The sequence below is a fragment of the Parasteatoda tepidariorum genome, chromosome 2 (assembly GCF_982258835.1).
Source record: "Parasteatoda tepidariorum strain Cologne lab strain chromosome 2, Ptep-v5.0, whole genome shotgun sequence".
Classification (NCBI taxonomy): Eukaryota; Metazoa; Arthropoda; class Arachnida; order Araneae; family Theridiidae; genus Parasteatoda; species Parasteatoda tepidariorum.
Genome location: NC_141756.1, coordinates 38,664,133 through 39,773,487, shown reverse-complemented (window position 1 = coordinate 39,773,487; position 1,109,355 = coordinate 38,664,133). Strand labels below are relative to the sequence as shown.

At 29.9% G+C, this 1,109,355-nt stretch overlaps 8 protein-coding genes and 6 long non-coding RNA genes across 19 annotated transcripts; 9 read left to right on the top strand and 5 right to left on the bottom strand.

The window, feature by feature from the left end:
- The first annotated feature begins 117,433 nt into the window (after nt 1-117,433).
- LOC107443650 (uncharacterized) lies at nt 117,434-136,056 on the top strand. Its single transcript, XM_016057593.4, has 3 exons — nt 117,434-119,567; nt 131,224-131,414; nt 132,895-136,056. Exons 1-3 carry the CDS (start codon nt 119,495-119,497, stop codon nt 133,705-133,707), a joined length of 1,077 nt encoding a protein of 358 aa, XP_015913079.2. The 5' UTR covers nt 117,434-119,494; the 3' UTR covers nt 133,708-136,056.
- Nucleotides 136,057-148,702: 12,646 nt separating this feature from the next.
- On the top strand, nt 148,703-167,064 carry LOC107443649 (syntaxin). Its single transcript, XM_043049935.3, has 10 exons — nt 148,703-148,949; nt 151,825-151,911; nt 152,885-152,984; nt 155,072-155,146; nt 155,329-155,402; nt 157,580-157,688; nt 159,536-159,609; nt 160,732-160,869; nt 162,518-162,628; nt 165,320-167,064. Exons 1-10 carry the CDS (start codon nt 148,917-148,919, stop codon nt 165,392-165,394), a joined length of 876 nt encoding a protein of 291 aa, XP_042905869.1. The 5' UTR covers nt 148,703-148,916; the 3' UTR covers nt 165,395-167,064.
- Nucleotides 167,065-183,964: 16,900 nt separating this feature from the next.
- Nucleotides 183,965-233,684, top strand: LOC107443648 (uncharacterized). Its single transcript, XR_001584012.5, has 4 exons — nt 183,965-184,328; nt 220,321-220,474; nt 224,073-224,202; nt 233,448-233,684. It is a non-coding gene; the product is annotated as an uncharacterized LOC107443648 (long non-coding RNA).
- LOC107443647 (plexin-B) lies at nt 213,876-814,515 on the bottom strand. Of its 5 annotated transcripts, XM_087157229.1 has the most exons (43): nt 814,086-814,512; nt 756,283-756,328; nt 691,591-691,614; nt 619,547-619,593; nt 566,187-566,227; nt 486,596-486,621; nt 396,293-396,334; nt 360,483-360,525; nt 319,927-319,976; nt 253,237-254,587; nt 238,769-238,945; nt 237,542-237,670; nt 237,350-237,450; nt 236,114-236,258; nt 235,271-235,430; nt 235,018-235,114; nt 234,385-234,493; nt 233,878-234,006; nt 232,687-232,779; nt 232,517-232,601; nt 231,599-231,771; nt 230,726-230,871; nt 230,465-230,570; nt 229,787-229,923; nt 229,486-229,662; nt 228,302-228,398; nt 226,831-227,100; nt 225,853-226,029; nt 223,998-224,241; nt 222,415-222,557; nt 221,688-221,818; nt 221,468-221,527; nt 221,071-221,145; nt 220,884-220,950; nt 220,316-220,462; nt 219,089-219,242; nt 218,228-218,392; nt 217,911-218,092; nt 217,187-217,347; nt 216,728-216,875; nt 216,266-216,406; nt 215,470-215,544; nt 213,876-214,616 (listed from the first exon to the last, which is right to left on the bottom strand). In XM_087157229.1, exons 10-43 carry the CDS (start codon nt 254,485-254,487, stop codon nt 214,509-214,511), a joined length of 5,760 nt encoding a protein of 1,919 aa, XP_087013355.1. In that variant the 5' UTR covers nt 254,488-254,587; nt 319,927-319,976; nt 360,483-360,525; nt 396,293-396,334; nt 486,596-486,621; nt 566,187-566,227; nt 619,547-619,593; nt 691,591-691,614; nt 756,283-756,328; nt 814,086-814,512; the 3' UTR covers nt 213,876-214,508. The 5 variants fall into 5 exon arrangements, with proteins under 5 accessions (XP_087013355.1, XP_087013354.1, XP_087013357.1 ...); XM_087157228.1 differs by lacking the exon at nt 756,283-756,328 and having other exon boundaries at nt 814,086-814,515; XM_087157231.1 differs by lacking the exons at nt 319,927-319,976; nt 360,483-360,525; nt 396,293-396,334; ... (4 more) ...; nt 756,283-756,328; nt 814,086-814,512 and adding an exon at nt 283,014-283,325.
- On the bottom strand, nt 384,463-387,735 carry LOC147815239 (uncharacterized). Its single transcript, XR_015430810.1, has 2 exons — nt 385,709-387,735; nt 384,463-385,645 (listed from the first exon to the last, which is right to left on the bottom strand). It is a non-coding gene; the product is annotated as an uncharacterized LOC147815239 (long non-coding RNA).
- On the top strand, nt 430,783-438,114 carry LOC122272962 (uncharacterized). The gene is made up of 4 exons (XM_087157232.1): nt 430,783-431,201; nt 433,067-433,283; nt 436,524-436,738; nt 437,658-438,114. Exons 1-4 carry the CDS (start codon nt 430,912-430,914, stop codon nt 437,983-437,985), a joined length of 1,050 nt encoding a protein of 349 aa, XP_087013358.1. The 5' UTR covers nt 430,783-430,911; the 3' UTR covers nt 437,986-438,114.
- LOC147815238 (uncharacterized) lies at nt 442,701-447,180 on the top strand. The gene is made up of 2 exons (XR_015431352.1): nt 442,701-442,832; nt 446,825-447,180. It is a non-coding gene; the product is annotated as an uncharacterized LOC147815238 (long non-coding RNA).
- On the top strand, nt 458,344-463,659 carry LOC147815237 (uncharacterized). The gene has a single exon (XM_087156546.1). The coding sequence runs from the start codon at nt 458,344-458,346 to the stop codon at nt 463,657-463,659; it is 5,316 nt and encodes a 1,771-aa protein (XP_087012672.1).
- Nucleotides 535,287-538,411, top strand: LOC147815236 (uncharacterized). Its single transcript, XR_015431351.1, has 2 exons — nt 535,287-535,620; nt 537,978-538,411. It is a non-coding gene; the product is annotated as an uncharacterized LOC147815236 (long non-coding RNA).
- On the top strand, nt 597,687-608,614 carry LOC139424978 (uncharacterized). The gene is made up of 2 exons (XR_011636125.2): nt 597,687-599,730; nt 607,051-608,614. It is a non-coding gene; the product is annotated as an uncharacterized LOC139424978 (long non-coding RNA).
- Nucleotides 814,516-852,930: 38,415 nt separating the features above from the next.
- On the bottom strand, nt 852,931-988,217 carry LOC147815233 (uncharacterized). 2 transcript variants are annotated; one of them, XR_015430807.1, is made up of 2 exons: nt 987,952-988,217; nt 852,931-853,545 (listed from the first exon to the last, which is right to left on the bottom strand). It is a non-coding gene; the product is annotated as an uncharacterized LOC147815233 (long non-coding RNA). The 2 variants fall into 2 exon arrangements; XR_015430809.1 differs by lacking the exon at nt 852,931-853,545 and adding an exon at nt 898,300-898,752.
- Nucleotides 913,353-916,912, top strand: LOC147815235 (uncharacterized). The gene is made up of 2 exons (XM_087157226.1): nt 913,353-913,708; nt 916,257-916,912. The coding sequence occupies exons 1-2, from the start codon at nt 913,670-913,672 to the stop codon at nt 916,746-916,748; spliced, it is 531 nt and encodes a 176-aa protein (XP_087013352.1). The 5' UTR covers nt 913,353-913,669; the 3' UTR covers nt 916,749-916,912.
- On the bottom strand, nt 919,426-922,971 carry LOC147815234 (uncharacterized). The gene is made up of 2 exons (XM_087157225.1): nt 922,630-922,971; nt 919,426-920,081 (listed from the first exon to the last, which is right to left on the bottom strand). The coding sequence occupies exons 1-2, from the start codon at nt 922,666-922,668 to the stop codon at nt 919,590-919,592; spliced, it is 531 nt and encodes a 176-aa protein (XP_087013351.1). The 5' UTR covers nt 922,669-922,971; the 3' UTR covers nt 919,426-919,589.
- Nucleotides 988,218-997,555: 9,338 nt separating the features above from the next.
- LOC122271516 (uncharacterized) lies at nt 997,556-1,001,690 on the bottom strand. The gene is made up of 2 exons (XM_087157224.1): nt 1,001,390-1,001,690; nt 997,556-1,000,451 (listed from the first exon to the last, which is right to left on the bottom strand). The coding sequence occupies exons 1-2, from the start codon at nt 1,001,540-1,001,542 to the stop codon at nt 997,728-997,730; spliced, it is 2,877 nt and encodes a 958-aa protein (XP_087013350.1). The 5' UTR covers nt 1,001,543-1,001,690; the 3' UTR covers nt 997,556-997,727.
- Nucleotides 1,001,691-1,109,355: the final 107,665 nt, after the last annotated feature.

The following is a 1,109,355-nucleotide window of genomic DNA, read 5'->3' as shown; positions in this document are numbered from 1 at the left end:
GTTGTTCTCTATTGTGTGAATGTGGCTCACCCTATAAACGGGTATTTGTGGCAGTGTGGCGTGGGTAATATTGCTCGCCTCCGTGACTTAGGTTCACAGGTGCCCACTGGGTAACGATGAATGAGTAATACTTCCGTCATCTTCCTGGGCAAAGGACGTAAAAGTTCAGTGCCTGCCTTGAAGGAAAAAAAAATAATTTAGGAGAATCGCTATTTTGTTTTCCAAATGTTTTATTGATTATTTAAAAAATTATTTACACAGTTCCTAATTTAATAAATAATAATTTCAGCCAATATTAATAAAGGAAATTAGAATAAAATTATTAACAAATGTTCATCATGAAGAAAAATTATAAAGCGAATAAAGTTATTTGTTTTTCCGGAAATAAAAGACTCAGTTTATAGCAATTGTAATTACTGATCGTTTTCATTTACATCCGCAAGTGATTATTTTAAGAGTTACTTGTCCTTAAACTTCAAATTATAAACCGATGACATGAATTACTTCGATTCAGAATCACAATTCACTTGTCATATGAAACAATTATTTCTTTATTCTTATAGAATACAATAAGAACATTGTTCGAAAGGCAGTTTATAGAATTCAGTTAAGATAAATTTCGTTTTCAGGATCAATTTTAATGTGACTCAAATGAGCGAATTGTTCTTTTTTTTAAATTAGAAACTTTGGCGATTACATAATTGTCAAATATAATCGATTATTAAATTGCTCCTGAAAAGCTTTCCACTTTTATACTTTTTAAGACGATTGTTGGTAATGTAAATTTAAAAAGCATAAGTTTTTTCTATAGGAAAATCACTGCATTTTACGTCATTACTTTTGCATAAATGTAAATATTGCTGTGAACTAAAGTCTAATTCAAAAATTCCTTTTCAATATTATGCTTTAATTTATGAGAAAAAGTAAGAGTCTAAAGCTTTGGTTGAGCAAACGAATACAATTTTCGTGAAAAATTTTTCTTTAAATATCGCATTTTAGAAATCGCTTTTTAATTTTTTTCGCTTGCTTTTTTACAAAAATTGCAAGGAAAATTATAATTTTATTTATTGTTCTTTTATTTTTTGTTGTTGTTGCTGGCCCACACGGTTAGCGGAGCTAAACCGAATCCGTGACTCCAGAGACTCTGAGTAAGTCTGTAACAAAAAGTGGATCTGAAAAGAGGTCCACTTTAGAGATATTTAGGCATTGAAGTATATGTTCAGGAGTAGCTTGTTGGTCGTTACACTTAGTGCAAACAGGGAAAACTCTTGACTGAACAACATAGTTCTTAGGTGACCACTTCGAAATCTTGATATAATCTTGATATATCTGATCCCGCCTACTGCACTGAAGGGTCAGGCTGCCACCTGGGCGGTTGCACTGATACCAATGATGAACAGTTCTTTTATTTATCATGCAGTACTTAAATTTGACTTTTTAAATTTATTAAAAATATTTAAAAAATCACAATGATTAATAACAACTACTTACTTTTTCAAAACGATTGATATAAAATTGTGGATTAAAACTGAAAGGTTATAAATCCTATAAACTTATTTCTTATAAATTATAAATCTTATTTTAAAAAATACATAAAACTATGTCATTGATTCTTAAACGGAAAAAAAAATCAAGAGATTCTAATAATCCTTTAATGGTCTCCTAATTTTAAAGAAAACAGTCATAAAAGTGCCTATTTTTTGTTCGAGAAAATTATATAAAACTAAGTGCACGAACAATATATGTATTCATTTTATTTTTTTAGTTATTTTTTAGCTTGAAATAATGTTGAGAACCGACATCTAATTTAAAATAAATTATCCCTCAGCACATTACAAGTAGTTTCGTACTGCCATCTGTTGAATAGATTGAGAAGTAAACAATACACTGGGCATGAAAAATAGACAGTATTAATTTCTTGATTCATTAATGCTGAACACTCCGACCCAAAAATATAGCGGCCATAGGAAATAGATGGAGAAACTACACTCCATCGTTTTGACGCGAGCGAAAAGGAAAGGGTTAAATTCTGACGAAACATTATCGAGATCAATCGCTGAGAAGACTGGATTAAAAGCCTCAACAGCAGTCTGATTATTAGACTAAACTGAAAAATATGTTTGATAAACCTAATTGGTGTGGGGGGATGTGGAGCACCTTATCTATTGTAAAATATTGAATAATAAAAAAAAGTGATTACCATTTACGCCAAATAGTAAGATTTAACTAATGCTACAAACTATTTAAGGATTGCTTACATTTATACTATAACATATGTTATTCAATGTAACGTGCAAAATGATTTAAGCAGAAAATAATAGATTGCTCTTTATTGTTTCGTGACAATAGATATTGTTAAAGTTATTAAACAAAGTGTAAAACGTTACTGTGTTCTGAACATGTTCAATAACGTAAAAACAATTATAAGTTTCATATTTTACTACGTTTTCAAAAAGTGATCTTTAATAAAACATATTTTTACGATAATCACATCGTTGGTTTTTCCCTTTTAACCCTTTGACGCAGAATTTTTATTAAACACATTTTTTCACACATTTTTCATACCTTTTTCATTATTTCGTATTAATTTAGGTCAAAATAAGTAAAAAATATATTATATTTAGCATTTTAATAATTTTTGTGTACGAAATACAGCAATTGGACAACGGTGTCCTTTTTTTGCGTTAAAGATAAAGTTATCCAAACATGGTTCATTTCTAAACAATAATTATTCAAATTTGCAACTATTTAGATCTGAAGAAACACTAATTCATCAATGAAATTTTTTTTCAAACTACTTTTTTATATTTTATATTTTAGAAGAAATATAGTTCCAAGAATTTAAAAGATTCTTTTAGTAACTGTTAGACTGTTTTCCATAATTGAGAGAGACAAAAATATATATTTTACTTGCAATTAGAGCGTTATATATAAAAGGGTCACCGGTCCCATTTGTGCCAAATGATAAACGAAAAAGTATCCATAAACCAGACAGTTTCAACTCTGCGCTATATTAAGAAGTGTATTAAGACTGCTATTAAAATACAGTAAAACATGGAAATAATATGAACCTCAGCCCAGCTGTCAAATTAAGCATTTAGTTTATCAACAAAGCATCTGGCCTCTATTTGAATTGGTTTCGGTATTGTTTTCAAGTAGATTCAATTAGAGAAACAACCTCTTCAACGAAACTCTTTTTATGAATGAGACGTATTGAGATTTCAAGGCAAAAAGAACTCGACTTACATTGATACTAGAATTAAAAAGTATTATAATGTCACTAATTGTTCAAGTTTCATTGTAAACGAGAGTGTAATGTCATTAAGATGCTTTTAAAAACAACGGACTCAGTGATCCAGGCATGATTATGTTTTAATTTAAGCACATGAAGGAAAAAAAAATTATTTTAAATGTATATGTTATCGTGAGTGGCCGAAATCTGGAGAAAGTTGACTCTCACCGGTGAATGTCTCACCGGCGACAATCACATAGTTCGAAATTTTTCCGAAATATATGTTATTTCTCATTTGATATTAATTTATTCGTTAATATTTTAATATTTATTCATATCCAATTAGGATAGATTAGGAAAAACATCAGTGTTCGGAGTACCGGGTAGTGGCAGTTAACCTAAAAAAAAAACATCATTGTAGGGAATACCGGGGAAGTGTTACATCCCCGGCATTCCCTACAATTATATGTATATATATATATATATATATATATATATATATATATATCCAACCTTAAAAAAACCAAAAAACCTTATGTTGTAAAAAATCATGAAATAAAAGAAAAAAGTTAAAAGAAATCGAACTTACCGGCAGGAATTAAAGCGCTGTTTAGGTTTAAAAGTACAATAATAAAACAGTTAACAAAAATCGCGAAGATGTAAAATATTGGAAGTTGTGCTTATAGCTTGAATCGAATAAAATAAAATTAAAAAATATATATATATTTGATCGAAGAAGAAGGAAAAAATTTTTTTGTAAATATTAGTGCTGCCATCTATGAGATTAGCGTTTATATATATATATATATATATATATATATATATATATATATATATATATATATATATATATATATATATATATATATATATATATATATATATATATATATATATATATATATATATATGTCACGGCGAAAATCGGTGGTTGTTGACTTTCAACGGTGAATGTCGACAAACACCAAATACGTCGGTGAAAGATCGAGTATTTCATTACATTCTTGTACATTCGGACCCTCACAGGTGTATGTCGACAATATTTATTACATTCGATTTGATATGAATTTATTCGTGGATATAATTACATTTATTCGATATTTTAACCCTACACTGATGTTTTTTTAAGGTTAAGTGCCACTGCCCGGTATTACCCTACACTGAGGTTTTTTTAAGGTTAAGTGCCACTGCCCTGTATACATTTGCCCGGTATACCCTACACTGATGTCTTTTTAAGGTCAAGTGCCCGGTATATATTTGTCCGATACTCCAAACACTGATGTTTCTTCTAATCTATCGTCAGTAAGTATTAAAATATAGAATAAATATAAATATATCAAATAAATATAATAATATTAACGAATAAATTAATATAAAATTGGATATAACAAATATTTTGGACATACACCAAGTGACTACGTGAATGTTGACATTATATATATATATATATATATATATATATATATATATATATATATATAAACATACACGCAGAGTGAGAGAGATGTGATTGACCGATACAAGAAAGTTTAAAATAAATGCTGTTTGCTAAAAATAAAATAAAAAATACAGCAATAATAAGTCTTTTCCTTTCCAATTAGCATTAATGATTAAAGCTTAAATGTTATACTTTATTTAAACTTTATTTTTTTTTTAAAAATAAGTATTTACTGAGGAAATATAAAATTTACTTGAAAACTAATTTCCAAATATCCTCTTATATGCTGCAAAATAAAATGTAAAATTATAACACGCAATATATTTTTTTTGAACACAATAATTCATTGAAAAAATAATTTTTGCGTGTTTGGCTATTTCAATTGAAATATTTGCACTGGTGTCAATTAATTTTGCCCACAGATCCCATTGTTTCCGCAAATGATGTCGATTTTGAAGACATTAAAATAAAGAAGGCAAATATAGTACTGTAGTAAAATGTTTACAATATATTTTAAGCATACAAAGAACTACTCTTTCAACGTATCCATAAGTTTTTTTTTTCTTTTTTAATTATTTCAAATATTTATTTTTCTCTTGAATATTTTTTTAAATGCAGTTCTTTTATAAAAATGTAACTAAACATTTTGAAAACGTTTTCATTTTTGCACGCTTAGATCGATTTATTTCCATATAATCGCTTTAGTTTTTTTATGGTGTTCGCAAAAGTTTTAAAAACGTTCTGTTGAAATAAGGCATTTTTTCGTAAAAGATAACATTTTCCAGGCAAATAAATTTTCTTCTGACTGCTTCCAAACAGCTGCTGTTCTTAGAAGTAGCTAAACAACAACTTTATTTTAACCGTGCATTTTTCCAGCTAAGTCTGGAAATAAGCATGTCTTAGAGATTTGTGACCCATGAATCAATTGTAGTTAAAACAACATGCAGGAACATAAATTCTTCAGTAAAATTACAAATTATTTTTGAAAGATAAAATATTCTAAACTAAACTATGTCTCAGCAAAATGCTTCACATCAGACATCCTGTACTTTTACTCTTATAAAACTCTGTTCAACTTTGAACCATAATACGATGAAATCATCAAAAACCATAATATGGTGCAAAGTCATTGCAACTTTGAAGAATATAATAATAGGGCATGAAACTTCAGTTCTAAAGCTCTAGCCAGACTAAAATATTTGATAGATACTATTTTCACGAAAAAATATTAGCAATTTTCAAAATGTTATCAGATGAAGGACTTTTAATGATCAAAACCACTAAAAGAATGTAGAAAATTAAAACTGAAATTCGCTTATTGCTAAAAACCGTTGATATTAGGTTTCAATGGTTCTTATGTTATCCACATATCATTCAAATTTATTAAAATATAACAGAAATGTCATAAAATTTAGACATCAGAAATGTTCCCATTCATTTAACATTTCATATTTGTATATGGCAGACTTTCACCACATAAGTACCATAGGTCAAATTCACCGTATAAAATTTTGAAGCTAAATTTGACTCCGAAAATCTCAGAGAACTTTATTTAATATCATGCTTCAGATTAATTGAGAAACATTTCTTTTATTTTCAAAAGTAGGTAATTGAATCGCATTAATGCCGATTTTGGTACGAAGCGGAAGCCATCCATTGTTAGTACCATTTTCTGAGCACTTAATATTTTCGTATTCTAATTCAGAGATATAACTTGAAATATTTAAAATAGAAACAATGTTGTTATGCCGAATTTCAAATTCTTTTTTCTAAATACACACTGCGTATGAGCATTAGTCAAAACTAAAAGGAATTTTAATAAATCCTTTATTACCGCAATATGGTTTTTCTGCTTATTATATAAGTTATGGTTCAAGTTAATTCCATAATAAGACTAGATTTTTTAATCGTGATCATGGATAAACCTAGCACAATAACAAATTTTCTTTTTTGCTGTATCGAGATTATGGTTAAATCTAACACTGTAATTAGAATATGGGTTTCATGAATACGAGATTATGGTTTACAGAGAACCATTTTAAGGTTTTTCTACATTTTTTCATATCATGGTTCTTCCTATCAACATGTCAAGGTTTTCAAATAGAATAGAATAGAATCGATAGAATTCAATAGAATCGAAATTATGGTTTAACTTAACGCTGTAAAAAGAATATAATTTTCATGAATACGAGATTATGGATTACAGAGAACCATTTTAAGGTTTTTCTACATTTTTTCATATCATGGTTCTTCCTATCAACATATCAAGGTTTTCAAATAGAATCGATAGAATTCAATAGAATCGAAATTATGGTTTAACCTAACGCTGTAAAAAGAATATAGTTTTCATGAATACGAGATTATGGATTACGGAGAACCATTTTAAGGTTTTTCTACATTTTTTCATATCATGGTTCTTCCTATCAACATATCAAAGTTTTCAAATGGAATAGAATAGAATCGATAGAATTCAATAGAATCGAAATTATGGTTCAACCTAGCGCTGTAAAAAGAATATAATTTTCATGAATACGAGATTATGGTTTACAGAGAGCCATTTTAAGGATTTTCTACATTTTTTTATATCATGGTTCTTCCTATCAACACATCAAAGTTTCTCTGATAAATCGAGAGCATATAGTTTTACTTAGTACCAAAGTGAAAGTTTATCCGAAATCATAGTTAACTATGATTTCCGAAATCATGATTAACTATGACCTCACACCATAATAAGATTTTCTTGCTTATTCGAAATTATTGTTTGATTTTGTACCAAATTAAGAGCTTCCTGTGGAATTAAGGTTATGTTTCAGCTTGAAGCTTAAGCAAAGTTGCAGTAAATATGCACAATATAAGTACGATTTCATAAAGCATGAAGAATTCGAAGACATTTCTTTTCTTTCAAAAAGGAATGATATTTCATGTTTGATTTCAAGAATCATTTGTAAGACTTACCACAGTTTTTTTCAATTGCGTATTCGGTGCTCAATCAAAAGCTTCTTTGCATCATAAAAATAACCACCATAATTAAGATTTAGTGTTCAGAATGCGAATGGTAATTATATTGCTATAAGTTAAACAATGTTAACCGATGTTATACTTCCGCAAAGCACAAAGCTGGTGTTTATATCTGTGATTGAGGAAATATATTAAAACATATTGCGTTGTTGAAACTACGATTAATCCACGTTGCATTCTAGTAAAATGGTCGGAAATTAAATAAACTCAGAATTCTTTGAAATATACAAAAATTTTAATTCAAGATAGGGAAAAGCGAAATTTTTGACTCTAATTGAGCGAACAAAAACGAGAGATACAGTTTTTTTCTGTCTGTTATTTAAAAATATCAGTCACGTATAAAACAACTTTTACTTTTACATTCTTTTCTCTCCAAAAAAATACTTATATTTTCAAAACAAAATAATAAAGAAACATTTGTTTCTTCCATAGCAGTTGAAAATTTACAACAATTGAACAAGGACACAATTAACAGAATGAGCGAGTTTGCATGTAACAAATATTTGATCAGACGTTGAGAAGAAATTTGATTGTGCAGATAATTAATTAAATTATTATTAACAATTCATAACAAACATAAAGCACAGCAATACACAGTGAAAACTCTTTGAACCTCTTTGATGCAATCGCTAACATGCAAGTAAAGTCAAGATGGCTATGTACGATGCCAAATTCAATATTGAATTATTATCACAAAATGAAATTTATCATTCTGAAACTTGTCATAACAGTAACCAATATTTAAAAGAGTGTTAAAAATGAAATGAATTTATAATTTTGCAAACAGTAAAAGTATGCATTACAAACATAAGAGCAATACAAACGGCAATTTAACAATTACATAAACTTCCTGTAAATGTTGATAATGTTTAGACATTTAATGCAAACTTCAATTCCATTGCTGGAAACTCTAGTATGACTTCGTAAGATAAGACTGAACGTTTCATTATTATGAAAAATATTGTAACTGGGCACATTTTTGCGATTAGTGTTGTGGTTTTTATAACGAATTCAAGGGTCGGGATAGCCTGGTCGGTAGGGCGCTGAGCCCATGTCCGAGAGTTCGTGGGTTCGAGCTCCGCTGGCCGAATACTCCCCGTGTAGTTGGTGACTGATGCACATTAGAATTCTGTCGAGTCGCAAAGTACTCCATGTTCCCATAACAAATCAATGCCTCTGGGGGTAATGGATTGGAGATCGATCACTCTCTGAGTCAGGTCAAAATTACGATCTGTGGATGTATAAATGGGTCCGCCTTATAAGCAGGTGTGACGTATGATGTGGCAGAAGTCGAATTCTTGACCATAGATGGCGCCACTGAAAAACAAGAATCGCACACTCTGCCTTAAATTTGCTCAGTTTCGCAAGCCCGTGTGGAAAGTGCAATTGGAACCAACAAACCAACCATAACTAATTCAAAGTTTTTATCCTTACTTATCTTCATCATAACTTATCTTTAGTTAGAAAAAAATAAGGTAAAAAAATCAATCAAAAATCAGAAAATCATTGAATATAAAAAAAAAATTCAAGCAACTGCCTGGTTAAAGTCAGCAAAATTGTAAATCAGCAAACTATATGTCAGTATTGAACCAAAGAGAGATAGAACTGTTTCTTTCCTTAAATGAATCATGTCGCATCCAGACAAGACTATTGCTTTTCTTTCCACGATCATTTTGATATCTGCGACTGTAGAATGATTCAAAAACAGTTTTCTCTTCCGAATCAGACGAAGAACATGCAGCGATGCTGTGCGACTTCTTTCCATTTCAGTTGTTATCCGAGAACCCGAAACAATGAGAAAGCACAAAAAAATAGTAGCCGACGAAAATATTTTCGCATGCAGTAAACAAGTAATTAAATCAGGGGAGGGAATCAGTATTAAAATCCAAAGTCTCTGAAAGATTGTCATTGATAAAGCAAAAATCGAACACAGCAAAGCTTCGGAAAAAGTTCTTTGAATCCTTACGATGCAGTCGATGACACACAAATAATGTTCAAAGAGTTGAATATAATTGAAGGAATTCTTTTCAAACCTTATAAATTGATGAATTTTCATTCTGAAACTGAGCGTTATAGCGCACAACATGTTACAGAGAGTAGAAAATAAAATTACAAACATGCCAGAAGTTAAGATGTTCACTATCATCCATGTGAGATGTTTTAAATTCGAATATGTTTTAAAGTGTGTGGACGGTCTTCTCGATTTAAATTCATTAAATAACAATTTCGATTCTCCTAAAACATCAATGATATTTAAGCGTAAGAGTACAATGCTAATTTCGATTCCAATGCCGAAAAGGCAAATGGAAACGATCGCAATCCTTTCGTAAAAAACGACCTTCTGATTTATGAAATTAAAATATAGTCTAAGTCTTTGCAACTTTCCCACGACAACTGCAACTTTTTCCTGCTTGTAAAAAAGTATAGACCACATAAAGAAGCATAGAGTGCTACCTAGCATGTTTCCAACATAAACTATGAAATATTCCGGGACTTCGTAAATTTGCGGGATTGCAGTCAACACGCTGTTTAGATTTACAACAGTTATAAATAAAAATATGAAATACTTATAAACCGTGTATTTTCTACTTCTTAAATATTTATTACCTATGTCGATTCCTAATAACAAAAAAATTCTTATAAACAGTTTTCCGAGAATTTCTCCTTTCATTTTAAATTTAGGATTGCAAGATACCTATTTATATGTAATATTTTTTGCTTAAACTATTTTAGATTATATTCTAAAGAGTACATAAAATATTTCGAAGGAGACATTATTAGAAATCTAACTCAAATATCAATAAATTTAAAAACTCAAACATGACAACCTCAATAAGAAAGCCTCAAACAGTGCTAAACATGAAAATATTTTAAAATATTTAAATTTTTAACCGAAGCAGTTTATGAAAATTAAGATATTTATAAAATTACATGAAAGTTTGGTAAATCATTAAACAAAAGAATTTGAGCGCCATCAGAATTATGATTGAAAAAAAATTTAATAAATTTAGAACTTCGTCTAAAATGTTCGATTGAATATAATGTCATGACTCATTCTAAAGTATAATAAAAATGTCAAACCTCCACCTATAATTTGTGGTTCTAAACACAAGCATGGATTTATCCAAAAGTATAGCAGAAAAACAGAAAGGTCTTCATTTAAATTGTACAAAACTTTAACACAAAACCAATCCCGTAACTTCGTTAAAAAGTGTAACGCAAAAAAAGACAGAGCGCCATCTAGAATTTGTGATTGAATACAGTGCAACAGCTTCATTAAAATTGTAATAAAAAAGTGAAAGCGTCGTCTACAAAGAGTGGATGTATTCAATATTTTTAAATTAAAAATTTCAACAATAAATGATTTTATACTTTAGAGATTAATTGTTTGAAATATTATAAAATATATAATGTTTCACAACAATATTGCTTTTAAGATTTCTAAACAATATTATATATCGATTATCTCCATACATTTAATCATTTCTAAGTCATGATCAATAGATGCCATTACTTTTAATAACATAATGTATTATTTGATAAATTAAAGATGCTTTGATAGCTTCTATCGTTTCTGACACAAAAAAATATGTGTCTTGTCCGAAAATTGAACAATGCAGCTTATTCGCCGCTAAATTGATTGAGAAACTACATATGAAACATTACTGCTACCAATGTTTATTTTGTCGATGTTACGGCTACCAACTTATTTATTTTAATGCATTTTAGTGTCAATACAAACATACGAGCCATAACAGTATACAATACAACATAAGAGCCATTCCAAAGTAATAGGACAATTACATTAACGTCCTGTAATTGATGATAATGCTTGAATTCTTAATGTTACCTTCAATTCTTTTGCTGGAAATGAAAATGTCATAAGACTGTACGTTTCATTAATATTAAAATTAATATTAAAATTAATGCAACTATTCAATTTTGGATTTGTTGTATTAAGGTTTTTTACAGTTTATATTCTAGAAAATCTTGGTTGCCTGGGGAAACAGAGACCTATTGATATTTTTAACTTATCGTGGAAGATTGGACATCTGTCACAAGAATGGAAAAGAGCCATAATTATACCTATTAATTAACCAAATAAGAACAATTGTGTCCCAGAAGATTTTAGCCCTATAGCTCTCACTTGTGCGGCTAGTAAGATAATAGAGAAAATGACCCTAAATCGTCTACAATTCTTTCTTGACAAAAACAATCTTTGTCCCGGCGGTCCCGTAGAGGTCACAACAATGTCGGCCAAGTTCTCTTTTTTGCGCAGGCAATAAGGGATGCTCAGAACCTTAAATCAACGCATCATACCGTAGCCGCCCTTCTGGACCTCACAAAAGCTTTTGATAGAGTATGGAAACACAAACTAATTATCAAGCTGCATAGCACCTTCAACATCCGGGGCAATATGGATCTCGTATTACCTTCAGTAGAGATTTATCAAGGTCAAGTTCAATAAAATGCTTTCAGACACCTTTTATGTTAGTCAATGTGTCCCTCAAGGACCTGTACGTAGCCCAACTCTGTTCTCTCTGTACTGGGCTGGGGCGGAGAAAGTTGTCTCTTCTGGTACATGCATTGGTATGTTTGCAGACGACATTGCTCTTTGCTGCCAAGGAGCTGACATAGATATCCTTGAGTCTAAACTCAATGACTCATTAAAGGCATTGTCAAAATTTGCTGAAGATCTTAAACTCAACTTCAATGCCGCTAAATCAATCACTACCTTTTTTTACGACAAATATACACCTATCAACCTAAACTTATGTTTGAAAACCAAAATCTTGCCTATGAAAAGCACCCAAAGTACTTGGGATATATACTTGATCCTGAATGTACAAGTAACAAACACATTGATTACATAATATTGAAGGCAAAAAAAAGTCTAAACATTCTTAACTATATTGCAGGTAGAGATTAGGGAGCTGACCCCTCTACCAACATGCTGATATTTTCATAGCAAAACATGCTGATACTTTTCATAGCAAAATAGTTTAAAAAAAACATTCATTTCTTCCGAAGTAGCTCGATTGAAAACTTGCAAAAATGAAAACACGCTCGCAATTGACAGAATGAGCGAGTTTGCATTTAACAAACATATGATCAGACGTTGAGAAGAAATTAATTTTTGTAGCTAATTAATTTATAAATAAATACTGATTAAGCAAACATGGAACACATCAATACACAGTGAAAACTGCTTGAACTTCTTTCTAGCAATCACTAACATGCAAGTAAAGTCAAGATAGCTGTGTACGATGCCAAATTCAATCTTGAATTATTATTACAAAATGAAATTTATCATTCTGAAAGTTGTCATAACAGTAACCAATATTTAAAAGAGTGTTAAAAATAAAATGAATTTATAATTTTGCAAACAGTAAGAGCATGCATTACAAACATAACAACAATCCAAACGGCACTTTAGCAATTACATAAACTTCCTGTAAATGTTGATGATGTTTAGACTTTTAATGCTAACTTCAATTCCATTGCTGGAAATTCAAATGTGATTTCGTAAGATAAAACTGTGCATTTCATTGTTATGAAAAATATTGTAACTAGTCACATTTTTTGTGATTAGTGTTACGGTTTTTATAACTGATTCAAAGTTTTTATCTTTACTTATCTTCACCATAATTTATCTTTAGTTAGAAAAAAATAAGATAAAAAAATCAATCAAAAATCAGAAAATCAGTGAATATTAAAAAAATTAAGCAACTGCCTGGTTGAAATCAGTAAAATTGTAAATCAGCAAACTATATGTCAGTATTGAACCAAAGAGAGATAGAACTGTTTCTTTCTTTAAATGAATCATGCCGCATCCAGACAAGACTATTGTTTTTCTTTCCACAATCATTTTGATATCCGCGACTGTAGAATGATTCAAAAACAGTTTTTTCTGTCGAATCAGACGAAGAACATGCAGCGATGCTGTGCGACATCTTTCCATTTCGGTTGTTATCCGAGAACCAGAAACAATGAGAACACACCAAAAAATAGTAGCCGAAGGAAATATTTTTGCATGTAGCAAACAAGTAATTAAATTGGGAGAAGGAATCAGTATTAAAAGCCAAAGTCTTTGAAAGATATTCATTGATAAAGCGAAAACTAAACACAGCAAAGTTTCGGAAAAAGTTTTTTGGATCATCTCGATGCAGTCGATGACACACAAGTACTGTTCAAAGAGTTGAATATAATTTAAGGAATTCTTTCCTGACTTTAAAAAATAATGAATTTTCATTCTGAAACTGAGCGTTATAGCGCACAACATATTACAGAGAGTTGAAAATAAAACTACAAACATGCCAGAAATTAGGATGTCCAATATCACCCATGTGAGATGTGTTAAATTCGAAGATGTGTAAGACTTCGTGGACGGTCTGCTCGATTTAAATTCATTTGCTAACAATTTCGATTCGCCTAAGACATTTATGATATTTAAGCGTAAGAGCATAATGCTAATTTCAATTCCAATGCTGAAAAGGCATATGGAAACGATCGCAATTCGTTCGTAAAAGGCGGCCTTCTGATTTATGAAATTAAAATATGGTCTAAGTCTTTGCAACTTTGCCACGACAATTGCAACTTTTTTCTGCTTGTAAAAAAGTATTGACCACGTGAAAAAGCATAGAGTGCTACTTAGCATCATTCCGACATAAACTATGAAATATTTCGGACGTTCGTAAATTTTCGGGATTACAGTCAACACGCTGTTTAGATTTATAACTGTTATAAATAAAAATATAAAATACTTATAAACCGTGTATTTCCTACTTCTTAAATTTTTATTACCTATGTCGATTCCTAATAACAAAAAAATTGTTATAAACAGTTTTCCGAGAATTTCTCCTTTCATTTTAAATTTAGGATTGCAAGATGCCTAGTTATATGTAATATTTTTTGCTTAACCTATTTTAGATGATATTCTAAAGAGTCCATAAAATATTTCATACGAGACATTGTTAGAAATCTAATCCCAATATCAATAAATTTAAAGCTTCGAACATCACAACCTCGACATGAAGGCTTCAAATAGATTTTAAATATGAAAATATTTTAAAATATTCAAATTTTTAACAGAAGCAGTTAACGAAACTGAAGATATTTATTAAATTATGTAAAACATTGGTAAATCATTAAACGAAAGAATTTGAGCTTCATCAGAATTATGATTGAAAAAAAGCTCAATAAATTTAGAACTTCATCTAATATAATCGGTTGAAAATAATGTCATGGCCTCATTCAAAATTGTAGTAAAAAAGTCAAAGATTCATCGATAATTTGTGGTTCTAAACGCAATCATGGATTTATCCAAAAGTATAACAGAAAAACAGTAATGTCTTCATTTAAATTGTACGAAACTTTACCACAAAATCATTCGCGTAACTTCATTAAAAAGTATAGCGCAAAAAAAGACAGGGTGTCATCTGAAATGTATGATTGAATACAGTGCAACAGCTTCTTTAAGAATGTAATGGAGAAAAATGAGAACATCGTTTAAAATGAATGATTGAATGGAATATTTTTAAATTAGAAATTTCGACGGCAATTATTTTTATCGGACAACTTTCGTGACCAATTGTTAAATCATGAAAAAATATAAAATGTTTCACAGCGATATTGTTTTTAATATTTCTAAACAATATTATATATCGATTATTTCCACATATTTAATCATTTTTAAGTTATGATCAATAAATGCCATTAATTTCAGAAACATAAAGTATTATTTGATGAATTAGGGATGCTTTAATAGCTTCTATTGTTTCTGACACAAAAAAAATATGTATGTTGTCCGAAAATTGAGCAATACAACTTATTAGCAGTTTAAATTGATTGAGAAACTACATATAAAGCAATAACTTATATATTTCAATACGTTTTAGTGTCAATCAGTAAATGTGTATTTTTTTCTTTAAATATCATTAAGCTCAAAAATATAAAAGAATGAAAACCTTCATCCATTCCCTCATTTTATTGAATTGAAAATAATCCATAATCTTACTAAATTGATTTTCTTAAAGAAAAAAAGAAGCATGTGCGCAAAATAAAAACAAAAACAGAACATTGAAAAATAAATTACGACTCGTAATTTTGATTGTATAAGAAATTCATGTTGAATAATCAGCTCAGAGCCGTGGTCGCTCAGGAAATAGAGCATTTGCCTTCCAATGAGGTGAACCGTGTACAAATTCCAGCGATGGCTTATATTTTATTTTCTAAAACCACGAAAACGGTTAGGTTTTATTTTCTAAAACCACGAAAACGGCTTCCACGGTTAGCCTGACAGCAATGGGATTCTTACCCATGATCCATCTGCCACAGAGAACATTTTATGTCAACGCTGTGGTCAGCACGAACCGGGAGCAGAATTCGTATCAATCAGCCACCGCTGGGTTTCGAACCTGGTTTATTTCATTAGGAGGCGAACTCCCTATCCCTTGATCCATCAAGGCTCTCTAATCAGTATATTGTTCATATTACATACTTTAAGTTAGAACGAACAGTAAAATAAAAAATCAGTAAAAAGTATCAAATGTACAGTGCGGGAAAAAATCTGCACTGAATAATTTGTGATCTCATGATCGGATCTTCACATTGTAGGACTTAATCTTACTGGCTCGAGGAGATGACCTTAAATATGCTAATTAATAAATGCTGACAATATTTTAAGTTACGAAATCAGGCACAAAAATGAGCATTCTCTGAATAAATGTACCTTTTTTTCGACGAATTCGGATTTCTTTCCCCCAAAATATGGGGGGTATTCGAAATCTGGGAAATATGGTCCCCATATTTTTGTCAGGAGAGATCTCCAAAGTTTAGAACCCTTAATGTTAATTTTACTTTTAGTGTATTTCACTGTATCTCGAGAACTTTTCAAACGAATTGAAAACTTTTTGCCCACAATTATAAAAATTGTTTATCCAGGAAAGATAATTCCAGGTAAAAAATAACTTTCAGTAAATATTTTTATAATTTTATATAGTAGTCAAAATGACATTTTTTATGTTTTATTATTTTATATAGTAGTCAAAATGCTACCAACATCAGGCTTCAGCTGAACATATTTTAAGCTGCTTGGGACTTCTACCCCTTAGGAAAATTTGCCATACGTTTGCCATAAAAAAAATGCCATAGGACATTCCTAAGGGGTTTTGCCTAAGGTAAAATTTTGCCATACACGTATGGCAAAATTTTGCCATAGGCGAAACCCCATAGGAATATCCTAAGGCATTTTTTATATGGCAAATTTTTGCCATAAAACTAAGATGTACTACAGTTTATGAAGAAATATTTTCCCATAGGCTATGGTACATCTTTGCCATACAGCATATGGCAACATTTCTCGTTGATATTTTACCATACATCAAAAAATAATTACTTACAACAATCTTTCGCAATGGATATTAAACATGCAAAACTTAATACTTGTGGAATAAATATATATCCAGAAAGCTTTTTTTTTAAACTTCTTTAATAAACTTCCCCTGTTTTACTTGCAGAATTCTTTCTGAATGCTGTTCTTATTCAAATAAGTTTTAAACGGTTAGTACTAACCGTTAGAAAATGGGTCCGGCGGTCGGAGCGAGTGGGTAAAATATTGTTTATGTTGATTAGGAACAAAATATATTGATTACAAGCAGCCAATATTTGTTAAAGCTGTAAAAAACAGGAAAATAGAAAGTGGGTTCGGAGGTCGGAGCGAGTATAAAATTTTTTAATTTGATTGATTGGTATCATAATTAGTTAGATAAGCGTCAGATATTAGAGGAACCCAAAAGAAAGCGAAGTAAAATAATGGTCTGATGGTCGGAGCGAGTATGAAATTTTTTTAAATGTTGATATGTGATACTAAGCAGAAAATTAAACAGACTACTAAAACAATAAAATACTATGAAAACTCAAAAGATAAAGAGTGGGGTCGGTGGTCGAAGCGAAATTAGTTTAAAATAGACCAAACAAGACAAAAGCCGAATATGTAACGGTGCAACCAGTGGTGGCATGAGAACAAAATTTTATGACTATGAAGAATAGAAAACAGGCTAAATTAGTTGATCCCCTACTAGTGAGGGATATAAAACTCAGAAAATTTATGTTGAGTTGTGTTAAGCGCAGTTAGAAAAGAGAACGCAATATAGAAACATTGGTAAATACAAAACATGTTTAAGGCATGATTAAAATTGGACAAATTAATAATTGCTATTGACAAATTGACACTTGGTCAGGGATAGTAAATAAAAATTTATTGGGTATAGGAAATCGCTATGACTAAAAAGTTGTAAACTTAAGGAAAGATTAAATTCTTAAAAGCATTTTTGGTAACAGCAGCAGATGATATGGCCAGGGACTGTCCCGTTGATGATATTGAAGCAAAACAATTGTCAATCAGTAATCCAGCAAATCTAGTTAAGTGATGACCCTAAGCTATGCATAAATCTGTAACAGAAAATTGTACAAATATATGTGGATATTTAGGAAATATTAGCTGTAAGATAGTAAAACGCAGAGACATGATAAAAAAAAAAACAATTTAATAGCAAGCAAAAATTAAACACAAAATAAAAATATAAAGCCCTAGCATATGTAAGATAATGTAAAAATCCATTGCAAGAGCCTAAGTGGAATGAAAATCAAAAACTAGTGAGAATGTAAACACTGACTTTGATATTGATATATGGCAGCAATAAAATGAAATTGTCACCGAACAAGTTAAAAGAATTAAATTTTTTTAATTATTAAAGAAATGATGGATCTGGCTTGATGATGAGCACTTAACTGCGTTTTTCATCACGAAGATTGTTTACAAATTGCTATGGGGAATAGAACACCATTAATAATGGAAAAATGATGTGACTTTGAAAATTTATATAAAATCAGAGGAAGGGGATAAAATAAAAAGAAAGATGTCGTTTAATTAGAAACAGTTGGGAGAAAGAAATATAAAAATTTTAGATAAAAATATTAACAGCAAGATATTAATTAAAGTGTACAAAGTCAGTGTTAACAAATGGTAAAATTTAACATAGCGAAAACCTATACCCAATCGCGACATATTTTGAAAAGGTACCGATAATAAAAGTACCAGACAGCCGGAAATTAAAAACTTAATAAATTCAGATAGATAATCGCATAGGCGTTTGCAATAAAATGTTTTTTAACCAAGAATGAGATCGAAAAAATGTTAAAATAAGTAGCTAAAGTTAGCGAAAGATTCCACTTGTAGTGGAAGACACGTTAATATGGCGGTCTGATACTCTAAGCCTAAATCAATGGAACATCGGATTTCAAACACTCAAAAATGGAAAAATTGGCCACCCGGAGGTTGGAAAAGACTCACCAGGAATGCCTTGTGGGATTACATGGTGAATTTAATTAACTTCGGGGAGAAAAAATGGATATTTATTTCTGTTAGAAGATGTTTCTGAGGACTCCATAGGAGATGTTGTTTCATTGGTGGGGATCTAGATCAATTTTTCCCCATGGTATACTGCTACAAAAATCTTTATGGTTACCATTGGCCTATGGTATACTGCCATACAAATTTCTATGGTAACCATAGGCTTATGGGGTTGTGTCATACAAATCTCTATGGTAACCATAGGCGTAAGGCATCTTGCCATACAAATTTCTATGGTAGCCATAGGTTGCCATAGATTACCATAGGCTTCTCTATGGCAAATTTTCCTAAGGGGCTGCCTTTCTTTATAAAAACATGCTGATATTTTTATAACAAAACTGTAAAGAAACATTCATTTCTTCTGAAGCCGCTCGATTGAAAACGCCAGAATGAAAATATGCACATAATTGACAGAATAAGCTAGTTCCCTTAGGAAAATTTGCCATAGAGAAGCCTATGGTAATCCATGGCAACCTATGGCTACCATAGAAATTTGTATGGCAAGATACCATACGCCTATGGTTGCCATAGAGATTTGTATGGCACAACCCCATAAGCCTATGGCTACCATAGAAATTTATATGGCAAGATACCATACGCCTATGGTTACCATAGAGATTTGTATGGCACAACCCCAAAAGCCTATGGCTACCATAGGAATTTGTATGGCAAGATACCATAGGCCAATGGCAACCATAAAGATTTGTATGGCAGTATACCATAGACCAATGGTAACCATAAGGATTTGTATGCACATCACCATTGGCCTATGGCAAACATAGAAATTCGTATGGCAGCATACCATAGGCCAATGGTAACCATTAAGATTTGTATGGCAGTATACCATAGAGAAAAGCTGATCTAGAACGCCACCAACGAAACAACAACTTCTATGGAGTCCTCAAAAACATCTTCTAAAAGAAAGAAATATCCATTTTTTCGCCCCGAAGTTAATTAAATTCAACATGTAATCTCACAAAGCATTCCTGGTGAGTCTTTTCCGGCGTCCGGGTGGCCAATTTTTCCATTTTTGAGTGTTTGAAATCCGATGTTCCATTCTTTTAGGCTTAGAGCATCAGACCGCCATATTAACGTGTCATCCACTACAAGTGGAATCTTTCGCTAACTTTGGCGACTTATTTTAATATTTTTTCGATCTCATTCTTAGTCAAAAACACTTTATTGTAAACGCCTATGCGATTATCTATCTGAATTTATTAAGTTTTTTATTTTCGGAGGTCTGGTACTTTTATTATCTGTATCTTTTTAAAATGTGTCGTGATTGGGTATAGGTTTTTGCTATGTTAAATTTTGCTACTTGTTAACGCTGACATTGTACACTTTAATTAATATCTTGCTGTTTAAATTTTTTTATCTAAAATTTTTACATTTCTTTCTCCCAACTGTTTCTGATTAAACGACATCTTTCTTTTTATTTATTCCCTCCCTCTGATTTTATATAAATTTTTAAAGTCACAAAGTCACAACACTTTTCCATTATTAATGGCGTTCCATTCCCCATAGCAATTTGTAAACAATCTTCATGATGAAAAATGCAGTTAAGTGCTTATGATCAAGCCAGGTCATGATTGCTTTAATAATTAAAATGCTTTAATTCTTTTAACTTGTTCGGTGATAATTTCATTTTACTGCTGTCATATATCAATATCAAAGTCAGTGTTTACATTCTCATTAGTTTTTGATTGCAATTCCACTTAGGTTCTTGCAATGCTTTTTTACATTATCTTACATACGTTAGGGCTTTATATTTTTATTTTGTGTTTAATTTTTGCTTGCCATTAAATTGTTTTTTATCATGTCTCTGTGTTTTACTATCTTACAACTAATATTTCTTAAGTATCCACATATATTTGTACAATGTTCTGTTACATATTTATACATAGCTTAGGGTCATCACTTAACTAGATTTGCTGAATTACTGGTTGAAAATTATTTTGCTTCAATATCATCAACGGGACAGTCCCTTGCCAAATCATCTGCTGCTGTTACCAAAAGTGCTTTTAACAATTTAATCTTACCTTAAGTTTACAACCTTTTAGTCATAGCGATTCCCTATACCCAAATAATTTTTATTTACTATCCCAAACCAATTGTGAATAGCAATAATTAATTTTACCAATTTTAATCATGTCTTAAACATGTTTTGTATTTACCAATGTTTCTATATTGCGTTCTCTTTTCTAACTGTGCTTAACACAACTATACATAATTTTTCTGAGTTTTATATCCCTCACTAGTAGGGGATCAACTAATTTAGCCTGTTTTCTATTCTTAGCTTTTCATAGTCAAATACCATCTCTTTTTTATAGATAAAATTTTGTTCACATGCCACCACTGGTTGCATCGTTACATATTCGGCTTTTGTCCCGTTTGGTCTATTTTAAACTAATTTCACTTCGACCAGCAGCCCCACTCTTTATCTTTTGAGTTTTCATAGTATTTTATTGTTTTAGTAGTCTGTTTAATTTTAAGTTTAGTATCACATATCAAAATTTAAAATATTTTCATACTCGCTCCGACCATTATTTAAATTCGCTTTCTTTAAGGTTCCTCTAATATCTGACGCTTATCTAACTAATTATGATGCCAATCAATCAAATTTACGTTTTTTATACTCGCTCCGACCTCCAGACCCACTTTCTATTTTCTTGTTTTTTGCAGTTTTAACAAATATTGGTTGCCTGTACTCAATATATTTTGTTCCTAATCAACATAACCAATATTTTCCCCACTCACTCCGACCACCAGACCCATTTTCAAACGGTTAGTACTAACCGTTTAAAATTTATTTGAATAAGAACAGCATTCAGAAAGGATTCTGCAAGTGAAACAGGGGAAGTTTATCAACGAAATTTTTTAAAAAAAAGCTTTCTGGATATATATTTATTCTACAATTATTAAGTTTTGCATTTTTAATATCCATTTTTAATATCCATTATTTTTTGATGTATGGTAAAATATCAAAGAGAAATTTTGCCATATGCTGTATGGCAAAGGTGTACCATAGCCTATGGAAAAATATTTCGTCACAAACTGTAGCACATCTTAGTTTTATGGCACAAATTTGCCATATAAAAAAATGCGATAGGATATTCCTATGGGGTTTTGCCTATGGTAAAATTTTGCCATATACGTATGGCAACAATTTGCCATAGAAAATGCCATTAAATATTCCTATGGGGTTTTGCCTATGGCAAAATTTTGCCATACATGTATGGCAAAAATTTGCCATAGGATATTCCTACGGGGTTTTGCCTATGGTAAAGTTTTGCCATACACTTTTGCCATATACGTATGGCAAAATTTTGCCATACATGTATGGCAAAAATGTATGGCAAAATTTTACCATAGGCAAAACCCCATAGGAATATCCTATGGCATTTTTTATGGCAAACCTATGGCAAATTTTCCTACGGGTTTGCATTTGACAAACATGTAATCAGACGTTGAGAAGAAATTAGATTGTGATACTAGTTGATTGGTAAATTTATATTGATTGAGCAAACTTAAAACACAGCAATACACAGTATAAACACTTTGAACCTCTTTAAAAATAAATAATAAAAATAAATTCACAATTTTCCCAACAATTAAAGTATACATTACAAATATGCCAACCGGCCTGCGCAGGGGTCAGGGAACTGGCATTGCAACAGAAAGGTTCTAGGTTCGAACCCGGGCAAGGAAGCATGGATGTTCTTTCATCCTCTGTACTATCTGCTCTTGCTATGAGCGCAACGTTTGCCCTCTTAATAGGGTGCCCTGAAAGAGTGGCCAACAAATCTACCTATTAGATGTTTGTATGACGAAAGACCACTCTCCAATGGGCATTGGGGACAAAATAAACATTACAAATGTAAGAGCGATCCCAAAGCAATTAACAATTACATAAACTTCCTGTTAATGTTGTTAATGTTCAGATACGTAATGCTAACTTCAGTTCCATTGCTGAAATTACAATGTGATTTCGAAAGATAAGACTGTACATACGTTTCATTATTATGAAAAATAATGTAACTAGTCACATTTTCTCCTGTTTAGTGTTGCGGTTCTTTTACAGTTTTTTTTTATAACTGATTCAAAGTTTTTATCTTTACTTATCTTTACAATAGTGTATCTTTAGTTAGAAAAAAAAAATAAGATTAAAAAAACCAATAAAAAATCACAAAATGTTTGAATATAAAAAAAAATTAAGCAACTGCATGGTTATAATTAGTAAAATTATAAATCAGTAAACTATATGTCAGTATTGAACCAAAGAGAGATAGAACTGTTTCTTTCCTGAAATGAATCATGTCGCATCCAGACAAGACTATTGTTTTGCTTTCCACAATCATTTTGATATCTGCGACTGCAGAATGATTCAAAAAAAGCTTTCTCTTCCGAATCAGCCGAAGAACATGCAGCGATGCTGTTCGACATCTTTCCATTTCGGTTGTTATCCGTGAGCCTGAAACAATGAGAACGTACAAAAAAATAGTTGCTGACGAAAATATTTTCGCATGCAGTAAACAAGTAATTAAATCAGGGGAAGGAATCAGTATTAAAAGCCAAAGTCTCTGAAAGATTTTCATTGATAAAGCAAAAACTGAACACAGCAAAGCTTCGGAAAAAGTTCTTTGAATCCTTATGATGCAGTCGATGACACACAAATAATGTTCAAAGACGTGAATATAGTTTAGGCAATTCTTTTTAACCCTTATAAATTGATGAATTTTCATTCTGAAACTAAGCGTTATGGCGCACAACAGGTTACAGAGGGTTGAAAATAAAATTACAAACATGCCGGAAGTTAGGATGTTCTCTATCACCGATGTGAGATGTTTTAAATTCGAATATGTTTCAAACTGTGTGGACTGTCCTCTTGATTTAAACTCATTTGCTAACAATTTCCATTCACCTATGACAGCAATGATATTTAAGCGTAAGAGCATAATGCTAATTTCAATTCCAATGCCGAAAAGGCAAATGGAAACGATCGCAATCCTTTCATAAAAGACGGCCTTCTGATTTATGAAATTAAAATATAGTCTAAGTCTTTGCAACTTTCTTACGACAATTGCAACTTTTTCCTGCTTGTAAAAAAGTATAGCCCACACAAAATAGCATAGAGTGTTGCTTAGCATGTTTCCAACATAAACTATGATATATTTCGGGAGTTCGTAAATTTTCGGGATTGCAGTCAAGACTCTATTTATATTTATAACTGTTATAAATAAAAATATGATATACTTATAAACCGTGTATTTTCTACTTCCTAAATTTTTATTACCTATGTCGATTCCTAGTAACAAAAAAATTCTTGTAAGCAGTTTTCCGAGAATTTCTTCTTTCATTTTAAATTTAGGATTGCAAGAAGCTTATTTATTTGTTATATTTTCTGCTGAACCTATTTCAGATTATATTCTAAAGAGTGCATAAAATATTTAAAAGGAGAGATTATTAGAAATCTAACTCAAATATTAAAATCAAAATTTAAAACCTCAAGCATGGCAAGCTCAACATGATAGCTTCAAATAGAGGTAAACAGGAAAATATTTTAAAATATTCAAATTTCTAACCGAAGCAGTTTATGAAAATGAAGATATTTATAAAATTGCATGAAAGTATGGTAAATCATTTAACGAAAGAATTTGAGCTTTATCCGAATTATGATCGAAAAAAAAGTTTAATAAATTTAGAACTTCCTCTGAAATGTTTGATTGAAAATAATGTCATGACTCATTTTAAAGTATAATAAAAATGTCAGAACTCCACCTAACATTTGTGGTTCGAAACACAAGCAAGGGTTCATCCAAAAGTATAACAAAAAAACAGAAAGATCTTCAATTAAATTATACAAAACCTTAACACAAAACCAATCCCGTAACTTCATTAAAAAGCGTAACGCATAAAAAGACAGAGCGTCATCTAGAATTTGTGACTGAATACAGTGCAACAGCTTCGTTAAAATTGCAATAAAAAAAGTGAAAGCGTCGTCTACAATGAGTGGTTGTATTCAATATTTTCAAATTAAAAACTTCAACAATAAATGATTTTATCCCGGACAACTTCAGAGATTAATTGTTTGAAATATTGTAAAATATATAAAGTTTTACAACAATATTGTTTTTAAGATTTCTGAATAATATTTTATATCGATTATCTCCATACATTTAATCATTTTTAAGTTATGATCAATAGATGCCATTACTTTTAATATCATAATGTATTATTTGATAAATTAAAGATGCTTTGATAGCTTCTATCGTTTCTAACACAAAAAATACGTGTCTTGTCCGAAAATTGAACAATGCAGCTTATTCGCCGCTAAATTGATTGAAAAACTACATATAAAACATTACGGCTACCAATGTTTATTTTTTGATGTTAGGGCTACCAACTTATCTATTTTAATATGTTTTAGTGTCAATACAAACAAAAGAGCCATAAAAGCATACAATACAAACATAAGAGCCATTCCAAAGCAATAGGATAATTACATTAACGTCCTGTAGTTGTTTATAATGTTTGAATGCTTAATATTACCTTCAATTCTTTTGCTGGAAATGAAAATGTGATAAGACTGTACGTTTCATTAATATTAAAATTAATGCAACTATTCAGTTTTGGATTTGTTGTATTATGATTTTTACAGTTTGTATTCTAGAAAATCTTTGTTGCCTGGGAAAACAGAGACCTATTGATATTTTTAACCTATCGTGGAAGATTGGACATCTCCTACAAGAATGGAAAAGAGCCATAAGTATACCTATTAGGAAGCCAAATAAGAACAATTGCGTCCCAGAAGATTTTAGACCTATAGCTCTCACTTGTACGGCTAGTAAGATAAGCGAGAAAATGACCCTAATTCGTCTACAATTCTTTCTTGACAAAAATAATCTTTTGCTCAGCGAGAAATATGGGTCCCGTAGAGACCAAGTCAACACTGTCGACCAAGTTCTATTCTTTGCCCAGGCAATAAGGGATGCTCAGAACCTTAAACCAACGCATAATACCGTAGCCGCCCTTCTGGACCTCACAAAGGCTCTTGATAGAGTATGGAAACACAAACTAATTATCAAGTTGCATAAAACCTTCAACATCCGAGGCAATACTTTAGAATGGATCTCGTATTATCTTCAGCAGAGATTTATCAAGATCATGCTCAATAAAATGCTTTCAGGCGCCTTTTATGCTAGTCAAGGTGTCCCTCAAGGAACTGTACGTAGCCCAACTCTGTTCTCTATGTACTTGGCTGGAGCGGAGAAAGTTGTCTCTTCTGGTGCACGCATTGGTATGTTTGCAGACGACATTGCTCCTAGGTGCCTAGGAGCTGACGTAGATATCCTTAAGTCTTAACTCAATGACTCATTAAAGGCATTGTCAAAATTTGCTGAAGATCTTAAACTCAACTTCAAAGCCGCTAAATCAATCACTACCTTTTTTACAACAAATAAAAACCTATCAACCTAGACTGATGTTTGAAAACCAAGATCTTGCCTATGAAAAGCACCCAAAGTACTTGGGATATATACTTGATCCTGAATTTACAAGTAACAAACACATTGATTACATAGCTTTGAAGGCAAGAAAACGTATAAACATTCTTAAATATATTGCAGTTAGAGATTGGGGAGCTGACGCCTCTACCTTTAGAACTACCTATCTTGCACTCATCAGACCTATTCTTGAATATGGTTTTCCAGTCTATTGCTGTGCCTCAATTTCCAACTTGAAAAAATTAGATCAAGTTCAGCTGAGTGCAGCTCGGATAATTACTGGATTGAAGAGGAACTGCCCTTCAGAGATAGTTCTTTTCGAAGCTGATTTAGAGCCTCTTCACGTTCGAAGACAGGCTAGGCTTACAAAATATTTTAGCAAACTTTACAACCATGGCTCTCAAAACAATACCTCAAAGTATCTTTGTAATTGGAAAAACCACCAGAGACTCTAGAAAAATAGCCCTTTTAGTCAGGCTTTGTCGCAAAATGCTATAGCTAAAAATGTTGAACCACATTCTCTTCATTTCTGCATAACTCCAACAGAAGATTTTTCCAGGGTTCATTTTCATTACAACCTTTCTTCCTCCATCAATAAAAAGAATACTTTACCGGAACATCTTAGACAACTAGCCTTGGTAATCATAAATAATATCCCTAGAAGTGAAATTAAATTGTATACTGATGGCAGTAAAACTAACAATCTTTCAGGTAGTGGCATTTTTATTGAAACACCTCACAAAACTTTTATTCTTAGTCAACGCAGCCCAGACTTCTGCTCCATTTTTAGAAGTGAATTACTAGCAGTGGATGTGGAAATTGAAGTCATTTTGAGGGAAAATGATTATGGAAATCTCTGGATTCTGAATGATAGTCGAAGTTCAATGGAAAATCCTAATAATTAATAATTGGATCCATTTTGGTGATAAGACAAGTATATCTATCCTTCACAAGCTGAAGTATACCTCATTTTAACGTGATATTCATTTTGTCCGGTGCCTCCCTCTCATGATTGGTATAGGGCTAGTAAGCCGGGACAATCGCTGATGCTTCCATGCGACAGAAAAACCAATACTTGCCTTTTACGCCATGCCAGTGGACATCTAAAATGTCTTACTTTTTCTCAGCGTATAAAATCCTACCCTCTTCACCCAAAATGCCACCGACATCAGGCTTCAGCTGAACATATTTTAAGCTGCTTGGGACTTCTACAGGAAGAAATTTACACTTCTCCCCTCCTTGTTTCCGAATTTTTACTCGTCAACGGAATTATGAATCTGGTCTGAAGCCGTCAGATCTTAGGTGATAAGTGACAACAACAGTTTGTATTACTCATTAAAAGAATTTCTATTTACTTATATTTATCGTTACTAATCTTTAGTTACAGAAAAAAATTAGGCAAAAAAAAAATCAATAAAAAATCACAAAATTATTGGAAGGAAAAAATTTAAGCAACTGCCTAGTTAGAATCAGTAAAATTGCAAATCAGCAAGCTGTACGTCAGTATTGAACCAAGGAGACATAGAACTGTTTCCTTCTTTAAATGAATCATGTCGCATCCAGACAAGACTATTGTTTTTTTTCCACAATCATTTTGATATCCGCGACTTCAGAATGATTCAAAAACAGTTTTTTCTTCTGAATCAGCCGAAGAACATGCAGCGATGCTGTTCGACATCTTTCCATTTCGGTTGTTATCTTAGAACCTGATACATTGAGTGCGCACAAAAAAATTGTTGCTGCAGGAATTAATTTTGCATGCAGTAAACAAGCAATTAAATTAGGAAAGGAATCAGTATTAAAACCCAAAGTCTCTGAAAGATTGCCATTAATAAAGCGAAAACCGAACACAGCAAAGCTTCGGAAAAAGTTCTTTGAATCCTTACGATGCAGTCGATGACACACAAGTAATGTTCAGAGAGTTGAATATAGTTTAAGGAATTGTGTTTCGACCTTATAAATTGATGAATTTCCATTCTGAAACTGACTGTCATAATGCACAGTATGTTACAGAGAGTTGAAAATAAAACTACAAACATGCCAGAAGTTAGGATGTTCAATATCACTGATGTGAGGTGCTTTAAAATCGAATATGCGTAAAACTCGCCGAGAGGTATGCTATATTTAAATACACTTGATAAAAATTCTGATTACCTCAAAGCATGAATGATATTTAAGCGCAAGAGCATAATGCTTATTTCAATTCCAATGCTGAGAAAGCAAATGAAGACAGTCGCAATGTTTTCGTAAAAGATGGTCTTTCGATTTATGGAATTAAAATATAGTCTAAGTCTTTGCAACTTTGCCACGACAATTGCAACTTTTTTCTGCTTGTAAAACAGTATAGCCCACACAAAAAAGCATAGACTGCTGCTTAGCATGTTTCCAACATAAACTATGATATATTTCGGAAATTCGTAAATTTGCTGGATTGCAGTCAATAAGCTGTTTAGATATATAACTGTTATAAATAAGAATATGAAATATTTATACACAGTGTATTTTCTATTTCTTAAATTTTTATCAATTATGTCGATTCCCAATATCAAGAAAATTCTTACAAGAAATTTTCCGAGAATTTCCTTGTTCATTTTAAATTTAGGATTAAAAGATGTGTATTATCTTTGTTGTTACTTTATTTTAGATTCGGTTCTAAATAGCACATAAAATTTAAAGCCTGATACGAAGGCAAACATGAAAGTATTTTAAGATTTTCAAACTTTTTACATAAAACTAAAGAAGTTTATATTATTAAATTAAACCATGATAAATCCTATAACGAACATATTTGATCTTCTTTCGAATTTAGGATTGAAAAAATTGCACACAAAAAATTTTTTAGATTGAATGATTAAAAAAAAGGTTAATTCAAAAGTATAATAAAAAAAGTCAAAGTTCCAACTAAAATTTGTGGCTCAGAGCTCAGTCGCGGATTTATCCAAAAGTATAGCAGAAAAACAATAAGGTCTTCATTTAAATTGAACAAAACTTTACCACAAAACCATTCCCGCAATTTTATTAAAAAGTATAACTCAAAAAAGAAAGAGCGTCATCTGAAATGTATGATTGAATACAGTGCAACAGCTTCATTAAAAATGTATTAAGGGGGAAATGAGACCATCGTTTAAAATAAATGGTCGAATACAATATTTTTTAAATTAAAAAGTTCGACAACAAATTATTTTCATTGGACAACTTTCGTGACCAATTGTTAAATTATGAAGAAATATGAAATGTTTTCCAATGATATTGCTTTTAATATTTCTAAACAATATTATATATCGATTATCTCCACATATTTAATTTTTTAAGGTATAGGCAATAGATGACACTACTGTAGTAATATAATATATTTTTCGACGGATTAAGGATGCTTTAATAACTTTTATTTAACAAACAATTTAATAATTTAATAGCTTCTATTTTTTCTAACACAAAAATAGCATGTATCTACTTTTGAAAAATGAACAATTGCGCTTATTCAAAGTTAAAGTTAATTGTGAAACTTCATATAAAACTTTAATTTATGCTATTCTAATACATTTCAGTATCAATCATTAAATGTATATTTTCTTTTTTAAATGTCATTAAATTCAAAAATATAAGAGAATGATAATCTTCACCCCCTGCCATGTGCTATTGGAATAAAGGTAATCCATAATCTCGGTAAATTAATTTTTTTTAAAAGAGTAAACCTAATGTACTGTTGAACAACTAAAAGAAATAATTCATTCTTTTGTAATATAATTATCAATTTCTCTAACTAATCCTTTAACACCATAATGTGGTTTTTCTGCTTATTATATAAATTATGGTTCAAGCAAATAACATAATCGGGCTTACTTTTTGTTTTCGATCATGGATAAACCTAGCCCAATGGAAAAAGAATAAGGTTTATTTGCTGAATTGAAATTATGGTAAAACCTCACACTTTAATAAAAATATGATTATCATGAATCAGAGATTATGGTTTAACTTAAAACCATTTAAAAGCTTTCTTACTCTTTTTTGGATCGTGGTTCATTTTTAGAGCCATATCAAGGTTCCCTGCTGAATCGAAATTATGGTTAAAAATAACGTTGTATAAGAATATGATTTTTAAGAATAAGTGATTATGGTTTAATTTGAACCACTTTAAAGTTTTTCTGCTAAATCGGAACATAGTTTTACTTGGTACCTATAAGTAAAATTTTCCTGCTTATCCGAAATTATAGTTCAGCCTCGCACCACAAAAAAAATAATCTGCTTACTCGATATCATTGTTTAATTTAGCACCAAAACAAGAATTACCTTCTGAGTCCATGCTATGGTTCAGCTTGAAGCTTAAACAAAGTTGCAGCAAATAGGCACAATATTTTTAAACACAAAGAAGTTTCCTTCAAATAAGGAATTACATTTTATATTTGATTTTATAAATTATTCACAAAACATTTGAGTGCATATTTTTTTAAGTACACATTCAATGTCCTATTCAAACCTCAATTGCATCACCAAAAACGACGTGATCCACATCTTCGGCCCTTCAAATTCGAGATGGTTATTCTATTTTTATATATCCCCAAAGTTCAAAGTTGGTGTTTATATCTGTGATTGAATAAATGTGTTAAAATGAATTGCTTTGCTGAAATTTCGGTTGTTCCACTGGGATCTTAGAAGTAGAACTGTAAACCATTTTTTAAAAAAACTCGGTATATGTGGGAAATATAAGTATAGAGAGTTTAATGGCATGTAGGGAAATACTTCATTTCCTATTTCTAAAACTCTAATTGCAGAAACGAGAGGCGTGTTTTAATTCTGTCAGTCATGATAAACTATATCAGGCGAATTCAAAACCGCTGCTTTACTTTACTAAATTGATCTTTACTGATATTTTATAAATGCAGATGTTTTATAAAATTTTCTTTATAAAAACATGCTGATTTCTGTCAAAATAAGCTATTCCGTTAAATTGACAGAATAAACTAGTTTGCATTTAGCAAACATGTAATCAGACGTTGAGATGAAATTAGATGGTTCAGAGAATTAGTTGGTAAATTTATATTGATTGAGCAAACATAAAACACAGCAACAAACAGTGTAAGCTCTTTGAACCTCTTTCATGCAATCATTAATGTGCAAGTACTGTTAAGATGGCTGTGTACGATTTCAAATTCAATCTTGAATTATTATCACAAAATGAAATTTATCATTCTGAAACTTGTCATTACAGTAACTGATACCTTAAAGAGTGTTGAAAATAAAATGAATTCATAATTTTCCCTACAATAAAAGTATTCATTAGAAATATGCCGACCGACCTGTGTAAGGATCAGGGAACTGGCCTTGCATCAGAAAGATTCTAGGATCGAATCCCTGCGGGCATGGCATGGATGTGTTTAGAAACAGGCGGCAAGGCATCATCTGTACTATCTGTCCTTGCTATGAGCCCAATGTTTGCCCACCTAATAGGGTGCCCTGAGAGAGTGGCCAACAAATCTACCCTTCAGATGTCTGCATGACGAAAGACCCTTCTCCCATGGGCATTGGGGAAAAAATAAACATTACAAATATAAAAGCGATCCCAAAGCAATTTAACAATTGCATAAACTTCCTGTAAATGTTGTTAATGTTTAGATACATAATGTTAAATTCAATTCCATTGCTGGAAATTCCAATGTGACTTCGTAAGATAAGACTGTACGTTTCATTATTATGAAAAACAATGTAACTAGTCACATTTTCTCTTGATTAATGTTGCGGTTTCTCGCAATTTTTTTATAACTGATTCACAATTTTTATCTTTACTCATCTTCATAATAGCGTAGCTTTAGTTAGAAAAAAAATTCGATAAATAAATCAATAAAAAATCAGAAAATCATTGAATATGAAAAAATTAAGCAACTGCCTGGTTAAAATCAGTAAAATTGTAAATCAGCAAACTATATGTCAGTATTGAACCAAAGAGAGATAGAACTGTTTCTTTCCTTAAATGAATCATGTCGCATCCGGACAAGACTATTGTTTTTCTTTCCACAATCATTTCGATATCTGCGACTGTAGATTGATTCAAAAACAGTTTTCTCTTCCGAATCAACCGAAGAACATGCAGTGATGCTGTGCGACATCTTTCCATTTCGGTTGTTATCCGAGAACCAGAAACAATGAGAACGCATAAAAAAATAGTAGTTGACGAAAATATTTTTGCATGCAGTAAACAAGTAATTAAATCAGGGGAAGGAATCAGTATTAAAAGCCAAAGTCTCTGAAATATTGTCATTGATAAAGCAATAACCGAACACAGCAAAGCTTCGGAAAAAGTTCTTTGAATCCTTACGATGCAGTCGATGACACACAAATAATGTTCAAAGAGTTGAATATAATTGAAGGAATTCTTTTCAAACCTTATAAATTGATGAATTTTCATTCTGAAACTGAGCGTTATAGCGCACAACATGTTACAGAGAGTAGAAAATAAAATTACAAACATGCCAGAAGTTAAGATGTTCACTATCATCCATGTGAGATGTTTTAAATTCGAATATGCTATAAACTGTGTGGGCTGTCTTCTCGATTTAAATTCAGTTGCGAACAATTTCAAATCTCCTGAAACATCAATGATATTTAAGCGTAAGAGCATAATGCTAATTTCAATTCCAATGCTGAAAAGGCAAATGGAAATTATCGCAATCCTTTCGTAAAAGACGGCCTTCTGATTTATGAAATCAAAATATTGTCTAAGTCTTTGCAACTTTGCCACAACAATTGCAACTTTTTCCTGCTTGTAAAAAAGTGTAAACCACATAAAAAAGCACAGAGTGCTACTTAGCATGTTTCCAACGTAAACTATGATATATTTCGGGAATTTGTAAATTTTCGGGATTGCAGTCAACACGCTGTTTGTATTTACAACAGCTATAAATAAAAATATGAGATACTTATAAACCTTGTATTTTCTACTTCTTAAATTTTTATTACCTAAGTCGATTCCTAATAACAAAAAAATTCGTATTAGCAGTTTTCCGAGTATTTCTCCTTTCATTTTAAATTTAGGGTTGCAAGATGCCTATTTATATGTAATATTTTCTGCTTAACCTATTTTAGATTATATTCTAAAGAGTGCATAAAATATTTTAAAGGAGACATTGTTAGAAATCTAACTCAAATATCAATAAATTTAAAGCCTCTTACACGACAACCTCAACATGATAGCTTCAGATACAGGTGAACATGAAAATATTTTAAAATATTCAAATTTCGAACAGAAGCAGTTAACGAAAATGAAGATAGTTATAAAATTGATTGAAAACAGTGCAACAGCTTCATTAAAAATGTATTGAGGGGAAAATAAGAACATCGTTTAAAATGAATGATTGAAAGCAATATTTTTAAATTAAAAATTTCGACGGCAAATTATTTTTATCGGGCAACTTTCGTGACCAATTGTTAAATCATGAAAAAGTATCAAATGTTTTAAAACGATATTGTTTTTAAGATTTATAAACAATATTATATATCGATTATTTCCGCATATTTAATCATTTTTCAGTTATGATGAATAAATGCCATTAATTTTAATAATGTATTATTTGAAAAATTAGGGATGCTTTAATAACTTCTATTACTTCTAACACAAAAAAAATATGTATGTTGTCCGAAAATTGAGCAATACAGCTTATTCGCAGTTTAAATTGACTGAGAAACTACATATTAAGCAATAACTTATATATTTCACTACGTTTTAGTGTCAATCAGTAAATGTGCATTTTTTCTTTAAAAATCATTAAGTTCAAAAATATAAAAGAATGAAAACCTTCATCCATTCCCTTATTTTATTGGATTGAAGATAATCCATAATCTCACTAAATTGATTTTTTTTAACGAAAAAAAGAAGCATGTGCGTAAAATTAAAACAAAAACAGAACATTGAAAAATCAATTACGACTTGCAATTTTGATGGTATAAGAAGTACATATTGAATAATCAGCTCAGAGCCGTGGTCGCTCAGGAAATAGAGCATTCGCCTTCCAACGAGGTGAGCCGTGTACGAATCCCAGCCATGGCTTATATTTTATTTTATAATCGTCGTTACGGAAGAGAAAAACCACGAAAACCTTCCGCGGTTAGCCTGACAGCAATGGGATTCTTACCCATGATCCGTCTGACACTCAGAGCATTTTATGTCAACGTTATGGTCAGCACGAACCGGGAGCAGAATTCGTATCAACCAGCCACCGCTGGAATTCGAACCTGGTTCATTTCATTAGAAGGCAAACGCTTTATCCTTTGAGCCACCGCGGCTCTCTAATCAGTATATTGTTCATATTACTTAATTTAAGTTAGAGCGAACAGTAATGTAAAAAATCAATAAAAATATCAAATGTTCAGTGCGAAAAAAACTCACACTAAGTAACTTTTGATCTAATGTAATCTTCTCATTCTAGGACTTAATCTTACTGGCTCGAGGAGGTGGTCTTAAATATGCTAATTAATAAGTGCTGACGATATTTTAAGTTACGAAATCAGACACAAAAATGAACATTCTTTGAATAAATATACCTTTTTTGACGAATTCGGATTTCTTACCCCCAAAATATAGGGGGTAACCGCAATCTGGGAAATACTGTCCCAATATTTTTGTCACGAGAGAGCTCTAAAGTTTAGAACCCTTAATGTTAATTTAACTTTTAGTGTATTTCACTATATCTCGAGAACTTTTTAAGCAAACTGAAAAATTTTGCCACGACAATTGCCACTTTTTTCTACTTGTAAAATAGTATAGCCCACACAAAATAGCATAGAGTGCTGCTTAGCATGTTTCCAATAAAAGCCATAAAATATTTCGGGCGTTCGTAAATTTGCTGGATTACAGTCAATAAGCTGTTTAGATATATAACTGTTATAAATAAGAATATGATATATTTATACACAGTGTATTTTCAACTTCTTATATTTTCCTTAATTATGTCGATTCCTAATATCAAAAAAATTCTTACAAGAAGTTTTTCGAGAATTTCTTTGATCATTTTAAAATTAGAAATAAATGATATCTATTATCGTTGCCACTTACTTTATTTTAGATTCGGTTCGAAATAGTACATAAAATTTAAAACCTGATACGGAGGCAAACATAAAAGTATTTTAACACATTCAAACTTTTACATACAAATAAAGAAGTTTTTAATATTACAATAAACTATGATAAATCCTGTAACGAACATATTTGATTTTCGTTCGAATTTAGGATTGAAAAAGTCGCTTCTTCTAAAATGTGCTGTTAAATGTGCTGTTAATTAATGCCATAACTTTATTCAAAAGTTTAATATAAAAAATCAGCTCCATCTAAAATTTTTAGTTCTATAGACAATCATAGATTTATCCAAAGGTGTAACATAAAAATATTAAAATATCCGTTCTTATCGTGCGATTTTACACTTTACTCAAAAATTGTGACGAAAAAAAAGACAGAAGGAGTTTTCTAAATTTTTTCCCTATTTTTAACAGAAACAGTTAAGATAAATGAAGACATTCATGAAATAACATAAAACTATGTTAAATCATAAAACGAAAGTATTTGAGCTTCATCCGAATTATGATTGAAAAAAAGCTCATTCAAAAGTATAATAAAAAAGTCAAAGTTCCATCGAAAATTTGTGGCTCAGAGTTCAGTCATGGATTTATCCAAAAGTATAGCAGAAAAACAAAAAGGTCTTCATATAAACTGAACAAAACTTTACCACAAAACCATTCTCGTAACTCCATTTAAAAAGTATAACGCAAAAAAGACAGAACGTCATCTAAAATGTATGATTGAATACAGTGCAACAGCTTCATTAAAAATGTATTAAGGGGAAAATGAGACCATCATTTAAAATAAATGGTCGAATACAATATTTTTTAAATTAAAAATTTCGACGACAAATTATTTTTATCGGACTACTTTCATGACCAATTGTTAAATTATGAAAAAAGTATGAAAAGTTTTACAACGATATTGCTTTTTCTAAACAATAAACAATATTATATTTCTAAACAATTAACAATATTATAATCTAAACAATAAACAATATTATTTCTAAACAATATTATATATCGATTATCTCCAAATATTTAACTTTTTAAGGCATAAGCAATAGATGACACTACTTTTAATAATATAATGTATTTTTCAACAAATTAAGGATTCTTTAATAACTTTTATTTAACAAACAATTTAATAATTTAATAGCGTCTATTTTTCCTAACACAAAAATAACATGTGTCTACTTTTGAAAATTGAACAATACCACTGATTCAAACTTTAAGTTGATTGTGAAACTTCATATAAAACATTAATTTATGCTTTCATATGTATTCTAATACGCTTTTCTATAGCACCATATTCTCTACCACCATATTAAGGTTTCTCTGCAATATCGGAACATAGCTTTACTTGGTACCTAAGTAAAATTTTCTTGCTTATCCGAAATCATAGTTCTATCTCGTACCATAAAAAAAATAATAATCTGCTTACTCAAGATTATTGTTTAATTTAGCATAAAAAAAAAGAGTTACCTACTGAATCCATGTCATGCTTCAGCTTCAAACTTAAAAAAAAGTTGCAGCAAATATGCACAATATTATTAAACACAAAGAAGTTTCTTTCAAATAAGAAATTACATTTTATATTTGATTTTATAAATTATTTACAAAACATTTGAGTGCATATTTTTTTTAAGTACATATTTGATGTTCTATTTAAACCACAATTGCATCACATAAAGCAACGTGATCCAGATTTTCGGCTCCACATGCGAGATGGTTATGCTTTTTTTATATATCTCCGAAGTTCAATGTTGGTGTTTATATCTGTGATTGAATAAATGTGTTAAAATGAATTGCCTCGTTGAAATTTCGGTTGATCGACGGGGATCTTAGAAGTAAAACTGTAAACCATTTTTAAAAAAAACTCGATATATGTGGGAAATGTACGTACAAAGAGTTTAATGCCATGTAGGGAAATACTTCATTTTCGATTTTTGAAACTCTAATTGAAGAAACGAGAGGCATGTTTTGATTCAGTGTGTCGTGAATAACTATATCAGGCTTATACAAAACCGCTGCTTTTCTTAATTAAAACATGCTGATATTTTATAAATGCTGATATTTTAAAAAAATTTCTTAATAAAAACATGCTGATTTCTGTCAAAATAAGCTATTCCGTTAAATTAACAGAATAAGGTAGTTTCCATTTAATAAACATATAATTTGACGTTGAGAAGAAATTAAATTGTGCAGATAATTAGTTGATAAATTAATGTTGATTGAGCAAACATAAAACACAGCAAAAGACACAGTGAAAACTCTTCGAACCTCTTTCATGCAATCATTAATGTGCAAGTACAGTTAAGATGGCTGTGTACGATGTCAATTTCAATCTTGAACTATTATCACAAAACGAAATTTATCATTCTGAAACTTGTCATTACAGTAACTGATATTTTAAAGAGCGTTGAAAATAAAATAAATTCATGATTTTCCAAACAATAAAAGTATGCATTAGAAACATGCCGACCAGCCAGTGTAGGGGTCAGGGAACTGGCCTTGCATCAGAAAGGTTCTAGGTTCTAATCCCGGGCAAGGCATAGACGTTGTTTGATTCTCTGTTCTTACTGTAGGAGCAACGTTGGCCCACCTAATAAGGAGCCCCTAGAAGAGTGACCAACAAATCTGCCCTTTAGATGTCTATATGACGAAAGGTCATTCTCCATGTGGGCACTGGAAAAACAAGCATTACAAATGTAAGAGAGATCCCAGAGCAATTTAATAATTACATAAGCTTCCTGTAAATGTTGAAAATATCTAGATACGTAATGCTAATTTCAACTCGATTGCTCTAAATTCCAATGTGATTTTGTAAGATAAGACTGCACGTTTCATTATCATGAAAAATAATGTAACAGTCAAATTTTTTTTTTGTGATTAATTTTGCGGTTTTTTAGAGTTTTGAAAACTGATTCAAAGTTTTTATCTTTACTTATCTTTATCATGACTTATCTTTAGTTAGAAAAAAAATATTAAAAAAAATCAGAAAATCCTTGAATGTAAGAAAAAAATTAAGCATCTCCCTGGTTAAAATCAGTAAAATTGTAAATCAGCAAACTATATGTCAGTATTGAACCAAAGAGAGATACAACTGTTTCTTTCTTTAAATGAATCATGTCGCATCCAGACAAGACTATTATTTTTCTTTCCACAATCATTTTGATATCTGCGACTGTAGAATGATTCAAAATCAGTTTTCTCTTCCGAATCAGCCGAAGAACATGCAGCGATGAAGTGCGACATCTTTCCATTTCAGTTGTTATCCGAGAACCAGAAACAATGAGAACGCACAAAAAAATAGTAGCCGAAGGAAATATTTTTGCATGCCGTAAACAAGTAATTACATTAGGAGAAGAATTTAGTATTAAAGACCAAAGTCTTTGAAAGGTTGTCATGGATAAAGCGAAAACAAAACACAGCAAAGCTTCGGAAAAAGCTCTTTGAATCCTTACGATGCAGTCGATGACACGCAAGTAATATTCAAAGAGTTGAATATTATTTAAGGAATTCTTTCCAGGACTTATAAACTGAGGAATTTCCATTCTGAAACTGAGCGTCATAGTGCAGATTATGTTACAGAGAGTTGAAAATAAAACTACAAACATGCCAGAGGTTAGTATGTTCAATATCACCCATATGAGATGTTTTAAACTCGAAGATGTGTAAAACTTTGTGAATGGTGTGCTCGATTTAAATTCAGTTGATAACAATTTCGATTCTTCTAAAACATCAATGATATTTAAGCGTAAGAGCATAATGCTAATTTCAATTCCAATGCTGAAAAAGCAAATGGAAACGACCGCAATCCTTTCGTAAAAAACGACCTTCTGATTTATGAAATTAAAATGTAGTCTAAGTTTTTGCAACTTTGCTACGACAATTGCCACTTTTTTCTGCTTGTAGAAAAGTATAGACCACATAAAAAAGCATAGAGTGCTACTTAGCATGTTTCCAACATAAACTATGAAATATTTCGGTCGTTTGTAAATTTGTGGAATTACAGTCAACACGTTGTTTAGGTTTACAACAGTTATAAATAAGAAAATGAAATACTTGTAAAACGTGTATTTTTTACTTCTTAAATTTTTATTCCCTATGTCGATTCCTAATAACAAAAAAATTCGTATTAGCAGTTTTCCGAGAATTTCTCCTTTCATTTTAAATCTAGGATTGCGAGATGCCTATTTATATGTTATATTTTCTGCTGAACCTATTTTATATTATATTCTAAAGACTGCATAAAATATTTTAAAGGAGACATTGTTAGAAATCTAACTAAAAAATCAATAAATTTAAAGCCTCAAACATGACAACCTCACCATGAAAGCTTCAAATAGAGATAAACATGAAAATATTTTAAAATATTCAAAATTTTAACGGAATCAGTATACGAAAATGACGACATAAAACTATGGTAAATCATTAAACGAAAGAATTTGAGCTTCATCAGAATTATGATTGAAAAAAAGTTTAATAAATTTAGAACTTCATCTAAAATGTTCGATTGAAAATAATGTCATGGCCTCATTCAAAATTATTATAAAAAAGTAAATAATTCATCGATAATTTGTGGCTCTAAACACAATCATGGATTTATCCAAAAGTATAGCAGAAAAACAGTTAGGTCTTCATTTAAATTGAACAAAACTTTAACACAAAACCATTTCCGTAACTTCATTAAAAAGTATAGCGCAAAAAAAAGCCAGAACGTCATCTAAAATGTATGATTGAATACAGTGCAACAGCTTCAATAAAAATGTAGTGGGGGGGGGGGAAATGAGAACATCGCTTAAAATGAATGATTGAATGCAATATTTTTAAATTAAAAATTTCGACAACAACTTATTTTTATCGGACAACTTTCGTGACCAATTCCTAAATTATGAAAAACTATAAAATGTTTCACAACGATATTGTTTTTAAGATTTCTAAACAATATTATATATCGATTATTTCCACATATTTAATCATTTTTAAGTTATGATCAATAGATGCCATTACTTTTATTAACATAATGTATTATTTGATAAATTAGGAATGCTTTAATAGCTTCTATTGTTTCTAACACAAAAAATATGTATCTTGTCCGAAAATTGAACAATACAGCTTATTCGCCGTTTAAATTGATTGAGAAACTTTTTCTAAAACACTAACTTATATATTTTAATCCGTTTTAGTGTCAATCATTAAATGTGTACTTTTTTCTCTAAATATCATTAAGTTCAAAAATATAAAAGAATGAAAACCTTCATCCATTCCCTTATTTTATTGGATTGAAGATAATCCATAATCTCACTAAATTGATTTTTTTTAAAGAAAAAAAGAAGCATGTGCGTAAAATAAAAACAAAAACAGAACATTGAAAAATTAATTACGACTTGTAATTTTGATGGTATAAGAAATACATGTTGAATAATCAGCTCAGAGCTGTGGTCGCTCAGGAAATAGAGCATTTGCCTTCCAATGAGGTGAGACGTGTACGAATCCCAGCGATGGCTTATATTTTATTTTATAATCGTCGTTACGGAAGAGAAAAACCATGAAAACCTTCCACGGTTAGCCTGACAGCAATGGGATTCTTACCCATGATCCGTCTGCCACTGAGAACATTTTATGTCAACGCTGTGGTCAGCACGAACCGGGAGCAGAATTCGTAACAACCAGCCACCGCTGGGATTCGAACCTGGTTCATTTCATTAGGAGGCGAACGCTTCATCCTTCGAGCAACCACGGCTCTCTATATTGTTCATATTACATAATTTAAGTTAGAACGAACAGTAATATAAAAATTCAATAAAAAATATCAAATGTACAGTGCGGGAAAAAATCTGCACTGAATAATTTATGATCTCATGATCGGATCTTCACATTGTAGGACTTAATATTACTGGCTCTAGGAGATGACCTTAAATAGGCTAATTAATAAGTGCTGACAATATTTTAAGTTACGAAATCAGGCACAAAAATGAGCATTCTCTGAATAAATATACCTTTTTTTCGACGAATTCGGATTTCTTACCCCCAAAATATAGGGGGTATCCGCAATCTGGGAAATATGGTCCCAATATTTTTGTCATGAGAGATCTCCGAAGTTTAGAACCCTTAATATTAATTTTACTTTTAGTGTATTTCACTACATCTCGAGAACTGCTTAAGCGAATTGAAAAATTTTTGCACACAATTATAAAAATTGTTTATCCAGGAAAGATAATTCCAGGTAAAAAATAACTTTCAGTAAATATTTTTATAATTTTATATAGTAGTCAAAATGCCATTTATTATGTTTTATTATTTTGTATAGTAGTCAAAATGCCACCAACATCAGGCTTCAGCTGAACATATTTTAAGCTGCTTGGGACTTCTACGGGAAGAAATTTACACTTCTCCCCTCCTTGTTTCCCACTTTTTACTCTTCAACGGATTTATGAATCTGGTCTGAAGCCGTCAGATCTTAGGTGATAAATAACAACAACAACAACAGTTTGTATTACTCATTAAAAGACTTCCTATTTACTTATATTTATCATTACTAATCTTTAGTTACAGAAAAAAATTAGACAAAAAAATAATCTAAAAAAAATCACAAAGTTATATAAAAAAAATTTACGCAACTGCCAGGCTAGAATCAGTGAAATTGTAAATCAGCAAACTGTATGTCAGTATTGAACCAAGGAGAGATAGAACTGCTTCTCTCTTTAAATGAATCATGTCGCATCCAGACAAGACTATTGTTTTTCTTTCCACAATCATTTTGATATCTGCCACTGTAGAATGATTGAAAAACAGTTTTTTCTTCTGAATCAGCCGAAGAACATGCAGGGATGCTGTTCGACATCTTTCCATTTCGGTTGTTATTTTAGAACCTGATACATTGAGAACACACAAAAAAATTGTAGTGGCAGGAATTATTTTTGCACGCAGTAAACAAGTAATTAAATTAGGAGGAGGGATCAGTATTAAAACCCAAAGTCTCTGGAAGATTGTCATTGATAAAGCGAAAACCGAATACAGCAAAACTTCGAAAAAAGTTCTTTGAATCCTTACAATGCAGTCGATGACACACAAATAATGTTCAAAGAGTTGAATATAGTTTAGGGAATTCCTTTCGAACCTTATAAATTGAGGAATTTTCATTCTGAAACTGAGCGTCATAGTGCAGAGTATGTTACAGAGAGTTGAAAATAAAACTACAAACGTGCCAGAGGTTAGGATGTTCAATATCACCGATGTGAGGTGCCTTAAAATCGAATATGCGTGAAACTCGGTTAGCGGTATGCTATAATTAGATTCACTTAAGAAAAATTCTGATTCCCTTAAAACATCAATGATATTTAAGCGTAGGAGCATAATGCTAATTTCAATTCCAATGCTGAAAAGGCAAATGAAATAAGTCGCAATGCTTTCGTAAAAGACGGCCTTTTGATTTATGGAATCAAAATATAGTCTAAGTCTTTGCAACTTTGCCCCGACAATTGCAATTTTTTTCTGCTTATAAAACATTATAACCCACACAAAATAGCATAGAGTGCTGCTTAGCATGTTTCCTATAAAAGCCATATAATATTTCGGGCGTTCGTAAATTTGCTGGATTACAGTCAACAAGCTGTTTAGATATATAACTGCTATAAATAAGAATATGAAATATTTATACACAGTGTACTTTCTACTTCTCAAATTTTTATTGCCTATGTCGATTCCTAATATCCAAAAAATTCTTACAAAAAGTTTTCCGAGAATTTCTTTGTTCATTTTAAATTCGGGATTAAAAGATGTCTATTACCATTGCCACTTATTTTATTTTAGATTCGGTTCTAAATAGTACATAAAATTCAAAGGCTGATACGGAGGCAAATATGAAAGTATTTTAAGATATTCAAAATTTTTAAATAAAAATAAAGAAGTTTGTAACATTACATTAAACTATAATAAATCCTATAACGAACATATTTGACCTTCGTTCTAATGAAAATGAAGATATTCATAAAATTACATAAAACTATTGTAAATCATAAAACGAAAGAGTTTGAGCTTGATCAGAATTATGATTGAAAAAAAAGTTTCATAAATTTAAAACTTCATCTAAAATGATCGTTTGAAAATAATGTCATGGCCTCATTCAAAAGTATAATAAAAAAGTCAAAGATTTATCTGAAATTTGCGGCTCAGAACACAGTCATGGTTTTATCCAAAAGTATATCAGAAAAACAGTAAGGTCTTCATTTAAATTGTACAAGACTTTAACACAAAATCATTCGCGTAACTTCATTAAAAAGTATAACGCAAAAAGCCAGAACGTCATCTAAAATGTATGATTGAATACAGTGCAACAGCTTCATTAAAATCTAATGGGGAAATAATGAGAGCATCGTTTAAAATGAATGATTGAGTACAATATTTTTAACTTAAAAATTTCGACGACAAATTATTTTTATCGGATAACTTTCGTGACCAATTGTTAAATCATGAAAAAATATGAAATTTTTACAACGATATTACTTTTAAGATTTCTAAACAATTTTATATACCGATTATCTCCACATATTTAATTTTGTAAGGCATAAGCAATAGATGACACTGCTACAAGCAATTTAATAATTTAATAGCTTCTATTTTTTTTGACACAAAAATAACATATGTTTACTTTTGAAAATTGAACGATAACGCTGATTCAAAGCTTAAGTTGATTGTAAAACTTCATATAAAACATTAATTCATGCTTTCATACGTATTCTATTACGTTTTAGTGTCAATCATTGAATGTATATTTTCTTCTTTAAATATCGTATTAAGTTCAAAAACATAAAAGATTGAGAATCTTTACCCCCTGCCATGTGTTATTGGAATAAAAGTAATCTTTAATCACGCTAAATTGATTTTTTTAAAAAGAATAAACATAATGTACAGCTGAACAACTAAAAGAAATAATTCATTCATTCCAAATATAATTATTAATTTCTCTAACAAATCCTTTATCACCATATTGTGGTTTTTCTGCTTATTATATAAATTATGGTCCAAGTAAATAACATAATAAGGCTTACTTTTTATTCTGCATTATGGACAAACCTAGCCCAGTAACAAAAGAATAAGGTTTATTTGCTGAATTGAAATTGTGGTTAAACCTCACACTTTAATAAAAATATGATTATCATGAATCAGAGATTATGGTTTAACTTAAAACCATTTAAAAGCTTTCTTACTCTTTTTTGGATCGTGGTTCATTTTTAGAGCCATATCAAGGTTCCCTGCTGAATCGAAATTATGGTTAAAAATAACGTTGTATAAGAATGTGATTTTTATGAATAAGTGATTACGGTTTAATTTGAACCATTTTAAGGTTTTTATACTTTATGCAGATCATGGTTTTCTCTAAAACCATATTAAGGTTTCTCTGCTAAATAGGAACATCGGAACATAGTTTTACTTGGTACCTAAATAAAATTTACCTGCCTTTCCGAAATCATAGTTCAACCTCGTACCATAAAAAATAATAATCTGCTTTCTCGAGATTATTGCTTAATTTAGCACCAAAACAAGAGTTACCTACTGAATCCATGTTATGGTTCAGCTTGAAGCTTAAACAAAGTTGCAGCAAATATGCACAATTTCATTAAACACAAAAAAGTTCCTTCAAATAAGAAATTACATTTTATATTTGATTTTATAAATTATTTACAAAACATTTGAGTGCATATTTTTTAAGTACATATTCAATGTTCTATTCAAATCTCAATTTCCTCACAGAAAGCGACGTGATCCAGATCTTCGGCACTCCAAATGCGAGATGGTTATGCTATTTTTATATATCCCCAAAGTTCAAAGTTGGTGTTTATATCTGTGATTGAATGTTAAAATGAATTGTTTTGCTGAAATTTCGGTTGATCCACGGGGATCTTAGAAGTAAAACTGCAAACCATTTTTTTTAAAAAATCGGTATATGTGGGAAATATACGTATAAAGAGTTTAATGCCATGTAGGGAAATACTTCATTTCCGATTTTTAAATCTCTAATTGAAGAAACGAGAGGATTGTTTTGATTCTGTCTGTTGGGATAAGCAATATCAGGCTCATACAAAACTGCTGCTTTTCTTTATAAAAACAAGCTAAAATTTTATAAATGTTGATATTTTATGAAAATTTTTTTATAAAAACATGCTGATTCCCGTCAAAATAAGCTATTCCGTTAAATCGACAGAATAAGCTAGTTTGCATTTATCAAACATGTAATCAGACGTTGAGAAGAAATTAGATTGTGCAGATAATTAGTTGGTAAATTAATGTTGATTGAGCAAACATAAAACACAGCAACAAACAGTGTAAACTCTTTGAACCTCTTTCATGCAATCATTAATATGTAGGTACAGTTAGGATGGCTGTGTACGATTTCAAATTTAATCTTGAATTATTATCACAAAATGAAATTTATCATTCTGAAACTTGTCATTACAGTAACTGATACTTTAAAGAGTGTTGAAAATAAAATGAATTCATAATTTTACTGACAATAAAAGTATACATTAGAAATATGTCGACCGGACTGTGTAGGGGTGAGGGAACTAGCCTTGCATCAGAAAAGTTCTAGGTTCAAATCCCGGGTAAGGCATGGATGTTCTTTCATTCTCTGTAGTATCTGTCCCACCTAATAAGGAGCCCCTAAGAGAATGGCCAACAAATCTGCCCTTCAGATGTCTATATAACGAAAGGTCATTCTCCAGGTGGGCATTGGAAAAACAAGCATTACAAATATAAGAGAGATCCCAAAGCAATTTAATAATTACATAAGCTTCCTGTAATTGCTGAAAATGTTAAGATACGTAATGCTAATTTCAATTCTATTGTTGGAAATTCCAAAGTGATTTTGTAAGATATGACTGTACGTTTCATTATCATGAAAAATAATGTAACAGTCACATTTTTTTTTCGTGATTAATGTTGCAGTTTTTTAGAGTTTTGAAAACTGATACAAAGTTTTTATCTTCACTTATATTTGTCATGACTTATCTTTAGTTAGAAAAAAATATTAAAAAAAATCAGTAAAAAAAAATTCAGAAAATCATTGAATATATTCAATTTTTTTCTTATATATAAGAAAAAATTTAAGCATCTCCCTGGTTAAAATCAGTAAAATTGTAAATCAGCAAACTATATGTCAGTATTGAACCAAAGAGAGATAGAACTGTTTCTTTCCTTAAATGAATCATGTCGCATCCAGACAAGACTATTGTTTTTCTTTCCACAATCATTTTGATATCTGCGACTGTTGATTGATTCAAAAACAGTTTTCTCTTCCGAATCAGCCGAAGAACATGCAGTGATGCTGTGCGACATCTTTCCATTTCAGTTGTTATCCGAGAACCAGAAACAATGAGAACGCACAAAAAAATAGTAGCCGAAGGAATTATTTTTGCATGCAGTAAACAAGTAATTACGTTAGGAGATGAATTTAGTATTAAAGTCCAAAGTCTTTGAAAGATTGTCATGGATAAAGAGAAAACAAAACACAGCAAAGCTTCGGAAAAAGTTCTTTGAATCCTTACGATGCTGTCGATGACACGCAAGTAATGTTCAAAGAGTTGAATATTATTTAAGGAATTCTTTCCAGGACTTATAAACTGAGGAATTTCCATTCTGAAACTGAGCGTCATGGTGCAGATTATGTTACAGAGAGTTGAAAATAAAACTACAAACATGCCAGAGGTTAGTATGTTCAATATCACCCATATGAGATGTTTTAAACTCGAAGATGTGTAAAACTTTGCGGATGGTGCGTTCGATTTAAATTCAGTTGATAACAATTTCGATTCTCCTAAAACATCAATGATATTTAAGCGTAAGAGTATAATGCTAATTTCAATTCCAATGCTGAAAAGGCAAATGGAAACGATCGCAATCCTTTCGTAAAAAGCGACCTTCTGATTTATGAAATTAAAATATAGTCTAAGTTTTTGCAACTTTCTCACGACAATTGCCACTTTTTTCTGTTTGTAAAACAGTATAGACTACATAAAAAAGCATAGAGTGCTACTTAGCATGTTTCCAACATAAATTATGAAATATTTCGGGCGTTTGTAAATTTGCTCGATTGCAGTCAACACGTTGTCTAGATTTACAACAGTTATAAATAAAAATATGAAATACTTATAAACCGTGTATTTTCTTCTTCGTGAATTTTTATTACCTATGTCGATTCCTAATAACAAAAAAATTCTTTTAAACAGTTTTCCGAGAATTTCTCCTTTTATTTCAAATTTAGGATTACAAGATGCCTATTTATATGACATACTTTCTGTTCTCTTAACCTATTTTAGATTGTATTCTGAAGAGTGCTATAAAATATTTCAGAGGAGACATTATTAGAAATCTAACTCAAATATCAATAAATTTAAAGCCTCAGACATCGCATCCTCAACATGAAAGTTTCAAATAAAGGTAAACAAGAAAATATTTTAAAATATTCACATCTTTGACAGAAGCAGGTAACGAAAATGAAGATATTTTTAAAGTTACATAAAACTATGATAAATCATTAAACGAAAGAATTTGAGTTTCATCCGAATTATGATTGAAAAAAAGTTTAATAAATTTAGAACTTCATCTAAAATGTTCGATTGAAAATAATGTCATGGCCTCATTCAAAAGTATAATAGAAAAATTAAAGATCCACCTAAAATTTGTCGTTTGAAACACTGGCATGGATTTATCGAAAAGTATAGCAGAAAAGCAATAAAGTCTTCATTTAAATTGAACAAAACTTTAACACAGAACCATTCCCGTAATTTCATTAAAAAGTATAACGCAAAAAATGTAGAGCGGCATCAAGAATTTGTGATTGAATACAGTGGAACAACTGCATTAAAAATGCAATAAAAAAAGTGAAAGTGATATTTTTAAACAAAAAATTTCAACAATAAATGATTTTATACCGAACAACTTTAGAGATTAACTGTTTGAACATTATAAAATATCGAATGTTTTACAACAATATTGCTTTTAATATTTCTAAACAATATTATATATCGATTATCTTCAGACATTTAATCATTTTTGAGTTATGATCAATAGATGCCATTACTTTTAATAACATAATGTATTTGATAAATTAGGGATGCTTCAATAACTTCTATTGTTTCTAACGCAAAAAATAAGTATCTTTTCCGAAAATTTAACAATACAGACGATTCGCCGTTTAAATTGATTGAAATACTGCATATAATACATTACTTGTGTATTTTAAGATGTTTTAGTGTCAATTATTGAATGTATATTTTCTTTGTTAAATATCATTAAGTTAAAAAAATTTAAAAGAATGAAAACCTTCATCCACTCTCGCTTCTTATTGGAATGAAAAAAATCCATAATCACACTAAATTGATTTTTTTTTTTAAAAAGAAGAAGAAAAAACGAAAAATAATGTACAATGCGTGAAATAAAAACAAGAACACAACATTCGAATATCAATAGCAACATGCAATTTTAATGGTACAAGAAGTAGTAAACCGGGTTCGAATCCCGGCAATGGCTGGCTGATACGAATTCCGCATCCGGCTTGCACCGACCATAATGCTAGCGTGAAATATTCTCAGTTTTAGACGGATCATGGGTTAGAGTCCCCTTGCCGTTAGGCTTACAGTGGGAGGTTCTCGGGGTCCTCCTCTCCATGTAATGCAAATATGAGTTAGTTTCATCAAAAAGTCCTCTACGAAGGCAAATTTCTCCTAATACTTGATCCAGGAGTTCCCTTGTCTTCTGGATTGAGCTCAAAGTTACAAGGCTACGTAGTTGAACATTAGTAGTAGTAAATCCAAAAAATTGGCTCGGCTGCTCAGCGACTGTTATAAAATTATAAAATAATCTGGTCATTTAGGAAATCAGGCTTAAAAACATACCTTCCCTAAATAAGCAAAAATTATTTCAACGAATTCAAAATGTCTCTGTCATTCCACGATGCAGCCGCGATCTGGTAAGTATGATCTTCCACCCTAAATCAGGAGAGGGATCAGATATTGGAGCTTCTTAATTTTAAATTATCACATTTCACGATATGTTTGGAAAAATGTGATTCCAAAAAAGATGCACACAATTTTGAAACTCGCTTATCAAAATATTCACATTTTTGTTACCAATGTGGTCACTTTTTTTTAATCGATATACTTTATTTAATAACCGACGTTGAACAGCTGATCCAATTCTGAGCTTACATCTATCAGTGTTCAATTCTTTAACCGTATAATTTGATCCCAACCCAGAAGACAAGGAAACTCTCTGATCAACTATTGAGGCAAACTAATTTTCATGGAAGAATTTTTATTTGATAGAATAACCCACATTTGCGTTACATGGAGAGGAAAACCACGAAAACCATCCACAGTGACCCCGGCAGCAGCAGAATTCTAACGCATGATCCGTATACCAGTGAGAAAATTTTATGTCAGCACTGTGGTCGGTACATACCAGGAGCAGAATTCGTATCAACTAGCCACAGTTGGGATCCAAACCTGGTTCACCTCATTGGGATGCGAACGCTCTATCCTCTAAGCCACCGCGATTTTCTAATCAGTGTATTGTTAATATTACTTAACTTCAGGTAGAGCCGAACAGTAAAGTAAAAAATCAATAAAAATGTACAGTGTGCAAAAAAAAAAAAGAAAGAAAGAAAGAAAAACGGACCCCCCCTGAATAACTTTTGATCTAATGATCGGATCTTCACATTCTAGGGCATAATCTTAATGGCTCCAGGAGATGACTCAAAATTTACTACTTAATAAGTGTAGATGTAATTTATTAGTAGTAGTGTTGTAATTTATTAATGTATCTTAAATATTAATATTTTTAAAATATTTTTTAACATTTATAAATTAGCAAATTAAAAAAAAAAATCTTGGATTGAGTTATTAAGTTTCTCTTTAAGTAATTTCGTAACTGAATTTTAACATCATCTCAGACTAAAAAACTCATTTTTAACAAAAATATGCTGCTGAAATAACTCTGAAGAATTAAATAAAATTAAATCACTCTTTAAGATCTAGTAAAACAAATTAGTTCTATGGAATTTTTATAATTTCTGATTTTTTTTTCTTTGCAAACTGTAGTTATATAATGTTCTATAACTGTATAATGTTCAAATGGGGAAAAATTAGACGAAAAGTTTTGTTGAAGTGAAATTTTTAGGGTTTAGTTTTTACTTCTTAAATATACAATAGATGTCGCCACTATGAAAATGCTTTACTCCCCCGTTTTTAGAAAATAAATTCGAAATTCTTTACTTAAACTTAGCAGTTCAAAATAAAAAAATTTTATGTATGAAATTTAAAAGAAATTCAAAATTTTCCATATTAATTTCTGAATGCTTATCTTTTGCTAATTTTTTAATGAATGAGATAATATATTTTATTTTCGACGAAGGGGTACATAAAGTTTCTCCTAGATGGAAGCACGATTTTCCCCAAGTCAAGCACTATTTCTGATGGTCGAACCTTGGCACACAAAGATTACAAGAATTATATCGTTGATAGTCAAGGATCGATCTCAACCGTCGAAGGGGTAAAGACGAGGAGGGAACATTCTAAATATTCTTTGAATCCTCCTTAATTAATTTGTACAAATAAACTGATGGTGGACATAAATTTATACGGCAGTATTAATCTATAAATGTAAAATACAAAGCCGTCACCTAACCAGAACTTGAAATATAAGGCTTGCGGTAATTCCGATTCTGTTCTAATTTTTTCTGACAAAAGATTACAAGATTAAAGATTACAAGAATTATATCGTTGATAGCCAAGGATCGATCTCAACCGTCGAAGGGGTAGAGACGAGGAGGGAATATTCTAAATATTCTTTGAATCCTCCTTAATTAATTTGTACAAATAAACTGATAGTGGACATAAATTTATACGGCAGTATTAATCTATAAATGTAAAATACAAAGCCGTCACCTAACCAGAACTTAAAATATAAACCTTGCGGCAATTCCGATTCTGTTTTAATTTTTTCTGGCAAAAAATATATATCTTCCAATACAATTTTGCCTACAATAGTTTGTGAAAGGTAGTTAACTAGAATATATTTGCCTGTTTTTAAATCTTTGTTTTTGTGAAATTTACGTTATAAGAATCATCCAAATCAGTTTTTACAGTTTAAACTGTAATAAAAATTTATTTAAAAAAAAAAGAATAACCGAAAATGTGAAAACTAAAATAAAAAATTTAACCTAAAATACAAGATGGTGTTTGAGGCCTCTTAAGCAAATAGCAGGTTGCAAATGCAATATGCCAAATAACCATCAACACTATTTTTGATCAAAATCAGAGTCATACAAAACGCTTTGACCCATGAGGTGCCCAAATTTCAAAGAAACTTATTTTAATAAAAATAAGTTAATACGTTATAATTAAGAAATATGAAGAACTCCCCCTACTTTGATTATCAGGAACCTAATTCACTAAAAAATAAAATCATGTTTATGCGGATTTTAGTGCTTGACTCCATTAATTTTCACTGACTTTAGCACTACTTAATTATCATGTTTGATGTTACCTCGTAAAGCAGTTAATATTAGTTTCGGTAGGCGAAAATTTTGTCTTAAGAACAAAAGTTTTTGATGGTGGTATCTTTTTATTTATTTGTTTACAATTTTTTTTTCGGTTCACTGTATTTCTGCTCATTTTACTCTGTCTACGCAAAAGCTCTAATCAGCTTTTAAAAATCCCCCTCCCCCTTTGAAATGTCGTCTTTTAGACAAATTTAACAAATTATTACACACTTCATCTCCAAAAGAGATATTTAATGACAGTAGCGCCAGAATGGTTCTCAATATAGAAGAAAAAGAAAAGCTCAAAATAATTAAGCTTGAAAATAATTAAATTTATTTATTAGTAAAGGTCTACTCTTATTAATATATGTTGGTTTATTAATTTTTAACAAAGTTTCCATTTTTTTTTTTTCATTTTCTTTTATAACCGACATTGAACAGCTAACCCAAATCTTAGTTTATGACTATCAATACTCAACTCTGTAGCCCTCTAATTTGGAACCCAACGCAGAAGACAAGGAAACTCCGAGATCAAGTATTGGGACACACTAGCCTTCGCGGATGACCAATCCGCTTTTGCGTTACAAGGAAAGGAAAACCACGAAAATTCACACTGTTTACGAAAACTTGTCTGGATTTTTCACACTACCCTGAATAGAATTTTTACTTTATAACCGTCGTTGAACAGCCGATCCAATTTTGGGTTTACGACTACTAATGTTCATCTCCGTATTTTCGTAATCTTGGACCCAATCCAAAAGACATGGGAACTCCTGGATCAAGTATTAGGCGAAATTTGCCTTCGTGGTGGACTTTTTGACTGACCCTCATTTGTTTTACATGGAGTGGAAAACCACGAAAGCCTCGAACGGTTAGCCCGATGGATTCTAATGGACCACTGAAGTTATTTTACGTCAGCACTGCGGTCGATGTGAACCGGGAGCAGAACTTCTATTAACCTGGGTCACCTTATTTGGAGGCGAAAGCTGTATCCCCTGAACCATCACTGCTTATATAAATTAATTAACTTTATTCTCGACCATGTTTCATGTTCTCAAAGATAGGAGCCAGTAATTCCAGAGATCGCTTCAACTTCCAGTAGAAAATTCGCTTGTTTTGATTTCTATTTCTTTTCTTTCTTTCTTTTTTATTTTTTTAAACATTTTTTTTAAATATAATTATTCGTTTTCGATGGCGGCACATTCGTTTGCAAGTGGCGGCAGGTACACAATGCGTCGAAGCACTAGTCAGTTATCTGAAATTAAGATGTTAAAATTCCTTAAGGACCCATCACGCCGAATTCAATGGAGCAATGCATTAAAGATAAAAAGAGATAGTCTGGAAAATAAAAAGAAATAGTCTCGTTCTGCTATGACGTCAGAGGACTGCTATGCTATGATGTTACGTCCCCATTTCAAACGCGCTGTTCTACATTGAAAACGATGATGATGATTTGATGTTTAAGTTATAATAAAGATTTATGTCTTAGACCATCTACACCTTAACTGTACTCCTTTGCAAGTTAAACCCAAGTTTTAAAACTTGAAGCAATACGATGTTTTTAAACTATATAAATAATCTTGCCGCACAGTCAAATAGCTTAAATATTTTAAACGATATTAAAATTTTTAAAAATCGCCAATTTGGCGACATTTTTCTACTGAGATGAAAATTATCAAAATCACTGCCTTATTCTCAGTTTTTGCAAATTTTATAAACCCAGGTAATGCATTTCTTTCCGACGAGTTAAACTTTTATAACTATTAGTAAATATGTAGGAAAAAAATCATGTTAAATATAGAATTGATTAAAAATCTTACGTCTTCAAAATATCCTTTATTATTATTATTTTTTCAAATTGAATTTTTTTCACTTGTTTTCCAGTATCAGCAAGTTATCTCAGAAAAAAAAATTTAATGCATAAAAGTGTGTAGTTTCATTTTTATATTAACACAAAAACCATGTTTTTTCTCTAACTTTCAATTTATATATTGTTAAACTTTCATAATTACTGGATTATTTTTTTAAATCATGATTATTGAAAGTATTTTATAAAAATAAGTATTTTTTTTTATTCATTTGGACAAGAAATATAGTTAGATTAAAAATATCGCCACACATCTTAAAATATCGATTTCTTCTAGTGATCTATCACGATATTAAAATTTCTGATATTGCCTTAGCGCCATTCTTCTAGAACGAGTTCCGACATAAAGCACCATTATTTGCTTAAGGAGAATTGTTTTTTTTTCTTTTTTGAAATTTTTAAAATGTGCATAACATTTTATTACATACATAACATTTTGTACACAACATTTTATTAAAAATTGAAAGATTTTTGTCATGATCGCACAGAGGCAAGCACAGCCATAGTGACTATGGTGTCTTCGATCATAGGTTTAGGAACTCTACCCTACCATATAAAATTTCTAATGAAAAAATCTATCCGAAATATTTTTTTTGCCATATGAAAATCTGGAACAAAAGGGAAAATCTCATAAAAGTGAGTCTAAAAAAATTTCAGATCTAAGAGATGTTCTTAATTAAAACCGAATGCCAAGATTAAATTTTAAACTTCCAGCAGATTGCGACCAGTAATAATTGAGTGTTGTGTTTCCACACCATTTTCCCGAAAACATTTGTCACGGCGATCATCCAGAGTATATGAAACGAAACCACCATCTCTTTTTTTTTTTTTCATTCTGAAACCTGAAGCTTCCAACAACATCGATTCATTTGTCGCTCGTCGCCATTTTGAGCCCTGAATCATCTTACAAGTGCGGTTTCTGAAGAAACGCACGCGATTCAAAAACAACAAAATTCAAAAGAAAAATAGCGAAATCAACTTAGGAAATGATTAAAGAATAAAAAAAAGAACATCTCAATTCATTCGTACGCTTGAATTAATTCTCTGTAAAACTTCAGCTTATCGCTTTCTGACATTTATAGCTGGGATCACGTCACCGAAGACACGCTAAATAGTAATAGGTTGTGATCCCTAGTACTCGTTCCTCCGCGCTTTAACCTCACTAATTGCTTGTATTTCTGTTGAAAACGATATTTAGGGATTCTCCTGGGAAATGACATTAAATACATTTTATCCTAACTCGGAAACTATTCCCAAAAGAATGGGTGTATTATGAAGGATAACGGGCTGCCCGCCACATCGGAAAAGCTCAAAGCTAAGGAAGAGTTAAATCTGTAGACACGCGCATAAAATTCCTCTCAGAATATGATGTGCGAAAGACAGTCTTATTTCCTATCAAGACCATAAAGTTATGAAAACATGAAAAAGTTTAGTTCTGCTTATCGGTCACTGGTTGTTTCAGCTTTTTTAGTCTTTTATTTTTGTATGTTTTCATGCATTTTTTTTCTTCTTTTTCTTTGTCATAGGCTATAAAATATTGCTAATCATAGAGGGTGTATGGAAATTATAAGATAAACTTTGGCATGCAAAGAAAGAGAAGTAAAAAAAATGTGTTATGCTGCTTCTATGAATCATACAGTAAACAAAAAAATTAATAAATAAACATTTTAGTTTCAGTGCATAAAGCTCCCAGAGTCAGTAACAAGTATAAAGAGAGTAAAATTTTTAATATCTTCAAATCGCGCAAATTCCCTTAATTAATGAAAACTTTAAAAAAATCGCACCTTTTTTTAGTTTTTTTCATTTTAAAATTGGTTAAACTTTTCAAATAAGTACGCTTTAGTTTTCGATGGTTGTTTGATGGTTAGAGTAGCCAGAATTCTGATCAAAAATTTAGTTTTTTAAACTCGCGTAATTTTTTAGAAAAACCAGAAAGTTTTTTTTTATTTTTTTGTAATTCTTACTTTGCAACGCTTCGATTGTTTTTTTACAACAAAAATATGAGGAAGTGATTGCAAGCCTAGTTCCACGCGCATCTTACCTAACCAACCATTGCATTTTTTCGTGTGGTATTTATAATATTTACAATAATTTTCAATAGAGTAGGATTCTTTGGCTTACTGTATTGTTAAGGCTCAATATTTGTATTTACTACACATTTAAAGTTCGACATATTAAAGAAATGAGGCATTACTGATATAGATTTTAGTGCTCCTTAGCTATAAGCATCTCTAACTTCTTGTTCATAGATTTTATTTGAAACTTTTATCACAAGTTTGACACGCCTTTGCACAGCCTGGCAGTGTCAGGGAAACTTGTAAGTATTTTTCTTAAGAGCATCGCACCAGACTTGCTGAGTGATCTAATCTGTTCCAATCTTTTGAACACAAGAACTGTTATACTGCATAAGTATATTTTAGTTTAATGTATTACAGTACGTCATCCCTTAAATAAAGACACCTTACACCTTGATTTTTTGCCATAATGGGATGCAAAGAAATCCAATATGAACCAAACATGTATATTAAGTAAATTTATATCCAAACATATACTTACCCCAAGGATTAGCTCACTTCCAGCTTCACGTGGACAACAAAAAAATTGAATAAGTAAGAAATGAGGGGGGAAAGTGCATGATCGAAATAAAGCATTTTCTGATTATAGCCGAAATACCCGCCATATTTATACATAACTTAAAATATGCGATGTTGCTTTTCATTTTCAGATACCTATCAGTATATGGTCAGTAGCATCAATATTATGGCAGGTTACAATAGATCAAAAGCATCAATATTATGGTAGGTTGCACAGATTATAGCCTTCAATTCTGCCACAGACTGAAACAGTCTCTTTTTGGTATATACGTATAATGAAGACAGCCCTCCACATTTTCTTGAGGAAAAGGACACGCCGTTTCATCACAAGCACCTTGTTATAGAAAAACTACAATTATGAATGCTTTTTCGACTTAAATTGAAGCAGTATCTTTCTGAAAAATCTGGTTTGAACCAACACAATTCTCTCTACAAATGGTAATAAATGGGTTTCGGGCATTTTTTTTTCGGTTATCTGTAGCCTTTATGTGGATGTATGCCAGATTTTATTACAGGATAATACCTCAATTCACGTCGAAAATTTTCATTATAGTGATTTTTAAATAACAGAGACCAAATTAAATTTTTTTCGATGACAGATTTGGACTTCATGAAATGGAATGTTCTCTCCCTTATCTTCAGTCTAAAAGAAAACGTTTGATGCTATCCTCAGTAAGACTGTATAAACCAAAAAGAGGCAGTGGCACTGGCAGAATAGGCTATCATCTTTGAAACCTGACAATATTTTGATGCTTCTGTCCTCTAGGTAATGATAAATGATAAGCAACATCGCATTTTGAAAGTCTTGTATTTTGCCTATAATCAGAACTGGCCTTATTTTGATGGAACTCTCCCCCCCCCCCCTTTTTTTTTTTTTTTTTACTTATTCGTCTCTTTTTCCTGTCTAGTAGGCTGAGAGACGAGTGAAACACTCCTTAAAAATATGTATTTGACTATCGACTTTCTCAACATACATGTTTCATTCATGTTGCTTTTTCTTGCATCCAATTACATCACAAGATCAAGGTGACTTTATTTAAGTGGGACTCACTATAAAGGAATATTTTTGTTATTTATTTTAATTTACGTATCATGAATTTGAAAACAACGAATTTGTGTCTATGACCTTGCAACTCTAAACTTCGTATTTTTGTTTTGTTTGCTTATTTAATAAGCAATTTCTCCTATTCTTTTTCCAGAATATTTGTCCTTAATCAAATGAAACGCCTCGGTTTAAAGAACTTCTAAAATATTTCTAAATTTTAAAATCTTTATAATCTTTTCCATCGAACCTAAAAATAATATTTACGATATCAGATAAGAAACATTGATTGTCTTTATACCTCAGGTATAAAGGTTGTCTCTTAGGTATCTATTAGAAATCTGTAAATCTTTATACCTTCGGTTTTAGGTCATCTTTTAGGTGTCTGTAAACTGAAAACTTTTATTTTTTGTACTATTCATCTGTAGCGTGTATTTCCTTTATGTAATGTGTGTTGTCATAAAGTTGATTTAAATATATGACAGCTGTTTTAAGCATGAAGTATGCTCTGAGGAACAATAAGGTGAGGTACTTTGGGACAATTTAAAATTTCTAACACAGTTTTAACGGTTCAAAAAGCATACCTTAAATATGCGTATTAATCATTACACATATTTAAGCAGGGCCGGATTTAAGCTTGGCGGGGCCCTAAGCTACTGAAAATGATGGGGCCCTTTTTAAGTTCAATTCTATTTCTATACACCTAAAGTAAACTGTCATATTTTTTATTGCTGAATATTAACATTATATTATTAAAAATTTGATAATATTGCTTGATTGTTAAATATATTGATTGTGATGGGACTATAATGTAGAGCCTTTCTATTATCACGCATATTTTTTGAACGAGGAAAAAAACAGAAACTCATTTTAAGAACATCATAAGCACAGAGTAAAGATTTGGTATGTTAGAAGAACCATTATATGTTTAACAGAGTTTTTTTTTCTTGAAATTCTGAATCTATGTTATTTGGAATTTTAAATGAATTATTTTTTTTTATTATTTTTTTTTTTGCGATTTTTTTTTTCTAAATTGTTTCTTTTTTAAACGTTACATTTCGCTTTGCTGCTCTATGACTTAGAAACATGAAATTATGAAGGTGTGTCAAAAATAAGCAAGGAGTTAGAAAGAACATAAGAAAATACAATTTGATTATTAGTTCTATTTTTTTTCATAACCGCCGTTGAACAACCGACTTAATTTGAGTTTACGACTACAAATGTTTAATTCCGTATAATATTGAATAATCACCTTATAATTTTGAACTCAATCCAGAAGACAAGAGAATTGAATCAGTACCTAGAGGTATTGATTTGTTGTGAGAACTTGGAGGACTTTGTGACCACGGCAGATTTAACATGCACCAGTTACCATTTTATACATGGGTATTCTTCGGCCGGCTGGATTCGAAATCCCATTCTCACAAACACGAGTTCAAGGCCCTGCCAACCAGGCTATCCCGGCCAAATTATTAGTTTATTTTATAATAGTCATTGAACAGCCAACCCAATTTCGAGTTTACGACTACTAATGTTCAACTTATTAGACTTCTAATTTTAAACTCAATTCAGAACACAAGGGAACTCCAGGATCAAGTATTGGAAGAAATTTTCGTCTTGGAGGGGGACGTTTTGACGGAACTGACCAGCATTTAAGTTACATGATGAGGAAAACCACAAAAGCTTTCCGCTGTCAGTCTGACAACAAGGGGACCTATGATCCGTCTACCACTGAGGATATTGTACTTTGGCACAGTGGCTGGTGTAAGCCGGGTGTAGAATTCGTATCGACCAGTCAACACTGGGATTCGAACTCAGTGCCCTTGAGTCCATCTTCACTGGGTAATAACTCTGCAGGAGGTGCCAATTTTATTGATTTGCCAAATTTTAGTCATTTTCAAAATGTAAATAGAAATTCAATCGTAATTTTTGAAGAATAAAAAGATGGAATAAACCGTTTTTCCTCTTAATCTGCAATGATTAATCAGAAGCAACCATGAGGGTTAGTGTGCAAAATGAACAGGGGGTGTAGCTTTCTAGTTTTTTAAATACTTGTTAAATTATTAGTTTTTAACATGCATACAGTGTATTCATTGCAGAAAAAAAATGGGAGATAATTTCTCACCCTTTCTCAAAAACAGGGTGAGATTTCAAAAAGTTAAGTGAGATTTCTAAAAATTAAAAAAACACGAATAGACTTGGAAAAAAAATTATTTCTTTAATTATAATGCATTTTTCACATCTTCTAATTGAGTATTTTTGCTGCATCATCATATGGAAAATGTTCTATATCTACTTTTTCATCGGCTTTTATACTTATTTGGCAGAAAAATATCCGTATTTGTTTCGTTCTGACCGCTTCTACCGACATTTGTTTCATTTTCAATTGTCCGTTACGGAGTAGAAGATGTCGCCTTAACAAGGTATTTGTCCATCTTACATTCATGCACAAAAAATGCAAACGTCTTACATGAAGAAACCTTACCTACGGTGAACACGTGGTTGCAGAGAAATGTGTTCTGAAAGGGATTCCGTGGTTCGGAGGGTGGTGTTCTGCTGTTCGCACTGGTTCTGAACAATACTTATAAATGGGGAAGCTAGATAACAAGGACCGATGTTCAAAATAATGAAAGATCAAGGAAGAAAAGTGAAACGGATTTTATTGAAAATGGCAAAAGACGAAATTTTTTCCAAAATTCGTGCATTTTGAAATTGATTATTAGAGTGCGCGAACTTCTCGCGTTAATCATTTTTTATTGCGAGAAAGGAAAAAAATATGCGAGATTCTCGCGCTGTAGTGAAAACATTGTGCATACTTTAAAAAAAATAAGAAATACATTTTTCAGTATTAAGAAATAATAATTAAAAACTGTCATCAGCTGGAATAGAACCCGCGATCTCTCAGTTTTGTGTTAGATTTCATAATCATCAGCCCCAAATATACACACCTGCCTTGCGGATATTTATTTATTATTATTATTTTATTTTTTTTAAATTTAATAAATGAAGTTAATTGGATGCTTGACATTCTTGAACTGAATGCTTTAAATGCTTGACATTCGTTATTACAGAATGAAAAGCTTGGAAAGACAATAGTTAATATTTAATTAAAGAAAAACCCGTATTGAAATCTAACGAATTGTCCCTGATAAATTTTGTGGCAGTAAAAAAAATATTGAAGCCTGATACATGTCCGGATTTTTGAAACACTTTCTAGTTTTACTATTTAATCAAATTGGTTTCGATGTCTTTCATCCCGCCTGCCTCATTAGTGATTCAGCATATTTCGATATCATTTTTGATTCGTTCTTACTTAATATTAATTTGTTTGCGACAATTAATTTGTATAACTTTTTTACTACATTTTTGCGAGGAGTTTAAAAATATAATATCGAGGCCATTAACTGAAGTTAAATTGGCTTTTTTGGTATGCCTCTTTTACTTACATCATCCACACACCCACACGCGACCTACTGCTTCTTAGAAACAAATATTAAATAGTCTCTTGATCAAATGATGGGACAAAATTTGCCTTTTAAACAAATCAAAAAACTTTTCTACCTTTTCAAATTGTTTATTTTTAAATAGTAATTTATTAATACCCAAATTGTTTAAAAGATATGTTCCTTTTCATTGACAACACAGTTTTATATTTTATCTAGCCATTTATTTATATTTTTTAAACTTATTTTTTATTTGTTTTTATTTTATTTAATTAAATGCACAGATTTAAAATAAAAACAAATCTGCCAAAATTTTATAAATAGTTTCAATTTGCAATTTTAAGAAGTTATTTCGACTTTGTTTTAAAAAATTGAAGATGCCCTATTAACTTTAAACACATAATAACAACAAAAATCTAAGAACTGAAACAAGTATGATCAATAAACAATAAAAGCATAAGCTAACTAAATAAATGAATTCTGTGTACGAAATATCATATTTTACAAATTAAACATAATTCATATTTCGGGGATACATGGAAAATTTGGTCAGACAGGAGGTTTTTACATATATATTTAAACATTTGTTTAGCTGATGATCACTTGATTTCAATGCTCTATCAAGCAATATCACAAGTTGCTTCTGTCTATTAGCAGTAAGTAAAATTACCACATCTGTTATCTCAATTTCATCCAAAATAAACCAAATCAAGAATTTTGGCAGATGGGCCTGTCAAAGAGGGAATTGAATGGTGGCCCACCATTTAAATAAATTAAGAAAGGAGTTCACAGATTCATGCATGATTAATTTGGAAAATAACAAATTAAAATCAATTACAATAATTAAGTAAATTAAACAATTAAGCTAGTTAAAACATTTAGGATAATTAAAAGGAAAAAAAGCTTTTGTAATAAATTGGAAAACATATATTTTGCAAAAAAGAAAAGTTAAAATTAAACGAGAAGCTCCTTAACGACAATGAGACACAACGGAAATCTTGAAGCAGAGTGACCCTAAACAAGATTCTCCAACAGCCCTAGAAATTTTTTGCCCTGAAATCAGACAAAAGGGTGTTTCTGTGGACTAAAGAGCCCACAGCAATTTAAAGAAGCTGAAAACTTAGAAGCTTTCGCACAGTGTAAATTGAGGCGGCTATTTGACTGCTCCATGGAGTACCGCTTTTAAGGATCCATGGACTACTCCCATCACTGGTAGCTACGAAAGCTACAGGATATTTTCATGAGTCAAAAGGCCTTTTTATTGTCCTTTTGGTTAAAAAAGTAACAATTATTTTATACTTGTAAACACTTCTATTAGATTTTAAAAAGCGTTCGCCAATGTAATAAAGAAAAAAAATGTATTTTAGACTTCAGAGGGCTCCAGCTTCGAATAAAACTTTAAAAAAAGAAGGAAAAAGTTGGATCTGGGGGCCCTTGCCATCTCGGGGCCTCAAGCTACAGCTTATTTAGCTTATACGTAAATCCGGCCCTGTATTTAAGGTACCGTCATTCGGGACTACTTTGTGCAGCGGGGGCTACTTTGTGCAAATTCGAATTTGGCATTTTTCAACTGCTGCTATTCAGTATTATATTTATTTCACGTTAAAAATGTGTGGAATTTGAAGATAGAAGTCTCTTCCATTACAACAAACATTTATTCGAATTTTAAAATAATCTCAGAGTGTGTTTCGTTCATCCAATGCCAACAAATTTCCGAGGACGTCGGATGTCGAAAAGTGTGCGTGGAAACTTTAGCTGTGAAATGCAAAGACGTTGATAAAACAATTGTCGTAAGTGCAAAATTTTTTATTTATATATTAATTAACAATTATATCATGTTAGCGTTAAAAAAATTTGAAAATTAATAACAAATAAATGGAAAATGAAAAAAAATGCATTTTGGGGCTACTTTGTGCAAAGTTTCATTCGTTTTTTTTTTCGACAGAAAAATGGTTAGACGTTATAAAAAAATACCTGGAACGAGAGACTACGTGATTACACTTTAGAAAAGCTGCAACAATGTTTGCAAGCAGTTGTTGGTGGTATGTCGATTGCAGAAGCTTCTCGAAAGTACAAAATCCACAGAAATACTATCTCTAATAAAATTCACAAGAAGCACGTGAAACTTCCTGGTAAACTATTATTTTTCTTCTACAAAGATTTTTCTAATGACTTAATCAAACGATTTAACACATAAAAATATATTTTATAGGACATCGGGTAATTTTGACAGAAACTGAAGAGCAAGTTCTGTCATGTTCATTCAAGGATGTTATGTTCAAATTTAACAATATTATAAATGTTAATGAATATGTAATAATTATTATTTTTAAAATTTCATCCATTTCAATGTTTAAAAATGTATATGGTTTTCTTTTGTTTAAACTCAAATGTTTTGAAATAAACATTCTTTTTAAGAAAAAATTCTTCAAAAAAAAATTTTTTTAACGCTGAAAATTATTTTCAAACTAATATCTTTACATATCTTGATGTTTTTGTCTTTAAAAATGTCAACAATTAACTTTTTTAACAATTTTATATCAATATTTTACTAAAAACATGATTATTAAACTGAATTCCTATCGCTGCACAAAGTAGCCCCATTTGGGGGCTACTTTGTGCAAGGTATGTTTTGACTTATTATTCGTAAATATTACATACAAATAATGCCAATATTTATCGAATTCACTCGTCTGAGTCCAGTTATTAATATAATATAGATCAATTTTACTAAAGTTTGAATTAACATAGTTTTCTTACATGTCAAAGTTCAAAAACTGCGAAATCTTGCACAAAGTAGCCCCGAATGACGGTATGCTAACAGTACATTAAATTCCAAATCATTTTCGAAAAGTTATTTTCCCTGAATAAAAAAACTTTTTTTCGACGAATATGCCTACAAATTAAGATTAATCATAAAGGAAAACAGTCGGGCGTTTTTTCCTTAATGTCAATTTTATTTTTGAGGGTTTCACAATCTTTATGAAACAATTAAAGCAGATCAAAAAGTTTTAAAGGTTTTTTTAGTTACAAGACTCGTTTTTTTTAAACTATAATTTCATGCGAAGAAACATTCTGTTATAAGACTATTTATTAATATCTAATTTGATAACGTTTAAAAAAGATTTTTTTGTAAGATATCAAGTTTTCAAATTATTTTAACCAATGTATTTTTGAAGGAAAAAATTTGAACTAAATTGTTTGAATACTTCCCGAGCTTTGAAAATTTAAAAGTGAAACCTTTTTGAAATTTTATTATTAAATTTTTTTAATCCTTTTGTAACTTTTATATATAAAATAACTTAATTCAAAATATGTTCAAAAAAATAAGCAAATTCAGTCGAATATTTTCTTGAAAAATGTATTGAGTATTTCATTTGCAATTATCAGATTTTGTTTTTACATAAGATTACTAACATAAGTCAAGAATTACATAATTACGTAATTACGTAATTACAAAATTACATAAGTCAAGATGGTGTAAAAATATGCATACCCCAGAAATGTAAAATATTTTCGACTATTTTCAAACTCAGAGATTAAGTGAAATATACAAAAAGTTAAAATAATGATAATAATATGGATGCTTTTCAGAACATTCATATCCTATTCATTTAAATTTCATTGATAAAATAATTTTAAAATTTTGGCTTCAAATTCTTCCCGTAAGAGAGTGATATAAAAGTTTCAAAAAATATATAAATGTTTAATAAAATAAAACCTAAGCATTAATTTCAAACTAGAGGCGGGTGTTCTTTCATTTCGTACCTTGTTAAACGCATGAAAAACGTTTCAAAAATACTCAAAAAACAACATATCAAATAACGCTTCTTAATCTAGGCGTCATCCTAATGAGGACTCAAGTTCATTTATTATCAAAATTTACACCAACACTTCGAGCACGCGAGTGAATATGATACGACGCTCATTCACTAAACAAACACACAAAATCACATCGCGTGGGCATTAACGAGCTCTCGGACGCTCTTGAAAAAAAGAAAAGAAAAAAAGAAGACGCTATAATCTCTCAACTAACCCTTTGGGCACATGAAAGGCCACGCGTAACGTGACACTAAAGGATTGACCATGCAACGGCACGTGTCACGCACGCGTCACCCCATTCGGGGAGATCCCTTCTTTCCGGTGATACACCCCACCCCCTTTTTTAAAGGGGAAAAAATGGAAGAGGAAGAGGGATGTGCGGAGCAGCTGGATGAAGATGCTCCAAACGCGTGGGCGGATGGGGATCGAAGGATGCGCATCATCAGAGGGATGTGGTTTGAAGAGAATTAAAAAAAAATTGTGGTGGAACATCTGATTCATATTCGGTTAATATCCGTAATCCAGTCTTCGTTGGAGTTATGGAGACAGGTTAGATGTTCGGTTAACCGTGCAGCTGAAATTGAATCTTGTACCCCAAAAGAAGTTTGTCGCCATAAATTAGTTTTTATTTGTCGTTGAGTGATAATGGAATTTTAATAATGGTAGTAACGTTGATTAAGTATCGCTTAAGGTGATTTATTTCGCTGTGATAGTTTCAGAATTTGCTTTTTTATTAAAAGATATAGGTAATGCGATACAGTAACATGGAAATCTAACTAAACAACGATCCATGCATTTCAATTTTCAAGAAATAAATTCTCAGTTTCGATAAAACTAATATATTTATGCATATGACTTGTTGCTGTGTCAAAGGGTTAAGGTGATGTTAATGGTATAATTTCCAAACATCGAGATATTGTTCAGTCAAAACTAAATGAAATCAAAGAGTTATATAATTTTAACAATGTTATAATGCTGGGCTATTTATTACAGCAGTGCTGTTACTTCGTTCTACCTCCATCTGCCTTTATTGAAAAATAATCAATTATTCAGTACTTCACTTTCTTAACTAAAGATTACAAATCTTAAAAAAGCTATTATTATTGTAATTAAGTAAGTTTAAAAACTAATTTAATTTTAACAATACAAGTGAGCATGTAGTTATCTTAAAAAAATATACACAAGTATATGTCTTTCAATAGAGTTCATTCATCTACCTTTCAATTACTATATCTATCTTCTATAAATATAAGTAGTCTGCTAGTACAGGCTTCTATATTCTTAGACGTCAAATAGAATAGGGTATTTCAATGCTGTGATTTTACCACTCTCCACACTTTTCCCTTGTCCATTACAATGGCTCGGCAAATCTTGCGTTTTCCCTCTCGCCATTTTGTTCCAGCTTCTTACTGAAACGTACTTCCATGAGTGAAAAGAAAGATTTTCCGAAAGAATGAAAGCGGAGAGAGGAAGAGTGTAGAGAGTGGGAAAATTGCCTAACTCTGAGACGCCTATTCTTTTTACAAAGTGTATAGCACATAGTGGACTGAAATATGCACTTCGACACTGAAATGCAATTAATACTGAGACTGGATCGATGGTTCTAAAATGTGCAGTATGAACTAACTACAGAATCGCAATATATCTTATTATTTTAATGCATATATATGGGGCTCCAAGATGACCAGCCTTTATGCAACGTAGTTTTGGAATTCTTTTAAAAATTAAAGTAAAAAAATATGTACGTTAAATGTCACAAACTAATATTTAAGTGATAAAAAACAAAAATGTTCGCAAACTTTGTCCAATCGCATTTGAGATCAAAAGGAGCAAGGGAGGAATTGAAATGTTCTAAAACAAATTTAATTAAAAATGAAACTTAAACTTGTTCCCAGTAAAAAAAAAAAACTTCTACCAATCCCACAAGAGAAATAAACTGATTTTTGACAACTTGAATCTTTTTTCTTACTCTTTGATGATTTGACAATAGTTTTGTCTTTCTCTTGTGAATATTAATTTGCGACACCTAATGTAAAAGTTCCGATTGTGAATATATCGAATTACTGAGAATCGAATTATTAATTGCTAAGTGTTATGTACTTAAAATGTAATTCAAACTAAATTACACCAAAAGTAACCGCGTAAATGTGAGAGTTTATAATATTCAATTTAAGTTTATATTGCACCTATAATAAAAAATAAAAAGATTCTCACAACAGCCCGCTGTGGATAGCCATATCTATTAAGGCTCTACAATGCCATGCCCGACGGCATGTGCTTAACATTGCGTACTAGCCACCTTTACTTCCCATTCAAGCTGGTTCACATTCATTTGAAGCTGGGTAGGCTTCAAGCCGGTCACGGGACATTGGACCCCAGTTCTTCTCATTGACGACTTAATGCCTTAACTAATGTGCCACCACGGTTTACCTTTCTTCAGTAGATTCAAACACAATGAAATGGTGATTACAATAATCAAAATTTTCAAGAAAAAATCTTACGTGATAGATTTTTTTCGTTATTTTTCAGAAAGACATTTTTTTCAAAATGAGGTTTTAGTTCATAAACACTTTTTTCGGATACAGGACTGCGTTTGTTTTTGGAAATTGAAAATATGCTTTGATTTCCATTTCAATCACTAGGCTGATGTAATAGTCTTATCATGGATCATATAGGAAACAGTCTTTAGTTTTCTATTAATAGAAGAAAGTAATGGAACAAATTGTAACGCATCAAATTTATATTGTAATGTTTTCAAAGTAGCATTGACTTTGCACCATTGTTACGCATCAAACATATGCTAAGGATTTGAATTGAAACTCTAAAGTAAGGTATTGAAACTATTATTGTAAGCTATTGACTAATTGTAAGGTATCAAATTTGTAATGCAAATGTATTTGAATTTTTGGTTTACTTTGTATCAGTTGTATCAAACTAAATATATAATTGCAAAGCATACAAATTACAGTTCCAGGTGGCAAGTATGTACTATTTTAAACTAAAATACAATTACATAATTTCCTTAAATAGTAGAAATGCAACACTTTCCTCTAGCGTTAACATAATACTAGTTTTAGGGTAATAAATACTTAAGTTCTATTACAGTTTAAGAAAATATATGCATTTTATTTTGCTTTTAAATTCGTCTAAACGATTAATTTTTTTATGCTTGTGCTCTTAATATCCGTCACATGTCATGTCTAAAATCTAACTTTCCACCTCGACAGTGCGCTTTCATTTTTTTTAAGCTATAAAACATTTACAGTTTTAAGACATTTACCCTTTCTGACATTTTTTAATGTTAATGAATGTTCTTTCAGCACATTTTTCGAGGGCCGCATCGAGGGCAAACTGGGGGAAAAAAAGAACGTCCCCATCTACGATTTCAACCATCCTGGAATGGCGGAGAAAAGGTGCATACATCTGGGCTTGAAAACATCCACTTTCTTTTAACGATTTTTTATGCATATAACACGGTGATTAGAATCATTGAAACACCGCCCTCTACGAATGAAATATTCACTGTCGGGCCTAAAATAAGACATCCACCTGGGGGCCCCTTGAAATGGGGCCCTTTTTTTGCGATGGGCGCATCCTGAGGCTGTTTCCGTTCCTCCGGTGCACAGTTTCCTGCGATATTTTGGTACCCAGACACCTGGTAACTATGGTCGTCAGTCACCATTCGGATTGAGTAGATCTTCTGATGTTCTTTTAACAGAAGAAAAAAAAGTGCGACTTCTTAAAGTTTCAGATCTTGATGTATTTGAAAAGATCTGTTAGAAAAAAAGTTTTTTACATGACACACATAGGTGTTTCTGTAAACACAGAAGGTTTTTATTTTTTTACTTTTTGAAATCATAGAAGAATTCTAAACAAGAAAAGCATTAATAAAACGAGTTAATTATTGAGATAAAAAGCACAGCATGTTCTTCGAATGTTCTGTCGTCTGATAAAATAACAGCTTATAGTGAATATATGGTATTTTTTATAACTGTTGCAAGTGTTTAACAGTTATCATCTTAGACTAACATAATGTCTCTTTAGTCGTTCAACTATAGAATGTTTTAGTTTTAATAATATTTTTAAATTTTTGCAGTTTGAAATGAATTTAATAATATTAATCTTAAATATCAATTGGGTTACTCGTTACTTCCTTATTTTTTGATCAACTGTTCTAAAATGGTATTTCGCGGAACCCTAGGGTTCCGTGGAAGAGTAAAAATGGTTCCACGAGTTAGTACTTTTTATAACCAGTAATGAGTTTTGAAAACTTTGATTATATTCCGATACAACCTATAATTCATAATTAAAATTAATAATATTAATTTTAATTATAAACTGGTTTACTCATTATTTCCTGTTTTTTAGATCAGTCTGGTATTTCCAAATGGTATTCCCAAATATCTGGTGCTCCCAAATGGTATTTTTCGGAACTCTAGAGTTCCGTGGAAGAGTAAAAAGGGTTCCTTTTTTATATTTAGATACAACCTATAATTCATAATTTATTTAATCTTTCGGTTGCCTTTTTGAAATTATTTTAAGTAAAATGCCAATATAATGGAAATGGCATTTTTAAAAAGAAAATGTGATATTTCAAATAACAATATTAAACAAATTATGATAAGCATTTATAAAATATTGCATTAGTATTTCCTATTGCACTTTTCAAAGCAAAATAAAATTCTTTAATAAAGAAATACGTTTCCATCATAACCATTTTCAACAGCAGGTTTCAACTCGAAGTAAATCATAATTCGACTTATTTTATTCATTCATGTATGTACACCAAAAAAAAAATTTTTTTTCATAGCTTGAATAGATATTAAACAAAGACAACAAATTTAACAGTCGAAAATAAAACCCAATTTAAGATTATTAATGATAAAACGATGAAAAATCTTCATTCCTCCAAATAAATATTTTAAAATAGTTTTTTTTCATAGGTTGTAATGTTTACAATTACATTAATAAACTTTCTTTATAAAATTCGCCGAAAGAAGGTTGATTATTTTGGGTTTCGCAGCCGAAAAAAATTGGGAACCGCTGATCCAGATCTTTCTGGTGATAATTAGAAAACTGAGCGTTAATAATGAGCACACCTGATAATGTTTAATTATTGACGCAATTTGTAATTTTCGGACTGGCTTCTCAGCAACTTAGTTAAATAATGCTGATTTGATCTTTTTAAATCATAAACAAAACTTTAGATCTTTATATTTGTGTGTGCCAGAAAACTTTAGATCTGTGTCTTTAGGACACAAATATATGGCGGTTCACCAAGGATTGTCTTATAGGTAAATATTAGGTTTTCGTGAAAGATGGATGATGCATAGACAACCTGGAATATATCAGACTTATTGATGGCAAATGAGCCGTGGTGGCTCAGGGGATAGAGCGTCCGCCTTCCAACGAGGTGAACCGGGTTCGAATCCCGGCGATGACTGCTCGATACGAATTCCACATCTGGCTTGTACTGACCACAGTACTGACGTAAAATATCCTCAGTGGCTAGACGGATCATAGATTTGAGTCCCTTTGCTATCAGGCTAACCGTGGGAGGTTCTCTTGGTCTTCCTCTTCATGCAATGCAAATGCTGGTTCCCTCAAAAGTCCATCACGAAGGCAAATTTCTCCCAATACTTGATCCAGGAGTTCCCTTATCTTCTGGATTAAGTTCAAAATTACAAGGCTACAGAGTTGAACATTAGCAGTCATAAACCCAAAAATTGGACCGGCTCTTCAACGACGGTTATAAAAAATAAAATAAAATATTGATGGCCAATGGTATGTGTATGTGCATAATTACTAAAACGCAGAATTAGGTAATATTGCTCATAATTAGACAAATTAAAGACAAGAATTTAATAAAATCATTCAGAAATATTAGATAGGAAGGGTCTTTACCAATTCAACTAACTTGTTAATTCTTAATCAGGATGATCTACCCCATCCTATGATTTACAGGGTCTTGTGTCCTCAAATTTTGAGCTTTCTCAATCTTTAAAGAATTCGTTACGAAATCGATCTACTTCTCTTTTGGACGAGGTAGAAATTCAAAAAGAAATGGTTTTCTTAAAAAATTTCCGAGATTCTTTTACGTGGAGGAAGTTTTACATTAATAGATTTTATATAAAAATCTTAACAGTAAAATCTATTAACGGTTAATAGAATAAATAAAATCTATTAACGTTAAATAGATGTCGAAAAGTGATGCAAAAACACGAATTTTATTTCATTTCATACCAAGAAAGAACTGCTCTTTAATTTTCATGTAAAATCGGCACGAGCGAATTGGACATTGCAATATAAGACCCGTGCTTCAAAGTTTAATTATCTCATGATTGTACTATCAATTTGAAATAAAATTATGTGCATTTTAAGTTGTTTTTAATGACTGTTTCTCTCTCTTTTTTTAAAGTTATACAATCTTGGAATACCGAAGACGAAAAAGAAACATGGCGATGGATGTTTCATCTTTAGCAACTCTTCATTCTCAGATAACAGCAAATCTTGTACTTAACAGTCTGTCAAACAAACCGAATAGCCGAGAACAAGTTGGACAAGAATCGAAATTCAAGACAGACCCGATGGAGACAACCATTATCTAGGGGTCCTGCCCTCCTTCTCTTCGTGTCACTTTTGTCCTGCCCCTGTGTCTTTAGGACGCATCTCAACGCCTTCTTCGTCGACTTTGTCAACACCTTTATTACTTTTCGCCAAAATAGAAAGTGATGCTATCTGTCTTCGTACTTTTCCGATCGATAAGAAAATTCTTTGAATCAACCAGAACTCCATATGTATAAGATACAAGAAAGAAAATCATTCTGCTTTATTTGTGCTCTAAAATCGAATTAAAAAATAAAGGTTTAATTGCTAAATTTTACCCTAAGAATTAATCACTTGAAATATAATCAATAAACATATTTAAGTATTGTAAATCACTGCATTTTTATGTGACTATTTCGAGGTTAGTTTTAAAAACTATTTTTTTTATTGTTAAAAAATTTTTTGTTCCTTGAATCTCTATATAAATAATGGGTCACTTTTGTTATTTCTAAGAAGATGAAGAAAACTGTTGCTGGTATTGATTTTAATATTTTCAAAGTGAAAAGTATTCATTTATTCGTAGAGAATATCCGTTTCATAGTGGAAAGTATGCATTTTCTAATGGACAATATTCTATTTTTCGGGAAATGTGTTCGTTTCATATAACAAAAAATCCATTGCATAGTGAAATCCTTTTCATATTATTCGTAAAAGTATTTATTTCATAGAGGAAAGTATTGAAAATGTGCCTGTCGTAGCAAAAAGTATTCATTTTTTAGTAGAAGGAATTTCTTTCATAGTTGAAAATATCTATTTTTAAGCTGAAATTATCCGTTTTTAGTTTCATACAGAAAAATATTAATTTTATAAGTTGAAATATATTTTATAGGGGAAAACATCCTTGTAACTCGGAAAGTATTACTTTTATAGAGATGGATATCTGTCTTATCTTAAAAAGTATTCATTTTATAAAGAAAATTTTCCAATGAATAGTGAAAAGTATTCAATTTATAGTGAAGTTTATTATAATATAGTAGAAATATCATTTTAAAGTAAAAAATTTCAATTTCGACGTGAAGAATAGTGGAATTTTTAAATTCTGAAAGATATTTGAAACCATGTGTTTATTTTGTTTAATAATGAGTTTTTTTTCTTCAATAGCCACCCGTACTTGACATTTCATAGGCACCATACTAGGCAGGCCAACGTTGTTCCCATATTAAGATGGACAGATTGTATAGAGCAAGAAAATGGAAAAACACCCATACCTTTGACCGGGTCTCAAACATGGGAACTTTCTGGCATGAAATCAACTCCCTGACTACCATACAGCTGGTCGGCTGTATGATCTATTTAAACCTGTTCTTATACAATCGAAATCAAGTCAAGTCAGAAGTAATTTATTTAAACTTAAATTATGTTATTATTAAATCCACAATAAAAAATAAGAGAAAATTGTTTCTTTGTAGTAAATTAGACTATTATGGATTTTTCGTAATAAATGGACAGATTCGTAATAAATGGATAATGGATTCGTAATAAATTAATAATGGATATGGATTTTTCGTAATAAATGGATAATTTCGATGCCGAATAATGCTTAATATAATTAAGATGACCAGCAAGAATCTCTGTAAATAATCTCTGAAAATAAAAAATAAGAGAATCTCTGAAAGGGATTTCTGTTCACGGAATATTAAATTCTAAAGTTAAAGAAGTGAGCTTTCTTACAACCGTTTAAAATTTCTTTACTAGATTTTTTTTTTCTTCAATTTTCCGAATACCCTGGTCATCTTCACCCTTCGACGCAGATGGGACTCCGATGTCCCTTTTATGTATTTTCTTTTGGCGCTCTAATTACAGGCAAAAGTTCGTTTTTTGGTATTCTTTAATTATAAAATATAGTAAGCAATAAATCTAAATAAGTGAAAATTTGAAAAAGTATTGTCTGAAAGTGAGCCAAGTTTGGAAAGATTTTACCTTTAACGCAGAATAAGACACAGTTGTTTCCTGCTATATTTCTTTACCATAAATTATTACAATGTTATATGTAATTCTTCATTTATTTTAACCTAAATTAATACAAAATTGAAAAAAAATATGAAAATTATGTTTAACAAAAGTTCTGGGTCAAAGAGTTAAGTATGATTAATGTTTCTTTAGGTAAATCGAACTTCTAAAACTAACTTTAGCTTGATCTAATATCATAAACTCTCCGATAACAGAACAGATTGTTATAATAATACATTATTATTTTTTTAAAGTTATCGTATTAGCCTTGAACATGATTCTATGATGATTTGTTGCGTGATCAGTGATTATCAACTACTTTTTACCACTTAGGAAAACTAGTAAACTATAATTTGTTAGATATGCTTCTGTAAAAAAAAAAAAAAAAAAAAAAAAAAAAAACCTGTTTACTTTCATACGAAATTTACATCCTGTTAAGATATCCGGTCATTAAAGTATACTTGAACACGCGTTTTTTCATTCGCTTCTTTTTTCAATGTTAACTAAACATTCCTATGACTGGTCATTCCAGATGTTCTAAATTTATTAACAATAAAAAGCTTCCTTCCGAAATTAGAGCAAAAAAAAACAGCAACGGATACCCAAACTAATCGACCACAACCCTATCTTCACCAAAAACCAACTGTCTCCAAGAAAAAGCCGTGACGTACTATCTTACTGGAGATGAAAATTTGCCAAGGTTACAGTTAATGATTTCTCTTAGAGAGGAGGGTGACAAGAGTCGTCAGATTTATTGCGATTTTAAAGAAAAATAATCAAGTTTTCATGGCAATGAAAAGAGCGTGTTTTTTTAAAAAATAAGTAAATCTGATTTAGTAAGCGTTTTAAATGTATTTTCAGCATGTTGGCGAAGAAATTTTAAAACTTTTAAATAAAATTCATTTTGTAAAATTGTGTGGTAACAAAAAAATTTCATACAAAATTTTAAAAACTATGTTTTTTAAATAAGTAATGGATGAGATAAAATTTTCTTGTTAGATCCATAACGAAAAATATATGGTAAAAAACATGGGGAAAATTTTAGGGGGTGATATACGCTTAGCAACTATTCTTCGCTTTAGGCCTGACAAAGATAATAACATTGAAAAAAATTATTCTTTAGTCTGCTTAAATACAATAACTAAAAAGGATCTTCTTCGAAAATTTTATTTTAAACCATTGTAATTCATAGCAATTGGGACAAAGCTGCAGTTGAAGCACTCCAGCGAGTGGTCTAAATTTCACAGGGGAAAAATTAATTCTACTTCGCTATAAAATGAGATATAAATTTTGTTCTTTGCAAGCAGGAAACTTGTATTGTCATTCCCCGTAAACATTCATACTAGCAGAAAGTAATAACAATTTGAATTGATTCTTTTTGGCTATATTACGGTGATAAATTCTGCTTGTAGAGACCAGACGGTTGACTTCAATTAATCTATATATATATTTCTCTTACACGGCGATAAAAAAAAGCCTCATTACAACTCTCCGAATGGCAACGCTAGAAAATCAACCAATAATTGCCGCTAAAAATGTCACATGCCAAATCTAGATTGGGTGGCTCAACATATAGCGCTTCTAAAAACGGAAACGGAAATAACCAGAGTGTAAAATATTATGTGCTTATGCGCATCGTATTTTTTGTTAAATAATTTATTTATTATATATCAGTTTATAGATGGTAACGAGAAGAGTTTTGTGGTTGCTATGGTGACTAATTAGAAGGTAAATTGTTTTTTTGAGTGAGTGTGAGATTTGTTTTTTGGAACTGCTATGCTGTAATTTTATTGTTTAGTTAATAAATCTTCCTTTTATATTAAACGTGATAGTAGTTTCCTTAATTATTTGATTCGAAGTCCTTGGAGTTTTATTTGAGGTCAGTTTATTTTGTATTTTTTGACAAGAGAGAGCATTCTCACCAAACGAGATTTCTTCCGAAATTCAATGTTTTGTTTATGCAGGGTTTTTCCATTGCAATTTCTCTTATTTAAATTTTTAATAGACTTAATTATAGCCAAAATTTTAACCTTTTTAAAGAGATATCAGTTTTAGAAATTTTATCTTAAGATTTTATACTATAGCACATTTCTAATAGGTTTAACGAATTACGTGTCATTTTTTTGAATTCAAATTTATTTTAATGACTTAGTATTTACTAAAAAGATGTAATTTTTTTTTTAAAAAAAAGTTGTTATATGGATTTGAATGATTGTTTTGAATTCTTAGAATTTTGTGCATTTGCAATGTACCTAAGTTAGTAGCGAGCGAAGCGAGCTTGGTTTGCGAAGCAAACCATATAAGATTGCGTCGCAATTTTCGGGGGTTGGCGAGCGTTAGTGAGCAGGGGGCACAGCCCACTAGTTTAATATAATTGATCATTCAATAGCCTAAATTCATGTCATTGTATATACCATAAAATTTTTTGCCATCACCACAAAATTTTTATTGCTTTTTCTATTTATGATATTCCTAAGTTGGTTTTTTATTGTAGTATTGAAATTGTTGCAGGTAACTACAATGTAAAACTTCTGTTATAATAAAAATGTAAAAACAAAAGTTCATTATTTTTTCAAAATGGAAATGATTCGGGGTGCAAACTTATAAAAATGATCCAAAAGGGGAAGAAATAGACTTCCTAAACTTATAAAATTTCAAGAATAAAATTGTCAAAAAACTTCTGCGTTATAGAATAAAAAATTCTATTATCTTTAAACTCACAGAAAAAAAAATGTGAAAATTGGAGGAATAGTTTCTGAGACATCGTTACGACGAGATTTGGTTGCTGTAATTTCTCCAAACGTTCACACAACGAACAAAATTTAAACACTTTTATTTTACACATACACACACACAATTTTCAAGCAAAATATAGTTGATTTTTTAGATACTGTTCATTAAGTTTTCGCATTTGTCATCTAAATCTATAGTTTTTTTTTTCTTTTCCCAATTTCATTTAATGATATTTTTTAAAAAGGCTTCAAAAACAAACACTTCAACTAGATATATAAGCAAACTGATACATTTTTAAAGTTCTTAAAGTGCAAATAATTTTTGCTTGTATAGTACGCAGTAGCAATGTTACTCTACAGACACTAAATAAAGAAAAAGAACAGGTATTTCTACGGTGGTAGACTTATGCAAACAAGTTCAACCTCAAAAATTTTGAGAGCGCAGCCCCCTTCTTGGTTTGTATTCAAAATAGATCTGGAGACATGCTTTTGCAATAGGTAGGACATCTCTCACTCGAAGAAAGATAGCAAACGCCAATACTTGTGAAATGCTCTTGCACTCATCTGGGTCAACGTTCCGTTAGAACAGGTGCAATCGGCAAAATGGCGGAGATTTATTTTGGAACATACTCGTTCCATTAACTCCATGAAGCGACTGCTTTGTCTTTATTTTAAAAATCAAAAGGTGGATCACGCGACAGAAAAAAAGACAAGACACTTTGTTTCTTGGATTTGTTTTGCACACTCTCTTTGGATATCAGATAGAGAATGTGGTTGTCTCAGCGTTCGCAAAATGGTTTTCTGGTAGCAGGTCAAGAGAAATGTTTGAATAGAAGGGACTTTGCCAAAAGTTCTCGAAAATCTGTCGTTTTGGACAAAGATCTAAAGAAAATAAAAGAACAAAAGTGGAATAATGGGAACATTCACTCGAAAAAGAAAACAACTGTACTTTTAATCAGGAAAATAGGAGGGGAAAAAAAGAAATTTTTAGAGAAGATGCTAAAAAGACACAAACCTCATTAATGAAACTGCAATAGCTTGGTTGCCAAATTTGGCTAAAGAAGAATGTTATACACTTATTATGAGCTTATACCTCAAATTTGGCTAGTTATACACTTAAGTATTTAACCATTCTCCAGTTATCACTTATTCTATATTTAAAATTAATTTTTAAAAACTAATTCCTTACTGAAGAATTAAAAGAATGTGAGACAAGTTGAAGAATACACAGATTATTACTCCTATTTTTATCACTTTAAACGTTTTTTTACAAGAATTGTTTTTCTTATTAAAAATATGAAAATTAATCGGAAGCTGATTTTATTTTTAAACTTATTGAGAATAAACTCAATAAATCCATCCAGCTTTTTTTTTACAATCTTATGAACGTTTACCCAAAGTTTTTTTTTTTTTAACCTAACTAAGCAAATGACACCATACATACAAAGCGTAACGAACACACACGAATAATTCAAACTTGTTTACCTCAATTCATCTGATAACTATATTTTTAAATTACTTTTTTTGAGACAGCGATTTTGAACAAAGGTTGTCCTCGCTCTCAAAGGTAAGGAAGGTCAAATATAGTTGTCTTATGAGTATAATTGTAACACTTAAAATAGATTACAGCTGGAAGAAAATAGTTAATTGAATATGATTGATATAACTAGGTAGCAATTTATACCAGCGTACTTCAGTGAAGGTATTGAGGACACTGGATTAAATCCAAGAAAGGGAGAAAAAATCATTTATGATTTTTTTTTCCTCAAGCGAATTATAAATCAATACGTCATTTGAATAATTTTACATTTTTAATTAGCATGAAACAAGGCATCATACATGATTTCACAGTGAGCAGCAATTAATTTAATTTAGGATGCAAACTGAACTGGTTAATAAATTGTAAAAAATGGCGAAAACTGATGCTAATTTTAAAGCATGTTACGCTTTTAAAAACGTGAAGCAAATAAGAATTTCTGCAACTGCAAGAAAGTATTTCGAAAGAGTAACTATAATTCCCACAGCCATATTAAGACAAATGCATTTACTTCGTTTGCTGTGATATCTACAGAAAAAAACCCAAGGAAAAGTTGTTGCAGTGATGGTAGCCTATTGCACTGAGGATCGCATGATTGCAAAAGATGTGAACATGAAGCATATTTGGGAAACCACAACGCAGACATTTACTGTCCTCAACAGTAAAAGTGAAGTAAGTGACTGACATTAAATTTAAGTTGGGTCATGCTTATTAAATACTATGCATTTTATTCTTCAACTTACATTCTAAAACATGTTTTAATCCTATGTTAAACTTCTCTTTTATTTCAATTTTGTAACATTTCATTTCATACCGTGGGCTACAACACTTGACTTCCTTCTTTTTTGTTTCAATTTATGAAAGAATGTCAATATTATTTGTCTTAAGAGATGAACATAAAAGATTATAACATCAAAGTACTTTAGTGAGGATATAGAAAATGTACTTATCCTCCTATACAATTAAAAATATACACAATAGCGTAACCAAGAAGAAATATTTAAATTATATCAAAATAAAATATTTTCGTATTAAAAAATAGTCGAAATATAGTCGAAGAATAGTTGTCTTTCTTAATGAAATATTTTAATTTTGTTCATCAAGATATGCTCTAACCGTTTTCGACGACGCTCGAAATCCCATATTTGTGACTCCTCACAGAAAAATTTCAAGCGTGAATTAAATATGTTAGCATATATTTGATATTACAAATTTGATTTGGAGAAAACTTTAGAAAAGCTACAAAAATGTCCTGTAATAAAAAACTTTAACAGGACATCAGAAGATGTACATTAATAATTAAGTCAAAAATAACGATTAAATGCAAAATCAACCAATTACAATAAACCGTAATTCAAATGATAATAACTTATTAGTACCCCACCGAAAGATTGTCTTAGCAGCAACCAAAACTCAATTTGTTGGAATTTAAATAAACCTGGCACGAGTGTAAAAAACCCTAAATATCTAGAAAAGTGTGCGAGGGATAACTGATCACTTCTGTAGCACCCTCACAAACCGCAAAATTTCTTGCAAATACTATACAAAATTATCAGAATATAGATTCAAATTTACAACATAGTTGAGACATGCACTATCTCAACTTAATAACAACTCTCTACACATGTGCCAATAATCTCATATATGATATACAACAGTTCATATTATAAAATAAGTTTTAAAAAAATTGAAATTAACTTCTCAAAATTCGAACTAAATTTATTGGAAAATCAACTCAACATTGAGCCATAATACCGTTAAAACTCGTCATCACTTTTAGAAGGTATTTTATTGAATTTTGTTTTGGTATAAGTTTATTTGTAATATTACACAATCAATTTTAGGAATCATTCAATTACATTATAATATGGTTCAAATTAATTGATCCGTATTGAACCATAATTAGTTGATATAACTTGGTTGAACCCCATAATGAAATTTAATATTAATATTGCTGAATTTACTATAATTTATAATCAATTAATTTATAATTAATTAATTCATAATCAGTACGGTTGTATTGTACTTTGTTAAAATATGCAGCAAATTTAAACAATATCACAGTTTAACATGAAAATGATTGATAAAAAATTTTTAAGATTGCATTCGAGCTGTATGTAAGAATTTGGGTCGACAAATTTGATAGCTGTAAGTGAATGTGAGCTGTTAGTCTAAACATCAATAGAGAGATACACGCCTATATCTTTTTCTTTAATTGTATAAAAAAATTAATGAAAAATAAAATATGTGCAGTTGGCAAAATTTGCTGCACCATTAATTAGGTTTTGAGTGGAACCATTTCTCGATTTAAGTAGAACCATAATGTCATGTAATCAGTTTTAAAATGGCTGCGACAATTTGATTCAACTGAACACCAAACTAAGTTTTCAGCAATTTCGTAAGATATTGTAATGCAACGTGCACTAAAATGTTTGAACTGTAATCTTTGAATTTTGAAACTAATGATGGAGGGCATCCTGATACAAATCAAGAATAAAAAATTACTGAAGTTTAAAAGTCAATGCGATTTCAAAAAGTTTTGTCCTTCTATGTCATTATACGAATCATGAAATAATAACTCTTAAGATTTGGCAAAGTACGTGACATGGCAAAGATCCATCACTTTCTGAATCTGATAACATGCATTAATTAAAATTTCTCACATCTGATCTTTTATTCAATTTAAAACATAACGCTCTCTTTGAATGTCTCCCTTTCTATCTCATTATGCGATTTTTTGAAATTCAAATAAGTTGTAACGAACACATAATAAATCGTATGAATGTTCTTTGTTGTTAATAGTGAAACTGAAGCCAAAAGTATTTAGAATTACTCTACTCGTGGTAGTAACTTTCAAATCACCGAAATAATTTCCTTGAAGAACAATTCTTACAGGTCTTGAGTCAGCATTTTCAAGACACTAGGCAAAACAAGAAAGAATTCAGGAGAGGGGCATTGGACTTAATTTCTGTCCAAGAAAAGGAATGGCATTAACAGGGAAGAAAATGTGTCTGACTCTGTCCTTGGATCCTCGTTTTTCTAGAGATTCATAATGACAGAAAACATCTCAAAGAATATTTTTAGAGTTTGTCCTCACTCGGGGAGGTGAGCTGGCACCGTGCCGACGATCTCCTACCCTCCCATTTTCTTCCTCCCTCCTTTCAAAGTTAAATCTTTTTTGCTAGAACTGTCTCAAAATCGGACGACTTTCGCGGAATTTAGGAAATGACAACTAAGAATGTTGCTTTTAGTGTTTAGTGTAGCTTGACGTAGGCAGACAAAGAATAGGAACAAACATTCTTAACCGTCTAGTAGACCCAACATTCGAAATGGTTGGATGAGATATTTACTGCACCCCAGGTTGTAAACCTTCGTAGATTTCGGCTCATTTAGTAAAATCATCTCTACATAACCAAAATAACTAGATATCGTGTAACTTAAAAGAAAATGTAATTTTGAATCTTTCCATTTTACAGTTTTAAATGTGCTTAAAAGGGTTTCTAAAACAAAGAGAAGACGAGTTTAAACTATGATTTAATGTCTTTTATGAAATTCATTTCTAAATCTTTCGTTATTTTAAAATTATGTAAGATGCTGTAAGTCCTGAATCTCGAAACCAGTGAATCTCAATTTGTTTTCAGCTTTCAGAACGCTAAAAGGTAATCTTTTTTCGGTGGAACTTTGGCTTTTTGAAAGAAAAAAAAATTGTGTACTTGATAGAAAAAATTAATTTAGAAATTTTTATAGGGAAGAATGAAATTTATTACTTGTTTCAAATGATCTGTGGTGGCTCAGGGGATAGATAGAGTTTTCGCCTTTGAATGAGATGAACCGGGTTTGAATCCCAGCGATGGCTGGTTGATACGAATTCCACACCCAGCTCGCACCGATCACGGTGCTGACGTAAAATATCCTCAGAGGTATACGGATCACGGGTTAGAATCCCATTGTCGTCAGACTAACCGTAGAAGGTTTTTGTGGTTTTTCTTTTCGGCTACGACCGCTGTAAAATAAAATATAAAATTGCTTCATCAATAACAGTCTTAAAACTAGGTTTTGTATTCTTCTTCGGCTCTACTTCCGATTACTGGCCAAGGCCATCTCAGTTAGCTTACCCCATCTTGTCAGTTGAATTCAAAGGTCTGCTGTGGCTTTCAGTCAAGTAGTTTTTGGCGTATGCGTAAATCAAATTGAATAATATAAGCTAAATTATGATTTTGTTTTTAAAAAAAAAAAGATTTCTTTTAAACCGTTAAAATGGTTATCGGTGAAAAATAATTATTTATTCTTGAATTTGCTAATGATTTTGTGTATTTTAGAATTAAATTCGAAATACTTACGCATGAAAAAGATGAGATATAATTATCGAAATTATTTTTTTAAACTACATCATTTCTTTTTTCATTGAAAAAATTCATAAAAATAACTGAAACATTTTAGAAAAAATTAGGATATGGGATTATTAAAGATTTTTAAAATAGCTAATTGATTAAAATAAAAAACCGTAACTGATGGAACACCTTCGTGGGAACCGCTACTCCAAACTACGGACTGCGAATTGAAACCAACCTGCTAGTATCACAAAGTTGGAACGCGATAACCGACTCGACATGACAGGTATTTTGTCCTCCGGAATTTATTTTGATTACACTTCTAAATTTACAACCTGATTAATTTTTCCAAAATAGCAATAAGAGGAAACACAATAATGAATGAACATAATAAAATTATATATTTCAGTACAAATAATCAAGTTAAATTTGTTCTAAATACCCAGAATAAGTGGGATAGTAAAGCATCTGAAATATCTCTCACCCTGGCTAATACCAAAGAAAAAATTTGCGAGCATTTTAAAATTGTAGTATGAACTGACTAGATGCAATTGAGTCAAAATACTCAATTTCAAAATGATTTTTAAATTTATTAATAAGTTTCAATTTTTATGGCCCGCTGTGCGTAACTATTCAGTAATCAGCGGAAATAACAAACAGAGGATTCAGATTCAAAACTCTTAAAGTATAAGGTAGATCTAATTTGACAAAAACCAGTGAGCATAGTTTATTTATTTGACAAAAATGAAACGCAAGCTCATTATATAGATGCATGGTAGAAAGGACCGATTTCAGCAACAAAGAGAAAAACATATTGCTTTGAGCAAGAAAATCTTAGAATTTTTTTTTAAATATTCTAGAATGGCATTAACGTATTTTAGTTAAAAGGGCAGAAAAATATTTAGCTCCCAATAATGTATAATTATCACTTTCACTCAATGATAATAAAAATATTGAATGAGAATGATAATTAATCAGCATGACGTCGCAAATGAAGTTCAAATAAACAGACTACCCGTATTTAAAAAAAATCAAATAGAAATATCTTTCTAATTAACAATTGTTAATTCAGATTATCATTTGAATTTTAACTTAATCAAATACTCTCTGTGTTTTTCTAAGAACTTACTATAAAAAATGTCTTACGGGGAAAGAAAAATTCTGGTAAACTTACTGTACTATATGGTAATGACATTTGTGGTAAAAAAAAACCGTAATTCTGGCATTAAAACCAAAATATATGGTATTTATTAACCATTTTTTTTTAGTTTTTCTATTCATATGGAAACGGTATCTCGGAAATTTTTATTTTCAAAATTACAGATTCTTATTACTGCACATTTAGTAAAAAATACTAAACAGAAAAGTGAATTTGTTAATGCCTTTTATGATTTTTAATGATTAAATGCCTTTTGTGCCATGCTCTAAGAAATCATGATAAAATTGCCAAAATTTGCCACATTTACTAAATTTTATCACACATTATAATAGCGTATTTTAAAGGGAATTTAACCAAAATCATTACTAAAGCACTTCGGTAAAAATTACTGTGCTTTTTCGTGTTTCCATAGACCCAGAAACGCGATAAATTTAACCATATTTCATTAGTTCTTACCATACTTTTTTTCTCAGTACACGAAATAAAGTTGCTAAAAGACAACTATGATCTTAAAATATGTTAGAATACCGCCGATTCAGGAAGTTAAAAATATGTTTATACCATTAAAAAAAAATATTTTATTTATGTTAAAATACTACAAATAACCCCAATCTGTTGTTTGCCTGAAGATCTAGAAAGATTTTATTAAGTCATCGTCCTCTCTATCTTTTTAGAGATATGTGCCAAGAATTTTTGTTTCTTGGTGGTTGTTTGGGTTAAAAAGACCACCAAGCGAAATTTGTTTTTCCTTGGCGTCCCTATTCCCGGATAATTTTATCGTCGTCCTTACTAGTTGGCTTGAAGCAATTGGCACAGGTACCTATATCTCATTAAAATCTACGAAGCAACAGGTATATAGGTAGAAGCTGTTTCTTTTTTAGCCAAAGATTCGTCAGCTTTTTTTTAATGAAGGAATTTTATATACCGCTTGCTATAATAAAAAAGAGAATGACTTAATTCTTAGAATTAATTTCTGGAGGAAAAGACTTTTTTACGGGGAAAAAAGGAACATATGTACTAGGTAAAGTTAAATGAATGTAAAATAAAGCAAGCATTTTATTTTATTAATCAATTGGTTCTAAGTAAAATTTACTACTTTACTACATTTTAAAAGCTTCTTTTTTATATATACAGTGGAACCTGTCTGAGCTGACCACCCTCGGGACCAAGTCAAATAGTCACTATATAGAGGTGGTCACTTTATAAAGACTCTTTAAAAAGGATTCTTTAAATAAAACTTACAGAAAATGGTCACCGTACTCAGGTGCTCACATTACCCAGGTGGTCACTTTTACAGGTTCTATTACAAATTTTTGAAACTAATTGCAAAAATTTACTTTTACATTTTATTCGAAATACAATTCCAGATACCAATACATTTTTTTAAAAAAAATTATAGACAAATAACTAAAAAGTTAAGTATAAAATAAATATTGAAAATTTAAATAGTTATAATTAAATTAACCGATATAGGATACAATCTTTACAACTTTAATCACTGTTAAAAATAATTAAAGCAGTAAGTGGTGCCTAAATTACTAAAAAAAAATCACTTGAATATTTTCTAAATGATAAAATTTTGAAGTTTGGGAGACAGAAAAAAATTGCAATTTTGAATATTTATGGTGTTATGTCCCATGCCATTATAGAATCTATATCCCTCTCTATTAGCACTTCTCTCTCTCTCTCTCTCTATCTCTCGATTTCTCTCTCTATTTCTCTATCTATTTCTCTCTCTATTTCTCTACCTTTGGATTACACTATAGTTATTATTCATTTTGTTAAGTCTTAAAAATGATAGATGCTTCCTTTTTTTCAAAAATAAAAAATTAAAATTAAAAACAGAATTAGATGAAAAAAATAAGGTAACTTAATATTTTTCGAAAATTAGTTACTTTTTGAATAGACAGTGTCATCTGACAAAATAAGGAACAAGGATACTGATTGTTTAAAAACGTATAAGCTGCTGGAGAAAAAAAACACAAAGCATACAACAAAAGAGTATGTCAAGTTTTTAATTTTATTATTCTTTTGAACTTAAAAACATTCAGTAACCTTTTCTTTTTTAAAAATAATAAAAAAATGAAAAAAGAAAAACAAATTCACGGAAAAACGAGGTAACTAACAAGCTTTTCGAAAATTAGTTATCTCAATTATGGTATTTTTACAATACATATTTTCATTTACAAACTAGCGAGCACGGATACGAATTAGTTAATAAAAATAATAAAAGCTACCGAAAAAGATCATACTGAGAGAAAATCATAGATAAGAGAGTCTCATATATAAGACTCTCTTATGTATGATTATGTGTGAGAGAAAAAAAGTCATACATAAGAGAATCTCACACACTCTCAGAAACACACTCAGAAGAGTTTCACTCTCAGAAATAAAATTTTCATTTTTCATGATTAAGCAATCCATGAGCTATATTTTATTAATTTCGAGAATTATTTAGTCCCGAAGGCGCGTGATTTGTGACTAAACGGGAACTCTCAAATATATGACGAAAATGTTTCTTCAACTCGAAACCTGATCGTAGTGCATTGTGGCAGATTATTAACTAGAATGACGAAACTAGGATGAAGAACAGACGATCGAAAGTAAAGTGCCGAAGTAAACCGACAGTTCTGTATGGTGTCAACGAGTTGGCCTTGTACTAGTAAGTTCCCAAGTTCGAGTCAAGCTTCGGGCATGGGTGTCATTTATCCATCTGCTCTATTTGTCTCTCTTTTGTCATTAAGGTGACATTGGCCCAGATATATGGTACCCACGATAAAGTGATTATTAGAAATACATTAGGCATTTTTCGGAAAAAATAGAATGGCGAACTATTTATTTATTTACTATTGCCGAAATTCGTTTTCTCGAATATGGAACGATAGTTGTTTCGTCACTTTGACGAAAAGTTCGCTCAGAGCATATTCCAGGAAACGGTTTAGTCAAAAAGTTTCGTGAAATTTGAGTATCCATTTTTAGCAGTGTAGGGTAAAAAAATGATTTATAGAAAAACAAAGTAAATATTAATCTTTTCGAAAATTAATTACCTTCAATTTCGGTACATTAACAACACACATTTTTATCTGACAAACCAATGAACATGGATACTAATTAATTAAGAAATTAGAATATACTGCGAATAAATCCCAATGCATACAAGAGAACAGTACTTAAAACTCACTAACTTAATTCGCTTCAGAACTTAAAAAGTATCCATTATTTCTTTTTTAAATCCTTATTAGATAAAGAGAAAGATGCATGCGAGAAATTTTAAATATTAAACATTAAATTTCTTCAGGCTTCCTATATCAAAAAAAACAGATAAATAAATAAAAAAAATCTGACATCACTAGAAGAAGGTCAAAAACTAAAAGATAGAAAGGCTGGGTCAAAAACCTGGGTTCCGTCAAGCAAGCTGAGATTATAGAATGATGACAGAAGAACTCAGGGTAGTCGCGTGGCATTAACCAAGTAAAAAGTGAGGTGTGATCCTGATATACCCACCGATTGATTCCATGCAGCGGTTTTTGTTATCGATATCGAAAAACAAAAATCCATTTTGTAAGACATCGTTTCCAAAAGATAATTTTCGAAGAATCAGTTTATATACTAAGATATAGTGCTCTGCAAAGATTATTAACTAAGTTATTCCTGTTATCTATCCTTAACTGCTCTACCATAATTGTCGGAATATTTGGAAATAATGATACAATAATTTAAATTCATAGTGATAATCGGATGTAACACATTTTGTTTTTGATAGAGCTTAACTTTTTACAAGTGAAATTTTCATTTAGCCGTAACAATCATAGTGGTTTGCAGGTAGTTTTATTTATTTATTTGTAACTTTTACAAAGGCAGAGTTGTGCTAAGTATGGTAAAAGAAGAACTTTTACTAAAAATACGGAGACTCAATAAATTGAAGTAACTTCGCGCAATATTGTAAGCTACGGAAACAATGAAGTTAAGAAAGGATAACTTTAGTTATCTTGATCTTAACAAATGTACTTAACATTTTGAAAAACAAGTAATATGAAAAAAAAATTTAAAGTCAATTCCTACTGAGGTGAACAAAGAAAATTTTTATTTTAGTTAGTTTTTATTAAATAATTTAAAAAATTTCTCCCATATAAAACTAAAATTAATTAATTTAATTTAATTAATGAATTAATATTTGACAAAACTGTATTAACATCAAGTATCATTCACTGTAAATTTGAAAATGTATTTGAAAAATGTAAATGAATAAAAAGTATTTTATTAGCTGTTGAAACTTAGAACAAGATTTATAAATATATATAAGGAGAGTGTAAACTAATAGTAGGAATTGATAAAAATAAAAATAAAAAAAAGGCGAGTGGTATCAGACTAAGGCTCCTATACTCTAATTCAGGGGCTCTATATCAGACAACTATAAAAGTATAAATTTGGCGACATTTTTAAGATATGTGACAAACTGAATCGTTTATAGTAAAATTTAAAGACATGACTAACGCTTAACCAATCAGAAAGTTCCATTTCATTTTTCGCGCTTCCTTATTTAATTAATAAATTAATATTTAAAAAAACTGTATAAACATCAAGCATCATCCACTACAAAGTTTAAAAAATGTATTTGAATTTGAATGGATGAATAAAAAGTATTTTATTTGAACAAGATATAGGAAATTTGAACAAGATATAGGGAGAGCGTGAATTAATAGTATGAATTGAATTATATAAAGACATGCATTTTCAAACAAAGGTTGCACTATAGTAATTTTTATTTCTGTCTCATTATTTTGCCTTTGTTTAGAGTCTGTATGGAGTAAATATATCAAAAGTATTTTTTTTTTTTTTTTTGAGGTGGGAGAGATAAAATGGTTTAATGTTTAAAATCACTTGACTTTGATTTTGTCATGATTTTTATTGTATTGTTAGCAAGTTGTTTCTACCAAAGCAATTATTTTTTTTTACGCTTTCTTAGAATTCCAAAGAATGTAGATACCTTTTTAATGAGACTTTATGCATACAATTGAAGCTTTTCCACTCAAACAAATTTTTTATGACGTATACATTCATTATAATTGCCAATTTTCATGATAAAAATTAAAAGTACGTACTAAAGGTGAGAGTGATGCATACAGCTCTTTTCAATAAAAAGTATCTCTTTTGGTTTGTCATCGTAAAGTCCATTGATTCTTATGGCAATATTAGCGTTGATGGTAAAAAAAAGACTTTTTATATTTCTTTAATTATACAGTGAAACATCACTGAATAAAATATGACTAAATTTCAAATATTGTTCATAGCTAGTTCAATTAACAATAAATTGTGGTTTTTTACCATAATTATTTATATTAAGTCAAACTACAAAAAATACCTTAGCATATGTTGAGTATATCTTATTTCAGTAGAATGATTGAAGCTTAAACGAATGATGTGATCACAATTTCATTTATCAAATTTTTTTTCTCCGCAGTCACAGTAAAAATCCCAATAAACTCTTACTAAGAAAAGCTTACTTGATGTTGTACATTTAAAGTGTAAACATTCAAAACAAACAAAGCGTAAACACATTGAAAAGTAAACATTTCTGTCATACTATTATTAATTTCTAAATGGTTGTTTCTCATTTAATTCTGTTAAAGGATAAATTTTATAATAAACAGAGGGAAAAATTTTGTCTGATAATTTATCGAAATGCTTTTATATAGTAATTGGGTATCTGCAAACTCGAGAAGAAGAAGACTGCTGAAATCAGCTGGTTGTGTAGAAAGCGTGATAACGTTGAAACCTGATCAATCAGGTGTTGAACATATGTCAGTTGCGAATATATCAGGTATCGGACCTGATTGCAATCAGTTTCGACGATTCAGAAAGTTAAAAAAATGTTTACACCATTAGAAAAATATTTTATATATGTTAAAATACTACAAATAGCCCGTTTTGTATCTTTATATTAGTTTTAAAAAATTTCAATGCATAAAAAGGAAAATACCGTCGATTAATATATTTTTCTATGTTTCCATCATATATCTTACTTTCATGTAATTCTTCTTTAAAGTGATGTTTAATACAAATTATTTGGAAATGATTAATTTTTATACATGGGTTAATTTCAAATTATATTTATACATGCTACTTTAAAAGAAAAAAGAAATTTGCATTTTGCAAATTTGGAGTTTTGCATAATGTATCTAAAAAATTGTATTGATTGCCATAATGCGACTATTACCAAAATTAGGCATCATTGGTGTTAACAGTATGGTGACTTTACATAGTTCCTCATAACGAATAAGTACATTTTCTCCATTAATTTTGCTTCTTAGTGCATATAGTTTCTTTTTTTTTTTTTAAATTTTTACCTATAGAGCCGTGGTGTGGCTCAAGGGATAGAGCGTTCATCTTCATAAAGTGACCCGGACTCGATCCCAGACATAGCTAGTCGATACGAATTCACCAACCACAGTGCTGATGTAAAATATTCTCAGTGGTAGACGGATTTTGGGCTAGAGACCCCTTGCTATCAAGTTAACCGTAGGAGGTTTACGTGATTATCCTCTCCATGTAATGCAAAAGTGGGTTAGTTACACACACACCAACATTTAACGCCCGGTTAATGGTTAAGGTTAGAAGACAAGACAGATAGAAAAAAAGAGAAAAAAAATATCAAACAGAAACAAAAAAGAGAAGAAAATAAAAAGAAATATAAAATTTTTAAAAAAATACAAAAATTGAAAAAAGGAAACGATTTTTCTATTATTGTAAGGGCATTTGATTAAAAAGTATCCAGAGTTAATTGGTCAAGTTTAGTAGTGGTTGATGCTCAACATGGTATAATTTTGTCATTTTTTCATGAAATTATTTCAGGATTTCCTCGTATTCTTCTAGAAAATTAATCAGGTTGGTTGCCTTCTGTTTCAACTTTGGATTCTTATAAATATGCTATGAGGAATTCTAGCTTTGATTGTAGTGGGTTAGTTACAACATAAAGTCCTCCACGAAGGCAAATTTCTCCTAATACCAGATCCAGGAGTTCCCTTATTTTCTGAATTGCGTTCAAAATTACATGTCTATGTATTTGAACATAGTGAGTCATAAAATCAGAATTGGGTTGGCTATTCAACGACGGTTATAATATGCAATAAAATTAGTACAAAATTAGTTAAGCATCAATTATGTCAATGATAGTTGCCGATATCTTATGCCCTTTAAAATGCATTAATAGCCTTTATTATGCATTGATAAAAGAATATTTCGATCGATATTATAAGAACTTGATATTCTATTATTGATTAACATAAATTTACTCTGTTTTGCATAATCCGAACTCGGAATATTAGCTAAAGAAATGATTTTTTGCTATACTTTTCATAAAATACCATGTTAAAATCAAATAAGATTTGATTTAACAGAATAAACCTGATAATAGTTAAGCAGCGTACAAGTAATGTGCAAGCAGAGTTGTTAAAAATATTATTACGCGTGTTTTTTAATCTTTTGAAACTTTTGATTAGTATTTCTTACTGAAAATTGTTTTGTTGCATGAAATTATCTTTGGTAATATGGGTTTTTAAAACGGCACAAGGATTTTTTTTCTTCCGATTTCATTGAATAGTTCTAGATTCTAACAAAATACACAAAAAGGTGAAAATAACATTAAGAAGACAAATTTTCACCGATTGCGGCGGCCAGCATCCATCTTGTGGTTTATAATTCCTAATCCGTTCTGAAAGCATTTTAATTAGAGAAAATAACTTTTTTTTCTTAATTTCCTAGCTAACTTATCGTCTGTATTTATCAATTAACATATATTACCACTTAAACACTTAATATATATTCTATCATAGTAAATAAAAATTCCGTCGTAAATAAAAATTTCGACCTTAGAACGAAAAAAGATATCCAAATTAGCTTAAAAACTCACACCAGAGGATAAGTAAAAATGAAATGAATGGAACATTTTGACTTAAAAAACTAGTTTTTAATTTTAATAATTCATAATAAAAAATATTAATTTCAAACTTTAAATTTATGTAAGGAAAAATATATTAAATTTGATAATAGTTAGAAGCACAATTTTTAAAAGTTGCGAAAATTATTATTTAGCACAAGATTGTCTGATCGATATTCGTTTATCCATCACGGGTCGATAAGCACTTTTATTATGAACCGCAAGCAAACGTTGATACAATTGGGTGCTTTCACTTCAAGAAGAAGATAACGGATACTCACACATGTGACCTATGACATAAGCTATAAGTTAGAATTTTAGTTAACATGAAGCTAATTAAATACAGTGCCATTTTGCACATCGAACTCGCTGAAATATAATTCTTTCTCATCTACAATTCTTACTTCACTTAGATTTTTATTTGTTTATGTATTTTATTGCCACCGTGATATATTTTTGTTTTGTATAGCTGGCAACTTTGGTGCATAATTAATTTGTTTATGTACTACATGGCTTCGTGCCTGTCTTTGTGTTAAGTAAGAAATAAATAGTGAAGTGAAATAATTGAATTCTTTGTGAAGAATGTGTCACTTAAGACAATAGAATGGAAAGAAGAGTTGCTAACGTAAACAAATGCCACATTTCAGCAACCAATCAGGATGGAGATACCCACACTACGTCACTTGCAGGTATCCCATTACAGTTCCCTGAAAACGCGTGTAATTGTGCACTGAAATAAATTGTATGACACCAGAGGTACGTAGAAAAGTCACATGTGCTAGCATTTTTTTTTTCTCGTTTTTTCGGTTTAAAAAAATACTTAAAATCAAATTTTATCAACGGAGAAACCAAAGCAATAATCTACAAAAGTTTAATTATATATTTCCTCACCCATGCTTCGGAGACATGGACTATGAGTGAAAATTAAAAGGAAACCATTGTGATATTTCAGAGAAAAATCTGAAGAAGCATTTTTGGAGCAAACTCAATGGAGAAAAAGGACAATCATAGAACTTAATAGATTATTTAAAAATCCCGACATGATAAAGTATATTGCTATTCAAAGGATGAAATGGACAAGGCATTTGACAAGAATAAATGATACTACCAACCAAAAAAATATCTTTTTGGCTAAGCGGATAACTACTAGTAAAAGACCAAGATTTAGATGGTCCGACCGCTTATAGAATGATTTTAAAACTGTAAAAGTAATAAATTCGGAATTCTTGCCAGGATGGATTTGGATAAAATTCTGCGATAGGTCAGGGTCTATCTACTCAGTTTTACATATTATCAGCGAGATGCGCTCGAACTTAATCACGTATGCCGTGTTCTGCAACCCCTAGTATTTTCTTGTTTCATTTTTTGGGGAAATCTGAAATAGATCATAATAATAAATTAAATAGAGTATAAATCTGTAGACGTAGTGCAAGTCATGTGTGTGCTCATTTAGGTAAAATCAAGAGGAAATTCGGGTAATCAAGGTATTTTGCACAATGCGAGAAATAACGATAATCACCTTCATCATCCCACCCACATCGGAACGAAACTAATGGGAGCCCTTTTCTTACCCCCACAACCGTTTTTATTAAAAACATTCTATTTTTAAGTCTTCCACCCTGACCTCGGGACATAAACAAGGTTTGCAACGCGCGCACTCGACGGCACGCTACACTTTTTTTTTTTTGTTCTTTTTTTGCAGTTTTTCTCTAAAGCTGTATCTTTTTGCTGACGATGGCTTCAAAGTGAAGTTGGTAAAAAAAAATCTTTTGAAACAAATTCTTAAAAAAAAGAAGAAAGAGGAGAGAGAAAAATAAAGAAGTGTCTTTCCCCGTTAACGCCACTGAGTATGAATTTGTTGCACCTGTTCTTATTATGGAAGGAGGTTTTTAAAGATTCTTCCTGGCTATTTTTTTTATTCCATTTCTGTGTTCAAAGGAAGTGGATGGCGCCGGAGTTGAGCCACGACAATCCATAGTTGTTGAAGTGTCTGGTTGGTAAATGAAATGAAGTGAAGAAGGCTGATATCAGAAGATCACCTGGTCTCCATTAATTAACCTGAATCGCCAGCTGGTTCATCAAAATGCAATAAAATGCTTGTTAGAAAGACCGACTTTTGTAAAAATAGAACAGTTTTAATAAAAATAGTTTTGAAGCGAAAATATCGACTAACTGAAAAAACAGGCTCTTTGCAATTATCGCCGACATTCTGCAATGTATTAAGGTAATTGGAAAAGTCTACAGTATTATCTATTTAACCTGATATATTTTAGGCAGTGTTGCAGTGAATCCATTTTACATCCAGTGAAAATTCTTTTCCTTCCAAATTTTAATTCGAGCTTTTTTCTAGTAATCATTTATTTTGTAAGTAGCGAAGGATTTGGAATCATAACATCAAAGATTTTAATACAATTTTAAGAGCTAAACATTGATAAATATTTAAAAGCTTTAATTTGTTTTCTGTTTAATTTAAAATTCTTATTCGTGCCGTATGCTTCATGATTTTTAAATTATTATCGATCCCAAGTATTCAATTGCTTGAAAAAAAATAATATGATTACAGGTTATTATAATAACATGTAATCGTGATTACATGTAACAGTTTTATAGAAATTATTATTAAAGAAGAAAAAAAACCCTCCGAGGATATAATTTTGGGATTTACTCTTACAACATTTGTGATGTTGTTTATCACACATTATCTCCATCTACTTCTTCTGTCTTACCCATTGCTGTAGTTGTAATTATAAAAAATATTTTTGGGAACTCATCTTTTTATCGAATATATGCCATAGTATGGTATGACCGAAAAGTGAGCAGTTTAAATTACTTGACCAGCTTTAAAAGGAGGCATTTATTTTTATTAAAAAAAAGGGGTTTGCTGCCAGTTTGCATTATTTTCATCTTAGGTGTATTCATCGTAAAAGTGATTTATAAAATAGTTTGTATAATGTAATAAACTATATAAATTTTTATTAAATACTTGTGTTACAAATGTAGACCTACAATAACCTACAATTTACTAACCTACCTACAATTTTACTAAAAGCATAAATGAGTTAAATAAACTGAGTAATGGTTTTCAACAAAGAACTGTTATAATCATTGAGAATAATTATGAAACAAACATAATTTTTCATTTTTGAATTTAGTTATTTTATTTTGAACAGAAAGTGACGATGTCGAAGAAAAATAATCATTGAATTTTTTATGCATATCCTTTTCATTTTAATGAACTTTAAAAAAAACTGCTTCAATACTTGATCATCACACTTCATTTCAGTAGAAAAGAATTTTTTCATCATGAAAATAAGAAGAAGAAGTAAAAAAAACGTATATATATAAATGAAAAAAAATGATCTAAAAAAAGTATTAGATAAAATTGAGTGCTGGTTTCAACAGTTTCTGGGAAACAGTTTTCATCGTGGCACGCTCTCATGTTTAGAAAGTCAAATTCCAGGCAACGCGTGTTTCAGTGACGACAGGTTTCGTTAATTTTTCTTTTTAATTTAATAGTTTTTCGATGATTGATTAAGATATCCTGTTAAAAGATTTGGACCTGCAGGAAGTAGGTGTACCAAGGACCAGTTGGGGTAAAGTGGTCATATATTGGGATTAATGTCAATTTTTTTTCTAGTCAAAATTTTTTATTTGAGAAAAATTATGAGTACTACTTCTAAAATTTTTCTGGATTCATGGATTTAATAATGTGTAATTATTTATTTTATAAATTAATTATATTCATCAAGTATTGTTTGTGCTATTTCAACCCTAAGTAGGAACATAATAATATCACAGGATAATATCACAGTAAATCATGCTTTATCCTGTTTTCAAATAAGCTAAGAATTTTTTGTTAAAAAGACGCAAGGGGCACAAAGCTCTCACCCTTTAATGAAGTAACCTAGATTCGAATCCTTTAACAGGCTAGAATAACTTTAAAAGATAGAACCTTAAAAATAGGGCTAGGTGCTTGACCGTGGTTGGGTGATGTGTACTCTTTATGTAACTTACATATATTAATATCTTACTTCAATGCGTTAAGAAACTTATTAAAGAGTCATAAAAATGCTAGTTAAATTAAATCAATAGATTAATTATAAGTATTAGTTTATATTAATAATAACCAAATAGACAATAATAACTAAATTACAATAATAACCAAATAATAATAATAGCCTGCAGTTAAGAACCAAAAATTAATTTACGTCTTAAAACTATGACTCGTGCCCTTTGTTTAGTGGGCATAACGAAAATTATGCCCACTAAATAAAGTGTTTGGTTGTAGTGAGTATATATTGTAATAGGTAATAATTTTCGTTTCTGCACCAACAGATTTCTCAACTTACAAATAGAGCAAAACTACTGTTACCTTAATGTCGTGAAATATTATTAGACACATGTCCTTTTATATGATATAAAAATTCTAAATATAAAATTTTTAGTATAAGAATTGCAACGTCTTCTTCGATGCTTTCATATCGTAACACTTAATTTAACTTCTAATCTACATTTAGTTAAACAATAAACATTTTCAACGTACTGATAATATGGGATTGTAAAGTGAAAGTATTTCATGTAATTATTCATTTTTCCCTGCGACTTATTCACCACTTAGAGGCATAGCATTGTTGCCTTTCACTTCAATGCTGTAAGGGCCTCGTTCTCTTCCGACTTTAAGCTTTGTCCACCCCTTTAATCTGTCCCAAACGTGCAACAAGATAAAAACGGAATTATGTATTGAATTCAAAATGAGAGCAACAAACAAACAAAGAAACCAAAAAATAAACATTGTGCACATCGGAGGGATTCATCGTTTCTGTCTGGCTGTCTGCGCACCATTAATACGATTATTTGATACTTCATCACGAACTCGTAGCTTCGTTATCCATTGATTAAACCTTAAAATATGAAATAGACCTAAAATATGAAATGTAACTAATCTTATTTCCAAGTCCCGATTTGAACTATGACCTAATTTAAATTCTCATTGTTTTCAAAGAGAATTGGCAACTATGAAAGGTAACATTAGATATCATTCAAAATTATGAATACACAGTTATTGACAATTTTTACAACCTAGATCAGCGGTTCTCAAAAAGTGTTCCACGGAACCCTAGGATTCCGAAAGTTAGAACGGCTACTCCCTATATTTTGGGGGTTAGAAACCTGATTCAGTCGGAAAAAAAGCATGTCTATATTAAAAAAAAAGTATATTCAGTGAAAGTATGTTTTTGTTCCTGATTTCGTAACTTAAAATATGGTCTGCATCAATTAATTATATCTGAGATCACCCCCTCGAACCATTAAGAATGAGTTCTAGAACGTGAAGACCCGATCATTCGATCAAAAATTATTGAAGTTGGTTCGTTTTTTTTTTTTTTTTTTTTTTTTTTTTTTTGCGCACGTTACAATCTTGTACAATACAAGCAAATCTTGTTCAATGCAAGCAAATCTTGTACAATATAAGCGATGTAACAACGATCTTGTTCAGATATTCCTTGATTTTTCAAAAAATCAATTCTTGCAGGATTTTTTTTTTACTCTTATTTCTGTATTTAATAACGCCAACATTCTGACAAAATGAAACACGGCAGGATAATTAATCCCTGTTTTTATGACATACGACCACAGAGCCACACATGTGGTTTAACAAAACCACTCATAAAGAGTTTACAAAACTCATATCCGGTCCCTTCAATTTCAAAACAACGAAATTCCTCTTGAACTAGAAAAGATAAAGCTAAAAAAATCTATGTATATAACAAAGTGTTTATATGACAAACGCCTGCCAGCCAGAAGCCTCTGTTCGCGCCTTTACGTCAGATCCGGCCTCGTGGAACCAGGCGGATGTTTACATATTTTTAAAACAGTGTGCAACAGATAGCCCCATCATCGGAATAAGGCTGTCACTGGCACGAGACCGATCGAAAAGAACATGATAAGCGAGGAGCATAAAAAGGATCAATAAAAACTACAAGCATAGTTTGAGAGAAACATATGCCATTCTAGATTATCTCATCTGATAGCGGAAATGGTGGTGATTTTCAATTCACGTATGCGATCAATTGTTGATAAATATTACCGGAGTTATTAGCCTCCGGGCAGTCGTAAAAAAAGGCATCACCTACGCCACCCACTTCGAACAAAATTGTTAATAAAGTCTGAAATGGTGTGTTTATAGTCAAAAAGTGTTTCGGAAAAAAAGAATTTTACCTTCCAAGAAAATTACTGTTTGAATCCCTTAATTCATTTGACTAACACCACATCTAGATAATTTTATTCCGAGATAATAAGTTTTGATCCATCCAACTATCGGATTGTCAAATACAATTTGATGCAATCGACAATCTTTACAATCGTGCAATCTTACACGGGGAAAAAAAATTCTGTTGAAATTTTAGTAGTGACATTACTAGTAATAAAAAGCAAAATACACGGTATTTGAACAGTTCATTAAGTAGTTTTTCCGTTCCGTTTACCAGCAGTTCTTGTTTTCAAAATTATAATTCTTATTACCACACATTTTGTAAAAAATACAAAACTGAAAAGTAAATTTAACCGAATAAATGCTTTTTATGCCATATTTTAATGTGTTACGATAAAATTACCAGATTTTACCATATTCACCAAATTTTATCACATATTATAAAACAATTTTTATTGTTAATTTTACCAAAGTCATTAGCAAAGAGCTTCTGTAAAAATTACCAAGCTTTTTAGTGTTCCCATATAGCCAGAAACACGATAATTTTTACCATATTCTGGTAGTTTTAACCACAACTTTTTTCTCGGTTTATTTAAATATAATCTTAATTATTCGAGTAACCACATTTCAATACACTAATTGATTTTCCAGGCGATGTTTTAAGTTACAAAATGAGATATATGACCCAAAAACGTACATTCGCTGAATAAATATATCAACTTCTTTTTCAAATAAATAGGGATTCTTTTAGAAAATATGGCCTCCATAGTTTAAACGAAAGAGTGTTCGATAGTTAGAATAGCATAAAAAAAAGTCTTATTTTAAAATTTTAATTTCACAAGAACTGTTTAAAAGACAACTTTCAAATTTTGGACTTAAGGTCTGGTTTCTTAGGACAAGCGCCTTATCTCAGCGTCAGCGGGACGTCAACGTCCCGCTGACGCCAACAAAATACTGGTTTGTTAGCTCAAGGCCTGGTTTCTTAGAACTAGCGCCTTATCTGGGCGTCAGCGGAAAGTTGACGTAGAGCTGACGGCAAAAAAATACTTTTTTGTTAGCTCAGCGTGAGCAGTCTGTCCTACGCAGACATTATCTCTCATTGCGCATGCGTTAATAACGTAAACAAAGATTTATTTTGAATTTGTATTGATTTTGTTATTGTCGACCAGTGTTTTAGAGAACAAATAATGACTTTGTCCAAGAAAAAACACATTATAGCTGAGTTAAATGAAGAGTGCTATGTTTAATGAAGAAGCTATGTTTAATGTCGAAATCAAAATCTTGGCTGATTTCAATGTGCTGTTGGATGTTGTCCGCCATTGCTTCAGTGGTTAACGTCACGTTGTAATCCAACTGCAGTTGAGTTGGACGGCAATTGTAGTTCAAGATGAGCGTTCGATGACGCATACTATCAAACTCACAAATGGACCAATCAGAGGTTAGCGCTGATTTCCAGCTGACGGCGTCCTGTTCTAAGAAACCAAGCCTTTAGTCATTACTCTTAAAAATGATATCAAAATTTGACTACCTTACGATCGAAAAAATTTTTCAACCATTATCAAACAAAATAAGAAATAATATTAAAAATTATTTTTACAAAGAGTTATTTTTGAATGAATTAGTTTCAGATGAATGAATAGTGTGCACATTTTTTTGATTTTCTTAAAAACTTTCCGAGATAGAGCAAAACACACAAAAAGTAAAATGTGTATACTTTAGCGGGCCCTAAAATGTCGACCTATTTCCTATTTAAACAATTGGAACAATATTTTGCAGGCAGTAGCAGCCCTTCGCCATTTCGACGATTGGAAATCCCAATACGTTCGAAAAAAGGCCTTGCACGTGTATATGTGCAAGGCCTTATATGTTTTTAAACTGATTTCGAAACTTAATTATTAGAACATATCCCCTATAAGATATTTGTACCAAATATCGTTTGTACAAATATTTTAGCACATTTAAGGTTAAGCCCCTCGGATCAAATATATGCCTTAGTACTCAAAAATCCAATCACAAGATAAAAAGCAATAATTTTTTTTCCTTTTTTTTAGTTCTGTACGTTATACTTTTGAAGAGTTTAGTGAAAGAATGTACCTAGGGACATTTTGAAAATTCATGAAATGGTAGGTTTTAAATAAATGCTGGATTTACTCAACCCATTCCCTTTCTATACAAGTGCAGTTTCGATAAATAAACTAAAAACTAAGCTCAGTGGCCCGACAGCCCATAAAGGGCCAAGGCCTACTGTGCCCATCTCAGTTTTCTTGACCTTGGGCTCTGGGGTGCAGAAGCAGATGTTCCAGTTAGGTGGTCAGCCGAACCCGAAACCCCCAGTGTTCAGTTCCCAAGCATGCTTGGTACTCATTTATCGACCCACTGAAGGGATGAAAGGCTGAGTCAACCCTGCCCAGCTTGAGGATCGAACCCAGGACCTGTGGCACGGGAGCGCGAAGAGCTGCCACTCAGCCAACGGGTGTCAGTTTCGATAAATAAGCTTACTTTTTCTCGAAGAATTCAAATTCTTAACCCCGACATATCAACTATCTGCAATCTTTAAAATATTACCCCAATAGTTTAGACAGGAGAGTAGTTGGAAGTTTGGGCCCTTAATGTTGTTTCATATTTTTTTCCGCTGAATAGCATCAAAAAGTCGTATTTTTAAATTTTTCTTTCACAAGAACTGTTTGATAAATTTGGCTTAAGTTTTGAATTTTGGGAATTTAAATTACGAAGTTAAAAATGGCGTAAAAATGATTACAAAATTGATCAAAAATGAATCAAAAATATTTCCATCATTAACAAAATAAATAATTATTAAAAATGACTTTTTACATGATTTATTGTATTATTTTTATTTATTTATTTTTCGGATTAACAAATTCTACAATTGTGTGCTTCGCTTAAAAGCCTTTGAAGATATAGTGAAATCAACATGAACAGGCCAAAAATGTTGGCCTCTCTTCTACCCAAACTGTTAGGATCATATTTTCCCCATTGCGCATAAGCTCTCTTGTTTCGAAAGTTAAAAATCCTAGTCTGACAAAAAAAGGCATGCTTATTCTGAAAAATTATGTTTTTGTGACTGATTTAGAAACTTAAAATATCGTCTTTACAAATGTAGCATTTTTAAGGTTGGTCCTTCGAACCATTAAGAATGCATCTTAGTATTTGAGAGTAAATGAAAATCCAATCATTAGAAAAGAAGTAATCATAGTATTTTTATTATAATTTTGAGCACTCTACATTATACTTTTCGAGAGATTAGTGGAAGAACGAACCAAAAGACAAAATCATATACTTAAGTACATGTTGCAGTTAAGGAGCTTATTAACTTTTCGTGGCATTCTTAAATAAGACAGTTTTTAATTGTAAAATTTGTTTCGTATTCAGATTCTTGCTGTTGGCATGTTTTTTTAAAAAAAATGCTCCGCGCTTATTCTCAAAATTTTCCCTTGGAACCTTTTTCTCTTGAGGGTATTTATCGAAGCTCTTTTGCCAAGAAAAATAAAAAAAAGTCACTGTTTAAGTGCCTTTAAGTCAAAGCAAGGGTATTATTTTTTATTGCATACTTTGTCTCGCTATTAAGAATTTTCTGGGCTTTAGAATGTTAGGGTAATCTGGCTTTACGGTTTATTTGAGCGTTAGAGTAACTTTTCAGAAATTAAAATATTAGATCGCAAACATCTTTCCGCTTGCACAAAACGGAGTCTTTCGTCGTATTGACATCATACAGCTTTTTCATAAATAGCATAGAGGGCTTTGGCTAAAGATAGGCCAAATTTAACACGCATGAATAAATGTTACAAAATCACAACTGTCAAAAAACTAGCATATTATTCGCAAAAAAAGCATTATTTCAATTGATCACAGAGCCTACGCAAAACAACCTTAAGTTCAATATTTTATGTTTAAAAAAAGTTTACAAGCTAGACAATTACGTGCTTCCAACTCGGGAAGAAGTGAAGTGATTTAACCATGTGATTTAAATCAGATTTAATTGGATACCTGTAAGCGACTTCACGCGTAAGTACCCAACGTGATTGGCTTCTGAATCGATAAATGCCAGAATTTTTAAGATACGATGACGTAATCTGCAGTTATCCAATTTGGCTTACATAGCAAAGTTTTTAACCCTAGAAATATTTATTCGCTTTGAATTGGGAGACAGAGTTAAATTAAGCCTGGTTGCTTTTCCGTATAAGAGAATAAACTTTTTCAATGTTACTTGAATAGAGAAACAAAATTCGACTAAGACATTTTTGTACAATTTTGTCTACTGGATAAAATATTTAAAATACAACTTATGAAGTAAAATTTAAAAAAAAACACTAAGATACTTTTATCAAATAATGTTTTTGAATTTTCGCTCGAATTTGAGCCTAAAATATCATATACAATAACAATAATATTAAGCTATAACAGTAAGAATTTTTATCTTTATTATTCATAAAAATTTTCATTCATAACATCCAAAAAATTCTTGCAAAGAATTAACAAAAAACCCACTATTTCATAAAATCTAATTAAGCAAGAAAAACACATTAATTCAAGAATATGAAGCAAAACAAAAGAAGAAAAAATTAGATTTATACTGCCAATGGGTATCCTTATAAAGGTAGTTATAAAACATTTATACTTAAACATTAAGCGCAGAGAAAAAATTTAATTATGAAGATATTATATAGTAAGTAACGTAGCAGTGATACGATGATGAGCTTCTCAATAAAATTATAATGAGTTAAAAAGTAGAACCAATAATATTTTCTAATTCATCTATTCAAAAATAATAAATGCTTTTAATAATTTCTTGTAATTAAGAAAGGATTAAGAGGATATATAAGTAGAGATAATTTATTGTATAATTTAGGTCTTAATTATAAAAAAAGTTTGTTTGCAGAACTTCTTCATGAGGAAAAGGTTCAGATACTCTGATAGATGTTTTAATACTGTTTTATGATACTCTTGTTTCATGATTAATTCATGAATCAATATACCTAAATCATTTCAGGCTACTAAAATAACACTCTTCAAAGGCAATTTACCTTATCGACGAATAAAGTCATCCGAATTATAAAATATCGAGACACAATATTAAAAAAATAATATATTTAGATTCATTAAATCGAAAAAGCTTTTAAAAGTCGTCGAAACATTTTGTGTTTTTCATTACAATTGCTTTAACAGCTTGTTATTCAATATACAGCAGCAAACTGTAACTGTGGCCACATAAATGCACCTTGCAGAGCTTCAATTTTTTCTTGCACGAGTTCTGCTAACTGCATGAGTAAAAAGTCACTGATCCAGATGGTTTTCTTAAGATTTTGTACAGATTTTTGTATTTGATGTAAGATAAAGTTCGTTTTATATGAATTTATGCTTATTCATACTACCTGATGATTATTTAACTCTGAAATATTTTATTAGTTCCAACGTAGTTGTGCATGGTATTTTCCCTTTCAACATAACTTTATTCATTATCTGAATGCGATAGGTCCGCATTTGCCGCCAAAGACAACTTCAAAAGAGTTATCTCGCCAAAACACTTACATTTGAACCCACACTGAATGATAGAGAATGGTTGTGTTTAAAGGAAGAGCTAGGAATATCAAATGTCAAAGAGCATCCTTCTTGAGAAATCACCTCAACGACAGCTTGATCGGATAAAAAGTGGTGAGATAATACTTTGATGAATCAGAGGAAGTAAAGTTTGGTCGACCACAACTCTAAATTATAAGCCACAACCTATAATCTTACTTCATTAAAAAATATTATGAAACAAATTACAAGTATTAATTATGGACGAATGTAAGGTTAGAGCTAAGTGACTGCCGAAAGATGTATAATTCTACAAATGAATTGTTACGGTTATTTGTCGGCAATCTCTAATTTATTAGCCACCACCTGTAATATCTCTATATTAAAAAATGTTATGGAGCAATTTGCAAACATCATCTATAGGTATTATTCATGGATGAATGTAAGGTTAGGGCTAAGTGACTGCCGAAAGATGTATAATTCTATCAATGAATTGTTACGGTTATTTGTTGGCAATCTCTAATTTATAAGCCACAACTTACCTTTAATATCTCTATATTAGAAAATGTTACGGAACAAATTTGCAAACATCATCTATAAGTATTAATTATGGATGAATATAAGGTTAGGGCTAAGTGACTGCCGAAAGATGTATAATTCTATAAATGAATTGTTATGGTTATTTATTGGTAATCTCTTATTCACTAGCCACAACCTGTAATATCTCTATATTAAAAAATGTTATGGAATAATTTGAAAATACATCTATAAGTATTAATTATAGGCGAATGTAAGGTTAGAGCTAAGTGACAGCTGAAGGATGTATAATTCCATAAATGGATTGTCACGGTTATTTGTTGCCAATCTCTAATTTATTAGCCACAACCTACAATATCTCTATATTAAGAAAATGTTATGGAACAAATTGCAAACATCATCTATTAGTTTTAGTTATGGGCGGTTGTATGGCTATTGCTAAGTTACTGTCGGAATACAGACAACTTCAGTAAGTAACTTCAACTTCAACAATACAGTAAGACAACTTCAGTAATACAGTCAACTTCAGTATGACTTTTTGTGAACAATCCTTAATTTATAAGGCATAATCTAAAATCTCTCTACAATATTATGAAACAAATTGCAAACATCGCTTATGAGATTTAATAATAGACGGTTGTATGACTAGAACTAGATGACAGCCGAAAGAGGGAAAATTTTATTATAATATAAAATTTTATTATATAATATATAATATTAATATAATATTGTGATAATTATATATATATAATATATAAATAATATATATATATAAAATTATAATATATTTATTATAATTTTATTATAATATATATATATATATATATATATTTATTATTATTATAATATATAAAATATATTATAATAAATTTTATTATAATATATAAATTTTATTATAATATATTTATTATTATAATAATATCACGATTCACGGTTAAATTTTTAACAGTGGGTGATTGTAGGTTTATGGGTAGCTAACTAAAGAAATATGGGTAATTTTGTTAATGAATATTTTGTATATTCATCTGCAATCTCAAGCTAATCAATCACAAAACATAATCGTTCTTAACTTGAAAATAGTATTTAACAAGTCACAAACAAATGAATTTCGAATGTTGACTTTTGCATGATTAAGACAAGAAAAATTAGAAAGAGTTATAATTTTGTGAATAAATTTTGTTTATATTTATTTGCTATCTTCATGCAGACGTAATGAAATAAAAGCAGAAAAAAATAAATGTAAACTCACTCATCTTAAGAGACACATTCTACATACAGAAAACAAAAGTGTAGATTGCACATGCAAAATATCTCTCAAAAGACTATGACATTTAACTGAACGAAAAACCATGTAAACACAATAAAAAAAATGGTACGTTTATATAAACGGCATTAGTAATTTATTAACATTATATTTTAAATAAAGCCAAGTCAAAAATTGGAGAAATAATCAAGTCTGCGGGTATGCAAGAACTCTGCTTTAAGAGGTCCTTATTTAAAGTTCGTAAAAGCCTATTTCCTCCTAGCGAATGCAAAGCATTGGTTAAAAAAATTTCTTTCTTTCTCATTTTTATAAATTATATTTTTAGAAAAACGTTCTAATGTGAATATGCACACAGTAAGATTATAAGGAAAGGAGAAGCTAAAAAAGATTTAAAATCTTAATGATAGCAGTTGCTACATTTATTATCTCTTAGCAACACATGCAAACTTGGAAAAGAATAATAAATCAAAGATTGTGAGAATTTTATTGTTACATGTGATAAGTAACCAGACATCATTATTTCTCTTCAAATTTGTAAAATAAACTAAAGTTTTTAGGGGAATATGAATATAAACAAGTCTATTTTTCCATTAATATTTTTTATTTTATTTTATAACCGTCGTTGAACAGATGACCCAATTTTTGGGTTTACGACTACTAATGTTCAACTCCGTAGCCTTGTAATTTTGAACCCAATCCAGAAGGCAAGGAAACTCCTGGATCAAGTATTGGGAGAAATTTGCCTTCGTGGAGGACTTTTTGATGGAACTAACCCGCATTTGCGTTACATGGAGAGGAAAACCACGAGAACCTCCCACGGTTAGTTTGACGGCAAAGGGAGTCTAACCCATGATCCGTCTACCACTGAAAATATTTCACTTCAGCACTGTGGTCGGTGCAAGCCATATGCGGATTCGTATCAACCAGCCATCGGTGGGATTCGAACCCGGTTCACCTCATTGGAAGGCGAACGCTCTATCTCCCGAGCCATCTTCACAAAGATGTGTATATTTATGCTTCGAATTGAAATCGTCAGACAAATTTCCATCATTTAATACTTTCCTACTTTAGAAAACTCACGCAAAACTATGTGAAGGTTTGTGGCTCTTTGAAAAGCTAAAAAAAAGAATGAGAAAGATTGTGCATTTTAATTAATAGTAATAGTCAATAATCTTATCCTTTCGACTTTTATTTAGTAATAATACTTATGAGTCAGGGCTCGAAAAACCTCAGAAATTTTACCCGTCCCCGAGGACGGCTTGTCCAACAATGTACCCGTCCGCCTTTGAAACTAACCCATATCTTCTAAGTAAATAAGAATATAATTTTCTCTTATTTATTACAAACATTTATATAAATTGCACAATGAAATAGTAGTTACTAGGATTACAAATAATAGGATTACATTATGCAGTAATAAAAGAAATACTTGGTTACTGATAGTAACCTAGTCCTTCTTTTATGAAATAATTTATTTCTTTTAGGAAATAATTTAAATGACAAAGGTCAAGAAATCTGGAATGTCAATTTATCCGAGGGTACTGCGTTTTTTAAGTGAATCAAATATGACGTTCGCCAGTTCCACAATCAGGCCAATGATTTGAATGATTTGAAATCTGAAAGGGGTTTTCCATTTAGGTAGATGTTCATAATTGCGTTTAACGCTTCTTGTTTAAGACCAATAAGTAATTTGTTTTTTTGTGAGTTCATTGCTGAAAAGCCCCTTTCAACCACTGCAGTACTCCCAGACAGAGAAATCATCAATTCCAATAACGAAAATTGAAAATGTATCACGAACATTAACGGGAAAATGGCCGTCCGCGCGGACGTCGGATTCGAGAAATTCGTCGTCCGCGGGGAATTTTTGACCGCCGAGGACGGGCGGACGGGCGGTTTTACGGGCCCTGTTATGAATATCTGAGGTTTTGTTAAAAAATAGAAATAAGTTAATAGTAAGAGCTACTTTTGTTGTCTTTGTTGTCGTCGACCATTAAGGCAGAGGGGGTGCAATTGTTCTTATTTTCCAGTAGCGTCATCAATGGCCAAGAATTCGACTTCTGCCTCACCCATTTATAGTGCGGATCCATTCATGCATTCATTCGTTCATCCACAAATCATAATTTTGACCTGAACCCAAGAACGATCAATCTCCAACTCAGTACCCCCAGAGGTATCGATTGGTTAAGGAGGACTTCGTGACCAGACAGATTTAAAGTGCACCAGTCACTATTTACTACACGGGGAGTCTTCAGCTGGCTGGATTCGAACTTCCATTCTCACAAACGGGAGTCCAGCACCCAGCCAACCTGACTATCCCGGTCAGTAAGAGTTACTAGAAAACATATATCATATAGATATTTGTATTTTTGGAGAATTATAGAAGATATTGAAAGCAATTATTCTTTCAAAAAAAAATACTTTTCATTGTCAAATTTTGTTTAGATTTTATGCGCATTCAAAAAATATTTCACCAGTTAAAGAACATTTCTTTTAGCCCATTTTCTTTTTTTGTCTATTGTTTTAGCTGCACTTTATGCACATGAATATTCATAAATTATTGATAATCTGATTTATATATGCATTATTTATATCAATTTTATTTTTGTACGAAGAAAAAAACTAATTTGTTAAGAAAAATGAATTTTTAAACAGAGTTACCCAAGAAAGGAATAGACATAGGACCTAAAATGTTTTCGAAAAATAGCAGATAAAGCTGCTGTTTTGAAACCAAAAAGATTTTTGGAATAAATTTTATAGTTATTACGTTTATTATTGAGTTTCTTTTCACGAAAGGTGTGATGCATATGAAATAAATCTTTTTTAGTGAATAATGTTATATTCTTCTTTTAACTTTTATTAAATTATAGTAATTGTTTATGACTACTGTTTTTTTTCCATCTTTTTTTAACCATCCTCCTCTGCGCTAAACAAAATTGGTTCAAAATGTCAAAACAGAGAAAAGCCTTTCTAAAAATAAAAAGTGCAGGCAATTCAATGCTTTTATAACTTAAAAAATTACTTAAAAGTTGTATTGTTCAAGCTCATAAAAATGTGCAAAAAAAATGACAATTATTCAATAAGCTTAATCATTTTCCTCATGGCCTAAAAATCTCGCTAATTTGGAGATTTTTTTTCCTTAAAAAAAGTTTACATTTGAAAGCATTTTTTTAGCTTTCCCTGGTAATATAGTTTCAAAAAACATCAAATATTGCTTTAATAAATACATTGGCTATTTATTTTATTGGTTTACAGAAATAGGTTTAATCTGCAAAGTTAGACTCTTGCAGCGCTTTCTCTCCATATTTTTGCCTTTCTCTTATCAGTTGTTACTAAACACAAACTAGTTCAAAGATAAGAATTAGTGTTTTGGCGCAGACATAACACAAGTGGGATAAATGAAGATTTTTTCTCCCCCTTTTCTCTTTCATCTTTACTTTTTTTTTTCTGCTTCAGACCCTGAGACACAAGTTTTAAGTCCTCCTATTCGTCGAAAAAAATTGTTTGCCAGTGACACCAGCCACCTGTTGATGGATGCAAGTTCAGTTATCAGTAAGAAGTAAACAACAGAATAACCTCAGAAAGATTTTTCTAAACAAATTATCTTACTAATAATCATTTAATTAATAAAAAAATTCGAACAGTTTTCATAAGAAAAATTTTTACTGTATTTTTTTTTACTGGGACACGCTTTTAAATCATCTGTATTTCTGCTGCAAATTTTAATGATTCATTGTAATAAAACCCTAAATTCCTTACCACATTACCATAACATTCCTACCTATAAAAATTGCTTAGTAATTTTCAGCTAAACAATAATTTACTATTTTGCTTATTGTCTTTATAATTGTATGAAGTAAGGGAATTTTAAATACAATTTAGTAGTAAAGAAAACATATTTTGTTCTGTAAGTAAAGGAAAAATTCAAAATTTTCGAATATTGTCAAACTTGTTTTCTCTTATTCTTCAACAAATAAACAGGTTTAAAATACTTTATAATTTATTTTTATTTTATAATCGTAGTTAAACAATTTACCCAATTCTGAGTTTACGACTATCAATGTTCAACTCCACACCATGTAATTTTCAACCCAACATAGAAGACAAGGGAACTCATAGATCAAGCATTATGACAAACTAGAGTTTGTGGAGGATTTTAAAATTATTGCATGGAGAGGAAAACCACGGAAATCTCCCATGGTTAGCCCAACGGCAAGAGGGTTCGAATCCATGATCCGTCTACCACTGAGGAAAGCAGCATTGTGATCGATGCGAGCCGGACGCAGAATTCGCATCAACCAGCTACTGCTGGAATTCGAATCTTGCTCACTTCATTGGGAAGCGAAATCCACTGAGATACCGCTGCTCAAACTTTTTAATTTACAACTTTTAAAAGATCTGGAGTGGTATATTATCTCTTCAATGTTGTTAGTTACACACTACCCCCAAAAGTTAAGATATAGCCTTTCGACTGTACGTTATAAAATGGATGCAAATGGAAATAAGAAATTTGGTGGAAATGCATATACCAAGAAGCTATTTATTTCTTGCCACGTAGAAATTTAGATGAATTTACCACAATCATAATTTATTTGGGAAAAAAAGAAGATATCAGGTCATTTGTCTAAAACAGTACAGTATCTACAAAATTTTCATTGTGATGAAGTTTTTTGTAATAAATGGTCATCCCTCTGCAAATTCAACATACTAAAAATTATATTTTGTTTTCAAATGTTATTAATTTTTTTTAATTGAATGAATCATAAATCTATCTTGTTATCTGTCATATTAAATCCTCCCCAATTTATAAACTGATCGCGAATGTTAAATTTTTAAATGTAATGATTTCATTAACTAATATTTTTCACTAATTATAAGATATTGTCAAAAAAAAATGAAAATAGAAAATTTTAAAAAAATATATAAGAGATAAGAGGTTTTCTATTGTGTTTAAACATTATTTAATTAAAGAATTAAATAAAGACGATTTTTGAATGTATTTTTAAGTATTAAAATTTAAATTTTGTTTGAAATGATCAAAAATTTTTGGTTTAGTGACATAAATTTAATTATTCAATGTAGCTTGTAAAAGCATTTTAATACAACGATATTTCTAAGAATAGCTAAATTTTGCTTGAAATACTAACTTTATATCAAAAATTGTGGGTTAGTAACTTAAATTTAATTACTGATTGTAGCTTATGAAAACATGTTGAGGAAAAACATTTTGATGAAAAACATTTTTGAAAGTATTTTTTAGAATAACTAAACGGAAGAAAAAACTATTTATACAAGATTTTAAAATATGTTATAGTGAATATTGTTCCTGGTTGCACCCTTCGGAAGAAAACGTTTGCGCTTGCCCTTGCCGAATATTGCAATGCATAGGTTGTATCCTCTTTTTGGGCACAAAATGCAGATTGTGCTTTAACTTTCGGAGAACAATGTAGTTGTAACTTAATACTAAGAAATAAATTTAAATCTGCGACCGCATTTTTTTTTAAATAACCAACAGAATCAAATCAAGAATTTAAGCTCTGCTTTATTTTTTGTTTAATAATTATTAAGCCCAATTTTATTTTATTCTGGCGATATTACTCAGCTATGTGCTTAAAAGCTATGGAGTTATTGTTGTTCCTGTTTTGATAAAGTATTGATAACATAAACTGAGGAGGACATGCTAAGGATCATTTAAGTTCGTTTAACCCGTAAGTCAGATTTTGTTACTGTTATTTTCAAAATAAATGCTTTTGAAAGATGCTTCAAAATTTATGACGAACATTATTTCCCTATTAGAATTCGTGAATTATGATTTAATTCAAAGTTTATGATTTTGATGTTAATAATAAAGGACAACGTATTGAATAATCCCTGATATGAAATTAGACTCCACGACTATAAATTCAGAAGATAAAAGAGATAAAAGAGATAAAAAAAAAATCAACCCAAAATATTTACGGTATGAAAAAATTCAGCCTGATCTGCAATTAATATTTCCAACATATTCTTTATTAGAGTATCAAATTGAAATTCATTATTTTCTATTTTGCTTTTTTCTTTCTTTATCTACCTGCTTTGGCATAATACGATTAGTGCAATTGAATCTTGAGTTTAGAATAGCCAAACAAACTCTGTACAACTTTCTTCATGAGCAACAGAAGGATAAATCTATTTCAATTGCTTTCAGAGTTGTGAAACCATGTTACAACCTTCATCCCTTTAAATATTTTTAAACAGTTCAGAAGTGTATTTATTCTTTGCAGAAACTTAATTTAAAACAACTGTCGCTTCATCTCGTAGTCCATACTATCACATAAACTAGTTAAATAAGCACAAAGTGGCACCTCAAGAGCCCTAAAGATCGTTAGAGATTTCGCATTCTTATGTAAGATGTAATGACGTTTCCCTGGCACGTCGCCCGTGCAAATGGCGCACTTTTATTTTCTGGAATTCTGTTTCTAAATCTGTCTTCTTACAGGTGGTACGACGCCACTGAGGATATCCAAAGGATCATTAAAGATGGTTTATCTTGCAAATAGAAGTGCGTTGTAGCTTTCCGAAGGTAGCCAATTCAGTTCATTGGAATGCTCGTATGCCAACTTCCGCAAATAGTTGAAACTTGTTTAAATGGTTCTAAACTTTCTGTATTTAAACTGTCCTAAAAAAAGTAAAAGCTAATTTCAATGTTTAAGAAATTATGCATCAATAACAATTAAAGTTAATCCGTTAATAAATTAAAATCGATTAACATTATTAAGTTTTAATTAATTTAAATTAAAATCGATTAACATTATTAAGGATCGTAACGCTGCCAATCTCAGTAGAGTTTTTACCTTGCCAATGTAGTCTCCAACGAAATGTACTTTAACTGACGGATTAAGAAAGATATTAAGCATAAAATAAAAACATTAAACTCTATTTTATTTCTCAACATTGTTGGAGCTCTAGTCACTGCTTTGGATATTTTTTTAGCTAAAATCATTCAGCAATGTTCCTGTTGAATTGAATTAGTCGAAATCATTTCATTTTCTGAAGAATGCCCAAACATCCTGCAATTAAAACTAAAACAGTTTTGAAAAAAGTAAAATTTTTGCTTCTTTCAATATTTAAGATATTATGGATCAATAACAATGAAAGTTAATCTGTTAATAAACTAAAATTTATTAACATTAACAATCGTAACGCTGACAATCTGACAGAAGTTTTTACGTTGCTAATGTAAGCTCTACGCTAATGTACTTTGACTAATAGAATATGAAAAACATTATGTATAAAGTTAAAATAGTAAACTCTATTGCATATCCAAACTCTTAAAACCTCTTTGAAAAAAGCTCTTAAAACCTCTTTGAAATTTCTTAGCATGCCATTCTATATCGAGAAGAGTAATATAGCTTCCAGACATTTAGAAACCTTGTTTTTTAATAATTTTCACTCAATCTTTAATTTATTTCATTTAGGTTTCGTGTTCTAGCAACCATTTTCTATCATCTACGAGATCTTACCTGAACTTATTCAGTTTCATCTCCTTCTTTCAGTTCACCGCATAAGCTTCCCATCACGCCTAGATCATTTTCTTTTATTTGAATTTAAAATATTTTTATACGAAATTGTAGATTTACAGCAACTGATCTGGGTTTACTTCACTTTGTTGTAACTCTTTACTGGTTATGCCACTTCCTCAAAGTACCAAAAGTTTTAAATTTAAAAATCCATTTCTACTTTAGCATAATCCAACGCAAATATAACAGAGGTTTCTTTGGGTGCATGTTTGTTCTCTATGTTAGTCGATGACTAGTGATTCTCACCTTTTCATTAGCTTTTATTTTTTATTTTGCCCTTTTTAAATATAAACTTTCAACTCTTAATTTGGATACTTATATGCATATTAAAAACAGTGATTCATGCATAAGCTTCTGAAAGATATTTTTTTTCAAAAGAATTATAAAATGATAAATAAAGTATCAATTAGTGATATACAAGCTCTGGAATTCTAATTTACAAAACTTCATTCACGATATTTCAGGAACAAAAAAAGGCAATATTTGTGTATGTAACCATGATATTCCATCTTCTGCCCAGGAAACTTAACGTCACCATACCTGATGATGAAAAGTATCGCAATTCATTTCCTTCCACCTCCTCCTTTCTTGGTTTTTGTTTTATTCTCTGTGCCACGCGTGTCGTCTGTCCCCCCACGGATGTGAACCCTATCCCCCTAGATCACTCTCACCCATCTCTTAACGAAGTGCGAAAGGGGGGTTGGATCCTGCACCAGAAAACTACAAATATTACTTCCGATGGAAAATGAAAAAAAGGAAAATTTCACCCATGTGTGCAAGTCCTGACAGTTAAGAGTGGTTAAAAGGACCATTTCACCCTTCTTCCTACGGCAGTTTGTGCTTTGTAGAATGCCGCAATTTTGCTTTAAAAATATCATTTTGCGTTCTTCAGTTAAGTTTTTGAAGCATTTTGAACGGGTTATTAATTTTAAAAATAGTTAATAGAAGACCTTTTAATTAAAAAAAATTTAGGAAGCGGAAAACTAGCTACTTACAATGATATTTTTATCTTCAATTCAAATAAAAAAAAATTCAAGAAATCTTCGCCATGCTTTCTCAAGTACTTTTTTTTCTTCTTTTTTGCATTCATCCAGACAATATCAGTTTACAGATTTGAAGTTTTTATCGTGTTTTTTGATAAATCTTTTTGCACTAATTGTTGAACAGAATAACGTGCACAATGGAATGAATATCAAGTTCCTATGTTATCGTGGCTTCCCTCAGTGATTGTTGAATAGAATAATTCATGAACTTCTAACTTAAATTCCTATATTATCGTGTTTACCCTCAAACCTTTCTACACTAATTGTTGAACAGAATAATTCAAGCACAATGGAACGCATACATTAAGCTACTATTTTGTCGGTTTTATTGTTTCTCGTAAATCTTTTTACAGTGATTGTTGAGGAGAATAATTCACGTACCATAGAACTCCTACATTGAGTCCCTATGTTATCGTGTTTTCCCTCAAACCTTTTTATTCAGTGATTTTATTTTTATTTCATAACTGTCGTTGAACAGCCGACCCAATTTTATGGGTTTACTACTACTAATGTTCAGCTCCGTAACCTTGTAATTTTGAACCCAATCCAGAGGATAAGGGAACTCCTGTAAAGTATCAGGATAAATTTGCTTTCGTGGAGGACTTTTTGATGGAACTAACCCGCATTTGCGTTACATGGAGGGGAAGACCACGAGAACCTCCCACGGTTATTCTGACGGCAAAGGGATTCTAACTCATGATCCGCCTACCATTGAGGATATTTCATGTCAGCACTGTGGTCGGTGCAAGCCGGATGTGGAATTCGTATCGACCAGCCATCGCCTGGATCGAACCCCGGTTCACCTCATTGGAAGGCGAACGCTCTTTCCCCTGAGCTATCACGACTTTTTTTATTTTATTCTTTTATTCAGTGATTATTGAACAGATTGATTCAAACGCCATAGAACCTCAGATTAAATACAATAATATAAAATATATCGACAATTAATGTGAACTTGCCTAAGCAGAATTTTTTTTTAAATTATATTCATCCACGTTTGTGTCTGAAAAACGAAATGACCAAAATCTCTCAAGATTAACCCAGCAGCATATTCGATGAAAGTCGGCACCTGCAGATTGATTGACCAGGATCACCTCAAAATTCAAAAAGAAAAACCCAAGCCCAGCACTGCTCTTACGTAAAAAGTAATTAACTAATGGTAAAAAGTTTTTAAATAAATTTATTTCTAAAATGTACATGGATAAAAAACCACATCCTTCTAATTTCTAAACTTCAAAACCCTATATTTAAAAATCTAGAATCAACGTTTGTTTCAAGGATGTGCTCAATATAAAAAATAATAATCTATAGAATGTAAAAGCCATTTCAAATATTAGACTTTCAAGTAACTGTTTATTCTTTTTTTAAAAACTTTTATGCAATTCATACATTTTTATGCAGTTCATCGCCTTTGATTACTTATTGATAAAATAAGTTATGCTTACTGTAAAACCTTTTTAACCCTTATCTGATTTCAGTTACTTCTATGCCATTTTAAACTAAATCAGATTTGTTGTAATTTTTTAATTGCTTTATAAGCCAAGGCTAAAAATATCATCCAATTTATACCAGATTATGACTACACTAAGTTTGAAATAACTCTTAGGGACCAAATTAAATGTACTATAGATACTACTATTTTTTTAATTAATAAACGAATGATATTTTAGACGTAATTTCAATTTTCAAAAAACATCATTAAAAAAAAAGAAGAAAGTTCTGCGCAATCTCTTTTTTTCCGAGTTAAACATTTCACGAACCACTAGAAACCACAGGAAAAAACCGCTAGATCTATTTTTGACGAAAATCTTTGACTACAGTCTGTCAATCACGTTTTTTGACACACATTTTGATAAGATTAATAAGTGTATGTTTTAACAAAATTTAATTATTTATTTCATTATTTGTTTTTAAATATATATATAGATTTTCATCGCCTTAATTTTTATATGATGAAACTAATGAAATAAAAGTCTATATATCAAACATCTATTACGTTAAAAACCCAAGGTCTGGTAAATTGGAGAGTTTACCGGTAAAACCTAGCTTTTACCAAAGTGGCTTTATAAAAGTCCAATGTATACTTTATCATTTCATTTCGGTCTTTTACCAAGCCTGCGGTAAACCATAGAAGTTGCCAAGCCATATTCTTAAATCCTAGGTTTTACCATTAAAACCTAGGATTTACCAGACTTCAGACTTCTACAGTAACACATGAGACTTTTACAGTGAGTGCCTTTTAAGAGGACGTCATACGACGTGAGAAATTTTTCGTTTCAAATTCTCTTTCACTTCCATTATTAATTTAAGAGAAAGAAAAAGTTAGTTCAAACTAACCTAGAGTAACCCATAAAGTTTCAACTATTGAGAAAAAAAATTCAAAACATTGAAATACAAATAAATTGTGTCAAATGAACTTCTTCATTGCGTAATCCTAAGCTATATTCTCAAGATTTATTTTCGTTTTGATTTTCTAAGAGTTCCTTTTTAGTATTTGAGACTTTATTGCTTACTCCAGGTTTTTCTGAACTCACTGTTTCTATACTTTAAACTAGTTATAGGAGTGAAAGAGAATTTCACTCGTGGTATATCGCGCTCCTAATTTTATTCTGATTTCACCAAAGTTCAATTTGGTAACGGAAGACGCAGTTACACTTTCTCTTCTTCGTGTTGGAATTTCCTTAACGTAGCATGGAATAATAAGCGATAAAGCACATTAAAAAAAGCACTCACTGTATTTTATGAATGTACTATTTTCCTTCGTAATAGAAACATGTTCGTTCCCAGAAATATAAATTTTAATGAATTTCTTTATTTAAATCAATCAATTTTTTTGAACTTTGTCCTAAAATATTCCAATAGTCGCTTTTAACTGTACAAGGCCTGAAAGTTATTTGCCTATTTTATTTGTAAAAGAAATCTGAACTATCTCACTAATGAAGTCGAAATAATCAGAATAAAATTTCATGAGATTATTTTATGTGAAAAAGTTAATGTAATTTGCTGAACATTTTGAATGGTATTTCGAATGCCTACCTTGCAAAAAATCTGCTGTGCTTAAAATGTAACTTTGTTCATTTCCCGGTATTATTCAAACATACTATTTTTTATTCGACAGTATTAAACTACTCAATATTAAATTACAGTATTAAATTCAGTAATAAATAATATATCTTATAATTATAGCAAATTTATAAATTATTTCAATTACGAAAACATTTCCTGACTAGAAAATTGCTCGCATTTTTTATTATTTCTATTATGTATATTTATTTATTTATCGAGTTTAACGGTATGCAGCTAATTTTTACCTGACTATTTTTAGTTACCCCTTAATAGTTACATTAGTACACGGAAAATAATAGGTCAATTTTTATCGCGTTTAAGAACATTTAAAATGTATTCATTCATCATGCTAACAATATTTTGAATATTTTATAATGCAACACACATAATAATAACATTTTAAATATTTATATACTTATATCATTGTATCACTACTTAAAACATTAGTGTATAATATTTTTGAAATAGTGGCATACTACATTATTAATATTTATTATAATATATTCCAAATAACAGCGCATAAATATTTCAGTGATCTCAGCAAGCGAAGAAGAACTGCACGTGTGTTTTGACTAATGGGCACCCATTACAACCCCAACTTATGGTCCATTACCGAGCATGGTCAAAAATACCTTTTCACCTTCTTTCCTTCCCTAAATTTAGGAAAGGAGCCTCTTCCTTCTGTTCTAAAGGAAGATGTAGTTACAAAAACTTTCCTTTTTAACAGAAGAATAAAAGAAAAATGAGTATGGGGAGAAAGAGAGAGAGAGAGAGGAATGACTATTCAGATGATGAAAGATCATGCAGCGAGAATGCCACGCGCTTCCGAGCATCGGACCAGATGTCTAAACCTACCACCACGAGTTTATTTTTGTACTTTTTGGGTTGAACATCTTCAACGCTATTGGTCTTAACTGGCACGTTGCCCCCGCCTATTTAAAAAAGTAAAGAATTAAAAAAATGCACGTGGACGTACGTTGGCTCGCGTCCCAAGGAAAGCTAAGGATCCTCTCAGTGGAGATCAGCATCCCTCCTCCTCGGCATCCTCTCTCTCTAACACTCCACGTCACTATACAGCTTTTTCTCTTCCTTCAAAGCATCCTTTTTTCCCCCACTTCGCCTCATGCTTATTCAAAGAGATACTTACCTGGTTGAAAAGCGGATTTGAGCCATTGCTCACGGAATCGAATCGTTCGAGATTTTTTTTTTCTGTTTGTTTACGCGTCTATAATGAAACTAAGTCATTTGATTATGTAATTTCTGCAATATTCCACTACCGAAAATTTAATTACTGTTTTTCGTAGAAATGCTTCTTTCGTGTTTGTTTTATTGAAAATCTATTGTAAGTTAATTTAAAATCATAAATAATTTGGTTAAAATTGTATGTGAGATACTTTCGTAGTGTGTAGATAGTTTCCTTTAACATAATACGAGGAAATTATAAAATTATTGCTAAGTTCTGCTTAACTAAAATTTAAGAAGAACGTTATTTGAAAATATTAATATTTTATTTACTTAAGTCCTTCATTTTTACTGCATTTAAATGAATGAGCTTTTTGATACTTATGTTTAATTTTTACTTATCATAAACTCGCAGCTGTATTAGTTCCAAATTTGATATTGTTTTGCTATTGTTTCATAAATAATATTACTGCCCTTATTATATTTACTTTTTTCAATCTCCAAATATTTCGATAGTTCAACTTAAAAGTTTTAATTAGGACAATTTATTTAATAATATTTCTATGGTGCCAGTTTTCGATAACTTTAAATTTAACGGATAGAGAAAAAAATCATTTATTTAATCACGTGTCATTTGCTCAGTCAGGAATCAACAGTTTGGCAAACACACGAAAATAATTATATTTAACGTTTGTATAAAGTATTGGCAACATCAATATCCTGCTCGAGAGTACAAAAAATATATTATTTTTTTAAAGCAACAGGTACTTAAACTCATTTTACTGAACAGCAAAAATACCAAAAGCTCTTTCTGCATTGAAAAAAAAATCTCTAAGGACATTGCTAGGCAAAATCTTGGTGAAGTTAAACAGAAAAACTATGGAAAGCTTTCCTTGTTGAACCGATAAAGAAATTCTCCATAGACATTGATGGTCAAAATCTTAGTGAAGTCAAACAGCAAAACTACAAAAAACTTTCTTTGCAAAGTCGATAAAGAAATTCTCCATAGATATTGATTGTCAAAATCTTAGTGAAGTCAAACAGCAAAACTACAAGAAACTTTCTTTGCTAAGTCGATAAAGAAATTCTCCATAGACATTAATGGTCAAAATCTTAGTGAATTCAAACAGCAAAACTACGGAAAGTTTTCTTTTTAGAGCCGATAAAGAAATTCGCCATAGACATTAATGATCAAAATCTAAGTGATGGTAAAAGAAGAAGGCAATCGAGTCTAACAGCAAGAGTACCAAACTTTTTGTTCTTGGTACCAGCAAAAAAAAATTCACCAAACACACTACTAGTAAACCTCTAAATAATGGTAAAAGTCTATCATTTCTATTTCTGATTATAAATATAGATAATCATCGCTGAATATAAGTCTAAATAAAATAGCTGACTTTGAACATCTCTTTCGCAAAACACTTGTTGGATTTCACCTTCCATCTCATAAAAAATGATGCGCAGATTTCCCTGGCACAGGTTCTAAGAGTAATTAAAGTTCTCAAGGAAGATAAAGAATAAAAGAAGTAAAAAAGCAATATCTCACCAAGGGATGAAATTATAAGAAAAAAAAAAGGATAAGGCAGGAAGAAGCTCAGGAGAAAAAAGACAGTGGGGGGAAGAATTTACCGGAAACAGACCCCCACAGACCTAACCCACGTGGCGCAACTAACCTCACACACACACACACTCCCCCACAAGAGCATCATCTTCAAGAGTTTTTATAAAGTCACTGTCTTTACAATCGTCAACCGAAGTGGCATCGCACGGACTTCTCCGGGATGTGGTGCACCTCTTGAATCTGTTGTGATCATCCGTGGTTGAGAAGTGACTTTATTTTTATATGATTCTTATATCCAAGAGGACTTATTTTTGTGATACACTTTGAAGATGCCTCGAGCTTTTCTAATTAAAAGATACAAATCAGCTGTGGACTATGAAGATAATCAAATACTGTCGAGAGGTAAGTTGCAAAATTACTTATTTATTTGTTGTGAGAATTAATGATTGGAAAAGAGACTGGGCCAATTTTAAGCATGTTCTTAAATTTCAGATATTGTTTTTAAATTAAGAACTTATTTGGATATTTAAGCAATTAAAAATATTTTCGAAATAATAAGAACGACGTAACGAAGGAGCAATAATTTTGTATTAAGTTTTAGCTCGTTTAAATTATATACTGAGAAAATGAAATTGATCAAAACTACTAGAATGTGGTAACATTTCGTTTTTTGGCAAATTTTGCAGTAAAATATAATTATTTTAATGTGTGAAAAGATTTCGTAAACATGATAAAATTTCGTGTAAACTTATGATGATACCTTAGAGCATGGCATAAAAACCATTTATTCAATTAAATTTACTTTTCATCAATGTATTTTTTGCAAAATGTGTGGTAACAAGAGCTATAATTTTGAAAACCAGAATTTCCGGTAAACCGTTACCTTATAAACGGAAAAATTACCAAATGAATAGTTTAAATAACGTATATTTTAATTCAATTAACCAGAATTTAAGGTTTTATATTTTTATCAAAAATATCATAGCCATACATTACGGTAATTTTACCAGATTTTTTTTCAGATTTTTCTTTAATTTTACCAGATTTTTTTGGAACAATACTTCTTAAGTGTTGAATTTTGGCTTGTTTGATTTATTTTCAAGTAAAATAGCTATTAGCGCAAATTATAAGGGTTAGCGAAAATATCTCAGTATCTCTATTCTAATTTAATAAAGCCAAACTAATACTGTTTGTCCCTATGAAAACGAAGGAAACGAGCCAAACTCGCTGAATTTTATCCAACAAAAAACTTAATTTGAATAATCGATGTACTAATTTTTAAAAATAAATTGTAAATACTTAATAAAAAATGATAATTCAAAATACAAATAAAATTAAATTTGTATAAATTTTGCCAAAATTTTGTTTAAAGTAATTTCACTTTATCGCCAATTTTTACGAAAGAACTTCCAATAATTCTTTCCTTAGAACTTTCGGATCCATAACTAATTCTTATTAAATCTTAACAAATTATGCTGCAAATTCAGTTTCAGGAATATTTTCGCCAAATACGTCTTACCATTTAGACAAGCAGAGATTATTTTTTTTTCTAATATTCGGTACCAAAAAGTGCTAACTAAATATACCCACTTTGTTAAAATCTTAACAACATATTCAGTTTTTAGCATAAAAGGCATAACAATTGGTTTTTATTCTCATTTCAATAGAAAGAATATGCACAGAAAGAAAAAAATCTATTCCTTCTGTCACAGAGGCTCTCATGGTTATCGCCAAATAAGAAACTACTTAAAAACTGCACTTAACTTCAATGAAAAAACTATTTTAAAAATTTTACTTAGTTAAATATTTAAGTTGAGTACCTTAATACCATTGTATTAATTTCTGTAAATCTTGTAATCTATAAAAATAAGTATTAAAGTAATATTTCTTTTCAACAAATATAGTTCTGCAAAACGTTTATATTGACTTAATAAAAATATGGAGAGAAAAAATATATGAAAATTTTAAGAAGTTTTTATAATGAATTAGCAAAGTTTTTTGCAACAAATTTGTCTAAATGTTTTTACATTAAAAATTAGTACAAATTCATAAAATTTGTATGTTTTTTTTAGTATGTATTCCTTCAAAAAATAATTTTCTAAATGTACTTAATAATCTTTTGATGATGACGACCGTTTTATGTTTTCTCCTTCAACAAAAAAAAATCATGTGATATGATCTTTAATAAGCAATGAAGACCGATTTATGTTTGACTGCTATCAGCATAAAATTAATAAAGGTTATAATGGTAATTACCTTTAAATTATTCACTTATCTCTCTTTTAAATGAATTAACTATCAATATTGATTTATCGTTCCTTCATAACTTTATTCCTTATTATTATTATTATATTTTTTAATTTGATTATTATTCAAACTGAAAAGTTTAAAAATAGATGTATTATTTATTTACACAAAATTAAAAAGCGCTTACATAATATTATACAACATTTTATGATACCGATATTTTACTACTGCTTTAAAATTATTAAATAATTGCGTGCATATTTTCTTTTTAAAAATGTTTATTAACTTTAAAAATGATTTTATGTGAAACTGTGTTGAGTCAACACATGTATTAACAACAATGAATGCAAAACAAATATTTAAACTCTGAAGCAGTATTAAGAAATGATTTTTCATATAATTGCTGTATAATTTTTATAACAAAGGAGTTTTTATATCAACTGAAAATTATATAAGAATTTCTAAAACAAGTTTATGTATGTTGTTGCTATAGTATATATATATATATATTAACTGCGCGCAATTATAGGTTTAAATTTAATCCCAATGGAAGCGGAAACTTTATTTGTGGGACCAATACTGTATTAATACAATAAGAAATGTTTATTTTTTAATTAAATGGTTTTTATTTTGATGTAATGATCTGTTTACTGAAACAGAGATGCTTACGAAGCATTCCTGGGGTATGATGCAACCAGCAAGACAGCTAGTAAAACCAATTTAAAAATATATTAAGAAAAGCTGTGCAAATTGCTTTCGTAAAAATTTAATGAATGAGTTTGAAATTTTATGTATTCAAAACTTGAAATAAAAATATAAAAACAAGTTCCAAGATTAATAATTTTGAAAATTTATTGTTTTTCTTTTCGATAGTTTACAAAAACTTGCGCTTCTTACATATTTTCATTATAAAATATCACCCACCAAAAGTTAATCAGTATAAGTTCTTAATATTAAGTAAATGCATGTTAGAAGAATAACTATGAACAAGAATAAATTTTTAATAAAAAAATTTTTTTATTTCGAAATACCTTTTACTTATCCTAAACTTTAAAAAAGTAATTAATTTGTTCACTAAGTTTTATTATTATTAACAAAATATCTCTGTTTATTTCAACAAGAAAAAGTATCCCCATTATTTAATGCATTCTTTTATACCTTTGAAACTTAATAAAAATTATTTTGAAAGACAATTTGTATGATAACAGGTCAATATTAGTTTCAAAGATTAGTAATATCCTATACCTTTTATATACCTATTAGCGTACTTGTCGACTAAATTGATCGCACTTTTAATAAATTACTTTTCTAAAATTACACTTTTTAACATGCTGCTACAAAACATAGATATTCCTTCCAAAAGTATTACAGTAAGTACAGAATGCTTTGAAATAAAATCAAGAAAATAAATTTTACAATACAATTAGTAAATAAAAGTCATTAGCAACATAAGAAATTATTAGGGTTGAAATTTTCAACAACTTTTAATTTCAGTTCTTTGATGTCTGATATATAATTATGAGGAAACTTAGTATTCTATTTTTCTTAAAAAATAGTATTTTGTAGTAGACTTTAATATTGATTTTATTTCTTCATGAAAAGTATAAATATAATTAAATGAAATAATGTAAACTAAGTCCACTATGTAGTCTTTAAACAAGAAAATATAAATAATAATTTTCAATATTATTGTAGAAATGCACTGTAGTCTAAAACCTCGCACCTTAAGTTCAGCCTTATTAGCAATTAAAATATTAATTTTTACTTTCAAACCCTTAAACAAAATTGTTTTCTCTACATTCCAAATGATAGAAAAGGACTAATATCGTAATTTCTGCTAGTAATAAGTAAGAAAACATGTGACAGTTTCAAAAACACATAAATTGCAGATAATAAATTTTCTGTTTATTTATTTACAAAATACAGGAGGTTTATGCGATCTAAACATTTTATCTCAGTTGACGCGTAGACATTTAAAAACGTAATAAAAAATTTAAAACGTTTTTTTCTTGCTATATCTATCAAGTTAAGCACTTTTAAGTTGTCTAGAATCTGAAAAATAACATAGTCAGTAGCTTGAAGTGATAGGACAAATTTTTAATGCTGACCAATCTCAATAATTTTGAAAAAAAAAGTATTAGAATTACATTTTTTAACAGTTACACCATGAAATTAATAACTTTTCCCTGATTTAAATCAAATATCTTGACAGCCAAGAATGATGACTTATTGGATTCCCTAACATAATTGTGCATTGAATGAATACAAATTGGTCTGACTTTGCTGTCTATCTTAAACCTATTGATTTCTTTATATTAGTATAATGGAATCATATATGGCAGTACTTTTACTTACGTTACTTCTACCGCCGGTACAAGTAAAAATTACGTACTTTTACTTGTACTTCGTTACTTTTTTAATTTAGTACTTTTACTTGTACTTTCGTTACTTTTTTAGGGAATAAGTACAAGTATTTGTAACGGAAATGTCGAATGAAATCGTTACTTTTTTCTAAAACTCGGTAAGTTTTCTAAAAAAAAAAAAAATGCTTTCGAAATGCAATTATTTTGCAAAATGAATAAAAATATTAATTAGCAAGTTATTTTCATTCATTTTCGAGTTTTATGCATTTGTTTAATACATTTTAAATAAAAAAATGTTGGATTTTGTTATTACGTTTTTCAATTTTCTTTTTGAACTCACTAATAATAAATTTTTGTCTTAATACATTTTTTACTAAATACATTTTTACCTAGTATATTTTTTACTAAAATTATGTTTATGCCCGACCTTGTCAAACAACGCCCAGTCAAATCTCTAAGAACTTCAGAACTATTTGTGCTATTGAAAACTATTATAATTACTATTTTAACTCTTGAAAACTCGAAGGTATTAATTTAGCCGTTGATACTAAAATTCGTTTACAAATTTTAATTATTCCCTTAGGCAGAAATGTTTCTGAAAATGATTTTCTTGCATGACTTCAGCATTAGCCATTGTTACAAATAAAACTGTAGACTGTTCTGTTTCAACTTATACTGCATATTCAATTATTTTTTACTAGCTCAAAGATCACAAAGCTATCTGAAACCCCGTGTTTGCTTTGTTTATGTTTGTGCTTTTAAAACACGTTTCTATAGAGTAAAACAATTTTAAATCAATGGCAATTTAAATAAATAAAAATAATAAGCTAAAAATTAAAATCAATAGATAAAATTTCTTTTTCGTGCAAAGCCATAAAAAGTTTGATATTAAAATTATATTTGATTTTAAAATTATATTATACGATTATATTATAATATTCTTCCGAATTTAAAAATAAATTAATGTCCATAACTTTCAAAATTAAAAATAATTAAATAAATAACAACAATTTTGCAAAAACATTTAAGAACATAAGAATATTATTCAATAGAATTTTAGGTTATTTTGAATTTTCGATTTCCTAGAAATGTACTTTTAAATCGTTACTTTTTTTGTTTAGTACTTGTACTTTTACTTGTACTTTTTACTCGTTACTTTTTAAAATAAGAACTTTTTACTTTTTACTCGTTACTTTTTTTAAAAATACTTGTACTTTTACTCGTTACTTTTTAAAAGTAACGTTGCCATATATGAATGGAATATATAAATAGTATTACTGAATGAAACATATATATATTTAATAACCGTAATTTTGAACCCAATCCAAAAGACAAGGGAACTCCTGGATCAAGTATTGGGACAAACTATCCTTCGAGGAGGACATTTTGATAGAACTAACCAGTATTTCCGCTACATAGGGTGGAAAACCGCGAATTCCTCCCACGGTTAGTCTGATGGCAAGGGAACTCTAACGCATAATCCGTCTACCACTGAGGTTTGACCATTGACACAATTTAATAAGGGTCATTTTGCAAGAAATGTACATTCAAAAAACGCGATGCAAATTATACATTGCGAAAAGAAGTATGATCAAAACTACCAGAATATTTTAAAATTTATAGTATTTCTGGCTCTATGGGAACACCGAAAAGCTCAGTAATTTTTACCGAAGCGCTTTAGTTATGAATATGAGTAACATTAACAATGAAATATTGTTTTATAATTTGTGATAAAATTTGGTAACCTTAGAGAGCATGGCATCAAAGCAATTTATTAGGCAAAATTTGCTTTTCAGTTTTGTATTTTTACCCTAAATGTGTACTCTAACTCTAATAATAAAAACTCTAACTATGAAAACCGAAATTTATACTAAACTACTACCACGAAATTCTTCAAGTTTCTGTTGCTAAAAGCAAGTTGCGACAAATTGAGAACAATATCTTTTTCTGCAAGGCCGGTATTTTTGACGAAAGAGTTATAGATTTATATTGGAAATGTATGCACTATAAAATTGAATTGATTTATAATAGATTTGAATAATATTAAATAAATAATATAAAATAAATTTGTAGTAGTATGTTCAAAACTTCATCAAAGTGAAATTCGTATTAAGACTAAAATTTCCGTAATTCAAATATATCAACAATGTTATTATTTTTCCATTTTCCATTAATGGAAATTAAAGAGAAGTTCATTAATTTTGTTTGAATCTTAGAAATAAATTAGAATATTGAATTGAAAAATTGAAGTTGGAATTAAAAGATAAAAGATTGAATTAAAATCTTCCTTAAAAAGAAAAAAATACTTTGATTTTTAAATTTTATATGTTACAGGCCCTTAATTAAAGCTTGATAATTTTCTTTATCTGTATTCTTGACATGGACTTGAAAACCTCACTTCGCGGTACTGCTGAAAAGTTGCTGACTACCGTTATTATAAAACATGCAAAATCTGAATTGCTCTCATCTACAGCCTCAAAGCCCTGAGTCATGTGGGTCACAAGCTGTAGAAAAATAACTAGTATTCGACAAAAATAATTAAGATTCAAAAATTTATAAAAACAAATCATAGATTTTTTGGAATTCTCTTGTGGTAGTAAGTAAAAGTTACTGTTTCTTAACAATAATATTTTTACCAAATTTTACAATTATGAGTTTAAAATCTCATGCCACTTCAACTGTTCCGAATTAAGGATCTTAAACACAAATTTTTAATTCAATAAACAACACATTTCCTTTTTATGCAAACCAAATAAAACAGTTTAACATTCGAAACTCGGTCCTGTTGAGGTGACTTCTATATATTTGATGCCCCTTGGACTTGATATTTATTTTATAAATTCGGAATGAAATATTAAAAATGATCATTTCAAGAAAACTAGTCATGCAAATTAAATTCAGTTTAGAGCAAATAATATTGCTTAGTATTAAATATTTATCTGCCTTTATTTTGACTCAAGAATTATAAATAAGATTCCACCTTTAGAGATGGGATGATTTTCACGAATAAGATTATTGAGCTGTAAATTTATGCATACTATTAAACTGGTAAATATTGCAATATTTGAAATTATTAACAGAATACTTTACACACTATATTACTAGGCATGTTATATGCAGAGCTATTTAGCAACTGTTAATAGCTTTATACCTGTAGGTATGACATTAGCTATATTCCACGTAAAATAAAAATTATCATTTAAGAATTAATTATAAATTGTCTTTAAAGAACATTAAATTAAAAGGGTCATATTTTAACAGGAAAAAATTTAAATCAGTTCAAACTAATGTTCTAGATTAATGATCCAACAAAATAAAATATTGATAATTAACTTATAAAAGCTGGGTCATCAGTGAAAGTTCATTCACTAGCTTTCTACATTCTTCATTCTACAGTTATACATTTAGCATAGTTGGCCAGAATCTGTTCATAGGCTGAAAACTATACATGCTAAAACAACTTAAACTTGTTAAATCAATTCTTGAAAAGCATTTCAAAAATTCATTTAAGATTTAAAAATCGAATAACTTTTCCAATTTTTAGCTAGATTCCAAAGGAATTCATTTAAATAAATTCGGGGTTTTACTTTTAATTTTGAATCCAGTAAATAATAATATCGCATCTCTTCAGTTTTTATTGCTTCCTTTAATTAAATCATTTCGTGCATTTCAAACTTATATAAAGAGAAAATGAGCCAAGTAATTAAAATTTTGAAGAAACCTAAGCAATTTCGTGCAGCCGTGTCTACCTTCCATACAAAAATCAAGTATATTTTTTTCGAATCTACCACCTTAAGAAGATTTATTACCAACAAGGCGGTTGCCATAAAGAAGACATATAAGTAGAAAAGTCAGACAGACGTCTAAAGACTCTGAAATATGCCAAATTTTTCTAAAAATGCACCCTTCACCTTCGCTAAGCTTAGCAGATAGCAGTCAAAAGGTCCGCGATAGGACAACAGAATCGGCAACAAGTACTCCTTTGGCGTGTGAACATGGATTGCGTGTCTGGACATGCCCTATCAAAATGCCTGTGTGCTATTCCATTAGTGAGAGTATTATATCCCTTAAGAATTGAAGAGCCTAGACACCACAAGTGGATCTTGACGTCCCCTTCATGGCCCGCCAACAAGAGGGTCGGTTATACAGTAGCTATGAGGTGGGGCGATATTTGATAACATCGATGGGATTTTTATCGCAATCTTTAATAGATCGCTGAGTGGATGGGATAAGCTGGTATGAGACACTTGTAAAATGCGGGATCATGAGGGTGCCGTAGTGTCGGAAATATTTCATTTCATGGAATTTCTCAATATTCAATACTTTTTGTGTTCTTTAGATTTTCCAATACTTTTCTGGAAGAAATTATCTTTTTGTACATTATTAAATTCGTGATAAATAAGGAAAAGAACAGGAATAGAAATAAAATATCTTATACAGAAAGAACAGAACAGGTTTCATTAAATTCAGAAATAGAAATAAAATATTAGCCGAGATTAGAGATTAATACTTTTCATATGGTGAAAAAGTTTCAGTTAAACGAAACTTCGATTTCTAAGATTAACCATCTAAACTTTAAAAGATTGAAACGTTTGTTACACCAAAGAATCTAATAAATCTTATTCTGTCCATGAATAAAATTTTAATTAGTTTAGCGTTAGCTCAAAATTGTTTTAATAATATAAATGTTTCTCATCGTAAAGAATATCAAAATTCGAAGTACTTGGAGATTTAAATGATAATAACAATAATAATAGGGAATAGAATCTACAATCAGTTTATCGGATCAGTGTTAGTAAGAATATTTGCTGTGATCATTTCAATAGTCATTTTATTTATTTATTTACTTATTTTAAAATATACAAAAAAAAATTAAGATTAGTTTTAGCTTATCATAATTTAAATTAATTTTGGAAGTAATACCTCAAATTTCTAGATTCCTTCAAACATATTTTATGAAAAATTGGGAATTGGGCTCTATAACATTACAATTTATTTTTTCCGAACAACGGAATCTGTTGCATCTACTGCCAATCATTCTTTATAAAATTTATAAAACATGTTTTACACGCTCAAATACTTTCAATTTCTTCTTATTCCCCATCAACCTGGTTCTCCATAACCTTCTTCTGTTGAAAAATGAAAAAGGCTTTTAAAAATTAAGAAAATCTGATGAGTTTTATATGTTACAGTAATCAATCTTGTAGTTGAAGCGATCATCTTTAAGGAACGAAATATCAATCAAACCATAAACCATAAAGGACCATTAAAAGAGTTAAAACAACATTTTACTTCCCAGAACAATTTTAGGTTAGATTTTTTTTCTCAATGGCGCAATGTATTAAAAAAAACAAATAAGTAAATAATGGTTTTTTGAAGAAAACTTAGCTTACCTCGCGAAAACAGTGTCATAAAATTGTATCCTCTCTTATAATTTTTTTAATCAAACAAGGGTTCGTTCAGTTGCTGTAAAAAAAGCAGAAAAATTACCCTTTCCAACCTGACAACTCGCTGATATATCGTCAGTATGTTTGACCTTTTGAATGCTGACCCCCAAAGTTGGCACTCTAACCGTGTGTGGTAAAGCTAGCAAGTTGAAAGATTGATATAGAATTTGACGATTCGCTATGGCAATATAGAAAGTGGTAAAATCCTTTTTTTTCCCTCTCTTGTATTAAAAATTGTTTCAATTTCTTTATCCGCACACTGCCCGTGACTTTTATAATGAATTTGGATGAGTTTATGATAGGGACACGGGGTGGTCTGGACGAGAACTGATAAGAAGATAAAAATGGTACCCACTTTATGTCTCCCTGTACAGACGAGGCATTTTATCTACTAGTTTTTTTTTTTTTTTTAAGGAATCAGATACAGTTATGTTTTGAGAAAAAGATACTTTGGTTCAAAGTTTTTTCACTATAAAATCGTTTGAAAAAACAAACGATAATAATAATTTATTTTTAAATGAAGTTAAGAAACTTACTGGTTGGGTGGTTAAGAAATTAGAAAAGGTTAAAAATTTATTGGCAACAAATGTTTTGCTTTCACCTCTAATGGCAAAATTTATAATTCCATGTGTCTTTTTCAATATCTCTCTATAAGCTTACTAAACTGTGATTGGTACAAGGATTTAAGTATTGTTATTTGTAAACTGTTTGATATTTTATTTGTTTTCGGTTCATTTTATTTTGTGGATAACTACTAATGTCATAAAATAGATAATTCTTGAAAAAATTATAGAAATTTTTAAAAATTTCTTCATGGTTTAATGTGTTTAGCGTCTTTACGAATTCCAGAAAGCGTTGAAAATCTATTAGGACAAATTTTAATGAGAATTGAAAGTTTAATAAAATACTTTATGCTTCATGAGGCTGTTGATTGATATATGATATGTTTTCTCTATCTTCTATATATATTTTCTTTACATTACAAATATATTTTGGTATATGGCAATTAGTAAAATTATTTTTTTCTTCAATCTTTCACAACCATTTTTCAATTTTTTTCCGAATGTGCAGCCTGATTTAGAATATTCTAGCGAAAATTAAAAGCCTTCGAATAAAAGATTGACGTATTAGAAATATAATTTTAAAAAAAGTAGAAAAATGCCCAAAAATTCTTCTTAGTCGTGGCGATTGAGCATTTACCTCCCAATAAGGTGACCCATGTTCGAATACCAGCTTTGGCTAGTTGACGTGAGTTCTGTTTTCGGCCCGCTACTACCACAGTGATTACGTAAAATATCATAAGTGGCGGATGAATTATGGATTAAAATTCCTTTGCCGTCGGGCTAACTGTGGGTTGTTTTCGTGGTTTTCTTGCCCGTGTCACTCAAATGCGAATTAATTCCATCAAAAAGTTAGTTTGACCCAGTGCTTGATCTAGGAGATCCCTTATCTTTTGGGTTATGTTCAAATTTAGAAGGCTACGGAGTTGAACATTGATTGTCATAAACTCAGTATGGTGTCGGTTATTCAACGCCAGCTATAAAATATGAAATATTCTTATTAATTTTTAGCAATGTTTTCAACTTATTTACTCTTTTCTGTCAATATCTATACGTGATTTTCTTCGTAATGAATATACTAAAAATTTTAGTGGAAAAAACACCTGTTTCATTTTCAATATATCTTTAAGTGCTAGTAGTTATTTGTTAAGATAATGTATCCATATTTATTTTTATCGTTTACCACGAAATATAAGTAGTAGGAAATTTTTTTTCCTTCTTTTTCAACTGTTTATCTTTCTTCAATAGTTTTAAAACACGGCCACCAGCCAAGAGTAAAATTCCAACCACCTCCTAACGGTAAATCTTTCCCTGGGAAAATCCACCTCAAAAAAAAATATTTATGTACTATGGATAGCTTCTTCCTCTTAAATTTCACAAAGAACTGTTTATGTCGAACTAGAAACACCGTTGACAGTTTTATTTCGTTTTCTCTTTGCAGAGACGAGCCCGGAACGGGGAGTGTCGACGGCTGAAGGTCCCTCTTTCTGCTCACCCCCTTACTGCGACAGTGAAACGGACTCCATCGGATATGAGAACTTGAAACCAACGAGTCCCCGATCTCCGGCTCATGAGTCCAGGTCACAGCAGCAAAGTCCTACATCTGATGATGGACAGCCCTTGAGTCTCATGGTAGGTAACTTTAAGTGTTTTTAAAATTTACCCACATAAGAAGCTGCTATGTATCAATAGCCACAGTGATAGAAGTTTTGGAGTGTATTGAACCATAAAATCAATCCATGCTTTCTGCAATCTTATGGTTCTAAATTTGACCATATTTTTAAAACTTGAATATTTGATATTATGGTCAAGCTAGAGCGAAAATATAGTTCATTTTAGTCTGCAGCAAATTTGCACCAAATTTTTCAAGTTCAAACCATATTATCAATAATAGGGTTGGCCAATATTTCTAAGAGTGTAAAAGCACTCTTCTTCCTTAAAGCTGTTCTTTAAAGTTCTTTCTCGTTGCCAAATTAATAATAATAATAAGCGCGAAACTCGAAGCAAAACTTGAATTTTAAGTTATAATTATAGTCAAAAGGGGAGTCAGAAAGGTGCAACCAGTTTAATTTATTCATTCTTAAAGTTGTTTTTTGGAAGGATTCGTCGTCGTATGAAATTATACTTTTTCGCGAATAAAATGCTATTTTCATAGCTGCTGCGAGTTTGCAACAGTGACTGTTAGGACAAGTTTAGCTTAAATAAAGTTAGTGCTGCCTATGATTATTCTAATAATGGCACAAAACGTCAATACGGAGAATAGCCACAGTTTCGTAGAAATGAAAAGCGTTTGTGGTCTCGTTTCTCAATATTTAAAAACTTACTCCAATGCTGCATTATATGCTCATAAAAATTTGCAAAAACTGAGATCAAGGCAGTGATTTTAATAATTTTAATCGAGGTGGGAAAATGTCGCTACATTTGCGATTTTTAAATAAGTTTAATAACTTATAAAATATTTAAGTTATTTGTCCGTTCTAAGCTCCAGATAATTCATCACGGCATGATGATATATGCAGTTTAAATTCCTCGTTTTGCTTCAAGTGTAAGGCACTTAAATACTCGCTTTTTTTAATTTTCCTTGGCAACAGAACTTCGAAAAACCATGTTAATGCAGTATAAATTGGATACGAATAGTCTACATATTAATGAAAAAAGAATTTTCTGAGAAATTGAATTTCAAAGAAGTCAGATATTTAAAATTTGATTTCTCAGGCACTATTCAACCGATTTTGAGAAAATTTTGTATTTTGCAGTGTAAAGTTATGTTCTTTAAAATGAGCAAAAAATTCCTTATCTTACAATTCAAAAATTTCTATCTCTATCTATAAATATAATTTCTATTTCTATCTATAAATATAAATTTGTCCTTTTTTTAAATATGGAAATTTTTTAAACATTTTATTACAGAGCAATAACTAATTATATGAAATTTTGAAAATTTTATTTTCTATTAAGTTTTATTAAATGAAGAACAGAACAGTGCGTTTTTAACAAAATTGCTGCAATATTAAAGTATTAACAACATAAATATATTTATGTTCTATCACTTCAATTTTTTAATAATTTATTTATTATTATTTTTTAATAATAGCATTTTCATTACTTACAGACATTTCATCCATCTCCTCAAAGTACTCCACCTTTAGTAGCCTACAGAAGTGTTTCTATGAGCCCACCCATAACAAACAGTACTTACCGTCCTTACCAGAGTACAACTTCTGCTCTTGTCACTGTCATCCGACAGTTAATGCAACAACAACAACATCAGCCAAATATACGTCAACAATCTCCTGACAGTAGTCCCTGCTCTACCAGCCGTAGTTCTCCAATTTTGTCTTCCAGTAACCAGCAGCAAGACAGCCACGTTTGCAATGAATGCGGAAAACGATACAGCACTTCTAGCAATTTAGCTAGACACCGACAAACCCATCGCAGTGTCACGGATAAGAAAGCACGCAAATGTCCACACTGTGACAAAGTGTATGTGTCCATGCCAGCTTATAGCATGCATGTCAGAACCCATAGTCAAGGCTGTCAGTGCCCCTACTGTGGCAAATGTTTCAGCAGACCTTGGTTGCTGCAAGGTCACATTCGGACCCACACAGGTGAAAAACCATTCAAGTGTCCAGTATGTCGAAAAGCCTTCGCCGACAAATCCAACCTCAGAGCTCACATTCAAACACACTCCAGCAGCAAGCCATATGTTTGCCAGCGTTGTGGTAAAGCTTTTGCTTTGAAAAGCTATCTCTACAAGCATGAGGAATCTTCCTGTATGAGAGTTCACCGGCAACAGCAACAACAACAGCAACTGGATCAAAATAAAAATGTCATCCTGGATTTGGTGACTAATAAAGAGTCTTGCGATAGAAAAATATCGCCCTCTGCCTTGCTGGGAAGAGGATCGCCTGTTCTCGTGAGTTAGAATATTATGATCTCCGTGAAAAGATTCTATGTAAACATTAAACAATTGTCATTAAAACACGGAATGAATTTATCCATTGTACGTGTACCAAAGATGCATTGAGCAATCTTACTAGTGGAACATGGAGTGAATTATCCATTGTGCCTGTACCAAAGATGACTGTGATGCTTTCCTGATCATATTTTTATTGACTGTAAGCTTAATTGATAATGCAGTTAGCTGTATTACAGGGTCCAGATATATTTTTATAGCGTTGGCATATGATTTTAAGAGCCTTTTTATCCGCTGTAAAAAATTGCCTTGAAGTTTATAACAAAAGATGAAAAGTTGCCACGTATTTTATATTTTCTTACTTAGAACATGACAAATAGCTACCAGAAGTTGTAGAGCGTTGCGAATTTCAATTTTCGACTGATTCGTAAAAGCTTTAGGAAAGATTTTACATGTTTAGAAAAGCATACTTGATAATTTTTTAACATACTTTTTTTATTGAAACTGATACTTAAAAATTTGAAATTGATATTTATATTTTAATTTCGCTATTTTTTTTAATAAACAAACTAAATTGTTCATTTATGCAGAAAAGTCATTCCATATTTCTAATTTAGTTGAAAAAAGAGCAAAATAATAAACTAAGTTAAAAAAAAAAAGATAAGAAATGCCTCATAAAACTTAGTACTAAAACTTATTCTACATAGAATTTTTCACACCAAATTAAAGATCTTGCTTCCTGATGGTAAAGTATAAGTAAACTCTATGAATTATGTTTTAAATTTTGGCAAATTTAGAAATTATTCCTACACAATAATCTACTACCCAAAAACGTGTTTTCATATAATTTATTTTTTACTTTTCTAGAAAAGTTTGTTTCTGAAAATGCAGAATCGTTTCTCTAAACGATTCCTTGCTGTTGAATCGATCCTATCATTCAAGAATCCTTAATTTACATCATTTTTTGCTTCTTTTTTTTTTACTAAATATCATTACTTAATTTCTAATTAAGTATTAAGTCTTATTATTCAATTAGCTACTGCATATCAGAGCATTCTCTGGGTTACTATTTGTTTCACAGAAATCAGTTAGTTGTGTTAAATCAGACGCTATTTTTAATATATTTCTAAAGGAAAATGTGAACGCAGATTTGCCATGCATTCTAAACTTGTCATCATTAATTGACATTATTAACGCCTCGAACAGCGTAATTAACGTCATGTTTAAACTAATATGATTGCGCATACAACTATATTCTCTAAAGTTGATAAATAGAAATTTCGTTGTTAAATGTTATTGTGGAGAAACTCCTAAGCTCTTTTGTAAGCTTTATAAAGCTTTGCAACATGAGAATAAAAATAACAAATCTGTAATATTTCTTTGTTTTTTTAATATCCTTGCTTATTAACTTTCCTAATGTTTTTAGGGCAATAAAATTCGTGAAATAAAATTTTTAAAAAAAGAAAAAAAAACGTAAAACGATTTTAAAAATTTCACGTTATTCAAAACTTTATTCAAAAATAATAATCAGAAAGTTATTCTTAGATATGCAGATTTCGAATCGAATGAACGATATTTTGTATTTGAGATTACGATCTCGAAAGTTGATGTGGACCAAAGAGTTAGAGTTAGAGCAAAATATATTTTTTGTTTTTAAATCTATGTTAGTAAGTTTTTATTCGAATATTCTAGCGTATTTTTAAAGTAGTTCACAGAATTCCGGTGTACCAGAATGAATGATACTGAAAGTAAAAAGAAAAATTTTCACAATTTTACTATTTGTTCGTTTTTTATTATAGTGACTAATATAAAAATTCAAAAAAAAATTTGCTTTCGTGGTATTTTAACGGTTCTTAAAGGGACTAACAGGGTTTCTGTTAAAGATGATTATATGATTATGAAAGGTTTTAAGAAATATATAATGCCAAATATAGTAAATGAAATATTTTATTTGCTTTTCTTTTAGTTCATATTTATTACTTATTTATTTATTAGAATTGTTTATAATTATTGTATATCTAGTCAGTGAATTTATTTCTTTTTCTTTTCTATACTTTTTTCAAAATTCTTCTATTTCTGTTTCTCTAAAGCTGATAAATGTTACTGAATTTTGATTTAGAAAAAACTTGTAAAAACAAATTTAATATATTCTTTTTGTTTATGTGTGTATTGTCGTTTAATATCAAAGTGTAGGACTCACTGCAATATTGTATGCAATAGTGTGCGTGCTGCATTTTATAAGCTTTAAAAGTGTGCAATTTTTTAAGATATTTTCTACTGAGCGTTGAATTTTGTCTTGCTTGTTTTTATACCATTTTAAACCATTTTTATTGATTGAATAAATATATTGATTTCCAATTTCGTTCCAATTTTTTTTTCTCTGAATTTAATTATAATGATGATTTTTCTTTTACGATAGCTTATTTTTTTATTTATTGTCACGCAATTTTATAATATAAGTTTTTTTTTTTTTTTGAGAAAGCACATAATTGAAAATATTTGATAGTACTAAGCTTCAATCATTAATTTTAATAACTTTCGAAAATAAATATAAGAACATTAATAATAGAAACTATTACAATTCATATCGAAAAATAATAAACAAAAACACAGGATATCCTTATCGAAAATAAAGCTATTTAATAATTTAAAAAAAAAGAAAACATCTTATCAAAGTAAATTAATCGACACGAGTTTAATTCCGCAATTTAAATCTATTATAGTTTGTTTAAAATCAATTTTCGAGACTGAAGTTATAATTCCAGTTAAAGGTTTTTTATTTCTTCTATAATTTTTATTTTTATTTTAATAACTAGGAGGCTCCGCCCCCTGCTCGCCAACCCCCGAGAATTGCTACGCAATCCTATGTGGTTCACGCCGTGAACCATGGCTCGCTGCGCTCGCTCGCCAATGAACACAATGTTCTAGCACAAAGTCATAATATATTATCATCAAAGACATAGTATTTTATCATCAAAGACATAGTATTGTACTTATGTAGATGAATTCTACCAATGTTCTTATTGGCTTTTAAAAAAGTATATTAGCTATTTAGATTGTACATGGTGAAAAAAACAAAACATTAGCTAAATAAGAAACATATTAGCAAAATAAATTATCAAATATTGCTTCACTAATATTCTTCATTTTAAAGCGTGAAAATTCAATGCATAAATAAACGCGAAATATAAAAAAAAATTCAATGCATTCAATACAAACACTTAAACGTTTTTTAGACGTTAAGGTAGCTCCCAGTAGAAAAATATCAATTCAACAGCAGCCTTTTAAAGCATTCTCACTTCAATTAATTAATTAATTCCTAATTGAGTTTAAATTAAATATTGTCATGTTTTTAGTACATGAATCTGAATTGAACAACCTGATAATGCTCACTCTGGTTATTGTTATCTGGTTGCTCACTACGTGCTCTTGCGCGCCGAAGTAATGTTAGGTCTTTTCTTTTTAGGCATTACTTGTAAATAAACAAATCGAATTAAGATTTAAAACCAGATTAAACTTACGAATTAACGTTTTAGAAAACAAATAATCAGATTAATCAATATATCAATACGAAATAAGTTGAGATGTTGTAAAACTGAAGAATGAAATTCTAACTATTTTGTGATTGGTTGCATCTCTGAAAAAGAAAATTCAGACTTGTAAATCGCTTTTTTAAGCTTGCCGTTTTCAGACATGTGATTGGCTGTTGTGAACGGCGGTTATTCTTCATTATTAACTGCAAAATCGTGCTTTAAAACTAAAATAAATAAAAATTTAAAATTATGTAAAAGATTTGAATGCCCTAAATGTCTTCCCTGAAAGATTCTGAATGAATTGATTCCTTAATCTTAGATTTTCATCACGTAGTTAAAAAGTTTTTCAGGGGACAAAATTAACGGCAAAAACTTTTTTTTAGAATAGAGAGATGTTAGTGTAAACATAACAGTTTAATCATTTTTCACAAATTGCATAATATAAATTGAGAAATCCATAAAAATAAAATTTAATCAAGTGAAATCATAAAATCTCTTTTTTGAGAAAACTAAAATAGAGTGAAAATATTCCTTTTTTTCTGAATAATGAAAAAGAAAGGAACATGAAAATGATTTGAAACATAAAAACAAAATTTCATAAATTAATGCCATAAAACTTTTTTTTTAAATTAAATTTAAAAAAAAATGTTTTTTTTAAATAATTAAGAAAACAGAGTAATTTTTAACTCGTAAAAAGTTTTAAAAAAAATTGAATTTTATTCTACTTAATTTTTGTGGAAAGTTCGAGGGGCTCATAAAATTAGTGAAACCACTGGCTACCTATGCTTTACAGAATCATCAATTTTTGATTTTGAAATCTTAGACCAACAGCATTAGAAACTGCAATCATAAATCGTTATATTTGAACTCTATGTTGTTTTAAGAATAGTAATTGCTAAAGAACAGGGTAATGTTTAGAAGAAAATTGTTTTACGTATTTAGTGGTTTGCAATATTTTTGGAATAACTATAGCCAGACTGGAAAGGGAAACTGGAAAGGGGTAAAAATTGTCCAAACATCATAATTTATTAATTTAATTATAATTTAGTTATAATGAATAATGAATAAAACTATTTTTCACTTTTAAAAATAAAATTGTCAAAATTTTATTAAAAAAATTTACATACACGATGAAAAAAAAGAATCTATGCCTTGGATAATGCAGCGATTGAATAAAATTAGAACAATAACAAAACCAACAATACCTAGAAATCTTAAGATGATTACCGTTTCTCATTGGACGGAAAAATCACATGACATAACTTTTAATACGCAACAAAGATACACGTATTTTTGATACAGAAGATACAGGTAATCATAAGCATAAAATAAATAAAAATTACAACGGCATTTATCTGTAAATTATTAATTTATCCCTTATTTAAAGGAATTTGCAAGTAATATTTATTGATCATCCATTCTTTATATTACTTCCCTTTTTTACATTTCCGAATTTGACTTTAATTGGGTATAACATTAAAAAGGCGCAACTACTTCCACTCCGAAAATTTTACTAGGAATAATATTTACCTTTTAGTTTAATTAATAAGCTGAGTTTTAAATATGTTTACTAAATTCATAAACTTAGATAAAAGAACAAAATAAATTATTTCAGAAGGAACTGGACTAATACATTTCCAACCTGACGAGTAGCGATTTATAACACCACACTTCGTTTAATGTTTACTTGTTGCTAGAAATCAGGTTCGCAGAAAATGCTGTTTACTAATTAAATTTAGTAGGGATAACACGACCTGTGACGTAGGCTATAGTATACCCAATTCCAAATTAAAAGCATAAAAGTGAAAACGTTGCTCATTTATTTTATTATAAAGTTGTCACAGTATATTATTTTATTTAGCAATATTTTATGATAAATTTGAATCACTATTTTACAACTTTTCAACGGCAAATAATAAATTTTTAAATAAGTTTTATGCATAACTGTGTCTGGTAAACGTATGCATTTGTAATAATTTAATTCAAAATAACTATTCGAAAAAGATTCAATTTTTGTAGTTGTTAAATAGTCTAGAAAGAAATTAATTAATATTAATGAATATTAATATTGGAAAATAAAAATAATTAGTATTAGGAGAAAAATAATTGAAAGTTTTTATAATAACCACAAATTAAATGAGATTTTGAAATATACGTTTATCGATGATAACTGTTGACAACCGATCGAAATTTTTAGGTTTAAATTTTATCCAAATAGAAATTTTTAGGTTTAAATTTTATCCAAATAGAGCCTGAAACTAAATCTGTGGAACCAATTGGGTATACTATAGCCTACGTCACAGATCGTGTTATTCCTACTAAATTTAATTAGTAAACAGCATTTTCTGCGAACTTGATTTCTAGCAACAAGTAAACATTAAACGAAGTGTGTTGTTATAAATCGCTACTCGTCAGGTTGGAAATGTATTAGTCCAGTTCCTTCTGAAATAATTTATTTTGTTCTTTTATCTAAGTTTATGAATTTAGTAAACATATTTAAAACTCAGCTTATTAATTAAACTAAAAAGTAAATATTATTCCTAGTAAAATTTTCGGAGTGGAAGTATTTGTATTTTTTTCATATTATACCCAATTGAGTACTTGCAACTCAAGACGAAGAAAACCGCTGGAATGAGCAAGTTGTCTATAAAGAAAACGGCGTATTAACGTTATAGCTATTAGGCTCGGTTTATTATCAGGCTGAATCAATTTCCAGATCAGATTCAATTAGACACCTGTAAGTAACGTCACGCGTAGGTATCGAACCTGATTGGTTGCGGAATCGTGGCATAAACAAATACCCCGATTCTGCTGGTGATCAGGTTCGATACCCACGTGTGACGTCATTTACAGGTACCCAATTCTACTAAAAGAGTTTTCTTTTTGATCATTTAATTTAATAATTTGCAATTTTGATGTAAAAATATATTTAGGAAACGAAAATGATTACAAAGCAATCATGAGCTCATGGGTGACAGAAATGAGCTAAATGCAACGGTCTTTGAAAAAATTATTTTAATAAAGCGAAGAAATAATTCTAGTTTCTTCAACTTAAGACTTATAAAATAGGCTCGTGGTATTGAAAAATGGTAAGAATAATTGAAAGTGAATTTTTTCTGTTTAAAAAAAAGGAAATTTTTTTTTAATTTATTTATTTAATAATTAACTCTTTTTTTTTCTTTTTTTTTTACCAAAAAATGTTTTTATTGTATGAAAAACATATCCATCTCTGATAAGTTTCTTACTTTTATGTCACAATTAAAATTACTATATAAAAATTCCGAAAAATGCTTTCATATTTTAAGTCAGAAATGTATAAATTAAAGAATAACATCTTGTGCTCAAAAAATGACAGTAGTAAACCACATTATATAAAAAAAAAAAAAAAATGTGGTGTCACCCACGACACAGTCGAACCGGAAACAGGGTTCGCTTCCGGAATATGCAAGTGGGTGATGGACCTCTTCCTGTCAATTTCACCGGAACACCTGTTTCATATTAATATCATCTTTCGTTTACCGTCCTCTCCTGAGTACAACATAGGGTAAATGACGCAACCGGGTATCTTTGAAAGGGTAAATGATCATTTATACATTTCCCTCCAAAGCAACAAGGAAAATATAAACACAGAATAATATGGGTTTTTTAATAGGTTGTTTTTAGCTGATGTTGGGGAAATAAGATTTTCAGCTTTAGCTATTGGCATTTAATAAATTTTTAGAAACATTTAACCGTTTTTATAAATTTGTGTTCAGACAGAGAGTGAGAACGATGCCGTGAATCAGTGGATCGACGAATCATAAAATAAGTTAATCAGTGTCTAGGGAAGAATCAGTTTGCAAGTAAGTAAATAAAAACTTATTAACAATCAAATTGTGATTTGACTGTTGCGATTTTTTCCCTTCCAATGCAGGCCATAAATTTAATTATTTTTAACAAAATTTATTTATTTTATGTTTTTATTTATTTATTTACTTATTTTATTTCGTTGTTTTTTATTTTATTTATTTATTTTGAAATGCAAAACTATGACTACCATGTGCAAAATCATAGTCGAAACAAATCTTCTACATCTGTAAACATCTCAAACATGAATGCCGACATCGTTCACTTTTACAATTGAAACACCTATATGGACAATAATTGACTACATACCTCTTATATTTTATTTTTATTTTATACTGTCATTGAAGAGCAGGCCCAATTTTGCAATTGTAATTTTGAACCCAATCTGGAAGACAAAGAAACACCTGGACAAAATTTGCCTTCGTGGAGGACTTTTTGATGGAAGTAACCCTCATTTGCGTTACATGGAGAGGAAGAGCACGAGAACCTCCCACGATTAGTCTGATAGCAAGGGACTCTAACCCATGATCCGTCTATCACTGAGGTTATTTCACGTCAGCACTGGGGTTGATGTAAGCCGGATGCGGAATTCTTATCTACCAGCCATTGCTGGGATTTGAACCCGGGTCACCTCATTGGAAGGCGAACATTCTATCCCCTGAGCCATCGCGGCTCTATATTATAATTTTCTAAGCTACATTATATTAACACGCATGGTTTAACGCATGATCTTCTTCGAATTTTTCACGTTATAACAACAAAGATACAGCTGTCTTCTTGATTGATTGATCGTGGTGAAACAAACTTTAGTCGTACACACTGTAGATATTACAAAAAGGTGGGAAAATTTTGTATGCCACGGAGGATTAAATGTGCTGATGAACAGTTTGGATCTTTAATATTTAATCAAAACAATGACCGAACTCACAACTTTACTGAATGATGGATTCAGGACATAATTATCACATTTTATTAAACCTCTCTCTAAGGGAAATATTAGACATCATTATACAAACCAAACCACGTTCTTTGTAGAAAAACTCGCTTTTAGAGTACTGAATTTTTTCTGTTGAGAGAAACTTAGCATTTTCGTATAAAAATGAGAGAAAAATTTTTGAATTAAAAAAAAATCACATAGTTTTTGAATTTATGTAATTAATTCTATTTCTGAGACATGAATCATCAGTATTTTAAGTATGAATCTGAAGTCACGACGGCGCAAAGTTTAAAGCCACGGGTTATCGTTGTTAGGGACTGGGTTGTATTGTCGGTCCCTCGGTGGTGGTCTGAAGACCATTTTGCTTTATATCAATGGACACCTGCTGGTCTGGTTGATGCACATGGCTGACCGCATGACCACTATCATAGCATTAATCATAAAATGGACAACTAGTCAAATTTTTATTTTGTGGCGTAACTAAGTTAACTGTTAACCGATCTTAAAAACAAAACGTAAATATTTTCCTCATAAAAGTCACTTTTTTCTCTAATAGTAAAGTTAAAGAAAAAAATGGCTAACAGTAAAAACCAGTTCAGAAGCGTGTGAAGCGTCCTTTATTCTGAAGCGTCCTTTTTTTTCTTTATTACACAAAAAGCTCATTTCATCATTGAAACGGTAGCCTTTTTCCCAGGTTACTTGTGAGGCAAACATAAACATCAAACCAAAACAGTTAAAAGACAGTTTAGTATATTGTTGAGTCTTGTAGCCTCCTTGACTCACTTGCCTAGTTCAAAACGGTCTGCTGTCTGAATGCTACTTTTTACTTTCAAAGCTGCAATTGCATTAAAAAATTAATACAAATTAAATACATTAAAAAAAAACATGCTTCATTCTTTTAAAGGAACATTCCATTAAAGGAACAAGATGGAACATTCCTAATACTTAGGGACGCACTTCAAAATCGAAAACTATCAAAATCATAAGTATGAATGTCCAAAATAAAAAAGTTTGCAATTCTTGAAGTACTTATTGAATGCAAGTAAATTAATTAATAAATAATTAAAAATGAATATTTTTATTCTTCCTATTTTTCTTTTTCGCAGGCAAAAAAAAAAAAATACATTTAAGGCTGAATCTAATATAAAATATTTAAAATATAACATAAAAAGTTTATTAGCAAACAAATACTTAATAGATATATTGATAATATTTTTAAAAAATGAAAACGGGAAAATAATTAATCTAAAATTTATTTGTAAAACTCAATTGAAAAAAAGAATTTCTATCGCCATAAAAATCCTTTTAGGAACCGTCGGCAATACAAAGGAACTTGTGACTAGTGTAGAATGTTTGCCATAGTGATCTTTCTCGTTTGAGGAAAGAAAAACTCACGGAAATTCCTTTATAAATCATAATATTTCTCATTCATAAAGGTTAATATTTCCTATTCCTGGATCATAATTTTTTCATTTATTGATCATAATATTTTCAAAAAATATTTGATAAGGGTATCAAAAATCAAAAATCACAATCTACCAGTTTTTAACCTACAAACAACACATGTGTGCCGTGTGAAAAAAATCAGATCTAAAGATCAGATTTTTCCGTACTGAGACTCAATATAAATGTTTTATGAGGATAAGCGGCGGTCTTATCATAAGAGCTACTGCCCATTTGGCGGTGCCGAAGATGATTTAATGCAGAAAAATATCATACATTTGCAATTAGTCTTCTCAGGACCTACTCGACCAATTTCGTTCAAATTTTGCATTTTAGATTTTAAAATCACATTCTTTAAAATTATATAATAATATGTATACCTTACAACTATTATGAAATGAAATAATAAAAAGTAATAAATAATTATTAAAAATTGTTTTTTGAATAGAATTACTTTGGATAAAAGAATTTTATTACTGTGTGAAAAAAAAATTCGATTCGTTTTAAAAATTCTCGAGATATTGCGAAATAAGCAAAAAGTAAAATTAACATTAAGGAGTTCAAACTTTAGACCACTGACCGAACTATTGGAACCGTATTTCCCTAATTGCAGCTATTTAGAATTAAGGAATCAAAACCCGTCGAAAGAAAGACATGTTTCTTCAGAGAAGGTATGAATTTGTGTCTAATTCTGTAACTTGAAATATCGTCCGCATTATTTAACACTAGATTGCCTAAGGAAGTCATTTTGACTGCTTTTAATTTCAATTAGAAAAACAATGATGTATACAATGACACAATTTCTTAGAATTTTGTGACTTTTTGTACAACATATAATTTTTTTTGTTGTTAATATTTACTAATAACTTGTTACAAAACTGTAAATAATACGAAAAATTTTGAAAATTAATTTTATACAAATTTATTGACGCATTCACAATCTAGTCATTTTGACTGCTTTTCGGCAATATAGGTATATACTAATTTTCCGTCTTTCTAGTGTTAATTAGCCTATTTGAGGTCACCCCCTCAAACCATTAAGAATGAGTCCTAGAACGTAAAGATCCGATCATTAGATCAAAAGTTATTCAAAACGTTCCCTTTTTTTTTTCTTCTTTTTTTTGTATTTTTTCTGAGCATTGCATATTGAAAGCTTTAACAATAAAACGAAAATATGGGGTGGGGCAGATGGGGAAGAGCAAGAAGGGTAAGAAAAAGTTGAAAAAAGTATGCCAAGTTTAATGACGCCCATAATCTAACAGCGGAAGTTGCTTGAAGTGGTATAAAAGGTCCGCTTATTGTTGCCACTTGTTGGAACCAAATAAACAGAAGCATATCGTTAACTCGTCTTCGAGTGCTGCTCTTTGTAAATCCATTTTTGGTAGAGATCCTTTCTGGATGGCGCCAGACACATCTTTACCTGCTAACCACAAGTGGCTTATAATACTCGATGATATCACAGACACTACCAAAAGAGCCACCAAAAGTTTAGTCAGCAGTTCCACGCTAGCTATACGAAAAAGGAAAACAAATATAGACCGATATTATTCCTCTATTTAATCTTACTCATGCTCTCAGAATTTCGAATTATATAAAACTGTAAAAATAAAAGAATTTTTAAACGCTTTATTTTTCGGTATGAGTCACATAAGTCTGTGTTACAAAGGCTCTGCTCTCACGTGAAATAATGTTTTTTATTTTGAGAATAATATGGCATTTTCATTGCTGTTGCAACAGTTATTCATGACTGTGAGTCAAGCTGAGCGCATCTTCAGCCAGGTTCTGCATGCTAATTCTAAAAATGGCACAAAATGTAGCGTTGATGAAAAGCTATAATTTTGAGAAAATGAAAAGTGTTTATCATGGAATTATTTAGTGATTCAAAATTTTTTTTCCAACGTTGTAATATGTAGGCTCATAAAAGATTGAAATATTTGAGAATCATTTATTGATTTAGTAATTTTTATCTATGTGGAAAAAGCGTTTCAAATTGTCGAATTTTAAAGATGTTTAATCAATATTAAAATATCTTAAATATTTGTCTGAAGTCCAAGCAATTGGTAGTAATTTGTATGTAATTAAAGTAATTTGTATGCAGTTAAAGTAATTTGTATGTAATTAAAGTAATTTGTATGTAATTAAAGTAATTTGTATGTAATTAAAAATTATAACTTTGCCTCAAATGTATGGCAAAACTAGAGCTTTTTTTTATTTTCTTGGGGAAAAAAAACTTCGAAGAACACTGTTCAAAATCTGAAAGAAAGAGAAAGAGGCGCCACTATATAAAATTGCTTTAATTTCTAAAAAGTCCTAATAAAGAGTTTGAGAATACAAAGAGCAAATGCGTAGTAAAAAGAAATTAAAAAGTTCCATTCAGTAACTTTTTAGTAAGTTTGGAAAGAATCACCATTAACATACATTTAACATCACGAAGCTACTAGAAAGATTTTGCACAGCGTTACGATTTAACGATAACTTTAACGCTAACACTATTTAGGTTTCAACAGCTTCATAGCATATACGCGAAAATTTCTCAACAAATCACAGAATCACTGAGAGATTTTTAAAAAAAATAATAATAAGTTTAGCGTTATAGTGAGACAAACGTGATACAAAATCTCTGTATTTTCAAAAGAATTTTTCCAATTAACTCCTTATTCTAAAACTTGACGCAAGGAAAATAATGCTCTTAAGCATAAGAAAAGAATATTTTTACAAAGCAATTTGAATTTTATTTCACTTTGATTTCAAACTAATATCTAAATTTTATGAAATTTTAAATAAATATTTTAAATTTTCGTTTATAGACATATTGAATCCTTAAAAACTCATATTAACAACACCATATGCCTATTTTTCCCCTCTATTACACGATCTAGCAAGTTTTCAAATATTTTATGCTAAGTTTAGAATTTAGACTAATGGAAGTTTTCTACTTGTTTTAATTAAAACACACATTAGAAGAAATTATCGTTTTCTTAAGACCAATCTAAGGAGTTAAATATAAGCATTAAGAAAAACTTTGTTTTATACTATGTTTTTCACGCTAAAAAATAATTAAAGATAATACAAATCCCACAGTTGCTGATTGATACGAATTCTGCTCAAGACGCGCACCGACCACAGTGCTGACGTAAAATATCCTCAGTGGTATTGGTAGAATCTCCTTGCCATTGAGCGAACCCTGTGAGGTTTTCGTGGTTTTCCTTTCCATGTAACGCAAATGCGGGTTAGTTTCAGTCCTCCTCGAAGGCTAGTTTGTCACAATGCTTGATCTAAAAGTTCCTTTATCCTCTAGGTTGGGTTTAAAATTACAAGATTGGGGAGTTGAACATTAATAGCCGTATACTCAAAATTTGGTCAGCTGTTGAACGCCGCTTTTTTTTTTTTTTTTTTCATTAAATTAAAAAATTTAAGGAGCAAGAAATGAAATGCACTATACTATGCCAAACACAGACGTTGCCAAACAGCATTATTTTAATATTATATACTTAATGAAACAATGAAACACCCTTTAAAAATTAGACTTCCTTAAAAAAAATTTGGCTCGGATCCCCAAATTCCTCTGACTTTTCACCTGAGTATGAAATCTTAAAGTTCGACCACAGCATTTGAACTTCGTTCTTTTGAACCCAATCTTCAATTCCAACGGTACACGAAACTCAGCGACTATTTTCACAGTAGAAATTTTTTTTCCCTCGTGAAATGAGAATCTCATTAACGGAAAATATTTACTTACGAAAAACTCAGAATCGTATTCACATGCGAAAAATCGCATCCAGTGTAAATGCCCCTCAAGGCTGACGAAAAAATAGAGTGATCAATCGAAATAAATGGAATACATCATTTTGAATGATTTTAATCGCTTACACTAATTAATTTTTTTGTTACTAAATTGATGATCCTCCTTAAATATTTCTTTGGTCTCGTCTTCTGCACGAGATGAAACTACAAACTTTTCGATGTCACGCTCTGAGGTACTCCTCTGATATTTGCATTTTGTTTCCAAATTACTTGATCTTTTTCGTCAGACTTAAATTAGCTTATATTAGAAATACCAAAAGCAATATATTTTTTCATGAAAGTTATCGTTCATTAATATTCGTATTTAATTTAAGAAAAATGTTCTTTATATTTTTGAAGTGAATTCGAATTCCTGAGGTTAATGTATCCCAAAGGATACAGCAGTACAGGGTTATATATAATTTTAAAACTTTCATCACAAATTACAGCTTTGTACAAATTTTGTATTAAAATCAAAAAATACGATTTATTAAAACTTTGACTACGTCTTTTTAAAATATATCTGAAGATGTAGCTTAAAATTTTTGAAATAATAAATTTTTGTTAAATTGTATTTGAGAGAGGGTAAACAATTGCGAATTAATTAAAAAAGTTAACGAAAAATATTTTTTTATTCATTTCAAAGGAAAAATATTTCCACTTGAATTTACTTAAAAGGACATTTATTCTTTTATACATAATATAAAATATTCCTGTGTAAATACATCGTTAGTGTATAGTAGTACTAAGAAAAAATAATTTTTCCACATCACGTAAAGAAAATTTTTTCCCCGTTTCCAAAAAAGAGAGAGGAGAATACTTCCTTTAATTTCTTTAAATGAAAAATATCATTAATTAAAAAGATATGTTACTCCAATATGTATGATATGTTACGCCAATATAAAATTACGCCAAACATATAAATTTCGATTGCAAATTTTAGAAAAGTATCGAGTGTGATTTATGACTAAGATGTATTTAATTCATCCAAATCTGATGCCTCGCATTGATGAACAGTCTTGTTATGTTTATTAGAAATCGAAATAAACAACGCTGACAATTTGAATTCACCTCCAAAATCGGCAAAATTACCGTTTGGTTCACATCATCGAAATTTTCCTGCTGTTTTAGGACAACACGAATTGGCAAATTATAAAAAAAAAAAAAAGAATTAAAAAAAAAAAAAAAAAAAAAAAAAAAAAAAACGCCTTTTTCGGTTAGCGTCAAATAGTGGGAATCGGGCATCTGATTGGTTGGTGCAATGCATTCGAGTCAACCAATCTCTTGTGTAGTGAAAATAAGCCTTAACTTTTGACATAATGCAAAATTTCAAAGTCTCAGCCATAGAAAATTTAAATATTAATGCTTTCAAAAATTCTATATTATATGTTACATAATGCAGCCAAAAATAGGATTACTACATTTATTCACATATTTAACTTTTTTACGAAAAAGACTTGTTGCAGCTAACTTTAACTTCTTTTTCTGTTTTGTTTTTTGTTGGTAGTGGGAGTGAAATTCGATGACAACCTGTTGAAACATTTGTGTTGTTCATTCTTTTTAAGTCACTTTATTTTTCTGCTTTAAACTATCGTATTATTTCAGCTAAAAATCTTTTTATTGATTTCATATTTCTTTGTCTTTACGTTCCTTTACTATTACTTCATCTCATAAATATGGTTAATGATAGATTGGGCGCCCTGAAAGCTGTTAGTATTTATTCCACATATTTGTGGTATTTTTTTTATACACTGAATTAAATGTGGGTTATTACTTGGATTGATTTATAGCTTATTTGGTTTTTATTTGAGACTGATTACATTTCGAAACAATGAAGTTTATGATCTTACACATCGTTTATATTTGATATTTTCAAATTGTTTTGTCAATTAATATTAAACTGTATATAGCCTGAACACTTAATCACTATGTATATAAAATCCTTGAAATTGCTCTTCAATATTGAATATTTTTTATATTGATCGAATTCTTAGTGTGAAACTTTTGGCATTTGTTAAAAACAAGGTTTGATCTTGTAGTCTTTCTTTGTCTTTCTATTTAAGGATAGAGTAGTTACTAGGGGATATTAAATTTTTTTGTTAATGATAAATTGCTAATTTTTATATTAAATTAACTTATCATTTTCTTTTTTCAGTTTTTTTTTAAATAATTTAATTTAAATTTTTTTTTTTTACTTTTTATTAAAAGTTTTTTAGCAATTGGTTTTTCATTTTTTAAGCAAATGTGGTATTTCGAATTAAAGCAATTTTATTCAAAAAAGCTAAATTTCTTTACGCTTTTTTGAATAATCTAATTGATTTTAGTAAGCTTCAAAGAGGTTTATAAATAATAGTGCTCTTTGATAAATATGTTAGTTTAATGCATATATGATGTTTCTTTTAAAGAAAAACAACTATTTTTAGTAAAAATATACTTGAATCTTGATGTAGTAACATAATTTGACTTAATACTGTAGGAATAGTTCAGGCTGGAAATAAATTCTTTTAAATCTTTGACAATATTAGGTTATTTTAAATATACCCCTAAAAAATGAATCTTTAATCAACTTTAGTTGATACAGAATTAAGTATTTTTTAATGCTGTGAATAATTATTCCCAATGGCTAATAATCTGTTTTTAAATACCTTGTAATTAAAATATAGTCCCTACCTGAAATACACTTAAAAGGGATAATAATTACTGCGTAGTTATTAATTACTTTCCTATTTGAGGAACATTTAATGTGTTTGATTCATTTGGTTATGTTATTTCATATTTAGTTTTTTTTACTATTATATATATATATATTTGTAAGATTTCAAACAATTGCGAAAGAACATTTTTGTTTGATAATACGAAAATTGTTGATCAACGTAAGGATACAAAATTTTATAACTTGAGAGGAGAGGAAATTTATGACTGATAATGTTAATGAAATAAAGTTAAAATAATCTTACAAGTGTTAAGATGGCTATTGAATGTATTCTGTTTCTTGTGTTCAACTATAGTTTGATTTAGAAAATCAAAATAATAATTTTTTTTAATTAAGACTAGATGAAAAAAAATTTTTTTTAGTTTTAATTCTATTTTTATGTATTTTTCCAATTTTTTTCGAGGAAGTTTACCTAACATTTTTGTGTTCTTTTTTTTAATTCTTATTACTAATTGAATAATTTAGAATATCTGTACAGTTATAATTTTAACAACATCAATATTTGAATTTTGTTATTTTAATTTTTTTGTGAGTATACATAAGAATTTTATTACTTAAAAAAATAAAAAAAATTTAAGTAGTAATGAAATTTAGAATTTCAGTTTTAATTACTCACTGACATTTCTTAATTTTATATAAGTTGTATAAATATAGGTGATGAACAGAAGAGGAAGAATAAAAGTTCGAGTAAAAGTTTTTTTGGTTAGAGGCACAAGATATACAAAAAATGAAATCATTGTCATTTAAAAAATACCACTATGGCCAATTTCTACCCACTCCTAAACCATAAGCAATTTAGAAGAATTATACAAATTTATTAAATTTTAAAACAAATAATATAACATTATTAAACTATTATAGAACAACTAGTGCGGTTAAGAAATAAATCTTAAAATTTAAAAAAAAAATTGTGTTTATCCAGTTTATTGTCATTACTGTCTCTATCTGTAAAGTATTGACCCCCTGATCAAAGAGGCATTTTAAAAATATAAACAAAAGTTTTTGTTTTAAATTATTGTGATTGCTTACAAAATTTGGTCTTATTTAAGGTACTATAAAAATATAAGTGATTCCAAGATATTTTTGCAATGAAAAAGTAAAAATTTTATGAAAATTCTTAAAACTTCTAGATATTATCTATTTTTAAAAAAAAAAAAAATACTAAACTTTCAATTAAGTACTATATAAAATGTTTTCCTGGTCTTATTAATTCTTGATTTATAGAAAAAAATTAAATGTTTTCTTGCGTTTTAAAAGCGTTGAAGTCCTTTTTAAACTATGAAATGAGGGGACATTAATTACAACTTTTTATGCAATTGCAATTTGAAACTGTCACTAAATTTTTTGATTGCTGGTCATTGATTTCTATACTTATTGTATGATCTTAACGTAAAATTTATCAACACTAAGGTAAGAGATAAATTTTTCCTAACTGTGTTAGGCAAAAATTAACATTTTTAGAATTAGACTAGAGTTAACGTTTTAAAAGTGACCTTGTGTAATTTTTAATGCCCGACAATTATTGAAATTTGGTGGAGATATATCTATATTGATACCTGTTAGCGTTAACTTAAATTGCCTGGTAAAACTCCCAGATTCTTGTGCCTAAAATATTAAAAAGTATATAGTGATTCTTACGAAAGTTTTATCCTTTAGCGTTGTCCTATTTCAGTGATTTTCTTTCTCTTTTATGGGTTGGTATTTGCTACTGCACTGTGCTAATACATGTATATGACACATTCATATATCTTCCTGTTTTCACTTTAAGATGTTTGCTGGATGATTGTGAATTAAATTAGTTTTTTGTTAAATGTGAAACAGAATTGTTCATATATTTATGTATGCAATACAAAATTTGTTTAAAATTTCAGGCTTTGAATGAAAACTATGAAGCTAACAATGAAATCACCATTAATATGGATGGAAATGAATCATTTATGTCAGACTTTTTCAATGAGGTGAATATTTTTTAACTGTTACTGTATAATGATTCTGATTAATTGATAAATGTTACTGAATAATTGATAATCGCATTCATCTATACTTTATTTAAAAATAGGTTTTTTGAATTTTAATATTTGTGAAATTATGGAATACCTTTATAGTAATATTTAAATGTTCACTAGCATCTGTTTAATAAGTTGGTAGTAAGTCAGCATTTGAAATTGAAATTATTAAAAAAAGTTACTGGTCCTTCTATCCAGTGAGCATCATTGTGTATTGATCTGCAGACAATGTCACTTGTTCACTCAAACTTAAATGTTAACTATATTTGTACATCACATAAAATCATTTTCTTGATTTTTAATGGCATCACATTTATTAATTTATATGTAATCATGCACTAAATATGTATTTTATATCAGAAATAAATGCTCAGAATTGTAACTGTCATCCAAATAAAGTCAGAATATTAAACATCTGTTTTAAATAATGCATACTGTGTAATATATTTTGTTATTCTTCGCAGGAAATTCTTAAAAATTCATAATTTATCAGCCTTTGATTCTGAAATACACCAGTTCGCATGTTCTCGTACGTGAAATACATTTCTTTATTCAATCTATGTTTCAGATCACATTTGTTTCTATTTTTTTAAAGTTTATAATTTCTTAAAATTACATTTTTGTACTTTAAATTAATAATTTTATAAATCTCAAACATTACGCAAATGAACTAAAATTTTTCCATCATTCTTTTCACCATTACCATACCATTTCTAATGAATCAGCTTACCATCAGAATAGTTGCTTTCTTCTTTTGAATTTTCGTTTTTAAACGATCAAGTAATTATTTTCATAAACAGACATATATATGACACATTCATTAATTTCAAATAGGTAGAACATTAAAGTTATGCTTGTTATTGATTATGTTGATATGTATTTTATAATATCTTCTCATTATTATCTACATATTGTATTATTTTAGGTGGAAGAAGTGTCAAATTGTCTTGATAAGATTATTTCTACTGTCGAAGAAGTGAGGAAAAAGCACAGTTTTATACTCTCAGCTCCTTCAACTGATGAAAGTAAAAATAAAAAAAATTATAAATAATAATTTTTTATATTTCTTAAGAAAAATTCCTGTTGTAAATGTGGCAAAAAAACCTGGACAACAATTTTTATTATTACTTAATTAAAATAAATTAACAAAATCTAACAAATAATAAGAATAGACTTTTACTAATAAATAAATTTTATTGATATCAAAGTTGCTGCCGCTTTGAACAATGCAGGGGAGCAAATGCTAATTGAAATTTTATAGGCAAGTCTTCTACCTTTAATATATCTCATTCCTGCTGAAACTATTGGTTTTGAGAATCCAGCCTTTTGCTTTGTTAAGTGCAGGTCCTAGACTCCAAAAGCGAATGAACCATACATTGTTATCCATTGGTTTGAGATCTGGCAAGTTGGGTGGACATTCTTCAGTGATATTATTTCCAGAAAATGTGCTTTGCATCACTCTTTTTCTTTTTGGCCTTGTGAGCTAGTATGGGGATTTTTTGAAACGTCCAGTTCACATTGCTAAAATGCTTTTAGGCTCACAAAAGTACAACAGCTTCTAGAATCTCCCATTAGTACAATTTTGATTTATTTTAATGCCTTCATCAACAAAAACCAGCGGTGTTTTGCCACTTGCACGAATTCCGGCTCACACCATAACCGATTCTGGATTTTGCTGAGGTGATTGAAGCGTTTACAGACCGGATCATGTCGTTCTGATAGTTACGAGCTTTATGGACGATAATGAGATTTTCATAAATGAAAGTTTTTGGCATCTTTGGAGCTGCATGAGTTTATTTTTTTCAGAGAGAAGATTGATTTATTGGAACTTGTAAGGCTTCAGTCGAAGCTCTATTTTTGTCCTTAGTCGTACTAATCGATTACTTATTCCCATTTTATAAGTGATCTTTCTCGTACAAACCCTGGGATTATTTTGAACTCTCTTTTTGATGCTCTTATGATTATTGAAAATGTTCTCTGTGCATTTTTTTTTTATTTTCTGGGTGTCAACAATCATTGCCAAGCTATTTGAAGTAGCAGATTGCATCAGACACCGTTTGTCGAGGCACATTAAGCAAACAAATGATTTCACACAATCATTTTCCTTTCTTAAACAACTCTAAAATAGTAGATCTTTTGTTGAGCATTGTAAAAAAGAAGACAAAAACAATATGTAAACTAAGAGATAGATTATAAAATATTTTACAGTTAAAGTGGTTGGCAGAAAGAAATGGACATACAAATTAAAAAGAATTTAGTTAACCTTCTATTCTGTTATACAGCAACTTTGTTTGAAGTTTTTACCCACTCTGTGTTTTTTAAACTTATGGATTGTACTTAATTTTAATATCTATATTTAATTTATCAATATATTTTATTTATCAATACATTAAATTTTTAGGGAATGTTTAACTTGCTTTTAATTATAAATCAGAAATAATTATAATTTTGTTTAAAAAATAAACTTGAATGTTTTTTTCTTTCTTATGAAAATTTGTTGAGTATCTCAAAAACTGTATGGTAGTTGTTTCAATATAGCTTTAGAACACTTGTATCCTTTCTAAAGTATTTAATATTTGTTATAGTTTAAAAGTATATATATACATCAATTAACTAAAGGTATATGTATACATCAATTAACTACATCAAATATGCTGACATGTAAACTAATGTTCATGGTGAAAGGTTTTTGAAAGTTTGTGTACTGTATTATAATTGACTTTACATCTGTAGAAAAGTAACTATTAAATAATCAGGTTTACACACTAATTTTGATAATAAATCTGTTATTATTATGACATTATTTCTTTATGTTTCTCCAGAGGTTTCATAAATAAAGTGCCTTATGTTTTACGTAAAATTTTCATTTTGCAAATTTTTAATAAAGATTTTCTTTATCTTCTGTTGAGAACCAATATAATACAGATGTGATTTAAAATATGCAAAATCTTTTCCTCGAAATAAGAGATGTTTAAATGACTAATGTTTGCCTTTAGTGTAATTTAAATTAGAGCTATGCTGCATTTCTTTTTTACATTAAAAAAATCTGTGCCAAAATAAAAAAAATTTCAGAACAAAGAAATTTAATTACATTTTATTTATATATTTTTAGAAGTAAAGATGGATTTGGAAGACCTGATGGCTGAAATCAAAAGATTATCGGGGAAAGTGCGGCAAAAATTAAAATGTAAATGTTTTTATTATCTCATTATTGTCTGATTTTTAGTTTTCAATACACAATCATGAGGGTTGGATATTTGATTGCTAAAGATATTTCAGTGTATGACATTATAATAAAATTAATTTTTTCTCAGAGGAATTAGTAAAAATTTTAGGTTTTAAAGTTATAAAAAAAATTTTTTTTTACAGTTATGGGACAAAATATTGAGCAGCAAGAACATGTTAATAGTACCTCTGCTGATTTAAGAATTAAAAAAACTCAGGTAATACTTTACTTCTACATTGTAATATTTATATGTTAAAATAATGCTGTATATTATTATATATTTGTGACAAAATAAATTTCTTAACTATCATGAATTTATTATCAAAAGTAAAAAGCTGATAGAATTCGCTAACTACTCTGCATGGAAACGTTCAAACCTACTGACAAAGAATGGACTGTATGGAAAATAGTTACATAAGCATAGGCTAACTAGTTACATAAGCTAACATTTTGCTGAAAAGAGGGAAGGTGGTCTAAAAATATGCTTACATAATATTTGAATAGCTCCTAAGTTGCAATATATTCAAATTTTCTGTAAGTGTTATCTCTTGATGATAAAGCTAGTACAAATTTTTGCATTACCTAATGTTCCGAAATTTATGTTTTTGTTTAAAAAAAATTATAATAAAAGCTTATACAGTAGAGTCTCAATTGCTTGAGTTTCCCATAAATCCGAGGCAAATCCGTTTTGCTCCGAAACAATGACCAATTCACACACAACTTGGAACAATGGTTACGATTGGTTTCGAGACAATTTCTACGGCTAAATGTTAAAAAACAAATTTGTGTATTAAACACGGAAATATGTGAGCAATGTGTTTAAACAAAAACATTAGTCAAAATACAAGGCAATAATATAATGAATATTGTAACTTGAATGCGTAACGCAGTAAATGTACCCTGATCACGTAATGTAAGTAAATTTCTTTAAATATAAAATATTTTTCAATTAAATACTGAAATTTAAAAAATGCTTTGTTTCTATTTATTTAAATATTTTTTAAGTTTACAAGAGTTTGAGGTAGGCTCTATCCTGTCTACCTCCAATTATCGAGACTCTACTGTATTGTTTTAGCTTCATATTATCAATAGAACATGTTGAAAGTACAATTGCTCCAAATTGTTGCTTCTAAACTTCTTAAGTAACCTAAAATATTCATTAGCAGTGTCCGTTTAAAAAAAAAAGAGTAGCGTGAGAGCTAACTGCTATATGCATACTGTTTGACAGAGTGCATACTGCAAACTAAAGCCAATTTTGCAGTACAATGTTTTCTTATCGTCCATTGAAAATTTGCTATTTTCATTAAGATATTTTAATTATTTTAAAAATTGTATTCGTGTTTTTAAAAATTGTGAACAAATTCAGTGAGTTAAAAAAATGCTATTCTCTATTAATGTTGGCATTGTATTTTTTATTTTACAAAGTAGGAATTTTTTATATATCTCTATTTAAGAATTAATATTATTTAATTACATAGTTTTATAATCATTTGCTCATCAAAAAATACATCTGATTAATGTGTTAAGTGTGGGATTAAAATTTTTCAAGCAGTTCATAAACCATTAAACATGATAGAAATGAAAACTGTTTCCATAGTGTTTTACTTAACTATGATGGAAACAGTTTACTTATGTTTTATTTGAAAATGAATTAGTACTGATTCAATTAAACATTTTTATATTTTTCTTTTATATTAAAAAAAAAATCATAACTCGTGTAAAACATGAATTATTTTATGTAAGCCTTAGTTTGTATTTATTGAAATCTTTGTTTGTATAAAAAGGAACATAGTTTGGTGCTAAATTAATTTGTTCAATTATATGAATATTGTTATGCATCTTTTACGTGAGTGAGGAACGGTTTAACTTTGTACTAATGAATAAAGGTAAACAACATGGAAAGAGCATAGAACAATGTCACATTGACAGATATATTATAGTTTTGGTTCTATAATGCAAGAATTTCATTAATATTAAAACATTGGCAGAAACTTTCATTCAGTATTTCTACATTAAAAATACTTCTTAGAGAAAAAGAAAGATAAGGCTTATAGAATTACAGTATATCTGTTTTGCAGAATTATTTGTGCTCTTTTCATATTGTTTAGTTTTATTCATTGTATAAACTGACATTGTGGACTTTTTGGCTTATTGCATAAAATTCACAAAGTATGTAATATTTTTAAACCAAAATTTAAGTTTTAGATATTATTAAATAATTATCCAACTGTTACTATATTCATAGTTGTAATTAATTCTAAATTACAAAAAAGATAAAATTAACACTTTGTATAGACATAAAATTTTGTCGTAAGGTAATTATATTTAAACTAGAAGCAAAATATGGTGTTTAGAGCAATTAATTCTATATTGATTATTTGAAACATTTTCTAGCACACAGCTCTTTCAAGAAGATTTGTGGATGTCATGTCTGCTTACAACAATACGCAGACAGATTACAGGCAGCGTTGTAAAGATCGAATCCAACGTCAGCTTGAAATTAGTTAGTATTCCTTTTTTTTCTCACAAAGTTAATGATTGAAATCTATGTTTAACCTGCTTATGGAAATAACTATCATTGTTGTTTTGAGTGGTGTATTTTTGTCTAAATATTGAATGTATATTTACAAGCTTGTTCTGATTTTAGTTTTAATCTTTGCTGCTCATAATTCTTGTTAGTTCATCTTAAAATATATTACCTAGTTTCTATAAAGTGTGTATGATTTGTTGGTTTTATGTTTTTAAAATAATTGTTGTCGGGTAACTGCTACAGCTTATTTTGTCTAATCAAATTGATAATAAATGTGTTAGGCGTTTACTCACTCCTCAATTTTTGAAAACTGTGTTTCAGTAACATTTAAAGTAAGATTAATTAATTAAAGTTGTAGTTTCCATTTATTTTACATATAAGCGCATTTAACTTAACTCCATTTTCAAATAAAATTTTCCAACTTTCTCTTTATCAGTAAGCAATGCCGGTGGTTCTAAAAATATTTTTTTTATTTTATAACTGTCATTGAACAGCCAACCCAATTTTGAGTTTACAACTACTAATGTTCAACTCCATAGCCTTATAATTTTTAACCCAATCCAGAAGACAAGAGAACTACTGGATCAAATATTAGGAGAAATTTGCTTTCATGGAGATCTTTTTGATGGAACTAACCTGCATTTGGAAAGGACATGCATTACATGGAAAGGAAAACCTCCCACGGTTAGCCTGATGGAGAGGGGACTCTAACCCATGATGTGCCTCCCACGGAGGATATTTTTACATCAGCAGTGTGGTCTGTGCGGGATTCTTATCGACCAGCTGTTACTGGGATTCGAACCCGGTTCACCTCATTAGAAGGCGAACGCTGTATCCCCTGGGTCACTACAGCTCTCTAAAAATGTATAGTTTTAAACATTATAATATAGTCTATGTACTTTCAAAAGAAGATAGACCATTGAAGAGTTCACTTTGACACAGGGGTGTCATGGTGCTGAAAGATCTTAAATTTGCTCCCAGATGTTTCCTCACCTACTATAAACTTCTTTAAACATATTTCTATGATACCCTTATTTTTACTAATGAACTTGTAGTATGATTTGGCTTTCAATCCTATGTGAATAATAAGAAAAATAAGTTTTTTGTTCCTATTGCTAGTTACTTAATGGATTAATTGTTCTTTTGGTTTTAAATTTATATGTTAGATTTACAAAATTTTGCAAAAATTGTTTTGAGTAGTTTAGCATTTTTTCAAGTTTTATCAAATGTATATTAAGTTTAAACAAAACATTATGTCAGCAAATAATAAATTTTAAGTAAGTATTGGGCAAGTAACAGTTGTGATCAAAGTAATTAATCTTGGCAAAATTGCCTCATTTTTATTTTGAAACCACGTCAAAAAGTATAATTCATTAATAAACATTGTAAATTTTAAACTTTTAAAAGATTAATTATTAATTAATTTTAGACTTTGAAATGTAATATTAACTCTACGTTTATTCCAATTTAAACTGTTTGTTGAATTTTGTTTATTCCAAATAAGAAAGGGGAGCTTTCAGTTATGGATTTCAAAGCAATAAACTTTTGCTGATGTAAAAATTGTTGTTTCTATTGACTTCAAAATTTATGTTTCAGACTGCTCCAAATATTTCTCAAAATATGTAAGATCCAATCACTTCACTGGAATACAAAACAGCTGTTTCTTTCAATCTTCTAAGCATTGTATTCCCTTTTCTTTCTTTTTAAAATTATTATTATTTGTGTTGTTAATTTCATGTGAACAGTAACTGTAGAAAATAGTGATTGGAAATTATTTTATATAAATGTGGATGCTAAATTATGTTCTCATAATTTTGTAGCTGGGAACTCTAAAACTGACAGAGAAATAGAAGAAATGCTTGAAAGTGGCAACCCAGCAGTGTTCACTCAAGGAGTGAGTCTAATATTTTTCCAAATTATCTGTTCATAATTTAAAACAGAATATTTTAATTAAATTAGGACTTATTCATCTTTTTTTAACCTTTGTTTGTATTTTATTGAACCAATGAATGCAAAAGTATAATTATAAAGTTATAAGTGTGAGTAAATGATAACTAACTCACGCATTTTTTGCTCAATTATGACATTTTATTATTTCATTTTAAAATTAAATGGAATAGCTACTATAATCCTACTCACCCATTTATTTTTGCATTTCAAATTGTTTTTATGCTTGCAGTACTTTCTTTTATCTCCCTTTCAACATTTCAACCTTTAATTCTTTACACTTGAAAGGTCATCATGGCCATTTATAAAATAGCCACAACTGTAAGTGTTAAAATTATTACTTAAAATATTTAGTCACTTTATGTTGATAGTGTACAGACAGCGTGTTATGTCTTGTAAATTTTAAGTAATAATAACAATTTAATACTTTTTTGAAGGAGTAAATTTCATACTTCAGTCATTTAGGATAAAGCAGAATTTGGTTCTGTAATACACTTGGTAATCCGACTTCTCTCTGGACTTGTTTCCGAAAATGAATTGAATTCAAAAAGTGAATTCCTCGCTATTCTTAAATAAAATAATTATAAATACATATTAAAAATTATTTTTGGCATGGAATTATCTTTAGATAAATGTTATAACTGTGTGCAAAATATTTTTGATTCGCCTAAAATGTTCTTGAGATACAACGAAATACGCAAAAAGTAAAATTAACATTAAGGAGCTCTAACTTTAGACCATTCTCCTGGTGAAACTATTGGTACCATATTTGTCAGATTGAAGTACCTTTATATTTAGATGTTTAGAAATCAAAATATGTCCAAAAAAGGTGTGTTTCTTATTCAGAGAAAGTCTGCAATCATAACCTAAATATCTGCATTGATTAATTAGCATATTTGAAGTCAACCCCTTGAACCATTAAGATTGAAACCTAAAGTTATTCAACTCAGGTTGATTCTTTTTTTTTTCTTTTGTCTACGCTGTACATTTTATATTAATGCTTATGTATCACAATATTTTTTTAAGTTACGTAAAAGGGGAAAAATACCAATTTAATTTCTTTCTGTAGATTGTTATAGAAACTCAGAAAGCTAAACAAACAATGGCTGATATAGAAGATCGACATGCAGATATAATTAAGTTAGAAAAAAGCATTAGAGAGCTGCATGACATGTTTGTTGACATGGCACTTCTAGTTGAAAATCAAGTAAGTTTTTTTCAATATGTAATATTTTCACAATACATTAATACACCCATCAAAATCTTTTGCTTTCTGAAAACATCTAGTTTTATAAGGTGCCTGATTTTATTAACCCATATATCAACTCTGAGGGGGGGAAATTTCAAAGTTACACTAAAAACTAAATTGATATTTATTTTTACTGAATCTACATTTGACATTTCCATTAAACATGTTTTACATATTTACAGATTGGTTTCTAAATATTAGCACATTTTTTTGATTAACAAAATTTGGAATTAAAAGATGCATCATAGTTTAAAAGCTTGAGTGAGTGATGATCATCGACATTGGATTTGTTTCTCACTCTTCAATTTCCCTAAGAAGTGTAATCTACACTTGTAACTTTGTTCTTATTTGTCTTGCAAAACCTAAAGAAATAGAAAGCTCTAAGTACTCAGATAAGGATACTCTCAGTTTTTCATGTTGTAAATATATGCCGGCCCTACAAAAATTTGATTTTACGTAAGAGAAATAATTATTTTATTAAAAGACAATTTTAACATGTTTTAATATTGTAATGATTCTCTCTTGCATATTTGATTTTAAAATGCGGCTCAGTTTATAATCCAGTAATTTTATTACGATCACTATAAGTCTTATGATAATCAAAATTTTTAAGGCATCATAAAGCTAATTTCTATTCTATTTTAAAACTAGCCATCTAAGGCGGCCAGCTGTCCGCCACGCTAAAGATTTTCACAAATAAAGTTTTTTAAAACATAGCAGGAAATCTGAAGATTAGTGGACAATTAAAGTGTTCCTGTCCTGCAATTTTGTCTTCATATCCAGTTCTGCTGCAGATGTGTTATAGCTCTTGAGGATGTTTGAAGATGTAACTTTGCTATGGTAACCTAACCTATAATATAACTATCAGGTGGAGACTTTTTTTTTTTATTAAAAAAAAAGGCCTCAGAAAGCAACGCTTAAGAAAAAAAATTTAAATGCTTAATACATGAAAAGAACACGAAAATGAATTAATTTTTTATGGTACATATCAATTTCTATTTCTATATCGCTACAAAAATTATCGTCTTCGCTTAAGAAAAAAAAATAGAGCGTGGAAAGAAGAAGAAAAACTTATTATAACAATTATGAACAGCGACAAATATATCAAAGCGAAGCGTTCTATTTACGTATCGAATATGTTGCCACATTTTTAATACAAAAGTTAAACTTTTCTCCACTTTATTAAATGTAAACTAATGCGAACCTTACAATTAAATTATTAATTCCTTCGTATATTATTGGTTTAAGCTGTCGAAGATTAATATTTCAATTGTAAGGTTCGCATTAGCATACATTTATAAGAGTGGAGAAAAGAATATGCATTTTTTTAATAGTTTTTTGAATATGGCTCTTTGAAGACGAAAAAGCATACATTTTCTTACAAAATGACTCATAACTAAAAAACTAATCGAAATTTTTGAAAAAGAAAAAAAGTACTTCTTCATTATGTCAAAACACAATTATGTACCGAGTTTCGTGCCTGGGCGAGGCTTCTGGGGCGATATATTGTGATTACAGACAGACAAACAGACACACACACACAGCTGCGTTTATTATTATGTATAGATTTTCCTAAAATATTTATAAATAAACATTTTACTTTTAGGGAGAATTGATTGATCGTATTGAATACAATGTTCAAAATGCTGTAGACTTTGTTGATAATGCTAAAACCGATATTAATCGAGCTGTAAGATATAAGAGCAGAGCCCGCAAAGTAAGTTTTTTATTTACTAAACAACTGTTATTATGTATTCTAATCTTGCACATCAGCTATTATTAGTGTACTTAGTTAAGTTTAGGTTTTTTATAATTTGTATGTTCAGTTAAAACTGATGTGAAATGTTATATTTTTATCCTTATTTATAATTATTTAATAATTGATTTTGCTTACCTTATTAAATAATATCGCTTTTCTTTAATTTCTTGTGTCCATCTGGAAACAGATGAGTTGTTAAATATTTGTACCAGTAAAGGCTTTAAAAAGATCAATAGTATGTGATACTACTTTTTAAGTTGATAACTGAAGGTTGTACGCTTCTTATTGCTAATGGAATATTAAAATTTATCTTATACATTAAAAATTGAAGATAGTGTGCTTCAATATACAAACAGAACTTAAGATCAATATTCTGAGATACCACTTTTAAAATTTAAAAAAATTATTATGGTGTACTTCACTATATGAATCATTAGTATAAAGCAAACTTAAAAAAGTCAATATTTTTAAAGAATATTGTTAAATAAATTCATACTGTAAGGGTAGTATAGAAATAATTTGTACAGTGAAAAGTAGCCAATATATGAAATTTTGTTTGATAAATAGTTTAGGTGATTTATTAAAACAAAGTGCTGCATCTAGTGCAAAAATTATAATAGTAACTTTCTGAACTTGAATATTTCTAGATCTGTAACTAGTTTAATTATTGAGTACCTCAAATATTGCTGTACTTATATTTGTTATAATCAATTTAATTGTGAAGTTGTACCAAATCATCAATGTCTAATAATTGATGTTAACAACATGCAAGGCAGTTCTTTTTATTTTTGTGTAAGTAAAGAGTGTACAGTCTAAAAATTACGTTTTATTTTTGTAAATTAATTCATATTTACCTTGAGCTTGTAATAGTTAATGATGATTGCTTCTTATTTATTTTTTGTTGAGAAAGCGTTTCTAAAAAGTGAAACTTTTAAAATATGGAATAGGGATATAATTGGCATGAAACTTTTAAAACCTGAATTATTGATAAATTTTTACGAAAAACTTTTTCTGTAAATTGTTAATTTTTTTCTATAAATATATAAAAATATTTCTAAATTGCACTAATTCAATTTAAAAAAATCTGGTAAAAGAAAATTTTTTTTAATTTTACTCTGGAAATCTCAAAGAAGAGAATCCTTATTAGCCCCTTAACGCACAGATTTTTTTGAAAAAAACCGGCCAAAAAAATCCTTTTTTATATATATAAAAAAGCTAGAACAAGGTTTCCAGTTGTTGCCGCTCTTGGTTCAACTTTTTTTTTTGGTTGACAATTTTGATATATTGCGCTTTTGTTCCATGGAATGCAATAGCTTACAATCCTATGTAAAAAGATTTTTTTTTCTTTCACATTGTTATTTTCAATTAACGATTATATTCGAGTGTGAAAGATTATAGCAGCATAAAATACAACGCCGCTTGAATTATCTCGAGTGTGCATAGTTTGGCCTGTTTAGCACGCTCAAATTAACTTGAGCGCACAAGCTAAGGGGTTAACATTTTTTTTTTTAAATTTTCACAGATGAGTTATTTCAATTAGGAACATGCAGTTTATAGCCTATAAAGCCTTTTTAGTTAGCAGAGCTTGTATTTTTCCTGATTTTATCCCAATTTTTAGCTTTTTTTTACAATATTCCTGATTTTTGTGTGTTCAAAACATTCAATTTTATACTAAGGCAAATGCAACACTTTCATTGCGGCAATGATGCACCTTTGTCCCACCATCTGGGTTATGACTACTAAAGCTCAACGCTGTAACCTTGTAATTTTGAACCCAATCCAGAAGACAAGGGATCTCCTGGATCGAGTATTGGGAAAAATTTTGCCTTCGTGGAGGACTTTTTTTGATGGAGTTAACCTGCATTTGCGTTACATGGAGAGGAAGATCACGAGAGCCTTTCACAGTTAGCCTGATGGCAAGGAGACTCTAACCCATGATCTGTCTACCATTGAAGATAATTCACTTCAGCACTGTGGTCCGCCCAAGCCGGATGTGGAATTTGCATCGACTGGGCTTCGTACCCAGTTTGCTTCATTGGAAGGCGAACGCTGTATACCCTGAGCCATCGCTGCTGAAAATCCCTGTATTGTCAAACCTTTTGAATCAGGGGCCGGGGCAGCCTAATTGGTAGGGCACTGAGCCCATGTCCGAGAGTTCGTGGGTTTGAACCCAGGCTGGCCGAAGACTCCCCGTGAAGTAAATGGTAACTGATGCACATTAAATCTGTCTAGTCAGAAAGTCCTCCATGTTCCCATAACAAAACAATACCTCTCGTGGTATTAATTTGTTATGGGAACATAGTCCTTGTCTCCAGAACCAATCCAGAAGACAAGGAAACTCCTTGATCTAAGAGTTTCCTTGTGTTCTGGATTGGTTCAAAATTACATGGCTATGGAGTTAAACATTAGTAGTCTTAAACCCAAAATTGGGTTGACTGTTCAACGACGGATGTATAAATCTTTTGAATCAATCTTTTTATTAAATATTTATTAATTAAAATATATTTTATTAAATATTTTGATTAATAATCTAAATATTTGATATTTTTGAACAATTTCACCCAAGTTGCATGATAGTTATTCTTATGTTTATTTATTTATTATATTATTTTCTTTTTTACCCATTGATTATTTTTATTTTCTTTATAGAAACTCATCTTTATCATTATTTGTGTTCTCATTGTGCTTCTTATAATTGGTTTGGCTATAGGCTTCAGTGTTTGAACTTTTTTCTGGATGTGGGTAATCATCAATATTAGTCTGGAGGAGGAAAATAATCACTTCTTAAAACATCAATTATGAAAGGAAAGTCGCAATCTTTATTTTAAAGCTTTAATTCTTTTCCGTTTCTGTTAATATAAAAACCTGCACTCCAGATCTTTTACATTCTTAGTATGTAGCTTTTTTTTAAAAAAATAAATTGTATTTTTATATAAATAATTCATTCATCAGTAAAAATAGTTTTAAAATTTTTTAAGTATAAGATCATAATTCATTACAATAATAGCTTTTTAAAATGATTCATATACAAATGTTATTGCCAAAAAGTTGCCTTTGTATACAGGATAGTTGTTAAAAAAGTATTATTGTTATAACAATTAAATAATCCTCAGTACAACTAGCATGTAATAAAAATTGTTCATTGGGAGGGATCTTAAGCATAACATAACTGTTTTTATCTTTCTCATTTTGTTTTCAAATAGTATATTATTACAAAGATGCCACATATTGAAAAATTTTAAATGCTGCATGAAAGTCCATTTTTTTAAAATTTTCTGGTTTGATTTTGTTTATCTGTGTAGGACCCTTTGTTTTAATAACTATTATGAAATTTAGTGGCTTATCTTTTCGTATATGGACAAATTTATTTATCCGAATATCAAATTTGTAGAGCATTTCCAAATTTTGTTTAATAATCTACTAAGTGTTTTCATTTATTTATTTATTTATTTTGTGTGTGTGTGTGAGGAAAATGTAATTTTTTTAACTAATAAATAATAACTCGTCAATATTCATATTTATACGTGTTTCTAAAACTACGCATCGCAATTCAGACTCACGCGAGCTAAAAATTGTACATCATCATACCTGTCAAGTCTCCTGTTTTTTAGTGAAGACTCCTATATTTTACGACTATCTCCTGTTTACCTGATTCTCAAATTTCTCTGTATTTGTTGAATAAATTTTTAAAAAAAAATTTTTGGGTCATAAAATATTTGCTGATGGCAAAAATACTTCTCTTATTCGTCAATAGATAATTCGATAATTCACTACAGTATGTTGAGTGTTAATAGTTTGAAAAATTATAAATAAAGGTTCAAAAAAATCTTCTTTAGATTAAGATTTATATACATATTTTTTACTCACTAAATGTAAGTGCTTATATTATTTCTAATTGTGAATTTCTCCTTTTGACTAACTTGATTATATATGATGTATCTAAACTTTACTCATCAACAACCTGAAAAATATCGCTAGTAAAATTTCCGTTGTTTTATTTCATTAATGTTTGGAGGTAGGCATCATGATTCGTGTTTACGCAATTTTAAGAAATTAATATTGTCGTTTGTACTTTCGCTTTTTTAAAATCTAATATAGCGATTTTTGTAAGAAGTAAATTTTTTTAAAATTAGTTACTATAAAGGTGTGACAGTTCTTTATTAGTATGTAATTTAATTATAAATATTTGTTCAAAAAACTACGTTAAATATGAATTATGAATGTGGTATATAAATTGATATCTTGATTTAGATTTCTTACACATAAAATTTTTGCAGTTTTCCACTTAGTATCATAATCACCCCGGAGATTGTATTTGAGTATTAGTTATATTTATACCTCTCAGTATTTAATATTGTATGAAGATAAGTCCCAAGAATAGCTATTTCAAAGAGAGGGGAAAAAATGAGATTTAAGGAAACTGGATCTATGATGCTAGAATAGCATATATATTTTTCACCAATATTAGTAAAACTTTTACAAGGAAAATTTTTTTGGCCAACATTGTTTTAACTATTATAAATTACCTACACAGGTGATTTCTCACAATATATTGACTTTTATAGATCATGAATTTTGCACCATGTTTTTAAAATGGGGCTAGACAAAAAGCTTATTTTCTGTCCTTGCACAAGGACTTAACACTTGATTTTTTTTTTTATGAATAAATTAAGTTGTTATTTAAGAATTTACAAGGTGAATTTGAGAAGTGCAATAAGAAGTTATGTTAAATGAAGGAAACAAAGACATACAAACAAAATAGATTTAAAGGGCATGCAAAATAACCGCTACATTAGCTACAACAAACTTTACTTATGGTTTACTCACTATTTCCACAACGTTCACTAAAATTACATGTCTCTTTGTGTTTGTGTGATAAAGTTAAACTTGATGTTTGCACATTACTAAATTTCACAGTGACAGGTTTTAGTGATTTAATTATTTGGACATAAGACCGGATTATTGGCCATGTCTCTCTTTGCTTCTGTGCAAATTAGAATGGTTTGTCAATTATTGGACATTTTACCAAACTTTTTATGCATACCTTGTATATTACAGTGATCACCTGGTGACTGACATTGATTTAAAAAAATACCTTTACTAATGGAATTTTTTTTTTAATGTAACTGTAAGCTAAGCTCTATATGAGTCATTGCATTTATCAAAACTCTATGCTTTTTTTTCTCACTTGATAGCTAATTTTTTCAAGCTTATGGAATTGTGTCTATATTTTTAACATGCTAGTTGTTTCTGGGATTTATGTATAGTATTTAATATAAGCTATGCCGTCCATTAAACTACATGATATAAATAAAATTGTTGTTATTTAATACAATTTTGAATTTATCTCTTTTGTAATATTAAATATTTACATTGTAAAGATTTATAAAATGTTTATATTGTTAATTTTTAGAAACTTTTATATGAAGCTTATAGGGCATTATATGTCGAAACAAAGTAGTATGTAGACAAGAACGATTTGTTCAATTTTGGATTTAGTTGCATTTTTAATCCTTGTACTTAACATTTTGTATAATTTTTTTTTTTGTTATTCATTTTGTTAATTTGTACTTAAAATATTTTTCTTCAACAGGGCTCCCACGAGTAAGGGAGAACAGAAAAAAACTGAAATTGCCAGGGAATTTAATTTTAACTCTAAAAAGCAGGAAATTGTCAGGGAAAGTTCCTATATCATACCTAGAAAATAGCCAATCTTAGAATTGTCAGTAACAGTAATTAATTTTTGAGGTTACAGTTAAATAATTCTAACATCCACTGCAATTATTTTATAAAAATTCCACTTTTTAGTGAACATTTTACATGTGTCCGTTCTCATTCTATTATATTTTTTGCTCAAAATCTAATATTTGGCATTACAAATAAAAACATTACATTTTCATTGAAATTTACCTGATATACCTAGAAAAGTCAGGAAATTTATTTTTTAAAATTGAGTGGGAACCCTGTTAAATTTTTTCAAATAGGTATATGGTATTGATTTATAGTGAAGTGCAAATAATTCTAATATTTGAAGTTACTAAACTTTAAGTTAAATATAACTTAAAGGTCAACATATGATAATATGTTAAACTTTGGTAAATATATATATATATATATATATTGGTAAATAAATAAAGTATATCTTCGTTAGTGAATATTTTTTCCTTATCAGGTATTTTCTTCTGAAATCTAACTAGTTATTATTTCAAATCAGAAAGTTAAAATTTTTATGGCAAATAGAGTATTTAACTGCTTCCCTTATCCCAAATTATCTTGGGTTCATAAAAAATCAATCAGTTAATTGTTATTAAAGTAATTAATTACTTATCCTAGCAGAAATTTTTTCTATATTTGTTTTTATCTCATTTTTACTTAGAAAAAAAAATATTTTGCTTTGATCGGACGTTTGTTTGAGGCTTTTATGTTGGATAGTGAAACTGAAGACTATTTTGGTCAATTGTATATACAACGTTATGGCTAATGGATAACTAAGAATAGTTATGTTGAGGAGTTATGAAAATAATGAGGGCATGCAAAAGAGATGCATGTGATTTTTCAGACGATTTTGAATCAACTTGAAATTATTCTTCTGTGAGTAGCTTAGAAGACTATTCAATGATCAAACCCCTCTCCCTAAGTTTGCCAAAAATAACTTTTGATGATAAAACTAAAAGTATTTTCTCCTGTAAAAAAATATAAAAATTGAACTTAAAACTAAATATTATATTTAGTTTCAGCTTCTTATATTTAATAAGGAATAAAAAAATTTAAGATTTCTTTGCTTTTTTTTGCAAAAAAAAAAAAAAATATTAGAAGAAGCAGTTAGACTTATCTCTATTTTCTTTGCTAATTTGTCTTTAAAGGGAAAAAAAACTACTTAAACTTTCTGTTAACATGTTTTTGCTCAAACTATTCAAATAGTTATACCGCTTCTTCGAGTTAGGAGGAAAATGTTTGAACAATTTTATTTATTTATTCTTTTTTAATAAATGTACACAGTTCTTATTTTTACTAAGCCTTTCTTTCTAAACAGTTTTTATTTAATTTTAATTCCCAACCCTTTCATTTTTTATTTTGTGAATTTATGTAGGATAAAATACTTTTATAATGTTTATCATTTATGAAATATTTTCCTTGAAAATAAATGTTTAATTTTCTGAAAAGGAAATTTCTTGAAAAATTATATCTATATTTTTTTTCTTCAATTTTATCAGTATTTTAATTAAGAAGATTCCAGTACATTTATTACATTACAAATATATCTACTTCTCTATAATGAAATAGAAATTTTATCTAAAAGATATTTTCCTTCTTTTTAAAGTCACTTTGACATACATCACTAGTCATTTTATGTTTGTGTTTGTTAAATTTTTATTTATCCTCAACTATTTTCTTAGACTAGCTTAGCTTAAGATTTTGTCAGTCTGATTTACATTTCATTTAATCGCTTCTTTTTTATGGCATGCCTGTTTAATATATTCATCGTTATTGTTTCTAGTAATATTTTATTTTGATATGCAGATTCGGGTTCCTAAGATTTCATGGTGCTCCTGAATAAAATTCAATGTATATCCTGTTAAATTTATTAGTAGTTATAATTTACTTACATTTTTACAATATTTAAAGAATATATGTTTTTTATTAGTTTTTACTTGAACTTCTGAAAATTAGGTAATAACAGCATGGCTTCTTTTCTGTATTTTATACTGCTGAGAATACTACTTTTCGGTGCAACTACAATCTGCTATTATTTTTTAGTGTTTTGTTAAGTTCTTATAAAAATAAATCTACCAGTCCATTGGAATAATGTTTTTTTTTTTTTTTTCACCTTTTAGGACAGCTCTGTGTTTTGCGGCCAAATGCAGGCTGACTATCTTTTACTTTAAAACTACATCTGAAAAAAATAAATATTAAGTCAAATTGAAAAACTTAGTGGAAAACAATATTAAGTTAAATTTTTGGGTATTTTAAAAAATAATAATAATCGGCTTTTAAACAAAGAAACTTGAATCTATTTCCAAAATATTTTTTCTATTAATAATTATGAGTTATGGCAAAGTAAATTAGTATTCTGTAGTTATAGTTGACTATAAATCTGTCAAATGGAATATTTTCGAAATCGCATGTAGTATATTCTTTGTGAAATAAAATGTTAAGTGTCATTTTGATGAATGTGAGAAATCAATTTTAAATGTAAAGAAACTAGAGAAAACTGTTTACAAAATGTATTTTCTATTGAAAACTGTCAGTTATGCTAAAGTAAATTAGTGTTTTATATTTACTGGTTTAAAATAACTTGTAAATATAAAACACTAATTAGTTATTTAGGTTATTATTAGCTTTAAAATAACCCGTAAATATAAATCCAAATCTTTAATTAATATGTTCCTTATAAAAGAAAATGTTGACTGATACTTTAGTAAAAGTGAGAAAAAATAATTTTAAATGCAAAGAAACTAGAAAAAGTTGTTTAAAAAATATTTTTTTCTATTCAAAATTGTTAGTAATTGTTAGTACTGTGAGTAAATTAGTGTTTTATATTTACCGGTTTAAAAGGGCCTAAAAATATAAAACACTTTTTAGTGTATACATATATACCTAAAAGTTTGCAAAATCTCACTTAACACATTCTTCCACTAAGCTTTTTTCATAATTTGTTAAGTGAAAATTGATCTTAATTGTTTGTTAGTACATTCTCTTAGCACAATACTTCAAAAAAATATATTTTTTTGCATTTATTGTATTTGAGTTATTTTTGCTTTATGTTTTTTTTTTCGAAGAATATAATTTAGGTACATATCCTAGTAATTTTTTATTGCCTTATTGAAATCGATTTGAAAGAAAAGAAAAATGAGTGGTTGACTTTTTGATTGTGTGTGAAGTGTGAATTTTTTATATGAGCTGTGATATGATACATTTTAAGTTATGTTTTAAAATAAGCTGTTGCACTGATCTCTATTTACCAACTTGTATGCATGTGTAAATAACATCTAAATCTTTTTACTGTACATTTTGTGGCTAAAAATACTATTTTCTGTGCGATAATTTTTAACCATTTCTAAAATAAAACTTTGATTTATATCTTATTTGTGTCTTGTTTTGATTTTGTTTTATATTTGACTTCTTGTGTCTTGTTTTGATTTTATTTTTATTTATTAAAATTTTGTTTATATATATATATATTTTTTTTTTGTTTCCTTTATTAAAATTTTCTTTATTTTTTATTGACTGCAAATTGATCTATTTATTTAGATTGTATTCATTTATAAGATAGTGGTCTAAAGCTAATGTTATTCAAAATTAAAAGTTACTCAAGCAAAGAAATTGTGTTAATTAAGATTCAAATATTTGAAGAACTAAGAAAAACATGCTTTTAGTAAAAACTTTCAGTAATTCATTTTTTTAGCTTATTTACCTGTAGTTTTTCTTTTTAACTTAAAACTGTTATTGGCAAATTTGACCTTTTGAAAGGGTATAATTATTCCATTGGAGATTAATTATATGTTTATATGATGGATTAACGTTACAAGTTCTGGAAATACAGTAAAACAATGCAATAAAAAAACAGGTGTTCAACTAAATGATTTGGCCAATGGTGCATATACGCACCGTTTTATTTCTTTACTAAAAGTTTATTTTTCCTTCATAAAAATTTTTTTTGTATTGATGAATATGGTTTAAATATATTTCAATGAAAATAATACCACATTTAATAAAATTTCTATACTTGGCCTAAAATGAGTTAACACATAGAATGCAGCCATCTTTTCTCTCCCATTATTTATTAGGGTGACCTGGGATAATTCCTGATCAAAAAATGCAAACATCTATTTTGTGAAAAAACTATTCAAGATAGAATTTAAATATTTTCTGGAAGTTTGAGGCTATATGAGAGGAGTCCTATGCTGCCTTCTTTTGTTTGAAAATCTAATTAGAATTTAAAAGATTTTAAATTTTTAGTGATCAGGAATTACCCCTTCTCTTGATCAATTCTGGGGTAATTACTGATCACCAGTTTTTATAGTAAATGGGCAGTTTAAAAGTAATTATACAATGGTAATTAACAAGTAAGACATTAAGATCAAACAAATAAGTCAAAAAGATATGTTTAAGCAGCTAATAAAACTGTTTATTTAAAATCAGGAATAAAGATTAACACTTCAGCTCTGGCAGCAGCTCTCGCACTTAAATTTTCATTTTCAATCATTAAAAGAAATTCACTATTTTTGCTTTCTAGAAGCTTAGTATCCTTTTTAAGCTTATAATTTCTCATCATATTTATATTAGGTTAATTTATCAACTTAAAAATTATTCTAACAATGTACACACATAAATTTAAGATAGAAGCAAGGTAAGACAAGCTAGAAATGGTGCATATCAGAACACATTTTTCTTGTATACAGTTAAAAACAAATTTTGTGATTGTAGTTAAAATATATTTCATAGTTGTTCCACTTAATAAATATGAACTGTTATTTAAGAAAAGACAATTGACTATTTATTAGCTATTTTTTATACTATTTATAAGAAGAAATGACAATGATCAGGAATTACCCCAGCGATCAATAATTACCTCATCTGTAGGGGGCAACATTTGATATAGTTTCTTATAATCAATTATAATGTTTACAGTAGATGTGAAATAATTAAGCAAAAGCCTACACTATTTTTATATCAAAGAAAAAGAAAGTAACTCAAAATATTTATTATTAAGAGAAGGAGGGGGATCTTTGCAGAAATGTGCACATTTTGAAACCCATCTTTGAAATGGAAAATACAGAAAGCATTTTAAAAGATACTTATTTTGTTAGATTAAACAAGAAACTGTTATTAAGTAAATGTAGTTATACTTTAGTAAAGTAAACAAGCATTCTTGTCCATGTCTCAAATTTAAAAAAAAAAATTATTTTTTTAAATAAAACTTAGGTGATCATTATTTACCCCAGAAACAGAGTGATCGTGAATTACCCCTGGTCACCCTATACCTTTTTTTTCCCATAAGAAATTGAACTATGTGCTATGAACTACTCATTCGCTTCAGAAATATACAAATTGGAAATAACAGTCAAAATGTTTTAAATGCTCAAAAATAGGCCTTATTTTTGAGCGCTTGAAACATTTCAACTGATATTTCCAATATTTTTGTATATTGTTCAGAATTTGTATATTTTTGAAGAGAATGAAGTTTTTAATCAAGTAATCACCTACTGTACTTATTTGTGTTGATAACCTTTAAAACTATTTCTAAACTGAATGCTTTATTTGGATATTAGGCCAACTCCTTTGTTGATTTTGGGTTATAAAGGCCTTAAGTTTTTTTTGGGTGTACTGTTTTTCTTGTCTGATTTGTGGTACCTTCTATTTGGCTGCAAATATAAACTGGGTGTGTATTAGTTATGACATGAACTATGGCTTTCATAAACATGAAAAGGTAGCTCGTTTTTTTTTTTTAATTAATGGAATTGGAAATCATCGAGATAAAGACTTTAATTGCTATGCTTATAATTGTAAGCAAGTGTTTACTATGAGCAGACATGATAAGTAATCGAAAAATTTAATTTTTAAGATTTAATTAAAATATTTAAAAACAGTACAAATGGCTCAGACTAGAGTGGTTAAAAGAAATTTTCGAGCTTCACTTTTGTCGTCCAAAATAGTTTTTACTTTCTTTGATAGGGGTGACAATATTTTTTATTTAGTCACCGAAGATGGAATGATCATTATGGATCTTTATCTTTTGCAATTTACTTGTATTTAGCTGTAACAAAAATCTGGGGCTCTGGTGATCTCAGTCCTCTATATAGGTGCCAGAACTCCTCTCTAATACATAACTCGGTAATTATCCTATTAGAATACGGGAGGGACATAAAAAATTCCAAAACTGTTATTGATGTCAGTGGTGTTTAATTAATCGAGATAATAGCTAATGATATTGTTGTAATAGTTAACTAATATAGGTTCTGTGGTAATAGGTTCCTTACATTTCCCTCTTAGAAACAGTACTTGGAAACAAAACTCTTGGCGTTTACTTTATATTGTAAAATAAGCAAAACTTTTGTGTTTAACTCAGCAGAAACATATGTTTATAAAATAAACCATAGGAAGGATGACCTTTTATAGTGCGGCTTTGAGGAGAACTCCTGACTGAAAGTCTGGGGTTGTCTGCTGCTATGATAACAAGCGAGAGCACATTTGTAATGGGGGTGAAATGGAGGATAGAAGGTGTCGATTGGTTTACTCATGACGACCTACCATAAGATTAAGACAAAACAATTCACCCCACACCCCTATTCGAAGTGACCTTTCCTCGTAATCATAGTACCCGTCACGACGCAAGACTGGTGTCTGGAGGAGTTCTCCTGAAAGCCACACTAAAATGTTGTTTTAAGCCTTGAGCAAATGCAGGATGTTTATTTTGATGCCCCAGGAAAATGTTTGGGTACAGACATTTTATTTTCACAAAATTTCATATGGATGGTGTTTTCAATATAAATGTAAACAACAATCTCGAGCTCTTGACCTGCGCTACTTTCGGTTCGAAAGTATGCAACTGCTTACTACAGCTTATTCTGCGAGGCGAGATTTTCAATCCGATAATTTTGTTTGGAATAAAAGAAATAAATTATATAGTTTCTGAGCGCAAGTGTGCTGTTTTTCATATTATATTAAGTAATTCAGATGAGTTTGAAACGAAAATTTGTTTCAGTTATTTAGAGATGTATTGTTAAGACTCGGTTCCTAGCAGATCACCGAAGTCAAGCATCGCTGGCAGAGGTCAGTGTGCGGGTGGGTGACCACTTGGATCAGTCTTCGTAGGGACCGAGGGTGTGCGGTATTGGTCCTCGTTAAACTGTTCTACCGTAAAGTGCTCGAATTCGCGTGCAGGTCGTCGGGCTACTGAAGCAGGGGTGCCATCCCCTCTGCAGAGGATCAAAATTGTGATGGCATGTCTTCGGATCATCTTCGGGGATGTTTCCCTGACCGTCACCAATAGCCCATTGTGCAGCTCTAGTGCGACGTAAATGAACAACAACAACAGATGTGATGAAGAAAAGGTGAGATAGTTGCTAGATTTAGAAAGAACTCGCATTTATGGCAGTTCTCATTTGCCCTCTTTTTACTTGTTTATTACTGTTTGTTCTTGTTGCAAGCCGTACGTGGGCATATTGTTCGAGCAGCGAGATTAAGTTTATTTTACAATTTATCATTTAGGTTTTAATTTCGAAGTTGGTACATTGGTTACAAAGTAAGAAGTGTTTTTATAACGATTCTTTCTTCAAATGACAATTTTTATGTCTTGAAATACCAGGTCTTTAAATGACGATTCTTCTTTATAAACACAAATAATAAATCAGGTAACAAACTTATGCAAGAAATACTACTCAAGATCTCAAAACACATTGTGAGCCAAATGTCTTCAAAACACTCCAAAAACAGTAACCCGGAAGTGAAGGCAGTCAAGAGCTTGCAGCGCTCCCTAGTGTAGAAAACACCATCCACTCAACGAATACTTCACAGTTTAAAATGTTAAACACAAGCGGTAATATTGAGGACGATCCCGTGACCTTATTAGACTACTTTTCTTAAATTTTTTCTTCGATAGTATGGTTCGCAGAGACCTCTAGCAACACTACAAAGAAAACATCTTAAGTTGAAAACGAAACACATTTATTTCTATATATGGAGCTATTTCTTAATAATCAACTGCTAATTTTTTGAGTTTTTTTATTTTCAGAAAAAGTTTGCTATCATATTCTGTGTATCTGCAATCGTCACATTCGTCATTATTCTTTCGTTATTGTCCTTCTTCTCTTATTTGCAATATCAAAACTGAGAAGATGTCCTAAAGGTAAGATCACATTGAATGCCTTGAAATTACCTATGTCAATAGTGTAAGAAAAAATACAACTTTTAACTTTTGATTTATTGATCGGACTTTGACGCATTAATAGATAGTTGACCGCGCAAAGCTAAACGCAAATGGCGGTGTGTGTCAAAATTCGCCATATGACTTCCGGATTACTGCTTCCAACTGATCTTTACACTTAATCTTGAAAAAACACTCCATTCCATATCATTCTACATGTAGTGTTCTCAATATAATGCTTTCTTTCAATTTAATTTCCAGTGAAACAGCAAATGAATTTAGAAAATTCCGCAAGCTTGCTATGATGCTACCCAAAATATAGGCGATCGCAAATCTCAAATACGCCATCTAGGGAGAAGACCGATTCCATGCGTTTGGTCCTCCCCCTTCCTTTTCTTAATATTTTTCGTATTTAATTGTAAATAATATTTTTTTTAAATTTCCATTACTCTTTCTTTTAGAACTGTGTTTAATGTCGTTTTGAGTTCCATATAGTTTGCTACCTGAAAAGATTTTTATTTATTTGAAAATCAAGGCAAAAACTAAAGTACTTCCTTCTTCTATGACTCTCCACACGCTAATGGTGAAAGCATGCGAAATGTTGCCATTGTTAGAGGGTTCTGCTCTACGCTATCTGTAGTCCATTTCGATCGCCAATAGCATTCGGCGATATTTTACTCAAGCAAGGAATAAAACTCAAAATATGGCAACTCAAAATTTTTTTTGGCTCAACCAATTAGAATTTATGAATTACCGGAAGCTCTTATGAATGGTAAAATAAAGTATAAATATAAACATAAATCACGTTAATAAAACTTCTTTGATTATTAAGCCTGTTCACACATCATCTCGTAGGCAAAACATAAGCAGATGGACTCACCGGAAGTTTTCTAAATTTCTTCCGGTTTTACGAAGCTTGTTGTTTACATTCAGTCAACCATCCATGAACAGAACAAAATATATTTATATGCATTTCTTTTGCTCATTTCTTTCAGATATCAATCAGAGCCAGTATGATGTTGAAAGTTACAATCAAATAAGTGATAACGTATTGATGAAATCAAAGCCAAAGAATCTTTCAAGCTATTTCAATACAAACGTCAATGTTTAGCAATCACCGTAATCTAACTAGATAATCATGAATGTATGTATGTTTCGATGTGTAAGTGTGTATGTTGTCTTAAAATCCGTATCACTTTCACCAAAGTGGGCATCTCGTATACGTACGGAAAGAAACGTGCATGAAGCTTTCATTTTGCATGCAATTGGGTATACTATAGCCTACGTCACAGATCGTGTTATTCCTACTAAATTTAACTAGTAAACAGCATTTTCTGTGAACCTGATTTCTAGCTTCAAGTAAAAGCATCAAACGAAGTGTCTTGTTTATAAGTCGCTACTCGCCAGGTTGGAATTGTATTAGTCTAGTTCCTTCGGAAATAATTTATATTGTTGTTTTACCGAAGTTTATGAATTTAGTAAACATATTTAAAACTCAGTTTATTAATTAAACTAAGAGGTAAATGTTATTCCTAGTAAGTGGAAGTAGTTTTGCTTTTTTCATATTATACCCAATTATCTAACGCGCGTGCGAATTTTTAAAAATTACATATTAGACAAACTGCTCGCGGATGCGTAAAGCGCATTGACATACGATCGTTTATGCGAATCGCGTGCAGTGAGAATGCTCCATTGGACAAGGTAGTAGCTAAGTGTTCGTGCTCAAAATTTAAATAATTTGCTCCTGATTTCGTTCCCTGAATTGAAAACCTTTCTAGAATCACTAGGTTTGATTTTTCAAAAATAAAAAAAAAATCTTATTCTTTAAGGAAATAAATACTACATGGCAGAGCCTTCATTTTGGGAATTTCGTTTTGAATGTTTGCCTCATAACAGACCTCATAAGTAAGATGTTAACCGGTTTTATTACGTAACGAGTGTTTATTACGTTACTTAATGTTTATCCAGTTTTATAACGCTTTGTGCATTTACATGAAAGAGAAAACCTCTTCACACGTTTTAGATCAGATTTTTGTTTATATTCAAAGTAAAAGACTGACTTTTATGCATAAAAAAAAAAATATTTACATTTTGGTTTGAAGCTCTGTTAATAGTTAATTTAGCGAAGTCACAAAATGAAATTTGAAATAGTTTTACATTTTCACATGTTTTAAATTGTTATTTTAGACAGATCTATAGTTTGTCTAAAGTAAAAACTCTCCTAGCCATTTGTCTGGACCCATGGCGGTAACTATGGTAACGAGGTATTTCAAGCAGGGGTGTGGGGTCACTAGTTAGGACAGGTTTTGGCTGGGGCTATTCTGTTATACCTCGAATAAAGAGAAGCTACCCTCCCTGAAATGCGCTGTTCTTGTTTCCATAGCAGCAGACGACCTTAGACTTTGTGGTAGGGGAGTTCATACCGTAGACAAACTGTAAGTGAGATCACGTGTTATGGTCCTTTATGAATTAATTCAATTGACGTGGCAAGTACGAAATCCTCACTGCGGTGAAAGTTGATGTGTGTTTTGAATTTTTAACATTTTAAGAATACTCAATTTTTATATTACGTTTTATAAATGACTGTATGATTAATTATTTTTAACTCAACCACCAGAAAAGTATGTTTATATTGTATCGTGGTCATTTACGATTTATCGTAAACTTATTAATGCATTTTTTAAAAAAAACATTGACTTTCAAAATTTAAAAAAACAAAATATAACATCAAATTTAGAAGAAAAAAAAAACAATTTTATTGAAAGGTGCTAGCCGTGTTTTAAATCCTCATAATTTTACTGATTTTTCGATTTCATAAAATCAAATCATGGTTGTCTTGTAATATATAAAACATTAGTATGGAGGTGATGTTAAGTTTTTCAATTTATATTTATTTATTAATTTATAGTTTTGAGTTTTTTTATAATGATTAGGATGTTTGTTAAAGATTACAGTATAATAACTTTATAACATCCTTTACAAAGTATATTATAACAATTGTTTTTAATTTTTTAAAAGTAAATATGAATTTTATATTCAATAAAGTGTAAAATCAACTGAGTGGAAAAATCCAAATAAGACAACTTAAATAACAAAACAATGTTTTTGCTCAGTGTATCATTTTACAAAGCAGTACTCATTATCAATATTGTCTGTGATAAAATAAAATCGTAAGATTTAATTAATATTTTTATTAATTTAATATTAATTAATATTCAGCAGTAACAAAGATGTAACGGGTTTACGGAATTGAAAATCTGAAGTTAAGCCTAAAAAAAAACTCATTTAATATTTTCATAAATGTTTTTTTTTTTAATTGTTTTTTAGTAAATAGAGATGGAATATAACTGTTTCGATTAGTGTAAAAAATGGGCACCAGTATAACAGCAGTCGATAGTGTGGGATGAACTACATAAACCTATTGTCTTTTTATATTCCATTTGTTTTCCTCCAACAATTTATAAATCTGGCCTTGCCTTTCACGATGCTCCTAAATGTGGTAAAAGGTGAGTTCAGAGAGCAAAATAACTTTTATGAATTCTGTATTTTTAATTAATATAAACGGTAAAACTTTGCCAGAATAGGAATTTTGGCGTTATGATTTTGCCATTACAAGACAATTGTCTCCGCAATCGGAAGACACAATTGTCTCGTAGAACCTAAAGACTGTTCTTTGAAAGCTGTGCCGTCTTATGAAATAATGCCTTTTAGTAAAGAATATACTTTTATAACTTTTGATGGTTTGTAACAGTTATTAGTGACTTTTAGGTTTGTCCATTTTTAGTCGGTGTCTCCTATGCTAATTATGAAAATGGCACAATTAATTTTAGTAATTTTTTGTCAGCGAAAAAATTTCGTCAAATTGGTGATTTTTTAAAAAAAGATTTAAGTTTTTATGATCTAAGTTCATACATTTTATCAACTTTATAATTATAATATATACAAATATAAAATTGAACTATAGCTGAAAGTTTAAGACACTTAAATTGTGGCTTTTGTACTTGCACCATATTCGATTTATACTGGCACCTTATCAAGATTTATATTAAGCATCATATGAGGTAGTAATGGAAAATTGTTTCAGTTCAGGCAGTAAGGTTTAAAAGAGTTGTTGCTTTTTCCCATATTCTCATATTTTTTTTATTTAAAAAAATGGTAAAACATTATTCTCTTTATTTAAAGAAAATTAAATAAGTACTTTATTAAATAAATCAGTGCTTTATGCATTTTCACTTTAACGGGCTTATTTTGTCCTCATTATAACAATAACCTATTACGGTACATTGGAAAAATGTTAGTGTTTAGAATACGGGGCAATTGTACACCGAGCAATGATTTTTAACCTTGAGAATACATCATAGTGTAAGGAATACCAAGCAATGGTACTTAAAAGTTTGGGGAATACCGTATAAATAGATATAAATCGAGCAATGGCACATACTCTTGTTATTATCCCTATGAATTTAATTATTATTAATAGTAAATGGCTATAATTAATGATGAGCTAAATTACTTTTAATCCGTTTTCCATGCATTGATGTTTTCTATATTATGACCTTAATCCTTAAGAAAAAAAGGACAAAATTAATGAATATATAAGGCTTATCCTAACTACTAATATTATAAAAGAATGACTTAGCATAAATTGTTATGTTGTATTATATTTCGCGTATAAATTAAATTATGAGATTTGTTTCGAAGCCTAACTAGTTTGAATCGCCATATACCATTAAGTGAGTCTTTCACCGTTTCAAAGGGAACAATTTTCTTCTACCTCTTTAATTTGTAACGCCTGAATCGGGACTCCATTCTTGCCATGAGGGCCTCCAGGCACACCCTTAATATTTCGTTCATGAATTTGTCACAGCGCCAAAAATCATTTTTTTAAAATCTGGCAAAGTTGTCCCAGTTTACTGTACCTTTACTTTTTTAATTTGTCTTGTTTTAGATTTGGCGAAACTTGTACATATATCGATACACTATTGATGTGTGTTACGTATATTTGAGGTATGATTTCTTAAGCCGCCAAACAATAAGCGCTAATCGTTGTTTCTACGTAGTTTTTCAGGTTGAACGCTTTATGAAAAAAAAAACAAATAATAATAAGGAAAATTCGTTTGCTGAATTTTAAATAGTATCGCTGCATCCTAATTAAATTTATTTATAAACTATCTCTTAGCAGATTTCAATCCATTATTTTACTGTAATAATCCATCTCATTATAACTATCTGACGTTTTTGCTTTCGAGAGCTTTTCAAAAATCAGCTTAAAAACACTTTTCGTTTCTTGAACCTCAGGAAATTCCTTCAACTTTGATCGCTCACTTTGACAAGTAACAGGTAATTCAATGTCAACTAAATCACACCAACAACTACCATCAGATTCAGATTGTTGCCAAAGATTCCGCGTATCATTCTTTTGCTCGGCTTCATCAAAATTTGTTTCTTTTTCATTAATTGACGAATGTATTGTCGGTAAGACGGAACCCAGACGCTCTCTGAAAGCTGGACAATTTTCCTCACCATATCTCTCCAATGGTTTTTTCATTAAGGAATCTCGGTGACTTTCTGTCTTTTCAGATGGGGTTCTGTACCTGTACTCTTCCTCAAAGGCATCATCAAGATATTCACCTGGATCTTTAAAAGTGCTCTCATATTTCCTGTAGACATTTGACAAATTTTTCTCACTATCCTTTGCTTGATTATGTAAAGAATCATTCAAGTCCATGTTGGTTTGGGAGATACTGACCTCAGAAGAGTTATCATCTGGAAGTGGTACAACTAGAAATTTGCGAATGTTAGGAGAATAAATACCTTTTATGAAAGCTGCGCTGAATTTCAAAACTTCCTCGTCTGTTTTCTTGCTGGAAGTTACGATGTAAAACTTTTTAATGCGTTTCAAAAGCTCAGGGTTCGACAATTCGGCAGGATTAGTTGTTGAAAATGTTACGTTTTCTGTTTTTATTTCCTCTTCCTTGGTATTTGTTTTTTCTTGTTTATCAATGGAAATACCGGGATCAATTGGATTTGTACTGAGATTTACTGGAGGCATGAAATAACGGTATCTGTGCTCTTTTTTCTCAGAGACTATCTCTTTATTTGGCTTTGCCTCATTTAATGGTTTGTCTATCACTGGACAGCAAAATTGGCCGTTTTCGCATTCAAGAAATCGATCAATAAATTTTCGATGAAACCAATCAAAAATCATATTCGGATACTACAGTTTGATTCAGAAAGGAAAATTAAAATTTAAATTTAGCAATCTCAAAGATAAAGACAATTTGAATAGTTGATTGCTAATCGAAGAATTTCATTCACGAGCAAAAAAATACATAAGTTTAGAAATAGTTTTTGTGTGACTTTATACTTACGCCTATCCCAAAATTTGACTGGGATCTGGGAGAGAAATCAGTTATTCATACATATTTTTAATAAATAATGAATATATATTTTTTAAGCAGCTTTTCTTTTTTAGTTCAGTTTTTTGCATAAACGAATTACATTGTAAATAAATGAGTTTCATGTTTTTAACTTGTTTTGATATTTTGTCCCGGATCTTATTGTATTTACAGCTTTCCGTGATTATAATTTATTATTTTGATCGAGTTTTTACCATTCCGAAAAGCTAATTTTTTTTCTATTATTGAGTTATTTAAATATCCAAAGTCTATTCTTAAGTTTATGTATTACAATTGTATGTAACTTCACACCTCAATCCAATCAATAATCCAATGTGTAAGTAAAAAGTACACTTGGAGTCTATCATATTGGAATGAGAGGTAGGTCGAATGTTTATATAAGTTTAGTCATCTACCTTGTCGTCTAATCCCCGTACCATATTCGTCATTAGCTTTGTAATTTTACTTTACTTTATCACCAAGCTAATATGACGCAATGAATTTTTCTCCTCCTCCCCGCATGCTTGGAATTCTAAAATAAACTAAGATTACAATGGAAACTCACCAGTTAGCTATAGAAATAAACTTATTCTCCTACGAGTATACAACAATAAACGGTCATGTCCATGACAATTAGGTGAAACAGCAGGGGAACTCATAAACATCGCCAGTGATTTTAATTATTTTCTTTAAAAAAATTTTGTTCTTTTAAGCGTAAAAGGTAATAAAATATCAGTTTCATTTCCAGACAGCATCTTTCTACCAAAAGCCATGAAGCTTAGAGATAGCGGGTTCGATTCCTTTCATAAATCTAAATGTAACTTACATTTTTCTTTGTTACGTCCTTTTGTAATCTATATTATTTACTAATCTCTATAGAGAAAGAATGCTGGATTGTTGATAAGAAGCAATCTGAACGGCGTAACTTACCAAACTGTCTTCTTCATCCTGCGATTAAGATAAGGTATTACATTTGCATGAATCCTTTGCACTTATGCTTATAAAACCTCGTCAAATTAAAGGACAAATAGCGCCAAATAGAGAAGCGACAGCACAAGGACAGAGCTATATGATTATGTCGGAATACGTACCCGCTACCTATTAGCTTTAGAATATTTTGCGGAAGAACAATACCCCTCGGACATGTAGGTTTCTACATGCTTTGTAGCAGTAGGCAGCCAGGAGCTTTTTGAATAAACAAACTACATTCATTAGTTTTATGTGTTTAAAATTTTCATAGATTTATTGTAGTTTTCTAGCCCACTGAACAGTTTTTTTGCTGGTAATAGGTTAAAATATTAATAAAATGTGTTAGCAATGGTTTATGTTTGGCGACTTAAGCGAAAATTTATTTTAAAACTGGACTTATAACACTATCTTCAAAAGAATTATGGTATGTCATTAAACATTTCTTATACGTTTATTTAATCATCGATATTATTATTTATTTAAAATTTGATATTGACTTGTGATATTAGATGTTTTATTTTGATTCAGATTAGTTTGATTTAATTGTCGTTAATAATAATATCTAATTTTGAAATTATCAGAAAAAGTTTCGTCGTAAAATGTTAGAATAAAAAATTGCTGTAAAGCAAGAGATAAAATTATTCGTATAAGTAATTTTAATTGTTAAAAAAATAAAACAAATATATCATGTTCCTGGCGTATAAAAAATATTTCACGCATAATTCTAGAACATAACTAATACGTCGTATACAACTCGATAGTTAATACATTCTTGGTCGTTTAAGAATTTCATGCTATTGAAAATTAAATCGAAAGTTGGTGTTATGGTTTTATAGTTATATGTGATATTAAATGTATTTATATGCATGTTTAAGATGTCTTTCTAGATAACTGAAAAATATATCATAGAGACATTAGTCTTCCATGTTATTGTGAGTGTGTGTCGATTTAATAAGTGTTTACACTAAAAACATTTTGTAGATCTCATAATAGCTTTTGATGTTGTATGTAGAACAGAGTGTAGAGTATGATTATTTTAAAACTTGAACTATTCACTTATTTTAGTTTAGTATTCAATTATTTATATTTGATGGTGATATATGAAAATTGTTTTTCATAATTACTTAGAAATTATAATGAAATATGTTATAGATTAGTATAAATTTTGCGAAATTGCACGTTTGGAAAATTCCACAGCTTTAATACATGTTCTTGAAATCTTATTTGCATTACCGTGTTTTGTAAAATGTTCTCCGAAATTTAAATTTCTTTTTAAAACTTTGGCAGTTTTGCAGTTCTCAATTACGATATTGTTTGTTAAAATTCAAAAATCTCAACTACTTTAACTAACTGAATGATTGGCTGATTTGTAATGGTAATCATAGTTTCAGTACTGCCTAAAGAAAACTCGATTTGTTTTCAATATATTTCCGTGCAAATGCGCTAGCTTTCGTGTGTGCTTTTCTTTACATTTTAAACCTTTTAAATTTTGGCAAAGTTGAATATTCATTTTCAACATCCACTTTAATGCAAAATCTATTTTATATAAGATATTATAAAATAATATTTTGATATATTCAGATATGTTCGTATGTCACCCACCAAACATTGGCAGAAATTTCCAAAAATCCCAATATAAAATATCTGGTATAGAAAATAGAATAAATCTTCCAAATGGTAACCTTAAATTACTTCCACTAATAGCATTATTGTACCTACAAAAAATATTGAGAAATACAGGGGTTGTGTTTATTTTTTAATTAAGTTTATATTAGAGAGGAGACGGTACCCGTCTACTGATGAAAAATTTCGGGTGAGCTCGGATTTTTGATAAAAATTTCATAAACTTTCTTACAACTTTTAAACAAACATTTATTAAGCATAAAAAATTTTAAATTTATAAGGTATAAACATTTACAGCGATCTGCTTTTTCTGCTCACGGCTTTTCCTTTGTGAGGTTAACACTAGTTGTCAAATCTATTTATTTTGCTTTATATTTTCATCAGTTTTTGTCATCTCGGAATTTTAGTTGGTTCCATTTTTCTCTTCGCTTTTCTTTCTCAGGTTGATAATACAAACGTTTTTAATTTACTAATTTCCTTGTCTAGACATCGAAGGCCGAGTAACCAGATCGCAAAATTTGGTCTTTATCCAACGTATTTCTTGGGCTCGGATTAAAATTCTTCAGGCTCGGACCTCCTAAAACGAGCTCGAGTTCATCTTTAGTATCCAGCCGGTATAATTATTGAAACACATTTTTCATGTCAGTTTAAATTTATTGGTTATTATTAAATTCATTACTATGAATGCATGCTGTGTGTGCATGCTTTAACTGTGTTTTAATGAATCTTATTATCCTTTGATAATATAAACTAATTCTTATTTAAACAATGTTGAACTTCAACAGAATCTGTGTCTTAATATAAATATTTATATAAATTTTTACGCTTTAGTACTTTTTGCAAGCTTGAGCTTTTTATACTATTATTAACCTTAACTATTTGAAGCTTAGCAATGAAATAAATTGGATTCTTTGTAAATTTTCGATTCACTATATTACATTACATTAATTCCATACCCTTTACTGCGAGGATAAATTTTTCAAAACCATGATATAAGTTTTAAATTTAGTGAAATAACGTGCATTAAATTAAACCGTCCAAGAGAATTACAGCATTTAACCTTCAAAGGGTGGTATAAAATTTGATATAAGCATTTTCCATGGTTTTCGCCTAATCCTCAAAGGAAATTTAATAGCAGAAATGTTTACAATTGATATTAAATGGGGAAGTATATTTGAGGAATTATTTCAATAAATTCATTTTTATGGTTTTCCTTAATTTAAAATGAGTTGGTGAAAAAGTTTCTTTCGTTTTGAAAATATATTATAAGAAATGCACTAGAAAATACGTTGAAATATAAACCTGTAATTTCTGATTAATTTCTATCTAAAAATGTTAGAGGAAATGATTTGAGATGCTTAAAGGAAAATTTTATTTGAAAGTTTTTTTAGGTAGAGACCTTTATGTATTTTTGGACACTTCAGCGGTTGCAAATCGATCGAAAAGTGAGGAAAAAGCAAAAACGCTATTGAAATCTACAAATTAATGGTGAAGTAGGGATGAAAAATAGCAAAACCAGTTTGATTGCCCGATGAAACTTCGGAGGGAAACCGATGAAATCACCTTTCAACGCTTCTGTGACTCTTCCGGCAATCAAACAGGTTTTTGTTTTCAGCCATGATTCCTCAATAGTGATTTGTTTGATTTCGATACCGTTTGTGTGCTTTTCTCGCAGAAATATGATTTTTCGACTTTTTTTTCCTCTTTTTTTTAACCATTTAGTTTTTTTTAATGTTTAAAGATTTTTTTTAATGTGAAAATGATCAAATGGATTATAATTATATTCAGAAATGAACAAAATCAAAATTTTTACACCATATTTTAAAATTAATTTAACGATTTCTCGTTGTTGCTAAGTGCTGTTGCTCTGTCAATTCCTTAGCTAGACACATGCATTGCAATTTTTATTGTTTATTAACCCTAGATAACTAAACATTCGTCTGATAGACTACCGAGCCCTGCCGGTTTTGACTGTTCGAGTTGTACCAATTATTTTCACACTAGATCATTCACAATACCTAACCAGTAAAATGAGTTAATTGAAGGTGGTTATTACTGCTGTGCTCTTGATACTTTTTGAGATTTGTTGCAATCGTTGTCTAACAGTCAAATATTTTGTTGCAACATGCAGAAGTTTGCGCCAATTCCATAATTGGCCACTGTGTGCATTTTTGCGTTTTCCTGCCTTTTATCGCAAACGCAGAATTTGTACTTTCTTTCCATCTAATCAGTCGCCTATCATACAAATGCTACTGTTGTAGCAGGGCTGTTTGGGGAAAGCACATTTTCAATATTTGCCACGAGTGCAAACGATAATTCTTACCATATTTCTATTTTTTTAATGGAAGTCTTAAAGTTGAGTTAATTTACTTGAAATAAATTGAGGAAATATATAAATATACTTGTTTCTAATTCCTAGTCTTTCAATCGAATGATTAGTTACAAACTAACACTGATTTAAATTTAGTTATCTAGAGTTAAGCATATATTTCCGAATTATTTGCCACTTTTAAAATTGTTTAAAATGCTCCGCGTTGTTTGTAACATAATAATATGATCAATTAATGTAAATACAGAGTGATTTTAAAAATATAAAATTTTGTCCATTTATCATTAGATTCCATTTTTCACATGAAATATTATGAAGAAGTGCTGTTTATATGAAGTATTTATGAATCTCAAATTATAAAGTTACAATTTTTTGGTTTAAAAAAAACTGTTTAAAATTTTTTTAAATTTTTTCATGCAAGCAATATATCAAATATTGCATTATCACTTTCAATCACGATCAAAGATTCAAATTTGTGATATTTTTAGACAGTGGGGAAAAAAGTAAGCAAGTACAATCAAATGTCGGAATTCAATCGCTAATTATTGTGATGTGCCGCGCCAATACTTGTGCTATTTTTCTTTTTGTATTAGTGCCAAATTTTATACACATATATATCAATATCTCAATGTGATAGTTTTAAGAACAATCTTTACTGTTCGATATCTATGTTGTCGTGTGATATATTATAAAGCTTAAATGTTACAAAATGACTGTCCGTATGCAAATTATTTTGTATTGTATTTGTAAGCTTAAATGTTAAAATCGTTGTACTTGTTCTATTTTTGTTAGAAATAAACTGCTTCAGCATATTCATCAATTGTTATTGTTTTTATAAGATTTTTTTTTAATTTTTTACTGTGCTCATTGAAACACACTATTGTTGGTATGGAAAAATATTTTGCTTTGGATAAACTGATGGCATGGCGAATTTATAACTTATAAAACCCAGATTTTAAAATGAGGGACCAGATTCCACAATGATCCGGGGAACAATAAAGGTAGGTCGGGATAGTAGGCTGGGCCCATGTCCGAGAGTTCGTGGGTTCGAACCCCGCCGCCCAAAGACTCCCCGTGTAGTAAAGTGACTGATGCACGTTAAATCTGTTGAGTTGCAAAACTGCGCCACTGGAAAACAAGAACTATCGCACCCCCTCTGCCTAAACAGACATAAGTCAACAACATCAACAATAAAGGTGAACAATTCATACAGGTGTTCCCAAATGGTGTTCCGTGGAGCACTCGGGTTCCGTGAAAGGCTCACAGAGTACCCGCGAGTTTAAATATTTGAAACTAGTAATGATTTTTGTAACGTGTCATAATTATAATATCCTAACCATAAATCATCATTTATTTGATATTTTGATTATTTTTATGAAATTATTTAAGTAAAATATCAATAAAAAAAGAAATAAAATCTTTTTAAAAAATATTGATTTCAATAACAGTATATTGAATAAATAATGAAAAGAATATGCATTTATAAATGATTACGCCATTTTTTTCGCTCGAACTTTGAAACTCAAAGTAGACCATATCCTATTATGTTGTTCCGATAACCATTCTCAATGTTAATAGATTCTTTTTTGAAAACTATAATTTGGCTTATTTTATTCAATTTCAGCTTATGAATACAACAAAAACAAAATCAGAGCCTCGATGCCACTTTAGATCATCAAATCCAACTGTTTGTCATAAAATTTATAATTTTATAACCAAAAATGATTAATGAAAAAAATTATTCATACGAAATATCAAAATAATAAATCTCCTTTCGTTGATTGGTATATTTACAACTACAACCGGACCTCTATTGAACGAAGTCGCTGAATCCCAATAATAAGTTCGTTATATGGAAAATTCATTACATAGAACATCAACTTTTGAAATATTTAAATACAAAAAAGGTTTTTAATTCTTAAGCTCTAGTCATAATTGAAATAGCAATTGATACACCTTTATCTTGTAAGCTAGTATCTACTATTTATTTTGTAAATCTTTACCATAAAATAAATCTGCATGGAAAGCAAGAATAGAGCCTAACATTATCCAGTGTTACACTATCATGCCACATACATTTTCAACTAAAAGAAAAGCTAGATTTATTGTAAAAGTAATTTTAAACATAGATAACCACATACGTTCTTAAGTTTAATTGCTACTGATAAAATCCTTTAATGTTGTCTGAGTTTTTCGTTTGAAATGCAAACAAAAAGGGAAAGTGATTTTACTGCTTTCTCTAAAAGTAAGTGACTTCAAAAATCAATTTCCTTCATTAAATGGTTTAACAAGTTTGAAATGTTCTAAAATATTTTGAGAAATAGGGAAAGTGGATCTCAAAGAAAGGTTCGTTAAATAGAAAATTCACTTCGCTATTTGGAAGTTATTTTACAAAGAAATTTCTAAAATGTTCTTGGCTCCTCGAAAAAAATCGCAATACAGAGAAATTCGCAAAATGGAAGTTCGTTAAATAGAAGTCCGAGGTACTAATTTTATCCATAAATTTGGGGCTCTGCCAAAGGATGAGATTCCTTAGCCGGAAAAAATGGGAAACGCTGGAAAAATAGATTTTATTTTATCTTCTTTGAAGCAAGTAATAATAATAAGAAGAACCTGCACCTTCCAGTGGATTTTTTCTTTTCTTTATGGGTATTTACGGGAATGAGTTCGCAATGCTTGTTAAAGCTGGCAGAGATTTGGATCAGTTCCTCATCGTTACCTCTGAAGACGCAAATGCAATTACCAAGCGCAAACTATTATTTTTCAATTCCAGATCTCAAATGCCCTAGAAGCCTCTAATTCGCAATTGCCAGACTAAGGTACAGGACACTTCAAGCCCACTGATATCTCCATGCAAGACCATTCTACCCTATACTCCAGATTCTACACTATATGCAGACATTGCCCCCAAACCCAATTTCAACTGTCAGGCCATTCTAGCTGCATTTTTTAAATTCGGATCATCACCAGAGGACATCCTATGCTGTCCAGAACTCGCAAAACTCATCCTCCAGACTTTTGGAAATATTTACTACTGAAATAGATAAGACAACTCTTTCTTTGCCGACGTCACTTTAGAGTTTGGTTCTTCAACATCATTAATGTCTCTCCGATGATATTTTAGAGTCTTAAGCTTATCCAGTTAAAAACAATGGCTCGGTAAGAAAGTGACCATAGATTGCCATAGAATGAGCTTAACACAACTCGAAACACCATTTTCAAGATTACTACTCGTGAAATTACTTATACTCTTTTTTTTTCTTCCTTATTTTGTATTAATTTAAGTCAAAATAAGTGAAAATTATTGTATTTAGCATTTTAAAAATTTATAGTTATGAAATGCAGCATTAAATACCAGTGTCTGTTTCTGCGGTAAAGGTAAAATCCTCTAAATCCGGCTCACTTCCAAACAATAATTTCTCATATTTCCAGTTATTTAGCTCTAAGAGAAACATTATTTGAGCTGGTTGCACAGCTGGGCTTTCGAATCCAGCCGGCCGAAGACTATCCGTGTAGTAAATGGTGACTGGTGTGCGTTAAATCTGTCCGGTCACAAAGTCCTCCATGTTCCCATAAAAAATTATATCTCCGAGGGTTGAGATTCCTTAATTGGAGGTTGATCGTTCTCTGGTTCAGGTTAAAATTACCATCTGTGGATGAATGAATGAGTCCGTCCTATAAACGGGTGTGGCAGATGTCATATTCTTGGTCATAGATGGCGCCACTGGAAAAAATAAAACAATCGCACCCATTGCCTTAATGGCCTATGACAACAACAACGGAAACATTATTCATTATGGAAATTCCTTAACCCCTTAACAATCGTTTGATTTTCAAGAAAACGATCATAAAAGGGCCTATTTTGCCAAATACACGTATTTGATTTGTGCTGACATCTAGTTTAAAATAAACTAACTATCTATACAATTACCTTGAAAATATCCTGGTACTGCCATCTGGTGTGTAAAATGAGAAATAATATTTTTTCCTTGCAAAAGAAATGAATTAGTTTTATTCTTATTCGCGCGGTACTACTGAAGGCCGGAAATTTCACGGGAGCGAGAAGTAATTAAATTACGAAATCAATTATTGATAAATTTTTGAATATGAATGAAACAATTTCTTTTTCAAACTACTTTTTTTTTTTTGGAATTTATATTTTGGTACAAATATAATTCAAATAATCTAGCAGATGTTTTTAGTAACTCTACAAGACTGTTTTTTATAATTAAAAAAACTACAGCCAAAATATATTTTTGCTTGTAGTTGGAGCGTCAGAAAAATATATAAAGGGACACCGGTGTCCCATCTGCGCCAAAGGGTTAAAAATGACAAAATTGATAATAAATAAAATTTCAGTAAATATACTATTATTACTGAAAAAAATGCAGTAATAGTATTATTACTGAACGAGTAATAAATATTTATTTCAAGAAAGTGAAAGTTCCGTTTAGCAAATTTTTTGAACGTTTATTATGTTATTACATATTAGACCACTTTTTAACTGAAGTAAAAAAAAATTTTAAAATATATTATTAAGAATATTTAAAACTCAGAAACAAAGAAAGTCTAAGGTATTATTTGAAAGATGGGAAACTATTCCAAATTATTAATTAAAAAAATACAAAATTTTCACACACCTGTGCGCATTTTTTTAAAAATTGTTTTAACTTTCAATTGCAACACTACTTATAATGGACCACTTTTTCGCTAGAGAAAATAAATTTTATTTACTGCTTATTTTTAGAAAAATTTGCAACTGAGAAAAAAAGTACGAGGTAAAAGTTGAGACAAAAATATCTACCTCAAAATGTTCATTAGGCCATTTGTCAAAAAAAGAAAAAAAATTAAAAATTTTTTGCTTTTAAATTATCTTTTAGAAATCTAAAAACAAAATCTACTAAAGAACTTACCCATTCAAAAATCTTCATTGTTTGTCCTCACCAGTAAACAAAAATAATTTTAAAGTTGTATTCTTATTGTTTTAATTAATATCGTTTCGGTGCATTGTTGCCAGTAACAAACAATGTGATAGTTAAAGGATCTTAACAATTCAGTTTTTCTTACTATTACTAATCGATTGTTAGATGCTTTCTAACAATGGGTTACCAGCAAGTGACGAAGTGTAGGTTTCTCGATTCTCATTGGTTGTTGAAACGTGGCATTTGTTTACGTTATCAACTGTTCTTTCCCTTCTATTTCGAGTGAGCCAAGTCCGTAAAGTATCAATTCTCTTAAGTGGCACATTCTATGTTCTTACACAAAGATTATTTCACAAAGATTTCAATTCTATCACTATATATTTGTTAACACGTGGCTGGGTGGCGCAGCTGGTTTGTCGTCGGCCTTCTGAGTTCAAGTCTGTGGGTTCGATCCTCGGCCCAGACACCGGATTTTCGGGATGCAGAAAATCCTCAGCGGCTATGTCGTATGATTATGCGGCATGTAAAAGATCCCTGGAGTGCCTTATTGGCTCTTGGCATTTCCGGCAAAATTAAATTCCTAGTGCACTTTAGCATCCAAATAGAGTCTCGGTGCTGCCATCCAGTGTGGCAGAAACTAGACGTCCAAATTAACATGACCAACGGTATCTCACCCATTGTGGTGGTCCTGAAAGAGTGGATACCACCTCTGGAGAACGCACTAGGTCTGCTTATCGGCAAGACCGATTGTGCAGCTCATTTGAAATAAAAAAAATAAAAATAATAATAAATAAAAATATTTGTTAACACAAAACACAGGCATGAAACCATGCAGAACTTAAACAAACTAGCTATGCATTGAAGTTGCCAGGTACACAAAAAAAAATATTTTACGGTTACAAAAAATACATAAACAAATTATAAATCTCAGTTAAGTAAAACACGTAGACGAGAAAGAATTATATTTCAATAAATTCGATGTGATATGGCGCTGTATTTAACATGCCATTTTGCTTATAAACGATCAGCTGGTGTTAACGTCATAGGTCACATAGGTATACATGATCTTCTTGAAGTGCAAGTATCCAATTCTCTTAATTTAAACAATTTTTAATTATTAATTTCTCTTTCGGTTGAGATTGGAATGTAGAGATTGATAATATTTATTTTTTAATTCCTACTGTATCATTTCATATCAGACTGCTTTGTGACCAAAGTTAACTCTCATTTTCTCCTGCTGCCTTCGGAAACATTTAAACCTAAGAAACAAAGTCGAAGAAAACATTTGAAAAATTTACGCCAGTACAATATATCTCTCTCAAGGTAATTAAATGTCCCACGGTGTTAACTTTTTTTAATTAATATTTTTCCGCTGTATCAAATAAAGTAAATTTTTAGCCAAAATGAATACTTCTTTTTTGGCTGATATTTTTTTAAAATAAATGAACAATTCAGAAGCAACGCTTAAAAAATCATTTTTAAAAATTAACTAGAGTGTGAAATATTTTCGCTAAAAAGTTAAGTCTCTTGAAATAATTTTATTTTATATCCGTGGTTCAACAGCAGACCCAGTTCTGGGGTTACGACAACTCAACTCAGAAACTGTGTGGCCTTGTAATTTTGAATCCAAGCCAAAAGACAAGGGAACTTCTGAATCAAGTATTGGGGAGAAATTTGCCTTCGTGGAGGAGTTTTTGATGAAACAAACTCACATTTGCGTTACACGGAGAGGAAAACTACTAAAACTTCTCGTGGTTAGCCTGACGGCAAGGGGACTATAACCCCTGATCCGTCTACCACTGAGGATATTTTACGTCAGCACTGTAGTAGGTGCGAGACGGTTGTGGAATTCGTATCGACTGAGATTCGAACCCGGTTCAATTCATTGGAAGGCGAACGCTCTATCCCCTGTGTCACCACGGTTCTCGCGAAGTAATTGAGTTTGATAAAAATTTTAACAGTGCATTTTATCATTATATTAGGCTACTTTTTTATGAAAATAAAAACATTATCTTTCTTTCCTACCTTTTTAGAAAAATAACAACAGAAGCAACTTGTAAGATACAATTTTAATAACTGTCACGAATACTAAATATTTATTTCAAAAAATTAAACGCTTTGGGGTATAGTCTTTTTTAAAAAAAAATTTCTAATTCTCTATTGCGTCATTATATATTCTTTTACTTGCTTCCTTTTCATAACTCTTCTTTTCGACAATTATTAAAATAAAAAAAATTAAAATTGTCTTTCGGGAATTTTTACAAAAATTACTTAAAAAAAAAAAAAACTTTCACTTTAAAATTCATTGTTTCTTGTTTGAACAGGTCATGAAACAATAATAATCTTAAAATAACGCCTAGCATTGTTTAAATGGATTCTTGCTACGAACATTGTAATAGTAAAAAGACATTGTTACATTGTTTGTATGTTTCGAACTTATGCTAAGTGATTGTTAAATGAACGCTTTGTTGCAATTGTCTCTTATTGTTTTTGTCATGAAATTTATGGGTAAAACTATTTTTCTTAATAGATCGTTTAATATTAAACTGTTTTTGACACCGAAATAAACTCTCATTTTTGTCTGCCATTTTCAAAAAAATTTACACAATAAATTTAAATAATTAGATTGTAATGTAATTGAATTATATTAGTTTTAAATGGATATGCATTTATATTATTTTTATAATAATCTATTAAATTATTAATTATCAGATAATGTAAACATTTTTAGCAATAGTAAATATTTTTAGCGTTTGTAAACACTTTTAGTACTAGTAAGCACATAGTAGACATTCAAACCACATGAATATTGGAAACATAAAATAATTTTAAAAATGGAATTCTAAATATATTTCCCAATATCGTTTAAATGCATTGTAACTATGAATAATGTGTTTTTGGCAGGACATGTCTTCATGAATTCATTTTGAATCTATAAATTATTCGTTCAAAATGCCATGCTCTTGAAAAGTTAATGCTAAATGCTCTTTTCACAATTTATGTCTAATAAAAATCAACCTAATCTTGGAAACACTTTTTCATCACCCAAAATGAAGTAAAGGTATTATTAATTTTCTGTTCACAAGATATTAAATCTGAGAAACTTGCTTTCCAATTGATTACATTGGTAATGCTTAGAAACAACTCGTCTTTTCAGATACGACTCGTGAACTTTTTATTCTGGACACAGTTCAAAATATATGTTTAAGAAAATGGACACTTCACATTGCTCGAAATGCGTGTTTAATGCGGACTTAGCATATGGCTCCTATCTACTAATATAGCTATTTGTATAAAGACTAACTAATCCAAATAAATTCTTAACGTGATGTCAGAATTTATCCTACTTAATTCATTTCCTTCATTCGTGATTTTAGGAAATAAATTCATTTTCCTAAAATCACTTAGTACAGTTTTCAAAATTAAGTCTTTTTTTTTAAAAAAAATTTTTGTCTTCAGTTGTTTTTGCAAGGTGGTTACGGATAACAATATTAAATTAGGTGTGCGAATTTAGATTTTTAAAAACCATTCATCGTTTAGAGTTCTAAACGGGTCGCATTCATTTCATCGACAATCACTTCCTCGACAGGCCATTTCATCGACACCACTTCCTCGACAGGCCGTTTCATCGACTAGGTCATTTCGCCGACAGGCCGTTTCCTCGACAGGGTTGTTTCGTCGACAGGGTCATTTCGTCGACAAGTCATTTCGTCGACAGGGTCATTTCGTCGACAGGGTCATTTCGTCGACAGGGTCATTTCGTCGACAAGTCATTTCGTCGACAAGTCATTTCGTCGACAGGGTCATTTCGTCGACAAGTCATTTCGTCGACAAGTCATTTCGTCGACAAGTCATTTCTTCGACAGGGTCATTTCGTCGACAGGGTCATTTCGTCGACAAGTGATTTCGTCGACAGGGTCATTTCTTCGGCAATTGATTTCGTCGACAAGTGATTTCGTCGACAGGGTCTTTTCATTGACAGGATCATTTCGTCGACAGGGTCATTTCGTCGACAAATCATTTAGTCGACAGGGTCATTTCGTCGACAAGTCATTTCGTCGACAGGGTCATTTCGTCGACAAGTCATTTCGTCGACAGGGTCATTTCGTCGACAAGTGATTTCGTCGACAGGGTCTTTTCATTGACAGGATCATTTCGTCGACAGGGTCATTTCGTCGACAGGGTCATTTCGTTGACAAGTCATTTCGTCGACAGGGTCATTTCGTCGACAAGTCATTTCGTCGACAGGGTCATTTCATCGACAAATCATTTCGTCGACAGGGTCATTTCGTCGACAGGGTCATTTCGTCGACAGGTCATTTAGTCGACAGGGTCATTTCGTCGACAAGTCATTTCGTCGACAGGGTCTTTTCATTGACAGGATCATTTCGTCGACAGGGTCATTTCGTCGACAGGGTCATTTCGTTGACAAGTCATTTCGTCGACAGGGTCATTTCGTCGACAGGGTCATTTCGTCGACAAGTCATTTCATCGACAAATCATTTCGTCGACAGGGTCATTTCGTCGACAGGGTCATTTCGTCGACAGGGTCATTTCGTCGACAGGGTCATTTCGTCGACAAGTCATTTCGTCGACAAGTCATTTAGTCGACAGGGTCATTTAGTCGACAGGGTCATTTCGTCGACAGGGTCATTTCGTCGACAGGGTCATTTCGTTGACAGGGTCATTTCGTCGATAGGGTCATTTCGTCGACAGAGTCATTTCGTCGACAGGGTCATTTCGTCGACAGGGTCATTTTGTCGACAAGTGATTTCGTCGACAGGGTCATTTCTTCAGCAATTGATTTCGTCGACAAGTGATTTCGTTGACAAGGTCTTTTCATTGACATGGTCATTTCCTGGACAGGGTCATTTCGTCGACAGGGTCATTTCGTCGACAAGTCATTTCGTCGACAGGATCTTTTCATTGACAGGATCATTTCGTCGACAGGGTCATTTCGTCGACAAGTCATTTCGTCGACATGATCGTTTCTTCGACAGGGTCATTTCATCGACAAATCATTTCGTCCCCAAGTAGCACAGGGATATTGTAACAGCTTTGATCTACATCGACCGACATTGTCAATATTGGCGAAAACCGAAATTGTGTGTACGATATTGTACGATTCCCGTCGATTTCACATTAAAAATCTGTTTGTAAAATTTTCATTTAAAACTTTATTGTGTTCTTAAATCAAAATTAATCATTTAAAAGACAAAAAATGACGTCAAATTGTTATAATTCCAAAAAATAAATTTTAAATATAAATTTAGAGATATCCGAATAACAACAGGACAATATTTGATATCAATATTGTAATCGTGTTTTTGTCACGGCATCGATCGTTTTCACTAAATACTGAAATCTATGATATTCTCCACTCGGAACCGTAACCCGTTAAGATGCTGTTTAACCTTTTTTTGCTACACCTGCCGTCTATTTATCTTTTGTCTTCTTATATTTAAATTAATTTCGTCTCATAAGATTTATATCTTAGCGCATAATGTAAGTGGAATTAAAATGATTTCGATTTAGCGAGCCCGAAAACTCAAACCAGCTGAAGATGAAGGAGAATTAATGCACCTTGTTGAAGTGAGCGAATTCTCTGATCTTGGCAGGTATGTTCTGTTTTTAATATATCTAATTATATATTGCAAGAATTACATTGATTTCCTCCTTTTTCATGTCCAGGCTGCTTAACTATTTAATTATATCACATTATTCAATTCTCATATTCACAAACAGTGGCAAAATTTTATAGTGTGTTTGGAGGTGTTAAGCCTTCTGACATGCTTAAGTTAATATTTTTTCACACCTGCAACTTGTACGTTCGATGAAAAATATTTTTTAATACTTAAACTAATTAAAAATTTAAGAGCTAAGCAAGCTAACAAATAGATCATATTTGCATATTTTTTAATTATTAATTTGTCATGGTAGATTGAAATGTTTTTTTTTTCGAAATTTTAAATTGAAGATTTAGTATGTCTACTAGATTGATTTAATATGTCTACTGAAGATTTAATAAGATATCTAATGTTGCTGCTAGTAAGAAGTTTTCTTTTCAACCATATAAGTTTGCAGTAAATATATATTTATAAATATATATATATATATATAAATATATATATATATACATATATGTGTGTGTGTTTAATTATTATTAAATATTATGCTTAATGTATCTAATTAATATATAATGTTTAAATTACAAAAAAAAATAATTGAATCATGAAAATTTTATGTGTCTGCATCTTACTTCCCGAAAAGAGTAGCTCATTAATCAAGTAATTCATAATTTCAGAAGGGGTTTTAACTTTCATAAACTGAAGTTTGTTAACTATTATATTATATCACATTAATCAATTCTGATATTCCCAAAGATCTTGTTTACTTTTATTGGTTCTGTGCACTATAACAATTTGTCTGCTCTTCTCGGACTAAAAAAATGTCTGAAAGATGACGAACTTGTTCTATGTTTCTCCCATATACTCATGCCAAAGAATAGGGTATCTCTCCTGATACTGTTCTTTGGGTACATATATGTATTTATTAGGCTACATATAGGGTATCTGCATACCTAGAAAGTCATGGATTTCATTATTGAACAAAATTTGTCATGATCTTAACTATTTTTTTTTTAAAAATTGCGGATTTAGGTAACTGAAAAATCTTAATTTTAAAAATGAAATCCCCCTAATTTCACAGCGTTCTGAATATCTGAATTTTTAACAAAATATCCAATCTCAGTCGTATTTTATTAAAATATAAAATTTTTTGATTGTGTTCTTTAAAATAATTAAGGAAAGGACATCCTTTCTAGAGCAAATTATCTTTTAAACTTCATTGATTTCAGAATCTTATTAATTATTTTATTTGTTTAATTTTATTTTAATCAATTTAAAATTCTTGTTTAGGCTTTTTATGTTACACTTTTAAGAAGAAAAAAGCAACTATAAATAACTATATAAAAGTTATTTGCTTTTGTATTTTTTTTCAGCTATTTAAATGCTTCAACTCTTTCAACTCAATTTTTAAGTTTAATATCAATAAATGAGAAGAATCAGAGCACCGTGGCAGATTTGCAGAGACACAGCTACATTTTCGCTGAACGTTACAGAGTCAGTTCTTGCAGAAAGATTTTTCTTTTGAAAAGTTTAAAAAAAAAATTTACCTTTATTTAGTTTTTGACAGGAATTTACCAGTTATATTTGAATCATGCATTTGAATAATAACTTTTTGACGAGCTCACTATACGTCGATAGTAGCGTAAATTGATGTATCTTTTCTGCTGTATTTTCGTCAGTTATTGATGTTGATTTTCAAGTGGATTTTAAATATCCCGATAATCGACCTGAAAAATTCGAATCTTGTATTTGGGTATTTACTTTTTAGGTCAGTAATTCTGTCGAATTTTATTAGTTATTGCTATTGATTTCTCTATAGTTTTTAAATCTGATAATTTTTATACAATATTTTTATACAACAGCCTAATCAAGAAACGAAACACTCATTTGAGGTGACCAATTCGTGTGAATTTGTTGTCAATCTTTTTTTTTTTTTTCGCCAAGTACTACTGCAGATTTAATAATTTGCAATTTTTTTTTTATTGTGATGATTAGTTACAAAAGGCGAAGAAAATAATTTGTGTCCCCCTGCCTCCCAACAAAATGCAAAAATGTTACATATAATGTTATAATAAAAATTGCACGTTCAATTTAAAAAAAAGTTATGTATATATATATATATATATATATTTTGTAAACACAGCGCTTTTGTTATTTTAAATTAGTAACATACATGTTTATTATTGTGAAAAGTATCTTGCAGAAAGATATTTGTGCTAGAGAGTTTTGTCGCAGATAGCTCGAAAAAATTCTGCCTCAAGGATTCAGAGTAGTATAACAGCTTTGGTTATATCTATCATTTCAATTAATGTTATTATAATGCTTTTTTGAATTTATTGTAGTGTGATTGTCGGATAAAATAATAACTTCGGTAAGTCATGACAACTTCTTGGAATTATTGATGGAAAGTCAGTGATTCGAAAATCTAAAATGTCGCAGATATCATGTACATATCAAAATGAAAAGCAATCCATAGCTGAATATGTCCCAACTTTGCAACATATTTTAACTTATGTGATTCTTTAGTCAAATATGACTGGGATAAGTGTTTTGATGGTATGGGTATTTCTCCGCACACAATTTATACATAGAATTCTTGATAATTGGATTTGTTAGCATACAATCTGATATTGCAATGTTTAATATATTTAAGCAAAGGCCATTGCTTTGGAAGCTTCTCATATACAAAGTAAAGAACTAATGCAAGAACTCTTTTAGAGAATAAAGTGACTGAAATAAGAAATAATATATTATAAAAATTTAGATAATTCCTTCCTTCAGCAATCCTGTGCCCGTTTTACTTGTATGGTCTTAATTGACGATAAAATATGAGGTACATTTTGTAATGGTTATTAAAACATTATATATATACACATCTTTTTTTTTTCTTTCAGATATGTTATTTTGAAACCATCTGTAAAGGCTATCTATGCTCTTTTACTTCAGCACCATCTTGGAATTGGCGATGATCTATTGTAAATTAAAATGAAAAAGGAAACAGTGTTTTGAAAGCCTCTCAGCGGTTACAAACGCCATCTTGGGTAATTTTATAAACTTAGAATTTTAAAATTTGTAATAAAACTTTACTTTTTCATGAGTCATTATCTTGCACTAAAGTGGATCAGTTATTCCTTAAATTAATTACCCTGGTCCTTCCTGTTTTATTTTGCTTAGTTTGTATTCTAAACTCTAATACTTTACAGCATTGTATGTTTCAAAGTTAAAAAATTAGCCACTCTTAAAGTTTTGTAATGTTTTTCATGGCGTCTTTTGTCAACTTCTAGCTATCAAGGTTTGTTGATTTAAATCATGATTTAAATCAAATGATTTTTTTTTTAAAAATCATTGATTTTGAAAGTTAAAAAACAGTGTTTTAAATTATTGATACTTTTATTGTTTTCTTTTCTTAGTTTTAAAATTTATTTTAAATAAATTGCTGCATTAATTAATTTTAGTTATTAAAATTACTTTCTTTCTTGGTGTGTGTTAAATTCCAACACATTTGAAATTACATTTTTGAAAATCTTTTTGATTCTTGAGATTGATTGGATAGCATTAAATGTGTACAGATTAATGCTATCCACATTAAATGGACACATTAAATGCTGTCTTAATATAGACTGGCATAGCTGTAGAAAGCAATTAATAAACATGAATTTAAAAGGAAAAAAAATGCATTTTATTAGTGGAAAATGTATATTTCTAAAGCTTGAGGCTATATTAGAAGGAAATTACCCTAATATGACAAAAATAGAAGGGAAAAAAAAGGGGGGTTGATGAATTCAGATGCTTTTTTCCTTATTTAGTGCCATTCTTCCCTTTCAAAGTCTATTTGAAGCAGTAGAGCTATTAACTGGTAACTGGTATTTTTTTGTCATAATATGTTTATAGTATCTTTGACATTATCAGATTTTCTGTAAAGAAATTTTGTGAAAAAAAATTCCAATGAGTGCATAAATTTTTTTTAGCTTAACTTATCTATTTTGATATAAGATTAAAAATGAATATTTTAATATAAAAATATATAGATTAAATATTTATTTATTGATTGATGAATGACTACATTTATAAACACATTCTGTTGCATTTATTTTGTCATGTTAAAAATCAAGAGAAAAAATATCTCACTTTTTAATTAAAATTATGGTTTGCCAATTGAAACTTTGTTTTAATAGTTAAAGAACAGGGATCTGTGTCCAAGCCAAATTTATTACCACTTAGCATTACCTTTACAAAATACTTCATAGCCGATACTGGGATTGGAACCCGGATCACCTCATTGAAAGGTGACCAAATAATTTTTAAAAATTATTCAAAGAAAAACTTTTTTCCATCTATTATATTATAAAATATAATATTTTCCATATGTTATAAACTTACTCGTAAATGATCGTAAGGCTCTTACTATAAACTTACTCGTTTTCCATATGTTATAAACTTACTGAAAATATAAAAACTGCTCTGATTCTATACAAAAGAATTGTCAACCTAGGGATTAGCATGAACGCTGCTAGCTAGTAGTACTTGCGTTATGCTTATGTCTACTTTAGTTCATGTAATGTTTTCAATATAGCTATTTGTCTTTTAATTTAAAAATATTAAAATTAACCACAGTTCATGTCTTATTTTTTTTCAGCTGCTACCTTCAGACTGTTTAAAGAAACTAGCTGACTAGAAGAAGCTGAAAAATTTGAAGCTCTTGCCAACGACCGGGAAGGCAGGAAGACTAAGTTCGCCTCAACTGACACAGTTTTGTTTTAGAAACAATTGATTGTTTTACAGAATACAATAAATTATAGAAATTTGTATATTATTCTTTACTGTTTAATAAAAATTATGTTTCATTTACACATTTGACAACCGTTCAAGCCCTAATAGATATTTTGGCAACACTTTCATGGGCGAAGGCTATAGGTAAATTTAATTGCAGCTTATTCTACCATGCTTACCCTTTTTTAAATCAGAAATCTGAGGATGTGACTCCTGTTATTTTATTATGACAATATCAGTGTAAATATTGCTTTTTTTTTTTTTTTTAATCAGTGTTCTTGAAATTGAACCTGATACTGTGAAGATAAGGAATTTTGTTTTCCATACACACTATTTTAGTAAAATACAGATTGTATAATACTAAAACGTCACAGCAACAGAAGTTTATCCTTTTAAATTAAACATGTTGTAATTTTAATCTACATAGTAAAATATAGATGCTGTAAAAATTATCGCACAAATCGCATAAAATATTAAAATTATTTCACAGTATAAATGGCTGCTTGTACCCTGAAAAAGAGAAGAAATATCTTAACAAAACTGTTTATTATTTTCTAGAATAATAGTAAAATATACCTGCCTATCCAAACTTATTAAATATTAATAACTAAGCTGCAGACTTTAAAATTTTATAAGTTTTGGTAATAACAAATAATTTAATTTTAAACAAGCTAGAACGGTTTTGTTATCAGCTTTTTCCAAGTTACAAGCAGGCATGAATATTTTCAAAAACTAATTTTTATTTTCTCAAATAACGTAATTTTGGCGATAGTCTGCATTCCGCAGCATTCGTTTTTTGAATATCGTGTTGACGATGTCGGGCTGCATAGTACAACGTTTGTAAATGCAGAGAGATGTCGATCGACGTTCCCCAACGTTTTTACAATATCGAACAATATTGTTTTGCAATATTGAATATACGTCATAAAAGGGGTCCATTTTTATATAGTACAATATTTCGTTACGATATTGTACAATGTTCAAAGCTAAGTTTTTACGATATCGTTTTTGTGAATTGTGCTACTTGGGTCGACAGGGTAGTTTTGTCGACAGGGTCATTTCGTCGACAAGTCATTTCGTCGACAGGGTCTTTTCATTGACAGGATCATTTCGTCGACATGGTCATTTTGTCCAAAAATCATTTCATCGACAAATCATTTCGTCGACAGGGTCATTTCGTTGACAAGTTATTTCGTCGACAGGGTCATTTCGTCGACAAATCATTTCTTCGGCAGGGTAGCTTTGTCGACAGGGTCATTTCGTTGACAATATTAAGAAAAGATTATTTTGTTGGCAAAGTCCAGCGTAATTTTGAAACTAGTCTTATGATTTTTTGGGTCGCATTCATTTCATCGACAATCACTTCATCGACTAGGTCATTTCGTCCACATGCCGTTTCCTCGACAGGGTTGTTTCGTTGACATATTTTCTCTTTAAAAAAAATCGATATAGTAAAAAAACAAACTAAGTTGTATGAGTGGCTATTACGAAGGTTGGCGAGCGAAGTGAGCAAGGGGCTAAACTTCCTAGTATTATAAAAATCTAGGAAAAAAATGCATGTGGGGAAAAATAAAATGAAAATCCAACTTGGAAAACATATTGGGAAATAATGTTGATGAAATTTTTTGTTCTAATCCTCTTCCTCATGTCTTTGTCAACTATGCTGCTGAAGAGGGAAGTTTCTGACAATTCTTATAAAATTTAAATGAAATATTATTTGAAACAAAAATCTTGTTCTCGCATTTCCAGTTTATTTTATTTCTTATTTAATTAATTATTTATAACGGTTTGGCGTTTAGTAGTTTAATGTGTATTTTATCCTATATGTTCCCTAAACATTTATAAGTCCTTTTACCTTATAAAATAAACTTCGTTAATGTAAAAAAAAAAAAAAAAAAACTTACAATGACTCCACATTCTCGGTATGCGATGCAATCGAAATGATATAAAAAATGGTTCTAAATCAGAGGAGGGGAGGAAACCTGTCTAATTGGTTTTTATGATCTAAAACATTTGGGGAAAAACGCAATTTATTACGATGTAACAAATAAATTGACTTTTGAGTTTATAATTGAGGAGAGTTATCCATATGCATCTGATTTTATTCTCATTTAATGTTTTATTAAAATAAGTTCAGCAAACTTGTTTTTTTACTCAAATATTAAAATGTTTTTCTTTTCGACTTGCCAGAGAATAAAAACTTATTTAAATTAATAAAATTTGCGGTGAGGGTATATATTTTAAAGACGAGCAATAAGTCCTTTAGAAAGTGTAATCGGAAATGGAAATGTTTTTAAATATCATGTTTGATATGTGTTCTGAAAAAGAAATGTGAATTTTTGTTACCAAAACGAAAAAAGTGGAATTTTGAATGTTGATAGAACATTTTGTGAAATTTTGCCCTTGTGGTTTTCGCTATGTGTGAAAATTTTCATAATTATTTTTTCTCATTTGTAGTCTACTGAACAAATTTGATATTTTAAATATATATGCATTTTTTATTTTCATTTTTTCTGCATTTTAGTTTTGAGCCTCCTGGCTTGTTCAGTTGTTGTTGTTGCTGTTAATTTACGTCGCACTACAGCTGCACAATGGGCTATAGGCGACCGTCTGGGAAACATCCCGGAGGATGATCCGAAGACATGCCATCACAATTTTGATCCTCTGCGTAGGGGATGGCACCCCCGCTTCGGTAGCCCGACGACCTACGCGCGAAGTCGAGCACTTTACGGTAGCACAGTTTAACGAGGACCCGTACCTCACACCCTCGGTCCCTACGCAGACTGATCCAAGTGGTCACCCACCCGCACACTGACCGCAGTCAGTGATGCTTGACTTCGGTGATCTGCTGGGAACCGTGTCTTAACGATCAGTCCACTGCGGGATTGGCTTGTTCAGGCAGAAAATAATCAAAATTTTGATTGGCGATAAGTCGTGCTAATAGTTGTCACTAAGCGTTTGAAAATTGTGTTTTCATCCTGTGCAGAAAATCAGTTAAAAATTTATACTATTAAAAATTGGTCAAATTTTAATTGCAAGATTTTTTTTTTTTTCGTAAAGTAAGAGTTATTTATTCTTACGTTTAAATTCCAGGCTTGACTTTTTGTTAATTTTCTTTTAAACAAAATGTGTCTAATTTAAATCCTACAAATAAAAAATGAATTAATTCATCATTTACTTACTACTATTATTATTCCTATTAAATTATACTATTTTTATTTAATTATAATAATAGTATAATTCAAAAATAGTATAATTTGATAATATTAGATTAGAATTGAATAATTAATACTATTATTAAATCCACTATTAATAGAAAAAACACATTTTGTGAAGAGCAAACACTAACACGCTTGCAACATTACGCCCGTGCTTCTAAACAATTTTGGTAAGGTGAGTAGCACTTTAAATATTGTGGGAATCTACAACCGCCTCGGTAAATACCTAAACATCAAGTTCGTGTTCCTATTGTTCTTCGAAATCTTTAATAGTAGTAACGAAACTAAGACTCAGTTCGATTGTTCGAATAAGCATATTCCTGTCCTAATGTTAACGATGCTGAACAAAAAGTTTAAAATTGCAATTAAAGTGAACATTAAGAAATTACTTTTCCATCATAAAAAACCTATATAACCTTCCATCATAAAAAATATTTAGATTAAATCTCTAAAATAGTTTCAGAATTACGCATGACACTATCAACGAAATGACCCTGTCGACGAAGTAACTTGTCGAAGAAATGACCCTGTCGAAGAAATGACTTGTCGACGAAATGACCCTGTCGACGAAATGACCCTGTCGAGGAAACGACCCTGTCAATGAAAAGACCCTGTCAACGAAATCACTTGTCGACGAAATGACCCTGTCGATGAAATGACCCTGTCGATGAAATGACTTGTCGACGAAATGACCCTGTCGACGAAATGACTCTGTCGACGAAATGACCCTGTCAATGAAAAGACCCTGTCGACGAAATCACTTGTCGACGAAATGACCCTGTCGACGAAATCACTTGTCGACGAAATGACCCTGTCGACGAAATGACCCTGTCGTTGAAATGACCCTGTCGTTGAAATGATCCTGTCGACGAAATCACCCTGTCGATGAAATGACCTTGTCGATAAATTGACTTGTCGACGAAATGACTCTGTAGACGAAATGACCCTGTAGACGAAATGACCCTGCCGACGAATGATCCTGTCGACGAAATGACTTGTCGACGAAATGACCCTGTCGATGAAATGACCCTGTCGACGAAATGACTTGTCGACGAAATGACCCTGTCGACGAAAATGACTTGTCGACGAAATGACCCTGTCGACGAAATGGCCTGTCGACGAAACAACCCTGTCGAGGAAATGACCTAGTCGATGAAATGGCCTGTCGATGAAGTGGTGTCGATGAAATGGCCTGTCGATAAAGTGATTGTCGATGAAATGAACCAGACCCTTACTAAACACAACTTACATTAAGAAAACACGGTGGACATAAGACGTTGTAAAGGTGGAATATTTGTCCGAGTTCTCACGTTTCTATAGCGCCCCATATCGTTGTTGTTGTTGTTAATTTACGTCGCACTAGAGCTGCACAATGGGCTATTGGCGACGGTCTGGGAAACATCCCGGAGGATGATCCGAAGACATGGCATCACAATTTTGATCCTCTGCGGAAGGGATGGCACCCCCGCTTCGGTAGCCCGACGACCTGCGCGCGAAGTCGAGCACTTCACGGTAGCACAGTTTAACGAGGACCAATACCGCACACCCTCGGTCCCTACGCAGACTGATCCAAGTAGTCACCCACTCGCACACTGACCGCAGCCAGTGATGCTTGACTTCGGTGATCTGCTGGGAACCGTGTCTTAACGATCAGTCCACTGCGGGACTAGCGCCCCATATCAGTGATATCCAAAAATGATTATCATTTGCTACTTCAATTTATTGTTAGTACTGAAAATTCGAAAACTTTTTCCGTTTCCGCCATATAGATAGATGCAATAATCTAAGCGTGGCTTCTGGTAGGCAGTGGTCACCATATTTCAAGTTAAAGAAATCAAAATAATGAGTTTAAAAAAATCTTAAGGTCTTACATCTGATATACCATTCATAAAAACTCAAGTTTTCCTGTCTTACGAAAAGAATAAATCACGAAATCGATTTTAATAAGTTATTCGAAAATCTAATGCGGTTTTAAGTGATCCAATTACCTGGAATCAGGCATGAGATGAGATCCAATAAGATCAAAAAATACTTCAACACAGTCATGCAAATTTGTCAGTATATTTAAAGATGTTTACAAGTCCTGACATAAATTTCCACCGACATTTATTAGGGTTGAAAAATAACTAGAAACTGTATCTTTTCACTTCAAAAATTACGTTTGAGCCCCGCATACGCGAATATTTAGTAAAACCCGCTAAATATTTAGGTAAGGCTACTACAGAGAAAATACCGAAAAAAGTTTTAACGGCATAAAATCTTAAATTTTTTGTCAAATTTTAATTTCTTCCATTTTGTATCAGTTGGATATGCTAATTTCTTTTCCACAAAATATTGAGAATAAGTGATAAACTGTATATTAGATATGTATAGGCTTATACAATACATCGTAAATTTATTATATGAAGATATATCTTTTTAAATCATCACTATCTATACTAATACTTGAATAATTCTAACCAGATAACTGACTACACTAAAGTCAGTGGCACGGCAGCCAATAGAGGGCCAAAGCCTACTGTGCCCATCTCAGTTTTTTTAATCTTGGGCTCTGGGGTGCAGGAGCCGAACCCCCAGTTTTTAGTTCCCAAGCATGCTTGGTACTCATTTATCGACCCACTGAAGGAATGATAGGCTGAGTCAACCTTGCCCGGCCTGAGGATCGAACCTAGGACCTGTTGCACGGGAGCGCGAAGCGCTGCCACTTAGCCACTGGGCGTCGATAACGTACCAAAACAAGACAAATTATTATCAAATTCGAGTTAACTTTAATTTTTTTAAAGTAAAATTTATGGAAGAAAATTTATTTTTATTTTATAACTGCCGTTGAACAGCCGAACCAGTTTTGAGTTTACGACCACTAATGTTCAACACTGAAGCCTTGTAATTTTGAACACAATCCAGAAGACAAGGGAGCTCCTGGATCAAGTAGTGGGAGAAATTTGGATGGAATTAACCCGTGTTTGCGTTACATGGAGAGGAAAGTACAAAAACCTCCCACGGTTAGCCTGGCGGCAAGGGAACTCTAACCCATGAACCGTCTACTACTGAGGATATTTCACGTCAGCACTGGGGTCGATACAAGCTGGATGCGGACTTCCTATCTACCAGCCATTGCTGGGATTCAAACCTGGGTCACCTCATTGGACGGCGAACACTCTATCCCCTGAGCCATCGTGGCTCTATATTGTAATTTTCTAAGCTACATTACATTAACACGCATGATCTCCTTCGAATTTTTCACATTACAACAGCAAAGATACAGGCAGTCTTGTAATCTCCCACAGTCTTTAAAATCTCCCACAGTTAGCCTGAGATCAAGGGAACTCCAACTCATGATTCGTCTACCATTCAGGATATTTTACGTCAGCACTGTGGAATTTGAATCGACTAGACATCGGTGGGATTCGAACCCGATTCACCTCATTAAAAGGTGAACACTTTACCCCCTGATCCACCAAGGGCAAAAGAAAATCTATTAACATTGTTAGTTTGTCAATAATTAAAAGAAACACACACACATAAAAGAGAAGCACCAACGATTACATATTATGTTAAAACTTTATTGGCATCATCCCACAATTTCAAGGACAAAACAGTGGGTAGAGTAAAAAAATACTTTCCAGCTCACAAGCCGGTTAACCAGATGTTCACACATCACTTAATTGCTTCCTTTCACTAAATCGAGACATAGCTTTAAAAGAACATAAAAATACAAAAAAAGCAGGTAGTAGACAGGCAGTAACTAATTCTCCAGTTTCTAAAGCTTATATTGCACGAGTTAATTTCTTCCTCTCATTTACTTCCAACTAGTTTAAAGAAATGAAATGTACAGAAAAAATTTGATTGTCCAGCATTACTTATGTCCCCATTTGATTTCTTTATGTAGACTAAAATAAATTATTTTAGGTACCATAACAGCTCGGAGTTACACAATGAAGTTAGTTAACAATTGGGGCAAGATCAAAATTAATTTAAAATAGGCAATGCGATTAATTAGTTTATCAATTCAATTGAGAACTAATGTATTTGGCTCCGTTTTTTCACAGTTGCTTGTTTGGGAAGTTATATTGTTCTGAATCAAAGATGTATTATTTATTTTTTTACAAAATTTGGATTTACTTAAGCCTTTTCCCGAGAACTTCAATTCAAAAGTCTTTACATAATTTTCAATAATATAGAACCTATTAGTGTTTTTACTAGAAATCAAAATTCAAACTTATAAATACGCACATTGATGTTAAGTGTCACATTTTATTCTACAATAAAAACATTTTGTAGCATTTATTTTTAATTCACTCAAAAACTTTTCCAGGGTAGCCTGAATTTTCCGTAAACCTCGTTTGTGCTATCAGATATTTTCTGTACCATGTTTTCAACTGCATCCTTAACAGATAGAAATAATTTCACAGCTTTTACAAAAACTATTCATAAAAATTTTAAAGACATATTTTTTTTTAAAAAAAGTTAATGTCAGATCAAATTTCAATTAAATATTTTCCAGAAACAAGTCATTAGAAAGCTACAGACTGAAATAATGTGGACATTTTTTAAATTTACTGCTTACCCGAATTTTAAAAAATAAATTTATCTGATAATATAAATAAAATACCAATTACTTTTTCAACGATAATGATAAATTTAAAAAATTTCTCATTCATTGCCGGTTAATTAAATTTTTAGTGTACATTTCATAATAAACTGGACCAATAAAATTAATGCAAGTTTTAAACACTATAAGTTTAAATTAAAGACATGATGTACAAAATACAATAAGTGATACCGAAAAATAACAATGGATTTTACACAAATAACACTGAATATCACTGCCTGGCTACCACAAAAACAATGTAAACAAAAACAATACAGCTTATGCACTAACGCAAAATGAAACCCTGTGTTAACAATGAACATGATCTCACTTAAAGAATACAGTTCTAAGCAATGAAATCCCAATACCTTTTAACATAAAAGGCAGCTGAAAGTTTTTTACAGATATTATTTGGAAGACAACAAAAAAAGTAGTCTAAATTAGATTGAATATTTCCCAGTAGATTTGCAATGAAATTTGAATTAATAATAATTTTTTTATTGTTTAAAGCATTCTTAATTTTTAGTTCAAATTTGTCGTAACAATTTAGATTCCAATTATGTCGATATTGTAATTTCTACTGACTTTTTTCAATCGACTAGAATTCACATTAAATAAAGTAGTGCAGGTTTAATTGTTGCTGAAATGCTGTTGCCTGATTTCGTTTTCAATTTTCAAAAAGTGCTTTTTTATGTTCATTACTTTAAAAATAATTTATTTTTACTGAATTGTAAATTTAGTGTGATTTTTAAATTATGAAAGAAATCTAATTTTTAAAGATAGAAAAAGAATTTTGAATGTAATTTCTCTTTTCAAAATAAACAATAGAAACAGCAGATTTATTACCTTGCATTAAAAGCTCTATTTTTAAGAAAAAAAATTGCCAAGAAAATAAAGCCTAAATTTAATTGCTGAAAAAAAGAAAAAAGTTTTTTTAATATGTTGGTTACAAGAATTGAATAATTTTAAAAACAAAAATTTGAAATATTTTTAAAAAATTATTCCATTTTTTTACACCTAGATTAAGAAAATATATAAATAAACTAAAGCCTATGAATAATTCTTAAATGTTACGAGTTCAAAACAATGATAATTCCGTTTTAAATATTAAAAAACTAGGTCAAAAATTAAGAATTTTCTTCATATTGGAACTATCATTTTTATTATTAGTATAGAAAAGGTAAGGATGGCAAAAGTATGTATGCATAATGGACATGAATATTTAATAACATGTTTAATTAATAACATGTAACATAATAAATAATGACATAATTGAAGAGCTTGGGATGATAAACTAATAAGCCACCCTTCTGATGAAGATGACATTGTTACATCAATCTGTTTGTTTCCAGATAGGTAGAAAAAGTTTCGATAGCACAGAAATATTTTATTACCTGTGTGCATATCGCTGTACTTTTTACCCAAAAATGCCTTAAAAATGTGGCTTGACATATTGCCACTAACTCTTGAATTGTTATTAACTCAAAAGAATTAAGATTAACTCAAAAGAATTAAGTCCTTAAGAGATGTAATTTTATACGGTAAAAGTACTTTTTTAAAAAAAAACGCTTTAATTTTAAAAATTTATCACTCATATCAGCATTTATGAAACTGCAAATAAAATTTAAACTGCAAATGAAATGTAAAGAAATTGAAATACTAGTTAGATACATTATTTAAAAAATATTAAATTTTGTTCAACTTGTTTTAAATAACTATTTGAAGCACCATTCTATTTCCAGTTTCAAATTTGGAACTAATTGAAAAGCTTAGGAACAAAAATTTCAATTTGTTACATCAACAAACTCAATCTTCTTAATGCCAATAAATAATTTCAATCATTTTTTTTATTTCTTCCTAGATTCATATACACACTTTTATAATTTATACATTTTCAGTTTATATACATAATTTACATTATATAAAAATTAAACTCATATTGAAGAAAGAAGCCTAAAATTTTTCAGCTCTCTGATTTTAGTTTTCCTGATGATTTGTTAGTTAATTTAAAACAAACATAACTTAAGTAAAAACTTTTTTATTCACACCAATTTTCCAAAGAAATAAAATATTTTTTCTTCTTATAATTATAGGAAAATAATAACTTAAATTTACACAAAAACGAAGCAAAAATTAATAATGGAGTATTTTGCAAAAAATCAAATTTATAGAGAATCGGTTAATTTAAAGTGAGTAAAATTTCGACACATAAAACTTTTTTTCCCTTTAAAATAAAAAGAGCCCCAAAATGAGTTATTTAAAATTAAATGTATATTAATAAAAAGAATAAGATTGAAAAAGCAAAAAAATAATGGCATCATCATATTAAAATCATATATAAAAAATACATTGACATAATTATTATACAAACATTAACTTTTTTGAAACAAATATCAGAAATAAATTTTTTTTATCAAACTTCAATTCAGTTTTAGTTTTCAAATTATGCTATGAGTCACAAAGATGTAGTTTCTTATCTCTGTTCAGAGAAAGATTTAATAGTTTAATCTTATAAGTTAATATATCATAGCCTTTAAAAAAAAATTAAAATGAGAAAAATCTCATCATCTTTATTGTTAAAACATGAATAATAAATCTATGTTGTTATAAAAAAACAAAAAAAAAACTTTCCTTAGCAATCTCCTTCCTACAAAGTGGTTTATTAAAAACTGCAAAGTGCTTTAAAAATTTTTTTAGGTCAAATTATAACAGATAACAAAGTCTGAAATATAAAATAGTACAGCACTTTCATATGTCAAGTATATTTTCCATGTTATCATTTACTGAAAAATTGAGGCCTTTCCATAAAGTTCTTAAGTACATACGTATTTTAAAGACTCTTCTTTTTAGAGAAGTCTTTTCATCGAAAGACTTGTATAGTTCTTTCTTCCTTTTTGACTAAAAGAATACTTGTCTCCGCATTCCATAATGAAGAGAAGGCATTCAAACATTTGTTTAAAGAAATAAATATAGTATCAAATAATTATTTATCTGTTTCGAAAGACTTCTTTTACACACAAAGATTTCTTTTTTAAAATGTGCACAGCATTGGCAGAGGAAAAAGTGGCACGGAGTAATAGAATTTTTCTTTCTTCGACCAACGAGTTCGTAGTCAGGGGGAGACCGGCTCAGGCGGTGACTAAGATACATACCATGCACAAAAAAGTGAATGCAATGGTTTTTACCAAACATGTTCACATATTTAAATAACAAAAGATGTTTTCAAATAACAAAATGCTGAGATGCTGTGTTTTTTTAGGAGCCAAAAAACTATAGATAATATTTGTATATATATAATATATACACTTCATCACATACGAGTTCAACAATAGTATACAAAATGGCTTGATCACAAGTACGAGACGGGGAGAGAGTTTGCTCGTTTTAATATTTTTTTATCCTTTTTCGAACTACAGCAGTTAATAAACATGATTGTAGTTGTCACATGCAGTGCACTTCATTTATGGAGGGGCAAAAGAGTTTGTAAACATTTGGCCATCCATAAAACGAAAACAAAAGGCTTTTTAACACAGTGAAGCTTCACCTCCAGATATTGTGTAGGCTACTGTTTCTAACTTTCCAGCCAGATGTTGTGACTGACATACTGGATCTGAGTCAAGAGTCTCTAAAATCTGCAATGAAACATACAACATTACATGATGCATTTTAAACAAAAAATAAAATAGTTGCTTAAAATTTTTTATACAGTTAAGCTATTTTGAATGCAAACTCAGAAAATTCAGAATATTTAATACAGTCGGACATCCATTTAACGAACTTCCATTTTGCGAATTTCTATATTTTGAGATTTTTTCCGAGGAATCAAGAACATTTCAGAAATTTCTACGTAAAATAACTTCCAAATAGCAAAGTTATTTTTCTATTTAACGAACAGTTCTTTGGGTATTTCCCAAAATATTTCAGAACATTTCAAACTTTAACACATTTTATGGGAGAAATGAACTTTAATTAATTTTCGCAGCCACTTAACTTTTAGAGAAAGAAGTAAAATCCTTATTCTTTTACATTTGTATTAAAAACGAAAAACTTAGACCAAACGGATTTTATTATTACCATTAAACTTAAGATCGCATGTTGTAATTTATGTTCAAATCAACTCCGTAGTCTTGCAATTTTGAATCTAATGCAGAAGACAAGGGATCTGCTGGATCAAGTATTGGGAGAAATTTGCCTTTGTGGAGGACTTTTTGATGGAACCAACCAGCATTTGTGTTACATGGAGAGGAGAACCTCCCATGGTTGATCTAAGGGAACTTTAAACCATCACCCGTCTACAACTGATGATATTTAACTTTAGCACAGAGGTCAAAGCGAGCCGGGTGTGGAATTTGTACCAACCAGTCGATGGGATTTGAATCCGGTTTGCCTCATTAGAAGGCGACTGCTCTATCCCCTGAGCCACCACGGCTCTAATAGAGATATAAACAATTTTGTTTACATTAATGGTAAATACTCAAAACTTACTTGATTTCCATATCTGGAGACATAAATATACAATTCTTTTAAGGCATTTACACTATCAACTTCTCCAGCATGAGCCTACAAAAAATAACATTTTAATATTAGAACATAGCTCAATTCATAACAATTCAAAAAAATTTTTAATTTAATATACTTGGATTCAGAAGAGGGACTAGCCATTTACACATTATTAATACACTTAATTTGTCTCAGCATAGAGTAATAAAAATTTGTTTGAAATTGTAAGTAAAAATAGCACAAGATTAGCAAAACTAAGCAGTCATAGATTCAGATATTAAAAATTGTTGGTATTAGAGGTATTTTTATTTTATTTTTTTCACAGTATAAATTGAAATTAATCCTTTATCAAATTTATGATTGTTTTCAGTAGACAACTAAAATTAAAATTCTGTGATCACTATGTTTAGTTTAACTCTGATTTCTTCTTCTACTAAAAATTCAAATTTTAAATCTAAGAGATCAAAAAATTATCATAGTTTTTGTATACAAAATACAAGTGGTAAGTAAAATGTAATGCTTAGTAAAATGACTAATTATTTTATATTGCTGATTTAGTTCAAATATTTCACTCGAACGAATTCTATCTGATCTATTATTGACTGCTCGTAAAATGTTAAGCTAATTATCTGTTAACCTTCCAAACACTAACAAACAAAAAATTTATAACACAATCATTAAACTGGATCACTTTCTGACTTTCTGTAACAGCATTATTAAAGAAAACAATGCAATATATTATTGTTTAAAAACAAAGTAATGGCTTCTGAAGGGAAATTACCATTGAAAGCATTTGTAAGGACACACACATCTCTTGCTCTGTGACAGGAGGAAGATTGGCAACGTCTTGGTAAAACCTGTTTACCATTTTCCTGTAGGTGGGGATGTCTCTAGCAAATAGGAGCTTATTGGATGGGGAATCCTGAAAAATTCAATAATGATTACCATTTCAATTAATACTATTTCAACATTTTATACCAAATAAACTATAAGTACTAAGCAAATAATTTATGAAAGAATTAAGACAATATAATGAAAACACTAGAGGAGCTTTTTAGAAGTAAAAAATCTTACTTCAATACTATAAGTGTCAATATCGATATTTAATACATAACAATTTTCACATAACAAAAAAAGCCTTGCACTTGGCTTTATAAAATTCACACCTCTCAATATTTTATCAACTCTTACTATTCTGTTCAAAAAATATGGTCTTAGCTATGTATGAATAAAATATATATACCTTTCCTAATCTGTGCTCAGATGTTGAACAAGAATCCATAAATGTTTGAGCAATAACAGACAAGCATGAATCCACAATCGGTGTTTTCTCTATGTCGAACACAAAATCTGGATTTTTGACCAAATTTACCCAAAACCTCAGAGGCAAACTAAAAATACAATTAAATAAAAGCATTTAAGTACAATAATTAATATAGACAGTTAAGATAAGTGTTGAAAATAAAAACATGAACTACTTTATCAAAAATAATATTTTATGTCTCTATCTTTATTTAATTTGAGAATAATAAATTGGTAGAAAAAAATATAATTTTTTAATGCCCATTTATTTAAACTGTAAGTATAAATATGTAAGTACATTTGTATATTTATTCTCGATAAAAAAAATTTAAAATGTTTAGAAGCATTAATTATATGTTAAGAATTTATACATTATAAAGTTATTGAGAAAAAAATTTACCTGTTACTTTTCCAAGCATGAACAACTTCAGGGTCTGATATACCATATCTTGCAGCTGCTTCATCAAACAGATCAAACAGCCATTTTACAGCAGGTGGCAGAGATTCTTTAGCAGACAAAATAGTGGTTAAAAAGTCATCAACAAATTTTTGGATAGTACCCTATAAAATGCAAGACAAATATAATAGATTGTTATATCTATAATTATAAATAATGAAATAAAAATACAACACTAAAAAATGACAATGCATTTATTTAAATATGTTGTTTGATATCACTAGTTTCAATACTTTTTCTTACTGTTACTACATAAAAATTTTTTGAAGCATTATAACAAAGTAAATTTAAGTATCTAGAATTAAAAGTATCGAGTTTTGATAGTTTTTTAATTATTTGCAACATAAATTACCTAAATGCTGACTTTTGAATTACATTTGTTGCATTAATGCAAGAAACAGAATTTAACCTTTTATTCAATAATAACAGATTTTAATGTTAGATAAAAATTGTTTTATAATTCTATATACATTTTTGACATCACTTAGATTTCAGTACAAGCTAGAACTTATAAGTATTTACAAAATAACCTAAGAAAAGAAAACAATCAAACTTGACAAATAGCGGTGTTAAATACAGAAAGTTGAAGGAAAAGCCTGATTAAATATTTAAGAAGGATTTTAAATAAATAGAATCATTAAATAATGAAAAAGAAAAGAAATCCTACTTTTGTAGATAGCAGCCTGGTTAGGAATATTTCTGGGATAGCTTTATGGCAGTGATCTTTGTGATAGTCATGGTGGTCATCCAAATTTCTGACTAGATGCCAGTATCGAACTCTAGGGCCATCTTCGATGCAATTCCCCATGTGAGGTGAACCAGATATCAAAGGACCGTTATACGCTGATCCTAAAGAAATATTTTAAAACATGTCTAAATACATCGGTATTTTCTACGGAAAATGAAAAGCATTTTTTGTCAAACTGCTTTGAAGAACTGAGTTTGTGTTTGTCAGAATTAGAAAAAGTGTGAACAATAACTTACGAAGACAGTTGAGCATATCTTTCCGTCTTGCAACCAAGCACATGACGGCCGATTCTCTTATTCCATAGTGTGCGAGAGTATTAATACGCTTCCAGCCATTGGCTGCTTTGGCTGTGAGATCTTCATCAGCAAGGATCAGGTGACCTCCCCTACCATGTCTCCATTCTGCAATGTTAAAAAGCCCCATTAAACATAAAACAAAAAAGCTCTCTATAAGTGACAATGAGTAAAAATAAACCTTTACAAATAATTACTTTTTTTAAAATTGACTCTAAATAAGATATTATGATTAACTGATTATGACTCTTATAATTGTTGTTCTTTAACCCTTATGACTCTGAAATGTTTTGTGAATTAAATAAGAAGGATTTATTTAAAAATTTAAGTATTAGTTTGTACTTAAATACGAATAAAGTTAGGTAGAAATAATAAAAACTCAAAAACTTTTTTAAGGAAAAAAAAACAAGCAATTATTTTTATAAATTATTCTTAGCATATTTTTACTCCATATAGTAAAAATTAATAAGAAAACAAAAATAAATTAAATACTTGCTCTGAGCTATGTATTCTAAGAAATATTTTAATTTAAGCCACTTTAATTGAATCTCCAAAGAAGTTCAAATACAAATTTTTTCATAATACCAAAATTGACTTCTACTTTTCATAAATAGTAATAAATATTCTTGATCTTTGCACTTACTGTAACCATTCTCAGTTGCAATTTACAGTTTATAGTAAGTTACAGCTGATAATGCAAATTTTTGCTGTGACATATATTTAGTGCAAATGCATCATTTCAGAAATAAAAAAAAAGTTTATTTCCGAAGCTATTGATTTATTTTAAATGCATTAATAACATACCTAAATCCACATCATATATTGAAGGTCTCTGGGAGAAAGGAGTATTTTTATAGAGAGAATCCAAAATCTTTGCCTTAACTTGACTAATCGTATCACAGTCATTTACTTTACATTGCATTTTCTCATCTTGATCTTCATGTATAACTTGTATTGTCTGAAAAGTTTTAAAGGTCATTAAGTTTGCAAGAACACAATGCTTTAAAATAGATGTGCAAATGATAATTAACCAATATGCAATCTTGGAAATTATTGAAATGAACCAACACTTGCTAAAAATATTTTTTAAAGGAATAAATTTTTTTTACATATTAGTTATTTTAAAGAAAATCAATATATATGTTCAGAAATCCAACCATGTTTAAATGATCACTAAAGATTACTTCTACATGTTTGATAAATTAATAATTATAATAAAAAAACTGAATTATAGTGACAATCATAATTTAGTAAATATAGATTAAATTGTATAATATGAAAAAAATTATTTAAGATTTTACAAAATAACTGATAACTACTATAGTCCTATAACTAATGAGTAATAAACTAAATATTTCAGACACAGGGAACTTTGGGAATTTTTTTAGTTTTAAAATCATCACGCTTTGCCAAAAATTTAATCTGGCTGCAATATTTTTCATTAATGATAGACATTAAACAAATTTAAGAACAAAATGTTTTTATGATGTTTATTATACTTTTGAAATTAGTAAGAGAAACAGACATTTAACTTAATGTAGACAGATATAGGATTTTAAAAATTAGGTTACGAATAAAAAACAGAAAATTAAAAAAAAAAATTAAAAATTATAACTATGAATTATAACTATAACACCCAGTAGCTGAGTGTTAGCACTTTGCTCTCATGTACCACAGATCCTGGGTTCAGTCTTTGGTCAGGGCAAGGTTAACTCATTCCTTTAGTGGGTCGATAAAATGAGTACCAAGTATACTCAGGGACTAAACATTAGGGGTTTTGTGCTTAGGTCACCACCCAACCACAGCATCTGCTCATGCGCCCTAGAGCCCAAAGTCTTTCACAAGTTTAAGAAATTTTTCTAAAATATACAATAGCTAGAAGAATTTTGAACTGAACCAGTATAAACTGGGAAAATCTAGAGAATTATCTTATTCTTAAAGAAACTTTTTTAAAATTATGACAATAAGTTTATGCAAATCACTTGAATCACAGAAATATTAATTATAATTGAAAAAAAATTCAATTCTTACCACAGGAGAGTACTCTGTTTGCTCGCGCAGTAATCTTTCTTCAGATAAAGAGTATCTAGCATCATGCGTAATAGCATCTACAGGACCTTTCTCAACCTGATGTTTGATTGCACTGAACAAAAGAAAAAGGGAACCACCAGCCTGATCCTGAAATTTAAGGTAAAAAATGTAATAAGTTTAGGAATTAATATAAATACAAAAATTTTATTTAATATGTTATTGTTATATAACTATTTATTTAATTAACAGGGAAATTTCATAGCAATATTTCATCAAAATGTTTTGTTCGCTGTAAGAACATTTTATAACATGTTTATCCCATTCATCTCTTATCATGATGAAAATCTAGAACAGTTTATTTAATTTAGTTTACAATTGTGCATTGAAAATGCAGAATTTTTACCATTAGCTACGTACAAAAACTATTTATGATAGTTTCAACTAAAATTTTAACGATTTCTATTAATTTTTAACTATTTTCTGTCTCCATTTATTTATTTATTAGAGATACCAAATCAAAATAGAAGTTAAATGAAACTAAACATTCAAAGATAGAACTATGTATTACCTTTATATAGTTATACATGCACAGAGCCATCCAATTAGTTAACATCTTTTCAACAACTGATTCAGTTCTAAAAGATTATGGAAATCATTAGGTGTTATTACAAAACACAATAAATACCTAGCAATATTATTAAATGAAATAAAATATTTAAGATAAGGTTTAAGAAAGTCACATAAAAACTAAATACCTTCGAAGCATGAGTTGAGGGTGCTTGGTGCCAACATACTTATCAATCAGACGCAGTAACAATTCTTTCAAAATGCTAAAAATGTAACAACACAATCAAATAAAATTCTATTTAAAAATAAAGCTATACTCTGAAACAAAAGATTTATATAAAAATTTATTTTCAACAACATATTCCTTAACAACTGAAACATAAGATTTTAAAGATATTTTATATCGAAAAAATTAAAACTTTCATGCTTAGCTTAACATTTATTTATAGAGAAGAATGAAAACATTTAAATTAAAATTTACATTGCCTAATTTACATGGAAAATGATGCTTTGATGTTGGGTATAAAATGTACACATTATACTTTCTTTAAAAAGTTGAAAGAAAATAATGATGATTATACGTACCTAGTAGCATATTCCATTTTTTCCAAGAAAATAATCATTAGTAATGAGGCAACATTCACCCTGCAACACAGATTTTGTATAATATTTCAACAAAAATACATGCAAATATAAAACAATAAAGTATATTTTAAATGAAAATTGCTGGAAGTTTTCAAAAGTGAAATAAGAACTAAGTCTGATCTTTTTAAAATTTTTAATAATGATAGTTAATTGTACTTACTTGTCTCTGATGCTGAAAGACTTCTGTTCTTCTAAAGTCTCGATAAATGCAAGCAAAAAGTTTCGATTGCACAGAAGTTGTTCAAATTGAGCCATAGCAATTTCATACATGTTCTGTGGACCATTCATTTGCTATAATAGTAAAGATAAAAAATTTTATTAAAAAATCAGATATTTGTAAACATAATTTTTATTAAAGCTAAACAATATTTTCAACTTCAAATTGTTTCCAAATTTTATAAAGTTCTTAATATAAACGTTTATAGAAAAACGTAACTAAAGTTTAAATAGCATATTTTTTCATAGATGTAAATATATTATTTAAATAAATTTAAAAATTTTTTTACATCAATTAAGTACCATAATTATATATGTAATAACACACTTTATTTTTGATTCATCCTACATTGTTGTTCATGAAATGCCAACACTTATAAGGTGTATGATATCTTTACAGTTAGAAATTTATGTAGTTAAAAAAAAAAAAAAAGTTACAGTAAGATTGAAAACTAAATAATAAAAAAATAGAAATTAAAAATACATCAAAACTAATTTAAAAAAGTAAGAAAATAAATAAAGCAAATAAAATTAAGAAAATTCTTTCTGATTAGTGTATTTACTGATGACATACATCCTTATCATTGTCTAATCCTCTCAAAAATAATCTTAATGAGTAACAAAGCAATTATTAAACAATAATACAAATGAATATTTTTCATCATAATTACTTTGCATTCTTCGATGACAGGATTATCAGCTACACCAGGGAAAAATACTTTCATTACAAATGTTCTGTGATCTAAAGTTGGAACACCAGTTGCCTGTATATCATTGTTTAAGTCCGACATATCAGTTTGAAGTTCGGCAAAAGCTGCAATGAGAAAAATTCATTAAATAACAAATACTTTGTATTATGCAACTCTGTGACTTTTCAAGAATCATTATTAAAACAGCTGCAGTGTGTTCTGTTATCTGCCTTTTTAGTACATATATTTATTTATTTCTATTACTAAATAATGATTGCGTACATAATAATATTTAACTATTAAAAGACAAGCAAATTACAGCAACAAGACGAGCAAGCAGCTATGGCCTGTTCTGTACTCGTTATCTTTAGTGTATATATTTCTGTTATTAAATAATGGTTGAATAATAATATTTAACCATCAAAGAAAAGATGAAAACATCAAAATTTTACAAACCATAATTAAGAATGACAAGAAAAAATAACATCAAAGAAAAGACAAGCAAATTACAATGATAAACAGCTACAGTGTGTTCTGTACTTGCTGCCGTTAGTATAAATATTTCTAAATAATTGTTGCATGATAATGTTTTACCATCAAAGAAAAGATAATAAAAAAATTAGAGCATAATTGCTATATGAGTTTTGAAAGTAATTAAATATTCAATCAAATGGGATTAGATGATTTTAATCTTCCTTTTCTTGTTAATGATTCAATAGTCTTTTCAAAAAAAAATTGTCATTGCTTAAATATTACATTCTGACCCCTACTATGTATATCTTATTTCATTTTCAAATACATTCTAAAATTACATATTCTAAAAATTACGAATTCTAAAAATACGACTATAAAACATTCACCATCAATTAATAACATATTCTTAAAAAATAATAAACCAAAGGAGGTAAACAATCTTACATATCTTGGAAGTATTAATTAACCATAAAGGTGGAACTGATGAAGATATAATAAATAGATTATATATAGCCGGAAGCAGTTACGCTATTCTCAACAAATTCTGGAAAAACAGCAAATTCTACTAAAATAAGAGTTTTCAATAGTAATGTTAAATCTGTCCTAATCTAAGGATCTGAGACATGGCACTGCAATAAAAATAACATGAAAAAACCTCAAATATTTAGTAACAACAGTTTAAGAAGAATCAAGTGGTTTCATAAAAATTTTAATGCCGACATCCTTAGAAAAGCAAAACAGAAACTGATTGAACTGGATTAAAAAATTTAAATGGATTGGTCATGTTCTACGTAAATCTGAAAGATTTTAAGTAAAACAAGTTTTTGATTGGAACCCTAAGGGTAATCAAAAAACAGGAAGATTTAAAAATACTTAGTGAAGAATAACTGTAGGCGAATTGAAAACAGTAGAAAAGACATTGAGAAAGGCAAAACATATGGCCACAACTAAGATGATTTATAAGTTTATTTAAATTGCAATAGATGTTTATGATAAACTAATGAAGCTAGGAATAACTAAAATTCACCAACAAAAAAAAATTGCTAATGATTTATAGAATTGTGATAAATTTCATTATTTTAATTCCTTACCTTGTTTACATTCTGAACGGACGCTATTTTCCAAAGTATCCATCTGCAACTGAATACGCTTATACTCTCTTTCAGCTTGTGAGCTTTTATGCCTCAGAGCAGCAAGTATACCAAGAATAAGAAGCATAAGTATGGCACCCCCAGCTGCGATCCCTCCTATAGCTTCTGGTGGGAACTCTGACGTTTTAGCAACTTCGTATCGCAGGTAACCAATTTGGTATCTTAGATTTGTTCCAGCTCTTACCTAAAAGTTAAAAGTCATTAAAATTACTAAATAATAATTTCATATAAATAGCTTTAATTAGATTCATGCGCAAACAATGATAAGTCAAAGCAGTAGTAAGATTATTTCAAAGAGCAAGGGCAAAAACTGCAAACTTTAGTTTTTATATTAAAAAATTTTTAAACTTTTACATGAAGCTTTTTTAACAGAAATATACAGTTATCACGAAATTTCTCTTATCACCACTATTGTCAAGGTCTGGTTTCTTAGGACAAGCGCCTTATCTGAGCGTCAGCGGGACGTCAACGTCACGCTGACGCCAACAAAATACTGGTTTGTTAGCTCAAGGCCTGGTTTCTTAGAACTAGCGCCTTATCTGGGCGTCAGCCGAAAGTTGACGTAGAGCTGACGCCAAAAAAATACTTTTTTGTTAGCTCAGCGTAAGCAGTCGGTCCATCGCAGACATTATCTCTCATTGCGCATGCGTTAATAACGCAAACAAATATTTATTTTGAATTTGTATTGATTTTGTTATTGTCGACCAGTGTTTTAGAGAACAAATAATGACTTTGTCCAAGAAAAAACACATTATAGCTGAGTTAAATGAAGAGTGCTATGTTTAATGAAGAAGCTATGTTTAATGTCAAAATCAAAATCTTGGCTGATTTCAATGTGTTGTTAGATGCTGTCCGCCATTGCTTCTGTCGTTAACGTCACGCTGTAATCCAACTGCAGTTGAGTTGGACGGCAATTGTAGTTCAAGATGAGCGTTCGATGACGTAAACTATCAAGCTCACAAATGGACCAATCAGAGGTTAGCGCTGATTTCCAGCTGACGGCGTCCTGTCCTAAGAAACCAGGCCTTCAGGGAACAAGAAAATGTGATAGATCCAGTTTACATTTAATGAAGGCCTTTGTAAAACAAAAAAGACAAAGTGAAGCAGGGATGGAAATGAGCCCTGTTCCATTGGTCAGGGGTTACTAAAATCAAATTCAGACTACCATAAAATAATTAGCGGGGGTTGTTCTGAACCAGCAGCCGATGTTAAGGGATGGCGTGCTGTTTTAGTCTGTGTTTCTGTCTAAAAAAAAACCATACTTAATGCAAATTCTCCACAATGTTATTTTTTAATTTAAATTCAATTGATTAAATTTTTTTAACAAATATATATGTATAATAGAGACATTGGAGCTTTGGAATGTAGTACTGAAAATGTGTACAGATCTTTTGGTTGCTGGTCCAATTTCTACTCTTATACAATATATTAGGGCAATTAAGTTAATAAAAAAAGTTACACTTTAATTGTTATACACAAAAACTGGCATTATTGTTCAGTAATCAAGACACAATTAAATTCACATTTTTACATCTAAAAAATGTTAATAAATAGGTGTAAAGGCTTAGAGGGAATTTTCCTTATTTACTATTTCCACATTTAAACACGTGTCTTGCTAGGAAAAAAGGTTAAAATACATTTCTAAAGTCAATAGAAAATGTGTGGATTTTCATTGCTAGAAATGTTCTTTATTTATAGATTTAAAAAAACAATAATTCATTATAATAAACGCTTAAAGCTCACCGAACTTCAATAAGAAAGTGATTGTTAGATAAAAAGTTAAAATTTAACTTACAACAACCAAGGGCAGACTATTTTCAGTTCTTCTTCCCATTTCATCTGTACCAGGAGGTTGAACTTCAGGTGGCAAGCACACAAGTTGTGTCATACTTAATGAAGTGAGATTACAGGAACGGGTACCAATAGTAACATTGATTTCACCTTCAGTACTAGCGAGCCTCATGTTTTCTCCCTGAAAAAACATTGCCGTTAAACTTTCACAATTTGGTGGTATGGCGTGGTTGGTTGTCAATAGAAATAGTGTGTTTTCAGTGAACTTGATTTATATACAAGATATTTTATCAATTAATAATTGCAAACTAAACACATGACATATTAAAAGAGTTTCTGAAAAATAGTTAGTATATCATTAATATTATTATTAATATATCATTAATATTTGTAATAGTTTCTTTTTATCTTTATGTGAAATTCATGGTTAAAAATACTCCTTCGAAATAAAAAGAAATTTTTAAAAATGGAATCGTTATTACATAATAGCGTGACAAAAATAATATACTTTATTCATGTCATTTTTATTGCTATTTATAACTTTCATACTATTTTATTTGATCATGTTATTGATTATATCCGAATAAAAAAATCAAACACTGAAATGATATTTTTTGCGCATAGTTCGTATAAAAGTAAAAACATTAATTGAGTAATAAATTTCAAAACTTTACTTTTTCACAAAATTTCATTATTAAATTTAAAACACTAAACATATTTCTTATATGCGATAAAATTATTCAATTTGTTTTCATTGAACAAACACATTTGTGAAGTTTACAAAATTTAAATTATAGTTAACACATTTCATTGTATTTTGCTATAAAAAAATAATTATAAGTAAGTCTATAAGGGAATAGTCTACATCATAAAAAAAAATTATTCTGACTTGCCAACAATCATGATTACCCTAGCAAATTAGAGAATATTTTCACAACACAATGTCGATGCATTTTTTAAATATAGATTTCAGCAAACTTACCTCAATGACTAAAGATTCTCCTTTGTACAGTTTAACTCCATCTTTGCTGAGGACATAAAATTTAGGATCAGGAACATAGATTATTTCATTGGGAAGGGTGGGGAAATAATTCTGCATTTCCCGCACTGGCTGTACATCATCCATGACAAAACCTATCTTCAAACGCATCTCGTCATAGCTGCGCCAGTGCTGACTACGCAATTTCAGTGAATCAGGGCGTACAGCTGGTGAAGGGCACAACATGGTTGATGCATTAGTAACTTGGCATACCTATATAGAGATGAAGTATTTACTATTAAAATCAAAAGCATATAAGCAGATATGTACAGTACACAAAATAAAAAATGGCAAAATAGAAACTTTGAATGAAATTGTTCAAATAGCTCTCAAGGAATCAAATTAACTCATTTAAAATTTGATAACTCAAAAACCATTCAACCAATTGCGCTCAAATTTTGTCTTTTAAAATCAATTTCTCTAAAATGACATAAAAATTTTCAATTGAAATTGTTTCCACTATTATTAAATAAAAAAATTATTAAAAAATATTTCATGTATGGGATTGACATTGGATTATTGAATTACATAATTGTGTGCAAAAACGCTTTTAGTTCACTTAAAGAGTTCTCAATAAATGGGGAAATACACAAAAACTAAAATTAACATTAAGGAGTCTCCCTAAGTTTTGACTACTCCCCATACCAAACAATTGGGACCATATTTTCCATATTGTGGCTAAAGTAACCCTTCTGTGTCTGATTTTGTAAATTAAATTATTCTGCTCCATTTAATTTACATATTTAAGGTTAAAACCTCCAACAAATAAGATTGAGTTATAGTAGGTAAAAATACAATCACTAGATCCGAAGTTATTCAGGGTATTAACTCTTTTCGCGCACACTGTATAACATTTAGTTATACCGTGTGCGCAAAAAGATTAATAACATTTAGTAATAAGTTCAATTTCCTTCAAAAAAAAACCAATAAGACATTGTGTAAAAAATTATTTTAAATAAGAACATAATTTCAATTTTTATTATCTACGTAAAAGAAGCACTACAAGATTGATATTTTTTTAAGTAAAAATACGTAAAAAGTAAAATTATTTAAATTAAAACTATTTCTCCTTAATTTTATGTCAGTTAATTTGAATTGCATAGTAAATCATTGCCAACTAAAATTGATTTTGAGAGATAAAAAAAATTATACATTAGATTGAGTTATTATGGAATTAAGAGTGTGTGTCATAATTGTATCAAGTTGGGTTGAAAGCCTTCACCTTTTTCTAAAATTAATAATTAAATAATGTATGAATAAATTAAACAACTATCCGAAAAAACTTAGAGCAGTAAGATTTCGCAAATTGAGTAAAAATCCTTACTCCTTTAACGTTAGGTAATTAAAAATGCTTTGTACAATAAAAACTAAAAAACTTTTGTCAACTCCAAACTGTTTAACTAATAATGCATACCGTTTCATTAACCACGTTATGTTCATTAAAAACCATCATTCTTGGCTGCTGAACAGATGTGAGGTTTGTGCCCATCACTTTGACATAACGTCCTCCACTGAAAGTACAAAAAAATACATCAATTTTCACACAATTTAGTGTTGGTTTATTCTATACTAATTAAATTTAAGGTCTAATTCAAATAGTAGGCTAGCTTTCCTTATTTTAAAAAAAAATTGAGTTAGCTTCACTTTTAAGTTCACTTAACTTTGTTTTTCTTTCTTTCATGTTATTTCAAAATTATGAAATTCAGGCTTATTTCTGATGCTAAACATAAAGCACCAAATATCAGTCATGATAGGAAAAACAAAACACTCATTAGACTAAGGTTCTGTATTTAAAGAAAAGAAAAATTGCCAACTTATTTAAATAGAGCTTTCTTGATAATACAGTACACAACAAAATCCATTTCAATAAAATGAAGATATCTAGATAAAAAATAGATAATAATTAAAGATAGAAAGACTGAAATACCTATATTGCCCAAAAGCAGTCAAAATGACTGCATTGTGAAAGAATAAGTAATGTATAAAGAAATTTGTTTAATATTAATTTTTAATATTTTCAGTTATATAACAAGTTATTAGTAAATATCAACAACAAATATAAAAGTCACAAAATTCTAAGAAATTGTGTCATTACATACATCATTGTTTTTCGAATTGAAATTAAAAAGCAGTCAAAATGACTTCCTTGGGCAATCTAGTGTTAACGATGTAATTAACAATTAAATTTTCATGCAATTTCTATTCACAGTTTACATTATGAAATGTGCGTTAAAAATAAGCAAAGAATATTTAACACCTCAATATACATGAGAAATGACTAACCATAATACATTGAGTGCATTGTATTGAACATAAAAATAATTTGTTAAGAAAAATGCATGAAAAACTCTTGATAAATCAGAACGATTCACTTTACATAAGTAAATTATTACATTAACTTTTCGATCAGAAAAAAAATGTAAACCAAAAGAAATTTATGACAAAACAGAGAATATTTTTAATACTAATATTTTTTAAAATAGATATTTAAACATCAAAATTTATTCATTTGTGAGAAATAGTATAGTTATGAAGACAAATAAGTCTTTTCGGTTTAAAGATTTAATATTTTTAACATCCATTAAACAATCTAATTACCTCATAAAACTTTTCAATGGGTGAATGTACCGCAATGTGGGATCAGATGTGTAAGTGAAAGGATTAGGGTATGTTATATTAGCACCATCTATTCGAAGTACGAGTTGAGAAACTACATAAGAAGGCACAGAAGAACGAGAAGTTCTGCAGCTTATTTGGCTACTACTTGCTAAAGATCTGAAACAAATGTAGCAAAACATTACACATCTATTGCATGTTTAACAAGTCTTACACATATTTAGGAGAATTAAATGTTTTAAAAAATAGTCATTACACCGACTATTCGTAACTGCAAATTTACCTCTCAACTCGACAAGGCAAATCATCTAGCATAACTTCAATTTGGCTTCCAATGTTTAGGTTAGTTCCCTTTAGATAAAGTCTAGTTCCACCTGACTGAGGTCCAACATTTGGATAAACCCCAGTTAGTTCGATAGCCTAAAGATTAAATATTTTTTTAAAAAAATAAAAACTTATTTAAACATACAGTGTTAAAAGAATACATAAATTAATGCATATATGCAACATATTTTGAATTACTAGATTTCAGAATAAAGCTTTATTAATGAATATATTTTTTATTAGTTAAATATTAAACTAATAAATATTGCATAGAATAATCTAACAAATATTATGTAGATATTGAGCTACAAGAGCTACTAATAATTTTTATAGCAGATAAATAAGCAATTTAATCTAACCTAATATTAAAAAAAAAGTCATAAATGTAAATTAAAAATAAAGATTTCATCCAGAAACCAGAATAACATCATATCATAAAAAAAAAAATTAAAGATTGCAATTCAGTTTAAATTTTCTTAAAACAAAATATATTATTTGATTTTAAAACACATTATTTAGCAAAATTTTCGCCCATTAATATTAATTTAATTTCCAAAAATGACTTTTTATAGATACATAAAAAAAAAACATTATTACATGATATTTTCAGTTATTGCTATCAAGCATTGAAACAAACCTTGTAATGAAATTTTTCCTGAGCTCTAGTCACACCAGCTCTGTTCCCTACAACAACTGCAGCTGCCATTGGTCCATTCATGTTCACTCCAGTTCGACAAACAATTCTGAAAACAAGAATATAGAACATTAAAATGTTATTTAAGAATAGATTTCCTTCTAACCGAAAACACACCTGAAAGTCTGTACAGTAAAAATTACTAGCAATGTCATTTTAAAAAGACATTAAATATCTTAACGTAGGAATAGAAATTATACAAACCGAACAGATATGCTGTATTCTACGGGTATGCAAGGGATTCCTCCTATAGTAACTTTATCCTGTATTTCTTCCTCGCTTGACCCCAAGTTACTTCCTTCGATTGTTACTAAAGTACCTCCCTCTAAAGGACCACTCAGTGGATGAATCTAAGCATGGAAAACATTAAAAATTATAATATACAAACAAAAAACCGTACCTAGATATATTATTTTGCAAAACAACTTAAAATTAAAGTTAAACAAACTAATAAATTTAGCCAAGATAAATCTTTAAGCAATTAGATTTTAAAAATAAATAAATAATATTCCAGAAGTCAAATGATAAATACATTATTAACTCCAATTGACATATATGCTTCTTACAAATACTGTCTTAAAAACGTATGAAAAGAAAATAAGCAAAATATTACATATTCGAGATATTATTAATCAAAAAATTCATTTATTTTTTCTTCCATAAAGTAAAAAGTACTAATATTGAATCAATATATATTTCATGAAATTCTATGAAAAATCTATTATTATAATTTTCAAAGTAATAAGGCAAAGTTATTGATCGCAACATTCATAGAATATACTTATTCCCAGAAAATTAATTATAACTTAACAAATTGTAACAAAATATCATTCGGCCTAAACATTGCTCTGTAAAATAAATATTGAGACTAACCTGTTGCATTTCAAAGTTTCACTACATTTTGTTACATTTAAAAGTATATATATAATTTAATTCTATTTAATGCTTGTTAAAAAATACTGTAATAATAACGAAAAGTGTTTTAAATAATTTACAAATCTCTTATGAATGAGTTATTGCATTTGGAAGAAAAGTTGATCAAGTAAGAAATGTGAAAAATTAAAAATTGTTAAGTACCCAGTCTATGTGAGGTGGAGGACAAGATGTGGCAACAGGATCAATGCAGCTTTCACTGTAACTGCAAGATGAACCACACCAAGCACACTGATACTTGCGTTCTCTGGTCATACATAAGGAACAATCAGCGCGGCCACCATGGCTTCCCAGAAGGTGACATTTATAAAGAGTAACTATAAGAAAAAAAACAATTATGACTAATCAGAAACAATATAAATATAAGTCTATTATAACAAATGAACTCTATTTTTAAGATTTGAGCAGTTAAAAACTCTTATTAACTAAATTTTAGTGAAACAGACTCCAGATTTTGATCACTTTTGAGAAGTAATAGTATTGTAACTCTTTAACATTTTCAAAAATGGCAAAGGTAACATTTTATCACTTTTATGCACTTAAATTTGAATAAAAATTTGAGTATTTCCCTTCATTTGTTTGAAATAAATATATAAATAAGCATATTTTTTTATTTAGCCTATGATATAAATGATGAGCTATACAGGGGTGGCAAGTTTCTTCTACGGTGGAAAAAAACCATCCTGGAAGAAATAAGATTTCTTTCAACCCAATTTTTGTGTTACGTTACTTTTAAAGAATTTTAAACAACAGCTTGAAAAAAAATTCTTTTATGCATAACATTAAATAAATACTATTTGTTACATCACAAAATTATAATTAGTGGTATTTAAAATGTTAATTAATTACTAAACAAGTTATAAGAACAATTATAAGATAAAATATAAGGACAATAATAATCTTAAAATTAATAGATAAGATAAATTAAAAGAACAATTATACGGTACATAATATACAATTATAAGAATGATTAACATTATTGCAAAACTATAATGTGATATAAAAGATAGCATTACTGATTTGCATTCAGCATATTATACAAAATTTTTTGATTAAGTTTACCATTTGTTTTATCGATGAATGTATCTCCATTCCATAACACAGTCAATGATGCTTGTACTTGTCCAATTTCAGCTTCATATGAATACTAAACATAAAGACAAAGTTAAGAAATTGTAAAATTTGTTGAGTGATTACTGTATAATTATAAAAGAAAATATTAAATATCTAACCATGTTCTCAGCACATATAACTGTGTTATCCCTGACACGAGCAAATACCCTTTCTTTAGCGCCTTCAATTTCAACTACGCATTGAAAACCTTCCTGTAAAAATAATATTTTCTAGTTATAGTATGAGTATGATTTTATATCCAACATTACATGGACATAAAACCATGGTGAATAAGTTAAATGGCACAAGAGGTAGAAATGATTTTATATCCAACATTACATGGATACAAAACCATGGTTTCATAGACAAAAATATTACATACTCAATTAAACAAATTCAAATGGTGATGCAAACTTAGTCTGGCATAAATTAAAAAAGATAATCAAACAAAATAAAATCAGAAAATATCAATAAGATGCCTTGGGGCCATTAGAATAATATTTACTTGCAAAAAATTTCACTGTTAATAAATCAAAAGGATAATTAAAACAAGGAATTAATTCAGAGATGAGACGGGCTCGTTTATTAAAAAAAGGTAACGGTCATGGGCAAGCTTCGGATTTATTATAAAATTTTTATAAACATTTTTTCTGTTTTTAAACAAAGGTTTGGTTCAATTATTGAGTATAAAAAATTACAGCGATCTGCTACTTCTGTTCGGTGCTTTTGCTTTGTGAGGCTATAGCTAATTGTCAAATGATTTTATTTAGGTTAAGATATTTATTATATTTTTTAATTTTTGTCTAGTCTTAGAGATCAGTTTTTTTCTTTTACAGGTTAGTGATAGAAAAAGTTTTAATTTACTAATTCCCTTTATTAGCAATTAAAGGTTATGTGAGGAGACTGCAAAACTTGACCTTCATCTGATATATATTTAGGACTCTAAGTAATGATATGTATCTCGGGCTTGAATTAAAATTCTTCTATATCAGACCTCCAAAAGCAAGCCGGAGCTGATCTCTAGAAGACAATGAACAATTAGTTAACTTTTTTACTAAACTTAATAACGAAATGTAAATATTTTGCACACCTTTGTTCTGAACATAAACTGGTTATGAAACATGTTAAGAGATTTTTCCTCTAACAAACACAAAGCAGAGTTTGTGTATTAAACCAGATGTTTCTTTTTCCTGGTTTCAGGGATGCTCTCAGTATGAGGCGAATGTTTACTTGAAAACAAAACAGTTAAAAGGCTCCGTCTCATTCTAGTTGTGTGTTATGTTAATCTAAATACAAGAAATATAACTCACCAAGGGTGTTAATAAATTCTTGATACCTATGGAGATTTCTTTGCGAACACCATTCGGTAGTAAAATTTCATCATCTATGTTGAAACTTGGACAATGCTGACGACCTTTTATAAGAGAATTCTGAGGATTCTGAAAATTTGAATATTTCTCATTAATGTTGAATTCTAATACACATACAACTAAATTAGAACATCATTTGAATGTAATGATGAGGGTAGTTAATGTCTATAACTTAAACACTCCCACAAACCACATGAGCCAGGTCACCTAGGTGACTAGAAAAACTCCTTACCTGACTAAATTTTTAAACATATTTTTATACTACTCATTATCTATTTCATAGGAATTACAATTTAAAAGATTTATTTCCTCAAAACATTTTGTTGAATTTGATTTTTTAATTAAATATTTTACTCCTTTACAAAGAAAAGGAGACATATAATTACGAAAAAAACACATTCTTGGTCTCTTAAAAAAGTTCAAGATGTAAAAAAAAAAGAAACTTACACTTTCTCCGACAATAACTCTCCGGGAACATGTAGTAGCATTGCTAGTACATGTATTTTCATGAACGCACCAACTACAAGCCCATGAACTAGTTACACACGCTTTACATCTGTAATAAAAAATATATATATATTAAATAAGATAGTTCATATATAACATTTTCAGGATAAATGAAGAAAAACGGTAGTAAACAGTTGATATGAGTTTAGCATTGATTGAAGTATTAATTATAATTAAATCAAAGATGTATAAATGTTTTCTCTATAAATTACCTGAGGATAGAAAAACTAAAATGTTGAAAAACTGTTGAGAACAATAAAAGTATCAACACAAATGCAAGTTTAAAATTAGTTATTCTTCTGGTTAAAACCCTAATCATAATATGGTCTCATGACTAATTTTTATTACAAATTTTTATTACAATTTTTGTACAATAAATGCATTACATGTATTTATTTTTCTAAAACAAAACTAATATTTTTAATTAACCAAATACACATATATTGCGTATCTGTATTATAAAGACTATCACTATAAGGTTCACTATAACGATACAAAGTTGATGGTACAATGTGGAAAACAGATGAGTATAAAGAATAAGTAACAAACAGTACAATAAAAAGAAATACTTACGTTCGATGTACTTCACAATCGTAAAACACAAAAGGTCGATGGATAAAATCAGTTTCTGTTTCACTCGACCGAACAGCAAGATTAACAGTTACGTGATCTACAAAAAGCATCAAACATTGAAAACATGCCCATATTTAATAATAAAATGATTTTAAATGTTTTTACAAAACAAAAACTATTATTAAGGAATAAAAATTATTTTAAATTAAATATATATTAAGATTATTGTTACAATCACACAAAAGATGCAAACCTTCTGTAGGTAAAATCGGGGGCCTTGCTGGCATTACTGGTGTCATACATGCCAATCCGGTGTGTGTTTCTCTAGCCTGAATAGGTGGACCATCACCAAATACGCATAAGTAATGGGCAGCATATGGTAGTTGTGGCAACTGGTGAATCACTAATTCTACCTAAAATTGTAATGAAAATTTTAGGAATTTCTCTAAGAATTATTGAAAAGTTAGCAATAAAATCTGATAATGAAATGATGATATAAAAAAGAACTTTGATTGCAGAGTTATAGGCAATAAGTTATTTTATGTCTGTATAATTTCAGTAACTTTTTAAATTCATAAAAAATGATAATTAAGGTTTAGAAATTTCTTTTTTAATGACTAAAAAATTTTAAGCAAACTAGTAAAAAAAAAATCTAATTAATAAAACCAGAAAAATATTATTTAAAAAAATTTTTATCATTTAAGTCTTTTTAAATACAAGAAACAAGATTTTTTTATCAGAGTTTTACAAGAAACAAGATTTTTTTATCATGGTTTTGCAAGAAACAAATTTTTTTTATCAGGGTTTTACAAAAGTTTTGAACATTGGAGATGAGATTTTAAGAAAGATCTGTTTATAAGAAATCAAAACCTTTAAAAAAAATTAAAGCTTTAAATTTAGTGAAAGATTTGTGTAGTACCTAAATTTGAAAACAGTTATAAATTAGAAATATTTCTTTAATTTGATCTTTATAATGTAAAAACATTATGTAGTGTCTGGTTTGAAATGGTATTTATTCACTAAAAGTAGGATTTTTTCAAGAAACTGCTTGCTATCTAATAAATTTAATGAAAAAAAGAATATGAATCCAACTTACTATAGACATGCTTTTATAAGGCAGCTGATCAGGTCTTACAGCCTGAAAATCTATACATTGTTTTGTTTCTAAGGATAACCACCTGGGGGAGCTACGATCATTAAATGACCATGTGGCATTCTGGCAAGCAACCTTGATTGTACACCTACAATGAAAGTAAATTTCTTTTAACTAATATACATAAAATACTAAATTGACAAATAATATCTAAACCTATATAGTGACAGAATTTGTTCAAATCTGACCATATCAAATAAATGATTGGACCCATAAATTAATTTATAAAAAAAAAAAAAATCCATTTAAATTCAAACTATCTTAGGATAACTTGATAAGTTATCATGCCAAATCATTTTTAAAATATTTTAATTTCTAGTTCTGATTCTGTAGCAATAGTCAAAAATACTTTTTCTTGCTTATACTTTCAATAAAAAGATAAAAAAAATAGCGAAGGTTAGATATTTAGAAGTTATTAGATTGAATTATGATTAAATAAAGTAAGATTATCCCTTTTATTTATATTTATAAAATTATATTTAAAAAAATGAAGAAATCCCATAGAATTTTTTATCATGATTAATTTAAGTGTTAGGTTGAATAATAACTGCAAACAGTAATAAATGAATTGCGTGAAGCATCATTAAATTACCTTGCTAATCATGTTCAAGATAGATTATATATTGCTTCAAATTGCTTTTTTAAATATGAGGTAACAATTTTGAAATGAACAATAGCATTTACTAAAAATGTTACATAAATTATGAAATTCAATCTGGAATTCAATTGACTGGAAATCTTAAGTAACCACAATATTTAAAAAATCTTCAAAAAAATTCTTTAAATTCTTATTTATTAGAGAATACAATATTTTAGTTTACTTTAAAGTTATCTTCAATATTTCTAAATAAGGAGAGAATTTGATAATGACAGATGGTACGATTTTTTTTTCACACAGCTGTTTTGCGCTACAATTTGGAAATTATTTTTTTAAAAAATATTTTTATGGGTAATAATTTTCGAAAATTTTTTGTTTCCAGAAAATAAAGATATATTTAAAAATTCAGCACCCAAACATCTGAAATTTGGCTAATATGGATATTTATACTGTACTGTTGCGAATTTTCGTTTCTCTATTTCTGCTTTAATGGATTAGTTAACTAAATGTTTAAAGCTTGATATGGGGACAATAATTTTAAATCCTTAAACACTTGTTACAAGTAAAATGAATAAATGTACCTCCTTTCAAGCGAGCACCAACCACAGTACGGATTTCTGGCTTGCAGGCATTTATCACAGGTACTATATTGTTGACAAGTTTCAATACGTATTTTGCTTAGCTGTAATAAAACAGAGTGAAATGTTAAAACTAAACATATGTACATTATATTAGGTCATGCGTTAGTATGACAACTGGATTACTTTAATTACCTTATAAGGTGAAGCTGCATAAACATATTGTTGAGTAGGATCTAAAACAACATCGCCTATTATTGGATTACCAGAATCTACAACTACTTCCTCAAATTCTTCAGCTTCCATACTACTTGTTACAAGCAACTAAAAAAGATTATTATTTTAGTAAAAAAGTTGTAAAATTAAAAGTAGAAAACAAATAAAAAATAATTGTCTATTTTAAGCACCATTACATTAAATCAATGAAATTAAAAATTATGATTCAGTTGCATTTTGGACATTAGCCTATAGCACTGATATAGCTGTATGTTTATTACTTACTAAGGTAACCTTTCTTTTTATTATTAACTAAGTCTTAATTCTATATATAATCAGATATTTAGACAAAATCATTAACCATCATCATGCCATCTTAATAGAAAATTTTAGTTTAACATAACGAGAAAAAAAACACTAGTATGTTGAATGTTGATTTAAAAACTATTAAACTTATAAAAAAAAGCAATAAAACTTTGAAAAAAAGCTATAGACTAACTGTAATCAAGAAAACCATAAAAAATATTAAGTGTAAAAGACACGAATTGATTTTTATATTTTGGCGAATGTCTACATTTAGTATTTTGGTGAATGCTAATTTTTTTTAAAAGTTTCTTTTTACAACAGCAAATGCCAATATTCAGTCTCTTAGCAAGGTTATAAGTGAGAAAAAACGTTACATTTTTCTTTAGTGCATGTTGAATGTTGTCATTTACTGATATACATGCATAATATAGATTTTTAACCAATATTCCAAACACTCAGAAAAACAATTATGTGGATGAAAGAATTCAATAGAAATTTGTTTAAACATTTTATTTTGATTATAGCTTAAAATGATTCTAAACTTAAAAAATTAAAAGGAAAAATAATAACGTAATGATTAAATAAGTTGTATATTACTTCACTTGTTGAAAGCTAGATAATGGATTTAAATCAGAGATTTGGAAAATTTATGCAGCATGTTCTAGTATGGCCTTTAAAAATAGAGCATTTAAAAATGGAGTAATTGTTTGGTAAGGTATGTGCATTGAAAAACGTCAAGCGAAACAAGAATTAAAGCACACAAATTATTAATAAAATTATAAGAGCGGCTAAAAAGAAAGAATTTATAAAAATATTTATAAAACAGTATGAAATGCAATTACATTAAAAAAAATACAATTATGTAAAAGAAGATACACTATTCTCGTAATTAGTACATACTTTTTTCAGCACTCCATCCCCTGTACCAACAAATGCAACAGTATGCTGACCAGTGGTAGTCATGGCTACGCTAGTAAGGGTGGTATTGGAATAAACTATAGCTGCTAAGGATGATATTGGCACGGATCCATTCAGTTTGACTGTTTCATTGCAAAAATTCAGTATGTTTCCAGCTTTCTGCAATGAACAAAATAAATTAATTAAGAGTTCAGTAAATATGAAGATAAACATAGAAGATCTTGTCCCCTCTCCCCTAAGAAAGATGGTTAAAAGGATGTTTACATAATGTAACAGAAAATATAAAATTTCGAAGCTAGTTTAGAACAAATTAATATATAAATTTCACTAACACTTCTGAGCACTTCTTTTTTATGTTTTAAATTTTTCTCAAAAAAAATATATATATATATTTGTTCGTGCAAGTAAGTACAAGTCATAATCATTAGGATTACATTAGAAAACTTAAAAGATTTATACATGAAAGCTTTTACGTCATGACGCTAAATTCTTAAATAAATATAGGATAATTGATTAATTGGTTGTCAATTAATAAAAAAAATTACTATCGAATAAAAATTACTAAAAATTAAAGCAACCTCTGAAAGGAGTACACAACCTGCGGCCCGCCAATTGTCGAAATGCAGTCTTTGATAGCAACTGAACATAATGAAAAAATTAATATATTATAATATAATAAATATTATTATGTGTATATATTAATTAATATAATATATATTTTCCCCTTTTTAAAAAATGAAAAAAAAAGTCGGAAAATTTGAATCGCGCACCACTTTTAAACACGCTCAAATCTGTGGTTTTTCGATAGCTCTTCTGGCGAGTATAGCAACGCGTTTCCAATTCGTTTTAAAAATCTTATTATTTTTAATATATTATTTTTTCTGTAATGCAAAATTTGTTAATCCAGTTATTATTTTTTGACGCTTTTTATTTGTAACCCTTTCTTCGTTAATCCAAGCGACATTTCGAACTTTTTTGTCTGCAGTTATTGTGGGATTTCCAAGCAGTTTTTAAAATCCCGACATTTCTAATACGATATTAGTTCGAGCGAGTTTCCGCGCTCTGTTTCATCGTCAGTCTAAGCTCGTTTTTTCGGCAGTCATTGCTGTCTGAGGTTTTGAAAATCCTGATGTTTTTAATATGTATTATTACGACACTTGAATCACCCATTAAAATGTGTGCTCTATTTGAGATTTCATTGCAAAATATTTTTTTTTTGTGTCTTTTATTATTTTCGACGTAATTTTTGAAAGTCCCAATATTTTTAATACTATACTTTTACGACCTGAGAATTGCAAATCTCGTAATTTAATTACCACTTTGACGTGCTTTATTTCTGACGATCTCAACGTCAATTCAAGCCATTATGCACTTTTTTTTTCTTTCTTTTTTTGAAAATTCTGATATTTTTAATACAACTAGGAATGTAACGAATATTCGGCCCGTTTGCCGAATACTCGGTTGGCCGAATGTTAGGCCAACCGAATATTCATTGAATTTACCGAACACTCTTGGAAAAGTATTTTCTGATGATAAAGTTTCTTTTCTTTTTTAATTTGAATAAATTAAATTAAGAGTAATCTAAAATAGTATTTTATATTACACATTATTAGAAATAGTTTTTACACATATTTGTTAAGTTCTAAAAATCATGTGCTAGCAAATTTATGTTCTGGAAAACAATTGGAAAAGCGAAATTTGAAAAATTGAAATTAGAATATTTTATACTTAACCATAAATTTTTTGCACTGCTGATTTTTTGAAAAATTACTTTTAGGCAGTCAATTTGGTCTTCTTTTTTTCCAACACTTTTCTTTTTAAGAATTGAGAACGATTTTTTTCCCCTCGCTTTCGCTGTTTTTATTATAGTGCGGCATTTTAAAAGAGCGTTTCTGATAGACTTCTTTTATTGTCTCTTCGTTTTCTTTTTTTTCTTTCTTTTCTGTACGGTAAGACAGGTAACCGGTAAAAGAAAGTTGTGATTTTGAACGTTAAAGTTATATTTTAAGAAATAAGAACAATTTTTTGTTTCAGTTTCTCTTTTGCTATTATTAATTTTCTTTTTATCAGCATTTTTAATATGACACGGCATTTTTTTTAAAGAGCGTTTCTAATAAACGTTTTTTTAATTTTTTTATCGTCACTTTTTTCTAAAAATACGGCAATGTGAAAAAGCTAGATTTTTAGCATTAAAAAGTTAAGAACAAGTTTTGTTTTCGTTTATCTCTAGCTTTTACTTTTTTAAAAAACCTCAATGTTTTTATTATGTCGCAATTAAAAGGGAATTATTAGACTTCATTATTTTTTTCTTCACTTTTTCTTGAAAATACAGTAATTGGAAAACTGAGATGTTTAGCTTTAAAATTTAAAAAATTAAGAAAACTTTTTATTATTTATGCTTTGCTTTTGAATGTAATCTTTGTTTTTATGGGCCTTTTTCAAAGCGTTTCTGATAAAATATATTTCCTTTAACGTTTTATGGATACTTTACCAGATAATATTATTTTTAGCATTAAAGTTTTGTTTTAAGAATTAAAAGTGATTTTCAGATCAAAAAACACAATAAAAAATTGCATCAAGAAAATTGCATTAAAAAAAAACTAGATTATTTATAATTTATGAAATACTGGCATCATGAAATATAATTAACGTATGTTAATGAGAATTATAAATAGTTCCATGCATATAAACAGTATTATTAATATTAAATCTACTTCTGAAGATTAATATTAATATTACAGCATTTTCTTCTATCAATTATATATGTATAAAGCAATTTTGATAAAATAGCACTAGCGAAGCCTATTAGATTAAATTTTTGTTTCCCCGGTTTCTTTGTTCATAACACATTTTTGATAATACATTATTATTTAATAGTGCAATACATTTTTCAGAGAGGGTGTAAAATAAAGTCGTCGCTCGATTAATTGAAGAAGTAACGTTTGATAAAACTTCCACGGAGTTCTTAAAAAAAAAAAAAAAATGTTTAAAGTAATAAAATTACAATAATTCTGAATAGGTAATTTAATATTGCACTTTTAACTGGTTTTATAATTTTCAACATTCATTTTTAAAATCGTTGAAACGGGAGCCGCGATGGATCAGGGGATAGAGCGTTCGCCTTCCAATGAGGTGAACCGGGGCTCGATCCCGGCGATGGCTGGTCGATACGAATTCCGCATCCGGCTTGCACCGACCACAGTGCTGACGTGAAATATCCTCAGTGGTAGAAGACAGATCATGGGTTAGAGTCCCGTTGCCGTTAGGCTAACCGTGGGAGGTTCTCTTAGTCTTTCTCTCCATGTAATGCAAATGTAATGGGTTAGTTCCATCAAAAAGTCCTCTACGAAGGCAAATTTCTCCCAATACTTGATCCAGGAGTTCCCTTGCCTTCTGGATTGGGTTCAAAATTACAAGGCTACGGAGTTGAACATTAGTAGTCGTAAACCCAAAAATTGGGTCGGCTGTTTAACGAGGGTTATAAAATAAAAAACGTTTAAACGAATAAAAACTGACTTGGCTGATCCAAAAAAATTCCATTAAAGTAAATTATGCATATACGAAGATATTCATCAAAATACTAAAAACAACAGGGCAAACATAGTATTCTAAATTACCTTTCCAAAAAAAAAAAAAAAAAATGGCTAAGTGCAAACAAATTTGCAGGTATAATTTCAACTGGAACCCCCTCCCCCCAATTAAATTCAATTCTAGAGTATTCCGCAGTATTGCTGTGCAATTAAGAGAGAGATAGAGAAAAAAAAACCAAGAACAAATTCTGATTACGTTACAACACATTGCATTTTATATTTTCCAAAAGACATCAAGGAATTCTGAGTACAGTAAAGATCTATTATCAATTAATTTAGAAAATGAAATGAATATGGGGTAAAAGTATATTTACATCCTTCATCCCTTGGACGATTGAGTTCAGTAGTTAAAGAAAAAGCTTCTTAAAATCATCCTAATAGCTTCGTAGTAACATAAATAAGTATAATTTTATTCTATTATTCATAAAAGAGATGATAGGCGAAAGTATGCAAATATTTTCAAGTAATGAATGGTTTCTTAACACATGATCTTTTCCGGATTTCAAGGACATGTCTTCTTTGAAAAGAAAGATCGAAAAGTATCATGAAATATGTATGCGGACGACAAAAATGGTGACTTTCTAAGATTTCCGTTCTTTTCGATGCAACTCTTTGAATTATTAATAAATCCCTTTTTCATTGGCAGGAATGTCTGCTTGTCTAACAAAGCAGACGTCATTCGAAAAAGATTTCCCATGATCAAAAAGATATTTATGAATAGAACGAGGTTAAATAATCCACATATTTAGGAGTGCAGAGGTTCGGATTGATGGCGGAATTGTGTTAAGATAAATTCTGACAGAAATGAGTTGTAATTAATGTGGGGATAAATTATATCAATTATGTTTTGCTATAGAATTTATGAGAAGTGTTAAAAGATAATAGGATTTTATATTTAAAAAAATTTTGTCATAAAATCTTTAAAAATTAATATTACTTATAGTTTGTCTAGAGTAAGAACTCCCCTTTCCACTCTAAGGCCGTCTGCTGTTATGATAACAAGAAATGACAAATTTCAAAGAGGGCGTTTCTCTTCCTTGAATCTGTTTTACTCGGTAACTTAAACTTGACTTAACATTGAACCAAAATTTGACTTAAACGAAAAAATGACTTAAACATTGACCCAACTTGTAAGTTGTTAAAAGCTGCAGTGCAGCAGAAGAAGACAACTACATCCAAAGCTGAACAAAGGTCTTTTGGGTCCCGAGACAAAATTTATTACGGGCCACTTCTTCAAAGCCCAAAAGTGTTATTTTCATATTTTGTAGAATTTTTGAAGAACCTTTATATAAAATCGTATTATCGTTTACATAAAGAAATACTCTGTTAAATTTCTCTTACAAAATCTACTAATATTAAAAGAATTTTGGGGGAAAAATAAATATCAAAAGTCATTTTCGAAAAAAAAAGTCGATGTTATAACCCTTCACAAAATTTTATCGTAAAACAAACTCTTCACAAGACATTTTATCGCAAAATAAAACGGGCCCTTGACTTCAAAAACAGGACCTCGGCTGAAAAAGGGGCAAATGACCCCTACAAATATAATTATTCAAGGAATCGGAGGAAAGAATCTCATTAATCCAGTCAGAAAGAAAATATGTTTCAAAACGTGAGATAAGATTAACACTAATTCCCGCCAAATAATATTGGCATTGCGAAAATAATGATAGCTCCAATTAAATTACTGAACAGAGCTTTTTAAATTTATCATTTCGCATATATCTATCTTATATTGCGATTCAATAAGTGAATATTTCTAACGTTATTTCGTGGAAAAAGTTCACGTTAGATTTAAAATGAGGAAACATTACGTTGATTATGTTTACATTAGATTTCGTCCACTGATGGTAATAGGCTACTCCCATCAAATTACGTGAAAAAAGGGTTAAAAAACTTTTCAGCAGTTTACCCGAACAATTAGTTATAATAAGTCACAGTAAGCTGAACATATAACCTATAACATATAACTGAATGTACGTATAACCCATACTTAGAAAAAATATTTTTATCAGACATTCCGAGTTAAGTAGCATCATCAGAATATAATTGTGTAAATAATAGAGAGCACTATGTGTTTGATAAATATCATTTAAAGTATTTATTAATGTTATAAAAACAATTTAAATAGCTTTAGAAGATTTATTTCATTTTTTAGAAGAAAATAAATAGTATTATGTACTTTTTTAGAAAGTTAAATATCTATTTCAGAACTTATGTTTAAGTCACTGAGTTCAATAACTTAGGACGTATTAGTTTGCAGTGATAGTAATGTCGAAGCATCGAACAGTCTTGGTCTATGTACTAGCACAGTACGTTAATAAGATCAGACTACCAATCCGAATGCTAAAGCTTTTCCAGGGGTTGGTGAGGGAAATCAAGCAGGAGGTGTAGAAACCTAGTAATAATATAAAACCGATTCGCGTGATTGTTAAACTCAAGATACCATACATAATTTTAATCAATTACAATTAAATTTTTTTTTGTTAACTTTAATGCAGTTTAAACTTCCTGTAGTTCACTAACAGAACATAATTTACATTTATTCAGTAAATATTTCACGTATATTATTCAAAATGCAATAACAACAATAAGAAAAAACTTGTTGGTCGAGTGTAGTTTAATCCCACAAGCGCAATACCACGACAAACACAATTAGGTAACAAAAAAAAGCTACATTGTAAACGAAGTCAGGTGTTAGGAACCTATAAGCTGAATAAAATATTTAAACAATTTAATATGTAATATCGAAGCATTTTTATTTTAAGTATTATAACCAAGTATCATATAGTCAATCACGTTTTTTAAAAAAATCAGATTAAAATATAACGCGCATAATATTGAAATATAGCTGATAGCTAAAGTGCATATATTTATCATTTAAAGAAGAAAAAAAAATTACGTTTATAAATTTTAAATAATGCGGCTAAGAAATACTGACAAATATAGGGTGATATTTATACAATAACGTTACTTATGTTCATCTCGATTGTAACCATAACCGTATATTAGATTCTACCTAAAAGGAACATCATCAAGAATTCAAAACCAGAATGACGCATAAGTTTCAAACTTGGCAGGAAATTATCCGACAATGACGCAAGATTGCTACTGATTAATATAACAACACTAAAAAAAAAGCAATGCGACAGTAGACGCCTTTCTCACTATTAAAAGAAAATTATCGAATAATTTACACTCGATAGTTTTTTTTCTTTGTAAATCTCATGCGACCGAGTTTATAAATAATGACAGAAAATGTGATTTTTGATTAAAATTTGTAGCTGGGAAGAAAGTAAACGCATAAATGCAATAACATAACTTTCTAAAAAGATTTGAAATTTTTTTTCATAAAAAATTTAATTTTTTAAAATTTTAATTTTATTTTAAAAAATTGCTTACGATTCATTTTTAAAAAAAAAAATCTTTTCAAAACAGTGTCTGGTATACCATTACATTTTAAACTATTTCATTTATCATGCTGCTATCCTGTATCCCTGATTGTTGTAATTTACCTACGCGTAGGTATCATACTCTTTGCCCCTTTGTAATTTTTTACATTTTATTTTTGCTTACAATTCTGTATAAAGAAAGTCCAATTCATCGGGTCAAAAAAATTCTACGAGAAATTTTTTTTTCTTTTAAATTAGTAAATGGCATAAGTTTTAAAAGAGAATGCCTTTTTATTTTACACATAATTTCGCAGTGTTAATAAATACCCATTTAGTAATTATTTACTATTTTTTTAGCTGGTAAGAAGAACCAGTTTTCAACTAGGATAAATTAAATAGAATAAAAAAAAATTAGAGAAAAGAGGCCTCTTTGGATAATACAGACTTAAATTATCTACAGCAATATTAATTAATGTTACGTTTTAGATCAATTAGATATTTATAAAGGCAATTATTTATCAGACAGGACTTAATCAATATTAACTCGAGAACTTTTTTTACATCAAACCTTTATAAGTGCCAAATATCTATGAAATATTATAACATTCAGTAAAATCCATTTAAACTACAATTGAAACACAAAAAAGAAAAAATAATAATTATTGCGACGTTAATTATAAAATATACTCAGAAAACACTTTTCTTGTGCTTTATTTGCAGAACTATTATACAAATAAATTTTTAATAAAAAAAAATATTTTTTAGTATTAACTTAAATACTTACACTAAATGATAAAACTTTTTTATGTGAAAAAAATTTTTAGCGATTAAAAAAAAGTTTGAAACAATGAATTTAATAATAAAATATACAATGCTTCATAGAATAAAAATACTTGATACATATGTAAATAAAATAAAAAGCATGTTTTAAATGAAGGCTGAGTAAAATTTTAGTCCCCACAACAAATACGGTCTTGACCCGATTTTGAAAATTGTTGCAAATATAAAAACCGGCACGCTAGTACTTGAAAATTAAAATATTTTTGTACATTAACTTTACAGGAAAAATAAAGTTAAATTAAAGAAATTAGTTTTATGAAATAAAATATACAATGTAATGTATACTCGCACATAAAAATATTAGATTATGCGAAACCAAAAAATTTAAAATATGGTACAATCGCCCTTCTAAGTCCGCCGGCCAAATCGTAAATCCTGAGTGTATCATATACTAATCATTTGCTCAAGTTTCTATTTATTTAAAAAAAAATTAAATTTCTTATTGTATGTGTAACAATGACTAAAAAAAAAGAAACACAAGGCTAAAAAAACATCGTTAAACAAGGCTTCGTAAGACTGAAATATCATTTAATTGGTAGTAAAATATTGTTGAAAGCGCAATAGGGCTTTAAAATATCGTAAAAAGCCATTAAAGCTCTAAAATTTTGAAAAGAGGTCGGCAAAAAAATTATTAACGACGAAATGTACTTCAACCAAATTGTGCTATACACATAAAAAAAGTGGAAGAGTTGGTATTTTTAGGTAAGTAATAATTAAACTCAAAATTGTGCTAGGAATATTTTAATAGGGATATAAAGAGATCGCCATTAAAAACAAGTGTCAGAATTTCAATAAATAAATAAGTTAAAAAATAAGTTTCGAAAATTTCTTTATTTCCATCTTTTTTCACATAAAAAATAAACAATAAAATTTTCATGACATTTTCAATAATTATTTTACAATTTTTAGTCTAAATGTTTAGCGCAGTTATTAAAAAAGTTTTATTTTATTATTATTTCTTCTTTTCAATTTTGCGTCTGTTAGTTTTTTTTAAGATTGTAATGCCATCCAGCACACGAAAAACCAGTTTTTAAACATTCTTTATTAGTCGAAAAATGGTAGAAATTTAGATTGACAATTAATAACCTCTTAAAAGAATATTAATGCTGCTAACGTTTTGGAAACGATTGAAACTCTCATGCACGGTGCTCTGGAAAAGGTTCAAGCACTCTAGCAAGTCGAAAATAGTCAAAATATTGATTCCAAGAAGTCAAAGAGAAAAAGTCAAAATTTTAATTCCAATATTAAACCTCTCACAAACATGAGAGATGATTTTTTATATCTAAGTTAAATAAATTAAAACAGAGCTAAAAACAGCGAATTTTCAGCTACTAATTTTAATAATCAACATGATGTAAAATGAAACCACGCATTTAATTAACATAAAATCATTTTATAAGTACAGCGTAGCATGGTTCGAGAACAAAGAAAAAGTTAAACATCTGTCCTCCTTGGCCCATAAAAATTAAGTAAATATACAAGCAGGTGTTTAATTACAGTTGTGTTTCGCTAATTAAATATAATACAGCAAGCTAACGTATTTGGGAGCAAAACTACCTAATATTTAGAAATCATACGAAAGAAGGACACGAACATTAATTTGAAGATAGTTTTATTTTTAATTTTCGATTAATCCTCGATATTCGTGAAAAACTATTTAAAAAATGCAGGAAATTTAGTAAAGCAAGTTGTGATAAACATTAAAAAAGCTTATCACACACGAAAAGTAATAAAACCTACGTATTCATGGCCACTTTTTATGATTATAAAAAAGAAAACATATAGTAAAATAAAAATAAAAAAGCTTTTTTTTTTTACAAGTTTCATGTCAAAGTACAATTAATGTAGTAATAAAATTAAGCCATAAAACTAACAGCAGTGAAGTTAGTGACACAAGGATTTCTTTTTTACGTTTTGAAGTCACGATAGTTAATGAATTAATGATTATTTTTAAGTAGTTTGATATTAGGTTCAATTAAAATAAAAGGAGCAGTTAATTGATTGAGATAAATTTATATTAACATATGTCATGACAAATTCTTTTTTTTTTTCTAAAGTCGTATTTTTTTGAGAGATTCCTTACATATTTAGTGCTTTTAACGTACTTGAAAAAAATATGATTTGATAGATTAAGATTTTCAAGTTCATGAAAAGTAAAGATTATGCAGTATTTATTATTATCTGGATAATAATATTCACTAGAATTGGAACAAAAATTAAAATAATTCTTAACAAAAAATAAAATAATAAATAAATAAAATGATAAATAAATAAAAAATAAATAAATAAAATGATAAATAAATAAAAATAATAAATAAAATAATGATAAATAAATAAAAATAATAAATAAAATAATGATAAATAAATAATAATAAATAAATAAAATGATAAATAAAAATAATAAGTAAAATAAAAAATTTTAATCGATAGAGGGTACGGGCAACGGATACTTTGGGGCTCAGCTCAAATCCGAAGCTCAGATTCAGGATAAAATTTTGATTAACTCTTTTTAGAACTTTTAAAGCAAACTTTTGTCTTTGTTATTAAGTATACAAAATGTTCACTTTATAAGGTATAAAAATTTCAGCGTTCGGCTTTCTTTCGTTCGGTGCTTTTATTTTGTGAGGTTAGCACTAATTGGGAAAGTACTTTTATTTACTTTAATATTTAAAATTTTCGTTTTCAATTTTAATTTTAGTCATCTTGGAGTTTCAGTTAGTTAAGTTTTTCTCTTCGCTTTTTCTTTCACACGTTGGTGATAGAAAAGTTTTAAATTTACTAATTTCCTTGCCCAAAGCCTTAAGATCACAAAATTTGACCTTTATCGAACTCGGATTCGGATTAAAATTTTACTGGTTCAGGCGGGTTTGGAATTCCAAAAGCGAATTCGAGCTCATTTCTAATAGGACGGATAGAGCTGCTTGAGACAGCAAATGCTGACAACCGGCCGTTGGATAAAAGAAGTTAAATGTAAATATTCTCAGCATCAAATAAAAATTGAGACAATTTGATTCAATTTAACAAAAAGATATTTGAAGCGAAACAAAGATTTTAATTCATTTTAAAGTCTATGCAATGGCACTGCTCAGTAAAATTATGATGCGTACATTTTGTTTTTAAAATATTAATTCATTTTGGAATAATGCAATTAACAAACTCATTATTTTATGGTGTGAAAAATAAATAAAAGTGATAAGTTGCGTCGCTAAAATTTAGGTTTTTTTTTTTTCTTTGAGTGGATAACAACCTTAACTGAACTCAACGTATAAAAAAATTAAGAAATAGAAATATTAATTTAGTGGTTGCATTGCTGACTAACCTGGTTAATGGGCATATCAACCCAAATCTTGTGATACGAAAAAATGTAAAAAATAATTTGCTACTAATTTTAATTGGGAATATTTTATCGCATGGTCAGAAAATGGGATTACAAGTGGTAATAACACGAATAAGTAAATAGGAAGAAAGATAATTATAGATCTTAGAAGATTTTTATCGAAATGTTATCAAATTATTATCTTAGCCGTAGATAATTATTTCATTGTGTCAATTATTGTTTATTTTATAATTTACACCACTGAACTTCTGCATTTTTGCATTAAATAAAAGAACTTTTTAAAAAAAAAAATTTTGCAAAAATAACGTTTATTTATAAATGTAAAAAAGAAAATGACTGATAATTGAAGGAAAAGAAATAACTGACATTCATAAAAATAATCATAGATCAACAAATTTGAAAAATTATAAATATCAGTTAGCCGATGAAGTTAAATAGATATAGAATACTCATTAAACTCGTTACAATTCCATATCAACAACGAAACTAAAAAAAAGTGCCAATTGATTTTCTTAAGTTATAAGTCAATAAATTGAAAAAAATAACGGAAATTTGTGGAAAAAATTTTTAGCGTTCGAAATTTCATAACGCATTTCACTATCTATAAAATTAACATTTAGTGTTCAGCGAAAACCCAGTAATTCTCACAAGAAATATAAAATATGAAACAACACGCTTTCAAACACAATGTCAGCGTTCGTATACCTCTCTAACTTGTTGCACAAGAAAGCAATAACAATCCATATAAGCAACGAGAACAAGATGAAATGGCAAATAATGATGCAACGGAGCTCAAGATATAACCCAATGAGATTAGTTTATTTATTTATTTCCTATTTATTATATTTATTTTGTAAGGTTTTTTTTTTCCTCAGCACCAACAAAACAAAGTTATTTTGTTGGTATGGAATAGGAGAGATTCCAGACTTATTATCAAGACTTCTAGCGCAGAACAAAAGACATCGAAACAGGGAATCCCAGAAAACAATGGAATGATTTAATAAATGGCGAACTCAGCCGTTTCGAATAAATATAAATGCCTGTTGACAAAGATACGGTTGTTCTTTGATACAATTTCGTCTTTTGTCACGGTGCGTTCGGAAAAATAAGGAAACGAAAAAATATGGAACCTCCGTTTTGAATAACAGAATTAATGAATAGACTAGATGGAAGTCGCCATTCCATTCATGGAAGAAAAAATGTTTTCGATGTCTTTGACATCCTTGAACTTAGGTCACCCAAACGGTGAATGACTAACATAAGACGAAACACATTTTAAGCTTTTTAACACATTGATGACAGACCCCTTCTCCGATCTCCATACTACTGCAGCAATGCTTAAAGAACTACCACATTTTTTTATTTTTTATAAGCTAAGTTAATTGAATATGGGAAATTCATTTCAGCTATGATTTGACACAAGCAAATCATTAAAAAAAACTTATTTCATTTAGCAGGGGTCTGTCCAGATATTTTGTAAAACATCCTGTTTTTGTAAAATTGTGAAAAAATTATTCATAAATTGTGAATATAAAATAAGCGTTAAGTCACATTCTTTCAACCAGGGTCCTGCTTTTGTGAATTTGTGCAAAAAATTATAAGATTACGTTGTTGAACTTAAGACAGTAGTTACAATGCGCAAGTATGGGTTGCTTCGCAAGCGTCCAATTTTTGAGGGGGGGAACTGAAATACACAGTTATACCAGCAGTATACAATTATACAGCATTTATAATAATAAAAAAAAAACAATTATTATAAAATATACTGTTATAAATACTCATTTATGCTAGTAGTCTAAATTTCACTCATATCGAAAGAAAAAAATTAAATCTGCTCAATATCTGTAAAAAGAATAATATTTTTTCTATTTTTACCTTTAATGAATTTAAATCGATAATGATTTTATTTAATGACAGCCGATCGAATTCTAAGTTTACTACTACCACTGTACAACTCCGTGGCCTTGTAATTTTGAACTCAATCCAGAAGACAAGGGAAATCTTGGATCCAGCAATGAGAGAAATTTGCCTTACGTGGAGAGGAAAATCGCGAAAATCTCCCACTGTTAGTATGGCAAAGGAACTGTGACCTATGATTCGTCTGTTACTGAGGATATTTTACGTCAGCACAGTTGTCGGTGCGAGCTGGGTGCAGAATTCGTTTCGACTAACCATCGCTTGGATTCGAACCTGAGTCACGTCATTGACAGGAGAACGCTATATACCTTGAGCCTCCGTGGTTTTAATTCATAACAAGTGATGAACATTTCTGAATATTTTTTGAGAGATATTTTCTCAAATATTATGGGGAATTTAAAGAGATTTCTAGTTATTGAGAAGAAAATCTCCCCCTACATCTGCCTAAAATGTCCGATTCTAGAAATAAAATTGCACTAATATCCTTTGTCAAGCAAACAACAGATTTTTTTTTATTTTTTAACTATAGGTATACACAATATTTTCTGATTAAATTACAAAATATAAAATACGATACTAATATACAATTTTAAGCAATATAAAGATACTACATTTTTTTTTTTTTAATGTCATAAGTTAATTTAGTCAGAAGATCCCTATCTATGTTTTATTCATAGTGGAGGTAAATTCAAAGGGTTTTTTCACAGGGGGAAGGGTTTTCCTCATTTTTTCTAGGATTTTTTTTTTAAATTCTTTTATTTGGTGAAATAAAAAAAAATTGTCATTGACCTTCGTTATCGATACAACACTCACGTTGTCGTCCATTAATTATATGTAATTTTGTAAAGGTTCTGCTTTTACGATATAGAATATTGTAAATGAACCGCTTTTCTGATATGAATTTTTATGAAGAGGCGCAAATTGCCATTATGAACCAAATGATCGGTGAACTAAATGATAACGCCAATACAGGCAAAGCTACACTACCACAGTTTAGATTAGAATAGCGATCATCTGATTTCTGATCTGCACACCAAACCCCTAATTGTCTAATTATGTGTGGATTTTTTACAGCTATGAACGCAACAAGTGGATTCTGAATAACTACAACACGATAAGACAATCATACTTCACCACTGGGAACCAAATACAAGATTATAAAAAACAACCGTATGTGTTTCGAGATGAAGAGTTTCGAGGTCTTAAAAAAATCCTGACACAAGCTTTATCTTCGTTCAATCTTCAAGTATATATAGTTAAAATTAGGTTTAAAAAAATTTGTAATAAGTTTTGAACATAAAATTTTTCCATATAAAAAAGTAGTTTACTAATTAATAATCTAGATTGAAAGTAAAAAAGTAAAGCTTAACTTACCCCTGGTTCAGGGCACTGGTTAATACTGCCAGCAATATAATCCATATCTCTGGTTAGCACACTTCCATTATAACACATGTGAATATTTTCAGTAAATCTCTGCTCTATTTCTGATAAGGAATAAACACACACAGCAGAGTGGGCACCGGGTCGAGTCGTGTGGTCTTTACTCGCAGCAAACACTCCAACCAACACGTCTGATCCCGGGTCCACTCTCAAATCTGCGGCCAAATCACCCACCGCTTTGATAACACTAGCATCCTGCAGAAGATTAAAATCCGTACCATCTTCACCAACACACTGCAACGTCACTTCCGTGTAAGTGTCGTAACCTACATCGGACACACAAACGCGAGACAGTCTAGTTATGTAGCCCCATTCCTCCAGGGCTCTTAGATGGGACTTGCGCTGCACGGTAGCGTAGTACACGTAGTCACCGGAATCAAAACCGAAAACGTAGTTCACAAGGTAATAATCGCGAAGGTGAAAACTTACATCAACGCGCGCGATGGACGAAAAGGAGCGCTCGATGATGGTGAACAGTTTGCTGCTCTCCAAACTTCGACTGCAAATGGCTGGTACGACGTCCCTGTAAGGCCCCAGGCGGCTATTCGTGGTAGCCACATATAAGACCCTGGTTTGTAATAAACCCGAGTATCGCGCAGGTCCGATGAAGGCATAAGTAGAAGAGTTTTCGTCATTGGCCGCCACTGGCATAGGCACCAGCTTCTCGTGGTTGCCAATGTCTTGCAAAGAGTGTCTCTGACATGCACCTTGGTGAACACTACCACAAGATATCAACATATTCGCATCACGATCTATGACTAGCACTTTATTCACATTGTTAATAGTGGACAGCTGCTGATCAGCACATCCTGTAGGAAAACAGAATATACTGTCTTCTACAGGCCCAGTCCTAACATTGGCTTCTACATCTAGGCTGGAATTGAATTGGTAGAGCCAATTGGTGGCACCAACGTAAACACGTCCAGTCTGATAGTCCACTACGACGTGGGTAAAGTTGATGGAATCGTTATATGTTCGATAGGATGCCACCACAGATCCTTCATGCTGAGCATGGCATATACTAGTGGCCCATGCTGCCAGCAGCACGGTGTGAAAGACGTTGACTAAGACAGACTGATTTCCAGTCTTGGCCATCGTTCTCTTCCTTCGTCGAAGTTGTTTGATCGGAGGACAAGATGATTGCTCATCGTCCTCTTCAAGTGGTGAATAAATAACAATAGACATTTTCTCCTAGACCCCTTTAGGATCTCAGCTTTCTCCAGCATTCAGATACGAGAATCATGTCTCGAAGAATATGAGTTAGTCCACATTTTTTGGTTCACATCTGCAAAAAGAAAAGAAAAAATTTTTTAATTTAACAGTTTAAAAAAAATAATAATGAAAATGAATCAGAAATTTCATAAAGAAATATAGTTTATGTTCAGAAGGATTAAAATATTTAGACTGAATTAACTAAATAACTTTCGGTGCCATACACACGATTCATATTTTCAATGATATTGGACTGAATAAAATCAAGATATTTTCCTTCAGTCCCCATGCCTATGTGATTATTCTATCCACAAAAAAACTTTTTTTTCTCCTGGAATGAAGAATTTCTTTGTGTGTTATATATAATCATCCCGCTTAGACACTCACTTAATATTCGTCTGAAAATTAACTCGCTATCACTATTTTACATTGGAATAAGATCATGCATCAAAACGTTGCCTACATTTAAAACACCAACACAACATCGAAAATGATTCAAAAATCATTAAGGCATTAAATATACACTAAGATTGTGCTCTTCTAAGACGATATTCAACTTTTACAAATGGCTGCCAAAACAATTTTTGCATTTTTAATTAAAACGAATGTAAACACAAAAATTAATTGTAAAGCGCCCAGTTAAAAGCTCCATTATGCAGATAATGAGTGCAGTGACGGATGGAATGAAATGTGTGTAGATGATTGGGGAAGAGGAACCAACCAAAATATCTGGAATGTTTCCTGGATCAATTAATCACTTAGGATGTAATTAAACACACGCCAGGGTTTTGTCGCCTCAATGATTCCAACGCCCAGCTTTTGTCAAAACATCAACATTCCATTTGGCGCAGTTCACGCGAATTGGAGAAACAAACGCGACTAATTTTTCTCTTGCTCAGTGTAAATCTAAATTGAAGTTTTCTTCGTAATATCACAAACTACCAAATTAAGGGTGAAAAGATCACAATGACTAGCTTGGTTTATATTTTTAGAATTTTTATTAAAAATGAGGGAAATGAAATATACACATTGGAGGTCGATTATATTAGAAACATATTTACGTTTCCAACCATCAATCTCAGGTTTTTATATTTTTTTACATTCACCTTCCTCAATAATAATTCTCCTAGATTTTGAAAGCGTTTTATTTTAATTATTATTTTGATTTTTGAGCTAAAGTAATTTTTTTATGACCTAGTAGTGTGTATAAAGCTTTTTTTTTTTTACTTATAACAAGAATTCTAAAAATATGTATTAAAAACAGACTTTACGTCATACAACATTACTTATATATACTATTATACATTATACTCGTAAGCAATATAATTTAACCAAGAGTGTTCGTAATACTAAAAATTCACTTCATTCCATATAATAGAGCAGGGTGCGTAACCAAATTATTCAACAAAAAATAAGCACCTTTTAAGCACTTTAAAAAATATCATAATTAGGCAGAGTTGGAAAGTTTTTGACTATTGACGGTTTTATCTTGTTTTAATCGTCATGTCAAAAAAAAAGAAGAAAAAGATAAACTTTTGGCATTGTTTTTGACAATTGTCTTCATACGCTACGGACTGACAATACGCCGAAATAGATTGGGGTTGAATTAATTGTGAAAACGTTGAATAGGACAATGTGAACTGTGTCTTTTTGCATAATTCATAGCGAAAATCAACATGGTAAAGGAAAAATCTCATTTTAAAAAAGGGAAAATAAAGCACCTTTTAAAAACACCCAATGAAAAAAGCACCTTTAAGCACTTTTAAAAAACGCTACGCACCCTGTAGAGATGAAAACTATAACAACAGTTTAATGCATTAATTCAATTTGAAACATGCCGATGACGATTACACCTCAAGCTGAATTTTGAAATAATATTTCAACCGAAACCCGTAAAAGAAACACATTGTTGTCGATATTTAACCTCATTCATAAATATTGAAATAACATGAGCTAAATAAATGACCCAAAGGAAATAATCTGCGGAATGCCTATCTTTTAGATACATTTTGAACGCAATTCAAACTTATGTTGTAGTTTCATTTTAAAAGGGTTCAAGCAAAACAAATCACCTTTTTATAAATAACAGGCTGACGGCGCGAAGAATCGGTTTTTGTGCCTACATAGGACAATAAGTCAGTCAAAGGACTAGACAATGCTCTTTACTATCTTCCCGTGGATAACGATATCAAAGCAATGGGGGGAGGAAGTATTATATATAACACGACCATCCAAAAAGCCAACCTTTGACAGATGGGCACCCAGTTCACGGTCATAGTCATAATAATAATAATAATAATAAATAAAGGGAGGGCAGTACAACCACTAAATGAAGAGGGAAAAGAAAAACAGCGAAAAGAAAGCATACAGCTGTTGGAAGTGATGACCCTATGCAGGCTGGATCTCCCATAGACGATTTAAGTTGAACACAAATAGTAGAGCGAAACGAAACCACGATTCAGTATAATAATCGCTTTGTAGTGCCGAAGCTTTTTTGTTTTTTGTTTTCATCAAAAACAGAATGAAAAAGCTCACGGTTTCCTTTTCTTTCCCTTCTAATATATATTCAAGAGATTTTCCAAAGAGAACTTACATAATGAAATGCCCACTATTTATTCCATTCTTAAGATTGGAATGAATTGCTGTTGCAGCTGGGCTAAAAAAAAAAGTGGATGAACTGGCGGTATCTACCACCACACAAATGCTCTAGAAATTCCACTTTCTCTGTTTTGTCTACTTTTTTTTTTACTCCAAAAGGCAGAATGATGTTACCAAACCAAACCCACTAGCAATTCCATTTGGGAGAGGAATGGAAAAAAAGAGGGCGCGAGTTACAGAATCGGTGTCTTTCTAATGGCTACCCGGGAACAAAAGCAGGACAAGAGATTCTACAAAAGAACCAGTGATCATCATGACAGCTGTGGAAAATTGCTATTAAAATTGCCTTCTTGGAACAGGATGTTGTGGCCTGTACACTGAACAGAGGCGAGAGTGGAAAACATCTAAAAACACAAAAGGGATAATCATAACAGCTAATAGCTATCGTGGTATTTCTCATATGGGCTGGTTTTTATTAACTATGAGTGAAAATGGACTATGGGTTTAATTAATTCTTTTCCCCTGTAAGTTCTTACTTTTAACCAACCACAGATTCAAAGTTATTCTAAACAAGCAAAACATGTCAGGCTTGAAACAAATATAAAATGTAATATAACTGAATACGTACAGAGATTACGAGTTCGAACATTTTATTAAATTATTGTATACAATTTTTTTTCATTTAAACTCAAAGTTCCTCAGATTGCAGAGTTGTAACCAAAAAGTCAAACAGCAGCTAAGCTAGTAAGCTAAATTTTTAAAAAATTAACTTAGACCTAACCAGAGAAATTAAAAGAAATCTAGTCACTAGCACGAAAGACCAGAAACTAAAAGATATTACCAGTACGTATATATTTTTCTAGTCAGTTTTCACGTTCTTATTTTTCTTTTCACTAAAAAAAAGTTAATAAAGTGAGTTCAAATGATAAATTGTACTGCAGCGAATGAATATTATTCCGATTGGGGTGAAATATACTATTTTGGACAAAAACACGAAATCAAAAATAGAAAAAAGCATATCATCCCCCATTATATTGGTTGCTGGTCCGTGGACCACTGATAATTATTTCATGGTACTCGGGTTTAAATTTCACTGGTCTCGAACCAACGATAATTTGAGCCCTGGTGTATTATAACATAAAAAAGTGAAAAAATTAATAAGATTTGAGTTATATTATTCAGATACCTTCAAATTTTAACTGTTATGCTTTATGGTTCAACTTAGTGAAAATTAAGTTCAACAGTAATCAATACCTTTCAAAAGTACCATGAATTCTTGCCTAATGTATGGCAAAATTTAATAGATCCTGAAACATGTCGCACTAATTTAAACCTACAGCATTTTATTATAAAACTCATTTTCCCAAAAATAACTTTTTCGCAGATGCAGCCATTACAGAACATAAACATGTACATCCATTTAAATAATACATGCATATGGAATAGGATTAATTTTATCTACAGCTCTGACAATAACAATACAATTGGCGTATATCGGATTATCATATCATATATCGTATTGGCCTATATTGGAATTGGACAATAATATAAATCGAACACAAAGGATTCTAGAGCATCCCCCGTTCGTCGAAATATCAAATAAGGAGAATAAATTAATCAACGAAGCATTCGAATCAAATTCCAATCGGTAAAATTTAAAATCAAATCGGGTGAAATGGATTTGTCTTGTCTGGTATATTCGCATGGCAGTGATTGGACACGGAAATGCAATATTGTTGAATAGTTAGGATAAATAGCAGTCAGTGACGTTGACGACATTGCTGATTACTTAATAGTTTCCAGAATGCTGCTGTCAGCAGAAATTAATTGAAAACTACTGACTTTCCCTAAAATATACGACGTTGGTATTGAAAACAAATGAATTAATTGCGAGGTTCAGTTTTACGATCCAAGTTTCCACTAGATGGAATTACCGTAATTTATATGGAGAATTTTAGATATGAACTTATAACATCACGATTTTTACCCACGCAAACTAATACAATTGCACTTAATTGACATATTTGTATAACTTACCATCTTATAAAGAAATTAAAAGTCATTTCTCAGTTATAGTGCTTAATATGAATTGTATGAATATAAAGCTCAGGGTGATTGATTATTTAAAAAGGATTAGTCTGAAATTGGTGATAAGAATTTGAATAATTTCGACAAAAAAGCTATCATTTGAAGTGAACTAAAGTACATGATATAGATGTCGACCGGTCTTTATGGTGGTCAGGGATTTGACCTCAAGTCAAAAAGGAAAATTGTTATGAATCTGGAAATATTCTGGATTCAGTATAATAAAAATATAATTATATTTGAAAAAAACTCAAAACTTATCTTCAAAAAACTATAAAATTAAATAAATAACACAAGATTTAAACTCAGTTAAAAGCTTTGTTATTGCTATGACGAACTCTGTAATTTCTAATTATTAAGTTTCTATGCAGTAATTTAGAGACTCATCGCTATCATTAAAAGAAAAAAAAATGATTCACAGTTCTAAGTCAGTGTTCTAAAATTAAATGCAAACACCAATCACGAAAAAATTAAATAACTAATTCATTCAAGTGATTCCACTTTCACGCTATAGCGAGCGTTAAATACACCAGAAATCATAAACAGAACGCAGAAAGAAAAAAAACTCCGGGACAGCGCTATTTTCCATTCGAGAAAAAAAAAAAAAAAAAAAAAAAAAAAGAATTGTGGCATTTTAATTTTGGGCTGTAAACTATATTAAACTAAACTATTTATATTTTAAAAAATAAATAAATAATTTTCCCTGTATTAACAGCAGAAGAATTTGTTTAAGATAAAATAGTTAAATTCATAAAAGAGTTGTTTTTCATTTAAGAAAAAGCAGGCAAAAGTAGTAGGGAGGAAAAAATCCTCCACTGTTCAAACTTTTATCAATTAAAATTAAAAACCAAAAGAAATTATATCTAATTTCGAGAACTAGTTTTCTTCCCTTTGGACAAATAAATATTCCAAGCATATTCTAAGAAAAAGAACAGCCTTTTGTGCGTAATTGTTATTTCAAAGCCAAATGGAACAAAAGAGAACACAGAATGCCAGACCAATCATTTTATCTTTTCAAAAGCTACGGCCATTTTCAACGAATGAAGAGGACACAGATTGAGGAACATCTTAAATGAAATTTCATTCAGTTATTTTTCCTCAGACGCTTGAAAAGAATTTAATAGCAATTCACAACTTTCAGGGTCACAAAAAAAATTGCGTTCGTTGCTATGAAATTTGATCCAAAAAAAATTTTTTTTTTTAATCTATAGCTTCTAAGACAACGAACTTCAAATACATGGAGATAATTAAAATTGCTTTACACCGTTTTGCAAGTTAAGAAAATACTATTGCGGTATAGGATTTAAGTAATCATTCGCCAACTGCATTTAGTTCCGTGTTATTTCGTTTCGTTCGTTATTAGGTAGCTAGTCTAATAACACTATGTCATCGAAAGTTTATTAAGTACAAAAAAAATATCAACACAACGCAAATTCAACCTAAAATCCAAGATGGCGTGGGGCAGAGGTTAAATTAACGTTACATTCATTCATAAGGTTACAGTAGTCAGATGAACAATATTAAGAAGGTAACATAATTTGCATGTTCCTTAAGATGCCGTTCAAAAATTATGCAAGAACAAGAACATAAGTGGATGAGGAGATTTAGAATTTGCGGATAAGGACAATGGAGATTTTTTTCAAAAGAAAAAAAAAAATTTTAATGTTTAAAAAATTGAAAAAGTTGAATTTTTAAATTTTTTAAATTTAGTTAAATGAGTTTTTTTGCAAGAATGAATTTTAAAATTCAGCGACTTTTTTTACCTAAATTTAAACGGCCTCTAAGATCGCAAACGAAACAATATTAATAAAAAAAGACAAAAATTCTGAGTGCTTTATACTGTCTATTCATTGAACACCGATCGCTAGGTTAAAATACTATCCTGGATTTAGATTACATTTAACACTGCCGCGATTTGCTCAAATTTGATATCGCATACCCAAACAAATTTTGAAGGCGATCGATGCAACGATCAACCTAACCAAGAATTCGAGCATTTCAGATCATCTTACTTAAAAAAAAAATTTAAAAAAAAAAATTATTAATTAACGATGACGAAATAAAAAATTAAAATTCACAATGACAAAGACGTAACAAATATTTAAACTTTCAAAAATGATTCGCAGACGATTTATTTATTTATTTATTTATTTATTTTTTTTTTTTTTTTTTTTGAAAACTGCACAAATTTTTGTTTAGAGCGAGAAAAACTAAATAAAATAACAATCGCCCAAACCATGAACATCCTATTCTTTGATGCAACCTTGGAAAAGTAAATTAGGCTCCATGAAAGGGATGCGCCCAGTTGTACTGCAAGTACGATGGAATGGAGACACAAGTACACACCATAAAGAGAATCTTAATGGCCGCCTTGGAACAAAAGAAAACTAAGATGGCTTTTGCCCGTAATAATACGCTAGAACAGTAAAAAAATGGTCATTAGATCGATGTGGGGTGTGAGATGAAATCTTGAGGTTTCCGGCAGGATTTGGAAAAAGAAAATGTTCCAGAATCTAAAACCTACATTTATTTAAAATGACTAAATAACATAGGAGTAGGAGGCTAAGCCATATTGTCATAAAGATCCTTTTGAACTAGACACGATTACCTTGATGGTTTTATAGATGTAAGTTCTAAGGTCACTTGAAGATTCATATTTTGAGCAAGCAACAGAATTTTAAGCTAAAATCTCAATGAATTTTTAAATTTTTTTCTTATTCTGGTTCAATTACATAAATAAATTTGTAGCTTCCTTTCTTAATGTATTTATTAGGAAAGGAATTCGAAAAGCTTTCAAAACTCATCATGCTTTTTTTAGGTAATACACGGACGCCACCAGGTGAAGTTGTCAGTCATAGTTTAAGATGTTCCATTTATATTATTATTATTATTCCATTTTATTATTATTTTTTCACTATTATGATTTTTATTATTTACAAAACTAACCTTTTGATAGTCTTCAGGTTCTCAAGACAACGATAAAAAAGATTATTCAGAAAATTTAAATATGTTTCTCAAGTACCAGAATTGAACATTATTTCAAGCTACAGCACAGACAAACGTGCGTTCTCAAAACATTACTTACTAACCCTAAATTTCTATTCTCTGGATTTTGTTAGCTAGTTTAGGAAATAAAAAGTTTTTAACAAATATAAGAAGAGAATTTTATTAATTTTTTTTCTTAGTAAGATATCCGCTAATTAAGTTTGTTTTAAGTACTGCCAGACAGAAACTGTGAAAAATATTACTAAAGGTGTTAAAAAAAATTCACAGATTTTACAAAATTAATTATTTTAATTTTATATTCTGTCAAAATAACTCTTTATAAAATATTCAAATATCATAACCAACAAAAATTATAATAATAAAATAAATTGACGCCTGATTTAATTTTAGATTTGCATAAGACAGCCAATATTGGTTGTTTTTCCCTTGCGCTTTAAATAAAACAATAAGGCCAATTGTGTACTTACAACACGAGAAGTGAAGAGATAATGCCTAACCATGTAATTTAAATCAGATTGAATTACATACTTATAAGCGTCATCACGCGTATGTATCGAAACTTATTGGCTTCTGAATCGACAAATGCCACGATTTCCCAACAATGACGTCACTCGCAGGCATTTAATTTAATACAATAACCTAAAACAACACAGAAATATAATAATAATTGATATATTTTGTGACTTATTATTTTTTAATTGTGGTTATATGTAAAATTTTTATATTAGTGGTACAATCATTTATATATTCGTGAAAATACATGACATAAGGTTCATCATCAATTATCTTTGATTTCATTCCTCATAACCATAGAAGATCATTCATTGTCTACGAGAAGTTCACCAATGAATGAGACAAAAGAAATAAGCAAGAGTAGACGAGAAACAGGAGTCATCATTCATCAGAATTATTGATCCGCACCAGAGATTTAAAGTTGTGCCTGGCGTGAAATATTGGCGTGTTTTAAAAGCGCAGATGAGATTCGAGTCGGATACTTCCTGTCCTGATACACCGACAAAGAGTAAAATAAATTGGTGACTACGTTGGAATGTGAATGAGTCAACTTATCTGTGAAGATGAAACTTCATTTTGGGCAAATTGCTAGGGGCATATTTAAAATACTTAAGGGGCGTTCATATGCTGCTGGTCGTAATTAATTTAAGTCTAAACACAGTTCAAACTTTTTAATTATACTATCATCAGTCTTATTATATTAATTCATGTAAGAGATATTATTTTTGTTTATATCTCCTAATGTAATGAGGAACATCTTAAAGTTGTCATAAATAATAAACAATAATAAATAAAGTATAATAATTTAATAAAAATTCCCCATCTTTAAAAACTCAATTGCTTTATTCATATTAATATGAGACGAATCAAAAACTAAAAATATTCAGATAATTTAATTTGTATAATGTACATTTCAAAACAGTGTTTTAAAAAAAATTATGGTGTATTTTAGGAAGTCTGTTTATTAACAGTTATGATTTGCTTAATTGATTTATTATAATTTTATACATTTTTCTTATTGACAGAAAAGTTTTTTTCCCCTTGTTAGGCAATTAAATCGATTAATAACAGATACCAAAAATTTACAAATTCATTTAAAGAACACTTTCCAAAAGTGTTTTTCCATCTACTATTTTAGCACATTTAATAACATTTGTAAAATTTATTAACTATAAGCTTCAAATCATAATGTCTTTTTTATCTTTAAAAATTATTAGAGAAGATTTGGCAGCAGTTGAGCACGCGCCTTTTCATTCTTTAAACCTAAAGAATATTTATAAAGACTTCTAGCTTTTGTTAATCATTATCGGAAAAACATAATTAAACAGAATGAATAATATCAAAACAATAAAATAGACCATTAGGTAAGTTTCTAATAACACTCCACCTAGTTTTAAACATTTGGAGCTGTTTAAGCAAACAATAATGTAATCCTAGAAATCGTTTGCTTAAGAATTCTTTATTTATCGAATCTATTCATTCATTTAATTTTTTGGCAACAGTTTTTTATACTTCCAGGAAGAGATACTTGCGCACAATCGGAAGCGTTTATAACAGCTCTTCAAACGCAGGTGAAATATAACAAAATGAATTTTTTTAGTTCGTTTACATAAAAGAAGGGTAAAAAAAAAAAAAACATTTTGCCCCTAACTGAGTCTCGGGCAATGCACCTCGCCTATTTCTCGCGAAGGACAGGCGTTATTATTATAGGCTCCGGCGTGCAAATAGCACAATGCAACTTAGAGGATCACAAAAGATATATTTTTCTTTGATCTCTTTTAAACGCTTATAAAAGGTAAAGTTTAAGAAGCTTTTAGTGTGTATAAAAGGAAAGAGAAAAAAAGAATATTTATCAAAGTTTGAAGGATGGAAATGAGGTCTTTTAGAGTCTTATATTTATCAACAATAAGTCCATATTTACAACGTTTCTTCTCACGTCGAGTAGCTATTTATTTCCACGAAGATTGATACTTCAGCTAGCATTAGGAAAATATTTTGATACGTAAACAAATACTTTCGGTATTAATGGTTAGAGGGAATGAGAATGGCACAAAACACGAAAAGGGAAAGATTTCTTAGAAAATTCAGCTCATAAAAATTATACTTTTGTGAAAGGTCCTGATTTTTTGTGAAAATTTCATGATTTTATAAATTTGCGAAAATAGAGTTCTATTTTTGTGAGGAAAAATAATGGCAGGCGTGTCTCGTAGATCAGCAGTGGCGTGTCCAGATCATTTTGTAAAAGGTTCTGTCGTTTTTTTTTTTTTTTTTTTTTTTTTTTTTTTTTTTTTTTTTTTTTTGTTAATTTCTGAAATATCATTACCATAGAATTTTTGTAACGGAGGATCATGCCTTTAAAGGAGCTGCAGTTTATCACAAAAATCTAAAGAACTTCCTACATTTTAAACTACTTTGTGAGAAGTCCGTTTTCACAAAACAAATTCTTAGCGAAAGATCCGTTTAAACGATAAAATATTACAACTAAGTCTAAAAAAAGCAAAGCACATTCTATATAATCAGCAACTGGGTCGCAGAGATTATAAAATAATTAATAAAAAAAAATTACTCGAAAGCTATTTTTTCTTAAGATATTTGTCATGTAATTCAATATCTCAATATAATACAGTAAAAAAATTATATATATAAAAAAATGGGAAATAAATACTTATGGAATTAAGAGGAAAAAAATAGATACGGCTTTCATGACTCCAATTCGTCTTCGCTTCAAGAACGCACAATATAACTACTGAAATTCGACAGCTTAATTAAAAGGCCGACCTTCCAAAATTTCTCTTTCCAGCTGGATTCACTTTCTTAGCTAGCCCCGAATCCATAACAATGGATTCTCTTATGGCGGGCGGTGGAATCCTTTTCTTCGTCGAACCAGTTTTTCTCAGAGTAATTTCTAAATGGCTCAAATTGATCTCGAAAGGAGATCTCTTCATTTCACTTGTGCAACTAAACGCTCCAAGCCAACTACCATCTGATTCATAAATTGTTTCGGAATGAAAAGGTAAATAAATGGAGAAGGGAAAAAAAAAAACTAAACCAATTTACAACACAAAATGGAGATCGCCAATTCTGAAGACTTTTCTTCTTTTTCTTAAACTCTTAGTTTGTATGTTTTGTAGTTAAGATGACTTTAATCAAATAAGAATAAATGTAATTATGTAAAAAAAAAATTACATCCAGTTTAAAGTGGGAAAAGAAAGATGTAGAATGAAAAAATACGGAAATCCCGTTTTGTGGAATTTAAACCATTTTCTCTTGATTTATTTTTCCCAAACGGGTCGTTTTCTAATTCACCAAAAATATTTGTATGAATGTAAACTTAAAAAAAAATCTCACGGGTCGAATAGTTAGAGAGACGAAAGATGACAAAATCAACAAAATTTGTATACATTACAGTTCAAGAAATTTACGACTATTGTTAACACGAGGCTGCCTAAAGGAAGTCATTTTGATTGCTTTCTAACTGCTTTTTCATTTTCAAAAAATGTACAAATAATAATGCACAAATTAATATTTTCTTTCCAAGTGAAGTAAATTTTTTTATTGTTAATATTTACAAATAACTTCTTATATAACTGAAAATAATGTAAAAAAAAAAATATAGGCCCGTTCTTCAGACAAAACTATTGGAATGTTTCTTCAGAGAATAAACGTTTCTTGTTTGATTTCATAGCCTAAAATATCGTCTGAAAAAAAAATCAATTTCGCATTTGAGGTCACCCTCTCAAACCAATAAGACTGATTCCTTAGTATGAGAATTTCTGATCATTAGAGCAGGTTAAATCAAGACAATTCCGTTTTTCCCCCCGCATTGCAGAGTTAAAGTTACGTTAAGGTTAACCTTAATTTTAAAAAAAAAATAAAAATAAGATGAATAAGAACTTCTTATAGTCATCATTGAATAGAAAATCGATTTTAAAGTGTAATACTATCATCATCAGAGTTGCCAACTGTGGGAAATTGGTTTATAGGACGGATTTTGTTTTTATATTTAAAGTTGTATCAAAATTTATGCTTCGATATTTCGTGCTGATTTTAAAAAAAAATCACTCAAAATTTGAGCAAGTTGTAAACATGAGCAAACAAACTGAGCAAGTTGTAAACATTTGACGAGGTTTTTCGATGCTATTGAAAATTAAATACGTCTCTGCTTACAATTATGAACGCGATTAAAATTTAAATATTGCTAGGAACTATTGCGCAAAAAGTGCAAAAAGTTTTCAGCTATGCTATTTTTCATGTGCTTTACATAATATCTATTATTTAGTTATAAAAATGATGAAATATACATAGAAAAATGCATAGTTTTTAGATAAATATAAAACATATAAATGATAAAAAAAAAATATTATGTTAATTTTTTTAAGTTATAGGTAATTACCTTTTAAATTAATTATCTAGTCAAAGACATGAACTCAATCCAGTAATTTAAATGCATAAAATAAATTTTAAAAAATAAGTCAAACAAACGATATTTTGATTTTGCACTCTCTGGCTGTATTTTGCCCTGATTACAAGAATTGGGAAATCTCTTGAATTGAAAAATTAATAGGTTTATTACCTTTTTAAGTAATTTATTATGTTTATTTTTAAGTTATAGCTATTACCTATTAAATTAATCAGCATCTGGTCAAAGACACGAACTCATTCCAGTCAGTTAAATGTATTAATAAATTTCAAAAAAATAAGTCAAACAAACTTTATTTTGATTTTGAGCTCTCTAGCTTTATTTTCCCCTGATCACAAGAATTGCGAAACCTATCGAATTGAAAAATCAAATAAGTATGCAGTATCCTCGTTTGATAGAAGAGAGTTACGCAGACTAACTTCGAATGGAAAAAAAAAAGAAAGAATATATTTACCTTCCTGGTCACAAATTGTAGGGATAGGGTCACTGAGCGCGACATTCCCTTTCCGATCGGATTTCCTTCTATCCTCTCCCGAATATTTACTCCTTTCGGGAAATAAAACAATATCATAGCACCCCCTCAGTTATTTTACACGCCCCATTCCATTTTGGCGCGGCAATAAGATTCCGTTTCACTTTAAATTTTTCGATTGCCTATAATTTAAACTTTAAAAGAAAAGGAGGGGGAAGAATAAATCGAAATGAAAAAAAAGAATAAAATAAACAAATAAAATCCCGAATTCGATGCCGGAATATCCCTCTTTCGATTTTATCCCAAGGGAGAAACGGAGAATTCAGGGCAGGTTGCATGTGTGTATGTATGGACATACGAATCCATCACTTGGCGAACTTTTAATGTAGAGAAGGAAAAAAAATCGCCGAATTTTTTTTATTTATTTATTTTTTTAAAACTTTAAAAAGAAGATAACGGAATTACCATCTGCTTGAAAATGCATAGCGAGGGATAAAAAAAAAAGTTTCCGAATCTGTGGGCGGAAAAATACAGACTCTGAAAGTAAAGTTTCCGTTTTTTTTTTTTTTTTTTTTTTTTTTGAAGTTTTTTTCGTTTAAGATTAAAATATAAAGCTCGACGGTTGTGGCGTAGAACTGGACTGATTGATTGATTATGCTGGACTCAGATTTTTTTCCCCTCTATTTTGTTTATTTTGTTTACTTTTAACAGACTGGGTATCTTGATAAAGCCAGATTTGGTTAAGTGAATATGTAAAGCGTGCCTTTTTTTTATTTTTAGTAAAAATAACTTCGCGTTGAATAAAGGAATACATTATTAACGCAGAAAATGAGGTCCGGAAAAAAAGAAAATACAATAAAAACTCATTAAAGTTTTATACCGAAAATGAGATTCATAGATTTTATTAGAATATTTAAAGATTCCTTAATTCACGAAGAGCTACATCAAATAGAATGACGAGGGGGAAAAAAAACTTTTAAAAGGAGTAAATAGAGGGGCTTTCAATCAAAGATGCGACGTTACATATGAATATTAATCAATCAATCTTTTATTTTTCTTCTAGATAATAGATTGCGTAGAGAATTTAAACAATCAATTTATCATTCTTCCCATTTTACGCAAAGAAAAAAAATATATATATAAAATATTTTTATCGGTTAATGATGGGGGCAGTAGTTTCTTTCAAAGAAACATAAAAAGGTAATTATTGTTGCATTTTTAAGAACTAAAATTTTAACAATTCTACTATTAGGACGAAAATTGCCTAATGTAAACTTCAACCAGGCTAACAAAAAAATTAAAAGCAGTAAGATTTAAAAAAAAAAAAAAACATTTATCGGATAGTTTTATTAACACAAACAATGTTATAGCGTGGAAAAGGGGCAATTTTTTTTTAAAAATATATCAGAACGATTGCAGTACCTCTATCACCCTCTCTATCTTTTCACACATCGAATACATTGTATTAACAAGTGTACATTGTATTAACATTGAGAACATTGTATTAACAAGAGTACATTGTATTAACATTGAGAACATTGTATTAACAAGAGTACATTGTATTAACATTGAGAACATTGTATTAACAATACTATTTTGAGATAGAAATTAAATTGCAAAAGAGCCAGATGCGTTTATGCTAAGTACTAAGTTATGCTAAGTAAGTTATGCTTATACTAAGTACTTTCAAACAAAAAGACACGTAAAGAACATCAAGTTGATTGCATTCGGTTCACGGAACCAGATTATTTAACGATGAGCCCACTCAATACAGAGGGAGAGAGTTCCGTTTTTAACACACCGATATATTAAATAATAATTACACCGATAAATTACACCGATATATTAAGTCCATAGAATCAAGGAAAACATAAACTCCAATATTGAAGTAGGTATATTAAAAGGCATAAAAAGATTGTAAAAAAAATAATAATAATACGAACGTCAATATTAATAATAAAATAATATCTCGCGATTTCGTATGACTACATTCCCCAATAACGCGTCAGCTGCGAGGAAATTGTAACATATAATAAAAACTTAATACATAAATGAAAAGAGGAAGAAATATACACATACAAATTCCCAATAACATAAAGTAATAACACTTTATATGAATGAAAATGATAAAGTAAGTTACTTAAAAGCTAACAAAAGATAAATTTTACCTGAACATGTATATTACTTTCACCACTATATACTAGTACTACTGTACGACATATGAATTCGAACGTGATGATACATTATTCACTAGTTGATGCCGGAGACAGAAGCCTCCTTTTAAAGGAGGGAAGAGGGGATTCCATCTCAATTCAAAGAATATTTCTAAGCGTTTTAAAGGGGGAGGGGAAGATTCTTAACATCAATTCAAGAGACACTTCCATCTAAATTATCCCATTTCTGCCTGATGTAAAATCGCCTTGGTCCAAATTAGGGCATTATTCCGGGACAAACACCTATTCCTGACGGAGTTGTCCTGCCAATTTCGAGAGAGTAAACCGAGTAGTGTGTCTGCACCTTTCATCATTTATTCAAGACTTCCATTTTATTCTTGCAAACTCCCTTTACTTCGTCCCCCCACCCCCCATACTAGGACTACTCCTTTAAATGGATTCTGCAGCTTCCCACTATACTGTTTCTATTCACTGCTACATAGCTCCCACATTACGGATTGGAGGGTATAGGGGGTCCCTTAAATCTGGATGACAACCCCCACCTTTCATTGTGTGTGTTAAACGCTTTCAACTCTATTGTATGGAGAATGACAGGGGCCCCAGGAAAAGTGTTGGAAGCAAGGGATGAATAGGGATCGGAAGCCCCTCAGATTTATGCGGGGTCCGGCATTGATTAGCCTTCCCGGATAACAGCTGGGTCTCCAAATGCATTTTCTTTCCTTTTTACTCTTCCCATTGTTTTCAGGATGGGCAAAATATACATTTTGGTATCTAAGTCTGAAATATGGGACGGGTTTTTATGAAGTGGATTGGTATACCACAAAGAGGTTTTATCATATTGGCTAATGGAAATTGATACTCAAAGCCAGACATGCTGGCGATGAAAAAGTTAAGATAATTGGTCAGAAATTTCGTTTATTTGTTATCTACTTAAAAAAAAAACCTAATATTTTGGGTTCTTAAAAAAATTCAGATGAAAATTTATTTGATAAATAAAGAATCGAATAAAAAAACTGTCAAAATAAAAATATTTGGACAAGAACAAGGCGCGAATAATAAGCAAGAAACTTTTTTTTTCACATAAAGGCAAAATTACTAGTATTTTTTTTTTAATTCAAAAAAATAGAATTTTACAAACAATCGTAATCTAAAAAAAAAAAAGTCTGGTAATTGAAAATTGATCGAAAAATAAGCTAGAAAGAAGAATTTAAGAAAATAAGAACGTTTAAACATTACAGTAAACAAATAACGGAACAGTGAACCAATAATCTTCTCCTAGTTATTTTCGAATAAATAAAAAAAATTAGTTCAACACATATATTCTTTTGAAGTAGTATGATGGAAAAATAGTTGAAAAAAATTGTACCCAAAAGTTCAAAACAGAACTACATCGTTCGCTTAGTAATTTGTACGTATTTAGCACTTGCCAATTTGAAAATAACAAGACTTACAGTAAAAGAGTTAAAAATAGCTTGTTTCTGTAAGGATTATACCATTTTAACAAAAGATGACTTCATGAAAGCAATTTTTTTTTAATTAAATGTCACAAATAAAAAAAAATAAGAGCAATATTGAATTAAGCTTAACTTTTATGAATAAAATACATTAAACTAACATTATTTCTGAAAATATTTTGAAGCTTTCATGGTCTTCCGACTTAATAAAATATTCGGTTCATGATACATATTTATAAGGGAAGGGCGTGAGAAAGAAACGTAATATTAAGTGTAACTAAAAAGGTTACGAAGTAAAGCCACGCTCAAGTGGAAATTGATTAATCTCAAGCCCAAAATTACAAATGACACTCTATTGGTGAATCATGGGAGAAATTCGATGAGTCATTGAAAAAACTACTGTCACTCTTCCCAACATTAATATACAAAACTACTACATCAGTGACCATTTTCTTTCCCGTCCGATACCGACGAGTCATCTACAGAGAGATCCATTTTCCTTATTAGAGTCATACCACAATCACATCCATGATCAGTTTTTATTTTCTAAAAAGATTCCATTTACCACAAATTGTCATCGTTTTCAGTGACCCCATTGTCATTGCTCAGTTTCTTTTTTAGCTAATTAAGAACGGTGGGGTCATGGTGTTTAGCACGCTCTGCTGGTACCCGAAAATGCCCAGTGTTCACCCCGCACCTCCAGCATTTTCGTCTGGGGATAGGAAGAGGATGGGGCCCACCCATTGAGAAAAACCAATCCATAATCGAGGTGTCACGGATTTTTGGCGCTAGGTAGCTTCCCGTTATCTCATGACAGAATGGAGCTTATACAACTGATTTAAATGGAACAACAGGAAGCCATTTTGGGAAAGAATACTCCTAATGTGATAAGCTGATTTTGAGATTCTTTTCAGATTCTTTTCCATATGTCCAGCAGTGATAATGAGGTCAATTATTTGATTCGTCACTGTCCTTGGACACCTGGACAATACAGATACCAGCTACTTTTATCGACTTAAATCACTTGATTATATTCGATTAGGCGACTCACCAGTGTAGCCAATAAGCTTACATCCGCTCAATGAAAACGTTCTTTAACTTTAATTTCTTGATTACTTTATGTGTCATTGCAACCATGAACCAATTTAATAATACGTTTTATATATAATCCTAGTCCTAGCCTCAGGATAAATCAAGCCAAGCTGATAAAACAGGCTTTTTTTTAAAAATTCTTTTCCACTGACAGATTGAATTTTAAGTCATAATGAGATCATACCTTCGATGTATCAATGACACCTGCATTACGATATAGATAACAGCTGGTATGAAGGCACATACTTCATCTTCTTAAGGCAAGGACTGGGTTATAATCGATTATTCAACTCATTAATGCATATAGTCAATAGGCATACATCCGCAAAGGACACAAATGTGTTTTAGATTATGTGTTCACACTATTGACATTAATTTCTGACGCTCCATACCTCATTGCAACCATGACTCAATTTAATAATACGTTTTGGAACTTCAGTTACAGTCCTATGGACATTTGCACCCATTCAATGCCTCCTAAATTACAGAGGGCCTCGCGAGTCATTAAATATTAATACATTCAAGACGCGTGGAACTCAGTAGAATTTTATAATAACCTGAAGCAAATTCTATGATTATCAAGTTTTATTCCGTATGTTAAGTGAATCGTTTTGGCCCGCACCTACAGTAACACTTTCGTCTGAAAACTTGACAGAAAAAAACGCAAAAGGTACAAAAAAGAATTACTGAAACATTCCACGCGTAAGCTTTATAAATAAAAGCAAAAGAAGATCGAGGAAGACATTGGAGTGGAAATGTGTATAAATTAAAATTATAGTACATTCATCTACCTGTACAAAGTTTTTACTCTCTATTTTTGAATAGAACAAAAACATTCGATAAATGATCTCCTACGATTCTCACAGCGCTAGAATGTTAATTAAACCTACAGCATTACTTAATTGGACAATATTGCAACGATACGTTCCTTATATTTCCATGCTTTTATCATACCTCTATGCATTCGCGCAGAAGCTTTTGCAACAGATCGCGAACGTTTCAAATCCATCAGCATCGAACCTAACAACGTTAAGCCTAAAAAAATTATAATAGCTGAATAGTTTTCAACAGCTGAATAAAAGAAAATTTAACAACTAGAGAGAGAATGAATGAAATTACATTCCATTAGTGAGGAAAAAAAAGGGGTCGCAAAAGTTAGTGCAATAGGTAAAATGATTTTAAATTGCAATAGTGATTTGATAGAAATTTTATTCATAACATTAAATACCGAAGTACTTTAACATAACTTAATAGAATAAAGCATTTTTTTAATAGAAAAATTGATTTAAGCGAAAGAGTTATTAAAAGATTAGGTTTACTGAAATATTCATACATCAGCTAAAAACTGCCCCATGATTTTACTGACTGAGAAATAGATGCTTAACCTGGCGTGGATATCCGTTGTTTATGCATAATGAGCATCACTTTCACGGTAAAGCGAGTACATCCGGAGTAATTTATTGGATGAAGGTACGTTAAAACGCAGGCGTGTTCATGTACAGTAAGCGCAAACTTCTAAAGAAGTTTTGAAACTTCTTTCTCGTATTTTTAATTTACAAAACGCCATTGAAGTTAAAATCTTACATACTAAAGATATTTAAACAATTTCAGTGAGAAATATGAAAATGTCTCTTTCAACGACAGACAACACTATATACGGCACGTAATTTAAGAAGAAAACAAAAATTGTCACAAATTTTTAAAGTCTGGCATAAAACATTAATAGAAATAAATAAAAAAAAACTTAATATTCTTAATTAATTCCCTTAAAAAACTAAATTTAAATCAGGGGTCTGTTTAGAAGAAATTTGGGCCCGTTAACGGACCCTTCACAAAATATCTTTACTTAAAAACGGACCCTTCACAAAATGATTTTCTTTTAATCGGACCCTTCACAAATTTTTTTATCTTCATTATTATTTTGTTAATCGAATAAACCCTTTCCAGGGCAGAAAACAAGAAAGATGGATGTAAACGAATTAAGTTTTGTCTTCGGCAGACGATTCTTCCATTATTCGTCCGAAATTAATATTCTGCGTTCAGCAGTATAGGCTAAATACTAAATATTTGTATGTTGCATCTCTAATTTAGAAGGAGCAATTGTTGTTTATTTTTTAAAATTTAATTTTTTTAATTACAATTTTACAGTGTTGAGCATAATCTTGTATGTCTATACAATTTAAAAACTCCTTGAAAAAAAATTTTTTTTTTTTTTTTTTTTTTTTTTTTTTTTTTTTTGCAATAACGGACCCTATTTGCACAAATTCATAAAAGCGGACCCTGGTTGAAAGAATGTGAGCAATTTTTTCACAATTTCACGAAAAACGGACCTTTCACAAAATGTCTGGACAGACCCCTGTAAATGTACAATAAGAAAAAAAGGGAGAAATAATCATTATTACCTCTCTTACTATAATCGCAAATATAGCTAAATCAGTATTTCGTAACTATTTTTATTGCAATATGTTAGTTCATACCATTCCATTATAGAATAGATATTTAATTATTCACATAGATACATGAAATATGCATGAAAACGGATCTTAAAATGGTGAAAAGCGTATTATTACTAAATCCAATCTAACTACGCACACAAAAATTTATCTGAAATTACTACTCATTTGAAATATGTTGGATCTCTTAACAAAAGAAATAATTTAACTTTTCCATGACTCGATCAGGATATAAACAATTTTTATTTTATTTTAGTCATTTACATAGAATAATGGTTTATTACACACAAATCTTAAAGAAAAATTCGGGACAAGAAACTTGCTAATTTATAGAAAAACACAATAGCTAGTAAAACAAAACTCATGGATAATGCATAAATCGGTAAGTTTCTCATTAAAGCCAAATCGTAAATATCAATCAATAAAAGAAAATGTAACAATTAAAGAATGCTACATTAAAGGATGTGCCGCCTTGCCACGATTAAATTCTAAATTGATTATACAGAAAGCAGTGTTCCATGAAACTTTACAAGCATTGTTTGCAAATTACGTGGACTACACCAAAAGTGATTCATAGCACCATAAGCTGTAATAATTTATGATTCCAAAATCCCTCCGCAGACGATCTAATAGAAAATCATTAAACACCTTTCTCAGAATTTACATCCAATTTACCAGACGTAACTGGATGGTCTCTTTTGAATCGTAATAAAGGAAGATAGAGAAATTGGAAATACAAAAGCATAAATGAAGAGGATTGTTTCACGCTACATGCGTTGATTAAAATGAAAAGCTTAAGACCAACCACACAAATTTAAGTCATACACACGGAGCGAAATACTAGAAATCGGAAACAATTCCTTTTTAGAAAACATGGAAGCTCGAAGCAACATAATGCACGCAATGGAACTCGACAGCAAACGATAAAAAAGCATTATTTAAATTTCGGAATACGAAATGTTTTTGCCAATTACTTCAGCTCTTAGGATTCGCATCCTTTTATCACACAGGCAGGGGAAGAGAAGAAAAAAAAAAGGCAAAAATCCTTAATGATCAGTTCATTGTTCTTGAAGAAACAGCTAGAGCCAATGCCCTTCTACCCCAGGGCACATGAATAATAAACATTCGATTGAGATAGAAAATAAGCGCTCGGAACTAATTCATCCAAGGGGTTTTCTGCCGGCAACAGGCAGAATAGACAAGATTCCGCTGGCTGCAAAAATTAATGACAACCAACATCGGATGTGACAGTTCCTTCAACAGATGGTAATCATAAGATTCATTAGAAAGTAAAACAAACTCCAAGAGTCCAATAACAAAATACCTTACTTGCTTTGCATTGCAATTTCATATTGAACATCATCATTATTAATGAATATTTTCACTAAAAAAATTATTTTATTTTTTTGCAAATTCAATGCAATATATATCAAAATTTCATTATATATCGGTAATTATGGCGATATTGTTACCAAGTCCCAGTGGGTGCTGAAGATGCTAGCAAAGGTACCCTATAGAAAGTTCATGAGTGATCGAGGGAGGGGGGGGGGAGAAGGACACAGGGCTTTTCTAGGGATCGGTGGCAACTGAGGAAGAAATCATAAAAGAACAACATACTTTTAAAATAATAAATTTTATGCTTCTATATTTTGCTATATCGAAAACAACTTTAAAAGTTCCAAAAGAGTTAGAATCAGGGTTCTGCTTTTAAAATTCATGAATAATGTGGAGAAGGGTGGATATTGCGCTTTTCAAAGACAATTTACGAAAAAAAATCATCAATTAAGAGTAGTATACTTTTACATTTTTAATGCTTAAAAATTAATTACATGAAATGTTGTAATGCATTATAGTAAATATTGTCATACATTATGTATTTACAATTAAAAATTCTATATGAAAAAAATTAAGGCTGTTTTTAGAAAGATCTTTCTAACATAAAAAAAACACATTTACCGAATAATATGCTTTTTCAAATACTGCTGAGAGGTTGTAATAGTTATTCATGATAGCAAGGTCAATTTAATCCATTAATGCCTGCCTTGCCACAAAAATGTATCCTATATGTAAAAAAACACCCATACGAAAAAAAAAAAAATGATAGTGTGCTTATCTTTATTGTTTACACCAAGTGGATATTTCTCCCTGCAACCACACTAGTTTTAAAAAGGTACTATATGATGACTTCACATCGAAATTTAAATATTTATATTATTAATATAATAAGGTAAACAGAATTATCTTAAACTCTTTTGCCAAAACTTTTTTTTATCCTCTTTTAAGAAAAAATGGACCATCCTTATACAAGAACGCTTAGAACAAATGAGCTAAACCAATTCTATGCAATATTGAAAATGGAGAGACTTCATGGTCGGTGATGTTCAGAGAAAACTTTAATCTGTATTCTGTATTTATGTTCTTCGATTTGTTAAACAAAAATAAATTTTGAGAGAATTCACATTTAATAATAATTCAATTAAAAAAAAGTCAGTTACGTCGGCTTTTCAAAAACAAAGATATATATTAGAGGTGGTTTATTGTCTTCTAGCCATTACCTTGTTTCCAAATTAAATATTGTTCTTTTTTTTATATCAATTAAATAGACAAATCTACACATAAAACAGGCGTGTTCAGTAAAAATGCGTGAATTTCGTGATCGCACTATTAATTCCAGTCTGAAAAATGTAAACGAAAAAAAAAAAAAATTGAATGAATACAAGCTCAAATGATAGCTGTTCTTTCATGAAACCTTTAAAACCCAATTGATTTTAAAGGTTTCATAAAAATCATTCGATCTGTGAGTTTTATTATGATGTCTCAAACATGATAATCTGAGAGGAAAGTTATTGTTGCGGTAAATGAGCAATACATGTTTTATTCATGAGTTTCTGATTGATTCCATGTTTTATGATTGAAATCTGACGAAAATATGTCGAAATTCGATTGTTGCTATTCCTTACGATTAAATGATCACGAAAGTGAAAATCTCATCAAGATAAAATAAACGATAACAATGGAGTCATAAAACTCAAAATATTCTATAAACACGTTGATTACATTTTAATTAAACCAGGGGTCTGTTTAGAAGAAATTAGGGTCCGTTAACGGACCCTTCACAAAATATCTTTTCCTAAACGGACCCTTCACAAAATATCTTTTCCTAAACGGACCCTTCACAAAATATCTTTTCCTAAACGGACCCTTCACAAAACATTTTAACTTAAAAACGGACCCTTCACAAATTTGTTTATCTTCATTATTATTTTGTTAATCGAATAAACCCTTTCCAGGGCAGAAAACAAGAAAGATGGATGTAAACGAATCAAGTTTTGTCTTCGGCAGACGATTCTTCCATTATTCGTCCGATCTTTGAAAAAGTTTTTTTTTTTTTTGCAATAACCGGACCCTATGTGCACAAATTCATAAAAGCGGAATTCGGTCAAAAGAATGTGAGTAATTTTTTCATAATTTCACGAAAACCGGACCTTTCACAAAATGTCTGGACAGACCCCTGATTAAACATGACAAATATATAAATGGGCTACATGAGAAAAATTGCTATAAAGCATCTTCAAGAGAAGAAGAAGAAAAAAAAAACTCTAAAATTACGATGAATAAAATTGAATTACAAAAAAGAAAAACCATCTTTAAGATCATGAGAACAGTTATTAACAAACGCATATAATTTCAGGTTTCAAAGTATAAAAATAAATTCCAACTCGAAGATTTTATTCGCCCTGATATGAAAAAACTAAATAAAGAAATCGTATTTTATCTTAAAAAAATTTCTTTTATGAGAACGAGAATATATATAAAAATATGAGAAAAAACTGAAATCAAATGCATGCAAGCTATAATCAAATCGCTACCGAATCGAATTATAAAAGGCTTTAAGGTTATATTAAGATATACCACGAATTGATATCATAAGGTGCAGTTCCGTGGGAAAAAGAGATGTTTTTTAGTAAACCGGATAAAACCTGGCCAAGCGTTACTAAGAGGGCGAAGGCGTAGGGGGAGAGGAAAATAAAGGAAATTGTTTGCTTCCTAACTGAATTAATTTTCGAACCGATGACCAGCCCACTTTACGGTTAAAGTATATATCAAAACTGAATTACATATGTCTAAATATCAAAACTGAAAAGTGAGTAATTTTATCTTTGAAAAGTAATGGATTTATGTGGTAGGTGCGCATACAAAACGCAATATTTTAAAAGCAAATTTTATTTTATTATGCGTAATTGAAGTAAAAAATAACCTATAATATAGCATGGGTCTGTCTAGGTTTTTCTGAGACATATGATTTAGACATAATTAGAGAAAATTAAAAATTATATTAAAAAATCAACGCAAAAATATGGATTTATCGTTTCTTACAGGATACAAAAATAAAATTTTAAGAAAAAGTATTTTGTGAAGTTTTTCCTAAAGTTGAATTCGTGAAGGTACCGCTAAACGGTAGTAAATTTGGCCTGGACAGACACCTGAGCAATCAGTTATTGAAAAGGGACATTCAGTTGAGAACCAGTAGAATTATAATGGAATTATAATTCTTCTTGCAATCGAATTATAATTCTTCATTCAGTAAAATTATAATGATTAGGGCGAAGAAACACAATTTAAATTAGGAGTGCAATTGCTGAAACCAGTTGTTTTTAGATACCTAGTGATAAAAAAATTTTAAATTTTGAAAATATTATGTCCATGGGCATACATAGATCTTCATTTTCCAATATTTCATTATATGGGGGTACTAACCAAGACTTTTTAGTTAAAATATGCTTCTTAAATACTTTAGTAACAAATTTAAAAAAAAAATTTTTTTTTCATTGGTTATAAATGTTATTGTTGATACTCAACGATTTCAAAAAATCTTCTTTTAAAAATTAAAAGTAAACCTGGTGGCACCTCTAGTGCCACATGCAGGTGTCACACATTAAAATAATATCCATTCATTACAAAATAAAAATAAGTCTAAAATAAAAATAATATCCATTAATTTTCAACAATAAACGAACAAAATTAAATAGGTTTTCCAACTGAACAAAAATAAAGGCCAATTAGTCTTTATCAATTTGTAAATTGTTAACAAAATCATTAAAAGGATACAAATGATAAAATCGCTATCGTACTCAATTCAATAAATAAACATCTATGAAATGATTAATCCGTTTATTACGCTAGAAAAAAATAACACATGACAAAAGAACTTTTAACGTCAATGTTCTAACCTGCAGCAAAAAATGTGCTAATTTTAAAGCAAAAAGGAAATATAAACAAAGGTAAGAAAGAAAAACAAAATACAACATATCAATCATTTAAAAAAAAGCATAGCAAAACAAACACGATATTTTTTACATGTTTTTCTCCTTAAAAAAATAGAACTATTAAAAACCTAGGAGATTCCTATAAATAAGATTTTCGGAACATTAGGGCATTAAACATTTTACAGTGTAAAAGAATGCAGAGGAATTCCATTTGCAAAATGAGTAATGAGACAAGGGGGAGAAGGTGGGGGAAGTAGATATCATTCCTTTTCGCAAAGCGCAATGGGAGATCGCTGCTTTTGTTGACATGGGGAAACCGAGGAATGATGGGAAATGTCTGGATTCTACTAAACGCGGCTTTTTTATTTATAACAAAGCGCGTGTTTGCGCTTGAAATCTCTTTTTTTCTTTATTTTCTTAGTAAACCACACACTAGCCTAATGAAATAACCCGCTGACAGGTTCGGCGGCGTCCAGATTATGATCAGATAAATCTTTGAATGTAGAGAGGTGCGTCCTATAATCAGGGGTCAGGCTAGAATAGACCATTTATTTGGGTAACCATTTTACAAGAAAAAAGCTTGTTAACCATACAAAATAAATGGGCTAATGGTGGTGATCGGCGATTGAATCTCTTATGTTAAATTCGGTTTGACCTACAAATTCAGGTTTTTAAAAAAAACTTTTTTTTTGTCTTGCTTTAAACGTGACTAATAGTGTGGGAATCACTATTGATGTACAAAGGGTTGAAGAAAAGATAATTGTAATAATTTACGTTCAGAGCCATTCAATTTTAAACAAGTGGTTTCGACCACTTGAACGTCACAACACATTTTCTAATTAAAATTAACTTAATTACAGAGTAAAAATGGGGGAAAGATACAAAAAATGCCTATGGATATAAGAATAAAGGTATTTATTATTTTATAAAAAAAACAATTGATGCAGGTGACAATTAAACAACATTTGATTTAAAAAAAATTTAAAAAAAAGAACAAACATTAAAAAAAAATACGAGAATAGAGCCGTGTTTGCTTTTAGACGAATTTACCAAGTAAAATTTCTTTAATTAAGTTACGTAGGACTAAATTTATCAGTACGTAAATATCAATTTCATTAATATTAAACAAGCTGGCACGATAAAACTACAACATGCATCTAATGCAGCTATTTTTTTTTTTTTTTTTTAATGTTAGACGAGAACAAAATGCATTTATCAAAAATATTATAATCTCTTGAAGAGAAGTCTAAATTTAATTACCAATTGTACATAAATATATCGTAGGACTGTAAAAATTAATTAAAATACAAAAGATACATACAACTTTGCTCAAAACAAACAAAAAGGCAACAAATATCTTTAACGTAAAATTAAAAATTTTTTAAGAGAAGTTTTCAAGAGAAAGTTTTCCTCGGCATACAATAACTGAAAATTTATAATAATCGCGAATGATGCGTTGTTAATGAATAGACTTCAGACTGGGAATTTTTTATGAATCGGAAAAATCAAAAGACATACAGTAGTAAAATATAATACAATAATTAAAAATAAACCGAGTTCTGACATTATTGTAACCACAAAATAAATAAGTAGTTAAAGTTCAAGAAAACACACCGATGTAAAGACACTGATAATTGTTCTTTTAAGTTAGTAACTAAGGAACAAGTATGGCTTTATAGTCAATTTAGTATGAAGACGTAAACTGTCAGGCTTCATAAAATCTTCTTGAACTTTTGTAATATTAACCCTTACATCCCTTAAAGTATTAGTATTTTTGCATGAAAAAAAAATTGATTACAGTCAATCAAGATTAGATGTAATCATAAACCATTACCACTTGCAATCATACTTCAATATAACATGCAATAATGATTACTTACAATAAAGGGTTAAAAGTAATCAATTGCATTTGAACCCAACACTGGCAGTTACTAAACGCTCAATTTACAATGTATATTTTATGAAAAAAAGAATCAGATTTTGTGTTTCCAGTAAATTAAAATTTGATGAATAATAATTTAAAATGATTTTCATTGATTTGATGGAATTTGAATAAGTAGGACTAAACCACTCTACTAAAGAAATTATTTCGTTTAACCTATTCGCACGCAGTATTATTTTAAAAGTTTAGACGTCGACATTTAAAAACACACCTGTTTACTTAAAACATACCTATTCAAAATATGATAAAAATCATATCTCAAAAAAGAGAAAAATTAGCAAAATTCTCAGTACAAAATTCCAAAAAAAAAAAAAAAAAAGAATAGTGAAAGCATTTTATTTACCAAAACAAGAAAAACTTATATAGAAAAAGTTCTTTTTCTTTTTACGGACATTTTATTTGAATGTCTGTAATTTTATTATTTTCATTTGGGACAATTAATACGATATAATTGTTTTCAAAATATGAGACAAATCAATAAATTTGTGCAGTAAATTCAAAACAAAAGAATTATGAAATTATTTTAAGAATTTATAAGGACTAAATGATTTGCCTAAAAAGAATTCTATTCTTTTTCTGACACGTTTATCAACGCATGTTGCGCAAGACTAATGAACTATCAATATTTTTAGCGGGCACATGAATGGTATTTTATATTAATAAAACAAATAATTATTATAATAAAATATCATATTTGGAAATATTTAACGTAGGTATTTTAAAATTATTTAATGTGTCATACATGTACTTAGAAATTTTCTGGAAATAAACATAATTATGTGATGTATTTGGAAAAACTTAATTATGAATATTAACTAATTAGTAAATTTTAAAAACCTATGTTAACAGTAATAAATCAACTAAATTTTTTTGTTATAAATTTTTATAACAAAAATTAAGTATCATATAGAAATGATTGTGAGTTATTCATATTCCAACTTTATTTAATAAATTTCATAAGTGAATTAAATATGACAGTGCTTAGAACGAAAAACAATTAAATAAAAATCATTTCATAATTACATATTTAGTATCTTACCTCATCTTCGCCGAGTCGGACGGAACAGGTAGTTTTGAAGCGGGGGAATTATTAACCGTTCGCCCACTTCAAATAATCACTTTATAAATCCTCAATAAAAACACGCCGCAATCATTAAATAATTCTATATTCGTGATCAACTCGTAAAAAACGGGCCATAACAAACACAGATGAAAAAGTAAGCAAAACTCCACGAGAACTAAAAAGAGCAAAACAAATTCCAAGGCACAATCCACAACATCCGCACTTCGCACGTTCTAAGCAACAACTGGCAATATCCACGACCCTGCGGCTTCTTCTTTCAGACTTTTGTGGGAAGGGGGGCATGGGTAATTTGTCCCTTCCTCCCTCTCTCCATCCCTACATTTGCACACCTCTCTCCCCTTCCCACCAGACACCCCATCAAAAGAAGTTCCACTCGCACTTCTTTTTTTATTCTTCCATTTTTCTACTTCCCCAAAAAGTCTCTTGTTTCTGAATGGTCGAGAAAACCATGTGACGTATTCACGCGGACGTCGAACAATGGGACGGGCCAATCATAATGCCTGGAACGATCAACTAGCCGAAATGATAATAATAACAAGAGATGAAATAAATTCAAGAAGAGAAAAATAAATAAAATAAAATAAGAAAAATAAACGCGATGAACTGAGAAATGAAATAAATAAATAAACTGGTGGAAGGGGAAAGGTACAAGAAAAATTTTCTGCGTTTCTCCAAGTCGGGTTTCGACACAATCAAACAAGTTTTTAGGATAGGTAATTATTATGGAATTGTATGCTAGTGCATTGAATAGAATCCCCCCCCTTTCAAAAACCCACCTCCTAGGACTGACAACAATCTTTTATATTCAGAGCTACTACAAGACTAATGGATTTCATTTTTTTTCTTAGCTTCAAAATTTTCTTACTATTTTATTTGCGTTATTTAAAAAGTGTCTGAAGTTGTATTGTAAGTAATTTTAACAAAATGCAGGGACAGTTGAACTCCTTTTAATCCATTAGAAGAAACAAGCTGAGGGAGGGGACGGATATATTTTTATTTTTATTCAGCAGACGATTTTTTATGTGATTGCTTTTTATTAGAAACGAAGTGAAAAGATTTAGATGTTAAAAAGTATTTAAGTGCCAGGCAATTTTTATTGTTTGGAGTTTTTCCCCCCACAGGGGAAAAAGGAAAGTGGACAGACGAATTAAGACAGATTGACAGTACTGATTAATCACCGTTTACAAACTGAACATAAAGCAACATTCGGTGCGGGAAGCACAAGTAGAAGAAATAAAATTATTAAAAAAAAATATATACATATAAAAATGGGAGCCTCCAATTTTCGGCGAAGCGTCAATTATGTTCCTAAAATGACGGGTTTCATGTCAGGCGTTACGATGAAGAAGGGCAAGCCATCACGCGTTTTCCCTGAGACAGATTGAAGGGATGAAAATATGCGAAAAGCAAGTTGGAGCCCATGTTTCATTTTTTTATTTCGGCCTCAAATTAGTCGCGGGATGTGTTTTTAGCGTTGATTGACAGTTATTGGGGTGAAGTTCTTTTACATCTGCTGTCCTGAATTCATCGTGCAAATAAGGATTCAGATGGTGGCTGCTGTATAGAAGAATTTCGTGGTAATCCGTTAATTAATAACGGTCAAGTTTGATTGAAAGGATTTTTTTTTTTATATCCATGGTCCTATTCAAGTAGTCATGAATTACCTTAATTCGAAGATAATCACTTGTGATTTCTTAGCGGAATGCATTCAATTTTAAGTCATTGTTGGAGGTTTAAAATGACATGAAAATATAATTGTTTTCATGACTTAAATGGAAAATTAATTTTCACGCAGGTGGTAATTATGGAACAGCTTACATCAGTTTTATATATTTTTATAAAAAATATGTATTTTATAAAAGTAAAATTAAAAAAAGAAGAAATAATAATTGTTATAAAACTTTCATTTTAATAGAAGAAAGTTTTCTTTTAGATATTTAGATACGATTTAGATTCTCTTATAACTAATTTTTGGAACTAATTTTTCCTAATATTAAAATGGAAAGAGGAACATTTAAGTGATATTTCCTAAGTTATCCAAACAATAAAATTCGATTGAATACAATTATTTCTATATCTTATCATCAACGATTTCCGGCATACTAAAGAATAAGCCTAATCATTGTATAGAATACCTAAAATCGACGGACAAAGTATGAAATCATTAATATTTCACATATTGTTTAAATAATCTATAGAATGACTAATTATGACAAAGTGTGAACCAATTAATGTTTTATGCATTGTCTAGGCATGCTACTGAATGACTAATAAAAAAACCAACAGATACTTTATACACTGAATGAGTGATAATTCTTTCTTACTTTGTCTTAAAACGACAGGTATTCTATACAATGACTATAAATTCTATAAAAATTGTAGGCATCTCGTACATTAAACATATACACAATGAGATTTTTCTAGATAGTTATTATTTTTACCTTATAGCTTTTAATATGATTTTTTTTACGCCACTGCTTTGAATCAAAATGAATGGTAGAAATATATCAACATTTCTGGTGAAGTATGTATTTTTTTTATCCTTAGTTGTTATCCATAAACTCTTATAAATATTGAAAGTTAAAAAACACAATCACTTCAAATTTATTAACAAGTAAGTTAAATGTATTTCTTGATCAGTAAAACATTTTTGTTATTTGGTATTTATTTACTTAATGTAAATCTTCAGCTTATATTATGAATGATATTTGAAATTGCTTGGAATACATCCAACAATTTAATTTCGAAGAATAAAATAAATTTAACTAAAAACTGTCATCTTACCCCTTTTTTAAATTGTAATCTATACTTTTCAATAAAAAAGTACTTTACAAATTTAAGATATTTTAAATTTAAACACTAGTCACAGGTATTTAAGATAGTGAAACTACAATTTGACAGTTTATTCAATCAATCAAAGGAGCGAATTTTAGTCTTACTCTACACACATGATTATTCATCAGCGAGTGATTCAACAAAAGGAAGGACATGACGTCAGAACATTCTTTCGAAAATTAAAAAGTGAAAGCGTTAACAATCCTTTATCAATGGATCTTAGGAAGAAATCGAACAAATTTTAACATATACCAGTACGCCCTCTAAACTGGCGCCTCATTCCCGTTTACTTTTCGTTGAAGAAAAAAAAAAGAAGTTATTATTAATAAATTCCTATTTTATATTGAAATTTTGTTGCTCAATTCAGTGATAAATAATATGCGTAACATGAAAATTTCTTTCAGCATCAGTAATAAAGCACGAGAGTAAAAAATTTTTAATTGAAAATATATTGGTTTTTCTTAGAATCTTTCGTTGAATAAGTTTAGACAAGTGTAATTGGTAATTAATGATTTTTATCTACATGTTCCTCAATATTTTAAAATACTATCTATGTAATTGAGCTTCTTTCCTTACAATTTCAATTGTTATCCAAGATTTATTTATATCTATTTATTATGAAAATTAAATAATTCTGAGTAATTTAAAAATTAAAAAACTTCTAAATGAAGCTAACAAATTTCGTTATAAAAATGCTATATCATTTTTAGATTCGTAAGCAAGCTTAAATAAATATTAAGTATAATATACTTTAAAATCTAATATTCAAATATAAATATACTCTCCACAGACCACATGGCACCGGCTCCCTCAAGAAGCATCCACAACCCTCCAGGGTATCTCAGTCCATCCCCGTTGACCCCCCCCCCTCATTCAAATACATTATCTAAAAGATACTTCTTTAAAACTGTATAAGAAAGATTGAGTAGCAAAATGTCAGAATATTCTAACCACATTCCAATGTTCTAACTTCACCCCCGTTTCAAATCGCGTTTTAAAAAATGCTCTGCACCTTTGCAACAGATGAATGGAGAAAGGAGAGAATGTAGACATCTATGTTAACAATGTCAACATTTTCGTTCACCTATAGTTTGTTTAGGAACTGAAGAAAGAGCACAATAGATGTGATAAATGTGCACGTTTAACCCGTACACAGGTGTTATGCTTCTGGAACTGCCACAATTACGTGCATTTCAGTAATTGCGACAGCTTGGCAAAAAAGACATATTGCGCACCCGTGTGAAAATTAAGGACTACTGTAAGCAAGAATGACCACGAAGTATATATTTTTAATCACCAAATTTAAACTATAAAATTTACTTAGAACCAGTGGATTAGGTGTAAATTATTCAGAAACAGATAACTGAATCGCCTCAACATTATTAAAGTTAAATAGCATTTCAGAGCCAATGGAAAGACCGAGAACTTTCACTTAGCACATCCCATAATGTTCACGTACGAAAGTTCGGTAACTTTAGTAGAATCTGTTCTGTAGTAACTGCGTCGAACGTTATATATGTACGTAAACGTGCAGGATGCTATTATCTATTCAATATATTGAAATCATACAGTGTTATAAGCTAAGTCTGATAGATCAGTTCGGGAACTGCAACAATTAAGTGCATTCCAGTAATTTCGACAATTAGGAAAGAAAGACGTCCCACGTTAGTATAGAACGGGAGATTATATACATTATATAGTTTGTTTTTCAAATTAAATGAGAACTTTAGTTTGTTTTAAACATTATTATATTTCTTTACCATCGAAAGTTTTAGATATTTCAATTTTGGTTCTGCGTACAAGAAAATACATTTTTAGAACATTGGGAGAGCATAGATGATTCCAGTTGAACAAATATTTGCTTTATCACTTGCAATGTGCGAATTTTAAGCTGGCACAGCTTGGCGAAAGAAGTGCTTTGTGACAGCAACAAAAAACTCATTCTCAGCTTTCAAGTTAGATGGAAAAGTGAACATTTTAGACACATAATCCCTTAAGGATTTCAAATAGAATTACAGAAAATTAAACTGACTTTCTAAGTCTCACAAACCATTTTCCCAAACAGGTAATCTGAGAGAGTTTTCGAATTTGAATCATTCTTATACTGCGTGTGGTCTTCAAAAGCCAATACTCGCCTATTGAATTGGAAAGACTTCTAAATTTCATTTCCATGGTCCGAGGGATCGTTCTCGAATGCATCCTTTGTTCCTAATCTCTTGACTTTTCGTAGCATTTGCATTGATTGATCACGGGTCCGAGCGGGATGTTGATGCTTCATTAGATATCTCCCCATGACTACCCATAGACTGAAAAAAGTCAACAAAAGGAGAGGGACAAACCAAGTTGATGTATCGAGAACGACTGGAAGAAGCGTGATAATTGTTGTTTTAAGTTTGCGCTTTCCTATATAAATCCGACAAAGATAAATAACCATCATTCTTCTTATTGGAAAAGCAGAGGTACATGGGTGAAAATAAAAACATGGATTTTCTCTGTGGAGCATGAAGCCTCAATGGAAGATATACTTGAGATAAGGGGAATGAATTGAATAAATCCATAGGAAACATGAACTGAAATGAAAGAGTTGAATTCTGAAATTACTGATGGGTGCGAAAAAAGTCTGATCACCCTGAATTACATCTAATGATCCAGGACTCAACCTCGAGAGGGTGACCGCAAATACGCTAATTAGTTAGTGCAGAAGATATTTTTAGTAACAAAATCAAAGACAGAAACGTACTTTCTCTGAATAAACATAATTTTTTTTTACGGACGAATTCGGATTTCAGACTCTCAAAACAAAGAGGGTAACCGCCAAGTCGGAAATATGGTCAATAGTTTCGTCAGGAGAACGGTTCTATGTTTGGACCTCTTAGTTTTAATTTTATTTCTTGTGGATTTCGCCATACCTCGAGAGCTATTAAAACGAATGGAAAATTTTTTGCACTGAATTATAAGATTCGTTTATCCAAAGATAATTCGTTGCAAAAAAAAAATAAAAGATAAATAAATTATAGCTTTCAGTAAATACTTAATATTTTTTTTAAACAGTATTACATTATTTAATAATACACAAGAAAATTTTGAGTTGCAAGGTATAAAAATTTTTGCATCATTTTAAAAAGTGCTATTTTATAAAGTCAAATACGAAATTAGATCGAAATCGGCCGAATAGTTCCTGAGGAATCGAAAAGTCGCTTATTTAAAATTTTATTTCTCAAAAACTATTCGACTGATTTATTTAATTTATTATTATTTTTTTTAATAAAGATTAAAAAAATATAGATTAGAGAAGGCCAATGCGAAACAACCATTATATTAAGTACCAGTTTTTAAAAGAAACTATTGATTGAGGAGAGAGAAATAAGTACCCACACATTTGTCCAGTATCATTTTAACAAAAAAAAAAAAAAAAAAAAAAAAATGTCCAAATGTTTAAAATAAGAAGAAATAATTAAATTTTGCCAAGAGATACCACGTAGCTCAGGTTTAGGGCGCGATTCATTAGCCGGAAATTCTTAATACATAATTTATTGTAAGTTTATATTGGTTCACATGCATTGTTTTGTATTTATAAAGTCGCTGAAAAAAATAAAAAAATTATTTCTTGGAAAGATAGCATTTGTTTGAACTTGAGATCGCTATTGAGTGATAGGTTTGGGAGTGTAAAGTGCTTCATCCTGCTTTGTGGTTAAAATTCCTTCCCTTAACATTAAACCTCTCTTATGAGGGTACTTATTATACAATCCACTCAAAGATTTTTAGAATACAACTTAAAACCACTAATGATAAAATTGTATTTAACCCCGCAAAAAAGATTATGAAAAGCAATCAAGAGACTGAAATCATAAGAACTCTCTGCCTTTATTAAATAGAAAATTCCAGAGATGGAAAATGATTACATCGCGCTCTTAATTCAGGCATTTATAACCTCATACATTTTTTTTTAGATTAAAATGCTTTGACAATTTCCAAGAAGAGAATTGATTGATGATAGGCAAAATGAATTAATGAAAAACTAAATATATATATTTTCAAAAGCTATATAATGCTTTCTAGATAAAAAAATTAAGTTTTAGGTTAAATTAGAAAAATCTGAGCAAAAGGTTGATAATTTTATTATTCTTTGATTTAATATAACATTAAAAAATGACTTAAAAAGTTTGGTTAAAAATGGTAAATAACATGCAGCTGTTTTGATGTGCCGTTTGCGGTCATATCACCATGCGTATTGAAATAGTTAATTAGCAGATATCTAAAGAATCATGCAAAATATTTATTTTAATTAATCACATTGAATGTATAAATGTATATATATCCTGATAAATCAAATTTTAAAAGTTGTATGTTTTAAATTCATTTTCAAAGAGCTATTCGACCGATTTCACTCAAATTTTGCATTCTGCAATGTAAAATGGCATTCTTTTAACTGATGTTAAAAATTGTATACCTTACAATTAAACAAGTTTCGGTTGTTTTTAAATAAAATAATAAATAATAAATATTCATACCAAAAGTTATTGTTTTAATAGGATTATCTTTGGCCAAACAAATTTTACAATTGTGTGCAAACATTTTTCAATTCACTCTCAAAGTTTACGAGATGGGATGAAATACGAAGAAAGTAAAATTACCACTTAGTGGTCCAAACTTTGGACCGCTCTCAAATTATTGGGACCATATTTCTCAGAATGCAGCTATCCATATATATTGGGGGTCAGGAATCTGAATCCCTCAAAAAAAAATGTATGTTCTGAGAAAGTACGTTTTGTGTCTGATTTCGTAACTTAAAATATCGCCTGCACTAACTAGTTAGGATATTTGAAGTCATCCCCTTGAACCATTAAGATTGAGCCCTAAAATGTTAAGATCCGATAATTAGATCAAAAGTTATTCATGGTGGTCCGTTTTTAATTTTGCACACTATACATTGACATAAAAGCCAATTATACATATTGGTCATAAATATTACATAAAAGTCAAAAGATTTAAAAATTGTAGAACTATTTTTTTTGTCTTCTGTTTAAAGCAAACACGACTTAACATGTTAGAGGAAATGATAAATTTCGAAATGTTGACACAAGAAATTAATGGGTCTTTTACCACTCTATATTACTAAATAAGTAAAAATTCCAATTAAAAGGTGCGTTATTATGACGTCAATAACTTAATATTCATGATATATTATCTTGTCTGTGACATAATTCTGACGAAACTTATCACTGCAATTTTTACCAACCTTTTTTCTAAAAACTAACCTGCTTGTCGCTAGCAGTTAGTTCTTAAATGTTAATTTACGGATTCACGTGCATTAGAAATGCAATTTATTATTAAAAAAAAGGAAGATAAAAGTGTGTATTTGTTTCGTACATAAACGTAATGCATAAACGCAAAGATAATTCACAATAATATAACCAATAGCAAAAATTAATTTAAAAAAAAAATAAAAATAAATAAAATTGTTTTGAACAGTAGCTTACAAGATAACTCATCATAATAGCTAATCACAAATAACTAATCGAGATATCTAATCACAAAATGTGTTTTCTTTTTATCGTGTTCATTATCGTCTAAGTTTCGTCTTAACTTTTGTTTATACATATTTTACGGACCATTATCTTAACAAGTAAATTAGTAAATGCCAGATATTTTGCAAAACAGAATAAAATTCTATTCCTGGATATTCGTTCAGATAATCAGATACCGTTTGTTGAAAAGAAAAGAGAAAAAAAAATGTGTTTTGTCTTTGTTGGTTCAAAATTTCAGCATAAAAATTTTAATGACTTGAAAATTTTTATGCTGAAATTTTATCTACTAATAAGTTAATTAGAAGGCTGATAAAACTTAACGATATTTTATATATATATATATATATATATATATATATATATATATATATATATATATATATATATATATATATATATATATATATATATATATATATATATATATATATATATATATATTTAAACCACTATAAAAAAATTACCCTCAATTTAAGTTGGCATATCTGTACATGCATTGTGTTAATCTCATATTGTGCATTTGTTTAATAACAACTTCATAAAATTAGATTAATCAAAAATTTTGAAACAAAGCAAAAATTTTAGGAGGAGAAAAATTAACTTAAACAATTGAAAAACCTGAGAATTAGGAGGGGGAAATAAAGTTATAGACAAAATGAAATCGACAAAAATAATGTAATAGACAAAAAGTATTTTTCTTTAAAGCAAAGAACAAAAAAAAAAATCTATTACAATGACAAGAAATAGAAGAACTAGTTTTTAGTGCTAATAAAAAGACAAAGAATAATATATTTAATCTACTTAATTCAAAAACATTTATTTTCATATTCTGAAAAGATTATTTTTTATAATACTCAAAGTTTTATTTAAAGAAGACATTGAATCAAAATTTGAGCCAGTCTTTTAAATACATAAAACATATTTTCGATAATTAAATTAAAATAAACGATAATTTTATTCAAATTCAGTAATCAAATAACTAGGAAAATAATTAACTATTTCGACTCGGAAAAAAAATTTAATTAAAACAAAACGCTACCAAAAGAACTAAACCATTAAGAAAACTAATTTAGAAGGGAGGACAAAAATTGTTTAATAATGATAATGAAAAAAACTGTTATTGTTAAATAAATAAATAATGAATTATCATTCTTACTTAATAGAAAAGTTAAATTTGCATACAAATTACTTTTTAAATGTATGGTAATCAAATAAAATTTTGAATAAAAGAGCCGTTAGGGTAATTATTCTCAAAAATGTGAACGTGACAGCAGGGAAGAAATTTTATTGAAAAACTATTTTTATAACATTCATACATATTTTATCTAAATGTAGTCCCTTTACAAACACAAATCGCAATCTACACTATTTAAGAGTAGGTATAAAAATTAATTTTGAATTAATAGACTAAAAAATTAGTTTCGTGATTGAAGCAATAAAGTACGGAAAAGAGAACAATATTCCTTAACAATTTAGGATTAGAAAAAATTCGTGCTTTTAAATTTTTAACAAAAATTTTAAAACTAATTTTATTAATAGAAAAATGAAACATACGTAGTGGTCAATTATAAAAACAATGCATCTAAATCTGTCCAATGAGAATGCACGAACTGGGCATAAATTTCATCTAACACTAAGTAAAAATCGCCTTTTTATATGGGCTTGCTTTTTGTTTAAAATTATTTTTAAAAGTAGCGTTTTAACTATAGAGTGAATTTACATAAATTAGCAGATAAATAATTAACAGATGTGAATTTACTTCCTTATTATTTTCACTTGCCTTGTTTTCATTGTCTAGTTTCAAAGAAATTGATTTAAATAATAATATTAGTTTCCGGCATATAGATATACAGTACTGTTGATTATTTTGAAAAAAATATATGCAGTGACTGATACCAGTGCTCAAGTACCTCTCGCAATTAAATATCAAAATTGAATTTAACGCATCATATTAGATGCAACGTTCTTTTTTTAAGCTCATACAAATATTTTGATCACATTCTTCAATTCCTAAGTATTTACTACAATACTTTAACTTTTAATTTCCTGTAATTTTCTATAGTGCTCATATTTTTAAGTTTCCTGTATGTTCCAACAATCTTTTATAAAAAAATTTAAACAAATTTTTTTTTTTTTAGTTTGTTTCAAACCTTATTATTTTTTTTTAAGTAAATTTTTAAAAAAAGTGATAACTAAGCATTAAAAAATACTGTACTACTTCTGTAATATCCCGTCAACCATTTTCACCAATTTTGAAAAGAAATTTAGATGCGGTTCAAATTTAAATATTTTTTTCATTTTTTGCAAGCACTAAGTTATATTTGTATTTTGTTCATTTCTTTATGATAAATTAATTTGCAATAACAAATTTGGATGATAATAAAATGACTTAGGCACAGTGTTGGCGAAAATGGCGACAGGATAATAAGAAATCACAAAAATAATAGTTTTCAAATCAGGGCCTGAAGTACAGCTTTTGCCACAATGCAAACTGTATGCACTTTTGCTATAACGTATATTCAAATATTTCACATCGGAAGATGAAATATTTATCAATTTCTGGAGGCGAAAAAAAATGACTGCAAATGGACAAACTAAAACGTTAGAAGGTACCTATTATTTAATTTTTCTAATTACACCTTTTCTTAAAAGCACTCTACCCCAAGTATATATTTAAATAGACGGTAAAGAACATTCTTTTTTTTAAGAAAATAAAGAAAAGATAGAAAACCTGTGGCACCAACGTAAACAACAAAGAAAAAAACATGCTTGAATTATACATCTTAGACTTGCAATTTTTTTGCTTTACCCATATAGCAAATTCCTGAATGCCATGCCACAAGTTGAAAGGGCAGGCGGAAATTACGATAATCCACAACGCAGCAGGATAGGAAGAAAATACAGCTGACTAAAAACTAAATGCAGTTTTTACCAGCCATAGCAGCCCGCAGTACATTAGCGGGTCACAACCTTTCGGGTCAAGGAAATAGCGGGTACTTAGGGATCCTAAGTCACGTGAAAACGACCCAGCACGGTTGCCAGAGAAACCATTAAAAGTATCAATAAACGTCGTAATAAAGCGCAGATGAATTTTTGAAGGATGCCAGGTTTCTCTCACGGAAATCATATTTAAAAAAAAAATGTAATATTTCGTTCGGAACGTATCATTTCTTATCGTACAAAATGTTACTAAAGTGCTATGTTACATCAGGTTCTGTGGTTGTAATGTGTCGTTGGGAAAAACGTAAAAAACTTCCGTGACTTTCAGAACTTTAGAAGGTCTATTAATTGTTTTTCTGCTCAAATCGAACGATTGTCGGTCAGAGATTGAGGGAGGGAAAAAAGGATTAAATTTTTAGATAAACAGAACGTTTGCAAGAGTTTTCATTTTTTATTGAGTCATAAGCTTTTACTTTAGTGAGTTTCTTTGTAATATTTCGAATAAGTGCGATAATGTTTATTTTCCAACTATCATCCATGCTAAATAAAATAGTGCTAAAAAGTATGATGTAAGAGAAAGAGAAAGAAAATAACAGCTTAATCGTTAGTAATAACAAATAAGAGTATTCCTTTTGTTGAAAACTTTTTATTTATTTGTGTATATTTCAATAAATGAATAAAATAAATTTTTAATTAATTTAAATATTTCTCTTTATTTAATTCTGCTGATCATTACATCAAAAAGCTATAGAAGTCATTTAAATATTAAAATTTTATTTTATTTTATAACCGTCGTTGAACAGCCGATCCAATTTCAGGTTTACGACTACTAATGTTCAACTTCGTAGCCATGTAATTTTAAACCCAATCCGAAAGACAAGGAACTCATGGATTGGGAGAAAATTGGGGAGGACTTTTTGAATGAACTAACCCGGATTTGCGTTACATGGAGAGGAAAAAGCACGAGAACCTCCCACGGTTAGTCTGATGGCAAGGGGACTCTAACCTATGATCCGTTTACCACTGAGGATATTTTACGTTAGCACTGTGGTCGGTGTGAGACGGGTGCAGAATTCGTGTTGACTAGCCGTCGCTGGGATTCGAAGCCTTTTCACCTCATTGGAAGGTGAACGCTCTACCCCCTGAGTCAGCACCGCTCTAAATATTCGAATGGCAAATTTTTGATAATTTTAAATTTTTGGCGTATCCACACAGCCTTACAGAGCTGCATTAGGAGGTCTCAAGTCACCAAAGGATGTAGGACCACCACTGGATCCACCACCGACCACCACCGTGCACTAATAATACCAATTAAACATACTACATCAATTAATAAATTATTTAAATAGTTGGTATAGAAAAGTTGCATTTAATTAGTGAAATTGATTCATAATATCATTAAAAGCGGTTCGGTATAGTGAACCTTACTATTGGGCTAATTTCCTGCAACCGCAACGGGTTAAATTGTAAAAAGTAACCCATATTATTGCGTGTCAAAAAATTCCAGAAAGATCAGTTTGCGCGAGAATAAGGCTCAATTTGCTACTGTATTAAGATTACAGTGAATTAAAAATAAATTATGACCCAGTACCGTCAGAACTGTTGGCAGCAAATACCGATTGATTTCAAAATCTACTTCACCTATCGAGGTAAGCTACAGCTTCTATCTGGACTAGACTAAACAAAATTGCTTGAGAAAATTATTTTTAATGATAACAGCAAAAAGAATTCTTTGCTATGAGATAGCAAGATCAAAAACTCTTTTAAGAAGATTTGCGCTCTTATGAAGAGCCACAGAATGTCATCCTAATGTCAAGCTGGCGACGACAGTCCACAGCTTAGTAGATAGTGAGGTGGCGTCTGTGAGATAATATAAATTTCAGGAACAGAAGGGATGTGCAAGGATTAAGTTTTTATCTTTGGGAGTGCAGAATATGTGTTACTATCGGGAAGTCGTACAATATCTATCGCGTTAGTATCTTTCCAAAAAGCGGAAATATTTTGAAAGTGGAGAAAGGCTATGTCTCTATCATTTCAGGGGACTTCATACGGTATCTGCGAAACTGTTTTGAATAATATTCAAAATGTAAAAACTGACTAGTGGTAATCGCATGAATAGTATAATTATATTTTCGGGCTTATGTCGATAGTTCATGAATCGAGAAATCGTTTTTAAATAAGTTTTTCTACTAAATGATAATAAATGATTTTGATACGAATTTTTTTTTCTTCCAATGCCCACCTAGTTTGATATTTCGTCAATTCAGGCGTATTCGAGCATATTTGTTAGCCACTTCTTCAGGGGGACCATATAAGGTGGGCCAACGTTGCTTCCACAATAAGGACAGATAGTACAGAGAATGAAAGAACATCCATGTCTTGTCCGGGATTCGAACCCAGACCTTTTTGATGCAAGGCCAGTTCCTTGACTCCTACACAGTCTGGTCGACTTAATAAACGATTAGTAATATCTAAAAAAACTTTTGTTTCCGAATTTCTATTTCGAAAATACTGAAAATCAAATCTTACGGAGAATTACAAACAATTCGGAAATTATGAAGGCACAGAGACATTGGAATAAAGATAAGGAAACTGACGAGTTTCGATTGCATTCAGCACAAGAGTAATTGCGGAAAATTCTTCGATTCGAAACCTGGAGGCTCTAGGCTAAAATGATCTTGACTTTTGTAACAACAAATATTTTCAAAAAATTTTTCCTATTAACACTAAGTTATGATTTTATCTAATAACTAGCTTTCGAAAAAGATTGTTATCACGCATTATTATTAAAAGATTAAGATTAAAGTAGATCTTAAATTTTTAAAAAATATTTTGCGGCACGATTATGATTTTCATGTTCTCTTTTTTCGTCATTAAGATAAGAATTTTGAACTATATCGTTAAGAATTCTCTACTTTTACTAAGCATATTCAAATGTCTTAGAACGATCGGTCGGCGATTTACGAATATTCAAGCATCTCATTTGATAATTCGTTCTTACTAATCCGTTTGGAGTAATTTTCCAATAAATTTCCCAAGCAAAGCAAACAACATATCCCACGCACATGAAACAAACACATTTTTCGTTCCATTGCGCCGATAATTGATTAACTGTATCTGTTTTATAGTCAATCAAGTCAGTGGAGAACGAAAATGCAGTGACTCATCAAATCCATCCGGCCATCGTAGGTAAAGGTCGATCTTTTACAGGTACGATCTCAACTGCTAATTCCAAAAAGGTTGTACAAGTGCTCGGGTCATCACCTGGGTCGTCATAAAATGCCTACAAATCACTAAAATACAAGGAAAACATAATTCGACGAAGAATGAAACCTGTTCTTTATTTTCCGTCTTTACGCATCAGTCAGCTATTCCAGTATGTCGATCAAGCGAACATTAAAGCATTAAGAGGTGAGGGGTGGACGAAGGGAAAAAAAAATTCCTAAGTTTCTCTTTTTCATCTTTGCTTCTTGAGGGATCGAGATTAGACGTTTTTTTCTCCCTCCCCCTTGAAGACAGACTCCCCCTTTTTGCTCGATGGGGGAGGTGAATCAACCAGGTAGACAACAGATACGGGGCCTGCCCAACACAGGTAATCGGGCTTCGTAATGATCCCCTTCGGGTAATTCGAGAAAAAGGCCCGCTAAAAGGCCTCAGGGGTAGATCTTACACCAAAGATAAGGAAGAATAATTCTTTATGTATTTTTTCCGTTTCGTCAGGGGGAGGGCGATGTTGCCATTGAGTGATGCGTAATTCGTAGGCTTCGGTTGGAGGAAAAAAAAAATGGCTGTGTAATAAGATGGTTTTCCAGAAATATCAATATCCATTACTTAATGGATACAGAGAATCGGACGGTAGATGAATTCATTGTCTAAACACAGACATTTACGAATTGTGACTCTGCATTTAGTAGCTTCTGTTTTACGCCGAATCGCAAGATAAGAGCTGCGGTAATTTTAGAGTTGGAATTGGTAAACATCGTTTCCTTTGCAATCAATACCGAAGTAAATAATCTCACAAGAGACAGGTGGTCGCTCCATATCCGGATGCTTCGTCACGATTTCTGATAGAAGTTGCATAAAATTTAGTTACAGTTCCGGATTTATGTTTATTCCGAGATATGCTAATTAAGTAAATGGTCATTGGTGTCTGAACCCTAAACTTGTTATTGTTGATAACATAAGATTTTTCTATGTATTGGAAAATAAAACAATAAAATTAAAATATCACAAATACTTTTTTTCTTTCAAAAATTAAAAATTGTATCACGAATTTGCCTGATAATATTTTCTACACTTTTTTTTCCCTTCAAAATCATGTTTTTTTTAATGAACGCAAATAAATTAAAAATTTGGGTAACACTCTTAACAGTATAATTTTAACTAACTGTAATATAATCCTTCTAAGCCCTGAAAACTTAAGAAGCAAATTATTTTTAATTTATTAAGATACATACATATAGGGTGTAAAAATAGTTTGGAAACGGTCAAATATCACGAGAAATATACATCGGATCGAAAAGTGAAAATTAGGTACATTCGAAGTTTTTAAAAGCTGTTGCGTTCTGCCTGTATCATACTTTTTATGGGGGGAAAAATGACAATAATATCGAATTACTATTGTTATTAAATTATTTCTCGAATATCTTAATTTAAAAAATTGAACTTGAAATATTTAAAAATTCTTACTAATATGTTTTTACTAAAAATATGGGGCCCCTGAAAGAGGCCAACAAAATCGTATATGCCTGAATTGACGGATGTTAACGCAGGTGGGCATTAGAAAGGAAATTTTTTTTTTTTTGTTTTGTTAAATGGGGATCTTTGTGAAGAATGAACTCCATATAAAACAATTAAATTCAGCAGAAGCGCTTGAATCCAATAATATTAAATTATATTGTGGCCTTTATCGAAATTAAAGTTCAACATGGCAATAAAAAATTAACAAAAAAAAACAAACAAAAAAAACATCAAAAAAACTCTTTGTGCTAAAACAGCTTGTTTTGATAAAATTAATTTCGCGATAACTTTAACGGTAGTAAAAAATTTATATTTGCAAGGACCCATCAGCTGTCAGACTTCAATCGAACACTTAGCTATTAAAAGACCAAGCCCAATTTTCATTCAAGCGTTTAGGAAGATTCAAATTTCATTCGAGCTTTTGTATTCGAAAGAACAAATCCACAAGGATGAAAAGAAGATCGCGCTGAAAAGAATGTAAAAATTTCCGCGGAAAAAATAAAAGCAAAAAAACATATAAGATTAGCCTATCAGGATATAAAATTCCCTTAAATTTTTTATTTCCCAAGATTGTCAACCATCCATCCTATACTTTCCGTAAGAATGGTCAAGAGGAGAAGAAAAAAAAAAGGACTTTTCTGGGGAAAAGATAAAAGTGAGAGATAAAGACTCAAGAACATCTGTCCTACACTCAGATAAGATCCAGCTTTTCCATCCTATTTTTTATATTTTCATCCAAGGGGGATGGCATCACTAGGTTGCCACACCACAGGATGAAACCCCTTTTTTTCTTCAATGGTGACAAAGGAAAAGAAAAGGTGAAGACGATTCACACCCCTGTCCCCTATGAGGGGATGTCGCACCCACCTGTCCCATTCCACCTTCCGCCTCGAAGTAGAAGTCAACCATGCGAGGACACCTTACCAGAAAAATGAGCAACAACCATACCAGATGGTAAGTAATACGATGAGGGTTACTTTAGTGGTATCATCCCCTTTTTACAGCCCTATTTCCAAAGGGAATTTTATTTTATAAAGCTAAAGAAGATGAAATACGTAAATCTTCTTTGCATGCATTCTGAATATGTAAAAGATATCTTTGTGAGGTGTGCTGTAGCCGCCGCAGATGCGTCTACTTCGATAAGATCTAGCTTCATTTTTAATGATCTCGAAATGTCCAGCGTATGGAGAAGATTTGGAGGGAGATTTGAGAGTTGATTATTAAAGTTTGAATATTAATTAGTTGAGGGGTGTAATTAATCAGATTTTTTTTCTCCTCGCAATCTGATAAAATAGAAAAATGAGAGTTTAGATTAATTTTTGCAGAAACGTTAATGATGGATCACTTATAATCAGCGTGGAAATTAATTTTATGCGAATAATAATAATTTTTTTTCCACTGTAGAAATATTTAAAGTATTAGATGCACAAAGATATTTTGTTTCTTAAAAAAAATATTGTTTCATTTATTTTCCCGACGTCTAATTCAGAATTTCATTTATCTTATAAAATAATAAATTTCGCAATAATTGGAGATTATAAACTATGAATATAAATGCACGTTTCCATAAATCCGTGTTTAAAAAGGAAAAAAGTTATTAAAACCTCATAGTTGGAGATTAAGATATAAATTTTAAAATGCTGTTTGTTGATTATCTATTTAGCAGTAGTAATGATGACTAATAGGATCAATTAATGTATTACATGATTTAATTTTCAGTAGTGGATTTTTTTTCTATTTTTTATATATTATTATTTGTATTTACTTCTTGAATGTCAGTTTGTCAGAACTAAGAAAATCCAGAAGTAAATTGGCTAGCTATAAAACAAAAATTCGCTTGCTAACGATTTTTACTGATCTACTGATCTCTTATATATTAGTAGCTCTATATTTGCATTCAATAAAAGGAATATTACAGAGTCAGTATTTATTCAAAATTTTCAATATTTTAAATTGAAAATTCAAGATATTTTGCTTTTCAGAACTATTCATATATTCAGAAACACTTTTTAATACAAAAGGTAATATTTTATAGTATTATCTATTTGAATCAATGCTTTAACGGGAAGTTTTACTCAGAAAAAATCTTTTTTTTTTCTTCTTTTCTTATACACAAGTATGGATTAAAATACCGAAAAATAATTCCAAAAAAACGACATTCATTCCACATACTTCTCACACTATAGACATTAGAAAAAGGTTCATTATCTTCCAGTCTACGAATGAATCACTTGCTTGATATAAATTTAACAAACATTGCAAAATAATTCTGACTTTCATTCCAAATACTTTTGAAACAAGTTATAATCAAATTATTCATTACCTTTTAATTTAAGAATGTTAGCTTGATATCGAATAAACAATACTGAAAAATAATTCCGGAACACTGACATTCACTTTTAAATACCTTTAACGTAACGCATTCACTACCTTTAAATCCATGAATGTTAGTCACTTGCATGTAATTATTAATCAAAAAAAAAAAAAAAAAAATACTGTAAAAAATAATTCTGAAACATTAACATTCATTCAAAATACTTTCCATACGGATTTTTCTATTATATCATCTTATTCTATTATAGTGCGCTTATACGAAGATTATAATCAAAGTATACATAACCCTTTAACTTAATGAATAAAGAATGTTAATCACTTGCTTGTTATCGAACAAACAATACAGAAAAATAATTCCGGATCACTGACAATCACTTTAAATACCTTTAAAGAAACGCATTCATTACCTTTAAGTCTATGAATGTTAGTCTCTTGCTTTTAATTATTAATCAAACACACAGAAAATACTGAAAAAATAATTCCGAAACATTAACATTCATTCAAAATACCTTCCATACGAATTTTTCTATTATATCTTCTTATTCTAGTATAGAGTGCTTATACAAAGATTGACGCTTTAAAAAAAACTTCTAAAAACATATTTTTTCCTTCCATATTGGCACAATGTTTGGATGGATTATAATTAACGGCAATTAAATTGTTCAAAAAATAAGAGAAAGAAAGGGACAATGCAAGTTCGATAAGATAAAAAGATAAGTGAACTCGACTCGCAGCTTCAGTCTTTTGATAGACTATATCTAAATAACTGTAGCCGAACTGACTCATCGCTCATTTTGGCCAGTCAGACAGGTTGAATGTTAAAAATAAAAATAGTGATTAACTACTTATAACTATTAAGAGTTACTCAATAACTATTCATCAATTAATCAACTGAAAGTTTTACCTCCTTTCCATCATGTTGACGGTTAAATTAATCAGTCGGTAATCAGTAAGAAATTTATTTTTATTTTTCGCATCAGAAGTTGATGTAACTTGCGAGGGCAATGTCATGATTAATGGTTAGATAGAAGGATATTAATGGTTTCAATAATGACAAATATTGGAACGTATTCAGTTGAATTTATAATGACAATACAATGGGCATTCGTATTTAGTGGAAGATAATTGTTTAGATGTCAAAAACAGAAAATAAAAAAATTTAAAAAAATGCTTTAAAGTTGTTTCTATAAATAACTTATTTTTCTTGGTCATTTTTTTTAAACAAATTTTGAAAATTAAGATAAAATTAACAAATCGAGAAATCTTGAATAAATGAAGCAGTTTTGTTATATGTAAACAACAATTTTTTAAGATATAAAATTTTATTGTTCGTAATATTATTTGTTTAATGTATTCAAAATAATTACAAATAACGTAAATATCCCTACAGGATTTTTTTTTTAAACTGTATCTGTTCGATTATTTGATAAATAGTTAGATTTTTTTTTTTTTTTTTTTTTTTTTTAATATATAAGTTTTCTTCGGTATTTGTTTTGCTAAAGGAAATTCCTTTTTATTTAATAGAAATTTAAAAAAAAGAAAAAAAAAAGTAGGAAAGGAAGAGACAAAATTTATAAATGAAATGAACTGTATTAGATGAAAAATTTAAAAATGAGAAACCCCTAGCCTTTTTTTTTTTTTTTTTTCGTTTAAAAAATCTTGTCTGTATACGTTTTATAATTATTATCATCAAAATTATCACGTCATTTATTATTATTATCATCATTATTATCACGTCATTTATCATTATTATCATCATCATTATTATCACGTCATTTATTATTATTATCATCATTATTATCACGTCATTTATTATTATTATTATCATCATTATTATCACGTCATTTATTATTATTATCATCATTATTATCACGTCATTTATTATTATTGTCACTGTTATTATAATAATAATAATTAAACCGTGGTGGCTCAGGGGATAGGTAAAGCTCGCGGTTCCCAATGAGCTGGCTCGTGTTCGAATCAAAGCAATGGATGGTGGATATAAATTCCCCACCCGGTATGCACCAATCACAGTGCTGACGTAATATATCCTCAGTGGTAGACGGATCATGGGTTACAGTCCTCTTGCCGTCAGGCTAACCGTGGAAGGTGGAGGTTTTCCCCTTAATGTAGCGCAAACGAGGGTTAGTTCCACCAAAACGTCCTCCACAAAGACAAATTTCTTCCACTAATTGATTTAGTCCTCCCCGAAGGGAAATTCCTCCATATACTTGATTCAGGAGTTACCCTGTCTTCTGGATCGGGTTCAAAATTACGAGACTACGGCGGTGAACATTTGTAATCGTAAACTCAAAATTTAGGTCCGCTGTTCAACGACGGATATAAAATAATAAACGCATTCACGTTTTTATTATAACATTTAAACAAACAAGCAAATTATTTAATTAAATGTGAGAAATATGCCATACATATATATTTTTTCATTTGGCACAGCGCAAGTTGGGAACAAAACACGCTTAATAACCGATATAGTCATAGATTCCTATCTTTATATTGATTAATGGATTGGGAAGAAGGATGCTAAAACTATAAAGAGCGTTAATTACTGCTATTCGTCTATAGATCTAATAATACAAATTTCCAATATGTGTATTATTATTGTATCCAATATGTATTAATATGTATTATTATCCTGTAAAAATTTCTTTAAAATTCAATTAACGTAAAGCATGCCAGCAATATAACATATTATGAATGAGTATATTGTAAAAAATAAAAATTGTTGATTAAAACGTATTATGAATGAAAATGATGAAACTCTTTTGGAGTTCTACAGCCATAATTATTTATTTTAGACCGTTTCAATTCATACTATACAATAATAGTCCATTTAAAATTTCGTGAAAAATGGGCTATAAGAAGAAAAAAGCAAAATACATTCTCGGGAAACAAGTCAGAAAAAAATACTTCTTAATAAGAAACCGAAGAACAGGCTGTTTATTCATTACACTAACTCGTCAGAACGGAAATCAAGAAAGAAGGGAAGACTGAGAGGAGTGGGGGGGGGGGGCAAGGAGAGAAAAAAAACATGATTAAATATTATTAAATGAGTCCCAATTCCTGTCAAGATATATTGAAAAAAAATTCATAAAAGGATAACGAAAGAAAAACCGACATAGAAAGAACAGTAAACAGAAAAAAACTTTGTAAAGAATAATACAAGAACCTAAAATTAAAAAGGAAAGCGCAAAAAAAAAATGCATTTAAGTCACCGCATTTTTATTTTCGTAATAAAAGGCAGTAAATGTTTAAAAATACACTAATATCCTTTAAACTTTAATAGAAAAAAACCTTCAGAAATTTACGGAAAGAATACATTTAACAATTTAACATCCCCCCCCAGCCCTTATGAGGCGCAGGTGAACACGGGACTAATAGACGCGTGTCTTATAAAAGAATGCATACACGCGATCGTATGAATATAGTGTTTATATTTTTTGACATTTCGTTTTATTTAATATTACTCATTTGCCTTTTTTTTCTTCTTTCTTTTTTGTGTGTATATATCGCGTTGAGAGGGCAAAAGAACCGTGGTAACAGATCCGATGTAATGAGTATATCCAACTTTCATCAGAAGCTTAGATTAAGTTCTGTATAAGATAAACTAATAAAAGCGGTGTATATAAACAAAAATATACATTTTTTTCTTATTCTTTTTATGGTTATGTCATGTGATTACATGAAAAAGAACGACCATTATGCAGTGGGGGGAAAATATTTTGCGATTCTTTTTATATCTTACATTTTTTTTTTTTTTCCTTCCTCCGTGCGATAATATAACTACGTTGGATTTATGTTGACAGAGTATTTACTTTAAAAGTTGCGAGGGAGAGTTATGAAAAAATTATCTACCGCCAAATGCTTTTGAAATAAAAGACCGCACTTTATTCAGTAGAATTTTAATTTGAAACATCTGAAGAGAGCATAAATAACGTGTTCCCTAATTAATGTTTCTTTCAAACATTCAATAATTTAAAACTCTAAACATCATTAAAACCAGACACACAGTTTTATTTCGAGAAACAGTTTTAGGCATAGTCATTTATTTTTCAATTATAAATAAAATATTACATATTTGAAGAATTAAAATTAAAACAACTTCGAGGAATAACGCCAATTCTCTGATGAAGTGAGCTAGTTTGGATTTCTAGTTGTTCACAGATAGTGAAACAAAATCGATGATTTTCAATTTTTTTTATCAGTATTTCATACTCGATTATTAAATTGTACAATTTTTGAAGTAATTATTAATTAATTATAGCGGTCCAAATATGTATGTGTAAAATATTCGCTGATTATTAGTGTAATTGAACATTTTTTCAAAGTTAAACGAATTAGATGAGTTAGGGAAGTGAGAAATTAGTAAATTTCAGAAAAACGCAGAGGTCTAGAAAAAAAAAAAAAAAACATGCGGTCCTAAGCTTATAATTCTTGAAATTTATTAATGATTTAAATATGTTGAAATCTTCAAGTGGCTTTTATGTAATTCATATATCAAGAATTATAAGCATTTAGATATTTTTCTCAGAATAATCGCAGTATAATTCAAAATTAATCAGAGATGTTCGCATGGCGCCAGTGGCAGACGATAAAAACATTTACTCTTTTTCAAGAGAGGTTATCACTGAACAGTGTAAACAAGCATCAACCGCACCAGCGAATGAATAACTGAATGACAGATGCTTAATAGCTTTCAGTTGGAATCAGGGAACCGTGGAAAGACCAAAAATGGCAGAAAAAAGTCGCATTGGGAACAAGAACCAAAGCCAAAATCTGATTCATTATTTTTAATATGAATGATGGATTGGGGGTAGAAGAGATCCCTTTCTGATTCCAAACCCTATATTTATTTTGGTGAAAAGTCTATCCATCTGTCATATAATAGAATATAGTATCAGTTTATCCGTCAGAAGTGTTTGTGTATTCTTCCTAGAATTAAGCAACAATATCTAAGTCAAACACCAGATGGCATTAGATTGTATGAGAAAAAAATTGACGAGTTATTTAGTACGACCAATTTATAAATGTGTATCTGTCTAATAGTTTTATTTGATTGACCAAATATAATATTTGATCAAAATTTCGAACGCGAATTATTTCTTGAATTTATTAATTCATTAATTGCATTAATTTGATTTTTGCTGACGTATGAGGATTTAAAATCGAAAAACCCTGGATTATAAGGTAAAACACATATGATTACGCGCCTTCATAATTTCAATAAGAATTACTGAAGAAATTTTCTCTCGCATTCTCCATAATAAAAAATATTGACATACAATTTTCTGAAATGTTGAATTTTCGAAGCATAAAAAAAAAACAATAAAAGAAAATAACGATGGGTAGATTTAAGTTAAAATATAAGTTTATAACGCAGATATCAGATTTTATATAGCATCAATTTAGAATACATAATATGCTATTATTTCTGAGATATATGAAATGTTCAAACGCGTTCTATTTAGAATAATCTGACAATTCTAAGTTACAGTACCTGCCTCAATAAACATTCCATGGTACAAGCAAAATTTATTCGCGGCACATTCTGAATCCTGATTCCCATTTCCTAACACCTTCAGCAAATCAACAATACAATTAAAAATAACTGCTGCATTTTACTGATTCTTCTCCCCGCGTACTTAGAGAGCAAAACAAGGCAAATGTTCCCAAACGATCCTTTCCCCACCATAAGAGATTAGATCTCGACGGAAAGATAAACGTGCAGACGACTTTTAATATTGGGTACCTCACACGTATCTGGCAACAATACAGCAAATGCAAATCTCTAAGTCACGACAAAACAATAAAAGAGAAACCGAGTCGCAAATTACGAGAGGAGTACAATTACGACGGGTAATGATATCTGTTACCGATTCCGTTTTCATTTACTCTACGTACTGAAGTCTATGTTTGAGAGAAAGCAGCGTTCGTTACCGAGACTATTGATAGAGTTAAATTGTTTAGAAAATGCAAATCTAGATTTTTACTTATCTCTACCAAAGCATTGGCAATAGATCTCTTTAGTAGCAGGTGTTTTTTTTCTTTTTCGGAACGTTTATTTTTAAATGGAATTCAATTACGCCAAGAGAGAACTTACTGGAATAAAAACGAAATACACTAAGTAGGCATCTTCAAATTAAATTGTAGTCGTTTTTAAATAAATAAATTGGTGTAAATGATTAGAAAACGTAATTCAAATTCAAGTTTTCTGAAATTAGAGTAGCTTAGTTGTGTAAAAACAAGCATTGAGAAACGTTTTTGAAAAGAAAAGTGAAGAAGAAACCTGACGGCATTATTTATGGAGTGCTCTTTTCACGTTTAGATCAGGAGGAATATAAACATTTTCTCTTAGCTTCTATTTTGAACTTTTGACAGCAGTAAAATGTTTTATCCTCCAAACTTAAAATTTTTGAGTGTAAATTTAGCAATATCATTTAGTTTAATTTATCTTTTTCTTTATGTTTGTTTGTTCCACTAGAATTTTAATAAAGATTTAATGTTTTTTTTTTTTTTTTTTTTTTTAATTATGATTTTTCTTCCTATCTATGAATTTTTCTACTTTCAGTTTATTTATTTATATTTTACTTTCAATAGGTATCAACAAAACTTTCAAATCAAGACGGTGGTCAATTAAACAAACAAAATAGTTTGCGTTTAATCTAAAAATAGTAAAGCTAACGGTTTTATTCACGCATAAACAATAAAAACGTTGTTAAATCGTAAAAAGCTTCGTTCTTTTTGAATGAAAAAAGAACAAATTAAAACCGCGATTAAAAGTATTGCATTTCAAAATTAAAAAAATAGAAAGAAAGCAAACAATATGACTGAATCATAAAAATGAATATATTACTTGAAGTAAAGGAAATCTAAAAGAGCGCCATTTAATCAATCAGACGATTTGCAAATGCGGTAAAAATTACGCCTGCACAGATCGTTTGCGAATAGATTTATTCACATCTATTAATTATCTTTAAAGCCAAACAAACGATAATTTTCGATGACGCCGAAAGCCTCCTAAAGCAGCGCTTATGCTGTCATATGACTTTCTTTGCTCTCCACTTACACATTGTCGAGGACAAAACATTTGTCCAGGGAATGGCAATGCATAATTCTTCTATTAAGAGCTCAAGTCTCACGGGCAGCAATTACATCAATGACTTCATTCCAGAATTCGCGTGCGATTGTGTAGACTTAGCATACCCATTGTGTTTAGCTTTGGTAAATAATTGAGTGGTAGTTGGAAGGGAATGAAATGAATTTGAAAGACGGTCCCAGATGACCAGCTCCAAAATATGTATTTTCGTTTTTGTACTTATTTATACTACTTCAATATACATATTTGTAAAGCAAAATAGCTTTTGAAACTGGATTCGTTTTTGGATAGAGTCGAAGTAATTTTAAGAACCAATCGAAGAGCAATCACATAGGGAGATATTTTTGTTTGTAAATTGTAATAAAAATATGCAAAACTTTATTAAATATGTATTTTCATTTTTGTAATGATTAATATTGCTTCGAATATGTTTGTAATAGTAAAATGGCTTTTGAATTTTGATTCGCGTGGAATAGTGTCAAAATGATTTTGAATACTCATCGAAAAGCTATAACATAATAAAAGGAAATTTTTTATTTGGAAGTGGTAAAATTAAGATTGAAAAATAAGTAAAACATTTTTACCGTTAGACTATCTCTGACCATTCGAATGTTTATCTTCTCTTTCGTTATTTTTTCTTTCTTTTTTTCAAGTCGTTTATTTTTTATCACGAAATGTAAGTTTACTTAATATAAGCTACCCAGGCGTTCGACTGCCCTCTTGCCTGAACTATTGGGACGATATATTTCAGATTGCGCCTACTCGCCATACATAAAGAGTCAAAAGATCTATTTATTCAGGGAAAGTACGTTTTTGTGTCTGATTTCGTAACTGAAAATATCGTCTGCACAAATACTTAATCAAGATTAGATTCTCGAATCATTAAGATTGCATCTTAGTACATGAAAATCCAATCATTGCATCAAAAGTTATTAAAGAATTCTCTTTTTTATTTTGCTCTCAGTACTTTAATGTATTCAAAAAAAAAAAATCGAATATTCAAACAACCTTTATGATCTTTCATAGAAGTGTGGAAGTCAAGTCGTAAAAAAAAATTAGTCACAATAATTCGATTTCACTCCAAAAACTCAGCAAAGGAAGGGATGACTGTTGTTATTTCAAGCAAAAATACCGGAACAGGACGTCAAATTAAAACAATACACATCACTACTCCTCCAACATAAATTAATTTCACAGTCCACTGGGTTGTAAAAGTCAACAAGCTCTATCGCACAGACAGCATCCCTCAGTTCTATCAAAACCCCTCAAATCTCTTCTCCCCACTATCTTTTCAACCCTCCCATACTTTTGGATCAAAACCATCCCCACCCTCTGGGGCCTCGAAGTGAAGTGAAGAACGACTTCAGGAAGCAATTGGCATCTCATTATTCTAGTCACTCCCTGCTCCAGAAAGCATTGCCTTTCCCCAAATTCGAATACACATTTACTCTGGCTGTATACAGATCATACTCGGGCCCATTGTGGCCCTAACACTGGACAGCCGCTGGCATAGAGGGCCAATATTGTGATATTTGGACACCCCCAAAGGGCGCAGCCTTTGAATTGGGGTAGGGGTTGACTTATTATTGTGTGATAAATGATCGGCAAGAGTCAGAGAGAAAGAGGTGATGATGATACGGAGATGCTTATCATCCAGGAAAAAAATATATCAACCAGTGTGAAAATTACTCTTAGTCATATGGACCTTCTAAGGACCTTAGTCATACAAGAAAACTTTTTCAGTCCTTTGAGTATAAGTAAAAGCAATAAATTCCACAACGTAAACCAAAATTCTTTGAGATTCGAAAAATAGTTACGCGATTGAAACTAAAACTAGATATTATATTTTATCTATAACATAATTCTACAAATGATATGGATTTTTGGTTTGAATGCTCTGTTGCAGAGAATTCCACTAGATTTTGTTTAAAAAGTATGCGAAGAGAAATGATAAATATACAAAGAGAAAAGATTAGAAATGGTTGTTTCTTTAGGTTCTCGATAGGTGGTGGTCGCTGAAAAGGGTAAAATACAGAAAATGAGGAAATATTAAGAGGGTATTTAAAATAAATAAAACATGAAATAAATAAAATATGAATATAAATAAAATAAAAAATAAAATATGAAATCAAACTATTTACTTCATCAAATAATAAATAAATTTATGTAATCAGTATACGAATTGTAATTGACAATGTGCTCAAAAAAATAGGTAGGTAGGTGCGTACTTTATTTACGTCACACTAGAGCTGCACAATTGGCTATTGGCGACGGTCTTTGAAACATCCCTGAGGATGATCCGAAGACATGCCATCGCATCGAAAGAGGGGATAACTAAATCAACATAAGTGATAATAACCTAATCAGCATTGTTTGTACATGTGTGGTGGATACGCAGACAAACGACAGTACAGGAAGCATAACAATAGTTCTAATCTTCTCCAAGCCTTTAGCCATTTTAGTAGCATCAAACCAAGATGAAGTCAAAACCAAATCAAGATCACGGCCCGATTTAGCCTTATTTGGGCCCGGGATAAAAACTTCTTTGGGGCCCCCCTTAGCTTCACTGCTTAAGTAATGAAGAACCGAACTTAATGGAGGTATTGAAATTTTTCACCTCATTATAGATAACATAACAAAAAAATTGACTAGAACCTGGACAGACGAAATATCGTTCTATCCATTTTATAGATTTTCTGACAATTCTATGCCGAATGCAGTTTTCTGATTGCCATCTAGCTGCGAAAAATTCATATCTTTGCTGACAGGGCGGAATTCGGCTAAATTTTCGCAATTACGATGGCTCGATTTAGCCAAACAAAAGCCCGTACTTTTGCAAACATATCGAATTTTGCGATTTGTCAAAATACAGGCTTTTTAAAAATAAAAATAAAAAATAATAATACAGGCTTTCGTAAGTGCGAAAATTAAGCTGAATTCCGCCCTAGAAAGCCATGGATATATGGAATATAAATTTTTGTGTTCATACGATAGATTAATGAAGAAGCTAACATAAAATTCACGGATTTTACACTGTACTGATATTTTGTTTAAAAAAAAAGTTCATTTAAGAAGGAAACTTAAAATAAACTTTCTATTTGATTTGGGGTCCCCCTCTGATGTGGGATCTGGGGTAATTGTCCCTGCCTTAGTCAGGCTCTGATTAAGATGAAAGTATCGCGTAAAAAAAGACTCTTTGATGGAAAGCAATATTCAATCCCGAAATCACGGCAATACTATCAGTAGTATTTGCAATCTCACAAACGTTCTTTAAATGTATATTGTTCGTATCTGAGAATGTTTTACACCACTCATGTTCCCAGAGGTCTTCGAAACTGCAGCCTTCATCTACTTCTCTGATATATGGAAACCGGATAACGGATATTCCTCTGGTCAGCAGTGAAAATGGGAAGAAAATTCCATGCATTACCAGCGTTGCCCCTTGTTGTTGAGTGGGTCGGTCCTCCCTCCTGATGGTATATCTTGACAGAAAGCCTAACACCCACATTTTATTCCATTCCCTAACCCGAATTCGATGATCGAATTGACTTCCCCCACCCATTTCTTATTTTTTCCCCACCCAACTCCCATGTGATTGCTGAGGGTGCTAGGTCTGACTAGACGGCTGATGGTCTTCCCCATCCCAACGATTCATGGTCTTCAGTTCCTCTCCCCTCTCCCTCGTTCTCGCAGCTCATCGCATTTTTGCCAATGAAACGGACTGTGCCCGAGACGTCAAAAGGCCAAGATTGAAAGGTTGGGAGATTAGAAGATTACTGGTTTAAGTCAATGGTGAGGTTGATATTAATGGCAGAAACAAGAGTGTCGCAGAGTCCTGTTTTTCCGTTCACAATTTGGTACGATTTTATGGAAAACTGCGTTTTTATCCCGAATTTGAGGACGGTACTTTTTACCATATTCCTAATAGAATTCTTAATTTCTGTTTCAATAAGGAAATAACAAATCTCCAGCTGAACAAATACGCAGGATTCAACTTTCAGATTACTAACTGTTCAAGAGTAACAGCAAACAGTGCGCATGTGCCGTCATTGCATGTGTTGCTATGGCGGCCGCTGCTGTTTGACTATTTTATTAGAATTCTTTTTTCATTAAGTTCACTATGCATTGATATTTTTGGCGAGTTTACTGTGGGATTTGAGAGATCCTGTAAATATCATTGAAATTGTCATTCAAGGGAATCTCATCACTTGAACGATGTTTTCCTTGTTTTATTAAGGATCAGAAATCTAGTCTACAGTTCCATGCAATGGCGACGTATGCGCACTGTTTGCTATTACTCTTGAACATATGTCTAAATAAATTGGTGTTTGAATTTGTTTGTTTTTTTTGAGAAGAAATTAACTTTAAATTTTACAGAGATTATTTTCCCAAGGAAAAACAAACAAACATGGTAAAACATTAATATTTGGTGTATTTTAACCTCTTCAATTCTACTGTCAATAAACATACTCGATCAATCACTTAGTAGGACACGATAAATTTGTTTTATTTAAATTTTTTGGCTTATTGCTAGCAAAGTCTGTACTCGTATTTCGGGGGTAGATCACAATAGTACGTTCTTTGTTAAAAGTGGCAGATTTCTATAAAATCTACAGTTTTTTTCGAGAAGAGGTAAGTGCTAACTTGAAATATCTTAGACACTTACAGAAAAGTCCTTAAAATTTTACATTGAATAAATATTACACTGAAAAAATATATTTATTTTAAATATTTTTATGAATAATTCATTTTGATTATTGATTCACAATTTTGGAAATTCACATTAATAATTCCATAACACTAAGCTCGCGAAACGTTGGAATGAATTAGTTATGTCAGTTTTTAAATGTAACAAGCACACGAAAATAAAAAAGATTCCGAAACCATTACGAATTATATTTATAAATAAACAATAGAGTGAAATTATAATAAATGTAAGAATCGTTTTACAAATGGATCTAAAAGAAACAAATGGTAGGAAGAGAAACTAAATGGAGTGGAGAAACTAATAAAATGAAAGGGGAAAAAAAGAACAGTGATCCTAAGAATGACTATTTTAACTGTTTGAAAAAATGAATTTTTAGTTCCAGAAACCGTATTCAAAAAATAATAATTGGATACTTGCAAATGACGTCATCGTAAGTAAATCGGGGAATTTGTAGATTCAGAAGCCAATCAGGTTCGACCCACACACGTGACGTCGCTTACAGGCATCCAATTAAATCTCATGGTTAGGCATAATCACTTCACTGCTTATCGCAAGTATCGAATTGTCTTCGATTAGGAAGTAAGAAGTTTTATTTTCAGAAAATTAATTAGTATCATGTTTCGAAAAACACTAATATTTAAAGGCCATTTTCCAATTCTTACTATTTTGGTTTTTCTTTATTAAGTTACTTATACTTATTGCATGGTATTAAAACGCAGTTAAACAATTTGAGAATATAAGTCAATATTTTCGCGTATGCTTCAGCTCTGTTGAACAAAATCTGCGTTGTCATAAAATTGATATTTGTAGACATACAGTATCCTTTCATAGGCCGGTGGTACATATAATATCCTTAAAAATAAATATCTTTAATAAGCTTATTTGAAATTGAAATTGGATCTCTTAGGTTTTGTTATGAGCGTAGTTCAGAACAATAAATCAGCAGTTTTTACTTCAGAATAATAAAGGTAGCTTTCAGAAAGAACTAAGCGTATGGCAAAATAATATAATACAGTCGAACCCCGCTATAGTGAACCTGGGATATAGTGAACACTCGGATGTAGTGAACTCTTTTAGCGGTCCCGTCCGTATTCCTATTTAAATAATGTTATTTTTAACGCTTATAGTGAACAGCTTAGAACTTGGAAACTCGGTTATAGTGGACTCAAATTTCATTTCTTTAAATATCTTTTTTCAGTCCTCCATCTTTAAACTTGTAGGTGTTGGGACTGAAAATGAATGCATTCCTATAAAATGTGTCATATTACTCTCCTTTATGCTTATCACTTTTAACTATACTGTAATTAATGTCAAACAGATCATTTATCTTATACTCCCCCCTCCCTGACACGCCTCGCTTTATCTCTTTTCCCCAAGCTTGCTCTACAACTAGTTAACTTGGCCACCTGCTGAATTTTTGGAATTTTCTTATCTGTTCAAACCATATTCTTTACAAATCACCCCTTGACAATCAAGAAGGGGAACAATTTAACTCATTCTACAGCTGCTCTCTTCATATTCTTACATTATCTATTTGAGACAAGATTTTTGTTTCAAAAGCAGTGAAAATGGCAAATCGATAGAGGACAAAGTTAAAATTGTAAAGTGTATTGATGATGGAACCAATCAATCGACACTGTGTAAGGAATTTTCCTTGTCAAAATCTACAGTTTCAAACATTTGGAAAAATGGAAGTGCAATTCTTGCGGTATACGACAAAAACATGGTTTCATTGAAAAAACTGCGTGGAGCTGAAAGAGAAAACGTAGAAGATGCTTTGTCAAGATGGCTCGAAATCTTGTTCAAAATGTAAAAATCTTGCATTCTTTGCACATTGTAGATAAGAAAATTGATGAACTCAATTTAAAATCAATTTGTGTTCAATCAAAAATCACAAATTTTTTTCATAAAAAGTGAAAATAAAACTAATATTTAGCGACGTAATTACTCTTTCCATCAATTTTTGCTTTATTATCTGTTAATTAGTTAATAATTTTTTAAATAACTTATGCAAAATTGCAAAGCCAATTTTCAATCATTCAACTGTCTTATGCAAAAAATATTCTTCCAAAAATTTGGATATAGTGAACCATCGGTTATAGTGGACACATTACTGAGTCCGCAGACGGTTCACTATAGCGGGGTTCGACTGTATATGTGAAAAACGTCACGCCAAATAATATTTACGTTTTTCAAAGCTACACTTGGCAGCCATTGAGGTTTCGAAACACGCTTCACGGGGTACACATTCAACTTCGTGTGCCATAATTTTTCGCACCGACACATTTTTTTTAATGTATTTCAGAAAAGCCATCGACTCAAGTTCAAGAGATGCTCTTGATCTAACAATAATTTTGCTGGGAAAAGTGATTTAATGGATCCAGTTTGTTCTTTTCTCCTAGCCACTTCCGTGAGAGACCAAAGAAACTTGGAAGGAAGGAAAAAAAAATACTCTATGGAATAAAAGAAAAGTAAGTAATGAAAAGTTCTTTGTTTGAAGTCAATGCTTAAACTCGGATGTTCTTGGTATTATTGACAGCCCAAGTTTTAGCAAAAAGCTGTCTGCACCACAAAAATGTATCAAATAACACAAAGGCTGATATTCAAGAACAGGATTTAGCGGTTTTTTTTCTAATTTACGAACCACATCGTGTAGTTTTCATTTTCTTGAACTTTCACATTGGCTTTTTTTTTCTTCAAAAAAGGAAAAACCAATTACCAGTTGTTACTTATGATTTGTATGGAATAATGACGATATTTTTTTTCAAACATACAAAGAAAACTCATTAAAAGTCATCCTAAATTGCCACAATTCTATAAAAATAATTCAACACTTGAACTTACAAATTGTAAAGAATCGTATTTATGACCGACATAAAAGAAATCATCAAATTGAATTGGTAACACATATATATAAAAAAAAGCGTTCAATAGTAAGATACAAAGATAGACAGTCCTTTAAGGATAAAAGTTGTACTTTGTCCATTACATATTTTCGGTTTTACATCAAGCCTATAAACAAATTATCTTGTAGCTTATTTTTCTTTTACATACAACTATCGTCGAAAATGAGTAAAAGTGCATTATAAGGAGTTTTTGAGACTGTTGAACGAGTACCATAATATCATAATTCGGATTAGCAGAAATCTCAATTCGGTGTGTCAAGTTGACCCTTATTCTCGTATTTCTTAAACTGTATATGGTTCATCTATCAATACAAGAAAGCAATTTTAATTCGATGAAAAGAAAATTTAAAGTAGAATGAGAATACACATTCAGATGTTTTCCAGTTATAGGTGATATCTATAATGTGGTATGTTCCATTTTGTCACAGAATACATGACGTCCTAGGCGGAGAGGAAATAACAGATTTCGTTGGGGATAATATTTATTAGTTTTCTGTTACTGCCACCTATATTAAGGGCTGTACTGTCCCTTGTCAGAAAAATCTTGTCTTCATTCCTGATAAAAATCATACATTAATCTGATATTGATATATATTGTTGAGTTCTGTGATGACCTATAACGCGGCTAGTGAGACTTGTATGTCTTGTTTATAGGAAAGTTTATTCAGTCCCGCATAAAATTTGTATTTTCTGCATCACGCTTACCAACGCTACATTCCGAATTTATTAGCTGTTAGCTCCAGGAGTGGAAAATTGCCTATGTTTCAGGTTTAGAAAACGGGCGCCATTTTACATTAGAACTTGAATTAACGACTTACACCACTGTTAAATAATTTACACATTTACACCCACTGAAATTTTTTTTATTTTCCACCCCTGATTCCCTAGAGTGGCTTAAAAAAAGCACGTGCTCACCCACTTTAAGGGATGATTTCTGGTATCTACCCCACCACCCAAGTTGGATTCACGGGTCATTGGTCAAGTTATTGGTCCACCCCTGTTGCTGGAACCAATTTTCTAATGATAAGTGATCATTTCTCTTCAGTGATATAAAAAATTGAATAAAGAAATTAACGATAGAGGGAAATTATCTAAGAGAGGGGGAAATCGGTTAAACTGTGAACTTCCGAACATTTTTATGAAATTACTGTACTACAAATTGGTTAAAAGTCCCCCTCGGTTCATTGTCTTAAGTGTAAAGGTTTTAAACCGATTTTATTTGATGCACATGGCGTTTAATTTGTCTTTGGAATTATATCTAATATCAGATCCAATAGAAGGAAAAAAAATTGCGCCATTTGTCATTAGTGTCATTCACTATTTCTGCGAAACTGAAATGACATTATTTAGAAATGCTACTGATATTTTGTTTTATTTTATAACCGGTATTAAACAGTGGATCCAATTCTGAGTTTAAGATAATAGATGTTCAAATCTTAAGCCCATGGTAATTCTGAACCCATTCCAGAAAATAATGGAACTCCAGGCTCAAGCATTGGGACAAAGTCTTCGTGGAGGACTTTCTAATGGAACTAACCGGCGTTTGCGTTACACGAAGGGAACTACGAAAACCTCCTATGGTTAATCCAACAGCAAGAGAATTCTAACCTATAATTCGTCAACCACAGAGGATATTTAACGTCAGTTGTCGGTGTGAGCCAGGAGCAGAATTTGTATCAAGCAGCCACCTCTGAGATTCGAACCTCGGCCACTTCATTGGTTGAACGCGCAATTGCTAGCGATACTAAATGTTTCGAAAAGTAATGAGAAATTAAAAGAATCAGTTCAGCCCTACTCATAGTTCTGCGTTAGGCCTAACTCATTCTTTTTATCTTTCATTGCTTTTCGAAACATTAATTATAGCATTTTCAGCCACCAATTACTTGTTCGATTTATTGTTACTTATATTAAACCAAGCAAGTAATTTGTGGCTCAAATGTGATATAAATGATGGATGCTTCAAAATGAAATAAGAATTTAAAAGAACGAGTTCTGCCTTATTCATAATTAGACTTTTAGTTTTATGGCAAACGATTCCATGGGGGTTGTAAACGACTTAGAGCAACTCGCCTAAAAGAACTTTTAATTCTTTTCTAAGTGTTTTAAAAGTATGGAGAGTCTAATACGCCCATAACCATTCACTGTTTTTTTTTACTTTTTTTATTTTTTTTTCATTTCATTTAGACAACTAAAATATTTGGTGTGTTAATTAAAATTATGAATATTTAGCACAGAATGATAATTTTAAAATAAGCTTTTGAGTCTCAAAGACCTTAGACGTTTATTTTGGAGAGTTAATTTAAAAAATGGTTGAAAAACCGTGGTTTTAAGTAAAAAATGATTTGAGAAATCTGTGTAGTTAATTGCCGATGTAATTCTTAAAACAACCGTGTTCCTTAAAAACTACAAAATACAGCTTACACATTTTTCAGATACATTCACGGCAAGGATTCATTAACACATATCATTAAAATATCTATATATCAAGAAATATTATTAAAATATTTTAAGAAGTTCCAGCCAGCAAGCTTAAACAATTCTACACATATCGTCAAATTTAAAACACCTTTCAGAAGATTTTAATCTCTGAAATAATTTCTTTTAAAATATTCATGCAATAGCACTGTCGTCAAAAATCCTTTTCAGACCTACATTAATAAAGAATAAATTCTTTATTATCACCTCTTCATTCATTTTGAACTAATTTTAATGAGAGAAATGCATAGTATTAAATGAATATTTGTCAGATTCCGTTCGCTAATTGAACCTTAACATTAAGGAAAATAAGTCTTCATAACTCTTATATTTAATCAGGTTCATTAATGCATAAGTAGATCTGTAAAATCAGATTTGTTGGATGATATTCCTGAAGGGGAAATTATTTAAATGCAGTTGAATTTCCAGGGTTTTCTTTTAAAAAGCTTTGGATTCCAGCATAGTTAAGTTCCCTTGATTATTACTTTGAATTTTGAATAATTTTTCGAATTTTGAAGAATTTTTAATAGTATACGTTAATTTTGATGTTAAAACTAAGCAAAAGTTTGCATTTTTTTTTACCGTGCTGTCACAAATGAAATGGCATAGAATCATGAAGAATAAAGGTTCATAAGGATAAATATTTTAAAATATGCATTTTCAGATTATAATATTAGAAGTGTTTGATTTTAATATGTATGCTGTAAGTATGAATGCATTTTATTTCTATAAAAGCGAAAAGACTTTTAACATAGGATGGTATAAAAATGCAAAATTAATAACTTTAAAAAAATGAAACATATAAATTTGTTTTGCAAATTAGTGAAGGGTTTTTAAATTCTTTTATGTTAATATATTTTTCTGACTAAAAGTTGAAAAAAAATAGAGCAATTGAAATTTGCAGAGAAATTAACTATTTCATAGATTCTATTTTATAGATTGTACTCATTGGAAATATATACAAATTTAGGCTGCATTAATTTAAATATGGAATTACAAATTATCGTTGAATGTAAAAATTCCGAGAACAAAATATTCTTTAAGCATTTAATCTACTAAATTTATAGTAAATATTGTTTGTAAGGTAGAAGTGGTTTAGAAGCATCAAAAATATGCTAGCGTATTATCTGAACTGCTCCAAATTCTGGACATTGTTGAAAACTGACCATTCACATAATTCTTTTTCTTGTCATAATTGATCATTTTTAGCGTTGAAGTTGAATTAGAGAAGATTAAATGCAATATCATGAGAATAAAAACTTTAAAACTTACTCGTGAAACGTTTCAATCTTGAGAATTTATTTTCTTCTGTGTAACGATATCTAAAAAAAAGAAAAGCAGATTGAATTGAAAATATAATACACAATCTATATCACTATTTTATGCAGAGACAAAATATCACGATCGAAAATAAATATTATTATGTGATGTTCGACCCGAAAATTACTTAAAAATGTCTGCCAAACGTTGATCTTAAACGCGAAAGTTAGTAGATTCAAGACAGATTTCAATGAAATAAAAGATATATTAGCGTTAATTTTAAGACAATTAAAATTTAGAAATGTAGTAGATATAATTTAAATAAATAAAAAATAAGCAGTTTTGAATATATTTCTAGTAAGTTGGTGTACGTATTGGCGAATCAGATATTTAGAAACGTATTGATGGAATTTAAGCGTAATTCACAATCGGCCATAATTAGTAACGTCTAGAATTTCTTAGATACCGAATTAAATAAGCTTCGCTTAATTTAGTAAGCTTTTTTTTAATCAGTAGAAACTGCTAATTGGTAATTGACTGTTAAGTGACATTTCAAGAGCTTCTGAGTTAGCTTCTGATATTTGTTTTACACTGATCAAACTATGTTTAAAAAGAGGAAGAAAAAATTAATAAAATCTATAACATTCATTATATGTTCTCTTTTCAAAAGAACTGATTATTTATTTAATTAGAAGTATTTTTTTCAGTATAATATATTGCTTAATTTATTTATTTATTATTGTTACTTTTAATTTATTTATCTATTATTTATTATTAATATTACTTATTATTATTACATTTGATCATATTTATTTTATCTTTATTTTTTCACACGAAATCATAATTTCTTTATCTTTAGTCAAAAATCTAAAATCATACATCATATGATTATAGATTTTTTATTCAAATAATGTGAATTCATATAAAACATCAAAAGAAATAGAAACGATAAGATTTGTTTTTAATTTTAGTCAAAATTGTTCTGTTTCTAAAATCGCTCAAATTAGGGTAATTGTCAGAAATATTTTAAGTGCTTTAAAAAAATACCATTTGATTACAGATCATTATTTTTTTCATTAAAAATGTTAAAAGAAATTGCAGTTGAATTCAAATACAGGAAGTAAATAATTTATTTCAGATTGCTACTGTTTGTTCAACAAAACTATTTTAATAGCGAAGAGTGAGAAATTTAAGGGAAACACAATAGTGCAATTTAAAGAAGGCTATTAAAAAATAAAAATATTAGAAAAGTCCACTCAACTCAGTTTATAGCTCAGTATAAAAGAATATTGTTTTAAAAAAGTGAAAAATACTATAATTAATCTAAACTATTCAAGATCAGATCACAAATTAGGTCAATAATGCACATATTTAATTGTACTATATGTTCGTAAAGTTGCATTAAAGTTAATAATCTCATTCATAAGTATTTATTTTCCTCAAAAAGGTAATAATTACGCACCACGAGACTAGAGTAAGTTATAGCTTTAAGCTTTCTCAGAAATAACCGTAATTTAAACCACAAACAGTAAAAAGAATGTACAAAAGCAATTACTCCCGGAAATAAAATTGTCTTCCTTCACAAAATGAGTAATTCTATAATTATTTTTTAGTTCTTTTTTTAGCGTGGAAAAAGTACAAGAATAACAAACGCAACCTAGTGCAAATGAAGACGTTTTGGAACGAGAACTTTTTCCATAAAGCGTGCGCATCCGTGGTGGAAGGTCATGTTTTCGCACCACATAGGGTTGATGTTACCTTATCCACTAATTATCTTTAAAATAACTTTTAGATTTCGCTTCGCTTTTTCCTCTTTTTTTTAAAAACGTTAAAAGAATGGAATTAAGTTATTGTTGCTTCCGCAGTTTGTATTTCTACTTAGTTTAGAAAAGAATTCATTTCCAGTTTTACACGGAAAATTATTTTAAATCAAGATTTTTATTTCGAGTGAGTTGTTTATTCCGATGAGAAAGTGGCTTTAATGTCGGTTTAAAATGGTCTTTAATTTACGCTGCAGTTTACAAAGAGCAAAACAATAGATTTCGCACGGAACTAAATAATATTTCTCAAAGTGATGGATATTGTTTAATTAAATAAGTAAATTTCGCTTTTATACGGTTTTTTGTTTTCTATTAAATGAGTAAGAGTTCATTTTGGCCACTTCCTGGTAATGGAGTCTAACTTCCTAAATTATAATACGAAAAAAAATTAAGATTTTTTTTCACTTTACTTTTCAAATACATAAATTTTCAATTTATTACACTTAAACAATTGAATTTAATGCATTCATTAGTAAAAAAAAAAAAAAATCTATGTTTCACACAAATTTTAAATTTTTTTTTATTTGAAGGCAACTGAATTCTGCGTATTTATTAAAAGGCGAAATTCCAAGTTTAAGAATTAGGAGAAATAACAGAAGAGAAATAATTTAAGAATTACGAGAAAAAATTGTCGAAATTTAACAGAGATTTTATACATTATAATAGCTATAAAATAGTATAAACTAAACTAAAAAAATTTAATTATTTTTCCACTGAACAGATATAAAACTTAAATAGCATTAAAAGAGAAAAAATACTATTGAAGCATTTTATAACGAAAAAAATAAATACAAAATGAAAAAACTTTTTAAAATAATAAATTTTTGGAATTTTGTCACTTTTCTATTCTCTATTTTTACGAGAATTGTGGTTTGTCATCATTTTGCTTCAAGAATACGAACTTTCTATCCGTGCTCGGAACAGACATTAGAGTAAAAGGGAATAAAGAAAAAAAAATATGCGGTGTATGTTTTTTGAAGTATGCATAAAAATATTTACCACGAATTATTGCATAAAAGAATTGACGAAATGACATGTGGAATAAAGTCTCATAAAGAATCGCATTTAAAGAGCATCAATACAAAATTTTAAGCTAAAAGTTTTAGTTAGTACCAGGCTGTTAATGCCAAGAGAGGAAGAAAGACGTAATAATTATTAAATATACGTTATAAAGAGACTATATTAAATATACGTAATAAAAAGACGTTAATTTTTATTTAGTGCAATGTTTTATCGAGAACAATTTTGAACAAAATCTAAAGCAATTTTTATTTAATGAAAACTGAGATATTTGCTTTGCAAAACAAATTTTTATTTATTCCTTTTATTTTAATTTATTCAAACTGATTTGTATATAAATTTTTATTTATTCCTTTTATTTTTATTTTTTTCAACTGGCACATACATAAATTTTTATTTATTCCATCTGACAATTTAATTTTAGTTACAATTTTTTTAAAAATATTTATTCCTTTTATTTTTATTTATTCCAACCGACAAATGCATCAATTTTTATTTATTAAAAAGTTAGATTTAATTTGTGTTACAAATCAAATTATTATTTATTCTTTTCATTTCTATTCCTTTATTCCTTTCATTTCTATTCCTTTATTCCTTTCATTTCTATTCCTTTTATTTATATTCCAACTGAATATATGAATTTTTATTTATTCCAATTGATATATATATACATGCATTTTTATTTAATAAAAAGTGATATTTAATTTGCGTTACAAATCAAATAATTATTTATTCCTTTTATTTCTATTCCAACTGACATATAAATGAATTTTTATATATTCCTTTTATTTTAATTTATTCCAATCGAAAAATACATAATTTTTTTTTTTATTCTCTTTATTTTCATTTATTCCAACTGATATATGCATACATTTTTATTTTATAAAAAGTGATATTTAATTTGTGTCACAAATCAAATTATTATTTATTCCTCTTATTTCTACTCCAACTGACATAAACAGGAATTTTTATTTATTCCTTTTATTTTTATTTATTCCAACTGGCATATATCAGTTGGAAACAACTTACTTACGGCATTCTTGATAGGAAACTATTTGATTTGTATACGAGGTCTGAGTTTCTGGAATAATCGATTCGATAATTGCGGGTGCAATTAATTTAAAAGATTTAAAGCCATTTAAATAACACAACATCATACAAAGTCACTCTCTCGTCTGAATTCCGAAATAACAGCTGTTAAAAATGATCATTATAATTCCTTTTCCACTCCTCTGTTTTAATGTAAATATAAAATTATAAAATTAATAATTCAAAAACAGCTGGAGAAAATAGTTTATACCTTCTTTTAAACTGCTAGTATAAGTTAAGTGCAACATAAGGACACAAAGACTAATTTATGGTGCAATTGTGGTCGCTAAGAGGTATCGAATCATCATTCAGAGAAACAAATGGAATTTCACCTGTCGGTAAAGCGTTTGGCGCCTCTGACGGTAATAATAATAAAAAGTTATCTTTTAATGACAGGGTGGGTTGTTAAGGGGAGTAAAGAAACAGATGTTTAGTGAGTAGCAAACGGTGAACGCCAACAAGATTTACTCTATAATAATCTCCCGAAAAAATTTATGGGATCTGTTTTATTACTTGTGGAAGCCACAACAAAGAATTCATCGTAGAGTTCTCCACAATGCGGTGATGGATGTGGTAAAAAAGATCCGTCTTTCATAGTTTAGCAAGTGAAGTAAATAACTAATAAAGTAATAAATAAATACGACAATACCAATGTTGTTAAAACATCAAATTAAAAAAAAAAAAAATCAGTGTTATAAATAAATACCAAAAGACCACTACTAATGTTATTAAAACATCAATGTTTTTCCTTTTTAAAAATCCGTCTTTTATAATTTGGGACAGCTTTCATAATTTTTTAATACAATCATTAATAGAAATGGAAAGACCAATGTTGATAAAACATCAAATGGTCTTTAATTTCAAACATGTCTTTTATAATTTGGGACATAAAAAATGAATAATTAACAAAAAATTTATAAGAAAAGTACAATGCTAATGAAAAAAAAGCCATTTTTCTTTAATTTTAAACATTCATTTTTCGTAGTTTTGTACGTAAAATAAATACTGAGTAATTAAAATTAAAATTTCCCAAGACGTTGAGAAATTTATTGTAAAATGATTTAAAACATGATTCGAAGGATATTTGAATTATTGCTGACAAAATACTATTTATTTTGTGGATCGTTTTTTTCCAGAAAAGTAAAACGTATATTAAACCAGAAAGGTATCTTATCAACATTAAATGTAAAGGTTAAATATACATAAGAAAAAATACGATAGGCAAGTACCGAATGCTAAACTAAGCTATCAAACGAAACTTATAAATTTCTTCTGGGGCTTTTCAAGATATTTAGGCAGTATTCCTATAACTGATGAGCTATTTTGACCATTGAGCGATCAGAAAAGAATTTCCCAGAGTGGGAAAAAAGGGCAATAATAAGAATGTCTATTATGAAAAGGAAGGGGGGAGGTTAGATTTCGACCATCTCTCAGCAAGGACAGCTGTTGACGAAAGGGCTTAAAGGATCCTGCTCCAGAAGTAGCAATATTTCCCGATCTGTTTGTGTTTGCTCTTTTGTGGGGATCTAAAACCCCATCAGTTAAGGTTTGGATCGTTGCACACTGAGGACAGCTGGAGAGATCAATATATATCGGGACGTGGTCATTTTTTGCCCTTCCCCTTCTTTATTCCAATACGCACAACCCCTTTTATAAGCAGAAGCACCCCCATGAAATGCTTAGAGCAACCGTGGTGGATTACGTCTCTGTAATGGCAACTGGTTGACCGCCTACGTTGGCACTAAACAACAAACAGAAACTTCAGAAATATGGAAACAGGGTGGAGGTGTTGAGATTCCGTGCTATTGTTGCCAGAACTTCCTCTTATTAGCAACAACAGGGCGAGTGCTCGGGTTTATTCATTCAGTTATGGGTTAGAGGTTATTTATTAAAGACTCAAAGAGGATTTAAAGCTTTTCATGCTTGAAAAAGGTTGTCAATTTTCCCCCAATTACTTCAACACTTCTGATAAACGGTTCTACTTGAATGGTGCACGCGTTATGGAAATTCTTCAACCTAACTAATTACAACAATTATATAGATTTGACAGTTGCTACAGATGAGGCGTGACTCTTTCTTTTTAAAAGTTGTGAAGTTAAAATGTTCGTCCACACAGTACAAGAAATAAGTGTATTCTGTCGCCTTTGAACAGACTGTTCTGCAATTTGTTCTTTTACTTGTGGGATGAGTTTGCAGTTTGTAAATTGTTTAAGTAGGCGTAGAGGGAGTGGTGGAGTTCGGTTAATAAAGCGATTTTTTTTATTATTTGCTTGTCAGTTACCTTTGGAACGAATAACTGAGTTATCTTACTTTATACAGAGTATTGTACGAACTGTACTTAATTACATTACTGTATTAAATTATTATTATGTATGTTGAATTCTCAGTCAGATGTGCTCTTAGTGATCGTGATGTTATATAATAGAGATAATTTAATTTAAATATATTCAATTTACAAATTACTTTACAATTTTCCAATTTTAAAGTATTTCGCTAAATTCAAAATACGGATTTAAATTGCATGCCATTTTCTTACTTGAAGTCTTTTTGAAATTAAAAATACGCAATTCAACACAATTTAGAAGTATATATTTTTTACGGAGGAATTATATGGTTAAACTCCCTATATGTAGACTGTCTATTCTTTATACGTAGACTATATAATTAATATTAAGTGGACTACCAAAGGAGTTAAGGTAGACTAACAAATTACTTTTACGTAGTCAACCAAAATCTGTTCAAAATAAATAGTCTACTTGAACATAGTTTCCATTTCATTAGCAAATGCAAATTAAGAACTAAATAGACATAAAAAAACTTACCTGTTATAGGGTAAAAATATTTTTCAAAAAAAACAATTAAATTAAATAATGTAACTATGTTTTTGAGAGAAGTAGGAAGAAAAACTTATTTTTTTTAAAAAAATATAAGTTCATAACGACATTAAATTTTTAAATAAAATGAATTAACTTTGATAACTACTTCATGTAATTTGTTTATTTATTATCTTGTAATTAAAAATTTTTTTGCTGTGCAATTTCAAATAATAGTTACATATTATCTAAATCACTGAATATTAATCATACACAAAATCATTTATTGTGTCTTTGCGGATACAGTTAGATGCATTTTAAATAAGATTATTTCAAAAACGAAAACAATGCGTATATTTTACAAACTAGCGTTAGGTAAAAAAATCCTTTTATCGCACAAGCTACTTTTCGCGAAAAATATACTGTCAAAAACATGCGTGAATAATGAATAAAATAAAACGATGTCAAAGATAAGAAACTAAGAAATGGTTTTTAAAGTTTACACTTCACCGAGTGAATGTTTTTTTTTCTTTTTCTATTTTAATCTTTAAGCCTTTGTCGGACAACTTAAAAAAAAGAAACATTAAAAAAAAAAAAAATTTAAAACCCACCGTCGAAACCATTGGTTAAACTATGCTTAATATGTGGCAAAACAAAAGAAATAAAAAGATATGGCGCAGTCACAAAAAATAGGATATAAAAAAAACTATAAGTAACTATCGTCTGCCAGAAGATGCAGATGTCTCAGAAATCAGAGACAGACTAAAATATAACAAAATAAGAATATTCGAGACAAAAGGGGTTGGGAGAAGAGAGCACAAAGCAGACATGGTTAGTCGCTCGAGCGATTAGAGATGAAGATCTCTGACTACCGTTCGTTTTTTATCATTTCGAACAAGAAAAGAAGGAAAAAAAAATGTAATGTTTTTTCCCCCCTCGAAACTCGATAGTCAGAAAGTATTGATTTTTAGATATTTATTTATTTTTTAATGTTTCGTTTGCATTTTCTTTTTTAAGTTGTTTCATTTGTTAGTTTCATTCAAACATCATTTTTCCCCCCATTCGAATTTTATGTGTTGGCTAAGGGGTGTAGATTTCGAATGATATTTATTTTATTTGCTTGTAAAAACAGTTCGCAGTTAGCGGAGCGAGACGGTAAAATTGATATAAATGAAGTATAAACATTATGTGTTTATCTTTTGCTGAATTACAAAATTATATACGAGGAAAGTATTACCACAAAATAAAAATAAACCACTAGTTAAAACTTAAGTAGTCAAAACAAAACAATTTAATTTAAAAGCCTACGATTACATTGTATGTTAATAAATACTTATACACTAAAAAACAATGCCTCATAATAATTTTTTTATCAGCAAAAAAATGCATAATATGTAACAATATAAAATAGTTCATTAAAACTTATGATTTGAACAAAATTCAAAACTGCAGATCTGAACTTAAGTTCATAACATTAATTTCAAAATAAATCTTTCAAGATATACTTATTATAAAATTAATCTGAGTAATATTATGCAGGAAAATCTACAAAACAATACATCGCTTGCTTGACCTCTCGATTTTCAGAATAAGAAAATAAAAATAAATAAGAAAAAAAAAGTTAAATTAGCAGATATCCAAAAAATGATATCCATCGAAATATTAAAAAAAAGACAGACAATTTGAAAAATAATTCTAAGAGAACGGAAGGAGATAGGTAGGTAGGTATTTTTATTTACGTCGCACTAGAGCAGCACTATAAGAAGGAGATAGAGATATAGGAATTACGTCATTCTGCGCAGGAAACTAGATATCTTTTTGCACCAAGTTTCAAATTTGTTACGAAGTTCGTCAACAGATGGCGCTGACAACTGATAAAAACTAAACCTTTTTTTTTTTGCTGCTTATCAGACAATTCAAACTGAAATACTTTGCATAGCAACTGTGAATGTTTTTCTCAGAAGCGCCATGTTGTTATTTTAAATGGTATTTATTTTAGAAGAATTGTTTTGAAGTTATTCTCATTTAGCAATGCTATCTGTTGGTAAATTTTAGAAATAATTTTAAATTCGGTGAAAAAGTAACAAAATTACTTAAGCAAACCCACACATTTTTTCTTAAATAAATTTTTCAAATCTTCGGTCATTTATAGGACATCCGGTATTAATATTGTTTAATTTATAATTTTTCTGATGATTAAGAATTGAATTTTATAAGAAAAGTACATCACTATCAAAATTTTGGGAAAGTATTATTATTTTGAATTATACTTTCTACAATTATTATTTTGAGAAAGTATTTGGGTTTTATAAATTTGAGTTTGGACTAATTCAAAGCATTTTAAAAACATGAATTAATGTTTCGTGTGAAAATTGAACAAGCGCAAAAGTAATAAGCATAGGGTGAATTTCGTTTCTTTTAAATACGCAGTTGCCGTTAAGCCTGTTTTCGTGTGGTACCGTAATACAATTAATAAATATGGAAAATATGTGATGTCACACTGTGTCGTCACATGAAATTACAAAATTTGGCGAATGATATGCGTTTTTCATTACAGTTATGAGTCTGTTGGAGTTATCCGTGACTTAACAGTTAAAAATATCTTCTTGACTTTGAGCCCAGCGTACGCTGTATTAGGAAAATGGGGCAAACTATCAGCGAATCTACAGTTTTGTTAAAATAAAAAGAGTATGTGATCTAATTTATTAACCTCTTCAGGACCGTAGTCACACAAAAGTTATCGCGTGATTTTCCCTTTCTACCCACAGTATGATATAAGAAATGAGTATTTCTGACTCTAGCGGTCCAAGATTAAAAGAGCGTTACTTCAATATTATACTCTCGCATTACATCTCGTATAAATATGCAGACATACTCTTTAGTATGCATGAATTCTAGGTATGCGGTTCTGAGAAAACACATCTTTCTCCTTCCGTCGGTCCAGAAAGGGTTATTCGAGGATTTGAGAAGTTATAAACAAGTTGCATTTTCTTCGTCCGTGAAAATTTGAAAGCTATGGGAACATTTAATTGAGTTTAATGGTTTTCATTTTAGTGAGAAAAAAAATTCTCTAAAAATTGGGGATATTTTTTTTAAAAGTTAAATAATGTTTTAAATATTTTAGCTATTTGTCCTTTCTGTTGCCCAGATAATTCTTTAGCGCAAGGTAGATATTTAGTTCAAAATGACAGCTTTGTTTCAAGTTTAAGGAACTTGATCTTTTTTTTTTTTTTTTTTTTTTTAAGTTTTACAAAAAAAAACACAGTTAAGCTATTTTTTCTTGCTAGACTACTTTCCTATAGTAGATTTTAATGAAATAATACCAAAACAAAAGCAATAATAACCTAATTAATTATTAGTAAACCTTAACAGAAAAGAAACTAAAAACCGGTAAGCACAAAGAAGTAGACTCTTAGCAAATCAAAACAGTTAGTAAAAAAAAATAATTAATTACATAAGTACTTCAGTTGGCAAAGTATATGCTCTCTATAACAATATCTCTTTTTTTTACCATATCAGTAAAAATTTTCCCACAGGAAGAAAAAAAAAAGTTTTCGGTAAGTGATTAAAAACATCATTAACAAACTGCATTTACAAGAAATTACTTTCCCCACCCCCATTTCTCATCAAGCACATCCTCAACTCACACCCCCTAGACTAACGAGGGGGCCACCCATCTAGCCAAACTTTGAAGAACTCACCAAGATAACAAAGCCGTTTTCGTCTGCCGATGCCAGAGAACTTTCGAACTGTTTTCGGATACAGCTTCAAGAACAACCCAAAACTGTTTTTCAAGTCTAGCATGGAGAGATAGTAGTCACCAAAATAACTGCAGCCAAGAAGCTTTTTGGGAGACATTCCTTTTGACGAAAATCTCTGTGCGACCCTGTCATTAGTGGCGTAATCTGATATGGGGGCTTTAGTCGAATTCCACCCTAATGCAGCATTATGCCTGAGTTTTGGTTCTTAATGTCCTAATGACAATGAATTACTTTCGTTTTCTGAGCAGCGATTACTGTTGTTTGCTTCTGGTTCTATTCTTAAAAGGAGATTTGATGGGGGTGGGGGGAACGCTTTTACATAAAAGATGGTCAATCCATTTTGGGGAAGTTCCGTCTGTTGACATAATTTGGTTACTGGTGAGTTTCCCTGAATGTGCAAATAGAAGTAAATCAAGTTCCTAAGTTCCAGTAAACAAGTCAATGTTTAGGTAGATGGTTAGGATATTAATAGTCCTTGGATGAGCAAACGCATATAAGATTAAATGCAGTTATGCTTTTCATTCTTTTCACATCTAAGTCAGTCTGTCTTTTTCAGAAACTTTCAATATACGCTATAAAATAAGCACATTAAAGGACATAACAGAAAAATAAAATTATAAATTAAAACACTACTCAAAACATTCATTATTGTTCAGCATTTTTATTTTGATTTATGGAAATTAAAAATCGATAATAAATCATAATGAATTCATTATTAGTTTCCATTGGTTTAACTTACTTACATTAAATAAAAAATAAAATATTAATCTTTGTAATAAGTTATGTAAATTTTTATTCTATGTTTTGTTTGTAAAGAAATTATTTGTTGTGTAAAAATCCATGCAAAATTTTATATTTAAAAGCTAACTCACAAATTTAATCTTAGGTACAATTCTGATATAAAACGTACGTACTATAATAAAACTTAACAAAGGTTAAGCTGCGAAAAGAGAAACTTTGTCTTCTTTGAATAAAGTAAAGAGAACCTTAAGTCAATCTTCTCTAAACCTGCTTATAATCACTATCAAATATCTAAATATAAAAGCAAAACGAAATAAAACAACCTTCACATGGGGAGGAAGGAAATAAGTGAGCAAAAATAGCGTATCTCTATTTCTTTTTATCTAATACAGTTTATTCAAATTTAATATAAATGTGATCATCTATAAAAACTCAACAAAAGGAAACAAACTTATAAACGAAATCAGGAACTTCTGTTTGCTTTTTAATGCGTAAAAATAGTGCATCTATAATTTAATGAGACAAGCTATTTTCAATTGAATATAAGCGTGATCACTTTAAAACATAACGATATTAAACAAACTCTCATCGGAACCAAAAACGGAAATTTCTGTTTCCTTTTTAGTGAACAAAAAACAACTTGATCTAATGAAGTAAAGTATAGTGCGGTCCACAATCAAAATGATTAATAAAAAATATGAGTGGATTTGTCATTTTGTCTCGCGTGGCTTTACTTTTTGCAAACCTCGAAAGAAAATAAAGCCCCGGCTATTAAGGGAGCCTGACAAGCAATTTCCTCAAGAGTTCCAATGTTTGGCCATCCCCGGCACAAGGGAGGGCTTCTGGAAAAAGCAAGAAAAAAGTAGATTTTTACGGCAGTTCTTGTGCCTCTTTTATGAGTGTCATTTTGTTGCTTCCGATGAGGTTCGTCTTATTGCGAGCTCTCTTAGCGGAAATCATTACCGGAAAACAATTTGTCAGGAATAAGTTAGAAACAGAAGGCTGAAGATTGGCGACCGTTGGTGCTGCTCACACACTCGCCAAATCCCGAGATTGATTTGTTAGAAATGAACACGGAAAGAAGGGATAAAAATTAGGAAACGAAAAGAAGTTTTAGATTGATTTTGATTTTAAGAGACCACTTTCCAATCAATGAGGAAGTTGCTCAAGTTTGGGTGTATTGCCGGGAAACTAAGTGGGGTTTAATATCTCACTCAGCAACTGTCGAGAATTATCATCAAATTAAAGCTCAGCACAAAATGCTGTTCCTTTTCCTGATACAATGGAATTTTTCTCACTGCGTTAAAACATACTTTTTCTGGAATATTGTCAGAGGAAAAAATTGGCTTCGTGTAGGGGTAAGAGACTTAAAAAAAAAAAATTTCAGATTAATTTGAAAAAGAGATCCATTTTCTTTAGACAAACTAGAGGAGTTTCGTAGTCTTTCATAATAATTTACTTTAAGATTAGTTAATTTCACCCGAAAAGTTCTTCTCGAAGGGAGTTAGTTTATTTGTCAATAGTTTTTTTTTCCTTCCTAAGGGGAATTTCAAGTTACAAAAAATTAAGAGACGTTCTTTAAATTTTCATGGTTAAGTAAGTTTAAGTCTGTAAAGTATTTACCAATATTGCTGAAACTGACCTTTTTCGATGTAACTTTTCTCAGCATCTAAATAAGATATTGCTTCAGTTTTTTTTTTCACAAAATATTTACATATACATTTTTACACTGTTAACACATATCTTTGGCAGAAATTTTTTTAAAAAACTATGAACTGAAAACTTTAAATTTTTTTTAAAAGGTTTCATAATTTTTGAGCAAAAATCTTTCATAACTCAAAAAGTATTCCTGCTAAACCCTAAAACATTATCACAGCAGGCAACTGATATAATACACTTAATGACACTTAATTATCCCCAAAATTTTTTAAAGTGATATCATAAGTAGTTTCTTAGAAAAGGAATATCAAAAAAAGTCAATTTTAGCATTATTGATATATGACCTACTCCCCATAACAATAAAAAGCATATTTTTTCTCAATAATAATGTGAACATTTAGAAATAAAATAAAAAATTGAATAATATTTTAATACATCACGTAATATTCTTAAAAATAAAGCAGATGAAACTGTTAGGAAAAAATGTAAAAAGGAACTTTTTAAATGATCTCAAAACTGAAGTCCTTGATCGCTGATCTCCTTTCGTGAAACAATATGCAAAGCCTGAAACAAAGGAAGGAATAAGTTTGAAATAAGCTTGATTGCTTGAAATGAGTAATTAATAAGCTTGAAATATACGAGGAATGAGCTTGAAACACAGCAAGTAATGAGCTTGAAATAAGCAAGAAAAAAGCCTCAAATAATCAAAGCAAAGAATTGAGCTATAATAAAACGAAGCCTTCCGTCCTTTTTCAAGTTACAACCAAACCACTTCAATTTTACTGGTCGAAATCACATTCTAAATCTCTTGATATTTTTAAAGGAGTAAGTAGAGAAAAAAAAGAAGACATTTTTAAGACTTAAGGAAACAAGTAAATTTAAAACGAGACGAAAACTCTTCAGAGAATCCATTAATAAATTGCTTGATTAATTTCTCCATTTAATTGTACAAAAACACTGATTAATTATTTACAGTCAATAACAGACAGCAATTAAATACCACAAATATGATAAACAGAATTTAGTGAACAATGTATGGAATTGAACTTATAGCTCGGTGTTTGTTTTTCGGGATTCTTGAATGTAGTTTGATCGTGGCAGATTAATACAGTGAAAAATTCGTTTGCTTTGCTGTTGTGCCTCAATACAGGGAAATCACTGATATATGACCAAATAAAGAAAACTTCTTGCTTTATTATGGAGCATTTTTAAAAATTAACAAATATGGTCGTACTTATAACTTGAAAAAGGCATTTAACAAAAAAAAAGAAGAAAAAATGAATTTAAAGAAATCTTAAAATCTAGGAAATATGTAAATGGATTGAAAGAAATCTTAAAATCTAGGAAATATGTAAATGAATTGAAAGAAATCTTAAAAATCTAGGAAATATGTAAATGAATTGAAAGAAATCTTAAAATCTGGGAAATATGTAAATGAATTTAAAGAAATCTTAAAATCTGGGAAATATGTAAATGAATTGAAAGAAATCTTAAAATCTAGGAAATATGTAAATGAATTGAAAGAAATCTTAAAATCTGGGAAATATGTAAATGAATTTAAAGAAATCTTAAAATCTGGGAAATATGTAAATGAATTGAAAGAAATCTTAAAAATCTAGGAAATATGTAAATGAATTGAAAGAAATCTTAAAATCTGGGAAATATGTAAATGAATTTAAAGAAATCTTAAAATCTGGGAAATATGTAAATGAATTTAAAGAAATCTTAAAATCTAGGAAATATGTAAATGAATTTAAAGAAGTCTTAAAATCTGGGAAATATGTAAATGAATTTAAAGAAATCTTAAAATCTGGGAAATATGTAAATGAATTTAAAGAAATCTTAAAATCTAGGAAATATGTAAATGAATTTAAAGAAGTCTTAAAATCTGGGAAATATGTAAATGAATTTAAAGAAATCTTAAAAATCTGGGAAATACGTAATGCCTATAATGGCATCACAGTTTCCAATTTACTTCAGGCCATGCATTTCTATTCTTCCAATCTTTAAATAGTAACAGTGTATCATAGAGGCCCCCTGTTCGAAAAATCACCACAGTTTTCTGCAAAAACTGTCGGAACTATAACAGTCTCAAAAGTGCACAGATGGAAATAAATAAATAAACATAGCGTAAAAGAGAAGATGGGGACGTTAACGTTGTCAAAGTCTGTCTTTGATTCCCCCCTCCCACTTTCTACAGTGTGACAGGAGGACAGACAGAAAAAGAAGGGGGGCAGGGAATGTGCGAAGATGTGTGTGACAGTGTCTGTCAGAGCGTCGGCAAAGGTGCAATTCCAGTTGAATGATCAATCCAATATAATGAGGAAGAAGAAGAGGAACCGTCTTCGGTTGTCGATTCTGATATGCTAGGAAAGAAGCGTTTAGGGAAATTTATTATTATTTTTATTCTAAAATGCCCCCTCATTTGTATCCCACTTTTGCTTAAAAGCTGTTAGAACGTGTCGTAATAACAATTACACAATAACAAAAAATTTAAAAAAAAATCTAATTCATGATTCAAAATTAAAAAAAAAAATTTAATAAATTTCTTTCAAATTAATATCTAAATTTTTTAAAAATTTGATTTCTCATGAACTATTGGATCGATTTCGTTCCAATTTTGTATTTTGACATACAAAATTATATTCCTTAAAGTGATGCAAAATATTGTATATTTTGCAATTGAAAATGGCTTCGATTATTATTCAATGAAAAAAAATTAATTATTAAAAACTATTTTGTGCATGGAATTATCTTTGAATGAACGAATTTAATAATTGTGAGCAAAATTTTTCCAATTCGATTAAAAAGTTCTCGAGATATAGGGGAATACGTTTATAATCGTCATATTATTAAGTATAATCGTCATTAAGGGGTCAAAACTATGCATCGCTCTCTTGACGTAATTGTTGAGTTGGGATTATATCTCCCAGATGGCGGCTATGGCATCGCGGGTACCAGATAGCGGTATTCTGAACTCAAGAATCCGTATCCCTCGAAAAAAAAAATAGGTATGTTTATTCGGTGAAAGTACGTTTTTGCGGATTTCGTAACTTAAAATATCGTCTGAACTAACTAATTTGCAAATTGATCAAATTCCTCGAATTATTAAGATTGAGTCTAGTAAGTGAAAATTCGATCATTAAAAAGGAAAAGTTATTGAAATATATTTTTTTTCTGCTCACTGGACAAAAAGCAAGATTAATAGAGAAATGATATCAATTCGTTTAGGAAAAAAGTTAAAAATCATCATGCTAATTGTTATAAATAGCGATGATTAATTAATTTAGATAATATACATAGGGCACTAGTGGTATTATGGTAATTGGTGCAGTTTTAGTGTGCATCAAATGTACTAATACAGTTACAAATTATTATATTAGTATATTCGATAGATATTCAAACTGCATCAATACTGAACAGTTTTAATACATATATACTGGGGAAATGGGCTTTTAAAACCTCTCTAATTTACCACCTCAAAGGCACCAAATAATAACTATGAAAAAAAAAAAAAAATAATAATTGTATCGGTTCGCAACTTTCAGTTCTGTGAATGATTTTATTCAGCAGTAAATTTTTTTTCCCACCCCATTCGAAAAAAAAAAGAATTCAATTAATTCGACAATGAATATTTAGCACCAATTTAACGAATATTCAATAAATAATATAATAGTTAAGATTTTATGTATTTAGATTTTTATAATATTGTTTAAAGAGACGTAAATAGATTTGGTTACTTAAAAATTCTTTTAACTTAAAGTACAAAAAAAAAAAAAAAATAAGGCAATGTTTTTAAAATTTAAGAACTGAAAAATTCTTACTCAATGGACTAAAGGATTCATAAATGCCTTTGTAAAAATGCTAAATATCTAATATCTATGGCTTTAAATTCTTTAGAGAATTTATAGATGCCCTTCTAATAAATTTAATTGATAAAATAAGCCAATTTTTTAGATAAAAAAGAATTTTTTTGAAGAAAACTTGAATATAATAAAACTTGATGTTCTTCTATCTTTTCTGCAGTTTAACTTTTAAATAAATACTTAAGCTGTCGTGCCTTGTTTAAGGAAAACGGCATTTAACAACAAATGAAAGAAACTTTCGCTATACAATATAATAATTAAAAGAGAAAAAAAAGTGAAACCTTTCCCAAATTAAACTAGAAATAAAAATGGCGCATGCTTCTTCAGCTTTTTAATCATTAGTTTTCTCAAATTTCTGAAAATAAAAGTTTTTTTACTTATGAGATAAAAAGATGAATTTTGGACTATTTTCTCGCAAGATAATTACCGACAGAACGAGCAAGTGAAATTAGTTAAAGAAAAAAAAAAATTGGTTTCGTTGCGAAAAAAAAAATGTTCGAAAAATAAAAGAGGAGCTTATAGAGGCGTTCTCATTAATCACTTAAGATGAAGAGTTTGTGGAAAGATGTCTTAGTATAAGGAGAACATTTTAAGAAAACATTCTTTTGAAATTCAATTATGCTAATACCATCCCCCATTATATTATACGTGCCACCTTATGTTTGTTTAGTGGCTTATTGCATTTCACATCCATTGCGAAAGAAAAATGGCGAGGAAAATAAAGGAGAAATTTAAATCATAAATAAAATTGAAAAATAAGATATAAACTTTTAAGAGATGTTGGAAAGTTTATTTTGCAGAAAAAGGAACTTGTAAATTTTTCTTTCAAAGTTTTGTGTGAAAATCTCATTGAAGTTATTTTTTGGAAGCTGAACAGAATAGAGAAAGTTAATTACATAAAACACTCCATAGAGTAATAATTTTAAATATAGGTGGATTTTAAACGCATTATGCAATCTAAAAAAAAAAGAAACTTTTATAAAAGAGAAACAAATTATTTAGAAATAAAGAATTCTCTACTGCAAGATAGAAGATCTAAATTAAAATGTAATTGATTTTCGTTGATTTAATTGATATAATTAATAAAAAGCATAAGTCTATACAGGGCGTTCCCTAAACACTACCTTTATCTACCTATCTATCAATTTAAAAAATATTATAATTTTCTATCAATGTCTTAAGAATTTTATCAGAGGTTTTTACAAAAGGAGTTGGATTCACTCCACTTTAATGTGCGCCGATTGCACTCGGTTAATGTTATCAATTGCTTATTATTATCGAAACCACTCAGTTCGGATATTCTCTATTCATTTATATGTTTTGAAAAATACGTTTAAAATAGGAGATTGCACTCGGTTAATGTTATCAATTGCTTATTATTATCGAAACCACTCAGTCCGGATATTCTCTATTCATTTATATGCTTTAAAAATACGTTTAAAATAGGAGATTGCACTCGGTTAATGTTATCAATTGCTTATTATTATCGAAACCACTCAGTCCGGATATTCTCTATTCATTTATATGTTTTAAAAAATACGTTTAAAATAGGAGATTGCACTCGGTTAATGTTATCAATTGCTTCAATTGCTTATTATTATTGAAACCACTCAGTCCGGATATTCTCTATTCATTTATATGTTTTAAAAAATACGTTTAAAATAGGAGATTGCACTCGGTTAATGTTATCAATTGCTTATTATTATCGAAACCACTCAGTCCGGATATTCTCTATTCATTTATATGTTTTAAAAAATACGTTTAAAATAGGAGATTGCACTCGGTTAATGTTATCAATTGCTTATTATCGAAACCACTCAGTCCGGATATTCTCTATTCATTTATATGTTTTAAAAAATACGTTTAAAATGGGAGATTGCACTCGGTTAATGTTATCAATTGCTTATTATTATCGAAACCTCTCAGTCCGGATATTCTCTATTCATTTATATGTTTTAAAAAATACGTTTAAAATGGGAGATTGCACTCGGTTAATGTTATCAATTGCTTATTATTATCGAAACCACTCAGTCCGGATATTCTCTATTCATTTATATGTTTTAAAAAATACGTTTAAAATAGGAGATTGCACTCGGTTAATGTTATCAATTGCTTATTATCGAAACCACTCAGTCCGAATATTCTCTATTCATTTATATGTTTTAAAAAATACGTCTAAAATAGGAGATTGCACTCGGTTAATGTTATCAAGTTATTATTATCGAAACCACTCAGTCCGGATATTCTCTATTCATTTATATGTTTTGAAAAATACGTTTAAAATAGGTTGCCTAATTACAAAACGCATGCTTTTTCAAAAGCCTTTTGTTTGGAAGCTCGCAATATAAAATTAAAAAAAAAAAGTCTGAACATTAAAATGTGGTTACAAATTCGAAACTATCTCGAGATGATAATATCTAGAAGAAGAGAGTGCTGAAAATATTCTTCTAAGAAACAGCACAAGTCTTCACTCTGCACTTCTTCATTATGTCAAAATAAATAAATCGAATTGAAATGAAATTAATTGAAATGATATGAATTGAAATGAAATGGAATGAATTGAAAACTGTATTGAACTGAAATGAAACAAATAAAAGTGTCAAAACAATTTGAAACTTTACAAAGAAATATTCGATAAAAAGTAAAAGCAATATGGTTAAACTGGAATACAGATAATGATTCAACAGAGATCTTTTTAGGGTTGCAGTAAATGCATAGTGAAACATACTGATATGATTTATCAAAATTGATTTCCTTCTGAGGGTGTAAAAAATATTTTCCTTTGGTCCAGCACAAGTCAACACGCCAGACATCTTCATTATGCTAGAAAAATAGCGTCAAAAGTTTTTTTCCTAACACCTCTAAAGAAATATTTGATAAAAAGTAAAAGTTAATTTTTTTCCTTTCCTTTAAAGAAAAAGAATGACATGAAACGGTAACCCAAAGCTGAGAGGCGTGTGCCAGAAGCCAAGTGAATTGACACAGAGGAAATAACTCTTCAAAAGTAAAGAAACAGATCTTTTCGGTTAATTCTCCATTCCCACCAAAGAATATTTTTTTTATCCCAAATCCGGAGAAGGAGATGATAAGAGCAGATGAAGAAAGAATATTTTCATCCTCCCACAGGGGATCTATTTATTTACAGATAGCAAAAGAGAGAAGATGTTTATACTCAAAGCTGCAAAAAAAATCTCCAGAGGCCTTATCACCAGAGATTCGAGTGTAGCAAAAAGTCTGATTTGTTGCAAAAATACATCTGTCTGTCATTCGACGAGGGGGTGGTCCATACCTCAAACTTCAACATCAGAAGGCCGTGTCGCTAACTACACTCTCGACGACTTCCGAACCAGTCTTAGTTGATAAAGAAAGGTTATTAATACACTTGGAGGGTGTATAACTGTTAAATTATCCAGTGTCGTTGGTCTTGTTTTTCTGATAAGAGAAAAAATGAGCAATGTTATGATTGCTGGCATTAAAAGAAACAAGCTTTCCCGTTGAAAAATTGGAAGCTTGTATTAAAGATAAGCTGTAAAGATTTCATCAAAGAATTCACTGGCTTTACTGAATGATATGTGGGCAATCGTGGTATTCTTGGAAGCATAGATAAAAATCACTCTTGTATCACATAAATTGATGCTATAAAGCTTCAACACTCGCTGTAGCAAAACTAACGTTATGAAATTTTTTAAATAATAATGTTTATTTTGATCACACCGGAGAGTTATATATTTAGTCAATAAGTTTATTTTTTCGCTATTTATACAGAGCGTCCTAGAATTATGGAGACAAACTTATAAGGGAGGCATCACAAGGATTTGTATATAAACTCATAGTTGGAAACGTCTTCGTTCGCCGCTAGGTGTTGTTGTTAACAAGATGGATTGGACGTGGTGGACCGGGAACCAGTTAAGCTGGCCATCGCGCTCTCCTGATTTAAGCAGCATAGGTTTCTTTCTTTGGGGTGCAGTGAAAAGTACAGTGTACGCAACATTTGTGGATTCCGAAATGGTTCTGGTTGCAAGTATCGTCTGCGTTACTGCTAGCAAATAACATTTCAACTGAGTTCAGTATTACTAAAACAATGATTCAATTAAGCTGCGTCTGCACATAAATGTAAAATCGTAATATCAAAAAAGAGTTCGGCAAAAGGTTTCTCAAACTTGCAATGCTTCAATTACTTGCTTATTACCTCTTATTGAACAATCATAATGTATGGTTATATTCTGTAAAGTTCTTAAGCTTAATTTATTTTATACTATTTTAAATGTATGCATGAAAAATAAAATATAATGGTTCTTTCTTACAAAGCGAAACTACAAAATTGGAATGCTAATAACCCCTCACTCATTTTAAAGAAAAACTAATTAATTCTCTACAAGTGATAGTTCTCACATTTTCTTTACAAACAATTAACAAAGAAATTGACATTTTCAAACTTAAGACAGAAAATTTCGGAAAACAGCCCACACATTTCCAGACTATTAAGTCTGTTTAGGATGGAATCTTTATTTTTCATTCGCTTCAAGTAGCTGCAATTTACTGCAGACTTTCATCAACAGGGGCTGCCTGGGGAAGAAAATCATTGAATGCAATGTCACCCATCTAATTCTCAGTCTCTTCAAAAAGCAAAATCCTCTTCTCTTTGCCAGATTAATTACCAGATATTTAACAGCCTTCGAAACAAAAACATCCTGAATAGCAATAGCCTTTCCATTGAGCAGAGTACTGCCTAAAACAAACTTTGATCCAATTAAGCTGCGTCTTCGCAGAAATGTAAAATCCCAAAGAATTCGGCAGAAGGTTTTTGGAACTTACAATGCTTCAATTACTTGCTTATTACCCCTTATTAAACAATCACGAGCGGGATTTAACAGCCTGTTGAGTCCCTTCAATTACCCCATCATCTTTGCTTTTGTTTACATGGAGAGCTGTAAATTAAATTTTGCGTCTCCTCTCGAGAGTGTGCATTGTGAGCTACTGTATCGGTTTTATTCTCGCGTTAGAAGACAAGTCAGTGATTTTAAGGTGATTAAAGTTTTCTAAAGGTAATGGAACAGCTTTTTAAGGTAAGTGTTGACAACAGGGGAAGAAATGTTTAATATGCCATGGTTATTTTCAGGTTTAAATGCCGTAATAATTAAAAGTACATTCATACGATAGCATACTTTATCATGAAAATATTTTATGATGTGCATTTTTTTAGAACTAGATTAAGCATATACCATTTTTTATTATTATCCATCGAAATCATTAGAATGTTTTTTTTTTTTAAAAAAAACATTATCTTTACAAGATTTTTCAACGAAATTAGCATTTTTTAAAGTTTAATGGTAAACGTTATCTGATGTATAGCAATAAACAATAAACGGCAACAGCATTAATAGTGAATTTAAATTTTTTTCCTTTCACATTACCGAAAATTCTGCCTGATGCTGACCAATAAAAGAGAGAACATTTTTTTTTCTAGTTTATCTCCGATACTTTTGGTGTATATTTATATAAAATAAGCTTTCTCACCTAAAGTTGCAAGGTATAGCTCTGAAAACCTATAACATCTATTTTTACAACGTATATATTCTCGACTGATATTTGAAACAGTATAAAATCAAAAAAGAATCCAATGGTTGGAATACATAGAATGGATAAAACATTTGCACAAAAAAGATATTTAGTGCTCAAACCAAAGTAAAAAAAAATCAGGGAACACCAAGGAAAGATAGATGAGGTTGAGAGAGACCTCAAGATCTAAAAATAAGAAATTGATAAATGAAAACACGAGATAGACGGCTTTGTAAAAGAATTGTTAGGGGAGTCATGAAGTCATGGTCCAACACGGACTGTAGTTCCAGAGAGTAACGTAATAGATACATATGACTACTATCTGGACATCTTCCGAATGATTTGACTTGAGAAAATAAGTGCATACCATGCAATTATTTCTTATAATACGCCAAAAAACCTAACTGACAGGGAAAAAATCTGAACTGAATCTATTGGTAAGTCAACATTGGTGGTCAACATCTTGTATTGGTCATTAAATAGCATATTAGTATTTTCTTTCCTAATTCATTTAAGTTAGGAGAAATGGACGAAAAATATGAAATGGTCATTCAAAGAATCTATGTCCAATGAACCAAAAGAGCTATCCAATTACTGTCGTAAGTTCATTGGCGTTCACGAAGCTCATCAATTACGAAACAAACCCGCCTCAAATGAAACGTTAAATACCTTAAAGATCAACCACCAAGTGAGGTGTATAATGACAACTCCAGAGGAGGAAGTAAAAAAAAAAAAAAATTGAAATCATTTTGCTTACAACAGGATTCGACATGCAATTCGAGAAGACCCACCAGCGGCAGAATCCTCAGAAATCTGTCACACTGTTGAAGAAAAAAGAAAAAAAAGGGTAATTCGATACAGGTTATAAATACGACTAACTTGAAGATATTTAAAAACTGCCTCTGTCTTCCCATTCTGAAGATAGGCAACTGAGGCATGACAGACGACATCGGTCCAGCATCGGCACTGAACCATCTTCAGTGAAAAGTAACGCAAGAAGGTGAGTAGGGGGGTTACCTCAAGCGTCGGCATATGATAAGGGAGCAGGGTAAAGGTCGTCGCCCACCCACAGAGATGAGGGCGTGGGGTTGGGGCGCCATGAACGCTCTTTTTTTTTTAAGGGCGTACTTTTTTAGGTGTTTTCCGGGAGCCACGTATGTGCCCTTTGTTATTAATAATAAAAGACAAGAGGCACATTTTGTTCTTTTAACTTTTTTGGGCCTGGGTTGCAGAAGTGAAAAATGAACATCGAAAGGTGCTCGAGGACCTTTTTTGGGAGTTAACGTCTTGTGCGGGGCTACTGTTAACTCCGAGGAGCCCCACCAAAACGTGAAAGCAGGGTGGAAAGGGTAAAGAACCATATTTCTTCTTAGCGATGTCATTTCTTAGACAAGCAAATTGCTCGAACAGCAGTTTAATAGCCACGTTTCACTTTAAACTGAATAAACATTTCTAAACCGCCTCACGTTAATTGGACATGCTAATCAGCCTCGGCCAGAAAAGGAAGTTTGTATTAATAACATTTGACTTTTAACATGATTACACCATAACCCTGAAGGAATCTATTAATAGTAATATATAATTAATACTCACCAAACTATGTTCGACAGTCATAAATATTTAACGGTTTCGATTCCATCGACATTTCGAACCTCTTTCAATGAGTTCAGAACTAGTTTATACCGTTAAAGTTACAGCGATTTAATGAGAATGCAAATCTGATATCGCTTCCAAGCATTGGGGGTTTATGGGGATAAAACAAGATTCGATCGCAATTCCTAAGTAATTGGATAGTTTCCGCTTAGGCGGTGCTAATGCTTATCCAAACAAATGGTTTTGAGACACGAGTGATGGTTAGTTAAAATAAGGGCTAAATATTAATTAATTTTATAGTTGCGGGTAATAGCTTTAACTGTTAAATTACAATGTTTCTGACGGCTGAATTATGAAAGAGACAGAAATAGTATTTGAGATATTTATGGGATCAATTATGTATGTTTTAGTTTGGGATAGATTGTTCTTTTCTGGGAAATGAATTTTAATTCTTTCCAAACTAATTATGAGTTCTACCCAATGGGACTCAATGCCGTTGAGCAAGGATTAATATTTTATGTGACTATTCTACCTAAATTTAGTCATAGTCAGAACACGGCCATTTTTTTTTACCTAAAGTGTTTTGGATATTAGGGATTAAATGTTGATTAAAATGTCTTTATGGTCTTCTTTTGATAATTTTGATGATAGTTTTTATTCATTAACATATCATGATGGGACTTATTGACATTGTTGGATATTGATTGAATGATAAGTGAAGACTTCGCAAAACTCAGAATGCTAACTTTAATTAAATTAATTAAAATTGAAAGGTAATAAAATTGAATTCCCAGGCACATATTTGAAACACTTTCAAAAGGAATGTTTTTTTTGCTCTGTTTTAATGTTAAACATGGAGTGAAAATGAAGTTAAGTCTTATTTGCGATCTAATTAAAATTTAATATCATGGAATTAATGGAATATAGTTTTTGCGCTAGTAAAAGACAAACGAAAAGCATTACACTTGCAAATAATAATAATTTTAAAAAAATGTTCATAGTTTTTAAGAACTTTGCCCCTCAGATCTTTTTAAATGATGTTTAGATGTAGATACTAGACCTGCCATTATAACTTAAATTTTTCTTATAAATATAATTTTCTCCATGTATAGGCTAGAGTCGCGTAGGAAAGAGTATTCGCTTCCCAATTAGGCGACTCGGAAAAAAAAAAAAAAAAAAAAAAATCCCAGCGGTGGCTGGTAGATACAAATTCTGTTCCCGGTTCGCACTGACTACAGTGCTGACGAAAAATATCTGGTTCGTGGTAGACAGACGGTTGGTGGGTTAGAATCCCTTTACCGTCGGGTTAACCGTGGGAGGTTTACGTGGTTTTCCTCTTCATACAACGCAAATACGGGTTAGTTCCCTTAAAAAAGTCATCCACAAAGGCTTATTTGTCCCAATGGTTGATTTAGAAGTTCTCTTGTCGTCTTGGTTGAGTTCAGAGTTACAAAGCAACGGACTTGAACATTGATAGCATTAAACTCAGAATTTGGCAGGCTGTTTAACGCCGATTATAAAATAAAAAATATTTGGTCTCCATTTTATTATAGCAGATGAATTTTTAACAACGAAGGTAATGATCGCGACGACTATAAAATTCACAACATTTTACATTATATTTATTTATTATCTTATAAATTAATTAAGAATTATTTTATTTTTCTAGAAACAAAATGGATCCTTTGAGACAACTTTAAACCTGAAATCTTTCAGCAAAGTTTTAAGTTCTAATCATCACGAAGTAATTGGTTGCGATGAACGATCATTGCCGTTTCTTAACTTTTCCACCCTCACCACTCGCTCGATTTTCTGGAAATGTTCGAACGGAACGGCATCTGGCAAGTTATAAATGAGCCGGGGTGTGGAACAAATAGCCCCCATTGTTCCAAAATCTAACATCATGATCAGCTAGAGAAATGCTTAGTCACAGAGAAATCCTAAACGAGAGGAAATTCCGCGGTCTTAAAATTCTGGGCAAGTGCCCTGAGGGGGAAATGAAGTGAAGCAATCCCACACACACGGTGCTTTTCGATTGTTCGCAATCTCTTTGGATTGTAAATGCTACTGTCTGTTGAAAATCTGTTACATAAAATTAAACGTCCCTTGAAATATTGCAGGTCTTTTCATAAAAGTAGTTGATAACAGCAGTTAGTCGAAGAAATATTGGATGGCCGCTAAATGTTATCACACGCACTTCAAAAATTTGAAGAAGTTCGGCGGAAAATGAGTTGGATTTAGAACAGTTTGGGGAGGACATGTGTGTCGAACGATGCAAATTAAAATTTACTATTTTTTTATTATTTTAATATTAGCTATTGCGAAAAATAAGAAAAAATAAGACTATATTTCGAAGGTTAGTGCGAATTTTTTACCTTCAATTTTACACTACAAAAGCTTTAATTTGAAAGTTTTAACTTTGCACAACACACGGGGAAGAAATTCAGTTAAAATTACCGTACTGCATGGTAATGATATTTCTGGTAAATACAAAAACCATAATTCTGGCTAATAAAATTAAAACATACGGAATTTAAACCATTCATTTGGTAATTTGTTCATTCACATGATAACGGTTTACCGAAAATCCTTTTTAAAACTACAGCTTTTATTATCACACATTTAGTAAAAAGATACAAAACTGAAAAGTAAATTTAATCAAATAAATGGTTTTTATGTCATGCTCTAAGGTTTTATGATAAAATTACCAAAATGAAATCGCATATTTTACCACATACTATTAAATTATATTTTATAGTTAATTTTGCAAATTTTTCTTTTTATTAAAGTGAGTTAGTTAAAATTACTGAGCCCTTTGGTGTTTCTCAGAGCCAAAAACACGGTACATTTTATCTTATTCTGTTAATTACGACTATACTTTTATCTCAATGTAGGGTTGTGAAAGCCTAGGAGATTTTAAGGGATAAGTATAAAATATGCATTTGAAGAACAGCGAATAGTGAATTATAAAGAATTTACAAGACATAAAAATTTTATTAACAGTCAAGGTTTAAAATGAACTGAAAATCAAATTTATCTAAATCAAATTATCAAAATCAAACGCCTTATATTTCAATACCTTGCCAGCAAGCATTCAAGAATTTAAGAGCGAACCTAAATTCATATGCTTGGGCTGGAAAAAAACACTTAAACACACACATAAAATAATAATAAATAAATAATCAAAATGATGATAATTCCCTCATTGGCAAACTAAGGTAAAATAAAAAACAGTTTGGATTAATTTTCTATAAAATTTTAAGACTTACTCTAAGCTGTTGACCCCTAACAAATAAGATATTATACTGCAATAAATAATTAAGCATTCTTAAAATCATCCAAGCATTTAAGAACTTAGTAAACATTTGATTGAATGAATGTTAAATGTAAATGTAATGAGATACTAAAAATTCGAATATTTTTGGTTTTAAGTCAATTATATTATAAGACTGTAACTTAGTTAAATTTTTTCTACATATTTGCAACAAAGAAAGTACTCATCCAGAAACTCCTAAAACACGTATTTAAAAACGATCGAATGAAAAATGAATTAAGGAAAAAAAAAATATTTTTACAAAAACATTCACAACAAAATCAAACACGTAGCTTTTACTCCTGAAATAATGCTACAATGTCTCCTTAAAGAGTACCTCCAAATAATGCCTGCTGATACATAACATCTAAAACAAAAAAAAAACAAAAAAAAAAAGGTGCAAAACAATACACCGCCTTCGAAAAACAATAAACTGCGTCCATGCAAGCTACAAGCACATTAAGCGTAAATGATAAAGCGTGAAATGTCTCTAAAATAGCATCAATAAAAATGCGGTAGGTACAATAGCGGGGGAAAAAAATACCTGTCATAACAAAGCAATATTGGCAGGGATAAAAAAAAAAAAAAAAAAAAAAAAAAAAAAGGAGGCGCGTAGTAATTCACACGTTTTCAATTGACTCTCTGCAGTCCCAGCGGGGCATTTTGGAGAAAACGCCCCGTAAAAAATCATAGTGGTCCTTTTTTCACTTACAACCATTTTTCACTTACTTCACAAAATTTATTATTACTATTTCATTTTTTTTATATACATGTATGTTCATCCTTGTTGCCACGATCTTATCCGGAAGTTTGGGAGTATGATCGTGGATGGAACTCCACCCCTCCTCAACAGATTTGCTTTGCATTATGGGAAACCATCCTTTCATTTGACTTTTTACAGGTAGTTCAGTTAATTCAGATTGATGACCAAAATAAAATTTTATGAAGTTTAAAGGATGCCTGACAGAGTTATTTTCATTTTCAATTTAAAAATAAATAAATACTTGTTTCATTTTTAAGGTCTGATCTGATAGATATAAATATATATATATATTTTTTTGAAAATAATATTATAATATTAAAAGTGCCTTTAACAATTTACAGTTGCTAAAAAAATGTTTTTTTAAATGCTAATGGTTTCTTTCTAATGATAAGTTTTTTTAAAAGTGGAATAAAACTGGTATTATAATTACTCAAAAATTAACAGGAACTAGTTATTATTAATATCTACAGCTTAAACGATATCCAATTTCAATTTTAATAGTATTTTTTTCTATTAACAATACAGAACGCTCTTGATATCTCGAAGGTCAAAAAAATATCTTACCCCTTAGCATTATGTATTTACCTAATGCTAATTTGAATTCCTAGTTTTCTCCTCAAAAACCTTGTCGTGTCGAATTTTTTTTCGAAATAGAAATTGAACTTTTTCAGAAAAATCACGAAGTAAATTTATTGTAAACCAATTCTTTTCTATCTAATGCATAATTATTTTTGTCTTACTATTAAAAATAAAATTATCATTGTTGTATTTAGAGACATATAGTCAACTTTCATTACATGCACATTTAATGGTACCGTAAACCGGGGCGAGTCTACCCATTTTTTCAGTTTGTCAACTTTCAAGTGGTCAAACTTTTGTAAATATTAAAGAAAAAAGGCTTTTAATAGGTGTTTTGGAATCGCTATTTATCCCTCTTTAAAGCTGTGAAATCGATTTTAGAAAATATTAACAGTTACGCTGTTACTGTATATTTTTATAGAACTGCTGACAAATCTCTCGTATGGGGCGAGTCTACCCATTCTATGAAAATGAATGTTAACATTGTAAATAATCAAATTTTACTATTAAATTGTTATTTTAGTTACTATATAGGATATTTATGAAGTAAAATTCATAACTTTATTATATATTCCATTTTTTTATTCATAAAATAACACAAATTGAGTATTTGATCGATTATCACATTTTGATCACAGTTTTGTTTTTATAATCATTAACATTATAAAATAACATTTTTTTCTGATTATTGTTGATAAAAATAAATTAAAATTAATATTGCTATTGTTTGGCTTTTATCCTTTGGATAACTTTTTCCATCTCAGGTGGCATTTTTTTGTAACATTTAAATCCATTTGTTTTGCGAATATAATTTCGAATCATCTGTAATAATAAATAATAATTTATTTAACTTGCATTAAATAAAAAAAGTTAATTTTGTAATATAAAAATTGAAAAAATAGGTAAAATAAACATATTTTATATTTACATTTATATTTAACCTATAAATTTTCTTATTAATGATAAATTTATCAATGCAGAATTAAAATAATACACTCAAATTAATTTAAAATGACTTAATTTTAATATAAACAAAGTTCTAAATTATATTATTATGCTTTATTAAAAATAAATACGAATGGGTAGACTCGCCCCGCGAATTCTGGCTTTTTGTTTACAGCAGCAAAACTTACATTCTTTTTGTTTTTTTTTTCATATAAAATTAATGTAATCTTAGTCTTAGATAAGTTTATCACTTAACCAAAGTGAAAATAGTAATAATAATAATATACTTACGGAGCACCAACTGAAAGTTTGCTGATTTTCAATACAAATCTCTCAAAAGACGTTTGAACAGGTCGGTTAAAAAGACACCAACTAAATAAAAACGGATCAAACTACTACAGCGCCATCTTCCTTAGAGTCTGAACTAAGTCCTCCGTCGGTAAAAATTTTTTTATTTGCAATTTAAAATAGTGAAAATTAAATAAAACTAAAATGGGTAGACTCGCCCCTGGATGGGTAGACTCGCCCCGGTTTACGGTAGTTATTTTTCCACTTTTTAAGTAATATTTTTCTACTTTTCAGAACATATTTAGTTCTGAACTTGTTATCTCAAAAGTTACTATCTCGAAATCTTTTAGTGTCTCTTCAACTTTGAGATATCGATAGCATTTAAAAGCTTACATATTTTCACGTATAGGTACGCATTTTTACGCATGATAAAATAATTTTTGCGTATTTATATTTAAAGCATGAAGCAACCCAAATTCTATTTGAAATTTTGAATAATAATAAACGACTTAACTAATAAGTTCTTTTAAAAAAGTAGAGATTAATCTATATCCAAACAAATCAATTAAATCGCAAAGAAATGTTTTAAATGAGAAGCTTAAATGCTCCTAAATGTATTATACTTAAAAAAAGGGTAACTGCAAAGAAAAATCAATCATGTTTCAGAAGCTTTGATTTCTATTAAAATTAAGTATCATAAGTTTAAAGTAGTCTAGTTTAAACATGCAAAAGCTTTTTAATACATTTTCCTTAAAAAAAAAAAAAAAAAAAAAAAAAAAAAAAAAAAAAAAAAAAAAAAACAGAAATTGAAAAACAAATATCTAATTTTTTAAATGCAAATTGTTTAATTCAGCAGCAAACTTATTGTTGCTTATTGTACTGTAAATTGTACTGTAATTGTTACGAAATTAATTTCGCTTATTCTAACTATTCTTTTATTCATAAACATTTTTTATTTAAGTTTTTCATTAAGATTCATTTATAAAATTAATAAGTATAATAATCTTTCTAGTGTAAAAAATATCGTAAAATATCTAATTTTGCTGTTTTTTTTACTTATAAGAATACTTCTTATACAAACAAAATTTAACATTCTTCGCATTTAGTACTGTTTTAAAATAGCGTGTAAAATTTAATTATCATTATAGCTTTACAATTATAATTGTTTTAAACTAAATTATTTTAATAATTAAATTATAACTATCTAATTTATTTAAGTTGTATATTGCTTTATCAATTCATAAAATTAGGTACGGATACTTTTAAAGAATTTTTTTTATACACATAAAGAAAAATAATATGATATTTAGAAAACATGTTATACGAATTTGAAAGTCTAATTTTTTACTACAAAAGCTAAATTTTCTGAGAATAAAGCTATATTCGAAATATTCTCAGTTTCCTATTTTTCAAACATAATCGTATGAAATTCAAAAAATGCTCTGAAAATATTTATATTTGATAAACAGCCGTTCTTTTCTAAATTTATCTACATCAATACACATGTAAAAAGAAAAATTGAAAGAAATCTGTAATCTGGAAAACATTATTTTCTTACGAAATCATATTCATAGAAAAATATCTCAGGGGATTTTCAGTATTTCTAAAGAAAGCGAATAAACATTAGTGTATAATAGCATCTCGTAGAGCAGTGTTTAAATTTGAATTACTCCTCGAATTTGAAACTTTTTTTTTTCTTTTTATAAATAGAAATTGTTTTGTGAATATTTGTCGCCTAAAATTTTGAGCAATTTCTTACTTTTTAAGTAGCTTATCAAATATTCGAGAGGACAATTAAGTTTACTAACAAATTTTTTGGTATGGAATTTGAAATATTAGATTTTAGTGTTTCCTAGCGTTGATTTTATTGTCATTTATAGTTTATAAACTTTATTAAATATAGATATTTCGAGTTAATTTAAGAAAAAAAAAACGCTAATTTTGTTTATCAACTTCCTTTATTCCTGTATACTACTAGCTGTTTGTACAAAATTCGTTTTTTTCCCATCAAAACGCACTTTGGGAATTATCTAAATTTTTCTATAAATCTAAATTTTCTATTTTCTATAAAATTTAGAATTATCTAAATTATTCTGTAAGTTAATTTCCGTTTATTTTAAAATATGTGACTGTTTTAGAGTAATATTTTTATGCATACTAGAAAGCACTTTCCCCTTTCCAAAAAGGAAAAAAAAGTCAGACGATTTTTAATTAGACAAATTTAATGAGACGATTTTTTTCCAAAAAGAAAAAAAAAAATCAGACGATTTTTAAGAAGATGCCATACCGCGTGAGTAACTTTTCATCACAAATTCTCTTTCACCACCATTACTATTTTAAAATTTAAAAGAAAGAAAAAGTGAATCCAGGTAAACCCAGAGTTATCCATGAGTTTTCAATTGCTGAAATGTTTTTTTCATAGAATTAAAATGCAAACAAATTATCGGAAGAGAACATCGCCATTGCGTAATCGTAAGTTATCTTCTCATAATTAATTTAAATTTCTGTATTTTATAAATTTCTTTTCTATTCATGAAACTTCATCGCTCGGTATGTCTGAACTCACTTCTTCTATACTTTAAATTAGTTATGGAGATGAAAGAGAATATATGACGAAAAGTTTCTCCCGTAGTATGGCGTCCTCTTAAGGAGTAGTTATTAAACTGACAAAATTAAAATTTCAATCTTGCACACGCATTCTGATGATAACAAGTAATCAAAAAGTTATACTTTTTCTTATTCTCCTTTCACTCTTTATTTCACACCGCTTCGATTCTTTAAAAGAATTTTAATTTCTCCTTAAACAAATGATGAGGAAATTAACATTTTAAATGGCGCTAAGTTCTATTCATTACAAGAAGAATTTTCTCACTCAAGGTTGCGCATTTGAGGAAAAGGCAATGAAATACTTTAATGCAAGCTTCATTCAAAGTGAAAGGTATTTAACGCTTCACTAAGCTATTCCGGCTAATTAATTGAAGTAGAAATATACAATTCATTCCGATTTAAAAGCGTTTCAAGTTAATTAAAGAGTTCGACAGTTCGAATAAATATTGGGTTGCCATTTTAAATTAACCAATTTTATCTGAAAACGAGGAACAATGGCCGTAAATCATTTTTAGTGACTTCGGAAGAAAAGATTCCGAGTTATGTAGTCAAAGAATTTTGCTTATCAAGAAAATTTTAATATCTAAATATAAATTGCTTCAAATAAAATCACAAGGACACAAAAGAATTTCGTAACATGGAGTTCAGAACGCCAATTGTTTGTTCTAAATCAAAAGAACAAATGTGTCTTAGACATTCGTTGTAAACAGATAATTGGGAAGTGAAGTGAAGTAATGAATGAAAACGATTTGATGAAAATTCTAACGACTTTTGTTTGTAATTATTTATAAATTGATTGAAAACAGCTTTTGTGATACAAGCGCATAAGTGCAACCCTTTTTTGAGGATCCAAATATGTCACAGCCTAAATTCGGTTGTTTCTCTTTTTCTTTTAAGTAAATAAGAATAAACCATATGTATAACTACAAAATTATTTATTTATTTTTAAGGAAATTGTAATTCATAAAAAATACAATCTAAGAAAAATTATGATAAATTTCGAAAATTGCCAATAAAGTAGCTCTAAAGCATTGTTTAACATTGTAAAATTGTTGTTGTAACTTAGTAAAATTTCGGTTCGTTAATTTTTTTTTAACAAACACACGCTTCAGTTTTAGTAATTGATAAATTCTTTTCCACAAAGCAAAGATATTACTCATTTACCTCAATTAGAAATTTCATCGAAATTGAATCATTATTTTTGTGTTAAAAAAATAAGCCTTTGCATACGAAAACGCACTTGTATTTTAGTAACAAATGCTATGCATGCAAAAATTATGCACGAGGAATATATTAGCTGTTACATGAAATAAAAAAAATGCATTAAAATTAAACCTGAACTTAGGGTTTTGTACAGTTAGCAATATTATTTTTTTAAAAAAATTATATCTGTGAAAGTTATTTATTCATTTATATATATATAAAAAAAAAAAAAAAAAAAAAAAAAAAAAACAAATTTCGTGACTTTTAAACTAAAACTAAAAACTAAAACTAAACTAAAACTGTAAAGAAAAACTAAAAAATTCTGGCTAGAAATTAACTTATTAACCAGGGTGTAAACCAATACAATATTATTTCCCTGTAACATTAACAATACTTTACGTACGATTAAAATTACATATAAATATTAGCATGTTAAAACGTAAGGGACAGTTTAAAAAGTTTCTTTTCACTGTTAAATTGCATTTGCATAAGAAAGTAGCTGCCATGTTTAAGTAGTTAACAAATTTAATTTCACTCGGCGGTGTTTCGTTGTTAAGATTTAAACATCGCCCATTTCACTTATCTGTCAAACTTGGATTCTCCTTTACATCGCCTTTCATCCGATGAGAATTTCTTCATGAAATAACACAATATATATTTAAATAAAGAAATTTAGCAAAAAACATTTTTTCCTTTTAACTTTGAGAAATCTCATCGGCATTCGTTGTTATATGCGAACTTGGTATTTCTCAAATCGTGATTGGTTGGATTATTTTTCCTTCTCTCTTCAAACGAACGAAAGAAAAAAAAAACTGGAAAAACTAAAAGGGAAGAAATTTTTATTTCAGTTCAGGATGTTGCATATTTTATGGCGGTCCCAAAGGTTTTCACTGAAAAAGGAAAAAGAGGAAAAAAAAGTAAGAAAACACACAGATATATGATATAAAGCGCCGGCAAAAAATAAAATTCCTGTTTTCAAATGATTTCAAAAACTTCAAGCTCCAAGACCTGATGTGTATATTTTTTATTATTATTATTATTTTCAACTTCCTTTACTATACATAGCTGTCGTGTTCCACAACCCAAGAAGAAAGCCCCGTATGTATATTTATTTATTTACTTTATATGAATTTCCTTCTTTTTTTTTCTCCCTTTCCTCTTTATTTTATTCTCCAGTATATTTCGGGAGAGAGAATCCGCTGAACTGGAATCGGGAAAATATATTGCTGTGTTTCCCGGAGAGAGGGGCCGACACGAGAGAAGTCCAAAAGTTTAAAGGAAAAAGAGGGAACATAAATTTTTGGATCGGGAGCTCCTTTAGCTTCTTTTCCGTTTTATTATTATTGGTATTATTTTCTCCGGGGCATTTTTGTAGCGAAAGGATAAGGGAAACGTTCCCGGTAAAAAACCGATTTGTCTTTGGGGGGCATCGGGTTAGAAATATGACCCGCTTTCTAGAACGTAGTAAATCTTAAAAAGTTATTTTGGAGTTACGCATGCGCTTTTTTCTTCCCACAATGCTAATACCCAATAGAAATTATCGATGTTTTTTTTTTAAAAAAAAACTTGCGTCTAAAATTTCCTAGTTTTTATATTAAAATATTGATTGTTAGCATTTTGTTCACTAAGCATGCGTGAGATACAATAAGTTTTTATTTAAGTACCAACATTTGCTTAAGTGCCAACATTTTAACTACTCATTAATTTAAAAAAAATCGTTGTTTGAAAAAAAAAAAAAAAAGATCGTGTCACAAGCACAATGTCATTCTTTACCATACCATAACAACGAATGTTATCAATTGGTTTTACAAAGCATGTGTGAGCTAGATTAAGTTTTTATCAATTAAGTATCAAGAATTTATCACATTTATTTACTTTATTTACTGAATTAAAAATATACTAGTAAACAAACTAATTATCTGCGAAATTATTTATTGCAGCACGTTAATTTTTTCATTATAAATATTATAAATTTTAAATTCCTATAAAACAGTTTCTACTAAGACAAAAACAGGTTTATAAATAACTTATTTTTTGGCGAATAATTTCAATTCACGAGTATAATTCCATTTCGCGTAATAACGGTCAATATTTTTAGTGGGACAATTGGAATCATTTGCTGGCCCCAACTTCTAAGTTCAAATACTGTTCACGGACAACACTCACTGACCATTGGGCATTAAATGTAATCAATGATATCTGGATCAAAGACTGAATTCCAGTTGTTATCAGACTGACCGCATAAAGGTCTTAGGATTTTCATCCGTATAACATAAGCGGGGTTGTTAGTTTCTATCAAAAATTTAACGAATGCACTTGAGTCCTGTTATTGGTTGAATTGATAGAATTGATTATTGATCGAATGCACGTTAGTCCTTCTTCGTTGGGATTCATAAAAACAATTGTTACAAAAATTTTCAATAAAATTTTTAAAACATTGTTTCTCAAGAACTATTCAACCGATTTTATTTAAAATTTTATTTCGTAATATGAAATTACATTGCTTCAAAAGGGAGTATACGTATCTATACTTCATAGAAATTTTCAACAATTATTAAAATAATTAAATAAAATCATAATTAGTTTCTAATATATCGATATATTTGCCTGAAATTAATTTTGGCTAAAGCAAAAAGTCAAAATTTCCTTACTAAGATCTAAATTTTGACAACTCGCTTGTCTAAATTATAAGGACCACATTTTTAAGATATCGACCACCCAAGATTTTTAAACCAAAAATTCGAATTATTATTTGAATTAAATTATTAATAGATTTTACCCAATCATAAATGTTGTTCATAAATTTTTTTATAAATTTACAATTGAAAAGGGCTTGGGAGAAACGTAATAAATTTTTCAAATGTTACATGGAAGTGTTTCCCAGAACTGTTTTCAGATAGGTATTTCCGAAATTTCCTCTAGAGGGCAGCACAATATAAATCATCTTATTTTTTGCTCTTAAATAGTGGTGTTTTAGCCACTATTTTTTAAAAGTGGTTCTCTTGAACAATTCGAAAATGTAGCTTATCCTTATGTAGACACAGGTTTTATCAGATCCAAGTCTTACATTACGTTTTGAAAAGTTGTAATTTCTTATTAAAGTTACGTTTTCTCTTATACTTTTTTATGAAGATAATTTATTTATACTTAAAAATTATTTCGATTGATAATTTACAATTAAAATTTATACTTTATAATTTACTTCGTTTGTTGTATTTATTTATAAATGTAAATAGTTATCAGGCATAAATAATTGATGATTTGAAAAAACAATTAAGAAAACACAGGACGAGGTAAAAATGAACGGTTTGCTGCATTCTGTTTGGAAAACCAAGCAATTTTCTCATTAAGCTCCAAAATTGTTCATAATGTCTTTCAGCAGATGGTGCTATTAACTGCGAAAAATTATAAAACACGAAAAAAATACTAATAAAAAATGTATAGATAACGTACATCTTTTACTTTTGTACTTGAACTACACCACGGTTCCACTAGTGTTTGTTTTGAAAACTTTGTTTTACAGTATTTCTCAATTAATACTAAGCTCAGATGACGAATTCAGTTAGTAATCTTTGGTTTCATAAGTAGAATGCAGCAAACAACACAATCCTATCTCTTTCGTTTTTCTTTAATTGATTTTTCAAATCATCGGCTATTATTTGGACACCCTGTTAAGTTTAGAGGCAAATTTTAAAAATAAAAATTCCAGAAGTACGTGAATTAATAAATGGCTTCTACCTGGAAACTCATCATTTTCCAAATCAAATATACTAGTTGGAGTTTTACTTACTTTAGAGGACATTTCTCAACAAGCAAACTGAGATATTTGTTTTCTTTTTCGGTGAGGCATAGTTCAAAAATTTTATATTCTCAGAGGTGTCATATTTTTGACTGAGATTTTTTTTTCTTCCAAGTACACATAAAGAGCACGTTCATTGCGAAAAGGGGTTCGAAAAACTTTCATTAAATCTTCATGCCCAAGGTTAAAATAAACAAACTGTGGGGTTATATGAGAGAATCCAGAGCAATTTTCTTTTTCTAAAATACATATATAGATATTTTTTTAACAAAAAAAGAAAAAAATGCGGCAAAGAAAGGGAATTTCTTTCTATAAACTTATATAGTTATTGTGTGTGGATGGAGTTTTTATACCGTACTTTAGCTACCTGCTGAACAAAAGAATAAATATGTACCTCACTCTGTTATTACTCCATCACGTGAAAAAGTTTTCATTTTTATCGTCTTTCAGGTGGCTTTCTTATTTCTTAATAAAATGGGACTTAAGGAAAAGAAATCCTTATTCTAAAGGGAATGAAGGGAATGTTTGAAAATATTGGAGACATATATATGTATATATATATATATATATATATATATATATATATATATATATATATATATATATATATATATATATATATATATATATATATATATATATATATATATATATATATATATATATATATATATATATATATATATATATATATATATATATATATATATATATCAAGGACTTCAATCTTCAATCTTGTTCTAATATGTATAATTATTAAACCCATGCAAAATCTTAATCCGAAAGTTAAGATATTTTGGTGCACAAATTTGCTTTCTTGCTCAAAATCTGTTTTAGATATAAAATTTATATTTTTAAAACTATGAAGGTTGAGTTGCGTGTAGTATCAATACCCGTATAAAGGTGATTGAACTGATCCTGAGTACTCAGACAAGGTACAGTAGATATGTCAAGCATTCGTTTGAGGTGTCGCTCATACTGCTGGTTGTAGAGCTGGGGGTTGTAGGAACGATCCTGGTAGTCGACAAATCAAACGGCGTGCATACGCTGCAAGCTGCACGTTAAATCTTTCGTGGCAGAAAGGTTTCTCGTTAATTGCGGTGTGTAATTTTGTAGAAAGGGGTACCAGCTCATACAGGCGCCTATGAAGTCTGATCAGGATCAAATTTACGTGGCATCCTAACCACTTCCGTTAAATGATAGAGCCCTTAAAAAGGGGCTACCTGCTTGGCCATGGTTGGATTATGAATTATGATGATGTACACATGTCACAAGTTATAGTTCGCGATTGCCTCGAGTCACTTCATCAACAGCAATGGAGTCATTGAAAAGTCTTCAAAGACCAGGCTTATTTCTTGCCCCCCAGGAAAACTTTTACACTATTTGTTCACTGCTGTTTGTTCTTAAAAATGTTCTTGGAAGTGTAAACAACAATATGTTCACATAAAGTTCGCCTTTTGCCGATACTCTTTAATTGTTCTCAATGCATCCATGTTAGAACAACTTTATACTCACTTTAAATGCTCTTATGAGCATTGGTTAAATAATTATGCACAATTTGCAGTGTATTTCTCTTACTCTTTAAAACATTAATGATGGTGTTGTTATAGCTATTGTAAATCTGACGCTATTAGGTATGTCCACTTTTCATTTGTTCTACCGTGATGATGTTTATTTATTATTAATTTTCCCATTTCATACAATCTGGCGCCAGGCATTGGTAATAGATGACGTTACTAAAGTTAAAAGTAATAAACGTTTTAAATTTATTAATGTAGAGATGTATTTAGCGTAATAATTGGTACCATTTTTATAAAAATACGTTTTAGAAACATTAATGCAGTTTGATTGATGATCGGAGGACGAGTTGAGATTTTGGAAAGTAAAAAAAGAAATGCTTTTTGTGCTGTGTAAGTATATGCATACGCTAATGACTCCTAAACTTATATCTTAAAAAATTCAAAAAACTATTTATTTAATTTTTTGCTTTTTTTGACAGCCGATATGATAGTTTGTAAATGTTCAGAAGTGAAAAGAAAAAAAATTATTTTCTTGGTAAGCCCTTCCTTCTCTTCTAAAAAGAACTGACTACCTCCCCTTTCATGAAAACAGACTTAGTTTCATATAAATTTTTAGTCTCTCCTTTAAATTCGCCTTCTCTTCTTATAACCAAAGCCCGTGTCACTCCAAGTTAAAAAGCAAACTCACGAGAATATAAATGATCCCCTTTAAGCGGAACAAAGAGGCCCATCTTCTAGCGCTTTCTTCAGACGATTCTGAAATAAAAAGAATAAAACGCGAAAGCTTTTTGCGTGTGGTATTTATTAGAGTGGCTTTTGTGGCAACACCACTTAAAGATAAACTCCAACGAAGGGCTCGCCTAGTTGTTGTTAGTTTGTTGCAAGCTATGTTCTAGTGTCTCCCATAGATTAGGCCAGGTGCATTGACATGGATATAACTGCCAAGAGAAAAAAGACTTTTTTATATTTTTATTTGCTCTTTCTTTTCTTTCCGGCGTTGAAAATGGTGAATTCGAAAATTACAGTTGAGAATATGAGTTGCGTTTTCAAAAGGTTATTGCTTGAAACAAAGGAAGAAATTATTTTGACATAAAAATGTCATTACTCTCCATAAGCAGGTAATATCAGGAAGATATATTTCTTTCTTCCTTTCACGGAGATGGTATATTAATGTTCACTTCGCTGCTGCGAATCGTCGTTTAGTGATATGCAAGCGAAAGAAGCGAATTAAAGTTGTTTTGAAAATCGAATTTTCAAGTTAAAATATTATTTAAATTTATACAGTAAACATGACGTATGTTAAATATTTTAGTTAAGATGAAATTTGACGAAAATTTTAAACGAAATTATTAACGTATTTATTCTATAAATCAATTTGGAATAAAATGATGAATTCTTGATACTTAAAGGATTAAAATGAGCCATTGCCGAAGTCCTAAGAAATTACCCGATGGCGATTCAAATATTTGAAGATGATAATAGGGTTCACCTTTGGAAATTTAAAACTGTTTTGGTAAATTTTAATAATGACAATATTTTCTTAAAAGTAACACATCATTAGAGGTTGCATGCAAACCTTTGCGAGTTACATAAATAGAATGTAAGAAAAAAAATATTAAGATTTACTTACTCTTTTTTGTTTGATTAAACTTTATTTGAACAAAATATTGTACCTGAAAGAGTAAAACATTTTAAGTACACAGTTAGAAATTTTGCAATAAGTAGACAAATTATATTTTATATGCTGCAATTTCAATATATGCTGAGACAATTTATATTAATCATATATTCTAAACTTGATTACTAGACACTACAGTTCAATTTGAACGAAAACATGGCTTGATATAACGTCTTGTAAAAGTTGCAATAAATTTGCACCGCAATTCTTAATCGTTGAACTGATTTTAATGTGAGATGACCACAATTTAACTAGTACAACTCTTAGCAAGAAAATAATTGGAATTAAAAAAAAAAACTAAATTTAAAAATTAAACAAATGTAATTTATACACTTTTCTGACAAAATATTTTTACAACGCGTACTAAATAATACCTTAACAAAATTTCAAAAACTGTTAATTTTATTCAACTCTGCTTTACATTGTTTTATTTCATGTAACGCTGTAAAAATATTGTCATTAAAGCAATCAGTTAACTATTATTGAATTAATTGAAAAATATCAATTTTATGAATTCAATTAATTAAAAAAAATTATTTTATTTTTTTGACAAAAAATATCTTAAAGCAAATTGAAAAATTTGTTAAATCCCAAAAAATGATTGAGTTAATTCCAACTCTCCTTTACATTGTTTCATTTCGTGTTATACACAAAACTACTGTCATTAAGACGCCTCCAATCTCGCCATCTTGGATTTTAGGTTAAATTTTTGATTTGTATTTTCTTAATATTTATTTTTCATACTTAACAAATTTTTCGATTATATGGTATTGTTAGACACTATACTTTTCAAACAATGTATAAAATAAAGGGATCGCTTTATTAGATAAGGAGTAATAGAGCTTGATAATTTATAGAATTTCTATAAATTTTTCTCAACAGTCGGTAGTGCATATATCAATAATGCTAAAACTGAGCTTTTTCAATGCATCTTTTCCAAGAAGCTACTTATGATATAGCTTTTGAATTTTTTTGGGGCTATTTGAGATTATATTAGTTGCATGTTGTGATAATGTTTTAGAGTAAACTGGAATACTTTTTGGGTTGTGAAAGATTTTCACTCAAACTTTTTAAAAATAATTAAAAAAGTTCTAAGATCATAACTTTTTAAAAGAAATTCTACTAAAAATTATGTATTAACAGTTATTACAGCATAAACATGTATAGTAAATATTTTGTGAAAAAAAAACTGAAGCAGTATCTTGTTTAGATGCTGAGAAAAGGTACATTTAAAAAGGTCAGTTTTAGCATTATTGGTATAGGCCATGCCGACTCCCCTTAAAGCATTAAAATGAAGCGTTTTGTGGTTTTGAGTTGAGTAAGTTATTTAAAACTACAAGTTTCTCAGTTTTTAGATTTTTTAAAATCTAATTTTATTATAGTTGAAATTTATAAAAACAGATTTGGATAACGTTAAAAAATGCTTTCAGCGTTAATTGTATAAAAATAAAGATAGTACTTAACAGAAATCTAAAAAAAAGCAATTGTACACTATTTCATTACCTACCAAAAACTGTTGATTTCGGAATTGTATTAGCATAATTTTGTCATAAAAAATCAATTGCGAATCTAAAATAGCGAACGCTTTATATCTTAAATTGGGATTGGGTGGCGGCCTTGCATTTTTTAGATGATGTATCGAAAAACACTGCCAAATAGAGTAAATACGCCCATCATCAGTTTATTGGTGAAAATTAAATAAAAAGGGTTAAAAGCGTATTTAGAATTTTCCCTCCAGGTCTCTACCCCTTTCCACAACTGAGTTCGATTGGGAGGGGAAAAGTCTCTTAAAAAAAGGCAAAACCTAATTTTTCAACAATTTGAAAAGCATAAAAAGTTTTTTGTTACATTAAGTTTTCTAGAAACCATTAATTTTATTTCACTTTATTTCGTTGTTGCGTTTCATAGCATGCATTGTAATGACAATTTCATAGTTAACGGTAAAAATGCAATTTTATATTTAGCATGCATTGAGTAATTATATAATGTAAGTATATATTATTACTTATGATATACATTTACAAGTTTTCAATGCCAGATCAGTTGGCACACGACAAAGAGGCAGGCCGAATTTGAGATGGATAGATGGCCTAGAGAAGGATCTTTTGGTCTTAAAAACTAAAAATTAGAAAACACTAGCAAAAAAAAGGTTAACCTGGAAAAAACTTATTGAGAAAGCCAAGGCCCACCTTGGGCTGTCGAGCCGATGATGATGATGATATATTTACATATTAGTAATAATATATACATTATTTCTTATAGTAGTAATGTTTAGTAAGTATTGTATAGTATAGTATGCATTTCCATATATAGTTTGCATGAACTAATGCATTTCTATGACATTTAAAAACAAATGAAATAAAAAAGATCAAATTTTAAAATTCAACAATTTTAAAAACATAATTAGTCATTTTTTTAAAACAAAAAGCGGTTAAAGAGAGTTAAAACTTTTTTCTTCTGGCAATAAAAATATCTATAATATCATTAATTTAATTCAATTCTGTTTAGCAATTTTTCGTTTCATGTGAAGGCATAAAAACATTGTCATTTGACAAAATTCATTCAAGAAAATGTACAAATAACGAATCACTATCACCCTTAAGTGCAAAGGGCATAAGTCATCCTAAATTGAGCTTGAGTAGGAAAAAAATGACACGGGGGGGGGGGGGAGAAGTAGTTTGTCACCTTCACTTGAGCATCTCATTAATTTCTATATTAATAAGGCTGAGTTGACTGTTGGCGTTTATTATCTCATCCATGATAAATTAAGGAAGTTCATCTACTTTAAGCACTTCCGCTCTGTTGGGACGGAAAAAAAAATGATCATAATTCATATCTGGTTAAATTTATTGGTGTGAGGAATCATAACAGTTACTAAGATTTTAAAATTTAATATCATTAATATATACATGTTACATGAGTTTTGTCTTGCACTACAAACCATATTTGGCAAACTACGAGGCGATCTAAACTGTAAAACAGGATTTTTCTAGCCTTATGACTAAGAAGTAAATGAATAAAATATTTATAAAACGTCTTTAGATTTTTGATTAAAAAATTTAACCATTTTTATCTGAATAAAATTGCAGTTCGCTTAATAAATGTTTACTTAGATTATTTTTTTTCTAACTTGAATAATTTATAAAACTAAAAACTTAATTTTGAATTTTTTTAAAATTAAAATTTTTTAATATTTTTAGCAACATTTTTTAAAGCTATTTATTAAAAAAAACATCATTCAAGTTGACTACAGTAACAAAGAATATTTTTTATTAGAGATGAGGCATAAGGAAGAGACATAATGAGAACTAAACATTTTGAATAAATTTTACTTAAATTGTTTTTTAAAGCTATTTATTAAAAAAACATCATTCAAGTTGACTACAGTAACAAATAATATTTTTTATTAGAGATGAGGCATAAGGAAGAGACATAATGAGAACTAAACATTTTGAATAAATTTTTCTTAAATTGTTTTTTCAAGATATAATCTTTTTGTTAAATTAATTAATTGCTATCTGTTCTTATTCACTGCTATCGATTTGTAAAATCGTTAAAATAATTTTAATAGTATAGGAAACTGGATTAATCACTGGATTAATTTAACATTTACTTTTCGAAAATTCAATTTCGGGATAATAATAAAATGTAAAGAGTAGTTTGAAGTTAAAATTTAAAAATCATAGAATCTTGGCAGAATCATAGTCCATAGTCATTAATATTGTTTCATAACATGTAGAAATATCCATTTGTTTTTATATTTGATGTAAAGAAATTCTTTTTGGGCAAACAATATTGAATGGCAATTAAAATATTTAAACGGGAACATCTTCAATATGCTAAAGCTTTTAACGGCAAATTGAAAGAATGTAAATTTTCTCCAATCCTTATCAAAACTAACTACTATATCTAACATAAAAAGTTTGACTAGTAGTAACAAAAGGGGAAAAAAAAAGGCAACACACAAGTAAAGAATAAGTAAGAGCTGATAACAGCGCCAATCCTTGTCTTTTATTGGTCTAACTTCCCAACAACGAGTACAAGCGAAACTATCTGGAAATAATACTTTTTTTTTTTGTATACTCTTCTTTTACTATCTTGGCATCTTTTTCTTCTGTGGTATGGCAACATACCTATATCAGCAGGAGGTTACAAGTAAAAAAATTTTTCGCGTCACACGCCCCCTTCTCAAAATGGGTCAATCAATTTTTTGGATCTGTTTTTTTTCTTTATGGTGCCTAGTTTTCGAACAGCAGTATTTTCATCTGAGGTAGTGAAAGTAATTAGTATTGATCGCATAGTTCGAAGTGAGCGGCTAGCGTAAATCATTAATTAATGGCGAACTTGCTTGTCAGAGTTAAGTGAGAAGAAGTTTTGGAGAAGTATGGGGTAAGGTGTTGACCAAATGTGGCATTCTCTATTCCAAGATATGTTCCATTTTTAGCAAAAGATATGACAACGTTAGGTGATATTTGTTTAGATTATTTTTTTGTCTCAGTTATAGAAGAATTGAAAACTAATAATGATAAATGTTCCTGACCTAAAAATAGTCTAATAGATATATTAAATTAATCATTTAGTGGGTTTCGAGTTCGTTCTAATGAAAAAGTGACAACTTGGATTTTATTTTCACTTGTAAAAACGTATTATCTATTTATATATTTCTCTTTTATGGCACCATGAAATCGGGTATTTCTCTATCTATTGGCAACACTATACTTATTATTCATTTTGTTAGGTTGTCTTAAATGATAGTTTAAGTAGTGTTGGAATAGTTACTTACACGTTAAGTATTTATTTAGAATAATAATGTATTTTTATAAAAATAAAATATTATTTACGAAGTAATTATATAGAGTTATTGATCTTTTCTAAAAATAGTCGTAGAAATTTTAAACAATAATTGGTGCTATGGTGCAGCAAGCTGTCATGACAGAGATAGCCCTTTTCGAGCAATGTATGTATATATATATAGATTACTAATAAATATCTTATATAATAGATTTTAATATTTTGTATTAAATAAGGTTTTACTAATCTCAAATCCGGTTAAGTGAAGATTGGTTGTTTCCCTGCAATACATACTTTTCTTCTCATCTAGAGAAATGGTGTATAGTGGGAAAGTTTTATTCAAAACCATGCAGGGGCATGTCAGTTGATGTCTTATAAAAAAGCGGCTTTCGAAGATTTGAGGTAGAAAGTTTTTACCACACTGTTGACCGGTGACGAGTTAACTCTATGTTGTTACGAGTTAACTACGAGTTAACTCTAAATAATGTTGACCGTTCATTATCTATTTCACTTGCATTATATATTTCAACACTTACATTATCCATTTCAACATTTGCATTGCCTTTTTCAATTCATGAAACACAGGGCGATATAGAATTTTCAGAAGCTTTGCGCATCATGTTTAGTCAAAAAGCTTTGCGCATCGTGTATCAAAAATAATAGCCGTGACATGACACAGCTTCTATTGATGGCCAATAAAGTGTTTAGTTACATATTAGATAACGATAAAAGTCTAAATTACTTCCACTAAAATTGAAGTTTGTTAGAAAGCACACGATGATAGTAGATAAAACTGTTGACAAAATCAAATATAAATTAGGTAATGAAAAAGACAGTATAAATATTATTTTTGTTAATTGATAAATATTGAAAATAAACAAGTTAATATGCAAATTTAGCTCGTAAAAAAAAAGGAATACATTAAATACGAATTTTTCTCAGGACTATATCACGCGTGTAGGAAATTTTAATTCGTTAATGGATTAAACAGATTTAGCTATTTGAAATGTCACTAAATTTCATATACAGTCAATTAATTCATTTCATTAACGATATGATAAGTTTTTTTAAAAATTTCGAATGGAGAGAATTTTTATTTTAACAGATTTTCACTATTCCCAGTCTGTTAATTATGAAATTACTCAGAAATTGCGACAGTGTTTTAAACATTTTATTCCACGGACATGGCGAATGTAACATTAAAAATTGCCTTTTAAATTGGGTGATTAAAATTATATATTTGCGAAGATAAATTAGCTAACATATAGTGGCAAATTTTTCAACTCGTCAAATAATATGTTTTTTGAACCATAATGTCCTCGCTGTTTCTAATCTCATGGTGTTTGCATCATTTAATCCCCAACAGTGCGAGAATGATTAATTATCCGAACATAAAATTCTGTTGAATTTCTCTGTGCTACCTAGGGACGAAAGCATTAAATTCGCTTCAACGTATTTTAATTAGCAAACTATATATGTAGGCTGAAACACCCCCTATTTCAGACAGAAATTATTAAATCCACCCTTCACGCGGAATATTTCGTACGTCCCATAACTTAGATTAGGTGAATTTTTATTCCATTTCATTTTTATGACTAGATGTAAAATTATAATCGTAAAGTGATTAATGAATTACCAATATTTACGCTATATACATTTTTATCGTGTGCGTGTAATTAATTACACTTGCATTAAAATTTTTCCGAAGCTTTTCATAAATATTTTCATACATCAATATTTTAATAGATTACTTAGAAATATATAGATTTTTGTTATCAAAAACTAGGAATAGAAAGGAAGTTGTAGACTTTAAAATAATTTCGTTTCGAATTCAAAAATATATTTTTTTTCAGTGAATACTATTGCGTTTTTAAAAGAAAGGACAACTCAACGAACCCGTTTTTATGATAATTTTTTATTTTATATAATTATATGTAGCTAAAGGTATCACGTGAGAAGGGTCTGTCATTTCATTTCATTGTCTTTTTTATTTCGAATAGATTATCTTTAATATTATTTTAGCAATATTTTAGAAATAGTTGATAATGTGTACCATCAACAACAGAAGGGTGAGCAATAGTAGTAGTAAGCAGAGGCCAAATAAGCAAGCGGGCAGAAAAAAGCTGACTTCCGGTTTCCGACATATTTTTGTTTTCCACCCAGGTAGAAATAAGCAACCCTTTACGCTTTATAGTGACTTCACTTTCAGGAGGGCAGAAATAAGTTCCGCCGCACCAAAACCTCTGCTTACTACTAATAGTGATGTTTAATTCCTTATAGCATGTTTATACTCACTATGAGTTCAGTTATTTGCTTTTCTGTTTTTGAAACTGAAATAACAGTTTCGATGCCTCGTCATAATAGCTTACATTCAAAACAGCACAAATAACTTCGATACTATAGTCTTGAAGCAAGAACAAGGATCAGGTATGCAACACGCAACAAAAAAAACTTAAAAACACCAAGTGTCAATGGCGTGTTGCGCATGCGCAGGGGAAGCTTACAGGAATAGTGGCTGCGGAAATGTTTCAATAACATTAATTATTTTAACATTTTAATCGGGATGTTTGATATCGCTCACAGAATTTTGTTACATTTCTTCCTGACTGTTGTGTATTTGTTCTATTTCTGCGACTTTGTGAGCTGAACGGGTAGCAGCGGCCGTTAACCGTAAGTCATCTGGGCTAAGTTAAATCTTCATTGAAGTTGTTTTTGATTAGAATTAATGAGTCTTTTCAGTTTAGTCACGGGCTACTTTGATGGGATACAAAATTATACTTCATAAACTTACATACTGTTCGATATAAAATACAGTTAAAATTTGATATTTTTCCCACACCACAGAAATGATTCACCTTAAATCAGATCAAACTTCGACGGTATTTCGCAAGTTCTATCCTCGCGCTTATGACTCAGACTAAGTGAAATCCTTCAAAGACATACAATGCATTTCTTTAATCTGGTAGTAAGACCAGAGAGGGAACATGTCCAAGGAGGGGTATGTACCGACCACAAAAGACTGCGGAAGGTGAAGTAAAAATAACTGAAGTGCACAATTGCTGATGGAATTCAAATAGCGGAACACTCAAGTGCTCATCCGAACCCAAGCTTTTTATTATTCCCAACATCAAACTGCTGCTGCTGCTATCTGCGAAATCTTATTTTGGTTGAATTCGCCGGATCGTTGAGAGGCAATCAATTTCTTTTTTTTCTTCTTCCCCCCTTTTGCCTTTTTTGATTCAGGGCAAGCCTCCTGTCCTTTCCATGTTCCACTTCAGAAAACACTTGCCTTCTTCTGCGGGGGCGAGGGTTGAATCTAATCACTGCTAGGGGTCGTCTCTCGGGGGAAAAGTGGGAATAGCGACGTGTCCTGATCACGTCACATTTTACCAAGAAATAGATGGGCCATGACTATCGTAGGGGTGGAGACAATTTTTTTCTTCTAATAATTACGGGAAAAAAATTGCATGGACTATGGGTATTAGCGATGGTCATATACATTGATTATAATAATTTCTCCGACCTATATTAGACAGGTCGAATAATTATTTTTTTAATTGTTAGGTATTCCACAGAAGATGTTCCATTCATGTGATTGGTACAAACATAGTCATGAAGTTTGACTGAATGTTTTGAATCATAGGTTTGATTCTGAAATCCGAAATAAGATGTGGCAAGTAGAATACATGCAATAAAGTACACGACAAAGTATATTTCGTTGGGGAAAGTTCTGTTTATGTAGTGTGTTTCTCTGGTCCAGAATAAAAATTGAGCGACATTCTACTATATTTTTAATAATGTAGAAATACAGAAAAAAAAGGCTTTCAACATGGCCATGATTATAAGTGAGTATTCATGGTTGCAACACTTGAATACGTAACACTCCAATATGGGTGGGAAGATATTATTTCAATTTCCTGTTGAATTTTTACTCATGTATTGATGTCTTCAAAGTTTATTCTTATATAACAAAAAATTCCACATTTTTGTGTAGTTCATCATCAATTGCTCTCTTTTTATTAAACGAGTCATTATAAGGATACTAGTATCTATAATTAAGGAATGTTGGGACATCTCCAGTTTTTAAGATCAAAGGCACACTAGGAGGTGATGAATCTAGTATATAGTCCGACTTCAGAATTAAATCATATCAATGAGGTAGGTATCCACTAACAGCTACGCAAATAGAGGTTCGGTTTGGGCCTAATCTAAAATCACCAGAGCTGACTGTAAACTCTCAAACCATACAACCACTCACCCTACTGGAATATCCTAGATGAGATTTTTCAAGAAGACAATCATTTGCAATTCCTTCTTCACGACAAATGTAAGAAAACTAAATCTTATTTTAAATACATCTTGTTTCTTGTAACGAATAATCCGATTTGATGAGGCCAGAATGTTTTGGCAAAGAATTAGTATTCCTTGAACTTTGAATGTTTAGTTAATTATCGTTCAGGATCATTTTAAACATTATTACGGAGCACATTATGTGTCTTATACACAGTACATATTCTAAAATAGAAAATTTAATAAAAGAGGACAGCAATATAGAACTGAAAACACAGCTACGCGACTATCCAATCATCGAGTTCAGGGTGGAGGCATCGGGTTCTCAAATTGCCTGCGATCTTCAGCTCAATTCGAACATCGTCCAGAATTGGAATAGTTATTCCAATCCTCTGATGCAAACTCTCTGGTGACTTCGAGGAGAGAGAGAGAGCCGGAGGAAATAGCTTCACGCCAATACACATTGCATGCAGGGGACAATTTAAGTGTTTGTATAGCGGGAGGAAACCTTGTGAGTCATTGGGCAAATATTATTCCAATTCCACGGCATCAAATCCTCTCTCCGCCCTCTTACAAAATACACACATATATAAACTGATATCATGCCATCTCGCTTCTCACGCGTTCGAAAGGCTGAGAAAGGTACCTTTGGGAATTCCATGTCGTTAGCGTTTTTATTTCTTTTATTTTTTTCTCCCCTGATTCGATCACTGGCCAGATCTTTGGAGTGGAGAGACATGGCCGTTGTGGCACAGGTTCGGAAGACAAGTGCGAGTAAAGAAAGAAAAATCGCCAAACAAAGAAGTTTCTGTGTCATAAAGCAAACATCGGTTTTTCTGGCGGAAGACAATTTCGTTAACAATACCGAATAAGAAAAATTTATGTTAGCTGTCATCTTATAAAGAGATATGAATGGGAATAAGAATAATACAAGCCTGTACGTTTAGCAAAATTTTGCGCGAGTTCGAAATGTATGGATATTTAAACAAATCGAATAGTTTTTTTTTTTAATAAACAAGAAATATAATCAGAAGGATTATGTCATAAAAGAAATTGAATAAGGTTAGATATTTGTTTGCTGTTTAATATTTGCTTTAAGAATATTTCAGGAAACAATTAAGTATGAACAGTAGAGTAATGCTTAGATATTTGGGTATAGAATGGAGTTTTCTAATCAAATTTTAGAAAAAGCAAGAACCAAAGAGATGCAGATAATGAAAACTTGAAAATTTCAAAATAGTGAATCTTTTTATGGATTTGATCCAATACAATATATTAATTCAATGGTCACAAATAAATGAATTCACATGTTGGTATTAATGTCGACTAAAACAACTCCATGAATTTTATCTCATTATTTCAATCCTTTTAGAATAATCGGCTGTTTACATGAAACGAAAACAAATATTGCATTATGAGAGAACTCAACAACGTTCATAGTTTGGTGATGAATGATTGAACAAAAGAATGATAGTTTCTATTAACTCAAAACATTGTTTTAAGGTTCATTAAATGTAACAATAGCGTTTTGTTCTATTACAATTTTTTTACTCAGTAATGTCAGTTTCTGTTAATATTTTTCCGCTTCTTTGGGGTTTACAATGTAAAGTACGTTTTTTCTTTTTCAAACTATAGATGAGGTAAAATTTATTTTTTCATTCTCCTGACAATTGACTGCTTACATGAGGATGGCATTACAGGACTGGGTTCAACAAGATTGACAATTAGTCGATAAATGACCGAACAAACGAATGACAGTTTTTATTACCTCAAAACATAGCTTAAAGGTTGATGAAACGTAACTAAAGCGTTTTGTTCTCCATTACAATTTCTTTTCTCTTTTTTACCTAATTAATTTCACATCAGTTTCGGCAAATCCTGTAAACATTTTAGTACGTTTTTCTTTTTCAAACTATAGATGAGGTAAAATTTATTTTTTCATTCCTTAGATAACTGAAGAAAAAGAATTTTCTACTGTATCCTTCCCTCTCAATGACAAATACATCATACAGACGTTCAGTCAGTAAGAAGACATATATCGACGGTTTACATTATGGGACAGGATTCAAAACATTGATAGTTTGTTGATGAAACGTAACTTAAGTGTTTTATTTTCCAATTATATATTTTTTTAATTTTATTTTATTCGATTCAAGCTATAAGCACAACTTTAAAGAATTTGCTTCTTCGCGAATTTTGTTTAATGCTAAATTAGTATTTTACTTTTAAACCTAAACCACATTTTGCTACACGCCGGCAAGTTTGATTTCTGCTTTCTTTTATTTCATGCTCTTTTTCAACTGAATTTTTTTAGCGATATCGACACATATAAAGAACAATTTTTATCTTAATATAATTGTTCTTCATTCAGAAATATAACATTAAATTATACTAAAAGATGTGTCTTGAGGAAGACTTTTGGTTTTTCCCATTAATAGTTTTATATTTTATATCATTTTATTTTTATATTATTTGTGTTTATATATATATATATTTTTCTAGCTTTAATAATAGTAAATTTTTTCTAGATTTTTTGGGGGTTTCATTTTAAAATAAATTTTTCTTTTTCAAACTATAGATGAGGTTAATTCTATTTCTTCGATCTCCAGGCAATTGAAGAAAGGCAATTTTCGACTACAGACTTCACTGTAAATGACAAATACATCATACAGACGTCCATTCAGTAAGAAGACATGCTTTATATATATACATTCTCACTCTCTCTCTGAATCCATAACAGCTACAGCCATATGCCGCCCTAATATATCATACAAAAAATCTGTTTAATATACTGAAATATCTCCGATTTCCCTTTCATCAATCACAATTATTACACGTTTCTATACGGGTCCACTTCATCATTCTATGCTGGAGGGCAGCATGGGGCTTGCCTCGTTTGTTGCCCCCCTTCGCCTCGGAACAGGGCTCACTTGAAATGAGTCTTCCTTTATGGAGGAAGTCGAATATGGTGGGTTTTCAGCTTGTTACGGTTTTAACGACCCGGTGAGACTCCTGTTATAGTAAATTGGGAGGGAATTCGATATTTCCATATGAACTTTGCGAACTTGAAGAGAGTACCCGGAAAAGGGCGGTCCAGCGAAAGAGGGGCGGGAGGAGACACAAGAACGTTCTTTTGAACTGCCGAGAAAAAGAAATAAAAAGAATTCTTTTTGAGTGGAAAGTAAATATTTCTGGATGGTTTGTAGTAAATAAGACTTATGTGGTTATTTCGTCTTTTATTTGAACAAGGAATTCAATGAGATTTGCCAGAGACATTTTTAAGAATATTTCTAGGAATATTTTGATTCTTCTTATTTTACGTCATTAATAAAATATAATGGGAGAAGTTCCACTTTTTTTTCTTGATCTTCCAATGCTGTGATTACTCTTTGAATTTGTCAACTAATAAATAAACTGTAGAGAATTGCTCAGAATGGATTACTAATATCAAAACTATATTGGAAAATTATTTGACATTACTGCACTTCTCTTACTTGCTTACATGATACTACAATTCAATTTAAATTGAAACAGGGTTTAATTTAACATCATATTATGGTTAAAACATTGATATTATGCTTCAACATTGAGTCCGTTTTTCTTAAAGTGCCGAAGTATACATTATTCATTTATTGTTACGTGCAACTGAAACATTTTATTTTTAGATAATTTTGTTTTAAAGATAACTACACTATTTATTTATAACTATTTATTATAAGGATAAAATTTCACTCCACCTTTAGACTAAAAACCAATTTACTATATCACTTTTTTCTACATTTTGTTTAGTTGAATTGCCTATTAATTCTTAAAAGTGAAAAAAATAAGTTACTACTTTTGCTTTATCTATCTGAGATTATTCAATTTGTTATTTTTAAAAATATAGCAGATTAAACCAAAAGCTAATACGTGTTTTTCAAAAATTTCCAAAAGTTTAAATTAAATTAATAAAAAATAAATAATAAAAATCACACAAAGCTGCGATTCAGTATATCGATTAAAATCGATATTATAGTTCAACTTTGAATCCATTTTTATTAAAGTGCGGAAGCATACGTTTTTTATTTACTGTTACTTTCATCTAAAATATTTTATTTTTATAATTTGTATTTCTTAATTTTGTTTTAAAGTTAATTAAAAAAATTTTATCAGTTGGATAAAATTTCATTTAGATAAAAACAAATTAACTATATCACTTTTTTTTGTTGTTTTAATTTAGTTTTGTTGAATTGCTTGAAAGTGGAAAAAAATGTCATTACTTTCACTTTATCTATCTGAGATTATTCAACTTGCGATTTTTTAAAAATAAAAGATGAAGAGCTAATACGCGTTTTTCAATAATTTTCAAAAGTTTGAAAAAAAATGAAGAAAAAAAAAATAGCACAAAGCTGCCACTCTGTTTATATAAAGACTTAAAAAATAACAAAATATTGAAATACATAGACTCGTTCGGTGTTAATCGATTCTTATATATAATAAAGTAAAGAATGGGAAACTTGTAAAAAGAAGGAAGAAAACATTATAACATTTTCCATCTTTATCCCTAAATAAATTAACGTGGCAAGTTATACAAAAAAATATAAAAAGAATTAAAAAAAAGAAAAAAACTAAAAAAGAGAAAAAAAGAAAAAAAACTTAACACAAAGAAAGCAAACATTAAATGAAAGGGTAAAAAAGAGTGAAAAAAATATCTCAGCTATATAATCGGAAAGACACTTAACCAAAAAGGACGCCAAGAATTTTAATTTGGCGTGTCTTGCTCTCCATCTTACAACTGAAGAAAAGAGAGCGAGAACTCCCCCGATTTTCTCCCAAGAACTAGCGAACGAATAGGCCACATTCATTAACTTGTTTTTATGTTAAATAAAAAGTCATTTATAAAAATGTTCGACTGCAAAGTAAAACCCTACAGTGTCAAAGCTAAAAAACTATATATCACCCTCTTTGCATGAAAAAGGAGAGAGAAAGAAAAGAGAAATGAAAAATAAACTTGAACCGTAACTTTATACACGCAAAACGAAAGAAAATTATTTGTTCTTACAAAAGATTTTTTTCTTTTTATCCTTTCTTACTCTTCTTTCTTGACTAGTTCTTCCTATTTTGATTTCCTTACGACTCCGCCTTAAAAATGTATACATCACCAAAAGGAATTTTCAAATTTGACATTTTTTTTTCATTTATTTACTTTTCTTTTTTTTCTTTTTCTTCTTCCATTTTTATACCCAGTAAAACGTTACGCTTTGACCTCACTTTCTTTTCAGTTACAAAGAGACTCAGATGGTATTAAATTAACTTAGTTTCGTAATTAACAATTACGAAGGCCATAATAATAATACACACAAAAAATTTTCTTGGAATAGAAATAATCAAAAAGAAAAGAAGAAAGTGAAAAAGTCTTCTTTTTAAAATGGATAAAAAGAGTAAAAGGGAATGTGTAGGAAAAAAAAATTCTTTTAAGGGAAAAAGTTAAAATTCCAATCGATGGAATTTTCATTACAAATACCGACTTTTTAATTGAAATGAATGAGAAGGGAATTTAGAAAGAGAGTTTTGACTAAGAGACTCTTTTTAAATACACTATTCATTTACATTCTTTTGGATGTAGTTAGCTGTAATTTGCCTGCAAGTCTTAAATAAAAAAAAGGGCCATTTAGTAATTAATTTTTCTCAATATAAAACATGAAAAACGATATTGAAAATTGCATTTGTTTCATATAAAAAGGACATTCCAACAATATTCAAGTATTTAATTGTATGATACTTTTTTATGTCAAAAAACAATCTTCAAATCGGTTAAATTGCATTATCGTTATCTCAAGATCTCCATTTTTTTTTTTTAGAATGAAGATTTTTTAAAAACTTTTAAGACCTAATATATCTATTTTTTTACAAGTTCAAAAAAAAAAAAAAAAAAAAAAAAAAAAAAAGAGCAAAAGTAATTAAACTCATGCTTTGAGTGTTGTATTCTTTCTTAAAGTGAAAGGTCAGGGAGATTTAGAAACTAAAGATCTTTAATTCAATTTTTCTTTTTAGATTTAATATTTTCATCAAGAGATTTGTTATAAGAGCATATTTTACCATTTTTGCTTAAGTATTTTTAAGTTTCGAGGTCTATCAATTACCAATAAATCTTTATTCATACTCTATTTTAGACTTTCAGTTCAGTGATTAAGACAAGAGTTCAATTCCCGGTAGCGGCTCAAAGCCTATCCAGTTTTAGATATAGATGGGTACCAGTTAGCTAGGAAAGTAAAAGTGTCATGTGAACAACGCTGACCACATTGTCAACATCATGCCGCTGGTCTCGAAATTGTACAGCCTTAGGCTCTAAATTATTCATATACAGTGAAACCTCTCGAGAGCGACCACTCTCTATTCCACAGTAAAATGGTCGTTAACGAAGGTTGGTCGTTCTTAGGGGTAACCTCCATTGACTAAGATTGGGAAACTGTTATCGAAGGTACATAAGCAGTTACGCTTTTTCTTTTGAGTTTGTATTTAATTTTTATCATAAAAATTTGTTAGCTTTCATAAGGAGAGGTTTGTTTGCTGTATTGTTTGCTTTAATTTAACTTTTAGCTCAAAAAATAAGAGCCACTTATAAATATTTTGAATTCATTTAATTTTACTTATTTGTTTTGCTAATATTTCTTGTTTTGCTAGTTTTTTTCGTGTTCCTTTATTTGACCTTTTCCGCATGTGGTGTTTCTGCCATGAAATTTTTCATCAGAACACTTTGATTAATATTTTTATTGTCAAATACTAGATTTTGTGAGCAAAAAAATAACATTGAATGAGGATGGAAGCATGGAAGTGTTACTAAAATGTGAAATTTTTACAACAAATAGTTGTAATAGATGTTAGAATTACTTAAATTGAATCTTAATAACTGATATCTGTTACTGACGAATCTGAGACTGATTATTTTCTAAGTATGATGTAGGAATTTTCCAGGTTTTTGTAAAAATATGCAACTTTTCCTGATTATTTCCTGCTTTTTCGAGTAATAAAAAGAGCTTTTTAGAGTTTAGTAATAAAATTGCCTAACAATTCCAGGTTTTCCTTATCCTCTCTGACTCGTGGGATGCCATAATCTCGTTCATTATGTTTTATTGGAATCCACGAGCTTCTTAATTCGAAGAGCAACTGACCGTCTAGATGATGAAATTAAGTATTCATTTCTACAACATTAAAATTTTAATCCACCGTTAAAGACAAAAACACTGTTTATAAATAAAGATAAAACTTTACTATGCTTCCCTTGGTGGCCCAACTTTGTTTCTGGGAATACTTCTTTGTTGATAGAAACATCACGAAAGAATAAACATAATTATGTGCATAGAGAATTGCTTATATATGAGCCGCTCAGAAGCCAATTCGGTTAAGTCCATTTTTTGATATTTTCTGATTTTTGGAAATTTTGATGAAATAAATAATAATCTTCTAAGTTATTAAAGGATTAACTCGTTGGTTACTTTTTTCTAGGTTAGACAGCCCTTTTTTTAATAGCTTCTGAATATATTGTACAATAATTTCAGAAGCCATTGTGAATAAGTCCACTTTTTATATGTATTTTTTTACATAAATTTCTTATCTTTTTCAGCTGCCAAAAGGTATAAGTCCTAAAATTTTCAAGATGCTGTCATTATTTCAATAAATACTTACGTTTTTATTTAGACATCCTGTACATATCTTGTTTTTTTGCAGAGTTTACACCTCGAAAAAAGACTTTATACACTTTTCTAATTAAATTATTAAACCAAGAATTTTAAAAACTAATGTATCAGAAAACATTAATTTTCTCAATTTCTGTGTTTTGGACTTAACCGCATTGGCTTCTGAGCGACTCATATATATATATATTTTTTTTACCGTTTTCAGCTCTTTTTGAAGTACATAAATCATAACAACACATTTTAAAACAAAGGAAAGAAATACAATTTTAAAAAGAAATTTAAAATTTACTCTTAAAATAACAATTATTATAAAATAATATCAGAAAAATAATTCGGTTTTGCCGAATTGTAAATCAAAAATAACGTTACTGTAAATATTATCCTTAAACAAATGCGCGTTAACACGAAATGCTATTCTAATTTAAATTCAACGAGGCAAAAATTTTAGTAATGTAAACAAAACCTATCAGAATAAAGACATTTTTAAAATCTTTCTTAAAATTTCTTATTTATAACGAGGGAAAAAAAAAGCAAAATACATGAAAATAAATATCCGACCAAAATAAACAAAACTTAGTTCGTGATAGAAGGTTATTGGAATTATAAATAGAATTATAGAATGGTGATTCTCATATGCGTCCATGAGCACTGCATTCAAGCATAGTTCTTTCTCCATCTGAATTAACAAATATTTTTATAAGAACATCGATCTTGGAACATAAATTCTTGGAATTTTATCGGATTCTTAGCGTCTTTTACACTTGAAAGAGTTTTATGTTCTTTTATATTTTGGCTCGTGTCAGCCTAAGTGATGTGTCCTTTATTTCTTAGCCTTCTTTTTCTTTCAATTTTACGCTATTTTTTGTGCTTTTTTTTATTGTTCACCCCTGCCCCGTTAAAGCGGATTTCGAAGGTTTGCTCTTACTATCGTTCTTGGGCGGATTTCCGTTTTCACCGCTAGAGCGGATTAGTGGATTGTGTGGTGACGCGGTGTAATGAAACAATTTTTGCTGAAAGGTACCATTAAAGAACATTTTTTTTCCCTTCAAATATATAAAATGAAATTTTAAAGCAGATTATTAGATAAATCTAAAAGAGTATTTAAGTTACTTCTGTGCAATTTATCAAAACCACACAAAAATAGATGGACGGCTTTTATACGCAAGCACGTTTTGGGGAATTTTCGATAACTCATACTTATCGATGAAATAAACGAATCGCAAACTATTTCTGGAAGAATTTTTTTTCTTCCAAACTGTATTTTTACCACATTTTAGTTTTTTTTAAATGCAATTTAAAAGGAATATTTTCTGATGTAAGGAATTAAGTGTCTTACGTAAGCATTGCACATATCCCTGGGGAGATTTCCGTATCGTGATCTGCCGCAGAATAATCGCTAAGTCTTGGAAACTTCCGGGCAGCGGCCCGCGAGAAACTAACAAAAACATCACAGAAAGGAACTAACTCGAAAGGTATAACTCGTAGCCACACCCGGGTAAACATCTACATATATTTATAAATTTTTTGATCAGTTGGCGCGACTGATCATGATGCGGAAATATCCCCATACCCCTTTCTTCTTTTCAGTAAAACCATAGATAATCGTAATCCTTTTAGATGCTTGTGAATTATTATATCTCCATTCTCAGTTATTTAAGGATAGCCGCAATCGAGGAGACGGAATTAAGATGATTCCAGTCACTGTCTGCTTTGCTGTGACGCATTGAGTGATTCACAAGTAAAAAGAAACAAGTTCCGGTTCACCGTCGGATATGACATCATAAGTGCCTTATCCAATAAAAAATTATCCACAACTTTATCACCGCAAAGTGTGTAGACGTTTTTAGTCATTTGTTTTTATAAAGTTTAAATGCGTAACGAAAACACTTGAATTTTAGCAGCTAGTTCAGCAATTTTACATCAATTGACAAAAATTTTCGAAAACTGAAGTTATTGCAATTTATCATAATATTGTTGCAAATTTTGAAATTAATAATAACCAAATAAAACTCATTTTTGTAATGTTCAATTATCATTTCTGATTCGGAAGTTGAAAACTTTATTTTTCCTTAAAGCCATCTTTCAAAAATTTGAAGGAAAGAAGTTAAATTAAATGAGAAAAAAGAAACGCGATACACATAGGAAAACTATAGAAGTAAACAAGCTTTAGATTGCCAGATGCTTAAAGTATGATGGCGAATAAGGAAGATCTCCAGTGCCTTACCAGATATTTTAAACTTGCTGAATATCAAAATCCTCCCACTTCGGGGACGAACTCGTCATCAGTGGTGACCCCCCCCAGTCACCACCGTGTTAGTCACGGTGACTCGAATCTTCTAGAATATGGTCTCCTTAACAAATCATGTAACAGCTTACCAAGAATTAAGTTTTAATAATTATAGCATTCAAGATTAAAGCATTTGCAACGTCTTTGCAATTGCTGGATAAATAAAATATTTCTCATAAAAATATTAATATATCATCGGTAATTTGTATATTAAGGATGGTGAATTATGTACGTATATTTTAGATTGACGACTAATACTTATTGAACTCTAATTATTTATATCAAGTGAACTACGGGCTCACCACTACGTATTAAGATGCACGATATAAAAACATATAGCTTATCATTAATAAGTGTTACGAAACTTTATTTATTTCTCAAATATTTCTAATTAATAAATAAATGAACGACAGGTCTAGAATTTTTTGATTGGAGAAAAGGTGATTTTAAATAAAAATCGAAAAAAAAAAAAAAAATAAAGAAAGAAAGAAAAACCCTTCCAACTCTCTCAAGCTAAAATAAATGTTTAAAATGTTTTAATATATGAATTAACTTCCTGATTTACACTTGACTCAAGAGAATATATTTTAACAGGAGGTAGTTACATTTTAAAAGGAGGTATTAACAAGTTATCTACTGTTAAACTAGATTTTATTCAAACACCAATAGTTCAAATAGCTGACTTCAGATTCGAAGATATTGCAACAGGGGAATGGATTATACGTACCCTCAATAAATTTACCAAATGGTAGTTCCTATACACATAAATATGTCACCACAAATTGCAGATCGAAGCCCATTGAGTATAATATTTATGTCGAAGAACGCAAGAGATAACTTAGCCGCTTCGAGAAAAGGAGCGTCGTATAAAAGGAAAAGGAATGAAAAAGAATACACACGAGTACAATTTTCACGCCACTTTTTCTTGTTCAAAACCCACTGTCTCCCAAAAAATATTTATTTCAAGCTTTTAAAACGGAGTGTCCGTTTATAAACACTTTTTTTTTTCTCCTTTAAAATCTTTGACACTATTTCATTCAATTTTCGACTTAAGTTTTCTCCAAAGACCCCGAGGTTTCTTTCTTTTCTTTTAGATGGACATGATGAAGTGAAGAAAAAAGTTAGGAGAGCTAATTTACGGTTGGTTGCAGATCAAATATAAATAAATTGAATTTTTTTTAAAGTTATTTTTTATACTTTTTTTCTGTTCAGTTTTAAGGTATCACCTTTAATCTATTATTTAGTGTAATAAGAATTAAATTATGTAATGATAATACGAAATTATTTGTTTTTATTTATTTATCTATTTAAATAAAATAATTTAAAAATAAACTTTTTTAATAACACTTTATGCTGCTCTATAACATGGAAAGGTAACATCGCTGATGTAAATAAATAAATAAAAATGCGCAGCCCCCGATCTAAATGAACGAATAAAAAGAATTATTGTGTGATTAAAAGCAAAGACCAAAAGAAAAAAAAATTTTTCAATCAAAAATTTATTTAAAAACACGGAATGAAAATTTATTACATTACATAATGTATTAAATTTATAATGTATATTTATAATGTATTTTTAGCTAAAAATTAACATGAGTAGAATTGCGGGATAGTATTAATTAGTTAACCTCTTAGCTACCCTTACAAATACTTAACTTTTAACATATTTACCTGCTTTACAATTAATTATTTCAGATTTCTATAAAATGTTTTTCAAACAAAGTTATCACAACTCTAATACAATAAATAAATAAAATATTATTAAAAAAGAAAACAATTTTTTTCTTGCAATTTACTTTTATGATACTATGGAAATACAGTTTTTTTATTTTTTGTCTGAGAATTTTTAGACGCGAGACTAAGCTACTGTCCTACTGTGGCAAATAAAAACATTAAGAAGAGTCAAAGTACTATCCTTACAACTAAAGTAATAATAGCAAAAGAATGAAAAAAGAAGAGCAAGAACTCCAAATTATCCTTTTTTTTTTCTCCTGAAAACTAATGAAAAGCTACTAAAACAGGAAAGGGTAGAGTCATTTCTTGGCATAACCACAAGAAAAAAAGTGGTGTCTCAAATGTTTGGTCAGGGAATTTTTGTACTTTTCTTCATGTTTTCTGCTGTTAGAGCACAAATGTAGCGTTGCAGCAAAATACCACGACTCAGGTGGTCATTACACACGACCAACCGCACAATTCTTGTATTGTAAAAGCTCCCTTATTTCTGATTATGCCTTTTTCTTGTTTTCCTTTTATTTTTCATTCTCTTAGAGAGACTCTGTCGTTAAAAAGGTCAGAAAAATGCTCGCAGTGCTTGGAGTTTAATGACTGGTGCATTACGGTCGCTAGAAGACATTCTTGGTTAAATGGCTGCTGGTTGAATCTATTAATTTTCATAATAAAGTTATTCAGACTTTCTAGTTGAAAATAATGTTGATGAGTGCTACTTAATCATAATGTTGAGCATTTTGAAACACGCGTAATTAATAAATATCTACATACACTGTTAGAACTTTCATTAAAAAATTACGGTAAAATATCCGGCAGCAGTCACTCCATTCGTTTAACCGTAAAGTTTACGGAAAAGAACATTTTTTTACCTTTACAGTTTCGAAACCGTTTACAACTAGTATAGTTATAAAACCATGAATGCAAAACTATGCGTTTTTTTTTAAAACCATTTACAGCAAAAATGGTTCCAAAACCGTAAAAACGAAATTTAACTGGACATTGGAGTTTGGCTGTGGTTCAATTATGCTTTATCGAGAGGAAATATTGTGGCGTCAATGGTGGGGACTCGAACTCTCGTTCTGTTGGTCATAAGATTGACAGATTAGCTTTCTCGGTCATAATATGTACCCAGTTGCAAAGAACTAAGTGGCTTTATTAGGTGGGCCTAGTTAGTGCAATAAAATTCGCGTAAAAAGCAGTTAATAAAGTTTTCTCACAATTAGCAGTTTGAATATCATCCTATTTATGGTTATTTGACTATTGTCTTTGAATGGTAAAATAAACTGTTCTTTAACCACTTTTTCCGAGAAATTTTTAACTGTGTGTATAAGTAAATTGAGGTTGAGAAAAAAAATGTCAATTGATTGACACTTGCGAGTTATGGTGTCAATTAAGAATGTAAAAACCTTAATAAATATTACTTGGATTTGTAATTGACATTCAGGCATTATAAATTGAATCGCTTTTACGAATTCTTAAATAAATAAATATCAGTAAGAAAGAAAAGAAAGTTTTAATTATTTAAAATATTATACATTAATATTTGTAATGTATAGCATGCACTAATATTTTAAGTAGTGATCCAATATTTCAACATTACTCGATAATGATTAATCATATTTTTATACATTTTTAGGTGTTTATATAAAAACTATCACCTAACCAGATTATTTGAATATTCATTCACTATTATTTGAATCCTATTCATCATTATTTGTATCTAAACGTATTTACAAGATGAACAACAAGTTAACATACTTTCTCGTAACACTTTTCTATAGCTATAAATTAATCCTATCGCCTTTTTTTTTTAATCAAAGACAAATAAATAAATTCAAATAATCAATTTAGTTACAAGTTTTTAAACCTGACCCTTGTCCCCCTTCAAGCAATAGATCCTTTAATAATTCTGTTAGAAATTTCTGTTAGAAATTTTTGATACCATATGTGGGGTTCAAATTTAGTGCAATCTTTATGATGACTTCTTTGCAAATGACTTAATTTGGAAATTAATTCATAAATAATACAGGTGATATGAACTATAAACAAGAAAGAAGAAATACAAATAGTGTCAAAAGTATCAAAATCAGTGAATAACACATCAGGGATTAGTGTTAAACCCATAGAGGCACAAAAAGTTCACAAAAAATTCATCATGTTCATCATCAGCTCGCTAATATATTGCCGCTTGCCTGTGACGCTAAGTTGAACCACAATATCATATTAAAGAATAAAATTTGCACAACTTGCGCGATAACGTGGTTCAATTTAACACCGTATTTATGATTGCTACAAATTCGAATCTTACATATGTTTCAACACTCATTAGAACATAGATGAAATAGTTCAACGTAGAATTGATTTTTCTAAAAGTGTAAATTCTACACTGAGAAAAAAAGTATGGTTAGAACTACCAGAATATGGTAAAATCTACCGTGTTTCTGACTCTATGGGTACACCAGATAGCTCGGTAATTTTTACTGAAGCTCTTAAGTAATGAATGAGGTAAAATTAATAATAAAATATGCTCTTTATATGTGATAAAATTTGATAAATGTGGTAAACTTGGTAATTTTATCATGATACCTTAGAACATGGCAGAGAAACTAGTTATTCGGTTAAATTTGCTTTTCAGTTTTGTATTTTTCACAAAAGGTGTGGTAAAGAGAACTATAATTTTTAAATACAAAATTTCCGGTAAACCGTTACCATACAAACTTAAAAATTGCCAAAAGAATGGTTTAAATACCATATATTTTGGTTTCATTAAGCTGTATTTGTTTTCCAGAAAAGTCATGAAAATTCAGTACAGTTATTTTACCAGAATTTTTCTCCGTGTAGTAAAGAGTGAGTGTGATTTCCTAGTTACAGGTTCACCTCTTTAAATAATCAGTAAAACTTGAAAATTGAACATTATTTAAAGCAGTTTAAATTAATATGCATTCTCAAAGTTAGGTCTCCTTAAAAAAAAAAAAAAAAAAAAAAAAAAAAGTATTTATTTATGTTTACGCTAGCAATTTTGTAGTCAAATGAAACTGAACTGATTCGTAATCTCGTTAGAAATCCTTAAATGTCATGATTGCTTGTAATAGAACTAAAAATAACTTAATTTAAATTTGTCTACCAGAAAATGTGACGAAGTAATTTTTTTAATAAACTATTTTCTTTTGTTCAAGTTTGCTTTCAAACTACATGCAATAATAAGATTTCAAGTACCTTCTTCTAATGCTTACCCAGATCTTCAAATAGAACCTCACAAAAATTCAGTAAGCATTTTCAAACTGAAGTACAAATACATTACTAAAGCAATTTAAACTAATATGTAAACAATCCTATTTACTCATGCTAATGATTTCCAATTCTGTTCACAAACAATATCCTATTATAAATGTTTCTATTCGATTCTGATTCTTAATCTCTTTAGAAAATTCTTAAATGTTTTGATCACTTGACTGAAAAATATCATTATTTGAGTTCAAAATTATCTATCAGATTATGAGCATTGAAGATTCTGTTAGTACACAGTTTTCTTTAGTTAAAAATCTTTTAGCAAAAAAACCTCCATGTCGTAATGAGATTTCAAGTTCGTAAATACTCCACTTTCTTCAATGGTTTATTTCAATAGAACGTTCGTCCAAATGGCAATTTTAAATATTTTTATAGCAAGTCGGAGCGCCGTGAAAAACTGCAATGGGTGCTTTCAGATAGATAGATAGAAGAGCTATGAATGGGAAAACGTTTTAACGTCCTTTTATTGACCGTTTTGGAAATAGTTCCGTCAACCGCTTCTCTAAGGCTCATACATATATTTTTTTTTCTTACTTTTTTTTTTTTTAACCTTTTCGATGTCTCAACGACCTATGAGATCGTAAATGACGTTTATTGCCTAAATAAAAGTGAAGTACTACTACAACTATCGCCGTTTTCTCAATAGTAAATGAAAGAAAAGAGTATGAGAATGCAGAGATTGAATGGAATGGTTTGTTTACCCACATTTATAATGTGGATTTCGAGAGTTGAAAAATTAACGAATAATGAAAAATTTTCGTTTTTTTTTTCTTGTGAGAGGAACCCATTATCTTTAATGTCTGGTACATGAGTTATTTTATTCTTCTTTTTTTTAAATTTTAGTATTTGCCCTAAGTATAAATTTAAAGAATAAACTCTTCAAAATAGCTTGTGAATAATTTAACTTCTTATCAGTTTAATAATGCTAAGTTTTTCGCTCAGCTTATATTGAGGAGATATTTCTGAAGTAATATGTGCGTGAGCTAGGAAAAAATAAAGACAAAATATTAATCAAGTCCCAACCGATCGTGAAGTTAGAATGAATTTAAACACTCCTAATTAATGCTGCCAATTAACCAAGTCCCAAACGATCGTGAAGTTAGAATGAATTTAAACACTCATAACTAATGCAGCCAATTAACCTATTAATGTTTAAAATGCTGCAATATTTTTTTTTTAATAATCAGTTTTCAATAGCTGACCCATATTTGGGTTTACGACAATCGATGTTCAACTCCGTAGTCTTGTAATTTTGAACCCAACTCAGAACACATGAGAACTAATGGATCAATCATTGGAAAAAATTAGCCTTTGTGTAGGCCTTTTTGATTTTACTAACCAGCATATGCATGGTGGTTCCCTGCATAGGTGCCAGATTCGAATCCATGGCTCGGATTCAAACCTGATTTCATTGACAGGCGAACGCTCCATCGTCTGAACGAACGAGGATCTCACAAATAATTTTTATTTTATAACCGGATATCTTGAAAACAGTATTTTTAATATAAAACATATTTTTAAGATACATAATACTATATTATAAAAATAAATATTATAAAAAATCATGAAATATGTTAACATACGTAATTTTCTTCCTTGAGTTTGGTCTATTATAATTATTGATATTTTCAATTACTGTTTGTTCAACTACTTGTTGTATTGATCTGGGTACTATATTGTTTTAAAGTTTTTTCTACTTATTTGAAACACAAGTTATTGTTAACAACTAAAAATGAGCTCAAAAAACTATAAAAGAAATTAGCAGGATGGGTATTATTAAATGCGTGAAATTCCAGAAGACCACATGTTTTATTTCTTTTTAAAGAAAGCATCATTACAATATAGGCTAAGGGCAATTCTGTCATAAGTCGCATTTCTACAGAGGCGACATTTTTATATCAAACTGTTCTTTAGTATTGTTCAAAGATGGATATTTTTTGAATTTCTGTGGATACTTTCTGAATACTTAAGATGGATACAGTTTCTGAAATTTCCTTTAAACAACAGCACAATACACAGAAAAACTTTATTGCTTACACAGAAGTCGTGTTTTTCTCTCACAAAAACGTTCTTAAAAATGCTCTCCTTGAACATTTTGAAAATGTGGCATATCCTCATAAAGCCCTAAGATCCTCAACTACTTCCTTAGCGCATTTTTTAAAGTCTAATTACAAAATTCTGTTGTTTTTTGGATTACAAACCAATTTAGTTTTAATTATTTTAATTCTATCCCAAAATTTTAAAGTCTTCAAAACTTAAACCTAAGATTTAAATATTTCAATTATTATCCGCAAAGGAATAGTCACAAGCCATAGAGGAAAACACCACAGAGGAATTTAACGTGAAATCGAAGCCGGCTTTCATGATTTAGGATCGAAACTATCAAGGAATATTTTTCAGCAATAACCCAAACAATCTTTAATAAATTTAAGTACTTGTACTTAATTTCACTATCGCCTTAGAGCGATCCAGCTTCGAATTTCTCTGTAACCACATTAAACCTCTCCCTAATGCCTCTTTTCATATTTCTCATAAAACAGTTAGGAAAGCATTTTCCTCAAAATTCGTCCAACCTAAACAGGATCTCGCGGGGCGAAGTCAGCGAAAATTAACACTTCATCACAGCCTCAGTGCTCATAAAAGCTGACAGACCCCAGCTCACTGTTTCAATCAGGACAAACCTCTAAGTGTCTTAAGGAGTCCATGATGCCCTTAACCTAGCAGGATTAATTTTCCAGGGTGGTGCTGCAATATGTGTGGGGTCTGGTTGCCTCCCTGCTGACTTTTGGGAAAAGACGTTTATAAGAGCAACTCTAGATATATATTTTTCTTCTACCATCGTAAATGGCGAGAAGTTTACGATAGGTGGCGATAAAGATAGGTGTAAAAGCGGCCAGTTATGACGAAATAGGTGCGAGGAATAATGGTTTGAGACACATCTATAGTCTCCATAAAATTGGCGACGGCAAGGTTAGAACAATTCTTGGCGTGTGTATACATTCATAAGATGCGAAGAGACACTATTAAATTTTGATAATTTTAAAATGGCAAATCTACAGTTTGGATGAATAAAACAGTATGTGAGAATCTGCTTATTCATAATCTAAAAAGAAGGAAGAATCTGTAAAAAGATTTATTTTCAGTAAAATAAGTTAAGGATTTGCCTTATGCATGTTGAAAACGATTGATACATCTTTACATGTCTTTCAGGTACGTAAGGGTAACATTAGGAAAGCATGTTTTCTCTTAATGTTACCCCTTCCCATGACCAAAAACGATAAACGACATTACTTTTTTGAAAAATAACATAGGACCCAAGGCATACATGCGAATTTTTTCATCATTGTTAGTCAGAAAATAAGCTTTTTACTCAAAATTTTTCCTTTGGTAAATTTTAAATTATTTTTTCTCATTTTGAAGTGAATTTTCAAAATATTCTTACTCATTCGTGATTTAAAACTCTAATTCTTCTTATAACCATCTAGATAGCGAAGATTTTGGTGGTTGCGTTTAGCATCATTAAAGAGATACTATATATATATATATATATATACATATATATATATATATATAGAACAGGGGGTTTCCAACTTACAAGAGGCCGGGGGCCGCAATTAAAAACACCAGTCAAATGGCGGGCCACAACTTCATCAAAATTTTATATAAGACTCTTTTATGATTGAAGGAACATTAAATATTACAGTAAGACTTTTATCATGTTGTACAAAACAAAAGCATTGAATTATAAATTAAAATAAGAAGTAGATTTTTACCTGAGAAATAATTTCTTTTGCACCGTTGGTATGTTAAATTTTCCAGAAACGAGGAAATTGGTTTTTTTTTTTTTTAACGATAGAAAAATATTTTAAACCCATATATATTTTTTACGAAAATTGTCCGCAAAAAAATGACAATTAATATATTTTAGTTTGCGAGACGCAAAAAAACGGCTTCGCTGGCCGCCAGTTGGTAATCACTGATATAGAACGAGGACTAGTTTCACCATGGTTTGGCTAGGTTTTCTAAAGCTTTGATGAAGTTTTGCAATGATAAATATTTCAGTAAATTTTAGGGATGTTTGGAGCAGAGCTAATAATGAACCGGAGAAGACATGTAATGTTTGTTAATTTTTTTATGAATTTGTACTTTTTTCTATGAAAAAGATTCGCCAGTTACCCTTTGAGGAGCATCTTTGTCCTCCAGCTCACATCTTACCTGATCATATCATTTATGTAGTTAAAATACACGCATATGATTGTATTAAGTATTGCAATGCAATTATGATACTTCAACAGCAATCGCATTTTAAAAATATTTAAATAAAATATATTATGAATGAATGCATTTGATAAAATTCATTAGGGTATTTAATCGGAAAAGTGTGAGCTAGGACTAACTTTCAATTTGACTTGCTCCACTTTTCACGGTGAAATGTCATTTTAATGTCGTATTTCAGAAATCCCTAAAGCATTTTCTACTGTACCTTAAAATTTTGACGCACAGAGAAATAAGCCCATAAATTGATACAACCAGCGTAGTAAACTTTTCTAATCCGTTTGATCTATCAAGCCCTCCAAGCATAAAGTAGAAAATTCTTTGAATCAGATGAGACGGAGAAAGATGGGGTGTTTATGAAAATTTGCATTCTTCGGATTGCATTCTTCACGGAGATATGTACGTATAATACAACTGAAGACAGAGAAAATAGTGTGAATAGTATAGCAAATTTGTAAAGGTACGGAGGGAATTATATGAAGTTATTATTTACCCAGTCCATGGTTTTTATCTTTTTTTAGCACAAACATGTGAATGCGTTGTTATTAAGCAGAGCTTTGGAAATAGAGGATAATATCAACTTAAATAAAGTATTTTCCTTTGAAGAATTAAATTTTCTGCAAATATATTTCCAGTGTTAGTATAACAAGTTATACTGATAGACGTTCGAAATGTTAAATGTTTATATTTACTTAAGGACGAATTTTGAAATCTATCACATTAGGATATATCCTTAAAAAGGTACTATCAGTTTAACATTCGTTCCCTGAATTTCAAAAGTTTTTATTTTATAATACTAAAATCGTAGGAGGTAATAAATATTTTTTTTTGTTTTCATTTTGGGATCATTCATATTGTACTTAAATTTGTCGTATTGTCAGCAATTAAATGAAATAATGGCCATGATTTTGAAAAAGGAAACCAGCATTTGTGTATGAAAGTTAATTAATATATCCCTTTTCTCTTTAAATCGTTCAACGAAAAATGGTCAAAATAAAGTGTTATTGTTTGTACGCACAATAAAATTTTGGTGAAATGTTCACCTTTAGTAAACAGTGAGGAAGTTATGTTTGTATTTTGCTTATTTTGTATACAGTTTTAATTTCAAAAAAGTATACATGTATTTTTATTTTTAAATTTAAAAAAAAAATTCTGACATTTCTTACTAGTTTCATAATTATATTTTAAAAAGTATAAAGGCAAATCTACCCAAAACTTTCCGAATGTTTGCAACACAAATTAAAACTTGAATGTTATCTATTTCATCTCGCTGCCTCAATTCTAAATTGGATTGTTTACAAATAGAAAATTATATAAAAAAAGAAAAAGAAATGCACGAATTCAAAGCTGGATTATTATATTTGCGTTTATACTTATAAGTTTTTCTCAAGAATATTCCGTAAACATCTTTTTGCCTTTCTTTTGAGACCATAATTGTCAGATCAGACCTGCGAAACTCGCCAAACTTAAAAAATATAAGGTATTTTTTTAAATTATGTATACAATTCTAAGTTTCGGATGCCATAAAAACATATTACAAGCCATTGGTCTTTAATTACAAAGAGCTGCACCCACTGCATCAGCAACTTTCTTTAATCCTTTGTGCAAACTTTTGAAGAAAGACCATCATGAACTTCAAAGAGAAATTCCACGCCAAATGGCTTCTCTGAATGGATATAAAGTCAAAAGGTTTACTCCTTAATAAACATGTTCCACCTGTGCATGGAGATATGGATATCTATGTTTGCTTCATACTCATAAATATGAGGATTTTCCTTTCAGATTTTCAGCCACCAGCGCCATCTAAATGTTATGCCAAGGCACGATTTCAGGGCCGTAACAACTTACGAGTTTCTGGCGAGGATATTTTTTTAAATTTTCCATTTAAATAACGAAGGGGGGAAGGAAGCAAAACCTTTAGGAAAATGATCTTTGCTGTTCCTTATTGCTCGCGAAAAAAAGCACCTAAACAATAAAGATAAAAAATAAAATAAAACCCCAACTAGGTAAGAGCCAGGTGGGGGATGCTGAAGACCATCACTCATTCCGAAAACGATGGCCCTTTTCCTAAGTGAAAATCATTAGCAACCTATTTGTGATCATAAACAGGAGGATTAGGCTGTAAATAACAGACAACTACAAAATAATCCGTGGATTTTTCTTTGCCCATTATGACGTACAAGCAGCCAAAAAAATAATATCCGCCAATATATAATCAGATATTCCTTACACGGACGTGTTAGAACCGTTCGTCAAGATTCTTACTTGAAGCTTTTAAAGGTTGTACACATAATATCCCGATGAGCATTGACCACGCAATGGTTTCGAGAAATACCTTCAAAGCACTTAATTTCCATATTTTGTAACTTAGCCTTTGGAAGTAGAAGCTATAATTTAACCGCCGCAGACCCTATCATAAATAATGGATATTATCCAATTTCTGATTTTTCTCATTGGGACCGGTTCTTGATAGAGGGGCATACAAATTCAGCACGCGTATGCCAAGACTGTCAGACGGGGAACCTTTTTAAATGTATAATAATTTCTTGAACCTGTTATTGGTACCAAATAGTACCCAGATGTTAGGATTTCAATTGTTGCCTGCTGTGGCCTCTATTTATGTGTAAACTAATAATGAGGATATAAGAAAGCCCAAAGGCGTGTTTTTTTTTTAAAGGATGCTTAATAGTGGGTTGGCAAAACAGTTAATATTTTTATTATTATTTTGAAGTTTGGGTTGTGATTAAAGATAAAGACAGTTATTTCAGATGGGTGGTGGGTGCTTTTAGTGATATTTGTCATGCGTTTTTATGCAATTATACAAATTGAAAAGTCAATATATATTAATTTTATCCTATTTTTTACACATGGCTTCAGTAGACACGAACTAAATACAATTTCTGAAATATTATTAAACTGTTATGTTGTGGTACTTTAAATGTAGTAAGAAAATTATTTATTTTCGTTTCAAAACCTACACAATTAATTACTGTTATGATTTTTTGTTTGTTTTGAAAATCAACTTCTCCCAGTTTTTCGAATTTGTATGTTCTATTTTTCTCCATAATATTTATATTCTAAGTATTATTTTATTCATAAAAATATCAATTTCCCAAATATATAAAAATTTAATTACAATAAAAATTAAATTTTTTATTTTTCCATTTAATTATTAATTTGAAATTAAACAAATTTAAAAACATTGGCTTAAGGGCGTAACTGGTTTAATGCGTATTGTAATGATACCCAAATCAATTTTCTCTGTATTATTTCATTTATAAAAATAGCAATGCTCCAGTTATATAAGAAATTTAATTACATAAAAAATTAATTTTTTTCCCTTTTTTTTAAATTTATTAATAATTTTAAATTAAATAAATATATAATCATTAGTCTAAGGGTGAAAATAATTGTATTTTTACTAGAAAACACAGGGTATGACGTTATATTGTAATGACAGCTTAAACAATATTTGTTCTACATTATTTTATTCGTAAAAGCAACAATGTTCTGATAGCACAAAAATTTAATTACTCAATAACTTTAAATTTTTCATTTTCCCATTTAAATATTAATTTTAAATTAAATAAAGATTTAAACATTAGTTAGTGGCTGTAAAGAGGTAAATAGTTTCATATCAATAGTGCATGTGTAAGAAATCGTATATTTGGTAATAAAAAAAAATGCCCGTACTGTAACACCAGAAAACAAAATTCTTAAAACAATGTTTTTCTTTTCCATTTCCATAAATTTTAACATCTTTTCAAAACCTTCAGATGAGTAACTTCCATAATGTTTTTTGTTGCCTGCTATTCATTTTATACCATGAATGATTCTTTTATCAAAGAAAAAAATTAGGAAAGTGATATATCGAATTAAAACTATGTTACATAGTAGAAATAAAATATATGTACATAAAATAAAAGAGCTAAAAGGAGACTTTAGAATAGATAACTCGTTGTTTTATGTGAAACATTTGATAACAGTGAAGAAAGATTCGATACAAAAACTTGCCTAAACTGCATTAATAAAAAACAAAATATTTGATGCAAAAAGTTTGCAATTTGTTGTGTTTCCAATTTTTATTTCTAAAATATTTTTCAAACTTTCAAGTAAAGTGAAACTTTCATAATGTTTTTTTTTTGCAACCTGCTATTCTTTTATATCATGATTCTTTCGTCAAAGAACTTAATAAAAAATGATATATCGGATTATAACTATATTATATCAAAGAAATATATAAAAATATAAAAGAGTTAAAAAGTGAATTTAAATTCGATAGCATATTTATTGTGTTTATGTGTAAGAGGTTACTATATTTGACAACATTTCATGCAAAAACTTGTCTAGATTGTATGACTAGAAAAATAAACAACTTTGAAAATAGCGTTGCAAGTTTCCAATTTTTTTCTTTTTTTGTTATACGCTATTCACGTTTTTCACAATTCTTTTATCAAAGAAATTAATAAATGAATAGCAAAAAAATAGATGTATTGAACTGGAATTACATAGTAAAAATTAAAAAAATAATAATAATTATAAAATAATATAATGGAAAAGCGAATTAAGATAACTTATTGTTCCAGCTGAAAATAAATTATCATTTGGCATGTTACCTTTTAATATGATTTCAAAAGGAAGAAATGACTATGAAAATTTATTGTATTACTATTCATAGTGAATTCAAGTTAAATAATAGCATTTCATCAAAAAAAGTTCCTTTACTGCAATTGTTATGTTTATATTAGATCTTTGTTATTAGTATTAGTCTATTGTTACTTTGTTTTTAAAAACTATCTCTGTTAAAAATTTAATTATAATTATAAGCGATAAACAATTTATTTGAATAATGGATTTTAATTTAAACATTTTTAAGAGATTTCAATATTATAAGCTTAAATATTAGATTTAATTTGTATTTACATTTGAAATCATTTACACCAAAGTATAAATACATTTAAATTCTTTAATACAACCGATAGAGAAATAAAGCATTTGCAAATATGAATAAAAATTCAAAATCCTAATAAATAATTTATACTAACAACGCACAATATTTAATTTTTATAAACAAACATTTAGTGCTATTTAAATTATTAACAATAGAGATAAAATTTCATTCTCAAAATTATTATCGATATTTGAGTAAAAAAAAAAAAATTGTGTTGTTTGGAAAGGTATGTAAGTAATTAGCACGAATTCGAATGTGTAAAAGTTACTTTAGAAATTAAATAAAAATAAAAGAATTCTAAATAGAGCAATGAGAAATATAAGACTGAATCACCATAAATATTTCATATAAAAAAGTAACAATACAAATTCAGATAAAGTGCAAAAATTCTTGCATCTATCTAGATCTTAGAACAAATACAGAAATATAAATAAAATATAAGCCAATTAAAATATTACCAGTTTTACGTTATCAGGAACAAATAAGTTAAATAAATCATAATTTTGCTTGGAAATTTTCTTTAAATTTGTTTAACTATTTGTTTGAAAGAAATTCATAATCGGAAGTTTTTAAATAAATGAATACGTTCAACCATTTTCTGTGAAAAATGAAAGGGAGTTCTTGAAAGCGTTTAAGTAAATCTAAAATAGAAATTAAGTTCTTTTAAATCGTTTGCATTTTTAAAATAAAAGCAAACGATTATTTTGACTCTTTAAAAATGCAGAATATATTTTAGTTAAATATTTCGTTGCAAATGAATTAATCAAGCAAGATCGTTTTTCTGGAATTGTTTTAACAATAGGTTATGATTAGAACAACATGCTTAACAGTCACAACATTTATTTTGCAGTTACAGAGAATAACTTATGTTTATAAAATTATATGGCTGTTGACAAACTTTTACGTCGCTTTACATTAAAATGATTACTTTCATGCATGATAAGATTCGAAATGATGTTTGCAAATGGCTTCTAATTAAATCAAGATTGTTTTTTTGCAAATTTGACAAAGAATTGACAGAATAGTTTCTGAATAGAACTCTACATATAAAAAGTTGAAAACGAAAAAATGGAATAAAAACTATTGAAGTACTTAATTTTCAAGTAAAATTTGTAGTAGTTGCAAGAGCGTAACAGTTGTAACATAGTCGTGAAGTGTTATTATTTTTTAAGCTACTTTGCCCTTTTTTTTGTTTCTTAATGACGTTTAGTAGAAAATTGATTTCGTTATTTATAAGGAAGAAAAGTTTTGAAACAATATGTTTTTCGATTCTAACTTTTTCTATAAGCAAAATTTCTTATTAATGTAAATTAGTAATTTGCAGCTTTTGTCATGTTATTTTGTCATGGTTAAAGCAGATTAATTCTCAACAAAATGTGAGAGTTTGAATGCAGTTCCTGTCTTTCAAATAATGATTTTGTTATTTTCTTTCCACACAAGCTAAATAATAGCTAATAGTTCTATAATTTCGATAAATTTGCGCAGACTCTCAACTCCTCTAATGCCCGTCGAGTACATGCGATATACGTTAATGAAAAATCTGTGAAATCGACAGTCCTGTGGTCGGTCACTGAGCAGTATCGTACCATGCACACAGGAACTAGGGGAAAATCTCCTTCCCCTTCAGATTTATGTCTAAATAGAGGAAGTGGCCTCACGAACGAGGGGTGCTGCCATCTATCCAAAAGGTTCTAATGCTTACTTTCACACGTGCGGTGCTCTCCTGTCAAGCGAGCACCGCAAACTGAATTCGAAAAGGACCAATGGCTAGAGAGTTAGGCTTATCATTATCAACAACAACACAACTGCAATTTTAACAGAATTTTTTCTCCTCGTAAAAACAACTCTATCATTGAACTAGTTCAATTTTCTTGTTTCAAACAAACTAGTGATTTGAAATTTAAATATAATTCTTAAAAGTCATATAAAACAGTTTCTGCTTTTCATTACGTGAGAAAATCCCAGGTTTCAACACAGGAAAGTATAGATTAAGTGAATGGAATATTATCTATTCAAATAAGAATGAAAAAGAAACACGTAAATACCACGAAATATGTGTTTTTAAGCTTAGAGCTATTTTAGAAATGTACACGAAAATACCGAAATCATAATAGTTTCAAAACTAAAAATCACAGACACGAATAGTTTCAGCTTGATTAAATACAAAACTAAAAGTAATAATTTTTTGCATATATTTTAAATACCTTAAGACATTCGGTATTTGTGTTTACTACTACAAAATATCTCGCTTATCTCTGTGAACTAAAAAAAAATTTATAACAAAGATTAAATAAATAAAATGAAAGAAAAAACAAACAAACTAGAAGCAATAAGAGTAGGCTACTATGTAAAATAACGTTAAAATGAGAAACTTTCAAAAAGTAGAAAAAAGTATTCGGGAACAAAACTTTTGAAAATTCAATTTTATGAAGACGAAGAAGAGAAAGAGGAAAAAAAGAAAAATAAGCTGACTTACCAGAACATCCAAGATTTGCGGAATCAGATCAAGACAGAGTCTCTGAAAACATAAGGAAAAACAATTTGAATTTGCAAAATAACAAGAATTGAATATACACAGAAGTATTCAAATACAAGATTTATTTCGTTCGAAGACAACAGAAGAAGAAACAAATTACTGGGCTTGTATGTTTAAGTAAATAAAAAAAAAAGAAGATAAAAATAAAAATAAAATGGAGCAGAGCATTTTTGACTTTTAAAACAACCTTTTTACATAAAATCGCGTGGAAAGAGTTGAATTCTTTCAAAATTATTTTGAATACGTTATTTCTCATTTTTATTCTTATTTTTCTTTGTAACTAGATAGTTTTTACTCGATTCGAGTTTTGTAGACGTGATTGTACCATTGATTAGAATAAATACTGGCAACCTTTACTTTAAAGCTGTTCTTCGTCACCAGATAAAATAGCGACTTCTTTTCTTTTCTTCCAAATATTATATTATTTTTTATAAATATTTTTTTATAAAAAATTAGTCAATCATAACTGTTAAGTTTTGTCAAACTATAGTTTGCGAGCCATGATGGCTCAGGGGATAAAGCGTTCGCCTTCCTATGAGATGATCCGGGTTTGAATCCCAGCGATGGCTGGTCAATACGAATTCCGCACATGGCTCACACCGGCCACAGTGCTGACGTAAAATATCCTCAGTGGTAGACGGATCATGGGTTAGAGTCCTATTGTCATCAGGCAAACCGTAAGAGGTTTTCGCGGTTTTCCTATCCATGTAACGCAAATGCTGGTTAGTTCCGTCAAAAAGTCCTCCACGAAGGCAAATTTCTCCCAATACATGATTCAGGAGTTTCATTGTCTTCTGGATTCGGTTCAAAACTTCAAGGCTATGGAATTGAACATTAGCAGTCGTAAGACCAAAATATTGGGTCGGTTGTTCAACAACAGTTATAAAAATACAACATGGTTAACTTTTGTCTCACCTTAGCCAAAGTCCTCAATGTTAGCTAAAAAATTGTGCAAAATGTAATTTAAAAAAATACAAAATTTTGTAAAAAATAAAAGGCACTATGGCCAGCTCCTTCTATACTAGTTTTAAAAATATGTAAGACGTAAAGATAAAGAAAAGCCTCAGTTTTGTAAAAATAAGAAGCGCAATGATATGGCGTAGATTGTGATTCATAGTTTAACAGCTCTTCAACTGTCAACAAGCTGTTGTTCCACAGATACAATTGTGCGCCCTCTATGTAAGCTATAAAAATTATGCAAAATGTAAAAATAAGATTAGCAACAGTTTTTTATTTTTTTTAAAAAGGTTTTAGGTTTTTGCGTTGTTCATGATTTCAAGTAACTTTTGCCCGGCACCCTCTATGCTAGTTATAAATTCACGCAAAATGTAAAATGAAGATAAGCCAAAATTTTGTTAAAAAGAAAGGTTCTGGGTTATTGCGTTGTTCATGATTCTTTGGTTAACTTTTGTCCCACCGTAGCCAGAACGCTCAATGCTAATTAAAAAAATTAAGCAAAATGTATATAAAAAGAAAAGACACAATTTTGTAAAAAATAAAAAGCACTATACTTTTGTGCTGATCATGATTCCGAAGTTAACTTTAGCCCAACATTAGTCAGCGCCTTTTCCATTATTCAAGAGACGAAGACAAAAAAAAAAAACAAAAAACAAAAAAAAAAACAGTTTTGTAAAAATAATAAGCTCTATGTTATTGCGTAGCCCAAGATTTATAGGTCAACAGTTGTTCAACAATAATCAGCGTCATCTATGCTGACAGTTATAAAAATTATACAAAAAGTAAATATGAAGAAAATCACAGTTTTATGCGATTATGATTGAGAAGCGTTAATGATCTAGTTTCTTATACTTGGAAATTTAAACCAACAATGATACTGCTTAAAACATAAAATATGTAAAATTTGAGAACTATTTCTTGATTTCAATGATTTATGTAGGTAGAAAAATCTCATCCGATCGGCAATAAATCAAAAGTTTCAAATTTTTTTTTTTTTTTAATATTTAAGTATGTGTCCTTTTTAAAGTTCAGATAAATCTTTTTAGCATTATTATACAAAAAGTATGAAAAAAAACTTTGATTCGAGATTTAAAGGTACTAAAAATGCAACTTTCTTCTTTTCTTTGGCTACATAAGTTCGCAAACCCTTTTTTCTTCAAAGAGTTTCTTTGGAAAAACTCACGATATACACGTAATTTTTCATAAGACGAAAAAAATATCGTCTGATTTCTATCCTGGGAGGAACGTGCGTTGAGAAGGATTATGTGAATCTGGAATGCACGGAACACATTGTAATATAATTTCTTCAAGAATTAAACATTTACGAAATGGCAGCAAGTCGACATGGGTTAACAAAGCAGATAAGTTGGCGATAAAAAAAAAATGAAGTAGATTTTACTTACGAGAATCAAAACATAGATCTAAATATAAAACTGAATGGAAAAGTTTATATTCAACAATATAGAATTTTCAAAATAATAATTTATAAACAAAATGCGATTCGATATAAAATTTGTATATGGGTGTAGATGATTCAATATTATATTCTATATGGTTTTATTCTATTTTATTCGATATACGGTTCTGTATCAATATGAAATTAGTATATAAGTAATTTTATATTAGTGTAAAAGTAATATTAGTATATAAGCAATTCTATATTAGTATATAAGTAATGTTAGTACATAAGTAATTCAGAAAATTCAATTGTAAATTAATTAAAAGATTCCAAATAAAAATAATACGAGAAAGAAGTTTCACAGAGAATTTTGATAGAACTTATTTCAATCACAGATGGCGCTGCAATCGAGAAAATTTAAATAGGGTACAAACTTTTTAAAATAGTGGTATCTCAAGGCCAATCAGATTAAGGGTAAATAAATAAATAAATAAAAAATTTTTTAAAAATGTTTCGGGATTTTCTTTCGATCTATAAAATTTTTTTAACCGTGACTATTTGTAGGTTGTAAATCAGATTCGTCATTTAAACATATTGTATCCTGTTTAATTTTTGTCGGTTACTGCGCCATCTGAGAAGCAAAATGAATGGTTTTGCAGGAAATTGTAAGGTATTTTCTTTTACAACATTAACTTTAAATAATATTTTTATTGCTCTATTTATTACATTTAAAAAAAATTAGATCCGTTATTCTTCGTTTATCCCCCCCAAAAGTGATCTAACACATTCGAAAAATGATCGATTACTCTCCCACAGACAATAACCAACACTAAAAAGTAATTTAAACTTGTAAAAATAGTGAAGTTAAGAATCCTAATGGAAAATCGAAAAGCGTAATATGCGGTTATATACTATAATCTTTTGCAGATTTCAGTATTACCCTAAATAACAGCTCTTTAAGAACTAAAACCAAAGGTGAGAGAAAAGTTCAGCAGATTCAAAGTTACTTTTTACTAGTGTGAAGAAGGTTCTATATAAATCTATGTACCACCATACTTGATTTTAAATTCAGTTTTTATAGACCGCACCTTTTTTTTCTCCAGGTATTAAGGTGCATATTTAGTTACGTAAGACTATTAAAGGATTTCTATAAATGATCATAGTGGTTAAGGGTCAGTTAGAATCGTTTGTTTGCTCTCATGAAATTGGAGGTGTGTCTGTGGAGATGAAATGGTTCAGAGAAGGTGTGCTATGCTTTATTCAAAGTAGGTTTTGTCAACAACGTGTCGATCGTGTTGCCACTCATCAATCTAGTATTTCTTTAAGCGCATTAGTTAAATGAATAATAAATGATACATCATTATGCATTCTAACTATTAAACAGGTACATTTATACATTATTATTCAAGAGAGATACAAAACAGCTTTAAAATACCGCAAGTGACTGAATTAGAAAAAAAGTTAACCCAAGTACTTCGATGTTTTTCAAATACATAATTGTTATTATTCTCGATTAAATTATGAGCTAAAAAAGATTCCTTAAAATAAATATTTATCTCTTCCATAATAGGTTTGAACTATTATGTATTCGAAAATAAACTATAAAATGTGAATAATTTAGTATAATTATGAAATTTTTCTAAAAATAGGAGGGGTTGAAAAAGTTTAGAGAGCATAGAAAGTACAGTGTTTGAAATTCTTAACATCGATAAGAAAGAGTGCATTAAGTAAATGAGTTGAGTTTTGTTTGTACACACCCAACCATAACCAAACAAACCCTGTTTTTCGAAGCTTTATCTTTTAAATCTGTTGCCAGAACGTATACCACTCTTAATTAAGCAACAAATATTTTTTTTTTCATTGTTACGGGCAATAAATAGATGTTTTGCATGTTATTTGCTTTTAAGTGGCAAAATATTTCAGTGATTTCGGGGTATGCCATGTCGCAGTTCGGAAAGAATCGAATCGCAATAGAACATACTAACATGAAATTCTAAAATTTTTCAATTAGCGCCTCCTCGATTAGATTTCGCAGTACTCCTTACAAACATTAAGTGCATATGTTTTCCATTAATGCAGTTTCATTAGATATTGCAGTAGAATTAATGTTGAGAGTCTAAGTTTTAAGTTAGCGCCGTTTCGATTAAATATAGCAGTAGAACTTACAAACATTAAATACAAAAGTTTTTAATTAATGCAGTTTCGATAAAATATCATAGTAGAATTTACAAATATAAATTATAATACGTTCAATATTAGCGCAATTATAATTAAGTCATATTTCTTCGAATTATTATTTTTTTTTGAAATTTAAAATATCAATTGAAACACAAGGCTTAGTATTTGACCTAAAGAAGATCTGATAAACCTCTTCATAAGTTATAGAATATAAAATAATGATGTCATTAAATGCGTAGTTTTTTTTAAATTTATTTTTTATGAAAACAAGCATCGAACATAATGATTCTTATTTAAATAAAAAATAAAAATAAAAATCGAGCAACATTTTTTTTTGGAATTGCAATTTTATCTGTAAACAAACATTAAGCAAGAACAAAACATTATTAGATAAAGAGAATTTACTAAATCTTAAGGATCTTTCTTAGAAGATCTCAAAAATCCAAATCTTCGTTTTATTTCAGATGACAAAGAACACCATTTCAATATCTGAATCTCGGAGGGAAAAAAAAATCGTTTGCTAAGAAAAGAATTGAAATGGGTGACGGAAACAATACTCAGGACAGCCATTTTCTTCCTTTTTATATCACGGCAATAATTTCAAATGACAAAGTGGCAACAGGCAGTTAAATAAAGGAATTGTGAGTCAGAACAAATGTTTATTTAGCGTTAATGTTATAAACTGTTATTACTGTGTGCGCAATAAATTTAGAACTCTTTTGAGTAGGGTGCGCTCAAAGAGATAAAAACGTTGAATAAGAATAAATTTCCTGATGCAAATGAATTTTATTTCTATTTCGTGTTTCACTATAGCACGATTTAGTTACATTCAGTCATATTTCAAGTTGAAATAGCCAGGAGACAATCGTCAAATAAATGGTGAAAAAGAATGCAGACTAATTTTCTTACAGCTTTGTTGTTCATTTTTTACTTTACTTGTAATAACGAATTAAATTTATAGAACCTATTACTTAAAAGAAATAAAAGCCATTTATTAAAATTTATTTAGCCTTTTTAACTTAAAAAGAAAAAGGCTTTTTTTTTTCAAGTTATAATGATCAAATAAGCGGCGAAAGTGAATGAAAATAACTATTAATTTTTTATCAGTTATGATGGCTCTTTTTTTATTATATTCAAAATAACAAAATGTATAAATTACTTTAAAAAATCAATTAAAAAAAAGATTATTTATAGTTTCTCACTAAAATATTTTTTTTCCTAGACAAAATGTAACAGTAGAAGAAAATATATATATATATATATTCATTATCTATCGATTTTGTTGTTTCTTAATAATTGTTTTTTATTATTAGATATGCGGATAGATTTTTACAACACATTCTAAATATTTTGACAGTTTTTTTCCTTAAGTTTATTAATTTCAATTTTTAAAACATAATGAAAGCATGAAATTTTTTAAAAATTTGTATTTTTTTTTCTAGAACATTAAAGAACAAAGTTTAGAAAACTGTAATTGTAACTTTATATGTAAGAACAAATAAAAGTAAATGTTAAACCTAAGGTTTTTTAATCAGTTCGTGAAAGTTATTTAATTTCAATAATTAAAACAACCAAACTAAATAAAGAAATTATAGGCAAGCCAGAAAATGTCTACTTCACAAAAATGGAAACTCTGATTGCAATATTTTTTTCCAGTATATATAAGTATTTAAATCCAGAATTTGCGATTTTCACACGTGGTTCTAGTAATGAACAACAGATATATGTTTAAGTGATTTACAGCAATTTCTTATTATTTTAAACTTTGAAGCACTAAAGTTCTAATTTAAAAATAATGTCTGACAAGGAGAAACTAAAAAAAAAAATTCTAGAACGATGGGAGAAAAATAATTGAATTTTGTCAAGTTCAACTCCGTTGCTTAGTAATGGGAGAAATTTTTTAAAAAAAATTCTGAATGGTGATTTGACGTAATTTCTTCTGAACACTGTAGAGTGTTCCTTTTATGTCAAATTTTTTTTCTAATAATGTTTTTCTAAAGCTAGAAGAAAATTTCTGATACTGTGCAAAAGAAGAAAAAAAAAATTCATTTGTTGGTGCAGTCGCACGAAGTCCGTATACCGATTATAGAATCTTAATTCCTTTTCTTTTTTGCGTATACTATAACACTGACACAAATTATTTCAGTTTGCAATCAGCTTAAGTTTGAGATGTTTTTACATTGTTTCCATCAAGTAACGCAAATACGCATTAATTTTAACGAAATATGATTCAGAAATATCAATATCAGGAATCATATTTCTGAATCAAACATAATTTCCGATTATAAATTAATTTTTCAAAAAATAAAAGTTCCAAATATGATTAAAAAATATCAGAAATATCAATCATATTTCTGCATCAAACATGATTTCCGATTATAAATTAATTTTTCAAAAAATAAAAGTTCCAAATATGATTCAGAAATATCCATATCAGGAATCATATTTCTGCATCAAACATGATTTCCGATTATAAATTAATTTTCCAAAAATTAAAAGTTTTAAATATGACTCAGAAATTTCAATTATATTTCTGAATCAAACATGATTTCCGATAATAAATTCCGCAGTTCTGCAAGTTTCGGAATTGAACTCAAGACTACAAGATTAAGGAGTGGGACACGCATACTAAATGAATTTACTACTTATTTATCTTACTGCGTATAGTTAGTTTATTCTGATTTTAGTTGCGATCAACCATTCGTTAATAGTAAATAATAATTAAAAACTTAAAAAAAAAAAAAAAAACTCAGGATTTTAGTAAACGCTTTTAATAATAAGAAAACAAACAATGCTTGATGGCCCTCCAAATGCTACTATTTATTGGAATTTACCAAACCTTTCTGTTTAGTAAACAAAGATTTCAAAGTGTTAGATAAACAAAACAGATGGCTGAAGAAGGTGAGTGCTAGCCAGGAAGGCACCCTGAGTAAACAACTACTTAGGAATGTCTACTAGAACGATTAGATTTGCAAATATGCCCCCTCCTTTATTCGGAATTTAGGGTTTGAGGAAAAAAATCTGAAAGAAAATAGTCTTCAGCTTTTGGCACGCATAAGTTCAGCAATGAAGAGATTAAATTTTAGTAATGGCAACATATTTGATATAAATGCTCTTAAAGCTAGATTGAGTTTGTCAAAGTTTTGTTTTATTAAAATGAAAGAATATGAAATTAAGTTCCATTTAGTCAGAAAAAAAAGTAAATTAATTTAACATTTCGATTGATATAATGCATCATGATCATTTTTTTGATTCTGGTTTACTATTACATCAGAGTTACTTGATTAAAAACTTCATTCGCTTCAAAAATATACAGAATGAAAATAACAGTCGACATAACTCAAAAATAGGTGTATATTTTCAAAACTTGCCAGACATTTATGAAGTTTTTAATCAAGTTAAATTTTACCACTTTCGGCTCTTGGAATTATTTATTTAATATTATATCAGTGCCTTAAACCAAAATACCATGAAAATTTATAGCAAATTTTACAAAGGTGTTAAATTGTCCTTGTTTTTGTTTACATTAAACTATGCAATATCAAGAAATCAATTCCAAGAATAAATAATAATTTATTCCAATAATATGGTTAAATCAGAACCGTATTAAAATTACTGCAAATTTAAACTCAATTATGGTTCAACACGGTTCAAAATTTTTAACAGAGAACGATCCTCCCCCCCTCTGAAAAACGCTTATAACTATGCTTATGCTCAGATTATGTTTGTTAGGAAATTCTATGACACAACACAATATTATTCCATTCTTTTATTGTATGTGTAGATTTCAAACTAAATTCTACAAATTATAATTTGTAGATTTGTTATTTGTTTCGTTATAACGGCAAATTAACAAATCAAAATATAAGTACCTAACAGCTACGTTTTTGATAGTTTACAAATATGTAAAGTAATTAATTACGTTCCCCCTATTTTTAATTATTATTATTATTATTTAATTTGCCACGTCTGAGAACAACGAATTTAATTCTTACGAATTTAATTAACACGTTTCCATAATTTCCCTCCCCCAAAAGATAAACCCTCGTTTTTAATACATTCAAGTTTAAATAACTCATAGTTATTCGCTCTAACAATTTAGAATATAAGTCTTGATTAATGTCTATTTTTTCTATTCTCCCTTTTTTTATTTAGAATAAAATTATTAAGATAATTTCTCAGGCGTAACATACTTCATTAATTAAATGATACATTCTGAGAATCCACAGTATTTATATAAGCAGATTACATTCAGTGATTCGCTGAATAACATTTCGAACAAAATAAATTACACCGAATGTATAATAAGACTTCTTCACAAATCATACATTTTATCCTTATCTCGGTACATTTTTTATCCAATTAAATTTGCATACGTTCCGAAGTTGATAAGCGCGGATTTATATCTGTCCAATCCCAAAGCGTCACCAGACAGCGGCCAATTTATCACCTGCCACACTTAAAGACGAAGAGCGACACTCAAAGGTGAAAGGCACGAAACATTCTCTTTTATTTCATTCAAGAAAAGAAAAGAAAAACTCAAAAGACAATGTCGAAGAATGGAATGAAATTCATTAACAGCAACTACAAGCATTCATCTTTTACCCTTCCCCCAGCGGCTTTTGGACGAAACGGGTTAAGAAATAAAAGAAAATGGCCTCAGTGAATGGAAACAGAAAGTGCCCGGGTAATAATGTGATGCCTACCTTTAAGTAAAACGTTCTTTTTGGTTCTGACTCCATTAATTTGTCGAAGGTTTACAAAAGGAAAATTGTTTGAAAGGGTGATTTTTTTTTCTCCTTCTATATATTTAAGAAGGGGAAACAAATATGTACTTTATTTCAAAAGCGAAACTTTAGAATACACATTTTTGAAAATCATGGCCTTGAAAAGATTTGTTGGTATGGATTCCCGTGTGGTTAAATAAAGGCGTGCAAAGAAGAATTGAAAATAAAATTGAGATGTGTATGTTAATTTCATTTATTGTGTCTACCAGGAATGGATTTGCATGTTAGTTCAGTGCAAGGTGTCCGTGTTTTGTTATCTTTGAGTGTGCTTTTTGGTAAGAAACATTGAGTATTTGTAGGGATTGGTGGAATTTATTTCATTTTTGAATAGTTGTCCCTCATGCCATATGGGTTAAGATAAAATGTATAAATTGAAATATAATAACTAATTCGAAAATGCTATTCGAATTCATACTCTTCAGCTTCGAAGCTCCTTCTTCGTGGAAAATAAAAAAATTCCACCATTTAAAATTTCCTTAAATTTGAAATAAATGTCCGTTTAATATTTCAATGAGGTGCGAAATTAAAAAAAAAAATGTTAATTGTTGAGATTCACATAAAAAGAAAAGTCTACTTTTACTAATTGGGAATATTTCCATGATCTTTTTAACTACAGCTGCAATGCCAAGCATCAAAAAGCTCCTAACTGGTACGTTAATTTACAAACCTTTAACGACTCGTTTTCTTTATTGGCGATTTTTTTCTCATTGGTTAAAGTTTGTCGCTCGCTATTTTAATGCAAGCTTTTATTTATTTTAAAATTTGTAACCTGAACTAAAAAAGTCAATAATAATTTTTTATTTAAATAAGAAAATGCCAAACAGAACAGCCGGTCGTAAAGCGTCACTGGATTGGAAAATCGCAACTCGTGCTTGTAATAAATTAAACTAAAAATATGAGCTGAGTAGCTTGCCCGGAGGTAGTTACAAGCTTTACCTTTTGAGTTTGAACTGTCTGAGATGTTTTTCTTTAGTTTCTACCAAACCTTTTATTGATTTTCGCCTAAATATAGAGCAGAATCCTAAAAAAAATATTCCCGTTAAATATTTTCTTTTATTTATTTTAAAGACTGTATTTTACATAATTATTTTTAAACTCATTTTGAATTATTAACAATTCTGTATTCATCTAAAGCAGTTGTTGCAAAATAAATGTATGATCTGTCATTTAGTAATATGAGTTCATAAAATTAAGAAAAAAGCACATCGCAATGTTTTAAAAAAAATAAGTTTTTACACATAACAACGTCATATTTTTATTGCACTCTCTACTATTGTTATTGTTTACATACTTTACTGTTAACAAGTCTAAATAATACGTAACTTCAATAAAGTTAAATCCCTTGGGGAAAATTGATAACCACAAAGTGGTGAAACAAATCAAAGTTTTGAGCTAGACGAAACATCTAGCAAAACTTACAACTCAAACAAACTATGATTCAATTTGAAACCAGACAAAATGATTAAGTTGAAATTGTAAACAAAGACTGAGTTAAATTGCTTCATTTTGTTTGTTCAATTGCAGAAACATAAATAAGTTTTCCTTATTTTAAAAAGTTTCTATATTAAAAATAAATCGTAGGTGCTTCCGTTTTTGTTTTGGGCATTCAACTTAACGTCGCATTTTGTTTTGCTGCACAAAAACTTAGAAACTTGAAATCACGAAAGCGTGTAAAAAATGCACAAATATTTATATAGAATAAAAAGTTAACATTCGATAACTAGTTTAAAAATTACTTTTTGTTGAAAAAAAAAGACACCATACGGACGCTCAAAATGCCGCAGGAAAACAACTATAAAGTTAAAATTCGTCATGCTGTAATAATAATCATTTTTGTCAAACAAGCGTTTTTTTCCTCTTTTTTTTGAAAATGTAATTTGTTTGAAAATTGTTGCAATTTTAGATGCTTTTTTTGCTTTATATTATACATATTTTGTTTTGTTGCACAAAGACTTAGAAACTTGAAATTAAAAAGGTGTTATTAAAAATGTACAAGTTTTTCCATGGAATAAAACAATATCTAATTTTTACTTCCAAAATTATCAACTATTTAATTTGTAGTAAAGAAGAAAAAAAACGGGCATGCATATGATTGCAAAAAAATAACATGAAAAAACTTTTCTTTCAATATTTTTAGTCACTATCATGTAAATAAATGAAAAACTAAAAATAATTTACATTGAAAAACTAAAATAGTGAACAGTTTTTAATGGTAAAAATAAAACGGAGAATAAGAGCGATTAAGTCGATTCAAAACAGTATGGTACAAATTTGCTGCAAAAATATTTAAGATGCTATATTGAACCATGTTTCCTTCCATGGGTAACTGTAGAATCATGTAATTAAGTTTACGAAGAAAAGAAATATGGTTCACTTAGCCTCATAACAAATGTTGTCGGTAATCTGAACTATATTTGGATTATCAGACTCTGAAATGTTCAACAGTAGAAAAAAATATCATCTTTAGCTAAAATTTAAGATTAAATAAGTAAAAACAGATAATAAATAAGTAAAAAAAAATGAATAAATAAAAAATAAAAAAATAAATAAGAACTTTTATCAAATCACAGTTACTTAAAAAAACACGTAAATATTATTCAATTTGTTTCAAAATTGTTCTTGCGTTAATTCTTAGATATTTGATAAAATTAAATTATTATTAAAAAAAAAAAAAATCAGGATCATCAATTCTTGGCCATAGATGGCGCCACTGGAAAACAAGAACAATCGCACCCCCTCTGCCTAAACAGGCATATGTCAACATCAGGATCATCTTAAAAATGTTAAGAAAATTGAACACGAAAAAAAAATTCCAGTAAAATTACCGTTTTGTAGGGTAATGACATTTTTGGTCATGATCAAATTACAAAATTTTACTACATTTACTAAATTTCATCTCAGATTATAAAACCGCATTTTATTGTTGATTTTACCAAAATCATTATCAAAGCGCTTCGGTAAAGATTACCGATCTTTTTATGGTTTTTCCATAGAACCAGAAACACATATTCTGGTAGTTTTGCCATATTCTGGTAGTTTTGACCATATATTTTTTCTCATTGAGAGTAATTTCGAAAAAGAGAACACCAGTCTTTTCTTTAAGAAACAATTTCGCAAAAAATGTGCGGCTTGTAATAAGAGCAAATTAGTTGCATTTCAAAACATATAAAAAAAGTAGATTTTATGGAACTAATATTTCTTATAAAAACATTACATTCGAATCAATACTGTTTAATATATTACAGTAGGGTACCGATTATCCGGAACGATCGGGACCATCACTATTCCGGATAACTGATTTTTCCGGTTTTCTGAATCGCTACAAAAAGCCGTTTTTTTTATTGTTAAACCCAACAAAAAAAAATTTTTTTTGTGGAAATAATCTTAAAAAGAAAAAACGATGAAGGAATACACTAATGATTACTTCCAAAATGATGGTATCTTTCAAAAAAGAAAGAAAAATCCTAAAATCTTATGAGGAAAAAGAATTTTTTTTAAAAAATGGCGGAAAAATTAATCGAATTTCGTTCCGGTTTTTTGGTTTTCCGGTTTTCTGATTTCCGGATAAAGGGTTCTGTACTGTACTTTGAAAAGCACCAAAATATCAAAATATATGTTTTCATATTTTTAGAAACGTATTTCGATATCAGTTTTTTCATTAAAAAGCTTAAATAAAACAAAAAAATTTTTTTTTTGTTGTCGTATGCCTGTTTAGGAAGTGGGGGTGTGATAGTTCCTGTTTTTCAGTGGCGCCATCTATGGCCAGGAATTCGACTTCTGCCACGCCATTCACACAACCACAACCCGTTTATAAGGCGGGTCACATTCACACACAAAGAAGAAAGGACATAGAACACACACAGAGAGAAAGAAACATCCATGCCGTGACCGGGATTCGAACCCAGGACCTTTCTGATGCAAGCACAGTTCTCTGCCCCCTACACAGGTCGGTCGGGAAAACAAATAATCAAAAACGTATTATTTTTTTTTTGAAAAAAAAAAAAACAATATTTGTCAAAAATATAATAAAATTGCAAGTGTATCGTAATTCTGAGAAAAGATGGCAAGCCACTGCTTCAGTTTAGAAAAACAAATTCACGGAAAATTTTTTAAAATATTCAACATAACTATCATTCATAATCAAAGCCTTTAGTTGCAATGCTCAACCCATTGCGAGAAATGAAGCAAAGGTGAAAGATTATTTTTGATAGACACTTTTCGAATGCCCATTTCTTATACCAACTCATTTTTATTTATTTCGTGAATCTCGAATTACATAATGATAGTTTAGATCATGATGGATGACGCTGATACCTTTATTTTGTAGTTTTGTTTTACGAACGAGGTAAGTATATCGACAAACAGATAATATATTTATGATTTTTTCAGTTTCAAATCTCGACTGAAGTTGTCAGGTTATTAATTTTTTTTTCCTTTTGAGTTATGAATTCGCCGTTTCAGCTTTGCCGTGGGTAGCATATCGCGAATACTTTAAAAATGGATTTGAGTGGATTACGTAGGCAATTCTTTCCACGTACGATTAATTTCCGTTGCGTCATTTACGTCATAATATTGTTATGAAAGGTATTTATAACAAACTTATATAATTTATTTACTTTCGGCATTGCGAGAAATACGTATACGCAAAGGGTTCAGTTGATGTTTTTCTTTGTTACCTTAGAGCATTTTTATTCCATTATGGATTTAACGAAAAAAAAAAAGAAGAAGAAGTTGAAATATAGGTAAATGAGTTGTAAGAATTTACTTTCATGAAAAAAATAATGATAATAAAATTTAGAATGAGCAAAAAAGGTTGGTTTAATGTATAAGACACTCTCAGAAAAATCAGATCAACGTCGAACCATATTATAGTTTGCCTAAAATAAGAACTACTCCAGACATTCGTCTGGACCTGTGGCGGTAACTATGGTAACGAGGTAAGACTATTTCAAGTAGTGGTGCTGGGTCACTGATTGGAGTTGTTTCGGTTCGGGACGGCGAGAGAAAGGGAATCTCGAAGGGGTGTATTGTGTTAGTCTTTGAGAGAAGCTTCCCTCCCAAAAATGCGCCATTCTTGTTTCCATAGCACCAGACGGCCTCAGACTTAGTGGTGGGAGGAGTTCTTAGCTTAGACAAACTATATTTGTTCCTTGAACTATATATAATGCGACGCAAATTTTCAGCAAAATGGTATCAAGTTTAAGAAATATGATTAAATGGTTCAACTTTGAGCGAATTTCAAAGATACTATATTTCAACATTTTCCTAAGTTTCTAAGAATGTACGATAATTAATCAGACTGAATCGTTATATTGGTCATTGAATAAATCATTGTAATTACAATTTGTGTATTTTATAGATATTTAGTTCATACCGAATTGTAACTTTATCAGTAGTCTTATGAATTAATGTCTTATAACCACGCAAAATGATCGTCACTTATAAGAAATACGTTAAATAATAATTTAGTCAGGCGAAATTATGTCAACTGGTTTCAATATTTAAATCTTTAGTATAAATTCACGTTAACCACTGAGCCACTAAACGTCATCGTGTTATAAATCTTTCATGCAATCAACAACCATTTATCAAATGTACCTGATTTCAGTGTCAAATTGAATTGAAAGCCTATCGTTAATTGTCACTTCAATCACACGAGAATCACAAATCATTTATTACGTTAACTCGAGCATTGCTTTTACCACTTAAGTAATTAAAATTATGTCACTTCAATTTTTAGATTTTCTTACTTCATGTAATTTGAAAATTAAGAGTATTTTAAGCAAATTAAATTAAACTTAAATGTAAATCTGATCAAATAAGTATAAAGCAGGGGAATAAAATCTTTTTAGAAGATTGATGTCATGATATGTACATAATTCTTTTTCAAATATACACAGCTCAACTTTTTTATGTTCGTCTTAAACTTAAATGTATGAAATATATTAACTTACTCATTATGATTTATTCAATAACTAGAATAATGTAAATTTTTAAAAATTTTGCAATATGTTGAATTTTAATATCGTTTATGTTTATTCCAATCTTAATATGGTACTACGAACCATATTATCATACTTTTTAAACTTGATAACATGATACTATGGAATGGTTAAACTTGGACGAAAACATGGTACAATTTAACAGCTTTCAGCAATTTTTCTTATATGTAGGATACGCGCTTATAAATATGCATCACAGGTGTATTAAAAACGTAAGCAATGTTTTAAAAAAGTAAGTGACATAACAAAGTGATGTAATAATACCGTAATGTAATACTTTTTAAAACTTGATTAAGATACTATGGTTAAACTTGAACGAAACATGGTACAATTTAACGGCTTACTAAGGTTCAACAGCTTTCAACGATTTTTCTTATGTGCAGGATACTCGTTTATAAATATATATAACAGGTATATTAAAAACGTAAGCAATGTATTAAAAACGAAAGTCTAATATCAACTCGAAAGTCTAATATAACAACATATAATAAACGAAAGTTTGATATCAACGATTTTTCGTAAGAGTGGGATTCGTGTTTATAAATACATATAACAGGCGTATTAAAAACGTAACAAATGTATTAAAAACGAAAGTCTAATATCAAATCTAAAGTATTGTTGAGGGGGTTGATATGCGGACTGTATTACTAATGATTAAAAACAAACGATAACTATTTAACAATTTATTAATTAAAGGATGAATGACGCCATTTTAAGGACGTCCGACGATATCAAAATAAAAAACAACAAGAGCTCTTCTTTTCGCCAAATTAAAAAGATAAACGAAGCCAAAGCCGAGAGAGGCGCCAACAAGTCTAATATAACAACATATAATAAACGAAAAAGTCTAATATCAACTGATATCTAATATCAAGTTTTTTAATCTTATATATCTGTTTGACGTTACAAACAATTTTGAGTTCATGTCAAAAAGTTTTCCAGTAATTTAACCAATTTTATTAGTTCAAGCAATTAATAAATTTGTAAAATTTAAATATAATCCGAGAAGATTTGAAAAGGAAGTAAAGTAAAAACAACGAGAAAGTATTCTTTTAAGTCAATCAGTTTTAAAAACTGCGAAAAACTCAATTAAAATATGTTACCTTTTCCGTATTAATAATTTAAATAACGTTTCACATAAAATCCACAATTAGGTTTTAGCTAAATGCTTGAGCTAGATGTTTATTTATTCACCTCTTAATAAAAACAAAATTAAACTCATTAGAATTATCTCGCATAAAATGTTTCAAACGATTTCAACAAAAGAAGTTAGAGTTGTAGTACTTTTGCTATTTTGCATTAAGTAATTTCCTCTCATTATCATACGGCACGTCCTTGCATTATTAATGAAAAAAAAAAATGTCATTATTAATTCATAAAACGATAAAAACGACCACTGAAAAATAATAAGTACAAAAACAATTTCTTCAAACGACGTGCTCATACTTCAAATAATAATCCGACCAGGTTTTCGAACATTTTCCCTCGCTTTTTTTCCACGTCTAAGTCAGTTTTAAAGCTCCTCTACAAACATGTCAAGCCTTTTCTCTAAGTGATGAAACATTGTAACTATTTTATTCCATTTTTTTCCTTCCAGATAGGCATTATAAAAACGACATTTTTTTGTCACAGTGTTCTTAAAGTTCTAAATAAAAAAAACTGGAGCGTTCGGAAAATCGAGGAAAAACATGCGCCATGGAATCATGTGAGGACGTTTTTCATTGATTGATTAGATGCTCGAGGATGCATGGTGTGGTGGAAGTGGTAGGGTATGGGGTCGGTCTAAAAGTGTCACGATGCAGAAATTCTCCACGCTAGAAATTTTTTAGTCATTGAGTGATGGGACGGCTTTTTATCTCCTCTGAGTGTCATAATCTTATACGAAAGAGAGAAGATGCGAGAAGTTGGCGAAAAGCCTGTAGGCGACGGATTGAAGAGAAGAATCCTCGCCTTGTCTTATACCCTCAAAGCATCTTATGAGATAGATATAACGAAATAATAAAGTAGGAATGTATTGAATGAAAATCACACGTTGTGCTTTTTTTCTCGCCAAATCAGCAGACCGGGACGAAGAAGCTATAATAATATTTCTCATTAAATATTGTATATTTGGTTATGATGTTGGGAACAATGAAACATGCACCCATTAGCACGTTACGGCTGTTTCATACAAAAAAACAACAAGGTTATCAGATAGAAGGAAAACTTGTTCATAAAAATCTTTCGTAAGTTAAATGTTTGGTTACTTTATAATGCAAAAGTAATGAACAAGGAACGGTATTGGTGGTAAAAAGGCAATTCGTTATCTGGAGGATATATCGAAGTTGAAAAGTTTTTTTAATTTTTATTCTAATAGTTGATAGTTATCTATTGTTTTAAATGTTCTCTAACAGTTCTCACTAGTACTAGTTGACATGGAGAATAATGAACTTACTGTTTTTAAATTGGAAGGCGGGTCTTTATTGTTCCAAATTATAGTAAGATAATGGAAATGAAAAAAAAAAAGATCATTAAACATTAAGTGTTCAGAGCATATTGTTCTAAACACTTTTTCCCATTCTCATGATTTTTAAATTTATGACATAAGACCTTCTACCAAGTATCCACTCAATTACAAGTTTCATTATAAGAGTTTTTGTGCACCTGAAAGATGCAAGAAAGATGATTTTAACGGGTTACAGATAGAACTCTGTCGCTATGATTTGTATCTTTTAGTTAGAGATGTAACTTAGTATTATCAACGACGTATTAAGTAGAAAGTACTTTAATTAGTAGTAATAATTAGTGAATTTTGAACCACATTAATTAATTTGAACAGGTTGAATACATTACCTGCTCAAATTAAGTTCATCCCTTGTTTCTAAAGTCATATCAGTGGTTTGGAAATAAAATTAGTGCATTTTGATAGCATAGATTTAGTTAAACAGGTAACATACTTGGTTCGGTCACTTTACTTTGTACTTCTGATATGAAATAGAAACAATTGCTTCGTAAGAATTGGTGCAGTTTGATTCACATTGATTTATTTGAACAGGTAAGATATAAAGTTCGATTACTATACTCCGTACCTTTCAGCTTAAGTATCAACAATGAATTTGCAAAAAAATTGTGTATTTCAGTCAAATTGGTTGATTTGAACAGACAAGGTATATTATTTCATCCATTTATTCTGTAAATTTTGTCTAAAGTAGTATGAATGGCTATGTCACACACAATTGGCGCGATTTGATCCAGGAGGAAAGATTTGGGACATTACATTTTGTTTTAATAAGTGCGATGAACCTGCAAAAAACTTCAATGCGCGGGGAGAATAAGATCAATCAATGAATAAAATCAACCAATCAATCAATTGGAAGTTTGAAATAGTTAATAGTATAGACTCAAGAATAAATAACAGTATTAATTTTTTTTAAGTATTTTAAAAACTCAGTTAAGATCCCTTGAAGTCCGGAAATGTAACTTCCATGAAAATGTGACTTGTTCTACAAATGGAATAAGACACTTGGATAAAATCTCGGTGGACACCCAGACGTTGCAATCCCATTAAAAAGCGCCGGACCCAATAAACTCGCCAATTCGATGTCCATGTGTTCCGCTTAATAGGATTCGATGGAGCATTAAGTCGTGGATACGAAAGGGTATCATAATCTTGGGAAGAGAGACAGAATTAAAGAACACGGAAGATTTAATCTCATCTGTCGCCAAACCTACCATATTGCGTAAAGTTTAAATTTATCAAGAACGGCTAGATTTTTATCTTTTACAAATACCATGATGTCTTTTTATTTTCTTGTTTTTCTATTAACTTTTTTATGTACAAATAGTAGGAAGTATTAAAAATATTTTGCTGTAAAATATATACACATAATTGTTTTTTTTTGGGTGAACTAAAGTTTTATTTTATTTCTCTACAGTTTTAACATTTGATAATTTCGTAACACTCGTTTATGGATTATCTGGTTTATTAGAAAAACTAAACTAGTAGAGTTATTTAAACTCACTATAATATTTCGTAATTTTTCAGTTTCCTTTCAGTATTAACAACAGTTCGCAAATAGTTAATGACAAATATGTAATGTATAATAATAAAGACTCGCGTTTTGTAGGCACTAAAACTTACATTTTTGAACCTAAGTCGTATATGAATCAGGTTAAGCACTTAGTATTATTATATAATCAAAGATACAAACAAAAAGTATTTATGCACAAAAAGATAGAAACTATTCAACCTTTGGATGTATTTATTTGCTTTTAAATTTGTCTTGTTTTAGAATAGCAAAATGATAAACTTTTTTTGTTGAAAATCTTTACAATAACTTATAAAGCACTAAGAAGCTTAATTTTGAAACGTTTATAAGAATATTTTATCATATCATAATATAAATAGAGTGGTCTGTCTGCAATTATTTGTACTTTCAAAATATGATACCCAAAATAGGTATCTAATACTTACAAAGCATTATAATTTAGCCTAACCTAGCGTTTACAGAAATGTTATATGATATTGAAATAGCAGAATGATAGTGAGTATGTTTTAACAAAACTGCTGCGACCATTTGGTATTGTCCCAATACCAGATCTATCTGTGTAGTTACTTTACGGGTCAAAAAGTGGAGCTACTATTGTATGGTAGTGGACACCGGGCAGTGGAATTTAACCTTTAAAAAAAAACATTAGTGCAGAGTATGCTGGTCAGTAGCATATACCTTTAAAAGAAACATCAGTGTAAGGGTAATGTATACTCCTCGCAGGGGCCCTAAAAAGGCACAAAAAAGAAGAAGAAAAAGAATTCGGCTATCGAAAGAATGAATTACTATTACACAAGTAGATCGCATATACATATTCTGCCTTATATGAAATTTCTGCTTGTTGATTGAATTTTGAGAAGCCTTAGTAAAATAATTGATTCTTAATTATCGCTTAAAATATAAAACTTAAAACTGAAGTAAACAATAGAATTATTGAAAGAATTAACTTAAAAATGGCAAAAAGAAATGCTAAAGAAATGAGAGGACTTCTAAACGCCTTTTGAAATAAAATACTACTATAATAAAGAAAACTAATAAATAAACCCTAAAGAAAACTATACGTTCCTAAAATTGACACCCCCCCTTTCATTAATTTCTATAGAAATTCATTATCTGAGATTATAATTGATAAAGAGATTAAAATTTTATGCCTATTAAATAGAATACAAGTGTGAAAAAATCTTAAATAATTATATAAAATTGCTGAACTGTATCATACAAAAAACGGTATAGAATATTTGTTTCGATTTGCGCTACTGTTTCTTTTTTTATATATCAAATAAATATTATACCGGAAACAGATTAAACAATAGAGAACAATTATAAAGCGCCTGGTGTCGAGATGTAATAAAAAAGATAATAGTAATAATAATATTGCAAAACACGAAGCCCATTGTACTCAATTCAGACAAAGAATCAAAGAATATAAACATTTTATTGCTTGTATATTGTTTAATTCGAATGTGTTTGTGTTTGAAATCAATATATGCATTTGTGTTTTGTTTATTGGGTGCGATATTAGGAAAGATATAGTTTTTTTTTTTAAATAAGAATCTTTCGAAGATTGGGAATGATAAAAAGCAGTAAAAGAAAGAGAAAAGAGCATGAAACTGGATAAGTGATATAACAATGGGATGCATTGTTAACAAAGAGTTAGAAGCGTTTGTTTATTACTGTATTTCTAAACAACAGTTTATATGATATGATGATAATAGCCGGTTGCGTAAATTATCTAATGAAATAAGTGCAGTGCTTCATTTTAATAAAAAGAAAAAATAAGTTAGTGGAATATCTTTAATGAGCACCTCACTTACCACAGCGCGCTATCAAATTTAAGGAGAATTTTTTAAACCAGAGATTCCCAAATGGTGTTCCGCGGAACCATAGGGCTCCGTTGAAAGGTAAAAAGGGTTCCATGAATTACAACTATTTTTAAACTCATAGTAATGATTTTTCAAATCTTATTTATGTTTAGATCTAATTAATAATTTATAATTTATTTAATATTTCTGTTGTCTTAATAAAATTAAACCAATAAAAAAAACAACATTTTAAAAGAATATATTATTTTTCTAATTACAATATTTTGTGTACATTATAAAAGGGGCCTGCAAGTGTGAAAAACTGTATTAATATTTCCCATCGAGCTTTTTAAGTCAAATTAAATTGCTAAATTCGTTAATAAAGAAATAAGTAACCATTTTAATTTGTTGTGCTGTGCAGTCGGCTTGGTTACCATTAAAGTTTGCATGTTTTGCTAGATAGTTTTGAAAGATTAATAAGCTAGTCGCCAAACGCGGCTAGTAATAAAATAGTTTACCTGCTAGTGCACGAGTCTCTCTTATTACTCCAGAACCGCTTGTTCTATTATATTAGGATTTGGACAGCGGCTGGAAGGGGCAAATGTTGCCCTGATCCTAAAATTCGTACGACGTTTTCATTTAGTTCGTTCGATAAAGCGGTACGAAAAATAGAATTTTTTCATTGGCATGGAACTCGCCATAGATAAAAATGAGATTGTAAACTATAATATAATATAATATAATATAATATAATATAATATAATATAATATAATATAATATAATATAATATAATATAATATAATATAATATAATATAATATAATATAATATAATATAATATAATTACGCAATATTAATTCGATATAGGAAAAATAAAATTTCACTTTACCAATCTTAAGGAACACCGGTTTGACTGCAGAAATTGTCATCAAATCAAGTTGGCAAAAACCATAAAATGCAGAAATGCTTTGATTCACGGAAAGGCAAACAGCATGGCATTCCACACCATCCATTTTTGTCACATTATGCATCAAAAACAAAAGTGTTCTGTCAGCTGTCATGCGTTAGTTTGTTCGTTTTTGCGAGATTCAAAAACATCTTGAGAGCTGAATTCTGTATAAATGAATATATTTTCCCGAATGATTGATAACTAAAGATTGAATTAGAATTTCGGCGCAGATTTGCTGTCACGTGCTATTCTTTTAGCCAAAAAATGAGAAATTTATTACGGCTTTACTTTTGTCAGAAAAAATTTTCTTCAATCGAATTATGCGCCATTTTTTGTGTTTGTTTTGAGGAGGAAATAAAGAATGCGTAAAGACACCAGATGGATTCAAAAACCGTTTTTTATTGTTGATTTCAGAGAGTGAATATTTCATATCAGTCTTGAAGAGGATAAAAAAAATGATATGACAGTTTTCTTCAAATTTATATTCACGCGTATTCTAATTCATGTTAAATAAGATGATTTTACAAAGAAAACGCGTCTTAGGCTAATTGAAATAGTTATAAATATAGGAGGATTTCATTAAAGAAACGCGTCATGGGCTAATTGAAATAATAATAGTTAAAGGCTAATTTTTACTTGGGATCTGAAGTCAATAGTTTCAACGACATCCTGCCTGAGATCCGTAGTAGAGTCACAGCAGCTAATCGATGTTTTTACGGTCTTAAAAAGTATCTGAAATCTAACTTCATCAGCAGAAAGACAAAGATTCTGATATACAAGAGTTTGAAAAGACCCATTCTTACTTACTCTGCTGAGACTTGGACAATGACAGAAAAAGTAAAGCACACTATTTCTGTGTTTGAAAGAAAAATTTTAGGAAGCATATTTGGTGGCCTTAAATGTAACAATATCTAGAGAAGAAGAACTAACTCCGAACTTTACATAATATTTAAAGAACCTGACGTATTCAAATATGTTGCAATTCAGATGGGCGGGACACCTATCAAGAATAGATAGTAACCGCGTTACAAAAAAGATCTTCTCTGCCAGACCATTAGTCACTCGAAAAAGAGGAAGATCCAGACTTAGATGGCTCGACTGCCTCAAAAGTGATATAAATATTCTAAAAGTCACAAATTGGATGTCTCTGGCCAAGTGTAGAAGAGCCTGGAGTTCAACTCTGCGGAAGGCAAGGGCCCATCCTGGGCTATCAGGCCAATGAAGAAGAAGAAAGGCTAATTTTATTAAGAAAACGCATCACATGCTCTTAGTAAATGTCATTGTCATTTTGCATTTAGCTAGGTTAATAGGAAAAGTGTTCAGTATCTTTTATTCAGCCTTGTATTATTAGGCTTAAGTTGGATGTATAATGATTATAGGGATTTTCTTGTTAGAAAGCAAAAAAGAGTTTATATAAGTTGATAAAATATGTTACACAAACGAAAAGTTTGCTTGAGGTGACTAAAATATTCGCTTATGGGACAGGAGTTATATGACATGAAATAATTAATCATTTAAATAAAATTAGTTTAATTAATCCAAAAAGTTTGATTATTTTTTGTAATTTTTATTTTCGCTGAATTATCAGAAAAAAACTTAAAGCATAAAGGCCTTTTATAATAATATAGAATTGTAAAATTTTTATCTCACCAGCAGAAGGGAATTTGTTTGCAAAAACAAACACTCCAAGAAAAAGTTATTTTTCGAGAACTATTTTTTGCTGGGTTCTTTTAATTATAATGGGTTAAGCCGTTTCTCATTTTGATATTTTTTCACTCTCTTTTCAATGATGATTAGAATCGTAAACGTTAATTAAAACTGTAGTCATATCTTGCAAGAAGTTCTTTTATTCCACCCCCCCCCCCGAAAAAAAACTCTTATACTTCTTGATGACGAGAGTAAAAAAAACCCGACAAAAATAATGGAAAATATAACAATATTTCGTTTGGTCATAAACTCAGCAGCGTTAATTAATTTTTTTTTCTTCCAATTAAGGAAGTTCTTTTTTAGCAGTAAAAAAACTTGTTTTATTCCATCTTGTGAGTGTGTGTTTTTTAATTTTCACTGGGTAATAAAACTTTTAACACTACAACTTAAGGACTAAACCAGTATTTTTTCATATTATCAGACAGTTAAACAACACGTTTAAATATAATGTAAAAATAAAAATCGTAAAAGATCTCAAAAATGGCAATTATAATTTTTTACTCGTCATTTCCTTTAAAAGAAAGAGTAATTATCCTTCATTATTGAAGTGATAAAAGCAAAGTTCAAGAAGAATTCGTGAGGGTTTAAGGGAAAACAGAAATGTTTTTTTAGCGCTTATATTAAAAAAATGCAACTTTCATGTTATAAAATTTTAATACAATTTTAAAAAAACCTTTTAATTTGTTTAATTAATCTTGAATTTGGGAAAAAGTGAGATAATTTTTTTTTTCATTCTTTAAAAAATGCTTCGCAAAATTGGAAAGAACAGCAAATGTGCATCTCAAAAATCTTTAATTTTAAGATTAAAAATTAACTTCAACAACAAAACAACTGAAAATATTACTAATTTCTACAACAGAACATATTACTACTAATACTATTACTACTAATAAAAATTAATGCGAATTAACTAATTATTATAATATTAAAAAAACTTTTTTACCTATTTTGTCCAAACGATGAACAATTTTGAAATGAAGAAAAACAACAAAACAACTGAAAATATTACTACTAACGTTACTACTACTAATGAAAATTAAAACGAGTTATTAATTAATTATTAATGTGATTAATTATTACAATATTAAAAAAAACTTTAAAAAAACCTTTTTTACCCATTTTATCCAAACAATGAGCAATATTGAAATGAAGAAAAAAAAAATTTTGTGTTTGCAAGTTTTTATACCATAAATTAATAAACTTTTAATTTATTTATAAACTGGTTCTCCCATTTATTAATTCATTTACTTTTTTTTACCCCGTTGTATTTAAAAAAGATCGGCAATAATAACATTCCCGTTGCGAGATGAACCTAAAAATACATACTTTTAAAATTAAAAGTGCACGGGGAGAAACAACTCTGATTGAATTACCGCAATTCTTATTGAATTACAATTATCTGATTGAACCGTATGGTAATGGCATTTCTAGTGAAAAAAAACAAAACAAAATTAAACACATAATTCTGTTTAATAAAATTAAAAGCCATTCCTTCGGTAATTTTTTTCATTCAAATGGTAATGGTTTACTGGAAATTCTGATTTTTAGAGCTACAGTTCTTAGTATCACACACATTATCACAAAAAATACAAAGCTGAAAAGTAAATTTAACTACTAAATGATTTTTATGCCATGCTCAAAAGTGCATGATATAATTATCAAATATTGTTATATTTACCAAATTTCATTAAGCATTATAAAAACATATTTCATAGTCAATTTCACCAAAATCATTATCAAAATTCATCGCTATAAAATTACTGGGATTTTTGGTGCCACCATAGATCCAGAAATGCGGAAAATTTTACCATATTCTGATAGTTTTGACCATACTTTTTTTCCAGGGTCGATATTTTCAAATTAACCAATAAAAATAAAATAATTAACCAAATACGTGAAAATTTTTAAAAGACTGACCACTCAGATTAAATGCAATAAGGTTGATTTTAAAAGTTCCTTTTTTGGAGAAAAATAAAAATTGACATTTTAAGTACCATAAACTCGGCCTAAAGCTTTAATTTATTCAGCGTCGCGCTCTCTTTTATAAAATGAAATGAACTTCTTCTTTCTTTCGAAATGTTTCTTCTTTCGAAGGTCATGTTTATGAACAGCTTCGTGATTGACAGACAGTATTCCGTTCATAAAGCAGTATTGGTTGATTTTACACTATGTTGCTCAAGAGAACTGAATGAACTTAAAAAACAGTTTCGTCAAAAAACGAAGAAAGTCTTGTAAAATCTGAGTTCATTTTTCAGTGTTTACGTTTAAAATGTAATGTTAATACTTCAAATAAATTTAAACACAGCTGAAGATTGATAACAGAGCTTGATGCAATGAAATGAATTCCCCATTTATTTAGTTTTAAATGTTCATGGGTCCATCCTTAAAATTCCAACAGAGAATTTTGCCATTTCTTAAAGACAGATTCAAGCGCTCTTGTTATTCTCAAGTATGAATAAAATACAACAGAAAGTACATCTAAAGTATTCTTTCTATTTTTTTTTCCTTTCCTCTTCATAAATTTTATTCCATCGCATCAATTTCTTTATTTTCCAGAAGAAAAAAACAAAACTGGAGAACATCCTCTAAGAGGAAGAGTTCATTGTTCCAGAAATATCTGCCCCTTTAATATGATCTTATGAAAACTATACAGAGAATTGGTAGAGATGATAATAAAAAAGAAAGAAAAAATGTGGTCTGAATCTTAGAGAAGGAGCATAGGGGTATGGTGGAACTTTTCCATGAATATGTTTATGGTAATTGAAGAGAAAACTTCCCTAAAAATCGTCTGCAAAGGAAAAGGGGTTGTGTCCCGTGTGAACGGCGCTGAGAACCACCCTTGTTGGTTTTGAGGATTGAAATTTAAATGAAAAGCACGAAGGGGTGAAAGTGTAAGGGGGTTTTTGTTTCAAAATAATTCTACGCGTTAAGTTTCGGGGCATTCAAGCTCTTTCGAATGTTTGTCTTAGGGATGGTTGACGTTTTTCCTTACGTAGGTCATTTCCATATGGAAGTGTGTAAAGGCAAACATTGCCCTATACTCTGGTTATGTTTTCGTTTGAACTACTTGGATTCATAAAGTAAATATGCGGAGCCTATGTATACTTCAAACAGGCCTAGAATTGTTTTGCTTTCTATCAATTTTTGTTTTTAGCCAACCCCTTTTTAACCCGCCAGAGGCAGACGATAATATCAATTAGAATATTCATTGGGAAACGTAAGGTCTATTGTTTCGAATTTTGTTGCTTTAAAATGAAAAGTTTGTTTTATTTATACACCTTTAGGCATTTAAAGTGAAAAATTTTCATAAATTATTCTACAAAAATTTTACCTTCATGAAGGAGGGTAGATAAATAATTTCTGTTTATTATTCTGAATCATTTCTCATATAATATTTATTTAACAACAAAAACCCATTTTAAAAGTCTTTAAATAATTGTATAATTTAGTTAATATTTATTTAAAATTTCGATGGTATATTTATGAAATTAAGTGCAAATATATTTAATATTCTCTTTTAGAATTTATATTTCTTTTAATATTTTAATTAAATTTTTATTTAACAGTATGGGAAACACATACTCAGTTTTCTGACAATATAAATCGTAAAAGAATTGCAGTTTTTGTTGAAATGCTTTGGCACTTTAATTAGATGACATCACAAAATATAGCCTAAATTAAGATCACACATAACTAAAAATTTTCAAAACAAAAGATCGCAAACGTTTATCCGCATTTAAGAATTTAAATTACGCAATTAAGTAATTTACCAAAACACGCATTATCTTATTAGCTCTATCACTTAAAAAAAAGGAGAAAAAAAGAAAAAAGAAGAGGACACTCGTATTAATCATCTGTTTAAATGGAAAACTGAGGGGAAAAAAACGTTATTATAACGAAAAATAAAAATTTTTATTCCGAGAGAAAAGCATGCTTTATTTTATTGTTTAAACTTTGTATTGCAGCTTTTAAAATATTATGTCCCGTTAGAGCGTGGCTTAATACTAGAGTTGCATAACACGTATCAATGAGGTTAATCGTTGAGATGATTTAGTGACTTAATAAATCATTTTGACACAGATTCAAATTGTTGACTATAGCGTACTATTTTGAAAAAAAAGTTTAATCGATTTAAATCTGTTGATGCATCTGATTTAACTAGTAATTCTTATCTATTGATGTATATGTCAGTTGCTTCAAATCAGTAATTCTAATTTGTTGATTTGGACTTGCTCAATTCAATTTGAGATTCTAAATTTGTTTATCTAAAAGTGAGTTAATTTGAACTAGGAACTCTAATGTGTTATTTTAAATGAGATCATATATATAGAATGTGTTGATTTGAATGTCAGTTTATTTGAATAAGTTATCTAATCTGTTTGTTTGAGTAAATTAATTTTGATGAGTGATTTTGTTTTGATTCAGGTTATCAGATCTTGATAATTTTTATTGAAGATTAATTACCAACCATTTTTGTTTATATTAAATCATCTATATCTGTGATTCTAATTCTTCAATTTCCCGCAGTTAAAACACGGCTCCCAGCTGATCACCGAAGTCAAGCCTCACTGGCTGTGGTCAGTGTGCTGGTGGGTGACCACTTGGATCAGTGTGCGTAGGGACGGAGGTCCTCGTTAAATTGTTCTACCGTAAAGTGCTCGACTTCGCGTGCAGGTCGAAGGACTACCGAAGCGGGGTGCCATCCCCTCTGCAGAGGATCAAAATTGTGATGGCATGTCTTCGGATCATCCTCAGGGATGTTTCCCAGACCGTCGCCAATTGCCAATTGTGCAGCTCTAGTGCAACGTAAATGAACTAGAACTTAAATTAAAATGCTGATGAATAAATTTATTCGAATTGAAAAATATTATCTTTTATCTTAACTGGTTGTTTTAAAACAGAGATTCTCAATTAAATTAGATAACTTTATTATCAGTCCTTGATTGATTATTAGTCCTTTTCATTTGAATTAGATCATTTGAATATGTGATATTCATCTTTTAGTTAAATTGCCAATAAATGATTGATTGATTCGGTGATTCTAATATGTTGATTCTTGCAAGTTGTTCCAGGCTTCTAAATTCACGTTTTCAATGATTTGCCACCATTAAAAAGATTCAAAGAGAACAAATCAGTTCATTTAATTGATTTAAATCAAGAACAACATGTTAAGACCTTTGATTTAAGACGTTTGGACAAAATGGATAAATTTTCTTAAGTGGCTTGAACATGTATTTAAATGAGACCTTTTAAGAAAGCTACCAAGCTTTAAAAGTAGGGGATTTAAAATAAAGACTAAAAATTTATTTTATTTTTCAATTTCGTTTAAAGGTCAATCGATATTGATTTGGAGAGTAGCCAAATGGGCATTTTCTTAGAGACTGCTATATTTGGAATTCACCCATTTTTATTTTGTTATAGGGTTTTAGAAACTTAATCAAAAATTCTTCTGCATTGAACTCTTTGAATAAAGTCTTAAAACACCCATCTCGACGAAACTCTGTTTCAAAAAGTTCTTTAAGAGGGCTTTAAGTGAAAAGAATTCTTCATAAGTTTCATTTACATTTTTATCCTTTCCGGCCTTTCTCAGTTGCCCAATAAAGAATAATTTTTTAAAAGTTTTGTTATATATTGATGGGGAAAATAATGAAACATGACGCATATTTTAAAATTCCAGATAAATCCTACATTATAGAGTCACAATTTATACTCAACTTCCATTATTGTAATTTAGAAATGGTCCAAAAGGTTAGAACGTAGAAATATGAAACCTACGATTATGTAAGGTTTAAATTTCCAGAAGAAGAAGAAAAGAACAACTTAAATAGTTTGAACTACGATCATTAAAACTTTGTTTAAATTTATAAAACTGTAATAAATTCTAGGCGACTTCAATAAAATATGAGATTTTCGATGATTTAAAATTTTTACTGCAGACTAAAATATAAATATTTTGAAACTAATAGGAATTATATCATGATTCAGATCATTGAAATGAAATAAAAGATTACTTTTTGTCTAGAATGAAAAAATTTATAAATTCCCGGAAATATTTCGGATTAATAATCATAATTTTACTCTTACTTCATTTTTGAAACTATACACGCAGAAAGTGTGGAAGAATTGCAGATAAAATAAAATAATTCTTTTTATTTCATGCATATAATATTTAATCCCAGAAATGAAGTTAGAATTTTTCTGGCATGAGATTTGTGTGCCACTGAAAGTAAGTTCTACAGAAATTTCTAGATCATGTTTTAATTTTATTGATGAAAATGAAATTTACCGAATGAAAGAATGATAATAAAATTTCAAAGCTTGAATTTTTATTCCCTTTAAAAGTAATTATTGCGAATAAGAATACTAACTCTACGCGTTATATATTTTTTTATAAAATATATATAAAAAAATTAATATTTAATTTATAAATGTAAAATTCGTATTTAAGTTGATATGAATAAGAATTAACGATTTACTTAAAAATCGGAAATGTTCTAAATGCCTGAACGAAAAAACTCATTTAAGTAGAAGATCGTTTTAAAATTTTTTTTCCTTATTTGTAGTCAAATGTCATATATTTCAAAAAACATATCCATTTCTTGAGTTCCAAACACGGTAATTCCTAAATGAATTCCACAACTTTCAGCCACAACACAACTAACAGACGATGATTAATTTTATTATTCAAACCAAATCATTAAAACGGTGGAATACCATTAATATATTAGAATTAAAGAGCACGCTTTTTTTTCTTTTCAGGAATGGCAACAGCGGAAAACACTAGGCGGGCATGCGCAGTGGTCTATTAAGAAAACAGAGGCTTTGATGGATGATGGGCACCTGTTTGGGTGACTCTTTGCGCATTATAATGCATGATCCAAACCATTTGTTTGCTTTTCAAAAATAAAACAAGTCGAATAAAGTACAATTTATCACGACTATTAGAACAGCCAAGAAGAGAATTGCGGGGTTTTGGGGGATTGGGTGCCTAAATGAATGGGGCAGGCTTGGCTGTCTTAATCGATGCAGTAAAACTGTGTAGTTGCGGTTTTCATTTCATATGGCATTTGAATATGATGCTTATATTATGTGGATGAATCTATATAAGAAACAAAATGAAATTCTGTTTGTCTTACGAAACTAATTTTACAAATTGACTAAAAATATATAATTAAGAGACTCTCTTTCATTTTCTGAAATTAATTATTTGTAATTAAGATTTTTTGAGTAGGCGTAAAAAATATACGATTTGAGTTTTTTTTTCGGGGAGGGGGGGGAAGACTTTTTAAATTTTTATTATTTTTTTTTTTTAAAGAATATGATTAACAAGGATATTTATCAATTCCGGCTAGCTCCGCATCCGTCTTGCACCGGTCAAGAGCTGACGTGAAATATCCTCTGTGGCAGACGGATAATGGGTTAGAGTCCCCTTGATGTCAGACTAACGGTGGGAGGTTCTTGCGGTTTTCATTTCCAAGTAACGCAAATAAGGGTTAGTTGAATTAAAAAGTCCCCCATGAAGGCAAACTTCTCCCAATGCTTGATTCAAGAGTTCCCTTGTCTTCTGTATTGGGTTCAAAATTACAAGGCTACGGTGTTGAACATTAGTAGTCATAAATCCTAAAAATTGGGTCGGTTGTTCAACGACAGTTGTAAAGAAAATAAAATAAAATCCCGGCTAGTGGAGTCATGATGGCTCAGAGGATAAAGCGTTCGCCTTCCACTGAGGCAAACCGGGTTCGAATCCCAGTGCTGCCTGGTCGATATGAATTCCCCACTTGGCTTGTACCGCCCACTGTGCTGACGTAAAATATCCTCTGTGGTAGACGTATCAAGGGTTAAAGTCCCCTAGTGTCAGGTTAACAGTGAGAGGTTTTCGTGATTTTCCTATCCATGTAACGCAAATGCGGTTAGTTCCACCAAAACGTCCTCCACAAGGGCAGATTTCTCTCAATACTTGATCCAAGAGTTCCCTAGTCTTCTGGATCTGGTTCAAAATTACAAGGCTGTGGATTTAAACAATGGTAGTCGTGAATTCAAAAATTAGAGTCGGCTGTTCAACGATGGTTATAAAATAAAATTAATACACAAATAAATTAATTAGTTTCTTTGTAAAAAGTTTTTTTAAACAAACAACATAATATTAAATATATGTTTTTTTGGTTGCATGGAACAGTAAGATTATTTATTTCACACTTTTATTTAATAAATGCAAGAATTATGCCAGTGCTTTTAACCATACGTAGAAGGATTATTCGAAATAAACAAAAGGGACAAATTGTAAGAGTTAGAATACATACCATAATTTCCGTGCGTTTGTCAATCACCTTGAATATAACATTATTAAACAAATAATCCCAAGAAACCGAAGCGGTAATCTGATGAAAAACCTAATTCTCTTCAAAAATATATAAATAAGAAATAACTGTCGACATGTTTCAAATACTCAAATATAGGAGGCCAAAGTCTGGCAAGTCTTGAAAATGGACGCCTATTTTTGAGCATTTGAAACATGTCAACTGTTATTTCAAATTTATAATTTTATGAAGGGAATGAAGTTTCTAATTAGACAATGGTATAGATTTCGTAAAAGAGTTCGTTTTGAATAATAAGGGATTTTTATTTGTACTAAAGCGCGATTTATTTACACTTTTTTTCATTTTAATCCCTTCAGGCCGTATCATTTGCCTTACTTTAAAAAATAAAGGCTTATTGAATAATAGAAAAATGCATTAAGCAAATTTATCCACTGAAAACTTTAACCACACCCTAAAACTGAATATCTTTTAAGAAAACTAATAAAATTTCATAATCTTGTTTCAAGCAATATTCAACAAGTATTGTGTTTGCCAATTATTATAAAGTAACGATTTAGTGGAAGAAGTCCTTTAATTAAGGGAATTAAGAGAAGCGATTCTCTCGCTTTCTTTATACCTAAAGCTTTTTTATAGCTAGATCCATAACCGATGAAGATCTGATGATTCCAAGAAAAACCTACCTAAAAACTTAACTTTCCCACCACCCTATATGAAGAGATCACAAAAGTTGGCCATTACCGAAACTAAAGCGCAATTTGCATACGGCTAAAGCAAATCTTCATTTTGCAAGCACTTCTCATGCAAACAGCCTTAGGTCCATGACCTAAAGGAGAGTTGAGGTGTCTTTCTCCTGTCGTTTTTAGTATTAAATCCTACCAGCCGCAAAGTGGGATTAGTGGTTGGATAAGACTTAGAAGCCTTTTTGCATTTTCACTTTTAGAGTCACCAGGTTTGAAGCCAGCCGAGAATCAATTTTTGAAGGAACCTTAATCCGTAATTATACCGGGCCTTAGATTTGACCCCCCGATGTGAAGTATCGCCTTAACTTTTTTTTTTTATTAATTCTTTTTGAGTATGGTGTGTCAAATCCTGTTTTTTAAAGGCTCTGTTCGGACACGTGTGTTTATCTTAGTGCTTTAAAAAAAAGAACTTTTTCTCAACTCCGCGAGAATGTTTTCTTTAACGTCCTTTTCGAATTTTTTTTTTTAGATTATTTAGAATTATAGTTCACTTTAAAAAATAAAAAAAAGATCGTCTGCTAAGGGCGGATCTCATTTTTTGTTGCCTTTTATTCCGCTTTTTCCTGCTCTTTTGTTTCTGGGTTTTTGGTTTTTTATTACTTTTCTTTGTATAATCCCCGGTGGAATTTCTATCTCAGGTTGAAAAACCACTAATGAACCATGGGCTAAAACTACCTGAAGTAGAGGCCCTGTCAGATTAAGGCAGAAAAGAGAACAAAAAATTAAAAAAGAACAAAAAAAATATCGTGACCCAAAGTACTGAGAAGGGCATAAAAAAAAGATAGCGAAGGAAAAAAAATGAATGGCTTAAAAAGAGGAGAAAGTTGCTAGCGAAGGGATTTCGATGAAAAAGCTAGTTTTATTTAATTACTTAGGTCAGATAAAGTCATTATTTGATCAGGAAAACGTGATAATTGCTTTAAGCGGCTCGCCTGCATGGAAATAAGCTTTTGATTATAACAAACTCAACAAAAGAGGGACCAAAGAAACTTATGGTAAGATAAATTAAAATTTCCCTGCTACACTAAAACTATAAAGAAATATTTGTGAGTTTCTTTGCACTAATCCTGTAATTTGGTAAGTTTGCGAAATAAAGAAGCATTTTAAGGAAAATCCCTTTAATTCTAATGAAAAGAAAATTTTCTTTTTAAAAATAGAGAAAAATAACGTGTTGCAGAAAAACATATTAATTTCATACTTTTTCCTGTAAAAAAGGGCTAGTTTTTGCTGCGATATTTTCATAACTAACATTTTTTTTTACCAATTTTTCCTTTTTACTACTATGTCAAGGAGCATTAATAATAACTGACCAATATAATTTCTGTCGTCTCAAAACTTATTTATTTTGGTGACACTCCAAACTCATCCCTAGACATCCACCCTCCTAGCGAACAAAAGGCATCGTTAGGGGATTTAGAGAGGCACACCTGTTACTAATTATGGTCAAGTTGGGGAAAGTTAAAGATACTATAGGGTTATTCTTTTTTAAGTGTATTCTTTGGCGCGTTTGCAAATAAGCCATGAATGTTGTGTCTCTTCAGTATAAACAGCCAAAGAGGTTAACATAATATTTTGGCATGTTTGTGAATATTGCAATGGTATTAGCATCGTAATTTGGCGACTGAAATTAACATAGCACATCGTACGACAACCGCAAATCATTTTCACAATTGTCGAGATCCACGTGCCGCAATGGCTGATTTTTATTTTTTAAATGCCCAAAGAGGAGGCAAAATCTTAGTCAATAATAATTTCACATACACACTTAAACGGACAAGCAATCAAATACAATTTTGGCGATGCCGTCATTTAAAGCCCCATTGTGGAGCTAGGCTCCGCATTAAAGATGATACGATAATTTTAAAGGAAGGAGAACGCAACCATGAGGATGATTCCGAAAAGATTAGGTATATGAACTTTTCAGAAGAGATGGAGCAAAAGGCTGCCGAGAGAATTACAACACCAGTTAAACGTTTGTACGAGTAAGTTTTAATTTAATGAAATGTCTTTTATAAAGAAATTAAATTTTAAGTTAATGTTTGTGTTAAATTAACTAAAAAAAGAAGTTTAGAATTTATATTTTGACAAATTTTAAATTTAAAAAAAATTAAATATTCTTTCAATTCTAATTGAATGAAACTTAAATATTTTTTATTAACTATGATTAATATTTTATGATCTATTTTTTATTAACTATGCTTATATTTTATTAACAATAAATTAGCTACTTAATTCATAGTCAGCAAATTCAGAAGAAAATATGCTTGATGAGTTTATGTAATGGGCTCTTGATTTGTTTATCTAATGAGTTTATTTCTAACAAATTTTAAGTGAATAAAATTAGGTAAGCTTAATTCTTGAAATTTGTAAATAAAATTTATCCTTTTAAATCAGATGCAATTAAATTATTTAAGAACTTTTTATGTAACATTATTAAGGCTTGTAACTTGACTTCTGCAAAATAAATTTATATATATATATATATATATATATATATGTAAATAATCTTTTTTTTTTACCACTGAAAAAATGCAAATAAATTCAAATTATTATTAAGAGTAGAACTGTGAATTAACTACATGTTAATGGGGAGAAGGAAAAAAAAAGAAGATATTTTAATAGTAATAAAATATTTTAGCCAAGTTCAAGCTACACTGTCTTTCCCTATACTCTGTAGTAAATTAACTTTTTTTTCCCCATATCACTTTCAGATCTATCTAGCTTTTGTCAATATACACATTGATAGCTAATAAACAAACCCAAATAATACACAAAATCTTTTTTTTGGGGGGGGGGGGAGCACTAAAGACAAATGATAATTATGAATCAAATTTTATTAGATTATTGTGGACAAAAACGCTTTTAAAGAAATAGACTTACTTAAGAATGTTCGAATTAATTTGATTTTATAAACTCACTTTGATAGATAAACTTACCAGCTTACTGATGGTCTATTGACAGAAAGATATCCTGTTAAATCATGAATAGATATATAGTAAATCTATAGGAATTTATTAATATATAAATTTAATAAATTCTATGAACTGCATATTGTAAGATGTTAAATCTGATGTCTCAACCATATAGTACAACAGAAAAGAGATGAAAGTAATGGATATAATACAATTAAGAATATCAAGTGTTAAACAGTTTAAAGATGACTTTTAAGAAATTTCTGATTCCACTCTTTAAAATTCAAATATTTAACTTATTTGCATGATAAAAATGCCAGACATTAGTAACAATTAAATTGCTTTTTCAATAATTTTTTTACCATTTACTATATTGAATGAGGAGGAAAATTTTAAAGCTTTTGAGCCACTTTTGGAATTAATATTTGTTGTATTAGTAAGTTTAATATTAATGTACATAGAATTTAAGAAAACTTCCCAAACACAAAATGAGGAAACGAGTCAGAACTTCCTCTATCCTCAGAGGTTAAATGAGGCCCCGTTCCACACATCTTGTTGAATATAATGAATGTGATTGCTTTAACATCAACATTGAATTTCTTTTTTCTTCAATTTGTCAATTAGGCAAATTTAATTATAATTGAAGTAATAGAGTAGATTTATATTTAAAAAATTATATAAACAGAGTACAAACATAGTCATTAATATATTGTATATTCCCATATAAATAAGAATAGTTTCAATTTCCCTTACTAAAAAGAGATGTTTTTCTTTGGGAAAGGAACAATTCTTATAGGCAAGCAAAAAATATTATTTATCTTAGTAAAATAAATATTTTTCTAATTTGTAAGCATGCTTGCAGCTGCTATATTATAAGTGCATAATATTTTTTCTACTTAATAATTTATTGTTATTTTTTACTTTAATTTTCATAGTGAAGCTGTTGGTAATCATGCGTTGTCCCTGGAGGCTGCTGCCGCAATTCCCAGATTTTCCGCACTTTCAAAAAAAATGTATAGATCTCGCCATTCAACGATGCCTGCCTTGCCACATTCTGTGGATGATATTAATCTCCCAGAAGAGTGGCAAAGAACGACAGGCGGAAATAAATTCCTGTTGATCGATAATGGGCAGGGATCTGAAAGATTTCTGGTAAATATATATCTTAATAACCATTGTCTCAATATTCTGAAATTAAAAAAAAATTATCTTCCCACATTTTTTTTTCACTCCTTACTTTACATTTAGAGAATTTTGACCCAAATATAGTTTTACACTTTATTTTAATTAATAAATTCTTTTGTTCAAACTTTTCACTATAAAATCTAAATATAATATAATAATCTAATCTAATAAATAATAATCTAAAAATATAATTTTACATTTACTTGTTGTCAGGGTTCGTTGATTTAAATCAAATGATTTTTTTTTTAAAAATCATTGATTTAAATCAACTGATTTTTTTTAATATATGTATTGATTTTAAAAGAAATATAGAAAGAAATTTTGTGAAAAAAAATTCCAATGAGTACATAGATTTTTTTTAGCTCATCAATTTTGATATAGGATTAAAAATGAATATTTTAATATAAAAATATATAGATTAAATATTTATTTATTTTGTCATATTAGAAATCATGAGAAAAAAATACACAATTTTAAATTAAAATTATGGTTTGCTAATTGAAACTTTAATTTAATAGTTAAAAAGTCTGTCCAAGCCAAATTTACTACTGCTTAGGGTACCTTCACAAATTCAACTTTAAGAACTTAAATTTCATTTTTGTGTTTCGTAATAAACGAATAAATCCATATTTTTGTGTTGATTTTTTAATATTATTTTTAATTTTCACAAATTGTGTCTAAATTTTCACAAAATAAATACCTCTCAGAAAAACCTAGACAGACCCTTTTCATTAAATTCTCTATTTCATCTAGTCTTCAAATTTATATTATGCATTTGTTTCAAAATGGTTACTATGCATTTGAAGCTATGTATTGTAATGAAAAATTATATTAGTAAGTTAGAGCTTCTAAAATATTGTTTTAATATTAATTTAATTTTGATTAAACATTTATAAAGTATTTTTAAGCATAAATTAAAGTTCTTACAAAGTATTAGAATGAAAATCTAAAAAATCTGATTTTTTTTAAAAAGAATCAAAAAAATCATGAAGCCTGCTTGTTGGGAGGAAAATCCTTTCAGATGATTTTTTTAATATAGTGGCTGCCAAAAGTGATCATTCTCTTATAACTTTTATTGAAATAGAAGATAAAAATTCACTAATTAAAATGAATATTTCACAACAGGTATTTGTGGGATGTATAATTTATTCTTTGCAAAACTGCATTGAATATTTTAGAAAAAAAGCAAAAGTTAATTTTTAAGATACAAAGAATCAAATAGTATTCTTATTTGAATTTTTATTGAAATTCTTATTTGAAATAAAACCATTTTAAGAATTCCAATCTAAACACACAGTTTTTTAGTTAGCAAAGCTGATTGTTTTAACAACCAGAATCTTGTAAAGCGCAGAACTAAAACACTAAGTTTCGTTTTCCTTCTTCCAACTTAACACATATGAATAAAAAAAAAATTATTTTATGTTTATACATCATTTCATAAGTTTCCTATACATTCCTTAGTCTTTGTCAGATTTTTAGGCTAAATAAGGAATAGTTTAGGAAATATCTGTGGAATGTAAGCAACATTACATTTGAATTGTCGTTCGCCAAGATCCTTTCAACTACTTCAAACATGAAAATCACATTTTGATAAGTCTGAACTATATGGAGGTTGTTGCCATACTTTTCATTTAAATCGCTGTCTCAGTTCATATGTTTGGCAGCCATGTGAGGTGTTGAGTTATCGTGCAACAAAATCACACTGATACTCAATTTTTATCACTTCTTTTTAATATATGTACAGAGCTCGCTCAACTTTTAGCAATACGAAACTGAGTTGGTTATCATGCCTTTCTGCAGAAATTCTATGTGCACCATACCCTCCAAGTAAAAGAAATGCCATTGAAATAAACTTTCCTGCTGGATTTTGGTCTTATTTGATTGTTGTTATGAGGAGTTCCCTTATTTTATCAAAGTTCTTGTTGTTTCAAGTGTGAAGTGGTGGTTCCACATTTCATCCTGGTGATGATCTACAGCTGAAACTATTTAACACATTTTACAAAATCCGAGGTCTTCGTGAACAACGGAGAACACTCTGGTGTAAAAAATGTTCAGCATGTTGCAATTTCGCACAGTTTTATGTGTCGATCGTCTCCAATGATCACATTGACATGGTAAACATATGCAAATGTGCTGAACATTGCTTTCTCCCCATTGTTTAAGATTATGACACACAGCATGCTCTTGTAGCGACTCAGGGCAAATTTTTTACCTGCCCTCATAGGCCATTTTAAAATCGTATATATCGATGCATCTACAAAAAAAAAAAAACTTGTTTCATAAAAAATTATGCTCACGCATATTATACACACAAAGTATATGATTATGATTCGATATGAATATTATTATGATTTTTAATCACACAAAGTATAATTACAAATCATAATGTAATTTCATTATTAAAAATGATCAATAGAATGCATAGATTTAGAACTTAGTTGTTTAGAGATTATAACAGATTTATAGTAAATGTAAAATAAATTTTTTTCAGGTTTTCAGTACAATTCAGAATCTGGGGATATTGTGTGCAGCAGAGAAAATCTGGCTGGATGGTACTTTCAAAATAGTACCAGCTTTGTTTTATCAATTGTATACCATCCATGCCAGATACATGGGGGTAATGTTCCCTTTTGCTTTTGCATTACTACAAGACAAGCGAAAGGAGACGTACCTCCGCCTCTTCCAGCAGATCAAAGCAGCAGCAAGGGATGCTGGCCTCGATTTTGCACCTTCCTCTAGCATGCTCGACTTTGAGGTGGGAGTGATAAATGCCCTTGATGAAGTGTTCCTCGACATTGAAGTAAAGGGCTGTTACTTCCACTTCGCTCAAAGTGTTTGGCGGAAGGTAAATATAACATATCATAAAATTTTATTTCTGTTAAATGTAAGTTTAAAGTTTCCTCGTTGCTTTCATGTACGCGGGGCAGTCTAAAAGTTCCTGGAATCGGGCTGTAACTCTGTATAAGCAAGATATATTTAACTGATTTGTTTACTACTGAAATTCACAACATGCACTGTGATGGAAGCTGAAGGTACACCTATCAGTGTGTGGTGATCGGGATGTTGAAGTTTGAGAAAATGCAAACATCAAGTTCCTGTGCAAATTGAGCAGAATTTGTTTCAGAGATATTGTTAGCCTTACAAAAAGTTTATGATGACTTTTTTTTTCTGTATATGGGAAAAATATAAAAAATTTGTTTCTTTCAGGTGCAAAAATTGGGGCTTGTCCATCAATACAAGCACGACCCAGAAACCACCAGGTGGGTTCGTCGGCTAGTAGCTTTGCCACTAGTCCCTCCCAAAGAGATGGGCAATGCTTGGATCTGGCTGGAAGGTGGTGCTCCTCCAGGGAATGCCACACATCGCATGAACCAGTACATCATCAAAACCTATTTGGATGACTCGGATGCTGCGTTTCACATGTGAGTATTTCCATCAATTACTTATAAAAACTGTAATTGTGAAATGATATGATGAGATGTGCTTTCTATTCAAGTTTAAAATTACTGTAAAAAGCTAAAAAATAACAAAGGGCTAAGGGGAGTACTGTTTTGATTCACGTAGTTTTGATTTACAATTTCTGCTTTCTTGCTTAAATAGAGGACAATAGTAATTTTTTTCCCTGGAGACTATAATGCTTTAAAAAACTTAAGTGGATGAGAATAAACGGTAAAAATGAGAAAGTTTAAGAAATTTTTCTAAAGTTTAAGAGCAAATGTTCCATTCTCATACCCTCCAACTTATGAAGTTTTTGAAAATAATTCTTTCTAGTGGTAGCGAACCAAAGTAGAAATTTTTAAAGCAAATGGATCTCTCATAAAACTTTTATCAGAACTTAAGAGTCTAGCCATATGGCCTACACTTTTATAAGTAATAGTGGACAAGTTACGCTAAAATTAATTTTTTTTAAATATTAAGACATTAATTTTGCTACCGTCTGAAAAGAAGATTTCTGAAACTATGAAAATTCCGTAGCAGTTGGAGGATATGCATTCTTTACAGATTACATTGAAAGTTCTTTGAGATCCAAAAATTTTACAAAGTTGTTTAATTAAAAGCAAAATTTGAAAATAACAATTTTTTGTTTTTAATATACATTAAAAAATTGAATTTAAGACAGCAAAATAACTATAAAAAGTTAGGACTGTATACAGGAGATTATATTTTATCTCAAAATCACTTTCATCTCCATAACTAATTTAAAATATAGCAGTATAGTAATCTCTTTAGGGAAAAAAAAATCTTTTCTGTTAGCATAATGTTCAAGTGCACAATCAGAAATTAACAATAAAGTTTTCTCTTATACTATATATCACATTGATCATATACTTTATTTTTCAGGTCCATATGGAATCACTATGAGAGTGGAAATGAGAGGACGAATAATAACCTTGAGGGGTGGCACTCTAAGATAAACAAACGTGCCTCATCTCGGCTTAATATTTTCGCAATGATAACATTATTGCGAAGTATTCAAGCCGAGACTGAGGGACAAATTATGATGTTAAATGTTGGGCGAGGAGTGCCATCCCAACAAAGGAAAAAATATAGACAGCTCAATGAAAAACTACAGGCTGCAAAAGAGCACTATGAGTCCGGACAAATGACTGTGGAAAATTATCTAGATCATGTTTCCCACTTGTGTCCACAAGTGGGAAATAAGCCTTAAAACTATTATTAGAGCTAGAATGCTGGTGACTTTTTTTTTGTATTTTGGTTTTTTTTTTTTTGCTAAGTTTATCTTTTTTTTTTGTTTTCAATAAATAAATTTGTCATTTAAAGAGCATTTTTTTTTAACAAACTAGCATGAATTTTAGCATTTAATGTATTTATTTCCAGCATTTAATTTATTTATCCAGCATTTAAAATATTTGTTTACATTTTATTTTATTCATAATATAAATATTTATTTCATTTTTTAAAAACTTTCAGGCCACCAACATTCTAGTTCTAGTAATGATCTAGTATAATTTTCCAGAAGTAAATGCTATTAAAAAGTAGTATATACACACCCTTTTATATTTTTAATTTATTCGAGTCATTTTATTTTTAAAAGACCCAATTTCTTCCCAAATTTAAACTGCTTAAACTTTAATATCATCTAACTTATAATTTTTAAAAACATCCATTATTAGTTTTGTAATTCTAAAATTTCCTAACATAGAACTCTTTTGCAGCCTTTTTTTTTCATTATTTGTTCCTCTCAGGTATCTACTCTCATATTTTTTCATCTTAGGCAGCAGCTAGTTGTTCCATCTCTCATCCCATGGTTGTGCACTCCTTCTTCTAATAATATTGTATCATCTTTAATACCTCTGCATGTAGCAAATGTTGGCAATGGCCATATTTTATATATACTTTTAGTGTTTGTTCGTTTTAGTGTGTGTTGTAAGTTTTTCCTCCTCTTTGGGTATTTTTTTTTGCTTAAATTTCTTAAGTTTTTAATAAAGGAACATTTTATTATTATTGTGTCTAGCAATTGCTTGTTTACAAGGATGACACTTAATGTTTTTCATCAAATTAATTTTTGTAATGAGAATGTATACACAAAATACTGAGAATTGGAAACAAAAAAAAATGCACCTGGGAGCAAAAGGGTAATACTTTTTTGTCTTTTTAAATTATTGAATCGTAAAAAAATATAAATTCATCTTTGATGCATAGAAGCTGTTTCGAGTTCTTTATTTTCATAATTTTTTTAATGCCAAGCAAATGATTTTCCAGGGTTGCTTATATAAACTTTTTCACAACCCACTTTATGGCAAAAAAAACTTATTTATATATAAAGCAAATTTAATTTTTTATTGAAAATCTAATTATTTTAATGTTTATTTCATATCCAAACATTTCAAAATAGATAAGAAAAGCATAAATTAGCAATTATATTCATTAAAAATTTCAGTTAATGGAATTAAACTGATTTCCAGATATTTTGTCCTTAGTGTGAATGCTGATAATCACCATCACATGACAAATTTGAATTCAATTCCTTGAATGTAGCACTTATGATACAAATAAGCTACTTTTATCAACCATCTATCATTAAATGGGAGAAATTGGAATTCTTTTATTCATATACAAAAGCCCAGTAAAATTTTTTCTCACTCAAACTTTAGGAAGCACCACACAAAGCTTTTCTTACCTGATGGAAAAAATTTTTTTTTCAAGAAATTGAAAAGAATATAAACTGTAGAAAGGAAATAATACATAATTTTAGTTTAAGATATAGACCTTGGCTTTTACTCTATATGAAAAGAATTTGCCATTGTAATAAAATTATACAAAATAACATTATATTATTATACAATTCTGAACAATATGTTAAGAGAGCAGTTCCCAATTGATGTTCCACGAAACATTAGGGTTCTGGTGAAGAGTTAAACAGGTTCCAGAAGTTAATATTTTTTATAACCTGTGATGATTTTTAAAACATAAGATTATATTTAGATCCAATCTTAGCTTACTTAATCTTTCCTTTAGGAAATTATTAAGAGGAAATTTATAAATTGCGTTTTCACATCTAATTTTAATTACTAATAAAGAAATAAGTTTTCCTAATAACCATTTGCAACGTTTATAGCACCAATACGTTATACAAAATACACACTTATAACTAGGCCAAGGTGTAGCAAATAAACCGTCAGAGATAAAACATAAGAATAATAATAATAAAACAATTAATGCTCTTAATACCTTTAATTATATATTAAAACTTGCCGTAAATTACATAAAAGAAAAACTTTAGGAACCATTGAGTTAAGATAGTGATTAATTTAAATTTGTAAGCTAGCTTAAAGCAGCAAATAAAAATGAAAACAAAACTTTTGAGAATGTCAGAAGTGTTGCCATATTTTAATAACTTAATCTTCCGAGAGGCTGAGATCGCATGTTCTTATTCATTCGTCAGGGTACAATTCTTACCGAGCCATTCTCGCTATGTGTGATTAACGTACCTCTGATCGTCAATGACATATTAAAATCCTAACTGATTAATGAAACATATATATATAGCGAAAAAACTTCCCAATCACTTGCTCCTCTTCTTGAATGTCTCTCTAATTTATCAAAGGATCAGAAACTATGAAAAACTACTGAAGCTTGCACTGATGGCAATGTTCTACGATCGCTCATACGAATTGCAGGCTAGATCAGTTCGTCTTTATTATTCACTCTGGGTGCAATTATTTTGCATAACACAGAATCAGCATGAGAAAGGAGAACAGAATTTGTGCAAATTGTTCACCCATAAAAAACTCTAATTTCAGATTCCTGAAAAAATCACATTCACTGAGAATGGGCAAAACTAACGAGGACCAATACCGCTCAACCTTGGTCCTTTCGCAGGATGACCGTAGCCAGTGACGCTTGACTTGAGTGATCTGCTGAGTAACGTGCCTTAATTAAAAGAAATAACCAGAATTTTAAATTGCTACGCAGTAAACCATTTTCTAATAAATTTTATAACTTAAAACCCATTCTTAAAAATTGACATACTATTTAATATCTTAAAGTCGCTGCATGTATTGAAAAGAAAATCAGAGTTAATAATGCAAATATTACAATCATTTCAGATACTTTTCCTTACTATTGGGAACTGATTCACGAGGGGACATTCGGGGCAGAACACCCATGAAAAAAGGGATCTTTTACATGATCAATGCGAAACTCCAATAGATAAATTTAAGTGATCTTTTAACTAAATTAAATTTTTAATTTTTGTAAGATGTGCTTTTATATAAGATTTCAGACTGCTTGCAATTTCTATTATCTGAAAAATCATCTTTTGATATTTTAATTACAGACCATGAGGACCCCGTGTATTCTCTCGTGTTTCTTTCGTGTTTAAAAATGAACAATAGAACAATTCATAAATAATTCAAGTATTAAAAATTTTGAATTATTTATGTATCAGAACCTATAGAAGCGTGCTTCAACATTATTAATGTTTCCAATGAAACTATGACGAACAATGAAACTATGGCATTAATCTTTTGGATTATGATTCTTGAAACAGTGTAGAACATAACTGGATGGAAAAAAAATCGGTTTTTCAAATAATCATGGAAAAAAATCGTGTATATGCCCCATTAAATAATTTTTACGATATTTTATTTCTTTTGTAATCTATTAAAAAAAAACTTTTCTTCTTCCAATTTTTTTGGGCGGGAGGGAAAGGGTCTTGATCCGCCACTGAATGGAATATTTCGTGCCAGAAAACGCAAGAAAATATTTGTGGAAGTAAATGCTGTTCCCGAATGATAGAACTCCAAAAACTTTTTCAACTGTGGAATTGTAACTTCTTCTATGACGCCATATAGTTCGAGCTTGGCAGCTTTCTTATCAACTACTTAAGGTATTTATAAATTTGTAATTATTAGTAAACTATGTAAATTTCGAAGGTAATTACATGAAACATTAAAGAAGTATTGAAAGTAATGTTTTTGCTTCAGTTAAAAATCAAGTATCTAATAAATACAGTAAATATTATGAAAATCGTGATCATTTTTGACATTATTGTTCGCAAGTAGTAGTTGACTTTCCTGTTAATTATATTTTGTTAATATAATGCACTATATTTTGTAACAAAAATTATTGTATCTATTATTGTCCATTATATTTGATTACACTAACGAAAATGCTTTTCAAGTGTTTTCAACTAATTTAAACTTCCTGATCTAAAGTATAATCACAAAAAGAAAAAAATATATATACATAAAAAGGGACGAAATATAATTTTTTCGGCAAGCCTAAACAATTGAGGAAAAAAAGAGAAATTTATGTGTAACAACTTTCCTTTTGTTTAAAAAATAACTGTGACCACTTGTGGGTGGGTGACCACTTGAATCAGTGTGCGTAGGGACCTAGGGTGTGCGGTATTGGTCCTTTATTAAACTGTTCAACTGTAAAGTGCTCGACTTCGCGTGCAGTTCGTTGGGCTACCGAAGCAGGGGTGCCATCCCCTCTGCAGAGGACCAAAATTGTAATGACTTGTCTTCGGATCACTTTCAGGGATGTTTCTCAAACCATCGCCAATAGCCCATTGTACAACTTTAGTACAACGTAAATTAACTACAGCAACAGCAATTAAATTATCTTTCAAATGCAATAAAGTTCAAATTTTTTCCTTACACCTGCTATTTTGGAACAGGTATTTTTTTGCATGGGAACAGCTGGAACCTGTTATTTGAAAATGCCTGTTATTTCCCATCACTAGTCTGCTGACCAAGCTTTTCTCCAGAAAGAGATGAAATTACGGTAAAAAAAATGTCTTAAAAAGTCCTTATGCGCGTCTGTCCAAATGTTCCAAGGACATTCTTACTTGTTTGAATCACATGGCATGGAAGACTAATCAGCTTTCTTAGTGCATTTTCTACTCTTAGAGAGCTACAAGCAAGACTTATTTATTATGAGTCGCGACCATCATTTGTTCTTAGCATTTGCGGTTGTTTATGTGTTGTCTTAATGATCTGAAATGGAAAAATGAAAACATGATCAGCAGTATAACGAAGCTAAAAGGTAAATATGTCCCATCATTCGATCATAAGACTTTATAATATCTGTTCCCAAGGATCAAAATTCTTTTTTATTTTCCTTATATTTAATACTTTCATGTTATAGCTACTGTTTAAAATACATCCGAAATTACTGAAATTGAACATGAATTTAAATAACTCCACAAGTTTTATTTTGCTATCTCATTTTATAATAACACAGTATTTAGAGCAGACTGCTTGTGGGTGTGTGTATGACATAAGTAAAAGAAGCATACAAATTTATTCAATATCATATTTTTAAACTTCTCACAAAAATGCAGTAAAAAAAATAATTGTTGCAAGCAAATTAATATTAAGTAAGAACGAAACAAAAATGATATCGAAAGGGGCTGTTCGTTAGATTTCAACATGGGTTACGTTTTTTCTTTGATTAATTATTAATCATTAACAAATATTTGTCTTTTAAAACTTTTCATTCTATAATAAAATTATTTATTCTATAATTGTAATTATCTAAAATCATTGATATAAAGCTTTAGGGTGTTCTATTCATATATTGAATGCTCGTTTTGAGTGAATGTCTGTTTCACATCCACCCTCAACAGCAGAACTGATACTTCAAACCAGTATCCCCCATTCATTGTGACCATACTTTCTTTTCTCAGTGAGGTCAGTACCACATTTCATAAAAGGTACTGAATTGCCACATGCAAACCGATGTCTTTTTTTCCAAATTTCAGAAGGCCTTTTTTTTTTCAAACTTCAAATTTTCAAAAAATGTTTTTTTTTCTTTTCAAAATTGTAGGGAAAAAAAGTGTCTAAAAGAAGTCGTAAACCCATAGAATTGTGTCGGCTGTACAACAAACGTTATAAAATAAAGAACATATCTGGAAATTTTCAACAAAATCACGAATGTCAAGTATCTAAATGTCTTAATTTATTAAATTAAAATTTTATTTTAAATATCCTCAAGGCAGGTGTGTATATTTGGGACTGATGATTATAAGATCTAACACAAAACTGTGTGATCGTGGGTTCTATTCTAGCTGATGACAGTTTTTAAAAATTATTTTTAAATTCTGAACTAATTTAATAATTATTTAAACTAGAAGACTCCGCCCCTTGTTCCTTTTTCTCATTAACACTAGTGGTTGATTCTTATTAATCATTGCAGACGATTTATTTCCATTCGAATTTTTTTTCTACAAAAATTCCATTTACATTTTGAAGAGGACTAAATTTAGGCAAATCAATAAAATTGGCACCTCCCGCTGAGTTATTACTCATTGAAGGTGGACTCATGGGATAGAGCATTCTCGTCCAAATGAGGTGCAGTGATGACTGGTCTATATGAATTATGCATCCAGCTTACACTGTCCATAATGCTGATGTGAACTGTCTGCAGTGGTAAATAGATCATGGGTTAGAGTCCCCTTGCTGTCAGACTAACCGTGGGAGGCTTTTATGTTTTACCTCTCCATGTAACTCAAATGCGGAGTAGTTCCATCAAAACGACCTCTACATAGGCAAAAATTTCATCCAATACTTGTTCCTGGAGTTCTCTTGACTTCTTGAAACAATTGGGTTCAATTACAAGGCTAAGGAGTTGAACATTAGTAGTCGTAAATTTGAAATTGGATGGGCTGTTTAATGACGGTTATGAAATAGACCACAATGTCTTGGTTGGTAGAACTATGAACTCATGTTCGTGAGAAAGGAAATTCGAATTCAGCAGGCTGAATAATACCTATGTATAAAATGGGAGCGGGTACACGTTGAATCTGTTTGGGTCACAAACTCCACCAAGTTATCATAACAATTCAATACCTCTGGGTACTGATCCAGGAGTTCCCTTGTCTTCTGGATTAGTGTTAAAATTACGAGGCTACGTAAACTCAAAATTGAGTCAGTTTTTCAAAGATGAAGGTAAAAAAAAAAAAGCTAATAATTAATAAAATTGTATTTTCTTGTATTCTTTCTAACTCCTTGCATATTTTTTACATACCTTCATAATTTCATGTTTTTAAGTCTTAAAGATTTTGAGCAGCAAAGCAAAATGTAACATAAAGAAAAAAAATTGAGAAAAAAGTTGGCAATAGAACATTTAAAATTGCAAATAACATATACATAGATTCAAAATTTCTGATTAAAAAAAAATTCAAGCGTTTCAAGCATTTTTTGGCGCAGAAGAATTAGTTAGGACAATTAGGCATAAATGACACGTATAAAATACAGTCGAACCCCGCTATAGTGAACCGTCTGCGGACTCAGTAATGTGTCCACTATAACCGATGGTTCACTATATCCAAATTTTTGGAAGAATATTTTTTGCATAAGACAGTTGAATGATTGAAAATTGGCTTTGCAATTTTGCATAAGTTATTTAAAAAATTATTAACTAATTAACAGATAATAAAGCAAAAATTGATGGAAAGAGTAATTACGTCGCTAAATATTAGTTTTATTTTCACTTTTTATGAAAAAAATTTGTGATTTTTGATTGAACACAAATTGATTTTAAATTGAGTTCATCAATTTTCTTATCTACAATGTGCAAAGAATGCAAGATTTTTACATTTTGAACAAGATTTCGAGCCATCTTGACAAAGCATCTTCTACGTTTTCTCTTTCAGCTCCACGCAGTTTTTTCAATGAAACCATGTTTTTGTCGTATACCGCAAGAATTGCACTTCCATTTTTCCAAATGTTTGAAACTGTAGATTTTGACAAGGAAAATTCCTTACACAGTGTCGATTGATTGGTTCCATCATCAATACACTTTACAATTTTAACTTTGTCCTCTATCGATTTGCCATTTTCACTGCTTTTGAAACAAAAATCTTGTCTCAAATAGATAATGTAAGAATATGAAGAGAGCAGCTGTAGAATGAGTTAAATTGTTCCCCTTCTTGATTGTCAAGGGGTGATTTGTAAAGAATATGGTTTGAACAGATAAGAAAATTCCAAAAATTCAGCAGGTGGCCAAGTTAACTAGTTGTAGAGCAAGCTTGGGGAAAAGAGATAAAGCGAGGCGTGTCAGGGAGGGGGGAGTATAAGATAAATGATCTGTTTGACATTAATTACAGTATAGTTAAAAGTGATAAGCATAAAGGAGAGTAATATGACACATTTTATAGGAATGCATTCATTTTCAGTCCCAACACCTACAAGTTTAAAGATGGAGGACTGAAAAAAGATATTTAAAGAAATGAAATTTGAGTCCACTATAACCGAGTTTCCAAGTTCTAAGCTGTTCACTATAAGCGTTAAAAATAACATTATTTAAATAGGAATACGGACGGGACCGCTAAAAGAGTTCACTACATCCGAGTGTTCACTATATCCCAGGTTCACTATAGCGGGGTTCGACTGTAGTTAAAAACAGTAATCTTGAAGATGCATTTCCAAACAATGACATTTCTTTTCTAATTTTTTTGTCACTCTTAGTAACTAATTGTTGAAGCAAACGTTCATTCTCCAGACTTCAATTAATAAAAAATGTGTTATTAAGAAGGAGTATGACTCAAGAAAAATTGAGTCATTTTTCAATTATGAATAAGATGTCTATTATGAAAAGATGGATTGAATAAGATGTCTTACAGGAAATTTATTTTGATGATGTGATAGAAGACATAGCCTCTCAAAAAGCACAGAAAGTATTGTAACCCTAAATTTTCTCTAAATTTACTCATAAAGGGTCCCCAAATAATGACAGGCCCGGGGCCCCTGTAAACATACAAACGGCTCTTCTACTTTTTTGGGGGAAGGGGGGCTTCTTGTGTTGCGCTTACAAGATTTTTTTTTTTTTTTGTTCAGGTATCGAATACTGGAGTTAAGCCAATGGATTTCATTGTAAAGGATATTACAATTTTTTTTAAAAATTTTCAAATTGAATAATTTGAGTTTCAAATAATTCAATGAAAATTGAATTATTTGAAAGTGATTCAATGTTTAATAGTTTTAAATTTGGTTGTTTTCATTGTGAAGTTTAAGTTTCTTTTTTTATAATTTCAGCCATAGATCTTCATCTTCCAGAAAATCTATAAAGAAACTGTTTTCAAATGCAGAATCTCAGAGCTGATTTGATTTTTAGACAGGCTGATGGTTACTGTGCAAATGGAAATTCAAATTCATCCCTGTTCTGTGTGCCACACCATTAATAACTATTGCTAAAATTTTCATAAAGACTTTTATAAAATGATTTATGGATGCTTGGAAACTAATTTATTTAATAACAATTATGTATTTTTAACTTGTGTTTCAACAAAAGGTTATCAACGTTCATTTTAAACAATGAAGGTAATGTGCAATTGGATGAAATTTATTTTAAAGTGTGTTTTGTATTTAAATAAAATTGTTATGCTGTGAAATAGTTATATTTATTAGAGATTTTTTGTCTTAATTACTGTAGTGAATTTTTTTTTAATAGTTGGTGCTTAAGTGTCATGAGAACAGTTGAATATATTTAAAATTTGGTTATTTTTACTCTTTCGATATGATATCAGAGGTAATTTTCCTTTAACGCTGATTTTAAAGTATATCTCAAACTCGTGAGAATTTTTCTTATCAACATTGTGTTTATTTTAATTTTGGAAATTTTCACATGATTATTCATTTGAAATCTGAGACAAAAAGTTTATGCTTTTTTTATATTTATCATGTTTAAAATAATATAATTGTAAAATAATTATAATCGTAAAAAGTTCTTCGACTTAGAGTTAAATAACATTTGCATTATGATAAAAATTCCTAATCAATTTAGAAAAGAACTTTCATCTGAAATGTCCTGTATTTTCTTTGTAAAAAAAGGTGTGGTTGCATCTTCTTCTTTTAAATAGTCCCATTCAAGATGTTTACCTATAATGTCATGTTTGTTCTTACTATGAATGAATAATCTCTATTCAGCGAAATACAAACAATGGGATGGATGGATTGATTTTAAACAAGTATTTTGTGTTAGCAAGGGTTTTCAAAAAGCAACTAATGGTAGTCAAATTTTGATAATTAATACAAAAGGCAACTTATAGTAAGAACATATATTTTTTCATCTCATTCTTGTATGCAATGAAATGTTTGTGCAAACTTAATTCTCATAAAATACAATATTTACTACTTTTTTTTGGTTTTGAGATTTAAATGATTCCTAAATTTTAAGTAAATAAAAGTGCACATTAAATTTAACTAATTATTGAATCGTTAAAAATTTATGATTTGCCGATGTAAAATTATATTTACATACGAAAAATTATCAGCAAAATTTTTTAATTAAAGTTCATAAAGAATTATTTTGTTTCACTCCCGGAAAATAATTCTGTAGGTGCCTTTGGTTTTTTGTTTCAAGTGCTTTGTAAATAAAATTTCAGATTCTGAAAGGATAATGTATGTAAGTATTTTGCAATTTAATTTCAGTGAAAGAAGAAGTGAAAAAAATTATGCAAATAAGTACTTTGAATATTTTTAAATTTTCTTTATTGTATCAATTTTTAAGTAAAATAACAATTTAAAAATTCGAGATACAATTTTATTTTAATATTTTGGTAAATGAATGACTTAGATATATTTAAAAGACAAAAAAAATTGAGGTACATTTTCCACTAAATTCAAATGTAGATTTAACTTTGCAATTATATAGTGTGGTTTTCTTAATTTCTGGAAAACATTAATCATTTTTAAAACACCATTTAAATGAAAGTGATAAATGCAGAATCATTTTGTTAAATTATTGAAAAAAAGCTCTAAAATTGTGAATTTTTATTTTAATAAAGAGAAATCTTTATTTAATAAAGATTAATAAATTTTTATTTACATAAATATTATGAAATAAAAATTTTCGAAATTTTAAAGGCGATATTTAAGTGCAATATTAGAAGATTATTGAGAGGGCAAGTGCTCCCTCCTAACATAATAACGATGACACCATAATGGCTATTCAAGCCAACTGAAAAAATTATAATGCACACAAATTAAACTGTATAACTACAAATTAAAAATGTAAACTAAGATTAAAATCATTGATAGCTTACTGGTTAAAAATCAAAGGATTATTAGACATAAGTAATTTATAAATCTTTATTAGGAATTCATAATTTGTCACAATATAAGTTTAGAGTTCAAAACAAGGTGGAATTCTTTTAACGCTATGAAACTGAGTTTAACAAAATAAAGACTGTTACAAAAACTAAAAATTATCTTTGGAAATTATTCTGCAATGTTGATAAGAAATGACTGTAATTAATTAAAAAAAATAATTTGTAATTAAATAACTACAAGCTAAAATTATAAACTTACTTTAAAATCGTTAAGTTCTTTTAAAATTATATTAAAATAAGTTGTAATTAACAAACATAATAATTTTAATAAAACTATTTATATAAAAGTGATAAATTTATAATTATTATTTTAAATTTTGATAAATTGTCTGATGTTATTAATTTTTAATTAATAAGGAATAACTTAGTGAAGTTTAAAATAGTCTGCAATTAAAAAAATTATACTGAAGAGCACGTATTTTGCGATTAAATAACTACAAACTAAAATTATAAACTTACTTTAAAATCGTTCAGTTATATTAAAATGTTGATATTATATTAAAATAAGTTATAATTAAAAAACATAATAATTTTTATAAAACTATTTATGTAAAAGTGATAAATATAAAATTATTCTATTAAATTTTGATAAATTGTCTGATGTTATTATTTTTTAATTAACCAGGAATAACTTTGTGAAGTTTTAAAACAACTTTTAAAATATTCTGCAATTAAAAAAAATATACTGAGGGGCACGTATTTTACAATTAAATAACTACAAACTAAAATTATAAGCTTACTTTAAAATCGTTAGATTAAATTAAAATGTTGTTATTATCTTCTCCTAATAAGCTGCATTATAATCCACATCGGGAAGCTTGTTATCTCTAATCTTCCAGAATACTAATTGATGCCATTGCATTTAGAAAACTATTTTTTGATTATTCCGAAGGTTTCAAGCGAATGCAATACGGACTAGCTCATTTCATTAAAGAACTGTTTGGCGATAAGCATCTTGAAGAAAAAAGATAACAATGCCATGTGGAATCCACCGCGAAGAGCCTTCCTTTTTGCATGGGTTGGAGTTAAAATTTGGCAAGTAAGGGGCGATAAGGGATACTCCTGTAGCAACCCCCTCACATCGACTTATTTTGCTCCTCTGGTCACCCTCCCCTTAATCCCCCCACTTGCTGGTCACCCCTCCACCCAACTTTGAGTTTGACAGCTGAAGATTGATGAAGAATCACCCCTTCTGGGATGACTTTGCGTAGACAGCTTTATTTTTTACTATTTCAAACATATACCGTAGTCACTTTCTACGGTATACTCATAAAAAAATACATCGTAACGATAGTACGCTACAAAAAAATACCGGATCAAATCACGGCACAAAGGACCGGCACTTTTGGGGCCTCATCCGTATAATCCATTTCGAAAAAAAATATAACGTAATTTTTACAGCAATATTCATTTAATTAGAGTGATTTAATGATTTTACGGCAATTATTACAGTAAAAATTACAGTAAATCAGAATTTTTTTGTTCCTTAACATGTCCTAGTAAAAATGGATTTTACGGTAAAAAGGGACATCACCTTGAGTGGCGGTACTTGTGACTGTAATTTGATCCGGAATTTTTTACAGTAAATAGTTTAGATGCGATATGAAGTGTTCGTATAGATCGCAGCCACAGTATATTCGACGTGTATTTTTATGTATCGCAAATTGAGTAAAACGTCAGATATCGCTTGCTAGTTTTAAAATTCAAAAGTTGGAAAAAAGCAAATTACAATTTTTCGCATTTATTGTTCCAACCTAAAGAACTTATTGCGGAACATTCTGAGAAAAGTGGTAAAGTAGAGGTCAACATACAAAGTTCAGCTCTAAGCATGATACTTAGAAATACAAGGATTTTTAAAGGGAAAATGTGCTTAGGAAAAAGATTTTGCTGTATTTGAACATGCTCTTCCTAATTTCACCAAAATGTCTCTTAAAGCCTTTGACCTCTAAACACTTCAAACGTAATCTTCAGTGCCATGGTGGTTCAGGGGATGGAACGTTCGCCTTACAATGAGGTGAACCGGGTTCGAATCCCAGCAATGACTGGTTGATATGAATTCCGCACCTGGCTTGCACCGATCACAATGCTGACGTAAAATATCGTCAGTGCTAAATAGATCATTGGTTCGAGTCACCCTGCCATCAGGCTTACCGTGAGAGTTTTTCGTGGTTTTCTTATCCATGTAACGCAAAAGCGGAATAGTTACATTAAAAAGACCTCCACGAAGGCAAATTTCTTCCAATACTTGATACAGGAGCTCCGTTTTTTGATTTCAAAAACTAGTATCATTAAAATTATGCGGAATGTAATTAATTAATGTACATTTTTTGTAGTTTTTTATCATTTTTATTTTACTGATTAAAACTGATTCAGATCATGCTTTAAATACTCTTCACATAAATTAGGTAAATGCAATTGTATTTTTTCGAAAAAAAAAAAAAGAAAGACAAATGCGTAATATTTTTCAAATTCTTTCAAAAAATGTTACAAAATGTTACAGAATTGCATTGATATAATTTTGTCAGCAAAACCCGCGATAAAATTCTAGAATTAAGTTCGCTGTGTACCTCCCAAATTCTGAGCTGGCATTGTCTTTTGAAAGTTTTGAAAAATATTGCCGAGAACATTAAATATCTATGATCTGTTTAATCTGGAAAATTAAAGGTAAGTTGAGGATGGTTGAAAGCATACATTATATTTTCATTCTTTTTCCACCCTACACGATTGAGTTCGATTCGAGGACGCCATTCCACGGGAGAACATTTTTCATTAAAAAAATTCTGCTTTACCTCTATTGGTTAGTTAAAATTTAAAGTATAGAAAAAAAATGTGAGTTCAGACAAACCAAGTTGCTGAAAAAGTTTTTTTTTCCTTCAAAATGTCAAATAACAAACAAATTACGACAGGGTTACATCCCAACAGCGTAATCCCTCTGCATTTGAAACTTTTTTCCACTCTTGGTTTACCAGCTTTCACTTTTTTCTACATTTTAAATTTTAACTAACTAATGTGTATGAAATAGAATTTGCCATGAAGCGTTTCTCCACTGGTAAAGCGTACCTCTTGAGCGAGAATGCTATTTGACATTAGAATGATTAATTTTACTTAAAAATAATAATAAAAAAAAAAAAAAATTAGAAAAGGAAGACTTCCGGACACGAAATAGATTTTCTACCTTTGCCCCATCCCTACAGAAAATCAAATCATGTCACCCATTTCGCTGATTGCACTGTTTTTATTGCTGACCCTTGGATAATCAAAAAAGATTGAAAGAAAACTTTGCTCAGACATTTCTAGGGTGGAGTTGAATTCTAGAATGAAAATAGAAAGAAAAGGAGGATTAAAAAACGCGCTTCACCCTGTGAACTGTTCGTTTGACCAAGATGGATGAGACAGTTCGAACCCAGAGTGTGTAAAATGTTGTGCCGTCGAATTAAAATCCAGTTAAAAGGCTCTAATGAGAGGCCTTAGGAGCCCTACCCCTACCATGCTGCCTGTCATAAAAATAACCCGCCCCCATATCGAAGGGATTAAAGTTTGAACCACCCATGAATGCATAAACAAGGATAATCATAGTTTTAACTTGAGCATTAAAGACAAAAAAAATATGATGAAGTATTGTTATTTAGGAAACAATTCATCACCTTAAGAGGAAAATAACACACCATAAAATTTGCTTAATATGAAAATATTAGTGCAGAAGGTGTTTTTCGTTCTTTACGCATTCTTATGAGGGGTCATTTTGACCTTATACGGTCATCTTCACTACTCCCCCCCCCCCAACTAAATTGATTTAAGAGCTTTGGTAGAAGCAATTTAAGGAGGAATACGTGATAAATTGAACTGGAATTGAAATAAACAAATTTTATTGTTAATGACTTAAAATCATTAAAATGACATAAATTGCAGATTAATAAATTTTTTTTGTTCAACAAGATATTGTTCAGAATTTTTATACGCTATTTGTAAATGGAAAAACTAGAAGGTTATGGACTTAAAATCCATATCCGCCAAATCCAAATCCATATCCGCTTTACTTTTTAGGATGTTTCAAATCATAATTACAGAACAGGCAATTGCATGAATTTTCTATTATTTAAGTAAGATTGAACGTACAAAAAGAAGCATACTTTTCAAAATTCTAATATTGATAGTATTGTTAATGTACTATTTTAAAAGGATTATTTTAATTAAAGCAGTATCATAATTGTGTAAATAAATAAACTTAACCGGTTCGGCAAATTCTACATTTTTTTAGTTCTTATTTAACTATATAACATAAAATTATTTTACACGTTCTTTAAATTCCGCTGATCCTTGTGAATTTACTGACCATCTTAGAGCATTCTTGGAGTGGACGCATGTTGCGAATGAAATAAACGGTCCAAGAATAATCATAGAACACTTGTCTTTTAGGAGCAAATTAATACTTCAACGCATAGACTTTAAATCGAATTAATTTAAATTCACTAAAACGTCACTTAACTTTCATCCAGCTTTCAAACCGGATCATGAAATAAAAGTTTCAAGTGATCTAGCAAAAGTGGTACAACCAATAATATACTTCACGTAAAAGCAAGAAATGTAAACACCGAACATTTTGAAACAAATAAATATTTATAATAAAGACTTAATCAACCAATATAGAATAATTAATAATCTAACTCCGCTTAACAAATGTTCAACCGTTAACTGCGGCGATATACCGCGAGTCTCATGATAGTAATTTCTTTTCCATCAAAATAACAGCGTTAAACAAGCTGTATTTCAACCATTTTTACGAGCTCACAGTCCGGCTGAAGAACGACTCCCGGACATAGAATTTGCGTGCTATCCGGCCATAATGGGAGAGTGGCTCTTCGATTGATTGTGCTTGGAGTTATCTGATGTCGGTTTAAGTGATTTCTAGCGGTTACTGGAGTTGCATCGCATGGTTTTAATGGGATAGTTCTCCCCCCCCCTCCTTTAATTTTTTTTCCTTGCCCGTCTCCTTTATTATTTTCCGTGTCGTTTTCCGTGTTATCTTAACGTATCTTGCTTTTGTTAAAAGTGGAGAAAGATTTACAGACGGTCATTTAAGGCCTTTGTTTAAAAAGAAAAATGGCTGCTTTGGGAGATGAAATTGAGTGGCGGCAATTAAGAGGATTTTGGCGCTATAGAATTGGATTGAAAGTTCTCTTTTCTTTTCTTTTTTTATTTTCCTTATACCAGTGGCGTTTAAGGAAGTATGACGGGTTTTTGTAGATTAAAAGGTAGGCTGATACAAGTTAGGAAGTATGGAATACTTGATGCTTTTTGAAGTTATACTTCTTATGCGACTTCCAACAAGGTTGCGTTAAACGTTTAACGCTACATTTTTATTGGCCGGGAAATCACGTGGTAGGATCTAGTTTTCTCTGATTCATTTCCATATTGTTTTGGTTCTCACTAGCATAAAAGTATTGTTTTTCTATAAATATTTTTTTAGTTTGTTTTGATACGCATATAATTTAATATGGTAGTATTTTTTATTTTCAAATTTAGTGGATAACAATTGTAAAAAATGAGCGAAAACAATCCCACGGACAATGCGACGGATTTAAGGTTATGTCAAGGTACGTCTCTTGTGAATATCAATTGATTGTTAGGTTTTCTCTTTTGAAATTACATTATGACGCATTCACATACATTATTAATACAAATACATTTTCCAGGGCGAGACGATGAAGCAACCACAAGCATTTCCACTGGTTCAAGAGGTCCACGAGGGAAAAATGCACAATATTACCGTGATTACAGAGCACGGAAGCGAGCGGAGCAGTAAAAAGAGTCGTTGAATAGAACTAGTGATCCTTCTACGACTGCTGATTCTTCTACAATTAACGTCGCAGGTTGCGAAGTTTAACTTCTTCCGCCCGGAGGGACTCCACGCACTACTTTTTTTTTTTAACTATGCATTTATTTCACACCTTGCAACTTTCACAAAATAATATTTTTTGTTTCTTTCGGCATTGGTGTGAGACAAAGAGGCACTCAGACGACAAAGGATGCTAAAATTTTAAATTTATTGTTGCCATTTTTTCTGATAAAATTAAAAATTTTAATTAGTAAATGCGCTACTCTTGTCAAGGGGATTTTAACCCAAGATTCGCCTGTCACATGAGATATTTTACACCAGGCAGTTTCGGAAGAATTTTACATATCGACCATCAAGGGCTGGGACAGCCTGTCCAAGAGTTCGGGGGTTCGATCCCTGCTAGCCGAAGACTCCCCGTGTAAATGGTGACTGATGCACGTTAAATCTGTCGAGTCGCAAAGTCCTCCATGTTCCCAAAACAAGTCAATACCTCTGGGGGTACTGATCCAGGAGTTTCCTTGTCTTCTGGATTGGTTCAAAATTACAAGGCTACGTAGTTGAACATTAGTAGTCGTAAGCCCAAAATTGGGTCAGCTGTTCAACGACGGATATAAAAAAAAAATCGACCATCAGTTACCCCCGGGATACGAACCTGGGTCATTTCATTGAGAAGCGATTACTTTTTTTCGTAAGTAATCTCAAATATATTTTACTTCATATGTGGCGTAGAACCGTCTAATTATTTTTGGATTTACAACTATCAATATTTATTATAGTTTATATACATACTTATAGTTTCTCCGGGATCAAGCGTTGAGTCAAAATAGCCTTCACGGAGGTCTGGTGGAATTTTGCCACATTTGCTTTAAATGGAGACGAAAATCACAGAACGTTCTCGCGGTTAGCCAGACGGCAAGAAGATTCTAACCCATGATCCGTGTACCACTTAGGATATTTTATGTCAGCTCTGTAGTCGGGAGAGTCGGCAGCATAGCTCGTATTGAGCAACCATTGCTGGGATTCGAAACTGGGTCACTTCAGCGAGTGCTCTATCCCTTAAGCCATTTAAAATTCCAGTAAAGAAGTAAAAAATTAATCCGTTAGGCTGTCAAAATCACAACCTGTTACGTAGAATCTTCAAGCAGAGCAGGTAGGAAAAAATTGCTAACCATATTGAAATCGAATACACCAAATGACTCAAAATAAATTTTTAATCACTTGAGCTGACTAGAAATTCAAAGATGCACTTACCAATACAATTGACTACAACTCACTTCAAATAATTAAATTATCGATGGTAATTAATGATCGGTGCAAACCACAGAACGTCTTGCTTGACTTCTATGATAATTAAAGTGCAGCAAGTTGTCAGAGACTTTGCGAGAAAAGCATCCTGACATGCGGGATACGTCTATCAAGCGCAAGTTCTTAAAAATGCAAGCACCGGATTGTATGTATGTTCGACAGTAAATTGACCCATAGAACAGAAATGTTCATATGGGCACTTCATTTTGTAAGAATGATTGCTAACATGCTATCACATTAATTACTAACGATTACATAACGTTTATGGACTTAGCACATAATCACTTTATCCAAATAATTGAGATAAATTAGAAATGAAAATACTCTTTAATAGGAAAGTGATTAGAGATAAAATACATTCGTTTTTTGAAACATAAATGCGCTAATGATAATTTAAGAAATGAATAATGACATATTTTTGTCATTAATATCAGTCCTAATTGTGGTAGATAACAAATTTACACAAAATACCACACATCTTGCTTTTTTTTTTTCATCGAGCGGTACGTCAATTTTTTTTTGTGAAAATATGAATGCAATTTTAATTATTTTTATTCATAAAATGTATGTTTAAATGTTTTCTTTTATTCATAAAATGTATCAAAACTATATAATATTATTGATGCATGCGAAATAGTGAACGAAGCTAAGTTTAACGGGTGAGACTTACACCAATATAGCTTTATCCTTTGAGATACCTTTCGGGTATCTCAAAATGCATGTTTTTTTCCTAGATTTAGCATTAGCGGCAAAAAAAAATAAGGAGAACGTAATGCATTATTCTTAAATATGTAAATTATTAAGCTTGTGTAAAAATAAAATGCTTAAAAAATCTAGTTGATTCGAGTAGTATTGATTCTTCCGACTGTTTCACAGCTGTTCTAAAAAATTCCCCAATGGGGATATTTTAAGTTTCTCAAAAAAAAAAAAAAAATCCCCAAAACATATTTGAAAACGGAGGGAAACACTCAACAACACAAGCATCGCAACAGTTAATATCAGGGATGCATTGCCTGGCATTCCGAAAAAGTATATAACATTTTTTTTTTCTTTATACGCATTTCCATACGTTTTTTTTTACGAAGGTAAGGAAAAAAGGGATAAGAAATTGCAGTGCCCTCGTATTCTTCCAGCGCCCCGTCGCCCGGAGGCAGGGGCTGAATTTGAAATGCAAATTGCATCTTCTCAGCTCCCCCCCCCCTTCACACCTGTGCAGGGGCATCTCCCCACTGGAAGAAATGTGGTTGTGTTTGTCAGCGTTACACTTCTGGAGTTTTCTGTGGATCCGCTTACGCCATGTACGAGTGGAAAAATTTTATGGCCGTCATAAAAGTAGACACTTGTGGACAGGCCGGGTGGGAAAGGGGCTCAAAATGTTCGATGACGATTCTAGCATCGAACAACAAGTGTTTCTAGTTTGTCCTTTCGATAGTTTTTAAATGTCGGTTCAAAAAATCGTTCCTCGTATGATGTTTATCGTCTGATTTTGATTGTCGTTAATTTTGGAGATTTACTAAGTTGAATTATACCTTAAAGTTGGACCAATTATGTTTCTTGGACGTCGAGGAATTATATCTTATCTTGTATATATCTATCAAATTGTACAGTGCTAATAAAAAAACAAAGACAAAACAAAAAAAAAAACGGACCATTTAAATGCCGTATTTTTAAAATTCGATTTCTCAAGCACTAATTGACCGATTTCGTTCGAACTTTGTATTTTGCAATGAAAAATTATTATATTCACAAAAAGAATGTAAAAAGCTAGACATCTTACAATTTAAAATTTTTCGACACTAATGAAATAAAATAATACATATTTACTAAGCTATTTTTGGAATTGAATAATTTTTTGCGGTAATAAATTTTATAATTGCGTGCAAATATTTTCCCACTTTGCTTTAAAAGGTAACAGGAAAATTAACATTAAGGGGTCTAAACTTCGGGTCGCCCCCCTGAGCAAACTATTGGGACACAAATTTCCGATATTTTAGGGGTCAGGAAATCCAATTACGTCTAAAAATAGGTATGTGGATTCAGGGAAAGAACGTTTTTGCAGCTTGTTAAGTGACGCCAGAGGGCGTATGTGCCAGGGAGAAAATAGTAGTGTTAGTAGAAGTAGATGCATGTAACTGCAGCGATGAACCATCGCCACATCTCTCAATAAAAATTGTTTTGTTTGTAACCAGTCGCCTAGAATTACTTATAACCTCTTCATACAGTCCACGCTATCGACGACCTGACAGTTTGGTCGTAACAGCCGGAGTGCTAATCTAGCAGAATTAATCGTGAATTAATTCAACATGGCGACTGCTACAAAGGCTACTACGTCGCTCGAGTCTAGCGTCGTTCTAACAAGGAAGCGAGCAAGCATCAAAGGTCAAATAACTAGGCTTTCGAACGTGCTTACCGATGAAACACCAAATCAAAAATCCCTTGAAATCAAACTCAATTCATTGAGGGGTCTAAAAACGAAGATCGATGATCTTCGAAACGATTGCTACAGTATCTTATCCGATACAGATTTAGCAGACTTTGAAATTTCCCTAACGGAAATGGAGGACAACGTAGAAGCAATTGAGGTAAGCTTCTTAGACTTAATTATTCCACAAACTTCTAATTTGAGTTCAAATTCTGTTTTGAATGAACCGAATACTAATGCAAACATTAAACTTCCTCAAATTACTTTACCCCAATTTTCGGGTAAATACACTGACTGGCTTACCTTCAAAGCTCAGTTTACTACCTTAATTGATGAAAACAATCAATTAAGTGACTCTCAAAAACTGTATTATTTACAATCATCATTAACTGGTACTGCAAAACAATTACAGAATGTAGATGACTCTTATTCTTCCTTGTTTAACGCATTAAAAAACAGATATGAAAACAAACGACTGATAGTAAACAGTCATATAACTGAGTTATTAAATTTAAGTAAAATTAAATTTGAATCTTGTAAGGATTTAAGAAACTTAATTGATAATTTACTTAATCAATTAAGAGCATTAAAGCAACTTGGATTAGAACAAAATAAATTATCTGAGACACTAATAATGAACATTGTTTTGCAACGCCTTGACGATGAATCAAGAAAGGCTTTCGAAATGTCTTTAAATTGTAACGAATTACCCACCTGGGAATTTTTTACTGAATTTGTGTTAAAACGTATTCAAGCTCTTGAAAATGTTCAAAAATGTATTTCCGTTTCAAAACCGAAACAAGAAGTAACCCCCAAACATAAAAGTTTCGTTTTGCAAAATGATAAACATTTCTCTTGCTCTATGTGTCATCAAAACCATTTAATATATAAGTGTAAAAAATTCATTGACTTATCTGCTCAAGAGCGATTGAATAGTGTAAAAAAATTGCATCTGTGTTTTAATTGTTTGGGTAAACACATGTTATCTCAATGTAAAAAATTAGAGTTTAAATGTAAACATTGCTCTAGAAATCATCATTCGACACTTCATGGGGCTAATTTCTTAAAACCCGAAGTTGAAAACAAAAATAATCAAATATTAGAATCCAATTGCTCTAATTTAACTGAGATTATTCCAAATCAAGCAAATATTGAGATGAGTAATATGAGTGGAGGGGAAACTAAAACTGTCACTTCCTCCTTCGCCCTTTCTCAGAGCTGGCAGAAGGCGCCGCCAAGCAGTTGTAATGCCTATGATACTTACTCAAATGTTTTGCTTTCAACTGCTTTAATTTATGTGCGAGGAATAAATGAATGTTTTTATCCCTTTTTATGTATTCTCGATAGCGGTTCTGAAATAAGCGCTATTACTGCTGATGCAGCAAAATTATTGTGTTTAAAGGAGAATACATTAAACTCATTAATAACTGGAATTAATGGGGCAACTTTGAATGTAAATAAATCGATCTCTGCTCTTGTTTCTAATAAAAATAGAGACTTTACGAAAGAGATAAAAATGCTGATAGTGCCTAAAATTACTGAATTAACCCCTGCTAAACCGCTTGATGTTTCTAAAATTAATTTTCCTCAAAATTTGACTTATGCAAATCCTAACTTTTTTAAGCCTCAACGTGTGCAAATCTTGCTTGGCGGAGATATTTTTTACGAACTATTACGAACCGAGCAAATAAAATTGGAAAATAGTTCAGTCATTTTACAGAACTCTGTACTCGGCTGGATTGTAACGGGAAGATTGGGCACTAAAGATAATTGTAAGGAATACAAATGTCACTTATTATCACAAGATCACACTTTAACTGATTTGCAAAAATTTTGGGACCTTGAGTCTCTAGGAATAAAGGATGAACCCAAATGCTTAGAGGGGGATGAAGCACTATCCAAATTTAATGAAACAATTAGTTATAAAAATAAAAGATATGAAATCACTCTCCCTTGGAAAAGAGATTGGAGGGAATTGAACGATAATCTTACCGTCGCAACTAAGCGATTTAAAGGTCTTTTAAATCGTATGACTTCAAATGAAAAATTGTATATTCAATATAGTGAAATATTGCAAGATTACTTAGAAAAGGGAATTATTGAGAAGGTTCCATCCGCTTCAGATACTGTTGATAAACCTGTGTTTTATTTACCCCATCACCCAGTTTTCCGGAAGGACAGTGTTTATACCAAGTGTCGCATTGTTTTTGATGCTAGTTCTTGTGATGTTGGTGAACTTTCACTTAACGATTGTCTCTGGACGGGAACGAACCTTAATCCGAATGTATTTCATCTTTTAACCTTTTTCCGAATGAATAAATTTGCTATTTTAGCGGACATTGAACGTGCCTTTTTGCAAATAGCATTGAACGAAAATGATAAGGACGCATTAAGGTTCCTTTTCACTCTAGACGATCCCACTAAGTCTGAAAATACTCAATTGCAGGTATTCAGATTCAACAGGCTTCCATTTGGAGTCAATGCAAGCCCTTTTTTGCTCTCAGCGACTATCAAGCACCATAATGATAAGTTCAAGAAAATATATCCAACAACTTCAAATATTCTTGATACTTGCTTTTATGTCGACGACATTGTAGCTGGTGCAGATAACTTGTCTGAAGCCTTCAAAATTTCTAGGGAAGCTGACATTATCATGAAGGATGCTAGCATGCACCTTCGTAAATGGGTTTCAAACGACGAGTCACTAAAACAAATGTGGGAGGAACAAGGATTCAGTACTCTTCCTCCATCCTCATCAGAAAGCCCAAAAGAGTTACACAAAGTTCTTGGGATGTCCTGGGACACAAAACTGGACATTTTAACTATGGAAGTTAAGGGACTACTGGAATTTCTTGACTTGAGAAAAAATACAAAACGATTTGTGTTGCAAGCAGCAGGTAGAATATTCGATCCCGTAGGGCTAGTAACACCTTACACCATCAGATTAAAGATTCTTCTCCAAGAATTATGGTTGCGTAAGATCTCATGGGACGACGATCTTCCTTCAGATATTCAAGAAACTTGGAAGCAGTGGTGTATCGAAATTCCTGAATTGGCTAACTTGCAAATACCCAGAAATGTATTTCAAAATTCTGATCACTCAGACTTTGTGTTAGAATTGCATGCATTTGCAGAGGCTAGTCCAAAGGCTTACGGTGCTGCCATATACTTAAGAATTAAAACAGCAAATCAAGTAACTGTAAACTTAGTGGCTTCCAAGAGCCGTGTTGCACCCCTTAAGAGAATTTCTCTTCCTAGGTTAGAATTGATAGCCGCATTGCTTGCTTCACGACTTGCACGTGAAGTAAAGAAAGTATTAGATCGGAAAGGAATATCTTCTATTTATTATTGGACAGACTCTCAGATTACATTGTATTGGATAAAAGGTTCCGTATTTAAGTGGAAACCCTTTGTAGCAAACAGGGTTAAAGAAATTCAATCTCTCACTGATCGAGAATCTTGGAGTCATTGTGCTGGATGCGACAATCCAGCAGACTTAGTAACTAGAGGAATAAGTTGCAAATCTCTCATCGAAAATGTCACCTGGTGGACCGGACCAGACTTCTTAAAGGAATTAGTAATTCCTAAGTGTGATGAGACTCTGAACATTCCAGAAACTGACCTACCTTGTGAAGAATTGAAAAGGTGCTCTGCTCCTGATCCTAATGACATTCAATCTGTTTCTTTAATTACCACCAAAGATAGATCCTTTTTTGAACAAATTCTTAACCTTTCTAACAGTTTTGTTAAACTAATTCGAATTTTATCCTTTATTTTTAGATTTATTCATAATTGTCGTAATCCAATATCTAGAAATAAGGGGTTCTTAACCATTGAAGAGAACAAACATGCAGAAAATTGGCTTCTGCTTTCATTGCAGTCAGGTGAGTTCCAAGAGGAATTTAAAAGGCTCAAACAAGGTGAACCAGTTTCATCTAGGAGTAAGTTATCTTGTTTAAATGTATTTTTGGATGAAAATTCTCTAATTCGTGTTGGTGGCAGACTTAGAAACTCTGATTTATCGAATAATAGTAAATTTCCCATTGTGCTGCCTAGCAAGCATAAATTAACTGATGTAATTTTGAATCATTATCATTTGAAGTATTTTCATTTAGGTGCACAAGCACTCTTATTTCAAGTGCGACAGAAATTCTGGCCGCTTAACGGCAGAAATAATTGTCGTAAAATTGTTCATTCTTGTGTGATTTGCTTTAAAAATAAGCCCGTAAGTGTCCAACAAATAATGGCCGATCTACCAAGGGAACGTGTCACTCCTAATTTTGTCTTTAATGTGACAGGGGTTGACTTTTGTGGACCCTTTCTAGTAAAATTTAAAAATCAGCGTAAAGGAGTGTTGAATAAGATTTACGTAGCTGTTTTTATTTGCTTATGCACAAAGGCTATACATCTTGATTTTGTTTCAGACTTAACCACTCAAGGATTTATAGCTTGTTTGAAACGTTTCTTTGGTAGACGAGGCAAATGTTCGAAAATCATGTCAGACAATGGAAAGACATTTGTTGGAGCAAATGTTGAGATTAAAAAACTTTTGAAGCTTGTCACTTCCCGCAATGAAAACTTGTCTAACTTTCTCTCAAACGAGAATATTGTATGGGAATTTATACCCCCCAAATCACCTAATTTTGGGGGCCTTTGGGAAGCTGGGGTGAAGGCTTTCAAATTTCATTTCAAACGAGTAATAGGTAGCCAAAAATTGACGCTTGAAGAATTTGTAACTATTTTAGCTGAAATAGAAGGAGTTTTGAACTCCCGGCCCCTCATTCCATTGTCGGCAAACTTTGATGATTTTCGGACATTAAGTCCAGGTCACTTCATAATTGGGAGACCAATAAATGGCCTTCAAGAACCTCTACTTAATGATATCAAGGAAACTCATTTGTCCAAATGGCAAAGGGTAACTAAATTTAGTCAACAAATTTGGCAATTGTGGAAGAAAGATTACTTAAATAATTTGCAGGGTCGAACCAAATGGAAGTTTAGTAAGGACGATGTAAAACAGGGTACTCTTGTTTTAATGAAAAATGAGCAACTTCCTGCCACACAGTGGTCAGTTGGAAGAATAGTGGAAATATTTCAAAGTAGGGATGGAAAAATAAGAATTGTAAATGTACGTATGCCTAATGGTAAAATTTTCAAGAGAAATGTCAGGGACATTTGTATATTACCTCTTGAATGAAAAAAAAAATGTTTTTCTCATGCATATGTTTTTGAAAAGAAACTATTTGAGTGAATTAATTTGGTTTATAATTATATATGTATATTAATCAGCACATGTTATCCTACTGTATTTGTTCTCAAATTGTATGTAATCATAGCAAATTTAGTTGTTCATTATTTTTTATGATTCTAATAGTATTTATATGTTCTATGTATTCTGTTTGTTAGTTATATTGTTTATTGAAATTATGTAATTGAATTTCAATCGGGGGGGAATGTTAAGTGACGCCAGAGGGCGTATGTGCCAGGGAGAAAATAGTAGTGTTAGTAGAAGTAGATGCATGTAACTGCAGCGATGAACCATCGCCACATCTCTCAATAAAAATTGTTTTGTTTGTAACCAGTCGCCTAGAATTACTTATAACCTCTTCATACAGTCCACGCTATCGACGACCTGACACAGCTGATTTCTTAATCTTAATTTTATCTGTTTAAATAATAAGATATTTATAGTATAAAATAAATTTTGAATCTCTAAATAATACTATATTTATGCAAAGAGTATTTTAGAATGTTATATTATAAAAAATTTAAAGTAGGAATTATGTCTTACAAATGTTATTATTGTATAGACGTATTTAGCCAATTATTTGTGTACTAGAATGGAAATTTAAGATCTCATTTGAATAAAATAATTTAAATTTTCATACACAATATTAGAGACCAAAGCAAAACCTTAAAAAATATTCAATTAAAAATTTAAATATTATTGCGGAGTTACATTTCCGAGTTATAGTTCTTATCAAAAGTGTATATATATATATATATATATATATATATATATATATATATATATATATATATATATATATATATATATATATATATATATATATAGGAAGTAGTAGATGACTATAGTAGTATTTAAAGTGTAGAACAATAGTTTTAATAATAATAATAATAAAAAGATTCACATTAAAAATGAAGTGTTATACGTTCTCTAAGTTAAAAATCAAGTAGCAAAATGTAAGTAGTCATTTCCATTTTTCCACGCTAAAGCTATTGTCAAAAATGCCTACTTTTTCTGAAGTACCAATTTAGAAACCACAATTTTATATAGCACATTTCTTGAGTATTAGGGCTATAGAGTAAATAAAAATGCTTTTAAAAATCATGATTACTACGATTTTCAGTAAGTGAACTTTTTTATAACTCGGCAGTATTTTTCTCTATTTCTTTACGCAATCAAGAAAAACCACTTTCTAGTACCGAAAATAACATTTAAAAAGTGAAATGGTTGGTGAAATTTTCACTTTCCGTCTTTTATAGAAAACTCTTCGCGATTGGGGGGGGGGAAGAAATGGGGGAAATATTTCAATATGCGACAACTACCTCGACACACCCTTCGTTTCAATTTTGCCCTCTCTCTTTTCATCCGTATCCAGCAATATTTTTTTGAAATAACTACCCCACACTGTTCGTTTCACGGCAAGGCAACTCCTGTTTATAGCTTCCCATTATCGTTAAGAAGTTGTAAGTGATGCAGCGCGATGAAAGCGCCATCTGTTGTGGCACTTTGAAAATTAAATTGACACCGACCGTGAAAATGATATTAAAAAGAAAAAACACCTCCTGCCTTTTCAGTTTCTGTAAAATTGAGATTTTTTCCCCCCTACTCATAGATTTAAAGAAGCGTAAATTGTTCGAAAAAAGGGTATTATATTTAGTTGGCTAAATAATCTGTGATACTTTGACTTATATTTAACCAATTCACATAATAATAAAAGTGTTTTTACTACACTTTTAAACGTTTTACAATATAATCATTGTTTTTATTTTAGATAAAAATAACCTAATAAGTTTTTCATCGTATAAAACTTACGTTTAAGCTTTTAAATCTTTATTTACTATTTGTTTAGGATTCAATCAAAATAAACAGCTTCATATTCGATAGAAATGAAAAAAAAAATTTTTTTACACGCACAAAAAAAAATAAATAAATAAATAAAAGACGCTGTGTTAGAATGTTATTTAAAGACTTCGTTTTTTTCCAACATGGTTCTCAGAAACACAAATGAGGAAAACATTTACAAGTTTTTGTTAAAAAGTGGTTTAGTCAAGTCAAGAAAAACAACTTAAATTAAATTAGGAAGGTAAATTTTGCTTTCACAATAAATACATATTAAAAGAAACTCAGTTTAAAAATAGAGTAAATAAATTAACAATGAAAAAGGAGTACATGTATACATGCATGTTCCAAAAATGATCCCCTAGCAACCTTTTGACGCAGAATTTTTATTAAACATATTTTTCATACTTTTTCAAACATTTTGTATTAATCTATGACAAAATAAGTGAAAAATATTACATTTCGCATTTTAATAATTCATGGTTATGAAATACATTATGAAATACAAACACATAACTTTTGGTAGCTTTTAAGGTAAAATTTTCCAAACATGGCTCACTTCCAAATAATAATTGTTTTCAAATGTGTATTTGTCCGTAGTTATTTAGATCTAAGAGAAACAGTTATTCATCAGATTTTTTTTTACTTTTAAAAAACAATTGTTCATTATTTTTTTTAATATGAGTGAAAAAATTTTTTCAAACTACTTTTTTTTGGTTTTTATATTTTAGTACGCACCAATATAATTTTTATAATATAGCACATTTTTTATATGAACAATTAGATTGTTTTTTATAAATAAAAATATACTAAAATATATTTTTGCTTCTAATTAGAGCGTCGGAAAAATATACATAAAAGGGCCACTGATATCCCAAACAGCATCAAAGGATTAAGATTAATTATTTGTATATCATTTTAGGTTATTATGTTACAATGCTCTCCAAAAACCAATCTCCAATGCTCTTATGTTACAATGCTCTTTCTTTTCAAAAAGAGAAAAAAAATCAAAAACTTAATCATTATTCAAGAAAAAGTTTCCTTAAATCTCGTTGCTTGTACGCGTCTCGTTATAAAATTATTATCTGGTAAAACAAGTGAATTAAAAGCTAGTAATTCAGGCGTGGCGACAAATCCTCTAAGCTGTCTCAACTACTCTTGCAAAACTAATAAAAATATTTAACGCCAAGACTACTTTTTTGCTGATAAAAAAAAAGGAATAAAAATAATCGAGGTAGAATGCCTCGTAACTCGTCAGGTGATTGCGATATCATCCAGAGAAGCGTCACATACGTTCCGAATTAAAGTCATTTTCTGCCACCATTTAAGCAGTAACGTTACTTTTTAAGTGACAACCACCGCTCCAAGAGACGACCTTTTCCCTAAATGAGAGTCCTTAACGATGTCCAATAATTCAAGTTGAACCTTTTTTTTTCCCTCTCTTTTTTTACAAACTTTGTTCCTTTTATATCGTTTGCTACTTACGTGCCATAACTTTTGGAAGCTTTTACAGTTATTTCACTTTAAAACGGAGAATGGTTGCTTTAAAAAGATTTTTCAGAAATTAACTAACAGTGATTTACAGACATAGATGGTTGCTTAGTTAAAGAATGTTTTTTAAACAATTTAATGAAAACGAGATCTTTCGTATTCTTAACCCTATTGAATAGAGTGGAATGGCAACAAGATCTGTCGGTTACAGTGACAAAATGTTTTTGGTGATTTAAGTGGTTAAGTTCTTCAAAACTGACGAGAATTAGCAGAACCAAGAATAGTTATTGATTTTAAAAATAAATGTCCGACATAAATGATTTCTTACTAATAATGGAATACCTACAAGTGACGTAGTTTGGGTATCTCGATCCTGATTGGTTGTTAAAACGTAGCTTTTGTTTGCTTTAGCAACTGTATTTTCATTCTATTTCGATCAAGCCAATTCCGTAACGCATCAATTCTCTTAAGTGACACATTCTATATTCTTTCACAAAGATGTCAATTTTTCACTAAATATTTCTTAATTAACACTAAGACAGGCACGAAGACATGTAGAACATAAACAAACTTTTTTTTCCCAATGCCCACCAGAGTTAACATCCCTCTTTCAGGGGCACCATATTAGGTGGGCCAACGTCGCTCCCACAGTAAGGACAGATAGTACGGATAAGGAAAGAACATTCATGCCTTGCCTGGGATTCGAACCCAGAACCTTTCTGATGCAAGGGAAGTTATCTGACCCCTACACAGACAGGTCGGCACATAAACAAACTAATTTTGCAAATTCTTTATAGATGAAAAGAGTGCTGTCATTTTTTTATAATTGTTTTGGAATTTTTTTTTAAAAAAAAGAAGAGGAACTCTGTCATTAATGAATATAAACTAGCAATTAATTATTTTCGTTAGAATTGTTAAAATTAAAATAAATTTCAAAATATTTGTTCATTAACTATTGTGCAGATGTTTTGTATTTGTACCAATTGATGTACAACTTTTGTCCACGTGAATAAGACCGTGGCAAATAAATTTGCTTAAAAACAAAGTTATATTTAACTCAAAATTCTAATTTTTACGTTGGATCAATTGTGTTATATTTAACGAGTACTTTTAATCAGAAACAGATATCGGAACTACTATTAAAGCAGTATTTTAGTTTATTAGTTTTCTACGATTCCCCAAACAATACTCAACAGTGTCTCATCCTTTTCAAAGCGAATGGCGCCGCCAATAATTGGAAAAATGCTATAACAAAATTCTTACCTAAATATCAAACACCTCTTAGCGAGCACAGTGCCATCTGCCGAATTACCGACATACCAATTAAAGCAAGATACCCAATTAGTCACCTAGGCAAGGGGGAGAATTATTCTTTTGATCTCAACCACAGGTTGGTCGTTGGTGATCACCATCAAGGGGCGGTGACGAAGAAACGGCGAAGTAATTAAATTGGCGGCTAAATATTGTCATTAAATTGTCGTTGGCAGGTTTTGATGATGGCCAACTATTCATCTTTTTTATCCGCAGCTTTTCTGTTCTTCTTGCGACACATTATAATTATTTTTTGTTGTGGTTATGTAAAAGTGAGGGAAATATGGTGGACCCCTTAATATAATTTTATTACTCCTTGCACAAAACTAAGTTTTCGAGAAAGGAATTAAAAAGCACCTGTTCTAGAAAGAATATAAAGAAATAAAGCAGCAGCAAAATATAAAAGCAGCTGAAAGTTAAATATATCCGGAATTAAAGTCAATTTAGAAAATTTATCAGTTGAGCGATTTCATTTTTCAATTAAGAAAATTAATAGGTTTAATTTTTTCTTTGCCTTTTTTTTATTCTTTTAAAGAACGCATTTAAAAATCTTTTTAAAAAGGCAACGTTTTTATTTTATTGGGTATTACATTTGTTTCAAGCGAATTATCAATTAAAAAGCATACACAATTAAAAACGTATCGCTGATTCCTTGAAACAGAAAAAAAATTAATGAAAATATTGAAATATCATTCGAATGTGGCGTAAAAATAAACTAAAATATACTTCAAAGCTGGCGCGAAATCCTATTTTAAGCAACGTACAAAGTTCAGTTGTAGATTAAAGTGAAGACAGTCCTAATGACAAACTCATTAACATTAAAGTAACAAAAAAAATAAATAAAAAAAAATTCTGCACTTACGACTCTATATTAATAATAATAATAATAAAATATTTTCAAATAATATACTTTGATTTGAGAAGCAAGTCGTGTTAATATATATAGGGTGTTAACAATAAGACTAATGATGGGTGTTAACAATATGACCAAATATGACCAATGATTTAGGAAATTAATCATAAAATATTGAGGGAGATAATAATGAATGGTTTGCTGGTGCAGCTTAAGAAACTTGATATTTTTATTCAGAAAGTTTTGAAATTAATTACAAAATTTATCCACACCTGGCGCTGATAACTGGAAAAACTATCAGCAAACCTTAATCTTAATTGCAATTTTCATTATAAATAGTTGCAAGAGTGGCAGTAATACGTCACCACGTTATTGCAAAGGTAGTTGTTTTTAAAACATTGTTTACAGTTTATTTTAATTAGTAGCAGCAACTGTTGACGAGCTTAAAAACTAGTTTCTACTATTAGTGAGAACAAATGTCTGGTTTCAAAAGCAGAAGGCATCAAACCAAACATTTCAATCTACTTCTGTTTGTCTTCAAATTGTTTTTTAAATCAGCAGTTAATTTTGGAACACTGGGTAATTAAAAAAGTTTCGTTGTAAAAAAAATAATAATAAATTCGAACAAACATGGTTACATGTCGATTATATAAAGCGTAGAAAGCTATGTATATTTGCTTTAAGATATAGATTTAAACTCTTATTACAGAAAAAAATACTGTAAAGTTACATAAAACAAATTTTTCCTTTAATAATCGGAGGAATAAATTTAATGAAAAATGAATGAAAGGAATGAGAAATAGCGTTGAAGCAGAACGCAGTTCAGAAAACAAAATTTTAAAATTACTACATAGAATACAATTATTCAGGTTATTCTTTTACAAGAATTGAATTTTCCTCAAAAATAAGACAAAAGAGCTTTAAGAGGCCATCAATTAAATGACCAGGCTATTCAATAACCATTATCTCATACTTTTTAGTGTTTTTAAAAGGGTAAAGAGACCATTTGTGGGGAATGATTGTTCTGCTAGTGCATGACGAATGGAAATGAGTCCTGAAAATGCCATTTTTATTTCATTTTAAACGCTGCTAGTTGATAGGTTCGAAATAAAATAGAAAGAGAAAAAGAAAAATACTTAAACATCGGGCGTGTGCTTGTTTGATGATACAGCCCGTGGTCTACAAATAGGCCGCCTACGTAAGACTTTAATGGAGGCAGAATAAGTTATTTCATAAATGGTGGATGTATAAATTACTATGCAGTAACGATCAATTATTGATTTTATTCCATTTTATATTTAGATATCTATATATAATTTTGTTGTTAAAATGAGAGTTCATTTAGATATCTAAATTTTTTTTGTATTTAACTAGTTTTTGATCTTTATGAATATATATTTCCATTATAAAGTAATTAACATTTGTGCGTTTTTAAGGAGAGTACAAAAACTTGGATTAAAGAAATTATATTTTTCTTAGGGAATTTTAGAATCGATAAAGAATAAAAAGATATATGTATATGTATATATATTTATTTTTAATTACTACATGTTTTCTGAACTTAATATAAAACTAGTTATTATAATAAATTATATTAAATAAAAAGTTTCTATGAGCGATTATGTGAGATTTTATTTACATTAATCTTCATTAAGACTGCATTACAATTACTTTAAGACTACATTAATCTTCAGCAGATTTAACTAAAAATTTAACAACCTAAGAATCAATAATGCACGCAGAAAGAATTATTGATTATTTTCATTTGTACGTTAAATGTTATATTAAAAGAAAAGTTCCCTTAGAGTGAGCTTAAAATTCAGTTAAGCAAAAATTAAAAATGCAACAAATTAAACTCTTATTTGTAATAGAATCTACGTCAGTTGTGTTTCTTCCGTAAATTTTACACAATAAAAATACAAGTAGTTTCCGCTGAACACTGGTCTTATTTTGAATCTATCGAGGTTGCCTATTTTCTAATTTACCATCAAAAGTTGAGAGATATTTTTATGAAAAAAGAAAAAAAAAACGATAAGAAATTAACGGCTTCTTTAATAACAATTCTCTGAAATACTAATGCTTCGTTGTAATTTCTTTTGGTAAGTAAATTCATGGGAAGGGGGCGGAAGCACTTGACAACCACTAAGACAATAAAAAATAGGGGAGGTAAGCATAAACTTGCAGAGTCACGCCACTTCCCCGAGGAAGCCTGAGTATCGAACACAATTTCTCGAATAAGATGAACACAAGGAACAGTTCCTCTACATCCTCTCATTCCCACATCGTACTTGCATCGGCACGCGCAGACGAGAAATCATCCTCATTCTAGTGCTCTTACGAGGCCCTATGGACACATTCGAACCAGACTTTCTTCTGTAAACATAAATCATAATACTTCCGGAAGCTGCTAAATGGATGGTATTGTTCCCCGAAGGCCGAAATTGCGTTGTATGAATCATCTGGGGACTTCGGAAACACTTTTCGAATCAGAGAAAAAAAAAATCTTATGTTTTGTAACAGCATAGCCAAAATCATAAAAATAAAGTTGTTAATTAGTATTTTGAAAGAATTGAATCGTTATCGTTTGACAGTTGCCATTAATTGTTCAATCAATATCGTTCTCTCTCTTTTTTTTTATTAGTATCATAGTTGAAAAGCAAATGATTTTTGTATTCTTCCACAAATGAAAACGAGAATTAAGTAAATATATTATGCGATAATTTGTTTTTAATGTTACAAGTTAGTTTCAAGCTTTTTTTTTTCTCTTCATGAACTGAATTTCAACCATTTAATGGCTCGAAGTGATTTAAATGAGCTTTTCTAATTAATTAGGAATTACAATTTATTCACGTCAACATTTACACTCATGAATGTTCATTTCGGGATTAAAGATATTTTTTCAATGCTTTTGAAGTTACCTATCCATCAAATATTGAAGTAAAGCAATTCTGATAAACATTTATGTTGCATTGAATATTTATGATGCTGGAACAATTAATTGTTGAGAACCATCTCTGTAATATCAAGTTGATATATTATGTTTTAGACAAAGGAGAATTTGAAATTTCAGTTCTAAAGATAATAGCTGCGATAAAACTCCGGTTTTTAAACTGTTAATAAACGGTTTTTCTTACAATTAACAGTTTTAATATCATCTTATTTATGGTTATTTGAATGTAATTGTTCGAATATGTTAAAATAACAAATAAATTATTATTTAATAATTTTTTCCGAAGAATTTCTCGCATTGTACATTGTTTTAAAAGCGCATTTGAAGATATAAAATTTTTTTTAAACATTAATTTTGAGCTATGTACTTGTTCGTAAACGCCTAGTTTTACATCTGAAATTTTTTATCAGATCTACAGTGAATATGATAAAAATTTTTAGATGTGAAGTTATTTTAAGCCTTTAATATAACTTGAAACTCTAAATAATTGCATAGTGGTGAAGAACTACAAATTATAAGTTCTATTATTTTTAGCTTTTTTTTAAGCGTTATTTTACGTTTCCTTTGTATTTAATCCTACTTATCTAATGATTTTATTATCAGCGTAACTTATTTCTTTTGGTAAAAAATTAAGACTAAAACAAGTTTTTTTTTGCAAAGCTTCCAATTTTTTTATTAAAAAAACAGCCATAAAATAAATGTATATTTTTTAAAGAAAAGTTAGAAAATAGATAAGGTTACGTAAAAATAAGTTTTAATGGGAAATAAATTGGTACGTTGAATTTTTATCCTTTTAAAAACTTTTCCGTTTCCTAGACGCTTAAGTAATGGATATACAATCAGAAAAAAATTCCTTACTGAGAAAAAAAAAAGAAACGCAACTTAGTCTTTTTCACTTTTCTAATAGTTTCTATTTTCTAATAGTTAAGATTAGAAGATTTGTAGTGCTGAAAGTAATATGTTCTTTCGAGAAATTAAATCGTTATGAATGATAACTGATTAAAGTTAGATAAAACTTTACTAAGTCAAAAGATAGATAAAACTTAATTTTTGTAATAGCATCGTAAATTTGAAAATTATAAATTCCTTAGCATTTTTTATAATCTTTCACACGCGAATGAATGCTTGCAAAGATAAATAAATTTTTTTAATAAAATATCAAATCAAATAAAAATAAAACTTTCAAACTTACAGTGAAAGTCTTATAATGTTATATGAATTTATAATATGGCAGGCATAAAACTATTTCGTGTATTTGGCATCATTGTGAGTTTAAAATATTAATATAGGGTATATTTCGCATGCAAAAAGTCTACAAAATTTGCATCATTAATCTGTTGAAAGACTCAAAGTCCCATTTTTTATAATCATTACTATTACTGATACTTTTTGCCAGTACAAATTTGCGAACATTGTATTACAAAATTATTTGATTTTGTTTGGATTATAAATAAATGCATATTACAAAAATGTTACAAGTCTCATTAAAAAAAGATCTGTTTATATATGATCTAAACACCAATATAACTACTAGTTTCGATTTTTTTTTGTTTTTAATAATATAAAGATTAAAAGAAACATATAAAATCTTAATCCGACGTCACATTCTTTAATATAATGTTTTCAAATGTTTATAAATACTAAACAAAAAAAAGATGAATATTATAATATAAAAATATTCTACCGCCAAATTTATATAGTCCTGTCTATGTATTGTAATAAAAAGTATAAAAAACTCTGGAGAATCTCAAAAATTTTGCCTTGGTTTATAGTTAGAAATCATAAAACACATATTTATTAATTTTCTGAAATTTGATATTACGATAGACAACATACTTAGAGTGTCAGATGTTTCCTTAAACTTATAAAGTCGACAGTATAAATTGAAAATAAAAGTATTAGTATTAAATAGAAGCATTTGTTGTTTATGATAACTTAAAGCAATATTTTCGCTTGTTGATTCAAACTATATTGGAAGCTGCTACTTTCCAATATTTAGCGAAAGTTTTATTTCGAAATGGAGTGAAAAAGAATTTAAAAGTAATATGTTATTTCCAACAAATAGAAGCATAATCATATGCTCTTTTTTACTCACGACACATAATCACAACTATTATGATTTGATAAAACGAAAATACACGAAAATATTATGGCAACACGTAAGAAATAAGCAAACGATATTTTTTTATTTATTTTTAAAGAATTTTTTTTTTATTTGAGCACCAGAAGGTGGAAAATCTTTCACTTTTCGAAGCTTCTCAATTATTCGTCGAATATTTGCTGTATCTTAAAACGTGGGCGGTTAATACCTAGTCAAACATTCGATAAGCTCATTTTCATTTTCTTCCAATAAACGTTTGAAAAAGAAGAAAACACGCTAGTTCACGTGTTATGAGAAAATAATATTAAATATCTTTTGCAGAAGGGAAACAAGCGTCTAGAAATTCTAAGCATGTACATTATTCTCCATTTTTGGACATTTTTTTTCTTCTCCTTTACAATCGAATAAGTGCGTTGAATTTTGGTTAAGATGATACCGCGCGTTTTTAAACTATACATCTTAAATGGATGTGATGCAACCACCATGTTTAAATATTTATTTAGTACATTATTACATTATAATAAATTTTTGAACTTTTTTTCTTTACATTCAAATAAGAGGGTTGAATTGATATTAAAATGATAACACATTTCTAAAATATACATTTTATGTAGATGTTACACTAACTAATATTTAGTGGTTTGAAACTACGTCAGTCGTCATTATTTTATTTTTAATAAACATGTAATATTTTTATAAATCACAAATCAATATTTATTATTGAGAACGCAATCTTATTTTTTCCTAATTCATCAAAATCACCAAATACTTTTTTTCCATTATTGTATTTTTAGCTATGGTTACATTTCCTTTACGTAATCATTTCTATAAATCTAATTTTAGAATAGGAAGGTTGAAGAAAAAGTAATTTTCAAATTGTTCGGTTTCAGGACTTTTATTTTGACTACATGCAAAAAAATTAATTTTTTTAAACTTTCGATCTTTTTCAGAATTAAAAAAAACTTTTTTATAGCAGTATAAAAATTTTTCCCATCCAGTAATCCATAATTACAAACATAAAAGAAAAAATAATAACAATTCTAATCTTGAACGAGCTGCTCTTTCATTTAAAAATGAAAAGAACCAAAAATTATAAGCGAACAGTAAAATACTAATAAAAAATTATCTATAAGCCAAGCGCATAGAAAACAGCAACGTCCTAGTATTAAAGCATTATTTATGGTATTTAAAAAACATAGATCTGATTTCTTCTTAAATCATTAAATTGGGCAATAAAAGAAGAATAAAGTAGGAAAAAAAATACTCAAAAACAATTCTCAAGACTTTATTTCGAAAAACTCAATCCCGGTAGGCTTATTCCCATAAGATTTTTCTCTTTTTTCTAAACTATACTTATTTAGAAAGAAATATTTATTTTTTAAAGAAATAAGCAATAAAAACAGACAAAAACTTAAGATTATTTAAATGAAACGCGAAATTACCAGTAAGTTTTTGAGTAAGTAAGAAAAATGTAAGTCACAAGTAAAACACGCACAACATCCAAAGCAATTTTCTCAGAGGAGTTGAATTTTTCATGTCTGGTTATATGAGTCTGAAACTTTAAGCCGACAATAACAATAGACATCTAGTAGACATAAAACAATGGACCAATAAAAAAAAAGGAAAGCAAATGAAATATGACACTTTCTGTTGAAGAAATAGTTAATCTAATATGACTTATCGAACAGGGATACATTTTTATCAAGAGGACAAAACTTACCTCGATTTGGCATGAAACTAAAAGTACTTTTATTACTTTAATCATACTGTTTGAAAAAACTTAAAAACAAAAAACTATATTCCTGTGTTTTTACTTCTTATAACTTGTTTTTATTCTATGATCTTTTTTTTAATGAAAAAACTATGCTTGGAAAATACTGCTGAATTGTAAATATTAGTTTAGTTTTGTTTCTTGTTACGTTAGGTAAAGTGCAGTGTTCTAATATTTCTGTGACTTTTTTGTTTTTGTGCGTTTATTGTTAAAAATGTTTTTACAAATACAGTCGTTCAAATTTGGAATTATGTAATAATAAATGAGGCTGTTGATAGTTGCACAATATAATCGTATATAGTCCTGAGATAAGAAAAAAAGCAAACTTTAATTAATAATATTTTTGTGACTTGTACACTGAGAAAAGAAGTATGGTCATAACTATAAGTATATGGTAAAATTTACCATGTTTCTGGCTCTATTCGAAAAGCAAAAACATTGCGCTATTTATCGAATAGCTTTAGTAATGATTTTCGCAAAATTAACAGTAAAACATGGTTTTTATAATCTTTGATAAATTTTGATAAATGTCCTAGAATTTGGTAATTTTATCATGGCACGTCAGAGCACGGCATCAAAACCACCAATTCGGTTAAATTCACTTTTTTTGTATTTTTTACTAATTGTCTAATAATAAGAACTATAAATAATAATTTTGAAAACCAGAATTTCCTGTAAACCGTTACCATATGAAAGTAAAAGTTATCAAATGAATAACAGCATTTTTTTGTTTTCATTAGCAGAGTTATGATTTTTTTAAACAGAAATATTACCAGACAGTATGCTAGTTGTACCAGAATCTTTTTTTCCTTCCAAATATGATCTTTTCTTTAAATTAAAAACAATATGCTTGTCAAAATAATGCTGAATTTCAAGTATTTTGTTTTGCTTCTTACTAAGTTATGTATGTTACCCAAGTTATCTGCAGTGTTCTAATAGTTTTTTGAATTTTTTTTTCTTTTTGCGCTAGACACATGTATTATAAAGAATGTTCTTTTCCATAAATATAGTCACTTGCATTTTGAGAAAAAAAGGCTTAAGACTGTTGCAGTATTTAATCCCATAAATAGTAGGATCAAAAAAAAAAAAAAAAAAAAAAAAAATCCCAATTTTAATTAATAATTTTTGTGATAAGAAGTTTTCGGGGAAATTTGAATTCAAATTTGCTTTGAAAAGAGACATTGCAATCAAAATTAAAACCGTACTATTAAATATTCATATACACTGAAGAGCCAAAAAAAAACTGGTACAGGAATGAGTATGCAAATAAAGGGGTATGGAGCCAATCAAAGTACAGTGTTGCGATCGGCAACGCGTTTATAAGACAACGAGTGTTCAGCACAGTTCTTAGATCGGTTACTGCTGCTACAATGCCAGGTTATGCAGATTTAAGTGACTTTGAACGTGGTGTTATAGTCGGCGCACGGGAGATGGGACATAGCATCTCCGAGATAGCAATGAAATATGAATTTTCACGTACGACCATTTCACGAGTATGCCGTGAGTATCGGAAATCCACCTAAATCCCCAGATATGAGCATTATTGAACATATTTGGGATACCTTGCAACGTGATGTTCAGAAGATATCCCCACCCCCTCTTACACCCACTGGTTTATGGACAACCCTGCAGGATTCATGGTGTCAATTATCTCCAGCACTACTTCACACATTGATCGAATCCATGCCACGTCGTGTTGCGGCACTTCTGCGTGCTCGCGGGGGCCCTACACGATATTAGATAGGTCTACCAGTTTTTTTGGCTCTTCAGTGTACTTGCTTAATTAATGTCTTGCAAGTATTTTTTTACAAGACATAGTATAGAAAATAATACAAGCTAATAACCTTTGATCTAAAGAGCGGATTTCCACATACTAAGATGCAGCCATCTTGGTTAGACGGGTAGACCACTAATACGCGTGTTTTAACGCCTTTGCCGTCGGGTTAACCGTGGGACGTTTTCCTCACCGTGTAACGCAAATGCGGGTTAGTTCCATAAAATAGTCCTCCACGAATGCTTGTTTGTCCCAATGTTTGATCCAGGAGTTCCCTTCTAAAACCGGCGTTGATTCGCCATCATGTATCACTTTTGTAAATTAAAGTGAGGGTCAACTATCTAAATTCTTCAAAGGTCTTAAGGCTAATTTAATCATTCGGGGCTTTATTTATTTTATTTAATAAAAGTCGTTGAACTGCCGATTTAAAGTTTACGCCTACCGTAGTACAAATCTGTAGCCTTGTAATTTGGGGGAAGAATTGGGAGAAATTAGCCTTTGTTGAGGACTTTTTGATGGAATTAACCCGCATTTATGTTACCTGGAGAGGAAAACCTAGAAAACAACCCACGGTTAACACGGCAGAAAAGGAATTTTAACCCTTGGTCCGTCTACCACTGGGGATATTTCACATCACTGTGGTTCGTGCGACCTGGGTGCAAAATTCATATCATATATTCAACGTACAAATGAAAATCTGAGTCACCTCATAGAGAGGCGAGGGCTCTATCTCATGACCCACCACAGCTTGAACAGGAGTTTTCTTGTCTTCTGGGTTGGGCTCAAAATTATAAGGATATTGAAAGGTTTAAACTCAGAATGGGGTCTTCTGTTCAACGCTAAAATAAAATAAAATAGAAAACAAGATAATTACTTTTAACTCTCTAACTTAGTCATATGTCATCTTGTGGTATTGCATACTAATTGAAGATTTCGAAATTACTATTTCCAAGTGTTTCCTAACAGCTAGTTAAAAATATTGTTAGAACTAATTCCCTTTCATTTCCGGGCACTCTTGACAAAGTAAGATTGTTGAAGAAAATAAGAAAAAAGATAATGGATAATACTAAATTTTTGAGAAAAAGAGTTAAATTAATAGGCAATTAAGTGAACTGTGAGTAGATCCTTTGAGTCTCTGTCGTAATTAGACAAGAATGTAAAAGAGTTTTCTGAAAAGAGTAGGTTGAAGTAGAACTGTCTTTTTTTGAAAATGCTATTTTAAAAGTGACGGAAAGAAGAGTTGAAACTAATTATTTCAACTAACTTTTTCAGTTAAAATTTGGACTTTAGTAATGTTTCTTTGAACAAATTAAGATAGCTTCTGAGCCTTCTTTTATATCATTGAATATAAATTAGTTAAGGTTATTTTTTCGTCGTAAAAAAATTCACTTTTAAAAAGAGAATTCAGTTTAAAATAATGATTGTAGGAAGAAAAAAAATTATTTGGTATGATGTGAACACCAAGTAAAATAAAAAAACTCAAACATTTAGTTTATAAAGCTGTGAAAAAATTGAAAATTGCTGTAAATATTGAAAATTTCACATCAATAAGAACAAATAATTTTTATTTAAAGAAACTTATAGTTGTAAAGAATTACAATTTATCAGACAACGTGAAGTTGAATGAGTAATTAAAACAGAAAATGACGTTACACATTCATTAATTCATAAAACAAGTAAATATCTGTCTTATTGTATTTTTAATGTTACAAAAATTAAGAAGAAATCGAAAAATCACGTTTTGATTTTGTAATATTTTAAAATAACGGTTGTGAAATATAGAAATTTATTTGATGGATCGAAATGTAATTAAAATTAAAAAAAAAGCTGCTTTTAAATAAAGCCGATAAAAAAGTGACGAAATCAAGATAGAAAAGTTCTGCAAGGATAATAATAATAAAAATAAATTGAGAAATAAAATTAAGAACAAGAATAAAAAAAACACGAAATTCAGAAAAATTATAGAATTAAGAACGTAAATAATTTAATCTATTTGATATTCTGCAGTTAAATGTGTCATTAGAAAGGCCATTTCTTATAAAGTTTATAAGAAATCGTAAAAAAACGTTAACATAGCAAATAATATTGAAAATTTCAGAATAATAATATCACGACAATAATAAATTACGAAAAAATACATAATTCCTTGTCTGTAAAAAATGCTTTCCCATAGTCTAAATTCCCTATATATGATTCAGACTAATTTTTAAAATAAAAAAAAATATTTATAAGACTTAATGTATATTTTAACATAAAATATTATTAAATTATTACTCTTATTTTCATACGCCTAAAATGTGGTATGGGTTTGATTAGAATAAAATAACTTATTGCTTATTTTTACAATAATAATTCATTACGAATCTCAGTCACGGGCACTATTACTTTAGCGAAATGTAATAAAATAAATAACAAGTGAGGCTCAGGTTGAGGCTCTAGCTGCTTTTCCACGTAATTTACTTTGCAGAACATATTGCTAAATGAAATTAAAAATTATCATAAATAAATGAAAATTCGAATAAAATAAACAATTTTGAAAACGAAAAAATAATAATTTAATTAAAAAAATTAAATAAATGGAAACTTAAATAAATAAAAATTTAAATAAAAAGTTTTTAATCATAAAAAGTTTTTTTTCAAATAGAACTTAAGTTTTAAAGTAATTATATTTTATTTTAAAGTGCTACAATGACATTAATTTTCAAGGTAAAACTCGCTTTGCAATATAAAATAAAATTAGTAGTACATTTTTAACTTTAAAAAATAAAAATAAAACTCTTAAATATGGCAACTTTGTTAATCTCTTTTTAGTCCAAAGCAGCAATTTTAACAGCAGCATTTCCATTAACTATTTCTGTTCTTAAAATAAAAAAAAAAGAACCAAAAAAGTAAATCTGAAGCTGCTTAAACCAAATAAAATTCTCAATCTTTTATTTAGTTAGAGGCTTTTCCGTTCAGAATAGTTCTACGGGTTTATTTTCTGGCTGTCAAAAGTGTCAGAAAATCCGGGTCTCTCACGACATTGAAATAGCGGTCGTTTGTTACATTGCAAGAGAGAATTCCTTTAAGGATCTAAAAATAATCCATTTTCCTTTCACAAAATAACGCAATATTATAGAATTACAGACCTTTCGTGCCTAAACTTTCACCTCCTCTAAATCACGCAGGCTCGAGAAAACATTTTTCTTTAATTATCGCAAATTAAAAGTTATTCCTTTGGAGGGATAGGTAAGGGCCTTTGTCCCCTTCTACCCATTTCAGAACATGTAGCGGTTATGAAACAATGGTTACTATCAAAAATTTTTAAAACGAAGAAATGCTGTCACGGGAATTCTTCCTCAGGGCAAGAACAGCGTTAAAAGAGAATTGGAATAATTATTCTACCAGATTATTTTCCCTTTCTGTAATAATTAACGCCAAATCAAGAATATGTGTTATACTGGAATCGATGTATGTATTAGTTCAAAATCGATTAATGGTTATTCACATAGAATAAACGGGAGCTTCGAGATAAAGTTCGGGCATAAGTAATCGGGACATTTTATTTTGAGACAGTTCTTATTTGGTAATTAGTAGCCTCGTTATGAACTTTCGCCGCATTTGCTGAAACGGAGAAATATTAAATATGATATTTTAGAGTTTTTTGATCTTTGTGTGCATGCTGAATTTGAATAATTATGGATCCCTTGGGATAAGATGGAATAGTTTAGAAATATTTTTCAAAAAGAGAAAAAATGAATTCCTTCTGTCTATCGATAATATCATTCTTGTTGACCGAAAAGTTTTTCGCTTTATTTATGTAGTGCTTCATTTTTAACCACTTGAGGTGGCGAGACATTTTTGGATACCCTTACCAAATGCCGTCTACAGCAACTTACTGAGATGCTTTAATTGATGATCCTTTATAGTAATTGGAGCATTTTTTTCTGTTTAAGTGAATACAAACCACAAACGTTCTTGACAGCACGTCGTTGGCAATTTTTTGACAAAAGCATCTAGACATGCGTGGTACGTATTTTCAGAGCAAGTGGATAAAATAATATTTTATTGAGTATTGTTGACGTGGCATAAATAAAAATGCAACTTTATTTAGAGCAAAATCTCTATACATTCTTTTGCACTATTGTTTTTCACACAGTGTCACATTTTCTCTTATATTTCTGACCATACATTGGAAACATTTTGAATACACTACTCTACAATAAAGGACGCGACACCTGCAGTTTAGCATCAAATCCGATTGCGTGCTCGGAGGTGTTCATCTCAATATAGGATGGTAGCTTTACTTAATGTTACTGGTAAATTGGACGCCAGAGCCTCAGTTTATAGGTTTGCCTCGAAGCTGTAAATTTGCATAAAGCGTGCAAAATTGAGACTCATGTTTGTATCAAATCCAATTGCATACCTGGAGGTGTTTTTTCTGGCATGGCTTGTTACCGTTACATATCGTTACTGCTAAATTTTACGAAGACACCTACTTGTGAATTTTGGACAATTATATCCTTTTTACATCATGACAATTTCAGATTTAACGAATATGCAAGAACTACAGCGTTCCGAGTCATGTAGCAAGTTCTCTCAAGTATAAGTCTCAAAATATGGATGTAAAATGTCTTTTCCAGCCTGTTATCTAACTACCTTTAAAAGCGAAGAAACAAAATGGTGGGATATGATTATCAAAGTCCTAAACCTCAGACGTTCAAAAGCCTGACTTCAAAAACACCCGGAAGTGCTGAATATATAACAACGCAAAATTATATCAAATTTTTTTCCAACATTACTTAATCACGCATCATTTTTAAAAATTTAATAATATACATTTAAATTGTCAGTTACATTTTCAATAAATCATTCTATCTATTTTAAAGCGATTCTTTAACAAAATAAAGAATTTATAAGCGAAGAAAAATGTACGAATACTATAATATTTTCTCTTCCACTAATGACTTGGAGCCTGCATTCATGAACTCATACTTAGAATTTTAATTAAGGTAGTTTGGCGAGAATCAGTCACGCCAAGTCTTAAGTCTCAAAACTAGAAAAAGAAAGCCTGTAATGAATGGCGACACCTACCAGGCAAGAGTGCATCATTAAGTTGGGGCAACAAACTCCCTCTGTAGCAGCTAAAGCGAATAAGAATTGCCAAAGTCACACGTTATTCGCCGGAATTTATTTATCTTCGATTGTTTCAAAATAATGATAGGCCCCCGCTTACGGAAGTAGGCGTGATTTGGTGTCTTCTCTTTTGCGCCTAAGAGGTGATGAAATCACGCCACCGTCATCCAGGTGTTTCCAAGATAATTTTTTTTTTTTGAAACCTCCACCTTCAAATGGTAATTGTTTTAAAACATGTATTTTAAATTACAATAAAGTGGTTTTTATGTAGCTATACTGTGGTTAAGGTTTGTCAAGGTTAAAAAAAGGGGTTATTTTTTTTAGTTTGTTATTTAATTTCTGAAAATCTTAAGCCTTTTTTATTATTATCTTTTATTGCTTTTAAGCAATGCTACTTAGATGGATGTAACAAAATTTCATTTTTAATTTGAAGGTTATTTTTCTTTCTGCTTCACCTAATGGGAAAGCTGGGATACATACTAAACACAATGGAATGTTGTTTAGTCGTTTACCAGATTTTTCATTGTGGTTTTTTTGGTTTTGTAGCTACTTTGTCAATAGAAAACCTCGTTTTCCTTTTCTTTCTTTCTTTATTCTTTACATTATTAGAATCTTCTAATAATGTAAATATGTACTATCCTTAAAAATACACACATAAACAGATGCTTAGAGGTTGATTCAAATAAGGTAAACCTTTTCATATATGTTATTATTATTTTCATTTTACGCTTCGATGTTTTTTCCTTTATTTAAAAATACGGCTTATTACTTTTTGTCGAATAAGTTTATTCATTTAGAAAAGAAAATTCGTCTAATAAAACATTGCATGGATTTATATATGGAAAAAAAAAAGGAATAGAAACTTATCAAATATGTTTTAAAAGTAAAACAGGCACAACAAGAAGAAAAAATCAAATAAAGGGTTAACCTATTTTGTAAAGAGATTTAAACATGTCCTGTAAATCAAAATTTTGAAAAATGCAGAATAAACTTATATCAGCCCTCATTAAGATGAAAAGAACACTGAAAACAATTGTCTTCTAGAGTTAGATTTAAAAAGGGACAGGTCACATAGGCCGCAGTACTGATCTGGCTTTAAGTAAGATGATTTCCTGATAAATTGAAACAGCCTTAACTTTTTAAACGCGTGCTATAGTTTTTCGCCCAGAGGTCACGGACTCCCTAAAAAGTTATTTATTTAATTCCTTGAGGTCTTTAGTACCACAATTTAGTAGTAGTTTAAGAGTAGATTTCATTTATTTATTATTTAATTGTGTGTGAGCTGTAAGTTAGAATTTATCTCACTTTGTTTTAAAAGAAAATGATGTGGATTTTAGACTGCTATGACAATATGATGGAACAACTTGTGCAAATAAAAGTGTTTTATTTTTATTAAATTTAGTTAGAAATTTATTTTAATGAAGTAAAATAGAAAACAACAGAGTATTGAACTTTTCGATAGAGTCAATTTTGGGGAACAAGGGAGTGATACTAAGAAGAATTTCAAATTTTGTATGAAGTATAAATAATAAATAAATGCAATCTACTTTAGACTATCATCTCAATTTTTTTCATCAATAAGCAATTTCAATAATATCCTATCCACTTAGTTTAAATGTAAAAAGATATATACGAATTAAAAATCTGCTTTAAAAAAAAAATCGACGAACATTTCAGAATTGCTTAAATTTAATTAGCTTATTACAAATACTGAAAAGGATTTTACATAAAGGATTTAAAGGACAGCTCTTTGTTCGGCACTGTCATATACTTGCACATGACAAATAAATAAATAAAACAAGTAAATAAATAAATAAAGGATAATAATAAAATTTGAAATACTTGCTGACATTTTAGGAGTAATAACAAAACACTTAAAAATATGTCTTAACTGTTTTATTTATTCATTTTTATGAATTAGCATATAATGAGCAATTTTCTGATGACTGAAACGTGTTCCACAAGCCTTTTATGAGTTTCGGAAACAATAGGACATGTATGACATTTAAATGACATCTATATGCAATGCGTGAAGAACCTTAAATATAAATTTAGTTTTTGTTTCTTTCAACCCTGTCCAAATAGAGTGATATTACACCCAACACAAAATAAGTTGTAATTGTAAATCACTGAATAATTAAACCTCGAACACATGTTCATGACGTTTAGAAGTTTTTTTCTCCCTTTTATCTGGAAACACAGTGGTGAAGAAACAATAGTTAGTGGACAACGTAATGAGTTCTAAGATTGAAAGAGAAGATTTATAGTCACGGTACAGTTTTCATCACTCATTGCTTGCAATGACACAAACCAGAAAAACAAAATAAACCCGGGTGAGAATTACCCTCCCCGTCGGTGAGAATTTATGCGCGCATGAAAACGAAATGACAGCTTTTCTGATCGATTACTATTAATGTTTTTTGTTTCCAGTTTTAATTTTTGCAGTTTACCCGCCCCTCGCACGTGACGCCGAATATAGAATTTTCGTAGTGAATATTTCATTCCAATAAGGGGTTGAGAAAACGGGGCTAATTTGCATGTATTGTCAAATTCCATATATGAACTCGAAGTCTGGTATCCGGTGAGGGGTTGAACTCGCTTCCTTAGAGGAACTCCTCTTCTATTATTATTTTTTTATTTAATGTTTAATAAATATGGGCATTACACCCTCGTCTACCCCTTCTATTTCCTTCTAGAACGATTTTTTTTTTTTTTTTACTTTCATGAGTCCAGCACGCGCTTTGTGTTTAAGAGCCGTCACGAAAATGTTCGTGCGTCGTGGTGACATCTCAATTTTCGAACGACGTCGGAACAAAAATAGCAAAAAAAAGCAGACGATAGTGGAGCAGGGTGGAATAAAGAGAAGAAGGGCAAAAGTAAGGGGCGCTGCTGTGCACCCTAAAACAATACGTGACCTGGATGCTGTAGTTTTGAAATCGTCTCGCTCACCCCTTGGAATAAATTGCATTCCGGGTTCGCACTCTTTTTTTTTCCTCCCACATCCCTCCACTCTTCTTTTCATTGATTGGCTTTTCAGTGTCAAGGGACTACTTCTCGCTTTCCGAGTGAAGCTGTGCTTTTTTTTCTTTCTTTTTTTTTAACTAAGGAAAACTGTTTGCTATTGTAGAAAAGATGGGATTTTATGAGAAAGGATAAAGATTTAATTCCTAGGAATTAGTTTAAGCATCAGTAATTCGAGACAAAATTTTTTATAGAGAGATACTTAAGAATATACGTACGTTCGTCTATGAATATACGTATAGTATGAATATTATGAATATACGTATTATGAATACTATAAATATACGTGTTCTATAAAAATACATACGATGAATATACGTATGCTATCAATATGCGTGTATTCAATAAATATTCATACTATGAATAATATGAATATACATATACTATGAATATTCGTGTATTACGAGTATTCGTACTATGAATATTATGAATGTACGTATACTATGAATAGTATGCATATACGCATACTATGAATATATGAATCCGAAGTCTGGTATCCGGTGAGGGGTTGAATATACACATACTACGAATACACTTAATATGAATATACATATACTATGAATATTGTTAGAATCACATTATAATGTAAACTTGTCACAGTTTTAAAGAACAATGATTAGATAACATGCGACGAAATGTATTTAAAAATAAAAACTTACGGGTATTCGGAGAACTTTCAGTTAACCTGGAATAAAAGAGAAAAGGAAATTAGAGACATGTTACAGAACGGAACAACACAAAGATATAAATATAAGATTTAAATGCATTATTTCATATTACTTTTATAAAAACTTTTCGCGTAAATATTTTTTTGAATCGGATAGAATTATTTGCTTAACTTAATTTATAAAAAACCCAGAAATGGTAGATCAAAGAGGCAAAAACATAAAAATTTAAAATTTATTATTTAGAGTTTATTATTAGGAGTTTTTTAAGGCTTTGTTGAATTAAGGAATACTTTATTATTATTATTATTATTATTATTGCTTTAGGTAATGATTGTAGACTTTTTATTCAGTTTCAACTTTCAAATCTTTAATTATTTAAATCAGAAATTCTTAAATTGTGGGTCAGAACCTGAAACCACGGCATTCTTAGTTTAGTTAAGGGGTCGCAATATAACTAAAGCGTAGCTTAATTTTTATAAACCTTTTTTTACAATATCTTTCGCCTATCTATCAATAAATATATTTAGGAAATAAATTGTAAAAATTTTTTTAGAACATCTATTTTTAAGTGTATTCAGAATTCGTATGTTTAAAATGTCTCTGTCTAAAATATCTATCTTTAAAATACCCTCGTCATTGAACAAAGGGATAAATGCTTTATATCCGAATGTGTTATGAAACGAGACTCATTCTAAAATAACAAATTCGTTCGTTTATTGTAAATTTTCTAATAAACAGCCTATAGAAAAATAACTAAGTTGCACATTTGAATGAAAAAGGAATTTGATTCTCAATTCCCATTGCTATTCCGAGAAAATAGGAAACTATCAAATCTGTTTTAGAGAAAATGTAACTTTTGTTCTTCAATTGCAACATGTCCATTGAAAATTTTAATAATCGTTTTTTAAACTAGCGGGAAAAAGTTTTAAATATTTTCCAAAATCGTTAAAAAAAAAAAAAAATGTTGGATTTTACTTGTCTTTTGGGACAAACAAAATGCCTCCGAAAGCGTTTATATAACTGAGTTTTTAATGATGATAGAAACTATGCATAACGTATTGTATCTAGATATATAGGGCCGTAAAAGCAACGCTCTTACACAGAATACTCTCGAGTTGAATGACATAGAATTCTTGATCTACAGACGAGTCTTGCAGGCCTTTTCCCAACTTTCTAAGTGATTGATTCCGAGAGAAAAATTAAGTATTGCAGAAAAACAAATTGCGGAATATTGAAAAATGCGCTTTGAAATATTCAAAAAGAGGAATATTTGCTAAATATTTTGAGGCTTTAAGCTTTAAAAAAGGAGTTTTTGAAAGAACAATATTAGATATAACATATTTCTATCAAATGTTAAAATCTAATAAATTTTTGTAAATAACTTTTTATGGATTTCCCTTCCTGTTGTTGTTGTTGTTGTTGTATGCCATTAAGGGGATGGGGGTGCACTTCCTCTTATTTTCCAGTGGCACCATATATGGTCTTATATATTCGACGTCGAATATACGAATATATTCGATATCACCATACATAGAAGTCGAATATATGGCACCATATATTCGACTTCTGCCACAAACATACGATACTGCCCGTTTATAGTGTGGACCCATTCATTCATCCACAGGTCGTAATTTTGACTTGAATAAGAGAACGGTCATTCTCCAATTCAGTACCCCCAGAGGTATGATTTGTTATCAGAACACGGAGGGCTTTGTGACTCGACAGATTTGACGTGCACAAGTCACCATTCGGGGAGTCTTCGGCTGGGGGGGGGGGATCGAACTCACGACCTCTTGGACATGGGCCGAATGTCCTATCCCGGCCCCTAGTTTTTCCTTTGTTTGATAATTATTTCTCTATGTCTGCGTGGATAGAACAATCGTAAGAATTTTAAGAAAAATATAATGTTACAATTCCCGTCAACAAAAAGTGAACCAGATTTAATAAAAAATACAAATGCGTCAGGAAAAATGATGTAGCAAAATAAGTGAATAAGTCTTTTTTATATTTAGCATTTTGCAGAAAATGCTACTGGCACAGAAACTGCGATTGGTATGAAAATATAAAGGGAAAAAAACAGCTAAAAAAACTGCGTTTATTTTAATTGATGATGTTAAAAAACAATTGCGTCACACGATGAGTTTACAAAAAGGATAATCAATAATATTATTATGTCCTCATTTATTTAAAAAAAAGTTAGCATATTTTTTATTGACATCTGTAGTGTTAGTTACATCAAAAAGGGTGTAGTCAAATTTAAAATAAATGTGTAATTTCTTGCATTTTAATTAGAAGATCTATCATTTAAAAAAAGAAGATATAGATGTTATGATTACCAGCCGAAGAAAATGAGGGTTTAATCTTGCAAACATTGCGTGCGAGGCAACTTGATGATGATGGACTATAGTTTAAAGTATTTGAGCATTTTCTTATTAAACAACTGACAATAAGCTTGTAACATGATCGATCGATTTGTGGTTGGTTCTAAAAGCACATGACCCAGATCTTAATTTTCGGATAACTCTAAAGTACCGCACACGAAAAAATTGCTTTAATTACACGATAAGGCATTGTCGCCCTGATAACTACTCTTCTAGGAAAGGATAACTTCTTAAGCCAATGAAAATTGATCGCTTCCTATATTTTTGGGGAGAGGTTTAATTTAGGACGAATTATATACCAGTCACGGATGCAACGAAAATAAAGAATTGCACTAAATTTAGCCTTAAGAAAATAAGTAATTTCAGTTTTTATTCTTTTAAGAAATTGTCAAAAGAAATGATTCTAATATTTAGATTCTTGGAAAGAAGTAAAAAAACTTATGATTCAGCTATCAATCATTTTTTTTATTGCAGATTTCATTTCAAGAAAAGGCTACCTGTAGTGCTTTTAAGAATAGGCATTAGTACTAAATAAAGAAAGAGTTATGAATAAAAATAGGTGTACTTAAAGAACAATATACGTATAGAGGTAAAAAATTGTGAAAACAGCACAAATAATGTCACATTAACAGATAACGTAGTTTTAGTTCCTAAATGAAGAACCTCCTTCGGTGTTGAATTGAAATACAGAACGAAACAGAAAAGAAAACAGAAGTTTTACTTATATTTAAAAATTCAATTTTTTTAAATTTTTTTTTATATCTGCAACAACCCATGTTTTAACCCAAGATGTTGTCACCACACCATTTAGTTGTGGTATGACAACAAATGTATGTTGTTAACACATCACACATATTAATTCTCATCACTCTTTTTTTTTTTTTTTTTTTATTTCGTTTCCAAAGCCCTATTATTCAATTTCTTTCTTTACTGGTTGTAACTTGTATACCTACACATATATCCTAAGATGTCAGATGATCGTTCAAAACCAAAATGACGCGTAAGAGTTGAGCTAGGTTTCTCCAAATAACTTAAAAAGTTAATTAAATACAACACCGTATCGCATATCGAATTTGTAGAAATTTAGTTCTTTCTCGTCTAAGTTTACCACTTAACTTTGATATACATCATCATCATTTAAATATATCATGAAAGAATTGAAATATTTGCGAAAGAATCTTTGCGGAAAAATCTACGAACGAATAAAGAATGTGACTTGATGGGCTATGCTTACTCGAAATAATATGGAAAGAACAGTTGCTAACGTAAACAAATACCACGTTTAAACAATCAATAAGGATCGAGAAACCCACACTACATCGCTTGCAGGTATCCCATTTTCATCTGCTTACAAGCGTTTCTCGCTTTTCTTCTGTATTTTAACACTGATGAAGGTTCTTCATGAACGAAGAATATTATAAGTCACTAAATATTAACTTTTTAGTGGTTTCTCTCATTTATTAGATTAATACAGGTATTATCACGTTTCTGAAAGTAATAATTTAGCTGGAAAAAAATATCGCTTCTTCAAAACAACCCAAAATTATAAAATTTAAAATATTTACAACTGCACACCAAAAGCAAGGACTTAAATAATCTTACAAATTTGATGCTATCTTCTAGTAAGACATTCACACCATTTTGCCTTTAATGTTAAAGAACATTATAGTGAAAGATAATGAAAACAGCAAATGTGAATGATACTTTGTTTCAAAACATAATAACTTTGTTCATAGAAATATTTCGGTAAAAAAACAATTTTTAACAATAATACACTCATAAATGTTAAGAATAACTGATATCGGAAAAAGGGTGTAATGGCGAAATTAGTTATAATTTTAGCAAGATGTTAAAAAACAGAAAATATAAAAATAGCTGCGATCAAAGGTTATTGAATCAAGCAGTTTTTCATTTGCACGACATTCATCAATCAATCAATGATTTCCTATAGGATTGTCATTCAATCAATGATTTGGTCTGTAAACTTAAAAGTATGTGATATACATTCATGATAGAATGGTAGCATGATTTTTGAAACATTTTATGTTAAAAAAGGACAAGCAAATTTCGGATCAATGTAGCCTTTAAGGGTTCTTGAAAACCTTTTTTTATGTTATTAAACATCATGTTATTTTAACTCCATCGATATGAATGTTATTATCATACAATCGATATTTTATAACTTATTCCTCGGGTATCGAAACTAACTCACGCGATATAATTTTCCAAATGATAAGAAATAGACTGCATTGGCGATGACCGATGATACTTGGCGCTATTTATCAAAATAATGGTTTTCCTGAATCAAAATCAGAAATGTGAGAGATCATTACAAGAGGAAAAAGAATTCTACAAATTGATCGGAATAATGCTTGCACAACAATGCGGGAAATTGATTTCTTGTTTTCCAGAAAGAGTTTTCGAAAAAGTTTTTTTTTTTTAAAAATAAATAATAAATAAATATATAAATAAATCCGCATGATATTTTACGAAAATTTTCGCGTATTTCTTCCAATAGAATTTACAGAGCTTGTTTTGATATATGAGGTTTAATTTATTTCTCGCCAAGACATTATTCTTATCGTCGCCAAAATGAATCGAGGAAACTTGTAAAACGAAACGACTTGGGCATCTTCTTTCCATGTTAGTAGAGTTAAAATTGCTTCTGATCAACGTGGATTTGTTGATGGTTCGGTTTTGATTTATGAAATCTCGAGAAAATCGAATCTTAATCTAATTTCCCGTTCTCAGTGTTCTATTGGAATTATCAAGTTTTGGATTTCGGTCGATTTGTTTCCGAATAAGGCCAGAGGAAATAAATTCTGGAGAATAATTTATTAAGAATATATTAGCTTGGGCTACGAGATCTCTAGCGGTAAAACTAGAGCAGCTGAATTCATGTTATAAATATTTGAATATAAATAAAGTTGAATTACTCATTTTATTTCAATAACTTTGGTTAGTTAGGAGCTTAACTGTTAGAAAGATAATCAAATTAAAAGAGTAAAAAATTAGTAAAAGATAACTTTACTAAGAGGCATTTTTTCCAAGGAAATTTTTTTCGCATTCATTTTCGTTTCAAATTACGATAGAGATGCTTTCGTTATGCATTCTGAAATATATTGCGGAGTTGTAATATTAAAAGATATGAGTAAAAAAGCGATAATATATAAATAAAAATTTTTTACATGCATATATAAATTCACAGACTATATATATGATATATACATATATAAATTCACAGACTATATATATGATATATACATATATCAATTCACAGACTATATAGATGATATATACATATATCAATTCACTAAATGTCTGTGAACAGACCATATACAGAACTGAATGACATCAAACTCTATTCAATAAGACTAATAGTTTAGAAATAATGTAAGTTTTCAGCAGTTTTGTATTAATACAAATTCATTCGTCTGATAATGCTTTCAACGCAAGAGGAGAACATCATTAAACTCGCGAACATTTAATGCAGAAGAGACTTTGGGTGTTTCATATTGTATTCCGTAACCATAAATTATTAAAAGGCTAACTATAATATATTTAACTTATTTTGACCTAAATTAATGCAAATTAATGTAATATAATTATAAAATATGTAATAAAAATTCTGCGTTAAAGAGTTAACAAAAATTTCAAATATTTAAAGGACTTTCTTTCAACCTAAAACACACAAGACCGCAGTCAAGTATTCAATTACCAAAGAATCACATACACGGTAAATTCCGAATCATATCAGTGATTTTACAATAAATATTAATGTGTAAAAATTACGGTATATCCAATTTTTTGTAGTCATAAAAGTCAGCAAAATAAAAGTAGCAGTAAGTAGTAATAAAAGTCACCAATGGAATATTTTGGGTGGTGGGAATCTGCATTGAAATATTTTATATACATCTAAAAGTCAATTGTTTAATTTTAGAGTATACTAACTAAACAATTAAGAGAAAATTTCCCACTTTTCATTCTGATGTAATTCCAATCATCAAACCAAGAAGGAAAAAAAAACCACACACCTTCTGCCAACAATATTCAGTCAACTTATCAACTTCCAATCAAATCCTCATCACAATAAGAACGAAACACAAAAATAAAAACCGCTAATGGAGATCAACGTCAAAAACCTTTGGTGGAAGTATCTCTAGAATCCCCTGGAGGCTTGAAAACTGTGATTAATAGCCTTAATTTATATCAAACAATCCCCCTTTTCTTCTCACAATATACAGCTAACAAAATGGCCGTCGACAGATGAGGTGCACTGCCACTGAAGACAAAGGCTAAATTACGGGCCACACTAAAGTAGGAGGCCCGGCTTGATGAATCTTTGGTATCTTCTCTTGAAAGATGATAAGTAAAAAACAAATTTGAGAGGAATATTTCTCTGTCAGAGAGCCATGGCTGGTACAAGCTGTACCTTTTTTCCCTTCAAAGAATTTCCTGCCGCTAAAGAACTGATAAATTCCCTCAAAAAAATATATTTGGTTTTTCGTTTGAGGGCGTGGTCTTAAATAAAGGCACGCTAATTGCATTTTGGTGTTAGTTATGAGTTAAGATGAAGATAGAAGTTACTTTTCAAGATAGGAGTAACAATTCCGTATACTTGCAATGAATTAAAAAATGGTATAACTCATAAATTTTGCAGTAAATAGAAAAACTATGTTTCGGAAAATATATTATAGCCTATCAATTTGAGTCATGAAATATATACATAGTTTAATCTTTAGAGATGTATAAGTTATGGGTTTTGATTACAATATCTTATCAAACTATCACAAGACTGGAAGTAAATAATGATGGTTTTACTTTATGTTTTTCTTAGATATATAATAGATGAAAAAATATATTGTTTCATTATGAAGGGAGAAGCTTTATACTCAGCCCAGAATATATAGCTTTTCTTACTTGGACTATTATATTTCATTTGATATTGCTCTAAAAACTAATATTATTGTATCAGTTGTGAAAAAAAAGTTACACAGAAGCAGACTTATATTTTAGATACCTAACTTTTCTTATTTGACTATAATATTCTTTTTGACAATAATCTGATGATAGATATTACCGCATCATTATTAGAAAATACGGATAAAAACTAGTTTTACAACACTGAGTTTCCTATATTTTCCCTCATTTTTATTTTATTTCTTGCTTAAATGTCAGACATAGTTTCTATTACGGTTTGATTTTATATTGAGAACTTTGTGTTCTCAGTTTGATCCAATACAACTGTGTTAGATTTTCCTGCTGTTTAACTCTACATTCAATCCTGATGAATACCGAAGTCACAATTGCCCACGTGCGAATTTTTACAAAAATTTTTTTAACCCACTTTTTTCTCTCTATTACTTTAGCGTCAGTAATATTTTCTGATGTAGTTTAATTTCGCGTAATATCGTAACACTATGTCTAAAGTTTTGTTCAATGTGTTATAGTTGGTGAAATATAACCTCAGTCAAGTTTTGTACCCTTAAACTATGCATTCAATTTTATTTTATAATACAAATAATACATATTCTAAAAGGTTTTTCTTTACTTATAGTATGAAGCACATTAAATAATAAAACGAAACTTTTTATGCCGATAAAACAATTATTATAATTTTTTTTATAGCAAATAAGAAACAAAATACTAATGGTTGGAAAAGCTGAATACAGATTTTAACTGAAATCTCTCTCTCTAAAGTGTGAATTAATTGTTCGAGAAAATCACTAGATAACAAAAGAAAATTTAGTTATTGAACACTAGAACTAAAGAGAAAATCTACTTTCAATTTAAATAAGAAACAATCAAGGTTGAAATTCACGGACAATGAATAAAAATCCCCAAGACACCATTCGATTCGCATAGGCTACAGAAAAATCTTATGTAGCATGATATCCCATCAAATTCCTTTTTTGTTGCACCAATAACGGGAAGTCAAACGTAACTCTTCAGAATTGAAATTTGATTTGTTTTCTTAATTTTTTAGTTTTCGTAACTTCAATTACTGTTGTTTGCGATGGAAGGACTGACTATTCATTTGGAATTCCTTGGGACACTTGCTTTCAGCTCTGATGGATGTTCTAAAAGAAGACAAAAGGGCAAATTACAAGGCACATTAAGCAGAAGGGCCATGAGGTTCCCGACTGTAACTCTGTTATCACTGTCAAGTCTTATAAATAAGCCCCTGGAAAGGGGTATAGGGGAAGAAAAAAAAATCCCTTTCGATTTTTTTTACCTTATTTATCCTGAAAGGCAAGTAAAAAACCTTTTGCATTAAGTTTTCCCTTCGGGGTAGGCCAGGGAATTGTTCCGTTCTTATCTTCCAGAACGAAGTTTTATTTATTTATTTATTTTTTTCGTGATAGTTTCTTGGATGGTTCAGGCAATCTGCTTTTGAGGATATAAACTTTTTCACTCTCATCTTCTTGTTTATACCGATTTTTTGTTTTTTCTTTTTCTTCAGGGCTAGATTTCAGAGTGGATCAAGGTTTGTAATTTGGTGACCAATTAGGTGATATCGTATCGAGTGCCCAGAGATGGTGGATAGGAGAAAGTGGTTCTGATGCTGGAACATACACGACCACTACGGATTGCTAAGCTCGGAGAATTATTTTTTCCCTACATTGATTTAAGAATAAATCGATACTGTTTCAATCGTTTGTTTTTCATTTTTATTATCTGTTAATAAATATTTCAAATTGGATCTCATCTAAAATCAGTTTGGTCTCAAAATAGTATTGCTGTCTATAAATAGTTTAAATATTAAAGTTTGAGAGTTAATTTAATTTTTAAAAGCTTTTATGAAACAATTTTTACAAATAAACTGTATTCCTAGTCATTGGCTTCGTATTTTTGTTTCATTGAGAGATGAATCGATACATAAAGATTAATCAGAGAAATAGTCAAAAGTGTGAGCTTCTAAACATAATTTTATTCTTTGTATTTTTTCGTCAAAACTCTGGCATTATTCACAAAAATTAAAAAAAAAACCCCTTCTATTAAAGAAATTCTTTTACACAAAAATGACATTATTAAATGGAAGACACATAAGTTTTATATCTTCGGTTTAAACACCTTGTAAGTCCCAGTAGAACCTGGAATTCAAGCATCACATTAAGTGGGTAGGTGACAACTTTGATCATCCGGCGTAGGTACGAAGGGCGTACGGTATTGGTCCTTATTAAACTGTTCCATCATAAAGTACTAGACTTCGTGCACAGGTCATCAGGATACTAAAGCGGGGAAGCAACCTCCTCTACAGAGGATCAAAATTGTGATGGCATGTCATCGCGTCATCCTCAGAGATGCTTTCCAGACCGTCGCCAATACCCTATTGCGATACTCTAGTGTGACGTCTATATAGTATCCACCTATCTAAATGCTGTGTAAATAACAAAACCATAGAGTTTCTGAATCAAATGATGGTTACTAAAACATAAAACTTTTGAGACACGAGTTTATATGGAAATTTTAGAACCATTTATGAATACTAGTACTCAATCTTAAAGTAATAAGCATTTGAATGCATATACATTAAAATAAAGCTTAATTGCAATGCAACAAAAATGGTTTAAAGCGCGTTCGATTTCACATTTTAGTAAAAATTTGGCTCGTTTATGCCCACAATGTTGCACCAAAAATAAAATATTATTAGTCTTTCAACAGTAGCAATGGTGTCGAGAACCTCTGAGGAACTATTTGACTTTAAAGTTTAGCTGTAACTGTGACGTAACCGCAGTTTGTGAGTGAGCAGAAGTTGAATGATCGCCTTAGAGTTGCTGTTCTTTTCCGAAATATAAATGTGTTGTTTAATCTTGGCTGTTACGTTTTTGTTTAAGTATTAAATGTTTTCAAAAAATGGACAGGACTTAATTCCTTCAATGGCAGACCTTGTTTATTTCTGATTAATGCGATCTTTTTTCCAAGAGCAGCGATCTTTCGCAGCGAAAGAAAAGTGGTCCGTCTTCTCCCCGAAAAATAGAAACTTGAAGAAGACTTGACTAATTTTGACTTTACGAATAAGAAGTGAAATAAGTTCACGAATTAAGAAGTGAAATAAGTATAATTGAATTTATTGAGTGTTTTAGTTTTACAAATGGTCATGATAAATAAAATTATCTCGAGTGATTTATTTTAAATAGTGAATTCGTTGCTGTACATTTTTTTTAAAAATCTTTAAACAAGATACAGAATTTGGAGTTCTGGTTTGCGGATAATTTATGATCGTCCCATGCACGATGCATTAAGCATAAATCGATTACTTATGCAGATTCGAGTGACACACTTCTAACTTGAATACAGCGCAGGCGTAAGCGGGGGCAATCGGACGAAAAAAACATTGGTCAGTTGTAATGGAGCACAGAACATCGTGTCGCCTCACTTCGTAGTTATTACGAAATTAAGTCTGAGGCAGAAGTGCAACGTTTCCTTTAACAACACTTTAATGTTGATCGATATGATAAACGATCCTTGAAAGTCTTTGAGTTCTGGAGGCATATTCAGCACATTAAACCATCATAATACTTCACAACACATCTTAGCACTTAATCAAGCCACAGTTGACTTAGTTACGTCGATTGACAACGAACTGCGGAGGCGGGCGTTCTGGAACTTTAAGAAGCGTTTTCAAGAAAACCTAAGTTGGAATGGCAGCCATCTTTTCGATATCATTTTTAAAAAATTAAGTATTTATAATTTGGTAAGTAAATGATAAGTTTAAATTTACATTTATAGCCTATATCACTTCCTTTTCCCATTTAATAATAAATAAACGTTTGAGAGATTTCAATCGGCTTGGCTCTACTCTGTAGTATTGAAAACAGATTAAATGGATTAAAATATAAAGAATTAAAAAAAATGCCTGGAGCTTAAGAATACTTTAAGTAATTTATTATTTTAAATCTGAGTTATGTAACATTAAGCAATTTCAAAAGAGCCTCATTGCCAGCTAAATTAAAGAGTAAAGTTATAAAACTACTATCAGTGACCTGTTTAAAAAACTGGAGCTCTTTCCATACTAAATAAATAAAAAGACCAAAAAAAAAAAGCAAATAAAAATATACAACTCTTTTTTCGATGCATTTGGTTTATTCGTCAAAGAAAAAAAAAAGTTTTCTTTAAAGTCCATTAACTAGGTTAAGAAGAAGTAATCGAGGAAACGAAAGAAAGAAGCAACTCTGTAATGTTTTCGGAAACTAAACCGAGCTTTCGTTTCAAACATTCATCAATAGTAGCGGTATTTTGAGAAGAAAAAAAATGTCTTGGAGACGAAAGGAATTGATCAGCTACGTTTTTGAGTTGTTTTGAATATGAAATATCGATACCAGGGAGTCGTTTTGAGTGATTATTTCTAAAATCGATAACGGTGACAGAACTACAGGCACCATTAAAGGAAATAAAACTCTCAACGCATACAATGCAGTCAGATCTAGTATTCGCAGGGAAAACAAATAAGAGATTTGACAACTAATCAGTATTTACAATTGCATAAATTATTTTAGGTGTTTTAAAAGGTTAAATTATTTACATAAGGTTTATCTAATATATTATGAAGCTTTGACAAATCAATACACTAAAAAAGAAGTCAAAACTACTAGAATATGGTAAAATTTACCGTATCTTTGGATCTAAGGGAGCACCAAAACGGCACGGTAATTTTAACCGAAGCACTTTGGTAATGATTTTTGGTAAAACTAATAATAAAATATGGTTTCTTTACCATGCTGCTTGATAGAAAATGTGGCAAAATGTGGAACTTTTACCAGTACTAGTGCAATTTGAGATCACTAAAAACAGCTTGATAATCTTTCTTCTTTTTAGTAACTACTTGTTAACTTCATTTTTTGCCAGTTAGTTGTTTTTATTTAATGTAGTAAGCTATAAGCTAACATCTACCAACCTTTAAAACTATAAAAATTGTGTATTTGTTCATATACAAGTGCATGGAGTAAGTTAAACTAAATTAGTAACTTAATACTACTCCTCGACATCGGAAGCATCAGTAATACATCGATATTTTAATTGTAATAAATGCTAGGGGCCTTCGGGCGGTATCGCTGTTCTGCTAACTGCTCTGAAGCGGCTCTCTCAATAGCATCGAATCCCGCTATAACACTAGATCTATATTCTTACTGTCTTTCTCAAATTTGTGCTGTTTATCAAACTGAACAGGGTTTTTAAGCTATTTTTTCTTTTTACGTAAGTGAATAAATTCTTTGTACGTACGTAAGTGACTAAATAAATAAACTCAACCACTCCCATAAAAAATGCATACAACAAATATCATAGCTTGATCTACTAGAATATAGCAAAATTTATTGTTGTTGGTTTTGGTTAATATGACTTTCTTAATATACTTTTGCATATTTTTGATAATAATATTCGTTAACATTGAGAAAAAAACGGAATATTAATTTTCTAAAAATTAATGATTATTTTAATCCTTGCAAATTAAAAAAAATATTTCTGTAATCATTAAAAATATAGCTACTAACAAAGTCTAATAAATTGACTCACATTAGTATATCTCATGCATAAAAAAAGAATTCAAAAAGTTAACAAATCAAAACTTTTACAAATTTTTAACACGATTTTTCTTTAATTATTAAATATTTTACACGCTTGCTTAGTGCAAATTAATTAATAATGTTTTAAATTTTTAATTCTTGTAAACAAAACCAATAATTTGGCAATAAAACTTAGTATTTATTTTCAGGATTCTAGAGCAAAAAATTTTTGTAAGACAACATCAAAAGAAAACGAAGTTTAGCAAGTATTATTCCAAATAAAAATTTATTTTTGAACACTTATTTCAACTCAGCTAAATTTAAAATAAATCTTTTAGAAAAAAAAAAAAATCACGCGAATTCTTTCTTAAAGTGATGAAGCGTAAAATGTTAATGCTATTTGAGGCGAAAAGAGTAAAAATAAAATTTGCTAGATTTCTCCAATTTTCTTTTCCTCACATACAAAACGAATAAACTCAAAATTCTCCAAACAAGTATTGAAAGCAAACTAAACATACCACGCGAAAGAGTATAAAAAAATTAACCATCACAACTTCGCAAAAAAAAAAAAAAAAACATTTTGAAAAAACCACTGATAAGAAAAAGAATCCTAAAAATGAGAGAAATTTAAAAGCTAAAAAGGAAGCGAAAACTTTTCTCAGGAATACTCAGTAAGTACACCAAATATGCATTTGGAATGAAAAATAGATAGAACTGCCGCAAGAGTTTCTTGAATAAGACATTCGAATGTAGTCATAGTTACTATACAACGCAAGCTATGCCCACTGTGAATATGCAAACATTGCACGACACTGAAGGTACAAAAAAAAAATGTTCGAATTCCAGAAGAGGGCAAAGGGAGTTGTTTGGAAGATGACAATCGCTCATATATAAAAGCGCCTCACCTCCTATACTTGCAACACGCCACTCCTGTGAAGAGGTTGTTTACAAGAAAAACGCTATTTTGGGCGCAAAGAATGGAAGTCCAGAAAAATGCGATTTTTTTTTCCTTCCCGGGAATAAATTCAAAGCGCGTTTTCACAAGCGCTCGGAAAATAAATAAATACAAAAATGTTCGCCCAAAATAAAAGTAGAAGAGATAGAGAAATAAATAAATATACGCGTCGGTGGTGATGAAAAAAAAATTCGAAAAGGCCGGAACTAAATAAAAATAAAATTTTATATATATGTTTTATGTTAAGGAACAGCAAAGTTGGAGGTTTTGAGTTCTTTTCCGCGGCGGATCTGATCCGGAAAATCATCCTCTTCTTGATGAATGGGAAAAATGGGAGAAAAAAAACGGGAAAAAAAGGAATGTATTTCCAACAGTTTTTGAAAGAAACTTGGGAAGTAAAGAAATTATTGATAGTGTCCTTTATGAAGACAAATTGCTCTCGAATTTCGAAAAACAGATACTTGGACGTTCGGTATACATTTGTGTTTTGGGTGAACACATTCATCCTGAAAATAAATTTATGTGTGTCTAAAAAAAACGCGGTTCATGGACGTTGAACAAATGCTTGATATGGAAATAGAACATTGAAATAAATCCGCTAGTCCTTGGCGAATAAAGTATAAAAAATGAAAAACGGACATTGAAATGCTTTTGTTATGAAAACAAAACGTACAAGTTTTTTTTTTCGCCAACTGTTTATGTTATGAAGCTGTATAAAATAATGTGCTTGGATGATCGCTTCCATGGGAAAATACTAAGCCATATAATCGATATAAATGATACTTCAAGGAAGAATTCTAGAATATATAACTGATCGATTATGCAAGTGTATTTATAAAAAGGATGCTAAATTTGAACTAGGTGGATTTAGCTAACAACTTATATTGGGACCTCCACTTCCTTCAGTTCCTCGAAAAGAGAGAGAGAGAGAGAGTACCTTACTTATTGGTACCACCTAGCGGAGGAATTTTGAATTCAGTATAAGTAGCTGATCCCTGAAACAACAAGGTACTATCTGCTGGACTGGTAACAAATTTTAGATTCATGCTACAATTATTTAAATTTTCTCCAATTATTGAATATTTTGGGAAATAAAGTACTGAAGTATTTACATTTGAAAACAGAACTAATTTAAATAAGTAACACATGCTGTTGAAATTAATGTTCTGAATCTATTAAACAATAACAAATAAATACTATGATACTTTTATTACAAATAAAACGTTCTATATACAAAGTTTTACGATCTTAAATTTTCACTAATATTCCCTTTTTTACGAAAACGTTTATTAATGCATAAAATTTAAATGAGGTTTAAAAAGTCAGCTTTAAACTTAAATGAACATTTAGAAGCTAGTTTTAATTACACAATAATAATAATAAAACATTGCTCTAGGCATTTAATATCATATATTAACCTTCTGTACTTCAAGTACTTTAACATGCTGTTTGAACTAATGTGAACACTAACTGCATAGTATGTAACTTCAAAAATTCATAAAATAATGTGGCTACTAATTACTAAAATAAAATAAATTAAGTTTTAGAATGGTGGTTAATACTTACTAGGATAATATTGACATTGTGAAAGAATTTAACTTTGGTGTTTGGCCAAATGCCCGTAGATCATGTACTGAACTAGTCTTAAGCCTAAACCACTTTGTTTTAAAAAAATAGTTTGAAATTTCAAGACTCAATGTAATTTTTCGCACGATTCTAACATGAAACTTTTTATTCTATAAGGATGAATTCCAAAACGGATTACATTGGCTTCAAATTTTGTTTATTTTTTTCTTTCACAGTAATGTGGCAGTTTTTTATGCTCTCTAAGAAATTTTCTTAGAACAATCGAGAAAAAAAAAGGAAAATGAAAGGTTTGGGAAGTTTGCAATCCACTAGGCCATGTGTCCAGATATAAAAACTCACCCAAGCAAACTGAGCTCTAGAACACCCACTACATGCACACATCGCAAAGGGAACATTGCAAATGGCGGAAAGTTATTTGCTAAGAATAACCACTGCGTAATTTTTTTCTTCCCAGAGAGCAATTTTTTCCTTCTTTATTCCAAGAAACTTTGCATTTCGCTTCGTATTCGGAGCCAGGGTAACTTTTTTCCTTGCTTTCTGGGTCTTCCTTCTGTCTTTGCTAGGCCGTCATCAATCGACTTTTAGAAAAACCGTCTTTTCTATAGATTGTAGATAATGCCTGGTAGCCCCGGTGCTGTTCTCTTCCTTCATCCATCACTGTCACAGGGGCTGCAGGCTCCGCCCCATTCTGTTCCAAAGTACACGGCCACTCAGTCTTTGTGAAGCAGAAGATGGAGAACTAAGCAACATGGCGAGTGCCAGGCACACACGCTTTTCCATTTGCCATCAGCACTTTCGAATCTTTCAGGCAAAAACACAAATGACCACCCTTTTTGCACGAAATGGGACACAGGTGGTAAGAGAGTTTCAAGGGATTTACATCTTGATTTATTCTAGAATTTTACGGAAAAAGATTGAATTAGAACCTAGTAAGAGCGATGAAAAACGCACGCATCATTTTTGTGAAGGCATAATAGGATCACGGGTCTAAGAGATTTTCTTGGATTTTAAGATAATGTTCTTTCTTTTATACGATAGAAAGGCTTTAAAATGCATTATAAAGTCTGTTTTGTTAACAGATTTTGCTCAGAATTATATTATGAAATAGCATTTTAAAACAACTTGCCAATTACTTGAGATTAAATAACTCCCTCAAATAAATAAATAAATAAATTTTTTTTCCATGTGTACTTCAGTTCTCTTGAATTCATTCTCAGCTTCCCGACATAAATTGCAACAGTGAAAATGGCATTCAAAGTTTCGCAATTTCTGTGATATCAATCTATCAATACTTATTTTTATTTAATTCTGCATAAAATTATACAAAAGTTGTCTTATTTACATGTTGCTTTGTACTAATTTTACTTCATAAGCTGCGAAACATAAAAGAATTTTGCAATAGTTTTGAGCCACACCGAGTGCTTAACCACTTTTGCCCTTCATCAATTTCGAATTTGCCTAAATTGCGATTTAGAGCTATGATATAGTAGCTCAACAATCAATCTGTAAACACCATACATTCTAGAACTGTTAGTTAATTGCATTGTAATGACTAACTTCGGAAACGGTAACCGTGCTTTAACTGAAATGGGCTCCTTTGAGGTTGAATACTAAACAGATACACGGACAGTAAACAGGGATGGTATTATACGAGAAATATCTCTTTAGTAAATGGCGGGAACAACTTCATACATACTGCCTTTTGATTACAAAAGCAGTACAAGTTCCATTCAGTTGCTTTACAAGACTTTGTACTAACTTTGAGCTTTTTATAGAACAGTTTCTAAAAAAAAAATCCAAGTGGAGGTCTAAAAAAGGTATGTTTCTACACCCGAGACAATTTCAACAAATGATTTGGCAACATAAGAGCACTTAACTTGTTTAAACTCTATAAGAACGGGTGTCGCGTCAGCGGGTAGACAAAGAATATTTGTTTTCCTATCTGCCATAACGGGGCTCTTATTGCCGGATTTTGCATGAGAAAAATAAATACATTAATCCCTATTGGGCTCGATTGCTATGAAAGCCCTAATTTTCAAAGCTGTCTGAGTCGGCGTAAGGTTTAAGATACTCTAAGAAAACAAGGATCTTAAGCATGTTAATTAAATTATTTTTCAAAAGACTGAAAAGTGTGATTTCTAAGACTCCCGTGTGTGTTCTTTATAAATACGATCAGATTAAGTCTTGTTATCGCAAAGACGAAAAGTAAGTCACAAATTCAGAACAGAGAAAAACACCTTAATTTAATATGCTATATATGTGAAGTGTTTATTATACGAATATATATAATTTTGAGCTTAGTTAAGCTACAATATCATTTCAATTAGATTCAACTTTCGCACGGTCCTAATTTGAAATATCTTAATGTACAATTATATAAAAATCCTTGAACGTAGTTACACGACACTATTCAGCCTGAACGGAAAAATCTTTTAATCTAATACTTTATGCAGGAATAGTACAGTTTAAGATACTGATGTTATGGTTCAATGCTGAACATATTTTTTAAGAGTGTAGGTGGGCTCGGCTAAATAAAAGTTAAATCATTTTCCCAACAACCTATTGTGGGTCAGGGTGGGGATCATGTTGATCAATACTCCACACCAACGGCATGATGGTGGCCAGCATTGCATGTTTACTGATTATACTGCTCAAACAATCATGCAGTTTTAAAGTCGTCTTCCAGGATCAAATCCCAGTCCTTCGACATAGCAGCTCAGTACCTCAACCGCTGTACCATCCCGGTACGATTTGACTAATTATTTTCTAAAAAAATCATATTCCTTTTATTGCCGTTATAATAGTTTATTTTAAAAAAACAGCGTCTAGAAAACAGAATGTTATATGTGTCTTATAAGACGCCTATAACTATCATAACTTAAATCTCTTAAGCGGTGTAGTGTTTAATATATAGTTAAATTGAGCAACGGATTTCTTTCCTTTTTCATTATTTTTTCCATTTTTTATTACAAGGTAGGGGAATTATCAGCTCCTATCAGCTGCTCGTTCATCCATCGAATCCGTCTCACACGCCGCTCGGCTCTGAAACTCAAAAAGCGTCAAAGCAAATAAAGTATAAACGCAGTTGAACGACTCTAATAAAAGATAACAAGTCACTGTTGTGTAAAAAAAAAGGGGTTGTAGTGAGGATAAGTAGCTTATCTTCTGAAAACTCTTCCCTTTTTTTTTACTTCTACTTTTCTTTTCTTTCCTATTCGGTTAGGAGAAGTTCTGTTACGATGAAGAAAAAAAAAGTTAAAACTCTACAAGAAATTTTTCCAAGTTTTTCTTTTCTTCTTTTTAGTTCAACGTGGCTGACCGGTTGAAATGTATACCAACTACTTCTGTTCGCTTAAAAACGATGAAAAAAAAATGCCTTTCATTTATTTATTAGAAAATTACATTTTACGTTGTGATTTGATCACGTTTCTTTTTTCTTCCTTTCTTTTATTTTTTTAAATAACTATGCCTCGTTTAAAATAAGTTTAGCGGGAATCGTTATCCGTGGAGTATGAAAACGACCGATAAATCAACCTCCTCTATCTGTCTGGTCTGTTTGCACAAGGATTCATGTGCGGGAGCTGGGTGGTGAACTGGGCTTTTTTGGCTACTCTCCCGTTCTGGGAGAGAGAGGGAGAAATTGCTATTGGAGGTAATTATGATAACCGAAATGAAATAAAGAGTAAAAAATGTTTCTCTCCTCCCCGTTTGGAATGACTCTGAGGGTGTAAAAAAACAACTCTTAATGTTTAATGTGCTCTGCAACTGTCAGATCGCTAAAAGATAAATTCAAATGTAACGACATAAATACATTAAAAAAATGGTTATTTGGGTGAAATGAAAAAAAAAAGTACGCTTGAAATGAAAAGTCAATGAAGATGTTTTGAATGTTAATACGCATAGATAGATGCGGAATCTATTAATAGGCATATATGGTTTGATAAAAAGATATGCTAATAATTGAGAAGACAGTCGTGAACTACCATAAGCAAAGTAAGTTGCATTTTTTAAAAAGAAAATATTTTTGACTCGGAAAAATAGATTCTCTATCAGGAAAATATAAGCACCATTCGGCCTTTATTTAGGATTCATAGATAGTGATGAAATTGAATTTTACCTCAGTACCAATAACCATTTCGTTACGGGCACCGTATTCAGCCGCTTGATAACTGGTCCAATCTGCTTCAAACTGCTACTGGCTAATATTCAATGGGTCTATATATATATATTGGTTTAATATCAGGGAAAGTATATTGTGATTGAGCGTGATATGTTTAGTGAGACATTTTTCTTCGGTTTACAGATCGGTAGGAGAAAAAAACCGAAATAGAAAGTGAGTCGTTTGCAATGCAACTGACAAAAGACGAGAATTTAAGTATGAGTGCAAAAATTGCAATGTGGGTTTCTGTACCCTTGTTATAAATTTTATCATACTTGAAATAAATTACGAAGATATTTTTGAGCTATTCCGTACAGCATTCTTATTTTTAATCCTAGCAGAATCTCCTAATATTCGAACATCAGCTGATCGACATGCAGTGTGTACACTTTCGGCTTTCCAAGGTGATATAAAGTATGTTATTTCTTGCTACTGCTTTTCGGTTTCCTCCTGTTGTGGTAATCCTTTTAGTTCTGATGTGAGGTTCAACTTATTTGTTTTATTTCATCTAAAAATTTTCTTCATATATGTAATTAGATCAAAAATATAAGAGTTCCTTTTCTTTCTCAGATCTTATAAGATTTTTCGAGGGGTGGGTTGGTGATTTAAATAACAAAAGTTGAAATAAGCACATTTTACACCATCGGCCTACTACCACATAACCTGGAACCATGCATTGCCTGGTCTTTATATAGCCCTGAATCAACCAATTTAACGGTCTTTTGAAAGGGGACTGATGCATTGGCGAATAACTCCTTGAATCTTTTAAAGTCCCACGGTATAAAACTGAATGCTCTTTAAATTACACTCGGATTTCTGTTATGATACGCGAACTTCCAAATATATAGAGCGATAGATATTTGCTTAGCGAGCAATAAATCGACTTCGAAGATAATAGATGACAGAGAGATCGTAAAAGATTTATCGATATTTTAGGCGCTCTTTTCCATTTCACAATCCTCCATTACAGCCGTAGGGTCCATAACTCAAGCGACATTAAAATTTAACTGCTCCAAGTCTCAACCCTATAATTTAAGGATCAGGTTAGGATTAGAAATACATTAAGAGTTTACGCTAGGCCTTCCAACTAGCTTCGCAGTTTGCTTCTTTTTTTTATTTTATGTATCAATATTTCATTTAAATTCTAAGCTCAGTTCAAAACAGTAGTTGCAAAGGTTTATAAATAAAATGATTTTGCCAAAAATAATTTTTTTTTAAAAAATTTGCGATGCTTTTATTGGTTAAGCTTCTTCGATCGAATGCTTTTTCTATTATCCTGAAGCTAAGAATATTGAAATATTTATTCTAAATGCGGATAAATCCGCACGTTGAGGCTTTATTTTTTGTATCGAATATTATCATATGAATATTGTAGGAGTTTTACTTGGAAAAAGTTTTCTTTTTGGCATGGCTCAAATATCAAGCCTAATAATAACTTAAAAAAAATATTTTAAAAATGTTAAAATACTGATATGGAGAAAGCGTGGCTTAATAGTATTGCTAATGGAGCTCTAGCGTAAGAAATATTTTCGAAAATTTAATGGAATAAGTAAATTTATCAAAATAAAAACTTTTTATCTGTTTTCCATGAAGGATCATAGAATAATACAGTATAGTGTTACTTATTTATGTGTTATTTTTAAGTTTGAATGTAAAAAATTTAAGTGATAATTTACATATAAAAGAAATAAATTTCGAGGGTTATTATTGAGTTGACGGATAAACAATTTAATGATGAAAATAAATTATATTTAGCATCAATCTAACTTGTCAGCAATACAGTGAGCAAGGGAACTTTTATTTGAGCTAAACTTAATCACATAATTTTTGTTGAGTTCTTATTAAGCTGACGAGTTGACTAATTTAAGTTCATTCTAACTTATCAGTCTCATAGAGAGATCACTAGAAGACTAGAAGCTCAAAAATAAAGTGATAAAAGGAGTTGACCGGGTATGGTGATCAAGGAATTGGCCTCGTGTCAAGAAGATTTCAGGTAAGGCCGGGATAGCCTGGTCGGTAAGGCGCTGGGCCCATGTCCCAGAGTTTGTGGGTTCGAACCCCGCCGGCCGAAGACTCCCTGTGTAGTAAAATGACTGATGCAAGTTAAATCTGTCGAGTAGCAAACGCCCTCCATGTTCCCATAACAAATCAATACTTCTGAGGGTACTGGATTGTAGATCGATCGTTCTCTGATTCAGGTCAAAATTACGATCTGAGGATGAATGGATGTATGAATGCAGTGGCGTATCTAGGGTATGGCAAGTATGGCGAATGCCATGGGCGCATTATTTCAAAAAGGCGCAAAATCAATCAACATGAACGATTATTTTTTTAATTAAAAATTTTACTAATTTTTTTTTCAAGTTATGGCAGAATTGAAAAAAGCATCCAACATTTAACCTTTCCTCGAGGGCTCGAAAAGAAGACATCGAGGTCTTTCGAGGAACTCTTTTTATAACTGGGGGAGTGAAATATGAAAGGGAACCGCTAATAATAAAAACAAAGTAGGTGACGAGCGTTAAACAATTTTAACCTCCCACTGTTTTTCATTTTTTTAATAACTTCGTTTGAAAACTCCTAGACCACCTCAGTTAGGGATAATAGGAGGGCCAAGGTTTCCAGCGCTTTTACATAACTCGAAAAGCGCGGGAAATCTAAGTTGTTATATTGGATTCAACATTAAAAAAAAATGTTGGAAATAAGAAGAAAAAAAACATTCCACATACCCCCTCTTTTTAAACAACTTGACGTCTGTGTAATAACAATTCATACACGTTTCTGCATTCATTCACTAGACACTTTTTCTTTCATTATACTTTCAAGTTGAGCAACAGAGGATTCGAAATAAATAAAAAAAACTTTATATTCATGAATACATTCAAGATAAATACTAAAATAAATCAGTAATTAAAAGTAGCTTTTTCTTTTCTACTATTATATTTACGATGATTTCGGCAAAAACCAAATTTTAATTATAATATCGTAATTTAAAGAATAATGCAGAGTTTTTAATAATTATAATTATAACTCTCTTTACTAACTTTTTGATACTTTCCAATAAAAATATTTTTAATTTCAGAGAATTTCCTAAATATTTAACATTTAATGTCGATCAAAATCCTTTGACAAAAAGACTTTTAGCCCCATATTTAATTTTATAACCGTCGTTGAACAGCCGACCTAATTCCGTAGCCTTGTAATTTTGAACCCAATCCAGAAGACAAGGGAACTCCTACTGTTTGTCTACGATAGGTACTCTGTCCGCCATTCGTCTGGAGCGGTGGCGGGGACTATGGTAACGAGGTATGATTATTTCAAGTAGGGGTGCGGGGTCCCTCTTTAAGACTGGTTTCGGTGGGAGAAAAGGAGACTTCTCTCTTAGATCTATTGTATTAGCCCTAGAGTTAAGAGAAATGAGCATTCGCGCCTGAAACATCGTTTAGAGCGTGTGATTCCTTTTTTTTAATCTTTTCTCTTTTTCAAAAGCTTCTGTTTTAGAAAAAAAATTTAAAAAATTTATATGTATGTATGGAATATGTATGGAAATTGTATAAAATTGTTTAAAGCAGCTCAATGTTTTATTAATAAATAACTCATCTATAAATTTATCATACATAGTAAATTGGTTATTAAGAAAAAATAAATTTGCTAATAAAAACTGTTTTTAATAAATAGTGAAAAAAAACGGCACAGGTTACAATAAAATATGAATAAGAAAACGTAATTTAAGCAAAAAAAAACTTCAGATAATTTCAGATGGTTTGATGGGTGCTGATAAAAATCATCGTTGATAGTTTTAGATTTCATCCTAGTTGCGGTCACTTGCTTTCAGTTTAAAAAAATAAATAAATAAATAAATAAAATATTTAAAAATTAATAATCAAAACAAAGATATTTAATATTTCTCCGGCACAGATAACGTGAACTATTTTTATTTTCAGCAAAAGTTTTATCTCCTTTTAAAATCAGAGTTATTAAGTTTAAGCTCTTCACTTTTACCAGAAAATTCAAGTAATAAAAGAAATTAACTGCTTTAAAAATGTGCAAGTTTAGAAATTAAACCATCTAACAATCAATGAACATTCATAATAAATATCGTAAAATTAAAAAGTAATATTAAAAAAACCTGTACTACCCTTAATGTCAGAATTTGTTCACTTTTTTTCCTTTGTATTTAAAAAATAACAACTGATTGAATCGAGAGAATTATTTTAAGTAAGAAAGAAATATTCATGCGAATCTTAAAAAAGTTCTTGAATCAGATTAAATAAGTCTCCTACTGGTGGCTGAGTCAGCCAATCTGGTATACTCCCCATACAAGCTATCATCGAAGGCGAAAGAAAAGGAGACCTCTTCATCGAAGCCACCCTCCCTAAAATGCTCTCTTCTTGTTTCCATAGCACCAGACTGCCGCAGACTTTGTGGCGGACAGAGTACCTATCGTAGACAAACAGTATATCGAGAAATGGGAGAAATTTGCCTTCGTGGAGCTAACCCGCATTTGCGTTACATGGAGAGGAAGACCACGAGAATCTCCCACGGTTAGCCTGACGGGAAGGGAACTCTAACCCATGATCCGTCTACAACTGAGGATATTTCCATGATATTTCACGTCAGCACTGTGGTCGGTGCAAGCCGGGTGCGGAATTCGTATCAACTGGGATTCGAACTCGGTTCGCCTCATTGCAAGGCGAACGCTCTATCCCCTGAGCCATCGCGGCTCCCATATTTAAATTAAAAGGAATTTAAACTTATTTTTTTCTAAAATGTAGCTTCTTATTGCTTCACGATACGTCAAAGCTGTAATAGAAAGAATTTAAGTTATCGCTGATAAAATGAAAAGACAAAATGTAAGCTCATTATTTATTATAGAAAATTACAGGGAATTTTATTTATTTTATTTTTTTAGTGCATTATTAATTTCATTTTTTCTACTAAAAACGAAAAATAAAGCACAAACTTAACGTGAAATTTTCTGAGGAAAACGAAAAAAAAACTTTTTTTTTTCCAGGTATAAACGATGATAAAATAAACAGTTTAATAATGTTCATTCAGAAGGGTTATTCACGAGTAAGAGTTATAAATATTGAAGTTCCCAATATTATAAACAAGCAAGACATTATTTATAAGACTTTATTGAAACTGTAACTCAGAGTCAAACTATAATATTGCACAAGGGGAAAAAAAACACTAAAATAGCCACAAAAAATCATGGTTACATATAAAAGTAAAATAATTAACTTAATAACATAATTTAGATTACAAAAGTATGGAATATGTACTAGCATTAAGAATGTATATTGTAGAATTGTATTGAATGTGTATTGTAGTACTATGTATGATGTTATAGCTCTTGAGTAGCAAATATATAGATATAAGTCAATGCCTTTTTCCTCGGCAATACATAGCGTATTTGTTTAAAATCGTGTCCTTTTTTATAATAAGATGATAAAAACAGAAAACAAATCCTAAAAATAATATTTATTGATTTCGTTTATCTAAAATAGTTTACTTAGACAGTCAATTAAATTTAAAATAATTTATTTGGAAAAAATGCTTTTCTACTTAGATTATTTGATATTATTTATGTATAATTGAAAATGCTATACGTTAAATATAAATTATAATAATATAAGCTGAATCTTTAAATTTAAAATATTTATCTATATGAAAAAATTAGTAGTACAACAGACTAAAAAAATGAAAGGCGAACGAAAGAAACTTTGGAAGTTCAAAAGTTGGTGACAAACGTAAAGAAATTTTACGATTTTCGGGGGAGGAAATGAATGGAACCCCTTCAGGCAGAAAAACCAGATGGCCAGATGGTGATGACCAGAGGACAGAGAGATGTGAAAACCATGGGGTGTCCCAGTCTTGCTTAGACTAATTATTCTGTAGCGAAATGCTTGTAAATCTTAAATTTTATCAGGGGTTAAAATCTCTTTGAAAAACGTTTTCGGAATTTGCTGAATAGATTTCAAGTAGAGCCCCTTCTATAAATTAGCGTAAATTCTTCCTCAACAGGAGATTTTTACCACCCATGGTGGGAATCACCGCCACTAAAGTGTGAAATACTAAAAATAGGAGGTTCCTATGATGACTCGCTCTACAAATAATTTAAACCAATGGAACGATTTAATAATGAACACTTTCCACTATTTTGAAAAATAAAGGGCAGGCGTTATAAGTAGTTAGGTGCTCATACAAAAAATTCTGCTCGTTTTAGTTAATGTTTCAAGATTTAAGCCAAGAAAATCAAATATTTAAAGTCTTTAGATTTTTATAATCTATTTTGATGCAGCTTCTGGACTTTTATAGTTGGTTCATAGATTTAAGAAAACAACGTGTACTACAAGGATTTTCTTTGATTGTAAGTTATCATTTCCTAAATATTTAAATTAATGCATTATACTTAAATTATTAATACCGTTATATGCGTTCGTTATATTTTCTAGAAATGATGTCGATATGCAGGGATGTAAGATTTCTCCGAAATATTTTATTAAGTGGTAGAGAGTTAAAAACTAAACCTTGCAAAATTTTAGATGATGTTGGTAAAATTTGAAATTCTTACCACAAGGTAACTGGAGTAAAATTGTATTTCATGGAAAATTTCGAATTATACATACGTAGTGGCGGAAAATATAATTTTAAATCAGATTTACATAAACCAAGAATAAAACATCAAAACATAAATTTTGCTACCACTAGAAAGAAGTTCCCCATTAAGTTGCAAGTTAGCATCTCTGTATGTGTAGATCGAGTGGGACATTTGCTCTCCCTCCTTTTAATGCTATAAATTAGAATTTATAATATTTTTTAGTTTTTATTGTTACTGTTTTATGACAGTACATTTAATATGCACATAGATTTTTTGTATTAATAATTATATATTGTATAATTAAATACTCGTTAATGCATTATAATTATAAATAATATGTAATAAAAAAAGCAACGAATGTTAAAATTTCTAATGTTAGTGTGGGAATATATTTTCTTAATTTTCCTGAAAAATAATTGCGATAAGTAAATAATTTTGCGTTCATTACGTAACATTCATTACGTTCAGCAAATAGTTTCCAACAACCGATAAATGTTTCTCTTTCTATTCATAAATAGATAGATTTTGAGTTTAACCACTTGTTTTTTTTTCCTTCTTTTCTTTGAAGGGTTATATTAAGGAACAATGCTTTAAGTGTAAGTTTCAATAATCCTTTTACTTACAAATTGATTTTTTTTTAATTCATAAAGACATGTTTGTTTTGTACTTTTAAATTACATTTATTTAATATTTATCAACCTTTCTTCGAGTTATGAAACACGCTTCCATAGCATCTCGGGTGCAAAATTTTGTCATCTTTCTTTCCCCTATATCTTTTATTTTATTTCAGATTACAATTTTCTTCCCTTTTCAAAAAAAAAAAGAAAAGAAAAATTAGATTAAATAATTACTTTTTTTTTAATTTTATAAGTCTTTTACAATACATATCACTTACATTATGTTTATATCACTACATATTATATTACTTGAAAAAAAATCAATAAAGTAACAATCACAATAATTATTTTTCATTAAATAATTATCCTTATTTTAAGAATATAAAAAAAACAATAAGCATTTTAAATATTGAAAAATTAGACCTTGTTAAATAATGAAGTATACGCATTCTTATAATGTATTTTCATAAAGATACAAAAAAAGCCCTCTTTTCCTCAAATATTCCAATCACTTATATTTCTCTTCTACCTAAAAAGCAAATTTTAAAGCTAATTAATTTTGATTATTTTTAAAAAAAAAGTTTTTTCCCCTGTTATACAGGTTTGTCTAAATTCATGTTGTTTGAATATGGAGTTAGGATTCCTGAGAAATAGAATTAAAAAAAAGTCGGATATTTAAAATTTGATTTCTATTTTGACTATTGACTATAAATTTGACTATTTGATCAATTTCGCTAAAATGTAGTATTTTTTAAAACAATGTAAAAAATGTACATCTAACAATTGAATTTTTTTACGACTATTATAAATAAAATAATAAATATTTACGAAAAGATATTTTTTAACAAAGGACCTTTATAGTTATGGGAAAATTTTTTTAAAATTCGATTGAAAAGCTCTCGAGTTACTTCTCATATTGTGACTACCCCCAATACTTAGGGGTACAGAAATCCAAATCAGTCAAAAAAATGGCATGTTTATTCAGAGAAAGTACGTTTTAGTGTCTGATTTCGTAACTTGAAATATTGTCCCTGCACTTATTAATTAGCATACTTTAAGTCACCTCCTTGAACCATTGACATGAGAAGAACGTGAAGATCTGATTATTATATCAAAAGTTATCAGGGTAGTCCGTTTATTTATTTATTTTTTTGCGCACCGAACGTCTACAAACTTGTGATTCAAATCTGTTTAATTTTTTTCTGCTTTTTCTCTAATTTGTTCCATTCTGATGCGAAGAAAATTTTTCATAATTTGATTTTTTTTTTTTGGTCTATTTCTTAACTTTTTGCCCTTTTTTTTTCACTGTTAAAAAATCAATTATTTCTAGATATTCTTAAACTAAGACGTCAACTTCCTCTAATTTATTTCTCATTAAAGAATGTATTATTGTCGCTATTTTGTCTAGAGTTCTGTATTAATTACTATATGTATATTTTTTCTTATTATCGGTTATTATATAATGTTTGTAAAACTTAATTATATTAAGACTATCGGTTTTTTGTAAATAAAAAGCTAACGAAGTTATAAAATTTGATTGTAGCTATTTTATTTGTAATTGTCATAACAAATCGTAATTATTTACACTGTGATCTTTAATGAATTTGTTATATCTCGATGATTTTATTGTTTTGGTATTAGCAAAGCATGATTATTTCTAAAAACAATTAATTTTATTCAGTTTAAATTTTGAAAATAATGGGTAATCGTCTGGTTATGTTATAGTTCTTCTTTAATTCAGAGACATTTGTTGTGCGTGCGTATTTTTGTTACCTAATTGTATTTGTTGCTTAATTTAACAAATTGTTAGAATTGTTATTGACAGTTGAAGAAACGCAAGAGAATCTTCTTTAAATATGATAAAGCAGACTTTTTTTTTATTTCTAACTAATGCTGATTTCGAACACACTTGAATGCATTATAATTAAAAAGAGATAATTTTATTGTTGTAGTTAATTTTTATTTATTTAATAATCTATTAAAAAAATTGCGTTGCAATCTTTTTGGAAAATTTTATAAACGTTGTTGAACAGCCGATCCAATTGTTTGAGTTTGCGACTGCTGATGTCCAACTTCGTAGCCTTATAATTTTGAACCCGATTCAGAAGACAAGAGAACGCCTGTATCGAGCATTTTGGAGAAATTTGCTTTCGCGGACCACTTTTTTGATTGAACTAATCCGCATTTGCGTTACATGGAGAGGAGGATCACGAAAGCCTCCCGCGGTTAGTCTGACGGCAAGGGTAACCAATGATCCGTCAAAGAGGATATTTTACGTTAGCACCGTGGTAGGTGCAAGCCGGATACGGAAATCGTGTCGAGCAGTCATCGCTGGGAATCGAACCCGGCTCACCTCGTTGGAAGGTGAATGCTCTATCCCCTGAGCCACCGCGGCTCTTTTTGCAATATTGCCAAAAGGCTTAAATACTTCAAACAACGCTTTTATTTCGCATCGCATAAAAAAAGAGATTATAAATATTTTAGGAAGGGCGCCAGTGCGAGATTTGCCATAGGCGCTTCCTTCCATAGATACGCCTCTGTATGAATGGGTCCGCCCTATAAACGGGTGCGGCGTATGGTGTGGCAGAAGTCGAATTCTTGGCCATAGATGGCGCCACTGAAAAACAAGAAGCGCACACTCTGCCTTAAAATTTGCTCGGTTTCACCAAGCAGGCTTGCCCGTGTGGCAAGTGGCATTAGAATTATTTTCAGGTTCGAATCCTACTTCGGGCACAGGTATAATTTATCGCTTTGTTCTATCTGTCCTTACTGTGCTGGGGTGACATTGATCCCCAAAGAACGTGCCCACGATAAAGTGCATATTATAAACGTTAGATACATTAGGCACTACAAGGTTCTCTTTCTTTCTCTCTTTTTTTTTTGGAAAAAAAATAGAATGATGAAATATTTCTTTAATTTTGACGAAATTCATTTTCGCGAGGAAGTAACGATGGTTATTTCGTAAATTTGACGAAAATTTTTGCTCAGAGCATATGCTAGGAAACGGTTTCGTGATATTTGAGTATCCCAACATCTGAAAGACATCTCTTTACTCTACTGATTATTATTTTTCTTAACAAAAATCACAGTATTGGGCATTTGTCTGTCACTTCCAAATTCAGTTCAACACATAATCACTATCCTTAGATTTAATACACAGACTAAAAGAACTTTTTATTCATGAACGAAGGAATCATTTTAGGACAGAAATCATTTTCTAACTTCCCCAATCCCCAAAAGGAAAAATAAGTATCGAAGGCATACCCTCTCTAGCGGCAGGGGTTTAAAATAATAACCACCCTTTCAAAGGAATTAATTCATAGGTGGTGGGTGCAATTGAAGTCAAAAACGGTAATGGCTTGGCTTAGTCATGAAAAAAAAACCCTAGTCATTTGTGTCATTATAAGTCAGTAATTCACAAATGGATTCACGGCCATATAATTCAGATTATATTGATTTCTTATGATTGGGTGTTGTCCGATGCAACAAAGGACTTAATTTTTATTATGACTCGTTAAAATGCAATAACGGTGCTTTGAGTCCTTTGTTCACGCAACGCATCCATTTATTTATTAATTTAAAGACCATTTCGTAGCAATTTTTTCATGCATTTTATGATTATTTCAGTTTTACTTTTGAATATAAATTATATATTCATTAAAAATACTGTGTTGGGTTCATTGAATAATTTTTCAAAGAACTAGATGATTAAAATAAATGTATTTATACAATATTTTGTTATAACGAACAAGTATGGTTTATTTATTTCATATGAAAATATTTGTTTCGTGTGATTATACAAGTTCAGCTAGTTTATTTAGTTTGAAAACTATAATAAGACAGTTTCGCATGTAGTCATGTACTGCAATATAAAAGGACTGAAATTTCTTTTTAAATTGCAATAGAATTATGATTACTAATATCTTAGTACAATTTAGCTAGTTTAACTAAACGTAGTTGATTTATAAACTAGGTAGGCTTCGAACTATCAGTAAGTTAACTTCATTTATCATAAAAAACAAACATTCTAAATGTTAGAAAAAAAATTAAAAATGTTCCAGCGGAATTTATTCTTAAACATCAGTGATTATTTTTGATTGTGACATAATAAATATCTCCAATGTGGGAAAACATATTGAAACATATGCAAAACGTATTAAAAAGTACATAAAACGAGTAAAAAAACGCATATAACGCGTGCAAAAGTACACAGAGAACAACATTTTCAAAATTACCGTACTGTATGGTAATTAGATTTCTTGTAAAAATATTCAGAAACTTGGTTGATAAAAAAAATATATGGTATTTAAATAATTCATTCGGTAATTTTCCCTTCATATAGTTTATCGGAAGTTCTGGTTCTCAAACTATTAGTTCTTATTATCACGCATTTAGTTTAAAAAAGAAGAAAAAAAAACATAATTGAAAAGAAAATTTAACAGAATAAATGTTTTTTTACGCCATGCTCGAAGGTATCATGATAAAATTACCAAATTTTACAACCTTTACAAAGTTTTATCACATATTCCAAATCAATATTTTACAGTTAATTGTACTAAAATCATTACTAAATCGCATCAGTAAAAATTACCGAGCAATTTGGAGCTCTCATAGATATAGAAAAACGTAAATTTTACCATAGTCTGAAGTTTTGACTATACTTTTTTCTCAATGTATGTAAAACGAGTGTCAAAATCTATAAAACTATTTAAAAAAAATGTAAAACATATTTATTAAGCTCTTTTTTTTACAAACAAACAAAATAATCTTTTTTTATTTAAATTTAATATAAGATTAAAAGTATAGAAACTGATATATATATAAACAATTAAAGTAAAAAAAAATATACCAAAAAAAAAAACATAGATTACCTATCTAAAAATATCTCTTATTTTCTTTCTTTAATAATCTTATTTTCTTAATGAGAAAATAATGCTTACTTTACGAATTTCTTTTAACCGATAACAAAAAAAAGGTTAAAAAAAAAGAAGGAAAAAAAAAAGAATTTATCCGCAAATTTTTCTTTTGGTACAAAAAGACGTCATAAAAAACACATTTATCATGTATCGCAAGAAAGCTATATCTTAAATAGCTAGAAGAAAGAAAAGAACGCTAAAGATTCGCACGTTTCTTGAATAAATAAGTTCCTTTGTTATTTAAAACGCGAAAAAATGAATATTAACTGGTGACAGTGACAAAATGGATAATAATAATATTGATAACAATAAACAAAATGAGGAAGGTAGAGGTAAAAACCGAAGTAAATAGCTCCACCCAACAATTTTTTTTTTCTTCTTAAAAACCGAGATGAATAAAAAATGTTACTGGATTTTTGTCTTTATACCTACCGCTGCTGCGAGCGAAAAAGATTAAAAAAAGTAAACGTTCTAAAAGATAGAAAAAAAAAATCCATATTTCCCTATCTTTACCTTTATAAGAGAAGGAAAGAGAGAATAGGACAGAAAAAGTAAATAAAATAAACGGGGGCGCCAGCAAATATAACGCGTGGAAACAAAAGTACAACTTTTTCAGGAGCTCCTGTTAGTACAAAGTACAAAAAAATGTTATAACACAGAATGAAAATAAAGAAAGAAAATATATAGGTAAAAAAAAATAGCCGAAACTGTCAAAAATGATTGATATCCACCCAATTTTCGCCCGTTTCTTTGTGTTCTTCACTTTGCCGGCACTGGAAGATATTGCACAAAAAATATTTTTCAGTTGCTCCTTTTTTTCATATTATTATTTATTTATATTTTTTTGCTAATATTTCTTCCCCTTTATCCCGGAAAGATAAAAAGCAGCTTATCGCTGTTTATTAATATTAACAATTTTACGCCCTTAATGTTGGTCACAGTATCTTAGTCCAATAGAGTTAAGGAACTCCTTTTTTTTTTCTTAGATGAACATGTTACTTTGTTTAATCAAACTATTTTCAAATTGTTAAACATCAACAGAAATTTAAACGTAGTATAAAGTAATGTATCTAGGGAAATCTTTTTTATCTATTTTTTTTTTATAATGGGCTGTAGACTTTTAATAATTTTGGAAAACTATAACAGTATTTTTTTCGATAAAATTTATTTTATTAAAAGAAGGATGAAGTACAAAATGTAGCAAATAAATTCTTGACAATCTTGTAAACTATATATATATATATATATATATATATATATATATATATATGGACGCCCGGTGGCTGAGCGGTAGCGCTTCGCGCTGTCGTGCCACAGGTCCTTGGTTCGATCCTTGGGCCGGGCAAGGCCGACTCAGCCTTTCATCCCTTCAGTGGGTCGATAAAATGAGTACCAAGCATGCTTGGGAACTAACACTGGGGGTTCCGCGTTCGGCTGACCACCTGACCGGAACATATGCTCCTGCACCCCAGAGCCCAAGGTCAAGAAAACTGAGATGGGCACAGTCGGCCTTGGCCCTCTTAATGGGCTGTCGCGCCACTGAGTTAGTTAGTTATATATATATGAGTGTAAAAGACTATTTTTTCATAAAATATATTATTTTAAAATGCGAGGATGAGATATTAAAATTAGCAAATAAATTCTTAATAATAATATAAATTATGAATTATTTTGTATTAAAAAGAAGCCATATATTATTTCCTTATAATTTATTGAAATAATTAATAATAATAGCAAATTTAAAAGAAAATCTTATCCTAAACAACATTTAAAAAAATTTTTTTCCCCTGCAAGTCGAGTTTTGAAGATGAAGTAACTAAAATTTAGACCAAGTTTTTACTTTTATTTTTTATCCCTAAATAAAAGATTTTATTTATTTGTACTTTTTCTAAAAAAAACAGAGGCAGGAAAGTCAGACTTTCAAGCACTTAACAAGACGAGTTAACAAAATGAAAGATTTCTTTTAAAATTTCAGAAATACTTTTTAAATAAAAAAATAAATTAACATTTAATTAACTCCAAAATCATCACAAACTATGATTTTATTGGATTATATGATTAAAATTCTTATCTATCACCTCCATTCAATCAAAGTATTTGCTTTTCATTATTTCTTTTAATCAATCCTAACTTTAAATACCTTCTTGATTAAATCAGCTTTCTTTGATTCGCCTTAAAGCTGAAATCTAGGTGCAACAATAAGTAAAGATAACATTTATTTAACTTTCATTATTTTTCCAGCTTTAGTTTTCGAGACTATTATAACACTTTAACTGAATGGCAGAGTGTTGTTATGGCAATGGAAAGGATAGATAAATATTTTTCTCCTCTCTACTTGGTTTAAGTTTAGTAAAGAGAACCAATTCTTTCATGAATTAAGTCCGATGTAAAAACTTCTCTCTTAGTTCTTCCTGATTTAAGACTTAGTTTTGAACCATTTGTACTTACTACTTAATGCGTCTTGGTTTTGGTTTATAGTTAAAAAAATATTAATATATGAAGCCCTTGGTACAATATATAGACACGTGGCTTGGGTTCAAATTGTTCAGGATAGCATTTTTTATGAATGTAGACAATAAATTAGACAATAAAGTTATTTTAGGAAAAAACTAAGGATCTCAAACAAACTTCCCTTAAAGCTAACTAATTTTATGATTTAAAATTAAATGCAAACTTAAACAAAAAAACAATGATTAATTTATTTTTATCATTCATAATTGGTAAATAAATTTTTATATGTAATTATATCAATAGAAGATTACTTTCATTCACACGAAATTCTACTAATCGATCCGGTTTTCATGATGCCAACACAAGTGGCATTTTTGCTCCAAGAAAATGACACAGACTAAAATTAGAATTGTTGAGATAAAACACTGTATATTCAATAACATTTTGAAGTCAATGGTGGTGACAAGGACGACTATCTCCATTAAGGACTACTTTACTAAGGAGAGAGTGGTCGTTTTCGAGAGCTTTCACTGTACAATATTACATGTCAACATGCTTTTAAAGGAATTTCACGATACAAATTATTATTTTTAATTAAAAAATGTAAATGTAAAAACTACAACTGAATTAAAAAATATAACTAAATATAAAACATTCAGTTAGAAAAATAAATAAGATAGACAATTTATTCAAAATTGCAAAGATTTTATTTTTTAAAATCTGTTCTGTTTAAGCTTACATCAGCTAAATAAATAAATTTTTTAATTGTTTTGGAAAACAAGAAAGCGCAGTTGGAATAAAATATGCTTCTAATCGAGAAAAATATTAGATAAAATGTCTATGCAATTTTCGCAAATATTATTCAGTAAACGTCAAACAAAAGATGCATAAAAAGGTGCTAGAAATTAAAGAATTTTTATCTCAAAAGTGTCAAATAAAAATAAAAAACTTTAAAAATTGAACATCATATAAATTATAATCTGGTTTTATAATGACTCTTTTATCCACTATTGTTTCGCTCCCAACAGTATGCTAGAAATGCTGCAAAAAATATTGAAGCAGTGTCGCAATGAATTTCTCATGAATGCAAAGTATAATTTAGGTTTGGTAACGTAGCTATTTTTATTGAAATTCATAAATGGAAAACTTATATAGCTTGATTTTATAAATTCATGTAAAAATACTTCTAGTTAAAATGTTTAATTTTCCTTTAAGTGACAAAGAACTGAACGATTATTTTTTCAAAATTGAGATAAAATGGAAAATTTTCGAAATTATTTGAAATACATTTCCCAGGGGTCATTAGTTACAGACATTTGTATATTAAGAATACATTTTCAAAAACTAATTGTAGTAAACTAGTTGTGTAAAACTAGTTTGCATAAAAAAAATATTTAACTACTCTATTCTGATACGAAATCAAAGAAATGCTAAAATTTTTAATATTCGTAAAATTTTATTTTGTATTGTCAGTAGTTCTGTTTAACTTCACATTATTAAAAAAATATGAATAAAAACATGTCTAGTAGTTTTCACAAATTTACTACGATAAAATAAAAATTATAATAGTATTCAAATCAACTTCAGCGCTGCGCTTTTTATGTCATTTCCATTTATAATATTTATATTAAAAAAAAAAAAATTCTAGCTGAAGTACTTAATTTTCTATTATTGGTATCAGAACAGAATTTTTAAATATAAAACAGGTGAAATGCTTTTATTGCTCTTCCAACATTTTCAAGACTTTACAGAAAATTATTATGGCATTCACTGTTTTTATAAACAAAAGTAAAAAGTTACAATTGTATAACTATTTCACCACCTTTATAACAGATCAAAAAGCTAATCCTTTGCAGCGTATTATTCTATCTTTATGAGAATTTTTTTAATCCTTTTACGAATAAATATTTATCACCATTTCTATACAGTAAACGCAATTTCAATACATTTAAAATAATAATAATGCTTAAGTCTACTTCGACGCGCCATCTTTTTATGACATTTCCATTTCTAACATTTATTATTAAAAATTGCAATTAAAAATTATTTGCATAGCAAATTTCTTCTCATAATGCAATTCTCTTTGCATTACATTGTTTAGTATTAGTTAAACTGACATGTTGAACATACAAAAGCAAAACACATATACTGGAAACGACACACAGAATAAAAAAAAACATGACATTAAACTGACAGATATTTTTCAGTAAAAAAAAACTCAGAATTAAATTTCATAAATGCACATCACCAGAGAAAATATTTATTGTAATTTAGAAGTCTTTCACGCCTTTTCTAAAATATATAGTAAATAGAATTTGTTATTACATTTAGATATTTCATTTGTCAAAATTAGCATAGTTACACAAAGTTACCATTGGCTAGTTGTTTATTTAACTATAATTTAAAATAGAATTAAATGTCAAATTATTTTTAATTTACAAATGCTTTGTATCATTTTGAATTGTTTCTACAAAAAAAGCAGTTTAACATAATCTTCATTAAACAGCATTTTTAAATTTGAGCTTACAATATTTCGTTAATTTTCTATACAATTCAGTTTTTCAAAACAGTAATTTTTTAGAGTCATATCTATTTTCGATAAATCGTATTGTAATTTCAATACAATAACAAATAATTTACCTAAATTTTTTTCCCATAATTCAATATTGTTTTTATCAATTTGTTTACTATATTATTAGATAAAATGTTAATTATAATTCAGATTTCGCTTACGCATTTTTCAGAGTACATAATATAAATTATTTATTTACTTAAAAAAATGACAAAAGTAAAAGGTTGCATTTGTCCATTTATCATTTTTTTAAAGAATAGATTTAAATATAATTTATTTTTTAATTTGTGAAGGCTTTTGTTGTATTTATATCTAATGATTTTTGAGCTTTTTCCACAAAAAAAAAAAAAAACAATTAGAAGCAACAGTAATAAATTCAAAATTACAATAGCATTCAAATCAATTTAAATGCGACATTTTTTCAGACATTTTCATTTCTGATATTCATTATTTGAAACTTACAATAACGAAATGTTTAAATAACAAATACTTTCCAATAATACAAAATTCTTTAGATTGCATTGTTAACTATATCGTTAGACAAAATAATAAGTATAATTTGAAAATTCTTCCAAACATTTTCTGGTGCACATAATATAAATATTTTATGATAGCATTCAATTAAAAAATGACAAAAGTAAAACATTGCATGTTTATAAATATTTAATTATCTATTAAAATCGATTTAAAAGAGTTTTTTTTTCAATTTATAAAAGCTTCGAATTGTATTTAGATCTATCGATGTTTTCAATTTAAAAGCGAAATTTTTTTACAACATTTCCATTTCTAATAGTCATTGTTGCAATTTACAATAACAAATCTTTTCTATAATGCAATATTCTTTTCATCACATTGTTTACCATCATTAGAGAAAATATTAGTTGTAATTTAAAAATTCTTTTACTAATTTTTCAGAATATGTAATATAAATAATTTATTATAGCATTCACTTAAAAAATTAAATAGCTGAATCTGTATAATTATTTAATTATCTATCAATATAGATTTAAACGTCACTTTTTTCTAATTTATAAAAGCGTTCAATTATTTTTGTATCTATTGATTCTTTAGATTTTTTTCTACCACAAAAGTCATTTATGATCATTTCCATACATCAATAGCAATAAAATCAAATCTACAGTAACATTCTAATCAATTTAAAAGCGACATTTTTTTACGACACTTCCATTTATGATATTCATGATTGAAATTTACAATAACAAATCATTTGCATAACAAATCTTTTCCCATAATGCAATATTCTTTGCATCACATTGTTTACTATTAATTATACTGACATCTCGAGCAGACAAACAAAGGCATCACACTTATAGTAGCATCAGTAGAAACGATACACAGAATAATAGCATTTCAACTAAACTAACAGATATCTTTCAACAAAAGAAAACACAGAACTCAATTTCACAAATGTATATCATTAGAGAAAATATCTATTATGATTTCGAAAAATTCTAAAGATAAAGCAGACGGTATATCGAACTTTATTTTCTCAGAATAAAAATCTTTCCAAGCTTTATTATTAGCTTTTTGACGTTAACAATACTTTCTTCCATTAAAAAAGAAACAAGAAATAGATGCAAGGGGGGAGGGGCGTAGTTTCGTGGAAGATATTTTTGGGTTACCTAATGGTAATATTTTACTTTATTTGTTCCATTAAAGTATTAAAATGGATGACAATGGATTTTCGAGTTTCAGATCAAAGTCAACGCACGAATCCTATTTAAGTCGATGCTCATTTAGATTGGTTTATTATCTAAAAAGCAATTTCTGATCGTTGTTATGTAATCTGTGGATATAGCAAATAGTATTAAATCCTTTGAAGTTAAGAATTAATAGCTTAATGGTCTTCTTCCGCTTAAAATATTGGTTTAAGTTAGTTTAAAACAATAAAATCACGAGAGAGATTATAAAATGAATAAATAAATGAAAGAATAAAAATAAACCGATAAAATATAATAATCAATCAAATAAATAAATACATTAATAATACAGAAATGAGTAGTTACAGTTGCTATTTTGTACAATGTTAAAATTAATTATTAATTCAAAATTAAAAAAGAAATATTCTTCATATTATAACTAAATTAAAAACAAAAAATTGAAAAATAAAATAAAATTGTCATTGAAAAAATTAAGTGAATTGAAGTAATAGAAAAAAAAACATGGGTTATATTTATACGCATTTTTCGTTTTTCTTCTTTCCCTGCTATTACTTTCCATTTCAGTTTTAGTTTTTATAATTTTGCAATACTAAAAAAAAAAAAAAAAAAAAAAAAAAAGGAAAGAAAAAAAGAAATTTACTTTAGCAGATTTGAAATAAAATAACTTGGTAAGCGTGCAAAATTTATAGCTATAGAATTATATAGAGCGCCAATTTTGGAAGTTATTTTAGTAACCAAAAAAGCTTAAGTAAAACAAATTACTCTCCCTTCCTAGAAACAGTAGAATTTAGTTTATTATGGTTCACCAAATGCAAAAAATTAATTGCAAGATGAAATCAGGTACACTGTAAGAAAATGTATTAAAATTTACAAAAAGAAAAAACACTGTCAGCTAGTTTGCTAGTATAAAACCGTTTATATTACAGAAAAATACAGTTACTATTTGAAAAATAGACGTTTGTTTTTTTAAGTAAATAAGTGCTGTTATTTTATCAATCAAATTCCAATATTTTAACAAAAAAAAATAAACTTATATAAATTAATAGAAAGGTGAAAGCCGAGATCGTACTGTGGTTGGTGCAAACCGAAAGCAAAATTCGCATGACCAATATCGCATGACCCGAGATTTGAACCCGGGTCACCTCAATATGACGTGAGAGCTCTGTGCCCTGTGCCACAGTAGCTCTATCGTATGGTTATAAAGAAAAATCTTCTGTCTTCATTTTAAAAATCTTACTTATTAAAATCCTATTTAAGAGTAAAACCGTTTATAACTATATTACCTACCTTCATATAAGTGTTTGGTAATTAAACTTACCGAAAATTTATATCTAAAGACAGATAATCACGTCACATATTGACTCGGCAAGAAAATCAAACGCAATTTTTTAAAAAAAAAAAAATTAATAATTTCTGAAAAGTAAGAGCAAGTATAGAAAATAGCCGTAAAATTATTTGGAAAAAAGGTAAAGTTATCTTATAGTAAATAAAACTGCATGACAAAAACTAGGGTTTGAATTGACAGTTTTAATCCCTTTATGATTAGGAATAAAAACAGATTTAAACCATCAGATGTATGAAAAAAGTATAAAAAAAGGTAATTTTTCACAGCGAGCGGGTTGCGATTAAAAACAAAAAAATCTGCATTTATCTTAGAATAGTTTTTTTTCTGTAAAATTTACAGTGGGGAAACCACCCTTACCTAGGGAACGCTCAACCTTACTCGTTTTCCAACATGCTAAAAAGTATTTATGCAATTAAAAAACCAATATAATTTGCCACTGACACTTAAGGTATAATCATTGTTAGATATTTCATGTATGAAAAGAAGACGACGGAAACTGTTTAATATGTCTAAGAAGGACATTAGTTCCTATTTTTATACATTGTCAAATATACAATATGATATGCAATCAATAATGTTTAAAAAAACTAAATAACATCCGTCAATCGAGGGTAATTCGGGGCATTTTTCTCTATCAATCTCCCAAATGAATAATATCCAGGACATTTTTTTTTATATCATCCAATCAATTCCCCCTCTCTCTGTAGATGTCACTGCAGTTCCGGATATCATTGTGTCCGCATGACGGATAGCATTATATTAATTTTGTTATAGGTTTCATTCCGTTGGGGAGGCTTCAATTCTCATCTTTCCATTGTTAATCCGCTACGGATTGAAGTCCGCTGTCGAAAACACACTTACCCAAAACCTTATGGTACTCGGGGAACATTTCCAGGGATTTATTTTTGTTCATGTAGCGGAAAATCTTTCTTTCTCTCTCTCTTTTTTCATAATTTTATGATGTTAATATAAATTAGGTAATGTAGAAAAATAAAGCAAAGTTATACGTATATATATATATATATATATATATATATATATATATATATATATATATATATATATATATATATATATATATATATATATATATATATATATATATATATATATATATATATATATATATATATATAAGTAGAAAACTATTAATGGGAAAAACCAAAAGTCTTCCTCAGGACACATCTTTTGGTATAATTGAAAGCGATATTTCTGAATAAAGAACAATTAACCTGAGATAAAAATTATTCCTTACAATGTGTCGATATACATATGTAAACATTTTAAAAGAGATTCACAATAAAAAAAATTAATGTTTCGTTTCGAAAGCGCTTTTTTGTCAGAATTAATCGTTCATTAGTATTATTTCTTTTCTTTAATTTCATTTTGAACAGTGTTGAACAAGCTGATCCGCACAGTATGTACATCTTTTAAAGTAACAGTTAAGAACTCTCGCAAGAAAGAAGGTAACACTACCTAACCTAAGGAAGATAACTACCTAACCTACTATAAAGATCAGAGATAATACAATAAGAAACATACATGTCTGAATCAAATCTATTATACTAGCTTATACAGTCCGCATACTGAATACTCTTCTATTCCACGACGCATCATATACACAAATAAATGGTACATCCAATAAGTATCACCAGTTAGAATTAATTTACATAGATTTTATTCCAACCTAATTTATGAAGTACTCAAGTTCATTTATATTTATGAAGCGTTTTAATGCAGCTTTTATTTGTTCAAGCATTCGATTTCTATTAATAATTATACAAATGAGATGCCTGAGTTTATAGTTTAAAAATCATTATTTTTTAAACTACAGTACAGCAGCTTAATTCTGAAGATTCTAAAACAAATATTTTAACGCAACAGAGTTTCTTATAAAAAGAAGACATTATGACTATAATCGATTTACATTATCTTTATAAGCATTAAAGAATAGTACTTAATAAATAAATAAATAAATTTAGAGATTAGAATAAGCTTATAATTAGATTGTATGTCATTTAAAAAGCAACTTTTTTCCATAATGATCTTTATTTTTCCTTTCACAATCAACCTAATTTATACAAAAAAAGAAGAAAAAAAACATAAAACATCACTTGAATTCAAATTTTAAATTATATAGATCCTTTTACACAGAAAAAAAAATAAGAAAGGCTTAAGGAATAATATCTTCAAGCGCCAATTAACTTCAAAACAACAGCAGCTTGCATTTGATCACAAAAACCCCTCCTCGAACAAGAAAAAAATTCCAAAATTCTTTTAACCAAAACCGCAATTAAAATACATAATGATAATACTCATTTCTATGAAGTTCAATCACACCCTTAAGGATGAGGATATAATGAAATATTTTTCCACCCCTTCTCATCAGAATAAAGAATTATTGACGGGGGTGGAAAAGAACATTTAAAAAAAAAAGTATATTTCCAGAACTTGTCAGCACGTAAGCAGGGAGACATTCATTATAACAGAAATCCCTTCTCATAGTCTTAGGGAAAAGTAATAGCGCATAAAACTTAATGATTCTCTAACCCACAATTCAGCGCGCCTGAGCGATTGCCCCCATTAGGGGGGGGGGGTGCGAGAGTTTCTTTTTAAGTGCTGGTAACGGGTTAGAGTATTAAAAATCCTCGAATGCAAAAGTGACTCATTCCTTCGGGGCAACCCCCTTTTTTGATTTTTAAAAAGTTTTTTTTCTCCATTTGTGAATGTTCTTTATCGATATTGTTCTCTTTGCAGCGCCCCCAATGTTTTTAGAAAATTGATGTGGGGGAGTTAAAAAAAATAATCGATTAATAGTCCCCTGAGATGAATCTTCGATTGGAATTAAAAGCCTTCGAAATCGGTTCGATTGTTGTTAACACACATTCCGACCATTCTGGCAATCACTTATCGAAATGAGCAAACGATACTTTGTTTAATCTGTTGCAAATTTTTTTAAGCCTAAAAGAGAATGAATGCGAATAAAATGATTTTTTTACGAGGCATGCTTGGAGAAGCAGTTTTTTTTTTGTTCAAATGTAAAATCGATTGAAACGTTTTAGAAAGAACGTAAAGGGGAAAAAAACGTAAGGATATCGTTATACAAGAATAAATGTATTTAATACTGTTGATAAGTGAGTCGAAACTAAAAGAGTTCTTTTAAATTTGTAAATCATGAGTACCAGAAATGAAACAAAGTGTTACAGAGAAATAATGGATATACAATAGTGATGATTCTTCTCTTCCTCTTTATTTTTGTAAATAAAAAGTAAATAAATTATTTTTGGAGTAGTAGCGCGAGATCAAGAAGTTTCCGTTTGATGGCCTCGCTGCTTGACCTACTTAGAATTTTCATTCTAAAATTATGGTAAAATAGCCGGCAGCAGTCTGCCCTTTCGAATAACCGTAAATTTTAAGGTAAAGAATATCTTTTACCTTTAATGCTTTGAAATCATTAGCAACTAATATGGTTATTAAACCAGGAATACAAAACTATACTGTTCTTTAACCATTTAAAAAAAGCATGGTTTCGTAACTGTATGAACTGGACATAGGAGCTAGGATTTTCGTCAGGTAATGGACATTGGAGAGGGTAGGACACTGAAAACTTTTCATGTGTCGTAGGGAATGGAGGAAATATTGTGGTATATCGATGCCGGGACTCGAACTCCAGTACTGTCGATCATGAGACTGACAAATTAGTCATCTCGGCTATGATATGTAAGCAGGTGTTTGGAACTAGGTGACTTCATTACGCGCGATAAAATCCTGGTTGTCTGACCGTATTAAGTTAAAGCAGTTAGTAAACTGTTTTTATCACAGATTACAGTTCCCGAATCAAATTTTATTCTGTGCTTCAAGCTGGCTGTAACGTTGGGACATAATTTTTTCTTCTTCAAAATATCACTTCAAAGTTATCCCACTAAATGTTTTAAATCAATGATGACAATATTGTTTTTTTTTCCGACGCCAACGGAGGGAATGACCTTTCGTCAATACAGACATCCGAAGGGCATATTTGTTGACCACACTTTCAGGGGCACCATATCAGTTGGCCCTATGTTGCTCCCACAGTAAGGACAGATAGTACAGAGAATGAAAGAACATCCATGCCTTGCCCGGGATTCGAACTCAGTACCACCCTGATACAAGGCCAGTTCCCTAACCCCTACACTGTCCGGTTGGCGTGATGAAATCGTAAAATTTTAAATATTTTTGACAGTTCACAAAATATACTATCGCATGGAATGCAAATATACATATATATATATATATATATATATATATATATATATATATATATATATATATATATATATATATATATATATATATATTATTTTTGAAACACTGAAAATTTTAATTTTCACAACTACTTTGCATAAGGAGTCAATAAATAAGTAGATTTTTTCCCCCAGTACAATCATGGAAAAAATTATTCTCTTAAACTTTGAATAAATTAACACTGCCTTAGAGAAAATGTAAGACCGGAATAAATTTGGCGATAATAGCAGAAGAGGTCGCGCAAAGCTCTTAAGGTACTAATTAGGGAGTACCGCACTAATGAGATCATTTTCGAGTTGAATTGTGAGACTCAGTAACATAGATGGACCTTTTGTGAAAGTTATAAGCTGATATCACATTTCACCCAGTTTTTTTAAAAGTTAAGGAAAAAAAATGTTACCGTTTTCAAGTTATGTAATTATTAAATGGTTCTAAGAGTTTGAAGTTTTTTTTTTATCTGGGACAAAACTTTTACTATTAGCCAAAATTTATGTGACGCTATGAACGATCGTTTAAAATACGTGCTGTTTTATTTTTTTGAGTAACGTTTAGTTTAAAGAGAAGTAAAAAATTTTAAATGAATATTTTTATTTTTCTAGCATTTATATTTATTTTAAATTTTATATTGAAATTTAAATCAGTGGGATGTTTTTCGAGTAAATCGTCTAATTATTTTTATTTTGGTTAATATATTTAAGTTTATAGATACATTCTTAATTTAGCATAAACATTAAATAGATTAAAGTGTTTTTTGTAAACCAATTTTTATGTAAGCAATATATTAAATATAAACTTCAAAGAAGAAACATGAAATAAACTTTAATAGATATAGAATTATAAAAAATCAAAATTTTAAAATTATTTTTGAGAAAAGTTTGTGGAAAACAAAACTGAAAACATCATTGGATTAAATAGTTTTTTTAAAAATAATTTCATCTTTATTAGCGACAATACAAAATTAACAATTCGATTTACCCATGCTAAAATATTATTTCTTAACAAAATTAAACGCAATTTGTTTTGGCACAATTTGGGTAATGCAGCTTTGCAACGATTGTTTGCTTTCGTAGTAAAATGTGAATGTTTATTTTATATGTTTCGTACATAACATGAAATTGCTATGCTTACTTATACTTTTCGCTTCAATGTGCAAGAAAAAAAAAATGGGTGAAAGCTGTTATCCATTGATAATACACCGATAATAGACAGTTATTTTCCACTTTTTTCTAGAAACTGTTATCATTTAATAACATGCCCATGTCACAAAAGTGTCGAGTTTCCATCTACAAGAAAATATGATGAGAAACAAGAAAGATCAAAAGCACAGATTGAGTGAAAGGAAGATCTTCAGAACCAAGGGGAAAAAGCCCAGCTTTTTAGCACAACTTAACAGATAGGGAGAGTTTTATTAATAAACACCTCACGACTTCAGCAAGGACATCCATTTTAAAGATCGCGCAGAGGCAAGCAAGCAAAGGCCCCTTATCGATTACTTTACGTGCTGTTAGGTCTTGCATAATTCAACGCGATCTCCAAGTACTTTCTACCTCAATTTGTTATCTGGCCTGATGTCCTGGCTTGATATAAAAAATATCCTCTCTCGCACTCTCTTCCCTCTTGATTTACTGACGGTATTGGCGAGGAATTCATGTAACAAGGCCAAATGAGCCACAACACCTGTCCAATCCTGCCCACCGAATAAAAAAGAAGCGAAATAAAATAATAATTCATAAGACGTATCGATTTATGGTGTTTGGAATTCCTCGACCGCCATTGATGTTGAACTTGCTCACTGCATTCATAATTCCATCTCTATCTACGTTTTTACCGCACTTTTTTTTCTCCCACCTCGATTTTTCATTTTAGATCTACGATCTGCTTACAAATTGAGTGAAATTAACAACTTAACGGCTCTTTGGATTGGAGGATTGTGAAAATGGAGTGTCGAATTTGGTTATTTCTCGCCAACAATGCTTTTTATGATATAATTTCTTCAATTGCCATTTTAAAATTTAAAGTAATCCCTTTACAATTTTTTGCACAGTTAGGAAAAAAATTGGAACGATGTTACATATGGAAATTTCTGTAACTAGACACGTTTTTGTTGTTTTTCATACTTTTTATTCAGTGCCTATCATCCGAAAAGCTCGAATGTCATCGACAAGTGTCATCTTCAAAAATTTATTTCGGCGTTAATAATTTTAAAATCATGCTTAGATCTTGATTTTAAAATTTTGTAACAAAAAATCAAAAAGGATTAAGAAAAAGGCTAAAAAACCATGAATACAAAACTATACGGTTTTTTAAACATCTACAGCTAGCGTGGTTACAAAACAGTAAAAAATAAAATTAACTGGACATTGGAGCAAGGCTTTTCGTTAGGTAATAGGTATTAAAGTTTGATCGCGGTTGAGTAGTGTTTTATCAACACGGAATCTGGTTTAATTAGTTTATTTGGTTGTTTCACCTATTGTGAGAAATTGGAACTACTAGACTTTTTTGTGTTAAGTTGTTTTACGCTGTGATCTATGAGGGAATGTGAGTATCGTATTCTAATGGTCAGGAGTCACAAATTGCGGAGTACAAGACTCTGGAAACTCTTCATGTGTTGAAAGGAAGGCAGGAAGTATTGTGGTGTCAACGCTAGGGCTCGAACCCCCAATCCGTTGGATATGAGATTGACAGATTAGCCCATTTGACTATAATATGTACTCAGCTGTAAGAAACTGCATAGTTTTATTAGGTAGGCCTAATTGGTGCGATAAAATTCTGGTTGTTTGGCCGTATTAGGTAACGCAGTTAATTAACGGTTTTTCTCACAGCTAACAGTTTGAGTATCATCTTATTTATGCTTATGTGACTGTTTTGCTTGACTATGGAAAATAACAATTAAATAAATTGTTATTTAACCATTTTCGCTGAGAAATTTTAACAGAGCAACTTATCGTCATTTTGATAATTTACGCCGGTAGGTAGGCATAGTGGCCAAAGATTACAAAAACCAAATAAAACAGGCTTGAATTGTTCACAACAGTTTAAAAGAAATAGAATATTATTTTATAAAAAAAAAACATTCTTTTCAACTACGTATGAACATTCGAAGAGCAATCTTAATAAAAGCCTTACTGCTCCAACGACACTTTACACACACAGCATGAGTAGAAGATGAAAAGAGGCGGATTCTATGTTGACAATGATCATTTTTAATGCACTCTTCTTTTATATATTTTTTTCAATTTAATCATCATCACTTAATGATTAATCCGCCAAGATAAAAACGTAATCACAAAAAAAAAAAAAAAAAAAAAAGCTGATACGAAAAAGAAAGTGCAATTTATATGAAGATTAATTTATCCCTTGATAGGACGGAGAATAGCAGAAGATAAAAAAACACTTTTGTTTTAATACTTCCTAAAGATAATACTAATATAGGATTAAGAGGTTTAATTAAAATTATGAAATGAGTCAAAGAAGGGATAAAAAATGATATGCGGACTAATAGATAGAGATAAATAGATGACCACGATGACAGGTTTTAAGAGATTTTAAAAGCGGCTAGAAACAGATGTTGGCATGTGATAAATACATTATGAATTTGAGATCTATTCTTTAGGAAAGCACTAATGGCAGATCATTTTAATGGAGAATAGAACTTTCAAGACTAAGGTATGTAATTAGCCATTTTGTTCTTATCTGCGAATCTACTAATTTTTCTGAAAGTGGTCAATAAATCTTTAGGTCACTCAAAATAAAATCGTTATTATTGCTATAATTTGATTTGCTAATTAAAAATAGTTTTGAATAGCGTTTTAAAACAAACAGTACGATATTATTAAAGTGGTTCAAGTTTTATTTGTCGATTTATGCTAATGGGAAAGAAAATAGTTGCTTTATTGAATATTGCAAAATTACGTTCTAATATTATCTCAGAATATCTAGTTTTCTCGGGGGGGGGGGCTATTTTTAGATAGAACAACCCGGTTAGCAGTGTAAGGATCATTTTAATGTCAGCAACAACCTTTATGACAAAGCCTAGCAAGGTTTATAAACGATTATCAAATAAACCAGACAAGTTTGAAACAACGTTAAATTTAACAAAGCTAGTTTACGCTCTATGAGGTTCGCATTAAGCTTGCAAAAACAATCCTTTTAAATCGAGATTGAATCTACCTTTACATAACAAGACTAGAAAAACATTCTGAAATCGAGGATGAATCATCATTCGCAAATCAAGAAAAGAAAGTTTTCTCAAATCGAGGATGAATTCACCTTCTCAAGATTTATTTTAAATTTTATAACCATCACTGTAACAAGGTTTATTTGCGCAGGCTTTTCTATACTTCCGTTTACAATTTAAATGTGAAGGTTTTCTTGATCATTAAGTTTTGAGCACTAAGAAAATGTTGCAATTGAGACCCTGAACAAAACTAGAGTGTAAAAAAAGGAAAAAACAAGGTTTACAGTAACTGATAAAAAATTAAATTTTTTTGTAAAGATTTTTGTATGCCTTTATTCAATCTTTAAAAAAGCTAGATTGGCATATTAATATTTATACAAAGTTAAAAAAAAGGACTAATTAGTAAACCTTTCACACCCAACCAAAGGAAAAAACAACGTTTACCGTACACTCTAAAAACTGTACCTCTGATTTCAGAGGCACAAGCTAAATGTACCGTGTATTTTCTCGCGTAAGAGGCACATAACTAATGTGCCTTTAAAAATGAGAGGCACGACGAGAAATTAAAGGCACCAAAGCAAACGCCAGTCAATGCGCGGTACGAAAAGATTTTCCCGCTTCTTTTGTGCCTCTCAAATTCGTTTGTGCCTTTCATTTCTTTTTCTTCGGTACGATCATGTAGCGGAGAATAAGCGCATGCGCACATCAGTGAAAAACCACGCCACCGATGGAAGCAGTTGTCTACAAATGTGTTCGATTGATGTTACAAAAATGCTTGAATTTGGTAAGTTTAAAACTTATATCTTATTTTTATATTTATTCCCAATTAACGATGGCATTTTTTTTATTAATACATTTCAATTTTTATTAATGCTACAAATCTTATAAAAATGTTTAAGCGAGAGAGCTAACCCTAGTTACGATGTTTACATTTCTGTTGTAGTTGTATCATTTATGTTTTATCATTATAATATTAAGAGGAATGTTTCTAAAGTGCCCTATTTTTGTTCTGTAGTGTTTGATTATAATTATGTATGAGGTTTTCAATGTGGCGATTGCTATGAATAAGAAATCATTTTTATTTGAAATACCAATTTGCTTTTTTGTTTATCTTAGTTTATATTCGAGAGCTATCACAGAATGATTGAATAATTTAAAAAACAACGAAGAATGTTTTCGAATTTTTATTATAATTATGAAAAGTATACTTTCAATCATTAGCTATTTTCGAAAACAATTGACATTGATACATAATTATAATTGTTTCAAACTGTTATTAAACTTACAGTTGATATAAACCTGAAGAAAAAAAATAAGATTATGCTTTATTTATATTTTAAATATGGTGTAAGCATGAAAGAAAAAAACAATCTTCTAATGACTTATAGATTTTTAATTAGTTATTATTTATTTTGAAAAAGTAATGTTTAAAAATGTTTTATTCTAACATCACAGCTTTAAGTTTATAATTTCAAATTTTAGTTTTGAATTTATGACTCAAAATAGATAACATGGGATGTATAATTATAAAATCGTAACATTTCAAACTGAAATTCAATTTATTTGATTTTTAAAAAGGATTAATAGCTTGATCCAGGGTGCTCTTGTGGCACAGCAGGTTAAAATATCTTTCACACTGCTTATTAGAGAACTAGGGTAATGAGTTTGATTCTGGCAATGTATAAAACAACTGACGTGTATACTTAGCATATAAGCACTGCCACAACTGAAAGTTCTCTCATTGGTTATCGTGCAGAAGATTCAAACGAGCTAGCTCAAGCGGAGTCCACTTTATCTAACCAGTATCAAAATTACATGGCATTTTAACCATGGCCATTAAAAAGTAAAGCCCTAGAAATAGGATTTTTGGTCATGGTTGAGTGATGAGTACCTTGCTCTTTCTTTAAAATAATATGATGAAAAGTACTTAACAGCTTGAACTTTTTAAAAAATATTAAAGTATTGTTAACTAGAGCAGTATAATTCACAGAATTTTGTTATCAATAACTATAAATAAAAAATAAAAAAAATTATTTGCATAACATTCATTGGATCACAAATTGATTAGATATGTAGAATCGCTGTTGTGCCACTGGCATTTTTCAAGATAGATTCTTAATGCTTTATCGTTATATACTGAATACTTTATTAAAAAAATATTTGGTACTTCATATTCAATGCTCAACACTTTATACTTCGTGTTTTCCTAGCACGAAAAGCTACCTAGTAAAACTTTCTAATTCAGCGTCAGTGATAATAATTTTTAAGAAACCTTTATTTATTTTATTGTTATTGCTACCTTACCTGTGTTACTTAGAAAAGCATTATCAAAAAACTTTCATTAATCTATAACTAATGCTTTTCCTGAACTGTAGTAAAAAGAATATGAAGCTAAGCAATTTTAATAACAATATTTAGAAAGAAAATATATTGATTGTAAGGTAAAGATGTGTGTATAAATTTGATACAGTGAATTTTTTTTTTTTTTTTTTGCTCTCTGAAAGGCAATGAAATGTTTGTGTAATCTAAATTTAAATTATTAGTGTAACTAAATGATTAATAGTTTTTTTTTGTTGTTACTTTTTGTCTTGACTGTGTTCCAGTAAATGCAGAAAAATGTTTTTAATTATTAAATATTTTTATAAATAATTACTTATCGATTTACATTTGTATTTTCTTTGTTTACTCCAATATTGTTATGTGTTAAAAAAAATCCTTATACTTCCTTATGTATTTAAGCTTAGACAGATTTACATTTTTTTTTAATTTAACATGTTGAATGCCACACTAATTTTACATGGCTTTAATTTTTATGGCCAAAAGGATTTTTTCAGTACGTATTACATTAATTTCTTCAAACCATTTTAGTAATAATATAAAAAAAATTAGAGCATTAAAAATTTGTTCGAATAATCTAGGCTTCGCCCTTCATCGGTGACCCCTGTGGCATTCAACGTGTTAAATTAGTTCAATAATATTAAATTATCAATAATATTATATATAAAAATTATTTTGGCTAAACCTATTCTTAATGTAATAAAATCTTCATGAATGTATTTGTGTACATTGTGATAGAAACTTTTAACAACTTATTCAAATAAAATACTCTTACATTGATAAGTCCTGTTTTAAATGTTCTAGCCGAGCTGAATGCATGAAAATACTCGCATTTGAGTTACATGGAGAGGAAAACCACTCAAACTTATCACGGTTAGTCTGGCGTCCAAGGGACTCAAACACATGATCCATCTACCTCTGAGTGTATTTTACGTCAACACTGTGGTCAGTGCGAACGGAATGGAAAATGCTTGCACAATTTGAACTCAATTCATCTCATTGAATCTCGCGAAACGTCTTACGTCGTTCAAGTAAAATGGACTTAAAGTCGTTTCACTCTGTATAGCAAATTTACCTGTATCTTATCACCTTTTATTATGATGTTTTATTTTCTCATTATAGTGCTCATTTTATTTAATTTTGTTTTATTTTGAACTATAATTTTTGTAAATTTCGTTTAGACTATTCTCACTGGTTAATTAGTCATTATATTAAGTATGATTACCATTTGAATTTTGCTTCCGGTGTTGTGTTTTCTTTGTTTACCTACTCTTTTTCTTTATTGACCTTTAATTATGATATTACTATTTATATATACATAGCCAATGCTAAGGATTTCAAATTATTTGCCAGATTTTAAAATTCTTAGCCAAAGGAAAATTTTAGAAATTTTTTTTGATTGATTTTTTTCGTAGGAAACTTTTAAGCATAATACAAATTTATTATAAATTAATTATTTTATGAAAATGCAAATACAAATTTAGTCATTTTGCTGTTGGGGAGGAGTAAATGTGTAATGAATGGGGGAGAGATTGAAAAATGCAGATGTTTTATCGTGTTTGAGGGGAGGAAATAGACATAGGTTGAGGTTTATTTTTGACAACGTATTAGATTAGTGCAGTAATATAATGATAAACCTGAATCGACACTATGTTCTGTGTTATTAAGTTAGTGCATATATTATTGTCATGAAAAAATATATTTTCTGCTAAAATAATCTGTATTTTGCTTATTGTTTGAAAACAGTTTTCGTCAATACTTTCCTCAAAATAAAAATTTTTGCCAAATTTGCAGTTTGATCGTATTTGGTTAGATGACAAATGCTTAGCGCAGGATTTTTATGGATAAAAAATTTTGTAAACCGGTATACCATTTGTGTGTATAATAATTTAAAGCCTATGGTATACTTTAAGATTGTTTTGTCATTTTTTTTCATTCTTTAATATTGAAACTTTTTATTACCAGAATTCTATACCAAACACAATGGAACCCCCCCCCCCTCCATTGAAACAACAATAAATTTTGGAGTGATTATATATGTCAATAAGTTGGTTGCTGAGGCTTCAAATAAACAGTTCTTATCAATAACACATACATATGCTTCTGTTCAGACACTAGGTGGCATGAATAACACCCCCGTGGGGCGCACCAAAGTAACATAAGATTTAAAGAGGAAAAGAAAAATATTTACATTTTCTTCCATTTTTGAACTTTGCAAGTTGTTTAATGAAGGGTAATAAGTCAATTTATCAAAAATACATGAGTAACCTTTAATTTATGGTGTTGATTGATGTATCTATTGCTTACAGTAAGTAATACATGATTATTTATTTTATTTTTAGATGGCTTTTGTATTAATTTCTTTTCTTATCAGAGAAATTGTTTATTTAACTAGCTTTCTTAGCATGATGACTCAAAATGCAAATAATTGCTCTTATTATAATTAGATATGCAATATTAAATTCACTGGCAGGTAAGATTATACTGATCAAAGAAGATAAGTAATTGTTTTGAAAATATTTTATGTGAAGAAGGAAAGAAAGATTTGGTCATTTAATAAACAATAGTCTTAAAATTGGGTTCAGGCAATAGAAGCTTAAAACTTGTGGTTTTTGAGTTTCTGTTTTAAATACATACAAAATACATGCTTATTCTGCAATTTGTATTTTGATAAAAAATTTTCTTAGTTTTAATATTTATTCTTAGAAGTATATTTTACCTGCCGGATAGTAAAATTTAAATTTTCTACAAACTGATCATCCGCTTTATAGATCATCCACAGACTGATTCAAATAAATCTTGTTTTTACAAAATGTAATATAGAACAATATTTTTATTAGTACTAAAGAAGGTAAATAAATTCTTTTTTATTATTTAAATGAAAGGTACTAAATTACAATGAAGAGTACATGAGTTAATTTGAATAATATGCCTTTGTACTAACACTTATTTAAATAAATCAGTCAAAGTATTTTATTCATTGTTAATGCATGTTTATCTGGAATAATATTAGACCTAATTGTTGATTTAAAAATTATTTTGGGCAATAGATCTTGATTAAATGAAGGCTCATTAAATAGAAATAGCTCTTAAAGAATATAATAAATTTGACTATTATTTTTAAATTTATCAGACTTATAAGTTAAAAATCAGAAAAATGTCTGTAAAATCTTTTTAGAATTTCTTAAGCAATTTTTCTCATATTTTGAAAAAAAATTTTTTAAAACAATTTAATATCTAAAATATGATTATGATTTATTCTCTAGAAAATCTAAAATAAAACGTATGTTAAATATCTTAAATTATTTAGTTCACATAAACCTATATTTTAAAGATAAGATATCTTCAGATTATACTTTGAAGATTTTCTTCAGATTCTATTTTGAAGATTTTCTTCAGATTCTATTCTGAAGATTTTCTTCAGATTCTATTCTTAAGAATATCTTAAGTTATTTGGCCCACGTAAACCTAAATCTTAATATTATATTTTGAAGATTTTCTTCGGAAAATATTTTTAAGAAAATCTTAAGAATGAGTGGGCCAAATAACTTAAGATATTCTTAAGAATTTTTTTAAAGAAATTCTTAAGATTCTTTTTAGTGGGGATGCTTCGCCAAAATCTGGATTTTAAAAAAATTCATTTCAATGGAAAGAAATCTTTTATTTTACACTTGTTAAGTCATTTGTTTAAGCATATTTCATGTTATAAAATATCCAAGTTGTCAAAATCTACATCTATCATTTTAAAATATTCTATGTTTTTCCAAATTTGTGCAACTGTATACATCATATTGCAACTGTTACTAAATTATGTAAAATTGTTCTTTATGTGTGAAAATAAAAGATATTAGATTTCATGATATTTAGTGTTTAATTTTTGATCCTTATAAAACTATTTTATGAAATCTCCAAATATTTAAAAAATATCTAAATTTATAATAAATTTCCATTTTGAAGGATGCTTTTTGGAAAAGAAAAAAAATCCATGAATTATATTGACTTGGCTTAACAGAAATAAATATTATCTTTTTGTACCTATATCTGATTAGAAAAGCATCATTGTAGTTGTTGAAGTATCATTAAACGCTACATAATTAAAGAAATGGAATAAATTTACATAGGCTTACATTTGGGCAAAAAAAAAATGTGTTCAAATCTGGTAAATAACAGGTTTTGGTACCACTAAATGCTTATTTCAATGAGCGGTACATAAAAGCAAAATGTAAGGTACAATGTACCTTTCAAGTTAAGAGGTACATCTGATTTTGCCTCTGAAATCAGAGGTACATTGTGCCTTTCATTTTTAAAGGTACGTTGTGCCCTTAAAATTAAGAGGCACAAACGATCCAAATGTGCCTCTGAAATCAGAGGTACATTGTGCCTTTCATTTTTAAAGGCACCTTGTGCCCTTAAAATTCAGAGGCACAAACTATCCAAATGTGCCTCTGAAATCAGAGGTACATTGTGCCTTTCATTTTTAAAGGCACGTTGTGCCCTTAAAATTCAGAGGCACAAACGATCCAAATGTGCCTCTGAAATCAGAGGCACAGTTTTTAGAGTGTAAGGTTGCTTGTTATCTGGAAACGAATATTAAAAATGAGATTTATTTATTGATTTAAAGAAATTTCGTATTTTAAAGAATTTTCTTTATTTTAATGAAAGCCTTCAAGAATTGTAAGAAGTATGCACAGTTCTAGAGAAGCCATCGAAATTTTTAACCGGGAAAATGATACAGAATCTGGATTGACATTGATATTATCAGTACAGATACTGTAGCACTTCCTCTGAAAATGTGAGTTATGAAGTGCAAGATGTCAAAAGAGAATTACAATAAAGTAAAGAAAAAGTCAAGTCTGGAACAATTATGTGAAATGTTTGTAATTTTTAAGGGTTTTGATTGTTATGGAAAAAATCATTATGGCATCATTGATCATTATGGCAAGAGGAAAATGTTTAGATATATGAAGTAAAACTATGTTTCACTCGTCAAAATGGATCAATTTTGAATTTTTTAAAAACAAATTTAAAAACTTTAAAAAAAATTATCTATTTTTTATTTTTTTGAATTAACAAAAAAGGACTAACAAGTTTCTACTAAATTTAAAATCTTAATAAAGTTCCCCCCCCCCCCCCCAAAAAAAAAAAATTATTTGTTTTTTTTAGAAATAAAAAAATATTTCTAAAGCAGTTATAATAATTTAAAAAAGATGCAAAAGAAAAAAAATATTTATCTTTTTTTCTAGCTGAATTAGCTTTGAACATTAAATGCTGAACATTATTAAAGTAAAATAAGCTGGATTCTCTGAGATCAATAAAATATCCCTACACTATTATCGAAATGAAATTATTCATAACTTTAATTTATACCTTATTTAAAATTCGATATTATCATCATACATAACGCTTTCAATCGTTGGCACAATTTATTATAACACTGACTTGGGACAGCTTTTGATAAATTATATTTAACATTGAAATACTTAACACTACTCTTTATATTAATCAATACGCTGTCTTCCTCACATATTTCAAATTAAAACGTGATGAGAAGTTTATTTACGGCAGCTATTTTAAGCATTTAAACGCGCATAAAGTAATTCATTTCAAGAATATTAAATGCGCAGAATTTAACTAAAGACCGTTTACCATAAAAGTTATTTCTATCTCCTTTATTACCAATTTCTCTAAAATTGGTGGTTATCGCCTTTGAGGGAAGCTTTGCGGTCGAACAAATATTTACACAAACCACCACCTCGATTCGAATCATCCTCCTTCTTTTCTCATTACGATTTTGGAGACGCGACATTTTCGAAGTGTTCCCTCTCCCTCCCCCCTCCATTACACCACCTCCTCAGCTAAATATGTAGTGAGAATAATTAAAATATGCGACATGAATAAGAAGAGGACATTAATGAGAAATTTTTGGCTCGCTATTAAAAATTAATCTTCCTCCCTTTCATTTCAATTGTTAATAAGAGAGTCACCAGAAAACAAAGACCATCTTTTAAAAGTTTGGTGACATTTTGTCGGAAAAGCATTATGGAAATGAAGAAAATGTAGCCTCCCCGACTTTCTTCAGTTGTTTGGATTTTCATTCAGTTCCCTTTCTGTCAAATTTCATTCAATTGTATTCCAATCTATTTAAATTTCGTTTAAAGAAGTTGAACTATTTAGATTGGATATTTTATAAAGCCTGCTATACTATTTTTCTGCACCATTGCGACACCACATTCATTTGGAAGATTGCATTTTCAAAATTAAGTCACGAATAAGTTGTTTAAAAATAGAAACTGTGCAAAGACTCAACTCGTGCTCAAAGATTTCTGAGCAGTTATAGACTACAAATAGAATATAATGCTTGGAACAAAGTGTTTCAAATGAGTCTTTATAATAAATTCAACTAGGAACAAGGTGAAAGCAATTATTCTTAGGCCAAATGATATAAAGTTATGATTGATCACAAAAAACTGAAAACGATGAAAGCAGAAGAAAAAAATTTTTTCAACAAACTAAAAAACGCTTGAAATGGCAACTCTTGTAAAAATCGAAAGATCTCGCTGGAAGCTGGATGCACAGGAAGTGAAATGAAGAACGCTGAAAGTGCTAGTGATAAGATACTAAGCGGCTAGTGACCATTACACAAAACTTGCTCATGTTATTGATAGTGCTAGTTAGTGCTAGTGCATTGCTTGCTGAGTTTCAAATAATAACATTAGATACATAAATACTAAGTGAAAGGAAGACAAGTGCCTACATTTTAAAGTCTTAACTAATAACCAAAAACAACTTACAGGAAAAATGCTGAATGAATTAAAATTTTCTGCCTTGGAACTTTCAGCGTATTCCATTTTTAGCCTTTCAATGGAAAACTCTAAAAGTTCTTATACATTGTACGAAATGAATAGTTTTTGAGAATAATTTGACATCATTTAATTGATTTTGTTTCAAGATCTATGTTCTAAGTGGCAAATGTATAAGTTAATATTCTACCATTAAGGTTATATTCATAGGTTGGTATTTAAAGGTGAATGAATCTAAATACAAAACTAGCTGATATATATTGAAAATATGACACATCTACCTATGACTTATTGTTTTAACCCTTCAATTTTTCTCCCGACAAAATACATAAAAACTTAAGCTTGTGAAGGGACGCCATTCTAGTTTTTTGCAACCTTAATACGGTGCCAAGATCAACAATAGTTTTGTGCGAATTATACTCTTTGTAATTAAAATTGGAGTCAAGGTCAAATTTTTGACCTTCGTCGCTTTGGTAACAATGTGACAGATAGCAAAGCTTCTTATTTTTTATTCACTTAAACTTAAGGAGTATCTACAATCATAAATGTATATTATTAAAATATTATTATAACAATAAAGTACTGGCGTGGGGAAAAAGAAAGATTTATGGGTACCATGGTTACGGCAAAGGGGAATCGCGTAACCTATTCTATCTACATAGATTATAATCATTCAACTTGATTAACCGATTCTATTATTCAACCTGCACGGAATCATGGTTCAATTCATCACTAAAGCAGGGTTGCAGGAAATTTGCACTTTATAGTGTTTAAACGTTGCACCGATTTTTCTGATAGGAGAACGCATAATAAACAATATGCCTTGCTTTATCAAATCAAAAAACAGGATAACTTTTAGAATGTGTTTTTAGATTTCAAAGATTTTTTCCTGTCTATTCTGAAGAAAGCAGGTTTTATTTTTTGCAAGAATAATGCACGAAATGGCAGCCAGATATTTCTGAATTCATGCGTGATGCTGAGGTGCTTTTCTCAACTTTCTCTGAATCATCAATATTGAATGGGAAAAAAGAAGTAGTCAAGCAAATTGGAGAGCTAAAGAGGCAGCACAAAAGTAAAAAAAAATATGAAAGCAGCAAGAAAAGTAACGTCGGGATTTAGATGTCAGGCATAAGAGGAAAGGATCAACTTCGAAAAGCAGTACTTATCCAAATAGGCACGCACACACACATACACACCACTTGTCAAAAAAGAAGCACTAGGCGCGGCTGCAGTCCTGGCCACAGACTGAAAGACCAAGCAAGCGCAGCTAAAAAAAAGCAAGAAGAAACCCACTAATTCCGATGAAGTCAGCTGCAGAAATGTAATAGCGATATCACGAACGCAATTAAAGCTCATTTCGAATTGGTCGGAGGGAGGAAGACCTGAGTTGCTGTCATATATAAGAGGGTTGGAGGAGGGTATATGCCAAAAAAAATTCTTCTGGGGAGGGTGATTCGATGGTATCTTCCTGATCAATCAGGGAGAGAGGAAACGCCACACCCGAGTCAAAGATTCGAGAGCGATTTGTAAAGGGTGTTATGTCGTTGGCAGCTTTGACCCTGGAGGTTTCGTGTTACGAGAGAATATCACGTAGGTATTTTGGAAGCATTTAGTCCCCAACTATCGACAAGGAGGCAAAAAAAAAAAAAAACTATCTGACATGGGATGCATATCTATGGTTCAATTTGGTATCATAGAGCAGACGCACCTTGTGGAGCGCCGTCAACTACATCATACCTTCAAGCTTTTCTTGTTTATTGCCTTTCTGAGTTTTTCTGTATGAATTTCTATTAGAAGATAACGAGATATTAATATCTTATCTTGATCAGATGTTTGTTTACATCTGTTCAATCAAACTGATTGTAAGACTGTTAGTATGAAGTTATTTATTTAAGGTCAGAATCGTGTAGGTTAGTTGTTTTATTTCTTCATCGTTTTTTTAGACGCGTGGCGTGGTCAAATACTTAATCAATATATATATATTAAAAACAAACTTTGGTTTTGTGGTTGTTAATATTTTAAAATTATCCTTATTTTATAACTAGTACTTTTGTTTTCCCAAATGAAGTTTCCGAATTATACACCAAAAGATGATTTATTTTGTTGAGAATACTTTTTAACGTGTACCCTAATACTATAGGAGCGAATCACTCTTAAGTAGCAATAGAATCTTTATTCATTTAGATTGCATCATAATAGCTTTCTTATTTTATATGTTTCACTAGGCATTAACTCATTGTTAGGATAGTAGACCTTCTACTTAATGGATCCTAACTTTAATAGATAAAAAGCGTCACATGTTTGAGTGTATATACAGTTGTGTAGTGCAATATTTTATAGAGAAGAAATGCAATTTCCGAGGTAAAAGCAATAACCTGTATGGAACCTTACAGAATTTGAAAAATAGATTCCAATCAAAGAGCCTGAATGAATAAATTAACTGTAAGATCTTTGTATCATGTAGATAAATGATCCAAACTTAATTTTTTTTTTAAAAAAAGTGATGCATGTTTGGATGAATTGTACAGTTGCGCAATATTTTTAGCGAACAATTACAATTCCCAAAGTAATAACCTGTACCAAACCCTATAAATTTTGAAAGATCAATTCTAAACATTGGACATGAATGGATGAATTAGCTCTAAGGACACTGGACACCATTATGATGGTGTTGCGCAATGGCCCTTAATCTGAATAGAGAGTGGAACACAGGAAGAGGACTGTCGCCTGCCATGAAGAATTGCCGGTTAGAGCGTCCACTTACGAAGAGAAATGTGAGTGATTTCAGAACAGGCCCATAATCGATCTTTGCATCCAATTACGCTGGTCTTAGAGCTAATGACGCTACGCTTTGACATGTGGTAATTTCAAGCCTGCCCCGGTGCATGTTATTAAGGCGTAATCAGTCCCAATAACTTCCAACCGATAATTACACCGACTCTTTTCTTCCCGAAAGACAATTTTCCAAAACAATAAGTGATTTATAACAAGAACAAGAATGGAACATGTTTTATAGATTTCTCTCCCCCCCCCCCCTCTATTCTCACCTGTTAGAAATCACTTTCGAATAATCAGAAATAAATTATCTTTTTCCTAACTGGTTAGATAAGCCTCATTTATCAACGATTGCACAAAAGGTGGAATAAAATCTTTGGTGATCTTCAATTACATTCTGTGATATATTAAGTTTTAATATTATGTTAAATGAAATAAAAAAAAATATGTAGAAATACATTTCACAGACGATAACAGAAGTTATCAGATGCTTTCAGTTATCGTCTAGGGCAGCTGTTCCCAACTGGTGTTCCGTAGAACTCTAGAGTTCCGTGAAAGAGTCACATGGGTTCCAAGAGTTAGAAATTTTATTTTTTAGTAATAATTTTTGGAACAAGCAACTTGTTTGTTTTTAAATATCCACTTAATAATCCATTACCTATTTAATATTTTCGATACTTTTATGAAATTATTTAATTTAAATGCTTGTAATAAAAAAAATTCAAAACAATGTTTTTTTTTCTAATAGCAATATCGTGAATAAATTATAAAAAAAGATATGCATTTGTGAAATATTTCATTAACATTTAGCTTTGAATTAAAATGACCATGAATGGAGATGTATGTTTTGGTGATAACTATTCTCATCGTTTATTTTCTACCTTATTTTGTTTTTATTTAAATGGGAATCATATGTCATCTCATTAATTTTAAGTTTTTGCATGCACTAAAATCAAGTTAAGAACTAAACTAGACGCCTCTCCAGATCAGTGAGTTTCTAGTGTCTGATATAAAACCTAATTTCAAAACTAATGCAAATAAAAAGATAAGATGAAAAATTTAATTCTTTATTTATTCACTTAATATTTTTAAAACAATTAATAAAATTTAGATCATTACATATTTTTAAAATAGTTAGTCTTTAGTTGTTTAATATATTGACAATTACTAAGCCAAAAAAGGCCCATCACTAAGGTTCCACAGCAAAAAACAATTGGGAACCGCCGGTCTGAGGATATAAAAAAAAAGTAATATTTAATAGTTTTAATTACTACCTACAGAAAACACGACATCCACAGCACCAGTGAATAGAAATTTGGGCGAGGCTTTTATGTCTTTTGAATTAAAGAAAAATATGACGAAACATTCACAAATGTCAATGTGGATGAAAATGTCAATTCAAAAAGCCATGCAGAATATTTCTGAATAATGTACTATCAAAAATCTGTTTACGGTTTTTGAGTCGGTGATAAATTGCAATACCTATTTTCTTATTAAAAATATCAGAAAGAATAAATTCAATCAAATTTAGTATTATTTAGTGCATGCAATACAATACGAAAGAAAACATGTTATCAAATCTAAATATAACTGAAGAAAATTAGTTTGACTTGATATTAGATATGGCATGCTTAATTTAATATACTTTTCTTTGACATAATAAGTAAGAATCGAGATAAATGCATTAAACATACTCTAAATATGAAAAACGTTTACGTATAAATAAAATAAAATAAAAAAAAACATTAAAAAAAGTTACAAGTATTTGATTTTTTTTAAATATTGCTTGTATTATATATATATGTATTATTATATACTAATATTGTTATTATAAATAGATATTATTTTATGTATTATTATATGTCCATGCAGATTCTTTAGGAATGTAATTCTTTAGGAATTCAAGGATACTTAAATTATGTATGTAACTTTTCTTCAAACTAAAATATTTATTAATGTAGAATGAATATATTTTTTTCTCCAATTTTTTATAAATCTGTAATAGTTTTACTTAAATAAATGAAATTGGAATTCAAGGCTTATTTTACACAAAAATGACATTTGATGCCTATTATACCCGTGCGTATAACTATTTTAATAAATTTAGTATGTAATTTTACGTTTCAACAAAAGTAGGCTTCGATTTACATAACCACAAATAAAATAAGAGAGTTTGATAATATATTAGAGTGAGATATATTAGAGTTTATATAAATTAGAGTCTGATAATATATTAGAATGAGAGTTTGAATATCAGTAAAAGTATTCATTTTAGATATTATATATCACGGTTTTTATGTATCCCTGTAATATCAAATATTTTTTTCTTCTTTAAAATCAACTAAAAAATTCTAAAGCAAACAAATAAAAAATACAAAATATTTATGCTGATTATTATTTTTTGAAGCATTCAATTATTTAACATAAAATAACTGTTAAGACAGATAAAAAAAAATCAGTTTACTTAGAAAATCAATTAATTTTGAAGAGCAACCCATCAAAGAAAGAGAGTAAACTATTTTTAAAATGCATTTTTCATTGCTTATTTGGTTGTTATTACATTTTTAATTCAGACACTTTTCATTTATTTAATTTCTTTTATTTATTTTATCTCACTTTTACGTTATATTTAATATTTCATGAGAAGGAAGAATAAAATTTTTTTTCAGTTGAATTAAATAAAAAAAATTCCTACTTTAATATTTATGATATAACAAGAAGTGTTTTTTTTTTAATATTTAGTAAATTGCCTCAATACACATTAAAAAGTAAACATATAAAAAAATTGTTGGCTATGTTTTAAATAATAAGGGACACATAAAAATTAAGAATATAGGGGTTGAAGTTTCGAAGTAATAAATTAAGATAGTGTTTTTCAAATGAAAAGTTGTAATTAGAAATAAGCGAATTTATTTAATATCTCGTCATATTGACGTTTTGTGCCATTTTCAAAATAAGCGTTTACTGTGCTGGCTTAACATTCGAAACTTAATAAACATTCGAAACTTAATGAAATAACAATTAAATAATCAGGGTTACATAATAGATAAGGCGATTACTTCTGCTTTGAAATCAAAAGTATTAACAAATGGCTTATTTATTGTATTCAAAAACGTGAAATTGCATTTTATTTAAGGGAAAGGTTGTTACTTAAATGATATTTTCGGATTATTGAGTATTTAGGATTTAAAACATTCTAGGTCTAGGTATTTAAACATAAAACTGAAAATATCTGCAGCACATAGCTACTTGTACGTTGCTACTTTCCTATTTGTGATTAAAAAAGTTTCGTAATTTCAGCTGCTTTTTTTATGCTTAGAGATTTATCAAAGAAAAAAAAATTAAAAAGAAAACTTATAAGAGGAAAAGAAGGGGGGGGAAGAGATAACTATTGAAGACTTACAAGATAAGTTTTTAGCAAGTCAAAAACATTTTCTAAAAAAGCAGGAACGACTGAAGAAGTTAAACAATAATCACTGCAGCTAAACGTTTCTTTTTTACCTTAGGAAAGAATGAAAATTCAATAATCAAGAGAACTAAACCAACAACAAGACTTCGGTGATCCGATTAAAGCAAGACGAAATCCAATTTGTTATTCCTCAACTATTTTGTTTTCTTTTTCCGAAATCTCATAGAGAGTTATGATTTTTCTTCCCTTCATAAGCAACTAAACCAACAAAAGCAGATTTCGCTCATCTAGTGGGGAAAATTTTTTTTGTTGACTTTGAGAGCTCTCACAAACAATGAAATCAACAGAAGGGATCTTCATCGGATTGGGATTCCACCAACCATTTTCAATTCTTTGTCCACTTTTCTCCAAAGTTATTTTTTCTCTCCCCCACATACGACAGAGACACATAGTCCGGCACTGCTCATAAAGGAATTCAGCCGGACTTAGCCTCTTTTCATGCTGGCCACTCCATCTTATGTAGGGGAGGACTGAATGAAAAGAAAACAGGCACAGACGCCTAAAAGTCGGATTGGAAAAGCAGGAACAAGAACCATTATCCGGCAGGCAAGAAGTTGTGCTCCTTTTTTCTTCTTTTCCTTGCTCATGGAAGATCTTAACTCCATTTCCATTCCCCCGTAAGTTCATAATCAGTCTTCTTAGTGTAAGTGACGACACTCTTAGAACACTCGAAGGTAAATGATGGCAAGATAAACTCCCATCCAGTAATCTAGATAAGAACAAGAATAAACTGTCTACAACCAGACACTAAATATTATGTCTTATATATAAGGGCGTCCCATAATGACCACCCTTATAATTTTTTTAGAATCTCCCAAGAAAGTGACTAATTATTAATCACTTTTCTGAGGAACATTTTACATTTCACCGAGAAAATGCTATTGTAATCTGTTAAACCACTAGCCACAAATTCGAGAGGAAATCTGCTTGATTGTATGAAGAAATTCGGAAGTGTTTCCAATAATTGCCTTTTTAACTCGGTCCTTATCGTTCGGCAATGAAACATGTTTTGATGTTTTCAGTCCCGTTTCACACAGAAGTGATTTTTCCGATTTCGACAGCATCTTGTTTTATCTTGGATTAAATATAATTATTTGTGACCCCTAATGTGTACTCTTTTTTTGCTTCTTTTTTACAAATATTCTAAAAATACAGATAAAGGGTGCTCATAAGCGAAACCGTAATGTGATATAATTTATCGCATTGTAATAGGCGTAACAATTTTTTAAATTGGGAAATCTCAGGATCATCAGACAAAAACAGAAAAGATACTCAAAATGCATAAGCTGGTAAAGATTTTGAAGCTAAATATAGTAAATTATGTCATTGTTATAGAATTCACAGGTTAAATAACCTTCAGCAGCTGGTGTTAGCGTTTTAATTTAAAAAGGTAGTCCTGTTGTCTTCATAAAACATAATCATCTTTAAAAATAGAAGATAACCATAAATAGGGAGCTAATAAGTAGATTATTTTCGAATAAAAATTAATAAAGTATTTTAATTTTTCCTAATTTGAGAAACAAAAATCAGTTTAAAGTATGATTTTATAAAGTGAAAATAAGGACATATCAATGTCGTTTAAAATAATGAAAATCATTGCTTTTAGCAAAATTTTTTTATTTCTTGTATGGGTGGGTTAAATTTCTTCATTGTTAGCAGAGCAAACATAAAATGTGTAAACGCTTAACAAATGTTTACTTAATCTTTATAACTAACATTAACTTTATCTAACAATAATGCAATGTTAGGAACGAAGTTTGTTATGAACCGTCAAGATTTTGTCATGGTGAATAGTAATAGTAAGTTTTAAGTAATTTTTAATCGCCAATCATTCTTTTGTTTATTTTTGTGCCATTCATTCCAGAAATCGTTATCTTAGCAGGAGAACCATTTGGCGGTCATCAAGAAAACGCACCACTTCCCGATTTTCCACTCCAGTTTCTCAGATGACCTAACCATTTAGGGTCATCATTAAGAGTAATCAAAACCCGGAGGACAGTGTCCATTAGTCGATGACCCAGAGATCATCTCATCCTAGTTCGAAGCCTTCAATCAATCCTCTAACACTTTCTGTTGGGTAGGTTTTATAGCACACGCACAGCCAGCTATTTCCTTCTTAGTATTCCTCTGTTTTTTTTTTTATATTGGCGATGAACTAGCTTGAGACTGAAAGAGTGATTGCCTCGAGATAGTTAGGGAAATGTGTGTTCCGATTGGCGAATGAAGCAGCCAGGAAAAGTGAATGAGATTTGCCATTCTCTTGATGAAGCGACGGATCTAGGGATTCTTGACTACACCGGAGATGAAAGAATAGCTCAAAGAAGTGAGAAGGGAAAAGAAAATGTTTATGGAAGGTTGATTTACAATGAGATTCTCCTTTTGGCAAGCATCAAAGAGATTGTTTAGAATTAATTATCAATTTCTAGCAGAAAGTGAGAAATGCAATTTTTTAGTAACGTTAGGTAAAATATAGCAATAATGGGCTTTATGCAGTATATTCCAAAATTTGACCAACGAATTCAAAGTTGTGATAAAAGGCATAAAGAGGTTGAAAGCTTCCCCTTGTAGCATGGGGTGACAAATCACGTTGAGAGAGTAAAAACCATGAATAATCCATATCCATACTGGTTTTGATGTCACACTGGAAACAACTATTTCTCGGTACAACAACAATACGAAGTACTGAAGTACAATACCCTAAACAAAGTACAAAATGATTCTTAAGATTAATTGTTATAAGAGTTTTTCGAAGTCAACTCAATGACGTACCCGTTAACGTCATTGCACATTGGCTTACGACTTATGATAAGTTTTCATCGTTTTGATGCCTCTTATACCCCTCTGAATTTTGTAGATAAAATTTTGTACAGTAACATCGAACTTAATATACAAAAATCTAATTTAATATAGTAACATTGGACTTAGTGGGAAACATAAATTTCCCTTAACTTAGACACACAGGAGTTAATACAGGTTTAAAATTTAATATGGTCAGTATATATAATAATAGCAATTTGGTAACAGTAATTTAATAGTCAATAACAGTAATTTGAGAATATGGTCACAATAGTTTGGTCAGAATAGCAGTCCGAAGTTTAGATCCCTAATGTTAATATTACTTTTTACGTTTTCCGCCATATTTCGAGAAATTTTAAAGCTAATTGAAACATTTTTGTTCAATAAAAAGATTCGTTTATCCCAAATTCCTTGAAAAAAAAATTTTTAGTGAATATTTATTATTTTTTATTATTTTATTTAACTATAATCGAAAAAAATTGATTTGTAAGATAGATAATTTTTTATATAATTTTAAATACCTAATTTTAATTGGTAAAATACGAAATTTGATCTAAATTGGTAGAGTTTCTGAGAAATCGAATTTTAAAAATGTCGTATACTTAAAATTCAATTTCTCAGGTACTATACAACAGCTTTCGTTCAAATTTTGCATTTTACCATGTAAAATTAAATACTTTAAAATGATCCAACAAATTGAATGGTTTACAATTTAAAATTTTTCGACTAATATTAAATAAAATAATAAAAAATATCAAATGGTTAATAAAAATTTTTTTGCACAGAGTTACTTTTGGAGATAAACAATTTTTACAATTTTTAATTCACTAAAAAAGTTCTCGAAATATTGCGAAATTTAGACCACTCAAAATTTGGACCACTTTCCTGACCATACTATTGCCACCATATTCCCCAGATTACGGCTACCTCCTATATTTTTGGGGTCAAAAATCCGAATCCGTCAGCAAAAAAAAAAGGTGTATGTTACTTAAAGAGAGTAGGGGAGAGTGGGGTCAATTGTAACAGGGTACGATTGTAACAGAGCAAAAATTTCGAGTGTCGGGTTCTAGATTTGGTTCTTAGGTGGCGCACAAGATGTATTTAATAAATCTACATGTACACCCCTGATGGTAACCATTTTTATGTACTTTTGAAAGAGTTACATCACAAAAGATATTTTCACGCTACGTAAGTACTTTTTTTGGTATTAGAATATTATATTGTAACAAATTAATTTTGTTTAAACAAATAAAAATTATTAACCGAATATGTAAGTGGACACCTTAATTAACATTTCAAAGAAAAAAAAGATTAGTTTTGTTACTTAACTAGCATTGTTTTTAACAAATGAAACTGAAATGGCGTCTTGGGGACGATTGTAACAATAAGTAAAGGGACGATTATAACAGCTGAAAATCAATAATCTTATGTTTACGAACCATTACTTAACTCTTTAAGAACCACCAATAGTTTATTATATCATTTATATTATGTTGCATGTGCATTATTTTATTTGTCACCTTTCACAACATAAATTGAAATTTTTAATCCCTTAAAGTTAAAAGTTTAACCCTTTAGGTCTCTGCTCATTATTATTTTCACTCCTAAAATATCACCACTACTTTGATCAATAAAAAATATGTATCGCAACTATGATAATATGTATAATTTACTATGTTTCAGTTGAATTTATGAACTGTTACAATTGACCCCGTAAGTGGGGACAATTGTAACAAGTGCGCGACTGTCAAAAATTGTTAATAACTAATATAATAACTTTTAAAATAAGGTATTTATTTTTTTTTCTCGTTGAGAAAAGTCTACTTTACTGGTCTGTCAATTAATACTAATAATATATTGGATTTTTGGTTAGTTAAAAATAGTTAAGTAAAAAATGTTACAATTGACCCCACTCTCCCCTACGTTTTTGCATCAGATTTTCTAACTTAAAATATCGTCTGCACTAATTAATTAGCATTAATAGCACTAATTAATTAGCATTAGCACTAATTAATGGTTCGAGGGGGTCACCCCCCTCGAATCATTATAAATGAGTTATAGAACGTGAAGATCCGAACATTAGATAAAAAATTATTCAGGGTGGTCCATTTTTTTCCTTATTTTTCATGGTGCACTGTACTTCGCGCGAACCACCGAAATAGGTAGCGAGTGTCACCTAATGGTAAGCGTGCCATAAGTTCTCCATCTCTTTTATTCTATGGTAATATTCTAAGCAAGAAACTTGATTGTGTGATCAAGTCGATGCGAATTGAAGCCAAGCTCTAGAGCAAAGATAATACAAACCCAAAATATCAGAACTGCAATTTATTTTGTGAATGAAAAAACATTAAAAGTAACTTAATATTTTCTCAAAAAAAAATTTAATTAGTTATATTTGTCGTTATTTAATTTTGTATGTATTATTAACAAACAAAACAAAAAGCAACAATGTGAGAAAGATAGTCATTTAAAATTTAAATCCTTCTTAATAAAAATGATAATAAATGTAATCCAAAATCAAACCACGCATAGTTTTAAATCCAAAAGATGAAATTTTTATTACAACGAAATAAAATGTTCTACAACACTCCAAGAAAAATGATTTTTCGAAGTTCCGAAAGTATTAATAGTTGTTTTAACACGATTTATTTTAATAACGGTTCCAGGAAACGAGTTCTGAAAGAAAATATTTCGTCGCATATAATCTGCTGTAAAACTTTTAAATTTTAAAAATTCCATATTCTCGAACTTTTCAAATTAAATGGAAGCGCGTGATCTTCCCGAGAGAGGCATGAAGGTTAAAATGAAAAATTAATAAATAGAAAAAAGAGACGCGCAGCTGTTGCCATTACACGCGTTTAAAAATATTTTTCTCATGCAACGGAAACGCAGCATAAGAAGAATCTCCAAACATAATAGGCCGTTAATAAGATTCGAGATGGTGGTAAAAAATGTAATTAAAGCGGGAATAAATTGTGTTCCAGATGGAAAAGTTACTTTTTATGGATGCTTCTCGTTTGAAATGAAATGATATCCGTGGAGAAATTTATATGCTATAAAAGGATAGATTATTTCGAGAAATAATTACGTTCTCAGATGTTTTGATAATCTATTAGAATAGAAATGATTTTTCTGTAAATCAAAAGCGACCTAAATAACACATTTATTGAAAGTGTCCAATTTACTTACTGTTGAAATTATTCTGTTATTTTGGGGTTTTGATTTTGAATAAATGAGATATACATATATGGGGCTCGCTCTAAGGTTTTTAAATTATTAGTTAGTAAATTAGCCAAAAATCAAAAGTATTCGCCAATTTTCAAACGTCTTCGCCAAATGCAAATCTTAAAAAAAAATTTAAGATTACTTTTTTTTCCGTTGAAAACTAATGTACTGTAGTTTGTTTTAGGCTTATACTATTTGGACCCAGTTCTAATTGGTTATGCGGCTTATCTATTGAAAATTACTGTAATTGAATTAAAAATACTGATTTGTCTAAAAAAAATTAATTTTGACGTAATTTTGAGGATCGAGTTAAATATATATTTTTCTTTACAGTGGATAAAATCATTCGCAAATATTTTCACCTAAACACAATTTTATTCGCCAAATTTACGATTTTATCACATTTGGCGAGGTGGCGAATGCTTAACGCGGGTATTGCATATAATTTTGGTTGAAACAATATATTCATTGCAATGATGTCAGTAGGAGGTAACGAAGCAAAGCTTGTTAAATAACCTGAAGATGAAATGCATTTATAATTCAAATATAGACATTAGAAAAAAGCCAAACAAAATTATGATATTCAAAAAAGAAAAATTTATCAGTATAACTACTCGTAGGGGATAAAAAGACTTTAAAAAAAGCATTTAAAAATTTTTAACATAAGGGCACGTGCAATCATTTTCGGCAGAAAATGAAAAGCAATGATAATTTGGGTAATAATATAAACAAACTATGGCTCGTAAAAGGTTAAATAAAAACTAAAAAAAATCTTTTTAAAAAATAAATTTTAATGAAAATAAATCTTTTATCTATTATAAATAACGAAGGTTTAAACTAAGGAATGAAGTCCTTTTAAAATGAAACTCTTAACTTTTTTTTCTTCCTCTACTACGCTATTGAGACCTATATAACAATTTTCTGTGGAAAAATGATAAACGATGAAAAATATAGTAATTAAATGCAAACTATAGATTTCATAAGATTTAATTAAAAACATAATGAAAATTTGTTTTTCATTAAGCCTTAATTAAATTAAATCATTTATTGCAAATTACGAAGGTTTTAATAAAGCTACAAAATTTAATTTATTAACGGTGAAATAAAATAGTTCATTTCAATGATATTTTTACATTTATTAGTTGATAACAATAAACAAAATAATTTTATTGCTCACAAAGGTGATAATTTAGCAAAACAAATTAATAAGTGTCAAAAAGGCTTGATAGCTTCGAAGTAAGTTGAAAACCTCTTATCACTAATAATATTTAATAAAAAGTTTTAATAAAATAAGCTAATTATCCTGTAATATGCTGAATTTTTTAGTCTGATTTGTAGTAGAGCAAAAAAGGGATCTGCATTGCTGAATTATTTTGTTACGGTACTCTACTTTGTATTAACCTAAGAGAAAATATATGTATAACATTATAATGTTTCCAACGGTAATTAAAAGGTAACTTTCAAAAATTACAAACTGCATAAATAATACCGTGGTGGATTAGTTGATAGAGCGTTCATCTCCTATTGATATGACCCAGGTTCAAACCCAGGGATGACACTGTTCGATACGAATTCTGCTCTCGGCTCGCGAAGACCACATTGCTGTAGTAAAATATCCCCAGTAGTAGTAATCTCACTGCTGTCGGGTTAATCGCGGAAGGTTTTTGTTATTTTCCTTTTTATCTAACTCAAATGTGAGTCAATTCTATTAAAAAAAAGCCCTTCACGAAGGCTAATTCGACCCAATTCTTGATCAAATACTTCCTTTGTCTTCTGGGTTGGGTTCACAAATAAAAGGCTACGGAGTGGAATATCGACAGTCGTAAACTCAAAATTGGATCAAACTGCTGTACACATAGATCGTTCAGTCAGAAATATGCTTTATCAGACTATCAAAGTAGAGTTCAACAACTAGTTAACAATAAAAATAAATGCATAGAATAGTTAATTAAAGCGTAAACTATTTTGAGAACCATTTCGTTATTTCCGATTAAACTAACTATTCCGTAAATGTTTAAAAGTATTGCCTATTCATTACGCTTAAGAGAATAAATCGAACGACAATAACAAAAATTAAAAAATATGAAACAGATTTAAAGGCGCAAATAATCATTGATCTATCGATTAAAATGATAATTCTTCTTTCACCTTGTAAAAGCTAAATTAAAAAGAAAACTACGAACTAAGTATTTTTATGTTCATCTTCAAATTAATTGATTTATGTAAGTATTCAGTTGTAGTAATTACTGAAAAATTGATATCAAACTGGCACTGAATGAATTTAATCTTTAACTGGAAATTTCTTTATTTTAATTAATACAAATTTCGAATTAAAATGGAAATTATAATATCCTTTTTCTTTAATACTAATAAGGCTGCGGAATTATTTTTTGAAATTATTTTGCAGGCTTTGCATTCTATGAATTAGGTTGTTCTATTTAAATTAATTATTTCTCTTTTAATCTGTTTTAGATTACCTTTTGATTTTCCGAATATAATTAGTTTGAGTTCATGATAGTTTTAAATGCTTCAAGCATTATTTTTAGTATTCAAATATGGAAACATAAGTTTAAAAAATATTTTTAACGAAAAAGCACCAGAAATAAAATTTTTATTTCACATTCTGATACTTAAATTATAATTGTTATTGGAAAAAGTCGACATTATTTTTACTATCTGTCTGACTAATTGCGAAAGAAAGAAATAATTGTAACTCTGATTCAAGTACTTTTTCTAAATTTTGCTTTAACTTTATAAGCAAGTTTAAATTAGATTTTGTCTTTTTTATCATTGATTTATAATATTATCTTGTAAAATTTACCAAACTTATAGCTTTATAAATTGACTGAAACGCCATTAATGAGAATAATAATAAAAGGAGTAAGAGTGCATCACATATTGCAACTAAGTAATAAACCAGTTTGCGGGAGAGCATTTAAAGTGAATATAAATTTATATTACAGACTGAGGCATCAAAAAAGGGCAATGAGCAATAATACAAAGCAGCCCAAAGGGAGCAAATAAACAATTTAAATGATCGATGTTTCATTATATATTTCTAGAATTAAAATAAAAGTTTTTGAGTTACTTCAATTTGGCAGAACAATCCAACTCTAGAATAGTTAATTTATGACCCTCTTCAATCCAGTATTCAACAAAAGTTGGACCATTTTATTTTATAACCGTCGTTGAACAGCCTACCCAACTCTTGTTGGTTAGTTCTAATGCCACTTGCCACACGGGCAAGCCTGCTTGGTGAAAATGAGTAAATTTAAGGCAGAGTGTGCGTTTCTTGTTTTTCAGTGGCGCCATCTATGGCCAAGAATTCGACTTCTGCCACAACATACGTCGCACCCGTTTATCAGGGCTAAATAGAATAGAAGGGCTAGTTCACTTCGCTCTTAGAGCTGAAGCTACGATTTCCCTCCTCATGACGTCACTGTGTCCACAGATCTCGGAGATCGCAAGTAAAGATATGATAACTTCGCATCTTTCTCTTTGTAAAAATAACTTAGACTTTTTCTGGTTATTAGCCTTCAAACTTTACGTAATTAACACATTATTTCCGTTCATAAACATAGTTCAAAAAAAACTTTCTTGGTTATTATATTAAAAAAAATACCATTTTAAACTTATAAAAATGTTTTGCTAGTTGGTGAAAATGACACGATGAATACTTTATTTTAAAAAGTTCATTTTTAACTTTAACTATTAAGAAAAATGAAGGCATATATCGACACTTTTTTTATCTACATATTCTTTTATAACGATAAGTTAAGTTAAATTTAGAATCCCTGATTTTAAAATCTGTCGTTAATAGGAATTTGTTCATACTTAATCATTAGGAAACATCAACCTTAAACGCTAATTACAGAAACAAAATAATAATTTAGATTCATAATGAAATTAGAAATTTTACAATTGTTTATAGACATTTAAATTTATGATGATATAATTTATAGATATTTAAATTGAAGAGAATATAATTTTTAAAAAAAATCATAAATATTTAGAATAACTACATTAAAAAATATGTTATGAAATTAGGAGAATTTCAACTATATACTATATATTTTATTTATACTTTTTATTTACATTTTAATTTTCTTTGACTTTATCCATTTTTTAATTCTTTTCACCTGCCTTTCTTTATGAAGTAACGAGGCGGTTTCTATTTAGATAATGAATTTTTATAAAAGTTCTTTACGACAGAATAAACGTATTGCTGTTTTATATTAACTGTGTCATTTCGGAATCCATTCTTTACATAGTTGTTCATTTACTTTAGGGAACACGCGAAAAATTATACATTTTCCTTTTGTTTTTGTATCAGAATTTTTGCAAGTTGCAATCGCGCAAACTGGCATTTCGATAATAGTTTTAAATTCTTGTAAATTCACTGCAAAAACTGAGGAAAATCATTATAGAAAGTAACAAATGTCTTAGAATATCTCGCAAAAAGAAATGATCCAATATTAGTTAGAGCTAGTAAGGTCAAACGCTCCGTTCTTGAAGTAAAAGTGCGAGCTTTGCGCCAAAGTGACGTCACTAGAGTGACGTAGGAGGATCGGCGCGGCGAGAGATACTTCATAGGAGTGAACCAGCCCTTCTATACTCTTTGGCCCTGCCCGTTTATAGGGTGGACCCATTCATACATCCATTCATTCATCTACAGATCGTAATTTTGACCTGAATCAGAGAACGATCGATCTCCAATTCACTACCCCCAGAGGTATTGATTTGTTATGAGAACGTGGAGGACTTTTGCGACTCGACAGATTTAGCGTGCATCAGTCACTTTACCACACGGGGAGTTTTCGGCCGGTGGGGTTCGAACCCACGAACTCTCGGACATGGGCCCAGCGCCTTACCGACCAGGCTATCCCGGCCATACCCAATTCTGAATTTATTATTTATGATCAGCTCCGTAGCCTTATAATTTTGACAGAATACAAGGGAACTCCTGAATCAGGCATTGAGACAAACTAGATTTCGTAGAGGACTTTTATGGAATTGACAAACATATGCGTTAGATAGAGAGGAAAAATCACGAAAATCTCCCACGGTTAGCCCGACGGAGAAGGGTATCCTAACTTATAATTAATATACCTGTGATGATATTTTACATCAGAACTTTGGTCGGTGCGAGCAAAGAGAAGAATTCGTATCAACCAGTCACCGCTGGGATTTGAATCCAGTTCATCTCTTACGGAGGCAAACACTCTATCCCCTTAGCCATCACGGCTGAAATTCAACCATTTGAAATGTTCAAGTTTTAATCAAATACAATTTTTTAGGAAGATAAATCGATAGTTTAAAAACTAAAGCTTCACTTCGTATTCAAAGTATCCGCATTCTGCCCTCATAGTGCTTTATGTGCACAAAATATTTTTCAACATTCTAGATGACTTTTGTCTGATGTATTATATAACGTTTTGGACCTGCGAATGTAGCTACTAGGAGGCGATGAGGTCACTTAATATATTGGTGATGCTATGCTTTAATCGTTTTAGTAAGAGACGAGAGGTAGCTTGTCGTAACTGTGACTTTTTCCGTCCTTATTTCACTTTCGACCTGCTGGTATTGGATAAGCGTATTCCTGAACAATAAATAATCAACCCAAGAAATAAGAATTACTATAATTTGTTTATTCTACTATGAGAATGCTGATAAAAAATGGTTTTAGTTAAAGGAGATGACTAAAAAAAAATCGATATTATCTTTAGTTACATGCCTTATTAATGGATACATTATAGTTTATCACTCTGGAGGATAATAATTTTCTGTCATGATTTGTTGTTTTGTGACCGTGATAACATAAGCTTTTACTGAATCAAGCGATAAGTATTTTATCTCATAATATATTAGTTTAGTAGGTACAGAAATACACGTTCAGCCGGAAAAAAAGCAGGGAAATAAATAAATGCAGAACTTGCAGCTTAGACGCCAGTTTAAATTAAAGTTTACATGGAATTTTTAATGGAATTAAGAAATAAGTAATTTTTGTTTAGTTTATATTTAAATCAAAATTTTCCAGCTTTTTGCTGGGCAGTTTTTTTAATGTTTAAGTTAAATTATAATAGTCAGGCTGTTTTTAGTTCACAGCAGATCCACAAGGCTTTGCTCGTTAACCGTTAAATAACCAAATTATTTTTTTAATAGTGTAAATATTGCATTTATAGAAAAAAGGATAATTCATTTATCTTGGAACTAAGTAGTTATATTATTTTTTTTAACCTTAATACGTTAATAAAAGCACATATTTACAATCTGAAATATATATATTTTAATCGTTGTTGGTATTTAGGGCAGCCTTGGTTAAATGTTAATTATGTTGCTCAAGAATGTGAAGTGGTACTGAAAAGTACCTTAGTACCTTAGAGAAACAATGTTAATTTAACAATTTTTTTTGGTCTTGTTGATCATTTTACTTTCAACTCCTGGGTCAAGTATTGGGAGAAATTTGCCTTCGTGGAGAACTTCTTGATGAAACTAAACAGCTATTGCGTCACATGGAGAAGAAACCAGGCTAGCCTGACGGCAAGGGGACTCTAACTCATGATCCATCTACTAATGAGGATACTTTACGCCAGCACTGTGGGTCGGGGCTAGCCGGGTGCGGAATTCACATTTACCAGCCATTCTAGAGATTCGAATCCGGTTCACCTCATTGGAAGACGAACGCTCTGAACCATCAAGGATCAAGTGCTTTTTCGAAAATAAAAGTGTGAAACTAATGCGGGAATCTAACATCTTTTAAATATTAGCATTTACACCATGAAAACAATGCGAATCTTAGTCAATAAATTTAATGTTTTGTTTAAAGATGCATTAATTTCGCTGTAAGAAACAAATATTTACCCCTCATTAATTTAGCTGTCTCTCAATGGATTCATTTTGGATGCCAAGGAATATTTTCCGGCACAGTTGGCGATTGAATCTAAACTATTGATTACTCAGGAAAGAATTTAAATTGGCGTACTTCACATCTCTTACTATTTATAAAACTTCAAAGGATTTCTCAGGTATTTCCTACAAAGAAAAATCACATCTTATAGCTTAGATCCTTCCCTATTGCAGCAACCAATCAACAAATCACGTTGCAGAAACGCCATTTAATTTAGGAACACCCCTACAAAACAATATGCACTAAAGAAAACATGTCTACACTTTCCCATGCGGTTACTCACCGAAAAATAACGATTTTCCACAAGTTTAATCGGGCTACAATCACTCCATCTAATTCCTCTTTCATCGAGGGTGGATAGATCCGCTTTTTATCTATTCCATGGAATCTCATTATTCCCTGAAAACTCAACTCAATCAAAGAACACCTCAACGCGATTACAGTTTAGATGAGGAGGGTGGCTGGGTCCTTTAATAATCGCTCCTCACTTCATTTCTTTGAGATATCCTTACTCCCGTTTTAACGAACAGTGGCGAAAACCAATTATTCTCAGTGCCACGCACCCCGATAATAAAATAATCTCGACCCAGACAACGCACGTTATCTATCTTTTCTGTTAAATCTAACCTTTTTCTTTCATGGCAAAAGGGGTTGTAGTGGGGTGTGTGGATTAGATTTGGCTGATTAGAGAGAAAGAATAATTGGTCAACCCCTCCTGCACATGCTTTCTTTTGGAATGTGTTGTCATTTAAAATGTTACCTTCCTTCCCTTGTGAATTGAGCATAATCATATTGTCATACATCTCATGTGGAGGGGAAAATATAATGAGATAAAGTTCTCGGAAAAAAATTTGTTTGGCTATTTAAACCTCCAGCTGTTGGAGATAGCAATGTTAATTTGCAAGAAGAATAGCTATGATTAGTCCTAAGAGGAGTTTGAAAACTTGGCGAGTTGTAAAATGTTTGCTGAAGATGGATGGCAGTTTTGTTTCGCAGTTGTAATGGATTGTATGCATTTCAAAGCATTGGCTCCTGATTTTTCATAGGGGCAAAAGATATTCAGAATGAGAAAAATCCTTCAAAATTCCATTCTTTAGTTTTTTAGTTATTAAAAAAAAAATCTACGTTTTAATTAGTTATATTCAACCAATCTTGTTCGAAACGAAATTTTCCTTAGAGAGTTAAGAAAAAAGTTATTTCTATATATTAATATGCAGTATAATATGCAATTCTTGTATGCAATTAATATGCAATTCTCATTGACAAAGTTGCCTTTTCACGTAATGGAATTTTTCAAATGTCCGTCCTTGAAGTTTTCAAAAAAAGATCTTTGAACATCAGCTTTTGTTTCATTGTTATGAAAATATTTTCAGGTAATCTTTGATGCATCTTGTTTAATTTCAATGGCATTTGATTAACTCCATACCTTAATTTAATTTTTAATAATTGAACAAAATATAATGAAAAATGTTTTTTGAAGAAAGTTTTGGTGAATATTTTTTTTTATCCCTCTGTTTGTTATAACTTTATACGGCTACTATAACCACTTAAATTTATTTAAATACCTTTAAACAACATATTTATACAAAAATTTAATTTAAAAAATTGAAAATTGCTCACCGGAAACTTTTTAATTGTCAACAATTAAAAACCATGATTTTAATTTTTAGTTAACTTCGAAACTAATTACTATTTTATTCTAAAACTTTGAACACAGATTATATTACATATTATATTATATTACAATATTACTATTAATGTTCTGTTAAAATTGGAAAATGATTTAATAAAAATTGCACTTTTATTGTTCTGAACGGTCACTGACCCCCTAAATAATTAGAGATTAATAAATTGATAAAGGTACGGAAAAAGTAGTAATAATTCACATCGTAGTATTTTTATTGAAGTGAACAGACATACGAAATTAATAAAAAACAAAATGCATAGCCTAATACCAATCCAATAAATACTGAAAGCACATTTGTTTTAATGTTTCCCTCTTTTTATTCACTTTTTACTTAAAATTTGAAGAGAATTATTTGAATTGTTGAATTGAAGAGTTATAAGGGTGACTTATTTGAAGCTTGATTTTTACTGTTTGAAAATACACACAAGCTATTTAATTTCGAGAATTAAATTTTTTTGATTCAAAGATGTCATAGAAACAGACAACAGAATTGAGTTTTTTATTTCTTCTTTTTGCTTCAAACTACGGCAATAGGTGCACAGTTTTAACCTAAATAATAGTAATGTTTTTCCAATTGAAGAACAAAACTCATTTCTAACTGAAACTTGCAACTTCTTGTTCAACTTTTCCAGGGAAAAAAAAAACTTCTTTTAATACAACGAACTAAGAAGAAAAATTCAGAATGTGTACTTGTAAAGAACGTTTCTTTCTAAATTAATAGCTGTTCTTTTAAAAGAAGGGTTTTTGAGCTAGGGAAAAAAAAGTATATAAATGAAGAAACTTGGGAAAAAGATAAAAGCTTCAACTCAAGCAAAAGAAACGATACAGATTTTAGGGATTATTTTTTCCCTTCAAAATCAGAGAGGCAATCATTCTGTGCGTGAATGGTTCTTATTATACAAATCGTATTACTTTTTTAAACGATTTTTGAAAGTAAAAGGAAAAAAAACAAAGCTTATATAATAGACATGCATACTATTAAGTAGAAATTTTATGATACTACTATCTTAAAAATTTTTACTTTGATAAATAATGGAAGCAATAATAAATGCTAATAATTAATATTGATAATTGATAGTAATAATTAATATTATTAATTAATACTCAATAATAATAATAATAAATAAATAATTACAATTAAAGGAACAAAAAAAATGTGCTCTATTAGTTTAAACTATTACAGATTATTTATTATTTATATCATTTATTAATTATGTATTTATTATTGTACTATAAAATTTATTTCTTATTTTTTGAAAACTATATACGATAGAAATTGCTTATAACTAATAAAAAGCGCACTAAAATAAATTGTAAAATTAATAAGGAAAAGAGATTAAAGAGGCTAACTTACCTATTTAGACCGATCAATCCTTGGAGACTTGTGAATCGTTCCTAAAAAAAGAAATTCATTTTATTAATTTTTAATGTTAAATATTGAATTAATGAAACAGACAAATGAGAACATGATCAGTATGTACGTAATTAGCAATAAATAAAAAAGAATGAAAAGGCTATAAAAATACTAATAATAAACACAAAAAAAAATATATTTGTTTCAAGTTTAATTTCAGCTGTAACAGATTTGGTATTGGTAAATAAAGCAGTTTTGTAGTTATTTCATGATTTTTGTTGCATAAAAAGTGAAACTCACCGAATTATATTGTATGAAGTACGTTGTATTGTAAATATATTAATAAGTATAAAGTACGTTATATTGTAAGGTAAAGTAAGGTGGTACGGTGAAATAGTAACGATGAAAATATGAAGATACGGAAAATGCTAAAAGCTAAAGGTAAGGTGGTACGGGGAAATAGTAACGATGAAAATATGAAGATACGGAAAATGCTAAAAGCTAATGGTAAGGTGGTAGGGTGAAATAGTAACGATGAAAATATGAAGATACTGAAAATGCTAAAAGCTAAAGGTAAGGTGGTAGGGTGAAATAGTAACGATGAAAATATGATGATACGGAAAATGCTAAAAGCTAAAGGTTAGGTGGTACGGTGAAATAGTAACGATGAAAATATGAAGATACGGAAAATGCTAAAAGTGCATCTTCATATGAAACGTCTATCTCTAGCAAAGCTTTGTCATAAGAGCAACGCTAATTTGGGTTGCTAAATTGTTTTGACGTAAAAATGGTGTTTATCTTCGTAGTACTTTCCGTATTCATTTATATTCGAAAGCAAAATAAATAATTTCCAAGATAAATATTTCATAGCTAAAGGAATTATCTCTTAAGCTTTGTTTTTCGAAACAATAAAACATGCTTCGATGTTTATATGAATATCGAATTTATATAAATAAGAATTGAAAAAAAAGTGTCTAAAAAATTTATTAAAATTTAATTGAAACGCTGCAAATTCCAACGTGAAAAAATAAATGCTTGTCCCTAAATGGAAAAAAAAAACGTAATGAGTTATGATTCACACTCCGATAAAGGAAAAAATGTTTTTTAAAAACCAAGTTGTCATGACCGGAAAAATAGACTTTTTCCCGTAATTTTTCGTGAAAATTTGAAGGCAGAATTAAAAATTATAAAAATTACGAGAAATTCTTAATAAAATTCTAGCGAATGCGTCAGTAGAAAATAGGGAAAGAAAAAAACGTATATAAACTACCATAACTTTGTTAGAGACATTTGGATCAATATATTCCGATTTGATTTCACCTTTTAAAAATCGTCTAAGATAGCGGTAAAAGAAAAAGAAATAACTTTAGAACGTGGACATATATCTTGCATAGCGTGATATACATCCAGATTCTACTGTTCCCTCCCTATGCAGCTGGATTTTAAATTCCACGTTACGGTGGACATCCGGCAGGAAAGACGAACGGACACTAGCGTTACGTGTCCTACTCCCGGATAAGTGGTGAAACAGCAAATTTTTTCCCTTTTTTTTCCCCTGTTCTTTCCCCACATCTTGTCTACGTGAGCTATTGAATGCTCTTCTGTAGCTGAAGCTGGGGATTTAAGGTGCTCTTCTTATACGAACCGAAGTCCAACAATGTCAGCATCTTTGCCTTTTCAAGAGGACAATTTCAGAAAAAAAAAGGGAATTTTTTTTTCCCTTTTTTTCATTACCATTGTTTCAAACATACGAAAAAAATAATAAGGAAGGGAAAAAGTTGGATCGTTACTGGATCGATCCTGTACTGTGTGGGCTCCTGATTACCTTTTTTTTTCCTTGTTTGGCCGTGGGGTTTAATTTGGAGGTATCTAAAAGGTCCCTACTCTTACTCCCCCCACTACTTCAGGAGAATGGTAGCGGCCAACGCTTGGTGGAGTGCACTCTACGGTCAATTTTTTTCCTCTTCGATTTTGGTAAATCTATCGAAAGAAGTAATTCGACTTTTTGCTTTATAAGTGAATTGTTATGTTTAGTAAGTGAAACTGAAAAAAATAGCCTATCCTGGACAATTAAAAGCGATAATTTATTGTAAAATCTTCAATTAAGCTGCTTATAAGATAACGATTTTTTAGTTCTTAAAAAATATATGGAAAAAAAAAGGAAATGATCATCTTCTTTGTAAAGTAGAGAGTAATTTGAAGTACGGTATTTGAGAAAATTGGTGATTTAATGCAGATGATTTGATATCGAGTATTTTTTGAAGAGTTTGTTGATAAATATTACAGTGAAAAAAAATAATAACTTTAACTTATTTTAAATTCAAATTATTTTTGTTTAGTAAGTCATAAAAATAATTTAATATTTTCTTTTTGGAAAATATAAGTTAAGTTTACCAATTAAACTGAAATATTGCTTAAAAAAATGGGAATTTTTTGAGTTATTTTTTCGTTCTCTAAACATTGAGAATCGGAACGCTGTTAGGAAAAAATATGTTTTTACTTATTTTTCATGTAAAAATAAACTATGATAAAAACTATGGACTTTAATGCAGTGCTATTCCATGAAAATTTAGTTTCCTTTTTTAAAAGTGCTTCGAAGTATACTTAAATTGCCTGCTATTTCATAAGCTAAAAAAAAAAAAATATGGAATACACATGGTACAAGTATGTTCTTAAGTATATATGGTATAATTTCGCAGAACACTTAAAAAATGTTTTAAACCTTTGTTTCGATTGATTTAAATTAGAATCAAAATTTATGCTTCTATTATTGCTAATAATATGTTATAATTTTTCTTACCATTAAAATTTTTTAGAGTGTCTTATATAACAATCATTATAATTTAAACTAAAAACATTATATGATTTTGGAGAAATTGTTTTTAATTTTTTTTAATCTTTCCTTTATTTTTTTAAATAAAAGCGTATTAAAACGTAATTTTTAGAGACATTTACCAAGGCAATAAAAAAAATTTCAATTAGCAACTAAAAGTTACCGTATATATGTAAAAAATTTTAAAATGCTTTTCTCAATTTTTAGAAACAGGAGGAAACAGCAAATTAGATCTCATTAAACTTTATTTATTCCATTTAGCTATCGATCATTTTCGCAGGATTAGAAATTCTCAATTTGTTATAGGAGAAACTGTTAAAGTAGTATTAGCCTACAGAATGGTGCCATCAAGATTTCTAGAATATGTTCTGCAAATACAAGAAAGACAGTTGTTAAAGTCGCATTTAACAAAATTTGCTAAAGCAGTAAAATTTTTCAAACGCTTTTCTCAATTGTTAGAAACAAGCGACAATCAAACTTTACTTATTTAATTAAAATATCGATTAGCATTTTAGGATTGGGATTTACAGAAGCCATTCTCCAGTTATTACAGGAGCAACTGTTAAAGTAATATTAGCCTACGGAATAGTGCCATCAGGAATTCTAGAATTCATTCTGCAAATACAACAAGGACAGTTGTTAAAGCAGTATATTTTACAGAGGGGAATAGCAGTAAACTTTATCGATCGAGCAACGAGCGGTCACTGGAGCTTCCAGCCTAATGACCATCATTAACCGCAATGATTAATACAACCCAAGTGTCGAGTCCTGGAAGTGAAAGTGATCGATTGACGATCATAGCGATTGAGTAACATCGATGACCATCGAGTAATCGATTCATCATTTCGCCAACTCTCGTGAGTATAATTATTATGATTCTCTCATTTTTTTTAATCGTCCACGCTCGGTAACCAAATTACAATAGCGGCTCCCAAATATGCTTGCTTCGGAGGACTGTAATAATCGCCAATTACACGAGAGAAAGTATCGAGGATATCATCGATGATGTAACTTAACTTGAGCGCCAGGGGGCGCTGGGTGGGGGGAAGTCATTAAAGAATATACCATGGCCACACCCTAACTGATGTAGAAGGATATTTGAATGCAGTTTTGGAATCTGATGAAGAGATCTAACTAAATATAAAAACTAACAGCTGAAAGTAAGTTTTGTTCGAAATTCACATGGTACATCATTGTGAGGTATTGCTATTTAATTTTGAAATCAATGCACTTAAATAGATTTTGGAGTTTAATATTAATGTTGAAATTGTGAGTTTGATGATTTATTCCTCGAAGTTAGATTCCTGGTGAAAATTTTTAGGAACATTTGATATTCACTTTTAGATTTTCTTTTTCAAGATTCAAAAATATCCTTCATATAAGATTCCAAAAGTTACTAATTAGGATAAATCAATATAATATCACATATAGGTCTCGATTGATGCCATTTATATGTGCGGAATCGTGGTTAACATAATTATGGTTAACAGAGAGACATCGATGAGTTATTGGTCAAGGCCAATTTTCGGTTAATTATGGCTAACAGATAGACATCGATGAGTTATTGGTCAAGGCCAATTTTCGGTTAATCTCTCACTTGTGAAACATAAATATAGACGTTATTATACTGACTTTATCATAAGATGTACAGTGCACAAAGAAAAAAAAAACGGTTTATCCTGAATAACTTTTCATTTAATCATTGGAATTTCACGTTCAAGAACTTTATCTCCATGGTTCGAAGAGGTGACGTCAAATATGCTAATTACTTCGCGCAGACGATATTTTAAGTTACGAAATCAGACACAAATTCTATTTTATCTGCATAAATATATATATTTTTTTCGATGGAACCGGATTTCTGAAACCCAAATTATAGGGGGTAGCAGCAATCTGGGAAATATTGTCCCAATACTTCGATCAGGTGAGCTGTTCTGAACCTCTTAATAACAGTTTAATTTTCCCTCTTAACCTCTGAACCTCTTAATAACAGTTTAATTTTATGTAAATTGAAAAATTGTTGAACACAACTATAAAATTTATTTATCCAAAGATAATTCCAGGGAAAAAATAACTTTTAGTAAATATTCATTTTTTATTTTAAATATATTAAAAAAAACTGAATTGTAAGATAGACAATTTTAGGTCATTTTAAAGAATGCAATTTTACAGCTCAAAATTTGAAATTAAAGTATAACAGTCGAATAGTATCAGAGAAATAGAATTTTAAATGTACGACATTTTCAAAATTCGATGTCTCAGGAACTATTAGACAAGTTTTGCTCTAATTTCATATTTTGCTATGTAAAATTGCATTTTTTAAAATGGTGCAGAAAATTATATACCTTACTGCCGTCATTTTAACTTCAAATTCAATGGGTAAAAAAAGTCATACAGCTAAGTAGCTGGAATATTCACTAAGTAAATTTGAAATAATTTAGTATGTGCACTTTGCCGACCGGCTTATCAGGGAACAGGTCTTGCATCAGAAAGGTTCTTGGTTCGAATCCCGCGCAAGGCATAGATGTTCTTTCATTCTCAGTATTATCTGTGGGAGCAACGTTGGGCAACTTAATATGGAGCCCTGGAAAAGTGGTCAACAAATCTACCCTTCAGATGCCTGTATGACGTTAGTAATTTCCCAAGTGGGCATTAGAGAAAAAAGTATGTTCTGTTTAAACAAAGAGTATTATGTATCCACATAATACTCTTTGTTTAAAAAGTACATACTTTTTTTTACTAAATTTGCCGAGTACATACTAAATTGAACGTGACTTTATTTTTCCAAAAAACACGGTTTTCGAACCTGGGTCGAGTTCTATGAAGCTGGTTGGACCAAGTTTGACCTGAATTGAACGGGTTCGACCCCAGACCGAGTCTGAACAACCGGTCTCGACCTTCCGTCCAATAGCCTGGTCTCAGGAGCAAAAAGATCCCTAAATTTGACGAGACTTTATTTTTCCAAAAAAAAACACGTTTTTTTTACCTGGGTCGAGTTCTATGCAGCTGGTTGGACCGAGTTTGACCTGAATTGAGCGAGTTCGACTACGGACCGAGTCTGAACAACCGGTCTCGACCATCCGCCCAATAGCCAGGTCGCAGGAGCAAAAAGATCCCTAGTTACGTTTAGTGTTTAGGTATAGCTTGTGCAACAGAAACTTAACACAGAGTTTAAGAATTAAATTGTTAATAACATTGTTAATAATAATAAAGTAAATAATTTGTTTAATATTTGTACTCTAACATTCAGACAATCCGGTTAATAAGCCGGTAAGTGCACCATGGCACGGTATATTTTAATTTTCTTCACCCTTCCTTTGAAAAAACTTCAAATTATTCGAAACCAAAATTAAATTTTATCATTTCATTTTGAAAAAGTGAAAAAAAATCCAAATAAAAACTCCTGAAGAAAGGGAAGAAATCACCGCTGCCTGGGCGTTATTATACATCGATTTTTTTTTCTCCGTTGTAACTGTAACTTTAAACGGTCGGTGAATGACAAAGAAGAAGAAGAAGGGAAGTCACACTCGAAGAAATTACATCCAATTTAAAAGGCAACTTTACCTCATGGTTCGTCTCCAATTATGAGAGAGAAACATAATTTACGAGGCAGCTTTTAAAAGTTTTGCTATGCAGCATGCTTCTTATGCTTTTCCGCGTTAATGAGAACCGACCTGTGACTGATAAATGTTTTTGCTGTTCTATTTTCAGTACGAAGAAGTGGTAAAAAAAATAATTCATTCCTTTCTCTTTTTTTCTCAACAATGTCAGAAAAGAAAACAAGACTGAGGATAAAAATGAGAAAATAAATAAATATAAAGGGTGAGGATCCGCTTTTTAACTTGGCTAACAACTAACTCATCACCATAATTTTGTCTTTTTACTTCGCTTTTTTTATATATAGCTTTTTATTTTAAGTTTTTTACCCCACTCTTTTTGAATTTTCGTTTATTTTTTATTAACTGCGCGTTTTACTTGAACCACCAAGCAGTGCTTACATAATTTACAGTAAAGTGATCTGTCTTTTTAATTAAGATTTTACTTCAAAATATTTTAACAAGAAAGTTCCATAACATGCATAAATTTTGCACCCATTGATTTCAATCATTAGAAATATTTAAAAGACAAAAGGAAAAATGATGTTTGGTACGAAATTTTCGGTTCAAAAATAGAAATATTTACAGAATGAAAAGAGTATATATATGCAAATAATAATAGTAAAATAATATAAAATAGAAAACTATTAATGGGAAAAAGCAAAAGTCTTCCTCAGGACACATCTTTTGCCATAATTTAATGCGATATTTGTGAATAAAGAATAATTATCCTAAAATAAGATAATTATATATATATATATATATATATATATATATATATATATATATATATATATATATATATATATATATATATATATATATATATATATATATATATATATATATATATATATATATATATATATATATATATATAAAGAGAAGAGAGTGAGTTTTAAAACATGTAAGCATATCAAAACAACTTGATGAATAGGAATAGTTAGATATTAAATGCCATGCCATATATAATTTATGCCAGTAATTTTCAGTAGAATAATTCAATATTATTGATCTGTGTTTTACAATAAATAAATATTCTTTATATTGCAACTATTGGATAATTTCTATTATCTCTTTGAGCACATTTAAAGTAAGTCGAATACTGTATATTTTATGCACTGAAAAAAAATAAAAATGTTATAGAACAGAATATAAAGGATTTCAAATAAGGATTCAAAATTAACAATTTTGTTACAATAATTCGAAAGTTAAAAGCAAATATTAGATCTGAAATTATACTTTTAAAGTTTACAATTCCTATTTTTGAGTTTGCCTTAGGGAAATAAATCCTTTGAACTATGCAAAAGTATTAAGCTAAAGAGTTTTCAGTAGCATTGGCGTAAGAATTTGCATAAATTGATAAAGAATTCATATAAACTGTTTTAACACCATTCCCCTAGGAATTTTAATTTCATCATCGATTTGAATTTGAAACATTTAGTGTTAATACACATTATTAGAATTTTGAATAGAGTGTTTAATTTGGCTTACGCTCAGATTTTAAAAACAGCGGAATAGAAACCATGGTTGACAAAATGCAGATTTCATATCACAAGCAATAATTTTAAGTTAATGAGGTGTAAAAACGTGCAATTACAACTGAAACTAATTTGTAAGTTATAAATTATAGCTGAAAATTTAATAGATGGAATTGAAAAAAACCTAATAATTTTCATACCGTAAAACTTGTTTTCTATAATACTGAAAGGAAGTAATTTCTGTGATAGAAATTATCTTTGAAATATTATTCTGTTACAGAAATAGCGTTTCTGTTTAGTAATATACACCGAAGAGCCATTACATTATGACCACCCTGCTCTAATAACATGTAGGACCACCTTTCGCCCTCAAAACTGCTAGCACCCGCCGTGGCATTGATTCCACAAGGTGCTGATAGGTAGTCTGAGGTATCTGGTACCAAGCGCTCACAAACTGGTTCTGCAATTCCCTCACATTGCGAGGGGGTAGCGTGGCAGCACGAATTTGGTTTTCCAAGTAGGACCAGAAATGCTCTATTGGATTAAGGTCAGGTGAATTTGGGGGCCAAGACATGGCTTGAAAGTCACTGGAATGTTCCTCGAACCAATCAATGACGATTCGACCCTTATGACATGGTGTATTATTATCTTGTTGGTAAACACCATCTCCCGCAGGAAAAACTTTTGCCATGAATGGGTGAACCTGGTCTGCAACTATGTTCAAGTAGCTTACAGACGTCAGGGCTTGTTCTATGAGGATTATGGGTCCTAATGTGCCTCATGAAAACATTGTTCCTGGGCGAGAAACCATGAAAACCTGGACGAGTCCATTGTTATAGATGGAGGGTGGTCATAATGTAATGGCTCTTCGGTGTATATCGTACAATCTGCAATGTGCATAATAACATACAGCGAAATTGGATGCTAATAGATAAAAGCGGAGATTTCTTTATAGTCTATTAATTTTAATTAACAGAGTAATTTTAGTTACAAGAATCAAAATTCTGGTACATAGCTATGTAGAGTATTTAAATGTTAGGTATGGCTTTTAAAACACTTGATGTGGACACACATAAATAAAAAAAAAGAAGCTTCATTACTCTCAAAAGATTATCTTCATAAGTCATTAAATTCAATGGCGTATTTCAACAAAGCCTTCAAAAGCAAATGCCTAAAATAATTGCTCTTTTGAATGATTTACTTCTTGGTCTTCTTCTCTAGTGTTTGGGCACCCCTCCCACAATTCGTTCTATTATTATTCTAAATATCTTTCTTGCCAACTTCAAGCATAGAGGAAAAAAAATATCACAATTTTTTTTCTCCCTTTAGAAAACATCACACATGTAGTAGCTGTTTCTTTTTCAGTTTCCTGTCAAGTTGTTATGGATGGTATGCTCTTTTTAAACTGCTATTAAAACACACGAGTTAATTTTTTTTCTTCTTCTCCACTGTCGCTTCGAGTTCTTAAAACTTAGTCTCGTAGAAGATTAGAAGCTTAAAGTGACTAGTAGAATTTCACTTCAAGTTTCTTTTAACGGAGCATGCTTAAAGGTTTTGTTACTGCAAAAGAAGTTTTGATGCTTTTTAATTAGTTGAGATAGTAGTGCCTATTACCTTTAAAATATCTGACAAATAACCCTCGTATTTTGCATTCATTTGTCCTAATTTCTATTAAAACATCACCACGCGCTGGGAAGCATTAAGGTCGACAGTCTATGTTACAATAAGGTGGGAGCAAGGTCGTAATGAAAATCTAAGTGGTAGTGTATTTTCAATGTGTATACCAGTTAAGAGGTATTAAGGTTGACAATCCATGTTACAATAAAGTGGGAGCAAGGTCGAAATGAAAATCAAAGTAGTAGTGTATTTTCAATGCTTATGCCAGTTAAGAGGTATTAAGGTTGACAATCCATGTTACAATGAGGTGGGAGCACGGTCGAAATGAAAATCAAAGCAGTAGTGTATTTTCAATGTTTATGCCAGTTAAGAGGTATTAAGGTAAACAATCCATGTTATAATAAGGTGGGAGCAAGGTCGAAATGAAAATCAAAGCAGGAGTGTATTTTCAATGTTTATGCCAGTTAAGAGGTATTAAGGTTGCAATCCATGTTATAATAAATAGGAGTAGGGACAAAATGAAAATCAAATCGGGGTGTATTTTTAATGTACAAACCACTTATTTCTTCTAACCAAAAGTGAAAATAAGTAACAGAATTCCTCAACAATGTTAGCCGATGTTAGCAAAGAAGACCTATAACAATGCTTTTAAAATAACTACCTATGTGGCAGCAACGTGATGACAAAATTAACTGACACCCAGGATAATACTTTAGTAAGAATAGTTGTACAAGCAGAAGAAAGCATTGTTTCACATCTTCTCTAGTCATCAGCGCCATCTGTTGACGAATGTTTATATTATTTTTAAAATTATGTGAGAAAAGAGAACAAACTAAGCAGAACGCAGCAAACAGTATAATTTGAACAATCTCCTTCTATTTTTTTATTAGTTTGTTTATTTATAATAACTATAACGTTTGTTTATAATAACTATAACGACATTTTTAGGATACTCGGTACAAAATAGCAGTTAAAAATACGGCTACATTTTGAGCTAATAAGCACGCTTGATAATTAATTTTATATTTAATTATTTATATTAAATTTTCAATAATATTGATACTACGAAAATTTTGAATTTAATGTGTTATTAAATTGAAAATTAATAAAATTTAATCTTGCAAATACGGAATAAACTCTTTTCAAACAAAATAATTAACTTATTTTGATTCTATATTAATATGAAAAGAAACACGTGTGTATGGCATGCTTATATTGAACATGTGAATTGATGGATACATTTTCAAGCTCTTTGATTGCAAGTTCTGCGTAAGAGGTTTTTGTTATTTCAGCATTCTAATGAAAACTTTTCAATCTACAAAGTATAATCGATTAAGAATCTATATGAGTTAGAAAAAGTTCCTACTTTGGATAAATAATTGCTTTAATAGTAGGGCAAGTAGAATGGAAAAACCATTTATAACAAATTCTATTAAATATTACGGAGAAACTGGTCTAGACTTAAGGTGTTTTACGAAAAGAGTAGTTGCCGTATTTAAGTAGTTTGAAAACTTTCTCTCTGGCAATACGCGCGTCAGAGAAAGAGTTTCCCTAAATAAATTCAATTAAATCGTTTAGGATAGGAGGGAGAGCTTTAGAAAATAAAGCAAACCTCAGGGGAGCTTTCCTAATTAAGGCCTTTTAAATGACCGCAGTGATTCTATTAGCTGCCGACTCATTATTTAATTTTCTAACGTCGCAGTGTTGGGTTAATGACGCTCCTGTAAAATAAGGAAAGCGATGCTTATCTTGGAGAGTTGAAGACCGTTCTCCCTATTGCTTCTGGATTTATTGGAGAATCGATAGCGAGACGTTTGGGGTTGTATCGATTAAAAATATTATTGTAGATCAGATGTCTCCCGAATAGTTGAAATATCGTGTTTACGAGAGCACATCAGAAAGTAGATTTCCTAACTTAACTTTTTTTCACTAAAATGGAATTGCTTACATCCATTTAAAATGCCAACCAAAGTGTAGAATAAGTTTTATGATTTTTTTCTGTAGTATGCATTGTTTACGTCAATGTTAATAGGTAGTTTAAAATGTGAATTCTACAACATCAGGAGGAAAACTCTTTTACTTTTCCCCATTAAATGGGGTCTCTTACATCTTTGCGCTAACAGATAGCATTCATTTAAAATGTCAACTAGAGTATAGATAAGTTTTTTTTAAACATTTAAAATATATTGTTCCTTCAGACAATAGATAGCGTCCATTCTAAATGTCATCCAGACAGCAACAGAAGGTAAACTTCCTTTTTTATTTCATGAGTTGCTTATAGCTTGCATCATCACCAATAAAGTAACAACCAAGTCATTCAAACGGCATTAAAAAGCATGTTTCTTTATTTTTGATCATGGAATGTACTGACACATCATTGCCTATAAAAAGTGATAGTGTCTTATGGGGATAGTTTTTTTTTTATAAAGAAGAATTAATGTACATGCTTTTGGCAGCAATCAAAAATGCAATCCATACAGTGTCAGAAACTAAGTTTTCTTTATCTTACCCTTGGAATAAATGGTTGACATTAACTCCAACAGAAGCAACAGTATATCGAAGGATTTTTTTTCTCTAGAAACTGTCAAAGTGTGAGCATTTGACATACATTTGCAGTTTTAACAAGACCAAAATATATGATTGTGAGTGGAACGTTATTTTCTGATATAGATTATGAAATTGATGCATAATGTCCGAACAGCAATCAAGAGAAAAATGTTGCAAATTAAAAAATATAGGATTATCGACCCACATGACGAAAAGAACAAGACAAACGTCAGGACCAGTGAGTCATTTTAGCTTAATAATGAGGAACAAGAAATGTGTTTTGCCTTTTTGTGGTGTTCCATCAAGCCACTTTGCTCATCGTGCTTCTACACTTAGATCGGAAGAAGCTGAGATCTCCTTCTGACGATGGCGTGATTTGGGATTCTTCTGACGATGACGTGATTCGGACTGTGTCATTAATCATTATTGCCGAGATTGCTACATTTTTTTTATTTTTAATCTAATTGAGGGCTACATCGAACTCATAGTGGACTTTCCATTATGATTTTAACAAGCAATAGAATAAAAACTACAAACTAGAAGATATAATCGCATTTCCCTGTCTACACCACCCGCAGTGGACTGATCCCAATAGACACGATTCCCAATAGAACACCGAAGTTAAGCATCATTGACAGCGGCCAATAAGCGGGTGGGTGAACACTTTGATCAGCCTGCGTAGGGACAGAGAGCTCGCGGTATTGGTCTTTTTTAAACTGTTCTACCATTAAAGTGCTCGACTTCACGCGCAGGTCATCTGGTTACCAAACGGGGTAAATATCCCCTCTGCAAAGGATCAAAATTGTGACGACACGTCTTCGAATCATCCTTAATGTTTCCATACCGTGCAGCTCTAGTGATACGTAAATAAAGTACCCACGTAACTCATCCTGACATGCTTTAAACCGGTTTACAGCTAGAATACATCTGAGTGTCAATATTTTTTCTATGCACGTTTTTTGAGTTTAAAATTATTAAAATTTTTATTTTCTACTAGAAATGATTTCCTTCAGAAATTTCTGATTTCATTATTTTATTACTCAAACTTTCTTTTATCCTGTTCAAATTCATTGCAACAGAGTACTGCAATATTTCCCCCATTCCTCTCCAAAAGGAGATAAACATTTGCTTTTATATTGCACCGTTGTCCTATGCAATCATAAATATAGAGTAAGTGAACAGAAAATAATTATTAAATCAGTTTAAAAAGGAATATCAAAGTGATTGTATAAAAAAAGTATGCCTTCTGCTATCATTTTTAGTGCGGTACAGTTTACATTAAAAACATATACATTTACATCTTTTACACCATTCTACAACATAGTTTCAAATAAATTGCAACTACTTGCAAAATAAATTATACGAAATAAAACACCCATATGGCTATTGAAATAAGACTTTTTTTAAAGACATCTGGAAACTGATGACAATATCAATTTCTATTCGAATTACTTGAAATTTAACAGCTAATTTAGTGTCCCATAAACAAATAATTTTCCTCCTTATTTAGTTACATTTTCTAACAAAATGGTTAGAAAATTAAGCAAAATGTTCTAAAAGTCAAAATTTAACATATAATTAAAACAGAAATTATACAATAGCCAGACAAATATCGAGGGTGCAAACTACGTTAGAATGTTGTGAGATTTTCGAGAGAAGCGGATAAAAACTAAAGGATCTGCTAATATGAAAAACGATGTTTTGTGGAAACTAAAGTAGTTATCATGCCTGCTAGTATGAAAAACGATATTTTGTGAAGACTCTACTTTAAATTACATAGGTCTATCATCAAATTTTATAAAACTTCATGTGATAATGTTACTTGGTAAAGTGTTAATTAATTACTAAATTTATTTCTAAATTAATATCGATTTAAAGTTTTTTTAATTAGTTTTTTATTGTAGATACATGAAACCACTTTTTATAACTTTTCTCAGATAAACAATATAATAATTTTAGCAAAATCTTTCGCAATTCGAAATAAAGAAATAACGAATTTCAATAAATTTCTAAGAAAAAAAAAATACAAATTTGAAAAGTTTCAAGGATTTGGAAGATCGGAGAAATGACTGATTTGATCCCCGAAAAGCTCCATATTAGATACGAGTGTTAAAAAAAAACTGTAACAGATATTAAATCGTTAAAAACTGTTTCGTTATTATTATTTTTTTAACGGAGCTCCTGCTTGCATACTACGCGCTATTTGCATTCAATTTTATGAGCCATAAAAATGCAAATTCTGTTAAAAAGTGGTTGAGAAAAATTACCTCATGTCAGTTATAAAATATCACGCAATTTAAAATACCTCTTAATATTCAACTTAAAACGCGTTATTTCAGTTTCGTGAAAGCGGCTTTAGTACACAGATAACTAGTAACATATACATATTTTGAATGAGATATTTTTTGTTTGAACTTCGCTATTAGGAAGAGGTAGGATTGATGAGTTTGCTGGTTATTTGCATCGCTGGTCTAAAAATGTATTTTTAGTGCAAAAATTATAATCAAGTAGGAATATTAGAACACAGAATTTAACAATCAATAGTTTTCTATTTAATCAAGGGAAAAGACATTCTCAAACTCTACAGTAGATATGGCTTTGAGATAAAATATAGAGTATTTTACTTATAAAATGACCAGACAAAGTAAAATCGGAAGTTTTATTTTGTAATTAAAAAATGCTTGTTTGTTTTAATGCAGTACATTACAATTATCTGCGTATAATCAATCAAATTCCGTGTTTAGTTCTTAGAATGATAGAAAAAGGTATTATGTTTATGTATACCATTTTAAAACTTATCTTCTTTATCTATGAGATGTTTTCACACATACTTTTCTATCAAAAATTTAATTTTGAAATCTAGCAGACAGGAATACAATTGGGTACTTGTACTTCAAGAAGAAGAAGAAGAAAAAGACCTTTCAAACTCACACATGTGACCTATTCTCAGCGCCAGTTAATCTTTATTATCAAAATGGCGTATTAAAGTTTATCTAAGTTTCTCTACATAAGTTAGAATGCTTATAAACGATATCTTAATTAAATTCAGAGCCGTATCGCACATCGAATTAGTTAAATATAATTATTTCTCGTCTACTTCTTTTAGTTAACTTAGATTTATTATTTGTTCATGTATTTTATTGTAACAATGATATATTTTTGCTTTGAGTACCTGGCAACTTCCATGCATAATTAGTTTGTTTATGTTCTAAATGACTTCGTACCTGTCTTTATGCTAAGTCGCTGTGTGAATATACAGGGAAAGAATTGAAATCTTTGAGAAAGAATCTTTGTGAAAGAGAACTTAAGAGAACTGGCACTTAAGAGAACTGATACTTGACGGTATTGGCTAACTCGAATATGAATGTAAAGAACAGTTGTTAATGTAAAAAGATGCCCCGTTTCAACAACCAATCAGGATCAAGATACGCACACTACGTCACTTGCAGGTATCCCACTGTATTAATAAAAATATTATGAAATGTAATACGAAAAACTATTTTTATTTGCAATTTTTTGAAAGAGCGCCTTTTGCTTACATGGTGATCAAAATTTGAAATATTTTTTCACAGATGAATTCTTTTTCAAGGTTCGTATAACGCATATACGTCTATGACACTTGTATAAGTCATGGACGTCTATGGCACTTGTATAAGTGTCATAGACGTCCGTCAACTAATAACGGACTTTATGTTGGTTTAATCAGTATAATTTTAAGTGTTTCGAAGTTTCATGTGGATCCGTTCAGTATAGATGGTTCTACGAGTATCTGAGTATATTTAACACGTTCACGCCGGGGTGACCCACCGGTGGGTCACGCTAGATTGTCTCATCGGGCGGCGCATCGGAGTAAAAGCTGGTAACAAATAAATTTCATTTTTTGGTTTTTTTCCGGGAATAATAAAAATCCATAACTACCAATTGTTTTTAACGGATGCAATTTTTATATTGAATTGCTTCTTTGCCGTGATAAATTTCCTTACAGTGAATTGCTATTGTTGAGAATAGATTAACTCCTCCCGAACATTATCTAATATTAAAATAGTTCTTCTACCAACATTTTCTCTTTTCCTTCCCGCTTTCAGGCGCAACACCCGGCGTGAACGTGTTAAGACACCCCATATTTATCACCTTTTATTGGGAAAACTCTTCCAAAATCACTTTTGCAAAGATTTTAAATTATATTTCAAATCCTCCTGCATAGCACATGCAAAATTATTCGAAATGATGAAAGAAGTGAGATTCAAATTGCAGTCTTAAAATAATCAAAACAAATAAACCACAGTATAGAAAATAAAAAAATTCTGTTATACCGTCGCAAGTTTTCTAATTTTAAACCCCACTTAAGTTTCTTAAAATTTACCTAACCATGGTAACATCTGGATGGATGACAAAAGAATAAGCACTTTACGAGCCTTTTCACGCGCTGTAAAAGTCATTATTTAAAGCCCTACAGGCATGTTTCATGAAGAAAAACTGGATGTTAACCTCCCTCTTCTTCATTTACTAAACGCCTTTGAAAGTGACTTGCTCGTATATAGCGTTTCCTAAGTGAACAAAAAAAACTGAAAAAACTAATAAAACCGCGAACACGCTTAAATCTGAATAAATTAAGTCTGAAGCCATGTAAAATTACTAGACGCATTCTTCCTTATCCCAATACTTTGAGCCATTTTTTTTAAAATTTTGTTGATGTTGTTTTCTTCTTTCTAAGAATTAAAACAACACCCTATACGAACTATTACAACCTGCTTCATAAATTTTAAGACCGTAAAAGTCGATAATTTTCTCAAAAGATTGTGGCAACGATACACTATCCAACCAAATACGATTTCTTCGCTGGTTTTTTTAATTTTGTTTTGTTTCATCGTGTGTGTTCGTATAAAGAGACCACCCTATCTCCTGGTCCGCTCATAAGTTAAATTATTAGCCTTTAGTCTCTAGTCTAATGACCGTTTTAAGAATTTGTTCCGTATCAAAAGTTTGAAAGCTGATCTTGAAGTCGACAACATGTGAAGAAGGGTTGCAGGTTTATCTCGTTACTTTGAAAAATTCTTTAATTAACCTTGTTTTCAGAGCGGTTAATTAACAAATTCGATACACCATTAAAAGCTTTATTTAGTGAATGGAACATTTCATTTTGTTACCAGGTTCATTTGCAACTTGCGTTATTGAACTCAATTTATGCCTTTGTTTTTTTGTGGTTTTAAATTTTGTTTTAGATTCGGATTGATGGAGTCGAGTGATAATTAGCAAACAACATCTGTTGTCGAACATTAAAATCATTTATTAAAATGGAATATTTAACTTAAATTAATTAATATATTACGAACTCTGCTTCATATCTATAAAATCCAAAGTTTTATAGAAAAAAACTGGGATAATTATTGTTATTATTTGAACTAGTACATTGCATAAAAATTTTTTTTAGGGTAGGTGTAGGTCAGATGGCCAAAAAGGAGATATGACCAGTTTAAATATCTCCGATATTTAATAGATTGAAACAGCTGTAATTTCTCAAGAAGCAGTTTAACTTATTTATGAATTTTGTTAAAATTGGAATTTTGTTTTTGTTTTTTCGTGACAATAGGTCCTTGGTTCGATCCTCGGCTGGGCAAGGTTGACTTAGCTTTTCATCCCTTCATTGAGTCGATAAAATGAGTACCAAGCATGCTTGAGAACTAAACACTGGGAGTTCTACGTTCGTCTGACCACCCAACCGGAGCATCTGCTCTTGCACCCCTGAGCCCAAGGTCAAGAAAGCTGAGATAGGCTCAGTAGGCATTGACCCTCTACGGGCTGTTAGCCACAGAGTTTAGTTTATATTTGATAATGATAAGCCAGGTTGGTAGGGCACTGGGCCCAAAAGGTCGTGGGATCGATCCCCGCCGGCCGAAGACTCCCCGTGCAGTAAATGGTAACTGATGCACGTTAAATCTGTAGAGTCACAAAGTCCTCCATGTTTACAGAACAAATCATACCTCTGGGAGTACTGTTCCAGGAGTTTCTTCGTCTTCTGGATTGATTCAAAATTACAAGTCTATGGAGTTGAACATTAGTAGTCGTAAACCTAAAATTGGGTCGGCTGTTCAACGACGGTTTAAAATATAAAATCAAAAAATGATAAGACCACTTAACGCTGTCCTGAACTGATAAATTAAATCTTATAGCTTAGACACAAAATCAAATGATGATTTAGTGTGCTCCTCATTGCTTAAGCACTCAGGACTAGTGATCAAATTTGGGATCGAATTAAAGCTTTTTTTTTCATTCTGAATGAAACAGTGTGATTCGTATAAATGTAACATTACCGCTGGAGGTCTGGATCTTTTTAGAAATGTTATAAGTTGGATTAGGCATTTAAATCGAAGGAAAATCTGAATCTGAAAATATTAGTCTGTACTTTTGATATCGGAATGCATAGCATTGAAAAAAAAAAAAAACTCAGCTCTTACAAGCAAATATTATGCATAGAATTTATTAAGCAAATCGATTTTTCCACTACAAGAAACACTTTTCGTTTTATCTGCAAAAAAACAGAATTTATCCCATTTTCAATTTTTTTTTTACAGTGTCAAAGTTGGAAAAATAATTTTTTGAACTCTGAGTTACAATGAAATGATACTCAATTGGTTAATATGGAAACGGAAACCACAAAAACTGGCAATGTTTTAAAACTAGCTTGTTTTCAAACATTATTTTTTCAACTTGTATTATTCCAAAATTCCTAAAGAAAAATATTTTTAAAAGGTTATTTTTGTATAACATCAATAATTTTAAAATTATGTGCTTTAAGCAGCATCAATAAATATTATTTTCTGATGAGTTCACTCATAATATAATAATAATTCGATAAATATAATCAATGATAAATATTTAGCATTATTTAAAAAAAACGAATATTATTTATATAGCACAATAAACATATTCTATTTTTAACAACTCGTTTCTTAGAAAAAAAAAGATTAAACAACAGAATTAATAAGTTCTTCAAAAAAATATGAAATATTCTAAATCATTTTTAGTCGCCGAAAAGTATATAAAATAAGTGAATCAATTTTTCTATTCTTCTTTACAAATACAATACAAGATAGTGTAACAGGCGATTAGGGATTATAAAGAATTAAAAAATGAAGAATTTTTTTTTCTTATAAATATGCCCTTTAATTAAAATTTATGCAAAACACCATTTTTTTAATCCACATCTGCTGGAATATTTTTCGACATTCCAAAATTTTCTTAAGATGAGTATTCTTCATTTGATAATCCCCCTTCTTGTTTTCTTGAATTGTTGTTTTTCCGAGCGTTTGTTAGATATTTTATTTATTTTAAACGACATTTTAGCTTGGACTCGAGTTAAGGAAAATGGAATGTTTAATGTTGAAATAGCAATTTCAACATTATTTCCTGTGTTACATCCCTCCTAACACTCCCCCTCCCCCAAATCTCTTAAAGAGAAAAAAAAAGTGGCTACATGTTTAAGTTTCTCTTCGACATTTACTTTATTTATAATTTCCAAAAATAAAAAGAATAAATTAAATTTTTTTTTTAAAACGAAATGTGCCTTCTTCACCAAACGTATTAGGTAGCTTACGGAAATGCTAAACATTGTTTTGAAGCGACAAAATGTTTAAATTATTCGATAATATTTTTATTTTTCGATATTTAGTTCCTTAAAAAAATTTGAGGAGTACACTTGTATATTTTCTTTTTGTATGTAAAAATTTATTTTACCAGCAAAAAGATGGGAAATGTTTAGAAATTTGTGGTCGTGCACTTTGTGAGACATTTTCTTTCTTTTTTTTGATGATTATCACAAGTTTTAAAGGTTGAATTCGTTTAGTTTAATAGTCACAAAAATAAACATGCAATTTTTTTCTTCATAAAAGCTTGATTAACACAGGTTTTTTTTTGTTGAAAGTACTTACAATTCGTTTCTTAAGAATGAAAGGAACGTGATAATAAAATGGCATAAAATTATGCATATCAAGTCTTCGTTAAAAATGGGTTACTAAACGTTTCTTAGTTAGAAAACATTTAATATTTAGTAATTATGTATATTTAACTAACTAAGATAAGTTGGTAAAAATAATTAGCTGTGATTGTGAAGGAGAAGGTGTAGTTCCTCAGTGGTGGTGGATGGGTATCAGAACCTTACATCCCTGATACCCACCCAGCTTTTGATCGAGCGAAACCAATTTATCTAGGAAGTAAAAGCGGCTTATGCGCAATGCTGATTACGCTGTCCCAAGCATACCGTTAGCCAAGAAACTGTGGAACCTTAATCCCCATGACTCACAGCTGGCTCAGTGGTTAAAAGATCTGAGCTGTGATTATGAAGGAGAAGGCTTAAATCTTCAGAGGTGGTAGGCGGGTATCAGATCCTTAGATCCTTGATACCTACCCAACTTTTGATCAAGGGATAGCTATTTGTCAGGTAAGTAAAAGCGGCGTATGCGCAATGCTGATTACGCTGTCCCAAGCATACCGTTGGGGTACTGTGGTGCCGTAATCCCCCTGGCCCACAACGGGCTGTAGCGGGAATGCATTTATTGTAAATATGTGTATTTTAAAACATGTAGACTAGTATAAAGTTTATTTTAATTTTATTTTATGGCTATTAAATAACTAAAATAACACTAAGCTTGTCTGAAGACAAGATTGCTGATATTTTTTAAGGGAATTTTTTCCCCTTCTGTTTCGTGGTTAATAAACCAGCAAAAATAAAAAATAAAAATAAAATAAATAAATAAATAAATAAATAAATAAATAAAAATAAATAAATAAATAAATAAGTAAATAAATAAATAAATAAATAAATAAATAAATAAAAAAAAAAAAAACTACTTCATCTCGAAACAAGTTCAGTCTTATCCTTTTTAAGGGAACCTATTTTTTTTCTAAACAAAAGTCTGAGTTGTGAATTTTAATTACTGTATTGGAACTATATAAATTAAATTGATTAACTGAAATAAGTATCAAATTTAGTCACTTCATTACTATTAGTACACGTTTAACCATTTCTAAATAAAAAGGAAATCCATTTAATTAAATTATGTCAATCTTATCCGCTTGTGTTTCATTAAAAAGTGATACCAATGGAGTATTTTTTTTCTAAATCAGCTTGGAATTTCTAATTTAGTTTCAACAATTTTATAAACTTTTTTGATGAAGAATTAGAATCATGTTATTACCTTTTCAATTAAAATTCTTACTAAACTCAAAGAAAGGGGGAACAATAAAGAACGTGAAATGAGAAAATAAAGACATCCAAAAACGCAAGAAAAATGTTTATACTGAATAGTACGATTTTATTCAATGTAACCTTTTTTTTTAAAGTATGTAATTAAATCGAAGGAACTTTATTTAATAATTTAGGAAAATAATTAAAGCGTAACTATTCAGAAATTTACAAAAAGAAACATGTTGCCAGTTTAAAATAATGACGATAAAATATTCTAAATATTAAAAAGTAATTTCGAAAGATATAAATTTTCTTAATTCAAGCATAGATCAGTTATAGTAAGTGCTTGGCTAATGATATTGAATAATAAACTGAAAATGAAGATGTTCATAAAGGATTAACTATTTTTTTTAAAATTTTCTATTATAGCTTAAGTTTATAAGTGTTATTAACCTTAAGTAGTTAAAAATATCTTTTGTATTATAAATAAAGACTTAATTCAAATGAATACCTTAGCTTTTAGTGCAAACAGAAGCTGTAAATGGAGTTGTAAGTTAGATTAATGGCCCCATAAATTTTTATAGCAAATAAATATGATTCATTGGATTATTTTATTTGCGTTTATTTTTTAATGAATCGTATAGTATTATAGTTTAATTTTCATCTCTCCTAAATAATGGATTTTAATAAAATAGATAGTTAGTAAGGTAGATAAGATTATTTTACAGATATAAATTTTTGGTTTGGTATGGAATCTAAAATAAATTATTGTTAATACTGCAAATAATAATCTTAGAGTTCAAAGAAAACCAGAAGTTAATTTTTATTGTTTAAAGCAGAGCTTTTCAGCGTACGGGTAAAAACTTAAAATGGGGGTGACTAGTTTCATTTGGGGATAATGTAAAAAATTTTAATTATTTTCTACATCGAAAAAAAAATCTGGAAAAAATCATTAGTTTCGGATTTTCCACTTTTTTGATTTCTCCGTTCCCGTGCTGCTTCACTTTAAAATCCTTGATTTTTGCAAACAAATTGAAACAAAAATATTTTGTGATTTAGTACTTCATCGGACATAGAGCATCTTGGAAAAGATCCATTAAAATTCATCAAAAATCGGAAAACATAGAGGAAAAAGTTTGCAGGTATCTAAGCTAAATTTTGCAAATTAATTCCTGTAAAAATTTTTACAAAATTTTTATTTTCGCGACCAATTAAATTAGGGAATAATGAAATGATTTACAGAATTTAACTTTGAAATCTGAAAATTTTTTCGATTATTTTTTTCTAGATTTCTAAGTATTTTTTAATAGATGCTTTTATAAGTGTTATGTGATTTATCCATTACTAAATTTTATTATCTATCCACAATGCTTCTTTTTTAAATTTTTAAAATTTTATTATTTTTATTTTGCAAAATTTCAAAGAAAATCTGCAACAGCTTCATCCTTAACAACTACGTAATGTAGACCTTATGCAGACAACACATTCGCGGACTAAGCTAGTATCATCTTTTCCAAAATTCTCAATTCTCATCTTTGGGATGATCTTCAGTTACAATGCATTTAGCAGGCACTTAGCTGTATAAAGACCGAGATTTTAGACTGTCTTTATAGGACATTACTTACTATCTCCTCTCAGCTCTTAAGGAAAAGCGTGAGCCGTGATTTCATATGTGACTCATATATGATTTCATATATGATTTCATACGTGATTTCATATATGACTGCTGAGGGAGGTACTTAAGTTACTTATGTAAGACAATGATCTAGAAAAGTCTCAAGCAAAACAGTTGTCACACACAAGAAAAGCGTGATTTGAGTTCACTGTGCACCAAGTAATCAAGCACATTAAGAGATTGAGAACTAAGAGGTCAATATTCTGAAAGAATGAATTAACAAGTAACTAATTTTATTCCTTCAGGAACTGATTGTTTTCATCATCGGAAAATTTTATTTATCCTTACAGTACCCATTCCATTTCATAGCATGAAACAAAAATCTCGAAACAATAACATAGCTGAAGAATTACTCGCATGCAGCTATAAAGCATGTACTCTCAACAGTTTTTGAAACACAATTCAAGCCCTGGAAAACCATGAAAAATTACCCGTAAACTAAGACAAAATAACTTTTGTTTTCTGTCTTGAAGAGAGTACTTTTAACAGATTCTTCATCATAATGCAAGGCCCAGTGGTTAAAAGTTATTGAATTGGATCTCTGAGTGGGCCAGATTTTGGATAAACTCCGCAAGAGGTTAAAAAGTTTGCCGAAACAGTTTATTTCTCATATTTCACAGACGAAGAAGATCGAGCGGCCATAATGACTCCAAGAAAGCAAAATGGTTAAACAAGATATCAGAAGATGTAATATGGCTTTCGGTACTGATGAAAACGAAAAAATTTCAATGACGGATATTTGGGATCATAAAGATAGGGGGTTAGAAAACGAGGGGGTGAACACAGAAGGAATTGATCGTCCTTTCAAGCTGAATTGAATCGTTCTTTTAGGAAGAGCCATTCGTCCTATCCATTTAGTGAGCGGTTTGGGAGTAGGAGGAACAATTTGTTACCTGCAATTCCGCTGACAGCTTTATGGAAGGGGCTCCCGAAAACGGTTTACTATAAATTCCATTCGGTCTTCAACAGATAAAGCCCTAAGAAAACGGTGTCGAGGGAAGATTTTATTTCACCCACACACACACATGGATATATATATCCCCTAATATAAGAAGAAAACACATAAAAAACAATAACTCCACGGGTTATTAAATAAATAAAAAAAAAGGGTAACTTCGACCATAACTCGAATTCCAAGAAGCCCGCCGTAATGAAACGCGCCTGTTTGTCTTCGTTAAATAACAATCACATAGTAATGGGAGCCTTAAAGAGGAGAAGGGGGCTATGAATGTTTTAATGGGAGTTACATTCGATTCCCATTCAGAATCACGCGACCTCCTTCGTGGTGGTATGAACGTTTAAATAGGAATCGATGTAAAGGAAAGCATTAGTAAAGGTAAAAATGGCCGACGAATCGTTGGATATTGCAGTTTGACTGAGCCCTATCGGAAAAGAATGTTTGTTCCGTAGAATTATTCTTTTGTTCTTTCTTATGTTACTGATAATGGTGTTAGGGTGTTTGAGTAAAGCAATAAGGGCGATTTATTTTGATGGCCCATTCAATATACAGCAAATTGTTCTTAAAATTTTAGTCATTCCATATATATTGGAATCAGTATAACAAGGATTTTGTTTATATTTATTACCAAATTTGTTGCTTTCGTCTGCTTGAATTCATTAAATTGTTATTGCTTCATGTCACGCAGGTATATAAGTTTCCCTTATAAGTTTCTGATAGCATACTTAATATTTTATATTGTAAGTAAAAAACTTTCTTTTTCCAATGCCCACTTGGGGAATGACCTTTCGCCATACAGGCATATGAAGGGCAGATTTGTTGGCCACTCCTTCAGGGCACCCTATTAGGTGGGTCAGCGTTGTGAGGACAGATAGTACAGAGAGTTAAAGAATATCCATGCCTTGTCCGGGATTTGAACCCAGAACTTTTCTGATGCAAGGCCAGGTCTCTGGCCCCTACTCAGGCCGGTCGGCGTAAGTAAAAAACTAAGCATTGAAGTTTTGGAGAAGGCATTTTTAACAGGTGAAATAAAAAGTCATAAATTAATGTTTTAATCTGAAAAGATCGTTGTTTAACCAACGTCTCTTATTTTTAGAATTTTAGTCAAAGGAGGAATTGTTAGAACACTTTTATAATCAGTATCAACTTATATTTAATCAGAGGAAAATAAAAACCATTACCTAATGAATTTTTATCAAGACCAATCACAGTAAACTTGGACTTATATCAAGATGAGTTTGATTACTGGACGAAATTACTAGATGTTCTTAAAGTTATTTTAAAATACATATTTGGATTAAGTGTCTTAGACGACAGAATATATTTGTTCAAAATATATTTGTTCAAAATAAAAAATGGACCTCCCTGAATAACTTTTAATCTAATGATCGGATCTTCACGTTTTAGGACTCAATGATTCAGAAGGGTGACCTTAAAAATGCTAAATAATTAGTGTGGACGTTATTTAAGTTACGAGATTAGACACAGAAACGCACTTTCCTTGAATAAACATACCTCAAAATTGGTCGAATAATTCCTGAGAAATTTTAAAAAAAAAATCATATTTTTAAATTTTTTTCTCAGGAACATTTTGAGTTTGATATAGATCAAATTTTGTATTTTGCTATGTAAAATTACATTCTTCAAAATGATGTAAAAATGTATACATTACAATTCAAGCTTTTTCGACTATTATTAAATAAAATAATAAAGAATAATTAATATTTATTGGAAGCTATTTTTTGCAGGGAATTATCTTTGGATAAACGGATTTTATAATTCTATGCAAAAATCTCTCAATTCGGTTAAAAAGTTCGAGAAAGGGTGAAATACGCGAAAATCAAATGAAGCAGTCCAAACTTTGGACCACTCTCATAAACAAATTCTGGGGACCATATTTCTTAGATTGCAACTGCCCCCTACATTTCGGGGGTCAGAAATTCAAATCCTTCGAAAAAATATATGTATTCAAGGAACGTTTTTGTGTCTTATTTCGTAATTTAAAATATCGTCTGCATTAATTAATTAGCATATTTGAGGTTACTCTTCTAATATAAAGATTGAGCACTAGAACTTGAAGATCCTATCAGATCAAAAGTTATTCAGGATGGTCGTTTATAATTTTGCGTACGGTACAACGGAATTAAACAATAAAAGATGGATATCATTCTTAAATAATTTTTAGTAAATAAATTACGAAAATGATGATAAGGCAATGTCAGTAAAACTAAGTCTCATAATTGATAAGAATAGAGAAAAAAGTTTCCTACTGATGATTTAGGGTATGAAGAAACCGTTCTAGAAAATATATCAATGGCAGTAAGCTGCTATTGATATATTTTCTATTGATATATGATTAACGACCCGACAGGAAAAATTAAATTCTACATAAAGCAGATTACATTGTGTTTTTGAACCAAAACTTCCAGTTTTTTTTTAAATGTCACTTAGCCCTTTTGTCTAATAGCTCTTTAGTTAAACAACATTAAAAAAGATTGTGCCTTATGGTTGTGATAACAGACATTCTAAAGTTTAATTATAACTCAATCAAGAAAATTTCACGGAAACTCTAGACTGAGAAAAAACATTAAGCTGACACATCACTCATGGGCTGCAATAGTTGCACAATTCAAAAAACACACGTTTTGGACTAAGAACAGGTGTAAATATGAAAATACACATTCTTTCAGCAGTAATACTAGCACAACTCATAATTCAATTTGAAGGTAATCTTCGTTTAAGCAAACTAAAGCATTTCTTTTGCATTTTCCTTAGCAATGAGAACTTTAAACCCACTTATCTCAAAATATGATTTTTTGAGTTGTGCCGCTGTTGCAGCCCATGAGCGACATATAGTTCTATGTTGGTCAGTTATTATGCATGAAATAAAAAAAAATCACAGAGTAAATATAGAATAGAGAAGAAATAGAGTAAAAAATGAGTAAAATTAATAATTCAAATATAGAATTTTAAAAAGTGCGACTTTAAGGCATAGTCGTGAAACTTCATTAGGATTTATTTCTAACTGATATGGTATTTTGACAAACTACAAATTCCATTTTTATAATAAAAAAAAAACCAATATTGGAATTGCTCCTGTTCTGTCGGCGCTTTGTTGCTCACAGGAACCAACTCAAAAAGAAAATAATACAAAATTTAGGCATTGCGGAAAAGTGATGAAAATAGGAGACACACGCACAAAAAAAGCGAAACAATAAAAAAAAGCAATTTTATGCGCAAACACAGCATGGGAAAGCTTTCTGCCATATCTCATGTACCCAGACTATATCCTCTCACGTATTCTGTGAGATATTTTTCCTATGCCCTAAGGAGCTAGACACACCAGGACATGTCGCCTTTTATGCTCTTTCTCGACAGCATCATGCTCAGTTTCCCAGACTCCTCCTCCTCTTCTTAACTTTTGTCATAAAATAAAACACTGGGAGAGATAAGTTCTCGACGCACGACATGGTATCTTACAGGCAGGCAGTCACATTGCCTACTTGTCGAAATCTTCCAGTTTAGTGACCATGCTGGATTTTCTTCCCATCCCTGGGTGGCGGCTATTTGAAAATTTGTGAGATATGAGATGAAGTTTTGCGAGAATGCGACTAGGGGAGAAGCGAGATATCATCCCTCCTGTCTGTGGCAGGCATGGCAATTATTTCAAAATCTTCTTTGTATTTAAATTTTGGGGCTACACATACTGTTAAATGCATAAAAAATACTGTCAATAACTATCCAATATAAAATCAGTTATTTTTATAGTCAAAATCTCAATAGAAAATGAAAAAAAAAGTTTCATTTGGCAGAAAGAACCGAGCAGTTCACAAGACTTGGGCCAAAATACGAAATGCAGCTTCTTCCTCATAAAACATGCATGCAAAAACAAGCATTTTGATTCAAATCGTTTTCACTAATTCAAAATTGAAATTATTATATTTTAAAATTAAATTTGACGTACAAGACTGGTGTTATACTCGCATTATATAAAATGGCGTTTATTGTGCCGATTAAATTATTATTTATTTTTAATTAATTCTAGTTAAATAACTAATAGAGTCAAACTACTAGTCGCTTTTTTATATTATGAATTTTTTAAATATTTTTATACCTTCAAATTTATACCAGTTTTATTTCGTTTCCCAATCAATGTAACAAATCAATGCCTATTTCCATTTCATTGTATTTTTTTATGTTCACTTACTGTATCAAGAATCAGTCGCATTAGCTGCTAAGCGGTGCAAATCTAAATCTGGAACTGCATTCGTTAAAAATATACAATATTTAAATGACCACATGTTTAAACAAAGGCGTGATTAAATCTAAAAACTAACGTTGTATAATTTGCATTAACAGAACATGAAATAGCTTAAAAGTAACTAAAAATATTAAATGAGACTTGCAAAAGCCAATACTCTCAACATAGATTTGTGGAAAAAAAATCCTTGACGCGACGCTACCAACATGTTCAAAAATCTATAGATAAACGCTCTCTCAAAGGAAAAAAGAACTATGAATAAACGCAGTTAAATGAATAGCAATTACTAAGAGAGTTCATTGCATTTCTAATTTATTTTTGACAGGAAATCTTCACTGTCAGAACCGTAAAATTTCTGTCTTATTAACGAACTCTTTCAAGGGTGCTTAATACGCAGTTAATTGCGCCTGCTGAAATCGAAATCCTCAAGCCAACCCCTTCCAACCTTCTCAACGCTTACGTTTCCCCCCTAGTCAATGAACAAGGGTGACCGAAATACCTTAATTAGCATTCACTATTCCTTTTCCAAGAAACGGGATATTCTTCGCTCCGAATAATTACCAATACATCGAGTTATGAGATGCTTGTCTCAATGTAACGACGTGGGAAGAGGACTGTCGGAGATTACCTTTGAGAAGGATGTACGGGCATGGTGAAGAAAGGGGTAAAGCTCATTCGGACACACTCATCTGACACATTTCATAATTGGTGCAGGAGACAGACCATCTAAGTACACCCGGAGGGTGGGAACTGGTTTCCCCAGCAATTACAAAATACGCCAGAAGTCCTGCACCATTAAAAGTTCCCCACGAGAAAGCGACATTCCAGACACGTTTGTTCGAAAGTCAGAGACAAAATTGCCTCATGGATTTGCCTGAGTGGAAAAAGGATTGATTTTCCTTCGTTTGGGATTCTTGAGTTTGAAGATTATTGGTGATGCAGACATTTTGAATGGTCATTTGGGAGTAATAATGAACCCTCATGTTGACGGGTGTTTTGAGTTTAAACTTTCGTAACAAATTTGAGGATATTTCAGTTTGATTAAAATTGATTGCAAGCACGAGTGGCTATAAGTATCGGATGTTTTTGAACTAAACAGAAATACCAGAACCTATACTTAATCAGCTTTTCAAAAAAAGGGTAAACGTTTCTGCTCTGTTCCTAAAATTTCGATCAGATTTTGTTACTCATAGATTTATTCACTTTTAAGGACAAATGTAATAGAAATTTCGCAGGATATAATTGAGCTCAGAGCTTCAGTATTTCAATCAAAACGAACTTTTGAATAAAGTGAACAACCCATCTCGAAATCAAAGAATAGTTTCTGGACGATTGTTTCTCAGAATCAAAGAGCAGTTACTGTGAGCAAAATTAGATAGTATCTATTTGACCTCATAGTACGCTTCTATTAAAAGCAAAGGCTTATTATTCGAGTAAAGGACATGGTTGTGAAACCAAAAAATAGTTTATTATTTTGTCTCAGTGCTTATTTCTTTTGGAAAGGACTTGTTTTTTTCCTCCGGATTATTGTCATATTAGGTTTTGAATTGTTCTTTGGGTGGGCAATTAACATTATTCTACTTTTACGTTTGTCTGGGATTCGGTTTTATGTTTCCAAAGTCAGTTATTTGGAAGTAGGTAAATATATTTAAGAATACACAGAGTATTTCAAAATTAATGGGTACAACTGTATGGGGAAATCTGTCTTTCTATATTTGAGGACTACAAATGGAAAACGACCTAAACCCGAAAAACACTCGCATCTAGTACTTATGGCGTTCTCCATTTCCCTCTATCAGGTTCGTATCCAACAACACCTTACATATCAACCTAACTTCCCCATGTTTAGTTTTTAAATACCTTCCTAAGATTATTCCTATTTTTATCGTAAATTATTCGTCATTTTTATCGTAAATTATTCGCTATTTTTATCCTAAATTATTCGTTATTTTTATCGTAAATTATTCGGTATTTTATCGTAAATTATTCGTTATTTTTATCGTAAATTATTCGTTATTTTATCGTAAATTATTCGTTATTTTTATCGTAAATTATTCGTTATTTTTATCGCAAATTATTCGTTATTATTATCATTAATTTTGTCGTTATTAGAATTAATTTTATTGTGTTATTCTTGTACGCGAATAAAATGTCGAGATTCTTATCACTGAACGCTGGAGGCATTTAGTACGCTCTCCACTTCACTGCGCATAGCACATTCGACCAGTGCGATCTGCTGACAAATTTTTGAACTATTATTACTGGAGTTCAAACTTTGGGCTCTTCACTCTGTTTAGCTCTGTCTTTAGGACATTTTTAGATGAAAAATAAAAGATTTTCGATTTTTTTTTAGTACTTAGGTCGTTTTCCAATTCTAGCCCTTAATTCATTATTGTTTCTCTCAATATTTAAAAATTCTCAAACTTTAAAAAAAAAATCTCAGACACTACGATTTGGGTGAAGATCAATTGCTTGTTATTCTCTTCTTGCACAGACTTTGTATCGAAACCAAATTTCAAAAGGCTGATCTTTTAATACAGCTTCTCCATCTCAAAGAATGTCTTGAGAGAAACTCTTTATACCTAGGGATTACTTTAGACAGTTGGTATATGTTATTTCCCTTGGTTCGTATTTCAGTCATGATGTCGCCATTCTTGAAAAGCATTTTAATCTTGAAAAAGGAGCTTGGACAATTTTTCTCCATTCTTCCCTTTTTAACCGCCAGGACATCTTTCTTTCATGTCAGTTTTATGGAGGATCACCCTTTCATCGTTTGAGCATGCGCAATTGTTATGTCCATAATACATAAATAATCTTTCCCATCTTCTCAGAATACAGACCAAACATGGTATGCGTCTCACAGACTTCAAATGAAAATGGTGCAAGTAAATTCAAAAGTAAACAATTAATTCCTAACGCATTTTTTTTTTATAAATTATTTAAATGTAATCTTGATTTGGAATAAAAAAGTTGTTGCTAATTCGCAAAGTTTATTTTTAGAAATTTTTGCAGTAAATTGAAGTAGGTAACTAATTCACAAAATTAAAAAAAAAAGTTCAAAGTATTCTTAAACAGCAATATTCGATACAGATAGGATTAATATGCATTAAATATAGATATGAAGCAGATATTAAACAAGCTCTATTTTTTTATCATGTAAATATTGAGCATAGAATTTATTTATAAGGTATTAAAAAATATACTTTTGCTTAATTGCCATTCGTTATATTTATTCCCGGTGTAATTACTCACTCCAAATAGCTTTCACTAAAAGCAAGTAATGAAAAAATGCAATAATCCAGAATAGATTTGGACTAATTAGTAGTTTCTAAATTTCTAATCTTTTTTTTCTCTCTTCTTCTGTGGTTTTTATAGTTATTGTTTCTTACCCTTATTTTTCCATTTTTTTGTCGACCACTTTACACTTTCCTTTCAAATCATTTTTGCTTCGTTACATTCACGTCTGTCAAGTTTTTAAAATGGGTGCCTATTTTTGATGCACTTGAAACATGCTGACTGAGCGTATATGGTAAGAGTTACTTCATTTCATCGCTACAGGAACAGAACCATTTCTGAACTATTTTGCATAGTTCTTATGGATTAAGTCCATCACGTGATGTGATGTATTTCATAGCACCGCTACACAGTTAAACAGTGCATTACATCGTTACATTTAACTTATATCTCATTAAAATCCATGCAATTTTAAGGCATACAAATTCTAATATCCAGTCCATATTGATACATATCAGCAATTCTGAACAGTGCTGACGTAAAATATTCTTATTAGTAGATGGAACATGGGTTAGAGCCCCCTTGCTGTCAGACAAGTCGTAGGATGTTTCTGTGGTTTTCCTTTCCCTGTAACGAAAATGGAGCTTTCCACGAAGGTAAATTTCTCCCAATACTTGATCCAGGAGTTCCCTTGTCTTCTGGATTGGGTTTAAAATTACAAGGCTACGAAGTTAAGCATTGGTAATCGTAAACTCAAATATTGGGTCAGCTGCTCAACGACGGCTAACTACTATATAAAAAAAAATATTTTATAATATTAGCGAACTGCTAGCTAGCTGCTAGTTTCCTTATACCCCCTCTCTCGCTCTGAAAGGGTGAGAGAGGGGAAAAAATTACTTGATTATAGTAAATTTCGAATATAATAAGTTGGTCTCGAACAAATACATTATGCCAGATGGTTCTAAAAGCACTTAATCTTTATTTTGATAGAATGAAATTCAAAAAACATGTTCCCCTTAAAATAATAACGTAAAACCACTGGAAAGGGCAATTAATCGTAATTAATTACGTCAGTATATGTCTTTTAGTTTTGTGCATGAATCCGTAGTGTTGTTCAATAGGTTGATCAATAGTGTTGACCAATAGTATTCAATAGGATCTATTGAGGATTTATTTTTTCAACCCATACGAAGAACGGGTATTCAACTAGTCTATAATGAAGCTAAGAAAAAAAAAGAATGTGAATAATGCACAAATGAAAGTACTTTCTTTAATTTGTGCTTTATTCAAGCGTTTTTGTTTGGGGGGGGGCTTTTTTTGTCAATATATTACAAATTATACCCTATCATATTTTGGTCAGTCTATAATAATGAAGATTAAATAATAATCTGAAAGGATTAATCATTATCCAACTGACCATATTTTAATTAATTAATTACTTTAAAAAATAAATTTCAGTTTAAAATTTTTTTTTCTCTGAGTTTTATCCTTGTCTACTTATCTTGAATAGAAAGTTTTAAAAAAAGTTCAAGAGCTCGATTTACAATTCTTGCTTTTGTCATTCCTTAAATGAAAAAAGCAAATAAAGATGACATCCGAATTTCAAAATAAACAAAATGCTTGAACATTTTTAAAAAAAATTGCTGAACTAGGCAGTTTTATACAAAAAGTGAAGTTTACACCATTTCACCTCAAAAGTCTGTAAAAAATTTTCTTAGTTCCGTCTCATGCAAACATCTTTTCTCATGGTCATTGTGTCCAGTTGTCCACTGCGATTTGACTGTAGACTGACCAATCAAACAGAGAGAACTTCCATGTTCTTTCTTTCGTTGTGAAGGAAGCCGTATCGATTTCATCTTTACTTCCAAAAAAAAAGAGGAAGAAAAAACGGAAAGAGGAAGACGAAAATGTCCGTGATAGCCACCGTCCGTCTATTTCCGCTCGTCTCATCCATTTGCGATGGAAGTTGTTCAAAATAAACATGAAAAAAAAATGCTGTTTAGTTTTCTTTCTGACATACTTTTTTTTTTTTCCTATTCGGATGGATTTTACATGCATTGCAGCTTTTATTTTCATTTTAAAAATGGATTTTATTACAAAATTGCGTTATAGCGCAGAATGTTGCATTTCTTAAAAATTAAAGAAGAGAACTCTTCAAGTAAGTTTATTTTGAGATGAGATTTAACATCTGCCATTAAACATAAATTTTTTTTCTCAAACCTGACAGCAACTTTTTTCATTTTATCGGTGGTATTATTTTTCATTTTATTGGAACATTTTATAAAATTTTTCATTTGTTTGTTTTACCTTAAGCAAATTTCTCAAAATATGGGAGTTTTATCAAAATAATACATTTTATTTTAGATAATTTATAAAAAGTAATAATTTTTCCATTAATTATTTTCTTGCGAATATTACATACCGGTAACTACGTTCAAATGGCAGCCAAGTTTTGTCGAGTATCGGGCAGTGACTCTTTGGCGATTTCTGTTGGCGGCACTTAATACCTGGCAGGGAATAACCCTCATTATGAAAATAACAATAAATCTCCATAAGAAATATAAAAATTGTTTCAAAAATTGTGATTTAATTTCTGTATTGCAAATTTAAGTAATGAAATAAATAATGATGCCGACCGGACTGTGTAGGGGTCAGGAAACTAATCTTGCATCAGAAAGGTTCTGGGTTCGAATCCCGTTCAAGGCATGAATGTTCTTTCATTCTCTGAACTACCTGTCCTTACTGTGGGAGCAACTTTGGCCCACCTAATAGGGTGCCACTGAAAGAGAGTACCAACAAATCTGCCCTTCAGATGCCTGTATGACGAAATGTCATTCCCCAGGTGGGCATTGGAAAAAAAAACATAAACAGTAATTTTTGTTAATTCTTAATAAATGTTATTGTTTTTTCGGATTACTCAGGAAGATATTAAATTCTAATTTACTATTTTAAAATGAACAGAGCGATAAAAAAAACGGACCACTCTGAATAACTTTTAATCTAATCATTGGATCTTCCACATCTTAATGATTCGAGGGGGTGACTTCAAATATGCTAATTAATCAGTGCAGACGATATTTTAAGTTACAAAAGTAGACACAGAAGCGTACTTCCTCTGAATAAACATATATTTTTTCCGACGGATTTAAATTTCTGAGCCCCAAAATATAGGGGACAACCGCAATCTGGGAAATATGATCCCCATTCTTTGGTCACAGTAGCGATCTAATGTGTGGGCTCTCTAATATTAAATTTTATTTGTTTACGTATTTCGCTTCATCTGGAGAAATTTTTTTAGTGAATTTAAAAATTTTTGAGCTCAATTATAACATTTGTTTTTCTAGATAATTTCACGCAAAAAATTTGTAAATATTTATTATTTTTTATTATTTTGTTTCACATGGAAAAATACAAAAGTAGAGGGAAATCTGTTGAACAGTTACTGAGAATTCGAATTTCAAATATACAGCTTTTTAAAAATCTCATTTCTCAGGAATTATTGTATTAGCGTATATCCATTCTGTATTGTATCCTATTTTTTATTCTATATTCATATTTCTTAGGAACTATTGTATATGAACATTGTATTATATTATAGTACATCCTTTTCTCAGGATTTCGTTTAAATTTTAGTATTTTGCCATGCAAAATTAAATACTTTAAAATGATGTAAAAAATTGCACACCTAACAATTCAAAATTCTTTCGAGTATTATTAAAAGAAATATTAAAAAATAATAAATATAATAAGTGTCAACTAAAATTTATTTTTGCATGAAATTATCTTCAGAAAAACAAATTTCATAATTTTGTGCGAAATTTTTCAATTCCCACAAAAACTTCTCAAGATATGGTGAAATATGCATAAAAGAAAAGTTAGCATTAAGGGTTCAAAACTTAGAACTGTTTTCCTGACCAAACTACGGGGAACATATTTCCCAGATTACGGCTACTCCTTATATATTCGGGGGTCAGAAATCTGAATTCGTCTAATGAAAGATATGTTTATTCAGAGAAAGTATGTTTTTGTGTCTGATTTCGTGACTTAAAATATCATGGCATTAAATAATTAGCTTATTTGAAATCACCTCCTTAAGATTGAATCCTAGAACCTGAAAATTCGATCATTAGATCAAGAGTTATTCAGTGATCATTTTTTTGGCACACTATACAATGCATCTTTATTTTTTGTACCTTTTCTTCTAAACAATGTCCGTTCTCCCTACGTTTGGAAATAAACAAGTACAGAAGTTTAAACGAACTATGATAAAGTTTCAAGCATGATATTAAAGGAAAAGCAAATAGCTTTGAAAAGTAATAGAATGTATAAGGAACAAAATACTTATTAAGAATCGCTTGGAAAACCCTTCCAAAACGACAGCACACCTCAATACGGATAGAACTTGGAACGAACAAAAATCCCATCCCGAAATAAAAAATAATCGAAGCCACTTGAAGATATGAACTGATTTCACTTCACTTCCAATCCAACTAATCCTCTCCTCGTGTTTGTCTTTTGTATCATCCCTCTCAAACTCCTCTCCCTCACCCCCTTCACAAAAAGGCGGCAGAAAAGATAATTAAGAAAATTGACCGAAATATCTATATATAGATATATATGTGTGCTCGTCGCGCTACATGAAATACCAAATCTTTTACAGAAGAAGAGCTTTTGGAATGAAAAGAAGAGGAAAAAAAAATCAAACTTTTCTGCCGCAATTATCAAAAAAGAAGAAGGGAAAAAAAAGGATAGAAAGTAAAGGCGAATCGAATAAACATTCAGTTTTTTCAGTTTTATTTTTATCCAGCATTCAATGTTGTCAAAGCCTGGAAAAGAACGGACAGTTGATTACCGAAATGTAATTTAAAAAGTTAGTTTCCAGAACCTAACGGGCGAAGAGAGATAAATAAATGGTATAGGAAGAGAACGATGGAGAACTTCCATTGGAATGGTAAGAATGGTTCAAGTCATTGCGCTTGTAAAATTCAGTAGATGACTTTTTATACATTTTAAACCGGATTTCTTTCAATATATATTATGTATGAGGATAATATCAAACATGAGATATCCATTATATGTTTAGTGATAATATCAATTTTGTAGTAATATACATGTAATACAAAAATTATAAATACTTTTGTATTAATAAAAGCATTCTAACTCTTTTTCATAAAATGACTTTGGTAAAGAATAGGTGTAGAGATATTCTGTTTTGGGACTTCAAAGCTGAAAACGTACCAATGAATAATAATTAGATTTAAATTTCAAAAGAGTTATTTTTCGAATCTTTCCCTCTTTCACTTCCATATTAGGAAGCATTAAAAGATTTTCCTTAATGCGTAAGGATACAAGGAATGCAAAGACTGAGCCTTTTTACCACGCTTTGTGTTAGTATTTAATGCGGGAGCGATTGTTTTCGCATGACTCTTGCTGTATGATGTGTTTTATGTAAGATCTGACGGAACCATCCGGAGGTTTGTCCACCCCTCCCTTGTGGAGAGTGGATGTGAAATGTTAGAGCCGTCAGCTTATCCGTAAATAAAACTAATGAAGGAATAATGGGTTCACGATTGAATTAATTAAGCTAATTGTAACCAATGATAACAGGGATGTAGTCCTGTTATTACATACATAAGCACCAAATCTGATTATGCTACACAGAGTTATTACTGCAGTTAAAATAAACACATAATGAATTGTTGAATGTACACGCAATTATATAATTTATATATCTTAATAAGAAGGAGACGCTTTTTTGATTTAAATGGACAAATGCAAATTATTTTGTAGACTATTGCATTAAAAAAAAACTGTTGTTCATTACATTAAAATATATCGCCTTATTTAGGTTGGACATGCTATCCGTATGGATGACTGCAACATATAAGAAATTGAAATAGCTGGACCAAGTAAAAAAGAAGAAGAAAAAGACGATCTTAACTTCGGTGAAAGGATGTAATAGAGAAGGCTTGTTCAGTCCTCAAAACTAACTGGTGGAATTTGGCTGATAAGTCGTGGTTAAAAACATCTAGTTCAAAAGCTCTCCTCACTATACCCTCTAGAAGAGAGAAGACCTCCGCACGGCTTACCACAAATGAGAAATCTGATCCTTTATTAGTCTGTACGTAGCGACATATTTCATATTTTTCCTCACTGTGAAGTTTAGTATCCCGAATGCAGTGACATCTTTCTTGTTTACTCTTCACCGCGCAGTTTATGCCCTTTACGTCGGACTACTAAATTGATCTGTGTGGAGGCCTTCTCTCTTCTAGGAGGTGTTGCTTTGCTCCCCCCCCCCCCAGGTTCACTTTAAGTTAGGAAATGTATCATCTCTTTTAAAACACCGTAGGTTATAATTCATTGTTAGGACTCTAATTGATTGACATGGAATGTACAACCCAAAAAATAATTAAATAAAGTATATAATGATTAAATAACTTAAAAGTTGTACGAGCTTCCAAAATTATTAAAAAAATATCTTAACATTATTTTCGTATAACTAGTATTTCACAACATTGAAATAAGCAAATTTTTTTTGTTGAAAAGATTCATATTATTTCTTTTAATTTTAACTTTAGAATTAAATTAACAAAAAAAAAAGGGTTTGCATTTTTCTTAGACTAATTGCTTATAAGTGTTTTTTTTTCTTTCATTTTAAATTTTTTCGAAATATTTAACTGTATTTCTTTCATAAAAAAATTATGTTATTCTTAAAATTGCCATTATTGCACATTCTCCTCCTTATCCGAAAAAAAACAGAGGACAAACGTTATCAATTACGGATGTTCAACAAAACACGTTATGGATAACGTGTTTTATTTCCGTGCTACTGATTTAAACTTTCATTCATTAGTTATTTTTTTATTTGCCTCTTTCTCAAATAATAAACTAATATATGAGAAGTGTTTGTCCCACTTGATATTTGGGAGCGATCTCGTTGTTGGAAAAATGACAAAGGAAAGACAAATTGACTTTATTTTTAGCAAATGTTTAATCATGGAACGATAAAAATATTTTAATCATGATGAAATAATCAAAGTTTTCTAAAGTTACTTGTTTCGGTACTTAAAAACTTGGACTCATATTTATTTCGTTTTGCAGAAGATCAAAACTTTCATTTAAATTCAAACACTTATTACATTAAGCAGCGATGTAAGCAAAAGCCACAAGTGAAGTTTAAAATTAAATGTAAGATTTTTCTCCGGATTTCTCTCCATGTAAATTTCCAAGGTACTACTTAATTGAATGAAATATTTAATTCACTTCCTGAATTGAATTTGCAAATTCGAAATTTCTTTCCAAAAACGATTATATATATTGACTTCGAAAATAACAATCCAATTTAGTTCAACTTAAATTTACGAAAAATTGAACTCTTATAAAAGTGAAGCAGCGCTCATAAACGAAAAAGAAAAATTTCAATCAAATTCTAAATAACTATTTACAAATTGTAATTAAAATCAAATATTTGCAAAACTGCGCCGCAACAAACGACAAAACTACAATAATTTCAAAGCGAATTTCAGCTTAATTCGAATTCTTGAAATATTTTTTATTTAGACTCTTAAACACCATTTCACGCTTGTTTGTCGTATCCAATTAAAACATATCAATTCCCTCCCAAAACTGCCATCAAATATTTATTTTATAAGAATCTGTTACGGAGTTTAAGAGTGTATAATAAAATGCTACCTTTCCGATTGAAAAGATTCCTAGAGCAGAGGGCGATAGAAGGAATCAATTAACAAAAGTCCTTTCAAAATTCCCGGAAAAAGGAAAAGAAAAAGAGGAACTCTTCGTTTCTGGAATCGATAGCTTTTAGCTCGCCATGCAATCGACAATTTTCTCAGTCTTTATGCCACTCAGGACAGGAGGGAGAAAAAAAATACAAAAACGAAGCTACTTTTATTAAAAACAAGGTAACGATGTCTTTGAAAACTGGGAAGACCACTTAAAAATCCCTTTTGGCTTCTAAAAGATAAAAAGACTCTTCCGTTTTTGAAAACGAGTAAATGATGTAAGGGTTCAGCGTGTCTCGAAGCAACCTGCGTAGAAGTAATTAATGAAAAATAATCGATAGTTATTTGGCGCCATTTTCATACTGAAAAAGAGCCGTTTCTTTGTCTGTAATCAAAGTGAGGTGCTACCTGGTGCACAGTTCAATGAATCTTAACTCATTCGGGAATAGTTCGGGTTTATATATATAAAAAAAGCGATGGTTTTATGCCGAAATGAGAGATGTTTCAACGGTTCTTAAAAAATTGAAACAAATAATCTTCAAGGTGTTTTTAGAGGTATGCTTTGCAATACAGAAGGTTCGATGTTTATTTTACTTTCTGTATTTCAAGTTTATTGTTGAAGTTTATTTTCAAATATAGGTTTTAAGCATATAAACATAATCAAACAGTGCGAATGTTTCATGTCAAAATAAGAAAGTGTTTCGTTAAAAATTTCAACTGAAAACAAAAACTAATAATTACCTTATCATCAATATGTGCATAAATAAATTATGTAAGAAAATATAAATATCCCGTCAAAGGTTTGGTAAATATATATTTTCATTAAAAAAAAGTACTTTTTTTAAAGAAATTTCTGGAAGATACAAGTTTTCCATAAATATCTGTCTGAAGTATTAAAATTTTATGTTCTCTATGTTATTTAAAACGGATTTTGGGAAACACTCTCAAAAAAGCTAACTAAAAGAAAACTTTAAGAAAAAAATCCCTTAATTTTATTTTGTAGTGAGAGAAACTTTTAACTTTAAATAACTGTTCCTAACTTTGTTTAGTATGTGCTCAACAAATATAAATTTATAATGATTCGCTATCGAAAGAAGCAGTTTAGGGTAAAGAATTTTAATAATTTCTTAAAATTTACCCACATGACAATTAGAAAAAAACACAGAAAAGTTACAGAGCTGTTTTATGATGATTGATTAAATTAAGGGTCGAAAAAAACAGTTTAGGATAAAGAATTTTAATAATTTCTCAAAACTTACTCACATGACAATTACAAAATAAACAGAAAAGTTACAGAGAGGTTTACAATTCTAAGTCTTTACCTCTACTTAAGAATATCTTCAAAATTTTTGACAGAGGGTGCTATTTGTGTTTTGGTTAGAGAGAGAGAGAGAGAGAGAGAGAGTTGACCATTTAGCCAACTATCCATTACAAATTATAATGTGCCTCTTATCTATTTAAAACTTTTTAAAACAAATTTTAGCTAACACTTTAAAGATAAAATCTATCAGGAATCTCCAAAAAAATGTTTTAAAAAAATTATGCAACTACCTAATCAAAGAAATTCCGAACTTCCAAAAAACTTATGTTGCATGTTAAACAAAATCAATCTAGATTAGCAATCTATTTTGGAAATTAATCCATCATACCCTAACCGAACTTTGCTAAGTCCCAAAAGCAGATGGTACTTTTTATTTCTGTACTCTAGCTCGGTAACAATCTTTATTTTTATTCTTTAGACAAACATGCAAGAACAAGAAACGTGACAAGAGGTACTAATTGTGGATTAGACACTGGAGCATCTGTCTTGTAAAGAATGATACTTGTTACTGATATTCTATTACAAGGAGGAAGAGAGCAAAAGAAAAAAAATTCAGTTCTTGGATTATGGAATTAGAAGGGCAATATATTCTTGCCACTTTTTTTTGTTCTTACTGCAACGTTTTTGCTAAAAATATAACAAACAGAAATAAAATTGGCTTAAAGTCTGTTTTTTTATATACTAAATCAATTTAAGGCAATATATTAGGAAAAAAGGTTTTTCAATTAAAAAAAAAAATAATCTTGTAACTTTTGATAAATTAAAAACGCTTGTATTATTATATTTTTTTCGTCTCAAGGCTATTTCTAATTTAATTTATTTTTCTGATTAATTTTTGTGCACAATAAAAGTATGTAAAGTAGGTTTTTATCCATATGTTTAAGAAAAAATATTGAAAATTAAAAGCCATTTTTATAATTTATGATAATGGGTTTCATTATCCTTTAAATCTTAAGAATTTTTTTCTAACTAAAATGGATGAATGAATAGTAAATAGTGTAACATATTTTTTCAAAAAAACTTTCTACTGTTTATTTATTTGCACGAACATTTAAAAAAGGGTATTAACGTTTCACTGATTTTAATATCGCTATCTTTTCCAAAAAAAGTAAAATTTTGTTTATATAATTAAGTTTTAAAAAATACATTATTATTAAAATAACAAACGATTTAAAATTTAAAAGAAGGAAATAAATTATGTTTATAAATGAATCATTATTTTTTTTAAAAATTTTAATGTAAAAATGAGGTTTAATTTCAGAACCAAGCAAAATGTTTATAACTATTTGCTAATATAGTTATAAATATTTTGCTTAGTTCTGATTAACTAAAGCAAAATATTTAAAACTATTTTGCTTAAATTAAAATATTGCTAAGAGCAATAATTATTCACAAAATTTTTTTTTTTCTTTCTACTTGAATTTTAGATTTTTTGCTTTAAAATCCTGCTTTTTCCTTTTAATTGTACGCCTTTTCTTTCGCTTCCTCTGGATTTACGACATTAATTCAACACAAAAAGGATTTTCTTTAAGTCAGAAATACAAATAAACTGTATTATAATTATTATGATTTAGGTTATGCTTAAAAAACACTGAGATTCTAGTTAGTATTGTAGATAATACTTGAAAAAAAAAGTTCGATAATGAAAACACTAGCGAAGAATAGTTTCTAAGTTACATTTCAACCAATGGGAAAAGACATTTTTCCAGCAACTCTTCCAATAAATTGAAAGCTAAGTTCTATTACTTATACTTCATTCGTTACAGATATAAGATGTAGCAGATCGAAGTAAAAGTATTTCCATATTTTGTCACTTTAAGTTATCTGAATGGGTGAAGAAGAACGTGACAAATGGCTTTCTAAAAATGTTTGGTATTTTGGGATCTGTCCTTAACCTTTTGATGCAGAATATTTATTAAACTTATTTTTCATACATTTTTCATTATTTTGTTTTAATTTTAATAAAAATAAGTTAAAAATACTCTATTTAGCATTTTATTAATTTATAGTTATGAAATACAGCACGAAACACAGTTTTTTTTCTGGGTTAAAAGTAATTTCTTCCAAACGCGGCTGACCTCAAAGCAATAATTTTTCAAATTTGCACTTATTTGCATTTATTTCGATCTAAAAGAAACACTTATTCATGATTAAAATTCCTTTAATATACAAAATTATTGCTAATTTACAAAATTATATTTGAATATGAAAGAAAAAAATGTTTTTTTTTTTTTCAAACTACTTTTACGGATTTTTTATTTTCGTACAAATATCTAAGAATCTAGCAGATTTTTTTGGTAACTATTAGACTTTTTTTTAATAATAAGAAATACGAAAATATATTTTTGCTTACAATTAGAGCGTCAGATAAAAAATATATAAAATGGACACCGGTGTACCATTTGAGTCAGAGGATTGACGCTAGAAAACTGTTAAAAGTATAGAATTAATTTCTTAGCAAAATTTTTTATGGGAAACAATGTTTGATCGTTTCCTGATGTTGCTATATATTCTGAGGCTATCTGCTGTTAGATTTATCAAAACGGAACTCAGCATATATTTTTACAAATTGTGATTAACAGTATTCTAGCAACAATTTGGGTCACGAGTGCTTTCAATTTTATGGAATACTTTATTTCCCTGTTTTCATTCATCAAATTATTTCACAGTAATTTTACTGGAAAACTGCAACGCTACAACATAAGTTAACGAACACGCTACTCAAATTACGCAGCTTTATAGCTCCCAGAGCACATATTTCATAGCGGAATAAACTTCCGCTCTTATTTTTATCAACAAAATGAACAGTAATTGTTGATGGATAAACTCTAAGAGAATTGAAAGAAAGGGACCACTGCAAGCATACTAAGAAATGAATGACGTTTTCGTCTGGTACTGATGTTCAAAATGTCATTAAGTGTTCACAATTACTCCCAGCCAATCATTCGGAAAAGAATGCCAAGCTGAGAGTTACGCGGCGCCGAAAGCAAATTAAGGCTTAGTAATCGGATAACAGCTTGCTCCAACTCCTCATCCAATTATTGCATTTGCTTTGGTGCATATATGAGGGCTTTTATTAATGCAATTTTCGCAGCATCAAGAATAGTATGCACTGTTGAAAACGGAAGAATTAAAGGAAAAAAAGGAGAAAAATTATTCAGCTTGACTTTGATGCTGATGGTGTTTTTGTTTAATCGACGCCGTCGGCTTCTTTCAATTAATTTATGAGAAATTTATCGTTAAAAAGTAACTTTTTTTTTAATTATTTCAATTCGTTTGAGTTAGTTTTGAAAAATAATTGGCTCGTAGTTACTGCTCATGCACAATCATAATTGATGGCAATGAGCTTTAGTTTAATGAGGCAATTTCTTTCTTTTTTTTCATTTAAGTTTGACAAAAAAAAAATTATTTTACTGCAAACGATAACTGAAATAGAAATTCTTTTAAGAATTCCTTTTTTTCTTCCTTCAATTAGCTTCGTTAAATAAATAAATTTAGATGGAAGTGAAAATGAGTGAAAATAAGTTCATACCTAATAAATGAAGGAGAAAAAAAGAATGTTTGATTAACTTAGATGCATTTTAATGCATGGAAAACTAAATGGATACGATACATATTAATTGAATGGGAAATATTAGATACACATTAATTAAATTAGCAGTTTTGTTTACAATTTAGATGAATTAAAAGGATGTGTCTAGTATTAAATCAACTGTAATTCATTTTTTGATGTACAGTGCGAAAAGAATCCCGAAACACCTTGAATAACTTTTGGAATTTTTTAGAAAAATAGGATCTTCAAGTACTTGGACTGAATCTTCTAGTGGTTCTAGGGTTGACCTCAAATATGCCAATTAGTTTTGGCGATGTTTTAAAATTCGCAAAACACAAAAACGTACTTTTTTTGAAAAAAACATGTATTTTTTTCCTGCTTTGTATTTCTAGAGGGCGGTCTGAAATATGCATCAGTATTTCGTCATATCTCGAGGATAGTCATTTCGTCATATCATTTTTGAGCATAAAATCCGTTTATCCATAAATAATCTAGGCAAAAAATAATTTTTAACAACTGTTTGACATTCATATTAGTGCATTTAATAATATCTGAAAATATTTTGCATTTTAGGGTATAAAATTTTTTTCATCATTTTAAAGAATGTAATTGTATATGCCAAAATACACAATTTGAACAAAATCAATCGAATAGTTCCAAGAAATGAAACTATTCAACTAAAAATAATAATAAAAAAAAATTAACCACGTCGAAGTTTGATAGGAGGACAAGAGGGGCACTCTCTATTTACTGTTATTCATCAGTCAATTTGTCCCAATATTTGATCCAGGAGTTCCCTTGTCTTTTGAGTAGGATTCAAAATTATAACGGAGTTAAACTTTGATAGTTGTAAACCCAAAAATGGGTCTGTTGTTCAGCGTCAGTTGTAAAATAAAATATAGTTATTCCATCAACAAGTTTGTGGAAATTATACGAAGTATATAAAAATTAATAGAAAAGTTAAGCCATGGATCGGGAAGACAGTCACTTTTAACGTCTTATATGTTAATATGCATACAGTTAACACTTTATTGTTTTGTAGTTCATTTACGTCGCACTAGAGAGGCACAATGGGCTATTGGCGACGGTCTGGGAAACATCCCTGAGGATGATCCGAAGATATGCCATCACAATTTAGATCCCATGCACAGGAGATGGCACCCCCGCTTCGGTAGCCCGACGACCTGCACGCGAAGCACTTTACGGTAAAACAGTTTAATGAGGACCCATACCGCACACCCTTAGTCCGTACGCAGACTGATCCAAGTGGTCATCCACCCGCACACTGACCGCAGCCAGTGATGCTTGACTTCGGTGATCTACTGGTAACCGCGTCTTAACGATCAGTCCACTGCGGGACCCTAACACTTTATAAGAACTGGTTATCAAGAAAAAAAAATTGGTTAAAACCACTTTTGATGACGCATTATCATAAGACATACTAAAACTGACACAAAACTTCAATTTAACAAGATTTTTCTTTATATTACGCTCGCTCTTAAATGAACTCTAGTTCAAATCGTATCGAAAATCCAAACTAAGCTATCATAAATCGATTCGATTCCAAGAAATACGGATAAGATATATTGCACTTGTAAGAAATATGATACTTTTTTTATAGCAGCAAAAAAATGGCCATATTCAGACATAGGCTTCAACAGAATTCATGAGAAAAAATTCTAAGCTTCGATAGTTGAAGAGGTGGAAGACGATGTACGAATACTAAAACACGTTGAAACTTGAAATATCTCTTCTTTTGTGGTTGTCGCAGAATTGTTTGTTTCTTGAAAAGAAAAAAAAAATTCGAATTCTCGGGCATTCGTTCCACGTGTTATGGTGATTTGATTTCTCCTCTTAAAGTTCGATGAAATAGAAATGTCTTCGTCTGTGGTGCGTTTTATTCTTCGCCCGGAAGTAAACGTTAAGGTTTTTTATTACAGTTATTCGACATCGTATTGAATTTTAAAAAGCGATATTTAATAGATTTTTTTCCTATCAAACAAAAAGCATTTATTCGCGTTTGTTTTTAGATTTTTTTATTCAATTTTGGATTATATACAACATATAAATTTGGAATTTACGCGTTTTCAAGCAGGAAAATGATCAAAATGTATATGTGTCGTTAGCCAATAGGAAAAATCTGGCGTTTTTCAAATTTCGCTGACATTTTGCAGAAAGGTTGATTGGAAAAAATCTTAAGTATTTTCAAATCTGCTTCATACTTCCAGGCTGATTATAAGTTTATATGCTCTTAAACAAATAAAAAATTTTGGAAGACTCACTTTCTTCACAGAATTTGATAAGTTCATTGTCACTTTAGAAGAAGAAATTAAGCTTATAGTAACAAATCATTAACAAGGCTATTTACAATAAGCTTTCACTATTTAGTGCTAATTGCAATCGGTCTGAAATAAATCAGGCTAATTGAAAAACGAACGATATATTTTAATTAACTTAAAGGTATATAGGCTAAGAGGAATAAGCCTAAAAAGTCTCAGGCAGATTAGAAAACACTGCAGATTTAGGTACACTTCAAAATAGCGGTGGCTGTTTTCAAAGAGCCAAATTATTCGATTAACCTAAGACATCTAAATTGTAAATGTCCAGTTAAAATTTACATTGAATCTAGGAGTTCGGAATTCAAAATTTGGATGTAGGGTCTATTGAGATGGAACCTCAAAGTTAATTGAGAAATAAAGATTATACCATTTCTATTTTTCAAAATCTAGATCATTTTTCCTGGTAGACAGGGGATTGCAGATTTTGCTATATATTTTTTACATATTTTATCAATCCTTTAACTTATTAGTTTGCCAATCCTATTATTGCTTAGTCTCTAAACCTTAAAATTATTTAATGTATTAATCTCATTATTATTTAGTTAATTAATTCAATTGTTCTCAATGATACCAACTTACTATTCAGACAGTTTATTATTTTATTCCAGAAATTACTTAAATTCTAACAGTAATTCAAATTGAGGTCTTAACCTATATTAATTTTAAACCTAATTAGATTAGAAACTTTATCAGGAGGAATATAAATTCTTAAAAATCACTAAAACCATTTTTTTTAAACATGTGAAATTTCTCAAGAAAATAATTGAATCTGAGATGTGATAAGCAATTCAATAAACGACATCGCCAAAGGCAAGGAGCCAACAGCATATTTTAATACAAACTAAATGATTAACCTTCGTGCCGCTCGTTGTGTAATCAATCCCCAGTCGACAAGAAATTATAATATACTACCAGATAGCACACAGCACTTATCTAGCAGTAGCAGATAAAAGTACTACGAAGTGCTTGTGCTCATTTCTTAAACTGAACACCAACCCTTATTATCCCTAACACAACAGCTTTGAGGATAATCTAGTGAAAGTCGATACTCGATAAGACCTTATTTATTTCCTTCCGAAATGGCGTCCACATTATACTAATGCTTCTGTCTTAATGCAATTGAAGGACAGGCAGGTTTTATACAAGAGAGATCTTAAGATACAAACGAAAAGGAGGGGGAGATTCGATTAAGTGAACAGAAGTTAAAAGTTCTTTTTTTCCCCTTTCTATAGAAGTAATTTCTGGAATATTCTAGCTTTCTTGAGGTAGAGAATAAGAGAGTTTGTTCAAAGCGTTTTTTTTAAAACAGAAATAAAAAAATTTAAAAATGCAGTGAATACAAAACAAATCAATCATTTTATAGCATTCATACGAGTAAATCAAGATTCCATGGCATCAAGATGAGCTGATGTGGTGGAAATAATTTAATATTGTCGAAACTGAATTTATGTCCAAGATTCCAACAATTTATGATTTCTCGAATTCTTAATAGCGGACATATTTATCGTGTTTCTTAAGTCTAAATTTTGCATCAAATATATTTTGAAGTAGAGTACAATTTGCAATGTTTCATCTTTATCTGAAAATTTATTGTAATTATACCTCCTTTTTAATGGATATTCTTGAATGTGTGTTTACTTTTTTGTCACAGAAGAATTTAAGTAAATGTCACTTTGTCTGGTCTTTGAGTTTTAATTACTAATTTACATTTTATATTTAAACTCCAATTTAATTCGTTTATTTTTTAGCAAAAAATTTGTTTATTGTTGAGCAAGTTTTTATACTAAGCAAATATAAAGAAAGCAAAACAATTAGTGCAATTTCTTTAATGTTGCAAGTTTTACGTAGAAAAATTAGTAATCATGTCTAAACTCTGTGACAAGATTTTTAAGTTATAACGAAATACAATTTTGTAGCAAAATAAATAATAATAATACACTGAGAAAAAAAAATGATCAAAACTACCAGAGTATGGTTAAATTTACCGTGTTTCTGGCTAAAATTTACAATGAAATATTATTTTATAGTATGTAATAAAATTTGGTAAATGAGGAATCAAACCTTTTTATTCAGCTAAATTTACTTTTCAGTTTCGTATTTTCACTAAATGTGGGATAATAAGAACTTCGAGATAAGATATTTTGAAAACCAGAATTTTCGGCAAACTGTTACCACATGAACGGAAAAATTACCAAATGAATGGTTGAAATACCTTATTTTTGGTCTTCTTTAACCAGAATTTTGTGCTTTTCCTTTTACCACAAAAGTCATTACAATACAGTGTGGTAATTTTTCCCGAATTTCTTTCTCCGAATAAAAATTAAACATTCCCGTTTTTCGATCAATGTGTTGAAAAAGTCATAGAAAATTAAAATTAAATTATTCATTCGAAAATTTAAAAACTTAAAATAGGTAGTAAAACGATATCTAACTATTAAAAAGCTATTTCTACAGTTTATTTAAAATTAATATGAAAGTTTTCGTTTCATCGGAGAACCTAAATATAAAAACTTATTTAGCATTTTAAAAATCCTAACAGATAGAAATTAGTTATATTGTACGTCTCAGAAATTTAATTGTTTATACGTTTGATTTTAAATTCATTAAAAATATTTCTCCAATATATCTTGAAAAATAAAATAAAGAAATATCAGTTAATACCCATGCCAATTTAAACAGATTTTTTTTTCAACAATGTGCAGCAAGGCAACTTTGCTATTTAACTGATGTAAAGCAACATTTATTTTAAAAACGTTTTGAAGGAAAAATCCTATTTTTCACTGTTTTTTAAATGGTTTAAATGCCGAAAAAAGCGAATCCAAAATTACCAAATAAAAACGAAGTGGGCTCGTCAAAATTTTCGAAAATATTTAGATTTTAAATATAACCGAAACAAATAGATGTGTTGAGAAAATGGGATACATTAGATTAACTTTTCATCAGCGCCCAACTGGAATCGTCTGCATTTCCTCTCTTTCGAAAAATGTTCTATTTCGAACATTTAATAAAATGCCGTGACACAAGGAACTTAAGTATCGAAACAGCTTGGAATTGAGTCCCTAGTCTTGCGTAAAAAAAAAAAGAAAAAAGGAAAAAAAAGAAAAGTTATCGAAGAATTAGCGATCGGGGAAAAATTAAGAAGGAACATTCAGTTGTTGCCAAACGGCTGTAACGAAGAAACATTTTTCCCAGCGAGTGTTAAAAATTCGTCTGCGTCCAATCCAATTTAAATGCTAATGCCATGAGATCCTAAATACCTCCAAATCGTTTTAAGACTTTTCCACCATTTTTGTTGCACAGAGACTGGTGCTACTACCGTTTTGCATCGTTTGGAGAAGAGAAGACTAGTGAATGTAAAGGGGCGAGGGGATAAAATTAAAAGAATTCTTCAACGAAAGATGTTTAAGAGTATTAAATAGAAGAAAATGCGGAATGGAAATCGTAAAATTGATTTTAATCTACCCCCTTTTTCCCGTCATGCTAGTTACTTTTTCTCCCTCCCCCTCTTCAACTTAGAGATGTTGAATTAAGATGTATTAAATGGCATCAAGTCCTGCGAAAAGGAAAAAAAAAATGCTTCTTCTCTTTTGTTAAAATTCTAAGAAAAGTCGTTTATTTACGATTCGAATAAAATTCTTCGAGTCTTGCAAACGATTCTAGTAAGTAAGGAACGCAGTTACTTAAAAACTTTTTTGATTACTGTGCTATATCAGCTTGTTCAATTCGATATTTTTAATGGAAAACTAACCACTTGGTTTATACGAATTCACATTTTTTAACAAATTTTATTCTTCTTAGAATAATTGCGCGTAATTTTTTTTCAGGAATTATCATTGCCTTATTGTTAAAGAAAAACCAACTAAGCTGTACTAAGTACATTCTGTTTTATGCGGTGCAGAATCGATATAATCAATGGAAAAATGGATTTACACGAGTTGAAATATTTTGACGAACTTTATGCGAAAATATTTAATTTAAATTAATTGTTTCCAGTTTTAATAAAAAATATTAATTTATCACAAATTCGTCTGTTGTATTTAATTTGTATCGAGTATTCAAATTTTAAAATTAATATTACAACTGAAATCAAACAATTTTCAAACGATGAAATTTCTTTTAACATATTCTAAGAAAATAAAAGCAATAAGCATATTAATAAATTTATGTTAATTTTTACATTTGTACTTAGATATCCTTTATTAATGGAAATTATTGAATGCACTGCCCCTTAAAAGTTAAGGTATAACTTTTATCTCAGTCTAATTTGAAAACGAATAAACATCGAAACAAGAAAGAATGTGCACTTTACACCTCCTTCTTGATTGCCTCATAGAAATTTACATAAATTCGAACACAATCATAATTTAAAAATAAAAACACCAACTAGGCTGAAACGTTCCTTCGCAGAGAGTCGCCGTTTTGTATGAAAAATGATGATTTAAAAGTTGTTAAAATTGGCTCTAGGAAAGTGTTTATCCTCTAACTAAATGAACGGTAAACATAAATTTTTCATTCTGCCCATTAAATAGTAGATGGAAAAATGGGAAACAAAGACCAAGTGTGCAGTAACACTTGTTCTAGCATATTTAGCGATCAAGAAGAAGGTTTCAAAGCAGCAGCTAGTTGGTAGTCCTAAACGTTTTTTTATTCATATTCAGGTCTGGAGAATAAAATGGCTAATCTCTCAGACAAATATCTTCATTTTTCAGAGGATTAGGGATGCGTGGCCACGCACTGTTGTCACGTGGAATTTAATTGAGTTCAGGTTCAACTGAACTTTATATAAGCAAACACTGGTATCCAAGAACACATATAATTTACTACAACCATTAATAGTGCCTTTTTTTTAACGATATGAGATGTTGTGTGGCTATTGAACATGATGCCTACTCAGGTCATCAAATTTTCGAATTTCTCGGACAGTAGACGATAGATATAGGATGTCTGACTATCTTAGTATAAAAATATCAAAACAGGGACACGCTATCTGAAATCTATATATTATCATAAAAGCACACAACCTTTTCCATGGAAAAATCACTTGCCTAAGAACCTGACCAATGAAAGACTCTATGCCCAAATACTTAGACCTTTTGATGGCAATTACGAAATTTTTTTTGTGAACATTGTATCACTGTTCCAAGATCTTGATCCTTTCATCAGCCAACTTAATAACACATTTTTGTTTAAAGCAATTGACAATTAGTAAAATTTATAATCAAATTGACCGGACTAAGTGCATTATCACTGTATCGCAATAACATCACATAATAAAACACGTAAATATTTGTTAGAATTTTCATGATAGTTTGATTTTTTTTCAACAAGGAAAAATAATAATTAGGTCAAACATCTATACCAAATACAATAATTTATAACAAATCAGCAATAATATTTTTTCAATAAGTTCTGATGCAACACATCTTGTAGGAAAATACAAAATATTGTAGAAATTAATACTGTTTTATCTTTAATCACATAATTAAGCGAAACAATAACGTTGGTTTCCCTTTTAAATTTACATTGATAGGTAATTTTCAAAATGTTTGCGAAAATTTAAAATCCTAACAATAGCTTCCTTTAACCGATAGAAAATAGAAACAGCAATTACGTAACTCCATCACTTATTAGTCAGAGAAGAGCATTGAAAAACACAACGAATGGGTTCCATCCCCTGTTCCCTAACCCAGTTATTGTTATAAAAATTTAAGTTTATATAAATGTCATACAATAGAAAAACTTGCAGAAACAAACGAATAATTATGCTTTTAAAAAACAATTATTATCAAAGATTCATAATTTTGTTAAAAACGCAATTATAAATTTTTTATTTGAATCTGTTTGAAAATTATGGAACCTGCGTAAGTATCGCTAAAACATAATATATAGAACACTTTGTTGATCTGAATTATTCTCTTTTAAACCACCAATTCTTACCGACTTAAAACTCAATTAGTTTCAACTTTTTGTTGTCCACGCGAGAGAAGAATCTTCTTACAGAAATTTGCAATCATGCGCTTTTATGCTTATGACAGCTCATATGCTTGATATTACACTTTTTTGTGGCTAATGTTGAAACGGAAATTAGGACTTAGTTCGAAATCGTAAGAAAGAAGTCTATATATAGAAAAAAATAGGATGCTGATAATGTAAAGCAAAGAAAAAAATTTAAAAATTGTATAAAAATTTAATATTTATAAAAGTGTAGAAATATTATTTAAAGCTTAAGTTGTTCCTAAATTAATAAAAACCCAATAGAAATTAGGTAAAGTATTTTATATAAGCCTAATTTATAATATAAATAGTTATATTTTGATTATTTTTTGTTACATTTTCGCCAAGTATCTAAATTCAATAACGGAAAATTAAATAAATAAAAAGAGATGTGCTATTAAAAGTTAAAACTGCGTTATTAATAAAATATACATTTCAAGTATTTCTAACAATTACGTAGCATATAAATTTTTCATTTAAGGAGAAAATCAAATAGATATAAAAGCATTTGCGATATAAAAAATTTAGATTCTAGAATGCAAAGATTTTTCAAAGTAAAATTAAATTCGTTATTTGCTTATTTATCGTAAATGATGAAATTGATAAAGAATAAAAAGTTTCTTTATATAATACTTACATTTATTTATTTATTAAAATTTAATGAGACGTAAACAAGTTTATGGGCTCCGATTTAAAAGGGAAATTTTTAATTAAAGTTACAATTTTTAATAAAATATTTTAAGCATATTAAAAGAAAAACCTAATATTGAGTAATATATCACTTAGATTAAAAAGCTCTTAGCATTAATTATTTTCTATGAAAATAATTAGGGATCCTCATCTGAATAATTTTCATTATTTACATATAATTACTTTTTAATAACACTAATGGTGAAAATTATCTATTAAAGCAAAATATATTATGGAATGGTCTTCCTTTAAAGTTCCATAATTAACAATAATTTTCTTTTAATTATCATTGCTAACAGTATTTTATAAAAATATTTTCATGAAAAAAGGGTACTCACCGTTGACGTAATATTTCTGAAGCTGTATCTTTTACATTAATGCATTCCTGCAAAATAAAAACACAATATTAAAACAGAAAACTGATAAAAAAGCTTTTTCATTTTTATTAAGAAATAAAAAAATTATTTTATAATACCTTATATTGGATTTTTAAGCTTTTCTTAAAAACAATTGCAAATAAGGTTTTTAATAATTTTAAGGTTTTTAATTTGCTTGATTGTTTTTCCAGCTGTTTTGTGTGAAATTGTCGAAGAAGCAACAGTACAAGTTGGACCAAAATTTTTTGTAGAAGTAAATTTAATAGTAAAGTCGAAAGTTATTAAAAATAATAAAAAAGGTAGTGATTTTTTTACTGATTCATGAAATACATGTAAAGTAAAAGTTTATGTATAGAATAGCATAAAAGGTAACCGTGGTTTATCTGGCCCATTTGTATACTTTTGTTGAAATTTTCAATGACTATTGTGCTTGGAAGTAACAGAATTTCGTTGTTACAATGATCAGTTTTTTCTTCAATTCCTAGATTGTTATGGGCTACTCGACATAAATAACAAATTTAATATACAAAACAAGAGAAAAGTGCAACGGCGTTAAAATGCATGACCTGCAATTAGTTACCTCTTAAATCGACAAAAACACGACCCGCTAGGACTCAATATAGGTTTTAAGTAATTTCCAGCTATAAAAACATGTTATTCTTATGTGTAACGCCTCTTCATTAACAACCCGAAATTCTCAACTCTCCTTTTTTTTTCTTTGAGGTCAGCAGTATTTTATTTGTGAATTCAAATTCTTGCGTGAATTTTAAGACACAATTAAAGTAGTAGTATTAAGCCAAAGCATCTTTGTCTCAGCGTAGATGTTGACAAGAATCGATTGATTTTTAGTAATTGTATAGAAAATATTAGTTTCATATATATATATTGAGTTTTATCAACTATTTGCGATAGTTTGCTTTTGAAAACTTTACAGCGCATTACATGACAGTGAATAAAATAGAATAGAGTAAAAATAGAATAAAATAAAAATAGAATGATATAAAAAAATAGAATGAGAAAATATAATAGAAAAAATAGAGTATAATAGAGTACGCTTAGTAACCAGGTTTCATGAACCTACAACAATTAATGCTGATTTGCCGGAAAAGATTAAAACAAGCCATTTTTTATGAAATCCATTTATAAAAATAAATGACTTGGTGTTGAGGGAATGAAATTGTGTTTTTTCTCATGAAAATTGCTAAGGTATTTATCTAAATGGAATAGTTATATCAGGAAACCTGGACATTTACAGAATATTTACATAAACAGATATTCAAGTAGCATGCAGCCACATAAACTATTAGGTATTCCGTGTAATTATCAGATTAAAATGTTATCTTGTTTAATTAAAGCGTAATTTATAATTCAATAACAAATACATCAGCTAACATTTTAATCTCTTAATTCCTTCGGTACTTTTTTTTAAAAAAAAAAGAAATAATGGTGCTTAGAAATAAAAATATAAAACGAACAGGAATGCTCAACAACAAATCAAAGCAATTTCAACAAATGATAACGTCTAGGATAAGCGTAATCAATCAAAAGCATCGAATCATCGTGACGCGTAGCAACCAGCATGAACTTTGCAACAAATGGCGCTGATTTAACGAAAAAGAATCGAAATTAGCAATTTTCCAAATGACATCTGCAGATCGGAAAAGCGTTCCTACCTTCCTCTACAACTGCATGAGTTCCTTTAATTCGTTCCATAAATGTATTCCATTGTAAGTAGTTTCAGGGACTTGAAAATAATGCATAAAACTAATTTTTAATTTCGTTCTTCCGAAACTAAATTTCGTTCGAGCAACGAATCAAGAAAAAAGAATGACAACTCCAAAAACAAACGTGATTGATGAGTTTGCAAGCGAAAGATTCGTTTTTTTTTTATCCCTTTCGTTCATCTTTTGTTTTGCCTGTAATTAAGGGCCAGTAACCGTTTTCATTAATTTTCTCCGCCACGAACAATGATAGATAATTCGTTTATAAAAGTTTAATTAGATCCGCCAAAATTGAATAATGTTTTCATCAAATGTGAGGAATTATTTTCCAGTTGTTTTTTATGTTTTTAATTTGCGAAAATTGAAACAATATAAAAGTCGAAAGAAGTAGCATTGCGAGCACTTTTTCTTTTCTTTAATTTTAGAAGAGCTTCTGCTTATTATGCAGAGAGTTTTCTGGTGAAATTGAAAGTCAAGTAATATTTGTTTGCAAACAATTATTTGAATATACATGAAAATTTAAATAAGGTAATTAGATATACTGGGAAGTTATATTACGCAAAACATTTTCTTTTTGTGTGATTTAAATTCTCAAAATTTACAATTTTCTTAAGAATTTTTTCAAGTTCGACAATTTTGCCATATATTTGCTTTCAATAATATAAATCAATTCTCTTTAAAAGTACTTTCAATCTTCTGTATTTCAAAAGACTGTTTTATAAAACTATTTCGATTCAGGAAAAGAAGGATATATGGACTTCAACAATGGTCATAAGTCGATATTTTTGTGATTAACGCGTTGCCCTAATATGACAACCGTTAATATGAAACGAGATTTCATTTCTCTCGATATATAATAATTACACCATAAAATAGATTTTTGATGTAGCGAGGGAATAAAGGAAGAAAATACAATAAGAATAAAAAGGGCCAAACAATAAAAGTGAATGAAACAATGAATGAACAAATCAAACTGCGGGTGATTAAGCGAATCAATGTATCCATTTGTGAATAAATTAGAACATTTGATAACCACATTTTTTTTTTTTTGAGGAGAGAGGGGTAGACTATATTTTTTTGTTTGGTTGAAATATTTTCGCCTACCGTTAAATAATTATTTCTGCTTTTAAATGAATTTACTATAATAGTTTTTAAATTTGCAAAACTAGCAACAACTATATCTTCTGATTTGTTAGTTCATCAACTTTTTACAAACCTCTTGTCGTCATTGTCCATTTTTATAATTAATTATTTCTTATTATTATAATTATTATTTTCTTCGTATTATAATTATAATTATTATTTTCTTCGTATTATAATTATAATTATTATCTTCTTCATATTATAATTATTTCTTATCAATTTTCTATATTTTTTTAACACAAGCTATAAATAACAAAAAAAACTTAATGAAATTAATTTTCTATCCACGAAAAACTTACAACTAAAACTATAAAATTGCAGGAACTACTAAAAGATATTTTTAACAACAAAGATAAATTCTTCGTTGAACTAAACAAATATGAATAGCTTTAATTTTTTTATAATTATTATAAAAATTAAATTATTATTAATTAAATCTTTTTTTAAAAATTACAAATAATTTTGACAAGTTATATAAAACTAACTTAAAGTAATGCAATCAAAAGTTATAAAATTAGCTAGAATTACGCCTCTATTCAATTAAACTTCTCTCATATTTTCCTCATTATGAAATGAAAGAGAATGAAGTAAAAATATGTTCATTTTGTAACAGTATAATAATAAAATATTTTGTATAAATTGCATATCATTTATAGAAGAAGAATTGCTATGCATCGATTTATGCTAACGAAGAATATTTGCACTTTTCATTGACTACTTTAAATATTTTTAGCTGTACATTTAGTACCTAATATAAAAGAAATTAATGTAAACATTACAACTTATAATAATTTAAGTATTATAAGTTGTATAAGACATAAATATAATTTAAGAATGCGTAAAATACAATTATAAAGAGTGTAAAACTGCTTTTTAATAAATCTTGAATATAAAATCAAAATTTATTGTTCGCACATGAAATTCAAGATAACTTTAGTCATTCGATGCATTTATTGAAGAAGAATTTTTTGTGAAAATTGGATATTTTATTTTTATCTAGTTAAAGGAACTATATGCAATTACGTTACTGTCATTAAACCTTTCTAATAGATAGTTATAGTTCGTTGAACTTTATTTTTCAAAAATAAAATTTAATTATAAGAAATATAAATCATGTAAACAAAGATTATTGTTTAAGGCATAGATTATTTTTAAGGCAATTGCATTAATTTTTAGAATTTATTAAACAATAAAATGCAAAAGAATTTTTAAAAATTTGAAATTCTACTTCGTTTAACAGGTTAAAAGCACAATAGACAATTACAATAATGTTATTGAACCTTGAGTGGTAGTTGTAAAAACAGTATTTCAACAAGCATATTTTATTATTCTACTAAACAAAAGTTCGTGTAATTACATTTTTCGATCAATCTGTTTACAACCTTTTCTCTTTGCTCGAAGAATAATCTTTAGTTACTTTATCGAAATTACATCAATGAAAACTTATTAAATATATCTATTGAGAACGAAAAAAAAGTTTCATAAGTACGCGAGTATGAAAAAAAAACACAACTCTTCGATTTAAAGAACACTTTCGCTTTTAGTTTTTCTGTTCGTTGAGAACTGAAGCATTCCGCCGAGTTTATCTTTTAGACAACAAAACAAGCGCAGAACCAAACAATATTTCTTTTTCCAATTTCTCTGATACAAATCAAACTCATTTTGTTGCCACCGAAAAAGTTCGCGGAGGAAAAAAAAGTAAATAAATATGTGTATTACATTCACCAAAGAGGTTTTCTCATTAACGAATGCTGGGTAAAAATTCTAAATGATCCGCGATGGGCAAGAACATTCGTTCATACATGCAGGGAACCTTGAATGCCAATAGAAATTGATGGATGTTCTTTGTGAGAGATATTCCACAGACTGGCTCGATTCGAATGAATCTTAAATTGGATGCGTTGAAAAAACAGAGTTTTGTATTCAAGATTGATCTTTCTGCCTTTGAGAAGAAAAGAAGAGAAGATAGAAAAATAGAAAGGAATGTTTACTTCGGACTCCAATCGAAAAGAAATTGGCGCAGTTTTTCGTTTTTATACATTTTAAAGAATCGTCTGCTTTTCAAAAATACGTTACACATATCTTTTGGAAAAACTGAATGGATTAAAGTTAGTGCACTTTCACAATCGTTTTCAAACACATTGTTACATTTTTTATTCATGTCTAAAGTTAAAAGCGTGAAAAATAGAAATAATATTTCTTATAAAATGTTTCTATTTTTCTTACTTAAAAATAAAGCAATGAACAATGTAAATAAACAAGTAACAACAATTTTCAGAAGCCGTATGTATTCAATCAAATTTAAAATTTAATTTTGTAATTGTAATTGAAAATAAGAACATAAATCCATAAATAGTTCGTTAATACAGCCCATTAATTTCCGTTATTCCGTGTATTATTCATATTGCATTAAATCAATAAATAAGGGAATAAATATTATTTTTCTTTATAGAATATATATAAAAAAATGGAATGATATACTCATTATTCTAATGATGATTAATGCAATAAATAAGATTGATGCAATAAATAAGATTAATAAACGTAACTATATTTCATTTTCGAACCATTTTAAATATCGGTACATTCCAATGCGAAAAAGGTATATTTCAGCTTAGAAAATAACACATTTTCAATTTTTCTAACCTTAAAACAAATAAATACTAAAATTTAATAACTTAAAACGGTTTGAGTAGAAGGCATAGAAAATTTATTTTAATCATCTTATTTTCAATTAAGTGATTTAATATGAATCTTTGATAAACCCAATAAAAGTAAAAGAGTTGCTAGATTATTAGTAAGGATAATTGTTCATTGAAGCTACGAATTCAAATTTAATAAAGTTACGTCAAAAGAAATTTAAACGCATGTTATTAACTTTTTAGTCATAGACATCCTATGCACTCTTATTTTATTTAGAAGTTATGTCATAATGGCAAATTTGTGAAACGATATTTTTGTTTATTCTATCAATGACTGTAAGAATTTTTTTTGTAAGCTCCACACTGAACCTTTCAATTGTAACTATATTCTAAGTAATGAGATGCTTACTACAAACTATTGTTAGTAAAGAGGTATGTCGTTTAAATTATCCAGTTATTATGTTTCGAAGATTACAGCTATCCTTACAATAAATAAATAGTAACAAGTAAAATTTAAACAAAACTTCAGATTAAATGTTTATATCATTGAGTTTTAAGTTAGGTCGATTTTATTTTCTAAACAATAATATTTCAAGGTAACATAATGCAAAATACTATATTTCTTATTGCAACATTTTGTTTATGTGTTTTCAAGTTAACTCTATTTCATAACTTTAATACTTACTGGCTACACAATGCGAAATATGCTTTACTATATTTAATGTAAAAGCCGCGTTGACTCAGTGGTTAGGGCACTGAATCGTCAGTAGAAGGATTGGGGCTCGATCCCCAGTGTAGGCTAGAAGCCAACCCATTTTCCAATCGATGGGTGCCAGTATGTCTATTAAGTAAAAGCGACGTGTGCTAATTGCTGCAATCATTCCGTTTGTTTCGAAATTGTGGAACTCTATAACCCCTCTCACAGCGGGCTGTTGCTAGAGTATTTTTTCAATGTCAAATGACATCTCGTTAATGTGTTATAAGTTAGGTCAATTTTAGTTTGATTATATAATGGAAAGTGTCATCTACTGCATTTATTGCAGTCGCTTTAATGTGTTTCAAGCTGGCTTAATTTTAATTCTACATCTGTAATATTTTCTGGTTACACAATGGAAAATATTTTGTACTGTATTTCACGTTAAATGCCATCTTGTTAATGTGTTTTAAGATTACTTAATTCTACTTCATAGCATTAATATTTACTCATTATATGATGAAAAATATGCTTTACAGCATTTCGCCTTAAATACCATCTCAATAAAGAGTTTTAAGTAAAATCAAATTCAAATTCGCAAATTTTAATTTTTATCTGTTACATAATGAAAAAAAAATACTGCACTTTGAGTTTAAATGTTGTTTTATCATTTATAGAATGTCTTTGTTGCCGATTTAATTTATAACTAGCCGCCTAAGGCGGCCAGCTGTCCGCAACGCTAAAGGTTTTCACAAATAAAATTTTTTAAAACATAGCAGGAAATCTGAAGATTAGTGGAAAATTAAAGTGTTCCTGTCCTGCAATTTTGTCTTCATATCCAGTTCTGCTGCAGACAAAAGTTAAACTTTTCTCCATTTTGATAAATGCAAACTAATGCTAACCTTACAATTAAATTATTAATTCCTTCGTATATCATTGGTTTAAGTTGTCGAAAATTAATATTTCAATTGTAAGGTTCGCATTAGCATACATTTATAAGAGTGGAGAAAAGTATATGCATTTTTTAATAGTTTTTTGAATATGGCTCTTTGAAGACGAAAAAGCATAGATTTTCTTACAAAAAGACTGATAACTAAAAAACTAATCCAAATTTTAGAAAAAGAAAGAAAAAAATACTTCTTCATTATGTCAAAACACAATTATGTGCCGAGTTTCGTGCCTGGGCGAGGCTTCTGGGGCGATATATTGTGATTACAGACAGACACACACAGCCGCGTTTATTATTATGTATAGATTGTTTCATTTTAAGCATAAACAACACAATAATTTTTTAAATTAACTATGTTACTTTATATACTTCAAAGGGTAAGTTATCATCTAGTTAATTAAAATGTACTTAATATCTCTAAAAATGCTTTAAGTAAACTAAAGATTATCTTATACACGCGTAATATTTAATCCCAGACAAATTCTTGGGTTTGCCAAGGCAATCCATTAGATAGTCTCGAAATTCTGAAAAGGAGGTAAAGTCGCGAGGTAACAAAACAAACAGCAACTCCTTGCAAAATACTTTCCCCTGCACGTTCTGCCAAGTGTTAAGACAAGCATCTTTTATGCATAAGCCTGGTTGGAACGAGTCCAAATTTTCACGAGACCTCAGAGTTGAAAACTTTTCTAACCTTCCGCAACTTCGACTTGTGTAAATTGGACTTAATAAATACCCGAGCTCCTGATACGCTTTTCAGAGTACCTCTAGGGTACTTTTGAAAATCCCTTCCACGTTTGTTTGAATTTGGTAAACTCCCTCATTCCAGGCTTTAGTGCGAGGGTGGCGTGGGTGTGGTGACGTTTGTTTTCTTGGAGTAATTGTTTCTGAAAAGGGAAATATTTTTGAAAGAATTTTGCACTGAAGGAATTCTTTTTAGACTCGTCTCCTGATTTGTTTTCACTAACATCAACCCCTTCAAATGAACTCGGTATTTGATTTTGATGAGTTTATGATGCATTACAGTGCCAAATAAGCGGTTGTTTTGGAATTTGGAATATTTGCTAGTTAAATTTAAAGTACAGACTTTTCAGACATTCATAAAAAGAAAATAACTTTACTTTTGAGATAGATTTAATAATTTTGATACATTCTGGAAGAAATTTTACTCTACAAATTTAAATTTGACATTTTAATCTGCTCATCTCAAAATTTCCTGCTCATGCCAAGTTATTCTGTACTTAAAAGAACTAAAAAGCAAGGAGAATAATGCATTGTGCCACCATAGTCAATAAAGTCACTAACTTAAAAACTATTTAGGCTCAGAAACTTAAATTTAGGCATAGCTTAGAAATTAGGTTTAGAAACACAATGAAGCAAATAAGAACAAGAATTTTACAGATTCGGTTCAAAAAGTTGAAATGATTTCAACTATTTTGTAATAGTTTCTAAGCTTTGTCTATGTGGGAAACTGAGAAAAAAAACTTGACTTATTTGCTTATTGTACATTGCAAGCAAAGTAGTACAAATCAAATTTACAATCAAATTTAATTGAACAAATTATCTACTTTCACATTACGTTAGTTACAAGGCTACAACTTAAGATAGCTCAATTGTGACCATTCCTTATTTAAACACAATATTTTTGCATAAACTTTCAGCGTTTTTTTCACTCAATATGCTGTGAAAATTAATTCGTGAAACATCTGACGAAAGCTTAAATCTAAAAGATGTACTAGACAAAAAAATATTTATGTGCTTTAAAATTCTCTATAGAAACCGATTTTGTTAAACGTTGAATCCGGCACCTTGAATCTTAATACTTTGCGAATTTGCAGCAAGCTTAGTGAAGTATACAGTAGAACCATCTTTCAAAGTTGAGTCATTGTATTGTGTAAGCTAATTTAAGAAGCACGATAATCTGGCTCAGCTTGTCATCATATTAATAAAGTAAATTTACCTAATTTAAAGTTGAAGTAACATGGGGCACAGTTTCTTACAGAGCAAGAATTAAAAACAAATCACATGGAAGTGGTACTAACGTAAATTTCAAATAACCTAAATGAAAATTTAAATGAAGTAAAAAAGAAAAATAGTAATTGAGTGTATTTGAGTAATTGAGTGTATAATAAATAAATTGTAAATGAGTACTAAAATCCCCATCTTCCCTAAGACACGTTACGAATTGCACACATTCTGATGCAATTTAATTTTTGAAAATTAGGCTTAGTGAAAATTAGGCTTAGTTCATGATGATGAAAATTTAATTGGAACATCAGAATCTCTAAACTCAATTCGCAGGGCACAACGATAGACACTTCAAAGGAATCAGAAGCATGTTAACCGATTAGAATTAATCCTTGCTTTTGCACCTGATCAATTTCCAAAGGACATTTACAGATGGGTGTGTTACTGATACACCCTTGCCGATTCATCTTCGTTTAAAACCTTTCGGGTCCTTTTGCTATGACAACCGACTTCAACTCGGTGCCTTGCCATGTGCAACCGCTTTTAAAGTATAAGCCTCCATGTATGAAAGGAACGAAAAATGAATTTTGGTAATCCGTGACCGTAACGTGCGTGGAATATTCTTTATTCAAAATTCCAGTGAATATTTTACTAACCTAGTTTAGGAGAAAAGTGGCATTTTACATTACTAAGGTAGCATCAAATTAACTAAGCGCAAGTTTTTGTTAAAATTTTACTGTTGATTAAGTTGCATTTTAAAATTTTCTACGACAGTTAAAATTCTAGTGAAGCAATTTTTTTTAATTCAATAAATTTAGTATCAAATTTATGACTCACGACCAAACATAACCTTAAGAATCTGTATCCTGAAAATAGTACTTACTACATTAAATGTACAAACACCTTGTGTCATTCATTTTCTACATATAACAGATACATAGCGCATGTGCTCCGTGAATATCGAACGCCACAGAAATCAAAGGTACAAAAAGTTTTTTTTCCACTGAAAGGTGCGAAAATTATTTGCTGGTTTTGCACCTTTAACTCAGAGAAGCTCTTACAGTGGTGCACAAAGTAGAAGTACGTATGCGCAAAGAGTTTTCGGTTCGGTTCATACACATCTTGTGCAGCTACTTCATTTCCGGCATCCACTTTTAATAGCTGCTGTTACTCCAGTACTTATCGTTGCAAGATGGATCTAGTCTTAGGACACAAATTTATTGAAGATATCTGGTGATTTCTCATGGTAAATATAGATTATGCGCCAAACGATAATAGAGAAGTTGGATTAGAGAAATTATTCACGGAGGTTTACGTTAATAATCCACTTTATGATTGATATTACGATTACGTTACTTGCATGTCACCATTTATTATATACTGGCAGTTTTCAACGACAAGCTGGTTCGCCTTTTTAAATAAATAGCATTTCAAAATTTTTAAAAAAAGTCTAGACAATATGTAAGTATAAACTTATATTAAGCAGTGAGAGTGGTTTTGATTTTCACCTTTTACATGTTAGCATTTTCAAATCTTGGGCATTTTGAGGTGTTTTTAAATTTTGACAAAAATGAGTGCTATAGTAAGTTTGATATTAATTTGTTTAATACAATATATTCTAACATTTGAAAAAAAAAAGATATACTATTTGGCTCAATGGCACTTTTGATTGACAGAAAAACAAGTTAGTATAAAAAGCCAGCAAGTTAATGAACGGAAAATAAAATAATAACAGAACAGAAAATACAGATTAAATTTCAATTAAATATAGGGTTCTAGCTACGATGTCTTGGGTGCCTTGGCTACTGGGTGCCGGAGATTTGCAGAATCCAGCTAAAAATAGCCAATATTAGTAATCGAATTGCAAAATTAGACCTCTATTTTAATAAGAGTGAGTAAGATTAGTTCTAATACTACTAGTTCTAATACGCAGTTAAATATTTTGGAGCACGTCTAACCATAAAATCGTTCAAATTCGATAGTATCCTAATAAATTGGCATGGTTTTGAAATTGTGCATTTAACTTCACATTTATATCCAAACAGTGAGATCCATAGGAATAATCAAAATAATCGCTTACGATAACAATCAGGAATGTTTACTTCAGGTTAATCTATTGGAAAACTAAAAAAATATCAGAGGTTTAGTGTTTCTAAAAAAACAATATGGCGTTAGTTTCATTTAACAATAGGCAATGTCTTAAAAGAATTATGTTGATAGCATTCCATATTTTCGAAGTTTTATTATCCGGAATCCATTGTTAACTAAGATAAATATCTTCAGATCAATACTTTTAAAGGAATCCTATCACATCGCACTACTTAATTCCATGCCGTAAACCTGCTACACCAAGGATAAAATTTGATCTTGCATCAATCAAGTACAATTTATTTTAAATTCCTCTGCAGTTTTCCAACATTAAAATTCCTATCCGAAGTGGGTTTTCGATTACGGCTTTACAGCGTTTCTGCCCTTCCCCCTTCTTTACCAGATTTAACACCGAGTAACGGTGCAGTTAACGAACAAAAGTTTTAAAACTAAGATCCACGTTTTGAACCTTTAAGAAGCTCACCCATTAAATGCACGGAAGATTTTTACGACCTCTTCGCTTTGTGACATTAATCAGTCTTCGAACACCGGGGGTTGTTATTAGATTGTTTCCGATTTTTACGACACGTAAGAAGCTTTTTGGAAAACATTCTTTTCGCTTACTTCTGCGTATAGCTTACATCGATGTGAAAATAAAAATAAAAAGAATACACTCTCACATATCCAAATATACGGCGGGTTATAAAACGATTCTAAGCAAACGATTTTTTATTCTCGTTTGCGATTTGCTTTTATGTTTAGCAAAAATATGGAAGAAAAATGAATTGAAATCCTCCTTTTTCTGATCTTTGTTAAAATGAATAAAATTCGTTTGAGGCAAATAAAATATTTTTAGGCGTTTTCTGGAATGTTTGTGTTAAATAAGCAACTACGGAAAAATAGTTTTATGAGCTTATATATTATTGTTTGTAATTTTTTTTTTATAAAATTATGTTCAATAATATATTTTTATAAGACAACACATCGTTTGTGAAATTTATTTTACTTTTTCTACTACTTTATAACAGGCCGGTCAAATACATTTATTATTCTATGGTATATCGATGCATAAATAAAAACAGACAACTTTTTTTACTATTTTAGGCAACAAACTATACGACTGTTTCTGAGTTTTGCTAACATTCAGTAATAAAATATTCAGTATTTATCACTTGAGTCAAAATTATGCTAATTCGACTGTATTTCACAGATTTTTTTTTTACTTTTAAGAAACAAATGATTCTATGGTAGTAAGTTCTTGTTTGAGCTAAAATTTTGTATAAATAAGCCTACATTAATAATTTCTGAGTGAGGCTGAATTTCCTTTTATTCAAATCTATTATTTGTTAATAATTTCTTATCTTTGCTCAGATTATTTCTTTTTCTTTTGAAGTTTTAAACAAAATATTTTAAATATAAAAATGGGCATTTCAAAACAAGGTAGTTTTTTTACAAAACTAGTAACGATGGAAAATCAATCATGTCGAAGGAAAATAAAAATGCAATTAAAACTCTGTTATAAAGAACAATTTCAGAACTACACGAATTTTTTTTATGCGGGCATAAATGAAATCCAGAACATTAAAAGCAACCATCAATCACCAGTGAAAGGACATAAAGGAAATAAATAAAAATTATAAACATGTTTTAGGTTTTTATTTATTTATTTTATCATAATTCATCACAGTCAATCTTTAAGTGTGGAAAAAAATGTCAATGTGCATTTTCGCTGTGTTGAGTGACACAAGAGAAAAATTACTTCAATGACAAGGCTTTTAATGCTACCGGATGAGCACATACAGGCATTCGAAATCACACATTGCAGCATTTGAAATAGAAGTAAAGGAAATTTACAAGAAATAATCTTAATCCTCACCATATGTTGAAAAGATAAAACGCATTTGAAAGAAAAAAGCACAGTTTTAATAGTTTACTAATATGATTGTGTTTTCATTCATTTATTCACATATAATATATATATATATATATATATATATATATATATATATATATATATATATATATATATATATATATATATATATATATATATATTGAAGGTAATAAATTGAAGGTAATTTATATATAATAAATTGAAGGTAATTTAATGTAGAATTTAACAATAAATACAGTATTACAATATCTGCATTACAAAAAAAGTTATGCAACTAATAGTAAGATCTATCTTAGATTTGCATTTTTTTAAAGTGATACTTACACAATCAATACTTAGTAGGATAACCCTTATTTTTTAAGACAGCTTCACAGCGTCTTTTCGTCGAGTGAACGAGTGTTTGGAGTTCATCTTTCATAATCACATGGTGCCAAGAATCAATTATAGCTTCACTTAGTTGTCTTTTATTGGATGGACGTTTTTTTCGTACAAGAATTTTCAAACGTCGCCACAAATTTTCAATTGGATTGAGATCAGGGCTGTTTCCTGGCCATGGTAATATATCTATGCCTTTATTTTGAAAGCATGCTTTGCATACTTTTGCTGTGTGGCATGGAGCTGAATCCTGCTGAAAAATAAATGGTGCGTTGTTGGGGAAGAGATCCCTGATGGAAGGTATCAATTTTGGTTGGATGGAAGGTATCAACACCCTCGGTTCTTACGCAGACTGATCCAAGTGGTCACCCACCCGCACACTGACCGCAGCCAGTGATGCTAGACTTCGGTGATCTGCTGGGAACCGTGTCTTAACGATCAGTCCATTGTGGGACTCAACTAAGTTAGAGACTGAAAAATGAGAAAATATCGAGTCTAAATATTTTAATGCATCTTTTGAAGCTAGGAATTCCAGCTATATTTTAAAATCATCAGAAACTTATTCTATAGATTTGTAAACTTGAGGAATTAAACAAATGGGTACAAAATTAAATCGTTTTATTATTATGTACCTAAATCACAAATGCTTGCGACAGACCCAAGAAATATATTAATGCATCATAGAATATACGATATTTTTCTTAACATCGCGATAACGATATTTCTAAAAGAATTCTCACAGAAGTATACCATAACACTAATCAAACATCGAATATACAGTACTATTCAGAGATAATAATATTGCAATTAATATCGACAACGATATAACGATATATATATCGACAACGATTATATAAAGAGTTTTATACATAATAAGTATGAAGGTTCATAAACTACATTTTCAAACACAAAAATAATAATCAAACTAAAAATAATCTAACTCGATTAAATTTTAAAAAAAAACATTGTAATCGAGAACAAATATTTTCTGACGATATATCGCGATATTAAAATTCAGATATCACTCAACACAATTAAATATCTAACCACGATGAAGAATTAAAAAAAAAGTCCTTATCAAATATTTGACACTTAATATTATTAAGTTAAAAACAATAACATGTCCAAATAAGAAAGACGCTGCACAAATAAAATGAATTCCAAGGAATATATTACTATTGTTCATTTGCATCTAAAAGAGTTTAGCGAAAATAAAGAAATAACAATCATGAAACTCAAAATTAATTAAATAGTTTTTATCCTAAACACCATTTTACGAATTCATCTGACAATTTTTTTTCTTCATTTCATCTCTAGGAAAACAAATGATAATGAAGTAGAAGAAAAGTAAACAATCCTAAAGAATATATAAGTATCCGCTATAGAGTAAGAAATTCTATCTTTAAGACTGTAACGGGTGGAAATGCTCGTAGCGCCATCTATCATTCTTGACAGATGCCGCATGGTGGGAGGGACCAGAGAAAGTATGCAATGCTTGTCCTTTTTTTCAAAGATAGTTTCTTCTCTACTTTATTTTTTTATACCTATTTATTTATTTTGCAAGGGGTGTTTTGCACCATGAGTTTCGAATTTTATTTTAGATATTTTTATGCGTTACTTATTTAAAAAAAAATTTTTTCGCATGAATGTCTTTTCGCTTTTTTTTAAAAAACATTTTTTTTTCTTCTTCAACGATGGAAAGAATTACTATCCTTTCTCTTCTTTTCATTTCAGTTCCCGTCCCACTAGTGCACTTCGTCATCTACAGTAAAGTAGCATTTAACAACGGCTGTTTCAACTCTGTGCGTGTTTATGACGGTTTCTTTACACCCGAGAGAAAGGATTCGAAAGAAGAAAGGTGTCCAGACACCAATAATTTTTTAAAGTTAAAAAAATACTTCTTCCTTGTTGAATTATTTTCCAAAACCACAAAAAGTATTTCTAAGCTGAAAAAAAGAAATAATGATGGAATTTTGATAATAAACTACTAATAGTTGACGCTAACTGAAAATCACATTTTCTTATGCTAATTTTGAACATAAAATGCCAATAGTTGACGCTAACTGAAAATCACATTTTCTTATGCTGATTTTGAACATAAAATGCCAATTGTTGACGCCAACTGAAAATCACATTTTCTTATGCTAGTTTTGAACATAAACTGCCAACTGTTGAAGCTAACTGAAAATCACATTTCCGTATGCTAATTTTGAACATAAAGTGCCAATAGTTGACGCTAACTGAAAATAACATTTCCTTATGCTAATTTTGAACATAAAGTGCCAATAGTTGACGCTAACTGAAAATCACATTTCCTTATGCTAGTTTTGAACATAAACTGCCAATTGTTGACGCTAACTGAAAAGCACATTTCCTTTTCATGATAAAAGTGAAAAAACAAACAAGTTTTTTTATGAATCCTAACAAGCTTTGTTTTTAAGTCTCATAGTATTGTAACAATAATTTCCTTAAAATGCTGTGTATGATTTTATTCGTATTTTTTTCTCCATATACTTCGACCAATGACAGTTTTAATACATCGTAATTAGTAAAAAAGTTTTAAAAATATCTGTACTTCCGTTAGTTAGTACTATTTTCTTATCCTGTAGCGGTGCAAAGCACAAAAGTTGGCAGAATCTTCTGTACTAGCAACCTTTTTTTGTGTTTTTAGAATATAAGTAAAGTGACACGAAGGGTCGAAATAAGTATTGAAATTTAAAAAAAAATAACAACAATTATCGAATTACTAAAGCAACAAAAACTTGAATAATGTACAAATGAAGCTACATAAAATGGGAATACTATAGTTCCAGTTCCATAAACAAGAACCTTCCTCAGGGTCCAAACGCCAAATCACTCAGCTGTGGCGTTTAGTCACAGAGTAAGTTTCTTGTTTATAGAACTGAAACTATAGTATGTATATTTATGTACTTTCATTTGCACTTTATTCATGCTGTTTTTTAAATTAGTCCACGTTGCACAGAGTATACCGTATATTTTGTTGAACTATAGAATTATTATCAAAGAAGACACGAATTATAAGAGCCACTGTTACATACACCCAATACATCGTTTATTTTTTTCATTATTTTGTAATATTCGCCGAAAACGTGCAAAATACGATAATTCAATATGATATTCATATAGCTCTCGTTAGTAAAGCTGCCTTAGTCTATTTTTTAATCAAATCTTGCTCATAAACATATCTTTTTGCTGCGCGTTGCTCACAATCAAAAATTTTAAAGTAAAATGCATAGAATTTGACCATTACATCATTTGATCAAAATATGGTTCAGTCTTGCCTAAGTCGATACTGCAATCCCATTAAACTACTTTAGGATCATTTGTACTGGTAAAACAGTGTTGGAGATGGTCAAATGTAATCGAAAAGACATTGAGTACAGAATTTTAGACATACTGACCAATAAAATTTCCCAAAAGAGTGAGGATATCTTCTAAAAGTGAAGAGAAGATTTAAAATACAATTCTATGCTTGCAACATTATGCAGGAAAAAAAATTTCTATACACGAATCAAAAATTTGTGCTATATACTTATGCTTTAGTTTAATATGGTGCGTAATGTAATGAATATATGGTAGACTGTTTAAAAGTTTGGAAATTTGATGCAACTTTAATCAATGCAAAATTGAAAGAGATTATCATACTTGTTAAAACTTGATTTTGCGAACGGCTGAACTTAATATCTTTATAAAAATTGCAAGAAATGTTACGTTTGAAGGTAATGATATAATGATAAAACATTAAACCGATTTTTTTGGAATAGCAGATTACACTGACTTTCTTTCTTGTTATCCAGAACAGTCAAAGCTTTTTGTAATTTTTTTAAAAAAAATATTGAATTTAACAGACTGTCTACATCATAAGAAATGCGCCATGACAAAAATGAATGCCATTTAAATTTATTAATTACACGTTTTAAACTTTAATTACAAAATTCATCTTTCAATCCTTGTCACTTCAAATCTAAAATAATATCACCATTTCCAAAGACATTTGAGTTTTGTTTTATCACCACATAACACATACAAGTAATTTCCTTGACTGGCGTTAATGCAAAATCTGTCACCATTCAACAATTTTTAATAACACATTTAATCCACTTTCACTGATAGTGTGGTGAAAAAAAATGAACGGTAACTGCCGTCATATTTATGGTGAGTGCTTGGATGGCAACCGAGTTGAGAGCTTTCCTCGATTAATATCATCCAGTAAAAATAAATTCCCTTCAATGCAGGACATACTAGGGTAGAGCTTTAGTTAACAACCCGGGTATAACGACTCATCCACAAAATAACTTAATTAGCGCCGCACTTAACTATACACGTCTTTTCAATTAGGCTGAATAAAAAAAAATGGGTGGAGCCGCTTGTTTTTATTATTTTATTCTATTTATTTACCAATTTTTTTTATTACTTCAAATGAACCGTATCAAGTCATCACAAGAGAAAGAAGCTTTCGTTCTAAACGAATAAATTATGAGTGTTTCAGGGATCTTAGAACGATAATGATGCCCGAGCCCAATGATTCTAGTGATTAAAAAAAAATTTTTTTTTCTTAGAAAAATACTTTGTTTTTTTATTTTTTATTTATAAGCTTTTTGTGCTTTGTATTAGAAAAAGCAGTTTTTTTAATCAGGTATAAAGAACATTAACTGAAAAGAAAGAAAGTTTTATTTTTTTCTTTCAATATTGCGTTAGTTTTTACGGTGAAGAGAAATAAATCAAAGAGTAAAGGTCATTCGTCTTAGGCACTAACTGAAAAGTTTAAATAAATCCCTTTTCTTTCAAGATATAAAATTACACAGAATAATTAATTTTTTACATTCTATATGTACTTGATGACGAAAGTTTAGACACCGAATAAAAAGTTTCTCTTGTAAAAATAACTGAGTATTTTTTTTTAAATTTTAATTTTTACTTTATGAGTGTATTTGTTTATAATGTAATTCATTATAGTATAACAATATGCAATTATGTGGAATATCGAAATGTATATATATACCATCACCCTTTTTTTCAAGACATAAAATTACACACAATAAAAAAAATTTTACATCCTATATGACGAAAGTTTAGACACCGAATAAAAAGTTTCTCTTGTAAAAATAGATGTGTAATTTTTGAAATTTTAATTTTTACATTATGAGTGCATTTGCTTATATAATTTATTATAGCATAACGCTTTGCATTATTATATTACATTATTTACAACTCATGCAATTATGTGGAATATAGAAATGCATACATATACCATCACCCTTTTTATCAAGAAATAAAATTACACGCAATAAATAATTTTTTACATCCTATATGTACTTGATGACGAAAGTTTTAACACCGAATAAAAAGTTTTTCTTGTACAAAGAAATGTGTTTTTTTTTTTTTTTTTGAAATATTACTTCTATATTATGAGTGTATTTTCTCAGAAATACAAGATAAGGTATTCCTAATTATTTATTGCATTCAAAGAAAAAGTCAACTTTACAATAAATATATATTTTTTTATTAACGTAAAGAAGTAAAAAGTCAAATGAAGGAATAGTTTTTCCTAATTCAAAGAAACTTTACAACGTGCTGGGTTTATAATTTTTTAAGAACCATCATCAATTATTAAATTCGTAGAGCATCGAAAAAGAATCATTTTTTGACATCGTTTCGTCAAAAAAAGAACATTTCAAAAATATATCAAATCACGTTGATGTTTTCTTTTAAAGTTCTAATTTTTTAACTCATCGATGCGAGTGAGCTGACGCGACCGAATCATGTGAAAGTACTTTCAAACCTTCTTTCGTTGTCATAGCAACGTATCTTCCGAAATTGAAACTGACAAACAGATTCATGGAAGAAGGGAGTACGGTTACAAGGAACGTACAGAACGGTGTGCATTTTTAAATCATGAAAATTATTGTTTCTATTGTTTTAAATCTAAATTATTGTTTATGTTACGACTTTTGGAAACAGATTCGATTCAAGTAAATTCCAAAAACGATTTAAATATTATTAATAAATAACATTTTCAAAACTTATCAATTGTTAAAACCCATCTATTTCCTACTTTAAAATTTAGTTATAAGAAAATATAATCTAATATTAGAAAAATTGCTTATCTTTGTTGTAATCTAACTTCTTATATTATCTGGTAGAAAATTGCTACCTGTTTATAGTTGTTATGATGAAAATTTCAATTAAAATGTTTTAAAGTAAAAATGATTTGAGATATTTTTTGACATGCATCAAATAAATGAACAATAAATAAAAAACATATATATCGTTGAACTTAATAAAAAATAAACTTCTTTTTGTAAAAACTGAAAAACCGATTGTTAATATTTACCTTACACCAATTGATAAATTTTTTAATTATGAATTTTAAATGGATTTCTGGGACCAACATATCTAATACATCAACTGAATATTTGTTATTGTAAAAAATAATTTTAAGAAATTTCTCAAATTCAAATTTCTAATAATCAGATACATTAGAAATAATACCTTTTTTTCTAAAAAAAATTGTCATAAAATTTGTCAATGAAAAATAATTAACTGATAACATCACCCCACAAGATCGGGTAAACGAAATTAATATTTGATAAATGAAAACAAATTATAAATATTCCATAAATTTTCTTTTTTATCAGCTTATTAAAATCATTTTAATAATCTTTTACTGTTTGAAAGTAATTGGTTAAACTATTTATAAGTTTGTCTTTGTTATTATGGTTATATTAAAATGAGTTTTTCAAGTTCTTAAATAAGTACAGTGTTAAAATACTATATAGACTTTTGAAAATGCACTTTATAAAATACTTTAGTATGGAAAGATAAATCAATCAACATATTATTAATACTATTATCGTATACACGTTGAATATTATATTATGTAAATATGTAAAACATTTATGATAATGTGTTTCTATTTTGGAACTATGTTTCGAATCTCAAACATTACATAAAGAAACTCTAAAAAATATAATCCCTTTTCAGAAAGAATTCTATCATTCAAAACAAAAGTTTAAAACTAATTTTAAGAAAACTATTACGTGTTTTTATTTAAAAAACAATGTTTCTTCTTTATCTCATTTAAATAATACTTTTATAACTTTACTTTTAAAAACGCTTTATCAGATTACTTTTAAGTTTTATAAAAGCACTGCGTGCATTTATTTAAGCATATAAAAGTATGTATGAAATATTTATCAATTAACTAAATTTTTTTCCCATTGATAATCAATCAAATGCGTCATTTAATCGTACAATGATCCGGATATAGTTTACTGCGTCAAATTCATCATTCTACCTTTTAAGTTCCCCAATGATCGTAAAGACACGGTTCACAGTAGAAGACAGAAATCAAGTATTATTAGCTGCCCTCAGTATGTGGGTGATTGACCGTTTTGATCAGCCTGCGTAGGGACCGAGGGCGCGCAAAAAAGTTAATCTGTTCTATCGTAAAGTGCTCAACTTCGCACGCAGGTCGTCAGGCTACCAAAGCAGGAGAGCCATCCCCTCTACGGAGGATCAAAATTGCGATGGCATGTTTTCAGATCAACCTCAGGAATGTTTCCAAGACCGTCGCCAATAGCCCATTGTGCAGCTCTAGTGCAACGTAAATGAAGTACCTGCCTACCTACCCACCTTTAAAAGACTTAAAATTTTCACAGAAACGGTGATAGAAACTATGTCTGATACAAAACTGAAAATAGGGTTAACAACGAAACAAAAAAAAAGGAGGAAATGGAGGAAATATCACAATGAAATCTCGGGGTAGTGGAATCTGTTTAAGATAATCTGAGGCATAATCATATAAGTTAATTATTAGATAACTTTTCCTTATAGTAATTGAAATTTGTATAATATAACAACGTATTTCTTCGGGTTTTTTTTGTTTTCCTAAATCAAATATGGGAATGTTTTATCTCGTATAATTAAAAAAAAATTTGTTTTGACAACAAAAATAAATTTATACGTGTTGTTGGGCTAAATAAAATCAAAATGAGAAACATTAAATTGCTTTTCAGTGAACTATTTTTTATTTATTTTGTATTTAGCTAACACCATTTCAAAAAAAGATATATATTTCATAGATTGCAAACGCCTTTTTCTTTCTATTGACAGATCCTATTTATATCAGTTCCATTTAATGATATCATTTCCTCGCGAGCATTCAACACTTCAAACAAACAACATAACTTTCTCTATTGTATATACCCCAAATAAACAAACAAATCGAGTTATAGATCCATGCATGTTGCCATCCATCTCCATCAAACGTCTGGGGCAACCTGACAGCCCCGTTAAGCCCCGGCTGACCTACCGGGGCGTGGTTCAATCAAAATCTCGACCGCTCCATGGAACTCGGCCAGATTGAAAATACAAATAGCACAAAAATATCTGCCAAGAACTGACGGAATTAGTTCTGCAGGCCGGACGCCCCGGCTTACATCGTGTGCGCCCTCTAATATGATAGACGAAGAACGGAAATATGACGTCAGAGACAGTTGGTATGTGAGTGTTAAGAGATTTCCATTCGTCACAAGTTTTATGCGTCCTCGCGAAAATTTTGTTAGTTCTGAATATTCTATGAATTCACGGGATTAAATGCGGAAGGCATTGATAGAGATTATAGGGATTATAGCGTGAGAGATATTTTGGTTCAAATTTTTTTTTTTTTTGTTAGTTATAGTTACTGGGTTTTTTTTTCTTTTTCGCTAGCTTATTTCCGCAAAGTATATTTTCAGCAATGACTAATCCAATCTTTTAGTTTCTATGAGATATTTGTATATAACCATATTAATTTAAATTTTTAGTTTTTTCAAAATTCGCTTTTTGTTTAATAATAAAATATATAAGCGTTTAATAGTGAAGTGGTGGTTAAACAACATTATTAATTTGCTTTGGGTAAAAATATAGTTACAGTAAAAAAAAAGTAAATAAATAAAATAGATGCATAAACAAATAAAAAAACGGAAATGCAAAAAAAATAATTTTCTTTTATTTCTTCTCCTTTCTTTTTTTGCTATTATTTTCGTTAATTATTAACAAATTATTAACAAGATAATTCGGATAACAAACAATGACTTGCAAAAGAAAAGATTTAATGACATTATTCAATTACGAAGAATTATTCAATTCATCGAAGCAACAGTGAAGAAGTCCTTAAGAAATTGAATTTAGTTCATTATGGATTGCATGAATCCTTGTAACTTCATTCATGACATTACAATACCAACGTTGCCGTATTTCTTAGGGTAAGCTTATTTATTAAAAACAATTATGATAGCTTAACTTAATAATTGTAATAGAACAACGTTTTGAAAGATATAATTATAAGATATCAAAAGCATCTTATTGTTAGATAGATGGTATTCAAGAAAATTGACTATCGACACCTCATAAACTATAATTTAGTTAGAAATGAATGTGAGTTTTAATTATATGGAAACTACAAGGGACGTTTTTCAGATGTCTCATATAAGTGTTGTTGTTCTCATTCCCATGAACAGCAGAGCTAGATCAGGTTCACGAGCTCGTTCACTCTAAGAAAGTCCAGCACCAGCAAGGGAGCTTGAACCAGGTCCTGCCTGGTAAGTCCCAGACAAAATTAAATGTGGTCAGGGGAGGCCTGGGAAGCAGAACACTTAGTGCAGATCTCATATAAGTTTAAATATTTGCCTCGAATATAAACTGATTACAAAAAGGCCTAGGTAGGCTTTAAATTATAACAACAAAATCAGAAGAGACGTCTTGCAATCGCTCCAAGCAAAAAATACTCATTTTCTTTGAATTCAGAACAAAACTGTTCAAGAACTTTCAACTTAACTTTCTACTTGATGATAGTGACAGGGAAATAGTGTTAAAACAGATTACACGCACACACGCATGGTATCCTTATTTCTTCCTTTCCAAAGTCAGTTCTAATAACAATCACACGGCAATTACCGTCAACGAGATCAAAACCCGTACTAAGTTTCCAAGGACAGATCTTAAGTAACAGATCTCAATAATCGTTGTAGAACATCACCGTTTTCAAATATCATTTCTTGATAGTCGATCAAATAGATTACCATCTTTAATTTTCAATATTCTTCTACGCTTAACCAATTCGTTTTGATTAATTTATTGCATTAACCGGAAATATCTTCCTCACAACTATTCTAGAAAGATTTTTATATGATAACTGCAACGCTGTGCTTCAGTGCATCAACAGACGCTTCCCAGATGTTGCACATTAGTTTAAATATATACCTCGAAAATGAACAGATTAAGAAAAAAGTCTAGTTAAGCTACCAGTTGTAACAATGGAATCTAAAAAAATCACGCCCAACAGAACAGATAACATCTTCTTGCAATCGCTCCAATCGAAAACACTCATTGTCTTTGAATCAAGAGAGACGCAGCAAAAATACTTTCATCTTAAAAATCACGGAAATAACAATAATGACAGGGAAACAGTGCTAAAACGGATTACTCCTCACACGTACGGTATCTGTATCCCTTCCCTTTTCTAAAGTCAGTTATAATAATAATCACACGGCTATCACCATCAACGAGGTCGAGACCCGTACACGACTTCCCAAGGCCAAATAGAGAAGCATTGAAAAGTAGCTTTAAAAACACGATGTCAGTTTTTTTTCCATTTACTTTTGAGAATTGCAGCTTCGATAACATTATTACATAGAAAAAAATGGCAACATATTCTCATTCCATCTGCCAGGTGTGGCTGGGAATGACCATTACGTGTCACTGCTCGATAGGTGCGATGGTATAAAGGGGTGGGGCTGAGACAAAAACGTAATAGAGAAAAATGTGTATGAGCATGCTTCATCGCACTTCTTTACGCCACTGATCATTAAGCAAATCCTGGATGATGATCGTCATGTAGAGGAAGAGATGGAGCAAACTTTTCCTCACTTTTTATTTCCATCTTATTTATTTTCATCTTCCAGAGTTGTTTTCTTTAATATTTCTTCAGTATGAATGTTGCAGTATTCGGTAGTTATGAAGCGATGGTTCGGGATTTAAGAAATACGATAACATATATAATGCAGGATTACGAATAAAAATTGAGAGTAGGTGTACATGAAGATAAAGAGAGAATAATATACGTCAAGAGTGTTAAACAACATCTAATATGCTTTGGGGGAAAATGAAGCTGCTTTCAAAAATTTCAAGAAAATCAGAAAACATTTCCTAAGAAAAAAAATTAAAGCACTTAAAAGAAAACTATAGTGTGCATTTCTTTTCACTTTTGCACACGCTCCTATTAATCTAATATTAAAAAATTCGTCATTGTTCGTCATGTCACTCGTCAAAATTTGTCATGATAAAATCAGATGAAATTAACGTTTAATTCGCAATGGCATAGTGCTTAAGATCAGTTGTCTTAGTGAAAAAAACCCGGTGTTGGTTTAAAGCCTACTCCGCTTCAGATCGCTGGACACAGGCTGGTCTGGGAAGCAAAGGCGATTGGCACGCAATGCTGAGTAAATTTCAGCCATAGTGCCATGCCATTAGTCTTGAAATGGTGGAATCTTAATTTAGTGTAAGTTTGTTTTGAGCTAGGCTCAGTTTACAAGTTTGTAAGGTTCACTTTCTTTGAATAAGAGATGTTACTTGAGTTAAGCATAATATAGTCTTTCATGCCATTAAGTTTCAATTGCAGCACTCGAACAAACAGCTAAGCATGAAATGAATAATTCTTCCCACAATGAGTAGGCATACTAAAAAAGACTAATTAAAAATCTATAGGCATTCTATACAATGAACATCTGTCACTCCATAGAATGCCTAAATATTCGAGATATTGAGCAAACAAAGAATGCAACCATTTTCAAATTTCAGTAGTTCAATACCAGCATTTACGATACATATGATATCGTCAATGTATTAATTCTGACATTCTATTGCGTACTTAAGATCAAATAGCTAAGTATGAAATGAATAGTACTTCACACATTGCCTAGCCATTCTACAAAAGCTAATAAAAAACCCACAGGTATTCTATACAATCAGCATCTGTCATTCTATAGATTACTTAAGTATTTGATACAATGAATGCCTAGGTATTCTATGGAACGCTTAGTATTCTATACGATGACTAAACAAAGAATGTAATCTATACTCTACCTGAAAACCCCTGACATTCTACAGAATGTACGCAATTCATACATTCAAGGTAACATATACAGGGTTATTCATAATTCATTCCGGGGTTTCGAAGCATTATAGTAAAAAAGCGAAGATGAATATGGCAATAAAGAACGTATGAAATTATTCAAGTTTTAATTTAAGCAGTTGCCAATAGATGACAGTAACATGTACCACCGAAGCCAGTTGTAGTAAAGAAAAATGGCGTTTACTGGAGGAGGGAATTGTGAATAACCCTGTATATTTGATCGTATTATTTGGATTCGGAGCTGTCATGGTTTCAATTTGTCAATTTTTTTAACATTTATTTTGTATTTTTAATGAAAAAGTGAGATTTAATTCGGTAAAAAAAATTTGTTATCAAGGAAAAATTAGTTATCGAGGAAAAAATAGTTATCACGGAAAAAAAATTAGTTGTAAAGGAAATGCATGCACTTCTAAAAGGATACATATGTTTCGAACAGTATTGCTTACTATTAAAAAAAAGAAAAGACTCATACTTTAAAATTATTAAGCTCATAGATTCATCTCTAAACATTAACAGTACAGACATTTTTTGATTCAGTAACTACCTCGTGAGCGGCAGAATTAAGCTTTCATTTTGATAAGCTGCCTTGTTGCATTTCATTAAAATTAAATTCAATACGTCAGAAATATCCGGTTACAATTCATTCGTTCTAGATTTTAATAAAATTTTCCAATTTAAAAACAACAAAATGCAGAAATTAAAATAAAATTTTAAACCCAAAGAAGTTATAAAAATTAATATCGTGTATAAAATTTTGACTTAAAATTAAGATTGTGTGAATCAAAGGACTTTTCGAAATTCATGACCTCTCCTTAGTTTAGGATTCACAATTTGAAAACATTTTCACTAAGAGAGTAGATCTTTTGAAGAAAGAAAAACATAAAACTAAATTATTACCATAAAGAATAATATTGCTTTTAAAAATATGACAAATTATAAACGTCGTTGCTATTATATTCAGAGCGTTGGATGCATGCTAAGTCGGGAAAAAAATTCCTCTGCATTACATTTAAAAATAAAAAGCATCGGTTTATTATCTTTTAAGAAAGAAAAAAAAACATTTATGACAGCTTTATGAAAAATAACTTTTTATAGTTCTGCTCTGTTAATAAATGAAAAATCTTGTCAGCAATATATCAAATAAGAATGAAATAATATTGCTATTTCTTCCTTTATCGCTTAAATAGGAAAGTCATAAAAAATTGGCGACGCATTTATTTCACACAAGTATTTACATAAAAGCATGGAGAAATATCTCTTTCTCTGTAGGTCTGGATATTTGCAGAGTGTTGGCAGCATTACTGACATCAATATCCTGTCCCCGATCCTCTTCTTCATAGACTGTTGCCATTCTCTTCAAACTTAATCCGTAATTTATTACTGTTGTCTTCGGTTGCCGAAGATAAATGTATATAAACTTCGGCTGCAGACAGCAGACGATAATAAAAAAGGGGAAAAGAAGTGAAGTTAAGGACATAAACCAAATACTGTATTCATTATTTAACCGCTTGTCACTTTGTGGCAATATATATTTATGTAATGGGAGATCGCTGGACTATGGTTACTTTCAGTTTTGTTAAATTGTTTACTTAAATGTCATCTAACAACCATCTGACTTGCATCGTGCGGTAAAATATATACATTTACCCTTTTTAGGTCTAGCATACATTGGAATAATAATAGTAAATTTCTTTAACGACTTTCTTTATTATTTCTTACAGACCAGAACAATATTTATCGATACTTTTTTTATTAACAATCTAATGGTTTCTTTACTAACACACCTATATGTGTACAGTGTAAAAGAGTCGAATATTTATTGGGACCGAAATAGCTTCACATTCCCTTTTTACTTTTGATGTTCAAAATGTGATTTTTATGGTGTGTTGTATGTGAAGCCAGGGCCAACGAAAGGGGCAGGCAAAGCGAGAGATCGCCCAGAGGGCCAGGTAAGAGAAGCGCCGATTAAAACCCAGATTTAATGTTCTGTAAATTATTTATTTCCTCCTTATTTAAAGTATTGTTTGCTTTAAAAAGATATATTTATAATTTTCTATTAATTAATTATTCTTAGGTTAACTTTTTTTTATGGTTCTCTAAGTAAAAGTTGTCCAAGTATTATTCTCTAAGTTAAGTTCCCTAAGTATTTTAAACAAAGATAGAGAGAAGAGTGTGCAACAGAAAAACCATTTGTTGACATTAAATAGATTGAGTTCTGTATTTTCCGGGAGGATCTTTTGAACCAAGCTAATAAGAGGGAAATGCAAGGGAAAAAGAGGGGGGGGGCTACTTTGGAAAATGAACATGAACCCAAAATTTGTGTCTAGTGAGCCTGTGTGTCAAACGTAATCTTAAAATAATGTGAATTTCATAATACAAGTCTTATTATTTTATGTTTAAAATACCTCTATTTCGCCTCAAAATGTTATTTAAATTTAAGTTCTTCATCCAAATTTCGATGGGTTTTTTTTGTTGAGAAATTGGGGCTGTTTAGAACTAAAGACTAAAAGGTTAGTTTCAAAGATAGTTAGATAATTACCAACAGCTCAGTAAATTTTAAGTTAACAACAAGAAACATATCTACACTTTAACGATACATAACATATTTTGTTCTTTGATACATATTTAAAATAATCAAGAGATTTTTCTGGGAAATTAACGCAAGACTCTAAAAATAGTCACTTATAGCTGGCTCAATATTCATCTTTATTCATCTGATTTATCTAAACGTTTATTATTGCTGTATTCAGCGTAGCATGCATTTTTTTTGTCTAGTTTTACATATCAATATTAGCCTGAGTAGAGAATATCTAATCTTTTCCCAAAGTTGTTTTACAGGAATAATCATTTAATATTACTTAAAACTTCGATAACAATAAAACTTTAACACTTCGAATATTTTGATACTTTTATATTTTTGATATTCAGATGCATCTAATATCTCTGCTGCTTTGAATCTACTTCATCATACTCCCTGATACATTCTATTTTCTGGTACATTACTTCTCTAGACTTGTATAGATTACATTAATTACATCTAGATTACATCTACTTGTGTAGATTACATTGATATTCTCATATTTCCAAACTACAATTCTTTTAAATGCGGAACAACATTCAGATACTTTTCCAGACTTGTATAGATTACATTAATTACATCTAGATTACATCTACTTGTGTAGATTACATTGATACTCTCATATTTCCAAACTACAATTGTTTGAAATACGGAACAACATGCATATTCATTAGATTGTTTTTCGAAATTGCATAGTAGTTTTTTTTTAAAAAGTTAAAGCAGTACAGACTTTTATAACCACATTAATAAATTGAAAAACACTAATTACGGTACTTAACGTTTAACGAGTAGATTCAAATAACTTCACGAACAAGCATAATCAATGCATACAATTTGATCAAAATTAATGGAAGTAATTTGTATCATTCAAATTGTCGAAACATATGCTGTAAATGTGAGAACAAACATTACTCAGACAGTGAACAACTCTCACATAAACAATGTTCAAATAAAACTTGTCAGAAGATACAATAAACGCTGCATTTAGAGTCTAACCTAGAGAAAGAATGTTCGAAAACTCGACAGAGAAGAGAGGAGACACCTATCGACATGCGTGCCAATTTTGTATCTACCGAAAATGCGATGGCTGTCTTTGCATTTGGAGATTTCTGCTTTGTGTGCCAAACTCGCTGTCTCTGGAATCCCCACATAACCTATAATTCTGTCATTAGGACAGTAGTGTGAGCGTGTGTCTTTTCGACAGTCAGCCAGTGGTGAACTATGGATGGTAAATTCATGCATATGTAGAGAGAAAACTGGATGAATCCGCCAAATGTTCGGTTTGCCTCTGGAGAAGTGAGAATAAATTGCGCCGAGTATGGATCGGTCTTCCTTAAAATAGATTCCAGAAGAAAAATATGAATATTTTGAAGTTGGCTTAAATAGACTTTATTAGGATGCTAATAACAACAATTCATGCTTTATTTCTGGTAACTTACCAATTTGTTAAAAGCATTCCAATTAGTCAGTGAAATATTTTCTAAAAAAAATTATTTATTATGAAAAGTATTGTTCTCTAAGTTAAGTTTTCTATGTAAAAGCTGTCTAAGTATTATTCTCTAAGTTAAGTTCTCTAAGTATTTGAAATAAAGATGAAGAGAAGAGTGTGCAACAGAAAAACAGAAAAACCATACTCTAAGGGTTTTTAAGTGATTAACTAGTAAATTGAAGTAGAAATTAATGTGAAGTAGGAGTAAAATTGTTTGTTATTGCTATTGTAAGCTTTTGAAATTGTTATAAGATACTATGCAATTATATAAAGCTATTAACGTAATATTTATTTTAAAATATACTTTAAAAAATAGTTTTATATAATTATAATAGATATATTATGTAAATAAACATAGTATTTAATGCAATTGCAGGAAGTTACGTAATTCTAATTTCCTACACTTGCAATTATATTATAGATTACATTTATGCAATTTTAAGACTAACTTAACATAATTGCTGTTGGTATATTATGTCAATAAAATTCAAAATTATTGCGTTCATGAGGATTTTCGTTGTTGCAATTGTAATCTATTGCAATATACTATTTGTGATTAAATACTAATGCAATTATATTAAGATATTAAAATAAACGTACAATAGTGTATATGAAAATGTTAAATATATGTTAGATTAAATATATTTAGTATAGCCATTGCTAGCTTTGTTTTGAACTAAAAACTAAGGTCTAAATATGAATTTAATTATTTTTATTAAGCTTTAAGTAAGAATATTTGGTATATTTAGTTCCATTTCATTGTAAAATTAAAATATTTTTAAAGATTTTTGTTCAAAACCCAGGTTATCATATTATTGATCTAGAATGAATAATATTGATATTTCTGAATTATAATTTGGTGTAGAGAGCTGTAGAGGTAACATAAAAATTTGCAATTCTTATCTTCAAATTTGCCCTTATTTTGAAAACAAGAAAAAATATAATTTTCTAAAGCTTACTTTAAAGTTATAACGTTGGGACCAGTGCTTAACAAAAATAAAACTAATATTTTATTTAAGACTGTTTAAAAAAAATTGAACAGAACCCAGTCGCATACCTTAAAGTATTTTATAAAATCCATTCAGAATAATTCCTGCTGATGCCATTTAAATATCAGCCTATAATTAACACAAAAGTCTCTATTGAAATCAAATCCTGACGAACTTCCAATTTTTGATTTAGAATTCAAAAAGATTTAGTTAGTCAAATAATTCGCCGGAATTTACAAAAGCTAAATCACATCAAGAGCCATGCAGCGTCCTATTCATCTGCCCTGGTAAGATTGTAGTCTATTCTATTACCAGGATGTAAAGAATGCATTCGAATTAAAATTAATAAGCCCGATTCGAACAATGTCCTTTTTCCGCTGAAGACCACCTACCCTATTCGCCTGCCATGAATGGTAAGTAACCCTGTATCTTTCCTTAAATAAGGACTCCTGGATAATAATTTTCCCGTTCTTTTCCCGTTTCGTGGAGAGATAATTCTGTTCCTATTGTGAAAGAGATTCCGTTTCCTGCTCTGCATTTAGAAGGCTAGATGGGGTGGTCCTGCTATCTTTTCTTAAGTCTTCGCCTTCGTATCCCTTTGTCAATCTGTCCAAGCAATCGATGGAAGGACCCCTTCGAGAGGAAAAGAGGGGTGGTCCAGGATATAAAATGTCGAAATGGCAAAGGTGGATTTTTCGGAAGGGATCGGATTTTGCGATCCGGAAAATTTAAATTTTACATTTTCTAAGCCTATTTGTGTTTTGTACGTTTTGAAAGCTTCCTTTATAACGTTCAATGCTTATTTTAAAACAACAAGGCAAATTAAAAGTATGTTAGCTGGCTATATATGTATCGACAAAAAGACATATATAAAACGATATTAGAATTAGAAAATTTTAATTTTGTTATAATTTGCAGTTTCTGGCAATAATCTTACGGGTACATCTGCTTCACAAATAATGTTTTGTTCACTGATACAATTTTTTTGATAACTACTAGAGAGGTTTTAATTTTGATGCTTAATTTACCATCTGCAAGTAGCTGTAGATGGTTTGCTTAAATTTTCAAAAGCTGAATGTCTTAAATGCTTGGCAAGAGATTAACTTTTAAAATATGTAATTCCTTGACTGCAGAAACACGCGCTTAGTGGGTTTTTGCAAGCAGTTTTAAGAAATCTTGGTTTAAATAAGTTAAATACAATGCTAACTTGAATACCTACGGATCAACAAAATTTTAAATGAATATTACAAATACTGTAGTAATTCTCATCGATTACTTTCATACCAAGTCATGTAATGATAAGGGTTTCAGAAAGAAGGTTTGAACCTTAAAAATACAATCGATTAATGTAGAATAAATAAATATTGAGTCTTTTATGAGTTGAATATAATTTACTGAAGTTTATGATATTCAGTTGGCCAAAAAATGACAAAAAAGTCGAATTACAAAAAAGTTGATAAATAAGTTGATATATTTATACCTAAGATTTAAAAAAAAACTATTCCATTAATTATAAATTTAGGAATAAAATCAAGGAAAATATGCGATGTTTTATGATTACTGAAGTAAGCAGTTCAGATCAGATTCAATTTAATGTTTGCTATTGTTAATGATTTACTTTTAATATCTATAGTGTCTACGAAACAAATAATTAGTAAAATAAGCGGTTCATAGTCATTTAAATTTTTAATTGAGTGAACATCTGATTCATAAGTAGTTCAGTGCTGCTCCTTTTTTCACTAATTAATTGAGCATTTGAATAATGAGTAGTCACGTAAAGCGTAATTTGTTTCAATAATTAGTTGAAAATTTGAAACCGTGAGCAGTTTAATGTCATTTATTATTTTTTCTGTTAATAATTGAGGGACATCTGAATCACGATCAGTCTAGTGCTGCTTATTTTTCCAATATTTAATTGAACATCTAATTCATGAGCGAACCAATGTCTTTTAAATTTTTTTTCTATGATTAATTCACCATCTGAATTATGAGTACTCCGGTGTCGCTTAAATTTTTTAAAAATAAACTATTCAACCTGAATCATGATATCAAATTATTTTTAGAAATTATTTGAGCAATTGAATCATGAGGAGGTCCATTGCTGCTTAAATTTTTTTTATCATTAACTGCATTTTTGAATCATTAAATTTGAATCAGTTAGGTTCTATTTTTTGGCCAGCAATTAATGGAGCAACTGAATAAGGAATAAATCAGTGCCGTTTAAAGTATTTTCCCTAATATAATTAATTGTATATTAGAACAAAGATAGGCGCCAGTATGGTTTACGATGTTAAACACCAAAAAATTACTCTGGCAAATTAAAAATTAACATGATTCTTGAATTTAAAAAAAGAATTGCTAAAAGCATAGACTTATAGCATTTAAACGACGAAATAGAATCTATTATAGATCAATTTATTGGATGTATATTGACAGAATCGTTTTAACTGATATTAGTGGCCAGTCCCTGTGATGTGAGTCGAGTTGAGCGAGAAAGGAATAGATCCTTCATACACTCCTCCAATCTTCCTGTAATACAAGCAAAATCCTCAGGATCTGTGAGGATGCACCTGGGGCTTCTCGGAATTTTTTTTTCTCCATCTTCCTTCCAACAATTCCCGTCCTATGCATTAAATCTACCCTATCTGGATCTCACCTAGGCCCCGATTCCTGCTGGATTACTTCTGCAAGGTTCAAGGAATTGTTAAAGGAATAAAAAGCTTGGTCAGTGAAAGACTTAGGCGAGAAATAGGAAAGCAAAACGAATCCTGGCAGTTGAGATTGAACGGAGCAAAAAAAAAAAGGTGGCCGCAAACAAAGTTTAATAGAAAACAAAGTTATGGATGCAAGCAAATACTAAGTTAAAAGATATAACGCAGAAGAATAATATTGAAATAAACTATTTAAAAATCCATATTTGTTTAGAACATTAAAGAGAGAAAGGTTAAGATTGCGATTGGGGATGAAATGGCAATAATGTGTGCTTGTATCATTTAAGAAATGGAAACGATAGAATGGAGCTATAAAGGTGGTCGCATGTAAAGATAATTCAATAGAAAACAAAGTAATCGTTGGAAGCAAACACTAAGTTAAAATCTATAACACAGCAAAATAATTTTTACATAAAATATTTAAAAATCTACCTTTTTCAAAGTTAACTAAAAAAAGAAAGGTCGAAGTAGCGATTGGTGATGAAATAGTGATAAAGTGTGCTTGCTTCATTTAAGAAACGAAAATGACAGAACGAAGCAAAAAAAGTGGTCACAAGTATAGACAATTCAACAGAACATCAAGTAATTGATGAAAGCAAATACTAAGTTAAAATCTAAAACACAGCAAAATAACAATGAAATAAAATATTTAAAAATTACTTTTTTAAAATGAACTAAAAATGAGGAAATTGAGAAAAATTCAAATGAAGAAAAAAGAGCTTGCAACACTTATGAAATAATTCTAACTTGTAATAACAATAGATAGAGAGCTCTAGTTGATACTTGAGCAATCTAGTTAGTCGAAAAGTTGTCTGAAATTTGATTTAGAAATGTTTAAAACTCTTATATGCATCAGATTATGATGAGATTGTAACATTCTTGTCAAACGGGGAAGTGGTCTGAATTTTATTGACGAAAAATTTAATTGGCATCAGCTAATAGAGGTCATAAAACGATTGGAACTTACATTGCTATCGGGCCCGAAAGTTTGGTCCTCTAGCTTATCGAAAAGTAGAAGAAATTTCAATTGTAAGCTTCCGAGACACGAAATCGAATTAATCAAAACTTAGTAAAAATGCCAGGAGTTTGATAATGCTTTATTGCCTATTAAATATTCAACAATTCCCGATGCTTTACTGTTAGAATTTTCATTCTAAAATTATGGTAAAATAACCAGCAGCAGTCTGTCCATCCAATTAACCATAAAGTTTACGGTAAAGAACATTTTTTTATATCTACGGTTTTGAAACCATTTACAACTAGTATGGTTATAAAAAGATGAATACGAAACTATACATTTTAAACTAGCATGGTTTCCAATACGTAAAAAAGAAATTTAACTGGACATAAGAGCTAGGCTTCTCGTTAGGTATAGAGTATGGGAGAATGTAGGGCACTGGCAACTTTTCATAGGTTGAGGGGAATGGGGGAAGTATTGTGGTATCAACGCTGGGACACGAACCCCCGTTCTGTCGGTTATGTGATTGACGGATTAGCCCTTTCGGCAATAATATGTACGCAGTCACAAGGAACTGAGTAGCATTAACAATTAAATAAATTGTTATTGAACCACTTTTTTCGAGAAATTTCTAACAATGTTAAAGAAATCTACTATGCAATCAATACTTGAAGAACCGCTAGCTAGTCGGAAAGATAAATGGCTAGCTAAAAACAAAAATATGCATGACAAATAGTTTTTCAAAAACTTATTAATATGAACTTGCACTGTCTACAAATACTATGAAATACCCTTTTGTACTAACGTGATTATATTGAACAAGTACGGAATACAGTATACCTTAAAAAAATTTCAAAGCAATTTATCATTCACATTAGTTCATCCCATAACAGAAAACTAAATTTGGTATTATTTGAACTCCTGTGTGAAAAAGCAAACACCTAAAAGTGTAATATTAACCTTTAACCATTTCATTAATCAATATTCATTCATTGGTGGTATTGAGATGCATTTCAAAGCTATTTTGTCGATTTAAATATTTAACAGCCAAATATATATTGCATAAGTATCCCTCTCGGATATCATTCTAACCCTATAAAATGGAGAAAAAAAATCAATATAATCATTTTCGAAATACTTTTAGGTTTCAAAAAGAGTGAAAAAAAAGTTAAAAAGGAAAAAAAAATTGAATGGAAAAAAGCTCTCCTTAGAGAACTACTTTCTACCGCGAAGAAAAGCTCAAATGGAGTGATTTTAGCAAGCTTTCCGTTGCGCTTTGGCTAAAACCCTCTCCCCAGTGGTCATCATGGCGAACGCCAATCAAGTCAAGAACCTTCGCAAGAGGGTTTTTCAGGAAAAGAACTTAAATAAAAATAAAATGATGAGAAATGAAATAAATTTAAAGGTGAGCACAGATGGTTCAAAGCTCATTTATTTATTTACTCTTTTTTTTCGTGGTAGGTTTATACAACTTCATCGATTAGCCATACTCCGACTCATCTGAAATTGGAGGATTGAAGAAAAGCACGATAAGTCCTATTTTATACCATGTTTTATTTCTGTCTAGTTAGTACAATCATAAATTTATAAAAAGTTTATTTTAATATCAGCATAATAAAAAATGAATAATCCCAAGAAACTGAACTCAAGAAATCAAAACAGGTGACATACGTTCTTAATTTACCCTCCATTCCAATTGAAAATGTATCATGCTCTGAATTTTTTGGCCACCATTGCTCCCCTCGGCTTCTATATTTTTTTGTTTATGCCTTTAATCTTTAATTGTTTTCAATTTTTTCGTTGGCAATGTTTCGTTTCATATTTTATCTGTTTTGTTCTGGTCATTCACGTACTGGCTGTATGATGGGCTCAAAACATTTCAAATTTCCCAACCTTTACTTTCGAAACTAATGAAAATTTTTAATTGGTAACTGCACCAGTATATTATACTTACACTAAAAGGCATATGCTATATGAAATTTTTTCATCGTTACTTAAATGAATTAAGATATAATGATATTTTCAGTTCCTGCGATGTTCAGTAAGCTTCAATAATCAGTCAATTGATCTATTACAGTCAGTAGGTTTAAAAGTTGTTAGAGCCATGATTATGAAAGTAAATCAAAATATTTCAGTACTGCTTAGAAGTTTATGCCCTATCTTTCGAATTGTTGAATTACGAGTTCGATTCCTTGGCTACCATATTCGCTTGCTTTGCATTTCTTGTAATGTTCTACATAATATGATTTCTACAGTGAATCATGATTTCCAGCAGGGCCCGACTATCAAAAAATAACCTAATAACAAAAATTTTAGAAAAGCTTTCTAACAAAAATAAACAAAAATTTTAGAAGTTCTTTTAACTCAACGTAAATAAATGTTTAAGTTTTATGTCGATTTTATATATCTTCAATGTGCACATGTCAAAAAATCAGGACATACGTTGTATAATAATAAGGTTTCGATTTATTATGATTGTCATATTTTGCACCAGAATAATGATTATAAAAATATGTACAATAAGTACAATATATACAGAATTTTTTTATGAGAAATCATGTTTGATAATTAACTTATCGATATTAAATACTTTCGACTAGATTATCACGAAATATGACTGTTATCTTTGATAACTTATAGTTACTTATAGTTGAAAAGTAACTTTGGGACATTAGTGGCAATTAAAATGAATCAAATGAAAAACAATAAAATAAACAGTACAGTTGTTTAATTTCTTTTTATAGTTTTTTTTTAAGTTGCATACTAATTAAATAAATTTCTTAAACACAAAAATAAACGAAAATAAAAGAAGAATATATCCTTTATAATACAAAATTTTGTGTCTATACTTGTTTTGGTAATAATTTGTCTTTTTTTTACATATTAAATGATAAAAGGGTGTGAATTTATAAATAAATAAACAAATCTTATCTCAAAATTCAAATAAAAAAAACAACACTTTTCTGGATAATTTTAAAGGTAAAATCCATAAAATAAAAAAGTATGAATAATTTCACGAATATTTCTTCTTTTTGATATAAAATTTTCATTTTAAATCTAACGAATTTATTTCACTGCGTTCACTTGAAGTTATGATAGAGTTTTCTTAGCAATTTCGAAATTTTCAATTTATTCGAAAACATTTTAAGACAATTTCATTCTTTCTGATGCCACTTTTCAGCAATTTCATTATTTATTCGATTTTTCTTGATGTAATAGGTTTCTTTGAAAACAAGATTTTATTTTTGTCAGAAAATTGAAGACTTTTGCTAGCGTTGATAACTTTTAGTATTATTGCATTTGAAATAATTTATGGATAATTTTCTAAACAAACTATCTTTAAAGAGAAGAAAATTTAAATTAAAAAAATATATTTATAATCACTTAGTAAAAGTTAAACGAGTTATAATAAACCTTACGTTATTTTTAAATAACCACCCTTAATTTTAATTTTTTAAATTCATTTTCAAAATTTTGTGTATTTGTTACTTTTTTCATATTTTGTTTCTTCCATATGATAAATATAAGAGATAAACTGCCAACTAAAAATATTTATTGTACTTCATTTTTGCTTATCATTTACTCTTTTTTCGTAATTAAACGCAAATGTATATCTTATTTCTACATTTTCATTTATCAGTATTTTATGTATAAAAATGCCTCCATAATACATTTAAGAATGCAGACTTCATTGTCAACAACAAAACCTTCTTTTTAATTATATACTCACAGTTACACTATTATAAAATTTTTTATAAAATGTTGTTGAACAAAAGTTATGTTTGCGCCAATTTTATCAGTGAAATAATGTAAAATCAACATAGAGGTGATGAATAAAGCGCTTGTTAAATGAAAAAAAAATTCAAATAAACTTCAATTTCATTTTTTTTTAAATGCAATCTTTTTAAATATTTTAATTATTTTCAGAATTTTAGAAAATCCCTTCAATATTAATGATGTTGGCTGTTTTCCTCAACAATAGATACTTTTCTCCATTTTTTAAAATCTCTCTTTTGTTTAATTGAAAACTGGGATGATAACAAAAGAAGCTGATTTCAAAACGATGTTTTAGAAAAAAAAATGGTTTAGCGACATCAAAAAATCTGTTTTCTATAAATATGCACAATCAACGAAAAATATTAATAAAAAAAAAGCTTATGACATAGAAATATTTTTATTGACTATGAATTACCACCTACTGATTTAATACCAGAAATTCTTTACACTAACAGCTTTTGTTTGCCCTTTAAAAGGTCAAAAGCCTTTAGAAACCGTTAAGTTGTCACAAAAGAAAATTCTCCATTATAAATAAAATTGTTCTTTTTTATTTGTCTCAAAAAATGCTTAAAGTTTAATCTATTTTCTCGGTTTTATTAAAGACATAAAAAATAGCGGTTTTATTAAATGCATAAAAAGTATACTTACAGCATATAATGAATTTTCTTTCAAGATTGACAAGTGATCTTTAAAAAAAAAAGCATGAAAAAGTAAACACATTTAAATTTTTTAAGACTTTAGAAAAGTTATTATAAGTCAAATACAAACGAGTAATTTTGGCACAGTCAAATTATTTAATTAATTTTAAACACAATAATTTAATTGCTGGCTTTACATGGCACACACGTCAAGGTGCTTTTGTCCCAAAATCTTCAATGACGTGATGCACACGAAGGCTGAATAAAAAAAAACTAAAAAAGAACAGAAATAAAAAAGTAATAATCGAGATAAAATGTCTCCGATTGATATAAGGTATTATATGAATCGGAACATTTGTTTTTCGATTCCAGATCCCTGCACCCACGGTACTGTTCAGAGACTGACCACATAACTTTCGATTCTACAGATTTTCGAGCACGTATTTTGGATATACTCGGTGGAGTTGAGGATTGAACCCCGGCCACTTCAGAACACTTAACGTATCCATACTGAAGATTAAGAATAAAATGAGTCATTTTAGCTTGCTTGCGAGCAAACAGCTTAAACTTATCAAGATATCGTAACAACAGTCCTGAGTTTTTTAAGGTGCTCAGAACCCCTCGGATAAATGGCAGTACCACTCATTCATGAAGCTACTTTCTCAATTTAGAGATAGATATGAAGGGGAAGGAATTTTTCTCCAGAACCCTGTACCCATAGTACTGTTAAGCAACCGAACACAAAACTTTCTATTCCACAGATTCTACAAGCACGTACATCACATGTACTCGGTGAGTCTTAGCGGTGGCAAGGATTGAACCCCGGCCTCTCCAGTCTGGAGTCCGATTCTCTTACCACTGGGTTACCATGGCTTCACTTGCAACTTTTATCAGTAACTAACTAACCAAAGACAGTGAGTAAAAAAGAGAAAGAAGAATCAATAACAAATGTATTTGCGCCTAAGATATATTTACAAAAATGCATCTCCAAAGCTTGGTCAAAAAATATTTTGCAAAACATTATTCTGCACATTGTTTTCAGCAATCGAATCAGGAAAACACTGTACTCTCTGTATTAGTAAAATATCGCTTTTTTCTTAAAACTAGATATTTTCATAAAAACATACAATTTTCAGGAGATACAAATCCTCTACGTTTACTTTTAATAATATAAAGATACTTTCATAATAATCGAAATTTCATTAATTAGTTTCTCTTTTCCCCATCACGATATACATTGCCACTTCTCTTAAAATATGGTTTGACCATACATTTTAAATTCTAGCAAACAGGAAAAGGGCAGCTGTATGCACAAAAGCACGTTGTTACTCACGCTACAAGGTGTTTACTCCTAGTAATCCCTCGAATTAATTAACGGAGTTTGTTCTGAAACCGCTAACCACTTCCGTGGAAATTTACAGGAGCTTTTGTTTGAGTAGATGTAGCTTACTCGAACTAACTGTGTGTTAAAAGTTTGCTTCCCGCACATTTTACACTCGAATCCCACAAGGTAAACCTAGTTATTCCAGCGAAACTGATGTGGGAAATCCGATAGAAGAACTCTGTTGAGCACGATTAAAATGAGGGAACGAATTTCGGTAATATCGAATGTAGTTACAAAATAATTAACAGGGAGATTTAATTTGATGGAGGTAGACTTTCTTTTGCAAAGGTGGACAATGAAACTTTGTGTTTAGTGCATGTGTCATTTTTTTTTATTGGTTTTATTATTACTTCGTAAAAATAAAAATCATATTTCAATTTTAAACAAAAATATAAATAACTAAATAAAAACGTTTAGTATGAAAATGAAACTTAAAAATTATTTGGAGTAATTATTACTTAACTGCTTAACTACTGATAAATATTGCTTTGTAAAAATAAATATTATACTTAAACTAAAAAAAAAACAAAACCGTTTAGTATAAAAATTAAATTTGATAACTATTTGAAGTAATTATTACTGAGTAACTATTACTTGACTTCATATTTATTAATAACTAATACTGCATAAAAATAAAGATCATACTTAAATTTTTAAAAAAATAATAAAAATGTTGAATATGAAAATTAAATTTGATAGCTCTTTGAAATGTTTATTAAACCAAAAAGCATTATAAATGTAAAATAAATAAATATTATTCGTATAAAACCTATTAAATATAAGAATTAAATATTGTTAAATGAATAAATATAACTTACTAAAAGGCTTATATGTGTTATGAATATGATAAGAAAAAAAATATGAAAATCAAAAATAAAGGAAAAAAGGCAAACAGATGTTTCAATACTGCATAAAAAAGCATGAGGAAAATAACTGTAGTAAATACAAAAAAATTTTTTGGAAGGATAAAGAGAAAAAAGAATTTCTCGGTACTGATAATGCTATTTAGAGTACCGAAACGCCTGTCTACAATTATATTTTTTTCTGCTCTTTACTCTTTGTTTCAAGTGATATTACCTTAAACATAAAAATAATCTTCTTTTAGATTTATAATAAATGTTTTAAATATTATATGGATCTTCACTTTAGAGAGTTAATTAGTTACCATGCTTATTGTAAAAAATATTCTTATACAGTATATAGTTCGTTAAATGTTGTAAAATAGTTACAACATACTGCAAGTTCTTGTTTTAAATACTTATATGTAACTTATAAATATTCATAAATACTGCGGCAAGCAATAATTTTTAAAAAATTGAAGTTGAAAAAAAGACAGCGCATGAAAAAACGCATCTTTTTTACAAGGAAAATATTATTCACATAGTCGGTAAAATTTTTCTGTATTTTGTCTTAATTTATAAGGCAATTTAATAGTGTTCTTATTTAACTAATTCATAATTAATTTATTGTTAATGGAGACCAAAACTAAATTTATTGCAGATACAAAAAAAAGAGTGGTGTCGGTTATTTATTAAATAAGTACAGTTGGACCTCTATTTAACGAAGTCACTAAATCCCAATAAGTTCGTTTTACGGAAAATTCGCAAAATAGAAAATCACCTATTGAAATATATGAACAACACAAAACAAGTTTTAAATTCATAAACACAAGACGTAATTAAAATAGCAATTGATACACCATTATCTTGTAAACTAGTATCTACTATTTATTTTATAAATCTTAACCATAAAAGAAATCTGTATGGAAAGCAAAAATAGAACAAAACATTATCCAAAGTTACACTATTATGCTGCATTCATTTTCAACTAAAAAAAAGCTATATTTATGTATAAAATTATAGCTGCATTTATTCTATTTTGAGAATATTATACTTTGGGAAATAGCGAAAGTGGATCTCAAAGAAAAGTTAATTAGATAGAAAAATAAGCTATTTGGAAGTTATTTTACGAAGAAATTTCCAAAAGGTTCTTGGTTCCTCGAAAAAAATCGCAAAATAGAGAAATTAGCAAAATGGAAGTTCTTTAAATAGAAGTTCGACTGTATTTAATTTTTGAAACGAAATATTAAGAGCATCGTGTTTCGATGTTTCCGAATCTTTTCTATACATTTCATTTCTTAAATACCGGCAAATAATACCCTTTAATGCATTTAAAATTGATCTATAAACATAATAAAAGAATACATCCTGTAGAGTATTATCTTACAGTAAAAAAGTTAATTGCGTTTCTGGTTAAAGAGAGCAATGAAAATAATTAGGGCGTCATGGAATTTTAAGTAAGATAAACCAAAAACCATTATACTACACCACCGCTTCTACGAAAATGAAAACAATATGTCACTAATCTGAAAAACCTTTTCCAAGAACCAGTTCAAAGAATTAGTTGGAGAAACTCAACTTTATTAAAATAATGACAGAGAATTGCTGAAAATGTGTATTTTGTAGTAAGCATATAGGCATTAAAACCCTATGTCATTAACACACCTACGAAAAATGAATTCTTGGTTACACCCACAATTTTTCTAAGAGCGATCATTCTATTTTATGTCTCTTTTGTTAATTTATTTTTTCAAACATTATTTGAGTGAATTTTTCTCCTTATCTTAATCTTTGAAATAGTTGTTACACATTATATTGGGAGGTAGGATGCTGTAATTCGGCGTTTAGATGAGATCTACGAATGAGAATTTATTATTATTATTTTTTTTTTTGAAAAAATGTGTTCCCATTGTTGCTTTTAAAAAGTAAATAATAGTTCCTAGTAAGTGGTATAAAATTATTTTTTTTATTTTTTTCTTTAGGATACCGTCACAAAGTTATGGATGTTTTGAAACTTAGAAAGTTGCTTTTTGATGCATGATTAAAAATGTAAGGAAAAAAATTTTTTTTTAACTAATTCTTAATGGCTGCTTTCAGGAGCTTAGAGTAATTAATTTTAATTAGAGTATTAATTTAATTAAAAAAACAAAATCAAGAAAAAGTTGTGATTGCCTTATTAAGATCACTGGTTACCCATTGGTCAAATGCTTTTTCTTTATATATATATATATATATATATATGTAACAGAACTATACTACTTTAAAACTTAATTACCACCACGCCATCTTGTGGCGAAACTTTTGAGTTGAACTGCGGCAACCGATTGGAGAACATCTCCAAAATAATCTCTCCGTTTAGTGTAATGTGAGTTTCGTTTTGTTAATATGTTTTTTTAGTAATTTGTAACTGTTTTCTGTGCTCTGCTAGTAACTAAATAAATAAATAATTTCAGAGCTAGCCCGGTATTTTGTTTTCTTATTGTTTCTTGGAAAATGGTTACAAATTTTGGCGCCCAACGTGGGGCCACGAACAGAATTTTTGTTTAAAATATCCGCTTTATTTTGAAGAGCCCGCTTTCAAAATTTTAGTGTTGGTTGCTGGAGATCAACTCCATTTTTTAGGTTAAGACTGCTAGTCTTACATATGAAGAGTGTGGCGGAATAAAACACAGTGGATGATTACCACGAGCAATGCTGCTAGCATTTCTGAAAGCTTCTTCCTAAGGAGTTAAGTGTTAAAATTTTATTATTCTTGAGATAAAAGGTAAAATAAATTGCTTCTCGTAGCAAGTATTTTTAACAATAAAAAGATTTAAAATTGAGAGTAACGAAAGCGAAACAGCTTTCCTTGGAAGAACAAGTTCTATTTTTGAAATTAATTTTAAATGTGTTATAGTGTATAATTAATATAATTTTGCTTCTATCAGCAATTAGAATGCACTTTTGAAGAATAGTATATAAAGAAGTTTGTTATTTCTATTGTGCGATTTATTAGCTTAATTCCCTCTAAGTCTGTACTTATAAATCATGAGATAGTTTCATCAAATCTTTTTATATTCAATTGCCAAATTATAAATTATTGGAAAATATCTTATTTACACTGTGTGAATGGTAAATATTTCTAACTGCGTAGAGAAACTTAAGTTACTGTTTCAATATATGTGTTGTGAACGTAAAAATATTGCTTAAAATATATCATTTCTTATATGGAATTTAAGTGAGAATATTTAAGTGTTTTGAGTGAAAATACAAGTTATTCATTGAAACTTAGTTAATCTTTTATAATAAGAGCAAGCAGCTCTGTTAAATATTAAGTTGAAGGTCACTCCTTAAGTAGCTGCGATAAATCAGTAGATAGCGCATCACGGGAAAGTTTTATTACTTATTAGTCGTACATGTTTTAAAAAGTAATTAGAAGTGGTGCTTAAGAGAAATATTTTATGTCAAAAGTTTATATTTCATTCTGTTATTGAAATAAGATCTACACTTATTCTGGCGCAGATGTTATTTTTTGATTTTCAAACCAGACTTATATTTTAAGCACATTCTTAATACTTAATGGTTTTGATGATAATAATTTATGGAATTGATTTAGTCATGAAGTAATTCTCATTAATTTGATGAAAGATAAATATAAAGTGTGCTTCATTCGTTATAATTTTTTTTAGTGATTTGTATGTAAGTTAACATAAGGAATGATATTGGGTTAAAATTAATGATATCCGCTTGTTTTAATTTAGGAATGTTAATTTACTTTTGCTTTGTTGATGAGTGCTTTAAATAGTAATAGAGTTAAAAGTGACTGATATTTTGAGTTACATTACTGTAGGTGCATAAAATGCTATTATTTTTATAAATATTTGTACTATTTTAAAGGCGTTAAATTTCTTTTGCGTGTTTTTTAAGTAAAGAAAAGTGTTGTAAGAAGTGCTCATGTTTATTGTTAATATTAAAACTTTTAAAAAAAGAAAAATATATAAAACATATCGGAACTTGCAAATATGTTTATAATTTGCATTTAAAGGGGTAATTTCTACATGTGCATACTGAAATTGATTTTGAAAATTTATCAGTTTTACCAGTTTTCCTCTCTTTTGAAAATATTGGTTTGTTTTATTATTATGTAGTTGTTTCTCATGTTTTATTTACAAAGTAGTTGTGATTTCAATGTTACAATTGTAGGGGTTATTATTATTTCATATTTTTGAAAAAAGGTATTTTATTATTTGATTGGGTAAATTTACAAAAAAAAAAAAACAAATTTTGTGAAAGAGATTACCTGCAAAGACTAAAAACTGAGTAATCGGAGAACAATATCGGAACGATTAAAATATATATTGCATCGTTTTCCCTCCCCCCTGACTCCACAAATAACAATGACTTACTTAGCCAAGGCCCGTAAAGACGATTTAAAAACTTTATCCATTGAATTGGGCTTGGAGGTAAGTGATACCATGCGCATTATTGATTTAAAGGAACTTATCCTAAAATCTGACACTTACGATGAAGAATTCACTAAAACCCTTCTTGATACTATAATAGAAACTAGACATCAAACAGAAAGTGATAATAAAGAATTAGAGGAGCGTAAAAGACAAGAGAGTGAACAGTTGTTAGAGATCGAACGCTTGAAGTTAAACTTGGCGGCTGCTAGCTCAAACCCTACTTTTGGCACATTTGCTTCAAAAGCAACTGCTGAAATAAATATGCAACATCTAATTCCCAAGTTTAAAGAAACTTCTGATATTGCAGGCTACCTGCAAATTTTCGAAAGACAATGTCAAAAATTGAAGGTAAATGAGACAGACTACCTAACTCACCTTCTACCTCTCCTGCCTTTAGAAATTTCACAAATTATTTTACGTGAACCAAAAGACAAGTTGGAAGACTATCCGTACATAAAGAAAATCCTGCTCCTGAGATTTAAATTGAACGCTGAATCTTTTCGAATTAAATTCACCACTCACCAGAGACTGCCTGGGACTTTATGGAAAGATTTTGGATATCAATTAAATAATTATTTGGAAGAATGGCTACATAGCCTAGATGTTACTGACTTTGAATCCCTCAAAGATCTGATGCTTACGGACCAACTTAAAAGAAGAGTGAGTAATGATGTTAGAGAACATTTCGTTGATTCTTGGGGTGCGATAAAAAGTTCGAGCGACTTGATGCAGACACTAGATGATTACGAAGCAGTACGGTTTCAGAACAAGAATCGTAAAGTTGAAGCCTCTGCAAGGCGGAATTATTCTCCCAAGCAAAATTATACTCCCAGAAGTAGAACAGACTATCACCCCAGTGATATTCATAGAAACAATAAGACTTTTTCAAGTCATGGGGAGCAGCGAAGACAAGAAAACCGTTCTTTGGTATGTTATGGATGTGGTAAATCAGGTTTTACCAAAGCTAAATGTCCAGATTGTAATCCTTCGAGGTATGTAAATTCTTCTAATTTTGGAACTGTGCAACTCCGATCACGTGCCAACCGAACGGCTGTATTGCCTATTAGTATTGGAGGTGTGTCAGGTACTGCCTTCGCTGATAGTGGGGCAAGTCATTCCATTGCAAGTGAATCACTCTACCAAGTTCTGCAGCAACAGAATGCAGTATTTGAAAAAACGACACTGCAGGTGTCTTTTGCCGATGGTTTGGAATCGGAAAAAGAGGTACTTCGCACTGAACAAAGTATCCGTTTAGAAGGCAGAGAGTTCAGAAATTCCTTAATTATTCTGCCTGGTGCTAAAAACAACTCCACTCTTCTAGGTATAGACTTTCTTCAAAAGGCTAAAATTGTGCTCAACCTTTTTGAAAACAAGTGGAGATTTTCAGATGATCCTCGAAGAAAATATAGTTTTGTGAAACCCCATCAACCCAAAGAACAGTCAGAAACTTCAATTGTGGTAAACAATTGCCAATTACGAGAAAATGAAGGGCAACAATTGACTCCCTTGCAACGGTTGGGAACTGATGTATTACTTAAGAAATACCAGACTGTCTTTGAAGTAGGGGGAGAAATTACCCCATTCATCGAACATCATATTAACACAGGAAACAGTCCTCCAATTTCCGTACCTCCTTATAGAATGAGCCCAAGTAAGAAAGAGCTGTTAAAACAGGAGCTCGATTCCCTCTTAGAACAAGGCATTATAGAAGAATGTGAAAGCCCATATGCCTCTCCTGTTGTTTTGATTCCCAAGTCTACTGGGAAAATGCGACTTTGCATCGATTATCGCAAACTGAATGCTCAGACTGTTCCCGACACGTATCCTATGCCACGCATAGACGATTTGTTGAATGAAGCGAAACCTACCCCATATATGTCAACTATTGACCTCAGGTCAGGCTATTATCAGGTAGAAGTGGCTAAACAAGACCAGCATAAGACTGCTTTTGTATGCCCTTTTGGCATATATAAATTCAACCGAATGCCCTTTGGCTTAAGAAATGCTCCGGCCACCTTTTCAAGACTAATAGATAGGTTCCGTTCCGGATTGGATGACGTCTTTGCTCTATCGTTTCTGGATGACATCATCGTGCTGTCTCCTACATTCAAGAAACATATTTCAGACTTAGAGCAAGTTTTCAAACGATTGGCGTTGTTTAAGCTGAATGCTAATAGAGAAAAGTGCCACTTCTGTTGTGAAAAAGTTAAATATTTAGGCCATTACATAACCAACGAGGGTATATCTGTCGATCCTCAGAAGACTGCTGCCATAGCAGACATGCCATCACCAAAGACTGTCAAACAGGTGTAGTCGTTTGTACAGACATGCTCCTGGTATCGGCGTTATATTCCAAATTTCTCGCAAATAGCTAAACCCCTGACCGATCTAACAAAGAAGAAAGCATTGTGGAAATGGGAAGCCGAACAAGAAAATGCCTTCCAGGATCTAAAAATGAAATTAACAAGCCCTCCTATTCTTAAGCAAGCTGATGGTACAAAGCCTTTCGTTATTCGGACAGATGCTAGCAATGTAGCTATTGGAGCAGTGTTGCTTCAAGGGGAGAAGAATGAAGAACATCCAATAGAATATGCCAGTCGTTTGCTGACCTCTTCAGAACGAAACTATTCTACTATAGAGAAAGAAGCACTAGCAGTAGTGTGGGCACTTAACAAGTTTAGAGGGTACGTTGAAAGCCAGTCCATCACAATCACTTCTGACCACCAACCATTGAAGTGGTAGATGACGCTTAAGTCACCGACCGGTAGACTCGCAAGATGGGCGTTACTAATCCAATCCTACAACCTGGTAATCAATTACATTCCCGGACGTTCCAACTTTATTGCTGACTTGCTTTCTCGACCCATTTGTGAATATTCAAGTACAGACTCCTGCCAAATCTGTGCTGTATCAATTGAAATCCCCACTACTACTCCGGCTCAATTACGTCAATCACAGCTGGAAGATGATGAACTTCGGAAGATCATTGAAGCTTTTGAGAAACCTGAGAAACCAATAGACTTTGCCACCTGGACTGGCCGTGGTTATATTATGAACAGAGGAGTGCTATACCGGTACTCTCCAGATTCAGACGAAGAAGAGGCGCAACTGGTCATACCCCAACAAAGAAAAACAGAAATCCTTAAAGAATATCACGATTCTCCAATATCAGGTCACTTTGGATCTGAAGGAGCATTCCATCGTATCGCAAAAAGATACTACTGGGTTGGAATGAGAAAAGATATAGCAGAATATGTTAAAAGTTGTATTGAGTGCTGTCGCTATAAACCATCTAATCAAAAGCCTTCTGGGTTACTTCAAACTCCTGTTTATGCTCAACGCTTTGAGACCCTGTCAATTGACCTCTTCGGTCCTCTTCCGGAAACCCCAACTGGTGAGAAATGGATTTTTATTGTCCAGGACTGTGCTACAAAGTGGACAGAACTTTTTGCGTTAAGGGAAGCAACAGCCAGAGAGTGTGCCACAACTCTCATGGAAGAAGTCTTACTTCGATTTGGGCTACCCAGAAAAATAATAAGTGACAACGGTGCTCAGTTTACAAGTGCGGTCATGCAACAGCTATGCTATATCCTGAATATAGACCAATGTCTGACTCCTGTCTCTCATCCTCAGTCTAACCCTGTTGAAAGAAAGAACAGAGACTTAAAAACTCGTTTGGCCATACTTGTTGGTAATGACCATCAATCATGGAAAGAAAAGTTGCCATTCATAAGGTTTTCCTTAAACACAGCCAAATGTGAATCAACTGGACAATCTGCCGCCTTTCTCCAATTTGCACGAGAATTACGAACACTCGATGATGTTAAACATGACATAAAAGCAGTTATTGAGAATGATAATTTCGTTCCGGAAATAACTCCTTATTTGAAACGTTTTGCCAGAACTGTACACCAAGTTCAGGACAGAGTTGAGAAACATCAAGATAAACAAAAGAAATATGCTGATATGAGCCGACGAGAAAATCCTATATTCAACCTTGGAGACAAAGTTTGGGTTAGCCTCCACCCAGTAAGCAAGGGTCATCTAAAGAAAACTAGTAAATTCATGCCAAAGAGAGATGGTCCTTACGTCATTGTTGCTATAAAATCTCCAACAACGTTCGATATTGCTGATCCCAATGAACCAGATAAAATTCTCGGCAAATATCATGAATCAGCCCTAACCCCATTTCAAGAACAGAATAAATTTCGTGTTGCACATCAGATAACTCCAGTGGTTCCCTTGAGGAAAAGAGGACGCCCAAAACGTATACAAGATGTTCAAGTAGTTACACGTATTCCAACTACATCTCCACCTTCTGCACTAAATAGACATAAGAATGATCCTGACTCCTTGCCGAGACGTCTAAGAAGTCAGAGGGGGAGGTTGTAACAGAACTATACTACTTTAAAACTTAATTACCACCACGCCATCTTGTGGCGAAACTTTTGAGTTGAACTGCGGCAACCGATTGGAGAACATCTCCAAAATAATCTCTCCGTTTAGTGTAATGTGAGTTTCGTTTTGTTAATATGTTTTTTTAGTAATTTGTAACTGTTATCTGTGCTCTGCTAGTAACTAAATAAATAAATAATTTCAGAGCTAGCCCGGTACTTTGTTTTCTTATTGTTTCTTGGAAAATGGTTATATATATATATATATATATATATATATATATATATATATATATATATATATATATATATATATATATATAAATTAAAATCACCGTCAAGCTAGTAATTATACGTTAATAATAAAAAGAATATAAAATTACTTTAAATTATTATTATGTAAATACATTAAAATTGCCTGCTAGGGAAAAAAATAAAGAAAAACAGCAGCAGTCGCCATAGCAACGCGTGCAATGACGACGCATGCGCACTGCTTACTGTAACTCTTGAACACAGTTGAAAAGTGTGTGGACGCCATCAAATCCAAACCAAGACCCATTTTGCCAATGGGCAATAATACAGTTTTTCTCCGAAAAAATTTAATAGACTGCGCATAATTTTTAACACGTAGTCTTTCTAATGAGATAAATTTTGTCTCATTTCGATCTTATTACTGAGAAATGCAACATATGCATTACTGAGAAATGCAACATCAGCAACATATTTCACAACAATCATTATCAATGCGGTAAACATTTCTTAGCTTTTTGGTATTCCAATGGAGCCGGAAACACGACAGATCTTACCATATTCTGGTAAATGTGACCAATGATAATGCATGAAAATGATATTTTCTTATATTTACTTATTCCTTTTTTAATCAAAAGTATTTTTTTTAAATTTTTTTTAATATAGGTTTAAACTTACATGCGTAGTGTAATAACACTTTAGTAAGAATAACACCATAAATTGAATATAGTTTTCATTTTCTTGAGATATTTTTATAAAAAATTGTGTTGTATGTATTTCGTTAAATTAAAAATTAATTTCAGTACATTTGAGTAAGTGGTGAAATGATTAAATGAAGTTCAGTTGTAATCTATCAAAAAAAGATAACTTTATTTGAAGCTAGTATTTTTGACGTCAAATAAAAGAGAAAACAGGTGTAAAAATCAATACAGGAAATTACTTTTTACGGAGCGGAAATTAGGTCATATAACGTCGTCTTTGATGTCTGTTTTGTTCCTTCACTAAACGATCAAACTATAAATAAAAGATTTTAAAATTGAAATCCTTCTAAATAAAAATATAGCAATTATGTCTTTAAAAAAAAAAAACGCCAGTAAACCATAAACGGCATTATTTGCTTTGATTACAATAATTTAAAATATTTAGAATAAATCTGCTACTATAGCTTCATTTCTGAACTTTTGATTTTAGTTTGTTTATTGTTTTTCCGGGAAACAGTAATTTATTTTTCTGCAGGAATTTAGTTATTTTCTTTTGTTTGAAATCTCTAGTTCTTTTTTTTCTTCTTTTTAAAAATAAAATAACAGTAAAGTGCTTTAGTTAGAAGAGCGTTGTTTTCTTTTTACTGTTTATCGTTTTATTACAAACATTTATTATTATTTTCTATCGGATGCTTCAACAGAAATATTTTAAAATTACAAATTTTGTTGTTGATTTTTATTCAATAGATTTAAGACTCGTTACCAAAATTTATTTTAAATAATTTTGATAACATGTTCGTTTTAAAAGTAAATAATCTATTTTGCAATTTACAATTTAAAATTTCAGCCCTTATTGTTGTTTATTCATCATGACAAATGACATGGCCATGGCATTCTATAAAAATGCAAATTGAAATCATTTTTGATCATTATTGAAGATTTATTTTTATTATTTTTTTAAGGAATGAATCTACACAAAACTCTGATTCCGGATATTTCTTTGCTCGTTAAATCGTGCTTTAAGTAATTATATAAGTATTATAATATTTTAAGCAATTTATATAACACTATATTATTGCTAATATTGTATTTGAAAAAATTTAAAGAACGTGAAATAGCAAAAAAAAAAAAAAAAAATTTACTGAGAAAAATATTGTCAAAATTTCGTTAATTTTTACCAAAACGCTTTAGTAAACAATAAACTTTAGGTTTATAATGCGTGATAAAAATTTGTCAAATGTGTAAAATTTGGTGTTTTTATCATGATACCTTAGAGCATGGCATAAAGGTTTCATTTGGTTAAATTTACTATTCAATTTTGTATTTTTTACTAAAATGTGTAGTAATAAGAACTATAATTTTAAAAACCCATTCCCGGTTAACCGTTACCACATGAAAGGAAAAACTATCAAATGAAGGATTTAAATACTGTATATTTTCGTTGTATTAACCAATTATTATTTTATTTTTTAACCACAAATGTTATTACAATATAGGTAAGTAACTTTTCCAGAATATTTTCCAACGTGAAATTATTAAACATCTATATATATATATATATATATATATATATATATATATATATATATATATATATATATATATATATATATATATATATATATATATTTTTCTTTTTTTTTTTCTTAAATAAACATCTATTTTCTTAAACACTATTTATGGTCAATTTTTAAAATTATCCAGTATAATATTACCTTGCACACTTCCGTTTCGGGCCCATCCTTGGTAACTAACAAATCAATGCACAGAATAACAAATCACTTCAGAAGTGCAGTAAGAACGGCACTTTAAAATCCTCTTGTTACACTCAATTTACGGTTTTGTTTTCATATTTTGTAATCTGGCAATCTTTCTGCGAAAACATTTTTAAATCATTCTTGAAATATTTCCCGTCCATGTAAGTTGATCTGATTTCGCTACTCGCTTTATAGTCCATTTTTATACTGTTTTTCTTTTATTTTATTTTCTGTTTTTCCATGTTATTTTTACTTTTTGTGTTCTATTTTATTTGTTGTAATTTTTATAAAAAAATTTTTGAGTGCTCCTCACACTATCACACTATTGTATTAATATATTTTGCTTTGGCTTTATTGATACAATATTAGAAAGCACTCTGTTTTGCGGATATAATCGTGTGGGCTGATGAAAAGATTATATCTTTTTTTTCCCGGTTTTTTAAATAAAATTTCATCCTTTTTTTTCTTTTTTTTTAAACTGTTGTCTGTTATTTTTTTACTTATTATTCCCCCCTTTTTTTTTTCTTCATATGTCTTTAATTTTTCTTTGTTTTATTCTTCATTTTGAACTTTTTATATATATATATATATATATATATATATATATATATATATATATATATATATATATATATATATATATATATATATATATATATATATATATATATATATATATATATATATATATATTATTTACAACTTATAAATAATGTAATTCCGATGAGTCTTACATAAACAATATATATAGATAAATATTGTTTATGTAAGGCTCGTCGGAATTACATTATTTATAAGCTGTAAATAAGGTTATTTGTTGTAAGGTTTCTCAATAAAAAGCTGAGCGAAATCGCAATCGAACGTTTAAGATCCATAATACAATGATTCTAATCTGAATCGTTGTTCGTACCATGCTTAGCAGTACTAAATAATTTAAATGTCGTAGTTAAGGTTATTTGCCTCTCAATAAAAATCTATGTAATATTGCAATAGAACACCAGTAATTTTAATAAAGCGCGAAGCGAATCATACCTACAAAGCATTATACACACATGCATGGCGCCTGAAACTCTAAAGCTACATATTAATAAGATATAAACGCCTTATTCGATTTCCTTAGCATTGAGACTTCGTGAAAGCATTTGGAGGAGAAATCGTACCATAGAAGTGGTTTCTGTTCCATTTCAATAACGAGCTCGATTACTATGTAGCGGTTGCAACTATTTTGAACCGCTTAAACCGAAACTGGAAAGGCAAGGGAACCTGCAAATCGTTACTGAAATTTATGATTCATATTCAAGCTCTAATGCCTTTTACCTCGCCAGAGGGCCCGAAACTTTAAGAGGCCCAGTTATAGACAGAAGTACAGACAGAATGGTAGCGCCCCAGCATTCGACATCCACATCAATTGACCAAGGAAATCTTGCTGATGGCGGTCGGTACCTTAAGCTCCCTACCGAGTTATTAGCGGCGTTGCAATTGGGAGGTGGTATGGAACGTGAAACATTCGAATTGAGCGGGTGGGGGTATATATTCGAAATAAGGCAAGGGGGGCATCGAATTCCAGATGCCAGTGACATCAGCCCAATCGCGGCTTGTTACAGTAGGGCGCTTAATTGTACAAGGGGTAGGGGCGCACAGCGGTTTCATCATTGCTTCTCAGAATTTAGTCTCACCGAAATGGGAATGGGGAGAATCGTGGCAATTTCAGATTCATTCGCCCCTTTACCCCGTTTTGAGTTTGCCTCCCCTCCCTCTGGTTTTGAAACTGTGAAGTTAGTTTCTCTCTCTTCGGGGGCTGCCTGTGACAGAAGTGGAAATTCAGTGTCGTTGTTCCGGAATATCCTCTCTTAGTGCCATTTGTCTTCTGATGGCAACAAAGGAAAAGATCCCCGAAATTCGCTTACTTCAAAACTGCCTTGAGGTATATATGGATTTTACCTGGAAGTTCCTCGTATCGGAAATCTTTTTACGTTGGAAAATTCCTAAATTTAGGATATTGATCAGAGATAAAATGGAAATATAATTTCCGATGGGGTTTAATTTAATTTTAAGAGAACTGAAAAGTATTTTTAAAAATGGCTTTGACGCATTTTCAAATAATGCTAGAATTCAATTGAAATCCCCTTTATATATTTATATAACGATTGCTTCATTTTTTTAAATAATAACTACAATTTTTATATTTTTTAAATGAAATTCTTTTCTAATCTCACAGAAATCGACTTGATTATCTAGTATATATATAGGTGTGCCACTTATAAATAAAATTTTTTTTTTATATCTTATAGTAGTCGTTAAGAAGTGGACCCAATTTTGAGTTATAACTACCAATATTCAACTCCGTAGTTTTGCAGTTTCGAACCCAAATTCAGAAGACTAGGGAACTCCTGGATCAAGTATTAGGTGAAAATTGCCATCGTGGAGGACTTTTTGATGCAACTAACCAGCATTTGCATTACATGTAGAGGAAAACCTCCCACGATTAGCCTGATGGCAAGAAAGCTCTAATCAATGATTCGTCTACCACTAAGGATATTTTATGTCAGAACCGTGGTCGGTGAGATCAGAGTGAGAGAGTCATATCGACCAGCCATTGCTGGGATTCGAACCCGGGTCTCCTCATTGGGAGGAGAACGCTCCACCCCCTGAGCACCACGGCCCTTATTCACTATGCAACATACATAAATATATACAGCCCATTGTGATCTAGCTGGTCAAGGGATTAAAGCTTCTCACTTTCGTGACCATGGTGGTGGCAATGTAGTCAACAACATACATAAATGTATAGCACTAAAATTATAAAAATTTCACTTTATAAAATTGAAATAGATTTTATGTGGTATTTATTGATAGACTGAAGTGTACTAGAAATTTTACGATTCAGTTGCAGTTAGATTACAAAAGTTATAAATTAGGAAATTAACTAAATAAAATTAAAAAAATTGCTTTATATTTATTTAACTTTAGGTAAAAGTCAAATATTTGTCATAAATAAACTACCGTAGAAATATACTTCCTATTTAATGCTCACTTTTAGAATGGCTGAAGCTTTTTAAATACAATTTTTTTTCCTAAAATTTACCTTTCCCGTGTTGTGATTGGGCAAGAAACTAATTTATTTCAAATTATTTCTATACGCGGTTGGCAAAAAAGCAGGGAAAAATTAATTAAACCCAGAACTCATTATGAAATAAAAATCGGTACTTGAACAAACAGATGCCCCAGATGTTGACTAAGGCTGTACTAAACTGAGAAAGCCGCCAGGGTAAAAAAAGAATAAAATTAAACAACTGAGGAAAAAAACTTAAAATCAATTTATGTTGGAAGAAAGGTTTCCCCCAGAAATTATTACAATTGCTCTCCTACCCCTCAAGAAAAAAAAAAAAACTGTAGTGTTAAGACTCACTCAAACACATTACTAATTAAGTTGCTATTAAACGATTTTTTTTTCTCGGAGAGCTTAGCAATTAAATTGATTAAGGTCGTTCTTTTTGCAAGGTAAAGGAGCGTTTTAAGACTTGAGAAAAAATGATTTGAAATATTTTGCTTCATATTAAAGCTCTTTTTCGAAGGCTGCGTCCTAATATAAAATGATGCTTTTTGCTAATAATATGCAATTTTTATAACTTCTGTCAGTTAGCAACTGTTACCCTTGACTGTTAGGTTAAGTTTAGCCTATCCGCTGTTAAGTTACCAACACAGTCTACGCTTATTTTGAAAATAGCGTAAAACGTCTAAGCCGCAGTTTTGTGAAAATGAAAAGCGTTTGTGATCAAATTTTTTAACATTTAAAAACTTACTCCAATGCTGCATAACCTGGGCTCATAAAATTTTTAAAAAACTTTGAATAAGGCGTGGTTTTGATAATTTTCAACTAGGTGGGAAAATGTCGCCAAATTGGCAATTTTTAAAAAAGTTTAATAACTTTTAAAATATTTATCTAATTTGTCTGTAATAAAGCCCAGATAATTCTTCACGACAATATTGTTTTATATCATCATATTGCTTCAAATGTAAGGTAATTAAACTAAGTTTTCTTTTTTTTTTTTTTTCCTTACGACAGAGTTTCGAAAAACAGCGTTAATAGAAAACGTCGGTTTTAAATCATCTTTTTGATGAAAACCTGTATTTCGATATTGAGATGCCATTGCATATTTCCTAGCTTTTAAAATTTCTTTAACCTCAATAATGCCCGAATACCCTATTTCAAGGAATGACGAGAAAATTATATCTTAATTTCATAAATTAATTTTTTTAATTTTTTTATATGTTTTTATTTTTTTATATATTTATATAATATTTTTTGCTCCTGTTATATATAATTAAATTAAATCAATTATTTAATTTTTAGAACTTTTCATAAAAAAAACACGAATTTAAATCCTTTTAATCTTTCTTAACAATCAATGTAACAGCTGACTCTTTAACTTAATACAAGTGTATAACTCATTAATTCAGTGTCTTTGACTCATCGACTACCAAAATTTAATTTTAACTAAATTCTTCTTTAGCGACTCTATATTTTTAACCACAAAAATGAATCATTTACAGGGGTATATTGTACTGCAACGGTCTTTTTGGTGATAAAACTGTAGCCAGATTATTTAAAATTTAATATTAATAACATGGGGTAGGCTTTAATTTTGGCTAAATTATCTTTCGTAACTTGCCAAATTTAAGACAGATTGATTAGGTTTCGAATATTTGAGAGGCTATGATTCAACATGCACTGCAGTGCCAGGGTGTATGCTTTATTAAAATTACGTAATAGAATGTTGAAGAATATCAACAAAAAAAATATTTCATGTATTTTTCAGTGCAAAAGAAAGAAGTAGAAAATTAGTTATTTGAAAGCAATTTCAATTGAAAAATTGAATATTTTGTACGAATTTGCAATACACTATAATCCAAATTAGATTAAAAAAAATTAATTCATTTACAAATTTTAAAAGAAGTTAATTTTCTTTCCAGTGTTCTTTTGAAAGAAGAATTTTTGAAAAAAAAAAAGTAAAACCGCCCTTATTGAGTTATATCTTAAACCAACCTTCTTTCCTTCCAATTTCTCGTAGACCATCTTAGAAGGAAGCGCCCCAAATAAAACAAGAAAAAAAAAAGATATTCGAAATGAAAGGGGCGTTTGAGGGACGAACATGGTGACCATAAGTGGAGCAATCGATAGAAAGCCGAAGGGCGCCCATCCATCTTTCCATTGGCCCCTCCGCGGGGGACCCCCCCTTGTCGTCTTTCTTATCGGGACTGACAGAGAGATATCTTCCCGCTAACGTCCTACTTTTGGTGGGTATCTTCTGGCATTTAATGCTGGTCTTCGCAATTATTGTGGTATAAAGTATAAAAGTTCAGGTACGATCCCAAACCCTGCCGTGCTTGACAAATGGAGAGGAATTTATTGGAAGAAGTTCTTCTGCATCGGTTGTCCTCTGCCTTTATTATTAATATATATATATTTTTTTCTTCTTCTCTTCGTTTATTTATTGCGTTTGGAAGTGAAGTCGTTGGAAAAGAAACAAGGTGGCTGTTTTCATTTATTAGGTTGTGAAATATTGCCCCGAATCTGGTAGTTTTCTTCTTTAGGAGGTGAAATGTTTTTCTCTGGAGATATGATCTGTAATGACGTGGAAAGAAAAATTCGTAGTGACGTTTTTTTTTTTTTTGTGTGTGCGTGTGTGTGTGTTTAATGTTACGCAGAAGTACGTAAGACACAATATTTTCAAAGCTTTAGGACGCTGTATTTATTTTATCTTAATTGCCGTTGAACAGCCGATCCTGGCCGGGATAGCCTGGTCGGTAGGGAGCTGGGCCCATGTCTGAGAGCTCGTGGGTTCGAACTTCGCCGGCCGAAGAAAGTGTAGTAAAGTGACTGATACACGTTAAATCTGTCGAGTCTCAAAAGTACTATTTGTTTCCATAACAAATTAATACCTCGTGGGGTACTGGATTGGAGATCGATCGCTCTCTGATTCAGGTTAAAATTACGATCTGCGGATGAATGGATGTATGAATGGATCCATCCTATAAACGGGTGCGACGTATGGTGTGGCAGAAGTCGAATTCTTGGTCATAGATGGCGCCACTGGAAAACAAGAACACTCGCACCCCCTCTGCCTAAACAGGCATACGTCAACAACACAGCCGATCCTATTTTTGAATTTGCGTCCATCGATGTGCACCTTCTTAGCTTTCTAGTTTTCAACTCTACTCAATAGACAGGGGAACTCTTGGATTAAGCACCGGGGGAAACTGGCCAATCAATCCGCATTTGCGTTACTCGGAGAGATAAATCTCCCAAGGTTAGCCTGACGGTAAGCAGATTTTAACCCATGATTCGACTCAACTGGGGATCATTAGCGTTAACAATGTGGTCTGTGTGATCTGGAAGCAGTATAAGAATTTTTCTATTATCGATTAAATTTTAAGCAGACTTTTTGAGAGGCGAGTGCTTTATCCCTTTAACTGTTCCAGATTTAAGACACTTGAGAATTTTTTTAAAATAAAATGATGAAAAGTTGAATTGACCAAAAAGGCGACTATAAGAGAAGCAATAGCTAGAAAGCAGAAGTGTGTCAGAATTTTTCTTAATGAATTTTGAAGAAAATGTTGGGTTTAAAGACGCGTTAAAACATAATTTATTTTCTACCCTGTCATCAAATAAGACCCTGTCATCAAATTGTTTTCATAAACTGCTCTCTGCTGTTGTTATGCTTTCTAAAGTTGGTGTTTTTAAATTTACAAAACTGTCACCTACAGCCATCTCCCACAAGTTTCTACATTTAACCGCATTAATTCACTCCTTTCTCTCTCGCTAGTTAAAAAAATTTCTAAATAACTTAAAACTATATTCAAATATAGTAAAATATGGAAAAATAATTTAAATTTTGTCCACTTAGATATTTATTAAAAGAAGACGATTCTTTTCTTTTTATACTTTCGGTTAAAATTAATCTTGAATTAATGATCAAATAATTGTTTCTTTTTTTCTTTTGACACTGTTTAATTCTGAAATGCGGAAATGCATTCCACTCTGTATGGATGACGAAAGTCAAACACATTTTGATAACTTGAGAATTGCTCTCTTCTTTTTTTTACGATTCTGGCATCCTGGCAGCGTGGGAACTTGGTTAAGAGGGCTACTATTATCAAGTGGATATGAAGTAATTTAATCTCATTCATCTAAAAATATTTTTCTTGTTTACATACACCATTATTCCACATACTCATTCAAATACAATCACCACTAACATGTTATGACGTTGCAAATGCCATTGGTGCTTGTCTTAAATGTTCTAATTTCAGACTTCGGTTGTTCGGCACAGAAGCTACAGCTATACTTGGTCTCATAAACACCGTTTTGAAAATAAAGTTAGGGTCATTGCACATGCTAAAGAAATTTTAGTGCTATACTTCAAACACGTGTCGTCATTGTTGACCATACTAAGTTGGTGAGCTAGGTCTAAAAGACCTTCGAAAATCAATAAATTCCAGAGTTAAACTAACATTTAAACTTAGCTTGTTGACCATACTTGCCCATACTAAGCTGCCTGTCATATTCAATTAGGCTAAACTTTAAAGCGACACTGCTAGAAATTTCATTCTAAAATTATGGTACAATAGCCGGTAGCAGTCTGTCCATCTATTAACCGTAAATCTATCATAAGCATAAAAGCGTATATGCTTACAAATTTATTTCTTCTCTCGTGAGGACAACGAAAAGTTGAAACAAACTGAGCTATGAGTTGGTAAAAATTGAAAGGGTAAATGTGAATAGTTCATATTAACAAGCATAGTGTTTTAAGTTATGTATTATTATAATTTATAAAGGTTCAATAATAATAATTTCATTTGTTGTTATTGTTATTCAAAGAAAATTGAGTATTATTTGCGCTGTTTTTTAAAAGCATAATTAATGTTTAGTTTCTGCAAGTTTATCTATTGCATGTCACCTAATTCAAATTAACATCCTAATAATCATTTAAATGCTAGTTCAAAGTTTCGAAAATTCACAATTATGTTTTTAACGATGTTGTTATTATTTAATTGTAATAGTTCTTAAAGGCATAATTATTGTTTTTCTATTTTTGTCATTTATTTAAATGTAATTTTTTTTACTTCAATAACGAAATATTAAATAAAATTTTTAATTTCTTTAAACATAAATTAGTTTTGAATATTTTAATAATTGATTTAAATTCTTAAGATTTAATGCTAGAACATATTTCAAATGGGTTTATTTTAGAAGCAATCCATATAAGATTGCGCGCAAACCATGCAAACCCCGTTAGCAAAAATATAAACGTAAGTGATTTTTATTTATTTTTCTTAGACACACATTTACTTACGCAGAATAACAAGAACTCTCTCTCTTTATATATATATATATATATATATATATAATAAAAGCAAATTATAAGTGATTTTTGCATTGATAAAATTAATTAATAATATCTTAAACACTGTATCTTCTACAGCCATTAAACTTTCCCCGTCGACAATTTGCAAATGAAATGCATTGTGCATGGCAATGAACTCGTCAAATTTCAGCCAAGATGATTGAGCATTTATGCCAAGAATCCAGCCAATCATCTCCTTCAGTTTCACTACCATCTCACGATTACTGATGTTAAATTTATATTACCCCTTTATTTCATACCTCTACTAACTTTCTTCTTCTTAAACCGATAAGGATTCCTAAAGGATGAAATAAGACAAAAAAAAAAAAGTTCGCGTATTCATTAATAATTCATTTACGGGGCAAAATTATATCCCTGCTAGTCATTTTTCCCGTCACGTAGGCAGTCTGAGATAATAAATGCCCTTTCCTTCGACATGCCCGGTAATTAAGGATAAGTTCGTTATAGGTTGTGCAAATTCTGCTCAAACACAAATAAGCATTACTGAGATTATCCGTTAATGTTTTATATCCCTTAATGCGACGCCAAATGCGTGATTAACAATTAGCTTATCCAGAATCGAATTGATGCAGACTCAATATTGTATCAGAAATGTATTAGAAGTCTGCTATGCTAATGAATGGATATCTTTATTGCTTCGGACGAATTAGAGTTAAGAAGTTAAAGATATGTATTATGAATTTAAGTTACTCAAAAACGCATTTTAGGAAATGTATTAAAAGATTTTGATAACAATTAAGTTGCATTTGTTCAATTTTCTCCTTGTGAAACAATTAACACAATTGTGAATTATTTATTAATTTTATTAATTTATTCATTTTATAAATTTATTAATTCCAAAAAACATGAATGAATTATAGACTTGAATTTTACATATGCACAGTAAAATAATGGATTCTCATATTTCACGAAACTTTTTTCATTTTTGACAAAACCATTTCTTGACGTAGCGAACATTTTCCTCAAGCTAACATTTTGTCAAAGTGGCGAAATAACTATCGCCACTTCTTCGAGAAAATGGATTTCGGGAAAAGTAAAGAAATCTTTCGCCATTCTATTATATTAAAATAAATAAATAAATAAAATAATAATAATAAATAATATAAAAAGTACGGGTGGCCCAAAAGTTCGTGGTTGCCATAGTGTAACAACATCACCCCAACATCACAAGGACAAGATTCATGTCCGCAGCGGGATTCAGACACAGGACTTTTTAGGTATGACGTTAACTCCTTGACCACCATACAGGCCGGTAGGTTTGTATCGTCATTCTTGTTTCAATCGTGTAGTCTTCATTCTAGTTTCGTCATTCTACTTAACGCTCGTTCACAATGCACTACGATGAGATTTCAAGTTAAAGAAACACTTTCGTCATACGTTTGAGATTTCGCGTTTCATCACAAATCACGTAATTTCGTGAGGGAATGATTCTCAAAACTACGGAAAGACAGTCCAAGGAATGCAAAGTCGTCGAAAGTGAGAGTTTTATTTCTGAGAGTGAGACTTGCAGAATAACCGATTCAACTTTGTACTACATCGGTAGTACCTCGATTCCAGGATCGAACAAAGCTGCTGAAAATCTTTTTAGGGTTTATATTGAACCATATTTTCGCTCAAGTCGTAGCATAATAACATGTATACAAGTTCAATAAAGATTAATTCAAATGAAAATATTGTACAATTTGGTTTGATGCAAATTTGAACGATATTATGGTTCACAACCTTCCAAAATTTTTGATGATCTAGTAATTTTTTTCACTATTTTACCATAAATTTTAGGAGGAAAAAAATCATACCTTATCAAAAAGCAGTGAACTCTTAATTCTTTTCTGCTTATAGTGTAGACAATAATTAATTTATTATCCTAATATGTATTGAAATGCATATTGAGATGATAAAACCCAGTGTAACTAACAACATTCTTACCTGATTTAAAAACTTCGTTAGCTTCAAAAATATACAAACAGTAAAACACAGTCGATGTGTTTCAGGTGCTTCAAAAATAGGGATCCATTTTCTAGATTTGCCAGGCGTGAATTAAAAGAAACAAAAGATGTTTTCTTCTCATTCTTTGTTTTGTTTTTTCTCATTCACGTCTGGAAAATGGGCGCCTATTTTTGAAGTGCTTAAAACATGCCGACTTTTTTTTTTTGCTATTCATTTATATATGAAGCGAATGAAGTTTTTTAATCAGGTGATATTTTCAGTTTCTTTAGATTATTCATTTAACTATCTTCTTAATTCTATAAAATTCTTCATATGTATAAACAAAAAAATTTTCGCTAATTTTTACAGATTAATCTGTTTTAAACGAATTCATTTTCTCTATAAATACTTTTGATACTAAATCCCCTGCGCAGTTTTTTCATCCAATTTTAATACTGAAAACTTTTTCTAGGATAGAATTACTAAACTGCACCCACGGTAATAAAATTACGATGTGTAATTTATGGGAATTCATTAGTCAAGAATAACACAATGGAATACCTCAACGCTGACGTGTTGTAGGTATCACCATAGATTATATCAAGAATGTGTCGTTCCGACTATAAATTTTGCGTGGAATTCTTGGTGACAGGTGATTGAGAATAAGGGGTATTTTTTGCTGGAGGACGCATTCCTTTGACATCATAAAATGAAGTTGTTACGTTTTGAAATGACAGTCCTTAAAATTTAGATATGTTTAGGGCTATTTTGAATGCATTCAAGCTGCGATGAAAAAAAGTGCGTTTGTAAATCAAAAATACTACGAGTACAAACAGAGTAACAAAAATTGGTGCATAATTGCCACTATTTTTGAGGTAAGCTAAGTACACTTTCAAGGACAAAACTATACCGCATAAACACAAACAAAATTATGTAAAAGAGAATCAGAGCGAATATATTATTTAAAGTGTGCTTGTTTTTTTAAACGAAATGTGTTTGCAATTATGCCATTAAATTGATTCTAATGCGCATAATATATATGTTGATAGTAAACAAACGAACAAAAAATGAATAAATATATAAATAAAACTACAGTATTGAAAAAGTAAATAAAAAATGTGACCGTAATGGTATGGTAAATGTGACATGCGGTAAATGTGACATGCTGTAAATGTGACATGCACCGTAAAAATTTTCAATTTACCTTAATACCAAAAATGGTGGCCACTTATGCACCAAAATATTTTACTGTCTACATAAATCATAAGGGCAATTTTTTCTTATTAATGTTATTAGGTTTCGATTTTAAATTTTTGTTGGAATAATTTGTGAATGATGGAAAAGAGGTAGTAATTTAATTTAGAATACGTATATTTTTAACCCAAAAGAAAATTTGTCGTGTTTTGACAAATTTGGTTTTAAAAACTTGATTGATCATTGTGTTTTTTTAATGCATTTAAATGGTAACGAAAACAAAAAAATATGTTTGAAAATTATAGAAACTACACAATATACTCAATCAATCAATTACTAAGTTAAATATAGTTCGGTTGCAAATTACAATCAATTACAATCTCAAATCAATTACTAAGTTTCAACGTAATAGATTTTTTAGAAATTGAGTTATGTTGAGTTAAAAAAAATTAAAAACTCATTGAAAGATATAACTTCGTAAGAATAAATTTAAACGATATACTTGAGTCTACAGGTGGTTCCAGTTTAGAAAATGTTATCCTTTACTTTCAGGGATTGGGTTCCAGTATTTTTGAAAGTATTTTTAAGTATCATCTTATATTTGCTTGTTTAAATAATAAATATTTTCTGCGTATATATCAACAAAATAATAATTTCATACTTCCTTGCCACTACATAAAATCAGTAAAATAACCATCTAATACATACCAGAAAAACGCCCATTTCATTTTACCAACAAAATGTAATGTTTATTTTGTTGGTAGTAGGAAATGAGTATTTTGCTGGTAGTGTGTAATGGTTAATTTATTGTTAGTAGTTAATATACAACAGTCAATTAACCATTACATAACAAAATTTCCATTCAATATAAGCAACAAAATAAACATTAACTAATAACAACTATTTATTCATCGTGTATAACGCGAAAGGTAGCAATACTTAAAAATATGCAAATAAGAACTTGAGTTCTTTATAAAGTAATACTGAATAATTTATTAATAGTTTAATAAAAATAATTAATCAAACTAAAATCTATTGAACTCAACATTACGCAATTTTCTTTTTACAGAAATAATTCTAACGAATTTAATTCAAATAAGCTTGTAATAGAGAATTAATTTCTTTATAATGTAAACACGTTCTAAAAATTTGCGAATTTGGAAACTAAGAAGCATCTGGATTAAACAGAAATTTAAACTATTTTTCTTCATTCAAACCTGCCTCGCGGAATTATATTCATATTTTAAGTCTCTTAAGTCGATTTGAAATTTTAATCGTAATAAGCCTCCTTTAATAAATTAAAATCATTTAAAATCTTCACTTGGTTGCTGAAACAAGATTGTTGTTTCTAAAGGATTATAGATAATTTATTTATTAATTTTTCAAAAAGAAGCGTTAAAACATTTATGAGACAAAGAGATTTATTTGGTAACGACAAATAAATGAATAATGTTTTTAATGACTAACAATTTGACTAACAAACGAAAACAAAACTTCATATTCAACTAAGATTAAAAGTTGCAATAGTTTTAAGAGCGCTCCAGATATATTATTCAGAAATGTCTTTGAGTTAACAAATAATGTTGTATTTATCTTTATAACACAAACAATCTAGTATCTTGTTGTCATCACACAAAGATTATTTTCGATCAAAAATTTCAAATTTGTTTCAACATTTATATCAAATGTAAATATATTTTTGCTAAAATTCGTTAAATAAGCATTTAACATCTCTAAAGCTTCCAATTTGATATGTTTTGTTAAAATTATGAAAATTTTAATCGAGATATTAGAACAAATTAAAATGCTTATTATTTAATTTATAATAATGAAAATAGGATCCAATTCAATTTAAAAAGGGTTCGTTTATTCAAAAACGTCATTTCGAAAAAGTATGTTTTAAATTATCAGTGTCTATTTTAAATGACTTTTGACAGAACAATTTAAATAATGAATTTAGGGAATAATAATAAAATAGACTTGGAGACATTAAGTACTAACAACTGAATTTCCGTCACTGGGAAAAAAAGTATGGTTAAAGCTACCATAATATGGTAAAATTTATCGTGTTTACGGCTGTATGAGAACACCAAAAAAACTCCATTTTTGTTACATTAACATTAAAATATAGTTTCATAATCTGTGATAAAATTTGATGATTACGGTAAAATTTGGTAATTTTATCTTGGAGCCTGAAAGCATGGCATAAAAATCATTTAATCGGTGAAATTTACGTTTCAGTTTTGTATTTTTTACTAATTTTGTGATCATAAGAACTATTTTAAAAAATAGAATTTCCGATTAAATGTTACCATATAAAAGGAAAAATTTCCGAATGAATGGTTTAAATTCTGCATATTTTGCTGCAAATTCAATTGTCTACTTCGGAAAAGTTTCTGCATTAAGAACACAAAATAATCGCTTTTAATTAGACTAAATGATTAAAAGCAAAATATTACAAATTAAGTTTTAACCACTAATAATTTCAGGAAACGCTATTACATATTATAATATTTGAGAAAAACGTTTTGTTTGTTTACATTTAATTAGTAACTAAAATATTGGAAAAATTATACATTACAGAACCTTTATTTATAAAAGTATAGTGCAGTATTTTTTATAACAATTTTTTATAATTATTAATTAATATTAATTAAAAAAATTAAAAATTAATAATTTATTTTTAATTATTACTCAAAGTTTGTGAAAGCATTAAGACGCACCATTACGTGTAGTGAACACTTTCTTAACATCATCTTTTCATACTTCTAAACATCTGATGTTGTTTATTCATTCATCTGTAGAATATATTTTTAAATTTTGAAAGTTTAAATAAAACTGTATCTTGGAACACATTTGAATTCATTATTAATATTACTTAAAACAAATTAAAAACAATAGTTTATATTCAACTTTTATTTAAAGTTCATAAAGCATTATACACGAAAAAAAAATACTCAAATACATGTAGTGCACACTTTCTTAACGTCGACTTTCGATACTTATAAATATTTGATGTTATTTTACTTTATCATCTGCTATCTTGCAAATTTATCAGAATGTACTCCCAAGTTTTGAAAGTTTTTTTTTAAAAAAAAAGACTGTATCTAGGAAGACAGCTCTGGAAATTACAGCAACATAATGAATGTCTTTCCTCGCCGAACATAAACTTTCAAAACTGCACTCGTGATCGACGTCAGTCAACCCTCATCAGGTAAGAACAAGGCCTGTTCCTACTTTAACTACGCAGGACATCACCGCACGTCTGTTTTATAATTTAAGTCGACCTGTTACAAAATTTACGCAGGGCCTAATTTTTCTTTCTTTTCTTTCACCGTCTTCTTGCGATCATAAAACTTTTTTCATAAAAGACAGTCAATGACCCAAAAGGGACGACGTGAGCTAATTTTAAAATTAGTTTTTTTTTTTTGTTGCCAGCCCCCCTTTTTTTATAGAGGGGGTAAATGGTTTTATATTTTTTTCTTTTCTGTTTTTACAGTCAAGGGAATGGCGTCCCCTGCTGTTAAATTCCTGAAGTTTGGCCCCTCCCTGAATTTTTTTTATTCAAATTTTTCTTTTTTTTTATGTTTCAAAATGGGAAGACAACCTCTCGGAATTTGAAGCGAAGTTTCGAGAAGGATTTTTTCATTAAAAATGGAATGTGTAAGTTAATTGAAAATTAAAAAGGTGTCGTAGCTTAAAAATATGTCGCATAAAACTTTTTTTTTAATTTTTAAAAAGCATATTGAGCAACGGGAAAAGATAGAAAAAAAAATTTTTTTTGCATTAAAAATAACGTTTCAATGGCTACAAAAAAGTTTGATATTGATATAAAAACTCAAATAACATAAAAAAATCAGGAGGAAGATTGATGATAGGAATTTTAGGATTTTTTTTACATTATTGATGTTGTTTTGATACTTTTTTTGAAAAAATAAAATTTGGTTAAAAAAGCATCAGCAAACAAAAATGAGTTTTTTTTCCTCTCCAATGTATATTTTTTATAACACCAATTACCTTTTTCGCTGAATAGATAAAAAAAGCAATAAATAAATTTAGAAACAAAAAAAACAAGAAGGTGTTTTTGTATTTGTCCTAGAACTTTGATTGTATCGCTCTGAAATTAACTCACTTTAATTGAAACCCATTTAGTTATTTTCGGCTAGTAAGTTTAAATTAATCTTTTTCCGTAGCTAATAAGTTTAAGTTAATCTTTTGATAAATATATAACTTCAAAGCAATTGTTTGTATACATTAAAAAAAAATAATTTTAACTTACTGAAGTCTTATGCGTGATGTTAAGCTTTGTATTCAGATTTAAGAGTAATAAAAATCTCAATAGAAGTTGCGAAACGGGTCCAAACAAATGAAAGTCATCGATATATTGATCTTTAAGACTACTGATTAATTTGATAAATTAAGTGTACATTTTATTTATTAAAAGTTTAATTGTTATTTTACCTTTAGCACCTACTAAAAGCGTCAAGTTTCGTACGTTGGTTAAGTAAATAAAATTATTTTTAAATTCTTTTGGTAGTATCAAAAATCCAACTGAATACAATTTTAACTGAGTAAAACATATTTTACTAATTTCTAACTTCTTGATAAATATATACCTTCTAAACAACTGTTTGTACACATTAAAGTAATTAAAATTATTGATTTTAACTTACTGAAGTTTTATGTGTGATGTTAAGCTTTGTATTCAGATTTAAGAGTAATAAAAATCTCTATTAAAAATGCGAAGCAGATGCCGACAAATCAAAGCTATTTTTTATTGTATTTTATAACCGTCGTTGAACAGCCGACCCAATTTTGGGGTTTACTACTACTAATGTTCAACTTCGTAGCCTAGTAATTTTGAACACAATTCAGAAGACAAGGAAACTCCTGGATAAAGTATAGGGAGAAATTTTGCCCTCGTGGACGGCGTTTTAATCGAACTAACCTGCATTTGCTTTACACGGAGAGGAAGACCACGAGAACCTCCCACGGTTAGCCTAACGGCAGGGGAACTCTAACCCATGATCTGTCTACCACTGAGAATATTTCACGGCAGCACTGTGGTTAGAGCAAGCCGGGTGCGGAATTCGTATCGACCAGCCATCGCTGAGATTCAAACCTGGTTCACCTCATTAAAAGGAGAATGCTCTAACCCTGAGCCATTGCGGCTCAAATCATAGCTATTGATGTATTGATAAATTTATGCTTTGAGATTATTTTTATTTTATTTATTAGTTTTTCTTTATCTATGTATCCGTTTCTTTGAACAGTCTGCCAAATTTAGAGTGTGAACTACCATTGTTCAACTCCGTAGCCTTGTAATTTTAAATCTAATCCAGAAGTCAAGGTAAACCCTGGATAAAATATAGGGGGAAATTCGCCTTCGTAGACGACTTTTTGATGGAACTAACCTGCATTTGCATTACATGGAGAGTGCGTCCCACAGTTTGCCTGACGGTAAATAGACTCTATGATCCATCTACCACTAAGGATATTTTACGTCAACATCAACATGTCAGTCGGGTACAGAATTCCACTTTATCTCTTGAGCCACCACGGCTTCTTTAAGACTATTGATAATTAAACAAGCATCTTATTTAAGATAAATAGGTATTTCACTTTTTCCGTGGATTAGATTCAAAACTACTTAGCTAAGTACTTGAACTTAAAAAACTCGTACATCCTCTACGCGAAACACCCGTTAAAAGTCGTTAATAAATTCAAATCTTTCACGTGGCTTTTGTCATTCCATTACCACCTGTCAGGTACTTACAGCTTATTCGAGAAATGTTGAGATCTACCCTCTTGAAAAAGATTTCTTCGAAAAGTCAACCCAAGAAAATGTCGAACATTTTGTTCTCTTTTTTTCTCGACAACTCGGAGACCCTTTGTCGAGTAGTAAGAGGGTCTAAACGAGAAGTGCTTGCGTCAAAAGTTAAATATCACAATGTAAGGGAAGAAGGGGAAAAAAATGGAAAGAAGAGGGGGAAAAAAAGATGAAGAACAAAAGAGATCGTTGTTTGCAGTTCTGAATGGGTCCCTGTGTTCACGTTGAGCCAACTAGACTTGTGAGAAAAATTAGTTCGGAATTTTTAGTTTTTTCAGTTAACTTTGTTAAGTGACTTTTCACTTGGGTGATGGTAACTGGTGATAAAATAAAGGCGATTCTCGGTGAACCCAATTGTATTATGCCCCTCGTTTACTGTTAAGAAGTTTTAGACAAAAGAGCTTTTCTGCGCCATTTTTTTCTTCTTAACTATGACACGAAGTTACTTTCCTGTGTAGCCCGTGTAATTCCCGTATAAGTTTCAATTTCTACAATGTTGATTACAAAAGACACTTCCCAGAAGAGACCAAAAGGTTAAAAGTTTTTGGAATTTAAAGTTGAAATTATATCTTATATATGTTGTTTTGTTCTAAAGTGATAGTAAGTTTTGAATTGTTCACAGCAACATTCACTTTTTACTTCATTAATTTATTTATTTACTTAATTATTGCAAGCAAAATTCTTAGTAAGGATCATGCTTATTTCGCGTTTTTGGTTTTTAGTACTATCGCGGTATTATTAAAAATATTTTACATTATTCTTACAGCGGGCAATATTCTTGTTAAGTAAAAAGTATCAGTTCATCTTCGTATCTGATACTATTACGATGATATCGTATCGTATTTGATAAATAAACATTACCAATAATTCTCGCAATGTGCATTAATGCACTGTTATCGTTGTTTCTCGGAGAAAATAATTTTGGTAAATTACCATCCTATATGAAAATGACATCTCAAATATAAAATGAAAATGACAGGACAAAAAAAAAACATAATTCTGGTTTTAAAAAAAAAAAAAATACGATATTAAAATATTTAATTTTGAAATTTTTTTCTGTCCTTATAGTAAAGGATTACTTGAAATTCTAGTTTTTAAACTTTTAGTTTTTACTACCAGGTACATTTATGAAAAAAATAATCTTTATTATGAAAATTATTTGAAAATAATTATGATTATTTGAAAAATAATCTTTTCCGAATTAATAGTTTTCATGCTATATTCTAAGGTATCGTGGTAAAATAGCCAAATTTATCAACCATATTTTATTTATTTTATCAAACTGATAAAGAAAAACAACAATAATTCCTGTAATAAAAATTTCAAATGTTATTTTAAATATTTGCGATTACTATCGTTGAACGTGCTCGATAATCAGATGAAATATGAAAACAAAAGCTGCATTATTGCTGTATTTAATGCCAATTCTCTAATACATGTTATTAGCTTATAGCTTTTATATTAGAAATAAAGGATTATCTTTTATCGTGCGAAAACTAAAATAATACAAGAATTTCGGATGATGTCAAAGAATTGAATTTTGTGTTTTCGTTTTGAGCTTTCAAATGTCGGCGGGGCAAGTAAACTCAAAACTTATACATCATTGGAGGAGTCTTGAAATGAATATTACAAAAATGAAAAAAAAATATATCAAGAACGATTTTTTGAAAAGTTGGAGGGTACTGATTTAAAAAACTCATTTACATAAGAACGATAGGTACTCATGTGAAATCAATATGTTTGTGTATCGGAGTTTCTCAAAAACGGTAAAGAACAGATTTCAATTAAGAAGAAAACAGAATGAAATTTTCGAACTTGTTAAGAAACTAAAAAATTTAAAATTAGAAAAAATAAACAAAAATTTAAAACTATTTAGAACTAATCAAAGAAACTAAATATTTAAAAAAAATTCAATTTTACACAAAAAAATTAAAGAAAAAATATTTTTAGTCATTCAGTAAATATACAAAACTGACATTTTAAATATTTATAGCAAAGATATATTGTAAATGTACAATGTAAAAAATAAAAGATATCAATAAAGGCCTACCTTTTGGAAAGTTTCTTATTTTACCTGCAAAGAAAAAAATATTCATTAAAGAGTTCATTTTAAACGCTTCGCATTTAGTTAAAAATTTTAATTATAAAATGTATACTTTTGAAAAATAAATTAAGTCTTTTACAAGGAGAGGAAAACAACGAAAAAACTCCACAGTTAGACTGGCGCCAAGGGAATTCTAACCCTTGTGCAAATCTACCATTGAGGATATTTTGCGTAAGCACTGTGGTCGGTGCAAACCAAGAGATTAGTTCGCATCAACCAGCCACCGCTGGAATTTGAATCTGGGTCACATCATAAGGAGGCGAAGGCTCTATCCCCTAAGCCTCCAACGGCTCCGTCCAATTTAATTTTATAACCGTCGTTGAACGGCTGACTCAACTCCGTAGCATTGTAATTTTGAACCTAATCCAGAAGACAAGACAACTCCTGGATGAAGTATTAGGAGAAATTTGCCCTCGAGGAGGACTTTCTGATGGAACTAACCAGCATTTGCGTTACATGGAGTGGAAAGTCACGAAAACCTCCCATAGTTAGCCTGTCGGCAAAGGGACTCTAACTCATGATCCGTCTAACATTGAGGATATTTTACGTCAGAACCGTGGTCGGTGCTAGCCGGATGCGGAATTCGAAACGACCTGCCATGGTTGGGATTCGAACCCGGCTCACCTCATAGGGAGGCGTGCGCTCTAATCCCTGAGCCATCTTGATATGTTTACAAAATATCTATTTTCATTTAAAACAGTCTTATTTTAAAATGAATCATTGTCTTAATTTTCAGCCAACTAAAATATGTTTTAAAAACTGAGAATTTTATGGTTTTCAGAATTACATTTAAAATGGTCTTCAACTATGCTCTTTTAATTTTGATAGAAATGTATTTTAATGAAGCTCCGTTAGAATTGAAATGCATCCTGAAAATCCATATCAAAGTTGACTTATCACTATAAAAAAAAGGTGAGTGCTGAATAACAGGTAGGTTATAGGTTTCCTGAAATAACAAACTATTTTAATTGTACGACGATTAATTTCTAATTGTAACTTTTCACTTAGTCGCAGTTTTTTTCGGCAATCAAACTAATTTTTATGCTTTTAAACCTGATTTCTTAAATAAATTTCTAATTTCAATGAACTTTCTTTTCCTTTAAATATAAATGTGGGATTTTTATCGTGATATAAATTTTTTTTTCAATTCATTTTTGACAAGGATTCTAAAAATATATAGCAAGTGCAGTGATTAAGGATAATCCTGCGCATATAAAGTGTTAAATGCAAAAAAATTGTCACGATTTCTCAGTTATTTAAAAATATTTAAGAATAAAATAATTTGCTCGATATCTTCAAAAACCTAAAGAGAAGTCTTTGGCAGCATATTTTGCTCAAAAAATGGATATTCTTAGCGCATTAAACATATTGTAAAAACAAAAAAACAAATTCGTCACATAAAGCTTCACAATATCTTGCAAAGTCATTTAAAGCGAGAAAAAAATAAGCCCTCATTTTTTGTCCTAAAAATAATTGGCAATAAATAAAGCAATAAAGCTTATCCACAATAGTCATCCAAACATGAAATTCTGAAAATAAACATAACATAAAAATGATGTTTTTTTTAAAAAAAATAAAAAAATGAAAACGCATTTTACAGCAGAATACTTAAATTTTATCAGTTTTTCAAACGACGGAAAAAATAAAACTGAAAAAAACAAAGAAAAATAAGCCAGCTAGCTTGGAATATTATAAGCAATAAGCAATTAGGTTTGAATAAAAATAAACAAGATCTTGGAAAATTTTAAGCACAGAATTTTCTTCTGCCATTTTTTTTAAACCAAATCTTATTACGCATAATTATATAGCTTAATTCTATTCTAGTGTTTTTACAAAATAAATTAAAAAGAACAACAGCTTTCAAAAACATTCACTGGATAAAAAGTCCCTTTTCCGCTCAGTAAAAGGATACCGAAAAATAAAGAATAAAGAAACGAAGCGTCGGCAGAAAAAAAAAAAAAGATTTTTTTTTTTGTATTTCTAGCATCTTTTTAAACGTCTATATACTTATTCACGGTATCTTAAAGATTCAAAGGCCCTAAGCCCTTGAAAACAATTAATGCTTTTGATTCAAAAGATATAGCTTGGCGAGGAGGATAAAATGATAATGAAAAAAAAAAAAAATCCTCCACAAATAAGAGGAGGAGGTGGAAATTTTACAGATGAAAAGCTTTTTTAAACAAATGTTTCTAAATCTGAATGATTTTTTTTACGAGACCAACAATTCAGTGTATAGGTATTTTTTTTATTTGTAGGTTAAAAAAAAAATAATAATAACGAAACATTTATTTGAGTTAGGTTCTTGAAATCTTACCTTATTTTTTTTTTAGCGTGATCCTTTAACAAAAAATTTTGCTTTACTCGTGATATTGTTTTTATAATTTTTATTTAAGAGAGTTTTTAAGTAACAGAGAAATGAAAAATAAATAAGTAAAAGCAGTTTTAATTATTAAGTGCGAATATCGAATTGTTTAGATTATAAAGTTCGACCAACACTAGTTAATATTTCAAAGGGTTTAAATATAATGATGTATAAAATTATGAACATACCTGCACTTTTTATGTTAATACAAAGAACAATTATTAATTTAACGAGTTTCAATTTAAATTTAAAATACTGTAGAATAATTACTTTGCAAAGAAATATTAAGAAAAATATCAAATATGTCCTGCCTGTTTTATTATCATAAATCTTTTTTTATTGCTTCTTTATTGTTAAATTTGTTTTCAAAAGCATAATAATTTTATGTACAAATTATCTAACATGACGTTAAAACCATTAAATATTATTTGAAAGCGTTTTAAAGAGTAAATATTATCTAGCATAAGAGAAAAAGTATCTAGTACAGCAGTATAAGTATCTAGTACAGCAGTAGAGGTATCTAGCACACCTATGTGTAGTACTAGTCAAATTATCACGCACAAAAGTAAAATTATTAAATATAAATTAAAACCATTATAAAGCTTAGATAGCTTTAAATAAATTACATTTTAATATTAAAAAACTATTTTAACCGTAAATAACTATTTTAATAGTTTAAATCTTTTTCATCACAACTTTATATCAAAGTGATCATGTTAAACATAAAACTAAGAAAAGTAATTTTATGGAAAAATTATTAAATATAATAGTAAAATTATTTAATCAAATATTTATTTAGCTAAAAATTAATAAATTTTTTTTTTACCAAAACAACCATAATTGCTTTTATAAATTTATAACCTAGAAAGATATTGTATATATATATATATATATATATATATATATATATATATATATATATATATATATATATATATATATATATATATATATATATATATATATATATATATATATATATATATATATATATGTATATATATATATATATATATAAATTAGAAAAAGTATGATGAATGTGTGCTTTTAGCTCAATCGTGTAAAATAATTGGTAAAAAAATATAACGCAAATTACATTTCAGTACTTTTATCTGTGTAAAGCACACTTAATAATAATAATAATAATAAGAAAATTTCATTTAAGCCCAAATTTAACAAATAGGGAAAGAAGTTAATATCATATATATATATACTTCGGAATTTGTTCAACTGCTGAAGCAAAATCTTGTGGCGGAAAAAAAACTGAATTTTCTTTTATGAAGAACAAATCATTATTTTGAAATATATGTATCAGTAAATAAGTCGTTAAAAATATGTATTTGGTAAATAAAAATAGCTATTACAATGATAAAATATCTTATTTTATATTAAACATTTATAATGGCAATATCATTAGAGTGTTTCGCTATTGAAGACTCGTATTTATAAAATTTTCAATCAATGAATCTTATTTTGTGCTCTGTTTGATTCAAATTTTATGAAATAACCATTGTAGCAAAAGAAAAAGAAACAGGAAAATCTTTTTATAAGAAAAAGGAATCGATACTTATTTTATTACCAAAATAGCTCTTCCATTGATCCATTAAATAATCACTAAGTCATGTATAACATTCTTTCTCGTGAATAATACCCTGTCAATATTTTCGTTGTGACGAGTTTTTACGTTCTTCTTCTCACTGCCACGATATCACTTTTATCTTAAAATCGGTTTAGGTTTACCAGCGTTGGATTTCTTTCGTACGTAACATTTTATTTTAAAATAAATAATAGAAAGAGAAATAACATTACTTTTTATGGACGTGTCTATTTTCTTTCACGCTTTTCAGGTCCTTTGTTACAGCAACAAGAACATTATTTATCCATGATTTTATTTACTATTTCCCTCTACACAAGTGGCAACCATATATATATACCACCCTCTATATTACACGTCCGGTAGAGGAGGGTTGGGAGGGGGGGAGCACTCACATACGCTTTGAGTTTTTGGAGCGAAACAATGAAAAGGTTTTTTTAGACCCTATCCCGATGAAATACATAAATATAGAAGTACAGGAAAAAATCGACGATACAAGAAAAGAAACAAAAAATAAACAAGTAAAAAAAAGGTAAAGAAAAGTAGCGAGCAGCTTGCAGTTTCGATCGATCTGATGTAAGTTTTTGCGAGTAGAAAGGAAGGAACGAAAACAAGAAAGAAAAAAAAAATCGGGAAATCTGTACAATGACGACAACTTTTTTTGTTGTTGTTTTGTTTATATGTTATTCCTCTTTGCTGTGTTGGAGGGAAAAAAAATCTTTTCGAGAGCTTGCGGGTGTTGTATGATAAGAAAAATTATTTAGGACGTACAAATTTTGAAAGTAGATTTTAGAAAGGCAAAAAAGATAGTTGCATGGTATTGCATCTCGAATATTTTTATGACTGTGTTGGCTTTGGTTTTTTCCCACTTCTGATATAAAGTCTAAAATTTATATCAACGTAAACATACAAATAAACGGGAAGAAAAAGAAACGGAAGAAACTTTAAAAAAATATTTAGTAGATTAAGCGGGAATAATCTGTTTAAAATCATTTAAACTTTTTTAAAAATAATAATTGTAAACAAAAAATTAAACGACTTACCGAAACATTTTAGTTAGGAGATATTTAAAAGACTTAGTTAGTAAAAGTGTTAGTGTTGCCACACTGATTAACTTTTGGTCTAATGATCGGATTTCCACGTTCTAGTACACAGTCTTAATCGTACGAGGTGGTAACCTCAAATATGCTAATTAATCAGTCGAATGAATCAACTTTTGTAAAAAATGTAGCTTTAAAATCTGATTTCTCAGACACTATTCGACCGATTTCGATAAAATTTTGTATTGTGCCACGTATCATTACATTCTGTAAAATGATGTACAAAATTGTATGCCTTACAATTCCAAATTCTTTCATCTGTTATTAAATAAAATAATAATAAAAAAATTACTAAAAATTATTTTCTGCATGGAATTATTTTTGGATCAACGACTTTTATAACTGTGTGCAAATTATTTTCTAATTCGCTTACAAAAAGTTCTTGAGACATGGCGAAATACGCAAAAAGTAAAATTGACATTAAGAGGTCCAAAATTGCTCATCAAAATATTTCCCTCATTGCGGCTGCTCTCTATATTATGGTGGTTAGAAATCCGAATCCGTCTGAAAAAAAGGTATGTTTATTCAGAGAAAGAGCGTTTTTAAGACTGTTATCCTAACTTAAAATATTGTCTGCGCTGATTAATTTGTATATATGAAGTCGCACTCTTAAACCATTAGGATTGAGTCCGAGAACGTGAAGTTTCGATCATTAGATCAAAAATATTTAGGGTGGTCAGCTTTTTTCTGCACACTGTACACATTCAAAACATAGGTTAATCATTATACTTGTATTTTGACTCATAAATCATGAGCAAATTTGTTTTAACCTTAATAAGGGGATAAATTGAACCAAGGTATCGTAAAGTTAAGTTTAACATTAAGGCAAGACACTGCAAAATTTCTTGGAGTGTAGAAAAAAGTTTCAAATATTTATTAACTACTATCTCAGCAATTACGTTTGCTATTTTCGCTTTACATAATTAATGCTTAATATTTTATTATTTGAAGCAATTTATTATTATACATATTCGTAATGGAGTTTGCAGCTTTGAAGCATGACACTCTAACGAGTTTTTGATAAGTTATTTCAACACATCTAAGCTTCCGGTCATGCTTGCTCAGCCTGTTAAAAAGTTCATTGTAGGAAAAAAAATGGTTGCGACTAACTGAGTATAAGACTTAGACAATGAATCCAAAACAATAATAAACTGCACAAAAACACGTTTCCAAAAATCGGTATACTGCAAGAGGAATTGTGAAAACTGAAAGAAACGAAAATATTTCTCTTTGAAAAAAAGAAGAAAGAACTAGTTTTTTTTTAACTTCTGAAATTAACACAAAGTATAGTAATTAACATGTTGTTGTAATATATTTTAGATCGATCGGCATCATTTAACTTTATTAATGGCGATATGCAAAATAGCATATTGCAACAATATTAAACAAGGTCATTTTTAATCACACTTATAGTTGGATGTATAGTATATATAGGCCTACCAATTAGCAAAGATGTGCCATGGCGAAGCTATTTTCTAGTAACAAAATTGGTAGTATTTTACATTCTGTTATTAAAATGCATAATAAAATATTAAACTTTTATTCCACTGAGTAAGATTTGTACTGTATATATGTATTAAATATTTAAGAATTTTATATACTAAATTATGAACAAAATAATCTAATAATCATGGCTTTTAAGAGTAACAGTCAAGTTGCTTTCAATATTTTATTCCTAACAAATAAAAATATTCTATACTTTAAAAAAAAGGAGGTTTAGACTCTAAATTGGGAAGAAATTAACAAAAATAATGTATTATTTAAAAATTATTTTTTAAAAAAATGTTTCGTAAGGCAAGTTATGTCATTAAAAAATTTGTGAACTGCATTTTCTTCAAACTTCCGTAATTCCGAAGTCGGGAATAAAAATTCTAAGAAGTAAGCATCTCTGAAAATATCAATATTAACTTCTATAGTGTTTACCTTGAACATGACTATAAGTTCATGTTCAAGGGCACGTTAATACTTTCATCACATTATAAATTCTCTACTTCAAGTTGGGTCTAGGCTACGGGAACCTGATTTCTCTAACGACTTTCTCATAGTGAAGGCTGTAAACAATGGATTCAGCAGGCGTATATTATTCAGAGTTCTCTCAACCGTAAGAAATGTATCTAATCGCTGTCTTTGAAGGAGGAAGATTAATGTTTGAAAAGAGTTTGGCAAGGACGGGGCGTGGTTTCCCGAAGATTCAACATCGTGATAGGTGGAAATCAATAGATAGTTTGTACCTGCGTGATTATAATGTAGGAATTTAGATAATTCTTAAATTAAAGGCTGTGTTTTAAAAAAGTAAAATCGTGAGCTCTAAAACGTTAAAGAGTTTTTTTTCCCCTCACAAAATACGATCCAGACCCTGGAACAGATCTTCTTAATCTTTATATTATTTCCCACTAAATCTTTTGAAGTACTCTGTAAAGGAAATAGGATTTTGAATTCTTACTATATACCAGTGTTTCCCAAACTTATGACTTTTGTATACCCTTTCTAAATTTTTCGTAACGCTGTGTACCACTAATAAAAAAATGAATGTATTTTTTACTACAAAAGTTAAAAATCACAACCGGCTGTTGACACCACTAATCTGTTAACTCTTCAAAAAATTCCCAATAGAAAAATACGTAATCGTAAATTTTCATGGTTAGTTTAGTTTTCAAATAAAATTTCTTGAAATTTTCGCTTGTTGCTTCGCATTAAAACGCGTATCCCTGCTAAACTGTTCCCGTACCCCTGGGGGTGCGCGTACCACACTTTGGGAAACACTGCTATATACTAAGAAAACTAATTGGGGCAAGTTGCTTAACATTTCTAGATCTGTGCATGTCAATCTATCTGAAAGAAATAGTTAAAGTTTTTCTCAGCAAATGGTGTTTACAACAGACGCTTGAAAAAGCGTCAGTATATATGTACCCCTTGTAATTATTTAAAAAATTGTCAAAAAATTTACACTGAAAAAATCAAGATAATGTTGTCTGATCGGCATGTAATTTCAAACAGACTTGAATCCATTAGAGAACTTGTGATTTATTTTGAAAAGCCGTTTTGGTATGTTTTGCCGTTTGGGCTCAAATCCAAGGTAAATAATACAAGCTAAATCTAGTTTCACGCTAAATTTAAAAAATAATTTATGGAATCGATACCAAAACGTCTTAAACAGTAAATTGTAACTAAGTGAAAATATACTTTACATATCAATGCATTATATAAAATCCTAATATGAATAAAAGCACAGTTGCTAGATTTGTTTTCGAACAATTAATTTTGCCGGTATATTACAGTTTGTTTTTGTCAGTATCAAAATCCAAATAGCATTCAAAACTGGCCACCACATATCCCCCTCATTGTATATATAGTCTTTCCTAAAAGAACGCAGTTTGCATTTAAATATTAAAAACCAGCCATTCCTTACCCGAGACAGAAAATTTACTGTTCATCCAACAAAAAGTATAAAAGCTACTTCACTTTATTTCTTAACCAGAAAAAAAAACAAAACCTGGACACCATTTTAATCTAGTCTATCCTAAACAGTAACAATGGCACATGTCTGCCAAATTGTTTACGAACGGAGAAAAAGAAAAAGTTCTTTCCGTTTACCTTTGAGTGACGCAGATCTGAAGCAGAACTACCACAGAGATGTTGGCCACAATTCTCAAATCGAATCCAACACAGAAGCACACAAATAAATATGGAGAGGCGGTAAGGGGGAAATGAAAATAAAAACGAGGTGGGGGTGCACAGTCTGGATGGGCAAAAGAAGCGTCTTTTATTTATCCAGGCGCTTTATTTTCTAAGCGCTTAAATGTTTTATCCGAACAAAACATCCATAGTGCCGACTTTCATTCCGCTTCACGTGGTACACGGGCGAAGAGAAACGGTTCTTTAAGAGTTTTATGGGTAAGAGGCCGAAAAGACTGTTTTAAAATTTTTATACAGCGAGATTATCAAGTTAAAAAGAAGATGCTTTCTAGGTACAGGGGAAGAAAGGAAAAAAAACTCTTAAATTGTTTGCAGAGCTAAGTGCAAAGAGAAGAACCCAACTTTTCCTTTTTCTTTTCAGTTGGAAAAAAGATACCCTATTCTTTAATTTTCTTCAGGTCTATTTCTTATCCAGGAAGATTTTTTGAAGTAAAACACCACATATTTCACAGTAGCTTTGTTTTAAATGAAATGTAAAAGATTTAATGTGACTGGTTAGCAACAGTTTTAAGAGAAGTATTTCATTTCGGATTATTATTGCTTAATTCTTTAAAAATCAAGCTCATGACTTTCCATACCAGTTACGTAAAGAGATATCACCGTTTCTAAGCTTAAAATAAAGAATGAATACTGCTGTTTTTTTAATAGTATTTTTAGGAATTATGTGCTTTAAGCGAGTTTTTTTAATATATAAATATACTTTATATATAGACTGAGAAAAAAAAAGTAGGGACAAAATCACCAGAATATTGCAAAATTCACCATAATTCTATCTCTATGGGAACACCACAAAGGTTGGCAGTTTTTCCTGAAGCGCTTTGTTAATGATTTTGGTAAAATTAATAATAAAACGCGATTTTATAATATGTGATAAAAGTGGTAAAATTTAATGAATGTGGTAATATTTAATAATTTTATCATACAATAGGGAATAGCTTAAGAACCTTTTTTTTCTTTTTAATTTACTTTTCAGTAGTGTATTTCTCACTAAATGTGTGGCAATAAGAGTAATTTTAAAAACCAGGATTTCCGGTAAACCTCATAAACGGAAACGTACTCAAATGAATGATTTAAATACAGTATATTTTCAATTTTATTAACCAGAATTATATCTTTTTAATTTTTTAAACAGAATCGGCATTACTATACAGAACGGTTTTTTATTAGAATGATTTCCTCCGAGAAGTTTGCTTTAATTCTATCTATCTATAGCAGTAATATAGTCAACTTTATATATATATATCTGAACTTGGAAAAATTAGAGATTAAACTGCTTCACGTTTTGAATTCAATTTAACAAGAGACAGACCAAGTGTAAACAAAAGGATAATTAATTATAATTTATTTATTAAAATGGTCTTAATTCTCCTACTCACCTGGTGGTGTATTTTTAAGAATAGAATGAGATTAAAATAAAAAGAATCTGTCGTTTAAATTACTAAGCAGAATTATGATGCCCTGTTGTAGGGGGTTGCCAATAATTTTGCAATTAATAATTAATAACAGTTTTAAATTCAATTTAAGAAGTGCCAGACCAAAAGCAAATAAATAATTAATTATAATTAATTTATTAAAATGGCCTTAATTGTTCTTCTCAATTGGCGGTGCATTCATGAGAATAGAATGAGATTAGAATTAAAAAACATTCTGTCGTTTAAAAATAAGTTAGAATTAGAAAGCTCCGATGTAGGGGGAAACAAACAATTTTGTAATTAATTAAAACTTATTGTTTTTCATTCGAACTTGGTCTATTAGTTTTAAAAATAATTTAAATACATTTTAGTCAAAGTTTATTTTAAGAAGAAATAAATGAGTATCTAATACTGGTTTGATTTGTATTTACATAAATTCATTTAACTGCTTAATATTTGACATATATGAAAAGGAAATGAAATTAAGATTGGCATTAAGTTAATTATCACAAGAGTAAATCAAAATATCTGCGACAATCGTCGAAATCAAAATGATCCAGTTAAAAATGGGTCTAACGAAAAGTTTAAAGTTTGTGTCATTTACAACAAGATTTAATTCAATGTTTATTTTATTTAAAATCAATTGCGATTTCCCAGAAAAAGCATGCATTGTTCTGATATAATTTTATCAAGTATGCATTATTCTAACATAAATTAAGCAATCGTCTAAGTCAAAATGCTCTAGTTAAGAATGCATGTAACCAAAAGGTTAAAGTCTTTGTCATTTACAGCAAAATATTAGATAAATATTAATTTCACTTATAATCAATTATTCAATCAATTTCACTGCAATATTTTTAATTGCTACTACCTAATAGTCTACCATGCACGCTCTTGCTTTAATAAGAACAATTATTCACTGATATATTCGAAAAAGTACGCATTATTCTGATGTAATTTTATTAATTTAAAAAAAAAAATATTGGTTAGTTAAATAATTCTTAATTTTATAAAAAAATTACGAATTTTTTCTAATTTTTTAAAAAAAAATAGCATTTTATTTTTTAACGGAAAATAAATCATTTACTAAAGAAATAAAAGAAAATCCTTTAATGGAAAATACATTTTGTTTAATTATTTATTTTGTCGTATCTGATATAACAAAACTGCCTTTCTGGAAAAAGTATACTGCAAATCTTTCTAAAAAATTTGAATTAATCTGTTTGAAAAGAAATAAAAAAAAAGTGTAATCTTTTAAAAATATTATGACCCCCTAGCAATTCTGTTTACATTGAAGAAATATTTTCCAATATTCTTAAGGCATAGCGGTATAAAAACACTTCTCATATTTTTCTTCCGTACTTCTTTCACTATCACTGAAATTTCTAAGGAAATCACATACAAATAGCTTCGTCAGGGTATTTTTCCTACCTTTCCCTGCCCAAGAACTAAAAAACCTCAAAAAAAATTTTTCAATCACAGAAAAGAGAAAGGATCTTCAGAGTTGGAAGCTAACTGAGCAAAAATGGCTCGAAATTAAACTCCCGAATTTAAACGTCGATCTTATTTCTTATTTTGATCTGGGGACGAGGAATATATATATTTTTTTCTTCTTTTCTTTTTATCCACGGACTTCTTTCGTAAGGAATTTTTTCTTTTAATTCTTGTTGAAAAAAAAAATAATAAAAAGAAGATAATTTTTTTTCTCCCTCTTGCCGCCTTTTCGTTTTCCTGTTATGATAAATGACGTTATAGGCTATGAATTTATTACCATTTTTTTCCCTCTCACTCTCTCTTGGCTTAGCCATTTTTTCCCTTTTTCTTCGTGGCGTTTTTCGCGAGAAAATGTGATAAATGGAGAATTTGACACCGAGCCCGGTTCACTTTTTTGGAAATGATTTTTGAGCCTCTTTTGCTCCGGTTCGTCCATTCATTATTCAAATATTTTGTATACGTTTTTCGATGCTTGTGGGTGGAGAGGTGCGAAATGAGAAGAAATGACATAGTTCTCATTTTTCATTTCGCCCGTAACATGTCGACATTTCAATTTTACAATATCAATTAAATGGGAAAAGAGGCGATGGTTTATGAAATATTGCTATTGACATTTCTATGAGGATGTGATTAGTAGAGGCCTTTTTTTTTACGTTTCAGCAAAAGCGCTGATTCGATAATCCAACAATAAACAAGCAATTTATATGAGGAGTTTGTTAAAACATGGTTAACATTAAATTAACACTGTTTTAAAATTTGTATTAATGGAAATATTTATACTCTAAACTTGAAGCATTACGTGTTTCTCTTTAAATTTATTAATTGAATGGGAAAAGAGGAGATGGTTTGTGAAATATTGCTATTGACATTTCTATGAGGAGATGGTTAGTAGAGCCTTTCTTGTACGTTTCAGCAAAAGCGCTGATTCGATAATCCAGTAATAAACAGGCAATTTATATGACGACTTTGTTTAAAACATGGTTAACATTAAATTAACACTGTTTTAAAATTTGAAAATTAATGGAAATATTATTAATCTAAATTTGAAGCATTACGTGTTTCTTTTTGAATTATAGATTGTTTAAAATATGTGAGTGTAACGAACTGCAATATGGTTCAAATTTACTGAAACCTTAATATGATGCTGAGTTGAACCATATTATCGTACATTTTAATATTCATTGCATGATACTATGGTGCAACAAAACCAGAAACAAGGTTCAACTGAACTTCTTAAACTAGATCCTTATTGGTTCAAATTACTGAAATTATGGTACTTTATTTTTCCGAGAGTGAATTTTCTTCTGAGAGTACATTTTTTTTTGAAAGTTCATTTTAAAAACTTCTGCAGATCAAGTTAAGATCGCAGGTGCTATATTAAAAAAAATAAAATTAAAAAGTGCGATTTGCATTATAGTCAAAAGATTATTTCAACTTATTATTTTATTAGATAACTTTTACTATATTTCAAATTATTTTACAAAAAACTTAAGGAATTTTGTACAGCTGTTTTTTAGCTGTAAATTTGACCCCCACATAGATGAGAGATAGCGAAACTATAGTAGATGAAACGGGCCCAAGTTTCGTTAACCGAATGAGACGAGCCCGAATTCGTTCACTGAAAAATGTTTGCAGGCTTGAGCGGACTCAGACTCATAGTAAAATTTTCATTAAATTTTTAATACTTTCAAACAAAAGTTTGATAAAGTTATTAAGTATAAAAAATTTAAAATTTATTAATTTAATGTATTAAAAAGTTTTAATGATTAATTTCCTTTTTTAAGCAGCAAAATCCTAATATCGAGGCCGTAAAATTTGGCCTTTATCCAACCCATATCTGGGGCGGACTCGGTCTCAAAGAGGTTTTATGTATCTCTGGCTCAGATGAGCTCGAATTAAAACTCTTCGGGCTCGGACCTCCAGTAGCGAGCTCTAAATGGGACTTCTAAATGGCTTTCTTGTAATCAAAACAAGAAAGATTATTGAGAGACAGAGCAAATTGGGGCAAACTAAGCTCTGTAGGATCTAAACGCAAATCACTAACCAGCAACTGCAAGGAGAATTATGAAAACCTTTCACAGTAAGCCCACATGAAAAATATCAAACTAATGTATTGTATGTCAATATTATGGTTGATGTTCATGTAAGCAATCTACAAATGAATCAACCATTGTGGCGTTACAAATCGTTCGTATGGAACAGTATCAGCTCTCAGTATTAGCATACTTTTTACGTATGATGCCAAGAACGAAGCTAGATATTCTGATTTGCCCTAGTTGCTTTATATTTAGTTAATTTGTTTCACAAAAATAAATTGGTTAAGAGGAAAAATTTGCTGCGTTCAGCTCTGAAGCTGATATGGTGCACAAACCTCATTATCATCAAATTCAATATGCATTTAACACATATAATGTATCTACACGTAAAAATATAGAATGTAAACTTAGTTAAAACCTTTTATGCTTTATACCAGTGTTTCCCAAACTTATGACTTTTGTGTACCCCTTCTAAATTTTTCGTAATGCTGTGTACCGCTAATAAAAAAATGAATGTATTTTTTTAAAAATATGTTTATTTTTATTTTTTGGTATAAAGTTTTGTTAATAAGTTTATTTGCATCCGTTGATATTGTTATTGATATTGTATATTGATATTGTTTTTGCTGTGATAACAGTTCATCATAATTTGGTTCTCTTGTGGTCAATTTTAGTCTGAGATGCGATTCTACGTACAATAATCTACTTCCTTTCCAAATTAATATCCACGAAAGCTGAAAAAGTGACTTCACATAAATATGAAGTAGGAAAAGGCAAAATATATTTCAAAACTTTTTCTGTTAAAACTGGATACATATTTTGCATTTGCAGCCAGAATGATATTAAAAAACACTCCTCATGTTTATTTTTCAAGAAGGAAAAGAATTATATTTTATAAAAATAATCAAAATAAGTAGAATTTATTATAAGAAAATTGCACAAAAGTTGAAAATCACAACTGGCTGTTGACACTACTAATTATTAATTGTTAACTCTGCAAAAAATTGCCAATAGAAAAATACGTAATCGCAAATTTTCATGGCTAGCTTTGTTTTTAAATAGAATTCTTTGAAATTTTCGTTTGTTACAAGATATTTCGCATAAGAACGCGTATTCCCGCTAAACTGTTCCCTTACCCCTGGGGGTACGCGTACCACACTTTGGGAAACACTGCTTTATACCAACAACACCAGTAAAGATATATAACAACACTTCCTGTTTTCACGGTGGTATTAAAAATTAATTATTTCAAGTTTCATAATATTGCTTTTTCTCCAACACATAGTTTTGAGCGAAAAAAATATAGTTAAGCTTTTTTAATAGCCATGTTAAGTTTGGAAGAACTAATGAACTTTGTCAAGTTTAATAGTTCTTGACCTAAGTAGGTAAATCTTGAGCAAATTTAGTTTTAGTTGTATGCAGAGTTTTTAGCTAGTAGTCTGCTAAGCAAACACTTCAGCACTTTTTATTTGCTTACTCTGTCCCTTGCAAAAACTTACTAAAATTAAAATTTAACGAAGAAAAGTAAAAATCATTGTCAGGATTTAGAAACTCAACCTGACAAAACCTTCACTACAATCCCCATGATATTCCGAACTTTCTTTCACAGATGTGTTTGATTCAGTTGGAAAAACCGACATAACAACATATAAAATCGGCAGTTTAAAAAAAAAAAAGGGATTTTTTTTTCCTTTTTCTTTCATATCTGCTCTCGCTTGTGCCTTTGTCTTCATTTCATTGGGATCGTCCAAGCTCAAAATTGGTTGCAAGAACGGATTTCTCTGGATTTAGGATTTCCTCCTTCAACATTTTTTTTTCTTCTTTGTTTCTTTTTTTCCCACTGCAGATGAAAAGTGTGTTTTTCTGTTTTATAGGATCCGTATATGGTTTCTAGTGTGTGTTCTACGTATGTACGGGGAGAGATTGCGTTTCATCTGCACGTGGTATCATTTCTGTTGCTTTATTTGCTTCCACCCTGCATTTTTTTCCCTTCTTCTTTGTATATGAATGTTTCCTGTTTTTTTCCTCCCCTTCAACATTTTGTTTGTTTTTATATCATGATATTGTAAGAGTTTTGCAAAATGAAAACGCAGCCAAGCTAGGTGAATCTCTGGAGAATCTAATTTACTATTTTTGTTTATATATATATATATATATATATATATATATATATATATATATATATATACATGGTAGACTTTGAAACTTAGTATTTTGCTATGCTGCACATTTTATTAAGAAATTATCTACGGTAAAGATCAAGCATTTAAAAATATTTAACAGTATAGAAAACTATTAAACACATAGATAATAAATTCATATTTTTTCTTTGTAGTGTTACACACTCTCAATTTTCAATTTTCTTCTTTTGAAAAAAAATATTTAAAGTTTAAAAATGCTCACGTGAAAACACTGTTAAAATATGGTCAATAAATGTTATTTATTTTTATGAGTTGGTAAAGATAGTTATTTATTTCACGGTTTTCAATTTCTATAAGGTCTTGTGTGATACAAACCATTTCTTTGTCGGAAAACAGGGAAGTAATGGGAAGCACCAGAGTTTTAGACCATTCTATTTTTTTCTTGTTTATTTATTTGTTTTCAGTTTTTTCACCTGCCGCTGCCTTTTAGAATAAAAAATTGATGACCATTTTAGCACAAAATCATAAACGGAAATATTCCTAGTAATAATAACACAAAGGGCGAATTTTATGTTGCATTTATAATAGAGTAGGGAACCGATTATCCGGAACGATCGGGACCATCACTATTCCGGATAACTGATTTTTCCGGTTTTCTGAATCGCTACAAAAAGCCGTTCTTTTATTGTTAAGCCCAACTAAAAAAAATAAATATTTGGAAATAATCTTAAAAAGAAGAAAAAATGATGAAGTAATACACTAATAATTTTTTCCAAAATGATGGTAAGGTAAGGTTTTCTTTCAACAAAGAAAGAAAAATCGTAAAATGTTTAGAGGAAAATAAAAAATTTTTTTTAAAAATTGCGGGAAAATTTATCGAATTTCGTTCCGGTTTATTGGTTTTCTGATTTCCGGATAACGGGTTCTGTACTGTAGTATTTAATTTCACCGAATAAGGGTATTAGGACTTCAAATCTGAAATTAAGTTTTGCTCCCAAAACTACAGATTCTTTTCTAATGACAACTTTAGTTTATTTTTCTCGATATGTACAAGTTTAAAAACGTTATAAATAATCAGCAAATCGCGTAAATGTTGCGACAAACTTCGGGGGAAGTTAGGGAACATCATCAGGATATTAATTGCACGGCGTAAGACGTCGGCGTACGAGACTACGGGGGATTCCCTTTTATGGCCTGTTCAGAAGCAGACAGAAACACAGTTCATAATAGGGAAGCATCTACAGCCACGTGTGACGCACGGGCTCCTATGCAATTTTAATCGTGCTGTTGTGCCGTAACCTCCTTTGAAGCTTGTCGCAACATTTAGGCGACATCCAGTTAGATAAAGTGGTTATAAGCTTGTACACTTCGACAAAAAATAAGCCTAAAATGTCATTAAAAAAAGCAACGTGAAAGTATCTAAGATCCATCAAGAAAACTTGTTCGGCAGTGTAATTTAAAATGTTTTCTGTTACATTATATAACTATATACAGTCCATCTTCATTCTAAAAAAGCTCGCTGTTCTAAGAAAATGAGAACGAAAACAAATTCTTCCTATGTTTATAATTTAAATATCATTATTCAGAATAATAGAATAATAATAATAAACCAGCTTGGGAGCCAAAAAATGAAAGTTCATCGAACTAAAGTTGATTGAATCACGACTACTTTCGTGTATTTCATAAGAGTAATCGTGTACTGCAAAAAAATAAAATCAATGACTTTCGAAAACATTTCACAGTTGAAAATGACTTCCCAAATTACACATAGAAAGTCACCACGTCGTAAAGGGTGCCGGTAATAATAATTGTATAATTCATAAATAAAGAACGGTTAATAATGATAATAATAACAACAACAGTTTAACTCGTGGATCCCGATGCTAAATTACCAAACCACGACATCAAAAAGCTGCTATGCCGGACATTAAATCAAATCCCCTTACCGACACGCACATTTCGAAAGTCATGTAGTAACAGAAAAGCAATAACGATAATAATTCTGTATCAGTTAAAAAAAAAAGCAGATTAGTCTCACGAATTACAAACGTAAAACAAAACAAAATGTAATAGCAGTGAGAATCCCACATTAAAAACTAATGCACCAATGAGGAAAAAGCTTTGTGATAAGTAGGCGGGGCTAATTACTTAATAACGTATTCAATCAGATGTTACTGTCATGCGTGACGTCATAGAAAACATGTCGCCTATGATGTGACCTTCTATTTTGGAACTTTTAGAAGAACGTGCGAAAATGAAGAACATTATCTTTGTCTCAGGTGTATTTTTTTACTGTAGTCATTGTTCTTTTCGTGATGATGTTTTTTTACACACCCTTAGAAGTACTTTTTTTACTTTTTGTTTTTTTAATAAGTTAATGGTAGGATGCAAACCATGCAATTTCTCACGATCAAGTGGGGAACAAAGGAGTTGTCAATTTCGAATAATGCCATAAATGAAACCCTAATATATGTGTTTTTATTGCGGTAACAGCTTCTGGTAAATTGACGTGTTACTAGTTTACTCTCTTATTAACTCACAATAATTGCAGATAAAAGAATTCGCGGTTTTAAAAGTTAACGAAATACCTATTACGGATACATTTCTTAGTATGTGGTCTTTAGATAACCGAGATATGGTGCTTTAATGAGTTAAAGGGTAAAGATAAAAACGTGTTAAGAAAGCGACAATAGACATTGCATTTAACATTTATGTCCAATTCATTTGAATGTATATTATTTTCCTCGAATATTTACAGATATATTTAAATGGCTTTAAAACAATTGTTATGTTTTTAAACAGTATTATGGAACTGTATACTTATTGCATCAACAATAAGTATACAGTTCCATAATCTAGATGATTTTTCCGTTACTTGTTAAGCTTTTTTGGTGAAGATCTCTGTGGGGGGGAGTTGTTATCGACAATGTCAACCTTCGTCTATGTAAAGGTATCCCGACATAGAAACCAGTTAACATGTCTTTCATACTAGTGAATTGGGATTTTATTTTTGTAGTGCTAGATACACTACAGTACGCCCCTACCAGAACCTATAGAGTTCGTTGTTCTTGAATAACGTTGCTACAATGTTTTCAATTCTTATTTTTCTGATAATACAAAAAATATTGACTGAAGACAATATCTCAAGAAACAGTGTTTTATGATTATGGAATGGGACAAGTTGATAATTTCGACTTTAGCGGGACAAGTTCACAGTAATGTTAAAATGAAGATATTTCTCTATTGGTACCAATTCACGCCAACTACAATCGCTAAACAGATCTTTAATTTTCAAAAATTAATGTATATATATGTGGTGCCAGCTCCTGTACACCAAGCCGATCTCAGTTCTCTGTGGTGCCAGTTCCTATCTGTGGTGCCAGTTCCTGTGCTGTAACCCGATATCAGTTCTCAGATCCGTAAGCTAGAAGTTCCGCAAGTCTATGCAAGCCACAAGCTAATCCCTGTGCACGACGAGGAAGCAGTGGGGATTTCCCAGAGGTAGAGCGGGATGGAGAACGGACCGAAAATGACGTGTGGATATGCACTTCAAAGAGAAGTCATATTATACAAAACTTTTAAAGACGTTCCATACTTATTATTATTTTTTGTTATTTAATCGTTAATTGTTAATCGTCCGTCCAATGTAAATTTAATCTTCAATATATATGTTTTTGTTTAAGAACGTGTCTTTTACTTAAGACGACCACTCATGCCGTCCCCACAATTTTCAGAAGCGGGATGAAGAAAAAATTGATAGTGAATGAATGGATTATGAAAAAGTGAGATTCTAAAAAAAAAATTTTTTTTTGATCATGAAACGATTGGATAATGAATGTAAAAAATTGATGATGAAAAAACTGGATTGTGAATAAATTGATAGTGAAAAAAATTGAACTGTGAAGAAATTTCAATTTGAATAGAAAACAATTTTCATTTTTCTCGAAACAAATACTTTTCATTCTCATGAACAATAAATAACCGAATGACGTTGTGATGAAACTTTCGTTTCTTGTTTAAGCTCATATCTGCAACAACAATTGGGGTATGTACATTTTTTCATTGATTTAAAACGATATTAAGCAAGTAAGCAAAGCATTGAAGAATTTTAAGACTGACAAAATAAAACTTCTACATAAGTTTATTTTCGATGTAGAAGGCGATCGGTCAAACAGAAAACGATTAAGAAATTTTAATGGTTTCAGTTTTATTTTGGATAGCGAAGAATTTAAAAATAAATTGAAAAATATCGAAAAAGAATTCACTCTTAATCAGTTAATAACTGTTTCCAATATTCTAAATATTTCATACGAAGGCAATAAAACAGAAATTGCAACAAACATTTTGACCTTGTTAATTGATTTGAATGAATTCTCTCAGTTCGTTAATGACGCCGCCTACGCGTCTAGCTCCTGTGAGTCAGACGATGACTCCATGGAACACATAAACAATCAAAACGAAAGTGAAACTTTAACTAAGAAGAAAGAGAATGATTTTTCAATGCTGTGCAATAATGAAAATAAAAACATTGATTCTTGCTTAAGAGATAAAAATAATGGCTGTAGAAATTTTGAATTTCAAAATGTTGCTATTAATTATTCTGATATCGAAAGTACTATTTCTAAGTATAATGCAGAATCGCATGAAAATATTGTTCATTGGATCGAACATTTTGAAAATATTTCAAAATTGTTTAATTTGTCTGATTTACAAAAATTTATTTTTGCGAAACGATCTCTTGGTGGTAACGCCTCTTTATTTGTCAGAACTGTCTCGGAAATAAATTCATGGCAAAAATTAAAAGAAGCTTTGATTGATGAATTTTCTTTTGAAATTAATTCTGCTAATTTGCATGATCTTTTGAATCGACGTAGAATGAAGGATTCTGAATCCGCTCAAGAATATTATTTAAAGATGAAAGAGATCTGTAATTTCGGAAAAATAGATGATGCTGCTTTTATGCATTATGTAATTAAAGGGATCAATGATAAACATGAAAACAAAATTGTTTTGTACGGCTGCAAAAATTTGTCCGAATTTAAAGAGAAACTTAAAGTCTATGAAATAATAAAAAGTGATTCTGCAAAGAGTAAAAGTGCTTTCGATAAAATCAAAACAAAACATGACTTTGATAGTAAATATAATTCTTATGATAGAACAAAAGCAAAATATGATGATAGGTATAATGTAAGAAAAGATGTTTCAAATAGGAATAAAAATAAATATGAAAATAATAATGAAAAGATAAGGTATAATACTGATTTTGAAACTTTTAATAATAAATTGTGTTACAATTGTGGTTCAAGAAATCATATTTCAAAATATTGCATACATAAAGATAAGGGTTTAAAGTGTTTTAAATGTGAAGCGTTTGGACACAAAGCTTCGCAATGTCCAAAATCAAATGCAAAAACGGAAGTTGCTACTTTAAATGTTAGTGTAGAGCCAAAGTTGTTTAAAATGGTAATAATTGATAACTTAAATGTGAAATCTTTGATTGATACAGGAAGTCAAGCCACTTTAATCAAAAGATCAATTTTCAATAAATTCCATTTAATTCTACTCTAAACGGATTTGGTAAATCAATAGTGACTCCATTAGGTTATTTTAAAGAAAGTATTAAAATTGATGATTTCAATTGTTTTTCTGAAATATGTGTTGTAGAAAATGATATGATGCCTTATGACGCTATTATAGGCCTTAATGTCTTAATGCAGGGTGAAACAATTATCAATGAAAAGGGTATCACAATTAAAAATAAAATTCAGGGTTTTGATGAAGTAAACTATTTGTCTATTTTACCAATTGATCTTACTATATCTGATGATGTTGAAATTAACATAGATCCTTGTGTTCCTAATGTTTTAAAAAATAAATTACAACAATTAGTTTTAGATTATGCGCCAGATAAACTTAAGACAACTAATGTGGAAATGAACATTTTGGTTAAAAATCAGGAACCGATATTTCACCAGCCACGTAGATTGCCGTTTTCTGAAAAAAAGACTGTCGAAGCTCAAGTCGCTGAATGGTTGAAACAAGGAATAGTAGAGCCTAGTTCTTCCGAATATTGTAGCCCCGTTGTAATAGTTAAGAAAAAAGACGGATCTCCTCGTGTTTGTATAGATTATAGAAAATTGAATAAGATAATTGTCAAAGATAGATTTCCCCTCCCATTGATTGAAGACATATTAGATAGACTACAAGGTTCGAAAATTTTCAGTACGATTGATCTTAAGAACGGATTCCTACATGTCGATGTAAATAAAGATAGTAGAAAATACACTTCTTTTGTGACACATGAAGGACAATATCAATTTCTTAAAGTTCCGTTTGGACTTTGCAATTCTCCCGCCGTATTTCAAAGATTTATAAACACCATTTTCCGAACTTTGATTAATGAGGGTATAGTTTTACCATATTTAGATGACATTATAATTCTGTCTTTCTCCCTTGAAGAAGGTATTGAACGGCTTAATCGGGTGTTGAATATTGCTAGTGAATATGGACTTGATATTAATTTTAAGAAGTCCCATTTCTTAAAGAAGCGCATTGAATTTTTAGGTCATGTGATAGAGGATGGAAAAATATTCCCATCTACCTTAAAAACCAAAGCAGTTCTCAACTTTCCAGAGCCAACAAATTTGAAAAAAATTCATAGTTTTTTGGGATTGACCGGATACTTCAGAAAATTCATTCCGAACTATTCTATAATAGCTAGACCGTTGAGTGACCTGCTAAAAAAAGATCGTAAGTTTAAATTTAGCATTGAAGAAAAGAAAGCGTTTAATCAATTAAAATCTTTGTTAGCCCAAAATCCTGTTCTTTCAATATATAACCCTAAATATGAAACTGAATTACACACAGACGCCAGTTTAGAAGGATATGCTGCCATTTTAATGCAAAAACCCCCTGATGAAAAACATTTTCACCCCACTTACTATATGAGTAGAAAAACGACTGATGCTGAAAAAAAGTATTCCAGCTACGAACTTGAAGCTCTTGCTATCGTAGAAGCCCTTAAGAAATTTCGCATCTATCTGTTAGGTATTCCATTCAAAATAATTACTGACTGTGCTGCTTTTGAAAAAACAATGTCAAAACGAGATTTATCGACTCGTGTAGCTCGTTGGGCACTTTTGCTGCAAGAATTCAACTATTTAATTGAGCATCGTTCTGGAAATAAGATGGCTCACGTAGACGCCCTTAGTCGATCTCCAATTAATGTATTTTGTGTTACCGTCGATAATATTTTACCAAGACTCAGATCAGCCCAAGATAAAGATACTGGAATTAAGACTATAAAAGAACTACTTAAAATTTCGAATTATGAAGATTATTGCAATAGAAATGGAATTTTGTATAAATTTGTTGATGGCAAAGAATTGGTGGTTGTGCCAGAAAATATGCAAATCGAAATTATAAGAACAGCTCATGAGAAAGGACATTCAGGAATTAAATATACGGAAAAAGAAATCGAAGAATATTATTTCATTCCCAAACTTAGACAGAAAATAGAAAACATCATAGCAAATTGTGTTCACTGCATACTGGTGAATCATAAAAGAGGAAAGAAAGAAGGACTATTGCATCCATTGCATAAAGAAGATGTGCCTTTGAAAACTTTTCATATTGATCATCTCGGACCTTTGGAGAGCACCCATAAAAATTATAAGTATGTGTTAGCGATAATAGATGCTTTTACCAAGTTTGTATGGATTTATCCCACGAAGACTACTACGTCAGCTGAAACTTTAGCTAAATTAGAAATCCAAAAAACCGTATTTGGAAGTCCTTCCCAGATAATTTCAGATAGGGGTACAACATTTACCTCCAGTGAATTTGCTGATTATTGCTCGAAAGAAAATATTAAACATCATTTAATAACAACACGTTTACCAAGAGCTAACGGACAAGTAGAGCGTATTAATCAAACCATCATATCGATTCTTTCAAAATTATCCCTAGAAAATCCAGCTGAATGGTACAAGCATACAAATAAAGTTCAACAAGCGATAAATTCAACCTATCAAAGAAGCATAGACACTACTCCATTTGAATTGCTTTTTGGGACAAAAATGAACACTAATGGACTGGGAAAACTAAAGGAAATGATCGAAAGTGAATTTCAGTCTCATTTTGATGCCCAAAGAGAGGAACTAAGAAAAAACGCAAAGCAACAAATTTTTAAACTTCAACAAGAAAATAAAAAGACCTATAATTTAAGAAGAAAGGAGCCAAAATCGTACGAAATTGGAAATTTGGTCGCCATCAAAAGAACCCAATTTGGACCTCATTTGAAGCTAAAACCTAAGTACCTTGGCCCCTACAAAATAACAAGAGTAAAAGGAGGAAATACCTATGATGTAGTAAAAGAAGGGAATCACGAAGGACCAAACTGCTCGACAACGTGTGCGGAGTATCTTAAACCATGGAACAGTTGCCAAGAAGAATTTTAGAGCTTGCGAAGAAGAAAGAATTTAAAGACGGAAGACGAAAGAATTTAAAGACGAAAGACGTGAAAGAAGACGAAAGACGTGAAAGAAGAAGAAAGAATTTAAAGACGGAAGACGAAAAAATTTAAAGACGAAAGACGAGAAAGAAGACGAAAGAATTTAAAGACGTAGAAGAAGTTCAAGATGAAAGACGTTAAAGAAAAGAAAAAAAGACGAAAGACGTTGAGAAGAAAAGACGAAGTCGTTGAAGAAGAGACAAAAGACGTGCAAAGATGGAAGAGTGAACGTGCCTGAACTGATACACTCTTACCTAACGTTCCTGAACTGATACACTTAACCTAAAAGATTTAATTTTCAGATATCAATTATATTTTTCAGTCTGCTCTGCTTTTTCTTTTTTTTCTTTACAGAGTCGCTGGAGGACCAGGCGAGATACAGGAGGGCCGAGTTTGTGGTGCCAGCTCCTGTACACCAAGCCGATCTCAGTTCTCTGTGGTGCCAGTTCCTATCTGTGGTGCCAGTTCCTGTGCTGTAACCCGATATCAGTTCTCAGATCCGTAAGCTAGAAGTTCCGCAAGTCTATGCAAGCCACAAGCTAATCCCTGTGCACGACGAGGAAGCAGTGGGGATTTCCCAGAGGTAGAGCGGGATGGAGAACGGACCGAAAATGACGTGTGGATATGCACTTCAAAGAGAAGTCATATTATACAAAACTTTTAAAGACGTTCCATACTTATTATTATTTTTTGTTATTTAATCGTTAATTGTTAATCGTCCGTCCAATGTAAATTTAATCTTCAATATATATGTTTTTGTTTAAGAACGTGTCTTTTATTTAAGACGACCACTCATGCCGTCCCCACATATATAGGTTAGCCCGAGAGTAGTTACGGGTTATACCCTTCAAGTTGGTCCCTTTACCGCGATGTTTATTTTTTTCGTTTCCCACAGGCTAATATTCTGAAGGTTGCCGAAATTTGGCAATTATTTCTGTGCGAATACCGGTACAGGAATTTCCCCGTTAAAATGATTTGAAAAACAATACTGCAATGCTAAATATAAATTATGCCTAGCATATAGATAAATATATAAATAAAATTTTCTTTGTTACAAATCATATCAATAAATAAATAAAAAAATATTTCAAAATAAACATTGCAAACTATTTGATTTAGAAAATCAAAAGTTTAATTTAAAAGTATTCCACTATGTTTAATGTATACGGCTGAAAATTGGAAAAAGGGTCAGCTGAAAGTTTTTCTAAATTTCACAATATACATAAAAAAAATTTAATTTATTTAAAAGTAAACAATAAGCTGTAATTTTATACGATAAATCAAAATTTTAATTAACAGATGTCAGATAATCTTCAACGGTTTTAATTATTTTTATTGAACGTAAATAAAAAAAAAAACCCATCCAAATATGTAGAACAGCCTCTTTCAACAGCGGCCACTATCTTCACGAGCTATAAAATTCGTATCGATCCCTGCCGAAAAACTGACGACTGAACCATTTAAGAAAAGATAATCACCCTTACCTATCATAAATGTTCAAGTAACTTCTCGTTAGTTAAAAACCACAAAGCAACCTACTTTCTATGCATTGGAGAGAAAAAAAAATAATAATAAAAAGGTGAGGGGAAAAAATAATGAAGAAAAAATCCTTATCCATCCTACCTTTCAGTTTAATAAACGAAGTTTTACGAGGTACTTAACTGAGCACGCTTTGTTGAGTTGCAGCCATCCGGTAAAATGTCTCTCACCAAAATCCACCGTCCACCATTAACTACAAAAGAGAGAACAAAGTTTTCCTTTCATGCCATTTGCATAGAATGTGTTGGCGTGAAAATGATAAAAGATGCGCCAACTTGCGCACGAAACATGGATATGTTTACTGAACGAAGAAACAAAATACGAGCTTTATTTTTGTTGTTGTTTACAGTGTTCATTATATTTGTTCATTGGTAAGGAGCGAAAAAAGTTGAGTCGGAGGATAGGAAAGCTATGTATGTTTTTCTCTCGTGTTTTAAGGGGAGTTTTTGCTAAAACATTTTGTTGTATAATTTTGCAATCAAGACAATATAAGTTTTTTTGGAAATGAAATTGCTTATTAAGGTTGTTTTTCGAAGTCTTGTTGTCATATGGAATGATTCTTTTTTTACGAATAATGTGCTATTTTCATAACTGCTGTCAGTTTTCATCAGTTACTCATGACGTCAAGTGTAGCATGACGTAAAGTGTAGCCATGTAACGTCAAGTGTAGCCTATTTATAGCCAGCGGCCATTATGCACAAAACGTCAATATGGAGAAAAGTCACAGTTTAGTGAGAATGAAAAGAATTTGAGGTCCAATTTTTTATTATTTAAAAACTTACTCAATGCTGCATTATCTGGGCTCTGAAATTTTTTCGAAAAACTAAGAATAAGGCAGTGATTTTTATAATTTTCATCTAAGTGGAAAAATTTCGCCAAATTCGCGATTTTTAAGCGAGTTTAATGACTTTTAATAGGAGAGTATGACTTTTAATAGGAATATTTTTACTGAGCGAAGAAGCGAAATACGAAATTTATTTTTGTTCGTTGTTGTTCACAGTATTCATTATATTTGTTGTTGTTGTTATTTAAGTTCCAGCAAATTTGAGCGATGGTTCAACGGCGCTACGCTGTCAAACACAAGCTCTACAATTTTTTACAGCATATATTTAGGATTTATGCGTTTTATAATGTTAGTACATTTAATTTAATATTTTTGAAGTGAATAAGAATCAATGAGTATAATTAATTCTGTGTAATATTAAAAAAAAATTGGACACTCTTTAGTGCAGTATACATATACAAGGTTACTTTTAAAAAAGGCAAAAGAATAAACTATATGAAAATAAAAATTTCCACCCTCGAAATTTGTTACTGCATTTATAATAAATAAGAGCATATAAATAATAAACAAGAGTAAATCCACTGAATTTATCACCGCAAAAATTTGATAATGTTATATGGTAAATATAGTTTCTTTTTTATACAATTTTACATACCTATATGTCTGAATAATGAATATAATTTGTGGATGATCCTTAATTTTGAATTATCGAATTTTGCGATTTTTAGTGGCATAAATAAAAAGATGTTGGTTTATAAAACAAATTCTATCAATTCCTTAAAATTATGATATTAAAATCCTTATTTGTATTACGGAATGTTCAGAACAAGCAAAAAAATCAGGACAACCTAGACAACTACGAAACCTGAGTTTATTTAAAAGGCACAGAATTATAACAAATGTTTTGCGCTTTTGTACGTACAACTAATTACATAGATATATATGTTATCACGATTTTGACTTAAATATTTTTTAAATAATATAAACGAAAAGATGTAATCAAACATATATGTTCCATATGCAAAAGTTTTTGAGCATTAAACAAAAAAACTATTCTTAATGAATATGGAAATTTAATTAAAACTATACGATAAATAGGTTTGCCTGGATTTGGAAGATCGAGATTCCACGTGAGATTCCCGGAGAAAAGAATTTTCGAGAATCTTATTACCTCAAGAGGAAATATTAAACGAATATATTTGAAATATGCATTAAACAAGATATCATGGAAAGAATTCAAATTAGGGAATTTTAAATCTAATTTACAAATCTTTTATTGGCTTTGGAAATTTTTATTAAAGCATTGAAAGATTAGAATGAAATTCACGCAATGGCAATTTTTAACGAACAAAATGTGAGATTAAATAGTTTTGACTTCTTCTGCTGATTGTATAATGTCATGTTCTAAAACTATTCATCCGCATTTATATTAAATTTATTGAAAAATCTGTATTTAAAATTTTCTTCCTGTTCGATTGCGAACTTTGTCAATTACCACAAATCAGCCTGAGGTTGAGACAATCATGACGTACTAATTTATTTTTGAATTAAATTTTAATAATGAATTGATTGGTATCGTCGGTGTCTGGGTGACATTTTATTTTATTTTAACTGTATTAGAATTTTAATGCTATGAACTAATAATATGTTATAAGCTTTTATATTTAATTTAAATACTTTAAGTTAGAGGGTAAAAGTTACGAAGAAGTTGCAATATTTATTCATTAATAAATTGGAAGAAGAATATTAATATTTAGATAGAAATTTTGAGCCCCGAAAAGTCTCAAAAAAGTTTTTATTTTACTTTTTGATTTTGCGCAATCTGTACACTCTTAGAAATTTACGACTCAATAAAAGACACGAAACAAATTTAAATTTGTAATATCTAATTTAATATTTTGCATATGAAATGTGTAGATTGTTAGAAATTTCGGGACCACAAAAAGTCATAAAAAATTATTTATACTAATATTTTTTTAATATTTTGCCTGCGTAATCTGTATACAGTTAAAAATTTTAAATTAAAAAAATGTAGCGAATAAGTTGTTCGTTTTAACATATTTTTTGTATATATATTTCGTATATGTAAAAGTTTAAACTATTAGTAATTTCAAAGCCATGGAAAGTAACGAAAAAAGTTGCTAATTTTATTATATTTTTAATTTTTATATTTTAATTTTTATATTTTAATTTTTATATCTTAATTTTTATATTTTAATTTTTATATTTTAATTTTTATATTTTAATTTTTATATTTTACATTTGAAACTTGTAAAGTGTTAATAATTATGGAGCCACAAAAAAATGCTGATTTTAATATTTTTACACAAGTTATGTAGCCTGTTAAAACTTATGGGATCCCAGAAAATCACAAAAAAGTTTTTCCTTTTAACTTATAATTTTTTAAATATATATTTCTCAAATGTAATCTCTTAATGGTTAGTAATTTTGTATATGTAATGTTTAAACTATTAGTGATTTTAAATCCATGAAAAGTAACGAAAAAAGTTGTTAATTTTATCATATTTTTAATTTTTATATTTTACATTTGTAACTTATGAACTGTTAGTAATTCTGGAGCCACGAAAAATGCTCATTTTAATATTTTTACATAAGTTATGTAGCCTGTTAAAAATTTTGGTGTCCCAGAAAATCACAAAAAAGTTTTTCATTTTAACTTATAATTTTTTAAATATATATTTCTCAAATGTAATCTCTTAATGGTTAGTAATTTTGTATATGTAATGTTTAAACTATTAGTGATTTTAAATCCATGAAAAGTAACGAAAAAAGTTGTTAATTTTATCATATTTTTAATTTTTATATTTTACATTTGTAACTTATGAACTGTTAGTAATTCTGGAGCCACGAAAAATGCTCATTTTAATATTTTTACATAAGTTATGTAGCCTGTTAAAAATTTTGGTGTCCCAGAAAATCACAAAAAAGTTTTTCATTTTAATTTATAATTTTTTAAATATATATTTCTCAAATGTAATCTGTTAATGGTTAGTAATTTTGGAACCACGAAAAGTAACGAAAGTTGTTCATTTTAACATATATTTTATATGCATTTTTTATTTATATTATTTAACATTTGTAACCAGTAAACTGGTAGAAGTTTTGGAGCCACGAAAATTATACTCATTTTAATATATATATATATAATAAATCCAAGAGGTATTACTTCTAATCTCTAGAGATTTCATAAATCATGAAATTCCTGAAAATTCAAAACATTCTTTCTTTTTACTCAAACATTTTGAAAGATATATGTGAGACCCATATAAACATTGGAGAGAAAATATATCCTTGACACTGATGTCTCTTTACCTTGATTACCCTCATCTTACTAATACACATAAACAGTATAATGGACTTTGCATAGGTAAATTAGCATAAAGTGAAGTAGTAATTTATGCCGAACTAAAAGTTTTATTTCCTCATTTGGCAACATATGATAAAGCTCATTCGAACTTCAATCGTGCATTGTCCTGATTTTAAAAGCACAGCTTCTAAATTCGGCACGCATTAGCTTTGTCATCATACAGAAATTCAAAACAGAAATGAATTCAAAATGCTTTGAATTAGTTACGAGAAATAAAAAAAAAATGTTAACTGGATTCATATGTGAATACTTTTCAACGTAAGTTAAAAACAATTTTGTCATGAAAGATTTTAATGTGTAATCAAACTTAAATAGGACAAAATTACTTTATAGTTTAAATCACAAACGAGTTCTTTAGTAAATGTCTGTAAGCGATTCCCAAAATGTGAAAGTATTAAAGATATAAAAAGTATTTTTGAAAAATTTAAATAATTGCGAATAATTTATTTCTGATCTTAAAAAATGGGCTGAAGATGGGTGATAAATAAAATTATATGAATAAATATTAACCCATTCGTAAATTTGTCGAATTTTATTGAAATCATTTGCTTTAACTTATTTTCATGCTTTTATTATAAATGTTTAGTTGGATTATATATCATGTCTAATTTTATCATTTGTTGTGCATAAGTTCATAAAAAAGAAACATAGCTCAAAATTAGGTCCTAACTTCTGAATTATTCTTTAGATTTTACGTGATTGAAAACTTCATGCGCTGTAAAAATAAATAAATTAGAAAAAAACAAAAGTCGACATGTTTCAAGCTCTCAAAAACAGGCGCTCATTTTCAAAACTTGCCCGATAAGAATGGGGGGGGGGACAATTTTTTTTTGTTTCGTCTCAGTAATATCTTATCACTTGAATCTCTTGGAATTATTTATTTAATGTTCTTCAGATTGTTTCCAGGTAAGTAACTTAGAAATTTGAATAATTTCCACCACAAAAAACCACAACACAGAGCAACATCTTACTACTTACATGAAAATAGTAGTGTTACGCATACATGCTTTCAAAAAAAAAAAACGATACCCTGAACTATTAGAAAATGTGGCCTACTATTATACGGACCTAAACCCTGCATATTTCTTTAACATTCAACATCTATACATGGTGCCAGGCGTTATTTTAAGAGAAATACATTGATGGATACACTAATGGATTGCAGATTTTAGCATGTCAGTTTCTTCTTTTATCTTTCGGCTACGAGAAGGAAAAAAAAACTGCATCATTTATTCAGGAAAGTTACAAGGACTAACATTTCAAAAATTACGACTCAAACTTATGTTCTCTGAAACTTTTACCTAGTGCCCTAAGTACAGAATTGTAACTTTTTTTTTACATGCGGATTTTAGATAAATCTGTAACAAGAACATCAGTTCAGAGAAACTGTTTGCGATTTCAAGACAGAAAAACAAAAAGTTCTTTTTATTTTATTATTTCTGCAGTTATTTAGTTTCGGGAAGAGGAAAGGAAATGGTAAAGGAAATTAAAGAACAGATTCAATAAAGGAAATTGTTGGAACAAGTTCAATTTATTAAATGTTTATTTACAAACTAAATAAAGAAGTAAAGAATTAATATAATTTTATATGTCGTGTTAAGAATATGCCGTTTCTAGCATACATATTAAGAATTCAGTTATAATTGTCAAAAAAATGTTTTGGATCCTCATTTATTACTAATATTTCAATTTTTCGAAAATGTTAAGAAAAAGTTCACGAACAAAAAATATTCAAGGTTAAAAAATTTGTTTTACTTATCCGGGAGATTATTGGAAAGAAATAAAACTTATAGTTTAGAAGTTTGATTATACATACTGTCCTAATTTTTAAAAGGTAAGTTGCTGTACAGTAATTAATGAAATTTAACGTGGCTCTAGACGTACTCTAAACATATTTTTTGTTGAATTAATTGGTAGAAATTTTAAAATAATTAATAAATTTTTCGCAGTTTTATATTTTTTGCACTTATTTACCACACAGAAAAATGAGCAAAGCTTATCAAATAACCAGATACCTTGAGTTTAATAAACATAAAAACACAAAAAACAAGGTTATAGGTTACATAAAATTTTTTTTAACCCTTATAATACAGAGAGTCTTACGATAGACTAAAATTAAAACATATGTATGCATACATAACGTAAAAGAGACAATAAAGAATTAAAAAGAGAAATTTGCAAAGTATTTGCAAGAAATTTGCAATCGTATCCCTAAAAACTGACTATTTTCTAATTTTCCATTAAAAAAAATAACTCACTGTTTAGATTCTAAGTGCTATGACAAATATCTAATTTGTTAGGATTATTCTCAAGTAGTTAAATATTTATAAGTTTCTTTTTTCTTCAAGGTAAAGTGGGTATATTTATGAATTTTTTTAATGTTTTTAAATTTTTTAAATAAATACCTTTCCTTAAAAAAAATGCACCTTTTAATGTTCGTTTTTTTATAATTTCCAGTTTAAATTATAGAAAACAACTATCCTAGTTGCCTTTTGTTTAAATCTAACAATTTATTAAAGACGCTAAAATAAATAATTCGAGTCATGTAAGCAATTTAACAGTTTATTTCCCACATTTATAAAAATCTATGAAAAATGTAAGAAGGAACTGATTTTCTACAACAAAAGGCATACGACGGCAATTGTTGATAAAATATTAAAAGCTAAAAAAGTAGATATATAAATTAGAAATGAAGTATACATTTTATTCATGTTAATAATTTAATTTTCAATTTCCCGGGGCATTTTCTTGCAAATTTGGATCAAAGAAATTTCTTCCTTTATATTCTCAGGGTAAAGCTATTTCTTTCTTTTTTTCCGTAAGAACTGTTTAAATTGCGTTTTTAAACTTTTCATCGAGAGAGTAGGTTTTTATAAATGAGAAAAAATTCTAATTCGGTTTTACATAAATACTTGAAAACAAAATTTAATCTTTCAGTCGATAAAAGATCACAGAACAGTATCGCAGAGAGTTATTAATTTGAGGTTTGAGTAAAATAAGGTGTGAATTGTAAATAAAAATGGTAAGTATATTTGTATTCAGTTTTTAAAGATTCTTTTGTAAGCTACAAAATAAATTAAATATGTTAAGAAAAGAAAAAAAAAATCGCTTTAAATTTTTTTTTAATTAAGATTAATTTTATGGAAAACTAGAAAAAAATAAAGACATTTTTTAACTATGCTTCGTTTGATAAAAATATTTATTAGATGGGGATGTTCGAAAAATTAGAAAAGAATATTTGAAAAGTCATAATTTAAAACTGGTTTTATACAATTTTATTTATTAAAAATAGTGCATTCAGTTAGTATTTTTACATTTATTTAACTGTTAAAAGAACGTTTTTTTAATGTGCTTCATAAAAATAGAGAAGGGCAAATTCATTAATTTACACTGTTAAAAAGTATTGAATTATTATATTGTTCACTTTATAGTGTGTTGATTAATATTATCCTTCAAATCTACTCCAATCAAATGGTGCTAAGTTGCATGTTATCATACATATGTGTTATCATCCATCCATATTTTAATTGTACAGTACTATATCTCAACTTGAATTATTTATTCGCAATATTTTTAATATCAGTAATTAATTGAACGCATTGAATCAGTCTCTTAAAGTCCATGTTGTTAATCCCTGATTAGCGAACTTAAAATTCCCACTTCTAAAGAAATTGAATATAAATATCTAAATACGCATCAATAATACGGTTTTAACTTTTCAGTATAAATCTTTCTCTAAGTGAAAACTTTAAAAACCAAATCATGCGTAATTAATCCATGATTGGCGAAGTCAAAATTCAAACTTTAAAAGAGAATGAACATAGATATTAAAATATGCATAAATAATACGGTTTTAAATTCTCGGCATAAATCTTTCTCTAAGTAAAAAAATACATATCTACATAATTAATTTACAGTGCCTGCTACTGTAAAACTTTGCTACATTTCAATCAACGTTACAGTTACGCTTTCAATGAATGTTAACAATGACATAACACATCAAAGTAGCTTCATTCTTCGTTTCCTTAGGGTTAGCTTTTTTTCCAAGCTTTTGACTAAATATAAAAATATCTTGCAGGGCGAAGGGTTAAAGATAGCTATTATAGCCGTTAAAAAGTTGTAAAAGGAGGATTCTCATTAGTCATTCTCTTTCAGGTATTTGTTTAACTAGCCAATGAGACGTTTTCTTGTTTATTCAAAGTTCCAAGTTCGTTAACGAATGTACAAGGAATAGTGCACTAACGAGCTCTTCATAGCTTCCTTTTATTCTAATCAGATCTCATTTTATTGTTGAAGAAGGGAAGGATTTGATGGAAGATACCCTTGGAACAGCAATTATTTCGTTTCCGTTCGCATGAGCATAAAGTTGAATAAGAGAGAATTAGGTTAGAAAATATTAGGGAATTTTTAATTATAGTATTTGGAATGTTTAATTTTCATAAATAAAATCTTTCAAGCATTTATGAATTTTTCAATTTATATTATTGTGAAAATAAGAAAGTGTTGTTTAAATATTATTTTAAGATGCTTATAACTACAAAAATTGAACACGACAAAAAGTCGTGTATTTAAATTTAATATCATTTAAAAATTTCTCTTTGAAAGTTATATAGATAGTTAAGTTTTAGAATAGATATAAACTAGAGGTGTAAAAGCTTTGTTTACATAAAGAAGAATATTTTACGATAAGCTAAAGGAGAAAAAGAATTTATAATATTTGATAATCTTACAATAGTAGAATCCTTAATATTTAAAATAACAACGCGAGTAATGCCATTAGTATAAAAATATAGCAGATATTAAGAAAAATATGTTTTGAAAATAAAAATTAAAATATTTTTCATCCTTCTATTTTAAATCTGTAAAATAAAAAACTAATAATTAAAATATTCGATTAAATAATCAAACCATAGTTTTAAAAAAACATAAACATGAAAATCCATTCAATATTCCAAGACTTTATTAAGATATTTATTGTTCAGTTGTTTTTTTACTAACTGAAAGTATACTGTAGACTTAAACAAAATAAAATTTCAGGATCATTTAAATAATCAAAATATTATAGCGCTAAAAATCAACAGCCTTTTTTTTTCTATTTAAGAGCTTTTTCAAAGATTATCATTGCTTTGTAAAAAATAAGTAAATAAATAAATTATTAAAAATTCTCTAAGAAAATAAATTTTAATGATGAAGATGCCAATTTTTTTTATAATGCTAGACGAACTTTTTAATCATACAGTGGCTAAGCCTAATTTTATTAAAATTAACGAAAACTTATCTTGATTAAATTAGTAAATTTTTTAGCAAATGAAATTACGACAGTTAAATTGTTATAAATAATTAACTATATTTAAATACTGATACAACACCAAGCTTAAAAATTAAAATAACATTTAAAAAAAAAATTCTGAAGGATCATATTAATATATTTGCTTAATGAACTGTATTTAAGATAAACTTATTGAAGAATAGAAAATATATCTTAAACTATATAACATGTTCTAAAATATTTTTTTTCAGTCCCCATAGATAAAACAGCAGTGACAAAAAAACTTAGATAACATCTCATCATACTCAAACTATTTACGGAACTCTTCATTTCCCATAACTCTTCATTGAATTTCTTTCGATGCGAGCACAAAGCAAAAGTATATCAACAGTAATCAAACCTCTCCGCTTCGGAAATTTTTCTTTCAAAAGAATTCCAGAGCTAAAGAAAAGGAAAAAGTCAATATTTGTGAAAACTCCCTCAGACATCTTCTCATTTAATATTTGAAAAAGAAAGTTACCCCAGACACACAGAAAGAGTTCTGGGAGATCTAGAAAAGAGATACAAACATACAAAGTTAAACTGTCGCCGATGTTTACTTCTTGGGAATTCACATCAAAGCCAAAAGAACGCAAATGGAAGAAGATATGGGGTTGAGATTGTTAGAAAAAAATATCGAAAGGTTCTCTTAGATGAAAGGTATAATTAATTCATGTTTAGGTAAAATAATCATCACTTTCTATCCAAGGTCTTCAAAATTTTTATTAAAAACCAGATTAATTAGAAGTGAATAGCGATTCGAATAAACACATCTTTTACTTTGCAGTTTTGATAGAGCGGTTTTGAGTTAATTAGATGATACAGCATTTTCTCACTAGTTTCATCCAAAAGTAGCCACTTTAAGAAAAAATTCATCGACGTTATCGTTAAAAGATAGCAGCAAGGATATGCATTCTTTTATGCATATCCTTGTGAAAGTAATGGCCTTTAGTCTTAGTAAAAGAATATTACATGATGTTGATTAGTACATGCCGTGTGAAAGAACAGTTCCTACCTGAGTTGAAAGAAAGCGATCAAAATGAGCAAGGGATAATAAACAATAGTAACAGGCAAGGAAGAGTAAATGGTGAAGGAATAGTAGTGGTTGCCTGAATAAAGAGTTTATTGATTCACTGGCGAAATCCGTGTATTCTGTGCCAAACTCATAGTAAAAACATTAATTGATAACAACTTGTAACTAGGGAAAAGTTAATGGTGAAGAATTATTAGTGATTGTGTGAATCAATGGTTTATTAGCTCAATAACTAAATCCGTATATTCTGTACCAAAATCATAGTAAAAACGTTGATCGATAACGACTAGTAACCAAGGAAGAGTAAATGGTGAAGGAATAGTAGTGATTTAGTGGATATAGAGTTCATTGTCTCGAAGACTAAATCCGTATATTCTGTACCAAACTCATAGTAAAAACGTTGATCGATAACGACTAGTAACCAAGGAAGAGTAAATGGTGAAGGAATTGTAGTGATTTAGTGGATATAGAGTTCATTGACTCGAAGACTAAATCCGTATATTCTGTACTAAACTCATAGTAAAAACTTTTATTGATAACGACTAGTAACCAAGGAAGAGTAAATGGTGAAGGAATAGTAGTGATTTAGTGGATATAGAGTTCATTGACTCGAAGACTAAATCCGTATATTCTGTACTAAACTCATAGTAAAAACTTTTATTGATAACGACTAGTAACCAAGGAAGAGTAAATGGTGAAGGAATAGTAGTGATTGAGTGGATATAGAGTTCATTGACTCGAAGACTAAATCCGTATATTCTGTACTAAACTCATAGTAAAAACGTTGATCGATAACGACTAGTAACCAAGGAGGAAGAGTAAATGGTGAAGGAATAGTAGTGATTGAGTGGATATAGAGTTCATTGACTCGAAGACTAAATCCGTACATTCTGTACCTAACTCATAATAAAAACGTTGTTACTGATTGAAGGAAAAATAACTAAACCGGGTTTGAAATTATGTCTGGTGCAAAAACAAAGGAGGGAAAAGGAACGAAAGCATTTCAAAAAGAGAAGTAAAAGGCATTGGAATTTATAAATTGATTTGTAAAAGTTTAAGGAGGATATCCTATCTTGGATGAAGATATCAAAGATCATTACTAGTGTTCATTACTAGTGTTGATTTGAATGTGACCAGTATATTGCTGTTTTAAAAGCATGCAAAAATGAAAAAAATATTAGTAAATGAGAAGAAGTCACAAAGGGAGAAGTAATAGTAAAAGATATTAATACTCATTTACCGAAAAAAAAATGCAGCGCGTGGAAACGCATGAAAAAGAAAACAATGGAGGGATAAAATTTTCATGCATTTAAGTTACGCGTAATGGAATTATAAAAAAGTAAATTAAAATACATCCGCAACAGCTTCTTAACCAATAAGGCCATTGAAGTTAGGACTGCACGACTTCGAGATCAACGCAAGGATGACAGAAATATGGTCAAAATTGTGCGTCGGTTTCATTTACTTCCCAGACAAGACAGCACCCATTGACTTTATAAAGTATTATATCTTTGATATATAAATTATATTTGTGTGTGTGTCGTAGTGCGATCACTTTCTACTAAAATAAACGATTCATTCTAAAATTTATAGGTTTTGTTAGTTCTATTTTTCCAAAATCAGGCAGTAATCATATCTGTTTAGACACAAAGTAAGGGGGGGGGATTAGAAGCATGGATACTGATATATATGCCGAATAAGGGACATATCCTTGAAATACACTTAAATAAATGTTCGAGCCAATCTGAGATAAGTGAGACCAAATGATTTGGCTTATATCTATTATGTATTTTCAAGATGTCGTAGCCGCAATTCGTATTATCAAGACAGAATATTCACTAATGAGACTAAACGAATTAATCTGCTTAACAATGACCAAAACTCATTTCCTTAATTCTAAATATCGTCATAATATGTATGAGTTCAGCCATAACAATGAGAATAAATCTCAATATTCTAGCACCACAGCTTTCCTTAGAAATTATCCTGGATCCGGATTTGACTTTATCCGGAATCCTTGATAGAATGCCTTTTGTTGGATGTCATTCGGTAAATGATGCCGTCCTTTAACTTTATGGGATTCGGAGGCAGTTAAATCAGTTCGGAAAGCCGAAATCCGGAATACTTTTCCCGTTTCCAGGAGTTTTGTTTCCCATAAACTTAATGTCACTTTTATCCTCCTCTACCCCTTTCCTTCACCTTCTAAAACCGATTTACGTTTTTTACTCTTAGGATTTCCGGAAGGAAAAAAAAAACAGATGAATATTTCAGCGTTTTATTTTCCCGAAGGTGGTTCATCAGGGAAAAAAATAATAAGTTTTCTTCTCAGGGACAATATCCCAGGGACGAAAAAAAAAAGAAAGGGTTGAGGATGAAGGCATCTGTTGTGAAGGTGAAATGATTTTCTGTTTCAGAAATTCGATACTCTAATCTCGAGAGTAGAAAAAAAAGATATCGTTCGATAGAACGCGCCAGAATATCTAAACCCATCGCACTTAACATGAATAATAAATCCATTCCATTGGACTTGCCATAAAGTGATATGTCTATTTTCAGCAAGTATGGCGATAGCATACTAGACGATGTTATTATTCTGTTGCGTAAACGGATTTCGATTCACAAAAAAATGATAGTAAATGAGTTATTGTAAAATATGTTAACGTATAAATTTAAACAACAGGATCCGTTAAAATTACGTTCAATAACTTCAACTTTCCTCAGATTTTATTGAAATCTCGTTATTTGCGTGAAAAAAATTGATTCTGTGTGTGTTGTATCCGAATAAGATTTTTTTTAAAAAAAGCAATTATTTTATTCAAGGGAATATTGAAAGAAATGTATAGTGAACGTTAAAATGCTTTAAACCGAGGTTTATCGTTTAAATAATATAAAACTACAGAAAAATAAAATGTTTACACGTGATGGAATATATACGCTGCTTAATTTTTAAGTAGAAAAATTAAAGTTATAGAGTACGCCAGTAAAAAGGATATGCCGTGTCTTAAAAATAAACGCTATCTTCAACTCAACAATGTTAGAAGCATCAGTTGGATGTTGTAATGTCTTTTAAAGTTAGTCAAAGACTAGTGTGATCTTTAACTCTACATTCTTTTTAAAAACGGTTTAATGCTTTGAAAACATCCTATCAGGTCTTTAGTAGACTTTCAGCTCTACAATCTCAGAAAGATTGCTCGAACGAATTTGCAACATTAACAGCGGATTAAACTGAAATATGCATATGCTAAAATCGAACCATAGTGTCGTGCAATCAAGTTCAAGAAGGATTAATTTGTACGATAATATGTCATCGTATTCAGGTTTTAGCAATTTGAGTTTAGCTGATAAATCCAAAGTTTTTAGCCATGTGCATAATTACAATATACACAGTATCTTTCACATTTATTAGCAAAACCATGATCAATGGTCTATACGATACAGCATGGACAAAAAGATCAATCCATGCTCTCCTCTATAACATTAAAAATATCTTTTTTACACTTTTAGGCAATGATATCGTTTAAATTCAATGTCCAAAAAGCCATTTGTTCATAGCGTAATCTTCAATTCTTCACTCTTCTTAAAACAGGGAAAACGTTCTTTCAAGTTTGTGAATGCTTAGTAGAGTTCAGCTCTGTTCAGCACAAAAAGATTGGTTGAACGAATTTGCTACAATATAAACAGCAAGTTAAACTGTACCATGTATCTGTTTAAGTCTGACAATAGAGTCATGCAATCAAATTAAAGAAGGCTTCATTTTTCAATAATATGGTATCGTATTCAGGTTTCAGTAAAGTGAGTTTAGCAAGTAGAGACAGACTTTCTCTTGTGGTGTGCAATCAAGTTCAAGAAAGATTAATTTGGGTCAAGGTGATAATATTCAGGTGGTTTCAGGTGCTTTGATACCTGCACCATGTGCAACAATGAACAGGCGATATCAGACCACGTCGACTCAGAATGCATGAAGGACAATCCTGTGATGTCGTTGGACTTTTTTAGGGTGCACAAAATTATGGACCCGATTTAGCCCTGTTGATCCCAGGGAGGTGCAACAACGACAACAACAGACTTTCCAAAGATGCCATATTTGCATAATTTTCATATTTGCAACATACGCCGTATCTTTCACATTTCACATACATAGCAAAACCACGACCAACGATCAAGACAATGCACAGTGGACAAAGAGGATCAATCTATGATCTTCCCTATAATATTCTAAAAATTTTTTTTTAAGACTTTAAGCCAATAACGTCTAAATGCAACGCAAAAGCCATTTTTATCATCTTCGTAACATAGGAGAAATATTAACAGCTATCTTTTAATATTTTGTTCTGAGAGAACGATTAAGACCAATTATTATAAATAATACATTTTAATGCAAATTTTAACGTGTTATGGTAATTTTGATCATACTTTTTCTCAGTGTAGAAAATATCACTGAAAACTCCAACTTTTGAAATATTTGAGAAATAATAAAATACATATTTTATGAATATTTCACGATAGTAACAAATGCATAAAATATCTTCGACTCAAAATCTGATCCTTTACAACATTTAAGCTCGTTTTTTATTCGTCTTTATTTCTTTCGAAGATACTCGCCCAGAATAATAGAATTCCGAATCAGAATGCTCCCGAAAGAAGAGATTCTGGCAATCCCACAATTCCCACGCCATCCAGAAAGTATTTTAGATAAAGGGTTAAATATCCGTGGCAGATAAGGTATTTCTCTGACTAGTAGAGAGTAATGAAGAAAGGAAAATAATCATTCCACCCCCCCTCGTTATCATTTTTCTTTTGATATCTCAATTCTTGAGCTGCGACTCTGGATTTCGGTAAGTCTTCAAGAAGGAAGTGGAAATGACGTTTTGTGACTTTGACTTCAAGGCGGTTTGTCACTTTCTTCTGATCACTTGGATCTATTTCTTGCTTTTTTTGGTACCCGACACCATCCCCCACTCTCTCCTTCTTATCCCGTTGGGAATTCCAGCTTGTTTCATTCTTCTTTTTTTTTCTTTTTATCTCTCTCCATTGCCGAACGCCGCTGTACGATGGCAGTTTCTCGGGTTTTCCAGTGTGCTTTTCAATGTTTAGTTATTTGTTGACTTAGATGGAAAAAATCGTTTCTAAGATAGAATCCACATTCGAATTTCAAAGAATTTAATGTTTTTTTTTCATAGTTTTTGTAAGGCTTTGTTAAGCCAATTAAATTTAAATTGATAAAAAAACTTAACAAAAACGGAAAATATCGTTAATAATACAGACCGTTGGGAATTCCAGTTTGTTTTTGTCCATTTTTTTTTACCTCTCTCCATTGCTGAACACAGCTGCACGATGGTTGTTTCTTGAAATTCCTAGTGAGCTTTTTAAGTCATTTGCTGACTTCGAGGGGAGGATCGTTTGTAAGACAGAATCTAGATTCGAATTTCAAGAAATTTAATGTTTCGTATGATTTTTGTTAAGCCAATTAATTTAAATTGGACAAAAAACAGAAACGGAAAATATTGTTAATATTATAGACCGTTGAGAATTCCCAGTTTATGTCATTCGTTTTTTCCCCCTCTATCTCCATCGCCCAAACGTCGTTTTCCAATGGTAATTTCTGGGGTTTTCCAGTGTGCATTTCAATGTTTAGTTATTTGCTGACTTTGAAAAGATCGGTTCTGAGATAGAATAAAGATCTGAATTTCAAAAAATTCAATGTTTCTTATAGTTTTAGTAAAGCTTTGTTAAGTCAATTAATTTCAATTGGCCAAAAAGCTTTAAAGAAACGGGAAACATTATTAATAATATAGACCATTGGGAATTCCATTTTTTTTAAATCTCACTCCATTTCCAAATACTGTACGATGAGAGGTTCTTGGGATTTCTAGTGTGCTTATTAATGTTTAGTTATTTGCTGATTTTGATGAAAATATCGTTTTTAAGCTAAGCATCCAGATTCGAATGTCAAAAATGTATTTGTTTCTTATAGTTTTTATAATGTTTTATTAAAACATTGGACAAAAAATTCAAAAGATGGATTATTAATAATATAGATTTTTTAAATCTCTTGAGTCATTAGATTTTAATCTAACTATTTATCTACGAAATTTAAGTAATAGTTATCTAAAATAATTCGAATTATTAGCGTCTGCTTCATAGCTTATTTTTTTAAACTTTTTATACTATTGAACTGAAAAATTTTTTGGATCATAAATGAAATTTCTGAATTTCACATGTAAGCCGAACACTTCCATGTTCGAAAAAACTAACTGCAGATAACGGATCACCGAAGCCCATCCCTCTAGTTGTAAAATTAAGTATGTGTAAAGTTGTAAAATGTCTATGAGAAAAAAATTAGAGAATATTGATTTTATTCAATTAGATAGGATTTTAGTTTCATGATTAAATTAGAAACTTTAAAATTAATCTTAAAGTTATAAAAAAATTATAGTTCGAATATTCGATGCCTACAGCTGAGCAAGAGTGCAGTTCATAGGGAAGAGGGTGGAGTTTAGCTACCAGTTGATGCGAGTCCAGATGTCTGGATGAAACCTGAAGATATTGAATCAGGTGATTTGTTGGTATTGCAATCAGAGTAATTAAAATCAAAATCTGGAGAGCAAAATGGTTTGTTTCCAAACAAGATTAAGGAAAAACTCAAATAGTTTAAAATTTGGTGATTTAAGAGTCTTAAAACTGTTCTTGGACTATATTTGCTGTTCGAGGTGAAACAGGTGAACATCATTACAGGCAGATTTTAAATCCATACATTTTTCATTATATGAAGTACCTAAAAACTTCGTCAGAAAATTTAGGGATTAATGTATTGACTCTGCTTACTGCAAGAGCACTGCTATAGCAGCTTCATTTTTTTGACAGTTTCTGAGATGTGTTGTTTTAAAATTAACGTTTATCATGTATCGTACTTAAGTAGGTAACAGGACTTACAGGTAGCCAGTTAATAGGAGATATAAGAATAAATAATGCTTTTACTAAAGAGAAATTGGGGTTTCATTCACATTAAATGACATTTTCCACTTTTTGCACCAGGGTACCATCATTTTAAGGCAATTAGTGAGTATGCTGATTTTAATAGTCGGCATCTTCCATGAGAACTACTCTTTCATCAGAAAAGAGGGACTAATTTAACGCCCTAGAGTATTCCATACTGAATGTTACTAATTTGAGAGTAAGTATTATAAGTTTTTTACAAGAAAAGTCTCTATTAGTAAGACAGGAACTTATTAATTTAATATGTAGATTGGAGAATTAAGTTTTTATAATTTGCAGTTAAGACTATTAAAATCCGTCGACGTTCTGTTTATTGAATGCTTTTTCAAGCTGAAGAAAAATAAAAACAGTGTGCAGTTTGCTTTTAAATACACTTTAATTATTAAATTAATTTAATTCCACAATTATTGTCAATGCTGATAATTTTGGTTGTGGGGTGATGAAGTTATTAATACAATAATTTTAGATCATGTTAAGGGTAACTTCCTGAGGTATTTTGTTAATGAAAGAAAGCAATGATAGGTCGATAATTCTGGTTAGAAAAATTTCCTATAGTCTTTAAGTAGTGGCAATCCTTCAGCTACTTTCCAACATTTGAAATCGTCCGAAATTGATAAAATTTACAAACACAAACCATGTTATTGTTCTAAATTAATTTTAATCACCATTTTTCTTGTTATCCAATTTAATTTTCTTCACTATCGGATAAAAGTGTTTTCCTTTAAATTTGACTTAATTTAGCATTTATTTTATAGTCAAAACTTGTATTGATTGTGCAGCGCTTAACCTAAAGATCTTGTGGAATAACTTTGATGAAATAGGTCCAAAATATTTTACCTCATTTTAATATAGCATCGAATAGGGAATTAGTTATAATCATACTATTCACTTAATATAGTAATATAAATTCTAAACTTTGTAATCATTTTCCGTATAATCAATTCACCATCTATTCGTCACATTTAAATCCTTTATTAATTTTCAGACTGCTCTTCTGTATCAGAATAAAGATATTATCTTATCTACCTTATAAAAATAATCTTTCAAATTTTCTCAAACAATTTCGATCAGTTTTCCACAAATTACAACTTTTCAGAAAGAACAAATTTACAGAACCGGAGCAATATCTGAAATCGAAACAAACCATTGGATTTGTCGTGAAGAAGCTTCGAGCAATAATTTTTCTGAAAATCGAATTTGAGCCCCATGTACTCGCACAAACGTTGATTCAAAGCCTTTTGCTTTGTAGTCTCGCAATATTCCTAGAATAGCACAGCAGAAACGCTGACAGTAAATAAACCGATGCCATAAATTAAATGCACGGTTTAATCACCCGAACTATTTGGAGATCATTAAAATTCGGTCGCTACACCAATATTTCCTTGCATTTTCCAAAAGGAAAATTCCGTCGACGTCAGCTATCCTGGAAAATTAAGACTTCTGTTTCCAAATGGGCATTAAGTTTGCGCCTTCTTTGTGGTTTTCTGGTTGTTAGGTTTGCTTGATATAGTTGTAAAACTTTCAGATTTTTTCTTAAAATAAATTTTTCGATGATTTTTTTTGAGCGGAACTTTTATTATTTTTTCCCTCTAAATATTATTATGTTATTGGAAAACTAATTCAACCACATTTTCATTAATTTAAGATAGAACATAACTGTGACATTAAAAAAGAGCATACTTTTAAAGAATTATTTCCCCCATTTTTCTAGAATCGCTTTTCGCCAAATTTTCAAGAAATGTTTTTCATCGAGTTTTCAAGATTTGTTCTAAGCCTACTTTTCAAAAATTGATCCTTACACACTCATAAAAAATTGTTCTTTGCCATATTAAAAAAAAAATTGTTCTTTGCCATATTTTAAAAGAAATTGTTCTTTGCCATATTTAAAAAAAAAATTGTTCTTTGTCCACTTTCAAAAATTGTTCTTTGCACACTTTCAAAAATTGTTCTTCGGCAAATTTTCAAGAATTGATATTTGCCTTCTCTTAAAAATATTGTTCTTTGCCATATTTAAAAAAAAATGTCCTTTACTCACCTTTCAAAAATTGTTCTTGACCCAATTTTCAAAAATTGTTTTTTCGCCTACGTTCAAAATTCTTTCTTTGCCCACTTATTAAAAACATTTCTTAAAATTTGTATAATGACCGAAAACTAAGAAAAAAATCAAATTTCTAATAGAGGAATGGAAGAATAACAACTTAAACCAATAATTCTCCAACCAGCGTTGTAGACGACACCTTAGACAACTAACATATCGGTGATTCACATCCGCAAAAATAGAAAAAAAACAAATAGCTGCTATAACCGAAAAAGAACAGGGCAAACAAAATAAAAGATCATGCGATAGTAGAGCCCGTAAAAAGTAAACCTTTAAAAAAGAACTATAACAGATGAAAATCGTATAAAAAACACTGTATAAAACACGTTAAGTTTATTATCCCTGAATATTACCCTTAAAACAGCACGAATTTTAGAACACATGAAACGCCGACTTAATTTATTATTATGAAGTGCCCAATACTCTTCACCAATCCATGAATAACAACTAAGTCTAACCTGCCTATGCCTTGGCAATATTTCACACCTAATCTGTAAGTCAAAATATCTAAAGCTTTAACAGCATGGGATACCCAAAGATGTCGGCAGTGTATGTCGGGGAATCTCCAAAAATCTTCTTTTCACTGCATTTCTGGCTTACAGCCAGATGATGAGATGCTCAAGATCAGAGCCTCTAGCTGTTCTCTTCACTTGACGAGCGCGTCATCCCGCGGAAGATTTTCCAGGGGCTCTTTGGTGATTAAGCAGAAACATAAACACAACCGACACGAATTCCAGGACTTGGGTGTTATTTACTATTTCCAGAAGGAAAAGCCATAGCCTCGTTTGCGCTTTTCCCTGATATTTATTCAATTTTTTTCAGGTCTCCAAGGGACGTGTCACATCTTGGGAGGTTATCTCAGAAGACGGCTCGAATGTTCTCAACACTGATAACAAGAAAAAAAAGTTGTGTAAACGCGAAAGTTGTGTTTATTTTGAACGCGCCGTCCACAGCGTGAGGTTGTAAAAGTCTTAAGCGAGCAAAACAACAAACAGAGTTGGCGTTACTTTCTGGGATGAGGACAAATGGTAAGAGGCGTTTTCTGTCATCGCGGATCAGCATATCAAGTTTTACGATTCTTTTACGCTTGCATCAACAACCATCAAAATGGGTGATGATAATCATCAGAAAAAATAACTGTTTTCTCTATGTTTTGCTTAACAACTCTATTAAGTTTATATTTTGAGTCCATTCATTGATACAAGAAAAACATTTAAGACTTAACTTTCGAGCTTTAGTTAGATAAAAAAAAATTATATATTTTTTAGGCCATGCACTTCTACTTTTTGACAATAAAAATCTATACTTTAGAGTTTTGATTTTTCTTAAATAAATATCATAAAAAATTTTGACAACAAAAATATACACTTCAGAATTTTGATTTGTAATTTAGAAAAGATCTTACATATTTCTAAGCATTTTTTTTATCCTTTTTGTCAAAAATTTTAAATAAATGAATAAAAAAGTGTTTTTATGTAACTGCAAATAGAAGAACTAGTTATTTACAAATATCATACAGTTTTCTGCATAACTTTATCCATCTTGCTATAAATTTAAAATGAATTTAAAATTTTTTTTTTTCATGTAACTGTAAAATTAAGTTATTAAGTTAGTTATGTTTTGATTTTATTCGTTGATATCAGGCAAAACATTTAAGACTTAACTATAGAGTTTCAAGTATATAAATTCTTTTCTTAGCCATACAACTTAAACATTTTGACAATAACTTTATATTTCAGATTTTTGATTTATTTTTTTCTAAAATACCATAGAAACCGAGGTTTACCTTTTGTTTAGGACTAGTCCAGAATAGTACGTGCTATCAAACGTCGTAAAAGGTTAAGAGTTAATTAAGTTTATTTTTTTTGTATAATTGCAACAGTCTTATTAAAAGTTTAAAATAAATTGGAAAATTTCATTTTATGTAAATGTAATTCTAGGAGAAAGGTATTTAGAAGTTATTTACAAATATCCCACAATTTCAGTGAAAATTTTATCATTTTTGTCATAAATTTGGAACAATTGAGCAAAATTTCATTTTATATAAACGTAACTTGGAGAGAAAATTATTACCATTCTCCTTTCTAAATGTTTGCTGATATAGATGTAACAGACGTTACCTGGCTCAAAATAACAATTTTTTTATTAGATCGTAATTTTTATATTTTCTGGCAGAATTACATAATATATAATAATAATAAAATAAACTTAATGTTTAAATGTGTTACATGCATGATTTTTGGATAAAAAATTATTCAATTTTGATTGTTTATATTTAGGATTATCAGCAACAACAGAAAAATGTCATGAGTTACTTGTTTTCAGCTTTTGAACTGTAAATAAATTTTAATGATGCAATTATTTCTCTAATGTTAATTTTTGATTATTTTATTCTCGAGTTTAATTTGCATAAATAAATATTAAATACATCAATCAAAAATTACATTACTTAAAATATTTGAATTTATTTTTAAAGTTAATGAACAGCGCGTAATTGCATTAAAGAGTTAAAAGTTTGAAAGTTAAAGAATACATTGCATATTTTTCGGCATAAAAAAAACATATTGATAAAATATTTTGAAATGTTCATAAGTTTGTAGTAGTAAATGTAATACGTTTCTTTACACTACATTAGCATATTATTAGAGTGTTTTTTAACTTGAGATATTATTCAACACTTCAATGATTGTATTAAGTAAGGAGTAGAGATCAGATCGGGCTCAAGGTCCGAACCCAAAGAATTTTAGCTAAATCTTGATCACCTGCTACTCGGCATTCAATATCTAAACAATGAAATTAGTCATTAAAACTTTTTTTATAACTAGCATGCAAACAATTTGTGTTATGCTCACGAGGCCTAACAATTAGTATTATGCTCGCAAAGCGAAAACAAAAAAAGATGTAGCAGATCACTGTAGTTTTTCACGTCGTATAAATTTTACATTTTTATTCTTAATAACTGAACCAAACATTCATTTAAAAATATCAAGATAGTTTATCAAAATTTTATTATGAGTCAGGCCCAAAATTATTTTTATTATAAGAGTCGGGCCCAGGCTTTCAGGCTCCGGTTGAGCCTATCTCTCTCATATTGCGCGAAATCGCCATTCAAACCGTTTTTAATTAAGTGATTTAATAAACTATATTGTGTTTATTAGTTAACGTTCAAACTTTTTTCCAAATTAAAAGGGGAATTCAAACTCTTTATGCTCTCAGACTTAATAAAAGTAATCCAGCTCGATTTTAAAATAAATTTGCCATGAAGGAAAAAAAAATCCCAGATATGGGACTAACAATGATTAAAAAAGTGGGAAAAAAACGACCACCCATTCTGTGTCGGAAAAATTATTGCCACTCAGAAAATTTAAACGTCTAAAAAAAAATCATCCACACAATAGCCTAAATCTGAAATATTTTTCATCAATAGAGATTAACACACGCAAACGGTCCTGGAGCCACTTCACGAAACAAACACGGCACCGGATAATCCAGAAAAATTAGTCCCTTAAATCTTCTCCCCACCCCTATTCTTTTTCAAGATCTGAACAAGTGACATCATTCCTCTCAAATAAGAGTCGACAAACCCCTTCCCTCAATGTCCCCTCTTGAAAACACCCCCCTTTTTTTCTGCGCACTTTACAAAACACTAGCAATCTTTTTCCAATAAAGGTCCACAGTGAACAAAGGCTTAAAGAACACCTACGCAGGATGAGAGTCGGGGTTGGACAAAAAAAGAACCATTTTCTATGAACAGAGAAGTTGTCAGTGATCGTCAGCGGCATAAATCACAGGGAAGAATCCCTAGGGATGGGGACATCCCAACAGAGTGGAGCATCCTCTGTAAAGGATGGAGAAGAGGATATGTTTGTGGGCAGAATCGGTTATAGCCGTATTGGTCATGTTTTAGAGCGGGTAGGAAGTGTATACAGTTACAAGGGTAACATCTGGGCTTTTTATGGCTGATTGGGATGTCCGACCACTTTTTTTCTTTCCCGTATCCGGGAGTCTTTTGCCCTGTTATCAAGTTTATTTGAGGATGAGTTTCAATGTTTTTTCCCCCCTATATGAATGCTCCAGGGATCTCGGAACTATTTTGATGAAGGGTTGTGATAAACTTGAAAAATACGGTTTTAGCAGCAGAAGGATTTTTTTTTTGCTGGTGTTATTGAGTTAATATTGTACGACTAATGAAATGAGTAATTTCGTTTTGAGTACATAAAAGGCGAATGGTAAATACAATTTATTTTGATTTTAAATAGAATTATTTGAGTATTTTAAAGTCAATTATAAATATATATAGCTTTTACAAATCTTTTCACGTTAGTTATCCACATTTTCTTACTTGACTTATTATTCAAAACGAAACACGTATTCAAATTAGGAATTCATATCCGATATTGTTCTTCTAAATTTAGATTAAAGAATGCTAGAATTAACATGTTAAAATTTTCCCTTAACCAAGCGTCAGAACCGGAGGTATTCTTCAAACTTTTCTTTTTGGAACGAATTATAGGAAATAATAATTTCCTTTTTAGTATATGACCAGCTTTTCCGTGACATTTATAGTGAAGCACAGCATTTCAATATTGTATGATTTGGATGTTTTGAAATTTTTTAAAAACATTGTTTAAAAGTGTTATTTTTAAAACTAAACCAAACAGAAAGTACTGAAGATTTTATTATTTACATTAGAGAATGTTGTTATAAGTAACTATATATACAGGGTGTCCCAGTTAAACGTTTCAGAACTCCTAAGAGGGGTAGGATGCATCCTGACGACTCGAAATCATATAGCAATGCGGGGTCGGAAATGCTTTCCTGAAGCTGTGATGTACACAGAAGCACCATAAAGAAAAAAGAGACCGTAAGTGAAAAATCGTTTTAATAATGCATTGAAAAAATTATATGGTACATGGGTCAAAGTAAGTGTTCGAAGTTTCTGCCACCGTCTACAATGTACACCTCACATCTCCGACGCATGGACATTCGAACATTCTGCAATACTCCAGGCATATCTCGAATTTCTCCGGCAGCTATTGAGATTCAAGCAACCAGCTCCTCAGCATTGCCAACAGGGGAGTCATAAGCCAGTGTTTTCATATGACTCCAGAAGTCAAGATATGATAGGTCGGGTGACCGAGGAGGCCATATAACTTTTTCACTGTATTATTAAAACGATTTTTCACTTACGGTCTCTTTTCTTTAAAGTGCTTCTGTGTACATCCCTGCTTCAGGAAGGCATTTCTGACCCCGCATTACTATATGATTTCGAGTCGTCAGGATGCCCCCTACCCCTCTTAGGAGTTCTGAAACGTTTAACTGAGATACCCTGTATACAGGGTGTTTTGTAATTACAGTTATTAATATATATTTATATAATACATGTCAAAAATAAAGTGTAAAGCATATACATTAGGCATTTACTTTTTGAAATGTTAAAATACGAAGAGAAAACAAAAACTGCTTCAAAATCAGTCGAATCGATAGCGAGAAAGGTGGGGTGAAATGCAATTAAATAAGTTTAATGGCCAGGAATTAAGCAATACCTTAAATGTACAACTGGCAGGCTTAAAACGGAAAGAGTCAAATTTATATTTAGGAGTCGAATAACATTCTCACATATCTCACAAAAATATAAAAATGGTAACAAGCCTCGAGTAAAAATTTGAAAATATTTGAGAAAGTTAAAATTCATTCTCAAATGCTTATTTGAAAACACATTTTACGATAAACCTTTTTGCTCAATGCAACTTTTTTTTAAAGAATTATTTTATCAAGTGATATTTTTTTAAGGGTCTGCGCGGAATTGAATACAAACCAACAAAACGAAAATGAAATCAAAGAAGCAAAAAGGGAAGAGAGGGAAGAAAAAAATAAAAGTTTTTAAAGCATAACTTTCTATTTCCAAAATCTCAAAGAAAAATGTTCAAAAAGGCGAAAACTTTAGGCTGCGTCAACATGAAAATGCACTTTTGCAAAGCTGAAAACTATATGCAAAAATCAGGAAGAACGGCATGACGACGAAAAATGTGTTGTTTCCATTCGTAAGGAAAGGAAGGAAAAAAATATTCCGAACCACTTTATCTCCACTGCTTTCACACAAAAGGAATACAGAAAATGTATATAAAATGAAAACAAGGAAAAAAGAGGAGGAAAAAAAAAAACATAAACTTTGAAAGCAAAAAGAAAAGGCGCAATCCTTTCCACTTTTCGGTGCTTTTACCTATTCCAACTGTTTTTCTATGCAGAAAAAAGCCACCCAGGGTATTGGACTACACGAATCGCAATCCCAAGTGTAAACTAAGTACGGTATTCTTGTACTCCCACTTAAAAAAATAAATTCTTGCTAGAAGGTAAAAGTCAGATGCCTTCCCTTTTTTTTCCTCATTTTCCTATTCCTAGGAACAGGAGTGGTAAGATCCTCACAGGGGCTATCACGGACAGTCCCCTTCTTGCATTTACAAGAATGGAATAGTATCCTTACTTTTCCTGTTCCTCTTTTTTCCATCTCCAGTTTCTTTTTTTCCGGGCGTTGTAAAATATTGGTGGACAGGAATGTGTAAATGTGGATGAAGAAATACTCTTTTGTCATTTATTCTAACATGGATGTCCAATGGAAATGGACAAAGGTTTTGGAATTTGGTTTGAATCCAGATAGCTTTTGATATTTTCATATATGCGAAACGGGATAAATTTCAGGAAAAAAATGGAAATCTCTATCATATACCATCGAAAAATGTTTTATTTTGTTTTAAAATGGAATCAAAATCCCTTTTCAATATTTGGTTTTATTAATATTTTCTGGATTTAACTTCGAAAATCTTTCGTTTTTCGCTTATATCTTATTTCGGTACTTACTAGAAGAGAAATAGAATACATTTATATATTGAAGTGAAGTTTAAGTTTCTTTTCATTTTTGATTTCTATTAAATATGTTGAACTAAATTAAAGTAGTAGATAAGTTTTATATTCATTAGATTTCGAAAAAGTTCCTTATTATTAAACTTAATTTGCTTATGGCGTTATTAAATTTAAATTTTTTTCTTCTGTTTTTAAAATTAGAATTTAAATACATTTTACGACTGCAAATTACCAACATATCCAATATGCAAATTACCAACAGTAATATATCGGAAAATTTCAAATATAACTTGATTTGATTAAAAAAAAGCATTCATCAATTTCTGTAGAAAACATAAACGCCATAATGAATGTTTTAAAGGTTGTAATTGTAATGACCGATAGTTTGACTATAAAAATCCTATGATTTCTATGACTATAAAAAAATATTGTTTTAGAAATAGAAACATGTAAAAACTTTAAAGTTGTTACATGTTTCTGTTTTTAAATTATATAAAACAAATTTAGTTTTAGGTTTTTTAGGCGCTTTTCCAATTTGATTTAATGTTTTATTTTTTTAATATGTTTACTTACCTTTAATGTTTCAATTTGGCTTTTGTAATTTGAATTTATTTTTTGATTATAAAAAAAAATATTAAGATAATAATATCAATAAAAAATATCATTTAACGGAGAGCATTGTAATAATAGATTATAAAAATTGAGCTCAGAATTAATGAAACGGTAAAAACTGTTCCTTAATAACTGCTTTTTTTGTTTCTAGAATCTTAGACAAATTAGTATAATTAGTATTCGAAATAAATAGAATTAAAGAAGTTAAGTAAAAAATGTATAAGCGTTGAAGGTCGTAAATAAATATGTAAACAACAAGGAATCTAATACTATCGTTATACAGCAAAGCATGGTAAAAAACAACAACTCCAAGTTTGATTGTCTGGTGAAACACCGAGGTGTCTTTCAACTCTTACATTTTTTCTCTGGTAATCAAACTGATTTTGATGCTTATCTGTCTTAAGTTTTGCCTTCTTCATCCGTGATGTTTAAGTTTTTTTCCTTGCATTATTTTTTTAATATTTGAAATATTTCTGACAACGTCTATGAAAATAAAAATGCAGGGTGGTCATTATGGAACTTCATAGCAAGGTTATAAAATTTATTAATCATATAATACGCAATAATATGCATTTTATTGCATAATCAGAGATGCCAACTGCTCCGGACACGCCAAAATAACTAAAAATACGGTAAATAATTACAAAGTAATTTTAGCAAATATTTGACTATTTTTGCTTCCTTTTTTAAAGGTATTGCGGGACTCAAAAACTATAAAGTGGTGAACAATATCAGCCAACGAATTATTTAGAAATAGTGGTGGATAAAAATCTACCATATTGATTTTATTAAACCAAGAATCACAATTGATAAACTACCACTTTAAAATATATATTTGCTGTCCGGAGCAAGTTGGCATCTCTGCATAATATACAATAGAAATTATACAAAGTAGTACATTTTTGTAATAATCGATTTGTAGCATGGGGAATTTTCTTATCCTTTCACTGAGAAAAAGAGTTATGTCAAAACTACCAGAATATGATAAAATTTATCGTGTTTCTGGCTCTATGAGAACACCAAAAAGAACTCGATAATTATTACCGGAGCACTCTGGTGATGATTTTGATAAAATCAATTATAAAATAAAATTTTACAATATGTGATACAATTTGGTAAAAGTGGTAAATTTTGGTATTTTTATCAAGCTCCTTTAGAGCAACTCATTAAAACAATTTATTCGCTAAAATTTACTTTTCAGTTTCTATTTTTTATTACGAAATGTGTGGTAATAATAAGAATAATTTTGAAATCCTGAATTTCCAGTAAACATTTACCATATGAACGGAAAAATTACAAAGACCGTATCTTTTGCTTATATTAACCAAAATATGTTTTTTTTTGTTTCTTTTTGTTTTTCCCAGAAATGTCTTCACCATGCCATGTAGTATGATAATTTCACCAGAATTTATCTAAATTCTTGCAAATGAAAGGGTATTTCCTCTTTAAAAATTTAAAAAGAGCTCTTTTTTTTTCTTGAATTTGCAAAAATAGAAAAATAGCAATATCATTTTCTGAGAACCGTTTTTCCTGTTTTAACTTCGTTTATTTTTCTCCTGTTATAGTAAAATATAAGAAAGGAAGAATGTTTAAATATGGATGAAGAGATATTCTTTTTGTCACACATTCTGACAGATATGTCTGATGAAAATTGACAAAGGTCCCGAATTTTTGATCAAACTCAAATATCATTTATGATATTTTAAACCGATATAAATTTCAGACGAATATGATACAGTTATCCCAAATCATTTTTATAAAAAAAAAATGTTTTATTTTATTTTTAGAGCTACCTTTGCCCTTTTCAACATTTAAATTTTATTTACTACTATTTGCCATAATCCTGGTTTGAGGGGATTCCATTTCTCTAAGTGTCAATTTTCCTATTTCCACTCACATTGAATTCTTTTCACAGAAAAAAAATATTTTAAATGACAATTCGATTAAACTGTTGTCTCATGGGGCTCATATTATGATATAAATAAATCGAAATGAAAACTAAAAATAGGCAATAAATGGTACTTCAAAGACAAAGAAATGTACACTCAAATGTCATCATATCATATTCAAATCTGTCGGGACACTCATTAAATTTAGTGTCGTCAATTGAACTATCATGGGATAAACTTGGTTAAAATGATTTATATATTATAGTTAACAAATAGTTTAAGGAACATTATTCCATCGAGTATTAAAGAAATAAAATTAAAACGATTGAAAATTAAATAGCAAATGCTTAAAGCTTTCAGCTGGAAAAAGAAAAACGTTTTTAACTATGTTTAATGTGTATTTTATGATATATTTTCTTTTAAGCCTTAATAGCAAATACTGTTTAAAATGAAGTGATTTTATTCATCTACAACATCAAAATGGTAATTGGTATTTTGTTTTAATGTTTTACGTGAATAATAATGTGTGCATGTTTTAGTTTTCATACTACTATTGACTTAATTCTCAACAGTGTTTCGTGTTCTTAACGATGTTTTTCGAAGCTTTGTCGCCAAATAAAATAAAAAAAGCCACAGTTTAAGTGCCTTACACTTGAAGTAATGCGATGATTTCAAACTATGTATATGTAATCTAGCCATGGAGAATTATCTGAGTTTTAAAACGCACAAATGAATTTAAATATTTCAAAAATTATTAAACTTTTTTAGAAATCTCCAATTTGATGACATTTTTCCACTTGCAAGGGAAACTAGGGAAGTGTGACTCGCCAATTTTGAAATAAACTAGTGGGGTGTATGCCTTATGAGGAATAATTTTAGGGGGCAATATTCGTTTCGGCCCATAGAAGATCCTGTGAGAGATAAAAAATAATTCTATATATAGAAAAATCGGTATTTTATTACTTCAATGCAGACTTAATATTCCTTAACGCTGTTTTTCAATGTTTTGTCGCTAAGGAAAATAAAAAGTCCATAGTTAAGTGCCTTACACTTGAAGCAATGTGATGATTTTAAATGATAGATATAATAGTCCTTAAAGAATAATCTGGGATTTAGAACAGACAAATAACTTTAATAACTATTAAAATATTTAACTAATTTAAAGATCGCCAATTTGGCGATATCATTCCATTAGATGAAAATTATTAAAATCGCTACCGTATTCCCAGATTTTGCAAATTTTAATAATCCCTGTTAATGCAGCATTGAAGTAAGTTTTTAAATATTAAAAAATTAGACCACAAAAATTTTTCATTTGCACAAAACTGTGGCTTTTCTCCATATTGACGTTTTGCGCTATTTTCGAAATAAGCGTAAACCGCAATGGCTTTGGATAGGTTAAACTTGACCTAATAGTCAGGAGTAACAGTTGCAAACTCACAGCTGTTATAAAAATAGCATATCATTTGTAAAAAAAAAAAAAAAAACGAAAAGAAAAGAAAAAGAAGCATTTCGTATTAGGACAGAACCTTCGAAAGACAGCCTTTTAGCGGTAGGGTGCAGCTTGTATTGATTGCTATTTGATTGATTATTTTTTTATTTACTTTTTTGTTTATATTACATTTTGGCGTATTTTTTAAAATAATTATTTGTTTTCCCTTGTTTGTTGTTGTTCTTCGAAAAATTGCTTTGCAAGTGGCGGCAGTTGTTCTGCTTTTGGGTGCTCTATCAGTTGAAGCACTAATTTGTTTTCTGGAAAGATATTTAAACTTCTTTAAGACCCCTCACGACGAATTAAATAGAAATATGCATTAAAGAAGAAAGACTGGGAAAAAATAACAATAATCACGATCTCTTATGACGACAGAGAAAGACAAAACTTCATGTAGTTTCTTTTTTCTTTTTTAGGATCGAAGGTGAATACTATTAATATACATTTTACGTTGAAAATTCTAAAAAAAAATATTCTGTTTTGTGAAGTGTAAAATGTATTAATTGTTCTTATTATCAAAACTCAGAACTTCTTATCTACTTAAAACGTAGTCAGTGTAAAATAATTTAACAATTACAATTTTTATTAATATATAGATATAATAGATAACTGCAAAACGCTTATCTATAATTACATAAGCGCAATTTTGGTTGACAGTGCATTATTTATAAGCTTTTTGAATGCAACTGTGTGTGATTTGCACAGATTTAATTCCTAAGGCCATTTAAAAAAAAGTAAAAAAGAAAGAAGTAAAAGAGAAAAAATAACAAGTAAATAAAAATATAGTTTACAAGATTCTTGCATTTAGTATTATTCTAGCTTCAATGTGAACCTGGAATGTTGATCCAATTTTCACTATTTCGGTGCGAAGTACAACATTTTTTGTAACATTTTCTACATTTCATGTGTTTTATCTAAAAAGGAGTTATTAAGTTTCATATTCTGATGTTTTATATATTTTCCATCCATATAAATGAAATTATAATTAATCAAATTATATAAAGCTGGGAGTTTAGAATATATTTACAATTTGAAATTTAATTAGGGACTTAATGTAAAGGTAATAGAGAAAAAAAAATTCTAACGTATTGTTAAAAAAAATCCATTTTGAAATTTATAACTAGCATGATACTTAAGAAACCTGAAAGTTTTATTTTATTTATAGTTTTATTTATATATTAGTTTTATTCATTTCGTTTTATAGATTGGTAGAAATACATGAAAATGATTTAAGGTAGCGCAGCATTAATACGTAATACGTAAAATTTACATTAATATGTAAAAGAGCACTGAGATTCAGCAATTTCGTTCAGTTAATTTCTGCTTTGAGTAAAAAGAAGAGAAAAATAAGTGTACCTTCTTTATTATGCTATGAGGAAAACTAAAGAAGAAAGCTTTATGAGTCTTTGATTAATTGAGCGACACGTTTCAAACTTAATTGCCATGTTCTTCTATCTGTACTACGTTCATTTCATTTATAGTACTGAAGAAACGAAAGTGTTATCAGAATAAATAATTTGTAATGTAAAAATGATACTAAGTTCTCACTACAATAAAGACCTAACTACGGATACAAAATAACAATGTATTAATAATATTTGAAGTCAACTATTTAGGTTTAAAGGACAAATTATAAAAGTTTTTTTTTCGTTTTCCGTGAAAATCCAATGATATATTACATGTAAAGCAATTATAATTAAAAAAAACATTACTTATAAAGAAATGAAATTCACGTGGATGGATAATTGACAGCCTGATACGTTTTGAACCTAATTCTAAGACACAACCGAATGAATCAAATTCATTTTATTTGTGACATTGAATAAAGACAAGAAGAATATCAGAATGAATCATTTTAAAGTGAGAAGGATACAGGGTTCAGTTTACAGACATAGTAAATACAGTACGAAATAAAGACATATAAATCAATACTTGAAATCGGTAATTCAAATTCAAATCGGTAATTCAAATCAAAATTCAAATGCAATATTCCATGAGGAGAAAAAAGAAAACGTGACATATTAAGAAAATACTTCACATGGATCAATGATTAAGAGCCTGATTGGTTTTAAGCCAGATTACTAGCTATTTTTGAATGTATCACATTCATTTCATTTGTGACAGCGAATAAAGAAAAGTCAGAATGAATAATTCTAAACGTGATTTCTGTAAACAGGCACAGCAAAATACAGTACGAAACAAAGACATACTAATCAATTCGCGAAACCTGAAATTTAGGTTTAAGTGAGAAATTATAATGGTAAACGAAACAGTGCGAAGAATTATTTGATACTTGTTCTCAACAAAATTCAAATACAATATTCCACGAAAAAAAGAAAACGTGACATATTGAAAAAGAACTTCAGAAGGGTCAATGATTAACAGCTTTTACACGTTTTAAGCCTAATTACAAGCTACTTCCGAATGTATCACATTCATTTCATTTGTGACACAGAATAAAGAAAAAAGGAGAATTGTCAGAATGAATCATTCTTAACGTGGGAAGTGCACAAGATTCTCTCACCTATCACGACTCTTGAAAGATACAATTCCAAGATACGAAATATACTGTCTACGTTAGCCGTGTATCAAAGGATCTTGAACACGTGTCGAGCTGAAGAAATAAAGTAAAGTAAAATGGAGCTAAAAGCTGCCATAGTTGGTGACGTGGGCTTGATGAACGAGTAGCGTTAAGTTGACAGAAATTACAAGAGCACCGCATTCCGACCCACAATCTGGATAACATCAGGGTGGTTTGATTAAGACAAATATGAAGTCACCCGTCTTTTTGGAGACTTTTTAAGAGTACTTTTTTTAACATTTATTTTATACGAATTTTATCATATCTTGCTTTTTGTATGGAGTCGTGGTAGTCTATGGACATCTGTTCTACTGTTTTAAACATTGAAGAGACGTTTTGTATAACCCCATGTTATTGGAAGTCTCAAGGGAGGAAAGTGACCAAAATGTCACTCTTTCATTACATCAAATTTTCCATACATTAAGGGGACCAGAAAGTGATGTCGTTTCGGTGCATTTGATATTTGTTATCAAGATTTTATTTTTAATCAATAGTGTATTCATCCTCGCTAGCAACAACCTTTCAATGCCGGATTGAAAATGAATCTAAATGGATCGAAAAAAAAATGAATTGGTTTTTAAGACCAACGAATATTTAATGCTCCGAAACGACATTACTTTCCGGTCCCCCTAATATATATTATGGCTAAAAATCGAAAGTCGTCAAAGAGTATATTACTTACCTAATCTGCAGATCAACTGACTTTGCTTTATTAAAATGCGGATTCAAGAATTTTCGGCATTTTACCTAAGAAATGAGCATTTCAACGGCTCCCGTACTGTTAGAGCTTAAAAATTTCTCTTATTTTCTACATAGAGAAAAATAATTCGTGCGAAATTATCGTTCAGCTTGGCAATAGCATTTATGGTTAACAAAAAACGACATGATTCTGGTTAATAAAATCGAAATATACAGTATTTAAACAATTCATTTCATGCATTTTCCTTCATATTTTAACAGTTTACTTGAAATTCTGGTTTTCAAAATTATATTTCTTTCCAAACACATTTGATAAAAAAAAAGAAAAAAATACAAACCTGAAAAGTAAAATTAGCTAAATTAACGGTTTTTTCACCATTCTCTAAAGTATCATGATTAAATTATCAAGTCTTACCACATTCACCAAATTTTATCACAGATTATAAAACGATGTTAGCTTTACCAAAATCAATGACAGCACTTCAGTAAAAATTAGCTATCATTTTGATGTTCCCATCGTGCCAGAAACACGGTTAATTTAACCATATATGTATGGTTATTTATTAGACACTGAAAAATAAATAAATAACAATGGGTGAATTTTAGCATACTAAAATGCAGCTGCTTTTCCAGCAAAAAATATTTTTCGTAACCTCAACGTGTGCCTAGTTGGTTATGTGCAGATTATTTAGGTAACGTGTAGATTACATATGTAATTTGGGAAATGAAGCAATTTATTCACACACCCTAGTTAATCAGTACATTACATAGATAATCTGCAGAATAACTAATTTGTGTATTTCAGAGGTAAAATATATGAAAATGTCTCCAGTTAAATTTTGCACTCCATCTTAGAACAGTTTTTGACAAATACCTCTTACAAATATCTTTCAAATCATGTATTTTCATATTTCCACTCCATTTGACAGCATCTTACCAAATTTTTCCGCAATTCATTAATGTGTTTAAATTATTCTATTAAAATAGGTATCTTCTGAAAAAACAAATATTACCATAACCAAAGCAAAACATATTGGTGTAATACATTCTTTTCTGTACTATAAGTAAAGAATAATGTCTTACTCCAAGAATATAAATCTTTTACTTTTGTCACAACACAGTTTAACATGCAATCTGGGAATGGAATCTCCGCCCAAATATCGAGTGTCATTGCTTAGTATGGACAATAGCTATAATTTTGGCAAAAAAGGCATAAAACTGGGAATCATAAATCCTCCCTAACAGCAACCAAAAAATACCACGATATACCTTCCGAGTTTTCTTCTATGTTAAGGTATATATAAATATATATATATATATCCACCAGAGAATTGCAAGATCGCTGGAGACAAAAGTGGTAAAATATCCCCAGTGTTTGTTTTCCTCAGATTTTGAAGAAAATAGATCCAGAGTTGGGGATAAGCTACCCGGGCAGTTCCATATGCCATCGATGGCATAAATCATCGGGCATTGTTTCTCGAAACGTCTTGAAATAGCCCTCCCAGCAATAAAAATAATGACTTTCGCGTATCGACAGAGGCAATAACGTGTGCCGTTTTGGGAGTTGGGAAACTGGTGTAAGTTATATTCAGCCGCGACTGTAACTATAATTAGTTATAGGATTCGTGGTTAGAGTTAGTAAACTATTTGAAATTTCAGAACTTTTAAAGCAAAAATACATGAACATAGGGTTTTTGTTTAAGATTAAAAACATTTTTTGAATAAATTTTTTTTTTTAGTAGTCGCTCTAAAATCGAATTTTTTTGCAATTGTTTAGGCTATTAAAACTAATGTATTTGTATGGATTACTTAATTGTGATGAATGGGGTTCGAGAGGGTTTTAAAAAATAGGAAGGAAGAAGGTGAATATTAATACACTGAAGAACATGTGCAAAATGACAGAACATGTCTTAAAACAGGAAACAAGAAACAGGTGTATTTACTGTCTAATGTGATCAAGAACGCGTGGCAAATGGTACTTCGATTTAAAACTGCAAAAAAAATTTGGAGATAAAAACTGTAAAGAGGCCAATGTTACATAACATAAATATTTTAATATGATAATAGAGAGATTTAGCGATGCGTCTCTCGTTCTCGTATATTATTTTGAGAGCAGCAGTCAGCTGCAGGACAAATCCTGATTCTACATAGACTTCGCGCATTTGACAAATCGGTCGCAACGCACATCAAATGGAATCGAATACTATTAATCCGTTTTTTTACATTTAATCGCTGTTTAGTGATTAAAACTTAAAAACAAAATCTTTAATATTTGTTAGACCTAAGTTTATTTTTAAAAAAAACTGCATCTTTCATTATAATTTAAGGCACAATTTACATTTTATCATAATCTTACGAGTACTCATCGAAGCTCCTTCGCCAAGGCAAATACAGAAAATCACAGCCTGAGTGCCTGAAATTCATTTCAAAAATGGAAGAAAAATATATCAATTTTAAAGTGGTCGAACAGGTAAAATCTCTATTAAAAAATCATAAAAAAGGAATCATAAAAAGGAGATATATAGCTTTTTTACTTTACTTAATATGTCGATAGAGCTTCCTAAGAATAACCTTAAGAACTCGCGCATGCACCACGAGTATTTAGTTCCTGGTTATTATCATTTTATCACATTTTTACCATAAAAAAATAAAGTTCCAACTAAAAAATTTCCTGCTGTCCGAAGATAAGAATTTTTTAGACATTACTTTCAATGCCAGCTTTGATATTCTGAAGGAAGCATTTACGAAAACAACTGATAACCTCAATACTTCCAAATTTCGTTCAATATTTTTCGTGATCCCCATTTTGAAACCTACGAAGCGCTGTAACATAAAAGAAATTCCAGGAAACTCCACCTTGCAAGTGAACTCAGAACATCTTCCAAGTTCTGTGACACTATGACACACAAGACACCCATCAAAAATCATAATTTAAGGCTTATTCATACATTTCTCCATTAAAAGCAGCAATAATAGTCTATATGATCTAAAGGAATGTCTCCCATAGAAGGAAATGGTGACATTCTTATCTATCTGGAGACTTCAGAAACGCGGACCTTTGAGAAATTATTCTACTTAAAAGCTTCTACTCCACCCTTCCATTTGCATATCAAGGGCACCCTCTTTCTCCCTTACCGACGATAATTCTTGGGATTTCTTCCCTTTGAAAACATTCGAAAATAACGACGCTATATTCTTCTGATATCGGTATGGTTGTTAAAGAACGACTTTTATAATAGTGTTCCAATTCGCCGGTTTTGAAGTATCATCGATACTCAATGAATTATTCCTGAAGTGTGGAGATAAGCAAGTTTACGGTTATGGTTGGGAATAGTTATAATATCGCCAGAACGACTGTATGGATCGAAATATAGAAAAATAAATATATCCAAAAAAAATACCAATATGGGATTTATAAGTTCAATGCCCATAAGAATAGTTAGTTCATTTTTTTTATAGAATAAATAAAGATAAAATTATGTATTATCATTTAATAAATCTACTTCTCGACTTAAAATAAAACTATACTATAAAATAAATTTCTTATAAAATATTATATAGTATTTTATTTTAAGCAGATATTTTTATGATGACATCGTCAGGGTACTTGATATTATAAACGAGAATTGTGTAATGTAAGATTTATGCATTCAGGTTGTTAACTAAAGCTAATATTTTTTTTATGCATATGAATCGACAAAACAGACTTTATTATTTTAAAATATTTATTTGCCACAAGGTTGTTTTTTTTGTATTAACCTGCATAAGGTGAAATTTTCTTAACAAATGGGTTTTAAATATGATTATTTATTGCCTTTTTATGGGTTATCTTTTTTTAACGTATGCTATACGACTTGATTCAAGGGCAGCAGATGTAAAACTTTCGAGAAAAGTTATAGAAAAAAATAGGTAGAAACTTCTTTGAGCTTTTTTTTCAACTAGAAAACAAAAATGCTTACTTTAAAGGAACGGAGAGATGTTTCTTATTATCAAAGTGTAATTTCGTAAACACGAAAAGTTCTTATCGTAATATTTAAAAAAAATTAAAATATTTTATTTATTACCATTTTAAAAATTTGGCGTCAGTTGATATATTCAGCAATATCTAATACATTAAACAATGTCTGATATATAAATCAATAAATAATATCTGACAGCTATTTCAGTAATGTACTGAGCACAGGGGTTCGTTTAGAATGGAGATGAATGAAACAGTCCTCAAGACTCCAAAAATTTATTAGCAGAATCTTCCAGAAATAACAGCGTAATAACAGCTCAATAACAGCGTAATACAGAAAAATATAGATTGGCGGACTCCTATTTATATAAGGTTTAGCAACGATACGTCAGCACTTAGGATACGATTCTAGACGATTGTAGCATAATAAAGTAATTATTGGTCCGACCGCTTTGAAACTCGAAAATACTAGAACAATCATTTTGTCACCAAAATGATCATCTAATTCACCCTAGACTCTAGCCAAGTCGATAAAAGTGTCGCCAACTGAGTCTTCAATGAGAGATGATACGTTAGGCGTAATTTTCTAAATTTACGTTAGAATTACGCGTCTTTCTTGCAAATTTTCCAATGAAACTGCTTTATAGGGTTCATCTGAGATACTTAGCCTCATAACAAAAAAATTTTCAAAAAATTATACACATATTTACAAAATTCGTAGCTGTATATAATTACTAATGACACCTTAGATATCAACACTGCGATACTTACATAATCATAAATGTAATAAAAAGGAGGAATAAGCTAAAAATTTAATGAAAGATATATTATGCAACGAATTACTGGATTGTGAAAAATTTATAGAAACATTGAAAAACTGCTTAAAAAACTTCGTTTTCTTTCCTAAACTCCCCTATTTATGAATGGGATTACAAATACATGGAGATAACCATTACAAGTACTTTAATATAAGTGTAAGAGAGTTTTAATATGTCATTTGCCATGCTCTTACTTTAAGCTCTAAATCGGTCATTATTTAATAGACATTCTTACCTTAAACATGCTAGTGTCAAACAAGAAGAAAATATTTCACACTCACCTGAAAAGAAAAAAAAGAATATTAGATCACATTGTTAGCACTCTTGTATACACACATAAATACTAGCAAGCCACTGCTGCGTTCGCTAAATCCCGGGACGCTATTTTCCAATCCAGCGGCTTTTAACGATTCGCTCTTCTGTTTGGCATTTTTTTTTAAGTACAGAAAAACATGCTTTGCGACTTTTCTTTAGTTTAGGTGACAAATTTGAAAAAAAAATTCTTGCACAATAATTGCAACCAACTACAGCCAAGAAAAAAAAAGAGTCGTTAGAGGACGTTGGATTGTAAATTAGCCCCCGGGACTATTTTTGCAGTTCCTTTTTACTTATTAGACTAATATATTTTGTCTAGATTTGTATTAGTGGTGGTGCACTTTTTTAAATCTTCAAAAAGTGAGTCGTTAAAGGTCATTGGATTGTCAGTCCCTCCCGAATAAATTCGCTCACTTATTAGAATCTTAACATATTTTTTGTCCAGGTTTGCATAAGTTGCGGTGAGCATTTTTAAATGAAGTTCTAAAAATATTTAACACATATATTCTGAGAAATATTTGATTTATATATATTGTGATTTGATTTAAATACATTTCAGAACTACATGGAAATTATATTTGGTCCAAATAGTTCCTGTATAATTCTAAATTTTTGGCACACAGAGGGTAATATTTCGGTGTTAATAATGTTGTTCGGTCAGCTTAAACAAAAGTTTAAGCTGAATGTTAAGAAAAAGTCAATCAACATAAGAATCATAAATATGGGATATTATAAAAATTTAATATCCGCAACTGTAAATTTTGAAGTTAATTAAAACAAAAATTGAACTCTTAATTATTTTGTAACATATGCAATTTAATAAGCATAGCTAAAAGGGAAATATAGTTCTGTTTATTCACAGGAAGAGTTTGCTTTTGACTACTCATTTTGCCCCGATTATAGCTTTTCTGTTACACATGCGAGAATAAAAACTTCACAAGTTTTGTAACAGCGAACATATTAGTAAAGCATCATTATAACAAATAAAAAAAACTGTAAATTATTATGAAACATGTGTAATTTAATAAGCATAATTAAAACATAAATATCGTTCCCTTTATTTATAGGAAGTTTGTTTCTGACTTCTCATTTCTGCCCTGTTTATGGCTCAGTTTCTTTCAACGTTCCGTTGCCAATGCAAAAGAATAAAAATTTCATCACTTTTGTCAACAGCATGCCTATTAGTATTTTATGTAATAAAGATACGTCAGCTTATTGTCAAGTTTTACTATTGATTATGCTAAAAAGTAACTTTATGCCAAAAAATGGATGAGCAAGTTGGAGTGTCAAAAGTTCTCTAAAATTATACTCAAAATAAAATCCAATATAAGTGAAAAAAAAAGAAGCGATATATGAAAAATTTACAGTTTCTTTCCCAATAAACTTGACGCTTCCAGAAGTCATGTACAGATCTGGAAAAGGTAAAAATCGATAGTTTAAGAAGTGGAAAGATATTTTTCCCGAATTTCTCGAAATTTCATATCCAGAATTTTGTTTACCTCTATCAAACACCACATCAAAGAAGAAAGAAAAAAAAACTAGCAGAAATATCTTGGAATATTCTCCGTATCTTTTCTACATCTTCGAGAAATATTCACAAAAATCTGTAAAAAATATTCATATAACTGCGTTGAGTTCGTCGTGAATAAAATTTCAAAGGCGCTCATTTGCAGCCTGATTTGTGTTCGTATCTTGCGCCGATTGATTTGCGATACTTGAACAACTAGCGTTCTTAAGAATAATTTGCATAATCCAACCAACCACATTCTTCTCCTAATTGAAAGTCTAGACAAATGATCACGCTAGACTATCAGGTTTTTGAAAAATTTATTATGTTAAGGTGCTTTACTGGAAGTTAAGACAAAATTTTAAATGGACTTGACATTTAAGAATTTCAATACAGAGTTAGTTTGAAAGATTTATAAATTCCAGCTTGACATTGGTTTATTTAATACACATTTGCGATGGAATTTATCAAATGTTTAAAATATCATGAAGTGACAGTAATCTGTTGAAAGGAGACAGTCATCCAAATTGAATCCCAGTGAGATAATATATTAAGTATTAAATAATGTTCTCAGACATTTTAAAATTTACAGATGTTTGCAACGCTTGTAAATTGAGTCAGCAATATTTCATGATTTCATAGAAATAAATCAGAAAAAAAGTACCATGCAAAAAAAAAAAAGAAATAGTTTCATTTTTGAATATTTATACATTAATGAATTTTAACAATATATATACAGTGTGAAAAAAAAACTGACCACTCTGAACAACTTTTGATTTAATGATCGAATCTTCACATTCTGGACTCAATCTTACTGGTTCTAGATAGTGACCTCAAATGTTCTAATTAATTAGGGCGGATGATATTTTAAGTTATGAAAACAGACATAAAAACGTGTTTTTCCTGAATAAACTTACCATGTATCGCCAGCTGATTAAACATATAATGCTGCATAGAATTACTATTGGATAAACGAATTTTATAATTGTGAGCAAAATTTTTTAAATTTGCTGAAAAAGTTCAGTTCTAAAGATGTAGCGAAATAAATAAAAATTAAAATTAACATTAAAGGATCCAAACATTGGATCTCTCCTGAACAAACATATTTCACAGACTCTATATTTAGAGGGTGAGAAATCAGAATCCTCCAAAAAAGAAAAAAAAAAAGGTCACCACATCGAGTTATTAAGTTTTCGATAATGAAGATCCAATCATTAGTTCAAAACTTATTCAGGGCGGTTCATATTTGTGGACTGGTTTATTACTATTAACGAATATGCATGTCCAATAATTATTTTTAACTGCAAAATTTATATTCTTAAACGAATATGTAATACATTTCGTAAATCATTAAAAACCCTAATTAACTGCAATCCAATAAAAGATTTCATATTATAATATTGAATAAAAAATATACAAAGAATTTTTATTGCAAAGGTGTAGAAGGGTAAAACTTCATGCAGTTTATAGATTTCTTCATAGAAAAATATTAAATTTATTATTTTTTTTCCCCTTCATCGTATCCTCCGAAGACAATGTTAATCTTAGCATATCTCTCAATTTCTCTCCTAAAACGTGAACTTCGGAAAGTAAGGGGCTTAAAAAGCAGGAAACAAGGGTAAAATATGGAGTATAAATAAAAAAGAATGAAAGGGTACAACCTGATTCTGACAGATTTCCCTTTCCTTGTGCAAGCCCACATAAGTCGCTGTCAGGGGGTGTGCGCTTATTCCAGGGAATAATGTGACATGCCCGGGTAATTTCACGTAATTAATGATTCCCACCACCCTCGCGTCCACACAGTCTTTTTCCCCCCGAACCCGCATCTTAACCGTTTCTTTATATAAAAGGTAACAGCATCTAGATTTCCCGTTCTTGACGAATACTACACAGATCCCCGTTCTACTTTAAATCATTCTCAAGAAAAGATACATACTTCAAGAAGGTCTTCTAGCTCGGAATCACTTAGGGAGATGAATTTCGCGGAGAGAATTCGGGAGAACTTTTTCTCTTTTTCATCCCCTTTCATCAAATATTCTATTCTATTTTATCCTTTTCTATCCGTATGCATTTACAATTATTATGGTTAGGAAGATTTTTAAATAGCTTTTGTACGAAGTAATTAGAATGCAAAAATAGACTTTTATAGAGAGACTTTCTGTGAGAATTTATTAACGTTCAAACTATGTTTAAAATAAAACAAGAAATCGATAAGCATAATTCATTTTAAAAGATTTTAGCTTTGTTATATCTTTAGCAGGTTAGATCATAATATATTAACTATTTCAGGGAGTTTCTCTTAACAAATCAACATCTTTTTTAAGCAATTGTTATTTCTACAAGAATGGTCAGGAATTGTTTTAGCACAATTGTTCGAACATTGATTTACCAGGTTGGAAATGGTGCACACCAATTTTTAATGCCTCATATTCTTGGGCGAACTTGCTGTCAGTTACATCACTTATTTGTGTACTGATGGATTTGAAAACTGCACAAGTCTTACCATTCCTGATCAGTCTTAGATTATTTTTTGCCTGGTTATCACTATTATCAAAATTTTGAGATTGTTTTTAATAACAGTCAAAAAAAATTACCCCATGATAAAGAACTACAGAAAATAATAGAACCTTAAAACGAAATGAAATGTATTATGGTATGAAATGCATCATTGACAGAAATTATCTAATTTTAAGTTTTGGAAATGTATGATCAATACAATTTTGAGACCTATTATTGGCAAATTGATACATGAAGAAATAGATGAATTTAAGTCTATGACAAGAAATAAGACCATATACTTGGTGTAGCACTCTTACTTTTCTTAATATTCACTGTAGTGCTCTTACTCTAATAAGTATATACTGCAGTACACTTACTCTTATTAATGTTAGCAATTAATGTAGCACATTTATTGTTTTCCTGATGTTATAAATCAATATGAGTGTAGTATTATTATGCATTTATTAATGTTGCTATTAAAAATCATAGAATAAAAAAATACCACTATCACAAAAAGAAAATACATTTTCGCTTGACAGTTTATACCAACTGAAACACTTTAAAGTCAATACGCTTTCCTCAGAGCGTAAAGAAATGGGATACATAAAATTTAATCCTGGTCAAAAAAAATTTTTTTTTTACAAATGATATAAAGACAAACACATATTTCCAAACATTTAACTAACCTTAAAATTAATTAGAGATTGAGACTTGAGATTTTTCTGAAATGCAAAAGGGGTAATAAAGTGCACAAAGAAAGTGAGGATATATAACGCCCTTCATTCACCACTTTCTCAAACAGATCATCAATATTCTGTCAAAACTTCGGGACCCACTAGGTTTCTTCCCTGCGTTTAAAATCGAACCTGACAAATTGCGATTTGGTGCGCAAATAGATCGTCAAAGTTCTTGTCTTTTGCCAAAGAGTTCTTGGGGATTAATTATCGGATTCGATCATCACGGATTAGAGTTGCATCTTCGGGAGATAATTAATTGAATTTCGGGAGAAGGGTTAGTGTCTGTTTCGTCCTAAATTAATGATGATCAAGTATCAACTCGTGAAAATATCCATCAGTTCGGAGGATTCTCTTGAGGTGACGCGGTTCGGTTACAAAGCAACATTATAGGTACGCCAATTTGATTTATTCTCCTATCCCATTTCAGTCCTTAACTAGTTTAGAAGCCTAAACAAATTACTAACCCATTTCTTTAACGCACTGATAAAGATGCATTGAATTCGAAGAGCTGCAGAAAAGTAGTACATCACATAGTTGAGTATAATCATAGTTCAACATAACTTTTTCTGAATTTTGATAGTTACATTAATAAGAGTAAGAAGTCAACACTGATTATTTATTAATTATATAACGTAAATTATATATACAAGGGTTGCATAAAACAATTAAAAAAGAGGCCAAGTCATTCGAAAATTATATTTTTTATGTCATTTCATACTGGTGGGTAAACATCTAAATCACACAAAATCACAACGCTTTATTATAAATGTTAGGTAAAAATCTGGCAAACTTAAGCCAATGATTAAGCTAGTCCCATCAAAAAGGGAATTATTATTTCCTATAACTCGTTCAAAAAATAAGTTGAGGGATTTCTCTGGTTCTTACGCTTGGATAGGGGAAAAACTTAAAATGTTAATTCTAGCATTCTTTAATATAAATTTCGAACAAAAATACCGGTTGTGAATTACTAATATAAGAACGAGTTTCTTTCTGACTAATGTACATCAAAGCAGAAAGACTCTGGTAAACAGAATTGTCATTAAAATCTTCATTGTCTCCATTCAAAGTTTTAATAATTCAGAATCCAGAAATTGGTGATGAAAAGATTCATGTGGAAGGAGAGCTCTTTAAAACTTTACGAATTTCAAAGTAGTGATGTGTTCATATAATGTATTTTGCCTCTTCAAATATTTTTAAATTGAAGTTCTCTAAAGTCAGTATATTTACCTAAATTTTGTTGTATATTTTATATTTTTTTAAATCTTTTTATACCCGTTGATTATTTCTAATATAATTTTTTTTAAATATAATTTAATCCAAACAAATCAAAAATTCCAAAACTTAGCGAATAAATGAAAATAACCTATGGATAACGGACAACGACTCATTGGGAAATTCGTTGACTGATTTAGGAAAACGTGGCTACTAAGTAATTATAGACTGTTGTTTCCAATCCCAGCTGGGATAGCGGAGCTATACCAGATCCATGAGGCCGTGAGTCTTCAAAAAATCGAGGAAAAGGAGAGGTCTCAATTTGAGTCTACGAGTGACTAACCAAAAATTTTAATTTTCTGATCTGATATATAATATATACTAATTATATAACATCAGAAAAACAATAAGAGAAAAGCTATTAGCATTAATCTGAGTAAGATAGTTGCATTAAATATTAATAAGAGTAAAAGTGCAATAAGTATATAATGTTTGTCTACAATATCAACTAAATATATACTTTTTGTCTACAACGTCAACTAAATATTCAATGTTTATCTACAACATCAGGCCAACAGTAAGATTAAAAATACTAGACTATAAATTACCACTAATAAGAGTGATGCATTACTTATTAAAATCGATAAGGGAACTACACTAATCGTATGATGTTGGTCTATAATTTCAGGACAACAATCAGAGTGCTACATTAACTATAGAATAGCGGTCAATGACTAAAATTTTAAATATATGTTTTCTTAAAAATGTCAAAAGGAAAATTAAATAGGTAAAATTACAATGATGTTTATTGATGACAAAGACATAAATTTTCTATTTTCGAAATGAATAACAGTAGATGTTCTTCCCACTCTATATTTTAATAAATAAATGAAAAAATAAATAAAAAATTAAAGAAATTGCAGCAAGTTTTTTAACTCTCACCGTGGAATATTTCAATATTTTTATATAAATTATTATTTAATTAGATGACGAATTCCCTAAGGACGTTAAGAAGACTAATTTTTGCTATCATATTAAAAGTTAGTTTATCGAATAAACGCAGCTTTTAACAAAACAATCGCGTGCAACCTATAGTTTACTAAATATTTACATAACGACACAAATCCTATTGTTATTTACAAATAGCCTTTTTTTCCTGCCTGGTAAATGTCATAAAAGTAAAAACAAAATACCAGACGGGCATAAAAATAAAATTCGATGTTTATTTAGTTCGCAAAGTCGTAATCAATAATTCGCACAAAACAGTCAACAAAGGTCTTTAAAACTGTTCCCAACTATTTAATGGTGTTCCAACAGTTTCAATCCAAACTAAATTTACCCCTGCATGTTTAAATGCAAGGAGGAGGGGGATTATATGCATTTTGAGGTGTGTAAACGGAATGGTTGGTCACGCAACGTTCGTAAAGTACTCACTGATATCACCTAAATGTGTCGACGAGATTTGAAAGATTATTCCTATATGTAGATGACGTCACATGCAGTTAATGATACGTGTTCAAGGTGGTTATTGGTATGTTTGCGCAGGTTATGTTTGAATTATGACTCTTTAAGTTGCGTTAGATCATAAATAGATGGGTTGTATTTTGAAAGCTTAAGGTGTGTACTATGTAATAGAACGAAGTATTTTTAGAATGCAAATAGAAGCTGTATAATATTATAAGTGAATATTTGTTTTTATTTCTTTTTACGTGATCCGTTTCTGTTTTGATTTATTGAAGAACGTTTGAGTTATGTTATATTTTTCTTTGGTTATGAGGCTGCCAATATAAATTATTTGTTTCAACTTTTATTCGTAACGAAAAATATGAGAATGATTAATTGAGTGTTATAATAAAATATAATAGGCGTCGTAAGCATCAAAAAGGTATATAACACTTTATATTCTTTTTTTTTAATTCGTTAAGTTTATTTATTAAGCTATACATTTCAGTTTTAGCAGCGCAGAATTAATTTACCAAAGACTACTTTCTGAAAACGAAATTAATGTACGTTTAAAAAACAACTGCATCAAATTTAAAATAACTTAATAGTTGTGTATTTTAATAGTTTTAAAGAAAACACTGTTGATAATTTAAAAAAAAAAACATTTTAATTTTTTTAAATTAACGAACATTCTATTTCGTGAAAACGAAAAATGTTTAATAAAAGAAAGTTACGTAATTATTTTAAATTTTATTACCATTTAAAGAATTGATGTAAAATATTAAATTGCAAGATATATCATTACTTATGTAAAATATATTTTCAAATATAGAAATATAATAATTGCAAAAACGCAATTTTAATTCTATATAAGTTTCTCTAATCAACATTCTATATATTTAAACACTGTTAGCATCGAATTAAAAATGATAATAAAATGGAAATAAATAAAATAAATTTTTTCTTTTGTAATTCAGTGTATTTCTATGCATTTTTTTTCAAATGTGGGGACAAAGAATATTTAGGATTTAAATTAAGAAAAACAATTATCATCGTTAACATTTTGTACAACACTTTGCAAGAAAGTTTGTACCGTATTGAACCATAATATCATTCAGATATGCTGCTAACTTAATAAAATACCAACAATATTGTCGTGCAAATTAACTCTCTCTGAAACTTCATTACACGATACGTATGAATAAACTAGTACGGAAACCTGGTTCAACTTTATTGCGGTTGCAGTAAATACACATGTTATTATGGTTCAATGTTGAACTAATAGTCCCAAGAGTGTACTTATAACTGGGCTTGCTCTAAATATTTTTGCGAGTCAGTTTATTTGAAATTGTTAAAAACCTACAAAGTTTTGTAAATTTTTAAAAATCAGACTTGATTTGCTGAGAAATAAGAAAAACCGATGATCTCTCACAACTTATCCTAAAGGTACGTTATTGTGAAATTGGGAAAAATCTATTCGCAATTTTGAGAATATGAAAAAACAAGGTCCTGATCTTGTGAAAAAACAGGTTGAAGCAGGGGAAAAATTTTAGGTTTAAAACTAGAGTTTCAAGATTTTATTCGCTCTGTCTTTCAAAAGAAAAGTTATGAGAAGTGTCCACTTTCGTGATAAAATATTCCGTGAAAGATTCCTTTTAACAATAAACTATTTTGAGATTTATAAACTATTATTTATAAACTATTAAACGATAAAAAAAAATTAGGTCAGTTTTAACAACAAATTGTTTTAGGAAAGGCCCGTTTTAGCAATAAACTAATTAAATCCGTTTTAACGATAAACTGTTTTGAGATGGGTCCCTTTATACAGTAAAATATTTTGTTGGGTCTCTTTATACTGTAAAATATTTTGTTAAGGGTCCATTTTTATGATAAACTAATTCGAGAAAGATCTTTTTTAACTATCAAAAATTTTGGGAAATATTAGCAAAAGGATCTAAATTTCACCTATAAGGACTCATGCAAAATATTTTCGAATAAATATCAGAGTAGATAATATAAAAATCAGAATAAGATATATTTGAAATGTACTGAAATATAAACGAATATGACATAGACACAAAGGAAAAGAATATATATATATATATATATATATATATATATATATATATATATATATATATATATATATATATATATATATATATATATAAAAGAAGCATGCGATAATAGATACAAGAACGAATATTAATCGAACTGTGAGATAAATATGACATAATTATATTAGTGATGCAACTAGCATTCGGGACATGAGAATCCCAAGAGGCGATTCCTTATTGAATAATTTTTCCTTTTTTATACTGTTTTTCTACTGAATAACTTGGGGAAAACTACGGGGTGAGAAAATGCGAGTTCTATAACACCCATATTACGACATTCTTAGAAATAAAGGATTAAAGAAATTTCCATAAGTTAATTTGTATTTCTGTATCCTATTATATATATATATATATATATATATATATATATATATATATATATATATATATATATATATATATATATATATATATATATATATATATATATATATATTATGTATCTTTAATATAATATCAAACAACGTTTATAACCATTATAGTTAATTCAAATGTGGATGAAACTCAAGGTGAGATAGCAAATTTCGAAGATCAATAAAAATATAAATGAATCAAAAGTAATTTTCCCTTTTCGAATTTAATGTATATTTATAAGCATAAATTAGTAACGCATAGTAAATTGTAGTTAGTTACGACCTTCAGTTAAGGAGTATTAATAACACCAAAAGTCAAAATATTATCTATTACTTTTTTTGACACATTCATTTTCGGGCAGTAATTACAAACTTCAGTTTCAGAGTATTAATCCCCATCTAAAGTTAACATGTGAATGATATATCTATTACTTTTTCAGACGCATTCATTTTCGCTCAACTAGAAAAAAAAAGGGGGGCCATTTACAGCCTAACTATTCACGTAAGAAATCTTGCAGAACTAATCACCATGTTAACAGAAAAAAGAATAAAACCTTCAACCGACCCTATTGTTTTTCCAAGTGAACAGATTCTTTTGGCTAATGCCGCCGAGTTGTTACCATGGTGCCAGGTAATAATTCTGTTATAGATGTCAACTCTCATCAAGCAACCTTTCCCAGGCGGAATACCTACCTTCCATTTCCCTTCCAACCATGGATATCGCACACCCTTTTCTCCAGATCTCGCCGAGATGGCATAGAAGGTGATTAATTAGAGCCGATACCAACCCCTTTACCCAACTCCAACACCCCTGCCTTTACCTTTTTGGTAATTTGTGTTGGATGGATAATTAAGTTGCAGGCCGTAGGACGTGCAATGCAGCACGCACCACGCTTTTCCTCGGGAATAATGTAATGTCTTTATTACCTGAATGTCGTGCAATGCACTTGAAATGTATCGTTCCTTAATGTCCTGGTGGCTTCGGACCCTGGTTTTAAGATTTGGAACAGTCAATTCGGGCTAGGCAAATTTTAATCTACCAAATGGGTGTGTGATAGTAGATTTTTCATTCTGCTTTGTATTTTGTCCTCCCTCGATAGTCAAAAGGGAAGGTCGAGCTTATCAAGGAAGAAGACTATCCGTCTTCCCAAACGTATTTCGCGGGAATTAAAGTAAATCCATTAATGGTAGGAGCCTTAGATTACGCTCAGTTAATCGTATTGCAGAGAGTAAAGCCTCTTAGAGAAAAGGTGCATTAAAAGGAGAAATTTAAGTTTATATTATCTCCTGTTTTTTTTTAATTGATCTAATAATTTTCCACAAAACTATATATTGAATTGTATTTATTGTAAAAATTCAGGCCGGCACAAAATAAACTTAGAAACAAGGACAGCAAGTAAATCTTAGCACGACAAAGTTTTTTCTTTGAACTCCTAATGATTAGGTAAAAATATTTTTAATCATTTTTTTTTCTATTAATACTAAAAATAATTCTAAACCAATTAAAATTTTTTTTTTAATTTCCCAAATTAAATAAATTAATATTTCTGTTTTATGAAATGTAAATGAAACAGCACGTAACAGAAATATTGTTATATATTGTAAGATATTCAACTGAATATATCCATTTAGCTGGTCAGTTAATGTTGTAGTAGTTCATTTACGTCGCGCTAGAGCTACACAATTGACTATTGGTGACGGTCTGTGAAACATCCCTGAGGATGATCCGAAGACATGCCATCACAATTTTGATCCTCTGCAGAGGGGATGGCACCCCCGCTTCGGTAGCCCGACAACCTGCACGCGAAGTCGAGCACTTTACGGTAGAACAGTTTAACCAGGACCAATATCGCACATCCTCGGTCCTTATGCAGACTAATCCAAGTGGTCATCCATCCGCACACTGACCGCAGCCAGTGATGCTTGACTTCGGTGATTTACAGAGAATCGTGTCTTAACAATCAGTACACTGCGGGTTATTAGCTGGTCAGAATAATTCATACAAATGTTTGCAACTAATACAGAGTGCACTAAAGTGTGCAACAATTGTGTTTTTGGACTAAAGCATTCCAACCAATTCCATGTTACATAATATTTGGGGAGAGGGAGTTTGTCTCTAGAAAGAACTCCCCTCGCCACAAAATCTAAGGCCATCTACTACTGTAGAAAGAGTAGACTGAGTGGATATGTGAGATCAGTTTTCAAGTTTAATCCGGCAATTAAACTGGCTTTATTTCAATGTTCCTCAATATTTCTAGGTAAATTTTGATGACGTTTTCCTTGCTTTAATATTATTTTGCGATCCTTATTATCCATGCATTTTTACTTCATTTTCGTCAACAAGGATTCTAAAACTATCTATAAAAGACAGTAAGTAACGATCACCCAATACGTATAAGTAAGATATAAGCTTTTAAAGGTACTTAGCTCATAACGAGAAATACACTAATTGATTTAGTTCGAGAGAACTTATTGGGCAGGTAACATTTAAATATCTTTCATTCCGTCAAAAGTTTGGTGGATTTATTCCCTTTTCGAAGAATGCATTTCTCCATAATGAAGTTAAGCACATTTAACTCCTTCCTAACTTGATTTATTCCCGGTTCCCTCTCCCTTCAATCCGCCACATTTGCACATTCATCTTTAAGAGAGCTACTTCGCGGTTGGTTCAGACACAACATTTACTTATTCTTTAATCTCTTTCTATCCCGATGCCTGGCTGGCACCGGGAAATACATCTAACCTCCACTCCAAAAGCACTGTTGTTGGAGACATTATAAACTGCCCTTTTCCCCATTGCCAGAGAGTCGCATTCGTTTTGAAAAGAGGGCATCTCTCATCCATCATGTTTTAAAACCACCCTTCCCAGAATTCCTCTCGCGACTCCTTTTCTTTCATTATTGCTTCCATACCCTTTTCATGCGAAAGCCAGCCTCCCCCCAACTTTTCCTCTCATTCTTCAAAAGGCAAAGGCAATTTTAATGCGATTAAGAAATGGGGGTTGAGAGGAAATCTTTCTCTCCCTAATGGAATATGCAAGGTCTGGAGAGTACTGCGGGTGGGGTAGGAAGAGCACTGTAGAATTCCAAAAGCCCGGTCAATCTTAAAATAGTGATTAATTTGAAATCGGATTACGGCTAAGTGTGTGTATAAACAGGGGTTGCTTATGCGGGGGGAAGGGGGCTTCAATGAGAGAGAAAGGGTCGCTTCGCCCTGGGAAATATACCTCATTAGATTTAGACGGAACCATGTCTTACGCAAAGTATAGAGCTTGTTAGGTTTACAGCAAAGTTAAGATATTAAAGCGATGAGACGGACGATGCGATTAAAAATAAATTTCGAAGTGTCCCTCCGCTTTCACTGGGTTTGGCGACAGCGTTGCAAATTATTTGAAGATTCCGTTTTTTTTTCTTTCTTTTTTTTCATCGTATATTTTTTTTTTAAATTTATTTTATATTTGAAGTAGATGGTATTGCTTTTAGATTAGGGAGTAGATATTTTTGCTCGTTTAATTTGATAGCATTTTTTCGTAATAGCTTTTTCACAATATTCTTATATTTAAAAATAATTTCGGTACATTTTTAATTGCCATAACTGAATATTTTTGAGTAAAACATTAGAGTTCTTTTTTTTTCTATTAATTTGTTATTTCCTTATATAATTTAAAAAGATAATTGTCTTATCGTTACGTAAATTTCGTCGAACAGAAGCATTTTATGATATGAATATTTACAAATAATGAAATTTATGATAACGTTAACTGTCACAGCATCAAATTAATTATTTACATGTAAAATATTTATCTTTAATTTAGAAACATTTTTCAGATCTGCTTACTTATTATTCTTTCTTAATATTCTTATTTGTCATTGTTATGTTTTTATTTGTAACATTATTCGAAATTAAAGGCTGAAAAATTGAAGCGTTCCGCTTTCATTATATTATAAAATGATCAAATGAAATTGTTACATGTAACTTTATATGATAAATATATTAGTTACCATTTATTTATGTAGGTAGATGACTGCTTAATTATTCAACAGTTAATAAGGTATATTTATATATTTATTTGAAACTATGTTTAGTTAATGTATGCAAAAGTACAATATAATAATTATTTAAAATTCTAAAGCAATATTAAAATTAACTTTCTGAACTATTGAAACAGCTACTATATATTAAATTTAACCAAAAACATCAAAATTTTAGCAAATATATAATGAGTATCTATTAAATTTACATTACGTAAAGAAATTACATGAAACTGTGTTTATTTATTTTAACATATTCTTATATCAAAATAAAGGGCGTCATATTTATTGGATTTATCTTTAAATTTGAAGCGCAAATAAAAAATAAATAAATTTTAAAAGCTAAGGATGCATCTTTTTTGTGGTGGATAAAATGTTCTCATTTTTAGTAATTTTAAATTGGTGTTTTTATTTTTATTTTCCTAAAATTGTCAAAGCAATATTGCAGTTCTGACGTTAGGTTAATTCAAAACAAATTAAAGTTAATGAAATAGAAACTAAAAAGCTTAAAAAGTACATTTTTAGTCGTACAAATTACGTATTCAATTTCATTTTTAGTAACTGCAAAGTGGAATTTAAAATATAAAGCAAAAATGGATTTATTAGACTTAAAATATTCCATTAATAGAGAATAGCGAAGTACGAACGTTTTCAAAATATTTTCGCATAAGCATTTTTATTTCCTTTTAAGTCAGATTTAAATTAAATCATATAACTATTAAAATATAAACTTGGTTGAAATAAAAAAGCAAACGAACTTGAGATATTGCGTTGAGAAAAACGTTAAACGACATTTAATAAAAATATTTTTCTTTGATTGTATGAATAGAAAATGAGCATCGAGATGATCACATCATTCACAGCATTTGCACAATGTAACACCCGTGAGCCGCGATGCTTCAGGGGATAGAGCGTTCGCCTTCAAATGAGGCGAACCGGGTTCGAATCCCAGTAGATACAAATTCCGCATCCGGCTTGCACCGACCACAGTTCTAACGTGAAACATCCTCAGCGGTAGACGGATCATGGATTGGAGTCCCCTTGCAGTCAGACTAACCGTGGGAGGTTCTCGTGGTCTTCCTCTCCATGTAACGCAAATACGGGTTAGCTAATTTTTAAACAGTGGTGGTGTAAGAGAGAACACTTGCCTCGCAATGAGGTAACCCGGGTTTGAATCCCAGTGATAAATTTTTGATGCGAATTGCTCACCTGGCTCGCATCAACCATAGTGGTGACGTTAAATATTCTCAGTGGTAGGATGGGTCACGGGTTAGAGTCCCCTTGCCGTCAGGCTAACCGAGGGAGGTTTGTGTGGTTTTCCTCGCCATGTAAAGCAAATGCGAGTTAGTCCCCTCTAAAAGTCCTCCAAGAGGGCACATTTCTTCCAATACTCGATCTAGGAATTCCCTTGTCTTCTAGCTTGGATTCAAAATTACAAGGCTACGAAGTTGAACATTAGCAGTTGTAAACCCGAAAATTGGGTCGGCTGTTCAACGACGGTTATGAAATAAAAATAAAAATGTAACACCTATGCTTCCTGCATACAACATTAGATATAAAATCGATGGAAATATGAAAGGGGGTTGTTGGATACGAGAAGAACGAAAAAAACTGTGCCACGTAGCAAAAACTGTACTGTAACATAATCAAACCTGACTCTTAAGTTTCTAAAAATCTGAACTGAATTTAGCTATTCTTTAAAGTTTAAACTTTTTTTTATTATAGTTTGCTTTTCTGAAAAAAATGTTAAAAATATTGATCAGAAATTATTTTTAAATAAAGAATAATGAGCTCGCGTGAAAACTATGAACTGGATCGTTCGAAAATTTGAAATGATTGTTAACTTTTTAAAATTTGAAGGAATTCCATGTCATGGAACTCAAAAATTTTCACCTTTACGAAACATATCTCATAAATCACATTTAAATAGATATTTTCAAGAATAAAAAAAATCAATTTTTCTAAGATTATATTTTAAGATTTTTTTTTAAAAATTGCATTTTCAAACCAAAGATAATAGTTTCATTCGCAAAACCACAAAATCAAACATTAAATAAATGCCTAAAAACACCCTATTCGCTAACTATTTTTCTACATCAACAACAATAAAAAAAAAAAAGAAAGTCCCAATAATTCTTTTATTCCTCTACCATCTCAGTGGATCAAAATGGCAAGGGAGAAAAATAAAAACGACACGTCATCAATCGGAGGCTGACCGAGATAAATTCGTAGAGTGGTCCATGTTCGTTCCCCAACCAAATCTTCACGCAACTAATCCATCCGAAAGAAAACTCAATCAGACTCTTATACCTCGGCTCCACTCTCGCTGTGTCTCTCGCGAGCGACAGGAATCGAATTAAGATCGCGATACAATGGGCTGAGTAATTGGGCTTCGTCTCCAGAGCCCTTCAGGGCCCCCGGGACAAATGCCTGAGAGCATTTTCCCTTCTTTCACGTCTTTCTCCTGCAAATATCTGGATAAGAAAGCGCAACATTATATCAGTATTTATGCTGCAAATGTTTAGTTGAGATCTATGGCGGAATATATTCCTGTTAAGGCTGTAGGTAAGAGTTCGTTTTTATGTCACTAGTATATTCTATTTTAGGAGATTTTTCAGATATACCAGAGAATCGATAATTTAATAGGTGGAAAAATCATCCTTAGAAAATCTTTGATCTTAAATTCGGTATTAAATAAATCCTACGTAATATCAGTTTTCCATATGTATAATTTCATCAAATAATTTTGTCTAATCTATTTATTGAACAGCATTTGCTATAATTTTATAACTTTAAAAACACTATTTTTTGAATATTTCTGTTTGTACGCCTTTTTTAAGCGAATACCAGCCTTTGGCGACCTGCTTAGTCATCTTTCTGGTACAACACATAAATTTTGATTGTAATCAAGCCAAATGCCAGCACAACTGCATTTAAATCTTCTAATTTTTCAACCCCTCCTCTAATCCTATTACCTTTTAAACAATGCATTAACCAAATATTTTCAATGTTGTGCATGGTATTACCTGCATGGAAGTTTTTTTGATTACAATTTTAATTGTTTTCAAGAGATGTCAGCGTTGTTGTCTAAGTTCTCCATGAGTTCAATTTTCGAAATAAATTCAAATCTGTTCGGTAGTCCTCAAATCACACTAACCACCGCAGGTATGATTTCGGGAAATTTCAGCATAGGCAGCAGAAATTTTAAAACTATTACCATCTGAGTAGTGAAATAAGATGGAAAACTTTCAACGATGCTCCATTGCTTGCTGTACTTCTTCCTCACGCACCACTCGAGCCATGACTTGAATATAGTATATTATATAATTGCAAGCGCTGTCACCAATAATTGGTATGATAGCAGGATACGCCATTTATGTTTAAAATTTCTACAGCCATTTTAGAAAGAATCAAAAATAACGCTAAATAATTAATGCAAAAAAGTGTCTATTGCTCTATAAAGGTAAGCGTTGGCACGAATAATTGATATAACAGTATTCGTCACCGTTTTTGTTTAAAATTTCTACAGTCATTTTATAAAGAATCAAAAATAAAGGTAAATAATATAGCAAGAAAGTTCCTTAATAATTACTGTATAATGCGAAATTCATTAATTACTTTTTAATATATTTCCATAATAATGTATGCAGTATAAAATAAAAAGACAGCAACTCGAGATAATAATAAAGAAAATTTTTCCAAGTGCTTCTTACTTGGTATTTATTTAAATGCAATATCCTTGTATAACTTATTTCTCTATTCAAAAGATAAAATGCAAATAGAGAGAAAAGCTCTCTTTCTTTCTGCACGCAAGCTTAACTTCTCCCTATAACTATATGTTTCATAAATGCGCAAATAGGTAAATTCCTCTAGTAGTATATCTACGCGATGTAACTTTCTGTTTAATCTTTTATAGTATCTTTTCAATTGTATACAGTTGTAGGCGAGACATTTTAACCTCAAAGAAGAAACAGGATGTTTTAAAAGGCAACATTCAGGAACATTTTGGTGTTTCATGGAATAGGATAAATTGTTGTACTTACATAAAGGAAGTCCACTTTTGTTATGATTTGTGTTAGAGGTTAAATATTTAAATCAAAAGTTTAAAAGGAAATTTGAAATTCTCAGATTTTAAAACACATGGTAGCATATTAGTCATAGGAAGTAATAAAAAAAAAGACTGATTTCAGTTTTTTCTTTTTTAATTTTATTCATTTATTTATTTTGTGTGGGTTTTCTCCTAGTTTGCCTAGATAAAATTGTTTAAAAAATGAAACTATGTTCTAAGAAATTTAAATAAAGAAAATTCAATTTATTGTTTCCCAGTTTTTAGTAGTTTGTGGTAAAGTGGTAATTTCAGTAGTCCTAAAGGAATAATATAAATTGAAGTTTAATAAGCAAGAGCAGCTATGATTATAAATGAAAATTATTTTGTGAATTATTTAACAAAAGTAAATAAAAAAATATAAATTTTCTGATTGATCAATTAAATTTTATCACAAATTTCAATAAATGCCTTATTTATTTAAATGTATTGCTAAAAATAGTAGTTCTGCGTTCACCAATAATAGATAAAATTAAAAGAAAATTTGCAGGGATATATTTAAATTCTTTCTCACCTTATCTCAGGGCTAATAGATAAATTAATAAAGCTAATGGATAATAGGGAGAGGTAATAAATTAACAAAACACGGAATGAATTTAGAGTCAATGGAGTTTTAAAATTATTTAAAAAAATCTTTAACTTTAATTTTCAATTCATTACCTAGCATTTGAATTTATAACTTTTCAATTCCATGTTTCCGAGATTGATTGATGTCCTAGATTTTCAGGGTTTGGAATCCAAATTAAAGATATTCAGTGATAAGTCTTTTTTTTTAAATTTCTTTTTTTCACATTTAAGCAACTTTATTATAAAACGTGAATGACCATTTAAATGATAATCGACTAGCAGAAGTAACGAACCTATTATCGAATATAATAAAATTTAACTTAATGAATTCTAAAATATTTCAATTCAGGCCATAAACTCTTATTCGAGCGCCATCCCAAAGACAATTATATACATTATTCAATTCATTACTCAGAGAATATAGACTTTTTTCCTCGCCAAAAAGCAACAGCACATCACACACAACATTTATACAAGGTAACACCCATGCTTCCTGCATACACCATTAGATATAAAATCGATGGAAATATGAAAGGGGGTTGCTGGAAACGAAAAGAACAAAAAAAAAAAAGTGTGCCACGTAGCGAAAACTGTACTATTACAAATGGAAGGTCCGAAGGGGAGTAGGCGGCACGAAAATAATGTTCCAAATCACTCACACTGGCGGCGCCCATGTGTAGTGGCCCTTAATTATCACTTAATGCTAGGTTAGTGTGCATGGGTGCAGTAGGTGGAGAATACTGGGGGTAATGAGAGGGGGTGGCAGTAATAAATAAAATGCAAAGGTGTTGATGACGAATGGTGGGGTTGGGCATATCGTAGGTACTGTCTGTGATATTTATGTTCTGCTGAAAGTTTGTATTTGTTTACATTATTCGCTTCAGAATCGAGAACGATTTTTGTCATTGATTCAATGTTAAAATAGGTAAAAGCTGATTGAATCAATGCAGTCCAAAACTAATGAATCAGTATTTCACTTCGCATTTTCTTGTGAAGAATTAAAAACAGAACGTGCATTCGACTCAAAGTTTATTTCATAGGTTTTATCAAGAAATTACCGCTTAAGGAAAACTAATTTTAAACAATCAAATCATTATTGGTAAAAAAGAAAAAGAGATTGATTTTATTTTCGGTCAAAAAAAGTATTTTATGGGCAAGTTCAGTGATAAATAGTTAAATTAATTTAGATAAATATTTTTTTAAGGAAAATTAAATCAATGAAAAAAGGCATAAAATCAGTAATAAATATTGTTTATCAAAAATAGATTTCAGTTGGTTAGGGTCTCGAGTTAAAGTAATAAATTTGATTAAAAAAAAATGGGATATGTAAGCATCGAGGCGCATAAAACAAAATCAAAGAAAAAAATACAACAAGCAAACAACAATAAATATCATTTTATCAAAATCAGACTCTAGTTACTCAGAGCCTGGAGTAAAGGTAGCAAATTTGATTTTAAAAATGTGGGATATGCCATCATCAAGATATATATATATATATATATATATATATATATATATATATATATACATATATATATGCATGCTAACTCTATTTTGAATGGCTATTGTCCATCAGTTAGTACAATTTGATGTGGACGTTAGAAAAAAAGTTACTTGCTAAAGTGACGTCGCCGGGTTTCAGGTTCGCAGTAAGAGATCAATTGAAAACTTCGCAATACCTTCAAATTTCGACTTTATTCCGTTATGGATAAAATGCGACTGTATTCCTGATTTACATTCGTAATGAACTAACTCTCTTCCAACTACGATGTCTAAATGAAAATAAATATAATTTTTTAAACATTCCTAACTAAATAATTTAAAATCTACATCCAGAAACCAACGTATACCTAGCTAAATAGACCCTCCGAGCATTCCAATAATTCACAGTTAAATTTGGCGAGTGTCATTTAATTTATTTTTCAATCACGCTTGTCTTTAAACGAAAACCGAGAGGGCATTTAAATGAAAGTAATGGTCCATCATCACGAAAAGCCGTAAACTGATTTGACTTGCGTACTTACCGCCTGATTGCTGCAGCTGATTGGTTCCAGACAAATTATTCACAAATCTTAGGCGAAAGGATTTCGCGTTCCTAGTGAGAGAGGGTGATGTGCCTTAAGGGGGGTGGAGGTGATGGAAGAAAATGATCAAAATGAGTCATTGGGCTCATAGAGCTAAATGCTTTGCGGAAACCACACAAGAGAACCGTTTTAATTAGATTGAGCACCCCGGTTCAGTCTATTCCGTGAACCGTTTGCTTTCTTTACAATTAAATTTCCTGGACATTGTTGACCAAAGCTTACAGAAAGTTTAGTAAGTATCTTCAGAATTATAGTTATTGTTAAGCTCAAGGTTAGAATGTCCGGGGAACAGAGAAAATCTGTGTGAAATACTCTTCAGTCACTAAAGCTAGTTAAATAGAATTAGTTTGGAATTTGAAATTTCATCAGAATATTCGTCTTTGCTATTTCACACAGGTATATTCATGAAACCCTTCAGGCACTACAGCTGATTAATTTAAATTACTTTGGAACATGAAAAGCTCATAATATATATATATATATATATATATATATATATAGTTAGTTAAATTGAATTCGTTTGGGCAATGTGAAGCTCCAATAACATTCAAGTATGACATTTAGCAATTATTTTATTTTATTTAGCCCTAAAATCAAGACCAGAAGAAAGCTGTAAGCACAAACATTAAATTTAAACAAAAAAAAAATTTGAAAAAAAAAAAAAAAACTAGTAAAAAAATTCTAGGAGAAGCAGCAAGCTTAACTAGCAGAAACTACAATGAAATATCATTGAACTATTAGTCTTGTTACTTTGATATTGGAACTTACATAATGTGAAGCAGAAGAGAAATTTCCGAAGAAAAAAATTACTTTTATGCCTATTTTTAATTACAGTCTTCAAATAAGTGATCCAAAGCATAAATGCAATTTTGGGAAATTGGTTTTACAATCTATAGTAGAGAAATTCTTAACAGCATAAATTTTGACAGTTATTCTTCTTCACTTTTTTTTAAATGACTGCAAATAATTTGCACAAAAAATCTTGAACAGTATAATATAGACTTTTACATCTGAGTAGACTAGATAGATTTTAAGTAATGCTCACAGAATTAAATACATATAATCAATACATTTGAAATGTACATTGAAACTATAACTTTGAGAACTATGTAGTACTTTTAAATATTTTATCAAAAAATAAATACATTTGATGAGACTACAACTAAGTATCTAAAACAAGCCATCTGGGATTTCAAAAAATACTATAAAAAAGAAACAGAAATTACCCGCCAAACAAAAAGTAGATATAAAACTATTATTCTAAGAACTATCGCACAAGCAATAGCAGACGACAAAGAAACTAAATTGGAATACCAAAACATAAAAGTCGCGGATAGATAGGACATGTTAAATTCAAATATTATAATCTTTTCTACTAACAGCTTATTGAAATTATTCGAGACAAGACCCAAAAATGAAGAGGGATATTTTTTCGTACCTGTTACATCCACGGTGTGGAACAAATTTTCATCGAACGTTTTACTAATTAACCAGGATCAGGGCTCCCAAAAAGAAAGGACTCATTTTACAGAAAGTATAGATTTATTCGATGGCGCATTTTAAGAAGGTTAATGGTGGTTAGCTACCTACCTTCGATGGTCATTAGTAACCATTAATGGATTCATGGATGGGAAGATACTTCCTCTTTTGTTCTCGAATATCCCTTCCGTATTGGAATTGGGTACTGCATAAATTAAAGGTTTCGGTCAATAACGCATTATCGGATAGACGGTGGATCGTTTCGATCTCAAAATTTTGCCCTTTGATAAAAATGGGATACAAATTTGTTTGCAGTCTTCTGGTAAGACAATGACATGGTCGGAAATTATTCATGGTTCGTTATTTTATTTTTTTCCTCCTTGCAATCATGTTTTTAAATATTGATGTTATGTTTTTTAAGATTTCTTTGTTGTTTATAATTGAAAAGTTTTATAGTTTGTCTTAAGCATTGATAGTTTAAAGATTTATATAGTGTTATGAGCTTTGCAAGCATAGCTCTAAATAAATGAAATATGTAATAATTTTTAATAAAAAAAGGGTAATCATTGAAAAAAATATACTCTCATATGTAATTATGAAAGCAAAATCATATAGCACATAACAATAAAATTTGCTTTCTTTTCTAAAATAGAGTAAATTCAGTTATATATTTATAAATAAATCGAATCGTATTTACTAGTTTACATTAGACATGAAAGGTAATAAACATGATTACTTTAATTTTAATATAATAAAATAATTGTTTTATTCAATCCTAAAACATATAAAAGAATGACAATTTTGTAAAACTTTCATTTAATTTTAAAAATTGAGCAGTTGAGAAGTGATTCATGAAATTCCTCGTCTCAAAATTTGCACATTTCTGCGATTGATAAAATAGATAAAACTGACTAATGATGGAACTATAACTTAAAAATAATTGATATTTTAATTATTGGCAGAGTTGTATTAGAAAAAAAAACACGATTTCAGTTTGCAATAAATTTAAACTTCTTTTTCTGTCCTTTTTTTTAAATATAGCTGTTGTTGAACAGCAGACCGAATTTTCAGTTCACGGCAACCAATGTTCAACTCTGTAGCCTTGTAATTTTGAACCCAATCCAGAAGACAAGGGAACTCCTGGATCAAATATTAGGATAAATTTGCTTTCATATAGGACTTTTTTATGGAATTAACCCGCATTTGCGTTACAGGTAGAGAAAAATCACGAAGAACTCCTATGGTTAGCCTGACAGCAATTGGAATCTATCCCATAATTTGTCTAGATGGATATTTTACGTCGGCACTGTTGAACCGGGGAATTTGAATAAACCAGTCTTCACCGGGATTCGAACCCGGTTCACCTCATTGTGAGGCGAGAGAGCACTATCCCCTGAGCGACCACGGCTCTTTTCTGTCTTTTAGATAAAACTATGTCTTTTAGATGATTCTGTAAAAACTAAAGAAGCTCAATTCATAAATTAGGTTCATCATGATATATTTTAAGTAGAAAAGTCGCCTTGCTTCTAGTGATCAGATATCTGGCTTTGTAATCAATGCATTTAGGGCATACCTGCCAACTTTTAATCCCTTCCATTATCATTTTTCCCAGTGGCATTAAAATGGAATTAAAACTTCAATTTTAAGCAAACAAATACATTGCATTTGAAAAAACTTAAGTTGACAACCATGATAGTACCGAATATTAATATATGTGCTTAATTTTTGAAAGAATAGTGGTGATCAAAATCATTTAAAAATCAAGTTTATAAAAGAAAAATAGTATATATTTACTACCACTTTAAATATAAAAATAAAATCTTCGGGAAAATCCGGAAGAGTTGGCAGGTATGATCTAGGGCCTCTAAATTTCGGAAAGATGGAAAGATAATTGAAACTTTTGTCGCCAAATATGTCATTAAGAGCATAAAAATGGTTGCTAAGTTGGCAATGGCTTCACTGTCAACGAGAGCGCCTTTTCTTTTGCCTGTAAGATGTTATTGTTGAAATAAAGTCTCTAAGCTGAAGTGGAATTTTCCCAAAATGGTGCATCACAAACAAAAAAATAATAACAGATCCGTAGTTTTCAGTTAAATATATATAAGAACACATAGTTTCATTAAAGGGACATTTTTTTGTCGTTTTGTGATTTTTCTTAAAATTTAGATAATTTATTTACTTTTTAAAATAAGTTGCAATAAAAAGTGTTATTTTTTCTTTTTTTAAAAAAATGTCCTATGTTTAATCAGGGAAATTTTATTTATTTTTCTGTTTTAACTCTCCTTTTTCCAAGAAACAAAATAAAAAAATCCACCTTTTTTATCACTATTTTTATATTTAACAGGTAAAATATGAATTAAATATTATTAAACAAATACCTTCCTATCCATTAACTAATAACATCAAATTAAATTTTAAAATATTTGCTTTATTTCATGCTAGAATACTCAAAGAATTGTTCACAAATATAAAATGCGGCAACACATAGCAAATAGTACACATTTGAACATCATCTGTTAAATATGTTTAAAGACAGTACAAATTAAGAAAATCCCTGTTAAGAAAACTGTCTTCAACTGCTTAATATTTTTAATTTATGATAATAATTGGGTAGATTTTGCATTATTCTTTTTTCCTCAAAATTTGTTGATTTATTGCGTTAATTTCCGTTTCTTTTTAAATTCTTGAGAAACCACCAGTAGACACGCACAAATAAGAACAATACCCTTATTCTCTGAAATACCCACTGAAAAAAAAAGTGTATAATTTTTAAAGCTGGCTCTTACTTTTCTAAATACCTTAAAGAAATAGAAGTCCGTTTTCATTTTTATTAGAAGAAGCATGCGATACACTAATTTGAGCACGTATATATGTATACATAAAAAAAGAACACAATTGCGACTGCTCAGATGGTAGTTATTGCGAAGATAAATACATAATTTCTATGGTTGACTATTTTATGGTTCTATTTCGTTACACGAACAATGCTACCATTGGCGTGATCAATTTGGCGGTTAAGATGGCGAAACCGGCTTATTTTGATGTGGTTTGCACATACTTAACATTATTAATGCATCGAGTTATTGAACTATGAGGGCCCAAAAGAATGAAATTTTTCGTTGAACTCGGCAGGTGAAAATTGTTTCTATTTGTTAGTGTATGTGCACAAAAGAAAAACCTACAACCAAAATAACTTTTGACCTAATGGTAGAATTTTTACGTGGAAAAGTGTATTTTTCAACGTTTTAAGAATCTCGCCAAAACTATGGAATTCAGTTTGTGCAGATGGTAATTTAAATCATGAAATGAAATCAATCACAAAAACAAATTCAGCAAAAAGTCTTCAACTACAAATATATATATATATATATATATATATATATATATATAGCACGAAAAAACAAAGAGAAAAACGAAGAAAATATATAGCTGCATGTTTATAGAACTCATAAAATAGGCTAAAATATTGAGAAAAAATGGTAAATACTAAAAAACTACTATTAACTTGCTTTCGTTTACTTTTTGTTTCCGTTTTTAGTTCGGTTTTGTTTTTATTGTGCTATATATATATATATATATATATATATATATATATATATATATATATATATATATATATATATATATATATATATATATATATATATATATATATATATATATATATATATATATATCACATTTTATTAAGAGAAAAATAAGTTCTTGCTACTCACCTAAGAAACTACACCAAATGAGATTTGTAGCATAGTTTAAAAAATATAAATAAGTCACACAAAGTTTTTTCTTTTAGAAATTCACTTATATAGAATTTAAAACGCATCAAGTTACATGCATTGAATGAATAAAGTCCAAAAGCATTCCACTCTCTTGCACATCCCATGAAATGCAACGTATATCTTAAAAGAATAAAAAAAGGATCGAAATTACTTTATCATTTATTATTGATCTAATTTATGACGAACCTGACCTAAAAATATTGAGGTCCTAGCTTAACGAAAGAAAAAAAAAATTAGTTTCATCTCCGTTTCCGCTGCAAATATTTTCATATGCATAGGAGATATAATTATTTAAAGGGCACCGGAATTAACAACGGAACATTTTTCCCTCTTCATTTTTGCGTCAGCGAGTTACGTCAGACCTAATCCCTTATCACAATTCTACATATCATCGCGCTATGTTTCACATAAGCCGCACACGACTTTACAAGCTTCCCCCCCCTTTTTCCTATTCAAGCGGATTTGTTAATTATATTTTTACTTCACCCTCAAACCCTTTTGTTCCAGAATTCCACTTTCGGAAAATTCGTACGTCCTGTCATTAGGACTGGCGGTGCGGTCTGTCCACGTGTCCGCTTCCTTGAGCAATCTAAAAAGAAATTCGGTGAAAAAAATTCTCAAAGCGGATTTAGACATATGCAGTAGGTTTTTGAACAGAAAGGGTTGCCCGCGTATCAGATTAGTCAAAGGGTTGAAGAGGGGATTAATGTAAGAGAGGGGTAGAACAACCCCTTATTCCTTTTGCGCAATGATAGAGGGCAACGGCATTGGCAAAGAAGTGGTGTACGGTCCAGTGGCGTAAGTATAACGATTACGCTATGTGCCAAAGGTGTATTTCATATTGAAGAGGGGGGGGGAGTTAAAGATCAGAACTGTGTTTAAAATGAATGGTTCCGTATGTTTAGGGAGATTGAGAGCATTAGAGGACATACATATCCTAATGACTTCAAGTAAAAGCGTTGGCAAGGAGTTATTGCCCACAAGAGCCGAAGGGAAATACGAAATGGTAAATCCATGGTGTTCTTCATTAATTTCAATGTTGTTTTCGTTCGAAATGTTATGTTCATGCTTATTAAGTTTAACGATTTCGGTTAAAATTTTTGATATATGAGTGAATTTAATGAAGCAAAGGTGCGTCTGAAATGTCTGACATTTCTTAATCTTAAATTGCGTTGCGTGTCACGTGATTAGAAAGTTGCAATGTGCGATAATGAATTTTGGTGAAACAGAAGGCAGTGAAATCTGAGTGCAAGCTTTGGGGATATAATTATATGGTTGTAAGCCTACACTATCTACTATATACGTATAATAACCTCAGGATATGACACAGTAATTCCATCTCCTCCTGAAAAGTGTAGTAGAGAGAGTTGTGTATAAATATGGTTTTAAGCAATTCCTCTATTCAAGTAGTTGAATTTTAGTAAATAATGCTTCAAAGGGTAGAAGGTCATAAATTATTTGAAGTTAGTAAAAGAAAACATTTTTATTTTTCTAATGACTAATCATCTAGTATATTTAGATTTCAAGTTGAGATAGTGAATGCAAATTAAATTTTAATAATATTTCTGAACATTCGTTAAAAATTTTTTATTTAATTATTTTAAGCTGCATCTAAAAACAATAAATAATGTATTTTTTTAAAAGTTTACGAATTTATGTTCATTTAGTTCTTCAACTGTTATTTAGAAATAAATAAAGTTGCATTTGGTAAGAGTAAATAATAAATAAATAAATTAATTAAAAAAAGTTTTTTTTTAATTCTGGATTTACTGAGATTTAAAATTATGTGAACCATCCATAACTTTTGTGCAAAATATATACCAAGTTGTGTTTTTACTTTTTAACATAAAAACACAACGAGAAACATTTAAAAAAAACGAATGCAATTAAACATTTTTACCATATATATATATATATGATTTGAAAGACAGATTAACACCGATCATTTAAATTAGAGAATATAACAATATCAACTCGTCTCACAATAAGGCAAAAAATCATTTCAGCGAAAGAGACTCTGAAATATTTTACGAACACATCCCCTCCCACACGTAATCTATCTTATTTTCGCTTTGAATAATATGTATTATATGTATTTTCCTTCTATGTGACTTACTCAAACCGGCTGCTGAAAATGTCTTTTTTTGTTAGTCTGCGGCAAATATGGAATAATAGACTTGTAGGAAAAATTATCTTTTTTCGCAGGATTGACTATGTTACGCCCGAGTTAGTATAATCTCTTGGCGAAAAATAAGTTATCTGTTGGCATAGAAAATTACGTTCTTTATCCCTTGACAATAGTGTGCTTGCAAATATGTTAGAAGTTCCAAATGGTGGAGCTTCAAAAATTGTTTTTTAATGTTGTTTTGTAATATTTTATGATATTTTCTAAACGGTTTGATTCGGTGGCTTCTTTTAAATGATTTGATGATACAAAAATAATTTTGAATTGCCTAATTTTAGGTCATTTCGAAATGCTTTAAATTATTTAATTAACTGTATATTAAATTAAATATTGTCTAATTTTTTGTCAAAGTGATAACTATAATTGTTATTGTATTTATCAAATATTGTTGATCATTTTTAGATAAGAATATGTATTGTATGTATAGTTTTGAAGGCACAAAAGATGGAATTTTCTATAGTGTGACATACTTAGACTGTATTACATACCCAAGGTAAGGAATTATAATGGTGTTATAAACTATAGCTGATACAAGAAGACAAGGAAAAATGAAATACCACTATTGTCGTAAAAACAGAATTGAACCTAAAGGTATAGGATTAGTTACTGTTATGAAACGGGAACTAATCCTATCGTATTTTGTATGCAATTTTAAATTTGATAATTTTTTTTAAAAACAAAGCAGCATTTTAAACTTTATAATTTACTTTTCGTTCATTTAAACTCATTTCTTCCATACTTCAACTTTTAAATTACTAATTTAGTTGAAAGAAAATTTGACATGAAAGGTTTATTTCGGGGTAATAGCATCTTCTTAAAACTGTCATTAGATTGGTGATGGTTAGGATTAATATGATAATACAAAAAAAAATTTAATAAAAAATTATCATTCAAGACAGAACAATAAGTAATTTTGAGTAGTGCTCTGTAAAGAAAGTGAACTCCTTGAATAACTTTTGATCTAATGATAGGATTTTCACGCACTAGGACTCAATCTTAATAGTTTGAGGTCTGAATCATGATAATTTGACTAGTGATGGTGCTGTCAGTGACAAAGAATGTTCAATGTGAAAGCGATGATAACTGAGAGATGACAGCTGTAAGTGACAACTGAATGATGACAACTGTAAGTGACAACTGAATGATGACAGCTGTAAGTGACAACAGAAAATATAACTAAGTATACTTTAACTGTACCAGCCATTAAGTTAAGTCGTCCCTCATAAACTCATGTCGATTTGCCCAGTGATGATACAATTCACATTAAAAAGAGAACACTGAATAACTGCTAATTAAAAGTATACCTTTTAAGTATAATTTGTTTCTGATAATAACAGTCGTTTAGAGTAATGCATTTTATCTAGACCTAACAGACTTGCAGCGAAATAAGAATATATACGGTAAATTTTATTATGGCCTGTGAAATTGCAACTGGAGATTCAGATGCCACTAAATCATCGCTCATCCTCAATGTTGGACATTCACTGGTTGTTCGAATTAGCATAAATATACCATTTGTGGTGGAGGACATATTGACACTCGCCTTCCGGGTGTCTTTTAGGAACAGGGATAAGCCGGACTCTGTGGTACTTTCAACCGAACACCCCTGGGAGTTTGGGGATCATCGTGAATTGTCTCTGGCAATGGAGCATCCACTCCTCGAATAAATATCGTTATTTACTTAAACCGTCGGCGGTTACAGTGTCTGTTTAGATAAAACACGACCTCCCTACCCTCCGTATTTCCTTTCATTAAGGTTACTTCTGAGTGGACGTGACAAGGGTGGCAAGTGGCGTCATGCGAGTGGCGAGTAGGGGGAATATTGCAATTTTTGGGACTTGTCCCACCATATAATTGGACTTCATAATCACGAGGTATTATAGACAGGCAGTGAAATGGTTTGAGCCCTTGGGGAGGCTTGAGCGGCTTGTTTGTAAAGAAAAGCGTGACTGGCGCAACAGACGTGAAACTATCTGGTTTGCAAACTGAGGAAAGGAAAAAATTAGATACGAAATCGTGGTTCTCACTGGAAATGTTTTTGGATGACATTTGATTTCATCTTTGTTGTAAGAAACCATTACTAGTTTGTGTAACTGCCAATTTTCGATAGGTTCATAGGAGAAATTGATCGTGGCATTTCCAAATGTTATTTCATATTTGGTCGTTGATGAAAAGAAAATGTAATTTTGTGTACAGTAATGTACTTAGGATTTAGTAGAGAAGATTTAGAATAGTGTGTTCGGGAAGATTTAGTAGAGAGGATTTTAGAGTAGAGAGTTTTACGAGATTTATCCCACAACTTGTGCTTTTGGATTTTTGTGCAATCGGGAAATATCTTCTCATCATATTGTGAATATCTAATAAAAGGATGCTGATTTTGTGAAAAATCTCAAAATCCAGTGGCCTATTCAGACTTTTGGTAAAAGTGCCCATTTTTGAGAAATAGTAAAAAATATTAACCATTTTGTAAATGTGAAAATAATATCAAGTTTTTGTGAAGAAAAAAAAGATGTCTTTAAAGGAGTTTTAGTTTAAGAATCACGAATTAAAGATGCTATTGAATAAAGTATTTTACGACGGACATTTTTTAACGAGAAAAATATGTCTTAAGTATTGATTCGAATTTCTGTTAAAAAGATCCCTGATACAGTGTTATTTTAAATTCTGGCAAAGTAATATTTTGTCACAATTTTGTTAACCACGTAATGCTCAAATACGAAAACAAGTTTTAAAAAGAATAATTGATTTTAGAATAATTCATGACATTTTTTTTCAAAGCACATATATTAAAGATCATGAACGTATATTATTAGCCCTACTATTAAATTATCGTGGATGACGTTAAAGTAGAAAAAATTTTGCCAAACTCCATTGACATAAATTCGTTAAAAACAATAAATAAAAATACTTAAAAACTCTGACAGAAAGACATAAATATATTTATATCAGCTCAATGCCTTCACATTTAATCACATATGAACAGTTGAATATATTGTTTAAAATTTATGAATATTTCATCGGATTTCTCCAGTGTTCTATTCACGCTATTTTTTTTTTTATCATACTTAGTTTCAAATACAAAAATTTTGTATTATATCGAGCCGTTTAACTTACTTCAAACTATTTCCTCACAAATATATTTATTTTTGAAAAAATATTATTTATTCTTCAATGTGACGACGGAATAGAGAGTTATAAAAAAGTGTAGAAAATGTATACAAAACCAATTTACCTATCGGCAGAAAACGTTCCATATCGATTTCGAACGGAATGTTTTTTTTTTCTTTATTCAAACTATTTTATTCCCATTTTTGCATGGTTTTATTCCTTTCCAATCAATTGTGACTGTTGCCCCCCACTTTCCCTGCCGCGGGGAGATTGGAAAAGGTATAAAAGAAAATAAAAATAAGAAAAAAAAGTTTAAAATGGAGGGGGGAGTCGGTTTTAAAGGAAATCGAAAGTAAAATCTTTCACAATCATCTGAGAAGTTTTATTTATTTATTTTTTTTTCCACGTTTAGCTTTTTTGGTTGTAAAAATGTTTCTGCTTGAATCGATGACCTAAGCCTGAAGAAAAGCCCGTCAAAATTTTTTACTATTTAAAATTTTTATTTCTGAAAATACGTGAATAGCCTGCATTTTTACTTTTGATCCCTTAGAAATTTTTTGAAAGATCCTATCTGAAATGTTAAGAATACGTATGGCATATATTATTTTTATTTAATGCGAATTCAAAAACCGCATAAACGAAAAACATCCGTAAAGTAACAGCAAAAGATATTGAAACATTATAAAGATTCTGGAAAAGAATAATTTGAAGTTTCGTATTTTATTAAAAATTACGTTTAGTAACTATTATATCCATATGGAAAATTGTTTTTGATTATGAATATATAAATTTGTTAACCTATTATTCTTTTGCTCATTTAATTTGTTTCAGTAAATTAAGATTATATAGTCCATTGAGGTGATAAGTATAGTATATCCAACTTTGTTATAAAACCGATTATATTTCTTATAATAGGTATAAATAGACGGTGTATTTAAATTTGGTCTTATAGGTTTACTTAAAGATCACGTAAGCACTTTTTATATCATTTGACGGTTTTGTATGATGTTAATAACAAAATTGTCTATTTATTTAAATATTTAACTAAAATTCTGTCAAATATATAAATTATAATTAATTTGTATAGATTTATATTATATAGACTTATATTAATTTGTATAGACTTGTCAGTGTTAGGCGTTTTTGAATACAGTAGCCATATATTAAACAGTTACTTTTTTTGTCTCATTTGACGGTTTTGTATCGTATTAAATAACATAAATTATTTGATTTATGTATATTGATGTTTATTAATTTAAATATTTAAATAAAATCGTTTAAGTATATAAACTATAATTTGTATACACTTATTATAGTCACTGGTAGGCGTTATTGGCCATAGTGGTCATATAGGTTTGCTTATTAAACAATTACTTTTTTGTCTAGTTTGAAGGTTTTTATATCCACCGTTGAACAGCCGACCCAATTTTGGGTTTACGACTACTAATGTTCAACTCCGTAGCCTTATAATTTTGAACCAATCCAGAAGACCAGAAAATTCCTGGATCAATACCCCCAGAGATATTGATTTGTTATGGAAACATGGAGGACTTTGCGACTAGACAGATTTAACGTGCATCAGTCTCCATTTACTACATTGGGAGTCTTCGGCCGGCTGGGATTGAACAAACGAGCTCTTCGACATGGGCTCCTTTGAAGGTTTTGTATAATTTTAAATAACAAAATTGTTTTTTTTTTTTAAATATTTAACTGATATGTTGCGGAAAGATTTCAATATAAATTAACATCGCCAAACGTCAGTTTTATTATAGTTCAAAAATTGTTTACAAAGCACTCGAAAAAGAATTTTAATATTTACTTATAAGAACAGTTTAGTGTGTACTCTTAAAAATTTATTAGTATGTTTTCGTAAATATGTTTCAAGTAAATATGTCGTTATTACATTTCAAGTAAACAGTTAATTTGTCTTGACACGGAGAAAGAAAGGGAAATTTGAGGAAAACTTAGCCTAGTGTAGTTACTGATTTCGCTATTTTTTCGCAACTCTAATCTTGATAATCTTGAAGCTGCTTGAGGATACTTCCGTTAGATATAGAAACTGTTCTGCGTAATGAAGAACATTTTGTAAGTTTAAGTTGTTTAACTCTTTTCAGGCATCACATTTCGATTGATAATTTTTGTCAGACAAGATAATCGTAAGTGTGACAAATAAAGGGACTGCACATTCTAAGTTAAACGATATACTTTAGCTCTTTAATGTGAATAGTTTAGAAGAATAGTGGTTGCTAAACGTTTAAAAGTAATTAGTTTTACATTTCTAGAGGTTTGTAATAGTTGTTGAATTAGTGTTGGTGCACTGCACCGGAAGCTAATTAAGAATCCAGCAACCTTTAACGACGCGCTCACTTTTTTGGAAATTTTCCTTTTGGTTGTAAAGTAGCGTAATTATAAAGTAAGCTTTAATTTTTTTAAAAATCTGTTAACTGAACTTGATAAAAAATCGATAATCAAATTTTTATTTTTTTATCTTTTATTTAAGAAAATGCTAAACAAGAAAGCGAGTCGCAGAAGGCCGCTGGATTGGAAAATCGCGCACCGGAAAGGGTTAATTTTTTGTGTACACCAGGTAAAACCTGTCAAGTAATAAGAAAATGTGGGAAAATTGTAAAGAATTTAAAAGTTAACTACGGAAAAATTAAACTTTTGTTGCCTGTTTCGATACATTTCAAAATATTCGGGGAGAAAGATCGTTACTTTCTAACATGCATTTTATGTCTTATTTTTCCAATCTAAATAGATTTGTCAAACGATTTTGACAACAAAAATGTTGGAAAAAATAGCAAAATTACATCGTTTTTCAACACTAGAAAAATACAATCGCAAGAATTTACTTAAATCTTGGACATATTTTAAGCAAATCTAAAATTAACATAATTTATAACGAAAATATAAAAAAAACTGAAAATATTCTAGACAGATAACCTCAGTCTCCAAAAAATACATGAAAAATAGTAATTCAAGGGATAAAAAAACAGTATCATGCAATAAAGTTTTTACGAATTCTTTTTTCGCAAACATTTTTCGTTACCCACTAATAATGAAAAAAAAAATCTTAGTAAAATCCATTTCTGGTCTAAAAAAAGGAGTATACGTGAAAAAAAAGGTGAGATTAATGCACGTGAAAAGCAGCATAATGAAACGACTTTTGCTTTATTTCGTCTAATTAGTCATGGGGATAGGTAGCCTTGTCTTTATGAGAATTAATTTGAGATTAATACTGAAAAGATAAAGACTGGCTCTCGTTAACCAAGCTTTTAGCGAAGTTAAGGACAAGGATTGATATTAATGTCTTCGGAGCCACTAAACAGAGAGCTGACTCCATTAACAAGATTATTTTCCGGAAAAACACGCTTTTCTCTCACATTAAAGTAATTCTCTTTAAGAAGTTTTTTTTTTCTCCTTGTCCTCGGCACTGTTCCATGAATAAAGAGAAAAAAATATAAGCTAAAAATGCTTTTTTTCAGTTTTTTTTAATACTTTCCATTTGCAGTTAATTTTATGTAATAAGTATTTGAAAGTTTACGGTACGGATTCTGCATACTTTTAAGTAAAACAGGCGTTACAGTGAACCATAATATAGGTACCTTTAACCATAAAATGCAAAAAATTACGGTTGAAGACTCTAATAAGAAAAAAGACCTTGTCGTTATATGAAATTTGGTGCAACATTGAACCATAATATTGGTGCCTTGAACCATAATATGGTATGAATCACAGTATGTTATAAAATTGCACAAAATTGGTGCAACATGGAACCATGTTAGTACCTTAAACCAATATTACGCTAAAAATTATGGTTAAGGATACTAATCCAAAAGGTAGCATTGTCTTTATGAGATTTAATTTGAGATTAACGCTGAAAGAGAGCTGACTCCATTAACATGATTATTTTCCGGAAAAACATGCTATTCTCTCACATGAAAGTAATTCTCTTTTAGAAATTTTTTTTCTCCTTGTCCTCAGCATTGTTCCATGAATAAGGAGAAAAAATATTAACTAAAATTGCTTTTTTTCTCAGTTTCTTTTATATTTCTCATTTGTAGTTAATTTTAAGCAGTAATTATTTGAAAGGCTACGGTACAGATTCTGTATATACCTTTTATAAAATCTGTGTAATATTAAATCATAATATTGGCACCTTGAACCCATATTACGGTAAATATCTGCTGCAACCGTCATAAGGTGGTAAGTCGAACCATGTTTCAGTTGATGTTGAGTTACGGTATGGTGTTAAAATGTTTAACAAAATCGATGTAACCATATTAGTATCTTAAACTAAACCATAATAACATAAAAATTTGCTGCAAAGGAAGAAAAAAAAACAATATTAATTTTTAAAAATAGTTTTCTTTCCATTTTATTTTTAAAAATATTACTACCATACACACTTTTAATTAATTCACGCATTAAAACAATATTAGCCGAGAAAATAAAAAAACATATTTTCATCATCTACATTTTTTACTTCTTTCATCAGTTTACTTCTTGACTTCAAGAGAAGGAAGATAAACTCCGTACCGAAGAGTTTAGTGGATCAGCATAACTTGCAGAAACTTGTTGTTTTCCTGCCACATAAATAAAACTTTTTCTGATTCACCCCGGAAAAAAAGTTAAACTATTTCTTGGATCCAATATCGGACGTTGGAAGCTGCCATTTATTTTGATAGCCCGTTAAAAGGATCAGGACAGACAAGGTGAACGGAGATCTATAAATAAGCGTCTCTACTTTTAAAGGCCCGGACGTCCGGCAATCGCTCCCCAGAGTCCTGACTGCCTTGGCATTATTAGGTACTAAGGCGGGTTGTATCGGACACAGGAATTTATGGCCCACCGGGTGCACACCAGGCATCTAGTAACAACACGTTAGGATTATTGGAGGATTAACTGTAACTGTGTTTACGCGTCAAATGAGCTGGTTAGCGGGAATTACGGTCCGTATATTTTCTCACGGTTTACCTCTTCCTAATATTGTCTCCTTTATTAAGGAATTTTTTATGAAAGGAATTTATCCATATTTATTGTTTCAACTATCAAAAGTTAATTGGGTATAAGAAAAGAAAAAATTAGTGTTCGGATATTGGGTGATATATGATAGTTCCATTTATTGTTAAATACAAAACAGTATAGGGGAGAGTGGGGTTAATTGTAACAGGGTACGATTGTAACAGATCAAAAATTTCGAGTGTCGGGTTCTAGATTTGGTTCCTAGGTGGAGCCCAAGGTGTATTTAATAAATATACATGTACAACCCTGCTGGCAACCATTTTTATGTATTTCTGAAAGAGTTGCATCACAAAAGATATTTTCACGCTACGTAAGTACTTTTTTTTGATATTAGAATATTATATTTTAACAAAGTAATTTTGTTTAAACAAATAAAAATTATTAACCGAATAGTGGACACCTTAACTTACATTTCAAAAACAAAAAAAGATTAGTTTTTTTTAATTAACTAGCATTGTTTTTAACAAATGAAGCTGAAGTGGCGTCTTGGGGACGATTGTAACAATAAGTAAAGGGATGATTGTAACAGCTGAAAATAAATAATTTTATGTTTACAAACCATTACTTAACTCTTTAAGAACCAACAATAGTTTCCTATATCATTTATATTATGTTGCATGTGCATTATTTTATTTGTCACCTTTCACAGCATAAATTAAAATTTTTAGCCCCTTAAAGTTATAAGTTTAACCCTTTAGGTCTCTGCTGATCATTATTTTTACTCCTAAAATATCACTACTATTTTGATCAATAAAAAAATATATCACAACTATGATAATATGCATAATTAGCTATGTTTTAGTTGAATTTATGAACTACTACAATTGACCCCATAAGTGGGGTCAATTGTAACAAGTGCACGAATGTCAAAAATTGTTAATAACTTATATAATAACATTTAAAATAAGGTATTTATTTTTTTCTCTAGTAGAGGATAGTCTACTTTACGCGTCTGTCAATTAATACTAATAATATATTGGATTTTTTGTTAGTTAAAAATAGTTAAGTAAAAAATTTTACAATTGACCCCACTCTCCCCTACAATTCATTTGCAAAACCCAGTAGTTATATTACGAAAGTTTAAGTATACGATTATGTAAAATATAATAAAGTAGTTTTGCTACACATTATAAATTACCAAGATAAGTAAATTTTTTTTCCGTATAAATCAGTGACTTAAAACAAAAAGAAAGTAAACTACAAAAATACTATTATAATTGAAATCTATATGCATAAGACAAAGAAGTTTTTATTTACATAGATTTCGTCAAATATAATTACACTCCTACCGAGTGTATTATATGAAACTAATAATCATCATACCGCGCATTGTTAGTACAACTTTAATAAATTTAACTTTGATAACGCTTAATTTTTCCCACTTCTGACATAGCTCATTTTTTATGCCTTTAAGTAGCGATTCATTTATAAGTATACCAATATCTTTGTTAGCAACTTCAATTTAAACCGAACTCTGCATTCCGCATAGAAATGCATTTTAGCCCAATTTGCTTTCTACGGCCACCAAAATTCTTTCGGTTGTCGCAGTTTTCTTCTTCTTTATTTTGTTGCAATGTCATTATTTTTCATTTCATTTTGTGTTAGCAACTGTTATTTTTTCTTATTTCAAACATGTTTTGTTTTACCATTCACGAAACAGTTGTTGAACAGTAACCGATGTTGAACAGTCGACCCCATTTAAAGCGAATCATTTTAAAATCCTTTAGAATGAAGAGAAAATGATGCGGTTTTTAGATTCTTGTTCCAAATGATCGTAATCTACAGTCAAAAAAGCAATAGTCTAATTAATTTGACTAAGTATTTTACTTTATACCGGAGGTTAAACAGCCAACCCAATTCTGAGTTTACGATTATCAATGTTTAACTAAGTATCCCTGTAGCTTTGAATCTGACCCAGAAGACAGGGAAACCCCTGGAATCAATCACTGAAACAAACTAGCTTACGTGGAGGACTTTTTAGAGGAAACTAACCCACATTTGCATGCAGAAGAAAACCACGAAAACCTTTCACGGTTAGCCCGATCGCAAAGGGATTCTAACCTGCTATCCATCTATCATTGAGGATATTTTACGTTAGCACTATGGTTGGTGAAAACCGATAGCATAATTCATATCAACTATCACCGCTGGGTCATCTCATTCGGAGGCAAACGTTCCATCCACTGAGCGTCCGCGGCTCATTATTCGCCAATTATCGTCATTCGCGTGATGTCAAACAGCATCGCGTTTATGGGATCGAAAGACGCTTTTTTCCGTTTCGGTTCTGAAACTAACGAAATTATTTTACAGTCAAGTAAATGTTGCACTAGTTCATTATCTAGTTATTATGTGTAATTTTGACAAAACGTTTATATTTGTTTTATCTAAATAAAATGAACAAAATGAAAAAAAAGAATCACGCAAAAGGAAAAATTATTTGAGCATAAGTAAACGTAAACTGAGTTTGCATAACCAGCAAATGACGAAGATATTACAAAAAGACTTAATAAAATCACTTTTAAATTTGATAAAAATCTTTATTAAAGAAAAATCATCATAACGTCCTAGTAAAAAACCTTTGCACTCGAATTTTCCCGAGAACGAAAAAAATAATGCTTTAAATTAATGAGCAAAAAATACTGAATTGCAAAATTAGAAATATGGAAAAGTAAACTAATGGATAAAAGGAATTAATTTTGAAGTTAAAGTGAACGTAAGAATCACTTTCAAATATAAAATTTAAAGCTTGTTCCCGTTAAGACAGTTAAACTTAAAAAAAGTGAGGAATTCTGTAAAGCATTCTTAATAAATCACATGAACACCTTTAAAGGTATTATTTAGGAACGAATTTTTAAACCTAAAAGAACAAATCTCTGTTTTACACAAAAAAAAGGAAACTTTAACCAAAAAAAAAAATAATAAAAAAATTATTACAGAATAAAAAGAATTACAAAAGATATATTCCCAATTTTCGACAGTCATTTAATGGAAAATAAATACAGGTTGAGGCCTCAGGTGTTGAAGAGTCTTATAACTGAATTCTCTTGTATGAAAAATTTTTATAAATTATATTTATAACAATGGAAATAAAAAAAAACTACAGATTGTTCCAAAGTTCTAAAAAAACTAGAAACAATGAGAATTTAATAAAGTGAGACCTAGAGGCGGTGTTAAAGAAAAGCAGACACTAACTGCTATTTCTTGAACTTTTATTTAATGGTACTTGTTTTTAGGGTGAGTTTTTTACTAAAAAATGTAAAAAAGAAGACGATTTTTTCTTTATTAATAAAATGTAATTTTCTTTTTGTTTAATTCAGTAAAGTTCTGACAATCTTCCTCACTATTTTAACAACGTTTCGTATCGTTTCCTGTCCACTTTCGTAAGGAGAATATAGTTTTAAAAGGTATACGTTGTGAAAAATTTAGGAGTGTGTTGAAACACGATATCGTTTAAATTTGCTGAAATCTAACAGTGGTTGACGGATCGTGGGTAAGAAAACCCTTGATATCAGGCTAACCGTGGTAGATTTCCAGAGGATTCCGCTCCATGTAATGCAAATGTGGATTAGTTACATCAAAAAATGTCCTAAACAAAGGCTGGTTTGTCCCATTGCTTGATTCAGTAGTTTCCCAGTGTTCTGCATTCCTTTCAAAATTATATGGATGCGGAGTTGAACATTAATAGTCGTAAACTCAGAATTGGGTCTGCTGTTCAACGTCGGTTAGAAAATGAAATTAAATAATAATAATAATACTCGATTAACATTGCAATAAATTTTCAAAATACTATAGTTCAAGATACTAATATTGCGATTCAATTCAGTATTTTTTTTGCAAGTGTATGGACCTCAATACACAAGCAAAGTCCTATTAGCGTCAATCTAAGTTTGTAAAGTTTCTTATAGTTTCCTGTTTTTTTTACAGTTTCGTCACTTTTAAAAAATTAAAATGCCGTCCATGTAGGCATGTCAGACTCAATATTGACGTAAGAGTTCTCTAGTATACTGCATCTAAATCAAAAATGCAAGGCAACAGGGACTATGGTGGGATACTCTTTAAAACCGATAATTCACTGCATGAATAAAAGTTGAACAAATTGTCAGAATCAGAGTAAAAGTCGATCCATGTACAAACTGATAATTCTCAACAATGCCGTTCGTAATATGAAATCATAATTTCAAATATTCATAACTAAGTCCAAAATGATTTAAAATCATCATAATATTTAAAATAACTCTATAAATTGTGCATTAATTGCAAGTAGTATTTTATATTGAACAGGGTTAAAATCAAATTGGGTTCATTTACGAATGATTTCAGAATGCGAAATAGTTGCGCATAAACACACGAGGTAGATCATCATTATAAATTCAAATATTCATAGCAAAGCTTAAGTATTTTAAAAACATTACAATATTAAAAAAAAAATAACTAATAGTGTACGTATTGTACATAACATTTAATTTCGAACAGGATGGGATTTAAAGTAGGTCCATGTACCATTGTGTATAAACCTATTGTGATCTCAATAAAAGAGACATCGTTTTGTTAGGTACCATTAAAGTTCAAATATTAATAGCAGAACCGAAATATTTTAAAATCATTATTATTTTTTAAATTATGTATAAAAATAAATTCAATAATCGATCCACTTTAGAGCAGTTTAAATTGACTGCAGATGTCCCTGAAACTTAAAATGAAAATTAATAATTAAATCTCCTTTTTTATTCACTTTGAGCAAGTTTTATTCATAATAATAATGAAGTACAAAGTACTTGATTTTAAATTAGGAGCATAGCTTTTAGAAATAACCACCTTCAATGAGAAATACCTCATTTTTGTTAAGTTGCAGAGATAGCATAGAGCAAAGAAGAACTTAAGGTACTCTTCATATTCTCTGAGTCCTGATGGCAGTTTTAACGAATTTTCATTTCGGTCATTATGCCAGGTAAAAATAGAGACATCGTCCTCGTGCGGATATTAAATTGCACGAGCACATCCGTAGAGTCCGCCTTTCCCATATCCGTTCGGATGATTGATTTTTAATATCCGCATTTTGAGCCACTTGCTACACCTTCTCTTTCAAGATACCGAGGACGAATACTGAGTTGGGCTCAGAATTGGTGCATCAGTCGTGTTTTGCCCGCCAGAATTCCGAAAAGAAGAAGAAGAAAAAAATGGCAATGAAGAATAAAAAAGTCATTGGTTTGTAATTAAATTTTCATAGAGAAGACTGGCAACTTATTCACCTACCTAGACTCTTTTATTATTTTTATTCTAGAATTAAGCAGGGGAGAAAAATAAGTGGAGTGAAAAATTAAATTATATGGTAAATGCAAGCGAAATATATTCTACTTTTATCTGAAAGGTATAGTATAAAATATCTTAAAATTTATTTATATTGCTTCATCTGAGTTTAAAGCCAAAACATTATTCCCAACTAATACTTTAAAAAAATGTATAATGAAGTCATTTTTTTTTTTTACATTTAAAAAATAATAACAATTATTTAGTAAAATTTATTTTTGTCTGATATAAATTGAGAAGATTAAATTACATTATCGCCATCTTTTAAATATTAATTGATATCAGGATTTTTATTTAAATTTTTTTGTTTCTCAATTTTCTGTCTTAAATATTTTATAAAACTCATGAGATTATTATAATTCCACTTTACGCTATTTAGTAAAACTTCCTATCGTAGTACAGTATGTATTTGATTAAAAACAATCAATGTTAACTTTCAGAATCATTTTTTTTTTTTTTAAGAATTATTTTTTTTGACTTAGACCTAATAGTTTCCCATGGAGCATGCGGCAAAAAGGACAAAATTAGCATTATTAATTTTTAAGTTTTTATATCAAACATAGATAAGCCTGTAACAAAATTTCCAATTTTTTAAGATACAAAAATTTTTCAAATAATAGGACACTTGCCTAAAATTGAAGTGACTCGGGTTCGAGATATAGCAATAGCTGAATGATTTGTAAATTGCTCTCAACTCTCACCAATCACAGTGTGTGAAGTAAAATATCCCGAATGCAGACGGAACATGGATTAGAATTTCCTTACCATTGGGCTAACCGAGGAAAGTTTTGGTAGTTTTTTGTAACTCTAATGGTGTATATTACTTCCAAAAAGTGCCCCAAAGGAGAGTTTGTCTCATTGCTTGATCAAGGTGTTCCTTTGTCTTCTGGGTTTGGTTTAAAACCACATGGGCATGAAATTGAACACGGAATCTGTTCTTAAATAAATTGATTGTTCTACGTTGGTTAAAAAGAACAACCATGTAGCGTTAGATCAAGCAGCATTTTTCTATCTACCGCACAGTCGAATCGTCTGGCACGCAAGAATAGTTTGCACTGGCTATAAGTAAAAATAATATGAGTCCATAATTAAAAGGGCATTTAACCGTAAGTACCAGCCATAAAGTCGAAACAGCCTTGTAAAAATGAATGATCGCGTCTGGACAACGACTTGCATCGAATCAGATTCGTGTCTGGTAAGAGATGGCGATTGAAGTGCAAAGTCAACAGCTCGGAACGGGTGATAAATTCCGAATCGCGCTGTAACCGTCGCCTATAAATCGAGAGAAAATGTCGCCGGCTAATTGAACCTTAGAATCTTCCCCGTGAATGGGAATTAAGTACTCTGTCATTTTGCAACCGACCAATAGGAATTCTCAATGACCAGGACATCAACGAATGAGAGTGGCAGGAGTGGATGGAAGTGGTCCATTCTTTAAAAGACAAATGACATCTTTTGTATAACAGTGAACGCTGCCTGAATAAATATGAGATATAGAAATTGCTTGCTTTTAGATATATTCTTTGATTGTATCGCCACCGGACTTTCAAAATTGCTGCTGGAAATTGATTGAGATGATGGATTTTTAGCTCTATGATGAATTAACTCATTGAACGATTGTTGGATGTTATATCTTTGTATTTTCATTTTGATTGTAACTATTCACGTTAAAAGTTCTTCATTGAGCTATAAATGTAATGGATTACGTGCTTGATAAGTTACCTCAGCGTTAATGATTTATTTTTTTGAAAATGTGCGTTGTGAGAACTTAAACGAGCAATTTTTAAAGCTTCTTTAAAGGCAATTTCTATTCTGAAATAGATTGAGTTAGTCGATATTTTATTCATTTATTTGTTGATTATCTTTATATTTTGTTTTTGTATTTCAAATTAATATAGCTCATAAAAACAATTTTTTTCTCACCTATTAAAAAAAGCGTTGGTTAAAACAAATTTTAAGTTGTTAATTTCAAAAAAGCGTAGAATAAAAGTTTAATATCAAACAAAAAAAAATTTTTTTTTTAACGTTGCATTTTATATGAAGTTTTTTGATCGAAAATAAGAATTCGCGTATTATTTATGCTAGAAAAATTGCTTGTGTCATTGCATAAAATTGATTTGATTTTCGTGCAAATTTTCGCAGACTTCAGTATTTCGGAACTAAGAAATCTATTACATTATATTTTTAAAATTAATAGCAGCGTATCTTACATTTCTGTTTACGTCTTCAAGCTTGATGTTCAGTAAATTTAGATTTAGTTTCGAATCGTTTGATTTTCTTTTATTGTTATTTATCAGAACTATAAGCAATTTGTTATACTAACAAGAGCTTTATATCCACATAGTCATCTTAATATCGTAATTTTATACGATATATAGTAATCTTATATAAAATTAATCATATTTTAATATATAACTATAATTTTTAAAACCAGAATTTGAGGTACACCGTTATTATATGAACGGAAAAATTACTAAATGAAAGGTTTATATAACCATATATTTTAGTTTAATTAACTCGAAAAAAAATTTTTTTTCAGAATTTTTTCTTCTGTATAAAAATTTAGTTGACGAATTTCAATTCCATTCTAAATGACCCTTGAAAAAGGCTAGTTTAGTTTCAAATTATAAAATTTTCTAATTAAATATGGTTCTCAATATTAAGGTGCGCTATAATAAAATTATTTAACATTTCCTATAATGCATCGGAATTGTTGTCGTCTGTCTGAAAGATAGTCGTTATTTAGCGAAAGCGAGACAAGAAAAAAAGAAACATTCCTCGGACAACAACGTTGATGAAATTTTTGGGTGATAAGGGCATGTTGCCACACCAAGAACTCTAATATATCATTTTATGACAGGAAAAGCAAAAAGATGTAAAAAAATAAAGGTAAAAATATAACAGAAGAAAAAGAAGCAAAAGGAAGGAACTAATCAAGCAGGTGGTTGTTGTACAATGAAACTTCTAATGTCATTTAATGGTATAAAATCTAGTATGAGGCTTAAGTCTAACTTTATCGGTTGTTCTCATCTTAATATATTTTAAACAGCTATTTAAAATTGAAGATTAATTATTAAGTAATAATTGTTTAATGTATTTTGAGGTATATCTATATTGATATTCAAAGCATGTCAATCTGTTGATCCATCATATCTATCCTTACAACGGTAAATTTAGCTAAGTGCTAAATTCTTACAGCTAAATATTTAAATGGTAATACAAAAAATCATAATTTAAATTCATTTAATTAAAGAGAGAAACAGGTCATGTTCGAATTATTTCTACAGTTGTTTAAACATTATATAAAAAGAAATAATATGATCTTAAAAAGTTTTTTTTTGTTTAATTACTAGCCAGAAATAATTTTTGTAATATATTTTAGATATAATGATAAGGAAATATGGGTTGGTGTATTGGAAACTGTACAAAAAATTCTATCGATTTCTTACAAATATATTTAATTGTTCGGTTATTTTGTACAGTATTATATCGTAAAATACAGATATTTTTATAAATCGCGATGACTGTATTTTAAAATAATATCTCATAATATCAATACCACGAAATTTCATAAATACCATGACTTACGATAAATATCAAATATATAATAAAATCATGATTATTTCGAGCAACAATAAATATTGAATAAGATAAAATCATGATGAAGATCGAACAAACTTGCGAGGTATTAGACCCTGTAATAACTTTGTTTTATAGTATATATAGAATAAGATGAAGTTGTGAGTGTGCAACACTCTCAGAAATAAAACTCTCACATTTGAGGATTCAGCACTTGAGTTGTATTTCACTAATTTTGAGAATAATTTCGTCACGAAATCATGTGATTTATGATAAAACGCGAACTTTCAAATGTATCACAAAAATGTTTCCTAATCGTAATGCATTGTGGGAGATTGATTACTAGAAAAACGAAACTAGAATGAAGATTAGAATATCGAAAATAAAATTATGATAAAACTGACTGATGGTATGGTGGGCAAGGGTTTGACCTCGTACCAGAGAGGTCTCGGGTTCGAATGCTGCTTCGGGAGGGGCTGTGATTTATCGCTCCGTTCTATCAGCCTTTCTTGCGTTGTTCGGGTGACATTGACTCACTTTTTAGTGCCCACGACAAAGTAATTATTAGAAAAGTTAAATATATTAGTCGCTACGAGGTTTTCTTTTTCTTTTTTTCGTTTGAAAAAAAAATAGAATGATGGAATTTTTTTTTAAATTTCGACGAAATTCGTCTCCTGTTAGAATTGACAATAGCTCGGAGCATATAACAGCGAAAGGTTCCGTCGAAAACGAAGAAAGTTTCTTAGTGTCCATTTTTTATTAGGAGGACCGGAAAGTAGTGTCATTTTGGAGCATTATGTATTCGTTAGTCTTAAAAACCAGTTCATTTTTTTCCGATTCATTTTCGATGAAAGGTTATTGCTAACGAGCGTGAATACATTATTCATTAAAAATAAAATCTCGATAACAAATATCGAATGCACCGAAACGACATTACTTTCCGGTCCCCCTAGTACAATGTTGCTTAAATGCTAGATTTTCTTTAATTATATATTACAAAAGTTTTTAATCATTAAATATGAACAATTTTGACAAATATACCGCAATATTAACTAGAGTAAAGTAAAATTAAAACACTCAGTTACTTCAACGATTTGTTCTCAATTTTCATCAGTAACAATTTAGTTATAGATTTAATAAGTTTCATACTACAGTGCTTAAATATCACTGCAAATACAATGTGTAAATATCACTGATTTCACCCCCAAAGGATCAACATAAAACATAAATTTCAAAATATACTTGCACTCTCTAATTAAGCAATCGTGAGTTTAAGAAGAACCTACAGTGCTCAGTACAACTCTGAATTTTGCGTGATTTGTGGTAATAAGAGAAAAAGGAAAAATTAAATTTAATATTCTTGCAGCAAATTCTGTTGTTCTAAATCCATCGTTTATACTAATTAGCATTTAGTTGAGTTATCTGTTCCTGAAAGAATTCTAACACTGATAATAACAACCGTATGGTGGTGAATATGGTATTTGCAATATACTTGTGTTTGAGAATCAATATTAAAAAGAAAAAGTGGCATAAAAAATAAGTAAAACAAGTGTAAGTTATTAGTTGATTGCGTGTTACAAGTTATTTGCATATTAAATTTCAGATTTTCTCTATTTCCTGCAGACGCGTGTATCATTAATATGATTTGCACGAAACATGCAGAATAAGTAAAGTTTTAGCTTGAATTTATAAGCTAGTTTTTAGTTTACGAAGTTTTAATTTTTCAAACTCGTTTTCTGTGTCTGGGTTAGGGAGAAATCTTTCAATCCAAATTTTAAGCACTTTCTTATCAACTAGAATGCTAACATTTGATTTACCGTTGTAACAGCGACAAACATAATTTATTGTCATATTGTAGCAAAAAAAAAATAATAACCCGAAAAAAAGTACATATATTTGCCATTTATAAAAATTGCTCTTTATCGTGAAGCATCAGTTTCGTAATTAATTTTTTTTTATCAAATCCGAAATTCTATCTTTCAAAAGTAATGCATTCTACATTTTTCATTTTAGGTCTAACAAAAAAAAAAATTATAGTCTACTTGCAAAATGAAAAAAGGTAATTTTTAAATTTGTTTTTTTATTTTTCATTATCATTATTTTAAAAAAAATTTTGTTGATTACATTAATATTTAGGAGCACTCATGATTGCGACAAAACATGATTTTGAAATAAATTTAACTCACAAATTGCACAGACATTTAACACATTAATTGCTTTTAACACATAAAATAGTAATGCACACAATTACAAAAACAGTTTCAGCAGAATAATTTTACAATCTTTTACAAAGAATGAGAAACTAAAGAAAAAAACACAGAAATAAAAATTTAAACATTAGAAAACAAGAGGCATTTCACAATAATGGAAAATTGTATTCATTAAAAATCAAATTATTCACTTTCTTCTACAACGTTATAAATTCTCGTCGTTATAAATAAACGTCTCGTTTAGTTACCAAAGCTTTATTTGTTCCTGCACTTATACATTTATAATACTTAATTTTCGATATCAATTTGTACGAAATGAAATTAAACCGCAGTGGACTGATTGTATGGGCAAGGCTCCCAAATGGAAAACGGAAGTATATCATAAATGTCTGCGATCAGTGAGCAGGCGGGTGGCCACTTTGATCGGTCTGCGTAGAGATCGACGGTGCCGGTTATATTAACTTTATGAAGAAAACGCTGCTGTCATATGTATGATTTGCACAAAGGTGATCAACTACGATCTGGAAGAGAGTAAAATAGTCGAAGAACTTATTGCTAACGAAAAAATAGGGTCTACATGTTAAAAAAAAATTCTTAAACTCCGATTATGCCATATATTTTTAGCATTGATGCCAATAATATCTAATAATTACCTATAATGCTGAGAGAGTAGCATTCGCAACCCTAAGTAGCACCCAATTTAATTACAACCAGTATAGAAATTGCAAACCTGATGGTAATAATCTTTGTCTTGAGTGTAATTTTGGTTAATATTACAAACCTCAACAAACAGGTTTACGGTGATTGAATGGACATTTGAGTACTTCAGCATAACGGCTGCTTTAAGATAACCGTAAAGTTAACTTTATTTTCCACCCTTTAAACTATGGGAAACTTTCGCGCATATACTTTAAAGTTCGAACATCATTGCTTTAGTTGAGAGTTTGGGGAGTAACGCTTTGCAAAATCTCTCTAAAACGAAACTCGACAGGTTATCGTAATTAAATGTCAGGATCCCACAGTTAGTCGTAACATACGTTTCCCAAGCATCAGTGGCAGCTGTCAGTGAGCGGTAATCAAACTATTTTGATCAATCTGCGAAAGAACCGAGGTCCCTTCGCAGACGAAAACCTTTCAGTCCTAGCTAAACTGTTCTACCGTAAGGTGCCTGACTCCGCTTGCAGATCGTCGGGTAACCAAAACAATGCAGTCATCCCCTCCGCGGAGGAGCAAAACAGTGATGTCATGTCTTCGGATCATCCTCACGGATGTTTCCCAAACCGTCGCCAATAGCTCATTGTGCAGCCTCAGTGTGACATATAAAATACTAATATTACGGAATGAAATAGTTTCTCAATTTTCATGCATATGAATAATTTTTTTTAAAAACATAACTTGTCTTACTAATATCTTAGAGAGCAATTGCTATGAGAAAAAAGAATTTATTAGATAATATGGCGCATCTGTATAAAATATCACTTGAGATAGATTGCATCTAACTTAGTTTAAACTATAATGCCTTTCAGGAAATATCAACTGTTATTTTAAAAAGGCAATAGGTTTGAAGAGGACGGCAAAATTCTTTTGACTAAAACTGTAATACTATCTAAAACAGTATAACTATCAGCGCATTTTCAAAGATAATCTTTGAAAAATTGAAACTGACTAAAAGATTTTGATGTATAGTGCATTAGAGATATTTCCTACTTGATGTAAATGCAATAAAGCAGGTATATGAAATATATATCTGTTGTCGAAAAAAATATAAAATGTTATGGAAAATACAGAGCAGATTCTTTTGATGCAATGTATTAAAGCTTTCGAAGGAAATATTTTCTCGAGAGAAAACGGAATAAATGCTGACTTTTCGTACAAATAATGAATCGCTGTATCTTGTTTTCAGAGAAAACTTTATTCCCAAAGTAAATGATTCCGCTATTAGTAGATATATATTGAAATATTTTTTCATACAAAAGTTTAATGAACGATACATTCTAAGATTTTATGTAATAAACAATAATGAATAAAAAAATGAACATTTAATAGACTTCAATTTGCATTGTAATTAATTCACTGAAATTCGATAAATATATAGTGCGCAAAATAAAAAACGGACCGCTCTGAATGATTTTTGATCTAATGATTGGATCTTCACATTTCTTAATGTTCATGGTTCAAGGGGGCGACCTCACATGTGCTAAATAATTAGACGATATTTTAAGTTACAAAATCAGACCATAAAAATATACTTTCTTTGAATAAACGTTTCGCATTTCTGACTCCCAAAATTTTGGAGGGAAATTGCAATTTGGGAAATATTGTACCAATAGTTTGGTCAATTTTGGACCCTTTGTTGTTGATTTTACTTTTTGCGTATTTCGCCATATCTTGAGAACTTCTTAAGCGAATTGAAAAATTTTTGCACTAAATTATAAAATTCGTTTATTCAAAGATGCTAACTATAACTTTCATCAAATATTTATAATTTTATTTAACAATAGTCGGAAAAATTTTAAATTGCAAGGTATAAAATTTTTTACATCTTTTTAAAGAATGTAATTTAAAATGACAAAATAAAAAATTTGAGTGAAATTGGTCTAATAGTTCCTGAGAATTCGTATTTCTAAAATATGACTTTTTTGAAATTTAAGGCGGTTCGCTAATTGTTTTGCGCACTGTATGTCTTATAAACTCAAATATATTAGCTTAAGTCAAGTAGTAATTGAATACAAAAATGTAATTGGATTACTTGATAGCATGAGAAAATTAATGTAACACAAATGGTACTTCATATTTACTTATTCAAAATTTTAATAATTAAATAATGATTCAAAATTTATAGTTAATATTTGTACTCAACTATGTGATTTTTTGAAAATATTGTTAAAACAAAATTTGTTGTAATATCAAATAAAGTTTAACTATCATTGTAGTTCTTAAAAATGTTTTTTTTGAAAATTAAAATCGACTGAAATATTTCCTCTAGTTCTAGCGAAAACACTAAAATGGGATAATAGCAAATAAATACTTATACATAATATGATAAAAAAATATAAAACAGACTATTTTGATGCAATATACCAAGGCGCTCTAAGATGTATTATGATCTCATAGGAAATATTTTTTTGCGAAAGGAAACTGTATAAATACAGCTAGACATTTTCTTACTAATAGTAACAATGAGTCTTGTGTTTTTCGAAAAAAAATTTCTTTCTTCAAGAAAATGTATTCGGAATTAATATTAATTATATATCTGTAATGAACTGAACCTTTCCAGAAAGCATTAAATTAACGAAAACATTAAAAACCTTAAGATTAATATAAAAACATATAATAGGAGCTAATTTATTCTTCAATGCACTTAAAAATTAATGATACAATGATCTAACCATTAATGTAAAAAACCCGATAATAGACGCTAATTTATTCAACAATACACATAATGGAATTAATGACACGATGATCTCGCGATTAATATGAAAACAGATAATAATTATTAATTTATTCCACAATTCCACAATAGTTATTAATTTATTCCACGTCAATGGAATCTATTGAATACATAAATTAACAAGACCTTAAGTATTTGCGCAAAATCTATATTCATATTTTAAACAAGGATAAATACTAATATATCAAGACATATAAATATCCTCACAAACTAATGAATGCTTTGGCAAATATATGCAGCAATCAACATAATATAAAAAATAGATCAATGTTTCTCGAATTCTAGAACCACTGAAAATTAGTTATTACTGAATTTTTAAAACAATTGTTAAACTATTTCATCGCTAAAGAGATTTGCTCATGAGTTTAACAAACAACGTATGCTATTTAATTTAAACTATTTATTCCTCAAGATAAATAAAAACGGTGTAACACTATAAAATGATTAGTTAACTGCTATATATACATTGTTTAATCACTGTAATAATGAAGTTGGGAAAATTTGGTGACGTTTATTGCTTGTCTCGCTAATAATGGCTTTGCGTAAGAAATTTTAATGTTTGATTAAATAGATTTAAGAGCCCCATTTCCACGCCATAGGTTAAACTTCTGATCGATGCTTAATTTCACCCAAAAAAATTTTTATGATAGAGTATCATTCAATAAGATAAAATTTTTAAAAATTTAAATAGAAATTATTATAGCTTCATTAGATTTAGAAAAATGGATTTTATTATAAATTTACGGATATAAATTGGAGGATATAATTTAATCGAGTTTTATAAATTAATCTTTGGATTTTCTTTCGTGAAAAATAAAGCAATTATGCAGCTAGTTTTGCATAAATAATTTAAAACTGCACTCTTCTTCTTGCTTAGGTTTTTAAAATTTTGCTTTTATTGTTATTTAAGCAGGCGAAAAATTACTAAAATTCTCAAGGCAAAGCAACAATACATATTATAATTTTAAAATTGATTCTTGCAGAGTGATATTGATGCAACTTAATCAGAAAAGAACTCTTAAAATTGTAAAATATCGTATTCTTTATTTCCCCAATTTTGATTAAAGAGGTCTTGCGTTTCATACGTTTCGCTAGATATTTATTCTTGAAAATTAAATAATCCCACGCCTGACCATGGCAAGAGGTATCTGTTTTCCTGTTTTATCTTCTTTTCTTTTTATTCATTATATTGGCAAAAACGGGGAGTGGTTTTTAAACCTAAAAGTGGTTTTTAAACCTAATAATTGGTATAAAAGCAGTTGCAGTTACATGAATTCAATAAGTACTAAAATCTGTAGTATTTGTTTAGCAGCGTTATTTACAGACATGTCTTTAAATTTGTTATGTTATTCCTAAAGTCGAACTTTAATGTTAATAATTTTTTTTCAAAAATAACATGAGTTATTATATTTTTATTGTAGTATAACACTTAAAAATAAATTAAGGGACATTATTTATTAGCATCTATAAGTGTGAATATTCCACGAAGAAAAAAAGAAGTCGTATTCTCATTGATGGGCCAGCAATGATATAAAAAAAAGAGAAAAAAAAAGGAAAAGAAACGTCGTTGAAGAAAAATAGTCTAACATTTATAACTTTTTATTTTAATTTTTTTTTCTTCATTTTCATTCGTTTTAACACTATTAAAAGAAACGCTGTTCCCAGAACGGAATCAAATTAAAGAGCACGCTACTTAATGGAACACAATTTCGTTTAAGCGACGCTTCTGCTGCACCAAACCATCAATTTTCTACCCTCTCAAAAATCGAACGTTGTGACCTACTAAGGATTTGATAAGTCAGATGCAAGAGAAAATGACACAGGTTATTTCAAATCACACCTTGCTCAGCGCCAACTTGCGTGTTGTTTTAATGAAATTGAATTTGATACTGATTCAGACGATTTCACTGTTTTAGAACATCTGCACAGAATAAGTTGCTATACTTTTTTTTAAAAACAATTTCCGTTTTAATTTATTTTGTTCTGTATCTTTTTTCAAGCGTTACGAATTCTCGCACGGTATCAAATGTTTCATATTATTTCGGAAACATTATTAAATTGCCAAAAAACGTAACACAATTTCGATGTATTGGAAAAAGGATTTAAGCGATTCCTTTTTCTTATGAATTTCAGATTTGGGAAACATTTTTGGGACTTATAATTTGGAAATTCAGATGAAACAGTTTTGAGATATACATAAAGATGACAAAAAAATAGAAAAGATGGATACAAAAAAAAAATAAAAAAAATAAAATAAAACGAAAATGGTGTTAATGTGCATCATAGTCGAGTGGTTCGTTACGTTCAGCGAAAACTTTCTGCGAACCCCTCCCAAGAGTACCAAGTGGATTTCATGTGATTTAAAATAATTCTTTTATTAGTGAATTATGAGCAGAATTTAGAAATAAATATAGTTCTTTTCAGTCATTGTTTCGTAATAGATTTATTTTTTGTAGAGATAATGTTCTGTTTCAAATTCAAAACTTTCCCTCAGTTATGAGCAAAATTTTTGGCATTTAATAAAAAAGTAATCGTTTATTCAATTTTTATCAATTTAATCAATTATCAATTTTTGCTGATATATTCAATAACAATTAATTTATCAGTTAAGAATCCAAAATTATTTAATTTGTGGAGTGGATATAATAAATGTTGAAAATATTTTCAAAATACATAATATTTTTCATTATAAAAATCATTTTATAAAAAATAAATAGGATATTTCTTGATCTAGTTTCATAATCAAAACCATTCCTTTACGCAGTTTCCGTGTTTTTCATTTTTAAAATATTTTTCATTCTTAAAAGATTTTTCATTTTTAAGACATTCTTAATTTTTAGAAAGATGGATTTCTGTTTCTCCAAAAACAGCGTTTAAGAAAATTCATTGATAGAATGGGCAATGTAAATGACACACACTCAGTACACTATAAAAATTAAAATTACGATAAATATTGTCATATCCTTCAGTTCGCATAAATTTGTATTGAAAATATATAGATATGCGTAATTTTTTCATAAATGATTAAGAAAAAGAAAATGATATCTAATAGTTTTTTTTAAGAGAAGGCTACGTATTCTATAAGATGTAAAAATTGCAAAACTGCTGGCAAAAATAAAAACTCTCATTTGATAAAACAAATATATTTCAATCCAATTACTGATAATCGACTAAAAATATAAATTAATAATGTGGCGGCAGAAATGTATTGATATATAATTTATTTATTGATTTTCGAATACTAGCGTTTCCTATACACAACAAATTAATAAAATGTCTTATAGTATATTTGCCCCTTGCAAATTTTTTTATTTTATACCCGTCGTTGAACAACAGACCCAATCCTTGAGTTTAGGACAACTAATGATCAACTCCGTAGCCCTGTAATTTTGAACCCATTCCAGAAGACAAGGGAACGTCTGGAGCGATTAAGTATTGGGAGAAATTGCCTTCGTGGGGAACTTTTTGATGGAACTAACCCGCATTTGCATTACATGGAGAGGAAGATCACGAGAATATCCCAGGGTTAGCCTGATTGCCAAGTGACTCTAACCCATGATCCGTCTATCACTGAGGATATATCACGTTAGCACTGTGGTCGGTGCAAGCCGGATACGGTTTCGTATCGACTAGCCATAGCTGGGATTCGAACCCGGTTCACTTCATTGGAAGGAGAACACTCTATTCCCTGAGCCATCCCGGCCCCCTTACAAATTTTGGAGTTATATTCTTTTTTATTCTGATTAATACAATCTAATGACGGAAATTGGATTTTAAAAACACACATAGTAAAACAAATCGCTGATTTTGAAACAAAAAGTAGATATACTAAATAATAAAACCATTTTAATAAAATATATCACAATTCAACATATAAGTAAAAGCATTGTGAACAGTTTTATAAAAATAGGAATACCATGCAATATTTTAACTGTCCTCCTGTCGCAAGTTTTCGAAAGTTTCATCATAAACGAACTAGGTTATAACATTTAGATAAGCTTAGTATATATTTTAACTTTTAATGAATGAATGGTTGTTTTAACCGTGCTCCTATTTATATTATTCATCACAAATGTTTAAGACGTATATCGGATAATTTGAGCTTAATAAATATACTGAAATAAATAAAAACGATTGCAATTTTCAACATCGATTTTTCTATCAGAAAAAGAGCGACAATATTACTGCCTTACAAACATTATTACTATGTTACAAATTTATTCAGAATCTCTTTAACATTATTAAATCATAATTTAACGTTTCATAAACAGATCATCTAATTAATTTCATTTTGTTTGTTTAACGAAATGAGTCGTACTAAAATGATAGGGAAACAGTTGATTCCTTTATGAATTACTAATTGAACAAGCATTATTTTGGTAAAAAAGAAGAAAATATAATACTAGTAATTTTTCGAAACCAAATAGTAATGATTTTTGGGCATAGAAATGTTTTAAAGGGAGTTGATATCACTGTGGCCACAAAGAAATTTTTTTTTGTCAAACTCTATTTGTGTTAACATGAAAACATTTATTTGTTTGTTTCAGAAAATGTGTTATCTGCAATTATTTTAAAATTCAAATTTCACGTAGTACTGACATTATAATATTCAGATAAAATTAAGCTGAAAAAATATAACGAATATCGGTAAAATTGGAAAGAAACACAAAAGTGCAGCTAGGTTAATTGCATGAATTATCCGATAAATTATCTGTTTTTGCGTTATTAAAATACAGGTTTCAATTTGGTCAATGATAATTATGAAAAAAAAAAAACGAAAAAGTAAGGTTATGTTTTCAAATCCTTACTATATTTATGCGTCTAATATTATTATTTGAATATTTATGCATCGAAAAACATGATTGATAAATTTGAAGCTTATAAACATGAATTAAGTTGAGCAGTTTTTGTACATAAAAACAATAATTTAGATTCAAAGTGAACTGTCATAAAAAGATACAGGGTGAAAGGGGAAAAAATAAAAACAGACATGCAATGCTTGCAAAATACGATATTATTTAGAGAGATTATCTCGACATAATATTTTTATCAGAAATTACTATGTTTTTAATTGTAGCGTGAATAATTGGGTTAATTTTCATATCAGTGAAATATTATTTACATTTAATTATTAAAACTTAAGCTTAGAAATGGAGGATAAGTATTAATAAATTTGAAGATGTGACTACAAAGAAGTAAATTTAAGGGAAGAAAAACACAGTTACATGAATGCAATATTCTTAAAATGCGATATCATTAAGAAGCGTTATCTCAACAATGCGTCGTAATCAGAAATTTCTAGGCTTTCAAAAACAGCGAGATTAACAAAAGTTAATTTCAAATCGGTGAAACATTGGTCATAATTAAATATTAATAGTTTATTTAAAAAAAACAAAGATAACATAATATAATAAATTTGAAAATGTGGAAATGAAAAAATAAATGTTACGCATAAAAATTGTTTAGCCTGTAGAGAATAGTTTAGTTTCCACTGTTACATCTAAAACAGATCCTTTCTTTAATACAACATATTACTTCAAATTAATTATTTTTAATTCAAGAATGTTTGTTCGGAAAATACCATAGTAACACTAAATATTTAAAAAGTTAGATAGCTTTTCAAAGACATTTAATGAATGGGGATTAAGTCTAATCATTGAATTAGTTCTACCACGTTAGATCGAATCTAAATACGTTTAAATTAGCATTAATGAAGTATTCAAATTAACGTAATCTAACTGGAGTGCAAGATTTTTTTAAAACTAATTGAAAGTTTTGCACAGTGTAGCTAAAATGTATATTACATTCATATAAATAATTTAGAAACTAATACGTCGTTATATCATTTGATCATATTTTATCTTTTATTGCGATGTTTAAACGAGTATTTGTTTTTTAAATCATCGGTTCGAAATTTAAACGAATTTATTCGAAAAGAAATAGCTGAGTAACATTTATTATTGAAAAAGTTTTATGCCTTTTCGAAGCATTTCTCAAAGACATGCATTTAAATAATCGAAAAAGGAACATTCAATCAATTAAATACATTCATTTGAATGAATGGAATCAAATTTAGCTCGCATACAGAAAAATAATTTTTAGACTAAGAGATATTTTTGCGTAATTTAAGATAATTCCGTAATTGAATCACAGAACGTTATTGAATATTCTGCAACAATATTTCGTAAAAGAAGATTTCTTCTCACAGTAACTGTTTTATTTTTCCGTTTTACCAAGAAAAAAATCTATTTTTAAAATGTGATAAAATGCTTACATAAAGTCTTATTTTACATTCCTTAACTTTGATAAACCTAATCGGTGATTTGATCATGGCCTAACTTCACTTGATATAACGATTTAAAGTCAACGATCGTAAAAGCTGAAATGCAAGCTTTGCTCTTCTAATTTCATTTTGTCAATCTAAAAATGTGCTCGATCAGTCATACAAATAATATAATTTAATATATTTAATTAAATTTAATCACTATCAATATTTAGGATAAAATACTTTGATATTTATTAACTCCGATAAACCTAATCTGCGATTCATCTGTTTTAGAAAATTATTAAAAGTTAACGATCCAAAATGTTGCAACATAACTTTCACTGTATTGCTCTTTTAATCTCAATCTAAATATGCGTTCGATCTGTCATACAAATAAAACCTAATTGGTAACATCTTTTTGAAGGTTAAAAGTGGGCTATTATGCATCATTATAAGTCCATAATATTTGCGATAATCACCTTGCTACCGGAAAACCATACACTAATCGTTCCTCAATTACGATTTCTAAATTGAGGTTTAACTTCAACTAAGATAGTAAGAATCATCGAATAAAAAATTGCGACACGAAGACAGCTAAAGTAGCATCAAATCCTTAAATTACGGCTATTAGACGTGCAGCACATAATTAAAACGTACAGAGGAAAACATAAATCTCTTACCGTGACACCCGACGTCATTAAGGGAGCCGCTCGACAAATAGAAGGCGGAAAAAAAGTATCAGTTGATATCAAAATCACACAGTTTCGAAAACATTTGTCATCAAACAAAATTCTTTTTTTTATCGTCTGCGGTTATTTTTTTTTATCCACTTCCTTACAAAATTCATATAAATTATCCCGAGCAGCAGACGATAAAATTGCCTCTTTTTGCAATCGCTTGCAATTATTTAATCGATCACTGAGAGTTTTTAATTATTTTTTGTGTAGCACAAAAATCATTATAAATGTAACCGGCAAATTAATATATTTCTTTCCTTTTTTTACCACAGGGCAAAGAAGAGAAATATGCAGAGCGTTCCGCAATCCTTCGAGTTCGGAGACGCACTGGCAGAGTGTGTAATGATCAAGCAGAGCAGTTCGAAAGAATGGTTTCGGTATGGCGTGAAGATACGCTCTTGGTGAGAATATCTCGCCAAGCTGAGGGTTGCATGAATTTCACTTATTCCCAGAATAGTGTATATTCTCGATGTTTCGGAAAGCATAAAGATTCATTTATCGCCTGAAACAGAGTTGTGATGCGCTTTCTCTTTAGCATTTATCGAATGTTTTTCTAACGCGGATTTAGTTTTGGTTTTGGATTCGCAGTTCATTCGTTCAAACTCGCGAGTTCGCAGGCGCGTGCGCCTTGGGGAAAATCACTTATAAATTGCCGCTCGTTTTTTATTCATTTAGGTATATCAATATAAAAGAAGTTCGAAATTTATTTAGGCTTGTAAATGGTTCTTCCTCATTTTCCATTTAACTCATTGCCTGCCTTCACTTAGATTATAATTTCAAAGGAAAAAAAAATAGATGTTGCGATCCTTATTGATTTTAAGTCAAAGTTATTTCGTTACTATTTTTTTCTATTAACCGATGAATAAACCGATTGTGATAAGTACATATTTCACTGATAATAAACAGTATTTTATTTCGAATGTTTATACTAAAAAGTAAATATTCCTTTATTTTTTCTAACTTTACAAACCAGAAAGAATAATTTATAAGTATACTTTTAGCATTTTTACTTATTTGTAATTTATCTATTATTGCAGGCAATAAAAAAAGTAATTTAAAACATTGTTTGTATTTTTATACAACGTTTTGTTAATAACGTTAAATACGTTAATGTACGCTAGAACTAATTTAACCGCGACATAACTTTATAACTATTATAATTTTTGCAATCTGTTTTTGCAGCTTCTTGTAGCTTTTGGTTAATATTATTATTAATTTTGTTTTTGCCGGCACATGATGCGAATACCTTTATCTATTGTTTTCAGAAATATATATTCATTTATTTAATTTCAGTGACGTTTGGCAATTTGCGTGTACGTCTCCATTTTAAATACATTAAATGACACACACGTATTAATGAATTTCATACAACTGTAAAGCAACTAAGAGGTAAAAATTTTATATATAAAAAATTTTTTTCCTTAAAAAATATTACTCCTCTCATTTAAATATTTCAAATATTTTTACGCAATAATCGCTCAGCAGCTTCAGTTAATTTTGATACACATTAATTATACAACGATAGTGACAAATAGTGCGCACATTAGTTTAACAATAGTTTAGTTACACATAAATTACACAATAATTTTATTTAGTTCTGTTACAACAATACAACTGATCAATATATTTAATTTTGTAGTGCATTAATTACATAAAAATTACAAGTCACTATGGTCACAACAGTGATTAAAATATTAAGGAGTACTTGTATTATGAGCATTATATATTTTGTTAAGTTTTAGTACAACACAAACACAGGATTATTTGCTTTACTAAAGTTTGGTTAGAAAATTCAGCTATATTAGCTGATGTTTCTTTTTTTAATTTTTCTGATGTTGGCGAAAATATGGTTGATGCTGATGATATAATAGGTAACAAGCTAGCTTTTTAATTGCGGTGTAAAGGGATGCAAAAAAAAACATTCATGCAAAAAACCTCAACACACAAAACATACATACAAAATCTCACTAAAATATAGTGAACAAAAGCTGCTTGACAAAACAAACATTTTTTTACTATCCAAATTACTGCAATTTTTATGCTAACTTACAAACATAGACAATTCCTTAATACAATACAAATAATACAATCAAGCTTTATGAAATAAAACTAACCAGATCAAATAATGAATTAAAACTTGATTAAGCATTCCAAACATTATTAATTTTAATATATTCAAAAATTTGAAATACAGAATCATTTGTTGCCGCAATTTTCACGTAGAAATTTAAACGGACAGGCATTCATTTTGCAGATATATCTAACTTTTACTAACTATTAACTGGACGGGAATGTAATTAAAATAGTTAAAGGAATAAAATAAATGACTGATAGAATTCTCTATATTAACTAATCTAATGCTTTTTTTTTCAGTTAAAGCAATCCAGGAACCAGTAAAATGAAGTTTTAAAATATGCTGAGTATGAGAGCTCATTTAAGGGTTAGAGAATAATTAATGCAGTTTCTTTTGTGAGGAGAAAATTAGCAGATCAATGATTAATGCTTTAAGTAAATTTTCAAAGAGAACTTGTTCTCAAGCTTCCGTCATAGTATATTGAACAAAAGTTATTGATTACAGAGTTAAGGACAGCGTAACAACAAGTATTGGAAAGTTACGGATAGATTGATGAAAAGTTGTTTAACCAGTAAGATTTATTTTTGTATTATTTAATCAAGGGACGATGTATTTTCTTATTTTGAGAAAAGATATAATAATTTTTCTTATGAAAATTTATGCTTAAAAGAATGATTTCCTCAAAGTTTAATTGTTTAAGTAAAAGCACAAAAAATTAATGATCGAATTTTCTTACCTTAACTAATATATTACTTTTCTTCCCGTATGTTTGTATTCGAGCATTCTGTGACGCTATCATGTAAATTATACACTAATTGAACTATATGATACTAGTTTCAATTTAAGAGTTGTAAATGTTTAAATTAATTTCTCTGGTAGAAAATTTAAAATCAATAATCCTCTACATTCTCTGAAATAAAACTCACTCATGCTGATTAAGCTATCTTTGAGTTGTAAATCATTAATTTTGAGAATCATTTCGTCACGAAATCACATAATTTGTGACGAAATGCAATCTCTCAAATATACTACGAAAATATTCCCTCAATTAGGAATCTCATCGAGGCGCATTATGGGATACTTTTAAGTTGTATAACGAAACTGGAATAACTATATTTCTTTACTTTTGATGAAATTCATTTCCTCGCAGAAGTGATAATAGTTATTTCGTAACTTTGACGAAATGTTCGCTCGGAGCATCTACCAGGAAATCTGTTTCACCAAAAATGAAGAAAGTTTCGTGAAATCTGAGTATGCATTCTTCACAGTGTATCAGTTAGCTTATGATTCAAAATCTAAAATAACAAATTAAATAAATCGATCGTTACAAAGACTTTTCATAAGGTACTTGGGAATACATTATTTAAATATAGTTCTGAATTTTTTTTGATTCAGACATAATACAATCAGCGGAGATATGTGTAAAATTGATGCAAATATTATTTCGAATTTTCTAAACGATTGGGTACAAAAAATTGTTGATTTATAAGATGGTAATTAAAAAATAGATAACATCTTTTAAACATTTGAAATCATAATTGACACTTTTTGAAATAATCATTTAAAACTAAGACAACTATTTACTTTTATTTAAAAACACATTTTTGAAAAAAATGTATTTAATAAGTATGAATCTGAAAATAATGTAGTTATTTATTTTCAAAAGTTATGTTGATAAATATAGTTATTAATAATATTATTAATGATGGAAATATTAAAAGTTGTTGCACACCTAGAAAGACTGATGGGGCCAGTGTGGGCCTTACCAGAATTTTTTGACTCCAGATCAATTAGACAAACGAAATCTTAAAATTTAGTTATAATTATTTTAAACATATTTCAGACTTGATCTTCGAAAGTCTATGGTATTTAATTATATTTGGTTAGCGAAAATATTTGATAAAATGAAATACTTGATTTTCAATTATACGTATACATTGAGTTTTCTATTCTCTATAATAAATAGTTCTAGATCTGTTAAAATACTTGTTTTTACATGAAACTGCGGTACCTTTTAAATACTGAACAGCCAAATATCTTATATCCCATACCTTACAACCGAAATTACCTGGGGTTAGGGAATACCTACGTGTTAAATATTTAAAAATCTAAAAGTATTTTATCTAAACATGTAAAACATCTAAATGTATTTCATCTAAACATGTAAAACATCTAAAAGTATTTCATCTAAGCATGTAAAACATATAAATGTATTTCATCTAAACATGTAAAACATCTAAATGTGTTTCATCTAAGCATGTAAAACATATAAATGTATTTCATCTAAACATGCAAAACATCTAAATGTATTTCATCTAAGCATGTAAAACATCTAAAAGTATTTCATCTAAGCATGTAAAACATCTAAAAGTATTTCATCTAAATGAGTAAAACAATCAAAAGTATTTAATCTAAACATGTAAAATATCCAAAAGTATTTCAGATATTTACAAACATGAATATCAATAATAAAATCGAAACACGCTTATTAGAAGGAACAGAAACATTTCTCCTATACCATAATTGAGAAAATAATTATCTTCATATTTTTAATTTTCAGTTTATTTGAAGTGATAAAATGAATGACTTTTGTTGAAGGGTAGTCTTTAGAGACGAAATTAGCAGTTGAATTGCTAAATGGTCAAGTGATTGCAAAATTGCAATGGTTCTTGGTCAAAGGGTGCTGCTCTGCAAGATGTCTTATCAGTTAGCACACATGATAAGATAAATAATTAAAATTTTTTAAAAATAATTTAAGATAAATAGTCACCACTTTTATAGCTATAGCTGAAACCATTCAAAAAATGAGAAATTTTTGATTTTGGTAAGCTCCATATGTGCATGTTACTTAAGCTTATGTATGCAATTATGTTATTATTGTTTATATTTGCAGTGGAAAATTTCATAATTTTATTTGCCGAAATTTTTATTGAAATAGAATCATTATCATTATGTATAAGGGTTATTAATTTAATTTCTTTCATTGTGAAAAATGTGCAAGGGGAATTTTAGGACAGGAATGAATGAAATCGATTTTACAACGCAGTAGCAACCAGGTAAAAAGTTTCCTTTTTTACACAGGATCAATTACATTTTATAAAATACTATAAGCCTACGGGTTAATTTGAAGTAAGCAGTAAACTAAGTTGTCTCATCTCTGAAAATTCGCTTGAATAAGAAAAGTTTCAGAGTAGTTTTATTTATTTATTTTTTCGGAACATTAATTTCGTATTGCACATAGTATAGTATAAAAATAGTATAATATATCAGTATAATATAACAACTCTTCGTATTAAATAAAAATCAAAAATACGGTATTATTAACTAACTTCTATGTCTTAATAACAACGAAATACTGCGTATAAAAATGAATTTTTAAAATATAAAAATGCAAACCCTTGAAATTTCACGTTGATACTTTATGGATTTTACTTTTAATACACAATTCAGAATAAAAAACATGTTTCATTAACTAATGATAAAATAAAATTTCTTGTTGGAAACAAGTATAAAGTGAAGAAATTGTTGGATGATAAAATGGTTTTAGCCTTTAGTGCTTTTATACTCATTTCTGTAATTTTATTGGAGGCGATGAAAAATAGAAAAAAGTCAAAATAGAATTATATTTTCTCCCTAAGAATTTATTACATTTCCCTAAAACATCTTCAAAATTTTTACACGAATATGTTATGTGGGTAATTTATTATAATTTATATTTAAATAGTCGTCATATAAATTTTTTGTCAAGTTATTCTTTTTTGGTAGCCTTATAGTAGCATCTGAATTCATGTTTATTAAAGAAGTTTTCACTAAATGAATATTCACAATAATTAAAGTGTCATAAAAGTTTCTACATGCATTGTAGATTCTAATTTCTCATTCCAGTAAAATAAAAAATGCAATATTTCATAGTTTTTCTTTTCTTTCTTTCTTTCATTCTTTTAAATTTTACCTTGTATATACTTAAAATTCGGAGCTTTTACCCTCACGATTCAAATTTTTAAAATCTTGATTTTTACAAAAATAGTAAGATTTATCATAAAAAAGTGACAATCGACTTAGTTCAGATTGTTGAAAAATGAAACAAAATAAAACATTTGGTCAATTTTTGAACACGTGCCAGTTTCGATATTTTCTAAACACTGATATGTACAGTAAAAATAATGATTAAAATTCACGAAATTTGCTAAAAGTTTTCCTCAATTCCAACAAGAGGTTTTCAGGAAGATGCTGAAAGAACCTATCGTCATATAGAGGAAACTAATATTTTTGCTAATTTGAGAATATGATTTTCGTCAAAAGCATTAAGTTTAACGCTACATACTGATTACACAATTGATTCGGAAATACAACATAAAATAAAAGCAGTGTGATTACTTTAGTGTTAAAGTATCGAACCCAGAAGAAAATGCATTAACCCCTGCAGCATCCCGTCATATAATGATAGCTGTCTTAAAATAGAAATAAACCTGTTTGTGAGCTCCCAGATTGCACTATGATGAATCCCTTACGAAGAAGCAATGTCATCAAATAGAACGTGATTTTGTGACGTTTTATTTCTGCATGGGATTTGACATTGCAGATAAATAAGTCTCGTGCAATCATGAGCATTATTAGTATGGGCTAAAAAACACTCTTTGAGGTGTAACGTAATTATTTTATCGGTGCTTTATTTAAATAATATAAGCTTGTTACGTTACTTCATATTCCTTATGATAGCTTTAGTAAAATAAAAGAAATCAACGTGTCCGGATCATTTGAGTTGTCGGCCAATGGGCCGACAACTCAAAGTTTGGAACCCTTAATGCTAATTTTACTTTTTGCGTATTTCGCCATGTCCCGAAAACTTTTTAAGCAAAAAGCACTTTTTTACACTCAATTATAAAATTTTTTTGCTCAAAGATAATTCCAAACTAAAAATAAATTTTTGGTAATATATTATTTTTTTAATATTATTTTATTGATATTTTTATTTAATTTAATAATAGCTGAAACAATTTTGAATGTAAAGTGTACTATTGTTTACATTATTTTAAAGTATTTAAATTTATATGGCACACAAAACTTGGGCGAAATTCGCTGAATAGTTCATAAGAAGTCGAATTTTAGAAAAGTCGTATGTTTAAAATTCAATTTCTCAGAAACTTTTCAACCGATTTCTTTCAAGATTTGTATTTTGCCATGTAAAATTAAATACTTTAAAATGATGTGAAAAGTTGTATATCTTTGTAATTCAATGCGTTTTGGGCTGTTATTAAATAAAATAATAAAAAAAAAATAAAAAAAATATTTACTGAAATAATTTTTTTTTGCGTGGGGTAAACGAATTTTGTAATTGTGTACAAACATTTTTCGAATTGCTTAAAAAGTTCACGAGATATTGCGAAATACGCAAAATCAAAATTAACTTAATAGATCCAAACTTTGAACCGCTCTCCTGGTCAAACTATGGGAACCATATTTTCCAGATTGCGACTGTCTCTTATGTATGTTTATTCAGATGAAGTACGTTTTTGTGTCTGATTTCGTAACTGAAAATAAAAGTTTGCACTAATCGCCTAGCATATTTCAAGTCAATTCCTTGAGTCATAAAGACTGAGTCCTCGTACGTGAAGATCTGATTATTGGATCAAAAGTTATGTAAAGTGGTACTTTTTTTTGACGTACTGCACATTTGTCCTACAATTTATTTTCCTGACATTTTCTCGACAAGTACGTTTTCCCGCCAGAAATTTTTTCTAGATTTGTACATTTGCGATTTGGTTGGCATGTGAAGGAATCGAGTACAGAATTTAGTTACTTTTCCTTATGATTTATATATTATATTGCTTATTACTGTTTAAAAGACACTTATTCAAATAAAACAAACTCATGCTATTTTGACTGTAGATTACGACCACTTGGAATAAGAATCTGAGTTTTAGACTGATTTCAAGATGATTCGTATTTAATGGGATAAAAAGATTTTTGGAATCAACTTACAAATAAATGTCGATTGTTACATTAATATAACAATGCATTTGTGAACAAAAGATCGATATTTAATGTCGTGGTCGTTACAATAGGAAGATGTTCGAACTAAAGACATATAATTAGTATTTTCTAAAATTTAATGATTAATCAGATCGATTATATCTGTCAGTCAGTCAGTGTTTTCGTAATTCTTTTGTTGGGCAAATGCCCTATCGATTCTAGGCAACACCGGGCAATCGAGTATCGGAAAATCATATCAGACCCGAAATTAAATGATTAGTCAAACAAATAATCCCAAGAAACTTATGCGGTAAGATGTTACTTGATTGAAAACTTCAAATATATACAAATTAGAAATAACAATTGACATATTTCAAGCGCTCGAAAGCAGGCGCCTGTTTCCAAGTAGTTGCAGTTGATTGTTTTCGTCGCACTAAAACTGCAAAATGGCACCTGTTTTCAAGACTTCAGAAGAAAAAAAAGTGATTTGAAATACAAACATAAATATGCTAATGAAAAATGGAAAAATGAAGGTAAGGGAAAAAATTAGTAAAAAAATAGTGGCAAATCAGGGAAAAAGCGCCCCAAAACGCGTGGAAATGCATTTTACCCTGATTTACCCGTTCTCCACCACTGTGGTTTTCCTTTTTCTGTTTTACATGTCGTTTTCTCTCAGCTACTGTGGTTTTGTTTTGGTTTAGTTCCGTGTTTTTTTTATTTTTCGTTGGCAACTTTACGTTTTTATTTCATATCACTTTTGCTTCGTCTTATTCAAGTGTGGTGAGTCTTGAAAAGGGGAGAGTGTTTTTGAGCGCTTGAACATGTTGACTGTCATGTCCAATTTGTATATTTTTGAAGTAAATGAAATTTTTAATTAAGTAGTGAAGGGTTAGTTATTTTACTACTTCGGCACCTCTTTTGCGCAATTAGGGAAATTAACAAGTTTAAACTTCTGCACTGTTTTTACTACATAAAATGCACCTTGTTATTGTTATTATGCGTTTAATTTGAAAATCTAAACATTTTATGTTGCATTTAATGAATGTATTCTAAAATTTTCTTGAATTCGATTCATTATATTTATATATAATTGCCAATATGATTTATCAAAGTGGAAAAAAAAATAATTTATTTAAAAAACAAATTTTATTCTTTTGTTAATAAGCATACTCCGTAAATATATGTGGTTGTTTCATTTACCGAAAATAAAGAAACAATCAAAATCAACAGTTAATGTTTCTAAAATCTCTTCGAAATTTAGCTTCGTTACATTAAATGTAAAAAATTATAATCTTATTTAATTAACATTTGCTTAATTTTAACTAGTTCAATTTCAAGAGAAATAAATGAAGTTAAAAAAAAATAATCTTAAGATTAGTTTAACTTATTTTAAAAGTTGATTACAAGCGAACTTAAAAATCTAAATGACTAAAATTACTTTTTATTCAATAATTAAGCCTTCAATTATGCAATTTAAATATATTAAGTAGCATTATATCAAATAATGCGGTTAAAGTTAATTAGGTACTGATTTTAAATATATATATTAAAAATCCATTTAAATAAATTCATTTGAGTAATATATTTATTCCAATAATGTCATTCAAGAAGAAATTTTTTAACCCTGAAGCATTTACAATTTGGTTGCTTTTTACAGACCAACAAAGACATTGATTTTCTTTAACTATTTCATTCAACTTGCGAATGGAAATAAAAAGAAAGAAAAGTTGAATTAACTGTAAGAGAAATTAAAAAAACCTTATTCAAATGAGAGATATTAAACTTAAGTGATGTTTGAAAACTTTGTTTTTTTTTTCCTTTCAGCAAAAGTTTCAATTCTAAAATCCATAAATAAAAGCTCATCAAATGCATTTTTTTTCTCTCAATTTGTGACGTTTTTCAATTTAAATAATTATATTATTTGAATGTATAATTTTAAAAAAATAACTCAATAAATTAAGAAAATAAATAAAGATGTGATAATTTAACTAGTAAATAGAATTATTAAAGAATTATCAATAAGGAAAGGAAATATATATTCCTAAGATTGATTTCGCTCATAAGACAATAATCCCATTAAAAGTATAGACAAAATCAATAACGCTTCAAGACAAATTGTTTTTTTTTAATAATCGACGTTGAACAGCCGACCCAATGTTTGGATTTACGACTACAAATGTTCAACTACGTAGCCTCATAATTTTGAACCCTGTCCAGAAGACAAGTAGACTCGTGGATAAAGTATTAGGAGAAATTTGCCTTCGTGGAGAACTTTTTGATGGAATTAACCTGCATTTGCTTTATATCGAGATAAAAACCACGAGAAACTGCCATTGTTAGTCTGACGGCAAAGGGGACTCTAATCCATGAGTCGTCTACCACTGAGGATATTTCACGTCAGCACTGAGGTCGGTGCAAGCCGGGTGCGGAATTCGTATCGACAAACAATCGCTGGGATCGAACCCGGTTCATTTCATAAGAACTTCAAAAACATTACTATGAACGTCATATATATCATATTTTTTTAATAATTTTAAATCCTGAGATTGCACAATATATATATATATATCTAAGTTCAAAATGAAGAATAAAACAAAGAAAAAATATAGACATATGAAAAAAAAGGGGAGGGAAATAATACGTAAAAAAATAACAAACAACAGTTTATTAAATTTAAAAAAAAATGAAATGAAATGTTAATTAAAAAACCGGAAAAAAGCCAGAAAAAAAGATATATTCTTTTCTTCAGCCCACACGATTATATCCGCAAAACAGAGTGCTTTCTGATATTGTATCAATAAAGCCAAAGCAAAATATATTAATACAATAGTGTGAGGAGCACTCAAAATTTTTTTTTTATAAAAATAACAACAAATAAAATAGATCACAAAAAGTAAAAATAACATGTAAAAACAGATAATAAAATAAAATAAAAAGAAAAAACATTAAAAAGGGGGGACTATAAAGCGAGTAGCAAAATCAGATCAACTTACATGGACGGATATTTTTCGAGAATGATTTAAAAATGTTTTCGCAGAAAGATTGCCAGATTACAAAATATGAAAACAAAAGCGCAAATTGAGTGTAACAAGAGGGTTTTAAAGTGTCGTTCTTACTGCACTGCTGAAGTGATTTGTTATTCTGAGTTTTGATTTGTTAGTTACCAAGGATGTGCCCAAAATGGATGTACGCAAGGTAATATTATACTGGATAATTTTAAAAATTGATCATAAATAGTTTTAGAAGATAGATGTTTATTTAAGAAAAAATATAATATAGAAAAGAGAAACATAAATTGCCTGTTTTGCAAATAATTTTAGCAGCGGATTAGCACAATATGAATTAGCACATAGAAAAATTATTTAAATTATCAAAGAAAAAAATTTTAATAGATAATTTTAGCACGGATTTGCCCGAAATGGATTTGCACATGGAAAATTGTATAAATTAAAGAAATTTTTAGCAAACAATTTTATCCACGGATTTGCCCGAAATGGATTTGCACATGGAAAAACTGTATAGATTAACAAAGGAAATTATTTAGTAAAGGAATTTTTAGTAAATAATTCTAACCACGGATTTGCCCGAAATGGTTTTGCACATGGAAAAATTATATAAATTAACAAAGAAATTATTTAGTAAATAATTTTGGCAATGGATTTACCTGATATGGATTTGCACATGGGAAAAATCATGAAAATTAACAAAAAAAAAATGTTTAGTAAATATATCCACCAAAATATACGATTAATTCAATGATTTTATATAAAATTTTATTACATTAGTTGGGTATCCATTGTTTCTTATCAGATTTTGAAAGAGTTTATCGATTTGTTTTTTGGATAAATAAATATTACTGCATATTCTTTTAATTCTGTTCATTTCATTAAAAGTGGTATTTAAATAGATGCTCCTAGAAACATTAGAATTCCAAGTAACTAGTTTATTAATATTAAAATTAAAATCATTTCTTTTATCGTATAAATCAACAAAGCAGATATTTTCAACTTTCATAATATATATATATATATAACTTTCATAAATGAAAATCACGTTGATTTGGAATACGCATCAATTTAACATCATCATCTTTAAGCAACTCCAAGACAGAGAATTAATTTCTGCTTAGGGCTGCAGACTATATGATGACTATGTCGGGAAAATAAACGTTTGAAAAGGTTTTTCATTTCGAAATATAAATCTTTTTAAAAAAATATTTTCCGAATCAAGTAACTATCCTTGCCGACTTTTCTGAGAAACTTTAAAAGCATCACGATGAAATTTTAGTTGTGCAGAGAAAGAATATTACAACATTAAAGCATAATTTCTATTAAGAGTGGGACCAAAATCTTGTAAAATATAAATTCTAAATCTCGAATGTGCAGATATAAAAGAGAATGATTTAGCCTTGACAACAAATACAGGGTGTCCCAGGATTATTGGGACATACTTTAAGGGGAAGTACGAAACATCACAAGATTTGCATAGCAACCAATTTTTTGGAAGTTTCTTCTTTCGCCGTTAGGTGGCGGTGTTCACAAGAGCACTGGAGGAAACAGATATGCAATTGCCGCAGTCATTTGAGCTGCAATCTCGCAGAGAAGTATATAACGTATTACGAGCACCAAGCAAATGTTTACTGATTTACAGAGGGAAATGAATGAGCAGGAGAAAAATTGCATCGTGGACGTTTGAATCAGGTGTTTGGTCAGCGATGGATAAGTTTCCCCGGCCACCACGCCCTCTTGAACTAAGTCTGTTTTTCGAAGGCTTCGTTGTTACATGAAATGCTGCTTTTTTAGCGAACAATATGCTATGTTCATAGCTGCTGTGAGTTTGCTACAGTTATATTCATGACTATTAGGACAAGTGCAGCCTATCCGAAGTCAGAGCTCTCTATTCTTATTCTGAAAATGGCGCAAAATGTCCATTTAAAAAAAAAAGCACAGTTTTGTGCACACACTTGTTTTGTGAAAAAGCAAAGTTTTTTTTTTTTAAAATATTTGGAAACTAACTCCGATGCTGCATTTTCTGGGCTCATAAATATTTGTACATCTGAGAAAAAGGCAGTGACTTCGATTATTTCACATATCGGTGGAAAAATATCCCCAAAATGGAGATTAAAAAAAAAAGCTAATAACTTTTAGAACATTTCAGTTATTTATCCTTTCTAAAGCCCAGATAATTCTTCACGGCAAGATGGTATTTATAGTTTAAAATCATCAAGTATGGCATTTAAATTATGGCTTTTTTATTTTTCTTGGAGACAAAGCTCCGACAAATCTTGTTAAGCAGCATGAATTTCTTTTTTGGGGTATACTGTAAAATGTCGTGTACGCAACACATGTGAGTTCCGAAATGGATTTGATTGCAAGAATCGTTTGTGCTGTTAGAGATATCCAGCGAAATCCAGATTCCCCCAAACCATAGCGCGACGGTGTAACACATAAAACACTAGCAATGTTGGAAACTTTGAACATCTTTCGTGACATTTTCACATATCATCTACCACAGCACATGTAATATCTTTGAATAATAAATATTTCAGATGATCTCAGTCATGTGTCCCTTCGTTTCTGGTACCCGTCTTACTATTTCCCCATGACGTTTTCAATCATGGGTTGCTACGTAATTCTTAATCCTTGTACACTCTGTGTAATAAATATAATTTCTTGAGTACTTTAAGCCAGACTTTTGCTAACTACAAGTTTGGCGGAATGAATCCTTATCTTCTTTCGAATCCCCATTTCTGGCCTAGCTAGACAAGGTCCATGAGTTTGTTCACCTTCAAAAAGTCTAAAACAAGTAAGGGTCTTTCTATAAGGTTCTTGTTTTAAAAGACCGAGGCAGTCCAGTAGATGTTCAGGGGATGCCTGGGCCGAAGAGCACTTGGTACAGAGGGCAAAACACTTTTTTCCTCCAGAGTGTCTCAGTGATTTCAGGTGTCCACAGCGGAGACGTAAGATGGCGGTTTGAGACTGACGGTCTTTGTCAGCTGTCAAACAGCTACCCGGTCTGGTACCCTGGTACCAATTGTGACCCTGGGCGGAGTGGGTGAAGTACGTCGGGAGTTTTACTTTTGGTAGGGCCACCCAAGGCGTGAATAGGTTTCTAAAATTTATTATAACTATGAGGTCTGATGAAGTTGAGGTTGATATTTTTCACTTTATGATGTGACTCGTCATAAAAATATAAAATAAATTATTCTCATGAAACTCCTAATAAAAATGCTTTTATAAAATATTTTAAAAACTTTCATGATGATATTTATTGAAGAATCAATTAAATTTATTTAAAAGGTTGAACGTGATTTAATATAGGGCAAATTCCTTACTCCATAGATACTCAGATGATTATGCTAACTTATACATTCTTCTTATAGACTACTATACAATTTATAATCAAATAAATCTCAGATTCACCATAATGTATTCCATTAAAATAAGCTTGACTATTTTATATGTGCATATTTATCTCTAAATAATTTTTTCTTTACATTTTCTTTATAATTGTGTGCATAAAGTCATTGGCTTTTCATAATTCGATGTAATAATTCTTTCGACATTATAATTTTCTGCTTACAAAAATGCAAATTTTTACATTTAAAAATAAATTTTTAAAAAAATACTCCACTTTTATAGCCAAGAAAATTTAGTTGAATTACTATAATTTTTAAGCATACTTCTGTAAACAGTAAAAATAAAGATTTCACTTTACAAATGCGTAGGCAACCATCATAAATCTCACAAAAGAAACTGTATACGAAAATAAATTTTTACACAGTAATGAACAACAACTTGAATAGCATTTTAAAACTACTAGTTACTTATTCTGATTTTCAAATATATACATTATTATTACGCCGCAATTATTGCATAATTATATGTATTAATTCTATTCGATGAATTTTAACTCGAGAATGAGAAAAATGTAACTAAGACATCCTTGTTACTTCCTGAGTATGTTCCTTTTTAAATTAGCCATTTTTTTCAAACGATCTATATATTTTTTTTTCTCTCTGAATAACCATTTGGAAGAAAGGAAGGAAATATTTAAATTTCATGATTCCGAGAACCTCTCAACTTTCTTAATAACGTTCCCAACCTATGTTTGGCGGTAAAAGAGAAATGCAAATTGGCTATAAAATTCGCCGTAATGCGATTAAAAAAGGTTAATACAGCAGCACTTCTACAGAGCATCAGGGCGCCTTCTTTAGAAGTGTGCGAAAGGCAGTTTTCAAGGAGTTGTACTTTTTTGTTTTAATCATAATGAATTTTACTTGCAAATGTGGGTTTGAAGTAGAATGAAATTCAAGTTAGTTCCAAGAAAGCTCTTCCGTTTCAAAAGCGTGCAACCTATCAAATTTTTATAAAACTACCCTCCTATTTCAGTTTCCGTCTAGTTTTGCATAGTATATCAGTCTTTTTTAATGCTAAATATGGAAGGGGGTTTTGGGGATTCATATTTTATAGATTTAATTTTAAAGAATTCGTTTATTTATTCGTTATACTGCATGTGTTTCTGAAAGATTTCAAAATGATTGGATTTTTTTTTCTTCATGCATGCTATTGTTTGGTAGGTGTTTTATATTTAATACAAGTCTTACGTAAAGATAAATAACTATATATAATCTATTTTATAGTGTACTATAAAATGTAAAAGAAAAATAATACGGATGAACAATGACAATAACAAATAATGAAACATATTTTTTTAAATTATCTAAACTCTAATAAAAAAATAGATTATTTTATCAAAAAAATAATCAATAAATAAATCTTATGGATCGCTATAGACAATGTGATTTATATTTCTATAAACTACAAATATTTACCAAAAATAAGTTAGTAATAAAAGTATGTACTAAGAAATACATTTCGATAATAAAAACTCGAGAAAGTAGTACAAGAAAGAATTAATGTTCAGTAGGTGTTTAAATCAAGTAATTTTTTAAATTTCACACTTGAAATTCAAGTTAGTTTCCAAGAAAGCTCTTCTATTTGAAAAACGTACAACCTATCAAATTTTTATAAAACTACCTCATATTTCTGTCTCTTTCTAGTTTTGCATAGTATATCAGTCTTTTTTAATACTAAATATGGAAGGGTTTTTTTCGGATTCATATTTTATAGATTTAATTTTAAGGAATTCGTTTATTTATTCGTTTTATTGCATGTAGTTTTGAAAGATTTCAAAATGATTGGACTTTTTTTTCTTCATGCATGCTATTCTTTAGTGGGTGTTTTATATTTAATACAAGCCTTACATAAAGATAAATAACTATGTATAATCTATTGTATAGTATACTATAAAATGTAAAAGAAAAATAATACGGCTGAACATTGACAATAACAAATAATGAAACATATTTTGTAATTTATCTAAACTCTAATTAAAAAATAGATCATTTTATCAAAAAAAATCAATAAATAAATCTTATGGACCTCTATAGACAATGTGATTTATATTTCTATAAACTACAAATATGTACCAAGAATAAGTTAGTAATAAAACATGCATTAAGAAATAAATTTCGATAATAAAAACTCGAGAAAGGAGTACAAGAAAGAATTAATGTTCAGTAGGTGTTCAAATAAAGTGATTTTTTAAATTTCAAGTTTGAAATTCAAGTTAGCTTCCAAGAAAGCTCTTCTATTTGAAAAATGTACAACCTATTAAATTTTTATAAAACTACCTCATATTTCTGTCTTTTTTAATACATAGAAGATAGTTTTTGAGATTCATATTTTATAGATTTAATTTTGAAGAATTCATTTGTGTTTTTGAAAGATTTAAAAAAAGATCGCATTCTTTTTAGAAATGATATTCTTTAGTTGGTGTTTTACATTTATTACAAGTCTTGCAAAAAGATAAATAACTATGTATAATCTATTTTATAGCATTCTACAAAATATTAAAAAAAACGGATGAACAATGAAAGTAACAAATTATGAAATATATTTTTAAATTATCTAAGCTAAAGTCAGTAATGGATTCATATTTTATCAAAATAATTATCAGTAAATAAATCTTAAGGACCTCTATGAACAATGCGATTTATATTTCTTTTAACTAGGTATTATATATTTGATTATATATATGATTTATATTTCTTTAAACTAAATATTTACCAAGAAGTTTGCAATAAAAACATGCATACTAGGTACTAAATTGTGATAATAAAAACTCGAGAAAGGAATAATAAAGGAAATAATTAATTTCCGGCATGTGTTCAAGTCAGTGATATTTAAATTCCACGTGTGAAGTTTAAGTTAGTTCCAAGAATGTTCTTCCGTTTGAAAAGCGTTCCACTTATCAAATTTTTATGAAACTACCTCCCTTTTCAGTTTCCTTCTAGTTTTGCATAGTATATCAGTCTCTTGTAATGCTAAATATAGAATGAAGTTTTTAGGATTCATAATTTAAAGATATAATTTTAAAGAATTCATCTATTTATTCGTTATGCCATCATACTGCATGAGTTTTTGAAATATTTCTAACTGATTGCATTCTTTTTAGGCATGCTATTATTTAGTGTTTTGTTTCTAATACATATCTTTTATAAGGATAGATAACTATTGCATTATCTAGTTTATGTTATTCTATAAAAGGAATGAAAAATAATACGGATTAACAATAGCACAAGCAAATTATAAAGTATATTAAATGATCCAAACTATAGTCAATAGTAGATTAATATTTGATAATAAAAAAAACAGTAAATAAGTCTTAAAGACTTCAATAGACAATTCGATTTAGATTTCTATAAACTAGTACAAGTATTTACTAAGAATAATTTTATAGTAAAAATATCGAAAATGGTGGCAACTATTCAATAAAATAATGGCAACTATTCAATGGAGTAACTTTTAATCTGCCTTTGCTTTAAGAAACAGAAGTTTAGACCAAAATGAGTCTTAACATACACCGAAGGGCCATTACATTATGACTACCCTGCTAATAACACATAGGACCACCTTTAGTCCTCAAAACTGCGTCACCCGCCGTGGCATTGATTCCACAAGGTGCTGATAGGTACTCTGAGGTATCTGGTATCAAGAGCTCACCAACTGGTCCTGCAATTTTCTCTCACATTGCGAGGGGGTAGCGTGCCAGCACGAATTTGGTTTTACAAGTAGGACCACAAATGCTCTATTGGATTAAGGTCAGGTGAATCTGGGGGCCAAGACATGACCTGAAAATCACTGGAACGTTCCTCGACGATTCGACCTTTATGACATGGTGCATTATCCTGTTGGTAAACACCATCCCCCGCAGGAAAAACTGTTGCCATGAATGGGTGAACCTGGTCTGCAACTATGTTCAAGTAGCTTACAGACGTCAGGGATTGTTCTAAGAGGATTATGGGTCCTATTGTGCCCCATGAAAGCATTGTTCTTGGGAGAGAAACTATGAAGACCTGGGTGAGCCCATTGTTATAGATGGAAGGTGGTCATAATGTAATGGCTCTTCTGTGTTCGTTTTTCACAGCATGCTAAAAATGTTCAACCGAATTAAAATATAACATGCCTGAAAGTGTTTTCAGATATTTAGAAATATGTTGAAAGTTACAGCAACGATATTAAATTATTTAAAAAACCTGATATTTATAGAACCATCCATTACATTTCGTCAATTCACAGTTTTGTACTATTAAACTATTATAACTTTACTGCCAAATTTTAAATTGCATTCGACAGTGTAAAAAACTTTATTTGATTATTTATGTTCTTGCAAAAAAAAGAAAGAAAAAGGACGCCTATGAGGCTTTTAATGCATTTTTGTTTTAAACAAAACATTTTTATAAAATATTTTTCTTTAAGGAGGAACTTTTTAAAAAAAATAAATATTTTATTTTATATGTATCTTTCATACAAACGTGAAGAATTGATTTCAAAATAAAATTTTAAGTATATTGACGGAATAAACGAACAAAAAATTACAACGATAGATGAAAGGAATTTTTAGACTTTTTGAAAAAAAATTTTTAAAAACTTTCTAAAAGACTTTGCGTATCTTTTGGTAATAGACAATAAATTTTAACTTATTTTTGTGCGTTTATTCAACACTGGATTTAAAAAATTACAGGTTATTGAAGACATCGAGAGAAAAAAATGAAATTATCATCTTTGAACAAATATTACCATCATTTTAACTTTTTTTACTACCTCACTAGAACCACTTTTAAATCACTTTTGCAATTCACTGATATTCTATAAATTTTTAACTTACTGTGTTAGTAATTGGAATATAAAAATATAATGCTTTAAATTCAGCTAAGAGAAAGCATTTTACACTCCGTTAGATTTCCAAAAGATAATTTGGCGAAAAATTTCAAAAAATCAACACTTCAATTTTTTAAATCGTTCTTTAATTGTTAGGCGGTATGGTTATGATTTTCAATATATTTTTTCAAAAAAATATCTAATGGAATTTACTTTGAGCTTCTCCTTTTCTTTTTTGAGGAAGAATTTTTGAAAACGTTTTATTTAATCATTATAAGGATTCACTTTGAATTTTTTCTTGAAATTAAATGAAGGAGACTTAACCTTTTTAAAATCTTAAATATATTTTTTCCTTCGAAATTCAATTATGATAAAAGATTTTTAATTTTTCGTAAGACTATAAATTTTTTTTTTATTTTTGAACAACAAAATAAATTTTCAACTTAACAGTTTCTCGGTACATTTGAATGGTTTTTGTTTTTTCTTACAAAAGTGGTTTTAGTAATTCCTATTAAAACACTTTGCAGAAGTGCAATTGTTTTTGTAAAAATGATAACTACTACCTAATTATTATTTTTTTGAGATAATATCAGTAGAAAATTCTATTAACTATTATAAATATAAATAATACTCGTATCATAATCTTTGTATTTTTTTAACTATCTTTGTGAATGGTAAAACAAGATTTCATATGATCCTTTAAGGAATAACATGGATTAAAAACAATAGAATTGTAACTGTGTACATAAGTTCTCTGGCTTTGCTTAGTGCTAGTTTCAATTTAGTTATTTTGTTCAAATTTGTTCAAACTTTTACATTTCGACGAAAATTACACTAAAAATGTCCTTAAAAAATGTAGTTTTAGGTGGGGAACTAGTTTCGTATTTGAAATTCATGCATTGCAAATTTGGCAAGATCAGGTATTTTTAGAAATACAACATAAATTTTTGTTCCCCTATGATTTGCTCAGTACAATTGGAAAATTGGGAACAAAGACGCTATTACAAATTCAGAATTTATTACTGTAAACCCTCAGGTCACATGGCAGAAATATATCAATGTGTGAACAAGTCAATATTATTTCAAGCGCAATGAACGGCCATTTCAATACGACCATATTTTTCATTACTGGCACTTCTTTTTATTAAGACATACTTTATTCCTTTTTATATGCACCATATTCTAGATGATGTTCATAGGTCATTCCAGGCACGTTCATTAGATTTTCCAATAGTGTGAGAGTGATTGGTTGTAGATCAAGACGACAGAGGGCATTCTCCTCAACTGCATAACACAAATGCTCATTAGGATTAAAATGTGGGCATTGTGAGGGCCAATGCAGCAAAGGGAAGTCGCCACCATGCTTTTTTCCCCAAACTAATCCTTAATTCAATGTAAAAAATTCAACTTCAAATTATGGTATAAATTACCAGTACCTTGCATGCACCATCCATAAACTTCAATTTACGGTAAAATCCATTTTTACTGCAAAATATTATACTGTAAATTTTACAGTAATAATTCTCTAAATAGAGTGCTCAGTGATTTTATGGGAAATATTACTGTAAAAATTAGGGCATATCAGATTTTTTGTTGGATTAATATATTCCGGTAAAAATAGATTTTAGTGTAAAATGGATTTTATCGCAAAGAAGTACCGGTCCCTTGAATGCCGGAGCTTGATCCGGAATTTATTACAGTGCTCCAGATGAATGGGAGGTAGCATTATCCTGTTGAAAGTATCACTATTTAGATAAATCGTTAGGTACATTTGATCTACAATGATGTTTAAGTAAAATGTCGTATTCAGACTATCATGCATACAACACAAAGGACCTATGGTACACCAGGACTACACTAGTCCTCTGAGGGCAACAGCGTGATGCAATAGTTGATTTGAATAAAACTATTTAGTGGCCATAATAAATAGGTTAGTTATTGCATGATTCAATAAAACTAGATTTGCAATTTCATTTACCTGATATGATTCCATTACGCGTTCTCATGTGCGTACATAATCCTCGTTAAATTTTTAATAGTTTCGAAGAACAGAATTTTTTATGCTTGCGCACTCGACACTTTTTTTCTCTTTTTTTATGCCCGATAAACCTAAAATTTCAATGTTATGCAAGCAATTAATGGAGATTATGCTTTTAAGCAGGATTTATTGCTATTTGTTTAATTCAAGGTACCCGAGAGTTTTTTTTTAAAAAATATTACTAAAATATTTTAAGACAAATAGTTTGTTTTGTTATGAGTAAAAACTTATAAAAATAGCAAAAAAATTATCATTATTATTATTTTCATTTTATATGGCCATTTTTAGATAAGGAAAAAAAAGTCATTTTTTTTGGATATGCGCTAAACATTGTAAAGAAATTTCGATTGCCTAAAATAAAAAATGGAAAACCTTTGAGAAATTTTTTAGAAGGCTATCAACTATGTTTTGAACTTCTATTTTAAAAGCAATGGCATATACTTCTGAGTTAGGGTTCAATGTAGATAAAAAAGCAAATTTTTAAAAATTTCCACCTTGTCTTTGCGAAAATACATGAAAACAAAGCGATATTCAATTTTATTCTCTTAGTCTGTAGTTCAAAACATATGTTCTATAATCATGAACAGTCATGAAAAATTTTAGACAATTATTATGAGATATTGTGTTTAAGGTTTTGTAAAATATGAAAAAAAATCTGACTTTAAGATAAACGCATTTTAAGACTTAAAATCATAGTTTATCCAAATGTATTTGCATATTTATCAAATGTATTTATGAAATATAGTATGAAATGTATTTATAATAATACCTTAAGAATTTTAACGGTTAGCAAGAAGATATAATTAATTCATTGGAACAATTTTTAATAGTTTAATAAAAATTTCCAAACTTTCTTGAAATTTTAGTTTTTAATAATATTTTTTTCTCGTAAAACACTTTTTGTGATTATTTTATTTTTTATTGTTTTATTTTTAAACCAATCATTCATGTATATACTTAAATTTAGGCTTATGATAATTTAAAAGAGTTGAAAAATTACCATAATTGCAAGAATGAATTGAGAGCAAATACACAATAAATATTTTTTATTTCAATAGTAATTTTCACACTCAGCTTATGTTTTTAAGAATCGACACTTACACTAATTACATTTTTCAAATAATAAAGTACTTCTAGTATTCTAGCTTTATTTCTAAGCAATTAAGCCTTTTTTCTTAATCAGATTAAATCTGATTTAAAAATTTGTCATTAAAAAATGAGAAGAAAAAATCTATCTATTCAATTAGAAATACATAAGTTTTTTGAGTTAAATAGATAAAAAAAAATCCTGTTTTTTTTTCTTCACTCGAAAAACTGAGTTATTCTCAATGGATGTTTAACAAGAAATCAATTTTTTTTTCTTTGAATAAACGAGAAAGAAAAGTTATTCCTTCAAAAGATTTGAATTTTCCAAACGATTTCTTTCTATTGAATACGTATGTAGAATTTGACTAAGTACAATATTTTTCTTGCCAGAAAACAAAGAAAGACTGAATATATTTTTACTACTTACTCATTCAGTGTCACCTAAATGTTATATTTAGATTTATTTGATCAAGGGATTTTTTCCTCTTTAAATGTAGACATTACGGTAGGTAAATATGACTGCAACTGGGATTAAACTGTAAAATTTAATAAAACATATCGAATACTTTTATTTAAACAAGCTGTTTTTTGTAAATTTTTTAAAGCATAGATTTTAGTGTGAATTTATATTTTTTCAATAAAATGGTTTTCAAGGAAATAGTTTTTTTTTCCTAGTGAGTGAAAATATTTATATTTACAGGAAAGTTTTTTAGTTGTAGTAAAATATTACAACTAAATCTGAGTTTAAATGCCATTGCCTACTGCCTCATTTCTGTGAAAAAAATAAAGTCTTACAATTTTATTTGTGAAAGTTTGTAAAAAAATTTCCTTATATTTAAAAATCATGAGAGTGGCTGCCGCCATTTTGGGTGTTCAACTTATGTTACATATAGTTTAACAGCACAAAAACTTTGAGTTTTGGAAACTTTAAATTACGAAGGGGATTAAAAACTGCACAAGAATTACGATGAATGTGTTATAATTAGTCCTAGAATTATTAACTGTTAAATTAATTTGTAGTAAAATATATCAGATGAGCTGCTTTACAGCTCTCAAAAATGTGACAAAAGAATTGTAATTTGACGTGCCAAAAGGGCTATTTTTATTTATGAACTTGGCGAATTTTTTTCGAAATTCCACTTCGTTCGAAAAACATTGCACTTGTGATTTTTCTTTCCGAATTTCTTTGCATTTTTTTCCTTACACAAGCATATGCTACATTTTGTTGCTTTGTCCAAAAATTTAATAATAGAAACTTATAATGAAAGGCTATAGGAAAGTGTACAATAGAATATAAAAAATATTAAAACTTTATAATTATCTCAAGAATAATTAACTATTAATCTTGAAATTTGATGTGCTAAACAAGCTATTTTTGTTTATGGATTTATATCGAATTTCTTTAATGAATATTTTGCCCTATTGGTGCGAAAGCAATTGCAATTTTCAGTGCTTTTTCCTGATTTTAATCTTTTTTTTTGCTTTATTAACTATATATTATTATTGGAGTAAGAAAATTCATTCATCTCTCTTAGAATCTTTATCGTTCTAGCTCGAGTTTGAGTTAATGACAAAATAGCAAAGAAGAAAGAGAGATTAAATATTGTCAGATATAAATCTTAACATTTAAATTGAAATTTTCAAATATATTAAAAGTTTAATTCAAGGGTAGTAAAAATTTTTTTTAAACGTTATAAACATTTTTTTTTCCAATGTGCCCATCTGTGTTAACATCCGTCAATTCAGGCATTTACAGGGCGATTTTGTTGGAGTCTCTTTCAGGGCCACCATATTAGGTGGGCCAACTTCGCTCCTGCAGTGAGGACAGATAGTACAGTGAAGGAAAGAACATCCATGCCTTGCCCGGGATTTGAACCCAGAACCTTTCTGATGCAAGGACAGTTCCCTGCCCCCTACACAGGCTGGTCGGCCGTTATAGGCATATAAGTCTCATTAACAAGTACAAGTATTCTCCTTAATTTCTTTTTTATTATATCACACACTCCATATTTAGAAACTTGAATTTTTCTTAAAATACAGTTTATTATTCTTTAAATCCAGTTAATCATTTATTCCGCTACAATTATTAACAAAACATTGCATAAAACTACATGTTTCATTACGAAAAGGTTTTTTGTTTTTGTGGAAAATATCGACTTTTAGGGGAAAAAAAGAGATAAATTAAATCCTTTAACGTATTCTCAATCTATATGCCGCTTCATACGCTCTATTTATCAAATGCCTGTCGTTTAGCCGATAGGTTTTAAACCATGGGCCTTCCAATAGTTTCGGACTCGAAAAAGCACATAGTGCATAACCATCTAGAAGTTCATATGCATAGTACAGGGCACTGGTCCTTACGCAAAACAGTTATCCAGACTAGTCAGGATACCTAGATAGTCATACTCTGCATACTAATTTTCAATTGTCCAAACAAAACTTTAAACTTTTTGACTTCTGCATATGTTATTTATTTCCATCTTGACTTCTTCAACATTTGTCATTTTTTAACTCGTTTTTTCTCGTTAATTTGCTAAAACAAATTTTAAATATCTGTTGAAAGGTATTTTCTGTACTGCAAAGCAGGTGCTTTTTCGAAGTTCGTTTTATTCACGTGTAAAATTTTGGATACCTGTTTGAGATATCTTTCATCTTTTAAAATTACTTGTGTTAAATGCTCCTTATTGTCTCTGCATGAGTATCTACTTGAAGTATCATCTATAAGTATTTATCTGAAGTGAGTCAATTTACCAAGTTAACTTCATTAATTTTCGAAAAGTCTCGAAATCGCAGTTCGACCAGGACATTCATCTTCGTCCTCTTTTTTGAGATTTCATTTATAACATTCAAAAAATCAAGTGTGTGACTATCAATCATCGTTAAATATCATTTTTAAAAAACAAATGAAATTTTCCACATTAAAGGGCATTTATTTCTTCATGATTTCACGAGAAAAGGAATGCAAATTTTAACTTTATTGCCATCTAGGTACTCCTTATAAAATGAGCATCTTATTTAATCGAAAAATAAACAGGATAGAAAAATGAAGCAATGTACAGTAATTCATTAAAAAATTTCAACGCCAAGTTCTCCTAACAAAATCTAATATCTCACAAATACGCTATCTTGCAGTTTAATTTTCATACTTAGGGAAGTTTTAGGAGCCCTACTTTGTCTTGCAACCCGACCCATCTTTATTATTATTGTCTCAAACTTTTTATTAATCCACTCTCTTGAATATGTGCGCGTAATCTTGATAGCAAAATTAAGACCGATTTCCGACAAGCTTGGAAAGCAAATTTTACTGGAGTTTCATATCTGACTGCCAATTTCAATCGTTTTCTGACCACTTTAAGAACTTGTTTTCAATAAAAATTCTGAAAAATTTTAAACTAATTTGACTGCTGATATCTAATTCGGAACTCAGTTATACATGGTATATATTTCATGGCAATTGTTTTCTAACCACCACTAGTAGAATTTATCACCATATTATCGACGAAGAAACATTTATCACCCATTAAATGTTTTGCCATTTTGCTAGAGGTCTTAAAACAACTTGGTGTCTAAAATGACAATATAAGTATCAAACATTTCCCGATTGTGGTTAGAAAAAGTTTACAAAGAAGGTAAGGTCCACAATCCAAAGAAAGCAAATGCTAATTTTAAACTTCGTGTACCAAGCACTCTCTTGCAATGCTAAACCTGTCGCTATTAATATTTTCTGATGCAGCCAATTTCAATTAAAAATTTTAGTAAGGCAACACACTAGCTACTGCGACCATAGGTAGCGACTTAAGTTGAGATATATACTTGAATTCTTTTATTAAAAAAAAATAGGCATAAACTGTCTTGCTGTATATGTGAAGTAGTGGTTGCTAAAGAACAGAAGACGTTTAGATGCAAATAATTTATGCATGTTTAGTAGTTTGTAATGTTAAGTGTTACCAGACAAGACGGACAACCCCAGAAAGGATTAATAAATAATATTCCATGCAGAGGTGAAGAACTTTGGTAATAATAAAGGTATTAAACTATTTATTACTTTCATAAGGTTTCGCCCAAAAATAGAATACTCTGGAAACATTTTCTTATGATACAACAACTCATGTTTATGAAATATGATTATGAAATTTTTTATGAAATATGGATAACTTAAGTTTGCCAGTTGCAGATTTTTTGTTGAACTTATTGTGACTAGATTTAATAAGGATAATGCATTTCTGGTTTGCGGCGGCAATATTTTATTAGGCCTTGATATTATAAAAAAAAAAGACAACAACCTTAGGTTCAAATCTCAGCAGTGGCTGGTTGATACAAATTCTACTCCCTGCTAGCACAGTCTGCATTGCTGATGTAAAATATCTTCAGGAGTAGATGAATAATGGGTTAGAATCCCCTTTCCATCAGGCTAACCATTTGAGGTTTTCGTGGTTTTCCTTCACATGTAACGCAAATTCAGGTTAGTTCCATCAAAAAAAGGTCTTCCATGAATACCAGTTTGTCCCACTACTTGATCCAAGAGTTACTTTGTCTTCTGGGGTAAATTCAAAATTACGACACCACGGAGTTGAACATTGATAGTTGTAAACTCGGAATTTGGTCGTTTGTTTAACGCCAGTTATGAAATAAAATAATAACAATAAAATGAAAGCAGAAAAAGATTCAAATAAAAATTGAAAAAAATTTATTGAAATTTATTTCATATTTATTCATATTACAATATTTTTTTATAAACCGTAGCTAAATCAATGTAATCGGAACTACTTCAATATTTCAATAAAATCACATACTTTTTTTTTTTCTGGTGAACTTAAATCGCATATTGTTAATGATACCGAGAAACTTTTACTTAACAAATACACTCCACTGCATTAACAAACGTTATCTAAAAGATTTTAATAAATTTTTTTTCCACAAAAAGGGTAAAAGTCAAGTTTTGGAATTTCTTTGCGCTAACATCGTTACTGACATTTTATGGCATCTTCTCTTTTCCAGTCAAAGAGTTTCTCCTTTTTGACAACTTAATGCAAAAGAGGGAAAATCGACAGAGCAAGCTTTCCTCTCCAATAACCGAATCAATTTCAACCGACCAGCCTTCCCCACATCTTCACCCTACCGCCACCTTAAAATAGAAATCACGCCAAGTGGCGTTCGCCAAATTTGGCGAAAAGGAAAAATGACAGCGTGGCATGAGATTTCAGAAAAGTAGCGCCATAGGAAGATCACGGGTGTGGCTAACTTTCCCAAGGGGGTGACGGGACAAAATTCGAAGGAGAGGGGTGTATGTAGAAAGGGAGAGGGAAAATAGGTTTCCCGTGATCAATATCTGAGTTGACGCTAGGCAGTAGGGGAGGTATGTCGTTAGTAACGGTTCACTGGTGAGATAGCAAGAACGAGAAAGTTTAGGGTAGATTTCAAAAAGTTTGAACCAACTCTTAAAATGGTCAGTGAGAGTGGATTCGATTTGAGAACTCCCATGACAGAAGTTTAAATAAGTTTAAGGTCTAATACTGCCGAATTTATTTTTTCCCTGTGATGGAATGCATTTACTTTAAGCGTCAATTCATGATTTTTTTTTTTTGGAGGAATTAATTGAAAACAATCTTAGCTTTATATTGCATAAACGGTACTTTTCTTCTACTATATTTCATGTTAAATCTATTTTTGTAGAGCTTAGAATATATTAAAAGTGATTATACTGAGCCAAATGACCGAGTTACATTGCGCCAAATTCTTAAAATGGTCAGTGAGAGTGGATTGGATTTGAAAACTCCCAAGACAGAAATTTAGATAAGTTTAGGGTTTATTACTGCCAAATTTATTTTTCCCTTGCGCTAGAATGCATTTACTTTAAACAACAAATCGTGAATTTTTTGGATGAATTAATTAAAAACTGTCATAGCTTTATAGTACATAAAAGATACTTTTCTTAGAACATATTTCTTTTGTATTTGAGTAGAATATAGAATATATTGGAAGGGAGGAAGTTGATTATACTACACCAAATTAAAAAGATATAAAACTAAGTTTGACGAAAATGTGAAAAATAAATTAAATGAAAGCCATCAGAATAAAAAAAAATCATTCCGGAGCCTAGAAATCTTGTTAATGTGTAGAAGTTTTAACCTTTTCAGGGTTTTTATCTGTATAAGTTATAAAATTGTTCTTAAAGCCTTTGTCTGCAACATCTCTGAAACGAAGGTTCAATATAATTGATTATCTAGCTTATAAGAGACCATTTAAAGTATGTAAAATTGTGATATGGGGGGTGCGACTAAAACAAAGCAATACCCTTAATACTGCTTTTGCTATCAATACTGCCAATTTAGCGCAATCACAATCATATCTGTAAAGGATATAACCTCAGAAAGTGTTTGCTTGTAAAATATATAGCTTTTAAAGAATCTGTCAAAGGTATAGCTTCCGATGGTGCTAATCTGTAGAATGCACAATCTCTAACGAAAGAATGTTAATCTGCAGAAGGTATAGCCTATGAGGGTGTTAATCTGTGGAAAGTATTACCTCTGAAGGTTTATCTGTAGAATGTATAACCTTTGAAGAAGCTATCACAATCATATCTGTAAAAGGTATAACCTCAAAAAGTGTTTGTTTGTAAAATATATAGCCTTTAGAGAATCTGTCAAAGGTATAGCTTCTGAAGGTGTTAATCTGTAAAATGTTCAACCTCTTAAGAAAGAATGTTAATCTATAGAAGGTATAGCCTCTGAGGGTGTTAATCTGTAGAAAGTATTACCTCTGAAGGTTTATCTGTGGAATGTATAACCTTTGAAGGTATCCATTCTACAGATATATAGAAGGTATACATTCTACAGATCTATGGAATATATAACTCTAAAAGGGAGAATGTTCATCTGTAGAAGAAGGTTTTTTAGTATGAAACAAATAAATCTTCTAATCGTAGAAAGTAGATCTGTCAATCCATACTTATAGAACTTCTAAATTTTACGTGCAATGTGAAAAAAAACACAAAACAAAACAGATCACCCAGATTAATTTATGTTCTAATCATCGGATCTTCTCGTTCTAGGACTCAATCAAATGGTTCGAGGGGGTGATCTTAAATATGCTAATTAATTAGTGCAGACGATATTATAAAATCAAACACCTGAATGTACTTTCTATGAAAAAACCTTTTTTTTTCGACGGGCATAGATTGCTTACTCTCGAAATAAAGGAAGTAGCCACAACCTGAGAAATACGGACCAACAGTTTAGTCAGGAGAACAGTCCAAAGTTTGGATCCTTAGTTGTTAATTTCATTTTTGGCGTATTTCGAAACATCTCGATTACTTTTTAAGCGAGTTGAAAAATCATTCGATCAAAAGTTATTCATGGTGGACCTTATTTTATTTATTTTGTTTCAATTTATTTTATTTATCTTAATTTTATTATTTAATTTTATTTATTTTAATTATTTTTATTTTATTATTTACTTTTATTGATTTTTATTTTATTATTTAATTTTATTGATTTTTATTATTTGAATTTTATTATTTATATTTTATTTATTTTTATTTTATTTATTTTATTACATTGTTTAATCTTATTTATTTTAATTATTTTTATTTTATTATTTAATTTCATTGATTTTTATTATTTTTATTTTATTATTTAATTTTATTATTTATTTTATTTATTTTCATTTTATTTATTTTTATTATTTTCATTTTATTATTTAATTTAATTTATTTTTATCGTTTTTATTTTATTATTTAATTTTAATTTATTTTTTCACACTGTGCATAGAGTGGGCTTTAATTAGAGCTTTCAAGCGAGTCAGTTAATCTAGCATTTTAGTGTATTTTGTATTAGTATTTCAGTGTAATGGAAACATTTCTGTCAAAATATTATTTGTAAAATGTTAGTGGCTACTAGAAAAAAAAGCCTCAAAACTCTATCTTATGCAGCAGTGTGTTAACTTTCTCGGATAATGCCACGAATGGCTATTTTGGTTTCTGAAAACTTACAGCAATAACCTACTATTTCAGCATTTTAAACTGATCTTAAACATTATTTTATACAATATTTAACCTTTCAGCAACTATGGGATAAAAAAATGTCCCATTCATTCCAAACAATAATGCGAATCAATAAAATTTTAGATAATAATTTTTATCTTTTAAACTTAGTGACATTTTGACAACCACTTTATTTAAATTTTTAAAAAATATAATTGTAAAACTAATAACTTTTTGATCTGGGCCTGAATCCGATGCCTACAATGTCTATTGTTCTGCTTACATAAAATTTTGGATCAAACGTTTTTATCCCGTGTAGAGGGTTAAAACGTGTCACAATAATTTTTAAGTGCTCGATATTGTGAAAAAAAATTTCTTAGGATAATTGAACTCTTACTTTTAAAATATTTCCTTGTTAATTTAATTCATTAACTTTTAATTTTAATATTTTAACAATAGTAGTGCTCTCAAAACTAACCTTATTTTTAAGCCGCATAAAAATAAATACCAAACCAAATAAAAATTGAAACAAATAGCTCCGAAAATTATTTGTTATAAAAATTTTTAGTAACTATACCCAAATCCCATTATAGTAGCGAAGAAACCATTAAAATCATTAATATTTAAATTTTTTTAACGAGTCTTAAATTTCTGTTTAAATAGGAGGTAAAAAAGGATGGTTTTAACAACTTTATTAAATGATATTAGACAAAAGGCAATTATAATAGTTATGGAAAACTATTACGAATTCTTAAAGAAAACTTAAATTTTTCTTTTGAAAGTGTTTTTAAAGTCTTAAAACATCTTTAGATAATTACGAATTAATGGAACATTATCAAATAAATTTTAAAGAAAATGTTAAGTACAAGTAATAGAAATACAAATATCTCTAAATTGTTCGAGGAAGTTTCAAATATTACAAAACAATGTTTCATTATGAGATATCCGTGTATTTGTTTACTTGATCTAATGACTCTAAGCATTAAAATTGTCATTAACCAAATGTTTTGAAGTAATAAAATCATTAGTGCTTAACTCTAACAAATGTTAATGGCACTAACTAAAAATAATGCAATTTCAGATTGATTTATAGAAATAAGAAGATGGTACAGGGAAACCTATTAAGTTGACCACCTCTGTAACTTGATACCTTGTCTGAGTTAAGGCTCCTATACTATCAGAGCTGACCTATCAAGCAATATTGGAGCAAACAAGTTCACAAGTTAACGTTATTTTAGTTTTAGTTATGTTATTACAGAGATGCCAACGGCGCCGGACACGCCAAAATAATTTAAAAAACGATAAATAGCTACAAAGTAAATTTTGCAAATAGTAGACAATATTTGCTTGCTTTTAAAATTGTAAAGCATGTAATAAGTACTATAAAGTGGTGAATTATATAAGCCTACGCATTGTTTAGAAATAGTGGTGGATTAAAATCTACTAAATCGAACTTATTAAACCAAGAATTACAATTAATAAATTACCACTTGAAAATATTTATTCGTTGTGCTTATGTTAGCTCTTTGCTCCAACAATAAATGATAAGTCGGCCTGTCTAATTCAGGGGTTCTAGTCTGAGTTAATCTCATTCCAAACCGACAAAAATCACCCTTAGACCACTTTTCTAAGTGAATTTCACCACTTAGAAGCATCGAAATTACTGATAATTTATAAAGTAGAAATTTTTTTTCCGGTGGCAATTTTCATTGACCATCAAATTGTTGTCTCATAACCGGTCAACTTAAACTGGTTTGACAATAGGGAGAAAATTTTTCACAAACTTGAAGTATGAAATCGCAATTTTATACATTTTCCTTCAAATTAGGAAAAAAAAGTAAACTTAAAAAAAAATTCTTTCCATATGGATTAAGTTTTCATTAAAATTTGCATTGAAATTCTCTTTTCATATAGATGACCAAGACGCTGCACGAGTGATACGGTATGGAACGAATCAGCAATTCAGCAATGGCACGCAAAGACTTATTCAGCTTTTTTTTTAATGGAAAGAAATCCGTCGAATTGTCACCATCTAAGTGAATTTCTCCATTTAGAGTTATATCATATCATCGACATCACTAAGTTGCTAATCATTGAGTGGAAATTTTTTTTCCCGATGACAATTTCAGTTGACTATCAAATTATTGTCTTTTAAGAGGTCAACTTACAGCCTATAGAAAGCAAATTTTTCAAAACTTTAAAGTGTGAAATAGTAGTTTTTACGCATTTTCCTTAAAATTATGAGAAAAGATGTTAAAGTGTAGAACTAGAGCACTATTTTTTTTTTATAATTATAGATGACCAAACGGCTGCAGATCATCATGCAGGCTGCTTCAATTTTTTTTTTAAAAAAAAAAACCTTTTATGAACTTAACCAAAATCCGTAACAACATTACTCTTCAAATTTTATTGATTTTTGGAAACCCGAACCGACAAGCAATTTTCTAAATTTTCAAGATTTGATTATCCGATATTGCAGAAGTATTGGAACACCTAACAGTATAAATAAATGTTCTCTGTTATTAATATAATAAAATCAAATTGCATCTAAAACACCAACTTTTCTTAGTATTTTGATGAACTAATTCTCACATTAGATAACTTTATTAAAAAAGCTACAAATTTAAAAGCCAAATTAAATAATACTGGCGGTTAATAATTAATTTAAATAAATTGTTTCTAGTGTTTTATGTTTATTTTATAGTCTATCTAACCAGAATCTTTAAAAAATGCATACTAACAATAAAACTTAAGTTCGTATTTTCGTTTTAAATAGTCGTATTATTTTTTGAATCTTTAATTAGTGTAAAATTCCCATTATCAGACGTATTTTATTTTTTACTTTTTTCATGTGTTAGATAAGCGTAAAAAACGCAGTTTTTTTCTCCATCTGATAGTGATTTCGGTCTTTCCCCAAAAATCTGGCTATCTCGATCTGGATTTTTCAATATCATGTAAAAAAAAAAAAAAAAACGTATTTTTTTAAAAAAGGATTCGGAATAATGTTGCAGTTTCTGATATTTGTAATTTGTACAATATATTCTTTTAAAACAGTTCTTCCTATATGGTTTTGTCCTGAGCCCTAGAGTTCAGTAGAAGAGTTAGATGGGTTCCGAGAATTAAAACTTTTTCAAGCCGTTTTTTTTAAACATTTCTGTAACCTGTAATTACATTTATATCCAGCTAATAATCCATTATTTACTTAATATTTTGGCTGCCTTTACGATATTACCCAGAGAAAAATGCAAATAAAAACAAAGTAGCACATTAAAAAAAATACATAATTTTTAATATAAAAATTTATTGAATAAACTTTATAAAAAGAACATGTATTTATAAAATATTGCATTAGTACTTTCCATAGCACTCTTCAAACAAAAATAAAGCAACTAGAATGTTAATAAAGAAATATATTTATCCCAATAGCCATTTTCAATGTTTATAGTAGTAGTTCTCAATTTTCATTTCAACGAAAACCATGTCCCGCAGTGGACTGATCATTAAGACACGGTTCCCAGCAGATCACCGAAGTCAAGCATCACTGGCTGCGGTCAGTGTGCGGGTGGGTGACCACTTGGATCAGTGTGCGTAGGGATCGAGGTTGTGCGGTATTGGTCCTCGTTAAACTGTTCTACCGTAAAGTGCTCGACTTCGCGTGCAGGTCGTTGGGCTACCGAAGCAGGATTGCCATCCCATCTGCAGAGGATCAAAATTGTGATGGCTTGTCTTCGGATCATCCTCAGGGATGCTTCCCAGACCGTCGCCAAAAGCCCATTGTGCAGCGTAAATTAACTACAACAACGAAAACCATATTTTGGCTTTTTATTTTTCCTTCTCAGCTTATATTTATGCACCAAAAGCAAGTTTATAATAAAGTAAGATTCAGCACCAGGACCTTGAATTCAACTGTCGAATATAAAGCCAATTTTAAAATTAATAAAACGAAGAAAAAAAAATGCCAATCTTCTTGAATATTATCAAAAGAAAGCAGTCTTTTATGGGTTAATAATGCTCTTTATATACTTTAGTTATAAAGTCGGAGTTACGAATAGTTTTAGTTATAAAGTCGGAGGAAAAAATGTTGGTCATTCAGCGTTCCATAGCCGAAAAATATTGAGAACACATTTTAAAAATACTTTAATTTAGGTCACTAACGTATTGAAAAGCATACAAAAATATGCTGTACTCTAGAATCCTTATTTGCATTTAATGAAACAAAATTAAAATATTTTATAAGACTCTTCAAGTTTGTTTTTCTTAAAATTTTCTTGATGACATAAAGCCGCACAACATATTTTTAATACAATAAAAATTCCGGCTACTCAAGTTCAAAGCATTTTAGTTTTAATAGCTCCAAGAATATTTTCAACACCACAGTTTTCCCAAACAAAAGCTTTCCATTCTTTTGCAAACGTTACATATTTTCCCTAACGAAGAAGTTTAACAACATCAAGTCAACTTACTTTGTCGGCAGATTTCTAATGACTTCGCCACATTACAAAAACATAGCTTGCCTTTTCCTTTCCCAATTAACGTTAACGTCGTCTTATGCAAGTAAATCGCCCTCCACTCGTTACCATAATTAGACAGCGATTACGTTTTAATTATGGACGTTGCCCGGGAAATTAATTTTGTTCCATTCTTCTTGAATCGAATTAAGTACATGTACGTAATGTGGGAGCTACTTTTCGTCCAAAAAAGAACATTTTCTTCGCTTTGTAAAGTCGTAATCGCGTTATTACACCTTTATCGAATAGAGTTATATAGAGCCTTAAGATGGTGAAGGTTGCTCTTTTAGCCACCAATAATTGCAAATGAAAATGGCGCAGTAGCAGATGTCAGGAAGTGGTTGGAATTACATCAGATTTAAAACAAATAGAGTAAAGTTTAGAAAAGTAACTATAAAATATGGTTTCATTCAACAATATAATGAAGATATAAAATTTAGGTAAATTGAAGTGGAACCATAAAACTGCCCATTTAATTGCAGTAAATTCTCGAATAGACAAAGCAAAAGGGTTTTATATCCATTTTCACTCCATTGTATTATCTTCAGTAATTTGTTTTTCTTAATTGATCGGAATTTTTAAAAGAAACACTGTTTATAGTCAAATAAATTTCCTGAAATCGTTGTAGGAAGTATTTATAGGAAATGCACACGTTGTTTAATTTTTAAAAAAAATTCCATATCATCTGCGCTTGACTAGATTTTGAATCTACTTAAAACAAATGACGAGCACAGTAGATGAACAAGTGAGTGGATTTGAAGAAATGTATTCTTATGTAAAGACATTGCTGGAATAAATAAATATTCTTTGCCAATGGAATCAATAAAAATCTTTTTAAGTCTATTCATATCAAAAGACCCTTTACAAATGTTAATATTAAACTAGAAATTATTCTCAAAGTTAATTTTTTGAACTTATTTATGTATTTATACATATTTTTGAAATTTTGGGTGATAGCTGTTAAATTAATTTAATGCTATCAATGTCCTCCGGGTGCATTTTTCTGATTAATTTACTGGTAAAACATTATATATATATATCGGCTCACTTCAAATCACTAATTTTATCAAAGTTGTACTTATTCAGATCTAAGAGAAACACTTATTCATCATTAAAATTTCTTTAATTTACAAAATAAATTATAAATTTTTGAATATGAATGAAAAAATAAATTCCAAATTACTTTTCATAGAACTTATATTTTTCTACAAACATAATTTCGATAAACTAACAGGTTTTTTTAGTCACTATTAGACTGTTTTTATTATTAAATTCCCAAATACCCATATATGTTCTTACTTGTAGCTAGAGCGTCAGAAAGAGACATATAAAACGACCACCGGTGTCCCATAAACGTTAAAAGATTAATCTAAGATATAAATACTTCAATTCGCGTTCGAGAATCTGAAATTTTTGCTTAAATAAGGCTTTGTATAGCAATATAGGTAGAAATATCTTTTGTTTAGGTAATATCTAGATAAATTTTCACTTATTACTTCAAAAAATAAAAAATAAAAAAAATAAAAGAGAAGGAAAAACAAATTTAAGGTGTTTCTTAGAAAAGGAAATTAAATTGTCGCATTTGTAAAATCAGAAAAGTTCTGAAGATAAAAATCCAATAATTAACTGCTGTGAGACATAAGCAACCCATGCATGTACTCTAATTACCAAGCGCAATACACTCAACCTCATTAATCGAACAACTCCATTCATAATTTGCCTCGAAATACTAGCTGGAATATACTTCCAAAAAATAACTCGTCTTCTTTGTTTCCAATTGGATGTTCCATCTACAGGAGATGGAAGATTGGACGAAGCATAACCCGGAGCCATGGAACACCACTCGGTTTCCGCAATGAAATTTATACGGCCGTTGCTGATGCTTGCTGAGTCAGTAGAAAATAAATAAAGGAGCCAGAAATGCCAGATAAAGGGATATTCGAGGGACATGATGATTGCATTCGGTATTCTGGAGAAGAAGGGACAGTCTGAGCTCTATGCGAGTCTAATATGGTTGAGGAGTCGGGGGAAATCTTAGACGATAATGGAGTGAGCCTCCAAGAAGTATGTAGCTGGCGGATTTGAGGATGCTTCTAAAACGTAATGGGTGCTGCTTAGCTTAAAAGCTTGTAAGAATTCGAAAAATGAAGAATGTTCTTTATTATTTTTGAGCCAGGAAAGAAATTTCAACTTGAGAGAGAGGTTTTTATACGAATTGTTGTTTTTCCTGAATAGTTTGGTTTTAGAGGAGAAGCGATAATTTTATCTTAAAATATTCAAGAAATGTTAATTTTCTGAGTAACAACTAATGACTGTAATTTAAAATATCAGGTGGACCGGAAAGTAATGTCGTTTTGGTGCATTAAATATTCGTTAGTCTTTAAAACCAATTAATTTTTTTCGATCCATTTTGATTCATTTTCGACCAGGCATTGAAAGTTTTTGCTAGCGAAAGTGAATACATTACTGATTAAAAAGAAAATCTTGATAACAAATATTAAATGAGCCGAAACGACAATACTTTCCTGTCCCTCTAATATCTAACTGTAAAATAACAAATATTGCCAATTAATTACAGTGAAAGGAAATTTAGAAATATTTTTTTTTCATGGTGGAATAATATCGTGAAAAAAGTGAAGCGTCACTTGCTGAGCTTTTCATACTGCTTAAAGAAGTAGTTGTTAAACACGCTCACACGTAATAGTTATAAATCAAAAAAGTGGTCTATAGTTCAAAAACGGTTATAAAATAATAAAGAAAAATAATAATAAAATTACCATTGATTAAGCCGTGATGTCTCAGGGGATTGAGCGTTCACCTTCCAAGGAGATGAACTGGGTTCGAATTCCGGCAATGATTGGTCGATACGAATTCCGCATCCAGCTCGTACTGACCCCAGTGGTGACGTAAAATATTTTCAGTGGTAGACAGATCATGGGTTAGAATCCCCTTGCCGTCAAAGTGAGCATGGGAGGTTTTCGCCTTCATGTTACGCAAATACGAATTTGTTCCATCAAAAAGTCCACCACGAAGACAAATTTCTCCTAATAAGTGATGCAGATATTACCTTGTCTTCTGGATTAGGTTTGAAATTTCAATCATACGGAGTTGGACATTGGTAGCCGTGAACCCAAAATTGGGCTGGCTGTTAAACGATGGTTATAAAAGTACCATTGATTTAAAATTATTTAGCTCAGTGAAAACAAGTTTTAAAAACAAAACTACAAAAAAAAGATATTCAACAGACCTGTTCAACACCATAGACAGACAAAAATATTGAGTAAACACAAAAGGAAATTTGAAAAAGAAAATGAAATGATTTTTAAATTTATTGAGTCATAATATCAAATAAAAGAGCAATATTATATATTCAATACGATGAAAGAAATCTTTGGGCGAACAAAGATGCATGGCTGTAACAGAAGAATTGGTGTCCTGAAAGATGATTGTGAAGATATAATTCGATATGATTGTTAACGTGAGACTGCACTTATTAATTACAGTATGGTAATCATTCTATGTAATGATCCAAATACACGTGCAGACTGCTTTACAGCAATATAGAACTGAGATCAGCTGGTGGCGGAAGTAATAACCAGGTTTCCGTACCAGGCATACAAATTTTTCAGCTGTGTACAAACATTTTCAGCTAAATAAGCGCCAGAGATATTACATAAGATTGATTAATGAAAGTTCATTCAATCAAACGTTCTTTATTTTTAAACTGAAAGAAATTAAAACTAATATTAAACTTAAAAATAAAATTTACAATTAACCAATGAAAAAAAAATAGAATTTTTCTTCCCTATTGTATTTTTATTAAAAGTTGAAAAAAAAGCATAGATATATTGCTGCATTGAAAGAGTTTAATGAAACATCGTACATAAGTATTTTAGTTTCCCATATTACTCCAAAATATTCATCACACCCTTTATGTCACAAGATAATTTATTTGAGTTGTTTTAAAATTGATTTATGAGACTACATTTCATCAAATATGAATATTTATCGTAAATTTCGTCTAAAGTGCCTACCGCATGCATTGGCTATTAATAATTAAGTTACATTAAACAGAAATGGCGTTAATACATCGCATTTCCTATCCATTTAGGATGAAAGGCATCCGTAAAATATTAGTTGCCCAACAAAGGAAGGTACAGAGCATCCAAGCTTTGATGTAATCAAGGTCTATTTCCGTATTACTTATATAATAGGATAATAGGTATATTCCCTCCACAATCTATATAGAGTTTCAGCGTTTCAATCCAATGGTTATTAGTCTCTCTTCACCCTTCGATGGGAAGGTCATGCCGAATTCTGGACACTAATAGGATGTTCAGGAGCTAGATGGATGGACTGTTGTATAATCTGTCGAGTTGATGGGATGCCTGATGGACAGGCACGAGGGATGAACAAGGGTGGTGTATCGTTCCTGTTCAATCTTTCCGCACTCACGATACCCAAACTCTGAAAGAGCTTGCCTAATGCGAGAAGAGTACCGCTTGATTGTGGTAAAAGCTGTTAAAGAAATTACGGAATTTAATACGAGAACCAATTCTGGAAGTAATTTCAAAAAATTATTAAAATTTGAATTCCGTTGAATTGCGTTGAAAAAATACTAGAATATAAAGCTTTATTTATTTATTTATTATTATTATTATTATTTTGCCTTAGTCTACATAGCATGAAGTATTACCCTCTCCTTTGTTGAATACTCGAATATGAACACTTTACGCGATCTCAAAATTGTGCACAGATCAAAATTAAAAGAGTGAGTAATGAATTTGATATTAAAAAATAAGTATTTAAAGGAATTTGCAACCCAGAAAGATATACAGATTTTCTTAATCGAGATATTAGTTATAAAATTAGTGAATATTTTTAGAGCGTCACAAAAAGAAGATTCGAAAAACTCGATAACATAGAATGGAGGATGCAGTAAGATGGCAATTTATCTTCAAAGTTTGAATAATCATTTTAGCTGAGAAGGATGAAAGATTTCTCTTCAAACTAGCAGATCCGAGGTTCTATCACGGTGGTTACCAACTGGCGGCCCGCGGGCCACATTCGACCCACGAAGCCTTTTTTTGTGGCCGCGAACTAAAATATGTTAGTTGTCATTTTTTTGATGAAAATTTTCGTAAAAAATCTATTTGCGTAGAAAATACTTTTCCTTCGTTAAAAAAAAGAAAGAAAAAAAAACATAATTTCTTCGTTTCTGTGAAATTTAACATACCAACGGTGCAAAAAAAATTTTTTTTCAGGTAAAAATCTACTTATTATTTCAATTTGTAATTCAATACTTTTGTTTTGTACAACTTGATAAAAATTTGACAGTAATATTTAATGTTCCTTCAAACATAAAAGAGTCCTATATAAAATTTTTATGAAGTTGCGGCCCGCTATTTGACAGGCGTTTTTAATTGCGGTCCCCGGCCTCATGTAAGTTGGAAACCCCTGTTCTATCATCTGCCACCGATTTCGACTTGCACCTAGACCTTTCTGAACAGTTTTTAAAGAGATTGCCTGTTCGGCAATCTTAACACTATCGGTTAAGACTTTAAGACCATTTTAGTTTAAAACTAAGCGGATACGTAATCTAAAGTTTTTAGTATTCATTCCCCTGTGGGCACCGCTGTGGACACCTGAAATCACTGAGGTACTCTGGAGGAGGAAAGTGCTTTGCCCTCTGTACCAAGTGCTCTTCGGCCCAGGCATCCCCGGCCTCGGTCTTTTAAAACAAGGCCTAATTGAAAGACCCTTACTTGTTTCAGACTTTTTGAAGGTGAACAATATCATGGACCTTGTCTAGCTAGGCTAGAAATGGGGATTTGGAAGAAGAAGAGTATTCATTCGAATAAAATATAATTGAAATAAGATGCATTTAATTAACATTTAATCCTTAAATGTATAGCGTTGTAAGTATGCACTGTTCGTTTAAAAATTTATATTTCTCTATGTAGCAACCGTTGCATAGTGTTATTTTTGATTTAAAGTTTACTAAAACTAATTTATAGTTTCCGAACGCAGCTAGGTTCTTTGACAAGTTATTTCGTTATGTTCAATTTTCATTGTTATCATGCAATCTGATTACATTTTAATTTGGCCAGTTTTTGTTACGAAATACGATTTTTTATATAAAAATTAATTGTGGTTGAAAATTATTATTTACATAAAAAATTATGTTTGAAGTATTATATTACTATGCGCAGTAGATTGATTGTTAATGATGATGTAAAAATGTACCAATATATTTTTTTTAATTAACAAAATTAATTGTAATGTTTTTTTCTCGATCACTACCTCCACTTCCTGGATTTTCTTTTATAAAATAAAAACTCATGCATATAAGGGTTAAATCGATGAATTTTATTTCTTACTAAATGTTTATTTACAATCAAAACAAGAACATTGATTTATTATTACTGAGATACTTAAAATGATATTACCTGTTTGGAAACTTTACAACAGCTATTTGTATAAAATATAATATCACACTAAGATAAAATACAGGAAATAATTAAATCGAAATATTTATTGCAATATTCAAATTAAAAATATAATTAAAATTGCTTCGCATCATAGAGAATCTTGCATCAATAGCAATGAATACATACATTGAAAACCTATTCACTGTAAAATAAATTATTTAAGACGCGTGTACTTAATGCTTAGATGTACGATTAGGAGTTCTCACTGAATACCTCATTCATAATTCAAACATATGACTCTGATTTATTATTCCTAAGACGCTCTGAAAATGTTCCTGATATTGTTTAAAGTATTGCATTTCTGCCACTCAATTAATCCATTTCAAGTTTTTTCAATAGCTAGTATTCAAATATGATGACTACAAAGCCTTCATCATATGTCTCCTTACAATAGAAATCTGTAAATGCTTATTTTACGCCATTATTCTTTAGGTTCAGCCAATCAGAAGAGAGAGCTTTTCCTTCAGAGAAATCTACCACGAAAACTAAACAGTTCTTTGTTTCTCTCTTTTCGCGGGCTTCGAGTTGAGTTGAGTGATGATCCTCCTGATGCAAACAGAGCGAAAGAGGGGAAAAGGATAGAAACTAAAAAAAAAAAGAAAAAAAGATGGATGCATTCTACCGAAGCAGCAAAGATTCTGAACCAGATATAGAATAGATAAATCGAGATAAATCTGCTTGTATTCATTATAATCCATAAACTTCGTCGCATTAATCTTCCACTTCTCTCGCTCGAAATGATATATTGAGAAAATTGAAGAAAGAGATGTGCCGAAGAATTACGAAATGATTCGAAAAGAAGAACAAAAGGGAAATGATGAAGTAACAAAAATGAAAAGAAAATTCATCGATTATAAGACCAAAGAAAGAAAAAGTATTGGAGACAATATTTAAAAGTCTCCATGGAGCTCTAAGTTCTTAAAGGTTGCCAGAAAATACAGGCGAAAAATGGCATGCTAATAGTAATAATAAGAAAAAGCAAAACTAGTGACGGCAATATGTCATTGTCAGAGTGATGATGAATCGTTATGATCGAAGTGTGAATAATGTAGCACCCCTGAAGAGTTATTAAAATTTTCTCTTTCTGGTTTGCGCATCCATTAGTATTGGTAGTGAAAAAGAAAATGGCTCGATCATTCCATTTTGTTATTTCACTAACAACTAAAACTTCAAATGATTCTCATCATTGTTGCCACTTTTGTGGCGTTAAAAAGGTATTTAAGTTCATACAGAGGTCATTTCAGTTGCCTGACTGGCAGTTATGACAGGACTACTTAGATGAAGGTAGATTTATTTTTATTAAACCTAATCCAGCAGCATAATATTTAGCTTGACACCTTTTTAAAGCAATTTGAATTTCTTTGATTTGGGCGTTAACGTAAAAGAAGCTTTCAGACAAAATAGTTTTTTTTTATATCTACAATCTAAAGTGGTTATATTTTTTTATAGTTATCAGCCACACCGTTGTAAAAACAATAATACAATTTACTATAAATACCAATTTCAAGTTCTTTATTTAATGTATATACCTTTTCTTCAAAATAGGGAAATAAAAATCGTTACTTCGAAAAATTAGCAGTTTTGAAGTGTCTGTAACAGCAATTCCTTCATTAATGAATACAATATTTGCAGATTTTAAATGCATAAATCTCCATTAAAAAATCAAATTTTTGTCTTATAAACCTTGATGTCATTTACTTACTCCAAATTTTATATTCCTTAAATTTTATATACTTATACCTTTTATAGACATTGAATATTGTGTTACTTTCGCAACAGCAAGATTTTAATTAAAAACAATTTTTTTTTAACTAATTTAAGATACTAAAGTTTGAAGTCCATAATTTTAATGTTACAGAAATTTGAATTAATAAATTAAATCACTAAATTTATGAATATCATTGAATAGCAGAAAGAGTTATTTTCGAAAAAATAATTAGAACTGCTTGACTTCTATTAACTGAATTGCGTTTTAAAAAGTTTGCAAGTATGACCTTAGTAAATATTGATTCAAATCGGAAATGAAAAACTATATTAATGTCATAATAAATAAAAATTATGTAAAAGTAGTTAAATGGGGGATTTGAGTGAGAAGTTCAAGGGGTTGGTAAGCGGTAGCAAGAAGGGGGTGTTAGACCCCGAGTAAGCAAGAGATATAGGGTAAGAGATGCAAGAGATAAAATAAAGACTACAACTGTATATTATTTTTCTTATTAATTAATAAATACAGTGAGCGAAAAAAATCGAGCACCTTGAATAACTTTTGATTAACGTATTTACGCGTTGTAGAACTCTAATCCTAGTGAAAACCTTACCTCCGAAAACCTAATCTTAAATATGGTAATTAATTAGTCTCGAATTCGGGCACAGAAATGTACTTTCTCTAAATAAACTCTTCCTTTTGACAGATTAGGATTCTCGCGCCTCAAAATGTGGGCGGTAGTCATAATTTAGAAAATATGGTATATTCCCAATAGTTTAGCTAGGAGAGCAGATTTGTATTCCTTAATTAATTTCCTTTTGTTAGTACTTCGGCGTAACTCCGGTAACCTGTGAAACAAATAAAACAAAAAAGAAAGAAAAATATGCAAACAGTTATTAATTTGTCTCACCAAAAATAATTCTGAACTATACATAATTTTTTTATAATTATTAATAATTATTATTTATTATCCAATTTATAAATGCTCGATACATTAAGGTATACAAATGTTTACACCAATTTAATAAATTTAATTTAAAAAAAAGGCTGAATCCAAGTTTTGATGGAAATCGTTTAAATAGTTCTTGAGAAATGAAAAATTTAAAATAAGACTTCTTTGACGAGGCGAAATACGCAAAAAATGAAAATAATATAATGAGCCCTAACTTTCGAATGTTTTCTTTCCTATACCATACGTTCCACATTGCACATACCTCCAATAATTCAAATCCATCCTACAAAAGAAAACCTGTTTATTCATAGAAAATAGAAGTGTTAGATTCCGCCACTTAATACAGCGCCAGGACTAATTAATTAGCATATTTAAGGTTAAGCGCCTGGACTAATTAATTAGCATATTTAAGGTTAAGCGCCTGGACTAATTAATTAGCATATTTAAGGTTAAGCCTTAACCACAAATTAATTCCTTGTAAATGAAACTTAGATAATTATATCAAAAGCTGTTTAGGGTTTTCATATTTTGTGCTCCGTACATGAAAACAACAATCGTCTTGTTATTCTCTATATAGTTCTATCAATAACGACTATAGGATCACTAATTCTAATTTTTTTAATTGATCCATTTTTAAGAAATTTTGTAAAGGACGATGACAGAGAAAGAAACGTTATCCGCATTCGTAATACTATGCCACAAAAGACTTGCCCTCCCCCCCTCAAAAAAGACAGCTTTTTACCCCTTTTGTAAATCATGTTTTCGAAAGAAAATTGTTTTTAATTTTATAATAACTGGTTTACACTACAGAGAAGAAAGGATTTTGTTGCATAAATAAATATTATAAAACTATTTTTTAAGTACGAAAATTTTCATCTCATATTTATTTAGAACTGAACGGCTATGGAGCACTAGCTCGGGGGTACCGGGTTGCGATTTTTTTATAACTGCCGTTAAACAGCAGACGCAATTTTATGGATTTACGACTAATAATGTTCAACTCCGTAGCCTTGTAATTTTGAACCCAATCCAGAAGGCAAGAGAACTCCTGGGTCAAGTATTGGGTAAAATTTGCCCACGTGGAGAACTTTTTGATGGAAATAACCCGCAGTTGCTCTACATGGAGAGGAAAACCACGAAAACCTTCCACAGTTGGCTTGACGGCAAGAGGACTCTAATTCTTTCCCGGATAATGACTTCAAAGTCATCTTAACTTCCGATCTACAGGTACTTGCGGGAAGTAAACGCTGCCAGTGTATAAATCTGATCATGTTGGTCTTTAAATTGGAAAGTTTAAATCTGCATAACCACCTTGACCAAAAAAAAAAAAAACGACTTGTGGGTGTGATTTATTTATTATTATTTTTTTGTTTTTTACATCTCGAATAATTTACTAAATTCCTTAATCAGCATAAAAATCCATAATGATAAATTGAAAGAAGTTAGCAAATATTATTCATTCCCTGTAGAAATGGTTTGTAAGTGATAAAGAAATATCTAGTGAATAGTTTTCATTCACTGAGAAATTAAGATGAAAAAATAAGAGGACTTTTAATTTCTTAATTTGTTTAAAAAAATGCGGTTAAATCTTTACAAATAATTTATGATCTAAATTCTATTATAGTTTATATTAATATAAATTATTTCAATTTATTACTAGTTAAAGCCTTATTATATTTCTAATTTTTCTATTGCTCCATATTAGTTTATTTGACTTTTTCAGCACATTGACAATTTCATTTAATTAAAACTGGAAAATAATTTAAAAGCTAGAATAAATCAAAAATTTTTTTTTTGTAACAATTCATTAAAACACTTAAATGAAACTAAATACCTCAAATATTATACTGTTGAAATTTACTTCTAATTATAAAGATGAAACATAGAATTCAGGGAAAATATTTTTTATTCAGTTTTTACACAATCCTCAACAGGCTTCAAATGCGTGTTGCCATTTAATTATTTTTCCATTCATATTAAATGTGAATTAATTACTCAACTAAAATAACTAAAAATATGTGTTTCCTACAAGCTAATAATATTTTAGCTTCATCCAATTATTGAATGTTCTTTAATTAATGTTTTTCAAAGTGGAGACTGAATTATAAATGAAGCAAAATAAATGATTCGAGTAAAAACTGTTTTAGTTCACTATAAACCCAATCCTGATTCATTTACTATTAACTAACTGTAATTAAAGGTAATTCCTTGTTGTCTACTATGCAAACATATAAAAAACAACAAATTGTAAATCATTCAAGACTGATAAGCAACTTAAAAAAAAATAGTTTTTTTGCTGTTGTTTGTATTCGCCAAATCTCAACGGACTTAGAAATAAAAGCATAATTTTTTTCCTTTTTATTTAACTGCAGATATTTCGCCAATTAGGTAAACATTTATATATGTTTATTTTAGAGTCAATTATACAGTATAACGCATATTTTTGTGACAATAATTTTACAAGAAAGATTTATTCAGTGTTTACGAATTTAAAGTAGAGTGAGTATTTTGGGAATTGTTTCCTTAAATGAAAAAATTGATAGATAATCTATGTGTGATACAGACTGACAATCAAGAACATATTTTTCAAAACATATTCTTCTGACTGAGTTGCGAAAAAAATTGCTTCATTTAATTATTATTTGTTTATGAATGTCGTTTTTTATTACATTTTCTAAGCTCAATTTCTTAGTTTCTAAAGGTTATTCTCTTTACCATACGCACTCAGTTCGGGGAATTTCCTCTAAGCATTAAAGTGTAAAATACTACCAATGTTAAATGCATTAATTATTTTAATAATTTATTATTAAATTGTTAAATTTCATATATTAGGAATTTGACATTAAATTAGCGTATCTTACATTTTCATTAAAGTCTAGTATTAACTTAATTATTTGAAATTAAAACATTATTGTAATGAATTTCAATACAGAAAAGATCATTATTTTACAGCTTTTATAAATTCAAGCAAAATCAGGGTTTCTTTTTAACCCATTTCGGGTTAGAGGTGCGAAAATGCACCATTTCAATAAATATTCTTTTACAAAAACTGTAACATATATTTTTCACTATTTTTATTTTTCTGTTATTGTCAAGGGTTCTAGAGAAAACTATTAAATATTATTGAACCAATTAAACTACATTAAAACGGTTATTGATAACTTCGACTTTTTGTTATAATTATTCCATTTGAGATTAATTATATGTTTTTATGATGGATTAAAGTTGCAAGTTCTGCAAAATTGAAATAAAACATGTCATAAAAAACTAGCGTGCAACTAAATGTTTTGTCTATTTATTTGCGCAATGGTCATTACAAGCAGTTTTTCTTAAATAAAATATTTTTCATGCGCGAAATTCTTTGTTGTCTTAATGAATGCAATTGTGGTATGTTTCAATAAAAAGAATACCAAATTTTATAAAATTTATATTCCTTGATAAAAATGGATTAAAAACAAAGTTTAACCTCAAATAGAACAGTTCTTTTCTTCATTTACTTAGAATCGAAATTTTATTTACTGGATGCATACATGTAACAGTTAAGCATAAAACAATATTCATTTGCTAAATATATATGCTACTGCTTTTTTAAAACCGGAGCCATTGAACTATTTTTATAAGTCACAGGAGTGTAATTGAATAAGTGTAAATTGGAGGCTTATGGTATGTTTCAACAAGTCTACAAAGAGAAAATTATTTTTATAGGACGCAGAAGTGTAGATGAATAAGTATACATTTGAGAGCCACAAATAACAAGCCCCAGAATGAGGATATTAGACGCTTAATTGCTCAAGTCCAGCTTCCAATAATTCCAACTTGAGATCAACAAAAGTATGCAATTGTGCCATGATTGGACTTTGGTAAATGTGTCATAACAATATTACATAATGCCTACGTTATGATTTATAAAATTTCCGGGGAGTTTAATTAAAAAATACATAGACGTTACGTAAGATGTTAAACTAATATATTATTATATTAGTTTAACATATTACTAATATAATATGGTAAAATAATATATTAATAATAGCTAATATATTAAAATATGATTGATTGAATACAAGGAGTAAGTTCATGAGAGGTGTTAACGGACGTATTGGACCAAATACAAACAACACACATACCAAGTTATGACGTAAAAAGAAAAAAATAGAAATAAAAAATTAGGAACTAATATATATATATATATATATATATATATATATATATATATACCGAAGAGTCATTACATTATGACCACCCTCCTTCTATAACAATGGGTTCGCCCAGGTTTTCATGGTTTCTCTCCCAGGTCATCTCATGTCTTGCTCCCCAAATTCACCTGACCTTAATCCAATAGAGCGTTTGTGGTCCTACTTGGAAAACCAAATTCGTGCTGCCACTCTACCCCCTCGCAATGTGAGGGAATTGCAGAACCAGTTGGTGAGCGCTTGGTACCAGATACCTCAGACTACCTATCAGCACCTTGTGGAATCAATGCCACGGCGGGTGCTAGCAGTTTTGAGGGCTAAAGGTGGTCCTACTTGTTATTAGCAGGGTGGTCAAAATGTAATGGCTCTTCGGTGTATATATATATATATATATATTTTTTTTTCTCCTGTGCCCACCATTTAGAATGACCCACCTGGGCATCATACAAGCATCTAAGGGCAGATTTGTTGGCCACTCTCTCAGGGGCACTATATTAGGTGAGCAAATTTATTTTTATTTTTTTGGACACTGAATTTATATAAAAAAACATTATTTTTCGAAAACTCATTCCTATTTGAAACAATTATCAGCGAAAACTTTAACTTATTTACCATTCTAATACATAGTTTAAGAAACAAAACAAAGAAATAGAAATAATGATACGCATATTTCAAAATATTATGTAACGACGATATTTTAAAATTATAAATATTCTTTTAAACATAGCAATATGCTTAGCTTTATATTATTGTTTTCAACTTCAAGTTTCAAAAAGCCTTCTTCTTATTTATTTATATGTTACAATAAATTCATTTTAAACCGGCGAAATTACTATGAATAATAAATTATTTCTCCGCAACTTTAGAATAATTACACTTCTTCCACAAAACCGATTAACCCTACGGATATAAACCAATAAGTCTCACTTTCTCTGTACTTCTCTTTCGTTTAGAGAAATGATTCCAAAATAAATTCCTTCCATTTTATTTTCTATTATAGAAAATTATTTTCTTTTAAAAGATCGTCTGAGTAGAATATATTTTTTTTGAGAAAAACTAAAATACAACGGTAACATAAGCACAAAATGGATATTCTAAAGATCTTAATTAACTGGTTAAAAGCATTAGATTAAAATAAATCGAGTTTTGTACGATTATTGTTTTTCTTCGTTGCCTAAGCTGTAATGCAAATTTACTTTCATGTTTACCGATCTGAATTTTTAAAGGTTCATAAATATCTCGAAAGCATTTTCTATTTTTGTTTACATTTCTTTTCTGTTTTCCGTTCGTTTTTCTTCAAAAGGAGTTATTTATTCGCTATAAAGTTTTCAGACTAAATCGACTAAGATTGTTTAATCCGTTTTGTTTGAATATGCTCTTTGATAAATTTTACTTAATTCAAAATGTATACAATTCCGTAGAAATTTCTGTAATTATAAATATAAAATCGTTGTTGAGTAATTCTCAGGATAAAATATTTTAAATGTTTTTCTCAAATTGTATTTAGCATTGCATGCTTGCCATGCAGCTCTGAACTGCATTTTTATAATATTTTAAGTATAAAAAAAGTTCTTTTTCTTAAAAAAAATAGTATCGGTGTTATTGTATTCTTGAAATTCAACTTTAATTATAAAAGATATAAGACCATTTATCTTCCATCGCTTTTAATTTCTTTTATTAGGTTTGCTTTAAACTGAATTTTTTATGAATTGTAAAAAAAAATACATTAGGGGGTTGAAAGTTACATTTACAAAAAAAAAAAAAAAAAAAAAAAAAACGCTTTCGAAATCTAACAAATCATTACTGGAGAAGGTGGGACTGAAAACTTTAATACAACATATTAAAGGCGGTCGTTACAAAATACCTTGTTCAAACTATTTACCAAACGTGAACCATCTATATTTATCTGGTAACCATATACCTGTATGCAATATGTTACAAACAGTTGATCAATCAGTAAACACAAAACTTAATGATGACAAACTTCGATATTTACTGTATAATTAATCTCAGAATACACATTAAATTTTACAAAATTAATTAAAGACCATAAATAAGCAATTTTAAGTAAAAAATACAGTAAAAAGTAATTTTTTAAGAAAAAAGTTATGCCGAAATTAATTGTAAAGCATTAATTGCAATTTATAAAATGATAATCTATTAACAATTATGTGATAGAGTTTTATCAAATAACGATGCTATTTATTAACTGAATATTTTTATTTAGAGAACATTTATAAAGTGTTAATTATGATTTATTAAGAGCCTATCTCTTTTTCAGTCATAAAGTTTTTAAATCTAACTCCAGCTAAGTGGTTTTGAAGATTATATTTATGAAAGATAGCAATGCTAATAAATCATCCCAAAAATATTTATATTTTGTATCTATCTTTGAGTTAATGGACAATATCCTGATTTGAATAATAAACTAATATTGATAGCTCAAGTTCATAACAAAAGATCGTTTTTCAAGTTGAGTATTATTAGACTAAGAGAGATAAAAATGTTTTAAGGGCAGTAAATTTTAGTGTACAAAATTATGTGAATAAAATGATAGAGAATATTCTAAGACTTAGAACACACCCTGTTTGCCTTATAGACAAAAAGTCTTTACGACTTGATCGTGTTATTATTATTTTTTTCCTTCTCGTATGATGATCCATGGACCACACAAGAGTTTCCTTTTTGTTGAAGTGATAAAAAAAGTCAAAGTTTTTTTATGATAGATGATTTGAAGCTAAATTGAAAAAAACCCATGTATTTTTTTTCTATATTAGATGGTTAAGTCTGTCAGGTGTTAGAGCATGGTGAAAATATTAATTCTCGATGACATTACATTGCTAATTTTACTTTTCTGATGAAAATTAATTATTAAACGCAACAAAATCTCTTATGAATGTCTATTATTTCAAATTTTTTTAAAAATATTTTTGGTATGCCTTAAGCGATTTATTGTTTTGTTTTATTTCTGTGGGATGGCATTGACCAACGGCTCCTAATTTTTTTTTTCAGCCACGGAACCCTCAACGTGATGGAGCGCTGACTGTTAAAAAAACGTTCTTTTGCAAAAGTAAATATAAAAACGAAAAAAAAAACTTAAATAAATTTTGAAAAATTTGTGAATAAAATTTTGTAATTGTTTTATGAATAAGTTCTAAAATTAGGTTTTTATGTTAGACAGTTGAAATCACAAGTCTGCAGAGGTGATGGATTTTGGTGTATTAGTAAGTCCAGTAACTTTTGCCGTTTAAGTTGAAATCGAATAAAATAAGCTGCATTATAATTTTTGAAAAAGAACTGCTTTAAATTGTGAGAATGGTAATACGAGAAAAATAATTCTTGATTCTAGAATTTGGCTATTTATTTTGAATTTCAAAAGAAATACAGATGCACTAGTTCGTAAATACATATCATTTATTAATTCATTCAATATTTGTTATTGGAATTATTTTTAAATTTCTAATTTCAATCTTATTGCAATTTTACATAATTAATTTCATAAAAACATAAAAATAACCTTAATATTAAATAAATAATGAATTATCGGTTGGTGACAAACCTATTACAGGTTTAAAATATCATTACTGGTTCAAAATATTCCAACTAACGGAACCCCTTTGTCTTTTCCTTGGAAGCACCATACATAGATGGAAGCAATGGTATGAATTTAAAGTTACGTGTTTTACTTTCAAGTTTGAGGAATCGGTATTATTTTCAGGACATTTATTTTGGAATTCTTGAATGAATGTGTAAAAATAATAATGGATGTATGTTATTTAAACTTTGAAGTTGTAATTAAAATAATAATCAAATGATCACATTTCTGTAGTTTAAGTATGCTGCACGCGTTTATTTTAGTGTCCTTCACAGTCATAATTATAAATCTGTTTAAACGAAAGAATAAATGTCTTCAGACAGAAAGGAAAATTACACAATTCTTTGCATAAACATTAATGTAAAAATTTTTTAATTATAATATTTTTGTAGTTTATGTAACTATATTATTTTACAAACTATATGGAAGTTCTCTTTAACAAAATGTTAATACGAAAATATTACTATTAGTCTAACTACTATGTTGCATTTTTTGCAGACTAACAAATTGGACTTTTTTTTACCTGACTTGTATTTTGCATCTGATATAATTAGAATTTGTAAAGTTTTAAAACGAACGATGCTAATTTATATATTAGTTTTTTTAATTACTTCTTTATTATATTTTATAATTTTAATAGCAAAAATATCTTTACAAGTTTAAATTTTTATTAATTCGTTCAGGTGTCCATGAGAGTGTATTTTATATCTGATATAATGAGAATTTATAAAATTTAAAACTAAAGATGTTAATGTACATATTTGTTTTTTTCAAAATTATTTTTTATTATATTTCATAATTTTAACACCAAAATATCTTTACAAATTTAAATTTTTATTAATTCGCTTATGTGTCCATGAGAGTGGAATCCTGTAATGGCAATTTCGGTAAGTTTCCAATTAAGTAGAGCACTTAAATCTTTACTAAAATATCGGTGTCTGATTATGCAAGTTTCGGTTATTTTTCTGACCTCTACAAGAGAAATTTATCATTAAATAAAATTTATCGTTAATTGAAATTCCGCTTGCTTTTCCACTACCTAGAGCGCTTAAATCTCATCTAGAGCTCTGTTACTGATCTATCGCAAAGTTAAGTCTTCATAAGTTTTAAAATTTTCCTGAACACAGATAAAAACACAATTAGTTATAAATTAAAATTACTTTAGCTAGAGTTTTAATCTTGAATTACATTTGAAACCATGTGCCTGATAAAAATACTGCCGTGTAATTGAAAAAAAAAGAAAAAACTTAAATGATTTATCGATCGATTTCGAATTAAGTTGTGTTGACAAATATGTTCTTTCTATTGTTAACGCTGTGAACGCTAAAATAGAATTTCAAAAAACTGATAAACAGAATTTATTTTTGAAAAAACAGTTTATACTATAGGTAGCTTATTATACAATAAGGTCAAATGTATGAATTTTTCGTCTCTTGCGTTGATTTTTCAATTATGCGACAGAATACAAGTTACAATCGATTTCTGAATGCTACAGGCAGAGTTTATCGTCATTCGAATTTTTGATCACTTTTGGACAAAGGCAAACTGGCAAACGCAGAACTAAAAGATGAAAATAATGAAATGAAATTAAAAATAAAAAATAAAATAAAACAAAAACTTTGTATCATCACTTTCGTATTAAACATTTATCACCACTATGAAATTCGTCCTCGTCTAATGCAGCATTAAATCTTTAGAGGCTTGGCACAATTTAATTATTTTTTCTTTTTCTTTTTAAGTCTTATTGAAAAATTTAGTTCATAAAATTGATTTATAATTTTATTTTAAGCATATAATAATTCTTATTTTTAAAAAAATAGTTTTTAAGCCACACTTAATCCGTTTTTGTTGTGAAAAAAACTAAAAACAAAAATCTTTATTATAAAACGAGCCAAAAACAAAGAAACAGTTTTCAGAACACGCTGTCCCCATTTCAAAACATATACAAAATTCAGAATATATTCTCGATGACAGGGATCCCTAATAAAATGATAATTGGCCTACGGAGTTAGAAACTTATTAACTCACTTCATTCCAGCGAAAGAATAAAGCCTACGGAAAGAATTATTAATGAAGTGAAGAATAACCTTACTATTTTTTTATCAAACATAGAATGGGATAATTTAGAGCAAGATTAATCCGGTTAGGAAAAAACTTTCTTTTTTGTTTTCGATTCCAGCCAGGTAAAGTGGGGTAAAGCTGAGGGAATCATTACGTTGAAGCGTATGGTTAATGGGCATTTCGGGTGGGCAGAGTACTCCGTGTTGTTTGAGTGACAGCTCCGATGTTAATATGAGCTCAGGCCTGATCTATTGTCTAAGGTGCGGCCCATAGCAGTCGTAAATCATGAAGAAGCTTTTCTAACGTCGGATTTTTATTATTTTTACTATGGGGATTAATTCGGTTGTTTTAATAGTGTTTAAATTTTCTCCCTCAAATATTTACGAATATATATTTATAAAAAATAAAACATAAAAATGTTAGGTTACATTTGAGCGCAATGGATTATATTTAATGCAAAATGTTGCACTTCATTACAGTAAAATATTGTACTTAGCTTACCAAACTGGAAATTTTTTGTTTGAAAACCTTTTTTTTTGTGTTCACTCTGTTTTTTGTCTGCTCTTGTCACGAAACGCTATTTTGAATCTCTTATAGTTCGAGAAATTTGGACATAGACTACGAGGAGGAAGTTAAGACCCCGATATGAAATATAGTTAAATTATTCCATTCAGTAGAAATATTTGAAAAATGATTTTTTCGCAACTACTTTAACAATAGCCATTGATATAAATAAAATTGTAAACGATTCTGTTTACGATTTTATTGCATGTTCTTTAATGTTTAATTATTTTTTACAACTTCAAGTCATCCGTGGTTAATGTAGTTGGTAAAAATAGTTGAATTACTCCATTCGCGAGAAATGTTTGAAAAATGTTTTTTTTTTCGCATTAGTTTAACATCAGCCATTGATATAAATAAAATTGTAAAGAATTCTGTTTAAGTTCTTATAGTACGTTCTTTTCTGTGTAATTATTTTTTGCAGCCTCAGTCAGTTGCATGTGAATCGGTACAGCATTATTGAATCAGCGTTTCTAAAGTTATCTGAGATCACATTTTTATTTTGTTTAGAGTTGTGCCTTTAGAAGTGTTAAATAAGGAGCAATTTTTTCAAAGACTTAATGAAACCAACGACAAAAAAAACATGAAATAAAACAATTTAAGAATTAAAAAAAAACATTTCTATGGTAATTCTAATAAATAAAATATTACATTAGCATATAAAAATTTATTTTATCAATTCTCGGCTAATTTTCCAGGTATTATTTTACATTTCGGCAAAAAATAGACTAAAAATGTTATTACGAAAACAGCAGATTGGAGAGACCAACTAATTTCAGATTTGAAATCAGCGGCGTGAAAATATCCAAGATCTATTAAAAAATCTCAATAAATAGAAAACAGAAGAAATTTGCTCCCCAGTGTAATTCGTCGGTAAGTTTTTAAATCTGGATATGTGTTTACGAAGATAAACACAGCTCGAAATGCGTGTTCAAGAAAATTGACTTTTCTCAACACATATTTTTATTTTATTTTATAGACGTCGTTGAACAGCCGACACAATTTTTGAGTTTACGACTACCAATGTTCAACTTCGTAGCCTTGTAATTTTGAACCCAATCCAGAAAACAAGGCAATTCCTTAATTAAGTATTGGGTGAAATGTTTGCCTCCGTGGAGGACTTTTTGATGGAAATAACCCGTATTTGTCGTACATGGAGACGAAAACCCATGGTTTGTCTAACAGCTAGAGGACTATCACCCATGATCCGTCTACCACTGAGAATATTGCATTGCAGCATTGTGGTCGGTGCGAGCCGGTTGCGTATCCTCCAGCAATCACTGGGTTTTGAACCCTGGTCACCTCACGGCTGAACTCAACAATTATGGTAGATGTTTAAATAATTAAGGAAAAGTAAGCCCGTAATTCTTCGTTTAGTTGTTAAATTCGGGTAAAAAACTTAAAAGGCGCAGATCGTAAACACGCATTTCGACAGTGTCTTGATTTACGAAATACTGCGCAAGCTAAAATAATTATTATATTTTGCCCATTCTTTTAGCTGTTTTTTTAATAATCTGATACGGGTTTTTCTTTTATCTCGTACGGGATGTCATAAAAGTAAGCAATCAATATATCAGCACTGAAATCCTGCACAAAGCAAAAATATATATACCAACACAAATAATAAAAATAAAATAAATCCATTTCTTTAAATATATTATATTCTGTAATTTCAGGTGACTTTACGTTTCTAGACACAGTGCGCATTTTTACACACAGTGCGCAGTGCACATTTTTAATAATTAATCCCATTATAATAAAATTAAACTAATCAAAATCATCAACCTTGATCCTGTTACTCAAGACCAATTCATGATGATCAAAATTCTTTTACAATCGCGCAATTTTCCCTGATACTTTTTCCATTAAAAGATCTGTGGGAAGCATCTTTTCCTAGTATATATTCACAGTATTGATACAGTTTTTATAGGTGTCAAATGTACTAATGGTAATATATTATATATTATGGTAATATTTTACCTATATTATAATATCAGCAGCGCCTATTACCTAAATTCTGGATTATTGGCGTTAATTATATGGCGATTTTTTACTTTTCTCCTAATCGAATTAGAGCAATTTCTTTATTAATTTTGCTTTATAATACATTGCGTAGTTTTTTTTAAAATTTCAAATAGTATTTATTAGCGTTCGTCGTCCAATGAGGCGAATCGGGTTCGAATCCCAGTCGATACGAATTCCGCATCCAGCTTGCACCGACCACAGTGCTGACGTGAAATATCCTCAGTAGTAGACGGATCATGGGTTAGAGTCTCCTTGCCGTCAGGCTAACCGTGGGAGGTTCTCGTGGTCCTCCTCTCCATGTAACGCAAATGCGGGTTAGCTCTGTCAAAAAGTCCTCCACGAAGGCAAATTTTTCCCAATACTCGATCCAGGAGTTCCCTCTGGATTGGGTTCAAAATGATAAGGCTACGGAGTTGAACATTAGCAGTCATGAACTCATAAAATTGGGTCTGCTGTTCAACGCTAGTTATATAAAAACAATTAGTACTTATTACCGAATCTAATTAATCATCATTGGGGTCTATAATATTGTATTTTTTTTTACATTTCTATTAAACGAATTTATACAATTTTTCCATTTTTTAAAATTTTAGTTCGCAGTTTATTTTTTACTTCAATGGTATGACGATTATAATAGCATAGCAATTATAATAGTATGGCGATTTATAATAGTTGGCGAGCGTTAGCGAGCAGGGGGCGGAGCCTCCTAGTATAAATTATTTCCAAAGGAACTAGACTAATACAATTCCAACCTGGCGAGTAGCGACTTATAACAAGACACTTCGTTTGATGCTTTTACTTGTTGCTAGAAATCAGGTTCGCAGAAAATGCTGTTTACTAGTTAAATTTAGTAGGAATAGCACGATCTGTGATGTACGCTATAGTATACCCAATTAAGCACAAAATAAGCACGTGATTTTAAATGACTTAAAAAATGTTAATTTAGCGACCCATACTATCATGCTCATGCTGACCATTGAGTTCATCTAACATAAGGAATAAATAATAATTAAATATTTAAGAACGTGCAAATTTTTTTAGATGCGATCTAAAAGCTAGCAAATATCACTAATGTAGTATTTAAATTATTTGCCTGCAATCTCATCGCATTTATCTACGGCGAATTCTAAGCTAAAGAAACAATTTTATTTTTCATTCCGCTTTACCGAACGAACTAATTGAAAATTTTAGACAAGTTTTAAAATCGGGACTAAATTACCCTATGCAACCGCTGTCCAATTATTAGCAGATTACTAACCGCTTTTGGCGAACAACTTGGTCACCTTTCAAAATTATCTTGTAAAATAAATAAACTTTTACCAAGCCGACCAAACTACTTAAATATTCTATTCTTCAACCCCTTCTCCAATTCTAACATCTTAATTAGTTTCAAACAATATATTTACCAAATGTTTGTAACGTCAACTTGTTGCCCGCGGCTTTGCTCGCACAGAAGTGCTTCAATTTCAGCTTTAACTCTTTGCAAGAGATGTCCTTGATATTGTCAACATTCTTTATGCATTGAATTTTACTGATAATTTAAAATCTGTCCGGCAGCCATCAAATCAAATAAACCATCGTAACTATGACTAAATTATCACGTTGTATAAACAACCTGAAAAAATAATCATTTTAAAGCCTCTTGTGTATTAGAATATTAAGAATATAATTTTAAAATTGGATCTATAGATCGCTATTTTGTTTGATTCTTTGGTATTTTAGTTTATTTTATAACCGACGTTGAAGAGCCAATCAACATATGCTTTTACGATAATAATGTTCAACTCCGTAGCCTTGTAATTTTGAACCCAATCCAGAAGGCAAGAGAACGTTTGGATCCCCAGAGGTATTGATTTGTTATGGGAACTTGGAGGACCCCGTACTTTGCGATCTTGACAAATTTAACGTACATCTGTCATCATTTAATATACAAAGATTCTTCGGACAGCTGAATTCGAACTCCCGTTCTTACGAACAAGAGTCTTACACCCTACCAACCAGGCCATCCCGGTCCATGATTCTATGATTTTGCTATTAGCTGCGGTGGCTCAGTGGTTAAGTCTCTGAACTGTCATTGTGAATGATTGAGGCTCGATACCTTGTGGCACTTGGTACTTGGCTTCTTCCACCCATTTTCAAATTGATGAGAACCAGCTTGTCATACAAGTAAGTCGGCCTGTGTTCAACGTTTGTCACATTGCCGCAATCATAAAGTGGTCTCAAAATTGTAGAGCATGATTCCTCACTGGCTCATGACGAAATATTGCGAGAATGTTTCACTTTTTATTAGCACTACAGTATTAAGTGTTTAAGATTATTCATAGTACAAAATATTTTACGTTTATTGTAAGTTTCTATTATACTTGTCCTTCGACCTTAATCACTATTTTTCTTCACGTGATCAATAAATGAATTAAATCTATAAATAAATTTATAGATTTACCAACTTAAATATTCAAAGTTGCTTGCAGAATTCCAAACTACACTCACCCTAATTCCTAGGAGGGCAGTTTAATTTGAGTAAGTGGTCATTTAGCCATCGGATGACTACGTCACCTCGCGTTAGCAACCCTCTCTGAAATGAAGCTAGTGCCTAATGTTGCAGATAAATTCAATCTAAATCTAAAACAAGTATTCTTAGATAATTAAAACGATTCGATTGTTAAAAGACTCCTAATTTGGGTTACTTTTAGTTCTGTGCCAACTGAAATTCGAAATTTAAGAGAAAGAATACACCCCCTTTCTTTTGCAAATTAATCTTTAGAGAAATGTTGGTGCCCTAATAAGTGCTGGTCTGACAAATATCTCTCTTCCAAGGGAAGTCAGGTGACCTTTAGAATTGTCTTCCTTCTTGGAAGGGTCCTTTTAAGGATTGAGAAGAGTGGTTCGAAGAAGACGAATCGAAGAAAAAGGTGAGAGTCTAGGAGAAGTGGAAAACCAATTAATCAGCAGTATCAGGTAACGAAATTCATTTGGAGTACAGTTCCTCATTAGTTAATTTCAAATCAACGATTCTATTAATGTTCATTATTCTTTTGTGGTTGAGGGGTAAGACACATATTAAACTAAATACAAATTCTTCTGTAGTTTTAATTACATTTTAAGATTGTGGATATGCTCTCAAAGATATTTAAACAGCATACATAATTTCTGCAAGCCCAGCACCAAATCTAAAAATTACTCTTTCGTTGATGCAACCGAAGAGTTTAAAACTGGTGTGTGTGTACTCCCAGTTAATAATAAACACATTAATGAAATGGCAGCCGCAGAAAGGAATTTAAAACGCATATAATTCGTATTACTTGTTAGAAAATTTTATTCGCCTCCAAAAAAATATAAATTGGAAACAAAAGTCGACATGTTTCAAGAGCTCAAAAATAGTTGCGCATTTTCAAAACTTGTGGCAGACGTGAATTAAAATAAACAAAAAATACAGTTTATTTTTTCATTTTTCGTTTGCAACCTATGATTTATAGTTCATGTCCTTTTTTCTTCTCATTCAAGTCTTGAAACTGGGCTCCTATTTTTGAGCACTTGAAACTTAACGACTGTTATTTCCAATTTCTACATTTTTAAACAATTAATATCTTACCACTTCAGTTTCTTAGGATTATTTATTTAACATATAACTCGCGTCAATCAATAAGAGGTTTGGCCAACTGTTTCGTTCTGATTATTTCTGTAAAGTTAGGAAAAGAAGTATTGAGCATTTACCATATAGTAAAATCTTATTTACCATAAGAAAAAATATTTATATCCTTTATACTAAACAATGCATTGGTAACTGTCTCAGAAATCTTTCAACATACAATGAAATGATGCATTTTTTAACAGTTTAATTAATACCATAACGGTGGATTTTTAAAATGATTTTACACCGGTTTTAACTATTATATGTATTTAAAAATGTATTTTGAACTCCTGGCATGTCACAAACTATATTTTGAATAATCACTCGCTTTAAATTGACGTATATATGGATTGAGTGCATATGAAAAGATTTTCGAAATAATTTTGTAGACATAAGTTTTTCAGTCAATAAATTGTACGTGACTCTAAAATATGTTAATTTATTTTCCTTTCTCTATAACCTATGTAAATGCTAGCGCAAATTACTTTTGTATAAATGCATGATTAGCAAGCCATTTTGTTGTTTGTTGTATGATATGCAAGCCACTTTGCAAGCTTCCAATTCCAGCTTTCCAAGCAGGGAAGATAATTTCAAAGATAAAACCATTTAAGGAGATTTTAAAACAAGTATAAATTAAGAGATAAAATCATTTAAAGATATCTTGTAGAGATAACTCAAGTAGGTTTTTATGTAGTCATTTTTCTGCTAACTCTAAACATCAATAAAACGAACTATATTATTCAGGGCGACCTCTTTTAAAAATTCTTGTTGTTAATATCACAAAGCAAAAGCGTTAGGAAGTAAATGGATACAAAAAAGCTATAAAATTAAAAATGTCATTATCCTGGCAGTCACTTTCGAGGAAATAGTTTTAAACTGCATAATGTTCGTAAATTACACTGCTCACTATCAGGTATTTATTAAGGTTATTAAATGAATACAAATATTTAAAAAAAAAAACTATTTTACTATAAATTGTTACGCTACTCGAAATATATAATTTTGAATACAATTGACATAAAAAAAATAATTACCTATAACATGCTGAGATGGTCCCAATTGCAACCCTAAGTAGTACCCAGTTTAATTAATACTAGAATAGAAATTTTAAACCTGTTGGTAACAATCTTTCTCTTGTTTATAATTTTGGTTAATATAAACTTGCAAACAAAATTTCTCTTCCCTTTAACAGGTTTACGGTGATTGAATGAACAATTAAATAGTTTAGCTTAGCGGCTGCCTTGCGTTAACCGTGAAGCAAACCTTACTTTCCAACCCTTTACGATACTGTGATTTGTTGGGAAACTTTAACACATGCGTTTTAAAGCTCGAAGACATTAACGATAGAGTTAGGGAAATGCTTTGACAGATCGTAAGATACGGTTCAGAAATAGATCACCCAATAGATTACCAGAAAGTATCACTGGCAACGGTCAGTAGTGGGTTAGTTGACCACTTTGAGGTCCTTTCTCAGGTGAAGTTGCCATATAGTGCTCGATTTCGCGAGCGGGTCATCTGGCTACCAAAACGGGAGAAGCATTCTCTTCTGAAGAGGATCAAAATTGTGATGGTATGTCTTCGAATTGTCTTCCAGGAAGTTTCACAGACCATCGCTAATACCCAATTATGCAGTTCTCCGACGTAAACTAATATAGTACTAAAAGTACTATTTAAGTTCTCTTCTTTATCACTTAAACGCTAGTTTTCAATAAATGGGGTGTAGGTCTCGGCGAAGCTATGTCTAATAAAAACTGCATACTAAAACAGGTGATAGCGGACCATTCTGATACAGATACAATTATTTTTTTCAAACATTTATATTATTATATTATAAAACTGTGAATTTTAGATTTTCTAACTATTTCCTCTACATTTATTAGTAAGTTCGAATCCTGAAAATAAAAATTAAAACTTCCTTTAACCTACTTTTACACCCAAACTTTACACTTCCCTTTCCATTTATTAAGTGGGCTAGCGTTTTCATGAAAAGGCTGCCGGACTATTAAAAACTCTTTCCGACAAGCCCTATTTCCCATAGCAACAGCGGAAGCAAAGCCATAAACAAAGAATGTGACATTGCCGTAAATTTTATGGCAGAATCATTACTAGACAGGGACCAATGCTTGAAGATCGCTCGTAAAAAAAGAGAAACATCAGCTGTGGGACATGCGGGGTGGACCATGTTAACCGAACGTTTAAATTAATTACCGAACAATGAGTCCGGTTACTCGTTTAATGTTACGGCCCGATTGGCTTAGAGACGAGTTTATTTGCCTTCTAATACTGCTGGATCGTGGAATTACGATCTTGGCTGAGGTATTATCAAGTTATTGGCGGCTTTTTACGCACTGTGTTAAGGAACAAAGTGGTAAATTGTATTCATAAATTATCGAATAAAATGAAGCATCGGGGCACTGAGAATATTATTTGCTTAAAGGTGTGGTCAAGGGGAAATATTAGTTATTCATGATACGTTGGTTTTATTGTGAGCTTTTATTAGCAAAATCTATACACGCGATTACGACAGAGATTTTTTTTTTGGTATACGTGAAAAATAATTACTACATTTTTATAGTGATAATAGGAAAAGTTTGTGTGTATGTCTCGCATTTAAGCCCAGAACCGTTTGTGTTGAGATCCAGGACTTGGTCAGAGATTATAAGAAGGAATTTAAACCACCGATTCTGCAAATTGTTCAAAAATTTTAATTTACCCGCTCGGGAGGAATGTCTGAAAAACGAATTTTTCTAGTACGATAATAACATTTCAATTGGGTACGTGCATTTCAAGGAGAAGAAGATTACGGATACCCATACATGTGACCTATGACGTCAGCGCCAACTGATTTGTCTTTTTTGTTAACCGTCGTTGAACTACGAGCCAATTTTTGGGTTTACATCTATTAATATTCAACTCCGTAGCCTTACAATTTTGAACCCAATCCAGAAGACAAGGGAAATCCTGGTTCAAGTAGTGGAAGAAATTTGTTTTCGTGCGGAAAACTTTATGAGAGAAATTAGCAGCATTAGTATAACATGGAGGGAAAATCACGAAAACCTCTCACGGTTAGCTTAACGGAAAGGGGACTCCAAGTCATGATCCGTCCACCTCAGAGGATATCTCACGTCGGAACTGTGGTCGGTGCGAGCCGGACAGCTGTTTGCTTGTAAGCAAAATGGCGTGTTGAAGTTGAGCTACGTTTTTTCACATAAATTAGAATATTAATTAACATGAAGTTAATTAAATACAGCACGGTATCGTACTTCTAATTTATTGAAATTTTATTCGTTCTCGTCTACGTCTTTTACTTAACTTAGATTTATTATTTGTTTATGTCTTTTATTGTTACCGTGATATATTTTTGTTTTGTGTACCTAACAACTTCGAGGCCTAATTAGTTTTTTTTGATGTTCCACATGGATTTGTGCCTGCCTTTGTGTTACGTAAGAAAATATATAGTGGAAGAATTGAAATCTTTGTAGACGAATCTTTGAGAAAGAATATAGAACGTGCCATGTAAGGGAATTGTTAATTAACTATTTTGGCTTACTCGAAATAGGTTGGAGATAAGATTTGCTAACTTAAAGAAATGGCACGTTTCATTAACCAATCAGGATCGAGATACCCACACTACATCACTTGCAGGTATCACATTATTTAAATGGCATCATCAATATTATTTGCTAGCTTACAGCTCTATTTCAAGACAAAATATATCACTAAGAGTTTATAACAATATTATTAATGATGATTTTGATTCACTTTATCAAGAGAGTGACATGCAGTAAAGTCAATAATTATTAAAGTAAAAAAATATATACTAAAATATCAAACTTTCTGAAAATCATTGTGGAAAATCTTGACTATCGCATTGATCACGATCTTTCATAGCTCTAAGATTTTGAATAAATTTAATCTTTCTTTTGGTGATAGCTTCTAAGGTATTTTTCGAAGTGTAAAAATGTAAAGTGAAACAGAAATAAAGAAATAAATTAGAATATTTTAAAATTTTTAATTAGCCTGGTTTATGTCTTTTATTTATGCGGCTTGATTGCGTTGCGTTAGATGTGATTCTTTGTTCATTGATAACTTATTAGCATTTCTTTTTTTAGGCCAATGCGAAAAACTGTATTATGCTAGTGTAAGATATATATAGTAACAATATAGAATATGTATTTTTAAAATTTTCAAAAGTTAATTTTTTTTGTCTCTACAATGCGCAATGGCATAATAATATAACTCGATTGATTAAAAAGACTATCATTATTCTGTTAATTTTCGTACCAGGTAACTCTATTTTATGACCTACAATAACACTGTACCACAGGAAAAATGCCCGATGGATGAAAATATGTATTTCTTGAATATTTTGACTGAAAATAACGAATCGGTCATTATTTTTAGTTTACCTAATCTGTTCTGTTTTGACTTTGTTTATTTCAACAACACAAAAAAAATTTATAGACGAAGGAAAGTCACTTTAATTGGCAGTAGTTCAGCGACTATTTAGGCTACCTTGGTGTCATTATTTGAGACAAGAGTTTTATCTTCTTTTCCTATGTTTTGAGACTCTAGAAAGCGAGATATCCGAGAATTTACTGGAAGCACGGCAACTTTTCTCCAGCAGAAATAACATGTGATAGAATATTATGGTTTTGTTGTACAAACCCAGTGAATTTTTTTTACATAATCACATAGCTTTATCTAAAGGACAAAAAAAAATAAATAAAAAAAATAATAAAAAAAAACTTTCAACTTGTTGTACAATGTAATCAGTCATTCGGTAGCTATGGGGTAAAAGCGTTCATATACCATTTTTTTTTCTGTAACTTTGAACACAAGGAGCAAACTCAATTTAAAGAGTCCCGCAGTAGACTACCGTTAAGACGCGGTTCCCAGCAGATCACCGAAGTCAAGCATCACTAGCTGCGGTCAGTGTGCGAGTGGGCGACCATTTGGATCAATCTGCGTAGGAACCGATTGTGTGTGGTATTGGTCCTCGTTAAACAGTTCGACCGTAAAGTGCTCGACTTCGCGTGATGGTCGTCGGGCTACCGAAGCGGAGGTGCCATCCCCTCTGAAGAGAATCAAAATTGTGATGGCATGTCTTCGGATCAACCACAGGGATGTTTCCCAGACCGTCGCCAATAGCCCATTGTGCAGCTCTAGTGTGACGTAAATGAACTACAACAACAGTTTAAAGAAGAAGCTAAGCATTCGTGAAATCAGAGATACCTCTAATTGCTATTCTTACGTCCAAACAAATTACCCTAGATTGAGTTCACCATTTGTTTGGTTTCAAGCAGGATCAGTGCAAACGGGAAGTTGTTTTCGAATAACAACCAGTTGCTGCCAGGATACGAACTTTTATGTCAGAAAATGCCCATTCAGGAAATCATTTTAAAACTAGTCCCTGAACTTAGTCAATAAATAATACCTAAGGATGTTTAGCAAATATAATGCTTCTGAATAATAGCAAATATAATGCTGCGTATAATGCTTCTGAATTTAGTAGGTGGTGTAACTTTAGTGGAAAAATTGGGCCTGTAGTTACGTTACAAAGAATTAGATTATCGACAATTAGGTTAGTTATCATATTTACTTAAAGATTAGACGTCTTTAAAAATGCAACGAACTAAGATATTAAATAATATAATATTAAATAATGTAAAGACTATGTTATCTAAAACATACTATGGCATTTTAAATGCAAAACATTGAAATATGAATTTAAATTTAAGCATTAGAATTATTTATTTCAAGATTCATCTTTTCTATTTAGAATTCATCATGATTAAAATATTTAAACATTAATAAAACTACAAATAGAAAGATACCACAAAAAAATCTTTTTAATGGCTGTTCTGGATCTAAAGAATAGAGTTTTTCAATTAAGGGGAAAAAAGTCATTTATCAATAGTTTGGTTTAAAAGTTTTTTTATTGATTTATAAAGCATACAGAAAATCATTTAACTATTTCTTGGGCTATGTTTTTTTAAAATATAGTTTTAGAAGATTTTAAATATTTTATTTCTGATGACTAATACTGAAGAGTAATAAAAATACAGAAAAAAAACGAAAAGCAAACAATGCGAATATTTCGTGCGTCAAAATAATCGTGTGTTAAATAACTTTCAAACTAGTAATGCTGTAAAAATAAGTATTAATGATAAATTTCTAAACTTATTTCTCTCTTTCCTTCCATTGATTTAAATGTTGTTTATATCAGTGTTTAAGTGAACAAAAAGACTATTTTAATTTACTTGAAATAGTAAATATTATTTAACAGTTATTATTAAATACTTAATAAAAGTTATTTACCAGAAATATTTTCCTTAGTTAGTAAGCATGATTAATGAATTTGAAAATAAGCTGACATAAACGTTGCAATTCTTCACAATTTTTATAGTATATAGTAAGGCATATAAATTCATTTTATTGCAAGCACAATTTATGATTATGAGGATAAACTGACTTAAACTTTACACTTCTGTACAGTTTTCATCATTACTGTATATGAAAACTGTAACGAAGTGCAAGTTATATGTCAGTTAATCTTAATACTCATTAATCGTACTTACTGACATAAATTTTGTACTTATTTACAGTTTTCATAAACATTAATACATTTTATAGCTAGCAAGCATGATTAATGAATATAAATATAAACTAACATAAATTTTACACTTCTTTACAGTTTTCATGTATAGAAAAGCGTTTGATAGTATTTAATTTCTATCCACTTCTGTTTTATTAATTCTAATTCAAATTTGTTTTCATGTGACCAGCGTTGATAAATAAACAAATTTCATTTCAAGAATCATTGAGCATATGCATTTCAAATAAATAATTCTTGTACACATGAAAATTTAAATTTTCAGTTAGTAGCCAGCTGCCAGTAGACAAATAACTTAGTAGCCACTTTTTCTTCAAACCTTATGAATCTGTTACCTATATCGATAGAAACTTTTTATTTAATAGCTACTTATTGTGATTTTTTTCTGCTTGGATATAATAAATTTCTTATTAGAAATAATTTATGGCTATAAAAAGTTTATTCAGCAATAGAAACAATATAAATATATGACGACAAAATTTAGTTAAGCATACTGACTTTTAAGAACTTTGTTTAAAAATGTATTGGAGGCAAAATACATTTAGCGAATATATTACAACTTTAAAATATGTGAATTGTTAAAAAATTCGTCTTTCACAAGAATCTTTCCATCACAAATTGATGGATTTATAAGGATCAAAATTTTGAACGGAGATATAGAACATTTTAATGAAAATTCTGAATTTCCGAGTTTTTCTGCGTTAATGTATTTTTATCATTAAACGACCTTCAAAAAAAAAAAAAATTAAAAAAAAAAAAAAAGAACAGATGGGAAAACGTAACCAGTTGTCGCCCTTGTTTTCTGTTGGCATGCTATGTAGCGAATGGCGTGTGGTTATTTTTAGGTCTAAGTTATTGTTATAAATTGTGCTATAAAGTAACTTACTACTGACTTTTACGTGAATTTGTCATGGGCAAATGTTGGTAGGTCACTAGCTGGTAGGGCACTGGGCTTATGTCAAAGAGTTCGTGAGATCGATCCCAGGTCGATAGAAGACTCCCCGTGTATTAATGGTGAGTGATGCACGTTAAATCTGTCGAGTCGCAAAGTCCTCCATGTTCCCATAACAAATCACTACCTCTGGGAGTACTGATTCAGAAGTTTCCTTATCTTCTGGATTGGTTCAAAATTACAAGGCTATGGAGTTGAACATTAGCAGTCGTAAGCACAAAATTGGGTCGGCTGTTCAGAGACGGATATAAAGTATTGTCAAAAGTTTTGGTTTCATGAAACACCAAAAAGTTGCAACTACCTTACACCAAATGAAATGTCATTGGTATTTGTGGTGTCTACTATTGGTGTTTCATTACTCAATTTTTTGTATTCAGTAGTGGCCACCAATTATGGCGTTAAATAAATTACACAAAATTTTCTTTTTACTGTGTACAAATTATACTTTTCAGATATTTTTGTAAAATAACAAGGCTTACAATCTTTGATTTTATTATATACATCCTTTTTAAGCTAACATTGTCTCGCACATATTAGTAATAACAGCGTTATAAACAGATACAATATAAAATTCTTCTCTGACAATACATTACATTAATCATGAGTAATAACATATTGAAAGTTTAAATTTAATAAAGAAATTCCACCACTAAATAGAAGTATGGTAAATTTTTATCTTGCATTCGAAAGTCGTGATGAAAACGAAATCATTAAAAGCTACCACATTGAAGATAATCCCATTTATTCTTAAGTCTTTTACAAGCTTAACTGTCATTATAATTCAGCGCAGTTAGACGAATTTAATAAGATTTTAATAACGTATAATAGTACAATGGAGCTAGTGAAAACGGTATTTGTTATACATTTTTATCATTAAGATCATTTTCTCGATAATCACTTTAAAGTTACGGTAATATCATTCGTTCTTTTTTCGACGGTAAAATCGAATGATCGTAAGTCCCTCAACATTAATGGATTTCATGTCATTAAGAATTCATTAGATTTTTTAATGAATTCAATAATTATTTTCTGCGACAATTGGAAAGCGTATTTTTGATCGTTTTAAAATACTTTAGAGTTAAAATAATATAAGTATAAAAGGATAATTATTTAAAGTTTATTTTGTTTAGTGTTTTTTTTAAATGGTTTTTGATTAATTCGCATTTTATTTGCTCGTGAATAAATAAGTAAATATTTATTTTTATGTGAAATTTTAATGAATAAAAGCGACAAAAAACCATTTTACGTTTACTTACATAATCCTTTGGAGTTTAGTTTTAAAACATTTAAAAGCTGTTTTTGCACATGAGTTTCTTTTTTTTTCATTTATACAATTAAGAGTGTGCCAATTACTCTTAGTTATCTAATGAATTATTTAAAAGCTTTTTTGTCAGTAAAGAAAATAAATATACAATTAATTAAGAAAGAGCATAATGATCCTAGATCATTTATATTGAGAATTTGCTTTATTAATTGTTTAAATAATGGTCTTTTTTCAGAAAATTTGATAGAATACTTTTTTAACATAAGAAAATACTTTTTTTTCATTCTCAATTAAATTCTTAAAACATAAAATGTTTTGGGTATTAAAGTGATATGCCATACTTTGACAAACTGAGCCATTGCATTAGTTCCTGAAAGGTATTTTCCGAGCTTCCTCTAAACATACAGACATATTTTGCTGTTTAGTTAAAATGCGGAGCGACTTTTCCTAAAATGCTCTCTGAAACACGTAGTCCACAAAGTTTCACGTGTAAGACGAATTCAGTTTAAGTCCCTTGCTCAATATTTGATTGCGCGAATCCGGTTGCTGATTTCGAAGTTTTACCCAGTAGTTCTGCACCACAATACATTAAAATACGAAAAAATACAATAAATATCATTAAAATAAAATTTTTATTTTACATTTTTGCAATTTATTTTATAAATAATAATAACAGTTAACTAAGCGTTGCATATAATTATTGTAATACAGTAATATAGTAAGCTAGTTCATTTCAATGTGGTAAGTGTATGCAAAGTTTCAATTCAGTACCTTATTATCGAAATTATGATTTTCATTGTTTAAACTTAAATAAAAGTAATGTTTATAAGTATTTAAATATCTCTTCATAATAGTGTTTGTTTCTTATTATATTTTTTGGTGGTAAGCCTGTACTGTAAAAAAAATCCAAATCATAATAGTGTAAAAAGGGGGTACCGGTACGGTTGGTAGGTAGGGTACCGGTACCGGTGCGAGTACCTTTTACCGTAAAAGTTTACGAAACAAAAAAATCTGATTTGCAGTAATTTTCAGAGCAATTAGATTAGAGAGTAATTAGATTACTGTAACATTGCAAAATCATTAAAACCATTTAAATATTACTGTAATAATAAGGTACAAAATTTTTTGGCAAAAATGGATTTTATGAATGCTACACTCAGGATGCTACACTCTTTTGCAGATCCGAAATTTTTTACCGTGAAAGGATGGGCGTACTAAAAATCATGCAGGTGGAGTGCACCTATGTACGCTACTGCACTTATGCTTTCAGTCTGATGAAGCATGCTGTTTCCATATTGGAAAAAAGGAGCATTCGCAGCATATTCGTAACGAAAATGTTGATAAAAAGTAAATTTAAAATGATGCAGATTGAGATGTTGATAAAAACATTAAAAGATTTTGATAACTAATAATATAGCAGAATGTTGAAATAAGCACGTTGGTTCATGTTAAGAGTTTTCTCATTAATCAGACCTTATTGATAATGAGAAAAACATTCTTAATATATTTTATTGTTTTTTATAGTTATACACCGAAGAGCCATTACATTATGACCACCCTGCTAATAACATGTAGGGCCACCTTTAGCCCTCAAAACTGCTAGCACCCCCCGTGGCATTGCTTGCACAAGGTGCTGATTGGTAGTAAAGGTATCTGGTACTAAGCGCTCACCAATTGGTCCTGCAATTTCCTCACATTGCGAGGGGGTAACGTGGCAGCACGAATTTGGTTTTCCAAGTAGGACCACAAATACTGTATTGGATTGAGGTCAGGTGAATTTGGGGGCCAAGACATGACTTGAAAGTCACTGGAATGTTCCTCGTACCAATCCATGATGATTCGACCCTTATGACATGGTGCATTATCCTGTTGGTAAACACCATCCCCAGCAGGAAAAACTGTTGCCATGAATGGGTGAACCTGGTCTGCAACTACGTTCAAGTAGCTTACAGCCGTCATGTTCTATGAGGATTATGGGTCCTAATGTGCCCCATGAAAACATTGTTCCTGAGCGAGAAACCATGAAAACCTGGGCGAGCCCATTGTTATAGATGGAGGGTGGTCATAATGTAATGGTACATGGAAATATATATTTTTTTGAATAAAGTAAGTTTAAACAGAATGATTATACAGCATTGAACATGAGACTCAATACTCAGTTTCCAACTGTCAATGTTCCGCAGCCGTGTAATTTTAAACCCTACCCAGAAGATAAGGGAAATCCTGAATCAAGCAGGAAGTCCAACTAGCCTTCGTGGAGGACTTTTGATTAGAATTAACTCTCATTTGCGTTACATGCGAGAAGAACCACCTAAACCTCCCACTGTTAGCCCGATAACAAAAGGATTCTAACACATGATCGGTTTACCCTGAGGATATTTGCCACCAGCACTGTGGTCGGTGCGAGCCGCGAGCAAAATTCGTATCAATCAGCCGCCGGCAGGATTCGAACCCGGTGAGAATAATGTTTCGTCCGGTGAGCTTAGACTGTCGAAGGAAGTTAAAATGCAAAATCTCTGCTTCCTTTAAAAAATTACTGTGTCAAAAATTACTGAAAAGAATGAAATTTCTGTATTTTGGGATTACTCAATGATGTTTATTCAGCGATTATAGTCATTTTGTTTAAACAACCTTTATTCAGAAAAAAATATCTTTACATGTATAATTATAAAGTTAAAATATTCGGATAGATTTTTATAAAACTATTAAAAATAAACCTCAGCATAATTTGATTTAAAAAAAATTCAGCTATTTTAATTCAATATGCCTGGATTCATTAAAATGAATCACATTTATTCACAATTCTTAAATAATTTTAATTCAAAACATGCTGTTAACCATTTTTTCTCCCTTTTATTTTGCATTATCAAATTAAACAATTTCTCTCTAGATATGCATATATATATAACATCAAGTAAAAAGGTTTTTTTTTAATTGTCAGCTACGTCTATTATTTTTTGTTAAAAGTGAATTAAATAGAAAGGGAAAGAAATTAAATTTATAGTAGCCATTTTTTTCCTCAGTCACTTGGTCAAATAAATTGAATTTCTTGCGCAGTAATCTTAGAACAAAATCTATTTTTTAACTTCTTTTGTTCTTTTTTTTTGTCTGCAAAAGAAAGCTTATTCGAAATTGTCGACAGTTTAAATTAGTTCCCTTTTTTCGATGTAAACAATTGTAGAAAGTTTTTAAAAAAATTGAAGAAAACTCAGAATTTGATAGAAGTTTTTGTCATTTCTGAAGTATAAATTTTTTTAAAAATTTTGATTCTTAATTTTTGATTTTAAAATAGCGTCTAGAAATATGTTTTATAGTCTCTAATAAAAGGTTAAATTTTTGAATTACAACCATTAAAAAAATATACATCGCAAATAATTTTTGATTTAGTTAACAGATTTCCAAAGAATTAAATATTAAACTTTTGCAGTATAAGAAAAAATCTTCATCTTATCTACAGTATTTTCTCACTACGTTTTAAACTTATTCTAGATCAATTGAGAGTTTTTTTTTAAAATTTTTTTTATTACGATATGAACTGGCTCTGGATCAATCTAGAGTTTTCTCTTAATACGATGCAAACTGGTTCTGGTTCAATCTAGAGCATTCTCACTTTATGATATAAACTGGTTCTGGTTCAATCTAGAATATTCTCTCATTACGATATAAATTGATTCTGCGTCAAACTACGATATCATCTCATTACGATATAAACTGATTCTAGATTAATTGAGAGTTTTCTCTCATTACGATATAAACTGGTTCTGGATAAATCAAAAGCATTCTCACATTACAATGTAAACTGGTTCTAGATTAATTTAGAGCATTTTCTTATTACGATACAAACTGGTTCTAGATCAATCTAGAGTATTCTCTCATTACGATACAAACTGGTTCTGGATCTTTTTCGAATATTTTATTATGATATAAACTATTTCCTTATATCTTTAAAGCATTTTCTTTTTACATTATAAACTATTTGTACTTTAAACTATAAAAAATATTTAACCGCTCTAGATCTAAAACATTCATTTATTACGATATCAGTAGGATACCTATAGAAATGAAACCAAATCAATAAATTAGATTATTATCGATTTTATTACGACATACTCGTATTTATAAGCGGACATAAATTAGTAGAATTCGGATTCATGTACATTTTGCAAAAGAGATGTAGAGTAAGTGATGAGAATATGGGCTACATGTTTTAGTTTGATGTCTGATAACATTGAGATAATGTTTTCATTATGTGCGAAATGATATGTAAATGAACTGGCAGCCATTTAAAACCGAATATGAAAATGAAATTTAATAGAAACTCTGGATTTTACTAAATATACTTTTTTAAGTGGTAGTATGCATAGATATAGGCACGCATATTTTCAATAGTAATTATGAATAACATATAGTTAAACAGAAGAATCTTTATTGTTTTTTCATCTAGATGCTGTTGGATTTAGTCTTTTTTTGTTGAAAGAATAAAATCAAATACCCGGTAAAGAATAAAATGTATCCTCATGTTGCAATTTTAAAATTATCACATCCCAAGAAAATACATTAAAAGAATCAAGTCCAATTTAAATTAACTTCTTAGTTCAAAGTTAAGAAGTACTTATCTACAAAAGAAGTTTCCTAAAAGTTCTTCATATTTTAAGTACTTAACTTTAATTTAAAAGATTCTATCTGAAAAGTTCCAAAATATTCCTTGCTGAACGCGACATATTTTAAGACAAATTCCTTTTCATCAACTTCTTATCGTTATAGAAACCCCGCCTACTTAGTATATGCTCGAAGGGGAACAAAGATAAAAAGAAATAAAATAATAAAAAAATGTCACGTAATATTATCGAAGTGTTATCAGTCTCTTCGCTCAACTCTTAGACTTGAACAAGGTGGTAAGGGCAAAGCCTTAAAAATAGCAAGCGTTTGCTGGAAAAAGGGCTTCAAGTCCTAGGGTCTTATCGTTTGCTCGAACCACCTTGATCACAAGTGTGACGTCATCTGTTCGTGCCAGAGAAGCCGCTGCCATGCAAGGGAAAGAATTTTTTTTTCTGTCCAAGGAAAAAAAAGTAGATAGAAGGGATGAAGAAGACCAAGTAACGAGTGATGTTGCCAATTCAGCGGTGCAAAAGTAACGCGTCAAGGGAAAAATTTTCACCCTTTTTCTCCAAGCGAAGTTTGTAAGAGGAAATGAAGTGAAGAAATATCGACGATGACTGATTTTGAGAAAAGGCTTTTTGTCGTTGTCGGAACTTTTGGAAGACATCGCGAATCATTGTGCAGAGGATAGAAAAAGTTATCGCCAGATTTCTTTCTGACGAATTTGGCAGATATTGTTCGAAAAAGTTAAGATATTACTTCTTTGACATACCGAAAAAGAGTTTTTTTTTCGGAAGTAGTTTCAAGCAGTTCGTCACAAGATTTTTTATTTTATTAATATATTACATTCAGCAAGAAATATGCCAGAAGTTATCTAAGTTATAAGAGTGATGTATTCAATTCTTATCTACTCTTCACGGTACTTGAACACAAGTATCTTTATTTCTTTTTTTAAAGGAAAAAAAAACTTCATACATCGTCATTAGAAAATGTCTAACTTTCATAGCCATGCCAAGGCATGCTTAGAAATAAATTACAGACAAAAAAAATATATACTGTCATCAAATTGCTTTTTCTAAAAAATTGGTAAACCATTTTTCGATGACAAAGATGAAGTTCTTTGGAGAAAAAATTACATTTATAAAGTGGCTTAAAAAAATTAATTATCATAAGTGTAAAAAATAAAGATACTGACGGAATGCATTTATGATTGCCTTGGAGAGTTAATGATCAAGATATCTATGCCATAAAATATATTTTCTAGAGTTTTGATTTTGAGCAAAAATTATTTTTTGAAAACGCTTATTTCAGTGCTTGCAAAAATTTAGAGTTACAAGAGTAGTATATTCAATTCTTATCTGCTCTTCATGGTACTTGAATACAAATATCTTTCTTTTTTTATTAACTTCATATAAAGTAATTAGAAAATGTCCAACTTTCATAGTCTTTCTTAGACATGATTAAAAATGAATCGGAGGAATTATATACAAACTCATCGACTTGCCCTTCTAAAAAATTGGTGAAAAATTTTGTGATAACAAAAACGGAATACTTTTGAGACAAAAATTAAATTTATAAACTAAATTAAAGAAGTAATCACCATAAATGTGAAAACCAAACTTATTAACTGAATGCATTTCAATTTATTTTTCGGAAAAGATTACTTTGGTGAGTTAATAATCAAGTAAAAGGTATATATTTCACAAAATAAATTTTTCTGTTAAAATACTTTTGAATTTGATTTTCAGCATTTTCATTTTTAGAAAACTGTTATTATAGTATCGTCAAAAATTTGAAAATAAACTTCAAATCTTCCGAAAATCTGATTCATTATTCTTTGAAAATGTATGAAGTTCACTATATTATTGTATGTATCCCATAAAAGGTAAAAAATTGGACGATGGATATAGTTTTAATTTTTCTAAGTGAAATCACATTTTTATAAAAGTAATAATTCTGGCCCATGTAAATCCTTTATGATACCAGGAAAAAATACAGTATAATGATTCATGAGAAACTAAAATAACTAATATATTTTATTTATAAATCCGGAAATATAAAGGACGACTAGCTGTATGATACAATTTCTGGGAATTTGTATAGGTGTAATGTTCGATATTAAATACATCAGCATTTTTGTGCTTTTTGCAAAAATCAATTAAAATTCAAGTAAATAAAGGTTTGCACAGAATGTAAAATAATTTATGGAGTTTCAAAAATAAAAGTTATCTTCCTTATTTTTTTTATACAATATTCTGCAATACTATATAAATATTTAGGTAAAATATATACGCATATTATTTTCGCTACACCAAAACAATCAACTAACAAAAAAATGTTATTTTATAATCGTATTTGAATTTCTATTGAATTTTTAGGAATTCATTTCAAACAATATTTGATAACGGTAGCATGTGAAGTAAAATTCTATTTTAAAATAAAATGCATTATAATTGATCAAAATTCCCTAAACAGCAATTCTAGAAACTGTCTTTAAGCGGAAACGAGGCAAAATTATAAAATTAAAACTTTCTAAAGGTTTCAATAATTCGTAAAAAATTTAATTTGTTATCGTATTAAATGCCCGAGTTTTCTTCGAAGCATCGACTATTGCTATTTTCATACCACAAATTCTCGGAAACTTTAAGCAGTTATTTATCGTGAAATAAAAAGCTTTCCCCGAATGTATAAAGTATTGCCTCGATTTAAAATGTTCATTTTCTTCAAAATTTAACCATTTGGATTCCTTGAAATCGGTAGAGACAACAGAAATTAGATCAGTGAAAGAAGAACATATTTCATATGAAAAACGTATCATTTTGATTAACTTTCGAGTATAATGCGAACATTAGCTATGACATTCATAACTAATTTATTAATACATTTTTTCAAATAATTATAAACACAATCTTGAATATATTACGTATATTCAGTTCTTTAAGAGGGTTTGGAGAAAAAAATTTATTTGAAGGATTAGGTGCAAGATGAAAAAAATAATTCCGAAAAGTTTTGTTTCATTTTATTTCACTTACTAATCTGAGCAATAGTTCCTTTAATTTGTGCACGAATAACTCCTCTTCTATATTAAATACTGGGAAATAAACTATGTAAATCAATTATCCTTTTAAGTTTTATTTGGCTTATGTCAGTAACTTGCCTGAATTTACCTTGCTATAAATCCATACTTTATTTTCTAACTGTAAAACTTCTAACTGTTAAAGAACTAAACTATTAAAATGTTGCTTCTACTTGTTAAACGGATAAATGATTTTTATTAAACCATTGATCAACGGAAAATGATAATTTAAAAACGTAACATATTAAGAAGCAGTATATTTTAAAATTTATTCTTCAACGAGAAAACTGTTTAGGGAGATTATTTTAGATTTGAGCAATAATGACAAATTCTTCTTCACATTCTTCACATTCTCTAATAATAAATGAAGTTTACAAAAAAAATTGCTTTTATTACTTCAACAGCCGACCTGCCTGCGTATTGGTCAGGCTCTGGGTTTGAATCCCAGGCAAGGCATGGATATTCTTTCGTTCTCAGTACCAGCTGTCCTTACTGAGGAGCCAACGCAGGCTCGTCTGATAAAGTGTCTCTGAAAGAATGGAAAACAAATCTGCCCTTTACATGCCTGTATGACGGAAGGTTATTCTCCAGGTCGCCATTGTAAAAAAAAGAAAAGAAAAAAAGAACTTATCAACATTTCTACTGCAAAAGTATGCCAATTGTATCATATAGAGTAGTATTTGAGGAGCGTATATTAAGAAAATATACGTTTATAAGCATTGTCTTTAGACATAACAGTTAAATATTTGAATAGATGCATGCATATGCACATTCAGTACACATATAGTATAATTTCCTTAGTACTGTTTAATACTGTTAATATGCCTTTAGTTTAGTCTATCTCTCTTTATCATAGTATCAGATGAAATGCTATTTTTAAGTAGGGTTGAATTAGCATACGAGAAGTATTTGTTTAGAAAATTTTTGTATTTTGATGGAGAGAAAAAGTAAGTTACGAAGCAATTTAGATTAATTTCTTATTCTTTCTAAATATTAGCTGTAGAAACATAAATAGAACTATTGTGTCGCATACTGGTGATGGATCTTGGTGACAATTATTGGTGATGGATCTTGTATTTTTCGAGCAACAGCACACACATATTATACGTAATGGAGCATTGGGATGAGTTTTTTTTATCTTATGTCAATACGGAGATGGAAATAATTTTAATACTTCTGCTGCCTCGTCTAGAACTCATAATAACTGTGGTTTGTATTCATGTGCATGGTTTGTATGTAATTTAACGGCTGTCGGACAGATTTAAAAATATTAATTTAATTAAACTCATAATGAACTTTGACAATATTGGACCATTTCTTGAAAATAGTAAAAATTGAAATAAAGTTAAACTGCGCCGACAACGCTACGGGTAACAGCTATACGGTAAAAAAATGTGCTTAATATATTGTCTGAAACTAATTAACGTTTTAGGATTAGATGATGGGTTGAAGAACTAGAATATTTAAATGCAGTTGTACTCTGCATTCGGCTTGGTTAAAAAGTTTAGATGTAGTGCAAGATAATTTTGCAAGATGACCCAGCTGCTCACCAAAGGTGGCTAATAATAGTTAAAAATAAGTTCGTGAGCATGTTATCTAAATATAAAATCTTCAACAAAAATTAATATCATGTGCAAAGAAACATGAAAAAGTGACTTAGTCATTCAGCCATCTTTACGATTCTCCCCCTCCTAAAGAGATTAAGTAAACATGCAAGGGAAGGATATATTGACGTCTGTTTTTCAGGAGCAAATCCCCCCTTCTTAGACCCCGGGGCGGCCACAAAGGCAACCACACACAAACATACGGAAGGAAGTGAGGAGGTTGATGAGAAAGAAAGGGAGAACCCCCTTTTCCGAAACCTCTTCTTGGAACATTCTTCTGCATAGAAGAGTTTCTGGAAGTGGGGTTTTTTCAACCACCAAAACCATTGCTGGATAAGTAGGAGAGGGGGTGAACATTCGGAAGAAATCATCGTCTGCTCTTGCGCTTCTTCTATCCCTCTTGTGAAGAAAAAGGGGAAGAGAGTAAATCCCCGAATGATATGGGAGGGACAATCCTCACCACATTGTCATCTTTCCCTCCCCCCGCTTTTCTTTCGAGTTTCTTCATTATACATTTGATCACAAAAGCGGCAAGGTACGTGGCAAGAATGGACAATGAATGCAATAATCTGAAGATGTTTTAGTTTTTATAAGATGAAATATCCTTGAGACATCTTTTATGGAGATGTTCGTCCCCATTTCAAATAATCATCTTGACACAGAGAAAGACAAAGATTCAATTACAAGAAATAATTAAAAATCAATGATTTATCTGTGAATCGGAAAAAAAGCTAACCATGACACCTATATTTTATGCTACAATTCTATTTCGTGTTCTGTAATGACCATTCTTAATTTATATATTTAATAATACCAGTAAAAATTTAAAAGTTACAAACTAATGTTATGAGAGGAAAAAACAAACAAAATGGTTATGAAATTTAAAACATGAATGGTGTTAAATAGGGGAGTGAAACTCTCAAAATCTATTTGATAGTCACAGTAAACAGATAAGAATATTGCTAAGGTATTTTAAGAAATACCAAAGAGTTTGATCAGACACTCCAGCTGAATTTGAAGTTTTTCATTCCGCACTTTTACTATTTTTATTTATTTACTTTTTTGACAGATTTAGGCTCGTACTCAGAAACCATTCTTAAGTTTAAGCTAAGATTCAGGCTTATTCTCAGAAACCGTTCTTACTATAGATTAGCACGAATGCTTGCTAAAGATTTCAAATTCATCAGATTGCATTCTGATGTAAGTACGAGATCTTGCTAATTCAAGTAAAAGATATATCAATTAATATCGTCTGCTTCGATGCATAAAATACAATCGATTTAAAAAACTGTCCGAAATGATTATTAAATTTGTCCCAAACGATAAATACAACAATACTGTTATTTTTTGGAGAGAGAAGATTTTTTTTTACAGCAAAATCATTACACGGAAAAATATAAAATTCTTTTTTAATAAAATATTACTTTCGTGTTTTATTCAAAAATTAGGAAACTTCCTTACATCCTTTCCTTTTTTATTATACTATATTTTTATTATACTTCCTTTTTTATTATACTATTTATTTGTTTTACAAAACTATGAAAATTTTCCCGCGATTTTTCTTTTATTCAATTTTTAATGTTTGCTATTACAAGTATTATATCTATTGAATGGATGTTTTGCTTATAAACAAGAGTTAACTCTTTAAATTTAAGAATTAAACCAAATTAAAAAGTTACGAATTTATGTAACTCCTATAATGTCATTAAAATATTTTTTTTTTCATTTTAGTGCGTTAGGAAAAGCATAAACTGGTAATAAAAATTGCTGCTCCTGTATCTAAATGTGTACACAGTCCCCATTTAAAGAAATAGAAGAAGTACTGCACCATTGTGCATTTCTTAGATAGTGGCAAGCGAGAGAAACGTTTTTCCGGAACCTGAATCTTTCACGTTCAACTACAGGGATGGACGAATGGGAGAAAAATGTTGCACTTTAAAACTTCTTCAATTTCTCTAATACTCGGTTAAAAGAAGAAGATCCTTTCTTTATTTTATTTTTCCCTACTTTTCTTCATCCATATCTTTTCTTCTACTTTTTACAGTTTTTTCTTCCCTTCTCTTTCCGGAAAAGAAAAGTGGGTCAAAGTATAGGTGGATGGGAAACAACGTTAAAAGAAGGAAACGGGAGAAATAAAATGGGAAAAAAAGTAGAATTCGTGATAGAGGTTTTTGCAGCTTTTTATTTTTTACAATTTTACATGTTTCCGAATGAGAAAAAAAATCTTGTTATATTAGCTTCCTCTCTGGTCTTCCATTTTAGACCTCATGAAATTTTTCAGATTTTTCTTAATGCTCTTTTTTAAAAGATTTTTCTTTCTGGTGCTTTGCAGAGAAAACAATCGAACAAATGCGAAAGAATCGAGAAATATCCATCAGTCTTTTCCCTTTAAAAATCCTTGAAATACTTTTAAAAGTTAAAGAAAAGGCTTAGTTTTGATTTAAAGCATTATACTTGGAGAGGTGAACTGTACTTAGGATACCCGGTGATTTACGGTTCATACTTTAATATCTTGTAAGATCCAGATAAAAAATTATCCCTCGATATTGTAGCACAACTCTCGAAACATTTTCTTTTCATTATTTAAGTAAAAGTAATGTAACTTCTAAGATATTGGTGTTTTTAATTTAAATGATTTATATAATATTAAACTCTCTAATAAGAAATTAATTCAATTTATAATATTTAAATATGCGCTTTGCACACAAACTATTCATAAAATAAACTTTACAATCAAAACTTTGTTCCAGTTTTTTAATGAACTAGTGGGCTGAGCCCCCTGCTCGCTAACGCTCGCCAACCCCCGAAAATTGCTACGCAATCTTATATGGTTTGCTTCGTAAACCAAGCTCGCTCGCTACTAACTTAGGTACATTGCAAATGCACAAAATTCTAAGAATTCAAAACAATCATTCAGATCTATATAACAACTTTAAAAAAAAAAAAAAAGAAAAAAAATCCCATCTTTTTAGTAAATACTAAGTCATTAAAATAAATTTGTATTCAAATAAATGACATGCAATTGGTTAAACCTATTAGAAATGTGCTGTAGTATAAAATCTTAAGATAAAATTTCTAAAACTGATAGCTCTTTAAAAAGGTCAAAATTTTGGCTATAATTAAGTCTAATAGACAATTGAAATAAGTGAGCTGTAATGGAAAAACCTGCATAAACAAATAAATTCTAGTAAAACAAATAAATTCGTGATATAAATCAAAAATCGTCAAATAAATTCGTAATATATAAATTCGTGAAAAAAAGCGCTCTCGACGAAATACTAAAATAGAGATCTATCGACAAAGACTACTCACTTCTGCCTAGCTTATGCTCTCTCTTGTTATTTCAGTTTCCATTTTTAAAAGCGCTATATATTGAGCTATCTCAGCTAGATTTGGCATGTGACATTTTTAGCGGCAATCATTGGTTGATTTTCCAGCGTTGCCATTCGGGGAGTTGTAATGAGGCTTTTTTTTGTCGCCGTGTAAGAGAAATATATATATATAGATGTATCAAATAAAAGATATTTAAAATAAAATAAAAATTACATTAAATGAATCATTAGTAAATATTACTCAGGAATTTAGTTAGAACTTACCAGCGGGCAACGTTCACCGAAAAATACCTTTTTGATGCTTAATTTAAACAGAATTTATAATTGGAGAGTTTTGAACTGTTTCAAGTACTCTCGCTGTACTATTAACTAGCATCAATATTTGCTTCGTATTTTGATGGTTTCATGTACAAATGTGTTCATTGTATGTTGAGATAATTTGAAATACATTGAAATTATTATATTTTTACGAGGAATTTTAAGGTTTTCAGAATAATTTACTCCTACAAGTTCCTTATGATATATAGATAATGAAGTTTACGCCATCGTTTCTCAATTTCAGTTGCTCAGAAGGATTTCGATTTATCCTTTTCCAATCCCCCGTAATCATCCTGAGTATATTTCTCCATATAAGCAAGCACCTCCCAGCTCCTTACCCCCCAAATCGAATATTTACCATTCGGCGCCCGCTATATGCCGATTATCTGTCCTGTTCGGGACTTAATATTCGTGTATCCATACATGCGTTATGCATACAGTCAGCTGCTGACAATGCATACTGTCGGAATTAGGGGTAGGTAAAGATAGGAAGCTGTCAGAATAGAAGCCCTACGGACATGATGCACCCTTCTGTGACACATAGGACCTTATCCATGTCGCCATAGAATACTAGACAACAGACTTGGCGAATTCCTGACGCAGAACAATAAATTAACGCTCCAGTTAGTCTATTGTGTTTGGAATGATGAATTTCTACGCAATGCCTCTAGGTGGCGCTCAGGTGAAAGGCCACCAGATACAAAGATATCTGTCATATTTGTTACGTTGAAGAAGATATTCTGTTTCACTCTGGTCAAAGGATTCACGAAAAAGAAAATGCTTATTCGGAAGTGTTCATTGGAGTAAAAATCTTAAGACATATTTCTTGTGGTTTCAACTCTGCAACTCTTGCGATGATTATTTTAAGAAAATTCCTGGAATCTGTGTTTATCTTTTCACTGTCAAATTTAAAAATTTTTATTAAATACCTTCTAATATTATATATATATTTAGCATATTGCCATGTGACAATTTATCATCAATTCATACAATAAGATAGCTGGGTTTCAAAACACAATTAATCCTTCTTGAAATTTTTTACTAGAGAGAGGAAAAGCATTACTTTTGAATTAAACTCAATATTTTTAGTTGATTTTGGAAAGCATTAAAGTATGCCATTGTGACGATATAGCCTTCCTTATAAAAATGTTTCACCCCTTCATGCATTTCAATTGAATATTTTGAAGAAAGCGGTGTCGAAACGTGCAAATTGTTTGTTCAATTTGTGTGGAAAAAGCAATAATAGCTGCATATTTTATGAATGCGTTTATTATTATTATTGTTTCTTAAATCATAAAAATATTTTTCAAAATATCAATATTTATATTTTATTTTTGAAATAATTAAGGATAGTTGAATTAAATCTTTTCTTTTTATGAGTACAATGAAAAAATTCCCAAGAAAATTTGCAGCAAGTTATTTAAGATTATTAAAGGCTCTTCTTAGTTTCTTACAATTAACTTTATCTTTTTTTTTCCTTTCTTAATCACACACATAAAAATAAATTACATTCTTCTTGACCTCAATTTAGGGACTCACATTTGTTTGTATAGCAATAAAAAGTTGTTTCTTATAAACTTTTTCCGTTTTGGGAGTAATCGATCAAATTATTTGAGTGAGATAAATACCTGGTATTATTTAAAAAAATGCTTGAAATGAAAATTGCATACTTACTATATTTTTTAAAAAATTGTATACATTCTGATCAAATTTAATTTAATAAAAAGTTGTTTCTTTAAACAATGTTTTATTTTTGGAGTAAAAGATTAAATTATTTGAATGAGAATGATGATTGATAACTACTTAAAATAAAAATACATAAAAAAATAAAACTTACGTTTAAGTTAGTCCATCATTTCAGTTAATTGCTTAATATTTATTATTTCCAAGTTCTTAAGATTTAAACACATTTTATTTATGTAATAAATGTAAATAATAACGGTATAATAAAACCCTTAGCAACAGAATTTAATCAGTCAAACTAATTTTAGAAACACATAATTCCTTCTTAAACATTCAGGGAGTTTAAAAATTTTATTTTTACCTTGCCACAAAGTTATCCAGTAACTATTATTCACATGAGAAAGATCTCAATTTATTGTTATCTTCTTATACAAAAGGCCAAATTTTTGAATATGTGTGGAAACAAACATTTATCTTCTTAAATTAAAGCTTATTTTATAAAATAAAAACTTTTCAAATTCTTCAAGCAAAAGTGTTATTTTTGTTCTGTATTTTAAACTTGATTTTTATAAAATAAATATGTACATAAGAAATTGTTATTTTGAAATATTAAGTTTGTTTGTAATATAGTCATTTAGTTTAATTATTTCATGCATAACAAATTATCAAAGTAGTGAAAATGGCAAACATTCGCTAGAACATGAATTATAAACTAATAGAAAGGAATATTATTTCTCTTCGCCTTCGAGATAACTTGTTATGAATGATAGTTCTGTTCCGAGTTCTTGTGATATACATTGTATCTGGCACAGTTAAATCTTCAGCAAACGGGATTTAATATATTAAACAGATTTTTGAAACACATAATACCTTCTTGAAACTTTCCAGAAGCTTAAAAATGTCACTTCTGTCTGGTACAAACTTTTCCAGTTATTAATATTCACACGAAAAGGTCCACAATTAATTTTCATCTGAGGGAAAGTGAAGTCAGACTGATGAACATATCTGTGAAAATTTTTAACCCCTGCTGACCTTCGCTGGCACCGCCAGATGGCGTTGTTGCAATTGACTCCCTAGAGGAGGATTAATCACCGGGTTAGCGGCTTTTACAGCAATGCATACGTTTTACACTTAAGACTAATTATTAAGGGTTCGAGCAAGGTTATTTATAAGTATATCCGGCTAGATGCACCACATAACACATCGTCTTGGCCTTGTGTTTGGATTTCGATCAGCAGTTTTAAGGGTTTGGAAACGCCGTTTGACTTTGAAATTTCAGAGGTCATGCTTTGCAACAACGTGTTATGTCTGATTCTGTTGTTGATTAGTTTTTTTCAAAATGGCAATAAAGTACATGCAAGATATATATACCATCCAAAACTTTAAAAAAATGATCAAGTTTTGAAATAATTCAAATATTCAACTACTATTTTTTTATTATTTTATACTCTAATGTTACAACTCGTACGAAAATAAACTTTAATAATAAATTGATTAATGTCTTAAGAATTGTTTGGAAATTTGAGAAACCTATAAATAATGAAGAGAGAATTAAAAATAGTGTAGCTTTATTAGTTCAGACTTTTGATGAAAAATGTCTTTTCCAATCGATCATGCCTGTATTGTTTCTATCTATAGAGTGCTGAACATATTCTATATCTTATATTTTATATCTATATATTTTACATCTATCAGCATTATTTAAAATGCTTTGATTTTGTGATACACACGTTTGTCGAAGTTAAATAGCATTTAGTGATGCTTAAAGATAGCAAATTCCTGTATTTTCAACAACAGTCAAGAACTGTAAAGAATTGGATTTATCAAGAACTGTAAAACGGCTGTTATTTTTTAGATTGCTGATCAGTGTTGATAAAAAAAAATTGCCATTCTTTTTGTTTTTTGTGCTAAACTTTGTCAAATACTCACTTCCAAACAAAATTTCAATTTTTTTTTTTTTAGATTTTGATTTTAATATTCCCTTATAAATAATAATGTAATTAATGATGTAATTAATAATAATTTACTTATTCATAATAATAAAAAGTTTCTTAAACTTATCCGAACTTCTTGCAGCCCCCCTTTCTCTATCTCTATATCTATCTATCTATCTATATCTCTATCTATCTATATCTATCTATCTATCTATATCTCTATCTATCTATATCTATCTATCTATCTATATCTCTATCTATCTATATCTATCTATCTATATCTTTATCTATCTATCTATATCTATCTATATCTACTTATATCTATCTATATCTATCTATATCTCTATCTATCAATCAATCTATCTATCTATATCTACTTATATCTATCTATATCTATCTATATCTCTATCTATCAATCAATCTATCTATCTATATAAAGAAAAATTTTAAAAAATTTGCATTAAGCGGCGGAAACAAGAGACTTTAATTATATGCTAGAATAAATTAAATAACAGTTAATAATCATGAGTCACTAACTTATCTCACCAAAGACGGTAATTTTATGTCACGAAAAACTGTTCGTTTTAAATTATTTTTACCATTTACTATAAAGTTCCTGTAAATTAAAAGCACATTTAAAAAAAAAAAGTCTTACATTCGTTTTAAAATATTCAGAACCCTGCATGACAATTTTAAAGTTATACCAAAAAGGTGACAAAGTCATTTCATTTTACAGTACATAAAATATGAATTATTTTATATGTTTTTGACACGTTCTGTATATTAACTAAGTATTCTAGGTCTGAATTCTATATTTAGCTTTAAACATTCAATCCCTGTTTGTAATATCAGTTGTGTTTATTAAATCAAATAGAAAAAAAAAGAGGAAATCAGTAAACAACTCATATTTACAAAAATAAAATATCTGAAAAATTCAATTATTTTTATCATTTATTTAACAATTAAAACTATACAGGGTGATTCTAAAAAGATGGGCAAAATTTTTAGGAAGTGATAGTACACACCCATACAAACAATTTTCATCAAAGAATGCATGGTCGAAAACAAAACGCAAAACACCTCGAGGGCGTCAAAGTTTAATGTCTTATATGAGGCAAAAACACACAAAGAACGATGAAGTTAAGTTATAAAAGCAAAATTTAATAGCATGTGATTACAATAAGTGTTCAAAACAGTGCTATGCACGCAGTACAAGGGCGCAGAAAAGGTAGGCGAACATTCTGAAACACACCAGGCATATCACGAACTTTCCCTGCAGCGGCTGAAAGCTTGGCGACAAGTAACGCAGTGCAGTAACTCGCAACAGGAATGGAGCTTTCACGTTTGCATCAAACAACTTTCAAAAGGCTCCAGCACCTTCGTGTTTTGTTTTCGACCATGCATTCTTTGATAAAAATTGTTTGCTTGGGTGTGTACTATCACTTTCTAAAATTTTGCCCATCTTTCTAGAATCACCCTGTATATATATATATATATATATATATATCATAAAAATTTCCGTGAAATTTACTTCGATAAGAGTAGCTATTAAGTATATTGATTAAAACCGCATTAATTCTAACATAATGCATGAGTAAGCGTATGTTTGCGAAGTTACAAAATTTTTATGGAACTTGATACAGTACATATCCGAAAAGTTTTTCGAAGCGAAACAGCACGATTAACTTTAGCAAAAACCAATATTTTTTTCTTTTTATACACAATTACTTGAAAACCAATTAATGCTAAGGAAAATTACAGAAGGCTTTATAAATTATAATATCAGACATGCGGTTATTAATATTATACCATTGTATTTACTGTTAAGAAAAAAAAAATATAGCGATTTTCAAGTATGCTGCAACGAATTTCAAGTTATTGACAGATGATTCATTTAAATACTGAAATCGATTATTCATCATTAATCATTTAAACATTTTAGAAACTACGCTTCAAAAAATTTAAAACTCAATTTTCGTCGACTGCTTATCTTCGGTATATTTTTTTTGGCAGATACTAAATTTGTTTCACACTTTCTTACTAGAAGTAAAAGAATTGCTTCGATAGAACCTTTCAGTGTAAGACTCATGGCTAAAAAGATAATTACTTAATTTCACAAAACTCTTTTATCCTAAATAAAGCCGTTAACGTTTTGTTTTAAATATTCCATCAATTCTGCAGTAGGTTATTTTTCGTAGGTACTCCATCTTTTTTACCTGGCACTTTGGAACTTCTAATGAAGGACTAGTGCATCTCAACTCCAATTTAATATCAGCGTTCAGAATTTCATCCAATCATCCATCATCATTTAATCTACGTCGTGCTGCTCACAGACCAATCAGAATTTCGACGGCAGAATTACAAATGGTGGATCGATATATAAGTGAACTATTTTCTCATTTTTTTGTTTTACATCTTTCATTATTTCTTTCTATATTTGTGCAGACGCACGGAGCTATTTTTTGAATGATTAAGGTTAAGTTGCATCATCGTTCAATTTCTGTTTGATTTATCCCCCCTTTCCAGCGTTGTAAAATGAAGTGAAGTAAAACCTTTCGTGACCGTTCAAACTCTTAAAACTATTAATTTCCATGGAATGAAAGGTTTCATTATTTTCTGAACGGCTTCATATACCGAAGAAAGATTCGAATATTTTCTAAGATCATTTTTTTATCCATACAGCGTTCCTTTTTCAGCATTACAGTAGTAGCATTACTAAAATGTAATGAATTACTTAATTAGCTAACAAGGAGGCAAGAAGTAACTTGGATACAATATGATACTATTTATTGCATTAAAGTATCACTAGAAAACTTTTAAATAAACATAAAAAAATTAATACCTTTGTGGAGAATTTCTGCCTCACTAACAGAGGGCGCTGATATCAGCTATAAAATTTATGTAAGTGAATCGCTTTTGCATCAGGCATGGAAAGGAATGGAATGCTTTGTAGCTAAACAATTAATATCCTAATCAAATTTGTTTTATTTTGCTGATTGATCAATTAAATTGTTTTTATTTTTCAAATGTTTCTCTACTGCACTATCGCTGTAATAAACTAAACATAATTATAAATATAGGAAGCGTCCCTTTCTGGCCTTAATGCAAGGTTGTTAACGTGTCGCAAAATATTCTTATATGGGCCGAAACTCAACTAATGATGTTTGGTTCCTTTTTAACACTAAAGATTTTTAAGAATACTTTAGTATTATGAAGTTTAGTACAAAAAATTTTGTAACTATATAGTGAAAATTACACTTATTACTTTTAATTACATTTTAATGAATAAAATGAAACAAAAACTATTCCAAAATGTTAAGTATTCACTTACTGAAACGGTAATTGGTATTCAAATAATACCTCTTAGGTTAACATTGGTGACGGACATAATAGAATATGAGAAGGATATTCACATGTTTTGCAATTTCTAATTCAGAAAAATTTTCCATAAGAAAATTTTTCCAGAAACAGATCTTGTAATCAATTTCATTTGTGACAGTGAGAATCGAATTTCAATTTCAAATGTTGACAGATTTATGGTTTAGGTGCAATTGAGTTGAGTTTTGACATGATTCTTTGATTTTTCGTGAAAATGCCCCACTTTTACCCATCGTTGCTTAAAGAAAAACATATCTGCGAAAAAGTTCTCTATAAATCTTAGAGACTTGTCTTGTAGAAAAGAATTTGTCTGATAGAATCGTGGAAAAACCTTGTCTCTCTCTAAATGCATTGCAGTTCGAGCAATTAGTAGCTAAAAACCCTTATTTAATCGGTAAATTAAAATCAAATTTCACTGCATACTGTCTGCATTGAGTAAGACAAAAGAAGGAAGGCATGACGCAACGAGATAGGGAGACAGGAAAACAGCCGAGGAATCAGACAAAAATGAAGCTAAAGTAAGTTAGAGATGTGACAAAAGTATGTAAGTGAGACAAAAATGAGCCAGCGGAAAATCAACATAGGAAAAAATGAGAGACAAGAAGCAAGAGAAGATAGGAAATGAACAAAAGAAGATAGGAAATAAACAAGAGAAGATAGGACATAAACAAGAGAAAATAGGCTAAAAGCAAGAGAAGATAGGAAATTAGCAAGGGAAAATAGGCTAAAAGCAAGAGAAGATAGGAAATAAGCAAGGGAAAATAGGCTGAAAGCAAGAGAAGATAGTAAATAAGCAAGGGAAAATAGGCTAAAAGCAAGAGAAGATAGGAAATAAGCAAGAGAAAATAGGCTAAAAGCAAGAGAAGATAGGGAATAAGCAAGAGAAAATAGGCTAAAAGCAAGAGAAGATAGGAAATAAGCAAGAGAAAATAGGCTAAAAGCAAGAGAAGATAGGAAGTAAGCTAAGTAAAATGGAGAACGAATGATACAAAAGCGAAAAAAGGAATGAGACAATTGAAGGAAATGTGTGAGACAAAAGAGAAAATGAGCGAGACAAAATTGAGTAGGGAATAGGACAAAAGCAAGTAGGAATTAAGATAAAAAAATAAAATGAAGTGAAACTGAACAATAAATAAAAAAATCTGAACTGAGTGTTCAACGAAAATGAGCAAATCTCTGAGTGACATAATTGTAACATATTTCTACCACCAATATAAGAAAGATACTCTATTAAATAAGTAAAACAATTATTGCTAAAATATATCTTTATTTTAGATTTGATTCTAAGGCTATCAAATTTTGTCACCTAGATGAATAATCAATAATTCGAGTTATAATGCTTAATTAATCAACTTTAATCAAATTATCTGATAAAAATGTCTTTAAGAATAAACAATTAAATACTTATCAATAGTAAAAATGTTGTTATAAAAATTCTCGTACTTAAAATATTAAAATCATAAATTTAATAAAAATCTTAAAATAAAAATTATATATAAATGCAAGTATAGTTTGTTTTTGTTTAAAAGGAACAAAATGTTATTTATTAGGGTTTTGACAAATTTCTGGACATTATTTTACTTATATGCAAACATTCAAAATTTAACTATATTTGATGCAAAATTGTTTACTTTGTAACAGACATGGAATGTAGAAATATGTGTAACACCTTATGCATCTACGTTTACTTTGAAATTACTTAATATCAACAATATAACGCTATGTAAATTTAATAATCTCTTAATGTATTATTCTATATATACCATGTAGGCAAACAAATCATTTAATTAAGTTGATGTTAGTTCATTCTCTTATTTTTTATTGATTCTCGTCATTATTTCTCCGCATAAACTGCGTATATTGTTCTGAATGAGAAAATTATATGAAAGAGGCCATTATCTTAATTGTATTATGTTTACGAAAGCAATAAACCACATGCAAATAAAATTACATTCAAAAGGGTGTCTTATAAATAAACTGAATAAACAGTTTGGTGAGACAACACGGAACTCTAAATTAGTAAATAAAGTTTCAGGTTTATTAACTCATCCATTTTTTTTTCTCTTTGCGAAAAATTAAATTTAATGTGAAGTACTCAAAATATCAACCAGTCCAGAATTGAAATATTGGGATCAAACTTTTTGGATTTCAATATCTTCCCTATTCTCCTTAAGCCAAATACTAAGCCTAATAAAAACAACAGATGAGCATGGAGAAAAAAAAATCGAGTAAATAAAATTATCGCATTGTATGATTATGCATTTAAGTCAAACAAAATCTGGTTAAGAACTAAAATACATGGTATTTAAACCATTCACTTAGCATTAAATAAATAATCCGTGAGAAACCGTAATATATTACTTGATTAGAAACTTCATTCACTTTTAAAGTATACAGATTGGTAATAACAGTCGACATGTTTCAAGAGCTCAAAAATAGGCATTATTTGGTAATTTTTTCGCAATGGTGAAAGGTAAAGGTTGCATATAAGGTAGTCCCCTTGAATAACGAAGTTTCAGACGAGTTACATAAGGAAAATTAAAAAGTTATGTAAATTAAAAAGTTAATCCGCGCATTAATTAAAAAGTTATGCAAGGTGAAAAGTTTTCTTTTTTCCTGAGTACTCTACATATACCTTTTCGAAACTACTAGCAACCTAAAAACAAAAAAAATCACATTTTACGGGATATTAAGTACGGGATAGTTTATTTTATGACCACAGTTGAACAGCCAACCAAATTTGAGTTTAAGACTACCAATGTTCAACTCCTTAGCCTTGCAATTTTGAACCCAATACAGAAGGCAAGGGAAATCCTGGATCAATACCCCCAGAGGTATCGATTTGTTATGGGAACGTGGAGGACTTTGTGACCCATGCACTAATCATTCAATACACGGGAGGCTGGATTCGAACTACCGTTCTCTCAAACAAGAGTTCAACGCCTTACCAATCAGGCTATCCCAGCCCTGAGTACGGGGTATTGGTATTGAGTTTACACAAAATTAATTTTGGATCAAGTTGATTTCAGCTGTTTTGCACATCTGCGGTTTTATAAAAAACAAATCTTGCTGTATAAAAGATTTACTTTTAATGCTACTTATTAGAGTTTTTTCTGTCTTTCAAATCTGAGTTTGTTAATCTGATCTTTTTTTTTTCAAACTATTCCCTTCATGTATTCTTAGAAAAACCTATTGATTACTCAAAAAATAAATAAGTAAAATGAAAAAAAAAGGCTAAATATCTACGAGCTTCAGTGACAACTCTGTTTCGTTTAAATGTGGACTGAGTTCTCCCCATAAATGAATTTTATTCACATCCATGTTAAAAAGAACACACTTTACATCGATATGTCAAGACTAAGTTTTGATTAAATTTAAAAAAACGCACAAATATCTATCTATCTATGTATCTATCTTTATATCTATCTATCTATGTATCTATCTTTATATCTATCTATCTATACGTATATACAACGTCTTATATCCAAAGCCTGAATTTAAATTTAACAGGATACCTAACCTTTAATATCCGAACATGGTTAAATCAAAAATACTTAGTCATTTTAAAAAAACACTTTCTAAAATTACGTGGAAGAAAATCGTTTTGAAATTCAAAGTTTCCCCATATTTCAAAATAATTAGTTGCTTAAATGAACGTATAATTTATTTTGAAGCTTGAATCCCCAACACTGGACACGACTTTTCAAAATTATATATTCTGAATATATCTTAATATTTTCAACTGTAAAAGTTCCGAATTTAAGTAAGAACTTTAAAAAGATTTTAATGTTTCAGGAATTATATCAAATATTATTTTTAAAATAAAATTTAAGTATAGTGAATTCCATAATTTGTTTTCAAGTGAGGGGAGTTAAAAAATTTGAAATTGAAACAGCGTTATTTTTATTACTTTATGTTTATACATGTTTTATGACAAGTAATTGTAATAATCCAATTTTTCGAGTAATGCAACACAATTTTAAACATTATTTATGCTTAATTTATCTACAAATGTAAAAAACTGAAGCAAGTAAGTACAATTATAAAAGAAATCTTCAGAACATGTTTTTCGATCCTTTACAGCGAGAATTTCAAACGTGAAATATAATAGAAAAGCTCGTACTCAATGAATCTAAGAACCAACTTATAAGAAATCGATCACGACTTTTCAGTTTTTAATTTTATTTACTTTGAAATAACTAAAAAAAATTAGAGAAATAGAAGCACCCTGCCAGTTTGTTGACCTTCGAACACAAGAACTAGGCAGGACCCCGCGTTAGGATGTTCTCTGCACGATTTCGGCCTGAGGGCCCTTCATTCAATCCTGCCACTAAGCATTTTCAAATAATAAATAAATAGATAAACTCCTTTAGGTAAAAAAGATTGACGTGGTTCTTTCTTTAGCTTTATTATTGAGCGATTCATTTTATTTATTTCTTTAACAATCTCATCCTTCTTATTACTATTAGCCATTTTTAAGTTGGCAACAGCGTCTGCACATCATCACTCACTTTGCATGCGTGATATGTGGAAAATAGTGAAGAATTTCTTTTTAAAGTTTATACTACAATCGAAAAAAGAACTGAAAATGGGTTTTTGAACTACATTAATATGCATTTTGAGAATCAAAGAGAAGATAAACTTTTCAATAATTTCTATTGTGAATTAGTTCAGATGTTTGAAGTCATCCTATAAGTTTAAGTTCAGTACATAGTATTATGTACATGTAAATAGTTCAGTACATATTCGTTAGTTTATACATATTCGATATTTTAGTACATATACACATTCTACATTACGCTAAAATATGCGTTTTGAGAATCAAAGAGAAGATAAAATTTTCAATAATTTGTATTGTGAATTAGTTCAAATTTTTGAAATCATCCTAAAAGTTTAAGTTCGGTACATAGTATTACGTACATGTGCATAGTTTAGTACATATTCAGTACATAGTATTTATTTAAGAAAAATGCGAACACAGTAATTTCACTCTTAAAAAGTTGGGACAGGCAAATAACACTTTATGCATACAGTTATCAAAAAAAAATTTTCAAAAATTTTTCTTTATTTTTTATAACGTGAATTCAAAACACTAAATGGTAATTAATACATATTATAATCACTTAAAATAAATAATACATATTCAAAGTTCAGTACTAAGTATTTATGTAATAAAAGAAAGTGTACTCAGAAATATTACTCAGAGGAACTGGGACAGGCAATTAACGATTTGACAGGGAAATGTTGTGGCTCTGGGACTAGTAAATAATAGGAATACATATTCGTAGTTTAGTGCATAGTATTTATTTAAAAAAAATGTGTACAAAATAATTTTACTAAGAAGAAACTGGAACAGGCAAATAACAATATGAGGGGGAAATGTTTTGGTTCTGGGACAAGTAAGTAATAGGAATACATATTCGAAGTTTAGTGCAAAGAATTTATTTAAAAAAAAATTGTATGAAGTAATTTTACTAAGAAGAAGCTGGAACAGGAAATAACAATTTGAGGGGAAATTGTTTTGGTTCTGGGACAAGTAAATAATAGGAATATATATTCGAAGTTTAGTGAATGAGATTTATTTAAAGAAAAATGTGCGCACAGTAATTTCACTCCAGGAGCTGGGGAAGGAAAATAAAAATTTGAGGGGGAAATGTTGGGATGCTGAAATTAGTAAACATGAAGAATACATATTCGAAGTTAAGTACATAGTATTCAATTAATAAATTTATGCACAGTAATTTTGCTCAGAAGGAGCTGAGACAGGCAAATAACAATTTGAGCCAGGAATGTTGGGATGCTATGACTAGTAAAATAATAGGAATATCTGAAGTTTAGTGCTTAGCATTTATTTAAAAAATATGCACACAATGATTTTACTTAGAAAAAGCTGGGGCAGGCAAATAATAATTTGAGGTGGGAATAATGTGATGTTGGGACAAGTGAATAATTGGAAATGTAAGAGAGTCTGGGACAAATAAAAATATTAACATTTTGCTTGCAGCGCTTAGCATGATGAAGTCATTCTGGTTCACTTATTGTACCAATCGCAAGAAAAGGGTTAATTAATTGGAAATGTTGAAGGAGCTATTGAACTAACAAATAGTAATAGGAGTATGAAATATAGGAGAAGCCGATATTAATACGCCCTAGTGCTTAAGTATTAACAGTATAGACATTCTTCTGATGTTTGTGAAGTATTTGAGAGTTATAGAGAAAACCTGCAGTGCAAGAGCCGCTTTTTGCATTACATGTGATTGTGAAATTTAAAATCTGAAAGGAGAAAGAACTTTTGGGGGAGAGCAGGGTCTCGTAATCAATAATAATGTTGGAGGAGTAAAAAAAATTAAGTATATTAAGAAGCGTGAACTTTTGAAGGTGCTATGGAACTAATATGTAGTAATTGGAGTACGAAATGTAAGAGAAACTGGATGGAGGATTATGGGAGAGCGCTATATAGCGTTAGGAATATCTTACACTTTCACATAGTATGCTTTTAAAAGTATACTTTCACATCGAATACATTTTGCAGTAAAGTGTTGTAAAATCACATTTTTTTAAAATTATACTTTTGTATCTGAAAGTTTGATTATTTGAATACCTCAGAATTTGAAATTCGCACAGACAAAAAAAAAATCGAACAATTTTTCAAACATTTCCTTATGGCTCCCAAGAAGTACTATAAGTACAAACTGACTCAAAAGGAATTTTGGGATATATCATAAACAAAATCTCCTGCTATCTATTCATTTATTTACATTTATAGTTCATTAAAGCATTATTAAAACTCATTAACAAATACTTTAATTATTTTTTATAAGCGTTTGTGCTGCATTTTATGCTGTATTTCGGTTTAAAGTATTATGGTAAATATAATAAAGCTCGCTTTAAAGATGCAGTGCCTATTTTTTAAAAGAGATACAGTGTCTTTTCAAAAAAGTCTCAGTTTAGTAAAATAATAAAAGGGAACATTATTCTAACGAAATATAAGTTTCTTATAAACATAAAAAAAATATTGAAACTTTTTAGTAAAAACAGAAATTGTAAAATGATTCGCATTGCGCATTACGATGTAGAAATGAAATTTGTTTTTCGCACCATGATTTTTATAACGACACTATATACTCTTTTTTGTATCACAATATCCTTTTTCTTTGTATTTATCACAATTCAATTTATAGAGCATGTATACAAAGTAGCCGATTTAAATAAAATTTTGATCCTTATTTACCAGACAGATTACTACATAATTTTCATTCTTTAAACGTAGCATATGATGATTTTAATAATCAAAAATGTATTAGAGTCAAATTAGATAAAACTAGCATTCAAAAAATCGTGAAGATCGAATTCAGTAATTGAAAACTTAATGAGGTTTTTATTATCATAATTCACTACGCATTCGCGAAATTTAATTTTCTTTGAAACTAAAATCGTTTCCCCTTTCAGGTAATTTTTTAATTGCATTCAACTTTTTGAAGAAACATAATGAATCTCAAAGTTTTTGATGGAAGGTCAATTGAGGGGCAATTCTTCAAACACTTGTGACCTGAGAAAAATCTCGGGCTCATAAGCGAGTTTGACCTTTAAAACGCAACATTAGTTCAATATCGTATTCCTAAATCATCTTCTCTTATTCGATAACCATCCATCAAGTTGCTGCGTTCGTAAAAGTGGCATACTTCATTTCGTTTTTAAAGTTGAATTCAGGCATTTGCTGGAGGTTAACTAATGAATGTCAAATTGTGGATAGCGTTTTAAAAGATGATCCCGTAAAAATCGTGCAGTTAGGAGGTGACAGCTGTTACGAAAATAAAAAATAGAAGCGCTTGTAATGTTAACGTTTAAACTATTGATTGTTTTGCTGAAATGAAAAATTTTCGGTTTCTTTCAGAGAAGAGCCATGAAATTGTCTAATATTTAAATTAATTAAATTTGTATGGCTGAAATATTTTAAGAATTTTACTTTATGCTCAAATTGAAAAGCAATAATGGACATCAGATACTGTAACTGGCAATTTAAAATAAAACAATTAGAGTCTAAAGTTATTATCTAATTTTAATAAAATGTTATCCCTTTGTTTTTTTACTCAATTTCAATTCAATAAAAATGAAAGGAAAATTAGCAAAGCTAACTTTTAAATTTTGTAAATTAAATATAAGTTTGATCAGAAATATATGATTCTTTAAAACATAAATATCTAAATATTTATAGTAATTATTAGAAAAAGTAAAAATTTATTTATATATTCCAAACAAATGTTGATTGACAATAAATTTGTTTATCAATTTATTGCTAATTGAGAGAAAAATAAAATTTTGGAGCTAATTCAGATAGTTATTGTTTGGTGATTTAAATCTGTTTTCAATACTTTCATAGAATCTATTTCCCTCGCTTATAGTAAAAGTGTTCTAAAAAAATTTGTCTCTTTTTCTCAATAACGGAATAAATATAGTGTGGTAGGCGAATCATGGGTTCCGAGTTCCCTTGCAGACAGGCTAAGCGTGGAAGGTTTTCGTAGTTTTCTTTTCCAAGTAACGCAAATCTGGTTTAGTTCCATCCAAAAGTCCTCCACGAAGGCCAATTTCTCCCACTACTTGATCCAGGAGTTCTCATTGTCTTTTAGATTGGATTCAAAATTACATGGCTACGGAGTTTAGCATTGGTAATTTTTTCAGCTATGTTTGCTTGATTCGTAATTTTCTTACTTTCTTAGAAATGTTCACTATACTGATTCAAATTAAGAAATTTATTCACATGAAGAGAATTTATATTTGAGTTGGTTCTACTATTGGGTGTATTTTTCAATAAAAATTAAATTATATTTTATGTTTATAACTATGTCTATTTGAATATTTACATTTTGAAATTCTTTTCAAAAAATAAGAAAGAATAATATTTTACTTTTAATTTTATTTTAAAATTAGTTATGTGTTTACAATAGACGATGTTCTGTAATGATTGCTCTTAAATATATTGGATAAAATATTCCATTCAAAAATGAAATAAAGGCGCATACACATTAAGGGTAGCAAACTAATATTTAAGCAATATAAAACAAAAAATGCTATAAAATTATACGAATCATTACTGATGAAAGCAGACATAATAAAAGTCTGTTTAAATGCCATGTTGTATCTATTAGAAACCGAGAGATTATGAGAAGCGTATGTTAGAAACGCTTCCTAGTTTCAATCGGCAGTCAAATTGGTTTTGATGTTTTAAGTTTTCCGCTTCTCCTCAGGGATTGAATAGATTTTGATTACCTTTTAATTTTTTTCACTTGAATGTCAATTTTAGAACCAAAGTCTCTAACTTCTGACTTAATCTTTAAAAAGTATTTTAAAAATATTGATAACAAATTTTTAATTTAAAAAAAAATAGCATATATATCTTTACTTAGTTTACTTAAAACTTATTTTTTCTCAAACTTGAAAGCATAAATTTAACTAATAGTTTTCGTTTCATACAGTGTTTTATTGCTCTATTAGTTATTAAATAATAAAATTTAATAGTATCATTTAAAACTTAAGAAATTTTGATAAGAGTAGTATAGGCGGCACTACAGCGTACAGCGGGGGGTCCCTATTCCTGACGTCATCATGGAAAGTCAAGGGTTGCTTATTTCTGCCCAATCGGAAGTTGCTTATTTCTACCCCAACCGGAAGTTGATTATTTCTGCCCGCTTGCTTATTTCTGCCCGCCTGAAAATCGAAACTTCGTCTGCAGCGTCATGGGGAGCTTATTTCTTTTTTTTCTTAAGCCTAATATATTTTTAGTTTCGGTTTCTGTTTTTAATTTAGTTTCGTTTTTTAAATATTATTTAATTTATTAGTTTTTTGAGGGTGGCAACACTTATTATTTTAATATTAGTTTTTAAGGATGGCAACATTTAGAAACTTTGTTATTTGGGGGAGAAATTGTGTATTATGAAGTTATGACGTCATCTTTTATTACATAACACATAAATGATATCATGCTTTCGATCTAGTGGCGCCATCTGTGTAGGAATAAAATGACTTTAAATCTATTTTAATATTTAAATCTGTTTTAATATTATTTATTAAATATAATTAAGGCTGAGGATCGAACTCGCGCCATTAAAAAGCCTTCGTGGGTCAGTAGTTGGATATCATAAACACTGACCCACGAATGCTTGGTTAGATATGTGTTAATAAGTTAAACTTTTGTATTCTGAACACGTGTATAAATGAAAAGGATTTGATATCGATATCATCCTGCAGTCTCATCGATATATTTTTCACTTAACCTGTGACAGTTATTAAATAATTATTTCTGCCCCTCTTAATGTTATGATAGCTTTCTCTGGGTTGGCAACGGTACTGACCATACACATGTTAAGATTTGACGTGTTTTTGTGTGATAACACAACTACTGGTTACAGAGCGAGTCATTCTGATAACATATAACAAGCTAGATCTTGGGCTATGACGCATGTGTTGAATTCAGTTCCTTTCACTTGCGCCGGTAAATAGTTAAGCATGTGACAGTTTAACATTTTTCTGATTGGTTGTTAGAGTTATACTTTCATGATTTGGCAACTAGAAGGATAGAGTGACTTAATTTCCCCTACCCCCTCTTATATTAGTATTTCACTTGTTCTTCTGTTGTGTCTCGATTAAGTTTTTGAAAAGTTTTTCAATTAACTATTTCGTTATGGACGGTTATTTAAAGAGAAAACATGCTGAAACTGAAGTAAGTACTATTGATTTCTTAGTAATTTACTATGCTTTTAAATTTATTGTTAATAGAATTGTTTTATTTTAACTTCTAGCACTAATTCGTTTTTAGGCAGAGCATGTGACAAAACTTAGTTAACTTTAAAAATTTTATAACTACGTTATTTTTATTATATTGATGATAAATAGTATATTGATAATGTTAAATAGTATTATTTATAAAACTACTGAGATGCGTTAATCTGAATCTTTAATTAACCAAGATAAAGTAAATTGTTTTGTACATTTTAATTAATTATTTTTATTTTGTTAATAATAAAAATTACTCATCTTCTTAGTTACAAATTAGGAATAGTTATTATTTTTTTTCATTGCGTAATCTAAATGAAGTTAATATTTCTTAAATTAACTTTCTATTTGTTAAAATTTATTAAGTATGTTTACTGTGAATATTAAAAGTATTAGAATTAAAGGTATATTAATTTTAAATTAATAAATATTAGTTTATACGATTAGGTATTTTTTATCCCTATCGTTTGGATTTACGGCTATCAATGTTGTCATTTTTGAACCCAGAAGACAATGGAACTCCTAGATCTTGAGACAATACATGTCTTCGAAGTGGACTTTGTGAGTACCCATGTTATATGAGGAGGAAGACTACGAAAACCTCCTACCCTTAGTCCGACGACAAATAGTGGGATTGGTTTCGTTAACCAGTATCCTGTGAATGTACAGAGATCAGAGGAAAACTTAAGGTTTTAATAAAATAAATTTGAATAATTTAAGAAATACTATATGAATTCTAATGGTGTCATCTATACTTAAAATGTTAGAAAGACACTATATTAATAACTCTTAATTTTAGTTATTTTTTAACGTAAATACAGTTGATATAAATGGCTATAATTATTATTTACCTATTTAATATTACCTATTATTAACCTACTCAATAAAAAAATACACCCTTTAATAATTAATACCAAAAAGTTTCATAAAAACTAGAAACTTATTACAAAAATATAAAAATTATTTTTGAAAAACTAGAAATTTTTCACAAAAGTAAAATTATTTTCTGAAATATTAGAAAATCTCCCTCAGTAATACAAATATTTTCTAAAAACTAGAGCATTTTGTTAAAAATAATAAATAACGACATATTTATATTATCAATTATATATTAAATTTCCTTAAAATTTCAAATGAATTATTTTAAATCTAAGAAACATGTAATGGGAATTTTTGCCGCTTTAAATTCAATTATATTAAAAACATGTAATGGGAATTTATCGTTTTATTACGTCGTTTTATTCAGTTATTACAATATACGATTCATTTATTACAATATTATTACAATTACGTCGTTTTATTCATTTATTCCATCGTTTTATTCGTTTTATTACAATTTAATATTATAATAATGCAAATAACTTACTTTATTTTCAAATTAGGAATTAATTTGAAACTATCTATAGCCTTTCTATTTGAAAGTATATATTTAAATGATACTGATTACAGAACTTGAACACGATATCTATTTCTCACAAAATTTTACAAAGATAATGTCTGTCCGGGACGTTTGGGGCTTATCCACGTTTTATCAATTAGTCATAATAACATAGTGCTTCATACTTGTTATAGAACGTGGGAATACAACTATTTCTTAGAAAATTGTTAAGAAACATATGATGTATGCTCGCAGAAGTGATTGAGTGAAACTTTGAATATAATGTTATTTATTTTATTAAAATATATTTTGTCTTTATTGATCATTTTCACATGTGAAAAAGTTTATATTATCAAGAAAAAATTACACTCTTTAATAATTAATAGAAAAAGTTTCAGAAAAATATATAGAATTTTCTGAAAAACTAGGAGATTTTAGCAAAAACTTAAATATTTTTATAAAACTAACAAATTTTTAACAAAAAAAGTAAAAATATTTTCTTGAAAGAGAATTTTTTTTTGTAAAAGCATAAATATTTTCTTAAAAGATGGAAAATTTTTAACAAAAAGTTAAAATTTTTAACAAAAAGTTAAAATTTTTTCTTAAAAGATCGAAAAATTTTCTTAGAACATAAATATTTTCCTAAAAGATAGAAAATTTTTAACAAAAAGTTAAAATATTTTATTAAAAGACAAACTTTTTTGCAAAAACGTAAATATTTTCTAAAAAGATAGAAAATTTTGTGAAAAAGTTTGAAGCATTTTTATAAAATTAGCAAATTTTTAACAAAATCTTTAAAAGATAGAAGATTTTTTGTAAAAACATAAATATTTTCTCAAAAGATAGAAAATTCTGTTAAAAAGTTTGAAATATTTTTATAAAACAAGTACATTTTTTTGCAAAGAGTTAAAATATTTTCTTAAAAGCGAACGTTTCATATTTGTTTTTGTAAAAAGATTTATTTTAGACAGAACTCAGGAGGTAAAGACTTTTACTTTGCAAATAAATTCTTAATCGTAGTAATCGAAAGGAGTTATGAACATTATCATAAACATTTTAACTGTGTGTTGTTAATTATTTTTCTTGGTGTCTCAAAATTTTCTTTTTTTTATTGTAGGAAGGAAACAGAAAAGGATTCTCAGCTTTAGTCATTGATTTTGAAGGTTTTCAACTTTCATCAGGGGCATACATTGTCAAAGAACTTGCTTTTCATGCTGTAAAAGGTAATTCCATTACCGGAGTGTGTACATTCCAACCACCGTTTCCGTTTGAAGAACTTCCAACACAACAGAAAATGCAATATTCTTGGACAGTCCGAAATATTCATCAAATAGATTGGAACCAAGGAGAATTACCCTACGTTAAATTTCATACTATGTTGACTTTTTTGTGTGATATGTATTCACATATCTATGTGAAAGGACTCGGAAAACGGAAATTTTTAGAAATTCTAACCGGCAGAGTGTTTTACAGTTTGGAAGATTTTGGCTGTCCTAAAGTAGATGAACTGATACCAACTTTTTCATCGTGCACTATACATTCACTAGATTTTAAGCATTGTGCTCTCGTTAAAGCGAAAGCATTTGGACGATTTCTACAAGACCTATAAATAGGACAAGCACTCGGAATTCAGCATAAAGTTGTTCCTGGAAGTAATATAGTAAATCTTATAAATGACTTTTTTGCGAAATAGAAAATCAGCTCCAGTGGGGGGAAATGTATTTTTAAAAACATTAAACGATGTTCAATTACCAGAAAATTTATATGTCAATAGAAAAATTGTATAGTTAAAATAAAATTTTTAAGAAAGCCGTGATGTATGCTCGCAGAAGTGGCGAGGTGAAACTTTGAATAAAAATGTTATTTATTTTATTGAAATATATTTTGTCTTTATTGAGCATTTTCACAGGTGAAAAAGTTTATATTATCAAGAAAAAATTTCACCCATTAATAAATAAATAATACAAAAAGTTTCAGAAAAATATCTAGAACTTTTTGAAAAACTAGGAAATTATTACAAAAACCTAAATATTTTCTTAAAAGATAGAAAAATTTTGTTAAAAAGTTTGAAATATTTTTATAAAACTAGCAAATTTTTAACAAAAAGTAAAAATATTTTCTTAAAAGAGAAATTGTTTTTATAAAAACATAATTACTTTCTTAAAAGATATACAAAACAAATGAAATAAAACAAAAATACGACCACCGAAGCCGACGTCTTCAGGGGGTACCGGCCCCGGTAGCCATTAAAAACAAAACCATTTCTATTTGAGGGAGAAGCAAAAGCTTAAAATATCTCCCTCAGTACCCCGATGGTTTTGTATAGAGGTCCAGGAAAAACAAGATACATTCAAAAGAATAAACAAATTACGAAAAGAAAATCAATAAAAATCATCAGAAAATTAAAAACTCACAGTCACAGGTCAAGAATCAACATCAAAAGCGGAGGAAAAGAAAACACTAAAAACTGAAAAACAACGCCCCCTATAATAATGCGCAGTAAAAGTTTAAAAATGATATGAAAAGGTCAGGAGAAGGAGATACGTAGATAAATTAATAGAATGCTTAACTGGGGCTGCTCAGTTAAGACTAGAATTGCGCCCTGTTAAAAGAAAAAATACCTAAAAACCATCAATCATTTTTTTAATTAAAAAATTAACATTACAAAAATTAAAAGGAAAATCATTTTTACTCAAATTATTTAAAAAATTATCCACAGCTTCTCGAAAACTTTCAACATTATTACAAATTTTCTTGATCCTAACTAATTGCGAAAAAACAAGATTTTTGAATATATTACTACACAAATTAGTTTTAAAGTTGCAGAAAAAAATAACATTAAAATTAAAGGCTTTTCTTTTATCAAACACACCAATTTTAATAAAATTGTTAACAATATCAATTTTAAAATCTAAATATTCAATATTAAAGCAATTTTCATTAGTTTTTTTCAGGACCAAATCACCAGGATAAATTGTATAAATAAAATTAAAATCGTCACAATTAAACAAAATCAAATCATCAATATATCGGAAAGCATTAAGTACTTTATGTTCAAGAAATTTAGCCTCAAAAAAGTGCAAAAAAATGTTGGCAAAAGCCCCAGAAAAGGAATTACCTTGTGGAATTCCAATAATTTGTTTATAAAAATCTAAACCATTAAAAAGAACATTCTCAAAAAGATTAAACTTGCATAAATCTAACCAGTTAAACCTATCAATTTTTTCATCAAATAAATACTTGTCATAAATACCTTCACAAATCTCAATAATTTTTTCATGTGGTATGCTGGTATACAAATTTTCAAAATCAAAAGTGTTAATGCTGGAAATATCATTACTTTTAATAAAATCCAAAACTTCAACATTACTTTCAATAATAATATTTTTTTCTTTTTTAATTTTAAGCAAAATAATTTTTAAAAAACAAAAAAACCTTTTACTAATAGAGATGGGAGTCTGGATGGAGGATGAACTTTGTAGAAAGTAGTATTTAAATATGGGTCCTTGTCCCACACTCTGAATGCTTCATAGAACCAACGGATTCTCCTGCCTTCATGATTCAAAATTAATGTTAAAATGATTTTATAGAAAATATTTATTGATCTAACTTAAAGTAATCATCTTAAAATCTTAACGAATTAGGAAATAATGTAACATTTTTATTTCTTTTTAACAAAATTTTCTAGTTTTTCAGAAAATATTTATGTTTTTACAAAAAATTTTCTCTCTTAAGAAAATATTTTAACTTTTTGTTTAAAATTTGCTAGTTTTATAAAAATATTTCAAACTTTTTAACAAAATTTTCTATCTCTTAAGAAAAATATTTATGTTTTTACTAAAAATTTTCTCTTTTAATAAAATATTTTAACTTTCTGTTAAAAAATTTCTATCTTTTAAGAAAGTAATTATGTTTTTATAAAAACAATTTCTCTTTTAAGAAAATATTTTTACTTTTTGTTAAAAATTTGCTAGTTTTATAAAAATATTTCAAACTTTTTAACAAAATTTTTCTATCTTTTAAGAAAATATTTAGGTTTTTGTAATAATTTCCTAGTTTTTCAAAAAGTTCTAGATATTTTTCTGAAACTTTTTGTATTATTTATTTATTAATGGGTGAAATTTTTTCTTGATAATATAAACTTTTTCACCTGTGAAAATGCTCAATAAAGACAAAATATATTTCAATAAAATAAATAACATTTTTATTCAAAGTTTCACCTCGCCACTTCTGCGAGCATACATCACGGCTTTCTTAAAAATTTTATTTTAACTATACAATTTTTCTATTGACATATAAATTTTCTGGTAATTGAACATCGTTTAATGTTTTTAAAAATACATTTCCCCCCACTGGAGCTGATTTTCTATTTCGCAAAAAAGTCATTTATAAGATTTACTATATTACTTCCAGGAACAACTTTATGCTGAATTCCGAGTGCTTGTCCTATTTATAGGTCTTGTAGAAATCGTCCAAATGCTTTCGCTTTAACGAGAGCACAATGCTTAAAATCTAGTGAATGTATAGTGCACGATGAAAAAGTTGGTATCAGTTCATCTACTTTAGGACAGCCAAAATCTTCCAAACTGTAAAACACTCTGCCGGTTAGAATTTCTAAAAATTTCCGTTTTCCGAGTCCTTTCACATAGATATGTGAATACATATCACACAAAAAAGTCAACATAGTATGAAATTTAACGTAGGGTAATTCTCCTTGGTTCCAATCTATTTGATGAATATTTCGGACTGTCCAAGAATATTGCATTTTCTGTTGTGTTGGAAGTTCTTCAAACGGAAACGGTGGTTGGAATGTACACACTCCGGTAATGGAATTACCTTTTACAGCATGAAAAGCAAGTTCTTTGACAATGTATGCCCCTGATGAAAGTTGAAAACCTTCAAAATCAATGACTAAAGCTGAGAATCCTTTTCTGTTTCCTTCCTACAATAAAAAAAAGAAAATTTTGAGACACCAAGAAAAATAATTAACAACACACAGTTAAAATGTTTATGATAATGTTCATAACTCCTTTCGATTACTACGATTAAGAATTTATTTGCAAAGTAAAAGTCTTTACCTCCTGAGTTCTGTCTAAAATAAATCTTTTTACAAAAACAAATATGAAACGTTCGCTTTTAAGAAAATATTTTAACTCTTTGCAAAAAAATGTACTTGTTTTATAAAAATATTTCAAACTTTTTAACAGAATTTTCTATCTTTTGAGAAAATATTTATGTTTTTACAAAAAATCTTCTATCTTTTAAAGATTTTGTTAAAAATTTGCTAATTTTATAAAAATGCTTCAAACTTTTTCACAAAATTTTCTATCTTTTTAGAAAATATTTACGTTTTTGCAAAAAAGTTTGTCTTTTAATAAAATATTTTAACTTTTTGTTAAAAATTTTCTATCTTTTAGGAAAATATTTATGTTCTAAGAAAATTTTTCGATCTTTTAAGAAAAAATTTTAACTTTTTGTTAAAAATTTTAACTTTTTGTTAAAAATTTTCCATCTTTTAAGAAAATATTTATGCTTTTACAAAAAAAAATTCTCTTTCAAGAAAATATTTTTACTTTTTTTGTTAAAAATTTGTTAGTTTTATAAAAATATTTAAGTTTTTGCTAAAATCTCCTAGTTTTTCAGAAAATTCTATATATTTTTCTGAAACTTTTTCTATTAATTATTAAAGAGTGTAATTTTTTCTTGATAATATAAACTTTTTCACATGTGAAAATGATCAATAAAGACAAAATATATTTTAATAAAATAAATAACATTATATTCAAAGTTTCACTCAATCACTTCTGCGAGCATACATCATATGTTTCTTAACAATTTTCTAAGAAATAGTTGTATTCCCACGTTCTATAACAAGTATGAAGCACTATGTTATTATGACTAATTGATAAAACGTGGATAAGCCCCAAACGTCCCGGACAGACATTATCTTTGTAAAATTTTGTGAGAAATAGATATCGTGTTCAAGTTCTGTAATCAGTATCATTTAAATATATACTTTCAAATAGAAAGGCTATAGATAGTTTCAAATTAATTCCTAATTTGAAAATAAAGTAAGTTATTTGCATTATTATAATATTAAATTGTAATAAAACGAATAAAACGATGGAATAAATGAATAAAACGACGTAATTGTAATAATATTGTAATAAATGAATCGTATATTGTAATAACTGAATAAAACGACGTAATAAAACGATAAATTCCCATTACATGTTTTTAATATAATTGAATTTAAAGCGGCAAAAATTCCCATTACATGTTTCTTAGATTTAAAATAATTCATTTGAAATTTTAAGGAAATTTAATATATAATTGATAATATAAATATGTCGTTATTTATTATTTTTAACAAAATGCTCTAGTTTTTAGAAAATATTTGTATTACTGAGGGAGATTTTCTAATATTTCAGAAAATAATTTTACTTTTGTGAAAAATTTCTAGTTTTTCAAAAATAATTTTTATATTTTTGTAATAAGTTTCTAGTTTTTATGAAACTTTTTGGTATTAATTATTAAAGGGTGTATTTTTTTATTGAGTAGGTTAATAATAGGTAATATTAAATAGGTAAATAATAATTATAGCCATTTATATCAACTGTATTTACGTTAAAAAATAACTAAAATTAAGAGTTATTAATATAGTGTCTTTCTAACATTTTAAGTATAGATGACACCATTAGAATTCATATAGTATTTCTTAAATTATTCAAATTTATTTTATTAAAACCTTAAGTTTTCCTCTGATCTCTGTACATTCACAGGATACTGGTTAACGAAACCAATCCCACTATTTGTCGTCGGACTAAGGGTAGGAGGTTTTCGTAGTCTTCCTCCTCATATAACATGGGTACTCACAAAGTCCACTTCGAAGACATGTATTGTCTCAAGATCTAGGAGTTCCATTGTCTTCTGGGTTCAAAAATGACAACATTGATAGCCGTAAATCCAAACGATAGGGATAAAAAATACCTAATCGTATAAACTAATATTTATTAATTTAAAATTAATATACCTTTAATTCTAATACTTTTAATATTCACAGTAAACATACTTAATAAATTTTAACAAATAGAAAGTTAATTTAAGAAATATTAACTTCATTTAGATTACGCAATGAAAAAAAATAATAACTATTCCTAATTTGTAACTAAGAAGATGAGTAATTTTTATTATTAACAAAATAAAAATAATTAATTAAAATGTACAAAACAATTTACTTTATCTTGGTTAATTAAAGATTCAGATTAACGCATCTCAGTAGTTTTATAAATAATACTATTTAACATTATCAATATACTATTTATCATCAATATAATAAAAATAACGTAGTTATAAAATTTTTAAAGTTAACTAAGTTTTGTCACATGCTCTGCCTAAAAACGAATTAGTGCTAGAAGTTAAAATAAAACAATTCTATTAACAATAAATTTAAAAGCATAGTAAATTACTAAGAAATCAATAGTACTTACTTCAGTTTCAGCATGTTTTCTCTTTAAATAACCGTCCATAACGAAATAGTTAATTGAAAAACTTTTCAAAAACTTAATCGAGACACAACAGAAGAACAAGTGAAATACTAATATAAGAGGGGGTAGGGGAAATTAAGTCACTCTATCCTTCTAGTTGCCAAATCATGAAAGTATAACTCTAACAACCAATCAGAAAAATGTTAAACTGTCACATGCTTAACTATTTACCGGCGCAAGTGAAAGGAACTGAATTCAACACATGCGTCATAGCCCAAGATCTAGCTTGTTATATGTTATCAGAATGACTCGCTCTGTAACCAGTAGTTGTGTTATCACACAAAAACACGTCAAATCTTAACATGTGTATGGTCAGTACCGTTGCCAACCCAGAGAAAGCTATCATAACATTAAGAGGGGCAGAAATAATTATTTAATAACTGTCACAGGTTAAGTGAAAAATATATCGATGAGACTGCAGGATGATATCGATATCAAATCCTTTTCATTTATACACGTGTTCAGAATACAAAAGTTTAACTTATTAACACATATCTAACCAAGCATTCGTGGGTCAGTGTTTATGATATCCAACTACTGACCCACGAAGGCTTTTTAATGGCGCGAGTTCGATCCTCAGCCTTAATTATATTTAATAAATAATATTAAAACAGATTTAAATATTAAAATAGATTTAAAGTCATTTTATTCCTACACAGATGGCGCCACTAGATCGAAAGCATGATATCATTTATGTGTTATGTAATAAAAGATGACGTCATAACTTCATAATACACAATTTCTCCCCCAAATAACAAAGTTTCTAAATGTTGCCATCCTTAAAAACTAATATTAAAATAATAAGTGTTGCCACCCTCAAAAAACTAATAAATTAAATAATATTTAAAAAACGAAACTAAATTAAAAACAGAAACCGAAACTAAAAATATATTAGGCTTAAGAAAAAAAAGAAATAAGCTCCCCATGACGCTGCAGACGAAGTTTCGATTTTCAGGCGGGCAGAAATAAGCAAGCGGGCAGAAATAATCAACTTCCGGTTGGGGTAGAAATAAGCAACTTCCGATTGGGCAGAAATAAGCAACCCTTGACTTTCCATGATGACGTCAGGAATAGGGACCCCCCGCTGTACGCTGTAGTGCCGCCTATACTACTGATAAGCGTATTTTTTTTCTTCAGGTACAAAAAAAATTATGCATTAAATATTAAGAAATAGATTAAGAACATCAGAAAAAATTATTATTAAAATATATTAGTAAACACAAGTGGCGTTCTGAAGTTAAAAATGAAATCATGACTTAATTGTTTTTAAAAGTGCAGCGTGCTGTTAAAATAACAAAAGTAATGTTTAAATTCTAAAGAATAGCTTAAACGACGCAAATTAATTGCACTCATCAAACTTAGAAGATTAAAAAAAAAGTCTTCTAGAGTTAAAATAAATGAGCATTTATACAACATCCATTACTCAAACTGATTCGTGCACTCTATTATGAAACTCTTCAAGTTAAAATATAAAAATAAAAATTTTTGGAACTAAGTTGTATGCGGAAATTGATACACGAGAACTTTTTCTCCCATCTTCTTCTGGAAACTATTTAGGTGAGGAGATTTTTGTTGTTCTTTTAAGTTGGTATCTTCGCAAACAAGTTTAAAAAGCCATTTTCATCCCAGAAAAACAGACCTCAAAACTTGTGTGGCGCCACCACGCGAGCAATTATTTTCTCATTTCTTAGTTTTCTTCGTTCTTTTTTTTTCAATCATTATTTTTCTACAAGATTATTCTTCATTGTTTTTTCCCTCTGCTTTTCGTCCGCCAAACTTCGGACAAAAGCTTTTTTCTCGTATATCGATTTCAGTTCTTTGTTTTAATCGTTATCCTTAGTCTTTCTCTGAATGAAAGTTTGTTGAAAAAGTAAATAGCGCGAAAAGTGAAAGTGATTTGAAGTGAAGTGAAGAAAGCAATGGGATGTAACTTTTGTTCTTAGTTGATTTCTTTGTTTCTTGTTTTTCCTCTTTAAGTGTATGTATGCAATAAGCGATGCAATACTTTTAGAAAAGTGGTTTAATGAATCTAAATTGAGCAAACCATTTCCAAGTATTGAACACATATATATTAATAAAATTACGTAATAATTTGAAACAAATAATTCTATTTTGAAATGTAAAAAAATATGTTAGCTTATATTTTGTTTTTAAACTATTATTTTTAAATATTTAATCTTAATTAAGATTAGTTTTGAAAACGAGTTTAGTTCGGACTAGTTTATCTGGACAAAGCCTGTTTATGAAATGACGTAGTTGCTTTTAACTATGAAACACATTTCATCATTCTTAAAAAAAACTATTTGTGTCTTTCAAATTAAATTTAAAAAAAACACAAGAAACTTAAAACTTGACTTATATATTTATTAGTATTATTATTTGACTTAATAATTTTATTAGTTAGAGAGTTTCTTAATAATCATTTAATAATCATCTTATGAAACGTGTTTCGTTGTGCAATAATGCTTACTTATAAGCTTTTGCTTTCATTAAAAATTTCTAATCATAATCATATCTCTATTAACAAGCTATTGGTGGAAATAAAATCCATAGCAACTCTACGCTGTTTTCTCATAACAGATTCATATGGAATATAATTACTATGCAACCTTACTTTTCGTGTCTCCAAGTCTCAAATTGCAGAATTTATGAATGTTTATATTAATAATTGTTGCTTAAAGGTATTTTGAATTCTAAAATTATCTCTGTTACAATGTGGATTCTATCAAAAAGAATTGTTTATGTAGTTTTTATTTACAATAATTGCTTATGTTGTTAAATGTTATTACGCAATTCAAATGGATCTTACCTGGTATAGAGCTTGGTTCATAATATGAATCATATGAGACTACTTAGTAATTTTTGGATGTTGGTGAACGTTTGTAAATAGTCTGGAAATCACTAGCATGCTTTAAAAGCTAGCCTACTGATTTTAGTATTTAGAGAAGTGCTTAACAGCAGCATTGTTTTGTACTTTTAAATTTTAAAAAAATAATTATTGGTATAGGCTGCTTAATATAATTTTATTTGGATACTAAGAGTACCCAAATAAAACAATATGAAGTAATGAAGTCATCGAATTCAATGACAAGAACCAATACAAAATAAATGCAGTTAAATTTTTTTTATCAGGAATAAAGTTTTTAACCTGACCCAAAAGTTGGCATGCGTTTAAAGAAGATATCTTCAGTGAATTGAGCAGGCTAAAAGGACAGAATTTTAATAGACATCTGGATAGACGGCCGTCAGAACTCTTTTTGATTTCTGCAAAACCTCGAAACGTGCTGGTACAGCTAAATATATGAAGTGGATTTATGAAGCGGGTAGAATGCCATGCATTGTCAAAATAAAACCTAACTTTTCCTTCCAAAAATATTAGATTAGGTTCGTAATGCAGCGAAATTGTATTGACATGAATTTATTATTCTCGAAACAGTTTAAACGTATAGAACCTATTTCATAAGTAGTATAATTTATTGTACATAACACTACATTTTATTTTATTGAAAATACAACTAAAATGAATGATAGTACTCAAAAGTTTCTTTTTTATTTTTTATTTTATCACTGCCGACCCAAATTTTTTACGACTAAGCTTTACCAATATGGATTTACGACTATCAATATTAAATTCCATAGTCTTGAAATTTTGAACATAATTCAGAAGACAAAGGAACTCCTGGATCAAGGCATTGAGAGAAATTTGCCTTCGAAGAGGACTTTTTGGTGAAAGTAACCAGCATTTGCGTTACTTGGAGAAGAAAACCACGAACACCTCACATGGTTAGTCTGACGGTGAGGGAACTCTAACCGGTGATCTGTGAGGAAAATATCACAGGTTAGAGTTCCCTCACTATTGTGCTTCAACACTGTGGTTGACTCGAGTCTGGATCAAAATTCGAATCGATCAGCCATCGCTGGGATTCGAACCCAAGTCACTTCATTAGGAGGCGAGCGCTCTATACACGGAGACCCCCCGGCCCTCAAAAAAGTATTATTAAACTATGATTATATCCTTCATTAAAAGCTTAAATGATACTATATATTCTGATTATATAGGTATCACAACATTTAATATTACAACATATTTAAAACATATGGTTATGGATTTATGAAAAAAATTAAGCATTTAAACTATAATTAAAAGTTAATATCAACGTAATCATATTAAACTAACTACTTTTCTAAGAAATATATTTTGAATAAGTGAACGATAAAAAAAAAAGTTCTGTTTTATATTTTGAAAGGTATATTTTGTACGCGAATAACTCAGAGAACGAAAACACATTTCCCATTTTCAATTATGAAAATTAGGCGTAATTTTTTAAACTGGAATACTAGCAGCACGTTAAAAATCCCATTCGCTAATTAGCGAGAGCTAAAGGATCCCAAATTGCTGCAACTCCAAAAATAAACAAAACCATTTCCTGAAACTCTCTTTGCTGAGCATAATCTCCAAAAAATATTGAAATATAACCTCTTTAAGTGTATTATGAGAAAGAAAAGGAAGAATGAGATTAAATGAAAGTGATATCATCGGCCATATTGTTTTCCCAAACAACGAGAAATAAACGGTGGCACTTTGCAACCTTTGGCTTCAAGCAATTACTCTAATAGCAGCGTGCGTTTAATATACTTAATGCTTTTAGTTGAAGTGGAAATAGTACACGGTTCGGTTCTAACTCGCAAAGAGGGCGAAAATATATTTTTCTAACCTTTTTTTCTCCAGCTTTTATTGCTTTTCACCTTTTTCTTACCGAAATGATGAGGTGTATTAAAAGAGTACAATCGCAGTTACAGTTATGTTTTGCGAATAGGGTAATTTGAGAAATGCGATACATTTTCAGTCCATCATTATAAAGAGATTTTGGTTGCTCAACATGTGTAAATACTTACATTTGTTGATGGCTCTTTCTTCATGGTTTATAAACTCCTCCAGACTTTATATATATATATTTTTTTTATGTCTTGACTTTTTGCTTAAAAATTCAACTTCTAAATGTTGATAAATGCTTAATTTTGTAAAATATGCATTTACTATAAATGTTTGCCAACTATGCAAAATGTGTTACCAAACGATTTCCTAAATGTACTTTTAGTAGATCTTTAGTATTTATACATGAAAGACTCACTTGAATAGTTGTCTAATTCCACTTCTTTTTCTTTTTTTGCAGGAAATAATGAAAAAATAGAACTCAAACATTTCGTATCTTACTTTAGTTATCATAATCCCATTGTAAATGTTATAGATTTGGATATTTCTCCACTCGAAAATGATAATTAAAAGATGCGATCAATTGTGAATTGTAAGCAATGTTAATAAAGTTTGTCTTAAAGAAACAATAAGATTTCACTTCCTATTTTCCCTACCCCTTCCTATTTTCATTTCCACATTACGAAGTTTCACTTCCTCCGTTCGGAGGGACACCACACATTATTTTTTATTTATTTTTTATTTTTTAAAGCCGTCATAGCCACAATTTCATGCAAGTCATAGCTTTCCTATTTAAAAGCTAGTGGCAGCGTAAGCTTACTATTGGTTTACGCAGGATACCCAAAAGAAAACAAAATAAGAAAAACAGTAAGCTAATTTGACGATATGGCTCTGTATCTTAAAAAGTGGAATTGTTCCACATTTTAAAAAGGTCTTTAGTTTCATGCATACAGCTTTAATCAAAAAAGTGATGGAAATAAAAACTCATTATTCTGTTTATGATACCACAATAAAATAAGCTTTTAACGGATTCCACGTAAAGAGCAAAAGCAATAATAAATAAACGATATACAAATAGAAATTATAAGCACTTATGCTAGTTGGCAAAACAATGAATATACAGAGATATTAAGTATCACAGTGTACACTGCGTACAAAGTGTTGCATCATATTTGTTTGCTCTTTCGGTTCCCCCTTTCCTTATATAGGCAAGTTTTCCCATGATTATTTCATGTTGCAGCTCTGTTAATTTTGCAATATTGATAAAATTGCTTTGTTTTTTAAGGATGTTTTGTAGGTTCATAAATGTTTATACTTATTTATTCAGGGTATTTTAAATTAGACTGTTAGTTTCCAAAACTGTATTGGAAAAAAGTAGTTCTTGCAATAACTGTGATAAAAGTTTTTTTCTCTCGAAATTCTAAGTTTAGCTCAAAATAAATTTTTACTTCTGCTATCAGAAAAATTGTTTTAAGGATACTCTAAAATTTTGGTATTTTTAATAGTAAAGTAGTACATATTATACAGAATCAGCTTTTCGTTCTAGATGAACTATGTTAATATTAAGTGTCATTCAAGTATAAACAGTTAAAAAAATGTTTTTTCTACGGTGGTTCAGTTTGGCACCTTATTTAACACTGCGGCAAATTCGCACAACATAAGTTTCACATTGGTATATAATTTACCTTTTACTTTATTAAACAAAAAAAATTATAAATTTTAATTATAGTCCTGCTTATAGTTTCAAAACAAAAACCAAAATAAATAAATAATAAGAATTTAGATTTTGAAAAATCTATGTGCACATAAAAGATCCAAAAATTCTGATCAACAGATTTTGTACTTCAAAAGTATAAAAAAGATCATAAAGAATTCAAAAACACAAATTTAATCCATACGCCAAAAGCAGAAAAATTACTAAATAGTAATTGCTAACTACTTAAAGAATTCAAAAACAAAAATTTAATCCATACGCCAAAAGTAGAAAAATTACTAAATAGTAATTGCTAACTACTTACAGACACATATAAGGAATTTAAACACACAAATCTCTTTACGTTTCTTATGTGATAGGTAACAAAATGATTTTTTTTATATTCGATGCATTATTTTAATGGTTTTAAAAGATCCTCTGCAATTAAAAGAAAATGGCTTTGAATTTCAATTGTAAGTTACTAAATATGAAATATGCAGTACTTAGAGCTATAGCAATCACCTTTAATATCCATTAAAGTTATCATTTAGGCCACATAATTTTCTCGAAGTGTTCAAACAAGATTATTGCTAATTTTTCCAGCTAACGGATATGAAATATAATAAAATAATTGAGGTAAAATACTTGCGAGTAAATTTAAACCTATAAATACAAATTTAAACCTATGATTACTCAGTAGCATACGAAACGTACTAGTTTCATATCCTTTCTAAAAAAGGAATTAAATGCTTAGAATTTGGAACACTTATGAAAAATTCAACTAAAACTGGGTGCTCCTTAATGGTCACTTAGACTAATTGTCAATGATGGAGTAAAAAAAAAAATGCAATCATTAGGAGTCAAATTATATTAAAAAAGGAAAAATTGTATCGCAATGTAGCTAATCTAGTGAAACAAAATGTACAAAAAATATCAAAACCTATTTGAATGCAGAATTAAATGCATTTGGAACCTGATTCTGAGAAACATATTAAATTTTCTAGCAGCTGTTAAGCAAGTGTTGATATTTTTAATCCCACCTTCTTTAGTAGTGATTCGTTAGATTTTGATAGAGGGTGAATGGTGATCGAATGGACTGATCGTAAGACACGGTTCCCAGTTGTTCACCGCCGAAGTAAGACATCATTGACTGCGCTGAGTCATAGGGGGAGGGGGTTAACCATTTTGATCAGCCTGTGTAGGGACCAAGGGCAAGTGGTAGCGATTTTCGCTAAACTGTTCTACCGTAAAGTGCTAGACTTTGCGCTTAGGATGTTGGGCTGTCAAAGCGGGGGGGATCCATCCCCTCTGCAGAGGATCAGAATTGTGACGGCATGTCTTCGGATCATGCTCAGATATGTTTCCTAGATCGTCGCTAATAGCTGAGATGAACCGAGTTCGAATCCCAGCAATGGCTAGTCGATACGAATTCTGCACCAGGCTCGCACCGACCACAGTGTGGACGTAAAATATCCTCATTGGTAGACGGATGATGAGTTAGAGTTTCTTTTCCGTAAGGCCAACCATTGAAGCTTTTCATAGTTTTCCTCTCCATGTAATGCTAATGCGAGTTAGTTCCATCAAAAAGTCCTCCACGAAAGCAAATTTCTCCCAATACTTAATCCATTAGTTCCTTTGTCCTCTGGATTGGGTTCAAAATTACAAAGCTATGGAGTTGGACATTACTAATCACAAACCATAAATTGGGTCGGCTGTTCAACGATGGTTATAAAATAAAATTGCCCTCTGTACGATTCTATTGCTACGTAAATATAGAATTTTCTCTTCTTTGCCTAAATTTTGATTATCTATGCATAATTTGAATAGTATTTTGATAAGGATTTTGAAAGGAAGGAAGTAGGTATTAGAGGCGATTATTAAAAACCTCCCAATGTAATCATAAAATTAATGCACTTTTTGTCTTATTGATTAGGAATGTTGAAGTATAATGTCAGAAACCGTAGGTAAATAAAATCCTAACACGATTATAAAAAGAATAAAAAAAAAAATTTTTAGACGATTTTGTAAATCCGAAAGCTTATTTAGTATAAAAATTCCTCCTCGCTAAACTGTGTTAAAAATATTCAATTCTTTTTCTATCTGAAGAAGGATAACATTTAAAAAAAAAAAGTACGAAATTCAGTAAATAAATTAAAACAATACAAATTATAATAACGAAAAGTTGAAAAATGGAAAGAGCATCATTATTGCCTTGTTTAGTCGTTATTATTCTTTTTCCTAAATTAATTTAAAGAAAGAGTGTCGGGAGGGTGTTCGAAAGGAAAAAAAAAGGGAGAAAACGATTTTGAAAGAATGAGGGGATGGCAGAGATAATTCATTTCCTTCGTTAGCTATACAGAAGTTCTTATTCATAATTTTATAAACATTTTCAATCCTCCATCCGTTATCCCTATAATTAATGAGCTGAACCAAGAGCCTAATTTATATATCTTTCCATCTCTTTTTACTCTCATGCTCATTAAGTTACAACGGCCTTTTTTTAAAGAATCGGCTTGATTTTTCCATTATTTTTCCTAAGAGAGAAAGAGAGTAGTTTGCCTCCCCTACTTCTCGAAAATTATTTCATTTTTGAGAGTATTTACTTTTTCTTTTAAAAAACAAAAAGAAAAAAACACGAATGGGTTACTTTTTGTATTTTTGTTGATTATAATGACCACTAAGTAAGAATTTTTAACCTAAAGATAATGAATATTCTTTTTAGAGAAGTTTTCATGGGATGTTTGCTTTAGGACATTTGCAATTTTTGGTATTTTAGTACCTACTAAATATTAATACCTACTAAATATTCAGAAGATGGCCGACGCTTTTGGTAATCTATGAAAGATAAACCGAATAGACAGAAATCTATTGTTTGCTATTTTTTGACTACTAGAAAATCGCATGCATCTATTTTCAAAATATTAATAACTTCGCCAACAGATAAACCTGCTAAAAAAACTATAGAATAAGGTCTTGAGAAATAACCGATGCAGAAAAAACGTGGTGCAGCAAAAGAGCAAAATTAATAAATTCGAAAAATTAATAATAAAGAGAAAACGAAATGAGATGAAAGTGTAAGGTTAAAGTTGCGGCAAATTTGAATAATGATGTGGTGCAAAGCATAGCAAAATTTAAAAAAAAATTAGTAAATACACAATGAAATATTTTGGGATCGAACCACGGTAAAAAGTGCCGCCACTCAAGGTTCTGTCACTAAAATCCATTTTTACCGGAACATGTTATGGAACAAAAAATCTAATATACCATAATTTTTACTGTAATAATTACCGTAATACCACTGAATCCCTTTAATTAAGTAAATATCATTGTAAAAACTGCAGTATAATATTTTACGGTAAAAATAAATTTTACGGAAGGTGCACCCCTGGTACCGGTACTTTTTACCGGGATCCGATCAAGAATTTTTTACTGTGTACTCCACTTTCCTCCAATTTTTCAGTAACCGAGAACCGAGAGTATTTTGTCCACCTGGCAACTTTAACCTTAAAAGGGACTAAAACTAAATCTCGTTAGATAATATTCAGCTTTAAAGAATTGAAAATATCTCTAACAATTATTTAATAAGTAAAATCTTGATCAAATATTTTGTTCGAATTTATTTTATCGACGACTCTTAATAGATAATGAGCCTATCTACAACTAATAGATGGACAAATGATCCTCAAATTATGGATATTTTTGAAAATAAAAGTACGGATTCTTGATGACGACAGAGATTTAAGCGAGATAATAACTCATTTCATTCCAAGTGTCTAATCAGTAGAATTATTAGTTGCATCTTTCTCAAAACTATTCCAAATTTACGTCATCGAAACTTCCTGATCCATCCTCCAACTTCACTCTACATGACACTTGGTCAGAGAACTTCCCAGATTGATCCCGTACTCTTACCGTCAGTGTACCAGAAATCGTCAGGTCATTAATTATCCGGCTGCGATCGCTGTCCCTTTATCTGTCTGGATCAGCAGCATGAAGTCCAGCAAGGGAGAAAAGTTAATTACGCAAATTACGCCTAATTAGCCGGATCTGCGGAAGGCATAGCAGGCACTTTGGGGATTTGGTAAAGGGAATGACTTGTGGGCAAAAGTGAAGATGGCAGCAGGGGGAGCTGGATAGAGATAAACGGTACAAACACTTCCATACCGACGATTGAGAGAGGGTCTTCAATCATTTTCTAGGTAGAAAATGTCAGGACACGGTTTGTACTGTTGGATGCATCTACTAAAATCGAGTTGCTCGAAATTCGAAATATATTATTTAAAATTTCATTCTAGCAAAGTGTTCGAATAAAGTGTAACACTCTAATCGTAAATCTATACAATAACAAACTGTGGATTAAAAACTTTTTGAATCTATGAGTAGTACTGCCACGTTTATAAAGGAGGCATTTCTTAAAACCCTTAATCTTTGTCAAAAATTAAGTAAAAAAATCCCATTAAAGATATTAAAAAAAAAAAAAAAACATCTTGCAAAAATAGAAAAACAGTCGAAATATGACAAGTCACTGCCAGGGAAGACGAGGTTAAAATCATTAAGTAGTCATCATTGCTTCTGCTCCAGCTTTCCTCATGATAGTGTTTTTCACATTTTGATATTGTTTTCATTTTTTCCCTGCTTATATATTTCGATACTATTCAAATATATATAAAAAGGACTCCTTTATATCAATAAATGCATTCCGCGACCCGTTAATTTTGGATGGAAGAAACACAATGTCATGCCAGAAACTATTCTGTTAATAAATATATCGCTGTTATATTGTATAGTAGTAAGACCAGCTCTTTTGGAAAGCCTTGGCAACCAGTTTGGCAAACATACAGAATCACATGACCGTGTTGGCATTCTGCATTCAGTTATGATTGCCTAAGTTGTGAAAAATTTTACACAAGAAATTTTTGCGAATAATTTCAAAAACGCGAAATCACATTATAGATATAATATATTATATGATAATATCACATAATAGGAATAAAAATACAGAACACACACATTGTTATAAATTTTGATGAGTGTTGAACCACACTAATGTTCATATCTGCTACGATAATCCGGTGCCATAGTTTGACCATATTATCATATATATATAAATCCTCTAAGTTGATAACATAATACAATCAAATATTAAAATATCTTTTCAGCACAGTGTTTTTAAAAGTCTTAGTAAGGATATTATTTTGACTTCAACGGAATTCATATTTAGAAAAAAAGCATAGTTATAATACGTTTTTACTTCTGTAAAGGTAATTTTAAGTGCAACCCATTAAAAGTGCAAACTTTATTTTATAAAATTTTTTTAAATAAAATCCCCCCCCCACTTTCGTTGACTTTTCCTCACCAGTCAAAGAACGCCACTCTTTTAAGAAACCACCGCTGTTTGCTACAGTTACACACATATGTCTGCTTTGTTGAAATTTAGATTTTTTTTCTTATGTCATTTCTGAGTTGATCGTAGATGTAAGTGACTAAGGACAAACCTGAACTATACGGTAGAGGCCAAGGACTTCATATTTATGTGTCTGTAAAAGTCCCTTTATTACCTTGGCTGGAAGTAGTCTGGTATTGCCCTGCAACAGTATGACTCCACAAGAAACTTTACTGGGATATTTCTATTTGATAATGTTCAACAGATTTTAAAGCTTCGAAATATTCAGCCATAGCTTTAGGGAATCGGAAAAGAAGCAACCTTTATTGTCATCGGTTCCTCCAATACATAACGCTTTCAGAAACGGAATTAAGACAGACTGGCTGCTACTCGGATTTCATTAATCTTAGCTGCCACCTTACAAAGGAAAAACGTGCAAAGCCCTTTTACATTTCGGAATCATCTAAACTTTTCTAAATAACTGTCTTGGTTTCAGTAAATCCCCTTCCAAGTCATCCGTTCCAGGTACCTAATACTAATTTACAACAAAACAGACATAAATCGTATCGAGATAGAGGAAGAAATTCCAAATTTTTATTAATCTAAGAAAATCAATTCATAACTTTTTGAAATTGATGGGTCTAATTTCCTATGTGAGTTTCGACATACTTTAAAAGCTTAATATCCAGCACAAAATAAATGAAAACACGCTTGCATGAAACTAGAAGACGAAGCTTTAAAATATAATTATTGAAAGTTTCATTGAAATGGAATGTAAATAAACCTACGTTTTAAAGTTTCAATGTGAACTAGTGAGCTCTACAGGCCTATACTCCCCTCCGCTAATTTTAAAACCAGGAACAAAATGACAGTATTATTTTGCGGAATAAGTTTATTTTTCTTTTATTTTACGAAACAGATATTCATGCTTATTATATAAAAGAAATATTTTTTGTTTGTACTCTATTTCTTTAGTTGTAATCAACATGAGTCTATATTGTAGTATAGGGGTGCATAACCTTTTTGAGTGAAGGGCCACTTGCACAGCAGGTTGGCTAACGAAGGGCCATACATGTATTTAGACATGTTAATGACAAATGTAATAATATTTATTTAAACATTATCGTTCCATTTTTTTATTAATAAACTTAGTAATATCAATAACTTAGTAGTGTTCCATTATTAGAATTCATTAAAAAATAAAAAAACTTATACTTTTTTTTTTTTTACAAAAAAAAATTGCTATTTTTATCATATGAACAATAGATTTATCAAAATAAATAAACATTGAAGAAAAGAAATATTTTTTTTTATCATATCATGCAATATGAAAACTCATTTTAGAATTAAATTCTAATAAATTAAAAAAAAAACTGCAATGCCCACAGAATGAAAGTAGGAAAAAGTTTAGTCGTAATTAAGTAATATAAATTCAAATTAAATATTTTAATTGAAGAAAATTTAAAGGTTCTAAACAAAAGCCTAAAATAAAAACAAAACTGTGATAGTTCAAAATAAAATTCAATGCTTATTCTGTAATGTACTTAATTATTTTATTTTATTAATTATTAGATTTTTTATATCGTAAACATTTTCCTTTTTTTTATCGAAAAAGATCACTTAAGCAACAAAAAATTGAAATCTAAACTACTAACAGTGAGCAGTTTAAAAATTCACGTTTTCCGCCATTTTATGAATTTCTCAAGTTGCAATAACATTGCATTTAAATTAGAGAGGGATGTAACGAGTATTTGGCCCTTCTGTGAAAAATTCAGTTGGTTGAATGATCAGTCAAATGTTTGGCAAAATATTTTTTAGAAATGCATTTTTCTAAGTTTTTTTTATTTTTGAATTTTTATAGATATTACTTTTTTTTTTAAAAATTATAATCAGACAAGTCAATTTTGTCATTTTTTCGATACTTTGAGAATTGAGAAGGATCCATTTTTTGCAGTTTTTATTATAACCCAGCATTTTAACAGAACGTCTCATACTATTAATTTATTATCACTCTTTCCCTGTACTGTAATATAAATAACCAGTAACATAGAAAAGTGTGATTTTCAGCATTAAAGTTTTGTTTCAGGAACTAAGAAAAATTTGTTTTTTCTGTTTTTCTTTTTTTAAGCATTTTTATTATGACTCAGCATTTTTTTAAAAATAAAGTTACAAATAAAAAAAATTTTTATAGCAATTTTTTTTCTTCTAAAATTATGGCAATGAGAAAAATTTAAATTGAGATTTTCGGCATAAGATTTTCACTTAAAAAATTAAGAACATTTTTTCTATCTTTTTATTTTCTTTAAATAAAAAAAAAAACTTTTTTTAGACGTTTTCATTATAACGCAGTAATTTTTAATAGCATTTCTGTTGACTTAATTCTTTTTTCTTGGCTTTTTCTGGTAATTGAAAAATTGAGATGTTCAGCTTTAAAAAAAATTTTCAAAAATTAAGATTGATTTTTATGTTCTCTGTTCCGCTTTTCGACATTTTCAAAAACGTTCTTGATTGGCCTTATTTTTTAGAGTTAATTAGCGTTTTTCCAGGAAATATTATTCTGAGCATTGAAATTTTAGTTTCAGTGTTGCTATACTGCTAAAAGATTTTGCTATTTGGCCCCAAGTGAACGGCGTTCAATAGATTTTTTCTTCTTCTTTTTGCCGAATATTTGGTTTTTGATCAAATCACAATTCATTACCACATTCGACCAAATCATATTCGTTGCGGAAATAAAAAAGAAGGAAAAATAACTAGGATTTACGATAAAACTGTACGGTAATACCGTATCAAAAAGTGATTATTTAATTGCGTGATTAACAATCACGTGTCGTAATAACATCATAGTTAAATAACGGGATCGTCAAAATCACGAGGAAAAGTATAGAAATAATTAGGAAAAAATATATTTATGCTGAACTCAGCACAAATAAAGCGCGTCAAATGCATGATTTAAAATTTGCATGTCGTAACAGAATAATTGGAATTTTTTATAATACGTAGGAACGCATAGCAATAACTGCCGAGAAAAATTTTTGAAGAAAAAGAAAGAATTGCAAAAAAAAGATAGAAAATCACTTAGATTTAAGATGAAATCGTCACAAATAAAGTGCCCAAAAAGTGATTATTTAAATTTGCGATCTGAAACTCGCGTCGTTATAAGAATTCGGAATTTTCAAAATCACGTAGAAAAGCGGAAATAACTGTTTAAAAAAAATCATTTATATTTACGATAAATTCGGCTTCAAGAAAGCGCGTTAAACGTACATTTACTAAAGAATCTGTTAAAATTGATTGTGTCAAAACGTGATGACTTTAAAGTGCGATTAAAAATTGCCATATTTTAAATTTTTTTTATTGTGTTTAGAAACTTTCGCGGGCCGCACTTCAGTAGTCGAAGGGCCGCATTTGGCCCGCGGGCCGCAGGTTGTGCACCCCTATTGTAGTAGATCAAACTAAAATGAAACTATGTAAAGTAGATACTTCACTATTGACTATTAGACTTCACTATTGATCATTCACTATTAGAAATTGCTGTTAAATGAGCTTCTGCGGTCTTAATGTATTTAGGAAGAAATTGCGAATATAAATTTCGTATTGTATAAATAAAGTATGTATAAAAAATTACATAATTTAATAAATTGTATAAATAGTAATTATTGCAAGGGTATAATTTTGTACCTAACAAAAGATTGTAGAACCAAAAAAAGTTTTAAAAAGAAAATAAAGAAAAGGCGTGTTTGTATATAAAAGAGAATTCAGTAAATAATATAAAACTACAAATGCAGCCTTACTGAGACTAAACCACTAATATGCATTATACACTAACTAAACCACTAATAAGCATAATAATTAAATGTAGTTGCTTCAAATATTTGTTTAACAAAGGAAACCATATACGACAACACTTTAGGTAGTTTAAATTAGATTAGATTCCTCAAAATTTTAAGACGATTAAATTTCTTAAAGTTTCTACTCGCCCAACGGTCCGCTACACCCTCTAGCAATCTAAAAGGAAACGGTTAGTTGATTCTGTAGATTTCATAGCTCACATTCTACTGTTTATAATTTAGTGTGTCATGTTTTTATTTACTTCTGTACGTTTACAGGATGAATGGACTACTGAAATATTTCTTCGTATGTAATTGTGTTTGTATAGCAGTCAAAGTTTTATTTTTTTTTGCTTCATTCCAATAAAAATTATGGAATAAAAATAAGACAGCGCAAATTTACGTAAGTGCTTTGAAATTATTTTATATTGTACATTTGTGTAAAAAAAAATTTTTTTTAATTGATTAAAAAAAATTTTATCTTAGATTTAACTCCATTAATCGAAACAAATTTTCAGTCATATTTTAATTTACGCCAATTTATACTTTTATTATCTATACTACACCGATTTATACAATTTTTATCTATATGGAAAAGCGTTAGTTTATTAATAACGCTTTTCCATATTTATTCTTCTATTAGTTTAAAAGGATAAACAGCTCATGCCATCCATTGATTATGTATTTTAAGCATTGGAATAAATTTAAAAACAATAAAAATGGTGTAAATTTAAAACACTTAAAATAAACTGTAATTCAAACTGTAAAATGAACTTTATGATTTTATTAACAAGCGACATCTTTATGAAAACATGCCTTCAATTTAACCATTTTTGAAAAGAATAAAAACAAAAACGGACATTAAATAAAATTAAAATAAATTTAAATAAAAATAATAATAAATACTCTATCTATTAAGTAAGATTTTTATAGTAGCATTTGACGAAAATGTTACCATTTTGTCACATTTCGGAAGGAAAAAAACAATAATTTTTCTTTAAATATATGTTTTAGCTTTAAGGCCTGGTTTCTTAGGACAGGACGCCGTCAGCTGGAAATCAGCGCTAACCTCTGATTGGTCCATTTGTGAGTTTGATAGTATACGTCATCGTACGCTCATCTTGAACTACAATTACCGTCCAACTCAACTGCAGTTGGATTACAACGTGACGTTAACCACAGAAGCAATGGCGGACAACATCCAACAGCACATTGAAATCAGCCAAGATTTTGATTTTGACATTAAACATAGCTTCTTCATTAAACATAGCACTCTTCATTTAGCTCAGCTATAATGTGTTTTTTCTTGGACAAAGTCATTATTTGTTCTCTAAAACACTGGTCGACAATAACAAAATCAATACAAATTCAAAATAAATATTTGTTTACGTTATTAACGCATGCGCAATGAGAGATAATGTCTGCGTTGGACCGACTGCTCACGCTGAGCTAACAAAAAAGTATTTTTTTGGCGTCAGATCTACGTCAACTTTCCGCTGACGCCCAGATAAGGCGTTAGTTCTAAGAAACCAGGCCTTGAGCTAACAAACCAGTATTTTGTTGGCGTCAGCGTGACGTTGACGTCCCGCTGACGCCCAGATAAGGCGCTTGTCCTAAGAAACCAGACCTTTAGAGAAGGAAATTCCTTTCATTTTTCTCTGATACTAACATTCTGTAAAAGTGTGAACGTGAACATTAATTATATTCTTATTACATATTTAGTATTCCATGTTTTGGCAACAGCAGTATTTAGTATTCCATGTTTTGGCAACAGCAGATCTTGTGTACGATATAGATTTTGAGTTTTTAGAATAACGGTGAGTGTAAATTTTAATAAAAGTATTGTTTTGTTTTTCTTTTAAAAGTTGTATCTTACATTATCAGAAGTGGGATAAACAGGCAACTGTAATTAATTTTAAGTTTAAAATGGCATTTTTATCGCGTCTTCGTAAAGATCAGTTACGTTACGTAGCTAATGAGTTATCTGAAGATGTTTCGTCTATTACTTTGAAAATCCCTGACTTGAGAAAGTTAATATTGAATAGCGAGAAATACGATGAAGAAATGGTTCGAGGAATGGTAGAAAATTTGGTTGAAGACGCCGAGCGCCTTCGTCAAGAAGAGAAAGAAAAAGCCGATCGCCAACATGCATTGGAAAAAGAAAAAGCCGATCGCCAACATGCATTGGAAAAAGAAAAAGCCGATCGGGAACATGAATTGGAACTCAAGAAGTTAGATATTGCCGCTAAAACTTCAGTCGTCGGAACTGAAGTAATAACATCGTCGCCAAAAGTTGATTGGCAGTCACAACTGAGAAAGTTTTCTACGAGTAATGAGGATATCAGCCTTTATTTAGTACATTTCGAGAGAGTAATGAAAAGAGTACAAATGCCAAGTACATTGTGGATGGCATGTTTAATTAACCAGTTACCAAGTGAAATTGTCCAAATGATAATGAGAGAACCAGAAGAACAGTCAGAAAATTATGACTATGTTAAATCTCTTTTGCTTAAGTGCTACAGACTAATTCCTGAAAAATTTAGACAACTTTTTTATTCTCATGAGAATACTGATGGAAAGTCATGGAAAGAATATTACCACGAGCTTGAAACGTATTTTAATGGGTGGACTGCAGGACTTAAAATAAGTAGTTTTGAGAGTTTAAAAGACCTGATCATCACAGATCGAATGAAAGCTCGGGTACCGCCAGATATACGAGAGCGTTACTTGGATCAGTGGACCCATATAATTTCACCCTATACATTAGCTGAAAAGGTAGATGAATTTATTGAACTCAAAGATGTTTTTAAGAATCATATTCAGTATAATAATAAATATAGTAACAATAAGTTTTTGAAAGAAGAAAACGTCGCCAAAGGTGAACAAACAGAGCCAAGTCGAAGTACAACTAATAATCAAACTGTTTGCTACAATTGTTATGATACCGGCCATTTTGCCCGTGATTGTGTAAATCCAAAACGTCCAAAGTTTTGTACTGCCTGCAAAACAGAAGGACATGGTACAAAGGAATGTCCCAAGATAGCGTCTGTCCCATTAGTCAATGCAGTTTCGTTTTTACCCAGTTCCAGTAATAGTACAACGAATAATATTATCATAGAAGAAGTAAATACAAGTGCTCTTATGGATACCGCTGCTGATATATCTATGCTAAAATATAGTTTTGCACAAACGTTTAATAAAAATATACATAAAAATATAGTTACACGAATTCGAGGTATTGGAGGTGTAAGGGAGTCACTAGGAATTATCATACTTAATGTGACTATAGACAGGGTAAAGCTGAAGGAAGTTCTGTTTTATGTAGTGACTGATGATACATTTGAAGGCCCGGATGTTCTTATCGGGAACGACATCATTGACGCACCCGAGATAATAATGGTTAGAAATCAAGGCAGGTCCAAGTTAGTTCATGTGGAAGACCTGGATTTTTTGCATGATTTCCAGATTAATGAAATGCCTGATAGGGTTGTGTTGAAGACCCTCGAAAAGTTCGTGATTGAACCGCGTACAGTTCAATTGGTAACGCAAGATCTACTACCAACATCAAATGACTACGTAAATCCAACAAAACTGCAAAGAAATGCCCAAGAAAGTATTACCATTGCACAAGAAAAGATGAAAAGGAATTATGACGAACATCGATGTGATGCATTTAAGTACAATATAGGTGACGTTGTGGTCGTAAGACGATTACCTGAACAAACTGCCTTATCTAACACTAAAATCCAAGTTAAGTACAGAGGTCCTTTAACAGTCATCAAAATATTACCATCCGACACTTATCAAGTAACTGATTTACGCGCAGTTGGACAAGGAAGAAGAAGGCAACATAATTATACGACTACCACCCACGCTTCGCAAATGAAACTATTTCATCTGGTCAACGAAGATCTGTCTGATGATGGGGACAATATTACTGGAAGTAAGAAAAACTTCATTGCTTGTGAACCCATAAACGACAACAATAGTACAAATCAATGCAACGACGATCCAAATAAAAATTTAAGCCAAGATAACAGTAGACCAAAGAGGTGTAAAAGTGTGCAGTGTAAAAGTGTGCCGTTTAGTGTAAAAGTGTGCCGCTTCACTTGAAGGATTATAAGTTGTTTCGAAGGGACGAGGTCGTCCAAAAGTCAGGATGGTCGAGTGTAAAAGTGTGAACGAGAACATTAATTATATTCTTATTACATATTTAGTATTCCATGTTTTGGCAACAGCAGTATTTAGTATTCCATGTTTTGGCAACAGCAGATCTTGTGTACGATATAGATTTTGAGTTTTTAGAATAACGGTGAGTGTAAATTTTAATAAAAGTATTGTTTTGTTTTTCTTTTAAAAGTTGTATCTTACAATTCAGAAGTGTAAATTAAAGCAACCATTAGAGAACTTACTTTAAAATAAGATATCCAGAAATACTTATTTCAACTAATTACAAAATACATACAATTACTTGGCCGGAAACAACTTTTTAAAACAACTTTTCATTTAAAAAGCGTAAAATGATTTTATGTTCCTCGTTTCCCTATTTAATTTTCTTAAAACATTTTGGATAATCCAAAGGACGTCCTGGTGAGAAACAATATAACTTATTTAATATTTCACGCAATAAGAATTTGATGTTAGCTGATTAGTCCGAAATTTACAATTTAAAAAAAGTTATACATAGTAGACAACTCATATTTTAAGCACAGAAACATTCGCTACATACTCTATTAACAATATCACCGAAAATAGCATGCTGAGGCCCTCCCAATAACAGATGGATATCCGATAAAAAAATTATGTATATCTGCAACGGTAAACAACTAAATTTTATTTTTGTTTATATTTTGTATAAACTCTTTTTTTTTATTTACCAAAAAAGTACTAATTTATTCTCAGATAAAATTCCAAAAATGCAACCACGAAAGTTGAGTCTAATGGTCTCTCATAATTTTAATTATAATTTTCTAATGGAAGTGGAATTATAATTTGTTCCGGCAATTCTGTAGGAAAGTGATACCTGCAAATGATTGTTTCACGATGCAAGGAGTTAGAAGATTATACAGTACGTCCCCAACATTTTACAAAACAATTTTCATAGACTTCCAAAAGCTGACTTTTGCCACTTGAGACAGAACAGTATCCTCTAATAACGCGTGACCATTCGTTCTCGTTCATTGAAGCATGTGGGCATGGCGAGTCGTGATTGGCCCTAATCCTATTTCTCGCCAAGAGAGAGTATAATGTCCAAAGTGCGATAACCGATGATTAATGGTCTGGTCAACTTCGACGGCCCGCAAGAGAAGAGGATGTTATTTTATTTATTCAATTTGACGCGATTCGAACTTGGAGGAGTTTTCGTGAATCTAAACTTTTCCCATCGCAGTCACGGTTTCGTATGAATGATGGTGCGTTTGACGGTGGCTGTGTTAATTTGAACTAACTCGAGATTTTTTTTCCTTATTATTTTTATTTTTTTACCCGTGTGAAACGTATGTGAAAAAAGGTTGATCGAATAATATGTTTTCAACTACAACTATGAAATAAAAATAGAAATGTACACCATACGAACCATGACTTTATCTTTTTTTAACTCATTCTACCATAGTTTTTCTTTTTTTTCATAACCGGGTATAAATACAGGGGGATTCTAAAAAGATGGGAAAAATTTTAGGAAGTGATATAGTACACACCCAGAAAACAATTTTTATCAAAGAATGCATGGTCGAAAACAAAACGCAAAGGTGCTGGCGCATTTGGAAAGTTTTTTCATGCAAACGAGAAAGCTCCATTCCTATTGCGAGTTACTGCGCTACGTTATTTGTCACCAAGCTTTCGGCCGCTGCAGGGAAAGTTCGCCTATCTTTTCTTCGCCGTTGTACCAGCATAACCGCTGCCGGCCACTGTTTTGAACACTTATTGTAATCACATGCCATTAAATTTGCTTTTATAACTTAACTTCATCGTTCTTTGTGTGTTTTTGCCTCATATAAGAACATAAGCTTTGACGCCCTCTAGCGGTTTTGGGTTTTGTTTTCAACCATGCATTCTTCGATAAAAATTGTTTGTCTGGGTGTGTACTATCACTTCCTAAAATTTTTCCCATCTTTTTAGAATCACCCTGTATTTCATTAACAGTTTTTATACTTTCAAAAATAAGCAGTTTATGTACAATCCTGATTTTCATTAATCTTAAAACCACCATACATTTACGAAAGGCATTGAATTCTCTCTGTCCGTAAACACTTTTGGATAAATTAAGTATGCTCAGCATCAATATATATTACAATCTTTGTCATTAAGTAAGCATCATTAATTAAAATTATCAATGGATTATTATTATTAAAAGAGCATAATATTTAATAATAAATCATTATTTAATGTAAACGTGTCTTTTATGAGGATGCAAACGCATATAATTCCTCTCACTGTCATCAACATAATCATTTTGCATATCAGCCCAGGGTGGGCCAGAGCCTTCTCCTAACGATTTCACCAGAATAACTTGTTCTTTGAGCTCAACTGAGTAATTAGGATTGTACTTCAGTAACTCTAAAATCTGATTCCACGGAATCAAGCCATTATTGTTTTGGCCTACAAAATTTTCTTCACCAGATTTTTCCCGAAATTCTAGCAATATGAGCATCTCAGTTCATTCTATTAGTTATAATACTTTTGATTATATTAAGCTCTTCAAAAGCGAAGTATATGTTTCGGTTAAGACGTCTTCTGTCATTTTGTTTGACACCACGAAGGATGCTTCTGAGAATCTTTCTTTAAGCAACTGTTATTTCGTGTTTTTCATTTCCGGCCTGGTTTCTAAATCATACATTAGGACTTAATGATAATTTTATAGATTAGAAATGTTTTTCCAGAAAGAAAATGAGACCTTAATAAAATGCGAATTCCAAAAAAAAAAATTTTTTTTTGTTCGCCGGTTTGCTATTGATTTCAGAATTTTGGTCTTTTTTTTTTGTGTTAACCAATCATGGTAATTAAAACCAGAAACAATTTCAACCACATGAGGGTCAGTTTTTAAACGGCTGAATTCATTACCTGAAGCTGATTTCCGTATTGATTCATATACTTGGTTTTGAGACATTTACTGTCAATCGCATACAATGTGCAACCATCTCTAAAGAAGAGAGTGCTTCTTACAGAGCTGGCACACTAATAGCTACAAGATGCATTATCATCAGCAGAGGTCAATAGCTGAGTATAAGCCCTCTAAAGTTGTTTAAATGCACATCTAATAACAATTTTATTATTCTAATAACAAATATAAGATCCATTAATCGAATTTGGTCTGATGTGGCTTTAATTTATTTCTTAATATAATTATTTACTATTATAATTTTTATTCCAAGTGTGTCAATTATTTGAAAAGATAGTACTGAAAATTTCAACGTCAGAACATTTAATATAGTTATAAGACCTATTTATGTCTTATTTTTAGCCCATTTTTAATGTACATGCTTTAAATATCACTATATTTTGAATTAACTGCACCTTATTAAATTTATGCTAACTATTTCGCTGTATTAGAACTAGACAAGCTCACAATCCATTTCTGCTCGACATATCATTTTAATATTTAAGCACTAGATCCATATGACTAATAGTAGGTAGATTTACAGTAATGTAAATAAATAATTTAAACAAACACCGGCACTTATAAATTCAGGAAATCAGAAAGCTTTAATACTATCTCCTCCTGAAACTATTCACACCGAAATATGTAACGGAAGATTCTTTTTACACTAACGTTAATTAAAGGGTGAATAATGTTTTATTCCTGTAAAAATTGTAATCATAATCCGTATATATACTATATATAGACATAAAATAAATGCTTTAATTAAACGAGTCTTGTAATTTCGAAACATAAATCCTAGTTTGAGCACAATTCGTTCTTTTGTTTGTCTCTTGATTTGATCAACTTTGATACCATTTACGTGTTAGCTACCTTTACTCACTCGCTTTCGTGTTCTGATAAATTTAACGGAAAAAACTAAATAAATAACTTTAACTTGCTTATCTCAAAAAGAAGACTATTCGTTCGTGAGTTGTAAAAGGGTTTTTAAGGTCTTCCTCACAGACGCAGTGCCAGATAAAAACAGTTTAACAGACATTTCGGTTTTTCAGAGAGATGGTCAAGTTTTTTTTTCCTCTTTTTTACCGGCTCATTTAATGCCCGATGGCATTAAGCGATAAAAGAAAGGTTTTTCGGTGGATGTGTTCGATTTTTTCATTAAGCCTAATTGGTGCAATGAAATGTGGTGTTTATTCTTCAAAAGTGGGAGATTGTCCGTGATAAGATTTTAGGGTGAAAAAATAATTGGAGGTGTTTTTGTTACTGATATCTTTGGTGATTTTTGTTGTTCTGTTGTCGAGGTTTTGTTGCTCAACACTAAACAATAATGCAAGTTGATAAGGCAAAATTTTAAGCGTACCCCTACTAGCTTTTGATAATTAGCAAATGGTCGAGATAATTTTTGTACGTAATTAGTTCAAACATATTACGTCAACAAGCTGTATGGCTTGATGTATGTATAGAACTTAATTTTATCTAGAAGATTATTTTTAAAAAAAAACGATTTTTAAGGGAAAAATGTGTTTCGTAAATAGAATATTTATTTGATGAAATTTATTAACGCCTCAAGAGTTATAAAAAACTAATATTTTTGAGAAATTTAATGGGAAAATGCACTTTTTAGGATAATATTTCGTTCGGTAAGAGCTGATACTACTTAAAATACCTTCAGATAATTTTTTGCGAGATCATATCTAGGAAAATTTAAGAATTTATAGCAGAATAAATTGAATGTCAAACTAAGTGCTTCAACACACACGCATTTCAAAAGATTTCTAGATAAAAGGGTGCTATTCTATTCTTACACATATTTGACTGTTGTCCAATTTTAGAAACAGTGGTATTAAGTGCGAAAAAAAACAGCTTGTTAGAAATTAAATAAATTGCTGAAAAAGTACAGATTACGAAAAATAATTCAATCAAAAAATACTTTGATGTTATGTTTTCAGCTTATTACTTAATAAAAATTATTTTCCATTTTTAATTAATACTATATTATTAATAAGTATCACAAGCAATTTCTCATTATCTAAATTATCAATATTATTAAAAAACTGAAATAATCCATGAAAAAATAAGTAGTCTAGGTATTTTACGCATGTCTTATAACTGCCCTTTAAATAGGACAACAATCCAATATCCACTTTCTTTCTGATTATCCATTCTATTAGATCGCATTCCATGAAGAGTCGGGGGGAAATTTATATCTGCATTCATTCATTCTGTCGAAGAAGGAAAATAGAACGTTTTAAAGAGCTGAATCATCGGGAATCATTTTTTATTAGTCATTTTTCTCAAGTTTGAGCATGTTATTATGCTCTCTCCTTTGTGCATGTTATTGCACATACACATGTTCTTCTAGGGAAACTCATTATAGAACCTCTAATTAAATAGCTTCCTGAAAATTCTTTTGTACGAAAGATTTTATTATTTTAAGAACTAAATGGCAGGAGAACTTCTGACGGCTCGGAGAGTTTTTGAATGTTAAGACCTGGTTTCTTAAGACAAGCACCTTCTCTGGGCGTCAGCTGGAAGTTAGCGTACCGCTGACGCTAACAAAATACTGCTTTGTTAGCTCAGCGTGAGCAGTCGGTCCAACGCAGACATTATCTCGCATTGCGAATGCGTTAATAACGTAAACAAATATTTATTTTAAATTTGTATTGATTTTGTTAATGTCGACCATTGCTTTAGAGAATAAATAATGACTTTGTCCAGAAGAAACCACATTATAGCTTAGATAAATGAAGAAGCTATGTTTAATGTTTAAATCAAAATCTTGGCTGATTTCAATGGTCTGTTGTTGGATGTTGTCCGCCATCGCTTCTGTCGTTAGCGTTACGTTACAATCCAACTGCAGTTGATTCGGACGTCAGCCGTCGTTCAAGCTGAGCGTTCGATGACGTATGCTGTCTAACTCACTAATTGACCAATCATGGGTAAGTGCTCGCTTCGCTTCAAGCTGATGTTTTGTAACGTCGACCTGTCTTAAGGCCTGGTTTCTTAGGACAGGACGCCGTCAGCTGGAAATCAGCGCTAACCTCTGATTGGTCCATTTGTCAGTTTGATAGTATACGTCATCGAACGCTCATCTTGAACTACAATTGCCGTCCAACTTAACTGCAGTTGGATTACAACGTGACGTTAACCACAGAAACTATGGTGGACAGCATCCAACAGCACATTGAAATCAGCCAAGTTTTGATTTTGACATTAAACATAGCTTCTTCATTAAACATAGCACTCTTCATTTAGCTCAGCCATAATGTGTTTTTTCTTGGACAAAGTCATTATTTGTTCTCTAAAAACGATGTCCTTCCATTGGTATGCAATATAAACGCATGGCACAACATATGCTATTTTGGAAATCATTATTTAAAAACTTCATATGCATTATTTGTTAGATTTTGCAGTATGATACACGTATTTAAAAAAATGGCAGTTGTACCATGGAATGATAATCGTATAAATTCTCTTTTGACATAAGTGCATATTAAAATAAAAGTACTGCGAGAAAAAGAAATCGATGCATAGTCTTGTGTAACTACTGTCAACGAATATAAAAATCGAGCAGATTGATTTACCAGTCATATTGAGGTCTGAAACAGTGCCGAAAGCTGGCAACTGTGTTTCAATGTTCCGACTATGAAGATTAAGAATTAAAATCGTATCAATTCGTTTCGTACTGGAACACAAAAAAATTCCAGGAATAAATCTATTTAAAAAATAAATTAAAGGTAAATTCAATAAAAAGTTTCCCTCCCTGAAAGAAGTGTAAACTGGGATAACAATGTTAGTACGAAGACTGTTAAGCCTAACGTAAGCCGGAATTCAGCTCTAACAGGAATTCTAAGTGGAAACAGCATTCTATTTATTCGCTAAGTCTGAAATAGAGCCTCGAACTAACAACTCTATTCCATCCTTAGAAAATTTGATTTTTCATCCAACATAACAGGTTCTAGTTCGTTTGTTTTATTTATTCATAATTTTTGCCCAGTAAAAATGAAAAAAAAAACACATTAAAATCAATTTTTAGAAAGATAATGTTTTTTTGCTGTTTTAATAAAGGTATCTACTTAAAGACTTCTCATTAAATAAAGTATAGGAAATAAAAATGACTCAATTCATTTCATGCCAGAACATAAAAATAAAATTCTCACTAAAGCAATAAATATATTCTAAAATAAATTGTAGGTAATTTCAGGAAAAAAAAAACTTCTTTCGATCCTGAAAGAAGAGTAAACTAAGCTAACAATGTTAGTACAAAGACTTTGGCGTTCAGTGTTGGGACGCTATGTGCATTCTATTAATTCGCAAAAGTCTGAAACAGTACCTCGTGCTGGCAACTCTGTCTAATGGTCCGGCTATTAGCAGATAACAGAATCCCGCCAAGATTCGATTTTTTCATTAAACCTAATTGCCAAAATGAAACAGTGTTCACCACTCAGGGCTCTCCCGCGGTTCCGGAATCTAGCAGCAGGAGGACGAAAGGAAATAAAAATCTAGAAAAGTTACATAAAATGGAAACAGCGTTCCAGGCTTCGAAATAATGGCTTTTTAAGCTCTCTGGCTTTAGGCTTAGTTGTTCGATTTTATTGCTGCTGTTGCTGATATTTCGTAAGCGAGCGTGTTCCAACTGAAAAAGAACTTTTCATATGTCCCGTCGTAATATGTTCAAGTATAAAGATTTTAGAAGCTTACTTGGTGCAGGGAATTTAGTTTAATTAGCATAAACTATATTGGTTTTTGTTTTATAAGTAACGTCACTATTTATAAGCATGTTTCGAAAAACCTGTATAAATAGTAAGTTTAATAGTTTCAACAAAATTGAACATAAAGTTTGAAATTTATATCCATAAGCCTTTTTCTTTGCTTTTTTTGTTTTATAAAATAGCTGTCGGAATTCTAATACATAAAAGTTGCTAATAAGCTACTGATGAAAATAAATTATATCACCATAACTACATGTTTCAATATATCAAAAATTAAGACTTTAAATAAAGTATTTTTTTATAGAAATGTTGTTTTCATCAAGTTCAAAACTTGTAAGATGATGATCTTCTTTTTTATTTTTTAAAACTGTTGAAAAACTTCTATAGATTTCAGGCGTTTGACCTATTAAATCTAGATAAAGGAAAATTAGTGAGAGATAAAACATGTGAAGCGTTTTCTAATATTTTGTTGCATGTTCTATTGTTGTGCAAAGATGCCAAGTTGCTCCGGAAAGAGGATAAATATTTTCAAACGGTAGTCGTCTATTCATGAATGATTCACTGTTTAGTAAATTCGATTTAATAGATGTTTACTCACCACTCCTTCTAAACAATTTAAAAGCTTATTCGATACGCCACTTTATTACAATGAATCGTGTTGAGTCTCTTAAAAAGTTTGCAAAATTAACCGAAAATCATCATATTTCAGTTTGCAGTTCTCTACTATTATTTTTAAAATATTAAGTCGAATCTGGAGCAGTTGGCATCTCTAGTGGTGGTTTGTTCAGTTTTCAGAATACAATATCAAAATTTTTACATTATCATGTTTAAATTACTACCACATCTGCTATTACGATTTTTACTGTCTTATCAAAACTTAGAGTTTGTAAATTATCAACAAACTATGTAAAACTTTGTAATTTTCAATATACCAATCCTCTAATGTCTATTCTTTTTCAGAAACGAAATTTTTGGACAGTTAAAATTTAAAAAATTCTGTCTTTATTTTTTTTATTTAGTTATTCTTTTTTAACTACTTCGTCTGGACTTAGCTGCACATAAATCCACATTTTTTGAAGAAAAAAAAATCAAATCTTGTATTTAAAATTATCACAAGCTTGAACAAACTTGTATATGTATGTATGTATCAATATCACTATAATGTAACATATATAAACTGCGTTCACCTACCATTAGGTTTAATATATCACATTCCGGAGCTTCAGAATGTGATATATTAAACCTATTTATTTTTCAATGAATTCGGTAAATCTTTATTAGAAAAGGAAAAGAAAACCCAGATTATGAGATGGCATTGGAGTATTTTCCTGTGAGAAAAAAGGAAAATAAAAAAGGAAAAAATAAAGTTAAGAGGGTCATATAGATAAAAGACATGAGCATCTACTGGGAAATATAGCGCTTAAACTGTTTGATACTGCTTTGTTTTTTGAGGCATGTCGACCCATTTATTTGATTTTATTATCTCCTAAATTCAACTCCCTTATCTAAAGTGCCTCATTCTTCTTTCTCAGCTATTGGACAAAAGCATTCTGATAAAATATTTTATGCTAAGCAGAAATTCTATTTTTTAAGACAAGAAAAGTTTTGAGTGTGAAAATTATTTCTTTTTAAAAATATGTTTTGTAGTTTTATGTTAAAACAAAGCCCGCGATTAGTTGGTTGATAAATTGAATTATGAATATATAGTAATTAGAAAAAGACAGCACTGGTGACTAGAATTAAAAATTTATAAATTTCCATTATTCGAATAATATTGAATAATAGATATCAAGATGCATAAAACAGTTTATATATGTGCCGGCTTAACATATGCTTAAGCTATAACGGTGTCTATGCAATTATACGACATTCATTTAAAACTAAATTTTTCAAGTAGACCATATTTGTAGGAACTAAGACATAAGTTAAGCACGTAGACTGCATAACTATTATGAAAAATACTCGGTATTGGTAGGTTATTACGAAAGTTATTTTTCGTTGTTTTATGGAGAAAAAAAAACCACTAGAGGTTAGTTTGTTGATAAATTGGAGGATTATAAAGATATAATAATCATAAAAGGGCTTTGCTGATGGTTGAAATCAAAAATACAAAAACTTCTGTTATTTGAATAATATTGATATATAGATACCAAGATGCATGTGAACATTTAATGAGTTGGTTGGCAATCTGTTAAGCTATGGCGTCGTCTATTCAATACGACATTCATTAAAAACTACGTTTTTCAAATGGATCTTTTTTTGTCAGAACTAAGACGAAAGTTTAGCACATAGATCGCATAACCAGTTTATGAATGTAAGTAATGAACCGAACGTTTTCCATTTTAGGTCTGACAAAAAAGTTTTTTTTTTCCTTTCCTGTCTACTTGAAAAACGTAGTTTTTAGATATTTTTCTTCCTTTTAGCCTTGCGTCAGAAATTTTGAGTGACGATAAATTTTTCCTTCATCATTTAGGAAACAGTTGTAACTTGTATAGCTGCTTTTCATTCTAATCTAGTGCATAGAGCTAAAATAAGAAAAAATGTACCTACTCTAGCTTGTCAAAAAGTTGACGACATTTCAACCTACGATAAATTCCATTCGGCAATGAGATGATAATAAATTATATGCTTAGAGTTTAGAAAATGATTAAAGTTCACATTGTTTGAAGTTCACTTATTAGACAGAAAGTGATCATCGAAATTCAGATTGACCGATTAATTTCTTTTGGAGATAAAATGTCGATGTGGTCTGTTTGTCGATGTCTGTTTGTGGTGTTTATAAAACGATCGCAGCTTACATTGTCATAATGCGTAGAGCTCGCCAGTTTGTAAGAAAGTAGTAAATATTACGATTGCAATATTCTACCTCACAGACAGAAAAAAAAGACATACCGAAATTGGATTTATAATAAATGCCAGCTTCTATGGATAAGAATATTGCATTTTTAACTAGCAATAAAATATTACCAACCTCGAATTTAAAGTGAATTACTCAAAAGAGAGAATATGCTGTACTGATCAACAAGCAGTCTAACGAAATGTGGGTAAATTAATCGAATAGTCTTGTAAACTTAGTCTGACTTAAAATAAGAAGAAAAATAAGTGCTACACTGCCATCAGGGGACCCATACTTATCTAAAGGTAAATTTCGTGAGGGTGAGAAATATTTTTGCTTAGGTAATTAATAGTTAAAAACTAATTAATATTTAGAGACCTATGAATTTTATAAATCATATTTTTTCCTGCAAGGACGAAATAGAAGTTAAAATTTTCTGCTGATTATTATATTAAAGATATTTAAAGTAAAAAAAAAATGTTTTTGCTTTAAAAAGAATCTTAGTGCTTTTAAGTGATGAACTATAATGAATAAAAAAAAAGACATCTAACCTTTCGTTTTTTTGAGTTTTTGTATAACCTTTCTTGCCCGCAGAACACTTCAAAAGCTTAATTTTCGAAGCTAAGTTCGTCACAGCAGCTGAATTCTGTATTCAAACTAGCCTTAATCAATTGATTTTAAATTTAAAATATTTTTTTCTAACTGAACTAAGACACAGAAGTTCGTAAGATTATTTAATTTCGAATTTTTTCTGTCATTAACAAATTTCTAATGATTCTGTGTAAAACTGAGTTATTTTTTTTTTAAAAAAAAGAGACTATTTTTGCAAGAGTTTGTGTATTAAAAGGAATGCAATCATGTATTCTTTTTTTGCACATGCAATCAAAAAACATATTAATTCTTGAACCATCAGTAATTTAATCGCACAGATTGTTAGTGCTTTAGTTTAACAGCACACCAATTAAAAAAAAACTGCCTAATCGTTATTTCGTTTGGAAAATTTAATTTTACAGTTCCAAAATTTTTTTTTTCCAATTTCGATTTATTCACAGTCAAATAGGATTTTTTTAATGTCAAAACATGACACTTCTGGACTGAATTCAAATTTTACTAGGTATATTAAAAAATGTTCTTAAACAAATATCTTTTATAGCTTAGAACATTCAATAATGTTCATAAGGTGTGTGTTAAGGGTTAATTTAGTAGAAAGGTACCCCCAAGAGCAATCACAAATGACACAAATATCATACTCAGTGTCAACTAAAAAGCAACCCACTCATAAAGTCAGGATGTCGTATGAATTTCAATGAACTCTGACTCGCTAAGCCATCTGTTATTTGTATTATCGTAATTACTCTAAGTCATATCACCGACATGTCATTGTCGGTGACACGTGCTTTGCACTACACAGTCCTTGCTTAAGCACCAAATCCAAAAATCATCAGTGTGCTGACAACAACTACATTTTTTTGACGATCTGTCCCAAATCATAAACTATTCCTTTTTGCTTCCTAGCAATTACTGCGCGACCAAAGTGAGTCAGTTCTATAATTTGTTTTTGCGTGTAACGCAATATAGAAATGCATATTAATGTCAGAAGAGAGCTGAATATTTAAAAAAAGTGTCATTAGTCTATTTATATGAAGTAAGCAATTTATCATGCATCAACAATAAAAAAAGAGTAGTTTAATGAAAATAAATTAATTCAACAGTGAATTGAATTTAAAAAACAATTGAAATAATCCTTGTTTACGTGACGATCTGAAACCCAAATGCCAAAAGATTATGCCAAAAATTTGAGTACAGAAAAATAAAACATTTGTTGAATGTTAAGTATTTGAATGTAAGTTTCGAAATAGAGTACTTCAAAGAAACCATAAACGGTACGTTAAAAATTATTATACATAAATTATCTGTTTAATATCCTACAAAACATTAATTGGAATTATTAATAGAATTATTTTTGTATATAGAAAGAATGAGCAGGTACATTTGAAAGACAAACAAATAAAATTTGCAAAGACTATGTAATGAAATCTGTCCCAAATACTTTTATATTTCTTTTTAAATAATTTTCCTTTTGTAGTGAGTGCTCAAATATGCAAAATATAAAAAATTTTTCTAGGAAAATTTATGGAATGCTTAATAGTTTAGTGTTCTGATGATATTCAACATTTATAAATTATGATCTATAGATATATTTCTTTGATGTGGCACCATGAACTTGGGTATTTATCTATTGGCAACACTATACTTATTATTCATTTTATTAGGTTGCTTAAAGTAATAATTTAAGTAGTGTTGAACAGTTATTTATATTTAAGTATTTACTAAGAATATTTTGTATTCTTATAGAAATAAAAGCTTAATCACGATAGTATTAGCTGCTTAGTTGATTTTTTCTAAATTTTATTTTGAAATTCTAATTCTTGCTAAATTTTATTTAGACATTTTTAACATAAACGGTGCCATGATGCCACATACTGTCATACCAATTACTGGTGACGGAGTTTGCCTCGTTCACGCAATAGCATATAGATATTATGCGATACTTGAATTATCACTTGAGAGGTGCGTGAGGAAGTAGTAGGGGAGAGTGGGGTCAATTGTAACAGGGCAAAAATTTCAAGTGTCTGGTTCTAGATTTGGTTCCTAGGTGGCGCACAAGGTGTATTTAATAAATTTACATGTGCACTCCTGCTGGCAACCATTTTTATGTAATTTTGAAAGAGTTACATCACAAGAGATATTTTTATTTTTACTTTTTTTGTACTTTTTTTGGTATTAAAATATTATAGTGTAACAAAGCAATTTTGTTTAAACAAATAAAAATTATTAACCTAATCTGTAAGTGGACACCTCCATTTGAAAAAAAGATTAGTTCTGTTAATTAACTAGCACTGTTTTTAACAAATGAAGCTGAAATGGCGTCTTGGGGACGATTGTGACAATAAGTAAAGGGACGATTGTAACAGCTGAAAATAAAATTCATAATTTCAATAGCAATTGTTTAACCCCTTAGGTCCCATTTCTTATGTTTACAAACCATTATTTAACTCTTTAAGAACCACCAATAGTTTCCTATATCATTTATATTATGTTGCATGTGCATTATTTTATTTGTCACCTTTCACAGCATAAATTAAAATTTTTAACCCCTTAAAGTTAAAAGTTTAACCCCCTTAGGTCTCTGTTAATTATTATTTTTACTCCTAAAATGTCACTACAATTTTGATCAATAAAAAATGTATCACAACTATGATAATATGTATAATTAACTATGTTTTTGTTGAATTTATGAACTGTTACAACTGACCCCGTAAGTGAGGACAATTGTAACAAGTGCACGACTGTCAAAAATTGTTAATAACTAATATAATAACATTTAAAATAAGGTATTTATTTTTTTCTAGTAGAGGATAGTCTACTTTACTCGTCTATCAATTAATACTAATAATATATTGGATTTTTTGTTAGTTAAAAATAGTTAAGTAAAAAATTTTACAATTGACCCCACTCTCCCCTACAGAACTTAATGGAACATTGAGATGAGATTTCTGTCTTAATGTGCCATTAAGATTGAAATAATTTCAATACTTCTGTCTACAATATTAAAATGTGCCAAACTCACGATTTCGGTGATTTGTGATTCGATGATTCGTGTGAATGATGATTTTAAGTTTATGCTAAAATTCAACTTTGATAATACTACAGACATCTCCTGAAAATAGTTAAAATTAAAATCAGAGTACTTTTGAGCGGGAAGAAGTGTGAAGGAATTTGGTAAATAAATTGTTTAAAACTAATTAATGTGCTAGAGTTAGAATTTGAATATAGTTGTACTGTGCCTTCTGCTTGGTTACCATTAATATAGATGTATACCATATGTTGTTACCATATGTTACCTTAAGTTGTACGAGACAATTTTGAAAGGTGACAAACTGGTCACCAATGATGGCTAGTTCAAAAATGATATACAATTTATGTATGGAGTTTTACTAAAGCATCAGAAAATTTTAAAACATTTCATTCGATTATTATAAATGCATAACTAATAATTTAATTATAAAAACTTCTGTTATACTTGTATTTTATAAATTCACTACCAAAATGAAAATACAATTGTCTTTTGTAATTTTGTTTGAAAGTCAAAATTTTAATTTCTCTTGGCATGCATGATTCTCACGAAAAATGTCCATAAATAAGAAGTAATTTTCGTTAGAATTTAAACATTATCTTTTAGAAGTAATCTTATTTCTCGTTAATAAACTTATTCATAACATAGAAAAAATTTTTTTATTCTCTTTGTCTTAATAATATCAAGAAACAGCATCGTTACAGGAAGAAAAGTAGAATTTCAACTTCATTCTCATAAGAATAACATAACACTTAAGATCAGTTTTTTTTCATGGGAACATGAACACAGTAGATATTCATTTTAAAAGGAACATAAAAGAAATTTGGAAGAATTCATATTCATAGGAATATAAAAGTATTAGAGAGAATTCGATTCCATAGAAGCATAAAAGTATTGTTATAGGAATACGGAAAAAATAAATCAAAAATATTCATAGGAAAAATGTAGAATTAGATAAGAATCATTTTTATTGGATTATTGGAGCTAAATTGTTAGAACTAAATAAGTATTATTAGAACTTAATTTTTCAGGATTCACTAAACTGAATATAATGTCTGAAAATAATGTCTAATGGACTAAATATAGTATCTAATTAAAAAAAGGCATAAATTTAATGGAAGATTTGTTATTGGAACCATAAACTAAATCTCACCGGATATCAATTAGAAGTTACTTTGGTGTTTGTATTATTAATCAAGATAAAAAAAAATTATACTTATTTTAATTCCAAACTTATTCACATTTGTGATTTATCTTTCCTTATAGATCGATACACATTTGAAATTTCATAAAAATTTCTGATTGCGTTACATTTAAATAAATATTAAAATTTTTCACAAAAGTAGTCTTCAATATCATTTTTAAAAAAGTTATGATGCTATAACGGATATTCGTAAGAACAAATGTAAAATTATTTTCAATAAAATTTTTTAAAACTTTATTGTACCAGAAATGGTATTTGTATGAATTATCTAAAAGTAGCGCAATTATAACCAGACAAATGACATTATATTTTCATCAGAAATAAATGACAGATTAATCTTTCTCTAAAAACACCCTGCGAGCTATGTCCCACGAAATAATCTAATTTAAAATTCAAGTTCCTGGAAGTTCTCTTCCGAAAGTTTATGTAAGCGTTTCAAGTGGACCCCACCCTTTTATATTAAAATCAAACTATCCGACTTCTGATCAGAATCAACCCCTCTTAGGTTGTCTCCCATTTGATGGATGACTTTTTCAGAGACTTGCCTCCGATCCAAACATCCTTCTTCTAAAGTTTATCCACAAAAATACGAGAAGAGAACCGACTTTAAAACAGATTAAACCGACCACATTTTCTTACACATCGGAAAAATCCTCCTCTCTAAAACCAAGCTCTTCTATAAAATATTACTAGAGTCCTGGTATGTTGGACTAAAGGCGGGATGTTATGTCTGAATATGCAAGAACCTTTACCAAATTGCTTGGGCGCTCTACCGTTATGATCCTGGTTTCGGGAATTTTGGGGTGGTTGGTATTAGAGATTTACGTAGTTTCGGGAATACCGCCATCATTTGTTTTCAGTATGACAAGGAGTCATGTTCGGGCCTGCCCGATACGTGAAAGTTGTGCCAAGGAACCCACTATTTTCCAGAGCTTGGCTACAAAGTGACTAATAGAGCGTGTCTTTTTAAAGTGAATTTTTCGTTTAAAATGTTGGGTCTGAAACGGAAGTCTTGGAGCATGAAACCCACACCGATCGTGCTGGTGTCGAGATTGTTCTAAAAATGTGTGTTATTAATTATTTCGGAAAAATGTAATACTTTGAAATGAGTTTGCGGCATTTTGTATGTAGAAAATATTGTTTGTGACTAGTATGAAAAAAGCATCGAAAGACAAGTTTTGTTTGCATTTAGAACTTTTAAATGTCTCAGTCACGCATGTTGCTTAAATGAATCTATTCAGTAATTTGTTGATTTTAATTAAGAAAATTCAATTAAAGTTTAAAAAAATAAATATATTTCCTTTACCTATTAAAGGAATTGAAATAATAAATAATTAAAAGCGAAAGGGTAAAAAATGAAAAGCGACCGTTACAATGGTTCGAAAATTCTTAGTAATATGATCCTATTGATTATGCTGTATTTTAAGTAGTACCTTTCTTAAATCATAACATAGTTGTTGATTTGTTTTAAAATACGAAATGTTACAGGTAAGTCTTTCAATACTTTAGCTGGTCACAATTGTTTAAGAAATTTTTCAGTATTTTCAGTATTATTTTTAGTATTATTTCAGTACTAATTTTCAGTAATTTTATGCCAAAGTTTTATTCATTTCATAAATTTCTTTTCGCACTCGAACTGTTTTTACTTAATTAGTGTCAATGTCATAAATCTTAAAATTTTTTAAATTAATATCGTTATAAAAAATAAATGAATTTTTCAAGTTATGATATGTAGTTATTACCAATTTATGCAATGCAGGTTACTAAATTAATTGTAAAAAATACTTTAAAGCTTATAACTACAAAAATTAACTATTTTTCTTCTTACAAATGCATACCAAGAAACAAGAAATCATAAAATAAAACTTTTGAAACAGAAGGAAAGACAAAGCAAGTCAAATTAACGGAAACGAAATTTTCCAAACAGTCACTGTGCGATTTAACTAGTAAATACCCGAATAGACGAAGGAAAAACAAAGTAAGTCATAAATTAACAAAAATAAAACTTTCAACAGTCACTGTGCGATTAAATTGGTAAATACTCAATTGGATGAAGGAAAAACAAAACAAGTCATAAAAGTAAAACTTTCGAAACAGTCACAGGTGATCACAGAACAGTAAATAATAAAATGGACCTTTAAAAGAATTCTCGAAGCTGTCAAATTTCAGAACCCTGTTTCTCATAAATATGATAGATTTCACTTTTTATATACGCCATTTTAAAAAGTCATTGGGTGCTTTTACACTTTTCTTCACAAGTAAAACTGCAACAAATCATTGAAAATTTCTGTATATGTATAATTCACCCCAAGTACATAGCAATCTTGTAACTTTTCATTTACGAACCATTTGAAGATTCTTACAGTAAATTGAATTTGATGTCTGCTTTTCATCGTGTACCATATACTTTCATACAATAAAAACACATAAAAACGCGGGAGGGTGAACACACTTTTATATATAGTGAACGGAATTGCATTTTAAGTGATGCCTATATCCTTTTCGAATATTTTTCTCGATACGAACTCTTTCGAAGTTTTAAATTGTCCGACTCGAAGACATTTTTTATTTTACTTTCCTTGTAAGGTGAAGAAGAGGAAGTTGTTAAAAAGCACTAAAAATCAAAACTCTCCATTTGTAGCTATAACCAACCGTCTGGAACTTGTCTGGATGGTTTTATGGATTGACAATGTTATTCATCCAAACTTTCTGAAGTATAGAATGATTGGAATGTTTAAAACTCTAAAAACTGAATAAATAAGATTTGATGACTGAATATAATTTTATATAAAAATATTAAGCGGTTACAGAATGTAAAAGTTATCTCAGCTGTTTAGATTGTAATAAGTAATAAATTTTAACTATTTTACAACCATTGAGATAAATGTGCATCCATAAAGTTTTAAATTTTTCATTTGAATCTTTTTTTTTAAAATTTTACAGAAAATTTTATTTTATATTTGAAAGATATTAACACTGTATTTGGCAAAAAGTCAATTCTTTTTTAAAAAAATGAAAGATGTTTATTTTATAAGATTAGACAAAATCTGTTATTTTTGGTGAATTGTTAATATTGCACTATATGACTATAACTAGTGGAAAAAACTACGTTAAAATAGAGTTGGAACGCTGAAATGTTTGAAATATTAGGAGAAAAATATTAATAGGGAACAAATTTTCAAACTGGGGCATTTTGAGTTCAGACTTTTTCTTACTCTTGTTACCTGAAAAGCATCGATCGTTCTCTGATTCAGGTCAAAATTACGATCTGTGGATGCATGAATGGGTCCGCCCTATAAACGGGTGCGACGTATGGTGTGGCAGAAGTCGAATTCTTGGCCATAGATGGCGCCACTGAAAAACAAGAAACGCACACTCTACCTTAAATTTGCTCGGTTTCACCAAGCAGGTTTGCCCGTGTGGCAAGTGGCATTAGAAACAACAACAACCTGAAAAGAACTTTACGTGTTTCCGAAATTTTCACTAGATGACAAGACATTACACAGAAAGATCTTATCGCCTACAAAGAAATTGCAGTGTATTTCCCCCAAAATGCTTATTTGAACAATTTGAAACTGCAGCTTCTCATTATATTGACACAAACCGTCCTTTTCACTATCCATCATCAGCTCTGAATTAGTGCTCACATGCGTTCACATGAATAGATCAACTACTGATTATAAACTGCGGAGCATCATTAGATTGATTACTAGGTTTTAAGAAGATTAATTTCAACCCTTTTTTCAAATAATTCTTTTCGTGTCGCTCAGGTGAACGCTTCGTTCATCAAAATCCCCACGGATGTAAATGGGACCTTGATAAGATTTTCATCAAGGGTGCCTGACGAAAAAAAAAAGAAAAACGTAAAGAAACAGCTGCACAGCGGTGGCACGAGACCATGTGATGCATGTTTGTGTGTTTTAAGTGCCATTTAAGTACTCTAAAAGGGTACTTCATAAACATATTTCTGTATACAACAGTATTTCAGATATGCAGAGGTAAAAATTCAGTATATAGCGGTAAAATTTATGCAAACGAGAGAGGTTTTTATGAATATAATTACATACTTAAGTATTATTGTAACAGTTTTTGTAAATATAACTAAAGTATAGGGGCCATTTGATATAGGAAACGAATTCATGACGTTTAAGAACGAAGTGTTTGGAAAAAGTAATATGGGGCAAAATTGATGGTCTCCTTCACCCACAGGGCGACTAATATAACAAATAGCGATTAAAAAATTGTCTCACTGTCGCCACTCGATCATCCTTTTTTTCGTCAAAAATACACCCCATGTGCATTTTATTATTATTTTTTTAATAAATATGGATTTATTACAAATATTCTATAATATCTTAATACTTACTTTATTTTATGCTGGTGTGTTAATTATCCTTTAAATCAGAAATGAACTTCGTAAGGTTTACCATATTACTACCATAACATTTCTTCCTCTAAATCTTCCACCAATAAAACGATTTTTTTTTAAAAATAACGAAAATGAGATACAAATCTGGTGATAGCTGTTACTATGCGATTGGTCTTCTTTTTTATTGCTACGCCGTCTAGTTCTAGTGATTTGGGTTAGCATATGAGACTCCATTATTCTATGATAATTTTTTATTCTTTTTGTATGCCAGCTTTGCCATTTCATTCCAGTTACGTTATTTTAAGCCACCCTGTAAAATAACGATATGGGAAGAAACAAATTGAATTAATATCTGGTCTTAAAAAACGTAATTTAATACTTAAACAGCATCGAGAATATTTTACTCAATTGAATGTTATGAAGAAAAAGAAGAAATTCACCTTTTCTGGAATTCGAAATAGATTATACATACAGGAATTCTCTTGTATAGATCCAGAAATCAATATTTTCTAAAATGTAATATGTTGCTTTTTGTTAGGGTACTTTAACTTTATAACCAAAAGTTCTGCTACGAAACGGATTTTTTTCCCGCCATAATTTTTTTTAAATATCAGCATTTATTTATTATGCAAGTATCTTATAAGGCTCTGATTGTATCTAATATAGTGATTTAATATATTTAATATAGTATCAATTTCTTTAATATTGTAAGGTATAGCTTTTGAACATTCACGGATTTAAGTTAAACCCATTTACACACAATACAGAGTTTGTCGTGTTTGAAACTATCTAAACATTCGCTATAAATTTTTCTTATTATTATTCTGAGGAATTCTTACAAAGTGAATAAATAGAACGTAAAAGCAAATTAAAAATTTTCATTTATTTGAATACAAGGTTCAATTTTAAAATCTATTTAAAACTGACGCTTTTTACGTAAAACTGTTGGCTTGGTTAGAACACAATTTTCTAATATTTACCAGAAATAAACAATATTTAAGCCCTAAGAGGCTCCATCCCCACTCAATTTGCTCATCACCTTCCAGGAGTTCTCGATCCGCAATAAATTTTTGTGTCCTGTCGAAAAACTGGTTATTACATCTTATTTAAAAATCATTCAATTAATAGATTTTTTTTGTACTAACACAGATTTAATTTTCCATTCTGTTAGAAAATTTGATTTTAATAATTTCGCTTGGTTACTGCCTTAATGCACAAAGTTTCTTTTAAATTTTTACTGTATTTTTAGCTACTATTAAAACCACTAAAAAATTTTTATTCGAGAGATTATTCAGCAATTCTTGATATTACTAATTTTAAACAGTTATTATGAATTAAAAATTATTAAACTATGCAAATTGTTAAAATAATGTTACAAATTATTAAAACTTTAAATAGTTTTTTGTAGTAAATATTTTGTATTAATTATTTAATTAGCGCATACGTTAACTGCATAGTTTCACATGAAATTTATTATTAAAAAATTTAACTTATACCATATGTAAGTTATACTAATGTATGCTAATGAAATGTAATATATACTAATATAAATGCAACTTATACTGATATTATTAAAATGTAACTTATATGTATGTAATGTATCTTATATTACCGTTTGCAAATGTAATATGGAAACTAAATATCTTTAACATGAAATGTTGCCAAATAAGTTAATACTTGGTGGTAATACTTTATAATATAATAAAGAAAACACAATTTTAGTTTGTAAAACCAAAAGCATAACAAAGAATATTAAGAAGGGATGATGCATATTGTTAGTAACTACCATTTAGTAAAGGATTAATAAATAATTTACAAGACGATTAGAATTTTAATAATTTCATGCTATTGTCAGCCAAAGATATCTGGATAATCTTTGTTTTATTAATGATCATATCATGGGATTTTGCCGGCCAGGTGGCCGAGCGGTTAGCGCGCCTGACTGCGATGCCAATGGCCGCGGGTTCGAATCCCGCTGTGGACATGGATGCTTCTCTCTCCTGTGTTGTCCTCTGTTGTGTGTGATGTGTGAATGTGGCCCACCCTATGAACGGGTTTGTGGCAGTGTGGCTTGGACGATGTTACTCGCCTCCGTGACTTTGGTTCACAGGTGCCCACTGGGTAACGCGAAATGAGTAACACCTCTGGCATCTTCTAAGGCGAAACGAATAAAGTTCAGTGCCTGCCATTCGGAAGAAAAACAATTATATCATGGGATTTTTTTGTTCAGTGAAAAATCACCGGACGCTAAGGCGACCTTTATATTTTTATGATATATTATGATACGTTGTTACCTGAAAATTAAAATATTTATTACCATGAATATGTTAGCAAGAGTAGAGTAACCTATCTAAATTTGGAAAGAAATCTTTCATTTTAGATAGATTTTCAATGGAAGAATTAGAAAGCTTTTCAAATAATGTATTGTCATCATCACGGAAATCCTTATAACATATCTCTTCCATGTTTCTTAGAAATCTCTCAATGTAGAATATTAACAAAAAGGGTTATTCGGATATAGAGAGCATAAAGCACGTCATATCGCCAATAACACTTTCATCCTTGTCAGTCTGAGGATGATATATTAGAAATAAACAGATATTGAGCTCTCAATGGTCACGAACAGTTTCTTTTCTATGATAATCAACTTTTCTCGTGACTTGTCATATGTGACTTCATTCTGACACAGGAAATGAAAAGAACGTTTGGATATCCAATTTCCCGCCAAAAGGACCCAATCGCAACAAATAATTCTTGTATCCAATCAAATAATGAATTCTTTGCTGACATCTTTGTTGCTTCTTTTGTGCCAAAAGATATAACGAGGCAATTATTTTTGCAATATGTATCTTCATCGATATATCGAACTAAATGGAATTAATTCTTTAGAGAATTCTATGTCAATGACTTAGTACTTTGTATCGAATCAGATACTAAATCACTTCCGGTTCTTCTGAAAATTATTTTCACCAAAATGTACTACGGGATTAAGTAATGTCATTTATTAACGAGCAAAAACTATTAAAAATATTGAAAAAAAAATATGAGCCAGAAAAGCAATAAAATATTAACAATTAATTCTTTGGATTCGATTGATTCCGAATTAAAAAACAAGCACATAATCTGGAAACTAAACTCAAACGATATTACTTAATCAAGGTAAAAATAAAATCAAATGGTACTGTAAATTAACTCAAAAGCAAAAAGAGAAAATCCATTTGGTATCTAGGATCAAGGAGTTACTATTTACCTGAAGATGGTAAATCTTCAGAGTGTGGAATTCGCCGATTCAGACTCAACATGCACGGCAGCATTCCACTGTAATTCTTTTCCAGACATTTTTTTTTGTCTTCTTAAGTTTAAATTTAAAATTAATTACAAACTGCATAAAATATTATTTGTAAACTCATTAAAATATTTAATAAAAGCTAATTAACTAAAATTGACCTTAGTTAATTAATATTTGGTTCATTTATTACATTTATTTAATTAAGGTTAACAATGTATTTCTATTTAATTTGTGCAATAAATAAATTAAACCACGAGAATATTTATACATAAATGCTTTATTTGAATAGTGGTTTAACTATCTTTATTTTGTGATACAGAATCTTAAAGCTTTATGATTGTGTTATATCTCATATCTTATTTGATTTGTAGTGTCCCCATTGTTTGGAAGCAGAAATAACTCAAGAATGTACAATAGTTCGAAAGAAAGATGTACAAACGACTTGGAAGGACTGGAGACTAGCTTTAAAGTTTTATGTTGTTTTCATCTTATTTGATTTGCAGTGTCTCTGATTGGCAGAAGAAATAAAAAAAAAAGTGTATTTGTATTAAATTACGCAGTTGGTCTACTATTTAAATTTGGCTTTTGAATCAAGAAAATACTTTGACTCAAGAATTGAAGTTTATACGTTCAAAATGTGAAGGTTTATATAAACCCTTTCACGCAGAATTTTTATTAAACATATTTTCATACTTTTTTCATTATTTTGTATTAAATTAGATAAAAAAAAAGTGAAAATTTTTAGTCAGCATTTTAATAATTTATGGTTATGCAATACAGCATGAAACACCGGTGTCCTTTTCTGCAAAACCGGTCTTTTTCTGCGTCACCGGTGTCTATCTTCCAAGTACACCTCATTTCCAAACATAATTTCTTACGTTTGCACTTGTTTGACATTATTTAGATATAAAAGAAACAGTTATTCATCATTGAAATTTCTTTAATTTAGAAAATTAATTATTGACAAATTTTAGAACGAAGTTACTTTTTTGCATACAAATATAATTCCTAAAGTCTAACATATTTTTTAGTAACTTTTAGACTGTTATTTTATAATTAAAAAATGCAAAAATTTAATTTTGCATTTAATGAGAGGGTCAGAAAAAATTTACAAAAGGGACACTGGTGTCCAATCTACGTCAAAAAGATAATAGGTAGGCTTAAATCTTTTTTCAACTACATCTTACAGACTAAATAAACCTTTTCCAAATAAAACAGTTTCATAAATTTACAACTTTTTCAATTTCGTTAATGTTTAATGACACAAATACCTATCTTCATTAAATTAATTTAAATTAAATATTAATTTTCAAACTAATATTAAAAAGAATCTTATTACTGTATACCTTTCAAAACTAGAGATTTTTAAAAAATAAAAAAGACCACAATCAGTATTAAAAATTAAAGCTCTAAAGCAATTTAATAAATTCTTTTTTTTGTGCTCAATTACATATCCTTCATGAATAATAAAGCTTATTAAATAACTCAGTTTATTAATATCACGTACAATAATGAAGAGGTATGAATATTAAAATTTTAAACGTGACGCGAGTTTCACTATCTATTGATATACCTCTTTTCAAGAAAAGTTTTCACACATAAAGCATCGTCCTCTCCATTACTCTTCGCTATAATAATGCCAGTAATATAATTATGCCATTTAGAAAATCAGAAATGCTTTAGAAAATGACGATATATTTCAAATATTATGCCCCATTATGATATGAAACTATTCCACGATGTCTCATTATTGTTCGTATTTTAATTCGAAATCATTTAGTAAATTTGCTTGTATATAACTGTTTGCACATTTAAGCAGGTCATCTCTTAATATTCATTACACTTGGCATTCTTTTAATTCGATTAAAGCGGTTTTTGAATTTTATTTTGCTTTTTCGCACGAGAATGATGGAAAATGATTTAAAAATAAGGTTAGCGGGAACAATTATTTTTAATACTCATGTTCTAGTTTTAAATGCAGATACTTTTTATCTAAAAATAACTCAATGCTCTGAATATTAAAGAACCGTTAAAAAAATCGTTTGTTAAGTTTAACGTTGTAATTTATTTAAATGATTTCAGTTTGGTTTTCTCTGCCGCAAAGAGAAATTTAATATTTTAGGTACTTATCATTTAAAGACTAAGTTGCAGGAGAAATGTCCCTAAAATCAGACCCTTTTTTTACGAAATGAAGAATAGAACATAATTATTTTATAACTGCCATTGAACAGCCGATCCGATTTTTCGGGTTTACCACTACTAATGTTCAACTCAGTAGCTTTGTAATTTTGAACCAAATTCAGAAGAAAAATTCAGACTCCTGGATCAAGTATTGGGAGAAACTTGTCTTCGCGGAGGATTTTTGATGGATCTTTTTCCGTATTTGCATTACACTGAGAGGAAAACAACGAAAATCTTCCACGGTTATCCTGATGGCAAGGGGACTCTAACCCATGATCCGTCTTCCGCTGAGAATATTTTACGCAAGGACTTTGCTCGGCTCAAGTCGGATGCGGAATTAGTATCGACCAGTCATAGCTGGGATTCGAACCCGGTTCACCTTATTGGAAGGCGAGAGCTCTATCCCCTAAGCCACCACTTCTCAGCACATAATTATTAAAATGTCCAATATCATAACAAATATCTATCAATCCGGTGTAAATTGTTATGGAGTGGTCACAATTACAAAACTAAAAAGCGCCGTATTGTTCTCGAAAAACAAAAATAACAAATCTGCAAAATCAAGAGAAAGTGTCCTCATGAGAAATAGTAACAAGTTAGTACCAAATCATATTAACTATGTAAACTATTTACCATATTTTTGGAATATAATAATTTATAGAAGATTTTGTGACATAAAAAGAATATACAGGACGGAATAGACGGACAGGACGGAAAGAGCACATTGTTCGATCTCATTTGGAGAAAAATAACACCCTTCAATGACAATATACCGGCGGAGGGAGTGACGTATCTCAGGACCGCTGATATAGTCATTTGCATAGGTGTCCAAATACTTATTGGTAGATAGTGTATAATGAGTCTTTCATAACAGAGCTTGGTAAGTAAAAATGTGATCATTAGATCAAAAGTTATTCAAGATGAAAAGTTTGCATTTTGCTTCTTACATAGTTTTTAATTTATTAGAAATAGTTTAAAAATATATTCATCTTTGAGAAATAGGACCGTCAAAGCTTTAAATTAAAAATAAAATCTTATGTTAATAAAAATCATTAAAATAAGCAATCTTTATTCAGAAAAAACTCCAACTTGTTTCACTAAGCATAATAAGCCTGAGATATTCTGTTTCTTGGGACATATTTTAGGGAAATATTCCAGAATGAAATCTCTAGATTCGTCTCAATATGGTCCTTTGCCTTTTTTAAAAATAAAAAAAATTCAAACTAAAATCAAACGAAACTGACTCTTGCTGTTGTCCTTTAAGGTCTAAGTTTTGGGGAAAAAATTGAATCGTTTCTTTAGAACGTCACACCTGTCAATGGCACAAGGATTTTTCCAATATATACATATGTTAAAAATAAATTATTCGTTTAATTTTGAAAAGTTTTTATATGTATGCGCATTGCAATAAAATTTGGAATTTAATGACAAGTAATCCTTATTACAATTCTTATTGCCATTCTCAACAAAATACAATTAAAATGGCATTATTCTAACAAACTTTGCATGTCAAACTTCAAAATTAATTGATAAGTAAGATGAATTCTTAGTTAGAAAACTTCTCAGACAGAGTAATTATATTTAACAAAAAATTGTCAGATATTTCAACAAATGCATTCAGCATTTAATTTCAATAGCAATCTTCCTATACATTTTATTTCAACTTGAATTACATGTTACAAATGATGATGGATTTAGAGCAGGTCACAAAATAGTTTACAACCTTCCAGTTATCTGAATTGCAAATTACAATGATAAAAAAGTATTAAAACTTTAAAACACATTCATCTCAAGGTGACGTTGTCCGACAAATTACTCTTTCATATGGCGATTCATGTTAGTGTGATTAGATTATTTCAAGTAGAAGTTGATTGTTTGTTATCAATTTTGCAATTAATCATTTGAGTAGACAGTTAAAATTATAGTTTCTCTTTTCGACTAATTCGTTCTTAATTAGAGCTGCGGACTTAATTGAGTTTGAAGATAGCAAAAACAAGCAACATTCAAGATAAATTAAATTGCATTATTTACTTCAACACATTTTAATTACTATACATAAAGTTCGATTTAAATGCATGCATTGCAAATTTAAATTGTGTGCCAAATAATATTGTTTTGAATACAATTAATGACCTCAAAATCAATGAGCTGTTGATAATATTTTAATTTCTAATAATTTTTTATATTTCAGTCTATTTTGATTCAAAATCTTTATTATTACTTTAAAACTTTGTAATTACGTATTTTTTTCCAACATAAATTGCATTGAAAACACCATTTTTAAGAACATGAGCTTAAAATTTTAAGCAACATCTTTAAATAAGCATATTGGTTAATAACAATATTTTTTTTTCTTTTGATTTAAGATTAAGTTTTAAGTATATAAGATAAAATTATAATTATGAATAACAATAATATACAAATAATTTTAGTTCATTTTGATTATTAAACTTATTTATAAATTAATATATTAAAAAAACTTTCAAAAGTTTACATTTATGAATTATTTATAATGCAAAACACTTTCAAAACACCATTTTTATGAAATTGAGTTTAAACTTATAAGCTGAGTCTACGAATGAGTTTATGGGTGAAAAAAAATTTTCTGCCATTTTTAACTTTTGTTTATTATGTATGTAAAACTCTTAGAATAATGAAACATAATTAAAATATGCAATTGCTTATTCTATTATTAAAAAAAGTTTTTAAATGAACTCATGCATGAATCAAGAAAAAAATATTTAAGATATCTAAATTTTATTTCATTTTATTAAGAAACTTTAGTTTAATTTCTAAATTTGATCATAAATAAAACACTAATAAATGGTTGCATTTGCTTATTCTGTCGAATTCAAAACATGCTCAAAGCATTTCTGTACAATTTAGCTCAAAATTTTAAGCAATATCATCAAATGTGACGTAGTGGAATAAAGAAAAATTTTTAAATTCATCTCAGATATGAGTTCCTGCTTTAAACTAAATTCGTACAACACTCATTGCAGACCAGAAAAAGGCATTAAATGCAGTTAAGATAAAAAAAAAAGTATAAATTTCCTATATATTTATATTACCAAAAATCTATTTATGACAGTTTCAAATAAACTTATCAGTGACATTAATAAAAAAGTAAAACAAAAACAAATGAAGAAAATGCCTGAAGAAATTCATTTTACTGTCAAATTTGACTTTCAAATACTATTTATAATATATTTTCTTCATAAGTTCTCATTTCCAATCTATGTAATCTCAAACTATGTCTTCTTCGTGAACACTTCAGACAAAATTTAATTTAATATTTCCTCTAGAGATTAAGAATCTTCGTTTTTAAGAGAATAAGGTGAATATTGTATATACATAAATGAATAATTTCATGTCGGACTGACTAACGATAAAACTGAGGAAAATTTCAGTACTTTTTTTTCTTCTGCTGACTTGAAAGTGTTTTAGTTAAGTCTTTTTGATTGATTAAATTTAATTATACTAACCTTACAGTATTGTTTCTTTTTTTTCCAAATTAATGTAAGTACTCACTATACTTTGAATACATAGGTCTCCTTCGCGTAGCACATATTTTACTTTACAATTGGCAATGAACAACCAACCAAATTCTCAATTTCAACTTCGTAGCCTTGTAATTTTGAACCCAATCCAGAAGACAAGGGAACTCTTGGATTAAGCATTGGCACAAACTAGCTTTTGTGGAAGACTTGTTGATGGAACTAACCAGCATTTGCGTTAAATGGAGAGGAAAATTTAGAGAACCTCCCACAGTTATCCCGACGGCAAAGGGGTTCTGAACCATGATAAGTCTACCACTGAAGACAGTTTGCGTCATCACTATGGCCGGTACGAGCCGGGAGCAGAGCTTTTAACAGACAGCTACCACCGGGATTCGAACCTAGGTCAGCTCATTGAAAGGTGAATGATCTTTGATTTTCTCTGGTTTTTAGATTGAATGTTGTGTTTAATGTCACAAGAGTTGTAAGCAGTTACACGGGGCCCACCACAAATTATATTATGTGTAACCAAATAACATTGGTTTTAAAGAGAATAAAACGAACATTGTATACGCTTAAATGAATATTTTCATGTCGGATTGATTAATGATGAAACATGACGTTTGATAAAAATTGGTTTTTTTCCCCCTTGACTTGAAACGGTTGTAGTTAATTATAGTACTTAGTTCTTCAGTTTTAGTTCTACATCAGATTACATAATTTTATTTTTCAAATTAATTTAAGTTACTCATTATATTTTGAATCAATGTGATTTCTTCAGGTAACACTTAAAAATATTTTTAGATTTCAATCTTTTTGGTAAAGGTATTGAATGCAATGTTTAATATCGCTCGAGTCGAAAGTGGTAAACAGAGCGCCAAGCACAAATTACATTATGTGTAACCAAATCAAATTATCTTATTAACGCTAAATCAAAAATGAAAAAAATTAAAATAAGTTAAAGGAGGAATGTCAACTAGGGTTTACAAGAATCTTAAAGGTAACCGTGTATTGACGTTTTTTCCCCGCGTATTTAAAAATAAAAAAAGAAAAAAACAAAAATAAATTTTTAAAAAATACATGCTGTTACGGCATCGATGGTGTTGTATTTAGTTTGTATTTTGGTTGTGTAACTAGTGGGGTAAAAGACTACGTAGTAGATTGAATCAGATTCGTGAATGTTCAGTAGGAATAAAAATGGAACACTCAACTTTTGATCTAATGATCGGATCTTCAAGTACTAGGACTCAATCTAAATTGGTTTGAGTGTTTCACCTTAAATATGGTATTTAATTAGAGCAGACGATATTATGAGTAGCACAATTAAACACAAAAACGCACTCTTTGAATAGACATATTTTTTTGACTGATTAGGATTTCTAACACGAAACATTGGGGGTGGGGTAGCAGCAATCTGAGAAGTATCGTCCCAACAGTTTGATCAGGAGAGCAGTAGATAATTTGGACTCTTTAATGCTAGTTTCACACATAGCATATTGTGCCATATCTCGAAAACCTTTTAAGCGTATTGAAAATTTTTCGCACACAAATACATTTATCCAAAATATAGTAAATCAAATCCATTCAAAAAACATTTTTAATTATTATTTTTTGTATTATTTTATTCAATAATAGTTGACACAATTTTGAATTGTATTCAAATTTCATCATTTTTTAAAGAACGTCACTAAAATACAAAATATGAACGAATCGATCAAATACTTCCTGATAAATCGAAATTTCAATTTGCGGCTATTTTAACTGATTTCGATCAAATTTTCTATATTGTGCTACATAAAATCACATTTTTTAAGATGAAGTAAAAACTTGTATACCTGGCAATTCAAGGCTTTCTCGACTATTATTAATTCAACTTTATCGAGCCCAAAGCACTCAATGGCTAGTCCCTTAGCATACTTAGTACTCATTTTACCGACCCACTGAAGAGATGAAAGGCTAAATAAACTTTACCTGGTCCGAGAATAGAACACCGGACCTGCGACGCGGGAGTGGAAAAAGTGAGATAAATTCGTGGTACCTTATTTGAATAAGCCATGCATATGAGGAAAATAGAATTAAATTAATAAATGAAATTTCAAAAAATCTGTTGAAAAGAATATTGTATAACAGTAACATATAAGCATTTCCTTTTCGCTTTGATTATTTAGATAAATAAGAATTTTTCTAAGCTAATTAATTATTGCTTTAAGTGATAAAATTTTAGCTTTATTTTAATAACACAGCAGTTTTTCTATTTAATCATAACATTGATGATAACATATTGATAATTTACATTTTAATGACAACACACACGTGTTACTTTAAATGATAACATGAAGTTGTTAAATCAATTTTCGTTTTTACTATAATGATAACACAGGGTGTTTCGATTTAACCCACTGACGGTTCTGCACGTAAAAAATCGCATTTTAACCTGCAGTCTTCTCTGCATAGCAAAACCGGTTTTCCCATGTTAACTGATAGGGGAACTGTGTGTAGGGGAGAAACATTCTCCCAATTTTGCCCATTTCCTTAACCGCCAGAAACTCAAAATGTGGAAATCCTTAAATGGTATTTTACTAACTGACAGGCACAATTCATATTCTTTTGTGCACTCATATTCTATTGCGAACTACTACAAGGTTCATCGTTTTACCCTTTTAAAAAATATGTTCTTATGGAGAAAAAAAAATCCAATTTCATCGAATTTACCTAATCTTTCATTATATTTCATTTTCCAACTTTTTTACGGTCAGCCATAAGAAATACCATTATACGCATTTAAAATTAATGAACAATATCGTAAAATATAAAAATCATTACCTAAGATCATCAGAATAAAAATTTTAAACACTGAACAAAATGAACTTTTGTACAAAAATTGATTCTTACAAAACTAAATTTTACTCTTATTTCATAAAAGAAAGAAAATATATAAAAAAATAATCTCGTTCCGTAAGATATCCTTCTGTAATTCCCACATAAAAAAACAATTTTCCTTCGGCATTAAATTCAAGTACTATATACTTATTTTTTATACTCTAAACCTCTTCTTACGTAGAAAAAAAAAGCAAATAGCGTCAAGAGGTCAGACTGTTTTTGATACTAAAGCATATCAGTTTCGCTACATCAGTTTGAAGTAAAACAGATGTGAAATCTTGCCTACTTGATGTGAGAATTCACAGTTATTTCGCTTCATTTCTTTATACTTAAGGCATAATAGTGATACACTATTAACGTCTTCACTCAACTCGGCCGTGACAGTTAGGCTTCGAGTTAACGGATAATTTTATTTTCTTAACTTCTCTCTTCCCTCAACTCTTTTTTGATTCCGTGTTTTACAAGAGTTTATTTAATGCGCGTTTTCGTTGATTTTTTTTTCTTTCACGTTTTTAAAAGATTGGTATTTTTGGTTTGTTGTTTTACGCTGTAGATAATTGGATTTGATATATACTTCAACATTAGGGCATGGTTAACTGGATAATTCTTTCTGTACAACATGAAGACTGAATTTTTGGAAGTTTGAAATATTTCAAATATTTTTTGCATGAAGTGGAACATATTTCGTATAATATATTTCAGCTTTGTGTTACTTTTAATGAGTGGCTGAGATTGACAATTCTAAAATAATTTTTATTTTAAATATTTCTATATGATTGTACTCTAATTGTAAAAGGCTTTGTTAGAGGAAGCAAGAGCTTACTGCATATAAATCCCTTTGTTTGAGGAAGCAAGAGCTTACTGCATATAAATCCCTTAAAATAATGCTTACTAAATATAAATCTTGAGCATTAATTTATTTCGGATTAGTAAAATACTGATTTTTACCAAATTTGCTTATTTGCCCTTGTAAACTGACAACGGTATGGCCTCTTTGTGGTTAAAAGGAAAAAAAACTAACATGTGTAATAATACAGATAAATAGATGAATATAATAACAAAATAGATGTATAATAAAATAGATAAATAAATGAATAAATAAATTTCATTAAATATTAAATTTTAATTGGCTAAACTTATTGCCATGAATTTTAATAACTTTTTTTTAATAAGGAGCTCTTACAAATTCAAGAAGCCATGGAGTAACCATTTTATTTGTCCTCCCTTACTGCATTCATTCCATATTCTCCTGCATACAATTTTGTATGAACATTTTGTCATAAACTTTGATAAAGCTGAACTTTACATACAACTTTTATAAATAGTGAATTAATTACTAAATTTTAAATAATGTTGCATAGCTGGTGTGATTAGTGGAAAAATAAGAGACTGCGCACAAAATCAGACCTAGAAACGAAATTAACCTTAAAATAATAAAAAAGTGAATGTATATAAAATTTAAAGTACTTTTACACCGAATGAATTGTAACTCTAAAATATATATCACACATACATTTTTCTCTCAACAAATTTTTGCAACATCTTTTCAATAATTTTCACCTCATTCTCCTTCTTAAATCTTTTCAATTCCAATCTATTTAGCATACTCCGGGAATATTTCTTTTTTCACTGTCTTACTAAATCCACCCTCCTAAAAGTTAAAATCCAATCATCTTAGGTTATGAGTAAGGCCCGGATTTTGATGACATTTGCATTTTTGGACATTTTTCGTCCTTTAGAACATTTCTTTTAGATTTATAGGGCATTTTTCATTAAATTTTTTGGCTTATTTTCCATTTTAAAACATTTTTTTAAATTTTTTGTTAATTTTTTCCAATTTTTATTACTTTTTTTATCATTTTTTATTATTACACTGGCTTCCAAACAGTGAAGAAAATCTCTAGGATATTAACAGGTGAAGCAACATCTTTTCAAGTTGAAGAAGAATTGTCAGTTAAGTGAGACCCTCACTTTCAAGTACGCACCAATAACATCAAGTAGACGTTGAAAGAAGCTTCTCCAGATATAAAAATTTACTTTCAGACAAGAGACCCTCGTTTACATTTCGAAATATCAAAAGACATTTAATAATCCAATGTAATTCTGATATTTAGTAATATTATGAGATGGAAGTTGTTATATTCATTAAAGTTTCTACACAAAAGGAAGATACTTTGGAGTCAATATATTTTCCTTTTTTTCTTGTTATTTTAGGATATAAAACATATTTTTCAAACTTTAATGAACGTAGAACAAGTATTGCATTGCTTTATATTTTTTTAAATGACTCATAATAATTTTAAAGAGTAAAACATTGTTTTAGTTCAATATTTTTACTTTATTTAAGCCATGTCATAAGACATTTTTAGCGCAATTTTCGCATTTTTAAGGGCATTTTTCGCACTTTATAAGGGCATTTTTTGCACTCTTTAAAGGCATTTTTTGCACTTTTTAAGGGCATTAATTGGGATTTTTTAGGTCATCAAAATCCGGGCTCTAGTTATGAGTAATAATCCAATAAAGACTAAAATATATTTACCCAATCCGAAATTAAAAAGGGGTGCTCAATGATCAGATCTTATTAAACCCTGCCGGATATAGGTTATCATCAACCCCTTAATAGGTATTTCTCTCACAGTTTCACCAGACACATAAATATTATCGTTACAGGCGTTCCAAACACAGGGCAGAACTGGAAATACATTTATCTCACATTTCTACTTGTATTAAAGAAAAGGCAATTGTACAAACAGTAGAATTAAATAAATAAAATATATATTAATTTAAATAAGTTATTTGAACTGAAAATTAATTTAAGATGTAAAGATATCGTAACAATAAAAACTGAAAATAAATTTAAGTATTTAGTACAATATATCTAGTATTTAGAACAAACATAATACCTATTATATATCATAAAACCTAAATTCACGAATGTTTTGAAATTACTGTTGCTCTTTGTTTTTTTTTTTCTTCCAATGCCCGCCTGGGGAATGACCTTTCATCATACGGGCATCTGAAGGGCAGATTTGTTGGCCACTTTTTCAGGGCACCATACTAGATGGACCAACGTTGCTGCCACAGTAAAGACAGATAGTACAGTGAATTGAAGAACATCCATGCCTTGCCCGGGATTCGAACCCAGAACCTTTCTGATGTAAGGCTAGTTCCCTTACTCCTACACAGGTCGGTCGGCCTGTAGCTCTTTGAAGTAACATGAATATTCACATTTAAAATATTTGTTTGTTTAAACCATACATTAATTTAAACAATCCATGAAAAATACACATCGATTTTAAATATATTGCTATTTTAGTTAATATTCATAGGGTAAACTAACCAGTGAAGGAACACTTAAGCTTCATTTGCCTTTTAAAAAATCATATTAATTTCGAAATTCGTAATTTCAGTTAAATGACAGTGTCAACATATTTGTTACTAATTGCAAATTATGTAAAAAAAATTTTAGAGAACTTACATAATATTGTTTTATAGTTTTGGAGGTTCAAATAGCAAGTAGTAAGAAGACCAAGTGAAGGAACAGCTCTTACCAGTGAATGAACAGAACACCCAGTAAAGGAACATTTAATTTTGATTATTTTTTAATGCTCTTTATGAATTTATAAGCCATACAAATATTTTAAAACAAGCCTATTCTTGAAATTATAACATATAAATACTTGGAAAATGTAAATTTTTTTTTTTTGTAATCATGAATTGAAAATTAAAGTGTCAACATATTAACACATACTGTTCATTCACTGCGAAATCTATGCTCACAGTAAAGGAACGCGCCTGTTCCCTCACTGGTTAGAAGTTGTTTTTCGTATTTTTAACGTACTTTTGATGCGGAACATCACAAAAGGTACAAGAAAATTAAAGTTTATCTTTTATTTTCATTAACTTAGAAAAAAAACCCAGTAAAGGAACACTAGTTCCTTCACTGGTTTTTCATCGTTTGGTGATCCAGTGAATAAACACCCCCTTATCTCAGTACTTTATTGTGCTATGATGCTTAAAAAAATAAAACGTAACTTCAATAACTATATTTTGAATTCTCTTGTTCACAGTGAGAAAAATAAAACTATTACATGTAATTAATTCCTCTTCAAACATGTAAATACAAACACTCACCTTAGGATTTTTTCAAAGAAACAAGGTATTGCAGAGATAATAACAAATTCAAAAATTTTTCAAGAGAAGTCTATTTGACCAGGTAATCCAAAACATTGCTAGATGACTTCCTATTGTTTGGCAGTAAACTATTGTTACCAATCAATGTAAAGAAAAACTTTCAAATTCTTATTTTTAATCAATATATATGAAATGTTCCTTCACTGGGTAGTGTTCCTTCACTGGTTGGTTTACCCTACTAATATGTAAACACATTGCATTTACGATATTATTATTGTAAATTCAATATGTTTACTTATGTTTGTAGTTGTAACGTTAAGAATAAGTTCTTATTCTTAACAATGTTTATGAAAAGCTGATTCACGCAGTGTATATACAACATGTAATGTTCTTCGCCATATTTTTACAGAACATGGCCCCTTTAAAGCGAATCTAAAACGCTTCTGTCTGGCTACTGACAACACGTGTGCCTGTGGAGGAGTAGGAACAGTGTAGCATTATGCAATAGTATGTCCACTTACCACATCCTACCACTTTAAACAACCAAAGCTAAAATTTTTCATGGCGTGGAAGAAATCTATCTATAAGAATCCTAAGTTGAAACGGAAGGCAATCAACCTGATTAATTTTCTAGAAGAATACGAGGAAATCCTGAAGTAATTTTTATGAAAAAATGACAAAATTATGTAATGGTGAGCACCAATCACTACTAAACTTGACCAATTAGCTCTAGATACTTTCTAATCAAAATGCCCTAACTAACAGAAAATTTCGTTTCTTCCAGTTTTTCTGTTATTTTTTTAATATCCCCCCTTTTTTTGTTGCTATTTGCTATTTTTTTCTCTTTCTTCTATCTGTCTTGTCTTCCAACCTTAACCATTAACCGATAAATGCCCTTTTAAGGGCAAAGGCGTGGGGTTAAATGTCGGAGTGTGTGTTGTTTGCTATATCGGTATCAATGTGTGCAAAAAAAACTATTAATAACAATATGGATTTAAAATTTTTAAAGCTCATTTCAACACACTTGTCAATAGATATAAGAAACCAATTTACTTAGTAGACTTAAAGCATTTAAGGTTATTTTTTACAGTTTTGTCATTTTATTCTCAAAATCGTAATAAAATCACTGAGTCAAATTAGCCCAATTTTTCTTTACATTGATCATTACAAAACCTTTCATTTTGGAATCTGAGTCTCAGCGACTAATATTAAACTCAATGGAAAAATGCTAACTTTTGTTTTAAATAATCCACTAAAATTTTAAATCAATTTTATGATATTGTTGACTAAATTCTTGCAATAAATAATCATTCAATAAAAAAAATGTTATTTCATTATTATAACAACTTTTTAAACAATATAATTTTTTTTATAAAATCAGAGATGCCAACTTGCTCCGGGCAGCAAATAAATATTTTAAAGTAGTAGTTTATCAGTTGTGATTCTTGATTTAATAAATTTAATTTAGTAGATTTTTATCCACCGTTATTTCTAAATAATTCGTAGGCTTATATAATTCACCACTTTATAGTAGTTATGTCATGCGATACCATTTAAAAAGCAAGCAAAAATAGTCAAATATTTGAAAAATTTAGTTTGTAGTTATTTAGAGCTTTTTTTAATAATTTTGGCGTGTCTGGAGCAGTTGGCATCTCTGTAAAATACTTAGATATGTAGCTTAGATCACAACACATTATTTCATTTAGTTATATTAACGCAATCGCATCCCAAATTCCCAGTCTTAAAAAACTGAATATTTAAGTGTGTTCTAAAAAGAACTAATTTAAAGATTGGGCAATATTTTATTTAGCTATATCAACGAGATCGTATCCAAATTTTCTAATCATGATTTTTTTTTAAACTGAGTTCAAAAGAATCCAATTTATCCATTAAATGCAAAATTTTGAGCAAATACGAAAAAAAAAACAATTGATAATAATTCATCTTAATATTCTATACTTCAAGTTCGAAAACAAATTAATAAAAACAAAACTTCACAAAATATGATTACTAAAATCAAAAAATTCTTTAGTGATTAATTTCCAGACAAGTCTCATTTCAAAGTACGCTTTCTAAATCTTCTTAGCTTATAAATATTCGTTTTATACACTAACGTTTCTTTCAACATATAACTAACAGAGCGAAAAAACGTAAAAACCAATCTCTTCTTCAACAATCTTTATCTTAATTTCTATCAAAGAACAATCATAATAAGAAATTTCTATTCCAAAGACTAGCACCCCTGAGGGTCAGGGCAATTCAAAAGGGGGGTTCAGGACGAAAAACAACGAACTATCTTCTCAAATAAACGTCATCTTCTAATTCGATTACAATTTCGAACAATGGAACAAAACAAGAAGCGAGCTGAATTAAGGCTGAATCTCGAATTTCTGTTTTAATGCTGCCAGTCACACGTCACCTCCATTGTTTGCATAAATAATTTGAAATGTTTTGTTCTTTATAAAAATACCAGAAGAAAATTTAATTATCGTAGAAGAGTGAAAAATTGCTCCGCTCCCCATAATGACAAGATTATGTCAATACACCCTATTTTATTCCAAAGGTCCTTTGTTTTTCGTCTGCAATTTTTGTTGTTTTCAAATAAATAATTCAATACTTAGAGCTTAGAAAGGAATTCTTTTTTCTCGATAAGATGATAAGTTTGTGAAATTTCCCTGTAATGACGTTCATTTTATAATTCTAGAAAGGTAAAAAGTGAAAAAGAAATATATTTAAATTATTATTTGCAAATCAACGACGTTTATTACATAGGTTTGATGAAATTTTCTCTATTTTCCTACACGACTGGGATTAGTAAACAAAAGTATCTTGTTTTTAATGTCAACTTTTTATGCTAAATATGTAAAAAAAAAAAGAGACAGTCTGATTTTAAAACATTCAGAACTGAAAGAATGAAATAAATTTTCATTTTGAGAATCAGTCAAAGTATGTCTTTAAAAGAATTCTACGTAAAGAGAATGAAACTGCATTAGAATATTTTTGTTTAGTTATCAAATATTCATGCGATAAATTGTTTTAAAATTTAGTTAATCTAATGTCTTGAACTAAAAAAATGCATGATTTTACTTAATGTCTACTAAGGTATATATATTTGACAGGGTGTGTAGCCAAATCTTTCAACAAAAAATAAGCACATTTTAAGTACTTTTTAAGCACTCAAAAATATTTTTAAACACTATATACATTAACAAAAGATGAAATAATTTTCAGACTTTACATGATCATGATAAAATAACTAGTTTCTGACAAAGAATTCATTTTTTGATTATATTAGCCATTATAAAATGATCCAGAGATTTTTCGGTTCAAGATCAGAGGTTGGAAAATGAAGTCTGAAATAGAGAATATCTTGAAAAATGCAGCAGAGTTGCACATGAGAGTGCAATAATCTCACCGAACCCAGCTCAGTGGACTCGTAAGTATTTCATCAAACATGTAAAATGATTGGCGCTTTCATACGTTGACTGACGGTATGCCGAAATAGATTGCGGTTGAATAAATTGTGAAAACGTTGAATAGAACAATGTGAAAAGCACGCTTTTGCATAATACATGGCGAAAATCGACATAGTAAAGAAAAAAAATATCATTTTCGAAAAGGGAAAAATAAGCACTTTTTAAAAACACCCAATGAAAAAAGCACCTTCAATGGTTTTTAAAAAACTAAAATCGGAAATAAGCACATTTAAGCACTTTTTTAAAAAGCTGTGCACCATGATTTGAAAAAATTTAAAGGGACAAAAAAAAAGTGTAATGTAGTTTACTGCAACCACAATATAAAGCTATTTCGAGAAATGATGGTCACTTGCGTAACAGAAAAATATTATGCTACGTATCAGAAATATGCAAAATTAAACATTTAAAAAACCTTTTCAGTGATATATTCTATTAATCTTCTATTAAAGCTTAAAAATTAGAAAGTCTGTATACATTATTTTACAAATATAAACAAATAATGAAGTTTCTTTTCGTTAATACAACAGAAATCAGGTCAAAATAATGCTGGAACAAATCCTTCGGATGTTAGTTTAATGTAGATAAATTATAATTGACACAAATACCAATTAATTTTGAATTTGTATCAAAGTTTACCACAGTATTTCGCATACTCACAATTTTGTCCTTGATTCTGTCTATCTGAGATTCTGATCAAATAAATTGTCTGCAGCGTCTTAGAAGTAAACCAATATCTTACGCGATAATAAAACGGATTTTTTAAAGTGGCTTTAGCGTGACTATCATCCTTAATATCTATGATTAAAAATCAACTATCAACTTTTGTAATTCAAATTTTCTGTAAAATATTCTGCGAAAAAGCATTGATTTGACAAAAAATTTTGAACAATATGAAACGATTCATAAATGCAAAACAGATTTTAATATGATGGTGTGCGATATTAAAAGGATTTTCAGGCTTGGTCATTTATCTCCAGAGCTTCTGAATAGATTTTTATAAAACAATATATGCAAAATCAGACAAACAGAAAAATACACGCTAAAAATATGGACTTATCATACAAATAAACAAAGTTCATAATGTGGTTTCATGCTAAAAAATAAGGAAAATCCTGTGGAAAATTTCTTAATTTGTTATATAACGTTGTTTTCAAGCCATGGGTGGTTGCCATTGGGACATTACAAGTTGCAGTTGCTTTACCAAAAGAGCTCCAAGCATGTTCTTTAAATTTCAGTTCTGGATGTATGACTACCCAAACTATCTAAAGACTACCCTCACTTTCCAGGAAATCGTATATGACCTCTATGTGGACACGCATTCTTGACCATTTGAACGGAAGCATGGCTAACCGTATCCTTAATATGCGAGCATGATTCCCAAAAATCTTATTTCCATACCTCCCATTTGATGCAAAATTTTTAAGTGGATTGAAGGAAGGATTTAGGACCTCTCGTCAGATTTCAATAAATTGTGATAGGGATGTAGGTTGTTAAAATAAAAATAAAATAACTATCCAATATCTGTAATGGATAACGCACTGGCATTATCACGTAAAATAGTTATCAGAGATGGAAGGTATGGAACAAACATTGTAGAATCGAACATTCTTTCCCTCCATTCTAACCTAACCCCCAGCGCGGGCTTGGATTCGGGCTGAGCTCGTCAGATCTCTAACTTGTAATAATATTGCTTTAATTAGAGAACTGAATAATCATGTAAGCAGAAGAGTTTGTCGGAAACTCTCAGAAACTAAGAGTTTCTCCATTAGTTACCCTTATAGTCAAATAACTAAATTTTCTTATAAGCATAAAATTTTCTTAATATTTTATTTAGTGAAATTTCAAATTGAGCTTATAAGAATGAAAACAGATACTCAAACTCAATTGATCAAAACAATGCAGTCTAGATGATTATTCAGAGAACTCCCGGAAACTAAGCGTTTCTCTATTAGTTTCTCTTTAGGTCAAATAACTGAATTTTAATAGAAGCATAAAATTGTCTTAATAATATTATATTAAATGACATTTTAAATTGAGTTTGTGAGTATGAAAACAGTTAATATTCGTAGGAAATTCAATCAAGGACCAATTTTCGAGCAAATAAACTTAACAGTTGTAACTCATAACTCATTCAATCCGCCTAATTTACTTTTTCTTTAAGAAAGTGATACCGAACTATTTCTATAGAACAATGATTTTTTATTCCGTTTCGGTGAGCAAGAAAACAAGCAAATAACTCAAAGTTCAAGGTTTAAAATAAAGGGATAATTCTTTGTCAGCAGAAAGATGCGTTAAAAAATATTAATTTTAGTTCTTAATGTATTTTATGTACATTTGCTTAATTATTTGATAATCATGCTGAAAACATTTTGCATGGACTGTGACTAATTTCTTATAAATAATTTTATATGAACTAACAACTAAATTTTTACCTTATATTTAACTGAATTAGAGTGCAATTTCGGAGCTTACTGCAAATGCTGAAAATTATTCACAAACTATTCTTTCGAAATTTAATTCACAATTATCAACGATATTATTATCTTTTTAAATTATTTAGAAAGAGCATATTGATTTTAATCATTTTAGATTAAGGTAATTGAATACTTCATTTATCTGCAGTAATGCTGCTGTTCGTTTTTTATTACTTTTTAAGTGTGAGAAAAGGAATAGTTCGAATATAATAAATAAATATCTAGCCACTCTAAAACTTTTTGCGGTTTTCACCTCCAATTCTTTTTTTATCTTTTTCCCCCGCTTCTACTTGATCTTCGATAGAAAAATGAAACATTTTCCCCTTTTTTTCCATACAAACAAATGGTAAAAATTCTCCTCAAACACCTAAAAATACAAAGAGGATTTGCGAAAAAAGGACCTATGTTGAAAAATGGAACAAAAGATTTTCTTTGAGGGGGCGGTCGAAGAGAGGGTAAGAGGAACTTCAGGAAAAAAAACGTAAACTTTTTTTTTGAAAAAAAAAAAAAATAAATCTAATGCCTGGAATAAAATATTGTAAAAAGCACTGTAGGCTGAAACTAGGACCTTTCAACGTTTCGATCTATTTATACTGGGAAGAGCCAAAGCGCCTAAGCCGTGTCGAAGCGATTTCCGTAATAAAAACGAGATTACTAGAGATTTCGTTCGAGCTGAGTTGAGTAGTTTGTGGGCCTCTCATCTTAAGGATAGTATGCGAGAATGAAAAGCGAAATATCACATATTTTCCAGAGAAAAACATCTAAGTTGTATTTTTCGGATTCTCTTGAATCTGGATTAAATTGGCTTTATCGATATGTTTCAAAGCTTTCTGCATAATGTCTGTATTTTTTTTTCATTTTAAATTTTATTAAATTTTTAAGATGAGCATTAATATTAGAAATTATTAATAACTTAAGAAATATTGTGAACTATGTGCTTGTACTTAGTTACAAATCGATACATAATGACACATTTTGGTGAGAAAAATATCTAAGTTGTATTTCTCGGATTCTCATGAATCTGGATTAAATTGCCGTTATCGATAAATTTCTAAGTTTTCTGCATAATGTTTGTATTTTTTAAAAAATATTAAATTTTTAAGTTGTTTTAAAATTTTATAATTATTTAAGTTTAAAAATTTTATTAAATTTTTAAGATGAGCATTAATATTAGAAACTATTGATAACTTAAGAAATATTGTTAACTACGTGTGCTTGTACTTAATTACAAATCGATACATAATTACACATTTTGATGAGAAAAATATCTAAGTTTTATTTCTCGGATTCTCATGAATCTGGATTAAATTGGCGTTATCGATATATTTCTAAGTTTTCTGCATAATGTTTGTATTTTTTTAAAAATATTATTAAATTTTTAAGTTGTTTTAAGATGAGGCATAGATATAAAAAATTATTAATAACTTAAAACATACTGTAAACTACGCACTACTTTCATAATGTTGTTGGTTACAAATCGGCTTAAGTTCGGGATTTTTTGATACTAGTGCCATTCAACTTTAATAAGAACTACGTTTTCTTAAAAGTTTTTCTTAAAAAAAACTTTTTATTCAAAAAGTAACTCAATTTTTTCATAATACAATATTTCTAAGCCAGAAAATAAAGAAAAATAATTTTAACTTAGTATTCTAGTTGACATTTCGAAGATTTTGTTTCCCAATAATCCTAATTTTTACTTTAAACTTTGCATCCTGAGATCAATGTCAGAAATCAAACTCTTGACTAATTTCCATTTTTCTGCAATTGCATGTAATTTTTGTAAAAGTTTTAAAGCTAATTTTAGTGCATTTCCTGCAATAAATATGACTCTTTTAAAATTCTCAATGCATTTTAAACCGCTTTAGCAGTTCTGTTTTACAGTTCTTAAAGAAAGGTTAAATTTTTATTGCATTAGTTTTGCAAAACAAAAAAGAATCATTTTCTGAATTAAATTTCTAACATTTTTCAATGTCAAAAACAGATGAAATTATTAATTATTCTCATCGACGAATAAAAATAATAAAGCTAATGCTTTGCTTTTTGTACATATGGTAAATGAGCATTAAAGAATAAGTACGCAAAAAAACTGTAATGAATTGTAAAAAATAATCTTTCACAAAAAATATTCGTATTAGATTATGAAAAACGCGAATAAAAGCATATGTTTTCGAAACATCGTTTAAAATATTTGGAAAATGATAAATTTGTTTTATCTAGAAAAAAATATTTACTATTCAGAATTTTTAAAAAGTGGTATTGATAAATTGCTACTATTTTCAAGTGGAAAACAATGATTGATTGTATAATTATTTTGACTTTTTATTAGGTTATCCCTTATACACGTTCTAAAAATTTGTGACATTTTCTTATATGTTGTCAAATTTTATTCCGTTAAGTAAGCTGAAATTCTCATTAAGATAAAAATATTTAAAGATCTGAAAGACAGCTTAAAAATTTTATATTTTTTAAAATAATTTATTTCATGCAATTTTTTTGCTGTTGTGAATAGTGAATATTAAATATTAGACTGTTTGAAATTTACGCTATATTAATCAGGTGTATTTATTATTATTATTAAAACTGACAATTTACCAAAAAAGTAGGAAAATAAAATAGACTTTTTCAAATATTAAATTAAAAAAATTTCAAAAAAGTAAAAGGTTTTAGATCAAAAAGTTTTGATAACTTCATTAAACTATAAACTATGATTAATGTGATAAAATTATGATTAAAGTCTAAGAAAATGAATATTTTCTGCATGAACTTTATTTTAAATTAATTAAAAGTTTTCCTTGAGTACAATAAAGCTTTATCTAGATGGGGGGGGGGGGAATAAAACGAGCTTTCAAATATTTCACAGATTGAAACTTAAAATATCTGTTTTACAAAATGAAGCCTTAATGTGTTTTAATTTATTGAAGGATATTTATATATGAAAATAAGTCAGCATAAACAATTATAAAAAGCTTAACGAAAATTGATGAAAAAAGTAACTGATATTTAATCAAGATTATAAATAAAAATCGTTCAAATACTTAATTCTCAACAACTTATTAAAATCTTAATAAATGAATATCTTCCATTAATAAACATATTTAATGTTTTGTCATTTTTTATAACATTAAAAAATTATTACTATTTAAAATAATAGTAATTCCTTCTCTAGAATAAGGCAAGAAATATTGTATTTTAGTTTTCCACTAAATTATTAAACTTTATACTGTTTTACAACATTTTGACAAAATTGCTTACGAAGATAATAAATTTCACTCCATTACATCATTTTGATATTTTTATTACTAAAATACAAATTTTCTATATATTAAGTAGACAAGACGGTAATTTAATGTATCTTCTAAAATATTCATGAATATTTTTCGTGTTAAATAATAAATTAGTTCTATGAAGAGTAGGGATGTAACGAATATTCGGTATTCGACCGATTATTCCCCCTTTTTCTGAATATTCGGTCGGCCGAATAATCGACAAAGTATTTTCAGAAAAATATCTTTCGACTAAGTTTGAATAGACAAATTGAATAGATATAATGCAAAGTTTAAGGCCAACCGAAATTTTAATGATTTTCTGACATAAATTAGCATTACTTTACTTAGCGATAACATATGTTTTCTTCGCTGGTTTCAAAACATACTGCAGTTTCGGTTTAATCAAGTTTTTTGTAAGATATTTTCATATCGAAATCAAAAGTAATGTTTTCAAACATTAAAACATTTGGTAATGGATAGGAAATTATAAAAGTCATCCAAATATTCAGATTTTCAAAACTTTTAACAAATTCACTAAAAATCACATTTTTATGAATTCTTTTACAAAATAGAATTTAGAAAATCTTCGGTACTTACAGTTCTGAAAGCCTGACAGAAATAACATGGCCTCTTTAATAATTATAAACATCAACTTTCTTCAATTTTAAGCTTCAAACAAAATAAAGTTTTTTCAAACTTAGCGGTAAGTCGGAGTTATCTACAATTCATAATTTGTTACTTCTTGTTTTCTCTCTTCAGGAGATAAAATTGTTTGTTTGTGGTCTTCATTTAACTTATACATAAGTATAGAAGCTTGTATGCTTTAACTGGTATGATTGAAATACTATGAAATACGTTCTACCTCAATTAAATGATTGTGTTTGCTAGAATTAAGATGTGACGAGTTATATCTAAATCGCTTACAGCTTTCTTGTAATTTATTTTAAAATTGAACTTGGTTGTGACTGTCGTTGTCGTTGTAGTTCATTTACGTCGCACTAGAGCAGCACAATGGGCCATTGGCGACGGTCTGGGAAACATCACCGAGGATGATTCGAAGACATGCCATCACAATTTTGATCCTCTGCAGAGGGGATGGAAATCCCCGCTTCGGTATCCCGACGACCTGCAAGAGAAGCCGAACACTTTACGGTAGAACAGTTTAACGAGGACCAATACCGCACACCCTCTGTCCATGCACAGACTGATCCAAGTGGTCACCCACCCGCACACTGACGGCAGGCAGTGATGCTTGACCACGGTAATCTGCTGGAAACCGTGCTAAGGCACGGTTTCCAGCAGATCACCGTAAGCACGGTTAACGATCAGTCCACTGCGAGATTGGTTGTGACTGTCAGTATACCGGTTGTATCGATTCCAAAATGTTAAGGTCCCTCAGTGATCGTAAAAACACGGTTCCCAGTTGAACACCGAAGTCAAGTATCACTGGCTGCGGTCAGTAAGTGGCCATTTTGATCAGCCTACGTAGGGACCGAGGGTGTGCGGTATCAGTTCTTGTTAAACTGTTCTACCGTAAAGCGCTCCACTTCTCGGGCAGGTCGTCGGGCTACCGAAGCGGGGGTGCCATCCTCTCTGCAAAGGATCAAAGTGATGGCATGTCTTCGGATCATCCTCAGGGATGTTTCCCAAACCGTCGCAATAGCCCATTGTGCAGCTCTAGTGTGACGTGAATAAAGTACCTACCGACCTACCAAAATATTAAGAGCATCTGTGGAGTCCCCATGGCCGAGTGGTATCAAACATAAAGTAATCAAACCAAATGCCAACCGATCTGTAGTGGGGAGGTAGTGGGTTCGAATACCGCCGTAAACCAGGATTTATCTTCCTGCTGACCTTCTTTGAACTGTACTATCTATCTCTTTACTTGAAAAAGGCTTATTAGCCGTGCTTATGTAAGTGAGCAACAAGCCTGGATGAGTACTGTTAAATAAATAATAGCATCCACTATTATTGGATTTTGCACAAGCGTCAAACACTCTGAAGTTTATTGACATTTGATTCGAATCCTGCCATAACCCCCCTGTATGTATCATTATACCTTTCTTCAATTTGTGCTATCTATTCTTCAGTTTGCGAAAGCTTGCACGTTGTTCTTAAATTGAGCACGTAAGCCTGCACATGTATATGCATATGGAAAAAAAAAGTATATGATCAAGATAATTTTTTTCATTTATTGCTACAAGTATGCAGGCTTGTGTGCTCATTCCAAAGACGGCGTATAAGACCTTGTCAAATTGAAGACGAGATAGAACAAATCAGAGAAGGATATCACAAAGATACATTAAGGGTTATAGTGGTAATTGAACCCACTAAATGTTTGCTACAGGCAGTTTTACCGATTTGTTTGATTGAGGAGGACCCAACCAAATGACATCGAAAACATCTGAGCTCTGTTTTTTTGCTCAGCAGCTACCTTTATCAAAAGAAGAAATAATTTCATTAGTTAACCCTTTGAATGTTGATATTTTTTGATGTAACTTTAAACAGCCAGGTTTGTCGATTGGCTAAAGTCTACAATTTTGCACCCAGAAGTTCCAAAGGAACATTTTTAAACCTTGCATATTTGCAGTACGCGTTATTGAGTAATAGTCCTTTGGGCAGATCGAACAGGAGGGAAATTATGCACTTTTACTACTACTAAACCATAACTAAAATGAGACATCAATTCCAGCATAAACAACATAAAGATGATAAAAGAAAGAATTAAGGGTACTGTGCTGCTATCCTGAGAACTCTTTGCGAATGAAAGTCTGAGACTGTTTTCTGTTATAGAAGCAAGGACAAAAACAATTTAGCAAATGACATGACTCTCCCTATCTATACCAGTACGAAACGATATGCTCCACAACCCTAATCCAATTCATTTATCTACGTAAACACCAGCACGCAAATTTTGTGTTTTCAGGATCTTTCGTGATTGTCTAAGAGTAAAAGGGATATTTTCTTTCACTCTGAATGAGTAAAAACAGAGGGTTCGAGCAACACCTCATCTCAGTACGCAAGTAAGCTGCTTATCCGATTACTAAAAAATACTTATTTGTGGGCTAGCAGATTCTCAAGTCTCTAACTTAATTTTTTTTAAAATTAGAGACTTGAGAATCATAAGTTTTGTGAGATGATCTTGGTGCACCATAAGAAATTTTTTGTAATTGTAATTGCAGTTAATTTACGTCGCACTAGAGCTGCACGATGGGCTATTGGCGACGGTCTGGGAAACACCCCTGAGGATGATCCGAAGACATACCATCACAATTTTGATCCTCTGCAGAGGGGAGGGCAGCCCTTCTTCGGTAGCCCGACGACCTGCACGCGAAGTCGAGCACTTTACGGTAGAACAGTTTAACGAGGACCAATACCGCACACCCTCGGTCCCTACGTAGACTGATCCAAGTGGTCACCCACCCGCACACTGACCGCAGCCAGTGATGCTTGACTTCGGTGATCTGCTGGGAACCGTGTCTTAACGATCAGTCCACTGCGGGACATATAAGAAATTTGCATTCTGTATCTGTTTGAGACTGAAAATATTCAAAAGCTACCTGACAATGGAAATTAAATTTGAAAAAAATCATAGATTTCACAACAATGGATTTCTTAAAACTGTCTCTTTTGCTGTTTTTTCTGGCAAGGTTCAAAAAAATAGATGTACACTTCAATTACAAAATTCAAACACAATAATTTAGCACTCTCTCTCTCTCTCTCTCACTCTGTATATATATATATATATATATATATATATATATATATATATATATATATATATATATATATATATATATATATATATATATATATATATATATATATATATATATATATATATATATATATATATATATATATATATATATATATATATATATATATATATATATATTGTTGATACTTTTCAAGTTATTACCAAACAATTTACAGAAATTCTACATTGGCATTGTTAATTATCAATATTTCAAAATCTTTTATATATTTTGAAATACGATTAAATTGTATTACGTTCCATGAGCTTCAATCGTTAAATCGTTTAAAACAATATATACTATGTTCATGGATAGAATTTCCATTTGATAATTAGCATATCGATTAAATTGTTGACCTAAACTAACGATGCAAATAGAACAGATTATTGCAACTGTATATTCATAAATTCATTGGAATTATTCGCGTTGTTGTTTGCTAACAATTCAGAAGTTTCATAATTAACTTTTCAATCCTACGCTGCCTAAATACTGGTTAAAAGCGAATGGACGATAAATTTAAATGTACTAATATATTATATAACTCAAAAATTTATTTAAATTAGTTACATTACTTGAATTCTCAAAAACATTTTTTTGCAAAAAATTACCTACCTTTATTAATTCAGCTTCTTAACTGTATTTATCTTAAATATTTAATTTTTATTTCCTCATCTATAAGTCCCACAGTGAACTGATCGTGAATACAGGGTTACTAATAGAACATCGATGACCAGCATCACTGGCTGCGGTCAGTCAGTTGGTGGGTGACTACTTTGATCAGCTTGTGTAGGGTCCAAGGGTGCGCAGTATCGGTCCTCTTTAGATCTTGAGTAAAAATTTTGATTAATAATTTTGAACCACGCTGCGTATATAATGTAGGTCAGTCTGTAGCACTGAAAATACAAAAGTATATTAAGTTTAAAAGTTATTGTAATATGTCTGACATGTTTTAAAAGTTTACAGCACTCCTTCAGTTAAGTTAAGGAATGGTTCAATATGAGTTTTAGTGAAAAAGATAAGTGCCTAATTTTAAAAAAATTTTTATAACGAAAAGCTTTTCTTTTTCGCTTCTTTACTTTTCTAAATATGTCTCTACAAATTTTAAAAGAAAAATTATTTAGCATAAATTAGCAAGTAAAGTTAAATAAAAGTGAAATTGGCAAGTCTTTTATCATCAGTCAAATTTGACACCGGTACATAAATATAAACTTTTATTTAATTGGTAAATGACTGGACGATTAAAATGAAATTTTTCTGTTAGTTGTAAATAAACTTCAAATTATTTCTTATTAATCGAATAAAGTGCTTGGTATTTTATGTTAACATCAAATATAATGTTCAAGTAAATGTCACATAATAAACTTGATAATAGGCGTGAAATAAATTGATAGATTCCATTATTTAAATTCTTTTACAGAGAAAATGTATGGCTACAAAAATTTGACGTCACTTTATGAAGCCACTGAAAATGTGCCATCTTTTTTGCGATAGAATTAAATGGCAATTAAATTTAAAATACTGATACTGTAACGGATTTATTTAAAGAAAAACTTCATATTAAATTACTATCATACCACACTCTATTAACAGTTTATATTTCTAAAGTGGCAAGATAAAAGCTCATAAGAAGTTTGAAATAAAATATTTTAATCATTCATTATCGTTCAGCAATTTTTTATATTAAATATTGGTTTAAACACGCATTCATATACATTTATGAATGTTGGTTGTGTTCTAGGTAGCAGATATTTCATGTATTGCAAAATTTATAAATGAATCATTCGTTTCCCCTTGTTAGATGTTTAAAATGTATTTGAAAGGAGCTTAAGGAAGATCTTAAGTTTTCGAAATTAGAAATGAAAATCTTCTTACTTTCAGTTTCAGAACGATAACGTTCATCTGGAATATAAATAAAAGTAGCTGATCAACGACGTCGAAATCTTATTTTATTTATGTTCCAAGCTCACAAGCTTATAACTCTCATTTGTCACTCTAATCGTTCATCAAAGAAATCTCACTTATATATCCCCCATAACTAGGCTACCATTGTATAACATTTGAAGCACAAAAGCTCATTTCCCAATCACAAGCCAATTTCATTTTTTTTTCTTTTAAGGGAAAAAAGAGTCCAACAAAATCCCTCTTTTCTATAGAAAATTCCCTCACTTCTTGGGAGGTCCTACAATAATTGATACTCACTGACAGAATAGAGAATGGTGCAGGCGGCCGGTTAGACAGTCGGACAGACATCTTCAGCCATTGATTCATGGCCTTTTCCTTTAACCAGTGAGAGCTCATTTCGATTTCATCACGACGGAAATCATCTTTCAAAAAATCAGAGAAAATTTTTCTAAAGGAAAGTAAATAGATGCCTTGGATCAACGGTTTTGAGATAGGGGGTGAGAGATGAAGTAAAGTTCTTGGCTTCGAATTGGAAAAGGGAATCGTCAATCAAAGTGTATTTAATTACCGAGGTTTTGTTTTGATCTAATGTGCGTTTTAGCTGCTGACAAGAAACTTTTATCCTCTTAAGAATTGTTTATGGATAAAGGAAGCACATTTTATTAGGAGTTTATTGAATTTCGGAGCAAATGAATGGAAACAACTGTGCAGGAGTACAAAGGTTTTTTTTTAAGACTTGAGAATTATTTCGTTGATTTTAATTCATTGTGATAAAGATATTAAGGAGTATTAAATGTCACAAGTTCAATAAGTTTTGCACAATGTATTTGAAAAATAATCTGATGACTGCTTTAATAGTTCTAATTTCTGAAAGTTTGGGACAAAACAATACTTCATCAAAGTTATTTTATTCTTATTATTATTTTGTATTCATGAGGTCCTACAAATAAGTAGCCGGTTTCCGAAATTAAATAATTTTAAAAGTATTGAGAATAAAAGGAAAAACAACAGCACGTAAATGAAAAGTAAAATTTGTAATCACTAATTTTGGAAACCATTACAAAAGTTACAGACAGGTAACGCAATACCATGTTTAGGGCTGTAAACATAAACAAAAAATCTCACTGAATGCTATACGGAGCTACAACGAATGGTAACAACAGCTTACAGCCCCTTTGTAAATTTTTGTTTGTCTTAGCAGCCCTATACAGCATACAACGATCTCAACATGCATTTGTTGCTTACATTACTGCTCTGTACTGCGTACAGTACCACATTTTTGCACCTTTTATATCTAATAATTTAAAAGTTTTTATTACTCATAAGTCATTTATACCATTATTTTGCAATTAATTGTTTGAGAATCATACTTTCACTGGACTTTTCCTGTTTTAAATATTTTAATCAAAATTTCGAGAACGTTATTATTATTATTCTTTAATAAACTAAATGAATTACTGTAAAGTGCCTGAAAAATTGTATTTTGAAAAAAATCGCATTTTTAAAATTTGGTTTCTCAGGAACTATTCGATTGATTTCGATCAAAATTTGTATTTTGAAATGTGAAATTCCATTCTTTAAAAATATTAAAGAAATTTATAATTTACAATTCAAAATTTCCCGACTATTCTAAATATCATAATAAAAAATTTTAAAAAAAGTTATTAAAAGTTCTGTTGTTGTTGTTGCTTATCCCCTTGGTCTAGAGCCCTAGACCAAGTCCAGAAGATCGTGTCGCATCAGCAAGTCATAGACAGTCTCTCCATCACTCATCAGTTGCCTCACAGAGGCACCAATGCAATGCAAAAGATGAGATGGAGAAGTGATGGATTAAAAGTTCTTATTTTTACATGGAAATTTCTTCAGATAAACAAATTTCAGAATTGAGTACAAAAATTTTTCAGTTCGTTTTAAAAAGGTCTCGAGTTATGGTAAAATACGCAAAAGGCAAAATTAACATTTAAGGGTCCAAACTTTAGATCACTTTCCTAAAAAAAACTGAAAGGACCATATTTGAACGTAATTTATAGATAATTTTATAATTTAATTTTTTTTTTTTGTCGTATGCCTGTTTAGGCAGTGGGGGTGCGATTGTTCCTGTTTTTCAGTGGCGCCATCTATGGCCAGGAATTTGACTTCTGCCACGCCATTCACACAACCACAACCGATTTATAGGGCGGGTCACAATCACACACAAAGGAGAAAAGACATAGAACACACAGAGAAAAAAACATCCATGCCTTGCCCGGGATTCGAACTCAGGACCTTTCTGATGCAAGGACATTCCCCTGCCCCCTACACAGGCCGGTCGGCTATAATTTAATTTGAATAAAAAAGAATAAGCTGCTTGTGAAAGTCTTCATGGAACACTATCAGCTGATCACATATAGCCCCAGAAAGTTCTTGGAATTGAATAAAACGAATATAAGTATTAAACTGTTACTTCAAATAAGAGTTTTCCTATGACGCCTCTTAATAAAAGCAAACTCAAAACTTAAAATAAAACTGTGAGTTTTTTTCCAAAGATTATTAATGAAAATAAAATTTTGCAAACTATCGATAAGTATAGATACAACTCCAAAAATATAACGAAAAATCGGATTTCTCTACAGCTTGCATCCAATATTTTTATTTGTGTAATCACTGATACTAATCAGAAAATGAAAGAAAATATATTTCAGCGTACAGACTATTCTAACATTTTAATTTAAATTGTTTTAAATACGAAAACTGTTTTAATTGAAAAAATCCACTTTACTCACTTCAAGAATAAAATTAGTTTATTTAGTAGAGAATTTTTTTTTAATTCTTAAAATAGTTATTTTTTACAGCAATTATGGCCAAGACCATATTTTATGGTACGACGTACTCAAAATAAACAATCTGAAAAATTTATTTTATGTGTTTCTATCGTAATATATTATTTTTCTCTATTTATGAAAATAAATTTTTTCCCCTTAAGCAAATTTGATTTTTATTTCCCTCTCAAAAAAGAAAGAATAACAATTTATAATCAAATAAACAAAACATGCTATCATTCGTTGTTTTGAGGCAAAATGTTAGGTTTAAATTTTTATCTGCCTTACGTCTTAGTTCTTTGAAGACAAATGGGAATTTAAATCGTGTTTCTTAAGTTAAAAATATAAGCAAAAGTTGTGTTTTGTTTGACGTGTCTGGAAATTCCGACAATATTAAGTCATTTTATTTGTCGTCTGGTGAATAAAATGTATTTTTTTAAAAAAGAAAAAGTTTGCATCTGTGAATTAAACTATTCGCACAGTGTTTTTAAGAAAACAAAATTTAAACTATATAAAAATATGCTTTGAGTTTTTATTTAATATTATGTTTGTGTTTAAAGCTCAATTTTTTTTTTCATTTTTGCTAAAAACGTATAAGACATGATTAAAAAAATTATTGTTGTTTTTGCAGTAGCGTTTAACCATATAAGATTACATTTATTCTTATTTTTATTTATTTTATCGTCGTTGATATTCACATTATAGTTATAATAACTTTTATGATGTTGCTCCTTAAATATTTTTACTTTGCATTTATTTATTTTTGTTTGTAAATTGTGGGGAGAGTTGTTACAGACCATGTCAACCGTCATCTATGAAAAGGTACCCCGACATAGAGTCGAGTTAACATGTCTTATATACTAGTGAATTGTAATTGTAATTTTGTAGTGGTGGATACGCTACAGTACTCCCCCACCAGAATTATATCTGTGATAGAATTCGATAAATGGATACCACTAGTTGAATCATTGCTGTTTTTGTGCGAAACCGGGAGAGCTGTATTAAGATCACCGTGCTTTATGAGTGCTGAATGTGAGAGGTGTATTAACATCACAGTCGTAGCAACACCTCCTTGAATGAAGGCCTCAGCACGACACACCCCTCTCAATCCTTAGTAGTCCAACGCGAATCCTTGCCGCGTCTTTTCAAAAAAGCTTCGATCGGATACTTTATATGAGTTTGTTTTTAACTAGAAACTTACCTTTCAAAAAATAAATTTTTTTAAGCACTTTACTTCTCTACTGAAAAGAATGAAATTTAAACGTATACTAATATTCTGAGACAAATTATTTTAATTGCATTATCAATTGAAATAAAGATATTAAAAAAAAGGTTTGCAGTCTAATATACCTTTTGTAATTTATGTTATGGAATGAGACAATATTATTTGGCAATTTATCTATGTAAGCATTTAGTATTAGTCTTTCATTTAAATATATACATAAAACATGCTATATATAATAAATAATTTTATTATTGAGTAAAATTTTTATGAAAACAAATTTTCATTTTTAGGACAGCTGATATAAAGTTATATCCTTAACTTTATTGAAATTTGAACACAATTTTAAATTAGTGTAGTATAGTAAAATTATACAGTAAAATTTTTTACAAGTTACTAGCTCACAGCTTTCAAAAATGAAAAGTGATAAAACAAGCAACAAAATTGTTTATTTCAAATACAAATATAGAAACAATGTAAGATTTCATTTTAAATCTCTTCAGCTTATAAAAAAGATCACATTAACTTAAACATTAATTTATTAGTCTAGTCATACAAAATATTTTTCAAATAAACTCAAAAAGTATTATAATGCTACTTGTCTAATAAAGTTACAAATAAAAAACAGAAAAACAAAAAGTTGCATCAAAAATTGATTTCTTATTTTAATGTTGAAAAAAAAAAGCAGCTCCTTCATTTTAATGTTTGTAGTTTTCTTTTCTTAGTTTCTGGTTCAATTTTAGATTTAGTTACTTTTAAGTTTAAGTTAGCTTTCTTTTTATTAAGTCGTTCAGTTAAAATTGAATCATTTAGCTTTTTACAATAATTGCTTAAAAAGGTGTTAATGGCTCGAGTTACCAAAAATTTTACAATGAAACTGGAATCGTGAGCAGAGCATTGATTGTTATTTAAGAATATTTCCTTTCTTTCCAAAACATTAATAGTAGTATCAATAGCCACAACTTTATGATTATGCATTTGTAGAAATGAGCTTTCAAACTCTTCAGAAACTAATTTTTGAACTACCACATATGCGTGCAAGATTATGTCAACAATTTCATGCTTAGGGTATACCAAACAACCTCTGTCTAATGTTTGAATGTAAGAGTTTTCCACTTCATCTATCACATTAAATTTCTCTTCGATATCTGTTAATGTGATAGATTTCTCACAAGATGAACATTTTTTACGTTTTAAATAACAATAGCAACAAAAACCAGCAATATAAGTAAGCACAGGCAAAATACAAACTAATGGAATTAAATCATCTTCATTAACATCAATTTCTTTACCAAAATTTAATTTTTCATTTTCTACCTCATTTTCTGCATTATCAGTTTCTACCAAATTGATATCTATTTCACCAAAAGAAGAGGATTTAATTTTTAACGGGCCAACAGATTGTAATCTCAATTTGCTTTCTGTTTCAAAAACTTGTCTTATTGATATATTATATTGCCCCCCAGAAAGTTGCCGAAATTTTCCAAAACGACGTTCAAGAGCATCAGTTTGTATTTTGCCCGTGAGAAAGTATCTGAAATTTAAATTTTCAAAACAATATTTTGACAATTCGATGACAGCACTCGTAGTATGAAACAAAGCAGTAAATGTCTCTTTAGATAAAAATCCTGAAGAATAATTTGCTGCTTTCCAAGCAGTTAACCAATTAAGAAAGGTTTTGAGAAAAACAATTCTTTCATCATTACCAGCATTTGATATTGGTTCAGAAAATTTATCCTTTTTGTGAACACCTTTATTTGGATTTTTCACGTTCATTATTTTCCACCAATTTGAAATAATTTGTATATAATCGGCTGTGTCTGAACAACTAAGGTCATTAGTTTGCTCACAAAGAGCTCTTAAACCTGAAATGACATGATCGTTAAATATTTGTGAAACAAGTTTCACATTCTGTCTTTCCATACTAGTGGGATTTAAAGCCTTAATGGAGATTCCATACGCAAATTTAATCAACTGCCCTTCTTCCAAAGAATGAATGTTTCTAAGAGTTTTAAAAGAGGCAGTTTTAGTTTTAGAAAAATCCGAAAAGTCCAAAAAATACATATTATGACCATTTTTTTGATTGAGCCAATTGTTTCTTAAACATTTAAAAATGTGTACAGGATCAAATAAAAAGAATAATGACCTTTCGGGATCTGCTGGGTGGGCATAAACAAAACTTAATTTAGATGGGGTAGAAAAATAGGACATCGCTTTACCATTTAAAGAATTATTATCAGAAGTTACACATAAAATATGAAATCCAATTTTTTCCAAACCTAAAATAATTTTTACAAGAAAAGTGTATAAATAATCAGCATTAATATTGAAAACAGGCAAAATGTGTGCAACATCTTCAAAATCAGATAAAAAACTTTGCAACATAAAAACATAAGCAGAATTAGCTGCTTTATCATTATTGACAGATTTTCCAACAATATTACCAGCTTTATAATCATAGTATTGTTTTAAATGTATCTCATCCATCATTAAGGAAACAATTTTTTGGTGTTCATTTAAATACTGAATTTTTTGTTTAGCATAAAGCAAAAAATTTTCATCAAATTGTTCATCTTTGGGATTCATGCTAAATGATGAACAAAGTCGTTCTATAGTTGATGGATGAGGCAAAATTAGATTGTTAGAATTTCTAATAAATTTATAACAATGAGGTGAAATAGAGTAAACTAAACTACAAAATATCAAAAAATTTGAACTATAACGCAATACATTTTTATCAACAGTTAACAGTGAAATTTCCTCAGACAAAAACTCAATGACTGAATTTTTATCTGCGGGCAATAGAGGTTTTAACTTAGTAAGTAAAATTTTTACTGAATCAATAATATCTTTAGAGCTATGAATATAGTTTGTATTTTTAAATAAATCCAAAATTTGTTGCAAATCATTTATAGAGGTTAAAGTATAGGGCATAGAAAAATTACCAATTGATGATAACTTTACATTTTTAAAAAAACATTCCACGGATAAATTTTCATTGACTACTACAGATTTTATAATGTTAGGTTGAGGTTCAAAACAGAAAGAAAAGAAACATGTTTTTGAAATAAAATCCTGGCATGACCATGACGAATCCATGTTATCTCTGAGAATCCTCTTGAATTCCTCATAATTATTGAAATAATGGTTTTTTTCATATTCCTCAGAAGCCTGCAAACTCTCTTTTATGGCAAGATTAAAATTTTTCTCTTCTAAATTCCTTAATTTGTCTTCTCGCGATTCTCTCAGAGGAAGATCTTTAGTCATATTCTCTGGACAACCTTCAAAAATGGTAGGAATGGCATCTTTTTTCAATTTAAATCGACTTAGGGGAATTTTTTTTATTTCACCAGTCTTTGGGTCAGTTTTCACAGTTTCTTTAACTATGACATCCGATGAAAAATGTTTCTCACACACCTAAAATCAAGTATACATTTTAAGTACTTTGTTTTTATTTTTAACTATTTCTTCAAAAAATATTATATTAAATACTTTATAGTTTTGATGTCATAAACTTTTTTACATATTTGATGTAAAAAAAAAATTTAAAAAAACTTTTAATGTTCTCACATTTAGTTCTCACTCTTAAAATGTTTTCATATTTCTAAACTCAACGGAAAACAATTTCAGAAAAATCAAAATATTTGTTGAAAGTCATACTCAATGAAATATGATATTCAAATTAAAATTTCAATTACAATTTCTTTTTTTCCCCACAAAACCAAGACTAGTAATGCACAATACCCAATGAAGTAAGAGATGCAAATTAAAATTTAAGTAAAACTTTTAATTTCAGGTAAAATTTTAAATTATCACTCTAGGAAAAACAATATTAAAATACTTATAGAACTGTTGTAACAGAGGTTCGTGATTTTTTTTTTCTTCGAATTATTTAAATTTTCGGTTTCATATTGTTGTGAGTTTTATAGCCTGCATTATGTTTTCACATTTTCTCAAACTTTCTCTCACAAAAATGTAATTCAAAAAAATTTTAAAACTATGAAAATCATGAAAAATTTGTACAATCTCATTTAAAATGCCTTCTAAATTTAACATATATTTTTTTTATATCGTTTCATATTGTTTGAGTTTTATAGCCTGCAATATGTTTTCATATTTTGTCAAACTTTCTCACACAAAAATGTAATTAAAACAAATTTTAAAACTATGAAAATCATGAAAAATTTGTACAATCTCATTTAAAATGCCTTCTAAATTAAATATATATTGTTTTCCAAAAAAAATTAATATAATTTGATTTAACTACATGAATGAATATTTTAAAAAAGAAATTGTTGATTTAAATCAACGAACCCCGATTGCAACAGAAATAAACAATAAGTGAAAAAACTTACTCGAGAATTCTTAGTGATGATAAAATCCTTCCGTGAGAGTGCTTGTAGCCAACGTCTTTGTTGAGCTTCATCTTTGGGAAAACTAAATACGGCAACTTTTGGACCGTTAGCATAATTTCCTTTGCAGTTTACTGCACAGCAATGGTAAGGCATGACACATTAATATATATTGCAAATATGTAATCCAACAGTAGCTATCATAAACTTAAAACTTCACAAAAACGAATTAAAAATAACAAAACACGTGGAAGGGAAAAACAGGCGCCAACGAGGGTTTAAGGGAATGACTGTAATGGTCATCGGAATTCCATTTCGCCAAAATGAAAGGTATGAATGACGCCAATGCTACTGGAAGAATGTGGCAGCCATTCAGGTCTACTTCGTTGGACTACTCACGGATCGGATTTTTCATTTATGTTAACCCGTGCTGAGGCCTTCCTTATTCTAGGAGGTATTGGTCGTAGTCGCTCCTGTGTTGCCTTTAGCAGTCGAGTGTATGCAAGCCGGCGTTGTGGGTGATTGAGAAGAGACTGAATAGCAACAGTGCGAGGAGGTGGATAAAGTCGCAGCCACAAGTAGCAAGTCAACTATTCAATGTGGACTATCCATCGAAATAGGCGTTTCCAGATCGAAGTGGGCATTACTGTCAAGGTAGGCGTGTTCGCATCACGTCCGAAGGTCACCAGTTGTAGGTTCAGCTGGTGAACGCTCTGGAACAATCCTGTATTCCGAAAATAAGACTTGAGACTAATAAACAACTAAAGAAAACATTTATTTGATTAAACAAACATCTCACACGCCCAGCGTGCTCTCGTCAATACAGCTAGCAGTTTGAAGAAATTACGTGGAAGAAAAAGCAATTATCACATCCATGTCGTCACTTTTATACTCTGAAGATCTGCACCACTTCAGTTCGCTTCACCAATAGTAATCGCTACCGCAGCGACGCCACATAAATATTTTAAATTTTGTTTTCATCGTTGGTTTTATTTTTAATTTATATTTGAATTTCATAATTAATTTCCTAATGTTTTCTCTACGAGAGCTACAAGCTGATTTTCTCATTCAAAATTGTCCGAATGTTATCCCTATATCATTGGGTACCAAAACCAATAAGCAATCGCTTTTTTCAGAGTTTTCTGTTCTAGAACTTTCTTTATTTCATTCATAAATTTATGCTAGTATAGAGAAGATGAATAGAAAAAAGTGAATAAAAAAAATTCGTATTTCGAAAGGCTTTAGTACCAAAAGGTGTCCTGAAATATAGACAGCTTCAAGAATTTTAAAATCTTCTAACGTCATCCGCTTGCGTATCGTACTTAAAATTAATAAAAACATGAAAGAATCGTGATTTTTTTAAAAGAAAAATTAAAATTGGCTAAAACTTTTGAAATAAATACTCTTTAATTTTTTAAGCTTGTTTGGTGGTTTGGCTAACCTAAGTAATTTAAATTCTGATAAATAATATTTCTTTTGGATTTGCACAGCATTTTACATTTTTATTTTATAACCGTCGTTGAACAGCCGACCTAATTTTTTGGGTTTACGACACCTAATGTTCGACTCCGTAACCTTGTGATTTTGAACCTAATGGAGAAGACAAGGGATCAAGAATTGAGAGAATTTGCCTTCGCGGAGAACTTTCGATGGAACTAACTCACATTTGCGTTACATGGAAAGGAAAACCACGAAAACCTCCCACGGCTGGCCTGACGGCTAAGGAATTCTAACCCATGTACCGTCTAGCACTGAGAACTTTTTTACGCCAGCATCGTGGTTTGATCAAGCCGGATGCGGAATTCGTATCAACCAGTCATTCCTGGGATTCGAACTCGTTTCACCTCATTGGAAAGTGAATGCCTTATCCCCATAACCATCAGGGCTCAGCATTTTAGATTTTGAAATATCCTGTAATAATGTGCATCGTGAAGATCAGTATGTCGAGTTCTTCCAACACCTTACCCAAACAAACATCCAAGTTCTTTTGTGATTTTTACATCAATTATACAGTTAGTTATAAATATTTCCAATGGGATAGGATAGTTTGGTTTGTTTCATTGTTTTTTTCTATTTTTATATCCACTCCACATTTAAAATCTGATTTCTTTGATTGTTGTTCATTTACTCGCACTAGAGCTGAACAATGGGATATTGGCAACGGTTTGGGAAACACCCTTGAGGATGACCCAAAGACATGCCATAACAATTTCTGATTTCTTTGGACAAATGGGGTTTAACTTATCTAGATCCGAGTGTTCCTGGTATACATTCATCTTAAGCTTTATTTTAACTTATTTTATTCAAAGGTTCACTATCAAATTTGGTCCACCTTTCCACAACATGGGAGTGATACGGAAAACTTGGCATTTAATGCTCATGGTTCTAGAATTGATGAGTGGTTTAATATCATCTTCACTTAACCTGCAACTCTGAAGGAGAGCATACAACAGAAGAATTCAAATAAATGATTTTAAAGAAATTCGAAGGTTGAAATTTTATCTTCGGTAGTACGTAATTTGTTCTTTGTTGAAGAAATTCTTGACAACCAATAATACCTTCTATGCATTTTAAATTCAAACTCCTTAGGGCATTGTCCAGAAGACTTTGCAAATAGTGATCCTGTTCTTTATAGTAACTAGATGACTAACTATTGTTAACAGACTCCTTAGGTTGTATATAAAGTTCTTAAAAGCAAGACAAACAGTTCCAAAGAACTGTTAGAAATTTCATTAAACTTTCAACTTTCAAATGACTTTGAAATTATTAATTATATTTCTCGTGTAGTGTATTCTTTCCCAACGTTGCGCGACTTAAGCGATGATGATATTAAATCACACATTAATTCTGTCACTATGCGCATGACAGAAATTACAAATATATCTATCACTCCAGGCTGCGGAAAGGTTGTAACAAACTTGTCACATAGACTTTGAAGAAAGTATGGGAACATGAAGCTATAGATGAAATATACCACGAGCAAGGTTAAAGTCAAGATCAATTGGGCATCATTTCTTCACCAAATCAGACTTTAGATGTGTAGATTAAAAAAAAGGATGTTTAGATAATATTCATAAACATGTACTCAATTTTGAACAAAATACATAGTCTCAAAAGGGATGTGGTGGGTGAAATGTATAAGAAAAATGTTCATTGGCGGAAGTTGAATGAATGGTGTTGTCTGGCGCTCCGGGTTAGTTCCATCAAAAAGTCTACCACGAAAACAAATGCCTCCTAATACTTGATCTAAGAGTTCCCTTGTCTTCTTGATTGGGTTCAAAATTAAGGCTACGGAGTTGAACATTTGCAGTCGTAAACTCAAGATTGGTCAGCTGTTCAATGACGGTTATAAAATAAAATAAAATGAAATAAAATAAAATGGTATAAATATCAACAATAACTCTTTCGATAGAAATAAAAAAAATTAGCCACGTATTAATTTGGAAAAACAAGCAAAATGAATATAAGAAATTAATCTCTTAATGAATCATAAAAAAATACATAGTAATTCTAATTTTTTTTAAATGAATAAGTTAAGAAAAAAATATGTGAAACGTCTAGTAAAAATACTTAAATCTCTGCATTTAGAAAATGGTATTGTCGACGATAAGAAGAGAAAAATAATTCTACCAGGTTTCGATAATGATTGTTATAGTATCTCAACAGCTTATGTCATATATAAATGTTTCTTGGATAATATATTTGTAAGTAATATTCCCACAGTATCGTAGTTAAGATGCTCTTACCATCATAGTTGTGCATCCAAGTTCAGGAAGTAGCATCCGCAATTGCACATCATGACATAATAATTTCCAATTTCTATAACAAAAAGGGTTGCAATTCGGAAAATATGGTTAGCTTAATAAGGAGGTCGCTAATCATAATTTGTCTGTTTATTTCGCTCCATCTTAAAAACTTGTAAGAAAATGGAATGAATGTCACGATGTGTCAGGTCAAAGGTCGCTATATAAAACTCACTTTGGATTTCAGTGTGCAACTATAGTGGTTCGAGCATTTTACTGTGAACCTCAGGGTCCTTGGTTCGAATCATGTTGGCAACTAACAAACATCTTTCTCACAATTTTTCACCTCAAAATCATTTTTGAGATAATACATTTAGAATTAATAAATGCTGTTTCAATTTTGAATATATGGGATTTTAAATTAGACTATTGTTTGTTTCGAAGGTATTTTGATACTTTTTTTTTGCATTGTAACTGCGTGAAAATGATAAGACTTTGAAATGTGAAAATACATTTGCGGGTATAAAAATGTACAAGAAAATGATGGAATAAAAGAACTTATAATTTAATTATCAGTTAGAGAATAATCAAAAGCTCAATCAAGCTGAGTTTGTAGAGTTACAGCCCGCTGAATTGCAATAACGGAACAGAAATTTGACGAGCTGAAAGGACCATTTTCCATTATGAGCTTAACATCAGCTTCCTTTTAAATTTTGATTTGATTGAAATTTATTGCAATTTTAAGTGCTTTTTTGTGATTTTTGTGGGTTTTAAATGATGACTACGTATTAATTGTTGTAAAAAATCTCTTTCTCTCCAGTTGATTATTTTATAAGCTCAGGCTTGACTGAAGTAACAAAAAACATTATTTACTTTATTTATATAATATAAGGTAAATAAAATTGAAAGACGAACATTATACATATGCATATAAAAATTTCGAAAAGAAAAGTTTCAAAACTGTTTTTCAATATTTCAGCTATATCCTTATTTTTACTGTGAAGAGAAAAGCTATATTTCTTACATATCTATAGTTGGATGATACGTTAACATTCAAATCGATGTTATTTGTTTCCTAGATTCAAAATCAGAGCACATAAGTCAATAGAAGTATCAAAGAAAAATGAAATGCAAAAAATATTCTAGACATAAATATTTCATTTTTTGACTTGTATTGATTTAAATGCTACATTTTTCTAAACAGAACTCGATACTACATTAAAAACAACCCACAAGAGCTGTAAGCGAATAAAATAATTGACTAGCGGTTCGTGGTGTTTTTTTCTCCATTCCATGCTGTCTATTCAAAACATGCTTTCTGTGATGATGACGAACAACCTGCGTGTGGATAAGTATTAACAACCGCAAATGAAAAAAAAAGGTATACATAAATGAAATAAAACCACTTCTCTATTGTGTGCTGTTGGGGCATTTTTCTTCTTCTAGGCAAGAGAGATAATAGACTAGAGTGTGATAACAAGGGTAGAGGGGTCCGTCATATTATTTCCATCTCCTAGGGTGCAAAATAAATGCCCCCTAATTTGTCATGCCCTTTCTCGCGGCTGGTCTGCGTGGGCGAGGAAAAGGTGTAAAAAATTGTGGGAAAAACGAACACCTTGTTTTTAGAAGGTGAGTGCTTCGGCGCCTGAATTAATGAGACAAATTTGCAGCCATTTTGTGCTTTACAAAGACCTAACTGAAATTCGAGAGTTGTTCTGTGGGAGATTTTTCTTTTGTGGAAAGTTTTTTGTTTGTTAGAAGAAGTTTTGGAAAATTGGTGTATCGAAAAATGGTAAGGTATTGAAGGTGATACCATTTCTTGTCACTTAGGGATGTTTTTTTTTCTTTCTTGGTAACAAAGGAACAAAAAGATGTTTTGTTGCTAGCGCTTTTCTTGTAGATTTTGTGCAATTACCGTTAGTAAAAAAATGTAAGATAAGATTAGGAAAGGAAATACGAAACAAAGAGAAAAACCATTATCGATGTAAAGGAGGTTGAAAACAACAAAAGTTAATAGTCACGTCACAACTAATGCGTCAATATAATGACGCAAATTAAGTGTAAATATAGAACATCATATCATATTAAAATAAAATTAAAGATAAAATTCTGTAATATATTTTTAATACAACAATCAAGAACAAGAAACAAAAAAAAGGATCATTATTAAAAGTTAGAATATAGTAATGGAGAAAATAATTATTATAATGAATAGGAAATTTTTATACATACGAAATACATTATTATTTAAGGGTATAAATGTTAAAGTTAAAAATTTCTTAATACAGAAATCGGAATTTCTGACTAAATGTCTGACTAATTAATGTCTGACTAAAATAGAGATTTAATATGAAGAAATTATTTGTTATTGGATACAACTATGCTATGTTATTTTATTTTTCATTTTATAACCGTCGTTGAACAGCCGACCCAATTTTATGAGGTTACGACTACTAACGTTCAACTCCGTAGCCTTGTAATTTTGAACCCAATCCAGAAGACAAGGAAACTCCTGGATGGAACAACTCTTTCGAGTGCCGGGATAGCGTAGTTGGTAGGACGTTGGACTTTTCGTGAGAACGTGAGTTCGAATCCCACCTGCCAAAAACTCCCCGTGTATTAAATGGTGACTTGTATACGTTAAATCTGTCAAGTCACCAAGTCTTCCAATTTCCCATAACAAATCAATCCTGTACTGAAATGGAAATTGATCGTTCTTTGGTTCAGGTCAAAATTAGGATCTGTGGATGAATAAATGAAGCATAATTTGGTCCTCCTTGTAAAACGGGCTGTGATGTGCTTGTGTAGCTGAAGTCTTGTTCTTTGCCATAGGTGGCTCTACTGAAAAACCAGAAACGCACCATCTGCCTTCTATAATTCACTTGATTTATAGCAGACTTGCTGGTTTGGTAAATGACTTAAGTAGTATTCGCCTTCCAATGATTTAAACCGGGTTCGAATCCCGGCGGTAGCTGGTCGATACCGACGTAAAATATTCTCAGTGGTAGACGGATCAAAGATTAGAGTTTTCTCGCTGTCAGGCTAATTGTTGGAGGTTTTCGTGATTTTCTTTTTCATGTAACGCAAATGTGGGTTAATTCCATCGAAAAGGTCTTCCATGAAGGCTAGTTTGTCCCACTACTTGATCCAAGAGTCCCTTTCTCCTCTGGGTAGGGTTCGAAACTACGATGTCACAGTGTTGAACATTGATAGTCGTAAACTCAGAATTGGATAGGTCCAAAAAGTCCACTACGAAGGCAAATGTCTCCCAATACTTTATCCGGGAGTTCACTTGTCTTCAGAATTGGGTTCAAAAATAAGGATACGGAGTTGAACATTAGAAGTCTGAAACCCAAAATTGGTCGGCTGCTCAACAACGATTATAAAATAAAATAAAATAAAATGGCATAAGTATCAACAACAATTATTTTGATAGAAATAAAAAAAATTAGCCACGTATGAATTTCGAAAAACAAACAAAATGAACAAAGTAAATTAATCCCGCAATGAGTCATAAAAAACTTCAATGTAATTTTAATTTTTTTTTTAAAAAATTAGGAAGTTAAGAAAAGAATATATGAAACGTCTAGTAAAAATACATACATTTAGAAAATGGTATTGTCGACTATAAGAAGAGAAAAATAATTCTACTAGGTTTTGATAATGGTGGTTATTAGTTTCTCAACGACTCATGTTATATATTAATGTTTCTTGGATAAAATATGTATAAGTTATATTCACATGGTTGAGTAAAAGGTAAGAATTCGTGATTTTATATCATTAGGTATTTATAACGTAAAATTTTATAAAAAAAAAGGCGAAATTTGGAGATTTTGAAATATTAATGGCAAAAATTACATACATTTTTCGAAAAATTTTCTTTACAAGACAATAAAAAGAAAATCAGTGGGCAATTGAAGATGATTTATTACTTGCACACTTATTCTTTATTCGCTCTCGCAACTTACTAATGTCATGATAAAGCTTCTGTGATACAGCCTTGTTTGAGAAACGTGACCAATTATATCCATGTCTGATCTATAAAAATAAAGAAAATTCTGATTCGAAAACAATAAGAGCAGCAAAATAGTTAACAAAATGGTTGGACGAACAATAGAAAACAGATTTTTTGTGCATTGAGGGTTCGAATTATTTTCGCGAATGAGATTTCATCACGAATCGTCCACTAAGTTTCAATTTGGAGATTAATGTTAGGAATTAAATCAGTATTAGGAAAAGAACAGCTCAACTTAACTTTCAAAATATCTTTTGCTTCTTGTTTCCAGTTTCTGGAATCTCTCTATTCTTCGTTATAAATCGGTGAAAATAGCAGACGATAAATTTGACTTGATTAATGTTCTGAAGGTTGTTTGTTGCGTATCATCATGTAGTTTTGGTTAATAAATTGTCTTATTTTCTTGCTAAAATTTTCTTCTTAAAACGAAAACAAGTCATTAAAAGGGATATGATAGCGTATATTTTCGAATTAAGTACATACTTAAACAATTTTATATCTATATTATACATCAATTAATACGTTCTAAAAGTATTCAATTCAGTTTTTTATTTTGTTAAGTTTTAAATAAATGCATCACACTGATCTTTTTTTTTCGTTTTTTGATAGAATAAATGTTTAAAACATTGGAATTATTAGAATAAAGATAAAAATAAATGTATATTTGACGTTGTCAATTGATAAGATTCATCATATTTTTCAAAATGGAATTTTAGTTTTTAATTCGCTCAATTTTCATAAATTTCTTAATAAAAGCGAATACACCGTAAATATTTTAACGAAAACTTTTAAATTTGTTTTCTGAAGAATAAAAAGAAATGGAAAAATATCAATTTCAACAAAAGTATTCTTTTATCTAGTCAGGTTATAAAAGGAAAGGTTGGGTTTGAAAATGTTCCACAATGATATTTCATGCAGAAAATTTGTAGAGAATTATAGATGTGTGATATCAGTTTGGTGCAGTTAACCATTGAAATGTCTTGCGTGTAATTTTTTTCGGGAAAGTTCCATTTCTTTATCCAAATTATAATTTTGATGATTTTTATGTTGTGGAATAAGTCAAATGTTTTCTAGAGATATATCACTAAATATAGTGTTATATGTTTAAAGAAATACATTCATTTTATATAATTAATATTAATTAGAATACTGATTAAAATTAGCTTAAATTTTTTTTTCAAGCTTTAAGGAAATATTCTGGTTCGTGTTTATAATTTTCAGAAGAATTTTCATTCTAAAATTAAGGTAAAATAATCGACAGCAGTCTGTTCATCCAATTAACCGCAAAGTTAACGGTGAAGAAGATTTTTTTTACCTTTACGGTATTGAAACCCTACTTTACGGTAAAAAACCACGAATTCAAAATTATACGTCTTTTTAATTACTTACAATTAGAATGATTTTGAAATGTAATGAAAATTGGTATTTGGTTGTAATTCAGTTGTGCTTTGTCAAATGAGCCGGGGAATGTAGCTTATTTAGAGTACCTGGTGGTCTCTGTGTCTATCGTGATGAGTCTATCGTGAGCAATGGGGAAGACTAAACTTTTTTGCGTCAAGCAGCTTTATGGTGCTGAAATCTATGAGCGAGCGAGAATATCATATTTTAAGTTCTAGGTCACAAATTGGGGGATGCAGGACACTGGAAACTCTTCATGTGTTGAAGGAAATAGAGAAAATATTGTGGTATAAAATTCTGGTTATTTAACCGTATTAGATGAAAGCAGCTAATAAACAGTTTTCTAACAGTTAACAATTTGAATGCCATCTTATGTATGGTTATTTGAGTGTTTTGTTTTGATAGGATAAAATAGCAATTAAATAAATTGTTATTTAAGATTTTTTCAAAGAGATTTCTAACAGTGTATTATTCAAAAATATTTGAATATTAAGAACTAATACAAAATTCTACTGTTAAAGTCATTGTTCGAGTTAAACTTGACTATTCGCTAAGTTTTTTACTCGTTTAAAATCTCAAGATGAAATTTCCTTTCAAATATAAAGCATAGGTAAGAATTTTTGGGAAATTCATTCTCACAATCATTTATAAGAACATAGAAATCTCTTAATTTTACTTCTTTTTTAATGTTATTAATATTTGAAGTTGATAACTTTTAGCAGTCAATTTAAAATTTAAAAAAAAAATTAAATTGTAAAACATAAATAAACAGATAAGTTTGTAATTAAAAAAATACCGATTGAAATTACTTAATTATTTAAAGAATTAGTCTCAAATCCATAGAATTAAGTATCTCAATGATTGAAACTAATATGTTATCCCAATATACTCTTTGTTGCGCAGCTTTAAACCATACCCTGCAAAACATTGATGAGCCGAACCACACCAAATATCTCCAAACTTTACTTCAATTCATGTGTGTGATATATTATTCAAATAAAACGTATTATACTGAAAAATCATTAAAATTTGCTTTTTATAAACCTTTCTTTCCAACCTTTTAAACTCTTAAAAAGTGTAACATTATTTTAAACTTGTTTTTATGTAAAACTCTATAAAAATCGATTTTTTTTTATAAGCATCCGCAGGATATTTCAATTTGCTCGTCATAAATTTGGACATTTTTAATCAGCAAGTTTTAGAAAAATAGTATTAAAAGCGCAATTTAATATTTTAAAATTATCTTGCATAAATTTTTTAATCTTGCAAACTAAACTTGAAAATAGAGTTTTATCGACCCCCTGTAAATGTGTCGCGCCGCGACTAACAAAACAAGAAAACTTCTAGGAACTTTGCGCCAAATTGTCTAAAAATAACGAATATTCTCTCCGAACAATCCTTACGTGCTTTATAAATGATACAACTGAGGAAAACTTCTGTAGGTCTACGGGAGAAAAATTCCATTCTCGCTCCAGGTTGATTAGTTTAACGAATAAACAAATCTGTTCTTTTAGAAAAATGGGAAAAAAATCTGCGAAATCTACCCCGATTAATTTTACTTTTACTACGAAAGAATACAAATCACCTCACGTATTATTCTATAATAAGATCTCGAGGGAACCTGGACTACGGAGCGTAGTTTTGGAGTAAAAATTAATGAATCCAGGTTCATGCTGACAGCTGCTCATCTGGCAAGAAGGAGTTCCGTCTTTTGTTTGAAATACTCGCCAAGGTTTTGATCTAGTAGAACCCCTTATTAGAGGATATACTTATAATTCCATTAGAATGGCATTTGGAGAGATTAATAGAAAATAATGATCCTGTTGTTACCTTTGATTTCTCTTAGCAGTGTGGCTAAAAGAGACAAAGCAGATGAAGAAACCATTCATCAAGACTTTCATTATTTCTTTTATCAGGTTATCAAAAATGTTTTTCTTTATGTTTACTGGTTGAAGATAAATCAGTACAGCTTTTAACATTTTTGCGATCATTGTATGAACCAAACAGTTGTTTTTTTTAGAAATGTAGCTAAAAAGGTAAAGATAAAAAAAAGTTTGTCGTTAAGCTTATCATTATTTCTTAACAGACCAAAAGAATTATTTTTACTGGTTAAAGATGAGTTTATACTATTTTAAACTCTCTTATGAGCTTAAGACAACTATGATGTAACGCATACTTGTAATTTAAAATAAACGATTTAAACAGGCGGTATTCTTTGATTATTTCTCCAAACAGCGACTCCATTTCTCTATTATGAAGCTGACTGGTCTGAAGCAATACCTCCCGGAAAAGAGAAGACCTCAGCACGGGTTACCATAAACAAGAAATTCCATCCTTTAGTAGCCCAAACGTAATGACATCTTTCGTATTTACCACTAGTGCGCAGCTTAGTAGCCCAAAACGTAGTGACATCTTTCGTATTTATCACCACTGCGCAGCTTAGTAGCCCGAACGTAGTGACATCTGTCGTATTAACCACTACTTGCGCAGCTTAGTAGCCCGAACGTAGTGACATCTGTCGTATTTACCAACACTGCACAGCTTAGTAACCCGAACGTAGTAACATCTGTCGTATTTACCATCACTGCACAGCTTAATAGCCCGAAACGTAGTGACATCTTTCTTATTTTTTATCCACTGTGCTGTTTATGTTCGTTACGACGGACTACTAAATTGATCCGTGAGTACTAAATTGATCTTTCTTTCTTCTAGGAGGTGTTGTCTGAAGCCGATTTAAATGACCGGTGTTAGAAAATGCGTACTAGAGGAATAACAGTTATACAACACACTTATAAAAACTACACAACAATATCAATTGAATCTAAAAAATTTAGATAATATATTTTATGTGTGTTGCATTTTTTCACATCGATAAGAAAATTATGTAAAAAAGGAGAATGATATTTATGATGTTGATGACTTACTCAACCTATTTAAAGCTGTCCTTATTTTTTCTGATTCTCTTGCTGTCCCTTATTACCCCAGGAGCAGAAAGCTAAAATTCCAGCCATTGCCAAAATCAAAGGTCAATTATAGAGAGCCGCCTTCCAATGAGGTGATCAGGGTTTGCACCGACCAATGTGCAGACGTAAAATATCCGCATTGGTAGACGAATCATGGGTTAGAGTCCCCTTACTGGTAGACTGACCATGAGAGGTTTTTGTGGTTTTCCTCTCCATGTAAAGCAAATGCGGAATAGTTCCATGAAAAAGCCCCCCAGAAAGACATATTTCTCTCATTACTTGATCCAAGAGTTCCCTTGTCTTCTGAACTGGGTTCAAAATTACAAAGCTACGGAGGTGAATGTTAGTAACCATAAGCTCAAAATTGGGTTGGTAGCTCAACGACGTTGATAAAATATATATAAAGAAATAAGTAAGGAAAAATATTTACCAAACGGAAAAGTTACAATTTGAAACTGCCTGTGGTTCACAAACCTCATAGCGCTTACAATTGTGAAAAACACTTAAGTGAGAAGTTTCTAAGAATCAGATGAAAACTGACAGAAAATAAAAGGGTAAGATTTGCCTCCTTGATTGTGATTAACAACGTGTTAGGGCCTGAGGTCCTTTGAATCCTAAAAAGTTTTAGATATTTATACTATTTATTAATAGACATTTCATTTTAATTTTTTTATCAATATCAAATACTATAAAATAAATGGGGTTTTGCATAAAAATAGCAATAATTAAGTTACGTGTAACCGTATGTTCCGATCTTATTCTTAATGAAAGAAAATTTATTTAAAAATTTCAACACCTTGCTACACCGTTAAAAAATGTTTTTATAGTTCCTTCTCTCTCTTTTTGTCTTGAGCTATTTCATCACGGTGTTTCGATTCAAATTAACGATGTGTTTAGCGTCATAGATGGTAAATCTCTTTCCTAAATGCAAAAAATACTTTGATGCCAAAGAACATAGATTAACAGTTTGTAATCTTTCTCTTTTCTTTTTAAAACTTTTCCTTATTTCATGTTTATAGAAAAATTTCCATAGTTTATATTTTTACAAAAAAAACTTAGTAAACATAAAAGAATTAATAATTTGTAATTTTAACTGTTGTAATATAAATAGCCATTAAAATATCATTGCATTGAGACATTTATGATCAACCATATAAACGTACATAATTACTCATCTTTTCCCAAGCTCCAAAAAATAGGTACGGAATTATTTTATTATCAGATGATGTATTGTATGTATGAAGATCAAAGTACTCCCATGAGTTCTCAACTATAGATTTGAAATTTATTTTTAATCTCTGCATGCATAAAAGTGAAAATCTGTAACGCATGTTCACTGATAGCTCAGGAACAGGAGTACCCCTTTGGATCGTGTTTTTTTTTCAATAGTTTACAAATCTTAATGAGGTGGTTTGTAAACAATTCCCACTTTCCGTCTTCATTTATTTCGGGCCCAATAACAAAAATATGATTGTTGAAAACCAATGATCGATTGTTGAAAACCAATGAAACAGATAAAACTTTCCATAATATTCTCTGAATAGCTTTACCAATTGGAATTTCTTTTTTTTTCTTGTGACAGATAGCTTATATTTTTCGGATTATTTTGAGATATTTTCCTTACCTTGTCCGCATGCAGTATTGAAAAATGTGTTTTTCAAATGTTACAACGTTACGGTGTCATGGAAACAGCATCGTTACAAAACGTTTAAAAAAATTAGAGCAGACGAATGTCGAGAAAAAATGAAGTACATAATTAAAGCTCGCTAAGCTCATAGTTTAAAGGCTGAATTAAAAGCGCGTGCTAGGAACACACAAGAAACCGTAAGTTATCAAAAGTTAAAGAAATAATATATTTAACCGCCGCAGGTAATTTCCAACTTAAATCTACTTATCTTTATTCGTCCAAACAGCAATTCAATTTTGAGACATTTCAGATTACTGAACTCTAATACTAAAACGTTTTTGCAAAATCATAATAATTATTACATTTGACATCATTTCTAAACAATAATGTTTAATTCTCTAACGTCATGTTACTTTCCTTTAAATGAAAATAGCATAAAACTTATGAAAATAGTCAAAATGTACGAAAAGACCTAAAATATTAAATCTTGAAAACTGTGTCTGAATATTAGTTGACAAGATGAAGCTCATTTTAATTCCCATTTAAACACGCCAAATAAATGTAAATACTAATTTGATCGTATACTAATTTGATGAGCAAACACTCATTCACTTAGTTTCATATTTTACGTCCTTCAGTTCTTAAACAGAGCCATTAAGCTTAATTATTTTTTTAAATATATATATTTAGCTGTTGTTGTTGCTCATTTACGTCGCCCTAGAGCTGCACAATGGGCTATTGGCGATGATCTGGGAAACATCCCTGAGGATGATCCGAAGGCGTGCCATCACATTTGTGATCCTCTGCAGAGGGATGGCACTCCTGCTTCATTAGCCCGACGACCTGAAAGCGAAGTCGAGCACTTAACGGTTGAATAGTTTAACGAGGACCAATACCATACACCCTTGGTCCCTACTCAGACTAATCCAAGTGGTCACCCACCCGTACACTGACCATAGCCAGTGATGCTTGACTTCGGTGATCGGCTGGGAACCGTGTCTTAACGATCAGTTCACTGCGGGACATATATTTAGCTACAAAATGTATCATTTACTCTTTTAGATCTGTGCATTCCTTTCCACTTAAAAACCTATATCAGTTAAATTTCATTCCGTTTTGGCACAAAAAAACAAACAAAAAAAACAGAATCAAAATTCATTGACTGGCTTAACTAATAATAGCAAATAAATGCACAGATTGATTTTAACAAAGTAGCTAATTTGTGCCGGCGAGATAGTTAGCATATTTTTTTTAATGTTAATATGTGTTTTACTGAACATTTTGACAGCAAATTCAACACGATACTATACAAATTATGAAGAGTTCAAAATTAAATACGCACTTTGAGCTATATGAGTTTATGCTTGCATATATTCTAGATTTTCGGGTGAGCAATTTAAAATCTCATAATAATGTGAAATTCTTCTTATTTAAAAAAGAGAACTAGCTGCTCAGCGGTGGCAACGTTTATTTTATAACATATTTTGTGAATTCTAATATAATAATTAAATTTGGTACAATATACTTTTTTTAAGCATTTATTAAATAAATGATGAAAAAAAATAATTTGTTATTATTTACAATTCATCAAACAAGAGTGATTAGTACAATATCTGGATATAAACTGACTCTATACACATCATTCCCTTTTTTAAAAGAAATAATATTAATAACCTAAAAAAAAATATATAACTTTTAATTTTCTCTGTCAATAGAAGTGATTTTAATTTTTTTTCAATGAAGTTATATGAGCAATTCTACAAGTAAATGCCAATTAGGCGGCCAAAAAAAAATTTAAAAAATTTTGGGGGGCACACTATTTCTACATGAATTTTCTTCTTTTTTAAACCCTAAAAAGGAAAGAAAAAATCGTGAACATGAAATTTTTTCTTTGTGACATACTTTAAATGTGACATACTCTTTCTGACATACTCAGATAAATCTGAGCCATTTACTCAGATAAAACGATTTTTACATAAATATAATATTATTATACTCTTAAAATGTATTTATAAAGATTTCATACTATAATATAATATTTTAGTATAAAAATTGGCGTTTATTTATAGAATTGCTCATATCGTCGCTTTGAAACTAAACCGTCGTAACTCAAAAAAGCAAGTTTTTCAGGAGAGCAATTTCTAACTTTCCGCGCTAATGCTGATCGCGCCAATGCGATAACGATTTATCTGCTCTCTAAATTAATTTTATGGAACTATGAAGATAACACTTTGTTTCTCTAAAATGGTGATTTTTTTTTACACAAAATGACCCAAATATCTCATTTTTCGATTTACTACGGTTAGTTTCAAAGCGACGATTTGAGCAATTCTACAAATAAACGCAAATTAGGCGGCCAAACTGAAAATGAATGTTTTTTTTTTGGGGGGGGGGCATGCTATTTCTACATGAATTTTCTTCTTTTTTGCACCCTGAAAAAACAAGAAAAATATTAAACATGAAATTTTTTCTTTGTGACATACTTTAAATGACGAAATACCAATTTTAAATTTTTCCCGTTTTTTTTCAATTTAGGAACTTTGATTAAATTTTTTTATTTTTGTTTTTTTATACTAAAATATAATCTTATAGTACGAAATCTCTGTAAATACATGTTAGAGAGACATTATAATAATATTATATTCATGTAAAAATCGTTTTATCTGAATAAATGGCTCAGATTTATCTGAGTATGTCAGAAAGAGTATGTCACATTTAAAGTATGTCACAAAGAAAAAATTCCATGTTCACGATTTTTTCTTGCCTTTTTAGGGTGTAAAGGAGAAGAAAATTCATGTAGAAATAGTGTGCCCCCCCAAAATTTTTTATTTTTTTTTGGCCGCCTAAGTGGCGTTTATTTGTGGAATTGCTCATATAGCATTTTCGCCAATATAATAAATTTAAATAATTTAAACATTTCAATTGTTTATATTGATCAGAATATTTTTGTTGAATTTAGTTTTTATTGAATTTAAAACTTATTGTTGGAACAATTGACCAGAATAAATAACTGAGTAAATAAGGTGTTACTCGTCTAATAAACGGCCAAGTTTTGAGCTATGGTAGCCCAGTAGTTAGAGAATCGAAACATAGTTCGGAGGGGCCAGGGTGCGATTTTCCTATCCAGTGGCTTTTAACGAGCCACTCTTCTGTTTGGTGATTTCTTAAACAATAATAATAAAAATAAAAAAAAATTAAAAAAACTAGATTCTTTTCACTTTTTTTTTTAGTTTAAGTAACATTATTTAAAAGAAACAACAGTTTGGATTATAATTGCGACCAATTACAGCCAAGCGAAAAATTTCCAAGTAAATGGGCGACTCCGCTAAGACCCACCGAGTACATGCGAAGTACGTGCTCGTAATAATCTAATGAATTGAAATTCCTCATGAGTACCATGGGTGCAGAGATCTGGAGAAAATTTTATCCCTTCATATCTATGTCTAAATTGAAGATGTAGCCTTGTGCTACCATCTAACCGGGAAATTGTGAATTTCGACGTATTTTTGCCTTAGCGGTGCTCTCTTGTCAAACGAAAGATGCATCTTCCTGACTTCATTCGTGAACGTCAATGGCTGGGGCGCTTGGCTTGTCCAAGTGTCATAAAAAAAAAACAACACAGTCAAGTTTTTCTCTCATTTTTTGGTCAAAAAAATTATATTCCTTAAATATGTACAAATTACTGTAGTTTCTCTTAATAACTTAGTACCTTTTTAATAAATTGTAGAACATAATAGATTTTAAAAAAAATGGATTAATACCTTCTTCTCATATGCATACACTTTAATGTTTAAATAGATTATAACAAAGAAAATAAAACAATTCAAATTTTTTACTGTCGAACGAAACTTTATATTCTTGAAATATATACGAATCGTTATTTCTTCCTAAAGAAGACTATAGCATTCTTAGTAGCATGTTAAAGAATACAATTTCTTTTTAAAGCAAATTACCATATTAGTTTTTTTTTTCTCGATACAAAGTAGAATGCAAAGAAAATGCATTGAGATCTTCTCATATCCATGTTTTAATATTTAGATCAATTTATCTTAGAAAAGGACACATTATTCCTCTAATAAACTAAAAAATATTTTCACTATCGAAAAACAAGCCTATATTCTAGAAACATACGCAAACTATTCCTGCTTTCTGAAGGCGAACCTTAATAATTTTTATATTAAATTTGGATCCAAAGCATGATACGAAAATAAGTTTATGTCTTCCACACACTTGCATATTTTAATCTAAACACAATGGTTTCCAGGTCAACTACATTTTCCTTTCTAATTTTACCGAAACATTCGAAACAAATGCAGCATCTGTAAATCTTGCAGGTGAATTTGCTCATGGAGGTCTCTGGGGGTGCTGACAGGGAAAAAATATCGGCTGTAAAAAATGTTCTTTGCACCATCAACCTACCATTAGTTACGTTTGAATTAGATTCAAGTTCAAACGCAGTATTCTGAATAGGAGTTACTTGCTTATTATATGCTACTGGAAACACAATGTATGATTAAGTTGCCACTGCCGGCTTTAGTTTGATTACCGCCTTTTCCTCAGATTCGAACCTGTCACCTCCTAGTTCGCTTGTTCGAATCGAATGCTTCTATCCACCCCTTCTTTTATGCATCTGCTCTTTTTTGTTGTTTGTTACCTTTTTTTTCTTCCTTTTCTATACTCATCTTTGATGTTGTGTAAGTGCTTTGTATGTACCTTTTCATTATCACACCATTCCCTCGTGAAAATAAATAAATAAATAAAAATAGAAAAAAAAATTAAGAAACAAAAACAATCCAGGTATTCTTGAAGAGATAGACTTCCCACGTATAATTTTTAAAAATTATAAATAATTACTGAGTACATTTAAAGTAAAGTAATATAATTCAATTTTTTCCATTAAGGAAAATTTGTTGAAAAAAATTTAAGCTTTAATTCAAATAATTATTTTATTTATTTTAATTCAATTATTATTTGAATCCTTTTACTATTCTAGTAATTACATTATTCTATTAATTCCATATTATTCTATTAATTCCATATTATTCTATTAATTTCATATTATTCAACTATTATTCTGTTATCATTGTTCTATTATAATTCGTCAGCTATAGTTATGCTATTATTATTTGAATAATTGTTCTATATTCTATTTTTTAATGAACATGGCTAATTTTAGCGAAGGCTAAATTTTAATAAATTTAGAAAGAAAAGTGACGAAACTAAAAATAGAAGTTAGGAAACATAGTATGATTTTCTAAATGCTTAAGTTTAGTCGATGAAAAAAAATGTGTTACTCTAAAACCATCGCATAAAGAAACTTTAATGCAACTAATAAAATACACAATCAAAAACAAAAATATTCTATTGTATTAACGACAAATAGTTTTTATTAAACTTTATAACATTATAAAATATACAAAAGATGCATATATTTCATTTCATTTTGCATTTTTAGGTGGATTGAAGAGACTATGCTCCATTCATATATTGATTTCACCCACTAACTCAAAGTAAGTGGATATAATAATAAATTTTGTCTGAAACACCCGCAAAAGTAGAGAATACTTTTAAAAACAATTTTTCTTCCCTATTTAATAGAGATAAGCACCATAATTTAATGGAGGTAAGTACCAGATGTCTGAAGGAGATATCCCCGTATCGGTTCTTGTTCGCACGAATTACAAGCGTTGAGGAGCCATAAAAATTTTAAACCTACAAAAATTGAAATATATATATATATATATATACAGTGGTGGCCAAAAGTGTGGACACTTTTTGAAAGTTTCATGTTTTTCAACTTTGTGTGCTTGTAGAATATATTAATTTTCACTTAAATACAAACGTTTATATATCAAATTGAAGGTAATTTAATGTAGAATTTAATAATAAATACAGTATTACAATATCTATATTACAAAAAACGTTATGCAACTAATAGTAAGATCTATCTTAGATTTGCATTTTTTTAAAGTGATACTAACACAATCAATACTTAGTAGGATAACCCTTATTTTTTAAGACAGCTTCACAGCGTCTTTTCATCGAGTGAACGAGTGTTTGGAGTTTATCTTTCGTAACCACATGGTGCCAAGAATCAATTATAGCTTCAATAAGTTGTCTTTTATTGGATGGACGTTTTTTTCGTACAAGAATTTTCAAACGTCACCACAAATTTTCAATTGGATTGAGATCAGGGCTGTTTCCTGGCCATGGTAATATATCTATGCCTTTATTTTGAAACCATGATTTGCATACTTTTGCTGTGTGGCATGGAGCTGAATCCTGCTGAAAAATAAATGGTGCGTTGTTTGGGAAGACATCCCTGATGGAAGGTATCAATTTCGGTTTCAGGACAGTTTCGATGTATTTTTTGGCATTCAGGATGCCATCAATCACTTGAATTCGGCCCACACCATCTGCAGACAAACATGCCCAAATCATGACATTTGTTGAGTTTTTTGTAGTTGCTTTTGTAGTATTATTAACAGAAATTTCGGAGTACAGGAAGAAATATATTATTAATGTACTGTATCGAAAATGAGTTTTGACAAAAGTTAAGCTTATTGAGCCATGCCAACGATATCTAACGTCAATATTAAAATAACTTGTCATAAACAAACTAACCAGATAAAATTCGTTAGAATTAAAGCAGCCCATAAGCGAATCTATAAAAAATGAAAATAATTTAAAGAAAACGGGGAAAATATATTTGATGTGGTGACATTGGATTATAAATCGTTGGCTGATCATATTAAATAAAAGGTTAGTTGCTATATTTATAGAGAAAGAAGAAGATTAAAAAGAAATTATTTACGTCCGCTCATTGTGATATTGAATACTAATTAAGGAATTACATTGCAAAAATTTCCATTCCAAAATTACGGTAAACTTACTAAAAGTAAAGTTTACCCATTCAATTAACCGCAATCTTTACGGTAATGAACATTTTTTTTACTTTCACAGTTTTGAAACAGTTTACAACTAGCATAATATAAAAAAGAAACATGAATACAAAACTAAATGCTTTTTTTTTACCATTTACAACTAGCATGGTTTCAAAAGCGTAAAAAGAAATTAATCTGGAGCTAAGTTTTTTGTTAAGTAATGGGCATTAGAGTTAGGTTGTATTGAAGTAGCTAATATGGTGGTGTCAATACTGGGACTCAAACCCTGTTCTGTCAGCTATAAAAAGGTCTGATAAGTCCTTTCGACTAAATTATGTACTGATCTGTAAGAAACAAAGTTACTTCATTAGGTGGGCCCAGTTAGTGCGATAAAAATCTGGTTGCTTATCCGTATTAGATGAAAGCAGTTAATAGACAGTTTGTTACGAAGTTATCATTTTGAATACCATTTATGGTTACATGACTGTTTTATTTGAATATGGTAAAATAACAATTGAATAAATTGTTATTTAACCATTTTTTCTGAGCTATTTCTAATAGTGAAGGAAAGATTAAATAAAAACATAAATTTAACAACTAAATGTTATTAAAAATAGGAACTATGTAATACCTAATGAAGGGAGATAATGAATGGATAATGAATAAATAAATATAAATAGACATTCAACAACTAAATGGTATTAAAAAAAATCAGGAAACATGAGATGTCTATAGTGGAATGATAATACTTTTCTATTAAATAGATCTCGATAAACATATAAAGAAGGGTATAAGTATCAAGGACTATCCAGTATATCAACTCAGATTATAGTACAGAAGAAATCAAAAGGTCACTTTTCGTATCAAAGTCTCTTGACCATCTACAATGTGACCAAATACTTAGAAACATTGTAAGCCTGACAAAGTACTTTTGGCACACTTTTAGAGTAATCTCTTTCAACGTAAAGACTCCAATAAAAGGGAATCTAATCGAAACCATTACTTAGAATTGGTTAAGGATCATTAGAGCTGGCAAATTTCCTGGACTCTCCGTGAACGAGGCAAATAGGAAAGGCCATAGTTGGAGAGAAGCTCAATTGGTTTGGCTCAGTTAAATTTCCAAATAATTAAATGAAGGGCTTTTTGAAAAAAAATATACATATTGAGTGGACATAAAATTTCAATATATAAGAAATACTATAAATTCAATGAGATTTATGAGTAGCTTAAAGTGTATTATTTAAATAAGTCTTAGTAGAATATATTCCTAGCTATATTTTACTTCCACAGTTTTGTTTTACTAGTTTATATTACCTCCTGCATTTAAAGTAGGATATATAGAATAAAACCTTTGAGGTATTTCATATAGTTAGTTTCATATAGCTTGTATAAGTAGTTGAGATGTATCTTCTTTGTCGTGATTTAAATATAGCTCTTAACTGTTTCAGTAGAAAAAAAGTTGTAGTAGTGTTCTATTTCTTTGGATCCAGCCTCAATATTTCTTTTCAATTTTATAATAAGTTTTATTGTTATGTTTCCACGAACAGTTAGTTTTTCTTAAAAGCGCACTAACACATTATTTGAGCACACTTGAGAACAAAAACTTCTTTTATCTCATAGTTTAAATGGAAGTAATATCGATATGCTTTCACATTTTCTTCCATTGCAACTATAAAGTAAAAGAAAAAGTTGTCAAGTGTGAAAATAAAATGGTAATTAAGAGAAGAAGCTTTAGAGTCAATGGTTATGTAGGAACCTTTCGGCTATCATTATTTTTAAGTATTTCTTAATTGTTGTTACAATACAAAACCATGTTTGTTAAGAAAAGTCGGTTTGAAAGTAACGTATTATATTTTAACTGTTACTGGCCTTTTCTTTTACTTGGTTCCCTTGAAACAATTAAAGTTCTCGAAAAAGCTGTCACAGATATACTTCTCAGCTGAAATGTAACACTTTAGAAAAAAAACTATTAATGCTCCTCATTGATTTAAATAATATGCAACCGAAGAAAAGGTTCACTGAAGGATTTTCAACAGACTATTGAAACGCATTTGCATTTCAATTTTTAGCAAGAACTGTTTTTAACAGATACTAAATAAGACCTTTAAAAATATTTTTTTAAGTAATATTGATATCTCAATATATTAACCAAACTAATTGGTATTTATTACCGATGCATATATTAAGTAAATGGATTTCATACAACATATATGCAATTTGGTTTTAATATCAACAAAACAACATTGTGACGAAAACAGCTTGCTAGTCTTAAAGCGAAATTCTAAAGCGTAGGAATATGAATAAGAACGAATGAAATTATAAACAAAAGCTGAAAGCCTCAAAATACTATATCTGCTCGTATAAATCTATAGAAAACAGTGAAATTCCAAAATCAACTATGCTTTCAGAATACTAAATTTGAGAAAAGGAATATATTTCTGCATGGTTCATGTCATCCACCTTAAACAAATCGAAGCTGCGAATGAACTGTCGTCAGAAATCTTCTGTAAACAACTTAGAAAGTAGGCTTCACGAGCTTATTATCAAGGAGATGTTTTCTTCAAAAACAAATCCTTTTTTCTTTATGTATAAAACAATAGAAAGGCGGACTAAGAGGTGGTGAAAGGGGTTGGGAGTAAGAAATCAGACAGAGAGGGGGACCAGCTTTTCAGCTAAAATGTTCGAGCAAGCTACACGAAACGAACAAGACTGAAGAATAAAAAGTAAAGAAAAAAAGAGAGAACAAGAAATACCAACGAAAAAAATACCTCTTGGGATTTCTCGGCGATAGATCTGATGAGAGAGAAAGCAAACACAGAACTAAGGAGAGAAAGTAAAATAAAAGCAGCCAGCCATCTGAAATCGAAAAAAAAGAAAGAAAAAGAAAGCACAGAGAAAAGTATAGTGACTTTAACTATCTTCGGCAATGGCGAGCTGGTTCACAACAAAAGACTTGTTAGGCTTAGGAAAGCGCGCGAATGGTCTTGCTCTTTCTCGCCACGTGGGAGTTGAGTAGAAGAAGGCCTGCTTTGTTAGTAGTCGTCTGCTTTTTTCTTCCCTTTCGTTTTTATCATGACCGTCTTTTCTACTCTGCTAGAGATGGTGAGTTGTCTCTATGCAATCATATTTCAGTTGTCCTCAAGATATAGCTGGGATTGTTAACGAACTACCTTTCGTTCTCCTTGATTTATTGTTCCTATATCATTTGGGAGATGCATGGTTATAAAAGAAGCATATAATGTTGTTTGTTTAGGCTACAAAGGGTATGACAAGTAAACGCCACTTTATCATACTTGAGATTTCTTTTTTTATCTTCTTCTTCTTGGGAGTATTAAATGAGTTTGTCATTACTAACGTTTTGTTTGTTGAATTCCGGAGAAAAGATGAATTATTCGGAATCAACAGGAGAAAATAAGTTTAAATACTCCAACTACTTAATATTTTTTTTAAAAAAATATGTAGATATATTTCTTTAAAAATTTTTTTTCAATAGATTAGTTACTTTTAAATGTTGCTTATTATTTAGTTTCTAATCTATTTTTCAGATGCAGTCATTCATCACATGACAAGATACTTTTCTCAAGAACAAATAGTAGAGCAGTATCAGGAAAGTTGTATTCCGAAATGTCCTCCTTCTATGCATTTTATGATCTGGTGATCTACTATCTATGCAAATTCATAGAGATATAGAAATAGACATAAATATAGAAAAGATGAACAATTATACAAATTTCTATAAAAACACAAAAATGAAAATACAGATATAAATACTGAAAGGATAAACAATTATACAAATTCCTATACAATTACAAAGATAAATATACAGATATAAATATCAAATTTATAAGTGGAAAAAATCTGATATATTTACAAATACATTCATCTGAATTTACAAATATACGAATGAAAATTCATCTGAAAGTAAAGAATGAAATGGTTCTACAGAATCAGAACATAAGCACGTGCCTAAATCTTCAAATTAAAATTTCTAAGGAGACATTTATTAATGGAGACAAGTATAAATGCACATCAGAAAAAATATGCACAGAAAAAAAACAGAATATTAAGAAATATAAACAGTTAAGAAATAGCAATCATTCATGATTAGATAAAATGTCGCAAGATAAGAGTATTTTTGGAGTAGTTTTAAGCGCTAAATTTCACGTACTCTATAACGGAATTTTTTATGCACTGATTTGTTTATTGTTTTTTTTTACTTCACATTTGGATTGATTAATGTCTAAATTCATGCCTCATCACCCATAAAAAATGCTTTAAGCATAAAAATTACGCTTAATGTACCGGAATTCTAATGAATATTAAATATAAATCCATTACTTCCTCGGAAACTCATATTAAAAGAGATGCTAGGAGAAAGTCAATAAAATTTAGATGGCCTTTCAAATGCATGCAAGAACTTGGGGTATAAATTAATACAAAAAATTTCATCATCCAATGAAAAGGCTTGATGGGCTGATCAACCAGGCGTGAAACGTCTTAGCTGATGTCAATGAAGCGTGCTGTCAATAGCGGCACAAGAATTTAATTTGCGGAATATAGGAAGATATATTGCTTGCTTCTTTATGTCTTCCGATAATTAAAGGGAGGGGGGTTGAAATTCCGGCCACTGGACCACTGATCTTGAAGAATTAACGGCATAATCGATTTAAACACCACTAGTAATCAATTTAGAGATGAAAGTTTGCTTTATCCGTAAACGTGCATAGGAGATTAACTGACAAATGCATGTAACAAAGAAACCATGAATAAAAATGTTTTTGACAATTTCTGGCATTAAAGAAGTTTCGGAAGAGGAAAATAATTTTATTTTCATTTTAAGGGGTTAGGGATGCTATTAAAAGGAATTGACAATCATTCTTTTTTTAAAAAAAAATTAATTGGTATTATTGAAGTTATACTTCTTATGCGACTTCCAACAAGGTTGCGTTAAACGTTTAACGCTACATTTTTATTAGCCGGGAAATCACGTGGTAGGATACAGTTTTCCCTCATTCATTTCCATATTGTTTTGGTTCTCACTAGCATAAAAATAATAAAAGTCATAAAAGTATTGTTTTTCTATAAATATTTTTTTAGTTTGATTTAATACACATATAATTTAATAGAGTATTTTTTATTTTCAAATTTAGTGGATAACAATTGTAAAAAAATGAGTGAACACAATCCCACGGACAATGTGACGGATTTAAGGTTACGTCAAGGTACGTCTCTTGTGAATATCAATTGATTGTTAGGTTTTCTCTTTTGAAATTACATTATGACGCATTCACATACATTATTAATACAAATACATTCTCCATGGTGAGACGATGAAGCAACCACAAGCACTTCCACTGGTTCAAGAGGTCCACGAGGGAAAAATGCACAATATTACCGTTATTAGAGAGCACGGAAGCGAGTCGTTGAATAGAACTAGTGATCCTTCTATGACTGCTGATTCTTCTACAATTAACGTCGCAGATTACGAAGTTTAACTTCTTCCGCGCGGAGGGACTCCACGCACTATTTTTTTGATTTTCAGAATTTAAAACAGACAGTATATTGAGTTTGTAGTTGTAGTTTATTTACGTCGCTCTAGAGCTGCACAATGGGTTATAGGCGACGGTCTGGGAAACATCCCTGAGGATGATCCGAAGACATGCCATCACAATATTGATCCTCTGCAGAGGGGATGGCACCCTCGTAACAGTAGCCCGATGACCAACGTGCCAAGTCTAGCACTTCACGGTAGAACAGCTTAACGAGGACCAATACCGCACATCCTTGGTCCCTTCGTAGACTGATCCAAGTGGTCACCCACCCTTACACTGACCGCAGCCAGTGATGCTTGACTTTGGTGTTCTACTGGGAACCGAGGCTTAACGACCAGTCTACTGCGGGTGACATTACATTGAATGCGCATGAATACTTGATATACAATTCCGGAAGAAACTTATACACAATTCCGGAATATTATTTGCATAGTTCTGAAAGAAATTACGAAATTCAATTTTTTAGAAAGAATTGCCGAAAGTAATTGAAAAATTCCTTTTTAAAAATGGAGTTTTGGTTTCTTTAAAAAATTATCTAAAAGTATGGACAAAGATATTTAGGTAAAATTTTAGGCCTAAAAAATACATAATTTTCAGTATGTTAATCGTACAATATCAGTTGTTATTGTTTTTTTAAGTAAGTTTTCAAAAAATAATGTTTTGTGTATCATAAAAGAAATGTTACTGATAATTTTTCTTTTTTTATGCTAAACTTGTTATGAAAATCTTGTCTGGTTGAAATGTCAAAATTGAAATCATCATTTAGATTTTAAAATAGCATAAGTGCTTACTTGTGAGAATCTAGATGTTATTATATATCAGTGGTTCCTAAATTGTGTTACGTGCATTTATTCGCGTTTTATTATCAGTGATAAGTTTCGAAACTTCTGATTACACTTAGATACAACCTATAATTCATAATTTATTTAATCTTATGGTTGCCTTTATTAAATTATTTTAAGTAAAATGCCAATTAAGTAGAAATGGCACTTTATAAAAAATAAAGTATAAAGCTTCTAATAACAGTGGCTGGGTGGCGCAGTTGGTTTGTCGTCGCCCAACTCTGCGGGTTCGATCACCAGCCCAGACACTGGATTTTCGGGATGCAGAAAATCCTCAGCGGCTATGTCGTATGATTATGCGGCATGTAAAAGATCCCTGGAGTGCCTTATTGGCTCTTGGCATTTCCGGCAAAATTAAATTCCTAGTGCACTTTAGCATCCAAATAGAGTCTCGGTGCTGCCATCTGGTGTGGCAGAAACTAGACGTCCAAATTAACATGGCCAACGGTATCTCACCCATTGGTGGTGGTCCTGAAAGAGTGAATACCACTTCTGGAAAACGCACTAGGTCTGCTCATTGGAAAGACTGATTGTGCAGCTCATAGGAAATAAAAGTTTTTAATAACAATATATTGAAAAAATTATGAAAAAAACAAGCTCTTATAAAATATTCGTATTTCCTTCCATTTTTTACAAGCAGTTCTTTTACGCTTTCATTTCGAAATAAACCATAATTCTGCTTATTTTATTCATTTTCAGCTTATGTATGTACACCAGAAACAAATTTATATCTAGACTGGATACAGTACAACGACTGTAAATTTAACTGTTCGGCATAAAACCTAATTTAAGTTGTTAAAAAACGTTAATGATAGAACAAAATCGTCATTCTTCTAATTCAATATTTAAAAGAAAAGGCTCCTATAGTTTATAACGTACACAATTACTTTGAACTCTGTATAAAAAGTTAGGGTTCCGTTGGAAAAAGGTTGATTATTTAGAGTTCCGAAGCAGAAAAAAATTGGGAACGGCTGTTACAGTAACATAGCTTTGTGATGCTATGATGAGAATCTAATTCCATTCTAATACTGAGAGGAGAATGATGATATAAGTCGCTATTTTTTAATAAAATATTGCAAATAATATGTAATCATAATTTAAAATGCATAAAAAAAATTATGTTGCATTTTAAGTAAGTTTTTTTTCTGATTGCGCTTTATATGAAGGGATCATTGGTACGCTTTTAATAACTCAATTTCATATTTTTGATAATGAAATCTTAATCTTGCCATTTCGAATGTTTTCCAAAAATTTCTACAAAAGTTCAAATAAAAAATGTGCGTTGCGATGCAAGTTTCAAACATTTACTGACCACAGCAAGCAAACTTTATTGCATATTTATCTCCAAAAAAAAAAGAAAGAATTTAAACATCAATCAAAATACCAACTTATTCCCAATTTCCATTTGCTTAAGTCTCATCTATAGCTCTGTGATTGAATACAATACAAGCTTCAATTTTTTTTTTCCTAACAGCTATAAACTGAATTTATCATAATCTACGGCTGAAAAGAAATTTATTGCACGTGAAAATTACAACCCTTTCCTGTCTAGGAAGAATGTTCAAATTTTAATTGGATCTCTGGTCTAGATAGTGAAACAAGTTATAGCTTTTGTAAGCACTACTGCAGATTTTATCGCTATTTGTCAATCAAAATTCCTACTGCTTTTCAATTAGTCAGAACATTCAAGTTTGAATTTATTTCAATATCAAATGGCAATGCAAGTTTCAATTTTTTTTGACCAAATACACCAAATATGTTTCACGTGTATTACGTATGTAAATATTTTTAGACCAAATAGGATCTACGTGTCTTCATGTCTGTCTTTCTGCTAAGTAAGAAATATATATAAATGAATTGAAATATTTGTTAAAGAATCATTGTGAAAAAATATAGAATGTGTCACGTAAGAGAATTGATAATTTACGGGGTTGGCTTACTCGAAATAGAATGGAAAGAACAGTTGTTAACGTAAACAAATGCCACGTTTCAGCAATCAATCAAGATCGAGATACCCACACTACGTTACTTGCAGGTATCCCATTAACTAGACACACATTTGATACATAACTATTGAGAAAAAATTTTATCAAGAATTTCACTTCTGAATTAAATATTTTCAAACTCAACTTCTGAAATCCAAGGAACCATTTCCTTGAAACAACACAATATTGTCTACAAAACAGCAAGTTATGTTTTATTCCAAGTGAAATTTTCATGAAATTTATATTCTTAGCTTAAAAAGAATTTCGTATGTCTTTACAAAGAAACTTAAATTAATAATTATTAATTAAACTAATAAATTAAAAAATAAAAGCAAAAGAATTTATTTTGAATTCAATGAATTCGACGCTTTTAAACCATATTAACAAATTTTATCAAGAGACGAAAAAATGATTTTTGTTTAAAAATATATGTTAAATTCAAGAAATCCTGGATAATAAATATTAAGGAATTTAATTTTAAAAGTGATATTGATGCAACTGTAAAACTTTAACAATGAAATAGGGATTTTCTTTAAACTGTTTAAATAAACCTATCTTAATTGTGAATAGTGAGAATTACAGTTCTCTGAAAATAAATTTATCAAAATACAACTTTTTTACTTCAGAACAAATCTATTTTCCTGAATAAGCTGCGAAATTCAAATTACTACTGTGAGCTTGGAATATATGTATTTAGTTAAGCTAATAGTTAGAAGTTATGCAAGTTACTTTTTAGACAATTTAAATATTCAAAAAAAACTTATGTTTTGTAAATTTAGAAGGATTATCTTTGAATAATTTTAAGATTTAGAATAAAGTCTTATATCTATCTACTCCCAAAATAAAGAAAATATCTTCTAAAAAGGATTTTTAACACTGCACTAAATTAGACAAAGCCATGCTGTAATACTTCTGTTGTTAACAAAATACTTGATGAAATATAATTTTAAAAGTCCAAACTCAAAAAATAAATTTTCGTTCAAAATTTTACCTAAAATTATATATCATGCGGATAAATTTATAAGCTTCTTTATAAAAACAAATAAAACGTTTCGTCCATTTCTGTATGCCTATTTACAAGAAAAAAAATCGTAAAACCATTATTTTATTCAAGACCAATTAAACAAACTATGACTGTTTAAGAAAATAAACGATAGAGTTGAAACATTTTATTTCAAAACCCAAAGAAAAATATATTATTGTTGAAATTTACTTCATAAATCAAAGAGAGGTAAATTATTTAGGGAGTATAAATTCAATTAGACGAAGAAGAAAATAAAGCAACAATATTTACCTTAGGTTCATTAAAACATAATACAATAGTGAGAGAATTAAAAATATATTTTGAAAAACAGCAAGTTATTAAAAAAATTGATGCTTTTATTCTTTATTTATATTTAATATGCTTCTCCTTCAATTTCAGAAGGAAATTCATTTTTTGATATACATTGCACTAGGCTTTTACAGTTTTCGACAAATTTCCTCATTGCTATATCACACATAAATCAAGGAACAAATGAGTGTATTTTTCGTTTTGCAATCCAATTTTGAAAGTTTTTACTTGCGAAACGTTTATACGTTCAGTAAGGATAAAAACCGGAATCTTCGTTAGTTTTTGGGTTATGACAAAGAAAAATAATCTTGTTAAAAACGTATCTTTAGATGGAATATCGTTCTTTACTATTGTCCAAATTTCTTACGTATTATTTTTTTGTAGTAATCACTACTCATGATTTCTTTCATAGAAACGAGTGGTTTTATATCGTCGTTGGTTAAATCTTCCCCAACTAAATTAGAAACATAAAAATCTAAATAGGGAAAAATCTAAAATTTTGACATTGATTGCTACCTACTGTAACTAAAAAAAAAATTTCACGTTTTTTCTACAACATTAAATCCGATAATTTCAGAAATAACAGCGTAGGAATCCCTTTCTCCCTAAAGAAGATTAATGTATAATAATTCTGTTCGGGTTAATGTAGATATTTATGGATGTTATAACCTTTCAAAAAAGTTTCACTTTTGAAAATTATATTTAGCTTTCAAAACGTATGCAATAAATAATAATTATTAGAGATTTTTGTACATACATTTATGTAAGTAGTTGCACAATACGCAAAAAAAGACATCGCCCTTAAGATAACCTTTGTTCTAGTGAACGGGTGTTTACGAGCCTAAATGGTGGCCTAAATATTTAGACCAGATTATAATTTTAGTTATTAATTAATTTTAGACACAAAAAACGGATTTTCTCTTAATAAAGATACATTTTTAATTTGGATTTTTAACCACCAAATTGTGCAATAATCTCTCTATTCTAAAAAAAAGTTTTTGCAGTTAATTTTGTCCCCTGAAAAACTTTTTAACTACGTGATGAAAATCTAAGATTAAGGAATCAATTCATTCAGAATCTTTCAGGGAAGACATTTAGGGCATTCAAATCTTTTACATAATTTTAAATTTTTATTTATTTTAGTTTTAAAGCACGATTTTGCCGTTAATAATGAAGAATAACCGCCGTTCACAACAGCCAATCACATGTCTGAAAACGGCAAGCTTAAAAAAGCGATTTACAAGTCTGAATTTTCTTTTTCAGAGAAGCAACCAATCACAAAATAGTTAGAATTTCATTCTTCAGTTTTACAACATCTCAACTTATTTCGTATTGATATATTGATTAATCTGATTATTTGTTTTCTAAAACGTTAATTCGTAAGTTTAATCTGGTTTTAAATCTTAATTCGATTTGTTTATTTACAAGTAATGCCTAAAAAGAAAAGACCTAACATTACTAAAAAGTCGCAACTCAATGCGAAAGCTAATCGAAAGCGGGAAAAACGTAAACTTCATAGTATAGAAGAAAATAATGCTCTTTTGCTTATACAACCTAATGATGATTCAACTAACAAAAAAAAAGTTAAACTAACAAAGGTTGAGCTAAAAGAGAATGTGTGTAATTGCTACACAATCGCAACAACATCGACTTTCATTTGCCCACATCAAACCAGACCTGTAAATACAGAAAATGTGGTTGGAATGCACACTGTACCAATTCGCTTTCGCAATGTTGACAATGATATGGACCAAAATCCTAATCCACCTATTTTAAAATCAAAACAACATGAGTTTGCTGGTGATTTATCGAAATTGTTACCTATTAAAGTGGCAAAACATAGTCTTGGCAAAATGTTTTCAAAATGCAGTTATTGTGGAGCTTTGAGATTTGCTTCTGCAAAAGGACGCTCTGTTAATTCTTGCTGCCATAATGATAACATACATATACCTCCGCTGCATGAATATCCTTTATTTTTGAAAAACTTACTTCTTTCTGATGAGCAAGAAGCAAAATTATTTAGGCAAAATATCCGTGTATACAATTCATCATTTGCGTTTGCCTGTCATTAACAATATTGTATATAGAGAAATATTATAACATATATATATAATGTCAAATTTATAAATGTATTTAGCGTAAAGAAAATGCTATTGGTGCATTGTTTATTTTAATTCCGCAAAATTAATGTTTTCATTTATAGTTATTTTGCTGAATATTATTAAAATATTTTTTTAAAAATTACCCTGTTCTTAACAATATTGCTTATTGAAAAATATTATAGTGTTTGCATATATATATATATATATATATATATATATATATATATATATATATATATATATATATATATATATATTGAATTAAATGTGTTAAAAATACAAGTATATTCATTTCTTTGGGACAAAGTCTGTATTATTGTGATTATCATTTTTTTAAACAAGTTTCATATTAAGATTATATCTGCACATTGATGTTAATTTCTGACAATTTTGGCTCATTTAGAGAACAAATAGGACATAGAAGGAACTGTAGTCAACGAAAAAAAGTGACATTGATATTGACACACTGCTTATTCTGCATTTAAGAAAATTAATTCTTTTCGATGATAACAGTTAATATTCAGTTTAATATTGAAATATATGAAATCAAAGCATTCTTGGTTTTGCGAAGCAAACCAAGCAAGAATTGCGAAGCAATTCTCCGGGGGTTGGCGAGCGTCAGCGAGCAGGGGGCGGAGCCCTCTAGTGCTTTAAAAAAATGTATTTTTATTTTTCATTTCTCGTGAACTATTCAATCTATTTTGATTAAATTTTGTCTCTTTTTTTGCTTAAATTTGCATTGCTTTAAATCGTGTAAAAATTGATGCACATTACTATTAAAAAGTATTTCGACAATTAAATAAAATGATAAACAATTATTACAAATTATTTCTTACGTGGAACCATTAATTGATAGACAATAATTTAATGTGTGCATTTTTTTCCCGATTCCCTAAACACTTCTAGAGTTAGTACGAAGTAAGCAAAAAATAAATTTAACCAATTTTGACCGATCTCCTAGCCAAAGTAATATACGGAGAAAAAAAGTTTGTTAAAATATCGTATTGTATGGTAATTACATTTCAGGTAAAAAAACAAACATAATTCTGGTGATATATACAAAACTATACAGCATTTAAACAATTTATTTGGTGATTTTTCCGTTATAAAATTATAATTCTTATTACCATTATTATAGAAAATTATAGTTCTTATTACTACAAAATTAGTAAACCATAAAACACTGAAAGTAAATTTAAGCAAATATATGTTTTTTATGCCATACTCTAAGGCAATGTTTCCTAATTTTTTCGGATACCGAACTCTAAATAATTAACCTTCTTTCGGTGGAGCCCCGACTTTATAAAGGAAGTTTTATGAAGTCGGCTTTATAAATAAAGAAAATTTCTAACCTATTAACAAATGAAAAACTGCTATAAAAAAATAGAATTTACAAGAAAAAATTGAGTATAAATTTCTCTCGGAGTAGGATTATGTTTTCTAAACTGAAACTACCCTATCTTTATTTTGATAATCAAAAATCCAAATTCATTAAAAAAAAGAGTGAGGAAAAGTCCACTTTGCGTTTGATTCTATAGCTTCATATATCATCTACACTAATTAATCAGCAATTCAGCTCTTTGAAATACAAAGATTGGCGCTTAGATAGTTCCGGCAAATCCTGTCAGTAGGAAAAACAATTATGCTTGGCGATATCTTTTTTTTTTCGATTTTTTTTCTACACATTTATTCATATTTTCTTAATTATATTTTTACGTATATTTTTCAAGAGAAACCCTTAAACAATAAATTTTGTATTATCAGTTTCTTTTCCAGAATTCACACTTCCAACGATATTCCATAAATAGAGTGTTCTGTAAATAATAAATGAATTAGATTGCGATTTGAAGTGGGTAGGTTCAACCTAGAAAACAGAAGCAAATTGCTGTTTGACAGAGCATGGCCAACAAGACTGTTGGTCACTGGAGCGAGTGTCGCTGTATTAATAAGTCAATGTAATGATACTTTAATAATGCCGTTCTGTTGTTCCATCTTCGGTTTGTCTATGCCTCTCATATCACGTTTCCCATTTGAATTATGGATTTAGAATTCAAAGTTTCTGCATGTTTTAAGCAGAACAGTTCTAGGTCATAATTTATTCTGAATAATAGTTTAAAATACATTTGAAAAATTGAAATGAGAAGTTTAGTGCATTTTCCTGTCCATCAATTTTAGTAATCTTCACTTTACTTTCCATTAGATTCCATAGTCACATGTTTTTTTTTATCTCTTTTTTTATATGTTTTTGCTATAATTATGAAATTTCATGTTTATATACTTGATAAAAGTTGTACCGCACTAATATATACTTCTAATACATATTTCTAATTTACCTTATTATAGATTTCTAGAATCTATGTCGGAAGTCCGATCTTCATTTTATTTTTCAATCGATTCTATAGTCACTTGATATTTTTTATCTGTTTTTGCTATAATTGCTTTTTTTCTGTTTCTTTTTTAATCTTTTTTTGCAATAAATATAAAATTTGATTTTTATATACTTTATAAAAATTGGTCCACTCTAATATATAGTTCTGAAGTTCCTTATTATATATTTCTAGAATCCTTGTTGGAAGTCCGATCTTCACTTTATTTTTCAATAGATTCTATGGTCACTTGATATTTTTTTTATCTGTTTTTGCTATAATTGCTGTTTTTTTCTGTTTTTTAAATCTGTTTTCGTTATAATTATAAAATTTGATTTCTTATACTTTATAAAAATTGTTCGAAGTTCCTTATTATTACATATTTCTAGAATCCTTGTCTAAAGTCCGATCTTCAATTTACTTTCCAATAGATTCTATAGTTACTTGATTGTTTTTTAAGTCGGTTTTTATTATAATTACAAAATTTGATGTTTATATACTTAATAAAAGATGTTCCGCACTAATATATACTTCTAATATATATTTGTAATATATCTTATTATAGATTTCTAGAATCCTTGTCGGAAGTCCAATCTTCACTTTATTTTCCAATAGATAGATTCTATAGTCACTTGATAGTTTTAATCTGTTTAGTAATAGATGCTATTTTATTATGTTTTTTTCTTCTTCTTAAATCTGTTTCTGGTATAATTATATAAAATTCGATGTTTATATACTTCATAAAAGATGTTCCGCACTAATATATATTTCTAATATATATTTCTGAAATCCCCTATTATACATTTCCAGAATCCTCGTCAAAAGTACGATCTTCACTTTACTTTCGAATAAATGCTATAGTAACTTGATTTTTTTAAAACCTGTTTTTATTATAATCACAAAATTTTCTGTTTTTATACTATATAAAAGATTTTCCGCACAAATATATACTTCTAATATATATTTCAAATATATCTTATTATAGATTTCTAGAATCCTTGTCGGAAGTCCGATCTTCACCTTATTTTTCAATATATTCTATAATCACTTGATAGTTTTAATCTATTTAGTTATAGATGATATTTTATTCTGTTTTTGTTACAATTCTGTAAATTTTGATGTTTATCGAAAAGTGAGTTCTAGTGCGGAGAGGTCGAAAAATAATATTTCGAGGGTCGATATACGGGTCGAAATTTAAAAAAATCACCTCACCTGAACTTACACTTTCCATACTTTAAATTACAAATTAATCATAGAGGTGAAACAGAATTTGAGATAAAAAATTTCTCCCTCGATGTAGCGTCCTCTTAATAGTGATTCATCACTAGTTGAGAATGTTTTCTTTGTCTCTCTCTTGTCCTTCAACTATAGTTTGACAATCACGAGATGTGCCCCCTACATAACTGAAAACAACCTCACTTAGTGCTTGCTCATCATCATGCGGACACTTATTATACAAAAATTTTTAAAGGGACATCCCAAGTTTTTTATAGTTAAAAAAGGTATGCTTGAGACACAATTGATAGAGCAATAGCAGTTTGAGCCCTAGCAGAAACCTCTGAGAGATAGGGACTACCTAACAGTGTATGAGTTCTTCTTAGCACCTACACTGTCTACATCTCTTATTTCAGCGGTTTCCAAATTTTATTTACTATGGTACCCTAAACAATCAGGATTCTTTAAGCAGAACTCCAACTTTATAAATAAAGTTATAAAGGGAATTTTGAACATTCTAACCGATAAAAAAAATTATTTTAAGCATTTAATTAGAGGTATGAAGATTTTTAATTTTTTATTATCAATAATAATCTTAAACTGTGTTTTATGTCCAGCAGTTGAATTTACAGTCCTTATGCTATATTTATTCTAGATATGGATTTGTTTTTGATGCATATACATAAGCTGAAAATTAATGTAATAAGACAAATTATGGTTTACTCCGAAATGAGAATTGCGTTGAAAATGATTATTGGGAAAACGTTATTCTCTATTATTTTGATTAGAAAAGCGCAATGGAAGAAACTAATGCAATATTTTTCTAAATGAAATTCTCTTTTTTAAATTTGTTCAATACATTGTTATTAGAAATATTATATTTTATTTTAAAAAATGACGTTTATATTTCATAGGCATTTTACCTCAAATAAATATAGATTTTGAAAGTTCAAATTTCATAAAGACAACTGAAATATTAAATAACTTACGAATTAGAGGTTGGATCAAAATGTAATCTGACGTTTAAAAACTCCTCATTGATTATAAAAAAAAATACTAATTCGCGAAACCCTTTTAACTTTTCCACGGAGGCCTAGGGTTTCACATCATTTGGGAACCACTGCCTTATTCAACACTCTATTTTGCTTCAGCGTTTTTGATCTAGTGCCCATTAATTCATGATCTTCATTTCATGTCACTACCTTTTTATCATAGTTTTGTCCTACTTCGTATTTTAATATAAATCTTTATTTGGCTTCGCATGGGCCGGGATAGCCTGGTCGGTAGGGCGCTGGGTCTATGTCCGAGAGTTCGTGGGTTCGAAACCATCCGACCGAAGTCTCCCCGTGTAGTAAAGTGAATGATGTACGTTAAATCTGTCAAGTCAAGAACGTCCATGAGGTTCCCATAACAAATCAATACTTCTGGGGGTACTGGATTGAAGATCGATCGTTCTCTGATCAGGTCAAAATTACGATCTGTGGATGAATGAATGGATGTATGAATGGGTACGCCCTATAAACGGGAGCGAGGTTTGGTGTGGTAGAAGTCAAATTTTTGGCCATAGATGGCGCCACAGGAAAACAAGAACAATCGCGCGCCCTCTGCCTAAACAGGAACAACAACAAAAACTTGACTTCGCATACATTTTTGAACCCCAACCCGAATTTTTTTTTCCCTCAACATCTAAGCACTAGAGTTTAGATTTAAAAAAAAATTGGGTTTAATTTTTATACAGGTATCCTTATATTGGTACAAAACCATTTAAAAATTTTCTTTTTTAATTACTAATTAAAAATCCATCTCTTAAAATATGAAATAGATAAAGTCCGCCTATCTCTAAATCTACAGCAAAAAATATAGAAGTGCTGTATTAAATGAATGTATATTACTGAATATAATGAATATATATTAATGAATATATTACATTAAATGAATATATATTAATTAACGTACATTAAATAAAATGATAGAAGTGACGCATTTGTTATGAAGATGAAAAATGTCGATATTTCGGTAGTTATTTTAAAACCTTAAATACTAAATTTTGACTCTGATCTTCGTATTTTCTTGACTTTATTTTTAACAAAGATTCTAAACACCCCTTAAATTTCACTAGTTGTAGCTTAAAAATTACAAAGTAAAAAAAAAAAAAAAAAAAAAAAAAAAAAAAAAAAAAAAAAAAAACAAAGAAGCAAAAATTGAATATTTTGTCAATATTTTTTATTGCTTTAATTACAAAATAAATTTCATTTTCTTTAATTATAAAATAAATTTTTTAGCAAATAAATGAAGCCTAACTATATATCTCTACATTACCGCAAAAATTTTTGGAAATACTGCATTAAAAATTTGATAAAGGTTTTAAAGACGAAAAATTTTCATATTTCGGTAGTCTTAGGAGTTTTGTCAGTACGAGTTAAACTTCTTAAATGCTAAATTTCGACCTTGATGTCCGTAGTTTCTTTACGTCATTTTTAAGTTTCTAAAACTATAAAAACTATACATTAAAGACGAAAAATAAAGTGACACCCTGTAAATTCCACAAAATAAAGCTTAAAATTCCAGAACTTGAAAAAAAACAGAACAGAGAAGTCGAAATTGAAGACATTTCTGTCAATGCTTTCTAATGTGATAAGCAACATGATTATTTCAAAAACACATAAGACAGAGAAGCATTGTTAACTACTCACTAATCATTATTCAGTCGCTTTGTTACAGAATAGTCCTTCAATAAACCAGAGAACTATTCGAATGGGCCAATTGAATTTAGTGAGTCGTTCATTTGTCTTCCTGTAAATTCGTCCATGGAGCGACTACAGCCTCCCCCCTCCTCTCAAAGCTGCAACACAGAAGCGGGTCGATCTTCTGTGTAATCCAATTCCGGCTTGCACGTTTGAATTGGATGCATTTGAAATCATTATACGCCATCGGTTTTAATTATGAATTGGAAAAGGCTTCAGGAACACATATAAGACCGTCACAATGTGTTGCACTCCAGGATTGGGAGATGCTTTGAAATTCTATCCAGCTTTCAAAGTTGTGATGCGTTTTACATTCTAATCTAGAGATAATGGGGCAGAAATGACTAAATTCGAACATTTAATTCTCTCAGTTTAATCTGTTAAATAAATTCCGTTTTTCTGTGAGTTCTCTTCGTCATATGGTTAACTAAAATTGCTAGGTTTTCATGGTGAATATGTAATCATGTTCCTTCTCGAACGACTCTCGGAGGATATCGATGGAGCGGCACATTAACGGGAAAACTGCTTTGTTAATGATTTTAACTTAAACCGATAGATAAAACAATATTCCATATTATTAGAAAGTTTGTGTTTTACTGAAAGTAGTCTTGTTGGATAAGGTTTCTAAAAATTATTTATTTGTTGTAAATATAATGTCTTATTGTATGAAATTATTAATGAAATAAAAAGAGTTTGATGATAACAACTATGACTGTAAGCGCGTAATATTAAAAGTTAATAAAGAAAGAAATAATTAAATGATTCTTATATAATACGTTTAAATTGTATAAATAAGATTTATATTTAATTTAGTGTGTTTCTATTATTAAACTAATACTATTTGCCTGATAATTACTAGTAAAAATAAAAGTTAAGAAAATTATCAATTATTTGCAATTTTTTTTACCCAATATTTTTTCTGGAAAGTACTTTAGCAGAAATAAAAGACCTGCAATCTCTAGGAAAGCTTGGCTAAACGTTAAATAATAATATTTCACTGTAAAAAATGGATACAAATGGGGAAAAAAGGGATATAATAACCAAACTAATTGCTGCAAGTTACAAATTTATCGATACATCTTTTCGGCTTAGGTTGTTTAAAAACCCTATTTTCCGTTCGTAGTTTATTTTCAGTCCCTCAAACCTCTAAAAGTTTTTAACTTCATTAAGTATGAAAAATCACAGTATGATAAGTATGAATAAATACACTTCTAAATTTGTAAAACGATTTTAAAAATGATTTTTAGTAGGCAGAAACAGTTTAATAGATTCTTCAAAATCAATCCGTTCGTAGCTTATTTTCAGTCCCTCAAACCTTTAAAAGTTTTTAACTTCACTGATAAGTATGAGAAATCACAGTATGCTAAGTATGAATAAACACTTCTGAATTTGTAAAACGATTTTAAAGATGATTTCTTGTAGGCTCAAACAGTTTAATAGATTCTTCAAAATCAATCCGTTCGTAGTTTATTTTCAGTCCCTCAAACCTCTAAAAGTTTTTAACTTCATTGATAAGTATGAGAAATCACAATATGATAAGTATGATTAAGCACTTCTAAATATGAAAAACGATTTTAAAAATAATTTTTAATAGGCACAAAAAGTTTAATAGATTCTTCAAAATCAATTAGTTCGTCGTTTATTTTCAATCCCTCAAACCTCTAAAAGTTTTTAACTTCATTGATAAGTATGAGAAATCACAGTATGATAAGTATGATTAAGCACTTCTAAATATGAAAAACGATTTCAAAAATAATTTTTAGTAGGCACAAACAGTTTAATAGATTCTTCAAAATCAATCCGTTCGTAGTTTATTTTCAGTCCCTCAAACCTCTAAAAGTTTTTAACTTCATTGATAAGTATGAGAAATCACAGTATGATAAGTATGATTAAGCACTTCTAAATATGTAAAATGATTTTAAAAATAATTTTTAGTAGGCACAAACAGTTTAATAGATTCTTCAAAATCAATCCGTTCGTAGTTTATTTTCAGTCCCTCAAACCTCTAAAAGTTTTTAACTTCATTGATAAGTATGAGAAATCACAGTATGATAAGTATGAATAAACACTTCTAAATTTGCAAAACGATTTTAAAAAAGGATTTTTAGAAGACGTAAGCAGTTCAAGATCACTTGTTTTTGCGGTTTCATTTTCGATAGAAATTATTGCTAAAGAAACTCCGTAGCCTTGTAACTTTGAACACAATCCAGAAAACAAGGGAAGACTTGGATCAAGCATTAGGAGAAATTTGCCTTCGTGGTGGACATTTTTGATAGAACTAATCTGCATTTGCTTTGCATGGAGAGAAAATTCACGAAAACCTCCCATGGTTGGTCTGACGGCAAGGGGACTCTAATCCATTATTCATTTACCACTGAAAAAATTTTCGTATAAATCAGTCATCGCTGTGAATCGAACCCGGGTCTACTCATTAGGAGACGAACGCTCGATCCCTGAGCCATTACAGCTCAGTAACTAAAATATGATAATTTAAGTATTTTAATGTTTGCTTTATTCTCAGTGTTTTTTTCTTTAATTTCGGAGATGTCCTGTAGCTTTTTTTTTAAATTGCACAAATTTTTGAAATGCTCATTTTTGTAATTCATAGTTCATATATTTCAGCCACTTTGAGATTATATAATCACTTTAACCGATTAATAAAAGACAATTTCTTTTAATAAATATTATTTTGAATTTTATAAAGATCAAAAAATAAAAGAAGAGAAATTATTATAATAATGAATAAAAAGAATATGAAAAGAACATTTTAAGTTGAATAACATAAGTAAGGAATTCGTGCTAAATTTAAAGTAAAAAAAAAATATTATTTGATTCATTCCATTTCATTAATTCAATCTAAATTTATTATCATGCTACTTTTATGAAATATCAAGAAGGTTTCCATGTAAGTAGCAAATAGTAAATCTAATTGTGTCATTTATATAATTATTTTTCCTTATGGTAATTACTTTATTAAAACTGAATGAGTGAAAAGGAGCCAAAATAACTTCGCTTTAAAAGAAACTTCTTTTAACGCCTAAATTAAGCTTCTTAGCTTTTCCGCAATCAAAAAAATTTAGCAGAAAAATGCGTCATTTAATTATAAAACCTGATTAAAACTCATTTTTTCAACCCATGGTTATTTTTTTTATCTTTATTTTGGTTCATGCGTTTTTTTTCTTCTTCTATAAAGTCATTTATTTCCGTCGCATAGAACAAAAGAATTAAATAATTAAAAAAGCTTAAAAAATCTTCTAGAGAAGAGGAAAGTAAGGGGAAAAGCATTGTGGGTAAAAACTTATTCCGGTATAGGTAAAAATTAACCTTTTTTTTTAACATTAATTAAAAAAACAATGAAATCTATTAAATTATAACAATTCTTGTAATTTTTTTATTTTACATCAATTTTAAGTTTTATTTAACTGTGTGCACATTTCTGTGCACATAAAATAAAATTTTCAAACATTAAATTTCTGTTAAAATATGGATCACTTTATGCAAATTTCTACAGAATTTAATATTCAGAAAATTTGATAGCAAAAATTAGTCAACAAAAATAGACTAAAAATGTATTACGAATTTTGACACACAGCAATTCTCCACAGTATTTAAGATATCTACAGTGCGACAAAAAAATGGACAACCCTGAATAACTTTTAATCCAATGATCGGATCTTCACATTCTAAGACACAAGCTTAATGGATCTAGGGGATAACCTCAAATGTGCTAAATTATAAGTGGCAGGCGATTTTTAAGTTTCGAAATCAGACCCAAAGGCGTATTTTCTCCGAATAAACATACCTTTTTTTCGATGGATTTGAAGTTCTGACCTCCAAAATATAGGGGATAGCCGCAATCAGGGAAGTATGCTCTCAAAAGTTTGGTCAGGTGAGCTCTTCTAAGTTTGGACCCTTTAATGTTAATTTTACTTTTTTCGTATGTCACGATATCTCGAAATTGAAAATTTTTTATACACAATTATATAATTCGTTTATCCAAAGATAATTCATGGCAAAAAATAACTTTTAGTAAATATTTACTATTTTTTGCTTTGTTTAGAAATTCTTGCATCATTTTAAAAAACATAATTTTACATAGCAAAATACAAAATTTGGGCAAAATCAGCCGAAATTGAATTATTGAATCGAATCGAATAATCGGCCTAATCTGTCAATATCATGACTGACAGAACACGGGATTGAGTCCCAGAGTTGACACCACAATATTTCTTCCATTTCTTTCAACACATTAAGAGCTTCCAATGTCACTCCTCAATTTTCAAACGTGGACTATTAGAATGCGATAATCCCATTCTAGAATAGATAGCACACCGTAAGACTACTTAACCTAAACAATTCTATTATTTCCATTGCTCACGATAGATGGCACCACCAAAAAAACTAAAAAAGTTGAATTCCAGGAATCATTTGATGAAACACAACTCTGCCACAACATAACGCCAATGCTCATATATTGTTCATTACCTGACAAAACGTCTAGCTCTATCATCCAGTTAAATTTATTTTTTGCGTTTAAAAAACCATGCTAGTTTTAAATGGTTAAAAAACCGTACAGCTTTGTATTCATGGTTTTTTAAACATGCTAGCTGTTAACGGTTTAAAAACTGTAAAAGTCAAGAAATGTTTATTACAATAAATTTTACAGTTGATTGGATGGATAGATTGCTACCGGTAGAGTTTACAGTAATTTTAGAATGAAAATTCTAGCAGTGTTCTAGTAACTGCACCCCAGAAAAAAATTTTTTTATAATATTTTAAACAAAAACCAATTAAAAGAAATCATATATCATTTTCATTAAAATATTTTAAACAAAATATATATAGAGTAAATAAATAAATAACATTTCATTTCACTCTGTATTACTTATTAAAATATTTCTTTTTCGATTTGCATTATTTATAAAATTTCAATTCTTTTAAATACATTTCTAGCATTATTTAGTATTACATTTCCTTTAATTTCTCTTGAGTAGTTCTTCAAATTATTTAGTACATCAATTCATTTCCCTTTGCGTTATTCAATATAACATTTCATTTCTCTTAAACAGTAGTTATTTGTATTACTTTTGACAAAAACTTTACTTTTGACGAAATTTGTTTCCTCGAAGAAGTGTCGAAAGTTATTTCCTCACTTTAACAAAATGTTCACTCGGAGGAACATTTCGTCAAAGTGTCCAGGAACGGTTTTGTCAAAAAACGAGCAAAGTTTCATGAAATATGAGTATTTATTTTTTTACAATATATAATTAAGCATATCATTTCATTTCTTCGCTGAATCCTTGAATAAGTATTTTTTAGCTTAGAACAACATTTCATTTCGCATTATATTTATTTAATATAACATTTATTTCTCTAATTCAAATACCAAAGAGTTCTTTCAATGCTCCTTTTTCTTTTTAAGTTATATTAATTAAATGTTAAAGGAGAGCATTAGCAATTTTAATATTTCATACTTGATCTATTTATACTAATAAGCATTGAAAAGACTTAACAGAAATTTTATGAAAAAGAAACACTTAAAGAAAGTTCGATAAAGTAGGTATTAATGCAATTAGCGGGATTGATTTTTCAAAAGAAATGTAGCATTATCTCTGAAATAATTACGTTTATAGACTTCGATAAAGTAGTGAAAATGTCTCTTTAACATTATAAAAACAACGATGGTTTTTAAATTATTCAAAATAATCTATAAGTCGATTAGAAAAATAATGAGATTAAAAGTAAACAATGCCATTGCTCCATGAATATTATATAAAATAGTAAATAAATTTTAATGACATTAATTTCATTTATTACTGAAATTCTAAAAGATCGTTTATATTTTCTCAAATTCAATTAAGTTTTTGTCATCTACTTAGAAAAATATTTGAATAAAGTTTAATATTCATATTTGAGTCTTAAAAATTTAGAATAGAAAAGGAATAGTAATAAATAATTTATTTTTCTTTTTTATTTCAAAATCAACTTTTAATTTTAAAAGACATTTGAATTAAACGCAAATTAGCTTTCACTTAAACGTAAGAAAGAAACACAAAAAATTCATTTCATTTAATTCAGAACATATCCCAATTAAACCGTTTCACAACTCTTTTCTTACATCACTTTCAAAATTTATTATCCTGGTTCACTTTATCTCTAAATCATTTCCTTTCTCCCGAAAAATATGGAAGCTTTTCAGTTAATTTAATTTTGGAGCAATGCATATTCGTTAGGCAGCTGGATAATTTTTCCAAATTAGGATCATTTCTTCCCGTTTGCAACAGCATTATAAACAACAAATGCTATAAAGCGACTCTGCCATAAGTCAGGAAAAAGGTTTTTCAAAAGATGAATGTTTGAAATATGAGATTGTCTCTAAGAATTGACTTGCTTTTCTCTGGAAAAATATAAAATTTTCAAAACGGCCAAAAAGAACTTTTTCCAACCCTTTTATCCAAAACTTAAGGCGCGATCTTCTTGGTTCCATTGGTACGGCTTCTATCGTTTGCTTGAGTGAGCAATCTTTAAGAACCATTCGGCTGTTAAATCTGTTTATGGTAAAGTTAGTTTTCCGGTATCGCAGGTCTTCAAAAATTAATTAAAAGTGGAAAAGTATTAAAAGAAGAGAGACTGGGGATTGACGAGGGAGAAAAAAATGTTCAAGATACATTTGAGAAAAGTCAGAGGAAATAGTTGCAGAACTATGTTTGTGTTTCATACATACATAAGGCTTCTTTTCTCTCTTTTAAGTTCGAAGCATGTTACGAAAGGATTTTTATAGGACTTCTTAGAAAGTAATGGCGTGATATGTGATCCAATTCATTAATATGGCAATCGTGATAAATAAATTAAAGATGTGCTGATTAGAGATTGAATATACACGCTAGGCTGGATTTCGAAAGGGTGAAGTTTATTTCGATGTTCTAATTTTTTCGTTTGTCTTAAGTAAGTTCTTTAACTTTTAAGTTTAAGATCCTTATTTTTTTTCAATGTTTAAATCTAATGTTTAAACCACCTTTTTTTTAAGGTAATAGCGTCATATGTGAATCAATCCATAAATATTGCAATAGTGATAAATAAATTAAATATGCATTGGAATTTGAATATACACGTCACGCTGGATGACTAATGAGTGGGGTTTAGTTTGATGTTCGTATTTTTTCCCATGTTATGAAAGGATTTTTGTTGGATATCTTAGAAAGTAATAGTGCGATATGTGAACCAATTCGTAAATATTGCAATAGTGATAAATAAATTAAATATGCATTGGAATTTTAATATACACGTCACGCTGGATGGCTAATGAGTGGGGTTTAGTTTGATGTTCGTTTTTTTCCCAAGTTATGAAAGGATTTTTATTGGATATCTTAGAAAGTAATAGTGCGATATGTGATCCAATTCGTAAATATTGCAATAGTGATAAATAAATTAAATATGCATTGGAATATGAATATACACGTTACGCTGAATGACTAATGAGTGAGGTTTAGTTTGAAGTTCGTATTTTTTCCCAAGTTATGAAAGGAGCTCTTAATTTAGTTTTTAATTAGTTAGTGTAATTTAGTTAAGCTCTTTGATTTTCTTGCTCTTTTGTTTAAACGTTTAAATCATTTTATATGACTTCTTAGAAAGTAATAGCGTCATATGTAGATTGGTTTACTTAATCTATGCATATTGCAAAAACAAATTAAGATATGTTGATTAGAATTCGAATACACCTGCTATGCTGGGTAACGAGTAAATGGTCTTTAGTTTAATGTTTCTTTCTTTTTTTTAAATTAAGTTAAGTTAAGGAAATCAAGTTCTTCAATTTTATGAAAGGATGTTATGAAAGGAATTTTATAGTTTTTCTTGGAAAACAATAAAGTGATTTGTGTAGTCCAATCCATCACTATTGCAAGTCACGCAAATAAATTTAAGATGTAAATTCGCCGTTGAACATGGGGTCGTAGAGCGAGTAAAGAATGCTACAATCGAGAAAAACTCATCTAGACTCTCAGTCTATAGGAGACAAAACGTGGAGGCCAGTTGAGGATTATCATACCTAAAATACAAGATTCAACGAGATGCAGTGATACAGCATGCATAATAATGCTCCTACACGTCATACCTTCCAAATGTTTGACGCTGCGATACCCAAGGAAGTGGATTAGACGAGTGTGTTTCCCATTGAACGGCCGCTGAGTTTGCCGGATCTCAATCAGTGTGACATTTTTTGCAGGGTCCCCTTAAATCACTAGTTTATGCGACGCTTGTGGATACCACGAGGAATCTCATAGTACAGATCGTTTTTGCTTCGGCGGCATCAAAAGCGCACCGGTATTCAAACGAGTGCGGGAAATGATTTTGCGTCGTTGTAGACTGTGCAATGACGCCAGAGTTCAAAATTAAGAGATTCATAGTTCGGTGGAAGTGTAGATACTATTTAAAAACTATTCTGCGGTAAATGAGGTACCAGTTGCAAAAGTCACGTAGTTATGCATAACAATGGAGCAAATTTTTGAACATTAGAAATTCACAAATATAAGAAAATATAAGATTGACTTTTTTCCAAAAACTTATTAATTTCGTGAGCTCAGAAGCATTTATTTTGCTCTTTGAAAATAATAACACTACCGTAAAGTGGAATAAATTTTACAATTTTTTTTATCTAATTTCACCGAAGTTTATTTTTTACAACATTATTACGGATACTTTGATAAAATTTTTATGTGGTCCAATCATTCCATAACTTCACCCAATTCGCACTAATTGCACTTATAACGAAATTCAATGCATAATTCCTCTGCTAATTAAAAAAGAATTTTTTATTAAAAGAAAAACCAATATTCTCTTTCAGTTCTTTTAGCCAAATATATTATCATAATTAGGTAAACTTTATAAGCCTTGGTACACGTGTTTTTAATTGCACTGTGGTAGGGGAAAAAGTTACTTTCTCCTCTTTCACGTTTAAAAACAAAAGTCAACATAGATTCACCCTCTAAGTATACTCAGCGAAGAATTTGATAGAGGGTTGTTACTCATCGAGTTTTTCTTCACTTCGAATCACTTCTCCTGAAAACAAAGCTATTTTTAATGAAATGTTGGGGGAGGGGGAGAAACAAGATAGGTTTATTGTCAACTCTTACAAAATCACCATTCCCCTTTCTTCATCCTGTCCTGAAAAGAAGAAGGCTGCAAATCTTTCCAAAATTTAATGTCTCCTGAACTGCGTCAACAAGGAATGGTACCGTGAGATATCGAAGGAAGCTAGCAGGGGGTGAAGGGGGTTGGAACTGCTCGACACTGTTGAGGAAACAACTAAACTTGTTTGCCCATCCGATTACAGCGCCCCCTGTATGAGAATACATTCCCTTGTCGTATGTCATTAACATCGTCTTGTGAACAAGCACTGTTTGCGGATGGAATTTGTACTGCTGCTTTAGAGAATCCGATATCCCTTCCGAAGAAAGATTTTCTTTTGTTTTTGAGGTGGTTTTGAGTTACCCCGCAAACATTTTTTCTTTTACTTTTCATTTCCTACCTTCTGCCCTAAACTCGAGCTTTAAAATCGAATGCTTCAGGTCAAAATAAAGAAAAGAAGTGAAATGAGTTTTCACTTTTGCTTTGACAATGCTAGAAGAACAAAAGCGGTGAAGTTGTATTGTTAAGTTTTTTTCCTGGAGAAAAAGTTATTAAATAATCCTTTACGTAATCTTTCATGAGTATTTCTAGACTTGAAGTTTGAAAAGTAGGTTTGCTTTTGTTCGATTTTTTTTTTCATTCACTTGTTTTTAAAAAAAGCAGCCTTTCCCACATTAAGTTGTTTTGACATTTTTAGTGACTGTCTTTTGTTTTGTGTTAAAAAACAGTCAAGAGCCTTCAAAAACTCATTTTTATCCGTATGTGTTTAAGCCAAACACGGTTCTACCTTGTTTATTGTCTATCTCTGGGTTAAACTGTTTTTTTTTTATTTATTCGAAGTTGAAAGAAAGTCAAGATTATTAAAAAAATTTCGGAAACGAAAACACAATTGTTTTTTCCTTTAAAAATACTATTTCTTCCAAAATGATATGCTTCAAAACACTAAAATGATAGCTTTTCTATTAAAATAGACAAAATTCATATAATTTGCAAAGATTTTGGTTTTGCTTTTTTTCCTTTTAAAATTTTCTATATCTAAAAAAGACAATTGACAATCTGAATATTTATCTAGTTTCGGAAAAAAAGATCGAGATTTGATAGGATTTGAGTTAAATGGCACTAGACTAGGAATCGGTTGAAACATTGCTACTTAATCCAGTTTGGCAAACAAAGTTATAAAATGTGATTTTGACTCTTAACAAGGGTAAGAAAGAGTTGCATAAGACTAATAGTAACCGACCTACCCCCGAAGGAGTTTCCAGATAAGAATTTCACCTGTTGTCCCGTGAACTAAACACCACAAAATTACAGTAAAGTAAAGTCAAAACTAAAAAGATTGGTACACATAAGAAAAAATCTCAATATCGAAAAGATCAAAAAGATAAAAATAAAAAAGAATTCTCAAGAAAGTTAAAAGCGCTAAAATCACCTAAATGAGTAAAATTAACCAAAAATAAAACTGTCAAAAATACAGGTAAAACATGTAACATAAACATACATAAGAAAGGAAAGAGACGAGCTAGTTATTGAGTTTTACAAAAAAAGTTTACTTTAAGCCTTTAACTTGAGATTCATTCTTAAAAAGGTTGCTTCAAAGTTGAACTCGTGAATCATAATATGTTGCAAATTTGCAACCTCAAGAGAATAGTAAATTGAACCACATTTCCTCTCAAGCTGAACCATATTACGCAAAATTAAGTTTAGGAAATGTGATTAAATAGTTCAATTTAGTACTATATTACGATTCAAGTGAATTGAGAGGATGTATTTAAAACGCTCCAAATTTCTTATAGAGTACTGCAATCAACGAACTTTTAATCTATTTATTACTTCGGTTTTGTCATAGTTGCACTGTTTCATTCGACAATTTTAACTGTAAAGGGTTGCCAAGTGATTTAGTGTTTAAAACGAAAAACAAATTTACACAAATAAAAGGCAAAAACATTAAATATATATTTTGAAGTTAGATTATTTGAAAATGAAGGCGTTCAAAGTGACCACCTTTTTTTAACAAGCATATGAATGAGTTCATTTTGGAATCAACCCCGGGTGACCACACTTCGCTATCAATCGTACACTCTCAGCAACAAAACGAGCACTTTTGACGATTCAGTAATTCTGGAGTGGTATTTCATTCATCTGAGAATTATTTCATCCCGAAATCACATGATTTGTGACGAAAGGCAAACTCTCAAAATATATGACGGAAATTTTTTTCTCAATTCGAACCTCATCGCAGAGCATTGCGGGGGATTTTTTCGCTGTATTATTTCTTGTTTGTTCTACTTTTGTTATTTTTTTACTGACCAGCTTGTATGGTGTTCAGGAAACAGAACTCATGTCAGAAAAGTCCGGGGATTGATAGCCCTCCTAGTATGACACCCCTGAATGATTGGTCTTCCTGATATCCGAGTGGAAGTGTCGATATATACCAGTGGGCATTAAAAATATTACTTTTGAAGAATTTTGTTTCCTCAAAGTAGTGACATTAGTTGTTTCCGCATTCTGAGGAAATGTTCACTCGATATGTTAGGAAACAGTTTCGTCAAAAATGATGAAAGTTTCGTAAAATTTGAATATCCATTTTTTACAATGTGCCAACTGTCGTTGTAAAGGAACTTTTCTGTCCATGAAGAGTCTGTGGACTTACACAACACACTTTTTCTTTCAAGTAATCCTACAAGTCGCAATGATTTAAGCATTTTTACAATCGAATTACTTATCGCAGTCTCAAGATATTATGAAATTGTCTACTTTTTCTCCAAGTGCAAACCTTTACGATTTCTTTTTATAAGTTTATTTGATGAAAAAATAATTGGCATAGTGGTTCTCGAAGTATACGCGATCAGAATATTTCTGTTATAATTATAATTGACACTATTGTTCGGAAAATCTAGTTACCCATGGTAAATTTAAAAACCTTCGCATGTGTCCTCATTAAAATAAACTCATCACTGGTCATTTCGGATACTTTTTAAAATTAATTTCTAAATTATCTAATTTCACAAAAAAAAATTAAAATACTTTTATTATTCTTGGCTGTTTGAAAAGTGAGATATGTATTAGATATTACCATATATGGCAATACTTTTACTTTCGTTACTTGTACCGCCGGTACAAGTAAAAAGTACGTACTTTTACTTGTACTTCGTTACTTTTTAAATTTAGTACTTTTACTTGTACTTTCGTTACTTTTTTAGGGAAAAAGTACAAGTATTTGTAACGGAAATGTCGAATGAAATCGTTACTTTTTTCTAAAACTCAGTAAACTTTCTAAAAAAAAAAATGCTTTCGAAATGCAATTATTTTGCAAAATGAATAAAAATATTAATTAGCAAGTTATTTTCATTCATTTTCGAGTTTTATGCATTTGTTTAATACATTTTAAATAAAAAAATGTTGGATTTTGTTATAACGTTTTTCAATTTTCTTATTGAACTCACTAATAATACAATTTTTGTCTTAATAAATTTTTTACTAAATACATTTTTACCTAGTACATTTTTTACTAAAATTATGTTTATGCCCGACCTTGTCAAACAATGCCCAGTCAAATCTCTAAGAACTTCAGAACTATTTGTGCTACTGAAAACTATTATAATTACTATTTTAATTCTTGAAAACTCGAAGGTATTAATTTAGCCGCTGATACTAAAATTCGTTTACAAATTTTAATTATTCCGTTAGGCAGAAATGTTCGGAAAATGATTTTCTTGCATAACTTCAGCATTAGCCATTGTTACAAATAAAACTGTAGGCTGTACTGTTTCAACTTATACTGCACATTCAATTATTTTTTACTAGCTCAAAGATCACAAAGCTTTCTGAAACCCCGTGTTTGCTTTGTTTATGTTTGTCTTTTAAAACGCGTTTCTATAAAGTAAAATAATTTTAAATCAATGGTAATTTAAATAAATAAAAGTAAACAAAAAATTAAAATCAATAGATAAAATTTCTTTCTCGTGCAAATCCATAAAAAGTTTGATATTAAAATTATATTTGATTTTAAAATTATTTACGATTATATTATAAAATTATATTATAAAATTATATTATAAAATTATATTATAATATTCTTCCGAATTTAAAAATAAATCCATAATTTTCAAAATTAAAAATAATTAAATAAATAACTACAATTTTGCAAAAACATTAAAGAACATAAGAATATTATTCAATAAAATTTTAGGTTACTTTGTATTTTCGATTTCCTAGAAATGTACTTTTAAATCGTTACTTTTTTTGTTTAGTACCTGTACTTTTACTTGTACTTTTTACTCGTTACTTTTTAAAATAAGAACTTTTTACTTTTTACTCGTTACTTTTTTTAAAAATACTTGTACTTTTACTCGTTACTTTTTAAAAGTAACGTTGCCATATATGGATATTACCCACTAGAGAACGTGTAACTAAAAGATACGAAACTATATATCTACTTTATGATTCAAAATCTTTAATTAGAGCGTTTTTTATATAGATAATAATAATAAAAAATTCCTAAAAGTAAATTTGATAAAGTGCCCAAGATTTTCCTTTGAAAGATCCTAAATTCAAAGAAAAACATCTTATCATTTAAATATTCCTTTGTTATGCAAAACAAATAATCTGATTGAAAACAGTTTAGCATAACAAGCAAGAAATGCATTTATTCCAAGTATATTTTTAAAATTTGTTCAAAAACGGTGGCAATAACCTTATTAACATGATAAAAACCTAATCATATTTTTTCCTTCCCTAAACGTATTTAATTTTGAGTCCATGCAATATTTATCTGTATCAAAAGGCAAAGGAAAATACATTTTACTAGCATCTTTGTTTCTTCTAGAAGTAAAATTGTTTCGGTTCAATATATTCACAAAGTGCCATTATTTGTGCAGAGACACGCATAGTTTGAAAAAGATTCGAACGTATGAGTACCGTGTATGCACCTTTCAATTTAAAATAAGGATTTAGAAAAGGATAACAATGCCTTGCGAGATTTGGTTTTGAAATCCTAGAGCATGTATTTGCTTTCGATAAGCGAAGAAGGATTTAATGGAAAGATTTTGCCAATTGTTATATTGTAATATAACTAAAGCTTATTACAAAATGGAAATAAACAATTTGAAAAACATTTTTGCTCGCTGCATGCTATTTGAATCGAGAAAAGTGGCTTTCTATTTATACAGTTTTTAACGCAAAATGAAAAGTCAAAGCTTTGTTAAATAAGATTATGCGCTTAATCTTATTACATAATCCGTTTCGAGAACTTTGCTATCATTTTTTTGCGCAGAAAATACTCTTATTTATATTTGAAAAAGTATATCTAATTCTAGACTTAAAAATAATACCCTTTAAAGATTTTGCGAATAATTTTATTGCATATTATGACAAAAATATTTCTTTAGAAGTTCTTTAAATCGTGGTAAAATATTCAAAGACAAATAAAAGATAGTAATTAAAGATCGTACACACTTCCGATTTAGATTTTTTAATGGTGCTAAAATAGTTTTTAAAATTTAAAAATAAATAATTTGCGTAACGCTATTTTTTTCAAAACGAGTGTTAGGGAACCGCAATATTTTAAAACTTTTCAAAAGTACTTTAAATATAATTAGTATGAATGATAATTGATATTAGTTTGAAAACACTATGAAACCTTACTTACACACATCCCATAACATCGAAATACATCAGTCCATCCCTATCTTTAAATGTCAAACATACTCTATAACACAGTTTGAGCATCCTTCGATTTATTGAAGATTGGGATTTCCAAGAAAAAGTACTTCCTCTTGACATTTGCTGTTTTTTCTTTTTCTTTCGATTGATTTTTGCATTTTATTTCACAGATGGCACTTTAATTCCAAAATAATCTTCAAAATGCTAAACCAAAATCGGCTCCCGCTTAGTATCATGATGTTTATAGAGTCTTGGGCAAATTCTGATTCATTAAACAGTTTTTTTCTTAATACCAAACATATCTATTTTTTCGATCTGTCATATATGTACTACTTGCATTATCTCCATTTTAAGCAAATTGCATCCCTTTTTCATTTTACAATTCCAGTGCCAAATGTGAACTAGATCAGCTAGTATGCAAATTTGAGGTATTTTTTTCTGGAAAAACCGAATCAGCAATAAAAATGAAAGTATTCAGCTTAATATCTTGAGTTACTATTTAATGATTTAATATTGATTCTCCCCAAAGCTATATAATATATCTTCAAAAACATCTTTTGGAAATATTTCTCAAGCGCATTTTTAGTTTTTTGATCCTTTTGTCTTTCTCTATCTATTTTACTGTTTCCATACTTGTCAGACACCTTGCAGCTTTTGTTGCGATTTTAAATTTCCTCATTAGATTATTGAATTAAAATTTTGAATAAGGTTACTTGCACCGAAATCGTAATTTTTTTCTTCCTTTTCTTAAAATTATGTTACCATACAAATCTTTTACGTCTTACAATTATCATATACAGCCGTTACGCTTAATAAAAATTAAACATTAAAAAGTTATGCAGAAAAAAATTAATAAGTTTTCTTTAAAGTTAAAAAAAAAATTGAAGCCGTCTTTGCTTCTAACACCCGTTTCAAATACTTGATATTTGAAGTTGAAGTAGCTATATATTTGAACGAAAGATTTCGATAAGAATTTGATATAGTTATATTTCAAACTTTTATTAGTTTACCAACTTCTATTTCACGATAATTAAAGAGGCGTTTTAACCTGAAATCTGAGAACCAAAAACAATGTCATTTTTCTCACGCTAGAAGAAAAAAAAACTCAGTAAAAAGCAAAGGGTCATAAGTTTGATGCTAACATTTATCCGGATCAAAGATCCGGCAGGTATGAGCAAAAGGTGTATATAAAATCTAACTTGGATAACTTTTCTCTTTTTTAAATTTGCTATCTAATAGTGCGACAGAAGACTCTTTGCAGAGTTCTTTTTTATGGCTACCATGGACTAATAAACGATTAGTTAGAATCTGCCTTGATTTCGAAATTGATGTTAAAATATTAAAGTTTGGTAACTATACTGAGGTTATAAAAGTGCTTCAAGTTAATATTGAGAAAACTTTTAACTATATATTCAGATTTAACTATATTTTTAAAAAAGTAAAGAAATGTTTTGGTTAGAAGATGAAAACATCATACTCTCATTTATAAATTTCAAGAGAAAAGACACTTTTCATTTAGGTATCAGTAGGACAGATTTTTTGATCACTCTTTTAGGGATACCATATTAAAAGAGCTAATGTTGCTCCCACAGTAAAGAATAGTACAGAGAATGAAAGAACATCCATGCCTTGTCCGGGATTCGAACCCAGACCTTTCTGATGTGTGGTCAGCTCCCTAAAAACTTCACAGCATGGTCGCTGCAAGAGAAAAGTAAGAAAAGGAAGGTTGTTAAAGGCTGGTTTTCGAAAGCACTGCGTCTACATAATGCTTATCAGCAAATAACTTTCTGTTTTTATTACTGTTGTATAGTTGAAACAGTTATCCATACAGTAAGCTTAATTTTAGCTTATCTTTAAACAGCGTTCTCTATACAAACTAAAGAATGAACTAACTAAGAACAAAAAATGTTAATAAGAATAATCACATTTTTGAAAAAATGGAATGCTTTAGTAATCTAATTTTTAAATATTTAAAATTTACTCCAACACTGCATTTTTTTTGTTGTTGATAAAAATCAAAAATTATTGATCTTAATGATTTTTATCTACATGGAAAAATCTTGCCAAATTAGCTTTTAGAATAATTAAACTATTTGTGCATTTTAAAATTCAGATAATTTAAGGCAAGGTGACATATATAGTATAAAAGTATGACCTTGCATTAAGCTTAAGGCATTCAAATTATGACGTTCTCATTTTTCTGGGCAAAAAATATTCGAATATCACAATGAGCATGTAAAAGTTAAACTTTATAGATAGCGTATTCGAGAGTTTCAATCATGAAAAAAGAGAAAATTAAGAAGAAAAGAAATGTAATATTGGTCTCTAAAGCTGGCAGAAATAGGCTACCGGAAGCGTTAGTAGTAATGGAACAAATTGGATCTTATATCCAGTCAGCCATCAGGCATTTGTTTAAATAGAACTCGCTAATTTTATGGATGATAAAATGTTTCCTTGTCTTAATATCACTTTTTTTTGAGGAGAACAGGAGGCATATGTTCCCCAGCGAAAGGTCTCATATTTTCTTTTCCAACTCCTTTGATGTTACTCTTTCTATCAAAGTACTTTTATTCGTATCAGCATTTGACTTTGTTGTCACGTTTCGAAAACAATTTCTTAAACCAGCAAACCGTGTGAATCTATTTGCAAATATTATGGCTTATATTCAAATACACGGGCTCTTTAATAAATGCTCGGCTGCTTTTACGACGCAATACACAGGTGAGTAGCCATTTTGTTATATTATCCCCATAAACTTTTCGAAGGGAAATATTCGGAAGGGAAAAAAGATAACGCGGACCATGAAACGTGTCTCCGTCACCTCATAAAACAACCCATTACGATACGATAAACGTTGAGGAATTTCAGATATAACATCGCCCTTTTCACGTCTACGCGAAGTGCAACTCTTGATATTCAGTTGTAGTAGCGACTGCTACACGCATTGATTCCGTCACGCGATTGGGCAGAACCGAATCCAGCTGTTGTACTCCGCAGTCACGGAAACGGGAGAGAAAATTCCCTAAGAGTAGGGAGTGTGAATGGGGAATTTTTTAGTTTTTGTGATCCAATTGTACTGCTATTTATGAGCGCCAGGGCTCCTCTTTCATTGATTTTTTGGGAATGCACCTTCTGATTTATGGCCCTCAGTGGAAGTAAGATCTCTTATGGGCCGCGCAAAGAAGCCAAGTCGCTTGTTTTAGAAATCACCTGGGAAAAGTAGAGCAATTTAATCTAATTTACGGAGGTTCCGCCCGTGACTTAATGAATGTGTAGGAAGACATAGCTGTCTGATTTATTTTTGATATCTAGATTTGTCACGGGGATTTAATTAAACGGGATATTTGGTAAGAATATTTTAAATCCACGGAGTCATTTTAATAATTAAACAAATAAAGATTTTGGCGATTTATGATAGAGAACATCGCCAAAGAAAGAAAATGTTCTCGTGGGTTATTTAAGAAAAGAAATGGTTTTAGGAGAAATTAATCTATTTGTTCCTTAATTGCTGGGAGCTGCAAACACTTATACACAAGAATGCCCGGTATGCACGAAAAGAAAAACTTTGTTTATGATAGGACAACACGTGATGGACGGAGCGTGTTAATTGCGTACCTTTCATTACATTATCTTCAAACTTGGCAGTTAAGAAATAAATTTAACCAGTTCTATAACGTTATTAGGCCCTTTATAAATATATTGTTAGGGGGTTAGGAAGGACACTCCTAATCCCCGGGTATTGTAAATAAGTTTTGAATCTGAGGCTGCATAGTATTAAAGCATTGGGCAATACCATGAAAACAGTGAACAATCTCTGTCAACAGTTAAATATAAACACATGTCTCACATAATTGTACATCTAAGTTCTATTCACATCTAAGTTCTAAGCCTAATATGCCAAATACTAAATCGCATCTATCACGATTAATGAAGGCAATTAACGAATATTAGATAGGAGGAACATATTCCTGTCGATCTAATACAAATATCATTTTAACGACCAAAATCTCAGTCTTACGTATATATAAGTAATAAGAAAAATGCAATTTTCTTTCTACACTGTAAAAACTATGGTGTCATATCTCTCTGAATTTGATGTTTGACAACCCTAAATGATTGCATGAAAAATTACTTTCTTTCAAAGTTAACACCAAATTGAGCTTTCATGTGCAATTTAAATTGTATAGGGTAAGCTCGAAACATATAAATTGCAAAAATGTTTACACCAAAAATATGCGCCTTCACGCCCTACGTTAAGTATTTTCGATTCAGAAAACTATAATGTTAGTACGTTTTGGACATCGTTTGGAATTATTTACAATCGATAACGATTATTGCAGTACAGTATGGTATCAGTGTAGTTGTCTTCAGTGCTGCTTTTTATCTGCATATACTATAGTTCGGCGTTAAAATATGTGTATGTTTTTATTTGTGTAATAAGGGTATTTATATTTTAATGTTCAAATCTCTGTAAACTGCATTAAATAATTTCATATTTTAAACTTTCCATACCCTTCTGATCTGTTTATCCAAGTTCGAATTCATCTTAATATTTTCTCAAAGGCTTTGTGCATGTTTGATTACTATTACCAGTTTTATTTTAAGTATGAGTGTATGTGCGCCACCTAAATTACTGATTCTTACTTAATATTGTCTCGTAAAAATAATTTAACTGATTCTTATATGTATAATATCTTACTGTAATTATAAATTTAAGCGATACTGAATAATGAAGTAGTGCAAAAGAACATTATACGTGTTTTACTGGATTAGGAGCTATCCGTGGTCCTTGGGGCAGTGGAACACCACTTTGGTGTAAAGTAGTTGCCACCATTTTTAATGTTGAAACCAAATAATTTGCACATTTGGAATAATTTATGAAAAAATCTATTCTTTCAACTGTTTGCTAATTTTGGTCCATCCCCCCCCCAAAAAAAAAAACTCTCAAAGAGTCCTCAAATTAACAGTTCTCATTAGTTTCTATAAGTTTTGCACGCTTATCTATTTATGTATATGTATATGTATATATCTAATCTATCTGTCTCATCTATCTATTTATTGTACTTATTTATTTAGTTTTTTAAAAGAGGTTTCTTAATGGGTCTTATATCTCTATCTATCTAATCTATCTATCTATTAATTTACTAATTTATTTAGTTTTTAAATGGGGTTTCTTAATGGATTCCAACTAACCACCCGCCCACCCATCAAGAAATAACAATTATATTGATTACTTCAGCTCTTGAACTTGAATGTTCTACTTTCTAAAAATTCGGCATTCTACAAATCCAAGCATTCTACTGCCCTACCACCCGAAAAATGGAACATTAAGGCACAAAAGTAGAAAAGTAATGTTGAAAGTTAGCAAGAATTTCTTTACAACATTTTACTGTCTCTAAAGATTTTTTTCTACATGCTTAAAGTTAAAATAAAAGCAGAAAACTAAGGAACTTAAATTTTGAATAAAAAGAAACATTTCGCTTTCAGTGATTCTATCACAATCCTACTTTGCGAAATATAAGGACTGCGAAACAAACCCCTTCAGCATTTGTATACCAGCGGGATATTTTGCAAACGATCATAATATATCGAGCTGATAAAGTCAGAATGAAACATTTCTAGGAATTATAAGTCATACAGACAAGTCTAAAGTACACACACAGTGCGCAGAAAAAAAATAAAAATAAAACAAAAAAAATTTAAGAAAAAATTAAAATAAATAAATTCGTTTGCTATTATTACTGCGCACTGCATTTTTGACAGCTATAGTAGACATTTCGCAAAGCGTTACGGTTATCCCAAACTCAACAATCAACACTATTCGAGCATCGCAGTGCATGCACGAGTGAAAATTTCCCTACTATTCCCTACCAGAATTTTCCTAAATACAGTACGTACTAAAAACACGTACAGTACGTAAAAATTTCCCTACGTACGTAAAAATTAGGGTTAGCGTTACGGTTAACGAAAGACAAACTCTGTACAAAATCTCGCTTATAACAAGACATACTAAGCGCAAGATTACATAAGATAGATTTAATTTAGAGTTAATCAATAGGATTTGTTTTTACTAAAAAATAAACTTTCTTCTTTTTTTACATAAATATATATTTATCTTGTTCAGATAATTCATTATAATTAAAAAAGGAGCACGGAAGTTTAACCAAAAATGATTTTACTATTGACATTAAAATCAATAGCTTCAAGCGTATTTTACGTGAACGTTTATGCAGGACTTTTAGTTCTGAAAGTCCACGGAAAAACTTTATATCCTTCCGATAAAGTTCTAAAACTGTACACCACCACTATTACGTCCATGATTCATTTTAGTTTCCTATCGTTGCCACACGACACAACTATAACGAAATAAAAAAGAAAATAACACAACGTCTCAATTAGAAAAATAGCGTGCAAAGCGGTTGCTATAATTGACTGGAAAACTTCGACTAACAGATACACGCTATATATATATCGACAAGAAGAAAAAAAATACCGTACAAAAAAGCTGTCCAAGTAAAATAAAACTGTGGCGAAAAATAACAAATAAGCTTAAAAGGAAATGGAAACCTGAAAGAATAAAAAAGCAAACTATTCGAATTATTAATATTGCTCCAAAAGGCCGCTCACGCGAAAAACGGAGAATTCGCACGTTCGAACGCCGCCACGACACGTCCAAGAGAATGTCTCCGCCCCTTCTAGATCACGCAAAGTTCTTGGGCCTTCCAATTTCCGTGCCCACTATTTCTTTTTCTATTCCCTTTTCAGATCTATTTTACTTTTTTTGCCTTTAAAAACCCGTTTCTGTATTTCGGGTCCGTCTCCCTAATCACGTAAAGTGTTTTGTCGACATTGGTGTGATGAGAAACGCCTCTTGTGTTGCCAATCCAGCCCAACGAATAAGTTCAACTTTTAAAGTAATCGAAGACGAGAAAAGGTCTAACATACTAATATACCCGCCAGTGTTTGATTTGCATGAGAGTTTTGATACACTGCAACCGTAGCCCTTTTTCATTGATTAACTTTGTAACAGGCAATGTTTCATTTGCACGGATACACGTTTGAAAATGCCGACGACAATTTATTAGTCTTCGCGTGTGCCTGGAATTGCAAATTGGTTTTACACGTAAGATAACGTTTCATCAACCGGAAGGTAGAAAGTTCTGACAAACAAACAAAAAGAAATAGTAAAGATATCCTTTTTATTGCGTTAGAGATGCGAAACTTCGACTCAATGGAAAATATTGATTCTTTGTTTCCATATTGTTTTAAGTTAACTTAATCCAACATTTTAGATAAATGAATGCTTTACATATAAAAGGAACGTTCTTTTCGCAGATTGACTTACTAAAAATACTAAACATTCTAAGAACTAAAAGAAGCTGTATTTTTTAACTCTGAAAGCAATACGTATATAATATTTATACTTAGCGTTGCTTGTTATTAGAAGATCTTAAATCCCACAGGGAATTTCAAAGGAAAATCAGTTTAACGTTAAACAACAATAACCATAAATTGAACCACAATAATATACAAATTTGCTAAGGTAATTTTAATAAGATGTTTCAAATTGAATGCATGTTTCAGCTTAAGATTAAACACGGTATCGTGTAATCTAGTATAAAGAGAGATTAAATTGTACGATATTTCATTTCAACTTGGTGTCGTAATTCTGTTGCACCAAACTTGAAAGATATTAAGGTTCGATCCGATCCAAAAATTTTAACACTGTATTTCAATATTCTTCAACCAATCATTACCTTTATTTTGCATGAATAGTTATCAGTTAAACATTATTTCATTAACAATTTTTTGGCTATCATGCAAAATGTAACTATATATTACGTAATTATACAGTTTAGAGAAATATATATTAACCACAAAAAGTAATGCACAAACTAAATTGTATTTGTCTAGTTATATTGCTTAGGCCTTGAGTGGCCAAATTTTCCATCTTGAAACACTCATAGGCACGTGTCAAAAGTTCCTGACCACAAACAAACTGACAAATTGTTAACGTCCACGTGACTCGGGGAGATAAGATTCCGGAAGATTTCCCGGCACGATCCTGTTAAAATATAGGAAGGTGGAAACCTGGTTTGCAGTCAAGAATTCGGGCCTAAGCACATGTCAAGAAGTAAAAAATATTGGCGCAAAACATTATTAATTAATTATTGCCTGCTCTTTAAACTGTCTATTTATTTTCATATCATAACCAGAGTTGAAGAGCCGACACAATTCTGAGTTAACAAATATCAATATTCAACTCCGTAGCCTTATAATTTCGGGGGGCAAGGGAATTCTTGGATCAGGAATTCGGAGAAATTTTCCTTCGTGGAGGACATTTTGGTGAACTAACCTGCATTTGCATTACATTGAGTGAAAAAACAAGGAAACCTCCCACAGTTAGCCCGACAACAAGGGGATACTAACCCAGGATCTGCCTACCACTAAGGACATTTTAAGTCAGCACTGTGGTCTGTGCTAGCCGGGAACAGAATTCGAATTAACTTTCCACCGTTAGATTCGAACATGCGTCAAGTCATTCAGAGATGAACGCTCTATTTTCTGAATCAACGCAGGTCAACTGCTTTGAATGTCTACATACCAAAAATCTCTACCTAATGAGCCACATAGTTTCAAGTCTGTTAAGATGATGTGATTAATGCATGATTTTGTAGACTTTCGATCCTCACTACAACTGAGCACACATACTTGGCGCTCGTGCTATCTGTTTGTTCAAGCTTTAAACTTTGTTCAGGCGAGAGACTAAGATGTTCTGATCAATCAGCGTGAAAAGAAAGCTAAAAGTCACTGAAGAATCTCATCGCCGACCATAATATTGCCCCGGCCGGACTTGTATGGATCAGGGAACTGGTCTTGCATCAGAATGGTTCTGGGTTCGAATCCCGGGCAAGGCAAGGATGTTCTTTTATACTCTATACTATCTGTCCTTACTGTGGGAGCAACGTTGGCCCACCTAATATGGTGGCACTGAACGAGTGACCAACAAATCCGCCCTTTAGATGCCTGTATGACGAAATGTCATTCCCCAGGTCGACATTGTAAAAAAAAAGAAAAGAAAAAAAGAACTTATCAACATTTCTACTGCAAAAGTATGCCAATTGTATCATATAGAGTAGTATTTGAGGAAAAAAATCTATCATTGGAAAAAAATCTATCATATTGCATGGCCATAATATTGATAAAGTAGATTGCTGATTTCTAAAACAGATATACTGTTCATCTGGCACATTTTAATGCCTAAATTTCTAAATGCTCGTAAAAACAAATATTCAAATAACAAGAATTTTCCACGCTCGCCAAATGAATAAATTTGTATGTCGTGAGATGAACAAGTTAAGTTAGATGAAAATAAAACAACCACACAAAAACACTTGCTCAAATAGTTCTTTGTTTTTGAAAAAGTTAAATTCAGCTATTTTTCGTGGCAAAACTTGCTTCATGAGTATAACAAATAAGTAAAACAAATTAATTTAGTGAATTAAAGCAAATCAATATCTTTACTAACATAACAATTTGTGTAAATTAAAAAAAATTATATTTTGCACATGAAAATTATTACATTTTTTTTTCAAATATTGAAATGTTTTCTTCAATCTGTTTCTTTTTAAAGTAAATAACAGAGAGAGAAAATTAATGAGAAGCATTTTATTACACAGCTAGTTTTAACATTTTGGACAAATACTTCAAATTTTAAATGAAGATTTATTTTTGGAAAAATATATAACATAAGCTTATAAAAATACTTTTAAATTAATTTTGGCTAAATAAAATACAAATATGTGGTACAAAAATATCTAGAATATGAGTTTTATAATGCAAAAAAGAAAATTACTTTACGATAACACTCATAAACAGTTATTGAAAATACTATTTATTTATTCCTAAACTATTACCAAAAAATTGAATTACCATACATTATCCTGAACTAAATTTCATAAAAAAAGAATTTAATTTATTTTCTACTGGAAGTTTGTTTAGTAATTTACCACACAAACCTAAACTATAACCGATCTTTTTAATACGAATACACCGTTGAATGAGAATCTAATATAGGTAAATTGCGTTTGGAGAAAATTCTCCATTGAATGAGTTTCTCATTTAAATAAATTCAATTATAGAGATATGGTGTTATTAAGTTGTTTTCAAAAATATAAAATAGACAAATTATATAAACTGTGGCTTTTGAGAATAATTTTGTAAGGCGGGCAAATATTTGAGTGGCGTTAAATTTTGAAGTTTATTAAATTTAGGCATTTCCAAATTCTATCTCAACATTTTCCCTAAAGTGTTAAATTATTTAAAACGAAATGGGATAAGAATTATTGCGAGAAAAAAATTTATTTAACGCAAGTAAACTTTATACAATCTGCCTTTTTACTAAAAATCTATTTCAATTTAATACCCATCATAAATATAAATATATAGTTATTTTATGTCTAAAATTTGTGACAACTGATTTATTTAATTATTTGCGTCTATCATTTAATTTTTATTTATTTAAAAAAATATTATTAATGGTTGAAATAATATCGTTAGTGTTTAAAAGGATTAATACATAAATAATGACATTAGTACATGACATCATTTACAAAGAAATAAAAGTCTTAATATTTTAGGAATGGTGGGTGATAAACTATCCTTTTCACTATTAAATAAGTAATAAACTTCTCCATAAAGCGTGGAAATGCATTTTCTTCTGATTTGCCTCTCTCAGAAACTGTGATCTCTGTTCTGTTTTTCATTTTCCTTCTTTCTCGGTAACTGAAGCATTTCTAGTTTTGTTTCTCATCGTTATTTTTACATTTTTTGTTGGCAACTTTACGTTTTATATTTCAAATAACTTTTGTTTTTTTCTCATTCATGTCTGTCAAGTCTGAAAAATGGGTGCTCGTTTTTTTGCGCTTGAAGCATGTTGATTGTTATTTCCAATTTGTATATATTTGTGTTTTATAATCTAATATATATAATTCTCTTACGTGGTTCCCAAATTTTGGCTGTATTTCTTTTCCGCCGGTGGCAACGTTTGCTTTGTTTTGTTTACGTTACTATTTCTCCTACACGGCGAATCGACCAATGATTGCAGCCAAAAATGTCACATGCCAAATCTAGCTGAGGTGTCTCAACATATAGCGCTTTTAAAAACGGAAACTGAAATAACCAGAGAGCATCAGCCGCAGCAATCTCATACTATTAAGCTAGGCAGAAGTGAGTAGTCTTAGTCGATAGATCTCTATTTTAGTATTTTGTCGAAAGTGCTTTTTTTCACGAATTTATATATTACGAATTTATTTGACGATTTTTGATTTATATCACGAATTATACAATAGTACATTTCTAATAGGTGTAACGAATTACATGTCATTTATTTGAATTCAAATTTATTTTAATGACTTTGTATTTACTAAAAAGATGTAATTTTTTTTTTAAAAAGTTTTTATATGGATTTGAATGATTCTTTTGAATTCTTAGAATTTTGTGCATTTGCAATGTACCTAAGTTAGTAGCGAGCGAAGCGAGCTTGGTTTGAGAAGCAAAATATATAAGATTGCGTAGCAATTTTCGTGGGTGGCGAGCGTTAGCGAGCAGGGGTCGCAGCCCACTAGTTAATATATATTTGTATATTTTTAATCAAGTAGTGTCCATTTCACTTTTAGAAATGCTGGAGTGGATTGAACCAAGATATCCTTTAAATTTACAGCAATTTCATTAAGGTGCCATGTTTATTAACCATACAACCGTATTGCATTAACTTAAAAACACAATACTACGGTATGATTTGAACGGAAAACACGATTCAGTTTAACACCTTACTTTAATTTTAACAAATTTACAACCTTTTATGGTTTAAAGCAGTGGTGCGCAAACTAGGGGTCGCGACCCCTGTGGGTGTCGCCAGAAGTTTTTTGAGGGTCGCCAAATTTTTATGAAATGCATTATCCCTGCATGCTGCATACCAAACAGTGTACATATAAAGAGTGAAGTGCCGTCACTCCCTGTTTAATTGCAATTTCACGCTGTCCACTCTTTCTGATGGTGCTGCAGCATTAACATGTTCGAATAAAGGGCTCAGAGGCTTAATTCAGACGGTGGCGCCTCTTATGGTATTTAATCACTGTATGATTCATCGGCAAGCTCTTGTTGCAAAAGATATGGATGAAGAGTTGCACAACGTATTACAAGACGCTGTTAGTTCAATTAACTACATTAAATGCAACAGCCGTCTCTTTTCAATACTTTGCAATGAGATGGGCTCAGCGTATGAGAGATTTACTGTTAAACACCGAAGTCAGATGGCTTTCACGTGGGAAAATACTACGACGGATATTTGATTTAAGAAATGAAGTGTACACGTTTTTAATCGAAAAGAAACATAGATTGGCAAGTTATTATATCAATGAAGTTTGGCTAGGGAAGCTGAGCTATTTAGTTGATATTTTCGAAAAACTTAACGACTTAAATTTGAGCTTGCAGGGTGAGAATTCAACTATCATAACAGCAGCCAGTAAAATTCAAGCTTTTAAGAATAAGCTTAGTCTCTGGCAAACTGAATTGAATAAAAACAACACCATGTTCCCTTGCGTTAACGATTTTATCAAGGAAAATAATATAGATATATTTACATTTAAAAACATCATTTCCAATCACATTGAAAAGTTAAAGAAAAATTTTTCGGGAAGATACGAGGATTTTCCTGAAAATCTTGGTTGGATTCGTGATCCATTTTCCTTTGACATATGCAGTTCAACTCTTCAAATTAGTGAGAACTACTGAGTCGAAATCAATTTAAGACTCAGCCTAGGCAAAAATTTTGGCTATCCGTGGAAAAACAATATCCCATTTTATGCAAGAATGCCATCAGAGTGTTAATACAATTTGCATCAACGTATTTATGTGAAACTGGATTTAGCAAACTAGTTTCAATAAAAACAAAATACCGCTCGCGTTTAAACCCTGAAGATGATATGCGAATTGCAATTAGCAACATACATCCAAACATCGATGAGATAATTAGAAACTTGCAGCAATATACATCTCATTAAAGGGCAATTTACTGATTTTTGTGTTATACAAAAAGTATTTTCTTAAAATTATAAATAAAATTAATATGAGTCAAATATGATGATGTTTTTATTCGATGAAACGAAAGAAATGCGCGAAATATACATCTTATTTGTGAACATTTATCTCTAGGGGTCGCCAAAAATTTTCTCTCTACTAAAGGGGTCGCAGTCGAAAAAAGTTTGCGCACCACTGGTTTAAAGTATTAATATTATAGTTCAGCGTTAAACTGATTTTACTTAAAATGTGCAGGAAAATGCCTTGGGGCTAGTTTAACAACAAATGAGACATATATAGCGGAAATATAATATATTATGAAACTTTAAAAAAATATATGCAAATATTTAAGCGAGGAAAGAAACTACGTTTTTAAAAGTTTTAAATTCAGATGACGATTCTAAACTATATTGCAAAGGGTACATGGGGGAAAATTAGTGGATTTCATGGTTGAAAACACTTGTATTTACAGTCCAGTCATATTAATAACCAGAATAATCATCACTTTTTTGCTGCGGGAATAACGGAGACCTATTAAAAAAGGCGAAACAGCTGGTTGCCGTAGGAGGCAAGTATTATACTTAAAAAAATGCTAGGTTCCAATTATTTTTATTAAAAAAAATTGTTGACGTCTCACTGTAAACATTAGATATTTGTTATTTTTTATTTTTAAATGCAGTCTAACACATCATACATGAGAAATTAAATGCAAGAAAGCATTAAGTGAATTAAACATTTATTAAATTACACTAAAAATAAATGCATTTTGCTACTGATAACTAATTTTTTCGCACTTTTAAAAAATTTAAAGATTTATCTAATGTATATTAAAACATTTCATATTTTAGCTATTTTCCACAATAGTTTTAGTATTGTTCTTTTAGTGTTGCCGATAATTTGTGTACATGCATACATAAGTTATCTGCAAAAACGCACATTCTAAATGTAAATAAGTGTTCTAATTATGAAATTAATTCATATGATAAAAAGTTTCAACCATTTGAGTCATTTTTTTTCTCTTTTAAGACGAAACTTTTATCCAAAGTATTTATGTCAACAAAAATAATGATTGTAAGTAAAAAATACTTTTTCAAAAATGCTCAGATATATGAATTTTCTAAAAATTTGCCTTAGCCAGATTTTTTTCTATTTTTCTATTAAGAGATTTGTTTATTTATTATTTGCTTATTTTATTAGATTTGTTGATATTTTTCTATTATTCTTTATGAGTGTCAATTTAAATTAAATGAGAAATATACTTTAAATTCAAACTTTTATGAAAAAAAATCTTAATAGGGAAATATCTAAAAATATCATAACGTAAAAACCAAAATCGCAGCAGTTGTTTTAAGTTCTGCCTGATTTAAAATCCAAAGGCAAATCGAATTTTGAGTCATGTCTCGCAGCGCCTCCCAAATACAGTTAGCCTTTCACTCTAACACGTCCACCCACTCCATAAGCCCCGAAAATTTAATGCTATCCTACAAAGACGCGGCCACTGGATCGAGAAATGATTATAATCCAGAAGCCGCACTACTCTCAGTTCCACAAGTATATTCGAAACAGCCCCATACCATACTACACCCACCATCAAACAGTGTTTCCCGTAACTAAAGCCTCCTACGGTCGGTTTACTGCATTCGCATTATTATATCCCTTCCTGAGAATTACAACGCGGAAGAATACACTGTAATATCGCCTATACAAACCCCATGGTTCCAGAGTTTATTGAGAAATATGCCACGTTAATTCTTACTATGAGAGTTTTTGGGGAAGAATTATTTTGTAAAGCTGAAATGAGAACTGAATATTTTTGTTATAATTATTGCATTTTTTTCTTAATAATAATGAAGATCATGGCTAGAATTTCAGTCAGGAGAGACCTATATCTTCGAAATGGAAAAATAATTAAAACAACCAATATAAATGCTTAAAAAAATAATATAGGAATAGCTTAAATTTTAACAAATTAAGCTTATCGTTCAAGAAAGTCAAAAGTTTTTTGTATATACACAGAATTTAAAAAATTAATATATCATATTTTTTCAATATACAAAATAATATCAAAATATAATATAATATCAATATATAATATAATATCAATATATAACATCAATGTATAATATGACATCAGTATATCATATTTCAGAATCAGTTTGAGTACTTATACTTCACAATATTTGATTAAAAAATTAGCGTGCCATAATTAATTGTGAATTGAAAGCGTTTTTTTTATTATGGTATATGTGATTTGTTAATTTAACAATAAAGGAAACAAAGAAAATAAAAATAAAAATATGACCACCGAGACCGACGTCTTCAGGGAGTACCGGCTCCGGTAGTCATAAAACAAAACCATTCCTAATTGAGGGAGAAGCAAATGCCTAAATTAACTAAGTCAGTACCCCGATGGTTTTGTATAGAAGTCCAGGAAAAAACATTAATTTGTAAATTAGTTATTTGTATTTCATGTTTTTTCCTGGACTTCTATACAAAACCATCGGGGTACTGAGGGAGTTAATTTAGGCATTTGTTTCTCCCTCAATTAGTAATGGTTTTGTTTTATGACTACCGGGGCCGGTACCCCCTTAAGACGGTGGTCATATTTTTATTTCCTTCGTTTCCTTTATAGCTACTTTTTTTCAAATTTCTGCTGCTTTTTAGCGCGGTTTGTTCAAAGAAGTTTTATCTATTTTGAATTAAAAATATTTTTGTTTTCTTTTAGTATTGTTAATTCAACAGTATTAATAAAACGTGCATGGTATTTAAACAGTTTTTTTTTTCATAATTTAATCAGATAATTAGGTTTTACAAAACCCATTTACATAAAATATTGTAAAATTACAATAACTTTAATTCATTTAAGAAATTAATATACAGTTGTTTCTAATCGTTATATAAAATGATACAGAGGTTGAAAAAAGAGATGAACTAACTTCTATACTAACTGTAGGTTGGTAATTTATTTATTTATTTTTTTTTGAAGATTTTACATGACGAAACTGTTGGCACAATTTGAAAGATAATGCTTGAATCTTTAAGAAAGGGGTCGATGCAATTTTTGCTTAGACCGAAATGAACACAAGGAGTCAAAAGCTTCACTCCTCTTTCAATACCACGCTAAAAAAAATTACGTTATAAAGTACTGGCACTTTGGGGGCATCATCAGTAAAATCTACTTTACCGTAAAATTCATTTTTATTGTAAAATATTGTACCGTAATTTTTACAGAAATATTTATTTAATTTGAGTCATTCGGAGATTTTACTGTAATACTGTAAAAATTATGGTGCATCAGATTTTTGTTCAGTAACAAGTTCCGGTAAAATTTGATTTTACTGTAAAAAGTACCAGTGCCTTGATTGCTGGCACTTAATTTGATCACTGCGCCCTATAATTAAAAACCATTCTACTATACACAGTGAATTACCATTCTGTAATATAACATCTACATATGTATAACATATGTAATATAACAACGATAAAATTGTACTATACTTAGAGAATGATTTCCCAATTTTTGGTATTAAGATTAGAAAGAAGTTATTAGCGTAAATTAGAATAAATGGTTTTTTAGTTAATTATTATTAAAAAATATCACATTTATTTATTATTTGTTTAATAATTAGTTGCATACTATTTATTACATAATTTTTAAATATGTATATCAACAATTAATTATTTTATACACTAATTATTAAGTAAATTAAATTACGTAATTAGTGCATTAAATCAATTATTTTATATTGAGCTTTAAATTTTGATTCTATTGGTTGACATAATGTTGTGCACCCTAAAACTCACTTTCCTTTTCAAAAAAATTGAAAAATAGCCTATTTTGTTATTAAATTAAAATGAATTCTCTTAAAGTGATAATAATGAGTTTTTGCAGAAATGTGTAGCCCAACCATCCTTTTCTATATAGTAAAAAAATTGGAATTTGGCTTTAAAAATGATATGAAGTCAATTTAATATTTTGTATAAAAAAAGAACGTTAAACAGACAGAACGTTAAAATTGTCAAAAAACAATAAAATACTATATGATTTTAAGGTAAAATAATGTATATATATATATATTACTAAAGTATTACTTTATAAATTTATAAAAGAATAAAATTAGTTAGCTTTTAAACAATTTAGAAAATTGTATAAATTTCATACAACTTTTCCTTTTTTTTTCCAAAAAATGTTTTCTTTTAGCATTGCTGGATCAGAATTTTATTTGTTCCTGCTAACAGGATATCAGATTATTTTAAATCAGTTTATTTATCAAGACAATCTATATTATACTTCATAGTTATTTATGTAAATATTATAATAATGTTTTATATTTGTTATTAAAACATGCATACCAATTAATATAATTATAAATATTTGCAAAATGGGGGAAGGAGAAAAAAGTTTCTAACTATTCCGAGTGCATTTATTCTATCTATACTAATGAATATTTTTAAATTTGAAGCTTAAATTAAAAGTGTACCAATATATTCAAAATATAAGTATTTCGCTTTGCAAAATATTTTGTAATTCATTGATATTTTGAATATTAAGTAGAATAATTAATCTTAGTCTAAGCAAAGTTTCATTTTTTAAAACTTATATTCTTTTTATTTTCAATGTATTCGTGTGACGTCAATGAACATATAACGTCTCATAAATTAAGTCTTAAAAATTTACTAGCATAACTCTGAAATACTTTATTTATTTTACTGTTCAAAAGTACAGTAAATATACTTTTTTCTAAGAAATCAACCTCAAAAAAAATTTCACAGACATCTGTATATAATACAGTTTCAAAATTAACGATTCTAATTCATGTTAATCCTATTTTTCCAAATACCATTCTTAATCCTATTAATTACTACTAAAATATTTCACCGGTTTTATGTTGAATAGCACTGTTTTTAATTAAATGTATTGTAGGCAAAGCTTTAAGTCTCGGCTCATAAAAATATTTACTGATATTGCATTTGGAAATAAAGACTTAAATATTTAAAAAACTAGTTTTATTTCAAAATTTTTGGAAAAATGCAGAGTTATTTAGATAGTGGCTTTATTTCGTTCCTGACATTAAAACCTGTGGGAAAACTTTCATTAAATTAAGCTTCAAAATATTACAAAAAAACGCTTCTGAGTTGTGGACGAAATATTAAAAAGACAGAAACGTAAGAATGTTTGTTGATCAAATCAAATAATTATTGCAAATGGATGACAGAGCTTAAGAAAAAAAAATAAAGAATCATACTTTTCCCCAAAGGTAGAAATAGAAGCAAATATAAAAATACTGAGAAATACCCGGATTCAGAATCGTCTGCAAATGCACTTAGTTGTTCTGACACATTAAAAACATTCTCTAAGCGCTCGTTCGTAAATTAATATCTGCGTTCCTGTTATTTCATTTAGATTCTTAATGCGAATAAAATAATGTAATGCTCGGGAGATTATTTAAGTAGTTCTGTGAAATTCTTTGAAGATTTGGTGTAATGTTGAGAAATAAAAAAAATGTATAGCATTTTGCAAACGTAATTTTCATAATTGTTTTGTTCCTGCGTTGATATTAAGGAAGGAAATTAGCAATTTGGAGTAAAAAAAAGGATATTCAGTGTTTGAAGATCCTGAAGGATTATTTAAGTTTGGTGTAGAACAAAGAATCATTTCTGTAATTCCAGTATCTTCTTCACCATAAAGTAGTGTTCGTCTTAAAAGAAATATATAATTTTTAAATACTTTCGTATGATTATTCATGAAGCTAAATAAGAATATGTCTGTTTGAATCAATAAATTCAAATAAAGGACTTTATTTAGGGAGCATGCTCTTTGAAAACGTAAAAATTATTTGTCATTCTATTTCATAATAAATCTATAGATTCATTTTAATATGTGATTCAAAAAATTTATTTTTTTCGATTAATGATAAATGCAATTTAATATATTTTCTTATTATCATAGAAATTAACTGTGAGAACAAACGCGTTGGAAAATCGAAAAAAAAAGTGATAGATAAGAAATAAATATGGTTTTATATTAATTGACATGTCGAAGTGCAATAATATTTAATGCTATTGAAATTTTTATTTAAGTAAGCACATAAATAACTTCAATTTGTATAAACTATTCTATCGCAGTTTCACGAAGAACTTTTGATTGATACTTCAATTTGTTATTAATAAAACAAACCCATACTATTTCATAAACTAATATATTCTTTTATTATATATATTAAGAGTAATTAATTTATTATTGTAACTTCAGGAGTATTTCAATTGTAACGTTTTAATCATAACGTGCCATGTTTAATCATAACGTGTCGAGCTGAATCAATCAGTGGAATTAAATTTGTTTAGAGACATATTTATGAGAAATATTCATCGTATTACGAAATAAAAACGTACTAAATAAATTAACATTTCATCTACTGTACAAAAGAATTAAACATACTTAAAGTATTGTTTCGAAATGCGTAATCAAGTTTCTTTCGATATTATATGTAAGCATACACTGTTAATGCGTAATCTAGTTACTACATTGGCCATTTCAAGTTTTTACATTAAACATTATCATGCTGAAATATGCTTGTCATATTTAAATTATTATTTTATTTAATCCTTTTCTCAGTAAATAAAAATCATTAATATAATCGGTCATCTTTTTCTACCACAACCTGGAATTAAGTACGGAATAAAATCTATTTTTAGAGATTCCCTTTACATCTGACTAACACATTAGCATAGAATTCGAAAACCGTTAAATGATTGCAAATGTTTTGATTTCATTAAAATTCTCTATTATTTTTCACACTTTCTTTTTCGCCAACATATTTGAATACATTGGACTAAGAAAAACAGCCTTGGCAATCATTTAAATCAATTAATAGCCAATACGTGGATTCCTTAACTTTCCCTGGCATAAACTATTCTATCGCAGTTTTGTTTTCAGGATTGACGTAAGTGTCTGATGGGGTTGGGGGTGGAACTAAGCCTTCCAGCCATTTTCAATTTTTTTTTATATTTAATAATTCATAAGTACATAAAATAAGATTTATTTTACTTTGGAGCTCCATATTTCTTAAATTACCGTATATTCCGGCGTATAACGCGCACTTTTAATGCAAAAAATAACATTGGAATTTACGGGTGCGCTGTATACGCCGAATATAAAAAATTATAGATCAAAAAAATTTAAATATAGAAAAATACTTTTATTTTAAAGAAATAACATACCTTTACCTATATACTTCATTGATTTTCGTTATTACATAAATAGTTCATTATATTCGTCTTCCGCTATCAATTACAATTATTAAAATTTTTTTGTATTATAATTACAACTTTTTTTGTATTATCTGTAAGGTGGGACCTAAACATGTCCCACTCTAAAAGGCTTTCTGGTTTTCTTACGCAACCAGGACGGATTTGCCAGATGTTTTTTACCCACAATTTAGCACCATTTTTGTCCATCCAGAATCACATTATTGCTCTTTCAATTCTAGCCCTCACATACATGTCAAATTCAGTTCTTTTATTTTTTCAAAAGATAGGAAATAATACTTTTTATTTACGATCTTGAAAGATGAGATATTGCACATGTACAATCCAAATTTTCGTGCGCGTTATACGAAGAGTATATCTTAAAATTTAAAAAAAGTAATTGGAAATTACGGGTACGCGTTATACGCCGGGGCGCGTTATGCGCCGGAATATACGGTAAATATTTTTTATTATTTATCATAATTAAATTTTTCATTTAGCAGTTTATGATGTTTAATATATAATTTATGTCCTGTATTACTCTGGAATAAAATAATAAACAATTTGAAATACATCAATCAACATCTTCTTCAACTGATAGTAATCATTCAACGTTATCAACAAATATAAAAATATTAATTTCAACAATCTTCAACTAGTGGTAACCATCATCATTTTCTCCAAAATATTATCATCATAGACGTATGAAGCTTCTTAGAAGTTCTCAAGTTTCTATATATATAATTAAATATTAACGCCCAAAACAGAAAGGTTTCTAAATTGATTTCTATATAAATTTGCCCAGAAAGCTTTGTTAAGAATTATAGGAAATTAGATGTGTTAAAAAGGGTGTCGATCGGTTTCAATTGTTTAGTTTAAAATATAATTAACTAAATTATTTATAAATAATGACATTAAAACTGAATTACATAATTTTAAAATCATTTTACAAAAATAAATAAAAGTTTTTATTAGCGCCATCATGTAAAAAATTTCCTTCAAGAGCATAGAAAAAAATACAGTAACAATTTGACTTCTTTGAGTTTCAATTTATAAAATGAAATTTTTGTTCAACGTTTCCGAAATTTTCAGTATAAATGACGTGTTGTATAATGGCAATATATCATTAGTCTATATCAATAATGTAAATAGATAAAGCATGTAATTTCAACTTAAACTGTATGTATGCAAATACTTTCTCTCAAAATGCATTTAATTTTAAAATCATTTTAGAAAAATAATTAAAGGTTTTTATAAAAGCCATCTCAAATAATAAATAAGAACCCATTAAGTGCACGAAAAATTCAATTACAAATATTTGACTACTTAAATGATTTTCTAATTTTAAAATAAAACTTGCTTTCATCAATGTCAAATCATAAAAAAAAAATGACGCAAGCGAAATTATTATTTTTTTGTTCCATTATACCTCTCTTCGTCATTTTTTTATATGTATCCTCAAATTTAAAAAAAAGTGCTTATTTTATGCCACAAAAAGTTTTAACAGTTAAAGTTAGCAAGAAGACTATTCTATCTTTTATTGCACTGAACAAGTATTTTAATGAGTTCTCTTTCAAGATGGCGTATGTAAAGTAAGACTAACGAGACAATTTATCGTCTGCTGATGCCATACACGTGTTCTTGTAAAGAACTCCCGATTTGAAACGGACACTAATGAGGGGAAAATTATGAAAGAACTTCCAAAGTAATTGTTCATTTGTCATCGACGTACCGAAATGCTATAGATGAAATAAAAATAAAATATCCATTTTTAGCAAAAGAAAAGAGGAGTTCAGATTCCCATAAATCTTCCGAATATTCTTTTGCATTTTTTCCCCTTCCGTATCTTTTTTTTCTTAACAATTATCCAAAAAGTATTCTATATCAATCGCTCGGCAACATTAATGGAATTTAAATAATTTAGAATTTGTACACGCAAAAAATTTGAAGAGTAGGAAAAAAAAGTTTCGAACTTTTTTCTGGTTTTTTAATAAAAATGTTTCATTTAATGAGACAAGTGTTCTGCTTAACTTCGATTATTTAAATGCTTATCATGGTATTAAATATATTCAATTTAATATAAAGCCAAATACGTGTCTTAATGTTTTTATTCACTTCTTTAATGAAAGTACAAAAATAAAAAAATATTTCTTACTCTTTTCAAATTTTTAATTTTACTAACTTTAGATAATGCGGAAAAAAAGTAACAAAAAAGAAACGAAAAATGAGTGAAAAAAATAGAAAATGAATAAAATAGAAAACAAAATAATTAAAGAAAGACACTGAAGTGAAACAAATTCATAACGAACTTATCATGGAATAAATAAAAATAACATTTTTGAAATCTTCAAAAAGAAAAATATGCATTTCAAAAGAATAATAAATTACAGTCTTAAAAAAAAACAATTATTCTTATAGAGAGAGCCTGTCTGCATCAAAGTGCACGCTAAATGGATGCTAAGCTCCCAGTGCGAACGTATATCAACATCGCCAACTCTTGATACGATGTTGCACAACTTTCTTTTTGTTGCTTTCCTCAATCGTGCGAAAAATGATGAAAATAAAATCTATTGAATAAAAATGATTGTTTTCGTAATAAAAATAAGTAAACATGATATTGAATATATGATGTTCTTTGAAAATCCATGGGCACAAAAACAGCAACAATAAAAATGATATCTAAAAATCTTAACAATACGTCTTTCAGTTCACATTTAAAGAAACTGACGAAAAAATAATAAATATTGTTTCTTGCAGACGATTTTCTTTGTTTCTTGCAGCGAAACAAAAGTAAACGAACTCTTTATCTCGCATTTGATTTGTTAAGAGCATGTCAGCATAAGACGCGCCATTTTTAATGGTCTAATCAAATCCAATGCTCTTGCAACGTCATATAGTTATTTCTTTTTCAAGAGTGAATGTTCTCTTTATTTATATCGAAGTATATCGCAAGTTCTAGGATTCCAGATGTGTACGAAACTACAACCCTTTTTCATTATATATCGTGAGAGATATAAGTTTATATGATATAGTATATCGTAAAAGATAGCAAGAATTAAATTTCTGACCGACAAGTTTAACTTTTAAAAGTTTTTGTATTGTTTTGAAAGCATATTTATGCAATTTGATAATTAAATAAAACGTAACTTTATGTAGTCGCTGATGAGAGTCTTTACTTAATTTGCAACGCAAGAGTCGCAAAAGTCTTTTCTTACTTTGCAACTAAGACTTTTTTAATTTATAAAGCAAAAGATTTTATGTCTATTTGTATTTAAGGTTTAAATTTAATAGTTCTAAATTTAATACTTGTTTTAGTAAAAATTTAACTACTTTAACATAAAAAAGCATTTTAACACTAGTCAAGTTGCCATAGGTATTAATTTAAAAACACTATTGTTATTTTATATAAACACTGAGTTATTTTTTTTTACAAAAGTAACAATTAAACTACATTTATTTTTTCAAGCAAGCAAATATTTTAAGCTTATATTTTAGTAATTATAGTTTGCTCACGCACAACGGCTTTCCTACAACTCGGTACAAGTAACTATACAAATATTTTTAGTTTACCGACTTTATAATTAACAAAGATTAGTTTGTAATGTCTAAATATTATTGTTTTATACATAATTTCATCTATTTTCAACTAATATATCACTGGGACGTTTTTGTTCGATCTGTCATTTTAGATAGAAAAAAATTCTAGTTTTTCTTGCGTTAAAGAAAGAATTATTTAAACCCCTGGATTTATAATAAGCTTGATGTTATTTGTGCGTTATCTGCTTCCTTTTCATATGGATAATCAAATTATTACTTATGGAATAACATTAACTATACTGCCATTTGTTCTACTGTATTTGGTTGCAGATATCTGGTTGAATAAAATCTTAAACTGAGAATAAAAGTTTTTAATTGTTCTAACTGTTTACAAAAGACAAATAACACATATATATGCTTCCAGAGTTGCTTTTTTTAAGAAAAATAATATACCAGCAACAAGACATTGTGTAGGTAGTACAACACATTATGTTCTACAAAGATCAACTTTGTCAAGATGTTTACTTAAAACTGTCTTAAATATGCAGCTCTTTTTATACCATTCAAATCCCGTATTTAATTCCAGCACGTGGAAGGTACTTCTGAGTTCTACTGACCATTTTCTTATAAACTACACACTGTTACATGTAAAATCATTCTTATCTGTTTTGCTGAAAATATGAAGGATTTACGACGTTAAAAATGTAACGAATGTCGCTTTCCGAGAAGTTCCTTTGTCAGAATTGTTTGAAAAGGACAAATGTTTCTTGCGCTTTTAATAAATACTACTACTCTTCAAGATATTATGTACAAAAAAAATGACTTTGTCTAGATCTTTACTAATAACCGTCTTAGATATACAGCTTCTTTTACACAATTCTAAACCTGTTTCTGTATACTAATTCTAATAGGTGGAAAGATATTTCTGAATTCTACACACCATTTTCTTATGAACAACACACAGTTACATGTAAACTCATTTTTAGCTGCATGGCGTTTAAAAGGTAACGAATGTCACCTTTAGAGAAATTCTATTGTCCGAAATGTTCGCAAAGGGGAAATATTTCTTGTGTTTTTAAGAAACAATACTGCTCCTGAAGACGTTATGTACAAAAAAATATACTTTGTCTAGATCTTTACTAATAATTTTCTTAGAAATGCAGCTTTTTTGACACTATACTAAACCTCTCTCACTCTCATTCAGCAGTTACGAATATGCCTTTCCTCTGCTCTTTTGTGAAATCTCCAAAAATGAAAAATCACTTTTCGAGAAAAGACAATCGGATAATGCTGATAAATAGAGGACTCTGAAGGTGTAGCTTCTTCAGCCCTTTTTTTTCTCTTTCCTACAGTATTCGTAACATCCGTCCACAACTACATAAACAGCAAAAAGAAAAAATATATATTCTCTCCTCTTCTCTGAATGGATGATAAATGAATGTGCCACCACTACAACTTCCACTTATTCTCGAAGAGTTTCTTTCATTTTATTTGTGGCAACAGCAAAAGGCTTCCTTTTACTCTCTTGAAGTGAGTAGTGTTTGGTCTTTTTTTCTTTCTCTATGTGTGTTTGGGACCAGGTAAAAGATCATTCTACCAAAAGATTCTAATCCACCCTTTCTTTCTGTTCTTCTTCTTCTTGATTCTGTTAGAATACCGTCCGAGAATGATTCCGGAGAATAAGAATGGGGATAAAAAAGACGGTAGAAAATATTGAAGAGGTTTCCGCAATGATGGTACGGAAATCGAAAGAGAAGATCATGTTTAATTTTCAAAATGTTTAATTACTGCATTTTGATATTATCGAAAAATAAGTATTTAATGTAGCTCTGTTTTATGCTGCTATTTTTCCTTATTGCTGCCAGTTTGTTTTAAACTAAAAGTGCGGAACTCGATCAATCAAAATTTTTATTAAAACTTACACGCTTTTTAAATTTGAATCTTATAATCAAAATAATGTATGATGGGTGTCTTTTATGGTCATGTCTAAGTTTGCAGGTGATGTATTCTCAGTTGTTAATTGTTTTGTACTTTTTTTACTGTACAGTGCTCTTCTGCTGAAATTAAATAATTTTGGTGCAGAAGGATCCAACATTATAATTGTTTAAAACGTGAATTAAAACGAATGAATTATTGCTTAAAACGTTAATTTTCTGAGCTCAAAAATTTGTTCTAAATAGAATTTTCTATTTAAGTTGAACTATACATTGCAAAAACAAAATTGTTTAGTTATTTAACATAATGATTCAGTTATATAATAATATAATCGGAATGATAAATAAAAAATGTTATTCAAATGACATTATTATTATAATTTACTGTTAGCATTTGGGATTTAAAAATCGCTTTGTCAAAAGCAGTACTGTTGGTGACTAGGCCGCATCATAAATAGGGTTTTCATTTGCTTTTATGAAATTTGTTAATTCAAAACTCATCAAAAGAATCCAAAAAATCATTCAAACCTAGAATACAATAGTTTCTCATGAGAAAAAGTATGAGAAAATTATGCATAAATCATCATAAATTTCATCATAAACCAACACAAATGTTATATAAGCAACAGACACCCTAAAAGTATCCTTTCAGTGTATATCAAAATGAGTTTCTTGCTAGCTGAATCGACAAAGGATTTAGGCATGCTAGAAAAATATCCATAAATCAAAACATATTCAACGTAGTTGGTTTAGTATAGCACATCAATTTATATAATCAGAACAATCAAGTTAATTACAGTCGGATATATAGAGCACAATTATCCAAGATTCGTGAATGATCGCGCACTCGTTGACAAATTGAAATCACTTGCTTCGAAGATTAATTTCCAACTGGGATCTTCTCCACTGTTTCTGGACTATTCGATGAAAAATGCATCGTATGCAAAACTAATATTTGTTCCACAACACGAAACGTAAACAAATTTCCTTTACGAAGATTATCCCAAGCACTAGCTTGATTGTAAGATAAAACAAAATTAGAATTCCATCTCTAGGAGAGCTAGTCTTAGTTTAAGGCAAAGTTTTCTCCGACAAAGCACTGTCACTTCTACTAGAAGGACAATAAATCAGGTGGTCAGATAGAGAAGTCCACCAGGGTATTCGACCGCCTAGGACCTTAAGCGTATAATTGGATGAAGTCTTCTTCTACCTCATTCTTTCTTTCTTTATTCTATCACTTTCCGGTGAGCCATTTTTTTCCCTCCTCTGCTTGCTCTTCTTCTAACTGTTTCGCTCTATCAGGTTTGTTGCCAAAGAAAAATTCCATTCTTTGTTTTCTTTAAGAAGACGCACTTTAGTCAAGCATCGCGAAACTAACGTCGGAATTTATCGACCTAATCTCAAGGTTTGCCCTTTTTTTTTTATTTTGACGATACTTTTTTTTAACTTTAATCTAGCCGGAGTTGGCAACGTTAGCTGAAATATCTCCCTAGTCAATTACCTGACTGGGCTGCATTAGTTTCTTTTTCCTTATCTGAAGCCGACTCAACGGGGGAAAGTCTTAAATTGAAAAATAATGGGTAGACGAGAACTGTGCTTTTGTAGTTTATCTGAGGCAAAGAGTTTTGCGTTCGCAATCTTTTCTTAAAACTATAATCGAATTTATGCTCTCATCTGGTGTGGGAAAATTTACACCGTCATTTTTAAGGGAAAAAACTAGTTGTGGGAAGTACGTGCAAAAGGGGTTTACCTTTCCAATTTTCCTCGGTTTTGTTTCTCTGCTGGTCGATCCGTTTTTATAATAGGGTTGAGAGAAAAAATCAATTTCGTTCATTTGCAAAGTTATCGGAGTGTCAGTTATAATATCTTTTTCTCCTACGAGCGATTCATTTTTCCCCACAAGATGAAGTGAGAGTCAAGATTAAAATTGCAACGCAAAAAAAAATAAAATCGCTTTTTATATCTCGTTTTTTATGCGCATTTTATTTTGTTTTATGACTTGCAATTTTACAGCGATATTTCTGTTTCCGGAAAGAAGATATATCCTAAAATATTCAGGATTGAGTTCGCTTTTAACATTTTGAATCCCGAGACAGTCATTAAAGAACGAAAAAAAGGTTTAATTTCATGATGGTATATTATTATTGAAATCTTTCCAAGCGTGGGGAAGATATCTGACGTATGGTATTAATTAGTATAAACTATTATTTGCGTTTTTCAGTACAAAAAACAGTTCTTGAGAATAAAATTAATTTCCATGCCAACCTATTCGTAATTAACACGATCAAATGTTACATTTAAATAGTAATAATAAGATCGTATGTTTAATTAAATGATGGAGTCTCTATTTAATTAACTGTATAAAAATTTTCATGCATTTGTTTATTTTCGTTCCATTATTCTGTTTAACCCTTTGACGCAGATGGGACTTGGTCTCTAACTCTCTAATTACAAGCAGAAATGTATTTTGCTAATTTTCAACTATAAAAAAGTCTAATAATAACTAAAAAATATGTTACATTATTGGAATTATATTTATACTATAATATGAAATACAAAAAAAGAAGTTAGAACTTTTTTTTGTTTATATTCAAAAGTTTATTAGCAATTGATTTTGTAAATTAAAGAAATTTCAGTGATGAATAAAATATTTTCTGGAAACCAGTCGTGTTTGGAAGATGTTACCTTTAACGCATTGAAATACACAGATGTTTTAGGCTGTACTTCATAACCATAATTTACTAAAATGCTGAATAAAAAAGTATGGAAAATATGTTTCAAAACAATAAAAATGAACAAAAATTATTAAGTGCCAAAGTTTTAAGGCAATTATTTTAACCTAATAATAAGCATAGTATTTCTATGGAACTTATAAAAAAAGTACTTCAAATGAGTCACAGCAAGCAATAATTTACCAAAACCTAATTTATAATATTTAGAAAGCCTCAAATGCTGACTAACATTTAGAATTGTACATGAGGTTTTGTAAAAACCATCATTAGTGAATAATTTTTGATTTCTAATCACGACATTAAACACATTAGGGGTCATGAATTAGTATTTGAGGGAAGAAAAAAAAAACGCTTTCGAAACATGATAAATCAGTATTGAGGAAACTGGTTGTAAAATATATCAGTTGGGTTGCTGGTTCAAATTTGAAGGGGCAATTAACAATAGCCTTTTAAAAATAACAAGAATTAAAGAATTACATATCAAGAGTAAAAAATAAATACTGTATAAGTTAATGTTAATCTGAGGTTAAATGATAGTTCTCCCTTGGGCTGTCGTATAGTGTCAACCAACAATTCGCACTAAGTATCAACAAAATACGACAACGGTAAATGGTAAATCGTATGGCAAATGATAAATGGCGAAGAAAAATGGTATATATTATCATACAGATTGTTAAATACTTGATTTATTTTTCTTTACGTATAGATTAATCTAATTATATAGTCTTATTCACTATAGATTAATAAAAATCTTACTTTTAAAATTTTAAACACTAAACTCTCCAATACACTGTTTTGGATTGAAATACTTTTCGAACTATTTCCCTAGAAAAGGATCAATTTCTGGATCGGGCAATATTTCAAGATTACATCTGATAATAGATAGTATGTTACTTGAGTAAGAGACTTCATTCGCTTCAAAAATATAGAGATAGAAAATAACAGTCGACATGTTTTAAGTGCTCAAAAATAGGCAACATTTGAAAGACTTGCGTAACTTAGAAGAAACAAAAGTAATTTGACATATTAAATATTAAGTTGTCAACGAAAAATAGTAATTTAAGGTGAGAAACGAAGCTACAAAAGTCTCAGTAGAGGTTGGTAGGTACTTTGGTCTTCTCTTTCGTCCGCTTTGGTGGTCAGGCTACCAAAGCGGAGGAGTCCGAATAAGTTCAATTTCATTTTTAAAGTAAGTCATAAGTTTCCATTTTTCATTGGCAACTTTGCGTTTTATATTTCAAATCACTTTTGATTATTCTCATACACACCTGGTAGTTCTTGAAAATGGACTCCTATTTTTGAGGGATTAAAACATGTTTACTGTTATTTCCAACATGTATATTCTTGTAGCGAATGAAGTTTTTTTAATCAATTAATATATTATGTCTTCAGTTTCATGGAAATATATTTTCAGAAAGAGTATAACTCATAACTACGCTTAGAAATTGAATTTTTACGAACTTCTTATTTATTTAAAAATTTATATTTGGCCATAACAATAGTATATATTTCAATAATTTAATAAGAATATTTTAAAAACTAACGTTACAAATTATAAACTATTTGCGTTGGGAGCTAATGAAATATACATTATCTTGTCTATAAGATAAGAATTCAAACTGGCTTATTTGAATCGCCTAAAGCTATTGAGGCCTGCTTAAAAGTATGCTTAGCTTTGGAATACAATGCGGTAAGGAAACAAACCACACAAAGGCGGTTCCCCAAATTTTGTAACTTCCACAAATCGATAGAAGGTGTACAGTGTTCAAAAAGGCAAACAACGGTGTAGAAGTTCATTGGAAAAGAGACTTTCAGAAGTTTGGAAGTTTATTTTGAACATCACTTAATGTGATTCGTACAGAATTAAAAGAAAAGCAAATTTATAGAATTTTATTGTTTACACATTTAATATAATACGAGTTTGAATTAATATATCTCATTGATATACAGTGGGCAAAGTAAAAAAAACTTTCCATCCTGAATAACTTTTGATCTAATATGATCGGATCCTCACGTTCTACTACTCAATCTTAATGATTCGAGAGAGAAATTAATTAGTACACACGATATTCAAAGTTACAAAATCAGACACAAAAACATAATTTCTCTGAATAAACATACCTTTTTATTCGTTGAACAGATTCGGATTTCTGACTCCCAAAATATAGGATGTAGCCACAATCTGGGAAATATGGTAAACATAGAGGTGGCCAAAGTTTGGACACTCAAATGTTAATTTTATATCTTGCGTAATTCGCCATATCTTTAAAAGTTTTAGAGAACTTAAATTTTGCACACAATTATAAAATTAGTCTACCCAAAGATAATTCCATGAAAAATAGAGTTTTAGTAAATGTTTGTTATTTTTTATTATTTAATTAGTGATTGAAAAATTTTTGTATTGAAAGATATACAATTTTTACATCACTTTAGCGAATTTAATTTTCTATCTCAAATTACAAAATTTAAGCGAAATCGGTTGAATACTTCCTGAGAAATCAAATTTTAAAAATCCGCTTTTTTTAAAAAAAATCGATTTCTCAGGAGCTATTCGACCAACTTCGTGCAATTGTTTCTATTTCGCTAATTGAAATTACATTTTTGAAAATAATGTAAAAAATTTTATATCTTACAATTTAATTTTCTTTGATCCAGAATTTTTCTCTGTGTATAAGAGTAATTTTTCACAGTAAATGACGATGACAATGAAATATGTTTTTCTGTTAAAGTGATGGAATGGAATGTTTTACAAAGTTTCTAGTTATACTCATGTAAACAAGAATTTTTTAAAAATAAAATAAAATAAAACTGTGCACCAATTTCAAATTTTGGAAAATTTCATAAATAAAATTTTCCTAAGATTACTTTTATATTGGTACCTTGAACTTTAAAGTGCCGCTAACTGGATACAAATTTAATAAGATGTTAACTTGCTTCCATTCAAGTTGAACTTTACCATAAAATCAAGTGTAAGAAAAGCTATAATATGGTTTCACCTAACTAAACTAAACTCAGCGACTCGACAGCCCATAGAGGGCCAAGGCCAACTGTGCCAATCTCAGTTTTCCTGACCTTGGGCTCTGGGGTGCAGGAGATGCTCCGGTCAGGTGGTCAGCCGAACGCGGAACCCCCAATGCTTAGTTCCCAAGCATGCTTGGTACTCATTTATTGACCCACTGAAGGGATGAAAGGCTAATTCAATCTTCCCCGGCCCGAGGATCGTACCCAGCTGTGGCACAAGATTTGTACTAACACCATATTAAGATTGCCTAACACCATAGTAAGATTGTCTAACACCATATTAAGATCACCTAACACCATATTAAGATTGCAGGATGAACTTGAAAGATTTACATGGTTTAACACGCTCCAAAGTTTCTTACTGTGTTTAGATTAAACTTAATATTATCCATTATAATATTATTTATGCATTTGAAGTCGCTGTGATAAAATACTTCGAAGAACAGCGTTCTTTCAAAAATTATATTTAAGCATTAAAGGAGAAATGTTTTTTAAATAAGAAATGATTTTTAAAGGCAGGCATTGAATTTATCGTTTTTATCGCTATGGAAGGTGCGTAAGTGTTGCTCATTTTGCTTTGCCTGGTGAGCACCTTGTAACTAAAGACACGATGGCGAGCCACTTTACCCACTCCTCACTGTTACAGATACCTGTTTATAGGGTGGACCACAGTCACGCATCATACAAAACAAAAGGACAACACACAGGGAGAAATAGTCAGGCTTCGAGCGGGATTCGAAGCCGCAGACATTGGCTTCGCAGTCGAGTACGCTAACCGGTCGGCCACCTATAAGTAAAAGTGTAAAAAATACTACCTAAAAGGAATTATATTAATCTAAATTTAATAAACATCATTAAAAAATCACGCTCTTGCACCTCTAAATTATCAACCACGCTTCAGTAATAGAAATTTTTCAACAAAAAAATATGTATGTATGTATAAAAACTTTGAGATAAAATTGATGGGAATTTCATAACATACGTTTCTATTGAAAACTTAAGTTATTCTCATTTCTCTACAACAACCCGGAGGCCATTCTCCGATTTAAACATGAAATTAAAGAAATTCACCATTTCCTGAAATGGCGACAACTTAAAATACTTCCAGAACCGCACTATTGATTCAGAAAATCGTTTTATAAAATAAGGGGGGAGAATAAATGCCCACGGGTAAGTGTTTATAAGCACTGAAAGATGGAATTTTCTAGACCACCCTCTGTCCGCATCCCTCAAGAAATTCACTGTGATTGCATTCTTTTGTTCGACTACCCCGTTTTCAGTGAAAAGATTCGAGAACCAAAATAGAATACTGGTCCAAAATACGGAAGCGAAATCAAATTATAATCGCAAATTGGTAGGTTTTTAACAAATCGCATTATTTGCGAAAGTAATAAACTATTCAAGAGGTTTTCTCAGAACTCAACGCGCTTTTACACTTTTTTTTAAAAAAGTACTTTTGCATTAATAAATTAATATATCTGATGATTTTGAAAAACTTATTCAGTCTTACAAATTGGAAGGGGAATTGAAATTAGCCATCAGCGAAATTAGTTTCGGACTTTAAAGGTTCTTTTTTTATTTATTTATTTTTTCAGTAGACAAAATTGGAAAGTGAATTAGTGAAATAAAGTACGTGTAATTCGTAATACTTTAATATTTATTAAAAAAATAATTATAAAAATTCCAAAATGTACTTCAAAACTTGTAAATTTAATTTTTGAATTCCATTAAAGCTTGTAATGATGGGAAAAAAGTTAAGTGACATATAAAAACGCTTTTTTTAGAGTATGCGAATATCTTTGAACACCAAAAATGCAGATTTTTCTTTAATTTTTATGTATTTATGAACTAGATACATTGAAACCTTTTTTTTTAATTGAAAAGAGAAGTAAAACCCATTTTATTGTAGTTTTCCTAGAAATAATTATTTCTTACTTTGCAACTTTTGTAAATATTATTATTAAGAAGTTAACTACGCTTAGATATTTAATAAATAATCCCAAGAAACTGCGGTAAGATATTACTAGATTAAAAACTTAATTAGCTTCAAAAATATTTCATCTCTTATTTCCTATTTGCATATTTTTAAAGTAAATGAAGTTTTTAGACAGTTATTTCCAATTTGTATATTTTTGTAGCTAATGAAATTTTTGGACTGTTATTTCCATTTTGTATACTTTTGAAGCCGATGAAGCTTTTAATCTAGTAATATGATTAGATATAATATTTTTTGAACAATTTACTGCTAATATCACAACGCTGTGGACAAAAACAAATTTATGCCCTACACATACATATAGGTAATTTTTCGGGCTTTAAAAATTGAGCACCTGACTATCCAGGGCTGAGGTGTATACACCATACTCAATGATGAATACAAGTGGTTTTCAAATTCGACTATGTTTCGGAACTATTTTGATAATTTTTGTTTCAATTTTGAGCAACCATTTTTTACAGTATAGATAACTTAAGAGGACACCATGAGAAAACTTTTAGTCACAAATTCGCTTTTACCTCTATAACTAATTTAAATTTAAAGTATAGAAACAGTGAGATCAGGCAAACCTAGAGGCAAACCATGAAGCTTCAAATACTGAAGAGAACTTTTTAAAGTTAGAAAAAAATTATGAAAGATATTTTTAATTTTTTTTCTCCAAAATTGGAACTCCATGGCTTCGTCTAAGTTTGCCTGAACTATTTTTTTCTTTCTTTTATATTTTAAAAATAATAAGCGTTTTGAGCTATGCCCATTTAGTTAAATACGCATTTTGAGCAATAACCATTATCTTAAATACGCTTTTTTATGCTAAGTACGTTTTATAAATTACGCAATTTGAGCTTTGTTCAATTTAAGAAATACGGATTTTTAGCTATGAACATTTTCTAAATAAGTATTTTCAGCTATTTCAATTTTCTGAAATACGCTTTATGAACTTAGTCCATTTTCTTAAACACCCATTTTGTGCCATGTCTAGAATAAAAAGCTCGCCACTGATCTAAAATCGTACAGATATTTTAGGTGTTTTAGAAGGTTTTATATACGTAATTTGAGCATTGTTAAACGCGCATTTTGATCGTTTTCCAAAATACGCTGCTTGAGCTGTGTTCAATTTAAGAAATACGCATTTTTAGCTATGGTCATTTTCCAAATGCGTCTTTTCAGCTTGCATTTCCTGAAATACACTTTTTGAGCTCTGTCTATTTTCTCAAATACGATTTTTGTGCTTCGTCTAGAATAAAAAGCTCAGCGGTGATCTAAAATAGTATAGATGTTTTAGTAGCTTAAATTTACAAATGGTTTACCCGTGATGATTGATAAATTTACAAATGGTTAAGAATACCCGTTCTTCACATAAGTTTAAAAAGTAAAATAACCCCTAAATCAGTATCGACACTATTGACACTACGTAATTATGCACAAAATTAAAGGACATGCCAACAACGATAAAGCTAAAACAGTACCAATTTTCATTTTTTTTTGTTATTATTAAAAGATTAAGCAAAACATGTCTTTAGAAGTTCATTTTCTCAAAATAAAAATTAACTGTATTCAATATCATTTGACATAATGCTACTATACTCGATGACAACTATAGTCAATATTCAAAAATTAGCACTTCAATAATTTCTTCCAGTATTTATCATCTTCAATAGGTCGAAAAAGCTTATCTTTCCACCATACCTATAATTGGTAGCTTTGTACCAGTATTAGTAAATTTAGTACTATTATGGAAACCACCTGATACGCTATGCCCATTCGGGGTAAGTTAATTTTCTTAAACACGCTTTTGAATAGCATTTTTTTTTATAAATACGCTATTTTGAGATATGTCACAAATTAAAAGCTAACAAACGGGCAATTAAAATGTTTACTAATATGTATAACTCATTAAAACTTGGTTGCTATTATGACACTTAGAGACAAATATTTGTAAATATTTTGTCAGCAGGCATGCTTTTTTTTGTTGTCATTTTTAAATTATAATTCTGTTTTTACTGGAATTTTTTCTTCATTTGTAATCATTTCTTGCAAATTACATTAGTTTTTAAAATAATAAATTATTATTTTGTTGCGACTGCTACTGCATCTAATTATTTCTGTTAAAATAGTTACTTTGTTAATATTTTATATAGTCTATAATCAGTATACTTTAAAAACAAACTAATCTTTTTTTTTTTAATTCATTATAAAATAATATTAATTTTCGTTCATTTTAACTGTAGCTAATTTATCTATTCAGCTTTCATGATAAAAATTGAAGATTCAATTTCATACAAATTAAATCACATTTGCTTCTTTGAAAGTAGAACTGTTCAACAATTTTGTTTTACTCTAATTTTTCCCTTTCAATTCAAATGAATAAGGAGAAAAGCAATAAAATACCGACTATTTTCTGTATCTTGAAGTCGTATTCTTTTTAATTCCATTTCTCTGGAACTATTTGGTCTTTGCTCAAATTTTATATTTTGCCATTTAAAGTTACAGTCTTTAAAATTATGCAAAAAATTTTATGCCTTACTATTCGAAAATTTTTTCGACAGTTATTAAATAAAATAATAAAAATAATAAATATTTACTAAAAGTTATATTTTGTATGGAATAAAATTAACATTGAGGGGTCAAACTTTTGGACCGCTCTCCTATTAAGACCATACTTCCGAGATTGCGGCTACCCCCATAATTGTAAAATCAGAAATCCATAGCCGTCGGAAAAAAAGATATGTTCCTTCAGAGAAAGTACGTTTTTGTGTCTTATTTCGTAATTTAAATTATCGTCTGCACTAATTATTTAGAATATTTTAGGTCACCCCTTAGAGCCATTGAGATTGAGTCACCAAACGTCAAAATCCAATCACTATACCAAAAGCTATTTAGGGTGATCCGTTTTTAAATTTGCATACTGTTCGTAAAAATGATAAAATTTTACTTAACAATGATTTTATAAGAATTGTAATCATTTTTCAGATTTTTTCCGAGTTTAAAATGAAAAAAAAATTACCAATGAAAAATTTTTTTAAAAGTATTTTACCTATAAATTTTTATCATCCCCATACAGTTTTAATTACTGCGTTTTTATTAGCCGACCGGCCTGCGTATGGGTTAGGGAACTGCCTTTGCATCAGAAAGGTGGGTTCGAATCCCTGGCAAGGCATGGATATTCTTTCCATCTCTGTACTATCTGTCCCTGCTGTGGGTGCAACGTTATCCACCTAATATGGTGCCCCTGAAAGAGCGGCCAACAAATCTGCCTTTCTGGTGCCTGTATGACCTAGGACATTATCCAGGTGGGCATTGGAAGAAAAAGAAAAAAAGCTACGTTTTATTTACACGTCGTCATGTGTTTGACCGTAGATATCTTGCAAACGAAATTTCAACTATTTTTCTACTACAACTCAACTGGAGCTTTATGCGCGATGAAGATCCAATTTTCAATAGTTTCCTGATGACTAATGAAAATTACTAAATCTTCTACAAAAGTTCTGCTTTTGATAACAGTGTTCATATCAAAAATAGTGCAAGCAAAATTTGGTATTAAAATTACGACCTTTTTCCAATCTGAACAAACTAAAAGACACAAAGAAGAAAAAAAGAAAGAAAAATTTTAAAAACTGCATTTTCAGGTTATACAATATTTTCAAGTTCAAGTTATATTTGGCAATTTAATAACCGTTGTTGAACAGACCCAATTTTTGGGTTTACGACTACTAATATTCAACTACGTAGCCTTGTAATTTTGAACCCTATCAAGAAGATAAGGGAACTCCTGGATCATGCAATTGAGAAAAATTTGCCTTCGGCGAGGACTTTCTGATGGAACTAACCCGCATTTTCGTTACATGAAGAGGAAGACCACGAGAACCTCTCACGGTTAGCTTGACGGCAAAGGGACTCTAACTCATGATCCATCTACCAATGAGGACTACTGATCATACCAATGAGGACTACTACCAATGAGGACTACCATGATCCATCTACCAATGAGCACTGTGATTGTTTCAAGCCGGATGCGGAATTCAAATCGACTGGAATTCGAACCCGGTTTACCTCATAGGAAGATGAACGCTCTATCCCCTGAGCCATCACCTCTCAAATTCAAGTTAAAATAGAAAATATAATTTCATATTTGTGTTTACTATTTTTTTGTTTACTATTTTTTTGTTATTTCTAATGACACTTAGACAAACCATGATCGTCAGTCATTGACTTTTTGCGAATTAAGTTAAGACGGGGCGCCGTTCGCTTTCAAAGAGAGCACCATAAATGTGAACCCCACGGAGAGATGGCAGCTTCACTCATTCGAGAGGATACTTTTTCAATTTATGCACAGATTTAAAGGTGTAGGAAATTTTCTCCAGATCCCTGTACACATGGCACTGCTCAGCAACTGGCCAAAGCAACTGACCAGACTTCACGAGCACGTATACGGTTGTACTCGGTTGGTCTTAGTGAAGTCGAGAATCGAACCCCGGGTACTCCCAACCGGAGTCCGAGTCTCTAATCATAGGGCTGCCCCAGCTCTTTTGTGATACGAAAACCGTGGGGCATATCGTTTTCGTAATAAGCTTCTATCATTATCAAAAATTCCTCCCCCTTCTTTCGAAAGTGCGGCGCCCTGCATTTATTACTTTAAGTTACACAAAAATTGCAGTCCTTTCCTATTTGAGAAACTCAGAGTTTAAAATTCTTTATTTTAATTATTTTTATGTTCAATGTTGTAAATTTTAATATATTATAACGAATAAGATTATTTTGAATGTTACTATTTTAAATAATGTCTTTTTTCTTTTTTTGCAAAAAAGATCAGCCTGAATTTTTATGATTTAAATTGTTTCTAACAGCATTATCTATTATGATTCAAAAAATTGATTACAGAATTAAAGTTATCCTTTCAAAAACCTCTCATCTGTATTTTACTTACACTTACAACGTGCGTGACTTTCGTTAATTTTTCAAAAACAAATCTCAAAATATGTTAAGAGTGTAAAATCACGATTTTTGTGAATTATACTTTAAAGATCGGTACCTAAGTGTATTTCTTTTGTGTTCCGAGTACTTCTTCAAAGGTAAATCATTTCAATTCATATCGTTCTCAAAATTCGACGCTGAATTTCAAATGAAGGAATTTATTTTCGTTAGTTGAACCGAGTCTTTGTTGCAGTGTTTATACTGATTAATAATTGCGCGCTTTTCTCGAGTATTGGAAGTGTAAGTAGAAGTGCTAGAGTTGTTTGGGACATCAATTATCTTTTCGTGAAAATTCTAAGCAAAGTATTTTGCATTCATCTCATCTACAAGTTGGTAATTTTCTGATTATTGTTTTCGAAACTGGAGTAATACTAAATAATTATCATCGATCATGCAGAGCGGCGAAACTGCATCTATTAGTCTGATTAAAAATCTGAAAATGATTTGGAAATATGCAGAGTGCATTTGCTGAATGTGAATCAGATACATGAGAAAACAATAAGTTTGGAAATTTATCATGCATCATCTCTTATTAAATCATCTGTCAATAAACTGGTTTCAAATATATAAAGGAGTGTTATTACAATATTTTGATGCTAATGAAAACACTTCTAAACTATTTAAATTAAATTAACGAATAATAATATTGCAAACAGTATTCGCTGCATTGTAATGCAACAAAATATAGCACTTCTGAACGCAATGAAATTTCCGAAAACAACAACTTTAAATACAATAACTATCTCTTGTCCTATTTTAATGAAATTAAGGTTTTCAAAAATCAATATTTCGTAATAGGACAATGATAAATGCTATGTAATTTTGTGCAAAATTTAATTCTGTGTATAATAAATGCTATTTAATATACAAAATTTGGATTTGTGCTAAATACTGTATAATTTGAAAAATGTAGTCCTATGATAAATATTATACTCTATAATTTCAAACAGAAAGATATCAGTTTAATATTTTAAATATTTATTAAATTTTTTTTTTACATTATGTTCAATATGAACTTGACTATAAAAAAGCAATGTAAATAACTGTTACAACATTTATCTTTTGCTTTCATCTATTTTTTTTTTTGTCATATGCCTGTTTAGGCAGTGGGGGTGCGATTGTTCCTGTTTTTCAGTGGCGCCATCTATGACCAGGAATTTGACTTCTGCCACGACATTCACACAACCGCAACCCGATTATAGGGTCACATTCATACTCATTCACACACAAAGGAGGAAGGACATAGAACACACAGAGAGAGAAAGAAACATTCAGGCCTTGCCCGGGATTCGAACCCAGGACCTTTCTGATGCAAGGACAGTTCCCTGTCCCCTACACAGACCGGTCGGCTCTATTATTTTCGTGACGCAAGTACTAAGATGAAATATACATAATGCGGTAGATAGAATTATCAATCTATGTATTGCTGTTGACGTATGCAATATATGGCAATTGACGTATCTCAATCGACTCTATTTTTAAGTGATAACTTACAAATAAACTGTTCGAATTTTTATTCTAGGTTTCACAAAAAAAATGCACTCGTACACAAAGATGAATAATTTTAACAAAGTTTTAAAAAAAAGCAACGCTAAATTTAAACCCTTTTTTAGCAATGTTATTAAAAATGAAAAGTGAGACAGAATATTTTTTAAATAGTTTTATCCAAAAAAAAAATATATAGATTAACTCTTTTAGTACTATGTAAAATATTTTAGCATGATTTGTTTTATATAGTAATTATACAGTGATTATATGGTAATATATAGTGCTTTATATAGTATTTGGAAATGTATCAAAGGATAAAAATTTAACTTTGGTTATATTTTTACAGCTATAACGTTTGCTATTTACTTTTAACTTTTGTTCTCAAAACGTAATTATAAAAATTGAAACATAAGTAATCTAACAGCAGTAAATCTAAAAGAATTACCTGCAAAATTTTTAGAGACGCGAAATTAGAAATCTCATATAACTAGTTTTAAGGTCTTATATTGAGCTTCTAAACTATGTATTGTACCTGAAAAAAACTGTAACACATAAATTATAAAATTTAACATTTATAACGACGTTAAATGAGAAATATCAAATAACAAGTTTTATTTTTAAGGGTTTATATGAAGCTTTTAAACTAAGCACACTTCCTAGAAAAAATGTTACATGAGTTTCTGCAAAAAGCAAAAACACCAAAGTTTGGGACAATTTTTAATTAGTCTGGTTTTAAATGTTATTTATTAACAGTGAAAAATTAGGCATGAAACCTTTAATAATTTCCTATAAATAAAAATAAATTAACTCTTTAAGCTCTTTGTGAAACACTTCACTGTGATTTGTTTTATGTAATTCGAAAATGTCTAGACATGAAAAAGATGAATAATTGATTTTTGGACATACCTTCCTTAAGAATAATCGTCTTTTTAAAAAGTAAATTAAATGGAAATAATCTTTCACTTACACCTTCATTATGAAAGAATATTACTTCCACTTTATTGAAATTACACATCTCAAGCTGTTTAATGTTAAAATTCTAATATTGAAAATATGTCTTATTATATGTACATTGTTCGAAAATAAAATGAATTAGAAAATAATTTTTCATTAACTTTTTTAAATTAAACAATAATAATATATTTTTGACTCATGATGATTTTCTTTTCAAAAAAGCTATGATAAGTGTTTTAATTTGAGACCTACACTCAATAAATGTTAACGCTAGAAATATTTAAGCAATGGCTTTAAACAATGTAAGAGTTAGAGTAAGATTTAGAGTAATTGATTTAAACCTAGAAAGGTCAAAGGGGTCCAGTCTGGCCCTTCCCCGATTGTTTGTGTGTAAGTCAATTAGACATCTAAATTCATAAAATATTATCATAAATAATTTAATAAGAAATTAGTAGAAACTCGGTGCAGAAAACTGAATGGCATTTTATTTAGTTTCATTAACGAAACTATTTAATTAAACAGAGTTTTTAATTCGAATTAATTTAATTTAGTTTCTTTTTCTCTATAAATAATAAATAACAATATATTAAAATAATCTTGTTTTATAATTAAACGTGATACCCATTACCTATTAAAGGATACTTTATAGCCCAACCTACCGTGGGGTTATCAACCAAAATACCGTAAGGGTCACTCTGAACCCTATCTTCATTCTACTGTATAAGGCTCTACAGTTACGTTTCTATAAGCTTATCATATGAATGATTAAATAGGCACATAAATATAAAAAGTCGGAAACTCACGACGTTTAGGAAGTAAATTTTTGAATTACTGAGCAACAAAAATAGAGGGGTTAAAAAGGCCCCTGTCGACTTTCTAGTGTTAAAAATTACAAACAACTATACTATCATTATTCTCTTAAATTAAATTAAAATTTTAAATTAAATTCCGCTACCGTAGTAAACCAGTTACTATGTATTTTTAGGTGGGCTTTGATAAATTGATAAAAATTGTAATAGATCATACCATTCCTTAAGATTTTATTTAGTGTATGCAAAATAGCTATTTATTTAATTACTTAGCTATTTTTAAATAATTAAGCTTACCATGCCTCCTAATTTTCATTTCTCAATTAACTTGCTCTTATTTTTGCGTATTTAACTAAGCATTTATTTAAATCTATTTTATTTAAATACTATAAAGGTTTATTTATTTCAAAAATTATTTATGTTACGAATTTATGTGAGATTTGAAATCATGTGCCAAAGGTAAAGAATGACAAATAAATTTTACAACTGGTTAATTTTCAATCGTCCAAACACAAAAAACAAAAGCACTTGTTTGGCATAGATGTAACAGGCAATGGATTTAACTTTTATTATTTAAAAAGGTGAATTTTTTCTGCAATGTATGCAATTTTTTATACCGAGCAATACCCTTTAAAGACCCAAAAATTGCTTAAAATTATAACGATTTAAAAAGAATGAATCTTTCATGCAATGCCTTTCAAATGAAAAACGTGATTTTTATTTTAAAATTGTTCCTTACTTAGTTATACAATCATTTATAAATATTTTTTTTCTGATTGGTTAAGTTACATAAATCAAAAATGTAAGTAAATGCAAGATATTTATAAGCATCTGGTAAAATAAATTATAAACTATAAGATTTCATTCCATCAGAATTCGACCGGCCTCTGTAGGGGGCAGGGAACTGTCCTTGCATCAGAAAGGGTTTGGGTTCGAATCCCGGGCAAGGCATGGATGCTCTTTCCTTCTCTGCACTATCTGTCCTCACTGTGAGAGCGATGTTGGCCCACCTAATATGGTGCCCCTGAAAGAGAGGCCAACAAAATCGCCCTGTATTTGCCGGAATTAATGATTGTTAACACAGGTGGGAAAAGGAAAAAGAAAGGAATTCATTGAAATCTATTAAATTATACCGAATATAAGTATGCAGGCAAAAATTTATTCCATTCAAAAATTATAATGTGCCATATTTAACCAAGATTTAAAGTCTAGAATGCCAAAAGTAAATAATAACATTAAAATGAATGTCACAACTCTTTAATTTTCAAACTTACAAAAATACCTATTTGGCATACATTTCGAATAAAAAAAATGCGAATATCAAGATAATTATCCCTTTCAAGACCCATAAATAATTTTAAACTTCGAAATTAGAACACTGTTTTAAAAAGAACGAGTCTTAATAAAACAGTTTTTTTCACAAGAAAACCGTACTTTTCTAACTAAAAAATAATATTCTTTGCATAGTTATCTAATTATTCATTAATATTTTTATTCTGACTGGTTAGGTTATGTGAATCAAAAATCTAAAATTATAACACTGTTATTTATAAAAAGAACGAATTGTTTATACAATGTCTGTGTAAAATACTTCTTTCAAATGAAAAACGTGCTTAATATTACAAAGAGTATTCTTTCGCAATTATCCAATCACTCCCTATGGGTTAAGTTGCACAAATTGAAAATATAAGAAAATGCAATATATTTATAAGCATTTAATTTACAGCATCAAATTCATTAATAAGCTTCTAATTACATTTTTTAAAATTTATTTAATTATTCCAAATATTATGCTCCTTAAGTAAGCAGGTAAAAATTTATTTCATGATAAAATTATTTTTATTCCCTATTTAACTAAGATTTAAAGTCTAGCATGCCAAAAGAGAACAATAACACTAAAATGAATGTTACAACTCGTTAAGTTTTAATCTTTCAAATATATGTATAGAAAAATACTTGTTTGGCATGGATTTCAAATCAAAAAATAATTTTAAAAAATGCGCATATAAAGGTAATTATCCCTTTCAAGACACATAAATCATTTTAAAATTCGAAATTCGAACGCTGTTATTATTAAAAAGAACGAATCTTTTATACAAATGTCTATGCAAAACCCCTTTTTTCACAAGAAAACCGTGCTTTTGTAACTTAAAAATAATATTCCTTGCATAGTTATCTAATCATTCATAAATATTTTTATTCTGATTGGTTAGGTTATGTGAATCAAAAATCTAAGTAAACGCAATCTATTATTTTGAAAGCAGAAAGGAATTTCTGATTAATGAAACGGAACAAACTACCAAAACGTTTTCAGAGGAATGGGTAATTTATCATAATCATAACGAGCCTTGGAAGAAATGGTATTCCGTGAATTTACACCTGGTTTCTTTCCAAAAAGTTCGAAGTAGTTTTCAATTTTTGTATATTCACTCATTAGAGTTCTTGAAAGTACAGATTTCTTTATTTTATTGTATTCAGAGAAAATTGTTAGAATGAAATTTTTTAAGAATTTTATTCTGAGGGAAGTTATTGAGCATACTTGAAAATTATTAGAAATATTCATGCGTAATTTTGTTTGAAAAAAACTTTGCTTTTTTTCACATTGTGCTTCAAAATAGCTTTGCGGTACTGGAACGAAAGAGAGGTTACAAACTAAATTCAGAATACCTCTTAGAAACCGCCAATAATGTATATTATTAGAATTCTCATCAAAAATGAAAACAAATTATATAACATTACAGGTCACAAAATTATATTTAAGAAGGGAAAAAAGCAAAAACGTGTTCCATATAGGGCAAATCAGAAATGTGTAAAACATTTGAAGGAAACACTAAAACTTATTTGTTAGAGGGTAAACAACGAGAAATAAACCCTTTGTCACAGAATTTTCATGAAAAATATATTTTCAATACTTTTTTCATCATTTCGTATTAATTTAGGTCAAAATAAGTGAAAAATATTTTGTTTAGCATTATAATAATTCATGGTTTTGAAATGCAGCACGGGACACCGGGGTCCATTTTTGCGTAAAAGGTGAAATCTTCCTCACTTTCAAACACTGATTTTTCACTTTTAGACTTATTTGCAGTTGTTTAGTTCTAAGATAAATACTAATTCGTTATTGAAATCTCTTTAATTCACAAAATAAATTATTGATAAACATTATGAATATGAATGAGAAAAAAAAATTTCAAAATATTTATTCTTCGATTTTATATTTTATTACAAGTATAATTCTGATAAAACAGACACTTTTACTTTTAACAGATACTTTTAGTAACTATAAGACTGTTTATTTATAATTAAAAATACCAAAATATATTTTTACTTGGCATTAGAGCATCAGAATATATAAATGACACCAGGGTACGAATACGATTAATAAAATACCTTCAAGTTCAAAACATCCTTACATCATAAAACATTCTAACAAAAATCCTTAAATAATAGCAAATGTAATGAGAATCATCTGGAGAAAAACTTCTAACTGGTTCTGAAAAAATAATAGGCACACACTAACATCATAAATTTAAGAGTTTTTTGAAAGTCTAGTTAGGTTGTCATTAATTCATCAATGACTTTACCATGAATTCATTTAACTTTGAAAGGTTAAATAATTCGTTGTAGGTTTTCATACTAAATAATTCAATTTCAATTTTTTCTTCCCCTTTGTGGGTTAAAATAATACATATTTTGTTTATTGAAGGAAAATTTCAATTAAATTTATTTTAGTTTTTGAAAAAGCAATTGACAAATAACATTAATGTTTTGGAAAAAGATGTATGCCAACTATAAATTTGAGTATCCAGACAGATTTTAAAATAACTTTAATTCTACTAAAAATCGATTTTTTCCCCCTGTAACTTTATCAATCTAAAAGCTTTGTACCCAGACAGATTATAAAATAGCTTTGATTATACAAAAATTGAATTTTTTCTCTGTAATTTTATCAAACTAAAAACTTTGTACCCAGACAGATTCTAAAATAATTTTGATTATACAAAAAATCGAATTTTTTCTCTGTAACTTTATCAATCTAAAAGCCTTTCGAAAGTCAGTTAAAATTACCATGAAAGAATTCGGTCCATGAATTAGAACACAGGCAACATTAATCTTACAATATCTCTGAGCGCTGGTTAAATTCGAAGATCGCTTATTTGCATTAATCTGTTTTGTCACATTACCGCTCCGCTTTCTATGTTATTAAAGCTACAGGTGTGAATTAAATTTGTAATTCTAGGAGAAGCTCCGTGCTGAAATGATAATTAGAGGTAGGGCCATTAATCAAATTCAACGCTACCTTGTCTTATTAGGATTTACTTCGTCCAATATTAACACGCTAAATATTAAAGGGTTCTATGTAAATATGTATTCCGGCGCTATAAAACTCTTATATTTTGTCAAGCTTACACAAACTAAAATTAGTTATATGTTTAAATTAGTTATATGTTTGACTGCAATTTCCTAACGTTTAAACTAGGTTTGACCGTTCAGAGAGAAATATCGAGTCATTTTTTTTCAAAAAATCTAGCTTTTCTTTTCTTTTTTGTCATTTTTAAAATATCATACTGCTTAAAATAATATGTTTAAAGATTTTCCAAAATTTGCGCAGACTTTGGAGATGTTACAATTATGAATATTAAGTAACTACAGCCACACTTTGCTGGAAGCCTTCAATTTATGACCATAAATTTCAATATCAATTGATCGATATCGCCGAAACTAATAATTCAATTTGGGGAGGATGACAATGTAGAAGGTATTTTTCATTAATGTTTATTTTTAAATTTGCATAAGCTCACGAAATTTATTCCTTACGAAAAAATAAGAAAAGTAAAAAGTAATTTTTTAAAAATTGATAATAAAGATATATATTCTAGATAATAATATGACTACTTAGAATCTAATAAAGGCAACAACTTGCCTTTATGGTGGCTTTATACGGATGAAATATATGTATCAAAGTATGATGATGCAAATCACATAGTCAAACAGAAAAATGAATTTAAAGATGTAACACTTTCATTCGTTGTAGTCCCGCAATGGACTGATCGTTAAGACACGGTGTCACATTTACACTTAATGTAATGTGACAATTTATTTATCTAATTTATCTAGCCTTTAATTTTTCTGTAAACGTTATTCTTTTTTTCAATTTGGCAATTTTATTTTTAACTTTCTTGTTGACCTTTCTCACGGTCGTTGCGGTCATCGCACTTCCTGTGGGGAAAGTCAACCAACCCCTCTACTCACGCCTTTCTTTTTCTTCCTTTAATTTTAGGGGGGCTAACTAACCAATCTCTTTACTTTAAATTTCAAAATCTCCGCCTCTTTAAATTTAATTGGTCGTAGTTTTTCTGGTCTACCCCAGTTAAGGAATTTTTAAGTGACTTGGAGCTGATTCTCTGTTGGCTTCTTCCTTGCATGTTCTTTTTTTTCGAGATGCGGACTTCGGTCCGTATCGAGGGATTTCTTTTTACTTTTTTTCTTAACTTTTATTTTTAAATTAAATCCATAGCTGTAATAAATTTCTGTAAAATTTAAAATCAACATTTTTATACTTTTAATTTTCTTTAACACATAAAAAAAAAAAAAACCCATCTTGAATTTAAGCTTTCTTTCCATATTTATATTAACCTTTAAATTACTCGTTCTTTTATATTTTATTTTTATCTATGACGCCTTCTGTGTTTTAATTCTCCCGTCACCCATTTCAATAAAATGTCTTTCTTGTGTTGGTAGATGTGGTGAAAGATGTATGTTACTAAATAAAATGATATGCTAATAATTTAATCTTGTGCTGGAGAATTTATTTGCCTCTATTTTCATGATTTATCATATTCTCCTATGTGTGTATGGTGAGTACCCTTTTATTATTGTTTTGGGCATTGTATTCTTGATAATATTGGAAACATCAATTTACTCCATTTATCTTAAATACTTATATCTGGATATAGCATGACCTTGTTTCTTTATCTTTTTATCTTTAATTATTTTTAGTTTCACCCTTATTCTAAATTCGGTGATACCAAATTATCCAATTTGTTCAAACCTCACACTTTGTGACCCTTTGGACCTATTGGGTTATTGTTATCCCACATTAGCATTGTATTACCACTTTCCTTAACGATCACATTCCCCCCTTAATTCAATTTAATTACCCTTTCATATATTTCGGCCTTAATTATATTTATCACGACGTTTCAATCATTTAACTAATTTTTTTAATCATGACTATATCCAATTACTAGTACATATACCAAATATTCCAATCTATTAATTACAATTACACAAATAACTTTACTTTACTTTTTTACGCACCAAATAAATATTTTTATTATTAAACTCTTACAAATGGTGCCGTATATTTTTTTGTTGTGAGGTCCTAGGTTTTATTATGGTGTAATGAATTAAATGAAACAATACATTTGTTCTTATTTGAATTTTTCTCTATGTGTTTTGCTATTTGATTTGGTAGTGATAAAATTGATATATATATTTATAAGAATGTCATAAAATATTCTCAAATTGTTTATTGAACTATATCTAACTGTGTATCTAACTATTTAAATAGGCATATTAATATAATTTTACAATGGTGAATTGTTTTGTATTTATGTTTAACCTTAAAAAAAAAAAAAAAAAAAAAAAAAAAAAAAAAAAAAAAAAAAAAAAAAATTGGCTACTATCAACTATAATGTATATTTATTAATATTGCTAATCTTATTAAAAGAGGCACTTTGGTTTTAATTTATTTACGCAATTTAATAAATTTTGTGTTTTGTTCTATTATTCTACATGAAAAATATTTAATTTTGAACTAAATTAATCAATGTTTCCATATTGATGGACTGAGTCCCAATTTTGTTTTAAGTTTTGTTGTATGCTGGCCATACCAAGCTGAAGAGACGTCTTCAGTAATTTTTCAGGATTGCTACTTTGCCCATCATTTGGATCTTTCTTTGGAATGGTTCAATGTTTTTTTTTCAAACTATTCTAATTGTTTTCCTACATAAACGTTAATTTGCTTTATATTTATGAATAAAAAAAAAAGAAAAAAAGAAAGAATTATAAATAAATATACTTACCATAATTGTATTTATACGTGATCTTATGTATATTAAGAATTAAATAATTTCGTGATTAGGTTATTTTGGTTCTACTATCTACTGGCTAAACTGTTCTTTTGGTCAATTTTCTTATTTTTTTTTCCATAAACAAAAAAAGATTTTTTTCGTCTTTCCCATTTTTTATTATTTAATGTTATCAACTTTTGTGAATTTATGTTTTGATATAAGATTTGGCAGGCTTATTTGATTGGTTTTGTTTCCTTTTTCCTAATGGTGTATCTGATAATTTGGTGTTTATTTGAATTATTACAAAAAAAAAAAAAATTATTTGGGTTAGTGATTTTCCTGAATCGTGTCTGGTAATACAGATGCCTCAAAAATTTATTTGGGATTACTTTATTAATATTATTGGGATAAAATATGTCCTGATTGCTCTGGGTAATACCTGAGCTCAACGAATTTTCGGGAATTATTTTTTTTAAGAGGTTCTTCCTGATGTTTAACTTTGGTTAATACGATAGTATAAATGAAGTACATTGCGTCATTGCAAAGGCCCAGGTTCAAACCCTGGTCCACTGTTAATTAAGGTTTTGTTCATTAAGGAATTTTCTTCTTACTTTTTACTTTTTTTGCTGGTAAATTAAGCCAGAATTTTTTTTGAATTCTCCCTGGTCAAAATAGAACCAGAAGTTAATTTTTATTTTTATTTTCCTGATCAAAAATGAATCAGAAGGTTATTCCTGGTCAAAGAAACCAGATGATAAATTATGATTTCCTGGTTAAAAAAAACCAGATGATATAAAAAAAAAAAAAATAATAATAATGATTCAAGTGAATTATTAAATAAATTAAATTGTGTTGATGCTCTATGGGAAAAATCATCTGCGTAACTTGTTGATTCCTGGTTAAATAATTTGAATATATACATTAATATTTAATAATGTAAATGACTTTTATAATTTACCTTCATTATTTTAAAATAATAATGAAGTATCTTTTGAGGTAAAACAACTATTTTTTTGCTTTTTAAGAACATTCCTTCATTTGTTAAGTGTATTTAAAAAAAAAAAATTTTTTTTTTTGAATTATATGAATATTTTCTTTCGTAAAACAATTTTGTTTGTTACCATCATATTTTTTAAAATTGTTGTTATAATAGTACGTTATTTACAAAATCTTTTATAATTAACGATGCTTTAATTATTTAATGACTATTTCTATAAATGAGTAAATATACAAAAGAGGTCACATGTTGAACTAAAAAAAAAAAAAAATAAATAAATAAAATAAAATAATAATTATACAAGATTCTTTGTATACATTTTCCTACTCAATTAATAGATAAATTGTGTAAACTAAATCTTTAAATGCATCATTAAATTTATATAATAATAATAATTTCAAATTTAATAAATTAATGTCACTACCAATCATTTTTTTAACTGTGTTTATCATGAATTTTGCGAATTCTTTGTAAATGTGATTGCTATGAATACTATTTAATGTACTTAACCATACACTCTGTCTCTTAAACAATTTAGTTAATCTACTTTCAAATCAATTTCTTATCTTCAATTTTATGTTGTACAGAATTTAAGGTACTTGATATTTCATAATTTTTTTTGTTGGTTTGATCACAATCAATATTTTTATATTTTGCATAAATTGCAATAATTTAATGAATGTATTTTTATAATTTATCACTTTATCGCAATTACTGATCTTGATACAAAGGTTTTCTTATTAAGCATATTTGTGTGAAAATGGACAATTTCCTATTTTATTCCTCATCATTCCATGCTCTGAGAATTTCAAGAAGAAAAATCTCCCCTCTAATGAATAACTTTTGAACCCCCACTTTCAAGTCCCGTTTTGTTGAACTCAACACTTATCTAAGTGTTCAAGGACACTGTCCCTTACGATAAGGTCATGGGGTGAAAGAGAAATCACTGTACATTTAACTTCCCACAAAGCATGAATTTCACCTCTTGTTCTGGTGTGCATCAACAAGATTTTATTGCATCTTCGACAGGATGTTGCAAATATCCTGGTCGATTCCTGTTTCAACTTCTTGGGAATTCCGTTAATTGGGGAAAACACCTGCAGAAGGGAAAGCCTTCCTCACATGCCCAAGGTTGAAGGGAGAGTCCTGTGGAGAAAAGGATCGAATGACGAGATAAGATGGTACTTCTGCCACCTGCTACCGAGAGTGACCATCAGAACCCTGTGTGTCACCTTCAATAAGACAGAGTCAAGAAAATCCCCCCCTCACCCACACTTCCTCAAAAAAAAGGGAAAGATATTTCTCTTATCTTCCTTTTCAAGCTGAGATTTTTTTTGAAAAGATAGACTTATCAATCACACAATAAACTTTGAGACTTTAATGTACAATACTTGTTATTCTCAACTTGCAATTTAATTAAATGCGATCATTTTTTATCAGTAAATGAGATGCTTCTTAGATAAGATGTTCTTTATATTATATGTTAAACCTTATATTCATGAATATGAGAATAATTCTTAATTTATTTTACTCATTTTAAGCACTTAGTTTTGTGTCAGCAATTTGAATGTTATATTGCTAATTAATGAACAATTTTTCTCTTCAATCCTTTTATCACAATATCTTATTAATTTTTATTTTTATTAGAGTGTATGGTTAACATTAATTCGGTTTAGCGTATTTTTGGTTCACATATTTTATGATCAATGAATTTAATGTATGATTATCTCAAACATAGTGCGTTCTACACGACGTTTCCAATCAAAATTTCATAATTATGTTGATATTACTAATTGACAAATTGTTTATTTATTGCAAAATGCAATCGAATTTTACTTTTGATTCCAATTTAATGTTATTATTCCTTTTATGTCATTTTAATTGACATTTATTAGTAATTGTCTTTACATTTTTTTGTTTTATTTGGCCTTATTCGTTTTTTTCTTCCTCGCTTTAGTTGCGTCACAATATGTTTGAGATCCATGTATTAATTTTTTTTAAACTTTCACTGATGTTTCCAATTTGTTGCCCTTAACAATATTTGCTCACCATATAATCACCTGTTATTTACTGTTGATTTAAATTGTTTTTTTTTTTGTGCTTAAATGAACTATTACTGCTGTTTTGTGTTTTTTCGTTCCAGTGTCGTCAAAGAGTTATGTTAACATATCAGATTTTTGCCTGTAACAATTGTTGTTAGCTATGTACAGAAATTCAGTGCTGTGTACAGAAATGGGTGACTCTTTTTCCAATTTTATCTTTTTCTACTTTTACCTTTTATGCTAAGTTTTGAATTTTATTTTATGGTATCTATTTTTATTAAAAAAAATTTTTATTTTTTCGTTATTTTGAATTTTAGGCAATTTTTTTTGTTTCAAACTTTTTGGAACATTTTTTTTGTATTGAGAAAAATTCTTATATTTTGATTTTTACTTATTTTTTGTTTGAATTAAAATTTTCTTACGGCTTCGAAAATTTTATAAAAATTTCCGGTCTGTCCGGGTATTGTCACATTTACACTTAATGTAATGTGACAATTTATTTATCTAATTTATCTAGCCTTTAATTTTTCTGTAAACGTTATTCTTTTTTTCAATTTGGCAATTTTATTTTTAACTTTCTTGTTGACCTTTCTCACGGTCGTTGCGGTCATCGCACTTCCTGTGGGGAAAGTCAACCAACCCCTCTACTCACGCCTTTCTTTTTCTTCCTTTAATTTTAGGGGGGCTAACTAACCAATCTCTTTACTTTAAATTTCAAAATCTCCGCCTCTTTAAATTTAATTGGTCGTAGTTTTTCTGGTCTACCCCAGTTAAGGAATTTTTAAGTGACTTGGAGCTGATTCTCTGTTGGCTTCTTCCTTGCATGTTCTTTTTTTTCGAGATGCGGACTTCGGTCCGTATCGAGGGATTTCTTTTTACTTTTTTTCTTAACTTTTATTTTTAAATTAAATCCATAGCTGTAATAAATTTCTGTAAAATTTAAAATCAACATTTTTATACTTTTAATTTTCTTTAACACATAAAAAAAAAAAAAACCCATCTTGAATTTAAGCTTTCTTTCCATATTTATATTAACCTTTAAATTACTCGTTCTTTTATATTTTATTTTTATCTATGACGCCTTCTGTGTTTTAATTCTCCCGTCACCCATTTCAATAAAATGTCTTTCTTGTGTTGGTAGATGTGGTGAAAGATGTATGTTACTAAATAAAATGATATGCTAATAATTTAATCTTGTGCTGGAGAATTTATTTGCCTCTATTTTCATGATTTATCATATTCTCCTATGTGTGTATGGTGAGTACCCTTTTATTATTGTTTTGGGCATTGTATTCTTGATAATATTGGAAACATCAATTTACTCCATTTATCTTAAATACTTATATCTGGATATAGCATGACCTTGTTTCTTTATCTTTTTATCTTTAATTATTTTTAGTTTCACCCTTATTCTAAATTCGGTGATACCAAATTATCCAATTTGTTCAAACCTCACACTTTGTGACCCTTTGGACCTATTGGGTTATTGTTATCCCACATTAGCATTGTATTACCACTTTCCTTAACGATCACATTCCCCCCTTAATTCAATTTAATTACCCTTTCATATATTTCGGCCTTAATTATATTTATCACGACGTTTCAATCATTTAACTAATTTTTTTAATCATGACTATATCCAATTACTAGTACATATACCAAATATTCCAATCTATTAATTACAATTACACAAATAACTTTACTTTACTTTTTTACGCACCAAATAAATATTTTTATTATTAAACTCTTACACACGGTTCCCAGCAGATCACCGAAGTCAAGCATCACTGGTTTCGGTCAGTGTGCGAGTGGGTGACCACTTGGATCAGTCTACGTAGGGACCGAGGGTGTGCGGTATTGGTCCTCGTTAAACTGTTCTACCGTAAAGTGCTCGACTTCGCGTGCAGGTCGTCGGGCTACCGAAGCGAGGGTGCCATCCCCTCTGCAGAGGATCAAAATTGTGATGGCATGTCTTCGGATCATTCTCAGGGATGTTTCCCAGACCGTCGCCAATAGCCCATTGTGCAGCTCTAGTGCGACGTAAATGAACTAACCAACTAATCAACCAATCATTCGTTGTAACAGATTCAACAGTTTCATAGTTTCATTCGACCCTTGTACCATTGAATTCAGCATTCAACTGAATTTAATATGAAAAATATTTAACGAAAAATGCATGCTGTTGCATATAAATTTTGTTTTCCTTGAATTTTATGTATTACTGCATTCGACTCCTGTTCCACTAAATTTTACTTTAAAACCCAGTTTAATTTGAATAATTTAGCTAACTATTCATTCGGGAGACAAAATTTCAACTCCATTTTAAAAACCAACTGCATGAATTACAGAATTTAACAATTTCCTGACCAAGATGGGTAGAGGCATCAGGTGTGATTTTCAGATTACTCGATTTAGGACAGTCATTTCACGAATGGATAGTAATAAGAAGAAAGAAAGAAAAAAAAAAGAGTTGGTATCCAGAGACGTCCACTATCTCATGAAGTTCCATCCAATTTTCCGGTAACACTTTA

Bases quoted from the DNA above. Each gene is read 5' to 3' on its own strand.
- LOC107443650 (XM_016057593.4), top strand. From the start codon at position 119,495: ATGCCTCGAGCTTTTCTAATTAAAAGATACAAATCAGCTGTGGACTAT. The intron at 119,568-131,223 runs GTAAGTTGCAAA...TTCTCTTTGCAG, and splicing joins TAATCAAATACTGTCGAGAG to AGACGAGCCCGGAACGGGGA. The intron at 131,415-132,894 runs GTAGGTAACTTT...CATTACTTACAG, and splicing joins GACAGCCCTTGAGTCTCATG to ACATTTCATCCATCTCCTCA.
- LOC107443649 (XM_043049935.3), top strand. From the start codon at position 148,917: ATGGTTAATGATAGATTGGGCGCCCTGAAAGCT. The intron at 155,403-157,579 runs GTAATACTTTAC...AACATTTTCTAG, and splicing joins TAAGAATTAAAAAAACTCAG to CACACAGCTCTTTCAAGAAG. The intron at 159,610-160,731 runs GTGAGTCTAATA...TTCTTTCTGTAG, and splicing joins CAGCAGTGTTCACTCAAGGA to ATTGTTATAGAAACTCAGAA.
- LOC107443647 (XM_087157228.1), bottom strand. From the start codon at position 254,487: ATGTCTATTGTTATTTATTCACCACTTGAAGAGGACGATGAGCAATCA. The intron at 237,671-238,768 runs GTATGTACTAAT...AATCTTTTTTAG, and splicing joins GGGATGGAGTGCTGAAAAAA to TTGCTTGTAACAAGTAGTAT. The intron at 232,780-233,877 runs GTGAGTTATATT...TTATTTTTACAG, and splicing joins AGAATTTATTAACACCCTTG to GAAGGTTTTCAATGCGTAGT.
- LOC122272962 (XM_087157232.1), top strand. From the start codon at position 430,912: ATGGCTGATTTTTATTTTTTAAATGCCCAAAGAGGAGGCAAAATCTTA. The intron at 433,284-436,523 runs GTAAATATATAT...TGTTTCTTTCAG, and splicing joins AGGGATCTGAAAGATTTCTG to GTGCAAAAATTGGGGCTTGT. The intron at 436,739-437,657 runs GTGAGTATTTCC...TTTATTTTTCAG, and splicing joins TCGGATGCTGCGTTTCACAT to GTCCATATGGAATCACTATG.
- LOC147815237 (XM_087156546.1), top strand. From the start codon at position 458,344: ATGGCGACTGCTACAAAGGCTACTACGTCGCTCGAGTCTAGCGTCGTT.
- LOC147815235 (XM_087157226.1), top strand. From the start codon at position 913,670: ATGGACGGTTATTTAAAGAGAAAACATGCTGAAACTGAA. The intron at 913,709-916,256 runs GTAAGTACTATT...TTTTTATTGTAG, and splicing joins GAAAACATGCTGAAACTGAA to GAAGGAAACAGAAAAGGATT.
- LOC147815234 (XM_087157225.1), bottom strand. From the start codon at position 922,668: ATGGACGGTTATTTAAAGAGAAAACATGCTGAAACTGAA. The intron at 920,082-922,629 runs GTAAGTACTATT...TTTTTATTGTAG, and splicing joins GAAAACATGCTGAAACTGAA to GAAGGAAACAGAAAAGGATT.
- LOC122271516 (XM_087157224.1), bottom strand. From the start codon at position 1,001,542: ATGCCTTACCATTGCTGTGCAGTAAACTGCAAAGGAAATTATGCTAAC. The intron at 1,000,452-1,001,389 runs GTAAGTTTTTTC...ACTTGATTTTAG, and splicing joins TCATCACTAAGAATTCTCGA to GTGTGTGAGAAACATTTTTC.